The sequence below is a fragment of the Artibeus jamaicensis genome, unplaced genomic scaffold (assembly GCF_021234435.1).
Source record: "Artibeus jamaicensis isolate MK-2021 breed Jamaican fruit bat unplaced genomic scaffold, CSHL_Jam_final contig_233, whole genome shotgun sequence".
In the NCBI taxonomy this organism is placed as follows: domain Eukaryota; kingdom Metazoa; phylum Chordata; class Mammalia; order Chiroptera; family Phyllostomidae; genus Artibeus; species Artibeus jamaicensis.
Genome location: NW_026521486.1, coordinates 36,843,925 through 37,997,357, shown reverse-complemented (window position 1 = coordinate 37,997,357; position 1,153,433 = coordinate 36,843,925). Strand labels below are relative to the sequence as shown.

Sequence of the window (1,153,433 nt, the reverse complement as noted above, 5' to 3'; positions counted from 1 at the left end):
ATTATGAATCAAAATGAAAAGGGATTTATTTATATGCATACATGTAGATTGACACCAGCTCACAGCAAAAAAAGAAATTCTCTACTGACTTACACCAAAACCACAATGAACACAGACAAATATTTTCACTGGGAGCAGAGAGCTGAAAGCTATTACCATAGTGCTGCTGCTGGAACACACCGTCCATTGATCTGTGACTCTGAGAGGAAGTGGAAAATCAGGAAGGCCAGTATGATTTAAAGAAGGCGGGGCACGGGGAGTGCGGTGTCACCATGGTGTCAAGACTCTGACTCACAGTCTGGAAGGCCATGATTATGAGCAGAGCAGCTGTGAGGCCCAGGTCTTCTTCGTGTGTGCACAGGCTCCTTGAGCACTTAGCTCTGTGGCACTGGTAAGGCCCCCTGAAGATTAAACAGAGAACCAGGCTCATCAGTGAAGAGGTCCTGGAGCAAAGCCTAGAGCAACACCATTATAGAGCAAATGAACACATAAAAAAACACTAGATGACGCGGTGATCTGCAAGTGCTATATGAGGTAGCAACTTGGAATGAGGTCATCATGAATCAGGCAAGCTTTAATGATGCACCGAAGACTTGCTTTTCACCCCACGGTTCAGTTAGGAGCCACTGGGAAGCCTCAGCAGCAGCAGCAGCAGCAGCAGCAGCAGCAGCAGGAAATGTTGGTCGTGTGTTTTCTTCTATGAAGGCTGTCTCATGTAGCAGAGGCTGAGAGAGGAAAATAGTGTTAGAGTTGCTAGCACTCATGCCAGATTTAAAATCAATTACTTGTCAGTGACTACACTGAGAAGGAGCTGTTCATCTGGCCATACCTGACATTCAGATACAAACACCAAACCTTTGATGAGCACCAGCCCTACATCCCAACTGGTGCTGGGAATTGTGGAGAATTAGAGTTCTGACAAATAGGGTGCTTGTCATCAATGAATGTAAGCCTACACTAGGCCCACATTAGTATTACCATGTTTAGTAATTGTGTGTTTTATTTCAGTGAACAAACTTTTCCCAAGTTCCTCCTATTTGTCTGGTATTGTGCCAATGGGAAGAATACAACCTGTCTCAAGGAATTTGTGCTCTGGAGGGGATGCAAAAGAGGGTGTTAAATATGATACCAGGAAGCTGTGCATGCCATTTAGAGAAGGAGTGATTGCCACAGGAGGCCAGCAGAGGCAATGGGAGTGATTTAGACCAGGAGATCTGGGAAGGCTTCAGGGAAAAGCTGGCCTGTGAACTGAGACTTAGGGACAGACAAAGAGGAGTTCAAGAAGCAGGAATGAAGACATATTTTCTAGGCCAGAAAGCAGATGAATTCCAGGCAGAGGAAACAAAAGGAGTTAAGGAACAGGGATGTAAAACAATACGGGCATTTACAGAAGGAGAGGGGAGAGGCACTAAGTGACAAGGGCATTGACATTGAGTCAATGAAAGTGTAGGTATAGAGGCAGGGTGATGAGAGGCAAAGCTGTAAGAGGAATTGGGGCTAGAATATGGAAAGCCTTGAATGCTACGCTGAGACAGGTGGATTTCATTATATTACATTGAAATGCTAAATTGTGGGATACTGGGGAAACAAAAAAAATTGGTCAGCTTGTGGTCAAAGAGAAATGTATGCAAATGGGCAACACATATTTCTGCTTCGGACCGCAGGCTGCCCTGCCCTGAGAGGTGGATTGAGCAGGGCAAACTTCACATGCCATCAGCACTTTCAGGAGACACTTGTATGCATCACCAGGCCTGATGGAGACAGGGTCCCTGATGCACTCAGCAGTCTCTGCTGGCACAAAACGTGTCCATGAATATGTATGGCAAGAATGAATAAATAAATTCTTCCCTGCCTACCCAGGTTGGAAAGAATTTCTCTCCCTGATGAGGTTCTTGTTTGTATCACAACAATCTCCTAGTTCATATAGTTATTTTTATGTTCTTTTGCTTTCTTGTGAGACTCCAAACAGCTCATGAGCCGGGATCAGTCTGAACCTGTTCAGATACTCTCCTAGTACCCGGAGAGTGCCTTGCACCCAGTCGGCACTCACTGAATTATTGCCGAGAGTCTAATAATACGGCACTTGAAATACTCTAAGGAAGTCATTTAAATACCAAAAAAAGGTGTTTTTAAAAAAAATTTTTCCTCCATTCCTTTTATCAGTTGTGGCCTGTTTTTTTGTTCCTAATTTAACAAAGGGTTGTTATTTCTCTCATTACTGCATGATTCTCTCATTCCCTTATTCCTGCATGATTAAAAAATTTTAAATACAATTTGTTCTTATGTTTTTTACAAAGCGCATCTCCTTTCCTTTTTTCCCCTTTCTCCTTAGAAATTTGAACTGAGATCTATTTTTAAACATGAGTCTCTTATTTTTCATTCCCCAGTATAATTTGTCTCCAATTTTCTTGACTTCCTACACCCCTCCGATCTTGGAAATGCAAATGGCCTCCAACATCTCTTCCTAAATGAGTATCTGCTCCCAGGCTCCTTTGTCCCTTTTATCTCATCCCTACAAATTCTTTTCATTTAGTGCCAAAGCCTGCTGAAAGTTTTAAAAAGGTTATTTTACTAATAGGATTTTCCTTTGTCCCTAGAATCCAACCCACACCCTATGAACTTGAGGTCACTCTGCCCAAGGTCACCTGCAGTTTCACGAACTCCCTCTCTGTAAGTATTGTATTAAGACAGTTATCTGCCCTCCTCATTTGTTCCTTCTCCTAATAATTGTCTCAAGGTACTCTAAGCATGATTTCCCATTGGGCTAGAAAAGTTGTCCGAAGTATAATGCTGGCATTTGAGCAACAGAACATATTGTTAAGAAAATTCTATAGAGTTTGTAGCAGAAGCATTTTGCCTCATGAAATAATTTTTAAAAATGATACATTCTCTCTCATCTTTTAGATTAATATTTAAATGTGCCTCATAATTTTAAATAGAAAGTGTTTTCAGTTCATTGTATATCTGACATTTTAAAATAAAACCTCAGTATCACTGTGTTAAATGTACCCAGTGGAATCTAAATGCCATAGCAATGTGAAACTCCTTCATCTTTTTTTTACATAAATGTGAAAACAATCTTTCTTAACAACTGGGATATTTTACATTCTTTCTTCTCTCTCAAAAGAAATACTTTTGTTCCATTATTCCCACTTTAGCTTGCTTTAATATAGATTTATGCTGGAAAACCTCTTATTAATTGTTTTATCTCTCATCACAGATACGTATATACATTAAAAAATTTTAATTTCCTGTAGCTGTAAGGCTTTAAATGTTAAAAAGTGTTTAATTTGAATTAAGTTGTGATTACTTTTGTTATTTTGATCAAACTACACCCCTCAAATTTTTATAATGAACTATTAAATATAGAAATGCATTTTGAGGCTGTTGCTCTTATATACGTGGGTAAATATTCCCTATTGCTAAAACCAAACAGTGGACAGTATCAACAGTTTTCCCCCAATTATTTTTACAGATTGTTTATGTATGAGGTCTGTCCACAAGGTATCTGGCCATGTAATATGAAACATTGTACATAGAAAAATGATGCCTCAGTCCCTTTCAAAGTAGGGACCTTGGAACCTCACACAAGTCTGCCAACCACAATCAACTGCCCTGTTATGTTTTCTTAAATCTCATCAATGGTCTGAAGTCTCTTCCCTTTCAAAGGTGATTTTAATTTTGGGGAAAGCCAGAAGTTGCCAAACACCAAGTCTAGACTGTAGTTGGACTGAGTCACCTGGGTGATTTGATGTTTTGCCAAAAAAACTCTACATGAGATGTAATGCATGAGCGAGTGTGTTGTCTGTGATGAAGCTGCCAATCACCAGTTGCCCATAGTTGCAGGCTTCTGAATCAGGTGAGTAGTTTCCATGGAGGAATGTTCAAGCTTAATGCAAAATTTGATGCAGATTCACTGCTCTACTCGCTCATTTTGAATGTGAGGGCCACACAGTATACATGCTCACTCAATAGCATCTACTACTCCCACTGACTAGTACAGTGAAATCATCATTGTTCACATATGTGCATTTCAGTCCACTCTCCTTGGCTGCCAGAGTACATCGATGTTGTGCAAACTGTTCTTGTTATATTAACAATGGCTGGAATTTTTCTGGACAGACCTTCTATATGAGAATAGGAGAAACCGTATTCTTCCAGTGACTCAATTCTTTGAACTCCTTTCAGAATGCCAAAATTCACATGGTGATTTATCATCAAAAATTGTTTTTAGTGTTGTAGGAGTTAACAACATAATTCCTCTGTTGAAAGCAAATAAATGGAACCCACCTGGTGCAAAATGTTTTGAAACTATTATTAGAGTCATTTATTTGCCCAGTTCCTGGGAAACAGGCTTTACATTTATCAAAGGAATTTTTGCTTATATCTAAGCAAAAATATCTAATATCTGTTACTTAGAGACACCTTGATTAATCTAATATCTAATATCTGTTACTTAGAGACACCTTGATTAATCTAACAAATACCTGTTACTTAGAGACACCTTGATTAATCTAATAAACTTAGAATGAGTTGTAAAATGAAAATATTGCTTTTTACTATACCTTTAAAATAATACTTCAAAAGTATATAAAATATTTTAAAATGTATTATAACATATATAATACAAATATTATTCTTTAAATATGGTCATCAAAAAACGAAAATTAACTCATTCAATTTGTGAAAGATATTTACCAGATTAATTGATGAAGCCAGCTTTGACTATGAAAACCAACTGCAAGCCAGATGTGCTTTTAGTCACTAAGTCTCGTTTCATATTTTTGATTCTAATAAACCTATGAGAGCCATTTTCATGATAACCGTTTCCCTTCTGAGTTCAGAACATTTCCAGCACAGGCTCAAAAGCCCTATTCCCAACGCCACGCACTACCCTCTTGAGAACGCGATTGGGAGAAACAGATGATGGGTTCAGTGGTTTTGTTGACCTTAGCACTTCAATTGATCTTTCACTCGTACTTCAGGTTTTTGCAGCTGTTGTAAGTGAGGAATTTGTATGATACTGGATGAGAGAATGCTGATTTAATGTTTATAAAGAAGAAAGCTCCCTGTGAACAGGGAGGAGGGCAAAGAGAGCCACCACGGTACCCCGACTGTGGTCCATCCTCAGGCAGGTCAGTGTTAGAAAGCGTACGGATGGAGGTTAAGTATCTGGGAACTGATTCCCTAAAATGTGTCATGCCCATGTGCCTCTGGGGAAGTCTTTGTCCCACCTGAGAGGTACAGGTGCTTTATCCAGCTGGCTTAGCACAGACTGTCTATGGTTTCTGTGATGGGCACATGGGAGCCTGAGAATTCCAACCCAGTGCGTCATCAACAGAGGGTTAAAGACAGAATCTCTGTAAGTTAAAAATCCATAACTTTATTTTTGTTCCCAAGAATAACTGGAATTCTTATGAAATGACTTGGAATACAATTTCTAGGTCACATAGTCTGCCATGCTAACTTGGTCACGGTCCTCTCAGAGTATTCACAAGTCTGCGTCATAAACACTACGAACAAAAAGGCAGGGTGAGAAAAAGGTAAAACATAAATTTAGACCAAGAATAATGAGTCAGCCTGTTAATAGGCACCTCAGTGGTAATTGCTGTTTAAAATACCTCAGGGTACCAATTTTCTGCGATATAAGACCGTGGGACTTTATTCATGTTTCTCATGGTAATGATGTTTAATAATTTTAAAGAACCTGTTCACCTTGTATGTTCAGTAAAGGCAATTGTGATCACAAGGGTAAGCTGCAAGCAGATATCTGTGGTATATTATTTACAAAGATAAAGAAAATGTTTTAATGGCTTTTTAATTTCTGTTCGCCAGTTATTATTTGACTTTGAGTAGAGAGAAAAAATCAAAAATCAATTTGTGTTTTGTTGAGTTCCTCAGTGTGACTACAGTGAAGAATGAGAAGGAATATGTAGCAAAAGCAAGTTCGTGATTCCTGAAGACACCTTTGTCACAATTATATATCAGCTCAAGAGCCACAGGCAGTGCGGAGTTATATTTACTGACCAGAAATAGGATGGGTTCCTGTCTGTCAAAAATATATTTAGTTGGGGAAAACACCCCACAATAATGAATCTGAATTAGCTATAAAGAGGTTATAAGTACCATTAAATGCCATGAGAAAAGCAGAGAAGATTGGATCACTTATAAAGATAAGCCATTTAACTGATCTGTTGAAAATTATTTGCAGCATCCAGTCACTCTATAAATTCGAGTATGTGTTATTTTCTGAATTTCATAATTGTGGATCTGCTCTGTGGTGAGACTTGACCCAGAGTGGGCCACAGCAGTGACCACGCTTGCTCCATGGCCCGCCCAGAGGAGATAAAGGGCAGTGGACTAACTGTAGGGAGGGGCAACTAAAATCTCCACATCACCTATCAAGAGGGCCCACATGTGGTGAGATGGCTTCAGTCAGGAAGACCTCGGAGAGGACTTGACTGAGGTCCCTGTGCTTTGAGAAGAAAATTTAGGCTTAGTTCCCTCAGGGTGGCCAAACTGACACTCTTTTACACTTCTTCAGGAAAAATTTTTCAGTTAAAGCCATTCAGTTAAAATCAGGTGATGATGTGAGGAAACAGACTCTTAAAGGCTCATGTTTGAATTTAAAAGCTCAGCACTAAGATGAAAGATGGAAAATAAGAACAAACTTCTACAGGGTAGGATCTTTATCATATTTTCATCTATATTCCCAGTGCTTAGCATAGAGCTTGGCTCAAAGTATACACTCAATAAATATTGGCATGAGGGCATGGGTGGAAGAATGAATGAAAGAAATACTGAAGGAGTATGTTTGTTCTGAGTTACTCCCGAAGGGGAAGTTTCCTCTTTAGAATTGCTAAGAGCATTGTCTATTCAGATATGGCAAATGGGCTGCCTTAGGGCCAGGTCTAGTCTGTGAACTTATTTTGATTAGACGTTTTGTGTTAATGTGACAACACTTAAAAATCAAATTTTACATGGAAAAAAATCTTACTTCTGACTTGTCTTGAAATATCACAAGAATTGGTAACATTGGGCCAGCCTGCATAGATTATTTGGCCACTCATTTAATTAGGCAAGTATTTATGATTTGCGATGGTCCCTGTAAATCCTTATGTGTTCCCAGCTGGATGCTGTCATTTATCATTATACCTGCATTATTGTCTTCTTACAGTAAAGAGAAGAGTGAAATACTTTTGGGGTCTATATTACTATTTAACATGCTAAATCAAAAGAAAGGCTAAAATGACTGCCTGTCTCAAGAAGAAAAATGGAAGAAAGAATGTTTGCCTTGATAGAAGAAAAGTATTTTCATATGTCCAATAGGCACAGCACCCCCAAATCAAAAGTACACAACCCAACACTCAGCTCACCGCACTCAATCACCAGCCTGACCTGTTTATACTCCGTATACTGGTAACCAGGTGGCAATTTCAACTCAGTCCAAGAGAGAATTGATCTTTAAAAACTAAAACAGGTGCTTGGGTAACCAAAACGTCCAGGGAAAAGCTGATGACAGCCCACCTGAAACAGCATTCAAGAAGGAAAGTATCTCAAGTTCCACATCACCCTGAACATACCTCCACTGTGGTACCAAAGCACTCTGTAAAAAGTCCTTAACTGTCCCTTAGAATAGATTATGAGTGGCTTTTTAATACTCTGTCCTGTTCATCATGGTATCCTCTATATGCAGTAAGAGTAGGTTCTAAATGGAAGTTTAGTGAATGAACGAGTATTTATTGTATTAAGTTGGGAGTCTGACATGATTGTTTTCTCATGTATATGAGTCTCTGACTCTATTTGGTTTAATCTTCAATTCTCATTTAAAAATAGTCCAGGGAGTTGGACAAAAACAAAAACAGAAAACAAAAAACACATTTTGTTTTCTTTGAAATCATCTCAATGGCAATCTTTTATAGGCTGGGAGCTTTCCAGACTGTGGCAAATAGAAATGCAGACAAGCTTTGCTCCATGTAAAATTCCCACTCTCTCCTAGGAAAACAGCCCAAGATGTGGGGACAGTAACAAAGCCACTGATGTCAGACGGCATCATTCCTGGCAGGGAGGCCATTCCTGGGAAAGGTCTCAGAGGCACACACCTGGAAAGCAAGGAACGTGAGGGAACAGAGTGGGAAGGGAAAGGGGAGGGCAGGCATGGATTGGCTTCTTGAAAGCAAGGTACTTTAGATAAAGTACATCTCTCTCTTTTAATGCTCTGAAAAATAGCCCAGGTTATAAGCAAAAAAGACTGTAACCCTGGAAGAGAGACAGACCTTTACCAGAAATATAAAAACAGCCACTACCGAGGGAATGAGGGAAGAACAAGAAGATAGTTTCTTACAGATTCCTTTGTGTGATGAAGGCTAAGAACGTCCCTAAAAAACTGCACATGTGTTCACAAGAACATCATTTTGCCTGTATTTTCAATAAATCCAAAGACTACCTCCCTCCTAGGCCAAACTCCAAAGCCCAAGTTAAGAAGCACTGCTTGAAATGCTCTGAAAGTCTCTGCACTTCACCTTGTCTGATGCTCCTAAGGGTAACAGTCCCTACATCTTAAATACAGGCTTTGGAGGGTTTATAAAAGCCCCACCTCTCTGCTTTAGGCAAAGTAATGAATTGTCAGTGGTCCAAGAGACCCTCCTCTATCTCTGTCTCCTCACCTCTTCCCCTGTTCTTTGCAAAGCTCCCAGAAACCTTTCTCCTTGTGAGGATGGAGTTTGACATAGCATCAATTTAGCCTTCCCCAGGGAGCCTACCCAGAATAAATAACATGCTTTAGCAACACTGCATTTGATTCACTTCTGTTTATTTAAAATTGTGTGGAGACCATTTCTGAAGGGTCTGTACACTGTAAACACTGCAGGTAGTTACCCTTCTAGAACAGACACTGTGCATATATAAACACATGGCTCCCCAGGGGCTTCTGGTAAATCCACATTAACACATAGGAAGAACATAACATGTCCATGTCTCCCTGGGGAATTTCTAATGATCCTAATCAACAGGGAAGTCTCCTTTCCATTCCTAGGAAGAGGATATAAATAAAACAGAGTTGTGTGGATGATTAGTGAGTCTCTGCCCAGGCTGAGGAAGAGAAAACAGCTCACGAGGGAAATCAAGAAGGTCCAAACCAGATGCAAGGCAAGCATGTTCCTGGGAACTGTGAAAGAAGACGCCAGGAAAAAAGCACTGGGGTGAACATTCCAAGTGAGGCTGATGTGCTGATGCCAATTCTTTTCAAACTCTCCCGAAAAATGGAAGAGGAGAGAACTCTTCCAAACTCATTTAGTAAGGCTAGCACCACTCTGATGCCAAAACTAGATAAAGACAGCACAAGGAAAGAAAGTTACAGACCAGTGTCACTGAAGATTCAAAAATCCTCAACAAAACATTAGCAAACTAATTCAACAACACAGTAAAAGGATCATATATCATTATCAAGTGAGATTTATTTCAGGGACGCAAGGGTGGTTCAACATCTGCAGATCAATCAGTGTGATCTACCACGGTAACAAAATGAAAGATAAAAATCTTATGACAAAATTCAACATCCTTTCAAGATAAAGATGCTCAACAAATTGGGTTTAGAAAGAACATACTTTAACATAATAAAGGCCGTATATGACAAACCATCAACTAACATCAGACTCAAATGATGAAACATTGAAAACTCTTCCTCTAAGACAAGGAACAAGATACTTTTGCCATTTTTATTCAACATAGCACTGGAAGTCTTAGCCAGAGCAATCAGGCAAGGAAAAAAAAAATAAAAAGGATAGAAATTGAAAATGTGGAAGTATAATTGTATGTATTCATAGATGATATTATATATATAAAACCCTAAGGGTGTCCCCCTAAAACTGTTAGAATTAATACATGAATTCAGTAAATTTTCAGGGTACAAAATTAGTTACAAAATCAGTTACATTTCTCTATATCATCAGTAAACTATCAGAAAGAAAAATTTTTAAAATCATATTTGCAATTGTATCAAAAATTAAAATACTTAGAAATAAATTTAACAAAAGGGATGAAATAGCTATACACTGAAAACTTAAGACATTGAGGAGAGAAGTTAAGAAGACAAAACTATTTAAATAGAAAGATATTCTGTACTCATGGATTGGATAAGTTAATATTATTAAAATGTTCATATTACCTCAATCTATAGATTCAGTGAAATCCCTATCAAAATTCTAATAGCAGTTTTTTACAGAAATAGAACAATCCTGAAATTTGTATTGAGCCACAAAAGATTCAAAGTAGCTAAAGAAATCTCAAAAAAAAAGAAGCTGGAGATATCATACTTCCTGATTTCAAATGACATTACAAAGTTACAGTAATAAAAAAACTATAATATCAGTATCAGACAGTAGATCAATGAATGGAACAGAATAAACCCATTCATATATGGTCAATTAATGTGCAATGAGGAGCCATGAACATACAATGGGGAAAGGATAGTCTCTTTAAGAAAGGTATTGGGACCACTGGAACACCACATGTAAAAGAATGAAACTGAATCTCTATATCATACCACACATAAAAATCAACTCAAAATGAAATATAGACTTGAACATAAGATCCGAAACTGTAAGATTTCTAGATGAAAACGCAGGAGGTAAGATCCTTGACATGAGCCTGGGCAAAGATTTTTTAATAAAATTTTGACTCCACAAGCAAAAGCAACAAAATAAAAAACAAATAGGACTACATTGAGTTACAAATATTCTCTGCAACAATGAAATTAACAAAATGAAAGTCACCCTACAGAATGAAATAAAAGACTTACAGATCATATGTCTGAATAGGAGTTAAGACATCAAATAACTCAGTTGCAAAAAAACCAAAAAATCTGATTAAAAATGGGCAGAAGAACAGAATAAATATTTTTCTGAAGAAGATATACAAATGACCACAGGTGCTTGAAATGGTACTCAATACCTCTAACTCTCAGGGGAATACAAATTAACACCACAAAGAGATATTACCTCACACCTGTTAGATAACTACTCTAACTACCTGTCAGAGTAGTTATCATTCACAAAATAGAGATAAGTGTCAGCCAACACATAGAGAAAAGGCACCATGGCTGGAATGTAAATTTTACTATTGATGGGAATGTAAAGTGTTGTAACCATGGTGGGAGAGAGTATGGCTGTTCCTCAAAAAATTAAAAATAGAATTATCATAGGATTCAGCAATCCTACTTCTGAATATTCACCCAAAGGGAATGAAAAGAGGATAGCAAAGAGGTGTCTGCATTCCCATGTACACTGCAGCACTATTCACAATAATCAAGGTATGGAAACAACCTAGATGTTTGTCAACAGATAAATAGCTAAAGAAGTGGTGAATATATATATATATGAATATTGTTTGGCCATGAGAAAAAACAAAATTCTGACATTGAAGACATGGACAGACTTTGAGAGCATTATACTGAATAAAACAAATGTGAAAGAAAACAGACTAGAATGGGGACAACCGGAAGCTGGGAAGTAGGGAAAAGGGAAGATGTTGGTCAGAGGGCGTAATCTTCCCACTGTAAAATGAGTAAGTTCTGGGGGTCTAATGTACAGCATGGAGATTATAGTTAATAATACTGAGCACTCTACTCAGAGTTCCCAAGCGAGTAAATCCTAAACGTTTTCATCATATAAAAGAACTGGTAATTATGTGACATGCTGCATAGCTAATGCTATGGTGGTAATCATGCTGCAATATATAAGTGCATCAAGTGTACACCTTAAACAATGTTATATGTCAAGTATATCTCAAAAAATAAAGAAAGCATTATTTTTACCCACATTAAAATTATAATGGGGCGGTGGATGTCTAGAAAAGTAAATCCAAAAATTTTCCAAATTTGCTTTTTCCTTCCTGCATTCCCATGTTTACTCTCCCAAGTCAAGAAATCTGGAACTGTGTTGTCAGTTTGTTCAGAGTCTTAAGGAAAACCCCCCAGCATAACCTGCCTAATGCACAATAATTTAATTTTTATCTGAAAATCAATTTAAAGGTCACTTGATATATTTTTCTTTTTTTAAATTAAATTTGTTGGGGTGACATTACTTATAAGAATATATAGGTTTTAAGTATACGATTCTATGGTGTATGATCTGTATATTACATTGTCTGCCCACAGCCCAAAGTCAAATCATCTTCTGTGACCATATATTTGACTCCATGCACCCTTTACTATCCTCACTCTCCTTCCCTATGTAACTGCCATACTGTTGTCTGTGTCTATGAGTTTTTGTTTGTTTTCCTTGTTTATTCATTTGCTACTTTCAGTTTTATCTCCCTGAACGAGTGAAATTGTATGGTTCTTAACTCTTTCTGTCTGACTTATTTTGCTAAACATGATATTCTCAATATCATGTATTTCTCTTAATAGCGAGGAAAAGTTTGACTTTCATTTATGACTATCCATGTTTTTCTTTGTTAAGTAAGGGCTATGTAACTTTTGTTCCAGTTTTGCTTTGGCTTCCAGAAAATTCTGAGTTTCTCTTACTGTTCAGTGGTGATAGTTAACCTTAGACTCAATTTCCAACATCATTGTCTTTCCCATATTGTTACATAGCCTTGTTCTGTAATAAACGGATTTATTATGTCTGTCTCTATTATAAACCCATATCAAATAGATAGCAGGATATACATAATGATAAGAGAAATGAATAAAATATTAGGTTGAACATAAGAAAAGTTTTTTATATTTGACCAATTTCGACCTTTGAAAAAAAAGATTTAACTTAGTAATGAACAAATGAAGACATTATCTATTATCGCTTTCATTCATTTTTAAAAGAGGATGTTTGGCAACATCTTCAGTAAAATTTTATCTTAATGGGAAGAACACTTTCAAACTATAGATATACTCCTTCCCCTGCAGTACGCCACTCCCTTAAAAATTACTGTTGGGTAATTGAAACTGGAAAACATCTTTGAACACCATTGCTGTTGTAGCTTTTAGATTTTATCTCCTGGTGGTTCTTTATTATTACCACATATAACCCACATATTCTTAGTAAAATGTCTTCAGAAACTCCTTGGAACCTGAATTTAATAATAATTTATGAATAAAAATACATCTTTTCTTTCCTTCTGAGTGGAAGTACAAATTTCCTCAGGTCTACAGACTATCTGCTGCAAACTTCCCAAGAAGAGTGTGAATGTATACTTCAAAATCAAACTGAAGTTTCCCTTCTTAACAATGTATGAGACAATAATGCCACTTATTTAATATAGACAACTTGGAAAGTCCGGCCAAGATGGAGGCATAAATAGAAATGATTCTTGTCCTTGCACAACCTAAGGAAGGATAACAACCAATTTAAAAACAAAAACATCCAGAACTGCCAGCAAATCCAACTGCATGGAAGTCCGACAACCAAGAAGTTAAAGAAGCATTCATCCAGACTGACAGCATGACAACGCAGTGAAGAGGGTTGCCCCACACCGGCAAATACCTAAACCTCCATCACTCACAACAGAACAGGTGTGCCAAGACAAAGAAATGTGGCCCAAATGAAAGAACAGATCAAAACTCCAGAAAGAAAACTAAACAACAAGGAGATAACAACCTATCAGATGCAGAGTTCAAAACTCAGGGTGCTTACAGAAATGACTGAGTTCAGTTGCAAAATAAAGGAAGAAGTGAAGGTTATACAAAGGGAAATAAAGAAAAACACACAGGGAACCAACAGTGACAGGAAGGAAACCAGGATTCAAATCAACGATTTGGAACAAAAGGATGAAATAAACCTCCAACCAGAACAGAATAAAAAAACAAAAATTCAGAAAAATGAGGAGAGCTTAGGAACCTCCAGGACAACTTTAAACATTCCAACATCTGAATCATAGGGGTGCCAGAAGGAGAAGAGGAAGAGCAAGAAATTGAAAACTTATTTGAACAAATTATGAAGGAGAACTCCCCCAATCTGGCAAAGGAAATAGACTTCCAGGAAGCCCAGAGAGTCCTGAAGAAATTGGATTCAAGAAGAAACATCATAGTTAAGTTACCCAAGATTAAAGATAAGGAGAGGATCTTAAAAGCAGTAAGAGAAAAGGAGACAGTTACCTACAAAAGAGTTCCCATAAGACTATCAGCTGATTTCTCAAAAGAAATTTTGCAGGCAAGAGGGGACTGGAAAGAAGTATTCAAAGTCATGAAGACTAAGGACCTACATCCAATATTACTCTATCCAGCAAAGCTTTCATTTAGATTGGAAGGGCAGATAAAGTGCTTCCCAGATAAGGTCAAGTTAAAGGAGTTCGTCACCTCCAATGTCTTCTTATATGTAATGTTAAAGGAACTTATCTAAGAAAAAGAAGATGATCAAAAACTATGAACAGTATAATGACAACAAACTCATAACTATCAACAACTGAACCTAAAAAACAAAAACAAAAACAAACAAAGCAAACAACTAGAGCAGGAAAAGAATCACAGAAATGGGGATTACAGGGAGGGTTATCAGCAGGGAGGAGGGGGGAAGAATGGGGGAAAAGGTACAGGGAACAAGAAGCATAACTGGTAGGCACAAAATAGACAGGAGGAGGTTAAGAGTAGTATAGGAAATGGAGAAGCTGAAGATCTAATATGTACAATCTATGGACATGAACTAAGGAGGGAGGGATGTGGGAGGGTGGAGGCACGCAGGACTGAGGGGCATAAAGGAGTAAAAAGATTGGGACAACTGTAATAGCATAATCAATAAAATATACTTTAAAAATATATAAACAACTTATTTAGAAAAAACTAGTGTTTAGTCACAATTACAACAGCTGGAGTCAATTCCAGATGCTTTCATGAAATTCTTGTTTCAGATGTTTTTCCCACTGTGGCTGTGTGTTCGAGCTTATTGTGCCTGCTGTGGACAGTGAGTCTTATAAGCAGCGGAACGTTTAGGCACATTATTACAGAATTCGAGTAAAGCAGTGAAGGCGACTGTGCCAAGCCGGAAGAACACGGACGAGGCAGTCGCCGTTCAGTCTCTCCCAATGCATACCATGTTCCTCAATGGGATCCAAAGTATTGAATTACTTGTCAACCCTCCGTTTAATTTTTAAATGTCAAGCCAGGGCATTTGATGACTACTGATGTGCAACTTACATCAGAAAACAGTTTGGGTGAAGTTGGTTGGACTCACTACCTTTGGGAGGGTTGATATTAGGGAAATAATGATAAATTGTAAATATTTGTAAAAATGCTCAGCACATTCTAAAATTAGAAAAGCGTTTGTCTTTCAGCTAAATTTTGTTTTCTGGACAGCTCATGTTATTCAGATGTGTGGAGAAAAAAATAGTGATTAAATAATAAGACTCATTTATGTCAGGGGAAATATCTGATAACCCACCACTGCAGTGAAGATTGTAATAATTCTGGGTGGTGTATTGCCCATTTTCCAGAGAGAAAAGAATGGCTCTCTGAGAAAGGTTCGTTTCCTTCAGAAATCCCGTTGGCGGTGGCTTGGTTCTCCCCTTTGAGCACATGAACACACACACGGGCACACATGCTCACGCACGCTTTTAAAAAAAGTTTTCTTTGCAACAGTGGTCCACAGCATTCTTAGCTGGGGAAAGGTACAGGAAGGAAACGTCCAAGACTTGGTGTTGCTTGGACCCTGTCATTAACATTTTCAAGTTGAGTGGTTTCCACATTTCCCACAGGTCTTCATCCTGTGAAAGCTGATGGATGGGCTGACAGAGCTTTCTAGACTTGTGTTAGTATAATATGAGCCAAGTGCCTGGAAGCCTGGAAACAATAAAACAGCAATTTTCTAAGAGATTTGCCTGCAAGAAAAGCCAGGAACATTAAAGCCTTTTTCGGTTTCCCACCCCAAGCCTCTTCTCTTCTCTCAGTCCCAGGAGGGGCTGGGGGGCTGCTTCCTGTCAGGTTAACTGAGGGTGACAGGCACCGCAACCTCAGCAGCAGTGGCCGCACTGGCTCCAAGGGAAAGACCCCTGGGGCAGGAATCAGAAGAGCTGGGCTCTGGCGGCTGCAGTGGAGGTTTCCTGTCAGGAACAACAGAAGCCAAGGCTGCAGGGGTTAGGAGACGTCAGGTCTTGTCTCGCAAAGGCTTAGACGGAGCATCCAGTCGTGAGGTGACAGGCAGTGTTTCTGGCTGCTCCGCAGTTAAGTCCAGCAGAGCTGGGCCAGACCGTCTGAAACTCCCCTCGGGCACTGTGCACACCCTGCCTTCTCAGGGGGCTGCACCTTGCAGCTGGGTCATTTTACGTTACAGGAAAAGAAGGGGTGTGCCTCCTGGACTCAGTGTCCCTAAGCGAGATAAGGAAGTCTGGGGAAAGTGAGGTGGGGGCTTCCATGGGGTCTTTGTCTCTCAAGTCAGTGTTTTGAAAGATTTTATTTATTTTTAGAGAGAGAAGAAGGGTGGGAGAAAGAGAGGGAGAGAAACATCAGTGTGTGGTTGCCTCTCACACACCCCTACTGGGGACCTGGCCCACAATCCAGGCATGTGCCCTGACTGGGAAACAAACCAGTAACATTTTGGTTCACAGGCCCATGCTCAATCCACTGAGCTACACCAGCCAGAGCACCTCAAGTCAGTTTTGTAACAGTAACCAATTGATCTTTTTTTTTAATTTATTTTTTTATTGATTATGCCGTTACAGTTGTTCTATTCCCCCCCTTCATTCCCCTCCACCCTACCCCCCCGTCCCCACTATTACCCTCCCTTTAGTTTATGACCATGTGTCTCAAGTTCTTTGGATTCTATATTTCCCATACTATTCTTGCCCCCCATCTATTTTCTATCTACTGTCTATGCTACTTATTTTCTGTACCTTCTCCCCCCTTCTCCTCCTCCCACTCCCCTGTTGCTAACCCTCCTTGAGATCTTCATTTCTATGTTTCCACTCCTGATCTAGCTGTCCTTTTAGTTTGCTTTTGTTTTAGGTGTGGTTGTTAATAACTGTGAGTTTGCTGTCCTTTCACTGTTCATGTTTTTTTTAACTTCTTTTTCTTAGGTAAGTCCCTTTAACATTTCATATAATAAGGGCTTGGTGATGATGAACTTCTTGAATTTGATCTTATCTGAGAAGCACTTTATCTGCCCTTCCATTCTGAATGAAAGTTTTGCTGGATACAGCAATCTTGGTTGTAGATCTTTGGATTTCATGACTTGGAATACCTCTTTCCAGCCCCTTCTTGCCTGCAAGGTCTCTTTTGAGAAATCAATTGATCTTAATGTTCTATCTAAAACGCCCCCTCCGAGTCCACAGCTCATTGGATACTTTCTGGTTTAAAATGCATAGAACTATATTAATGCTGCTTACCATTACTCTTCCTTCTTTGGCAAACTAAATTTTGGCATGTAATATTTTATATCCATGTTCACAGAGTTAATCCTTATCTGTTCCAAATGTTAAATAACCGTAAACTTAAAATAAGCTATCTGGGTGACTTAAGAAAATAAGAATAATTTCTTTCAATGGGATTTTGGTTAAACAACGGATCAGATCATATTCTGAAAGAAAAAATATATATATAAACCCATATACATATGGGTTTAAAAATCATAAGCCTTAAACTCAGTGCCAGCATATATGGCCAAGTGGCAAGATAACATAAGAAATTCCTTCTGGCAGAATAACATGATGAAGACATTTACTCAACAGCAAGAGGGGAGAAACTTTTTTTCCTTTCCCCCTCAAGAGGCTGAGCAGGCTGTTGCCCTAGAGACATGATGAAGTTTCCTATCTCTGGGCAGGGTTAGGGGACCTTTTAAAACAGGCTCAGGAGGGTAAATCAGTTATTTATTTTTTTTCTAATCCCAGGTTTTGACTTGTAGAGACTTATCTGCCACACTGCCAGCAAGTGTAGCACTTTGCTGCCTGGGGCGTGAATCCACGGTGCTTCAGCCCTAAGGGTTCAGTAGGAACAATGGCCAAGCCCCAGGTCACAGACGCGGTGGGTGCCCCATATAACAGGACTGTGAACAGCAATGTCACTTACCTTTGAGGCAGGACATGAGCTTGAACATCAGGTGATCCTCTGGGTGGTAATCATGATGGATTCAAGACCAGAAGCACCCATTTAATTTTCCTGCATTGAATATACCCCTCAGACTTCTTGGCAATTAAGGTATTAGACGTCCTTCCAATGCAGGAAGATATGACTTGATTTGGAAAAATTAAGTGCAATGATTTGTGTACCCGTGTATTGGGGAGAGAATTTATACATGTTAATGAGGAGCCAGTGGTTTCATTCCTCACTTTTGTACCCCATGGCTAAAATAACTTTCTTAACCAATGAGTAGTAGTTACTGCAGGAGCTGGACAGGAGTGGCCATGAATAAGGGAGCTAAGGGGAACAAGGTCAGCAGAAAGCTATAAGGCAAGTATAAGTCTGAATGTAAATTTTATTCAGAATAATTAGGCTTTGCCTAGAAGCTGATGGATTAATACCCAATAGCAAAAAGCAGATAGTTCATGATCTATTTTCTAGAAATGATGGAATGAAAAGTGGTTTGAGTCTTGGTTGGTTTCAATTGTACCTTGAAAAAATCTTGTGATGAGCTATAAGTCAGAGATGAAGACACAATCCCCAGGTCTACCCAGGAATATTCTTAACCTTCAATCCTTGGTCTGGACCTATACCTCTAGACACTGGCTCCAAAGCAGCAAAGTGTTAGATTTTGTCAACTTCTCATCGTGCCGAGCAATGAAGGGAAGCTGATGTAGAGCCACCTTCCCAGCCCGAGCGAGATGCCAGCGGACAGGGTGACCCCCGGCAGAAGCAGAGTGGATGTCGGAGGCTCTGGCTTGGGGTCAGGAGCTGTGAGAAGCACGTGAACACTGGCTCCCTGTTGTGTGGTGTTTCCAGAGAGAAGCTCAGACGGTGCTGGCTCGGCCTCCCCTCTCCTGTCTAACCTTCTTCCCAGCTTCACCTCCAGGCCTCTGCTGGTGCCCTGCATTCCAGACTGACTGGTCCCATTACGTAAGTTTCAAATGGTGATTTCTATCTAAATAGATGAGTGAGTATTTTCCTTAGTTGCATCTCATTTTACTAACATCACTAATTTCTCTGCTTTCTTGCATCCAATCAATCATTCCACTTCAACTGCACATTTTATTAATGAGCCATGCACTCGCTCCCTTTTCCAGATTATTAGCGAAGATGTCGAATTCTGACCGGCTCCACTGTCAATTCTCATGACTCAGTGCTGGCGTCCCTGAGAGCTTTTATTGTCCCAAGTTGGTTTTAACACTTTTTGTTAATTCATGTTTAAATACTTTTGGGGACCTAGGTATTAATGTTCACCCCAGCTCCTGTCTGGAGGATGAAGGGACAGAAGGCAACATGATACATAGCACAACATATATACCCATGAAACTATAGCTTCTACCGAGTGCATAGCACAAGCTCATTTATTCATTCGCTTTTGTCTAAAGAACAGAAGGATTGCACCCTTCAAGGGTAACCTTCTCTGCATTTTAGGCTGTTCCAGCACTCACTTGTCTATTGATGTGCCTTTTGTACTGATGGAAGCTCCTGATTTCAGGATACGTTCTTGGCTAGAGCATATCCTGAACTATTAGCAGGTTATTGAATTTTGTGACTATTAGCAGGTTATTGAATGGCTGTGAATTTCACAAAGGCGGCTAACATTCAATCCGAGACAAGCCACAGGTTTCATAGTCAGAACGGGAATTCTTTCCTGGGCTTTGCTTGCCTGTTTTCATTCACTCTCTGCATAAATATGCCTTTAAATTTGTGGCTTAAATTCAAGGACATAAACTATTAGATGAGGTTGATTTTCTTTCTATTTTGAGGTTGTTAGATACTGAAAGTGTTCAGGTTCCATGCATAGCTCATCACCAGCTTTTTCATCTTTGATGTGACCCCTGAAGCACCTTCCTTTCTTCTATTAAAATACTTTGAAAGGCCAGCCGTTCTGTTCTGCAGCTGTTGAGGAGCAGCGGCCATGGCTCTGCACTACCCCATGGCCTTGAGCCTCAATAAGGGCCACAAGGTGGCCAAGGACCAGTGCGAGCTGAGGCACAGCCACCCGCGGCGCCTCAGCCACCCCCAGGGCGCCTCACCGAGTGCATCAAGTTCATCCAGGAGGTTATCTGAGAGGTGGGTGTGGCTATGCCCCCTATGAGTAGACCCCCTACAAGGGACCTGAAATTCATCAGGAAAAGGGTGGGGACACACATCGGTGCCAAGAGGAAGAGAGAGGAGCTGAGCTATGTCCTTGCAGCCGTGAGGAAGGCAGCAGCCAAGAAAGACTGAGCCCCATCCCCACTGTGTAATAAAACCTGTTCAGAAAAAAAAACCTGTAAAAAAAATAATGCTTGGTATAGTGAAAGCTGAATATAAATGATATGTGTGCTATTATTTTAACAGGTAAAAATATTCACTTGAGCACAAGTTGAAAGAGAAAAAGAAAAGAAAAGCTTGATTTTCCAGGTTGTATAACTCAGGGTAAATTATTCTTTATTTTAGAACAATTTTCTTTAACATTAGAGAAGCAGTTATTTATGAATTGTACTCTTATATATTCCAGGTTATGATATATGCTTTCAAAACTATGAAAATTAAGGTTGTTACAATCTTTTCAGGGAAATATTTTCCTCTCAAATCTTTCAGTTTGGATCTCCAAGTGAAAATGGATCTCCCCTTACCTGCGTGCTGTGGCATTTCCTGAACAAAGCCAATAAACCTCTCACCAGGTAACAGAATCTCTGAAGCAGCTTCACTGCTTTATTTCAGGTGCCTCGTGGACTAGCACATGTGATCAGCAAACCATTTTGGAATGTTAGTCATGTCTGCCATGTATGCGTATTCCTGCTACAATTATGCTTATTTCAATTAAATTGTTAAATTACCTTATGCTAATTAGTAAACCATGGCATAATGTATTATACTGTTCATATAGTTTATATGAGTATACACCCCTGTATGATCTGTGTGGATAATATATTGTGGTATATTGTATTGTATTGTATGTTATATTTTAGAGTGGCATATTGTGCTATCATGTAACAGCGTGAGATGATATAGTACAGTATGGCATAGTTTAGCCAACTGTAGAGGCATACAGTATAGTATCCAGTGGTATGGTATAGAGCGGAACATGTCGAGTCGTTGGTGTGTTCTAGAGTAGTCCAGTCCAGTCCAGAGCTGCATGGTAGTTAGAACAATGACTCTGGAGACACAGACTAAGTTTTTAAAATGTGGTTCTATCATATATTAGGTATATGATCTTGAGCATGTTACTTAATGTTTCCAAGACCTAGTTTCATGACCTGAAAAATGAAGATGGAAAATACTTACCATGCAATACTTACGAGGATTAAGCTGTGAGGCTCACGAAGGTGGTGTACAGAGGGGTGTGCATTGACAATTCATAAATTCTCAGCAAACACTCTCATTTCATGTCCCTCAGGGGCAGCGGGGTGAGTGCTACAAGTCCTGGCTTTAAGAAAAGTGCCTTCTTAAGAGCATCTAATAAGGTTTGGCTAGGACATGATTGAAGAGTGGTTGGGTATTTCATATTTACTTCCTAAGACTAACATCTTAAGTAAACTTCCGAATCACTTACAATATTTCAGAGAGATAGGAAATTACCCTGGAAGGATATGGAGTTATTAAATCTTGGCATTACTGATGAGCACAGGAGAGAAGGAATTTTAGAATGATCCATAAATTATAAGTAGCTTCAGTCCTTTGTAGCTAGGGAAATGCAGTGTTAACACCATAAACAAGTGATACATGCCCACGAAATTGGTATTTTATTTTGTGTTTTTCTCTTCCAAAACACGGAGAAGGAAAAGACTCAGATGTGCTTAAATATTTCCTCTCCAGAATAGTGACAGTAAGGCATGGGAAGAACCAGAATCGAAATGAAAACCCAGTGAAAAGTACTGTGGAATCAAATGTTTAAGACATTAAAAGGTATACAGATAAATTTGCCACAAATTTCTTTCCGACTTGACTCCTCACAATGACCCTACCCCTGGCTGGCTCTGATGTGTCTCAGACACATCAGAAGTGTTTGGCAAAGACATGCACACCCACATACACAAGACCCTCTGTGCCCCCACTCAAAGAAAACCGTTGCCAGAGGAATCCGCTGGGCTCAAGACTTCACAGACTAGGGGGGTAAACGAGAAATGTAGGTGTTATGTATGGAGGATCAATTTTACTTTTAAAAATGAGATGTGATGAAAAGCACATCGAAATGAGATTAGGAGACTGAATTCAGTGCCTGCTCTGACATTTCCTAGTGCCGTGCGTGACCTTGGCAGATTTCCGGAGCCACTGGCTCCGCACCTGGATTATAGAGAGAATGTCACTGCCCTTCCCCGTCATCTAGAGGAGCTGTGACCATCAAATGTGACCACGTGTGTGAGACTACTTTAAAGAGTTAAATGCTGTGGGTGGGCCTCCTTGTCTTTATAAAAGAGGAAGAGAGAGGCAGGGGGAGAAAGTGGGAAGAGTAGGGGCTTTGGAAACAGGCTTGTGTTTCATATCATCTTCGATCTCCTCTTAGTAGCTTTGTGGCCATTGGAAAGGCACTTAACTTTTTTTGGCCTTAGTGTCCTTACATGTAAAAATGGATTTAATAAGCACTACCCCATAGTTATTTTAAAGATGAAGAGAGATGATGTATGTAAAATCATGGATATTTTTGTTGGCTATTTTAAATCCATATCTCATGCCCCTGAATGTGTCAGGTCTATTTCTTCATAAAAGCACTTACATTTGGAGAGGCCAAGTGGCCAGCTCAGGTTTACTGGGCCATTCACCAGCAGACACAGAATTCCTGCTAAATTTCTTTCAATCAGAGTATTTAAACATGTTTTGGAAATTTTAAGAACCCGAGGCCTTGAAAAACACCTGTTTTGATTCAAAGTATGACTATAGCTTTCATGAAAACAATGAAATAACATCTTACAATTTAACACTAGGAAAGAATATGAAAGCCTAAGAGTATTTTAGAGGCTTTTCCTCTTATGTTGAATAATTTTCCTGCAGCTACATTTCAACTAAGCTTCAAATGTACTCTTCTTTTGCTTTCAGATCAAGTTTTCTAGTGTTAAGAAAGCAGGTGGGGAGGGAAAGAGGTTAGTGAGATTCAAATAGCTTTAGATTTCCTGAGCAAACCGGATAGATTTAAGAGCACCTGAAGGTCTGTGCTTCTGATCAGGGACTGGAACTAAGTCAGCAAGTAACCTATCTGCTTCCTTCTGAGATTATTATTATTATTATTACTGGGTCCTCCAGTTTGTACCAGGAACCTCTGGAACAGGCTTCGAATGAGGCTCTGGGTGGATAATGTCCCTCTGGACATATCTTAGTTCCAGCAAAGCCAAACTTCTGTAATTCTTTTTTTTAAAAAAATATTTTATTTATTTATTTTTCGAGAGAGGGGAAGGGAAGGAGAAATAGTGGGAGAGAAATATCAATGTATGGTTGCCTTTCATTTGTCCCCTGCTGGGAACTGGCCTGCAACCCAGGCATGTACCCTGACTGGGAACTGAACTGTGATACTCTGGTTCGCAGGCCTGCGCTCAATCCACTGAGCTACGCCAGCCAGGGCCCAAACTTCTGTAATTCTTACCTGTTTTACTCTCTCAGTCATTAATTCCAGTGGAAATTCTATTTACATAAATAGGAAAACATTACATCTGATTTTTATCACATGGAGCTAAAGGGAATTTCTGTCTTGTAATGGTTCTCTCAATAGAATTAGGACTTTCTTACTACTTTTTAAACATCTGCTGCCCCTGCCCTTGAGGGGAAGTGACAAGAAAGGCGGATACCGTTTACAATGCAGCATGTGGTGTGCCACGGTCCCCGTCACTCCTGTTGAGCAGACAGGTGGGACACCTGTAGCGTATGGTCTCGAAGAAGGGCTTGGGGCTCACAAGCTTGGAAACATTTCCCAGCTTTTATGGAGGTATTACTATATTTTCTATGTATGCTGGACCTATTTTTTACATGGTATACAGGAAAGACAGTATGGAGAGTCACCTATGCCTGTAGGATTTGAGCGCCTCTGAGTTTCTGTGATCTACATGCGAGATAGGACATGAGCTCCATCAGGAGAGCAACGTCCACTCACACACCGTGTAACTGGGTGTTCAGACCTCAAAGGCTGGGGGCCTACAGCGCCGTGGCTAAGAGTGTGGCCTCACACTCACGTTGCCCTAGTTGAGCTAATATGTTTTTAACTACTAGTGAGATGCAGGGTGTTTTGCAGTTCAGGAGCAGCAGCAAACTGAAACACATACACGCACACATACACACACTGATACATACACACATGTGAAACTTTCTACAGGGATGAATTTGAACATTTGAAAGCTACAAGTTAGTACTGCCTCTCTGTTTTTAAACACACAAGTGGTAGTATCTTCCTAATGCTTTCAGCACCGTAAAGTGTCTTGGTAGTAGGACTTGGAATTTTTTGTTGTGTAACTGACATATGATAAAATGTTCCTCCATAACAGTTCAGTAAATTTTGACAAACGTGTAATCTCATGTAAACTCCACACCAATAAAGATAGAGAACATTTGTAGAAAATGTTCCTTTGTGCTTGTTTACATTCTGTTCTGCTGTCCTTGTCTCATGTCACCACGAGTCAGCTTTCTGTCACCATAGATTAGTTTTGTCTCATCTGGGAAGTCATGCAAATGGAATTATGTATCATGTACTCTGTATCATTAGGGGCTTTTTCTCTTATCTTTTCTCACTTTTTCTGTATCTTTTCTCACTTTGCATTATGCTTTTGAGATTCATCCACACCATTATGTTTGTTAGTGGTCGGTTCCACTTGGTTGCTGTTAATGACCTGTGCCTTCCCATGCTGAAAATCCTCTTTCCTATCTACACTGATGCAGTTAACTCACAAGGTGGGGCAAATGTAGGCTTACAGTTGTTTGTATGGAAAATAATACAATAATTAAGAAATAATAAAAGAATGAACTCTGTTTTGCATATTCACGACTGTTAACCTATTTTTCCCCACCCTGTATTTGTTTTATCCTGTGAAGTATACCAATTATTTCAGAATTATCTTTAATGCATTAATCTTATTTTGATCATATTTCTTACTATTTTTAACCGAAAGGTGGAAATGTGTAGTAAGGTACGCCTCTTAAGGTGTTCTTACAAGGCAACTGGGGCTGCAAAAGTTGGATCAAATGGATACCATGGCAACTGAGCTTGGCTTTGATGAAGGTCTAGGGATATATGGCCCTAGGTGTTATGAAACTCTTCCTAAGCTGGGGTACTTTGAAGTGACTTTTGTTTGCTTTTAGTGGCTTTTTAGATTTGCTATCATATTAACATTTTGGCACCAAACGTGTAAACTGCTATAATAAAAATAAAATAGGGCCCTGGCTGGTGTGGCTCAGTGGATTGAGCACTGGACTGTGAAGCAGAGGGTTGCTGGTTTGATTCCCAGTCAGGGCACATGGCTGGGTGGCAGGCCAGATTCCCCGGTGTGGGGATCACAAGAGGCAACCACACATTGATGTTTCTCTCCCTCTCTTTCTCCCTCCCTTCCCCTCCACCTAAAAATAAATAAGATCTTTAAAAAATAGCAAGACTTCAAATAAAAGTTAAAAAATAAAACAAAATAGGTTTTAACAAATAAACCCTTGCTATATGTGATTCTGCACATTATACCTTATCTTAATGCCAAAACTAGCCCTGCAGATCAAGTCTTATTGAGCACCTAGTGACTCTCAGCTCTTAGGGAGCTTACAGCCTGAAGGAGGAAGCAAACATTAATGAAGGTATGATCCTTGTGATGCTAAGACTGGGAGCCATGAGAACATATATCAGGGGATCCAAATCTAGTCTTGGGGGCAACCAGGACCTAGTTGAAGAAGTAACCTTTAAGAAGGAACTTGAGGGACAAGTAATATTAGCCCAGCCAGAAAGAGGACTAAGAGTGTTCCACTGTGAACAACATGTTTGCAGACCTGGAAGTGAGAAAGGCCCTGGCAAGTAGGAGGTATTGGTCAGGGTTTTGGTGTATTTGGAATGCAGAGCTGGAGGCAGAGGGGGCCCAGCTGAGCCAAGGTGTGCCTGAGCGAGGACCAGACCACTGGGGAAGGCCGCAGCTGGGGATGGGTTTTGAATATTCCTTGCTCCAGACTGGCAGTGATGTTTCAAACACACCTATGTCTGAAGATTCAGAGAAATGAATCCCACTGGACTTTTGGTAAGAGAATTCAAAGGGGAAAAAACTTCAGTGGTTTCTCACATCGATCATTGGAATAACATAATACCAATTTATTTATGACATTCGCTTTATAAATTACTTTATTATTGCAATCCTAATAATATTCCCACCCCAAGGGAAAATAATTCCTGGTGTTTCTGAGGTAGAGTTCAGAAGATATTTGAAGTGGGAGGCCAGATTTCTATCATGATGCTGTTTTTAGCTAATGAATTTGCAAATGTTGTTAATCTGATACTTTTCACACACAATATTTTATTTTTAAAAGTTAATGGTTACCACATATAATACTTCTGTGTGAAAAATTTAAGAAATTGATTAAACCAGTCAATGATAAATATCTGTGTATTTTAAGGGCAACATGTGCATTGAAAATTGCATCTTGGTTTTACCCTTACAGTAAGTGAATAAGTCTAGTATTACAGATTCTTAAGGTAATTGTTGGGAGACCAAGACAAGTTTGATCATTAATCACATTGAGAAATGAGACACAGCAGAAAAAGAACTGAAATTAAATTCACCGAGCCAAAGTAACACATATTGGAAAGTGTACAGATTACCTGGGTCAGTATGAGATTCAAGTAATGTTTATGTATTTGTTATGACCTAGAATAGAGATCAAAAATGAAGAAAAGATTATAACTTTCTTCTCGGAATGAACAGGTTAGGAACCAAGAGAATATATATGTTTTATATGTTGATATTATTTTAAAACATAAGGTAAAGTTATCATTCACATTGGTATTACTGTACTATTAGGGAGGTTAAAATATAGGTGGAGCCTGAGAATTGCATGTTTGACTTAACCCAACAAATATTTATTCCAAGAATATGTATAATATAAAAATAAAATATTGGGTGTGATCTTATATAGAAATAATAAAATATTAGAAATGGATCAATTTAAGATATTCATCACCAATGCACTACCAGTTTAATAAAAACTTCTTTAAAGTTATTTTTGTTGCTAGAAAGGATTTCTAGTTACAAATTTGGGTTTTAGAAACATTGCAAATATAGAAGAGCTTGAAAATATTGGGGCTGTGTTGTCACGACCACCATCCCACGGCCCCTTGGCTGGTCCCAGCGGCCTCTACACTCACTGGCAGCACTGCTTTCCTCAGATGGCTCTTCTCAGGTCAACGCCTGGGTTGGGAATCTGCAGAGGCTCCCTCTGTTTTACTACAGCAGCCTACATTCTTCCCCATGCCTTTGAGACCATCACGTTTTTCTTTTCATCAACAATCAGTTCTTATTTTTTAAAAAACATTAATGATCTATAAATTTTATAGATTTATTTAGCAAGTATTTATTGAGGAAAGGCAGCATCAGATTAGCGTTTTGGAAAGACCACTCCAGATCAGGGGCAGGGTGTGCTGAGACAGCTGTGGGGTGGTCTCCCTGAGCCCGCACAGGAGTCCTGGGTGGGAGGGGGACGATGGCTTGAAGCGGGGTCTTGGCTGTGGAGATGGAGTGAAAAATATGGTTTTGCAATCTATTTAGGTATATATCCCTCCCACTCACTAGAAACTCATTGTCCCTAAATTTTCTGTCAGTTCTTTTACCTTTAAACCCCACTTGAATGACCACTTCTAGCTATGGGACCCATCACTCTAGTTGTGAGTGTTGAAAAACTTTATGTCTTTGTTTTTTCTCATTTCTAAAAAATGTGGACAAAAAAAGAGGCCACATACTAAACCTGCCAAGCTCAGGGAATGCCCGTGTGGAGGGCCTTACAAAGCTAGAGACCAAAAGGAGCACACACAGGGGGGTACAAACACACAAAGTCCAAACTAAAAGTGGGTTGTGGTGAGTAGTCACACCCTACTGGAGCTTCTTGACAAAGGTCAGTATCTGTCTTCGAAATGGTCTATTGTCTTTGTGCATCTACAATAAATAGCTTTGAAATGTCAGAGTGGTTTTATTTCTTCTAACCCCTTGAAGGCACAACCCCTTGGGCCCCAGAGCAAGAGACAGCAGAACCCCTCAGGTGCTGGGACTGTTAGCTATCTTGCACCCACCTATGTGAAAGAAGTATGTATCTCTACGTTTTGCTTTTTATCCAATCTTTGAGATTTTCCTGATTTGCTTTCTTTCACCTCTTGAGTCTACCACCAATGGATTTCATGTACCCCTCCTTACATTCCCTGCTTTTATTTTAATCTATAAAGTAAGCTGCAAAACTGCCATTCTTCAAAGCATTTCTTTTTCTTGGCAATCATCATAATTTTTGTTTAAACAAACACCTATAAGAATTTTTCTTAGGTTGGACATTCTTCCATTGACAACAAAATATAATAATAGTACCTGCTCTAAGTAGCTGTTTTAAGGCTTAAATGGCTCAAAGCTTGTAAAGATTTTTAGCTCAGTGCCTGGCATGTAGTAAAACTCGACAAAAGTTAGCTGCCAGTATTGCCACTATGACTTTCCTGATTAGTCTAGAGCATTTGGTTTACATACAGAACAGAACCATTTAATCTTTGAACTGAAAGAGATCTTAGAAACTGTCCCATTATTTTCTCCCATTTACACATTGAGAAATGGAGTCACAGGGGTGGGAGAGGTGAGAGTTTTTCAGTGCTAGTTCCAGAAACAGAGCCTGGGTCGCCCATCTCCAAGGTCAATGCCATTTGCCCCAGACCACAGACCTTTTTTGCACACAAGTGTGTTTTTTATTTTAGGTAAAATTTAAGCATCTTTAGGGTGTGGCTCCTCCTCTGTTGATTGGTCCAGTGTTCAGACTGAAGCTTTGCACTGAAATGCTTGCTGTAAGTGGAATGAAATTTGATGCTTTATGTTACAAATTATAGTAAATGGATATATGAGCTAAACCATTTTCAGTTCCTTGTCGCCATATAGTGACAGACATTAGAGCAGTCTCTCTCACTATATGAGTAATACCTTATTTAATAACCATCTTACCAGGTATATTATCTGAATTACTAGATCTAATATTCCCTAAGGATGTAATACCTGAACTGCTCTCTGGGAGGAAGTGAGGCACTTCTTGGGCTGTGACAATTGGTTAGGATTCCTCGGAGTCTACTCAGGTGAGCACTTACAAGTAGGCTCTTCCAGTTTACCAGGCCCTGTGGGAGAACCCAGGGCCAGCGATTAGAAAACACACACCCCACATTTCCACTGCATAGGTGGAGATGCATATCTCTTGCATAGTTTCCTTTACTCAGCCAGTGGTGTAACCAGAGAGAGAGAGAGAGAGAGATAGACAGATAGGGGGAGATTTACGTTTCTGCTTTCCTGAATTAAGAAAAAATCTTGCATAATTTGTTATTTACTTTTTGTATCATATAAAGCTGAGCATTCTTTTTGAGTGGCCTAACTGGTATCAGTAGAATGTTCGAGGTCTTGTGGCATAACAATAGATTCAATTTGCTCAGCTACCTCATATTTACAGAAGTGATGATTTGAAGACTTTCCAGTGGGAAATAAATTTATTCATAGTTACCATCTTAAGAAACTTTAGTCCTCAGCTTACTGTCTAAACAATTTTTCATATTACCCATGTCTCCTCTTTCTTACTCCCCTAATTCCCTGTTATGTTTCTCATTCTCAGTGTCTACATTTTTATTTCCATCTTCTCATTTCTTTCCCTTACCTCAGTTTTTAACAATAAACCTTGTTGTTAAAACTTTCCAAGTTACCCCCCCCGAAACAATGATAACTATGATAGCACATTGTTCCTATAATATTTAACTCTAAGGATACTGCGTTGTGAACATTCAAGGCCAGGCAGGTTCATGCAGACAGAAAAATATTCATGGAGTCGCTGGGATGTCTGGCATGCCTTTATTCATGGGTGGCCGAGTCACACATGCTGCGAGCTGTGTGTCTATCTGCATGTCTCTGCATGGCATGTGTTATGGTCCTTGCTCTCCATTGTGGCACCCATCGTGGCACCTGTCTCCTTGCATGTGTCTCTCTCATCATTGAACCCAGCAGGGAGTCCCTACCTGTTTAAGTACTAGAGGGGAACAAAGCCAGAAAACTGCCAGAACATAACAAACATAATAACATAACATAACATAACATAACATAACATAACATAACATAACATAACATAACATAACCTATATAACATAAAATAATTCTGTGCATGGGAGCCCACTTCATGTTATGGGAATGGTTTATTGAACCCGTCTCAAGGCTATAAGAAGACTGGTTATCAGTCCCCTGCAAGGCTATAGAAACGCTACTTCCCTTAGTTACCCAGACACCTGGGTGAGGAAGCCAGACTGCCTCCATTTACCCTACAGATAGAAACTTTTATAGAATGATAGACTTTTAGAATTAGAAGTGATGTGAAAGACTTTGACAGCTATCTGGATATTCTTGTCAAGAGCCTGCTCACAGAGTTTGCCCCCAGAAGTGGGTTTAATTATGGCCCCCAAAGATATCCCTGGAAACTGTTAATGTTATCTTGTTTGGACAAGGGGGTTTTGTGGATGTGATTAAGTTAAAGATCTAGGGATGAAGAAATAATTCTAGGTTATCTGGGTGAGCTCTAAATGCAATTACATGTGTTCTTGTAAGAGAGAGGCAGAGGAAGGTGTGTGGGAGAAACAGCTTTCATTTTGGCGGTTGTTTTTAATGCTGCAGTTGGCACTTATTGTCTTAACTGCTCCATTATCCATTCCAAATTCATCTCACTTCTCCTTTCACTTTTAAAGGTCTTGGTGTTTTAAACCTGTGTGATATTGTGACTTATAGTAAAAAATATATATATACATAGTTGATCTTTTTCCAGAACAGAGCTTCTAAAATTCTTAGAATTCCCTAAGTGATAAGAGCTATAAAGGGGAAAAGGCTGTCCTTTGTTATTCAAAACAAGCCTCTTTCTTTTAAAAAATTTTATTTTTCAATTAAAGTTTACATTCAATATTATTTTGTATTAGTTTCAGTTGTATAGCATGGTGGTTGGACAATCACGTACTTTACAAAATGATCCCCCTGATATTTATAGCACCCACCTGGCCCCATACCGAGTTGTTACAATATTATTGCTATATTCCCTATGCTGTACTTTACATACCTGTGACTATTTTGTAACTACTAATTTGTATTTCTTAATCCCTTCACATTTTTTACCCAGACCTCCAATGCCCCACCTCCTTGCAACCATCAGTCTTTTTCTATTTTGTTTGTTAGTTTATTTTGTTCTTTAGATTCCATGCATAAGTGACTTTCAGCCACTTTGGTTTAGGTTGATAAGGTGAGTTTTGGAAAGCCCCAAAGAGGCTGGTTGCCTGGGAAACCAGTGGCATGATTAGGGGGCCTGGAGTTTCAGCTCCACTCTCTTGACATCCAGGGAGGGGAGATGGGGTAGAAGGTTGAGTTGATCACTGATGGCTGATAACTTAGTCATGTCTGTGCAATGAAAAAAACTCTGTCAAAAACCCCTAACTGAAGTTCAGAGAGCTTTTGATTGGTGGACTCGTGGAGATGCTGGGAGACAGGTGTGCCTGGAGAAGGCATGGAAACGCCATGCTCCTTCCACCATATCTTGCTCTTCTGAATTGTATCCTTTTATATTAAATCAGTAATCTAGCACATAAACTGTTTTCCTGAGTTCTGTGAGCCAGGCTAGCAAATTGTTGACCCCAAGGAAGGGATTGTGGGAACTTCCCATTTGTAGCCAGTAAGTCAGAAGCACAGGTGACAACCTGGATTTGCATTGGCTTCTGACATGGAGCCTTCTTGTGGGACTGAGCCCTTACGTTGTGGGGTTTGATGCTGTCTCTAGGTAGATAGTGTCAGGATTGAGTTATATTATAGGATATCCGGCTGGTGTTGAAGAATTGCTTGGTGCGGGCAAAACCCACATGCATCTGGTGGTCACAAGTGAAGAGTAGACAGTGGAAAAAGAAAAGTTTTTCATTTCCAAAGGGGATGTGACTCAAACCCTCTTTTTTGAGACATGTAAGCCCTTGATAACTATTTCCTTCTTAGGCCAGCATCTCGATGAATGTCATTTGCAGTCACATTCGGACAAGGAAATACCAAAAGTCACCCGGTGCAACTCCTGACTTATTCACACATTCCACTCAGCCTCATTATGTAAGAGCAGCCTTGCCTCATCTTCCTGACCAGGGTCAGTTATCCCTGCCAAGAAGCTGGCTCATTTCTCACCTGACAATCCCTGGGCACAAGAAGTCCAAGGTGCTCTCAGCAGTCACAGGTCAATGGGCACCTTGCTTCATCCTCTGAAGAAGACAAAAACCTTTAAGCATGTAGAGCCCAGGGTTTGGGGGAACAGGAAGCATGATATTCCCAAGCGGATGGGGAGTCATGGTAAGCAGAGTCATCCCTGCTTCCAATCTCTGTTTTCCGAATGCAGGTATTCTTCCTGTTAGCACAGTCTCTGGAGGACAGCAGTTCATACTTGAAGGGAATTCTCCCCAACCTGGTAGTTCAGTTGTACTTTCCACAGGATAACAGAATACTCTATTGGACTGGCTTCTTCTGGAGAGTGTGGCATGGGATACAACCAGTGCCCCACTGCAAAGAACCCCCTGGGCGGATGCTGTGTTGTGTGGAATCTGGCATCCTGCAGTTCCTGGACAGTGGTACTGGCTGAAGTTTAGTGGGCAGCAAAGGCAAATATACCTGGGGAAGAGTTGTCTATTCCTGTGAAAATAAAGCAACAGCCCTTCCAGGATAGAAGGGGCCTGATGTAGTGGACTTGCCACCCGTAGCTAGATCAGCTTTCATTAGTTGGAGCCCGAGCTGTCGGGCGCATTTGTAGCCATTCCTGAGTGGCACTGTTACGCTTACACGGGTCTACAAAGCACCTTCAGAAGGAACCAAGCTCTGGGTTTCCCCTCTTCTATCAGATCCTGAGATGAATCTCCCACGTGGCCACTGGCAGAGATGGAGGTGCAGTGCTGGTGCACAGTTGGTGGATGACACAGAGGTCTGTGCTTCCTCTAGGGAGTTACCCACTGGCTCTGAGGAAGAGTATGTGTATGTACGTGTCTCAGTGAACTCTGGTAGCTGTAATAGAATACCATAGACTGGTGGTTTATGAACAACTGAGATTTATTTTCACGGTTCCAGAGACTGGGAATCTTGAACTTAGGGTGCCAGCAGATTTGGTGTCTGATTAGGGTCCACTTCCCGGTTCATAGAGGGCCATCTTCTCGCTGTGTCCTCACATGGTAAAAGAGGTGAGAGAGCTCTCTGAGGTGTATTTTGTAAGGACATTAATTTCATTCATGAGGGCCCCATCCTTACCACCAAATCACCTCTTAAAGGTCCCACCTCCAGATACCATCCCCTTGGAGATTAGGTTTCAACATGTGAGTTCTGGGTTAAGCAAATAGTTTATAGAAATATACATAAATTATTTATTATAAATTTTACTGATATAAACAGTGTGTAGCACCCAATTTTCAAAAATAATAAAATAAACAATACTCTTTATATTCTGTACAGCCAAATGATTCTTACAGTATGCTTTTGATTTTTGTCAAATTCTTGCATCTATAGTCAACCTATGCTTGCAATTGACAAATGAATATAGTTCTGACATGAGTGTTGATTGACATTATTTACTTTACTTACTTTAGAATTTGACTCCTTTGTCACTGACTTATTGGTTGAATGGGACAACAATTTCATTTTTTGTTATAAATTTTATTGTTTTATTATTTTTTAAATTGTTCAAGTACAATTGTCTCCATTTCACCCCTCCCTTTGGCCAAAAAAATTTAGTTCTGACAGCTGAGGATCTGCCTGCAGCACTCTGGGACCTGGGGGTAAGTCCTGCAGTTCAGAAGGAGGGTCTGGAAGGCCCCTCTGAGGCCACCACTGTTCACAGGCAACAGTGGTCACCTACGAGGGACCCGAAAGGGTTAACCGATTTTCAAACACAGAGACGTATCTAGTGAGCAGCCCCTTGGGATATCTAATTATTGACATTATAAATTGTGCTTTAAGAAGAAAAACGACCTTTGGAGGAGACAGGGATGATGAGGAGCCAAAGCCGGATGACTTACACAGTTTTTTGGGTATGGTTAGCAGGAATAGTTCAAACACCTGCAAAGCCCAGAAAATAATAATCAGTCCCAAGGGAACCATTTGGAGAAGGAAGAGGAAATTGCTCCACATCTCCCAGATTGACTCAAGAGCCTAAGTGAAAAATAAAATGGGGAGATATGTTTCAGAAGCCAGCTCAGCGTGGAGACCAAAATGAAAAATTGAAGCTGGAGCCTCTGGACAAACAGGGCTGGGTGGGAGGGAGCACATGGCCTTTCTCGCAGTTTTCAGAAAGGGGCTTGGGAAGCTCTGTACCCCCGTGGTCTTCAGTGCTGGGTGGAGGACAGAAAGGCCCAGGAAGGGGATGCAGAGAGGGCAACCGGGTGGGAGTGCGGGTGGGGTGCAGGAGAACGTGTCCCCAGGCAGCTGCTGTTGTCTGAGGTGCGACCACTTCTCTCTCTGAGGGAGGGGTGCAGGGTTTGAGTCACACCAAAGTCAAGCCCGCCACCCCCACCCCCCAGGCCCACCGTACCACCTGAGACCCTTCCCAGTTCCGTTAGGGGAGCAGAAGAAAAACGGGGTAGGGGTGGGGGGGTGACCGTAGCTTGTCAAGGCAGCCCTGCACCGGATGCTCAATACATGTTAGTGAATGAATGATTGCTCTTGTGAGTATTTAGGAACATTTTCAGATAATTAATAAGGTTGTGTCTTCTTTCATCCTCCCTCCCTCCCTCCTTCTCTCCCTTCCCCCCTTCCCTTCCTTTTCTCTTTCATTTCTTTATTGTTTTTTCTTTCTGCAGGTAAAGTTTCCTTGGTCCCATTTCCTAACTAGGATGTCTCTGGACACACACGAGGTCCTGGTTACTGGGGCGTGAAGGAGCAGCTCTGATTTTCAGGAGGGCGCTTGTGGCTTCCAGCTGGAACCTGCTCTGGCCTTGACTCCTGTGGAGGCCCAAGTTCTCCTGGACAGCGTAGTGAAGCTGGACTGTTGGTGGGTCCAGCCCTAAAGTCTGTAAATACCCTAAGGGGGAACTCAGAACTACAGGGAGTTCTCTTCCTACCCACCTAAGTCAGAACTAAATTCCTGCTGTGTTCGTAACCTGCTTTCCCAGGAAGAGTCATTTTCTTCTTTTTCTTTCTCTCAATTAACAGGCAGGAAGCCATGTAATTTTTTTCCATCTTGGATTAAATTGAGCACAAAGACCTGAAAATAGTTTCTCCTCAAAGCAGTTAATGTGAATCCCTGTCAGCATTCTACCAATCACAGACCGTTAAGAAAAAGAAAAACCTTTGGTAAAACCCACCAATCCTGTAATCAAAGAGAATTCTTAATGTTTTCTGATGTAATTTGTATTACTTGCTGATTTCCTTTTCTGAGGGTTTATTTTCTCTCTCTGTCCTTTTTTTCTGGGACTTGCCACCTTCTACATAGACTTAGTGATCTTTCTTGTACTTGGTTTCCACTCCTCTTCTTTGGTACAGTCATTACTGTAAATACTAAGGTGACAGTAGTGGCAGTAACTGCCCCTGAACTTGGTGATGAGCATGGGCTCCTCTCGACCAGATTCCTTTCCCCATGCTCCCCCTATCGCTTTTCTTTAAAGCTATGTATGCTCACTTTCGTGTCCAAGAGTCATATCCATTGGTACTTCAGCTAACGAAGTGATGATGATTTGCCATTTGTTCCTGGTGCAGGTTCCTGGGAGGAAGGCAGAAGGGCAATCAAAATGATTAAGGGCCAGAGAGACTCTCCTCAGAGGCAAAACAAGAAGAACCAGATGTTATGTATTGGTTGAATGATCTAAGGAGACTACGGAAACCACTTACAAGCATCCGAGAGCTGTGATGATGGCAAGAGACGGAGAAGAAGAAAGACAAGCGCCTTAGAGGAAGACAGGAGAGTGTGCTGTGTGTTTAGTATTGGGCTGTGGAAACTTACCGAGAAAGTGTTGTAGAACCATCCTTTCAGACTCTGGAACCAGATGATAAAAAGTATATGTGTGTGTGTATATATATATATATATATATATATATATATATATATATATACACATTTTTTTTCTTGCTGGAATTTTAGCTTAAATGGTAGTGAATGTGTTGAGTTACTGGAGAAAGCTGGGTTTGGCTGCGGGTGTGGCAGTGGATTCTCTCTCTTTACCTTGCTCTTAAGTTTGTAGACCTGTGTTTCTTAACATCTTGGAAGTGCCCACTTGGAATTGAGGTGCTTAGTAAATAGGCAGGTCTCTGGACCCCCCTCCAAATGTCATGAATTAGAATCTGTGGCATTGGGTTTAAGGAATCTGCAGTTGCAAGATGCACTTCAGGGGAGTCTCAGGTACTTAGAAACTTAAGAACCATGGGGTATATGCAGTATGTAGAGTTTGAAGTATTTTACTTGTATTTACTCAATTTAACACTCACAGCTACCCTACAAGTTATATTCTATTATTGTTTAAAGTAAATACCCCAGGAATCTGAGGCAGAGAAAGGTTAAGTGACATGCCCAATGGACACAACTAAGAAGGGTCAGAGTCCGAAATGCCCCTCACCCGATAGAGAGTCCGGCTCCTAATTCCCTGCTCTTATCCAGCGCACCGAGCGGTCTCCTCAAGGACTGTTAACTTTGGGATCCCGTTGGCCTTGTGGGATGAAACAGTAGGGGAGATGGTTGACACTCGCCTTCACTAAAGGTAAATTCATCTTTCTTTTGGTTTATATTTAAACAGAGGCGGATGAATAATTCAAGGCCTTCTGTGCCTGTGCAATGTGAGTGAACATGTAGTGAAATCAACTTTGAATGGAAAACCCTGGGTTTGTCATTTACTTTGACAGTAACAGGTTGAGAGAGGTTTAATTTTGATAAGTGGTATCTGCACTTGAAACAGGGAGGAGCTTCCACGAGGGTTTTTATTGCTTTTCCATGAATTAGGTTGAGGTTGGCTGCTTGCAAAAGTATTAATAGTTCAACTCTAAGGGTGATACGCTGGACCTCAAGGAAGTATTTTATATGTGTCTCTCCAGGTTAGTACCCTTTAAACTGTGAATGTTATGCTATCAACTTTGTACTTTTTTGGCATGATGTTAATCAATTCTATACATCTTTTAACTTTCACACTGTATCATAGTATAGTAATAATGAATGAGTCAAGATTCTGAAATATATTTTAGATGATCAAAGAAAGATGAAATCATATCCTTTATATTTTAATGTTAGAAACTTCACCAGCAATTCAGTAATTTATTAATTCACGTGCTTTTAATGAACACGGATTTTGGTGTTGGACATAAACTATTGAGCAAGACAGATTAAGTTCCTGTGTACAGGAACTTAATAGTTGAACACTATAAAGTTGCTAAAATTTAAGAATTTTTTGAATTTCAGAAATTCCATTTTCATATGACTCAAGAGCAGGAAGAGGCTATCAATCAACAAATGTACAAATAAATAAATAAGAAAAAGAAAAAAGGTAAGTGCTTGTGCCAGTTATCGAGCTATTTTCTTTGGCCTCCGAACCTTTCTCTACTCGTCTTTGTGTTGCAGAGGGTGGGTTTGTGTAAACTACACTGTTGCTTTACCAGCCGGATCCCTATTCAGATCTGTCAACCGAGAGAGGAGAGGCGGAGCCTGCAAAGTTGGGGAGGGGTGAGGAGAAGGGACTGGTTCTTTCCCGCCTGCTTCCTTGCCTTCCTGTCTGCAGCCAGTTTCTGTGATTATCAATCGCCCCAGCAGGCTCTTCTTGCCACAGCAACAGTGCCTCTGCAGCAGCAGCTGAATCATAGCCGCTTCCCCTCCCTGAGCTCTGCCAGGTCCCTGCTCTGAGCTGCTGCTTTTGAACAATTCCAATCCCTTTCATTTGTTTCTCCAGCCCTGGGGTTGGAACCTGCCTCCAGTAGTTGATACCTTAGTGTTTTTTCATTTTCCTTCTTTAATAGACCCAGAGGCATAGATCCATGGAATAGACTGACCCTGGTAAGAGGGGAGGAGGGACGGGGGGACTGAAAGAGGGTGAAGGGATTAGTCAAAGAACATACACGAAGGGCCCATGGATGTGAAAAATAGTGAGGGAACTGACTATGGAAGTGGGGGGCTGTCTGCGCAGAGTGGAGGTGAAGTGGGTAAACTGGGAGAACTGTAACAGCATAAACAATAAAAATATTTTATTTCTTACATTGGTTGTGGGGGTATATATAGGTTTATCCTATTATTCTCTATATAGTTCATTATTACGAAGTATTTGTACATAATTAAAAAATAAAAGGTAAAAAAGAGTGGTTTTTATACTTTTGGGCTATAGTTGGCTCGTCTCTTTGAACTCCTTTTCTTCCAACTCAGTTTTCCTTACTGAAAATTATTTTCAATAGCAGTTTACATTCAATATTATTTTGTATTAAGTTTCAGGCTTATCTTTTTTTCCTTTCCAATTACCTAGTTAACAACTTCATAACTGGTTAATATAATATTAAATTCTCTCTTAAAATACTTAGTGTGGCTTTGGTACTGGGTCTCATCTAGCAGAGGGCCATACAGGGAGTTAGAATGGGGTGACCTGAGAATGACTACTTAAAGTGGATGGTGGGAGAAGGCCTCTGCAGAGTGATGCTTAAACTAAAGGATAAAAAGTGTGAACCTGTGTGGGGGCCATTCAGGGAGAGGGGGAGGTTGTTCAGACAGGGAGCTTTGTCACCCCTGACAGGGAGTTTCCATTTGCTTGTCAGCTGGAGGATTTCAAGCAGAAGAATGGAGTGATCTAATTTATAATTTAAAAGCTCATTCTGTTTTTTGTGAAAAATAGGTTGTAGGGAAAATCAAAATGTCTATTTTGATAGTTGTCTCTTTCGGCTAGGAGGTGTTTACTAGGTCCAGGTGAGACGTGGTGGGGGCTTCAACCAGGGAGCAGTAATAGAGATGCTGAGAAGTAGACAAATTGGGGACATGCTTTGGAGGTGTTAGAAGAACCCGCTGAAGCATTAATGTGTGGGGTAAGAAAGAGGAGAAACGAAGAAAATTTGCAAAAACAGTGTATGCGTGTGTGCATGTGTATATTAGCTGTCCCTTAGGCCCACTCACCATTTGTGCATATGTGCACATATTCTTATATCCCTCATATCTACATACTCACATCCATACACTCATGTGCATGTATATACATACTCCTTTAGGGGCAGGGAAGAAACTTTCTGGGTTCTTCTAGAAGAAGCCCTTCTGGGTTCTTCTAGCTGGTCTAATAATTAAATCTACATGAAATAGCTTAACAAGAGAGAATAACCAAATATAATTATGTATGTATATGGGGGACCCCTATATATGTGAGAGTCAGAGGTCACACATACATGAGAGGTTCAGAGACAGAAAGTTACAATGGGGTATATATGACATTCTGAGCTCAGATGAGGTAAGTAAAGCACCTTGGGGGAGGGAGTTCATTGGCAGGATGATAAGAGCAGATGTTCACTAATCAGAAGTTTGACCTTCTCTATAGCTAGATCCAAAAAGGTTATTTCTGGTAATAACTCTTATGGGCAAGGACCCAGTTTAAATTCTTAAAAGTAGAGGTAAAATTTTCTCTCAAGCCTGCAGGGTCTCAATGACCTTTGGCTCAAAATAATGCACATGCCAAAGGGGCTGAAGTGGGGAGGCCTGTTCTGAATCCCTTCAACCACACACTGGAGGCTTCCATTTAAGATGACATGGGCCATCAGTCACTGCTCTTTGCAAATCCAACCAAGTCTACTTTACTGGGCTTTCATCTAGTTCACCTTTCACCTTCTTATATGCAAACTCTTAAGAAAGCTGACATAATTTGGTCAGTTTGGTAGAGCACTGGCATTAGATTCTATCCAACATTTAATTTTTCTGGTCCTTAGTGGACACATGATTACTTTAGTGTATTCAGTGGGAATGGGAATGAAGCAGACAACCAAGATCTCTTTTATTCTCATCAGGTTGATTGGCTAAACTATAATCTGGGCTGTTAAAAATTGTGTGGGTTACAAGTTATCCACATATTAGGTATTTAGAATAAGATATGCCACATGTAAACTCCAGACTTCCCCATTCTTAAATCATTTGGCACAGAGGAAATGACCGCATAAGAGAAGCATGTCAAGGGTATGAGAATAAAGACATGTAACTATTGCTTTGATAAAATGGTTTGGAGTGTAGACAGTCTAGACAGTTTTGATGAGAGAGTCTGTAATTGGGGCCTTTGATAGCTCAGGTGGTGGTGGATGAGAGTGTCTCTGCTCTCCCCCCCCCCCCCCCGCCCCCTGCCCCCTGCCCTTCATCATCTGCATGTGCATTTCTTAGTTGGGGATTTATAGCCTGTTAAAAAAAATCCAAGACAACCTTCAGGAGTTTCTCTAGAGGTTCAACATTTCTATCTCAGGATTTTTTTTTTAAGAGAGTGAACAATAGGTTTCTGCTCTTCTTCTGTTTTCCCTTAGTATATTTCTAATCTTAAAATTCAGGCACTCAGGTTAGTGGGGATTTATATTAGTAGACTTTCAATGAAAATTCCAAATAGTTATGGTTTTGCTGAATCTTCTAAATCTCAGCAGCAGCTACTGATGAGTCTTTTGATGGCCTGAGGATTCCCTTGTGCGGTGGTAATTCGATAGTGTGTACAGACGCATGTTCCGGAAAGCTGAGTCCTTGTGGACCCTGCATGATGCACTCATGCCTGGTTTGTCCCTGTTATAGTTGTAGAGCAAATGGAGTCAGTCAGGCTCCCTCACCCAGACGCGGGGGCAACTAAGAGAAGCAATATTCCCATAACCTCGAATGAGCCCACACATGCAGAATTACACTTTGTTGTAGAATATCTTGGCCCCCTGACAGCTTTGTGTAAATTTAGTATATAGGGGAGTTGGGACTTGCTGTGGGTGTGACATGTGGCTTTCGGCGTGCGTGGATTGCCCCATTGAATGAAGGCATGTCAGACATCACCATGGCTCATGAATGTTCTACCATCTGCCCAAATCTTGAGTGAACCTCTGCAGCTCTGAAAGGCTGCAAGACATAGGTATATTGTAGAAGGACAAGCTCAGCGATTTCTGCATCATCTCTGGTAGTTGTGACCCTGACCCAGAAGTACGACAGAACTTGTCTTTGAAGATTCAGCAGTTGGAAGGAGCCTGACACTATGAGCTCGGGAGTAGGCAGGCTGGGAGCGCATTATGAGTAGGGGGAACTGGGTCAGCATCTGCCACTTGCTGTTTATCTGAAATCAAAGCTTCTTGAAATAGTATTGTACTACATTTGCAGTTATTTCCTATAATTTGGTTTAGTACAAAAAATTGATATTTATTCAAATGTATAGAATAACAGATGTTGGGAATAAATTTAACCTATTAATTGAATAGCTATGTCTTTATAAATAACAGATTCCCTTTGCTTTCCCTATGGTATTGTTTGGAATTCTTTGAACGCAAGAATCACATATTCTGTGTTTAGCTAACATATTTTTGTACAGCAAACATCACTTTACACTGCCTAGTGACTCTTGTGTTGTTATACACCTGTGACAAAACTGGCTGCAAGAACTGGCTTTTGTTTAATGATATCTCTCTGTTCATACTGAAGTGGTAAGTATAACTGGAATATGGAACAATAGACAAAAAGACAGTAAAAGCTAAATGGATCTTTTTCCCCCCTCTCAAGTCAAATGTTTCACTAGAATTGAAATAATATGTGATGAGCGGGGAACAAACACTCCGCTAGTTTCTTTATTTTTAATAAATCATTAGCTGGATCTACTTGACAGCTTCCCTTTATTAGTGTTCAAAATTGCCTTTATTGTACTCCAAGGAGCAACTGCTTTTCTAATTAACCACCATTATCATTATAAGTAAGAATGAGGGCCACAGTTTTTATTGCAGAAACTTCAAATACTTGGTATTTTAAGCACTAAGCATCCTTTGAATTGTCTATCACGATGAGTTATTATTCCTATTCTTAAATTTATGCATTTCTTCACTCTTCTTTTATGTTTATAGTATTTTTAATGCAGAACTATGAATGCTCTGTAATCACAAGAGAAAATAAGCATGGCATTCTTCAAAAGGAAAGACAGAATTATGTGACTTACTTGCCTAGAAAGCATAGCCATTCTAGCTCAGTGACCTTCTTTTGGTCATGCACCAAGATGGTGTTATGAGATTACTTTATTTTATGTCACAGAACCCACAGCTAATTTACACTAACCCAGCTGGGGTACATGTGTTATTGAGAGAACACAAAGACTTTACAAGGGACACAGGAGATGCCATTGTAAAAGTACGTATTTCCAGTCCTTTGATGTCCATTTTCCTACAATTGCCTGAACATGGGCGTGTGATAGTGACATTGGACTAATTCTTTCTCTGAGCTCTTCCACGGGTGCTTTTCTCCCAGTTTAAAATATAAAACCTGCCTCTACCTAGAGTGGTATTGTGCCAAAAATGTAGAAACTGTGGTGGCTTCAGGCAAGCACAAAATTTGAAAAGTTATTATAAGCACACCTTTCATTAAGCACCAACAGCCCAATAAGACCTTCATGTTTTCTGTGCTAGATTCTTGTTTTTGTAAAGGGTAAAGTACGGCATTAGAAATAGGATCCAGGCATACCTCAGAGACATGGCAGGCTCACTTCCAGACCACCACAGTGAAGTGAGTCATCATGGTTTTGCTGGTGAAGGAGCTTGCCTTTGATTTGTAAAAAACTGCCGCACCTGTGAATCACAATAAAGCGAAGTGCAGTAAAGGAGGTATGCCTATATTTGACCCATGTCAGTGCTGGCACGAATAAATTCAGAAGGGAGTTGGTTGTTACAGGGATTACTGAAAATAGTTTTATGTGAATTTAGAAAATGAAGTCAGCTTTCCTTTCTCATAGGAAGAAGTCTTATTTGGCCAATTGATTTGATAATGAAGAATGACTTTGCCTGTTAAAATGTATGGTGAGTATTTTCCATTAATTGCTTAAACTAATTGACAGCTCCAAGGCTTTGATGAAAATATATTCAAAGCACATGTTCGGGAGACACATATTCCAGCAGAATCGGAGCCGTCTGAGCAAAGGGAATGTTTGAATAGCAAACAGCCTTGGAAGCTAGAGATAGTGCATTCCTCAGGAGAGATTTAGAGACATCCCCCACTACCCTTTCTGAATATGTTGGTTAAATAAGGTGCTTTTATGTAAAAGAGTAACAGATGTAAGCAATAATATTTGTCAAGTAAAGCTTTTTAATGTACTTTCCAGAATTTGAAAAGTGAATGACTCTAAGAACAGGGTACCAACTCATTTTGCAAGTAAGGTGGATTCCAGTCATTTACTTTCAATAAAATGGAATGGGGCTCTATTGAGTTGTTACCTGGTAATCTAACAAATACATTTTTGAGCATAGACCATTATATAATTTTTGGTATATAACATGGGAAGAATTCAAAGAATTAAGTCATTGCTTAGGGTACAAATCCTCCTTCTACTTTCACTGGTCCATGTGAGCAATCTATAGAGATAAAAACTAGAAGGAATGTTCATGCTGCATGCTCTCTCCTTTTAGCAAAAGTAGCAGTGATCTCAGAGACAAGAAGTAACACACAAAAGACCAAACCCAGAACACCCAAAATAGCCAAATCATCTTGTTAAAAGGTACATGTTTTATATTTAATACTTATTTATAAAGATTATAATATATTTATGTTACATTGCTTGTATATTTATAATGTAATGACAACTTCATCCAAAAGAGTAACACTTATAAAGCCTTATGGTCAAAAGGAAAAATTTAAATTCGTGTGCATATTTTGTAGAAGAGAAGTAGGACAATCAACAAAAGAGTTTCAAGCATGATGGTGTGTTACAGTAAGAAGTTACAGTAAGAAAAACTACTGAAAGGGAAATAGAATGGAAATGTAAGTTTTAGGAGAGAAAAAGAAAACAAAATGAGGTGGTTGACATTTGTGTTAGGAGAAAATGGTGGGCTTCGGTTGTCATTGCACTTGGACACCATGAAGTGCGTGTAACTCAGTGATACCACTTTTAGAATGTCAGCACTTAGGGTGCACTGGAAACAACATCCTTTCAACTAGTTAAAATTATGGTGAAAATTTACATATTGAATTTATATAAATTAATGAAATTGAGTACATAGTTTTAGAAAATTATTTTAGGAAATACATGAGAAAAAAAGACCAAACATCCATAGTAAGTAGAATGTCCTATGACAACTCTATAGGCAGTGAATTCCCTTTTTAAGAAGTAGAGCCCACTAGTTAGAAGTATTATACCTTTAGCAAGTGATTTGTTTTTAGCCTTGTTAAAAATCCATGCTAGTATTGGTGTGAGGATAATTACTGGAAAAAAGAACAAGTGAGTAGGGCGGTAACTCTTGGTTCAAAGCTTGCAGAGAGGGAGTACATCAGACTGTATGAGACTTGGACAGTATGATCACAAGCTGATAAACTTGAGGTTGGAGACTAAGAAAGGCAAATATCCTATTAGTAAAATGACCTCTTAAAAAGGTTTCAGCATACTTTGGCATTAATTGAAAAGAATCCATGGAAACAAGATAGAGGAGCAAGCAGTTGGAGAGTCGGACATTTATTCAGGGAAAGGGAGAAGGCCATTTGCATTCATGGAAGATGGGAGGGGTGTAGGAAGGAGGTGAAAAAATTTGTTTGAAGAATCAAGTTACACTAGAAAATGAAAAACAGGAGACTCATTTAAGTAGATTAAAAACTAAGACCATAAATGATATCAGCAATGATGGCAATGATATCAGCAATGATATCATTTTTCAAATTTTATTGAAATATATTGGCATGCAGCATTATATAACAATGATTTGATATATGTATATTGTGAAATGATTGTTACAATTTATTTAATATCTGTCATCTCATGTAGTTACAATTTATTTTCTGATGAGAACTTTTAAGATCTACTTTTCTAGCAACTTTCCAATATACATCACAGTACTGGTACTTATAGTCACCATGCTGTACATTACATATGGAGGAATTATTTCTCTTATAACTAGAAGTTTATACCTTTTGACCACTTTCACAAATGTTGCCCAATTCCCAAACCCATCTCTGGCAACCACAAATGTGTTCTTTGTATTACAAGTTCAGTTTTTTTTTTTTTTAGTGTGATCATTCAGCATTTGTCTTTCTCTGACTTATTTCACTTAGTGTAATGTCCTCAAGGTCCATCTATGTTGTGACAAATGGCAGGGTTTCATTTTTTAATAAATTAACATTATTCCATTTGTATTTATATCACATTTTCTGTATTCATTCATTCATTGATGGACACTTAGGGTGTTTCCATGTCTTTGGTAGGGTAAATAACACTGCAGTGAACATGGGGGTGGAGCTATGTCTTCAACATAGCAATTTCATTTCCTGTGGATACACCCCTAGAAGTGAAGAGCAGATTTAGGTAGTTTTCTTTTTGGTTTAGATTAACATGTTGATGTGATATAATGAGACCATTTTATCTTCCATGTTATTTATTTATTAAATTTTTATTTTTTAAAGATTTTATTTATATGTTTGTATGTGTAAAGGAGGGTATAGCAAATTGGAATGAGGCAATCACAGACTGAATAAGCATGGCTCATGCTTTAATGACACCCTGAAACACATCTTGTCACCTCACAGTCCAGTTAGACACTACTGGGAAGCCACAGCAGTGGCTCTCCAGGGGGAGGGAAGGAGAAAGAGAGAGAGAAACATCAGTGTGTGGTTTCCTCTCAAATGCTCCCTATGAGGGACCTGACCTGCAACCCAGGCATGTTGCCCCAACTGGGAATCGAATTGACAACACTTTGGTTTGCAGTCTGGCACTCAATCAGTCTACTTAGCCACACCAGCCGGGGCCCATGCTATTTAAATAATCAACAAATAATGAGTAACTTCTACTTACAAGGTAATCTACTGGGTGTCAGTGGGTATGTGAATAGCTGCAGCTGGCCCCTACCCATAAATTGCTCACATGTCAGAGAAAAACACAGAAGCATCTAAATGGTTATAGGACCAAGTGGTATGTTGTAATGCAAAAAAAGAAACAATTTTCAAACTGGGTAGACGGGGGAAAATGTATTTACTCCTTGTCTTTGCATGTATTTAGGTCCACACGTCATGTCAGTACCCAGAGGAGCTGGGATGCAGCAGTGACTGTGGAGGACCCAGTCCCCATCCTCCTGGGGGTGCTGGTGCAGAGAGGGGCATGCGAAGTTCTCCTTGGTGGCTGTAGCTTGCAATTTGAAGCATAAATATTTTTTTCCCATTTGCATGCATTTTTCTTTTATCTCGAGTAGGTCTTTTTCTAATTGCCACACCTCACAATTTAGCACTTTTAAAATAATACAATTAATTCCATGTATCTGAGAAAGTGTTCAAAACTTTTCATAGTGGGGCCCCAACTTCTCTTCCAGCTTTGTCTCTTGTAACCCTCCCTCACTCCTTTCATTCACTCTATTCTCTTCTCACTTCATGCTTCCTCTTCCAGAAACACCGTCTATGGTTGCAGGGCCCCGTCCCTTTGTTCCTCTTGCTTACTTTGCCTGGAATGCACCTTTTTCTTTTCGGCCTTGAACGCATGTTTCCTTGACTTGTATTGTTTGAAATCCTCTTCATCTGTCCCTAAGTCACAGTTGGAAACGTTTGATGCAACCTTCCCAGATCTTCAGTCTAAGTCACTCCCTTTCTTCAGTGTCTTCCCACGGCACTTTGTTCTCTTCTGTGTGTGCGGTCTCCAGGTAGCTGCCTTGACTCTCCCTCAGATCTAAACCTCGTTGCACAGTAACAGACAAGTAGGTGGCACTGAAAACAATTTTGTTCACTGAATAAAACACTCAGTTGTTGACTTGGTGGAGTTGGCTTACTGAACCACACTGTGTGCCTCACATAGACATGTAGTGGTTGATTGCTGGCACCTTGTTTTTCAGAAATCTGAAGCTATCCTTTGAGTGGACCCAGAAAAAATGGTACACAAGGTAAATGCCTGATGTTTAGTGCCGGTATCTGAATGGACAGAGGTGCCTGAAGAGGCCAGATCAATAGCTCTTCTCAGTGTGCCACTCACATGATAACTGGTTTTCCATCTGGCATGAACTTTGGCGCCTCTGACACTGTCTTCCTCTCTCAGTTTCTGCTCTAGGGATGCTGCAGTCTTTATAGTGGGGCTCAGTGGGCTGCACATTCTGCTGATGCTGTGGCTTTCCAGTAGTGTCTAACTGAGGCACACAGTGTCTCACAAGATGTGTTTCAGGGTGTCATTAAGCATGAGCCACGCTTATTCAGTTTGTGATTGCCTCATTCCAATTTGCTATGCCCAGGAGAACTTGCAAGTCATGGTATTATCTGTGTTCGTATAACCACATGTGCAGTGATGAGTGTTCATTCAGACCCAGGCACTTGGCTTTGCTCCAGGATCTTATTGCTGGTGAGCCTGGTTCTCTGTTTAACCTTCAGGAGGCCTTGCAGGCGCTGCGGAGCTAAGTGCTCAAGGAGCCTGTGCACACACGGAGCAGACCTGGGCCTCACAGCTGCTCTGTTCATAATCATGGCCTTCCAGACTGTGAGTCAGAGTCTTGACACCATGGCGACACCACACTCCCCTTGCCCGCCTCCTTTACATCATGCCAGCCTTCCTGATTTCCTACTTCCTCTCAGAGTCACAGATCAATGGACGGTGTGTTCCAGCAACAGCACTATGGTAATAGCTTTCAGCTCTCTGCTCCCAATGAAAATATTCAGCTATGTACAGAGTTTTCCTGGTTGTTTCAATGATCTATTGCTGTATGGCAAACTACTTACAATGTAGTGGCTTAAAATTTTTTGTTCTGTGTCTGTGATGCTGTGGGTCAGGAATTCAGAGCACAACAAGGATGGTTTATCTCTGCTTCATATTCTTGGGGCCTTGACTGTGTTGCCTCAAGTATCTGAGGGCCGGAATAACCACAGGCACTGGGGGCATATTGGGCTTTTTAAATGAAGATCCAGGGTTCTAAGAATTAATTTCTAAGATATAGGAAGTGAACTCATATTCTGGGCCTGGAAATCAACACTACTTTCATCATATTTAGTTAGTTACACATGAGTCACAGGGCCAGCCCAGGTTCAGGATTGGATCCTGAGCAGAGCTGGCTCACTGAGATCTCTTTGGAGATAAACTTTCACTACAGTAAAGGCTGGTATAGAATTTCCCTCTATGTGTGACTTGATAGCAATACAATGTGCACCTAAAAAATAAGTTAATTTCATATACAGTTATAATTAATAGACTTATTAATTTAATAAAGGCAACCCAAAACAGCATCCAATTTAACTTTTAATTATTAAGATAGTAATTACAAACTACACAAGAAAATTTATCATTTGCTTTGTGGTTCCACTTTCTTAATCTGAAAGGGAATAGAGAAGAGAAAGACACTGGTATTTATGGAACACTTCCAGTGTAGCCTATGATCTTTATATGTTATCTCATTTAATACAACAATTATATGGACTTTCTCATATGTACGGATAAGGAACACCAAGTAGGTGATTGTAAAAACGACCACAAATTCCTCTCTACCATAGCCAGTGGGATTCTGTTTCTCCAGTCTTTGAATTTGTGCCGGTGTTGTGACCTGCTTTGTCCCAGGGAATGAATGCAGAGGAAGTGACAATGGGCAAGTTCTGAGCTTGGACTACAAAGAGGTGTTACGCGCACCTTGTTCTTGCTCTTTGAACCCTGTTACTGCTGTGCGAACAAGCCCAGGTCACCTACTAGAAGATGAGAGGAGGAGAGACCGTATACAGCAAAGATGAGCTGAGCTGTCTTAGCTGAGCGCCCCCTCAGGCAGGGGAGAGAAGTCAGCCAAAATCAGCAGTGCCAGGACAGCAATGGGCTGCAGAGGCACCAGTGAGCCCACTGAGACAGAAGAACCACCTAGCTGAACTAGATCCAGATTGCTGACCAACACAGCCCTGTGCTAAGTAAAAAAATTAAAGCCACTAAATGTTGGGGTGATTTAATATCCAGTAAAAGCTCACTGATTCATGAATTTAATGCAAAACTGTATGTATAGGCTTTCAGCTAGAAAGCACTGAAAACTTCCAATAATGACAATTACTTATACCAGCGGAGAGCGAGTGCCAGTAAGTCTTGTATCATGTATATTTGAGCTGAACACTTATTTGTAGTTTATACTTGCTTATATAATTTGCTTGTTCCTCAAGCTAATATGGGTAGGGCTTTATTTTTAAAAGATTTAGGCAAAAAATAGCCTCTAAATTAATTACCTATTTCCAAGCTGAGTTCAGCTTCACTCAGACGATGCATAGGAAATTTTACTGCCTGGCAGCACATGAGTTTGTAAGTGTTAATGATCTCCTTTGGTATATGATACATTTGAGTGCCTTTATTGTTTTCTTATCATTTTTGAATTGAAAATATATTGCTAAACATGTGTGGAATGTCCGAAGCACATTTAAAGGCTCTAAAGTTTCTGCACAACACAGTTTAAAAAACTTGTTACCCTAAAATGTTAACATTTCTAACCCCAAAGTTATATATACCTGATTCTGAGTTTTTCAAGACTAGTCAATGAGGTAAATTGCAACATGCTCTCAGTATTTAATGCAATTACTGGTCCTATTTCACTATGTGCCCAGGATTTTAGAGAGGGTCTAGAGGGTCTGGCGATAGAGACTGGATTCTTTACCTTCTGTGGAAAGTTCTCATGTGCACCCTTGCTGTGATTCAAGCTCTGTGCTGGGTCCTGCTAAACTGGCTGCTGTTCCCCACTGCAGGCTGCTACCCTGTAATGTGCACACGAGAGAGGGTGATGACTCGAGTCTGTCATCACAGATGCCCTTGGCCTGCCTGGGTTTCAGGGGTGGCAAAGCATTGATGAGAGAATTGTCTGGGGCCTTTCAATATCAAGTGACCCAGCCAGTGGGTAAATTGTACTTGAGTCTCTATTCTGAGCTTATTTTAAACTGCTTAAATTTAGGGAATGCCTGTGACGTCAGTGTCTGGCATGAAACAAATATAGTTAAATCACATGGGGAGGGGAGGGTGATGCTCTCTTCATAGATGATCAAGCTACTGGATCTTTTGAGAGTAGCTAGCTCATCCACAAAGTTCTCATCTCATCATCTATCCACAGCAACCACAACGGACTCAGGCAGCTGCATGTATCTGCAAACCAGTAGGCTACCTTTTTAGACTACTAGTCTACCGTGGGAGGATGCTTACCTACTCGACACCCATTTTCTGCCCATGAGTTAATTCATAGAGTGGAGCTAAACTGCTCATCACAGGGAGAGAACAAGTGGTAACCACTCCTGCTTCATTGAGTCTGCACTGATGGCAATGAACAGTATGATTGAGGCCACTGGTTCGGGTTAATATTGTCTTTTGTTTATTTAAAAAATCTGTGAAGGGAACTAGTATAAAGGACACATGGACAACAACTAAGGGAGGTGGAAATGGGAGGGAGGTGGGGAGGCCTGGGGGTTGGGCCGGGATGGGAGTAAAAGACAGAAAACTGTACTTAAACAACAATTAAATTAAATAAAGGACAAAAAATCTGTGAAGGTAGATAGAGGATATTTTTTTCTTTCTGTTGCTATAGTAATGCATAGGCTCATAACTGAAAAAAAGAAAATAAAATACTGGTGTTAGGTAGCTTTAAAATTTATTTTTATTTTTAGATAGGTTTTTATTTACTTTTTTTATTCAACAATATTTATTTATTTATTTATTTATTTATTTATTTATTTATTTATATTTATTATTCAAGCACAGTGGTCTCCATTTCCCCCCACCATGTGACCCCTGCCCCAGGGATCATTTCTATAGTTTGTTATTTTTTAGATAGTTTTTTAATTTGTAAAGGAAAAGTAAGATTTGTGTTTATATCTAAAACCCTCTTTCCTTTTTAGTCTAGCAAATCCATAAAACTCTTTATGGTTTTACAGATATATATTATTTTACCTAGATTGGGATAGTTCAGTGAATTGAGTGCAGGCCTGTGAACCAAGAGGTCGCCAGTTTGATTCCCAGTCAGGGCACATGCCTGTGTTTCAGGCCAGGTTCCCAGTGAGGGGGCATGTGAGAGGCAACCATACACTGACGTTCCTTTCCCTCTCTTTCTCTTTTCCCCTCTCTCTAAAAATAAATAAAATCTTTTAAAAATAAAAAAATATATATATATTACTCCATTTGGCTTTTATCTTAGGAGATAGACAGGGCAGGGTTTCCCCACATCTTAGAGTTGAAGACACTGAAGTTAGATGACCACTGTTGGTTGGTTTCTGGGGCACAGACTCAGAGACAGAATTTAGCAGCAGGATGTTTTCTAAGGATGTGTCCTTAGACTTGATACCTGGAAAAGGGTAGGAGGAAGCAGGATCGGGCAGCGGGAATCACTGCCATGTGACGCAGGCCTAGTGACAGCATAGGTGACCTCATGGAGAGCTCTCTGGCTGATCTGTCCTGCGTTTGGTTGCAGTGGCCAGGCCGTCACTCAGTCATTGGATGAGGGCCACTCTGGGAAAGGACAGGACCTTGGGCGAAGCAGTGCTCTGTCTATAAGGCAATTCCCGAATGGCAGCACTCTCAGTACCAGGCGAGGTATTTCCTGGAAGGAGATCTGTGCAGTTTGCTCCTCATGAGTCTTGGGCCCAGTTTTTCCTCTTTCTGGGACTGGCCACTCTGGGACTCCAGTGGACCTCTTCTGGGGGAAACTTGGTGGGGGAAGAAGAGTAGGATGAAACCATAGCTTCACTGCTGGATCTGGGCTCAGGACCACAATGGCTACTCCTGCCCCTTCCTCGGTACCCATTCTAGATTCCTCCTACATTCAGCTAGCGCCTCTGCTTGTCTTAGTGGTTCACCTGGTGGCAGGACCCAGACCTATCACCAGGAATCTGAGCCCTGATCACCATGTTCTCTTCAAGTCCAGTTACTACATTTGACCAATTATAATACAAATTGAGCCAGGGGGTTCCAAAAGGCACCCTGTGGATTGTCTGGGCACCAAATGGATTCCTTCCTATTTCTATTGTGCAACAGCAACCCTGCCTCTTCTTGATAATCAGGGCAATCACTCCTGCTTAGAATGGTGACTCTTTTTCTTGTCTGCTGCTCTCTTCATGCAAGAAGCCTTAAGTGCCCATGTAGCAGTTTCAGCCAGCAGTGGGATTCTTTGTGTATCCTTTGGCAGAAGTAGAGAGGAAGAAAGAGATTGAGGGTAGAAAAGAAACAAAAATAGGTACCCCATTGACTGGAGCAGCACTCTGGGACCAGCCACGTCGGGTGGGTGATGATGCTTGCCACAGGACTACCCAGACTGGCTGGTGCTGGCTCCTGGGAGGTAGATGCTGCCCTGAGATCTGTCTCTGTGACAACTTGGCATGAAGGTTATGTACAGTCAGGACTTTCGAGGATCTATCTGGTAGCCTGCATGATTTGAGCACACAGGGAAAGCTACTGTTTTTGTCACATGTTATAGTCATGTCAATGTAATTCATAGTTTAAGATCACCAGTGAAAAGTCATTATGCATATACATCCTTGCTTCTGGCTATTTACACACATGTGCATATCCTTCTCCTCCAGAGTCTGATTTGTATTATCTTTGGGGCTTTTTTTGAGCCCTTTGGACCTTCCCACTGTGGAGTCCCCGAGCTTCGCAGCTTTAGCTGTGACTCATGCATCTAAATAGTGATGTCCAGCAAAAGGTGCAGCTGACCTTGCAGCCTGTTTGCTTCCTCCAGTGATGCTGCTGGAGAAAGCGGCTCCACACTGGTGGGGCGTTGCTTTTTATGGTTTTGGCAGAGGTTCAGTTTGAACCATAGAGGCACATTGTGACTTCAGTGTCATGCATCATATTCAAACGACAGCAACACTTTATTTAGTAGTCCATTTAACTAAAGAAAGTATAAAACATAGGCATTTGAATGTGTGGAGGATTGATAAGAATGTCATGACTAAGCATATGAGAAGTCAAAGCATATACTGATAACTTCTTTCCCTATTAAATCCCCAAATAGCAGCCATTTGACAAGCAGACTCCAAATCAGTAATTATAAGGCAAAATCACGTTTGATCTCTTTCTTTTCATCACTGATTTATCCTCCTACCTTGTCAGAAGAATTTTGCCTTAAAAATATTCTTTTCTCCCCGCTCCCCAACATTTTCCACTTCTTTATTCTCCATGAAAGGAAAATGACAGCAACTCTATTGAACGTCAACAAGCTGGGATATATCATTAAATTTTAATCACCTTCCTGACTGTGAAGTTGATAATTGGAGATCATTTAATGGAGCCTGCTGCTCTGTTGGCTCTCTGCAAATCCCAACCGTTCGAAAGAGGCAAAGAGCCCAGTTCTCATTAGAACCCAAGCTCAGCTCAGGCGTGGATGTTGTGCCAAATGCCCTAGTACCCAAATGCCATGAGCCCGAGGACCTCCCTTGGGCTCACATGAGATTTTCTTTCTTTTTTTCCCTTTCACCAATGGAACAATTATAATGTAATGTCATGTAATAAGACCAGCCTTACTTAACAGAGACTGAGCCACTGATCTCCTTTGCTTTCCTCTTTCTTCTCCAATGCACTCAAAGGATTTCTCCCAGCTTTGTTCTGCTTTGCTCCAGGCAGCAAACGGATGTGACAACTAACTGTACTCTCGCGTTTGGTCCAGTCCAGAGCTGTTTTAATTTGATCTGTGAAATAGTATCCCCTGTGGTCTTGTGACTCTCCAGCCAACTGTCACCTACACTTCTGACTCTTTTTCATCCCACCTCTATAGAGCCAGGCTTCTTTATTCAAAGGGGGATCATTCTTCCTTCCGTCCTATGAACCCTCCTTGACCGTCACCATAACAAACTATCAAGTCTGTGGAAGGAGTTAGACCACTGATATGTAGCATAGGAGTCTCATAGCTCAGTTTCCAGTTCTGTACTTTAAAAGACATTTTTAGCTCTCACACTCTGCATCTCTGCATTAGTGGAGGCACTCACTAATTCTTCCTTCAGCTCTATTCATTCAACATATATTTATTTTGTGCTTGTCACTCTGTTAGCTTTAACGATACAGCTGAGAACAAAGCAAGCATAATTCTTATCCTTGAAGAGCTTTGGGGAAACTGACATCACATAGTATTTCATAAACACTTGATTACACTTGTGATAATTGCTCTAAAGGAAATATGCAGAATGTAACAGGGAGACCTGGCCAACAATGGTATTTAGTATTTCTGGAGTCCTAGCCATGTACCAGGCACTCTGCTTCACCATTGTAGGTATAAAGTCATTGAATGTCCACAATTAGCCTGTTATTCTCATTGTACACAGGGGGAAACAGAGGCACAGGAAGCCACACAGTCTGAATGGAGCTGTTTACACTCATAGAAATGTTGTGCGAGAATTCCCTTTGTGCTTCCTTCTCACCAATGCTTTGTGATATTAGGTATTTAATTCTTGACAATTTGCTCGGCACAAAATTACATCCCGTTGAGGTCCAGGAAAGAAACTGTAGCTGTAGTAAACTGTGAGTCGGTGACAAACAGGATTTACACGGCCATAATAAAGAAATGTGGAAATTAATTTAACTGAGTACTGTGAGAGAATAGTTTCTGGAGGAGGCAGGGGGAGGGAAGTGTGTGTTTGTATGTGTGTACATGTGTCTGAGCGTGTCTGGGGGTGGTGGTTGGTGAAGATGATATAAGGTGGCCAAACCCTAGTTTCCATAGAAAGAAGTCAATGTGATAATGTGGAAAATTAAAAAATCAGGAACTGGTAGTATACTTGTGTTATTTTAAAACATGGAAGTAAATATTGAAAAAAAAGAAAAGAAAGGAATGAAAAGATGTGAACATGTTTGCTTCTAGGGAGCAGGCTTTGAGAGAGGGAGGGGTGGGCCGGGAGACAGCTGTTTCTTCTCGGAAGCCTTGTCATTCTGTTGACTTTGTTTTCCCTCAATTCCACGAGCAGTCAGGGGCCCCGGGGTCATCCGTCAGCGCAGCCCGCAGCAGCAGCACGGGAGCCGCTGTCCCTCCTCACTGCCAGCGCAGCCTCTCCAGAAAACCAGAAGCATCGGTTTTCTCACAGAGGAGCTTGGACAGGCTGCCTCTCCCCCTTGCCACCAGCACCCAGGACCTGGGAATTTCCCACGTATGCTTGAGCTGTGGGGTCCACCATGAGGGTCTGGGCTGGGCTCCTCATCTGAGTGAGTTTTAATGTTCTGTGTCACCTATGTGGCATGTGATGACTGGAGAAGGGAAGTGCTAGGTCAGTTCTTTGTGACCTCCTGGTGCTTCCCTCCCTCCATCCCTTCCCCCTTGCTCTTCCTTCCTTTTTTTCCCTACCGTAGCTTATAAGAAAGCTGTCAGCGGAAGGGGAGAAAGAGAAGCCAGCAGAAGCTCAGCTGTCTGCTCTCATTTAGAAACAGGGGAGGTGAGGTGTGTGGGCCTGTGAAACCTCAATTAAGAAGAGCAAACATTTGGCTGCTTCCCTGGAGGAAGAGCTCTGGGCATCAGAGAAGAGATGCCCTCAGTTTTCTGGGGGAGGACAGTGCTCTCTCTCCCCCTCCTCTGCCTCTTCCTGGTCTTTGTGTTAGAAAAAAAAATTATTATAGCTCAAGTATAGGAGGAAGCCCAGGGGACTCTGCTTCTGAGAAATGTTTGTAAAGAGGTGAAAAAATGCTTTTAGGCCGCAAGTGTTTCTGAAGGCTTTGTAGTTTTATTGTTGTCTCTTTGAGCCAGCTATGAAGATTGACGTAGATTTACTAGCACAGGTGCCCACTCAATTAGGCCGCTTCTAAGGACAAGTAAGAATTTTAATAAATACAAAAGTTTTATTTATAGTGTTGGTATTTTAACCACTTCAAGTTATGTTTTCCGTACAGTCCCAGAAAATCTCCTCTTTTCAGGGTCTTTGTTCCTTGTTATTCTCTCCTGAGCCTCTTTTCATCCATTCCTTCTTGTATCCTACCAGCCATTCATTCAACAAATATTTTTAAAGCGTCTACCATGTGCCCACGATATTCCAGGTACCAGGGATGTGTGGAGGACTAAAGAAAACAAGGTCTTTGCCCCTGTGTAGGGTTCCTTCTGGTAGAGTCAGATAGGAATGAATAATCAACACCGAGCCAAGATCGGTGAGCATGGTGAGAGCAGGGACCTTGTCTGTTTTTGCTCACATGTATTCCAATCTCCTGGCCCAGTGCCTGGTAAGTGGTGGCAGCTTGAGTATTTGTGAAGTGAACAAATGAATGAGAGGGTGGTAAGGCACTGTTGGAACTGAGTGTATAACATCTCTGGTATGTTTGCCATTGAAGATATGGAAGGGGATGAGGACGGGGGAAAGGACTTTAGCTGGAGAAATGGCAGGCTTTATATTCATTTTAAACTTAATGGATAAGGAATTCTTGAGGATGGTTATAGTCACTGAGGGTGGGGGAACCGCTAGGGAGAACTGGTGAATGGCTGGATCAGGAGGCTAACTGATAGAATGAGGCCCGAGAGGAAGGAGTGGGCAGGATGAGCAGAGTGTGGGGCGGAGAGAGAACAGTAGCAGCGGTGGGATGTGGGGAGGAGGAGGAGAAGCATGTGGTACGGTCCCCTCGGTGCCAGGGTGTGTGCTCAGGTAACCATTACAATAGCCATGTGGTATAGATGTTATAATCCTCAGTGTACATGTCAAGTGACTGAGGGTCCCAGAGATGAAATCACCAGCTGAGGTTCCAAAGTGAGTAAGCGGTAGCATGGGTTTCCTACGTTCACCATTAGGCTCTGCTCTTGCAGGTTGAAGTTGGAGTCCTGGCAAGGAGTCAGAATAGGTGAGGAGTCAGGTGGTGGGCTTTTGTGGTTATTTTCATGTTTAACCCCAAACACCATCAGTTGTAGAGAGTGAGATACCTGGACTGCTGTGCACAGCACTGTGGAAACTGGGACAGAGGTTTATAGGCGGTCATGTCTGTGAGCAAGGAGGGAACTTCCTTCTCTTGAAAAGAAATCTGTCACAGTTTTGTGTATATCTTTTGTCAAAGAATTATGGTAAGTTGTGGAATCTTTATTCTTTAGTATCTAGAGGTAGGTTGATTGAGTTTAATTAAAAAGTCTGAAGGGGCGATATATCTTAAGTACTTAAGCTCTGACCCTCCAGGCAGAAGGCCTGGTTTCAGTCCCAATTCCAGTACTTCTCGGCCATTTATTTAATCTTTCTGAGCCTCAGTTTCTTTGTGTGTAAAATGACAATGACAATAATACCTTCCTCAGGAGAGGCTGAGGACTGTGATTGTGTATATCTCGACTCCTGATACAGAGGTAACTATTCCCTAATGGGACTGCAACATTATCTTTGTTTTATTGTCATGACTATTATTTTCCTGTAAATATATCTTAGTCACCTTGGGCTGCTGTAACAGAATACCATAGACTGGGTGGTTTAAAAACCGAAATGTATTTCTCACAGTTCTGGAGGCTGGGGAGTTCAAGGTCAAGGTGCTGGTTGATTCATTGCTCCAGTGAGGGCTGTAGTCCTGGCTTACAAATGGCTGCCTTCTCACTGTGTCCTCACACAGCAGGAGGAGGGAGGAGAAGAGAGAGGGAAGAGGAGGTGAAGAGTGGGGGGCAGAGGGAGAGATGGAAGCTCCTTGGTGTATCTATAAGGGTATTAATTTCATCATGGGTGCCTGATACCCATGATCTCATCTAAGTCTAATTACCTCCTGAGGGTTCTACCACCAAATACCATCAGAATAGGGGTTAGGGTGTCAATATATGCATTTTGGGGGACACAATACAGTGCACAGAAAGGCAGGAGTGTGCACTGTGATAAACGGTGGATCTGATATTCTAAGATGCACTGTTTGGGAGTGAAGAATGAAGTTGTGTGTGGCTTTATTGGTTGTTGTTGTTGCTGCTGTTGGTCTCAATTTGTGCTATTTCTGAGTAAAACCCTAGGGTGAAATTACATTGAGGTTATTACTCTGAAGCTGACACAAATCTGACTAAGTACTTCATCTGGTGAATAAAATATGGGTTACAGATGTCACCAAGCATGGGGAAAATTCTTTCCTTCTCATTTCATTTACTTAGTTGCCTAGTTTTATTTTCTTTGTGCTGATTGGCTTAAGAGTAGAATTTATTGTATTGGAATCCTGGACTGTGGGTATACACAGCTCTGGATCAAAAGAAGTTCATTTGCTATTATTTTTCCCCTGAATTGCTACTTGTGAAATGAGAAATGCTTTGTATTTAAGTACTCTTTCCACTCCCCGCCTAAATATGTCAAATTAATGCACACAATTCTTTCCTCTAACATTAGAAAGCTCGGGGATTTGCACAGGGAGTCTTATCCTTATTCTCCTTATTCCTGATTGTGTGTGAGTGTGTGTTTCATATTTTGATGACATTCTCCACAATTTACACGGAGACAATTCTTGGCTCAGTGAACGCATGGGTATTTATTTTCTCCTCTGCAGTAGCTCATGCTGCAGGGTCTCGTGTATTCATTAATTAATTTAACAATCTTTACTGAGTGCGTGTTACATGTCATGTCAGGCACATCGAGGTACTGGGGGGGACGTGGCAGTCAATGACCCAAAATCCTTAGCTGGTTGATGACCCTGATGATTTGCTTAGAGCGGGCTTATTTTCTAAGTTTCATGGATGAAAAACTGGTTAGATTTCTACTCAGTGAAACTTAAATCTCTTTATTTTAATTACCTTGTAAAAAAGTATGTAAATCTAACTGAGCTCTGACCCTACAGGCAGAAGTTACTGAGATAGGGTCCAATTCAGTTTCATATTTGGCACCAAAGTAAAATGGTAAGATATGTAAACTTAAGGGATGTAAGGAGACATATAAATATTTCAACTGGTACTGTTGGAATGAGTAACTGTCTTGATCTGTTTAGGCTGCTGTAACCGAATACCTTAAACTGTATCGCTTATAAACAACAGGAATTTATTTCTCACAGTTCTGGAGGCTGGAGGTCCCAGATCAGTGTGTTAGCAGATTTGGTGTGTGGTGCCGGTTCATAGGGGACATCTTCTGGCTGTGTTCTCATGTGGCAGAAGGAGGAAGTGCTGGTCCTTTCAGCTCCTTGTAAGGCACTAAACCAATTCATGAGGGATCCACATTCATGACTTAATTACTTCCCAAAGGCCCCACTGCCAAATGTCATCATATTGGGGATTTAGGCTTCAACCTATGAATTGGGGGGGGGGGGGGCGGTACAGAACCATTCAGTTCATTGCAGTAACCAAACTCTCAAGTGTCATTTAAATATTTTATTTTTATAGACCTGGTGCTTTGTTCTTTCTTCCCCAAGTACACAACACTGTATAAATTATCCTCATATTATTTAATATCTCCTTAGGTGGAATGTTAAAGTTTTATTCCATACGTAAGATGCTGTGAGAGGCCCAGTGCATTTCAGATCACTATTAACAGCATTATACTGTTTGATGGAAACTTGGGGAGGTACGGCAGTGAGATTTGTAAGTAATGGAAAAAATCTGTGACCACATCATGTATTATTAATAAATAATAATATTTTATTCTGCAAGAATATATCTGTTGTTCATCTGTTATCCCTCCTGTCTGCATTTTGAACACTTTTCATCATTGACTGAATTCAAATGAGTAGCTCTTGACTTTAGTCATCTGCTGCCTGTCAAAAATGAAATAATGGAATGAACAAAGTGTGAAGTTAAATAATGAGTTTACACAGAACCTATGGTCACCTGTTAAAGTGATATTTGTGGAATCATGTTTGCTTAGTGGATTAATCTCTTCACTTTAAAGTGTCTTGATGAAAGTTTAAACCTAATAAGTGAATGTTTTTAATTCAGAGCAGGAGTAAGAACATAAGAAGTAATCCATTTTCAGATTTTGAAACATTTTTTTCCTTCCTGAATTTCACCATGTCACTACTAGTTTCTTCCTACTTCCTTTCTGTTATTTCCCATGAAATGTCTTGCTAAAAGATGTCTTAGGACATACATTGCTATGAAAGGTTTTATTTTCTTGGTAGAGAAATAGTGCAGTCTTCAGTCCTAGACCTTATGATGGCCACTTTCAAGACCACTGTCGGTTAACTTGGCAAAGCAGAAAGGGGTGGTGGACCAAAAGGGAGCAGTAGCTTTGCTGCAGCGTTGGTTACTGGTACAAACCAAAACAGCTGATGGCACTATTGTAATAGCATTTATTTTTTCTATATTTGAACTCTGTAATTAATCAGATATGCAGTTAGGATTGTTATGTTAATGAAGAAACCCCTTTATCATATGGAATGCCCCTTTTTATCACAGTAATGTTCTCTGTTCAGCGGTGCTAGTAGTCAGATGTTTACATGGCCGTACTGGCTTTCCATTAATTAGTGTTTGCATGGTATTTTTCCTCCATCCTTTTCACCTATCTGTGTCTTTCTATTTAAAGTCAGTTTTTTAAAAAAATATAATTAGGTCTTGCTTTTCTTCATCCAATTGAACAATCTTTGCCTTAAACTGAAGTGTTTACATGGTTAATGTAATTGTAGATGTGTTTGTATATAAAGCAGCCATTTTTCTATCTAATTCTAGTTCTTTTCTATGTGTCCTCTTTGTTCCTATTCCTTTGTTTCTCTTGTATCATCCTTCTTTTTTTTAGTATTCTTATGATTCTCAGATCCCCTATTATTAGTTATACATCTTTCTAATGATTTGGGCTGTTTTATTATTTTCAATACATATCCTTAATTATGACAGTTCACTTTCAAACAATATGTAGTACTTCTGTATATGTAAGAATCTTTATCATGATCATAATACACTTTGATTTTCCTTCTCTTTTTCTTCATGCTGCTGTTCTCACACAGTTGAAAAAGATTGGAATTAAGAAAAAATGCCATATTTCCCCACACCTTTTCTGATGTACTTAATTTCTTTATTTTTATCTGGTATAATATTTCTTCTGCTTAAAGAACTTGAATACTTCTTGATGCACAGGTCTGCTGATGATAAATTCGCTCAGTTTCTGTTTGTCTGGAAAAAATCTTCATTTTGGCCTCATTTTTGAAAAGTACTTTCACGGCATACAAAATTCAGACTTGACCCATTTTTTTTCTTTCAGTTCTTTAAAAATGTGACTTCATTGTCTTCTGCTTGCTTAATTTCTGACAGAAAATCTGTTTTACTTCTTATCTCTGTGCATCTGTAGAAATGCTTCTTTTTCTCTGGCTACTGTCAAGATTTTCCCTTTTTCTCTTGGTTTCAGCAGTTTGATTACGATGTGTCCGGTGGGGTTTTCTTGGTATTTACACTGTTTGGACTATCTGAACTTCTTGGATCTGTGATTTGTTGTCTTTTGCTAATTTTGAAAATGATCTCTTCAAATACTCTTTCTTTCCAATTCTCCATCTTTAATCTTTCTGGTATTTTAAGTATATATAGATATTAGATCACATATTTGATGTTGTCTCATGTCTCTTGGATGATCTGTCCTTTATTTTTCTCACTCTCATTTTTCCTTTGTGACTAAATTTGGATAATTTCTATTGGCTTATTTTCAAATTCACTGATACTGTCTGGCTCTGTTGTGTCCATTTGGCTGATCATTGTGTCCATTTGGCTGATAACCTGTGCAAAGAATTTTCTGTCATGTGTGTGGGTAGGCATTTATATATTCTAGAATATCTACTTGATTCATTTCTATAGTTTCCTACTCTCTGATGAAACTTCCCAGTTGTGAATGTATATTGTCTACTTTTTTCACTAAATCTTTACAGGGGTGTCCAGCCTTTTAGCATCTCTGGGCCACACTGGAAGGAGAAGAGTTGTCTTGCGTCACACATTAAATACACAAACTCTAACAAAAAACTTATGAGCAAAAAAAAAAGGTTTTAAGTCAAGTTAGGATCTTGTGTTGGGCCACATTCATAGCCATCTTGGGTTGGATGCAGCCTGTGGACTATGGGTCGGACACCCCTGAATCAACTGTATTATTTTAACGCCCCTCTCTGTCTGATAATTCTAACATCTGAGTCACTTCTGGGTCTGGTTCTGTTGACTGCTTTATTAGTTGATCATGTGTCTTTTATTATTTCTCTTTTTTGTGTGCCATAAGTTGTCATTGAATACTGGATTAATTTTTAAAGAGCAAAAAAGATGGAGGTAAATATTGTACTACTTACGCCTGAAACTGGGGCACTGCTTCTTCTGTCAGTACCTGTCAGCGATGAACTGGGTTTGTTGTTGCCATAGTTACCTTCAGTGCACCTGTCTTCAAACCTCTGAATGGAAGGCTGCTGTCACTTTGTGCTTAGCATGAGGCCTGCGTTACAGTAGAGGTTTTTTCAGGGTTCCCATTCTGTTCTCAGCTCTCAGCAGGTCCAGCATACCTGAGATACAAATGAATGTTTTTCCATGTTCTTGTTTCCCAAGGCACAGATTGCTATTGCTGCCTGTTTGGTAAAGGGTCATGGTGAGGGGCTGGTAGGCTTTCTTGGTTCTCTCGGTGTAACCTCAGTTTTCGAGGGGGCCTCTTCACCTACATTTTGGGGGTGGAGCTTTCTTGTTCCAGATCTCTGTTCTCACTACAACTCGCCCTTCCTCTCCCCTCTGTCCTTGCTCTATCTTCTGCCATGATTTGACCTATGTCTGTGAGGCAGGTTTGGAAGGGTGAGTGAGGGCCCATGTCCTGTAAGCCTCTGCTTTGCATGGGTTTATTGATCTGGGCTTAAACAGATATCACATCCCTCCCTCAGCTGCAGATCGCCTTTGCTGCTAACCCTTCTTCCCCTACAGTGTACATTTGTCTGAGAGCAAGGGCAAGAGGATTTCCTACCTCACACTTCTCATGAAATGGGGTTTAGTGCCTGTCCCACTGCAGGGGCTTATGCTAGGCACCGTTCCTACCCCATCTTGTGAGTGTCCGACAGAAGGCCCCAGATAAAAGCTGGTTAGTGAGCACACACTCACCTTAAGTCTGGGGCTCCCAGAGAGCTAAACTGACAGGTTAGTTTCTACTCACCATGTAAGAATTTTGTTAAAATTTCATCTAGGGCTCTGGCCAGTGTGGCTTGGTTGGTTGGAGCACTGTCCCATCTACTGAAAGTGTGTGGGTTCGATTCCTGGTCAGTGCACATACCTAGGTTGTGGGTTTGTTCCCTGGTTGGGGCATGTGTGAGAGGCAACTGATAAGTGTTTAACTGATGTTTCCCTCTCACTCACTCTCTCCCCCTTCTTTTCTCCCTAAAATCAATGAAAAACTGTCCTTGGGTGAAGATAAAAAAATTTCACCTAGTTGTTTTTTTTAAATTTTATTTTAGTGGTTGGTGACCTCTTCTTCCCATGCCATGCGCAGACCGAAACAGTTTGTGTGTGCCATTTCTCTCAGAGAAGCTTGTCGCCCCTCCAATTGCAGTGTATGTGGTTGCTTTAAAATAATTCATAACTGAATCCTTCACAACACATCCTATTATTTGAATTGAATAATTCTGATACCTCTTTGACCACGTCCGATCTTACCCAGTTGTGTAAAAAAGATTTTATATTGTTTACAAAATAGTTTTATTCTTAAAAATAACAGTCCTTAGATTTTGTTAATATGGGGGACCCTGAGGTAGAGACATTCTTAGCTCATGGTAAGGCATTGGAGAGGTAGCTGGGTGGTAATGGTGACCAGGCAAAGGCCCCTAAGTAGGGGAGGAAATACTTAACTGGGAACATGTCCAGATAATCTCGTTGTATCTCAGGAGAAACAGAAATGTTGGGAGATATTGGGAAATTTATAAAGGAAACTTCATTAGACTGATATTGTTAGTTTTCTAAATTACAAGCCATCTTCCTTTGGGGAGTATCATTTAGGAAGAAGGTTTTGTTCTAGAAACCTGCTTCTGTTGTTCTTTGGGTTGGACTTGGCTGGACTCTCAAATGCCTTTATCGTGAAAAGCAGAGAATGCATTATCTATCTATCTATCTATCTATCTATCTATCTATCTATCTATCTATCATATATCATATTACATTATGTTATTTATATTATATATGTCTTCTAATCAAGTCCCCAGAATGTAACCCAAACAAATTACACTATTTTTTTCACTTAAAAGGCTATTGGAAATTTTGTTGGTACTTAAACTGACTCAACACTAAAGTAGTTCATTTCAATAAAATGCTCTTGACTTCATTCAGAAATCGAGCAGTAAAAGCTTCTTCCAAATAAACCATATACTAAGGAGACAAAGTTTCTTCACTTTATCGGTGGCATTTGGTAGAGGTTCTTGTGACTGCCGCCCCTGGTTCATTCTGCTTAATGTTAATTGGCTACTGGTGCCTGGCAGTTTTGATCAGCCATGTGAATTTCAGTCAGTGGAAGATTAAATTTTTTCCTTCCTTGGTTGAAACTAATCAAATTTATGCCTTTGCTTTCTAATAAATGCCCAGGATCATATATTGAAAGAGATGCTCTCAGATTATAGGCATTTCCTGGTTGACAGGCAATTCGATCACTGTCATAACAGCTTCTTGGTAGAGTACCCAGGTCTCAAGCTTTTCCATCAATCACCGTATGGAGTTGTCTATCTTTGGTTTAGAGGCACGATTATGAGATCATCAAACATTTCTCCCATTCTTTTGCAACATACAAACTAGCTCTTTTCTTTCTCTCTTTCTCTTCCCATTTTCCTTCATTCTTTCCTTCTTCCTTTTAACGTAGCTTGCTGAAAGCTTGTGATTATAATTAAAGCAATCTTAGTTTATATTTATGTTGTAAAAATTCAAATTACATATATTTCTTTCACAGGAACATAATTATAGACCAGGCAGCAAATCCTTGTGATCCCAACTTGGTTAAAAACTCTAATTTTTTTTCCTTCTCTGAAAATCGTATCACTTGTTTAAAATTCTTTTAAAATTAAATTTATTGAGGTAATGTTGGTTAATAAGATTATATAGGATTCAAATGTAAGTTTCTATGATACGTGATCTTTATATTGCATTGTGTGCCCACCACCTTTGGCGGTTCCTCAAAAAATTAAGAATGGAGTTACTATATGACCCAGCAATCCCTCTTCTGGGCAGCCACCTGAAAAACTTGAAAACATTTATTTTCAAAAATCTGTGCACTGCTATGTTCATTGCAGCAGTATTCATGGCGGCTAAGACATGGAAACAGCCAGATTACCCTTCCATAGATGAATGGTTAACGAAGATGTGGTATGTGCAGACTACGACAGATGTTTTAAACACTGAGTGATACTATGTTTTGTAGAACGCTTGCAACAGAATGCTAGATGCGTACATTTGAAACATTAAAAAATAGACATGAACAGTTTACAGGGCCATTTTTTTTCAGCGGAAAAAATTGCGATTGTAAATAAAAAAATACCTAAGAATATAAAAATTATTTTATAATTCAGTACTAAGAATCATGATTCACGATCATGATTATCAACTCAGTAGCCATTATGGTGACTGACATAGTTACTCTGAACTGAGTACTTACTAAAGGATGGGAACTATGCTAATTGTTTTAAATTATGTTAATACATTAAAAAAATTTATTATTACAAAAGCATGTAAATTATGCAGTATACTGAGTGGTTAATAGCATAAATTCAAGAGTACTTGGGTGATTATTCAGCTTTACTATTAGTCAGGTATATGATCTCCGGCAAATTTGTTAAACTCTTTGTGCTTCGGGCTCCTGGTGGCAGACAAACTAGTTCCTGTAGGGTTGTTATAAGGAATTATGAGATAATACATGAAAAGGCTTAAAACAATCTGCTATATGGAGGCAGCTAATTAGTAGTGCTAGGTTTTCCCCCTGTGTATTATATGCTAAACCAACACTGAGGAATTGCTGTTGAGAACCATGTTCTTTTTATGACGTTCCCTCATTCTCTGCCAGGGCCCACTAGGGAAAATGCCTGGATTCGACATATTTATGATAGAAGTTATTTTTTCTACTTTAATGAGGTTATAGCACTTGAAAGGAAGCAAAACAGAGTGTAAATAGACAATAAAAAGTACTTCGGGATACTGTTGTAAAGTCATCTGTGTTGAGAGTGCTCAGAGAATGCCTAGGTCAACACTCATTCCTAACGGAAGGGTGTATTTATTTTAACTAATGAACCCTCATTATAAATTGGTTGAGAAGAACTACTTGTGCTTATTATTTATTTTTCTGCGACTAACAGTTAAGAAAAAAATAGCCTTTTGACAGTTTTAGAATCTTTGCTGAATAAAGTAGCATTAGTTAAATAAATCATTAGATTGAAATAAAAAAATACAGACATAGTTTACCAATTTTTAGATAAACTTTATTTTTATATAGGAAGCTATTTTTTGTATGTAGACTTTAAAATTATTAATACTGTTCATAATATGCAAACCATAGCCTTCATTATTAATATATAATCTAGAAAATGCATATTGATTTTCAAATCATTCTATGTAGTCTCTACGAGGAGACTGATGTTATTTCCCCTTGAGGATTTAACCTTTAATGTAATGGTGAAATAGTTAAAGAGAATATAAAAATTAAAAAATATTTTGCTTATTTATTTTTAGAGAGGGGAAGGGAGGGAGAAAGAGAGGGAGAGGAACATGATGTATGAGAAAAACATTGATCAGTTGCCTCTTCCATGCCCCCAGCTGAGGACATAGCCTGCAACCCAGGCATGTGCCCTGTGTGGGAATTGAGCTGGTGACCTTTTGGTTTGCAGGCCAGTGCTCAATCCACTGAGCCACACCAGCTAGGGCAAGAACATAAATCTTGATATCTAGGAGATGGAGGCAATAATTTATCATAATCTGAAAAAGACAGAAAACAAACTTAACCATCTAGATTTGGGTAGGTGAAAGGATAATGCTTGTGTAGAAATTAAGGACTGGCATCCTTCTTTGTCTAGTGAATAATTGATGGATTTTTATTTATTAATCAATAGAAATTTATGTAACTGATGGTTGTCTTCATCATAGATTTTTCTTTTATACTCCTAACTTTAAGTAATTTTTATTTGTGATCAACTGTGAAAGGAATTATGATACACTTCAAATATGAGGAACACATATTAATGGCTAATATGGCTGCTTATTTAATTTGATAACTGTAGTTGCAACTCTTATACAAAGAAAATGAGAACTTGCCTTTTATATCTCCACTCAAATCACCTAATGTACAGCTGAGATGGAGAGCGCCTCTGGTGCTTCCGAAATAGCCTTCTTTAAGGTGCTTTTATGGTGGAGACCAAGAGAGCAGAATGTCTTAAATACCTGAGTTCTTATTTTTAACCCTTATTGCTACTTTTGAGAAGTCCACAGGGTGTAAAACCACTGGTTTTGCTCTTCTAAAACCTCATGTCACAGTAGAAATGTTTCCCTGGTTGGGCTTGAGTCAAAGGTATAAGAAAGCATGTTGGGTAGGAGAGAAAAATGGCTGGTCTGGTAGGAAACCTGGGCTCTACTGTGAGTCTCACTTTCTCCTTGGGCCAGTTTTTTCACTTGTGTGGGTCTTCCTGTTCTCATCTTTAAAATGGAGGCAATTGGAGGAGGTTAAAAATTTTGAATACCTTCTAAGGTCCTTCTTTATCAAAAACCATATAGAACTGTACTGCCATTTTTCTTCTTTATAAAATTGCTATTATTTTCAATGGTGTGTGCAAAATTGGAGATTCTGATGGGTTTTGGGGGCTGAGAGGAAATCCTTGTTCTGACCTAATATAGTAAAAGGCAGTCGCTAGTTCATTTATGTAAGAAATATTCACCACTTACTGCATATAAATGTTTTGAGGATTATTTGTTAATAAGAGAAACACTTTCAAAATTGCTTAAGCAAATTTGTTGGAGGGATGCAATGAGAATCTCAGAGAGCCCAAGGTTGCCTATGTGGTCGTAGTTTCTGGACACAGGAAATGGTAAGTCACACTGATTTGTTGTTTGCCTCTTCAGGGATGTGTGACTTCCCTCTTGCTCTTTGTCCGTGTTGTCTTCCCTCTCCTCCTCTCTTCAAAGCCTGGCTTTCCCTAATTTGGGGAATACAGATGTGCCTCCATCCCAGTTTTGCAGGGTCTCTGTTTGTCTTGAAAAGAGATGAGCTTGATTTACTGTGCTCTGATTTCAAGTTCTCATAAAAGAGACTGGTCCAGCATGAGTTACAGGTCTGCTTACACTCCAGTGGGCAAGTCATATAAATAAAAAGTGCAATGTTAGATCTGTGCATAAAGCGCTATGAAACCATGGGACGGAGTGTGTTACCCAACTTGGGATGTTCAGATGGAGCTGAGCCCTAATGGACAGTGAGCTGAAGGAAGGTGGGAAGGTCTCCAGGCAAGAAGTAAAGTGTAGGCAGCATGAGAGAGGCATACAACTGCAAAATGTGTATGTGTGACAGCAAACAGCCATCACTGAGGAAGCTGAGGGAGGTCCCAGGGGACTCCTGTCCCTGGCAACAAACATGCTGGCATGACCATGTTTGATTTAGGTTTCTATGGGACAAAATGTAGTGAAAAGCTAGAAGGAACATACTATTTAAATGTGAAGGTTAAAAATATTCAAGCTAGTTGATACTGTTATTTTTCAACAATAACTGGCAATGACAGTTAATTGCTGAGAATACAATACAATAGTTCTGACTTTTACCATAATCAAATCTTGCATGTCTATGAAAGCTCAATGTTGATGATTTCTTAAATAAAATTTTCTTTGTCCCTATTGGTAGCTTGAAAGATGGTATTACTTTTTATATTTAAAAAATGGTATTAGGAGCCTTTGGAGTATAATTTCATTCCACAGGAGGGAGACACTATGCCATTATTTGTACCTATTAATTGATTTTCCTTCAAAGAAAATAAAGACAAATGGGAGCTTTCTTATTATTTATTCACTATGCTTAGCTTATGATTTGATTTCTAGAATCTAATTGATTTCATCTGTTTTGAGCACCTTCAGTTGGATATAGTTGGGTAAAAGGACAGCTGTCTCCTGGCCAGTTTTGAGATTTGAGACCTTGATTGGAAGAGGAGAGATATGGCCCCGCCAAATCGATAATTGGGAGTAAAATGAATCCATTGGCAGTAACGTCTTGTTTTCTTGTTATTACAAATACATCAAGCATTCATAGCCTCATTTTTAAAGTTTGTTTTATTCAATTTTGATAATATTATCATAATAATATGGCAGCTAGTTGATGTTGAATAAGGTACATTTGAATGAATTATTTTCAAGAGCCAGGGAAAAGAACAGCAAATGTATTTCATGAGTGGTCTGTCAATAAAAATTAAAGTAAAGGCCATTTATTAAACACACTTCCATCTGGACTATTCTTGTGTACCTGGTTAATATGTAAAACTCAACTAATTATGTGGTTTGGCTAAACATTTAACTCATGCTTATTGCATCCAAGGCAGCTGGTAAACTTTGTGCTAGAGCAGATCATTGCTTATTTATCTGGCAAAGAAAATAAACATATGTAAGATAAGTATGTTTTTCTGGCTTGATCATTAGGAAGCTCAATATCAACACAGCTAATGCTGTGTTTTCTTCAGTGAGGTAGTTAAGCGCAGCTCAGACTTACTACATCAGACTTCAGCTATGAATTGTCAAGAGTTCACTTAAATCAAGATTATCTGATAATGCCTATAGTTTCAAAATGGTTAGAATTAGGGGTTGAATAGTAAGAAGCAGAGTTTAGTTGCCTTTTTAATTTATTGATTTAGAGAGAGAAAGAAATATCAATGCGTTGTCCCACTTATTTATGCATTTGTTGGTTGATTTTTTTTAAATCCTCACCTGAGAATATGTTTATTGATGGTGGGGGAGAGAGAGAGAGGGAGAGAGAAAGAGGGAGAGAGAGAGAGAAGTATGAGAAACATTGATCAGTTGCTTCCTAAACATGCCCCAACCAGGGATCAAACCCACAACAAATGGGTGTATGGTACACCCATTTTAGTGTATGGTACAATGCTCCAACTAATTGAGCCACAGGTTCAGGACCATTAGTTGATTCTTGAATGTTCTCTAACTGGGCATTGAACCCACAACATTGGTGTATTGGAACCACACTCTTAACCAACCGAGCTACCAGGCCAGAGCCTGTTAGTTTTCAGATAAGGAGAATTGCATATTGAGTTGAATGTTTGTACTGATGTACTTTTCTGGAATGTCTTGTCTTGCTTATCTTTAACAATGATGGAGTGGCATGGCCTACTGGTTAGGTACATAGCTAGCCTCTAGAGTCAGAAGTAGTAGATTCAGGGTTCAGGTCTCAGCTTTATCAATTAGTTGTAGCATGAATTTAGGTTATGTCTTAGTCCAAAAATGGGAATAATGGTAATACAACTTCAAGAGGTAGGTGTGAAATTAAAAAAATATACATTTTATTGATTATGCCATTACAGTTGTCCCATTTCCTTCCTTCATCCCCTCCACCCTGCACACCTCCCCCCACCTTCCCACTCTTCAGTTCATGTCCATGTGTCATAAGTTCTTTAGCGTCTACATTTCCCACACTACTCTTGCCCTCTCCCTATTTTCTCCCCACTGCCTATGCTACTTATTCTCTGTACCTTCTCCCCCTTCTCCTCCTCCCACTCCCCTGTTGCTAACCCTCCATGTGATCTCCATTTCTATGGTTCTGCTCCTGTTCTAGTTGTTTGCTTAGTCTGCTTTTGTTTTAGGTGTTGTTGTTAATAACTGTGAGTTTGCTGTCCTTTCACTGTTCATATTTTTTATCTTCTTTTTCTTAGATAAGTCCCTTTAACATTTCCTATAATAAGGGCTTGGTGATAATGAACTCCTTGAACTTGACCTTATCTGAGAAGCACTTTATCTGCCCTTTGATTCTAAATGAAAGTTTTGCTGGATAGAGCAATCTTGGATGTAGGTCCTTGAATTTCATGATTTGGAATATTTCTTTCCAGCCCCTTCTTGCCTGTAAGGTCTCTTTTGATAAATCAGCTGACAGTCTGATGGGAACTCCTTTGTAGGTGACTGTCTCCTTATCTCTTGCTGCTTCTAGAATTCTCCCCTTCATTTTAATTTTGGCTAATATAATTATGATGTGCCTTGGTGTGTTCCTTCTTGGGTCCAACTTCTTTGGGACTCTCTGAGCATCCTGGATTTCCTGGAAGTCTATTGCCTTTGCCAGATTGGGGAAGTTCTTCTTTATTATTTGTTCAAATAAGTTTTTCATTCATGGCTATTCCTCTTCCCCTTCTGGTACCCCTGTAATTTGGATGGTTCCTAAGTCTCTCCTCATTTTTTTGAATTCTCGTTTCTTCATTCTTTTCTGTTTGGTCATTTTTTTCTTCCTTCTGGTCCACTCCCTTGATTTGAGTCCCAGTTTCCTTTCCATCACTATTGGTTTCCTCTGCATTTTCTTTCATTTCAATTAGTTTAGCCTTCATTTGTTTCTTTAATTTATGACTAAAATCAACCAGTTCTGTGAGCGTCCTGATCACCAGTGTTTTGAACTGTTCATCTGATAGGTTGTCTATCTCTTGGTCGCTTAGATATATTGGCTCTGGGGCTTTGATCTGTTCTTCTGTTTGAGCCATAACTTTTTGGTCAGGTCACACCTGTTATGTAGGAGGGGCAGAGCTTTAGGTGTTCACCAGGGCAGAGCAGCCCAGGTCGCTGGTATGTGATACTATATGTGGGGGCGGGGTTAGAGAGGAAATAATGGTGCTTGCTCCACTCTCTGTTGGATTTTGTTTCCCTCTGCTGCTTCCTACAAGCAAATTGTGCCCTTATGGTGCTGGTTCCCATGTGGGTGGGCTTGTGTACATTCTAGGACCCTGTGGGTCTTTCCAACAAACTCTCCTGTGAGGCTGGGAGTCTCTCCTGGCACCTCAACCCCTGCAAGTTTTTTTAATTGGTCCTTTTAGGCTTTATTTTCCATTGCTGGGGCCCTGGGTTGTGTGGTTTGTCTCACTGTCTGTTCTTTGCCTGGCTTATCTGTGCACAAATGTGTGACCATGATCAGCCAACTGCCTTGCGTGCCTCACTGGGTTTGCTCGTTTCCTCCCTGCACCCAGGTCTGCCAGCCACCTCTTTTTTCCTGCCATGACCCTTCTCCACCAGCTGCTGACTTCGCCCTTCTTACTGGTCTGGATGAATGGTTTGTTGTTGTCGGACTTCGGTACAGTTCAATTTTCTGTTTGTTCTGGTTGTGTTTTTGTTTCTAAATCTTTGTTGTCCTTAAATTTGGTTGTGCAAGGAGGTACAGTATTTCCATCTATACCTCCATCTTGGCCAGCAGTCCTAGGTGTGAGATTTAAACGGGAATAAGTACAGAAATTATTTAGCAAGAGACCCAGCACAACTTAGAGCATTCAATAGACATTCATAAGTGTTGTGATATTATTGTATTATAATCCTCATGGAATTGACTAGTTTTTCTGAAATTGGGAATGGGAGGATAAAGTATCATGTCAGTTTCCTGTTAAATGCATCTCTGATGCTCTTTTTCCATTTCTTGAGAGATTTGGATTAATTTTTTATTACCTCTCTACAATTGGGAAGGAAAAGGGAAGTACTATGGAGTGCTTACTATAAGCCAGGATATTAATACATTAGCTGTCACACTGTCCCTGTGAAATGGTTCTTTTTACCACACCAGCACACATGAAAGGCAAAGATCAAGGAGTTTATATTATTTGCACACTGTTGCACAACTAAAAAGTGGAAGGTTCAGGATTTGAGCCCAGGTCTGTCTGATTCCACTCTGTAGGCTGCCCCAGATTCTGGAGATGGAGGCCTCATCGTGTCTTCTTAGACGCCTGGAAACGTCCAAAGTCGTGGAGGGCATGGTGCTAACTCATTTTTCTCCCAGCCTTGTGGGTCCTGAGTGGCTTTAGCCTACATTTTACACACGTTGGGCACTGGTCATTTATTCTACTGCGATCCCTGTCTTCATTACACTGGAGATAAGTGGGGTGGATTTCACTGCCCAGGGCCCTGAGCTCTGACCTATTCACCTTGAAATGAAATATAAAATGAGTCACAATTCCATCTCTAAGCAGCCCTTTAATACATTTTTGAAGGGCTGGACAGTGACAACCAGACTGTTGATAGAATGAAAACCTGGGCTCTGATGGTTATATCTGATTGGGGTTTTTTTGTTGTTGGATTGTTCTGATCCTCAGTGAAATAACTTTATGTGTAACATTTCTGGGGGATGGATGTATATAAAGTTTTTTTGGCAAAGTTATAATCCCTTTCATGGGCTTTTGGCCAACACTTTTCAGACAGATGCATACTTGTGCAGGTGCTCACTGGAGGAATGCTAAAACAATGTTTCACTGTAATTGGTCATGGTCATGCACCAACGAGTCATTAGTTGCTTGAAAAAAAATGTGAGGCAGTTAAATAAGAGGCAAAAACAAATGTGGTCTAGTAGGCTTCCTGTTTGAAGTGAAATGTTCTGTAATTTTAATTTTGTGCATATGCTTTTCTTTTTAATTCCTTATCTAGATTATCTGATTTCTTATTCAAGCACATTTTCTAGTAATTCTTTCATGGGTTGCTTTTTTTTGGCCTTTTTTTCTGAAAAGTTAAAAAATTAGAAAAAATATGTAGAAAAATAAAACAAGTACCTATATTCCTACTGCTCCAGCAAGAAAACCTAGAAGAGTTATTTAAATGTTGTTTTTCCAGACCCTCCACAAAATAAAACATTGTGTAAATGGCTAATATTTCCCTTAACTACATTAACAAAAATTTTACTCCTTTCCTTCTTCTCAGGGGCAACAGCTATGCTAAGCTTGGTGTGCAGACCTCCACTCACTGGCTACTGTTGTAAGACCTTGCCTATCTTTTCTGAGTTTTCCAGGAAACTGTGTCAACCTTTGGTTAATCAGGTCATGGCATCAGTTCCTTCATAGACAGTGGATTGGAAGTGAAACAAAGTACACGTTAGGACTCCCCATGTTTCACCTTTTAAGGTATTATGTGACCAAGGGTTTTTTAATTTTATTTTTCATCTCAAATTGCCCAGGAAGATCTTTGCTGGTAGAGCCCTCAATTCTTAATAATTGGCTTAGAGTAGGAAGTTGTTTCTCAGGTGACACTGAGATTGTGAGTCTTAAGGGTCTTAAACTTGTCCCTAAACTTTTAGCTCCACTCAGAATCGTCATGCAAGGATCCCCTGGAAGAGATTCCAGCTTTTACTTTGTCTGAATTCTTAACATCTGATCACTAGAGACCTTCACTCATTCCTGAGCCACTGGGAACTGCCAGTGAGAAGAGTTGCCCGGTGGCCCCAGGGCCTCTAGTTTAAATAGAAAAATGAGACCCATTCCTTTCATGTATCTCATTTCCGTTTACCTCTATTGCTTCTAGAAGCCCAGGCCACCCTGGTTATGTATTGACACTCATATTCTCATTCTATTTTAGAAATCCCGTAACCTGATTTCTTCATTCCTTCCCAAACACTTGCATTGTGCACCAAGAGCTCCTTTTTATCTGCATTCTCTCCACCTACTTTGACTCAGTGAAACTTAAGTTTCCCTGATAACACTGCAGCCCTCTCAGGTAGAGGCCGAATTTTTCCTTTCCTGTAACACATCTCAGTGAGTAGATATCAACCAGGTGTTGCATCTCACTGGCCCTCCTTTATCTTCCTTCAGAAAGATAAGTACCCTGCAATACTTTTTGTTGCTGTCATGAGGTCCCCGTCCACTCACTAGTATCAGGGGCTTAAGAACACAGGCTCTGGAGGTGAACTGCGGGGTGTTAAGTCAGTGACTTCAGACATGCTGTTTAATTTCTGTGCTTCGGTCTCCTTGTTTGTAAAAGAAGGCTGTTGTGAGGAGAAATGATAATATATGAAAGGTTCTTAATAATGTCTATACTTAGTATGTGCTTAATAAATGTAAGATACTATTTAAAAAATAATTATCATCATTTTCTTATGCTTATCTCCATCAGTGATTGTAGTGGTTTGAAAACAAGATTTCCAAAATCTTGTTTTCAAACCACCTGCTGTCTAACCACTGTCTCATTCCTTTCCGGTTCACTTTCCCTGACGCTTCCTCTCCAGCATCTCTTCCACCTCCTCAGGGTCTCCAAGCCCCAGTCCTAGTGCCTGTCGCTCTCAGTCACACAACATTAATTACCCTCTTTCTCTCTCCTCTTCTCATGCTCACCTGGGAAAACCACAGCTCTACTTAAACCCAGTTCTGCCAGAATCCAAGCAATTAAATATTCATGGAGAAAAAAATCATAACTTGCAGATTTATGAATATAAATTTCAAATGGGAACTCAATGCTGCTTGTCAATCCCAGTGAGGTTCCTAGTCTGTCCAGTTTTTTATTACTCCAAAATGACTCACATCTTTCCTCTCTCCAAACCTGGAACTGTTCCTTTACAGCCTCAGTTTTCCTGGCTGTCTTCCTAATGCATTGGCTTTCCCCCCTTGGTCTCCTCTGCTTATTCCCTTAGTCATACCTTGAATAGTTGTGCTTCACAAATCACCTCCAACTTACTGGCTTAAAACCACTGTGTTTTTGGAGTGAGCAGGCCTAAGTCTCAGTCTCCTGACCTGCAGACCTGGGAACTGCTCACCTGAGGATCAGGGGACAGTGGCAACTGAGCCGAATGGACTCAGGGCCCACCTGAGGGTCAAGGTCCTGCAAGGACCTGGGTACTTGACGTCACTTTCCCACACATCCCGGTTAACCAGGAGCCAGCCCCCTTTTGCTTCCTGAACTTAGACTGTGTGGAGATCCCTCCAAGGAGGCTAACAATTTTTTAACTGCTAACAGTTCATTGATGTTGTTGTTGTCATTGCTGCTATTAGAAAAAATAGAAGACTATGTAGAGAGTGGCTTGTGTACGCATCCTGGCTGGAGAAACTTCCTGGGCTGGGTCAATATTAACTCGGGCTCAGACAGGATGCCAAAGGCCCTTCCCTGAGAAGTGGAGCGGGGCTGCAGTGGAGACGACTCACCTGCACTCTGTGTGCTGCCATGCACGCAGTTCCTACCTGGAAGACTTTGAAGACCTGATGTGAGGCCAAAATAATTGTTGGGAAGTATTTTGCCTAGGGAAGGTCTCAGTGATTTAAAGGATAAATCCGTTTGCATCTCTCATAACTAACTACTCCTGATGACAGCTCTGTGTTTCCTGGAAGGGCAGGCTAGAGCTGTGATACTGACCTTTAAGAAATGCTTTGGTCATCACGTGGAGTCTTCGAGATCCACGGCAACAAAGCCCCGTAGAGCCTCCTCAGCCATGCCGACTGATGACATTTTGTGGTCTCTGTTAGAGGAGGTGACATAAACTGGGAGAACCATTGTTCAGTCCTAAAGGAGTGACAGAAACAGTACATGTTTCCGTCCTTTGGCCATGTGAGGAGGGTGGCGTGCTTGTGAGCTTAAATCCGGAACATCCTGGATGTGCATGCAGCTTCTGACAGGTTATATCACATGGCCACAGTCTGCACATTTGTAGAGAATCCTATGTTTTATGTAAAAACACTCCAAAGGGAAAAAGAATACTGTGGCTTTTAAGATGCTCCTATAAAAATTGTATCAATTAATATAACTTCTTTATGCCCTTTAAACTTTCTTCGGATTATAGTTAGTAAAGGACATTGAAAATGACAAGCTCAGTATATAGGTACCAATTTTAATAACTTTTGTAACTGAGTGCACCCTGGCACTAGCAAAGAACAGAGTAATTAAATGGGAACTTAAATCTAAGTGAGAAGAGGTTTTAAAACCTGAATCTAAAACTTAAGGAAACCACAACAATCTCCTTCCATCCCAGATGACCTGATCTGGATTTGTCTTTAGGTCTGCTGAGCACACCGCTTACTGTCTTTGCACAGTGTTTCACACACTGTAGGTATGTGATAAATACTTAGTACAAGGCTCAAAAGGTGGATCATGTGCTGGATAAGTTGCTCCTTCTCAAGGATTTAAGCAGATAGCTTGGGCGGTACAAATATGATAAAATCACATTGGGGGAAATATTTAGAATCTATTTCATCGTAAAAACAATTTCTAGAAGTTTTAACTCTGTATCTTCTTAGTTTTAGAGCTGGCACCCATTTTTAATTTCGCCGTTAGCTTACTTTCAGCAATCACCCGTAGCGCTGCAGCAAATATTTCATGACTAAATATTTACCTTTTAGAGAACTTATCTCTGATTGTCAAAAGAAGTGATTACTATATAAAAACGCAAGTTGTTTCCTATTTTTAAATTTCAGTTCTGGCATTGTGAGGGGCAAGGTTGAAGGATTTGAAAAGCCAGGAAGGAGAAAACAATCAGTAGTGGAGGACATTTTGCTGGCACCAAATAAAGAATGCCTGCAGCGATAGAGATATGATAAATCACCAGCAAACACCAGTATTTGTCTTCTCGGACACGTCTCCAATACGTGAGGGCTAGCCACAAAAATCAGGCATAAATGAGACATGACTATTCTCCAAGCTACTGAGGTTTAAAAGAAATAAAGAGTCTTGATTTATTCCTTATTAATTATCTTCATAGACTACACATAAACTCTGAGGGAGCAAAGTATGTTTTTGTATGATTTATACAACATATATAACATTAATGGTCAATGCAAATAAAACAGGTTGTCATCTCCTAAACACAAAGTTATTGATACCCACATGGTAGATATCTCCTGTTTATACTTGTGTAAACTCAAAGTTGCACAAATGACTTGTTTTTCTGAAGGTCATGGATAGGATTATATTATTTTTTTCTTCTCTTTCTCCCTCCCTTCTCTTTCCTCAAATATTGATAGTTGTAAAAAAAAATTGAGTTAATCAGAATTGTCACTATATTAACCATGTTGTTTTATATGGGAAAATCAACAGCAGGATGTTGTTATTTAAATTACCATGGTGGTCCGAATCTGCAAATTGGCTTTTCTTTTTCGTGAGCTGAGAGTGGGAAATTCTGTTGTATGTCAAAAGTAGAGACGTATTTTCCCCACTTACACTTTTTTAAAAGGAAAATCCTGCCCACAAGTTAAAATGTCAGCCCCTTGAAGGCAGGAACTCTGGCTTACTTTCTGTTGTTCCCTGGCACTCGTACCTGGCACACTGGAGCTCAGTAAATCTTTGTTGAATGGGAGGGAAAACCTATATTTTTAAATTATTTTCCTCAGTTCCTCTGGGACAGGAATTTGGGAGCGTCTCGCAGTCTCATGAGTTCACCATCAAATGTGAGCTGAGTCTGGAGGCGTCCCTTGGACAGACCCACTCACGTGACGTCTGCCTGGTGCTGCTTGAGTGTCTTTGCAACAGAATGACTGGCTTTCCTCTGAGTGAGCAGACGGAGAGGGCTGGGCAGATGCTGCAGTTCCGTTTATGACCAAACCTGGAACAGCATACGCTGTTACTTCTCCTGTATCCTGTCGGTCACACATGCTAGCCCTGATTCACTGTGGGGTGGGGGTAGGGAGCACTACGCAGTGAAGGGCATGGAGACCAGGCTCCGAGGAGCATTAGGGGCTGGTTACCACAACATGTCGGCCTCACTGCTAAGTGCTGGCATGTCCAGGTCTCTGAAGAGATGCTTCTTTTGTTTGTATCTATATTCTCTCCCTTAGAGCTCTCATCCAGTCTAATGGATTTTGGTATATCCAAATACCAACAGCTTGGGTAAAGCTGTTGACACTCAGCTTTATCTCCACCCCTAAATCCATACATGTGAATGCCCATTAGACATGTTTGATTACATGTCTACTAGGAGTTTTTAACTTTCTTCCAGATATTTTCCAGTCATTGTCATTTCCATAAATGGTGTCAGCCTCTCACCCAAACCAAGAATCTGAGAGTAATCTTGAATCTTCCCACTTCCTGATGAGGTTCTTAACAACGCCTTCACGCCACGCCCAAATGTCTCTGCTTGCTTCACCTCTGTCACCGCTATCCTAATTCAGGCTGTCATTGTTTATCATCTCATCGAAGTCAAAAGCTTCTAATTGGCCTTGCCATTTTTGTAATCTATTATTCATCCCTCAATCACAATGATTTTTAAGATCAGTATTATATCTTAACCATGCTTAAATCCCTCTATCCACTTCCCGTTCTGCTTAGAATGAGATCCCTGTTTCTCACCCTGCCTGAGAGGCCTTCCATAATGCCATGTGCACACTTATCTGCAACCCTATCTGCTACTGCTTCTTCCCTTGCTTGCAACATTCCACCCATACATGCTCCCCTTCTGGCCCCGGACCATGCCGAACGCATCCCAGTGCAGGGCCTTTTGTGCAGCCTTTTGCTCTGAAATGCTCTTCCCTTGGATCTTGGTGTGGTTGGCTCTTTCTCATCATTCAGTTCTCAGCTACGTGTCTGGTCTCCCTGGAGAGGCCAGGTCTGACTCTCCCATCTAAGGCAGCTCCAGGTCACTCTATCTCATTACCCTGTTTCACTTTTGGCACAAGCATTAACACCTCCTGCTAGTTCTTGCTTCTTTATTTATTTGTTGTTCATACCTTGTAGTAGAATGTAAGCTCTGTAAATCCGGAGGCCTCAAGCTTCCTGCTCACTGCTGTAGTCCCAGCTTTTGAAATGGTGCTTGCCTCATATTAAAGGCTCAGAAATGTTTACTGAATGAAAAAAACAGAGTTGTTAAGTGGTCACCCACTAAGGTACCTTTCTTGGTATCATTTATATTGAATTATCCTGGAGTATTTAAATTGCCACAAGGGAAAAGTATTATCTGGGAACCATTTAGTTTGAGGACAATTCTTTGGTGTGTTCTAGTCCAGGGAAAACAATCCAAAGGATCTCTTCTTTTTTTCCCCTGTAAGACAGATACTTACTCCTTCACACCAAACATCTGTCCTTCCTTTTCTGTGTTTTGTTGTAAGAATTCTCTTTACTGCTCTTGGTAGTTAGGCAAATTTGCCTACATTTTAAGAATGTTGCAATTTCCATTGTAGATAATTATGCCTTCGGGCTGCTGCGGGTTTAAGGCATCTCGTGTTAATGTAAATGTGTGTACCTTTATGCTGTTTGCTCAGGCTTTTTTGTTTGCAGAGTTATTCTCTATAACTCAGGCTCTCAATTTTTTATTGCCAAATTTATTGTTAAACCTGGATCTGTATTGTAGAGAAACGATCGAAATGTTTCTTTTTCTGGGAAGACCCCAGAGTCTGTTTGTGTTATTGTTGTTGTGTTTTCAGAATGATCCTCCTTCCTCATCGCAAGTTGCTGTGCTTTTGCTCTGAGATAATCCTGGGATTCAGATCTCTGTGGGACTCCTCTCTTAGTTCTCCTGAGCTCAAACTCTTTTTCCTTCTAGAGCAGGACACATTTCCCTCCATTTTGTCACAAACACACGCATGTTATTTTTCAATCGTTACGTTGATTAGTGATGTTCTATGATTTTATTTTGGGCTTGTTTTTTTCCCCCTATTGTATCACCCAAGACCATCCATGCTGCACAGCTGATGCTCAGTCTGGGTGGGCGCACACCCTTCTCCTGTTCATACGGGCTTGGGGACCCCTGACACCCACCCAAGCCAACCATGACTCTGAGGGACACACCCCACCTTGTGAGATGCACACCCAAGTTACATGTAGGTTAACTTTCCTTTATTCTCATCACATTTTGAGTCAGAACAGTTTATGAAATAAAGTATTTTCTATCAGTTAATTGTACAAACATTTATGCATATTTGTTTAATACCTACTAAAAGGTCATAATTCTGATTCAATAAAAAGTACTTCAGGGATATTAGACACATCCAGAATAATTAATATACTGGCTGTAACAGTCAGGGTTCTACCCAGAAAACAAAACCAGTAGGATGTCTGTATTTGTATCTGTAGCTTTATAATCTAGCTTTATAATCTAGTAGTAGCTTTATAATCTAGTTTATAGATTTATACAGTTGATCCTCATATTTGGATTTCATATTTGTGAATTCACCCACTGGTTAAATGTTTTGTAGCCCCCAAATAATATTTGTGATGTCTCATGGTCATTCACAAACATGTGGGTGAATGGCCAGGGGCAGCGAAAGACTGGCATTGCCTGATGCCCATGTTCCCAGCTGAGCTGAACATGGCAATGCCCTGCCTTCTGGTTCAGCACTCACTATAAATAAGAGTCTTTTTCACAGTCTGTGCAGAACCACATTTTTCATATTTTTGTTCTTATTGTTGGTGATTCACTGTTTAAAGTTCACACATAAAATGAACCCTCACACTAACATTTATTGAGTCTTTATGCAGGCCTTGTTCACAAGGCCTTCATACATTTTAACCCTCACAGTCCAACGTGGTTGGTACGATTATCATCGGAATTTTACAGATGAAAAAAACAGAGGCCTAAGCAAGCACAAGTAACTTGCTCAGGATGTCACAGCAAGGAGGTACTGAAGCTGGAAGTCAAACTTCTGTAGCCTGGCTCCCAGTCCTGCTCAAAACCGATTCACTCACTCAGAGTGTGTAAAAAGAAAGTCAGCGATGGCAGGAAATCTCATAACTTCACAAGTGGAGAGGATTTTCATGTTAAAGGTACTGCTGCCATGGCCAACATCAAGGGCCATTGGGGGAGGGGGTTCCGGCCTTCCGAGTGGGGGCAGCTCCCTCTTGCGTCATGAGCTTTCACCTCTGTCCACCTGACCAGGCTCAGCCTGGCTCTGTGTTTGATCGGACCACAGTTATGATGCAATTGGTTATTTCAACCATTATGCATTTTTAACCAGCCTGGAATAGGCTAATGCTTACAACAGAAGCCAGTACTGTTGGGAAACAAAGTTCACACAAAGATGTCTACTGAATTATGTTCTGACAATGTTTATACAGAATTGAAATAACCCCGGAGGTCCCAGGTAATCGCTGTAATCACAGTATGGCTCAAGGCGGTTGTTAACCAGCAACTGCTGTGAGGCAGGAGGATGTTCGATTGCTGGAAATACACCAGTTTCATCTGTGAGCAGCAAAACATGTCAGGATAGGGACACAAATATGAACTTCTGAAGTTGAAGTAAAAGCAAGTTAAATGAAACCGAGCTCCACAAAAAATTGATGATGGTGGTCCATCATGAAGAGCACAGGGACCGTGGCCCATTCCAAAAGACTGATTCTTCAGCTATTTCCATAATTTGATTCCAAAATAATTTTGTTTTTATGCTGTTTGGTTTATAGGACTCTCAAAATAATTTGTGCTCTTACAGCTTGTGGGTACATACTGAGGCAGCCTTGGGAAAGGACTTGGAACTGTGAGGGGAACTTAAGAAGTAACAGTGTGTCCTAGACAGAGGTTAGGGGTTCATTCATATGAAAAATAGGCTGAATCTCCTCAGCAGCCACGTGCAAAGTCGGATCAGGCTGCCTCTTCCTTAGGTCAGCAAAGGCTGTGGCCTCGTTGGATAGAGGCCAACTCAGCTGGGTGATTGAGAAGAAATACTTCGTCCCTATGTATGTCACACTTCTCTGTCCTAAAGTAGAAGAGGCATGTAGAAGAAGGAGTGAAAAGACAGAATGCCAGCCTCTTCAACAAATGGTGCTGGGAGATCTAGACAGCTACATGCAAAAAAATGAAACTTGATCACCAACTTATACCACACATAAAAATAAATTCAAGGTGGATGAAAGACTTAAATATAAGTCATGACACCATGAAAGTCCTAGAGGAAAACATCAGTAGGAAAATCTCAGACATTCCACGCAGCAACATCTTCACTGATATGTCCCCTAAAGCAAGTGACATAAAGGAAAGAATAAACAAATGGGGCCTCATTAAATTAAAAAGCTCTGCATGGCTAAAGAAAACAGCATTAACATGCCGTTAAAAGAGAACCAACTATATGGGAAAATGTATTTGCCAAAAATACCTCAGACAAGGGTTTGATCTCCAAAATACACAAAGAATTCACACGACTCCACTCCAGGAAGACAAAAATTCCAATTAAAAATGGGCAAAAGACTTGAACAGACATTTCTCCAAGGAGGACATACAAGGGTACAGAGACATATGAAAAGATGCTCAACATCACTAGCCACCAGAGAGATGCAAATTAAAACCACAGTGAGATACCACCTCACACCAGTCAGAATGACCATCATAAACAAATCAACAACAAGTGTTGGAGAGGATGTGGAGAAAAGGGAACCCTAGTGCACTGTTGGTGGGAATGCAGACTGGTGCAGCCACTGTGGAAAACAGTATGGAATTTCCTCAGAAAACTAAAAATGGACCTGCCTTTTGACTCAGCAATTCCACTGCTGGGATTATACTCTAAGAGCCCTGAAACATGAGTTCAAAAGAACCTATGCACCCCAATGTTCCCAGCAGCACAATTTACAATAGCCAAGTGCTGGAAGCAACCTAAGTGCCCATCAGCAAATGAGGGGATCAAGAAACTATGATACATTTACACAGTGGAATTCTGCACAGCAGAGAGAAAGAAGGAGCTCCTACCTTTTGCCAAAGCATGGATGAAAATGGAGAGCATTATGCTAAGTGAAATTAGCCAGGCAGTGAGGGACAAATACCATATGATCTCACCTTCAACTGGAACATAATCAACAAAAGAAAAAAGCAAGCAAAATATAACCAGAGACATTGACATTAAGAACAATCTAACAATAGCCAGAGGGGAGCGGGGAGAGGACAGTGGGGAGAAGGGTTTTCAGGAACTACTATAAAGGACACATATCCAAAACCAAGGGGGGAGGGAGGAAGCAAGGGAGGGAAGTGGGTTTGGCTAAGGTGGGGGGGGGAATTGTGGGGAGAAAATGCAGACAACTGTAATTGGACAACAATAAAATAATTTATGAAAAAAATAGAATGTCAACATATATTAGAAAGGAGTGAATCACAGTTTAAGAAGGTAGCTTTCAGCTGGTTGGGAGGTAACAGATGTTTCCACAAATATTTAAAAATGTGTCATATACTTAAGAGAGTAAAAGAGAGTGGTTGATCATTGTACTATAAAGATGTACAAAGACTTGAGTCCTATTCTTTGTAGTAAGTTATATTTATTTTCTGTAGTAAAGAGCTGGGTATAGGTCTTCAAAAAGTATAAGTGAATAGTTTCTGGTACACTAATGTTCTGTGACATTATGGGCAATGACATTATAAATAGTAGGCCTTGTGTTGTCAAAGCAAAGAAATGGGAAGCTTCTCAAGATACACAAGAGAGGGAGCAGGGCTGTCCTGGAGCAGGAGTAGGAAAGCAGGGGGTGATGAGTACAGAAAAGTTGCCGTTGGCGAAGAAACTAGGAAGAACGCTGATAAGGAGTAAGGGCTTGAACAGAGAAGCAGTTCAAGAGCGGCTGAGGCCCACACTGAGGCAGAAAGCCAACCTGACTGTAAATTTTGTCAGGTCACAGCCAGGAGAGGGAGAAGGCCAGCTGTGTTCAGATGGTAATTTTGACCAAAATGTGTCCCTCCGGAAAGAAAAGAGACGTGACAGGTGAACATCTGAGACCTTAGCTGACTCCTGTGGCTTCTCTATACACTAGTAAGGATGAAGTGCATGATAATAAGCAATAACTTCCTAGAGAGCACAAAGGATTTCCTTTGGACTATGTTTGGCTTTTCCCTTAGCCAAAGGCATTCTCATGGGGGAGTCAGTGAGGTCAGGGAGGCCCTGGGCCTGGGGGACAGGATGTTGGCCCATGTGATTGCTTTCCCAGGGTGAGTGGCAGGAAGGAGACAGTGATGCTGCATCTCTGGGTCAGACTGCCCGGTTCGGATGCAGCTCTGCACCCACGCCATCTGTGACTCGGCAAATTACTTACACTTTCTCAGCCTCAGTTTCCCCATACGTAAAGTGGGGCCATAGGATTGTTAAAATGATTACACTAGAATATGTCCAGTGCCAGGCATGAAGTGGGGCTCTGAAAGTGTTTGCCAGTATTCCACCTTTACGGGGTGTCTGCTGTATGCTGGGTCTTTTGGTCAGATGCTTTTCCTCTATTTATCTCATTTAAGACACACAATAATATATGCAAGTTACTTTTATTATTTACATTTTTCTACCTGTGAGAAAATTGAGTTCAGAGAAAATAACTTGTCAAGACTAACACACGCAGTCACTGTTTGAATCTAGGTCCTTCTTGACCCCAGTCTATGTTAGCAGTACAGTGATTCTTGGCATCTGTAAGAGCAGACGCGGAGCATTACTGGGAACTGACAGCCAAATACAGAGGCAGGAGGTGTGGTTCTGGAGACCCTTGGTTATCATTGAAGGCTTCATTATTATCACTCTATACCGAGACCCTTCTAATGGTGACATAATGAGACCCAGGCCCCTCGGTGTGGCTGATGACGGGAACACATACTTTTTTGACCCTTTAATATGTGCTGCACGCTGTGAGGGGAATGTTCCCTCTTATACTAACAGGGTTTCTCTGGGGTAGCTCCCATTATCATCTCCATGCTGCAGATGAAGAAATAAGGGCTGGCAGGTGGCAGAACCAGAACTGGAGAGGACACCTGCCTGCTCTCAGAACCTGTGACGTCACACCCGTGGTGCTGTCTTTGTCTGCAGCTGTGGCTGATTGGCCTCGGGTCCACGTTGCTGCCTCATCTCCCGCTTTCCTTTTGAAGTACTTTGCCCTCATCAAACCCTTCTCTTCATTGCTGTGAAATTACCTTGTGCTTTCTGATTGCCGTGGTTTTCCAGTATTGTCACCCAGATCCATATCTTCTCCCCCATAATTTATGTAGGCATAAAGCAGTCCATTTGATACTTTTTTCTTGAAAGCCCTGCTCAGTTCAGTTGTAACTTATCTAAAAACCTATAACACTTATATAAATTTATGAATTCAGAAATTATCATTTGCTAATAGACATAAGGTATATAAGAAATAGTTGAAAGGAAATTCTAGGGATAAAAATGAAACATGTGAAATACAAAAAAAAGAAATTACCATTTGCTAGTTTGTATTCTTACACTTTCATTTACCTGTGCCTTTTTTTCTCAGATTACTAAACCCATGTGTTCCCTGTCTTCTTTTTTCTAAACACCCAGAAGTCCTTAATTTGCATACTGTCAGACTTCCTAAATATCAATTAATTCACTAATTCAGGACAATCATACACTCATCAAGAAAGATAATATTAAAATATGAATGAAAACAAATCTGTTATAAAATTATAGCACAAATCATAGCTTATGGATATTAGAACAAAGAGACTTCATCATCTTGATTATTCTAATAAAAAGAAAGTGGATGAATGTAGATAGCCATAGCAAGAAAAAATATAATAAAAAGGCAAAAAGTTAGATGGAACATATATTGTGTCATATTGGATAGATCATGTTGGAATTTATTTACTAGTTTAGAAAACCAATCAACTGCGTATCCAAAACCTTGAATGTGTAACAAAATAGAACAGCTAACAGAGAAAAGTGTATACCAAATATAGCCATTAAAGCAGCGTTTCATTTCTCTTATGTGTTCTTTTTACAGCCTCATATTAAACATGATTTTTACATTTATGATATCATTTATCTGATTTCATTTAGGTAAATGAGAGAAGAATGATTTAGAAGAAAAACTCGTATTTAGAAACTTTAATGTGTCTTCTTCTATTATTTTATTATATAAGGAGCAAGCATGTTTTGTAGTCGTGTAGTTTAAATAATTACCTGGTTTTCAATTGTTTCTCTTAAAAACTTAATTTTATTCTTTGATGTTTTACCATTGTGTTGCTTTATGTCGTATATGTCTGAGTGTGTTTAAAATATATATTTGCTTCACTAGACATTTAGACTGCCTTTCAACCCATTTCTGAGCTTGCTGAATTAAGTCTTTCAGTAGAAACTATATTTCACTGATTGACTATTATAAAAATTATATTTCTGTGTTAGTTTACTTTATTCCTCCTTTTTCCCAACCTTCCTGAGGAATATGTAGAATCTGTTCCTATTCCTTACACTAACAGATGCTATTTGTAAGAGAGTCTGAGGTCTGGTATTCCATGACTCTTCTCCTTTTTGAATATAGTCCCATCTTGCTTTCACATATTTTCAGAGGACAGAATGTAGCTATTTTGTATCATTATTATAATACCTTCCATAAAACAGGGAATTAAAAATATCATTTTTAAGGAAACTTTTTCCCCTTTTTTAATCAATATGAAGTAGACTTTTCCCATTTGGTTCCTGCTTTGTTTGTACCCCAAATAATTCTCATGAAGTTGGCTATTAAGATGCAGGAGCGCACGAGTCATTATTACCCTGTTTACCAGCTCTTGTAAATGTGTGCAATTAATTTTAATGTGCAGCAGCTGGAGAACAATCAGGTAAAACCTCTGCTGGCATTGAGATGTAATTAAATCATCCTGTGCTAATACCCACCACCCTCACTGCAGTTGGCCACGCCGTCCTCCTCCAGTGATCCTGCTCTGAGACGGCTCTGAGTGCGGACTGCCTGCCTGCTTGCAGTGCATCTGACTGTTTTCACAGGCTAAGTGGAAGGTAGGACATGACAGCATCTTCTCGTCTCTAGGTATGGGTATTATTATTTTGCTAAAATTGTAGACAGATGTGGAAGACAGTTTTGCAAGCCACTCAAGCCCAGAATTGGGAAGTGGTATATGTTACTAATAATACGTTTAGTGTAATCTCTCTGCCTCTTATATAAAGAAATATGGCTGTTTTCTACAAAACACATTTGGAAAAGCTACCTTGGGACTTTGAACAGGATAGCTCTTGGGAAGGTGGTGGGCTGAATTGCATGTAATCACTGATGTGAGGCAAGCTCCTGGAACGTCCTTTCTGTATTTATTTTTTAACTCTCACTCGGGTTTAATATTTTAAGTGCCTTTGGATTTATTAGGTAAGAATAAATGGATTTAGATGGAAATAATCACAACCTTTTTTTCAACTTAACAGCACCTTTCATGGCCGCTACCTTCACTTCTCTCTCCAGCCATCGATTCCAGGAATATTACCTTTGTGTGGCTGAGACTCCCTCTTTCCCTGAGTCCTCTTCAGGAAATTCTGCTGCGTATAATCAACAGTCTCTTTTCCGCCTATCTGCTAAGTACTCTTAATACAGAGAAAAGGAAAAGGTTTAATATAATACAAAGTACAAATATATCCATCCATCCAAATGAGTGCCAGGCACTGGGCTAGGTCCAGAACATAAACCCATGAGGTTGAGGTCATAGTCTCAGCAATAGATCCCATGTGGTACAGAAGCAGATATGTAACCAGATAGAAACAGGGTGTCCAGATACACAACAGGAAAGAAGACACACTCAAGGTAGAATAATTGGAGGAGGGTGTGTTCGCAAAGGCAGATATAGGGCCCCACAGGGAAAGGTGTGGTGCCCAGGGACAGTTACTCTTATCACTGTGCCCGAGGGGAAAAGGAAGGAGAACAGTTACTCCAACCCAGAAGAGACACCCTTGTAGAAACGTTTTCTAGAGACTCGCAAGGAGTGACACATCCACCTTGGAGCAACCTGGCAGGGAGGAGGCCACAGGAATATGCACTGACCTTCCTTTCCTCCCTTCCTCCCATCTCCTGTCAGGGCTCCCCAGTGAAATCCAGCTGGAAGACAGAGGATGTGGGAACAAACACAGGGCAGGCTTCTGGATAGAACAGAGTGAAACAGGGTGGAGAAAAGATCTTCGGGTAACAGGAGACAGACAGCAAATGCAGATAAAATGTGCTGCCAGCGAGAGCTCTTGATCTAGGAGAGAGAATGAGGAGTAAAGAGACACAGACAGCCTGGCCTGACGTGCTCTGGAAGTGGTATGCATAGTGAGCAACTGGAGCCCTGGGGGTGGATACTAACTCAGAGACACTAACTCGGAAGGAGAGGGACTGGAGGGATCTTCAGGAGGCATTCCTAGACTCCGACTGATACAGTGCTTTCCCGGCACTCGTGGGCGGACCTAGGTATTCTATTGCGTTTAAAAAATTTAACAGAACCTTAACATCAGAAAATGTTGATGGATCTGCGTTCAGATGGATCAAGTCAAAAACAAAAGCATTCTGAAATCATGTCTGAACATAGGCAAAAGCTTGAACATTGTCCAAGGCACAAAAATGACCAGCTATTCCTCCATCCTGTAGAATATGAGTGCCAGTTCCTTCTTTACAAATTACAGATGTAACTTCGCTTCATTTCTCCCACCTTGTTAATAAGATTTATTGAGAAACTTAATCACAGACGGCAGCCAATCCTGAGCAAAGCTCTTCCTTCCTACTCACATTCATCTAATGCTATACTTAACCCTATAATAGCTTCTTTCTAAACTCTCTTACTGTTACTCCATACTTCTGCAAGGTGTGCAATATCCCTTTTGTCCACTAGTAATAAACTCATCTTGTTCCTGGGGGGTGTTTAGTGAGAGGACACTAACACTGTTTGAAATTGAAAGGGCATTTAGGTTAAAAAGGCATGCAGTGGAGGCAATCTGATATATTGGAAACATTTTAAGTAACTCACAATGATTGGAGCTATTTATGGCCATTAGGGCCTATGTCTGTGATCAAAGATAAATTTTACTCCTTCCTAGCTTGTGTGATTAGGTGAGGAAAAGAAATAACATGCATAAAAGTTGGAGAAAATTTTTTTATGTTGTGAAATAACCCCAAATTTAAACCTGTAGGCAGAAATTAAAAGAGCTTCTTTCTAGATTTTTTTTATTGCAAAATTACAACAGATTTCTACAGCTGTACTTTTCTAAATTTTTTTGTGGGGGAGGCTGGAAATGTGGCTTGCTTTGTGAGTATCCTGAACATGCTTGCTTGTGCTACTGGGTGATACAGTGCTCTGAGCATTGTGGCAAATGGTGAGACTGGTATAGCAGCCCTTTTATATTGAGCCTAGAAATTTCTTTGTTCTTTGAAGACACCAGGGAGTCATGATATTAAGCCTTAAAAGCCTTGCAAAATCCATTGTTTTTAAGCAGAGGCATTTCTATGCAGAAGGCGATAGTTGATAACTTTTCTGATATTTTTCTTATAAAATCATAATAAAAACCATATTGAAATAGTAACTGCTAAAACTCATGTAGAATTTCCTTTATGCTAGGCATCATGCTAAGTACTTTCCATACGTTCACTTGTTTACTCCTCACAAGAACCCCATTAGTTAAGTATTGTGATGACTTTGCAGCAGGGATCCAGAGACAGAGAATTTAAGGAATTTGCTTAGCTTGTAAGTGAAGCAGTCGAGACTGGAACCCAGATCTGCTTTGCAGGGTTGGGAGTTAAACAGTGTGGTGCGGAGCCATGCTTTTCAGACCTTGATGTGTGTGGGAATCTTCTGGGGGACTTGTTTAAAAATAGTTCCTGGTTCAGTTGGCCGGAGATGGGGCCTGAGACTCTGCATTTCTACCAAATGCCATTGCCCTACTTTGTGTAGCAAGGGATTGGGGACCAGGAGTTAGAAAAGTGGAGGCCAAGTGCAGGGACAGGAGTCTGGGAGCTCAGTGAGTCAGTCTCTGCTGTCCCTCTTCCTGATGAGTGAACTGAGCAGGTGCGTGATTTCGGAGGCCTAGTCCAGCTTGTAAAGCCCTGCGTCCCTCTGATTTCTGATGCCAGAGGCTCCTTTGTGCTGTGGCTGGTGCGGTTCTCCTGGTCGGGACCCTGTAGGAGGCTCTGGAGCGGGAGCCGCTGTGGGCAGCTGCCTCCTCCCCAGGGGCTGAGTTCGGGTGACACAGCCCGAGGTTCTGGTGGACAGGAGCTGCTCTGTCACCAGCTGTTCCTTCCAAATCTGAGAGCTGGTCCAGCATCTGGTGCCGCTCCCTTCTGCCTCATGGATTCTCATTCCCAGTCACAGCTGATTAGGGAGCTGGATCTGAAAATGGAGCCTGGTGCTCAAGTTACCACACTGTGTCATTTTTACTGTGCCCTGTAATTTCACCTCCCAGCAGTAGTGTTCCTGTGAAGAAACCTCTGGCATCGTCATAATAGGGCTCCTTTTCCTTTTAAAGGTTTCCCCCTGTTAGACATGCAGGAGATACTTAACTCTCAGTGTGGCCAGCCAGTGCTGTGCTTAAAACTCGATTTCCAAACTGCTTTTGCTTTTGTCATAGTGTGAGGACCTATGAATAGAACGCGATAAATCCTCTTATAACTTTAGCTTCAAAGAAAGTTTCACTGTTATGTTTCCCTAAGTCTCCAAGCATTGTACCTGTGATTTAGGGCCCATTGCACTGTAATCCCAGTCCTACATTCACTATGCAAATCACAGATTTGTGTTTCAGAGGATCGGCCTGGGTCCACAGCAGCGGGCCTTCCTTCCTTTCCTTCCTTTTGCTTTGATCATGCAGTGCTATAGCCCACGCTCCATAAATTATGCAAAGAACTTCTCCAGATGCTGAGCTTCAGTGACATTATGTGTTATGGTTTCCATGCTGCATTTTGGCATTTTGTGAAATTTAATTACATCTGATGATACTCTCAGCCTAGCCAGGCCAGAGCAGTAGTGCTGTCCCCCTGCTGTGCTCAGCCACGAGTGTCTCCTGGAAGCTGTAGAGAGAGGTGTTTGCTGTCCTGTCCCTGTGTCTGCATAATTCATTATCTTTTAACTATATCCGGGGCTAATTACAAGTCCTGAAGATGTTTGGACAGGGTAATCTTGTAAGAGTACTGTGCATTTCCAAGTAGAAACAAGTCTCTCCATCATTAGAATGATTTCTGGATTGGGAGTATGGAAGGACTTGGCTCCCTAACTTTTCCTGATCTGTGGTTAGGGATGTTTTGATTATATGCATTGATAATGGCCATCCCCACGGTGGACCAGGGATAGGGATTTTAGGACTGTGCCGTCCATTGGTATGAAGTTGTGAGGAGTGTGGTACAAGAGGAATGGTGGTTCCAAAAACACTTGAAGAAAAACACAGTTGGCTTGTATCTCTGCCCAGATGTCTGTCTTGGCCCCACTCCTCCTTGAGTGGGAATGGATGGAAGAGCGCCATAAAAATCCAGGAAGCCCTTCTTTAGAACTTTCTTAAGCTTGGAAAGATAGTAGAGTCCTTGTTACTGACAGAGTAAATACTGTATTTAAATATCTCCCATGCCTCTGAAAGCAGCTTTTATGTTCATTGCTTTTGAATTATAGTAAAAAATGTTTAAAACATCTATTGAACAGCAGAAGTTAGGGCAGAAATCTGGGGGTGATTTCCCAAGACAGGCTGCACCTCTCTCCCAGGCCTTACCTCCTCTATTCTGCATTCAATGTTCTATGTTCTATATTCAATATTCTACATTCTATATCTCATATTCTATATTCTTAGCCCAGCAGCCCTGGAGTGTGGGCAGCAGCTCTCCCAGCTTGTTGGGTGGTGTTTTTGGTACTTGACTGTTTTCTGGAGTGGTGTTAGGTGAATCAGAACACAGTCTGTGGTTTTCTATTCTTTTATGGCCCGTACTTGCAAGTTAGTCTGCCCATGAAATCCTGGGTCTGGCTAGTGGCTCTGTGTATGAAGACTTGAGTCCCAGTGGAATTTGTCCCTCTCCGCCAGATAACCTGTTATTTGGATTCACATGCCTCCACTGAAGTCGCACTTGCGTGTTTATACACCTGCGGGAATTTTAAATTTGAATATTTGATTTAAGAAATTGGGACCCGTGTACATTGTCCTCTCCCTTACTCCAGACCAATGTCGTTCCAATGACTTTGGCATGGTATATATGAGCTATGGAGTGTGTGTTCCTGTGATAGGCTCTTGTGAAATAGATAAAATTAACATCCTTTTATAAATGACAGGAAATTAATACTGTAACATTTTGTCTTCAGAGAACACTCAATTAAGATTTGTGGGGAAATAATAACTTTGTTGGCATTTATCTGGATGCAATTTTTTATGTATAAGATTATTTGCTAATAGTCTTTTGATCCTGCTTTTATTACATGGTAATCATGATTTAAATGATAAATGACAATGCTTAGAACTTGGCAGAGATATCATTGTTATGTATAGATTGCATATAGTTATTTATATTTTTAATTTCTAATAAAAAGCCATTTATAGCATTTTAATCTTACATCTTTTATGTACTTTTGTGCTCTAATTTTCTTTAAAATATTTGAAGCATTAAATATCAATGCAAATTTTTTTAAAAAAGATACTCAATAGATTTAGAATTTTGAATGAATGCAGTAAATATTTCTGAACCTGTCCTCTAACTCATTCTTTTTCAATTGCCTCAGAGATACCATTATCAGATTCTAGAATATTTTTCCTGTCTTTTAAAATGGTTTTACTACATATGTTTGTATCCCTAAAAATATAATGTTTAGTTTTTCATGGGTTTGAAATGATATAAATCAAATCATTGTTCTGTAGGAATTATTTTTGAAATTGCTTTTTCACTCATCTTTATGTTCCTGAGATTCCCCTGCATTTTTGTCTTTAGCTGTAATTGATTCCTTTCAATGGCTATAGAATATTTAATTATAGTATTGTACCATTATGTATCCATAATTCTACTGATAGGCATTTGGTTGTCTACTGTTTCACTGCCACAAACAGTCCTGATATGAATAATTTTTGCATCTTATTGATATGAATGTGTAAGACTCTTTCTAGTTAATATTCCTAGGATTGACATCTCCAAAGCTTAGGGCATGGACAACATTAAAATTACTGGATGAACCAAAATTTTTTTCTAAGGTCATTACACAAATCTTCATTCCCATTAGCCAAGTATAATGCAATCAAGTTGATCATATCTTTGCCAATACTTGATGCTATCAGACTTTACCATTATAACCAATCTGGTGGGTGAGAAATGGTATGTCATGGTCATTTTTAAATTGTTTTTCTATGAATGCTAATGAGATTCAGCATATTTTCATACTGTATGATTGGCCATTAGGGTTTTCTTTTCTGGGTAGTGCCCATTTTAGGCCTTTGCCCATTTTTCTATTGGGTCGTTGTTATGGGCTGAACTGTGTCACCCCAAAATTTATGTGCTGAAGTCCTAACCCCTAGTACTTCAGTGTAGGAGTGTTCTTGGAAATAAGACGTCAGAAGAGGTAGTTAAGTCAACACGAGGTGTTAGGGTGGACCCTAATCCAATACAATTGGTGTCCTGATAATAAGAAGAAATCTGGCCGCAGAGAGGTACAGCAGGAAGATGATATGAAGACACAGGTTGATGACGGCCATCTGCGAGCCAAGGAGAGAGGCTTCAGGAGAAATCAACCCTGGTGACACTTGATTTGTACTTTTAGTGTTCAGAACTGTGAGAAAAGAAATTTTTGTTGTTCAAATAACTCAGTCTATGTACTTTCTAATGGCAGCCCACACAGGTTTAATATAGTTACTGATTTTAACAGCTTCCTGTATGGTTTGCACTTACTATGTTTATTTAAAAGATACCTTTTCCATCCCAAGTCCATGAATACATACTCCTATGGTCTATTTACAACAATGTTTAGATTTGCTTTTTTAAATTGATATGTCATTAAAGAAAGAAGTTGTAATCACCTTTTTTAGTATGTATAGAGTAACCTGGGAGTACAGTTCTTCTTTCATTCTATGAAAAAACCAATGATTGGAATATGATTAAAAAAAAAGTCCAGCCTTTTCCCAATGAAGTTTCTATATATCTGGGAGTCTGTTTTAACTTTCTCTGTGGTAATACCATATGGTTTAAAATATAATAGCTTCATAACAATTTTTGATGTTTGGTACAATAGCTATTCTGAACTAGTTTTTAAATTTTTTTCCTATGGATTCTTAGCTATTCTTGGGTGTTTTTTTCAAATTAATAAGGTTTTGATTAACATCATATTGAATTTATAGATCAATTTCAGGAGACCTGATTTCATTAAGATATTGTCTTTCTACAAATGCTGAGACTTGTACTGTTTTAAGTGACAGGAAGTCAATGGCTCTTGAATCAGGCCTGCATGTTGTAAGCAAGTCTCATTTTAGTGATTCAACAAGCTGATTGCCTGGAAATAAATTCTCATTATGTGCTCTGGTTGTTCAGAAGGTATTTCAGTATCTCCTTTGTGCTGCTGCTTTTTAAAGCATTTTGTGTTTTTGAATGCATTGTTCAACATGTACTTAAAAAGTCATTGTGATGTCAGGATAGCTATACAATGGGGAGTTACATATCTTTTTCACAGTGAAACTTCTAATTATGGGAATCAGTTAATTTTCCCATTGAATTGCCATTCATTTTGAACTTCTAAATTTTCTTTTCCTAAAACACCGTGCATCTGTTTTCTTAGTCTTTGTGCCTCTGAAGAATGTAGATAAGTCACCATGGCAACATGGTTGCCTCCCCCTGCCCCTAGAAGCAGCATGTCATAAACATTTTAAAATCCACCAACTTTTACTCTTACCAATTAACTCATTTGTCAAATAAAATCAAATGTATAAAAGTAATAATAGAGCAACATATGGTCTTCTGCATGGTGACAGATTGCATTACTGGTTATTAAGCCATGGGATTCACATCAACACGGTCGTCAGCACTTAGCAGTGGTGGCTGACATCTACTGACTGCTTTTATGTGCCAGGCTGTTCCGTATCTGACCTGTGCTACCTCACTGATCTCACAGCCACCATGCCAGGTAGTTCTGGTCATTACCCTATTTTCCTGATGTAGAAATGGAGGGGAGGAGAGTTAAGTCATGTACTCAAGGTCACTAAATAATAAAAGGCAGAGACTTAATTTGAACTTTGGAGCCAAGGTTCTTGGCCTCTATACCTGCTTCCCTTGCAAGGTCATCATTTAGAGAAAATTGGCAGTACAGAGAATTCAATGATAATTTTTAGCTATGAAGTCACCAAATTTTTCTAGTCAGCCTGCCATATACCCTCAAAATAGAAACTCATGTAAATAGCTAATAGAAACCCAGATTTCCCCCCGGAATCCCACATTCTTCATTCTTTAATTCACACTGTACTTACTGTCTCTACCTTAAAACATTTTTTTCTCACAATACTTATTTTTTTCTTTGGCATTGTTTATTCAGATTACTTGTCTCTTGTTTTCCTTACATTTGATTTACCAGTGTGTATTCAAAGAACATTGGGTAATTTCATTACAAATGTAATAGCTGCATTAGTAAGAAGTGTGTTACATCATATTTAGGTAGAAGATATTTTCCACTGTTTACACTTTTAAATTATTAATTTTTTGGAGTAGATAACACATGCACATGGCATTAGAAGTCAAATTCTAAATTCCAAAAAAGGAGTAAGTGAAAGAGGAGTCCTCCAGCCCCGTCCCTCAACTACTGCCTCCCTCCAGGGAGGGAGCCACTGAGTCCACGGCAGGGACTGCATTGGGATATAAAAAGGAGAGGGTCACTACTTTGTGAGATGCATTTGTCTCTCTTAGATGCTTTTTTTCTTTTTCTTTTTCTGTTTGCCTTTAAACCATCGTCCTCTACTCATTTTGATAATTTTACATATCTCTTGTATAAGTAGTGCAATAATGCAAGTACAATTACTAGTATAATAATGCTTATTTTAAGAGGTTTAATTTATTGTCAGTGTTCTGCAATGTTTTATAGAGTATTTTATTTTTGGTCACTCACTGTCGTGAAAGCAGAGGAGGCAACTTAACAACCGAAGTGCAGTTATTGGTCTGCTGGAATACCACAGAATACATATTTTGGGGAAAGAATTATAAAGAGCTAATATCATACAATTTTGAGAATTCCAGAGTAATTGCTAAGTGACTATTACTAGTCCCTTTCTAATTATAAGTGGGTGTTGCATGATATCTATAAGCATAGTTTTACACCTGATGTGAAGCATCAAAACTAAAGAAGGCAATTACTAGCCTAATTTTCAGTCTTAAAATTGTTACCTGTATTTAGTAATTATTTTGTAGGCAGTGAACCTTCTGGAATGGGATACAGAACAGAGTCATTTTTACTAAAACTGAGTCATGCAAGGCAAGGCCAGCAGGCTCGATTCAATTCAGACCTGGTATATTTCAAAGTACATGTTGGAGGCCCAGGAGTTAGATCTTGAAAATTTCATTTTTTATTAGGACAGGGAATTTAAACTTTTAAACTTTTGGTTTATGTACCAACTAAATCTTTACAAACTACACAGGCCCTCAGATAATTTTAAGTTGGTATCTTAAATTTTAATTATGTTTGAGTTTAAAAGTATGTCATTTCTCATATACTATAAATGTTGATGATTTAAAACAAAACTATTTCATCCTGATTTTAAATATACCCAATAGAATTGAAATACTGAAGTGATTTGTTATCCATCAGTATCATTTTAAAAATACATGACTAACAGCGATTCCAGTTATGGCAAAGTGAAGAATTTGGAGAAACCTCTCCACAGTAACACAGTATAAAGTGACACAGAATTGTGAAAAACAACCACTTTGGGATGGTGCAAACTGAACAAAGACTGACCAAAATATTGAGAAGCCTTTATTACCGAAATGCTCCCAGAGCTTCAGGTAATAACATCAGGGTATCTGCAGCCTTCTTGCCTGGGGCTGTTTTCAGGCAGATTTATAGCTATAGTGTTGCCTGCTTACCAGAGCAGAGATGGATGCAAAACACACAAATAAGCAATATTGTTGTTAGGGGGCAAGCAGTTTATTGTGGGGAGCAAAATCATTTGTTTGACAACTAAAACTGCAAAACTCAGTGGAAACCTGAATATAGCACAATGTCATGTTGCTATTTCAGGTGAGTGCAGGATCAACGAGAAAGTCGTTAGGGAAATTCTGGAAAAGGGTGTCATAGGAGGGTCGAGAGAAGTTCTGCACTCATGCCAGGTTAGACTGGAAAGCTCCACACAAGCGAACAGTCAAGGTCAAGACAGACTTTAGAACTGGCTGTCACTGGGAGTAATTTTGAATGTGCTCCCCAAACCACAGAGAGACTAAATCACTGAAGATGAAAGGTGTATCGCTCAAGGTGGTTAGGTGATGTCTGCCCAAATCATTAGCTAACTTCTAAGATATGCAGACCCCAGAGTAACTCCTAGTAAATCAAGCCAAAAAATAAAGATAAGAATTCAAATTGAACACAGGCAAAAGAGGCTACATCCCACAGAGGAGACATTCCATAGTTTAAGCCCAGGCAAGTCACAACAGTAACAACAACACCTTCATAAAAATGAAATAGAGCCCATAGTTTCTACAGTATAGCATCTGAAATGTCCAATTTTCAGGCAAGATTTAGGAGACATGCAAAAAATAACCCAAACCCCAATAAAGTGTGATTCGTATTCTGGAAGAAAAAGGAAGTAACACTGTGCAGACCCAACCGTTGGATTTGTTGGACAAAATCTTCAAAGCTTAGATATATGTTTTAAAATTAAACCATGTTTCAAGAATTAAAATATCATGCTAATAACTCAACAAATAGGGAACATTATAATAAAAAAAGAAGCTATAGGATGAACCAACAGGAGATTCTAGAGTTTAAAAGAAAATAACTAAAATGATATAGTCCCTAGAGAGTCTCAATAGCATATCTGAGAAGGGAGAACGAGAAACACTCAGTGAACTTGAAGATAAATCAATACAAATTGTTCAACCCAAAGACCATGAGAAGAAAAAGATGGAGGAAATATGTTTCGAGGGAATTCCAGAAGGAGAGGAACCAAAGGGGCAAAACATTTTTTACAGATTAATGATTGAATGCATCTCAAATTTGACAAAATGCATTAATCTACAGATCCAGTGGACCCCAAATTAAAAAAATACAGAAAGATTCACACCCAGATGTATATAGTAAAACTGTCCAAAGCCTATCTGATTTAAAAGCTTACTAACACTGTAGTAATTAACTGTCTTATTGGTATAATGATAGTTACACAGTTATATAGATCAAGGAACAGAATAGGGAGTCCAGAAAAAAACTCAACTACACATTTATGGTGAATTGATTTGTTCAAAAGTGCCAAGTAATTTCAATTGAGAAAGGAGAATTTTTTTCAACAAATGTTGCCAATTAATTCATAACCATATCTCTACCCATCCTTCTAAAAGAATTTAGACACTTCTTTATCTTACCCCGAGTATAAAATTAACTCATAATGGATCATAGTCCAACATATAAGAGCTAAAACTATAAATATTTACAAGGAACATAAGATAAAAATCTTAGTGACTGAGTAGACAAAGATTTCTTAGATATAATATTAAAATAATACAGGAAAGAAAAATTTGATAAATTGGACTTCATTAAAATGAAAAACTTTGCTTTTTAAGTTTAAAAAAATGAAACCATTAACCATGAAGAAAATTAAACACAAGCCAAAGACTGGGAGGAAATATTTGCAATTTATCTGTTAAAGAACATGAGAATATATAAGGAACTCTTAAAACTCTCTAGAAGAGATCAGTGAAGTCCATTAAAATGGGCCAAAGATTATATAAACCAAGAAAAGAATATGATTAGCTATTAAGTACATGAAAAGATGCTTAGCATTATTAATCATTAGGGAAATGCAAATTAAAGCCATAATGAGATACTACTATGTATTCATAGAATAGCTAAAATTAAAGTATGTCAATACCAAATGTTGAAGAGAGAGGATGTGGAGAATCTCTCCTGAGTTACTGGTAGGAATGTAAATTGCTACAGTCATTTTGGCAAATAGACACACATTTTCTTATAAAGCTAAATACACATTTCTCATTGTGTATTTAGCTTTATAAGAAAGATAACATGCTCTCACATGTGTACTTAAGAGAACCATATGTCTACATAAGACTTACATATAAGTGTTCATAGCAGCATTATTTATTGTTCCCAGTCAAAAACTGGAAACAAGCCAAATATCCATCAGCTGTTGAATGGGCACCGCAGGGAGTACTACTCAGCCGTGAAAAGGAATGAACCACTGAACATGCAACAACATGGCGAGACTCAAAAACATTATGCTAAGTGAAAGAAACTAGCCATAAAGGGCACATAATAGGTAATTCAAGTGTTTATGAAATTTCTAAAGAAAGAAAAACTATGGAGATAGCAGGTCAGTGGTTGCCAGGGGCTGGGGGTGGAACTGGAGATGGATTGTAGACTGTGCGCAGGAACTTTTAGAGGTAACGAAGTATCTTAAAACTGGATTGTGAAAATGGTTGCAGAATTGTCTTACATTTGGTAAAAATTCTCATTGTCTATTTAAAATGGTCAAATTTTGTGGTATATTAATTACAACTCAATAAAGCTTAAAACAAATTGGGAAGATGTATGGATGAATAGCTGGGTAGATCTGTGATAAAGCTAGTGTAATAAAATGTGAATGGAGAGTTTCTGTGGTGGGTTTATGGATATTCACTATAAGATTCTTTAAAAAAATACACTCAGACTCTTTTCCCTTAAGAATTCAAATTGTATCTTCTCTTTTTCTCCTTGAACTTGTGCTTTTTTTCAACCAATTTTTTAAATTGTTGTTCAAGTACAGTTTTCTGTCTTTTATTCCCATCCCAGTGAACTTGTGCTTTGATTCCACTTTCATTACAATATTTTATCTAAGATAATACTTTTTAAAATTATATGGCTTTCATTAACTATTATATTTCACTGCAATAAAATTTGTGTGCATTTTCAAATTTTAAATTGACTATGTCTTTAAGTCTGTAAATATTTAAAACATTTCTGTATTTGGTTATGGATATAAGCAACCTGAACATGTTTATTATAAATGTATTGAGACGACTAGGTCACAGTTAAGAACACAGACTCTGGAGTCAGACAGCCTAGATTCAAACCCGAGCTCTGCCCAGCTGTGTAGCTTTGGGAAAGTTTTGTAACCTCTCTGTTCCCGCACTGCCTCAATCGTAAAATGGGGTAAAATAATATCTAGCTCTGAAGGATCTTAAAGGAGTTAAATGAGTACAAAAAAATCTATAGCACTTAAGGTCCATAGTAAACACCATATACGTGTTTGTTATTTTTATATTGATAGTTATACACAGAAGGTAAAAAATTTTGGAAGTGTGTAATGAATATTAGTTATTGCTCACATCAGTGTTATTCCTATTTTCCATTGTACCATTACAGAGAAATCATTTTCATTGTTCAGTAGATGGGAATTAAAGAAGAATTTTCTCCTTTGATGTATAGCGAAATTACTCAATTCAACTTACATGCCAAAAGATCACTCATCCTTTCTTTTATCAAATATTTAAAAACAATCTTTCACTGGATGACTTGGTTCAGCTTTATTGAAAGCAAGGATTTGGAGGTTTCCTGTCTTGCAAAAGTTTTTTTCCTTTGTTTTTAAGTCATTTTCCTCCATAACCACAACACCTCTGTTTGGTGCCTCCTGAGGTTTTTTACTCTTCAGGGCAGTGGGCCTTTGTGGTTTTCTGGCAGAGGGAAAGGTTTGTATTACCTCTATGAGGAAATTATACCTCTGTTACCTCGATGGGGTGGTGGAAAGAGCTACTGGGAAAGAGGACCCGTGTGATCTATCTACACTGTGGTTTTTTCTAGAAAATCGAGGAAATGACGGATAGGGAAAGACTTGATGTGTGGCCTGGGCTTCCGTGTGGGGAGCTGAAACTCGGGGCGCCCTTTTCTGTCAGGTGTGTGAACCAGGAACATAACATGCCCGGCCTCTGCCAACTCGAGTCCTCTGTGCTTGTTCCCATTGTGTCTGGCTCCTCTGAGTGGCCTGTGAGTAAACAGGACAGGAAGTTGGGAAGGAATAAAATTGTTACCATGGATGAGCACATATTGTGGGTTAAATGTTATCTTTAATGGTTAACCAGTTTGGACATTTTTACATAAAAAGTGGTTTCTTACATAAAATGGTACTATTTTTTTTATGTGTGCAAATTCTTTGGACTTTTAAATTTATTGCTAGAAATATAATTATATCACAGGAAAAATTAAAATATAGTAAGAAATGTTAGCCCAATCCCCTTATTGCTTTAAAAGAAAGACTCTGACTTTTCTGTTAAAGTTATAGTCATATAACATATTTATTTTTTATGCTTACTTATTACTTATTACGGATACATTTAGATTTACAGGAAAGTTGCAATGATAGCACAGAATGTGCCTACATACCTTTTACCACCTTTCCTTAATGCACATTCCCCCCAGCTTTATTGAGGTATAATTAACAAATAGAAACTGCATATATTTTGGGGGTATACAACCTGATGCTTTGATATCTGTATCCACCACGAAATGGTTATCTTAGCCAAGCTCATTAACACATCCATCCCCTCACACAATTGCCATTTATCTTTTTGTGGTGAGAACACCTGAGACCTACTTTCTTAGCCAATTTCAAGTGTACAGCATGGTGTTTCTAACTGTAGTCACCACGCTGTACCTTAGACTCTAGAACTTGCTCATCCTACAGGTGGAAGCTGCCCACTCTGGCCAACATCTCCCCGCCCCCCGGCCCCTTCTGCTCTCTGTGTGTTTTCGGTCTGTTGTAAAATGAATGGTCTGAAAATGGCACCCATTTTTAGGATTCACTTCCATGTAGTGTTTTTTGTTTTTTTTTTAAATCCAGGGATGGCTTTAATGCATTTGAGAGTGATGGAGGCTCATCAAGAATATGTGCAATGAGCCACTGGGTACAGAGCCACTTTGTAAAGTGGCTTTGGAAGCATTTTTCCAAGTGCGTGCAAGCTGGGAACACTCGGTGTCCCTTTCGTGACCCGACTCTGCACCCCATACCCCAGCATCTCCCGTGTATGCTCCAAGTACTCCAGTGACCCTCCCCTCGATAGCCATGTTGGGAATAGACCGTCATTTGCCATTTAAAGTTCAGGTTAAAAACAAAAGTCACCAATCCTTGGTCAGTGAATTTAATTTCTTGGTATTAGAACTTAAAGGACAATGCAAAACATTTCCTTAGGTTTGAGGAAATAGAACAGCAACCTTTTGAACTAAAAACCATAAATCTATTTACCTCGAATGCTTCCTGTTCTTTGCCCCTAATACTAGTTTTTATGAAAATAGTTTCCCTTCTTACCTTTTCAAATATTTAATTTTCATATTTGCTACTTTGAAAGTGGTCTTCTACGGATTCGGTAGGTTTTGCAAAGACATTTGACGTCCAGGTTGATGACAAACACTGGACATAGTACCGTTTGGTTTCTCACATGGTCCCCAAATAGGAGCAGGTCCCAGTGGCTGTGGAGGAGCCGCCCGCAGGCTAGTTGGCCTGCAGGGGGAGCAGCACAGCCAGACGCCTTACGAGGTGCCCGCTGTGTCCTAACAGGCCTAATGATTTTCCGTGGGCCCCAGCAAGGTGGTGTGGCTGTGTTTGCAGTGGCTCAGGCTGCAAGCCACTTGGCAGTGTGGCAGCTGCTTGATTAAAGAATGTTGTTCAGTGGAATCAGTGGCAACAGAAGTCAACTAGAAACTCTACTAGCTTCTCTAAGGAGGGACAGAGCGTGTTCTTGTGCAGCAGACCAGAGAGGGGCCTGTCTTGTTTAGTGATGAGTGGTCAGAAAAACATCCTTTTGGTGGATTCTGTCCTAACTTTGCACCTCCTCTTAGCAAATGAACCATTTCATGCTTGTTCAAGATAACTTGCCTCATGCTGTGTGTGCCTATCTTTCTGTGCATAATTTTATTCACATATATGTTCATATGATGGTGAGACATTGAAGTAGTGTTTTATGTGTGTTTTTGTATGACAAAAACCTTATTGGTCAGCATTGATAGACATTGGGTTACACTATTAAAGAGTCTCTCTCTTATTTAATGGAGACAAAGGCATATTTTTACTTTAAAGCAAAGTTCTTAAAGCAGACATATTGCTGGAAGAATGTTATCCAGTCCTGACTGGCTCCATTACCACCTGGGTTTGGATTCTGAAAGAACAGCAAAGAATGGGTAAACAGGTTTGATCTCGGGGGTCGGGGTGGTGATGGGGGGTGGGGGAGTGAGGGGTGAGTGGGAGGGTGCACTGTTCTCTGGTATTTGTTTTGCCTTTTTCTTTTGGACATTTGTGAAATTCCCTCCTTCAAAACTTGTTTCTGACATTATATTTTAAAGATGGTAGTTGTACGTGGAAAAACATTCTATTTTTGCTCATCTCTAAATAGGAGAATATTCTATTTTTATCCCTTTTTCTTCTCCACTTTTATTTCCAGCACTTTTTTAATGTATCAAGCAAGTATTGTTCTAAACACCTGACCTGGATGATTTTATTTAATATTTACACAGCCCTGCGAGGCCAGCACCACCACTGCTGTTACTATTATCTTCCCATTTTACTGCAAAGGAGAACAGGCTCTGAAAATTTAAATGCACAAACCAAGGCTGCTTGGTGCAGAAAGGATTCAGATTCACTTGCACCCAGAAGTCGGGCTCCATAGACTTTGTTTTTAAAACAACTCTATAAAATGGCCTCCCTAAGCCCTGACACTTTTCTCTGAATTTAAAATGTACAGTTTTGTTCTGTGGTGTAAAAGGCAACAGAAACAACGACTTCTTCTCTTCCCCATTTTGTTGTTAATTCCTCAGTGGCTGTTCTGACTAATGTTCCTTTACTGGAGAGAACTCGTCTGGAAGCCCGGGATACTTGACCGATACAGCCTTTTTTAAATTCCCATGTTTATAAGAGAAATAGAAGAGCTCACTTTACTCAAAGAAAATTAAGATAACATTTTGTTTTGCCTTTGTTCATATTTAAGAAATGGGTTTGGTTTGCAAAGATTTCAAATGTCTTGCATCTGTTTTGTAGAATATTTCTGCTTGTCTGCATCTTCCAAAAGAAAGGTTTAAAAGAATATATTCTAGATTTGTGTTTGGACTCTTTTTTGGGTGGATTTTATTTTAGGGAAGCCATCTTTTTTTGGGGGGGTGTATTTAACAAATTAAAGTTTTTCAGAGGACATGCTATCCTGAGTATGCAGTAGCTCTGATTGAAAAGTTATAACATAGCCTGATTGTACATTATGTCATATAGCTAAAACATTGTGAAAAACTGCTAGGGGACTGTTAAAAATTGGCGATTGTGCCCTGGCTAGTGTAGCTCAGTGGATTGAGCGTGAGCCTCTGAACCAAAGGATTGTGGTTCGATTCCCAGTCGGGGCACATGCCTGGGTTGCAGGCCAGTTCCCAGCAAGGAACACACAAGAGGCAACCATATATTGATATTTCTCTCCCTCTCTCCTTCCCTTCCCCTCTAAAGATAAATAAATAATATCTTTAAAAAAATTGGCGATTGGGAAAAGGGTCCTCAAAAAGGAAAAAGGGCAGCCCTGGGAGCAATAGTAAGGTTCTGAATGATCGCCTTGGAGCACAGGGCACCCAGGGTGGAGAGGAGCAGAGAGTGAGACTTGAGTGGGAGCACAGGGGTGAGAGATGCTAGAAGATATGCATCATAGCAGCTCAACAAGCCCTGTCCTAGAAAGAGAGAGAATAGGCCAAGCAATGGCTATGTGTCTTGCGAACAACTTGAGGATGACAATGAGGTGAACTGGGGCAGAGGCCACGCCAAGGAAGGAGCTTCACTATGCTCATCATGACAGGAGGCCTCGGGGGTTGGGTGACCTACACGTGGTCCACCCTTGAGTGCGGCTCTAAACCCAAGCTATCCCAGGATAACCCCCAGCATCCGCTAGTGTCTATTTGGGGTCACTCAGCTTCTGCCCAGGAATTGTTTTCCCCTAACCTCCCCAACGTGTCTGCCTCATAAGACCTAAGAGGCCCCCTGGGTGTGACTGTTGCATCCTCTGAAGGACAGGAGTTCTGACACTTCCATCCCCCACAACCCCCAGTCCCACACTTTCCACAAATAACCAAGTCCACTTTTCTGTGAGCAGTTTATTTTCTCTCTTCTTCGCACCTTCCTCTGATCACACATTATAAATAAAGCCTGATCCACAGGCTTCATTTTTCTTATTCTTTTTTTTTCTTGAAGTCACATTTACAAGCAAAACTACAAGGATAACAGCCAAAAATCTCCATGTACTTAAAAATAGAGGAGGAGGAGTTGGGTAGTTTTGTAAACTGAGAAACCATAGCACAGAAACTGAATGAAGTTTACTAAATATACCCTTAGAGGGTGACATCAACAGTGGCAATGATAAAATCCTGGGAACTAGAAATCTGATTCTAGTCCATTCGTTTCGAACAGAAATAATTATTTTTATGGACAACCATTCCCAAGGGGTTGACGATTCCTGGAGTCAGTGTTCCAGATGAAAGCATCTGTTCAAAACCCTGTTAAAGCACTTCCAGAACCGCTCCCTCACAGCCCTGCATTTCAGCAAAGAAGCCAAATGTAGCTAGAAGTAATTACTTCAGACGGAGCCGCGATGCTAATGGTGCTTACTCATTAGCTTTGTGGCTCAGTGAGGAGCCAGAGTATATTTTTAATGAGTTTACAGTGGTGATAAAGTTAAAGTGGAATGGTTGGGCAGAAGGAATATGTAATTCTATTATACTAATGTTTCAGCATGAAGGGAATAGTGATGGGATTGTGTTACTTTTGCTCTTGTCTTTGCCTTTTATGTTCCGGCTTGAGCTCTTGCCCTTTGGGAAATGTACACGTCTCCCTGCTTCTAACCCTCCCCTTCCTGCAACTATCTGAACTGGTGGTGGTGGTGTTTGGGCCCCAAAACTCAGTTATGTGATTCATGCTACAATTCTATCTCTGTGGCAGCGCTACCTGCAAAGCAGCCTCAGTGGGCTGATTTTATTTCTAGAAAGCATAGGAAGAGAATATGTAGGGAACATAGGCAATATTCAATTTTGTTCAACATTTTTTGAGAACTCATTGTATATAGAGCAGTGTGAGAAATGAAACAATTAATTGGAAGCCCATTGCTTTTGTCCAAAATGTTAGTAAAAAATACAAATACATCAAACGTCCCAGGAACTCATGCGGAAGTTACATAATCATCTTCATAAATATTGTGTGAACTCTTTCTGCTTAGAACACTGTACATGAATGAAGGCCTGAAAGACATAAAATCATTCATTTTTGTATCTATCTATTTATTTATCCATCTACTTCTTTAGAAGCATCAATGTATTAAGTATTGGGGCACAGAAGTAAAAAGTATCATGAATGAAGTTCCTGCCCCATGGAGACCCTGTCTTTGTAAATGTAGGAGACAGAACTCAGGTTAGAACCCAGTCGTGAAAGAGTGTGTATGCCATGATAAGGCATTTGAATTTTATCTGAATTCTATAGGGAAATGTTGAGAATGTTAAGCAAGGAACTAATGGGAATGATTTATGTCCCAGGAAGGTCTTTCTGGCAGCATTATGAGAGATAATAGCAGACTAGAGATATGGCAGGTGAAGTTTGGATACAGATCAGAAAAAGACCATCAGATATACAATGCAATCTCTCTGAACAGGACTCTTTAATAGGGATCTCGATCACCAGTTGTGGAGCTAGAAATATTTCTGGCTGAATATTTGTACCTGTCTAAAAGCTTTTGGTCATACACACCAAAGATTATTTTAAAAACTCGCAAGTTCTTGATTGAAAAGAAATACATTTTGAAAACAAAATTTTGGTCATAGTTACATAGTTTTGTTAAAATTATATGCAATAAGAAGCTATAATTTTTGCATTGGTGGAATTAAACATGGGACTATTAAAAATAAAGTGGCATTCAAAAGGGGTTGGAAATGTTTTGTGGTTTGATAGAACTTTTTTGTTCTCTCACATGGGATTTTATTTTGTTACTAAGACAATAAAATTCAATTTGTTTCCTTTATCTTTACTGTGTCCTCTTCCAAGAGTTGAAGTACTCATTTTCATATAAAAATATGTTAAAAAACAATTTAGAAAATTCAATGAAAGCAATAAAATTTTGTCTGGATGTGTTGAGAGAAGAATTTCATATGAGCAAAAATTCTTTGCTTGACATACCAGAGGAATTCACAGATCTTGCTCTGTACAGCTGCTATCTGCTCCGCTGTGAAATTTGGTTAGAAGATATGATACATCCACCTCTTTCCACCCCTACCTTGGAACAAATAGGACATTCCTAAGCTGAGCATCTTGTGAGGTCCATAGTTAAGGATTCTACTTGTGTATGTAAACTTAGCTGTCCTCTCCAGTTTCACTGGTAGATTTATAACCCCACCTACCAAAAAGTCAAAATTCTGTTGCCTATTAGTTCTAATAAAGTAGCAGGAATTTCCTGGAGATAATTCTGACAAGCTTAATTGTTCACAGCTGTAGGGTTGGTTCCATTCATGACAGTTTTAACCCTCTCCTTCCCCATTTCCCCCTTGACTGCACAGGCAGGAGTCGGCCTGTGAAGATCTGTAACAGAGATATTCATATTTTCATTATAGTGATGATTTGTTTAAACTCTGGAAAGGCTGTGAGATATTGATTTGGATTTGATGATTTAATTAGTTCTATGCACATGTTGGCTGCTTCCCTGAAATATGGCAATGTGAAGATGTGATTCTGGAAGTAATTAACCACAATAAGAGCACGATTCACCCACAGGAAGAGTCAAAATTAAAGACTTACAAAACCAAGTGTGAGGATGTGAGGCAACTGGAACTCATACATTTCTGGTAAAGTGTAAAATAGTACAACTATTTGAAAAATAATTGGTAGTTTTTAATAAAGTTAAACACACTTAGCACGAGACCCAGCAATGCCGCTCCTTGGGTATTCACCCAAGAGAAATGAAAACACATATCCACTCAAAGACTTGTACATAAATATTTATGGAAGATTTATTCATAATACCCAACGTGGAGACAACCCAAATGTCCATCAACAAATGAAAGTATAAATAAACTGTGGCATATGCACACCATAGAAGCCATGAATTACTGATACATACCACAACATGGGTTCATCTTAAAAAACATAATGCTGAGTGAGAGAAGCCAGACCCAAAGGAGCACATGCTGTGTTCATTTCCAGAATAGTTAGAGCTAACCTGTAATGACAAAAAGCAGATCTGTGGTTGCCTCATGCAGAGGGTGGTGGGGAAGGACTGCACAGGGGCACAAGGGAACTTTTAAGGGAGGTGAAAATGTGTACATCTGTCACGATGCATCTAAGCGTGAGTATGAAATGTGTGCATTTTATTCATGTAAATTATACCCAGTAAGGTTGATTCAAAAAGTTAAAACATGATAAAATATATGTGAGTTTTATAATTTTTCATTTTTTTCTGTTATAATAGGATTAATGTTAAAGGTTCCACAGTGTCCAGTATAGGGATATATGATATAATTTAAAAAATAATGGTAGAGTCCTTTTAGTCCAAGATATATGTTATATTTGAGATGAACTCTTAAAATATGAACCTCCCCTGTAACAAAGCTTTTGGATTCACTTAATAAAATCTTTAAAATTCATTAGATTGTCCATACTAGTTTATTCCAAATAGCCTTAGAAGCCATTAAACTTGGTCCTCCCATCTTTCCCCTTTCTCCTTGTTATTTTAATAAAATGAAAGAGTAAAATATGTGCTATATTGGCTGATTTCAATCTGATGAAAGAGTTCGTCTGACAGCCATAAAGTATGGATGAGAAAACTCTAGTTCTTTTATTTTTCAGAGTGAATGAGCTGAAACCAGTTAGTATTTATTTTCCACTGGCAAAATACTTAGTGTTGGTATACTTTTTATAGATGAGGGCTGAGTTATGGATTCCAGAGACGCGTGCAGGGCAAGACAAATGGTTGGTTTCTTATTTGCGTTTTTCGTTGGGCTTTATTATGTTATTCTTTTGTATTGTGTCCACTTGCTAGAGGATGGCAATTTAGATTCATGTATAAACCTCTAGAATCTGCAACTTTATGGTGAAAAAATTTTAGGGGAGTTTGATTGAGGCGTGAGTTTGGATTCATGACAAAAAGTGTATTTTTAAAAATGACAACTTTAAATTTAACCATGATACTAGTCAGATTTTCAACAGATAGCGTATAAATGGAATATTTCTTTCATAAATTCAATCGGGTGAATTAAATGCATGCTGGGCAAAGCCCATGCTGCGTTGGCAGGGAAACACAGAAGGGTAAAAGCCTCGCTCTTCCTATGTACCTACAGGACCTTCGTTATTTGAATGTTAATTTACACATGGCTTGGTGACTGGCTATACGGTAACAGTGTATTATACATCACTGAGAAAACGAAATTGGCTACAAATAAGATGGGGACACTAGATTAAGCACGTCTGGGGGAAGGTTATTAGCAGTGTGAAGCTAATACCTAAGTATTAAGTAATAGTAGAGCCGTGACAAATGACATCTGTGTGTGTGTGGGGGAGGACACCCTTTGTAAATTAGTAGGAAGGCTTTTCTTCCCCAAGACAAACACAGCCTCCAGCCTGAGTACACGTATTGGCTTTCTGTCCCTATGTGTCACCTCAGCAGGGCACCCTTGCCCTATTGCGTGGTAGTGGTCTGACCTCAAAAACCAAGTTGAATGAAGGGGAATATTTAAAGTCAAATTAAACTTTTGCTTTTTTAAGACAATATTGTGGGGCCATCAATATACAGTAACTAGTATTATTTGCTGCCTGAGTGATGCAGTAACCCAAAGCAATGATAAAGAAAAGGAACACACTAAAACCTATTTTTGATAAAAAACAGAAAGAGGTTTGGGGGATAAGTTTGGTTTTTGTTCTGTTTATTTTTGTCTATGTGTTTGTCTTTTACTGCCTCCCTGCTGGCTGTGTGGCCACATAATTACTGTGCACCCACACCCAGAACACCTCAGGACCCGGTGGCGGCCCGGGCTCTGCAGACAAACGCTCTCTTTCTCGGGGTGGGTCACAGCTACAGGTCACTACAAATGGAGTGTTTTTGATTGAGGTTTTTGTTTTTTATTTTTATATTGGAAATATCCTATGCTTTGGTTGATTGATTAAAAATATTACATTAAAAGCAAATAGGCAAACATTTTGCTTAATAGGACAAACCAGAATTTTTTGTTTCTTTAGCAACTTTCCAACTTAAACTTCCTTTCCATGTCTTAAATAATAGATTCCCAGGTCTACAGAGAAAATCTGAGGTTTAGAAAATTATATTACCCCAAAATGTGTGTATTTAATTTTTATATAAATCATAATTATGGTGTGTACATTACTTCTACAAAACTGATAGACATAAAAATCAAATTTTTAAATTCTGACATGAATAATGTCCTTATATATATGCCTCAAATACTCTGTGCTTGGGTCAATGTGGTTCTTATTTGTACTCTGAGACCTTATTTATGGCTTTCCTCTAAGGAGCTAGCTTTCCATGTGAGTGAAAATTCAAAATAAAAAATCAAACCAAATGCACATCAAATATTCTAGAAGCAAAGCCTTTACCCAGAAAAATCTATAGGCTGTTTTTAACTCAGACCTGTGTCTTTGGGGTGAAAATAATCTGAGTTCCAACCGACGACCCACGGACTCTGTGCAGGCAGGTCTCTCTGCTCCATGCCCTGGAGTCTCTGGCCAGTGGGACTTGCTGGGACTCCCAGCTCAAGTCCAGTCTGGGAGACTGTGGCCTGGGGACTTTCTTTAGGCTGGTAAGCAGGGGTAACTACGTCTGCTTCTCAGGGGTCACTGGCCCTTATTGCCTGGTATTTTGTGGGTTTTGTTGTTGTTGTAGGGAGAATAAATTTTAAAGGTGTTTGGCAAGATTTGTGGAGAATGACTTATTCTCCACTTTCTAGCCCCATCTGCAATGATAGTCAACTCTTCATACCTTAAGTGTAAAGTTATATCGAAAGTGGGAAGGGGGGACATGACCTGTTCTTTGGGTGAGTTTTGTCTGGGCTCAGAAAAGATTTCTTTCTCTCATATCAACTTTATTTATAGCTTTAATTGTACTGTGCTTTATGAGAGCCACCTGCTCTGCTCAATGGTGGGGCCACAGGTGGGAAGTGATCTGTTGGAGGAGGAGCTGTGGTCTGTGGGAAGCTGAGGCTGCAAAACGTCTTCTGTGGCCTCCAGGTGAACTTGGCTCAAAAAACTCATGGCCTTTAATTCTCTTAAAACTCTTCATTTTGAAATTATTTTAGACTTGGGGGAAAAATGAAAAAAATCATACTAATTTGAAAATTAGCATTGATATGTGATACTAACTGATTGATAAATCTTTTTCAGAACTTGTCACTGTTCTCACTAATGTCATTTTTTTTCTGGTCCCAGATCCTATCCAGAATCCCACATAAAAATACACTCATCTTAAGTACACATTTCAATGAATATTTTGACAAGTTTACGTACCATGTAACTATGGCCAAAATGAATACACAGGACATTTTTGCCAATTCCAAAAAAATCACCTGGCGTACCCCTTCCTAGTCACGCCCCTCTCACCAGCAACCACTGCCCTGCTCTCTGTCACTATAGAGGAGATCTGTCTTTTCAAGTGTTTTGAATAAGAGGAATTGTATGGCATATACTCCTCTGTGTCTGGCTTTTTGTGTAAAGCATAATTACTTGGGACTTTATCCATGTTGTTTTATTAGTAGCTGTTTTCTTTTATTGCTGAGTTTGGAAATGCCTTACAATTTGTTCGTTTGTTCACCTCCTGATGAATGTTTGGATTGTTTTGGAGTTTGAGGTATTCCAAGGAGGAATCAGAGGCAGATAATTGCCCTTCTGCTTGTTTTTCATCCAGGTAGGATTCTTGGCGATTGAAGGTAAACACAAAGAACAACTGCAGACTGGATATCAGAACGTCTAAATGTCCCTGGGTCAGAGCCCTCTGTTCAAAGCTGCATTGGAGAAGCTGGTTTGGGCTTAAGGCTTAAGTGAAGCTTCTTCTCTCTGCCTCGGATCTGAGATATCTAGTCCAGACTAGATCACCCACCCAATGGAAATGGAAATCGAGGTAATGAGAAGGAGAGCTAGTGTTGAGAGTGTGGGCTCAGGAACCAGCTTACACAGGTTCAAGTCTCAGTTCTGCTCATTACTGAACAGATAACCCTTGGCAAATCAATTCACCTGTGTGTCAGTTTTCTCTTCTATAAAATGCAACAATAACAATTCCTATAACAATAACAACAACAACAATTCCTAAGACTTTTGTGATGATTAAAAAGTTACTACATGTATTTAGAAAAGTGCCTGGCTCTATGGCAAACTCAGTAAATTGTGGCTATTGTTTTAAATATTCAATGTGCGCATTTCCTTCAGGTTTGCCTGGATGTTCCCTGTGGTCAGAGATGCACAGATGCGCTTTCTATTTTGCATAACCTCTAGCTTTATCTCAGGGCTGGGCAGAGAGCAGCTGTCCAGTATTTGCTTTTCAAATAGAATATTGGTGTCTGAATTGTTTATCATTTTCATAGTGATGAAGTTATCAATGCTCTTTTGTTGGCTCCCCAAGTTGAGCAACAATATCCTGTTATCCTAAGTTATCTTTCTTTCTAACATATACCATTGTATTTCTGGGAATAGTTGAAGTTCAAGCACTCTCCTGGGAATGTGAACACAGAGATTTTGCCGATGATAATGTGAGAGCAGAACATCAGAGTTTAAGAACAGAGGTTCTGGTTCAGCATGGCCTCAGTTTAAATCTGACTCTATTTACTTACTAGCTATGGGGTTTGGGGCAAGTTACTGACCCCTCACAGCCTCAGTTTCCTCTCTGTAAATATAGATAATGATACTACGCACATCACTGAGTTATACTGAGGACTGACATATTAATGCAAATAAAGCAGTTGTAAAAGTCCCTTGTACAATGTAAGCATTCAGTAAATGCTATACATTATAACAATTGTTATTGTAAAATAGTCTAGTCCCAATTTTCCAAGACAGTCCCAATGTCAAGTATTCTGTTCCACTAGCTTAATTGTACTAAACTTTATTGGCTCCTGTACCCAAATTAGGGATTCAGAAAATACAATCGGAGCAGCACTGGATGTTTTCATCTTCTTAGTGCTAGGCCGACTTAGGTACCTGCATGAGCGTGTGCGTCAGGTAGCAGTGGTTTAATTTCCATGGATTCCTTGGAATTCATGCTGTGCAGCAAGTGTGGACAGGTGGAGACAGAACAGGAAACACACTAGAGTACACTTATGATCATGGAGCCAGGAGAACAGTGAATTTCAGAAGAATCAAATTCTGGTTTATGGTCTACCCACTCTGGCCACTGTACCTCCGTGAGCCTCATCTGTGATGTGGGGACAGTGCTTGCTGTCCTCCCAACTTGGCATAAGGGTCTTTCAAGGATTAAATAAGAAAATAAATGGAAAAGCCCTATGTAACCTATGAAATACTATATAAGTAAATAATGTGTATGTTTATGTGACTGGTTAATATTCTGACAAATTCATTGTTCAAATAAGAGAGCATTTTCATATATAACAAATTAGTGACCAATTAGCAGAAAACTAAGACACTTTGAGAAAATATGTAGTACCTAAGTCATATTGCTATATACCTATAACAGGCTTTTCTCACTCTTCTTTTCCATGACAAAGGGAGTCTTCACTTTCTCCCTTCACTGGAGCTCATTAATATTTCTAGAAGTTCCTCTGATTGGATCTCAGATGTTCTCCTAAAGTCCTGTTTCCACCTCTTATTCTGCCTCCCATCACTGATGTTGCCCTCTGGTCCTTGGGCCTTGCCTCACTCCCCTTTACCCATCCATGCTGATTCTTTTTGCCATGGACCCCAGAGTGACACTGTACAAATGTTAGGCACTACAGATGCCACTGTGCTGAAAATCTGATTGTGTCCTCTCTCTGAATAAAGTCTTTCCCTGGCTCTCCACTATCCTCAGAAAAACAAGGTCAAATTCCTGAACAGACCTCAAAAGACCAGTTTCTTCTGACCCCTCCCTCCCTCCCTCTCTAGCCTCACTTCTCACCACTATGCCAGTAGCTGATACTCCAGCCATAGTGAATTTCCTTGATTCCTCCCCACATGCCTTGCTTGCATTCATCCCGAAGCTTTTGTATAAGCTAGTCCCTCTAAGTTATCTTTGATTATTTCATGAGCTCTTCATCACCCTTCATGGACACAGATTTGCTACTATAGGGCTTATCAATTGAACTCTCTCAGAAACAACAGTGCAGCCAGCTGGTCTACCGAGTGAGTTCTCAGCTCTGTGTGCACTCTCTCTGTGGTCAGCTGTTTTTCTCTTAGGATTTCTGAATCCGACCATCCTACACAAGGGTCTGTCTCACCTGCAGTATCCAATGTGTACATTTATCTTGTAATATTTTATAGAAGGCCCTTTAGGACTGCACATAGCCTAAGTTCATTCACTTTGACGGACATTTATTTTGTATTGTGTACCAGGGCCTGTTCTAAGTTAAGGAGACAACAAAGTTAGATGAATGAATTTGCTGGTTTTTTTTTTAATGAAAATGAATAATCATTGTATTATAGGTGCTGAGACATACCAGCGAATAAAAGATATGGTGAAACATGCTGAATGAATGGACTTTTATTTTACTTTTATAAGGTCTAGATGAGTTGGTGGCTTTGGACTTGGGCTTGGATGCGACCTCTATCATCTACTGACTGTGGGCTTCTGGATAAGAATGTCTTTCAGCCTCATCTACAAGGTAGGGAAGAGCTCTGGCTCAGACGGCAATTGTGGGGACCAGATAAGATAAGTCATGTGATGTGCTTTACTCAGAGACCAGTACATATTAAATATGGGAGAGATCAGATTTTTTAAATTAAATTGAAGTGTCCGTGGGACTGTTAGATGACACATGTGGCCAATGTACCAAAAATAATTGAACCATTAATGATGAAGGAAATAGAAATTATTACTCTGGAATCTTTGACTGAATTAATGGGATGTTACATTGAGAAAAGCACTGAAATAAGCATAAAGAACTTGAAACCCAGTTGAACTTTGCACTTTGACACAAAATGATTGTATGGCTTCTTGCAAGTCATTTGAAGTCTCCGACTTTATTTTTCGTATCTGTAAAACCACTGGAACTCACATGGTCCCTTCAAAGTATACTAGAACTTTCTGTACTAAAACTTTGTCATCTCTTTAAGATTTGCAGAGCAGTTTAAAGAATTAAAATTACTATATTTTGCCATGCATAATGTGCAAATTTTTGCCCAATTTTTTGAGGGAAAATAAAGGATGTGCATTATACATGGGTATTACCTGAAATACCTTGAATCTGTTCTTGTGTTTTGTAATTGCCTGTTACATAACATTTCTGGTTCCATAATATGTTCAAGAATAAGTGCTAAAATTCCTTTGTAATATAAAAAGCAAGAATCTAAGTATAAATAAATAAATAAATAAATAAATAAATAACTGAATTAAAAATTGAAATGAAATATTTTTTTTTTCCTGAAAGTTCTGGCCAAAAATGTGGGTGGGCATTATACATGGCAAAATATGGTGTATGCCCACATGCCTCTTTTTATTCCTGTTTCTACATTTCCTAGGATAATACTGACATCCTTTCACTGTAAGTAGTATGCTGGGATAAGAGTTTAATGGTTTAGGAGAAAAAATTTATTGTAGTCGCCAAATAGGATATTGAAGGTTAATTGAGCTTTGGTGCAGTGGAAACATTTATGAGTGGCTTCTCTGACATGTTGGACAGCTTCTTTCCTTCAGAATCTGCCACGGAGTATCAAAGGAGTCATGGAAGGTTGTTCTGTACCTCTGTAGAATGCCTTTGGTTATATAGGTTTACATGAAGCACTTCTTTGTTCAAGGCAGAGAAAGCCCATAGACACTTAAATTCTCTCTTCTGTGTTTGTTAAATGGTAATCTTTCCTAGTGTGAGCCATGCCATTGCTGCCTTGGTCAGCTGAGAAATCTTTGTCCTACTTTTCAAAAGGAAATAGAATTTTCCAATTTTTTTTCTAAAAAGTTTGAATTCAAATTCTTTTTTGAAGATGTGAATCTTTGTTCTCTTTTATTGCCTAAAGGAACAAGGAAAACTATATGAGTATGATTAATGTTTTAGAAGAAATTGTATATAAATTCTGCAATTTATGGGTGTAACATAAAATAGTTACAACTTTTTTGCAATGAGATATTGGTCTCCAGAGTCAGTATTTAGGCAAAAATTGTTAAGGGTTTATATATTCTGTGAAGGACTTGAGACTCTAATATTACATTTTCATTTAAAAGACCATAAATTAAAGTAGAGAAACAATACATCCCATGTGGTTCTTCTCCTCCGCCCTGCCGTCCACAACCCTGGCTGTGAGCATCGTTACATTTCACCATGGTCTAGCCTCGGATGGTTAGCAAAGAAAAGGGAAGAGCAAGAGAATGAGAAAGAGTGAGAGATACAGTAAGGGTGGAGAGAGAAGGTTCTAATTGGAGGAGTGATTGAGCTTTTTTTGTGAGTTCATGTCAGCTCAGTGAATATTCGTTGATCATCTTGCTATATGTAAGGTGTATGGTAGTCCTTGGTGGTGCAAATGAATAAGCAATCTTATTTATTATCCATGAGTTCACTGACTTGTGAGAGAGATGGATAAATGCATTTTTTGACTACTACCAGGTTGATACTGATAAGGGCTCTTACGCAGGTAATAGGAATGAGTGTTATCTTTTAGCATTGAGCTAAAAGAATAGGCTCCCAAAGAAGATAGAATCTGCTCTTTACATTTCATTAACTGTGTCCAAGGTATTGCCTCTTCTCAAGACTCGGTTTCTTCATCTGTAAATGGAGATAATAACATCTATGTATGAGGGTCACCATGAAGATATAGGCATGGTGGATTATATGGGTAGATGCTTATGTGTACTGACACAACACTTATGTGTACAGACATAGAGCAAGGGTTCACAAAAAGGTGATTAAGTTATATGGAAGACCAGAAGAGGGAGTTACTGGAGGATTGGGGACACCCTGTTAGAGAAGGTAAGATTCTATTTCAGTTTTAAAGAATGAACAGTTTTCTGACCAGGGTCATGGAAAGGAAAGGCATTCTGGGCAGAAGAAGCTGTATATTCAGAGGTTGCAAAGTGCAGAGAAGAAGGACCCAGAGAGCATTCGGGGGTACTTGGGTGCGTCTGTAGTGGGAGACCATCTATATTTGTGGCTTGTGGTCAGATTTTGGAGGATGAGAGTGGGGGAATACCAGTGAGGGTGTTCTTTGAGGTACTCAAAGGGAGAGATAACAGGGACCAGAACTAAGGAACTTCCAGGGCAAGTAGGATAGGGAGAGCACACTGAAGAGCCTTTGTGAAGGATGGGGGGACTGATGAACTATGAAGAATGAACTTTAAGGAGAAACAATTTGTGGCTCTGAGGTTTTGAACCTGATCACCCAAGAAGGTGGATGTTAATGCTCAGAGAATTTGAGTTCTTTTTATTGTTGGCTTTTTATTTATTGTTTGTGGCAGCAAACCTTGGAAAATTTGACTGAAACTTCGAAGTAATGACTTTTGAATAGTGCCTTATGTTTACATAGCACATTCTGGATATTTATCTCATGATTGAATTAAGTAGCTGAGGATATTTGATATAATGCTTAAGTATTATTTCTAGTTCTTGTCATCTATAAAATGGAGATTTGCCCCTGGATTTATTATCACAGGAGTTAACATGTTTAAATCACTTACAACAGTGTCTAATGAAAACAAATGGTTTCCCATTGTTATTTTTGGTTTTGCTGTTATTAAGTTGTAGATCTGCAGACCATATATAATGGACTGATGAGGAAAATCCCCCAACCCCTCTAATGGTGAGGAGGAGAGAAAAGAGATGTAGAGAACTTGACCCCTAGAGTGTTCTCTGTGTGAATTTATGAGTTTCAGCCTCTGATCTAGAGTGGAGGAAAGGCCAGATCATTTTTGGTGTATTTTCTCTTTTATTATGGGTTGACGGAGAGAAATAGAAACCTTGAAATCGAGGTACTTTCTTTAACTGCTGATCATTCTAGTCCTTCATTGCTATGGGACTCTCACTTCTAATTAAGAGTTAATTATTTGGCCCCCTTTAGATTCACTTCTTGAGGACATGAAATGTTTCATGGAGAAAGCACTGTCAAACAAGGGAGGGCCCCGTAAATAAAACTCCTCAAAATAACAACCTCAGCACGTTTTCAGGGAACCAGAATATGAGCAGTTTACCTCGATACGACATTTTAGGAGGAATTCCCAAACATGAAGTTTGTTGTTGCAGAAAAAGGGAACCACTTATGATTTCACTCATTCTGTTTAAATAAGCCGAAGAAGAGGTTGAGAAAGCAAGCCTTTGGGAGCGCTTTTCCATTCACCACCCACCCTTCTGAGCACCTTTCCCATGTTGTTATTCTTCCCACTGCAGTTTAATCTGATCCTGTAAAGACGTCACAGGAGTGCCCAGGGTTTGGTCTCTGTGGTGTGGAGCTGAAGACAATACCCATTAGGGTGCTGGGGCCAGGAGGAGGAGGACACTTAGAAGGCTTTTGCAATTTGGGATCACAGATCATGTTGAGATTGAAATCAAAGATAAACTTCTACCTTAGAAAAATGTCTCAATGCAAATGCATGCAAAACATTACATAGAAAATTTCAAGGGTTGTGGATTTTCTTAAGCCCATGCTGGGACAGGAACTGCACCTGTTTTACAAAGGCTGACAGTATCTCTCGGCCTTCTCCTTGCCAAGCCCACTGTTTGGAGCTGACAAAGAGAGAGAGATAAAGAATAAATATGGTGTTTGGGAGTGACTTCAGTCCAGGGCTTGGTACAAGTGACTCAGTTCAGTGTCGTCCAGACTGCTACTTTTTCCATTCCCTAAATACTTGGACAGTCAGTGTTCTAGGTATGTACCACTTCTGCCAGGATTGTAGCTATGGTAACGGGGGATCAGAGCGAGTGGGTCATTTCCTCTTTCTGTTCTGTTTGGGTACATTTAACTGTTATAAGGTATATGAGACTATGTATATTTTCAGAGCATCAAAATAGAAATTTTTTTTGGAATTCACTCTGGTAGTCAGGCCTTACAGAAGGGTTTCCCCAGAGAAATCTCAGTCCAGTGCAAAATTCTGAGGGAGTTGGGAAGATATTCCCTGAGAACAATATTGAATTTAAAAAAAAAGAGTAAATTGGCAGGGAAAAGGTAAAAGTGTGTGGACAGTAAAGGTAAGCAAAGTGGTTGCAGGATTTTATGATTAGGGGCAATTCATTTATCTCCTCTCTTCCTTTTAATATGTACTTCATTTGCATGTAGTTTGCACAAAGTAATTACCTCTGGGTATAACCAAAGAATTTATGTAGAATTTGACATTGAATAGAAAGTAAACAATAACATAATTTAAATTTTCTCATCTTATAGCCTCTCTTTACTTGTCTTTATTCAGTTATCCAACCCATGTATTGAACATGGACCGAGGTCCCCTTTTTATGAGCGGGTGCACTGTGGCTGACTCAGGGCTCATAGATGTTTTCTGTCCCCCCTGGAAGGTCCTATTTTGGTAACCAAGTAGTAGTAACTGCCCCTGAATATGGCCAAATAATTTATGCATAATTTGACATTGAAAAGAAAGTAAGAGATCACACAATTTAAAATTGTTGTCTTGAAGACCATAGAGAAACTAACAACACATGATAGAAAGCAAATAGTCACTGAGCTTATTAATCTTGTGACTTTGGGGAGATCATATAACCTCACCAAACCATGATATCCTTGCCTTTTTAGTATAAGAAATATCTCCCTGTTTGGGAGATAGTCAATAACATAAAATAGCTTATTTATTCTTCAGAATAGAACCATGAATTAGGTACCATTATTATCTTCATTTTATAATTTTGAAGAATAGAGAGTTGTGGACAGCTTAAGGAAGTTGTTCAAGATTACCCAGACAGTAAGCAGCAGAGCCGGGGGTTAAAATCAGGTGGTCGGCCCCAGAGGCCCTGCTCTTAGTTTTGGCCCTTGTTTTGGCCCTTGGTCCATATGCAAATAGCAAGGGGAGACCAAAGAAAGAGGCGTACTGCTCCAGTTTGGTAGGTAGTAGGTTTAATAAGCAAGGGAACTTACATATGAGGCTTGTCTTGGACAACTTCAAGACAAGTAAATCTCCACACTTGCCTGAAAGAATCTTAAAAGACTATATAGGGGCTTTAACTGGGTTTGGTCACATACCCAGTGTGGATGATCTTAGCAACACATTACTCTTTCAAGGTGGTGTCCTTGGAACAGCTCCCGCCAAGGGAGTGGCAGGAAGAGCATGTTTCACGGACAAGGGAGGGGCCAAGGAGCCTCTGACACCTGGGGTCCAGCTTGAGGGTCAACCTGCAGTCAATGACCTCCTCCAACAGTCCTTTACATCTATCTGCAATTAATATAGGTTGAAGGAAACATTCTTAAGGACTAGAGCATATTACTTTAGAAAGAAGAACATTATATATGTGGTATATTCTCAGCATGTCGTGGGGGAAATTTTTCCTTCCTCTTTCTGGTATATAGCTAAAAGCAGTAATAGACATTTCTGTTCCCACAGACTATTTAAAAAGTTATTTTTATTTATTTATACATTCACGAGTTGTTTCTTATATGTGTTCTGACAAGGGATTGAGCCTACAACCTTAGCATATTGGGCTGATGCTCTGACCAACTAAAGAACTTGGCCAGGGCCCCATGAGACCATTTTTAACAAAGGACTATTTTGATGGTGTTATATAAGTACATATATGCTTTTAAATGTCTGAAAAAGAATGTTTTATGTTGACTCTGAGTATTTAATAAACTCTGTTTGGAGTCTAACATCATGGTCTAATAATATGTTCTAATGGCAACCAATATTGCCCATGTCCCTGAATTCAGCAGTTCAGGTTGTTGAGTCAGTAAATAGGTGCCATGAACCTAGTTATTCTCTTGTTAAAGGAGCCTCCTAATCAGCCAGCTTAGGAGGTCAGCCTTGTGTGGTGTTGTTCTTATACATTTTCTCTCAACAGTCATGTATAAAATACCTTTCTGTTTGTTCATAATGTCAGCTTCTAATCTAATGTGATCATTTACCCAATACATACTTTTGGGAGAAGAGGATTATCCTAAAAATGAAATAAAATGGAGATAGGTTTTTTATTTTTATTTTTTCTTTTTAATATATTTTATTGATTATGCCATTACATTTATTCTATTTTCCCCCCTCCGTTCCCTTCTACCCTGCACACCCCTCCCCCATCCCCCCTTTAGCTTATGTCCATGTGTCACAAGTTTAGATTCTATATTTCCCATACTATTCTTGCCCTTCCCCTGTCTCTTTTCTACCTATCATCTATGCTACTTATTCTCTGTACCTTCTCCCCCCTTCTCCTCCTCCCACTCCCCTGTTGCTAACCCTCCATGTGATCTCCATTTCTATGGTTCTGCTCCTGATCTAGCTGTCCTCTTAGATTGCTTTTGTTTTAGGTGTGGTTGTTAATAATTGTGAGTTTGCTGTCCTTTCACTGTTCATATTTTTTATCTTCTTTTTCTTAGATAAATCCCTTTAACATTTCATATAATAAGGGCTTGGTGATGATGAATTCCTTGAATTTGACCTTATCTGAGAAGCACTTTATCTGCCCTTCCATTCTAAATGAAAACTTTGCTGGATAGATCAATCTTGGATGTAGATCTTTGGATTTCATGACTTGGAATACCTCTTTCCAGCCCCTTCTTGCCTGTAAGGTCTCTTGAGAAATCCGCTGACAGTCTGATGGGAACTCCTTTGTAGGTGACTGTCCCCTTATGTCTTGCTACTTCTAGGATTCTCTCCTTTATTTTAATCTTGGCTAATGTAATGATAATGTGCCTTGGTGTGTTCCTTCTTGGGTCCAACTTCTTTGGGACTCTGAGCTTCCTGGATTTCCTGGAAGTCTATTTCCTTTGCCAGAATAGGGAAGTTCTCCTTTATTATTTGTTCAAATAAGTTTTCCACTCGTGGCTGTTCCTCTTCCCCTTCTGATACCCCTATAATTCGGATGTTGGAACATTTAAAGATGTCCTGGAGGTTCCTAAGCCTCTCCTCATTTTTCTGAATTCTTGTTTCTTTCTTTCTTTTTTTTTTTTTTTGGTCATTTTTTCCTTTCTTCTGGTCCACTCCATTGATTTGAGTCCCAGTTTCCTTTCCATCACTATTGGTTTCCTGTGCATTTCCATTCATTTCAATTAGTTTAGCCTTCATATGTTCCTCTAATTTGTGGCTAAAACCAACCAGTTCTGTGAGTATCCTGATCACCAGTGTTTTGAACTGTGCATCTGATAGGTTGGCTATGTCTTGGTCACTTAGAAATATTGGCTCTGGGGCTTTAATTTGTTCTTCTGTTTGAGCCATAATGTTTTGGCCTGTTCATGCCTGTTATATATGAGGGGTGGAGCCTTAGATGTTCACCAGGGTGGGGTGACCCAGTCACTGGGTTGTGATATTGTATGTGGGGGTGGAGTCAGAGAAGGGCAATTGCATTTGTTCAGCTCTCTCTTGGATTTTGGTCCCCTCTGCTGTTTCCTGCAAGCAAATTGGGCCCCTCTGCTGCTGGTTCCCAGGTGTGTGGGCTTGTGCACCCTCCAGGACCCCGTGGGTCTCTCCAACAAACTCTCTGTGAGCCAGGGAGTTTCTCCCAGCACCTTGACCCTGAAAGTTTTTCTAATTGGTGCTTTTAGGCTTTAATTCCCGGCGCTGGGGCCCTGGGTTGCACGGTCTGTGTCACTGCTCGCTCCTTGGCCTGGTTTATCTGCAGACAAATGTGTGACCATGGTCAGCCAGCCGCCTTGAGCCCTCACGGGTCTACCCATTGCCACCCCACACCTGGGATCTGCCAACCACTGCCTGTGAGCCTGGGTCGGTCTGGCCACTTTTTCCTGTGTGACCCTGCTCTGCCAGCCACTGACTCCAGCCTTCTTACCAGTCTGGCTGAATGGTTTGTTGTTGTCGGACTTCTGTACAGTTCAATTTTCTGTGTTTTGGTTGTGTTTTTGTTACTAAAACTTTGCTGTCTTTAAACTTGGTTGTGGGAGGAGGCACGGTGTTTCCACCTACACCTCCATCTTGGCCAGAAGTCCGAGATAGTTTTTTTTAAAAAAAAAAAACAGGAACATGTGTCTAGGGAATACATTCCAACATCTTGCATAGAATTAAGATGTTAATTCCTGACTTAAGGGTCTTCATTTGTGTTTTTGTGTGTGTTACTATGATGGAAATTGTCAAATTTCAATCTATATATACTTTGAATAATTTATTTCTGAATTTTATTTTAATTCCTTATTTTTGTTTCCATTATTAGATTTCTTTTCATACTATTTTTGAGGAAATCATATTCCTTGAGGGTAGGTACATTTTCTATTGGTTTAGTATTTAGCATTGCCACTAAAATGTCTTTAAGAATTTAAATTAAGTGTGCAATTTTGCTAATTACTTTGATCCACCCTAATAGAGGACATTTTGTAAGTGTGGAATTAAGAAAATGTTGAGTTATTGCATAATTACTACCACAGAGATGAGATACATTATACTGATGCTATATGCTATTCCAATTTTTAGATTTGGGCCATTTATACAAATAAGTCTATACTATTCACTTTTTAAAATCCAGCCATGACTACTTCAAAACATAATTCCTTATCTCTTATTCAAGTAAAGGATGCTCATTGATTTCAGCAAGGACAATGCAGTTGGTCTTAACTGAAATGAGAAGAATGCCCAGACTATGAACAAAGTTCATCACGGCTCCTGTCACCTTGGCCTCTGCAGTTTTTTTGCCTGGGGTAACTGCAAATTCTCAGTAGTCCATGATATGAGAAAAGGGAAAATCTTTCTTTGGGGTCTATTGAAATAAATCTTTGCTAGTGTTTTGTGTCAGGACATTCAAGAATGGGCATTGTTCCAACTGTTTTCATGCAAGAAACAATATTATGAATTGCATAAAAAGAACTCTCGGAAGACTTGTGTGAGCACAAATGTTAAGAGCTTGGGCTTTGCATTTTTAAAACCTGGCTCTTATAATTTACTAGCCGTATGCCCTGAACAGATTGTACTTAACTTCTCTAAGCCTCCACCTGCCTGTGAAGGGGGAGGGGAAGAGGGGGAACAAGGATATCTCCATCCTAGAGTGTGGAGATAAAGATAAAACAAATGGTAAAGCATTTAGCCCAATGACAGGATGGGCACAGTAACTTGGGTTCTCCCTTGCCTCATCACCTTCATTACTTACTCTTCTTTAACCCAGCGACTCACACTTTTGGTACTCAATTCATTGTTAGGATGAAAGGTTCACCATCAGAAATGTTTGTAAACTGAGATGTCTATCACTCTATCCAGTGGTTATTTGCTCATCTTTCTGGACTGTCCTCTGCAGTGATCATGTAGGTGCTGCTGTGTTTCTGCCTGGGGATAACAGAAGGGTTCACACTACTATCCAGATCGAGAGAATCCAGTTTCATTCTTGCCTTACATTTTTGCAAGGGTAGTAGAAATGACATTCTTGAAACCTCATCTAGGTGTATGTTTGGATAGGTTTTAACAGTTCCACAATGTTTTATTTTGGTTTTGTACTTTGAGGAAAGAATGGTCACATTCTATTTAAGGTGTGGAGAAGTTAGAGTGACAAATAAAAGTGAATAGCTATTTTTTGAAAAGTGATATTTTTCATTCTTGTCAATTTATTTAGGGAAAATTAATGAGACAGCCAAGTGTTACAACAGAATATGTCAGTATTTAGAAATGTCCAGTTCCATTATGTCACCATTTGTCCACAATAGTTCTAGAAGCATTAGGACAAAGGGAGATATTGATCAATGAGCCTGATTCATTGATAGGCTTTCATAGAAATTAATGGCATTGTTGGTTTGGTTAAGGGGCTATTTAAACATTCTATTATATAGTATATAGTGTATATACCACATGGTATTTATATGGGAAGCTTCATATACAATGCTATTGCCAAGAAATTAGTTTATAATAAGATGCCTTTTGTTCCTTTACATTTAATCTCATTTTGAGGCTTACCTTTTAAAAATAGGAACTTGAGAGTTGTATTCGCAAGGAAGGTTTTTGGAGGATATTTATTGATTGTCACCATGTATCAGTGATGATTGTCATAATGATCATGAGAAACATAGAGCATTCAATAAACTCTCTTTTTATGTTTTTCAAAACCTCTAAAATCAATTCCAAACAGCATATGGAGAGCTAGAGGCAGTGATTTGCAAGAGACACTAAAGCAGGGTTCATTTCATTTGAGAAAGTGAAATATTAATAAATATTAACATCTTAATTTCTATGCCCTTGAAACTGTTCATACAGATAGTTTCTAATATAAACAATAAAATGGCATATTTAATAAGATGTTCACACTTCAAATTTGTTCTCTTTTATCTTAGAACCAGCCATTGGTAATAGCTTCCTTTGACTTGTTTTAACTGCTTTAGAATGATTTGAATGTTTTCTACTCTGTCATCAAAATTTATTTACAAATTAGATCTTTAACAAAAGACTCCAGCAGTGTTATGCAGAACTCTTAGTCTGTTTGATGGGTCAATTTCTCCCCCGCCCCGGGGATTGGTGGAAGCTGAAAGTAATGAGCAGGACAGGTGGTGGAGAGTTGGAGGTTAATGAGATAAAAAATGGGAAGTGCTGAGCACTGCAATGGCCTGGAGTCAGTGTTCCATTTGTAGGAGATTTTTATTGTTACTTATTATTAGATTGATGATATTTTTTGTCCTCAAGGCCTTGATGAATCTCGTCCTTATGAAACAGACACGTGCATACATGCACTCGCAGCAAATAAATTTGCCTTATTTGGATCTTGCTTTAATGGGCTATCTTCCCTGTAATTTCTTTATGTTTCTTTTTAATATTTTATTTATTTATCTTTAGAGGGGAAGGGAAGGAGAGAGGGAGAGAAATATCAGTGTATGGTTGCCCCTTGTGAGTCCCCTGCTGGGAACTGGCCTGCAACCCAGGCATGTGCCCTGACTGGGAATTGAATTGTGATCCTTTGGTTTGCAGGCCCTCGCTCAATCCACTGAGCTACACGAGCCAGGGCTTCCCTGTAATTTTTAATAAACTTAAGTAGTTCCATAGAAAAAATAAGATTTAATGAGCATTAGACTCTATTTCTCCTCAGCATTTACTATCCTTTGATAATATTATATTTCATAGTATTAATATTAACATGCTTATAATTTTCTATATAAATAGTTTTTAAAATAAAATTGGTATATAGTCTTTGAATAGTACATTATTATAGTTTGAATTTTATACATGACATAGCTATTAAGGGGGCAGTTTAAAAATCTTCACATAATTAAGCAGTTTTAGAGTCTTTTGTTATTTATCACATTAAGAGGTATAATATAGAATACATAGATTTTCTACATTTATGATATTTCTCAACTATGTTTCTCTTGCCTGAGCAATTCTAAAAAATAATTTATATGAACTTAATATAAATAGTTATTCTGTATTGTCATTAGGTTTCATTATTCCAGAGTTTTTTATGCCATTTATTATTTGGTACAGTTTTTTTCTTTTAATTCTTTTTTAAAATTAAGTATTTATTTATTTATTTTTAAGATCTTTTATTTATTTATCTTTTGAGGGGAAGGAGAAAAAAGAGGGAGAGAAATATCAATGTATGGTTGCCTTTCATTCATCCCCTGCCGGAAACTGGCCTGCAACCCAGGCATGTGCCCTGACTGGGAATCGAACTATGATCCTTAGGTTCATAGGCTCATGCTCAATCCACTGAGCTACACCAGTGGGGGCTGGTACAGTTTTTAAAATTGTATTTTTATTCTTAGTATTCTAATATCTACTAAACTTGACATTGTAAATGGATAAGGCTTTCAGGTACAATTATATTTGCCATTTTAATCTATTTTTCTTCAGAATATATTGTTATTATATTGTTCTAAACATATACCTGCAATATTATTAGTCATTCTCTTATATAATATGACTTTACCTACACATTTATTTGTTTAATATAATAGCAACCTTGTTAATCTGTTCTAATTTTTGCCATAGGAGAAACCTTCAGTTTTTTCTTTTTGTGTTTGTACAGACATGACAGACTTTAAATTATCCCTCAGCTTCTGTGCACTTTTATTTCAATTTTAAGCCTGTCTCTGATGGGCTTCATATTGTTTGATTTTTTTATACCAGTCAGTGACCTATGCTTCATATTGGAGTTTAGTTTACTTGCTTTGAATATACGTTTTATTTATTTATTTTTAATTTTTATTTTATTGATTATGCCATTACAGTTGTTCTATCCCCCCTTCATTCCTCTCTACCCTGCACCTCCCACCCCTATCATTCCCCCCTTTTAGTTTATGACCATGTGTCTCAAGTTCTTTGGATTCTATATTTCCCATACTATTCTTGCCCTCCCCCCTATCTATTTTCTACCTACCGTCTACGGTACTTATTTTCTGTACCTTCTACCCCTTCTCCTCCTCCCACTCCCCTGTTGTAACCCTCCATGAGATCTTCATTTCTGTGGTTCACTCCTGATCTAGCTGTCCTTTTAGTTTGCTTTTGTTTTAGATGTGGTTGTTAATAACTGTGAGTTTGCTGTCCTTTCACTGTTCATGTTTCTTTATCTTCTTTTTCTTAGATAAGTCCCTTTAACGTTTCATATAATAAGGGCTTGGTGATGATGAACTTCTTGAATTTGATCTTATCTGAGAGGTACTTTATCTGCCCTTCCATTCTAAATGAAAACTTTGCTGGATAGAGCAATCTTGGATGTAGGTCTTTGGATTTCATGACTTGGAATACCTCTTTCCAGCCCCTTCTTGCCTGTAAGGTCTCTTTTGAGAAATCCGCTGACAGTCTGATGGGAACTCCTTTGTAGGTGACTGTCCCCTTATCTCTTGCTGCTTCTAGGATTCTGTCCTTCATTTTAATCTTGGCTAATGTATTGATGATGTGCCTTGGTGTGTTCCTCCTTGGGTCCAACTTCTTTGGGACTCTCTGAGCTTCCTGGATTTCCTGGAAGTCTATTTCCTTTGCCAGCTTGGGGAAATTCTTCTTTATTATTTGTTCAGGTAAGTTTTCCATGGGTGGCTGTTCCTTCCCCCCTTCTGGTACCCCTATAATTCAGATGTTGGAGTGTTTAAAGATGTCCTGGAGGTTTCTAAGCCTCTCCTCATTTTTTTTTTGAATTCTTGCTTCTTCACTCTTTTCTGTTTGGACATTATTTGGTTTCTTCTGGTCCACTCCATTGATTTGAGTCTCAGTTTCCTTTCCATTACTATTGGTTTCCTGTGCAATTCCATTCATTTCAATTAGTTTAGCCTTCATTTGTTCCTCTAATTTGTGACTAAAATCAACCAGTTCTGTGAGCATCCTGATCACCAGTGTTTTGAACTGTGCATCTGAAGGTTTTGCTATTTCTTCATCACTTAGATTTATGGGCTCTGGGGCTTTGAGATCTTCTTGAGCCATTTTTGGTCTGTTCGCGGCTGTTAAGTATGAGGAGTGGAGTCTTAGGGGCGGGGTGGGGCCTCCAGGGTGGGGTCGCTGGTTTGTGATGCTGTATGTGGGGGCAGGGTCAGAGTGGGGAAATGGCGTCCCCCTCTCCTGCTTCCCGCCGCTGGGTGAGGATCGGATCCTCAGGTGTTCACCAGGGTAGGGTCGCTCAGGTCGCTGAGTTGTGACCTGTATGTGGGGGCTGGGTCAGAGCTGGAAATGGCCCTCTCTGCTGCCTCCTGTCGCTGGGACCCCCTTGGTCCCGTCTCACTGCCCACTTCGTCACTGGTCTATCTGCGCAGGAATGCGCCAGCACAGTCAACCCTGTGCCCTCACTGGGTCCACCGGTCACTCACTGGATCTGCCCTTTGCAACCCCACTCCTGGGATACCCGTGCCCGAGTCCATCTGACCGAGTTTTCCTGTGCAACCCCGCTCCGCCAGCTTCTGGCTTCACCCCTCTTACCGGTCAGGCTGAAGAATTCTTTGTTATCAGACTTCCGAAAAGTTCAATTTTCTGTGTTCTGGCTGTGTTTTCTGTTGCTAATATTTTGTTGTCTCTAAACTTGGTTGTGTGAGAAAGCACAGCGTCTCCACCTATGCCTCCATCTTGGCGGAAGTCTGAATATACGTTTTAATTGATAACTTTCTACTACTTTCTTTGCCCTGTAAACTTTTCTTCATTGTTGCCTCCTTTTATTCTATTTCATTATAACATTTCTGTAGCTGATTTAAAATTTTTTGTGTCTCATTGAAAAGATAATCTACCAATTTCACAATATATTTAACAACACAATTTATGCAGTTGTTATCATTACTTTAACATCCATTTAATTAAACAAGTTAATCTTGAGTACCCTCTCAGGGGTGGTAGGCTGGCAAAGTCTGCTATATTTTATAAAATGTTATTTCTATTTTATGCTTATCAAAATGTGGTCTAATGAACTGTTTTATGGGTTATTTCTAACCATTCCTTTTATTAATCTTGCACTCTACCAGTCCTGAATAGTTATCTTTCATTGTTTTAAAATCTTTGTTTCTCTTTTTTGGAATATTTCTAGTTCTGCAACTTCACTGGTCATTTTTTTTTCAGGTTTTTGAGACTTTCCTGTCACTCTAAACAGCTATCTTTTTATCTTCAAAAAGAAAAAAGATCTTTGCTAGATTCTGTTCTTTTATAGTGCCTCGTTTGTCCTTAAATTTGGAGAGATGTGTATTCAGAGCGTGTTCTGTCCCTCTAATCTGAACATCAGGGCTTTTTTCCCTGATGTTCATACAAGAGTCAGACAGGGCCTGTTTTTTAAGGCAGCCATTCTCCAGACAACAAGGCACAGAGGCAAAGGAGACACCAACTGTTCTCAACTCATCCAACACTGACGAGCGTTTCTATTGTATATCCCACCATTAGGAAGGAAGAGCCTGCCCTGTGCCCCTTCATTCCCAACTTGGGGCTCTCCAGTCTGTGCCTTCGTAGCTGTCCAAAGAGGGCGTGTTGTGGCTTCTTCCCATAGGGTAGCCTGGAAAAAACCTTCCCTTTCTTTGGTGGATTTGTGGCAAAATTAATATACCAGGCATTGCCTTCTACTCCTAATAATCCAGATATGTAGAAGTTATAAAAGTAACAATATTCCTTAGCAGAGGTCTCTGGTGGAAATTTGACCCACAGCTTCTCTGTATGAGCCTGTCCAAGTGTCTGTGTCCAGGAGGGAGCCTTTGGAGGTGACATAATTGGCCACCGGATAAAGGATCAGCAGGTGGAAAATACCACGTCAGTCTAACATTTGGTATTTCACTTATTGGAGAAAGCTACATGATCCTACATATTATATTTAATATTTCCATTAAAATCTTCAGTTGTTGAGAAACACATAAAAGTTGAGGAAATTTTTAAAAAATTGGAATATAATGAAAAATGTAGTTTTCATTATGACAAAAATGCCAGGTCTAGTAAACACTGTGCAAAGCTTATAATTTACAATTTCATTCTGGCTGTGATGGAACAAAAATTTTCAGCAGCGTAATCATCTATTGGCTGTGCTGTTGGAAGAGATTATGCACACACGGTAATCAGCCCTGATTTAGTTGCATGCAAGTTCAAGTTCACCTGGGCTGCACTGCTGAACAGCCTGGGTCTCAGGCAGGTGCTTCCTGGGTTTCAGGCAGGTGCCAAGCAATGTTTGAAAGCAATATTTGACACAACGCATTCCCTTGTACATTCTCCACGTGAATAAAGAAATGAGACAGAGAGGCCAGGTGATGCGGCAGAGAATTAGATGTGGAGCCAGACAAACTAATGTCACGTGGCACCCTGCTGTGTGCTTGGAAGGGCCTCGAGGGAGTCACAATAACCTTGGTAGGCTGTTTTCTCAACTGTAAGACTGAAGGGGGTTGGTTGGTATCAAATGATTCTTACACAGAAGCTCTTCGTAAACCGGAAACACTGTACTCACTTGTGACATTGTTGATGTGATCACTAACCTATTTGTTTACCTATTTGTTAATTGGTAAACAAGATGCCTGTCTGGAAACCGGGAAACCTGTTGGTGCAAAGCATGCGCACTATACAAATTAGTTAAGGGAAAATGAGAGAAAATACATGGTTCTAAAATAAATATATTCGATGATTTATTTTATAGACAGAACTAGACTATAGGTAAGAGATGAAGCAAGTATATATTTTGAAGAAGGGCTCATTTGCTTTTCTGCAGGTATGTGGTTTAGAATTTGTTGCTGGCAATCTTTGGTGCAGGGACTTACTTTAAAAAAAAACCCTATAAATCTGTCTCTGTTAACTATATTAATACCATATTAGATAATTTAGAGGATCTTTTTAAAAAATATTTTCATTTATTTATTTTTAAAGATGGACAGGGAGGGAGAAAGAGAGGGAGAGAAACATCAATGTGTGGTTACCTGGTCTGCAGCCTAGTATGTGCCTGGTATGTGCCCTGACTGGGAATTGAACTGGCGACCCTTCATAGGCCAGTGCTCAATCCACTGAGCCACACCAGCCAGGACAATTTAGAGTCTTAATGGCATTTCAAGTCCACTTTAGATTTATCCAGGGTAAGATAAGTTGTCACTTACATTCTGTTATTGTTCAATGCAAAATAAGAAAGAATCTAAGTTTATTTATTGACATTTCTGTAGCCTGTAAAGAAGACTGCATTCTCATTCATTTCTTGCTGGTTGGTTTCACTGGGTCCCCAGGAGTATACCAGCGATTTTCAACCTTTTTCATTTCATGGCACACATAAACTAATCACGAAAATTCTGTGACACCCCCCAAAATGTATTACACTTTTTGCTGATTTGACCAAAAAATAGGCATGCTTTTGATTTAGTCACACCAGATGGCCATTGTCATTTTTTTAGTTTGACAGTCTAAGGGGAGAGAGGTCAGTATCCCTGATTAAATAGCCAGTTATTGCATATTTTAAACATTCTGGTGGCATACCAGTGTGCTGTGGCACGCGGGTTGAAAATTGCTGGGTTCTATAACAGAAGCAGGTCATCAGCTGGATGCCTGAACAACTGGAAGAAGAGCAGGTGCTTTCGTGGGGATGTAGCAGTGTATACGGTGGCCTCAGCAAGGGCAAAAAGTACTTGAACTATTGCCTTATTTGTGAGCATTATTTAATGTAGGGTTGATTTATTAAAGCCCATGAAAGGCATGTGAATTTATTTAAAGAGCTGGGAGCCAGGGAAATAACTATACGTAAGAAATTGTCCCTGTCCCCGGGGGATTTCTGTTTTAGTGGAAAGACAGACATTCAAGGACAGTTACAGGGCACAAAGCCCTGGGGCTGTGGGAGCTCACCAGAGGGACACTAGCCTGGCCTGGCGAGGGGCGGTCACAGAGAAGGTTTGTTTGAGGAAGTGCCATTCACACTGGGACTTGAAGGGTCAGGAGGAGTTAAAGTTCAGCCACCTGTGACCTGCTAGAGTTGATTCTAGAAGATGAGGTGAGCCAGTTAGGTGCTGCTCTTGGGTATTTGAAACCTGAGAGGGAGCTGTGAAAACTGTAGTGACAGTGTGTGAAGACACGAAGAAAGGAGAGGCTGGGGGAAGCCCAGATGGCCATGACCCAGTCACAGTTACAAGCAAGCATGAGAAGCCCCCCAAAAGAGAGAGGAGGTGGATCAAGTGCACAGAACAAAGCAGGGTGGTAGTGGCTGAGAGGGAGACAGAGAGAGATGGCAGTCGGATTTCTAAGATGCCTAGACATCTATTATTTCCTATCCTTGGCTTCTGTGAGATTGCTCTATTCTCAAAGCAACCTTATCTTTACGTGAATTAATTTGAATAGGTCTTTGTGCTTTATGAAGCAGATGATCTTGAACTCAATGGGAGGCCCACCAGAAATCCTACTGGTGTCTCTTTTGAAACAGTCCTGCATTCTCTATTTCCAGGTGCTGCAGCAGTGTGCTTCAAGGCTTTGGGGAGTCAGAACCCTGCAGTACCCTCATGGGAGAGCCACACCTCTTGTCTGGACTCTCTCCCTTGCTCCCATGGTTCCAGAGACCCTTCTGGGCCCTCCTGAAGGAATGAGTTACTGAGAAATAACACCCTCTTTCTTATTAACTGAGAATTGCCTGTGGCTTCCTATTGCTAGGCCAGTGACCCAGGGCTTCAGCCTTGTTCCAACTCAGTCCAAACTTTGTTATATAGTTTTACTTAAGTGAGCTTCCTTTCTTGCACACTCTCATCACTTGCTTCTAGTGCTTTTTAAGCACTGTGGGCTGTGTCCTTGGTCTTGATGCCTTCTTAGTAGTTACTGGAATCTGCCATGACTCCACTTAAGCTTGAGTTGTGATTGTCAGCCCTTCTCAAGGTGATGCTGTTGCAGCAATATTACCATTTAACCCTTACAAAGTCACCGGGAAATTAAATCTGAGTACTAAGTTAACTTTTGAATGTCAGTTGTTGAGGTTATTAAAGTAATAATCCCCCCACATAGAAAGCACTACTTTTTTTTCTTCTAAAAATAGAATTGAGCTAAAAGGTGATAATGGTTATTGGCCACTACATGATGTGTCATAATGACAGTGAGTGAGGAATAGATGGGTGGGTAAAGGTGATACCAGCCAGTCTGAAGACAACCTTAGTGAAACTGATGGGAAACTCCCAGTGAGAGGAGATTAAGATAAAATCTCTTTGCTTTCAAGAAGGGGATACCCCTATCCAACTGAAGCTGTGGTTTGACGAAGCACATTAGGCAGATTTTAGAACCTGAAGGTGATGAAGAATTAGTAGTAGAACCCATGTCTTCCAGCTTTTGAAGTGACTCAAACTCCTAGATAATCAAGAAAACAACTTCTCTAATTCTACACATACCATCTACTTGGCTAGAAATCCCAGAGTTAGGCAGGACCCTGGGGCTCATCTCGCCTAGTCCATCATACTGTCCTCACCCTAACATCCCTGAGTAGCTCGCTTCTTTTCCATAATCCCAAACTCAGGTGGCCAATCAATGAATTGATTCCCTTCCTCCACAGCTGAGTTCCCTTGCCATACAGTCTCTTCTGGCATCACTGCCAATGTCCGGCCACCTGAGCCAGAAACCGGAGGTGGCTTTGACCATTTCCTTTCTTTCCCTGTATGTTAGCATCAGAGTCCTGGTCATGTTTTGCTTTGTTTCTCTGAAGCAGCTTTTCTCCTCTCCCTTTTTATGTGTTCCTGCTGGGTACCGCTGTCGAGACTTTCATTATTTTGTGCTCCAATAATAAGTTTCACACCAGATCGATCTTTCTGTCTCAGGGATTTTTGTCAGAGCTCTTCTCCTCAAAATCTTCTCCAGAGAAAACTGCAAAAACAAGTTTTATTGTGCCACCTGGAATTTAAGGCTCTGCACAGCTTGCTACAAATGGCAACCTCTTCAACTTAATCTCATAATTATCGCTATTGTGTAGTACACAGTCTGAACTCTATTTTTACTATTCCCAGAAAAGGTCACGTTTGTTCAAAATATAAAGGCTTTTAATTTATTTTTTAATTAAAAATTTCAATCGCAGTTGACAGTCAATGATATATTAGTTTCAGGTGGACAGCATGGCAGTTAGACATGGAAATAACTTATAAATTGATCCCTAGATAAGTCTTGCACCTGCCCGACACCGTATATAGTTGTTACACCGTAGTTGACCGTACTCCCTGCACTTTACACCCCCAGGACTATTTCATAACTGCCAATCTGTACTTCTTAATCCCTTCAATATGAAGCCTTTTGAATTCAGTGCCTCCTGTGGGGCCCGACCCTGTTCCATCATCCCAGCTATCTCAATTCTGCCTAGAAAATGGATAGATTTTCTCATATTCCCCCGTTCTTCATTTATCTCTCATTTCTTGAACTCTATTAACACTCAGTGTCAGTGACACAAATCATTCACCATGTAGCGTGAGTGTGTGTGGGGGGTGGCGGGGGGTTACTACCATTGGAGCATAAGCCTTGGCAGGTGAAGGGCAGGCTCTGCACGTTACTTAGAGTGAGAGCTCTGAGTCCGTTTCAGAAAAGTGCTGATAGTAACGTTCTTTGGTTGGCTCTAGAGAAGGTCGTTGACAAGGAAATGAGAAGTTAAGAATGTTCAAGAACAGAGAGTAGGTAGGTGGTAGCTAGTGCTAGCTGAGACCAAGAGGCACTTTGAAGCATCTGTGCTAACTTGGCAATGTGGGGGGCAAACATAGGGGGCAGCCTTGGCCGTCAGGTGAGATTGCTAACCCCTGGTCACTAGAGCAGAAGGGGCTGAGCCAGGGGGAGGGGCCACACACCAATCTTAAAGGTGTTTGATATCGAGACTGGTGTGCTGGACAAAGTCAGACAGTGTTCTTCCCCAAGAAGGAGACAATCATACGTAACAGACAAACCTGCTGTGTCTTCATAGGAAAAAAGGGAGTTTAAGTGAAGAAATCAGAGAGATCCTTTGGCTTTCAGCAGTAACATTCTGATGTAAGACAAACAAATGATGTTCATGTGTGTTTTTAAAATTTTTTATTTTTACCTATCATAGGCATGTCCCCATGCTGAGGGGACATTTTGGGCTCTTGTTATTTCTTTCCTGAAAATGGCTCTCAAAGGCAAAAGAACAGAGCTCTGATTATCATTTCAAACTTAATGCATTCTGAAAATTTAAAAATTTTTTCTTGATTAAAATTGCAATTTGAACTTTAAAGGCCATGCAATCTAGTAAAAGGCCAGGGCATGGATGGTGGTTTTCCTGCGTTCTCCATCTTCCCTTTCCTGTACTTATATTCTTCTTATGGATTCCTTTACTTTTTCTCTGATTAACCCACTGAAATGCATGACTAAATTGTTTAAGCTCCATTCCTGTTTTGTTTTGTTTTGGTTTTTTTTTTGCTGTACAGTCTATGTTCTTGGCAAGTGATTTTAGTGGATCTTCTCCCATTAGCAGAATTTATGGTAGAAAATTGCTTAAAAAAATAGACCCAGCAGGGCAGAAAATTTAAGCTAATCACTTAGTTTCTGAAATTGTAGCAGAAATAAACAGGATGATTAGTTTGAAATGTAATCATAATCAATGAGTTAAAAAAAAAAACAACCCTTGAGTTGCTGATGATAGCCAGCTCAAATAGACCACCTAAAATGTAATTCCCTTTTGGAGTGATTCCAAATGGATTCTTTCTGCTTACATTTGCAAAATTTCTCTGTGCTGTGTCAATATGTCAAATGGTATTGAAAACATTTATCAGCACTGACCTGACTTCAAATGCATTGAATGTAGGTGCTATGTTGACTTTTCTGAGTGCTATGTGCATGGACTAAAAGGAGACACCAGTTTAGAGAAATGCATAGCCCTGATTCTTTCCAGTATACCTGCAGCTCTCTTGTCCTTTTTCCCATAATGTTTTTATTTTTAAAATTTAGTTTTATCTATGGATAATTTCAAACATATATGAGGGAAGAGAGAGCAACATAGTAAACCTCAGAGTACCCAATACTCAACTTCAAGAATTATCAACTCACAGTCATCTTGCTTCATCTCTACTCCTACCTACTTTCTCCTTTCCCCTACACTGAATTATTGTGAGGCAAATTCTAGACGTTCAAGTCATTCCACATGTAAATACTTTAGCATGAGCTCTAAATTATGATTTCTTCTAAAAGCACTTTAATATCATTACCGCATCTACAGACACTGAGACCACAGGTTTACCTCATCAAACATCCAACTCAAATTTCCTGGTTTGTGTCATATGGTTTTTATAGTATATTTATTAAAGTCAGGATATAAACAAGGCCCACATGCTGTATCTGGTCAATATGTCACTTAAATCCCTTTTAATTCTTGGAAGGTTCCCCCCTTCTAAGCTCTTTTTTCTTGCAATACGTTTATTGGAGAAAGAGGGCATTTATTCCTGTAAGTGTTCTCACAATGTGGATTTTGCCGATTGTATTCCCATGTTCTTTGTTTACCATCACGCTCTGTGTCTCTTTCTTAGGAAATTCTCATCTGACCAAAGCAGGAACGCACGCATCATGTGCTCTTATAGCAATTAACTTTGTAACATGTATTTTTTATGACCTTATTTATTAATTTATTCAATTAAAAAAATCTTCTTTTTGCACCTAACTTAAGCAACTAGCCTGTAAAAATGTACCCAAAATAATCAGTAATATGTGCAACATAATGAATTTTGTGATTGACTTAAAGACTTCTATACTCTTACCTTACTAAATATTATTTAATAAAAATGGGGTGTTAAGTTGTGTTTTAGTTATTCTTTATCTTATCCCTACCTCCTAGCCTTCCACTTATGGCTACTCATAATGCCCACTGTCCTGCGGCGTCACAGACGGGGAACGAGTACTCCTCGGGGGAGACCACAAAGGACACGGGAAATTTAGTCCCCTTCTCTCTGGTGGTCTCCATGGCCTTGGCAGTCTGCATTGTTTAGCAGCCTCCAGGAAGATTTTTTCAAAATGAAAAGGAGCTCTCTTTGTTTAAAAAATGTGTATACTCATGAACTAGCCTGTGCAGCCTACCATGACACAGTATTACAGACTGGGTGACTTACGCTAGTGAATTTTATTTTCTCACACTTCTGGAGGCTGGAAGTCTAAGACCCACATGCCGGGAAGGTTGGTGTTCGGTAAGACCCTCTCCCTGGCTTGTAGACATCCAGGTTCTTACCGTGTCTTCCAATGGCCTTTCCTGTGTGCACCTGAAGAGAGCTCTCTGGTGTCTCTTCTTATAAAGACACCAGTCCCATGGGATTAGAGCTCCACTCTTATGATCTCATTTAACTTTAATTCACACACAGTCACATGGGAGGTTAGGGCTTCAATGTACCAGGGAAAACAGTTCTGTCCAGGACAACTCAGTAATACATTCACTGGGGATCTGGGCCTAAACTGAACCAATTCTCCTAACTATTAAACTTTTCTTCCTTTTTAATTCTTGCTGATAGGTGACTCATTATAAAGGCCTTATCAGGGATTGAAAGATCATGAACACCTTACCTATATAACATTATCTGTGTCTGCCAGCTCTAGGGCCAGTGGATCAAGAGTCTGGAATTAGCATACATGAGTTATTTTTTTCTGAGATTATCTAATATTTAAATTAAACATTTGATTTAATATAATGGTTAAATGACATGACTTTAAATACTAAAGACAAAGTTAAAACATACAGAGTAAAAGCAGGGATAAAGTTAGAACTAAGATTTGGCCCTGAGTGGTGTGGCTCAGTAGGTGGGCCATCATCCCGCAGATCAGAATGGTCCAAGATTTGATTCTCAGTTAGGACACATGCCTGGTTGTGGGCCAGGTCCCTGGTTGGGGGTGTGCGAGAGGCAACTGTTTGATGTTTCCTTGTACAATGGTACTCCCCTCCCTCTCTTTTTCCCCTCCTTCCCATCTCTCTGAAAATAAATAAATAAAATCTTTTTTAAAAAAGGAAACTAAAATTTGAATACAAAACCTAATGTATATTTCTGAAAAATTTTAAATATACTTACTTAAAAGGAACCCATACATAAACATCTATGTAGATCAATTTATAAATGGGCCTTTTAAAATGATATAAAAATATCCTCTAACCTACTCAGACATGCTAATTAGTTATATGGCCCAAAGCTCAATTCTTGCCTTCTCAGTAACCCAGACTCTGACCACCTTACCTAAAACACATTCCTGCCCCTTCTCCTCAGCTCTTCCTTTCATTGCTTTATTTCCTACACAATACCTGTCATTCCCAGAAATATCATATAATTTGTTTATTTTATTTGTTTGCCTCCTTTAACTTAGAATGTAAGCTCTGTGAGTTCAGGGTTTGTGTCTGATTTGCCCCTTGCTGAACCTCTGGCCTCCAGAGCAGTGCTTCTGACATGTCAATCAGATTTTGGTAGCCAGAGCTTTTTTAATGTAAACTAAATATAACTTATAAAGCAATGCATCGGAATTATCTGGAGGGCTTGTCACAGCACAGATTGTTGAACTCCGCATCCCCCCCACCAATTTTGGATTCTATAGATCTGGAATGTGGCCTGGGAACTTGCATTTCTAGTGAGTTCCCAGATCATGCTGATGCTGGTGGTAGAGAAAAAACACACTTTGGAAAACATTGATTTAAAGGAACCAAAACTCAATAGCATCATGAAATGTTGGAGATGGATATGAATTATTAGCATCTGACCTTAGCTCATGGCTTAGTACATCTGCTATATTGTAATTAACCTGCGGGAGCAAATGTAGTGGGGCACAGGATTTGTAAGGCAGCAAGTAGTTTTCTTGACTCCCTCTCAGCAAATTAAGGAGCATGCTGAGTCCCCACAGGCTGCCGTCATTCAGGTGTGTTAAATACGGACTTTCATGATGGCAGTAGATTCACATAAGGCAAGGGCTGGTTCTCCCAGAGCTCTGCTGTTAATGTAATGAATGAATGGAAATTTCCCCTTTGGAAGGCTGTTAAAGCATCTGTTTTGGTAGAATCTTAAAAAAAATTTCTAATGCAACATGAAAAAAATAGCATTCTAGTTGTTGAGATAGTAATTTAGCCTTTCTAAGGTGGCTTTCATCCTGAAAATGCTTTGCAAACATTAACCAATGCCTTAGGCAATCCTTGGAAGCAATTTACACTCTCTACATTTTGTTCTTTTAGAGGCTGGAATCCCCACAGGTGTGGATTCTATTGCATGTTTCTGTGGTCTGACCTCTCTCCTTTTTGGTCTGATTATGCACTGTAAGGGAGAGGGAAATCAGGTCTGAAAGTCTGGTTCTCCCCCTGTTTAGTAGCCTCCTGAGGCAGGTTATTTCCTGCTTCAATTGATATCTGATAATCTTAGTTTTTGTTTGCAATGATTAGTTATTAAGGCAATGATCTTAAGAACTCTGTTTATCATCCAGTAGGAGGTGAACTTAATAGAGAAACACAGGTCTTGCTTTTATGGACATTCTTCTGTGTTAAAAAGAACAATAAGTGAGATTATATATATATAATTTTCAGCAAAATAAGCACAACTACGTTGCCCTAGAAATATTTTCAGTAACATGCTCACTGTATTCAGTAATATTGGGTTAAATTTACCTTATAACCCCTATGTTATTAAATTTTGAGGTGGTGGAAAATCTATCACCAGAAAGAACATCTTATTGGATGAGAAAGGACACACAGCATCCATAGGATCAGGCAAAATATTTCATCCGTGAGTATAGCAAATCCACCTTGAGCAGTACAGGAGGGTGGCTGCTCTTGCTAGTCTTTCCTCTTTCTTCATTCACTTAGTATTTTTTTGAGTGCCTGGTGCAGGTTGAGCACTTGTCTAGTTTCTGGGTTTAGAGCAATGGACAAAACAAAGGTTCTGTCCTTGTGAACTTAGATAATTGCAGAAGAGAATAATTCATAAATAAAACTGTGTGTGTTTATCAGAATTAAGCGTTGATAAACTCTGTGTAGATATCAAGACAGAGCTCTCAAGTTAAAATGACGTGTGGCAGAATCCAGAAAGAAGTGTGAAAATGAGCCACTTTGATATTTGAGAGAAGCGCATTCCAGGTAGAGGGAGATTAGGAACCGGTGTGGGAGGTAGGAGCATGGCTGGCATACTCAGGAGCAACAGGGAGCGAATGGGCTGCAGTTGGGTGAGTCAGAGCGGAGTGGTACTGAAGGAAGTCAGAGGGACACGCGAGTATGTGGGGAGATACAGGTAAGTCCCTTCATTTTTTAATCTTCCTATAAACTATTTGGAAGATTTGCATAAGTAGATGATCCAAAGAGTAAATATTTAAATTTTATAAGACATTTTCTGGAATTGAGTAAAAGAACTAAGACATCTGCCCTGGCTGGTGTGGCTCAGTTGATGAGTGTCAGCCTGTGAACCAAAGTGTCGCTGGTTCAATTCCCAGTCAGGGCATGTGCCTGAGTTGCAGGCCAGGCCCCCAGTAAGGGGTATGTGAGAGGCAACCACACATTGATATTTCTCTCCCTCACTTCCTCCCACCCCTCCCTTCTGTCTAAAAATAAATAAATAAAATCTTTAAAAAATAATAATTGAAAAAAGAACTAAGATATGCCAGATTTTCTTTAGAACAGTGATTTTCAATTGGTATGCCACAAGAATTTTTAAAACACGCAGTACCTGACTATTTAGTCAGGGGCACTGGCCTCTTTTCCCTTAGACTGTCAAATAAACAATGACAACAGCCAACCCCACAATTGCTGTCCCTTATGAATGAATCAAAATTATACCTATTGTTTGTTAGATTGGCAAAAGTATATGCTTTTTGATGTGCCACAGAAATTTAGAAATTAGCTTATGTGTGCCATGAGATGAAAAAGGTTGAAAATCGCTGCTCTGGAATAATTGCGGATTGAATATAGGGATTGTTTCAGACTTGTGTTATTTTTTTCATAGCACTAGAAATTTAAGAGCTCCAGGGTAGCTTCTTATTCATCACAAAAGAGCTCAGATTGCATGTCTAAGGACTGGGACCCTTAAGAGGAATAATCATGAAAATTTGTGTTTAGGACTTGGAGCATTCCGTGCCTTTTCATGATATCCTTCTCCTACTTCCATTGTACAAGCAGTATGACTGAGATTGAGCATGTAGTACATCAGGCAGACAATGATTAAAGAATTTAGCGTCGGATTGAGCAATACATTTGAAAATAAACTAATTTGTTTTTGGCCATTTTGATTGGAATAATCACCCCCATTGAAATGTATGTATGGTAGATAGAGATAAAGGGAATTAAAACTATGAAGGCTGATTATTCAATTTTCTTCTATGAATAGTTAATGTTGTACCCCAGGAGAACCATAGACTGAAAATGCAATCAGGTTTCCTTTATGACCCTTGCAGATTTAAGCTGAACTAAGCATGCTGGTTTGCAATAAATAGTGACATAAATCAGGAAAATAGCCAGTCTAATTTTGATTGGCAGAATTTAATGTCATTGGGCCTATTTTTTATAGTTCTCTATTTTTTAGGTCTCCTAATGTGGCTTCCCTGTATAACAAGAAGAAACATCATAAAATTTTAATTATGAGTAATTTATTTGGTATTGGTTTTTTCATTACATTCTCACAGGGTGTCTTGAGCTGTGGGGTTATTTTTATTATGTATTTTACAATTGTATTGTCTACTTGTAAGTAGAGAAACTTGGGTGGGCTTGGGGGCATGAGAAGAGATGTGACTTGCCTACTAATATTCAAAACAATGATATATCCTTTTCTTATAGTATGGGACAGCAGAACCCCCTTTGGAAAGGTGATGAGAAGTCTTTTTTCCCTAGTAGAGGTGACCAGCTGTCTGTCCATCCATCCATCCATCCATCCATCCATATTCTCTCCTGTCATTCCCCTTGTAACCAAGATAAATCATAGGTTATAACTCTGGAACCAGGAAACAAGCCAAAATTTTAGGTCCATATTGGGATGAACCTGCAGTCTGGCCAATGGAGGTTATCATCTGTGACAACCTGATGAAAATAGGTGGGAGTGGGACTCATGCTCCTATATATCCTCTAGGGAGGTGGCTGTATTTGTCTAAGAAATCTCTCTTTGTAGCTGTTTTCAACCTTACTTTTGATTAATTTCCATTCTCATCCATATTACATCCCCCCCAACAGTTTCTTCACCAAAAGACCAGACATCTGACAGACACACAGAAACTGTCAGACAAATATCTCTCTCCACACATGTGCATGAATACACGTGTGCTGAGACAGTTTTCTGAAGTGGTTGATCCCTTTTACATTTCTACAGCAAACTATGAGAACTCCAGTTTCCTAAGCAACTCATGTGCTTATCAGTCGTTTTCATTTCAGTCAGTCTAACAGGTATGAAGCAGTATCTGTTTGTGATTTTAATTTTAGTTGCCATTATGATTTATGATGTTGAGCAGGTTGACAGCCATGTTTATTTGCAACTCATCCTTGCCCAGGCCACATGACCAAAAATCTTTTTGTTCAGTCTTTATTTTTATAGTGCTGAAATACTTATCACTTTCTAATAGGATACCTAACTTACTTATGTATTGCTTATTATCTGTTTCTCTTTTGCAAACTAGAATGTTGGCATGGAATTTTCTTCATGTTTTGCTTGTTGATATAGCCCAGAGAATCTAGAATAACCTGGCATTTGTTTGATATTGGATGCATATTGGTTAGAAGAATGAGTAACTATTAGTCCTTTAGTAATAGGGGCAACATTGTTGAGAGTGGGAAAGTTTTCAAGAAGACTCACATGAAAGAACTGAAGGGGGAGGTTTCTGTCTATTATTTCCCTCCATCATCCATCCTTGTGCTTTATCTGTCTCTCATAGGCAGAGGCCAGCTGCCTGGGTAGCAAGACTAGTTGCAATCAGCAGCTACATATATAGTTGTGTGTACTGAACCATATGGGCATCCATACTTGGAAAACTTGATGGAAGTGCAAAATTACTATAAATATGGTAATGTAATCAAGTAAAGCAGAATAGCTTTTATGGAAGATATATATGCAGGGCAATGCTTTTGCAAGAAAAAAGCAGTGAAGTATAAGACAAAGTGCTAGATATTATGCTGAGTGTGGCAAATAAAGACAGAGAGTAAGACCTAATAGCTGCCCTGAGAAGACTGCCTTGCCCTACTTTCATTCCATTTGCTGTACTATGAATATGATTTATGCATGTCCTCCAGTAACTTTATATTCTTTTGCAGAGCATTCAGGGTACTTCACAATCAAGAGCAATTATATTTATTGTCTTTCTAACTTAACAAGGTAATAGGAAAAGAGGATAATTTCAAGTAGAGCCATAAAGAAAGTTAACCTTTATGGAAGATGAATATTTAAGAAATATTTATTCATTGTACTTGTTCCTGTTGTGGCAAAGAAGGTAAACAGATGTACTAATAAAGGCCTATAAATAAACTGTGATTTCTTACCTAAAAAATGATGACCAGCTGGTCTTTTCCACTGAGAACACAGGAGCGGGACATGTTTAAAATGTGGCAATAAGGATTTATCTCAGATACAGAAAGATTTTCTGTTTGCCAGACGCTGAGATGACTTCTTGAGAGAAGTTATAAAATCTACTAATGTGGAAACTTTTCTCTTTAACCTCATTCTGTCTGGAATAGTTTATGTCAACATTTTTTCAAAGTATGCCCAGCATTTTATGGACTGTTAAGGGAAGTTGCCCAAAGCACAGATTCTGTTGTCAGATGCATTTCAGCAACACCAGGTTTAACAACGTTAAACAGACTTCTTCACTGAGAGGGCTTCACGGGTCCTCGTTCTGGGCTCTGTTTCTGGGGAAGGTGGGGGCGGGTTTCGTGCAGCACACTTCTAAGTTACTTGATCATATAACCCATTTTTAGAGTCCTTTGTAAGTACTCTGCATTACTTTGAAGGTGGCTCGTAAATTAAGTGGACTTTTGTGCAATGTTGAAGATTTTTCTTACTGGTGAAACTCATACTTTTAAAAACAACAACAAATATCTCCATAGAGCTATCCTTTTAAAGAAACCACCTAGTGTTTTTTTTAGCATATATTATTGACACGTCCTGCTAGGAGTTAACCAGCCTCTGTGGGGTGTTGGGGAAATTCTTTCTTTCTTTTCTTTTACTTTTTGTGGGGTGGGAGTGGGGAGGCATTGAAGTTGTACAGTTTTGAAGTCGGTGGTGGTACGTAGTTCACTTTAGTTCACTTGGCTTTGGTTATGTATTGGACTTTAACAAGTGAAGAATCCATGAGTGTCATTTAAAGAAAAGTTATAGAACAAACAACTGGCTTTAGATGTTTAACATGGAAAAATACTCCTGTGCCCATCTTTTAATATAAGTGTAAACCCAGGAGTAAAAATATATTCTGCTTTTCTACTTAAAAAATAAAAATAAAAATAACACCTATGTACAGAGTCCTTGGGAATAATTTTACAGTTTTAGAGATTTTCCAGCGAGCTACAGTGGACTGATGCAATAAGTGTTAAGGACCAGAAACAGATTTGTGGAATCTTAGTCCTCATTCTGGTTTCCAAACACATTAGTTTTTAAAATTTATTTATTTATTTATTTATTTATTTATTTATTTATCTTTAGAGGGGAAGAGAAGGAGACAGGGAGAGAAACATCAATGTATGGTTGCCTCTCATGTGTCCCCTGCTGGGAACTGGTCTGAAACCCAGGCATGTGCCCTGACTGGGAATCGAACCGCGATCCTCCGGTTCATAGGCCCACACTCAATCCACTGAGCTATACCAGCCAGGGCTCCAAACACATTAGTTTTGATTGAAACTCTGAAGGCTTCTAATAAAATAAGAGGTAAGTACGAGGCCATTTATGAGATGGTATAATTTGGGGGTGATAATTCCACCTATAGTAGTGTACTTACCAGTACATTACAGGACAGTTTATCCATGGAAAGTGAAAGCATCACCTTATATAACTCTGAACATATTTATTTTTATAGTGGTAAGTTTTCAAGTTCTTGAGTGAATCTTTCAGGAGTTACATAAATATAAATGAAAAAATATATAGGGGTGAGTTACTTCTGCATCTGCTTAACTATTAATTTTAAATAAGGCAAAAAAAATGGAAGAGAAACAAAAAGAAATAGAAGAGACAATGAGGGAAGGGATCTACAGAACGAGGTGATGTATTGTCTAGGTGGTAATTTCCTTTAACATTGTGTTGAATGTGTGTGAGGTTAAGTGACCTTTAATGCATACTCTAGAGGTGGTTGGTTAGTCAGCATAGAAAGTACCCAAATCAGTGGTCTTTGTTCTTGAGAATCTATGTCAGTGAGGATTCTTTCATACACACAGCATGGGGCAAAAGTAAGTCACAGTTGTATGCAAAGCACAGAGTTTATTCTTGTATTACTATTTATTAATTATTGTATTATTTTATATATAGACAACTATAAACCTACTTTTCCCCCACCCTGTCTATATGAGAGAAAAAGGTTTATTTTTAGGAATTGGCTTGTGTGATCATGGTAGCTGGCAAATAGAGCAGACCAGAAACTCAAACAGGCAGGCCTTCTGTCTTGGCATCTTGAGGAAGAATTACTTCTTCCTCAGAAAACCTCAGTCTTTGTTCCTAAGGCCTTTGACTGATTTGATGAGGCCCACCTACATTATGGAGAATAATCTCCTTTACTTAAAGTCTACTGATTGCAAATGTTAACCATATCTAAAAATGCAACTTTATAGCATTATCCAGAATGTTCGATCAAACAACTGTCACTATAGCCTAGCCAAGCCAATACACAAAACTACCCAACACAGATATCTACACAAGCACTGCCAATTTTGTCACTGAAATTCATACGAGAGTTCTGTTCTTCAGTATGAGTTGTTAGAAAATAATATTACTTTGGTGCAATGAGTAGTGGTCAGACTACGTAGTTGGCCAGAAAGAGTGTACAGGCACTGCTGTTCTCAAGAGAAAAAGGTCAGACTCTGGCAAGCCCCACATCCTTGTGGGGTGAGAACTGAACTAGTTTTGGTTATGTGTCCCTGCAGAAAAGACTCTGTTTGCTCTCCTGGCTAGCAGGTGAGCTGGTCCTACCTCAGAGTACTGGTCAACCTCCTCAGAGTGACTCTATCATTCAAAGTTCTCACTAGAGAGTTGCAAGACAGAGGGGGAAATTCCCAAGCTCCCATGGACTGGTGGTGTAGACTCTTTGTATCCACTTGTTCATAAATTTTTGCACTCCAGCAGAATATTGTCTAAGACTTGCTTTCATTTTTACAACCCACCTGGCTCTTATTTGCTAGAGGCATTTACAAAGGCTTTGGTCATTTTTAGATGGCCAAGCTGAGTTCAGAGCAGGAAAACTTTGGAATTCAATATCCAAAAGCAATCCATTGGGGGGAACACTGGGGTTTCCTCTCCATTCCAGTTGACTGCAGTCTTTTTTTGATATGAGTGACTTTGGCCAGTGAGTCTAGTTTTCTGCTTCTTTCAGGTTTAGGTCCTCACTATGAAAATGTCTTAGGAAAATGTCATAGGAATAATCAAATGCCAAGAGTTGTTGGAGAAATAATCTTACTTATTCTTTCTGTTTGAAGCTTAAAATTCTTAAAGGCATTTTTCAGGGAAGAAATATCCTCAAGTAGTATTTAATATATTGGCTTTTTATTTATATTTAACATAATTGTAAGCATCATATGAGTCACGCAAAGCTCCTTCTCTTTTACATACACTTTAGAATGTGGGTTGATGTCATTTGATGGAAAGCAGTCACTGTAGGAATGCATTTTCCATACCATGAAACAGGGAAAAATAGGTCAATGAGTGCCTAAAGTTAGAAGAATATAGATATTTGAACAATTATAAAAAACAGGACCTATACTACATTTTATTAGCCCATTAACATCCCCTTTAAGTTATGGAATGTAGGTATTTGAATGCACACTTAAAAGTGGAAAAAGGGAACTAACTATCTAATCAAATGAATTTTCTCTAAAAATAGCATTTTAACCACTTCTTTAAAAGCTAAACAATTCATCAGGCTTTATTACGTGAACTTGGGAGTAGGAAAGTGGATATTTTCCAAAGAAACACACTATATTTTGATATAGAAGATATTTTGCTTTTGAATGAATACATTGATTGATAAAAGGAGTCAACTACACTATTAATAGTAGCTCCCCTCAAAGCTCTGTTATATAAATAAATCTCACACATTCTTTTTTAGTTGCTAAGACAGATGCTTACTAGATTCATCACACCTTTCAAATAATGTGGCCTTGAAGTGAGCCACAAATTTCTTTACAAGTTTGTTTGATAAAGCATGGTGAGTTCATGTCTACATTTACAAAATACCACTCTAAAATATTTGGATCTTTGCTAAGTGAGTGAAACCATGAAATTTTTGGCCCTTTCTTTCTGCTTACTTTACATTATAGAATGAAGGCACCTTTTCCTCTGTCAACATTTAGTGACAGATGAATGAAAAGTTTTCCTTGAGTAAGGGTGACTGAGAAGATCTCAGAGGACAAATGTGTTCTCCAAACAGTACTGAGCAGCAGTAGAGGCTCCTTGTCCAGGTGTATGTTTCCATAGGAACAAAACTATTAATGCATGCATCTACTTAACACAGATGTGTGTTAGCTACCTTCTCATTTTCTCAACCTCTGTTTTCTCCATTTCATCAAAACAACTTCACTGATGACTCCATTTGCATGTTTAAGTGTTCAGAACCTAGGGTTCTATGGCCCAGACCTTATTTGAGCCGCATTCATCTCCAACCAGAACTGAAGTGTGGTGAACTGATGATGCGCCAGGCTTGGGTCTCTGGACAACTGTTGAATTGTTGCATGTTCTTCCCTTAGTCTCAGATCTTAGTTATTGTGGGTTTCCCTGTATAGTGCTCATCTCCAAGTCCCAGCTTCCCTGAAGCCATGTGGGTCTGATGGGGGTTCTGGTACTTCACCTAATCTCTTGCTTGACCCTTAGTTTACTCAACTGGCTTTTGTTCTGCCATATGAACATAGCTCTCTCACAGCAATATCACTGCTTAGATTTTCCCCCCTCCACCCACCTGAGTGAACACCCAGCATGGAATGTCCTCATAGTGGAATGTCTTTCAGTTTCACTGAAAATCCAGCCATTTTCATACAGGTGTTTGTAACTGAATGGATATCCCTCTCCCCTATAATTGCCTTGTCTTAGCTTACCCTGCCCATCCATAGCCACTTCCTATTGTCATCCTGTCTATGATGGTTAATTTTGTATGTTAGTTTGGAGGGTTTTGGGAGATTAGATTTAAGTTAGTAAATTTTGAGTAAAATAGATTGTTCTCCATAATGTGGGTGGTCCTCATCTAATCAGTTGAAAGCCTGAATAGAACAAAAAGACTGACCTCCCCAGGGAATTTGTTAGTAGACTGTCTTCCAGTTTCACCTGCACCATTAGCTCTCTTGTGTCTCTACCCGGTGCTCTTCAGATGAGGACTGAACCTTTGGCTATTGTGGGTTTTGAGCCTGGCAGCCAACACTACAGATTTGCCAGACACGTTAACTGCATGAGCCAATTCCTTACAATAAGTCTATTTCTGCACATATACACATCCTATTGCTTGTGTTTATTTGGAAGACCCTGACTAATACATGGCCTTCTGCTGCAGTTCCTCAAACTGCAACACTATTATACATGTGTGTGTTTGCATTTGCCTCTGTATATATATATACATGTGTATACTATAGGGAACATGAGGCTTCATGTTGACTTCATATCAGAGCTCTAACAGACAATGTTATGTTCTGTGATCATGGGAAAGAGTGGGCCAAAAAGCTATTAAAAAATAGTCCTCAGGCCTTTTCTATGTGGAATGCTCTTCCATCAGAAGGTTTCATGGTTGTTTCTACATTTTGATTTAGGTATATATTCAAATGCCCTTCTCAAAGAAGCCTTTCCCAACCACCATGTAAAATAACACCCTCCATCTCACTGCGTAACCTTACCTTGAATGATATTTCTTCATAGCACTTCTAACCACCTAACATGTTAGTGTGTGGGCACTAATTTGCTTGTTGTCTACCTTTCTGTGAGCATTTAAAGTTCATGGATGTTGCTTTACTTACTGCTGTATCCCAGGTGCCAAGACAGAGACTTGCACAGATTAGATGTTTGAACAATATTTGTTGAATAAATGAGTCAATGAATGAATGTTCTACATAACAGAATAATTAACACAAGACATGTGCATTTATGTATCATTTAACTTGAGCAAAGGCAGAATCCTGTAGCAAATGTCATATTACTTTAGTGAAAAATATAATTTCCTGTAGCTAATATGTGATAAGGTTGAGAGGTCATGATAAGTTTGCATTACCGGAAAGCCAATAGAAATTTTTATGAAGTAAAGAATTGTGTATTAAAGAGAAACACTATGCTTATGATGACAAGGAAGAGAGAATGTCGGGAGTTAGAGTCTAAGAAGAACTTTGTCCTCTCTGGCTGATTCCCAGCTGTACTGTTTGTTCATTGGCCCTGTGTGGTCCATGGAATGTAGATGGTCCTTGTGGATTCTCCAGCCTCCTCTGGATTTTCTTACTGAGAAGGGTGATTTCTGCAGAGTATTTGAATGCTTAGGTGAAAATAAACAGGGAGAGGTGGGTATTAGTGTATAATTTTTTATTTCTAAGATAAAATATTGTGGCTAGTGCACATCACGTCTCCTCTTTCAAATGCTCGGTGCTAGCATATATAGCTGGTCTATATAAAATAATGGAATGGACTAATTGGCAAGGATCTTCATATTCTGGGGTTGCATCTCTCTATGTTATAAAATAGCCATGTCTGTATTCAGCTGGCCAAGTGAAGCAGGGAGGCCCTATGTGAGAGACCTGCAGCATGGAGATGTTCCTCAAACGCCATGGCACATGGCAGTCTTACCTGGCAGCCTCAGATCGCTGCATCTCATCTGCTGTCAGAGTGCTTTCAGCTGAATAACAGCCAAGCAGTGGACAGGCGAGAATTGCTTCCCATATTTGAGAATGGCTTTGGGGTCCAGTGCCAGATGAGCTGTGGGAAGAGAACAGGCTTTGGAGTCAGCCAAGTGTCAGATTGAAACCCGGCTTGCCTCTCGCTGTTTGGATGAACTGAGCGAAGTTATTAAATCTCTTTGAGCTACAATTTCTTTTCTTTAACATAGGAACAATTGTACTTACCTGGTAGGGTTGCCATGAGGTCTCATTTGGCACATAGTAAAAACACCTGAGAGATGATAATGTTTCTCCTACTCTCCACCATTTGCAGTTTATTAGTGGTTTTGTTTCTATTTACTTATTTATTTTTTACTGTGGCATGTCTACCTCTTATAGCACACACAGAATTTATGATTTGGAAAGGATCTTGTATAGGTCAGCTAGGCCAACCACACACACATATACACATAGTTTTCTACTTCCTTTCCCATTTCTGGTCATAACCATAGATTATAAGGCAAGTTTATGCTATTGGACGCTCCCCAGGTCTCCATAAAACCCTGTAATGGTTTCTTTCCAATTGTAAAAATATTTATTAATGCTGTAATTCTTTAAAACCTACCCCCTTTCTAACAATCCTTTAACTCAAACCATAAATGGATTTCCCATGTTGCACCCTGTCCTCCAACTGCACCCCTTCTACAGAAATAATTGTGAGAAGAACTTTGACTTATTTCCCATTTAACATTTGAAAACATAGAAGCAGAATGTATCTCATATTTCCAGATTAAACTTTGAATCTGTTCATGCACGTTTCTTGTAAAAAAAAAAATCTTAGAGCTGCAGTATCCGATTCCATTTAACCCAGAAAGGCATTTTTTTCACTTTTGTGAAAAAAAGAATTATGTTTTTAGTTGAAATATAATTTACACACAATGAAATGCACTGATCATAATTTTCAGGAAATGAGACGTTTTAAACTCATGACCTAGTTTGTGAGAAGTTTAAGACTACTGATTAAAAACCAAACCAAACCAAAAGGGCGACACGGAAAATCACATTCAGAATTCACAAGCCAGAAATGTAAAATCTCGGTGTATGAACCATGAATTTTCTTTTTTAAAAAATACTTTATTTATTTTTAGAAAGGGAAGGAGAAGGCAGGTAGAATGAGAGGGAGAGAAACATCGATGCGTGGTTGCTTTTAGCATGTCCTCTATTGGGGACCTGGCCCTCAACCCAGGCATGTGCCCTGACTGGGAATCAAACTGGTGACCCTTTGGTTTGAAGGCCTGAGCTCAATCTATTGAACTACATGAGCCGGAGCTGAATTTCCTTCTTTTAAACCTACAGAACCTACAGCTACTTTATTTCATTATTATTGTTTTTCTTCATTTTTATTGTTGATACTATTACAAAGGGGCCCATTCCCTGCCCACCTCTACCCAGGCCCCACCCCCTTCCCTGTGGCCTTCACCACGCTGCTCTCTCTGTGCTGGTGTGGTATGCTGTTTGGCTAATCTCTTCACCTTCTTTTATCCAGCCCTCCCTTCCCCCTCCCCTCTGAGACCTGTCAGTCTTGAACAGTGAATTTTTCTCTGCCTCAGCGCCCTAATCATTATTGCGGGCAGCAGTGCCCTTTGAAGAAGAAATTTAGCCTTTGAAAAGGCCAAATTGTAAAATCCGTAAAATTGTAAAGGCTAATTATAATCCTAATTCACTTCATCACTAGTCATATTAACAAGTATAAGGATTTTCTTGGAATCAAATGTCTGTGATGTTTTAAATAAACCTCTGATTTACTCCATCAGAAACTCCTGGTTTCATATTCTGTAGTCAACAGCAAAGGCATTGGGCTACTGACAATTCTTAAAGCAAATGACAGCTCCTGAATTTTGTCATTGTCAGACCTGTGTAGTCTTCACATCTCCTGGCTTAACCTTTGTATTTCAAATTATTTGTGAGAAACCCAAAGGTCTAAGATACACATACCCATTTGAATGGGGCTAATAATACCTCCACCACATCGCCGTGTGGATGAAGGAGCGTTTGTGTACACCTGGTACAAAGTTAGATTACTGTGCTGCACGATTCATACACAGGAGGCATTTAACTACTGAATACCTTATCTGATGCCCCGTCCTGCCCCCCACATCTCTTGTAACTGGGATCCTGATCGTGCTTCTCAGGAAAGTCAGAGAGGACTTGTACAATCAGATGATGCATGGTGAGTTTTGGTTGATTAAAAACACTTAGCTTTCTTTGCTTAAAATTTCTTTAGTAGTGAAAACAATAAATGTCTCTGAAACATATTGCTTCTCCTAAGCAAGAAAACTGTTATGGCCATGAGAGAGAAAATAGTCCCAAAATCAATGAATGCACATTCGAAAGTTCAGGTGGCAGACCTGGTGTCCCAACAAAAAATGTCTCCTCCCGGTGTCAGTGCTGTCTACCGTTCTGAGACACCCTTGTGTGCTTGATACCTGAGCACTGCCCCCTCACCTTCATGTCGCCTGTACCGTTGGTCAGCGGTTATCAAAGACAGGCGACCTTAGTGGAAGGTCTCATAAAGCCACAGGAGTGCCTGGAAACCTCAGTGATCAAGGTGCAGACCTCTTCACATCTTTTTCCTAACACGTCTTATTTTTACTGAGCACCTGTTTGGTGTGTGCCTGGTCCCAAGATGGCAAATTTGAACATATTGTGTGTATCTCTGGGGAATCTGCAGTGTGACGGAGAAATGCAAACAGATGCAGATGCAAAACACTGAGTGAAGGGCAATCGTAAAAGTTTATACAGGGCATTGGAAGTACCCAGGAGAGGGGCAGCTAACCCAGGTGAGAGGGAAGGAGGTGTGTGCAGCAATGAAGAAACGTTTCTTGGGGAAGAGACACTGAGCCTTAAGGAATGACTAGTAGATCTGAAATGCCCATGATCTGGTTACTCCAAATCACCAACCACCTTGGTGTGGCACAAAGACATAAGCGCACTGGTAGCAATGACTGCATATTCAGATCTGTATCTCCCGTTTCACTCTCTGGACTGTATAATTGAGAGGATGGAGGAAAGGAGCCATATTTCCACACCAGGAAAAGAGGCAGAAAGGAGAGGAAACCCCAAAGGAAAAGGCTGGGGTTCCTAATTGCAGACCGGGTTGTTTACTGGGGTTTGCTCACGCCTGTTGAGTGGCCGCTTTCTGGGTCGGCTGTGTCTAATACTTGCCAGTGGGAAAGATTATGAATTTTCAGAGTATGTGGACTTTGATGTGAATTCAGCAGGAAGTCTAAGTAAACAGAGATGCAGCTGTGTCAGTTGTCAGATTGGCAAGTGTCTTAATCCTGGGCTGCAAGGGGAAGCTGGACTGTCATCAGCTTCCCCGAAGACTGATAAATTGGATGCAGACAGCTAGGGCCTAGGCCTGCCAGACAGATCTTTAGGGCTGAAATATAACTTCTATATGTAGAACTCTGAGAAACACGCATTCACCCCGAATGCGTCATGATCCTGCTTGGAGTTATGAGTGGTATTAGAAATGATAATAATGATGAATATCGTGAGGCCCATTTGCTGCCTCCATGGGGAGGCGGCGCCTGCAGTGGACGAAGTCTGCGTTTAAAGGGTAGGGGAGCCTCCTCCTGTCATGCGTACCCTCCCACACTGCTGGCCACGGTGTGCGTCTGCAGGGAGTGTGTGCATTTATATGAGTCTGTCTCCTGTAAGTGTACATGGGTGTGTGGATCTGTCTGTGTGTCAGCGTGTTTGTATGTGCTTATATTACTGTCCATGTTTGTCTTGTCCCTGTATATGGGGGGTGTATATATCCCTGTGTGTACGTTAGTGTACATGTGTGGGCATGTGCATGTATCCGTGTCTCTGTCTTCATATACACATGTGTGTGGGTGTATCTCTGTGTGTATCTATTTCTGTTTTATCTGTCTACACCTGTGGAGGATTGTGTGAGTATACTTCTGTATATATCTTTGTGTACATGTGTGGGCATATGTATGTGTCCGTGTGTCTGTCTGACTCTGTGTGTGTCTGTATTCCCCTGTTGTGCTTCCAGCTTACACTTAAGCCTGGGCTGGATTTCCTCTGTGGCAATTCCTCTGTGGCAACCGATTGCGCTGAGCCAGGCTGCTGCTGTTTCGCAGCTGCTTAGCCAGCAGTGCTGCTGTGCCATTGTTGCCTAAGCAGCAGTCTGGGCTTCTCCTCAGTCACCTCGGAGACTCTAACAGGAGTGTTGAGAAAAGATGTTTGCCTTCTTGCAGCTCAGAAAGACCTGCCCAAGCCAGAGAGTGAAGTTTAAATTCAGTAATATCTGCTGCAAGAAATCTAGTGGTATCCCACAATGTTTTTTCCCCAAAGGTTTGCCACGAGGTAGTATAGGTCTGCAATTATGACATTTGTTACATCTATGTGACAGATTAACGTGTAGAAAAGTCCAAGGTCACATAGTTCATCGGAGGCAGAAATACTGTGTGTCATCAGTGGCTGTGTCATCGGTGGCTGCGTCATCAGTTATTTCAATTCTCACGTCTCTTCCATTTGTTGTGCAGTTAGGAATGTGTACCTTTCCACTGGCCTATTTTCCCAGAAACGAATGCACTGTTTCTTGGAAAATGCCACAAGTGCCTTCTTTCTGGTTTCTCGCATTGTATTTGAGTTTCATCTGAATTTATTTGGCTTAACTATGCTATAATTTCTTTAGACAGTTTTGTCAAATAAACTATAAAAATGTTTAGCCAATTTTTGGTCCCCAGTTTCAAAACTGGGCTCCTCTCCCAGTCTTTTCTGTCCTTGGAAACCAGACATATCTCAGTGACACATTTTTGTCCAATTTTCCAACTTTCTACTTGGCAGATAGAAACATATGCAATTTAAAGAAATATCATCCTCAATTTGGGGAGGGAAAACAATGTTATGAAGAGTAGAATTTGAAGTTAAAGAAACATCGGTGAATGCTATTGTTGTTGCTGCTGTTGTTTTAACCCTATCGAGTGTGGGTATTTTGTGAAGGTGTTTACTTGAATACTTTAAAAATAAGAGCACAGGCCCACTCCTTGTCTTTTCAGTTCAGCGCCCTGGAAAAAGGAGAGAGGCTGCCTCCCCAGCTCACAGCTCAGGTGGTGGGAGCTCCCTCTTCCTCACTGCATGATGACCTCGTGTCTGGGGGTCACATAATTCAGAGCATGCACTTCTAGAGCTGGACAGTCTTTGCAATCACAACTCCATTGAGCCCCAAGCCTCATCAGACACCCGAAGACAGGAAGAGCCAGGACTTGGTTTCTGGCCCGCTGGCTCCTGAGCCGGGCATTTTCCTCCTGTGCACGTGGGACTCTTCGGTAGCTTCCCACTGGCTACCAGGCGAGGGTCAACTTCACAACAGAACACGTGAGACCCACACTTGCCGCTTCCTGCCCACATGTCTAAACTGATTTCCTGCCATTCCTCCCTTGCCACTTTACAGTCAAGGAACAAGGAATGGCTCGTGCATATGCTGTGGCATTTTACGTTAACCTGTCCCTGTACTTCCCATACCTTCTGCCTAGGATGCTCCTAGCTGCCAGGGTAATTTGAGAGGTGCCAGGAAAACTCTCCAGTTCAACCAATCTCTCCCATGGGCACCAAAAGCACCACCATTAAATCCCTTTATACTCAGCATTGTTTCTCTTTGTGCTTTTTCCTCCCATAATTCATTTTGTTCCTGAGAAGACCACAATTTAATATTTCTGTATATTTTGGTACCTTGGTGTGATTGAGTTTTTCAGTTGCACTTCTGCTGGGAGACTAGATGCCCAGGTGACAGAATTGCCAGAAGGGGCAGAAAGCAAAGCTCAGTAGCTGCTAAAGGCAGTCTCCTCTGATTAGGATTTTGCTTATGCCCAGCCCAGTGACTACACCACGTGAATATCAGATGTTTCTGTCAGAGATACAACATGTGAATGTTTTGATGTGTCGGATTTCCACCTGTGGGCTTTCTCTGTTAAATTCAGCACCCTGATCAAAATGTTTACACTGGTCTGATCTATTCATTCCTTTTTATGAGAATTTGAAAAGGAGAGAGATGGTTAAAAGTCAATAGAACAGAAGTAAAATAAAAATTCATTTGTCCCTTATGATTGTGCCTTCCCCAAACTGGATATTCTGGATGTTTTCCTCTCTTTCTGAGTAGTGGACCACAAAGGTAGTGGCTTCCAATGACAGGAATCCACAATTTGGGCCGGGCTCAGAGGGGCTTGCTCATCCTTGCCCCACTTGGCATCAACCGGGGCAGCTCAAAGGCTGGGATTAAATCATCCAAGGGCTCCTTCCCTTGCAGTCAGGCAGATGGTGGCAGCTGTCATTGAGATCCCAGCTGGAGCTGTCAGCTAATTACCCAGGGGTGACTTCTTCCTGTGGCCAGCATCCTCACAACCTGTGGCTGGGTTCCAAGGTGAGGGTCCTGAGAAAGGGAGTCAAAATGCCCCATCTCCTTTATGATCCAGCCCGAGAAATTACACAGGCTCACTTGTGGCACATTCTATTTACCCCTGCAGCCACACAGCCCTGCTCAAATTCAAGAAGGAGCATGTGGGATCAGAAATATGGCTATGGCCATTTTTAGAAAATTCAATCTGCTATACTGGAGCAGAAAGAAATTTTAATTCCTTGTTATTCCTGGTTTTCCTGTTCATTCCAGCCAGCAAACTCTTCTTCAGGGTGGGTTGTGTGGTGGCCAAGAAAGTCTTTTACATGCCTAAGTAATTATTGTATTTGGTTTCTTTTTAAATGAGGCCTGCTCTTCATCAGCAACATCTATTTGTCCAGAGAGAAAAACTTTTGTGTATACAACAATTAGATCCATGTGGACCAAAGATTTTTATTACAATAGCTTTAAAAACAACCTTACAAACTGGTGTACGAGATTAAATTCAGGCCTGTCCACATAAGTTTTTATGATTTAATGTATATAATTGCAAGATTTACAGAAAATCTGAAATATTGATTTGAATAGCAGCAACAGGTTAGTGCAAAGTTTTGACCAAACATCTACGTTTTCTGGAATGTAATTAAAGTACAATTGATTCTTGAACAGTGTGGGTGCTAACCCATTTATAACCCACGTATTACTATTGACTTTCCCCAAAACTTAACTACTACTAACAGCTCACGGTTGACTGGAAGCCTTACTCATAACATATACAGTTGAGTGACACGTGCTTTGTTGTTACATGTGTTATATACTGTATTCTTACAGTAAAGGAAGCTATAGAAAAGGAAAGTTATTAAGAATATCATGAGGGAGAGAAAATGTATTTACAGTATTGTATGTATTCATTGGTACGATCCACATCTAAGTGGACCCACACAGTTCAAACCCATTTTGTGTGAGGGCCAACTGTACTTGTCTAGAAATGTGTTGATTTACATAAAACCATTAATTAACTATGTTGAAGTAATTAGCTTAGTTTTAATTAACCTATCCCTCTAAAAATTAAATATAAGGGAAATCTTTTAAGAATTTGCCTTGAGAAAAATAATATAAGGTTTAAAAGTTTTAACAGTATTGAGATATTTGTAAATACATATGCCACTTGCTTTTTGGATGTTTCGGTTGTTCTGAAGCTTGTCTTTTGTCTTATTTAGACTGCATCTTTCTGAAGCCATGTTCCTGTTTAGATGCCTAGAAAATCCCCAAATCAGGAGATAGAGTTTCTACCACTAAGTTTGATGACCTTATTTTTAGAATGGAAGCATTTGATTAAACAATCTTTAAAATTATTTATTTTTTTGAATAATGTATTCAGCAATGACATTTACTGAGAGTATGATAAAAGAAAATAATGCAAAGAAATAATGGTTTTTATTCCGATGTCGAATTAGTAATTAGGAATGATCAGAAACATATATTTTATTTAGATGTGCACTTAAAAACCTTTTATTTTTTCCAACCACCAATTATTTAGTCCCTCTTGAGACATTTCAGGGTCTTGTTTGGACTTGATTAAGGAAGCAGTCAATCCTTAGCTTGCTTTATATGACTTTACTACAATTTGAGAAGCAAATGTTGCTTAGTAAATACTGTTTGATAAGGGCAAAAATAGGACAAAGATTTTTGTATCTGGAATAGGTCTTGAAATGCAGTCTTATGACAGCTTGCCAATTTTGAGAGCCGTACCCATATTCAGACAGGCAAAATGAACCAGAACTTCTACTCTAGGCCACTTGCTAATGCCAAGATCGTTATTCTTGGAGAGTTTTGACTATTGTGATAGATTAAATATTCATAACCATTCTGAATACCTTTTAATTCAACTTATAAACCTATCCAATTTATAGACCACTGACTGCAAAGTAGATGCTTCGTATTAGAATCTTAGCAACAAAAGTAAATGTGCCTGTCGTCAAGGACTCTGTGGCTGTCAGAGGTCAGCACGTATCAGGAACACTCAATGAGCTATAAAATCTCTTAAAAGGTTATCATATCACTTCTTTGTTGTATTAATTAAGACATTCTTTTGCCATTAACATAAATAATAGCAAACTTTTATCAAGTCCTTATAACATGTTAGATATAATGCTATGCCCTTTATAGTCATTGCCTCATACCATACTCTTTTTGAGGGGTCTTTTGGGCATGGCGCTTATAGCCAGAGGGCTGGATTTGAATTCCAGATCACCCACTAGCTGTGATGATCTCCAGCATCATTGCATTGACCTTTGATGATTAAATGAGATAATATGTAAAATGCTTAACGCAGTGTCTGGCAAAATAGATGTTCAATACATGTTAACTATTTGTAATTATTATTGTCCCCATCAGCTCTATCAGGTAATAGAAAAAATATGGCCTTGAATAGGAAAGTAGTTTGCCTATCACAAAGCTCTTAAATAGTAGGAATTGGAATGCAATGCTAATTGTTGTTAAATGCCAAATATCTTAACTTCTGCACTATAATCCTGTCTAATAGTTAAAATGATAAAGCTTAGTACAATGTTTCAGTACTTTCAATTCTGTTAAATGACTAAAACTTGGTACTTGAAGAATTCTGTGATCAAAAGTTCAAGTTTCTGGTTTTGTGAGGCAAAGATTTGCAAGTGAACACACTCAGTTTTCTCATTTAGAGTTTCTGGAAATGGGAAGATACTTTGTGAAGGTTAAAAAGAAAGGCAGAAAAAAAGAGAGGAATTATGAGTGCCCTTTCAAACAGGCAGGAGTCTTTGTGGCTTGGAAGATTCTTCCTAAACCTTTTGATCTCTTATTCTTATTCTAGGAGAAACTTCTGTGTATTTTTTGTCCTCTGTATACCCACATTAGAATGGGTCAAACATCTAAAATGTCCTAAGATTAATGAAGCAGGAATAGCTGATGATAGCTCTCAAAACGAAGTCGTAGAATGTGGTCAGAGATCAGCTGTTCACTCACATGCCAGATTAAGGGTGATTTATTCCTTTTAGTGCCAGAGAACCAATCCCTAAACTACTTTAGGAAAACATGAATGAGAGGGGTGTGGAAAACTAGACCGGAATGAGAAAAACTGAATTAATATCTTGGGATAGAAGCGATAAAAAATAACACAGCATATGGAAATAGAAATTGCATAATGTTGTGAGGGAGAGAGAGGAAAATTAAAAATAGTTCTAAGTTTCAGAGAGATGCTGTTTGACTGCTCAGTCTCGGAGCATGTGCCCACATGAAACATGGAAATATTTGAAAAGAGTGCTCTGTGTTATTTTTAGTTTTGAGCAAAATCTTCAAATTATGGCAATTAATTTAAAAGGCCAAATTTGGCCAAATAGGAATCTCTACTAAAGCAAGGCTGCAGTATGTATTTCTTGGAATACATAATCCAAGGATGTTACCATTGAGGTCACCTTCCTTTTCTTACCTGATGTATGAGAACCATTCAGTTGACACAGTGATGAATATAAACCTCTGATTCTTTAGTCACTGTAGGGAAAGGGATGGTTATTGATGTTAAATATAGTTGTTGCCAATATGAGTACTCACAGAAAAGTCAGTTAAAATGATCATAAACTAAATTTAGCAAATGTTGTAAAAAGAACATTGAACTGGAAATCAGCATGCAGCAGTCTGCCATTGGTATTAGTAACTAATTGAGTGAATGAGTCATTTTCTCATCTGTGAAACCAGAGCCTTGTTCCGTCTCAGTGCCTGGGCCACTACTGAACGACAAAATAACTGAACACTGGTGGGAGTAACAGTGTTGGCTTATGGAAGAGTTTAGATGAGGCCAAATAAATGGAAATAAAAGACAATACAAATTTTTATAAAACTAAACTATGTTATTCTAAAACTCTGTGATTGCTCGTCCTATATTATTGCTGTTAAAATGCCCTTTTTCTTATTAAATAATGGTGAAAGCAGATGTCCCTTTTAAGGAAAACCAAATTCTCCCTCCTTGCCTGCCTTATCTTCTATATGGTAAGCCACTTGGAAAATCAGAAAATCTAGGAATTATTCTGCATAAATTCTATAGTCTCTCTAAGTCCAAAGTTCAATTTGTATGTGTTTGTGATCCAAAGTAATGTTGTAGAATATGTGTGTGTGTGTGTGTGTGTGTGTGTGTGTGTGTGTGTGTGTAGGTTTCTCCCTGAAGCTTTTATACAATGCTTCACTCTCCCCTGCCCCCATATATTGGGACTGCGTGTTTGCCCATGTCTGATAAGATGCAGCAGAATGGACACTGAAGGGAAAGGTGTGGATCCACAATCTGATGCATCCTGTGGGGTGAGGCAGGAAAGGAAGTGCTCCCACCACGAGGACAAGCTCTGTGAAGGACCTGGCAGTGGGCTCTGGAAAGTGTTCAGGAAGCATCGGTGTGGGGCCTCCGCTGTGAGGGAATGGGGTGTCTTCATGAGCAGCAGGAACTGGCAGTGCTTGGCAGTTCATGTGGGCAGGCAGCAATAAGCAATGTGTGGCAGGAGGAAATGGGGCCCTGGGCACTGTGGTCGGGTGACAAGGGTCATGCCAGACCCTGCTCTGGAAGGAATGGTAGTTCAGGTGACTTACCAAGAGAGGTTGCAGTCCATGAGGACAGGTCAGATGTTTGCCTGATCATATGAAGTCTTGAGGCGGGACTCAGGAACTGAGGTGAAGCTAAATGTCTAAGCAGAGGCTCAAGGTCAGAGTAAGACTGCCCACAAAATGACTGGTCCCACTCAGAGTGTTAGGAATTAGTGTGAGCCCCTGCATGTAAGGCATACTTCGTGCTGGATTGCAGAAGATTGAACCTGCCACTTTGACTCAAGTAGTTCCAGATTTAAAAGGGGCCAAAGCCACAAGAATAGCACAGAGCCCATGAATTGGGTAGATGTCTCTAGCTTGATGCTTTGTTTGATATCTCACAGTGCTATTTATTAAATAGACAGGAAAAGGAACCTTGGACTAGTCACAAGTTATTCTACTGAGAACACCAGTAAATAAGTGTGCATGCGTTTTTCATGGTCTCTGAGGTCCCCTATCTCACTCTCTGTGGCTGTGTGTGCCTGTGTATATGTGTGTGTCTAAATCATGAGAGTCCTTTCATCATTATTTCCTGGTTCCGAATCCATTTGCTATGCATTCCTTCTAGTTAGTCTTCATGTCTGAAATTATTTTTAAATTTTGTTTATATTTCCACGTATACCAGACTCTTTTGCTTTCCTCTGCATAGATGCTTATAAGCCAGAGGGCTAAAGGCTGCATGTATTTAGAACTAGATCAGACGGTTGTTTTAATTTTTGCTTCAGCTGTCAAACAATGTATAAAACTCAAGAGGAAAAGGAAAATCTATTTATTTACCCATATTTTTGCTTACTGGGTTCTTTTTTCTTCTGCTTGATGTTTCTTTCTTCTATCATTTCCTTTTTGTTTGGGGAACTTCCTTTTGTCATTCTTTAAGTGTAGGTCTGCTAGTGAGAAATGTTCTATTTTTCTTCCTCTGAGAATGTCTTGATTTCCCTTTAATTATGCAAGATATTTTCACTGGCTATAGATTTCTGGGTTGGCAGTTCTTTCTTTCAGCATTTTCCATTGGCAAAGTATTTTGCCACTTCCTTCTGGCCTCTGTGAGTCGTGATGAGAAATCCACTGTCACTCGAATTGTTCTCTGCCTTTAGGCAATGAGTCATTTCTCTCTGGCTGTTTGCAAGGTTTTTTCTTTGTCTTTAGTTTTCCAAAGTTTATTATGTACCTTGGCATGGATGTTTTTGTGAATTATCCTGCTTAGCTCAGATTTTGAATCTCTAGGTTTATGTCTTTTGACAGATTTGAATTGCGCTCAACCCTAATTTCTTCCAATACTTTTTCGGCTATGTTCTCTTCCTCCTGTACTTCTGGCCTCCAGCAACATGACTGTTGGATGTTCTCTAGAATTCACATCAGGGAGGTTCTGTTCGTCTTCTTTTTTTTTTTTTAAGATTTTATTTATTTTATCTTTAGAGGGGAAGGGGGGAAGGAGAGAGGGAGAGAAACATCAATGTATGGTTGCCTTTTGTGCGTCCACTGCAGGGAACCGGCCTGCAACCCAGGCATGTACCCTGACTGGGAATCGAACCGCGATCGTGTGGTTCGCAGGCCCGCACTCAATCCACTGAGCTACACTAGCCAGGGCCTGTTTGTCTTCTTTTATTTTACTTTCTCTCTGTTGTTCACAGTTGATAGCTTCCATTGTTCTAGCTTCTAGTTCATGGACTCTTTCATCTGTTCCCTCTGTTCTGCTTCCGAGCCTCTCCATTGAAGTTTTTTTTGGCAATCAAATTTCTCAGTATCTTTTTGATTTTGTATCTTTTGATTTCCTTGCTGAAACTTTCTGCTTCTTTGCTGATACTTTCTACTTTTTCATCTGTGTCATATGTATTTATAGAGGCTCATTGAAACACTTCAGTGATGACTGCTATAAAATCTGTCAGACATTTCTAACATCTCTGTTATCTCAGTGTTTGCATCAAATGATTGTTGTTTTTCATTCATTTTGAGATCTTCCCAGTTTTTGGTATGATGTGTGATTTTCAACTGAAATCTAGATATTTGGCCTATTATGTTGGGAAACTCTGGATCTCATTTAAACTTTCAGATTTAGCTGTTTTCCTTTGACACCTCTCTGGCAAAGGAAGTGGGTTCCATCTTGTCACTGCCAGGAGGGATTAGAATTTTAGGTTCATCAATTGGCTTCTGTTGACACCAAGGTGCTGATGGTAGGAAGAGGTGTGTCACTACTGCTGGGCAGAGGTGGGACTTCTAGTTCCCCACTGGGCCTCTGCTACTCCTTCCCTGGGGCAGATAGACGGGCCTGCTTACTGCTTTCCTTTGTTCTCCTCTGACACAAAGTGGGTGGGGCATGCCACCCGCCAGCCCATTGGGTGGTGGTAAAAGCCCTGAGCTTCCACTAGGCCTCTGCTGACACCACCTGGAGGGGAGAGGGAGGATGCCTCATTACTGCTGGGTGGGGCTGGAAGTCCAGGCTCCCCAGGTGGTCTCCGTTGACCCTGAGTGTGGGGGAGGTGCAGGGTGTATTACCACCCAGTGGAAATAAAGGTTTCCCTAGTTGGCCTCATCTGACATTGCCTCTTATGGGGAGCAGAGAACTGAGGCACTTGTTACAGCTGGGCAAGGGTGGAAAGTTGCCTGTCTACTTGGCATTTGCTGCCGTGGGTAAAAATGCAGCCACAGTTCTTTGATTTCTGGCTGGAGTAGAGCAATTGTTGTCTCATAGTTTACTGTCTGGGTAGGCTTCCTCATTGCTGGTCCTTTGGTGAGAGAGAACGGTCTTTGTCTTTAAGTCTGCACCGGTTGCTATTTCTGAGTTGCTGGCTTCCCCAGTTCCAAATCTGGGATGCATACGGCCAAGAGAAGAGCCAGAGAACCCGCCACCATGTCATTCCTTGGGTCCCGAAGTCCCTAGCCACTCTGCCTCCTCCTCAGCACCTTTTAGAGGCTTTGTGTGTTCATTTTATTTATAATATCCAGGGTTTGTAGTTGTACTTAGTGGGCAGAATAGGGAGAAGTATGTATATTCATTCCATTTTCCCAGAAGTGGAAGTCAATTGCCTACATTTTACATTAAGTTATTTAAAAGATCCATCATTCTCCCCGCAGTTGTTTATGCATTTACTTACTCCCTCAATCACGGAGAAGCACTGACTGAGTGCCAGGCTCTTAGCACCTCTTGGTGCTAGAAGGCTTGGGACTTCTGAGCTTTCTCGCTGGGACAGGGCAGGCTGTAGCCTGACCTCTTTCTCCCTAAGCACGGCGTCTCCTGGATGTCTCTAGACCTGCGCTGCTGCCGCACTGACTCTCAGCCAGGCTTCCCCGGGCTCAGCTGGAATCAATAGGGTTATAATAAGGCAAGGAAAGTAAATATTTAGTATTTGTTTATAGTTACATGGCTAAGCTTATAAATAATGCATGAGAAATTTTCCAGGGAAAGATGTTCTCAGGGGACTTTTTATTAATTTTTTTTGTAACATGCCATTAAAACTTTTTCATTAGGTAATAATCTCCCAACTTACTAAAAAGTGGCAAAAATCAGAATAGTAAAAAGAAAACTCATTTATTCCTTACTTAGATTTGCCTCTTGCTAACATGTAACACTTCTCCTCATAATTAGTGTGCTTTCTCTGTCTCTCCCCGCCCCCCCCCCCGCACACACTGACACACACACATTAACACAAATTAACGTGCTATTTGTACCCCAACGTTGTCAGCTGACCAATACGTAATGTCCTTTCCAGCATTCGCCCCGCCTCCAGTACAGGCTCCAGGGTAGCATCCAATATTATATGTGTTTGTAGAGTTTCTTTAGTTTCCTTTAATCTGGAACAGTTTGAAATGTATTTTTTTTAGGCAATAAAATAGCAGAACTGTGTCTTATATCATTAACGCTATTTATAGTTACTCTGAGCAGATTGTAAACTTATTAACATGCAAAAGACAGAATTTCAGTACTCTGCAGTAGAAGAGAGGGTATTTTAGCAGCATGTGATTGAATCAAGAAGTGAAGCCACAGCAAAATCATAAAAACCACAACATGTTTGACTCCAAATCAGGAAGTTGTTTATATAAGTTAGAATGAAAGTATTGTGTTTTTTTTATTGTTCTGGGGGGTGATTAATGAAAATGCATTTATATCATTTACATAGGAATTAAATGCCTACCAAGTTCTAAAATGACAGGTTTTGAAGCGTAGCTAGAAAATTTGTTTAACTCAAAACCCAAGTATTGCTAATTGACCTCACTTGATAAATGCCCTTTAGACATGCACCATAAAGGTGCAAATGTTAGAAGCAGAGTATCTTTATTTAAGTGTTGAATTCTAAACAGCCTGTCAATCATGTTCAGAATTGGCAGTACCATTAATTTGCAGTGTGGGTTCCCTTTTATGTGCCCCGGCTCCAGTCCCTGAGGCTGCAGTGGGGTTTCACAAACATGCCTTGGAAGTGGAGCAAAACCAAACATTTGGCACCCAGTAGTTGTGTTTCCATTGTCACGTGTCAGTGGCTAACGGTGGCTCCTCCGAGCTCCACGTGGAGCTCTCTGTCCAAGCCCAGAATTTGCCTGACAACCAGGGCCTGCTGACTCTGATTTCATCTCCCTGGAGGCCAGAAAAGCATAGTTTCTTACTCACTTCAATTTTCACTTTGGAAGGAGGCCTTGCTCTGCTCCTAGAGCTGTAGACAGAGGGTTTCTCTCAATGCCTTGGACTGATGAGGCCTGGATTAGACCAGACACTGAAAAGATCTTTTGTACTAAAGAAGCATCTTAATTTCCGCAATATTTGTGTTAGGAATTTAAGCCATGTAGCACATGTCTAGATTATTTTCCAAACTGAGTAGAGATTATTTTAGATGAAGTATGATTTCTTTAAAGCATATTTCATTTCAGTGGTTTGGGAAATTTCTTCTCAGTATTGTTCTTCTATAGGTATCTTCTGGTTATTGCATTGTGTCGGAGGCAACCTGCGAGGCAGGACTGCCTTGCTGGTATTCCGCCATGAGTGGGCAAGTGAGTGAACCCTCCAAGTCTCAGTTTCCTCATCTGTACAAGAGGAGGGTCATAACAGTGACTTCACTGGATTTTAGGAGCAGTTACAATGTTGGCTTAGACGATGCATTTAAAGCCAGTAAACCTCATACCCAGACATGAGATTCCCATCCTGGGCTGTAGACGTCCAAGGCCTCCACCCTCACTTTCCTATGGCAAAGTTCTTTCCTACAGAGCAAGGACGTGAATCAGAAGAGTGGGGGTGGGGTGAGGAAGTGTTCACTCCCCCACCCCCACCCTGGTCTCCTTTCTAAAACTGCTTCTGGGTATTAGAAATTCTACATCTCTTCTTAAATGTCCTCAAGTTCACTCGGAGGGCCTTTGCTGGCATCTTTTCTGCGTCCAGCTACCTGAAGCTGAAACCCACCCCCTCACCTGTGTGAACCCTAATTTCTATTAACAATAATGTCATCTCCTGGAAACAGTGACTGTACCAGGGCACAGCCAAGAGGGGGGCCCCAGAAGAGGATTTGGGATGGGGTCCAGAGCTCAGGGTGTCCAGGAAATGTTAAGATGTCTGCCCCCCACCCCCCAGGAGGAAGGAATAAATGGAGCCAGGACCATTGAGAACTGTTTTGCATAGCAACAGTTTTGCATCTAACCTCTGGAATGGTCATTTAACATATCTATAACCCTTAACTGGTTTCATAGATATGTTAAATAGCTGTGGCCATGCTTTGAGCCAGGAAGAAAGGAGTGGCTTCTACCCAGGATGTAATTAGGGGCTGCTGCCCTGAGTTACAGCACCTGCGTGAGAGCTTGAACTTAATTGGCTCCATGCCGTGGGCCATTATCTGTCCAGACTAACGATGGCAGCCCAGCAAAGCTGGGAAGGTATGAGAGTCCTGGCAGGTGTAACTGATTGTAGGAGGAGTCGGAAATGGAGCCGCAAAGGAGGATGGGTGTGGAGATTTAAACCCAGACGTGGCAGCCATTGAAAGGGAACCATGTGGTTTTGGTGAGAGGGCATACTCCTGCAGCCAGGAAAAAGAGAACCATGTGGTCTCAGCTGGGTTAAGACTCCCGTCTTGCTGAGGTGAAGAGGAGAGAGAACCATGCAGTTTTGGCCAGAGTGCAGACCCCTGCAGCTAGGTGAAAGAGCTACTCTGTTTCAACAGCGTTAAGAATCCCCTCTTGGTGAGGTGAAAGGGAGAGCCACAGGGTTTCAGCAGAGTAAGGATCCCCTCTTGTTGAGGTGGAGAGGAGAGCCACGCTGTTTTGGAAGAGTGTAGACCCCTGCAACCAGGTGAAGAAGAAAGCCACATGCTTTTGGTGGAGTGCAGACCCCTGCAGCTTTGGTAGAAGAGGCCCACGCGGCTTTGGGGTGCCCCCTTTGGCCACATGGCCTGGAAAGCAGGAGAGACTTTGACTGGAACTGGGTACAAAGAACTCTTGCCAGTGGACCGTGAGAGGGTACCATAGTACTTTGGATTAACTAGATAAAGATCCTGCCTGCATGGTGACACAGCTGACAGTGCCAGTGGTCTGAAACACAGACATGTGCTCTTTTCCTGATTTACGGTACCCGGAGTTGGGACAGTGGGAGAAGGGAGCCCTGTGTGGGTGTAGGGGTATACCCTAAAGGCCTTTGATATTTTAGTGGAGGCATTAAGCCTAAGTAGCACTAAATAAACATTTTGTTTCCTTTTCACAAACCTCTGGCATTGAGAGACGTCTTTCCAATTGGCGGCGGACAGAAGAGCCCAGTAGATACTAGTATTCTGTTCTTGGGAGAGGCCCCTGTTCTGTAGCAGTTTTTGGCATCCCTAGGTGGGCCGAATATTGCCCCCCGACCCCCGTCCCCAGACCTGTTGTTCTGTAACGTGATGCCTGCTATCGCCAGCCCAGAACAGTTATAGTTTATACTACCATACCCCTGTTTGGAGTAAAATAACACCAGAGCAACATAATTCGATGTCCCCATTTCCCCAATTTTCAAAATACTAGATAAACATGAAATAAAACATCCTCAGTTCTTTCCTCTATTTTATCACTTTTTCTCCCTACCTGGCTGCAGTCTTTACCTTATCTCCTTTTCAGTCCCCCCAAATCTAATCAATAGAAGTTTTGAGCTCTTTCCTCCCACGTAACTCTCGAGATCATCTCCTTTTATGTCATTACCTCAGTTCAGGCCAGGGAACAGACTGTAGAACCAAACTCCTTGGGTGAATTCCAGCTCCGCTGTCCACCAGCTGGGTGACCTCAGTCAGGTAACTGAACCTCTCTGTGCTCAGTTTTCAGTCTGTAATTTGGGGAGAATAGGACGTAATCCACAGATTTATGGAGATTAAAGGAGATAACTAATTCATAAAAGGTACTTTGAATAAGGCAGTGCCCTTATAAGGTGCTACTGTCCTTAGCTTACTATAAAAGGTCCAAGATCATAGTCTTGCAGACCAACTGCTTACTCATAGTTGTTTTCATTTTAAACTCATTTTGTCAGGAGACTTATCCAAAGCTTGGATGTGGGAAAAATAGTCACAGGCTCTCTTTTCAACGGAGTGTCCATACCTTCTCCAGTGGACCCTCCAGGATTATCTGATTCTGTAACTCTGGTTACTTTTGATATTTTTTTTGCATTGATTAGACTATTTTACAACTTTGCATGCATAGAATTAGTAGAAAACTGAGAGTAATGCTGATGACTTTTGACATTTGAAAATGCAAAGGAATTTTGTTTTTTGGAGATTCAACTGACTTCCACTCTTCAGAAAAGATAATCTGGAAACATTGTGTTTTTCTGCACTATAAGATATCAACCCCTTTTGCATCCATTAGCAGCTATATTTCATCATTTCTGATTTTATGTGAATGTGTTGTTCATTGAATTCTCCTTTGAAACAATGTTAACATCTTACTGGTATCTTCATTAATTACCAAATTAAATTAAGTCTTTGAAATGTGCAAAGTTCCCAAACAACATAACCGGGCCAAATGAAAGTCCCTGGTTAAAAAACATGAAAAATTTCCCTTTATTCATCTTTTTTCTTTTTCTTCAACCCAAAGAAGGCCCCAAGATTGGCCTACAGTAACATTGAGAATGTATCAACTTTGTTTCTAGTGTTTTCTTCTCCCTTTTCTGTTAGTCTTTCTTCCCCCTGTTGCCATCTCCCCATCCCGGAAGGTGCCCGGCATCCGATGATGATGATGATGGAGAATATCACATTTCCTGCTCTAACCCAGTGCCCCCTCTGCTCCAGCTGATGCCTCTCCTTGATCCTCATCTAATAGTAATCTGTGTCCCAAGTCTTCCCTCATCACCATTGTCACCCTATCCCATAAAACTAGACCTACTGGTTGTGATCCTTAGTTCCTCAGATCCTTCATAACTGATAACATTTCATCGGAAGGCAGCATTTCTTTATTGAACAAAGATTATTTGTTGAGCTCCTATTAAAGTGCCAGCCACTTTGCTGGTGCTAGAGGTAGAAGTGGGAAGAAGTCAGACTTCCCAGTCTATTGAGGGAGACACACCACAGATTTGGGTGCAGTGTATAGGAACTCTGATTCAGGTAAGGCCAGGAGGGTATGGAAGTGAAGGGAACAGTCTCATGGGGGTGACATTGGAGACCCGAAGTCAATAAGAAGGATGCAGGGGAGGGCATCCTGGGAAGTACAGATTTTAAGGCTCAATCTCCAGGAAAAGGCCAACAGGGCTCTCTGATTAAATCAGCTATAAATGATCAACAGACACCCCTCCCCCCACCCAGTTTGCCATCAGAAGATTGCAGTTCCTAGGCAGATGGCCTCAGAGTGGAAATTCAGAGAGAAAATCCTTTAGCCAGCTATTTTTGTTCCCACCTCTTGGTGTCTTTTCCGGTGAAAAATTCTACAGGAAATAAGACAAAACTATAACACTTGGTTCCGCATGACTTGAGAAAAGCCCTAAAGAGGTGGTTCTTTCACTTAAGAACAGCTTCACATAACTGTTCAGCTAGCAGCAACCTCTGGTGACACTTGGGTGGCCCTGTGCCTGATTAGAGAGCACTATACTCTTCCTAGTGGGTAAATGCATGGGCCTCCAAAGTCCATCAGATTGAGAGGTTCAAAACCTCGTCTCTCATTTGCTAGATGGTGACCTTGAGTAAGTCATTAAACCTCTCAAAAAAGTCTCCCCTCCTCTCCTTGTAACTCAAGGGATAATCGTGCCTCTTGTTACACAAGGGCTCAGCACAGGGCCTGGCGAATGGGAAGGGATAATAAAAGGAAGCGATATTCAACCTTCCAAGCAATACTTGTCAACAGTCTACAAACAATATAATCTGTGCCGTGGCTTGCAAAATTTTGTCCAAACAAGCACGTAGAACTATTTTCACATTTGCTAGTTTGGAATTACGAAGGTGCTAAGTACAAAACCATCTATTTTTCTATGGATGACAGACACTAATGCTGTAAGGAATTTAGTGATACTGAAGTATTCATGTATTACACCATTCAGGTGTTTTATATCCCTCTGAAATGTAATCATCTCTGTGTCCTTTTCATATGTCTGCGTCTCAGCTCCTAGTCCACAGAAGAGATGAGCCAATTCACCATTGTGTCTGGCACTCTTCTCCAAGGTCGTTTCAGAACTGACTTGAAGGGACCACAGCGAGGCTGTGGCAGGGCTTGTGCAGTTTCTTTAGGCAGGAGTGTGTGATGCCTCCGCCTTTCCCCATTAACAACTTCACCCCACCCTAAAATGCACTGCACTTTGGAATAAGTACAACACAAAGCACTTATTGCAACACCCAAAATTCCCAGAGCTTGTACGTGCTGTGTTCCCCAGGAATTATGCCTTTGAGGCAAATATATCTGTACAGTCTGCCCTCTCTCAATGTCACTGATTGGTTCTGTGACCTCCAGCAAAATGACATATAATAAAACCAATTTTACCACAGACTAATTGATATAAACAGTAGTTAAGTTCCTATGACATCTCATCAATGTTATGATGAAACAACATTGAATAAAATTCAGGGAGCTGCTGTACAAGTATTTTTGTTTTCAGAAAATTCACCTTTACCAAATAGGGTCAACAACAGTGTTAGGAGCAGAGAGTATAAAATAAAGATGATATCATGTCTCTGTCCTTCTCCCCTCTCTCCATAGAGCATGAGTTGAATAAGACTTACCTACCAATGCATGACTATTTATACAAAGATATATGGGGATTATGAACACTGGGCCAGAGACCGTGATATGCAATCATCTCTGATAGGATAAGTGGGAAAGAGAGGTCACTGAGTATTCACAGAGGAAATAATGTCAGGACTGGGCTTTGAAAGATGAGCAAGATTTCACCAGTGAAGATGGGGACAGACATTACCCTCTACCACAGGGCTGTTGAGACTGCCATCTCCAGCAGTATTTGGAGAAGGAGGAGCAGTAGTTGGGTGATGATTCTGGGGAGGACGGCTAGTAGATAGGGCTTAGAGAGAGAGAAAAGTGTGAAGAAGATCCCCAAGTCAAGGGACTATAAGAATAAATGAGGCCTGCCTTCTTATTGTTTCTTGACACTATCAATAAAATGCTATTGCCAGCATTTAATTAGTTCCTCATCTCAACACAGCTAAAGAGGATTCCTGTATTGTGCTCAGGAGGGCTTCTATGCATGTACTGGATTATAGATCTGTAAGTCCACACATGTCAGTGAAGGAGCTGACTCAGCTCTGTCAGTGTCCTTGTCCACCTTCCTCATGCAGCTGGAGATATCGGAACAATTCCCATGTCTGCTAGGTTTGCAAGACAGAAAATTCTGATGTCAATGCTTTGCCTTCCATATCCATTCACTCCTATCTCCTCTTTTCTTCATGTTCTAATTACCACAATAATGTGGAGTACAGGGAGAACAGCAAGGTTTTGATGAGGGAAAGAGGGTTTTAATGAGTTGTTTTGCTCCTGTTAAGTGCACAGCCCTAGCAGGGTGTCCGGAGGTTAGACTAACAGACAACCACGGGAATTAATCTTGAGCTGGAGAGCTCGGTGCAGCTGAATCCAGCTATAACCCATGATGGAGTAAGGAAGGAAGACAGACAGAGTTGAGTAGTTGAGGAAATTCACAGGTAATATCCCTCATCTCAAGGATAGAATAAGCATGGTCTTCATCTAAGATAATGAAAATAAGATGTAGTAAGGCCCAAGAAGAAAGCAATACACATTTGGAATTCCTGCACTGGAGAACTCAAAAGATAGCTGATGAGTCGCCAGTGAAGGAATATCTGTATCTGAGCAGCACTGATGTCTAAAATGAGGTGGAAAACCACGGGGTTTGGAGTGTTATACTATTCAACTATTCTGCTTTCACCAACAGTGTTTACAACCTAGGGGGAAGCGGGAAGTTGGGCTGATCCAACTGGGGACTGGTCAAAGCTGGTGCTGCAGAATATCAGACAGTTTTCCTGCTCATGCTTCAGGGTCTGATTTCAGTATTTGGTGGTTTCAGATGGTGCTTTGTACCTCTTCCTACCTACCTCAGATAAAGGTGTGTAATGTTATTAGTGTGAATGTATGATTGTAGGTGACAAAGAAGTTTGTTGGCTATATAACAGGTTTCAAGATTAGTAATATACCTTACAGGGTTGTCATAGGGCTTAAATAAATTAATGACTTTAAGGGTATAAAATAGCTCCTAGCCCATAGGTGCTCAATAAAGAATTTGGTACATCAGCATTGTCATCCAGAGTCCATACCTTTGCATGTCTCCATTCTGCCTACCTGTCATTAGCTTCTTTCTTGTTCATATACAGTGGGAAAAGACCTGCCTTCTGATTTTTCTCCCAGAAGGGTGAGGAATCATCTTTCCCAAACATCTCACAGCTCTTTGGTCTGACTTCAGTCTAGAGCACAGGTGGCAAACACAAGGCTCACGGGCCGAATTGAGCCCTCCACCTCATTTTATCTGGCCCTTGCTATGCAGTGGCAGTGCTGAGCTCATGCTTACCTGTTAAGGAGCAGTTATATTTACACAGTGCTAAAATTACATTTGGCCCTTTGGAGGCAACTGCAAAGCTGATATGGCCCCCGTATCAGGGGGTAAAAATAAGTTTGACACCCCTGGTCTAGACCAACACTCTGGCAAAGAGACTATCATTTGTTCATGGACATTGTCTTTCTCAGTAGGACAGTCTCTGTGGTTGGAGAAATGGGTTTTCAATGTGAGTAGAAAAAGTGGAGCTCACCCTAGAGAAGAGCCTGGGGTCAGTTTTCCTGCCCAGATTACATGCCTATTACATTGTGGGGAGCAGTAAGACATTTTATAGACAATCAAAAATTTCACTGTAGTCCTGGAAACATTCAATAAAAAGTACAGTTTGCTCAATTCAGATTGAACAGAAAATCATTTTCTTAGGCCCCCATAGAATTACGTTACTGTCATAAGAAAGATATAGGATTGTCCTGAACAAGCCACTGGTTCTGCTGCATAATTACTGTTGGAAGAACTGGTGTATGAGTTGCCTGTGGCTGCTATAACAAATTAGCCCAAACTTGTATTCTCTCACAGTTCTGTAGACTGGAAGTTTGAAATCAGTATCAATAGGCTGAGTTAAGGTGTTAGCAGGATCACGTTCCCTCCCAAGGCTCAAGGGAAGAATCTGGTTTTTGCTTCTATCAACTTCTGGTGGCTACTGGCATTCCTTGGCTAGTGGCTGTGTCACTCCAATCTTCAAGGTTAGCACCTTCACAATTCTCTCTGCTCTATTTTCACATTACCTTCTCCTCTGTCCATGTCAAATCTCCCTCTTATAAATATCCATGGGATTGCATTTAGATCTCACTCTGATAATCCAGGATAATCACCCTGTCTCAACACCTTTAACTTAATCATAACGACAAAGATTTTTTGCTACCTAAAGTAATAGCCACAGGTCCTAGAAATGGAATCTGATATCTGTGTGGGTCATTGTTCAGCCTATTGTAATTGTCTTTAGATCAGTAGACCTCTGAAAAACCAAATCTTTCCGTGGTTTTGCTTTCCAGGGTTTCAGTTACCTACAGTAAACCATGGTCTGAAAATAATAAATAGTAAATCTCAGAGAGAAATAATTTATGTTTTAAGTAGTGTGCCATTCTGAGTAGGGTAATGAAACCTTTCACCATCCCGCGTGGTCCTGCCCATCCCTTTGTCCAGCATATACACATCATATATGCTACCTGCCCATTAGTCACTCAGTAGTTGTCCGGGTTTTTCAGACTGACTGCCACGGCATCACAGTGCTTGTGTTCAAATAACCCTTATTTTACTTAGTAAAGGCCCCAAAGTCTTCTGTGTAGCTTTTATTATAGTATACTAATTATTTGATTTTATTATTAGTTGTTAATTTCTTTTGTTTATAATTTATAAATTAAACTTTATCATAGGTATGTGTTTATAAGAAAAAAATTAACAATATAGGGTTTGCTAATCTTTGTTTCAGGTATCCTCTGGGGGTCTTGGAATGTATCCCCCACAGGTTAGGGATGATTACTGTATTCTTTTTCTTAAATTAGTTCTTCGGGACGTCTTTTTAAAAGATTTTATTTATTTATCTTTAGAGGGGAAGGGAAAGGGAGAGGAAGAGAAATATCAATGTATGGTTGCCTCTCGTGAGTCCCCTGCTGGGAACTGGCCTGCAACCCAGGCATGTGCCCTGATTGGGAATTGAACTGCGGTTGTTTGGTTTGCAGGCTAGAGCTCAATCCACTGAGCCACACCAGCCAGGGCCAATTACTGTATTCTAAAATAATTATATTTAGTGTTGGTAGACATCCTTTTGTAATCAATAACCCAGTAGAGCAGAGCAACTTGTTAATTCTTACACAGTTACGCTAAAGGATGTTATAGAGTTACCATGTATCCTTAATTGTAAGCCTTCATCGGCTGTAAACAACTTTTGAGAGGGGAAAAAACCCTAATTAAAACAACATTATGTGTCCACATTCATCCTGATTTCAGAAACATAATGTGGGAAAATGTGACTAATAGAATTGAGGAAATCTGATAATTTATCTTGGCGATATCAACAGGAAGTCGAATTGTTTAAAGCTAAGATTTTTCTGAAGAGCTATCCAAGGTGAATGGTAACACTTCCCTGAAAAATTTCCAGAGTAAATTCATCCTGGCCGTGAGTAAGGCATAAAAATCACTCCTCTCTTGGGCTGTCGGAGATCTCAGAACTGTTTCTAAAGGTCCTTTTTGGCCATTTACTCAGGTAGTTCCACTTACGCCACTTCTGCTCTGACCCCTTTTGAAAATATTTTCTTATTTTAATAATTTGGTTTTGTCATCTGCCTAGATACCCTCCCACCCCAATAATGCCAGGCTATCAGTGAGTGAAGGAAAGAAGAGAGGAGCAACAGAACTGGCTGAAAATGCAGGGTTGTTCAGCAAGGAGTCATATGTTCCCAAGTATGGTTACTTCTGCTTTTACAATATCTCCCAAATCCTTCCACTTGTCTCAGTACCCACTGTGGGAGGTAGGATAATGACCACCAAAGATGGTAACACTCTAACTCCTAACCTGGGAATATGTTGTGTTATGTGGTGAGAGGTGATTAAGCCTAAAGGTGAAATTCACATTGCTAATCAGCTGGCTTTTTTTCAAAAAAGATTTTATTTATTTATTCTTAGACAAAGGGGAAGGGTAGCAGAAAGAGAGGGAGGGAGCCATCCATGTGTGATTGCTTCTTGTGTACCCCATACTGGGGGCCTGCCTCGCAACCCAGGCATGTGCTCTGGCTGGGAATTGAACCAGCAACCCTTTGGTTTACAGACCTATCCTCAGTCCACTGAGCTATACCAGCCATGGCTGCTGGCCTTAAAATAAAGAGATTTGCCTGGGTTATCAGGTAGATCGCAAGTGTCCTTAGATGGGGAAGAGGAAGACAGAAGATTCTGAACCAGAGAGATGATACTATGAGAAAACGTTGACCAGCCATGGCTGGCTTTGAGGATGGAGAAGGGGACCATGAGACAGGGAATGTGCCAGCCTCTAGAAGCTAGAAAATGCAAGGAAGCAGAGAGGCACACAGCCCTGGTGACTCCTGATGATAGCCCAGGGAGACCCCAGAGCTGCGAGATAATACATGTGCGTTGGTGTGAGCCACTAAAGTCATGGCGATTCCTTATAGCAGCCCTGCTGTGGTTCCTTCCGGTCATTGTGTTTCCTAGGTTACTAAAACCAGCCATAGTATGACTCCCAGTCTTGTCTCCTTCCAATCCATTTCTACTCTGCGGTTAGTGCTGTCTTTCTAAAATGCTGTACAGTTGGTCTCTCTCATCTATTTAACACCCTCCAGTTACTCTCTGCTGCTCATAAAATAAGGCCCTGAGTCTCTAATGAATGAATGATTTATTACTTTAGCTATTAGAAAATGTCATCTTAAACTGGAAGGACACAGACCAGCAGATGTTGACTTTAACAATTAATTAACAGTAATTTTAGGTTGTGTTCTAGAGTGAAGAAAAAGAGCACTGTGTTTATCTGAAAATTGTAGAATGAAAAGAAATGTTTTAGTAATTTTTTTCTAACAGTCTATTTTTCTGTTAGGCTCAGCCGAAGAAAGAAAATAAGGCAGCCTTTAAAGCAAAGCTCAGAGTAAGGATATAAAATGAGCAAAAATCACTGGTAGTTAATTTTACAGAATTATGAAAGCTGGTTAGGTACTTTTAGCTTCTCTCTGGTAAAATTATAAAAATAAATCATGTTTTATCAACTGTGCTTCTGGAAGAAACATGTCTCTTGAGAAATGAAAAAAAAAAGCTACAAATATACTGCACAGTGATTGTGAAATATTTTATCTTCTCACACCAGAACTGAAAACATGTTCTGCTTTAAAAATATTAGCAAGTGTGTGTGGAGCCCCTGTTGTGAATATTCAAATAAGGTTGGTCATTTTTGAAATAAATTATCACTTTTTAATGTGTATTGGAGAGAATGGGGGAAAAGCAAGGGCAATCCATCATTTTAATGATCATTTACTCAGATGATTGGAAGAGTGTTTGTTTTTACTTTGATTTTGTAGAAGTTCCTGAAGGAACGGTTCCCCCTCTCCCTTTTTGTCCCTTCCCACTCTAAGTGCTGTTTCTAGTGCTTTTCGTATTTGAACACAGTAGGGAGAAAAATAATTGGGAAAATGCATGGAGAAAGTGAAATGAGAAATCAGTTCTAACAATGGTTTGCTGCTCATGCTGCAGTGAACACATCGATCCAGAGACAATAGCTGCATTTGTCACCAAGGTTAGACAGGGTCCAGCACAAATAACACCCCTTTTTTTATTACAGAATCTTAAGCATGTAATTCTGTAACAACAATATCACACTCAAGCACACCATATGACGTTTTAGGTGAAATGTTCAAATTAAAACCATAAATCATTACACCCATATTATTATTACCCTACCAACCACACTCAAGCAGGCATTACTTCTACCGGACCCTGTATTTTTCTATAACAACCAATCTGTTTTGTCTGGCTTATATATTTTAAAGTAGCACAGTAGTAAATTGGCATTCATGGACTACATGACTGTTCTGCTGTTTCAACTTTTAATTTGATTTTTAAAATATTGTGGCAATAGGCCTGGGCTGGGTAGCTCAATTTGTTAGAGCATCATCTCCATACACTAAGTTTGTGTGTGGGATCCCCCATCAGGGCACACACAAGAATCAACAATGGGTACACGAATAAGCAAAACAACAAACTGAAGCTTCTCTCTCTTTCTCTAAAAATCAATAAATAAAAATGTTAAAAATATTGTGGCATCAACACTGTCCTTTTACTTTTTAGCCTCACATATTTTTATTTCTGCAGTATGAACAATGAAAAATGTTGCTTCTAAGGTTGTAAATTGAACTTAAAACCTGAATCATAAAAACAGTCAGAACCTTTTTTTAAAAAGTTCAACAAACGTGAATGATAACTTTCCTTTTCTCATGAGAGTCAGCTTTTTTAGTTTTACAATTGCTGTTACATTAAGGCTTGTGATTGATTATATGTTTTCTCAGACATCAGGTAACCGCTGGAGTATCTGCCATGGGCATCCAAAGCTTTGTGACCATTCAGTTTTGTGACAGGTACCTATTATTGTGTAACAAACTCCCCCTCAAAATTAGTGGCCTAAAATAACAATTATTTGCTTATAATTCTGTGACAGGCTAGGCTCAGCTGGGCAGCTTGTCTCCGCCCCGAGTGGTACCAGCGGGGTGGGCTTCTATGCTTGTCTGCAGGCAGCTGGTGTCGTGACTGGGTCTGGAGCACCCAAGACAGACTTACTCATATATTTTGCATCTCATCTATGATGGCTAAAACAGATGGGTGATGGTTTGGCCTTTCTTTCTTCAAAGTGGTCTTCCATCTTCAGGGTCTCTTTCCATGGCCTATTTTCCATTAGCAGGCTGGCTTGGGATTTCTTGCATGGCACCTCATGGCAGCAAGAGAACAAAAGCAAAAGGTCTGAGGTGTCTTAGGGCCGAAGCCCAGTAATTGTGCAGCCTCATTTTTGCCATACTCTGTCAGTCCAAGAGATTAATATTGGATGTTAGTATCCAATGGTAAGAAATCAGAGAGGAGTGACTCATGGGGACCCATTTCATAATAGTAAACCCCAGTTATCCTAAGGAATGTTTCTATAATTCCATTACGTTAGATGCCAAAGGTAAGTTATTTCAGTGGCCATCCAAAATCAGCTCACTATTTCTACACAAAAACTTCAAAGTAGTTGTCCAATGAAATGACAGAAGAAGCACAGTGAACCTACTTGAATAAAGTGCAGAATACCAAGTGATGGGTACTTAGTTGATAGATTAATTTTAAAAGTTAGTTAAAAATGGATACTCAGCCCTGGCTGGTGTAGCTCAGTGGATTGAGCGTGAGCCTGTGAACCAAAGGATCGTGGTTCGATTCCCAGTCAGGGCACATGCCTGGGTTGCAGGCCAGTTCCCAGCAGGGGATACATGAGAGGCAACCATACACTGATATTTCTTTCCCTCTCTCCTTCCCTTCCCCTCTAAAGATAAATAAATAAAATCTTTTAAAAAACGGGGAATCATAAAACAAATGATATATATATAATCTTACATATTTCATTTTAACAAAAAATGAGCAGATGTAAATTTATTCACTGGCATTTTAATGCAGACCGAGGGCTTTTGTTTATGTAAGAGGTCATCCATCCTCCTTGTATGAACCCAGCAACAGTGATAAATGAGGATTATCAATTGTGATAGTTTTGAACTGGGATGAAAACTCAGTCTGTTTAGAGAATCTGAGATTTTTATGTTCTCTTCCAATTGTCTTACCCACACCTTATCACTAGCATTTGTTTGAGCAACTTCCTCATCATCTTATCTTTTTTATCACATAGTTTTCATAAAGATAACAACTAGTTCTTTCCACACCCATACTTGATCAATTTGTAGATACTTTATGCAATTTTGATTAAAAAGTACAACTGGGGTAAATTTGGGAGTCAACTCAGCTGACTCTTAGCAGTTACGCAGTCCAGTGTACGCAGAAGTGCGTGGACTGGCTGACTCTAGAATGTTTGTTTGGGCGTGAGTGTCCACTGTTATGTTCTCCAGAGGAAATGAGGAATGTCTACTGACCTGGTGACATGATGGAGAGGAGACTGTTTAAAAGAGTTGCTACTATAGGTGAAATGTATCTATTATAAGTAAATTAGTACCAACTCTGAATTTTACTATTATTCAAACTCCCTGCACGACTCAGTGATTGGTTGATTCATGCGGGTTGGTCATTAAAAACCCTATACCTAAGAATGTAAAATGAAATTCTTTACTGCCTGGTGATTTGGAAGGTCTCAGTGCCACCACCAGAAAATTACCCGTGTTCCACTGAGCATTTGTCCACTGAGGTGCTCCTTCTCAAACCCCATTCCCATAAGCCCCTGCTGTACCCAGTGGTCTGAGATTCACAGATGTGACCCAGTGTTGGGCTGCCAGCTTTGTGCTTTATTCCAACCCAACCAAATGCTATGATCCTCAGTTGAACTTGAAGTCCATTTTGGGGGGTAATTTCCACAATTTTTAGAAGATTCTTAAGCACCCTTCTTTGACAACTGTTGACCCAGACCATGTTCTCTGTGAGTGGATCTCAAGAGAGATACTGATATTTGGTTGTTTTTTTTCTTGAAATGCCAAAAATGTATATGGTTAATTTGGGTCTATTAACTTTGTAAAGGGTGGTTTTGACATTTTAAATTCACACCAAGCATTGGAGAAAATGAGTGTGACTGTTAGACTACCAAATAATGCCATTAGTTTTCCAGAGAATTATTTTTTTTTCAACAGAGTCTAACTGCCAATAGATCTAGTCCAATTTGGTATAGTTTTTGCCAATGTCTGCCTGCCAGTGAATCAAGTTCTCCATCATGTAAGAAAAATAAGGAGAGACCGTGTTTTCTCTCTGGGGCCCCATACAGGTTAACAACACTGGGTGGTTGAAAATGTCATAATCACAGAAAATTCAAAGTTGTTACAATGTTCGTGCATGTTTCTAACAGAAGTATACAAATACACAGAGACTTTTTTTTCTGGCTGATCCACTTTGTTTTCCTATGGAAGAGATTTCCAGAGCTCAAGTTTTCAGAGAGGACTGTAAGTGGCTACGCTAGCATATTTGGAGTTTTTCATAAAAGGCCTGATGTGGCCCCTACAAATGAAATCTGTGTCCTTTCCAAATTTCTGGAGAGGATATGTGTCCCTCCCTGGGTCTCCTCAAAGGACAATTGGTTACTTGTACATACTTTTCCTCCCACCACTGTCTCTTCCCCGAGGCCACTCAGCAATCAGAGTGCTATTTGTGGTGTGAAGTGTTCTGAGGACAAGGATTCCACGAACACGTTTATCTGTCACACAGACACCTCACAGAACTTTGAGTTACTACCTTAGATACAGACTTTTACATTGAGCGTGCCTGGGATGCCACGGGATGTTGGTGTTTCAGAGCGTCTTCAAAAAACAACTGCTCAGACGTAAGATGGTCTATTCTGGATAATGAAGGACTGACAAAATTTGGACAGAGCTCTTGACATACATTTTCTCACAGGCTTGAAATAGAGATATTCACGCATCCTTCACACTTAAAAGCACTCTGTGTAAGAGAAAGTTGTCTCGAGTGCCGTTGGCCTAGTGACAGAGAAGTAGTGCGTGATATCTTGACTGGTGGGAACAAGTGAAGAAAATGGTTCAGGGAAGATGAAAAGGGACAGGAGAGAAGCAGAGCCGGGCGCTTCCTCCTGGCACGGGGTCACTCAGCTGCAGCACCAGCAGAGCACGGCTGCCTGGAGGCGCGCTGCACGTTCCAGTGGCAAAGCCAAGGGTCCTTTCCCATGGGGTGAGTTCAGAATGGAGACAACCGCATTGAAATATTTAAATGTGACCACATGTTGTAAGTGTGCAGTAGTGACTGGTTTTACCCAAATTGTTTCATTTGTTCCCATAGCAGCCCAAGGACATGATATGGGCCTTATTTTTCAGGGAAAGAGACTAAAACACTGGCATAAACCCAAAATCACACAGTTAGAAAGTGCCATTGTCAGAAAAGTCACTCAGGGCTTCTGAATCCCAATTCAGCTTGCCTTCCATTCCACCGAGGCAGTTTCCCATTATCCTGTCACAAATACTGAGGCTCCTCTTCTTCACGGCAAGCCACCCAGAAAGGGTTAAATTATGGTCACCATTCTCTTTTTGATCTTTAAAATTTTTTATTAAAATTCTTTTTTCAATTACTGTTTACATTCAATTTTATTTTGCATTAGTTTCACGTGTGCCGTATAGTGGTTAGACAATCGTACACTTTACAATTGTAAAGTGTAATTGTAAAGTGTACATTTTACAACCCCCTGATATTTTCAGTACCAACTGGCACCATGCATAGCTATTACAGTATTATTGACTATATTCCCTGTGCTGCACCCAGTATCCCCATGACTATTTTGTAACTACCAGTCTGTACTTCTCAGTCCCTTCACCTTTTTCACCCAGTTTCTTAACCCCCTTCCACTCTGGCAACCATCTGTCTGTCTGTCCTCTGTATCTAGGAGTATGTTTGTTTTGTTTGTTTACTTACATTGTTCATTAGATTCCACATATAAGTGAAATCATAATGTATTTTTCTTTATCTGGGTTGTTTCACTTAGCATGATGCTCTCTAGGTCCATCCATGCTATCGCAAATGGTAAGATTTCATTCTTTTTATGGCCGAGTGATATTCCATTATATATATGTACCACTGCTTTTTTCCCCACTTGTCTGGAGATAGGCACTTGGGTTGCTTCCCTAGTGTGGCTATTGTGAGTATTGCTGTAGTGAATATAAGAATGTATCTATCCTTCCAAATTCGTGTTTTGGGGGTTTCTACGGAGATGCACCCAGAATTAGGATCACTGGGTTTAAGGCAGTTCCATTTTTAATTTTTTGAGGAAACTGCGTACTGTTTTCCACAATGGCTGCACCAGTCTGCATTCCCACCAACAGTGCAAAGGTTTCCCCTTTCTCCACATTCTGGTCAGCACTTGTTTGTTGAGTTATCGATGATATAGCTATTCTGACAGGTGTGAGGGGATATCTCATTGTGGTTTTAATTTGCATTTCTCTGATGATTAGTGGTCACCATTATCTTTTTAAAAGAGTGGTATTACTGTGCAAGGGCCAAAGAATTTCATTCAATAAAATGCCTTTTCATTGGTACTTTTAACTCCTCAGCTAGTAGCCAATTTAGTTACCAAGACTCATTTCCGGAGGAAATGAACAGCAATGGTCTTACCGTAAATTGTCTTGGGAAATAAACAGGGCAGAGTCCTTTTAGGTCATTCCTAGGAATAAGTCATCTGTCCTCATTGTATGAGGTCAGGTTATTTAGTAGGCCACTCATTTGAAAAATATGTCACGTTTCTAAATCACCTTAAAGTTTTTTCCGGTCTACCCATTAGGGGCCAGAAGCACTACCATTAGAGCAGGAAGTGGCCATCTGAAATGTTTATAACAAGTCCAAATAGTGAAGGAAGCAGACCAGTAGGATTAGCTACCTTTATTAGTGCCAGTTTATTGACATGATAATGTAAACTTGATGAGAAGAATTAAGTTCATGTTAAGATTACAGACCAAATGCTTCCCAGGGGTAAGGAGCGATTTAGGCATTTGATGAATGGCAGAGACTAACATGGATGAGATAGAGTCTCTTTGGGTATTTTTAAGTTCTGAGAAAGTCAGGTTTGTGAAATTCCAGTCATATTTTTCTTTTGATTATTTTAAAATATGAAATAAGCCCTGGCTGGTATAGCTCAGTGAATTGAGGGCGGGCCTGCAAACCAAAGGATCACAGTTTGATTCCCAGTCAGGGCACATGCCTGGGTTGCAGGCCAGTTCCCAGCAGGGGACACACGAGAGGCAACCATACATTGATATTTCTTTCCTGTCCTTACCTTTCCCTCTAAAGATAAATAAATAAAATCTTAAAAAATAATGAAATAAAAATGAATGTCTTAAACATAGTAATCTTCAATAAATCGATATGTGAAAATGGCAGTCAGACAAGTAATACTCTGGACATTCAGAAGGGAAATTGCAGAGAGGTATGTGCACAACAGTAAGAAAGTGACAGAAAGAATAAAAAAATCATTGAGTTTGGATGAGAGTATTAAATAACTAAAGGAAATGATGGGAATTAAATGTAAAATTAAAGTTTAATTACATAAATTCCATCAATATATAATCTTTGTTGACTGTCTAGATTAGAGTCCCGTTTTATTGCTTTCCAGACTTCAGGCTGTGGGACTATTAGCTGAAGGATAGTAGAGTTGAATGCATGTTATATTGTAATTTGTGTTTTTCTGTAAAACTGAGGAAGATAAGTTTTACATACTTTCTGAGTGACATCTATTCTAAATTGGCTTTCCATCATGCCATACCTTCAGGGATGTAATGTTCATTTTGTATGATTGAAAACAAACTTTTTATTTTAAAAAAGAAATTTTAGTAGCCCAGTTTCCTGAAATTTGAGTTTATTTATTAAATTTGAGTTTATTTATTTTATGTTTTTGAGAATTGGTCTTTCAAAGTGGACTAGATGGGCCAGTGAAACAAAATGAAGTAATTATCCCAAAGAAAAATTTAAATACTACCCACATATTTATCATTTTTTTTAGTGGGCTATACTCTCAAAAATTTAACTGAGTTTTCTCTTTGGAAAACTTGTATATTTACAGAACACATTGGCCTCCTTGAATTTTTTAAAAAAGCATCAGTTTTTAGTAATGCAATTGGAGTAATAATTATTTATATATCTTTTAATTGTCCATTGTTTACTTAATTTTTTCCAGCTGTGGCTTCTTCAGTTGCAAAGTAAAGACAATAATTTTATTGTAAACAATTATGAAAATTATATAACCTAATGAATGGGAAAAATTTATAAACTATAAAATAGAATGCAGATATCAAGTATCAGATTTACTAAATTAGGTACTCAGATCTTTTTTGTCATTGTGGTTGGCACCTTCCACTGTTCCCTTGGGCACATTCTCCTTCCCAAACTGTCCCCCTCACAAGTCACAGATGCACTGGTTTAGCTGAAGAGAAGTTCTGATGTTCTTGCCTCCCACTTTTAGTAGCTCTGTTTAAGAAAATGCTGTTAGATAGAGATTAAGAGTCCCTTAAAGGATGAAAGGGTTGTTTGTTTTTTCACTGCCTGCGGTGCTAAAAGGAGACAGACAGCAGGGATTGCTCGTGTGGGCAACAATTATTAAGCATTTAAGTTTTCTAATGTTTTAATCAGTGGATTAGAGATTATTTCCATGACAACTCATTTATTTTCCCTTCAGCACCTTAAGCCATATTTCTGTATTTATTTTGCCTTTTAAAAGAAATACCTTTTCTCACCTCACCATTTAAAAGCTCAAACACAGTACCATGTAATAAATTTTAAATATTCAGTTCACAGAAAAAATGAAAAAAGCAATAGTAAGAGATTCCCCATAAACAATAAAAATGTTGAATGAGACTGAGAAGGAAATTTTAGGGGCTGTTTCTAGCGGTTTTCAAAAGAGGTGAAAATCCTCATTCTGATTCCACTCAGTGAGGTGTTGAGTTATATCAAGGGACTCTCTTTTCCGAGATGGGCAGAGAATAATTACCAACAGGGTTTTTGTTCAACACACCTGTAGAAGACAAAATCAAGATGTGCTTAAATTTATTCAGACAGACATCTCTTGAATTATTCATCTTTTCAAAAGAAGACACCCCTTCTTGACCTAAGGGGGGCCCTCGAACCCCAAATTAGTTCAAATGTATGTTTAAAGGGGACATACACAAATTATGTTTTGTTTCTGGATGAGTCTGTGGTAAATATGAAATATAGGTGTGTGTTTATATATATATAGGTATAACATATAGATATATGTTTTAAGAAAGCACTTGATTTAGAAAAGCAAAATAAAACGTGATCATTTTCCTGACCTGGTTGATGAAGAATCATTTTAATGAAATTGAGCTTTGTTTCAGAGCTGGTGCAATGCTTGCCCGTGATTAGGAATCTCAAGGGAATTTTCACCTCATCAGATACCTGGTGAGAGAGGCTTTTGCTTTTAGACAGTTACCATTACCAGAAGCAACAACAACAAAAGTCTCTGCACATTATATGTATGGAGGGCCATGCTTGGTAACAGAATCAGTAAGTTGCTTTAAACACTTGCAACCCTCTATTCTGACAGTTCGAAGCTTCTGTTACAGCAAAGCAGTGGCGGTCCGGAAGCCCTTGCCCGGCCAACTCAGGGAAGCATGATTCTGCAGCCACGGACATACTTTGTGCACAGGATATATGAAAGGTCTTCTCAGCTCACAGATTTGTACTTGTTTCTGTCTCCCAAGGGAAGGATCGGGCTTTAAAAATTACTTCTTGTGTGCTGAAGGGAGGAAACAGTCCCAGGTAGGCTTTCTGTTACTGCATGTTGTCAAAGAAGCAGCAGCAGGGGAATTACCCCACTGTGTCCACTGGACATTCCTGAAATCTGCCTGTGTCCAAACCTAGCATGGACAGATGATAGATAGATAGATAGATAGATAGATAGATAGAGAAACTTTTGAATCAATTTCCTGGCTGTGATGTGCCTTTATAACCCCTTTGCAGATGCAGTGAAGTAATTCTTAGACACAGCTGCCTGGGAGTTTCTAGGGCAGAGCACAAGGGTATTCCGTACTGCAGCCATAGCTGTGAAATCCGCTAGCTGCCTCTTAGCTCCTGGGACTTGCTATTCTCCAGTTACTGCTGACAATGTAGTTGAAGGGATGAGAAGGCCCTTGAACTGTCTTTGCCAGTGAAAGACAGAAGGGAGAAGCAGTGGGTCATTCTGAGGCTCCGTGTGTTTTCTTTGTCAAGCCCTCTCTCACATGTCTCTCATAATGGCTTCCTAAGCTCTTGTATGGGACTTGTTAGTGCGAGTGTCTCTCCGGCCTTTCAATAAAAATTGCTTCTGTCCCATGTAAATTGATCTTCTTAGACGGGGCAGTACAGGGGAGCAAGCTTGGCATTCAATTGTCCAGAGAATTTGACAAGCACTGATCCTGTTTTTATTACTGTGGTATTATCTTGGCTTTTCTACATTAAAACCAGCCGCATAGGCTTATTTCTAGATTTTGGGTGACAGAGCTGAAGAGAGCATATTATGTAAAATATGCTATAAATGTGGCAAAAATAGGGGTAAGGGTGCTGATTTGGCCTCTTTATAGCTTTGGGTTAGGGAGGTAAGTAAGCTAACTCTCTTGCTCCCTTAGTTGTTGCAAAATTGGCTTACTGATGTACGTACACACAGCTAGCCTTACATCTTTTTCTGAACATTGGGGATGTTGGCCCGGTTTCTGTTTTGTTTTATTTCCCGATAATTGTGCATTGCTTAAATATTTTTAACAGTATTCTGCCAGCATTTCAATTTTAAAGAAATGTATTATGCCAGGTGGACAATAGTGGCAAAAGAGGAAATGAAACAAAACAGACAAAGAAATCAAGAGAAAGAACAATTTGGGCAGGATTTCATACACTTTCATTTTCTGTGATGTAGATTCTTTATCCACTGAATTTCCTCCATCCTGTATAAACAGAGAGCACTGTAGGAGCAGGTCAGCAGCCCTGCTGGGCCAGAAACTGAGCACCTGAGGCAAGGTGGGTTTTTTAATGCAAGAATTTGAAAGTAATTGTAGCTCCAAGTGAGCTAAAATTTATTTAATGCTGGTAGTTTTTGCCTAGTAGCTCTAAATTATGCATTATTAGGTGATTATTTATTTTAGTACTCTGCATCAGTGGTTTTATCATTGAGGGAAAATTTACCAGTGTTTGATTTTGATCGCGGGTTTGGATTTGATAGGGGACAAAGGAACAAGCCAACTGTCTCTAATTTAGAGCTTGTTGCACAATCAAATGGCTTAACATTTTCACTCAGTCTCCACCATGCAGGCGCCCGGAACAGCCATGGGCTCAGCAGAGAAAAAGGTATACTCTCAGAGAGCCCTCCAGTTAGATCCACACACAACTGGACCTTTTCGTTACTGTTGGTTTTACATTGGTCTTTACATGGATTATCTATCTATGTATTTGTTTTTAATTTTTCATCGTATTTTTTCCACTACTGTTTATCCCCCTTATACCCTCTGCCACCTCCACCCACACCCTCCCTCCCCACCAGCCCCACCCTGCTATGACCACACTGTAGTCCATGTCCATGACTGGGCTGTTTTACATCTGGGATGTATCTTTAAGGAGTGGGGAAGGTCAAGGACTTTGTAATTTAAACTCTGTTTTAGTTACCATGCCACAGTCTCTACATAGGGCAGAATAATTATAGCTTTCAAGCTTTCAGAGGATGTAATATGCATCTGAATTAATTCTTCCCCTTGTCAGTCAACAGTAATACTTCTCCAAGTGTCTTCCCAAATATATAAGTTCTGAGGGATGTCCACTGCTGTTTTTAAATAAATGAGGTAGAAGCAGGGAGTTCCCTGGTCAAATAAATTTAGGAAATGCTGAGGTAAGCGGAGGTAGACTTCTTTGTTGCAGGAGCCATTAATATGCTAATGCATCCTGTGAAACTTTAAGAAGGAAATATGAATACAGCATTGTCCAAGTAATGGTGTTCAGGGAAAAGCGTTTTTTAAGACCAACATTCCAAGGAATGTATTTTGGGGTAAAACATGCTGGATTATAACTCATAAAGACCAGTTTATAATGACCATTTTATGCTGTATATAAGTAACCAAGTGAGCTGGGATCAGTAGTGGCCACTTTCACGTTAATGAAAGCTCTTTGGCTTTTGCTTCCTGTCATGTTCTCAGTTGCTAATGCAATTGGGTCACTGAAGACAGGATCAGAGTTGGGTGAGTCTTGTTTGTTTATTAATATAAACCTTAGACATATGAGTGACATTGTTAGTGATGGTAGTGGTGGTGATGGCGTTTTACTTCCAAACAAGAATAAAAACATGTAAAAATATTTTTAAATGCTCAAAATCAAAGAAAAATAATGAAGTATTTGTATATGTCTTTTGAGAGGCTGAGAAGTCACACAAATGATGAACTAGCTTTTGGATTTAAAGTTCTGTGGGGGCCAAGACCAAGTTTGTGCATCCTATAGTACTTGCCTTGGTCCCTTGTATTTGTTAGATAATTGATGATGTTTTTAACTGAATTAAAATAACTCAGCAGAGATTCAGTCACCATAAGTCATGCTATTGGAATGTCCTGTTTTATCTACAAAGAAGGAAAACTAAAACTAACTATAAACTTTAAAATATTTTTGAGTTTAAAGCTTCAGAAATAAAAATATTTTGAAGGGTTTTCTTTTTAAATTTGAAATTTGCTAAACTAATTTTAATGATACAATATGATGAGTTTTTATTTATAAATGTTTTTGTACCATCTAAATGAAAAATTATTGAAAAAAATCTAGTTACTCTAGGCAGAGATAATCTTTCCTTATTTCTTCTTGCAAACTCATGGTCACCCATCTGAATAGACAATGACTGACATGGTTTCCTCCAGCTCTGCCTCTCATCAATGCTCTGTCAGGGGCTCTTTCCAGATGGCTCTTCAAGTTAATGGGTTGCTTGTGTTCTTCTAGCCTCTTTAGAACAGAACTGATGTAATTGCCTTGGTAACTGTAGTATCATGTGCTTGCCTGTTTACCTCATGAATCTTGAGGTCACATTCACTGAGATATTTGTGCTTTTATACTTGTGTGTGTGTGTGTGTGTGTGTGTGTGTGAGAGAGAGAGAGAGAGAGAGAGAGAATTTGCATTTTTCTTTAGTCTCATTAAGTGGAAGAATTGGTGTTGGTCAGTTTGGGAATAACTGCAGTGGAGAGGAGAGTGAAAACATTCATCACGGGCACAAAGTAAGTTGTTCTTTCAAAAAGGGCCTTAGATCTTGTGTTGAAAACAAAATAAAGGGGACGTACAACACAAAAATGCCATTGTACTATTAAAAAAGGTTTAACAGTAAACCTTTACTGTTAAATCAGTAAAAATTTTAACAATTTGTAAACAAGGTACTCTTTGATGGACATGGAGAAGGATGAATGCGAGGGGTGATTGACGATGTGCATACTGGAGCAGAACTGCCATTTTAACACAAAGAAGCTCCTTAAGGAAATAAAAGGAAATCAAAAGGTGAAAGAAAAATCGAGTGTAGTTATTATATTATTTATTTAGAATACAGGACTATATGATGCTTATTATTTTATTCTACTACAATTAAATTTTATGGCCATTTACTTCTTCATGTGTAGTCATAAGAACTCATTTTAAAAAAGTCATTGCTGTTTCTCAATGTGCTCTACTTAAAGCCCAAACAGCAGAAAGGCTAAAGACATTCCTTCTGGACCTTTCTGGGTCCCTGGTGCATGTAATGCAATGAAAAATTGATTTCAATTGTTATGCAGATGTGAATTTCTTTTCTTAGCTAAATCGTTCCAAGAAAGCCAGTTTTTTTGGTCTGGCAACAAAATGACATTTTGCTCATATGAGAAGTACCCTGCAGTTATGCTACAACATTGTGTACCCGTGCCTATGGCAGAGATTCTTTTAAATTTCATTTTTGCCTGGACCTAAGCAAGAGATCAATACTATAATCTTCCCTTTTTGATTCACAGAAATTGCCAGTGCTGTTTTCTAGAATGAGTACATGAGTTCAATTTAGAAAAAAAATTATTCTGAAGGATGGAAATGACCCCATTTCACAATAAAAAGTGTTCAAGAGAAACCAACACATGAATTCTTTTTTGTAATTCCAGTCTAGTAAAGTCAATTCTTGATGAGTAACCCAGTTAATGCTGTGCCTTGTATTTACCTGGTAGTTTGTAGTTTTTGAAGTGTGGTCTTTACTTCAGGAGAACCTCATAATAAGTGTGCAAAGTAGATCAGGATGAAGAGAAACTGAGGCTCTGAGAGATGAAGCAACTTGTAGAAGGTCACATAACTAACTGACAACAGGACCTAGATGGTCACCCTGGTTTACAGTCTGTTTTATCTATTTTTTACAAGCAGAGTGGCTGTATTTTAGGTTAGATCATTCAGTCCAGTAGTTTAGAAAAATTGTAACAGCTAACAACTGTACGATACCTTCTACTTTACAGTTATTTCATGTCCTTTATCTTATTTAATTTTTAGGCTAACTTAGCCACACATAACTTATCATCTTGATCCCAATTTAACACGTGAGGAAACCACGATTCAGGGACCTCACGTGCCCTCGGCCTTGACTGCAGCACAGCCGGGTCTGAATCCCTGCAGCTGGACTACCGTCCTGCTCCCTCTCCATTCCCCTTACCACCACCCTAGCTCTTCAGTCTAAAGACTGTTTATGTTCAAACTTCATGACTTTTGTTTTCCTCTTTGGAGAAAAATGCCCTCTTGACCGTATCTTTCTGAAGGAGATGTTAAGGTTACTCTCCAGCCACCTGAGCCAGTCAGTGTCTCTGAGTGCAGGGAGCAGTGACCCAGGAAAGAGTGCACTGATCCACAGTTAGATAACTCTGAGCTCTAGTTCCACAGTCCTTAAGATATTTATACTTCTTAAGATATTTATTTATTTTGACTCTCTGTCTTACAATGACATGTTATATTTTTCGTCGAATTGTGCCCTTTAAAATTATTGTCCTTTTTAAAAAAAATTTGGAATTTAGTGATCATTTTAAGAACCAGAGTTGTCCCTTTGGATGTGAGCCTCTTAAATTAGATGTGGGTACCTCACCGAGGTGGAGACTGTCCTAATTCCTATTTGACAAGTGAGGAAACGATGCACTGAAGTCCCAGGAGGAAGACCCGGGACTAGGCCCTAGATCTCTTCGCTCTGAGGTCTGTTGCTCGGATTCCTCTTCAGCAAATTTTCCTCATCACTCATTTACACAATGGTTAAAATAAAGAAAGAAAAAGAAAAAATAGGAGCCATTTGAAACTGCCATTTTAGGGAGACAGTGAAGCTTCCTAGATGATTGTTTTTTTTTCAGGAGTTACTTAAATGTAAAAATGAGAAAGGATACTAAAAACAGAAACTTTCAGATAGTTGTGATGCATTTTCTTAGCAATATGAATGACCTATTTACTCTGACAGCACGAATCACCCCTGAGACGGTGTCAACGATGGCAAGTCTTGCTAATGCATTTATTTTGACTGTGTAATACATAATTTAGGAAAGCCAGGAGCCAAATATCGATTTAGGCCTTGTCCTTAAAGGAGTTTATGTTAACCACTTGACAGGTGTATGCAGAATGGAAAAATAATTAGTAAAATGAAATTGCCTCTGAATTGGCCAGGTAAGTGTCATATGTAACAAACTCTGCATATTGTTTTTCTAATATTGACAAAGTGTAAAATCCCTTGATCATGTATTTTGAATAAATGGATAAAATGAAAATGATTAGATCAACTCCAGAAGTAAATAACACTTCAGTACATATTCTGTTCAGTTAGCTAGAGGTCCATTTTAGTGAAATCAGAGCAAAAAATGCTTCAATCACTTTTGAAAAATCATGTGATATCAAGGGCGACACACTAATGACTCTGAACTTCTCTTAAGGATGTGCTGTTGGAACTGGATGGTCCGAGGAATTCTGGTTGCTATGGCCTGAATGTCCTCTCAGAATCCATGTTGAAATCCCAATGCCCAATTTGATGTTATGAGTAGGTGGGGCCTTTGGAAAGTGATTAGGTGAACAAATTAGGCAGAACCCTCATGTATAAGATTAATGCCTTCATAAAAGAGGCCCACGAGTTCCTGCGACCTTCCCATTATGTGGGAAGTCTGCACCCAGATGAGAGCCCTCACCAAACCACACTTGGACGTCCAGCTTTCAGAACTGTGACAAATAAATTTCTACTGTTTACAAGTTCATCCAGACTGTCGCATTTTACTATACCAGCCTGGACAGACTAAGACACTATTAAATGAGAAGAGCAAAGTAAAAATTGCTCTAGGATAAAGTAGTATTTCCTTCCAGAAACCTTTTACTCATCCAGTTTCTGTTACTATTGACTTGCCTATTCTGGACATTTCATATAAAAGGAATCTTGCAATATTGGTGCCTGTGGCTGGCTTCTTTCACTTAGCATCGTGTTTCCAGTGTTCATCCCTATTGCAGTGTGTATACTGATAGGTCATTTCTTTTTAATCCCAAATTATATTCCACTATCTGAGTATACCAGATACGGTTGCTTCCACCTTTGGCTATGGTGAATAATGCTTCTATTAGCATTTTGGCTCAGGTTTATGATTCTGTTAGTGGAATTACTTTAAATTTAGTGCAGTTCTGTGGTTCAGAGATGTATGTCATCCATGAGTATGCTATTGTGATTCTGTCAAAAGTCTGTTCAGGGAAGTTATACTGAAGTCCCCCTTACATTTTCTGTGGGGTATGAACCACTATATTCTTCCTGGTTTTATAAGTTAATTAAGAAAAGGGAAATCTCAGTTTTAACTGGCTACTTAAAAAAAAAATAAAAGAGTAAGAACAAAAAATTTGCCTTATATGTGCCAGGCACTTTGCTAAACATTTTCAGTTGCCTAATTCTCATGAATTATATAGGCACTATTATTGTTCTATTGCAAAGATGAAGACAGGGAAAAATGGGGGCACAAAATAATTTTCCCAAGAAATACAGGTAATAAGAAGTAGAGGCAGGATTTGAACCCAAGATGTCCTGACTTTAGAGACTGTGCTTTTGACTACTACATGGAGATAGGCTCATAACTGACTTAGCAGAACTAAGGCAGCCTTAGCACGACCAGCGTTGTTTGGCAGTAAGTGTTCAATAATTAGAGGTTCTAACTGTCATTTTCTCATTATTCCAAAATAAGCTTGGGATTATTCTGTTTTCTTTAGGAGCATGTCTATGATTTGTGGTGTTGTGCTAATCCAGACATGGGATAAGGATAAAATGTTTCTCGATATCATTTGACAGCAGGAGAACTTGCATAGGGAAATTTATCAAGAACTAGAGGTATACAAAATGATAACTGTGTTTTATGTGTCTAGCGAATATTTATTGGATTGCCACTGTGCAGATCACTGGAGTAGTCTGTAGGGTCAAGGAGGTAGAAGAAATTAATATGATCTGATCTCACCCTTATCAGAGCTTATAAGCTAGTACGGATCCCGGACCAGTGCATGAATACGTAAGAGATTAATTGGAGGAGGGAAGGGTGCCACATGTGACCTGCTTGTGGAACCAGCTAGTTTGATACTGCGATGAGGACTGTGCTGCTGAAGTGTTTGGGGAGTTCGTCCCCTGCCGTGGTTAAGGAATTAGACTCAAGCACGTCCAGGTTCGAATCCCGACATTTTCATTGAGCTGGGTGACTGGGCAAAGGCTGCAAGCTCAGAAACACTTCCTGTTCTATTTTAGAAGGAGTAACACAGGGAGGGGCAAAGGCAGGTCCACAGTTGTGACTATGTGAAATGTAGAGTTTATTCTTGTATTATTATGTATTAATTATTGTATCATTTTCCATATAAACAAGCAGAAACCTACTTTTTCCACACTCTGTGCTGCCTACTTCAAAACATTTAATGACCATTACAACATATTATGCACCATTAAACATGAAACTTAGCAGAGAGAAAATGGTCAATAAATAGGGCACTTTCTGAAATGATAGGAACAATTGGGTGTATACATTTATTAAAACTCTTTGAACTGTACACTTAATTGCACTTAATTATATGTAAATTACCTCAAGAAATGTGATTAAAAAATAAATACCCCTTATAAACTTCTTGGGTTTGACGCCCTCTTAAGAAAAGTTATTTTAGGGGGTGGGGAAGGTAGAAGAGGGTAAAGAGGGATAAATGATGAAGGAGGGAGGCAACTTTGGGTGGCGAATACATAATGCAGTATGCAGATGGTGTGCTGTAGAGTTGCTACAGAGTTGTGCACTTGAAGCCTATATGGTTTTATTAACCAATATTACCCTAATAAATTCAATAAAAATTTTTTTAAAAAGGAAAGGTATTTTAAACATCTTTCAAGGTGACATTAACTTAATTTGTTAGCCTAAGTCTCTGGTATCTAATAATTCTCCAAAAGCTTCCAAGAAAAGTTAGAATGCAGAGCTGAGAGGAAATATTTCCTGTGCCTCAAGGCTTTGCATGGTGTAATACTCCCTATTGTGATAGTTAATTTTATGTGTCAACTTGCAGGGTACTTTTGGACGAGATTAACGTTTTTATTGGTGAACTCTGAGTAAAGCAAATTCAGATTGCCTTTGGTCCTGTGGATGGGTCTCATCTAATTGGTTCAAGGCCTGAATAAAACAAAAAGGCTAGGCTCTCCCTAGCAAGGGGGAATTCTCTCAGCGGACTACTTTCCAACTTGAACTAGAACATTGGCTCTCCTGGGTCTCCAGCTGCTGGTTTTGGACTTGTCAGTCTCATAATCATATGAGCTGACATATACACAATGCTTTTGGTTTGTTTATCTGGAAAACCCTGACTAATGCATGCGCTAAATTATATTTATGTGATCAAATCCTTCTATTCAGAGTGGGTCAATCCCTCATGGGATTTATAGAGGTGCAGCTTCCTGGAGAGGAGCAGAGTTTACAGAGAATGACTATGATGATGTTTTTGGATTTGGCAAATGAATATATAAGGGGAACCTGAAATATTAAAATTCATCATCTGTGTTTAGTGACAGGCACTCTGATAGAATCATTATATAAAAAGTCGGTTTGGGGATAAAATCAAATAAGTTAAACATTATTAAATCTTCACTATAAAATTGCTGTCTTTTTTCTGTTGATTTTGAAAAGCATACAAGTTATATTATTATGGAGATAATAAATCCCAGGAACTTTTAATATATGTTTCCTAAGTCTATTCCACCTTGGGACACATTTCCAAAATATAAAAAAATTGGTAAAAACATTTAAAGTCCTTAAATTTGATGAACTCTGTTAGCCATAAAATTCAAGAAAAATACACCAATGCTTTAAAAACAACAACAAAAATTTACGTTAAAAAATTTGTTTATTTACAAGTTACTTCAGGGAACACTTTAGTTTAAAGCCTGAGTGTGTAAACATAGTGGACTTTTACAGTGCTTTGCACATGCTCTTTAAATATTTGTTCACTAAATGATGAATCAACAGGATAGCAGCATTAAGAGAGCTGCAGAAGCAATTTTATTATAAATATGCAACTTTAAAACCAGGAATTGTCTGAATCACGACAAGCCGGAAGTAGCATGGACAGCCACCTCCCGTGGGAAATCACCAAGACCTACACCTCCTCCCTCCTGCCTGGCAAATACCAGACGGTGGTAAATGTTTGCTAAACTGAATCATTGAATGTAAGGTCTGCTGGGAAATAAATTTTTTTCAAAGTCTGTGATAGGAAACTGCCTTCTAAGTAAAATTGCCTTGTGATAAGCTGTGGTGCTTACAAATCAAAATGTATGGAGTCAAATTAGTTTTCACTCTGCAGTACTTGGTCCCACAGGCAGAAGCCAGAGGGGTTCTGCGGCAGGAGCTGCTCCCAGCGGCCTTTGATCAGTCATGGAGCAGTTTGGCTGAGATCTCCGTGTTCAGACGGTCTCCAGGGAGTGTTGAGACTGCATTTCTAACAAGCTTCCAGGTAATGCCAAGATGGAGTCCATGGGCCACATGTGGGGCGTCAGGATTTAGAGGGAGAGGGGAATTTCTCAGTGGCCACGCAGAATAAGCAGATATGGGGCAATGGAAGGCACCGAACCTGGAGTCTGAAAGCTGGTTATATGACCACAGATGAATTACTTAACTTGTCTGAATCCAAATTGCCTTATGAGGAAAACAGCAGTAATAATGGCAGCAATAGCCATAACCACTTCGTGGGATCCTTGTGAGAATTAATGAAAAACTTGCTATAAAAATGTGGGACTGCGCTGCATGTATAGCCATTGCTCAGTAAATGCTTGCTGCCTGCCAGTGACACATACAGGTCACACGGCCTCTGCAGTTCCGAGGGCTCCACCCCTCTGTGCTAAGGACATTACCCAGCTTCGAACAGAGGCTCAGGTAAAGCTTGCTCAGTTATGTCAGTAGAAGAGCGATCTACGTCCAGAGAGACACTGATACCTGGACGATGGCTCCCGTGCCACCCACAAGAGAGAATCTTTACAGAGAAAGTGGTGACTTTTAGGCCTTGAGCAACTTCCAGCTCCTCTGCACCAGCAGTGGGAGACAGAACCTGCTCCTTGCAATGAAAATACGATGTTAGAAGAGCTGATCTTTCACATCCATTCCACATAAATTGTGTATAAAACCACCTGCCTTTGAAACATGGCCAGGCCTGTCCTAGGCTGGTGGCTCGGCCTGCAGTGGTGTGATTTGTATGTCTAAGTCATCCTCCAGAGCACGTGACCCTGTCTCCTGCCACCAGTATCGCCTGACCGATGATGCTCTGCTGAAGGTCAAGTGAAGGTCTGTAAACAACTTGTAAAGTACTGAACAACTTGTAAGTGCTGAAAACATCTTGGTCCTGTAAACAGCTTATAAAGTACTGAGCAAAACTCCCAAATAGCGTAGCAGGAATACAGATAGAAAACCCAGAGAATTACCTGCAGCCCCACTCAAATGTTAATGGCTCTTTCTAGTGAGGACTGAAAGACACAGAATCTCTTGGCACCTTTGGAAGGTCTGATTTAATCAATTTCAGTACAAATCTACAGTAAATCACTTGATCTTTGCTAAAAGAAATGAGATATTGAAATCTAATCTATGTATTTTGACAAAGTGTTTTTAAAAGGTGTTTTTTCCTCCCTGACATAATCTATATAGATCCCGGAACAAAGGAGCGGTTGTCACATTACCAAGGGCTCCACTACACTTGGCCAAGGGTTGGCAGATGGGAATTCAAGCTTTGCTTCTTTATTGCTGAGCAAGCAATAGCTTCTGCTTAATTTCATGCAATATTTTTTAAATTCATTGTCCAATTTGTAAAGTAAGATTGCACACATTTTCATAGAATGATTTTAACTTGTAAGGTTAGAATTGATGTCTACTCTTCCAGACTATTTTCCTTTGTTAAAAATCACACAGATTAAGTACTTCAGAATAGGTAGGTTTTAGGCCCAAATAATCCATTTTATTGATTTATTCTCCATCACTTTGGGGAAAAATATTTCATGAAAAACATAAGATTATTTGCCACTTGTATTAATTTTTCTTCAGGCTTTGCTTAGAAATTGGTTATTTCACAACTGAAATGGAGTAAATTATGAAATTACTGATAATCTTATAGACTCTGTACATTAATACCTTTTAGAAGATCAAGGACAGATGCAATAATGGGATAAAACACAGATGTAATTCGCTCCTACTGTTTTTTTCTTTTATATAAATAATTTGATACTATTTTTCAATGTCCTGGATACATGCCCCCTGCTATTAAAATTAAAAATATAAATTTTAATTTATAATTGAATTATTTAGTTTTGTTAATACCTAGAAGTATCCAAAACAGAATCATGTCCTCTATTTTTGTATTTTTTTTGCCAGAGAGAATATTTTTAATCAATCAACATTTTTGACAGAGGCCCACTCTTCAGTTGGCTGATATCCAGTGAATGGCTCTATCCTGAAGATCAGTTACCTAGGGCTGCAGTTTGTGGTTGGTTAATTCTGCAAGATTCACTGAAGCAAAACCGAGACAGTCTTTGGGGGATTTTAGGAGATCTGTTTATGGCTATGTATGTAGCTTTAAAGCATGTGGGATTTTGTTTTTAATATTTCAACTAAAATACTCTTGGCCTTGCTCTCTGGTATATGTCATCTCCACTCCCATCCCTCCACCCCCCGCAATTGTTCACGTACGGAAGCAGACACAGAACTTCCTTGTTAAGAAGATGCTAGCTCTGCCCATCAGCGCTCTAGGCCAACCTGACCCTCACAGCTGTGTTTTCGAAAGAGCACCTGTCTCGCCCTCCACCTGACTGATTATGAAACATACAGAATGCTGTTGAACCTGGAACTGAGCACGTTTCTGCTGCAAGTTCTCATCAGAGACTATAACCTGGGGACTTTCTTCTACCAACTTTTCATAAAAGAAATAATGTTTATGAAGAGGTCAACGTTTGGTGTTCTTACGATTTTGTTAAGACTATCATTTTAGGTTTTTGCACTATTCCTTAGGGCCTCCTTTCTTCCACATATTCCTGAAGTTTCCTTCTTTATTGAATCATGTCTCTATCATATCAGAAAAACCTCTCATGTGGACTTGTTTTAGCGTAGCAATGCCTACACCCCTCCTGTTCTCTATCACCTCCACAGTTCAGATTTTCTCATAGCATTCATGATATAGTATTTATCTTATTTGTTCCTTTATTTAATGTTATCTGCATTTCCTCCATAACTGTTATTCACGGCTATCTGCCTAGTGCCTGGCACATAATAAGTGCTCAATAAAATTTGTGAACTGCTCAAATGAATATAAACTAAAGAATATGTAGTTCATCCAGTCCTGTGTGTGTTAGAAATTTTACTCTTGTGTCATGATGTTTAGATGATCAGAGACCTGGGGCAGGCAGGGTACGCCATAGGAAGCCCCTCATAAAACTGCTTTGTGTCCCAGCATACTGCCCTTGTCCTACACTAAGGGAAACCATAAGAACACTCATGTTTATTGTAACTATAGTTTGAAGATGGAGGCTAAACCATTACCTGTACACCATCAGGTGACATTTGGGTGCAAACACAAGGGCTATTCAGTCTTGAATCATTTATTTCTCTGTTGGCTAGTTTTCCTCTTACTCCTGGGTTAATTATTTATCCTCAGTCATTTATTTCATAGAATTTTTGTATATACATTCACATGCTTCCTCAATCATGTTCTGAAAAGAAAGGACATAAGGGTGAAAAACAAGTAAAGCACTGAATTAACAGTCCTAGTTAGTTTGTTCCCTCTGAACTCAGCCAGGTAGATAGTAAACATGTAATTGCTGTTCCTAACTGAAAACCCTCTTGCTTCACACTATTATGGAAGCTGAGGAGTCCCACGTTCTGCTCTTTACAAGCTGGAGACCCGGGAAGTCAGTGGTGTAGTTGGATGTTGGGAACCTTACACCTGGCTTCTAGCTAAAAACATTGCATTGATTACAGGAACCTGTGCGCTCCACAAAGCCAATCGGCTACAGGTACATGAGGTGTGCACGCGCTCCACAAGCCAATCAGCTACAGGCACATGAGGTGTCCACGAGTACCGGTTGCACCCAAGTAATCAATAAGCGGGCCCTTCTTTGTCTCAAGCTAGCCAATAGCAAGCAACCTAATCTCCTTCCTCTCCCTCCCCCCCGATATATATACCCAGTTCGGAAAAATAAAGTTTGCAGCTTGATCAGAATCTTTTGTCTTGCTGCCATTCTTTGCGCCTCTTGTCCCCCCAACTCATTTGTTCTAGGTAGGTGGTCGAGCCCCAGTTGATTGCTCCGCAGGCCGGAGCAGTTGGAAGTCCTGAGAGTCAAAGAGCCAATGACATAAATTCCAGTTCAGGTCTGAAAGCCTGAGAACCAGGACCACTGAGGGAAAGAGGAGATGGATGTCCTGTCTCAAGCAGGCAAGGATAGAAAAAGCAAATCCAACCTTTGTCCACCTTATTGTTCTGCTCAGGCTCTCACATTGGGGAGGGCTATCTGCTTTACTTAGTCCTCTAATCCAAATGCTAAGCCCTTCTAGAAACATCTTTACAGTCACACCCAGGAATAATTTTTAACCAGCTTTTTAGGCATCCCTTGTCCAGTCAAGTGACACATAAAATTAACCATCAATAGATAGAGAGATAAAGAGATGGAAGGGAAGGGAAGGGAAGGGAAGGGAAGGGAAGGGAAGGGAAGGGAAGGGAAGGGAAGGGAAGGGAAGGGAAGGGAAGGGAAGGGAAGGGAAGGGAAGGGAAGGGAAGGGAGAAAATTCTAAAGATGGTCCTACTAAGATTCCTATCCTCCAGTCATTCAATGAAACTCAAATCTGGGTACTGCTACTGTGAAGTGGTTTTGCAGATTTAATTAAAGCCCCAAGTCACTTGATCTTAAAATGCAGAGAGTCTGGATGAGCCTGATCTAATTGCCCGAGCACTTCAAAAGGCAGAAGGGGAGGGTGGGAGGCAAAGTTGGAGATATGAAACAGGACGCACCACTGCTGTTTTGAAGATGGGTCATGTGAGGAGGAATGTGGACAATCTGCAGAGAGTGAGGAAATGGGAACATCAGTGCTATAGATGCAAGGAACTGGATTCTGGCAGCAACCCAAATGAGCTCGTAAGCAAATTCCTCCCCAGGTCCTCTAAGAAAGAACTTACACGGCCAACATGTTGACTTTGATCTCATGAGACCTGAAGCAGAAAACCCAGCTGAGCTTCAGACTTGTGGCCTATAGAACTCAGATCATACATGAGTGCTGTTTTAAATTGCTTAATTTGTGCTAGTTAGTCTTGGGCAATATAAAACTAATATTCTCTCTCTGTGCATACATGCATACTAATTTTTCTATAACTATATGCCCTGTTCTATTCACTTATTATATTACATAAAATATTGCACATGTCCTTTATGTTACTACATGGGCTTTGTAAATACTATCTTTGTGGATGCTTAGTATATAGTTATCAAATTCACACATTAGAGAATCACTTAATAATTCCCCTGTTGCTAATTGTTTAGATTCCCTTACATTTTTGATGGAAGTGAGTATCTTCAGAAATGTGACATCTTAAAAATGGATTTGGGATAATCATCTTAAGACAGATTCCTAGTAGAGTTCCTGGGTCAAAGGATGAACAGTATTTCACAGCTACTCCTGCCATTATCTGAATGGCCAAGTTAATCTAAACTAACTCTTAGCTGGAGGTGTCCAGGAGGACAAACAGTCACCCTGCCCGAAAGTAGAGGAGATGAGGGTGAAAGTGCCCTGAGACAAGTCTGGAGAAGTAAAAAGCTGCAACTGTATGCAAAATAGAAGAAGTGGGGATTTTTGGTTTCTGTTTGTTTGTTTATTTTTTTCCTTTTTTCAAAGTCTCTGGTCAGGGCTCTAGTCCTGAGGCTGCTGGCTCACATAACACTTTTTATTTAGCTTTTATTTCATAGTGTTTGGCATTTGATTTTTAAAGTGCTATTTCTCTCTTGCATATGTTGTCACATTTTGATACTGATCATACCCTGTTAGCTGCTAAGAAAACCCCAGATTGGAGAAGAACTAACATTTGCTGAGTGTGGGGGGTGGGTGGGGAGAATGCCAGATTGAACGATTCACGTCAGTTCTATGTAGAGATGAAGCAGAGTGCAGATTTGGAAAGTGGGTGGCTCACGAAATGGCCATATTGATGACGGAGGAGTGTCAGTGCTATTTTGTAGAGGAAATAAGTGCAGAAATAGAGGATAGAAAAGGGTGCATGTGTGTTGTACCTTTTGAATTAGTTGGTTTTGGTATTATGTGTCTTAAAGAAATAATTAGGATAAATCTTACTTCCCCATGGGTCTTTGTCCTAGTTTACTGTGGCTGCCACAGCAAAGTACTACAAACAGGTGGCTTAGGACAACTGAAGAGTCTGGGGGCCAGAGACTGAAATAAAGCCCGGCCCTTCCCTCTGCAGACTCTGGGGAGAAGCCTTCCTTGTCTCTTCTGTCTCCTGATGGCTCCATTCCTCACGTGTCTCGTCTTCTCTGGCTTGGGATCACACGGCTTCAATCTCTGCCTCCATTGTCACACAAACTTTTCATGTCTTCTTTCTCTTACAAGGATACTTGTCATTGGATTTAAGGCTCATGAAGTAATCCAGTGGAGTTATTTCATCCTAAATTCCTTAACCAATTGCATCTGCAAAGGCCCCTTATTCTATAGGACACATTCGAAGATTCCAAGGATTTGGATGTGGACATATATTTTGGGGCCACAACGAATCCACTGCTGTTCTTAATTTATTAGAGCTACTCTATGTTGGGGAAAAATGTTTATGGAAGATAGGTTATGACTCATCATTAACCAACATGAAAAACACTTCTAGAAAGAGGTTTAGCACTAGAGCAACCTTCCAGTACTGGCACCTCAAGTCCATCTGCCTTTCTCTGTACCTTCTTCATGACTTTGAAATGCCACCCCTGTTCTAGGCAGGCAGCATGCATGTGTTATTAGAGATTATCCATTAAGTAATATTTACATGTTCCTATTTCTGGGTGTAACATTTGCTAATTTCCATAGTGTAATGACTCCAAGCTGCCAGCACGATGTCGCTGAACAAAAAGTTGAAAGAGATGTGCCCAGTGGGATATAGGACCCACTGGGAACCTATAAGGAACCTTTTCTATGTCATATGCATTTTTAATTACAGGTGACTAAAAATTTTATCTTCTTTTCCTCCTAAACTTAGAATGTCTGTAGAGATGAAGAATGGCCAGGCTTAGTTCAGGAACTTCTAAGTTAGTAAATTAAATGGGAGAGGAAGTTTATGAAATTAAGTTTCAATGTGCAGATAACACTATTATTTAGATAAATGCACTGTGTGTACACAGCACAGAACAATAAAAACAATAAATTGATTTTAAATATGTTACATGTCATTTATTTTCCTTCTGTAGTGATTTCTGATCATATTTTTTTAGTGGAATCTTAATTCCTCCTTGAAATTCGGAGCCATGAGTAAAAGGAAAGGTAAATATCAAGGACATTTGCTACTGAACCAGAGCAGTAAGACTGGTCTTCGGGGCTGAGGAAGCTCGAGGTGTCATTGTTTGATCTCGTTATCATCTGAATTCGTTTGACTCCAGTATGAACTTCAAATTTTGCATTTCTACTTGAAATCTAGCTGACTAACCCAGTAGAGGGAAGAGAAGTTTCAGATGAAAACCTGTGCTTTTTGACTCTTTGAGGACAGAAGAAAGGGAATGCACAATTGTTTACCATTACATTCTTTTAGGAAGTCACCTTGTGAGGCTATTGATTTTAATCCCTTCAGAAAAAATACTTCCCCTCAGTGTGTTTGTAAGGGTGTTTTTGTAAAGCTCATATTTATTCTACACGCAGTGCTGCCTCAGGAGAAAGGGGAGATGTGTCTTGGAGCAGCTGTGTCTAACCTTTTAGGCACCAGGGACTGGTTTCGTGGAAGGCAATTTTTCCACAGACTGGGGATTGGGGGCTGGGGGAATGGTTGCTGGATGATTCAAGTGCATTCATTATGCCCAAGCTGGCCTCCTACAGTGCAGCCCTGTTCCTAACAGGCCTGGAACAGTAGGGGTCTGTGGCCTGGAGGTGGGGGACCCATCTTGGAGGACAAATTTGGTGGTGCCTCTGTTTCCTTCTCCTAGTTGGCAGGGGTTCATATGGACAGTGCTGCTGTTTTCACCCAGACAGAAGCATACAGATGCTCTCTTGGGTTTCTCCATATCTTTTCTCTGAAATCCTAGTGAGGTCTCCACCTTGTCCTGGTTATACATCGGCAAATCTTATATCCAGCATCCCCTTCAGTTCCAGGTAAACCAGGACAAGTCACCCTAGAGCTTAGTGGGGCTCCTGGAAGGAAATCCAGCAAGGATGTGGAACACCTTCCTCTATGCCTGTGGATCCCAGAGGCTTCATATTCTCCCAGCTAGCTTGCACTTGACCTTGAACAATGTAATATTTTTGGTTTCATCTTCCCACCAGTTTATACGGCTTTTGGTAGTACCTGCTCCACATAAACAAATGCTCACAGCCTGCTTCTCCCTGCAAGCATTTGTCTCTTAGGTTGGTTGTTTGCCCTTTGACCTCAGTCATCTGATAGGTTCAAGAGGACTCATTAATTTGCAGTTTGGGCAGTGTTTCCCATGGTAAGGATGGAAGTGATGTTCTTTCCGTCTCTCTGTATCTTCCAGCCACTCAAGGCTTTTATTAACTAAATCTGAAATAAATAAATGTGTATATGAATTGGAGGTTTTTTGCATGCTTCATGTTGACATCAATGCCAAATATTTAAAGAGTGCACCATGGTGCCTGGCATGTAGCAGATGCTCAGTAAACATTAGTTCTTTTCCTCCTCCAACTCTCCCTCAGTGGAGATCACAGTGTTAATTTTTAAAAAATGTAATGTGTTTTTGTTGTTATTCTATTTTAAAGAAGTAACTTAAGGCAGAAGAAGAGATGAATTAGGATGGAATGAAGAATTGTCTGGTGAGCTCAGACTTACACAACAACTGGGTTTCTGAGTTGACACGGGCAAGGGAGATTAAGGAAAACCTGTTCTGTTGAGATTAGATAATGCTGATCGGGTCTATCAAACGAATGGCAGTAGCCCAACTAATGCACCACGAATAAAATTCACCGAGCTTGGCAGGAAGTTCAAAATGATGAGAGCCAGATTGCACTTTGGGAGCATGATTTCTCCAGGGCTCCAAGTTCAGCTCAGTAAAATCTGCCCAGTTCTCACAGTCACACCTCTAAGGAAAACTCCCCAGGCTGCAGGAAGCAATATTGATGCTTTATTGAATAGTGGACTTCTTTTCACATCATTTATACAAGCTTTTATGTATGTATCCATGGTGAGGAAATATTCCACTGCAGTGATGCAGAAACTGTCTAACTCTAGACCTAGGCTCAGGGTGGACACTAGATGACAATATATGACATCTGCTTATGTTTCTTTCCTTACTCAAAATGCATTGTATAACCACGTCTACCCTACCTTATAAGTGATAGAATGCCCTTATATAATAGGGACTCCCTAAAATGCTCTTACTGTAGTTTATTTAAAACAACACTATTTGGGAAAGAACCCTGTGTTTTATGATCTGGGCAGAACAACATACTCTTGGCATACAATGAATACTTATAAATAATGAAAAGAAAAATTTTAGGTTTGCAGCAAAAACATAACACCATTCTTATTGCCCAGTAGACTGTGTGCCCTGAAGTAAAGTTCTATTTTAATTATTTTTCCAACTTGAAATGCACATGAAGATTTTTACTTTTTGATACATTTGACGCTCTCTTGTTTTCAAGAATATAAATTTGTGTTTTCAATTTAATATTGACTTGCCTAAGAAGTTGGTTTGATTTGCATTTAAAATTGTATATTTCTATTTGCTGACCAACCAGTTCACAACGTAATGTAAATCAGGAGTTAGACACATTAATAAACTAACAGAACTTACACATTTACAAAAACTAGAATAGAATTCAAGAGAATGACTGGTTCAGTCCCCTTTGACTTTAGTGACAGACACACAAGCAAACCCCAAAGCAGTCTACTTACTGCTCTATTTATATTGCCAATAATATTCTTTCTCTTTCTCTTTCTTTTTGTGTCTGCATCCTTGTGAAGTTCCCTAGCCCTTCCCCGGCCAGCTGCTGCATATCTGTATGTAGTCTTGTTTCTCATCACCTGCCAGTCAAACCTGCATTCTAAAATGGCATACTTGAAAAGATGACCATTGCCCATGAACTTTTTTTCAATTAGGATTTAGATGCAGTATTTTTAAATTGAATTTTGGAGTGACATTGATTAATAAAACCATACAGGTGTCAAGTGTGCAGCTTAGTAAAACATCATCTGCGCACTGACTGTATTGTATGTCCATCCCCCAAAGTAAAGTCTCTGTCCGTCCCCATTCATTTTTCCCTTGCTCGCTTTCATCTTCTCCACCCTCCTTTCCCCCCAGTAATCACCATGCTATTTTCTGTGTCTATGTGTCATATATATAATATATATATATTTGCTTAATCCCTTTACCTTTTTTCACTCAGTCTTCCAACCCTTTCCCCTCTGACAGCTGTCAGTCTGTTCTATATATCTATGCTTCTGTTTCTATTATTTTATTTGTTTAATTATTTTATTCATTAGATTCCATATATAAGTGAGATCGTTTAGTATTATCTTTCTCTGACTGGCTTATTTCACTTAGCATAATCTCCAGGTCCATCCATGCTTTTGCAAAAGATAAGATTTCCCTCTTATTTTTCCTGTTTTTTTCATTTTATGATAAGTATTTTTATTTTATTTTATATTTCTAAATATGTTTTATTGATTATGCTATTACAGTTGTCCCATTTTTTTTCTCCCCTTTATTCCCTTCTACCCTGTACCCACCCCTTAACCATCATTCCCCCACCTTAATTCATGTACATGGGTCATACATACAGGTTCTTTGGTTTCTTCATTTCCCAAGATTTCCCTCTTTTTTTATAACCATGTAGTATTTCATTGTGTAAATGTACCACAGCTTTTAAAAAATGTTTTTTGTTTTTTTTTTTTAAAAGAAACCCATTTTGACAGAGGCATCTTTTTTTTTTTTTAAAGATTTTATTTATTTATCTTTTAGAGGGAAAGGGAAGGAGAGAGGGAGAGAAACATCAATGTATGGTTGCTTTTTGTGCGTCCCCTGCTGGGAATTGGCCTGCAGGGAACTGGCCTGCAACCCAGGAATGTGCCCTGACTGGGAATCGAACCGCAGTTGTCTGGTTTGCAGGCCCGTGCTCAATCCACTGAGCTACACCAGCCAGGGTTTAAAAAATGTTTTTAAATTTAATTGTTGTTCAAGTACAGTTTTCTGTCTTTTACTCCCATCCCAGCCCACCCCCCCCAGTACTCCCCACCTCCTTCCCATTTCCGCCCCCCTTAGTTTTTGTCCATTTGTCTTTTATACTAGTTCCTGTAAATCCTTCCCCTTTTCCCCTGAAAAATCCTCCCCTCTCCCCTCTGGTCACTGTCCACCTATTCTCTATTTCAGTGTCTTTGGTTATATTTTGCTTGCTTGTTTGTTTTGTTGTTTAGGTTCCTGTTAAAAGTGAGATCATATGGTATTTGTCTTTCACTGCCTGGCTTATTCCACTCAGCATAACGCTTTCCAGTTCCATCCATGCTGTTGCAAAGGGTAGGAGCTCCTTCTTTCTGCTGCATAGAATTCTATTGTGTGCCACAGCCTTTTAATCCACTGATCTACTGATGGGCACTTAGGCTGTTTCCAGATCTTAGTTATGATAAATAACACTGCAGTGAACACAGGGGTACATATATTCTTTTGAGTTAGTATTTTGTGTTCCTTTGGCTATGCTCCCAGAAGTGGGATTGCTGGGTTAAAAGCTAGTTTCACTTTTAATTTTTTGTGGAAACTCCACACTGTTTTCCACAGTGCCTTCATGATCTGCATTCCCACCAGCAGTGCGTGAGGGTTACCTTTTCTTCACATTCTTGCCAGCAATTTTTTTGTTGTTGATTTGTTTATGATGGCCATTGTGACAAGTGTGAGGTAATGTCTCATTGTGGTTTTAATTTGCATCTCTGTAATGATTAGTGACATTTAACATCTTTTCATATGTCTGTTGGCCATCTGTATGTGTCTATTCAGGTCCTTTGTCTATTTTTAAATGGGCTTTTTTTCTTCTTGGTGTTAAATTGTAGAAGTTCTTACATATTTTGAAAATTAATCCATTATCAGATGTGTCATTGATGAACATGTTCTCCCATTCCATGGGTTGCCTTTTCATTTTGTTGATGGTTTCTTTGCTTTGTAAGAGCCTTTCAGTTTGATGTAGCCCTATTTATTATTTTTCTTTTGTTTCTCTTGTCTGAGGAGATACATAGGCAAAAATATTGCTAAGAGTGATGTTTAAATTTTACTTCTTATGTTTCCTTCTAGGATTTTTAGTTTCACAACTTCCTTCTCATTAAATATGCAGTCAAGGAATTTTTCTTTCCCCTACAAGTGTGCTCTTCTCTTTAATGCATGTGAAATCATTCAGCACTGTGACTCTGGGTCATGATTTGGCACACTTGGTCAATTTTTTATTAAAAATCATGAGTTACAATAGTCTCCACTTATTTGAAGTATATACTTCCAAGACCCTGGTGGATGCCTGAAATCTTGGACAGTACTGAGTCCTATATATATATTTATGCTTTTTCCTATACATTTGTATCTAAAGCTTAATTTGCAAATTAGACACAGTAAGTCCTGACTGGTGTGGTTCAGAGGGATGGGCCTCATACTGCAAACTGAAAGGTTGCTTGTTTGATTCCCAACCAATGACCAAGGCAAGTCAGGGCACATGCCTGGGTTGTGGGCCAGGTCCCTGGTTGGAGGCTCAAGAGGCAGCAGATCAATGTATCTCTCACACAGTGATGTTTCTCTCCCTCTCTCCCTTCCCTTCTCTCTAAAAATGAATAAATAAAATCTCTTAAAAATAAAAAAGAAATTAGGCACAGTAAGAGTAACAATAATAGCTAGTACTAAACTAGAACAATTATAAATTACAAATAAATAAATAATCTAATATATATATAATCTAAATAGGACTGGCCTCTCTCCCTCTCTGTCTCTCTGTCTCTCTTTCTCTCTCATAAAATTAAGTACTGAGTTACTTTAAAAAATGTTTTTAAAAAGCGAGTACAAATACATTTAGAGGAATGAATTTAAATGTGAACCCTCAACACAGAAAACCATAACAGACTTAAAAACAGAAATTACCTGAATATTTCTTACCTGAAAAATCTTTTTAATGCCCACCTTCTTAAGTTATCTTCTATAACTGACAGCATAGTTTTCTTTGTACATAAATATGTATACATACACACATTTCTAACTGCATTAAAACAATGGTATTAATGATAATTATATAAAGTACAGATATATGAGGAGTAGAATATTAGACTATTAATAATAAAGTGTTGAGCACTTACTGTGTTATCAGGTATTGTTCTGAGACTTTTACATATATTAACTAATTTAATCTTCACGACAATCTTATAAGACAGGTACCACTGTTATCCCCATCTTAGAGATGAATTAACTTAAAACCAGTAACTTGTCCAAGGTCACACAGTAAGTGGCATAATCCCCTGTGCTGTACTCCTACCCCTGTTCCATAATAGTTAATCCAAAAATACACACTCCGTAATCTACTTTAATAGTTAGTTACTTTAAAAAAAATATATATATATATATATATATATTTAGATTTTATTTATTTATCTTTAGAGGGGAAGGGAAGGAGAGAGGGAGAGAAACATCAATGTATGGTTGCCTTTCATGCATCCCCTGCTGGGAGCTGGCCTGCAGGGAACCTGCCTGCAACCCCTGTTATGTGCCCTGACTGGGAATCGAACCGCGATTGTCTGGTTCGCAGGCCCGCGCTCAATCCACTGAGCTACAGCAGCCAGGGCTAAAAATATATATTTTATTGACTATGCTATTACAGTTGTCCCAATTTTTCCCCCTTGGCCCCACTCTGCCCAGTACCTTCTTTCCTCCCAGCATCCCCCCACACCCTTAGTTCATGTCCATGGGTCGTACATATAAGTTCTTTGGCTTCTCCATTTCCTTTACAATTCTTAGCCTCCCCCTGTCTATTTTGTACCTACCAATTATGTTTCTTAATCCCCGCACCTTTTCCTCCGTTCTCCCCCTTCCCCTTCAAGCTGATAACCCTCCAAATGATCTCCATATCTATGATTCTCTTTCTGTTCTGGTTGTGTTTGCTTAGTTTTTTTTTAAATTAGATTTAGTTGTTAATAGTTATGAATTTGTTGCCCTTTTAATATTCATAGTTTTGATCTTTTTTTTTTAAATAAGTCCTTTTAACATTTTATATAATAATAGCTTGGTGATGATGACTTCCTTTAGCTTTACCTTGTCTGGGAAGCACTTTATTTGCCCTACTCTTCTAAATGAAAGCTTTGCTGGATAGAGTAATCTGGGATGTAGGTCTTTGTGTTTCATGACTTGGAATACTTCTTGTCAGTCCCTTCTTGCCTGCAGTTTCTTTCAAGAAATCAGCTGATCGGCTTATAGGAACTCCTTTGTAGATAACTCTTTGCTTTTCTCATTGCTTTTAAGATTCTCTATTTATCTTTAACCTCTGGCATTTTAATTATGATGTGTCTTGGTGTGGTCTTCTTTGCATCCTACTTGTTTGGGACTCTGTGCTTTCTGGATTTGTACGTCTATTACCTTCACCAAATTCGGGAAGTTTTCTTTCATTTTTAAAAAACAAGTTTCTAATTTCTTACTCTTTCCCTTCTCCTTTTGGCATTCCTATGATTTAGTTGTTGGTACGTTTGGAAATGTTCCAAAAAGTCCTTATACTATCCTTGTTTTTTAAATCCTTTTTCTCCTTGCTGTTTTGGTTGAATGCTTATTTCTTCTTTATGTTCTAAATCATTGATTTAAATCCTGGCTTTCTCTCCTCCACTGATGGTTCCCTGTAGATTTTTCTTCATTTCACTTAGTATAAATTTCATTTTTTCTTTATGTTGTTGCAGTACTCAATGAATTTTTTGAGCAACTTGATCACCAGTGTTTTGAACTCTGCATTTGATAGGTTGGTTATCTTTGTTTATTTTAACTCTTTTTCTGGGGTTTTGTTCTGTTCTCTCCTTTGGACCATTTTTCTTTGTCTCTCTGCATTTGTTTCTGAGTACTAGGTAGAACTGCTTTGCCTCCCTGTCTTAGTAGTGTGGTCTATTGTAGAAAAGGCACCTGTAAATTATGTGGGGCAGTGCCTTAGGTAATTTCCAGGGTGAGGAAACCTGCTTCACTGCTTTGTGGCTGTGGGGTGGGAGCAAGGGCTCAGAGAAGGGACAAGGCTGTTGACTGGCTTCTGGGGGTTTGCCTGGCACTTGCCCCATTGTAGTCACTTCACCTACTCCGCATATGCAACTGATGCCCTTCCATGTGTAGCCCTGGTGGTGAATTCCAGAGTGAGTGGGTTTGCATGCATTCTAAGTCCATGTAGGCCCAAGCTGCATATTCTGAAAATCTGACAGTTTTTTCCATCACCCCAACTAATTTTTACAGCCAGAAGTTATGGGATTTATCTTCCCTGCTCTGGAACTTTGGGCTATGCAGTGTGGCCTTGGGCTAGGATTGCTTGCTCCCAAGTTATCCCTCCCTAGTTGTTATCCATGATAAGTGAATGTAGGATTGGCTGTTTTTCCTCTACTGCCTCCACCTCCTCTCTGTGCCACATGGCATCTCTGTGTCTCTCTGCCCATGTCCATGACTCTGCCCCTCCTACCCATCTGAATTAATGTGGCTTCATTAAATTCCTGGTTGTCACACTTCCATATAGTTCAATTTTCTGACAGTTCTGGATATTATTTGTTTTGAGATCTAGTTGTAATTCTTTCTATGTTTGCATGAGGAGGCAAAGCATGTCTTCCTATGCCTTCATCTTGACCAGAAGTTGATCAGTTACTTTTAAGAGTATTTTCTCATTTGCTTGGTTTATGTAAAAGTGGATGGACTTGATTTGTTTACTTACTGCATTCGTTTTTGATAATTAAAATAATAAAGAACATTAAAATATATTACTAATATGTAAATAGAATTCATATTTCAATTGACAGCAACCACTAGCCTTTGTCTATAATCTGAGTTAACACATTTATGGTGATCATGCTATTAAAATTGATAATTACTAGGAAAAATTCTTTCCTGCAAATCAAACAAAATATTTAAAGAAATTCCTCATAGATATTACATTCTATATAATATTTGTTTTTTAGCTAAAAATAAAAATGTAAGAAGAAGTGATAATGCATTTCAGACATTTGAAGACCCTTTGGATGGCATGAGACATTTATTGTGTGTTACTCTAGACTAAGCAGCAAATTTTGGCTGAAAGATGGTCTAGTAATTAAAACTCTCTGCCAGTGAGACAGGCTTCCTGAGGCGCAATGAGCCTCTGGACATGGAGATATTTGTACATAGACTAGACAACAACAGTGATATTGTAAAAGGCATGCCTGCCTTGAATGCTGAGCTGGGTTAGGCAACTGCTCTAAGATTCAATGGTAATAAAAAATTTTTATTACCAGCTTCATTCATAGTGAAAAGAGCTGAAGACCACAGTTTTCACATAGGTCAAAGCCAGTGGGAAGTGATGCACAATAATTGAGATCACCTGGATTCCCTTTAGGCATTGCACACCTCTTTTCATCCACAAGCTTAACTCTGCAGGGAAATTACACATTTCAGTTTCTTCCACTTTGGAATCAGCAATTTAGGCTGTGCCTGGACTTTAGAAAATAATAGGAAAGAAAATTGGGCATTTCGTGAGCTAGTAGTGGCTGGGTCCATGGTGATGAGTGTTGCATTCATTATTCAAATCTGTGTGTGTGAAGAGGGTGCTTTCCACAAACCTGTAAGCATCTAGCTTTGTGACATGATGATGTTTCTGTTTTGTTTCTTTTAGATTTATTTATTCATTTTTAGAGAAGGAGAGACATATCAATGTGTGGTTGCCTCTCACTTGCCCTTTCCTGGGGACCTGGCCCTCAACCCAGAAATGTGCCCTGACTGGGAATGGAACTGGTGACCTTTTGGTTCACAGCCCTCACTCAATCCACTGAGCTACACCAGCCAAGGCGATGTTTCTATTTTTAAAAATGTATTTAGAGCCATGAAAAAGTCATGATTGAGCAGAGACCTGGAAGAACATGGGTGGACTCCAGCACATTGGGGTATAAGAAATATTTTTTTTTATGGAGTGTTTCTATTTTTTTCTTATATCTTTCTTCTCTCAAATAATTGAAAGCAATGAGTTATTTTCTCTTTGAATTATTTTAAAACAAAAAAGAGGGATTTCTAAAAAGTGAAGTTAGTACCATATGTGTTTCCTGTTAACTAGATACAGAATATCCTGACTCCCTTGTCTTGTTTAGTTTTTACTGTGTCTGTAAAGTGGGTGTCATGATTTTAGTGGTCACAGAGAGAATTGTCTGCACTTATGGGAGCTATGATTTAACACCAGTTAAAAATCCGTTTTATTGAACTAAAGTCCTGTTGGAGCAGTGGTTCTCGATGAAGGGGATTTTTGTCCCTCAGGGAACATTTGGCAATGTATGGGGACATTTCTGGTTGTCACAATTTGGGAGTGCTACTAGAGTTTAGCGTGTAGAGGTCACAGATGCTGCTAAACACTCTAACTCGCCCAGGATGACAAAGACTTATCTAGCCCCCCAAAAGCAATATGGCTGAAGCTGAGAAACTGTGTGTTAGACTTAGTGTGGCACCATTTCTTTACAGCTTAACATAAGTGTTTTCTAAAGTGTTACTTCAAATATTTTCATATTTCTTATATATAGAACACTTGTTCTTACTGGTAAGCAAGCTTATTTGTTTAAGAGTAAAACCCACCTTTGATGAATTTCCCTGTCTAGGAAAACTAAAAACAAGAAAACCAAGCCCTGGCTGGTGTAGCTCAGTGAATTGAGCGTGGGCCTGTGAACCAGACAATCACGGTTCAATTCCCAGTCAGGGCACATACCGGGGTTGCAGGCCAGTTCCCTGCAGGCCAGTTTCCAGCAGGGGATGCATGAAAGGCAACCATACATTGATGTTTCTCTCCCTCTCTCCTTCCCTTCCCCTCTAAAGATAAATAAATAAAATCTTAAAAAAAAAAAAGAAAACCATATTGCTTATACCTAATAAAAGCCAAGATTCACCATAATTCACTCATTCATCTATTTATCCACCTAATATTTATGAAAGGTACCCTAAGTGTCAGGTACTTGTCAAGTACTAAGAATGCAGCAATGAACAAAATCCTATCTTCATAGGGGCTTTTATTTACTAGAAGAGGACCCATTGATATATATATATATATATATATATATCAATTGACCCATTGCGCGCGCGCGCGCACACACACACACACACACATATGCAAACAAGCAGTCTGGCAAATACAAAAATGAATGCTGCAGAGAAACATAAAGCAGGTAAGGGGACAGGGAGTGCTAGAGGCAGAGGCTGCGATTATAAATTAGGGAGGTTATGGAAAGCCTCACTGAGAAGTACACCTGAGTAAAGACCCAAAGTCCACGAGGGAGCAAGCCACATGGCAATCTAGGAGAACAGCTTTCCAGACCAAGCAAAGAGCAAGTGCAAAGGCTTTGCATTTCAGGAAAGTGCTATGAGGCTGAGGCAGAGCAAGTGAAGGGCAGATCACAGGGGCCAGATCATGTATGTCCCCGAAGGTGACTATGAGGACTTTGGCCCTTACACTGATGAGCTGGAGACATGAGGAGGGCTTGAAGCGGGTCTACTCTGGTTCAGCCGAGCTACTCAGGCTTCATTCCTCTCAGCCTCTCTGCTCTTCAATTTGTGTCCAGAAAATGTAAACAGATTAAATGGCAGGGCAGTGGTTAGAATGTCAGCCTCCTCCTGCAGCTGTTATCAACACAGGGCTAAGGGAACTCTTTATTGTGCAAAAATGGGACCATTCTAACAAATGCAACACAACAAAATACCCAGACCAGAAAGGTCATCTACAGTGCTGGGAGTGGGTAGGGTGATGTGGGTGTCATCCTATGAGCAGCAGGCCTTCATCTAATAGAGAACATCGGGGCAGAAACTTCATCACCTGATGACCCAATCTGGCCTAGAGTAAACCTATAGGCCAGACACAGTGCATCTGATGTGGCCCTGTTGATGCCATTAGTGGATGGGACTTGTTCCTACATTCACTGCTGGGTACTTGTATGACAAGTACAAGTACTTGTACTTGCTTTATTCCGCAGCCTCATTCCTTCCCTGAGACTGGATGAGGCCTAGGGTGGGCTGCAGGCTGTGGGAAGAGGGTAAGAATGATGGATAGGATGCTTCTTTAAGGGGAGGTGAGGCCAAGAGGTGTGGAGAGGGCGCTGGGAGGATACGTCTCTGGCTCAAAATATTTACTAATAAAAGAAGATGTTTTTACACTTTGGGAAGGGGTTGTTGAATACTGGGTTCAAAAAGCAACACTAACATTCTCTGTGAACAAATGGTAGAGTCAATTTGGCTATATCATAAACTATATTTTCTTTACAAAAATGTCCTATGACAGTAATAATGTTACCTAGAGATTACAAGATTTAATAGTTTAGGCTATAGGGAATAGAGATACTAAATCAAAGATTCTGAATCTGTTGGTAATGATTTCTGTTAGGACATTTTGAGGGAGAAAAAATTAAAAGGAAATTTGGCAAACTAAACATTGCCACAGTCAGCCTGGATTTGAGTAAAAAGTCAGAAGAGAGAGTCCTGACCAGAGAAGGAGATTCCAAGGCCTCCAACTAGAGCCTTTCATTCAGGGAAACTTCTTAGAAACACAATTTGATGACCAGCTGCAGTAGCAACACATATTGAAAACTCCCAGTTAACTATACAGATGTGTAAACCTTAATAAATATCAGAGGTACTTGTAAGACAAATGTTTGGGTTGAAAACAAATAGTGAAATGTAACAGTCCCAAGTTCTCACTTATTCAGGATTTTATTAGTCCTCCTCATCAGAGTTAATATTATTAATAAAACATATGTAAAATTTGCTTGAACACACAACACAGCCTGAGGATTCCACTCAACCACAAGGGGCAGTTCTTTGTTCATTCATTCCCACCCTCCTTTTCACTTCCTGGACAAGTGATGCTGTACGGAACAGACACTTTTACGCAGTGCCTGGGTGGCAATAACAGTACCAATAATGACAGCAGAACACTGAGTGTTCACTGTGTGGCAGCCTCTGCTCTGGCCCTTTACAGGTGGTCCCTCCACTGGGACGCATGAACATCAGAAAATGTTAGTCTTTAATTGCGCAAAGTACTTCCACTCCAACAGGTTCTGTTTTAATCTATGATTGAAAGACAGAGTAAACATTTCTCATCCATATGTGAGCTTTAAACAGAGAACACAGTGGAGAGAACTCCTGTTTGGGGCCATGAGGAAAGCTAAAAGACCTTGGCTCTGAGACTTTGCAGGACAGGGAACTGAAAAGAGGATGAACCAGATAAGGAGGAAAATGGATTTACAACTGGAAAGAGCCTGGAGAAAATTAGTAGTTGGGACTGACTGGCAATGACTGAGGACCAGGCAGACCTGAGGATGCTGGTTAGGCAGTATTGACCAAGACAGACTGGGCCAAAACAGGGCGGAGACAGTGTGTTTAGCAGGTGGGAGATGGACGATGGGGCTAGAGCACTGCACTGTCTCTCCTGCAGTCAGGGTCCAGGAGGTATGCACTGCCTTGATTCTTGGGGACGGGCAGATCTAACACTGGTATCATTGTCTGTTCTTTTCATGTAAAAAAAAAAAAAGACTTTTACTTAAATTATCTTCCGTAAAAAGTATTTATATGTATACACTTTAAGTTGAAGATTATTATAACGCTGCTTAGTAGGTATGGCACACTTAAACTTTTTCATAATAACTCTTGAAGTTTTAAAAACGATCCCCCTCTCTTTTTTACTTTTCTCTATCTCTCTCCCTCTGTCCTTCCAATAGTACAAATCTCTAGCCAGGACTCTAGTTAATGAGAACACTATAAAATGATAGCCCAGCTGTTACTTCCAGAAGTAACAGCTGATGTCTTCAGACCTTTCATAAGCAGAATTGAAAAATCTGCTCTGCTGTCTGACCTTGTGGAAGAACTCGTTTCTTTCACATTCTCCAGCTGGTCAGGTACTTAGCATTAACGGTGAGTTCTTCAAGGCATGAACTGGCAAGGATTGCATCACTCACACAGGCAGTGTTTTCTTAGTTCTCCCCATTCCGTTATGACAGCAGGCTGATGACTCAGACTGGAACCTTCTTTTCCTTTTATTTCACAAGGGCACTGGTGTCTGCAAAGGATCGTCATGAGAAAAATCTCACCACCAGTTTCAAACAGCGAATTACTAGAGGAAAATCTTGCCAAACTGGAATGACTAGGAAAAAAAGCAATTGCAGGAAATTCAAGAAAAGGGTCAGATATAGCAGCACCTGTACCCAGTCCCATGAGACAAAGTTGGTCCGTTTAGGGGAGAACAAAGGGATGGAAAGCTTACATCTGACATTAGTAGGGGCAAGACCAATGGGGATTTTCATGTGAGTTCAGGGTGCTTGTGCCTGTAACCCTGGTGCTGAGAGATTTATTGGGTTGGGTGAAAAGTTCTTTCTTTTTTCCCCCCATAATATGGCTCTAGTAGCACTTAGTTAACTTTAACTTCATTGAAAACAATTTTGTTAGATTGTATTGTGACAGCTATCATATCAGTGTGCATATCTTTAAGAAAATAAAAATTTGTGAATTTTCTTACAGCCATTTTTAATACTGAGGATAGAAAAATAAGTGATATTTCCAGCATATTATGCTTTATTATTTCAAGAAAGGTAAAATTACAACTGAAATGCAAAAAAAAAAAAAAAAAGATTTGTGCAGTGAATGGAGAAGGTGCTGTGAATGGAGAAGGTGCCGTGACTGAATGAACATGTCAAAAAAGGGTTGTGAAATTTTGTGCTGGAGATTTCTCTCTGGACAATGCTCCATGGTCACGTAGACCAGTTGAAGTTGATGGTGATCAAATAGAGACATTGATTGAGAACAATCAGTGTTATACCATGTGGGAGATAGCTGGCATACTCAAAATATGCAAATTGATAAAGTTATTGGTGAATATGTATCTTTTATTTTAGAGAAAAACCACACAAACTTTTTGGCCAACCCAATATATCTCCTTATCAGAACATATAAAATACAAGCAAAGGTAATGGAGGGTGGGGGGAGGAATCTTTTAGCCTGACTGATGCTTGACTTAGCTCCTAGTTTACTGTCACACATTGCTCTGCACTTGCAAGTGGGAGATAGAATTCCATTTCTGAGTCATTTATGTTAAAAAGTTTAAAAGCTCAGAGGGCTATGGAGGCAGAGCCTCTACTCTTTCTGGAATAAGATATTTCCAAAGTGGCAAATCCTTCAGGGGTTAGTCATCTGGGGAATGCTATCTAGAGGAGGTGCATGCAAGTCTACAGAACTAGAAGTAGAGGGTCTACAGTCTTTATAGAAATTTCAGCCTGATGTGAGGAAAAGAGATATTAATTGAGCCAGGCATACATTAATAGAGTCCTGTTAGGAAGTAAACTAAATTCCACTCTAATACAAGCTTTTCCATTAATGCAATATACCAAAAGGAATCTCTCAAGTCATGGGTGAAAGTCTTTGCCCATAGGAAATATCAAGCAGCTTGGTACTTCTAATTCTTTCTGGAAATATTTAAACTTATTTTAGGTGTATGACAAGTATTACTAGAATATTGTTTTTCCTCTTAGGTTTCAAAGTGGTTCATTTTCTTAAATATTATAATTATCTTTAGAGACAGTGGAACAGAAGGAAAAAGAGAGGGAGAGAAATATCAATGTGTGGTTGCCTCTTGTATGTGCCCCCACTGGGGACCTGGCCTGCAACCCAGGCATGTGCCCTGACTGGGAATCAAACTGGGGACCCTTTGGTTTGCAGCCTGTGCTCAACCCACTAAGCTATACCAGCCGGGGCTCAAGGTATTTTTAAAATTATATGTTTTTCTCCTTAAATATTTGGTTATTTTGAATATATGGTTATTATTTGCAACAAAAATATTACACTCTAAACTATACCTATAGTTATATCTTTCATTTCATTCCTAATAATGTTTCTTTGGTATTACTTTGCATTTTAAAATGATTTGTGCAAAAGGCATTAGTCTTTATTAATCTTGATTCAAAAAACTAGCTTTTAGTTGTTTGATTCTATTGTGTAACTTTTTCTATTTTAATAATTTCTGTTCTCATGTTAATTTTTAACTTCTTTGGGATAATTCTATTGTTCTTATAACTTCAGGAGTTGGAATTTTAACTCATTAACTTTATAGCCTTTCTTAATTTCAAATACAATCAAGCTCTAGCATATTGGCATGTATTCTAGGAGCTTTAGTATAAGGCAATAATTGTTTTTCCAATTTTATATAGAAAGATTTTTATTATAAATTGTTTATAGCAGTGACAAGATCTAATAAGAAGAAAATTGTCTGGAATATTTGGTAATTGCATACTACAATATTATATAGTCTAAAATGATCAGAAAGTCCACATAGTAAAGTGGGTAAAATGTTTTTCAATGAAAAGTAAAGAATATTAAACATATTTACCTTTATGAAAAAATATGGCCACATGGACAATAGGTTGAAAGAATCAAAAATTAAATGATTGTTTTATTGTTTGAATAGGAGATTAATTTGGTTTATATCATTTTTTGTTACAATCTTTAGATAAATAAGTTTAAAAAATATGTAGAGAACTTTTGCCTTCAAGAGGAAATAAATGTTAGTTATTTGAACAATTAGTGAACATAATTGTTCATTAGTCCAAAAACAGAAAAGCAAATTATTGTTGTTTATTAATATGGGACTAGACCTGGCTGGTGTAGCCAGTGGATTGAGCACTGGCCTGTGAACCAGGGGATTGCAGTTTGATTCCCAGTCAGGGCGCATGCCTGGGTTGCAGGCCAGTTCCCAGCAGGGGACGCACAAGAGGCAACCATACATACATTGGTATTTCTCTCCCTCTCTTCTTCCCTTCTCCTCTAAAGATAAATAAATAAAATCTTTAAAAAAATATGGGACTAGAATGGATAGAGAGAACAAATGGACATTGTTTATTTTGATCTTCCTTTGGGTTGGCAAGCAAAGCTGTGATTCGTTTAGCTAAGAATATGTAAGACAAATGCTGCACATGAAGTTGGTTGAATGGTGTGTCATACCATCCACCGCTGGGCTAAATTATAGTAATACTGCAGATGCTCACTGGAGATTCAGGAAAAGATGCAGAATGCATGCACCAACAATGGGACACTTGAAAAACACCATTTGTCAGGTGAATAAAAAATAAATATAGATATAAAAGATTTAAAAATCTGCTTAATAGGAACAATTTTCTGGATTTATATCAAACCACTATACCTTGACAATAGAAAGTATGTGTTGTTCACTCTTGGGAAAGGGAGTTATAAATATGGGTACAGGGAACACTAGAATGAACTCCATGGGGGCTGGGAACAGTGACATCCAAAAAGTAATCTATGATGCTTACAAAGGCACTGATCTAAGTTCTTCCAGTTATGTAGGCATAGCTTAAATTCCTTCTCCATAAGCTTTCATGGAGAATACATTCCTAATAAAATGTTCTCTTTGGTACTAATAGCTCTTATTGCCTTTATCATTCATTTGGGAAAAACCACCTGCTTATTTTTTATTCTTATAAAATTTTGCTCTCACTCCAAACCTCTATTAGAACTGTTTTCTTGGAAGCTTTAAAAATTTTTTTTTAATTGTTGTTCAAGTACAGTTTTCTGTCGTTTACTCCCATGCCAGCCCACCCACCCAGTCCTTCCCTCTCCCTCCCATTTCCACCCCACCTAGTTTTTGTCCCTGTCCCTTTTATACTTGTTCCTGTAAACCCTCCCCCATTTCCTCTGAAATTCCCTTACTTCTCCCCTCTGGACACCATCAGCCTGTTCTCTATTTCAGTGTCTCTGGTTATATTTTGCTTGTTTGATTGTTTTGTTGTTTAGGGTCCTGTTAAAGGTGAGATCATGTGGTATTTGTCTTCCACCACCTGGCTTATTTCCCTTAGCATAATGCTTTTCAGTTCCATCCCTGCTGTCTCAAAGAGTAGGAGCTCCTTTTTTCTTTCTGCTGCATAGAATTCCATTGTGTAAATGTATCATTTGAATCCATTCATTTACTGATGGGCACCTAGGTTGCTTCTAGCACTTGGCTATTGTAAATTTTGCTGCTACGAACATTGAGGTGTATAGGTTCTTTTGGATTGGTGTTTCAGGGTTCTTAGGGTATAATCCTAGCAGTGGAATTGCCAGGTCAAAAGGCAAATCCATTTTTAGTTTTCTGAGAAAACTCTATACTGTTTTTCATAATGGTTGTACCAGTCTGCAATCCCACCAGCAGTGCACTAGACTTCCCTTTTCCCCACAACCTCTCCAACACTTCTTTGTTGCTTTGTATATGGCGGCCATTCTGAACAGTGTAAAGTGGTACCTCATTGTGGTTTTAATTTTCATCTCTCTGATAGTTAGTGATATTGAGCATCTTTTCATGTGACTCTGGACCCTCTGTATGTCCTCCTTGGAGAAGTGTCTGTTCAAGTCCTTTGCCCATTTTTTAATTGGGTTGCTTGTCTTAGAGTGGAGTCGTGTAAGTTCCTTATATATTTCGGAGATTAACCCCTTGTCTGAGGTATCATTGGCAAATATGTTTTCCCATATGGTTGGTTCTCTTTTTATTTTAATACTGTTTTCTTTAGCCGTGCAGAAGCTTTTTGTTTTGAGGAGTTCCTATTTGTTTATTCTTTCCTTTATGTTTCTTGCTCTAAGGGACATATCAGTAAAAATGTTGCAGCGTGAAATATCTGAGATTTTCCTGCCTATGTTCTCCTCTAGGACTTTAATGGTGGTATGGCTTATATTTAAGTCTGTTATCCACTTTGAATTTATTTTGGTGTATAGTGTAAGTTAGTGCTCAAGTTTCATTTTTTTGCACATATCTGTCCAGTTCTCCCAACACCATTTGTTGAAGAGGCTATATTTACTCCATTTTATGTTGCTGTTCCCTTGTCAAATATTAATTGGCTGTAGAGATTTGGGTTTTTTTCTGGGCTCTTTGTTCTGTTCTGCTGGTCCATGTGCCTGCTTTTATGCCAACCAGGCTGTTTTGATTACATTGGCCTTGTAGTACAGTTTGGTATCAGGTATTGTGATTCCTCCTACTTTGCTCTTCTTTCTCAAAATTACAGCAGCTATTTGGGGTCATTTATGGTTCCATATAAATTTTTTAAGTGTTTGTTCTATGTCTGTGAAATATGCCATTGGTACTTTAATAGGTATTGCATTGAATCTGTACATTGCTTTGGGTAATATGAACATTTTGATAATGTTACTTCTTCCAATCCATGAACAAGGTATATGTTTCCATTTGTTTGTATCTTCCTTAATTTCTTTCTTCAGTGTTGTGTAGTTTTCTGCATACAGGTCTCTTACCTCCTTGGTTAGGTTTATTTCTAGGTATTTTATTTTTCTTTTTGCTATATCGAATGGGATTTTTTCTTCATTTCTGCTTCTGCTGTTTCATTGTTGGTATAAAAAATGCCTTTGATTTCTGGATATTGACTTTGTATCTCACTGATTTGCCAAATTTATTTATTAGGTCAAGCAGTTTTTGGGTGGAGTCTATAGGATTTTCTATGTACACTATCATGTCATCTGCAAACAGGAACGGTTTTGTTTCCTCCTTTCTGATTTGGATGCCTTTTATTTCCTTTTCTTGTCTGATTGCTGTGGCTAGGACTTCCAATACTATGTTCAATAGAAGTGATGAAAGTGGATAGCCTTGTCTTGTTCCTGATCTTAGTGGAAAAGCTTTTAGTTTTTGCCCATTGAGTATGATGTTGGCTGTAGGTTTCTTATATATGGCCTTTATTATGTAGAGGAATGTTCCCTCTATTCCCACTTTGCTGAGTGTTTTTATCATAAATGAGTGCTGTACCTTACTGAATGCTTTTTTTTTACATCTATTGATATGATCATGTGTTTTTTGTCTTTTCTTTTGTTTATATGGTGTATTACATTTACTGATTTGTGAATGTTGAACCATCCTTGCATCTCTGGGATGAATCCCACTTGGTCATGGTGTATGATCTTTTTAATGCATTGTTGGATGCAGTTTGCCAATATTTTGTTGAGAATTTCAGTGCCTATGTTCCTCAGCGATATTGGCCTGAAGTTTTCTTTCTTCGTTGTGTCTTTATCTGGTTTTGGAATTAGGATGATGTTGGCTTCATAAAAAAAGTTTGAGAGTCTTCCATCATTTTGAATTTTTTGGAATAGTCTGTGAAGAATAGGGGTTAGCTGTTCTTTAAATGCTTTGTAGAATTCTCTTGTGAAACCATCTAGTCCAGGGCTTTCGTGTGTCGCGAGTTTTTTGATTACTGCTTCAATTTCTTCTGCTGTTATTGGTCTGTTCAGGCTTTCTGCTTCTTCTTCATTGAGTTTTAGAAGGTCATATTTTTCTAGAAACTTGTCCATTTCACCTAGGTTTTCAAATTTCTTTGCATGCAGTTCTTCATAATAATTTCTTATAATCCTTTGTATTTCTGTGAGGTCAGTTGTAACGTCTCCTCTTTCATTTCTGATTGTGTTTATTTGGGTCCTCTCTCTCTTTTTCTTGATGGGCCTGCTTAAAGGCTTGTGGAGTTTGTTTATCTTTTCAAAGAACCAGCTCCTGGATTCATCTAGCCTTAGATTGTGCTTTTCATCTCTATGTCATTTAATTCTGCTCTGATCTTGGTTATTTCCTTCCTTCTACTTGCTCTGGGCTGTCTTTGTTGTTGTTCCTAGAGTTCTTGTAGGCGTAGGGTTAGGTGGTTTGTTTGGAATGTTTCTGTGTTCTTTAGGTAGGTCTGTATTGCTATCAACTTCCTTCTCAGGACTGTCTTTGCTATGTCTCATAAATTTTGAGTTGTTGTGAGTTCATTTTCATTTGTTTCCAGAAACTTTTTGATTTTTTCTCTAATTTCATTCTTGACTCATTCATTGTTTAATAGCATGCTATTCATTCTTAATGATTTTGAGTGTTTGGGGTTCTTTCCCTTGGGTTGGTTTCTAGTTTCAATCCCTTGTGGTCAGAGAAAATACTTGGTATGATTTCAATTTTCTTAAATTTGTTGAGGCTTGTTTTGTGTTCTATCATGTGGTCTGTCTTTGAAAATGTTCCATGTGCATTTGAAAAGAATGTGTATTTAGCTTCTTTGGGATGAAGGGTGTGGGGGCAACTTCTTTCACAAGTCCCCCCGGTGCCACAGACGTATGTGAATGAGTAAATATGGACGAGACAAGATAAGATCTGTTTGGGAAAGGAGGAGTGGGCTGTGGCCAGTTTCTCAGGGAAAACAAAGGCCAGCAGCGGCCACTTTCTCCAAGGAGAAAAAGGCCCAGAGCGCCCTCTTCTATAGCCTCTTACTGGGTTGTAATACCGAGGAATACAGGGTGGCAACAATCAAACAGTAGATAACATTTCAAAGAAATCTGAGGGCTTACTATGAGTCAGTGTCTGTCAGGAAGAGAGTTGTAGAAACTTTGGGAGACATACCCATTTTCTCTCGGACCCTTATCATATGATGAAAGCACTCTTAGGAGAGCAGATTTCACAGGTTAATCAGCAAGTCTGTGATGCCAGATTTTTCCCCAGGACATGCTCTGGCCAGGCAAGCAGCTGCACCTCTCTCCAACAGGTATTCAGGCTTAAGGGGATTAGAGCCAGGAAGCACTTCTCCTAGAGAACATGGGGACTTGGGCTTTGACAAAGCTGGCGGGTGAGAGTCCATTGCTCTTTGTTGCAGCCCACTGAGTCCTTCCATGAAGGCCTCCAAAATGATCGAGGCTGGCTTAGGTTGCCCCCCCGCTGTGAGGGGTCTTACCTGTCATTGACTTCCCACCAAGCTCTGGGGGCAGGGAGAGGAACTGAGGCAGCATTTGCTACCAGAGACAAGCTTTGTCTCCTGCGGCTGGCATTCCAAAGGTAGTCTCTTGCCCTTAGCCACAAGGAGTAGAGATATAATTTCTAAAACTAGGCAGAGCAGTCTACTATAGAAGGGCTCTATATATATCAGTTAATTTCATCTAGGGCTTTGTTCAATGCCACAATATCTTTGTTGATATTTTGTTTAGAAGATCTGTCCATTTTTGACAGTGGGGTGTTAAAATCCCCTACTATAATTGTGTTGCTGTCAATATCTTTCTTGAAGTTCTGTAATATTTTCTTTATATATTTGGGTGCTCCTATGTTGGGTGCATATATATTTACAATGTTTATGTCTTCTTGGTGGAGTCTTCCCTTGAGTGTTATGAAGTGACCTTCTGGGTCTCCCTTCATGGCTCTTATTTTGAAGTCTATTTTGTGTGATATGGGCATTGCTACTCTGGCTTTTTTCCCTGTTCATTTGCTTGAAATTTGTTTCCAGCCCTTTCCTTTGAATCTGTGTAGGTCTTTTGTCCTGAGGTGGGTGCCTTGTAGGCAGCAAATGTGTGGGTCATGCTTTCTTATCCATTCAGCTATTCTATGTTTTTTAATTGGAGCATTTAACCCATTTACATTTAAAGTTATTATTGATAGGTACTTATTCATTGTCAGTGTGTTCCTTTCTCTCTCTCTCTTCCTTCCTTTTTAAAAAGCAGTCCCTTTAGCATGTCTTGCAGAGCTGGTTTGCTGGAGGTGTATTCTTTTAGATTTCTTTTGTCTGGAAAGCTCCTTATTTGGCCTTCTATCTTGATTAAAAGCCTTCCTGGGTAATGTGGCCTTGATTGTAGTCCTCTGGTTCTCATTACTTGGAATATTTCTTGCCATTCTCCTCTGGCTTGGAGCATTTCCATTGAGAAGTCAGTTGCTAACCTTATTGGGACTCCCTTGTATGTTATTTCCTATTTCTCCCTTGCTGCCTTTAAGATTCTTTCTTTGTCTTAGAATTTTGCCATTTTTATTATGATGTGTCTTGAAGTAGTGGGTCTCTTTGGGTTCCTCTTGATTGGGACTCTCTGTGATTCCTGGATTTGTGTGACTTTTTCTCTCATCAAATTAGGGAAGTTTTCTATCCCTCGTTCTTCCTCTTCTTCTTGTATCCCTATTATTCGGTTATTATTACATTTCATATTGTCTTGTATTTCTCTTAATCCCTCTTCATTCTTTCTGAGCCTCCTTTCCTTTTCTTGCTCTTTTTCTTGCTCTTGGGTGTTTTTTTCTACTTTGTTCTTTAGCTCACTGATCCGATCTTCTGCATCACTGATCCTGCTTTTAATTCCTTCTACTGTGTTCTTCAGCTTAGATATTGTATTCTTCATTTCCTCTTGGCCCTTGTTGATAGTTTTTATTTCCTTTTTCATGTTGATATAGTTTGCAGTGAGTTCATTGTAGTTTTCCTGTAGTTTCTGGTAATTTTCTGTGAGCTCATGGAGCTTCCTAATAACCATTGTTTTAAACTCAATATCGGATAAATATTCTATTTATCTATCGGATAAATATTTCATTTAATATTCTTTCTGAGGTTTCCTTCTTTCTTTTCATTTGGGGATTGTTTCTTTATCTTCCCATTGTTTGTGAGACTCTTCTTGTTAGCCTCAGCTTCTTAAATTAATCTGTTCTGACTCCCTGAGTTTATGGTGTGAACTTCTGTGGTAGAATAACTGTGAGATTCACTGGTGCAGTCTCCTTTGGGTATCTTGGTGTTCACCACTTCCATCTACTCTTTTTTTTGTGATCATTTGGAGGGGTAAGGCAAAATGGTTTAAAACAGCAAGAGAGTATTCTAAGCTATTTACAATAGCAGCCAGTAGAGAAGAGATAGGAAATTTTTTCACTATGTATAGTGTTAACTGTGATAGTCCACCCAGTTAGCCACTTTTTAGAAAGGATGGAAAGAAGATAAGACTCTTGTTGGGGAGGGAAGGGTTATGAGTTGAATCTAGAAAGCAGTGAGGTTGTGGGAGGTCAGATTTTGAGGTAAGATAAGAATAAAGCTTAGTAAATAGGTATAGTGTGTAAGAGAATAGAGTTAACTACTACAGTAATATAGTTCAGGAAGCCATGAAGTGGGCTGAGATATGGGAGGGGTGTGGTGTAGTATTTACAATTGTATGAAATAGCTATTATTTACAATAATATTAGAGAAACGATCATATGACAGAATCTTTGAGATCTAGGTACCAAGTATAGGGAGTATCAGACCTCAGTAGTGTGCTAATGGAACACAGGTGAAACGAAGGACAGCAAATTAGCAATACACTATGAATGAGAAGATGGGGAATTTTGTCATATAATACAACCAGCCAAGCAAAGAAGACTAAACAGAAAGAAGAGGAATACAAAAATATTATTCTTTACAAAAATAAAAGATGTAAGAATAATGGAAAAATAATAATACAAATATGCAATGTCTTGCAGGTTCTGTGTAATAGCAAAGTGAAATTTTTCTCTCTGTCTCAGCTGTTGGGATGCCCCCTCTTTGGGTCCAACTGTGGTTTTTTCACAGTTCCAGGTTTTTTTGTCTCATTTGTGAGTATTTAAAAAACAACAGACTAAGGAGGGTAGAAAAGATAAAATTAGAAAGAAAGGAAGAAGGAATAAAAAAAGAAGAAAAGAAAAGCAAAAGTAATTGAGAGATAAATAATAAAAATTAAAAAATAAAAAATTACTTAAAAAATTAAACAAAAACACAAAAAAGAAAACCTCTTGCTGGTTTCAAACTGGACAAACCGGTTTTTCTGTTCTTGCCGGCTGCATCAGGCTGAGGGGCAGGTTTACCCATGTGGGCTTGGGGTCTCTGGAGGTGCTCCTGCTCTCTCCTGGTCCCTGGGCGTGGTCCCAGGGCATTCCACAAAGCTCTCTCTCCCCGAGTTGCGGGTGCATGTGCCTGGCCAGGCTGCCTCCAGTCACCCGGCCAGCAGCACGCACTCTTCCCAGGGCTATGTGCGGGTGCTCCCAGCCCCTGTGTGTTTGCCACTTAGTCCTTACTCCCCTCTCTGTGACTTCAAGCAACCAGGTCTTTCCCAGTGCCACTCAAACCCTGCTTCACTGGGGAGGGAGTGCCAACCCAGCTCTCTCCCAAGAGCCCTGTGGCTGGCCCAGCGGGCCCCAAGCCTGGGGCTGCAGCCTCCCTGGTCCCTGCCCTGATCTCTGGGCCGTTATTGTTCTGAAGCACTCTCCTTACTGTCTGGTTTTTCAATGTCCACTATAATTTTTGATCTCCTATTTTCATATATGGCTGTCTGCTCTGTTCCTCTGTAGGTCAGCCAGGTTTCTCTCTCGTGTGTAGGGGGAAGTAGAATCTGCTCCCTCTTACCTTGCTGCCATCTTGCTGGAAGTTGTTTTTTTTTTTTTTTTTTTTTTTAAAGATTTTTATTTATTTATCTTTTAGAAGGGAAGGGAAGGAGAGAAACATCAATGTATGGTGGCCTTTCATGCGTTCCCTGTGGGGAACTGGCCTGCAGGGAACTGGCCTGCAACCCCAGTATGTGCCCTGACTGGGAATCGAACCGCGATTGTCTGGTTTGCAGGCCCGTGCTCAATCCACTGAGCTACACCAGCCAGGTCTCCCTGGAAGTTTTTTTATAATCATCTGTTTCTCAGATCTTAATCTGTAATATCATCCATTCTCAGGTCTCTCTATAAAGGTGGCTAATTCAGACTGGAGAAGAGCTGGTATAAGATAGGCCTGAAACATTTTATTATACCAGAAAATTTCAATAAAGGAATATTCAATAAATTGATGAAAAATATCATGAGTTAAAGAATCCATTTTGAAGGAGTTTTTAGTGGCCAAACATGGAACCATTTGACACCAATGTCAAGGTGTTTTTTTCCCTGTTTTCTTCTAGAAGTTTATAGCTTTGGGTCTTACATTTAAGTCATTCATTTTTCTGAGTGGTATGAGATAGAGGTCCAGTCTCATAATTTTTTATGTCTATATTCAATTTTCCCAATACCCTTAATGAAAGAAAATATCATTTCTCTATTGAATATGCTTAGCTCCCTTTTGAAATAATAGTTTACCATATATGAGTGGATTCATATATGAGCTCTTGATTCTGTTTCATTGGTCTGAGTGTTTGCTTTCAATGTGACCGCTCTGCTGACTTGATTACTAGAGCTGTATAATATAGTTTGAAATCAGGACATGTGATGCCTCCGACTTTGTTCTTCCTCAAGATTGCTTTTGCCACTCAAGGTTTTTGTGGTCTTATATGTATTTTAAGATTATGTTTTCTATTTGTGTGAAAAATGCCATTGGAATTTGGATAGGGATTGCACTGAACCTGCAGATGGCTTTGCGTAGTATGGACATTTTAACACTGTTAACTCTTCCACTCCATGAACATGGGCTGTCTTTTCACTTATTTGTGTTTTCTCCAATTTCTTTCATCAGTGGCTTATCCTTCTCAGCATATAGATATTTCATGTTTTTAGTTAAATTTATTCCTAAGTATTATATCATTTTTTGTACTATTGTACATGGGATTGTTTTCTTTATTTCTTTCTCAAATGGTTCATTGTTAGTGTATATAAATGCAGCTGATTTTGTGTGTTACTTTTGTATCCTGCATCTTCACTGAATTTCCTGATTAATTCTAACAGTTTGGTGGAGTGTTAGGGTTCTATATATAAGATCGTGTTATCTGCAAAGTGAGACAATTTTACCTGTTTATAATTTGAATGCCTTTTGTTTGTTTCTTTCATTTACATCTTCTTATGTGTATCCATTAACACATTATTTTAGCTGTAGCTATGTTTAATACTTCTGTCCTTTAACTTTTATACCAGCGATAAGTGATTGACATACCACCGTGTTACAGTATTGAAGCATTTTGAATTTGACTATATGCTCACCTTTGCCAGTATGTTTTATACTCTAATATGCATATTCCGTATTTGTACTTTCATGCTGTTGTCATCATTCCTTGGAGATTTTCCTCAAATTATTCTTCCAGTTAGTATATAGAATTTAAAATTTTCCCCTGGCTGGTGTAACTCAGTGGATTGAGTGTGGGCCTGCGAACCGAAGGATTGCAGTTCGATTCCCAGTCAGGGCACATGCCTGGGTTGCAGGCCAGTTTCCAGCAGGGGATGCACGAGAGGCAACCATACACTGATGTTTCTCTCCCTCTCTCCTTCCCTTCCCCTCTAAAGATAAATAAATAAAATCTTGTAAAAAAGAAGAGCGACCAGGACAGTTAACGAGACTGCTAGAGATTTTATGCAATGTGTCTAGATAAATATGTATCTAGAGGGACACTGGAAGATAGTACTAAAATTCCACTTTGAGTATCTACCAGGAGTTGCACTTGTTTAATATATCTTTTACAACAGTATTAACTCATACACTGTTTAACAACAGAGATACATTCTGAAAAATGCATTGTTAGGAAATTTTATTATTATCCTAACATCACAGAGTGCACTTGCACAGAACTATATGGTATAGCGTACTGTACACGTAGGTTATACAGTATATTGCCCATTGCTACTGGGATGCAAGTTTGTGCATTATGTTTCTGTGCAAAACAACACAAGATTAAATCAAGCACAAGAGAAAATGGTGCAACCTAGAGACCCAGTCAACACAAGAAGTATGAGGCTGCTGCTGACATCAAGTGGCACACTGTTTTACAGCAAACTTTTTTTATAAGTGGAAAACACAGTCTAAAATAATAACTAAAAAGTATAGTATGGTATTCAATACACAAAGCAGTCACATAGTCATTATCATTATCAAATATTATGTACCCTACATACAGAATTTTGATGTGTATAATGAGCACTTTTTGCCCAAATTTTTGAGGGGAAAATAAGGATGAGCATTATACATGGATATAGTGATTACATATCATGGGTACAATCATGGGGCATAATAATCTCATATGTAATGCACACAAAAACGTGGGTGCACATTATATACAGCAAAATGAGGGTAATTGTTGTGTATATAAGTCTGTGCTATACTTTTATACAGCTGGCAGTGCAGTAGCTTTGTTCGCACCAGCATCATCACAAACGAGTGAGTAACAACATTATGACAGCTACAACATTAGTAGGTAAAAGGACTTTTTCAGCTCCATTATAATCTTAAGGCACCACCAGCTTCTTTGCAGTCCATCACTGACAGAAATGTTGTTATGTGGTGTGTGACTGTACAATAGTATCTCATGCAAAATGTCATGTTGTTTTTCAAGTTTAGTCTATCCTCCAACAAATGCTTATCACGTCTTTGCTCCCTGCTAAGCACTATTTAGACATCGAGGGCATGGTTTTGAACCAAGCACACATTGTGCCTACCCTGAAGCATATTATCTACTCAGAGATTTGACATTTGAATGCTCTGCTACCCAACCACATTTGAGAAGTGCTGTACTCAGGAAAAGTTGTGACGCTTCTCAGGTCCAGCCTGTCTGAACTTGGAATCATGTCTAGGAAGAGAAGTGGTTGTTCTAGTGGGAGAACTCTGAGAGAGGAGATAGCTATAACCAGTTTTCTTTGCATCCAAAGAGACCTCCTTTATAAGGAGGTATTTTTAAGCTTGGCTGATTTTTGCTGTGAAAGCCACTGAGGGAATGTCGTTGACGTTTGCCATTTTGAAACCAAGAAATCTGAATCTCAAGGGAATGTATCAAAAATTTAAGACTCATTAGAAATTACTTTTGACAGCAGCATCAGGGATTAAGCAGCAGAAGAGGGAGAAGGGCTTATGGAGTGCTGGCAGCACCAAGCGCCCCATGGCAATGATGGTCCATGGCAGCAGGGGCAGGGGTGCCTGCCACTCAGGGCATCCTTGGTGCAGTTTCCATGCTGGTGCCTGCTTCCTAGCTCTCTTACTTCCTGACATTCTCCAAGCCTAGTTCCCTACCTGCCTTTCAATTCCTGGTGCAAATCTCAAGCCTTTCTACTAAATTTCTTTTCTACTTAGGTTAGCCAGAATTGGTTTCTTTTGCTTGCAATCCACAATACTAACTGGTACAGGAAACAAACTGCTATTTTGCTTCCAGATGGGTGGACCCAGGTGAATTATTATTTTCTGTTCCTGACGCCAATCTGAGATGAGACAAGGCAGGAGCATTTTCTTCTTTTCACAGTTTGGAGGAGCGATTTTTTATGCACACCAAGCTTAATGATTGATTGCAGAGACTGGTCTATCTGACAACCTAAGGGCACCTGGAATTTATTGAAGACCAACCATAAAACAAGCACTTTGCTAGATATTGTCTCAGAACTATTTAGTCTCTTACGTTCATTTGTAAACTAAACATTATTATTCCCGTTTAACAAAAGCCCAGAGAAGTCATGGTATCTACACAAACCCATGCAGTTAGTGTGTGGCAAAGGAGAATCCACAGTTCATTCTTCTTCACTACATATCAGTGTATTTACTTATAGGAAACCAGGTTCCCAGAGTTCAGAGTGGATCTGTTCTAGTGCATTAGAGCTGGTGCCAAGGTCAGTATTCCAGCTACTGCTGAGCCATGACCTAAGGGAAGGTGAAGTGGGGGCAGAGACTGAGGAGACAGTTCCCACAATCTGCAAATATCACTGTCCCCACGGTGCAGGAATCACCCCAGGGGCTGGTGCTTTAGTCAGTCTGTGAGACTGTGCTTCCTAGAACTGAACTTTAGGAAACCACCTTGTTATCCTGAGCCCTCCATTTCCTGCAATGGAAGTCAGTAGTAAAGAAAAGTCCAAATGCTTTCTGGTATGTTTCTGCCTCTATTGTTGCTGTTTATTTTCTTATAATCATCCACTTTAAGGTCCTATTCAGTGTTAATGAGCTGTGGCATTCTTTAAGACACTCTATGAAATTCTGCAAGTTTCAATACTTTATTCAGTAATTTGCAGACAGGTGAAAATCTGTGAGAAATACAGAGGTGTCAATATCAGAAATGCAATAGGTCAGATTACTTTTTCTTGGAAAGGAGGACATGTGACATAGATCATTAGAAAAAAAAACTGAACAGAAAACAAATAACCAGTTATGCATTCTATGTATGACTAGCCTGGTTTCCATTTTGATAAGTAAGAGAGGAGTGTTATCTTTCATTGTACTTATTTCAGAACTACAGAATAATAGTTGATGTTTCTTGAAGTTGTGGCCTTCTTAATTAGGGACATGTAACCTCTCCAACACTTTGAAACATAAATAAAGACATACAAACCTTGAGCTGTTAATAAAAAAACAGGTATTGCCCACATAGGAGCATGAGAAATATAAACTCAGTCTCAGATTTGAGAAAGAAGTAGATCTTCAAGGTTCTTCCTCCTACTAAGATTTTGGGAGAGGTTGACTATGAAGAGCAAGTGATAGCTAAATTTTCCTATAATTGTGTAACTTGTACATTTTCAAATTATTGTGTTTAAAAATGACCATGACATGAATTCCATTTAGGTTTATATCTCTTAGGCATTTGATCTCAGGTACTATTTTTCTCTTCCACTTTTTTTTATTATGTCATCTCCATTTTCATTGTATAAAACTTTCTATAAGTGAGAAGGCATGATCAAATTTATAGGTTACGTTTGTATGGCCTTAAAGCCCTGGTTGGAACTATGGGTGATTTAAAAATATATATTTAAGAGTTAGCTCAAGTTAATACTTCTTAATGTGCTCATTTATAGTAGTCAATGTGTTTGTTCTTTGCTAACAGGGTCAGTTCTACCACCCCAGGCAATGGATTTGATAACTGCAAATGTTTATAAAGGCAGAGCAAAGATGATGCCTTAATAGGTGAATTTAATGTGCACTCACATTACTGCAAAACTGTTCCTCAGAATTATTCAAGAGTATTGCTAAGTCTGGATTGTGGGAACTATCTCCTCAGTCCCCACCCTTACTTCTTCTCTGAGGTCATGGCTCAGCTGGTAGCTGGAATGCTGACCTTAGCACCAGCTCCAATGCACCAGGACAGATCCACTCTGAACTCTGTGGACCTGGTTTCCTGTAAGTACACTGATACGCCTTTCTGCCCTTGGGTTCTATTTTCAACATCTCATGTTTATGTTCAACTTGAAATCTAATTTTCATAAATGACTGGGTTTAAATATAAAAACAGGATGGTTCATGTAAAATAATAACCAGGCTTTTGACTTCCCAAGTTTTTTTGAGCTGTCACTTTGTGGTAGTTATTTAGTGACACCATTAATTATATTCTGCCATGCAGAGAACCAATAAATTTGAATAATGGATCATGCTTTCAATTAGACTCCATATGACCTTGTATACTTTAATAACTGAACCAATGAGAAAATGCTGTAAAGGGCAATTCTTTATAGTGGCTCTATTTTCTCACTGTAATTTTTCTTAGGATTGTAAATGTGATCCCAAGGGAAAGGATGTAACTTCATAACAGTCTTCCAACAAAATTTAAGTGTTAGATATTTAAATATTTGCTTACTAAACAGCAACAAAAAGTCTAATCACAAGGGAAAATGTTGGAGTAAATGTACTTTTGCTAAACTTTCTCTGTCTTTTGAAGAGTGTAAAAATGATAGAACATCACCAGACATAGAGTTTCATTTATTAAGGAAGAATGCACAGAAGTTATTAAATAAGAATATGAGTGTGAGCTTGGCCGTTTTCTACTCTGTGCCTGTGCACACTGTGGGTAAGTAGCAAAGGGATCATCCTGATGTCAACCTTCAGGGGCTGCCTTCAGATTCTGTTACCAGCTCAGGGCAGAGGAAGGCAGCTTTCTTGTCCCTAGAATCTTAAGAAGTTACTTCTACTAGCGTATATGGGGTGGGGCAAAAGTAGGTTTACAGTTATGAGTATGCAAAAATGGTATATCCTTGTATTATTGATTATTAATTATTGTATTATTTTCCATATGAACAACTGTAAACCTTTTTCCCATCCTGTATTTTTGTTACTCTGTAAAACTTCATATTTAATTCTTGTTATATTCATGCTTATTGATAAAAGGAAGCATATCTCTGAGATACCATGCTATTATAAAAGCTATTAATACTATTTTTGGTAAGATTTAGAGTTTATTATCATCTCTTTCTCCTCTTATTTCTTCTATATATTTGGTACCTCTTTCCTTCAACTTACTCCACTCTTTGCAAGTTTAATTTGTATTAACAACAGACAGCTACTTTCTCAAATTTATTAAGCACTTACTTAGTTCTTCAGAGATGGAAAGTTTTGTAATCTAATACATTCTGAACATTTGCACTTTAGACATAAAATAAGAAAAAGATGAAGGAAGAAAAGTGTGGAAACAAAGATGCCCTGGTGAAAATCAGAAACACACCGTCAGGAGACCAGGAACAATTTCCAAATTCTTTTTAAAATGGTTTCCAAAGTTCTGCATGTTTTAGCTCTAAAATCAGGCATCATATTTAAGTGATTGTATATGCTATGCTAGATAATCACTTATCACATTGGATATGTAGGGACTGGAAAATTGTACTGATGCTGGGAATTCAATAGTAAAGTATTGAAGGGTATGCAAAGATGTATTTGTATATATCTTTAAGACATAGAAAGATAGACTGACAAGACAGATAGATGAATAAAATCTTCTCTTCTCCACTTCACCCTCTAGTTCAGTATTCAGCATTGGCCTGGGTACACCCTATAAGTATTTAGTCAGTACTGGCTGATTTGTGAGTCTTCAATTCTCTATTTATTTTTCTGAGTTGCTACAGAATACAGCCAAGAGAGTGGTAATTTCTATTGCCCTGAAGGATATAAGCATGTAATTGACTTCATCCTCCATTCCTTATTGTACCTCAGTCTTTTTGAAAAGAAACTGAAGGGCAAAACTATGGAAGAGTTTTGTACACAATGAGCATGCAGAAACTGCCACACGGTTTCTTTTTACTAAGAAGGGTTGAGGGTAACATCCCAGGGAGTAACAAGCAAACTGCTTTTATACCTTTGGAAGCTCATTCTCCTTCTAATTCTGCTCAAAGATCTGCTCATGGATAACAGAAATTAATGGAATATATATAGTTTAAATTTCAGGTGGACTCAAAAATTAAATTAAAATCAATGAAACAATTACCAAAAAAATGAATGTTTTTAAAGCTTAATTTAGTAAATATATCAAAATAAAGTTACTATTATGGTTTTGTAATTACACTAGAAAGTGAAAAATTTGCATTTTTAAGTTCAAATTTAAGCTTTTAAATGTACTAGATTAGGTGTCATGTGGTCAATACCATTTGCAGAAGGAGCTGGTTTCAGTAACTGGAAACTTAAAGAACACATTTGACATGATCTTCCCTCTGAGCATGCTGGTTTTATCTGTGCTTTGATTCCTTTACTCCCTAACTTCTTATGCACCAAGTACCTACAGGTTCTCAATAAATGCTGATTGAATGTATCAAGATGCTAAAGGCAGCAAGTGAATGAATAAGGGTGGAAATGATCTCCCTATATTCTTTGTGAAATAGGAACCATTTGAGTAGGTAGTGAGATGGCAATAAAATAAAATTAGAGGACACCACATCGGGTCAGTTGGGTTTGATTCATTCTGATACAAGAAAATTTCCAGTGATTTACATGAACAATAGTCCCCCCTTTCCCCAAATGTGGTAAATCATGGTTTCTGTTTACAAATGTTTTTGATCTGTCATTCAGGGAATACTGTGTTCTCAGATCGAATGTTACCAAGCATACAATTTCAGAGTATAATACATTTGTCTATCGGCTAACTTTATTACAACGTTTCCTAGTCTTGTTAGAAATTTATAAATGGGAAATATCTCTCTCAGATTAGGATCCTATAGAAGTCTAAAGGAAGAGACTTAATTTCCTGACAGCTTTAAAAAGAAAAAATTAACTCAAGGCAGGGAGAATTCATCCATTCAGCATAATCTCACAGAGCCTAGAAATTATGTTCCATTATTCTAACTTAATGGTTCTAAGCAGAAAAAATCAACAGCTATGTACTAGGCATTGCAGTAGGCCCTGGGGCTACAACAGGAAACAAAACAACAAAACAGACAAAAATTTTGCCATTTTCAAGCTTACCATCTCATGCAAAGAGACAGGCAATAAACAATTAAAATGCCATAATTAATTTATTTGAAGATACATATTTTGCACATTTTTAACACCTCAGAGATTTGTTTGTGCCTTGTGTCAGTCAAAATGTGGCTGTTATTGCCTGTTCACGTGCACCAAAACTTGTGAGATCAGTAAGTTGGGACAAAATCCTGGAGAGAGCAGTGTACTCTTCAGAAATGCTGAGTCCCCAAAGCTCCTGATGCCACAGAATGCAGTGAGTGGAGAACACCATGTGGGTGATATCATGTGTTAAACTCTGAATATGATGAAGTTTTAGGAATAGCAGACAACTTATTTTGCTAGTATTTTTCTCTCAGGATTGCACAATAGTGATACATAATAAAAACCAATGTCTATATAACTCTAAAATTGCTTTTTCCTTGACTATAAAATACTTTTGAAGTGATAAGAAGGCAATGAATGGGTCAGTGTTATTGGCAACAACTTTTTACTTAATTAATGTCTTAGTGACATGTAAAATTATATCATTTCTTGTAATTGATGGTTTCCTAGATGCGAAGAAGTGTAATATTTGTATAACAGGTAGAAGAGAAAACTAAAACATATAAGGTGACCAGGAAATGCCACTGAATCTGGCAGTTGCATTTTTGATCAAGGTAGACAGAGAAGCCCATCAGGAAAATGACATTTAGATAAAACTGGAGGGGAAACCAAGTTATTCAGACAGCTGAGAAAAGAGTATTCCTGGCAGAGTGAACAACTGGTGCAAAGATTATTTGAGAAACAGCAGGGAGGCCATGTGACTGGAGTGAAATGAACAAAAGGTAAAGTAATAGATGGGCTTGAAAATGACTGAGGGACCAGCTCTCACGAGACCCTGTAAGAGATTATACAAGTCTACTATGAGTATAAAAATGTTCACATTTACTCGCAGATAGGGAGCCATCCCAGGATTTCGTGCAGAGGAGTACCATGATCTGGCTTACCCATTTCAAGGACCGCTGCAATGGCTGAATGGAGAAAAAGACTGAAGGGAGAGAAAGGCAGAATCAGGGAGACTGGTTGGGCTGTGACCATAAATCAAGGGGCAAGTGAGCGTGGCTTGGACCAGTGTGGTAGGATTGTAGGAACTGTGAGGAGCAATTGTATGTGTGCCTCATTTTGAATGTAAATCGAAAAAGTTTTGCTGATAATTTGAATAAGAAATGTGAGAAAAAAGAATATTCAAGTGAGTCCAAGGTTTCTTATGTCTTAGCAATTAGAAAGATGAAGTTGGCCTTAACTAAGATGGGAAGACAACCAGAGAAACAGATTTGGTGGCGCTAGCCATTAGTTTTTGAACACACTAAGTTTGAGAGATCTATTGGACCTCCAAAGGAAGAGGTCATGTAGGCAATCAGACATATGAAACTGGCATTTTTACAATGGTCCTTTGGCAAAATTGCCCATCATCTAGTCATTGGCTGGAGTGTGTTATCTTGTAGTTCTCTTGAAAAGAGTAACTTTTCCATTGGGTCATATGTTCATATGAACGATATTCCCCTGTTTAAACCTATCTGATAATACTAAGCCCTAAAGAGAATGGGTAACAACAAGAGCTATGAATCACAGGTCACAGTGTAAACTGGTCTAACTACTGCGATAGTTTGGTCACATACTTTAAAGTCAAACATTTACAAACTCTATTATGAGCCAGCAATTCCATGCCAACATGTGTCTCTAAGAGAAAAATCTTGACAAATGTATTACAATACATGCATAAAAGGATTCATAATAGTATTTGCAGTAGCAAAACCTAGAAATGATCCAAAAGCATTTCAACACAAGAATACATAAATTGGTATATTTCCAAAATTCAGTATTATATATCCATCAAAATGGATGATCTATAGCTAAATCCAACAGCAGTGAACCAATCAGCAATATTCCATATGTCATCTTCTATCCTAACAGGCATAATTTTTCTATATAACATTTTAGAAATCTTAGCTTACTTGGCATAATTTTTAATTAATAGTTGTGCCAGTGATTAAGATTTTGTCCCTTAGCTCAAAACTTATTCATCTATAATCTGCTTTGTGATATCGGCAACTCACACTCATTCTCTGCCAGCTCTCTGTATTAATAGGGGCACTAGAGGGGACTTCGGTGCTGGAGGAGGAATAAGGGACTTGCTCCTCCTGTCGGCTTCCTGTTTTTGTTCCTGTGACCCCTCCCCCCACCCCCACTCGGCAACCTTCCTTCACAGCAGCAGTGGCAATTCATTCTTAGAACAGCAGCTGAATCCACTGTACAGTTTCTCCATCACTTGCAGGACCAGTTGGGTAACACTACCTCCCCACAGGCAGCCACCGAGGAGGCCTGCGTCACACCATCATCAACTGAGCAGTATTTCCTCCCCCGAGGTCGAAGTTTCAGCACCATTAGGGCTCCTTTTCTAGGTTTGTTCCTTACTTCTCTTTGTTTTCTAAGGCATAGGAGATGATAGGTTCTTTCCACAGTTCCTAACTCCATGATGCCTGAGAGTTCTCTTTGTACCCTTCCAGTGAAAAACAGCTTTACACCTGGCCACAGTGCTTTATATCAAATTCCTCTGTTCAAAGAACAGGTGTGGTTTCTGTGCGACTAGTACAATGGTATATAAAAAATTGTACTCCTTAATGATCCATGGGGTATTAGATTTGAAGTCTCAAAAGATTGTATACAGCAAAATAACTTTTGCACAAAGTTAAAAACAAATGAAACTACATATACATTAGCAACAGGCATACACACACACAGAGATGACATAGGCTAGTTCTTACTGCTGGTATACAGAGGCAGAGATAGGGTTTGGAGAAGGCATCTATAAGCAGGTGGAAGTAACTATAATGTTAGAGTTCATATAGTTGGTTCATTGGATTTTTATGTTATTACATAAATAACCACTCACGTACATAGGCACATATGTGCACAATACATTGATAACCCATCTATATACCTATATACATGCATGCATTCACATGTACATAAATAAGACAAGGTGTTGAGCTTTGATGAGATAATAAAAAGAGCTCTGATTAATCCAATTCTCTAAAGATAACATCAAGGTAAAATAAAATTATTTCCATTCTACTTTAAGTGACGCTTGGCTGACTATGAAATTCTTGACTCACGTTCTTAGCTTTAGTGTGCTGTAGGTCTTTCTTCAGTCTTCCGTGCAGAATGTTTCTGGATAGAAGCCTGGTGCCATCTGCCTTGACCTTGCTTAGAAGTGAGTTTATCCTATTGCCTGGATTCTGAATAGGCAAGGATTCTTTTTTACATCTTTAAAGGATTTCCAAAAATTTTTTTTCTCTATCTCTAAAGACAGCTACTTCACCAAAGGGTGACTCAATGTTGGATGTTGTGTGCCCTGAATTTTCAGTAATTATTTGTTAAAATATTTGATTGCTGCTTTCTTTTAGCTTTTTCCTTTGAAGTGCCACTTAAGCATACAAGGGCTACGTTTTGCTTCAATTCTTCACTTCTATAGTGGGATTTGTTGTGAATCCTGTGTCTTTATTTCTCTTTTACTTTCTCGTTTTCCACATTTCTATCCTTTATATCCTTTACTCTGGTCTCACTGTTGTCGAGTCTCTCTTGTGCCCTTTCTAATTTGTTTTTTAAATGTTTGTAACTTTTTGTCTTGCATTTTCCCCTGAGTTCTACCATTATTTTCTGTTGTATGTTCCTCGCTTCACTGAGTTTACCTATCTTGGCTTTCATATTTGGGATTCACTTAAGTTTTTTCACATTAATGATAGATGGTTTAGTTATAAGTTTTGTCTTCTCTATAGCCACTTACCTTGAAAGCCTTCTTTGTCTGTAGAAATGTCTTGCTGTTCTTTTCCACATATTTTCTTAAGAGTATTTTTGGATGACTGCTACACATTTCTTTAAACAAAATGTATTTTATTGTTGTATTGTCCTAAACTACCTCTTGCAAGATGTTAGAGGCAGAGGGTAGACGAGGAGGAGTAAGGGCCAAGGTAGCTTTGCTGACTTAAACACTTGAGCACTTCACCTCTGCTGTTACTATGTAAATGCGACACTCTTGTGAAGCCATGTCTTCTGTACCTCCCTGAACTTACCTGGTTCAAGGTGGCCTCTCTAACCAGCCCTATGCTCCTCCAGTTCCTTCACCAGTTACTGCCATCAGGAGACAGAACCAGCTTTCCAAGGTGATCCTCATATTTTTTGAGGGTGTGTTTTATGGACAACTTCTACACCTTGCTTCTCATCCTTTCCCAGAACTTCTGACCTCTTTGATCTAACGCCTACCTGCAGCAGTTCCCTTACAGAGTGGGACATTCCCCTCTGAGGGGCTAGACTTTTGGAGATTGCTGAGATGCAATGCAGTAATCCCTCTGTACTTCCCATCTGCCCATTTTTGCCTGGTGCTCCCTGTACCCCGACCCCCTCTCCCTCCTAGAGTTTTGCTGGCCTCAGCTGTTTTTGGCAGTTTTTAAGTGTAAATACAGTTAGCAAGGTTTCCTTGTCTTCTGGCTTCACTGTAAACAAATATTCTGTTTTTAAAAAATCTCTGTTTTTCTCTGTGTGGTTTCCAAGAGAAGTTGAGACAAGATTTAGAGTTAAGCTGACACTGAAAAAAAAAGAAAGTCTGCCATTGAATTCTCTTGAAAATCTGTTTTCAATCCTTAAAAAAATGATGTGAAAAATGAACGTGGCTTAAAGTTTGAGGTAGATGTTGTGACTGACTTGTGCTCATTTTAGTGAACTGTTTCCTAGGGGCCTTGGGAGCAGACTGGGGCAGCAGGAGCTGTGAGGGCAAGGTGTAGTTGAATACTGAGAATGAACGGGTGAGCACTTTCACAGGACCGGCCTGGGCGCATGATCACCATGATTTCTTGGTGATTTTCTTGGGCGAATCATGGTGAAAGAAGTCAAAGGAGCAGAGAAAGGGAGAACGCACTGGAACTCTGCCATGAAGACTGTGACAAGGAGGACAAGGTGGCAGAGGAGACTGTTCTGAGCTCCAGTGCAGCCAGGAAAAAAAACTCGCTTAGACAAAAAGCATGTACATAAAATTTGGTTCAGAAATATAATTTCAGAGCTGCGCAATCTTAAACTGAAAGGTGAAAAGAATTTTTACTTTAATTTTGGAAGCTGAGAATAAGTCGAATTGCAACTGATAAGATATTTTGATGTTAAGAAGATATTATTCATTTCAATCTTGCTGAATGAAGTAGCTCTTACATTTAGCTAGTGAGGCTTTTCTCGGTGTCATACGTATGTGGGAAAGGTGTACCTACCTGGATTGTTCACATCATCATGCCTCTCCGTTATCCACACTGAAATCATTGAATTGCTGTGTTAAGCCGAATCACCATCCATTTAGTGACCCATAACCAGCAGAACTGCAAGTCTTTTCTGCCTTGAAGAAAAAAACTAACCAATCTCTTTAGTGACAGAAATGTGAGGAAGTCTGAGAAACCCTTAATACCCCCAAAACTAAATCCCCTGTGGCTGAATTTCAGACAGATTTTGACAGAGGGCAGAGGATATTATTTTGGTCAAGAGACTCTTTCCAGAATCCCTCAAACCACAGTTGGGTGGTTGTCCACTCACTTTCTGCTTCTAAGTCTGGCCTCCAACCACTGCGACATCCATGGCAGATGCATTATTAACACGCCCCTTGGACCGCTGGGAGGGGGTGTCCGTGGGACTGCAGGCAAGTGCTGGGGAATGGATCTCGCAGCCCTGGGATCCTGTTCTGCTTCGCACAGAGGTAGTGCCTGACTTTATTACAGGGATTGAGACCTATGATTTCAGTTATGCAACATCAGCAGTCCTGTTAATCCAGTAATGATTCAACAACTGCTCTTAGATCCTTTGATTTAGTGAAATGTAATGGAGTAGTTTCTAGATTCCTGAATTTCAACTACATTAATTGCTATACTTAAGAGTGCAGCTGTGGAGCCTTTAATTCCTCTTTACCGCAATGATATTTAATTGAACTGAATTATATTAAATTACCCTGAATGTATTAATGACTGTTCATTTGTTTGTACTGCATTAATTTAAATTTTTTTGAAAGCAATCAAACTTTGAGGTACAGACCAGATTCCTTCATGTTCTCTTATGTAACCTTAAAATAAAATAAATAAAATAATGCACTGGTAAGGCAAATGGGGGAAGTTTCTAAACATTTTATTTTTCAGGGACATTTGTCATTCTTTAATGACACATATTACATATCTTTGTGCTGCTTTTCAATTGCAACTACACTCATTTGAACTCAAATAATATAAATACTTCTCTTCCTTATTAGATGGAATCTGTATCAACACATTTAAATCACAAAACAGAGAGACAGAGAAATAGAAATAAAAACTAAAAATAGTGCTGCTTAGAAGCAAAAACATAAAAGAGCAGAGGTAGTGAGTTTCTGTTGTGCTTAGGCAGGCACTGAGGTGGCACATTCATTTTTTCACCAGGTATAGCATGGTGGCGGGGCTCCTGGATGCCCACCAGCCCGAGTCAGTCTTTCCTTCTCTGCATCTCCTTGGCGTGGCCCCTGGAGAAATGTCCATTAGCCATCACATGACACAGTCAAAGCTTTCTTCTAAAGAAAACAGTTCCAGGAGTTCTTTAAGCACAAAGTTACTACATTACAGTTGGAGCCCAGATCAGAGAGGGAAACCAACCTCAGTGCCCTGGTCACCACTGATTGACCAGGGACTGTCGCCTAAACCAGAGTCACCTTGAGGAAGGCCAAGAATCTCTGCCAGGCCTTGGTCAAACTCTGCCCCATAGAGTGCTCCAGATGGAATAGTGACAAACTGACTCAGATCTTCTTTCTTAGAAAGAAGGAAGCCCTAGAGTGTGCAGGGGTGCTGAATATTTCCCAAAGCTGGAGGTCTGCTCCCTCTAACCACATGGTAAAGGTGTGTGAAACTGAGACTGACCACAGACCCAAGAAAGAGGCCATCACTGTGACCAGCTGACATGTCCCTACATCACAACCCTGATCACATTAGTAACCTGAGCACCTCCTCCCTTTTTAGCAATCTTAAAACCACCTTATACATCAGAAATTAGATCTATGGATCAGGGTGTCTGTCTGGGGTTCCATTTTCCTTCCAAACTGGAGAGAATATGAGAAAACAGAAAGAGGACAAGTTTTGGTGCTCCCCGCTCCCCGACACGGGGTTTATTTCTGACCCTGCTACTTAGAAGATGACGGCCACCGTCAAGTCTTCTCCGAGCTTCAGGTTCCTTATCTCTAATACGGAGACAATCTACATATGACCAGAGCTACATACCTCTCCCCTCTCCCCCCTGCCCATCCATAGACACTTCTCCAAAGAGGACACACAGATGGCCAACAGACATATGAAGAAAACGATGCTCAACATCACTAATCATCAGAGAAATGTAAATTAAAACCACAATGAGATATCACTTCACATCTGTCAGAATGGCTATCATCAATAAATCAACAAACAAATACTGGCGAGGATGGGGAGAAAGGGAAACCCTTTTGCAGTGTAGGTGGGAATGCAGTTTGGTGCAGCCACTATGGAAAGCAGTATGGAGTTACCTCAAAAAATTAAAAATAAAACTTTGTTATGACCCAGTGATTTCACTTCTGTTAATTTACCTGAGGAAACCCGAAACACTAATTCAAAAGAATATACGTACCACTAAGTTTGTTGCAGTGCCATTTATAATTGCCAAGATTTGGAAGCAGCTCAAGTGTCCATCAGTAGTTGAGCAGATAAAAGAGCTATGGTACATTTACACAGTGGAATGATACTTGACTGTGATAAAGTAAAAAATACCCTTTAAGACAGCATGGATGACCTAGGGAAATTTATGCTAAGTGAAATAAACCAGTCAGAGAAAGAGAAATACTATATGATTTCACTCATATGTGGAATATAATGAACAAACTGAACTAAGAGGCAAAATAGAGACAAACTCAAAGGTAGAGACAGGCTGACAGCTTCTGAGGGTTGGGGGGCTAAAGGGATTGAGCAAAAAGAAAAAAGGTGAGAAGAGACTCATGGACTCGGGCAACAATGCAGTAATTGTAGAGGGGTGGGTGGGTGGAGGTGGAAGAGCGTATAATGGGGATAAATGGTAATGAGAAAAGTACAATAAAATATACTATTAAAATTTAAAAAAAATAAAATAATGAACAATTTTATAAGCTATAAACTAATGTATACATATGATCATATCAATTCTTAGGTAAATTATGTCTCTACTACCATCACTTATTTTATTCCCCGTCCTACATAATAATGTTTGAGATCACCAGGCAAGTTCAATAAATGCCGTTGCAAAAGTCACTGCATCATAACCACAGTCCACATAGGTAATGCAACAGAGACACCACATTCAAAGGAGAAAAGTACAATAATAATTCAAACCTCCATTCATGTTTCTTGTACAAGGTAAAACTCAAAGGTAACCCTTGCCAAAATTTTCTTCCTCACTTATGATTTAGCGTCCGACATTTCCCAGGGCCTGTCACTTGCCTTCTCTCCTTCCTCCTCTAGGACCCTTCCTATGTATCGCCTTCTCTTGCCCTTCCCACCTCTACCCTGAGCCCTTTACCATTATTTAGCCCTTTATCATTATCACGTCACTTCACACTCTCCACGTGTGAACTCCCCAAACTCCAGGGCCTATGGGAGAAAATGTTCACGTTCCCTTTCATTAATGTTTCACAGGAATGGGGCATTTATCCCTCAACCTGTATCCCAGCTCTGTCTCACTACAGACATAGGACTACTCTGTGAATCCTTCTCGAGGGCTGTTGGAGAGGAAGGAAGTGAGCAGCAGCCAAACAGAGCCTATTTTATTTGGCAGAGAGAAAAGCTGGGAGCACTTGCCTGTTGTCATTTTGGTCCTATCCCATGTAGAATGACTGGATGAAGAGCAATCAAGTTAAGAGAATATATTCAGTTCCTACTGAGAATCAGGCTCTAGTCATGATATCACATACTTGAGCTTCCTTGTCTCTGTCCTTCAAAGGTTTGTAGCCTCACTGATGTGCCTAGTGCCTTATCTATGGTACAGAAGGGGCTGTAGGTGCTCCTGGGGGTGATGATAATGAGGTGCTGTCACAAGATCAATCTGGAGAGGGTGTGCAGGGAACAGAAGCTGCTGGGATTGCAGTGATTTCAGGGTGGTTTAGGGAGTTGGCTGATGCTTGTAACAATAAGATGTTCTTTGGGGTATAGAAAATACGCCTTGTGTTTGGCAAGCAGAGAGAAGAGAAACTGATTTAAACTAAAAATCTATAAAAGTTTGGCATCTGTCCCTCTACAATTTGATGGCAGAGAAATGTACTTTTTTTTGGTGTAGAAGCTACTAAACCACCTTTTTGTTGTGCTGTTGTTGTATTTGAAAGAATTTTGCAGCTTCTTAATAGGTGGTACTCTAACAGAAGTATATAGAATTAAAGAAGAAGGTGCCAAAGGAACACAGGCCCCTGGGCTGAGGACCTGGGCTGGGACCACCCTTTAATCTGACCAATCTTGTAAACATGTTCAAGTCAGGTAAATTCACTTAGAATTTATAAGCATTCACTTTATAACCAGTGAGAGATGCTGAAATGGTTTTTAAAAATAAATTAGAGATAATAATACCTCTTATTAGTGTGCTTAATAAGTTGATTGATGGTATTAAAAAGTATGAGTGCAAAATGATGAATACAGTTCCAGGTACAGAGCAGGAGTTCAATAAATATTAGGGGATGAATGAATGACCCATAGAAGTGAATTAGCTTTTTGCTCTCAGAAGTGTATCTGGGACTGAGGAGTCCAAAGTCATAGGTTTTGGACTGAGACCATCTTCTGATGCTGTGCGATATGGTAATTAGTAGGCTCTGGACACGGACTGTTTGTCCTGAACCTGAAACCTACCACTTGTCAGTTCTATGACCTGGGCAATTTCCTCATTTTCCCTTCATTTTCCTATAAATAGGGATAGGGACAACCATGGTGGCTACCTTGAAGGCTTATTGATAAAAGCATTTGGAATGTCTACCATCATGAAAAATCCCCTGCCCATTTGGAACAATTACCATCCCACCCATACAGTTCTAACCAATAGAATATGGCGAAGATGACAGGATGTCACCTCCATGATTAATTAAGACTGCAGCATTGGTTTTGCGGAGGGACTTGATCCCTTGCTCACTTTGAAGAGAGAAGCTGCCCTGTTAGGAAGGCCCATTTGGTAAATAGCTAAGGGGAATTCCAGTAGACTTTTGTCCAACAGCCCACAAGAAACTGACTCCTGCCAACAACCCTGCAAGCTTGGAAACAGGCCCTCCCTTATTCAAGCCTCAGATGAGATCTCAGCCCCAGCCAGCAGCTTGATTGCAGTCTCCTGAGACTCTGGAACAGAGAAAATCCAGCTAAGTCGTGCCTGGACTCCTGACCTACTTCGAGTTCTGTGTGATGTTTTAAGCCACTAGGTTTGTGGTCACTGTTGTGCAGTGATAAATAACTTACACAAGTACTTTCCCAGAGCAGGGACAGGTAGTGCTCACCAAATAATTATGTGCTTCTCCGCATTTCCCAGCCTCACTTGCAGTGAAGTCGGGGATACGTGACAAGTTCTGGTCCATAACCTGTGTGCAGAAGTGATTGTAAATAGTTAGGAACGAGACCGTCTTCTGTATTTCTTTTCCTCTGTTCTGATGGCCTGATGGGCTGCAGGTTTCAGACGTCATGGCCACTAGATATAAGTAAGCTGCCTGGTCTCCACGGGGCCTTATGTGATAGAAAATAGGCTTTTGTTGTGCTAAGCCATTGAGAGTTCAGGGTTTGTATATTAATGTTGGTTAACAAAACTACTCCACACGGGTTATAGGATTATCCAAGATAATGTACAAACATGAATAGCACATGTCATACAAATTAACACTCAACTAAATTAAGTAGTTAAGCTTTATTTTTGTCTTATATTTTATAAACCTGGACTTTTGAGCTATTTTTTAATTTTTACACACATACCATGTCATCTCAAGCCTTCATGCTGTTCTCCCTGCCTTGAATGCCCTCCCCTGGCTCATGCATCCTTTCAAAATCTGGCTAAGGTAGCACTTTCCCTGGGTTAGAAGCGTCCCCTTTTCTTTCCATAGCAGCATGCTCAGTCTGCCCCCAGCACCAGTGTAGTCTAGGTAACACTGCCAGTGTTAACCGCCAGCTGCACTACCAGTCCAGTGTAGTTAACACTGGACTCAACTCACCACCTGCTTGGACAAATGGTGAGTACCTTTAAGAAAGGGTGTCAAAAGCTCTATATACTTTATCAATGTTTAAACCGTTCTCTTTCAGGATTTTCCCATGAAAACCCATAGACACTATTTATAGGATAAGAGCTCTTTATTCCCAGGAAGGGTATTAATTTCCCATTATCTTCTATTGCTGTCTACTTTAGACTGAGTCCCAGTACTCCTTTTAATCTTCCTGTCGTAATTTTAATTCTCAACCCTCTAATTATCTTTCCAAGCTGTCTCCTTATTTGTGAAGTCAAGAATCTCAAGAGTGTTCTAGAAAAGGCCTATCATGACCAGGGGGGAGTGAAAGACTCAGTAGCCTACTGTGTGATTTTTCTGTTCTTGAACTTGATGGTGTTCTCCTAGCTATCTGCTCCTAGAGCTTTAGCATCCACACATCTTAAGTTATTGTACTGTTTTATACAATCTTCTCCCTCCAACTTCCCAGCCTCAAAGTCAACTTGTTGAAAGAGAAGCAAATTTTAGCCCTGCATTTTCTCTCATTGACGTATGTAATTTGAAATTCTAATTCTAAACTTTAGTGTGATCCTTCTATAACTTAATAATCTTTGATGATAATAATAAGCAGAAACTCTCTTCTGGACCATTGGTGAAACAGGTTTAGCTATACTGAGTTCAGCCTCTCTGTGTCTCAGTTTTGCATGTCAAAATGGGCAGATTAGGAATTTTTTTTTCAAGATTTTATTTATTTATTTTTAGAGAGAAAGGGAAGGAGAGAAACATCAATGTATGGTTGCCTCTCATGAGTCCCCTGCTGGGAACTGGACTGCAACCCAGGCATGTGCCCTGACTGGGAATTGAACCGCGATCGCGTGGTTCACAGGCCAGTGCTCAATCCACTGAGCTACACCAGCCAGGGCAGATTAGGAATTTTTAATCCCTGTGTATAACTCAAAATGTTCCAGGGACCTTAAGAAAAAAGACTTGCAAACACACCTTACAGGCTTATTAATGTATTTACAAAACATTCACAGGTAGAAGTGAAGGGAGCTATTCTGATTTTTTGCTGCATTTCATTTTGACCTTGGGTGTGTCGATATTTTCCTCCTTAAGGTACATTCATTTTTTTTTAGGCACTATTCACATCAGCTGTCCATTTGAAATATAGTTCTCTGTGGATACCATGGCCAGTCACCAGGAAAAAGAGAAAGTATGTCTCACTTACAAAATTGCTCTCTAGATGTGACAAATGCTACCCAAGAATCAACGAAAGTCAGATATGTGTAACAACACCATGCCACCGGAGCCTAATCATGATGGGGTATTATCTTTAATAATATTAATGAAAATGGAATTTTAAAGAGCATTTTCCATTTTCCCAAGCATTTTCACATGTGTTATTCTGTTAAATCACTGAAGCAATCTTGTGCTTAGGCATATAGGGTGATTCCTATTTTAAGATGTGGTCTCAGAGAGAGGACTGGCTTATGTTCTTACAGCCAGAGCAAGTAGCAAAGTTGGAAAGATCACCCAGTATTTTCAATCTTAAGCCACTTCTATTTTCACACAGTATAGTATTTCTTCATTATTTTATTTATAAGCACTAATAACATTCAGTTAAATGAGTCTTGAAAACAAAATCCTTTCCAAGTTGTGTTTGATTTTATGACCCTGGGTTTCAGCCACATAAACGTCTAAGCAGTGATCTCCCACTGGAGGTTTTGCTGAGGTTTCCATTGGCCAATTCACTGGTCCTCAGGGTGGCAGGTTTGGGGCCACCCTCAGTTTCTGGAGACTTCTCTCTGGGCTCTGCATGTGGTCCGTACATTCCAGAGCCAGCATATGGAATCTTTCTCATGCTTCCATTTCTCTTCTTTCCCTTTTCTACCCATCTTTTCTGACTTCCTTTTCTTCCAGAACAAGATCCTTCTCTTAAGAGCAGACAATTTCACTGGATGGGCTGTGAGCAGGGAGTATTAGCACGTTCATTTAACTAGCGGGTCCAAGCCATGTTCTCCAATATCGACTTTACAAATGATATGTTACAGCAATATTTTCATCTCTTTATAGCTCCCATCTGCCTGACTCATCTATTTAACTTGCAATTGGTTCTGAACCCCTGTTAGGAAAGAATTGTTATTTATTGGCTTCCCTTAAATCTCAATGCAAATAAAACATGCCCAAGACTGGTAGCTTCTTCATGATTTTTAGGGTGATTTTTTTACTTGTTTGTTTGCTATGTATATTTTCCCATATATTTTCTTTTTTAAAGATTTTATTTATTTGTTTTTAGAGAGAAGGGGAGGGAGGGAGGAAAGAAGGGAGAGAAACATCAATGTGTGGTTGCCTCTTGCACACCCCCAACTGGGGCATCTGGCCTGCAACCCAGGCATGTGCCCTGACTGGGAATAGAACTGGTGACCCTTTGGTTTGCAGGCCAGCACTCAGTCTGCTGAGCCACACCAGCCAGTGAAATATACTTTCTTCTAGGAGTTTTATAGTTTTCATTTTTATATTTCGATTCATGATCCACTTTAAGTTTATTTTTGTGTGCGGGATGAGGTAATGGCATGGTATGGTAAAGGGCAAGAGTCATTTTTATTTTCCAAATGGGTATCTAGATGTTCTAGCATGATTTGTTGAAAAGACCAGTGCTTTCCTATTGAATTACCCTGGAAATGTGCCAAAAATCAATTGACCAAAGTACAAACAGCAGTCTAGTATGCTATTCTTTATGTAAGAACAAAGGTGGATATAAGAAATCTATACATGTAATTGTTCACTTACACAACAGACATTCAGGAAGGATAAACCTAAAACTAATGATCTGATGTAGAGAGAACAAGACAGAGTGTAGGCAAAGACCGGGGGAATGGGAACGAGGTGGGCAACTTTCTGGTTATGACTTTCTATGCAGCTCTGACTCTTAGAACCTGGACGCTGCTTCACATACTCAAAGAATAAACAAGTAATCAAAATTCAAGGATAAAATGAACCCAAAGGGGAATACAAACAGTAAAAAAAAGTCAAACTTAACTATATTACAAATGAATAACAAAACTGTACTTAAGGGGATGGGGAAAAATACTAACTTAAGCAACTTTGGAAAATGGCATTTTGACTGTTTACCATGGAGCTAAAAACAAAAAGAACTGGAAGTATACACAAATATTGTACTTGAACTGGTAAATTGGTTTCTCAAAGAAGCTTGGGCTAGCAATTCAGAAACTGCTTATGCGTGCATGAGAACTGAAAGAATAAGCAAATATATTGTGGATCATAAGAGCCAAGTTTTTCACTGTCAGAGAAAGAAGTTACAAATTAATAAAAAGTAAGACCCTGTGGAGTAGGGTTAGAATTACAGATGTAAGTATGAGCTTATGGTTTTTAATGCACATACGTAGATATCGGACTAAATCTATGTATTGTAGGCATTTGTGTGTGTATGCGGTATGTGTGTGTCCCCCCTGGAAAGGGCCAGGATTGGTCTCCCATTTGTACCTGGGCCTTTCTGACTGCAGACCGGGCACTCCCTTCATTGCCTGGCACCGCCCCCCTGCCTGGGCCTTCCCCTGCTCTGTGTTTTCCTGTGCCTCCTTGGTGATGGTGAATAGGTCTCCCAGGCTTGAATGCAGAAGGAACAAGGGCTGGGGGAGATGCTCCTTTGCAATGTTATGGGAATAAACTTTTTCCTCAGACTGATTAGCTGCAAGTTGAACATTTCTAAATGTAACTGCCTTCGTAAATTGGATAAATCTGGAAAGGGGTGGGAGTCTTCAGCCTGCTGGCAGTGGTGTACAGATTGTTTGACTTTAATACATTTATAGAAGTCGTCTCTGTCACCAGGCCTCTGGGAACACTTGTACCATTTCAAATATAAATCAGAAAAATATGCTGATGTAATTGTCTGCCCTGAGGAATTTTCCCCTAATCAGAGCCTTCATGCCAATGTAAAAAATCCCACTTGGGGCAGATGAAACTTAAAAGTTAGCTTATGCTTAGAAGTTAGCTTGAAATGCTTTGTCCCTGCACAAGTTCATTTCAGACTGGAGTTCCCCATGGATGGCATCTCCAGCCTTTCTTCTCTCTCTGCCTTCCCGTACAAGGAGCTTTGTCCACCTCCCCAAGCACTGCACCCCACCCTCAGCCCTTGCAGATACGCATGGCTTTGCAGAGCTGTCCCTTCTTGGATGTCTTCAGCAGCTCCTTCTGCCCACTCTCAGCCACACAGCCTTGTCAGCATCTGGATCCAGGCAACTCCCCTGGCCTCCTCCCTGTGTCCCCACATTTGCCTCTGCACTGTTTCTCTAAGACCAGTTACTGCCTGCTGGTCCCAGGACGCATGGCTCAGTGCTTTTGCTCAGTATTGCCCAATGGAGCCCCTATCAGAAGTGACCTGTTCTGCTTTGCAAAGCCAGTGGTACTTTACCTGTATGCTCATGGGTCCTTCTATAGAGTCTTTGCTCTTACTGATGCACATCGTTGATGTTCCCTGCTAATCCAAAGCCATAGGAGGGCACAGAGTTAGCACAGAGATAGCAGAGGGGAAGTGCGTGGCACCCCATCTGGCGGGCACACAAAAGGCCGTTGATAAGTAGTTGTTTTCACTTCTTTGTCCTCTGCATTAAAATAGTAGGTGAGACACAAGTATTTTTAATAAAGAATGTATTGTAGCAAAATTTAGAGAGAGACTTGAAATGAAGTATTTTTAAGTTTCTGAACTCAGATTTTCTATTTGGGGAATACAGAGCCTGAATATGAGACAAACACTCTTCTTAACATAGCAGCTATGGGATGTGGTTAACATCACAATTTTAGGCAAATCACAATTGAGTTTTAACTCCAGAAAAAATGTGGCTATGCATCCTTATAGTGTCTATAGGGTCCTATGTAGGCACTCTTCAACCCTCACCCTCTCCAGATTCATTTCCTACTTGTAGCCTTCTTTTTCAACCTGCCCCATTCATTCTGGCCTTTTTGATGTTCCCTCAACATGGTTCTGTCTCAGGGCCTTTGCACATTCTACTCTCTACCCATAATACTTTTCTCTGAGCTATTCATGTATCTTCTCCCTTTCTGTGAGTCAAGTCTCTCAGTGTGACCTTCTCAGTGAGATATTTCCTGACCATCCTATTTAAAATTGTACACACACACACACACACACACACACACACACACACACTCCTTATCCCTCTTTCCTCCCAAGTCTTTTTTACCTTCAAATATACTATATAATACATTCATATTGCACTTTTCTTCACTCTTCTTTTCCTACTATGAAAGGTCTCTGAGGAAAATGATTGCCCCTCCCCATTTTAGAACCATACTTGGCATGTAGCAAGGCATCCATAAATATATAGTTATTGCAAAAATGAATGCAAATGATCAAGTGGAATACCAATGTCCCTTAGTTCTCTAGAGAAATACCCACTCTCATTTTGGGCTTTCCCTTTTTGACTACTGAACTCTCTCAGTCATAATGTATGATGAGCAGTATTTGCATTGCACTAAGATAAATTAAACTAATTAATTACTTGAAATTAATTCTTTAATAAATTAAAATAAATACTTTTCCACTTTTCTTATGTCTAAACATTGTTACCCAACTTCATTGTTATAATCCTAACTGCTGAAATAGAAGTCTGGAAAATACCAATATTATAGAAAATGTTATAATTTCAAGGAAGGTTATAATCACATAAAACAGAATAAAGTTTTTGCTATAAAAGCCACATTTATTATTAATTCAAAAAATATTTTCTGGGGAGGGTGAAAAATAAACATATATATTCACTGAGAGACCATCAGGTTCCAGGCCCAGTTCCAGGAGCCAGAGTCCCGGAGGTGAACATAAGGGGCTGGCCTCCTGGAACCACACCCACAGACAGGGAACCCATAAACGCGTGACTCAGTGCCGGACGAAGGCTGGGAATAAAATTAATGTGGTCTAAGCAGATAGAGGGTGAGGGGGATCTACTGTTACGGACTGGTCAAGAAAAGTGATGTGGAGAGAATATGAGCATATATGTTTACAGAGTGAGACAGAAAGTCATGTGACAATAAGCAGATAAATATTTTGGCTAAAGGAGCAGCAAGTACAAGTTCCTGAGGCAGGAATGAACTTGTTGTGTTTGCCAGCCTGATTTCCTTCACTGCTGCTAGTGGTTTCAGGAGGCAGGTACCCAAGGATCAGTGGATCTGTCCATCTTCACGGTAGAAATGAAGAAAGACAGCGGATATCTGAGCAGGTGTCAGTCCTCAACTTTAAAATAGAAGAAATCAGTGCCTAATAGATTCCTGGGACTTACAGCATCAGGGCCATCTGAGAGCTTGTTAAGTACAAGTTCTTGGGCCACACCCCACACTTACTGAATCACAAGTTATGGGAATAGGGCTTTAATGCCTGCTTTTAAGTGAGCCTTCCATGGGGTTCTGATGCATGAAAGTTTGACAAGTTTTGAAATGGGTGATGTCATATATCTAAACTTCAACGTTTTTATTACAATGGAGCAAAGAGGGAGAACTAGATCGAGGCAGCCTCCACACTAGGGTGGCAAAGAGGCACTGTTAACTTGACCCCCACCCAGCATATCCTCTCAAGAAGCATTCTGTAAAGTGTGACTGACCACGACAACTGGATACCTGGAATGAATACAAGATAATATTGACTATTAAAAAAAATTATACTTCTGACTTTTTAAAAAAGAAAACTGAAAAAAAAGGAAGTATTCTGTGAATTCTTTATATAGCCAGGCACTTCCAGTGCTATCTTTTCAGAAAACCTCTCTTATATGCACAAATTACACAATGATCCATGATTGTGTATGAGCAGCTTGGGAAATGAAAAAACATTGAAAGAGTCACAGAAAGTGGTATCTGTGGAATCCCTGGCCTCTTGAATAGCCTGCAGCATATATCTTAACTTTTCATGTCCTAGAGTGTTTGCTGTGTTTTGTTCATTGGAGTCCATGGCGGTTCAGATACCATGTTAAGCTCCTTGAAATTTTATGCAAAATGGTGTGTGTACGTTCATTTTTCAGAGGAGAGGGTCAGTAGTTTTTATAAAATATTCAAAAGGGTCCATGGCTCAAAAAAAATTATTACCACCGTATAAAATACATGGTTATTGAACTCTGGCCAAATGTTAAATACAGCTAACTTAAAAGCCAGAAAAGATTGACTTTCTTATCCCAGAGCTTCTCAGTCTAAATTCAAACATGGAAAAGAATTAGCTCGGTGGGTGGTATTTTTCTTTGTTTATACAATATATGCTTTTAGGACTTATAACCTCATAAGTAGCAATTTCATGCCTGTCAGTATTGTTTTGGCTTAAGAGGGTGGGATTACAAATTCTACTGGCTTTACTCCAGCCCCATCATTTTACTTCCCCAGCCTCCCTGGATCACAGAGGCTTTAGATTCTATCTTTTTAAGAACCTACATAAAGATACACATGCCTGGAAAGTAGAAGTTACTGTGGTCATAAATGTGCCTTTTCTTCCTCTTCTTCATATACAAAACCCCTATCTTCTTTAATTTTATTGGCTTCCCCTCTATTCTAATCCTATTCACAGCATGGCAGAGTTTTTACCCTAAAAATCAAGTGGCGTAAGTAGGCATGGTGCTTCCATATGTTTATATAGGAATTCTCCTTAGGTCACAGAGACAAGCCACTGGTGAGGGAGTTTCTGGGAAAATAGTAGTAAGCTTTTAATGGAATGAGCTGTACTGTCTGTGGTCTGATGCAAGTGTCTTGCATTTAATGTCTTAACTGGGTAAATTCCATGTCCTACTCTTATGTCAGGTTCTTCCAGATTGCCAGGAAGAGAGACATAGGCTATCAGTTATGGGGGTTTATTGTGGGAATCCATGCAAAAATAGAAGGTTAAAAGCAAAGCTGCTAAATACATAGGAGCAGAACTTATAATCATAGTTATTTACTTATTTGTATGTACGTATGTATGTATGTATGTATGTATGTATGTATTATCTGCAATGGTAGAGCTAAATGTCCAATAGCCACTTTTAAGCAGGGATCGGGGCGGAAAGGAGCTAACCCAAAGTGTAGAATCCACCATATCTCTGATGAATTCTTGGGGCTGGGCCCTCCCTCTCTTTTTATGCTTTTCTTCTCAACTACCCATTTTTGCCCCTCCAATCTTCCCTGCAAGCATGGCTTCTATTTACTGCCTTCACTGCTTGTATCTCTACATCTTCACCACTCTATTAATAGGCCATTGTCCTTGTGTGTCTGCAATTTAAGAATCTCAAAGGACAGGAGCTGATTGGTTTGACTTCTCTTCCTCTTCGATACAATATTTCTTTTGGTAAGAACTCTAAGAGGAGTCCTTTGGACCGGCAACCACTGGGCTAGGAGGCCCCTTCCTGAGTGACTGAACGAGTGTGGCTACATTTATCACATGTAATACCATCTGTGAATACTTTTACAATCCCAACAAAAAGTTGTAAATGTGGTAACAGTTTTCATAATTTGCCTAAATGCATGGCAGGCTGTGTTGGGCAGAATAATGTCCCTCAAGGGTGTACTTATCCTAACTCCCAGAACCTGTGAACATGTTAACCTTACATGACAAAGAGGACCTTGTGAATTTGACTGGGTTAAGATTTTGAGGTGGGGAGATTATGCTGGATTATCTGAGTGAGCCCAATGTAAGAGAGAGAGAGAGAGAGAGAGAGAGAGAGAGAGAGAGAGAGAGAGAGATTTTACAATGCTAACTGCTGGCTTTGAAGATGGAGGAAGGAGCCATGAGCCAAGGGATGTAAACAACTTCTAGAAGCTGGAAAAGGTAAGGTAATGGATTCTCCTCCAGAGCCTCTAGAAGGAACACAGCCTTGCTGACACCTTGATTTTAACCCAGAGAGACTGTGTCAGATTTCTGATCTCCAGAACTATAAGATGATACATTTGTGTGATTTTAAGCCATTAAGTTTTGTTACTTTGTTGGTGAAGCAAAAAACTAATATGCTCTCAAAACATTCTTTCTATAAAAATCTCCTATTAATAAGAAAGAGTGTCAGAGGAATTATAGATTAATTTCTCTTCATTCCATACCAGGCATAACCTACGTGCACTTTCTTGCCCATCCACATAGACTTTTCCATAGTCTACTGTCACTATTGGCTTAGCTCTTGACTAGTTGGGAAACAGGCGTCATTGGAAGTCTGATTGGGACTGACGCTGCCCTTCCCCACCCTTCCTCCTACTCTTGCAGGTAGTGGACATATATCCTTGGCCATAGGGTATGTCCATAACTTGGCCATAGTTGTTGACCCAGGGTTAGACACAGAACACAAACATAAGGTCCTTCGGCATGGCCATGGGAGATGATGTTCTCTTTAAGCTGGTGTCAGATAAGTGTAGGGTTTTATGTGAACTTCATGCCTACCATCGCATGGTAATGAGCCATCTGAAAAATGAAGAGAGTCAGAGCCCCAACTTTATTGTTTAAACTCCAGGACCGAACTATGCCTAATGTCTGCCTTGTTCTTGGTCTTTCTGATTAAATGAGTTCCACATTTAATCTATCAGCACATAGTGTTAGCTTATTTTCAAAATCTTTCTAGAATCTAACCACTTGTCTTGACTGTGCCGCTGCTGCACTCCAGTCCACGAACATCTGCCTGAGTTACTGCAGCAGCCAATGCCCCGGATGTGCTGCTTCCACATTGCTTCTCTCCACTCCATTCTCAGCCCAGCAGCCAGGGCGATATTCTCAAAATATAACTGGGATCACGCCACTCCTCTACTGTCTCCTGGTCTACTCAGGGACAAAGTCACAGTCCTGCACTGGTTCACAGGACCCTGTATCATTGGCTCTCCCTGCCTCTTACCTTTCTGACTTCACATCCTTTGGGTCTTTACTCAAATACCACCCATGATGCCTCATGTTGTAGCTTTCTTCACAGCACTATATTTTATTCTTTTGTCTTAAAAGACCTTTGTTGCCTTGCTACAAATTATAAAACAGTGACCTTTCCTCCAGGCTAACATGTGGCCCACTGAGATTCAGGGCTTGGAATTCTGATTTGAACTCCACTTGCCCTGTCATCTGGGTGCTTTTGGGCATTGACTGAACTGTATGAAATGTGTATATGGCAGCCTGTATCTTTAACGTCTATGTCCTCACTAGAACGTACACTTTATGAGATCATTATATTTGCGTGGGTTGTTAATACTTAAAGGGTGCCTCATGATGTATGGTAGGATTTCAAAAGATGTTTTCTACAATTATGTTTGTGAGTTTTCTTTTTCGCTTGAGCTAGCCTGGACTGGTTTTCTGTCACAACAAGAAAAGTCCTAATATACCCATGGAATGTTCAGATATTTATGTACAGCAGCGCTAGTGATATAAATTGCTGTTCTCTTGAACAATTCATTTTCTGTTTGGATATTTATGCGCCTTTGAAAGTTCTTTCTGACAGTGTAGTGTAATATATCTCCCTGAAAATTCCACACATTTCTTACTTACAGATTAGGCAACACAAAAGAAATTTAATCCTTTTTCTATACAACCCCTGAAATAGTTGAAGGCACCTATTGTTATCTTTGTATCTTCTCTTTTTTTATTAAAAGCCCCCATTTCTTCAACTGTTTCTCTTAAAAACCTCATTCTCCTTGTTAGCTCTTTGAATATCTCGGGGGGGTTTGTTTTTGTTGTTGCTGTTATTGTTGTTTTATGTTCCTTTGAATCAGATTGAATGCAACACTCTTGCCAGGATTCAACCAGTATAGAAAAGAATTACCACCTTATGTTTAAGATATTCATTTAATCTTTATGATACTCTACTTTCATTAATGCAATTTATGGTTGAATCAACAGTTTGGGGAAGTAAAAACATAACCACGATTTATGCTGAGCCTACCATGAACTGAGACTCCAAAGTCTGTAACCCAGGGGCTGTTGCGAAGCCGTACTATGTTACATAAGTGGACAACTGACTCTTGGGAACCAAAATCATTTTAACCCAGGTGCTTGAGCCTTATATCAGTCTCTTTGTGACTTTCTGTCAACTTCATATTTTATAGAATTCTTACATTATCTCCATCCAAATCTCTCCACTTTCCTTCTAATGATCACCTCTCTAACCTGATGGTTCTGAGGCAGAATGCACCTCAGCTGCTCCAGCCCAACCTCACGTTCTGGAGCTGGAGGACCTGGGCTTCCACCTCATGTCCAAGACCCAGTGCCCTCCATGCACCAGAAGATGCTTGCTTTCCTGGATAGGTTCTATTTCCTGTTCCAAGAATCTGCCTAGGGTCCCAGTCTTCTCCTGCCTCCACGCCTTGCTATGATCTTTCTGGGGTATTAGAGCTTTTCTGCTCTTCTCCTTCTGGTGAAAGGAGACCCAGGTGCTAATCTGTAGGATGCCAGCCCTGCTTGCAAAGACCTCTGAACATTAGCCAACCCTTACACCCTCACAGCAACATCTGTCTTCCTATTGAAATACTCGCTGTTTCTACTGAGAACCACATTCAAGTCATAATTAAAAATTATTTTTCTTTTTAATCTAGAACATACTAAGCACATGGATAAGTAGAAAAGACCCAGTCAGAAAGGTAGGAGAAAGATAGAATAGGACCAAGAGAGAAAACAGTTTCAAAGAGAAAATCATCATCAATTACAAATGTTGCAGAGAGATCAAAGGATTTGAGCACCAAGAAAACATGACTGTGCTTGGTAGAGTTTCTCTGATTTCTGCAAAGAGAAATTTTTGATACTTGCCTTCAGCTCATTCCAGCACAATCATTGAACATCTTGTATCTGTCCTTGATACACAGCTACATTGCTGTATCCTAAGCCATCACATACAGGTTTTCTTAGCAAGAGAGTAGAATATAGAACTAAAAATTACTCTTTGTATGGACCACCTATAACTTATAGAATAAGTATATTCCATTGCTTGCAGGAGACAGGAAACATTCAGACTCTTACCTTTATTCCTCAGAACTAGGACAGTTGGGGGGCTATGAGAAATACAGTGTCATGGGGGTCCTCAGGACTTTCAGATCCATGCGCAGAGGAAAAGGTAGAAGAGGAGCACCAGGGTAAGCTCTGGTCTCTGGGAGATGCTTCTGGGAATGACAGCTCCAAGCTGGGTCATTAGAAAGGCAGAAAAAGAAAAGCAGTTGGTGTTCAATCATTGCTGTGTTAGACTCCTGGATTGTCCTGGCTCCTGCCCCTTCATAAGTTCCTTCTCTACCTTTGTAGTTATATGAAGAGCTAACTACATTCCTGCATGATAGTCAGAGTTGGCTCTGTTCACTTGCAACCAAAGAACCCTGATTGACATAAACACCACAGCTGGAAGTGGACTAGCTCCTTTTTTATTCCCCTAACCCATACTTCCTTTAAGAAAGCCTGAGCACACCCTCCCTTTTCCTCTGACATTGGTATTAAAGCAATTGCTTCTCCTCGCACATCAATGCTCTTTAAGCCACTATCCACCTTCTTATCCCACATGTTGTAGCTTAAGCCCCTGCAGAAAAGGGAAAGCATGAAAATCATCTGAATGTAAATTGAACTGAATTTGTAAATGAGACAAAGTTAGACAGACACACATCCTACCTACAAAGGCTGGCAATGCAATAAGAATTGAATACCTGAGATGAAAAAAATGTAATGTGTTCCAGAGAGGAATGTGGTAACAGTTTTTCCAGAAACCTCAGCTATAATGAGCACCTCTTCCTTATCACTTACCTGGCCATCACAGAAACAGCCAAGCTCAGTGAATGCTGAGATATATTACATTACTTTCTTTTTGTATCATAGTCTCAAAGCAGAAGTGGTTTCTGCTTATAATTACATTTTTGGACAAAACCAATCGTTCAACCCCAGATGTGATCAAGTTATAGTCTGTAATTTTGGTAGGTCCTGGGCCCCGCTGCTTTCCATCCAAGTTACTCTAAACTTAAGTAAACATCGGGAGGGCAAACCCAATTCTCAATTAATCTTTGCATGTTTTATCTTCCCCACAAATTGTAAGCTTTGGGAAGACACGAACCATGGTGTAGTGGCAAAAGCATGGACTTGGGGGCCAGACAGACCTCAGTGTGACTCTGTCCTCCAGGCTCTTCCACTTACCACCTGAGTGTGAGTTACTCGGCCACCTGAGCTCTGTTTCTTTATCAGAAAACAGCCACTACATGATCATCAAATATGTTACTGTTATTAACCTCCATCCCATTTCTTCTCTTTCCTTATCACAGTGCCTGGTGTAGCATTCTGCATGCAAGTAAATATCAGGCATCGTCCATTCAATATTCACTGAACACTATGTACTGAGAACTGCAATTGATCCTGGGGATACAATCCTGAAAACAACAGCCTTCATTCTGCCTGCATTCTCCACCACTGGGAAACATGGCTGCTAATGGCTTGTGACACATGGCATTATGTCACACAACATCAGGGTCAGAATAGACAGAAACTCGTTCTCTTTGGTGAGATTCAAAGCTTTGAAGAAGGACTCCAATTGATCAAACTTGAGTGAGGTTTCCACTTGGTTCCAGTTATCTGTGGTCAGAGATTTAAACTTCTTTACTGTGACTGTCCCAACTTGGATGTGTAACACATCCCATTGACAATCAGCAGTGGCTATGAAAAAGGAGACCCCATTAGAAAATAGTGCCTCCATTTGATTTATTTAATAGGTAATGGGGCATTTCCCAGATGCAAAAGGGTGTATCTACTCTAGGCAGATAATATAGCATCTGTCTAAGCTAGTGTTTCTTAAGAGTGGGATATTTGTCTTACTGGTTTTACTCATCTGCATCCATCCAGTGCCCAGCCCAATGGCACATGTATATGGGGACTTGTAAGTGCAGGTGAGATGGAAGAGGATAGAAAATCCAGAGAATATTTAATTGCTCAATTATAACTGCAATGTAAGTTCAGAGAAAGGAAGAGGTGTGTGGAATTGAGAGAGATCATGGAAGGGGTAGGACTTTAATTGGGCCTCCAAGAATGATTTAGGATTTAATTAAGTGAGGAGGGAGGAAGGCATTAGAGAAGTGAGCAGAGCTTATGTGCTTGTGTGAGGCATGGGGGAAAGCAGCTAAGGTCCACATGGACCTTCCCAGAGCAGTGAGGGAATAGTGGATGAAGATGAGGAAATTATTGCAGACAGACTATGGGTAGCCCAAGCAACAGACAGAGGAGTCTGTTCTGAACGTATTAGTGAAGAATAGGTTCTTGATTAAAGGAAGATCACAAAAATGAATTCAGGAAGATTAAGAGTTGCAGTGGTGAGGAAAGTGGTCATGGAAATGCTTATTTGGGAAGTTGGCAATTGAGCTCTAAACTGAGGCCCTGAAACCATACATAGAAATGACTGATTTTTGTGACAGATTTTATACAGAAGCCCTATCTTCAGTGTCTTACAATTTTACATGTACAGTTCTTTTACATCCTTGGTTAGGTTTATTCCTAGATATTTTATTCTTTTTAAAGCAGTTGTGAATGGGATTGTTTTCTGAATTTGCCTTTCTGTTCATTATTAGCATATAAAAATGCACCTGATTTCTTAATATTAATTTTGTATCCTGATACTTTGCTGAATTCACTTATCAGTTCTAGTAGTTTCTTGGTGGTACCTTTGGGGTTCTCTACATAGAGTATCATGTCATCTGCAAATAAAAGCAGTTTTACTTCTTCCTTTCAAATTTGGATGCCTTTTATTTCTTCTTCTTGTCTGATTGCTGTGGCTAGGAATTCCAGGGCTATGTTGAATAAGAGAGATGAAAGCGGTCATCTGTGTCTTGTTACACTTTGTGGCAGGAGAACCTTATACTAAGTGAGATAAGCCAGTCAGAGAAAGACAAATACGATATGATTTCATTAACATGTAGAATCTAATGAACAAACTGAACTGAAAAGCAAAATAGAGACAGACTCATAGATTGAGAGCAGGTGACAGCCAGTGGGAGGGAGAGATGAGGGGGTATAGGAATTGAGCCAAAAGGAAAAAGGACTCATGGACACGGACCACAGCACGGTGATCGCTGGGGGAAGGGGGTATAAGGGGACTACATGGTAATGGGAAAAAATAAATAAAGATTAAATTAAAAAATTAAAAACAAAAACAGCCTAAAAAAAGAAAAATTGAGGAAAGTATAACTACAAAAGAAAGAGAGAAAGAAAGAAAGAAAGACTATTATTTCACTAAAGGAATATTCAAAAATAATTCCAAGGTTTCTACAAAAACAATGAGATCACTGGAATATACTAGATGACAGAGAAGAGATGCCAGCCTAGCTGGGGTTGTTGGAAATAACACACTTTGTTTTTGACATGCTGAATTCTAGATGACAGAGCATCTGAATCAGTAGACAGCTAGAAATACCATCCTGAAATCAAGTAAAATCTGAAGGTTTATTTCAGGAAGCTGAGATTAATTTTATAATTTTATTTAACAAAGATGTGCTGAGTGTTTCCTGAAGCAAGGGTCTGGACTAGTGCTGTGCCAATGCGAGAAGAATACAGTCTCTGCCTTTTAGTCACTCGCCTTTGGTTGGGGGATGTGACGAGAAATGTATCACCACAATACTAACAAACAGAGAACCTTAGACTTAGGTTAGTGTTTCTTCATATTATTAAATGAAAAGTGGGATTCTAGGCTAAAGACAACATTGAAAGTATTCCTAAAAATGATGGTGCGGCAACATTTGTTTTTATTGGTTGTCATGGCAATCGAGCTTGGCATTTCCTGGAAAAAAGTGCACTTCAGATTCTGAGCTGGGCATTCTGAGATGGCCTTTGTCTCCAAAAGCTTCTGAGACTTGCTGTTATCTTCCATACTGTGGCACGGAGGGTGTAAACCACCCTGATAAAGTCAGCTCAGCTCCCGTTTATTGTACTTGAAATTTTTCGAGCTATGCACTCTATGTATGTTATCGCTCTTAATTCTTGGAATAGCACACACAAAGTCTCAAAGTGGTGAGTAACCAGGTTGAGATGATACAACCTTCCATTCATCCATTTACTCAACGGATACTTACAGAGCATGCACTGCCACTTAGGCCGTGGTGGTAGACAGTCGCTGCCCCTCAGTGGGAAGGAAGCCACTACAGAAACTAGTTACAGTACAGTATAATGCTTGGTGTCATACTGGGAGCATGTATGTTCCAGGGTGCTATGGGAATATATATATATTGGGGGGCTCTAGTTTCCTGGACCGAGAAAGCCTTGCTGAAGAAATAGTGAACTTTAAGCTGAGACCCAAAGAGCAAGTGGTACTAGCGCAGCTAAAAGGGAGCAGAAAAAGTACTCCAGGCAAATACATTGAGAAACATGTCTGCCAGCCTGGAAATGAGAGAGAAACTGGCTGATTGAGAGAAATAAAGGATAGTTGTGTGTATTTGATCATAGTGTTGGAGGGAGAAAGTGGTCCCTGCTGATCCAACGAGTTATTGAGCCAGGGTTAGAATTCAGGTCTGTTGGACCACAACACCTGCCCTGGACTCCTCTCCCCGAAGCCCGCAGCAGCTGGATCAAACTGCCGTTTTCACATGTCTCAAAAGCCAGAAAGAAATGGAGTTCTCATTTCCAGGTGATGGGTAGTCCCATTGCACAGGTCTGTAGTTCTGAAGAGCAAGAATGGGTTTTGAATGATGCTAACTCCATCCAGTCAGGGCTTTCCACGAGCAGCTGTGAGTTAAGATTCAGAGGAAATTTCAGGGGGTTGTAAGAGAATTTGAAGGAAAAGTGTCCTGTGTTTCCTTGGGTTGGAAACAATTCTCTGACTGTATTCACTGTACAAATGACTATTTTATGATTGACATTCTAGTTAACATTGTTTTCTTGTAAAAATTATTCTCATTTTTAGCATGGCCTCTCTGAGAACTGAGGCTACATGTCAGAAAAAGGATCACGTTCTGCCACTCCAGTGTTTTTTATCTAGAGAGAGGGCTTAATATGGGGGATTTTAAAAAAGATTTTATTTATTTATTTTTAGAGCGAGGGGAAGAGAAGGAGAAAAAGAAGGAGAGAAACATCAGTGTGTGGTTGCCTCTCACGTGGCCCTCACTGGAGACCTGGCCCGCAACCCAGGCACGTGCCCTGACTGGCAATCAAACTGTCGACCCTTTGGTTCTCAGCCCAAGCTCAATCCACTGAGCTACACCAGCCAGGGCAAGAGAGGGCTTAATTTGTGATGTAAATCTGATATTCCTCACACACAATATTTTAATCTCAACAGTATGGGTAAAAAGCATGTGTGCCAAATAGAAACGTTCTACGTATTATCAATAAAAGGATTAAAACAGTTCATGAGATTCATGAGAGGATCTGTGCATTTTAGCAGCAACCTATGCATTGAAGATTTCATCACTGTGTTGCCCTTACAGTACATTAATAAACCAATACCTTAAATTCCCAAGGCAACAGTGGGGAAGACCAGGAAAGTTCAGTTATTAATCATAGTGTGAAAATAGGCATAGCAGAAAAAGAACCGAAGCAAAACTCACTGGACCAATAATAATCCATATTGGAAAATGTAGATTTGCCTAGTCAGATATGAGATGCAAGTGATATTTGTTTTTCTGAGCTGTCTCCTGCCCTAAGATAGATAGCCACAGTGAGCAAAACACTATGCATTTCCTTTCTTGGGAATTAAAAGCATACGCTCCAGCCCTGGCCGGGTAGCTCAGTTCATTAGGGTGTCGTGCCAATACCCCAAGGTTGCGGGTACCGTCTGCAGTCAGGGCACATACTAGAGCGAACCAGTGAATGCCTGAATAAGTGGAATGACAAGTCTCTCTCTCTTTCTAAAATCAATAAATAAGTTTAAAAAAAAGAATGTGCTCCATATATTAGAAGTACTTCTCCCCAAACTCTTACATAATTTAGCAGTTTAAAGTTACAGTGAAGTGCTAATTCTTATAGGCATAAATATGTTATGAGGATTAAATAAAAGAAAAGATTTATACCCTTCATGTATGCATAACATGAAGGTATAATAATGAATATAGCCTGGGGTTACTGAAATAATTAAATGTAGGTTAGATTCTTTAAAACTTTATATCATTAATGAGCTCTAGAAATTTCCTTTTTAAAATTTCTTTTGTTTGCTAGAAAGGATTTCTAGGTGAAAATTTGGGTTATATTGGAAACATCGTAAGTGTAGAAGAGCTTGATAAAATTAGGGCTTGCCACAAGTAGGTTTCCTTTAAATTCTGATAGTTAAGATGCTCAAGAAATAATACACCAAGACCTATCTGTTCCCCCACTGAGGATGGTCCCTAAGACTCGTGAAATCAGGGTTTGTCTTTCTATTCCCCCTTTCCTTTCATTCAGCTCTTCCCTGAACCCCTGGATTGTTTCTCTGAGAATGCTTTCAGCTTAGAGTCCCTCTGTCAAGCTGCAGAGCTTGACCCTGGTTGTGCTCCTGGGCCGCACTGAGGAAGAAGCACCATCCTGCTGCTCTCCACCAGCGAGCTCTGCACACAGCTCCTGGAACTACTTTTCCCACCAGTAGTGTTTATCATACCATTTCCTGGCTCAGCTTCCCATTCTCTTGCTCTTTCTCCCTCCCCCCTTGCCCTTTCCCTCCCCACCACTGCCACTCTGCTTCACCATCAATCAGTTCTCAGGCACAGATGGACTCCATTGTACTTCTCATGTATTCATTCAGCAAATATTTATCAAAGAATTGACAGCATCAGACTTGCCTTTTGGAAAAATCACTCTGGCTACACTGTGGAATTGCCCTGGGGTGAGTGTGACAGGAGGTCCCAATGCGGTCGTCTGTTGGAAGCTAGAGCGGGAGCCCTGGCAGGAGAAGATGATGGCTGAAAGCACTGTCTCAGCAGTGGAGATGGGGTGAAATAATTGGTTTTGCAACCCATTCAGGGGTTGTGTGTTCCCTATCCACACTGAGCGTGACTTTCCAGACTTTCAGTCATTGTTAGCTACCTAATTATTTTTACCAAATTTTTACCTACCTCTAAGTTCCACTTTAAAAAATCATGACTAGGTATATGACCCATCACTCTGTGTAATCTATGGAGCAGATTTTAATCCCCCCATGCCTCAGTTTCTTTCTCAGTAAGGTGAACCTACTAGCATAATCTGCTTCATAGAATTGTTTTAGGGCTTAGATGAGTGATGCTTTAAAATGTTACGTTCAGTGTTTGGCTCACAGGAAGACCATCATCATTGTTAGTCCCTGTATTCCTGCTACTACTAAGTGTGCAACTGAAAATTTGCTGACTAATCCACGACACTATGAACACATTAATTCATATTCATAAATCAGAACTAATTTGGGAGCTGGAAAAGACTTTGGGAATCATCTTATCTAACCCCCTTCCTTACAGATTTGGAAATATGGGTACCACCTGGGGAAGTGCCTTGTTCAGGCTCACAGAGTTCCTCAGGGCTAAAGTCCAGACCAGAGCCCCGGTCCCCAACTCCTTGTTAGAGGCCTTTCGTTGTATTTGCTTGACTAAAATTTAAGCAACTTGACAATGTGGCCCCTGTTTTGATGACTGGCCCCAGTGCTCAGCCAGAAGCTTTGCACCTATCTACTGCCATATGGTGATGTGGAAATAAATTCTGATGCTTTTTGCTACAAATTAGGTTAAATGGATGTATGGGCTAAACCATTTTTCAGTTCCTGCTCACCATATAATGAGACATATTACAGCACTCTAAATGATTAATACTTTGTCTAATGATCATCTTATCTAGAGTTCAAAGCCTTTTTAAAAGAATCATCAAATAGTCTCAGTATCAAACCATTCCTTGGGCGATTCCAAGGCTGTGATAATATGCTTAGGGTACTGATACAGGGTGCAGACAGGGGGGCCCCCCCGAGAAGATTTGGAAAGGTGTCCAGAGTTCAAAGTGTATAGGAATATTGGAGAGACATATAAGATGTCCTCACCCCCCCCCCCCGCCCCCACAGGGGGAAGAAAGAATGGAGCCAGGCCATTGAGAGCTATTTTGCATAGCAACAGTTTTGGAGCTAACCTCCAGAGGAATGGTTATTTAACATATCTATAACCTTTAACTGGTTTCATAGATATGTTAAATAGCAGTGGCCAAGTTTGGAGCAGAAGGGAGAAGGGAGAAGGAACTAGCGAGGGACTCAGGATGGAACTGGGAGGTCTCAAGATGGAACTAGGAGCTGCCCTCCTGAGTGGCAGGGACTCAAGATAGGAACTAAGGGCTGCTCTCCGGAGAGAGAAGGGCTTGGACTCAGAATGTAACAAGGGGCTGCGCTCCTGAGCGAGATGGCCTGGGTGGGAGCTTGGAAAAGACTGGCTCCAGGACATGAAGGGTCCCTGCTTGGCCAGATGAGAGAGAGAGAGAGAGAGCCACGCGGTTTCAGCAGAGTGAGGACCCCCTGTTGGTGAGGTGAAAGAGGGAGCCACGCGGTATTGGCAGGGTGTGGACCCCCTCTTTCCCAGATGAAAGGGAAGAATCACGCAGCTTTGCCAGAATGGAGATCCCTGCAGCCAGGTGAAGAAGACAGCCACATGTTTTTGGTGGAGTGCGGACTCCTGCAGCTTTGGTAGAAGAGGCCCACGCGGCTTTGGGGTGCCCCCTTTGGCCGCGGGGCCTGAAAAGCAACAGAGACTTTGACTGGAACTGGGTACAAAGGACTCTTGCCAGTGGACCATGAGAGGGTACCACAGTACTTTGGATTAACTGGAGATCCTGCCTGCACAGTGACACAGCTGACGGTGCCAGCGGCCTGCAACACAGACGTGTGCTCTTTTCCTGATTTACGGTACCCGGAGTTGGGACAGAGGGAGAAGGGGAGCGCTGTGTGGGTGTAGGTGTACAACCTAAAGGACTTTGATATTTTAGTGGTGGCATTAGGCCTGAATAGCATTAAATAAACATTTTGTTTCCTTTTCACAAATCTCTGGCATTAAGAGATGTGTTTCCAATTGGCGGCGGACAGAAGGGCCCAGTAGATTTTAGTATTTTGGTTTTTGGGAGGGGCCCCTGTTGTACAGCAGTTTTGGGCATCCCTAGGTGGGCCAAATATTGTATTGCCCCTCCCTTGGACCTCCTCTTGTTCGGTAACAGTACCACTGATTACACTCGGGTGAACACCTCTAAAGAGGCTTTTCCCGTTCACCAGGATCCAAGGCAGAATCAGGCTTCTTAGTTTGCACAGCCCCCTGTGAAACCAGCGTTATCACAGGACACAGACGCGCCCGTCCTGCTGGTGGAGAGGCTGCTCCCTTCCCGCAGGGTCGTATCTGCCCATCACCTCCCAGTGTGGCAGGGGTGTCATTTCGGAAGGAACCTGGTAGAGGGAGTCTTTCTTCTGGAACTTAGTTTAAAAAACCATAACGTGTTCTTCTTTGCCTTTTTTTGTAGTCACACAAATCTAAGCATTCCTCTTAAGGGGCCTAATTGGAATCTTAGAATGTTTACTCCCCCACTGATGCTAGCTGAGGAGCTGAACCCCCGGCTCAGCTACTTAGGAATCAGCAGCAGTGCATTGATGGTTCTGAGATGCAGTGATGAGATAAATATAATTACAGGGTCTGCTTGGGACACAGTCCACTATGTGCCTTTTTAAAACAGTGTCCATCTGTCTGTTTTTACTCCTCTGACCCATCTATCTTTCTTGTACTCAATTTTTAACTTATTTTTCTTTTTCTCACCTTTTTTCAAATGATTTCTCCTGATAAAAGTTTGTTGTTGAAATATTCCCCACAACCTCTAAAATTATAATACCAATGAAAATAAGAAAATAAAATTACTTTTATCTTATTCTTATTATATTCAACTCAGAGAATATCCATTGTGTTAGAATCATAAGATTTTAGTATAGAAGGAGCCTTAAGAAATTTGACAAAGTTAAAATGTAATTGGAGTAACTATAATGTTTTATGAATGGCTCATTTTAATTCAGTAAAGAAATTTTATTTCCTTTGTCAGGAACAGTTATCCAAGCCTTGGAAATGGGCAAGAGAGATTACCAAGGTGTCCATGAAGCGAGAGTGGGAATGTCTAGTAGAATTTCCGGGGTGTGGAAATTTGATCGTCTTTGACAACGCTGTTCATCTAGCTGTAGTGATAGTTTTGCTCATGTAGGAAACTGATGATAATGCAAATGTTTCTTGTCCACAGCAAAATATTCCTATTCATGGTGATGCAAATGGATTTTGTCCAGTAGGGAATATCAATGTCTCTAAGTCGGTTTCTCATTTGACTTGGTTTTACTATCATACTGGTTCTATCACTGATTGATGAAGTAAGTAAAATACTGGACAGGTGTTCATTTTATATTTGTATGAGAATTATATTCTAGCCATTTTGAGAATTTAACACAACTTTGTTCTGGATGAGTTGTTTCAAATCTATTAACTGTTTTTTATCTTCAGTAAATATGGTATACTTGATTACACTTCTAAGGACTTTGCAGAGTTTCGGGGTTTTGATGAGAGACATCAATCTTCAGCTGTGCAGGTGTCTAGGAGAAGCAAGTGCAGAATATGATGAAGCACATGAGGCTGCGAGCCAGAGTGCTCAGTTGAAATCCTGACTCTGCCCTTTAACATCTGCTTTCTGGCCAGTTATTTAGCCCCTTGGTGTTTCAATTTCTTCATTTTTAGCATAAATTTGATGTGAGATTTAAATAAATAAATATATGTAAAGCACTTGGGACAATCGCGCACTATTTTATTGTGATTTGCATTAAGTCATTCTCAAAAACGATGGAGCCTTATCAAGCATCCTGGGTGTCTTTAGCTCCTGAAGGCTCAGTCCTGCTACGGGGCAGAGAGAAAACCATTTAAGCTCTGCAGGCAATGCCTCCGCACCCAGGGCTGGGTGAACGCGCGGTGCTTGAAGCAGGTGTTCAGTGAACAGGCATCAGCTGGGTTCCCACTCTGAGCTGCATTCCAACTTGGCCTCTGGGATGGTTTTGCAGTGTGTCAACTTGGCTAGTCTGAACTACATCCCCAAAAGTTGTTCTTGTAATTTCTGCATAGGGAAGGTCATACGTGAGGTCCTTGCAGGATTGTAGCTGACACGCATTGTTGCTGGTCGGTGGACTTGTCTCCTCTGAGTGAGGCAGCTGCTGGGCCTGTAGAGGCTCCACCTTACCCTGAGTCCTCCTTTAGTTTTTTCTGAAGGTGGAGGTGCTCAGTTTCATGACAAAAGGCCCCAGCTTCTGCAGGATACCCTCGTCAGCAAGGACAGAGGTAGTGAGAATGAATACAGGTTTCAGTTCATCCTTGAGGAACTCCAGACTGCTTGTGAGCTTCTCTTCCTGTGTGCCCTGACCACTGCCATCTCCAGCGACAGACAAAGGCACACAGCCTTCCAGGGACTGCTGAAGGAGCCCATGGAACTGCATAAACCAACCCCCCGTGATGAGTCCCTTTATTTATATATAAGTAGGTAGGTAGATGGACAGACAGACAGATACCAAGATTGGTATAGCTATCTACCAGTGGTAATACTTGGTAATAAGCCCTTTGCTGAGCCTATGTCTCTTGTGGAACTGTGACTCATGCAGAAATTGGTACCAGGAGTGTAGAGGCCAAGAAGAGCACATTCAATTATTTTTCCATCTACTCAAAAATGGACTCATGCTAGAGATATAATTACACGATTTACTTCCGTCACCTAAAACTCTATTATGAACATCTTGTTCTATGTACCTCATCCACTTTTAATGGTTAGATAATAATCCCTTGTAAATATGTACTGTAAGTTATTTCGTACAGTACCTTGTGTGAGCATTCAGGTTGCTTCCAGTGACAATAAACAATAAATAATTCTCTGAATATATATTCATATGCTTTTTCCATTATACTCTTAGAATAAATTCCCAGAAGAGTGATTATTTAGCCAATTATTTAGTAATTATTTTATTAGAATGGTTGTTTCAATTTACTCTCCTACCAACTATGTATGGAAGGAAGTATTTCTTTAGAACTTCCTTGGCATTTTAAATTAGGGCATTCTGATTTAAACCAGTGGATTTCAGTGGTTTGTCTTGTGAACTGAACTGGATTTATTATCACTTTTAGAAATGTCTAATAACTAAAACTTTCTCTTAAGCCAATTGGCTGCTTTTCCGTTCAGGTGAAAACATCCGTAACCAATCTTTGAACTCTTCAGGTCAGTGACTGAAGCCAGAATCATTCTGTCCCAGGCTTCCTGCCAAAGTCCAGGCACCTCAGTCAAGGCCATCTCTGACCCTTCACAGACGGTGCTCATCGTGAGCTATTTAAATAGCTCGGGGGTAGCTCAGAAAGTTAGCTGAAAGCAGCTTGCTTGTGGGTAGTGCTGATGAGCTTTCATTCACCAGTGTTTGCAAAGCACTAAAGCGACTAGAGATCTTTAGCAAAAAATTCTTGCTGACTGAGAGAGGAAGAACTGCTGAAATCCTTTAAACTCCCACCACACTTACTCAGAACCATTCAGATGCTGAATGCATTTAAAGTATCTTTTAGAGGATGCTAAGAGGAGTTTGCAAGTTGTCACCAAAGCCTATCCAGATGGCAGTGCTCACATAACTGTTTATTTTCCATCAGGTTTGAAAGAACTTTCTCCCACTGCAGGTTTAGAGGTGATGAGGGGGGTTTCGATAATACATTTACAACATAATACATTTTAACTATAAAACATAAATACCCATGAAAATTTTATCCTGTGCATAAGTCTTTTTTTTCTCAAATGTAAAAAAAAAAAAAACAACCCCCATCTTTGAAAAAAAAAAAAAGCACCCTGGAAGCTAATCCACTGTAAGTACAGTAGCTGAAATGGCTTTGCCCTGTAATTGCTGGCCCTCTCTCTTCAATCTTTTCTTCCCCGGTTCTTAGACCAGGTGAAGAAACTCCGTATCCTTTCTACAGATATTCATAAAGAAACTTCACATGGACAACTGCAGTGTTTCAATGAGTAAAAGCTTGAGGAAGTACTAGTTAATCCACGTGCACATTTAAGTGAGTCCTCATCAGTATCAGTGTTGATATTAGATGAATAGACGCAAGTGGTTTCACACCTGGTCTGGAGGTCAGGAAGTCTATTAATCTGGTGGACTAGGAGACTGAAAACTAATTAAACTAATGGATCTATAAAAAAGGCGGTAACATTCTCTATTTCCCAAATGTGAAACAGAAGGAGTTTTTGCAAGTGAGATGTATTTGAATGAAAAAGTTGGGCCATGGCCCACTTCTGAGTGGCTTCTTGGACGTAAGACTGCTAATTGGAAGGATAAATGTGTGGATGTATTTGCATTCTGGAAGCCGCTGAGCCGAAGGTACCCATCTTATCAGTAAGAAAAGCTTCACTATCTTTTAGGGTCATCTGAAACATTTTTCGGTTCACCTAAAATTTCTGCTCCCTGTTGTCTAAGTTATCCAGAAATGAAGTGCTTCCCTTTCTAACAGCTGTCCTACTGAGCAGGGCCTTTTCAAGTTGCAGTCTGTCAAAAATAGCAATTATTTTTAAGAGAGGAAAACTCTGTCTGTAGGAACAAAGGGGGCCCTTCATCTTCAGACATGCCGTGCCAGGTGGCTGGTCAGCTGTAGAGACAAAGCAGCTTTTCATTGTCTGTGAGTCCGGGTTGTTAATAGGCAATGATCCTTAGAATATTTCAGGATTTGGATCCAGTATTTTATTTTTTTTAATTTTTATTTATTTTTAGAGAGAGAGAGGAAGGGAAGCAGAAAGAGAGAGAGAGAAACATCAATGTGTGGTTGCCTCTCGTGCACCCCCTACTAGGGACCTGGCCCACAACCCAGGGATGTGCCCTGACTGGGAATCGAACCTTGATTCCTTAGTTCACAGGCCAGTTACTCAATCCACGGAGCCACACCAGCCAGGGCAGGATCCAGTAACGTTTTTAAAAGGAGACTTGGGCAGAAAGAGGAGAATGGGTTGAGTAGAAGAGGATTGAGATTTATTTTTTATTTTGGAGTTTGGCTTTACCTGATCAATTTGAAGGCAACTTAGGATGCCTATGCTGAGTATTTGATGCAGATCTCTAACTCCTTTAGAGATTTTAGAGGTTATGTGAGTTCAAATTCCTCACTTAATGGCTAATGGAATTGAGGACTTTGATACTTTCTTCATCTTGAAGCTTTGCCGGTCCAGTAAGTATGTGTGCAGTGAGTGAGGACATGGGTGGAAAAATTGGATGGATGATGGCACAAAAGAAATACAGAAAATGTGTCAGGCCCGGCTAGAGGAAGTACTCAAGTTAATGATTCTGAGAGAGGGCTACAGGGTTCCAAGAACACACGAAACTGAGCAATGAAAATAACCTGAAGTCTTCTGGTTTGATTGAGAAGGCAGAATATGGGTGCCACCCTTCCGGAGCTTTGTGCTCACCAGTCATCACTCTAGTGGCGGAGCTCTGAAGTGTCATTCATAGGTGTCTCTGCTAGACAGAGTGTGGGGGTCAGTGTTAACTATCGGCATGCTAGATCACTGCCCTCTAGGAGCTTAGCAACTGCGTTGCTGACCTCTATAGATGCATTTATTTATTCAGGATATGTAAGCGCTTGCTTTCAGATCATATGTCAATGATGTGGACTCATTGTTTAAGCAGGAAAGGTGTGTTCCACTAAGGCACCTTCAATATCTGACCTGGTGCTGTGGGTAAGATGGTACTGAATGGTGAGTGGGCAGGGCCCATGACTTTGGAATGGAGTGTCTGTATTTGCAGAACTGAGTAGCCCACACATAGGGGGGAAGGCTATATTCCTGATTTCTAAATCACTGTGCTCTAACTTCATGATCTGCAAACTTTTGGGGGCCATGTATCCTTATCATGCTTTAATAGCATGCACCCCTAATGTGTGTGTAAATACATTCATTTATAAGCTATATGTGTATTGTTTTGCTAGTACATGATATACATTAAAATAAAAATTTGAAAGGATAATGTAAACATAAATAGATATCAATGGCTAATTCCGGCACACATGGGGCAGGGAAAACCTACACTGTAAATAATCTCTAGGCACCTCTGGAGTGTGTTAATTATACTTCACTTTCAATCCCAGTGCCATCTATATATCATTTTCTAAATATTAAATGGTAGCTTTATCCTTCAATAAAACATGTTAAATAATAAGAGAGAAAAAGAGAAGAATAGAATAGTCATCATAGGTATACACACAGCATCAAACAGAGAAGGAACGCGTGAAGCTGCTGCAGTACTCATTTCTGTAACCCATCACAAGGCTGTGGCTGATTTTTATAGTCTCCCTCCTCTGTTACACATGCCACGTTTCCTTTTCCATCAGCCAGGACCCCAACTGGTCAGGGTTCTTCCTAAAAGACTGAATCTTCAGTGGCTCTTTCTTTTATTGGTTGATGTAGCTTTCAGTTCACTTTGATAATACTGTTGGAAATGATGGTAATAAGACATATCACAGAGAATCCTGTCAGTTCCAGGAATAGTCCTCCCTGCTCACATTTTCTGGCATTAATTCAATTTCCTCTTGGTAATTAGGATCAACCACTCAGCAGAACAACTCCTTTCTTTGCCTGTTGACTTAATGGTATGAGGAACTCAAACTGTGGTCTCAAACTCCGGTTTCATGTAACCATCGTTCTAAGGATTTCTTTCTTAGAAACAAAGACCTCCAAATGGCTGCACTTAAAGTTGTAGATACAGATGTCAAAGCTCTGCAAGTAGGTTGCTTGGTACAAGGGGAGTTTTAGCTATTGGAGAGACAGCCTCATATATTGGTACCTGATCAAAAGTGTATACTAAGTCCTGGATGACAGATTCATATCTTGTTAGGGCTTTGTGGGTTTTGATGCTATTATATATGGAAGTTTTAAAATTCAATTTTCATGTTGTTTGCTGTAGCATATAAAATACACTTGATTTTAGTATAGTAATCTTAGTCCTGTGACCCTGACAAATTCATATATTAGTTCTAGCAATTGTTTTATAGTTCTTAGGAATGTCTGTAGAAATAATCGTGTTATCTGCAGAGAGAGAGAGAGGGAGTTTTACTCCTTTTTTCCTGATCATTTCCTTTTTGTCCTCAATGCAATGGCCAAGACCTGCAGTACGATGTTGAAGAGCAACATTGAGAGTAGGCGTGCTTGAGTGGGGTGCACTCTACACTGTTGACTTGGGTGTAGTGTCTCTAAGCTCAGACAAGGGGTCTGGCCCCCAGAACTGGAAGGAGGATGGGTGCTGACTGGCTGGTGGAGGAGTCACAAGAGGGTATTATGAGTCTGGATCTGCAAGTGTTACAGGGATTAGAAGAAGAAACTGCCAGTGCAAAGGTGAAGAAGCATTTGGAGGGTGATATTCACAGGAACAGAAAAGTAGGCAGCAAGAGAAAGGAGTGATTCTTTCTTCCTCCTCAAATTTCCAGTCTCCCACTAGTGCCCTCTATTGGCAAACAGAGCCTACCAGAATCAGCTGGCAGAACAGATGTGGGTTGTAGAGTCTCAAACCTAACATCTCCAGGCTGACTATAGGTGGCTGGGCTTAGAGCCCAGAGACAGCAAGTTACTAACAGGCACCCAGGAAGCACACCTCAGGGTTTAGACTCAAGCACATCTACTCTTCAACCCCAGAGTGAATCCCAAGAGTCATTGAAACTTTCCTTCTGTTTTATTTTGTTTTTCTAATTCTGAGATTTGTTTAAAAGAGACTGTCATGCTCCTGCCTAACAGGATTTGATTTTGCCCCGAGATCTTCCTTCTACGGAGATGCTGGGAGCTTGAGGCTGTGGATTGGAGTTGCCTCTCTGAAGTCTCTTTTCTAGTCTCTTTTCAGCCCATCCCAGCTTTTCTCCTTTATTCTTTCCCCCACTTTCTCTGAGTCATTGTGACTCCTTCCACAAAAGTATTTTGTTCTTGGTCCTGGCAATCTCTGGTGTTATAGCTTCTCCTGTGTTAAATAGTGTGCTTCCATTCAATACAGAATTAGTGCAACAGTTTAACCACATTCTTCATCATACACATTCATACATACAGATTCACACACACACTCATAACTACACACATGGAAACTTCATCATCTAAAGCCTGACATATTTTACTCAAAGAGAAGTTCTAATAGTCGCACAAGTAGAGAGAAGCAGAATTGATATTTGACCTCCAGACTGGCTGATTTTTAAGCTCTTACCCCTTCCATTTCCGCACCCTGTCTCTCTTCTTTACTTTTTAATACTGAAAATAATAACTCCATTTACATCATTTTGTTTTTCAATGTGCTTTCACGTATTTGCCATCTTTGACAAGCACAACTCCTTTGGAAAGTAGGGCAGGTCCTATTATTTTCTCTATGTTGCAAGAGAAGAAGCTTGGCTTAACACATTCCTCAACAGAGAGAGGAAAATGTTTCTAAAACAGAACATCCAACTAGTCATTGATTCTCTCTCCATTTCAGTACACTTTTCATTAGAGCTCAGTTATAATTAATTAATATTGCATTTATAACACCTCTAATCTCTGGTTTCCATTGCCCCTGTACTTTTGGCCACTGTTTGTACTTTTATGAAGGGTTGTACTTCCTGGTGGTGGTGGCGGAGTCATATGTAGGATGGAAATATCTTTGCTAAGCTCTTCTAAGTCGGAAACATAGAAGATCCAGGCAAGGTCAACATCAGTAGTCAAGTCAGAATGAATTTTGTGTTGAATTTACTAGTATAAAACTTTAATGTCTTAAAAATTTGTTCCCTGTGGTATTAATCAGTGCGTTTGCATTTTTACCCTAGTATCTCTATTCTCTACTTGCATTATTTTGGTGGTACATCTTTTAGAACATCTGGTTCTTCCCTTTGTATATGGGTTGGAAGAGAAAAGTAGAAAACTAAGAGTATGCACTTATATTTTACTGTTGTGTTGGCCTTGCGTTACTCCAGAGCTAGAAGAGTGAAGCTATTTATCCCCATAAGTTATCTGAAAGGTCTTCTCTTTTGTTTTACATTAGTGGTGTGAAAGTTTCTAATTCCACATCCTTCCAGTGTCTTCTTCTTTTGTGTGAAATACAGTGACCAATATGCAGGGTCACAAACAACTCTGGTCTCATATAGTGACTTGGCAATCACTACACCTCGCATCAGCTGAGCCTTATCAGAAACTTTCAGTAAAGACCTTCTCTTAAAGCCAACAACTCCTCCTTATCTTAGGTCACTGGGGTGTAAAATAGTAAGTCTTTATTGAATGTTTATTAGTGTCTGTTTTTCCCTCATTGCAATCCTTGCCCCACTGTGCAGGTTCATTTTAATATGTCAACTAGGTTGGGCCACAGTGCCCAGATATTTGTTCCAAACACTCTTCTGGTTGTTTCTACGGTGGTATTTTCTGGATGAAACTGACATGTACCTCTGTAGACTTTGAGTAAAGCAAATTACCCTCCATAATGTAAGTGGGCCTCACCCAATCCACTGGAGGCTTTAACAAAACAAACGTTGACTTCTCTTGGACTGTCTTTGGGTTTAGACCCCATCTCTTCCCTGAGTACCCAGCCTGCAGGCCTGTCCTGTCTGAGTGGGACTCTCTACGCCTCCACAATCATGTGGGCCAATCCCTTAAACAAAATCTCTCTCTCATACATGTACATGTATAGTTTCTATTTCTTTGGAAAATTCTAATATATATACGCACTCAATCCTCATAATTGGTATGTATCATTTATCATATTTCCATGTGGTAAAACTAGGGCTCAAAGAGATTAAAAACTATTCCTAAAATCATACAGCTAATATGTAGCAGGACCAGGATTTGAACTTATGCTGTTTTCAAAGCCAATGCTCGAATATTTGATTATTTATTTGTTCCACAATGCTATGTGATACTATATTACTATAATCAAAGAATGTGATTATGTATAGTAATACACATCCAAAGATCCAGTGACATTTTACTTTCTAGAATAATTTTTGAGTTATTAGTACAACCTACATGCTTTACAATATTTGGCATAAAGTACTCAAGAATAATATCAGAGGTCCTGTGTCCTGGAAAATGTTTATGGTGTTTGCTACTCAGGAAATGCCACATCTCATGGCTAATGAGAGCTCTGTTCTCAGCTTGGACTCCAGGCAGAAAGAAAGTATTTCCCCAAAGGTTTTAAACATTGCTCCTCTTTACAGCTTTGAAAAAAAACACTTAGTACCTGACTGTGTAAGAGTATATTACAGATTATATTATGCTAATCATACTAAACAATACCATAGGTATTAGTTTTTGTTGTTGTTTTTTAGTTCATATACTAGAACCTGATTTTCACTAGAAACAGGTAAAGAAAGGTCAGAAAAATCCAGAAAGCAATACCTCCATTCAAGCCACTGAGAACAGCACCTTCTCTAAATTTAAATTCTAGCTGCTTATGGAAGCTACAAACCACCCAGAAGCATGCTGATTTGCATAAAACACCTTGGGAGTAACCACAAAGATGGACTAAAATCAGAAGCTTCTATCAAATAGAAAAGGCAAATAGATAAAAAAAAAAAGCATAATGCTGGAAAGGCATAAGAAGCATGTAGCAGAAACATGTAGTCCTTCTATTTTTCCAGAAACAAAAATGAACGGACAAATGAGCCTGCACTGTGTGGTTCACAAGGTGCTGGGGTTTCATGGGTGTAGCGTGTGGCCATCTGTCTGGTCCTATGAAAATGAGGAGTTCCTTGGGAAAGCATTAATTTTTATACCATCCTAAGTGTTTCTTGCAAAATAGATTAAAATTGGTTTGGGGTAATGAAGACACATGTACGAGAGTGATGAATGGCTCTCCTGGGAGCGCTCTGGGAAGCCAGCATTGAGTCCTGGGAATTGGTATTAGGTCCAGTCAGAATTTGACATCTTCACTAATGATCTGGAAGAGGCAGTCAATGGCTCATTAATGAAATCCACAGATGAAGTGGAATGATTGATTAGATGCAAGAAGCAAAGAAATTAGTGATGTTAGTAAAACGAGATGCATCTTATGGAAATGCCCACTCATCCTTTAAACAGAAAAGCGCCATCTGACTCATTTAATAGGAGCCATCAGTCTGGAATGCAGGGCTGACAGCAGAGGCCCGGAGGTGAAGCTGGGAAGAAGGTTAGACAGGAGAGGGGAGGCCGAGCCAGCACCGTCTGAGCTTCTCTCTGGAAACACCACACGACAGGGAGCCAGTGTTCACGTGCTTCTCACAGCTCCTGACCCCAAGCCAGAGCCTCCGACATCCACTCTGCTTCTGCCGGGCGGTCAGCCTGTCCTCTGGCATCTCGCTCGGGCTGGGAAGGTGGCTGCGCATGGGCTTCCCTTCGATGCTCTGCACAACGAGAAGTTGATGGTGTCCAACAGTATTTTCCTTTGAGGGTGATGACTGAGCCAAGGCCAGAGGTGTTGGTCCAGCACTGGCATGTAACTTGGATACTGCTGCAGTTTGGATCACTAAATGTTGTCCTCATCTCTGGCCCACACCTCCATGCTAAGGTGGGAGTGTGTTGCAGCCACAAACCTGCTGCCTGTGGCATCTGCTGCTTCGGTCACTCATGCCTTGGGCACAGCACCCGCTGGGGCTTTTAAGGCTACGACACTTGGAGTTCACTTTCCTATTATCCATGTGGACCCTTCACTGTCCCGTGATCCCCTGAAGCATTGTACAGGACTGAAGAGTGTAGGTGTCTGCCATGAAAATCTATGACTTTAAAAGGCCTGGTTTCAATCAGCTGATTCCATCTAACTCAGAAGAACCCCACTCTCTCCTCGGGGACTGGCTGCACTCTTCCCTCTCACCCCTCTGCTTCTGCAGCTTAACACAGCTCTCTAACTTTGCCTTGATATAAAGCGAGCTCAGTCCTTCTGGACTAATAACGCTTTTCCATCTTTAATGATGGTCCTCTCCCCTGCCCAGCAATAAGACACAGCCAGCTTCCTATCACAATACAATGTCATGTAAATTAACCTCACATTAGGATTTTAAACCCTGAAAATATAATCGTTTTCCAGTGAGAGCCATAAAGTCCATTAAAAGAGATATTTCCAACATTATATTTTAGGCCATTGAGAGACCTTATTTTAAGGTTTAGAATTATTTAACATTTGGAAGAGTTTTGGATTGCTGGGTGAACCAGGAAGTAAAGTACAATTCGATTGTTAAATTAGCAAATAAGAAACATCAATGGTCATAATTCGATACATTTTAGATCAGAAACTATCCAATGGACTGTGGATTTGGATGGGGGACCCAGAGTATGAGCTTCTTCAGAGTGAAGGTTAATTAGTTACTGCTACAAAACTGACTTGAGAGACAAAGACCTCATGGAAGCCCCCATCTCACTTTCCCCAGACTTCCTTATCTCACTTAGGGACACTGAGTCCAGGAGGCACACCCCTTCTTTTCCTGTAACGTACAGCGACCCAGCTGCAAGGTGCAGCCCCCTGAGAAGGCAGGGTGTGCACGGTGCCCGAGGTGAGTTTCAGGCGGTCTGGCCCAGCTCTGCTGGACTTAACTGCGGAGCAGCCAGAAGCACTGCCTGTCACCTCACGACTGGATGCTCCGTCTGAGCCTTTGCGAGACAAGACCTGACGTCTCCTAACCCCTGCAGCCTTGGCTTCTGTTGTTCCTGACAGGAAACCTCTACTGCAGCCGCCAGAGCCCAGCTCTTCTGATTCCCGCCCCAGGGGTCTTTCCCTTGGAGCCAGTGCGGCCACTGCTGCTGAGGTTGCGGTGCCTGTCACCCTCAGTTAACCTGACAGGAAGCAGCCCCCCAGCCCCTCCTGGGACTGAGAGAAGAGAAGAGGCTTGGGGTGGGAAACCGAAAAAGGCTTTAATGTTCCTGGCTTTTCTTGCAGGCAAATCTCTTAGAAAATTGCTGTTTTATTGTTTCCAGGCACTGAGCTCACATTATACCCACTGAAGCCTGGAAGGCTCTGGCAGCCCGTCCATCAGCGTTTATGGGGTGAAGACCTCTGAGAATCAGGGAAACCACTCGCCAAGTTGGAAATGTTAATGACATAGTCCAAGTAAACACCAAGTAAACATGCCTGCGTGCTAGCTTTCAATTTATTTCACATTAAAGTAACATAGAAGTCTATTGCAACAGAAACAAAGTGTGTGTGTGCGCACGCCCATGCACGCACATGCACACACAGAGGATAGTGTCAGAGCCAAAGATGGGGGGGGGGTTTCCAAAAAAAATGAAAATGTAGGTCCATCCAGAGATGAAGCCAGTGTTTCATCTCTGGAAATGTATTTCCCACTGCATGCAGTACAGAACCACCACCGTCTTTACTGACCCCATAAAGGACTGGGTGTTTCTCTACACCCAAATAAGTTTTTTATTAATCACTTGCTTTTTAGCCATACAACAACACAGTAACATTTGTTATCAACAACTTAACTGAAAGATAAGAAAGGAACTCTGTTAGCTTGTTTAATGTCTTTTTAATTTAGGTATTTACTAAGCGTACTTAACAAAGCCCCTAACAGGTTATGAACTGTTGATTCACTGGGTTGTATTAGTCATTACAAGGGCAAGAAACAGTGTAAACAGATAAAACAGATAAAATACAGGCTACTCAGTTAATTTAGATTTGTATCTGAAATACAAATTCAAATGGCCATTCTGTATTTGTTTATGGAAACTCTACCAAAAGACGGATTTTACCCAAAATGCTTCTGGAGTATGCTTTCCATCAGTGTGTGTCAAACACTGTGGCCTGCCAGTTAGAAACTAACCTTGATGGCTGTTCCAGCCGCTTGGGTAGCAGCAAGGAGAACACCGAGAAGGAACTAACAAGAGCGAAGGGGGACGATGCGGCCATTGTTTTTCCGGGTTGTCACAACTAATTTGCTGCTCTTCATTTGCTAATCTATTTTTTAATGTACATTGATAGAATTTTTTTGCCCAGAAAGACTTCTTAACCATAGCAAATTTCTAAATTACTCTGAAGGGTAAACATGACCATATAAAAGTCAAAGCAGTATGAGGACAAAAAAAGAATTTATGCTGATACTTGAAATTGTTATATCTGTGTCTGAAAATTTGTTTTTATAAAGATAAGATTTCTAAATCAGGCAAGTGACACTATTTCATAGTGTCAAGGAGGATATCTTGAATTTGATATTTAAATGCTCTTCTTAACTCTTGTCGAGAAGTTTTCTGATGATTGTCTTCATCCTGAGAAATCAGTATTTCTAGTTTTTTACCATGAAGAAAATAAAAGTATATTTCTGAGAAGTATATAGAATGTTTTTAAAATTATCGTTTTTAAAACATCTTCTAATATCTTTTTGTGGCAAGAATTAATGCAGGCAAGATGAGGTTCTGCATGAGGAATGAGGTGTTACGTGAATCCCGGATGTTCCGAGACTTCAATTGCATAACTCATAGGGATGGCATTTCGGTTCTGGAAGCCCCCTTTCCAACCATCCTCTGACTGGTGGTGAGGTTGGCCACTAAAGCAGTCTTGCTGCAGATCTATATGGCTGTCATAATCTCCAGATGATTCTGTCACCTCAAGATGAGGCTTTGGAGGTAGAATAGCATCTGGCTTTGTTGCTTCTTTAATCAGATGACAGTAGCTCTATGGGAGGACTTAGAATCCTGGAGTTCACCCTATGCCATGGCAACACAGGTGAAGAATAAGGGCAGGAGCAGTGTTAGCCTTTACGGGATGCCCTGAGGATGTAATCCTAAAGCAGTGAACCTAATCTAAGAACAATCCTCTCAGTGTTCCTTTGGGTTTCACCTTGGACATCCAGACATCGCGTCCTTTAGTTCAGAGATGGGCTGGTCTACCTGACCAGAGCATCGAGTGTTGTTAGCAAAGGCACAGGCACTACCTGGCTGTGCTCTGAGGGAACTGAAAAAAATTACATTGTCCAATGCTATCTGTTTTGCAGTGGAAGTACTTTTTTATAATTTTGGCCAAGTTAAATAATATATTTATATTTCTGACAAATTTTCCAATTGGATCATCTCCACTTACAAGGTGGTATTCATAAAAAGTTGGTGAATCTCCAGAGTACAGTTCATTCTCCATTTTGTAGGTTATTGGACACACACTGCAATGAAATATGGCCCATAGAAGGTGGAAGGATGTGAAATACATAAAATTCTCCAAAATTACTCAATAGTCATAAATCGGGTTTGTGTGTGGTGAACAAGTAAAGGCTTAGTGTCCACAGAAGAAACAGTCCTGCAGAAGGACACTAGGGGCACAGCATCACGTAGCATGATGGACATATGCCAGTTGCCTTTCCTTAGCAGAGTCGGGCCGTATTCACGGGAAAGTTAAAAAAACTCTGAGAATAGCAACAAGTGCAGAAAAGACAGTGCCAATATTGATTCCCATTTCTGTATAATCCCTAGGTCCAAAGACAGTACTGTAACTATTTTTGCAGTATTTTGCTATTTGGTATAAGAGTCCAGTGTTTATGTGGTTGGAAGGTAGGGTGCAAAAATATGAAGACTGGGGCACCTGAAGTTAGTTAAAGATACCTATCATTAGGGGTCTTTGATAGATGTTGGGAGAAATGAGCGAACATGGTAGTAGGGTTTATAATCAATATTGTAGTACTCATTGCTATGAGAAACTGAATTTGCCCTCAATAGTTAATGGTAATTCATGTCAGTTTAAGGAAAAAAAAAGTCTGGTGCTCCCTTACTTAATTTCCAAAGCCATTACCTCATTTCTCTTTTGTTCTAAGAATAGCACAAAATGTTTGGCTAAATCCAGTGGTGTATTATTAGGAAAGCCATTTCCAATTCTAGCCCTTGCTCATAAATCCAATCCTCTATTTCCAGCGTTAGACCATGCACAGAAATGGGGGTAATGCCAGAAGCAACTGCCTGAGGATTTACCCAGAATGTTGTCAGAAGGAATGGAAAAGATGATTTTCAAAATCTCCCATGGATGTGCCCTTCTTGTGCTCATAAATTAGATGGATATCAGCTTTGTCTCTGCCGGAAATCCAACACGGATGGCCTCAGTAAATAAGCTTTGTCCCCACATGTTACATTTGCCATTGTCCCTGTTATGTTGGAAGGAATCAGGAACAGCTAGATCCTTTTCTCAACCCTCCACGCAACATTTGAGAGCCAGACTTTGGCATCCAAAGAACCCACTGTGTTCATGTTGACTTAATTTAGGGAGACTGGGATTCCTAGTTCCTAGTAGTATTTTAAATTTTCTGGAACATTTTTGTCTTTTCTCTGGGGACTTAGGGAAATCTTTTTGCTTAAAATCTATCTGCTCCTCATCCTATTTTGGGGGACTTATTTGTGGAAGAACTTGTATTTGGTGATGGGAACAGAACAAAAGGCTGCGTCAGGATAGGGGACTTTGGGAGGAAAGGAAGAGTGACGGACAGTGAGAAGCAGGAGGCACTGGCAGCAGTGGTCACAGGGGAGGAGTTAGGGCGGGATGTAGGAAATGACAAGGTTTTATTGAAACGGAAGGGTTTTAAGTTTCCTTCACATTTCTCAGTAGCTTCGGGGAAAAAATCCTATTGCAAACCCATTTAGAAGTCAGAATTTTGGTGAAATGCTTCTTTCCACTATTAAAAGGCAGAGCATCAAATATAAGAAATTATCTTGCCCTTTTGCTGTTATCTCTAAAATGAATAATTTTAATCATATTAAAAGTTCATCAGAGGGGCCACTCACATTCCAAGTTACCTTTAGTGAATTCATATCATTTTGAAAGCTACGCATAAGAATTTGGTTAATAATGAGAACACGTGTCAGATGATATCTGGCCTGGGACATGTTACTATGGTCTGAGACGATCCCAATAGAATCAATACGATGAGTCATGGGCGTGGCTTTTACAGCTCTTTTCTTAGCTCCCAACCAGAGTTCAGCCATGTCTGACTTCAGACTTGACACCTGTTGGCTTCCAGGAGACTGAGGTTTTGGAAATTTCACCTCCCAAATCCTCTCTCAGGAACACAAAGATGACACAGAGGGGAAAAAATAGAATTCATAAGCTTTCCAGAGAGTGACCCCAAACAAAATTTTTTGGGGGACATTGATCTGACAAGACTTTGTCAGTGTTGAGAGCCAGTACTGAAATACAGTGCCTGGTGTCATGTAAGTGAATTTTAGACTGGGACCTCCTCTCCTAACTCCCTAACAGTAAAGAGTCAATGCCTCACACAGAGGCGTTTCCAGAAGCCAGCTCTGGAGCACAGCTGGGCTCTGTCATGGCTGGTCGGCTGGTTGGAGTTGGCCAATGCCCAGACTTCACAAATCGTTAAACAGGGGATTTTAAGTAACATCTCTGGGTGTGACCCTTTGTGATCTTGGCTCTAGGAATATACAATATCAATACTATTTACATATAATGTTATCTTAAATAACTTTATTCACACTTCATACTATAATAAAACTGTATCAAAATGCAGGAAACTATTTTTAAAAAGTAAACAGTTACTGACAGCATTACTCTTTCCTAATGAACTCATATTACATTTTCCTAAACCCCTTTTCTCACCAGTAGGCAAAGCTAGTTTTTCATTGATGATATTATGCTAGTGTTACTTTCTTAATTACTTTTAAAGAATACTAAAGTTTGGTATTTCTCCTCATTTTTTTAACACTAACCATCTGATTCCAAACTCCTCAGTGGAATGAATCTCACTTTTATAACTCATTTCTGGTCCAGACTTTCCTGCTTAGAACAATTGCCCTGTCCCTCCCTGGGCTGTATTGTTCTGATGATCAGAATGGGCTGGGCATCTTTGACATGCCCTAGAACCAGAGTCCCTGCACAGAGCAAGCAGGTCAGTGAAGGCTGGCACCACCATAGCCCAGGGAAGGTGGGGTGAGTCTTGGCGGTGGGCACTGGAGCCCCCTCTGCTCTTGTCTGTCTGCACAAACACCCAGCTCCCCTCAGGCTCCAAAACTCTGTTTCATTCCAGCACTCAGATTTTCTGGTTCTTGTGTCCGAATAACCACTGGCATTTCCTCTGGCTGCTGATCCATTCTCTGTCTCAATTCCTCCATTCCTCTTTCTGCTGCAGACTCTGCCTTGTAACGGCTGCCATCACTGACCCAGCCAGGCCTGAGCTGCACTTTGCCAAGCCCTGTGGGGCAGATCAGGCAATTTCTGAGCTAGTTTCTCTTGAGACGTAATTTAGATACTGTGAAGTTTCCACTGAGTTCAAACTCCTCAAGCTGAAGCTGGGGTGACAGAGTGGTGAATTGAATTTTTAAAAGACCCAGTTGATTATGACATTCAAATAACATTGATCTATGAAAATAGAACCATTTAACAGTTAAGAAAACAATAAAAAGTTTGTATTAAAAATGTTTCCTAGTTACACTGGAAGAGAAAAGAGAAATGATCTTAAATTGTAGGTACTGAGTAATGTTAGAAGAAAAACTTAGGGATGAGAAACTTCAGATAAGAAATTGTGGACTTTTCTTCTCTGGAGGTGATGGAAGATTTGCAGTCATTGTAGACAAAGCTGTCTGGAGGATGAGCACTGACCGTGGGAGATGCCTTCCAAATGGTAAGCAGGTGGGAAATGTTTCTGAATCAGAAATCAGGATTAGCATCACTCAGCAGAAGTAACAATGTAGAAAGCAAATCCCGTATCTAGTAATAACTGTTGCATGCCTCCAGAGTGTGACTTCATTCAATTTCAGAAGTTTATAACATTTTATAAATGTGTTACTTGCTATTTTGAAGCTTGGAACATACGTATAATATACATTATTGTAGGAAAAAGAAAGAGCAAATTTGCCTCCTGCCCCCAGGAAATCCTAATCATCCAGCTTTCCGAAGTCCTGTCTGCTTTCCATTTATGAATGCATTCAAGCATTATTCATCCCATCAATGAACCGATAACGGATCTGTGACTGCGTTGCGGGCAATCTGCTGAGCTCTGTCTGGGGCAGACCGGACAGTGCTAGGCCTGCTCTGGGTAATTTAAAGCCCAGTGAAAGTGGCTTACGATACTACAGCATTTATAAAACAGAAAAAAAAATTTATAAAACCGTGGCCCTTCTTTTTTAAGTCAGTTATATTATTTAAAACTTCATATTTTCATTGTCTGAGGTGATTTGTGTTCATTGTGTGCACTAAGTTTATTCATATTCTTTACTCCATGGCTGCCTTCACTGACCGTGTTCGGAAGAAAACATAAGGGACAAGTTTTATGTTTCCACTCTCTGCTTGCTTGGAAACTGCATCACTGTTTTGTTAGGGGGTCTTGAAAGAAAAAGAACTGCCCGGAAAAGTGCACCGTTTATGAGTATTAACCCTTTTGGCTTGGTTGCCTTTCTTTTTAAAAAAAAAGTGTGTGTGTGTGTGTGTGTGTGTGTGTGTGTGTGTGTGTGTGTGACATGACACACCTACAGAATGTTCATAACACACCATTTTAAAGCCTGATGACTAATCCTAATGTGTGCTCTTCCCAGACAATGTCATGGACCAGAACACTTCCAGCCCGTGTTGCCCTTCCTCTTTTACATGCTGCTATTGACGTCACGCAGTCCCCCTTTTTCAGAAAGGCCTCATTGAGATAATTTACCTACCATAAAAGTCACCCTTTTAAAGTGTGCAATTCAATGGACCTTAGTGTACTCTTAGAATGATGCAACGTCACCACAATCTAATTTTAGAACCTGTAAGTGACTCAGAAGAAATCCTGGACTCATTAGCAGTCACTCCCATTGCTCCTCTCTCCAGCCCTGGCAACCAGGAGTCTACTTTCTGTCTCTCTAAATTTGAAAGCAGGTAGTTTTCAACTAGATTTAATCACATGTTACCGTATTTATTATTTAAATATGCATTCTTCCTCTATATGCTTTCATCTGAAATCATTGCATTCTGTTGGAAGACCATCATCCATAAGCATTTTCTCACACTGGTCTTCTGGAGATAAGCTTTTTTAGTTTCGGTTTCTAAGTTTTTCAGCTTTACTGAGATGGTCAGAATCCCTGGGAACTGGGTTGCAGTCAGATTTAGTGGCTGACTTCCAGCTCCTCTTTGTTTCTCAGATGCCTTCTTAAGGGTCTGCTTGCTCTGCACAGGGTGAGGTCCCAGGGTACCCTGGATTCCAAGTGTGTAATCCTTCCTGTTCCCTGAAGGGTGTCGATGCTCTGCTCAGCCTCTCTCTGACTCTGTGGGCAAAAAGGGCCCTGAATGCCGAGCTAACCCTTTGTCTTGTCCTGCCCTAGTACTTCTCTACTGTTAATCATCTGATGTTGTAAGGCAAATGTTGTTTAATCTGGTTGTCCATGTATCCTCTGAGAGAGAGAGAGAGAGAGAGAGAGAGAGAGAGAGAGAGAGAGAGAGAGATGACTGGAACCATCTGATGCTCCATTACAGGGTGGCAGAGTCCCACTTTTTTTCTATACCCATGACATTCCTATTTTCCCTAGGGTTAGCTAATACTACAAAAATATTAGTTCACTATCTTCTACCTTAGAGTTACAACAAATAGAGCCGAGGAACTTAAGCTCCAGATATACAACTTTAAAGAAAAACCCCCAAGATGTCCTTGAAAATCCTGGGAAAAGAAATCTCTAGAAAAAATGTCTTTTCATTACCTTTCTATATTTGTCCCAGTTCATTTCACCATAAACTCTGCCTCACAAGGAAATGTAAATTTTTTTTTAAAATCAGATCGAGGAAAGAGGTTAAATTAGTGATAAAATAGCCAAACAACTTTGCTAGTAATTTCTTTTGTAACCATGGGGAAATATAAAAATTTTTCCTGTGAAGTGATTGTTAAAAACTTATGTCATGTAATGTTAAAGGTTGAAGTTTTGGAAAGAAAAATTATTAAACATTCCTTGAGAAGCAATCCGATACTAGCAGTCAAATCAGAAACAACAGAGAAGCCGGTGACTCGGGGGCGACGGAGGCGTTCTCTGGCTGCAGGGAAGGAGAAGGGCGATGACTCGACCCCATTACCACAGCGCGGCAACAGAAAGCACAGCAGACTAGCGTTGTCCAGAGGAAATCCTGGGTAGGCTGATACCCACAACTGTCATCATAAATGAGGAAACAAATAAGTAATCAATCAGGAATTGGGAAGCAGGTATCTAATATTTGTTCGATAGTGGATTTTCTATTTTTTCAATAATGGAGAGAAATAGAAGTAGCCAAAAAATTACTGAGAGCAAAGAAAGAAAATTATTCTCTTTTTCTTCTTCTTCTTCTTCTTCTTCTTCTTCTTCTTCTTCTTCTTCTTCTTCTTCTTCTTCTTCTTCTCCTTCTTCTTCTTCTTCTTCTCTTCCTCCTCCTCCTCCTCCTCCTCCTCCTCCTCCTCCTCCTCCTCCTCCTCCTCCTCCTCCTCCTCCTCCTCCTCCTCCTCCTCCTCCTCCTCCTCCTTCTTCTTCTATCATAGCCAACTTTCACTGAGTATACTCACATGTGTCAGGCATTCTTCAAAGCTCTTGACTTTGCTCACTGAACCTTCACAATTGCTTTCTGAGATACTGTCACAGTGGAGGAAACCAGAACCCAGCCTACAGGTGATCTGGCAGAGGAAGGCCTGGTTGTCAATGAACATCTTGACTATAAACCATCTGAAGCAAGATAGAGCCCTTAGTTCGGGAACGAGTGATAAATTGGATTGCAGTGCTGTGTTCTGCTGTTTCTAGGGGGCACAGATTAAATAGTCCCTTCTTTTGTTCATCAACGATGTTGGTAGAGTTTCCATAAACAAATACAGAATGGCCATTTGAATTTGTATTTCAGATACAAATCTAAATTAACTGAGTAGCCTGTATTTTATCTGTTTACACTGTTTCTTGCCCTTGTAATGATTAATACAACCCAGTGAATCAACAGAGTGTTGTAGACCACTCTGCCTGATTTTAGGAATTGTATCTCTACCCCTTGTGGCTAAGGGCGAGAGACGACCTTTGGAATGCCAGCCGCAGGAGACAAAGTCTGTCTCTGGTAGCAAACGCTGCCTCAGTTCCTCTCCCTGCCCCCAAAGCTTGGTCGGAAGTCAATGACAGGTAAGACCCCTCACAGCGGGGGGCAACCTAAGACAGACTCGATCAGGGAGGCCTTCATGGAAGGACTCAGTGGGCTGCAACAAAGAGCAATGGACTCTCGCCCCCCAGCTTTGTCAAAGCCCGAGTCCCCAAGTTCTCTGGGCGAAGTGTTTCCTGGCTCTAATCCCCTTAAGCCTGAATCCCTGTTGGGGAGAGGTGCAGCTCCTTGCCTGGCCAGAGCGTGCCTTGCTGATAAACCTGTGAAATCTGCTCTGCTTTCATTCATATGATAAGGGTCCGAGAGGAAATGAGTATGTGTCCCAAAGTTTCTGCAACTCTCTTCCTGACAGACACTGACTCATAGTAAGCCCTCAGATTTCTTTGTAATGTTATCTACTGTTTGATCCTTGTCACCCAGTATTCCTGTGTATTACAACCCAATAAAAGGCTATGGAAGAGGGCGCTCAGGGCCTTTTTCTCCTCGGAGAAACTGGCCACAGCCCACTCCTCCTCCCCAAACAGATCCAGCATGTCTCGGCCATATTTATTCACTCACGCGTGTCCGTGGCACTGGGGGGACCTCGTGAAAGAAGTCGCCCCCACAAACAAGTAAGTAACTTTCAATTTTGGAGGAGATGGAAAACTCAGGATTAGATTTAGTGCTGATGAATTGTAGCTTACAATGCAGTAGTCATCAGAGTCTTAATCTGTGCCTGAATTACTGACTTTCTTTATAACTAGCACTTACAGCATTTTAAATGGTTTTTAAATATGTTCTAGGCATTTCATTCATCTAAGTACTCTAACGTGGCAAAAATACTCGTGTAGGAATTTTCACTTATCTGATAATGTATATATATATTTGCAGAATAGTGAAAATTCCTATGGAGACCTCCTAAAAATACCCCAAATACAAAGAAAGTAATCTTCTAGATCTGCTTAAAATTTTATCAGAAATACATTTGCTCAAATAGAAGTGATAACATGTAAAATTATATATATTATCATCTAAATATAAACATATATATATATAGAGAGAGAGAGAAAGAGACAGACAGAGAGAGAAACACTTTTGTACTGTTAGCATTTATTCTTATGGAAAACGTTTTAGTACCCATGCCTCACTCACTCAGGGGCAGAAGAGGGATTTCAGCTCACAGGCCAGCCTATCAACAGAGTGGCAGCCTGCAGGGCTGGGTTGAAAAAGATTTTAAGATTGCATCTGGAATTTACGGGCAAGATTATCAGAGCTGATTAGTCAAGTTTTCTATAGGCATGAGAGGAAGAGCGTCTATGTCATGTTTCGTGGGTTTGGTATCATGGTAACTCCTGAAAACACCTCTTCATGATTGTTCTCTGAATTTTGGGCCACAAATGAAGGTAAAAATAGAATAACACTTGGGCGTGTCCATAATTACAAACAGGCCAGCGATGCCAGTGTGACAGGACACTCTTTCTTAGAAAGTAGGCATAATGCTCATTCCCACGAACGGGTCGTCAGGTAGACGAAGTGCTGCTCTAACCTTCGCAGTGAGTACGAGGGGAAGAGAGAAATCACTGGACAAGCGGGAAATGAAAGGGACCGAGTCCGTGCAACAGGTTGTGAAGCAAGAATCTGCTTTTGCCTTCTACCTGGAAAGGCCACAGATGTGCAGAGAAGACTCGGAATGACTCACCAACGCCACCACCACAACAAAAAAGCCCGCTGTCTCATGCACAGAAACATGGCCAAGAATAAAATCTAAAAAACAGTTTTCATTTTGGGAACAAGCTACAGTAGGCTGAAAAGACTCACTCGTATCCTTCACATATGGAAAAATAGGCCAAGAAACAAGAGTTAGTAGCACAGGAAGAAAAGATGAGAGATTCTTATTTCTGAAGGGAAATTATTTATCTCCTGATACAATCTTTACTCGGCAAAGAAAAACTGGCACAGTAGGTTCTCCAGTGTCTTTACATCATAGGCGACCAAGGATGTCACTGGCTCATGGCAGGTGTTTTATTAGGTCTCTTGTGCCCGAGCCCACCAGCTGTGGCTGTCTCTAGACCACGGTTTGCAAACAGTGCCCCGCATAGCTTGGAACAGTCATGTGAACAGGATCGTCTCTCAGAAGCAGGTCTTGTTGCCTGGATGCGCAACCTGAGCAGTTGCTCAAGGCCCCGCTTGTAGCAGGACCCGGTACTTGGAAGAGCTCCCTCCTCGCTTCATTCTGTCATCTCACCATGTTGAAGTTCTTAATAATTTTTGAATGTTTTATAATTTTCCTTTTATATTAGCCCCCCCAAATTGTGTAGCTGGAGCTTCTAAAGAGAGCGGGGTAGATGAGTTCCTTAACAAAATCATTTTTATATCTCATTCCACAAAAATCAATGTGACATTAAATTAAACACATTAAAACAAAATGTTACTGTGTGGCATAGAACATCAAACATTGAAGACTATAATAAAAGTTTTATATAGACTGCTCAGGCTTTTCGGTTTTTCTCATTATTTATTCTCTCTTTTCTAAAACAGTCCTTAGTTTCGAGCCTCATCACCTAGAAACCAACAGTCACACAGGAGTAACTTTCCAGCAGTTCCCAGGCAGTGGCTGTAGGTTTTTACGGTTCTCTCTCTGTCTTGCTCTTCCTCTCCTTGCTTCCTTTTCTTTCTTGTTTTGCTTTACTTTTGTGGTGTTTCCCAAAGATTTTGCATAGGGAAAATCATGAATACGACTATGTTGGGTGTATCTATTGTCTCCTCCATTCTTCGTGGAGGAGGTGGCTATCCATTTCGGGTTTGTTTTGTTTGTTTGTTTGTTTTTGGCTGAAAAATAGTGTTAAGGAGAGTTTGAGCACTATCTCCACAACAGTGTTCTCACTTCTGACACCAGCTGCAAATATGGGGGCACCAAAAACCACCCTCCGTTTAGGCAATTTGCTAGGATTCACAGAGTGTGCTGAAAGCAGTTATTATAGACATGATTGTCACAGGGTAGGATGCAGATGAGAAGCAGCCAAGGGGAGACACACACAGCGCAGAGTGCAGAAGAAGTACCAAATACAGCTCTCACTGTCTCCTCTGCATGAGTCAGGACTTGTCACTTGCTTGGTATTAATGTATGAAAATATGCACCGAGTATTACCAATCAGGGAAGCTCACAGGAGCCTTTGGTGTTCAGAGGCTTTACCAGGGCTCACGGCATACTGCCCGCAGGGCTGACTGTTAGCCATTAGGCCTTCCCAGAGGTCAGGCTAATACCTTCAGTCTCCAGTTCTCTCAGAGGTCAGCACTGATACTGGGCAGCCAAGAGATTTAATCATAAACCACATTGTCAGACTGTCCAGTAGCCAAAGCCCCAGCAAACAAAGACCCTTCTGTCACTCAGGACATTCCAGGGGCTTAGATACCATCTCCCAGTCGCCAAGGGCAATGGCCAGACCCCTCTTATGGTTAATTCTTCACTACACAAGTATAATGATGCCCCTCCCCTGCCTCTGCCCGTACTTATCACTTATATTCAAAATTCTAATACTGGCCCTGGCCAGGTAGCTCTGTTGGTTAGTGCATTGTCCCCATATGCAAAGGTTGCAGGTTCAATCCCTGGTCAGGGCACATACAAGAATCAACCAATGAATGCATAAATAAGTGGACCAACAGACTGATATTTCTCTTTCTCTCTAAAAAATCAATAAATAAAAATTATAATAGCAATAATGGTCAATTTTATTTCATTTGATAGTGTGCTAGAGTAACTTGTAACTAGTTCACTAAAACTGATGGTTAAATTTTTAGGAAGTTTGTAAGCTAATTGTTAAATGCAGTCAGCATAAAAACTAAGTCATATAAACTTACAATTATGTAAATTAGATTAAACAAAGATAATAAATGCTCAAAAGTCATCATTTTCTAATCATTTATGGTATTGTGCTCTTCACATGCTCTGAATCCAACTAACAGCTCCCGTGTCTGTGTGATGAACATCCTGTGGAATGCTGCCACTGCTGTGCCTCTCTCCCCTGCCCTGTGTTAGGTGGCACTACAGCAGTGGCCTGAAATTGGCCGTGGTAAGAATATTTGCACAGTGCGGGTCAGGAAATGCCCCAGATCAGGACTTTTTTTTTTTTTTTTTTGGATACTGTTTAATTCTGAGAAGTATCTTTCTGCTTATCTGATACGGAGCTGTTAAAAGTGGATTGTGACCACACTGGGATACATCTCTGACACATTATTTCAAAGTATAAACCATAGTGCTTCTAGAGCTGATGATAGTGAGGGAATAGGTTTTCTAAACAGTGCAACTTACTACAAATCAGTTTGGTGTGGCGTGAATTTAATTTTAGTGGTGAGTTTACACAATGGCATTTTAGTGTTTCCTCTGACATTTTCTGTAGGCTGTACAAACCCTAGTAGTGGCTTTTTGATTTGCATACAATTAAAATGTAAAATAAAATGTATGTAATTAAAATTTCATATATATAAAATATTGTTTTTCTGTTAGGTACAACAATCTCAGCATTGATTTTCTGTTTCTAAGACTCCGGACACTGCTTTGCAATGTTGCCTCAGGTTTCCAAACCAGAGTTTCTAAACTCTTTGAAGAAATCTAGTTAGACTCGATATGCTTTCTCGTGACATATATGTGTACGCTTTCATCTTGTAGTAATTTGCTGACCAGGTTTATTGCCCACCATCCAGAAATAGCAAGATCACAATCAGTTTTTGACAAGTCTTTTATTTCATTCTGTGCAGACACCAGAGATTGGCTCTGGGGGCAGAAGGGAAGCCAGTTTCCCTCCACTGAGGGGCTCCTCTCCTCTCCTTTCCCGGCTGCCACCAGCCTGGCCCCAGGTCTGGGCCCCGCCCTCCCTCAGACCACACAGCCCTGCCCACTGGTGCTGGACCAGCTTCTTAGAGTGTGGATTGGCTGTCTGTCCTATGGCACATCCTGTGGGGTGGCGGGGTGAGTGTATTTTAATTTTTTGTTCTTCTTTCTACTTTTCTGTATTTTATTTAACAATAATAGTTAAGTAACGAGGCAACAAAAATTATTTTTTAATGTAAATTATGTTATCAGCTCTTTTCCTGAATTTCTGCCTTTGTACCATTGTATTTGTTGCTTGATATAGGGTGTATCTGAACAGGTATATAAAGCTGAAAAGCATAGTGCAATAACTTGACATTTGTTTTATTATAATATTTACTTGCCCTTGATTTATTTTTAGTTGTGTCCTCATTTCTTTCAGGAATCTGGTCCAAATTTGCACAAGTGACTAGATCTGTATGAGCTTCATAGAGGCACTTCTGTAATAATTTATGTTTTAAATTGCTCTGAGTGGACAAAAGGTATCTTAGGAGATAATACTGCTTTAATTATGAATCCTTTAAAATAATCAGAAGCTAAGCGACAAGAATTAAATCTAATTTTATTTTGGGCCCCTTGATTAGTCAAGATGAGTGCTTTATACCTTCAGAGAAAAGCAGAAGGGATTATGGGCTGATGTAGCAATGTAAAGCTGACATTAACACTTTTACAGTATTTTCTTGTACCTCAGAGCAGTATTGAATCAGAAATGATGGAGCCGCAAAGAACGTGTTGAATTTCAGAAAGCATATACTTACTGTAGTTTTCAGACCATAAGACATGCCTAGGTTTTAGAAGAGGATGAAAATAGGAAAAATAATTTTAAAGCAAAAATGTGGTAAAATATTTAATAACATAAATAACATAATATTTCACCAATGTAAATGTAAAGCTACATTCAGACTCTAAGACACACCCCCATTTCCTCCCAAATTTGTTGGTGGGGGGAGTATGTCTTATAGTCTGAAAAATACGTACTGGTTTGTCCTTAAAAGGACTTGAGGTATCTTACTATTTTCAGGTAAATTAATCCAAAATTTATCATCTGAACTACCTAGAATTGAGATGCCACAGAGAAAAGCATAATGAACTCTCTGTGCTCAGAAATCTGGAATCCCACGTCAAGGCTTGCCTGTGTCTTCCCCTTTCCACTTCTTTTTGGAGTCCTTATCCTCTTCTTCCACGGTCACAGAGAACTGTGACACTGTCGTCATCTAAAGAGAACAGCGCAGACACACAGGGGTGGGCGGGACTGCGCTTCCTACCGGGGTTAAAGGTGATTTAAGGGAGAAAGTTCCGCTGTCTATGAAAATCGATGATTAGAGTACCTCATTGGGAGTGAGACATTGTCTCTAGAAAGCTCCTATTTATTATAGGTCAAGATTGATACATTGGCCTGTTATACATGCTACCATTTCAGCAAGGACAATTTCACTATCTTCCTCAGCTGTTAACTTAGAAAGTGAGACTTTTGTATTGACCTCACACACACAGACACACACACATTTTGAGCAGCTTTGGTCATCCAGCCTAGTACTTAGCACATTGTAGCCTAAGGTATACCTTTCATATACTTTTATTAAATTAATGGATAGGCAAAGAAGAAAGAAAGGCTGTGTGTGTTCTGTAGGATGTTCAGGTGCGTGTGGAGTCTGGATATTCAAGCTACTGAGGCTAGCTTTTTTTTGACGCTAAGATGAAAACATTTTTCAGTCACTAACTTTCAAGTCACCAAAAAACAGTGCAGTGGTGAAATGCATCCCGCCTTGGAACACATTTGTCTTAATTCGTTGGGTTTTCAACTATTCAGACATATGTTTAAACTAAAAATAAAATATATAAGTTAGTGGTGTAAAGAAGTCACACAAATGCTCAGTCAGTATGAAAACAATGTCTTGTTTTACTATTTTTTTTTAGATCTATAAAACTTTTAAGGATTTTGGAGGAATGGGAATAAAATGGTGAATTTTATATTCCAAGTTTTTCTGTCTGGGCATGTCAAATTTCAGGTAAGTTCAGTAACACAGCAATGGAGATTTACAAAGGGCCTCAAAGAGTTAAAAGAATTTTCAAACCTGGTGAATTTCTAATAATTTTCACCTAACATTTACATATTATAATTAGTATTTTTTTAAAAAGAAAGCCTTTCAGAAACATGGGAGTATTAGAAGCCAATGCCAGAGGTCTTCACGCAGTTGTTTTTTATTATTATATTATTATTATTATTATTATTATTATTATTATTATTTAATCTATTGATTGAGTAGGAACAGTACAAACACTCCCATAGCCTGGTATAACCAGATCCAAGTGGTAAGCTTAGATGGGAAGAAAAAGTAATTTGCTTGGCATCTCCTGTATTATCTCAAGAGTTTCAGTGAAAAATAAAACGAGGGGAAATGTTTCAGAAACCAATTTACCGTCAGACTCAAACCAAAAATCGAACCTGGGACTTATTCTAAGTGCGAACAGACCAAGGGAAGGTAAAGGAAAACAGCCGGTGGCGCCTCTGGGCCAACGGGGCGAGGCGGGCAGGAAGCCCGGGGCCGCCGAGACCCTCTGTCGCGGTTTGCGGGAAGGGACTCCGGGAGCCCCGCTCCCCGCGGACTCCTCCGCCCGACGCCGCAACCGCGGGGCGCAGCGCCGGCTGCGGGGCCGGAAAGGCCAGGGAAGGTGATGGGGCTCGGGCGACGGGACCGAGCGCGGGCACAGGGCGGGAAAGCGGGTCCCCAGGCGTCGCCGCTGCTGTTGTCCCGGGTGCTGAAAAGCCTGCAACTTCCCGGCGGGCAGCGGCCACTTCTGCCTCTGAGGGCGGGCTGCGGGGCGGCGGGGGCTGTGGGGCGGCGGGGGCTGTGGGGCGGCGGGGGCTGCGGGACCCGGTCCTCGGCCCCGGCAGGGGTGGGAGAGAAAGGATGGGGTGGTCCTGGGGGCCGGGCGGGCGGGAACCCGGCAGCTCCGCGCCACGACCGCCGCTCCACCTGCGCGCCAACTGCCGCCGCCGGGGGACGCAGCGCCGGGGACGGAGCCCTGCGGCGAGCGCGGCGCGGGCGGCGGGCGCGGGGCAGCGGCCCGGGTCCCGGGATGGGGGGGGGGGCGGCGGAGCCCGGAGCGAGCGGGGCATGCGCAGTGGGGCGGAGGAGGCGGCGGCGGCCCGGGGAGGCGGGGGGACTGCTGTTTATTTGCAGCTGGGCCAACTCGGAGGCGCGGGCGGCGCAGCGCGGGGCGCCGGCGGCAGGTTCAGCGGCCGCGTCATGCCCGAGCCCCCCTCCAGGCAGCCGCCGCGCGCCGCCGGGGCCCCGGCCGGGGAGGATGCCAGACGCCCGGCGGAGGCCAGGACAGCGGTGGCGGCGCGATGGTGGTGACAAGCTCTGCCCGAGGCGGCGGCGGCGGAGAGGACCGCGAGCCCTCCCGGCGGCGGGACTGCGGGCTCGCGCCGGCCGGAGCCGCGGCGCTGCTGGCCGGGGCGAGCTGCCTGTGCTACGGCCGCTCCCTGCAGGGCGAGTTCGTGCACGACGACGTGTGGGCGATCGTGAACAACCCCGACCTGCGGCCCGGCACCCCGCTCCGCTGGAGCATCTTCGCCAACGACTTCTGGGGCAAGGGCATGGCCGAGAACACCAGCCACAAGTCCTACCGGCCGCTCTGCGTCCTCACCTTCAAGTGAGTCCTCGCCGCGCGCACGCCGCCGCCGCCGCCGCTCCGCACTTCGCGGGCCGGGCGGCGAGAAGTTGCCGGACGAGCGCGGGGGGCGTTTCTTCTCGCGCAGCCCCTGCCCCTCCCTCCTCTCCGGGCTGTCCGCCCCGCGCGGCTCCGTGGACCTTGGCCCCGATTCTCTGGGCTCCCAGGCGGTCGGGGAGGCGCGGGCTGGGAGTTGCGATGGAGTTTCCCAAGAGTCTGGGCTCTCGGAGGGCGAGGGCTGGAGCCGGGCTGGAGGCGCCGTCTCCGCGTCCCCCGCCCCTGCCCGAACGTGGTCAAGTGCGGACCCGCGGAGCCCCGAACCGGTGGCTGGGGTGGCGATGCTTCCAAGTTGGGAATTTCTCGGAGGTGTTTTGCAGCTTCCAGTTGGCGGGGGTGGGGGGGTTAGTTCCTTAGGGGTCGCGTTCCGAGGAGGCGAGGCGGGAGCCTGGAGCTGCCAGGGCTGCGTGATGAGTTTGGGGGAGAAGCAGCGGAGCGAGCAGAGGCTCTTTCTGGACCTGCGCTCCCAGCACCTCTCCCGTGTGCGGAAAGAGCCCGGTTTAGACTTCGGAAGGTGCAAAGGAAAGGCGTGCAGATGCGTGGGATCCTCTGGGGACCCTGGCGTCCCGGTCGAAATACTTTTGCAACCTCGGAGTCGTGATTCAGCATTTCTGGTGTGAATCAAGTGTAAAGGGACCGAGGAAACGCCAGAGTTTCGTGGGGTGGAGAATTTTCTTCAATTTAAAAGAGGACTAGCTTCAGGTGGAAGGGGAGAAGGGCTGGTTCGAGGGAAGTGCTGTCATACACCATGAGCCTGATTCAGACCCCTTATAATTTGGCTCAGCATTTGAGCTTATAATGTCTCGGATAAAACTATTGAAAAAATGTCCAGTGTCATCAGCGTTTTAAGCCTTTTTTTTTTTTTTTTTAACAGGTGTAATATGAGCCCGTCTTTACGGTAATGATTATTTGAGACAATTTGAAAAGCCTGCTCTGGCCTGGAGGCCAAGGTCTCCTGACAGGTGGCTCTGATGACTTAGGAAAGGAAACCGTAGCAATTGGCAACAATTCACGGGCTTTTGACTTCATTCTTTCCATTGAAAGTGTAATGTTTTAAGGAGGGTGAGGAAATTGCACATTTGACTCGGAAGAGAATATTTTATAAACATTTGTCCTCTTGGAAAGTGGTTCTGGTTTTCAGCTGAAAGTTAAAAGCCCTTGAATCGTTGCCAATTGCTATGGTTTCCTTTTCTAAGTCATCAGAGTCACCTGTCAAAAGACCTCACGGGGGGGGGGGGGGGGGCTCCAGCTACTGAGTAGCTCAGTACTTTCAGTTTTCCAAATGTTTCTTAAACATCTCCTTAGATGGCACAAATATAAATGTTTAACGTTAGATTGACCTGCCTAACCGGTCAAATTTTTCATCTATTACAGTGAGGGTTGTCTGCTAATTTAAGGTGCTGACGCTCACAGCATGAGGTGTGCGAGACTTACAATAGCCACGAAGGTCCCTGTTCTGAGTATTTTCCGTTTAAAAAGGCCAATGTCAAATGCTTCTGCCCAATTGGTGGAGGGTGAGGAAGGGTGTTTTCACTTCTTTGACTCTCTAAAAAGTTTTGTTATATTTTATTTAGTTTTAATTAATGCAGTAGATGTCAGGGGCAGAAGAAAAGAGGGCAGGAGGGGAGTAGACAATGAGCCAAGGCCACTGAAGAGGAAAGTTAGCAGGGAGGTGGCAGAACAGGGGCAAAGGAGAAGGGGAGTCGGGGAGCAGGGACAACTCTTGTAACCACCAGTTATAAAAAGCAGCTTGGTGCCTGAGATGCATTGCTCGTTGAATACTGCATCTTACTGGCTATGCAATTTATACTTATAAAAGATTTATTTTGAGAAGGTTGAGTTGCAAACCTAGGGTGCAACAGAGCACTAATTGGAAAGGATGGGTTCCTCTTCAGAAACAGAAAGCACACTAATCTTTCTGTACACACAGGCGTGGATTTAAATAAGACCTGGAAGTTTCCTTAGTACATGGTCACCTGAGGCTAAATGGCACCACTGATGCAACAGCAAAAATCTGGGCATGCAGAAGGGGTGGCATAAACCACGCTAGACCCGCACAGCTCTACAGACTGTTGCAAGGAGGGACAGAAAATCACACTGACTGCCTCTTCATTGTGATCCGAGCGTTGGCCTAGGTGCTTTACATAGATTATGCCCTTACGATTTTTATTTTAGGCAATTGGTAAAAACACCAAGTGGCCTTTGAAATACATGCAGACTGTTTCAACTGTATCTTAAGTTAGGCCCACTTGAACAAAAACCTTTGAGAATTTGGAACTATTTAAAATTTTTTACTTTTATTTTTATTCCGGTAAGAACACAGTGGGAGACTTACCATCTCCAAGTGGAAGCACAGCATTGTCACAATCAGGCACCGTGCCGTCCGGGGCCTCTCCCACCCACTTCTCTTGAATTATTGAAACTGTGCAGCAGCGGCTGCTCTCTCCCAGCCCCGCTCTGGGCAGCTGCCATTTCCTGATCTGTTTCTACAGGTTACACTATTTTAGATACCTCACGAGTGGACTTCTGCCAGTGGCAGACTTGACTTAGCATAATGATCTCCAGGTTCATCTGTGTGGTCACACATGGCAACATAGGTGAACAGGGTTTCCTTCTGTTTTTTTTAAAGGCTGAATAACCCATCGTATGCATATACCACTTTCCTTTATCCATTCATCTGACATTGGACACTTCAGTGGTTTGTTTCCATGTCTTGCTTATTGTGAATAACACTGGAATGAGCATGGACGTGCATATATCTCTTCAAGATTCTGATTTCAACTTATTTGGATATACACACAGAAGTAGGGTTGCTGGATCATATCATAATTATATTTCCAAGTTTTTGAGGATCCTTTAACCTGTTTTCCAAAGTGATGGCACCATTTTACGTACCTACCAATAGGGTACAAGGGTTCCAGATTGTTGAATTTTTCCACATTTTTGCCAAGCTAACACTTATCTCTTTTATTTTTTATAAAAGCCATCCTAACAGGTGTGTGGTAATACCTCACTGTGGTTCTGATTTGCATGATTGTGTTTTGATAATTAGGATATTATCATTTTTTCGTGTACCTGTTGGCCATTTGTATGTGTTTTTTTGAGAAATGTTTACTTATGTCCTTCACCCATTTTCAAATCAGGTTATTTGTTTTTGTATTGTTATAAAAGTTTCTTATATTTTTAGATTATTAATAACCTTAGATATGTGGCTTTCACATGTTTTCCCCTGTTCCGCAGGTTGCCCTTTTGCTTGGTTGATTGTTTGCTGTGCAGAAGCTGTTTAATTTGGTGTAGTTTCAGTTGTCTAATTTTGCATTTATTGCTTGCGCTTTTGATGGCCTACCTGAAAATCCATTGCCAAGCCTGTAATATGAAGTTTCTCCCTCTATGCCTTTTTTCTAGGAGTGTTTCAGTTTTAGGTCTCATATTAAAAATTTTAATACATTTTGAATTGATTTTTGTATATGGTGTAAGATATGGGTTCAACTTCTTTCTTTTGTGTGTAGACATTTTCTCAATTCCATTTTTATGAAAAGATTATCCTTTCCTAATCGTATGTTTTTAACACCCTTGTTGAAGATCATTTGACTCTATATGCGTATGTTGATTTCTGGGCTCTTCTTGGTTCTTTTCCTTTGGTTTATGTGCCTGTTTTTATGCCAATACCACACTATTTTAATTATGGTAGCTTTGGAATACATTTTGAAATGTGGAAGTGTGATGCCTCTGGGATTGTTCTTTTTTGCATATTCAGGGTTTTTTTGTGGATCACAAAAAAAGCCACACACACTGTAGTCTTAATATTTAGTGTAGGTACACGTCCTTTGGCAGATACGTGCTTGGCAAATATTTTCTCCCACTCTATAGCTTGTCTTTTTATCCTCTTTACAGGATGTTTCCCAGTGTAAAACTCAAATCTATTATTTTATTAAAAGTACTATGTTATCTTTGATTCAGTGAATGAATATTATACATATAGAGAGCTAGACATTCCCTTAAGAATAAACCATTAATGTCCCTGGGTGGTGTGGCTCAGTGGATTGAGAGCCAGCCTGCAAACCAAAGGGTCGCCAGTTCAGTTCCCAGTCAGGACACATGCCTGGGTTGCAGGCCAGGTCGCCAGTAAGGGGCACATGAAAGGCAACCACCTGTTGATGCTTCTCTCCCTCTCTTTCTCCCTTCCTTCCCCTCTCTCTAAAAATGAATTAGTAAAATCTTTTTTAAAAAAATAAACAATGAATAAATGAGTAAAGATGCATAGTGCTTGTTATTGTATGTAAAGATGCTTGCTTGTTTAGAAAGATACTATTCACAATTTTTCTCAAATAAGAAATTGGCTGAATTTGAAGTGAGGAAATGGCTTATCAGGGTGTCTTCTTTTACCAGTTTGCGGGGCAGGGCACAATGGGAAATGAAGGCAGCTTATCAAGATGTGGTGGCTTTGTTTTAGCTAAATCGGAACAGTGTTTCCTGGAAATTCCTTTCCTGTGTTGTATTGAGTTGGAGTTAGACACAAAAGAAATTTCTTAGAGATTTAGAAAGTGAAAGTGAAGTGGCCATGCTCCCACTGAGAAGGTTGGTGTAGGTTTTGGTACTACTGCAGCCTTAGGCACTATGGCTAACCTGCCCGGTGGTGTGCAGTTAGAGCCAGGCCCACAGCTCCTCCAGAGCTCCCCAGATCTCCATTAGCTACTTGGAATCATGGTGCAGGTGGGTGTGCAGCTCTCTGGGGAAGGATGCCAGCCTGTTTGCAAGCCATTCGCGTTACTACAGTTGGAGCCTTAGAGGCTTTAAGAAGTAGAGGTATGTTCTAGTTCATCTTCATGGGTTCCAGGTCATCCTTCCTTTCCTTTCCTCCAAGTGTGTCTGCCAACCCCTCCCCAGTTCCTGCTGACTTCCCACTTCTATTACAGACACAGAAGCAGCTGTCTTCCAGAGTCTATTAACCAGCTCTCACAATTATGAAAGGTCAAATCTCTAGACTAAGTCCCTTCTGTTGTATCATTCCCAATGGTTCTGCTTCTGTAGTCAAACCTTAACTGACACAAATGGTCATCTTTTTGTGCTCCTTGAAGTGAATTTAAAATTCTAATGAATTTCTGGTTTTGGTCTAATTTTTATTCAGCCTTTTCATAAGATCGTTTCCAAGAGCTCACAGGAATATTTTTGGACCACTGTAGAGCAAAATCAAAACATCTGTGAAAAGTTAATCTGCACTGGCCATAAAAAAAGTAACCATTTTTATTTTGCTTCTTTATCCTGCACTGGCCATGACCTGTTTTTAACTCTGGGATCAGGAGAAACACACTCTAGACCCTGGATTGACACAAAACCAAAGCCATGGTGCCTGGAACACCCGCCTTGATAAAAGGCCTTGACTTTCATTTGCTGGGTGCTCAGCTTTTATTTTATTTCCTCCCTCGCCCCTTCCTTTTGAGAAGAAGCTCCTGCTGGACCCTTAGCAGTAGCATTACATACCAGGAAGCAATCAAAGCTTCCTTTAACAAGGGAGAACCAGTGGGTTTTCCATTTTAAAGATGAGAAAATTAAGGCAAATTAAAGGAGCTTACAGTCTTTCTCTCTGTGTTTAGGCTACTTGATGATAGTATTCTACTAGTTTGCTATAAATTTTTATTTTATTGAATGCTTCTGATGGGAATATAAACCATAAGAGGGAAAGTGGGTCGTTTAAAATGTCAGAGTTAAAAATAGCAGAATATCTTAATATGTGCAGCTGTAAGGATTTGCAGTATTTTAATGTTTGGATCTTCAGAGTTTTTTTGTTTTTGTTTTTTTTTTGCAGCAGTTTGCACCTTTTAGTCACACATGATATGTCAACCATGAAAATCAGCTTTAGCCTCTATGCTCAAAACCTAAAAGAAACAGTGGCATGTTCCCTTTGGCTTTGCTCCTTTAGATGTGACCTGTATGGGAATTCATTTGAAGGGGTTACTGCTACAAGACTGATAAGTTTGTTTTCTAAGTCTGTGATAGGAGACGAGGTAAGATTGTTCAGGATGTTTGACTAGGCTGTTTAGGCTGTTCAGGGATGGATAAAGCCAAGGAAAAGTATGATTGGAGGCAAAAAAGATTTTCTAGAGAAAAATTTAGTAAATGTCTTCTGAAAACTCCATGCTGAACTGAGGTTACTGTTTCTATAGGCGGAGAAGGTTGGTCGCTGCCTTTTGGAATGTGCTTTAGATGTGCAAGGAGCTGTAGACCGCAGTCTGGTGGTGTGGGAGGGTTGGAAAATGAGAGGACTATATTTTTGATTCATGAGGGTTTTTGTAGGTGAGTTTCTGAATGAAGGCTTGGAGAACATCTTTTGAAGCAGTCTTTTTTTTTTCTTTTTCCAACCAACAAATGTCTTTTTTTATCTTCCTTTGGAGCTATATTCCTGTTTTTTCTAACGTTGAATGTGTAGTCATTCTACATGAAGAGGGAGGTGAGGAATGTTCGATCATGCCAAAGCGGTGGCCGCGTTCCTTTTCCGAGTGATGAGCAGTAGTTTCTCTTCTACAAGGCCCTGTTCGATCTGACCCCTGGCTGCCTCTCTGACCTCTGACCTATCAACGGCATTCTGTCTACGTCATTGCTCTGTGAGCCGCAGTCCCGTTCCTTACGCAGGCTGGACCTGCTGCTTCCAGGTCTGGCAGGTCTGCGGCCAGGCCTTTGCGCTTGTCTCTTCTTCCTGGAATGCGCTCCCCTGATCTGTGCGTTCTTGCTCTCTCGCCATCTTCAGTTTCTGCTCAAATGTCACTTCATCATAGAGCCCTTCCCTGGCCCGCCCAACCTAAAATAGCAGACATTCCTCCATGTTCCATCCTTCCTCTCTTACCGTCTTTACCTTTCTAGCCCTCACTGCACCCTGGCCTCATACATTTGTTGTTAGATTTTATCTCCTCTCACCGCCACGTGAGCACGAGGTGCTTCTTTAGCACCTTGAACAGTTTCTGGTGTGCAAAGTAGGGGCTCAATAAAGTAGTTATAAAAATGAATTCGTCGAAAGGGAGGGTAATGGTGGGGACGGGGGTGGGGTAAGGTGGAGGGGAAAGAAGGGGGAGAATAGAACAACTGTAACAGCATAATCAATAAAAAATAAAATAAAAAAATAAAAATGAATTTGTCGTTTTGGTGAATGCTTGACTTCTTCAGGTAAATATTTAAATAGGGTTATAATGTAGAGAAAAAAGTCTGCTGGACTTATTTCTTGGCTTATGTACCTTATTTATCTTCCTCTGTCAAAGAGAAAAGTGGAGGCAGGCAAGGGATTTCCAGGACACACACAGATGGTTCCAGTGGGTTTTGGTTACTGGAAGGTGAAGAGGCGGCTTTGATTCTGGAAGGGGCAGGGCGGCCCTCTGTTGTAACCTGCTGAGGCTGGGACTGCGAAGAATGAGGATCTTGAGCACTTTTGGATCAGACTCCTCTTGCTTGGCCTTCTAAAGTGTGATGGTTGTTGGGTGCTTGCTCTCAAGTTTAAGGCTGGACATAGCAACTGTACCTTCTGAGGCAAACGCCAGAATTACATGGGGTTCTTTCCACACCCTGCTCTCAGGGGACTAAAGATCATCCATGCCAGTGTTCTGTGGTCTGCAAAGAGTGGTCATTTTTTCCAGCCAGTGAGGTAGACATGAATTATCATTTCTGGTTGTATCAAATGGAGTCTAAGGACCCAACAATATTTTCTCAAGGGAACTGTGATGACTGTGACTTCCTGTCCCTGAGTTTTGCTCAATACAGAATTTGTCTTTGTTCTGGTCTTTGTCCCAGGTTCCTCTGAGGTAGATCCTAGACCTTGGAATTTCCGGAGTGCTAGGAGTGCCTCTGTGGTTCATGTGGGCCCCGGGGCCACACCCCAGTTCATGCTAAAGAGGAGCAAACTCATGGTAGGCCTCCAGATAGTTTCAGAATGGGGGCTGGCCATGCTTGAAAGACCAATCATATGATTAGGGAGCTGAGACTGACAGTTACATATCATCCCAACCTTGTAGCCTCCTGGAAGGGAAAGGGGTGCTGGAGGCTGAGTCCACTCACGTGGCTAGTGATTGGGTGAGTCAGCCTGCGGAATGCAGCCTCAATGAAAAACTCAGCCCTGAAGCTCTGTCAAGCTTCCCTGCTTGGTAATCTTACTTCAGCATTCAGAGAGGGCGATGTTTTTGAAGACACGGATGGTTTCTTTTTAAGACTTTCCCAGACCTCACTCCATGAGTCTTTTCTTTAGACTGGTTTTGATTTGTATTTTTAATAATAAAACTATAATCGCAAGTATAGTGTTCTCTTTAATTCTCTAAGTTATTCTTGCAAATCATTGAGTCTGAGAGAGCTGTAGGAACCCCTGAAATTGTGGCCAGTTTGTCACACCTGCAGGTGGCTTCGGGCCATTTAAGTCGCCGCTGGTGTCTGAAGTGAGGGGAGTCTTGTACAGGACGTTGGCCTCCGTTGTGAAATCGGCACGAACTCTGGGCAGTCAGCGTCAAAACTGCATCACATCCAGGAACTCCACCAAACGTGTACCTTTTAAAGGAAAAAAATTGTTAAAAATCGACAACTTAGAGTTATAACTAACCAGTTATAACTCAGTGTTGATCTGTTAATTTTCATTATTTGCTGCCTCTCTTTTTGAAGATTTTCTTCTGGGACTTGCTGTCTTCTAGATGTGGTTACTGATCTTCCTGTCCTCAGTTTTCTGTCTCTTTGATGTAGTTGTTAGTCAGAGTACGTACGTGGTAACAGTGACCATAACTGCCCACTGTACGGGGCGTGGTCTCCTCCTGACCAGCTCCCCTTCCTCTTTCCTTCCTGTAATTTCCTGATAGCCAGGTGGAAACGTGATGTCTTGAGCTCAAACAAAATCCACGAATTTTGCTTTTGTCTCAGAATACCGTCTTTCCTCCATCCTGTTGTGTGCAATGGCACCTGCAAGTCACATCCTTTGGTTATGGAGATACATTAAGTGGTGATGATTTGCTGATTTGTTCCTGGTACTGAAGGGAATGCAGAAGGGAAGCAACCAAAATGATTAAGGGCCAAAGAGATCGTCTTAGAGGAAAAATGAGACGAACCAGGTGTTGTTATTTATTGGTTAAATGACGTAAGAGGACTATGGAAACCACTTGCAAGCATTTGAGAGAATGATGAGAGCAAGAGATGTGTAGAAGAAAAATGAATGATGAAGGGAAAAGACAGGAAAATATACTGTGTGCTTGGTATTGAGCTGTGGAAACTCACCAGGGAAGTGTTGGGAGACCCATCGTTTGAGACGGTGGAGACAGATGATAAGGGCCACATTTAATTTTTCTCTTCCCTGGTTTGTAGTTTTTATTGGAAAAGAATGTATGTGTTATTACTGAGAAAACTTGGTTTTTCTGGTAAGCATGGCAACCGTGCGTAACCTTCCCGTAAGGTTTGAGACCGTGTCTCTGTGATGAGTGAGCATCACCTGTCTTGAGTCACTGGCTCGCTCGCAGCTCTCTGGGCCCCATTTTAGATCTACTGACTAAGAATATCTTGAGATGGGATCAGGGAATCAGCAACTGTAGCTTCCATACTAGGTGATTCAGAATCCTGGGAACCACTGGGGCTCAGTGGAAACCTGTATTTAATGAAGTTGAGGTGCCATAATGAGAGAAAGGAATCCCAAAGCTCCTTGAGGGAGTAATCTTAGGATGCTTCACTTATTACATGCTGCCTGCACACACCGGCCACCCATTTCTCTCCTTTATGCCCTGAGAGGACCAGGTGATTTCCCTTCATGGAGACATTGAGAAACGCATTGGTGAGGGAGCACCTACAACTTTGAGAAGCTCTGCGTTAGCTCTTTCCTGAAGGCAAAATGTGATGTGGGAGATGCTGCCAGTGAGGTGGGCTTTCTGGCTTCAGTGGGGGTGCTGGGGTCCTGGAGTGCCAGAGGCCAAGCTGCAGAGAGAGCTCTGCTGCCAAAGACAAGGCGGAGTGCATCGCCATGAGGCTGCAGGGATGCAGTGGTAGTCAGAATGTTTTGACCCACAAAGATCATTGGTAGTGGCTTATGATTTGTGTTGTCCGGGAGATGAAGTAGATGGTCAGCCCTCTTTAATGTTGCTTGATCTGTATACCAGAAAAACGTCAAGTTCAGACCCCCCCCCAAAAAAAAAAAACCCACCACAGTAGAGAGTCAGGACCTCGTGTGCATCTTCCAGACCTCTGACAGTTTCCTGAAGGCAGAGCTGTCTGACTGAGGTGGAGGGGGGGTCCCCTTGAGGAAGGGCCCCAGTGTAGTCCCTAGGAGAACTTGCTGAGACATAGCTTGGTTTTGGTTTTCTGAACCAGAGCTATTTTTCAAAGAAGAAATTTAGACGAGAGGAATGGGCATTTCCTAGAGCTCTGGGCAATGAGAGTGAGGAGACAGCAGGGCAGCCAAAGGCTCTCTCTTCTCCCCTGTCCATCCCTCTTCCGAGACTTCTCGGTGCCAAACTGTGTGACCCTGTGGCCTTTCCTGGGGACTGGCACCTTCTGATTTCTGTGAGCTCAGTGTGGCTCCACCTTTCCAGGACGTTTTACGAGGAGGCAGAGGAGTTCAGAAGGAGGGCGGGCTTTCTGTGTTCATATTTGTCAAAATCTGGAAGGCTTTCAACCAACCAGCCAAATGTGATTACTACGATTATTTCAGAAAAAATATTTTGTTTCCTGTTGATTGGCCTAGCTTTAAAGGAGAAATGAAGGCTTAATCAAATAAAAAAGAGGTTGTAGCATTGGAAGGGAAAGGCAGTCTGTTCCAGCTTCCAAGTTACTGTAAGTTTTATTTGTTCACTCGGTAAGTTTTCATTTAGAATCTGCTATGTGCTAAGTGCGATGGATACAGTGATGAAAAGAAATTAAGTTCTCACAATGCATGAAAAATGCTTGCAATATTTGAAGAATGTGGTAAAAGAGTTTAAGGAAATTGAGTAAATGCTGTAATGAAGGTACATTCAGGGTGATGTGGACCTTGAGAGGCTGTTCTTTATCGATGGTGTTTAAAGGTAGGCTGTTATCACACATCTGCATGGACGTTCATGGTTATGCAATACCATAGTATCCAGATATTCTAGCTTCAGATAGTCTTTCTCTGAGCTGAAGTCTGCCTCTAAGAAGCTGGCAGGCACTGTGGCAAATGGTGACTTCTTGTTCCATCTAAATGGGAACACAAATATTTCCATGCAGCTATGTAAGCCCAGAGTTGCCAGGTCTGATATTTGAAGAGAAGCTGAATATTTTTTATATGAAACCACTTGTTTAAAAATGCTGATATTACAAAAAAAGAAAATGTATAGAGGTGAAACAATTTGCCAGCTAAGCTCTTGGACAGTGTTTGCAACATTATTATTGGATCATAGATTGATTCCCTTCTGGGAGCTACTTAGAATAAGTATATTCCTTCAATATTTCATTCATTCATTCATTCCTACTTCCATCCATTCATTTCTAATACTTCTTGTGTGACAACCAGAAACTATGCATTGTGCTAGTCACTGGGGATATAACCTTAAATATGGCAAAGATCCTTTCCCCTGGAGAACTTGGTGTCATTTCTGTCATCTTTCTCGAGGCTGAGCACCCTTGATTTCCTCAAGTTTACCTTCCTGTGAGACCCTCCCATCCCTCCAGCACCCTAGAGCTCTCCCGTAAGGTGCTTCTGCATTTAAATAGCACTTGAAGGGGCTGCTGTCTCTCATGAAATGCCACCCACCTTCCCACTCCTGCCTGCAGGTAGAATACCTCTACCTGTCTCTGCACCTGGTAGGTTTTCCCATTGCCAGAATTTAAAAACTAACCATTCATTATGAGTTCAAGTGCCACTCTTTCTTTCACTGTGCTGTTAACGCGTTGGTGGCAGGTGCCGTGTCTCCTCTTTGTATCTCTGGGCCGTGCGTCGTACCTGACGTGTAGTAGGCACTCAATAAATATCTGTTGGAGTGAATCGAAGTGAAGAATAGTTTGACTTGTTTGTTTTTTAGCTTCCTGTTAAATGAGATATTGGTATTTTCTTTTAGGGAGGGGGGGGGGGAAGAGGGGGGGCTGGGAAAAATAGACAAAAAACTGTACTTGAAAGAAAGTGACTATGACTTCCCTGCCCCGCTGTTGGTGGTTTGGTCTGTTTCAGTATCCAAGACACAACAACTCTTTGAGTTCAGGGCAAACCAATAGCCCTTGAAGAATACCCCATGTAGAGTTTTAATCAAATTGTAAATATTTTGGTTTTTTTATGCCTAAATGTGGGTCTTTACTGTTACCCATATTCTGTGTTAGAATTAATTAACAACTTCAGGCATTTAAACCCCCGTGAATGTCCATCGGTCAGCCCCCACAGTGCAGTAATTCTCCTTCCAAGTTACAGATCTCCTGCAAGCTTGGTTGGCATGCACTGCAGACTCATGTAAGTCTTTGATGAAAGTATCGGCAGACCAGAGATAATAGCAGAATCCTGTGACGTGCACTGGAGGTCTCCATCCCAAGAGACATTGATTTATTATTCACCGCTCTCTGTGTTAGCTGCACATCTATCTTATTCCATCTTGCATGTGAGGAGGGTCTGAGAGATTTGGTAAATGCCTGTGTAAGATGTGCTGTGTCTCTCTCATCCTCTGGCCTATTAACATACGAGGTCGATCAGTTAAACCTCCTGTTTGTGAACTCCTGTTGGCTCCCAAAGCCAGAGATTTTTTCCCAGTGCTCACAAAAAGGGTAAGTTCTGAAATTTTGTTATCATTTTGTTTTGAGCTCGTGTATAGTTTGCAGGGGTCTCTCCACATTGTGGGGGACTCTCCAAACTCTAGGTTCCAGGAGATTTCCCAGAGCGTAGTTGCCAGGGTTAGGCTCCACGTGAGACACCAGCGTACCTTCACCTTCTTACCACAGTGGGGCCCCGTCGCAGTTTAGTTTTTCCTTCTGGGATCTGATTGAATTCACTAAAAACACCAGGCACTCTGTCCTAACCTGTTTCCAGAAATAATAATCCGTATGGATGGCACCTGTGCATCTCAGCTACATGGACCCCGGGGCGACTCATGCCTACCAATTTCTGTCCTTTTTAGAAGGGGAAAGGAATGATTTTAAGTGCCTCATAAAAGTGTGGTGATATAGTAATAATAGCACTATCCTTAATGATGCTTTTTTTCCTTTTCAAATGGCTGAAAAATGAATATTTTTGAAAAATAACCCATCGTTTGTCCCCTTTTTAAAACCAGCGCAGTTATTTGTGATCCCAAGTTATCTACAGTATCATAGCCAAATGCATCGGGGGTTTGGCCTATTAGATGTCTTGCTGTCTCATTTTCATAACTAACAGTGAGATGCATCCTCGTGCAACGAAAAGAAGACTCCTGTTTCTTCCTCCACTCACACTCACAGCTTCTGACACCAGGTGTGCGGCTTTACTCTCTGATAAACCCACCAATTCTCTGACACCAGCGGGGCGTAGGACATTTCAATTTAATTCTGACACTGTCAACCTGAAATTAGCATCAGATCCCCCAGGTTAATGGCTCAGTTCCACAAGACTGCCTCCGCATCAAATGTCAGTCATACGTCGTGGGTCCTTAGGTTACCTACATTTTGTCCAACTTGACTACAAATTGGAAATTCCTGTGACCGCTCCTCGGGTTCAGTAAGTAATTCACTATATTGGCTCCCAGAACTCAGGGAGACACTTATGTGTACTGTTTGTTATATAATAAGGGGTGTGGTTAAAGGTGAATAGCCAGACGAAAGGATACATTGGGCAAGGTCTGGAGAGTCTGAGGCACAAGAGCTTCTGTCTCCTTCAGGATGGGGTGCTGGACCGTCTTGTCATGCGGATGTGTTCACTAGCCTGGGAGCTCTCTGCACCCTGGTTCAGGGATTTTTATGGAAGCTTCATCATGTAACCATAATCAATTATTATGCTTGATCTCCAACCCCTCTTCCTATTCTGGAGGTTGCGGGGTGGGGCTGAAATTTCCAGTCATGGCTTGGTCTTTCTTCTGGTGGCCAGCCCCCATCTTGAAACTATCCAGGAGTCCACCAAGAGTCACCTTATTAGAACAAAAGACATGTCTATCACCCAGGGCATTTCCAGCAATTTAGGAGCTCTGTGCTAGGACCTGGGGACAGAGACCAAATGTTAGAGTGAAAGATGCTCCTAGCATCTTCATTGCTTAGGAAATTATAGAAGTTTCCATATCTCTGACCAGAAGTCAGAATGAAGAGCAAAGTATACATTTCTTACTGTGTCCCAATATTACATGTATGTGTGTATATAATTATTGAAATACTTTTCTTGTTATTTCCTAATGGAAAATTTCTAGAAGTGGACTTTTTGGTCAAAGGGTATGTATTTTTAAAGCCTTTGGTACATAGTGACAACCAGGGGTGTCCACCCTGTGGCCTGTGGGCCACATGTGGCCCAGGAGGGCTATGAATGCAGCCCAACACAAAATTGTAAATTTACTTAAAACCATTTTTTTTTTGCTCATCAGTTTTCATTAATGTTTGTGTACTTAATGTGTGGCCCCAGACAACTCTTTTTCCAGTGTGGCCCAGAGACGTCCACTAACCCGATGTGAGATTGTCTCATTCCTCTCAAAGTCACAGGTCGTAGTGTTAAATTAATGGCTTAGTTGGCCTGGAACTCTCAGCCTGATGATGTGGAAAACGGTGTATGATCAACCTCAGAGACATGGGCTCTTAGGGAACTGTACCCAAGTTGTCTGGGGATGAGGACTTGGTTTGACCCTCCTCACGGTTCCTCCATCCCTGGCTTTCTGATTGCCAGTGGCTCTCTCACTATGTGTGGGTTCTCTTACATTGTCACAGGACACTGCTGTCCTTTTTTTAGTTGCACCTGCCAGTCTCCTAGTTCACTGCTGGCTCCTCTTTCCCTTTGGGTGAGTTATTTCACACCAATCTCCTTCATGTCTTAAGGATTCTGAGCTGTGGGCAGACTCCTGGGCCCCGTAGTTGGACTCCACAGGGCAATTCATTTTTCTAAGCTTAGTTCAGTGGGAATGAAAATGGAGTCGATCAGTAACTATGACATTTAGATTCATGTGTCCAAATAAAGCTTGAGTTGTTTAAAATTCTGTAGGTTAAAGCTGCACATGAACCAGGTTTGATATTTAGAATATGCCTATGTCATCGCTAACATTGACTTTTACATTCTTGATTGTTTTGGCAAAGAGGAAGTATTTCTATAAGAAGCGGATCAAGGACAGGAAAGTAAAGATTGGGATTGCTGTTTTGGAGAAATTGGCTGGAGTACAGACACCTATGGGCAGTGCCACTTAGGGTGTGTCTGCCCCCAGCCCCGCCCCCTTGCAAAGGAACCACGCCCTGTGTGACTGTACTTTTTCTCTAACCCACAGGCTCAGCTGGGGACATTATGCCCTGTTATTAAATTTAAGGCAACCTTTTGAAGTCTCTCTGTTCTGCACTTCTATCTCAGGAAAGTATTTTTTAAGATGTTCAACAATAAATTTCCCTTCTCTTTGTGGTTCTCTTTCTCTTTTTTGTCATAATCTTGGAATTCAGAATTTGAGATCTATGGGAATTTATATTGGGAAATATTTAATATAAATTCTGAAATGCTATGCTTCCCCCCTTTATTCTATTTTTATTTATTTTCTCATTTCATTTTTAATGTATTTTTTCATTATCATTTATCCTCCTTAGATGCCCCCCCAATCCCCACACTGTGGTCCATGCCCATGAATCCTTTTTCCTTTGTGCTCCATTCCTCCACCCCCTAACCCCCCAGAGCTGTCATTCTGCTCTCCATCTGTGAGTCCGTCTCTGTTTTTCTTGTTAGTTCAGTGTGTTCATTAGATTCCACATATGAGTGAAATCATATGCTACTTCTCTTTCTATGACTGGCTTATTTCACTTCGCATAATCTTCTCCAATTGTGCAAATTAAAACCATAGTGAGATATCATACCTCATACCTGTCAGAGTGGCTATATCATCAAAAAGTCAACAAACAACAAGTGCTGGTGAGGATGTGGAGAAAGGGGAACCCTTTGCCTGGTGGTGGGTGTGCAGGTTGGGGCAGCGACTGTGGAAAGCAGTATGGAGATACTTCAAAAAATTAAAAGTGGATCTGCCTTTTGACCCAGCAATCCCACTACTGGGGATATATTTGAAGAAACCAAAAAAACTAATTTGAAAGACCATGTGCATCCCTATGTTCATTGCAGCATTATTTACGGTCTCCAAGATATAGAAGCACCCCAAGTGTCCATCAGTAGATGAGTGGATAAAATAACTATAGCACATGTACACAGTATAATTCTACTTGACTGTAAAAAAAGAAGAAAAATTTACCCTTTGCAACAGCATGAAATGTTATACTTTTGCTCATCCTTTCACATTCAGGTGTGACTGGTAATAGGATGCTTGCTTGTGGGGTGGGAATTAATGATGATTTCTGGTGCATAATCTGGAAATTTGGTTCCTGTGGCACCATGGGTAAGAGAACGCCTTTATGCCTGGTTTGTCCCACCTGTGGCCACAGTCACAGTCCTGTGATTTCTTTCTCATCTCCACTGGCTATGGCTCTGACTTGTGGCCCTGTGGACTTGCCTTTGAACACTCAGCTGCTAAGAAGAACCAGCAGGGAAGCTAGAGTGTTGTCGAGATGCTTCCATTGGCCACAAAGAGAGGAAAATAGGATCAGCGCGTATCTGCCTGCCTTCTTGTAAGACCACAAAATCTTCTGAAATAACTTGCATTGTGTTTGCAATGATTGCTGTGGGCAGGAAAATTCAGAGACAGGAAAAAAGTGATACTCAAGTATATAGAGTAGCCTGAGGTTGGGAGTCATTTAAAAATCATTATTTGAATAGCTCACTTTTTAAAATGATAGATTCCCTCTGATTTCCTTGTGCTTATGTGGCTTTTCTTTTTGTAGCTAATTGTTTTTGTTTTTGTGTTTTTGTTACAGGCTAAACATATTTTTGACTGGCATGAACCCATTTTACTTTCATGCAGTAAATGTAATTTTGCACTGCCTGGTGACCCTTGTGCTGATGTACACGTGTGACAAAACTGTCTTCAAGAATCGTGGACTTGCTTTTGTTACGGCGTTGCTTTTTGCTGTGCATCCGATTCATACTGAAGCGGTGAGTGTCACTGGAACTCAGTGAGACCCCCCCAAAAAAAAGCTAAACTGATTGACTTTTCCTTTCAAAACCATGTTAATTTAAAGCTCTACTAAAATGTTTATCATTATATATATAATTCTGCTTGACAATGTTTCACTTTGAATGTTCAAATGGTCTTTATTGTATCTCGAGGATTTAATTGTTTTTCAAAATAACCACTGTTATTACTACAGGTAGTAATGCGTGAGTACTGTTCTTCATTTGCAGGAAATTTAAGCCCTAATGCATTTTAAACAACAAGGAGAATTTTGAGATACTTAATGCCGGGTCATTGTTCCTGCTCTGCCTTTTCTCACTTTGCTTTGTGCTCTGATATTTACGATGCATAATTGTAAGTGCTGGGAGGAGGGTTATAAAAAGTTAGACTGGCATTCAAGTTAGGAGACTAACACATAGTTTTTCAAGTTATCTAATATGAAGTGTAGTTATTTTGTGGAAGATGAGAGATGTATTTATAAAGTTAGATAGTTTAGATCTCTGGTCCCCTTTAAAATACTAATTTAATCTTTCCCCAACATGGCATTATCAAAGTTACCTTGTTTCACATCTCATTAAGTAGAGTTGATTTATTTTATGTTTATTGCTAGGGGTAGACAGAGACTTTCCAAGGAAGACATGGACACCACAGTTTTAAAACAATTGTTTCTAGAGCCTCAACTTGCATGTGGACACTTTTGCTAAAGTTGATCTGCCCAAGAACACACCTGGGGTAAAGGTGTTGAGTTGGTTCTCCTCTCCCTCTTCCCCTTTCAATTGCTCTTCTGTAATTTGAAGGAGAAGGGGAAAGGGAGGGAGAAGGAGAGGAAAGGAGAGGAAAGGAGAAGAAAGGAGAAGAAAAAGAAATGTCTCCTGTACATCAGAACTTTACTATGCACCAGGTGCCCAAACTTTGAAGGCACGTACAAAGAAACAGTTTGAACCCTGGCCAGGTAGCTCAGTTGGTTAGAATAGCTCCTCCCGATACACCTAGGTTTGGGGCTTGGTCCCTGCTCAGGACACGTACAAGAGTTAACCAGTGAATGCATAAATAATTGAAACAACACATTGATATTTCTCTTTTTCTCTCAAAGCAACCAACAATTTGATATATTGTTGTCAGCAAGGTCTCCTTCAGTTGAGGCATCATAAACCCCAAGTAGGGCTTCCTATCTTTCTGTCTCATACAATACAAATCCTATGAAGACTAGAGCATGTTACTGGGAATAAGGCACGGTGTCCTGTGTTGAAGTTCTGCAGTCAGAAGTGAATGTCATGGGGATGCATAATAATATGTTCATTTGAATGGACTCAGGAAGTTTGATTTGGCCATTGGTTTGATAATGAGGACTGGTTGTAGGCTGTAAGATGGACATTTTCTACAAACAAAAGTCTAAATCTGTAAGCCCCAAGTTTGACAAAAATGTATTTGGCGTAATTTTAAAAAGTCACTTTATTAAAATATTACAGTATTAAAGGTCATTTTTCCAGCCTTTTCTGAATATCTTAGACTGAACAAGGTACCCCTGAGTGGAAGACTGTGAGACATAAGTAATAGTCCTTTGCAAAGTCTTGGCAAAGCCTTTTTGCCTTACTTCTGAGAAACGATGAGAGTGAATGACTAGTGACAGGAACCTACAGTGATGGGTGTGCTTAAATTATTTGCTTTCAGCCAAATTAAGGAGGACCTGATTGAGTTGTCATTGGCTGGCAGATCATTAAACAGTATGTGAGAGGATAGGTCACTGTGGTTTCGTGGATAACTTTGGTGTTCAGAGAATTATGTTGCTGTGATAACCTGGCTAGTGCTATTCCCATTTCTGTGAACCATCCAAAAAGATGAAAGCTAGCAATTGAACTGATGCTGTATACTTTCCTAGTCTAATGAAAGGTGACATTTGGCCATAGAACACTGAATTTATTGAAGAGAAGGCTGCTGCATCTGTTACTTAGAGATCTATCCTTTATATTTGATAATTATTTATTATTTTTATAATTTATTTATGATGTACTAAACAATTACATATTAATACTAACTAAAAATAATACAAAAATTAAGAATAATAAAGAAACTTACGGTCACAAAAAAATTTAAAACATTTAATTATATCTGTATTTTATCACAGGGAGAGATGATAAAATACATGTATTTTTAAGCATAACTGTACAATAATTAAGAAAAATGCTCAGGGGGGAATAAAATGGAACTGTGAGTTCAGGGGAAGTATAAATGTCCACCACTTAAAGAAGAGCTTATTGATGTTGTTTAAATGGAAAATGATGAGTTTTAACATGCTGTGGTATATTTTAGATTTCTTTTGGTACATTTAAAACAGTAGCATTATAGCCTTATTTTAAAATGTCGATATTTACATTGCATAGAAAATTATATTCTTTCTAGTATCTAAAATTATGCTGAAAAAATTTTTAAAGATTTTATTTATTTATCTTTAGAGGGGAAGGGAAGGAGAGAGGGAAAGAAATATCAATGTATGGTTGCCTCTGGTGCATCCCCTGCTGGGAACTGGCCTGCAACTCAGGCATGTGCTCTGACTGGGAATCAAACCTCTATGCTTTGGATCCAGGCTCACACTCAATCCACTGAACTACACCAGCCAGGGCTACTGAAAAATTTTAATATGAAGTTTTAAAGGTGAGAGAGGTAACATAACTTTTTAATATTCTTTTCGGCTGTGATGTGAGAGAAATACTAATCAAGGGCTACTACCTAGCCATGTAGAATACAGGGTGGGGAAAAAGTAGGTTTACAGTTGTGTATACAGGAAATAATACAAACCCTGTGTTTCATATATTTATCAACTGTAAACCTAGTTTTGCTCCACCCTGTATGTGATGCTGGTCCAAGGCAATTTCTAAATGATAGACAATATTACATTTTTGGAATTCTCACCTGAGGATATGTTATTGATTTTTACAGAGAGAGAGAGAGAGAGAGAGAGAAAGATGTGAGAGAGAAACATCTATCAGTTACCTCCTGGAAGCACCCCCACTGGGGACTGAACCCGCAACCTACCTACCTAGGGTAGGTTGTGCTCTGACTGGGGATTGAACTCACAATCTTTGGTGTATGGGATGATTCTCCAACCAACTGAGTCTCCTGGCCAGAGTGACAATATTACATTTCTGACAAATAATTTTTAAAGTTGAAAGTCTGTGCTTACAACGTCTTGGGGAATTTTTTGCAGGAAAGGGCAAATGGGTACAACAATCACAGTCCTAATTCTCAGCTTGCGGAGTAGGAGAATATCAAATGCGGGTAACCTCTGACAGTGTGATTGTGGGCTGATGAAGTTAGGTTGAATTCCAAATGAAAAAGAAAAACCCTGCTAGCAAACTGACCTTTAAGAAAGGGTTTCAACAAGCTTTTGTACTAATTGAAAAAAAAAAACCCATGGTAACACAATTATAAAAGCAAAAGAGTCTAAGGGTTGGACACTTATTTAGGGAAAGGCGTTAGAAAAACTATTTGCATTCACAAGGAGAGGGAGGAGGTGTAAAAAGGAGGTGAAGAAATTTGACCTACATAACAATCTATACGAGGAAGTAAAATCAAGAGACTGTTATTTGCTTATAGATATTAGTTCAGGTTTCTAAGGAGAAGGGCAGAGGACTAGAAAAAAGAGATGTGCTTTAAAAAAGCCACAGTGATAAATTCTATTAAAAAGAAAAATAGAACATAGCGTGTGGGAGAGGGGGTTAGTGGGAGATATCTCTACTTCGTGAAACAAAAACAGAAGTGGGACTGTGATTTATCTCAGGAAGGACTGAAGATTTAAATGTGTGTGGGGGGGGAGGTTTAATTTAAACATGTTGGTATTATTATATTTAAACATGTTGATATGATTAAGGCTTTGCTTTATTAATTATATAATCAAGAAATAGTTAATGAGTACTTGCTTGGTCCAGGCATTCTGCTGGGTGCCAAGGGGATGTGTGGGTGGATAGCAAGATCCCTATGCACGGTTTGTTCGCGGTCTCATAGGAAAGCCAAAGCACATGCACGAAAGTACAGAGATGACCTGGCAGTGTGCTGGAATAAAACAAGGATCCCAGCAGAGAAAAAAATGATCAGGTTGGTCAAAAACTCCATATGGTTTTTCCCATAAAATAAAAGACACACTTTTCATTTTCGCCACTACCTTTTTTTGATTTGGATTTGTTGAGTACATCGGCTAATCTCCCACATGGTACAGCATTGATTGTTCTCAATGTCTTCATTTGATTACTGTCAACTTCAACTGGTCTACCTGACCATGGAGCATCCTTCTCCAGCCAGCAATCTCCAGCACAAAACTACACAAACCTCTTTTGACACATTCAGTCAGTCACAGCACCTTCTCCATATGCTGAACAAATCTTTTTTTTTGCATTTCAGTTGAGTTTTTACCTTTCTTGAAATAATAAACATAATATGCCAAAAATTCACTTATTTTCTTCCATCTTCATTTTAAAAATGGCTACACAAAAATTCACCAATTTTGTCATATCAGCGTGTATTTTTAATACACGCTGATATGACAGCTGTCAGAATGCAATCTAATAAAATTGTTTTTGAATGAAGTTAAATACAACTAAGCATTACTAGAGCCACCTTACAAAAAAAACACAAATGAACTTTTTGGTCAACCCAATATTTTCAATTTAAGTAGACAGGAACAAATTCATTTATGAAGGAGAACTCCCCCCAAACTGCTGTTATCTTCTGGAGGGTGGGCCCCTTATTCTACAGGTTTCCCCTGGTAGGTGAGTGTTCCAGGAACCCATCTGTATCACTGTACCAGCTGGTGTGGTTGTGAGAGGCTGCATTCAGCTTCAGTGAATTTTTTTTGAAGACTTTCAACACATTTGCCCATTTCATGATGGGTGATTTATGAGCGTACCTGCCTATGCCACACTGGGTGCCAAAACAGCTTTTGACCAAAAAAGGCATGACCTTCATGCCCCACCCTCCCCATTTGCTGATCTTGCTCTGAGCAACTTTGTTCTTTGTTTCCCTGGATGAAAAAATTCCTCAAAGAGAAACGTTTTTAGCTGATATGGAAGAGGCAAAACAAAAAATGGCAGAAGCACTAAATGGCATCAAAATCAATGAATTCAAAACTGTTCTGAGCAGTGGAAAAAAAGTCTTGATGGGTGTATTGCATCAAATGGAGAGTACTTTGAAGGTGACTAATTTAAAGTCACCTTCAAAGAAGGTGTAAGAATGTAAGAATAAACACATGATTTTTTATAAATAAATCCCATTTTTTGAGTCTTTCATTATACTGACTCAGTTTTTCAACAGGTATTTGAGAGACTGGAATGTTGCCCTCAGTGCAGGGGTGGAGCCACGAATGAGATAAACTCAGACCTTTCTTCATTTAAGGCTTTGTAGTTCTTGGAAGGGCTTCCCGACATTATATTTCTTAGGAAATTGTGAGGAAAATCAGTAATTGGGAAAATTATTGTAGTCCCCAATGAGAATTAAGACTTACTCATCACAGAGACATTATTACTGGTTTGAAGAAGTGCACTTTAGTTAAAAGCATCAGCAGGAAATGCTGACACAGTGAGTTGCAAGGTAAGGTCAACGTTTCCAGAACCGGAATAAGAGCACGTAGGAGAGAACTGATCTGATCAGTCCGTCCTGCCGTTAGCTGCTGCCATGTATTGAGTGTGCATTCCTGGCTCTGTCTGATGCTAATGGAACTCATCCTTGCAGATAAAATGATTAATAACTTTATACAAATCCTATGAGTGGTATTCCAAGAAGTAATATGTTTTGGGAGGAAATTAAGTTCTTAACCGGCACTTTCCACATAATTCTGTTAGGCTTACTCGGAGATCTGAATGTTACATTATTCCAATTCTGCCAAATTCACCTGTGTTTTTTTCACTTTTGAATATTTAAAGGATACTGTTCTCAGGTTACAACTACCCCCTAGGAGATAAAAACCTGCAGCATGAAGCAGAACTACATGCTGTCCATCTGCATGTGTTTTTGAGCAAGTTCTTTTGTACTTCCCAGTATCCTAGGTTTCAGCTGACATTGTCGCAGAATCAAGCCCAAGGGGCTTCAACTTTAAATTCTGTCTTTGCTTCCCAGTGCCTGCTCCTGCCTCCTTTCCATTTACTCCATGCTCATTCCTCTATGCCTTCCCTTCCAGAAACACCTTGTTTGCTTTCTGACTTTTCTTTCCTCTGCCTAGAATGCTTCTGCATTTCCTCTCTGGCCCAGGATCTGCATTCCCCTACCATGAGCTTCCTGAAGTCTTCCTTGGCCCGTCCTTTGTTTTAGTGTGTAAGGCCAGCCTTTTCACGAAGCCTTCCCAGACCCAAATGTCAAAATTAATTTCTTTAGTCTTCCCATGGCAGTTATTTCTCCTCTTTATGAGACAGCAGCTTCCCTGTATCATATTAATACACTCCTTTGACTCCTCACCAGATGTTAAACTCCTTGAGGTAGATTATATCCCTCCAGCTTGCATAATACCTGACAGGAGGCATTTGGAAGATGTTTGTTGACTAGAATACACCGTGCAATTGCTGAATATGATCCTATTAACTAATCGAGTGACAATGAATGGCACATAGTAGTTGCTGACAGGACCCTAATTCAACACAAATATAGAGTAGATGTTCAGTGAATGCTTCATGGTTGGTAATTGGCAACAAAGTCTATCAGTGTTAGCACTAACGTTTTAACACCCCCGACCTACTCCAAGGGACTCTGCGTTCTTTATATCGGGACACATCCAGCTGGCATATTCTGCTGCTGCTGTTGTTTCCCAGCAGCACTAACTGGCTGCAATTTGAGAAGTGGGGCTTCAGGTGCCTTTAATGCATTCGTTATGCTTGCCTAGCTTATGATTGCCTCACTGCAGCTTGCTACACCCAGTATCAGCTTGCAGGTCTTGCTGTTGTTTGAGTTGGCCCCTTTAGTTGTGCTGCAGTGGGTGTCCCTCTGGATCCAGATGCCTGGCCTGGTCCCAGTACTTCATTGCTGGCAAGCTGGGCTCTCCGTTCAACTCTCAGAAGGCTCAGGCCTTACAGCGGATGTCGAGCTCCATGCTCACAGACGCAGTGGGATGCACTGAGCAGATTTGGACTTCACCGGTGAACCATGTGCAATTAATTGTCACTTTACAGATGGTGAGTTTGAGCTGGGCCTTGACACCGAGGTGACACCACATTGTTACTGCCTATCTCCCTTGAGTCATGCAGTCTTCCCGATTTGGCACTCAAATTTGTCATAGATTAACAGGTCAACGAACAGTGTGTGGTCCAAGCAGCCCCATTAGGTAATAGCTTTCAACTCTGTACTGCCAGTGAAATTATTTGACCATGTCCAGGTGTCTCTTGATTTAAACTGAAGTAGAATTTTTCTCAATACGTGACTTGCTATCAATCTATATGCAGGCCTGTAATAATTGAATTACTGTTATTTCTGTTTTAACTAATAGATATATTAGATTATCTAATAAAGATAAATTAGAAGATAATATATGTAATCCTTAAGGTAAAAAGATGATTTCTGTAATCCACACAGAGCGTCCTGTCTCAGTGCTAAGAGTGTGACCCTGTTTCTCCGCAGGAAAAAGGGGGAAAGAAGGGCGCCCGTGTTGGGTGGGCAGTTTGTATGTATCATCTCGTTAATTACAGGAGTCATATGAGATAGGGGGTGTTGTATCCATTTTAAAGGTAATAAAACCGAATCTCAGAAATGAAACATAACCAAGTTGAGTCTCGCTCAGACGGCAAGGAAAGTCTGTATTCCAGAGCCGGAGGGTCCCACCCCAGACGTGTGTCACTGCACCTCCGTAATGACTGCAAGGTGTGCTCGTTATGTGAGGGTATTTATAGGAACATTTCCCAGGAAACTGTTTTCTGCTATTAATTGTTGGTTGAGTCTCCAATTCACTGTGACTTCAGGTCCTGTGTAATTTGGTAGATGCTCTTTTCTGTGCCCGAAATGTTAACCCAGTTCATTTCCCTGTGAATCCTCCTGATCTTTAAGATCCAGCTCATATGTGACCTTTTCTTTGAAGCATTCTTTGAAGCATACCTTGTTTTCTTTCTTTATAGTTTTCTCTCTTGGATTGAAAAAAAATTAGGAGACATTCACACACATGTTGAATAGTGCAATAATAGACAAATTTATAGATATCCTTCTGCCCCTACCTCTATTCCATTTTGGCCTATTCTTGAGTAACACATTTAAAAAATATAAAAATTAAAACATATATAATGACCATATACTCTTTATCCAGAGTCACCAATTTTTCAAAAGTTGCCACATTTATCATTCTTCCTCCCTTTCTTTCTCAACATATAAAAATGTTGTTTTTTGAAGCGTTCGAGAGCAGGTTGCATAATTCATGCCCCTTTATCCCTTAATAATTTAGTTGTATATTCTAAAACCAAGGCCATTAATCAACATTTCTCTTCAGTCTCCTTAAGTTTGGAACAGCTACTAGTTTTTATGTCCTTCAGTAATATATAGCTTTAAACATAATTTAAAATTTATGTTAGAATGTATATAACAAAATGTTTTAATATTACACTTTTTATAACTTTGAAGTCCATACTATTATATATGCTATATTACACAATTAAAATATAAATATATAATGCATACTACATATTATATTTTATGATATTACTGTATTATTTAAGTGTATAGTATATTAACATTTTATAATATTAAACACATAAATATATTTATGTAGTACATAATCTAGAAATATGTAAAGATAAAATATAAAATATAAATGTATAATATATGCATATATAGTATATTACCTTAGTAAAACATGTACTTGTAACATATAATATATATTGTATACAACATTATATTATGGTATACTAGATTATAATGAGTTGTGATAGCGTTAGTAAATCAAGATATACAATAATATAAATGAGAAGATATTAAGATATGATAAAATTTAATGTTATAAAATAATGTAGAATTATATACCTTATACTTTATTAATAGAAAATACATATTAATTTGTGTACTTTAGTAGAATGCTCTCACCCTGGGTCATTCGATGATGTCTCACGATTAGCTTCAGGTTGTGCGTTCCTGGCCGGCAGACTATACAAGTGATGTACCCTTCAGGGTACTCCAGACAGTGCCATGCTGTGTCCATTCGCCCTTGATTGGTGAGGTTGTTTTATTCCCTCGTCAAGATATAATGTAGTGCAACACATTTTTTCATTGTATAATTATTTTTAAAAAAATTTTCCAGCTAATAAGTAATCAGTGAGGAAATGGTTTGGAACCCTGCAAATATCCTGTGCCTCATTCAACTTTCACACCTTAGATTTAGCATGCTTTGATATTTTGTGCTGTTTGTTGACTGAGCCCCTCTGTACTCATATGAAGGAGCAAAATGGCTGTTTTCCAACTGCGCTCCTCCCTCTACAGTCGTTAATGGGATTTTAATGGAAGGACGACCTGTCCACTCCCTTCCATTCACTTGCTCACTGTGTGTATATAGGAACTGACACATGTATTCATCCATCCATCCATATATTTATTACCAGTATGCACTCTCAAATGTCTTTTTTTCAATGGTTTATAATTTTTAATGTCCATGTTTATTGTGATGTTCAAATTGTCTTGTATTTGGTCAGTGGCTCCTCACTAACTTCTGTGTCCTTTTGAAACGTACCTGTCATTTTTTGAACACTTTCTTCCTTTCTGACATGCTTCTCTTTACCTCCCAGCTCAGCCCCGCAGTCCGTGTTCTCGGTGGAGGAGGAATGGCTCTCCATTAGTTAGAGGGCTCTTTGCCGCTGGGGTATTTGCTTTTAGGCCCTTTCAGTGGCAGAGCTAAGAAATACACACATGCACATACACTCACATACAGCAGTGATGAGTTTACACTCATTCCCATTCTTGTCAGAGTTATTGATCCCTCAGCTCCTTTTCCCAGGGCTGTGTAAATGCCCTTGGCTCCATTCACCCTCCAGGGCCCAAAGACTAGCACAGTGTCTTGCACTTGGTCATTGCTCAAAAATATTTTTGAATAAACCAATAAATGAGTAAACTTGGATGCTATGAATTAACCTTCTATAGAAGAAAGGTTAAAAATGAGGTTAAACTTGAAAATGTTGGCCCTTCCTTCCTCTTTTGCTCCTCCTGTAAACATATTATTAAATATATATGATAACCAGAGGTGGTTAGTCATATATTAGAATTTGAAGAATGGCGTGTTTCCCACTTTATTATACCCTACATAAGCCAGTAAATTTCTGTAATGGTTTTCTGGAAGTAATTTTCTGAGGTTTTTATTTTGTATTTTTCAAACACCCTAGGTGGCCGGAATCGTCGGCAGAGCGGATGTATTGGCGTGCCTGCTCTTTCTGTTGGCCTTCCTCTCCTACAATAGGTAGGTAGAGCTAAGAATGTCCTTTTCTGTGATTACAGAGTCGTGCTGTCCCTAAAGAGGGGATTTCTGCCATGTGCATGTGTGCGCGTGAATGCGCACATGTGTGCAGACGTGGGGCCTCTGCCTGAGAGAGGAGGGAGGCTTCTTGGCATTGAAATGCTCAGAGAGCTTTTCAGAAACCTGGCTCAGGAAATCCTCTCCTTACCAACTGCTGGGTGTTCGCTCTTCCAGCTGCATTACAAACCCTGTTGTGGCCTTTTGTAGGAACTGCCCTCCTGGTACCAGGCAGATGCGCTCTTGCTCCTTGATTCCTTTTAATTGTAGTTTCTTACTGAAAGTGGGTTTTGGAATCTTAGCTCTGAGCCAAAATATATGGGATGTAGTCTTCTCTCTTATTTGCCCCTATGATTTGTTTGGTTTTTCCTTTTCATTTTGGTCCTAATTTTTTTTTGCTTCCTTATCCTCATTAAAGTAGCTCAGAGCTTAAAACAAGACTGAATTGAAAGCAGTTTTCTCAACTGTGGTTTTCCAATTTACATATTCTTTCATCAATATACAGCAGCTTCTTGCTTGGGGAAATTGAAATGCAATAAAACAATTTTTTAATTATGTTGCCTCTTTCCCCGCAGTGTGATCAGGTTCTCACCTGAGTGGTGACGTAATCAGCTGTAGAAAGGAGCAGGGTGAGAAGAACTTGTACATGGGGGCAAATGGCTCAGGGCATGGCCCTGAGAAAAGGGGCCAGTAAACCATGCTGTTCTCCTTTGTGGAGGGATGCCGGGGTAGGGATTCCCGAACCTTGATCTTTGGGTCAGTTCATTGTTCTACACTCTTACAAAGCCCAGTGACTCTGAGGGACACTGTTCTAAACCAGTGGTTCCCAATATGTGGCAAGTCTGCACCTACTTCCAGCAGGGAACATTTGACAATGTCTGGAGACATTTTCACTTGTCACAGCTTGATAGACCAAGGATCCTACAATGTACAGGACAGCCCTTAAAATGAAGAATCTTCTTCCCCACAATGCCAATAGTGCTGAAACTGTGAAACCCTATTGTAAACCAATTTAGACTTTGGATCAAGACTGAAATGAATCGTCTTATGGAGTTTTAGTAAAGTGAAGAACCTTTTAGTATAGTACCAGTCTTCTATTCCCGGCGTGGTGACCTCCCTCGGCACTGCTGGTCATGTATAAAGGTGTAAAAAGTCTTAACAGTATAAATCCCAATTCACCAGTGGTTTCTTGTTTATTAGAACCAGACTGAACTTCTTCTTTTGAACCCTCTCCGTGTGGTTGATATGTTTGGGAACATGATTAAGCCTGTAGTGTATCCATATCTATGTGATAACAAGCCGTCGTCGTCCACGTTCCTAGTGTGCCTGCCATTCCCACTTTTAGCAACTGAGGCTATAGACTAGCATCGAAGAAGAGTTCAGACCTATGCGACTGCTCCGAGACATAAGAATCAGGGTAACACAGCGCAGCCACAGAAGTATTGGCCTTTACTTCAAAGGAGTCAGGAACAGGCAGGCGTGGCACCCACTGAAGGCGTAGTGACGCTTGTTCTCGTGGGGCCGCTTCCTTTTTGTGAGATGCAAATAGACCTCACGCAGCTGCAAGGCTCTGGAAAAGTCCCCACTGGAAATCAGGCTGAGAAAAACCTTTATCTAATGACGTCCTCATGGAACATGAATTGAAAAAAACAGTAGGCAGAAGAGAAGAAAAAGCTAAAACATCTGTATTTTCATCACAGAGTGAAAAGATGACTATGTTTCAGGGGGTATATGTGTGTATGTTTATATATGCTCATATATCTCCACTGATTGTTTTGTATACAAAGGCATATTAAATACCTTTGCTAAAATAATAATGATGATAAGCATTTAACATGTAATGAATCACTCATTGAATCCTCCCTCCAACACTGTGATCCCATCTCACAGATTCGGCAACTGAGGCAGAGAGGCGAAGTAACCTGCCCCATATCACCCTGTTAATTAAGTGCAGAGCAATAGTTTGAACCCAGGAGACCTGGCTCCAGAGTTCACACATGTGGCTTAGTGTGACCTGTGCTACTCACTTAAAATATATTCACTTAAACATGTTTCCATGTCATTAAATATATCTCCGTGGTAGCATTTAAGTGGCTTTTTAATGCGCGTTTATTATATGCCAGGTTTCATCGTAATTTTCATATACTTTAAGTACCCAAATCAATATTAGACACTTTTTTCTTTGTAATTTTAAATGATTCTTTTCTTGAAGAAATCTTTGCTCACCTTCCTACTTAGAATACAGTGAAATTGATGTTAGATCTTATTGTTAAAAGGTGGTGTCTCTTAGATGAGAAGAATCTCAACCGTGTTTTTCAGGAGTGTGGACCAGTGCTGCGTTGGGGGCTGTTTCCCGTCCACGGCGTCTCCCTTCTTCTTGCTGCTTGGTTTGTTTCTGGGGACCTGCGCAATGCTAGTGAAAGAGACGGGCATCACTGTGTTTGGAGTGTGCTTGGTTTATGACCTCTTTTCCTTGTCCCACAAGCAAGAGAAATCGTAAGTCATTTGAATGTCTCGATAGTAGGCAGTGCATTGCAGAGAAGTACTTAAATAGTTTTCAGACTTTCATTAAAATAAGGTTCAGCATTTTTGTTAAACATAACTTCACCTTAGATCATATTATAATAAACAAATCATATTTCATTAGGATAAATCTATTACATATGTTCAAACTCTTCACTCATGCCTTTATAAAAATCAGTGGGGACTATAAAATTTTTGTGAGCCCCAAATTAGGAATTGAAAAGACCCATGCTATTTGCAAGTTTATATTAGCAATATCTTCTGGTTGCAAACCACTGAGAAATTTTGATTCACACAGAGAAGTGGTTGCGAGTGGAATCTGTTAACGGCTCCCCTTGAATCTGTGTGTGAAAATGAGTGTGATCCATCAAGGGCCCTGCTAAGTTAGAGTCTGCTCTGAGAGTCCATGTTGTTTTCTAAGAGTCTTGGGCATCTCATTTTGAAATGTCACAGTGGGCCAGCGTAAACCATACAGGAATACTTACACACTATATACAAATCAAAGGACAAGTTTATTTAGTAGCCCGGTTTCATTTTCAAAATTTAAGGCACATTCATTTTGCCCCATGGTCTGTAGATGATAAGAATGACTAAGGCAAGTTCAAACACACTGTATAATTTTCTCCCTCTGTCAGATTTATAATTACTGTACGCAATGACACACAGATCCTGTTTTTCAGAAAATTTAATGTTCTTACTTTTGAACTTTTAAAAATGTGTTTGATTCATTTTTCTGCCTTGTCCAATGAAGAATTTTACTTTTTTAAAAATCCTGTCTTTTTATTCTATTCCCTCTCTCTTTATACTTCTTGACATAAAGATAAGAGCAGAGCGATTGAGTGGCAGCAAGCTGAGATTAATCATTAAATTCCGATCACCTTCCTGCCTCCATGTACTTGGATATCATTCAGCTAGAACTGAGTGCTCAGTTGACTCCCTGTGAGTCTCAGAGGGGTGTGAAAGGAAGGAAGCCAGTTACCATTTTGACCTGAGCTCATGCCAAGAAAGTGTGAGCCCGAGAATCTCCCATGGCTTCAATGAGAATGTCTTCTTCCATATCCTCTCAGCTGATGGGAATGATTGCATTGCTCACTGCTTTTTTTCTGAGAATGACCTATTAACCTCTCTTCCCACTTTCTTCACTTTCTCCTCGCATGCCTTTTACCTCCGCCTCCTAGCTGCTTTCTGCTTTGCCCCACTGACGACAGAAAGATGTGACAGCTGACTGCAGACCCTCCCCTTTGGTCCAGTCCAGAGCCGTTTTAACCTCATCATTGAAGCCATGTCTCCCGTGGTCTTGGGACTCTCTGGTCCAGTGTTGCCTATAGTTCATTCTTCTTCATCCAGTTTCTTTCTTTTTTTTAAAAAAGCCTCACCAGAGGACATGCTTATTGATTTCAGGGAGAGGAGAAGGAAAGGAGAGAGACCGGGAAAGAAACGGTGATGTGAGAGAGAAACATTGATTGGTTGCCTCTGGCATGTACCCCAACCAGGGACTGAACCTGCAACCTAAGCATGTGCCCTGGCCAGGAGTCGAACCCACTACCCTGAGGTCTATGGGACAGTGTTCCAACCAACTGACCCATACTGACCAGGGCCAGCTAAGCTGTTTTCAAAGGGGATAATTGTCTCTTTTGTTCCTTTAATGATCTTTTTTGACCTCCATCATAAACTGCTATAAGTTCCATGGGAGGAATAATATCCTGGTACGTAGCTCAGAAGTTGCACAGATTATAATCTGTGACTTCTTTTAAGTAACCTAGCTCTCAAAACCAGCAGCTCTGCATAAGCAGAGACATTCATTTTTTCCTTCATCCTCTCTCCTCCCATTCAACACATACTCATTCTGTACCTGAGAGATAAGATTCCTTCTGTCTAAGAGCATGTATCATAGTGGCAGAGACAGACATTTCATAAGTAATTACGTGAGTAACTGATTATAGCTGTGAATGTGGTGAGACGGACGGAACCCAGAGCATGTAACAGGGAGACCTGGCCTGTGCTGGTTACCAGTTCTTGAGTTCTGGCCATGTGCCAGGCATGGCATGTGCCGGGCTATTTATAGGTATGAAGTCACACAGTGGTCCCAAGTGTTGCCCTCATTTTACAGAGGAGAAAACAGAGGCACAGAAAGTAACCTCTCCAGAGTCATCGAACTGTGAGAGGAGCCAGGATTAGGACCCCTCTCCTTGTGACTCCAGGGTCACAGGGCTGCCCCTGAGCACCTTGGCCCCCGTGAAAGGCGTACCTCCCAGAACACCTGCTGCTCAGGAACTGGCCTCACATCCCTGCCATGAGACCGGCTCAGAGGTTCTGAGTGTATTTATTGGGGGTCCTGACCCCTTTGAGAAGCTCACCAGGTTGTGTCCCCTTTTCTCAGCATAATGTACACACATGGTTTTATGCAAAGTCTTGAGGATCTACCCCCTACTTTATTTGCTCATTGAGAATAAAATCTCTTGGCACTAGGTTGTTCTAGAGGTCTTTAATTATATGATTTGGGCAGCGGGAAAGAGGCAGTGACAGAAACAAATGTTGGAGGCACTTTCCTACATGAAGAGCAGATTACTTCTAAATTTGAAATGGACCACACAAATGGAGTGGGATTTCTTTTATTTGATATCACCTTTAGGAAGTAATAATTTTTAGTGAAAGATGAGCTCCTGAAAATTAATTTTTTTCTCTTTATTTTAAAAATATTAGCATATAGTTTCCAACATGCAGAGATTAGCATTCCCTGATCCTAGTCCCTAACCACTTGCTTTGCTTTTCATTTAACGTTAGGCTTTAAGACACATCATTGTCGATACGATAGCTATAGTTTGTTCGTTTGAACTGTTGTGTGGTATTTGATTATCCCAACTTATTTATCCATTGTTATGCAGTTGGAAAATAGATTCTTTCCACATTTTTTGCTATTGTAAACTACATTTCAATGGGGTTCCTTGTGCAAATACATGTGGGACTCTCCGGGACAGACCATAGTGGAGTTGCTGTGGCCACAGGTAGGTGCGTGGTCAGTGTGTCGTCACATGTCGAGATACAGCTCTTGAAATGATGGTAGCAGTGTCTCAGGGTCCCTGTGCTGCACAGTCTCACCCTCACTTGGTGGTGTCAGACTTTTTATGTTTTGCCCACCCAGTGGTTATGACATATGTATATCATATACACACACACACACACACACATATATATATGAGAGGATTCATGGAAGAAAAATGCAGTCACAGTACTTTGTATGGATCAGCTGTGTGTTATAAGACCATAATTATGCAAATGCTGAATACCACTTCAATCAAATATTATGAGAGAAATATATTTGGAGAATGAGGGGTGAAGAATAGGGTGTATGTGTGTGGGTGACTATATAAGAGGGACGGAGTCCTAGTTTTCTGTATTAGGAAGTCAGTGTACTAAGTCTTAAAATCAAAAATACATTATAATTGTGTTATTTTTAAATACCGTGATTCATACCGGAAGCAAGAGCTGAAATGCTGGAGAATGGTTGCTTCCAGGAGCAGGACTTTGGGGTGGGACAGGGGATGGCCATTTCTTGTTGCCAGCCTTGTCATTCGTGTGACTTTGTTTAGGAGCAATGGGGTCATCCATCAGCGCAGCCCACAGCAGCCGGGGAGCCCCCAGCCCTCCTCACTGCCCGCGCACCCTCTCCGGGAGAATGGAAAGCAGCAGCGGTTCCCTCACAGAGGCGCTTGGAGTGGCTGCCACTCCCCATTGCCACCGGAACCCAAGAGCAGTGGATTCCCCGCGTCTCCTGGAGCTGTGTGGTCCATGATGAGGTACTGGGCTGGGCTTCTCGACTGTGTGCGTTTTCACCATCCAGCATCACCCATGTGAGTTGATAGGAGAACTGAAGGCCTGAGTCGGTTCTTTTGATCTCCCCCTCTCCTTTTTTCTCTGCCTCCCTCTTTCCTTCCCTTCCTCCCTCCCTCCTCCTTCCCTTCCTTCCCTGTATTAGACCAGATAAGAAAGGAGTAGCTAGAAAAAGCACTGTTATCTGCTGTTACTTAAAAGCAGGGGTGAGGAGTGGATCTGTGAAGACTGAATTAAGGATAAACAGTTTCTTTTTCCTGGTGGAAGAACCCTGCGTTGGTTTTCCGGGGGAGGAGAGAGCGCTCGCTATGCCTGCTCTGTGCTGCTCTTTGTGTGTGATAGGAGCTTATGACAGTGTAAGCACAGGAGAAAGCTGGGGGACTTGGCTTCTCTGAAATGTTTAAAGCATGTGGGGACATCTTTATAAAGCATGGGATTTTCTTTCTTTTTAAAAATATTTTGACCTAGCCATGAAAACTAACATTAGATTTATCAGAACAGGTGCTCACTAAATTAGATTGCCTCTAAAATAGCACAAGCCATGGGCAAGACAGAATTTAATAAAGATGGAAATTCAATTCATACTGTTAGCACTTTATTACTTCAGATTGCTGTTCTTATTTTTCGGTGCAGTTCTAGAAAACCCCCTCTTTTTCAGGGTCTTTGTTTCCCACTATTCCCACTTTTTCCTGTATTTCTTTTGTATCTCGCTCCATTCACGCATTAAATATCTATTTTAAATAAAATACCTATTGAGTATGTACCACGTGCCAGGCACTATTCTAGGCACCAGGAATGTGCTGGTGAATCAGGAAGACGAGGTCTTTGCTCTAGCGAAGCTTCCTTTCTAGTAGGAAAACCGAATAACCAGCAACGAATGAGCAATGTGATGGAGAAGGATGAGGGGGCCTGGCCAGGCAAATTGGCACTGGCTGGTCACAGAAGGCCTCCTGCATCCTCCTGAGTCAGAAGAAGAGTTAGCCCTGCAAAAATCTGGTCGGAGGGTTCCCGACTTGGGGTAATGGGCAAGTGGGCATTGGAAAGGCAAGGTCACGGGGTGGGCAGGGCCCAGAAGTGAAGGGTGGTGGTAGCCATGGAAGCAAGTTTTTATTTTAGTGGAATGGAAAGACTTTGGAGTTGTTTTTTTTTTAAATTTTAATATGGTGAGAAATTATTACGTTAAACATTCTGGCTTCATCTTGGCAAATGATGTTGGAGATAAGAATAAAGCAGGGAAAGAGTTAAGAGGTTTTATATAGACTGAGGGAGAAAGAAGGGTGTTGGCTGAGGGTGACTGAGACTGGAGTGAACAGATGTAGTGGATGTAGGATCTCTTTTGGATACAGATCCACCATGACTTGCTGGTGTTTGGGGTGAAGGAAAGAAAGGAAACAAGGATTTGGGGGTTTGGGGCTTAAACAGTTGGGTGGATGGTGGTGTCAGTTACTGAGATGGAAAGTTAAGGGGAGAAATAAGTTTTCTGAGGGCTGAGGGTAAGATAAAAATCACAGTAGTGTATGAAATTCTTTAGAAAGAAGGGGATTAACAGTCAAAACATTGAGGAAATCTTGACTTTTATGGGGAGGGCTGTGGAAGAGAGGAAGATAAACAGTTGGGGAAATTAGAAATTGTTTTTAAGGAAGCAAAGGAAGAGAAAAGAGAGGAGTTAGTAGAGAGTTGTAGACTTTCAAGGTGGGACGAAGTCAGGCTGCTATGGCCGTGATCCCGAGGGCAGGGGCCACGTCCGTTTTCGCTCTCGTCTCTATCTCCAGTTCCTGTCACAGTGTCTGGCTGATAGTTGCACGAATATTTGTTAAATGACTAAATTTAATGAGGTGATGGTGAAAAGTATTGGAATTAAGCATACACAGAACAGATTCAGTAAATTTGGCAGTGAAAGAATGGAGAAAAAGGATGGAAACTGGAGGGGGTTAGGTTTCTGTTTTTATTTTTATTTTAAATTTGATGGACATGGGTCTATACGTGGTCGGCTTGTGCAGAGTAGAGATGAAAGATGCTGTAGCAGAAAGGAATATGATAAGATATGAACACCAGTGGTTTGCTGGTGAATGTTTAATAACTGGCTTCCAAAGCACTGCGGTGCTGACTTATGTTTGCCAGTTCCCATGTGAACCACTCCTTTGTGGTTTATTTCAGCTACAAACACGACGTCATTGAATGTGGACTTGGGGGAGAAGTGCTGGAGCCCATCATTGTGCGGTATTCCTGCTGCCTGATAGACAGTAGACGTAAACAATCTCAAGAGCACAGATAGCAGTAAAATGACGTAAACTAGTAAGCAGTGATGAGGTCTGAGTATTTACCACCTGTGTTTTTAATAATATTAATTTTAAGTTAATATGACCTACTTTTCAGCCCTGGCTGGTGTGGCTCAGTGGATTGAGTGCCAGCTCGTGACCCGAAAAGTCACTAGTTCAATTCCCAGTCGGGGGCACATGCCTGGGCTGTGGTCCAGGTCCCCAATTCGGGGCATGCAAGAGGCAGCCGATCCGTGTTTCTCTCACACTTCAATGTTTCTCTCCCTCTCTTTCTCCCTCCCTTCCCTTGTCTCTAAAAATAAATAAGTAAAACATTAAAAAGTATATGATTTAATTTTCAGTGATGGCTGTAGTTGATAACTGGCTTGGAAAATACCTAAAAACTTAATAGTCATTTCTTACAAGTCAGCCATCACACACCAGTGAGGAAGGTCTTTCCAGAGGAGGAAGAATGTTTTATATCCGTCATTCATCTACCGAGTACCAGGACTGGGCTAGTATTTCCCATACAGCACCCCACGCAACCATCATAATAATGCCTTTAAGGTAGATATTTTACCAGGAGGAAATGGGAGATCTAGAGGTTAAAATACCTTCTCCACATTTACCTAGTAAGTGGGAAAGTTGGAACTCAAGCTGTGTGACCGTGTGTTTTGCCCATTTCCCGGACTTTGAAACCCATGGTCCTGGGCAAGGGCTTTGTTCTGGGAATGAGGAGGACACTGGTATCATTCTCTGGGGAGGCGGCCTCCTGGTCAAACTATCAGAGGTAGACAGATTCATGCGGCCATCCTAGCGTTCACAAATGAGGCACTTCTTGACTTGCTTTAATTTATGGTATTGGTGCTAATACATTTAATTTGATGACATGCTTTAGTAGGTAATGTTTTATTCTTTTTCCACCCTGAGCCCCAGGCTATTTTAGGGAAAAAAATGCCTGGAGAGCAATACGTAGCACAGCTGGAACTGGGTCAGAGTCTTGCTAAGTTAACCTGTTTGTAGGCGGGAGGACCATTATCCCTCCTTGAGAAGGAAAATTGTCAGATATTTTCCCTTTTTGGAAAGAAACTGGGTCATATGTTGGAGTATAAATTTAATTGGTATTGAAATTAATTTAGAAAGCTATGCTTATTTTGTCAGAAGGTGGTCAGGGAAAGCAAATAAAAGTTCAAAGAGGCAATGTTATCTTAATTCTTAAGATCTCCACAGGCAGTGGTTAAATCATGGCTCATTCGCGTACTCGATCCTGGACAAGTTATTTTATCTCTAGGGGCCTCAATTTTTTCACCTCAAGAAGGGGGCAGTAATAGTGGTACCTTGTTCTCAGATTGGCAGTCAGGACTGAAGGCTCTAGCACATGAAATCATTCTGTAGGTAGGTGCCTGGCACAGAGTGGCCATCTAGTGCACGGCAGCCAGCAGCAGCATTATTAGCAGTTTAGTGTTATGACTGTACTATTTCTGCATGGGTTTCTGAACACCAGGCTGCATTGTGAAAGTGGTACAATCCTCAGTGTGTAGGCAGGGAGTGAGTTTGCGTGGGATGGGGTTTTTCAGGGGGGGCGGGGTAGGACTTTGATATTATTTGCTAGTATGTATTTGCACTGCATGCGTGGCATTAGACTGACAAAACATTAGCCAAATACCATCAGGTAAAATGTTTTCAGAAGTTATCCTACATAGGGGAAAATCCCACCCCAGGGAACAATCCTACTGCAAGTCCTTTATTTAGTTGCCCATTTTCTCATGTGACTTAAGTGATTGGCATTTAGGTAGAATGTGCAATGAAAAAACCTAGGATTTAGGGCAGATGCTCTGGAATTTGATGGAATTTCAGTTGATACTATCTTTTACTCAGTTACTCCATGTGAAATGAAAAATGTTTCGTATGTAAACATTCCTTCTCCTGACCTTCATTAAATCAAAATCATTCAAACAAGTGCCACTTCCTCTTTTACAATAGGAAGCTCAGTGAGCTCTGCATGAAATCGTACCTTCAGAACTAACTCGTGTATGGATATGCCTGTGTGTCTAGTCTTTTTGTCTTTTTTCTCATGTATACTTCATTGATTTAATATTTAAATAACAGTGATCATAATAGGCATAGAAGACAGTTCTTGCCTCAAATTCTTGCTCATTTACTTTGTTTTCTGCCACCCCATAGGGTCTGTCATGGACCAGCTATTCAGCTCTATTTACTGAGCAGCTATTATGTCCCAGGCACCGTTTTTGGCAGACAAGTAAACAAAGCCCTGCCCTCATGGAACTTAGCTGGATGATGGTTGTGGTATTTTTACCTAAATTGGGCTGACATTTGTGGGTGAGATGGTGGTTAGATCTTTCACTTTGGTGGATATTTAAAGGTTTTCTTTTTAAATACCTTGGATGTAGGCATGCAAATCCAGAAACTAAGACAGGTTTAGGACTAGAGAACAATTTGACACGAAAGTGAACCTGTGAGTTAAGTAGAGTCAGGAGACTTAGGGAGGCGTTTAAGTGTTTTGACTTTGCTGATGGAGTGGGTAACTGATATTTTACACGCTTTATTTCTCTAGACCTCGCATTACACTCCTTTTCCTCCAAGTAAGCAGTGCTGTGCAGATGGAACTCCTGACGTGGGATTTTGAACTTTTATTTCACACATAGGATCCTATGAGTAGGGCACATGTGTTTCAGATCCTATTAATCACCTCATATCAGTATTGAAATTAGTGAGCCAGTGAAGTGAGATTTGCAGGTGACAGAAAAAAAATCTGTGTTGAAAGCCCGTATTACTGATGAATGACTGGGTTGTCCTGAGCGCAACATCCCACCCCACCCTCCAATTTCACACACCTTTTCTGTTGACTGATCTCACACGTACCATTTTCAGTCTCACTTAGCTCTTGCTTTCAAGAGGCGTAGAGTTAATGTAAGCCTATCCAACAGTTAAAAGTGAAGTTTGTGAGTTCACATTAATAAATCCCCTCCCCTAACTTAAAATTCAATGCAGGTGTAAACCTCAATGATAAATCCATGTTAAGAACAGAAACCACCTTCATTAATTTAAAACGCTTTTTAAAAAAAAATAAACTGTGTCAGTAAGAATGAGCAGGCTTCTTAATTATGAATTGTGTTCATTGGGATAGGTCATTAATGTGACTGTAATGTTCTTTGGTGGGTTGATTTACCCAAGCTGGTTTCCCAACTTCCTTTATGGTAGCTCTTCGCAAATATAGAGCTTACCAGAAAGGTATTCCTTTTTTGTCAGCAGAGAATTTGAGAGTTTTTTTATTTCCTCTTACTGTTCACTCACAATTAGCTGAGAGGGATGTTATTCCTCCTGAACCAATTTTGGCCCTGAAATGAAACTGTGAGGTAATTAAAGTCAGGGGACTTGCAGAAGCATGTGAATATTTTGAGCTTCACTGACTAGCGCGTGTGGTAAAGCAGGCACTACCTTGATGACTTTGTCTGAAAGCTTACCGAAATCTGCTTTGGTTCTCGAACTGAACTCAGCACCGAAATGGACCATTTCAATAAAACATTCCTTGGCTTCTTTCAGAATTTAGCACTAAAAGCTTGCAAATAAATCACATGTAAGTAGGCAACATTTCTTTTAATTTATGGATAGCACTTGGTAGAATTCCTAACTGCTGAAAGCCCTTGGTTCATTCTGCTTAATCTCAATTGGGTAGCAGTTCTTGGCACTTTTGGGTCCCCTGTGAATTTCAGTCGGTGGATGATAAGTTCTTTGCTTTCTCAGTGTGGAGCAATCAGACTCAGGCATCTGCTTTCCAACCAGATGCACATATGTTGAAAGAGAAAACTCTCAGAATGGAGGCATTTCTGGTTGGCATACAGTTTTGTCTTTGCTATAGTAGCTGTTTAGAGGATCCTGGTCGCATGCTCCTTCATCAGCTCAGCAGTCCCCCTATGGAATACTCTACTTCTGTCCTGTGTGGTTAAGAGGCTCGGGGACTTCAGGGCCAGCAAGCATTTCTCCCTCCTTTTGCCGAATCCAGTTAGGGTGCTTAGGGCAGTATAGGGAGTTTGCTGCAGATTTCTTTGCTCTTTTAGTTAATGCTGCTGTCATCCAGATGAATATTTTCATCTCTTTCTCTTTTCTAAGATAGGCTGCTGAGAGGTTGTGGAGTGATTGTAGTAAAAGAAATATTCGTTCCTCTTACCATTGCAAACACTCAGGGCATATATATATAAATAATTTTTCCACAAGAATGTTATTCTATGCCAGGCAATAGATCATGGTGGTTTCAGATATGTTGGTGGTATTTTCAGTTTGTTGCTTTGAAAATTGTCTGGCACACATTTTGATCTGGTACTGTTTTGTAGATTGAATCTTAATAATGTACATGCTTGAAAATAATATTTTTTAATATTCAAGAAGAGTTTGGAGGGACCTTTAGTCCAGCAGAAGGAAAAAGAATCATGGAAATACCAGTGATTTGACAGTTCTCTTATAATTCAGAAGCAAGCGTTGTGGCCCTGAGTCTCACCAACAGTCAGCACTGTGGGTGCTTCTGTAGCTCCTGTGGAGTGGGCACTCCTCAGTGGCCAGGAATTGTGTTGCAGGTTGTACCTACAGCTTACGGTTTCAGTTCTCGCAACAACCTGTGGGGTAGACATTCACACAGTGCATAGATTCATACAGACTACCTAATTCTGCCCTACCGCTTACCAGGTATATATGAGGTATGGCAAATTAGTTCAGTTTTCTGTGTCTCAGTTTGCACATGAGTAGGTGGCAAGTAATACTAGTACCTACTCCATGAGGTATTTTGAGGAATGAATGAGTTACTACACAGAAAGAGCTTCATACAGCTTTTACCGGTAGCTTTTTAGAAATGGCAGTGCTATGATTTAGCTCCTCCCACCCCCATGCTTATTTTATGACAGAGTCACTGTGGAAGAATTATTGTTTAGAAGTCTTTTTATAGCATTCACCTTTTCTTTGCTGTATTTATGAAAGGACATGGTATAGGCTTGATATGATTTGTTGTGATACTTTGTTATTTTCTCTCTTTTCACAAGCTTACAGTATTTTAGAGGGAAATGACTGTAAAAGAAAAACATTCTTGTAGCAACGATGAAAAGTTCAGTGGCGTTGAGAAGATAATGGAATGCCTGTGTTAACACTTATTCTGATGTGGTGAATGCCATCCTTGTTTATAAGTTGTAGCAAAAGAGATGCTTAGTTTCTGAGAAGAACAGTTAACTTTTAATTAAAAATATTTGATATATTTAGAATTACTATTGAAGAAAACATTTTAATAAACAGATCATTAGGTTGAAAATCAAATAAAACCTTAATTTACTAGTTTTATAGGTGAATGACCTTACACCCCTATAGGAAGAGGTGTTTCATGTAGATTTATAAATTTTTGATGCTATTCATATTATCCAAACCATGATCTTTATTGCTTTATGTATAATCTGGAAAGTGCATATTGATTTTGAAATCACCCTGGGCAGCAGTCTCCATGAGAAGTCTGGCATTAAAGACCTGCTCTTAATGATTGAACCTCTAGACGTGTTGGTGAAGTCTTCAAAGGAAACATAAGTGTGGGTTTTTAGGGGATGAGGGCAATTACTATATCATCATTCAGAGAATTATAAACAACCAAGGCCAAACAGCCAGCCAGAGTTGGGTGGAGGGCCCGGTGTTTGTGTCTCTGGTGGAGAGCTGGCCACGCCCTCAGTAACCACACTGGCATTTCAGCTTTCCCAGTGCCAGGGCTTTCAGCTCCTGGTGGTTCAGTCTTGGCCTTAGATTGCTTCTGTGCTCGGTGCCTGGCTCCCTGGAGTAATTTTTCTTTGTGACTGTGAAAGAAATGTGACTTTGTGGAAGGATTTATGATCCATGCTACATTTGCGGTGAAAAAAGTTTTGATTAAAAAAGCCTGTCTATTTAATTATAAAACTGCACCTTTGGTTTTCATGCAGTCAGTGAGAGATTGCATGTATCCTTGGTGAGGTTGGTTTCCCCCTTCTCTATAGCACAGCATTTACCGCTACAGCGGGGAGGACAGGTAAATCTTTCATATTAGGTCGGAACCGGGTGTCAGTCTCTGGATATTTTTAAGCAAAAATAGAGGTGTGATAAGAGTTAATGACCAAGAGAATATGATGTCTTGAAAATGACAACTCTCACCATTGTCCCTCATTGCTGTTTATGAAGAATTTGAGCAATGTAGTATTGCCAATTGTTTTTTTTTAAGCGAAGAGCTGTTTCCTGGGTTGGGCTGCATGTAATAAAACGAGAGGCAGCCTCAGGTAGTGTAGGGAGCCATGGCCTGGGTGGTGGGAAAGCTGAATTCTGTCTACTTCAGTGTGATTTGCTCTGGGACTTGGGCCGGTTATTTTACTTCCCTGGGTTTCTGGTTTCCTTAAGGGAGGCATGATAGGGTGGTCTCCTGTCACTCGATATCCTTTCTGTGGTCTGTTTTGGTGAAATTCTTATGAAATGCTGAGGTCACTTTTCCTCTTGTCTTTTGATTGCTGTATTCCTTTGACATACGTGTTGTTGGGAGTTGTGGGTTGACCCTAAAATGAGATACCAAAGCGGGAGGCTCTTATAGTGACTAAACAGACTGTACAAGAAACTTTGTTAATGTGCATTTTGTTATTTTCTTTTTTCCTTTTCCAACCTGGATTCTTGGCTACCTAAGTCTTTGGTACGTCACTCAAATGTGTTGATGGAAAATGGCGATACTAAAAAAAAAAAAAAGATTAACTTTTGCCTCACACGTTTCACCATCCATCAAGGATGTAATTAACACTGTGCGTTTGCAAGCTGATTCCTGTTGGCTCTTCAGAGATAGTTTGTTGATTCATTTGATTAATAAACATTTATTAAACACTTACTAAGACAAATATTTTAGGGATCAGTTCTTGCAAAGAATGAAAACTTTTTAAACTTGTTTAAACAAATCGGGGTGTGTATTGAAAGGATACACAGCACCCCTAGAGTCTAACAGCACCCCATCCTGAGTGCTGACCCTGGTTTCAGGACAAAGAAACTGGCAAAGTCAGAACATTTATTCTTTTACCTCTTTGGGGCTTCATGGACTCATTTTTTAAAAACAAATCTATATTGTTTTCCTTTTTTCTCTTTTTAAAGAGTGACTTTGCTTAATGTGGTAAGTAAAGGGCTGCCTGCACTTTCATCAGAAATCTCTGTAAGAGATGGACCATGTGCTGACTCCAGATTCTCAGAAAAAGAGGCTCTGGTTCACCCAGCGTGGGTTAGCCTACATCCCGGTGGGGAGTTCTACAATGAGAGGTGTATGAGGACTGAATTATGGGAGGCACAGGACAGGATATTTTATCCAGACCAGAAGTGTGGCTTGAGTGGAGTCTTAATAGATGAGACAACGAGCTGAAGAAAGGTAGGGCCGTCTTCCAGGCAGAAAGCGCAGCCTGAGGGAGGACACAGAGCCATGCACCTGCAGAGTGTGTATGTGTTTGTGTGACTACAAGCGACTCGGGATCTGAATAGTGGGAGACAGTCTGGGAAGGCAGGCAGGAGCCCTGTCGTGGAGGAACTTGGGAGAGATACAGCGGGGCTTTGATTCCTACATGCGGTGTCATGCTCAAACTGGTTTTAGGAGAATCTGATCATAAACCCAGATGGAACATATTATCTAAGTGTGAAGATTTAAAAAAACAATCCATTTGTTATTACTAATTATATTTTGAGACTGAAAAAGCAGTAGTTCCAAGATTGTTACCGTAATTAATCCTGCACATGTGTGACTGACTGATCAGTATTTTCTGTGTGTTATTTTTAAAGATTTTATGTATTTATCTTTAGAGAGGGGAAGGGAAGGAGAGAGGGAGAGAAATATCAATGTATTGTTGCCTCTTGTGCATCTCCTGCTGGGAACTGGCCTGCAACCCAGGCATGTTCCCTGACCGGGAATCGAACAGCAGTTGTTTGGTTTGCAGGCCTGTGCTCAATCCACTGAGCTACGCCAGCCAGGGCATATTTTTTGTTTTTTAAGATCACGTCTTACATAAAGTTTTCTTTACACATTTTTTGTCATTATAGAAGAATTCTAATTTTAAAAATGTTAACAGGAGCCTTTAGAATGCATTTCTCTGTGATAGTAAAAAGCTATGCTACTTATCCATATTCGTTAATGAGTTTAAGACTTCTGAATTTATGATTTTCTTCCAAAAAACCAGAAATTAATGGAAACTTCATGGAAGTGAGAATCCCTTCCTATTAGGCATTCAGTATGCTAATACATAATATGTGTATTCTTATGTGTATTGTGTCCAAGTAGCTGTTATATTTTGTATTGGTGCAGATAATTGCTTTTCTACTTCTACTTGGCAAGGAAAATGAGCAGATGTAAAACAAATACCTTTTTCTGGCATGATCCATTGGAAGCCCTGCAATCTAGTGTTGACTGAGTTCTTGTAGGGGATGCGGCAAGTGCTGTCCAGTGTTAGACAGTGCCAAGGTAAACTCTGACCAAGCCCGGACATCAGACTCGTAGTGTTAGAGCTTCAGCGTAAGAAGGAGTTGAGTGTTCACAGAAGGAACGCGGAGTGCTGACTCGAAGGCTTCCACTGATGCATTTTCCCTACAAGTGATTTTAGAATTTTTTCCATGTTCGACTTTCACAATGATGGAGCAACGGCAAACCCATTGGTTCGTGCACGGATCCTGGAGTCACGCGAAGTGGATTTAAGCCCCACATTTCCCATTTAGTAGCAGTGCAAACTTGGATTAAGCAGTGACCCCATCTATACAATAGGAATAATCAGTAATAATCATTATAAATAGCATAATCATTATAAATAGCACATAGAGTTTAGCTCAGGGCTCAGTACACTCACCTGTACTCATTACCATGCACTAACTAGTGTGAAGAGGTCTAGTCTTTGTACAGATGGCCACGGGGGAGCCACGCTGTCTGTCTCATGCATCTGTGGAGGTACTTGTCAATGTCTTGACAGTTTGGCTTAATTATTTATTACCTCTTTCCCACTGGGAGGTAAAGGTGAGCCAAGTTGAAAGGCCTATTACAAGCCAGGAGATAGACAGGAGCCAGCTCATTTAACTGTCCCCCTGTCCTTAGGAAGTGAGTCTTCCCACCATATTGACGTATGTGAAAGGCAAGATTCAGGGAGGTTTCATAATCTGCACAGCATCACACAACCAGCAAGTGGAAGATCTGGGATTTGAACCCACAGCCACTGGGCTTTACTGTGTAGGCTTCGTCAGGCTGTAGAGGGTCAAGCCCTTTACAATGCTGTGGCAAAAGCAGAAGTACCCCGAGAGCATTAATCTGTCCCTCTTTCCTCTGTATCTCTGGAGCCCGGGTGGCCTCACCCCATTTACAGGGCTGAGGCTCTGCCTGTCCGGGGCCCTTCTCACCATCACACTGGTGGGGATTTCTCTTCGAGCACCCGCTCAGCCCTTTCTCGAAGGGCACTCTTCACCTCACAGTGAAGTGCTGGGTGGGACGTGTCACATTTCGTCTGTGAGCAGTCATTAAATACCATGTTTTGGGTTTTCTGAAGTAACAGTGAGCCAGCTGTTCAGTGGTAGATACATTCCTAGATTATTGTGTATCCGGATTTTGTGTTGGATGGTTGTGTTGCCCTGCAGTGAAACTTGTAGTGTTTCTGAAAGGTGTGTGTGTGTGTGTGTGTGTGTGTGTGTGTGTGTGTAAGTAGTGTTGCTTTGTCAACTTTTTAAAGTTAGTGTAGCCCTGGCTGGTGTAGCTCAGTGGATTGAGCACAGGCCTGTGAAGCAAAGGGTCGGTCGCTGGTTCAATTCCCAGTCAGGACACATGCCTGGGTTGCAGGCCAGGTCCCCAGTAGGGGACACACGAGAGGCAACCACACATTGATGTTTCTCTCCCCCTCTTTCTCCTTCCCTTCCCCTCTCTCTAAAAAATAAATAAATAAAATATTAAAAAAAATAAAGTTAGTGTATACCTGGGAAAGCATGCACTGTGAGCATGTCAAAGCCTTGTTTCATTGTGGTCATGTTGATACGGTTGTAAGTCATTCCTTTTTTTAAACTAAGTTTTTAGAGAAATTTTATGCTCACAGCAATGTTGAGAGGAACGTACAGAGATTTCCATATCCTCGTTACCTCAACACATTATCAGCATCACTCACCAGAATGGTACGCTTGTTAGTGAGATGAGCCTACACTGTTGACATGTCATACCTCCCACAGTGCATAGTTTACATCAGGTCGGTTCTTGGTGGTGTGTATTCTGAGGCTGGGACCAAAGTATAGTGACGTATATCCATCATTGTAATATCACACAGGTATTTCCCCTGCCCTGAAAATCCTCTGTGTGTGGCCTATTTATGGCCCTCCTCCTCAACCCCCAACAATTAATCACTTTTTATTTTTTCACGGCTTTAACTTTTCATATAGTTTTGTGTATTTGCACAGAATCTCATACAGTTGGGATCTTACAGGAGGTAGCCTTTTCAGATCGGCTTCTTTCATGTAGTAATAGGCACTTACATTTACTCTCTGCTTTTTTCATGGCTTGAAAGCTCCTTTCTTCTTAGTGCTGAATAGTATTTCATTGTCTGTCTGTTCTACAGTTTATTATCCATCCACTTACTAAAGGACATTTGATTGCTTCCAAGTTTTGCAGTTCTGACTAAAGCTGCTAGAAATATCTGTGTGCAGGTTTTTGTGTGGATGTAGGTTTTTAGCCCCTGTGGATGAATGCCAAGGAGTGTAGTCACTGTATCATATGCTGTATCGTATGTTTAGTTCTATAAGAAATAGCCATAATGTCTTCTAAAGTGGTTGTGACATTTTGCATTTCCACCAGCAACAAATGAGAGCTCCTATCTTCTCCGCATTGTCCCAGCATTTGGTGTTGCCTGTGTTGGTGTTTTGGCCATTCTAACGGGTGTGTAGTGGTGTCTCCTTGTTGTGTTGCCATTTCCCCGATAACGTGTGATGTGGAGGACCTTCTCAGATGCTTATTTGCCATCTGTGTATTTTCTTTGGTGAGGTTTCTGCTAAGGTCTTTGGGCCGCTTTTATTTACATTGTTTGTTTTCTTATTGTTCAGTTTTAAGAGTTCACATATTTTTTATAAGTTTTTTTGTTAGATGTGTATTTGCAAATATTTTCTCCCAGCCTATGGCCTGTCTTCTCATTATCTTGATATTATTTTTCACAGGGCAGAGTTTTTCATTTTAAGTCCAGTTTATCAATTATTTCTTTGACAGGTCATGCATTTGACATTTTACCTAAAAAGTCATAGCTATAAACAAGATCATCAAAGTTTTTTTTTAAATGTTATCTTCTAGGATTGCTTTAGTTTTATGTTTTATATTTAAGTCTGTGATCCATTTTGAGATCATTTTTGTGAAGGGTGTAAGACCTGTGTGTAGAATAATTGTTTTTTACATGTGGATATCCAGTTAATACAACAGCATTTGCTGAAAAGACTATCTTTGCTTCATTGTATTACTGTTGCTCTTCTATCGGAGAGCAGTAGTAAGTCGTAAAGGTAAATAGTGTTAGCCCTCTAATTTTATTCTTCTTCTTCAATATTTTGTTGTCTATTGACAGACAGCAAATTGAGAGAGGCTCTTTTGCCTCTCTGTATAAACTTTAGAATCAGTTTCTGCCATCAATATCCACACAGCAACTTGTGTGGGTTTCGACTGGGTTTGGGTTAAATCTACAGAGTAAATTGGGAGGAATTTACATCTTGCTGATGTTGTCTTCCTGTCTGTGAATGTGGAAGGTTTCTCCATTTATTTAGTTCAGCTTTGGTTTTGCTCATCAGAGTTTTGTAGTTTTCCTCATATAGATCTTGCACATGTTTTATTAGATTTGTACCAAACTATTTCATTTTGGGAGTCCTAATGCAAATGTTACTGCTTTTCATTTAAAATCCCGCTTGTTTATTGCTGATATAAAAAAGCAATTGACTTTTTTATATTAACCTGGTATCCTGCAACCTTGCTGTAATTGCTTATTTGTGAAGGAGTGTTTGTTGTTGTTGTTGTTGTTGTTGATTACTTTGGATTTTCTATGGAGGCAATCATGTCATCTGTTTTCCATGTCATTACTTTTTATTTTTTTGGAGAGGCAAGTAAGGAAAAGTTTGCTTTTCTTTTTCCCTTTTTTTAAGGCCTCATAAATTTAAAGTATTCAGTATAAAAATAATATAACAAACACTCATATTACATGTGGTGATATTTATTTTGTCTTTATTTTTTCCCTCCCTAGGGAGGGAAACCGCCCGTGTGTAGCAGAGTCTTCTTTAACATTTTGCCACTGTGTCATTTTCTTTACTGTCTCTCAGGGGCAGTGCCTGTCTAGCATTTGTATGCACGGGCTATTTTCTGTTACCATATCTGTGTCACCTAATTAGGCTTCAACTTCTAGTCGGATTCATCATGCAGTCAGTTTCCTTGTATAGTGTCTTTGGGTCTGGGGTAACCCAGGGAGATCTAATCTGGGAGAGCCCTGAGGCTGACTTGGGATTTGTTTTCTTTACCCCACTTTCTTGTCACCTGGAACAACATCTGCTGTACAGTCGATGCCTGGCCCAGCATCAGTGGGCACAGCTCTTAAGCTCCCCTGAGAGGAGCTTGAGACCCTCCTGATCCCTTGGTCTGTCTGAGCCAACAGTGACTCTTAGAAATGCTTGCCTCACTTTTTCAGGCTTTGCACCTGAGTTGCAAGTGCAGTCAACTTTCTCCCATGCCCATCGACCTTTATGCCGGAGTGTTTATGAAATGTCATCACTTCAAGGAGTGAAATCTCACAAATATTTATTAAACACCTGCCACTGGGCAAAATGGAGGCCTACTAACACAGCTTGCCTGCTTGCACAACAACAGCAAAAAATACAACTAAACTGCAAAATAACTATCATCCAGAATCCTCAGAAAACTGAGTTGTGTGGAAGTCCAACAGCCAAGGAATTAAAGTAGCCACATTCATCCAGACGGGTAGGAGGGGTGGAGAACAGAGACACAGGGACATGGGTGGTCCCACACCCATGTGTGGTGGATAAAAATCAGGAAGGAGACCTTGGGAGTGAAGGATCCCAGCCCCAAACCAGACTACCCAGCCCAGGGTTTCAGTGCCAGGAAGATAAATTTCCATAACTTCTGGCTGTAAAAACCATTGGGGCTTAAGGCACTCGAAGAAACTGTGGGATTCTCTGGTGTTTCATTTTAAAGGGCGCATGACTTAGTTAGGACTTACGCAGACTCACTCCCTCTGGGCTCCAGCACTGGGGCAGCAGCGAGAAGGGCACTGGCGGCCTATGGAGAAAAACTGAACTCTCTGGCATCAGGGTGAGAGCCAGGGCACAGCTTCGAACCGGACAGAACTCCAGAGGCCAGGCAACAGTCATTGTCCCTTTTCTGAGCCCTCCCCCACAAAAAGCCACAGAGTGGTGACACCATATCTGAGACTCCATCAACCTGGTTCACACAGGTTGCCCCACCCTGGTGCTTACCTAAGGCTCCACCCCATCCAACTTATGAATGTGGCTACTTTAATTCCTTGCACTTTGCTACAATAGGCCACACTACTAAGACAGGGAGTCAAAGCAGCTCTACCTAATATATATTAGGTAGAAGCAAACACAGGGAGGCTACCAAAATGAGAAGACAAAGAAATATTGCCCAAAGGAAAGAACAGAACAAAACTCTAGAAAAAGAGATAAACAAAATGGAGATAAGTGATCTATCACATGCAGAGTTCAAAACACTGGTTATTAGGATGCTCAAGGAACTCATTGGGTACTTTAACAGCATAAAAAAGACCAAGGCAGAAATGAAGGTTGCACTGAGTGAAATAAAGAAAAATTCACAGGGAATCAAAAGTGGAGTGGATGAAGCTGAGAATCAGATCAGTGATTTGGAACATAAGGAATCAAAAAACAATCAGACCAGCAAGAAGAAAAAGAATCCAAAAAAATGAGGATAGCGTAAGGAGCCTCTGGGAAAATTTCAAATGTACCAAGATTTGAATCAAAAGGGAACTGGAAGCAGAAGAGGAAGAGCAAGAAATTGAAAACTTACTTGAAAAAATAATGGAAGAAAACTTCCTGAATTTGGTGAAGGAAATAGACATACAAATCCAGGAAGCACGGAGTCCCAAACAAGATGGACCCAAAGAGGACCACACCAAGATACATCCTAGTAAAATGCCAAAAGTTAAAGATAAAGAGAGGACCTTAAAAGCAGCAAGAGAAAAGCAGATGTTTACTTACAAGGAGTCCCAATAAAACTGTCAGCTGGTTTTGCAAAAGAAACTTGGTAGGCAGAAGTATTCAAAATGTTGAAAAGCAAGGACCTACAATTTAGATTACTCTATCCAGCAAATTGGAAGGCAGATAAAGTGCTTCCCAGACAAGGCAGAGCTAAAGGAGTTTGTCATCACCAAGCCATTATTATATGAAATGTTAAAGGGACTTATTTAAGAAAAAGGTGATTAAAACTATTCACATTCAAATAGAAATAAATTTGCAACTATCAGCAATTGAATCTAAAAACCAAACTAAGCAAGTAAGCAATAGGAACAGAATCACAGATGATGGAGATTATTTGGAGGTTTATCAGTTGGGAAGGGGAAGGGGAAGGGGAAAAGGTGCAAGGATTAAAAAGTACAAATTGGCAGGTACTGAATAGACAGGGGAATGTGAAGAACAGTATAAGAAAGGGAGTAGCCAAAGAACTTTATATGCATGACCTATGGATGTGAACTAAGGTAGGGAGGTTTGCTGGAGCAAATGGAGGGTACTGGGTAGAAGGGAACAAAAGTGAAAAGTGGGACAACCGTAATAGCATACACAATAAAATCTATTTTTAAAAACCCTGCCAAAGGATGAGGTAACCATTCTCTTTCTGGATATAATACTGAAATCCAATAACTGATCCTCCAGAGTATATTGAGTATAACTAATAATAATAGCTTATATTTATTGAGTAAAACACAGTTTTAAGAGCTTTACATATATTAACTCAGTCATCATAAGAACTCTACTTTAGGTGCCATTACCATCCACATTTTACGGATGCAATAATGGAGACCCAGGGAGAATAAGTAACTTGTTCCATATAAGGCAACTAGTAATTGGAGAACCTGGAAATCACACCCCTGCAGCCTGGCTCCTGAGTTTTTGCTCTGAAAACCAGCTCCTATATATTTCTTCCACAGAGAGAAAGCATGTTTTTGAGAGAAATCTCACAACTTCAAAACGTAATCAGGTTGTCGGTTCCAGGATGGGTCCTCCTTGCAGAATGGTGGGGGCGATCTGCCTTTGTGAGGGGCCGGCCTCGGAGCGGACGCAGGTGTTTCTGCTGTCGGGCCTTTTCCATCAGCTCACCTAATGTCGTCTCGGCTTGGTTCTGGGGTTTAATGAGAATGCGGTGGAGAGGGGACCAGTTGTTTGATTAGTAGGTATTTTTAACGAGTCTGGGATAGGCTAATTCTTATGACAAAAGTGAAATATTGTTGAGAAGCAGAGCTCATAAAAACAGATCTACCAAATTATGGTCTCCCTGTGTTTACACGGAGTTGGGCTAGCCCTGGAGGCCCCAGGTCAGCCCCTCAATCATCATGCAGTTGAAGGTGACAGCTGTCTAGAGGCAGAAAGATTCATCCCTCCTGCAAATAATCTACTGTAATGGTGTAAAAAGCAAAAGAAGAAAATAAAAACCTCCAAATAACTAATTTCTGAAATTAAAGTCAAATTAAGTCACATTTTTTAAAGAAATGAGCTTTGTGAAAAATTGCTAGTGGCAGTTTGATATGACAAGCATGGGAAACAGTGTATATGTTTAAAATCTTTTGCTCAGATATTTTCATAGTGTGATTATCTATTTCCAGTTTGGTTTGTAGAACTGTCAAGATACCTTACAGTCTCCTGACTTATCGGCACAGGCACCTATCTGTTACTGAGGTGGCCAAAAGGAAGGGCATGCCAAGTGCAAAAAAAAAAAAGAAAAAAAAAGCAAGAAATACCAATAGCCTGGGAAGGGGTCAGAGGTCCATCCATATGTAAAAGTCTTGTGTCTCCTAGAACCCACTTGACAAATCAGAGCACGTGAGGTAGTTTTTAAGTTAGAAAATGCATGTGGCTTTCTTATATTCAGGTAAACTCAACAGAGTGCTCAGCAAAAAGAAATCATCCCTGTAGATATCACACTTGAACTTTCCTGAAGTTTAAGAGACATGTGAACATCTTAGAAGACACAGAGTAGTATTGGATTAAGAAAGAATGAATCATAATTGAAGCAGATACCTTTGCTCAGTGAGAAAGCAGATATAGCAACAAATATTTTAGGGCACGTTAATTTTCCAGGTTGAATGAAAGAGAACAGGGGATCATTGCATTATGAAAAGGTACGAAGACTCCAGCAATTAACGTCAGAAACGAGTTATCTTCCCTAGTAAAGGGTGGGATATATGTTTTCCAAGAAAATTATGTAAACAGCTTCATGTACATTAATGTTCTGTAGAAACTACAATGAAAAAATATGGTCTTGGGTTGTCAAAACAGAAATGGGAAGCTTCCCAAGAAAAACAATAGAGTGAGCAAAGCCAATATTGAAACAGGTGAAGAAAAGAACGCGATGTGTTTGTTGAGTAATGAAAAATTATTGAAGGCATGGAGACTGAGGGAACAGGCTGATAAGGAGTGAATAGAGAAGCAGCTCATAAGACATTCAAGCTCACACGAAGGCAGAAAGCCAACCTGATTGCAAATTTTGTCAGGTTGCAGCTAGGAGAGGGAGAAGGAAGAATGTGCTCAGAAGATAGATTTTTTTCATCAAAATGTGTTAATTCTGAAAGAAAAAGAGACATGAGTGTGGTAACAGCTGGGACCTTAGCTTAACTCTTGAGACCTCTTTTATACCATCAAAGGGCTGTTAGTGTTTGGCATTAGGAGTGAAAAAATATGATAATAAGTAAACAAATTCTTAAAGGATATTAAGGATTTTCTTTTGATTAGGACTTTTATTCAGCCAAAGACATTCTCACAAGTGACTCAATGAGGTCGGGTTGGCGCTGGGCCTAGGAAGGCTGACACCAGTCAATGTAGTTACCGTCTCAGGTGGCCATGTCTCGGGGTTTTGAGACGGTGCAGGCGGAGGGAGGTGGCACTGCAGTCAGACTGCCTGATTCTGATGCTTCTCTGCCCTCCATGTCATCTGTGACTTGCAAGCCTCAGTTTCATAGGTAACGTGAATAATAACAAGCATGTACCTCACGGAGTTGTTTTCAGGGTTAATTACATAATAATCAGTGCTTAGCATTCTGTTGTAGATGATGTGCTCCTTGCCTTTTCTTTATGTATTTCACTTAACCTCATAAATACATACCAAGATTAGTTTCATTATTTCCATAGTTTACATGTGAGAAAATTGAGCTCAGATAAAATAGCTTGTCAAGGACGAGACAGGTAATCTGCAGTTGAATCCACAGGTTTCTCTTGACCCACATCCATGTCCACTGGTCTGTGCAGCTTAGCATCGGTAGGAGCAGATGGCGGAGCATTACTGGGGAACCACGGCTGAGTGCATTATACCCATTCCTGGGTATAATGGCACGACATGGCTGGCTAAGAAGTCAGTTCGAATTCATGGCATTGGGTTGACTTTAAGTTGCATTGAGAAAGCTGCATAGAAGGCTGTGAGCAGAGTGGCCTCCCGCTCTGGTCAGGTGTTGGGAGTGGTCTGTTAGGTGAAGGATTCTTCACGTCACTCTACACCAAGACCCCGTTGGTGGTGACAGGACAAAACCCAGACACCTCAGTGTGACTAATACTAGGAACAGACTGAAAGGTTTTTTTTTTTTAATCCCTTGATATGTGCTAGGCAGTATGATACAGTTTATTTTTTATTGGTTAGGGAATCCTTTTGAGATAGGTTGTTATTACCAAGATTTTATGGATGCAGAATCCCAAGGTGGTAGGAAGCAGAACTGAATTTAGAGAACAAGACTTGTCTGGCCTCGCAGGCAGTCTCTGACCCTCCCACAGTGCCTTGCTCTTGGCGTCCATAGCTTCCTTGGTCTCAAGCCCATCTGTTTATCTTCATCTCCCAGTGCTTTCCTACTGTACAGGTTTACTGCAGTGAAATGGCTCTCCTCACTTCCGTTAAAATACACCTTGTACTACTGGTCTCCATCATTTTTCTTTCTTGTCATTTACCTTTATAACCTTCTTGTTCCACTCACTTAAAAATTTCTTTCTGCTTTGATACACTGTTCCTGGGCATGTAGCTCTCTCTCTGCTTGTCTCTTATCCCAAGGCCCATTGCCCCTGGTGTTATTGCTTTACTGATTTTACAACGAGCACTTGCTACCATGTATTTGTAACTTTGCTCTGTGTGCCCTTTTCAAAAAGAGGTTAAAGCCTTTGTGGTGTGAATTTCCTTTTTTAATCCTAACAGTGTTTAGTACCATATCCTATACAATGTCTTCAAATGACTAATTCCAGGAAAAGAATATTCTGAAAAAAGGAATGAGCAAAAGAAAATAGTAGCCAAGAGAAACTGTATAGTAATGGAAGGAATATACTGGAACCACATGAGAATTGATATTCAGTTTAGAAGAATTAGGTAAGTGTGTGTCAAAAATCTTCAAGTGTATATGAAAAAGCAGAAACTAAATTGATAGGAAAAAGATGTACATTTGTAATATATAGCAGTATTCTATTTTTCCCTTTTTTGTATTTTAATGAACTCAAAGCATAAACACTTATTTTTTTTTTAAAGATTTTATTTATTTAACTTTAGAGAAGAAGGGAAGGAGAGAAAGAGAGAAACATCAATGTATGGTTGCCTCTTGTGGGTCCCCTGCTGGGATCTGGCCTGCAACCCAGGCATGTGCCCTGACTGGGAATCAAACCTCGATACTCTGGTTCGCAGGCCCGCACTCAATCCACTGAGCTACACCAGCCAGGGCCGAACACTTTTATATTGATAATATTTGGTTATCTTTTTTCAAGTAAATGAAAGGAGAAAATAAAATTAATATTCGATTCAGAGATTTTTTTCTGTTTTCTTACAGTACTTCCTTTAAAAGGAGCAGATGGTTTCTAAATATTTTTTCTTTTCTTTTTCTTATCGTTTTTGTTCCAAGAACATAAACTACTCTCCACTGTGTTACTATTATCTTGTTTAAAAATTTGCTTTGCTGGACTTTTAGGCTATTATTCAGCCCATTTCTTTGATGAATTGAATTATCTTTTAAGAACTCAAGTTCCTGGTCAGAATATGGATTTTTGTTGATTTGACTCTATTACTCACTAGTTACTTCTTTCTCCAAATTCTCACGGCCTTCTTCGGGGTTGTGCAGAACCCATTATGGTCCTTGTGGGAGCACCTGTCCTCACTGCCCACGTCTCCTTCATAAAGCAGTGTTTAAAACTCTGCTCAGTGCTGACAGATTCTAAATAACAGCACCAACACATTGAGAGCATTTCCCCTTTCTGGAACAACTACTAAGTGGAATTTCTCATTGTGATCCTTCTCTTTTTTATATGCCAAATGAATCAGTACTAAGTTGTCCTTTACGAATTTGGAATCTAAGAACCATTATCACAGATTTCTGTCTTTATTCAAACAGGGGACAGCCGAAGGAAGAGCAGGGTAAAACCTTTGTTAGCAGCAGGAAGTAATTGTATCATTTTAGTGCTCCCGCCTGTCCGCCACCCTCCAGGGCAGGTGGCGATGCTGTCGTCCTCTGACAGTTTGCTGCTTTCAGTATGTCTGACGTTTTGCTGAAGGAGGAGTGGGAGAAAAAATTCCAGAGCATCTCCCGGTCTCCAAGGCATGGGTGTTATTAATTTAAAGAAACTTTCAGGCAGATGTGGAAGACGATTTTGCAAAGAAGCCTCAAGCTCAGAATTTTAAATGACAAGTATTGCTAATAAGACATTCAGCTTCCTAGGAAATGTGGCTATTTTCCATAAAATCCTTTTTGTTTTTTTCTATAAAACCACCAGCCAGGGTATTTGTGTGGGGCCATTCTCTTAGAGATGATGGGGGTTATGAATGCTGTGTGCCATGGTTTGAGCTGATGGAAAAGCTGCAGAACTCACCTTCCTGTGCTCATTTTTTAAAGAATCTCACTTTCCCAGGTAAAATAGTTTCAAAGTCTTTTATTTAGTTAATGGAAACAAGTAGATTTGTATTCAAATCCAGATAGTGCTGGTTTCAGCTATGCCCTTGCACAAACTCCAGTTGTCTTGCGTGGCTCCTTCCTGCCCTCCGTCATCCCACTGGCAGGTCTGCTCTGTGTGGCCCGTGGGTGCTTGGTGCGCACTGTTGACACAGGACTGCAGAAAAGTTTTAGTGAAAAGAGGAAATTCCATTTACCGTGGAGAAGAGTGTCTGCTGCGTGCCAGACACAGTGTCAGGTCCAGAATGTTTGTTCTGCAAGGGAAGCCATGTTGCCCTTGTTCTTTTACTTCTGTATCTTCAGCAAAAGGCTTAGTGTTTGGCACTGTTGACACGCAGGGGTATTTACTGGGTGACTGGAGGGAGACATGGTGTTTTGGTGAACATCACACCAGCAAAGAGATGGCACATGCAATTTAGGATAACAGGATTATTTACGCAAGTAACCGCAGAGGAGCTTTTACCACCTAGAACCTTGGAAGACAGGATTAACTGCAGGAAACTGCAGGAGAAGTTGCCTTGAAGGGAACCTTTGGTGGAGGCACCAGCTGCCTGAGCTGACTCAGCAGAGAGGAAGTCAGGGCAACAAATGCCTTGGTCTTCCTCTCCTCTAGTCCAGGGCTCCCCGTTCTAAACTGGAGGGTAGGAGAGCCCACTGAGACAGACCTCGTGGACCAGCCTTCTGCTGAAGGAGGCCAGAACAGCCTTCTGCAACAGGAGAGATCAGGAATACATGGACGAAACCCCCTGCCACTGAGGTGCCCTCAGTCTATCAGGGAGACGGGAGAGTGGGAAGACATTTTAACATAGTTAGAGTAATAAGAGGATATTTATTGAGTATCCTCAAAGGAACCCTGTGAGGTAAGTGTTGTGATGATTTTTGGAGATGAAGGCAGACAGAGTTTAAGGGATTTACCTAGTGTCACACAGCTAGAAAGTGAAGGAGTCGAGATTGGAACCCAGGAAGTTTGTATGTGGCTCTGCTTTGCTGGGTTGGGAGTTAAACAGTGTGGTGCAGAGCCATGCTTTTCAAACCTTGGTGTGCGTGGGAATCTTCTGGGGATCTTGTTTAAAAATAGTCCCTGGTTCAATTGGCCGGAGATGGGGCCTGAGAATCTGCATTTCTACCAAATGCCATTGCTCTGCTTTGTGTAGCAAGGGATCGGGGACCAGGAGTTAGAAAAGTGGAGGCCAAGTGCAGGGATAGCAGTCTGGGAGCTCAGCGAGTCAGTCTCTGCTGTCCCTCTTCCTGATGAGTGAACTGAGCAGGCTGCCTGATTTTGGAGGCCTAGTCCAGCTTGTAAAGCCCTGTGTCCCTCTGATTTCTGATGCCAGAGGCTCCTTTGTGCTGTGGCTGGTGCGGTTCTCCTGGTCGGGACCCTGTAGGAGGCTCTGGAGCGGGAGCCGCTGTGGGCAGCTGCCTCCTCCCCAGGGGCTGAGTTCCGGTGACATAGCCCGAGGTTCTGGTGGACAGGGGCTGCTCTGTCACCAGCTGTTCCTTCCAAATCTGAGAGCTGGTCCAGCATCTGGTGCCGCTCCCTTCTGCCTCATGGATTCTCATTCCCCATCACAGCTGATTAGGGAGCTGGATCTGAAAATGGAGCCTGGTGCTCAAGGTACCACATTGTGTCATTTTTACTGTGCCCTGTAATTTCACCTCCCAACAGTAGTGTTCCTGTGAAGAAACCTCTGGCATCTTAAAGCTTCTTCTATTAAAAGGTTTCCTACTCTTAGACATGCAGAGGATACTTAATACTGTGTGACTTAAGTTTGAGGCAGAATTAGTGCTCTGCTTAAGCCTTGTAATTTTCAAATTCACTCTCCTTTTGCAGTAACTGGTGAAGGGCATTGCTGCCAGGGGTACCTGCAAATGGAAAGTGATATTTCTTCCTGCCACTAAACACTCAAAACAAACGTAAGCCTTTGGTCCCCCAGGTTCCCAAGCTTTCTACCTTAATTTGGGGGGAGGGGCCCCTGGTTCACTCTAATCTACAACTGTGTATTTAGAATGCAAAAATCTCAAACTTCATGTTTCAGAAAATCTGTCTGGGACTACAGTAGTGAGCCTTTCTTTTTCTTTCAGTTCCTTTTCTTTGATGATGGGGTGCTATAGCACACGCTTTGTAAGTCATGCATCAAATTTGTCCAGATGCACAGCCCCTGCGACATTGTGGGTATGGTTCCCTTGCCATATTTTGACATTTGGGGTGATTTAATTGCACTTGATGAGGCTCTCAGCCCAGTCAGGCCGGGGCAGCAGTGTTAGCCCCCTACTGTGCTCAGCAGTACCTTCTGGAAGGTTGTAGAGAATCAGATGTTTGCTGTCCTGTTACCATGTTTACATGATTCATGATCTCTTAACTACCTCTAGTGCTGCCTGCAAGTCCTGTAGGTTTGGAAGGGATACTCTTTTATGTGTCCATTTTATTTCTCAATATAAACAGATCTTTATAACTTTGGAATCATCTCCATGTTAACAGTATCGCCTTACCTGGCTTTCTGATTTGTTTCTGGTGTGTTCCCCAGAATGTGTTTATCATGTGCTGCTGAATCCCAGTGATTGTTCCTATCGTGGTTTGATAGCACCATGTGCTGGTATGGCCAGCACTTAACCGGGGATGGATTTCTGGCTTGTTAAAGGATAAGAGGTGCAGTAGTGTCAGACATTGTCATAAAGCTTGTGATGAGTGTGGAGAGAAAAGGCAGGCTTCCAAAACAATTGAAGAGAGGCAGGGCTGGCTGCCCTCCTGGGGCAACATAGTCTGTATGTCTGTTTACATGCCTGTTGGCCACATGCCTTATTCCACTTGAACTCCAGAGTCAGATGTGGGTGAAAGAGGGCTTTATTAAAAACCTAGGGAGGGCTTCTCTGGGGTTATATTAAGATAGGGAGATGGCATGGGTTCTCTGTTACTTAGGAAGTAAATACTGTGTTTAAATGTCCCTGGTGTCTATAAAGAATAGTTTTCATGTTAATTGCTTGTATCTTGCAGAAAAGATATAAAATACAGCTAGTGAGCTGGTGTGAGGTGTTGAACAGGCAGAGATGAGGGCGCAAATCAAGGATGTTTAAATGAGACAAGCTGCTCCCTGTCCCAGCTCCTTACCCCTGCATCTAGCGTAGGCTGGAGCTCTCCCCGGCTTCTGGGTTGGGTGGTGTCCTCTGCACAGTGCTGTTCTTCCCCAGAGCAGCGCTAGACGGACTAGAACATGCTGCATGTTTCTATTAATTCTATTCAGGCCAAATACTTGGCAACCAACTCAGTTGGGCTGAGGAATCCTGGCTTTAGGTGGGTCTGTTTATAAATTCTTAGGTCTTAAAAAAGCTCAGAGGCCAGAATGGAATTCTTCCAGCAGGCAGCCTGTTGTTCGGGTTCAGATGTACTTCTTTGAAATATCGTTGGTTGAAGGAACAAGTGAAATTTTCCCTTGAAGATCTTGAATTTGAAGATTGGATTTTTAACAATTCAGGGTCTTAAATGTCTTCCCCCACCCCCCGAAAGTCAGCTCCAGTGAGGACTTTGAAATGCTGTTTATGAAAGATTGAATGCTGTAGCAAATGATAGACTATCACGAAATAGCAGATCCAATAAATATGTCTCCTGAAATGACAAAAACTTTATTACTGGAACATCTTTTCTTCTTAAGGGCATATGATTAATTATGAACCAAGCATAAATAATATATTTTATAGGACTTTTGTCATTTATCTGAGTTCTATGTTTCATAAACACAATTATTCACTGGTAGTCTCTCAATTCTGCCTTTATTACATGATGGTCTAATAATTCAAAATGAGAAATTACTACACTAAGAACTTGGCAGAGATGCAGCCAAGTTTTATATTGAGTTTTAGGCTGTCAATTTGTGATTAAAAAATGTGAACTATGTATGGCAAATTAGTCTCTGTTAGTTCATGTTCATATAATATTTTTGTTTTACTTTAAAAACTAAATGCTGATTTTATAAAGAATTTGTGAAATTTACATAAGTACAGAGAATTAGTAAGACAGTAATTTCTGGGAATTGGGGATCTTTCCCTCAACCCATTCTTTCTTTCTCACCCCCTCAGAGGTAACATTATCCTGAATTTTCTCTTTATTTCCTTTATGGTTTTAATATAAAATATGTTTGCATCCATAAACAATAAACTTGTGTACATTGAATCATAAAATGTGTATTTCTTGGCGACTTGCTTTTTTCACTCAGCATTATGGCCCTGAGATTTCTCTCTCTCGTTGCTGGTAGCTGCATTCCGTTCGTTCCTGCAGCTGTGCGATGCTCCGTGAGCTATGTCATGGCTCTTCCACTGCTTGCTTATCTAGGGAAATTTGGGTTTCCATTTTTCCTATATTAAGCAGTGCTTTTGTGAGTATTCTTTACAGGTCTGATGCATTTCCTGGTCTTTAAGAGATTTGTTATTGATTATCAACTTAATTGTATTATGATCATGCAGTGTGGTCCTCAACATACAAATCCTTTAAGATTTATTTAGACTTATTTTATGGCCCAGCATGTACTTAACATTTAGAAAAGCTTTATGTGTTTTCTTCATTTGTGCAAGTTCCTACATGTTGTATTCTACCCATCATCAAAGTGTCGTTTAGGGACTCTGGGGTGCTCCCAGCACCCTTCCCAGAGGTTCATGGGGTCAGAACTGTCCTTGTCTCCTCAAGCCTTGTTCTCTCAGGAGGGTGCAGTGGAGTCTTCCAGAGGGTGTATGACCTGTGACTTGTAACACAATGAATGTTGAAGTCGATAGGAGGCCACAGCAGTCACCTAGTAAGGGAGATGTTTAAGAGATTTGCCAGAAGGAAAAAACAAAGTTTCTTTATCACTAATTTCTTTTTGATGTTAGAAAACAGACTTCCTTTTCAAACAAGGTATGTTATTTATGATGACATGTAATGGGTTTATTGTGATTTGAAAACAATCAATACATATTTTTAAGATTCTGTTTTAATCTGTTAAATAGTAAATGCCAACAGAAATAACCCATATAACCAAAAACTTTCTAGGGTTCTCAGTGATTTTGCAGAATGTAAAGGGGGCCCTGAGACGCACTGGTTTATAGGATCAAACTTCTTTCTGCGTAATTCAGATCTTTGATGTTATGGTCAATGTTTCTTTTGGTCTTTTAAATTTATCAATTACTAAAAGAAGTGTGTTAGAATTTTCTCCCATTAGTGTGGATTTGTTTATTTCTCCTTGATGTTCTGTCAGTCTTTATATATTTTCCAGCTATGCTATTGAGAATAAACAAATTTAGAAATGTAATATCTTCTTAATGATGTGAATCCTTTACTATGTAGCAGTGGTTTTTGTCTTAAAATATATTATGTCTAAAATTGTTATAGCCGCATTGACTTTTGGGGAGTTAGTGTTTGCTTGATGCTTTCTTTGTCTTTCTAAATTTTTTGTTCTATGTCTGAGATGTGACAGTTGTAAACAAATTTAAAAGTTATTGAATATGTCAAAAATATAGTCACCTTCTCATAAAATGCCTGTTATTATCATGTATTTTACTTCCATCTTTTCTTGTTTTTGTACATGTCTGTCTACACACATACACCTTCAATATTTAGTGTCCGTTCTTCGTTTCTTACTGACCTTGCTCCTCCATCCGTAACCACTTTTTAGCCTGAGGAATATTCCTTAGAATTTTCTGAAGTAAGTCTATGGTGGTGGGATACCCCTTTATGTTTAAATATCTTTATTTACCTTAATTTTTGAAAGATATTTAACCTATATTTATGTATACACCTGTATTTCTGGATTGGCAGTCATTTTTCCTCAGCTTATTGTAAATAACGTTCTGACTTCTAGTTCCTGGTTTCAGGAGGCTACCAGTAAGGTTATCACTCCTTTGTAACGTAATCTGTGTCTTCCTTCTGATGGCCTGTAGGATTTCTCTTTGGTCATCTGCTTTTCATCTTGGTAGGTGAAATGTTGATTTCTTCTTATTTATCCGGCATCCTGGGTATATTGGGAGTCCCAAATCTGTGGACTGCACTGCTCACCAATCCGGAGTATTTGTAACCATGATGTGTTTAAAAATAGCCTCTACTTCCTTTTTTTCCTTTTTTCCTTTTTTCAGTCTGCATCTCTCATTGAAGTGGGGTAAGCTTGTCACTCTATTTCTGTCAACCCTGCTTTCATATTCTTTTTGTCTCTTTATAGTGTATCCTGATCATTTAACCAGGTTTGATTCTACTTCACCAAGTTTTTGTCATTTTGACTTGTGATGTTCATAAACCTTTAGGTGGAGTCCGACATTTTTCTTGTACTTAAAACTTTTATTGAGGTATGATTGCCATGTAAAAATGGTGTATATTTAATGTATACAACTTGATAAATTCGGAGATAAGTATATGCCCATGAAATCATCACCACCATCAAGGCCACAGCCATATCAGCCATCATCTCCCAAGGTTTCCTCTGACCCTTTGTTGCAATTGTGTGTGCGTGTGTGTGTGTGTGTGCATGTGCGAGAGAGAGAGACAGCTTAATATAAGATCTACCCTCTTTGCAGTTTTTAAGTATGTAATACAGTGTTCTGCTATATTTTTTATTTCTTGAAGTTCTTTCTGATTTTTACTCACATCTTAATCTTTAATATTTTTTTCCTTCTTACACATATTTACAGACTCTTTATACATTACAGAGCAAGAAAATGAAGAATACCTAAGAGCACATCCGTTGAGCCATCTGCCTCTGTACTGATCGGGTGAAGCTCCCAGAAACAGGAGTCTGTGTAGGTGTGCTCACCCTGCTTCTTGCCCATTATCCCATGAGACACGCTCAGGGATTGAGGGTAGAGGGTTGTAAGACACCAGAATGAAGAATAGGGATCTAGAGCTGCGGAGTGTATAAGCTGCAGGATCGGAGTAATACCCCTCGCCCCCTAACGTGATAAATGGAGCTCAAACTTTGGGGTATAACATTATGACATAAAACCCCGGCCCCCTTGTCTGTTATCCCACCTCAGCATTTATGGTCAGGGGAGCACCAGCACCTCCCTTAGCTTGGTCTGGATTCTGGCGTCCAAGACTTGTGGTTGCAGCTCAGAAGCAGCCTGTTGGCTTGGTTTGTGGCCTCATTACTCTACTAGGACTGGTTGTGAAGAGCACTCAGCAGCGGAAAGGTTCCGTGGGGCTTCGCAGTAAGCCAGCCTTCAGGGAATCAGTCCTGGATGGAGTCATTCTTTCAACTCAGCCATTTGAATGTACTGTGTATTATTCTTCCCAAGGTAAACATTTTCCCCCTTACTGACATCTTCAAAATTGGGATGCAGCTTACGATTTTGTCAGTATTGTTTTTTCTCTTTATGTTATAAAATAATGGTGCATTTTAAATTGATGGCTTTTTATACTGGGTAAAATATAGATGTTTATATTCTTTTGCAGGTAATTCCTATTTATGAAGCCTTTGTGGGTCTCATTTGGCCTCTTCATTATTTTTTTCTGCAGGCTGTCTCATAGTGCTTTGTTTCCTTGTGTACTTTTTGATGGTTAACTCTGAGCTCGTATATCTTGGACCTTTCTCTGTGTGAATACTTGGCTGCTCAGGCAGCACAATCTGCATTTGCTTCATTTGCTTTGGGGACAGTATAAAACTTGAAGTTTTTTTTGGAGGATACAGTGGTATGAATTTAAGCTATAAAACCTTATGCTGGCCAGTTTGTGATTATAAATTATCAAGGGAGATTTTTTCCAACCTTATCTGATGCCAAAGTTGAGGTCAGTTAAATTTCCTATGGTGTTACAGTGAAACATAACCCTTTAGAATGCCAGCTTTATGCAGGGGGAGAGTCTCTTGCTTACTCCCCATCTCGGTGGTCATTGGACTTTTTCTCTTATTCTCTAGTGTTTGCAAGGCCAAGGACCAGAAAGCTCTCTACTGCAGCGTTGCTTAGCAAATGCTTTCACAGCCCTCTTACCTCTTTGGTATCCTAATTTCACCTGGTTTCTGGAAAGACTTAAAAAATTTTTTTTAAGTCTGGGGGGAAAAGATACAGGTAGTAAGTAGCATAAATGGTAGGTAGAAAATAGGGAGAAGTTAAGAATAGTGTAGGAAATGTTGAAGCCAAAGAACTTATATGTACAACCCATGGACATGAACTAAGCGAGGAGGATGTGGATGGGAAAGGGTGTGCAGGGTGGAGGGGAATAAAAGGGGAAAAATGGGACAACTGTAAGAGCATAATCAATAAAATATATTTAAAATTTTTTAAATTAAATTTTGATTTTTAAAAAGATATTATTTATTTATTTTTAGAGAAGGGAAGGATGGGAGAAAGAGAGGGGGAGAAACATCAATGTGTGATTGTCTCTTGAGCGTCCTCTATTGGGGACCTGGCCTGCAACCCAGGTGTATGCCCTGACTGGGAATTGAACTGGCGGCCCTTTGGTTCACAGTCCAGTGCTCAATCCACTGAAACACATTAACCAGGATTAAAGACTTTAAAAAAAATTCCCCAGCCAAGGATATGCTTATTGATTTCAGAGAAAGGGGGGACCATTAATGTGAGAAAGGGACTCATCCATTGCCTCCTCTCTGACCAGGGATGGGACCTACAACCTAGGTGTTGCCCTGACCTGAGATCGAACCCACGGTCTTTTTTAAAAAATATTTTATTTCTTTTTTTTTGTTTTTAGAGAGAAGGGAAGGGAAGGAGAAAGAAAGGGAAGGAAACATCAATGTATGTTTGCCTCTCACACACCCTCTACTGGGGACCCTTTTCCCCCACAACTGGGGAAAAGTAAAATAAACATGAGTACAAAAAGAAAAATGAAATGCAAAATTTCCAACTATTCAAAAAGAGTTTACTGTGGGTACTTTCCAAACAGGTTTATTGAGATACTGTAATTCATGTATCATACAGTTGCACTTTTAATTTTAAAGTTGCCCTTTAAGCCCTTACGGTGTCTGTGTTTGGGACAAGTCCTGGTGAAGTGTACACACGAGTGTACTTCTGAGTGACGGGTAGCTTCCCTTCCTCAGAGCAGCCGATCGTAGCCATTCTGAGATGTAAAAACGTTTGTAACCTTATTCCAATAGCTCCTACTTATCATGCGTAATCAAATACAAATGAATAATAGAAATCTTTGAGGATAGTCTACACAAGACAGATTGTTTTTCAAGCAATGGGGTTTATATTAACACTGGCAATGCTTAACTGAAACACTGTGTAACATTTATAAACATATAAACATTTATTTAATGTTTATAATGTATAAGGTACTGTTCTGAGAAATTGAATACTCCGCTACCTCATTTGATCTGTACAACAACTACCTTCGTGGGTCCTATTTTGTTGTTTCTATTTTCCAGATGAGGAAACTGAGGCACTCATTCAAGGTTGCACAGCTAATCAGTGATGTAATCACGGTGTGAAGTTTAGACCAGCTTAAGAACCATTATGCCAAGCTGCTTCTTTTAAAGTAGTAGGAAATTAAATTGTGGCTTTTATTTTTATTTTCATTTTTTAATTGAGTTTATTGGGGTGACACTGGTCACCAAAATTATACAGGTTTCAGATGTACACTTATCACTACAGAATTGCACACCTGAATTCTATTGCCACCCCAACTCAAATCTCCTTCCATCACCAAATATCCCTCCACACCCTCCTCCTCCTCCCCCATCACCTCCCCCTCCCTGGCAACCACAGACCATGTCCATGAACGCTTTCTCTTTCTTCTCTTTTGTGGCTTTTAAACGTGATCACTTTTTTCTGAGTTTGTCTGTCATACACCCTATAAATGAAAGTTACTGTAAAGATAAATGAAAATCCAGCTTTTCTTCCAAATTCCAGACCACTTCTCACTGTCATGAAGCTCAGCCTTGGTTTTTACTCATATTATTTTTTCCCCTAATTTTGCTGACTCTGCTCATCTGTGGGGTAGTTCTTTTCGTGACTTCTAGATTTATTAAGGCATCTGTTAATTAGGGAGGAAAGAGCCAGTTCATAAGGAACATAGTTTTTATAACAGATGAAATCACTTCTCTTTCTATGCTGAAAGTCAGACTTGTTTTTTTTAATAATATTTTTTCTGATTTAAGTTATTTCTCTCCTGAGTGCTCATTTTCATTTCTTCTGGATTTATGAGTTTATATTTTAATAACTTTAGACCATATCATTAGAAATGAATGAAGTAGCAAATTAATACAAAACATAAATTTTATAACAAATATAATTTTGTCTCTATTACACTTTAAAAATATTTAGGGTTTTTAAATAACGAAATGGTATGCAGAAGGTACAACGGGCATTCAGGGAAAAGCGATTCTCCATTTCTCCTCTTCTACCCCTTTCTCTTGATAGAAGTGACCACTGTTACCATGTTACTGGGTTGTGGGAGAAAGATTCGTACCTCTTGGAAACAGTTTGTCCTCCTCACTTTCTTAGACTTAGTTGCTTTTAAATGCCTGCCCCTGCTTATTTTGTTTCAGCATTTCATGGTAATAGCCTACTGCCCTTGATGCTGCCCTTCGTGTTCAATAATAGGCCATCAGATATTATATTGTCGGTCCTCTGTACCAAGTGTGGTTTCTTCCAGCTGTGGTTTTCTTTGTCTTTATACTGAACTGGGTTTGTGAAATTACTTTCATCTTAAATGTAAGCCTTTTACAAAATTTTAAAGTATTTTGGTTAGTATTTCTTTAAGGATTTATTTTTTCAGTTTAATTCTCCTCTCTTCCTTTGGGGTTTCAATGATCATTTATTTTAATTGATCTTCAAGTTTGCCAACTCTGTCCAGTGTGCTGTTAAGCCTGTCCAGTAGATTTTCATTGTAGGTATATTTTTTTAGTTGTAAAGTTTTCATGTAGTGCTATTTTAGATCACTTCTATTTCATGCTGAGATTTCTTGTTTGCTTATTTATTATGAGCATGATTTTCTAACATAGTTGTAATAATTGCTTTAAAATTCTGTCTCCTAATGACACCTAGGCATTCATATTGCCTTTTGTCTTAAGTGTGAATCACACATTCAAGTTCATATGTCTAATGCGTTTGGATTATGTCTTGGACACTGTTAATGATATAGACAGTCTGGATCCTTTTATGTTTTTCTGAAGAGTGCTGATTTTTTAAATTTTAGTTAATTTGGCTGAATTCAAACTTCCACAGTGTCTGTTCTGTAATAGGGTGGCAGCTGAAATCCTTGGCCAGATATTAATAACCTTGACAGGGCTGTTTGGAGTTCTGCTTTGCAGATGGATGCCGTTAAGTCAGCCACCGATTTGGGGAGAGTTTAAATGCACAATTTGAGACATTCTTCTGTTTGTCTTATTTTTATTGGATCCTCTCTCACTTTACAGCTACCATAGTCAACCCTGGAGTCTGTCATTCAGATGGTCAGCTGAGTAGGACGAGGAGTTTCTAGGAGTTTTAGCTGCCCTGGAAAGTGGAGCTGACCTTGCCCTCCCCTCAAATGAAGAGACAGATGATGGGAGAAAACATAGAACTTAAAAAACCAGTGCTGTTACCTCCTTCAGAGTATTGATTCCCCTGGTGTCTGCCTGCTTTCAATTTCTCTCTAGTTCCTTCAGTCGTTATTTTTGATATAGTTACATGAGTGTTTTGCTTGTGTGTGTACAAGGGAGGGTTGGTTCTATACAACATATTCCAGCATTATTGGAAACAGAACCTTCCTGTACTCGATCTGACATTTTAACTTATAGCATGCATAATGACTAGGAAAACAGTGTTTATTTTGAGTGGTTTGATTTATTGCAAGGGGTCTGCATTGTATTATAGAGTGTTTCTTTTTGGTAAGTGCCTGTCGTTGCTTTATCATAAATCACTGGCAAGTTCAACATACAAGTTGCCTAACTGAAAGGTAATTATTGGGCCATTAGTTTATAATGAAGTGCATAGCTTTCTGTTTGTGGAAGGAATTATAAATCCCAATATGACAAAATAAGAATCCCATAAAAATTACTGACTGATTATGCTGCTATCAAGTTGGAAGTAACTATTGAAGGATATTACTATTTCATATTTAATGTGAAACATTTAAAGTAAAAGAATATAATTACTAACTCTCCTCAAACTTTTAAAAATGATAAATTTACTTAGTTTTTATTCAGGAACACAGGAGTGTTAAACTTATACATAAATAAAGCTGTCCCTCTTAGTAAGTATGGAGAAAAGACGCATCGTCGATGGAATGCCCATTGGTCACGAGGTGGCGGCTAACTCACCACCCTAGCGGAGTCCCACCCGCCCTACTGGTTTCAGACCTAGTGCATTTCAAGTCATTCTCTGAAAATTCTTTAGGCCAAGGATGTGGTTCTTAAAACTTTCCCGCCTCTAGGACAGTACTCTTAAAACATTTTGGTCAGCATACCATCTAAATTACTCTTAGAAAACCGTGGATCCTTCTACATTTAGGTTGGCAGCTAAAATTTTCATAAGTTTTCGGTAGTTACAAGACCATAATCTCCCATATGCAGAGTGGGTCAAAAGTAGATTTATAGCTGTGAGTACACAAAACACAAGGGTTATTCTTATGTCATTACTTATTAGTTATTGTATTATTTTCCATATGAACAACTGTAAACTTACTTTTGCCCCACCCTGTATTATATATGTTGACAGTTTAAAACAAAATTATTATATCCCTGTTTTACATATGTCCAATGGAATATAAATACTAAAAGTGATTTCTTATGTACCATCATACATTTTAAAAATATGTCTTTAAGCTTCTCTCTTATCACTTGGAGTTGTCATGATTTTTTTCCTACTTTGCATTCCTATTTTCTCCCATTCAGCTTATAGAATCTTATTCAATTTTGATACAGTTTTATGTTTTTATTAATCAGTATCATTTTTTTGCAATAAAACTGCAAATAATGTGATCTTTAAATTTTCCATTTTCTTAGGCTCTAAATATTAAAATTTCTTCTAGAGTAGTTACAAGTATAATTATTATTGTGTGATTTAACAAAATACTGTTATATTTTAATAATGTATTGAAGCAGCACAGACTCTGGGGCCTGAATGCCAAGTTCAATTCCCAGCTCTAATTCATGTTGCTCTGTGGCTTCATTTGCTTTGTAGGTAAAATTGAGGTTAAGAATCATATTAATCTAATATGAATGTTATGAGGGTTTAGTGAGTTAGACAAGGTAAGTGTTTAGAATAGTTTCTAACCTATAATAAATACCATATGCTAAATGCTTTGTTATTCCATTCATAATTATTATAAATGAAAAGTAAAATGTTATTGGCCATGCATCTTGTAATAGTTGGAGGTATCTTTTTAATTTTTTAACAACTAGTTCACATACTAAATGACAAATATTATTTACTGCTGGAATTAATCTGGTTTTGGCACCATGGCCGTCCCAATTTTTCACTTATATGCTATGAAAAAGAAAACTTTTTATATAGATGAACGGAAGGAAATACAAATAGTCTTGTTATAACAAAGTTTCTCAATTCTTTGAACTCGTTTTTGGGTATGTGCCAAAAAAAACACTTACTGACCTTTCATCAAATATTGTGATTTTAAATGACCTTTCATTGAATGACTCCATGAGACCCTGCTTCTGCTGGAAACCCCACCCTTGCAAAATGCTGTTTCTTCAGTCTTTATAATTTTTGTGTGACACTAATACGGACATTTTCAATTTTATTTTTGTTGGGTGCCCTGTGAGGATGTACAGCACACTACTGTAAAAAGAGATGGGAAGAAATGTCATTTCTTTTACAAAGAGAGATTCAGGTCTACTGTGAAGGGAAGGTAGAAACTGAACTAGAAGTGGCATCTGGACATGCTCCTGAAGCGAGTCAATTTTGGGAAGTCTTCGTGTGCCCTGGTGCACCTGTCCCTTTCCCTCCCTTGCCATCCTTTCTCCCTCTTTGGTGTGTGAGCTGGGGAGAAAGCAGGGCAGTTTTGTGGTTCTTAACCTGTGCTCCCCAGGTCCATGGGAGGTGCCAGAACCTTTTAAGGGGTCTCTGAGGTCAAAACCATGCTCATGATAATCTAAAGACACTTTGCCTTTTTTACTATTTGTTATTTGCACCGACTGTGTGTTTGGCGCACGGATCAGATGGTCCATCACCACAAATCACAGCGATGGCACCACATGGGACTAGTAGTCACTGCATATCCTGCTACACACTTGTGATTTTTTAAAAATCCCATTTCCACTGAAGAATGTGCTTCATGAATTAGTAAGACTTACTTTTGTATTAAGCCTCAGCAGCTGAGTACGTGCTGTGTGGTGAAATGGGCAGTACGCACCGAGCACTTGTACTGCACAACGAAGAACGATGTCTTGAGAAGCGTATGACTGAGTGGCAAGTCTTACTAGCCTCTTTTTTTTTTAATGAAACACTGTTTTTGGTAGAAAGATTTACTGGACAAGATTTATTTAGACTTGGGCTTTTACTAGCTGTTTTCTCCAGAGTGAGCAATGAGCTGGGTACTGCAAGGGAACTGACGAACAGTATTTACTACTTGTGCCGAAATTCAAATTTGCCAGCAATAATCAGCATTTTAGAAAACTTATCATTGCCATTGTGAGCCTGACAATCTCCCAATACCAAAAGACTTCTGATGAAATCAGTGATATATTAGCAAATATAATTTTCAAAATATTGCATAATGAAATATGTGGACATTTTTATGATTTGTATAATTCAGCGACTGAAGGTCTTCAGCTGATTGGATGAGGCCCACACACCTATGGAGAGCGATCTGTTTTACTTAACGTGTACAGGTTTAAATGTTAATCATATCTAAAAATCCTTTCACAGAAACAGAGTGGAGTTTGACCAAATAACTGTGAACTTGGTCCAGCCAAGTTCACATAAAAAATTAACCATCAAAATGGGTAAAAGACTTATCCAAAGTTTATGATAGATCTGTGGATTCTACACTGCAACTAAGCTTAAGAAAACCACTTGTTGAGTGATGTATTATCAAAGAAGGATATCCACAGTTCTCTGAAAAACTATTAAAATGCTGCCCCGTCTATACCCATACCACCTGGACGTGCCTGATCTTGTCTGATCAGTCTAAAATCCTCCCCCTCTCTCCAGCTACATCTGAGCAAGGGCAGGTTTGTCTTCCTGTACTTCCACCAAATCAACACATAATGACAGATTAAATGTAGAAGAAAATGTGTGAATATAGTTCCTGTTCTCTTTGATGGAGGCAGATATTTAAAGAAATGTGCAAAATATTTTAATTTTCATTTTTCAATTTTGGAAAATATCAAATTTAAAATAAATTATGTTAATAGGCAACGGGCTTATTTTTATTCCTAGTGAATTAATAAATGCAGTTTCTTTAGTTTAAGACTCAAAACTTTGTTTTCTTCAGTAAATTTTTAATGAAAGGCCCTTACACAAGAAAAATTGTTTGATGGTTGCTAGTTTTAATGAAAAAAGGTGATAGGTTGGGGGAAAATAATTGTTATTAAGGCAGCACACATGTGTCTTTACATAAATGCAGTGTGCACACCCCGCAACAGTGTTGGCGGTGGTCCCACCTGATGTAAGATGGGAGGCTGAGCAGGCTGGGTAATGGGGGAGACTCTCTCCCACGTGGGATTTGTCCCAGGCGAAGTCCCTACTCTGTTGCACACTAGTGGCCTTCCGGACACGAGCCAGCTGCTCTCTAAAGTGACTGAGAGCATCTGGCCGAGCGCACGCAGAGCTCCGTGCAGCAGGGCTTTCAAGATCTGCCTCCAGGCCGCGTGGCCCTGACTGCCCACCGAGCCTGCAGTCCTCCTCTCTGCATTCTCGCAACGTTAGGAACACGTGGCCCTTGCCGTTTACAGCTTGCGTTAAACCATGGACACTAAGACCCTAGTCAGTGTCCTTCACTTTATGTGTTAGAAGGATCATGAGACCGTGTCGGTACATGAGAGGAAGAAAACACAGTGCTTTTTATATTCTGAACTCACGGAAACCTGTCTTACCTTGTCGCATCATCAGAAAAACTAGTTCCTGTGTCAACTACTCTCTCCTCTCATCTTGTTAGAAGTTTAACTTTTATGTTTTCTTCTCTAAAAATGGTCTTTGAGTGATTCAGGTAGGTTTTGCAAAGGGCCCTCCAGGTCCAGGTTGGTGGCCCACACTGAACACCCGCGTCATTTAGTTTCTCAGTCACGTGTCCCTGAGACGTTGCTGAAATAGGTGCGGGTCCCAGTGGCTGCAGAGGAGGAGCCGCCCGCAGGCTAGTTGGCCTGCAGGGGGGGCAGCGCAGCCAGGCGCCTTACGAGGGGCCCGCTGTGTCCTAACAGGCCTAATGATTTTCCGTGGGCCCCCAGCAAGGTGGTGTGGCTGCGTTTGCAGTGGCTCAGGCTGGAAGCCACTTGGCAGTGTGGCAGCTGCTCGATTAAAGAATGTTGTTGAGTAGAAATGAAGGAAACAAATGAGAAGGCAGAAACAGACTCTAACTGCTGTTTGAGCAGAGCTAGAGAAACACATTACACCAGAGAGTGTGACAAGGTGTCACAGTATCGGAACAGCCTGCCTTTGGCTGGTGACATCCCTCTGTGGACTCTTAGCAGCAGTTCAACAAGACCTCCTGCTGTAGATGGTCTCTTCTCTGTAAGGATGGAGACTCATTCTGCAGTCAGCGCTCCAGGCTTTCAGTGAGCGGTCTCCACTCTCTCGTTAGATGCCTGCAGCAGCCTCTGCAAACCCACCTCACAGGATGCTGTCCAGTGAAGAGTAAGACCTAAGTTAGTTCAAAACCTTTTTAAAACATCTGACTATAAAGGCATTGTAAACATTTTAAACGTATTTTGGAAGGCAGATGTGTATCTGGCTAAGTGTTTTCCAGTTAGGACTAGCTCTATTACCATCTGTCATTTCCTTCCGAGGAAAGAGGGGCAGAGAAAGAACTTCCATGTATGACCCATGGACATGAACTGAGGTGGGGAATGATGGTGGGGGGGTGGGTACAGGGCAGAGGGGAATAAAGGGGAGAAAAAATGGAAAAACTGTAATAGAATAATCAATAAAATATATTTAAAAAAGAAAGAATGGCGAGGCTCAGGGAAGTGGGGATTTTATCTGATTTCTTTTCCAGTCTTAACTCTATATTTTGAAATCATGTGACATTTCATTCACAAGTTCTTCTTTTGAAAGCACTTGTATTTAAAAAGAGGAGCATTGACATGTTTTGTTCTGTTCCTCCTTTTCTGTATCTCATGTGGAAATATTTTCTCCTTTCTTCCTTTTTTCCTTTTTACTCTCTTGCCTGTGCTATTTTATTTTCTAACATTCCACATATTACACTAGAGCTCTTTTATATGGATTCTAGATTTATGTCTGGGCTGTGTTTTATGTGCTTTTAGCATGGAAAATACCTCATCTTTAGCATGTTTTGCCCACATACAAGTTTATTGGACCTGGCATGTCTGGGTATACTGGAGGTCTGGAAATGTGCAATGTGTTTCTGCCATGAAATGGGAATTATGGGTAACATACCAGTAAATTATTTCTCAACCTGGGTCCCTGAGCTTTAGAGAGTCCCATTGCAACTGTGTGCAGCACTGGTTTGTGTTCGGATTTTTAGAGGGGCTTGGTGGTTAGGAGTCACTTTGAAGTGACTTCCAATCAAATTGCCTGTTCCTGTGACTTTTCAGTGTCTCTTATGACTGGATTTTCTCTGGGCCTTTCATATTAAGTTATTTAGTAAATAAACTGCTAAAGTTTTTGGCTTTCTTCACTTTAATTTCTTGCTTATTAGCTGTATTTAATAATTTACTCATTTTTATGAACTCCTTAATGTGTATGCACCCTACAGAAGCAGAACCCGTGTCCACTCAGAATAAATCAGGTCGCCTCGTTACACAGTCACGCCATCCCGGGCGTTTCCATTTCAGCTGCTGTCACGTTTTGTGATTATTTATTTGAGGAGCGTCTTCCTCCGGAGGCAGAAAGCTGCAGGAGGTCAGGGCTTGTGTCAGTTCTCCTCTCTGATGTAACCACAGCGCTGGGCACACGGCCTAGCAGGTGAAAGGACCCGGGGCGATATTTGTTGAATGCAGACATCTTTGTGTCTCTGTAGAGTGCCCACATATTAACAGGAGTTCATTTTGTATCTGCTGTGAGTATGTAATCACCAGGAACTTAAGTGTGTGACTCAGTTCTGTGTACTGTGGATGCAGGAACAGAAAATAAGGTTTGATCCCCAACCTCCAATAAGCGTGTAGTGCAGTAGAGGAGGAGAGAGGAACATATCTGAGACCCTTCAGTTTTTAAGTGCTATGGGAGGTGAACAATAGGGAAAGGGAGTAGGCAGCAGACAGGTCTGTCAGTGGAGATGAGACTGGGGAGGACTTTGGGGACAGGAGCACTGCAGAGAGAACACTTCAGGGCCAGCTGAAGAACAGAGCCAGCGTGAAGGTGAGATGGCCACATGGTGCAGAGACGAACCCAGGGATAAAATAAGAGCCTGCAGAGTTTCCCTAGTTGTACTGTTGACTTCCGTCCATCACCTCTCTCTTGAAATCAGGGCTTAAGTGAAGAAGGGCCAGCATCTCTTGGTGACTTGTGTTGGGAAGGGGGTTTTCAAAAAGGAGAAACAGAAATGCTGGGAGTAATAGTGGTCCTCTGAACTTGGTCCTGTAGAACAGGGTGTCCAGGGCTGGAGCAGAGGGGAAAGAGATGCTGAGCGTGTGAGTGTGTGTGTGTGTGTGTGTGTGTGTGTGTGTGTGTGTGTGTGTAGGGTGGGGGATGGTCTGGGGCTGTGGAGATGGGGAGTGAAGATAGCATAAGGCAAAATACTGAAAGAAATTGCACCGAGTAGCTGAGAAAGCCCTTTTCTAGATGGAAATGTAGAATATATGTCAGCCAAGCTATACCCACGACTCAGGCACTTCATGAGGACCAAGATGATGCTGCTGGGTCAGACACATCTCCAAGGGAGAGGCATTGCCATGCATAGGGGTTGGGTGGGCTGCAGGTGTAAGTGGGTCCTGCAGTATGGTTTTCAAACCAAGCTAACCTCCAGCACCCCCCCCCCCCAGCCATCTCTCAGTATTCACAAAGTAAAGAGCAGTGAATCTGTGGGAACTTGATCTTCTGACTGGTAATTATTTATTTGCCACCAGGTCTATTTGTCCCCATAGGACACAAGGCCTCCAGGCTGACCCACTTTTTTCTTTAGGGTTTCAATACTGTTGTCTTCTTCTGGTATCACCCTCACTCCCTTGTGTCATCAAGGGAGTATCATCAACAAAATGCTGCCCAAGAAAGAAGTCTCAGCACAGAAACTGAAGTTTATCGAAAATACCTACATGGGATGTCATCAATAGAATTAACAGTAATCTCCAGGGAACTGAGGCTAGCCATACCTTATGAAAAGAATTATTTTTATGTATGTCTGTTACCAAGTGTTTTAGGATTCTTGGAGTCAGTGTTCCAGGTGAAAGCATCTGCTCCAAACTCTGTTCAAGAAATTCCAGGATCACTTCTTCACAACCCTGCATTTCAAAGAGGAAGCCAACATGTAGATGGAAGTAATTACTCCAGTCTAAATCCTGATGCTAATGGTGCTACCTCATTGTGGCTCATTCAGGAGCCAAGATATACTTTTCATTACTTGAGAGCAGAAATAAACTGAGTGTGCAATGATTGGGCAGAAAAAAATTGTAATTACTTTATGTTGCAATGCACAGAGAATAGTGAAGAAAATTGTATTACTTTGGCTCTTGTCTAATGTTCCTCTCTGCTTGACCTCTTGCTGTTTGGGAAATGCACACCTCCCTCTCCTTGTAAAACTTCCCCTTCCTGCAGGGCCCAGGTCAGATTTCACCATCTCTATGAAGATTCTCTGTGGACCCTACTGCACCTTTCTCTGAATCCAGGTGGCATTGTTGTTTGGGCACCGTATATGTAATGTGATAAACTTCTGTACCTCCCTTTGAGGTACAGCATCCCTAGTATATTGATTTACTTTCTGGGAAGCATGGGGAGAATTGTGGGAAGCATATCCTGGGCCTCAGTGGAACCAGTGAAGGTAAGATAAGAGATAGCTTAAGAGATAACCTGTAAGGAGAACTACAGCTTTCTTTTATATAGCATTTTATAGCTTATATGGTGCTTTTTTTCTGGCCCAAAGCAGACAAATCTTGGTGACTAGAAGCTTCAGTAGTGTAAGAAGTTGAACACATGATTCTTTAAGATCATCCTGAGGTTTTGTTTCAAGCAGGCTAGACATAGCAACCAGTGACTGCAGAAGAATTCCCTGGTCTTGACTGGGGGACCAGTTGTAGACTCAGGATTTGAAGACACCTTCGTATTAGTAGTCTGCTCCTCCCATAGCCCTCTCTCCAGCATAACACTGTCATCTGTGTTTGGCCTCTACATGGACCTCTGAGCGACCGTGTGCTTGCTAGTGCCCGAGGCTGCCCATTGCTCTGGGGTGAGGAGGGCTTGTCCGACCCCTTTCTGCTGATAGTCCTGCAGATATTTGCAGGCCGAATTTTCTCCTCCTAAATCACTTTTCTTCTAGGACAAAGACCTTCACATTCCTTACCTTTTCTTCATGTACCACACTTTTAAGTTTTCTTATTATTCTGGTTGCCCTTTTTTAGATGGTCTATAATTAATCAACATCTCTAAGAGAGTGAGATGCCCAGAGTTGAATTCTACTTACTACAAGAGGAATACAACTTGCACTTTTTTCCTTATATACCAGACTTCTATTTGTTCATGCAGCTGTAGGGGAGGAAAAACAACTTTTCCTCTATAACTATGAATTCTTGGCTGAGACCCTTATAATAAATAAAAGATTAACAAGAGAAAAAGAAAAAGACATTTATTAACATGTGTACCTCATACATTTGTGGGAGGAGATACACAAGGAAAAAGGAATAACTCAAAGCAGTTGCTTAGAACTCTGGCTTATGTACCATCTTTAGCAAAGAACAGTAAATTTTCTAGAGAAATGATAGAAGAAAGGAAAATAGTTTTAGGCTTTCAAGATTGGCAAACTATGAAAAGGTAAATACATGGGAGGAAACTAATAGTAGATAAATACTAATTAGTAAAGTCTGTTATGTAGATCCTTCTGGCACCTTCTCCAGGCTGATGGGGTGGAAAGTTTCCTCCAGTGATTAATTTTTATCCTTCCTGGTAGAGAGGAGAGGAAGGACACCTTTGAAAATTTATTTTCTGTGTTTAGGCAAACAGGGAGATTAGGAAACTTTTCTTGCATTTACTTCTTCTCAGCTGTCTTCAGCTCAAGATAATCCTATGCCTAAGTGGCATATTTTGAGGTGGCATATTCTGCCAACCTCCACAGCCGAGTGTGAGGTCTTGTGGCAGACAGATACCACTCCTAGACCATAGTAAATGCACTGTCAGCATCTGCCGCCTCCCCAAGACCTATTCCTGTTAAGTTTTATCTTTCTGCACTTCTGCTTTCTATCTATGAAGTTGTGGAGTCTTAAATTCAGATACTAAAAAATAACTGTTCAATGAAATTTAAATGTGTTAAATTTGGCCTCTTATTCTTATCTGTTTGAGATATATTTGGGTTTTGATTCTGCCACTCATCATAGTAATTATTGCCGTACTTCTCCCCCAACTCCCAAAGTTGCACCATCTCTAAGAGCTGGGTTTGTAGAAATTACTAGGTAGGCTATTTCCTTGTGAAATGACTTCATCTGCCCCTGACCCTGCGATTCATTCCCTTTCATTCTGACTTTCCAGCATCAGTTAATGTATTCATTTATTTATTGGTCCTTCTAGATGCATGGTTTGAAGTTGAGCCACTTTTGTTCCTGATGCTACAGAGTTGAACTTGGTATAACTTTATGTTATGTTTTAATAAAGCACATCAATATTTTCTCATCAAAATGGCATGGTGTTACGTTATGAAAACCAAGAATGAATTTACGAAATAAAACTGGTTTTAACTGAAATAAGTAAACTCTATAAAATTCTCATACTTAGCTGATATTGATATTACATATCAATTGTATTAATAATTCAACCTAAGTAAGGTCATAAGTCTTGGAAAAAGTAATTGCAGCTTCAAATTTAATGTTTTCCAAGAGGTGTTAGTGGTAGGAAATGTAAAAAGATTTAAAAGTGTTTGTAAACTTTATCAATGGATGAGCTATGAAAGTTTAAAGAGGGGCTCCACTAAAGGAAACCTTTGATTGACAGCCAGGAGCGTAAAACAACGAGGGGGCTGGACTAGATAATTTTTAGTCTTTCTTAGCAGAATAAGTTCCTATAATTTTTGCATCTCTCATTGCCTCATTGTGGTTTTGTTGGGAGAAAGAAAACATCTTGGGATGGACCAAAATCTGATGCGTGTTTGTGACACTTTAAGAAACCAACCAGGTTTTCCATAAAAATACTCTTAAGTCCATAAAGAGAAATGTTTACTATATTTTGCAGGCTAAATTAGATACTGTTAACAATGAAATACTATTTCCAGCCTTCCTGACCAGGCTTTTGCAAAGGCCCTGGCCAATGTCCACACTGGGATCCTCCTCTGCAGTGTAGGGGCTGGAGGCTCCGCCCCTCTACCACTGCTGCCCCAGCTGAGAAGACAGTGGAAGCAAAGAAAGAAGAATCTGGGGAGTCTGATGATGACATGGGCTTTGGTCTTTTTGACTAAACCTTTTTTATAACACATTCAGTAAAAAGCTAAACTCTGAAAGAAATTTTGCTGGATAATGACAAATCTCAAGCTTTTTCTGGGCTTAATTATGAGAAAAATTCTTCTGTAGGACTTTTCTCCGCTGATACCTTAGACTGAAGCACCATTTTTCTGAGTGCCTTACATGACTCTTTCATGCCTTCAAAAGGCAGTTTTCTTTACTTTGTTTTTTTCTCCCACGTTTTTATCCTTGCGTGTTCTAGAGGATTAGGCATTTGTTTAGTGTATTTGTTTGTTTACTTGTTAATCAAAAAAAGGGCCACAATCCGTTGCTGCCTGGTATGGTTTTTGTTGGTGCTGGCGTTGATTTCAATGAGCCGATCTTTAAGCATTGGAGGAAAATGCCTCTTAAATGAGTGTTTACAGTAAGGGGGTGGGAAGCATACCCAAAGACTGCCCCAGTGGTTCTTTCTTCTTATACTCATGCCCCTGTGTAATCCCTGCTCCTCGAGTGTGGGCTGGATTTAGTTAGTCATTCATTTTTGTGGAACAGAGGTGATGGGATGTCACTTCTGAGATTAGGTTACAAAAAAAATGCCGCAGCCTTCATCTTGTGGAGTCCTTCCTACTCTCTTGCTTACTTGCTGTGAGGGATGCCAACTGCCTTACAGAGAGGCCCAGGTAGCAGGGAATGTGGAAGACCTCAAGTGATGTGAAGCTCAAATCTAACAGCGCACAAGGAACTGAATTTGGCCAGTAGCCACTTGAGTGAGCTTGGAAGCAATCCTCTCCCATCAGAGCGCTCAGGTCGACTGTAGCCCACGCCAACACCTGACTGCAACCTCATGAGACAGCTGGAGCAACAGGTACCAGCTGTGCCGTGCCAATTTCTGACCCACAGAGATGTTGAGATAATAAATATTTGTGTACTGCTAGGTGCTGAAGTAATGTCCTACACACAGAGAGAAAGTAAATACAAATTATTCAGTGGAGAGCACACTCCTGTGCTGTCATCAGATGGCCACGTCTTAGAAGCCAAAAAAGTGGTGCATGGGCAATTCTCAAGTTAGAAAAATTATACTTTATTTTAGAAAAATAGGCGCTGTCCCATGGAAGTAGAGATAAGTTTGTTAATTCATCTATGGTTGTATTTTAGTTCTTGGCATGTCTTTCTTCTTTAAAAAAACTCAAATTAACTTGCTTTTCACCCATTCTATTTTCCCAGAGCTGGAGTACTCCTTTTTATGTCAAAGATCATTTAAAAATCAGATTTGAAATTTAGAGAACGTCATGAAATTGTGACTAACCATGAAAAATGGAATTGTGCGTGAGCAAACACTTCCAAGTTGACACCGGATATTCAGAGACCTTTGTTACCCGACCTTCTGTATAATTCCATTAAAAGAAAGAGTTTCCTTAGTGACAGCCTACTTTCTCCATTTCCTCTCACTTCTGTTTTAAACACAATAGGGTATTCCTGACTTGAACATTGTGTGGGGTCCATAATTAAAGATTCAACGTGTGCGCATATAAACCCAGCTGATCCCCTCCCAGTCTTGATAGCAGATTTATAACCGCACCTATCAAAAAGTCAAAATGCTGTTTCCCATTTATTCTAATAAAGCAGCAGGAGTTTCCGCAGGGACTGCTGACAAGACTAATTGTTCACAGCTGGAGCGTGTAAGGTTGGTTCCAGTGATGAGATTTTTAACCTTCTCCTTCCCCAGTTCCCTCTTGATTTTACAGGTAGAAATTGGTCTCTAAGGATCGATATTCGATATGCACATTTTGAGGGGAGCAAAGATCTGTTCATGCTTTGGGAAGACTGTGAAATATTGATTTGGATTTTATGATATGCTGAAGTTCAATACCAGAGGTCTATGTTTCAGGCATAAATGTAGGTGTGGGTATATGAATATTTGGGGGGGGGCAGTTAAATAAGTGAGACTCTGGAGCAGCTGAAGAACAAGTTCTCTTCCTGGTGTTCTGTGAAGTTCTCCTATAACTGAGGAACATGAGGATTCGGAGGACACAAAGAGGAGACGTTTTGGGACACATAAGCTAGATTTTTACAAAGGTGGTTACTTTAGGCACTGTGTCCCTTAAACATCAGAGAGCAACCCCATCTTTGTCATCATCTTCACGTACTTTCTGAGTTGTGAGAACATGCCGTGGTGGACACTGGGAATGCGAAGGAGGATGGAATTATAAGAGTAGATTCTATTCTTGCAACAGAACCGAGGGAAAGAGGACACACATGGTCATATGAAAGGAAAGACATAATCAGGCAGATGCTGTGCCAAGTGCTAAGTGACTGGGGAAGAAGTGGGACTCAGCTAGGACCAGTCGATAGCAGGCAGTGGAACCTATACTTAGACTTAGGGTGACGTGATTGTGTTCTTTGTTCTTTTCATCCATCATTTATTTGACAAATATGTGGTGGTAACCTGCCGCATGCCAAGCACTGCTCAAGGTTTGGGGAACAGATAGTTAAACAAAGCTAGTAAATTCTCCTGCTCTGGTGAAATGTAAAGTTCTAGTTTTCATAGTGAATGAGGATGATTTCTAAGAATAATTAAAGTATACTTCTGTAGACACTTATAGTTGTCAAAACTCCACTATATCCTCTTATTTCATTGTTCTTTAAATAATAATATTTCTTCTATGTCAGTTTATTAATATCAAGTTGTTCAAGTTTATTCTAACAGAAATTAGAAACTAGAGAATGAAGGCATTAAGTATTTAAAAATAAATTATGTTGATTTGCAGAAAATACCTTTTTTGTATATTCTTTTTTCTTTTTATTATCCTACTCTACCCCAGCAAAACTTAAGTATGTAACCAAGCATATTAGTAACCCTGAGAAAATATTAGCATATGTATTTATTCAGCTTTAAAAATGAAAGCTATAGGCTGATAAAATACTGATAAACCTTAAGTGTTTGCCCTTTTTAATAGGAAGAGAAAACAAAAAAAATTACAGACTTTAATACTGATGGTTGTTGATTCTTAGGTGTATTTAAATCTTCCATTTTAATGTATGTTACAGTGTTTGAACCATACAAATGCTTTGAAAATACAAGGCAGCAGCTCTAAAGGAAACTTAATATTAACTGTCTTTTCTTTTAATTTCCTTGGAAAATGTGTATTGTAAGAAAATTCAAGATCATCTGTAAGTAAGGACACAGTATGGAATAACTGGGGGAGTGGGGGGTAGAATTGGTATTGATGAGGCTGCCTCAAACTCTTGCAGACAAGAGATTTCTTATAATTTCCTTTTGAGTTTCTCAGTTTATCTTTAAAAGTTTACATGGAAAATTATAGCAGTGTATTACAATATTGGTAAGGTTTCCTAGTTCAAAGGCGGAGTAGTCGGGGTTGACTGTTTTTGAGATCTAGTCACGTCCAGAAGTGAAACTGAAAAAGCTGTTGGCAGTTGCCATTTATCCTCATTTTTGAAGCATTTAATGATATATTCTTCTTTTGTTCTCTCCATTAAGTAGAACTCTCTCCTCCTAAACTGCAGCGACTCAGATCTGTTGTAGACGTGTGAGACTGGTTACATCCTTTCCACAGACACAAACTGAAGGCTGCGATAAAATGTCTAGATAAGAGTGAAATATCTTTTCCTATTGTTTCATAGTTAATCACAATATTTTATTCCTGTTCAGGATATATTTAAATATATCTCCTTTGGAAAAACACTACTGGAGAGTTATAGGAACCATGCAATATAACTGCTATCAATCAAAAGGAAAATTTGGAAAAATTTAAAAGCTTGGGAGATTAATTGCAGCTGGCTCATGCTTCAGTAGTGACTTATGTTTACTCAGTCAGGAAAGGTTGCTGCCTATTTTCCTGTTAGGTCATAGTCAATCCCATCACAAAATCTACTACCAGAATTTAGGTGAAGACACAGGTAAATAAAAGAAACAGTTTTCTCTGACAAAAGTAAATTAGTAGGGTGGCAAAGCTGCTTAACGTGGGTATTGTCAAACTTTTAAAAATACTTCAAAATTAATCTTTAGATTACATAGTATAGTGAGTTTGAGGGTGCTCCTGCCCCCAAAAGTTATGTTCTTGTCCAAATCCCTGGATGAAATCACCCTGGATTACCCAGGTGGGCCCCAAATCCAGTGATGAATGTTCTTATAAGAGACAAAAAAGGAAAAGGTGATACGAGAGTGGAGTGACAGTTTGGAGTGATGTAGTCACAAACCGAGGAAGATGAGGAATGCTTACAGCTCCAGAAGCCAGAAGATTCAAAGAAGCATTCTCCCCGAGAGCCTCCAGAAAGAGTGTGGCCTTGCCAAAGTCTTGATTTCAGGTTTCTGGCCTGCAGAAATGTGAGAGAGTGAATTTCTGTGGTTTTAAGCGAGCAAATTTGTGGTAATTTGTTATGGCAGCCACACTAAACTAATATGTGTAAGGTTCAACCAAAGTCCCTTGAATATTGTGTATTACATGTAAACCCAGGCTGTATGGTGTAGGCTGCTTCTCCTAGGCTATGAGCCTGTCCAGCCTGTTAGTGTACAAAATGACACTAGATTAATTCAAGCACAAGAGAAAATGATGCAATCAAAAGACTCAGCAAACAGGAGATATGAGGCTGTTGCTGGCATTACCCAGCATGCTGGTTTGCAGCAAACTTAAAAAAAAATAAGTAGAAAGAATATACTCTAAAATAGTAATAAAGGTATAATATAGTAAATACATAGGCCAGTAACATAAACATGTATTATCATTATCAAGTATCATGGACCTTAGGTAACTGTGTGCACTGTACTTTTGTACCACCGTCAGTGCAGTGGGTTTGTTTAGACAAGCATACCATGAACACGCGAGGCATGCCTTTTCCTACAACGTTATGACAGTGAGCCCCATTCTACGTGCAGTCAATGGGGGACTGAAAGTGGTTATGTGGTGCATGATTATAATATAAAAAAAGGTGGAATCGATAACCTAAAGGCTGGAATTTGATGAAGTGTTAAGCTGGAGGATATACATGAAGGCAGTATTTCAGTCTGTTCTATAAATTCTAAGAAAACTAAAGTATAACACGCAGGATGAGGCAAATGTGTGTTTACAGCTGTAAGTAGGCAAAACACAGTCTTATTCTTATATTATTAATTATTGTATTATTTCCCATACAAACAACTATAGACCTACTTTTGCCCCACCCTGTGTAACATGCTATGAATCTGCCTGGGCATTTTAACACCTTTTCAACACAGGCTGTCAGATTTGTCTTTCATGGAAAAGTTATCTCTAGCTTTACAATGGAATCCACTGAGTAGATTTCTGTCATACTAATATTTACCACTACTATATAAAAGTAATACTCTTATAGAGTTTTTAAAGCTTTATTGGCTTATAATTTACATACTATAAAATCTACCTATTTTAAATATATACTACCGTGCTTTTAAATAACTATAGAGTTGTGCAAACATTGTTCCAATCCAATTTTAGAACATTTCCTCCATCCCCAAGAGACCCTTCAGGCTTATTTGCAGTCAATCCTCATCCCCAATCCCAGCAGCCCCAGCCCCAGGCAACCACTCATCTGGTTTTTGTAGATTTACTCTTTCTGGACATTTCTTCTAAGTGTGATAATAAAATAAGTATTCTTTTGTATTGGCCTTCATTAACTTAGCATAATTTTTTTAGGTTTGTCCATATATTAGCATATATCATTTCATTTGTTTTTATTGCCCAATATTATTCAGTTGTATTTTATTTATTTATTTACCAGTTAGTGGACATTTGGACAGTTTCATTTTGATCTGTTATCAATAATCCTGCTATATACATTTGCACATAAGTGTTTGTATGGTCATATGTTTTTATTTTTTTAGAGGAGGGGATAACACCTAGGAGGGAAATGCTGGGTTACATAGTAAGTTAATGTTTTTATTTTTGCAAAACTGATTTCCACACTGACTGTGCCAGTTCACGTTTCCCACCAGTAACGTGTGCACAGGCTCCAATTAGTCCACATCCTCACCAGTATTTATTGCTGTCTGTCTGTCTTTTGGTTGTGGGCACACTATGGGGTGTGAAGTGGTGTCTTGTTTTGGCTAATGACTAGTGATGTTGATTCTGTCTTTTGTGGTGATTCAGGTGAACTTAACCTCTTAACTGCTGTCGTTGGTCTTCAAGACCCAATTGTGTATTTTTTTTCCTGACCAATAATGGCATAGAATGCACAGTGCAAAGAGGAAAAGATGATAAGAGGGATTAGTAAGGAAAATGAAATAAAGAGGATGGTGAGGGAAAGTTATGAGTAAAAAGTAGATGAACGATTATGGAAAAAAGAGAAGAGCTTATTAAAAGGAAAAAAGTGTCTTGTTTGGGAAGCCAAATCCTGTTATAACAAATCAGTGAAGATACAAAAGACACAAGTACATCAAGACCATTGGTAACAATCTGTATATTCTCTGTGAAGAGTAATGACAGTGTAAACTGAAATCATTGAGATCAAAATGTGCTCATGAGCTGAGAGTACTGTTGAGTTGCTATCCATTACACAGCTTCTTTCTTTGATTTATTAAGATTAAAGAAAGTTATGCCCTTCCCTGTAGTGATCTGCCACCTTCAGGACATGGCATCAGGCCTTCTGTGGTCGCTGATGTCCAGCATTTTCAACATCACACGGTCGTTACCATGCAATAAAGATAATAAAGATGTGAAGATCCAAGCAGGGTAATCGCTCTCTCCATGGCCACTGAGCAAGCTGTCGGAGGTTTCTGGAGGAAGGGATCCTCTAGAGAGGACAGAGAAGACAAATTCTAGGAATACAGAAGGGGGCACAATCACTCATCATCTAACAAGCCTACAAGGTAATTACTATTAACTTTAAAACATCCAGACTTGCATTATAAATGTAAGTTCTTAATCCAGCACCTTAGACCGCTCGGCCACACTACCATAACTTAAATTTAAGTTCTTAAAGTTCATCGCATTGGGTCTGAATAGTCCCCAATTTCACGTCTTTGTTTTTCTACGAACACACTTTCATCTGTGCAGCCCACTCACTCTTTTCCTTTCTCCGCCTCAGCATTCTTCATCACAGACCCTAGTACAGCATGTTGGGAAAGTAGGTTTATTTATTTATTTTTTTGCTTTTGGGCTCATGAGTCACACAACTTAACACATAATCACAATGTCTAATGAAACCTCCTGAAATACCCCTCTGAGAATGCTAACACCTGAATGACCGAGACTTGTTTCCTTAGTTTTGTCTCCAGGTGAAAGTCAGCTGAACAGTCATGAGAAAACAGAGTTTTCTCTTTTTAAAAAAAATTGTTAAAGTATATTTTATTGATTATGCTATTACATTTGTCCTATTTTTTTCTCCCTTTTATTCCGCTCCACTCTGCATCCCTCCTCCCTCCAGCATTCCACTCCCTCTTAGTTCATGTCCATGGGTCAGGTATGTAAGGTCTTTGGCTTCTCTATTTCCTATACTATTCTTAACCCTCCCCCAGTCTGTTTTGTGCCTACTATTTATGTTTCTTATTCTCTGTACCTTTTCCCCCATTCTCTCTCTCTGACTCCCCACTGGTAACCCTCCATGTGATCTCCATTTCTGAAATTCTGTTCTTGTTCCAGTTGTTTGCTTAGTTGGTTTTGTTTTTTAGGTTCAGTTGTTGATGGTTGTGAGTTTGTTGTCATTTTACTGTTCATAGTGTTGATCATCTTCTTTTTCCTAGATAAGTCCCTTTAACATTTCATATAATAAAGGTTTGGTGGTGATGAACTCCTTTAACTTGACCTTATCTGGGAAGCACATTATCTGCCTTTCCATTATAAATGATAGCTTTGCTGGATAGAATAATCTTGGATGTAGGTCCCTGCCTTTCATGACTTCGAATATTTCTTTCCAGCCCCTTCTTGTCTGTAAAGGTTTTTTTTGAGAAATCAGCTGACAGTCTAATGGGAACTCCTTTGTAGGTAACACTCTCCTTTTCTCTTGCTGCTTTTAAGATTCTCTCCTTATCTTTAATCTTAGGTAATTTAATTATGATGTGCCTTGGTATGTTTCTTCTTGGATCTGATTTCTTTGGGACTCTGAGCATTCTGGACTTGCATGTCTATTTCTTTCACCAGACTGGGGAAGTTTTCCTTCATTATTTGTTCAAATAAGTTTTCAATTTCTTGCTGTTGTTCCTCTCCTTCTGGTACCCCTATAATTAAGATTTTGAAGTGTTTCAAATTGTCCCACGAGTTCCTAAGCCTTTCCTCATTTTTTTGAGTCCTTGTTTCTTCATTCTGTTCTGGTTGAATGTTTATTTCTTCCTACTGTTCCAAATTGTTGATTTGAGTCCCAGTTTCCTTCCCTTCACTGTTGATTCCTTGTATATTTTCTTTTATTTCACTTTGCATGGCCTTCATTTATGCTTCAATTTTGTGATAAAACTCAACCATTTCTTTGAGCATCCTGATTACCAGTGTTTTGAACTCTGCCTCTGATAGGTTGTTGATCTCCGTATCACTTAGTTCTTTTTCTGAAAATTTTATCTGTTCTTTCATTTGGACCATATTTCTTTTTCCCAAAACAGAGTTTTCATCTTAAACCAGTTATTTAATCCTGGTCTTAAGGGTACCATAAAGATTTTTCAAAACATAGTAAAATTAAATATATATTCACATTTGAAAGAGTTTCTTGAAAAACTTAAAGAATAGGAAAACACACATACTTTTTGATGCTTAATTCTTTTTGTCACCAAATTAAACTATGTGTTTATATGAGCTGTGAAGATCAAGTAATATGATTATAGTTTTAATATATAGATCAGAACATATATAAAGGAATATTTTATGTTTTGAAATGAGTGATCTTGGATATAAACTTATTTTATCCATTTTGCAATTCCTCAGATGTATCAATATTTTGGAATTTCCATCAGTGGAAATTCCACTGATAGTTTATGAACCAAGTAAAAAACTGACCTCATCACTTTATTGTCACATCTCATAGATAAGATGCAAAAGCAACTTCCCTTAGTAATTGAGGTTATAAATAAACTAGGATTCCTAATTCATATATTACATAGTGTTTGGTTTAGCCTGTTTTGAGATGCAAACATGTTTTTCTTTCATCTCATCTCATAAGAAAAGCAATATGTTTAAAATGAAGAAGGCACTAATTACAGCAGATCCTTCCTCTGAGTTCATTATTCTTTTCACTAGAACTGAATACCAAGCCCTTTTACTAACTATTACAAAAAAACAACAACAAAGAAACCTCTCTAAGAGGCTCTGAGATGACCCAGTTTGCACTGTGATGAAAGTCACTTTGGCAAATTGTTTATGGGAAGAATTGGTTTCAAAAGATATCCATTTATAACATTATCTATTGAATTATCAAACAGGGCCAGCAGCGATATGTATAAATATGGATATAGCAGTTGGTGGATGCAGTCTTGTTCAGTTAAAGGACATGGTTAAATATGCAACTATCTTCCACGTGATCAACTTCATTTTCAAGAACACACCGTTGTTACCACACAATAGAGACAGGAGAGCCAGGCGGGGTAATGTCTCTCTCCATGGCATCTGAGCAAGCTGTTGGAGAAGGAGTGGCTTCTGGAGGGAAGGGATCTTGCACAGAGGATGAGAGCGGACAAATTCTAGGAACACAAAAGGGGGCACATTTACGCACTCATTCATCTAACAAGCCCAGAAAGTAATCACTATTATCCTTAATACATCTAGACTTGTATTATGAATGTATGTTCTTGATGTTCAGGGAAGTATTAAAAATCTGTGTGCCTCAGTCTCCTCATCTTTGTACCTTGTAAAAGTTATAAAAGACAGAGAATAAGATTCAGAGTCCAGAACCAGCCACCTTATATATATTTCATTAGAAGAAAAAATTTGGTAGAAGTTCAGCTATTATAGTGAAAATAAACAACAACAAACCAGGGATTAAGCAAGGTGGTAGCTTGCTTTTCTCCATTTAAATGAACTCTAGAGGGAGACAGCTTAAAGTTGGTATTGTGGCTCCACAAACTTGTGCGATTCTCTTTGTTTTGCCAGATTTTTTTCAAGTTTTCTGATCTTCTACCACTAGGTAATGACCCTCACCTTTATAATCTAAAATAGTTACTGGCACTCTGGTCATTACACTCAAGTTCAAGAAGACAGGGTTGAGGTAGGACACAAAATAGGGTTCTTATCAGCTCTTTAAGATCTCTTAGTAGATCCACCTGACATTTTTGCTTATATCTCCTTGGTCCTAAGAGAGGATGGGAAATATTAATCTTTTAGTTGGTCAGCAATGTGCCCAGCTAAAAATTGTGTGTCTGTTACTAAGAAAATGGGAGAATGGATACTGGAGGGAGGGCAGACTCTGTCATAAAATAAAGCTATTGGTTTCCTGTGTTTTTACTTAGCAGTGTAAAGTCTTTGTTTTCTCATCTGTGAAATGAGGACAGTCCTAACTTCAAAGTCCTGTTATGAGTAAATAATAAAAGAGACAGTATATGTGTGATCCCCACAGGCAGCTGTATTCCATAACTGGAGCATTAGGTTTTAGGCAAGAAGCCTCCTGACTGGAATGGACCACAGTGCCTGGCCAAATATATAAATACCTGGCTGAGCTGATAGAGGACCTGCACCTCACCTGCCTGCCCCATCGTGGCAGAGATAGCACCAGATAATGGCGTATTAAGACCCTAGCTTGGAGCAGATGTATGGAAACCCTCTTTTTTGGTTATCTGAGATCCAACTTTCTTGGTAGAATCAAAAAGGCAGAGGAAGTTTTAGAGGTATAATATGGGACTTCATACTAGTTATTGTAATTTAATTTGAGGAATGAGATATGGGTCACTACTTAGTCTTTGAGACGTTATGCAGAGAGGAGGGAAGGAATTTGAGAACATATTCATTGTTGGTCAACCCTGGTTGCTTAGAAAGACTATTAACCACCCTTAAGTTATCCAGTCCCTGCTGCTGTGCTCTCTGGAACATGTCACATGGAATTGTACAGTGATGAGCAGCACTGTCATAAATAAGCACTTGCAGCCTGGGGTGCCCTGTCTGGTAATGTTTGACTAGAGGCTCATATTTGACACTGTTTATCTTCGGTGTTCCCAGCATGTTTTCTTATATTTTTAAATTAACTTTATTAGGGTGACATGGGTTAATAGAATCATGTAGGTTTCAAGTGTACATTTCGATGATACAAGATCGGTATGTTGCCCTGTGTGCCCACCACCCAAAATCAACTGTCTTCCATCGCTATATATCAGCCTCCACCCCACTCCCTTCTCTCTGGTAACCACCACACTGTTGTCTGTGCCCAAGAGTTTCAGTTTTTATGCCCCACACCTGAGTGAAGTCATATGGTTCTTAACTTTTGCTGACTGACATTTCATCTAGCATGATATTCTCAAAGTCCATCCACGTTGTCACAAATGGCAGCATTTTGTCTTTTCTTACGGCTGGGTAGTATTTCATAGTGTATGTGCACCGCATGTTCGTTGTCCAGCCCTTTATGGAAGCACATTTGTGTTGTTTCCATGTCTTGGCCACGGTCAGTAATGCTGCAGTGAACACAGGAGTGTATATATCTTTGACAATACATGTTTTAAAGATTCGGAGGTAGGTACTCAGGAGAGGGGTTGTTGGGACATGTGGCAACTCTATTCTTAATTTTTTTGAGGAACTACCATACTGTTTTCCATAGGGGCTATAGCAGTCTACATTCCGACTAGCAGTGAATGAGGGTTCCCTTTCCTCCACAACCTCTCCAACACTTGTTTATTATTCGTCTTGTTGATAATGTCCATTCTTACAGGTGTGAGGTAGTATCTCATTATAGTTTTGATTTGCATTTCCCTAGGAGCTTGTGAAGTTGAACATCTTTTCATATCTCTGTTGGCCATTTGTATGCCTTCTTGGGAGAGGTATCTGTTCGGGTCCTCTGTTTATTTTTTAGTGGGATTGTGTGTTTGTTTGGTGTTGATTAGTGTGAGTTCTTCATATATTTTGGAAATTAGTCCTTTTTAAGAGCTGTTGTTTTAAATATCACCTCCCATTCAGTCAGTTGCCTTTTTGTTTTATTGTCAGTTTCTTTTGCTGTGCAGAAGCTTTTTAGTTTGATATAGTTCCAGTCATTTATTTTTTTGCCTTTAATCCCCTTACCCTTGTGGTCTAATTATAAAATGTTCTCTGTGACTGAGGTCCATAAGTTCAGTACCTGTGTTTTCTTCTACATAATTTATTGTTTCAGGTCTTATATTTAGGTCTTTGATGCATTTTGAATTAATTTTTGTACACAGAGACACACTGTAATCTAGTGTTCGTTTTTTGCATGTGGCTTTCCAATTTTTCCAGCAACATTTGTTCAAAAAACTTTCTTTTCTCCATTGTGTATTTTTGGCCCCTTTGTCAAATATCCTTTGCTCCTATACATGTGGCTTTATTTCTGGGCTCTCAATTCTGTTCCATTCATCCGTGCATCTGTTTTTCTGCCAATACCATGCTGTTTTGATTATCATAGCTCTGTAGTATAATTTGAAGTCAAGTAATGTGATACTTTCAGCTTTGTTCTTTTTTTTCGAGATTGCTTTGGCTATTTGAAGTATTTTGTGTTTTCATACAAATCTGATGATTTTTTGTTGTATTTTCTTAACAATGACATTAGGATTTTGATGAGGATTACATTAAATTTGTATATTGCTTTGGGTAATATGCCATTTTAACACTGTTATTCAAATAATTTTCTTATACCCTAATCTCTCTTTTTTAAAAGATTTTATTTATTTGTCTTTAGAGGGGAAGGGAAGGAGAGAGGGAAAGGAATATCAATGTATGGTTGCCTCTCATGCGTCCCCTCCTGGGAACTGGCCTGCAACCTAGGCATGTGCCCTGACTGGGACTCGAACCACCATCCTTTGGTTCATAGGCCCACGCTCAATCCACTGAGCTACATCAGCCAAGGCCCTGATCTCTTTTTTAAAAAAATCTTAGGACTATCAAAGTACTAAGATTGTGTATATGCTTTATAACTGAGATTTTTAAATATTTTGATAAACTTCAAATATTCAAGAATATTATACACCTCATCTGCATTCCTCAAACAAATGTTAACATTTTACTACATTTACTTTATCATTTTATATCCATCTATCTATTTTATTTTTTAAGCCATTGGAAAGAATTGAATACATAATGCCATCCCCCCCCCAGATGTTTTACCCTTGCTTTCCTGAAGAAGTATTATGGACTGACTTGTACTCTAAATTCATATGTTGAAGCCCTAGCCCCGATGTGTTAATATTTTGATATAAAGCTTATAATTAGATAATTAAGGCTAAATGAGGTTATAAGCATGGGACCTTAGTCTGATGGGACTGGTATCCTCGTATTAAGAGGAAGAGACACCAGGGCTCACAGCACAGAGGCCACAGTGAGGAGGAAGCCACCTACAAGCTAGGAGTAGTGGCCTCACCGGACACCAGCCCTGTTGGCACTTTGATCTTGGCTTTCTAGCCTCTAGAACTGTGAGAAATAAGTTTCTGTTGTTGAAGGCACCCAGTCTATGGTATTTTGTTATAGCAATCGTAGCTGACTAATACATAAGGCCATTCTTTCCCATAACCACATTATCAAAATCAGTAAATTAATGTTAAGGCAGTATTAGTCTCTGTCTACAGACCTAATTCAAGTGCTATAAATTATTAATAGTGTGTTCCCTTGGCATGCCTTAGTCTCCTTTAATCTACAACATTTCATCATTCTTTCTTTCTCTTATGATATTGAGACTTATTATAAGACCAATTATTCTGTAAAATGTTCCTTAGGTTGGGTTTGTTCTATATATTTTTAAAGATTTTATTTATTTATTTTTAGAGAGGGGAAAGAAACAAGAGACAAAGAAAGGAAGAGAAACATCAATGTGTGGTTACTTCTCATGCACCTTCCACTAGACACCTAACCAGCAACCCAGGCATATGCCCCAATCAGGAATTGAACCTGCAACCCCTTGGTTCACAGGCAGGCACTCAATCCACTGAGCTACACCAGCCAGGGCAGCTTTGTCTAACATTTTGTCAAGAGTAGATTCAGGCTATGTATTCCTGCCAGGAATACAACAGAATTCTTGTGTCCTTCTCAGTGGATACAGCAAGAGACACAAGGTGTTAGTTTGTCACATGACTGATGGTGTTAAGTTTGATCATTTACTTAAGGTGGTATCGACTAGGTATCCCTACTGTGTAGCTATTTTTCCCCTTTTGTAATTAATAAATATATATTTTGTGGATCAGTTTTGAGACTGTGAATATGCTTCCATCCAACAGTTTTGAAATCCACTAATGTTTTCTTTCTTGCTTCATTTACTACACTATGGTTGCTAACTGGTGATTTTCTAATTACATCATTCCTTGTACATTTATGGGTTCACTTTCAATGGTTAGGAAGTGCATTCCCTTCTTTCTCATTTTCTTTCTTTATAACAAATAGACTAATATATACTAAAATATGCTGCAATCCATACTTAAATTCTGGTCATACCACATGAACTTCAAATTTGGTGAAAATACATTGATTTGTTTAATGAGGTATGGCAATAAGACCAAAAAACTTCAATTAACCTTTATAGAGATAAGATGTCTATAGCTGAACTGGATTTTCTAGCTGATGAACAAGTAGGAATCGGATATGGTTGTCTGACATCTAGGTCAGGTATGATACAAAATATAAGAGGAGGGGATTTAGAGATGAAAAGTGTTGAGTTGGAATTGCAGAAAACTTATTTCCAGGAGAGGTGGTTTGATGTGTGAAGCTGAAGCTCAGAGAGGATGTCTGGCAGGAGATGTGGGCGTGGCCCGGGGCAGGCGCCTGCTGGGTCCGAGAGCCCGTTTCTTGTGTACCTGTTCGGAACTTCGTCTCCAGGGCCATCACGTGGGTGACCTGGCATCAGCCACGAAGGGAGTATTTATACCAAAGAGGTCAGCAAAGTATACAAATTAAATTGTTCCCTCCTGAAAGTGATTGAGGTCGTGTAGTGATAATGTTTAACAGGAAAATAAAATATGTTAATGATGAAAGGGCATATTCAGGGTGGGTAGAAGAAGAAAAGCCACAGAAGAGCGTTAAGAAAGGGTGGTGAAATGTTTAAAGTGAGCTAGAGATGAAGGTTTTGAAAGAATCCAAGAGATTAGAGATTTCCAAGAAAGTTTGATAAACAATGTCACATGTGGCCAAGATGTCTAGTAAGATAAAGACTAAAAGTGGGTTAGAGTATTTCATTGTTTTAGTAGAAGTTTTAGTTTGGGGACTTGAGCAGATGCTGGATTGAGTTGAGAAGAATTCAATAGCTGTTGAGTGGTGAGAGGATAATGATGCAGCCTTTAGAGCCGAGAGGGTGAACATGCCAGGCTCACCTTGTTTGTTAAACATTCCTGCTATGTAGTCGTCTATAGTTTTAGACCAGAGTAAATGTGAGGTGGAGGAGTAGTTTGTTCACCTTCTGCAGGTGCCCTAGTCTACTTTATTTATAAAGGAGGGAACCCATTTAGAGTTTACACTTGCTTGATTTAATCTTGTATCATGGGTCTCCCTATCAGTTTTGTCAGAATGTATAGCATAACACTGAAAATAAGTTTCAAAAATAATTCTACTCCTTTACTAAGCTTCACTGTTATATTACTTGCTGTATTGCATACCAGGCCTGTTTGTCTTTTCTGGTTGACAGTTATGTTTTCAGCATAATAATCCTTCTTAAAATAATAACTTGCTCTTTTAAAATCAGTGGTCAGGTTTGTGAGTTTTTTTTTGTAGAACCATAAATAAATAGAATGGGATTTTATTTTTGTACGTTTTTGTTGTTTTTAAACAACTAATTTTAATTTAGGTAGCAAAGGAAAACATAAACCTTTAAGCACAAACGTCTTCATGTATTATATTTAGTAGTAGTTTATTCATAATTATAAGACTTCCAAGGAAGCTTTTTTCTTTTTGAAATAAATTTGGAAATAAGGAATACTATACTACTGCATTTGAACGAAGAAACACATGCCAAAATATATAAAAATAAACAGGGCAGTTTTAAATTCTAAAATGTAGACTATTTTGTGCTATGCCTGGGGATTTGTTTCCTGAATCTCTTGCCAATAATATGGTCCTAATGGATTTATTTTGCTGCTGCTGAATGATATATTTGATACGTAATTAGGAAAACCTCTTCTTGCAGTTGAACTAAGTTGAATTTACGGTCTGTGAATGCATTTTAGTTGAAAAAGTAAAAATATGTATTGGAAAGATATGATCTTATCCTATGCGCAGTTACTCTTTAAAAAGCAGTTTCTTAGATTGGCAATAAAAAACACTGTTTGTAGCAAGTGGGGAAAAAAAGTTCTTGGAGTTTTATTAAAAATAGCATGGCATACAAAACAAGGGACTTGTTTACACATTTTCTGCATAACTATTGAATGAGAAAAATTCTGTATGTTCACTATAACCAGTCGTTGGCACTAACAGTGTTAGAAAACAATAATGGTAGACCACAGTGTGTATGTTGCCTGTTTGGGTGTGTATCTCAGACCTTATACTAAGTACTCTCACTCACTGTATTTTCTTCCTTGACACTCACTGTGGTTGTAGCTCATGGCTAGGAAGTAGGAGAGTCAGTCTCTGGATCCAGGTCTGTCTCTACAACCAGAGACACTGGACCATTCAGACCAATATCTAGTCAATGTATATTTGAGAATGAGGAAGAGGGTCAAAACAGTAAGTAAACAAAACACTTCTCAAAGACACTAATTTTGGTATTTCTTAACATTAGGAAGTGAATTAGATGTAAATCTGTTCAAAGCAATTTAGGATCAAAATGAAAGAGTAAGCCATGTCGTTATTGCTGTTATAATTGTCATCTTTGGATGTGATGTATGTTGTCAAATGAGATAAAGTACATATATTTCTTCTGATATGAGAAGATCTGAAATTATTTATGATTATCTCAAGCTGTTAGGAGTTTACAAACACTTGGGGTAATTTTCTTTTTAGTGTTCTTTTTCTCTAATTAGTAATTATGAATAAAACTTTTCTGGAAATCCCATGTTTTACCCCAAAAGGAGAAAACACAGAGGTGTTTATTTTTTAACCACTGTGTCCTGCCAATACTGTTTTTCCCCTATGAAAATGATAAGAAATAAATTAATTATTCAGCTTACATGTAGCTACCCTGTTAGTGCAAACATCCCAAATCTTTAATGATCATGAGAGACTGTTTGCAAAGTTTTCACCCTTTAGGTATCTTAAATTCTCTTTATTTCCCTTCTTTTGTTGGACTTTTTGTTTTCTCTGAATTTTTGGACTGTCTAAAAGAGAAAACTGTAGTTAATTTACCAGCACTTTACAGAAACAACCTGGCAAGAGAGGTCATAATTTAGTGTTTATTTATGTTACACACAGTTGACTACAGGTTTTATATGCAGAGACATTTTTAGTTGTTGAGGTTTGTGTGGAGTTTGATGAGTATTATTTAGGTTCAGATGATAGAGGGTTTTCTTTATATTACTTTTCTCTGATTTGGTACAACAACATTTATCTTAATTTTAGTATCTCCTACTTTTTGGAAATCTCATACTAAGTTCCTGGATGCTTTTTTTTTTTTTTTTTTGCAAGAGTGATGTAAATATGTTTGACTTCGCTTCTTAAAAGTCAGAGTTTCCACTGATTTCAGTTGTAAACCCTCTGCAGTTTGAAACCCTCTGGGCAACTGAATATTAAAGGAAGGAAGCCAGTTCTGATAATTCAGTTGCTGCCAACAGTAACCAAATTCAGCCTGTACTAAGCTCCTTTGTGAAATAAGCTAATTGCAGATGCTGAGTAATGTGAGTTTTTAACAGCTGCTCTTGCTTTGAGCTTAATGTTCTTTAGTGTTGAGGCATCATGGACTAGGAAGAGAGACATGGGCTTAAGAATGAGATCAGCTTGATTTAAAAAAAAACACACACACAACTTTTTATTTTAAAATGCTTAGTCACAGGAAGACCAAAGGTAATACAGAAAGGTCCCAGTCACCTTCACCCAGTTACCCTTAAAGCTTACATTGTATCTAGAGCTAATAGTACAAGATCCGACTCAGGAAATTGTCATTGGTACCATGTATGTGTATAGTTCTGAGTCGTCTTATCATACCTGGAGGTTCATTTAAGCAGATCAGCATCAGGATACTGGATTATTTTGTCAATACAAACATGTGCCTTATGCTGTCTCTCTTTACTCTGCCACAAATCCTAAGCCCTGACAACCACTGCTTGTATCTCTATAATTTTGCTACTTTAGGAACATTATATTAATGAAATCATACAGTACGTGGCCTTTTGAGATTGGCTTTTTTCTTTTAGCATAATGTCTTTTAGATCCATCCAAGTTAGTGTATGTATCATGTTTATTCCTTTTTATTGTAGTGTGATTTTTAGGGGGAAGGGAGTGGGGACTATTATAAACAAACTGCTATGAACATTTATGCACAGGTTTTGTGTGGACATAAATATTCATTTCTCTGGGATAAATGCCCAGGAGTGGAATTGCAAGGTCACAAGGTAAGTATATGTTACAATTTTTTAAGAAGCTGCCAAACAATTTTCCAGACTGGCTGCACCATTTCATGTTCCATCCACAATGGAGAAGAGATCCAGTTTTTCTGGATGCTCCCCAGAATTTGGTGTTGTCTCTGTTTTTTATTTGAGGTGTTCTAAAAGGCGTGCAGAGATGTCTGTGTTATCTCATTGCCGTCTTATTTTCATTTTCCTAATGGCTAGTGACACCAAATGACTTGTCTTGTGTTTATTGACCATCTATATATATTCCATAGCATGATGTCATTTCATTATCCTTTGCTTATTTTCTAATTGAATTGCTTATTTGATTTAAATGTTTTCCTGTTGAGTTTGGAGGGTTTTTAAATATAATATAGATACTAATCCTTTGTTAAATAGCAACCCTAATTTCTTAAAGGACCATACATATTATGGAAAATTCCAAACATGTAGAAGTTAGATAAAAGAATATAATGAACCCTCATGTACCCATCTTTTACCTTCCACAATTATCAGCCCCCTTTTCACCCTCAAATTATTTGGGAGCAAATCCCAGACATCATATCACTTCATTATACACATGTCAATAAGACATTAAAATAAAAGGACTCCTCTTTTAAAATACAATTATGACAGCACTCTAATAGAAAACATTCTTAATTTTATCAAGTAGCTAATTAGTCATGAGATTTTCCTTTTTTCATATTTTTACTTGTTCTAGACAGAATACATGCAACATCTATACATTTAAATTGGTTGGTGTGCTTTTAACGTCCTGTTACATCACAGTTTCTCCCTTTCTATGCTACCTGTTTTTTCTTTTGTCAAAGATAAACAGAGCCAGACATCAAAGCAGTGAAAACAGATTCTATTCAGCAACTACTGACGGTAGGGGACTCAATTCCTCCATGTGCAGGGGTGACTGGGCCTCGGAAAGGGAGAGTGAGGTAGGGAGGGGGAGAGTGGAGACTCCAGTGGAAAAAGGCAAAGGGTTGGTGGGTGAAAATGAGATGAGACACATGTGTCTGCAAGCTGGCAATTTTGGAAGCCAGACGTCTGCCCTCCCAGGACTGGGAAACAGAGGCCCTATCCTTTCCGATAATTACATTTCAAAAGAATGGCTTTCGGATCCTTGAGGAAGACACCCCCTGGGTTGTAGGAAACACATACGCATGTCCAAAGGACTGAGGAAAGATTTGCGATTACAAAACCTTTTTAGTAAACGCTCTGAGAAAGGGAATCAGGGGCCTATCTTCAGGTGTTAACGGGAACAAAACAGTAAATCCTTTGACATCTCCCTCCGAGCTCTTTTAGAGGTCGCCAGGAGGCTGCGCCGTCCCTGCGCTAGGCTGCAGCTGGAAGACCTTGAAGTGTGGTCAAGTCTCTTGGTTGGAATGCAGTGTTCTTGCTGAGTTTTTGTAGTTCTCACTTTTGCCATAGGTTTTGCTTTTGTTTGGGGTTTTTTGTTTGTTTGTTTGTTTGTTTTATGTCCATCAGTGCTTCCTCAAGTCTGTGTTTTGGTGATTTCATCTCCATGATGTCAATTGATGTGTTCTATCTGCTGTCTTTCCTGCAAATTGATAGCTAGATCTAGAGATTCTATTGCATTCAGGCTTTCGATTTTTGACTAGAATACTTCCTAGATGGTGTTGTGTACTTCCAGGAGAAAGTAAACGATTCTGGTTGTTTCTCTTTCTGTGAAGTGAGTTTGCCATAAGCCTAAATTTATTATTTCATAGGGATTGAAAATTTATGCTATTCTAATTCTATCATTCTTTCTTCATTTATTAGACAGAATATGTACCAAAGGAGACATTGCTTCATGAAATATTTAGTTACCCTAGGGGTTCAGTTCATATAGGCAACACAGGACAAATGCTTGTTTCTTTTGCTTTATTTGCCTATTTGATTCTCACTGATGCTTATGTGTTCATCTTTGGCCAGTAGAAGTATTGCTGGTGGAAACAGGATCCTTTTGTAGAGTCATGGGAAATGCATTTTGGGAACCCACACATAGGAAGACTTAAGGTGTAGTGGCAAGATTGGTTGGAGCGAAAACAAAGTACTGCTCCCTGGAGCCTGATATCTCGCCCACGACCAGGTGGCTCAGCTCTGTCTTGCTGCAGAAGAAGTCGTGGGCCTGGTGAGCACCAGTGCCCACCAGGAGGGGCAGGGTCCAGAGCTGTAATGCCATCACCCTGGGCCTCCGCAGTCCAGCATAGTTTCTGCTTCTGCTGTGCACCAGTCTGAGCGGCTGCATGCTTCTGTCTAGGCTCGCGGCTGCAGTAGAGAAAGAGAGTGAAGAAACCAATGAGCCCCAGGAGTTTGTTAAGCTTTGATTACATGTCTGGATTTGGGAAGGGGTAAGCTGTCTTTCAACATGAACCAGCTTCTTCCTAAATCTTTGTGGGCCTGTGCTGGGCCCTCCCCTGATCTAGTCCCCTTCCTGGATCTTCCAGGATTTTATGCCCTTATCCAATCCAGTGTATTCCCCAGATTTTTCCAGGCTATACTCCTCCCCTTTATGTTGCCATTTTGACTCCTACTGCACATGCCTCAAAGCTCTGCTTCATCATCTGGTTTTACTGCCTGTGCGCTTCCCTCCCCTGCGTTGTCTTGGCTTCTACTGGGCATGCCCCCAGCAAAGGAATTTTCCCTGCTGTTTTATCCACTTCCCCCAACAGGCTGGCTCCTTGGGGAGATTGGAAAGCTGGTTCTTCCTGCCCCCTCAGGGATTAGCATTCATTTGGCAGAGGATGTGGTTGTCCCCTGGGGAGTTGTGAATGCTTCAGCTTCCTACTTAATTAGACTTAATTTCTGATTCCATTCGCCCCTTCCCTTTATTAATAACTAACTAGCTACCTATGCAAACAGAAGCACATACAAAGGACTCAGTACAGTATTAATGGTTATTAAATCCTTGTTTCTCCCTGTCCTCCTTTCCTTTTTATTACTTTAATAAAATGATGCTATAAAGAATACCTTATATTGGCTTATTCAAGTAGAAAAAATTTGGTGGATAGCTGGGAAGTGTGGGTGAGAAAATTCTAGTTCTCAGAATTAACAAGCTCAACCAATGAGTAGATGTTGTCTACCAGACAAATGCTTGTTTTGATTAAGTTTTTATAGATAAGGAATAACAAGTCACAAATCAAGAGGGGTGTGTGTGTGTGTCCAGAAGAGGAAAATGAAGCATTTTTTTCTTCAAATTCTACAGAATTTATATTTTGGTTGATAGCATTTTTTCCTACTGTGCCAGGCTAACCTGTGAGGGGCTGGCCTGCGGGGTGAGCATCTTCCTAGGTAGGGTCTTCCAACACCTTCCTAGTTTGAGCAGTGAAAGGCCCATGTCCCAGCAAGCTCCTCAGCACTGGGTAGCCTGGACTGGCTCTCACCCTCGATGAGGATCCAGTCTTATATGTGAAAATCTCTAGGATCTGGAGACGTAGAGTGGAAAAATTTCCTTTCAGTTGGGCTCGAGTTCAGTTTAGGACAGGAAAGTGCACTTCTTAAAATAACCATTTCGAATTGGGCCCTAATGCCAGTGAGGTTTGTAAAGGCAGTGTTAAGACTCCTATGCTTGGGATTTTTTAGATTTAGTTTGATGAATTAAATGCCTACTGTACAAAACAGTGTGCTGAGTCTGTAAGGAACACTCGGTTGAGTTAAAACAGAAACAAATGCTGTTCTTCGGTTGAACATTAAAGTTACCTTGCACCTGGCTTGCTGACTGGAAATACAGTAACACTGTGTTAGTATGCCAGCGAGAAAATGGAATCGGCTGCACAGAAAATGGAAATGTTAGATTAAACAAGTTGCCAGGATAGTCATTAGGACAATGAAGCTGCCTAGTGGGTATTGAATAGTCACATGCTGCTTAGTGACAGGGATCCACTCCAAGACACACGTTGTGAGGCAATTTCTTCTTCGTACAAACTTCACTGCGTGCACTTACACAAACAAACCTGGACGGTCTAGTCTCCTACACTCCTCGGCCATATGGTGCAGCCTGGTGCTCCGAGGCTACAAGTCTGTACGGCATATTTTCTGTACAAAAACACATGAGATCAAATCCAGCACAGGAGAAAATGAGGCAATCAAGAATCTGGGCAAACACGGGGTGTGTGAGGCCGCTGCCTGTGTAAAATGGCATACTGTCTTACAGAGAACGTTTTTGATGTGAAGAGCGAATGCACTCTAAAATAGTGATAAAAGTATTGTACATACATGAACAAGTAACATAATTGTTTATTTTCATTTTCACGTATTATGTACCGTACATAATTGTATGTGCTGTACCTTTCTATGGCTGGCAGTGAATTAGGTTTGCTTACACCAGCATCCCCAGAAGCAGGTAAATAATACATTGCACCACAACAGCGGTGAGTACAACACACTAAGCTATAGGAGTTGTTTTAGCTCCTGTATAATCTTAGGGGACCACGGTTGTATGTGTGGTTGATGGGGATGTTATGTGGTGCATGACTGGTAATAGTGGGTCGGGGCTGCTGCTGGGCAACCGCAGACACTTGTAAGAAGTAGAAACGAGTGTGGGCATGGTGCGTGGTAGGTGCCTGATGTTTGAGTCGGGGCATCTTTTGTTCTTTTGGATGAGTTGGGGAAAGGTCCCCCTTCCTTGGGGCAGGGGCTCAGGGGTTGTTGAACAGAGCATGGGCTGGATTTCATCCTTACAGGTCACGCCAGTTCCCCCTCCTCAGGCGGCTTCCATGTTGCAGGCACAACCTGCCCAACACATTTGAGTATCAGACTTGAGCGTCTGAGATGAACGAAAGGAATCCAGTGAGCAAGAAAAATGTGGAAGCCAAACTGAAACCAGAAAAGACACGAGGGCTGGTGCTGCCTGTCGCTGCCACATCCAAGAGCAGAGGCAGAGACTGAATCTTTAGGGGCGCTTTATTCAGAAGGCCAGCGATCTGAGAAGATGGCGGGTTAGTACCCTAAAAGAATAGTCTCCCATTTTCCTTCCAGGCCATCGTTTTTTTATAACAGGGAATAAACAAGGTGCGTGGGGGGTTTTAAAATTCAGGGAGAATTAGGTGACAGAGACTGCAGCATTCCTGTCCTGGGCAGTTAGCTGTTCCCAGTACCAGAGGTCTGTGTTTCTCTGTGAAACACAGGCCCAGAGGCCTCCACTTGTCCCCAGGCGGTAATCTTTAGCCGTGCCCCAGGAGGTCGGCTGTTTTTCCAGGAGCCAGGATGGGCCTTATCTGTAGGACTTGAAACAAAAGCTTTAACATATGCATTTCTTACTAGGCTTGTAAGTATTTACCTTAAACTAATATTTTCCAATTCTTGAGTCCCCTATCAAAATCAAAGTTTTGCTTTCTAGGAAAATACCGTGTTTCCTTTCCCTCCTCCTTCCAGGATGGAGGGGGCTGATAGAATCTGAGAGAGATCAAGTCCTTTTTCTGTCCTTATCCTAGTCGAATCCCTTTACTCATTTGTGTGTGTGTGCGCGCTCATGCGCCATAGAGGCTGTAAGCCATGGGGTTTTAGTGTTTTTGGAGGAGCCGTGATCACTATTCTAATAATGGCTGCTTATCATGCCTTTGCGGCGGCACTGTGTTGATCCATTTCCGTACCTTATCTCATTGAAATCTTTTCAACAGTCTTGTAAGATGACCTGTTTAGACCGGAGGCATCTGAGGCCCAGGGAAGTTAAAGGGCTTGACTGGTCTCCCAGTTCGTACCTGAAAGAGCTGTGATCCTATGAGATGCCGTGGCCTGTGGTTGTTTTACCCCACCCGCCCTCCCCCTGAACATCAAGGGTGCCCTCTTTTAAGAGTTTAGCATGAGGAACCCTTTGAGATCTGTCTGTCCACTAAGGCATCATATACAGAGATAATGAAAACTTAGCAAACTGTGACTTTGTAACATTATTTTATGAATGTTACTTTGAAAAATATAAGTAAAATAAATCCATGTAAATATGTAAATATATATGAATCATGACTGGGGCTGGAATTTCAGCTTCCTCTGGCAACTTCCCTATTTAGACTTTTTTAATTTATTTTTTTACTTTTTCTTAGTCCTCACCTGAGGGTATTTTTAAACTGACTTTAGAGAGAGAAGAAAGGGAAAAGATACATAGAGAAAGGAACATCGACGGGTTGCCTCCCATATGTCCCTCAACGAGGGATAGACCTGTAACATAGGCATGTGCCCTGTTACTGAGCAAGAGGTCCGAGGGAGGGGCAATACAATATTTGGCCCACCTAGGGATGCCCAAAACTGCTACACAGCAGGGGCCCCTCCCAAGGACAAAATACTAATATCTACTTGGCTCTTCTGTCCACCGCCAATTGGAAAGACATCTCTCAATGCCAGAGATTTGTGAAAAGGAAACAAAATGTTTATTTAATGCTATTTAGGCCTAAATGCCTCCACTAAAATAGCAAAATCCTTTGGGTTGTACACCTACACCCACACAGCGCTCCCTTCTCCCACTGTCCCAACTCCGGGTACTGTAAATCAGGAAAAGAGCACATGTCTGTGTTGCAGGCCGCTGGCACCGTCAGCTGTGTCACTGTGCAGGATCTCGAGTTAATCCAAAGTACTGTGGTACCCTCTCATGGTCCACTGGCAAGAGTCCTTTGTACCCAGTTCCAGTCAAAGTCTCTGTTGCTTTCCAGGCCACGCGGCCAAAGGGGGCACCCCAAAGCCGCGTGGGCCTCTTCTACCAAAGCTGCAGGGGTCCGCACTCCACCAAAAGCATGTGGCTTTCTTCTTCACCTGGCTGCAGGGATCTCCATTCTGCCCCAAACGGCGTGGCCCTCTCCTCACCTGGGCAGTTATCCCCTCATGTCCCGGAGCCCATCTTTTCCAAGCTCTCACACAGGCCTTCTCACTCAGGAGCGCAGCCCCTCGTTACATCCTGAGTCCAAGTCCTCTCCCTTCTCCCTGGCTCCAAACTTGGCCACAGCTATTTAACATATCTATGAAACCAGTTAAAGGTTATAGGTATGTTAAATAATCATTCCAGAGGTTAGCTGCAAAACTGTTGCTATGCAAAACAGCTCTCAATGGCTCTGCTCCATTGTCCCTTCCCCCTTGCAGGGGTGGGGGGGTGGGGGGGGTGAGAGCATCTTATATGTCTCTCCAATATTCCTATACACTCTGAATTCTGGACACCATTCCAAATCTTTTTTCGGGGGCCCCCCGGCTGCACCCTGTATCACCCCGACCAGGGATTGAACCCACAACCTTTTGGTGTGTGTGACAACACTCTAACCAACTAAACGCCCCAGCCAGGGCCCTACTTAAGATTTTTATATATTTCAAAGTGAGACTCTTAGATCTAGAAGGAAATTAGGAGAACATTTAAAAAATTACATAACCAAAGAAGCATTTGAAAAAAATTATGCAGAGTTATTAGGGATCTCTGACTTCTGCAATACTGGTTGACATTTTGCACAAACATTAAATCCCTGTCCGTTATCTGAATAATGTCTGTATGTTATGCATAGTCTGCACTGCACCCAACTGTGTTTTCTTAGGCCACACACTCTGCTGCGGGCCTTTGGCCTTTGACCATAGCTCAGCCAGTGCTTTAGGAAGATGATCTATTTCAGGAGGAGCCGTGGTCTGCAGGAAGCCAGGCTGCCAAATGTCCTCCTTGGCCTCTGCGTGAACTCAGTGCATGACACTGTGTGTGTTTGAGAGCTTCTGGACTCACATCTATTGTTACGAGTTGCTGCAGAGTGTGGGCTTGAGGACTTGGGAAGAGGGCTTTGCAGGGCCCTGTGTTGGAGAAGGTGGCTTTGTAAAGATTTAAGTGACATTTCCTCCTTTCCATGCCCTACATCTAAGCTGCCTGGATGTGCAGCACAGCCCCCGCCTAAGTCACTCACCCAGCAACAAGCATAAGAATGGAATAGAGAGACTCAGCTGGGCCAGCCTGGCCTGCATTCTTCACGGATGCAAAAAGCGGAGGGAAAAGCGTGCTCACCTGTAGCACAAGGTGACCTCTTCCACTAGCAGTGGTTGCCTGGTCTGCATCCTGGGTACTGACCACAAAGTTTGAAAATCCTAAAGAGCAGGTCAGAGGTGGGACTTTGGGAGACACTGTCCTGCTTTAGGTACTATTGGGGCCTAGGGCAAGTAGCCCTCAAATACCCAACATTGGCATATTGATTATTTTGAATTAAAGTTACTGGAAAAGCAAACAGTGAAAAGTAATGGAAGGAAACCGGACTTGGGATAATGAACACACGATACAGTATACAGATGATTTATTATAGAATTGTACACCTGACACGTATAATTTTATTAGCCAGTATCACCCCAATAAATTCAATAAAAAAGGGGGCAAATAGAAGGGTACATTGTCTCCTTGAAGGCAAGAAGTAAATCCTGTGAAAGGTGCCCCCCTTGCCTTGGGGACCTTGGGGGTGGGGATGCTGAGGCAGACACCCTTGCAACCAAAGTTAAGGAATTCAAGGCTGAAGAGTCTGTATCAACAAACCTTGTCACTTCTTTAATAATTTACCGCCCAAACCAAAACTTCGCTTAGGTGTCTTACTAATGAATACTCAAACCTAATTTTCATTGTCCTGCCATATCCTCATAAATTTATTGTTTCTTTGTCTAAATGGTATAAAAAACTTTCTGCTTTGATCATTTCTCTGAGCATCACTTATGATTTCCTGGGTGTATATATTGAATTGGATTTTTCTCCTGTTAATCTGGTTTTGTGTCAATTTTATTGTTAGTCCAGTCATAAGAACTCCAGAGGGGCTGAGGGGAGGGTGCAATTTCCCTCTCTCCTCCACGGTATCTAAAGGGCCCTACTGACCAGGGGGACACCCGGTGAGGACTCGGGCAGGCTTAGGGGAAAAGGACATGTCTAGGTCACTTTGCCTTTGTGGTTGAGTAAACAGGAGACAGAATTACATCAATCTATGGCTGTTTAAATTTTCAGGGTTTTGCAGCTCTAGTTCAACATTCCTGTATTTAGATTTGAGGCACTTGACTGAAACACGGTGAGGAGTGACCCGGGGAAGGGAACGGGGCTGCCTGCGGTGTTTGCAGGGAGTCTCATCGTCCGAGGTGGGCTGTGCTCACCCCAGTCCCTGCGCACTGGCCTGGGCACCCGTACTCTTGGCCCCTCTTGGCTTCCGCTGCTCTCTCCCTCTCTCGCCTTCTCTGTCCTCCAGGCCCAGGTCAGGCCTTACCTGTTCCCTGCAACTTCTCTTCATTTTCCAGCCCATGATGATTTCTTCTTTTACCTTCATCGTGTGCACTCCTTGGGGCAGTGCAGGAAGTACAGAAAGGCCATGTGGTGTAGTGTTGAGGGTTCTGGCTCTCGAACCAGATGCATAGGTTTATGTTCTAGTTCTGCTAATTACTGGCTCTGTGATCCCAGGGAAGTTTATTCACTGCTTTATGCCTCAGTTTCCCCATCTGTAAAATAAGGATAGAAATGACACCTGCTTCATAGTTGTTCTTTCCTGTTGTGTGTTTTAAAAATTAATACGTATGCTTAGAACAGTCTCAAGCTCACGGTTTTCACTTGTTGAGGAGGAACAAATTTTTCTCTCCTTTTTAGGTTCTTCCAGCTGATCTAATAATTAAATGAGCATGAGACAGGTTAATGAGAGTAAATAAGCAAATTTGGTTATATATGCACGCATGGGCTCATGTATGGGCCCCCTTACATGAGAGAAAGACCCCACATATGTGAGAACTCCAGAGACAGAAAGGGATGATGAGGTTCATATGGCATTCAGAGCTAAAAGGTAAAGTACCTTGAGAGTTCAAGGAGAAGGAAGGACATTCACAGGATGTTGAAAAAAGCAGAGGTTCAATAATTAAAAGTTTGCCTTGCCCTATAGACAGGTTATTGCACATGTACAAGTAATGATATTACTTTAAAGCTACTGTGCATGTGGTCTTCCATGGTTTTCTTTGATTGGCCACTGGAGAAAGGGGTCTCACAAGGTTAATTTACTACAATGCTATTACAATGAAGCAGGGGTCATGGCGTATCTTCTGCACAGGTGCAGTCATGATTCACTGTGATTCAGCGCTTTTCCAGAAAGCGGGAGCAACCAGTCTTAGAACAGGGTCTCTGTCCTGTATCCATGTCCTTTATCTTAGCCTTAGGGCACCTTCAGAGTTTCCTCCTTCCTGACCATCTCCTGCCTCAGACTCACTGAGCTGGTATGAGGATTAAATAATATTAAAAAGGTAATGTGCTTAGCACAATGACTAGCATATATTAAATGTATAAAGTATTCCCTATAATTAATGAATCGAAATTTACCTAGGACTTCTAAGGACAGAAGGGTGATATCACCAAAACTAAATTTTTGCTATTATATATAGAAACAATAAAAATTAGGCCATCTGACTAAATTAATGAAGCTTAAACTCATTGGCCTTTGACACTGAAGGACTGTGACCTTTCGCAAGTCAGTTAACATTCCTATACCGTATTTTCTTCCACCTATAAAACTACCTGAGTTGTTTTGGGTCCTTCCAGTTCTAAATTTGATTTTTAAAAGCCTAAGAGAACTGAAATCGTATTCCCTTGTGTCTTCTCTGACTTTATTTCCACCATTTTTATATGTGATAATTTAAGTAAATATTCCTTTGTAAGCATTATAACATACTGGTCAAGAGTTTAAAATTTATGGATGAGAATTCTATGACAGCCACAGAATGGGGTATTGAGAGTCAGTTCTGGTTTCTGAGTAGATAGAACTGAGAAATGCATCCTTGTCCTTAAAATAGTTTCTTCTCTTCAAAATCTGCATTTAAATATCAAAGAAGACATCAGAGGTCGCTCTGCTTTTCTGTAGAATGCCTTTGGTTATTAAGATTTAGATGAAGCACTTTATAGTTTCAAGGAGAATGCATTAAAGAGAGAACCCAACCCCACTTAAATTTCCTTTATTGCTTTTGTTAAGCTTATAATCTTTTTCTAATGTAAGCTTCATCTTTGTTACTGTGGTCAACTGAAAAATCTTGTCCTTGTGTTTCAAAGAGCAGCAGATTTTTAAAAAGCTTTGAATTCAATTTTTTTCCGGTCATAGTATGTGACTATTGATCTCCTTTATTACTTTGATAGAGCAGGAGAAATTAAATTAGTATGACTAATGTTCTAGAAGGAATTTGGTATATAGCTTTTTATATTTTATTGGTACAGTGCTAAACAGTAACAGCTCTTTGTATTTGAGCCGTGCGCCACTGAAGCTGTATTAAGGCAAAAATGATCAGGTTTTAGGAGGTTCTGGGAAGAGCTGGAAAGTGCAATACAATGTCTTCATTTAAACCACCAGGATTTAAGGTAAGGGACACAGTACCACTGAAGTAGCATTCTTATTTTGGACCCTGATGTAGCATTGGGTCCAAAAAGAAAGGGGGTTGATTTGTTAATGGCAAACCTGTACGAGAATGTTAGACCTCAGTCCTCGAGTCTGGCTAAGAAAAGAATTCAGAGGCAAGGAATTCAAATACAAGCAAAAGTTTCTTTAGAAAGTCACACCAGTAGAAGAAGTGAGCCAGCTGGGCTGTGTGGACTCAGGAAACAAGTTATAGAGACAAAAGAAGGGCCCTTGGAGCTTAGGAGAAAGAAAGGCAAAGAAAATGTGCCTGAGGGAAGGAGAGAGGGAAAGGCAGGGGCACGCTCCAGAGAGAGAGTGAGTGAGCTGGGTCCTTCATCTTAAGGGCTTTTATCTGGAGGTCTCAGGGGAAGATCTCAATAGAACAGTCCTCAGCTTTCCAGGTGTGTCTCAGAGTCATGGTCTTCACTGATTGGTCAGCACCAGGGCAGGGGCTCATCAATCATTGCACCTGGTCCTGATGTCGGCCATGGAATCACCCTGCTTGGACTTGCTGCTTTCCTGGGCCTGGAGCTGAAACACAGCTGAGGCCTAGACGTTATCACTGGGCTTAATGCTTAAGGAAGTGCTCATGTGAAGGCTTGTGTGAGAGTCATACGAGGCTGTTCTCCAGCCCCCTTATTCCTCCTCTGGAGGGGTACAACATGACTATCAACTTGCCAGGGAGGAAAGGTCAGTAGAGGGTCCAAACCACATGACCGGCAACATGAAAAGTCAGGGGTCTAAACCACATGACCAGTGATAGACTAGGGAAGGGAAGTGCACCCGAGGGGTGAGGTCACAGCTACAGTTGTCTGTTACTAGGCAGCTGGGGCTTTTCACCCTGGTGGCCTTTCGTACCTCACCTGGGGTTCCTACTCTACTCATGTCGTTCCTGCTAAAGCAGATTGGAGGCAGTTAGGTATTTTTAAAATTCTATTTGGGTCCTTAAGCATTTACTGATCATCCTACTGTAAGTGTCGATTATCTGTTGACACAATAATTCTGCATTAACAAAGTTAAATGACTTAAAATAATAAGCATTCATGGAACTTTCAGGATTATGGCTGGGTGGTGCTTGGGCGCTCCTTGTCCTGGGCTCGGCTGGGACTTCTCATTTGGCTTTGAGGCCCGAGGAGCTCCGGAGGGTGCCCTTAAGGAAGGAGTCATATTTAACTCTGATTTTTAAAGATGATCAACTGAAAAGGCAGATGTTAATAGTCAGAAAATTTGGGGTCGGAAAACCAGGAAGTTTTGGGTGTAGAGGAGCACTGTTCAGGACATTCACTTTGGGGAATCGTGGTCTTTGGCTTTTGTTTGCCTAAAATCACCAATTGTTAAAAACACAGAATTTGATAATGCCAGTATCCTTGTTTAAAGAAATTTCAGTTGTGTGTACTTAAAGATCAGATTGCCTGTATGCACTGGTTCGTGGAATCAGGTGGTTTCCCACCTGGCAAGTACGTACGAAGGAATTTGTGGGAGCTGCATAAAAATGAAAGACTTTCGTATGCAGAAAGTGTGGGGCTAGGAGGTTCCTACCAAAGAACGGATTGCTTGTGTCGTCTTCCTTTGAGGACAGCGGGGCTCTCTCGGGCAGATTACCCAACTGGTGCTGACCTGATGGACTGGTTTAATATTCCACTCCCGGGGGAGGTTGAGACTCTAATTAAGTTAGGTGGTGTTAATTCTTGGTTTGGTGATGTGGGCTTAACCCAGAATGACTGCAATTTGGGCCTGTTGACTCTTTTTTAATTCCCCAAACTTATGTTAAAATAATATTTTATGGCAACAACTTGGATGGACCTCGAAGTTATTATTCTAAGTAATGTAAGTTAGCTAGAAAAAGACAGATACCATATGATTTCATTCATATGTAGATGTAATATAAAAATGAAAACAAAACAAGCTTACAGAGGCAGACAAAGATTGGTGGTTGGCAGAGGGAAATGGGGTCAAGGGAGTGAAACAGGTAATGGGGCTCGATTGTGTGACGTAGACAGAAACTAGACTTTTGGTGGTGAGCGTAAGGTAGTACATACTGTTGTTGAGTTATACTGTTGCACACCTGAAACTAATATAATGTGATAATCCAATATCTCCTTAATAAAAAAAATTACAAGACAAAGTATTTTTTCATATGCAAATTTGAAGGGTCTACTCAAGTGGTGATCAACTAATATTTACTTCTTCCTAATTCCTTAAGCATTTAAAAAAATTTTAGTAGGTTTCTCTCTTTTTCTTCTTTTGTCATTTATGATGTCATCAGTTGGCGAAACATCCAAATATAATGATAGTTCAGACCTGAAGGGGACTGTGAAACCACTTAGTCCAACTTTTATCAATAAGGGAAAATAAACAAACAAGCAAACAAACAAACAAACAGGAGCTCCTGTGAACTTGCCCCAAGTCACAGAACAGAGGAGTGGGAAGCACGAGAATAGAACACCGGACCCTTGGTTTCCATTCTAGTGGTTTCCTCTGTTGTTAATTTTGTTGTTGGGATTTTCTCTAGCTTCCTGGGAAAATAAGTCAGTGATGGGTATTTGCATAGTCCCTTATAAGACACCTTCAGATACTTTAGTTTGTGGTCGAAATGAAAGCTGACAGAATCTGATACAATCGTTAAGTATTACTTCTAATTTTTTGGTCTTCTCTGTAAAAAAAACAAAACAAAAAGGAATTAGAATGTTCCATTTCAATAGAATTGTTCTGCCAACAATAGAATTGTTGTAAGCGGTAAATAAATTGCTGCAGTGTAATCACTTAGGCACATGTTAATTCTTTTCTATTTTTATTACCGTTAATATTGTTAGTACTTGCTATTGTTTCTGTCTACTTCACAGACCACACATTGGTGCTGGATGAATGGGGTCAATTCCCTTGTCCAAGTTCTGTTGTGCGTGGGAGAAAGAGGAAGGCATGTGCCCTTGGGGTGCTCCTCGTGTGAGCTTAGGGATTTCAGCCTCTGATCTTGTGTTTAGCCAAAAAGGGGGCCACGTTATTTTGGCATGTTTCCTTGTTTAATGTTGGTAAGCAACTAAAAATAGAAGACTTGAAAGAAGGTCATTTCGTCAACCAGTGCTCTCTGTATCGTTCTTGGCTCCCATTGCTTTAGGATGCTGCATTTTAAGAGTAAATTATTTGGTGCCTAAAAGGAAATGGAATTTCTCATGGAGGAAGGATTTCTAAACAAAGGGGTAAAATAAATATAACTCACTGAAATAGCCATCATAGTGAGCTAGCAGTGAAACAAAATATGAATTTACCAAAATTTACCATTGGAAAAATTCCTAAACCCTGTGGTTTGTTGTTTTATGGAAAGGAAACCACTCCTAAGTGTTACACTGTGTTAAAATAAACCAGTAACTGAGGGAATCTGAGAAATGAAGCTTCCAGAAGCAGACCAAGCCAAGAAGCCCCCCTCCCCAGTCAGATGTATTGTGACTCCAACCTTCCCCAGCACGTTCGCCCTCCCACACCGCTGTTCCCCTCTCTGCAGCCATTTAGCTTATGTAAGGGAATAGCAGAAATATCCCAGGTTGGTTTTTGTTGAGTTATTCTGAAAATGATACAGGCAGAGCCGAGAGAGCATGCTTAGCAGGGATTTAATCTTTTTGAAATCACAGACCAAGTTAACAGTGAAGATTAGGGCTAAGGAATTGGACTCAGGGACATACCCATATGCCAACATACACAAAAGCTCGCGGACAGCTTGAGGATGTGGTGGGCTCCCGGAAGCCTGTTTCAGGACTTGAGTGCTTCACCTGTGTTGTGAAAGTCGACAGTGTCCCTAGCTTTCCTGCTTGCCAAGCTCTCTTTTCAGAGCTAAGTGAGAAGAAAGGATTTAAATGTAGTACTTGAGGATGGATTCAGTCCAGAAATTGCTAAAAGCTGACTCAGTATAGTTTTTTGGGCTCACCTTTTCTCCAATCATTCAATACATGAAAGGTCAGATTCTCAGCTATTTTTGAGCCAGGGAAGGAAAAGGGAAGCAAAAAGGAAAAGACCTGCCTCTTGAGTGACACTTGGACGTATTTTTTATGTCCTTACAGTGCCATTTGGACATATTTTTTATCTGCCCAAACAAAACAGAAGAACTACATATATTTTGTAAGCAGTTGTAAAGGTGGGCATTTCTTTCTGATGCCAACCCACTCAGGTTTTACAAAAGGATCTCTGTTCTATAGAACAGTCCCATTGTGTAAGTGTAAGAAGACCTTATTCAAATGTAAATTTTAAGGCATTCTGGGGAGAAATTCTTTGAGGAGAAATTGGATTAAAAAGAGTAATAGAAAAAAATGAAATCGGGTAAGGGAAATAAGGATAAGTTAGAAAATGCTTGCTTGGATGATGCCATTTGATTTGACTTTTTCCCTTCCATTCTGTACTTTAAAATACAGAAATTTGCTTGTAGGTGAAAATGCCTTGCTTTAGTTTTTTCCTAGGGGGTTGTTAATAGCCACATCTTGCTTCCCTTTCATTGTCTTTATTAAAGCCAGCTGGTCACCATAGTTTGCCATGTACAATGAGCACCTTTTTGGCCAAATTTTTGAGGGAAAAATAAGAACGGGCATTATACATGGGTAGTACTAACTCCACCTCTGTTTAAGCATTTTAATTCTTTCATTTGTGCTTATGTGTTAAAAGTGTAACTCTAGAAAGCAGTAATGGTATCTGTATGCAAAATAATGCCCTGGAATACAATCATTGGTTTTGTTCCTAAACATACATAAATACAAAATGGAATTAAAATATTAAAACAGGAGATTTTTTTTTTTATCCTGAAAGTTTGGGCCGCAAGTGTAGGTGCACATTATACACGGCAGAGTGAGGTGCGTGTCCTCTGAGTGGACGTGCGGAGCTCCCCCTGCACACGCGCGCCCTGCGGCAGGTGCAGGGTCTGCGCAGGTTCCCGCTCCACTAGAAGTCGGCCTTCTTATGCCTAATTTGGTTCCAAAGGCCATAGGCTGGTGAGAAATATCCATTGCATGCGGGCGAGCTCTGATCCCACCACCAGGGCTTACTGACTTTGTTACCTTGGATAAATGACTTAATTTCACACAGCCTTGGCACCCTCGGTTTTCAGGGTTAAGACATTTGTGAAAGGTTTTGTGTCTGGAAGACATTGTCCTTCTCAAATTGCATAGGTGAATAAACTCCTGCTTTGTTTAAGGTCAGCCCTGTGACAGGTATACTTGCCAGAGTGCCTGGCTTATTGGGGGTAGATAGGACAGTCATGTTTAGAGCTAACAGTGCTAGTAGATCTTGTTCCATGTATTATTTCGTTTATGGGTCATAATTTTTCTGTGAAGTAGATACTATTATTATACCCTCTTTTATAGGAGAGAAAAATAAATTTTTTTTTTCTTGCCCAAAAACTTGCCCAAGGTCTTCTGCAAAGGGAGCAGCAGAGCTGGGGGTTGAAACCCAGGTGGTCTGAGTCTGGAGCCCACACTCGGTCTTTTCCGGCCTTTCTCAGACCTGCATCATGTTCACATGGAGAGGAGAACGTCGATGTGTGATTGACTGTGGCACTTATTTAAGGTTTTTTTCTTTTCTCTCTCAGGTATCTGACAACAAGCAGTAACAGAAATTTCCTGCTTACCATGAGGCCATTCTTGAAGAGGGCCATTTTGGTCATAAGTTACGTAAGTACATATATGCTTCTGAAATATCTGACAAGGGGTGTTTCACTTTAACTTAGCTCAGAGACATGATCCAGATTACTTAATAGAATCAGCAACAGAGTCTAACACCTTGATGTCAGGGTCAAAGAGTTAACAAGCCAGAAATGTTAGCATTGGAAGGGACATGCGAGCGCCACCACACAGTGCTAACTACGGCATTTTACCAGTTCCTTTCAGAGTGCTGGTGCTGAGTCGCCTTTGCCGAGTTGTCACCCCCGACTATATCAGTGATCCATGGCGGCAAACCAATAACCCCACAGTGGAGTGGCTTAAAACAACCACCTCCATATGCCTGGCCTCAGCGCTATAGTTTGGGCAGCATCCAGCTGGATGGTTCTGCTCATTATGATTTTTACTGGGGTCACTTAAATCGGTGCCGCTGTCACCTGGGCTGGGTGGTCTCTCTGTGATATCTCGTTGTCTAGGCCCCTCGCTGTGGCCGCTCTCACTAGCAGGACCGCCAGGCCTTTGTTGCGGCATGGCAGCTGGGTTCTCAGAGAACAACCCGAAAGGTGCAGGGCCTTCGTGGGGTCAGGCCCAGGACTGACACAGTGTGCCTTCTCCCACTTTCTGCTGGTTGATGCAAGACAGTAGACCAACCCAGATTTAAGCAGGTAGGGCAATGGACTCCACTTCTTGATAGGACAAAGGAGGCTGCTAGGAATTCTTGGTGGCCGCCCTTGGTGACTGTCACATTAATCATCCTTTTATGTTGTTGGATGTTTCTATTCAAGGACATTAGGAGACCAATCTCTTATGCTGTTGCTGTGTCTCATAAATTTCCCGTCAAGATTTAGAATAAGGTTTGACAGGAAACTTATGAAAATGTCTCTGAATTTATTGTTAACAATGTAAGTTTTTTTCCTCAACCCAAAAGTATGTTTATGGAAGAAGAAAAGTATGAAAAGCCTGAACGAGGTAGAGAGCTTTGACTGGAGAATTTCAGAAGAGGGGGCAGAACATGTCTGTAAAGAATTCCCCAGTATCTTTGCAGCAGGATAGCACCAGTTAGTGATAAAATCCCATTGGGTGTCACAAAAAACATTCCCTGGGGTTGCTGAAATAACTCTTCGTGAGTGTTCTGCTTCGTGGAATTCAAGAGTTGTAACATTTCCAAATGTGTCCATTCAAGATGCAGCAGTATTACCCATGATATTTAAATTAACTTTTTTGAGGTTATGTGAGCGGGATCGTTATGAAATTGGCCAGTGCAGACCAATGGCACAGGTTCAATTCCTGGGTCTCACAGTTTCCCAGTAAGTTACCTAGTACATGTCCTAGTAAGTGTGTGATACCGACAGCTGTTGGTGGGAATTCGCTTGCTGCTCCCTCCTGACCTTCATTATTCACTCCCCTCCCTCCCCTGCTATTTCCACTTTTCCAACTCATCATACATGTTAGAATTTTATAGAAATGCTCACTAGAAAAAGTGTTTGCAAAACAAAATATTTGTAAAGCATCTGGAAATATCCCCCAGAAAGGTGGGTCTTGCCCCCGCACGTGATGGGTTTCTTACTGAACCTTCTTTCCCCCCCGAAGGTGATTGTGGTGTTGTACTTCCGTCTCTGGATAATGGGAGGGTCTATGCCCCTCTTTTCAGAGCAAGATAATCCGGCTTCATTTTCGCCTTACATCCTTACAAGGTGAGTGGAAATACACTTGTAACTTTACCTGGTGTTCGTTAAATTGTTCTGTAATCTTAAATGATAAGTTGGATTTTAAAAGGAGGAGGGTTGGTGTTCTGTTCAGGTTGTGGGGGGAAAAATAAGCTTTTTATACATTTGGAATTCTTTTCAAAAAATGGTGCAATTTTGTCATATCATTGCTGTTGTTTTCATAATGGTGTATATAGATGCATGTGTTTATTCAATGAGCATTTTATTGAGTACTTATCATCCATAATAAATATCTAGTCAGTGACCCGTGTGGGAAATGTTATAGAACAATACACAGAGTGGTGTGGAGGTTGATTGGACATCATAACAGTTTGTAAGCTTAACATGTGCAGGGAGGTTTGAAGTGGCAAACAACAATGAACAACAGTTGTTGCTAAGATACAGCTAATTGTATCTCACCATGCATCGGGAAGAGGTTTAGAAGCACTGAATCAAGAAGGGATGTTGATCAGTGAATCTGGCTCATGGAGAAGATTTTTAATACCTTATCTATTCAGTCTTCCATGATATTCTGCTTGAGGCGTTCAGATAGAATTATATTTGACAATATTAATATATTTTCTTCAGGATATATTGTTGCTGTAATATTTAAACATATCATGCCCTGTTGTTAAATTTTTTAAGTTTTATGTACTTAACATCTAATATTATTTTCATAATAATAACGTTCAGTTTTGGGAGCTTTGCAATGATAGATAGTCCTGAATTAAAACTTGGCTCATCTAGCCATTTCTATTTTGGTTTAGTTGTATTTCTTAGGGACAGCACATTGCTGAAATCTGTTTTTATGCCAGGGTAGTGATCTTTGCTTTATTTCATTCATTTACCTTATATGTATTAATTGGTAATTTTTTCATTTTCTTTGCTTTGTATATATTTTTTATTGATCCCAGTGTTTTCTACCTTTCTTTAAAAAGTATTTTCCACTCAAAAAGGATACCTTCACAACTAACTACACCATTTTTATAGTAGGTATTATAGCACAGTTGTTTTCATTACTTACAACATGTACATGCATTTTAAAAATCTTGCATATACCTTAAGAAATCATATGGTAGTCAACCTGAAGGTTGGCTTATTCTTTTGAGGGATGACTATTAATTTACCACAAAACTATCAACTTACCCTTGTAATGCATATGTATTGTTATAGGAAGGAAAGTTGCTTTTAGTCTGTGGTTTACCTTTTGAACCTATTTGGGTTACAGTCTATGTAAATAGTCACAATGAACCTTTAAAAAAATCTAATGACATTGAAATCCTAACTTTTAAAAAATAATGTTCTTTATGTTTGCTTTTTGTCAATAAGGTATTATAAGAGGAGGAAATATAAGAAACTGAGGATAAATTGAAGCACAAGGGCAAACATGGAATGAACATCCCAATAAAGACTTCTGCAGAGCATCTGCAGCTGCTTCACAGTCAGGCTGCAGCTAGATGTAATATAATGAAGTATTCCTGCTTCAGTTCTCTTTTTGCCTTTTCCACCAGTTTAAAAAAATACTGCTTTTTATGGAAAATATCAAATTTGTGCAAAGGTGGAGAAAATGGCGTGAAGACTCTCCACATACCCTTCATCCAGTTTCAACAATCATAACTCGCGGCCGGTTGTTTCCTTCATACCCCTGCCCACGTTTTCTCCTTGCTTTGAAGCAAATACCAGATATCATCTCCATTTATATGTATATATTTTAGTGTATATTTCTAAAAGACAAGGACCCTTTTAAAAAAAGAAGCATAAGACTATTATTATACTTTAAAAATGAACAGTTCTCTAATATCATATATACCATCAGTGTTTCAATTTTTTTGTCTCATGATTAGTTATTTTTAATAGTTGTTTGTCTGAATTACCGTTCAAACAAAATTTGCACTTTGTTTGATACGTCTTTCAAGACTTATAATTTGATCGGTGTCCCTCTTCCTTCTGTCACCTGGCCTACCCGCATCCTACCCCCATCCCGCCCCCATTAGTTGTTGAAGAAACTGCCATCCTTTGTTCCTGGGAATCTGCATCATCCCGGATTTTGCACACTGCAAGCTTGTGGTATCACTTAGCACATTCCAGCATTTTCGGTGTTTGATGTAATTTGGTATAATAAGGGGCATGATCAGATTCAAGTTTATTTATGGATGTTTTTTGACAAGACGACTTCATAGGTGATGGTATGCAAATCCATCAGGAGGACATCTGGCTGTTAGTCTCACTTTCTGTGATGTTAAAATTAATTAGTGAGTTCCAGGCATCTAATTTAGCCTGATCCATTCATTAACTTTTCACCTGATGATTTTTTACAGCCATTTATAATCATTGCTTATAACCATTGTATCAAGAAAAAGAGATACTACTTTTCAAAGTAATTTGTAAGACCTGTAGTATAACTGAGCAACAAAGCTGAGTGATTTTCCTGCTAAATTTGATGGTTCAGCATTCTTCCTTAAGGCTGTCACTGAGAAGCATACTGAGCTAAGAATTAGGTAGGTTGGAAGCTCTGTGAAAAATAGAAGCACAAAGTGACCCAATCATTTTTCTATGGCATTGGCCTTCTTGTAAGACAGTTTTTCAGGTCCATGCCTAAAAGGGATGGATAGAGCAATTTTTTGTTTTCATTTTTGTTAAGTAACAAAGCTTATAGTATATACAACACTATTGGTATACTAAGATTTTATTAAAAATAGCAGAGAGAAGAGTGTTGGGAAACACCATTGCAGTATCCCCGTGCCTTCAACCCATTTCTCTGTTTGGACTTGAGAGTTGGGCCAGTGAATAATCTCCATCCCTGAGCTTCATCTGATGATTGTTAACCATTTTCGACTGCCAACCTGGAAGGAATAAAAGGCAAGGGAAGGCAATCAGTGGGGAAGGTCTGGGAACAATGTGCCAAATTAGTAGCTGCCTGTTGACAGGATTTCAAGGTGATTTGACTCATCACACTTGTAGATAAGTTAGAAATTCTCTCTTCTACTCACTTTGCAATCCAAGAGTCCTTCCAGAAGAATCTGAGAAATAGGGGAGGACTTTTCTTCACAATCTGCAGCTTACGGTGCTCATCTCATTCTGCTTCTTTTCTTCTGTGCATCATATTTTCACTTTTGGATTGTACATCCTTCGAAAACAGGGAAATTATCTCATGATTTTGTTTAATCCCATTTGAATGTCAAAGATAAACACAGCTGGACATTAGTTAAAGCAGTGAAAACAGAGTCTATTCAGTAACTGCTGACAGCGAGGGGAAGAGTTGAGGACCACTCTGATTTGTGCACAGCTGATAGGATGCTTTAAGGAAGAATGAGAGAGGGGCCAAGCTGGGGCTCAGAAGTCAGAGAGATGACAAATGACAAAGATTGGTTGGTGTGACTGTGATTTGGCTGGCTGAGCCTGCTGGAAATATTCGAAGTGAAGATTTGTCCTCCCAAAGAGACTAGCAGACAAGCCCTATCCTTCCTGATGATGGCATTTTAATGCAGTAGCTGTCAGGTCCTTGAGAAAGACACTTCTGAGTTGTAAGACATACACATTCACAACTAGAAGCCCACCATAGTAAACACTCTAAAAAAAGGGAGGGCAGAGGCCTCTCCTCAGGTGTTAGCTAGAACAGACAGTAAGTACTGGCAGTGATGAATTTTCTCAGGCCAGCGTTTTAGTGGGAGGCTGGACCATCCTAGGAGTATAGCCTCAGGCTGCTGGGAGCAGTGCTCAGGTTGGGTCATCTCCCACTGCAGAGGTAAGGATGCAGTCTGTCATGTGCTGAGACTCCTGCCGTTGTCAGAGGTCAAGAACACTACTTAAGGAATTTGTGTTGACTGAATGTTTAAATAAATTTCATTTTCTCTATCCCAAATGGAAGGGGTTCAGTTAGAATGTTTTCCACTTTATTGCAGTGCCTAGACACAGCCAGGAAACACAGTAACACCCCCATTTGTATTTTCCTTCCCCGGGTCTAGCTGGCTGTTCTTGTTCGCAAGGACCTTTGTTCTCGACTCCTCTTGAAGGGCAGTTCTTCCATTTGTGAATAAGAGACTTTATTTCTCTACCACAGCTATTTTGATTTTTTAGAAATAATTCAGTATGGATCAACTTGCTATAAAGTGATAATCAATCTGGATTATAATCATTAAATATTTTCCTGTCTACTACTGGGCGCTATTAAAAACAGTTCACATGTCTCTTACCCAGGGACTCCTACCCAGCGGGGCAGCAATTCTGTTGTATGCTTTCATCAAACTTTTCCTTTGTAGCATTTATCTCAGGTCATAACGTCTTTATTTGCATGATAATTTTGAAGTTTATGTCATGGAAACTAGGTCAATACTTACTCGCCTTTGAAAGGCCAGCATTTACCACAGTGACTAGAAACTACTCAATATTTTCCAAAATGATTGATTTAATGACTAAAGAAACACCTTCTGGCTGTCTTTTCCTGTAAGATAATGTTGACAGTGTGGAAATGCTGTTTAATAGAAACAGGGGGAATGAATGTTTACAGAATGTCGTGGGCCTTGCGTCCTGTCTCAGCGAGTCTTCTTCTCTTTGTAGATTCCTTACGTACTCCTACCTCTTGGCCTTCAACACGTGGCTCCTGCTTGCACCGGTCACCCTGTGCTATGACTGGCAGGTTGGCAGTATTCCTCTGGTAGAGACCATATGGGACATTCGGAATTTAGCCACCATCCTCCTGGCAGTTGTGATGGCCTTACTGAGCCTGCACTGTTTAGCTGCCTTCAAGGTAAGTTTCTTAAATGTAAACGAACTCTGCATTTGAAGAGAGATAATCGATAGCCATTAATGTTTTCTCAGCTGGAGGTCTGGGTCTAAATTGAATCTACTCTTTTGTCTGAAAACTTTATGTATTTAAAATTTTTCCTGGTAGACAATATGTATTTTAAAGACCTTAATGGGTTTAACAGACCATGGTCACCTTAATTATATTTCTTCCGCTGTTTCTACTGACCCTGAAGAAATTAGATCTGATATTTAATGCTTGCAAACAAGATATGTTTTTCCTGCTGTGGTTGGCTACTTTTTGAAGTAATGTAATGTTTGACTTCATGTAATGTTAAATGAGATAATAATAATAATATATTCATAAGTGCTTGAATTACGTTTAAGACTCTACTTCCAGTGATGACTGCCTGCCTCAGTTGGGTGATACTCACTTAATAAAAAATGATATAAAGCTAGAAAAATTATTGACTGCAGCTACTTCAAAAAGCTGAAAGACAGCAAAGAACTTGAAAATGTTTACTTATGAGAAGTTGCTACTGAATTGGGTAAGATACCTGAGGGTCTTCTCATCCTCCCAGTTCCCCGCCATCGACCCGTGTTAAAAACTGGTTGACTGGCTAGGGGGGCTGATTTGCTTTGGGAGAGTATCAGAGCAGCTAGAAATGTATCGAGGAGATTTTTGGAAGCAAAGAGCTGTGCCAAGGCCGAGATAATATGCTCTCTAAGCATTCATGGCCGACTGCCCAACAGCGCGTGTGCATAGTATCCCTGAGGGAGCACAAGCAAACTTGAAAGCCTGGGGAGACTGCTTATTTGCTGCAAGTCTGAATGAATTCCTCAACCCATATATAGTTTGGGTAGCAGAGGGTAGACAGTTCACTGGCTTAAGTTGTTTATGTATGCCCTCCATTGAAATTGTTGGCTGATCACAAACTGTGCAGGCACTAGAGAAATACCCCAGAGATTCGGGGAAAAGAAAAAAAAATCTGAGCAAAAATTTCAGCTCTCTGTAGACAAACAAGTTTTTCAGTTTGACTCCAGGCAAGTTCATCATATAATGAAACAGGAAAACCAGCATATTTCAGAAGAACAAAATAGAACAGAGTCACTACAATGCATGATATACAATATCTAGTTTTTTATATTACTGAATATGTGAAGAAAGAGGAGTGTGACCCAAACTCAGGAAAAATAATAGTAAAAAAAAGGAAAATAAAGAAGAATTGAGATTCTTTATCTGAACTCACATTTACTTGATCAATGGACTCTTGACAAAGTTACTGAGAAAGGATAGTCTTTTCACAAGACACAGAAGCTCTGTCATCACTCTGTGTTGTCAGCCAGGGCTCTGGAGGAGGGGGGTGTAACATAATCTACCCTGTTACAACTGTATTTATTCCTACTTGATTTTTAATTAATATCTTAATAATTGACTTTACAAAGCTACAAATTAACATATGTAATTAACACATGTAATGAATAAAACAGCAGGGTTGTTATTTTCCGATCACTCCCTCAAACCCCACCCTCTGTAAGCTACCTTTGACCTTTGTTCTTATACATTTTTACACTCACTAAAAACAAAAATTCTTTCTTTATACAAGTGAGTTAAGCCAGATACCATTACAGATGGCAGGCTCTTTCAGAACACTGCCACGCTCAGTAGAAGCACCCCCGTTAAGTAAGCAGCTCAGGAGTAGATGTTTGACTTTTGACAAGCTCTCAAAAGTTGGGGATGGAGTGGGAGAACGAGACTATAGAATCTGAGATACTTCTTTCTGAACTGACTGCAGGAATAACTTAGAGATTATTTGTCGCCCTTAGTGGCGTGGCTCAGTTAATTGGGTTTCATCCCGAAAAGTGAAAGGTTGCGGTTGGATTCCCAGTCTGGGCACATGCCCGATTGGCAGGTTTAGTCCCTTGTTTGGGCTACGTGTAAGAGTCAACCGATCGATGTTTCTCTCTCTCTCCACCCCCTCTTTCTAACCCCTCTTTCTTTCCCTCCCTCCCTCCTCCTCTTTTTAAAACTAAAATCTGTACAAAGTAAATACATAAAAAGATTGTTTCTATTTTTTCCTATTTTCATAGCATAAGAAATTTAAGACCTCAAGGAGTAGTTTATTATTTATCATAGAAGAGCTCACTTGGCATCTTTAAGAATTTAAATGTAGAACTTATCTTATTTTGTGCCCCTTCTTCATCCCTTGATTCGCTAGCAATACACTGAATTTATATAATATAGCATAGATAACAATCTAGAAGTTCATTACTGGATTGAATTCATTTTAACAATGAATTTCAGAGTCAACAAATTTGCTCTTATTCTTTGCGATGAAGACAATCACCCTGTTGGAATGTTATATACAGTAGAAAAAAAAGAAAATTTAAATCACGAAGTCTGATTATTCCATTTTCTTCTGCGAATAGTGAATGTTTATATACCAGGACAACCATAGGCTGAAAATGCACTTGGGTTTTTCTTTATGACTGTTACAGACTGTATGTCCGTCAGACGGTTGACCTGCAGTAAATAGCGATGTATACCTGGAGAGCAGTCAGTCCGATGGGGATTGCTGAGTACATTAGTAGTGCCATTGGTCCTGCTCTTTATAGCTGCCCCTTTCCCGTGTCCTGTGATGTGATTGTCCTGTATTACAGAGGAAATACTGTTAAGTTATAGTTAAGAGTAATTTCTTCGTTATTGATTCTTTATTTATTCTCACAAGGTGTCCTATATTTTGAGATATTTTTATAGCTTTTACAATCTTGTGGCATGCTTGTTAAAGTAAAACCCAAGGAGAGAAGAAGGGGGTTGATGATACCCAGCTTTCCTCATAATGACCTCAGCAGTGAGGTGTCTTTTGAGTCCCTTTTCCTAAGTATGGAGCTTTCAGAACTGTTTTGTTATACTTTTAATTTTAGTAGGAGGATGTAAAGTTTTGTCCTAATCTATTCATGGCACTCCACATCATTCCTTGAACCCAACATGAATCCTAGGCTACATCTCTGGGCCCCAGAGAAGCCAGATTTTCATCTCTGCAGTAGGAGCAATCTGCAGCCTGACCAATGGAGGTGACCACTAGTGACAATTTGGTAGAAGTGGAGGGGTAGGAAGGGGTGGGACTAATGTATCTGCTCCCTTGGGGGAGAAGCATTTATTTCAGGATCTCCCTTTGCGCATGTCCCCATCCTCGCTCAGTTAGCCCCCATGCTAATCTAAATCACAGTCCCATCGATATACTGGCTGAAAGAACAATAGCTATTGCATGGGCAAACAGCTACCGTCAGCCTTAGATCTCTCTTCATTCAAACCCCCATATAGCTCAGCAAGAAGACAATGGAATGAGAGCCACTACTAGAAAGTGATTATTTGCTCATTGACATTCTTACCTCATTCCAAAAGGACTCGGAGCAGCTTAAGGAAAAAAATACAATACAATGGGATCAACCAGGAGATGGAAACAGTTATTTCTTTTTTTTGCAAAGAACCAGATAATAAATATTTGAGGCTTGGCTGGTCATACAGTCTGTCCCAGTTGTTCAGTTCTGCCATTGTATTGTAAATCAGCTGACCCCTAGTATAGGACGTTGGGCTGCCACAGACCCACACAATTGAATTGAACAGGCTTTCAGATTTCTAAAAATTATTTTGCATTTTGTTCAGCCAACTAATCGGTTAATTTACTATGGCACATAGATTACTGTGGAATAACTTATAAATTCCAGAATAGCATTATGTAACCTGGTAAAATAAGCATGTTGTTTTGATACACCAAATGGTGAAATAAAATTGAAGAATGAGGTTGTTTTTAATGGCGAATGGCTCTGTGCCAATGTTGATTTTTTTCTTTCAAATTTCTGGACTATGTTCTCTTTCCAGTTCCTGTTCTCTGCACACTCCATGTTCTCCATTCTTTTTCTCTCTTCAATTCATAAAAATCCTCCTCAGACTATGAAGAGTCCAGTCTTTTTTGCCCATTTACAAACCATCCAATTCGTCCTGCTTTGGGACCATTGTAGCCACCGACAGAAGAGGTTGATAATATCTTGGCACAGTTTGTGTGTCTGTGACTACCAGTCAAGGGAGTAGCCATTGTCTGGGATGCCTCTCTGTTTCAGGTCTGACCAGCCCCGTTGATCCAGCTTCTTGCCACTCTGCTCAGCTGGCTTCACCCCCTGCCACCTTTTTACCTGTGGGATAACACCCTGATACTTGGGTCATAGCTTTTCAAGGTCAGTAGCTGTAATCAACTTTAGCCCTTAGGTCATGCTCCAAAGCTGAGATTTCTGTTTATATCACTGTTATGATGAGAGTTTGAAAATGACCTTACTGCCCCCTCACATGCAGTGTTGGCAAATAGGAAAGTTGAGTCCGCACCACATTGTAAAATAGAAGATAATTAAATATGTATGGGGACTGCCTTTTCCTACATACTTTTATGTCATTCCTTTGCTATTTGTGATACAAATTATGGCTTATGTTCTATCACCCTAATTTCACTTGGTGGTCTACTTTAAATTCGTAACTCCAGGCCTCAGATAGGAGCCAGTCCCACCTCTGTCGGAGGCAGCCCATGTGTGCTCGGGGAGGGGCACTGCCCAAAGTTTCAGATTAAGAGTCTGGAGGCTGGAGGAGGGGAGGCTGTGCAGCGAAGTGATCAGCACTGAGCTGAGGTGGAGGCCAGGCTCTGCCACTGACCCTCTGGGAGTCACCTCATTCAGCCTCGTTCTAGGGTCACAGCTGGCTGAACCAGAGTGACCCACGTGACACTCCGCACAGTGACTGGCATGTGCGAAGCATTGGGAACCTGTCAGATGTCTTTGTAGTTTTTGTCATCATTATCACCATCACCATCATCATGGAATTGTCATAGCTTAATGTCAGGAGCACAATAAAGGTTCCTGTTTCTATTTTGTAGGGAAAAAATGCATGAAAAACATAACCCATTTGACTTTCTTGACTGTATATATTGCAATATGCAATCATGCTTTACATGATCAAAAATATGTGTCATGTACTGAAGACTGACTCTGCCCTTCCCCTTTTATTCCTTCCTAAGTAACAGAGGCTAAATTCTTGACCTAAGAGCCAATGGTAGTTACATTCTCAAGTTTTGAGTGCTTTAGCTTAGTTTGGAATTTGGAGGTAGGTATGTTCAAATGTATCGGAAACACAGAATCCTAACATAAAACTACTCTATTAGTTAAAAAGTGAATTTTTATCAAGGGAAAGGAAATAGTGACAAATATCACTGACTTATTTACAAATGAATATTGGAATTGCTACCTAAAGAATGGAAATATTGTAGATGTCTTTAAAGGCATTTGAAATTTTAGCAAAAATAGGCAGGATATAAGAAATAATCGTTTTCTTTTCTTTTTGTTTTTCTTAAAACTAATTGTCATTGCTGCATTTCTCCGCCCCTCTCAGTGATGAGGACCAGAACAAAATAGACACCAGAAACACAACTTTAAATGCAGTGGCCACCTGAAAATAGAGCCCTCAAGCAAAGTCTTCCCAAGGCATTGCTTTTTGTCCATTATTAATATGTCACTTGTGAAGCCATTCTCCTTGTACTCGATCTGAACCCCACACAAACCTTTCTTTCTCAGGCTCTGGGTAACACACACTTCACTTATACCTGAGGTGCTTCGTTTGGCTTTTGATTTAGGCCTGGCTGGAGTTTTTTACATCGTGAAATAGTTTGTTTTAATCTTTGCCTTCACAGGGCAATTACATTGTCACAAGGCACATTCTTTAATAGGAGAATGATTTACCTTCGCCTCTGATGTTTATGCCTTAGTTAGAAGACTTGCTGAATTTATTAATGGAAGAATTAGTTGCATAATGGAAAAAAGGACTTTTTAGACCTCAGTAAGAGTTTATTGTTTTTCTTGATTGTATACTTTATGAGTCTCAGCAAGATTTTATAGTCTATATTACTTGCTTTTACTCAAAATAATTGCTACCTTTTGAGTGATAATCTTAATTTGTAACTTTTTATTTCTTTTAACTTAATAATTCACACTCTCATAAGAGCAATTTATTATCACTTATACTGCTTCTGACTGCTTTTAAACTCTTAAAAGGGTGAAAAGACTTTTTAGTTATTCCTGGAGCCTTTCTGTCCTTAGTGTTTCCATTCAGGACATGAAATTTCTCTTTAAAGGAGCACACTTTCCTATCTTGTTTTAAGAAAACCATGAAGTATGTAATTAGGACTCTGAGATAAAAATAGCTAAAACAAGTCCCTTTGAACAGAAAGCCCATTGGAAATTACTTACTGTATCAGAAAATACAAAGGAGACTGGTGGTTGATTGCCCAGCAACCCTATAAAGGGCTGGAGGTTGTGATCAATACAACTGGAGATAATCAACCCCCACCCCCATAAACCCCTAAAATACCTTATTTTTACATGTGGCTTTGCCTGAAGTGGCAGCATAGAGTATTAGAAAGAAAGCAAGTTTGTAATATGAGCTTTTATGATTCTCTGTCATATACATTGTTATACCAGCATGCTAATGATAAGGTCTTCAAACTTGTTTTTAACCTGAAATATAATAATAAGCGAAATACTATATGAGGTCTGTCCAGAAGAAGTCCAGCCATTGTTAATTTAATAAGAACATTTCACACAACATCGATGTAACCTGGCAGCCAAGGAGAGTGGGCTGGAGTGCGCATGCGTGAATAATGACTTCATTGTACTAGTCAGTGGGGCCAGTAGATGCCGTTAAATGAGCACATATGCTGTGTAGCTGTTACATTCAAAATGAGGGAGTAGAGCAAGCAATCTGCACCAAATTTTGTGATAAGCTGGAACATTCTTCTGTGGAAATTATTTGGATGATTCCGAAGGCCATAGCTATGGGCAGCTGGTGATTGGCAGCTTCCTCACGACAACATGCCTGCTCGTGCATCACGTCTTGTGCATAGTTTTTTGGTGAATTATGAAATCTCCCAGGTGACTCAGTCCCTCTGTAGCCCAGATTTTGTGCCCTGTGACTTCTGGCTTTTTCCAAAACTAAAATCACCTTTGAAAGAGACGAAATTTCAGACCATCAATAAAATTCAGGAAAATATGATGGGACAGCTGATGGCAATTGAGAAAACTGTGTGAGGTCCCAAGGTGCCTACTGTGAAGGGTACTGAGGTGTCACTGTCCTTTGTACATTGTTTCTTTTATCTTCTTCAATGTATGTCTCTGTTTTTCATATTGCATGGCTGCATACCTTCTGGACAGACCTCATATATGGTACCTGGGGTTGTTCAGAAAGGAAAGTATGAATTTTCCCATGGATGTCTCAAACTCAACATTCTGACGTTTAACTCTTGAACTTAACCATTCATTGTTTACTCCACAATGGTTGTTGTTATTTGCTATCTCAGTGTATTCTACTTGTTGCTCAAAACAAAATTATTTGGGTTTCCTTGTTTCCTCTCTGTCCTTCTCTAATAACACATCCAATCCATCAATAAATCCTGTCAACTATACTTTCAAAATATATCTAGAACCTGACAATGTCTCTCCAACTTCATTGCAATCTCCCTGGGCCAAGCCACCACCAAGTCTCACCTGGATTATTTCTGTAACTGCCTACCTGATCTCCCTGCTGTCTCCCTTTGTGCCAGTGGTCCAACCTACTCTCAACACAGTGGCCGGAATGAGTTTTTAAAAATGAAAGTAGAGCCTATCCCTCGTGTACTTAAAATCCTCCCATGGCTCCTTATTTCTCTCACAGTAAAAATCATTCATAGTCTTTATAATGGCCTAAAAGTTTTTATATGATCTGGCCCCAGCCTACCCCAACTCTATTATCTCTCTTACTCCTTTTCAAACTCATGGCCTACTCTGAAATGAGTTCTGTGGCTGGCTGCCTCATCTCCTTTGCTAATCACCACTTTCTCAGTGAGGCCTACCCTGATCACCATGCTTAGAATCGCAATCCGCTTCTTCCTCACCTTACATTGCACATACCCCTCACTAGGCAGTCTTTCTCTCTCTCTCCCCATCCCTCACCCCCATCAAATGGTAGAGATTATTCTGTATCTTTCTTTTTTATTAATGGGTATATTCCAAAGAATGTAGAATACCGCCTGGAAAATACAAAGGAGACTGATGATTGATGACAGATTCCTTAAATGATTATCTAAAAGCACAATCTCTGAATAAAACATAGAGACCACAAAAATATGTATATGAATAAATGAATGATTTGTGACTATGTTTTACCAAGACAACCATTGCTTAGGATGGGAACATTTTCATGAGTACTTGGACCAGGCGAATGAATTGGGAGTGTAGCATAGTAGCCTCAATGCTCCTGTATTTTCTGTGTCTCTCAGAGACCAGAGGGGACTGAGTAGCATGACCAGTCACAGTTAGCAGCCAGCTCTGTAAGTTGTGTGATGGAAATGGAAACTGGTCTTAAAAGCTGGCAGAGTATTTAGAGATAAGCAAAATAACTGTAGGGAATATGCAGGTGCAGAATGGTGTACTTGGAGAGGAAAGCAGTTAGATAAAATGTTAGATGTTTAGTTTATTGACCACTTATTGGTTCAATGAATTAAATATTCAAGCACTATACTGACTATGGAGAATAAAAATAAGCAAAACCTAGTTGCTACCTGGAAGAGCCTGGTTTTCTCTGCCTGCATTCCATTCTTGCCCCCACTGCCCCCAAACTCTGGGAGAATTATCTTTCTGAACACAGATATGATCTAAACATGCCTCTGATCTGCCGTGAAACCTGCTTGCTCTCAGGACTTATCCTCGCTGGAGCCAACACTGTACTGATAAATGGCTTAAGTTCTTTAAATGTATAGTGATATTTTTTTAACCTGGAAAATGGCAACCAGCTCTTTCACATTTCCCAAAAATGAACACCAGAAAATGTGTTTCAACTGTAGCATGAAGGCTATAGCTCAGAGATGCGGGGAACATTTTCTGTCTCCAGACAGTGAGATGATTTGGGGGACAGGCACTAGAATCTCCTACAGTGGAAACTTCTGTCTGCTTGAGCAGTTTATACCATACAGACACCAGCACTTCTCAGATCATGCCCTGGCATCATGCAGGTCATGAGCAAGTTACCCTGAAGAAAGAGTCTGCATTTCAGAAGTGCTAGTTAAACTCCTTTTTTCCTAACTGGGGGATTTCACAAAGCCTTTACTGTGCTCTAAGCAGCCTTGTGAGTTTTCAAATGGGGTGTAGAGTAAATGACATTTCTCAAATTTATTTGAATTTGGAACCCTTTTTATGGGCTTCTTGCAGGTTCAGTGCTTTTGAAACATGATTTGGAAAGTATTAGCGTAGATACATGAGGGTGGGTGAATGAGAGCTTTGAAGTCCATTCTTGGGCAGCAAGTAAACCCTTTTTTTACCGCCTTATTTGTACCTTCAAAAACAATAGCCACCACCACAGCATCAACAAATCCTAGTATTTTTCCTTTAGCAGTACCCCATGTAAAATGATTTCTTTGAAACCATGTATTTTAGAGTTTGAGTTTCCATCCAGTCAATACCAAGTGAAAAATAAGACTTTTTAACAGATGCGTAGAATTCTTATTTTCCATTATCATGAAGCTGTAGTTAGAACCGCTTGTGTGAGTGTTCAGTACAGTGACTGAGGCTGCTAAGACTCATGATTGGATGAGCACGCAATGTGACCATATGTGACATGGTACAATGTGAGCAAGTGAGTGTCACCTAAAATATGTGTATGAAGTGGCAGTTTCCAAAGTGACACTGCCTGCATACAGTGTCACTGTATGCAGTGACATACCTCTCTGCATACAGTATTCCTTCTAACTGGAGAAAGTTTAAAATTGTTTCTTCACCTGCTTAGCTGATGAATTAAAACAGGAGACACTTGAGAAAGTGCTCTGTGTATTACCTGAGTAGAAAGTGAGCTGTTCTTGCCTCAGAATATAGTTCCGATCACAGAAGACTCCCATAGACAAGCTGGGTGACAGAGAAAGGACTTCCTCCAGTTTTGTGATTAGCCAATGGACTGTTTGCCACTAAGTGGTTGCACTTTTGGCAGAATTTCATTAAACCTTGTTTTTATTTTCATATCCCGTCTGGCTGTAATTGCTAGAGGTTACCAGCATTTACAGAGAACCTGGCAACTTTAAATGGCCAAATTGGCTTAGTCACTTGTGACCCAGGACTCTGGCATTTGGTATTAAAAAGTGATTAATTGGGAAGAACATTTATTAATGCCAGCCTTCTTGGCATTGCCGTGAAAATTCTCTCCATTCCAGGGGAGCGTAGTTCTTTTTGGACTGGGTAACTAACCAGTGAACTGTATTTTTCTGCTTGCTGTGACGTGCCTTCACTTGGGAGTCATTCAGTGCCAAGGCTCATTGGAGAAATAGTTTTACCCTTTGTTTTTCTGTGTAAATCATTTTTTTTCTGTGACCTTATATGAATTTTCCAAGGGAAAATGATTCCCAATTAGGCATTATGTGGTCAAATTCTTACTTGTATCTTTATGTCAAACCTCACACAGATCATTTCAGCCTTTCTTATATTCATTTTAGAGATTTATGTTGCTGTTTGGTACAAAGCAGTCCTAATGAGAAAAATAGGTACTTCAATGTCTGAGCTCAGAAAATTATTTGATATAATTTAAAATAAAGGGCCTTTGTTTCCATCCTTTGCTACATTTATTAGTTCATTACACTGGCCCTTGTAAGCTTTGGTAAGTAGGGTGTGTGAATGCCCATTTAAAGGTAAGGGGTGAGCATTATTTAATCAAGTCAGTTATTTGGGAAAAAACCTTTTTAACAACTTCTGATGAAACATAATGATCCACCCAACTTTTAACCACATATGCTTCAGAAGCAAGAAAGAAAGTGGATCTTATTGAAGGAGATGGAACATACCTTGATTATGGAAGATACTTTGATTTTGGATGGATGTATTAACAGATTACAGGAATCAAATCCACTGTTAATAGTTTCTCTAGAAGCTCAAGTGTTCAAGTAAATCTCACTTTTTTTAGCTGTTAAGAGAGTGTACTAAATTTCTTATTACTTTCATGTATCATAAACTTGAAGAAAGTCAAACAATTTTTTGTAATTTATTTGCTAAAGTATGGTGAAATATACTCCTTTTTTAGATTTTAATTATTTATTTTTAAAGAAAAGGGAGGGAGATAGAAAGGGAGAGAAACATCAATTTCTGGTTGCCTCTCACATGCCTCCAACTGGGGACTTGGCCCACAACCCAGGCATGTGCCTTGACTGGGACTCGAACTAGCCATTTTTCGGTTCACAGGCCGGTGCTCAATCCATTGAGCCACACCAGCCAGTGCTGAAGGATAGTCTTTTAAAAATGCTGCTATAAAATATTCAGATCTTTACTGTATAGAACTGGGGTATGTTTGTGCTTCCTTCTGTTTATTCATTTTAGATTATAAGGAGAAGGGCTATCTTCTATGTGACAATTCCATGTGGGTAGATGAGTCATACTTTTTAGTGAGTGTGTCTCATTGTATGAAAAAAGCAAAATATCTTTACTCTTGCAAAAAATAAGTATATAGTGTCCTGCTTTGGAAGGTTTTGGCAGGGGGATATCTCATTAACAAAAATGGTTGAGCAATAATCATAAGTAGAAGACTTCTTCTGCCAGGCATGCATATTTCACTGGAACAAAGCTATTTGCAAAAATGCATTTAGTTTTCCTCTGCCTCCTTTTCTTCCTCCTCAAAGCTAAATTCACCCATGACTTTACTTGCATGGTTAAATCCATCCTGGTTTCTAGTTGAATTTTACAGAGGGGCAAAAATTGGTTAATCATTCCTGCTTCCCTCCTGCACTAGTCACCTTATTAAATTATAGTTCTTGACCTAGAATTCAATGGCATTACTGCATCATCACCATTTCTCCAGCAAGAGTGGATGGGGTGAACATGGTGCAAGACTCAGGTCTCTAAGCAGTAGTCTCTCTCCCTGTCTTCTGTCGTCTGCTCTGGAAAGGATCCAGGGGCAAGATTGAACTTCTGCTGACATTTTCTCTCCTTCATTTTCACAGACTCCCTGTGTAATGCACCATCAACCTTCCCCTGAATCCGTGGGGTCTCATGGGAGTGCTGTTACCAGCCCCCCCTTCTTTTTCCTGAATCTACCCAGCTAGCTTTGGTATCAACACATATGAACACATATCTCTTAGAGCAACATCTCTATTTTGATTTTCTAAATCCATCCTCTTGAGTGAATTCTTCATATATATGTGTATGTATATATGTGATAACATAGTGTCACATTTCTAAGATTTATATATAAACAGTTCACATCAGGGACATAGGGGGAGGAACCGAACTGTCTGGCATTAAGGGAAGAGCTGGAGGGGCAGCTTTCTCCCAGACAGAGGTGTTAGCAGAGGCCATTGTCTCTTTGCTGAACCCTCACCCTACAGAGCCAGCAGGCAGGCACCATATCTGAGCCTCCATCCAGCTAGCTGTCGCTATTTGTCTCATTCTGGTGATTCTGAGACCCTGCCTCACCCAACTTGTGGGCCCATCCAAGTTGTTTCCAGTAGCTTTTCCATATAAATGGTTTGTCTTGGCTTATGCTTCAAACTTTCCTAAAAGCTCTCAAACAAGAAGCATCTAGTTTGGTTCATCCTATACCTCTAGATAAGTGGCCCCAGACCTAGTAATAGTGGCAGCTGGCCTTGGTTCATAGCTTGGCCTCCCCTTGGCAACTCCAAGACCAGCATGAGTGGCAGCAATCTGCAGATCACTTTGTAGCTCACGCCAGCAGGCCCCAGGCAGGGCACAGGCAGCAGCTGACCTTGACCTGCACCTCCCAGAAGGCCCCAGATCCATCGCAATGAGTAGACAGCTTCAGGCCATGTTCAGACACCACCTTTCCACTTCCACAAGCAAGACACTGATGGGGATGGCTCAGTGGGCACCAGAGCCTCACTGAAGTAAGTCTTGGTCTGTGAGGTAGGCCCGTGCATAGCTAATTCTTCACTGTGGTCACAGCCAGTCGTTGCAGCCCATCGGCCTAGTGGGAAATCACTCTGATAAATGTACCAACAGCAATCAAGACTCATTTACAACAGGAGGTTGTACACAGCCCACCCAGAGGCAGAGACAACTGAGTGCTTAGCTCAGGTGAATAGGGAGGCTGTGCCACTGGACCCTACAGGATGCCTACTACGTACATTACACCACTCTACAAGCTCAGGAGACATAGCAGCTCTACCTAATACATAGAAACAAACACATGGAAGTTGCTAAAATGAGAAGACAAAGAAACATGTCCAAATGAAAGACTAGAACAAAACTCTTGTAGAAAAACTTAACAAAATAGGGAGGACTTCTGCCAAGATGGAGGCATAGGTGGAAGCACTGTGCCTCCTCCCACAACCAAGTTTAAAAACAACAAAGTTTTAGCAACAAAAATTCAGCCAAAACCACAGAAAATTGAACTTCACGGAAGTCTGACAACTACGAACCCTTCAGCCAAACCGGTAAGAAGGGCAGAGCCAGCAGCAGAGTGGGGTCAGGCAGGAAAGATCCACCAGACTGACCTGGGCGCAGAACCCAGATGCGCAACCCAGGTGTTGAGAAGTGGCAGACCCACTGAGGGCACAAGGTGGTGGACTCACTGAGGGCTGACCATGGTCACACATTTGCGCGCAGATAAACCGGTGAAGGAGGGAGCGGCGAGACAGACCGTGCAGGCCCCAGTGGCAGGAAGTGGTAGAGGGGACGGCCATTGTCCCTCTCTGACCCCGCCCCCATCTACAGCATCACAAACCAGGGACCTGGGTGGCCCCACCCTGGTGAACAACTAAGGCTCCACTCCTCATATCTAACAGGCACGAACAGATCAAAACATGGCTCAAGAAGAACTTAGAGCCCCAGAGCTGATAAATATAAGAGATGAAGAAATAGCCAGACTTTCAGATACACAGTTCAAAACACTGGTGATCAGGACGCTCACAGAACTGGTTGATTTTAGTCACAAATTAGAGGAACATATGAAGGCTAAACTAATTGAAATGAATGGAAATGCACAGGAAACCAATAGTAATGGAAAGGAAGCTGGGATTCAAATCAAAGGAGTGGACCAGAAGGAAGAAAAAAATGACCAAACAGAAAAGAATGTAGAAGCAAGAATTCAAAAAAATGAGGAGAGGCCTAGGAACCTCTAGGACATCTTTAAACGTTCCAACATTCGAATTAGAGGGGTACCAGAAGGGGAAGAGAACAGCCACGAGTGGAAAACTTATTTGAACAAATAATAAAGGAGAATTTCCCCAATCTGCCAAAGGAAATAGACTTCCAGGAAATCCAGGAAGCTCAGAGAGTCCCAAAGAAGGTGGACCCAAGAAGAAACACACCAAGGCACATCATAATTACATTAGCCAAGATTCAAATGAAGGAGAGAATTCTAGAAGCAGTAAGAGATAAGGGGACAGTCACCTACAAAGGAGTTTCCATCAGACTGTCAGCTGATTTCTCAAGAGACCTTACAGGCAAGAAGGGGCTGGAAAGAAGTATTCCAAGTCATGAAATCCAAAGACCTACATCCAAGATTGCTCTATCCAGCAAAGCTTTCATTTAAAATGGAAGGACAGATAAAGTGCTTCTCAGATAAGATCAAATTCAAGGAGTTCATCATCACCAAGACCTTATTATATGAAATGTTAAAGGGACTTACCTAAGAAAAAGAAGATAAAAAAGATGAACAGTGAAAGGACAGCAAACTCACAGTTATTAAGAACCACACCCAAAACAAAAGCAAACTAAGAGGATAGCTAGATCAGGAGCAGAACCGTAGAAATGAAGATCACATGGAGGGTTAGCAATAAGGGAGTGGGAGAAAAAGAAGGGGGGAGAAGGTACAGAAAATAAGTAGCATAGACGGTAGGCAGAGAATAGATGGGGGGAGGGCAAGAATAGTGGAAGAAATATAGAATCTAAAGAACTTGAGACACATGGTCATAAACTAAAGGGGGGAATGGTGGGGGAGGGGTGTGCAGGGTGGAGGGGAATGAAGGGGGGAATAGAACAACTGTAATGGCATAATCAATAAAATATATTTTTAAAAAAAGAAAGAAAAAAACTTAACAAAATGGAGACAACCTATCTACTACTAGATGCAGAGTTCAAAACACTGGCTATAAGGATGCTCAGTGAACTTAGTGAGAACTTTAACTGCATAAAAAAAGGACATGGAAGCCGTAAGACAAAACCAGTCAGAAATAAAGGAGACATTAACTGAAATGAAGAGTAATTTACAAGGAATTAACAGTAGAGAATATGAAGCTGAGAATCGAATCAGTGATTTTCAATATAAGAAAGCAAAAAAACCCCTCAATAGCAAAAGGAAAAATAATCCAAAAGGATTAAAATAGTGTAAGGAGGCTCTCAGACAACTTTAAGCACAACAACAGTCAAGATTTGCAATATGGAGATGCTGGAAGGAGAAGTGAGAGAGCTAGAAATTGGAAAACTTTTTGAGAAAATAATGACAGGAAACTTCTCTAAACTGTTGAAGGATATAGACAAGTCCAGGAAGCTCAGAGAGTTCCAAACAAGGTGACTCCAAGGAGGTCCACATGAAGATATCATAATTAAAATGTAAAAAGCCAAAGACAAAGGGAGAATCTTAAAAGCAGCAAGAGAAAAGCAATTAATTACCTACAAGGGAACTCCCATAAGACTGTCAGCTAATTTCTCAACAGAAACTATAGGCCAGAAGGGATTGGCAAGAAATATTCAAAGTCATGAAAGGCAGAGACCTATAGCCAAGATTGCTGTACCCACCAAAGCTATCATTTAGAATTTAAGGGCAAATAAAGAGCTTCCCAGACAAGAAAAAAATAAAGGAGTTCATCACCATGAAACCAGTATTACATAAAATATTAAAGGGTCATCTTTAAGAAGAAGAAAAAAGATAAAAATATGAACAATAAAATGGCAATAAATACATATCTATCAACAGTTGAATCTAAAAAACAAAATAAATGAACAAGCAGAACAGAAACAGAGTCATAGATACTAAGAACATTTTGATGGTTGTTAGATGAGAAAGGAGGTTGAGGAGATGGATGAAAAAGGTGAAAGGATTAAGAAGTGCAAATTGATGTTACAGAATTAGTCACAGGGATGTGAAGTGCAGCACAGGGAATATGGTCCACAGTATTCTAATAACTATGTGTGGTGTCAGGTGGGTATGAGGTCTATCGGGGTGATCATGCAGTAAGTTATATGAAGTTTATCACTGGGTTGTACATCTGAATCCAATATAATATTACACATCAACTGTAATTGAAAAATAAAAAATGGTTTTAAAAACAGTTCATAAACAGTTGAATATTAGAAGTGGAAGCTTAAAGCAATACCAAGCTTCAGAGCATATATAAAGTTTAGAAAGCCTGTGCCCCATTCAGTGGACCACTTAGCTCATTTATTGTGCCTCTGTGGTCACTAGAATGTGAATGTTCTCTTATTCTCCTTACTAAGAAGGACAATTTCATCACAGCACTTAATTTATTATATATCAAGGATAAACATTACCCTCCTCTCAAGGCTTCTCAAATATAACTTTAATTAACAATTCAATAACTAAGGTTAGTTAAATAAATTATTACATCTTACCCTGTTCTGACTGGTAGCCATGGATATGTCCATTCTTCCAGAGGCTGATCATCAGAATGAGTAGGTGGACCATCTGAAACCGCTCATGCAAACAGAGTACTTGACAAGGGGTGCATATTCTGTGCTGCATACCCCGCTGATCCCTGTGGACTGTAGAATACTTGTGTCTGCATTTATCTGGCAAAGTGAATCGGTGGCGCCCTCTGTCACATGCCTTAGAGATGAGATTTTCTAGACTACTACAGCAATGCCTTGCTTGGCAGCCTCCAAATTACTGGATCTTATCTGTTTTCAGTGACAGAACTGGGTGACAGTGAAGGGCTGAAATACCCATCTCTACCCACCCCCACACACACACACCCTTGACATTAGTTTTGGATTCCAAAGCCACGTGGACTGTGGGAAAAGAACAGGCTTTGGAATGAACCAGACCTCAGTAAAACCCATGTTTCTCACTAATTGGATCAACTTAGATAAGTATCTTAAGCCTCCTGAGTTTCAATTTTCTCATCTATAAAATTGGAGATAATTACCTACATTGTAATATTATTATGAAATTCCAGTGGGACAGTTTAAGTCAAGTGTATGGCATTTGGAGTGAGCATAGGAAGTATTTGCTTTTCTTTCATCCTGTACCCTTGTCACTTACAGGGTGGCTTTTATTGCCCCCTCTGCATGTCTCCCTCCCACAGTGTGCATGAAATAATTTATAAGTTAAACACACCTTTAGAAGAGATCTGGTCTCGCCCACGCCCTTCATCTCTCTAATCTCCCTCACTCTTTTTTTTCAATATGTAGCTTTTGGTACCTTTTTCATTTTTGTTCGGAACCACAGATAGAGATGAAGAAAGTTCATTTCTCTGATTTCTCTCATGTTTTCACAAATTCTTGTAATAGTTTTACTTCTAATCACAACAGTGTTTCTTAAACAACATTTTTCTAATTTACTTAATTTTCATAACTCCTCACTAGTGCTCAGTTAACTAGGTGAATGGCATTGTTGCTCTAGTTGATATTTCCCAATTAGGTCACTTCCAAAGGGCCTCTGAAAAGATTTTTGCCTTTATTTTTTGAAACATTTAAAACACACCTATGCAGAATGTAACACACGTTTCCAAATAAAGTTAGAAATTACTTTATTCTCAATTAGAATAAAGCAATCTGAGAGCTTCACTCTTCCACCCAATTCAACCCTGAAACATAATTATGTGCTCTTGTGAGATAAGAAGTTTCAATCTCAGGAACTGGTGTTGGCAAGAACTGTTGATTAAAAGCAAATCAAACAAAAAAAACTATGCACACACACAAAAAATGAAGTCCAGAACCAAAGACCAGAAATCAAAACTGCTACTTCAGGAATGCCCTGATTTTAATCTGTCCTCGGCTCTCTATTCATTAGCGCATCTGGCAGGGCCTCTTGGTGAAGAAAGTTTGGCATGGGAAAGACCTGTGTTTACATTGGCTCAGAGAAGACACAGAGTGTACAAATCTACTTTTGTCTCTGAGGGGGTATAATTTCTTCATTCATTTCCCCTTTTAAAATTTTTTCTCCCCCATGCATTTTAAGGCACATGAAAGTGAGGAAATGATATCACCAGCCTAAGCCAAGGAGAGTGTGGGCTGGCAGCTATGCTGTTGAGATCTTGCACCTAAGCCAGTTTCTATCCCAGCTCAGCCTGTCTCATTGCTTTCAGACTAGGGAGGAAAAAAAAATCACAAATGTACCTTTTCATGCTCTCATGTGAGGTGTGAGTTGTGTGCATGCCATGGGAGGACTGTCCTTAAACCTCTTGCATTGTCCAGTGGGACTAACTCAGGGCCCCAGGTGAATATATGGGCACCAAAGAAAATGGACAGCAGTGACTGAGGCTCTGAGAACCAGCTTTCTATTTTTCTTATTCCCTCTCACCTTAAGGCTGCCTCCAGATTCCTCTTGCCTCCTGCATTGCTGTTAGGGAGTTAAGATTCTAGATCTTGTTTGAATCATAAGAAATAGTCTATTGCATTTGATATCACAAAAGCAGTAGAAGTTCAAGAATTTCTCTTCTCCAGTTATTGAGACATTGGTCCCAATCTCACCCGCCAGATAAAAAGCTCTCTCAGATTGTTATTGTTTTTACTGTGTTTATACAACATTTAAAATTTCTATAACCACAATGCCCTTTAAAAGGGTGGTTTGCCTAAGGACTGAAATAGAATGGAAATACAATAATATAAGGAGGGGACCAAGTCAGGAGTGGGCTGGAGTTGGCTCATGTTAGCTCCTAAGAGCCAGAGTTCTGTTCCTTTTGGGGGTTCACTCTGGGCTTCCATCCCCGTACTCTTTTACTTTGAGCTGACCTGTGAGGCAGAATCCTTGCAGGAAACACATGACACAGCCAGTGGGATGACTGAAGAGTTTACGAAGGCACCAAGTGCAGTGATGTGGACAGGATTAGTGAAGCCACCATGCAAAGTGACACCAATCAGATGGTCTGATGAGGCAAAGGAGGGGACTGTCACCAGCACCCGGTGAGAATTATGATCATGGAAAGGAGCCTCAGACAGGAACTATGCCTGTAGATAACTAGTGCCAGACAAAGGTGGAGGAGGGAGAAGCTGTAAAAGTCAAAGCAAAACACTGACAACAGTGAAAATCAGGTGGACAAGAGAGTAGCTCAGAGGAAATAAGTGTAAGGAACATTTGTGCACAGCTCAGATGGAAGCCTGTTGCCCCAAATATCCAGGTTCTTTCTCTGCTTCCTCCTCTAGCTTGGGCACTTCCCATGCTGGTCTTGAAAGCATCCTCCTCGGCTTTGGGACCAAACACTAACTAAGTGCTTGGTACATTCTGCATTAGTATCATCCTTGAGAGCATCTCAGGGATTTTGCAGTTTCAAAGTTCATGCTGTTTCAAATAAACCTGAGCCTCTGATTTATTCAAGTGGAGACTCACTGATGCATTTTCTATGGATACAAAAAATTCTTAAAATGTACAAGGCAGCACAGTGACTGCCCAGATCCCCAAATTTTACAAGAAAACCTCAAGGTCTGTGCAGCCTTGAGGAATATTTCTTATGAAAATAATACAATAACCCTCTGACATTTTTGCTGATTTCAATTACAGCTCTTTGTGAAGGACCCAAAGGTCTAAGACATCTTAGAGTTTACGACAGGGATAGTATCCCCACAGTGTTGTAGTGAAGATTAATTTGGAATTCATTTAAACTTGCACAAATTGTAGGGTTGCAGATTGGGAGTCTCTTAGCCAGAGAATGAGCCTAGCTTGCTGCCCAGCTCAATAAGTGGAATGCAGATCAAAGCCCTCATAATAAATGAGACAGCATTCTGCACTCAAATAAAGCATCGGGAGATTCCAATTGATTCAATAATTTGTCTTTCTCAAGTAAAAAGAACTTTCATAATAATAGTAGTAGTAAATAAATAATGGAATATTTAGTAAATTAAAATACTAAAAAATTAAAATTGAATTTCAATAAAATGAAAGATGTTAGTTTTCCTGAGCACAAAAGCTGAGTGATCGTGGAAGACCTGGAAATACAATAAGGAGTAGCAGTGAATGGAATTAGAGGAGGGCAGAAGGTCCGCATACATCCTGGTTAGAAGCACCTCAGCACTGTTGGCCAGCTGTGCCAGACCCTTATAAGATACTCTGGGACGCTCAAGGACGAAGGGCCTTCCACCCCAAATTAATGTTGCAAATCCTGTGTTTCCGAGGGTTACTAAAAGCAAAAGCTTTCCTTAGTGGCGAGTCCCTGAAATGGCTGTTGGGGTGCTTGAGGACCCCAGTGATTGATACATGTATGACTTTCATCACTGGTCTCTACTACCATGATACATACTTGTCGAATGATGATTGTTATGTGCCAGGTCTCTAGGTAAAAAATTCACACGAGATGGTGAATCCTGGAGGAATCTATAGTCTAAGGGAGGAAGTAGACCCATAAGCAGATGCAAAAGGAGGGCCTCGTGTGTTCAGCCAGTTGTCATCTTGGCAAATGTCTCACCCCCAGGGCTGAATCAACTCCCTGAAAATTGAGAAATAGGATATAGACAGTTAGGGCCTAGAGTTGCCAAATAAATTCTTCGGACTGCAATAGAACTGTGCTGTATGTAGAACTATGACAACATGCTCACACCCTAAATGCACCACGCCACTTTTCTGAAACCTGTTTAGAGGTGAGAGAAAATGTGGTAATAGTGATGACAGCAGTTGCTATAATGGGACCTTCCTCTGGCTCTGTGGAAGGGAACAGCCTGCAGCAGAAGTTGTCTTTGCTGAATGAGACAGGGAGGGGTCCACTTCTCAGGAGCACGCACTCACCTGCCGCTGGCCACAGTGCGTGCGTGTGTCTGTCTGTGTGTCCTCCTCATCTGTGACCAGTGCTTTGGAAGGTGAACTTGGAGAGTAAGATGGGGAAGGGATAAACCACAAGCTCTCAGCCTAGACATGGATTCTGGAGCTGGATTTCCTTGGAAGTAATTGCTGGTTCTGAGAAAACTGAGCCACTTGTTCAGATGTGTGGCTCGGCCAACAGGGGCTGAGTGATTCTCTGGGCACCTTAGGAGGGATGTTAAGATATTTTTAGCTCTTTAAAGCTCAGGAGGCTGCTTCTTTATATTCTTCTAAGCCAGAAAAGAAAATTATGGTAAATCTCTCACACGTTTTTCTTACTAATACAATAGATATCAATACCCTTGCTTTTGTTTCACTGATCATCAAATTAAAGAGAAGTAAATTAATTTGTCTGAACTTGCACAGTTAATCAGCAAGTGACGTGTATTATCAGTGGCTCATAATGATTCAAAGTTAGCTCTTTGAATTCTCATGCCTTTTCACCCCCTAGTGTAATTTGGAATAAGTAAATTTCCATTTGCTTCTTTTCCTAGAAATAAATGCACTTTTGTGTGTTTTGGAAAATGCCACAGATTTTCTCCTTTTCCTCCACCCATATTTTGTTTGTATTTCATCGGACTGTATTAGGCCGAAATGAGCTATAAATTATTTAGGCAATTTTGTTACAGCTGTGACCCACAGGATACTAACTTGGATTCCCTCCCAGTCTTTCTCATTCTAGGAAATTCAGCCACATCCATGACATATTTTTTTCTAACTTTATGCTTGACTGATTGGCTCACAGCTTAAAGAAATATATTTTTGAATATTTTCTATTCCTCTTGACCCAATGGAAAGGAGGAAAGACAAAGAATATAATCATCAATTTAATTTGAGAGTAAATGACTTTTTCACAAATATTATTCTCTTCAAAATAAAATAACAAAACTTCATTAAGTGTGGGCACAATGCCATAGCCTTCAATTGAATATTTTGAAAACAAAGAAAAATACACTGTAAGACCAGCCCATCAGGGAGCACGGAGCGATCGCCTCTGAGCCCACAACTCACAAGTCCAATAATGTGGACCTCCGCTGATAAAGAAATCTCTATGACCATCTAGCCCCACCGAGCCCTGAGCCTCACTTGTCTCATTTTACAGGTGAGGCATGGGAGAGGTAATGAGGTCCCCACTCCAGGCAACTAATGGTGTGTTGATGGCAGGACCACAGTTTGAATCCAGGTGGCATCTCCTAGACACTGACTTGCTCTTCTTTCTTTCTACACATCAGACCCTTTCGTAGCTCCCTACTGGCTCTAAAGGTCAGCTCCACACAGGGCTGACAAGATCCTCATGATTCGCCAACCACCAACATGTATGGTTTTACTCCCTGCTTTGTACATTCTGTATCTGCTTCCTGGAATTAGATTAGCTCTGAACCCTCCTCACAGGCATACCAGATTTGCCTTGTAGGCATTCATTCATTTTTCAAACCAAGGTTGTCACCTCCACCAGGAAATCCTGTCTATCCTCTCCTCTTCTTTTACCCGGTATATTTATTCACATATTAGGTTATTCAACAGATATTTATGAGGACTTCCTAAGTGCCAGGCACTGGGCTAAACACAAATCATGCCAGTGAACACAGCTGACTGGCTCCCTGCCCCATAAAGCTTACCACCTAGTGGAGGTGTTGAAAGTAGTAAACGTTCAGATAAATATGCAGTTATAGCTGGAATGATTGCCATGAAGGAAATAGAGACTGTGCTTGGAGCCTGAAGAGCCCATCTCCATGTCCCCAGAAGCAGTGACCATTTGGGGACCCTGCTCACTGTAGGGGCTCGGTGAATGAGGAGGGAGGCGGCATGAAGTTGGACTTCGCCATACACCTGATGCCCACTTCTTCCCAACATAGTGGCTGTGGAAGCACTCAGTGTTTTGTTGAGTAAAGGACATAACCATCTGCTCATCAGAGTGAGGAGGGTAGCCTTTGGTCAGGCAAGGAGGTGTGATGTTAGGGGTGTGAAGGTGAAGTCTCTTTTCCCCATTTCTATCCCCAGTGACAGCTGTTTTCTAATAGCCTTGATGAGGGCCAGGGAGGCACTTCTTTGGACAGAACACTGGCTAGTGACTTGGATAATAGCCCAGTGGGAGTTCTGTTTATACCCTTATTCCTCTTAATTCTATAGGATTAACAAATAGGAAATATTAAATTATCTTTAGAAATGTATACAGGAAGATGAACACTTTTATAAAAAGTGTTTCAGCTTTTAAGAAGTATTCAGCTATCTTTTTCAAAAGTGCACCTGTAGAAACCAATATCAGCTTCTGGCTGAGATAGAGGCGTAGGTAGATACACTTCACATCCTTGCACAACCGAAATGGGGAAACAACCAACTTAGAAACAAAAAACAACCAGAACTTCCAGGAAATCGAACTGTATGGAACTCTGATAACTGAGTTGAAGAAGTATCCATCCAAACTGGTGCACCAAGACAAAGGAATATTGCCCAAATGATAGAAGAGAACAAAACGCCAGAAAAAGAATGAAGTCATAAGGAGATAGCAGACCTATCAGATACAGAGTTCAAAACACTGGTAATTAGGACACTCAAGAATTGGTTGAATATGGCCACAAAATAAAGGAAGAAGTAAAGGTTATACAAGGTGAAATAAAGGAAAATATACAGGTAACCAACAGTGAGGAGAAGGAAACCAGGACTCAGATCACAATGATTTTGAACAAAAGGAAGAAATAAACATTTAACCAGCACAGAATGAAGAAACAAGAATTAAAAAAAAAAAATTAGAAAAGGCTTAAGAACCTGTGGGAAAACTTTAAACGTTCCAACATCCAAATCACAGGGGTGCCAGAAGGAGAACAACAGCACAAAATTGAAAACTTACTTGAACAAAAAATGAAGGAAACTTCCCCAGTCTGGTGAGGAAACTAGACATGCAAGTCCAGGAAGCTCAGAGAGTCTCGAAGAAGGTGGATCCAAGAAGAAACACACTTAGGGACATCATCATTACATTAGCCAAGATTAAAGATAAATAGGGAATCTTAAAAGCAGCAAGAGAAAAGGACACAGTTACCTACAAAGGAGTTCCCATAAGACTATCAGCTGATTTCTCAAAAAAAAAAAAAAACAACCATTATAGGCAAGAAGAGGCTGGAAAGAAGTCATGAAAGACAAGGACCTACATCCAAGATTACTCTATCCAGCAAAGCTTTCATTTAGAATGGAAGGGCAGATAAAGTACTTTCCAGATAAGATTAAGTTAAAGAAGTTCATCATCACCAAGCCCTTATTACATGAAATGTTAAAGGGACTTATCTAGGAAAAAGAAGATGATCAAAACTATGAACAGTAAAATGACAACAAACACTACTATCAACAACTGAACCTAAAAACGAAAATACAAAAACAAAAACCAACTAAGCAAACACCTAGAACAGGAACAGAATCACAGAAATGGAGATCACGTGGAGGGTTATCAGTGGGGATGAGGAGAGGGGAGAATGGGGGGAAACGTACAGGGAATAAGCATAATTAGTAGCTACAAAATAGACAGGGGGAAGTTAAGAATAATATAGAAAGTGGAGAATCCAAAGAACTTACATGTGTAACCCATGAATGTGAGCTAAGTGTGGGAATGCTGAAGGGAAGAGGGGTGCATGGTAGAGGGTGATTAAGGGGAGAAAAATGGGACAAGTGTGATAATATAATCAATAAAATATACTTTTAAAAAGTGTACCTGTAAAAAGAGCATATTAACCTTGTACTTAGTTACAGGCACAGATTTTAGGAAGAATGCTCAACAAAACATTTACTAGGCTTTGTTTTATTTATTTTTAATATAGAATTATTATTTTTCAATTACAGTTTATATTCAGTGTTATTTTGATTAGTTTCAGGTGTACAGCATAGTGGTTAGACAATCACCTACTTTACAAAGTGTTCCCCTCCATACTTCCAGTACGTAGCCGGCACTGTACGTAGTTATCTCAGCATTACTGACCATGTTCCTTATGCTGTACGTTACATCCCTGTGACTGTTTTGTAACTACCAATTTGTACTTCTTTATCTGGGATTTATTTTTAACTTTAGCAAGACACACTTGCTCTTGATGTCATAGAATTTTTATGATAGTGTTTATTTTTTAAATTATGCAAACTTTAAGTTCTTGAACTGAAATGTACTTTGTAAACTCAAAGTGTAATCTAAATTGCAAAGATAGCAGTTTTAAGTATAATGAACTTGCTACTTTTTCTCACCCAGTTTTTAAAATCAATTTTAGTGAGTCATAGAAAATACAACATTATTGTACCTATTTTAGTGGCAAGCTTGTTAAGGAAGCTTTTTCCCCCCTTCATCTTTTAATTCTAAAGAGTGTGGTTCCTTTAGGTTAAAAAATGAGATCATTATTTATAGGTTGTTAACTATTAAGGGAAATTGTCCAAATCACATTTGTTCATATGGACTTACTGTCAGAAATTTTATTACTCTATATAGTTGTAGTAAAAAAAAAACACAAGTATTTTAATAAAATCCAGATGACAAATATTCCAAGATGTTTAAAACTTTTCAGTTTGTATATTTAAAGTATTAGTAGTTTATATTAGGGAGTCCCTAATATTTACATTTTGAAATTTTTTATTTAGTCTTCTACAATTATTAAAAGTAATAGACTATTTTACATGTGCATAAGAAACATTTAAAACTGTAATATGGAAAGTTCTATTTGGTTTTCTTAAACTTTTATAAATGGAAAAGAAGTAACCCCTGGCACAGTAAGATTTGCATTAAATAGGCCTCTCTTCAAATGTGTCCATGCCATGGACACTCATGAAATATGAGCTATTTTTTACTGTGTCCATTACAACATATTATTAGTAACAAACAGATTTTTTTCTTTGAACTGTGACAGAAAAATCTTTACAAAGTAGTATGTATAATATTACAGAAAGGTGCTTTGTCAGTTAATGAGCTCTTCTTGTAATGAATTTTAATTCCAAAAAAATTCATGGAATAAATACTTGCTTACTGGCTTAATTTCAGAGCTGTTAAAAACTCTTCAACTCAAATGGTCTTCCTCATTGGTACCAAATTTACCATTTGCATTTAATTTCCTTTATGGTAATCGCTGCTTCTCCTGGTGTCTGGTTTTCTTTTTTATATGCATTCTATTTCTGAGAGGACAATAATTCTGCATGATGCCTTCGTGAGCTGGGGTATGTCAGTTGTTTTGTTCCCTGGGAATGAGTTGCCCGAAGGGCCAGAACCAAGAAACAGGTTGCTGTAGAGCCAGCCCAGAACAAGGAGTATTGCCCCCTGAGCATATTATGCAAATGGCAGATGTTTCTGGGTGGCAAATGCGTGTCTGGGTGCATGTGTGAATATTTTGACATGCAGAGGTGTTAGCCTGAGGGCTTTCTCTGATGAATTCAGTGTGTGGATCAAAAGATTTTCATTGGTCTCATTTAGTCATTCCTTCAATGAGAACTGGACAGAGAAAGAGCTGGTTAAATACTGCTGAGTGAAGTGGAATTAACCCAAAATTAATTTGTCCTCCCCTGTTGTGTATTTCAGAGACTGGAGCACAAGGAAGTTCTAGTGGGCTTGTTGTTCCTGGTTTTCCCATTCATTCCAGCCAGCAATCTCTTCTTCAGGGTGGGCTTCGTGGTGGCCGAGAGAGTCCTTTACATGCCCAGGTAATTACTGCTCATGATGTCATCTTTCTGAGGTCTTCCCTCTGTCACCAACACCTATAGTTCCAGAGAGACAGTCCTTCAGGGTATCACAAGTAGATCCTTGTGGAGCTAGGGTGCTTATTACCTCCGCTTTGAAAACAGCCACAGAGAAGGTTGAATGAGCTCACGTTTGCACTCACTCACTCCAGTTCACAGTAATGGCTTACCTCCAGTTGGAGGCTGGACGGTTACAGGTGACATCAGGACTGGAGTATATTCAGGATTTTAGCAGCAGTCATTTACCAATACATTCTTCTCCGAAGGTCTGTGTTTTATAAACATAATTACAGTGATTCTCTAAAAATATTTTTGATGTGTTTAAAATTATTTAAGTAGCATGATCGTAATTAAATTCTATCTTGTTCCTTCTAGCTCTGTCTCTTTTTCATTGGTTTTTACTTTAAACATAGGAACAATCTCAAGAAAATTTGTCCTTGAGAAAAAAATGGTTAAAAATATAAAGGGCATTCAGATGTGTGTGATTAGATAATGCCAGTTCTGAATATTTGAACTGTGCTGAAACTTGTCTGTTTTCCTGTCTTATTCAAATGGCATCATTCCAAGGCTACATTTCTATTCAAATGCCTGGATATGCCCCTGAAATGGTTCTGCCATTTATCTGTTGTTTGATTTTGTAATAAGATGTGAAGCTTTTTGCATCCAGGTTTTCTAATTTTTAAAATAAGGATTTTAGTAAATTTCCAATATTACATAATTGTATGAATGATATATAAGACTGTACTCTCCTAAAAATAAGTATCATAAACTGAAATATTATTAGGACAATATTTTATTTTTTATTATTTATATTGTGTTAACATTTTAAATCAAGTTATATATCAGTTAATAAGTTCTGGCTGGTGTGGCTCAGTGGATTGAGTGCCAGCCTGTGAACCAAAGGGTTACCAGTTCGATTCCCAGTCAGGGCACATGCCTGCATTATGGGCCAGGTCCCCAGTTGGGGGTGAATGAGAGGCACACACACACTTCCCTCTCTTTTTCCCTCCCTTTCTGTAATAATAAATACATAAATAAATTTTAAAAATTAATAAAATTTAATTATATTTATTGATATTGTGTTGGAAAATTTAAAATACATATAATTAAAAATTAATTTCATAACCTTTGATGTTCCCCCAAGCCAAGTCCCTGACAGCTTTTTTTCTTTCTTTTTTTTTTTTTAAGATTTTATTTATTTATCTTTAGAGGGGAAGGGAAGGAGAGAGGGAGAGAAACATCAATGTATGGTTGCCTTTCCTGTGTCCCCTGCTGGGTGGGAACTGGCCTTCGGGGAACCGGCCTGCAACCCCAGTATGTGCCCTGACTGGGAATCAAACCTCGATTGTCTGGTTCGCAGGCCGGTGCTCAATCCACTGAGCTACACCAGCCAGGGCTCCTGACAGCTTTCTTAATTAAGGCTCTGCAGCATCTGATTTTGACTTGGTTAAGATGAGAAAGCCCTGAAGTTTCTTGATGTATCTTCAGCATAATTTGGGAAGGAGAGTATTTCTTGGTAAATACTACCCAATAAGGACAAAAATGCAACACAATTTCTTTGTGTTCTATAGTCCCTTAAAATCACAGGCTAATGAGGCCTTGCCAGTAATAAATACAAAGGGTGAAAGGGGACATCAGTATCTTTTCTAGATAATGTTTTTGCTTAAACCAGCTGCAAGTGGTTTCAGTCAGGTTTTCTCTGTAATACTGATGATTTCAAGTGGAGTCGATATTCATTCTTCATTTAACAGATATTCCCAGGGCACCTTTGCCAGCTGTACTGTTGTGGCATCTGAGGCTCCAAAAATAAGTAAATCTCAGTTCTTTCCTCAAAGAACTTACTACTACTTACTTCTGATTATAATAAAAAAGCTCAGTTCTCTCTAAACATTTAACAAGTCACAATATTCTTTAAACTAATATTCTCATTAATACCATTTTAACATTCATCGCATTGAAACTTTCATTGAAACTTTGCATCAGCCACTGTGCTAAGAGTGCTGTGTTTGTTATATCAGTTAATTCCCACTGTAGGTGGTGGTTGACCGCATGCCCCTCAAGGCAGAGCGCCTGTGTTGGAACTCTGACTTGAACATGAGCATGTTGTCGCTAAGCATCAGTTTCCTTATCTGCATAAAATGAAATAGAACCCAACTCAATGAGCTATTGTGAGCATTAAATGAGATGAGCGTATATAAAACTTAGAACATGCTTGTATTGCACATGTTTAATAAATACCAAGTATTACTGTTGAATCAGTTGAGGTAGCTGATACCATTATTTGTATTTCACAAAAATCAAGCCTGGGGTCGAAGTGAAGTGACTTGCCCCAGGGGACATAGCTAGAAAGTAGCAGAGCCGGAACGCAGATCATTGCCTACCGAGAGATCACTCACCTTCCAGACTATGTTGATTCTCTGACAGTAACATCAACTGGGAAGAAGGAGAAAATGCGGACTAGGAAAGTGCTTTCGGCTCAACGCCATTTGGTAATCAGGACTCGATACTTCAAAGAGTCAGGTGCTCTAAATCCTCAGGAGTCTGGGCTTCTGGGTGACAAAGAATTGCATGTGTTCTAAACCAGATACAAGAGAACAATTTGTGATAAACAAGAAGTTAAAATGTTATTTTCCTGAGGCCCTTAGGTAAACAGTATGGAAGTCCATAGCATTGCCCTCAGCCAGTTGTGGAACATCTGACTTAAAGCAAGGGTTTCCTCCTCTCACCACGTAGGCACGTCCTCCACATACCCGAAAACTCATGTCAGTGCTGGCCCTTCTCAGGCTGCCCTGTTTATAATAGACCTTTCTCTGACTTTCTTTCATTTTTTTCTGAAGAAGACAGAGCAGTCAGTGTCCCTGTCCTTTTTCTTCTAGGAGCACACTGATATGGATTAAAATAAAAGTTCTGAATATGACAAAAACATCAGTTTTACCAAGAGCAAGTGCCTGCCTCTCAGAAGCAATTTGGACTTTTGCTGCATTGTGCAAACTTGGTGCAGAGCCATCCAAAATCAATTTCTGTAAACTGGCCTTCATTAAAAAGATGGTTGTCCTTTTCCCTTCAAGTTCCGGCAGCTGTGCATTGCAGTGTTGGGGCTACATCATCGTCCTCTGAGGATTTCTCTTTACTGCCTGGCATCACCTGTATTAACATGCATATCATCCCTGTGCCCAGCCAGACCGTTCTCCTTCCTCCAAAGTCATAGCCTCTGCAGATGCCTAAGCCTTGTGACGGGGAGGGGAGGTGCTCTCCTGCCCCTTAAAGTTGGTCCTGAGGGCCGAGGAAGAGGTCAGATTGCTGGGCCAGGTCCACAGCTCTGGGCACACACCTGAGAGTTTAATGCAGATTTGGGGAGGCTGGAATTGGAGGAGACCTAAGGTTTTTGAGACTTTATACCTCCAATGAGTGCCAGTATTTCTTCACCGCCATTGTTGAAGCTAACACCACAGGGGAGCGGTTTTCCTTGGGGCAGTGGAGTCCCTCCTGGTTATCTAAAGCTGTGTCCCTGTGCCTCTGAGGAGGTGCAGGCTGTCAGCAGTCCAAGCCTGTGTGGGGAAACTTCTGTGCTGTGGGCTTCGAGAGTTCTAACAACTTCATCAGAGCCACTTTATTACTATTAACAGTTTTCTCTGAAAATCGGGGCTTTTTCTGGAAAAGATTTTACCCAGCAGTGACCAGCCACACCCCATCTCATTAGAGAATGGTAGACAGCTGGACAAAGAGCTGCCAAAATCTTCCTTGGGGTCACAGGGAATTTTGCAGATGCCGCCAGCAGCCCCGAGAAGGTGTCAGAGCATTGGATTATGCCTGTTGTGTTTAAAAAACCTGTGTATTGGCTTTCATGATGGTGCAGAACATGTTCCAAGCCTGTTATATACACAGGAATCTTCTCTGCATGACCCTCTTTCATTATTGACCTTGACAAGAAACAGCCGGTATCCACCACAGCATCACTACCCAGTACTTTAAGGAAAGCATATACATTCATACTTAATGGTGTTCCTGAAAATACAAGTCATTGTATTTATGCAGAAATTCTGTGTTGTCTCCAAAGTTTTACCAAACAATAGGAAGACAAATTAAAGAGCTGTTGATAATCCCTCTGAGGAAGGTGAACTTCCTACTCATTGAATGATAAATCAAGTTATGGAATCAACTCCACGTTTTAGAATCTCATTCATGAACCCCACAGAAGTCACATCCACCCTCCCAGGAGATGGGTGAGTCCCATCAGTCCCAGGGGACTGAGTTGGCCCTTTTATAAGATAAGCCTGAGATGAGTCAGACCAACAATGCTCTTTCATCTTCTGACTTTATGCCTAATAATGAGCAAGGCACTTCAGTCTTCTCACTTCCCTCAATCCTGGGCTGGCAGAGACTGCAAATACCACCTTCCTCTCACTTGCACTTCCTTCTACTTTCGATCTGTGGATAAAAACAACAGGAGTAAGCTATTCAGCACTGCAAGGCTTTCGGGTCAGAACTTTACTACCAAAAAAAATTGGAATAATCTTTTCTTCTGATGATAAGTGCTAGTTTTGTTGATGTCTTTTTTTTTTGAAGAGGCAGGAGAGTTTGGAACTTACATCCTTCTTGCACAGAAATTTTGGTCTCTTCTTCTTATTCAAGAGAAGCACATAATTTTATGGTTACCTTTTTTGTACTTTATACAAACCACTTTAGAATGCTTAAAAGGACTAAAATTTTTAGAAACCAGTGAAGCAGAAATAGTTGTGGAGAGCACTCATAGAATGTGTTCAGATATCCATTCATATGCCAGATTAAGGGTGATTTATTCACTTCAGTGCCAAAGAGCAAATTCCTAAACTGCTTTAAGAAAACATGAATGACTGGAGACAGGAAAAGAATAGGGAGGAATAGGTGAAGGCTGCAACAATATTGTGAATAGAACTGATCAAGAATAATTGAAACCACAGAGGATAACATGTATTCGAGGGAAGAAGGAAAATGAAAAAATGACCCTACTCTTAAAAAGAGATGCCATTCGATTGTATCGTCCCTAAACTTATGGACAGACTAGACATGGAAAATTGGGGAAAAGATGATTCTCATTCATTTTCAATTTTGAGAAATGTCTTCAAATCATACCTATTCAAAATTCCAATTTGAAATGGAATTTTAAGCACAGTTTGCAATGGAAATAATACTGCAGTACTTTTTTCCAGCGTGCGAAATGAGAAATGTTACTTCTGAAGCAACATTCCTTCATCATCTTGTGTTGGAGACTCCTGGTGAGCCATCTGTGTACATATTTCTTCAGAGTTATTGGAGGAGAGTGATGATCATTTAAGAGAGACTCAAAGTTTTACCAAGTACTAAAATCAGCAGAGAAAGTTTTTGACAGCAACAAAAACTTACTTGAGCAAATCCAGTAGGAAGAAGCCTGAACTGGGAATCAGCACAGCCCCCAATCTGTCCCCCACTGTGTGGCAGTTGGGGGGAATCCAGTTTCCTATCTGTAAAACCAGAGGGTTGAGCTTGTTCAGTAGTTCCTAAGAAATACTGAGAGAAGCAGGGTCACATGACCCTTCACAGTTTCTCCTCTACCCTCTCAGCCCTCCCTTTTTTGGAAATTTTTCTCTCTTGGGAAATTTAAAACTCCAGTAAACACTGCTGTATGACTTCTAAAGTCTTTTTCTGTTCCAAAGTTCAACTGTTTTTCTGTGACTTTGAATAACCTTATGGAAAGCATGATTTTTTTCCCCTTAAGATCTTAAACAGAAATTTTGTTATGCATTGGAATGGGACCACCTCTGTCTGCTCAGTTTTAGTAGGGAAAGGGAGATGTGTTTCCCAGGAAAGGGAGGATGGGAAGGAATGCATTTGACATGAGGACAGGCTCCCTGAAAAGCCTGCCAGGGGACAGCAGGCATTGGTGTGAGGCCTCTACTATGACAGAAGAGAGTGTCCTCCTAAGCAGCAGGAACAGCCATTTGTAGAAGTTGATGTAGACAAGCAGCAACAAGCACTGCATGTCAGGAGGTGATAGGGCCCTGGCAACAAGAACAATGCCAGACTTTGCTCCTCTAAGGGCAGTAGTACAGGCAGCCTATTAAGAATATCCATGAGGACAGGTCAGAGGTTTTTCTATCCATATATCAAAGGATGAACCTCCATGGGGAGATACTCAGGAATTGGGATGAAGCCTAATGTCTAAATAGGGACTCAAAATGCAGGGTAAGGCACCACATAAGACTGATTGGTACTCAGTTCAGCACGTTGAGTCTCTCTCAGGCCATTGCTAGTAGAGATAGGACAAGGTTGACCCACCTAAAGTGACACAAGTAATCACATTTTGAGTGAACTAAGTCATGGGAACAGTAAAAAGCCCAGGAACCAAGTGGAGCCACATATTCAGTCACTTTGCCTCTTAGTTTGATTCTTTGTTTGAAATTCCCATCATATAATACATTAGAGGGATGGAAGAAACAACTAGAGCTTTTCACAGAGCCACTCAACTAAAAACCTAGGAGATGGATTGACAGGCAGATTTCCACTTGTAGATTGACTTTGTAACTCAGTCCACTGAGTTACAAGGTCAAGTGCACTGGCCTTCTGAAAATATATGTGTAAAAGCATGTGTGTTTGTGTAGGCTAAATTACTCAGATCTACTCTAGTTTAATTTAGCTTTAGATCTGAATTCACTTCTATGCATTTCTCTCATGGTCATCTTAACAAACAAGGTGCTCCTTTGTCATGATACAAATGACAAAAGGAAAGCAGAAATGCCATGCACTGTTACATTGGGGACAATAAAGTGAGGCTACCCTGTGATCTGAAGGTGAAGATTAATAATACTGTTGGAGAAGAAATTCAAGATTTGGGAAATGAAAAAGTCCTTTTACTTAGAAAATCTGATGTTTTAAATGTGGCGTCTTCCATGTTACTCACTGTATTTTAAGAGGAAGTTGAGTCTGTCAAGCTCTCCCACTCCTCCCCAGGTCTCCGATCCTTTGTAGGACAAGCCTCCAATGCCACACGGGCAGAGGCTTCCTGCTGGTTATTAGCGTACACTGGGGATTCCACAAGTTAATTAGCATTAGTCTTCAGAATGCCATAGGGTAAAAATGGGAATATTTGACTTTAGTGTGTTTGTTGTCTCTTTGCTCTTGGAACAGGGCCAGCATGCACTGTTTCATCTAGCCCTTTGAGACCTGAACACAGATGATAGTGTGAGATCCAGGAACTAGACCTTGTTCATGAAGGGTTACTCTGCAGGGCAGTGCCCAGGTAGGGATGGGACTACGGCAGCACCAGACTGGTGGGCGGTCACCAAGACAGCATGGGGATGAATGCTGTGTGAAGGTCATGAGCAGGAGGACTTTGCTGAGGCATCCAGCTGAATGTGTTCTAAAACTAGACAAATGTAATATAGAACAGAGCAGTGGTGGGAATGAAGTGAGCCGAGAGAAAGTGCTCGTGCATGGAAGAAACTGGCCAATCTGTTGTGCTGAATTAGTTGTGCTGAGCCCAGGGCTCAAGGTGAGGATAAGTTTGAACAGTTATTTACTAGACTACAATCATGGCCTTAATATTACAGAACCTTGCTAATTATAACAGATGAATGCTTTTATGTCTGTTAAGTCCGAAGTGGTGAATAGCAAATTTCTTAGAAACCAGGATTCAAAAGTAAAATATGGGGAGTATAATTTGGATTCAGAGGAGACTAAATGGAATAATATATGTGAAAAATATTATAAGCTATTCCAGGTAATTGCGAGTCATTATTTCAGTCTACCCTGTGCAGATGAGAAGATCAGGTAAGTCAAAGTCAAGGGAAATCAAAGTAGCATAGGTGTAGGCCTCTCCTTCTTCCCCAGGTGCTCAAAAGTGAATGGTCCTGCGAAGCCTGTTAGCGATCTGAAACTTGGTACCAAAGGTCCTGAGATGTGCCTCTGTGCATGGAGGAAACTACAGAGTCACGTCACATGCCCAGTGTCCTGCACAGTTGGCCATGGTTTTGCCTGGAGGGTGTGGGTGGACTTAAGTGTGGCCATTTCAGTTTCTTTCTATCAAGATCCCTTGTCATTTAATCTGTTTCTCTTTCTCTTGGATTCTGCACAGGGAAATATGTCTGAAACCTGTGACTTCCTATGCAGATTTCAGTAACCTGAAAATATCCTTTATACTCTTTTAGAAATCTGGATTGCCTTGCTCTAGTGAGGATCACCAATTTGTGCATCTGTGTTTTGTCATAGTACCAGGTACAATAGATGCTTCATAAAAGAGTCCTGTTGAGGATTCAAGAACAGTGTACAGGTGACCCAGCCTGTGACTGTGTGATCAGGTCTGTGTTAACATGGGGGATAGTGGAGGGGTCAGCAAAACTAGCAGATTGTCCATCTTGCTTTTGCTTCTAAAGTGAAGAAGCTGTGCTCTGGAATATGGTGGTTTATAGAGGAAGCGGCAGAGTCCAGGTCCCAAAGATGAGTATGCTGTCGGGCGATGGAGAAGATGGTCTTTCTGACTTTTTAGAAGTAGCTGTGCAGTCGCTTGGGAAGTGTTTGGCTTGGCCGAAAGGCCTCTCAGGCCAGACGGAACTTGTGGTTGTGACGACTCTCACCAGGCTGTGAGGGAAAGAAGCCCGGTCTGGGGTGAGGGCACCAACCAGGGGGGATTCCCACATCCTGGGTACAGACAGTCCTCTGGTGACAGGTCACTGTGGGTCTTCTCATCTCCATGTGCAACCTGGATTGACAGTGAACTTCACCTTTGTCTCCATGTTAGTTTCTGGTACCTTCAACCTCAATGTTCAGTCACACCACGAAGCAGCCCTTGTCGTATGCCCAGTGTTCAGGATGTGAATATGAGTAAAATGTTACTCCATCCTTAAACAACCAGCCTGAGCTTTCGAACAGTTAATATTTCATTCTTCTCAAAGTTGAGTACAAAAACTTCATTAATTCACCAGGAAGTATATACATTGCATTTTCTTTCCTTTTACAACAGTGGAGTAGAGAAAGATTTGAAATGGGTATAAGGGAAGATTTGCTTTTTGTGTTCAAGATCTATGAATTCATGTTAACAAAAATACATGGCTATATATATTTTACACTCTACAAAGGAATCCTACTTTCAGCAATATTTTGCTTTATACAAGAATCAAACCTTTCTGAAACAAACAATATTGTACAAGGAAGTTTGCAATTTTAAGGGCATTTCTGGTGAGTGCTCTTTAAATACTTACAATTGCCCTATAAATTAGATAGTTTGGGTCTGTCTGTATCTTGATAAAGTAGATTTCTTAAGGTGTATTTACAGATCTAACCACATATTTTAATGATGTATAGAGTACATTTTATGGATGAAATACAGTATAGCGTGCTAAATACTTAAAGACACCAATACCTGTATTCAGTTCACAGAACATATCCACATACATTATTTAATTTACTTTAAGACAGGGCATATTAAGTCCTAGTTATATAAACAAATAAAGATTCACGAGGTTGAGCAAATCTGTGGCCACAGAATTCATGAGTGGCACAGAAGATCCAGCCCCAGACTCTCTTCTGCAGCGAGTTCCTTCTCCTCACCGTGAACCTCCAAACTGAAAGCCTGTCCCAGAACAGGTGCCACTCGGTGCCACTGCAGCAAGTAGCATTCGGGGCCTTGGGACATTGCTATGTTTAGAGGAGCCTGGTGTAGAGACATCTGTTTCTGCATGGAATACAAACTTTACTCGTTTCCTGCCTTACACTCCATGTAGCAGAAAATAATTCCCTAATAGTAATGTTATTATAACATAATAGTAATGGTATCAGTTATTGTTTGGTGTGTATTGACCAGTGTCCACAGGGTAAAATCACTTCTATGGACAAAATAAGAAAACCAAGAATTAGAGAACTTAATTTATCTGAGATCAAATAACTGTAAATGTCAGAACTGAGGGGCAAATGTTTTTTATTGTTATTTTTATTGTAATTTTTTTCTATTGCCATTTAGTCCCCTTGCACTCTCCTTCCCCAGCAGTCACCACACTGTTGTCCATGTCCACGAGTCCTTTATCCTTTTTGCTCAATCCCTCCACCCCCTAACCTCCCCTGCCCCACTTAGCTGTCAACCTGCTCTCTATCTCTGAGTCTGTCTCTGTTTTCCTTGTCAGTTCGGTTTGCTCTTTAGGTTCCACACAGGAGTGAAATCACATGGCATTTGTCTTTCTCTCATGGCTTATTCCACTTAGCATTCTGACTCCAGACTCCTGCCTTCTTTACCACGGGAGGTCTCACCGATTTTAGAGCTGGTAGGTGAACTAGGAGGTTGAGGAAAGCATCTCATCTTCAAAGAGGTAAAGGAGACAGTTCTCAGAAGGTAAAGGCCATGGTGTTTTTCTCCCAGTTGTTCCATAGATGTGCTGAGAAAAGAACAGATCTATTTCATGGAGAAATGCATGCAAAGAAATTTTTATACCTACCCCGAATCTTTAGGATGGGGTGCTAGGTAATGCACAAGAGATGCCTTGGGGGTCATTTTTAGAAAGTTAATACACTCTCACATTATGTTCGGTCTTCTGAGAAATGTCCCCATCCATGAAATATTTAAGGTAGAAGAAGCAGGTGGAGATGGAGACGCTAATGAGTCTCAGCTTACCAAAGCTGGTCTGCTGACTTCCTGGTGCTTCCCAGCTGCAGAATCAGCAACCGTTTTGAGCTCAGCATCCAGGGCCTCACTGTTTAATCTCTTTGGGTCAATATCCATGAGACTGGAACAAAGCTTTACTGTTGAATAATGTGCCACTTGGGGATTCAACAGATCAGAATGAAGTTAACTATGGGTATGTTTCATTTAAACTGTATAATGTTAGGAATTTTAAAACTTTAAAAAATTTATGGATGGATTTTAGAGAGAAAGGGAGGAAGGAAGACAGAGAGAAAGAATCAGTTTGTTGTTTCATCTATTTATGCATTTGTTGGTTGATTCTTGGATGTGTCCTGACATAAGAACACACCCGTATTACGATGCTCCAACCAATGGAGCTACAGAGCCAGGGCTGAAGTTAGGAACTTTTTAAAGTAATAAAATGGGAAGATTGTATCTGTCTTGTATCATTAATATGACAGATACATTGAATGACACTCTCAGTGGGTTGTTTGAGCTTGTTAAGTTCTAAAAGGTAGAATTTCTGTTCCACTTAATAATGGAAAGATTATCTTTGCTGTATCTAATTAAACAAGAAGTGAAGCCGCAGCACATACCATAAAGTATTTGGCCCAGTTCTCGTAGTGTCGATGGCTGCTTTCCTGCTACAAAAATAGAGTTGAGTAGAAAAGACAGGAGCTATGGTCTCATAGGTAGAAAATTGTCATTTTGGGGGGTTTATGCAAATGAGAATGGAAAGTATTGTTCCATTCTCCACATCACTTAAGAGCTTCTAGGCAAGGTTTGAAAAAGTGCATTACAATTTACACAATGCTTACCTGCTCTCTCCAGGTTCTCAAAGAGGTTTAAAACATTTTTAATGTGAAAGGAAAGACGTTGTTTATGTGCATTTCCTGTTCAGTTTGCTTTGGGTACGCATCATGTAAGTATAAAGAAGAGATTCAAGTCCTTTTTGAGCTCACTGCATGCCGAGTAGCTTGTCAATAAACCACATTCGGAATTGGAGTTTGCATTAGCCTGCGTACAAGGGATTAGCTCCATTCTCTGAGACAGCAGTGGTGCTTCCCATCATGCTTTGAAAATATGTCTCGCTGCTGAGCTGAACCAAACATTCAGCAGCCAGAGTTTGGCTCTGGGTTATCCAGGGTATGATTTTTGCCAAGTAACAGTGTTTGCACTGACTGCTTTGTGCTCTGTGTAGGGGTCTCTGGTCGGAGTCCAGATTTTCCTTAATCAGATAAACCAGAGCAAACTGGTGTCTGGTTTCATCTCTCTGGAGGCCAGGAAAACATGTAGTTTCTCATTTGTTCGATACTCCCCTTTGAAAATAAGGACTTGCCCTGCCCCTAGTGATGGAGAGTGATTCTCACCCCTGCTGCCGAGATGCTTAAAGACAAAATGCCATAATAGAGAAGTATTTAAAATTTCTGTCACATTATATGCAAGCTTATTAGCATGCGATACTCCCCAAGAAATTTGCAAGCCTGAGTGGACATTATTTTATTTATATGCATTTGATCTTACATTTCTTTAAACCACATGTCCACACAACAATGTTTGGGAAAAAACGATCCTTTCACTTGACCTCTGTGCCTGTGCTGAGCGGAAATGAATGGCGTTCCCTTTTGTTTCAGTTATAGCAGGAGTAAAAAACCTGTGGCCCCTGTGGGATCTGGCCTACCACCTGTTTTTACAAACAAGACCTATGGGAACATTCGCCATGCCCTTCATTGTCAGGGGTGTCCAAACTTTTGGCGTCTCTGGGCCACACTGGAAGAAGAGTTGTCTTGGGCCACACATTAAATACATTGCGACACGTAATCACAAACAAATCTCATAATGTTTTAAATTAAAATTTAAATGTAAAGTGAAATTTTACATTTAAATTTCTAAATTTAAATTTGAGTAAATTTACGATTTTGTGTTAGGCCGCATTCATAGCCTTTCTGGGCCACATGCAGCCTGTGGGCCGCAGGTTGGATGCCCCTGGTTTACAGAGTGTTGATGGCTGTGTTCCTGCTACAAAAACAGAGTAGAAAAGACAGAGATCGTAAAGCCTAAAATGCTGGGTATATTCACTCCCTGGCCCCTTACAGAAAAAGTGTGTCGACTCCTGGATTACAGCACAGTGTTAGGGCCATGGGTCTTCTGCTCTGACTCTATTACTAGCTTTTGGGGTTGTAGGCAAGTTATTTTCCTCCTACAAGCTTTAGTTTCCCCATTTATGAAATGGAGCATACTGAGGATTAAGTTTTAAATTAGATAATAACAGTTAAAGCCAGTACTGCCCTTGTCCCATTATGCTGTACACAGTCCCCTGTTAAGTACAGCACTTGGTGCCCGGCACATGGGAAGCACTCAGGGAACAACCTATACGCATCAGAGAGCTAATCATCTTGGCTGTCTGTGTTACTCCTTGTCGTCTGTGCCTTTGCAGCCATTGATCTGGAGCTGTCGAAATCTCAGTGTTTTCCTTCCCCACTGCTCTGCCAGATGGCAGCTCTGCTTCCCTCACAGAGACAGAAAACAGCAATTGAGATTTCGTGAGAGGAGCGGTTGGGAAGGAAGCAGGTGAAGCTGTGTGGTAAGGTACGAGGCACGCAGGAGTCAGCCGTCAGGTCAAAAGTCCAGCAACAGGACAGCACGTGGAACACGGCTCTGGAATCTGCACTTCCCGGCTTCCATCGCTGCTCTACTCTGTATGAGCCGTGTGACTGAATTCAGCAAAGCAGGTCCCCTTTCTCTTTTCTCTCTGAAGGCAGCTGCCCTTGCACACCCCTCTCCCCTGCACTTCAGCGCTTTGTTCACAGGCGACCTTTTCTCCAAGGCCTTCTCTGACCATCACCCATGTTAAATCACAGCTTCCTCCCCACCATGGACTCCCTCTGTCTCTTTCCTGCTGATTTCTTTTTTCCATCCAACATATCATACTACTTTATGTGACGTACTCCGTGTTTTATTTATCAGCTGTTTCTCCCCACCCCCTGGGAGTTTCATGAGAATTGGAATTACTCTCTGTTTTATTCGCTGATCTGTTCTTGGTGCCTGGAACACTGTTAGGTGCGTAATCAGTGTTTTTTAAATACCTGGTGAGTGGAAGAATGGCGCCCAGAAGACCTTCATGTGGCCAGAGAAGCACCCTGCTCAGTCGGGGCTTGGGATCTCGCTGGGCTAGTGGAGTACGTGGCAAGCAGCCTTGTGAACTTAGGCTTCCATGATGCTGGAATGACATCAGCATGGTCAGTTGAGGAAAATGGGAGATTTTTAGAATATCTTAATACTTTTAAGACCAAACATGAAGAGTTATGGAAGTGGAAAGAGGGTTTGTTTGTTTTGCACTGGCGACTGTGTTTGGATTTGCAAGGCTCTACAACATACTGTGGCAATCAAATTCAGTGGTGGGGTAGGTCAGGACCATGGGCTTCCTTGGCTCAAACTATTGTCCCCCATGCTGAATGGGGTGGTGATTCCCTTTGGCCAAACAATGAACCCTAGAACTGCAGGGAGCTGGACCATTTAACTGCTGGAACTTGAACTATAGAGTGGGAACTCTAACTTGAATTGATACCCAGGGTCTCCAGGTCAGAAACTTCAAATTCTTGCCCTGGCTGGTGTGGCTCGATGGACTGAGCGCTGGCCTGTGAACTGAAGGGTTGCCAGTTCAATTCCCAGTCAGGTCACATGCCTGGGTTGTGGGCCGGGTCCCCAGTAGGGGGTGTGTAAGAAACATCAATGACACATTGATGTTTCTCCCCTTTCTTTCTTCTTCCCTTCCTCTCTCTCTATAAATAAATATATATATTAATTTATTTATTTAAGAAAGGAACTTCAAATTCTTCTCTCTTGTTCTTCTACTCTTGTTACCAAAGTATAGATATTTAGAAAGGTAAACAGAAGCAAAGTGGAGAGGTGTTTCTTGTAAAGGAGGTGTGTTAGAAATGAGAATATTCAGGCACTTTCTTTAACAAAACTAACCTCCTTAACTAGACTGGAGTTTTTGAGGGCAGCGCCTCTGTTTTGTTCATAATTGTATTTTTAGTGCTTGGCATATTGCCGATCACATGATACAGAGCAGATGAATAAATAATGAAGAAGTAGTAGGCTATATCAATTTTGGACCTTGTGTAGCATTAATAGTCTGACTAATGTAGGATTTATTTACACAAGCTTGTTTTATTTTTAAAATATTCTATAGTAATTTGTAGGTGTCATCTTTGGAATGAAGTGGATTTTAACTAAAATGTACACAGCAATAATGGACACAGCTAAAAGTGTGAGTTTTTCTGAGTCCAGTCATCAGGCAAGAAGCATTCCTGTGGGTGCGTAGATGACGTTAGGAACCACGTCCTGTCCACCAAGCCAAAGGCTTTGAGAGACTTTATTTCAGCATGTCAAAATTCCACTCTGATGACGTGAGGGAGTCTTCAGGTCTGTTAGGAAAGCTGAGCCAGCGTCAGCAAGAGAATCATATCACTACAGCTTGTCTGTGATAAGCTCCAAGATACGAGGCTCAGGAGTTGGCCCTTTGGGTCGGTTTTTCTTCAGCTTCAGGACTTTATTGGCCAGAGTGGCACACACGAAGTGGCACATTCCTGGGGACAGAGACCATTGGCCCTTGGTGACCCGATAGGGAGTTCTTGGGCACTGTCTCCCACAAAGCTGTGACTTGCTATCAAGTCACACGGAGTCTGACTATCACACGGAATCTGCATTTGGCCCCACAGTGCCAGTAGTGTGACTCAAGGCCAGTAATGTGAAAGGTCAAGGGTCGGAGAGCCCATTCAGAACCCAAGAACATGCATGAGGGACTTTTCATGATGCCTGAGCTGCTGAGACCCGAGGCAGTTTGAGTCTACAAGGTGAACTTGTTCTCCACGCTGATGCCGAAGGGTAGCCAATGTGCCGGTTTAGCTGTGAAAGAGCTAACGCGTGGATGCCGTGTGGGAAGGGGAAGTTTGTATCTGCCATTTCTCTGTCACAGGACCAGCTTCATTTGAGAGTCAGCTGTGTGAGACAGTGCTCAGGGCGCCTGTGTGGCACCCCCAGGGTAACGCTGCTGCCACACCCTGTCTTCCAGCATGGGCTACTGCATCCTCGTTGTGCATGGACTGAACAAGCTCTGCTCTTGGCTGAACCGGTGCGGGGCCACCACGCTGACGGTGTCCACTGTGCTGCTGCTGCTGCTGTTTTCTTGGAAAACTGTGAAGCAGAATGAAGTTTGGCTGTCAAGAGAGTCCCTATTCAGGTAGGTTTAGATGGATCGAAGTGAACTCTTCCTGTTTATATCTTTGTTTATGTCTTTGTTTCCAAACAAAGGAGCTTATGTGGGTCTGCCAATATTTATTAAACCAGAAAAAAGTTTAGTAAAGTTTTAAGTGGAAGATACCATTTTATTTTGTCTTAACTTTGATGGTTTTAAAAATGATAATATATAAAGTTTTATAGGAGCTTGTGCCAAGTGAATTTATGAAAATAAGGTTCAGGGGAAGGTTTTGGGGTCTTTGTGAATCGGCAGGGGTATCAAATCAAGTCTAAACGCAAGGAAAAGTGCTGGCCTAAGTTCACTGTTCGGACGGGTGACTGGGGAAGGTGAGCACACAACAAGAAGGATGGAGATGCAATACATTGTCTTTAGGTATTCTGGAGTACTAAGTCGTGATCTGTGATCTAGTTGCTTTATTTTAAATGTTTATGGTGAACAAGGAAATGAAAGACCTTTTCAGCTTCTGGTAGATTTTCATGTGGTGTGGAAGCTGTTTCTGAGTATGACAATGTCCAATTATCACCCTAAACTTGTCATAAAGTATGAACACTGTTTGAGACTGTGGCTCATCACACTGTGTTCCTGGGGCTTAGTCTGCCTCCCTAAAGCCATAGCATTGGTGACCTTCACCTTCTTCCCCTTCACTACCGCACTTGGCATCCAACACTGTTTTCCCTAGGCCTCGCCAGCTTCTGTCCCGACTTAGGGTACACTTGGCCAGTTCAGCCAGCACGGTGTTTACTAGGTTCCCTGCTCAGCCGGTGCCCACCATTTACTCTTCTGAGGCAAACAACTGAAACAGAATTGGGATTGCTTAGGGGACAAAAGAGCAGATACTGGAAGAGTATCCGAAAGTGCCCTGGGTTGAAGGGCAGGTAGAGAACCGGGGATGTCGCAGACAGGACACAGGCATCTGGATTGCACTCTCATGGGAACACACGGGCAAACTTGCACCAGTTGTTTTTTCTATTTTCACATCCCAGTCCTGTGGAAAATAAAGTCCTTTTTCCCCAGTCCAGTGTCAGGGCTTGGGCTTAGCGTCAAGTGCCTGCCCCTCCCCCCCACAAGAGCACTGAGATGAGTGATCTGGCCGACAAGCTGCTCTGACTTCCATGGGCCAAGCTAGAGCAGGCAGAACACCCTCGGGCTCCTCTGAAACTCCACAAAGGAGTGGAGAGAATTCCCCACAGGAGTCCAAGTACCGGGGGAGGGGCACAGACACCCGCTGCCAAAAGTGAGTGCATGGGCGAATAAATAAATGAGTGAATGAACAAACAAATAAGACAAATTTTCACTGCCCTCTTCTGCTATTTAAAAATCATATATCTGATTCTACTACTGGGCAATGTAACTTTTTAATAGAAAAAATTAGTCTGGCATGCATATCTTAAGAGTTTATGTGTTATTACTACATCATTGTCATCCTCATCGTTTCAGTGGGTACTGTCGGGACCTGTTGCTGCCATGTAAGAAGTTTTGTGTGGGTTTGATTTTGTTTTAGATTTATTTTTCACTTTTAGGCTTCAGATCCTTTTTGTTCTCTGCCCTACCCCTCCGCCTCCGGTGCTGTTCTCACACCGCACAGTAGACTAGTTCCTCCTGCTCTCCAGGCCTGAGGTCATTCTGTAAACACAGGGCATTGACGTTCAGGAATACAACTTCCTCCTAGTCTTTGTGGGCTTCTTTTCTTTTTTTTTTACTTCCAGTAGTGATTGCTTTAATGAGAAACTTTAAATGGTTCTGCCTTGTGTTAAATCCTTGCCGTGAATAAAGGTGCTAACAGCAGTTGTATCCTCTAATGATTTTTACTGCTTAATCAGAGCAATTTTGGGAATGGGTTTTGGCAGGCAGCAGTTTCTTTCAAAGATAACAACTTAGTGCTCAAACCCTCTAAGGTTGATGCCGGCCACTGAAAAAGGAGGTTCATTGACCTTACATCCACAAGCTTCCCTTCTTTGACACGGAAGTATGTAGTAAGTGAACAGTTGATTACTAAAACAGCCATTCCACGCGTGTGCTTAGAGAGACTTTGTGCCCTGAGAGTTCTTCAGTTATCAAATGGAATTTTGTATTATATATAAGTCAAAGGTATAGATAGTTTTTAAAAACTTTACTGGTTATAATTTACCTATGTCCTAAGGAAACTTTTAAGAATATGACTTTGAGGATATTCTTTTTTTTTTTCATCAAAACCAGATGCTGGTATGTATTCATCTGTGCTGAATAATATTCAAATAAATTAGACAGACATTTACCATTAACAATCTATGAGGCAAGGTAGGCTTAGTGGCTGAGTGCGAAGCTTGGGTTTCGGCTTCCTGGCTCCACTCCAAGTCCCCCCATTTCATAACTGTGTGATCTTGGGCACGTTGCTTAACCACACCTGCCACTCCCTGATCTTCAAAATACCTGGGAAGACAGAGACAACATATTTTCTTTTGCACCCTCCTCAGGCTGTCTCTGAGCCCCACTCATTAACTGTTTAAGAGCCACAGAATGTATGTATGGCCTAGGTCGTCCTCCCCTTCGGTAGGAAACACATTACTTTTTCCTTCCCTCAGAATTGCTGAGCCAGAGAGGTCAGCAGACTTTCCAGGGCAAGGCACTACAAAGCAGGGATTGGCAGAGTCTTCTGTGAAGGTTCAGATAGTAAATATGTTAGGCTTTGTGGCCCACGCATTGTCTTTTGCAGCTACCCCACTCTGCCATTGCCTCAGGAAAGAGACCGAAAAGATAACAAGTAAACACATGGATGCACCTGTGGACCACAAGGCCGTAGTTGACTCACCAATGATGTCAACACTGTGAAATTGACATTCTAAAGTTACTAGTATCTTGTGGTACCATTTTGGGCATCAAATATCAGTCAGCTCCAGAAACTATTCTGACCACATACTGGCCTTGGTTGAAATCTCTGCTCAACTACTTACTAGGTTTATAACCTTAGGAAAAGGTCGTAATCTCTCTGAGCTTTAACTTCCTCACCTATAATATGAGAGGTACATTAATACTCCTTATCCAATAGGTTATTGAAGGGATGAAGTGAGATAGTCTATGGATATGGGTGCTTAGCCCAGTGCTTGATTCAAAGTGAACATTCCTTCAGTGCTAGCCATCCCAAGTGTGGCATTGCAGGGCCTCAGGTTAAAGAAGGGTCAAAATTGAGAAGAGCCGCAAATTCTTCTTACTTTCTTGTTAACCTTTGGCTGAATACCGTCCATTTTTTAATGTTTGTTATCTAATCAGGAATTTGTTATTTCTTGTGACTTTTCAAATCTTTTGCAAATGAGGGATGTGAAGGAGAAATGCAAAGTGCATAAATGGAGATCCTGAGTTGAAAGGGAAATTTTTTAATAATCATTGTTGTTATTATTAATAGGGTTTGGGATCTAGCCATGTAATTTATGAATGCTGCATATCCTTGTAAAGATGTGCAAAGCCGTGTGTTTCCATTAAAACAGTCATGAGTACTGAATGATAGCACCAAGAAGGCAGATGGAGGAGTCTGGCCCCGGGGAAGAGGCACCTGGCCAGTTACAGCAGCATGGAAAGTTTTGCCTTCGGCCAGTTGTTTGTTTGACTTTTTTAAAAATAAAATGTTCATTGTAAAATGAGAGGGTGGAAAAATACAGCAGAAAAAAATTACAGAGAGAACATAAAGGTCAAAAACAACAATGGGAGAAGCAGCGTGTCCTAGGGTTTCGGTTACTCCACCCACGTCTGCTTGCCTGTTGTGAATATTATTGCTTCCTTTTGCCATCGCCGAACAATGCCCTGACCTCGGAAAGGAACATGTTTCCTCAGGCCTAATTGTCTGTTCCTCAGTGACACATAAATTAGGACAACTATGGTAATTACACAGAGGGAAGGATCAGTTCTGATACCTATGCCAGTTATATTCATGTTCAAATCAAAGTTATCTGTAAAACCCACCTGTGGCCATGAACTAGTTAGTTCTGGATAGAACAATCAGAAATGTTCCTGGAAAGAAAAATCAAAAATTTTTCCTGGAAAGAACTTGAATGTGTTTGCTAAGCCATTGCTATCGCACTGACCCAGATCCTGCCCTGTGACTAAATTCACTTTGGGTAATGTCCATTTTAAATATTACATTAAAATCCTAGCTCTGTGTCAGCTGGCGGGCCTCACCACAGGGGGATCATGGGAAACAGGTGGTTTCACTGGACCACCCCAATGTCAGCCCTTGTAAATCTTTCTTTCCACTGAGAGGAGAGGATCGGGGGTCCAATCCTGGCTGCCAACCTTCAGAGCCTTACATGGGGAAGGAACTGGGGGAACCCCTAGGTTCAGAGTACACATTTTCGCTCAATTTGCCTTTGAGGTACAGCTCTTCCCCTGACTTCAGCTGGACCTGTTGTTCCTGAGTGCAGGTTTTCTCCAAGTCAGCTTTCCTGGAGAGGAGACCTCCTGCCTTCTGCTGGGACAGGGAAAGAGTAGTTGAAAAAGTCACCTGCATAGCTGGGAGGGAAGAGGACTGGGAGTCTAACTGCTCCTGATAAATTTATGCTCAGTCTCTTTTCAGCCTCACCCTACCACAAAAAAATAAAAATAATCTGAGCTACCCACAGCACCTTTGAAGTCACCGAAGCAGCTGTATAAAAGCTTGGACTCTGCTGCTTTTTGATGATGTGTTGCTTGCTCGCTCTGGGGTTAGCCTCTGGCTTCCCGCACTCCCTGTGAACTCTCTCCCAGGAGAGCTCCTTCAGCATCCAGCCAGTGCACTTCAAGGGGGCCATCTTTGCTGGCCCCGGGGGCTACTGCAGCAAAAGTTCAATAAAGGTGCAATGCCCTAACATATTCCCCCAACAGGTGTTAACATGCTGTATGAAATTCCCTTATTACTCTCACCTTTACATTAAAAAAATAAACAAAAATATGTTCTCTGGAAGAGATGGTACATTGAAGCATAACTGCCCAGAAACTAGGCTGTCATTCTTTCGCCTTCCCCTCTGTCGTTAACTGTCTTCCTTCTGCATTCAGTCCCCATAAGTGCAGGAGTCTTTTCTCCATGTAGCCCTCAAACCATCTGCCTTCATCATTCCCCCACCACTGCCTCCTTGCAGGTGACAGAACAGGGACTCCCAAGCTGAACTCCTCTGGTCAAAATCCCACACGTGCCACTTGCCAGCATGTGATCGGTGCAGGTTGATGTTGCTAGGCAGTGCCAGTGACAAACTGGTCCTCTTCTGCTTTCACCCACTCCTGCATCTTCTTCAAAGTTTTGCCGCTACCCCATGGGGGTTCCCTAGCTATTTCGTTATGGCACCCCAAGCAGAAGAATAAGCGACCATATGAGCAAGATTCTTAACCTTTCCCAACAAAACCACACTTCCTTATCTGCAACCTGTAGAATCAATTATATCTGTATTTATTTGTTTTTAATTGCACAGAGTTAGTCCATAGGAAATGTTCGTTTTCAATGAAAATTAGTAGGGAAACCAGTCTATAGTTACTCCTTCTATAATGGTTGACTTTTGTTGACAATCTCAATTTTTTTTAAGGGAAGGAAAGCTATATGTGAATGAAGGAAGCAAGGAGAGATTAAACTGAATTGTTGACCTGAGCACACAGGGCTGTTCTCCTGTGATGCATCTGCACCAGGTCCTGCCACCACTGCTTCATGTGCTGTTGGCATGATTGGCTGTGTGCAGGTGTGCACTGCCTTCACTGTTTCCCACCGAAGCATGTGCAGTGACTCATATGATTCACACGTTTTTGAAGACTTGATTTAAATAGTGCAGTAGACATTTCAAATGCAGTGTCATGAACTTACAGTAAAATATGGAGACTGACAACATTCCTAAGCAGTGATCTTTGTTTTTTTAATTTTTTAATCGTAGGTCTGGAGTTCAAACTCTGCCCCACAACGCCAAGGTTCACTACAACTATGCCAATTTCCTGAAGGACCAAGGTCGGAACAGGGAAGCGATCTACCACTACACAACGGCCCTCAAGTAAGCGCCGTGCACCACGCAGGTGTCGCTGTTGGGCTGTTCGGGCGCTGGTCTGTTTCACTCACCTTTCCTAGTATGGGGGAGGGGCGGGTAGGTTCTTTTTGGTGACAGTGAACATCTCCTTGGATGTGGTGTAGGCCTTGGGTTCTGAGACTTATGGCTCTTTATTCAACTCTGTTACTGGTGTGATAAACTCTACCTTGCTTCTAACTTGATGTTTTCTTGTAAAAGTTTCCACTGCTACACATTACAAAATGAAGTGATGCTCAGGTGAGGGAAAAATATACATAATACATATATATGTGTGTGTATATTTCTCCAATGAACTGCTCCCACGCCAGGCTTCTGACCATCTGAAAAGACTCACATGAAGACATTTGAGTAAACCAAATAAGGCTTTAAATATGACTTTAAGAGAAAACTAAAAATTCAAGTTCTGTGTTCCCACTGGCAGCCTTGATTGCTCTTAGGTACTCTGAAAAACTGCAGCTCTGACTCTCACGGTGGTCTTCTCTAAAAGTCCCAGGTAATAAACATATTTGACCTGTTCCGTCTCCACCGGAACGTGTGGAGACATGATAACAGAGCCTCAGACCCTGTACATGTGGGCAAAGTCAAACATGGTGACTCCTCTCTTTGACTGACTACTACGAGCTCACGGAGGCTGTTTGAAGAGGTTTCCATGCCCCCACAGACTGGCCTACATTGGGTTGAAATTTTCTGGTACTGTTCCACCTTAGGACATACTTAAAATGCTTAAACCAAACAAATCATGTATTTCACTGCAGTGCCAACTAGGATTGGCTCAAAGCTCAGTTTGAAATCATCACTTTTAAAGGAACTGGCCTGATTGTTAAGTCTCCTTTTGAACAGTGTTCTGCTCAAGTGTGTTGTTCATCGGTTAACATCTGTTAGATTTTAGGGCTTGTTACTTAATATTCAGTGTGGCAGAAACTCTCCACTGTCATATCAAGTTCCTTTCCAAAAGTGCTATCAAATACTTTTCTGAAGATTTCAAGAAATGTTAAGTCCTGGAAGAATACTTGTAACAGAGCTTTTTATTGAGGATTATAAGTTTTTGTTAAAAGATCGAAGATAGTTTTTAAGATTTTAAGCAATTATAGTCTTTCACTGGAAGGCAGTTTACCCAAATGTTTACATGCTTATCTCTGGTTGGTGAGATTATGGTTTGACTTTTTTTTCTTGATACTTTCTTTTGTGCTCCAGATGTTCCACAGTGAAAATGTATTTGAGGAAATGTCATTTTTAAAAGGCATATTCGTTCAAGGATACACATAAAGTGTGTTTGGGCTTTAACAATTAATGTTTCATGAGTTTAGTGACATTCTTGAAAGAAAAAAAAGAGTAAGTTGTGTGAAAAATAACTGTTGGAAGAAAATGTGTCAGTATCTTTTTAAATTAGTTTTATTCTAACGGATGATTTTCTCTCATGTTCACACAGGAAAACATGATAGACCCTAAGGCACAGTTTGGGGCAGAGGTGTAAATTAAGTAAAATACTCTGGCAGGTGATTTTACTGAATTGTAATAATTATAGCTGGTTGGGTACTTCAGTGTCTTTCCCATAAAACAATAAAAATAAATATTTGTTTCAGCAACTGTGCTTCTGGAAGAAACATACCCCTTGAGAAATGGGGAAAAACAATGAGAGCTATAAATGTATTGCATAGTAATTAGTGAAATATTTCACTCTCTCAGACCAGGCTCAAAATACTTCTGATTTAAAATAAAATATCATTATTTTTGTGTGGACACCGCTGTGGTGAATTTTCAACAGATGTGGGATTTTTAAAAAATGTAGGTAAATTGTCACCCTGTATTAGAAAGAAAACGAAAATGCCTGGACTGTTTATCATTGATGAACTTATCCTATCTGACTTGAAGTTTGCCCTTATGGCGATATTGCTGTTTCTTTGTGGAAGTTGCTGAGACAGGGATTCCTCCCTCTCCCAACTGCTCCTCCCTATTTCAACTTCAGTGTATCTGATATTCTCCTTATTTGCATACAACAGAAAAGAGAATGATTAAGGAAATGCAGGGTTGAAGGTGATACTATCTGAAATCAGCCCCAACAATTACTCATTCCTGTTGCGATAGCTATAGAGGTCCCACAGGGAATGGCAAAATGAGTCACTAGGGTTAGATCTGTAACAATATCTTTGTGGCCACCTTACAGTTCTAAAAACAGCACTATACTAGATTGATCATTATATAGGACATAGATATTCTGCTTCTTTTAAATGTTATTCTATTCTTTAAACCATGTAGAAGCATCGCTGACTTCTCTTCCCTTTTGATGTACCTCATTTCTTATATCTCTGTAATACAAGGGAAATCTTGCATTTTGGGAATATGCTACAACCAAGACTATAGATTAAGAATAAGACCCACCTCATTAAAGAAAAATGTCAGAACCCTTTCCTTAAGTCCTCAACAAACTTAAGTACTAGCTTCACTTTGCTGTGCAGGGCAGCTCTCATGTCTATATATGGAGCTCTGGGCTCTATGGAGCTTGGGATTCTGTGTGCTGGAAGATCTGCCATGGGCCTCCAAAGCTTTCTGACCACACAGTTGCCCTGGGAAGGGTTCTGCCACTCCACCTCACATTATGTGATGGGAGTAGGGAGTTCAGAGACCACCCACTATCTCAGTCCTTCCTGCAACAGCGCTCCCACGAAATGCCTCATCCCATAAATCCCGAAGGAGACAGAGTGGCCCTGACTTGATAAAGTACAGAAGACACTGGATGTGTGTTTGGCCAATGGTTTGTTGATTGGCATAAGAAGCCAGTTCAAGGTAAAGAGTCATGAAACAAATTATGTGTGCTCTTGAAGGTTTTATCAGACACTAAAATTTCATATGTACGTCCATTCACCAGTCTTCTAATGTCAAACCAAGTCCTTTCCTTTGATTAAGAAAAAAACACATCCATAATTTATTTCTATGATAATCACTTCTGATACTTTAAAGTGAAATAAAAATTTGGGGGCTATTTGAGATTTGTCTGATAATTCTCCTTCAATTCTCTCTTTTACAATGAATGATCTTATTCACATCTAATTCAACAGCAATTTTTTTTAGCAACTTCTGTTTTGAAGTGCTTCTAGACAGTTTGCTTGGAATTCATGGAAATAACTTTTATATATACTTTATCAGTTTTCAAAGTATTTTATTATATTATATAATTGTAATAAAGGCTGCAATTGGAATAATTCTGTTAATAAACACAACAAATTCTTAGCAGCCATGCAACTCAACCCATGGGAGCAAACGGGCCCAGGCTCACAGAGGAAGTTCAAGTTGTGTTTATCCATCAATATGTTTTACAGAAAACAAAGAACAAACATCTGGAAATCTGATGACATAATTAGAAACTGTAGGTAATAGAGTCATGGAATCTATTTTTTCATCTTGTATTTAAATTCCTGACATGACTCAATTACCAGTTGGCTAAAATGGGCTGGTCATCAGGAATCCTGCAAGTGGGAGTGAGAAGAGTTTGCCTGTGTCCTGGTGGCTCAGGAAGATCCTCTCTACTGTCAGCAGCGAAGTGCCCCATGTCCCACTGAACATTCGTTCACCTAGATGCCCTCTTCTTCCCACCCTACCGTAGTAATCCCCTGCCACACCCGATTTGCTGGTGTGGTCCAGGTGCTTGGCTCTCAGCCATATGTAGGATTCCATCTTGATAAAAGGTCTATGATCAGTCACCCAGACAACTATTTTTTTCTCACAAATATGGTTTTGACATGAAATACACAATAAATCATCTAAGCTGTTCCCCTTCCCATAATCCTGTCATGCAGGAGATGCAGTAGCTTGCCCTGGGGGTACTCAAGTGTGCGTAGGAAGCTTTGAGACCCTTACAGCTACCCTTTTCATTCCTAGTATATCTGTTATTGATGTTTTAAACAGAAAGTCTGAAGGAAGAAAGAGAAAACTGAAGGTCCTGACCAGGTTCTTTTTCTTTGGACATTACTGAGAGGGAAGGAATGAGCTTTTAGTGCCCCTGTAGAAAACAAATCCACACTTGCTATTTAATTGGCTGACATGTGGGAAAGAATTGAACAAAACTATTTCTGATGGAGTGTTTTAATGCATAAAATAGAGACTTGTCCTGATAATAGTGCCCATTGATATCATCCTTTGTATTCCCTCCAGTGTGGATAACCAGAACTCTGTAAGGAGGTTCCATTAGACTGCAGTAAGTGTATGTGGAAAAAGGGAAGTAATAAAAGAATGACTATTAAAGAAATGCCATATCATTGGGGTCTGGAGAAATCTAACTATATTTAATTAACCCACTGTTCGTTGATATCCTGACTATCTCAATAATATTCCTCTATTATAATTTCTTCAAAACCTGCTATCTATAAAACTGGTGGAATTTGAACATTTTTTAAAAGTCAGGATTTATGTAAAACGTCCTTCTTTACACAGCCTATTTTGAATGAACATTTGAAATAACTTGCATGACTACAGGTGGCCTTGGATACCAGCTGCCATGTATTTCTGGCAAGAATTAAAATTCCAATACCATTTGTTAGCCGGGTTTAAGAAATCAAGATGGGCTCTTCTGTTGGTGTGGTGGTTTCACTTACAAAAGTCTAAATATGCTTTCCAGTATTCTAGGTAGACACTTGAAGTTGCATTCTCACTACGTGTATGAATGTTGTTAATTCTCACAGTTTTACTCATTAATTTAAGAAATTAAACATTATTTCATTTAGAAAAAAAGATAGAATTTTAGTCACATTATGGACATACTTATGGGCTAAATTTTCAAATGAAAATTCCATAATTTATGTGGCCCTTTCTGTCCTTCTTCCACCTTATGTGACTCTTTCACTATAAAAACTTGCTGTGGTTCCCCAGGAAACACAGGGAAGGCAGAGGCTTGCCTGCAGGAAGTTTATTAAGGAGTGCTCTCTGAATCACCTGGAAAGCAGGGTGTGCGGAGGGGAAGCTGAGGTGCAGGGCAGTTACGAGGAGGTTTCAGGTTGATCCCGCAGGAGCTCTGGCTCCCCACTTAGAATGGTCCTGCATGGACAAGAGATGGAACTTGTATACTCGCTTCTCAACTAATCACCAGGCAGGGAGAATAGCAGTGACTGAGGCAGCTCTCTGAGGCTGAGAGCAATGCCCAGGGGAGGACTCACTGTGAGCTTCAGCAGCTGGGGCAACAAGTACCTCAGACTTGAAAAGGGAGTCTGGGTGGTGCAAGACAGCATCTACTACATCGGCTCAATTTATGACTTTTTATATAAGTCAGTGTGAGTACACAATATCATTGTGGTACACAATATCTAAATATCTAAATGGTATTATTTTATATATATATAAGTCAGTGTGAGTACACAATACCATTTAGACTTTCCATTAAAATGAGCATGATGGTGTTACCTACCTCCGGGTTGGAATATTACAAAAATCTATGCAAAAGGCTTAAAGCAGTGTCTAAATACCTGGCAATACTAAACTTGGTAAATGTTATTGATAATCCCAAATCAGGCCACTCTGTCCACATGCAGCCCCCACGATCTCTCACCAAGATTACTGCAGCATTTCCCTGGTCTCTGCATGTTCACCTCTCCATCACTCCCCTTCAGTCTGTGCTCAACACAGCAGCCATAGGGATGTTCCAGTGATAGCAGCCCCATGCTCAGAACACTTTATAGCTCCCACCTCATTCATGGGAGCTCAAAGCCCATGTAGCAATCTTAACTTCCTGCAGTGCCTGCCCCCTTACTTCTCAGGCCTCACCTCTTGCTACACTTCTTGCTCGCTCAGCTCTAGCTGCGTAGAGCTGCAGACACATGGCAGTCAGGCACATACCAGTCACTTTCCATTCCTAGTTCAGGGACTCTGTGTCTGTCATTTCCTCTGCCCTGAACACTTTCTCTTCTTCCCTAAATGGCTACTTTCCTCTCTTCCTTCAGGACTCCTTACGTCATGTCATCTTGTCCACCAGGCCTTCCTGGTCTCCCTTCTTAAAAGTGCAGCTACCCCCAACATACCATGTTCCCCTCCTGTGCTTCATTTTTTTTTCTGGCATTGATCACCCTTTCATGCAGCCATTAGCAGAGGGACTGGCACACTGTAGGTACTCAGTAAATGTTTGTTGAAAGAAAGGCTGAGTTAATGTGTAAAATCTCCATCACAAGCCCTCTGAGAGTCAGAGGACAGCTCCCTAATGACAAACAGTGTTTCTCCTGGGGAGAGCCGTCAGCAGTTTAGGTGAAACAACTCCTCGTTTATGCGGGACTGTCCTGTGCATTGCAAGATGGGTGTTTTTTGAAGTATATTTTACTGATTATGCTATTGCAGTTTTCCCAACTTCTTTTTCTTCCTTTTATCCCCTCTCCTCCCTGCACCCTTCCACCCTCCAGCATTCCACCCTGCTTAGTTCATGTCCCTGGGTTGTGCATATGACTTTTTTGGCTTCTCTATTTCCCATGCTGTTCTTAACCTTCCCCATCTATTTTATGCCTACCAATTATGCTTCTTATTCCTTGTACACCACCCCCATTCTTTTCCTCCCCCTGAAAACCCTCCATGTGATCTCCATTTCTCTGGTTTTGTTCCTGTTCTAGTTGTTTGCTTAGTTTTTGTTTTTTAGGTTCACTTGTTAATAGTTATAAGTTGTCATTTTACTGTTCATAGTTTTTTTAATCTTCTTTTATTTCTTAGATAAGTCCCTTTAACATTTCATATAATAAGAGCTTGGTAATGATGAACTCCTTTAACTTGACCTTATTGGAGAAGCTCTCTATCTGCCCTTCCATTCTAAATGAAAGCTTTGCTAGATAGAGCAATCTTGGATGTAAGTCCTTGCCTTTCATGTCTTTAGACACTTCTTTCCAGCCCCTTCTTGCTTGTGTCTTTTGAGAAATTAGCTGATAGTCTTATGGGAACTCCTTTGTAGGTAACTGTGTCCTTTTCTCTTGCTGCCTTTAAGGTTCTCTCCTTACCTTTAATCTTGGCTAACGTAATTATGATGTGCCTTGGTGTGTTTCTTCTTGGATCCACCTTCTTTGAGACTCTGAGCATCCTGGATTTCCTGGAAATCTGTTACCTTTACCAGATTGGGAAAAGTTTTCCTTCATTATTAGTTCAAATAAGTTTTCAATTTCTTGCTGCTGCTGTTTTTCTTCTGGCACCCCTATGATTTGGATGTTGGAGTGCTTAAAGTGTCCCACATGTTCCTAAACCTCTCGTTTTTTTGAGTTCATTTCTTCATTTTGCTCCAGTTGGATATTTATTTCTTCCTTTTGTTCCAAATCATTGATTTGAGTCCTGGTTTCCTTCCCTTCACTGTTGGTTTCCTGCATATTTTGCTTTATTTCACTTTGTATAGCTTTCATTTCTTTCTTCATTTTGCAGCTGAGTTCAGTCAGTTCTGTGAGCATCCTGATTACCAGTGTTTTGAACTCTGCATTAGGTAGGTTGTCTGTCTCCTTGTCTCTTAGCTCTTTTTCTGGAGTTTTGATCTGTTCTTTCATTTGGGCCATATTCCTTTGTCTTGGTGCATCTGTTATGTTATAAGGGGTTATTCACCAGGGTGGGGCAACCCTCTGCTGTGGTGTGGCCCTGTTTGGTGGGGGGTGGTCTGAGAGGGAATGATGCCACTCACTTGCTCAGCTCTAGCCCCACTTTCCAACAAACTCTTCTGTGAAACTGGAAATTTCTCCCACCGTGGCAACCCTTGAAGTATTTTAAAGCTAGCTGTGAGTTTTTATTTTTCCATTTAGCCAGCCCTGCCTCGCTTGAGCATCCTCTCCACTTGGCTGCCTGTCTTCATCTCTGCCCCTCCTACGGGTCTGGGTAAATGTTTCTTTAACTCCTTGGTTGTCAGAGTTCCATGCAGTTTCATATTCTGGCACTTTTGGTTGTTTATTGTTTTTAAAATTTGTTGTTATCCTCCTTTTGGTTGTGCTAGGAAGCAAAGGGTTTCTACCTATGCCTCATCTTGGCCGGAACCACACTGCAAGGTGTTTCACACCCCTACCCCATGCCCGTTGTATGTAAGTGGTGACCCCAATTCCTAATGTGACTATCATGGAAATGTACCCCCCCCTTGTCTGCTTCTCATGATCTTCTTGGTTGGTAGTTATTGATTAGGAATATGGACACTCTTTTCCTGTCTACCACTCTCTTTTCTCTAAGTTGATCCAAAAATCAATGTTATTCATGCTACAAATGGTTATTACAATCAGGATTCTACAAGTGCATTGATCTGTCACAGAAAGCTTTGAATGTCCTTATAACCTTGCATGTGGTTTTTTAAATTGCACGTGTCTGGAATTCCACTTGGTATTGAGCATATCAGAAAAGGCTTGGAGGAAATTGCTCTGGTGCCTGTGGGAATCACTCGCTTTAGATGATGAGGGATTGACAGGCTTCTGAGTGAGTACTTGACAAAGACCATTCCTACATTCTTAAAATGGAGCGGGTCACACGCCCTTCACATCTGAGCACACACGGTATGGGAGAAACAGATGGATACAAGATGACTTGAGTGTTCACTGGGTTAGTGATGAAGAAATAATGGGTGTTACTTTGACTGATGGGAGCAAGTCAAAGGCCATGAACAGCAGTGAAGACAGTGATTTTTTGCAGGATAAGTGATCCATATGAGAAAAGGAGAGCTGGTGGCTTCAGCCTGGCGTGGGTTCATTAAGGCTAAGGAGGGAACCGGGTGAAACCACCCAGCAGTCCTGCAGCTAACTCAGAAGCATTAAATGCAGCCAGTGTAATAGGTATGATGATGGCTATTTTCTTACTCACCATCTCATTGTTCACATAAAAGCTGATTTGTTCTCACAGAGGGTCAATATGGTGTTAACCTTGTTGTTGCAGAGAACGCAAACTAAAGCCCAGACTACAGTCAAAATTACACAGCTGGAAAGTCACCCGTGACTTCTGCCTCCCCAGATAGTTATTTTTCCACTCTGCCAAAGGACTTGCCCATCCTTCTGCCACAAAAAACGAAGTTCACCCTGATCACCCCAAGCCTCTGAGAAAGGTTAAATTATGTTCATTCTCTACTTAAAAGAACAAAGAAGTAGTTAATTCAGTCCATCCCCCAAACTGTTGAGGTAAATTCTCAGCAATCAGGAAGGTTTCAGCCATTTATTATTACTCATTTCCTCAGGGTATCAGAGAGCATGGTTTTACCCTAAATTATCTTAGAAAATCAGTTGGGCAGAATCCTGAATCACTGCTGGAAATCGTCCGCTCTGAGAGGTCAGGTAATTTAACTGGCCCTCGTTGGCGAGAGTGTCACAGTTCCCTAAATTGCATTCGAGGGTTTTTTCCAAGGCTGTCTGTAGTGAGCAGCAAGGTGTGCATTGCAAAAAGAAACTGGAAGACACCACAGTTAAAGGAGCATACCAATAAATAATCGTCACCCAGGTGCTGTTAGTGACATGATGATTCAACTGTCATAGCAGGAAGGAACCAGGCACTTAAGAATGCCAGAGACTAATTAGGCTGAAAATAGGCTACCGACTCCTGAAATGAAGCTTACTTTGAGTATTTTTTTTTAGTCCAATGAAATTTGGGTTTTATGATTGAATTTTTTCTCAGTCATGTTTTTCTTTTGTATTCTTTTTTTCTCAAAAGGAAATAGAAAATAAACATCTGACCTTAGCATAGTTAACCTCAAATAAAGTTAATGTGTGAATGAGAATCAGACAAATCAGGGTGCATATATTCTGAAAAGAAATTGCAAACTGGAGCACATGATACAATATTACTTGAAACAGTGAAATGCTTTATAAGGTAGTCAAAAGATGAAAAATTAACAATATCCTTAACTTTTGAACAGACTGTATAAAATTTAAAGCAAATGACAAAGAAAATTTAAAACCACAATTCAGTCATGTACATCTCATATCTGTAGATCTTTAGTTATGCTTAAAACTTAAGAACAGTGGATCAGAGAGCACGTATGTAGGTCTTACACACCAAGTGTTGTTGATTGTAGATTGCTTTGCATAATACCGTGCTTCTCAGAGACACCATGGTTTTGCATGGCAGGAGACAATTTTTTTCAGTGAATGAGAATCTCTCGGCAACCGCATTTCCTACATTTATTTCACTTCTGTCACTGAGCAGTAGTTCTGAAGAGATCACAGTTGAATGGATTTGTCAAAGGCTAAAAAGAAGAGATAGAAAATATATTCAAGATGGAAGCTCTAATTTGTATTTATTTGCTCATGGCAGAATGATTCATGTATTGTTTGGGAAAATAGATTTACAGGAACTGTCTGCCTTCTTACCACTTAAGAACACAAGGACTTCTGAGATACTTCTTTGTTTTTCTAATAACCGATTGCTTAATTCTTCCAGCATCCCTTTTCTCAGCTATAAAATAATGCAGTAATTTTAATTAAAGAACTAGGAAGCTATATGAGATACTGTATGAAAAAGCCCTCTAAAATAAAAAAAGTGTCATGAATACATCCTGGCTCTTTTGACACCCATTTTCTTTTGTTCCTGCCTTCTGTTTTTCACTGAGGCTCCTGTTCCTGTTAACGTAGTGTTGATGTTCATTCTTCCCAGAGAAGGTGACTGGGAATGGAAGGGAATAATAATGTTCTTACCTATCTACTTTATTAATTCTGCCAACAGATAAAAATGAAGAACCCCTTAAATGCTCAAATGGATGTGTGTTTATCACAAATGTACATTATCCAATAATTGAAAAACATCTCTTCAATTGGAACTGTATCTCTCTTCCATCTCTTCATGGAACTGTATCTCTCTGTCCAAATTTCTTTTTGAAGGAGGAAAAATAAAATTCCGAATACCCCAGAATTATTTGACAGCATGACACCTTTTCTGTATAATAAATTTTTAAAATCTAACTCACTGAAATAAAAATAGTAAAATAGCAAGAGCCCCCATAAACAATGCAAGTGGTGAATAAAACTGTGAGAAAGAAAGTCCAGTTGCACTGGTCTTTGAATAGTAGGCCTGCAGTCACCACACTGCTGCGTGCAGTTGCAATGAAGCTTTTGTTGAGGTTTTTCTTTTTTAACTGGGAAAGGGAATAATTGCTAACAGAACTTTTGTAAAACATGCCTGTAGAAGTTAGAGTTAAGATGGCCTTAATTTATTCAAGACGGACTTAGTGTATTCTGACAATTGCTATAGTTACACAGACATCTCCTAAATTATTCATCTTTTAAATAGAAAATTCCCTCCATGCCACCCCCCTCAAGACCTCAGGGTTGACTTAGACCCAAGTAAATAAACTTGTGTTTATTTCAAAAGTAAACATACAAACCTGGCTGGTGTGGCTCAGTGGATTGAGCACCAGCCTGTGAATCAAAGGGTCATTGGTTGGATTCCCAGTCAGGGCACATGGCTGGGTTGTGGGCCAGGTTCCCAGTAGGGGCATACAAGAGGCAACCACACATTGATATTTTTCTCCTCTTTTTATCTTCTCTCTCTAAAAATAATGAAATCTTTAAAAAAAATAAACATACAAAATAAGATTTGTTCTTGCATAGGTCTTCAGTATACAAGAATATCTATTTTAAGAAAATATCTACATCTATATGAAAATCAAAATAAAAAGCCCTATTTTTATTCTGACATGGTTGTTGAAGAATCCTTTAAATGAAATTCATCTTTGTTTCATAGATGATCCAATGCTTGTTTGCGACTAGGTCAACCTAATCAGATAACCAGTGAGACAAGGTATTACGAGAAGACCCTTACTATCACCAGGAATAAATACCTATTCATTTTCCAGGTCGAGGGCTTTTCATGATAAGATTCAGTAATTCACCTAAAATGGCAGCAATCTTCTTGCAGGCATCGGGCCTCTGTTAATGAACGTAGAACCTCTTTTCTGACTGCTGCTGGCCAGGAAGCCCTCTCCTTTGCCTGCTGGTTCTACAGCCTTGAAACACAGGCACACTGAAGATTTTTACTTTCTCATTACCTATTTCTGTTTTTAAGAGTTCTGTGTGGACTTATGTTTGGTTTCTGATTTGATTTTTAAAAATTAGGAGAGAGAAACATTTTTGTAGTCAGTGAACTTTGAAAGTGCATGCTGTTCCTTTAAATGATCGTGGGCTGGAGAGCAGAGGTGTGAGAACTCAGGGTGCAGAGGTGAGCCCGTGTGGCAGCTCTCACTGAATTTACTGTCCTTGTCCCTAGTTTGTGCTTTCACCTCAGACATTCATTTTGAGAGCTTGAAAGCCTCAAAGAAATAAGGAAAAGATCAAATTTATGAAGTTCTCTTCTCTTCTGAGAAGGCAGATGTCTCGGGATGCTTTTTATCACTGTTTGTCGTCAGGGAAATGATGAGAATTATTCTCACTGTGTTCACTAGACATCTCTTAAGTCATTTGGAAGTCACAGAGGTTTACCCAACATAAAAAAAAAACTTCCTTTAGAAAAATTTGAGCCCCGGCCCTGGCTGTAATGTGCACTCCATAACCATTTCCAAAATAATTCTTAGGCACAAGCTTCCCAGGAGACTTCTGGGTACGGAGCGAACGGGCAGGTACAAGAGCATTTTATTTTTGTCTCTCCTCATAGCTCTGGTATCCTGTAGTGGCATCTCAGAAAGAGCAAAAAAACTTGCCATGCCTTTGGAACGGTGAGATTGGGTATTAAGGGGCTAGGACCAGGGACTCTAAAGTTGTCTTTGCTAGTTAAAGGTCACCAAAGAGAAGCAAACAACAGCGCTTGTTGGGCCTGGTGTGTTATCTTTTCCCTGCTTCCTCTCATAATATATCTTTCCCTACAGCCTTCAGAGCCATTGTGAATAATTAGGGCTTTTAAGCTTTGAGAGGATGTAACATTCCTTTGAATTGATTCTATTCTTTGTCTGTCAAGAGAAGCATTACCCAAAATATCTTTTTAAAAACACGTGTTCTGAAGTTCTGAGGGATGTTCATCGCTGTTCAGTGAGGGAGTAGGGAAGGGAGGATGAATGGCACAGGAAAATAAACTTAGGAAGCTCCGGTTAAGCAAAGATTTGAAATAAAAAGTTCCGCAACTTGTCTTCTTGGCCCTTGAATAGCAACCCCTTCTGACCCAGAATTAAATTGATCTGCTTAGAACATACAGAACAGAGTGGGAGGGCATTTGATTGTCAAGAGACTTGACAAGAACAGATCCGATTTTTATTACTTGGCCATTACCTTGGCTTTTCCACATTAAAAGCCAGCTCCACAGGCTTATTCAAAGTAATCCGGGTGACAGAGATGGAGTGAACCTCTTAGCAGCTAAACGTGTCCACTCTCAGTGTGGCAGAAACAGCTAAGCCGCGTTGCTGTGCTGATTTGCCTTCTTCATAGTTTGAGTTAAAAACCAAAAATTGATTCCCTTACTTCCTTAATCAGCATAAATTTGGTTTCCTGATATATACCCAGTCCTTTACAATGGCTTTTGAACACTGGAAGAATTGTTTTCACTTTATTGTGCATTATTTAACTTTCGGTATTTTTTTTGTGTTTGTCAGGATTTTTATTGCAAGAACTATATCCAGCCAGGTGGTACAAAGTGCAGAAGGAGAGGGAGATCAGATAAAGTGGAAAAAGAGAGTCAAGAGGGATGATTATTTGGGGATAAAGTTTTTTTCATGGGGAGACATGTACCACCTTTGCTAAATGGTGATGATCTAACTGATGCTCCAGTCCAAATATGGTTATAAAGATGTCTGGTCCAGGGAACCCCCAGCATCTTCTGGAAATAGTGGGTACTGTAAAAGGCAGCTTGTCCGCAGTCCCGCCAGGACACAAACTCAGCACCCGAGGCAGTGAGAATTTTCTATTAAAGCAAATTGAAAGTTATTTTAATCTCCAAAGGATTAAAATTTATTGAACTTTATAGATTCACACACTATTTATCTTTGCACTGTTTGGGAGTTATTTACTTACGCCAGTAAATGTCAAACATTTGCTCCCCTGCCTTATGTATATGCTTGCAACTGTAAACATAGTTCACCATTAAGATTTGGCATAAGAAAAAAAAACAAAGCAGAGGCATCATGCACCATTTCAAACTATATTAGAAAGCTATAGTAATCAAAACAGCACAGTATTGTTTTATAAAAAAAAAGACACAGTGATCAATTGAAGAAAATAGAGAGCCCAGAAATAAACCCACACATCTATTGTCAATTAATTTACTATAAAGAAACCAAAAATACACAATGTGAAAAAGAGTCTTTTTAATAAATGATGTTGTGAAAATCGGACAGCATATGCAAAAGAATGAAACTGGACCATTGCTTTACACCATACACAAAAATTAACAAAATGAATTAAAAACAAATGTAAGACCAGAAACCATAAAACTCCTAGAAGAAAATACAGGCTGTAAGGTCCCTGACACCAGTCTTAGCAATGATTTTTTTTTTGATTTGACAGTAAAAGCAAAGGTAACAATAGTAAAAATAAATGAGTAGGACTATATAAAACTAAAAAGCTTGTGCACAGCAAGAGAAACCATTGATAAAATAAAATAATGACTTCAGAATGTGAGAAAATATTTGCAGATCATATATCTGATAAAAATTTAATACCTAAAATATGTAAAGCTCCTATACCAGTCAAGAACAAGAAACTCCAGTTAAATTAACTAGCAAAGAATATGAATAGACATTTTTCCAAATAAGACATATAGATGGCCAACAGGGACATGAGAAGATACTCAACATTATTAATTATCGCGGGGAAGCAAAACTACAATGATATGTCACCTCACCATCTGTTAGTGTGGCTAGTATTTTTAAAATCATTTTTCATTTTTTAATTACAGTTGACACAATATTATATTAGTTATGGGGCTACAACCCAGTGATTATACATTATATAACTTACTAAGTGATCATTTCAATAAATCTTGTACCCATCTGACACCGTGCTTAGTTATTAGAATATTATTGACTATATTTTATATGCTCTTTACAGCCCCATGACTATTCTGTAACTACCAATTTGCACTTGTTTTTTTTTGTTTTTTCAGTGTTTACCTGAGGACACATACATTGATTTTAGAGAAAGGGGAAGGGAGGGAGAGAAACATCAGTTGATTGCCTCTTGTACATGTCCTGACTAGGAACTGAATCCTCAACCCGAGTACGTGCTCTGACTGGGAATCCAGCTGTGACCTTTTGGTTTATGGAATGATGCTCCAAACAACTGAAACCATACCCGATAGGATCCAAGTTGCACTCCTTAATCCCTTCACCTTTTTCATTCATGCTTCCGACCTCCCTCCCTCCCATCTGGCAACCATCAAAATGTTCTATGTATCTCTGAGTCTGTTTCTGTTCTATTAGCTCATTTATTTTTTTTAGATTCAATTGTTGATATATATGTATTTATTGCCATTTCATTGTTCATGGTTTTGATTTTCTCCTTCTTAAAAACCTCCTTCAACATTTCATATAATACTGTTTTGGTGGTAATGAACTCTGCTTTTTCTTGTCTGGGAAGCTCTTTATCTGTCCTTTGATTCTAAAGGATAGCTTTGCTGGGTAGAGCAATCTTGGGAGTATGTGCCTGCTTTTCATCACTTTGAATATTTCTTGCCAACCCTTCTGGCCTACAAAGTTTCTTTTGAGAAATCAGCTGACAATCTTATTGGAGCTTTCTTGTAGGTAACTAACTGCTTTTCTCTTACTACTTTTAAGATTCTCCCTTTGTATTTAACCTTATGCATTTTAATTATCAAGTGTTTTTTTATAGGCCTCTTTGAGTTCATTTTGTTTGGGACTCACTATGCTTCCTGGATGTGTATGTCCACTTTCTTCACCAGGTTAGGGAAGTTTTCTGTCATTATTTTTTAAAATTGGTTTTCAATTTCTTGCTCGCTCTCTTCTCCTTCTAGTGCCCCTATGATGCAAATGTTGAATGTTGATGTACTTTAAGTTGTCCCAGAAGCTCCTTACACAACCCTCTTTTTTTGGATTTGTTTTTCTTTTTTACTATTCTGATTGTGTGTTTATTGCCTCCTTACCTTTCAAATCCCTGATTTGATCCTCTGTTTCATCTACTACACTGTTGATTCCCTGTAATGTATTCTTTATTTCAGTTAATGTATCCTTCATTTCTGACTGGTTCTTTTCTGTGATTTCCATGTCCTTTCTCCTACTGTTGAAGTTTTCACTAAGTTCATTGAATATACTTATCACCAGTGTTTTGAACTCTGCATATAGTATATTGCTTATGTCAATTTTATTTAATTCTTTTTCTGGAGTTTTGTTCTGTTCTTTTATTTGGGACATGTTTATTTGTCTCCTCATTTTGGCAGCCAGTTTCTTTGTATTAGGTATAGCTGCTACACTTCCCAGGCTTAGTAGTAGGGTCCTTCTATGTAGCAGGGTCCTGCAGGGTCCTGCAGGGTCCAGTGGCACAGCCTCCATGTTCACTCAAGATGGACAATCCTGATGCACCACCTCCAACCCCGTAGGATGTGTACACCCTCCTATTGTATCTGAACCTTGATTGCTGTTGGCACATCAATGGGAAGGATTTACCCTCAAGCTGATGAGCTACAAGGACTGGGTAACCACTGAGAGGACCAGCTGTGCAGGGGCCTACCCCATGGAGCAGGACTTAACTTTAGTGGGAGCTCTGGTACCTGCTAAGTCCACACCTTGAGTCTCTCACTTGTGGAGTTGGTTAGCTGGTTCTTCAAGGTGGTCTGAAGCTGTCCACTAGGTATCCTGGCTCTGGCTTCTCCCAGGAAGTATAGGCCAGGGTCAGCCACTGCCTGTGTTCTGCCTCTGCCCTCCTTCAGTGCAATCTGAAGATAGATAGCTGCTATTTGTGCCGAGCTTAGAGGTATCAAGGAAAGGCCAACCTATGAACCAGGCTGGCTGTAACTCATGCCAGGCCTAGGACTACTTCATGAGTGGTATGGGGCACACTGAGGCCAGATGCTGCTTGTTTGAGATATTTTATCCAAAGCATGAGCCAAGACAAGCCATTTGTCTGGAACAGCCACTGGAAATAGCTTGGGTACACCCACAAATTGGGTGGGGTGGGTTCTCAGAATCTCCAGGGTGGAGGGAAAAAGTGTTAGCCAGGTTGATGGAGACTCAAATATGGTGCCTGCCTGCTGGTGCTGTGTGGGGAGGGCTCAGCAATGGATCAGTGGCCTCTGCTAGGACTTCTGTATGCCCCTTCAGCTCTCACCCTGATCAGGCTGGACGCTTCAGTTCCTCCCCATGTCTCTGGTGCCTTTCAAGCTGCTGCCCCAGCCCTGGAGCTCAGAGTGAGTCCAAGTACCATATTTTGCCATATAATGTGCACCAATATTTTGTGTGCATTACAGGGATTATTATACCCTGTTATTATACCCACAGTATGTAATCATTATGCCCATGTATAATGTGCATCCTTATTTTTCCCTAAAAAATTTGGGCAAAAAAGTGCATATTTTACATGACAAAATATGTTAAGTCCATGTGTGAGCCTTTCAAGAGGGATGTGTAGGAATCTAGAATCCCTCCATCTTACTCATTCACAATATATGCTGACTTTTACAGCAAAATTTATGGGGACTTATCTTCCTGACACCGGAATCCTGGGCCGAGGGAACTGGTGTTGGGCTGGGACCTGTTGCTCCTTAGCAGGTACCTCTTAAGCCTAAATACCACTCCCAGTTTTTATCTACCACACATGAGTGTGGGACCAGCCTGTTCCATGTCTCCACTTCTCCTACCTGTCTGGATGTGGCTTCTTCTTTACATACTTAGTTGTAAGCCTCCTGTTCAGCTAGATTTCAGATGGTTCTGAATGACGATTTTTCTATAGTTGGGTTGTAATTTTGATGTGGTTATGGGTCGAGGCGAGAACTGCATTTACCTCTGCTGCCATCTTGAGCTGAACCCCAGAATGGCTAGTATTCAAAAAACGATAAAGAAATAACAAGTGTTGGTAAGGGTGTGGAGAAAAGGGAATATAAATTAGTGCAGCCATTCTGAAAAATAATATGGAGATTTCTCAAAAAACTAAAAATAGAACTACTGTGCGACTCAGCAATTTCAACTGTTGGAATATAGCCAAAGGATATGAGAACCCTATGTCAGAGAGCCATCTGCAACCCCATATTTATAGCAGCACTATTTACAAAGCCAAGATATGGAAACAGGACACTTGTTTAAAGAAGTCATGGTGTGTATATTATCTATCCATTAAAATGCAATATTATTCACCTGTTAAAAAAAGAAGGAAATCCTGCAATTTGTGAAAATATGACACTATGCTAAGTGAAATAAGTCCAACAGAGAAAGACAAATACAGTAGGTCCTTGCATAACATCATTTCAGTCAATGAGGTTTAGTTATAATGTTAGTGAGATACCTTAGGAACTTACCTCCTTTACAGCAATTATTCAGTGGTAAAATTGGTTTCATTATAATCAATTCACTTAAAATTGCAGAACCTATTGGCAATGTTAAATGAGGGTTTAGCATACTTTATGATCTCACCTACATGTAAAATGTAAAAAAAAAAAAAAACTATAGAAAAGGATATCAGATTTGTGGTTACCAGAGCTGGGGTATTGGATGAAGGTGGTCAAAAGTTACAAGCTTCTAGTAATAAGATAAATGAGTACTAGAGATGACTATAGCTAATACTGCTGCTTTATGGCACTTGTGAACGTTGTTCAGTGAGTAGATCTAAGAGCTCTCTTCACAAGGAAAAAAATTTCTTATTCTTTTGTGTCTATATGAGATGATGGATGTTAACTAAACATATCATGGCAGTCATGTCACAGTATATGTAAGTCAAATTCTTATACTGTATAGCTGAAACTTATATGCTCATGTCAATTGTATCTCATTAGAATTGAATTTTAAAAGCTTGACATAGACATACCATTAAAATAAAGAATTCAGTGTTTCATTTGCTTGTGGCAAAGCTGGGGGAGAAGGAGGGTAGAACAAGCAAACTGGGTCCGACTTGGAAGTTTTGAACAATCATGCTTTCATATTTCCAAATTTTCCAGGTTGTATCCACGCCATGCAAGTGCCCTGAACAACCTTGGAACGCTGACGAGAAACACGGCAGAGGCACAGATGTACTATCAGAGGGCTCTCCAGCTAAACCCGCAGCACAACCGCGCTCTGTTCAATCTCGGGAATCTCCTTAAGTGAGTGGCATGTGCACCTCTGACCGGGTGGCCTTGTGATTCCCAGAAATCCTTTTCTTCTCAACACTTACTCGATTATGCTGTTGTGTCATTTTCCAAGAGTGGAGTAATTAAGGATCCCAAGCTTTGAGAAAATTCAGTATTCATCTGATTAATTCTGTCCCTTATCAGTCAAGAAGAGTGTTTTCCAGAATGTCTTTTTGGAAGTATTACTCTGGGAGATGTTCATAGTGTCTGAAGAGAGGTGGAATTAGGGAAAGATTACAGGGTCAGATAAACTCAGGAAATGCTGAATTAAAAACTAAAGATAGTTCCTTTACTGCAAGAATTTCTAATATGCTAAAGGCCCCGTGAATCCACAAGCGGGAAATATGGAACACAGCATTTTCCAAGTCAGTCTTTTTTTGGTAGGGCATTTCCCAAGTACTCCATGAATATACTTCGGGAAAAGTGCTGGTGTAGGAAAAGCAGTCTTCTCTGCAGGTGTAACCAAATGTCCTAACCACAACTCTTCCCAGCTTGTACTGTAGGTAAGAAACAAAGGGAGACATACCTGGAATTAGTAATGAGTAGAGTAACTCTCTAAGGAAGGCCTCTTGGGCATAATCACTGATGATGGCTTTTCACTCACTGCCCTGTAAAAGGTTAATAGTGCAATTAGTGTCACAGAAGACTAACACAAAGGGGTGTTTTTGCATCTTGTCCTTTTATGAATAGGAAGTCTAGGCATGGAATGGTGGTGGTGGTGCTGGCAGTGATAATTTCTGAACTTAAAAAATAGGTTGAAAACATTAGAAGTGGGCATTAAAAGGTAAGAGTATGGCTGGAATCAGGTTGTAGTGGTGTATTTATCTGTACTTGTTAGGCTCTGACAGCCTACACACCCGCTGAATTGGCTTTGTGCCTCCAAACCTTTAGCGAGCACGTTCAGACCTTTGAGGCTGATGTTGTGCTGCATTCATTCTCCTGTCCTCTGCCTACCAGGATTGCCCTGACTGCCTCGGTAACTTGTCTGATGCGCCAGCTTCACCTTCCTGTTTACTCCTTAAATATTCCTTATACATATAGATGTTGCCACTAAGATGCTCCCTTAAAAAAAAGGAGAAATCAAGTGTTGGGGAGAAATGAGTTCTAATTGTAGATAACTAGTTATAGGGTGTTTTTACTTGACTCTTTTTATAAACTCTTAATTTACAAACTTCTAAGTTTATAAACTAAGGACTCTTTTTTTAAAGTCTTCATTACAATACATCTGTATGTGTTGTAACTTAGAGCCCAAATAACTTCATGTCTGGGTGAAAGCCTACCCAGTATGTGTGTGTGGGGGGCTATCCATGGATTTCAAAAATCATGTAGATGAGGATTCTCTTCATCCCCATCTACATGAGGATGTAGAAATTTAGCTTCAATGGCCTGTATACAAAGTACCATTTCTTGTTAGGAGTGATGTCCTGCAGTTATGATTATCATAATGGGCTGAATGTCCCTCGATTCAAAAATGATGGCAGAAATTTGTTAAAATTTCATCTGGTCAAGACCTGAACAAGAGAGGTACACTCTAACCTTCCTTTTCAATTCTCTTCTGATTGCCACTGACTATTATCTTGAATTACCATATGTGGGTTAAAAGTACAAGGAAATATTTTTTTGGAGCATGGCAATGACTGCTTTTCACAGCAGGAGGGACTCCTGGATACCCGACAGAGGGCTTCTTCTCTTTCAGTAAAATCAGGTCTTGATTGTCACCCAAACCAACAACAAAGCATTATATTTGTATAGGACTGTAGCATTCTGAGTGCTCTTGGAATGAGACCTTCCCAGTGATGGGACCAAGTCAAGGTCCCAGCTAGTTAAGTGTCTGTGCAAAGCCATTCTTGTTCACCTGCTGCACTTTCCCATTATACCAGAGAGCAAAGTGACTACATCTGTGTAGATTATTCTTAGAATCCAGCAGAATAAAATTATCATAATAGCTAACATTTATGTAATGCTTTCCAGTTTACAGATGTGTTTTTTATATCCATTGTTTAATCTTCAAAACAAACTACTGTGAGAGGTATTATCTTCATCCCCATTTTACCGATGAGAAAACCAAGATTTGGAGATTTCTTCTGACCTTGGTTTAGGCTGAGGTAGACCCAAGATTGAATTCCTGTCCTTGGACTTATATCCTCTTCATGTTCCACTACCCCTGCTGCTCAAATAACTCTTATGCCCCCAAATGATCTAATATTTAGCTATTTAATGGTATACGATTGCCTTTTGAGAGAAAGAGCCTTCCTGTTTTTCTTAAGGAAACCATAAAGGTTGTTTCCACCGTATCCCTCCGTAGCAGAGAGAGGTGACTCACCAAACAGCGGAGCCCGTCGACGTTTGGATAATGCCAGGTTTTACTTTTGCTTTCCTTAGTATTTTTCTGCTAAGTGGTAATGAGTCAAAAGTGAAAAGAAGAAAGAATATTATAAATTTGGTTTGGTTTGATTCATTTTACTATTTATTTAGGATTCATACTACATTTATCTCTCATTAGGCAGCTTTTCTTTTTAAATCCTCACCAAGGACATGCTTATTGATTTTATAGAGAAGGAGAAGAGAGGGGGAGAGAGAGGGAGAGAAACATCCATGTGAGAAAGAAGCATCCATCGGTTGCCTCCGTATGTATGTGCCCCAACAGGAGACCAAACCTGCAGCCTGGGCATGTGACCTGATCAGGAATCAAGCCTTCAGTCTTTTGGTTTGCAAGACAATGCTCCAACCAACTGAGCCACACAAGCTATGGCTAGGCAGCTGTTAAAAATTATGCCGTTTCTTGTAATACAGAAATTAATGCTCACTCTAAGAACTCAAGATATCTCTGTAGATAGGAGCCGTTTAGACTGGGAGTAGCAAGGTGCTTAGGGAAGAAATAGAAGGCCTGGGAATTGAACCTAGATCTGTCTGGCCCAGTCCCCTTACACTGCACTCCACTGCCCCCTTGTGGCTCACCTGAACTTGGATGCACCCTAAAGCCACACTACCCAACGGAAATAGAAGAGTCAGGCTTTGTAATTTAAAATTTTCAGGTGGCTGTATTTCATAACATAAAACAGGTAAAATTAATTTTAATAATATGTTTTGTTTTACCCTAATATATCCAAAATATTGTTATTTTAACATGTTATTGATCTTAAAAATTAATTTTACAATTGAACATGTAAAATATTAACAAGATAGTATACATTGTTTTTTATAATTAATCATTGAAACCCAGTATATATTTCACACTTACAGGACATCTCAGACTATTTATATTTCAAGAAATCAACAGCCACATGTGGTTAGTGGCTACTGTATTGGACAGCACAGACCTTAATTAATGCCCTTGACTTTGAGAGCAATGTGAGCCAGAAGTTCTAAATAAGATGTGTTTCTTTCAGAGGATCTTAGAAATTTTATAGTGCTGAGGGCAAATTTTCCTGAAGTTTTGGAATTTTATGACAGGCAGCTTCAGATCTGCTCACAGGAGTAGACTTCACTGAGTGCTACCCAAATACATTTGGCCTTTTTCAAGACCCTTTACTGGACTCTAATCTGTCACAAATCCATGTAGCACATTTACAGGGGGACAGATTGATAAGGAACAACTTTCCATGCCAGTATTCTTAATTTATATTATTGCTGGCCTTGCTTGGAACCTAACTTGTAAAAGGAAATAGACAAGATTAGCATAAACTTATTATGAATTAAAAGAGCAAAAGCCCCTGATGGCTCAAAAGAATATAATAGAACATTTAAATTCAGGGTATGAGAAAATATTTCTGTGACTGCTTTCTGTATCTGTAAAATAGTGGCTGGTGTTTGAACCAGAATATGACGAGAACCTCTTAAAGAATCGCATTATACGTCCCTGATTCAAAAAGTACTTTCCATTCATATGATTAGCTATAGGTGTTACATGGGACTCAAAATAAATCTTATCATCAAAACTCAGAAGAAAATGAGATAGAATGTCTAATAATTAAACTGCACAGAAGATGAATTTGATAACAGCATACATTTCATTTTCTTTAGTCCTATCCTTTAGAAAATTGCATATCTAGAGAATAGAAGAACCCAGAAAGCATAACCATTGTCTTTGAAATAAACCTAAATGTTAGTGATAAATTTTCGTATAGCTTTGATACTAGCCACACCATGTTTTATTTCGTAAAAACAAATTTTATGTGCTCAAAATAGTTTTCTCCTTCTCTACTTATTACCCGAAGCCCCAGAGAATCCAAAATGCCAACCCATTGTATAGAGAAAAACATGTTTGGGTTCTTCCCACCGCATTAGGATTTCGACTTCGAGGGGATGAGCTCTGCATCCTCTCCTTGGAGCGAAATCCTACTCCCCACCCCCATGGGGACCTGTTAGTCTCCAGGTTTCCTCCAACTTTACTTATGTGTAGTCTTAACCCCATTACAGTTCTTCCCCCTCATCTGTGTTCAGCTCACACCCGTCTCTCTCCAGGTCTCCTTCCCCCAGCTCTTTAGAAGCTCAGTCCAGCATCTCCCTCACACCATCTCCATCCTCATTGCTGCCATCTCACAATCTTCTGGAGACTGTCCCCTCCTCCTCGGGGGCTTGAGCACCAGAGTAGTAACTTTTTCTTGCTACCAGCCCATGCTGCCATTTTTAGCACATACAAAAATTACATTCAGCACCTAGTTCCTCTGCTGCCCGCATTCAGGGCCCTCCAGTCCGCTCTGCCGTGGGCACTCACCAAATGGCCATGCCGTGGGCTTTTTAATTGTGCAGACCTCTGCTTTCTTTAATATCTGAATTCTGAAATGTTCCTTTTTGACCCTAAACTCTTACTCCTGCCCACCTTCCCATCCTGCTCTCTGTCACTCCTACTGACCTATTGTCAGTGATGATTTATGACCTGCCACTTTCTAGCTCAGTTGTCGTCAATTCCTCTGGCCCTGCACTTCACCATCATTAGAATTTCTGTTCTCTGTGGTTGTTATGTTCATAGTTTATAGCCTATCTCTAATTTATGTGATCTATTTTAGTTTTGAATGTGACATCAACTTAGACTCCTTCACACCTTAACTATCATTTACTTGCCTGACTAGTGCCCCAACCTAGGGTCCTCCCATTGCTTGAAGTTTGCTTTCCCTAGAATAGCATTTCTCAACATTTTTTGTTGTTACCTCACCCTTTTGAAGCATTTTTTCTAATCACCTCCAACCCCAATTTAAAGCTCAGGAATAAGATTTGTTAGGTGGGGTTGAGCATTGGGAGACCACACATCATTGTAACATCTAAGATGATTTTTTACTAAGAAGCAGTTTTCACCTCTATCAGGAATATATACCCACTGACTTCTGGCCAAGATGGAGGCATAGGTAGAAACACTGTGCCTCCTCACACAACCAAATTTAAGGACAACAAAGATTTAGAAACAAAAACACAACCAGAACAGACAGAAAATTGAACTGTACTGACAATGAACCATTCATCCAGACCAGTAAGAGGGGCGGAGTTGGCGGCTGGCAGAGGAATCCCAGCAGGAAAAAGTGGTGGCTGGCAGACACCGGCACCAGGAGGAAATGAGCAAACCCAGTGAGGTGCGCAAAGCTGTTAGCTGACCACGGATACACATTTGTGCACAGATAAACCAGACAAAAATGGGCAGTAAGACAGACCATGCAACCCAGGGCCCCAGAGCCAGGAAATAAAAACTGAAAGCATTGATTGAAAAAACTTGCAGGGGTTGAGGTACTGGGAGAGACTCCTACCCTCACATGAGAGTTCGCTGGAGAGACCCACAGGGTTCTAGAACTTACACAAGCCCACCCACCCGAAAACCAGCACCAGAAGGGTCCAATTTGCTTGTGGGAAGCAGCAGAAGGGACTGAAATTTGAGAGAGAGTGGAGCAAACGCCATTGCCCTTCTCTGACCCCGCCCCCACATACAGCCTCACAACCCAAAGACTGGGTTGCCCTGCCCTGGGGAACACCTAAGGCTCCAATGCCCCTCATACTTAACAGGTGGGACCACACCAAAAAATAATGGCTTAAACAGAAGAACAAATCAAAGCCCCAGAGCCAATACTTTTAAGTGACCGAGAGATAGCCAACCTATCAGATGCACAGTTCAAAACACTGCTGATCAGGACGCTCACAGAACTGGTTGATTTGGGGTGACCAAAATCAATTAGATGAAAAAATGAAGGCTACACTAACTGAAATGAAGGAAAATGAACAGGGAACCAATAGTGATGGAAAGAAAACTGGGACTCAAATCAATGGAGTAGACCAGAAAGAAGAAAGAAACAACCAAACAGAAAAGAATGAAGAAACAAGAATTCAAAAAAAATGAGGAGAGGCTTAGGAACCTCCAGGACATCTTTAAATGCTCCAATATCCGAATTATAGGGTTATCAGAAGGGGAAGAGGAGGAGCAACAAGTGGAAAACTTATTTGAACAAATAATAAAGAACAACTTCCCACTCTGGCAAAGAAAATAGACTTCCAGGAAGTCCAGGAAGCTCAGAGAGTCCCAAAGAAGTTGGACCCAAGGAGGAACGCACCAAGGCACATCATAATTGCATTAGTCAAGATTAAAATGAAGGAGAAAACTGTAGAGGCAGCAAGAGAAAAGAGGACAGTCACCTACAAAGGAGTTCCCATCAGACTGTCAGTGGATTTCTCAAAAGAGACCTTACAGGCAAGAAGGGGCTGGAAAGAAATATTCCAAGTCATGAAATGCAAGGACCTACATCCAAGATTGCTCTATCCAGAAAAAACTCTCATTTAGAATGGAAGGGCAGATAAAGTGCTTCTCAGATCAGGTCAAGTTCAAGGAGTTCATCATCACCAAGCCCTTATTATATGAAATGTTAAAGGGACTTATCTAAGAAAAAGAAGATAAAAAAGATGAACAGTGAAAGGACCGCAAACTCAGTTATTAACAACCACACCTAAAACAAATGCAAACTAAGTAGACAGCTAGAACAGAAAAAGGACCACAGAAATGGAGATCATGCGGAGGGTTAGCAAGAGGGGAGTGGGAGGAGGAGAGGGGGAAAAGATACAGAGAATAAGTAGCATAGATGGTGGGGAGAAAATAGACAGAGGGAGAGCAAGAGTAGTGTGGGAAGTGTAGAAGCTAAAGAACTTATGACACATGGACATGAACCAAAGCTGGGGAATTTGGGAGGAGGGGGTGTACAGGGGGGAGGGGAATGAAGGAGGGGAAATGGGACAACTATAATGGCATAATCAATAAAATATATTTTTTTAGAAAAAAGTATGTACACTCTATATTTTCATCTAATCTGTCACACGCTGAAGACAAAAAAAATCTGAGGTAAATGGGACCCTTGCAAAAAACTCTGACGACAGCCATTTGGGGAGAAAATAAACAGGGCAGGGTGGGAGATGGAGCTGTTAGAGATGCATCTTTTCGGGCCTTATTATACGTCTCAAGTATTTCCTATCTCCCTAATGCGTATTTCCTGTATCCTTGTTCCCCACCTCCATGCCCACACACATACCCAGAAGATGGCATCACCCCTTACCTTTACTAACAGTGTTCAAGTCATTTAGGGTGAATATTTTGCAGCTTCCTTTCTGCCTACCTCAAAATTTCCTGCATTCGCAGACTGCCTCTTCAGTTCTTTGGAAGAAAGAATTGCCTTGCCTCTCTCATAAGGCACCTGTTCACACCTGTGCTCGTGGGTTTTTTTTTTAATTAAGGCATAATTAACATGCAAAAAATGTACAAATCTCAAGTAATGAGTTTTGAAATTTTACATACTCTTGTAGTTACCCCCAAAAAACACATAGAATAATTCTATCACTCCAGAAAACACCCTTCATACTTCTCTTGAGTAATTTCCACGCCCCCCCATGAGGCCACTGTTGTTCTGATATTATTTCCCCATAAAGTAGTGTAGCCTGTTTTAGAACTTCATTTACAGGTGATCATTACTCTGGTTTCTCTTCAGATTGCATAAATCTTTCACCTTTTACAGGTGATCACCTGTACTTTTTTGCTCTCTGAATAATTTTCCTTAGCATAACTTTTGAGTTTTATCCATGTTATTACATGTTATCTTTTTTATTGCTGACTAGCATAAATTTAAAAATTTGTATTATTATATATATCCCATTGTATAAATAGGTCATTTGTTATTTTCCATGGGTAGATACTTGGTTTGTTTATATATTTGAGTTTTTATGAATATTCAGGTTTTGAATCTTCACATCCCAGTCTTCGTATGTTTATTTTGGGGTAAATATCTAGGAGTGGAATTGTGGATAATTGTATCTTTACTGTTTTAAGAAACTGCCAAACAGTTCTTCGGAGTAATTGTACCTCGTTTCACTCCAACAATGGTGAGCAGTCCCTTCACTTCACACCCTAACATTCGGTGTCATCAGTCTTTTTTATTTCAGCCCTGATTACTCATTAGTGTAAAACCCACATAAGTTCCTGATGCTGTTTCTTCCCCATCCCCCCACCCATTATCATGGGTTCTCTCTCAGGTCTTCAGATTCTTCCCATTCCACAGACATCTGACCCCTAGGGAGTCTTTCTCAGTTTAGTTACTCCCTCCAATTGTTCCCCTCAGTCCTTCCTTTCTCTGGTCAAATTGACGGGAGGAATGGGTAACACATGGTCCTTCTTCCTCCCACCTGTCCTTTCGACATTCCAGTGCAGCTGCTGTCTTGCGCACCAGCTCTGAAACCCAAAGGCTCTCTCAGCTCTCGCTGCCCTCAATTTCTCTGGAGTGAAGAATATGACACTGTTGACCACCTTCCACTGCTTTTGAAGCTCTTGTTATATTACAACACATTATTTTTCTCTTCTGTTTCCAGTATCTACTCTTCTGCCACCCTCCCTTTGAATTTGGGAGCACCTCAGAAATTCGTTGACCATCCATTACAGACACACATAGAGTCCGTACACCACGGTGTTAAGACTTCCCATAATCCTGCCACTTTCCTACTCCTTTCCTACTATTCCCCACAGTGTGTGAACCCAGATGCTGAGCCAAACTGAGCACTTGTCAGTGTATGAGAAACACTAACTTGCAAACTACATTTGAGAAAAACATGACAAAGGTTTTAACGTGAGAACTCTTCTAGTTCATCTGATCTCTGTTTTACTTGCATTTTTATATTCAATGCGTTGCAAAACTGAATTATCTGGGAAATGATGAGAATGTCTACCCACTTCTTCAAGATTTTAGAGTTCTTTGTATATAAACAGATTGCTAATTGTGAAAATATTTTCGTAACTGTCTCTCCCTCACCGAAACTCTACTCATTTAGGCTGTGATTACTAATGTGTCAGGCATGAGCAAATTGTTTTTAAATCCATAGTGCAGTCAGCAAGGTCTCCCTTCTCAATCCTTTCTTTTGCCCTGACGGCTGCAGTGAACACAGGGAAGGCCAGAAGTCGGCTCTGCACAGGAAGCACCGTGGGAGAGAGCAAGCTCTCAGGAACCGCAGGCTTTGTTTACCTTCCCTTGAAGAAACTGGGATGTCATCATATTCTCTCCTTGCATAAATATTTGAGACAGTGTCATTGAAAAGGCTGGCCTGCTTTGTGAAGGACTGGAGTTTTCAGCAGTCCCCTTTGCCCTGGAAAGAACTTTTTCACTTCCTTAAACCTCATCATCTGTCCTGGATTCATTTGCCATTTAGTTCCCTTCAGCTCCTGTGCTGGGGAATGACTTGGAACAACTTTTAACTTGAAGTGTAACTTAAAGAGGAATCAATTCAATTTAAAAAGAAATGAGGGTAATCATTGGAAATTTCTTCTTGGACATACCGTCTTACTGCAGGGGACCAGGCACCTCGACTTTTTTATCTTAAATCCTGTAGGAGATCAGCTTTGCCCTGACACAGAGATTAATTGGGAATATAAGTGGTTAGAGATCACTAAAAGGTATGCAAATCTAAAAGTGCTCTAAAAGTCCAGAAAGAGAACTTGAAAGGACAGAAAGAGGCAGTGCAGGCTTGCTCTGTTGCCTGTGGCCCGCAGCCCTGTCTGGGAAGCCGCGTGGGGAAGTGAAGCCTCCCTTAAGGCTCCCTTCCTTCTTCGTGACTCCTCACCAGTTCTGTCAGCCTCCCTCCCGTGTTCCGCTCACTCCAGCAGGCCCAGTGTGGGACTGTCCTACTTCGTGTGTCCTGCGGTGCCACCTGTCTGCTGGCAGCCTTGCAGGGCTCACTGCCCTCAGCCTTTCTGCCACCTCTCCTGCAAGTGAAAGGAACAACAGTAACTGACTCTTGAATGACAAACACAGAGCGCTTCCTTGTGGCTCCAGAACCTGCCCGCTTGGGGCTCGGGGCTTGTCCAGAGCCAGTGCTTTCCCTCTGTCCAGCTGGGGGGTCACGCCAGCCTCAGGTCCAAGAGCTGCAGAGCTTAGCGAGTTTGGATCTCAGCTGTATCACAGAGTAGTCTGCAACCCAGGAAAACGATTTTGTTTTGCAGTGCCTCCAACTACTCATCCATAAACTGGAAATCACAGTAGTAACTGCATCCTTCATGAGTACTAAACACAAGAATGTATGGAAGTACTTAACAGGACCTAGCCTCCAGTAAAGATGAAATAAGTTTTAGTGATTATTAATTCTTACTAGCCTAGGGACATAATTTCTCACTTCTAATCTGAAGCCCACGTTCTTAGAATAGAATTAATTATGAATGAGAAGGAGCTAATGCATTTTCTACCCCTGCAGTTGAACAGCTCTTGGGGCAGTATCCAACCACCTTGAGGCTCCATTTGCTCCTGTTCTAAATGAGGGACAGGAACATCTGTGGTTTTAATGAGGACTCCAAGTTGCCCATCTCTTAACTGAAGTGTTAGTAGATGACCAGAAAGGAACTGGAAGTCCCCTTTCTTTTCAGAGGCAACATTTGCATCCGAACAGCATTGTGCCTTTGCTGAGAAATCGGCTAGTGCAACTTCTCGTAGAAATTCCTTTGGGGGAACCTGGGTGGAAGGTGGGGAACGAGCCAGTGGAGCTCATGTTTCCTGCGCTGTTCCACGTGCCAGATGCTGTGCTAAGCACACTGCCCCTGCATATTTGTTTCACCCTCGCAGGAAGCTGGAGAGGGAGAGATTAACGTGCACATTTCACAGATTCTTCCACTGAGGCTCATGGAGATGGAGCGTCCAACCCAAGTCACACAGCAGGCGAAGGCAGAGTTGGGATTCAGACAGCTCTCAGCCGGAGCCTAAACTCAGGGCTCTGCGTTCAGCTGTGGCCCTTCCTCGGGGGGATAAATAAGTCCTGGCTGAATCAGCTTTTCCCAGCTGCCTTCTCCTCCAGGTCCCACCCTGGGAGCATTGTTTCTCTGCTTTCCTTCAAATCACTGAAAGGTTTAGCTTAAATATTTGCCTGCACCTTGAAGTGATAGTGGCTTGGGCCAATCCTCCACCCACTCCCAGCCCACCTTGGCAGGGCAAGGCCATCATGGGACAAGGGTCCTGATGCCAGGCTTCAGGACAGTGACCTCTCTGAGCTGACGGTAAAGACATCAACAGCCATTCAGAGGAGTGACGGCGAAGGGGACCCAGGAGGAACCTTTCCTCACAGCCTACTCCATGCCAGCCCCTACGGGAGGTCTTCGCACGAGCCAGGTCTCCGCGTTTGCTGCTCTGTGACCAGACTGTGTCAGGACCTTCTGTCATTCCCTTTCCTCAGTTTTCAGTGGCAGAGGCAGGTGTTCAAAACGGCCGAAGTTTGACCACTCACAGCACATAGGGTGGGCACCCCAGCTGCCTCCCATTGTCGCCACAGTGACCTGAGTCCAATGCCACAAACCCTCTGTGGCGGGGAGGGCAGACGGTCTACTTAACACTGTATTGAGTGTGGGTTTGGCATTCAAGAAAAATTCATTCTTTCCCACCACATAATACAAATCAGTCCTCCAGACAATTAGTTCTGTGCAGCTTCTGTGAAAAGTCAACCAGAAAAACTAGGGTGAAGGCTGCTAAACCAGATGCAATGCAGCCTTTGCGTTGCCCAGGAATGAGCTCAGTAAACACGATCATTAAAGAGGCCACACAGAGGATAATCCAATCGTTTTAAATTTGCTGTACAGGAAATAGAGTAGAGCCCCAGAAAAACGTGTGCTGAGAGAAGGTCGTCTCAGTCAGATGTTCACAATCTGACTTTCACCATTCAGCTTTTCAGAAAAGCCGGGAAAGTCTGTCCGCCACTCCCTTCTCCCCACCACCATGTTTAAAAAAAAAAAAAAAAGAACATACATACCCTTTTTCCTTTGTGAAAGACATCATTTTTGGGATCCAACAACAACAAATACCCTGACAAAGAGAAAGAAATTAAAAAATCTGCCTAGCACTCCAAGTTCACACTGTGGTTAATGGGAAATTTTATTACTGCCAAGTGCATTGCCAAATCCATTTATTTCTGTTACTGGCATTTCCTAAATTCTCCCAAAATGTCAATACTTTTTCAAGGCAAGCATCTGCTTTCAGTTTAAATGAATGTGTCTTGAGAGTTTAGACAGGAGTCCAAAAAGTTTTCTAAATTGACACTTAACAGGTCTTTAATTACTAAAAAGAAAATGTGGTAAGGTTTTATTTGCTTTTGCTAAATATCTGTCATTGAGCTAGAGCCAGGAAAGTGAGATGATGCAAATGTTTTTACTTAACACACAAGAAAAACTGTCTCACTGCCGTAGAACCAAAGGGGAAATTCCCTGTGAAACTACAAATGTTTAATGGCAAGATTTGCACGTTATGAACAAGATCTCATTTCTACTTGATGTTTCTCTTATGAAATCAATGTTGAAGGTGTTATTGGTTCCAGGAACCCCATCTCAGGAATTTTAGCCTTTTGGAAGTTCCTGGGGGAAACTTAAGAGAGTGGAATTTTGCTTGCAGAATACTAGAAGCTTTTTATTTATATATGATGACCCCATATGAATAACACAGGAGCTAAGATTTGGATGCAAAACAGGACATTTACAACAGAGTTTCTCTGAAGGACAAAACTGCCTCCTCCAATCGCAGTGTTTCCCACTGTACCCCTCCACCCCCAGCCTCCCCACAGCACTGGCCATCCAGAGGTATTGATCACCCGAGCAAATCAGCTGGCCATTGTGACCTTTCTCTTTGGCTCCAGTTGTCCCAGAAAGTCTTCTTTCTGCTTTTTTAAAGCTTCCTTAATCCTGTTACATTTTGCCTTACATCAAGGATCAGTTGATCAGGCAATCCCACATAGTAATCAGGGAAGACTTTCTTTTTTATTTATTTATATTTTTTCAGTATTAAAATATATAATCCTTATTACATTTTTCCCATTGCCATTTCGTCCCCTTATATCCTCCACCTCCCAGTAACCACCATACGGGGAAGACTTTCTTAAAACACAGGCCGAAAACCACCCTCGACACAATCACCTGAGGGGCTTCTTAAGAACATTGATTCCTGGCCCCAGCCCAGCCCTACTGAACCTCAGAGGGATCCTGCACTGTACCAAACACTTACTGATTTTTAAGCACTACGATTTGAGGACTACTGACCTAAGGGGAAAGGGAAGTCAGAATATTTTTGGTGGCCGAGGATTATCAGTCATCAGCTGACTTGTCTGGCAGATGAGGAAGTTCAGGACGCTGAGAGGCAAGAGCTGTTCCTTAACCCTGGAGTGGTTTTACTCTCATCTGCCCAGGCGTCCCTCATAGTTCCATCAACGCCAACTGCAGCCCCTGACAGAAGCCCTGACAGTCCTCAGTGCCCTCAGCGTGACTCGAGTTTCCACAGGGAGTCCGTGTGCCTTCCTGTCATCCTAAACCAGAAATGCGCCCGTGGCGGGTTGCGAGGGTTACGTACTGCGGCCGACCTTTTCATCAGTTTGCCCACCAAGTGTGGGTTCCTTAATTCAGGCTTTTTGTACTGAATTCAGAGAGAGAACCCGTGGACTCGGTTACCTGAATCACATGCTTGGTCAATTCAGAGGCACATGTTACTTTCACATTGCCCCCTTTTCAATGTACAGGTCGATTCACTGTGAAGGGGTAACAAAGTGGCTGTACGTTGATGGGGTTTATGTGGATGATGGACTCCTGGTTTTCCTAAGTAGCTACTGAGCCAAAACGAACGCATTAGGGAGTTTTAATCTGTCTAATGCTAGCCCAGGGCTGGTCTGTACCATCAGATTACATAGGAAATTCCTGTGATTAAGGAATTTCATGGTATCATTTTGCAATTTCCTGCTTTTCTTATTACACATTTTTTTACTTGGAAATAGCTACTTAAAACGTTCTTTTCTAAGAAGCTTTCCTGGTGTGGCTACAAAAGGGGCTCAAAATTGCTTCTGATTTTTTCATGCCTAAACAGAAGTGAGCAATCACCCTCAGAAGTGAAGACCCATGCCTTTGGGTGGCCTCACCATCAGCTGAGTGGGTTCTGAACTATGGGTCTGGCATTTACGCTTTCTCAGCTGTGTGTTTGCCTTGGAATGAGGTTTCCAGGGGTAAAGCCTCTGTTTGTTACTGTGCTATTTCACCTTTAGTACAGCACTATTTATTTGTGTATTTAGTGATGATCATTACACTAAAAATCCATTGTGATATCAGACACAGGAGAAAAGTCACTCTGATGTCTAAGCTAATTTTTTTTTTGCGAATAGTTTAAAAAGTGGAAGTGTATTACTTTTGAGTGAATTTCAAGAACACCACATTCTTTTTTATTTTTAAAAATAATTTAAAAAGAAGAGAGAGATTGATTTTAATGGGTGGTATTTAGTAACATTGAATAAGCTAATAAAAGCCAAAACATACATTATACCTACTGTGAGCCCGAAGCACAAGGAGGTCAGATAATTGCCTAAGGAATCACAGCTAGTAAAGGGTAGGAGCAGAGTCCAAACGCAGCCCTGGTTTTTGCGTCTGTGCTTTTAACCACTATGCAGACTGAAGGCAGAGAAGCTGCTTAGCAGCGCCTGGTAAGTTAGAAGGGCTCATAAAATGGAAACTAAACTTGTAATTTTTTTTTATGATTCCAAGCACTGGGTGCTTCTGCCTGCCTTAGGATCAATTCTATAATATTGAAAGAGGTATAGAAACAGAGGTATAAAATGGATTGTATTATCCTCTGTCAAATTTTTATTAGACTATTGGAAAACTGAAGAGAGATTCGCAAAGATCTAAGGATACAGAAAATAGAAAAAAGATGGTTTTTAAAAAGTAATTTAGCAATTATTGAATTTCTACTCTGTGTAGATCACTGTACTAAACTTACTGAATTTCCCCCTTATACAGATCACTGGGATAAAAGAAGTAAGTAATGTGAATAAGACATGAGTCCTGTCTACGAAGGCACTTAAAACCTAGTACTGGTCATAGACAGGATGCGTAACATTTAAGAGAGTGGAGGCAGAAGTGTGGACCGCGGTCTGTCGATGGGTCTGCTGTATTCAAAGTCCTGAATCACAGAGTCCCGCTGTTAGAGTAGCTGTGTGCTGTGGGCAAATCACTCGATCTCTCCAAATCTCAGCATTTTTTGTTGTTGTTGGGGTCGTGGTTGCTAGTATTTACAATGAAAATAATTCTACGTAATTCATACTGCTTAATGGGAATTAAAATAAATAATGCAAAGGAATCACTCTCTCCTTCTCGGGGAGTAAAATGTTTAGCAAACAACTGTCGAGAAATGAAGTTTGAAAAACTTGCCCGCTGGACACCTTCACTCATGCACAAGCTTGCACCCTCCTGCAGGAGGCCGTGCTGGGAGCCCTTCATATGCTGGGCCCCGGCCTTGGAGGAGAAAAGTGACGTGGGCCCCAGTTACTCCTTAGAATGTAGAGCGGGAGGGCAGAGGGCAGCGGCCCCTTCGGAGGCCAGAACAGGGTTTCTAACAGTGAATCCCTGCCACCTTTTTTGTTATGTTTTGTTTGTTTTGTTCTTTGTTGCGAAAAGAAATTCAAAATATAAAAGAGGTAGCATATATGTAGTTGCTGACTTTGTTACATGTTTAGGAGGCCTGGGGATCATGCTGTGAGCTGGATGAATCAGGGAAGGCTTCCAGGGAGCAGAAGTTGTGCAGGCAGGAGGAGAAAGCCACCTGTGAGGTGCAGGCAAGAGTGCCGGGCTGAGAGGCACCAGACCTGGGTGCAGCCTTCCTTTCTGCTTGGGACCAGGGCAGATCACTGAGGCCCCCGCGTCTCGGTTTCCACTACTATAAACCAAGGATGCTAGACTGTACCCACAATTCTCAGATCCAAATAGCTGTCACATCCCTGCAGAGAGCTTTCTATGAAGATGTCCAACCTCAGAACACCAAGGTCTTTTGAAAAGCACCCCAAGTGGTTTTAAGGGACAGTGAGGGCAGAGAAGGAATAGGAGGTCTCTTAAGTTCTGGAGACTAGGTGTCAAAGGCCACCCAGTCCAGCTGGACTAGTGGATGCCTGGATATGTTTAAACATTGGTCAGAACTGTGACAGAGGATTTTAAACTAAAGTCCATCTGTAGGCAGTAGGGGCATTGGCGAAGATGTTTATGTAAGCAAATGGGTTGAGTGCTCTAGAAAAACGAATGTTGCTTGCAGTTGTCTGTGTGTCATAAAAGGGGAAGAGAGAGGAACTGGAAACCGGCTGCAAACTAAGGGTATCAACGCAGGCGTGTTCGGAAGCAAAACCGAGTAAGGTGCGCGCCATGCTGCAATAATCTAGTAGAACTGTAGGAGTGTTGCCCCTGTTTTAATATGGGCTAATTTCCAGAGAGACGTGGGCCGTAATGTAGATGCGAAGAGGATGCTCTTCAGAAACAGGTTGAAGTGAAGCTACGTTCTCACGTGGTAACCGCGTGACCGCGTGACCAAGGAAGGTTCCATTCGGGTGAATTATCTGCTGTAGGTTTCTGTGTCAGGTCCACACCCATTTCATGAACTCCCACGGAAGGGTGAGCAAAAGAAAGACCACGGAAGAAATAGGTCTTCTATTTCCCTCTGAGTGAATATACCTATTTTTTCCTTTTCAGAAACAAAAACGACAAAATTGCCACATATTAATTTTGAGGGCTTTCGTGAAAAAGTTTTTTTAACAGCCAGTTAAAATGGCCTGTGCCTGACCCCCTCCTGTCTGGTGGCTGACTCTCAAAGGCTCTCAGGCCACTGAGAGCCATGGAGGTGCAAAGCCAGCGGAAACGGCCCGTCTGCCTGCATCCCTGCATCCCTGCATCCCTGCATCCCGCGGTGCTCACACTAAACGAAAACCTGAGATGCAGTGGCTTTCTGAAAGTGTGCCAGTCAGTCCCTTCAGAGATTCATAGAAACAGAGTTTTCATAAAGAATTCAAGTTCCCTCTACATAACTTTGATGCTAAGTTTTCCATTATGTCTCACTAATGGTCATGGACTATTTTAAGAGCTAATTAATCTCTCTGAGTTTATACATAAAAGGTTTAAGTTGCCATTTTAACTGAAAATTTGACAACCAAATTGTTGGTTTTTTTCCTGCTGATTCTGAAGAATATCCAGGCTAAATTACATCCTGAGGCACTGGATTTTCAGCCTTAATTTCCTGAATCCCTGTCTTCCTTTGGATTTGGAGGGAATTTCCAAATTAATGTTCATAAAGATTTACAAAATCCTCTGAGGAATAATCCTGCTAACCATGAAACCAATAGTAAAATTACCAGCATTACAAAAAGAAGTTTTTATTTAAAAAGATGTGTCAATCAAGAAATATTTCAAGAAATATTTTAAAGCAGAAACTCGAGAGTATGTAAACACAGTGGACCTCCACAGGATCTTACAGGCCCTCTTTAAAAATGTCTGTTGACTAAAATGAATGAATCAACATAAAAGCAGCACCAATGAGCTGTAATGCAAATGTTTTATAACCGTGCAACTTAAAAGCCACATCCCAAGGACGATCTACTTAGGGACACAAGGGTTGCGTGGAAGGGTTGCACCTCTCCACGCACAGTCCGGGCAGGACTGTGCGTGGAGAGGAGGCCAGTGGGAGTCGGCTAGACCCCGAAAAGGAGACAGCACAGACAGCCACCTTCTTTGGGAAACAGCTCACTCATAAAAGACAGTGATAAATGTTTGCTGCATTAAATAGTTAAACGCAAGGTATACACCAGAAACATGACTTTTCCCCCCCAAGGTCTTTGATAAAAGGCTATCTTCCAAGTAAAATCACCTTGTACTATGCTGCTTCTAACACTTGGAACTCGGGCATGGGAGTCAATATTAGTTTTCCCTCTGTAGATCTTTCTCCTGCAGAGACTGAAGCCTGAGGGGTTTTTGTAGCAGAAGCTACTTTCAGCCGCTTTTAATAATTCATGGAGCAATTATGCTGCAATCTCAGCATGAGTACAGATCACCTGAGAGTCTTTTTAGCATGCAGGCTGTGATTCCGTGGGTCTGTTTAGGGCCTGAGACTGTGCATCCTTCACAAGCTCCTAGGCCATGTCGATGAGACTGGTGCATAATCGCACTTCCAACAGCAAGGTCACCAGAGGTAAATAGGTAGTTAGAATGAGCAGACACGGTGTGCTACAGGAGCGCTGGCTCTTGACTCAGAAGATGGATTATGTGAGTACGATGAGTCACTTGACTTTTCTGAATCCAAATTTTCTCATCAGAGAAAATGAGTATAGTAAGACAATAATACCTGCTGCATGAGATGGTCGTAAGAATTAAATCAATAACGTTACATGAAAACTTACCAGAGCATATGGTAGACATTCATTGCTGAATAAATGATTGTTGATTCTAAATAGTAAGAATGTAAGCACACAATTCAGCACTGGTGGCTGGTAAAGATGGGGCTCCCTTGTCTGTGTGCCCGATAGTTCCAGGAGTTTTGTTCCTCATTCCACTTCTTTTGCCAGTTACAATATCTAGCACTTAGCAGATGATGAGTTTGTGGGATTGTACTAGTAGCAAAGTCGATCATTGCCATTGGCTATTTTTGGCCTCAGAGGCAGCGATATTAGGAGAATGACCCAGGGTTTCCTCATGGCACTAAGAGGAAAGGGAACTGTCACCCAATACAACGGTAATTACTCTGGGGCCTTGGATACTCTTCCAACCGGAGGCATGATCACTGGGAGAAGATTGAAATGAAAAACACAGACCCAGCCTCAAGTCTTAGTAAAAACATGATGATAAAGGAGCTGCTTGTTGTTTGCCAGGCGGTGGTCACAGTATTTTCTAATGTTATAAATTATGTGTAAAATGTGTGTCTCTCAGTCATAAAAACAAAGACTAATGTGCGCAGTCTGGCTGACTTATTGATTATGGGCGGCTCAGCCACCGCAGTAAGGGGCCCAGCTCACAGAGGGGCAGCGATTCGCCCAGGGGCTCAGGTCGTCTTCCACAGCCTAGCACCTGGCTCCCACGCCACCCAGTTGCTCACACAACTTGCCACAAAGTTGCTGCTCTGAAAGTCTAACTTTCTGGCTACCAAACTTGAAAGATAGTCAGTAAAACTCCCCAAAAGTGCATAACAGGAAGTGAAGGCAGAAAAATCAGTGAATGACCTGCAGCATCATTTATGCTTTAACATCTCTTTCCACTGAGAATTCAGAGGCCGAAACTGTTAACGCCTTGAGACAGTGTAGTTCAATTCATTTGCAGCTCATTTGCAGAGTGGATCAGTTACTCTTGGCTAACACAAATAGATCTTGAAGCCTAATCAGAGCATCAAAACAAAGTTTTATTAAAAGATGTTTTTCCCCCCTCTTGTAACCTATAGGTCCCAGGAGAAAAAAGAAGAGGCTATCACTTTACTGAAGGATTCCATTAAATATGGCCCAGAGTTTGCAGATGCTTATTCAAGCTTAGCTTCATTACTGGCTGAGCAGGTGATGGTTTCCATTTAATTTCACATAATATTTTTTTTATTTTACTGTCGAATGAATAAATTAATATGACACAGGTTTTGATACTCATGGTTTAGCTTATTAGCTCACACTGGACAACTAACCCCTATGTCAGTTTTCTTCTTAACAGAAATTACAAGCATAGTATTCTCAGTCTCGTGTTTTCTGTGTAGTGTAGGTGATCTTTAGACAAAAATGGTTCATTTCAGACCTTTGGTATATTCTCTATCACGCTGGGAAAAAATCTGTGAAGAACAACACACGGTACTTGCTGGCTTTATTACTATTTACTTATCACATTTTTCTGGGGGGGATTGTTAAAGTACTGAGATCTCTAAACTTAATACAGAACCAGTTATCAATTATCTTATAGATCCAGGGTCTTAATACCTGTTAGAAGATCACAGAGGCTTATAGGACAGGCTCCTGAGACAGTGCTTCTCTCAGCATAAAATAAAGGAGTATTTTCATTCCTCTCCTTCTTTCTACTTGTGTCTAACTGATTTGGTACTGCTTGTCAGTGTGCTGGATGCCTGCCCCCTGCTATGGGGACACAAAAGTAAGTTGTCTTCTCCAAATGGATGGTAGTTTTGTTGACATGTGTAAGTGCCCTCCATATAGTAGATTCTGCTATCATACAATTGCCAGGTTGTCTTTATTTTTTATTCTCTAGGCTCCTTTTATTTCTTTTTAAAATAATATATTGTATCGATTATGCCATTATAGTTATCCCATTTCCCCCCTTCATTTCCCTCCACACCCCCTCCCACCCATATTCCTCCTCTTTAGTTCATGTCCATGTGTCATAAATTCTTTAGCTTCTACATTTCCCACACTACTCTTGCCCTCCCATTGTCTATTTTCTGCCTGCCATCTATGCTACTTATTCTGTGTACCATTCCCCCCTCTCCTCCTCCCACTCCCCTGTTGCTGGTTAGATCCATGTGATCTCCATTTCTGTGTTTCTGCTCCTGATCTAGCTGTCTGCTTAGTTTGCTTTTGTTTTAGGTGTGGTTGTTAGTAACTGTGAGTTTGCTGTTCTTTCACTGTTCATATTTTTTATCTTATTTTTCTTAGATAAGTCTCTTTAACTTTTGATATAATAAGGGCTTGGTGATGATGAACTCCTTGAACTTTACCTTATCTGAGAAGCGCCTTATCTGCCCTTCCATTCTAAATGAAAGCCTTGCTGGATAGAGCAATCTTAGGTGTAGGTCTTTGGATTTCATGACTTGGAATACTTCTTTCCAGCCCCTTCTTGCCTGTAAGGTCTCTTGAGAAATCAGCTGACAGTCTGATGGGAACTCCTTTGTAGGTGACTGTCCCCTTATCTCTTGCTGCCTCTACAGTTTTCTTCTTCATTTTAATCTTGACTAATGCAATTATGATGTGCCTTGGTGTGTTCCTCCTTGGGTCCAACTTCTTTGGGACTCTCTGAGCTTCCTGGACTTCCTGGAAGTCTATTTCCTTTGCCAGAGTGGGGAAGTTGTCCTTTATTATTTGTTCAAATAAGTTTTCCACTTGTTGCTGTTCCTCTTCCCCTTCTGGTACCCCTATATTTGGATGTTGGAGCGTTTAAAGATGTCCTGAAGGTTCCTAAGCCTCTCCTCATTTTGTTGAATTCTTATTTCTTCATTCTTTTCTGGTTGGTTGTTTCTTCCTTCTGGTCTACTCCATTGATTTTAGTCCCAGTTTTCTTTCCATCACTATTGGTTCCCTGTTCATTTTCCTTCATTTCACTTAGTGTAGCCTTCACTTTTTCATCTAATTTGTTACCAAAATCAACCAGTTCTGTGAGCATCCTGATCAGCAGTGTTTTGAACTGTGCATCTGATAGGTTGGCTGTCTCTCGGTCGCTTAGAAGTATTGGCTCTGGGGCTGTGATCTGTTCTTTTGTTTGGGCCTTTTTTGTGTGTGTGTTGACACACCTGTTATGTATAAGGGGCGGAGCCTTAGGTGTTCACCAGGGTGGAGCAACCCAGTTGCTGGGTTGTGATGCTGTATGTGGGGGCGGGGTCCGAGACAGAACAATGGTGCTGGCTCCACTTGTATTTCAGTCCCCTCTGCTGCTTCCCACAAGCAAACTGGGCCCTTCTGGTGCTGGTTCCTGGATGGGTGGGCTTGTGTACATCCTGGGACCCTGTGGATCTCTCCTACGAACCCTCTTGTGAGCCTGGGAGTCTCTCCCGAGCACCTTGACCCCTGCAGGTTTTTTCAGTTGGTGGTTTTAGTCTTTATTTCCTGGCTCTGAGGCCCTGGGTTGCATGGTCTCTCTCACTGCCTGTTTTTGCCTGGTTTATCTGCGCATGAATATGTGACCACGGTCAGCCAATTGCCTTGCACACCTCACTGGTTTGCTCCTATTCTCCCCGTACCCAGATCCCCCAGCCACTGCTTTTTCCTGCTGTGACCCCTCTCTGCAGGCTGCTTACTCTGCCCCTCTTACCGGTCTGGATGAATGGTTGTCAGACTTCAATACAGTGCAATTTTCTGTCTGTTCTGGTTGTGTTTTTGTTTCTAAATCTTTGTTGTCATTAAATTTGGTTGTGTGAGGAGGCACAGAGTTTCCACCTATGCCTCCATCTTGGCTGGTGCCAGGTTGTCTTTAAAATCAAGCAGCACCCTTGAAAGAACAACTTTCAAGAACACCCTTGAAAGTTGCCCTGCACCACTCAGCTGGCTTAAATGTAATGGACGATTTGGTAGTGCATGTCACGTACCTAGGGGTGCATTTGAAAAACTTTGGAGGTTTCACCAGGAAACAAAATTAAGACATTCTACAGATATTTACATGTCAGAAATGGTAAGTGTAGTTGTCTCTCTCTGATAGTCTACATGTAATGTAAGTGGCTTTAGACAAAAGCCCATGTCTCTAGTGGGTGACTTTAATGCCGGTTTTAGCACAATGTTGGTGATAAAATGACGATGGTCGTGTTCTATGGTACACACTGGCAGATCTCAGCTGTCTTTGGCTTGTGCTGCAGCAAACACAGCAGGGGTTTTCTGAAGATCATTGGCTCCATCATTATTCCCTTCTCTCACCTCATTCAGCATCAGAAGACCCTCACCCTGCCAATGCTTGACTGCCTGTCTTCCAGCTACTCAGACGTGCGAAACATGCTCCTCACTCAGGGCCTTCACACAAAGTGTTCCCCTTGCATGCAACACTTTTGTCCCAGACACCTTAGTGTTTCCTTTCTCGTGTCATGCTGGGTTTAGCCCGATATCACCATATCAGAGAGGTTGTGTGTGACTTCCCTTTCTAAATATGAATCTCACACTCCCCACCATGTTCTCTGTCACTTTTCCCTGCCTTGATTTTCCCTATATCATCTCCCACCATCTCTCATACATTTATTTGCCTGTGATCCTTCTCCCACCACTAGAATACTTAACTCCATGAGAACAGCTGCCTGTTTTTATTCATGTCTATATCTCCACGCCTGTCACATTGCATGCAATCAATAAATATTGAGTAAATACATGAATCAATATGAACTGAAGGACATGGAGCACATCTCTCCAATCTGGCACACACTCTAAATTTACTCTTATGTTACAAGGAGGGCTGGGCCTGCGGGCCGCCCTGTTTTGTAACTGAGTCCTGCCTCTGCATGATGCTCTCGTCTTGCACTGAGGAATAGCCGTGTGAAATTAGTCATTCCCCCCATTGGGTCAGGGCGGGGGTGAGGCCAGCACTTCCTACATCAATCAGTGGCTTCTTTACGATGTCTCCAGGGAGAAATTTCCCTCACATTTCAGTATTAGGAAAGGCTGGGCTTTTGAATTACAAGGTTTGCATTTCATTTTTAATCTACTGCATGAAAAATCTTGCAAATCCTGGAAAGATTAAATTTATTTCCATCCCACATGAACCCCACGTCTGACTAACAGCCAGCCAATCTAGACTATACAATCTGCTTTTCTGTGAGTGCTACTTTTAATCCTGGGTTTATGATCATTTTCCTTAATAATTTATTTTTATTCCATTTCTGTTCTATATTTCTGAAAGCTGCCTCAGTGTCTTTGTGAAATAATGAGATATAAGTAACTGAATAAATAAATAAGGCATTGCATTAATAGTTCCTACTCGTATCTTTTTTTTTTTCACAGCTCACCAGGACAAATAGTAAATGTTAAATTGCTCTTCTTGGTGAAAATGACCCTTCAGATAAATGACAATATCACTTACCTAATAGTACTAGTAACACCATGGTGTGCTGTTCTGGGGAGCTCCTTACAGATACTCACACGGTTCCATCTTTCTGTAATGCCATCTTTTCTTTCTCTCCCTCCAACACCTCCCTCTTTTTCAAGATCCGAGTCAATTTCCACTTCCCTCCTCAACGTTCTTCCACCTTCCCATCTCATGCTGAGTTCAATTGTCTTGAAGCTCCTATAACTTTTTAGGAAATGCGTATCAACTAATCATATACTGTTATTTCTTAAATTAATCTCTTAACTTATAACAGTTTCATAACAGAACTATAACTTAAACAGTTTCCCAGGTTTATTTTTCTTGCTAGACTATAAGTTTTGTTAGTTTTTTTTTTAATAAATAAAAGCAATTTCTTCTTTGTATACATATTCCTTCACGAGGGCTTAGGAGAGTTTCCTGTGTGAGGCAGGCATTCAGACAGCATGTCTTAACTTCAGTCGCTTTGGGGTTCAGTTACTCCGTGCTGTGCTACTACAAGCATTTGACAGTGAATGGGGACACCTGGTCCTAGACCTCACTTCCTGGTAACCAACTGCTCAGACTTGGGTGAGTAGTACTTTACCCCTCTGGGACTCAGTTTCCAAACCTGGATATTCATAAATACTCTAAGTTATCCTCACTGTCTCTTAGGCCTCTAACACTTTAGGGTGTCTAAAATGATCTTGTTTAACATCAACTACATGCTAATGAATATTTAATGAATAGCTTAAGGCTCCAATGTAATTAGTGCTATTGTTTCTATACAAATAAAAGTTTTAATATGCTATATGTGAAAAGTGATTTGCCACAATAAATGTCTGAAAGTTTCCGTTGTATTCTTTTTCCAAATTGATGAACTCTAAGTTCATTAAAAAATTACTATTTTTAAAATGATGGAGATGTTTAGTGACCTTGAAATTTATTTTAGTCCATTCTGCAGTATCTTTCTGTTAACAAATTTTATAGATGGTAATGACTGAAAAGGATGGCTTACACTTTTTCATCATTTATGTTTAAGAAGTGTCAAATGCTTATTTAAATCAATTATGTCATAAATTAATTTTTTTGAGAATCACAATGGCAAGATGATGTAACATTGCATATCTCATAGTTGAAGTTGTGAACAGTTTTTACAAAAACCAATTATGATTATGGCCAAGATCTCTTCTTACATACAAAGGCCACATCTGTCACCAGTCTCTCCTATTCTGGGTTCAGACGTAGAATGCTGTGAGATCTAAGAGTGTAATTGGAAGATGGAAAGGCTCTCTGTGCTGCTCCTCTGGGCAGTGGACTTGAACATCAAAGAGACAGAGCTGCTGAGCAGTATAACCCAGGATTGCCTTCCCTCTCTTTTAACATCTTGTCTTCGTGTTTTAAATTCTTTAGCGACAAAAAGAATGCCTCAGATATATACAAGCAAGGCACAGAAAAACTATTATAGGAAAATCCACCTAGCTTCACATTCTTCGGAAGCAAAATGAATTCTTTGTGCGTGGTGGGAAGGGGGAGTGACACAACCTTATATGACGGCATTCTGCAATTTCAACACCCAGGTATATGAAAGCAACGTGTGCAGACCTTGGTCAATCTGAGACACCCTTCTGAAACCCTCCCCTCACAGGTCACCTACCAGGGCCACCTTTGCACATGGAGGGCCTGTGCTTACTGCGGGGCCAATCTAATATTAAAAACCTCTTTCCTACATTGGACTGAAACCACCTGTTCCGTCATTCACTCCCATTGGGCCCAGTGCAACAGAGAGCTTGTCGAGCACAGTTATCTTGTCATGTCTTTAATTATCTCTTCTCTCAGATAACCCCACTTCTTTACACTTGTTTCTCATTTACCCTGGTTTCCAAATACTTTCCCTCCAGTCATGTTGTTTTGCCTAATGTCCAGAGTACCTATTTTCTCTATGACAATGTGGCTCCCAAGTTGAACTGGTTTCTCCAACTACTTCATAAGCTCGTGGTGGAATAGAAATACTTACTTCCCTGTCTTGAGATTATGTGTACCTACTGTTTCACACCCTGAAATGAATAATGCTCGTTGTTTAGTGTCCACATGATAACCCGGGTCAGATTGGAGATCCACTCAACTGAAAACCCTAAAAACGTGGAGGATTGTTGGTCCAGGTCTCGCCCATTTTGCAGGCAAGTTTTTACAGCCTGGATGAAAGAATTCATCTTCATCTGTATTTTATCTCAGCTTCCTTATATCAGCCTAAAATTCCAGGGCTTTTTATTTCTTTTTTGTGCCATTCATTGTATTAACTACCCTTTCCAGCTGTTTCACTTGGCAAGTTGAGTAAGAATCGCTTCTAGTTATTTATTTACAGTGTGAGTAAGTGATGTTGCTTGGGTCACAGCAGAGCCCCAAGTTGTGGCCGTAGAATTTTCTCACCAGGTTGACCTCTATTTTACCCAAGACTCTTTAGGTACAGTTACTCAACTTTTGGTTAATTTTTTTGAATTATACAACAGAGGCCCTAAAAAACCCAGAATTTATTTATAAAAAATGTGTAGTTATTCTTACATGTTTAAACTTCAATCACCTTCAAAGTACTCTCCATTTGATGCAATACACCTACCAAGACTTTTTTCCACTGCTGAAAACAGTTTTTGAACTCATCAATTTTGGTGGCTTTTAGTGCTGCTACCATTTTTTGTTTAACTCTTTCACATCAGCAAAACATTTCCCTTTGAGGACGTTTTTCATCCAGGGAAACAAACAAAAAAATTGACTCAAGGCAAGATCAGGTGAATAGGGAGGGTGGGGCATGGAGCTCATGCTGTTTTGGGTCAAAAACTGCTGAATACTCAGTGTGGTGCGGGCACGTGTGTTCATAAATAACCCAATGTGAAATTGACAAACACGTTGAAAGAGTTCAAAAAAAATTCACTGAAGCCAAAAGCAGTCTCTCACAACAACACCAGCTGGTATACAGGTGGGTTCCTAGAACACTCACCTCATGGGGGAGCCTGTACTACAAGAGGCCTGCCCTCCAGAAGATAATTCTGTTTTTTGGGGGGGGTCCCCCCAATACTCTTGGCCACAAGGGTGTTGTGAGAGATTTTGTCAGACTCCTTCTGAAATCTTTCCTCCAATCTAAGGTTGTGAGTTCTATAGGTAGACAGGTAGGTAGGGAGGAAGGACCATTTGGCAGTGCCCTGCTCTTACTGTGAGCGTGCTGCTGCCCATTGACACCATTTCCTACCCTCACTGCTAATAGAACCACGAGTGTACGTAATAATAGGTTCTAGGGGTTTTCTGTGACTAGTACTGTGTTTCTTACTCTTTTGGAACCTGAATGTAGTAAGTAAATCAGGGCAGAGTAGAACATCTGAAAAGGGGACATGTGAAAAATAGGATAATAAGCTTGAAAAGTCATTATATGATGGGACATCCCGAAGCCCAAGTTTGAAATTGATGTGTAATAGAGAACAAAGGTTAAGTGTCTGAGGGGTTGGTTTTCTTTTTTCATTTTTATTATTATTTTTTAAATATATATTTTATTTTATTGATTATGCCATTACATTTGTTCTATTTCCCCCCTTCATTCCCCTCCACCCTGCACACCCCTCCCCCACCATTCCCCCCCTTTAGTTCATGAACATGTGTCTCAAGTTCTTTAGATTCTGTATTTCCCCTACTATTCTTACCCTCCCTCCTATCTATTTTCTACCTACCATCTATGCTACTTATTTTCTGTACCTTCTCCTCCCTTCTCCATCTCCCACTCCCCTGTTGCTAACCCTCCATGTGATCTTCATTTCAATGGTTCACTCCTGATCTAGCTGTCCTCTTAATTTGCTTTTGTTTTAGGTGTGGTTGTTGATAACTGTGAGTTTGCTGTCCTTTCACTGTTCATCTTTTTTATCTTCTTTTTCTTAGGTAAGTCCCTTTAACATTTCCTATAAATAAGGGCTTGGTGATGATGAACTCCTTCAATTTGATCTTAACTGAGAAGCACTTTATCTGTCCTTCCATTTTAAATGAAAACTTTGCTGGATAGAGCAATCTTGGATGTAGGTCTTTGCATTTCATGACTTGGAATACCTCTTTCCAGCCCCTTCTTGCCTGTAAGATCTCTTTTGAGAAATCAGCTGACAGTCTGATGGGAACTCGTTTGTAGGTGACTGTCCCCTTATTTCTTGCTGCTTTTAGGATTTCAAAAGATGTGAAAGGAGAAATCCTGTGGAAATATGTGAGGTGTTTTGGAGGAGGCTTTAAATGCATTCTGGTGTGAGCAACTGAGAGCCTTGTCTCAGGAGTAAAGTGTAGGAATGGATAAACTGTGCTGTGGACATAGGTTTCTTTTGCACTGACAGACTGTCTGCACGCGAAGGATAAAAAGAGAAGGAAAATGGAAAGTTAAGAACTCGAGCGCAGAGTGCCAGAAGGGCCGAGAAGACCTACAGAGCCACTGAGAGCTGTGGGGAGCCGGGGAGAAGCAGGATGTTGGGGGGCAAGGGAGCAGCTTCAACACTGGTGTCAGTCACAGGAGTAATAGGAATATGTAACGGAAAGTGTGCAAAAATCAGAGAAAATAAAGTATGCCTTTCACCTGTAACATATCTGGAAACAACAAATACTTCATTTCTTAATATCCTGCAGGTCTTTGAAATGTCTTTTTTTGTTTTCATACTTACATTCCCATATGGTTTGTATCCTGCTTTTTGCACTTACCATTAAATTATATGTAATGTGATATGTATTTTCATGGTGCTAACTGGCCTCCATAAATACCAGTTTAATGGATACATACTAGTTTATCAAGTGATGCATTATAATTTACATAATATCCTAGCTGCTGGTCATTTGGGGGGGGTGGGAGAGAGAGAGAGAGAGAGATTTATCTTTCTATGGTTTTTTGAAAACAATATTCTGAATAATTTCTTAATGACCTATTCCTAGAAGTAGAATTCTCATATCAAAGAGGATTAGCATGTGTCACTGAGGCACCAAATCACTCTTGGGATTCATTACTCAATTGCTTTCCAAGAGAGTGGTACCAATATGCTCTGCCCCCAGCAGAGTAAAACCTTTGTGTCTTGGGTGTTAGTGAAACATTGAAATGAAAGTAGCATGTGGACAGATGGCAGTGTGAGAGATCGGGGATGGAAAGGTAGATTTAGGACTTCAAAAAAATGAAACAATATTACGAGTAGGTAATTTGTCTGAGGGGAAAGTGAAGAATCGTATGGAGAGAACCTTAAATGATCAATTAATTTCTCATTTTCCAGATAAAGATTCAGGTGCACAGAATTAAGTGCTGGTCAAGGTCATACAGCTAATCTGTGGCAGGTCCTAGACTAGAGCCTGGTCTCTCAACCCCTCCCCCACTGCTCTTTCACTGTGTGATGTTGGGGTCCTGGGACTGGACTGTGGGAATGGGCCATAGTTAATGAGGTTGGGTGCACAAGGGGCCAGAAGGGAGACAAGAAGTTGCAGAGGAAACCCAGGCGGGTGAGTTGTCATAGAAATCAGATACATAAAAGGATCCAGAAGAAAGCCCCTACTCCTATGCGTTTGTTGCAGCAAAGAAGAAAACTAAGGACAACAAATAAACTCTTCGATTTAAAGTCAGGGTGGTCTCTGGCTTGCTGCCCTCTTCTGGTTCTCCATTAGCCTTCGGAACTGGCTGTCCTCCAGCTTCGGAGATAGGATTATAAACATTTACAGACCCGCCATCATTTTTAACCAGCTTATGCTTGCCACAGATTATATAGCTTACAATACACTAGCAGTAAAAGAAATAGAATTAACATTGTTTATGGCTCTGCACCACAGCAAATTATGGCAAGCCCCAGTTTTATAGCCTGTTGAAAAACTCATTTAATTAATTTGATAATATTTAAAATATTTTCCTTTTACGTGTTTTGGGATATGACTGCACCTGATACAGGAATGAAAATTGAAACAATAAAATATAAATTAGAAGTATAGGTTAAGACTAAGAGGTTCTAAGTCAATTTCTGACTTCTATAAAAATGCCCCCTTTTGGGTAGATTCATCAGTGTATAGCATAGCATGTGTGGCCAAGTGAACTTGAACTGAATCCTACTTTAAGGATTCGTTGATGTAATTATTCAGCACACATTTATTGAGCATCTAGCTACCACCAAGCATTGGAGATTGTTTAAGTAGCAAGGTATGGGCCTTATCCTCATGGAACTCAGAGTAAGTCTGCCCCTGCCTAAACAAAGAATTATGTTACTGGCCTCCACCCAAATATCCAACACAGTTGTGACCAACGGGCAAAGGGAAAGTCTCAGTGAAAATGTTAAGGGGACCTAACCTAATGTGGGAAGGGGTGCATGGGGAGTGGGGCCAGTGACCAAATAGTGATATTTAATCGGATACCTGGAGAACTCGTAGATTATAACTAGATAAAAATGAATAGGACAAGCTTTCTGGCCACAGGGAATAGACCATGTGAAGGCTCTGAGGTGGAGAACAGTCGAAGTGTCTTCCTCTAATAGAAAGACAGTCATGTGCCTAGAAATGCAGAGAATGAAGATCGGATGGCATGAGAAGAAAGCTGCTCGTGAAACGGGAGTATTCTCTGTTTTCCCATCTCCCGACGGTGTTATACCCTGTGGTCGCTTATGCTTATCATACTCTCTTTTTTTAGCTTTTTTAAAAAAATGATTCTTGGCATTTCTTCTTTAAACTGTTTCTCTCACTGAAATTGTCATGGGAGGTGTTGATCACAATCTGCTAGATGATGAGAAAATTCAGATTTGGAAATACCTAACATTTCTGTGATGTGGAGAATTGCCAAGGTAGTTGATTCATTTCAGTTTAATGTGAAAGAGAATCAGGCATCAAATATTGACGGCCTGTCTCTCATAGATGTCCACGTTGATGACTGATGAGTGGAAAAAATGTTCTGTAAAAAACAAAAAAGCAAAGGAGAAGGTGCAAAAGCAGAACATCTCTGCTTTTTGTTTTGAACTGCTGTGTCTTAAGTTTCTCAGAGAAGTCGTTGATATGAGTTTAAACACCTCCATTGGTCCTAACCTTCCCAGGTTGGTAATAGTAAATAAAGTCATGTATTAGTCATAATAAAGTTATGAATTTTCTGAAAGAGGAAGAATCTTTCATGTAATCTTGTCCACGTTTAATTTTGAATGTGTATGTCTACCCTCTTTTGAAGAATCCAGATCTCTGTCCAAGATTTCAGCAATGTCTGATAAGGATTTATAGCAAAATTGCAGCAAGTACTTCTTCCCATTGCTTTTCCTCCATGTATCATTGAGTAACCGATGCTATGTGGTTTGCTAGTAACTACACTGGGACTTGATCTTAGGAGATCTGGATTTTAGGCACCTTTGAGTGACCAAAGTAAAAATGAACAAAATAAAGTCATTCAGTCGATGGAGAGATACCTTATGACTCCATGTGCTCACGTCATTGACAGAGTGACGGAACCTCTTGAAAGTCATTCAGATGTGTGGCCATGATGTCAGGGCATGAAGACAACTTTCTGTCCCCATCCCTGTAGGTCCTTCGCCACTTTGGAATGACATGTCCTGTAACTTCTACACAGTAAACACACACAGTTACAGGCCACTCACTAAGCCAGCTGTTCACAAAGGATTTACAAGGGACCCCTGGGGCCCAAAAAGGTCTGTGTGGATTTTGCAATAGTACTAACAAGTGATTTGCCTTTTTCATTCTCATTCTCTCAGAGGATACAGTAGCTTTTTAGAGGATACATGATGTATCTACAATTATGAAAAGGCTATTAAGATATTCTCCCAGTTTCCAAGTAAGTATCTGTGTGAGGCCAGGTTTTCCTCGTATTTTCAACAACAACAACAAAAAAACAAATTGAGCATGAAAGTAGATATGAGAATCCAATTGTCTTCTATTAAGCTAAGCATTAAAAAGATTTCCAAAAAATATAAAATAATTTCACTATTCTGACTCATTTTTCTCTGCTTTACAGAATATAACTGTTTTTCACATAAATGTGTTATATTTGAGTTTATATTTGTGTTTATAATAAATTTAAATAATAAAATTTTTAAAAATCTTCAGCTTCATTTTAATTGTGGTAAATACTTAGAGCTCAGATAAGCAAAGCTCTTTTGGGGTCCTCAGTAATTTTTAGAGTGCAAAAGGATCCCAAAACCAAGAAGTTTTAGGATTGCTGCATTAAACCCATGTCTGTGTGTCCTCCTGGTTGCTGCAACTTGAACTATAAAAGTGTTTCTAAACATATCAGTTGGTCCAAGAGAATAACCATGGTCAGGGGTCCTTTCTCAGAAGCTCTACCTTTCCCCTTTCCCTCCCTTCAGGTAAAAAGCATACCATGCTGGGGAATTACAGCAGGTAAAAAGTGGGGATGCTGAGCCCGTTTTATCTCTCCCCAAAGGCCCATTTTATTCCCGCCCCACTGGAAAGCCCCTGCGCCTGGGAGAGGAGGCCACAGCGGCCTGCTGCCCGTTTGGAACCACTGCCCTCGCCGGCCAATCCCACGCTGAGGCAGTGGTTGGAGGGGTTTTCTGATGCACAGCAGGCAGTATGTTTTGTCAGGTCCCCAACATTTTTAATTAAAGTTGTTCTACAAATAGTTTATGTTCATTTCCCCTGGATCTCACAAATCAGTAGAGACCAGGAATCATTGGGCTTAGGTCAGGATAACTGACCAGAAGAGGTCAATGCAACTGAGGGCCTGAAATTGAGCTTCGGGGATTTACTAGTACTACTTTTTAAGATAAATGCATTGGCTTTCTAGAGGAGGTAGAATTTATTTTAAATAAACAGCTAGGAGGTATTTTTTTCTTCTGCAGTATTTTTCTTCTTTCACTTTGTAATAAAAGGAGTTAGTCATTCCTCGAAAATGTGCAGTCACGTGAAAGGAAAAGAAAGACCGATATTGAAGGCGTTTTTCATAGAGCCCAGTCCTGAGCCCGCCCTTGGGGTTTGCCAGGGGCACTGAGAGCTGATTGTTTGCCTCTGACACACCTGGTCTTTTAAATCCCCTTTCTTCTTTGGAGTTTGAATTTCTGAGGGAAATCCAGCACCTAACGCCAAACAGAGAAGTTTTACGTGAAAAAGATGTTCTTGCCTCTTTTGGAGGAGCAAGAAAATGGGGGAAGAAAAGTAAATTCACATCAGGTAAAACAGTAGTCGCACTCGAAAACTGTTGTCAGCTATTGTATTTGACTTCAGCAAGTTAGCGTGTGAGGAGATTCATTTCATCTCTCAGGAAAACTGTCTTTCCACGCTCCCACTGTGTAGTTAGAAGGCTGTTTTTAAGATCTCACGTAGCTACAGGCTTTTTTTTTTCTGAGCACATCATGTGATACTGATGCTGGAGTTGGTGGTGGCCAGCATCCCTGGCCATTTGGATCAGGTCTGCAGTGCCCATCTGTCCCCAAGTCTGGGTGTCGCTCCTTGTTGCTTCCCGAGCACCTTGAGCTTGTCCTCCACAGCACAGTGTCTTCCTGTCACTGTGCACTGGCAATGCGCTCTTGTCTGAACCCCACTGAGGGGTCTGTCTCAGGGTGGTGTCTGTCTCCTTTACTCTCAGGTCTCAGCTCTCACACACAAATGGTGTTCGTGAAATACTTGTCCAGGGGATGGACGGTTGGAGAGCCAATGGTGTCATTTCTTTTGGTGCTAGACACGCCCTTGTTTACTTCCAGAAACTGTCTTTATTCCAGGATTACCAATTTCCCGACTGTCCACTGAAAACCTGCATTCTTCTCTGTTCCCTTGTAGCTCTGAGAACTTGGGCAAATCTGTTAGGCACTTTGCAGCCAAGTTTTTCTCTAGTGGTTAAAAATGGTAGTTAATTAGTATCCATTAATGTTCTCTCCAGCTCTAATATTCTTTTATTTCCTGTGCTAAAGACCTCACCTATTGTAGTTTTAATAACTTTTTATTGATTTCAATAATCTATGACTATGTCAGTGCATTTAAAGGTGCCTTGTAACATGGAGAATTCAGTCTCATGGAAAGAAAGACTTGGCATCCGCATCAAACCCTAGTGCTGTTCAGGTGGTAACTGGAAACACAGGATTTTCAGGAGCTGACCCTCCAGGCTGGGATTAGCCAGGGTGATCTTTCTCTGGTTGCCTCTAAGATATTGTTTATTCACCTCTGTGTTGGAAAGTGATGAAGAAAAACTAACAGAAAAACATTCAAGTTAGTTGATTATTTCTCATGTAGAGTTTCTTAAAGAGGTTTTGATGGGAGAGGAAGTCTAAACTGTTGGCTGAGAGGCGCTTGGGCAGGGTCATGGTTTTGTGGCGGCAAGAACAGCTCTGGGCCGGCTGAGCTCACAGCATCTGCACTTACCTCTTGAAGACTCTGCTTGCATCGGGTTCTGTTTGTGTGTTCATTCATCTTTGAGCTTAAGTGGAGGTATTCTGTTTCATTCATCTCCATCTCATTGAGTTTAACAATTTACAGAGTTTGGCAAATAGAAAAAGACATATTTTTAGAAACATAGTTCTCCATTTTTGTTGGATTATGGATCTATAATTGAAATAAGTGACATTTGCCAGATTCAAACCACATTTCCCCAAATGGTACTTCAATATGTGGATTCAAAGAGATGGCCTTGGTCATTCTGCGGAGGGTAAAGTGTGTTTGCCTGTTTGGCTCCAGCCAGTATTAGGCTTCTTGGCTATTGTTGAGCACACTCAACATGTGTTTAGTCACTAGCTTAAGGTATCACATCTGAGGAAATTGATGCTGTACCTTTCCTTGTCACTTATCTGGTTGAATGTTTAGTACTAGTAACTTGTGATAAAATTATGGAGAATGTTCATGCTCCAAGCATATGAAGGGCAAAGTTGGGATGTGCTTGATGCCAAATCACTGCTTCTCACTTGACCTTCACAGAGGTGCTAGGAAACTATGAAATTGTTCACTCATGAGTAATTGTTAGAACCTGGATAACTTCGATTCATTAATTAGCTGTTACCTTCTATAGCATAAAGTATGTGACGTGACACTCTAAGATGACTGTAAAAAATGTACATGTAAGTAACGTGTGTTATAATGAATCTCTAGAGAGTAGACAAGGGCAATTAGAAAACAATCCATTGGAGATGTGGAGACTGATTTGGACCTCGCCACAGAGGGGGGAGTTGGAGGTGTGCTTTGAGGGGACATAGATTCCTATCGGATGGAACAGCTCAGAGATGGAAAGCACAGGTTGGACAAAGGAAGTGGTGAATAGTTTGGTGGGCTATAGAAACATTCCAGTAAAGAAAAGATTCTCCCTGGCTAGTGTAGCTCAATGGATTGAGCCATGTTCAGTGGATTGAGTTTACAAACCAAAAGGTTGTTGGTTCAATTCCTAGTCAGGGCACATGCCTGGGTTGTGGGCCAGGTCCCCACTTGGGGGCAGGTGAGGGACAACTACATGCTGATATTTCTCTCTGTCTTCCTCCCTCCCTTAACCCTCCCTCTAAAAATAAATAAATAAAACCTTTTAAAAAACAAAAGATTTGACAAAGCCTCCCATAATCTGCACCAGCCTCTCCTCTCTCTCCCCCCGGAACTTCCCCAGATAAACTCTACAGTGTGGGTGAAAGAGTGGTAGCTATGCAAGCACACCTGGGAGATGGATACCCGGGCCTCCCTGCCTCCCAGTCCGATCCCCACCAGGAAGAGGAATTTCTATATTGATGAATCACCCATTTCCATCCAGGGAGCTACTGGGCAGAAGCATCCCATTTCAATAATCACTTTGACACTACTACTGACTGTAAAGCGAATCCTTCCCGATACTACTTCTTAGTGAACACCAGCTGTCTGCCCTGAAGGAACTAAGCACAGACACGGGTGGTAGGTACGTGTGCAGCCAGTGTTGGCTTTAACTCAGACCGAGCGCTGCGTGTGTGATCTCAGTGTCGACTGCAGCGTTCATGCTCCGCAAGTCGTTTTCCGCTTTTCTCACGTCTGCGGCTCAGTTTATTGCTAATTCTTCGAACTCTCTGATTTATTTTTCTTGATTCTGTTTTAAAGGAGAGATTTAAGGAAGCCGAGGAAACATACCAGGCTGGGATAAAGAACTGTCCTGATAGCTCGGACTTACATAACAACTACGGAGTTTTCTTGGTAGACACTGGTAAGTGAAATCAGAGAGAACCTGTTCTGCGGAGAAGAGGTGATGCTCTCGAGCAAAACCACCACTGCCCAAATGACGCCTCTGAAGGAAAATTCACTGGGCCTGGCGAGGCACTCCCACCGGGGACAGTCACCAGGTGCCACGGGCTGTCATTTCTCTAAGTCCTCAGGCTCGGTTTCATAAAATCGGCCCATTCTTATAATCATATCGCTAGGGAAAATTGCCCAAGTGTAGGAAGTAGCCTCGATGATTTACAGAGTTTTCTTTGGACACATTCATACCAGTTTATAAATCTATAATGGAATGTTCTCTACCGTGATGCACAGCCTGCTCTGAATGCAGTTGCTGGCAGGTGGTAACTACTGTTCTGTAACTAACAAAAAAAGTCTCAGTTGTTTTTACTGTTCCATGTGTGATATACCTCTGAGAACTGTATTATCTAATTGATAAAGTACTTGTGTGTGACAATGTTTTGTAAAATGCCCTTCCTCCATTTTATTTGATTAAAAGCTTTGTGGAGCAGGGGTTCTGTCTTCTTTTTATGGTTATTATTGTTTTTCTATCACCACTGTCCCAACTTTTCCCCCCTTTGCTCTCCTCCTTTATGACTTGTGCCCCATGTACTGTTGGTATGCCGTGAGCCCTTATAGAGAATAAAACGGGATTTAAATTTAATGCAAACACCACTTCGTTCTCATTGACTATTACAGTATCTGCCCTACAATAAAATTTCATTGTAATTAATTTGTTTTTTGAAGATAGTGGACGTATCACAATTTACATTGTGATAACAATCTTTATTTTTGCATGTAAAATTGTTTTGTAGTGCCCCCTGCTGGTTCATTAGCAAAACAGTAATAAATCCCTGTAACAAAGATGTAAACCCCACAAGAGACCTCCTGTTGCCCTGCTCCAGACCTCTCCCTTCTGCTCCAACGACAAAAAACGCCCACCCCAATCGTCAACCCCAGTGAACAACACTGTATACCCACCCCCCCACTCCTTTTGTGTTTGTGCTTTTATACTGGGGAAATTCTCCTTATTACCAGTAGTCTGGCACCTCCTACGTAAACTTGCATTCAAAAAAGGTGTCCTTGAGAAGATGTCTGTGCAGGTAATAAACATCCCATCCCATTTAAAATGTTAAACTCCTCTGCAGCCCCATCGCTCAGTCATGATTTCACTGGGAAGCTTCTTTGGAGAACCTTACAGACTCGAGAGACTTGATTCTAGCTCTGGCCTTGAGCCTCCTTTGCTCTGATCTTTGTCAAGTCTCATGATGTCTTTGCATTTAGATGTCTGTGTCTATAAGTAGTAATTTTGTTTATTCTAAAATATCTCTTAAATCTCAAAAGGCAGCTAAGTGGTATCAAAAGGCAGCTAAATAGTATCAAAAACACCTGCAAAGACCATCTGAAATCACTTAAAGTGTTGTAAAATATACAATGTATTAGATGAATGCAAGGTGACATTATTTTTTTTAAATAAATACCTTTTAAACAAAAATGTAATTAAATAAAGCTTATTTAAAGTAGTGTCTCAAGTTACAATGTTGTGGTATAGTAATTGAGACAGAACCTTAAAAATTGCTTCAGGACAGTTTTCTTTGTATAATAGCCACTTCCATTATTTTATGAGTAGCAACATATCTTTATAAGTAACAACCACTAATAATCTCAAAACATCATATTAGCTCATGCAATGCTCAGAATAAACTTTTTTTTTCATTTTTAAGAATATATTTTATTGATTATGCCATTACAGTTGTCCCATTTCCCCCTCTTTATTCCCCCCTCTACCCAGCACACCCCTCCTCCCCATCCCCCCCTTTACTTCATGTCCATGTGTCACAAGTTCTTTAGCGTCCACATTTCCCATATTATTCTTGCCCTCCCCCCCATAAGAATAAACTTTTACTAAAATTATGTATAATAAAAGATATAGGTTTTAATTCCTATTGCTTTGTTATCATTAATTTTGTTGGAAATGGGAAAGAAGAGTGAAATGGTTCAAAGTTCAGCAGTGGCAAGAAGAAGCAGCCAAAATGCAAGGTAATTTACAAACTGAGTAATTGATGGTATGACTGTAAGAAGAATGATGTACATCAGAAAATTTAAAGGGCTCATGCATTTTATAATGAAGGCGTGCTCTGCTCTTACCGATGCCCCTCTGGCTGTAGGCTCCCCGGAGAAGGCAGTGCTCCATTACCAGCGGGCCATCCGACTTAGCCCGAGTCACCACGTGGCCATGGTGAACCTGGGCAGACTCTATCGGTCCCTGGGCGACAGCGGCATGGCCGAAGAGTGGTACAAACGGTAAAGTCCCTTTCCCTCGCTTTGTGAGTTGCCCAAAGACCTCTGTAGTTGCCCATCTATTTTTATTTAAAATTTACCTGATTTTAAGTAGAGTTGACATATGATGTTAGTTCCAAGTGTGCGACGTAGTGACTCGACATTTATATACCTTATGATGGGATCGCCATGATCAGGCTGGTTACCATCTACCACTGCACTAAGTCATTACGATGTTATTCACTATGTCATCAACTTTTAGGGTGGAACAGACATACTCTCAGGATACTGGCGAGTTTTGCCAGCCCAGGCAATACAGATCCTCATCGCCAAAGCGAACAGTGCAACACTGCTAATGGTAGTGTCGAGTTTCCCAGATAATGACTTTCCGGCCTGCTGGTTAAAACATGCTGCTAAACCGAGGTTGGAATTTAACTCCCACTGTTTTCTGAAGCTACAGACAGCAATTCAAAGCATAAACAGCAGTTTCGAAAGTGGGTGTAAATGACCTACTGTGCATACAACAAAACAGGTCAATCACCATGAACGGAAAAGGTCGCTGGGGCTTCGTTTCCATTGTAGGTCATTAGAGATACTCTTAAGAGTCAAAGTATGGCACCATGATCTTTTTTTTTTTAAAGATTTTATTTATTTATTTCTAGAGGGGGGATAGTGGGGAAAGAAAGAGAGAGAAACATCAGTGTGTGGTTGCCTTGTGCACGCCCCCTACTGGAGAGCTGGCCTGCAACCCAGGCTTGTACCCTAGACTGGGAATTGAACCTGCAACCCTTTGGCTCACAAGGTGGCACTCAATCCACTGAACCACACCAGCCAGGACCAAACATTCTTTTTGATACAAAAAACAGAGGCCATACTGGAGCAAAGTCTCAAACCTAAACAGTCATCCCTAAATCTCAGTTTTGACCTTTGGAAATGTACCTATTAGAAGAAAAGTGTTAATGCACCTTTCTTAAACCTCAGCGCCCTGAAGGTGGCACGCAACGCTGAGATACTGTCTCCTTTGGGAGCTCTGTACTACAACACTGGCCGCTACGAAGAGGCGCTGCAGATTTACCGGGAAGCCGCGGCACTTCAGCCCTCTCACAAGGAGCTCCGCCTGGCCCTGGTGAGTGGGCGGGCCAAAGAGAATGAAGCTGGGAACATGTGCTGAGCAGGCAGCTGAAGGAGCTCTGGTCAGCAGGCCTCAGAACTGGAACTGGAAATGCTGTAACATATCCATCTTATGAATATTCATGTAACCAATGTTAGGGCCATTTACACAAGACATGGCCACCAAAAATACTTGTAAGATTTTGTTTTGAGATAATTTCAAACTTACAAACATTTGAAAGAATATTAAATAGCTCCCATATATTCTTTCATGCAGGTTGATCAGTTTTCAGCATTTGGATATATTCATTTAGCACCCTCTCATGTGAATGTGTGTATGGATATATATGCATATTAGGCATGTGTATGCATGTACACAGTGGTGCATATACATATTATTAATGTTATTTCTTCCTGAGCCCGGTGAGAATGATAGGTCTCATTCCTTTTATTTCTAAGTACTTCAACATATATAGTTCTTAAGAATAAGGGCATTCTGTAACATAACCACAATATAGATTTCAAATTCAGGAAAATTAATAACAACAATATTTTTACTTCAGTTTTGGATCAATACTTTTCCTTTTCCTTAGATTTGCCGTACATCAAATTTATCCTGTTACAAACACAGGAATTCATGTCTCTTCTGCCATAGTCAATACTGAGTCAATTTTTTAAAAAAGGCACAAGTCATTTCATTGGACATTTTTAACGTCCCTGCCATTCATGCAGAAAGGCATACACCTACCTAAATAAACAACAGAAACTGCAGCCACGTGCTGCGGTGCTTTCTCTCTCTCTGTGAGTCACAAAGAGGTGCTGAGCAGTTTTGTCTGGGTGTTTCCTAAGTGCCTCTTTTCAAGGATGCTTGATTTGATAAGGCGATGACTAAGTGTCTTCCAAACCAAGGTCAGTGTGGTTTTGCAGGCTCAAGTGTTGGCCATGATGGGTCAGACCAAGGAAGCTGAGAAGATGACCAATCACATCGTGTCAGAGGAGACCGGATGCCTTGAGTGCTATCGCCTGTTGTCAGCGATCTACAGCAAGCAGGAGGACCATGACAAGGTGGGGGACCCTGGAGTTGTTTGGATTCGTGGGTAGAAAGAGGGCGGCCCCTAAAATGACTCCAGGCTGCACAGGAACAAGGCTGAGCGATCTTGGATGTCACTGTCAGTTGGCATGTCCTGCTTATGGATGCTTTTCACGACAGCCCTTTAATTTCTAAGATACCCCTTGAAATAATAGGTGCTTGGCTCATGCTTGGTCTGAAGATTTTATGTGGTATTACCTCAGTTTGTTTTCAACTCACTCTGGAGAGATAAAGACTAACATCTATGTGCTCTATCCTTTTCCATGTTCTTTAAGCATGTTTTTATGGAATCCTTACAGCAACCCTGTGCGTCAGGTCATTGACCGCCATTTTAATAGTTACATATCCAGTAGATTCATGAACTAATCCAACAAAATATTTATTGAATGCCTACTCTATGACAAACCCTATAGCAGCCACCAGGAATAAAGTGGTGTGACAAAAAAATCATGGCCCTTGTCCTCAGGGAGTTTATAGTAGACAGGAGTTTACAGAGAGAGTGTGAACAAGTAATGACAAAGTCCGTGTAGAATTCCACAGTGCTCAGCGATGTCATGAAAAGTGACATAGTCCCTAACGAGGATGTAATCAGGGGACCTGAGTGGTCTGGGAGGTCAGGTTCCCTGCAGAGTGATGTGAAGCTGAGGGCAAAGTGATAAATAAGGATTATTAGGCAAAAGGGGGACAGTGAAGAGCATTCTCGGTAAGAAAAGCACATGCAAAGGCCCTGCGGTGACAAGAAGCCTGTCCCAGCGAGCGGCATGAGGGAGCAGGGTGCAGTGTGACATGCGGCTGCAGACATTTGGAGGACTAGACAGCAAGGCTTGGAACCAGGACAAAAGTTCTGTTCCCTGTTTGGGGAGAACCTTGGGGTTTTAAAGAGAAGAGCAACACCGTGAGGTGTGTTGCACCTGCAGGGCACAGGGGCTGGAGCTGTGGGTGCAGGGGGCAGAGTGAACATCGGCACCTGTGCAGGGGCTGCGGGAGTGCTGCAGAGGACATGCAGTCGGGCAGAGCAGCCAGTGCCGGATTTTGTTTTCTTTGAACCGGATCACATGACCCCCCTGTAAAGTGGCTGAGGGACATTTCCTTGTCATTAATACAAATGGGAAACCTGGAGTACAGGAAAATTACTTTGTCAGAGCTACATTTTCTTAATGAGAACATCAGAGACAATGAAGAATTGATTGTCACTACACTAGCTAGTTCATAAGAACAAAAAGTATACATTTTATCATTTGAATTAGTTTTTCTTTATCTAATCTGCATTTATTTCATCTTCATTTCCAACTTATGCAGGCACTTGATGCTATAGACAAGGCTCTCCAGCTGAAACCAAAGGACCCAAAAGTCGTTTCTGAACTTTTTTTCACAAAAGGAAATCAACTAAGAGAGCAGAACCTTCTGGACAAAGCCTTTGAGGTACAAACACTTAATAAAATTATATGAAATTCATGAATTAAAATTAATTCTCCCTCAATTTTTAATGAAGCATCTACAGTAGATTCTAAGATCATTGGCATGTTTGTGAGTTTTCTGATGAATCAACACAAGTTTGTTTTTTATAATTGAGCTTCTGGTTTTTGACTGCTCAGCATCCTGCCATACCTCTTCATTATTTTCTGAATTGCCACCTTTAAGTTACATTTGAGGCATTTTATATTTTGCCTCCAAACTGGCTTCTCTCTCTCCCCCAACCTCTCTTGCTCTTCTTTTCTATTTGTCTTCCGTAACTATCTCTTCCAGCTGGACCAGTGCTTGAACAGCTTTGGGCGTTTCCATGTCTCACACCCTCTCCTGCCCTCAAGGACGCCCACTCACCCACCAAGGCACAGCCTGTGTCCTCCTCCCTCTGGAAGCCCTCTGGACCGTCCTTTCTCCCCGTGACCTCAGTTCCTCAGAACTCTTAAAACATGGACTGTCTTTACCAGCCACTCGAAAGTGTCCTGTAATACACTGTACTGTCAAGAGCTCTCTTGCTCCTGCCCCTGCTCCTGTGTGTACAATACACATGCATTTTAGCTCCCTGATTAGACTGGACTTTTCCTTGTGCAGAGGGCCTGCTTTCTTCTGTCGTTAAAGTATAATATGTCCTATCTTATCAGTGTCCGATATGTTCAGCTTTGGAAGCTAGTTGATGCACAATTTGAAATCAGAAAGACATTTACAAGTATAATTGGAAATGTTATAGATGTCATACATTTTCCTTGTACTTGGTAAAGCCACAAGTTGGGATTAATGCAGTAAAAATATATATACTAGCCCTGGCTGGTGTGGCTCAGTGGATTGAGCACGGGTCTGCAAACCAAATGATCCAGTTCGATTCCCCGTCAGGGCACGTGCCTGGGTTGCAGGCCAGTTCCCAGCAGGGGACCCAGGAGAGGCAAATATACATTGATATTTCTCTCCTTCTGTCCTTCTCTCCTTCCCTTCCCCTCTAAAGATAAATAAATAAAATATTTTTTAAAAAAAGAAAAAATATATATACTAAATATATCATGGGAAAGGAAACTTTCAAATCCTGCAACTGTTTTTAAAAATAGACAGTGAGCGGCTTTTAAAATGTTATTGTAAAACATATTTGAAGATAACTGGAAAAACTAATTTGAATGTGAACCCTTCAAACAGAAACGGTAGCATATTTGAGGCAGAAACTGTGCATTTTTCTCTGCTTTGTGTACATTTTTTTTAATATTTTATTTATTTATCTTTAGAGGGGAAGGGAAGGAGAGAGGGAGAGAAACATCAATGTATGGTTGCTTTTCGTGCGTCCCCTGCTGGGAACTGGCCTGCAGGGAACTGGTGTGCAACCCAGGCATGTGCCCTGACTGGGAATCGAACCGCGATTGTCTGGTTCTCAGGCCCGTGCTCAATCCACTGAGCTACACCAGCCTGGGCCTTTGTGTACATTTTTTGATTCTCAAGTTATTTACAACTAAAATAAGTTTAATGACTAATTAGTGATAATTATGAATATTTATATGGAGTCTCCATCTGTATTTATATAATGTACAGAAAACAAAAGTATTTTCTAGTTGCTGGGCCAGTGGATCAAATAATCATCGTAGAAGAGATGCATTCCTGAAGAGGAGGAGGAAAGCCGTTACCTAGGAATAATAGCTAAATGTGTCCGCACTTTTATGGGTGACTCACACGTATTACATACTTTAGTCTTCACCACAGTCATATAGAAAGTCATGGTCACTGTCACCGTTTACAGTTGAAAACATTGAGAATCAGAGGTCATGTAACTTGCTCAAGGTCACACCGAGGAAATGAACTAGAGCCAGGAGCTGAATCTACAGCCTATCTCAGCTGATAGAGGTTAAGACATACTGTTTAAGTTTATTTTAACAGCTTTTTAAGAGCAGATAGTTTCTTAATATTTGCTCTTCTAAAACTAAAGCAGGGGAGGGATGGACAAATTCTCATTACTTAAGGATCTGATCAATCGGCTTCTTGCTAATGAAAATAGCAAGGAGCATTAAACTATAGACATACATACTCAGCTTTGTAGTTGAACACTTTTTTAAAGATTTTATTTGTGTATTTTTAGAGAGAGGAGGAAGGAGAGAGAAAGAGAGAGAGGGAAGCATTAATTGGCTGCCTCTGGCACACCCCCAACTGGAGACCTGTTGTGTGACCCAGGCGTGGGCCCTGACTGGGAATCAAACCGGCACCCTCCCAGTCTGCAGGCCAGCCGGCTGGCGCTCAGTCCACTGAGCCACACCAGCCAGGACGTAACTGAACACTTTGTAAAGGCAGCACTCACAGCCTGTAGTTTTATTTAAGGTGACCACTCTTAAAATCAAGACTCTGTGCTAAGCATGCCTTAGGTGCAAAACAACATGCAAAATATTAAAAATATTTCACAAATATTACAGCTAATTGGAAAAATGTTATTCAGACAAAAAAAGGTATTTGAGGGTTAAGTAATTGTCTTCAAACATTGAAGACATTTCATATGGAAGAAAGAGAAAAGAAAGGCTTTCTAATGATTAAAACTATGTCCTAGTGAAACAGATGTTCTTAGAGAAGCAATGAGCACCCTGTGCCTCCACAAGAATTTCAGCACAGGCCAAAGAACCAGGCCGGTGACATTGTGAAAGGGGTTATTACAGTAAGGTTAATCTGTTTAAGAAACGACTCTAAGGTCCTATAATTATAAAAACATTTTTCTTACAAACTCCATTTATAGTGAAAAAGGCCCAAAAGCACCATTTTCTTGCAGGTCAAGGCCAGCGGGAAATGATTCACTGTACTAGAAATCCCCTGGATTTCCTGCATGCGTCTTCAGTCTCAAGTCTGAACATGAGTTCTGCAGGGAAATTACTCATTTCAGTTTCCTCTACTTGAGAATCATCAATGTTAAAAAATGATAAAGGGGGCCCCTGTCAGCTAGAAGTGGCTGTTCATTTTCTTAACCATTTAAATGTTCACCTATGAAGCAAGTGGTCTCTATACGTTCTCTGGAGTGTTGAAGGTGGGTTCTCATTTCTCAACCTGAAGATATTTTTTCTATGTTTAGAGCTACAGAGCTGCCGTGGGACTAAATCCGGACCAAGCCCAGGCCTGGATGAACATGGGGGGCATCCAGCACATCAAGGTGGGGCAATAACTCACTCTCCTGGGAACGGGGTTTGCCGTTCATCTTTTCTCTGTCTTCTCTCTTGAAATGCTGAGAAACTATCACTAATTTACTCTTTGAATTATTTGAATACCCAAAACATAATTGTTTAAAGGTAAAATTAGCACAGTTTGTGTTCACTTTGTATTATCTAGATATCCAATATCATGAAGCCATTTAAAAAATAAATCTATATAAATTAGATCCTGTGATTTTATCACAAAGAAAATCATATGAACCCTTATTTTCAATTGAGTGATACTTCTCTTTGAATCAGTATCTGGAAGTTAAAGAATCTATCGAACATTATTTTAAAATGTAGCAAAACACCCTGATAAAAATTAATATATCCTTTTGCATCTTTGATAACATCATGTCTCAGGTTAAACAATGTAAAATTGCCATGTTTGTAGTTTAAAAACAGTCTGATATCCGTTAATCGTGGGATGCAATCCATTGCAAATATAGGTACCAGGCACATGACTTGGATGTGGTTGTTTTTACATTTTTTTAAATGTGAGTAGAGTTTGCATTCAACATTACCTTAGTTTCAGCTATACAGTATAGAGATGTGACATTTATATACCTTACCGTGTGATCACCGCACAAAGTCTAGTAACCGTCTGTCACTAGGGAAAGTTATCACAAATATTACTGATGAAACTTCCCTTGGACGTGGTCATTTTGATGCCACCACTGAAATGCAGGCTTATCATCACGAGGCCTTCGAGAACAGCCATTAGCTTCCTGTGTCCTGCATTTCCAGGTGGCGTGTGCGTGCCTCAGGCAGCGCCACCCGGTGCCTGAGCCTCGCTCCCTTCCCGAGCCTGGGTGACTTGTGGGAAGGCCTGAGGGCTGTGGTAAGGGTGGGAGTGGAATGAGGCTTTGCGAGCAGATGACACCAAGAGACGGGGAGGGGAGCTGTCTCTTGCTCATACTACTTGGCAATAAAATATGATATTTTTATGAAGTCTTATGGATGAATGGATAGACAAAAAAGCTACAATACGTTCTTTTTTTCAATCAGTTTATTTTTTATTATATTTTTGTGTTACCATTTCTCCCCTTTGTACTTTCCTCCACCTCCACCCACACTCCCCCACCCCACCTCACGATCACCACACCGTTGTTCGTGTCCATGAGTTTTTTCTCTTTTTCGCTCAATCCCTCCGACCCCCACCACAGCCCCACCCGGAGCTGTCAGCCTGCTCTGTCTAGGTCAGTTCAGTTCGTTCATTAGATTCCACATGAGTGAAATCATATGGTATTTGTTTTTCTCTGACTGGCTTATTTTACATAACATAGTGTTATCTGGGTCCACCCATGCTGTCACAAAGGGTAAAAATTTTTCCCTTTTTACACATTCCATTGTGTAAGTGTAGCACAGCTGTTTTACCCGCTCATCGACTGATGGACATTTGGGAATTTGGGAATAAACAGGTTAGATGATACAATACGTTCTTTATAACCATAGTCGCATCCACTGGGCCATATCATAAAGTACTATTTTCAGTACTGCCTTATGAGATTAATGCCTTTTCTAGAACAACACTATACAATAGAACTTTCTGCAATGATGGAAATGTTCTATATCCAAGGCAGCAGCCAGCCACTAGACGTGGCTGTCAAGTATTTGAAATGTCGTTGGTGCAAATGAGCAACTGAATTCTTATTTAGTAATAAATGAAATTGCCACATGTGACTAGTGGCTATCATAGTAAATAACACATTTCTAAAAACTGGATGATTTTCCTAAGCTGGTGTAGTTCAGTAGATTGAGCACGGGCCTGTGCAGCAAAAGGTCACCGGTTCGATTTCCAGTCAGGGCACATGCCTGGGTTGTGGACCAGGTCCCCAGTGGGGGGGACACATGAGAGGCAACCACACACTGATGTTTCTCTCTCCCTTTCTTTCTCCCTCCCTTCCTGTATCTCTAAAAATAAATAAATAAAATCTTTAAAAAATAAAAATTGGATAATTCACATTCCCTACCTGGCATCTAGGAATTGGGTACATTGAATTAAGGGATATAACTTGTTTCTTAAAATAAGGCTTCCATTTTGATCAGGAAAAGAGTAATTTGAGGGAGAGAAAGTAACTCTGTGTCTAGGTTGTGTCTGAAAAGACAGAGAAAGCTGATGATCAGCGAAGGAGATGCCAAGGCATCAGGCTGAGGCCCTAATTCAGAGGAACCTCTTGGAAGACAAGTTCAAAGTCAACTGTAGTAGAAACATATTTTGAGGCCATTTTAAAGCCACATATATTCTGTTGTTTGCATGTGTGTGCTAAGCTTAATAAACATCAGAAGATACTTAGAAGATAAATGCTTGAATTAAAAAAAAATTTAATGTCGCAAAGCCAAGTTCTCATTTGTCCAGAATTCTGTTTAGCCTCTTATCAGACCCAGTGTTAATAATCAGAAATATCTTCATTTGTGCACATGCCAGATCGTGAATTCCCACAATCCTGTTTGGTCATTTATCCTCTCCTTTTCACCAATGTAGCGAGCGAATGCTAAAAGAAATATAGTGTTTACATAGAGCCTGGATAGTTATTTAGTAATAACAATAATGATAGTATCCGACTGGGTGCTCTCTAGGTGTTGGGCAGTGTCTAATTTCTTGACACATATTAAATCATTTGGAAGACAGCTAAGCATTCAACAAATATTAGTTGCATTGCTACATAGTACTTTTGCTCGGAGAGAATACTGTTTTAAATTGTGATGGGAATTCAGCGAGTAACTGGTTTTTACCTACGTGGAACTATAACTGAATCAAGTAGAGCAAATTTATAGTTTTTGGAGTGGAGAGATTTCTAACAGTCTTAGACTGAGACTTGGCAGTACCCATTTAGGACCGGGAAAGGGGCTGGAGAAAGTTAATAATTGAGACTAATTTGCCAGGGACCACCTGGAATCAGGTGCACGTGGCTGCTGTCAGGGAGGCATTGAGCAAACCAGGTCGGGCCAACGGAGGGTAGAGACTGGTGTTTTTGCAGGTCGAGACTAACATTCCTGCTCTCCTGATTTAAAAGGATCCAGCAGGTACATATGGTCACACACCTGGAGTATTGGCTAAATGTGATTCCATAGTCTTATCAGTTCTTTTCATTTCATAAAAATTTATATTTGCTTTAAAGGCTGTACTAGGCAAAAGTTGCAGTTTTGGTTTTAATTTGAAGATTAAAATAACTCTTACCACTAGGGAGTTATTGTGGACTCCTAAGCTATTTATTTTTGTATTATTATTATTGTTGAAGTTTCAAAAGCATTGCCCCACACATACTTCTTTCTCTCTTTCTCTTTCTCTCGCTCTCTCTCCACCCCCTCCCTTCAATTTATCGTGACATGCACGGCTCCATTTCATCACAAACAATAGTGCTAACCCTACGAAATGATAGGCTCCTACCTTGCGTTAAGTAGAATTAAAAATCTGTTTTCCGCCATTTAACCTTATGTCATAACTTCTATCCTTCACATTCTCCAGCTGGACTGGTACTTAAAACAAACGGGTTCTCTAAAAGCACCAGCACATAAGGGTAAAATTACCATGCAGGCAGACAGGTTGGTTTCCTTACTGGGGACATGAAGGTTAAACAGGGCGAAATGCTGTTTCCTACTCTCTCCGTTCTCTGACAGAGCATTCAGGTGGGTCAGATTATTCTCTTTTTCTCGACAGGGAAACTATGTGTCCGCAAGAAGTTATTATGAGAGAGCCTTACAGCTGGTTCCGGACAGCAAACTGCTGCAGGAGAATCTCGCCAAACTGGATCGCCTAGAAAAACGATTGCAAGAAGTTCGAGAAAAAGATCAAACGTAGCGGCTGTTGACCGACTCTCCAGGGACAGTTGCTCGCACCTCTGGAGGAGGAAGCGGTGATAGAGGCCTTGCTGCTGCATCAGCAAGGGGACACCCAAGGAGGCTTTCCTCTGGCTCCCAGGCCAGGAGCCACGTTTGGAGATGCTTGCTGATAGCCCTGTGCTGCACTCCCATGAAAAAAAGACAAAAAGAGCAATCAAGGGCAAGGAGGTCTGCAAGGAAAGGAATACAACAACTACACATTTTACAGATTTATTTTTGCTTTAACTCCAGATTTCCCTCCAGATAGTTCTCTGTGGTTACAACCTAGTCATCTGGTTCTTTTTCCAGTTTAAACTTTTATGAAGTTTAAACCAGAAATACAGAAATTGGAAATGCTATGAAGGCAGAGCATTGCTTCTTCATGGAATAATTCAAAGAGGACAAATCCTCTAAGATAAGCCATTTGGGAAATTCCATCAAGAGGTAGCTCATTCAGTTCTCCAGAACCAGAAAGGAGTATTGAATACTTTCTGTAGAACCTTCTGGAATTTGTGGGAAAAGGGGCTGTTGTTAAGGGAGCTGGATCCGATATTCCCCTAAGCATATCCCTAGAGCCCTACTGAGTAGTAAACAAAATTCCACTCTGATGCAAACTTTCCCATTGCCTAACACATCAGACAGGAAGCTTCTGGAATTATGTATGGCTATTCTTCCCCAGGGGAATGTCAAGGATCTTGGTACCCCTAATTCTTTATGGAAAACCTAAAATTATTTTAATTTTTATTACAAGTATCACTAGAGTAGTGATTCTGCTCTATAATTTCAGAAGTGCTTTTAAAATCATAAATATTTCCACCTCTACATATATTGTTATTTTGGTGGAGAAAAACATAGTATATTCTACATGAAAATTATTAAAGATATTAACTGGGAGAAATGTTCTACTTTATTATCTTAACCTTTAGACATCACGAGATTTATTATTTTTGACAAGTATATTGAACCATTTTGGAATCTTTACAGTATAACACAGAAATCTTCATAGACTTTAAATGGAAAGAGAGCTTTATTGATTTGTCTTCCTAGGCCTAATGAGAATTCTGTGCTTAGAACATGAGTAATGTGAACCCAAAATTCATTATTAATTAATTATTCTTCATCAAATTAATTATTATTAATTGGTAATTTTGGAGAATTCATGGAAAATGCTCAAAAAATCTAGAAAAATCTAAATTCACAACTTAAAAATATATATTTATATTTAAAAATAAGGAAGGCAAAGTTGAACTTACGAATTGACAGTTGTTTTTTAGTGTTATTTATTTTATAACTTATAAAATATTTAATATATACACACAGTTTTTTCTTTGTACATAGTGGTTTTAATAGTGGCTTTTTAAAACTTAGCATACAAAAATTATAAATGTAAATTGCAAAGTAGTTAAGTTTTCACAGCACTTCAGAAAAGTTGTATTAACTGTTCAAATTGCTAAAGTCAAAGAAATTAGGGCTCAGCCTACAGTGCTTGGGTAGCGGTATATTTTGGTGTGTATTTTGAAATTGGAACGCTTGGTTTTGTTTTGAAAAATTAAAAAGTCAAAAAACTCTGGGCGGTGCTCTTCATGGCACCAAGCCTCGTTCCACAGAGATACAGGAGTCGGAAGGCACACGCACTTCCCATGTTTAGGCTAAGATATGGTTAAAAAACAACGACAACCTTCTTAGCTTCTTTTTGAACCAGTTCAGGAAGCAGTGACCCTGTACTTTGGGGATGGGGAGAAGGGCTAAGGTAAATCCAGATAAAAGGAAGGTAAACTTCTTTAGAAAGAGATAATGTAGAAAGAGATGATATAAGGAATATTTTAAATGCGAAGAGTTACAGAAATGACATTAGCATATATCTACGTGTGCATCAGTAATCCAATAGCACTTATATTACCACTATGATCTTCCATTTCTAATACTCTTCTAAAGTTGTGTATCATAAACTTAACCAAAATTTTATTTGAGATATTTTTCTTCCCCCCTCAAATGTATTGCTATAGTCCTATGGCCAAGAAAGGTACTACAGTATATTTGAATAATATGCCGTTATTATGCCCACCCCCAAAATGAAAAATGTGAAGCTCTAGCTAAAACCAGTATCTAAGACTTTAATCACAACTGTTTAGAATGATCAGTAACCAAAACTCACACTTACAAGGCTGGTGGAATGACTGAGCCCCAAATTTTGAAAAGCAGTTATGCCTTACTCTAAGTGCTGCGAAAGCTTTGGGAGTGCATTTGTCGGATTCGCTGAAACAGCAGTGGCTTCTCAAACATCTCTGGGAGAAAGGGTCACGTGGCCTTCTGGAGCCGTTGCCCACCTTCTTTCGGGTGCTTTTCTCCCGGCCCCCAACCCCATGTCTGTTTCTCTCTCGCCCCTCCCTTCCTCCACACCCACTTTCTATCCCCCTCTCCTTTTCTCATTCTGTCTGCACACATTGGCATCTCTTCGAACATTAAAATTTAGCCCTATTGGCATCAGATATTTTTGTCCTCAGTTACTACTGTCACCGAGATGTGGCCAAGAAAATAATTTTTATAGTTGAAATGGTGCCTATAAGAAAATAAATCACATATTATTTTTTCAAAGATATTAAGTATATTTTGTAACTATTTTTATTTAGTCCTTGTCACATGAAATAGTATGTGGAACCCACGTTTATCAAAATTCAAGCTGAGCGCCCGGCGAGTGGTGGAGCTACACCCAGGTTACCCTCCAGCCCGCGCCACTGGCTGGGGTGCCACAGCGCCTCTCTGTGGTGCAACTGCCGAGGCAGCTTGACAGCCCTGCCGTCCACACTTTCCCCCATAGTCGTGTGCTCAGCAGCACTTTATGCTTGGTTGCATGCCCTCCTTGAAATTCCGAACATTTTAAACAGTCCTGCAGTTTCATTTTGTGATGGGTCCTTAAATACATAGCAGGTGCTGGGCAGGAGGTAAGGTGGCGGAGGACAAGAGGAGAGCTGCTTTAATCCGGCGGAGCACTGGATCCAATGATCGGAGTTTCAGTTGTGATTCTGTTACTCAGAATCGTTTGCTCTTTTTTCTCATCTGCATTAGAGTTCCTTGTGTACACATCTCCACCCTCCTACTGCCGATCTATCTGACCTGTCCTTTGGTCCTGCCTAGAATCAGTTCTCTTTACCTTCAAAATCCCATTAAGTGGCAGTCCCCTAACATGTCCTTTGACATGGGGACCTAGAGTGGCTTTACAATCTCCTTTCAACCTTAAGAATTATTCAAGAGTTTAAAACGTGATTCAGATGTTCTCAACTTATTAATGGCATTTATAAGATGTGGTTCAGTGATATAACACGGGTGAACTAAACCAAAGATTTAAATAACTTGGAGGAAGAAAAAATTTATTTTAGAAAACCCTGATTCTGACACAGCTGGGCTGGAGGACCAGTGGCTGACAACTTCCGTGGGAGTTTTTAACTTTTGCAAAATAGATGTTTATAATCTCTCACAGATGAGATGATTTCACAACTTTTACTTTTAAATTAAACTAAAATAAGCCAAAGAATTCTAAAGAAGGATTGATTGTTTGGCACAGTTGGTTGGTTAAGGCCATCATTCCGAGACTGACAGAACAGATGCGCTGGGAGGAGTGGTTTTGCATTTGTGGCAATTGGGCTATAATTTGACCTGTATGTACAGAATTCTCAATTTTCAGATGGACGGGATCTTCCTTGTCATTTACATGTACCCAGACAAGGTACCCAGTATGTAAAACTCATATTTTTTATGACTCAAGGTGTCCATAGCATAGTTTATGCCTAGACCTATATCTCTCTGTCTTTAGGTTAGTTATGCACATGTCAGCTTTTGGGAATCATTTTCTACTTATTAGTTTAAAAAATTGTGCTCTGATTTGTGATGAATTTGCATCTTAGATTAGTAAATCTACAGGATATTAGTAACAACATTCAAAAGTAATGTAGTTATAGGTGATTTATTTTTTTCTGATTTCCATGATCACATTTACTTTGATTAAGCTAGATATTTCCCAATAATAGGAAAATTTATTGAAATAGCATCTTTTCTCATTTAAAGAAAGCAAATACCTTTCAAGTCTTGCATTTAGGCAGCAACTGAATAAGATAAAAGCTTACAATGCCCAGAAATACATAGGTATATATTATAACTTTTTTTATTATCCTTGAAGATTTTTATGTAAAAGAACAATATGTTAAACAATTCTTCCAAAAAATAGCACTTTTTAAAATTATTTCTTATGTAACCATGTGGATTAAGGAAAAGAAATAAAATAACTGCAAAGGTACAGTTTAATATCAGCCAATAAAATGGCATAACAGAAGTGATGCTATTCATATCTACCCATTGACTGGCATAAAAACGTCCCATTATTATCACCAAGGATCCTTGCAATGAAAACCTTTAGGGTACGTAACTCATAAAATTAGCACCTATCACAATGTACAATCATTGTTCATTTATAAGTTTCCATCACCGTTTACCCTAAACTGGAAAGAGATGTCTATATCCAGAAGTCCAGAAGTGTATTCCCATTCTTGGTGGTGCACCTGTGAATCTGTGCATCACGTTTGGAAGTTTCCAGTGTGCGTGATGCCCCTGGGGTTGTCTGGCCGGTCCATCAGGAGACGCACCAGTTCAGGAATCGGGAGGCCTGGGTTCTTAGTCCTTCCTCTGTCCCCAAGGAGCCATCTCACCCTGGGCACATTACCAAACATCTCAGTCCTGTTGATCATGCACCAAAGCACGGGTTAGTCCTGTGGAACTAGCAAGCTTTATGTATCTCCTGATCCAGATTCAAAGCCCTCTACATCTGAAGACAAAACTGGTAAGCGTTGCCCTTTGTTTTAGGAACTCTTAAGAAAATCACCACAACAGAACAAATACACAAATAGCCTTCAGGGTCAGTGACTGAACTGCCCACGTGCTTTAACATAGCGGAGGGAACCAGTCTTATTTTTGCAGCCTGTACACATAAAAAATTAGTGATTTTTGTTATGTTTCTAGGGAAAAAAGATATTTAAAATTTTCCTCCTAAGGATTAAAATATCTGTAGAAGCCATGGCTTTTATAATGTGGATATCATCTGACTTGCTGTAACTCATACCAATCCTTTTTTTTTTAGGGGGAAATGACTTGCATCATGTTCTTTGTTCATAATGCTTTTATTTCTTACTTTGATCAGTTGTATATAAATGTACATTTTTGTTACTTTTGCTGTGCCAGTTAGAAATATATCTTCCACAAAGTATTTCTCCCATATAAGTCTGATGTACACTTTGCCTACATCTCCTCAAAATAAAATTTATGTAAATGTCTATTTTATATAAAATATAATGAAAATAACTGTCTTGTTTCGGCCTCTAAAGTGCTCTATGATTAGTGCCCATTGAAATCCATGTCACCAGTTGGTGTCTACTTTGAAGAGGAAAAAAGACCATCTACCTTCTTCCCGCATTCATTCATTCATTCATTCATTCATTGCCTTGCATTGTTCTGTGTGTTTTGAGTGTTTTCTCTACCCCACAGTGACTGTTCAGTACTTACCCACTCCAGGGCTCCTCCCCTCATCTTGCTGAGTATGTGTCTTCGCAGAGTGAACACAAGGTAGAAAAAACTACTCCCTTAATATTCTGCCCTGGATCTGAAAACTTACCGGCACCCGATTCTTCCTTCTCTCTTATTGCTACAATTGAAGAAGAGGATCCTATTTTGCCTCTTGTAGAACTTCATTCTATTCTAGACCTATTTTTCATCTTTAACTTATTCCTTTTGCTGGTTCTTGTTCATGCTCTTCTATTCTAAAACCCATATACAGGTAACCACCATCAAAATCATTTTTTAAAAAACTTCCTTTTTTTTAATCTCCAGCTGCTACCTCATCTCTGTCATTCACAGCCAAACTATTGGAATGAATTTTTTTCATCCATCCTTCAAATTCCCTTGGCATCATGTGATATCTGTTCCTGCAACAAATATTCAAATAAAAGTGCTATTTTTAATGTCACCAATAATCCCTTTAGTGCTGAATTTCAGGCCTTATGGGACTTTGGAGAGTTTAGACCAGTGGCTTAGCTTGGGTGTAAAAACATTTTTTTAAACATAAAACATCATTTGGCCCTAATTTGATCATTGCTTGTGAGTTAGTCACCTAATACTCCTACTTTTACAACTCTCCTCTGAGTTGGGGCTTCATCAAGAGTCTTGGGGGGCCTCCAAGAGCATATCATTCTCCTCCTGCCTTAAAGAAGATACGTCCTAATTAAAGGTAAATTTCCCGTATGTCACAAGTCCGAGCTAGGATAGTCCAGTCCAGTCTGCTCTTCCTTGATGTCCTTCCTTTTCAAATGTTTATTTTTTAAATAAGAGAATACTTCTATTTGAACACTTCAACATCTCCGTAAAGTTATAAACTCAAACTATTATCTTACAAATTTAAATCTAATGACCTGACTCTTGCATATTTTGCAATGTATAAACTAAATGGCTCTTTTCCTGCTTAATGGAAAGGCATTATTTTGTTAGGCCTGTAGGAGAGCAATCCTTTATATAGAAGAATAATGTCTCACTTGAGGTTGTGAGTTCTGAACTCTGGGAACAGGGCTGTGCTGTAGCCGAAAATGAGCTATTGTCCAACCGCATGGAGATGTCTGGGTGTGAAACAAACCACTGATGACCTTGCAAAGCTTTGTACACCACATGCAGTAGAGTGCACAGGCACGGGTCTGTGAGCCTTATGAGAAGTTTGGCCATGAACTTCAACACTGTGAGTTGCACTGTCCTGCCTAAGCATATGTTTATTTTTTCTTCTTCCATTTTATTTTGTAAAACCTGTGTAGTAGTTTTAATTTGACTCCCTTTTGCTGAGAAAGAGTAGAGCTGGGTCCATTTGAAGAGTCTGAGTTTTTTACTGGAGAGCAGCGTGTCCCCCAGGGCTAGGGAGGGCTATGGCAATCTTTGTGAGAAAACTTCAGGGAAAGTAAAACTCAGGGATGAGGATGGTGCGGCCACTGGTCAGGCTGCCGCCACATCTGAAGATTTCCTGGCCAGTGATCAAGCCTGGAGCTACAGTGGTTAATTTTCACAGAAGAGCTGCTTACCTCATCCAGCCCCATCCAAGGGTCACCTAGACACCAAATTTGGGTGCGAATCACATTCTCCAAGCTTCTTACCCTAAGGCACCCATTCACCTTCTACTCTTTTCTGCAGTTACAGTGGTCATTGACCCAGCTAACTGTCACCTGCCTAGTCCTGTACCTGCATTCCCTCCACCTTGATTGTCTTCTGTTTTTCTATTCATCTGTCCACCACCTGCCTACCTGCCTGGGTTTGTTTACCATCCTACCTCAAGGAGTTTTCATTGCCATCTCACACAAACTGAGACCACTGGGACTGGGGATTGGTGTCTAAGTTAGTTGATGTGTATACAATGTCCACTTAGCCTTGCCCTATTTTTTTTGATAAAATATAAATCCAATACACATTCTGGCTTTATTCTTCTCCCAACATCAAGCTAATTTAGTACAAAATAATATTTATTTAAAAAGTGCTGACATGATCATTTTAGCAATGAATTTATTTTAATAGTCTCAAATGATGCATCATACAGCTTCGCAGCTCTGCGCTAACGCTAATAACACTGTCGTCCAGAAAAGCAGTGGCAGCGTGAATCTGACTTTCCTGTCCACTCTATTTGGAAACTCCTTTGGGTGTCACAGCCTTCAACAAGCTACTTAGGTGCAGGAGCGGTGCCATTAAGTACTCATTAAACTTTCCTGAGTCTCCTTCCTCTCAGAAGCTGGCACTGGCCTGTGTCTTATATGGATGCCAAGCTCCCTTGACCCTCCACTTGGGGCATGCTGTCCGGTGTGGGAAAGAATTCACCTGTGCAGAACCTTCTAGGTTACTGATCTCCTTCACCCTGCATCTGTCTGTAGGGACCTCTGTACATGTTCGAGCATTACACCAGCCATGGGGACACCTTACAACTTTCTCCTTTGGCCAATGGCTGAGACTTAGAAAACCTGGGGTGACTGGAGACCAGCCCAGGACAATCCCAAGGAGATGCTGTGAGGGCTGACTGTGGGGCAGGTGCAGTCCATCCACCCCGCTGAGGGCAGCAGTGGAGAGCCCTGCAGGCGGGCTGGTGTGCTCGTTCAGGACAGCCAGGGCCTGCGGTGCTGGAACCACTTTCCTCACTTAGGTTTCTCAGCCCAAGAGGGAGGAAGATGGATGAAGTCATTATGGGAGACTCAATACAAGCACTGGCCTTGCTTGGGCTGCTGCTGTTTCTCACCATGGGCCTCCCCTCAAGCCCAGGTGAGCCCGGCCCTGGGCACCCAGGATGCAGAAGCAGGGGCATGAGACTGCACATTCCTCAGGCTGGAAGAAGCAAGGATGAAGGGGACAGTGTGGGCCCAGGTGTTCCCAAAGACACGCCTGGGCTGGAGTTTCTTACCGAAATTCTTGGATTCTGGAGTCCAACTTTGTAGGCATGTGTGCTAAGTAGCCTGCTCCAGAGAAAAATAACCTAGTCGAAGTAGCTTATAGTCAAATATCTGTCTTCTGGGGTAGCATATGTTGTTCTCCACTATCTTTACTAGAACCTAAATTATGTCCTGCTCACCCTCCAGTCAGGAGGGTAAGGCCCCCAGTCAGTCTCTGCAGAAAGAGCCTGCGCATCCTGCCCCCAGGCGTTTTCTTGTTGGGGCAGCCGGGGGTGAGGCAAGTTCTAGTCAACACAACGTGACTGAGGGGTAGTCTCAGGGACATTTTGAGAAAAGGAAGGGGACAGCCTGCAGCCGAGTGATGCCAGGAAACCCTGAACGTACAATCTGGATAAGGTGAACCCTTAAACAAGGTGCTCTGTGTGTGTGCACACGTATGCTCCCCCACACAGGACGGGAGTGTGGAATCAGAGCAGTTGACTCGAAAAGTACAGAGACTGTCTTGGAATCTGATCTCTTCTCTAGAATTATTAGTTGGAGAAATCCAGCAGCTGGTGGACATCCACGACAGGTCAGTATAACAAAAATATTGATTTCTTAATCAGAAAGTGGTAAAATAATTCCTTTTGTTTCAAATATCATAACTGTAAGTTAACATGTCATTTTTGTCTTGACACATTTGACCTCTCTGTCAAAACATTTACTTGTTAGGTAGTATCTTAGTAACCAACTTAAAACTGTATCTAAGAATATTACAACCTATTAAAAAAGTTGACTTCCAATATTTCTGAAGGAGTCAGCATCCATGGGGATATGTAATGTTAGTTGTATTCTAACTTTTATCTCAGGCAGGTCTCCCTAAAATCAGGTGAGCACCATTTCTGGGGAGGAAGCTTGATTCAGGGTGACGTGGTGGCTACAGCGGCACACTGCCTGGCTAGCCTGGATGAGTAAGTTGTGGCTTTTCATCACTTGTCAAACTTAGATTCATTGTGATAGAACTTGGAGATTTGATGATCTAAATACCTTCCAAGGTTAAACCTCAATCCCTTTCTTTTTTTTTAATTTTTTTTTAAATTTATTATTTTTATTGATTATGCCATTACAGTTGTTCTATTCCCCCCTTCATTCCCCTCCACCCTACCCCCCGTCCCCACCATTACCCCCCCTTTAGTTTATGACCATGTGTCTCAAGTTCTTTAGATTCTATATTTCCCATACTATTCTTGCCCCCCCATCTATTTTCTATCTACTGTCTATGCTACTTATTTTCTGTACCTTCTCCCCCCTTCTCCTCCTCCCACTCCCCTGTCGCTAACCCTCCTTGAGATCTTCATTTCTATGTTTCCACTCCTGATCTAGCTGTCCTTTTAGTTTGCTTTTGTTTTAGGTGTGGTTGTTAATAACTGTGAGTTTGCTGTCCTTTCACTGTTCATCTTTTTTTTAACTTCTTTTTCTTAGGTAAGTCCCTTTAACATTTCATATAATAAGAGCTTGGTGATGATGAACTCCTTGAACTTGATCTTATCTGAGAAGCACTTTATCTGCCCTTCCATTCTAAATGAAAGTTTTGCTGGATAGAGCAATCTTGGTTGTAGGTCTTTGGATTTCATGACTTGGAATACCTCTTTCCAGCTCCTTCTTGCCTGTAAGGTCTCTTTTGAGAAATCAGCTGACAGTCTGATGGGAACTCCTTTGTAGGTGACTGTCCCCTTATCTCTTGCTGCTTCTAGGATTCTCTCCTTCATTTTAATCTTGGCTAATGTAATTATGATGGGCCTTGGTGTGTTTGTTCTTGGGTCCAACTTCTTTGGGACTCTCTGAGCTTCCTGGATTTCCTGGAAGTCTATTTCCTTTGCCATATTGGGGAAATTCTCCTTTATTATTTGTTCAAATAAGTTTTCCACTGTGGCTGTTCCTTTCCTCCTTCTGGTACCCCTATAATTCGGATGTTGGAGCATTTAAAGATGTCCTGGAGGTTCCTAAGGCTCTCCTCATTTCTTTGAATTCTTGCTTCTTGACTCTTTTCTGTTTGGCCATTATTTGCTTTCTTCTGGTCCACTCCATTGATTTGAGTCCCAGTTTCCTTTTCATCCCTATTGGTTTCCTGTGCAATTTCATTCATTTCAATTAGTTTTGCCTTCATATGTTTGTCTAATTTGTGGCTATAATCAACCAGTTCTGTGAGGATCCTGATCACCAGTGCCTGAGAGTTTTGCTATTTCTTCATTGCTTAGATTTATAGGCTCTGGGGCTTTGAGTTCCTCCCGAGCCATTTTTGGTCTGTTCGTGCCGTCAAGCGTGTGGAGCGGAGCCCCGGACTCCCAGGTCGCTGGGTTGTGACGCTTATGTGGGGGCGTGGTCAGAGTGGGGAAATGGCGACCCCCTCTGCTGTTTGTGGCAGCTGGGTGAGGAGCAGCGCCTTAGGTGGTTCACCTGGGCCGGGCCACTCAGAGTCGCTGGGTTATGACGCTGTATGTGGAGGTGGGGTCAGAGCAGGGAAATGGCGGAGCCTTCCGCTGCCACTTGCCTGGGGACCCGCTGGGTCCCGGTCCAATCACTTGTCTATCTGTGCACAAATGCGCGACCACAGTCAACCCGCAGCCCTGCTCCTTCGCTGTTTCCCCGCGGTTGCTTGCTTGGTCGCTGGGTCTCTCCCTAGGTCCAACCCTGTGCCTGGATTCCGCGTGCCTGGATTCCGTGGGCCTGAGTCCGTCTGACCAAGTTTTCCTGTGGAAACCCGCTCCGCCAGCTGCTGGTTTCACCCCTTACCGGTCAGGCTGAAAAATTTGTTGTTAACAAACTTCCGAAAGTTCAATTTTCTGTGTTCTGGCTGTGATTTCTGTTGCTAATATTTAGTTGTCTCTAAACTTGGTTGTGTGAGAAGGCACGGCGTCTCCACCTATGCCTCCATCTTGGCAGAAGTCCCCCTCAATCCCTTTCTTAATTTCACTACCTGGTTTACCCACCCATTGGCCTTCCCCATGCTTCCTACTTTTACTAACCAGAAACCCCAGAAATCCAAGACTTCATCTATAATTTGTGGAGTTAGTGGGAAGAAAAATAATTGCCTACTCTCATAAAATATTAACATCAATGTTAAGTGGATGCGCCACAGTTTTAATAACCCAAGTTTTAATCACTGGGAAGGAAAAATACTATGGAAACAACAGGTGCTTGACTAGATTGAAAGAGGGTGCTAGTACAGAAAAGAAAGATAGTTTTACGAACAGCTTTTATGTCTTGTTTCAAAAAATGGAAGCATGTATATGGACTGGTTTAAGTACAAAAGACAAAGAAGATTCCACACTTAAATATTTTACACAGAAAGACAATTTAATGGTAAGGGAAAGGATTCACAGAATGTAAACACTATGACTACAAACCTTGCCTTTTTATAGATTCTTATAATTTATAGAAAATCATAACAATTAGTAATTACTAATAAAAGCAAATCTTCTTTGAAGACAGTAATACTTACAGGTTCTTTATTATTTTTTTCATTTAATTACATAAAACCAAGTGTCTTTTCTGGAGAAACAACTGTTGTGCTATTGAAACATTTTTCTTTGTTTTCAGGGAGCAAATTAAGAGTCCAGCCGTGATTGCTGGGAAGTACAACCTCTTTCAGAAGGATAGCAAGAACAGAGTATTCCTGCCTCAGAAATTATTACCCATCCTGAGTACAATACACTTTCTCTGACATCTTCCTCTTCATAGCCCAACATCTAACCACTTTTTTGTTTTGTACCAAACATTCTTTTGTTTAACTTACTCCAGGCATCCTGGCCTCCCCATCGCCCCTCAAACACTATGACATGACCCCTCTACAGGGTTTTTCCATCCTGTTTCTTCTTCTTCAAATGCTTTCCACCAAGATAACTGCATGGGTCCTTCCTCCAACTTCTTGGAGGCTTTGTTCAAATGTCAGAAGTTCAATGAGCCTTGTCATAACTACCCTATTTAAGATTACATCTCCCATGCCATCTTCTTTAATCCCCAGATTTGTCTTCTTTACCCTGCTATGATTTCTCCAGAGCACATGTTACCTTATAGCTAAATTATTGTATTTACTGTTTGTATTTCCTCTCCCCCTGCAACACACACACACACACACACACACACACACACACATACACACACAAGTTCTGTCCATACAGGGATTTATTTTCTGCCTATTCACTGAGGCCTGGAAGAAGGCTTACCATATAGTAGTACTCAATTTGCTATTGAAAAAAAATATATTTCTTAAGAACAAGGCTACACCTTAAAACATTAGTAGTTTGGGGGGATTATTGTGGTATATAGAACAAAAGGTTATCATTTTCCTTGTTTTACATTTTCTGCATTTTTCCAAATTTCTATATGAAATAATTTTAATGAAAAAGAAAAAATTTGAAAATATATGTCAATATAACACTTAGGAATAAACTGTAGAAGACATTAAATCAATCAATGTCACTTTCCAAATACATTCAGCATCACTTGTCTGTGAACCTCATGATTTTTTTTTCAAGAACCGCTGGTCAGCTAATCTGTCTTCCCAATGGAGATGATAAGTTTGAAGAAGGGATTCTTGGCATGACCAGTGGATGGGGCAAGAATTCAGAGAGTGTGGGGCATCAAAAATATATATTTCTTCCCTTTGCATGCCCAATAGAAACAAGGATTTTGTTGGCCATGAGTAATACATTTATTCTCTGTTTTTCTTTGCCCTGAGCTCTGACTCAGTGAAGATTTCTGGTTGTCTTCACCACAGAAAAGTCTATACCTATGCTCTATGTAAAATTGGCTGCCATTTGGGTCAGTGTGTCCAATAAAACTGGAGGCAGCTGTAATAGGGTGAAGGAGACTACAGGAAAGGAGTTATTTGGAAATAGTAACCACAGTTATGTTTTTGTATCTTTAATATTGTGATTTTTAAAGGAACTTCATAAAATATTGCTTTATTGAATAATGTTTTTCTTTGGGGAAAACATTCAAGCATAGCTTCAGAGAAACTACAATTGCCTATGCTACCTTAAAAATCTGCTGGATTTTAAAAAATGTTCTTTATCACATATATGATTTTAGGAAAGAATATATTTCACCCTTAAAAAAATAAGAATGGTTCCATTTTGGTTAAACATCTACTTGAAACAGTTTTAAACTCGTAGGCTTCTTAGGATTTGTTTCAGTGAAGATAGTTGTTGACTATCTTGTCAGTCCCTTCTCTGCAGCATAAGAATATTCCAGTATCCTACAAAAATTGGAGCTTCCCATCATGGATGACACAACGTGTAACTCTGCTCAGGCTATGAACCTTCCTCTCCTGGAAAGGACCATGCTGTGTACTGGTTTCTCTGATGGGGAAAAGGAAGCCTACCAGGTGAAAAGCATAAACCAGCCCAGTTATTCAATAACACACAGGTGATAGTGGATTCTGCCTTTCCCTGTGAGCTGCTTTTGGAAGACACTGCTTCAAAATTCCCCTTTCCTTCATCTTTTCAACTGGCTTCTACTGAAAAAAATTGACTTATCCTGGGTTGAGAGAATTCTTTCCTGTCCTGTGCCCAGTCTTACCCCCACAACTTTTTTGGGGGTTGGGAATGGGAGAGGTAGGGGATGTGGTTTGAATATTTCCAACCTAATAGAATCAAGCAAGATGACCACTTTGGCAAAAAACTAGGTTCAGCTGGTAACTTTTTTTATTCCATCTTTTGTTAAAAATTTTAAGTACTTAGTGCCAAATGCAATCTTTCCACAAACTTTGACTGAAGATAGCATAGTTATTGTAACTGTTGGATAAAAAGATGTTGTGATTGACAGTAACCTCCTGAGGGCAACAAGTTTACAAAGGAGAACAATCTTTACCAGATACAGAGAGGAAAGGGAAACCAATGTGCTAAAGACGTGAATATTAAGTTTAAATGGAAAAGATTATTTACTTGGAAAGCTTTTTTTTTTTAAGTGGAGAGTCAAGGATTCTTTGTTTTTTACCATCAAGCAGTGTGAAACTGCTGTGAGAAGCTCCCTGAAATTATCTTTGGGAAAAATGTGTTTTCCTTCCAGGAGGCAACAGAGACCAGGAAGAGTTTGGGAGGGAGGAGAGAAAAAATTGTAATTGTGCCACTTTCTAAATTGGAACACGGGCAGATGAAGGCTGCGTTGTCCTGTCTGCAGGCTCTACAGGTAATCTGGTTTTGGATGAAGCCCTCAAACAATCCCATGCCTTTCAAGGAGGGCTTACTCTAACACAGAGTGGCACATGTTCTCAAAGAAGCATATTATTCTGAAAGGTTATTGAAGATAGAATCCTGAAATCATGGTTTCTTATCCTCTACGGAACCAACAGTTTTTGACACAGAGTCTCTGGGACAAAACTAGGCTTCCAGGCATTCTGTTTTCAAAGCCTTGAGCCATAAACTTGCATAACCTTGGGGGCTCTGTTCATTGATGCTATAGCCTTGGAATATAACCCAGTCTTTTCCAACAATTGCAGGTGACAAGCTGTTGTAGAGGCATGTATCTACATAAACTTGCTCTCTTCCTTCCATCGATTTTGGAATGTGTATGGTTGTGCCCAGAAAAGAAGAAAGAAGGAGGGAGAGAGATGTTAAGTGTTAGGTTTACAAGATTGCAGGCAATGGGTGGAAGTAGGTTACATCTGGGCAAAACCATAGTACCTTGAAATTAATGGTAAAGAAACAAAAAAAATGAAGAACAAAATATTGATGGACAATGACCATTGGGCTGATAGGCCTCTACTTCTCTGAGATTGGTGCAGATATTTGTAGACCTGAAAAATATTCTTAACTTGTGAATATTTTCAAATTCTCTCTTTCTCTACTATAAAAGGGTGACTCTGGAAGCCCACTTGTTTGTAGAAGGGACCATGGACTCTGGATTCTTGCTGGGATAACTTCCTGGGGAGCTGGTTGTGCTGGAAGTTGGGCTTCTTCAAGAAATAACTATATAAGGACCTCAGGTGGCATTTTCTCCAAGGTGTAAGAATGGATGGATTTTATCACTCAGAACATAATCATAGGTAGGTGTAATTTCTGTGAATTTTTCTTTTTTCATTTTATTGCAACTGAGAAATTGATCATACTTAATTATTTCAAGGATATTTTGATACATTTCAGATAAAATTAGGAGTAAACTTTAAAGCAAAGCAAAAATATGGCTGGTTTTCAATTCATAACCCAATGTGTATAAACTTCTATCTCTGTATTCATGAACACTGATATCTGTCAATTTAACTTGATTGTCAACTGGATCTTCAAGTTTATGTTCATGTAGGTTTTCATGGATTTTTTTTGTATTTCTGATATTTAAAAATACAAGAAAGGATTAAGAGTATTCTTTATCCAGTTGACTGGTTTTCTCGAAATTACTTAAGAGCACAAAATAAATCACTCCTCTCCCACTTTTCCCATTCCGCCTTGTTCATTTAGCTTGGCAACAGCAGAAAAATAAAGGAAGCTTTGCAGTTATTTTTGTTCTGTGGCACTACACCCTAGATTAGAGAAATAGACATGGGTGTGGAGAGGCTAAAGCTATCTTCAAGGAACTTTCCAACTACTTGGGGAGAAAATAAATGGGCAACTGCGATAAAAGGTGAAGTACAGGTAAGCCCAGAGAGTCATCAGGTCACTAAGGAGGAGTCTGGGGGCCTCAGTACTGAGGGACCAGAAGGTTTTTCTTGCAAAGGGGCAGCATCTTCACAAGAAAGTGGCACATGGGCAGCCCCTGTAGAATAAAGACGCATGAGAAGATACAGTTTCCAGAACAAGTAGTTTAACATAAGAAGCAACTTTCTTAGAGGCCAGGACCCAGAGCAGCAGAACATAATGTCCCCTCCATCCCGGTTTCATTAGAGCCCAAGATCAGCCACCTGGCTGCTGTTGGGCCTGCTGCACGCCAGCTCCGCCTCAGACTGCAGCAGGCTCTCGATGCGCTTCCATTTGGCCTTGGGAATCAAAGCATTCCGTTCATTGTGATGACTGCAGGGGGAATTCTCTCCTGGTGGTAATTCTCTTCAATTTTTATCACCTGGAAGTGAAGGTTAAAGAGGTTAAGAGCCCTGAACAAACGTTAATGACAACAACATTTTTAAATGGCAATGAAATGAGGCAATAACCATTAATTAATTCCACAGTCAAATGAATATCAGAATGTGACAAGTACTTTATTTAAATGACACTTCTTTAAGGTATCTTTCTAAGCCTCCAATCCCCTAGTTGCCTGTTTCTTCTGGCTCCCAACAACTGAAGTGCGACACTGCCACGTGAAATCGCAGAGTGAATGACAGAGGCTTGCCTCGTCTCTGCCAACATTTAGATGGTTTCACTTTGGTATCTTTAAACAAAGGTATTTATTATAACCCAGGACCACCTGGTCAGAGATGGGAGGACACTGTGTTAGTTCCATACACAATAAATTTGACGGCTTCACTGTGAAATGTGATTTGAGAACACTGGATAAAGCTTAAATTTGAAAAACTCAGACAAAGAAAAGAACATTCTGAATACTATTCAGCCACAAAAAAGAGTGAAATCTTGACATTTGTGACAACATGGGGGGGCTTGAAGGCATGCTGAATGAAATAAGTCAGACAGAGGCAAGTACTGTGTGACCTCACCTATATGTGCAATTTAAGTTTTACAAAACTAAGCTCATAGATACAGAGAACAGATTGGTGGTTGCCAGAGGTGAGGGTATGGGATTGAGCAAAATGGGTGGAGGGGATCAAAAGGTACAAATTTCCATTTCTAAAGAAGGCATGGAGATGTAAGGTAAAGCATTGTGACTATAGGTAATAATACTCTATTGCACATTTAAAAGTTGCTAAGAGGGTAGATCTTGTAAGAACTCATTACAAGGAAAAAAACTTGTAACTGTATGTGGTGATGGATATTTACTAAACTTATTACAAAACTTACATGTTTTCAGGAACAACTATAAAGGACACATGGACAAAACCAAGGGGCTGTGGAAGTAGGGGAGAGAGGTGGAATGGCTGGGGTGGAGGGTGTGATGGGGGGGAAATGCAGACAACTTTAATAAAAAATAATACAATTTTTTAAAAATGAAAAAAAGAGAAATATTGTCCATAGCAGAAGTCATTATTCAGTTTATTCCCTATATTTTGAAAGATTGTCGCCCTTGGGGAACGGTGCTATCTGGGGAAGATGGGAAGGTCTGTTATCCCCATTTGAAAGAGAGCAGCTGTTCTCATAAATGGTATGTATCCCAGTGGGAATGCTTCCTAGGTTTTCCCCATAAACAATATCATTTAAGAATCTATATTTTGGCAGTTTAATCTAGAATCTCAATACCTTTACCTGATTAACATAAAAGCCTATATATTTCATCTGAAACTTTCTGGTTGGCAAACATTTGCCTATCAGTATTTCTTATATTCATAGTATAAATTATCAACACAAGTGGTATTAAGACTGGAGCTTTCATGAATTGATATATTCAAATGACTAACATTAACAGCACCTGGTAGTGAGATTGTCATGGGAATTTAGTGGTTAATCTGTTTCACTTACTTCTGTAATAATGATAATAGTTTGTTAAATATTGCCTAGAAGATGGAAACTAGTTCATGTTCTGGAAGCTTCAATGTCTTTAAAAATTTCTCTACATAACCTGCCTTCTCTATGACTAAAGATATCTTTAAAGTTTATAAATTTATTTTGCAAGAATATCATTTTCTTAGTGTTTTACATTCATTTTTTAAAATTATATTTGGTATTGAAAGGTATTCAAAGATAGATGATAGTTCTATGAGTTTATCACCTGGTAGGAGGAGAAAGCTGGACAAAAAAAACAACTGTACTATAAAACAAGATAAAATAAGCTTTGTAGTCTGCAGTACCCAGGTGTGTCAAACTGTGGAAAAGGGAGAGACTAATTCTCATTGCAGGGGTTTCTGAGGTGAGTACAGTGTGGTTGGGAGGGGTGGGGATAGGAATGATTTAATGAAGGGGTAGTGTTGTAGACCGCTCTGCCTGATTTTATCTCTACCCCTTGTAGCTAAGGGTGAGAGACGACCTCTGGAATGCCAGCTGCAGGAGACAAAGCAAGTCTCTGGTAGCAAACGCTGCCTCAGTTCCTCTCCCTGCCCCCAGAGCTTGGTGGGAAGTCAATGAAGGGTAAGACCCCTCACAGTGGGGGGCAACCTAAGACAGACTCAATCACCTGGGAGGCTTTCATGGAAGGACTCAGGGGGCTGCAACAAAGAGCAATGGACTCTCTCCCCCCAACTTTGTCAAAGCCCAAGTCCCCATGTTCTCTGGGAGAAGCGCTTCCTGGCTCTAATCCCCTTAAGCCTGAATACCTGTTGGAGAGAGGTACAGCTCCTTGCCTGGCCAGAGCATGCCCTGTGAAAAATCTGGCATCACAAAGGCTTGCTGATTAACCTGTGAAATCTGCTCTGCTAAGAGTGCTTTCGTTCATATGATAAGGGTCCGAAAAGAAATGAGTATGTCTCCCAAAGTTTCTGCAACTCTCTTCCTGACAGACACTGACTCTGAAGTCCTCAGATTTCTTTGTAATATTATTTACTGTTTGATCCTTGCCGCCCTGTATTCCTGTGTATTACAACCCAATAAAAGGCTATGGAAGAGGGTGCTCGGGGCCTTTTTCTCCTCGGAGAAACTGGCCGCTGCTGGCCTCTTTCTCCCCAGAGAAACTGGCCACAGCCCACTCCTTCATCCCCAAGCAGATTCAGCATGTCTCGGCCAAATTTACTCATTCACATGTGTCCGTGGCACCTGGGGGACCTCGCGAGAGTAGTCACCCCCACAGGGTAGTACTGAAACTAGGCATTAAAAGATAGTTATGACTTTATAGTTCATGAAGTCTTTCATAGCGCCAGTATCTAAGGTTTCTACAGTGAACTCCAGGCAGAGGGAATTATGTGTGAGCAATGTCAGGGAGCTGAGGACTGGGGAGCTGTTTGAACAGTGTGCATCCTGATGCTGCTGGAAAGCAATGTTAATGTGGATGGGAACTGGAACAGCAGCGGGCCGTGGAGATGAAAAGAATGAGAAGGCTTCAGTCACAGAGGACCTTGAATTTCACGTGAACAGATTTAGAGTTTATTCCATATGCAATGGAAAGCTAAAATGATGGTGAGATTGTAGTTTATAAAATGAATGTAAAATGAGTGTAAATATTTTTACGAGTAAAGGATGGGAATGAAGTGGCTTGTTGCAGCCCATATTTAGAAAGCTTATTAAGCTTTCTAAGTACAGCTTTCTGTGAGCAAACCTATTAATAACATACTACCAGTAAAGAGTTTGACATCTTTGCTTATTCTTCTTTTAGAAGAACAGAATTCAGAACAAAATGAGAGTACTGTTTTATTAGAGTTCTGGGCAAGGGAAGTAGGGAGGGGCCTGCAGGCGCCATCTTAGAGAGGGACATTGATAAGTCAGAAAGTAGCTGAAGGACAATGAGTTAGATGAAAAAAGAAACTTAAAACAGAGTCTTGAGAGATATGGCAGAAGGGGCTAGGAACATTTTTGGTCTACAGATGACTTGAGTGAAGGAAGGAACTGTCTTAATTTGTTTGAAAGGTTATGAGAGAAGCAGAATGGAACTTGTTCTGATGAACTACAGAGCCTAGAAGAAGGAACCGAGGGTGGATGTTAGGAAGGGGCCGATTTCACTTCAACACAAAGTAGTTTATAATTTGAAATATTTCTGAGACTTAATGGACTCCTGAGGCAGTCCATTAAGTCCAATGAATTTCCTTTATAAGCGGTTATTTGAGCAGAGCATGGATGCCTATGGGTGAGATTTGAAAAAAGCATTTATATATTAGGTAAGAGACATGTAGATTACTGCTAATTTGCCCTCAAACACAGAGAGCCTATGATTCAACTTAATGAAGAATTGAAGCTATCTCTACAATAAGATCTGAAGATATTCCTTTGTCTTGGATGTCTTTCTTGTAGAGAAAGACATTCAAGACAAAGAGGTTTGGTAGTAATGTCAGGTATTGTAAAAGTGGAAATGAGTTCAGATTAAATGCCATTGGACATGATAGTTCAAAATTTGGGAAGAGATTCAGTAGAAACTGTTGAATCAGAAGCTATATTCATAACGGGTTAAATGATTATTGAAGACTTGGTATCTTTTCTTTACCAAATAGTAAAAAAAAATTATTGAGAGCTTAAGATGTGTCAGGCACCAATTTAGGTGTTAGTAATATAGCAGTGAATGAAGCAGAGAGAAACGTCTTCCCTCCTGGGGCGAGGTGGAAGGTGGAGAGTGGAGGTAATACAAATAACATTACATATCACAGTAGAAGGCAGTAAGTACTGTGTCCAACAGTAAAGCAAAAAGGAGAGGGTAGAGGGTGACGGGCTGTGCACTGTCAGAGAGGACGGTCAGGGAAGACTGCATTTAAGGTGGTATTTTACCAAAGACTTGGATGAGGGAGGAAATGGCTTGATCATCTTGGGAAGGGACACTCCTGGTCAGAGGAATGGCATTTGTGAGGCAGGAAGTCCCTTGGTATCTTCAGGGCACGAGAAGATCAGGGAGCCTGAGTGAGCTAAGTGAGAGAGGGAGAAGTGACCGTGATTAGTGGTGACCACACTTACAGGACATAGGAGGATCTGGGATTTTATGGTAAGATATGGAGCCATTGGTGGACTATGAGCAGAAGAACATTATCTGATACATTTTAAAAGGATCATTTTGGCTGTTGTATTGAAAATACAATGTAGCCCTGTCTGGTGTGGCTCAGTGCATTGAGTGCTGTACTATGAAGCAAAGGGTCACTGGTTCGATTCCCACTCAGGGTACATGCCTGGGTTGTGGGCCAGGTCCCCAGTAGGGGACAGGTGAGAGGCAACCACACATTGATGTTTCTCTCCCTTTCTTTCTCCCTCCCTTCCCCTCTATCTAATAATAAATGAATAAAATCTTAAAACAAAAAAGAAAATCGAATGTAGACAGGCCCAGCCAAAAGCTGAGAAACTAGTTCCTGCAACAATCCAGGTAAAGAGGATGTTGGCCTTGACCAAGCTCGTTACAGTAGAGGTGGGGAGAAGTGGCAGGGCCACAGGATTTGCTAGCAAGTCGAAAATTTGGGTTTTAAGGGAGAGAATTTTATGATTAACTTGAGGGGCTTTTTTTTTTTTTTTTTTTTTTAGTTACTTTTCAAGTACATTTTTTTTTTTTTAATCTATTTCTCCCATCCCACCCCACCCCCCCGCCCGGTCTCCCCCCTCCCTCCCATCCCCCCCCAGTCCTCATCTCTGTGTCTTTCATACTTGTTCCTCAAAATCCCTCCCCCTTTTTCCCCTTAAGTTCCCTTCCCTCTCCCCTCTGGTCGCTGCCCACTTGTTCTCTATTTCAGCCTCTTTGTTTTTCTTCTGTTTGCTTGTTTGTTTTATTCTTTAGCTTCCTGTCAAAGGTGAGATCATATGGTATTTGTCCTTCAATGCCTGGCCTATTTCACTCAGCATAATGCTTTCCAGTTCCATCCATGTTGTTGCAAAAGGTAGTAGCTCCTTCTTTCTCTCTGCTGCATAGAATTCCATGGTGTATATGTACCACAATTTTTTGATCCATTCATTTACTGATGGGCACCTAGGTTGCTTCCAAATCTTGGCTATTGTAAATTATGCTGCTATGAACATTGTGGTGCATAGGTTCTTTGAAATTGATGTTTTAGGATTCTTGGGGTATAATCCTAGCAGTGGAATTGCTGGGTCAAAAGGCAGGTCGATTTTTATTTTTCTGAGAAAATTCCATACTGTTTTCCATAATGGTTGTACCAGTCTGCAATCCCACCAACAGTGAACTAAGGTCCCCTTTTCCCCACACTTGAGGGGCTTTTTTATTTTTATTTTTTTAACCTATGGAAGGATAGAGCTGCCCTTGTTTGAGATGAAGAAGACAGCAGTGAAGAGAAAGAGGAAATTGGAACAGTGGCTTTTGGGTAATAGAGCCATAGGGTAAAGAGAAACTGAGGTTTTGTTTGTTTGGTTGGTTTTGGGAAGTAGAGGCTTACCTGTCCTTATGGGCAGAAGAGAAGGTAAGAGTGATAAGTCCAGAGACATACACATTTATGTGAAGAAAGTTTAATAAGAACACAAAGAAAAAAAGGTCTTAGCTTTGGAAAAAAAATTCCTTTTCTGGGAAAACATCAAAAATTTTTTAGGTAATTTATAGGACAATTGAAGGAATTTACATTAAATGCTGTCTTTGTAATTATAAGGTTTCAATTGTTTCAAGTTTAAGAAATGAAGTTGAGAATAAGAGGTAAAAAGATATTACATAGCTTTTAGGGACTAAAGCAGGAAGTCAACTAAAGAGAGTAAGACTTTCAAAAGTATCACAACTCGTAATAGAATGAATTTGTTACATTTCAACAAGTTTAGAACAAACTGGTTGTGAAATTTATCATTATTTCATGTACCACCAAAAAAAGAAACAGACCACTGGAGACTGACAGATCCCCATATAAAGCTGGGACACGGAATGCCTTCAGTGTTTGGCTAATTGAGGCATAAACTCATCCACATGGAAAGTTACACGCCTCCCTCCACCTTGGCATAGAGAATTTGAATCACAAGCTAATACTCATGTTGGTCTAGAGATTAAATTCTCTACACCAGTGTAGTCCAAACTACCGCAAGCAGAAAAATGAAGTAGTATTCAGTTGAGAATACTCCGCAGGTGACTGGCCATAGCTAATACAAGTCCTTTCTGGACAAACTCTTTCAATCCATGTCTAACAGAATTGTAAGATCCTTTCAATTTTAGAATGTCCAAGTGCAAAAAGACATGTTTTGGAAGTGTAATAAGATATGAAGCTGATTTGCATACTCGGTGACTTTTCCAGCATGCAAAGCAGCACCGAATAGTGGAAGGGTTTTGTAAATTCCAAATGCAGTCAATCGACTCATGGTAAGGGGAAAACAGGTAATGAGAAGAGGAGTGGGGAGTTATACCGTCTCCCCAGGCCTGGTACTTTTATTCTGGTAGGTGATAGCTAGATTCAGAAATGACAGATACGTGGCACTCAGGTGGCCTCCTTTTTTCCACGCCTGTGGTGACATTGCATGTCTTAGAAGCTAGAAGAGTGACTCAAGTATAACAAGCACTCAGTAGATGTTTAAATGAGTAAGTCAATTATTAATTTTTGTGCCCATCTCTCACTGCACTTGGTTAGACCTCAAAATCCTTTGTAATATAGAAATCACTAACAATAAATCAAGACTGGCAAATGATTTGAAATCTGTCTTCCATCTCTGAATTAGAGATTTTGAGGCAGAAAATAATTTGATGAAAACAGAAGAAAGTGCTGGCCTTTGAAATCATAAAGCCTAAACTGTATTTCCTATTATATGAGGCACGATGAGTCCCTCACTATCGGTGCCAGTTTTCCCACTTGGAGAAGGGGAGTAATTTCTCTCCTGTCTGCTTCAGAGGCCTATAATGAATATCAGGGAAAATGACAGATGTGCAGTCCTTCTTCAACGAAAGTGCTTAAAAGAGTGAGCTTTATTATATATTCGGGTAGCTTATTGCTTTTGAAATTGGAGTGCTTAAAAAGTGATCTTAATAATATTGTAGGCAGCTTCTTTTTACATCTATGTTCACAATGATGGACCTAAATAGAAAAAAAGTAAAGCAGAGTTTCTGGTTAAGGAAGAGATATTTGGTAAGAAGAATTATTGTGTTTGTTTTTTGGAAATGGGGCATAAAAGAGTCAATGATTCCTCCAGTCCTGAATATTTATTGCTTAGAAGGCAGTGGAGTGTTAACCGGTCTAAATATATTGATAAAGACTACTACTGAGCTTAGAAAGGAGTTCGTTCTGACACGTTGGATTGTGGATAAGGTTGCTTTACATTCAGGCAAGCGTGAGACATGGAAGGCACTGAGGATTTATGGCCCACCAAGGTTTCTTTCCTTAAATGATAATATGAATCAATGTAGGAAAATGAGGATGTAATGAGTTATGTGTTAAATTATGTAAGACTACTTTCAAAATATTTAGACATGTTTCTAAAGATACTGGGGGAAGGTCGCAGCTGACCTTCCTGGGAGTCTGAGAGCTGACATCTCGACAGCAGGGACTGGGACTCAGGCAGACATACGCTCCAAGAGCAGTCCACGGCTCCTGACTCATAATTCAGCTCCTGGGCGAATACTATGAATTTTCAATTAGACTTAGGACAGAAAGATGGATCTTAGGTTTCTTCAATTTATAGTTCATAATTCTAGCATTTTATAACTAAGTGAAATTTTAAAGCTGGTTTCTGGCCATTCTATAATTAACACTCCTCTGTTTGTTGGATAAATATCAGAAATTCAAGCATAAACAAATTATCCTCAACATAAAGAATTTCCATTGCTTTTTATCTTTTAATATCCTGTAAAATGTTGTTATTGGTGAGTTATGAGCTAAAGCCAAAGCAATAGATCTTATCTGTCACACTTGACTCTGCCATTTGTTATCTGTTCTTCATCTTACTCTATCTAGTCTATGTATTTGGAAAATAATGGTACCAGAAGATAAAACTATCATACTGAAATTTACAAGCTTCGACATAGAAAATCAGGTTGGATGTGACCACGACTGTGTATTTCTACAATCAAGCAACCGAGTGCTTATTAGTAAGCATGTAACATTTATTTTATTTGTCAATTTATAGTTCCTGCAAGACTGAAGAGGTGCTAAAAGGATCTGAAATTAGGTTTTTGCACACAGGGCAATTATTTTATCCTACATACAGCGCCCTTTTTGAAGGGGTGGGGCTCTGTGCAGTAAAAGTAGAACCAATGGCCAGCAGATGAATCACTCTCACTCAGGGACATGCTTATTGATTTTAGAGAGAGGGAAAGAGAGGGAGAAAGACATAAATGTGAGAGAGAAACATTGATCAGTCACCCCCTACATGCTCCAGGGATTGAACCCACAGCCTAGGTATGTGCCCTGACCAGGTATTGATTCCTGACCAGGAATTAAACCTGCAGCATGTCAGTTTATGGGACAATGCTCCAGCCAAGTGAGCCCTACCAGCCAGGGCCAGTGGCCAGCACATTACGGAGCATGCTCTATTCTTTATTCAAGTTTAATAGCAGTATTGAATAAAATTGTCATGATTGTCAGAAAACTTTTCTGACTATCTTTATTTATCTAAAATAAACTAATCTTTGTTTTTTTTCATTTTGCCACAAAAGGGTGTGTGTGTTTGCCAAGTCTGGTAAAGACAGATGAGCAAATGGAAGAAAATGTAAATTAATCGCAACCCTACCACCTAGAAAGAAATGCTGTTAACATTTTGATATATATTTATACACATAAATGTATACACTGAGCTTTACTGCACATGTATTGTAATGTTATTTTTCTCAGGATACAAGAGATCATTTCATGTCATTAAATTCCTTTTATTGAATACAGCATAAGCTATACAAGCCTAACTGATGTATTTATTGAATTGAAATATATGAGTCAGGCGTGATAGAGAGTCTGCAGAGCTGGTACAAACCTCAGTCTCTAGGTCTCTGTAAGGCCAGTGGTTAGGATGACTCTCTCTTCACAAATGTTTGAGTGCTATAGACAAGGTGTTGTGCTTAGGGTTATAACATTTATTACCTGAACGATTTCATACCTCAGGCCTGCTATTTACCCAGTAATCATTCCTTCAATGAATCACCTATTAAAAAACAACTATGCCACACCAGGTCTGAACATATAGAGAGTAAAAGCAATCTCTACGGTAATGAGCTTGCATTCAGGTGAGGTAACTAAAGGTGCACAACAAAGTTGGAAATAACTTTACGTTATTATAGGGAATGTGCTGCGGTGATTTGGGAAAGGCAGCGGTCACTTCCATCTGTGTCTGTGAAGGTTTTTGGGAGAACTGGACTTTAAGTTAAGACCCTGACGTTTGAGTAAAATTTAGACATGGGAGATTGGGCAGGAGGAAATGAATGGAATATAAAATCACTGAAGCAGAGTGTGGAATGATTAAAGGGGCCACTAAATAGGTTAGTGTGCTTACAACAGAGAGCTCATGAAAGCTAATATTAGGAAAACAAGCATGTTTACATGTTGACAGGGGACTGAACCTACAACCCAGGCATGTGGCCGGACTGGGAATTGAACCAGCGTCCTTTGTCCTTGAGGGACAATGCCCAAGCAACTGAGCCACACCAGTCAGTACTGTTTTTGCCATTTTTTTTCGTACTCTTATTTCAATTGCTTTTTCTTTTAAGGTAAGGTGTGGAGATACATTGACCGCACAATTGCTGGCAGAGTCCACTGAGGCTACAGTCACGTTTGCTATAGCCTCAGTAGGGGCTACAGTGGCAGTGGCTTTGGGCTTCCCTTCACTGCTGTACAGAAGAGCTCAGAAGCAGGCAAGTATGTTAGATATTTAATTCCCTGCTATTTTTCTTTAATGGGGGTGGTGAGGAAGAAAGAATGCCTTTGGCTATCCACTCAGGATTTTCTCCACACTTTCATAGGTTCAGGGTGCAGGAGTGTGGCTCTATTGGTGAAAGAAGGGACGATTCCCTCTGCCAGTTACCCAGACTTACATCCCAAGAATTTAAGGTGCCATTGGCTCATTCACGCTCCAGAGAAACACATCATAAAGGTAAGCAGTGAACAAAGCATTTTACTTCACTGAGAACTTAGTGATGTTAGTTAGGCGGAACTTGCTTCCTCTGGACTGTGAAATTGCTGTCATGACTAGAAGCTTCTTCGCCTTTTACTTTTTAGAGTGCTCAAAGAAGATTTATGTATGTGGTTTAAAAGTTTCAACAACTTAAAAAATAGCACAATGAAAAGTATGCCTCCTCCTTGTTCAACTGCCATCCCACCTCCTGGTGGCCAACACTGATAAGCTTTTAGGTCAGCCCTAGAGAGATATTCTGAGCATTTACAAATATGTGTGTATTTCTATGACTTGGTGATGTTTTTTTCTACTTAAAAATCTCTCAAAGATCTTTACAGATCAGTCCATGGAGCTCTTTTCAACAACCGCATAAAATTATATTGGGCGATATCCCATAATTTCTTAAACCGGTTCCCTATTAACAGACACTTAGTGAATTTCCAGTCTTTGCCTGAACCAGCAAGGCTGGCTCCTCCTGTGTCACTGTGTCTGGACCATGTAGATGAACTCACTTCCCAGAAGTGGAGCTGCTGGGTCAAAGCACTTGTGCATTTAAACGGTGTAGCCATCGCCGAACACCCTCCAAAGAAGCTGCAATTATTTACACTCTGTGAATGGAATAGAAGGGGGTTGCTGGGAGCCATTTAACATACAGAGGGAAGCTGTTCAAGTTGATCTCCACTCTCCCTTGACCACTTCTCTGGTTACATTTATAATTGTACAGTTGGCATTTGAGGACTTTACTACTGAGTTTAACCGAAACTATACTTGTGATGCTGTTGTGATTTATGGTGATGCTGAAGCGGAGCAGGACTTAGGTGGGTGACATTCTGTCGTTTAAACTTACCCGTATTTTTTGGACAATAAGATGCACCTAGGTTTTAGAGAAGGAAAATAGGAAAAACAATTCGAAGCAAAAAAATGTGGTAAAATAGCCCTGGCTGGTGTAGCTCAGTGGATTGAGCGCGGGCCTGCGAACCAAAGGATCACAGTTCCATTCCCAGTCAGGGCACATGCCTGGCTTGCAGGCCAGTTCCCAGCAGGGAATGCACGAGAGGCAACCATACATTGATATTTCTCTCCCTCTCTTTTTCCCTTCCCCCTCTAGACATAAATAAATAAAATCTTTTAAAAATGCTTTAAAATATTTAATAACATAAATAACATAATATCTCACCAATGTAAATGTAAACAGAACTCAACAGCGGCATTAACAGCCATTATTCCTCCCAAATTTGGGTGGTGGTGGGGAGTGTTTCTTATAGTCCAAAAAATACAGTCCTCTGAAAAGCACGTTGGTTAGTCTCCAATCAGAGTGGCTGTGGCATATGCCAGCCTCACTGGGCACCCAGAGGTCACCTGGGAGTATGAATTTCTCACGCTGGAAACTCACGATGCCGGAAAACACAGCTTTGGAGCTGGGGACCTGCGGTGGGTTCACCAGGAAAGTGTTGAATAGAAGCAACATTTGAATAATGTTTTAGAGTCTTCCCTCCTTTTCTGTATTCATCTTTCCTACTGCTGATATTTTTCCCACAAAATATAGCCACAAAAAACAAATGAAGAAAGGTCACCAAAAACTGTCATTTCTACTTGAGTCCTAAAAGTTAATTTTTGAACCAAAATATCAAGTATGCTTTTAGTTTTGACCTGCCAATTTACCAAGTATAAAAAAAATTATCCCTTCCAGCCCTGGCTGGTGTAGCTCAGTGGATTGAGCGCGAGCCTGTGAACCAGAGGATCAAGGTTCGATTCCCTGTCAGGGCACATGCCTGGGTTGCAGACCAGGGAACACACAAGAGGCAACCATACATCGATATCTCTCTCCCTCTCTTCTTCCCTTCCCCTCTAAAGATAAATAAGTAAAATATTTTTTAAAATTTATCCCTTCCAGCCATGTAGCCACTTCCTTCACACCTTAGCTTGGTCTTAGTGCCGGTCAGACACCAGGAATGTTGGAAGGGTCAGACGGTTTATTTGATGTTTAGACAGGTGAGCGGAAGCACAGTTCCCGGATCGAGCAGAACAGGATCTGAGGAGCACAGAGGAGGGTGTGAGCTAAGCAGGTCGCAGGCATTGCCCACGCGCACACAATGTAGCCATGCTCTGTCTGGAGGGAGGAATACCAACTCTGGGATTTTCGTTTGAATTTGCCTCTTTTCCTAGTCTGCAAAGGAACAATCAACTGAGGTTTTTATGCATACTCAAAATCAGATGTCTTTAGCCTATCAATGGAGATTTTTCCCTGTGTGATAAAATTATAATACGTTGTTACTTAGAAGCTAGTGTTTAATTCCCACAGGAAATAAAAATAATGTGACTACAAACCAAAGTTGAAGAAAACCACAGTTGCTTAAAAATAATTAACCAGATAATACTTTTCCTCCATTTTTAAATTTCTAACTATAAGTCAAACTTCCCTAAAATGTTTGCAGCTAAACTTTGTGAAACCTTCAGCCCTACTCCAATATTCAGTCCTGGTAGCCTGATGGTGATTCATGTTAGAAGTGATGGTCAAAATAACTTCTGAGGCTTCAAGGCTAGATTTACCTTTTTGACCTTATACAAGGTCAGTACAAACCCTTGTGCAGTGTTCTGCTTTATGAAAATGCCTATAGGGAAGATAATTTGTCCATGTTTACCTAAATTTAAAGTGCTGAAGTCACCTCAGTGGCAAAATAAAAATGCAAATGGCTGGGTCCGTCCGCCCCACCCGCCGCCCCCCAAAGATTTATATGCTCTAGTTGTGGAATTGTGCCCTGGAGTCTGTGCATTACCAAGCCGAGAAACTGCATCTGGCAGATGGCCAAAAAGTAGATCATTCAGATTAGAGAATATAATTCAGAAAGGAGATGGGCTAGCTCTGTTTCTGGATATTTGAAGGTTTTAAAAGATAAATGGGTTTCTAAGCATTCTAGGGATAAAGGCGCCTTTGCCCAGAAAAAGGAATATCATGTGCAAAGACTCTAATATAAAAGAGAATGGATTGCAAACAGAAAAACTACAAATAATTTAACACTGTTTGACTTTTGGAAGGGATAATAGAAAAGGCGAAAGACTATGATGGGCATAGAACATTAAATTTTAAATACCAGAGTGACAGGATAGCATTTCTTGATTACCTGTTCTGTACCAGGTATAGACTAAGCATTTCACATGCCTTATCCCATTTATTCCTCCTTAAAACCCTAAGAGATTTGTACACTGCTCCCCTTCTCACAGGTGAGGGCCACAGAGGCTTAGAGAGGTAACTTTCCCAAAGATGCAGAGCTAGTAGAGAATTCTAGGGCCAGAATTCAAACCTTGGTAGCAATGTGGAAGATGGATATAGAAATTAGGGGTGAACTTACTTATATACAAGGGGAATAGTGAGGAAGTCATTGTAGGAATTTATTCTAGATATGTCACTTGATTAGCTATGTTGTGGGGAAGGGGGTGTATGAAGGAGAAAAAGTCTAGCATGATTTTGGGGATTTTAGTTTGAATGGCTAGATGGATGGTGAAGCCACTAAATGATACAGAAAAATATAAGCCCATCTTGACTGTAAAATTAATTGATTCCATTTGAGACATGTGGATGTTTTATGAGCTTGTAGGAGATCCAGATGGTAGTATCTAACAGTCCTAGATTCTAGAATTCAGGAACGAGATTTAGATTGAGGAGACAAACTTGAAAGTCAAATTTGTATATGTAAACCTTTAAAAATAAGGTTATGAACCATGCCTTGTGGAATATCAGGCTGAAGAATAGAATCCTAAGACTGATATTGAAAAAAGACCTTAGATACATCAAGAAAATCAAGAGACTAATTTTATGGACCCAAGAAAAGAAGAAATGCCTTAAAGAGTCAGATACAATGGAGATATCGAAAAATATAGATTAGTTCATATCTATAGCATCTGGCATTTAGTATTTGAAAGGTAATGTCAGTGAGCTCAACATTAGAGTGGGTTTATCTTTGACCAGGCTGAGCAAATAGAGTCAGCTAGTATAGGCTACTCTATTTTTTATTAGATTTTTCTTCTACAGATTCTTTAAGCAAAATTGGATCAATATCACTTCCCAAAACCCACCCTGTATTTTCTGTAAAAGCTATTCTGTGTAGTGAGTTTAGGGCCATATGGTTACTCTTTGTTGAATCTCTTATTTTTTAACAAGGTGTCTATTTGGGCAAGTTTCCTCTTTTTTTTTTTTTTTTGATGTTGAAAACAACAGATTTATTATTTTTTTTATTGATTATGCTGTTACAGTTGTTCTATTCCCCCTTTATTCCCCTCCACCCTACCCCCATCCCCACCATCACCCCCCCTTTAGTTTATGACCATGTGTCTCAAGTCCTTTAGATTCTATATTTCCCATGCTATTCTTGCCCCCCCCCATCTATTTTCTATCTACTGTCTATGCTACTTATTTTCTGTACCTTCTCCCCCCTTCTCCTCCTCCCACTCCCCTGTTGCTAACCCTCCTTGAGATCTTCATTTCTATGTTTCCACTCCTGATCTAGCTGTCCTTTTAGTTTGCTTTCGTTTTAGGTGTAGTTGTTAATAACTGTGAGTTTGTTGTCCTTTCACTGTTCATGTTTCTTTAACTTCTTTTTCTTAGATAAGTCCCTTTAACATTTCATATAATAAGGGCTTGGTGATGATGAACTCCTTGAATTTGATCTTATCTGAGAAGCACCTTATCTGTCCTTCCATTTTAAATGAAAGTTTTGCTGGATAGAGCAATCTTGGTTGTAGGTCTTTAGATTTCATGACTTGGAATACCTCTTTCCAGCCCCTTCTTGCCTGTAAGGTCTCTTTTGAGAAATCAGCTGACAGTCTGATGGGAACTCCTTTGTAGGTGACTGTCCCCTTAGCTCTTGCTGCTTCTAGGATTCTCTCCTTCATTTTTATCTTGGCTAATGTAATTACGATGTGCCTTGGTGTGTTCCTTCTTGGGTCCAACTTCTTTGGTACTCTCTGAGCTTCCTGGATTTCCTGGAAGTCTATTTCCTTTGCCATATTGGGAAAATTCTCCTTTATTATTTGTTCAAATAAGTTTTCCACTGGTGGCTGTGCCTTTCCCCCTTCTGGTACCCCTATAATTCGGATGTTGGAGCGTTTAAAGATGTCCTGGAGGTTCCTAAGACTCTCCTCATTTCTTTGAATTCTTGCTTCTTGACTCTTTTCTGTTTGGCCATTATTTGCTTTCTTCTGGTCCACTCCATTGATTTGAGTCCCAGTTTCCTTTTCATTGCTATTGGTTTCCTGTGCAATTCCATTCATTTCAATTAGTTTCGCCTTCATATATTTGTCTAATTTGTCCGTATAATCAACCAGTTCTGTGAGGATCTTGATAACCAATGTTTTAAACTGTGCGTCTGTGAGATTTGCTATTTCTTCATCGCTTAGATTTATTTCTGGGGCTCTGAGATCCTCCTGCGCCATTCTTGGTCTGTTCGGGCCCTTTAAGAAGTGGTGCCTTGGATTCCCAGGTCGCTGGGTTGTGACGCTGTATGTGGGGGCGTGGCCCGAGCGGGGAAATGGCGACCCCCCTCCGCCGCTTCTCACAGCTGGGTGCGGAGGAGCAGTGCCTTAGGTGGTTCACCTGGGCCGGGCCGCTCAGAGTCGCTGGGTTATGACGCTGTATGTGGAGGTGGGGTCAGAGCAGGGAAATGGCGGCGCCCTCCACTGCCGCTTGCCGTGGGGACCTGCCGGCCCGGTCCAATCGCCCACTCCCTCGCCTGTCCACCCTCGCACAAATGCGCGACCTCAGTCAACACGCAGCCCCAGCCCGGCTGTCTCCCCCGCGGTCGCTCGCCTGGTTGCTCGCGCGGTTGCTCACTGGGTCCAACCCTGCGCCTGGATTCCGCACCTGAGCCCATCTGACCGAGTTTTCCTGTGCAACCCTGCTCCGCCAGCCGCTGGTTTCGCCCCTTACCGGTCAGGCTGAAGAATTTGTTGTAACGGACTTCCGAAAAGTTCAATTTTCTGTGTTCTGGCTGTGTTTTCTGTTGCTAATATTTAGTTTTCTCTAATCTTGGTTGTGTGAGAAGGCACGGCACATCCACCTATGCCTCCATCTTGGCGGAAGTCATAAGTTTCCTCTTATATTGATATAACTCCCCAGTGAAGGAGAGTGAGTTTTATATGAGATTATTTAGGACCATGAAACTTCCAGAAACCTGTTTGGGTTTGCATAAAAACTCATAAATGGAAAGAAGAAACCAACTTTAGGGTGGGAGAAAGGGGTCAAAAAGGCAAACCTTTGTCCTTTGCGAATTTAATATTCAAATTATCTTCCTGGATTCTGTACTTAATACGATTATTCATTTTGGGGCAAAGGGGGAAAACAAACTTTTTTGTTCTTTAACACTCACTGACAAATTTTAACTTCTTCATAACCTAAAGTGTCTGGTTAAATATTATGATCTATCATTTTTCTGTAGGCGTCCTAGTTGGACACGTCCTAGTTGGTGGGCTAGAATAGAAAGCTGGGCAGGTTGCTAGAAGAGGCGAAAATAGCTGCCCCTTAGTGGGGAGGCAGAGAAGGCTTCATGCAGAAGATGGCACTTGAGCTGAATCCTAGCAGGATTCCAGATACAAGAACAGCATTTGCATGTCTGAGTGGATTCGGCATGTTTGAAGATTGTAAATAGTTCCATACAGTGAGAAGGAGATAAAGCCATGGTTCTTCATATAATGTGCTCTGCTAACAAAGAAAATTTTCTTACAAGAATATAAGTTCCAAATACTATAAATTCCAATGTGAATATATATAATTTCTTAATAGAGCTACCTGGACAAGCTTTTAACATCAGACTTTCCAGAGGTAGGTTTGGGGAATCTGTACCTTTACAAAGCTTATCTGGTGTTTGGGAATTATAGTTGTTGTTTATGGCAAGCCATCGGAGAAGGGTGCTCTTAATTATCTCACTTGTATGGGTCATTAGTTTTATTCTCTGCCGTAGGGGTCTGTGACATCCCTCCCTTCGGATCCCCACGGCTTCCCAGAAGAACTGCGGGAGGGGAAGAAGCCTGCCCCCACTTCAGGCCATGGCAGGTGGGGTGGAGGTTTCTGGGCAATCCCTAGTGTGGCGGCACCATCTCAACCCGAATGGGATTCGGACTGCAGCCCACTGTGTGTGATCGTGAGTGAAACAGACACTACTTCACCAATGTGCTGTTTATAGTCCACGCCTGGGACGTAGGGAAGATCTTTATACTTACTTTTCAAGGTCCTAGTGCACTTCCTAAGTGAAGTAAGCACTATGCAAATTTTTTAATCATAATTCTTTTGCTATTTCAAAAAAAATTGGTTTAACATCTATAGATCTAAAATGAATATATTGTTTGGGTGTTTTTTGTTTTGGTGTGAATAAATGTAGTTCATATGCTTCTGACTTTCTTTTATCCTCATAATGTGTTATATGGACTAAGTGGTGTGGATGTGTAAATGTAATCAGTTCATTTTCAGTCCAGACTTGTTAAGACAATCACTTGTGAGTAGGATCTGCACACCGTATACTTAAATACTCCTCAGATGCTTCCAAAGTGTAGTCCAGGTCGAGAACCACTCCCAGTCTCCCTGACCTGTCTTGACCACTCCCCTGCTTGCTCCCAGTGGGCCAACCCCATTGCTCAAACGGACTGAGCTTGTTCCTGCCTCCAGGTCTTGGTCGTAGTTGTCCCCATCAGCTTTCCAGACACCAAATTACATTTACTTGTCTTGCCTCCTCAGGCTCCTCTTGGCTGTAAGTGTCACAGACTTTCTTTGTTTTTGATGACTTGGACAGTTTTGAGGAGCACTCATCTGGTATTTTGTAGAACATCCCTCAATTAAATTTTGTCTGATATTTTACTCATGTTTTACTGGGACTATGAGTTATGGAAAGGAAGATCACAAAGGAACATGCCATTGTTGTCACATGCTATCAAGGGTAGATGCTATTAACATAACTCATCACTGATGCCGTTAATCTGGATCATTGATCAAGGCGTGTTTGCCAAGTGTCTCCACTGAAAAGTTGCATTTTCCCCTTTTCCATACTTACTCTTTAGAAGCAAGTTACTAAGGATGGACCACACTCAAGGGACTGGGTGTTAAGCTCTACCTTTTTGAACAGGGAGTATCTATACAAATTATTTAAAATTTTATATGAGAGATTTGTCTCTTCACCATTTATTTATTTATTAAATAATTTCTTTCTATTAGTATACACTCGGGAATATTTATTTTATAATACTACATGTATTTATTTTGTTGCTCAAATTGTTCTAGCTTTGACCATTGTGAACTTTTTTTGTAGGATGGCTTCTCATGTTTTTGAAATGCCTGCATCATTTGTGACTCTACAGAATGCTCCAGGCTCATCTTTCTTTTAAAAATTTGTATTTATTTATATAGAGAGGAGAAAGGAAAGAGAGATGGAGAGAAATATCAATGTGTGGTTACCCCTTGTGTGCCCCCACCCACAACCCAGGCATGTGCCCTGGACCTGGAATTGAACACGGGACCCTCTTGTTCGCACGCAGGCCAACATTCAATCCACTGAGCTACACCAGGCAGGGCCAAGTTCATCTTGTATATTCTCTGCTCAGTCTTAGAATCAGCCAGTTTTCCAGTGAGCTCTGATTCACTTCATTAGAGACTGGTATGAAAAACTAAGAGCTGGGTGCTGGGGATACTAGTTACTACTAGGGTTTTATTCTGGTAAACTTCTAGGCCTTCCCAGCTGACAAAGCTAGAAAATGTAGGAATCACAGTAACGTAAATATAAATACAAGTTCATGCAGATGTTCCCAATTCATTGTAGTGCCACATGGTTCATTCTAGGCCTCCCCCATCCTTTTGAAGATGTCTGTTGTATAAGAATTCTATCAAAGTGCATTTCTATGTACTATGAAAAAGAAGCCCTAACAGTAAGTGATTAATTAGTGAAAATTTCATGTACTGGAAAAGGCAAATATTAGTACTAATGCCTGAGGGACAGAAGAAGCTATGGCAGACTCACCTGTCAAGTAATATAGTCTTTTCTTGAACTCATGTGATGGACGATGATGCCTGTGGCAAGATGTGGGGACCACAGCAAAACCATCCTTCAGAAGGTGGAGATTCAGCTTGCTGAGTCAATTGAGATTAATAAACAGAATCAGCTGTAAATGTTTGTCAGCCACTTAACTGCAAAAAAAAATTGTCTGCAATTTTATCAGTGGCTCTTCTTGATTTATTTTTTAATTTATTATAATAGTGATGCTTGTAGGAAAAAACAGTTAAAGAAAGCTATCAAGTCAATCTAAAACACCCTTTCCATTTCACTAATCCATCCCTCCTCTCTGTTAAGTAATCAGTATTAAGAATGTTTTAATTATTTTATTTTCTATGAATATTTATGTACACAATATATATATTTAATACTATTTGTATATATCATATATGTTGTATTATCACTTTTTGCATGTAACATTATGTTCTATATTGATACTGATATGAAAAATGCCTGTGTGGGTCATTTTTAAAAACTTTTATTAACAGTTGCCTAACTTATTGGACTGGAGGAATATCTTTCTGAAGCTATTCCTGAAATGCACAGACCTTTGTACCAGAGGTTTTTGATATGATGGTGTAACAAAGTGGTATGTTCCACTCCTCCCAGCTTCTGTGGGAACTCTTCCGTTGATTCTGTTTCTTCTTGTCTCATCTTCATCAACCATATAGACATCCAGGCTCCACCCTCCACTGAAGGGGGCTTTTGAAGGGAACTTCTGAGTGCCCACGTTCTTTCAAAAGAGAAGTTTACCACGTGGGATGAGCCAGTCAGAGAGCTATGCCAAATCTGGGAGCTGTGATAGATACCGTTTTTGCTGGAGGTTACCAAGGACCAGGCTGGCTGACATAGCCGGGTAACACTCTCCGGAGACAGTAAGGATGGCTGACAGCAACACTGGGCCACCTCCCATGGATCGCAGCTCCCCTGGCGCTGGTTACCCTTTGGACTAGGTCTCAGTCTTTAGTGTACACCAGGATCGCCTGGAGGGTTTCTGATTCTCTAAGAATTTACATTCTTAAAGAGAATTTGTATTTCTAATAAATTCCCTTGTAATGTTATTCCACAATTAGGGAAAACCCAGTGCTCTCTTGCTAACTCCATATCGGTCTTTGTGCTTATGGGGAATTTCTAACGTACTTTAGGGAATTAAACTCACTTTGCAATTATATATCAGAATCTTTCTGTCTCAAACTAAATCAGCAGTTGTTACCATTTCAGTCACTTTCTTTCTATAATTCAGTAGTGACTATTTCTCTTTCCATAGCAGTCAGGGACACAAAAGCTATTGTTGGATTAAAGATAAGACCCTAAAAATATAAGAAGCAGGATTTGATTATGAGTAAATGGGGATAGAGGATGGAGAAATTCATCAATTGATATTGAGCTGCTATCCCACTAAAATCTCAGACTGTTGCTTTATAAATGCATGTTGCTCTGTCACATGCTTTTTACATGGTGTTCTCTACCAAATTAAAAGATATCTGATGACTATGCACATAAAATCTCACTAGGAATTGTGGTCTACATTATCAACTCTACAATGATTTTTGTTATTTCATTGTAGTGTGCACACTGTCTTCTATATAAGGAGTGAGTTTAAGAAGTTTCTTTACTACCAAGTAATAGTTTAGAGGATGACTATGAAAATAAGTTTAATCCTTTCATTAGAATGCATGGCAGATAGTAACAATGATAATAGCTACCATATGGAGTCATTGCCATCTGCAAGGTAGTTGCCAAGCACTTTACTTGAGGTAGCTCCTTTAATAATGTCATATGGAAACACACGAATAAGTCAGACTCATCATGCAAAGAATCAAAATGAGCATAGTTATGGCTTGAAAGAAGAGGCCTATGTGTGTTAAGAAACCTCCTTTGAATAAAGTGTATTGAAAAATAACTTCAGTAACTTCAGTAACTTTTGCTGAAGAAACACTTTTGAGAAATGAAAGATTTTCTAAGCTGCAGTGACAGAATATTTGTGACAATTGAAGGATTCTTTCTTCAGAGTATTTTCTTTAGCTGGAGTAGTTGATGGGGCAAATTAATGGATGTTTATTCAAGTTTTTAAACATCTTTTGGAAGCATATCAAACATGAGCAAATCTTAAACTTGCAGTTAGAGGGATTTTCACAAAGTGATCACCTGTGAAGCCAGCAGCCAGATGAAGAAGCAAGTGTCACAGCCCCCAGCAGCCCCCCTTGTGCTTCCTCCCAACATCCATCACCTAAAATGATTGGTGATTTCTCACCTTGATTTCCAACATCATAGGTGACGCGCACCTATTTATGAACTGATCACCTCATTGTAACTTCAGTTTTATCAATTTGCATGATTCTATAAAAGATGGCAATTTGAGACATATTTCTGTAGATAACGTTTGGATACTTTTAACAGTAGAACGCAAATCTGAGGCTACCTCATTTTGAGTGATTTTTTTCCATGTATTCTTTATATCACCGTGAGATCAAAATAAGCTCTAATTTTTCTTTTTTCCTTCTCAACTTAAAAATGGCCTTTGATGTTATTTGGTAAGGGCTTCAAAGGCATTTTATGGCCAAAAGTAGGGGAACTACACTAGTCAGAACTTCTTAGGCCGGTCAGGAGGCATGGTGCACCTTCCGGTGGGAGTTCACACAAAGTGCCCCAGGGGACTGTCTGGCTGGCACCTGGCTGAACTGAGTGTGCATTTTGGGAAAGCCAGATAGAATTAGCCAAGTGGTGAAAAATGTCATTTCTCATCAAACTTCTGTTTTTTCTTTAGGGAAAAAAAATCCACTCTTCTGGACCATTGCTGCTGGAGACCTTGACAAAACCCTGAAAAAGTCGACTGAGCAGATGAGAAATGTTTTAAAAGTCACTTTGCCTGCACTCAAAGTGTTGTCACATGCCGGGGACTTCAGCAGAACCATGCAATGAGGTGTTCATCTCCTAGGGCCCCTTTACATTTACAGCTTATACCAACAGGTGAAGAAACAATCAGAGGCCAGCTATTTAGTCAGAGGATTGGGTGAAGGCGATCAGGAAGCACAAATCCAGGGCCACGTGCCTAGGCCCACATAGGACTCTGTGTCTCTCTGGACTGCCAGTCCTCAGGAAGTGCTTCAGGGCAACCTGCAATTACCGACAGAGATTGCCCTTTTCAATGTAGTACAAAGTCATCTCCATTGCTGATATTTGGAAATGTAGAAATTTAAGATTTATTTTGGACCACTTAGGAAGGAAGTAGTTTGACTTGACTTAATCTTGTAATTCTCCGGGTTGCCACTGATACAGGTCAGAAGAAAGGCAAAGCACCAGGAGGTGCATGAAGACTCAGACTGACTACACGCTGACTCGGACATCGCCCTAATGCGGCTGAGCTCGCCTCTGGAGTTGGCCTCTGTGGTGAGGCCGGTGTGGCTTCCTCACTGCACAGAGCCTCCGAGCCTCCGGTTCTCTCCGGGATCTGCGCTGTGACTGGGCAGGGAAGTATTAGCGGACATAAACATTTTACATTTGCATAAACTTTAGTGCAGGTTGGTAATTTGGAAAATTTGTCATGGAAATGATATAAGGCAGTATCTGCTTTAACCTTTCTTCCTTCCCAAAGCTAGAAACCATGGTTTATTTGGTGTGATAGGTGATCGAGTTAGAGAATGAGCTATTTTCTATTTTCCCTTTAGGGTGACTCATTATGAGCAGGCTAGGCCTACAATCCCAAAAGCCAGATAAGGTTTTTAGGATTGCACTACTCTGTCGCACTACTAAACTCTGACTCAGCAGCACAGCCCAGCCACAGGCAGTGTGACAAGTGGGCGTGGCTCTGCTCCAACAGACTGCTCACTCACGAACTTTAAATTTTATATAATATTTATGTGTCATGAAATATTACTCTTATTTGAGTTTTTCCCAACCATTTAAAATGCACATACCATTATTAGTTCCCAGATTGTAGTAAAGAGACCCTGGGATGGGGTGGAAGGTGCTGGAACGCATTGGCCCGCTGTCTGGTTTGCAGACTGCTGGGCTAGTTACAGAGTGCTTACAGCTGCAATAATTCAGATCATACCAAATGATCTGAATAGGTCAATGTTTGCATATTGCCTCTTTGCACAGTAAAAATCATTTTCTACCATATTTTCCTTCTGCTTCTGTGTCATTTATTTGGAATCTGTGAGCTTGAAGGAGAGGATTTATCTTCATGCACAGTGTTGATGTTCAAAGCTCCTGTACTACCTGCAGCCAAACTGCTTTTCCCCAAAGTCTTTGCAACCACCATGTAGGAGACTTTTATCCTCTCTGTTTTGCAAATGAGGAGCTTATGGCCCAGAGTTATACAATGTACTAATATCCCAAGACTACTAAGTAACAAAGGTAGGATTTAAAATCAGCCATGGCCCAGCTGATAATTCTCAACTTCCCAGCCTGACTTGGGCTCTGTGTAATTTGGCCTCCACTTAACTGTTCAACTTCATTTCCTCCTTTTGTCCCTTCAGACACCGTGGTCTTCCTTTCTCTTAAACACCAAACTTATTCTGCTTTCTGAAGCTCTGCACTTCGTTTTCTTCCACTTAGAACATGGTGATGGGACTCGCCAGCGGCCTCCTCCTCATTTCACTCTCCATCTCCAATGTCACTCCCCTTCTCGGCCCCCTGTGCTGCAGCAGGCCTGTTCTGCACCTACTTTCTACACTACCCACTGTGTCGTCTCATTGTACATGCGCATTCTTGGCATGTTTTTATGTGATCATTTTCTGCAGCCCATCCCTTAGAGGGGGAACCTCCGGGGGCAGATCTCTGTCTAATTCAGCACCCTCTCCCCAGAGCTAGAAGTTTACCCAGATTAGAGTGAAAAGGAAATATTTACTGACAGACTGGTTGCAAAGCCCCTGAATAAGTATACCCATTCTCTGAAACCTTCAGCCTTTGCCAACTTCATGACCACCAGGTGACTGAGAGGTGCTTACAGTCTTATGGAAGAGGAATCTATTCCTTCTGACTCAAAGAAAATGAGTTCTTGATTTTGAGACATGGTAAGCAACACCGATGGGAGGCATGGTCCCTGAAAAGAGGAGTTTAAATACATTAAAATACTTGTGTGTTAGATTAGTGTATCAAGAACAGCATAAGATTTGGTCCAAACTAGGCTGCAGTACTGGTTCTGTCCCACAGGTGCTGTGAGATCGAATTTCCAGAGCTGTGCCCTTTCTGTGTGTGAGACCAGTGCGAGCCCACCCCATAATGCTGTGGTACTGTTGGGTGCTTGCTATATAAATGTAAGGTAATTTTTATTTTGTTCCAAAAGGTTTAAGACTATAAAATAGTAAACCTAATTGTTGTAATGTCATGAATCTAATGTGATAGAATTTCATGCAAAATATGTGTTAAGACAGGCATGATGGAGGGTCAATTATGAGAAGAAATTCTTTAGTGTCATTTTAAATTGGAGTTGAGTTTAGGCGACTGTGTCAATTGAGGAAAAAAGAAATATGATTTTAATTTATATTAGGAAATCATAGGAACATATTGCTATCGCATATTTATAATATATATTTACATAATGTATATATTTGTAATCATATCAATCACCTATAACACCAGTTCATATCTTGGTTTTTTTTCTGAGTTTTTATGTAGCATTGTTTAAAACACTAATATTTAAATTAGAAATAAGCTAGAAAAATGTTTCTGGTCTTGTTCTCTTGCCAATGTCCTTCCTTCACAAAGATGTCACATCTGGAAATGAAAATACTCTGCATTTTGTGTATATATGTATATACATATATATATACTTATTTATTTATTTATCTATTTATTTATTTTAACTGTTGTTCAAGTACAGTTTTCTGCCTTTTACTTCCATCCCAGCCCACCTCCCCAGTGCTCCCCAACTCCCTCCCATTTCCCACCCCCTTACTTTTTATCCATGTGACCTTTATACTTGTTCCTGTAAACCCTTCCCCTTTTCCCCTGAAATTCCCTCCCCTCTGCCCTCTGGTCACTGTCAGCCTGTTCTCAATTTCAGTGTCTTTGGTTATATTTGCTTGTTTGTTTGTTTTGTTGACTAGGTTCCTGTTAAAGGTGAGATCATGTGGTATTTGTCCTTCACTGCCTGGCTTATTTCACTCAGCATAATGCTTTCCAGTTCCATCCATGCTGTTGCAAAGGGTAGGAGCTCCTTCTTTCTTTCTGCTGCATAGAATTCCATTGTGTAAATGTACCATAGTTTTTTGATCCATTCATTTACTGCTGGGCACCTAGGTTGCTTCCACCTCTTGGCTATTGTAAATTGTGCTGCTATGAACATTGGGGTGCATAGGTTCTTTTGGATTGATGTTTCAGGGTTCTGAGGATATAATCCTAGCAGTGGAATTGCTGGGTCAAAAGGCATATTCATTTTTAGTTTTCTTAAAAATTCCATACTGTTATCCATAGTGTCTTTACCAGTCTGCAATCCCACCAACAGTAAACTAGGGTCCACTTTTCTCCACATCCTCTCCAACACTTGTTGTTTGTTGCTTTGTTTATGATGGCCATTCTGACCACTGTAAAGTGGTATCTCATTGTGGTTTTAATTTGTATCTCTCTGATAACTAGTGATACTGAGCATCTTCTCATGTGTCTCTGGATCCTCTGTATGCCCTCCTTATATTTTTTGATTTAGCATTTTACACCAGCTCAGGCACAATGGAATGATTGCAATTATGTTAGTGCAGAGCAAGTCTGAGCTTCAATATTTTTAACCTGACTTCTTGCATCCATCATGAAGCTCTCTTTCTGAATCAGTTTCTTAATTAGATGGTAGCCTGGTGAGTCGCCTATAGCAGATTCAGGTGCCTGTGTTAGAGAGAGAGAGATCTACACACGCACTTACTATTCTCCTCACCCAGGAAGGATGAAAGAGAGGCTGATCTGTGCTGGCCTTGTAGCTGGAGGGGGAGAGGGCTGTCAGGTGAGATTTTGCAGAGGAAGACAGGAAATCGTCATCTGCTAGAGAGTCTCCTTGCACAAGAGGAGATGACTCTCAAAGCCACAGACAGCTCTTAGTCTGTACTTCATAGCATCATGCAAGGTCCCCTCGCCCAAAGGCCAAAAGGAGGACAGGCAGAGTGAGTTACTGTATTCAAGCTTGCTGAGATGGTAGAGGTGGGTGGTAAGAATCTACAGCCACGAGAGCAGGGGGATGCAGCAAGGGGCCATGAGAAAGTAGATGATGCAGCACCACTAAACTGGCCTGCAGGTGGGAAGATGTTTTCAGATATATTTCAGGCTTTGGGAAGAGAGAAACAAGCAAATAAGGATTCTAAATTAGTGTATCCTGTTTATCACTGAAGAGTTTCCTTGTTTTAAATTCTTGTTAATCTTCAGTAAACTCACACTTGTTTTTCTACCCCCATGGAGTAAAATAGAATAAGCATGAAGAAAATAAGAATCTTTGAAAAAATGGTTTTTGTATACAGTGAAAACCAAATCGCAGAGCACTAGTTTAATTTCAGTGATATTGTAGATGTACTCACAGGGGCAATGACACTGTTGGCAAGTTCAGAATCATGTAATAAAAAGACAGAATATGAGCAACTACCTCACAAACACCAGCTTTACTATTTATGAAGCCAACTAAGGAGTGAGATTTTAGATGTACAACCGAAAAGAGTTTCTAACACTCTGTAGCCCACCTTCAATATCTAGTGTGGATTTGAGCAGCCCACCTAAAGGAAAGTGGTGATCTCCACAAGTTTCACACTGGGATAGAGTAGAGAGGAAAGAAATAACAAATCTCTAGTTTTTACAGCTTTTTGGTGGCCCCTCCACCAATCAAGAAACATGGACCAATGAATGTCACCTCTATGGGGAAAAAAACTGGGTATTAATCTCAATAGAAGTCCTTCCACCTGAAAGCATAAAGAGGGAAGGGAAGTGATCCCTTCTTCCCTCCGTCAATGAGATTTATGAAAATCTGACAGGACAGCTGATGGCACCTGGGATAACCGTGTGAGGTCCCCAGGTGCCTACTTTGAAGGGGACTAAAGTATCATTGTCCTATGTACAATGTTTCTTGTATCTTGTATCTTCTTCGATAAATGTCTTCATTTTTCATATTACATGGCTGGATACCTTCTGGATAGACCACATATATTAAAATGAAGAAGTCTGATGTCTTTAAATTTGTTCTTTCTCAGGATTATTTTGGCTCTTTGGTCTTTTGTGGTTTCATATGAATTTTAGAATATTTTTATTTCCGTAAAAGGTGTCACTAAAATTTTGACATAAACTGCATTGAATTTGTAGATAGCTTTCATTCGTATGGACATTTTAATAATATTAATTCTTCCAATCCATGAACGTGAGATAGCTTTTCAATTATTTGTGTTTTCTTCAATTTCTTTTGTCAGAATCTTATAATTTTCAGTAGAGAGCTTTCACATTCTCAGCTGAATTTATTAGTAAGTATTTTATTCTTTTTGATGATATTGTACATAAGATTTTTTGAATTTCTTTTTTATATATTTTGTTAGTGTATAGAGACACACTGATTTCTATATGTTCATTTAGTATCCTAAAACTTTACTGCATTTGTTGATTAGTTCCAACAGTTTTTTGGTAGAGTCTTTAGAATTTTCTATATATAAGATTATATCATCTGCAAACAGTTTTACTTCTTCCTTTTTTGATTTGTATGCCCTTCTAAAATTTTGTCTAATTGCTTTGGCAAAGGCCTCCAGTACCATATTGAATAGTGATAGTGAGAGTTGGTACCCTAGTCTTGTTCCCGATCTTAGATGAAAATGTTTCAACCTTTCACTGCTGAATATGATGTTAGCTGTGTGTAGCTATGTATAGATTTTATCATGTTGAGGTATGTTCTGTCTATATCCAATTTGTTGAGAGATTTTTTAATATCATGAACATATAATAGATGTTAGATGCTTTTTCTATACTAACAACATGATAATATAATTTTAACTTCCCTTGTATTAATGTGGTAAATCACACTTACTGATTTGTGTATGTTGAACCATCCCAGGGTCACTGGGATAAATCCCACTTGATCATGGTGTATTTTCCTTTTGGATTCATTTAGTTTTGCATTTAGTTTGCTAGTATACATGTTCCTTGACTTATGATAAAGTTACATCCTAAGAACCCCATCATAAGTTGAAAATATATTTAAGTGGAAATGCGTTTAATACGCCTAGTTGACCAAACATCATAGCTTGGCCTCAGTTACCTTAAATGTGCTCAGAACATTTACATTAGCCTACAGTTGGGCAAAATCATCTCACTGCCATTGACCAGCATCACTAGAGAGCAATATGATAATACTGTATATTGCTAGCCCAGGAAAAGATTATAATTCAAAGTATAGTTTTTACTAACTGCATATTGCTTTTTTACCATCATAAAGTCAAAAACTGTAAGTCAAACCATTGTGAGTCAGGGTCTGTCTGTATTTTGTTGAGAACTTTTGTATTATAATTATCAGGGATACTGGGCCGTGATTTTCTTGTCTTGTAGCATCCTTATCTGTCCTGGGTCTCAGGCTAATGCTGGCCTCATAAAATGAGCCTGGGAGTGTTCCCGCCTTTTCAATTTTTTTGAAGAGTTTGCAAAGAATTGGAGTTAATTCTTTAAATGTTTAGTAGATTCATCAGTGATGCCATCTGGTCCTGGACTTTTCTCTGTTGGAATGTTTTTGACTACTAAATCAATCTCCTTACGTGCATTGGTCTGTCTGATTTTTTATTGCCTTATGATTAAGACTTGGCGAGTTGTATAATTCTAGGTCACATGCCCTGCTTGATGACAAGGATACATTCTGAGAAATATGTCATTAGGAGATTTCCTCTTTGTGCAAACATCATAGATTGTACTTATGCAAACCCAGATTGCATAGCCTACTACTGTAATAGCATGTGCTCTATTTTTACATGACTGGCAGCACAGTGGGATTGTTTACACCCACATCACCACAAACATATAAATAATGCATTGCACTACCATGTTAGGATAGCTACAATGTCACTAGGTAATAGAAATTTTTCAGTTTCAGGAAAATATTATGGGACCACCATCATATATGTGGTTTGTCACTGACTAAAATATCATTATGTATGGCCTGGCTGCATTTCTTCCAGGTGGTCTGATTTGGGGTATATCATTTATTTATTATAGTCTCTTTATATTTCTGTGGTATCCGCCATAATGTCTCCTCTTTCATTTGCAATTTTATTTATTTGAGTCTAAGGTATACAAATTGACATAGAATGACTTTTAAGAATTTAAAGAAATGCAGTATGAATAAATTATTCATTATTCCTATTCCAAAATTAAAAAACAGGAGCTCTGATTAAAGCAAATTTCTAGAACATGTTTCCTTGGTGTTTCAGGGAGACGCTGGTGGACCATTAGTGTGTAGACATGAAAACGATCTCTTTTGCCTCTGTGGCTTCATCAGCTGGGGAGCTGGCTATGCCCGACCAGGGAAGCCAGGTGTATTTGCCAGGGTGAGTGTCTTCCTGGACTGGATTCAGTCCCCAAAATGGTAAGTATCTTTCCAATAATTATAAAAACCATGTCTCTTTCTTTAGATTTCCATCAGCATTAAGGAAGAGAAGACTATAAAGTAATATTTTATTTATTTTAGTTTTAAAACCCATTAAAATGCACATTAAAGTTCTGTAAGAATATGTTCCCCCTTATACAGAGTTAGGGTAAAGCTGACTTTTCCTCAGGCTGTTCGAATACTTGACATGCATTTCCCTTTAACAAAAGCGGCTTTGGTACAGACTATGTGTGGTCTCCAGGCACTCATTTTTATTTATTTTTACCCTGTTCTCTCCAGATACAAATTTTGCTTCACTTCAGATAAATAATAAAAGCAAAACCTTAACAAGGAAACAATGGCCACCACTCATAACTTCAACAGACAGTGCATCTGGGCTGGGTAACGGATATTCATGTTATCCCATTAAAACAGCTAGTAAGAATTTAGCAAAAAGCATTCCATGTCTGGGCCCCCTTATTTTCCTTGGAACACTCTAAGCTCTGTGTTTTCATTCTGTTAGGGAGTTCAAACTGAAAGAGATGATATTTGTGATTGTGATGGTCTGGGGATCTTTTCTACTTCATAGATACAGTGGTCACAGGTTAAAAAAAATCTTTTGATTGTGAACAACTGCCTGAATTTGAAGTGCAGAGCATTATTTTGACCTCTGAGCTATTTATTCCTATATAAACAAAGGTTCTTATACTTTCAGGTGTCTTGTTCATGTAAGACTCCAGCTATGAGAACCCCAAGACTAGCATGAGGGTTACTGTCTCTCTCGATTCTCCCATAATTACTGTCTGTTTTCTAATAGGATTTTTATTGTTAGTGAAGAACAAACAGTAGCCTGAGGTTTTGAAGTCTGTAGTAGACTTGTGGGGAGATGAAAATTCTATAATATCATCATTCTTGGTTTTCTAATGGTCAGGATCTTTCCCCTTTCATTTAGCTCTTTCCCACCCACTCCCACATATATTTGACCTAGTATACAGTAAAAGGAGTTGGAGAAAAATTGAAGAAGATGCAAGCAAAGGGGGTTGGGGAATTGTTAGATCGATGACTCCAGCAGAAGAAAGGGATGAAATCTAGTGCTTGGCCAGAGGGATTGGTCTTAGGAGCAAAGCGCAGTACCTCCATAATTGCCAAATGGAAGGCAGAATATTCAGTCACTGACACAGGTGTATGGGTACATGTAGAGATGGGAGCTTCTGGCATTTTTTTCTAATTGCTCCTGTTTTCTCAGCAAATGCAATAGGGCATTATGAAGGAAGGTTCAAGAGTTTTAAAAGGGAAAAAAAGGGAAAGTATGAAAAAGTTCTCTAAAAAAAGTGGCTAAGTGCTTAGACTAAGAAAATGTAGTAGAATTATTGGGCAGCATAAAAACCTCTGAGATTAATGATGATAAATTCAGAAGGAGACCAACCAGTTGACTTAATTGTACATTCTCCTCTGTAGACACTGAGCACTACCACATAGATGCAGAGCAGGCAGAGAATTCATTCAGTTGGTATGGATTTTCCCAGGGATGCAAGGGTATGAGGGAAGTGAGAGTATGTGTGAAGAAGGGACTAAAACAATGGGTCATTGGAATTGAAGTAGGAAAGGAGTAAACAAGGATGTGAGATGAGTCAGGGACCAAGGAAGAGGGGACAGGGTAGGTAGTTAGCAATTTTCCAGCTTTTTCATGCCATGGCACACAAACACAGTGTACTAAAATTCTTTGGCACACCAAAAAACATATGTTTTGCTGATCTAACCAAAAAGTTAGGTATAATTTTGATTCATTCACACCGGAAAGTTATTGATGAGTTGGTTCTTGACATTTTTTTAATTTGACAGTCTAAGGAAAAAGAGGTCAGTGCTCCTCACTAAATAGTCAGGTATTGCCTGTTTTAAAATTGTTGTGGCACACTATTATGCCATGGCATACCGGTGGAAAATCCCTGGGATAGTTGAATTGCAAGTCTCAAAAGTTGTAAGGAGTTGGAGGAACTTAAAAGACAGAAGTTTATGGTTGGAGACCGTGGTGCTTAAAATTGAGATTATGAAAAGCTTGGGGTTTCTTCTAATGAACAGGCCTCTAGGGACTGACCTTTGGGATGAGGCTGAGCTCGGGTCGGGGGAAGTTGAGAAATCGACAAGCTTCAGTTCTGGAATCATCATCTCCATTATAGGGATACTGAAATCAGCAAGCGTTGGAGGAATAGTGTGGGAGGGAATGTCTGCTAAAATCTAGGAGTGAAAAGGAATAACTCAGAGACCAGCTGTGGGCGATATGGTCTGACAACACAAGAGTCAAAGAGTCAGAACAAGAGTCAGAGTCATATTTAGATTAAAATGAAATCTGGAGCCCTGGCTGGTATGGCTCAGTGAATTGAGTGCCGGCCTGTGAACCAAAGGCCACAGGTTGGATTCCCAGTGAGTCAGTTGCCTCAGTTGCAGGCCAGGTCCCCGGTTGGGGGCATGCAAGAGGCAAACGACTCTCTCACACATCAGTGTTTTTCTCCTTCTGTTTCTCCCTTCCTTCCTCCCTCTCTAACAATAAATAAATATAATCCTTAAAGAAATGAAGTCTGGAATTGGGGTTGAGATAGAGAGCAAACTTAGGTCCAGGATTCTAAAACCTAATGATTTCAATGGGTTGGTTGGCTTAAATAATTTGAATGTGTACCTAAGTAATTTAATGCAGGTACAGCACTGAGAATATGGGTGACATGAGCAGGGAGAAGGGTCAATAAGTGGTAGTGATGTGTTCTTTGACCTATCCCATTCAGGCTATTGGAAAATAAATGTTAATATGTAGAGAAAATATTTCTCACTTGTATATGTTCAGGAATTCTTATGCATGCTGAAGAACTTGGAAAGTTTTACACATGAATCTGCATTGTTTTATTTTAGTTCTAGGACTATTGTATGAGAGAAAAATGTTAGGACTATGCCACATTTAACACCCACCTGCTCTCACCACTCGTTTTTTATGTAAGGGAATTAATGCATCTTAGCTATTTTTTAATTGTTCCCCATTTATAAAAAGCAGTGACTGGTTGGGAATTCATGAATTTTTATGATTTGTCTCCTTTTTCAGGCATATTTGTCACAGAGGATTCATGTGGAGAAGAAAAAAAATTGAAAAGATCGGAAAGACGTATTAGGGGCAGACTATGAAAGACATTGTGCGGTGTACTACTTTAGCTGCTCTAAACAAAGAAAGAACTCCGTTCTTCTGTTTCATACACTGTTCCCAGATTGGAGGGCATGGTAGGGGAAGATTAGAGACTGGTAAATCAGTTAGGTTACTATTAAGTCAAAGTAGACTTAATAAGCCTATAAATTACATTGCTGTAGCCATATAAATGAAAAGGAGAATTCGCAGAGAAGCAACAGAAGACTGGGCAGTGGACTAGCATCCTGAATTCTTGCAGCATTTTATTTCCCTTCTACCACCCTTCATTGCTACCTGGTTAGATTAATAATTTTTCTACATAATACACATATAATCATGTATATATTAACAAATACATAATAAAATGTGTTAATTTAAGTATAAGTATTTCAATATGTAATTGCTCGGAAGACTTTTATCGAGGGACTAAATAGGCATAAGGGAAGAAGGAACAGTCAAGGATGTAACCTGAAGAAGGAGAAGCTGGTTACAAAATCAGTGGGCCAGAGAGCTACCGGCAGCTGCAGCTCTGCAGGTATCCCTGCAGGTCTAATGGCAGCCTTGAACTTAGAAATAAGTCAGAGAAATGAGAGATATTCAAGAGCTTTCAGCAAATTCTTCTTTTCTTGACCTCAATCACAAATTGCATGCATGTAATCATTAGTCCCAGTAGGATAAATGCTCAGTGAAATTAGTAAAGATTTAGGAACAGATCTTTAGTTGCATCTCAAAGAAGGAAAGAAATGAAGACATGCCGGAGTAGAGAGTGTAAGCCATTGTGCATTTTCTAAGAAATTTTAAAAATTCAGTTAAAAGTCATTTTACATCATTATAATTTAAATTCTACTCTTGCAATCTCATGTCAAGAAAATAGGACACATTAAATGGGATGATCTTTTTTACCGAAGGACTTGTGACGAAGTATAGTAAAGTTTTACTTTCCTCCTTGTAAACCTAATTTTTCCAACTTTGTGATAGAACCTCATTTTTCTCGGCTTTGCTTATGTTTGTCCCTGGCATCTGTGGGTTCTGAACTGCAGGCTGTTTCTCTGAAGTGAAGCTAGAAGAGCCCAGAGGCTTTTAATCAACTCCAAGGTATCCACTGGGTTATCAGGGAAAGCTGGAATGTTCTTGGATGCTCAGAGCCTCACCAAGCAGTACAGCCAAATTTACAGTCAAATACCTGTCACTCCCTGGGTCTCATATGTGTCAAGACTCAGCCCTGATTATTTATGAAGAAGGCCACAGGGAGAGAAGGACATCAGGTAACCCTTACTGGCGTTTAAACTTCAGGCTGGAACTCTGTTCTGCAGAGGCGGTCCTTGGATTTGGTAATAATACCGCCAAAATGGAGATCCATGTAATAGGCATGCCTTTTTTCCTAGGCCCACCTAATATGTTCAAAACATACAAAACAGGTATACTAAAGGTTGAGTGTGTGTGTTTGTATTTTATTGCTTGTATAGTCAAGGGAAAAAAAGGCAAAAGGGGCAGACTTCTTTAAACATACCAAAAACATGCCAGAATGCCTGAACTGTGCATATGCAAGAGTCAAGATGGTTAAAAATGCGGGGTGGGAAGGCAGTATTAAATTTTTAAATGAAGCAAAATATATTAAAGGCTTTTAAATTGGCAGAATTAAAAACATTGTTAGTAACATGCCAGCTGTCATTTTATCTCATGTGCCAGCAAACCCATTTTTGTTCAACAAAATGAAGATGCCACATCTTGTCTGTGTCGGTGTCATACAGGCCTTTTGTCTCTCAGTGAAGAGGAAAGTGTTGGAAGTAATATGGTTAATGGGGAAACCTGGAATGAAATGTTTGTGTGTATGGTGCACATACCTATGCATGTGCTCGATTCAGGAGTACATGGAGGCCTGCGAAATTGCTTTGAAAGTGAGATTATTTTCTTAGGTTTACATTAGGGTGAGAGGTTAAATCATTAACTTAAAAGGCAAACACAAATTTTTCACATTTTTTAAATTGTTGTTCAAGCATAGTTGTCTCCATTCTCCCCCCATCACTCCCCCCACCCCGGCCAGCCCCACCTCCCACTCTTGATCCAAACTCCCCTTTGGTTTTGTCCATGTGTCCTTTATACACATTCCTGAGAGCCCTTTCCCCCCATTGTCCCCTCCCACCTCCCCTCTGGTTACTGTCAGTTTGGTGTTAATTTCAATGTCTCTAGTTATATTTTACTTGCTTGTTTTGTTGATTAGGTTCTCACCTATAGGTGAAATTATATGGTATTTGTCTTTCACTGCCTGGCTTACTTCACTTCGTGTAATGTTCTCCAGTTCCATCCATGCTGTCACAAAGGGTAGAGACTCCTTTCTTTCTGCAGGGTAGTATTGCATCATGTAAATGTACCATAGATTTTGGCTCCACTCATCTATGGGTTTGGCAAAATGGCAGAGGAGTGAGTGGAAGCATTGCCCCCAAGAGAAAAGGCACACACATTTGTTAAATGGATCTTTCTTTCAAAATACTATCTCATTTAGACTTCAGAAAAACTATTAACTGGCCTGTCCAGTAGGGACATCTTTCCCCTACAACCAGACCTCTTAAAACTGCTCAAGGTCTTCTCCTCATAGCTGGATGGAATAAAATCCAAATCCTCACCTACCTTTCTCCTGCCAGCCCCCTAACTCCACATGCTCTGGGCACTTTCATTCTCACCTGAGGGCCCTTGTGCACCTACTTTACCCAGCTGTCCAAAGAGCTTCTTCTCATCCCTGTCCCTCACCCTCAAGTATTGATTAGAATGTCACCTTCCTAATGAGTCCTACCTTGATGGACATAAATTGCATCACCTCCTACCTGTGTACTTCTTAGTGCCCTTTCCTTAGCAGTTATTGACTTCTCATATATTTCGGGTTTTTCTCATACCTGTATCTTCCCCTTTGAATGTGAGCTTCCTGAGGGCTGAAACTTTTGTCTCTTCACTTTAAGAATCCCCAGTGCCTAGAACAGTACCTGACACATGGAGGACACACATGGAATGAAAGCAAGAAAGAAAGAGAGAGAGAGAGAGAGAGAGAGAGAGAGAGAGAGAGAGAGAGAGAGAAAGAAAGAAGAGAGAAAGAGAAAGAAAGATCACCTCCTCAAAGACACCTTATCAGTCTAAAGTGGCATCATTTATTCCCTCCTGACAATCAGTTTCTATCATATTCTGCTAGTTATTTCATTTTTAGCCTCGGTCTTTATGTGAAATTGTCTTCATTTACTTGACTAAAATGAAAGCTTCACAAGAGCAGGGATCTTGCTATTTATTCTGTTCCCTTCTATATCTCCCCAAATTAGGATAACACCTAAAGACTCAGAACATTTTTCACATGAGTGTGTTCTGCTAAATCACTCCTCAGAAAGGCTAAATCAGTTTTTGCTGCCATTAGAAATACATGGGAACCTCTTCCACCATGCCTGTTGCCTAATATATAAATTTGACAGGCACTTTTACTTCTCAAAAATATTGGGTGTATATATTTTTCATATATTGCTTAGCTATTTGTATTTTTTATTTTTTGTCATTGTCATATACTTTTAAGTGTTATTATTTTTATTGGTTTATAAAAGCTTTTATAAATAAAGACATTTTTTTCTTTATCACAAGTTGCAAGTGCTTATTCCTAAGGTTGTGATTTGCCTTTAAATTTTATTATATGTTGGTGTAAACATTCTAAATTTTATTTGCTTAAATATCTTCATACATATCTCTGATCTGTGATTCATCTCATTGCTTTTACGTTTAAAAAATAATTCATCCTGAGTTCTGGAAAAAATTAATTAAAAATGTACTTCTTTAGTTCCGTAAAAATGTATTATATAGTAAAGTAATGCTATACCTGTTTCTTTAAAAATAACTTATTTTTCTTCCAGTTTATATCACTATCTTTATTATATATTAGGTTCTCATATAGAAAGACACATTTTTTCAGGACAAACTTTCTTCTGTCATTATAACCAATTGAAAAACCTGCTTGACTTTTATGTAGACAAACTGAGGAACCACTGTAATTTTTCAACCTGGCATTTGTTCGCTTTGAAATTGTCGTCTTGATCTTTTTAGAATTGTTTTGTCTCCTCAGATAGCTAGCAGAACTGTGGGACTGTAATTGGAACATTACCCTCATTCAAGTTGGATAGTATTCTTCTACACAGCAAAGTGCTACCGTCTCCCTGTGGGAGCCAGCAATTCATTCCAGAGCTGCATTTTTCTCTACTTGCTACAAATAAATATTTGCTCAGTCTGCAAATAGTACTTGAGCATGATTTACCCAAATATGTTACGCCAACTAATCTTTTCTCCTTCGTGGATGCAATCTCCCTCTCTTCCTCTCTGCTAGCCTTTGTGGAGCACCACCTGTGGGCCAGAGAGCGGCTCTTCCTGGTCTTGGGAATCCAGTAGTGAATGGATGGACAAAAAGTGCCTTTCCGTATCCAGCTTATGTTCCAGTGGGGAGAGGACACATAACAGGATAAAATAAAATGTATAATGTGTTGTGTGGGTGAGCTGGTTGTGTGGGTGAGCTGGGAGGGACGTGAAGTGAGGAGGGAGGGAAGTAGTACCTGGGATGTGTGTAGCATGTAGTTGTGCATAGTCTAAGCAGCAAATGTCTTTCTGAATAGGAGGCATCTAAATGAATGTTACAGAATGACACAGTGTCATTCCAATAGTAGATGACTGTGATGCTAAAAAACTCACAGGTTCTTTCGTATTTTCTTTTTTTTTTTAAACAATTTTATTTATTTATCTTTAGAGGGGAAGTGAAGGAGAGAAGGAGAGAAATATCAATGTAGGGTTGCCTCTTGTGCATCCCCTGCTGGGAACTGGCCTGCAACCCAGGCATGTGCCCTGATTGGGAATCCAACCACGATCCTCTGGTTCGCAGGCCCATGCTCAATCCACCGAGCTACACCAGCCAGGACTTCTTTCATATTTTCTTAATCAGCCCTCTGAACTGTTTTAGAATCATGATTATAACTTTTTTCCCATCTTTGTCTTCAGGCTCTCAAAGTAAAGCACTTGAAGAAAGACTGATATGTAGGGGGAAAATTAACTTTCAGATAGAAAAAGTTTTCCATTATGGATCTTCATGGTAAAATATTTTAAATAATTATATTAATTTTGTAGGAGAAAAATGGCATTTCGCCATCACTTAAAGATAAAATAGTTTCCTGCCTACTGCCCTTCAAGGAGTCACGTGACACGGCAGAGTAGGCCATGATGGTATCAGACTCATGGCCCCGGTCCGACCCTCCCCACTCAGCATACAAGTCTGTGACTTTGGGCGAGTCACTTATGTTCTGGAACCCTGTTTCCTCATGTTGTGAACTGGAGTAAATTTATACCTGATGGGTACACACTTGCAACTAATAGACAAATAAGACCCAGGGATCTAATGATGCACAGTTTAGTGAGTGTAGGCAGTAATATTGTATTCTAATCAACAAACTTGCTAAGGTACTAGATATCGATTATTTCTACCACAAAAAAAAAGAAAGAATTATGTGATGTGGTCAAGGAACTAACTATTGCTACAACTGCCATAATTTTGCAACATATAAATGTATCAAATCAACATGTTGTATCCCTTAAATTTACACCAAGTTACATGCCAGATGTATTTCAATAAAAACAAATAATGCTTGAGAATAAATAGTTCATGTACCTAAAATAGAAAACCTATAAAAAAACTTGAGTCCTTGTTTTTTTACTAGATTTTTTTTTTAACATAGGTGAATTATGTGGAAGAAGCCTTTACCCAATGATTTTCATGAGTTTCGGACCACTGGTGAGGGTGGCATTTCATTCCCTGTACAAGGTGCTTTGGGCAGAAGTTATATTGTTTTTAGAATCCAAGGTATGTTTGGTCATTGTAAAAATGTATAAAGTTTAAAGTCAATGCTTTCCTTTTTAGAAATATTCAAAGCTTGTACATTGTGTAAGAAGTCATGTTTCTGTGGGCAATGAGTTAGCAAGTTTGAGGGGATCGAGGTTGGTCAGGCCCAATAGAGAAACTGCTCCATGGACAACTGGATTGACTTGTAAACCATCCAGCACTGTGATTTCTGGACACGGCTAAAACCATGTCCAGAAATGGACATGGTTTTAGTGGGGTGCAAAGCTATGTTTTCTATTGTGATTGCAATTTTACACCATGGAGAGCCTTTTCTGTGGCTGTAATTCTCGTGGGTCAGAAGATCTGATTTGAAATCTCAGCTGGCTCTGGACCGGTTGTTCCCTCTCTATCAGAGTTTTCTTTAGAGGAGTATTATGATAATAAAAAGTTAGAATGAGCTTTAAAACGAACTACACAAACATTAGATGCTAGCATTATAAATGTAAACTATGGAATTCAGAGTTATCTATCAGATTGCATTTTAGGACATATGATTAGTGAGGATTTTGTACTTTTGATGAGCATAGGTAACTGAAAGCTTGTTTCTCTCCTCCGCCCCCAAAATCACTGCAAAGATATATCTGGGGAAAAGTTCAGTGAATAATAAAGAAAAGCATGCATATCACATGAAAAGCGGTTTTTCCCCAAAGCACTATGTTAAGAATGTTGCCAGAACTGTGCGTGGAACCAGCCTTGCCTGCATTTACCACACATTACCTTCCATGGACTGTGCCAAACACAGTGTCAGGGGCCGGTTTCCTGTAGTCTTTGCCCGTTTCAGTTAGAGATGTGTCAGGGACACTCAGCACCTACCGTTAACTTTTTTAGAGAAGAAAATGTGCAGCTTTGATCTGAAAAGGCATATAGCAAACCTTTTAAAAATTAGTTTTATTCTCATGTCCTTTTCTTTCTTTATTTCTAGGTCCAAAATTCAGTAAAATAACCAGAATTCCTCAGAGTTCAAACCAAGAGCACGTGGCCACTTGTAACCATGTTATTCTGACCAAACCAGCAGGAATCATACAGATCCTGACATAGTTTTACAGAAGTACTAGGAGGTGAGGACTGTTAATTATGATGAAAGAAGTATGGGAAGGGTTACTCGACAGGTAATACCCCTTAGTATGTGCCTGAAGCATTATTTTTCACCTGATCTGAGGCCTTTAACATACAAAAGCTAATTGTAAGATTATTCCCATTAATAAATTGTGCTTTTTGAACTAAAGAGATCATTTATTAGGCAAAGTGGAAAGTCAAATCTCAGAGTTTTAGAGATTAAAAAATATATATATATAGAATCTTCTGTCACTTAGTAGGTACTCAGTAAGTGATTCTTAAATTGACATGATGGAAATAGAACTTTCCTGGAATGAAACAATAAGATAAATTTAAACAGATAAGTGAAAAATGAAGTTTTATGTAATATCAATCTGAAGTAAATTTATGCGATTTGGGGGAGTTTGAGGCAATTCAGACAAGAGTAGATCCTTCACTCTAAAAGGATGCCAGTCAGAATTCAGAGTACTTTACATGATTAACCAGCCATTCACCATGATGCACGAATTTACTTAAACCTTTTGACAAAGTAAGAATTAGAGAATCTTTTTTAATTGTTGTAAATTAAAGTAGAAATCTTTCTTTTACCCAAGCACAAAGAAGCAGATATAAAAACTAAGGCATACTAAGTCAATTACAGTGATGCATTAAATTCTGAACAAAGTAAATAACAGTATATGCTTTTTAGAAATCATTTCTGACATTCTTCCATCTGTGCCATAGATGCCACTAGAGGTTATTAGCCTCCAAATCACATCATTTGCCTAGACATTATCAACTTCCACATGAAACCGACGCCCTTGGCCTGCCAGGGTCACCTGTGGGTTAATGAAGGACTTGGATCAGGCTAGAAATTAAGACGTAACTAGTCTCCCATGAAAAACTATGTTTTTTATTTTATTTTATTAAATATTCTTAGACTGTTTTATATTCAGAGTGTGTCTTACAGGTGATATAAACTGATCTCTTATACGATATTGAAATAAGTTACTGTTTTGATTTTTTTAAATTTGTAATTGACACTAACCAAATGCTCCTTCAATTAAGTTAAAAACAAAACCCAACTAACTCTTATGCTGCTTACCTGGGTCATACCTAGATTAAACTTGCCCAGAGATACCAAAAATAAAGGATGAATAATTAGTTTTAAGTGAATGTAGCATAAGAAAATTGGGGCTATAACATCAGTGAGGCAAAATAATATGTATAGGAAAAGGCATTAAATGGGTTTGTCAATTAGATAGTAACCAGAAACCTAATTAAGGTGACAAATTTATTATTCTAAAAAGAGACAGAGAGAGAGAGGAATCTAAAGGTATGTGGATACACAAGTTCAACAGTTCAACCCTGTCGAGACTGAAGTTACTGCAGCTTTCTTGGCCTTTTCCTAATAGTTGCATAATGACTATTGCAGTCCTTGCCAACACCCTGGAGAAAAAAGGAAGACAGGGCGTGGGGAAGGCTCGTCACCATGGACAAAGCAAACACATTTCCCAGAATCCTGTAGCAGGTTCGAGTTTCTTTGCCCAGTTTTGCCACGTGGCCACAGGGGACTTGGGAGAAGGGAAATGGAAACAAGGTTTAGGCTGGCGGACCAATGGTACCTGATGTGATGGGATCTGACGGTCCTGGGTTCGAATCTCAGTTCCACCATCTGGTAGCTCAATGTCTTTGGGACTGTTCCCAAAGCTTTCTAAGACTCAGTTTCCTCATTTGTGACATGCAGAAATAATGTCTACTGGTCGCTTCTCATGTGATTTATGAGGACACCCCACCATCACCGCCACACGCTCATACACGTGGACTATAAATTCCCAGTATACTTAAGGTGATACCTATTGACATAAGGTGACTGCCCAGAGGGAGGGGATGTGTGGCATTTTGCTGGACTTTGACTCCCTAAAAGTGTGAAACAACCCAGATGCCAGAGTTGATAAATTGGTCCATTGTGGAACCACTGTCCTTTTTTCTTCTGGACTTGCATTACCGTCCCAGAAGGGAATGTTAATAAACTCAGAGCTTCCCTGGTTCCTGAGACAATTTTGAATCAAAACCATCATAGCTTTTTACGAGGAGATGTAGGATCTGGGCCCAGCATCTTTGTAAATTATCTGTGCTTCTTCCTTTCTTGCCTTACAAAATACCAGCTCTTTGAACTGCCTCATGAGGTGATTTTGAGAATTTAATAAGAATGTATGTTAATTAGTATAAAAGAAACCAAGCTTCTGCTGTGTTTGAGTTAGAAATATACATTCTTGCCCTGGCTGGTGTGGCTCAGTGGATTGAGCACGGACCTGCAAACCAAAGGATCATGGTTTGATTCCCAGTTGGAGCCCATGCCTGGGTTGCAGGCCATTTCCCAGCGGGGGACGCATAAGAGGCAACCATACATTGATATTTCTCTCTCTCTCTCCTTCCTTTCCCCTCTAAAGATAAATAAATATAATTAAAAAAAGAGAAATATACATTCTTATTTCTATCCTTTAAATTGTGCTGTGCAGAAAAAAGATTAGACTCTTGTTTCTCTATTGCCTTTCCATGCATGAGTTGTCTGAGCACCCAGTTTGGAAGAACAAAGAAATGTAGAAAAGCAGAGAGATAGTATATTAGCTGTATCAGTTATAATTCATAATGTTAATGAACTGCGTACCTATTCTTCTTTACTTAGAATTAGTTCCTAAAACATATGCACTACTTCCCATCTCCACCCCCAAAAGTTTTAATGACCCTATTTCAATTTTTGCAAGTAAATGTTACAGGCTCCAGGGGCTAACTCAGTGCTTGAAGTCAATAGGTTGTTCAATGAATATTTAACAGAAACAAGTACTATGATTTATCCCTATAATGCAAGGATCACTTTTTTAATATTGAAAAATATATGTCATATAACTAGGTCAAATTAAGAAAACTAGGTATAAATTAATTTCACAGCAATTATATCTTTAAAGTCATACCAGTAAAAATTAGTTAACAGATATAATGGAAAAATGACTTTAATTAGTTAACAACAAAAACCATAAAGATAGGAACAACCTTAAAACAACATATGAGATATAGCATCAAATGTAAAACTTGGCACACATATACACATCTACCATACTCCCAACCCCTCCACACAGAGATCAGAATAGAGAAAAGTAGCATGTTCTAATACTGGAAGACAGAATTAACATTAATTTATCCCAAATTAATTTACAGATATATTTCCCAACAAAATTCCAATGGGAATTTTTCTTGAGACTGAGGAAGAAATTAATAATAACTCTAAAGTATATCCTTAAGATAACAGCACTAGCTGAAAATGTTCTTCTGGGGTGGGGAGGGAGACAAGATGAAGCAAATTATCAGGCATTAAAACATACTTTGAAGTAGTGATAACCAAAACAGTATAGTGCTAGAGCAAGAAGAGACACACATGAGTGGACCAGAATAGAAATCAGAAATGCAGACATTAATATGATAAATTTGGCATTATAAATCAGAGAGGAAACTAAATTATATTTTCATCATATTATAGAAGAGCAGATTGAAAAGTTAAACAAATTTTACTCAGCCTTTAAACATATAAAATATAAGTAATTATTTTAACTATGGATGGAAAGGGATCTTATTATATAAAAGCAATGAGCGAGAACAAAAAATTATCAATAAATTCCTATATAATTGAAACCTTTTCTGCTCTAACCAAAACCAAATTTAAAAAGCAAATAATTGGCATTTTCAACAACTCTGAGAAAGGGTTAAGATAGTTAACATAGAGAATTTTAAAATCAGCATTAGAAAAGCTCAAATTTGTAAAACTGAGTGTGTAGGTCTCAATATCTTTGACTCAGCTTTGATTAAGTTCCAACTTAAAACCAGAGTCTCCAAAGCATTTGACTTTTGTTCATTTTCCAAGAGAATTACAAACCATTGACCCAAGTTATTTGGGGAACATTAAGCGCTGGAATAATCATTAACCTTTTTTAACAGATAAGAGAGGTTAGAGAATATTTACAATCGGTTACTATACAATCTAAATTAAATCTTTTTATTTTGTGTCTTGTCACAATGAAGTTAATCCTCAAGCCATCTGTTTCCTAAAAAGGCAGAGTTTTTCTGCCATAGCAGAAAGCAATAGTTCCTAGGATTATTGACTTGCAACCTTGAAACTCTGAATGGTAGGTGCAGCATACTACCTTTGTAAGAATGTTTGATTCAGAAAATACTGTGTATGATCAAAGGTGAGATGGCTTGTCATAGGAAGCAGATTTAAATCATCAGCCTTCTGAGAACCCTGGACTCTAACCTTTCTAATCAACTGCTATTTGACTTAACAAGTATAAAGCTCAAATTTATTTTTTAAATTAAAGTAAAAATGTAAAAAAAATTTTAAATAAGTACAATAAATAAGGGTTTAACCAATGAATTCTGAAATACAATTCAGAATCACTGTTTGGGTAATAGACGCTAATAGGAAAATGGGCAAGATCTCAGTGAGCAATTTAGAGGCAAATAAATAAATATGAGAAAAATATTTAGCCTGGAGAAAAATTTTATCTAGTAAATTGACAATAAAGATTTTGGAGAAGGATTACATTTATTAAATAAAATGCAATGTAGCTGACGTTTTTATGTTGTCATTGAGGTATAGTATGGAGTATGCTTTCTGGGGAGAGGTTTAGAAATTTTTCAAAAGCTGAATTTTGATTCAATGTTTCAACTTTTAGCCATACCTATTAAAAATATACTTTTCACATGTGTAAAGACATTTATGTACAAGGTATTCATTTAGCTAGTGTTATTTATAATGGCCAAAAAATTTTAATGGAATATTGCTTAAGAAAAATATTATAAATCCACAGGTAAAAATGTTATGCAGGCACTAATTATTTTCACATAACTTTTTAATACAATTGAAAAAATTTACATGTAATATTGAGTGAGAAGATCAGAATGGAAAGCCACATCGTATAATTAAATATTTCTAAAGTGCTACATGTGACTAAAATAAAGGTCTAAAGTTTAAGTGGATATTTCTGGAGTACGAGATTATGAGTAATTAGTTTTGAAATTCTCTAAATGTTCTTCAGTAAATGAACATTGTGATCTTAAAATAAAACTATAAAAAGCAAAAGAAGGAGGGAAACTGCCCTGTGCTAGAAGTTGAATTAGCGTCACAGGGGAGAACTTCATGACAACATTCTGGCTATTGGCAGTGGGCCTCCTGAGACGGAGAACCGTCTCAGAAGGAGCTCATACTCCATCGCCTTCTAAAGGATGCCTTGGAGATCCCGGGGTAATGGGAGGCTGAACCATTCCTAATTAGAGCCAGGATTTGGTATCTCAGGAGACATCTAAAAACTATTGCCTAAACAATTTCATTTCGACTAGCTAATGGTTTTAACTTTCGTGCCAATTACTGCAACCTGCTTCTTACTCAGTTGACTGTGCTGTGAATACATGAAGGTTGTGTATTGCAAAGGCTTGAATACACCGCCTGTGTATGAGCATTTTTCTTAGGTCTGGTAACAAGAATAATTTTTTTGTTCCTTGAGGAACCAGCTAGACCCTGTCACCTTCTCTTGTAATATATAGCTTTACTATATCTGTCAAGGTTATTCCAGATATTATACCGTGTCCTAGTTGGTTTAAACCCCTTTCTAAGAACTGCTTAGGTTCAGGAATCTAGGGCTTAGATCTCTCTATTCTAATTGGGTTTTATTCTGCTTGATTTTCCCTTCTCTATATTGTTGGGAATAGATATGTTATAAATTTGTAATTTCAAAAACAGGATTTTTCTCTCTTATTTTACTCAATAACCTTTGCCTTGATGCATAGTAAAAAAAAATTTCCTAAAAAAGTTACGTGAAGGACATTCACCTTCATTGAAATCTCGTGGTCCTCTTATGATGCTGATTCTCATGTACGTCAGTTTGGCCGTGGAAGAATTTTCTCTGAGACATTCTTTTCATATTTCTGGGAAATCTGTTGCTTTTTTTCATTTTTGTTTACCTGCTGGTTTTATTGTGCTGTGTTCAGAAGACTACTGTTACCAAATAAATAGATTGGAATTCTCTATTTCATGTGTCAGCTTTGGGGGAGAAGACAAAAATAATATCTAAGGTTGTCACTTCTATAATCTGTGGAGGCCTCAGTCTAAACCTCCATAACATATAAGATTGATTGGATTTATTATGTTTTTTGGGTAACACCTAAGAATGTTGTCTATTTGTCTTGGTACTTGGAATATTATAAAAATATTGTAGGAATATTTTATCCCTATTAAAAAATTTAAGTAGCTTTTCCCTTCTGAAATTCCTTAATGTGTGACTATCAAGAGTAAATTAGTTCTCTTTTACTTGTTTGGTGTCTTGCTCTTATACATCAGTTGCAGGAGGGTTATTGAAAAACAGGCTTTGCCTGACATTGCTGTGGTTTGGGCAAAGGCACTGATGCTATTATGAAAATTGAAAATTATTGCGAATTATAGAAATCAGGTATCATGGAGAAAACACTTGCAATTTTTATTATTAGAATTGCTCCAGTTCTTAAGATTAATTCTTAAGATTTAATTCATCCCCATTAAAAATGTTAACTGAAATACAATTGAAGAGACATTTCTACAAAACACAGGTTAGTTAATTTAGTCTCACGATGTGAGATGTGCTGGCGGAAGATAACTGGACAGGCTTGCGTCAGGCTGTGTGTCGAAGACAGCAGGGGGTCCAAGCCTCTGGCGTCTCACGGCCACACTGGGAGAAGAAGAGTTGTCTTGGGCCAAACATTAAATACACGAGCGCTAATAAAAACAAAAAAAAAATCTTGTAATGGCTTAAATAAATTTACGATCTTGTTTTGGGCCGCATTCAGAGCCCTCCTGGGTCACATGTGGCCTGTGGGACACCCTTACTAGGGACTCACAAAAGCCAACAAGAATAAAATCTCACATTTAAGCTCGTCATTATTCTACCAGCAAATGTTTTTAAATGTATGCCAGGAAGATTCAGCAGTGAACAAGACAGTCCCTGCGCCAGTAGAGTTTACAGTCTCATGGGGAGCTAGTAAGTAATCAAATAATCATATAGAAAAACATAGAGTAAAAAAGTAAATCTATTAAGTTTGGAAGGAAAAATACAGAATGCAATGAAAATATATAACAGAGAAGTTCTGTGTAGTTTGGTAAAGGATGGGGATGGACTTCTAGGAGAACTTTAATTTCTCTGTTTTCTTACAGGAAAGCACCATGAAATTCATTTCTATTTATCATCTCCCCTTTTGCCCTGGACTCCATCATCATAGGACTTTTTTTCTCACCATTTTGCCGACATTGTTCTTGCAGAAACTACCAGTGACTTCCCAAAGTCCAGACCCAGTGGTTACTTCTCGGTCTTACCAGCAGCGTTTGACACAGATGAAGTCTCCTTCCTTCTGGAGCCTCACTCGGCCCCCAGCTCCGGGCTTTCCCTGGGCTGTCTTCTCACCTCCCGGTCATTCCTCACTTTCTCTACCGCTAAAGGCTGAGGTGTTCCAGGACTCAGGAGCTGACTCTCTTTTCTTCATACTCACTCTTAATTGAGTGAGTGTGCAACCCCTGGCTTTAAATGCTGTCTACGCACAGATGACTCCCAAATGCTTGTCTCCAGGCCCAGCTCTTTCGCTGCGCTCCAGCACTGTGTATGCAAGTGCCTCCCTCCCCACGTGGATGCGTGGTAAACATCTCCAGCTTAATACGGCCAAAATTCTACTCTTGATGTCATACCCCTGCCTCCAAATTCTTCCTCTACAAAGCTTTCCCCTCTCAGTAGATGACAACTCCATTTTACTAATTTATTGCTCAAGCCATTAATTTTTGTTGTCTTGGCTTGTTTTCTCACATTTCATATTGGATATACTGTAGTTCACATGTGGGCATTTCAGTAAAATAGATCTAGACTCTTAACTATTTCTCTACAATTCCAATATAACATTCTGATATGAGTGTCTTTTCAGTCTGTTATACTCATATGAACTAACATGATCATTTTAAAGCAAATAATTCAGATATGTTATTCTTCTGCTTATAATCTTCCAATGTTTTCTGAAGTCATTCATACTGAAAGTCCTTACTTTGACCTACAAGGTGCTATATGATCTTGACCTTGGCTATCTTCTTGATTTGTCCTACCATTTTTCCCAGTACTTACCACACACCAGCCGGGTCAAACTTGTAGCTGTCCCTCAGTCACATCAAGCATGCCCCATTGCTGTTGTCTCTGAAAATGACAACCATGCCTCATGAATAGTTGGCGCCCAATAGTTGTTTGTTTGAATAAAGGAAATTACATTACAGACAAAGCAGGTTAGGAAATAAAGAGTAAGAAGGTTGCTCCTTGTCCAGTGAATTGGTATGAAATGTATCTGTTCTGTTTATGGCAATCACCTGGCTGAGAGCTGAAGTATAAGTTAAAATTAACTTGGGAGGCTGTTATTACACATATTTCATTCTGGTTTTCCAGTAAACACAGAAGATCTTTAGTGCAGACATTTTTCTAATAACAGAAAAAATTATTAGATTTACATACTGTGTATGAGGTTTATTAAAGATCTGACTCATCATTCATGTTCTTGAAATTACAAATTAAAGTATGTCAATAGAAATTATGTTTCATCTATGTGAATTGAAAACATAAAGCCATAAAATATCATACAATTTTTAAAAATTTACATGTAGCATAGAAAAAGGCCTGATGGGATTTATATTAAAATATCAGCATTAGCTACATATAGGATGGAACTACAGGAGACTTTTTATTCTCTTTTTTGAACTCTCTAGTTTTGAAATTTTCTACAATGTGCTGGTATCACATCTATAATCAGAAGAGTAAAAATTAAAAAGTATTTGCTTGGATGTATTGACCCTGAAGATTCTCTTATTCTAGATGCCATGAGAGGAAAAGTTAAAGATAAAGGTAAGATTATAAAGGAGGGAAGGAATCCAATTGGCTTAGATTCAGTTACATAATATTATGGAAATAGAATAAAAAATATCCGCGTTGCTAAGCGCTGTTCAGTAAAAAATGTACTGTGACTTCTGTCAAAAACTTCCAGGTCTCTGTGTCCTGATTGTAGTTGCTTTATAGTGAAGTATGGACTCGTATTAATTTTCTCATTGTTAAACTTTGGAGGTAATGGAGACCCAGGGTAGATTAGAGAGTGGAGGGTAAGGGGGTGGCATCTTATCCAATTAATGGGTAAGAAAATCATCTGTTTTGTTAATGGGAATCCTCCTAGCAATTTTAAGTCTATTTATTGCCAGTCTTTCTATATACTCATATTTTATGTCTTTTGCATTATGGATATATTTCTCTGTTCTCTCTTGCATGCACACATTCAGTTTTTTTCTTTTTCTCCTTCTCCTTCTCCTCCTCCCCCTCCCCTTCCCCTTTCTTCTTCTGGCTGCGCCAAAGTATAGTAAAACTAAACACCTAAACTTATTGATGAAATAAGCCAAGTTTTGGATGGCATTAATTTTAGGTTGGATGATAATACCTAGAATATTTGGAGGAGTCCAAAAATATGACTGAATTCCTCAATTCTCTTTTCTGGTGTAGTAGCCCCTTGGCCCTTATGAAACTTAGTATCCTGGTTTCAACTTTTTGAGAGTGATTTAAATTTTCCTACCAATAAATATGTGTAATTTGAATTTATATGCTGTGAAGCTGAATTTTAGGTGCACATAATTTTGCTCATGTATTTAGTTTAGCCAAGTACTCAGATCGACTTTTTGAATTGCCTTGTTCTTTACTCTTATTTTGTAATGTTGAAATTATTTCTTACTGCATTTGTAGGGAAATAAAATATTATTGTATTATTTACAAACTTAAGGAAGTCCTAAAAGTCTTAGGACACATCTGAAAAAATGTCAAGTGTGAGTTCACTCATCTCTAGACTGAAGATAATATAATTTTTCATGATTGTGACCATTAAGATTATATACCACATATAAGCAATAAAACTAAATTTAAATGTGGAAGTTGATGATTTAATAGTTCACAGTTTGTGAGTTTAAGTCATAGAACTTCAGTCTGCCTTTTTTGAGGGGTAAGTTTTTCAAAACAAAAACCATTTAAACCCTGTGTTGATACATAAGGAACTATGGATGCAAAGGAACAGTGACAGCAATTAATAAAAGTATACTATACTTGAAGTTTTTTCAAGATTTTACTCATTTATTTAGAAAGGGGAGAAGGTAGGAAGAAAATGAAGTAGAGAAACATCTACATGAGAAACATTGGTTGGTTGCCTCTTCCATGCCCTCAACTGGGGACCTGGTCAACAGTCCAGCCAGGAATCGAACTGGTGACCCTTTGCTTCCTGGTGGTCCATCCAACCAAACGAACTGCACTGACTAGCACTAGAGTTGAAGTTTTAATGACCCACTTGTAGACATTCAAGCTAGATTCAAGAAGTAACTCAGCTTTTTTATTATTGTGTTAAATATATTTCTTTCTTTTTGTGTTAAGGATGTCCAGTATTGGATTTGATTCCCATTAGTTTTGTTGAAATCACACCTCCCAATTATCCCAATATTTATCCAAACATGCTGAACTGCACTTGGAATTTTTATTCCATGTCAGGAAATACAATTAAGGCAGTGATTAAAACCTTAAATAAAAGAAGAATCTTGGAATTGTGAATGGGATTATGTCAATATTTATAATGGACCAGGTAAGCAATGAAGATTACTTGGTAAATTCATCTTTCTTAAATGGCCTGTGTTAAGTGCTGCTACATATTTATATAATTATATATGTGGAAAGTATGACCTAACAATTACTTTGAGAAGAATATCACTTGTTGTCAGTGATTTTTCCATCAGATCCTTAATCAGAATCCCCAGACACAATGGGCTGAGCATGAGACCACACACACTGGGTTTGACCTTTAACCTCAGCTCTTCTTGATTTCAGTCCAGTGACTCCTATCTCCCTTTATCATTTGAGAGCACTCTAATTTGTTCTTTTCAAGATGTAATATGTTATAAGAGGTTGTATTTTCTAAACTGAATAGTTAGGTAACTTCTTGGAAAATTTCTTTCCTTAGGTTTCATTCTCAGAGTAAAGGTGGCCATTTTTAAACTCAGAGCAAATTAAAGAGGAAAAGGCTAATTAGGTTGAAAATCTTTAAAAGTTTATTGACCACACAGTGTCTCTCATACTTGGACATCAGGCAATATCCTGTTCTGAGAGTGACTCATAGGGGGAAAGTGTTCCAAAGAGTTTGTAATCTAATGTTGCATCACCTTCTCCAGTCTCCTCTCATTGCTGCCACTTAGGACACCATTACAAGCCACCTGTCACAAAGGACAAGAGGAGAGTTTATGACAGTGTCTTTTTCTAGGGACCTTGACCTCTTCTGTGATATTCCAGGATTTTATAACACCTGTCTGTTCAGCAATTTGCTTCAAAATTCCAAGGTTGCCTAACTTTTTCTTATCTGTGATTTTGGTGCCTATCTAGATTTCTAAAACAATTAGAGTATAGGGGAGGGGAAGATACAAAATTTCAAGCTATTCGCTCTCCTTAAGATTAGTTGGAGGAATCTACAGCATCAGACCTTGCATATCTAATGCTCATCAAAGCCCTTGAGCCAAAGACCCTGGAACACATCTGTAATTGAACAGTTCGGATTTAATACTCACTGCAAAGAGGGAGATTATGTACTGTGGGAAACCATGAGGTCTCAGTTAGAGGGTGTTAGAAAGGATCTACTATAGGATTTGGGCTTTGGTTGAGTGATTTCAGAGAGGGTTTAAGGCACTAGTGGACTTGGCTCTACATGGATGCTGTCAGGAAGTGGAGCAATTTTATGACTGGATCTCAATCACAGGGAGGCCTCGTTTGAATAAGGATAAAACTGCAAATGAGTAGTCATCCCTCATTTTAGCTGGGGGCAGGTGGGTGGGAGGAGAGAGAGAGACGGGGAATGTGTTTGGTGTTTTGGTGGTTACACACGACCTTGTTTTTGACTCACCTCATTACAGACTCAGAGAGCCGTAGCTGATGTTGATGTTCTGTGACATTGTTTATGTCCAACAAGAGAACAACACGTTCTAGCTGTGAGCATCACATCACCAGTTCAGGGGCTGCTTTTTGCTTTTTCACTCTTTTATACTCCTCAAACTGGCAACACTATCCTTTTTTAAAAGTTCTGATTAATCAAAAATTTAGAGGCATCAGATGATTACAAATGATACAAGTTATATTTCTATAATTAGCATATATGATTCTGTGTAAAATGAGGAAGTTACCATTTGTTTACTAGCTTATACATTTTACTTCATACAATTTTATTTGCTCATATCATTTTTCAATGAAACATGTAATTTCTATAAGGCTTTTTTATAGCTATTGAACATAGAGCCTCATCGCTATTCTCCTAGCTAGTTACAAGGGCTATCTCTTATACAGAAACACACTGGCTACAATGTCTTAGTTATCTTTTCTAACCAAATCTCTTCATTCACTTAAGTATAAGTCACCAGTTTTTAACTTAGTTTTTAATCATTGATGTGACTATAAATGCACTGGTAGATAGCCACCAAATAGTTTCCTTTTTAATGCTTTTACAATATTTCAGTGAAAAGAAATTTAGCAAAATTAAGGTCATCTGGTCACCTTTCTTCATTTACTCCATGAAAGTATTTAGTAAACACCATATTAAATGTACAGGTTAAATTCATTTATTACTGAGTATTTCCTAATGTATTAGGCACATTAGAGACACAGTGGTGAACAAGTCAGATGACCACTGCCACCTTCTCTTAAGAAGACAATAAAGAAGAAAGAGATAATACCATTTAATAATACATATCTGAGGCCTTCTCTATCCCATAATCTAGACAACCCCCCTCCACTTTTTCTTCTTGGCCTTTATCATGACCTAGCAGATATGTATTTATTTACTTGTTTAAAATCTTTCTCCTTCCACCAGAATGAAAATTTCCTGAAAACAGGACTTGGTCCGGTTTGTTCATTGCTGTATCTGCATTGGTTAGAGCCCTAGCACGTAGCAAGGGGGTGATTTGAGGGCTGCTCCGGCGGCCGTGTGGAGGAGTGGCTTTTTGGGCAACAGGGTGAATTATATCAACAGTTAGGAAGCTATTGGGGTAGTCTTAGACCTGCATTGTCCAGTACGTGTTGCTATTAAAATTTTAATTAGTTAAAATAAAAGAAAATGTGTTATTAACCGTCTTTCAAGTGCTCAGTTGCTACATGTAGTGATTGACTACCATACTGGACAGGGCTGATACAGAACACTCCACCACTGCAGCAAGTTCAATTAGTAGTTTTAGATAATAGATTATCTTACCTTACAGAAGGACCACCTTACCAACAACAGGGTATAAGTGAAGTGGGAAGATCTGGCATAGAATTAGTAGAATTTTTGATGGGTTCAGTATGGAATTAAACATGCAAATCGAGGATGACTCTTGGGTATATGGTTTGAGATGTTGGAGGTGGTATTTTTAGAGATGGAAAACTAAATTGGTTGGGAAAGATCAGTTTGGGCCATATTACATTTTCAATGCTATGCTTAGAGGTAGAACTCTTGAGCTAGAAGAAAACTTTATAAAAATTTATAAAAATTTATAGAAATATAAATTTAAGAGTTATTAGCTTCTCACAAAATCCCTTTAGTTATCCTTTCTCCCACATTGTTCTCAAAGTTCCAAACATGCTCTAATATCACCCATCATTTAAAACAATGTCAAACAAGAAATTTAGCTGTTGTCTCATTTTTCTGCTTCCTGTCACAATAAAGTCTCTTACTTACAAGCTGATAGATTTAGAAAGTTAATGGGATCAATTTGAGATGGTCATGGTGAGATCAAACAGTTACAGAAAGGAAAATACTAATAGAGTTGAATAGATATGAGGTGGTGATTTAGAAAGTAGGTGTTTCAAATAAATATTTCAGAAGTGTCAAATGGTTTTGATTTTTCAGAGCAGTGTTAGTAAAGAATTAAAAGATAAAGAGACTCATAGTTCCACAGTAGGTCAAACTTAGTGTTGGCACTTAGCTGGCATGCATTAGCTTAGTCTCACAAATCTTAACAGCCAAAGTCCAATCTGATTGGCTGCTGCCCTGCCTCATGGATTATGTTATCCTTAGTCATGCAACAATTTTAAGGAACATTAACAAACTGGAACACAACCATACAGCATAAATGACCAGAATGCTAAAAGTTGTGGATATCTGGGCATGTTTACCTAGGAGAAAAGACAGAAGGATCATAGCCTTCTTTTCAAGTATTTGTGGAATTCTTAATAGAGGCCATGTATGAAACTTGTTCTGTGTAATATCTAGTAGTTATTGAGTATTTACTATTATTCAGGCATAGTCCTGAGAGCTCTCTTAATCTTCTTGAAAAGCATAGAGATGTAGTTACATTAGTCTCATCATAAATCTTAGGAAATCAAGTCAAAAGAAGATTGAATAACTTACCTTCAGTGACATAATAAATACAGAAAGTAGGATTTAACCCGAGCAATCTGATTCCAACACTTACATTCTTGGCCACTATACTGATGGCAGTCATTACTGTGATGCCTTTTGATTCAACGTGAGAAAGAGCAGTTTAGCGATTGGAACTGTTCAAAAAGAGAAAATGCTAATGAAGTCCATGTCATATTTTCAAGGCTAATAATCATATGTCCAGGGTTATTTTAGAAGGAACTCGGTATTAGATAAAATGCTAAATTAAGTGATCCCTCAGTCCTGTGGTTAATCTAGTCCCTTACTCCTCATCTAGCCACCACCCATCCTAAACCTACAGATTTTGTGTTGCATGTATTTCTGTCTAAGCCATTAGTAGAAATCCTGTACTTGAAAGAACCAAGGAGAGAACCATTTCCATACCATTAAGACTTTCCCTCCAGGTTAACAGTGCCTGGTTATTTGATCAACAGTGAAACTTCCTAGCCGAATAATTATCCACTTGCATTCTCTATCTGCTCATAGGGACATCATAAGGTACTTTGTTAAGTGCTTCACTGAACTCAAGATTCATTAAGTTTATCTCCTTTCCCCTAGTCACCATCTAATTATCTCTTCCAAAGATTAAATTAGGTTTATTTAGTGTGGCATGATAAGGATCCCACGCTGGCTTCATGTGACCACCGAGTCCTTCTCCAAGTGCTCAAAAACCATGTCTAATAATTAGCTGTAAAATTTTGCTGAGGCTTATTTTTATTTAACAAACCTAATACTTTATGCCAATTCATTTATTTCCATGTAAGTATTATCACTTTTATGTCTACTACGCAGGTGAGAAATTTGAGACACAGAGAGAGGTTAAGTCATTTGCCCAGGGCCACATAGTTAATAAATTGCAGAGGTGGTTCAGACCAGCATTTGGTAGATAGAATCTGCCTGTAAACACTAAACTGCATCACTTCACTGATAAATGACCTTGAAATCTCGCCCCCACCCCACCCACACACAACTCTTTGTTTTTTCTGTCTCCTACCCATTCTCCCAACCCAATCTCCTTTTTAAACAGATTAGCATTTTCCCATTTCCATTATTTTAAAACTTCTAGGGGGTCGTTGTTTCTCTGCAGAATCCCGTTATTTGACATGATATGTCCCAAAGTTCCCCATCACTTTCAACTCACTGCACAGTTTATTTGAGGAAAACAAAGACACAGAGAATAAATATTCCCCTATTCTCCATATTTCTTTCTCGGATTTCTGAGATAACATTATCTTTAAGACAAATCAATGTGTGTCATTGTTTTAATTTAGGAGAATTTAAATTACAGCAGGGACAGATAAATTACAGCAAATGTCCTATTGCTATCAGAATCACTTTTTGTGTTTCTAAAGTAAGAAAGGATCCTCATTAATCTATATTTGGGCAACCTGCATGACTTAGTTCAGGTTCTATAAAAAATATTCCAGTGTCTGGGTGGTTTGAACAACAACCATTTATTTCTCAGTTCTGGGGGCTGTGAAGTCTAAGATTTGGCATCTGGTGAGAGCTGGCCTCCCACTTCACAGACAATAGTCTTTTTGCTATACCCTCACATGGCGAAAAAGGGGCAAGGTAGCTTTTTTGGGTCTCTTTTATAAGGGGGTTAATTCCATTCATGAGGGCCCGACCCCAAAAGCCTCCACGACCCGCTTACCTCCTAAAAGCCTCACTTTCTAATAGCATCACATTGGCTTAGGATTTCCATACACACATTTCAGGGGCAAAGGGGTGGGGCATAAATATTTGGCTCATATACTATTTTTTCTCTGTCCACTTACTTTCACCAAAATGCTTCTTTTCTCATTTTTTTATAATCATAAATTGGTACACAATTGTATATCATTTTCATATCAATCACTAACCCAGCCTTTCCCCTTTGACCTTTTAAAAATCTATTTCTTTTCACTGTTGCAATGAAATCATGAATTCCATCCTACAGATCTTCACCTTGTACTGTTCATAATTACTCTTTTGTCAATATTAACAGTTTAGGATTTAATATTGCCTCTTTTTACCATCTTTTGCCTATGTTATTGACTAGAGTGTTTTAATTATTCAGTATTTCTCACACTGCAGCTCATTCATGTGGCTCCAAGAAAGAGTTTGTCTTGATTTCCAGGGGTGCTTACCCAACTGTGCATTTGAAGACTGATGAGTCTGTGGGAGAAAAAGGTTTTAAACTTATTGTGGAAGATAGGATTTAGAAAAGCAGTATTAAGTTGCCTATTAGTAGTAAGTAATTATTTTAAAATGTTTATTAAAGCAGATGCCACAAAAGTCTTGAAGTAGAACTGGCCAACACTGGTTTAAAGGTCAGTTACAGGATAACTTCATTTCGAATCATTCCTGACAGCATGAACCTTGGGGAGTTCGGATACATCATCTGAGGTAATTAAGTTAATTGGGGTGTGTGTGCATGTATGTGTGTGTCTCTCGGTCCATGTGTGTGTTATTTTTCATTTAAGAAATAATGATCAACATAAAAGTCAGCTACTATGAAAAAGATCCAGTGGGGATATTCAAGTTGAAACAAAGCTAGAGTTCAGTGTTTCCATGTGTGTTACAATGTCTCTTTTATTAAGTAACCACCCTCCCAGTCCTACAAAGGCCTCAAAGGAGAATATTGTAGCTGAAAGTGTAAAAGCTTCTCTACATAAAATAGAAACAATTTAAATAGTTTTCTACTGATTGAATCTTCCTTTTTTTAAAATAAAGATTTTATTTATTTTTTAGAGAGGGGAAGGGAGGAAGAAAGAGAGGGAGAAACATCAACGTGTGGCTGCCTCTCACACGCCCCCTACTGGGGACCTAGCCCTCAACCCAGACTGGGGTTGTGCCCTAAACTGGGAATTGAACCGGCAACCCTTTGGTTCACAGGCCGGCACTCGATCCACTGAGCAGAGCCGCATCAGCCAGGGCCCAATCTACTTTTTAGGCAGAATTTCATTAGTCGTGCTTAAGATTTAAAAGCCTAATAAATGTGTTATTAGGAGATTGTTTTATTAGAATATAATTTCAGGAAGCATTTAATCAATTTGCATTTGGAAGTCCTTTTTGATGTCACTTTGTCTTTATTATAGGGAAGTGAATGGGCTCTCAGGAGAGTCCTCGATTTGGGCTATAGAGGGGTGAATCTCACCATTCCATAGGTGTGATTTTTAATAGTTTTAGGATGCTCACCTAGTTGACCATTGCTTTTATTTTCCCATCTCTACATCTCTACACCGAAACTTCATTGTCACAGTAAAGACATTTAGGCTGCCTATTTTTTTTAAGTATTCCTTTTGCATTTAGTTCCAGCCAAGATAGAAGTATAGGTAGATTTACTTCACTTTGTCCCACAACCAAAACAACAATGACAAACAACTTTGTTATAAACAAACAAACAAACAACAAAAAAAACCCCTCACAACTGCCAGAAAATCAAACTGTGTGGAAGTCCAACAACCAAGGAGTTAAAGAATAAACATTCATCAGATTGGTAGGAGGGGCAGAGATGGGAAGCCAGGGAGGAGAGGGCGTGAGACAAGGCAGTGGCTGGCAGACCAGGTGGGCAAGGCGGCAGGCCAGTGGACCAGGATATTCCACATCGTGTGTGGATAAGTTGAGAGGAACAAATGGGGAGCAAGGCAGACTGCTCAAACCAGGTTTCCAGCGTGGGAAACTAAAGCCTCAAAACCTCAGACTATAAAATTCTATGGGAGTTGTGGTGGCAGAAGAATCCTGCAGTCCCCCATGGGGGACTAGAAAGACCCATGGGGTTTCTAGAATGTACAGAAGCCCATCCACCTGGGAATCAGCACCTGAAAGGGCACAGTCCATTTGTGGGAAGTAATGGAAAGCAGGCAAGAGCAGAGTAAGTGGCATGGTTCCCTCTCTGACCCCTCCCCCACATACAGTGTCATAATCTAGCTGAAGTAGGTGGCCCACTGTGGCAAATACCTAAGGTTCCACTCCTTACAATATAACAGGTGTGCTGAGACAAAGAAATATGGCCTATATGAAAAGATAGATCAAAACTCCAGAAAAAGAACTAAGTGATGAGAAAATAGACAACCTATTAGATGCAGTGTTCAAAACAATGGTAATCAGGATGCTCACAGAACTGACTGAGCTCGGTTGCAAAATGAAGAAAGAAATGAAGGCTATACAAAGTGAAATAAAAATATACAGGGAACCAACAGCAAATGGAAGGAAACCGGGACTCAAATTAACAATCTGGAACAAAAGGAAGCAATAAACATCCAACTGGAACAGAATGAAGAAACAAGAATTCAAAAAAAGACAAGGAGAGGCTGAGGGAATTTTGGGACAACTATAAACATGCAAACATTCGAATAATAGGGTTACAGAAGGAGAAGAGGAAGAAAAGGAAATTAAAAACTTATTTGAACAAATAAAGAAAACTTTCCCAGTCTCATGTAGGAACTAGACATGCAAGTCCAGGACGTTGAGAGTCCCAAGGAAGTTGGATGCAAGAAGAAATAAATCAAGGCACGTCATAATTACATTACCTAAGATTAAAGAGAAGGAGAGAATCTTAAAAGCAGCAAGAGAAAAGAAGAGAGTTACCTACAAAAGTTCCTATAAGACTGTCAGCCAGTTTCTCAAAAGAGAGCTTACAGGCAAGAAGGGGCTGGAAAGAAGTATTCCAGGTCATGAAAGGCAAGGACCTACATCCAAGATTACTCTATCCAGCAAAGCTTTCATTTGGAATGGAAGGGCAGATCAAGTGCTTCCCAGATAAGGTCAAGTTAAAGGACTTCATCATCACCAAGCCCTTATTATACTAAATGTTAAAAAGATTTATCTAAGAAAAAGAAAACCATCAAAACTATGAACAGTAAAAAAACAACAAACTCACAACTATCAACAACTGAACCTAAAAAACCCCCCAAAACTAAGCAAACAAGTAGAACAGGAACAGAACCACAGAGATGGAGATCGCATGAAGGGTTATCAGTGGAGAGAGGCTGTAAAGAGAATGGGGGAAAATGGTACCGGGAATAAGCAGCATAATTGATAGCCACAAAATAGATAGGGGAGGTTAAGAATAGTAAAGGAAATAGAGACGCCAAAGAGGTTACATGTACGACTCATGGATATGAACTAAGGTGGGAGGAGGGAACACTGGAGGGAAAGGGGTGCAGGTTGGAGTGGGATAAAGGAAAGAAAAAAATGGGACAACTGTAATAGTATAACCAATAAAATATATTTAAAAAAATAAGTTATTTCTTTTTTTGCAAGTTGAATACTAAAAAAAAACATTGCTATGGTACGCGTTTACAAACAGTCCAAAGTTATAAGACTTGCTACATATTACCACATGTAATGTAGATTGTAAATGCCATAAACACATGCACTAAGGCAGCAAACCTTAATGCACTAAAAACATGTTTAAATAAATACCTTTTGTGGGCTTTTCTGAGACTAAGATAGCTGAATTTTGAAGAGTTTGCATAGTTTTTGGAATACGTATCTAAAGGAGGCGGGAATCCTTGTTTTATACATATCTAAAGAGAAAGTTGCAATGAGTTTTGATATAAATATTGAATAAACAAGCAAATCCACTGAATTAGAATAGCTTTCTGGTATAAAAACAAAATTTCAAGTACATAATTTAGCAACTAAGCTTATTTTATAATTCTTAAATTATATGGCTACAGAAAAGCTTAATTTTCTTAATATTTAAGAAAACACTTAAATAAGTCTTTCATTTTTAATATCATGGTGGACTTCTTTTTAATTCTGAGAATGGAATAAACACACAGTTAGAAATTTTCCTTATCCTTTTCTTTTATGTACAAATTGTATCTTGAATACATGTATTGTAAAGTATTTTGATGTCTACAAATGTTATACTAAGGTAATAATGCCACAGAAGGAACAATGTCCAGTAATTTCATAATTAAGTGCAATTTTGTTTCTTTTTTAAAACTTGATGTATGTTCCTATTTACCTAAAGATGTATATATTAATGCTTTAGTTAACTTTAGAGATTTTTGCTCACTTTAAGAATTCTAGTTTTGAACCGACAAAAGAAACAAACACCTCTACTCTGAAATTTTAGTTGATTTCGGTAAGTATTTTTATCTAATGTTTTGTGGTTACTTTTTTAAGGAATGACACTAAAGAACAATAGCAAACGATGGCCAACCTGGAATTCCAGCTGTTGATCCATTTGTCACAGACGAGTCTGAGAGACACCGAGAGGTGTTAACCGGCTGAGCTCGGGGAGCCCAGGGTGCCTGGTGGCCCTGTCTGCTGAGTCTGCAGCACCGAGGACGTGACTGCGGAGGTGCTCAGTATGAAGCGGTGGGTCCTGACAGCAGCCCCCTGTAACTTCTGGTGTGCGCTTGTGGTGCGTGGGGTGCGGAGTGCGGGGAGGGAGGGCCCACTGTGGGTGTACTCTCGCTCTCCTCGTGACGCAGGAAACTCCCAGCGTCAACTCCCACTTGCGAATGAATGGATGTATTCTATTAGGTTGACGAAACTTTCTGGGCTTCACTAATACACGTTGTACTAATTGCTTTCGATTTTAAAAACTACCTCTTCCTTCTAGGTATAATTTAGTTAATAAGCAACTAACAGCACTTCCTTCTCTATAAAATGGAGATAATGTTGTTTTAACATCTTCTAATTAGTTTCTTAATATCGTATTCATACCTAGAGTCCAGGGGTTGTTCAAATGTGGATTCACTTTCTTCTTCTTCTCCTGTTCTAACTCGTCTGATCATTAGACCGACTCCCAAAATAAATATGTAAAGTTCCAAATATTTTTGTAAATGCCCTTTTAAAAAAAAGCTTGTAAACTAAACTAAAATAAAACAAAATAGTTCACCCATTTTTGTCCATCCCAGCCTCTGCCTCTGGCACCCACCAGTCTGTTCTCTATACCTATCAAGCTTTAAAAAAAATATGTGTGTGTGTGTGTGTGTGTGTGTGTGTGTTAGATTCCACATACAAGAGAGAGTACATGGTATTTGTCTTACTCTGTCTGACTTATTTCACTTAGCATGATGATCTTCAGATCCATCCACAAATGGCAAGATTTCTTTTCATGGCTGAATATAATGACATAATATGTATATAAAAGCAAAATGTGTTAAAAGTTTTTACTTTATAAGAATTTAGTTCATGCTTCTGTGAAGTTTTATTGTTTAAAAAACTGACTTTAACCTATCACTTCAAACTACTTTTCATTTTGATATTAAACAGTGTAACTGAGTTACACCTCAAAACATGTAACATGTTTTGGGAAGAAAATTGCGTCCTGTGTCTACTTTTTATAATTTCCATGATTGTCAATTTTGTGTTGGCATACATACCAGAGACCATTTTTTGTACATTTACTGGGAACTTAATAAGTTATTTGCCTGATAGAAAAATACAACTAAATAAATGAATGGAAATGCCAGATTTAATACATGCAGTCCCTAGACATTTCTTTAAGAAACATTATATTAGGGAGCAGAGTAATATTACTTTAAGGTAGCATGATTCTTAATTGTGAAAGAAATATTACATTGTTTTATTTAATGTTATGAAGGCAAGAAAGTAGGTACGTTAAAGGACGCACAGACAAAGCCAAAGGGGTAGGTTTCGAGGGTGGAGGTGGGAATGGGTACACGAGGGGGCTGAGGTGTGGTGAAAATGGAGACAACTGTATGTGAGCAACATTTACAATAATAATAATAATAAAAGAAGCTTTTGTTTTCTAAGAATTCAACATAACAAAGGTTTTAATATAGATTAGAAATGTTAAAATACATTTTTACTAATTTTGAAAAATTACAGCCTTATTAAAAGTGGTATCTGTTCTCTCACTCCCTTTTTCTATACAAGTACTGTCACAGACAACCTGGTAATGGAAGAAGTTGCCTCTGGCACATGGAAAATAGTGATTTGATAGCAGTGGAAGCTCTGTGTGCTCACCCTGGCTTCACGTGGCTTCCTCCCAAGGACGATCTATCCTTGTTGCATCTGGAAAAACCTGTTGCACGAGGTCAGTATGAGTAACTCTTTTCCATATTTTGAACTTTGCCGTATTGTTTGTACTTTATTTTGCTTAGACATGCTGTTTATACTTTAAAAAAAATCTTCATGGAAGGACATGCTCATTGATTTTAGAGAGAGGGAAGGGAGGGGAGAGAGGGAGAGAAACATCAATGTCAGCGACAAATAGTGACTAGCTGCACCCCCACCAGGAACTGAACCCACAAGCTAGGCATGTGCCCTCACTGGGAATTGAGCCTCTACTCTTCACTTTACAGGATGACACTTCAGCCAACTGAGACAATGGCCAGGACAGAAATGCTGTATATATATCTGAAGTTAAATAATTAGTTCAGAACTTTCTTATACTCTATTTGCTCTAAAAACCTGCATAAACAATTTTTATGTGCTTTTAGTTAATGGAGGTATGGAGAAGATGCCAAAGAAATACTTTTTTTTTCAGCGTTTATAGTCCATATATTTTTTATTGTTGTTTAATTACAGTTGTCCCCAATTCCCTCCCATTACTCTCCCCTTGCTGTAAGAAATATATTTTTTTAACTTTGTTCTGTTTATTCTTCTGAGACTGTTGCATCCTATGAGGTTAACCCAGAAGCTTAGAACAGAAACTGAACCAACAGATGTTATATTTCCTCTACCTTCATGACCTAGTAAAATGTGTCTTTCCTTAATGTTTCCTTCAGCCAAAACTACCTTGAAAAGTGTTAATCTGCCTCCGTCACCTAGTAGCCATGCAGTCTTGGGGCAGCGGATGATATAAGTGATGTAAGTGTTCTGAGCCTTAGTTTTATCATTTGCAGAAAGTAAGTAACAGTAGCACACCAACCTGCTTAACTCAGGTGAACGTTTAGTGGGAAAGCAATGTATTGTGGGAAATGTAACTAAAGCCCGTGGGTTGTCCCCACGTTCATAGCCATGGCCCTACCCCAACTGTCTCTTGTGTTTCTGCATTCTCCTGTTCCTCTGCTGGTAGCCTCACCTCCCCTTTTATGTCTTTTCAACGCATCCATCTTGCAACCCTCCACTCATGGTTCAGTTCACCGTTTGCTTTTTGTGCTTGTACAACTGAGTCAGTGAAAGTGTCTAAGAACAGTGCTTCTTAACTTTGGCTGTACATTATAATCCTTTAGGTTGCTTTAAAATAAGACAAAAGTATAGGCCAGGATGCATTTTGGACCAATTAATCGCAATCTCAGGAGTGGAGACCTGACATCAGTATTTTTCCTAATTTTAAAATTTATTTTAATGAGACTTTCTATGTTGAGATTATTGTAGATTCACATGCAGTTGTAAGAAATAATAGAGACACCAATATACTCTCTTATATATATAAATATTATTTTTTATCCTTATTTATTCTATTATAGTTGTCCCAATTTTTCTCCCTTTGCTCTCCTCCATCCTGCCCACACCCCTGCCCCTCAGTCAATCCCCACACTGTTGTCTGTGGGTCATTCGTGCATGTCCTTTGACTAATTCCTTCCCCTTCTTTCCACCATTATCCCCCCTCCCTTCTGGCAGCTGTCAGTCTGTTCCATGTTTGCATGTCTCTGGTTCTGCTTTTTTTTCATTAGTTTACTTTGTTCATTAGACCTCTCTTATAAGTGAGACCATATGGTATTTGTCTTTCACCAACTGGCTTACTTCATTTAGCGTAATGCTCTCCAGTTCCATCCATGCTGTTGCAAATGTAGGAATTCCTTCTTTATTTCTTCTGCACAGTATCCCTTGTGTAAATGTAAAACAGTTTTTTTAATTCATTAATCTCCTGATGGGTACTCAAGCTCTGTTCTGACACTTGGCTATTAAAAATAATGCTGCTTTGAACATTGGGGTGCATAAGTTCTTTTGAATTGGTGTTTTGGGATTATTAGGGTATATTCATAAGTGGAATCGTTGAGTCCAATGGACTCTTTACCTATTTGTCACCAATGGTAACATCTTGCAGGATATTGACATTGATTCAGTAAAGATACAGAACATTTCTATCACCACAAGAATCCATGATGTTTCCCTTTTATGTTAATAAATAATGGTACAGTGGTCTGTATATTGTGTGCCATGAAAAATGATGTGGTAGATCTAAATGTAATGATATGAGTGATATAACCATAATTTAGTAAGTAAAAAAAATCAGAACAAGAAAAATGACTCATTAACAACATGTAGGTAAAGGGAAAATGTTTTATTGTAGCCCCAGGACATTTGGCAGGACATGATACGACAGACCAATGACAATATGTGGAGGCAGAGAACATAAGATTTGTAGGCAGTTGGCACATATATGGAGATAAATAGCACAAGAATAGACAATATTTTATTAAGAGATAGCAGTAAAAATTAAGGACAAATCATTTTAAAGATGGTCTTGGACAGCAGGTATGCTGAAGCATTTAAGTATGTAAACTCTGGATAAGAATGAAGTGAAGCATTGTGGGAAAACAAACGGGAGCACTGCACTCAGTGCATCATGTGCGTAGTGTCTACACACACAGACACACATGTACACCCACAATATTTGCGTATATACAAATTTTGATGATAAAAAGTGAATATTTAAATGTATAATGTATTAAAATAGTTTAGATATTTTGCCTTTATTAGATGTACAATACGTATTAGCTATAAAAATAGGTCAAAGGTTTTAAGTTGCTCCAAAAGTGGTTTTCCCCACTCCTCATGTAGTACAGTTGAAAAAAGAAGGTAATTATATTCTCCTCCACTGTCATCTCAAATTCAACAAGGTGATGTCCTGTAGGCACATGGGCAAACAGGCAGACACATTGGAAAAAATGTCTGTAGAGGAGAAAGCAGGAGGCCCACATCCCCGTGTAGAGTGTGTGCTTCCGTGGTCCTAGGAGGATGCAGAACTGTGTGGAGCAAAGTGGCACCATGTAGATTGGGATGATCCTTTCTGAATAATTAACAGATGTTATCTTCTCAAAGACTTATTTATTAAATTACAGTGTTAAAAAGGGTAGTGCAGGTCAAAGTAGACATTTCTAGAGTTATCACTAAAAAAGCAAACAATGTTAATATATCGATCCTATGGACTAAAGGATATTTGCCTTTTTCTTTCTCATCTTTTTGACTAGGAAAGTTTATATCCCCAATTTGTTTGCCAGGAAAAGACAGTAAAGTAAATTTACTTTCCAAATGTATGACTTCTGGCTGGGGACTAACTGACCCACATCATGAGTATATTCACTACTTCTTCCAAAATTAGAATCCAAATACGTGAAGTGTAGTGTATTATTTATTTTCAAATTTTTTCTGTATTTTTATAGGAATGATAATAGAAAAAGTGTTTTTCACAATGAATCTACAAGTGACTGCTTGTGTTTTAGGCCATCACATTTATTGATGTTAATTCACTGGGAGTAGTTCACTGATACTTGTAAAAATATGTGTTGGAGTATATCTAGTGATTATATGACTTAATAAATGTTTGTGTGTTTCATTTATATGTAAATATTCCCTAATTGCTCCCTGACCACACACACTGTCACACACAATTGTGTTCACAAGAATATGCCACTACTGTGGAAACCCACACATACAGATATGAGCCTGGCCCTTGCTGGTGTGGCTCAGTCAGTTGGGCATTGTACTGCAAAGTGAAAGGTCACCAATTTGATTCCTGGTCCGGGGTCCAGGCACATGTCTGGGTTATGAGTTTGGTCCCTGGTCTGAGCCAAAGGTAACCAATCAATGTTTCTTACAACAATGTTTCTCTCCCTCTCTTTCTCCTTCCCTTTCCCTCTCTCTCAAAAATTTTTTTAAAAAATGGCATGAGCCTATTCCCAAAGATATGAGACATTTTCCTGAAATGATAGGCTGGTAATAATGATATAAATGGGTGTAAAGATTATGTGCAAAAAACTAGTTCATATAAAAATCAACTCATGACCCTGGTCTCACTTCCACTACATCCTACTACTGGATTAACAATTTACAAACATCCGATAAATGGAAGACTAAATCACAAAGCAATTTCAGTTGCCAGCTCCAGAGTCAGCACTTAGACAAAAGGACTGTTAAGCAAAATTCAAGTCAGAAGAAAAGAACATCCTGAAAACAATGGAATAAAGTACAGATTTAACATGCAAAATATTAATTGTGTTGTTTCCTTTATCAACAACTAATTTGGATGTAAGCTTTATTGTTTTTCTTCTAAAAATGATACTATTTTTCTATCATCTTAGGACTGTACTGAAGGAAAAAGACCCCACATAACATTTTTTTTGGTTATTTCTGTTATGTAAGCCATTGTGTAGTAATAATAGCAGCTTTTTTTGTTCTGTTTTATCTGTTAATAAATCAGCTAACAGCATCATTACATTGCTGAAAGGAAAGAATAGAGGGATTTAACCTTTGAAGTCCATCTGCAACGTAGGGATTTTTTGTTGTTGTTTTATTTTTTAAAAGCCTTTGCCTGGGTAATATGTGTTTTTATTCCTTCTCTATCAGAAAATGAACTTTCTAAAACTGTGCAGCAGACAGAGGTACTACTGATCAGTAGTACATCTTATCAAAGTTACTGGGGACTGGCTATTCAAAATACCAACACATGTGGAGGGGCCACAGGACCATCTTCATGCACAGTAATTCAAGGATTGCATTGATGGGTGTAGGAGCTTTCTTCTCAGTGTGTCTCACGAATGGGTGTTTGCTGACGATAGGAGTTATAAATGTATGGTAGTTTTTAAATGCAAAGCGAGAAGAATAAGTACATTGCTAAGTTGATGTGCTGGGACTGTTAATTTGATACTTGAGGTGGACTCAAGTCTCAGAAGGAATTACTCAATCATTTGTTTACATAAACTATGTGAAATTAATGATATCCGACTCTTTTTGACCTACAAAAAAGATAATTTGTTATGGTTTGATTTCATAGCTGAATTAGGTAGCTCAAAGTACCTACTTCTAGTAGTACTAAAAATATTAATGAAGATGTTTTCCTGTAATTCAAAACTTATCATTTACTCGTTGTATTTAGTAGATCCTTGAAACTTTCTTCATGGCACACTTTATTGTCGGCATTGAATGAGTTTATGCTCGATGTATATTTTAGCCTCTCCTTGAAAATACAGGTTTTGATCTGATTCAGATTATATATAACATCATCTAAGGACCTGACAGCTCTGGTTTCCTATGTAGAAATCAGAGTTGAGAGAGTTGAGACACTGTTTGCTTGTCCTCTGCTGTTGGGGTTAGCCTCAACCATGGATCATGCAGCCAGGAGAACTTCTCTCTTTGTGTCTGTTGCAGGGAGATTCTGCAGGATCCCTGCAGTGTGCCCAGGACGAGCAGTACAGACTCCTCTGTATTGTGAGTTGGGGAAGCAATAACTGCCATCCCATAGCATCAATGGTCTTCACCCAGATTTCTGTGGGCAGGGATTGGATCACATCTGTCACTGAAGAGAAGCATGATCACTGAGACAGAAGCTGGATGGAATTGTGTTATAAATGGGAAAGAAAATGAGTCTCTTACCAGTGCAAAAACACTCAATATCACTTCCCTCATCCTTTGTATTCAGGAACTTGGATTTGGTATATCTCATACATTCAGTATTAAACATAAGTCACAGAAACATTAATGTTACTTCATGCCTCCTGGGAATTTATAATCTGAAATGTCATTAAGTTCATACTTAGTGTAAGATGTATATGTCATAGTTGAATACCATAATATACACTTTCACTATTTTCCTAGTTTGGTAAACACTGGAAGACATGAAGTTGAATGTTATTCAGTCCATAAAATTATTAATTTTATTCAAGGAGAACAATACCCTGCACTCAGGAGAGGTCCCCATTTCACAATTTCAATGAGCAATGGATATTTAAGAAATTATTTATCAGGCTTATATTATCATTTGATTTTTTAAATAAAATAGGGTATTTCAATTGTTTACAAAACAATTTATCTGTGTCTATGAGATTAACCATTTCACTATGCTACAAAAATGTGAGGGAGGTAGAAACAAATGAACTTAAAGTTGATTGAAAGTTTTTTGACTAGTCTTTTGGCAGGAAAGACTGGAAATGAAATTGCATCAGTGGAAATTATTTGTCCTTAAATGCTAGAATAGTTTCAATTTAGTAAAATTTAATATTTCATTAAAGGTTAATTCACTAAATAAAAAGGCAGTTTAGTATTGTGGTCAATATATTTCCCTGCCTCTCCCAGCTCTCTGACTTTGGGTAGATCACTTAACTGTCACTTGACTGAATTTTCTTATGAAACAGGTAAATAATGGTACTACCTACAGTTTTAAATGAAATCAGGCAAGTAAAGCATTTAAAATAGTACTTACTGGAAAAAAAACAGTGCTTACTGTGTATTACTTGTCATTATGCCTTTGTAAGACTTTTTTTGGTCAATCGGAAAATTAAAATCTAAATGTTTGATTGGAAAATCTGATAACGGGTATGCTTACTCTCAAATAGTTCCCTTTCTTCCCAAACTCTCCTCTATTACCTCATATATTGTGAAGTGTTAAGAAAGGGTGAATGAAGTTGAAATTTTTTAAAAGAAATATTTTAGTGCATAGTATGTATTGACAATATAAGGGTGAGAAAGACAAATGCTCTTTCTTAAGGAGCATACTATGTGGAAGACAAAAGCATCGAACAAATAATTAGAAGCGTTGTCTATGTCCTGAAGAGTAAGTTTAAATACCCTCAGCAGGGGCAGGGGGTGGTGTAAAGGCAAAGACCGAGAAGGTGGTGCAGAGTTAAGAGGACCGTTACACAACCTACGCCTAAGTCTTTCATCCGTAATGAAGTACAGTAAAAGGAGTAGAGAGTCCCTAGCTCTGTGGCCTTAGTCAGAAGGTAATTTACCCCTTCCTGGAGAAGCTGATTGTTTACTGGCCACGTGGTTACATCTAAAATAAGTTTCAAACGCCCGACCTCCTCAGCGACGCCCCATTCATCTTGACCACGCCTCTTGATTCACGATACACTTCCTCCGCCAAGGGGCTATCGCGAGAACTCAACAACGTCTCCCTTCCGACAGTCGTAGTGGTAGTACTTGCTTTTGTTCTCGCGATATTTCCTGGTGAACGGGAGCCCGGGCGACCCGGGCTTCTGTGAAACATGGCGGTCGGCTGGGACCGAAACACAAGGTAAAACACTAAAACCCTGCCGGGTTCTCTTCTCTCGGTTGTTCCAGGGCTGTTCCGGGCGCGAGTATAGTGAAGGGGGCTAGAACTGTCGTAGAATTGGCTCTATGTCTTCATCGCTTTCCTCGGGAGAGCGGGCCGGACTGGGTAGCTGCTCCACTTCCCCCGGGGGCGTTACTGGCAGGACCCTGGGCAGCGCTACGCCTGGGAACTCCCGTCTCCCCAGCTCGGTTTCTCTGAACTATACTGCAGCTTGAAGGAGTTTAGGTGTTTCCTCGGTAGCTACTGATCCTGACCCATTGCTTCTCACAGTGCCCAGTACCCCGGAGGCTCCTCCCGTCCGCAGGCGAGGAGAGTCCCGTGTTGTAAAGACCATACGGTTGTATACCGATCGTCCCGGGTGTCTGGCTCCCCACTATCATTCAAACAAATATCAAATTCTTGGGAATAGGTTTCTCCCTCTCATTAAAAAAAGATCGAGGTCTTGGCCTTGCCTGGAAGGAGAGTTTCGCACCTTGCTTGGAAAAATGGGAAAGGGGCAGGGCAGGGTGAGATGTTGCAGAAGAGACAGGTACGAGAGTCACTATTTAAACCTTCGAGGATTAAGAAACCCTTGGAAAGCAACGTGTCAACTCGTGGTAGAGAATAGAGAATAGCCTTTGGTAAAGGCTGTAGAGTTGAAAGAAAAGTTGTTATTTGAGAAAACACGTTCAAGTAACTTGTATTTGGGATTTAATGTCCTCGAGACAATGCAGAGTTACATAATGTCTGTTAAAATGTTGCAAGACTAGCTTTCAGAAGCTATTAAAATACGTGAAAAAAAACATGTATTCATTTGTTTGAAGTGATAAGTCATTCTAGTATACAGGCATTATAAAGGAAGAAGGAGTCAGGCTTGTACACAGAAGCATTCGGGACACACTGGCTTACTTAATTTGTTTGATATATTTAAATTGATGCAATTGTTCCAGTTCCCAGAGGAAAAACATGAGAAAAAGAAATCCATGCGTTTGAGGGTGAGGTGGCATGGGGTAGGGGATGAGTTTCTTTCTTTTTGAGAATAAAGTTTACGACACACCTGAGTGTTGCAATGGCTTGAGGGTACGTATCATAAAAATATATCAAGCTTGAAAGCTCTTTCAAAAGAAATTAGGCCTACTCTGGAACACCACCAAGAAAAAAGAATTAGAAAAAATTTATTTTCTTTGGTAGTTAGTGATTTTAATTGGAAGAAAAAGTGATTTTATTTTTAATAGAAGTTACTTTCAGGTAGTCTCTTCCTGCTACTAATCCTAGTTCACAGTTTTCAGGATTCTGATTCTGCCCCTTAAATGTCATGATGGGCAAATTAACCTTAGTTTCCTTATCTGTAAAATGGGAATAATAATGCCTAACTTATGTGGTGATTGGTGAGGATTAAGTGAGTTAAAACATGCAAAGCACTTAGAACAATGCCTGGCATAAAGTTAACATACATTATGTGTTAGCTCTTGTTATTTTTAAATTTTTGTTTTCTAACTTCTAAGGTTACTCACAAAATGTTGGCTTGGTACTTAGTAAAAATACAGACTGAAGAAGACTTTTTAAAAAAATTTTTTTCTGACCCCCAAATTAATGAAATAGTCATTTTATATGGTTAGTTAGTATGTCTTTAAACTCCAATTCCATTTGCTTGCTTTCTTCAGCTGTTATCTTCTCTAAGGTAAAAATTTGTCCTTCCTACTGCTTCATATGGTTTTATTCCAGTGTAAGTCAGCACTGTTGCTGTCTAAGTGCATTGTTAACCCATTCTCCTTGCTTTTGGGGACATTCATTTTATTGTAAATAATATTTCATGTTTCTCTGACTTTTTTCCTTACCATTCCTTTTTTACTTCAGTTTCATACACTTTCATTGAGTAGTTACTATAGTCAAGCCATTTTTTTGTCCTTGGTTCACATTGCTGCTCGGCACTTACTGATACTTGTGGGGTCACTACTCTGCAGTCCCTTCCCTTTTATTCTATCGATTTATATCATCCTCAGTTTATTCATGTTATTAACTAATCTCATATAGCTCCCATTTTCCTTAAAGACTTAACATAACTCAAATATCCTACAAATCTTTGCATTTCTTTTGAAAATTAGAAACAGACATTTATTAAATGACTTTTTTTAATCTTGAATAAATACTGTGAGGTAGCCATTATATCCCTTTCTCTCCTTTTAATATAAAATGATAATGGAGGATTCTGAGAAGTTGAGGGTTTTCCCAAATTTGCCACACAGCTAACAAGTGCCTAAATATTACCCCAGTTTTTCTGATCACAAAACTTATCTTTATAACTATCTTATTTGGCTTCCAAGTAAACCTTTTAATCACTTAGAAGGTTGTTAGATTTATTTGAATTATATGATGATAAATAATTTGGGAAACATAACATTTAAGTTTTAAAGTAGAAAGAATCAGTACTTCTTTTGGATATCTAGGATTATAGACTGAAACTAAGCTATCTTTAATAGAAATATTTTATTGTAATGTATCATAATATTAATGTGAAATTATGGATGTTATAGTTTTGCTTTTCATTTCTAAAGTTCAGTAGAAGACTTCTTATGTCTTCTTTCTCATTCTTTTTTAAAGGCTTGTATTAGTTTAAAGGGCTACCTTAACAAATTACTGTAAACTGGGTGCCTTAAAAAAATAGAAATTTATTCTCTCACAGTTCTGGAGGCTTGCAGACTGATGTCAGGTGTCAGCAGGGCCACCCTCCCCCCTACAGCTCTAAAAAAGGATTATTCTTTGCCTTCTCTAGCGTGTGGGCAATCTGTGGCACTCCTTGTCTTGTGCATGCATCTAATCTCTGCCTCTGTCTTCACGTGACATTCTTCCTTGGGTCTGTGTGTTTTCACATGTTTTTTTTTTCTTTTTGCTTCTTTATTGGCTACTGTGTAGATTCACATGGATTTCTTAATGACACCAGTCATTTGATTTTGGGCCACTATAGTCCAGTATAATTTCATTTTACCTAATAATATCTTCAAAGACCCAAATATTTCTGAATAATGCCCATCCACAGGGTTAGGACTCCAATACATCTTTTTTTTTTTTTAAATTCTCACCTGAGTCCATGCTTATTGATTTTAGAGAGAGGGGAATAGAAGAGAGAGAGGGAGACAAACATCAATGAGAGAGTGAAACGTTGGTTGCCTCTTACATGCACCCCAACTGAGAACCCACAATCTAGGCATGTGCCCTGACCAGGAATCAAACCTGTGACTTTCTGTTTACGGGTGACACTCCCAAGCAACCAAGCCACGCTGGCCAGAGCTCAATATATCTTTTTAAAATTATTTATTTATTTATTTTTAGTGAGAGGGAAAGGGAGGGAGAGAAACAGCGATGTGAGAGAGAAACATCAATCTGTTGTATATATTCCACCCAGGGACAAAGTTCTCAACCCAGGCACGTGTCCCGACTAGAATCAAACTAGTGACCTTTTGGTTTGTGGGACGATGCCCAACCAACTGAATGACACTGGTCAGGGCTCAGTATATCTTTTTGAGGAACACAGTTCAACTTATTACATGTCCACATCTATTAACCAATTAAATATTTCTCATTGCCAAATAAATTTTAAAAATAGAAGTTAGTTCATAAAACATAGGTAGCTGGAAATAAACTGTGTTTCCATTTTTGTTTGGAGAGGTAAGAAAACTTAATTGAGACAGACTAAAAAGTCATGAATTCTATATTTTAATTTTGGCAAAGCATCTGATACTGATAGTCTCATTGTTTTCAGATCAATTCAAGGATAAAACACAGGCTGTGTGACATTGCATCTGTTGAGGTTGATGGTGTGTGTCTCTGTTCCAGCATGAAAGGTTTCTTATTTCCTATGCAGTTTCTCAAAGCATTGTCCTAGTGGCAGTGGTCTTTCCCTGGAGTTTTTTTGTTTGTTTTATGTTTTTATCATACATGCAATTTAGAAGAGAAATTGGAGAAAGCAGATATGGCACTGGAGATTGTCAAAATATGAAGAGCGGCACCAACCAGCGGGCAAAGGAATCTAGTGCAACAGCTAAATTTTTAGATTTTGTGGAGCAGTGCTAGATATATATAGAAGAAAAACGGAGGAGAGTGTGGATTTGAAGATTGACATACAACTGCGGTTTTTAACTTTACTCAAGGAGGACATCAAAAAACCCAAACAAATTCTGTTACGTACTTTTATCATTTCATTAAAAAGAAAGACATTTTGATTTCTGCATTTTTTTAAATGGCTGACTAAACTGGATGGAAAGACAAGTAGAGTGGGCAGGGGAGCAATAGAACTGGATAACTCAGAGGAGCCCAGGAGACTGAGACCACAGGGAACATGAAGAGCAGATTCTGTCCTAGTGAGCCAGTTACAGAGCTTGAAGGATAATTGGTTCTGCTTAGAGAGGAAAGTTAGTGTCTTGGATTTTAGACTGGAACAGTTTTAAAAATAAAGAGGTGATAAAACTTGCCTTTCTTGTGTGAGTGTGAGGCTTTGCATAGAAGAGGTAGGTCACTGGAGTACATCCGTTCCATTTACATGGTGGAGGAATACCATAGGATGAATGTCATCAGGTCGTGAGTTTCAAAAAGATGGTGGTGGAATGGGGGAGAATCAAATTAAGCGATCCAGATGCTGAAGTCATTAAGGGATTTTAAAATTTTTACTTTCTTATTGAATTTTCAGGGTGATATTGGCTAATAAAATTATATTGGTTTCAGGTGTACAATTCTATAATATATCATCTGCGAATTGTATTGTGTGTTCACCACCCCTAGTCAAGTCTCCTTTTATCACCATTTATCTCTCCTGGAAATTGTAAATATATCCAGGTGGAGAAAATGATAAGTGCTAAAGCGAGAGTGTACACTATGGTTTGGAACATGGACTCTGGAGCCAGGCTGCTTGAGATCAAATCCAGGTTCTATCACCTGTTAAGTGGCCTTGCAAAAAATGACTGCACTTTTCTGTTCCTCAGTATCCTTATCTATAAATGAGACAAAGATAGTATATAATTGATAGAGTCATTTAGAGGATTAAATGACTTAATATAAAGTGTTTCAAATAATACTTAGCACTAATATAAAGGTTAGCCTATAATTCTATGTAGTATATGTGTTTGTTAGAAGATAGACTTGAGAAGAGAACAAGTGCTTGAGAAATCGTGATAAAACATACTACTTTGTTTGCCCTTTAAGTCTCAGAAATAAAGTAAGATTTAAAAGGAATAACCACCAGTTGTACATCATGTTTTCATCTTGACAGTGGGTAGAAGGATTGTTTTTAGACAAACTTGTTAATAGATAACTTGTTCATATCAGAACAGTGGCTCTGTAGAATAGAGTGGCAAGTATTGAAAACGCAATGGGTTTCTTGGATGTAGGTTAGTGCTGAATTAACAGGAATGGGACAGGAGTAGCAATAGAGTGACAGTACTCCATTCTTCTTAGAATAGTAATCATGGGAAGTAGAAATGGAAGAGCGAGAGATTGAGAAGCAGCCAAGTGGGATAGATCAGCTAGCTAGATTTTTTGTTTTTACTGATTCCAGAGAGAGGGAAGAAGAGGGAGAATGGGAGCAGAGAGAGAGAGAGAGAAAGAGAAGCATGCACCCATTGCCCCACCCATCTGGTGTCCAGTGGTCGCTTCTTGTGTGTGCCCTGACCAGAGATGGAACCCACAACCTTGGTGTATTATTGGGATGACACTCTAACCCACTGACCTACCCAGCCAGGGCATTAGTTAGGCTTCTAAGGGAGGAGTGCTGAATAGGCTATATGAATTGTTAGAGGCTTTGTAAAACTAACTTATATATCTTAATACTTATATATAATTTAAAGTAAGCATTTATAAAGCTTATAAAATATAGAAAATTCAGGAAGTAAAAATTTAGTTTTACTCATTTGCCCAACAATGCTATCTGCTATGTGCCATCCTCTCTTCTAGGTGCTCAGGATATATTGTAGTGAACAAAACAGAACACTTACCTTTGTGGGCCTCACATTTTTATATATTTATTTATCTAAGAATGATGGTTTGTTTTGATTGGAAAGTTGTGCAACCATGAGTGTTACTGAGGAAATTTCCCACCTTCCTTTTTTTTTCTACAAATGTCTATCACATGCCTGCTATACTAGGCACTGGAGATACAAAGATCAAGTTAGACGTGGTTCCTTAGAAAATAGACAATTAAACAAGCAATTAGATACAATATTCTAGGAGCACATACTATAGTATTTTTGAGGGCATAGAAAAGGAATCTCCCCACCCCACCCTGCCAAGAGAGACATGTCTAGCCTGAGACTTACTGAGTAAGTAGGAGTTAGTCAAATGTAGTGGTGGGGGGATCAGGAGGAAAGATCATTCTGGCAGAGAAAACAACATGTTGAGGGACTAGAAAGTTATTTAGTTTGGATAGCATTTAGACTTTGAGGGGTTAGGTTTAAAGAGAGGTAAGCAGGACCTGGTTTTTGAGGGCTTTGTAAACTTTGTTAGGATAGAATCCAAACTCTTCAAATGTAATGGGAATGAACCTATTCAAAGATTTTTAAAGAAAATTTATGTGATTACTTTAATGTATTAAAAAGATTATTGGTTGTAGTATGGAGAGTGAATTGAAAAGCAAAGGTTGTTGCAGCAATGAAGTGATAGATTGGCAGTTGGGACCAGAATCCTAGGTAAGGAACTTCTCAGTGAGCTTGGAAAAGAAAAGACAGGTTTGAGAGAAATTTAGGAAGAACTTTAAGAATGTAATCATGTTTCTGGCTTGTGTTTTGGGGTTTGTGTTTTGGGGTACATGCTGTCATCATTGACTAAGAGGGGCACAGGAGAAACAGGTTTGGTAGGGTGAAGTATTTGTTTTTGGACTTTAGTGTGAATTGTCTTTGGAATGCTCCCATGAAAATGTAGTAGAGGCAGAAAGATGATACATGTCTGCGGAGAGCTTTGGGCCGGGAATAAAGATTTGGGAGGAATCAACATGTAGATGGAAATTGATGGGAGGGGAGAACATTTGGGGAAACTGTGGAGGTTGGGAAGAAGGCCTGTTGAAGAATTGGGAGGAAAAAGAATCCACAAAGTAAGCCAAAGAAGATCTTCGAGGTAGAATGAAAATCAGGAGGCTATTATCGCTTATGCCAAGGTAAGAGACTGTTTTGAGAAGAAAAACAAGTGATGGACAGTGTATTTTCTGACAGGCAAAACTAAACATGTGCATTGGATTTATTACTAAAGTTGTTAATGACCCTCTTAGAGAAATTTAGTTAAGAGGTGAGCCCGTGCTGAGGAAGTAATCACAGTGGATGAAGGGGACAGCTCATTGTTTTAAGTTTGTATATACTGATAGTTATGCAGTCAGAGATCAGTACTTGGAGTTGGACTTGAACTGCAGTGGAAAGTTTTTTGTAAAGATAAGATTGAATATATTTAATATTTAACTCCAGTAGGAAAGCATGAATAGGAATGGGAAGATTGAAGGAAGATCAATCTTGGTGCAGTTACTACTAAGCAGATACAGAAAATAAATATAGTTATTCTGTCAGTTAAACAATTTTAAGAAGCAGGATCGTGTTTAATGCGTAACACACACTGAGAAGCTAACTTTACAAATGAGAAAACCAGTTTTATAACTTTCCTGGAGCTTAGAAAATGTCATTTGTTTTGTCTACATGTTCTTTTTTCTTAGGAAAATCGTATGCATGAGAAGTAAAATTATAATCTGAAGTCCACTTTATGAGCATGGAATCATCAAGGGAAGTTAGTTGAATGTTTTTAATGGCAAATGAAATCAATCTATAACTGCATCCAGTTTCATTGTAGGGCAGTAGCTTCTTTGTGGACGGCGTAGTAGTGTCCCTGCTTCGGGCCTGCTCTGTTTTGAACAGTATTTGTGATTGCTGCAGTTTTTACTTCTCTCACTCTCCTTTTTCTCTATGAATGCTCTCTTATGGTCTATTCTTCTGTATTAACCCTACCCACGGGATTTTACACAAATCTTTCTGCTTCTTCTTTTAGTGGCATCTGTAGTCATATGATTTATTCTGCAGTTAGTTTGAGTATATTAATATTTTTAATAAACTTTCATATCTGGTAATGCTTTATAGTATCACTTATAGTATTTCTATAAATGTCATAAAATTATATAAATATTTGAGAATTCAGTTATTTTTATGATCTTGTAATGTACTTTAAATGTAGTTGGCATACTGATCAAAAAGTAGCAATTTTAAAATATTTTTATTGTAAAAATAGATAATTTGATAAGTCCAACATTTTGCAAAGAGGAAAATTAAAATCCTCCCATGATTTAATTTAAAAATTTTTATGTATAGACCTTCAGTTTGTTTCTCGAATATCTTTTCTCCTGTCTTCCATAAAACTGAACCCATACAGCCTACTGTTCTTTTCTTAAAATATTATTATGAGTATTTTCTTATTAAATTTTGTCTTTTTAAGATTTTTAGTGTTTGCATAGAATCAGAGCTTTTAATTAATCATAATTTTTGTATTGGATACCATGGATTTATTTCTATCTTCAGTATAGTTAAATGTAACTATATGAGGAATATCTGTAAGATTCACTTTCTGTGCGTAACCCAGATTATTGCCTTAAGATACATTCCTAAAAAAAGGAATTTAGTGAAAAAAGGAATGGTGAATAGTTATATTTTCATTATCAATATATGAGCATGTCTATTTATTAGTGGGGATGTATTATTTATATATAAATTATTTATTTTTTAAAGATTTTATTTATTTATTTATTTTTAGAGAAGGGGGAAGGGAGGGAGGGAGACATCAGTGTGTGGTTGCCTCCCAGATCCCTCCACTGGGGACTTGACCCACAACCCAGGCATGTGCCCTGACTGGGAATCGGACTGGCAACCGTTTGGTTTGCAGACCAACACTCAATCCACTAAACCACATCATCCAAGGCCCTATATATATAAGTAATAGGAGAAAAATATTTATTTTGATTTGCATATTTAAATATTATGAGTGTGGCTTTCCTCTATTTAATGTGTTTGTGTCTGTAAGTTGCCTTCCATTAGTATTTTTTGTCATGGTGAGAGGGAGAAAGGAGAGGTGTGAATGAGTGTTGAGCTTTCTTTCTCAAGGAGGAATGAGAATATTAAGTTCTTCCAAGGACATTCGTCAGTTATCTAAAAATAATATAAACCTTTATATCTTTTTAGAGGATACATTTGTTCATTGTTTATTTCTTAGCATGACTATATGAAAGAAGAAGGTTTTTCTGAAGATGAGGCGACTGAATCGGAAAAAAACCTTAAGTTTGGTGAAAGAGTTGGATGCCTTTCCAAAGGTTCCTGAGAGCTATGTAGAGACTTCAGCCAGTGGGGGTACAGGTGAGAATATCAATTCAAATTAAAACACCTTCGCTAAATGCCTCTGAGTGATCCAATCAGTAACGTACAGAAATATAGCCATGAGGAAAAACTCATCAATGTATTAACTTTTTTAACTGCCCTGTCCTCACGTAATGCTGTTTTGCTCTAATTTGAGTGTGTGTGTATGCATGTGTATTCTTTTCGGCATCTAACTCAGTATAGTCTGCATTTAGCAGTGTTTATTGAAACATTAATCCTGTTTTACTGTTTTGGCTCTGGTGAGTTATATATGATTATGTGAACAAGATTGTTATATATAAATATAATTTAACTCAGAATAAGTTATTTAATGATGTTAAACTGCCTCAGTGTTATTTTGGTTAAGAATAAATCAATTTAGACATCATTATATAATAAGAGTTCTTACATTTCACCTTACTGGAGAGAGGCAACATGGGGTAATAGTTAAGAGTGTGGAACCAGACTCTCAATTTAAATCCTCTTCTCCTCCCTAACTACATGACCTTGAAGAAGTAACCTGTCTCTGCTTTAGTTTCTTCTATGAAATGGGGCCAATGTCAGTATTTATATAGTAGAGTTGCTGTGATGTTAAATAAGTTAATATTTATAAAATGCTTAGAACAGAGCCTGGTACAGATAGAAATATGTGTTAAGTAAAACAAATAATGGAATAGATAAGCAAAATATGGAACTATAACACTATTTCCTGTTATTTCTTTCTCTGAGAAGAACTGATAAAATAGTGTTTCACATAAGATTGACATTTCATTTGGTAAATGTGTACTAAGGTTCTTACTATTTCTAATCTTGTGATTAATTTTTGTTATAATCTCTTGTGATTAATTTTTTAAACAAAATTAGCTCGTTTTTTTTCACAATCCATTTTAAGTGTGTTTTGTCACTTAAACCAAGTATATGGTAGTTTTTTCCTTTTTGTCATGTCTTTGAGCTGCTTCTATAAATGAAATGATATGTTTAGGAGATTCCAAAGTAGATGAGAGTTTTATTAGAGATTTGGAGGTATATGTTGTCTGAATTTCTGGCACACAGATTATTGTGGCTTCTCAAGATTTAAAAAATTAGGCTAATTTTAAAAATTGGGCTGTAGGCATAGATGCATTTTTAATTTGAGGGGACCATTTTCAGATTTGTGATGTGAAATATATGCCTCCTTTGATTATTTACTATGTCTGTGACACTGCTATATGTAAGAAAGCATAAGTTTTGTGTCTTTAAATACTGAAGAAATAAAATGCTTTCTCCATAGTACAAATGTTTGTGTTTATTTGTGTGTTCATTGATCATTAAATCTTATTTTCTGAGCTGTTTTAGGGGGGAAATCTATCATAGACATTTTAAGAAAAATTTTTTATAATAGTGTCATGGCAGCCATGAAGTCATTCTTTGATATATTTAATCTCACTAAAAGTAGTTTCCTAGTATTTACTTATAAAAGAAGTTTTAATTGTTTTTCATTTTTGTTTGATTTCTCAGTTTCTCTAATAGCATTTACCACTATGGCGTTATTAACCATAATGGAGTTCTCAGTATATCAAGATACATGGATGAAATATGAATATGAAGTAGACAAAGATTTTTCTAGGTAACTTTTCTTTTTGAAATACCTTTAGATTTAAATTGTTTTAAAGATAATATGCCATTTTAAAAAATAAATTGTTTTAAAGCTGATATGCCTTTTAAACAAATATCTATTTATCTAAAAATAAATATTTTGCTTACTTGGTTTACTTTATTTCTGAAGAAGTAATTCTTATAAATTGTCATTTTTGCATGCATTAGGTAAAACATTTTAGAATCATTTGAATACTGGTTAAATTCTGAAAGGGAGGTTCTCTGATATAAATGCACTGTATAAAATGGTTAGGAGAACATGTTTTTTTGAAGATACTGAACTGGTAGGAATTATTTAATGTGCTAAAACTTTACTTTTTAGATTTTGAAATAGCTTACTGATCTGCATAAACTGGAAAATAAACTGAAGATACATTGTATATGCTTATAACGATTTTTATAAATTACATCCAAACTAAATTTTAATGTAAATAACATCACTTAAAAGTTTGAAAATACAGTGCCTGAATAAGGAGACAAGTATACTTTATTTTATTTGTATTATTGGGATATTTTAATTGATCGAAGATAATAGGTTTATAAGATTGTACTAGATGGGAGGGACATTTACTTCTCAATTCTAATCATAGCTCTGCCATTTACTAGCTATGTGAGTTTTTAGGGAAGTTACCAAATCTGTATCTGCATGTGTTTCAGTTTCTTTTTCTATTAAATGGGGGTAATAATTATAGTACCTTCCTCATGACACAAGTGAGAAGTCAGTCAACATTTATTAATTGCTGTTACCTTGGGTAAGTCATGCAGCTGACTTATTTTGGGCCTCAGTTTCCTCATTTATAAAATGAAGAGTATTATTCTTGATAACATGGGTTTTCAAACACTGTGTTATTTTTGTTATTTTATTTGTTTTTAGCACCAATGAAACACTTTTTTCTTTCCCAAATGTAGTCTTACATATAAGACTAGTCTTATAAGTAAGCCCAGTGGGGAAACCCAGAAGCCTGTCTACTTGTTCTTCTCTCCTGGTTCCTACAGCATCTCCTGAGCCTAAACCCCAAGGTTATTTGGAGCCCAGTTTGAACTCTACACAACTTTGAGACTCTGAAGTCCTAAAAAATCTGTTGAAAATTATTTTGAAGCTCTAAGTATTTTGAAACCTGATGCAAATTCTTAGAGTGAAAGAAGTTTTGATAGGCAGCACAGGATGAGACTGATATTGATTATACTCATTCTGTTATTTATGGTGCTTAATTAATTCTAATATTTGAAAAGCAATTTAATTTGAATTCATCATTTATTTAATAAAGCATTTTTAAAAGGCCATGCAAAACTTTAAGCATCAGAGTTTTTTCCCGGCAGTTTGGCTGCATTTATTGAGTCACCCAGACCTAGTTTCCAGTTATGCCAGTTCAGTGATTATGTGATCTTAAGCCAGGCGTTTGTACTGCCCTGAACACCACTGTTTTATCTACAGAACTGTGAAGCCACCACTTTATAGGTCCATGATAAAAAATATAGAAGATAATTAGAATGCTTGATGTATAGTATTTATTTGACAGAGGAGAAACGTTTGCAGTTCCTAACTCTTGATTTTGAAAGTTTTAAAAGACTATTTTAAATAAGATTTATGTAAACAAAGGCTAAAACTTATTTTTCTGAGTTTCTTGGAGTTGTTTAATTTAATAAAATTAAATTGCATGATACAGTATTAAAAACCTGTAAAATCAGAAAGCCTTTTGGAATGATTGGAGAATAGAATTTTAGTTTCAAAGTGCTTTTGTTTTTGCCATAAGAAATGCTTTCTAAGTTCTAATTGATATATTCTTGAAATCCAAGTTTTTCAGAGAGTTGACTTATATTTCTCATGTTTTTTATTACTTGGTGGGTATTAAAGTTTCCTTTTTGTCTTTTAGCAAATTGAGAATCAACATAGATATTACTGTTGCCATGAAGTGTCAGTGTAAGTATACCTTTAACTTGATGAATCCATATATAGCTATAGTTCAAACAGTTGCTAGGAAAAAGTAAAACCACTGGTTGTTTTAACTGTTTTTCCTTTACTGTATCTTAAAATGCTGTTGCAGTGTTATTTAATAATGTAAGTTTCCTCCCCCAATTTATATTCTTTAAATTTTTTCTTTAGAAAGAGAAGAGATTCAGCTTTCACATTAGTATAATTAAAAAAAAAACTGAAGGAAATTTTTGTGAATAAAAGTTTTAGTGTAGGTATATGTCCTTCTTTCTTGTTTGGATTACCAGTTTTTATACCCATGTTTCTCAAGAATATCCTGTTTCACTCTTCCAGTTTATTACCCTTTACTCTTTCATATTAAAATATATACCCAAGTGTTTGAAGTTAATAGTGATCTTTTTTCTGTTTTGCTTGTACTGGTAGAAGTGAAAAGATGTTAATATATTATATTCTGGGTAATGTTTGAATCAGTAGTACTCTAAAAAATGATGATATTTTTACATAAAAGTTATCTTTAAATTACCACTTGAAAAATAGAGACAAATAATTTAGTAGTTCAGACAAAGTTTTTTAAAGTGTGAAATAGTGTTATCCAATTAAGGAAGTTAATTTCTGGGAAATTTTATCACAGGAACCTTAAATCTTTTTACCTTTTCCATTTATTTTTTTCCTTATGTTAGTGATTTTAAGAGAAATACTTTGTATTGAAATTATGAGCTGGTGTTAATACTGAACACATCATATTTTACCTTATTTTAGTTGTTTGAATACCATTAGAATTCTAGCCTTTTCAAATAAACATTTTCTATTGATATTTTAAAAATCAGTAGCTTTGCCTTAAGATTTCGTTTAATCTAAAATAATTCTTAAAATTAATGTTTTGTGTAGCAGCCATTTAGTACTCATGATTAGATTCTTACATTTTTTTTGCAAAGCTCTTCAGTAAACTTTATACTGTTTATGGTGACATTCTGAATTGTCTTTTTACTGAGCAAGAAGTAAAAAAAATATTAATTTTTGGAATAATTCAACCAAATCTATATAATGCTACTATTTTAACTTAAATAAACATATAGGAAAGTAAGTTTTCTGGTAATTTGTTAGTTTATATCAGATATAGTTGGGCTCTTAACATAGAATATAAAACTTCTAATTTTTTTATGCAGATGTTGGAGCAGATGTATTGGATTTAGCAGAAACAATGGTTGCATCTGCAAATGGTCTAGTTTATGAACCAGTAAGTTTGATTCATGTATTTTTAAGAGTAATATGCTTTAAGAAATTGTTCCCTTGAAAACAGTTTTTATATTTTCTTTGGTTTTGTCTCAGCGAGTTTTTAAAATATATTTTCTCAATTTTAAAGAAGTGCATATTCTTTGTAAAAATGTAGAAGGGGGAGTTGTATGTAATACCAAAACTTGAGATAATCATTGTTAGCATGGTTAGCATTTTGAATAAGCCTTTCATGTCTGTTTTATAACCTTATTCTTATTTTACATTTTTGTTAATGTTTTCTAATAGTTTTCCTTTCTAATAGTTTTCTAAATGTTTTCCTTTTCTCTTTTTTTTAGAGTTGCTATAGTGATGAACTATTCTTTTCCTCTAATGATTTGGAAATTCTGTGTCCTTTTTGTATTTCTCTTAACATAATCAAGAACGGAGCAGTTTCTAAGAAGAGAAATTTCATGTGCATTATTCCTTTCTTTTTCACATCTCCATTTCCCAAAACTAGTGAGATACTGACATTCTCATATTTTTTTTATGGAACAAATTGTGTATAAGGTAATCGACTTCAGAAATCACCACTAGCCTTGACTGCTCAGTTGATTGGCTGACCTCCCACTGAGCAAAGGTTCACTGGTTGGATTCTGGTGGGGCATGTGCCTAGGTTGCGGGTTAGTGGGGCATGTGTGAGAGGCAACCTATCGATGTTTCTCTCTTTTTCTTTCTGTCTCCTTTCCCCTCTCTCTAAAAATAGGTAAATAAAATCTTTAAGAAAGAGGAAGAAATCACCATCACATCACTGGGGCAGGTATCATATTACAAAGGCTGATAACAAGTCATGACCAGTGACAGCCAAGAGGACAGCTAGATCAGGAGTGAACAATAGAAATGAAGATCAGGTGGAGGGTTAGCAACAGGGGAGTGGGAGAGGGAGAAGGGGGGAGAAGGTACAGAAAATAAGTAGCATAGATGGTAGGTAGAAAATAGATAGGGGGGAGGGTAAGAATAGTAGGGGAAAGATAGAATCTAAAGAACTTGAGACATGTGTTCATGAACTAAAGGGGGGGAATGGTGGGGGAGGGGTGTGTAGGGTGAAGGGGAATGGAGGGGGGAAATAGAGCAAATGTAATGGCATAATCAATAAAATAAAAATATATATTTAATTAAAAAAAAGAAGCAGTTTTGCCTTGAGTTGCTGACTGCTTTGTTGGCATTTTGGTAGTTACGTTTACCATGCATTCCTGAGTTCTTCATTTACCATTGATCCCCTGAATGCCTTTTTAAGCAAAATTGCAAAGTGAAGACTAACAGTGATAGAGGAGAATTAGAAGTAACTGAATCTGAGGAGCAAAAAAAGGAGCCCTTAGGTTTGTTTTATTATAAAATTATTTTTAGCTTAAAACAACAAATATATTTATTTCTTTTGGTATGCTCTTTTTAAATAGAAATTTCTAAAGAAAAAATTTAGTACCTTTCTTATTGTCATTCTTCTTTATTCCCCTTCAAAAATTGATATCACAGTAATTTTATATGAGGTTAAGTATCTTAAAAATTTAGGCACCATGTTGCTGTATATTACACTTGTCTGAAACTTTAGATCTGGAAGATAATTATTAGATACTTCAAGATTTGCATTACATTTTATATTATTATAATAATGATTATTCAGTTTTACCTCTATATGCTGTTATTCTTTCTAACATTCTTAGTTTCTTGATTTTTGTTTATTACTGTGTTGGAGGAACTTTTTGGGACTATTTATCAGCAGAAATGTGATAAATGGTCCCAAGGACTCTAGGATGACTGCCTGTGCCATTCTGCTGTTCATACATGTAAGCTTGCTTGAGGAGAAAATTCATTCTTGCTTTTTCATGTTTTGCACTCAGAATTTTATAGACATTCCTTGTCTTCTGGCACAATTATTTTTTTCCCTTCATATGTAATATATTTACTTTATCTACTTGAATGCTTTTTTACTTTTACTGTTGAAATCCAAATATTTATCCTGTATAAATAATGTGGATTCCCTTTAGGGATTTTCATCCTTGGCGATCTTAATTTTTAAGTGTTTTTTTTGCTCGTTTATTTGTTTTAATGATATTGAAAGAGTGTTTTTACCTCTGCTTTTTAAAATTGTCATATGATATCGAATTTTATAGAGTTGTTCTGAATATCTTTATTACTCCTTACATTAGATACATATTTTGAACTTTGCCTCTGAGTTCTGAAGATTATTTTGATCCGGAAGGACCAATCTTCTTTTCAGTCTTCCCTCCCTCCCTCCCTCCCTCCCTCTTTCCTTCCTTTATTTTTAGAGAGAGGGGATGGAAAGGAGAAAGAGAAAGAGAGAAACATCATGTGCAAGAGAAACATAAATAAGTTGCCTCTCACATGCCTCTAACTGGGGGTCTGGCCTGCACCGGAGGCATGTGTCCTGACTGGGAACTGAATCAGAGACCTTGCTTTTTTTTAAAAAAAAAAGTTTGTTTTTATTTTTGTACAAGCATATTTCCATTTTGCCTCCACTGCTCTCCCCTGCCCCACCCACCCCCACAGCTCGCCCTCAATACTACCCCACTTTGGTATTGTCCATGGGTTCTTTATACATGTTCCTTGATGACCCTTCCCATTCTTCCCCCTGTTGTCCTCTTGCCCTTGCCCCTCTTGTTACTATCTTCGTTCTTTATTTCAGTGTTTCTGGTTATATTTTGTTTGCTTGTTTGTTTTGTTGATTAGGTTCCACTTATAGGTGAGGTCATATGGTATTTGTTTTTCACAGCCTGGCTTATTTCACTTAGCATAAATGTTCTTCAGTTCCATCCATGCTTTCGAAAAAAGTAGGAACTCCTTTCTTTCTGCTGCATAGTATTCCGTTGTACCATAGTTTTTTTTATCAACTCATTTACTGATGGGTACTTAAATTGCTTCCAGTACTTGGCTTTTGTAAATTGTGCTGCTGTGAACCTTGGGGTGCATAGGTTCTTTTGAATTGGATCCTTAGGATATACTCCCAGCAGTGGAATTGCTGGGTCAAAAGGCAATTCCATTTTTAGTCTTCTGAGGAAATTCCGTATTGTTTTCCACAGTGGCTGTACCAGTCTGCATACCCACAAACAGTATAGTAGAGTTCCCTTTTCTCCTCAACCTCTCCAGTTCTTGTTGTTTGTTGATTTGTTTATGTTGGCCATTCTGACCCTGTGAAGTGGAATCTCATTGTGGTTTTAATTTGCAGCTCTGACGGCTAGTGATGCTGAGCATCCTTTCATATATTTTGGGGCCCTCTGTATGTCTTCCTTGGAGACGTGTTTGTTTAGGTCCTTTGCCCAGTTTTTAATTTGATTATTTGTGTTCTTGGAGCAGAAGTGTGTGAGTTCTTCATATATTTTAGAGATCAAACTCCTGTCAGAGGTATCAATAGCGAACATATTTTCCCGTGCAGTTGGTTCCCTTTTTATTTTTCTGGTGTTTTCTTTAGCCACGCAGAAGCTTTTTATTTAGATGAAGTTCCATTTATTTATTCTTTCCTTTATGTCCCTTGCTCTAGGGGACCTATTGGTGAAAATATTGCTGCATGGAGTATCTGAGATATTTCTGCCTATGTTCTCCTCTAGACTTTTATGGTGTTGTGACTTACATTTAAGTCTTTTATCCATCTCGATTTTATTTTTGTGTATGGTGTTAGTAGTTAAGTTTCATTTTTTTTGCATGTAGCTGTCCACATGTCTCAACGCCATTTGTTGAAGAGGCTATTTTTACTCTGTTTTGTGCTTCTGCCCCCTTGGTTTAATGTTAATTCACCAAAGATTGATGGGTTTATTTCTGGGCTCTCTGTTCTGTTCCATTGGTCTATGTGTCTATTTTTATGCCATTACCAGGCTGTTTTGATTACAGTGGCCTTGTAATACAGTTTGGTATTGGGTATTGTGATCTATTCTACTTTGTTGTTCTTTCTCAGAATTACTGTGGCTAATTGGGGTCATTTATGGTTCCATATAAATGTTTGAAATGTTTGTTCTGTATCTGTGAAATATGTCATTGGTATTTTAATAGGGATTGCATTGAATCTGTAAAATGCTTTGGGTAGTGTGGACTTTGATGTTAATTTTTCTAATCCTTGAACACAGTATTTACTTCTATTTATTTGTGTCTTCCTAATTTTTTTCTTCAGTGTTGTGTAGTTTTCTTGAGTACAGGTCTTTTACCTCCCTGGTTAGGTTTATTCCTAGGTACTTTATATTTCTTGTTGTTATATCAAATGGGATTTTTTCCCTGAGTTCTGTTTTTGATATTTTGTTGTTGTAGTGCAAAAATGCCTTCAATTTCTGATTGTTGAGTTTGTGTCCTGCTGTTTTGCCAGATTCACTTATTAGGTAGAGTAGATTTGTGGTGGAGTCTGTAGGGTTCTCTTTGTATACTATGATGTTATCTGGAAACAATGACAGTCTTACTTCCTGCTTTCCAATTTAAATGCCTTGTATTTCTTTCTTCTCTGATTGCTTTGGCTAGGTCTTCTAATACTATGTTGAATAGAAGTGGTAAAAGAAGACATCTTTGTCTTGTTCACGATCTTAGTGGGAAAGCTTTTAGTTTTGCCCATTGAGCATCATGTTGGCTCTAGGGTTTTCAAATACGGTCTTTCTTATGTTGAAGTATGCTCCCTTTACTCCCACTTTGCTGAGTTGAGTATTTTTATCTAAACGGGTGCTGTACATTATTAAATGCTTTTTCCGTGTCTATTGCTATGATCATGTGATTTTTGTCTTTCCTTTTGTTTATGTGATGTATTACACTTATTGATTTGTAGAGATTGTACCACCCTTGCACCCCAGGGATGAATCCCACTTGATCATGGTGTATGATCTTTTTGATATATTGCTGGATGTGGTTTGCCAATATTCTGTTGAGGATTTTAGCGTCTGTGTTCATCAGCAATATTGGCCTGTAGTTTTCTTTCTGTGTTGTGTCTTTTTCTGGTTTTGGGATTAGGATGATGCTGGTCTCATAAAGAGAGTTTAGGAGTCCTCCCTCTTCTTGAATTTTTTGCAATAGTCTGAGGAGTATAGGGGTTAGCTCCTTCTTAAATGTTTTGTAAAATTCTTCTGTGAAACTGTCCAGTCCAGGGCTTTTATGTGCCAGGAGCTTTTAATTACTGCCTAAATTTCACTAGCTGTTATCAGTGTGTTCAGGCTTTCTGCTTCCTCTTGATTCAGTTTTGGAAGATTATATTTTTCTAGAAATTTGTCCATTTCACCCAGGTTTTCAAATTTCTTGGCATATAGTTGCAGGCTAACGCTCAGTCCACTGAGCCACACTGGACAGAGCTATGTTTTAAAATTCAGTGATTATATTTTCCACCTCTACTATATTGTGGATCACTCCATTTTTTCTCTGTCTTCATGATGCCAGTATGTTTGAGAAACAATTAGAAAAACTAACATTTTTCTTCTTATGTTTAGAAGTGGTATCAGAGAGGAAAATTAGCTCTAGTACTTCATATTGACCACTTCTTTAAAATTAATAACTCTTAATATGTCCCTTGAGTAATTGATTTACTTGTTCATCTTTAAAATAGGGAAGTAAGTGGCCTGATAAGTAATTGAGAGTTGATGTAGAGTGTTATTGGTTCTTACACTTGCTCCTTTTTTTTCATACCTAGATGAAGGAGGTTATATATACTGTGTTTCTGTGTTAGATTAGATCCTCAGATGGTTTGAAAGGAAAAGAGGAAGCTGCAGATGTGTCTGGGATGGCAGAGTGGTTCAGGGCATCCCACATTTCTTTTTCTGTTTGCATTAACAGGCTAAATTTGGTAAGAGTGACTTCTTTCAACTGGTGTAACTGTCCTCATTAGCAACCAGCAATGACAGTGTTTTTGCTTAGTTTAAAATACTGTCCAGGCCACATGTAAGCTAGGAAATAGCACCACTGTGGAATGCCTTCCCCGTGTGGCCTTGGACACTGGATTGAACTAAAAGTGTTGCATGGATGAAGACTGCCTATTTCTGAAGTCTCTTTTTATCTTTTGTAACTGTTTTTTCCTTTGTTCCTCTGACTTGGAGATTTTACTTGCTGCCTAGATGTACTTTTCTCTTCCATAAAATAAATTTTGCATTGGGCTCTCAATTTAGTTTCCCTTGTATTCTGTCTTGTATATGTTCTTGAAAATTTCTAGCATATGGATGCTAATTTAGAATGATTTAAAATGATGACATAGATTGTGTCCTAATTTTTATATTTCTTTGAGCATTGTGAAAATTTATTTATGATGAGACTTAATCATCTTGAAATTATCCTCTAAAATTTTTTATGCTGTTTCTCTAGCATTTTCTATATATTCAGAGTGTCTGTCATTCCCAGTCTCTTTTCTTCCCATTTATTAAGTCCTTGATTTTGTTTATATATTTTCTTCTGAATTGCTTGTCTATCTAGATTTTAGCTCCTGAGAAGTATTAACTATTTTTACTTTATAGTTCACAAAATGTATAGCATAATGCCTTGTAGGTAGTCAGCACTAATGAATTGTTAGAATCATGTAGTGATAGCTTCATTGATTCCATTGTAAACAGTTTCTGCCATCTCTTCCATTTATTGTGGCGTAGGAAAGTTTTATTTAAATTTAACTGTCATATGATTATAGGTCATGCCTTAGCCAGAAAGTTAGGAACTTAAAATATTTAATTGTATATTCTTTATCAGTAATTTTTAAAATGTTTAACAATGTTTCTGGTAAGTATTCATTTCCTTGTCCTTATATATATGAAAATATTTAAAATAAATACTATATTTAGTATAAAATATTAAGTATCTTTAATATAATAAATATCATTAATACAGAATTGTTTAAGAGATCATTTTACTTCCAAATTTTCATTCATTGTTTTAATATACACTCTGGATTTTAAATATGTAATCCTAATAACTTCACTAGCCCCAAACCATGATCACACAATATACCATGATAGTTATTATTTTGCTATTATGTTATATTGCTTTTTTTAATTTAAATAAAAAAATTATTTTAAAAAATGTGTGAAGGTGAGGAATCTGGCAGAGCTGGATTTACAGACTGACCTGTACTATCTGATTTTGAAGAAAAAATTTCAGCCTTTGAGTGCCTTCCTTATACGCAAAAGGAAAAGAATAACAACAAACTCATAGGGTGGTTATGAAGGTTAAGTGAGATAAAGAATTAGGTAGTATAGTGCCTTGCACAAAGTCGGCCACGCAATAGTTTCTTTAACCCCTTGTGCTAAGCATTATACTAAGCATTTCGGGGAAGTCAAAGGAAGAATCACATAGTCCCTACTGCCACTTATTTTATTCACAAGATGACTGGGGAGCAATTGCATGGGGTGTGTTTTATAGATATAAGCGTTATTATCCTCATGTGCTGTGGTGTGAAAAGGGTTGGGAAACATGCTGCAGACAAGTTCAGCAGGAGGAGTAATCAGAGTAATTTCACTGAAATCAGAAAGATTGGACAATTTAACCTGGAGCACATGGTTTGTAGATGTTAGATAGACATAAGGGTCAAAATTACAGGAGAAATTTCCTGTAGGTTGGTATAAATAAATTACCAAAGGTACAGAAATAGAACTGTTTCTAATAGAGTGAGAGATTGTCCTACTTTAATTTAAAACCAAGAATTTATAAAGAGAGACTAGTAGGTTAATGCCTAATTATGGAAGGATAATTAAATAAGTTAAAAAGTAGGATTAATATGCTTTGTTATAAATTGCTTTTATGAAAATCAAAAGAATACTTTTTGTTGCAAAATTAAGTTGTGAATATCACCACAAACCATGAGAAACTTTATTTTCACCAAATTATATAAGTAGCCAAGTCTGATTTTGAACTGATGAAGATAGTGCCCAGATAAAATTTCTGGAATTATTCTTTATTGTTAATACAATTAAGAATTATGGTGTTATCATTTAGCCCATTATAAAAATTTGCTGATTTCATCATGGTATTATCCGAGCAAGAATATGTGCTTTGAAAGCTTAAATATTATACTTAAGCTGTATGTCTTTTTTTTTCTTTTTAAATATCTAAAGTTTCATGCTGGCATCATTTAAATGATTTTAAGTCCTAAAATACCATTTTGTACATATGATAGATTACCAACTTATATCCATTTTCATAAATGTAGATAGCTAGTAGGAAAATATTTGTGATAAAATTTCTTTTACTCTTTTTCAATACAGATAAAATACATTTAAGTTTTTATAGTTTGACTTATAGAGGATGAAATAAATATGAATACTTGTTTTTAAGAACACTATAAGCTTGTTTCTCAAAGAAAAAATTCAAAATTATTATTATAAAAGCCAAGAGAATTTGACAATGTTGGTGATTATGTTTTCCTTTATTTCAGGTAATATTTGATCTTTCACCACAGCAAAAAGAGTGGCAGAGGTAATAAGTAAACAAAGTATTGTGATCCACAGAAATTGGGTCCCATTTTGTCTACTGTAAATTATTCATACATTAGTATATTTCTCTCATCATTTCTCTGGGTGAAATATCAGCAGAATATAGTATATAATACAATCTTTAGACTTTCAGAAAATTTATCATGTTTTAAAGTCATGTTTATCCTATTTCTAGTGCACTTTGGATAATGAATACACTTTAGTTCTTATTAAAAATTTTATTAACTATTTAAAAATCTAAAAAAGCAGTATATAATCATTGTCTAACATTCAGTTTGAATAGAAAGGCTATAAAGTAAAAGTAAAAGCCTCCTAATCATTTCATAAACCTAGTACTGACTAGTGATAATAACTAGAGTTAAATGTCTTGTGTAGCCTTCTAGAAATTTCTGTTTACATATAATTTTCTTTTTCTTTTTTTTTTGCGTATTTATGTTATTTTTTTCTAATACAAATGGGATCATTTCATATGTTCTATAATTTGCTCTCTTTTTGTCTAATGTGATCCTTTGTATAGCTTCCTGTTTATGTACATATAGTAGTCCATTTTATGGATAAACTATAGTTTATCCAATTGGGTGATTACTACGGGTAGATTGCTTGCCAAGAGTCTAATATTGAAAACAGTTCTCAGTGGCCCTGGCTGGTTTGACTCGGTTGAAGTGTGGTCCTGTAAACCAAAAGATTGCAAGTTCAGTTCCTGGTCAGGGCACATGCCTAGGTTGGGGGTTTGCTCCCAGTTAGGGTGTATACAAGGGACAGGCAATTAGTGTTTCTCACATCGATGTTTCCCTTTCTCTCTCTTTTCCTGCTCCTCCAAAAATCAGTGAATGTCTTTAAGTGAGAATTAAAAAGAAAACAATGCTTATTGAAAGTTCTTGAACCTAATTAATTCCTTAGGTACTTGGGTGCACATGTGTGTAGTTTCTAGATTATCACAAGGAAAAAAATTTAAGTATGTTTGGTGATTGCTGTTAACTGACTGTGGTAATCATTTGCGATAAATATATATCAAATCATATGTTGTACACTTTAAACTTATGCAAATGTTATATATCAATTATATCTCAAAACTGGAGTAAAATTTTGATAATGCCAAATATCTTACCAAAGTAGTTTTGTTTATACTCCAAAATTATATGAGATTACTTGATTCTGTACAACCTCACCAACAGTGGGTATACCAAGACTTTTGTACTTTTGCCAATTTGATGGGTGAAAAATGGCAATGTGCTTGTTTTAAATAGTCATTTCTTTTTGAATCAATTGAAGACCTTTTTCTATTTGTACTTCCTTTGTGAAATTGCTTGTTCATGCCATGTACCCATTTTGCTTGGTGTTTTTCTTTTAAACAACTCTAAAGAATTTTTTGTATACTAAAAAATGAGTCCTTTATTATAAGTGGTTGCTCTACTACTTCTACCAGAGATTGTGGGTTTTTGTTTTGTTTTGTTTTGTTTTGGTTTCCAGGCTATGTCTTATAATTAGAAAGTCTTTTACCTAAATTAAGATTATTACAAAAAAATTTTTTTTACCCATCTTTAAAATTTTTTTTTATCATCACTAAGTATATTTCAAAGGCCTTTCTCTCTTAATTTTCAGGTAGACGACTTGGGGAGATTTTAAAATTGAAGTGCAAATTGAATGTAGTTGAACTGAGTAGTAGGTGTTTCTGGGATTCTAGTGGTCTTAGTGTAAAGCCATCTAGAGATGAAATATGTTACTTAAATCTAGAAATAATAAAGTGTGAATCACTTTTCATTTGGAATTTTATTCATTGTTAAGATTAGTAGTAAATGGAAGCAGGGATTGAGTTTTTACTGATAAAATGTTAGCCATTTTCTATCATAGTAGAGTTTCCTATGTACCTTCATACGTGGAATATGAGCTTGGATATTTGTTGGTATGTTTGAAGTAGAAGTCACATACACACATCTACACATCGTTTGGTGTCATCGTCTCTTCTCCCTGCCCAACACTAAAAGTTGAACTTCGGAAATACAAGACACAAAATTATGAAGCTTTCAATTGCTGCCAGCATTATATTCAAAGATTTTAGTCTTTAAATGTATAAATCTGAAGATAGGATCTGGTGTTTTGAAGCTTCCTACAAAATGATGTCTGCTTCTCAACAAATATTCTTGAATGGACTAGAGCTATCCAAGGCCTAGCATTCTGAATAATGTACTTACCAATGTTCTTTACTTTTAGAATTTGCTGAAAGAGATCTAAGCTTACCCTCAATTGATCTGCTTTCTTAAAATACTTAGCATCCTAATTACTCTCCCTCTTGTAGAAGTAAATTTCAGTCCCTGGACATAACCTGATTTCTGCTTTTTATTTGTAGATTTAAGATTTATTTTGAACTATATTTACATTCTGAAAGTGACTTGTTATTTTAACTAGTCCTGCTTTACCAATGTTTTTAATTGATGGTGCATAAGTATTTTATGCTCTCATTTGTACTTCTGGAAAATGTTTATCATTATGATGGGATATGAAGTATTATCAGATTTATGTTTGCTTCCTTTTTTAAGTGCCTATATTTGTTTATAACTCTTCTAAAGTTTTACTTAAAAACCTTATTTTTTAGAGTAGTTTTTGGTTCACAGCAAAATTGAGTGAAAACTACACACGTTTGCACAGCCTTCACCATTATGCACATCTGACACTGGAATGGTACATTTCATGCAGTCTTTGAACCTACATTCACACATGGTTATTGCTTGAAGTCCATACATAGTTTACATTAGGCTGTGAGTTTTCACAAATGTATAATGACATGTATCCAGTATTATAGTACCTGTTGAATAGTTCCACTGCCCTAAAAGTGCTCTGTGTTTCGTCTGTTCATTCCTCTTCCTTTATGTATAATTTTTATAATTGCTGAGCTTGAACTTTAATACACATAACTTTGGATGTTAGTTTTCCAAAGACATAGAACTAAAGAAGGTAAAATAGCATCATGTCTGATGATACAAAATTATTGCTGAAAATGTTAGGAGATAATATGGTCCAAAGGTAGAAGTATTAGAGGAAAGGCTTTTATTTTTGGTGGTGGTGTTTAGAGTAAGTAATTTAAGAAGTTATTGTGGACATAAGAATTTTGTTTAAAAAACCCTCAAGCAACTAATTTTTGTGGCTAGGTATATTTAAAAAGAAAGTAGATGTTTTGTTTCCTACAGTCCTCTGCTTTATATGCTGATACTCTTTTCAAAAAATATCAATAGAGTGTATTTTGTTTAGAATAGTCTTATCATTGAATAAAGTTCAGGTGTCTTCAGAAAAGGAGTCACTAGGTAGTATTGAATGGCACTGTGTCTTGGTTTGTAATGAGAATCGAATGCTGGTGCTGTGGCTTCACAGGCCAGAAATCTTCCACTTTAAGTCTTTCAGACCTATATCGTGTGGTCCCTTATTTATTTATTTATTTTTTTTAAATATCTATAATGCTTTTTCAATGCTGTACAAAAAGTAGGAATTTTATAATTACTTCATGCATACACGAAAGATGAATTTAGATACTCAGATGAGCACGTCTACCATTGATGCAGTCAGACGGGTTTATTATGTAGCCGAGCTATTAGACATGTAGCCACCCTGCCTCACCTCTTTCTTCTTCCAAGAAAAATGACCAAAGGAAATTTAGTATTTTATTTTAAAATAAAGTCCTAAAATAATAAATGCATGGCTTAACTAAATCATCTAATTATTTTTTAAGGGTTGGCTTTCTTTGTGTACCTTACCATATTTGTAAGCTGTTGCTTGTTTGTGTTATGTTTAGGATGCTGCAGCTGATTCAAAGTAGACTGCAAGAAGAACATTCACTTCAAGATGTGTTATTTAAAAGTGCTTTTAAAAGTTCAACAGCACTTCCACCAAGGTGAGATGTATGTTTTAAGTGTGCAACTATTTATTATGAACTTGCTTTGACAAAATTTTAATACTGATTTAGTTATCCAGATCTCATATTTCTCAGGAAAATGTAATCATTCTGTTTGATGAAGTTTTTTTTACTCTTAAATGCATAGCCTATGTTATTGATCAGGATTATTATAAATATATTACAGTTGATCCTTGAATGACATGAGTTTGAACTGCTCAGGTCCACTTATGTGCAGATTGATTTCAATAACTGCCTGTACTGTTTTCTATCTGGGGTTGGTACTCCACAGGTAGAGGGCCCACTGTATGTACTGACCTGTGTCACTTTATGTAGGGGACATGAGCGTTTGTGAATTTTGGTATCCCTGAGTCTTAACACCCAATCCCCTACAGATACCACAGGAAACTGTGTAAAGTTTTGGTGGAGTCAAAAGTTATATGTGGATTTCAGCACCCCTACTACTCGTGTTGTTCAGAGTTCACTGTATTTCATTTTCGGTTAATTTTTCTCTTTTTATATGTTTTTGTTACACCTCCATATGAAATTATTTTATGCTTTAAGAACAAATTAATTGCATTTCACATTATGATGTATAAACTTTGATTAGGAATTTTGTGGTTTTTTTCTTTTATAGATAAGAATAGCTGACATTTGGAAATGCTAAAATAATGAAAATGATCTTTTAAAACTATACAGCAGGTTCACATTTGCTTAGGAAGAAAGTGTCATTGTCTGTGAATTTAGACGGCCTGCCTTTTCCTTACCTCATTTCTATTCCTATCCTCCCCAGTTCCCTACAGTGCCAAAAAAAGATGGTGAAAGTTTGTCTTTGTTGGACTTACTCTTTACCTGTAGCCTTGTCTTCTGTCATGGGACTTTATCCTTTGGTTAGATTTGAAGAACCATGGAATTTTAGATTTGTGTAAATGTAATATATGTCTGATTATTATGTGATTTTTTTCCATTTTTAAATATATGCTTTTTTAAACAAATGTATAGACTTCAAAAAACTTCTTCTGATATTTAGACATTACCTGAAAAATTCATCTTTACAGATCAATATTGATGACAATATTAAACATGCTGTAAGTAACCCTAACATATCCTGTTGCAATAGGGAAGATGATTCATCACAGCCTCCAGATGCTTGCCGAATTCATGGTCATCTGTATGTCAATAAAGTAGCAGGGAATTTTCACATTACTGTGGGCAAGTATGTTCTTTTCACCTACTGAAAATACTTTAGACAAGTTGGCAGCTTGTTAAAAGTAAATTCTTAACTAAAATAATATTACAAGACTACTAAAGAACTGCTTAAAATGTTTTGTATCGATATTTTTGAAGTCTCAAGACTGCTGTTCTGGGCTTTAAACGCAGAATAGAGAAGACTACTGACTTTAAGCACTACTTCAAAACAAAAGTGAAATACTCATTTCATATTTTATATGTTAAAGTAAATGAGCTGTAGTTAAATGTGAATTAAAATCTGCTAACCAAGTTTTAGTAGCCTGAAAGCTCTTACCTAGACATTTCGTTAATTTGTTCATTTTGTTCGGTGGTATTAGGTTTTTGTTTGGTTCTTCTGTTTGCTGATCATCACGAAAATATAACCCTAACTAGTTTAAGACAAGTATTTCAGTGTAGTTAGCAATTAGTAGTGTCTGGGAAAAAGTTAAAGTAGGTAAAAGTTAAGGAAAAAATATTAGACCATCTACCTTCATAGGCAGCACCCAGCACAGAAACTGTTATACAATGAATATTTGGTAAATTTCTGAATGAATAAATAATTCTCTGATCCTGCCTCCCTTCCTTCATCTCTTCCATGTTGAGTTGCAGGACTGAATAGTTCTTCATTGTAAGAGACATTTTTTGACTACTACTTTGTACAAAGTACCATGCTAGATACCAAGGATGAAAAGAGAAAAAAAGCAAAGGTTTTTGTGCTTATGGTACTGACAGTCTGAGAGAGCCTGACCTTTAAACAGTGAATTGCACTGGTAGCTATTTAATTATAGTTGTATTGAGGCTAGAAGGAAGTATGGCTGGTAAGGAACTACATAACAAGGTACCTGACCTACTCTCCACATCAGCAGAGGTTTTATTGAGAAAGACCTTAATAGTGTCCAAACTAGTGGATGGTTAGCAATTTTATATATTAAGGAGACCAGGGCATCCATGCTGAGGGGAAGGTTATAAGGCAGAACATGAGAGAGAGAGAGAGAGAGAGAGAGAGAGAGGAGAGAGAGCATTAGACTTTTATGCAAACTATTTCAGTGTTTAGATTGATCATATCACACATTGCTTTGTTGTCCCACTCTTTTTAACATTCATTTTTGTGTCGTTTTGTTACTGTTGCCAGAACTCATTGCCTCCATTTTCAGTCGGTATCTGGGAATCTTAGAATGTTTGGGTATCATACAGGCAAATCGTACTTGGCACAGAGAAATTTAGATTTTATTACATCTTTGGATACAAGCAATAACCTACACCAAATCTAACCAAAAGGGGGCAACTATAACAAATATCATTATGAACCTCTACACTGTGGCTTTTGTTCTCAGTTTCACTTCTCCCTTCATGTTATAACTCACACCAGCAATAAGAGAGCCAAATGGAAAAACATTTGGTTTGCATCTTATACTTACCACCTCTGAAGTAAACCACTCCAAATAATCTGGTATCAGATTTGCCAAATTCAACGTTGATTTTTTAAAAATATATATCTCACATTACCTCTCAGGCACAGAATTATTCTCAACTGTATTATAAAGGAGAACTATTTCAGTGTGCAAATCCTTGATCATGGCTACGTTCGATAAAATAATGAAGTAGGCAGATGCTTGCCACTTAAATGAAGACTCATTACAACAGCTGCAAATGCAGACTGAAACAGATATGTTGGCCACTCAAGTGTCATGAATGGTATTTCTGTTGATGAGGTGGTATTCTGAAATAAGGAACAGCTCTTTGTAATACTGTGAACAAAACAAAATACGACATTGCCTCTGTTTCCTGGGGAATTTAGTGTCTATGGAAACTACAACAAATTATTTTGTATAGATAAATGGAGTTAAGTTCTAGACTCAGATTATTATACATAGGTTTTTTACTTATGTAGTGCCACTTAGAATGTTTGGAAGTCAAGCAAGATGTGGGACAATATTATTTTGTGTGAGACTGTCGTTGCCTTGGCAGGACCCCTTGCTTCTCTGGCTGCTAGCCACTAAATGCCAGTAGAACTCCTCCCCAGTAATTGTGACAATTGAAAATGTGTCCCCTCAGTGCTGTCCAGTTTCAGCACCCTCCGCTTCACTGAAATGTACGTGGAATAATGTATCATAGCATGTGAAAAGTATATGAAATTCAAATTTCAGGAGCCAAAATAAAGTGTTATTGGACCATAGTTGTGCTCATTTGAAGTTTGTGAAAACTTATTTATGTACCTAACTACAAACTGACTTAAATTTTTCATCTTGGCCCACAAAACCTAAAATATTTACTCTCTGGCTCTTTATAGAAAGTTTGCCAACACTCAGTTGACAGTATTGCTGAGATGAGTAGACTTACTTCCTTAAATCATAGGCCAACTATGTTCTTATTTTATATTAAGAAAATTATATGACTTAGGAAAGATCCCTTTTCAGATTTTAATTGGTTATATATTTGAATGTTATTACTTTAATCTTTTTTCCTCCTTTCAGGGCAATTCCACATCCCCGAGGTCATGCACATTTGGCAGCACTTGTCAACCATGACTGTAAGCAGTATCTGAGGTTTTTTTCCATGAAGATAAACTTGAAAAAGTTGTGGGCTTTTTTTTCTTTTTTTTAGCACAGGTGCAAGGTAGGGCTTTGAAAGTGGGCTGTTTGAAAACAGGTATCTATTGGAGAAAGTAAATAATAAATGTGTTAGCTCTAATCCATTTTCTCTTGTCTTTAAGCTACCTGTATTTCTGTTTAGTCATGGCTCAGAGGTTGCCACAGTTAGGGAGGAGAGCCTTTGTGTGCCTTGTATCACTTTGTACACATTTCTGCTAATTTTTATGGATGGTGAAGGAAATATGTAAATCTAAGTATGGCTACATACACATGTATGTATTCAAGCTAGTTTCTTGTAATGATTGTCATAAAACTTAGTTTTTAAAGTCTGCTTTTGAGAATAAAAAAGTAATAATTCCATAAAAAATCAGCAGTGTATTTGGTCAAAAAAATCTTGGTCCCATCCCCTTTAGCAGTGTATTAAAAGTATACCTGATCCAAATATATTTGGGTTCATTGGTATCATCCCTGTTTTGATAACATAATCCTATTATTATGTGAGGATTTGAACCAAGAAAGACTTAACTTTTTAGGTTATTAGGATTGGGTGTCATATTATTTCTTAGACCTTAATTTGTCTGTAATCATGAAATTTGAGATATAGCATTTTATCAGAATTTACATACATTTCCACATTTATTTGCATTTTCCTCAAAATTAATGCAGTTATAAATACCGTACGTATTACTGTACTTGCAGATTTTAGATGTTTTCATCTGAAAGTAGATAAGAATGTGAACTCATATATAATATGTGTTTTTGAATAGTAACTTATCTACCTGTTGCTTTTATTTTTTGCCTCAGCATACAACTTTTCTCACAGAATAGATCATTTGTCTTTTGGCGAGCTCGTTCCAGGAATTATTAATCCTCTAGACGGAACTGAAAAAATTGCTGTAGATCGTAAGTACTTAATATTTACTGTTGAAATTTGTATATAGGCAATGTTTTTATATCTTTAATATTAACATATTTTTAGTCCTGTTCTTAACCCCCTTATAACAAATAAACAGATCTTTAAGTAGTTTAAGTGGTTGATAACCTTTAATTGGAGATGTGTGTGGAGAGACTTTGTCCTAGTAGTGGATAAAATTTAAATGTTAAAAACAAATCCATAGAACAGAGTAAGAAATTAGAGTTAAATGTAAGCTAGAGAAGGAGTAGCACTTAAAAACTCTCTCAGTATATGAAAGGTTAATGTGTCAGTAGGGCGGAACTTCTTTCCTATATTCACCAAAGGAAGAATTAGAATAAAAGAAAGTTTCAGCATTCCAAGAAGAATTTCCTTGTTTATAAAGGTTCAAAGTTCTAAAATGTATATTTACCATTTTAGAAACCTCTTTGGAGAGCTTTGCTAACATCAGAAACCTAGAGTTATTCCAGAGTGGTTTGGTTATTCACAGAGATAGAAGTTGTACATTACAGCAGAGATAGTTTACTTTTTTTAACCTTCTATTCCACTTAAAGTATCAGTTTTTCCAGATATTGGGTGGGTATTATTATTACTTTTTTAGCAAATAATCTATTCTTGACTTTCACGATGGCTTTTGGTTGCTTTCCTCTTCTTAAGCAGTAATATTGCGTGGAATGTCCCACCTGGCAGACCTTTTAAGGATGTCTAAAGCTTCCTGTGCCAGTAGAAAGTCTAGCCTTTACAGAACTGGAATTAAGGGTTTCATTTTTATTAATCTGAACAGATTTATTAATATTCTTTTCAGTATTTTACTCTTTTAGCATAGTCTCATAATCAGATGTTATACTTAAAATACTGACTTCCATTCATGAATATGTTATGTTTGTATGAGAATTTTTCACTTAAGGAAACGTTAGTGTAATGAATTTATTAATGTGAGTAGAAATTATAAACTGTATTCATTATAATCTCATCTTTAATTTAAGTATACATTTATTCTACACCAAAATGCACTAAATATTACTTAAGAGATGCTCATTTGAAAACATGTTGATTAATACTTTGTTTCAAGATGCTAAAATGAACTATAAATTTTTGTACAGAAGTGGCACTAAATATAAACATTAATTTTCAAAAGGCTCACTTTATGTCCACGTTCCTAAATTCAAAGACTAGTAGGTATTTAGGGTCGTTATAAAATGCCACCAGACGAGTGTCAGTAAGTTACTCAAAGCTTTAAAGCAGGTATACTCTTCTTCCTAACATGTTCTGTTGGGCTTCTTTTTCCAAAAGAGAAAAAACACGTCAGCATTACAAATCTGTTGTGTTTAGGTAACTACCTTCTCCTTGATGTTCTCCAGAAGTTTTGAGGGGATTACTTAACAGTTACATGTTTAAAACCATGCAGATTTGGACAGGTCTGAAACCTTTGGAACATTTTGTGGCTTGCAACAAAATGTCATTCAACTGTATTTTCCACACCTTCCCACCCCCGCCTCTGCCCAGCCTGGCACTTAAGTTATTTAACAAAGTTATAGCCCTCTCTTGAATTAACATCAAAAGAATAGGTCTTCAGTAGTTGTCTGGCCACTGGCTGAAGGTTTCCAGTTTTTCCTGTCCTGTTTCTTTGACCCGTTTGTTATTTATTGTAGTGACACTTTACTCCTCACTTACGATGAGAAATTTCCTCTGTGCTTCATTTTTACTGCCAGGTCTGATTATCCCACCCACACGGCATTAGTTACTGCCTCACCCCCTCCATGTCATCTTTTTTCGTAAATACTTAATACCTAAACACCTTTTTTCCTAGCATTTTTAGCTTGCTTTCTTTGTCTGTGACATGATAGAGATTATTTGTAAAACACCTAAAACTAAGCACAGATTGAGCAACTCACCTTACATCAAAGAACAACTGAAAGGATGAAACTGAAGACCACCTACAATTGATATGCCTTCTATTGGTGGTAGACAAAGTTGGCACCTTTCACCCTAACATTGTCTGTGATAATATTTAGGGCATACATTTGTGTACCATATACATATAGATGAAATTAGCAATGAGAGAACTCGTCAAAAAAATAACCTTTAATTAGAAGATACTATTTCTCCATTAGTAATGGGAGAACCGTTTGGTTTTGGAAATTACAGTGGTACAAGTTGTAAGAGAAATAAGTGGTGAAGTTGAAACAGGCTTTGGTTTCTTATGGTAGAAACTTGTTTAACGCTAGTGTGTGGAGAAACCATTACGCGTACCTCTCGCCCTCCTACCTGCTTTTACCCATCCCTCCCCCGTTCAGAATTACACTGAGATAAGAGGAGAGAAAATGGATTTTTAGAAATAAAAATTTATTCATGCTGAGGAAAAAAAATAGACATACAGTGTATGCATCCATTTATATGAATTCTAGAATAGGCAGCACTAATCCCTGACAATAGGAGGTTGCGTAGTGGTTGCCCAGGGCCAGAGATAGAGAGGATGGACCACAGAGAAGTGCAAAGGAAGTTTTTGATGTGACCAAAATGTTTTATATTTTCATTGTGGTGATGATCATATGGATGAGCGCATTTGTTAAAATGTATCAAACTGTATGTTTAAAATCAATACATTTTATTCATGCACCTAGTTTTCATAGATGGTTATTACCATGTGGTGTGAAGTACACTTGTTTGCAGGTCAAACATAATGAGGCACTATTACGTATCTGTTGGAAACTATAACATACCTAATTCTAAATTTTTTATAATACAGACCTAGAGAGTTAATGTTTCGTATTGTGTGAACTGTTAATTATTTAAAATTAATAATTGGTAATAAATTGGTATTTATGACTTGTATTAAACCTAAAGTGCTTAATGAGTATGTATATATAATCCCTTTGATTACACAGTAACCCCCAGGCCATCACTGAGAAGTTTTATATATCTTTCTGATATGGTATCAATTCCTTATATATTTATCTAAAAGCCAGCTAATTCAACTTTGGTTTATTTACCTATCTTAAGATATCAGTATAAACTAAACATTTATTGTGCAGTGATTATAGTATTGTAACTTTATTATTATAAGTCTCTGTACTATAAGGGAATGCTACTTTTATTTTCCATATTCAATATAAGGATAATAATGACTGTAAAGGTATCTAAGTGACTAGTTCATCTTTTTAAGTATAAAAGGTGTGTGTGTGTGTATGTGACTATTTTATGATTACTGAGAACTTGTTTTATCAAGCATGAGTATTTTGATTTCATTCGTTGTTTTAAAACTACTTTTTTAGACATTAAGTTGTAAGTAGCATTAAATTTCAGGTTGAGTGTATTTAATAGAAGGAGGATATATTGGCAGTAGTTTTGTTGCTACTAGATTGATGGGGGGAAAACACATTTTGTTTTTATTCTAGACAACCGGATGTTCCAGTATTTCATTACAGTTGTGCCAACAAAACTACATACGTATAAAATTTCAGCAGATACCCATCAGTTTTCTGTGACAGAAAGGGTAAGTTAAATCCAACTGACGATTTTTTTTTAGCATTTTATATTCTGTTACAAAATAAGGTTTTAGTTTCAGTTGGTGTCCTCCTCCTTGTAAAATTTGTGGGAATTTTGAAATGCATTAACATTTTATTTTAAGGTAATAAAATATCAGAAGTAGGTGTATGTTCTAGAGCAAACAAAGAAGTAAGTTTTTTAAATCTGGAAGGTCTTATATTCAATTAAGTCTAAATTATTAAACTGGTGATATTATTTTATTCTTAATATCTTAATTTTGTAATGTTTTCTCATATATTGGTATTAGTAGTTTTTTTAAAAGATTTTATTTATTTATATTTAGAGCGAGGGGAAAGCAGAAAGACAGGGAGAGAAGCATCAGTGTGTAGTTGCCTTTTGCACACCCCCTTACTGGGGACCTGGCTGGCAACCCAGGCATGTGCCTTGACTGGGAATCAAACTGGTGACCCTTTGGTTCGCAGGCTGGCACTCAATCCACTGAGCCATACCAGTCAAGGCTGCAGTTTTCTCATTTGCCAGAAGATTTTCTGATTTATGTGCTTGTTATTTATTTTTTAATTAATGTATATAACCTAGGGCATGCATGGTTATTGTGGCTCAAGTAACAGATTTTGAGGGTTTGGCTTTCTAATTTGTGCCTTGTATTTGTCTGTTTGAGAGGACAAATGTTCTATAATCTCAGGGTAGAGTTGCCTTATAAATAAATATGGCAGTGAGGATCATACTTTTGGAATTGCATGGTTTAACATTTCTCATCTGTTCTGGGCTCATGTTTTCTTACTGTGTTTAAGATGGTGAATATTCAAATACTATTATTCTAAATAATTCTAAGGCATTTAAGTGCTTTAAAAAATTGCTTTCCTCAATATAGAATTTTCTTTTAATGGTTTTACAATTTGTGATGGTTGCGTCCTCAATAATTGTAGAATTTCCCTATTGTAAGGAGATTAAATATTGAAGATTTTAGGAGTGAAATGTTACATGTTTATAACTCTTTACATGGTTTGAAGGAAAAAATAAAGTGTGTAACTGTGTGTGTTTACACACACAGAGCGAGACTAGGTCAAGTGTGTACAAGTGTACTTCGTGCTTTTCTACATTGCTGTAGAGGAGGGAAGGTGACATTTCTCACTAAGATTGGCACCACCTGAACATCAGTCTACACAGTGGCAAGGCTTTCGGAAAAACAGGCAATGGGACATTATTGCTATGGGAATGCAAAATGGCATAGTCTCTGTGGTACGGAGTTTGGCAGTATGTATAGAATGACATATGCATTTATGCTTTGACTCAGCAATCATTCTTCTAGAAGTTAAATGCAAAGATGAAGTCAAAAAAATACAAAAATGATGTATGTATGAGATTCTTTATTGTGTAGTACATCCACACAATGGAGGAACATGCAGTTTCTTAAAAAGAGAGAAAACAATATCTGTATTCTGATATGAAATTGTTGCATTATCTCCATAATGTATTTTAAGTAACAAAATTAAATTAAAAAAATAGAATCCCAGAGCATTTGACCATTGTGGGGTTTGTGCTGGTAAGGTGACTAAAATAATTGAGTTGTACTTAAAAAAAAATGGAGTAACTGGAGTTGGTAAAGTGGAGGATGAGGAGGACAGAAATAGGTAGAACTGACCTTCACTCTTCATGCACCCCATAGGGACTCATTATTAGTCTTTTGTTACATGGATGCTCTGATCCCTGAAACAGCTTTTATTCATATAGTTGGTGACAGTATATTTATAATTTTGGCATGGTTGGAGATATCAGAGCTTTAAGATGAAGTCACTTTATTGGAAACTTGAATAATGGCTTCATAAGACTCTGTTGTGTTAACAGGGAAAGGGGTTTTGTAATGTCCACATAAAATTGTTTTATTCTAAAGCTTGCAGTTTAGCTATAGCTTAGCCAAAATAGGTAGGGCCTCAAATAAAAGTCATAGCAAACCACTTTGGTAGCATGGTTGTTTTGAGAAATTTATGGAAATGGAAATTTATTAGAAAGTTTGCAAACTTGATTTTTGAAAGTATAAACCTAATGAAATGAAGTAGAATTAGTTTCTCAGTGTGCACACTGCAGTAGGTTTATAATTTTAGTTACATTTCTTTAAAGAAAAAAATTTCTTTAAACACTGAACCAGTAGCTCAAATATTGATATCTTTCAAATTAATGCATTGTTTTCTTCCTGTGCTATATCAAAATGAACAACACAGACTGAAAATATTTGTTTTAATTCTGATTATTTAAATGACAGGTAGTATTATTTTGTAAATTCTTAGCAAATAGATATAAAAATATTTGTTTAAAGTCAAAATATAAGCTTTTTTAAAAAATTGATTTGGTCAGTGAAGAATGTGCCATTCAGTTGTAAGCTCTTGAGATCAATAGAAAACTTGTATGTAAAGTGATCTTTTATAGAAAATAGGAAAGTATGATTCTGTTCTTCTGATTGCTTCAAACTCTAACCACACAAAGAAAATACAAAAATGTGATTGTTTTAAGATTTTAATCTCATAGGACAATGTGTACAAAGATTTAGATGTTCCTCTCATGCGGTACAGGTTCAGGGCTTCGTGTTGATTATAAAAGTAAGTGCCCACGTGACATGAGTCTGGTTTTTCTCCTCCTCCCATCTCTCCCTGTCCTTTTGCCTCCCTTTCAGGAACGTGTTGTTAACCATGCTGCAGGCAGCCATGGAGTCTCTGGGATATTTATGAAATATGATCTCAGTTCTCTTATGGTGACAGTTACTGAAGAGCATATGCCATTCTGGCAGTTTTTTGTAAGACTCTGTGGTATTGTTGGAGGAATCTTTTCAACAACAGGTAAAGATTCATTCTTTCTTTTGTCTAATTTCTAAAAGTGTTGCTGACACTGAAATTAAGATGCTTTTACTTAAAAGGAACAAGAAATATGCACACTTTCATGTTTTGATAAAATGAAGAATTTACACTTTAAGACTTCAGTCCAAACCTCCAAAATTAATTGCTTAAGGTTAAACATAACTAGATTTACTGCATTCAGTTGTTTAAGGGAGATGACTTAGTGAGCTAGAACGACTCAAGGCGTGAGCCCAAGACCTGCCATATATGTGTAATGGTCGCCTCCTATAGATCACTTACCCTTCTAAAGTTTTTTTTTCATTTATAAAAAAGGGAATGATGGTTTCTGTGCAAGTGTGTTGTAGGATTAGACAAGAAAATACTTAGAAATAAATGACACTTAGAAATAGTAGACACTTGAATATAAATTTTCTTATTCACTTAAAGTATTTTTAACTGTATAATATGTAAAATCATATATTGTGGTAGTTCAGTTAGTGTTTTTATGATTTGGGCCATTTTGCCCTAAGATTATGGAGTTCTCTCAACAATGATAACTTGCAGAATTGTAATCATGAAAATTTGAGAGTTAAGTACAGTAGATAAAAAAAGGAAATAATTTCTTCTTTTCCCCAACCTCTATTCAATATTACATGGAGCCGAGTAGTTTATATACTTTTAATTATATATTTGAGATGAATAACTACCTTTCCTTGTAAAAGTCTTTTTGTCACTGCTTCATTTAAATGCATTTAAGTTTGTGATGCTTATATTATTTATTTTTCAAAATTACGTGGGTGTGAGATTACTAAGTACCCTTGAAGAGATTGCTTTGTCAAGATCATGAGTTACTTGGTTTTGTAATTTTGAAAAGAAATTAATTTAACTGTCTTGTTATTTTTAACTGTGGGAGTAAAGCAGACTGCTTTATTTCTTTCCTTAATTTATTCCATTAATAACTAGTTTAGTTTTATATAGCAATTTAAGAAATAATTTCATTAAAAGCATAATTTAATGAAAACATTTTTATTACAGGCATGTTACATGGAATTGGAAAATTTATAGTTGAAATAATTTACTGTCGTTTCAGACTTGGATCCCACAAACCCGTCAGCTCTGTAAGTGGTGTAGAATAAATGGTACTGATCTCGAACTCACAGTACCATTGTTAAATCTAAGTAGTATTTTTGGTGCCCCCCCTCCAAAAAAATTGCCCCAAATAAAGCATTGTGTTTGGAGGAAATAGCACAAGGAATAAAACTGATGCTCCGGTCTCTTTCTCCGTAGGTTCCCTTTGAGGATGGCCACACAAACAACCACTTACCTCTTTTAGAAAATAATACACATTAGCACCTCCCAGATGAAGGAGAAAAACTTTTTGCCTGAGATATAAAACCTTTTTTAACAAGAAAATATTGTGCAATATATTCAAAAGAAAAAATATGAAAAAGAAGCAGGATTCATACCTAGAGAAAAAAAGGAAACCAAAACTGAAATCCTATATATGTTGTGTCTGTTACAAATGTCCTAGAAGAAATTATGCAGCTAATCAGTGAGGAAGCCCAACTGGAATATTGCTTTGAAGATGACCCTTCCTGATATTTTCATAGCAAATGGGCTGTTTCAAAATCAGACCTTGAATACCTGAAGGAAAGAAGTCAAACCGCATCTAAAGAAAAAATCATTAATAGTGCTAATGTCTGCGTCCTTTTGTTTTTAAAATACTGTCTCAGAATAAAATATGTAAAACATACGGAAAACTAGTCTAGACTTTAAAAAGTTGTGATCAGGTCACATTGTTACTAGAGGCAAACCGATGGGCTCACATGCTGTAGCCATATTAATGTTAAGCCATAATGACGAGATCGTTTATCCAGTAATTTGGTTTTATGAAGGTAACTGCTTTTCTTTAAACTCTGGCTATTGACTTTGTTAACTTTTCAAGGCAGGGTCATGGAAGATGAAGGTGAGTTCTTAGAGGGGCAAGTATATAGGTGCTATAATGTGTAACAGAAGTATCATTCACAAATTGTATAGTGGGCACTTATATGGGGAGAAGAAAGCACATTTTTTAAAATCCTGCTAAATTTCCTAATATGATCATTATATTGCTGGTATATTTTGGAGTTGGGGGGTGAGTAATAAAAAGATCCACTACTGATGATGGAAATTATCAGTTTGTAAAATATTAAGAGGAAAAGTAGAATATTTTATACATTTTGTGGTGAGTAGGCAACAGGGTAACTTTAAATAAAATAGAAGTGTGAGGCACCTCTCCAAGGGAAACAAGCTGTCATGTCTGGGAGACGATCACGTTCAACGGTGTCCATTAAACTGTAAAACTGGATGGGAGAAGTGTCTGCATTCAGGATGTCCTGAATGCAGGGGACTGTGTATCAGACTGTGTTGTTCTGGCTTTCTTAGTATTTAAGGCTTGATTTAAAGTTTTCAGACTATAAAAGATTAAAAATAATAAGGGAGATATTATTCAGGTGCCATTAAATACTTATTTGGAGTGTGTGTGCCGACATCAGTTTTCCTTTTGTAATACTTAATAATAGAAGAGTTACTAACCAATCCCCATGTTTAAAATCACTTAGGGAAGTGAGGAGACAAAAACTCCAGGTAAGGAGCAAGGCCAAGACTGAAAACTAGATTTCAAATCATGGTTTTTAGAGAACAGGATGTCACAGTTACAGTTTTTCAAATGGATTTTTTTTGAAGGTTAAAAAAGTTTTTTGAAAACAGTTGGGACAGTAATGTAGCAAGAGGAGAAATACTGATAAAACTACGTTGCAATGAAGCTTACATTGAATGATGTTTTGCTGAACAGAAGCATCAATGTTTAAAATACACATTTTATCATTAGGAACCACAAAGTTAACTGATAAATACAGGTGACATGACATGCTTTGAAATATAATTGAATCCAGAAAATTCCAAAACAATCCATGTATTTTTTATTTCTTCAGATATTTTTATGAAGTTAGACTAGGAACTAAATTGAACGTGTCTCAGGGAATTTCAGCTGGAGAGAATTAGAATTTTAGCTATTTTTAGACTGAGTTTTGGTTTTGTAAATTTGCTTGTCAGAAAGTTCAATCAAATTTCAGGGGTTTTTTTATGGAAGGAAAAACAAGAATTATGTAGAATTATTTTCTTACTGTTACGATTATGACAGGAATCTTTAAGAATTTTAAAAATTATTTTGGTACATATATATATATTTGTTTTCATGTTTTCCAAATACCATATTGAAATTTTAATGAAATTAATTTGTCCCATTAAAACTACAAAAGAAATTTCTTTTAAAAAATTCAGCTTTGCTATTGATTTTTATTTAAAAGTTAAGAAAGGTTTCCAGCTGAAATTCCTTGAATAGCAAGATCAGATTTTTGGCAATCAAGACATAAGATTCTGACCAGCCCTTTGGATGATGAATGAGGAAGTATATTAAGATTTGTTAAGTGTTTTGATCTCACCAAGTGTTTCTTTTCAATTGCAGAGAACACTGTACTGACCTGCCTTCCCATTAGGCACTTCGGTTGGTGCCTGGGGTGCCTTCAGTAAGATAGCTAACTTTACTAACTCAGTCCTGCTTTTTATTTTATTAGGCTGTTCATAGTATCTACATGTATATACGTCAGCCTAAATATTTTAAAAGTTGACACCTCAAGTTACATGAAAATTTTTTAAACTGTACTTGCATTCATTGGCCAGTAAGAAGAGGTGGAATATTTAGGTGAATAATTTTCTGCTGCAGTATTTGTATGCTTCAGACTACCTTTTGCTAAAAATTTAACTCAATACTAGAGTCACAAAATTCTAACTTTCATCTTAGGTGATTAATATCACACTTTTCTCATACACATTTTATGATACAAAATACTGAGTTTTTATAATAAATTTACAAATGCAAGCAAAATTTATAATCAATACACTTTGGAATTCACAAAGAAAAAAGATCTCTTTTTAATGGTGTTATGGGAGGCAATATTATACAGTCTGTCTTTATATCTCAGGGTAGTCATTTAGTCCCCAAAATTTATGTGCAATGTCCTTGCCTTAAAATTCAAAGCTTAGGATCTTGAATCTGGATTCAAGATGTGTATTTTTTATTGTTTAAAATGTACTTATGCCTGAGCCTTAGGACCATACAGATTTCACCATGTCCTCTAACCCATACTGCCTCTCATATTCAGAGTTCTAGCAACTCTCAGTAAGCCAAAGGGGATCCGCCCTTGGTCAGCACTGTCTAGAGAGGTCGCCATTTCTTCACACCTTGCTGCCTGGATTAATATCCGACTAGGTCCATATACTTTTTTTCCCCTTCTGAAATCTTTCTTTAGTGATGAAAAGAGTTTGCATTATTTTAAGAGTAGGAAACAAACCACCTTAGGTTTTTGTGTTTTGTTTTAAAAGAACAAAATCCACTCATTTAGTGTCGGTCTTGGGTGTCAGACTCTAAATGAAATGACACATCATAAAGCAATGTCTTTGTCCTTCCACAGTCATGTATCCACAATGAAGTTTCAGTCCCTCGTGTTTGAGCTTCCCCAGCCCAGGAAAACTGTAGCAGTCTTTAAATATCACTTAGTTAATATTTGCTTTTGTCCAGACAAAACAATCTCATAATTTAAATTATGAGATTGGACTTATTTTTCTTGTTAAATATAAATGCATGATTTAAACTGAACAGTTGATGCAAGTTATAAATCAGTAGAGTTGATTATAATCAGCAAAACATTTAAATAGTTTTTTTAGCAGCTCCAAATTGTATTAAATGCTTATTAACCCTCAGGTAATATAACTGGCGAAAACAAAGCTCTTTCCTTATGATCAGGACCAAGACAAGGATGCCCACCCTCACCAGTTTCATTCAGCATGGCATTGGAAGTTCTCACCAAAGCAAGTAGACAAAAAAAAGAAATAAAGGGCATTCAGATTAAAAAGGGAAAGTAAAACTCATTTTCAGATGAATGTTTATCTAAAGGAATTAGATGAACGGTTCCTCAAAATATAACTCATTTATACCATATTGTCTAATTTTAGGTAAAACTTAAAATGAGAAGGTGTGGGGAAAAGGATCTATTAATGACAGCTACATATTGTACTAAAGCAGACCTTCAGCAACAACTTAGATAAACTGTATAATAAATATTTTACAAATTGCTCTCTGTTTTCAAGCAGTTATACTAATTGATTGTGTAAATCAGTTGATTATGTATATACTAAAGTATGGACGTACTAAAAATAGAAATAGAAACGACTCTTCTAGCTATTTAAACTCAATTTCAGTTAATCCTTTGCCTTGTGTAGCTACACTTCACAGGGTACTACCTTCTGATAAGCAAATTACATCTTAAATCAAGCAACTGCCAGTTTCATTAACCTTTTTTTTTTACTTTTTTATTGATTATGCCATTACATTTGTTCTATTCCCCCCTCCACCCTGCATGCCCCTCCCCCACCATTTCCCCCTTTAGTTCATGAACACGTGTCTCAAATTCTTTAGATTCAGTATTTCCCTTACTATTCTTACCCTCCCCCCTATTTTCTATCTACTGTCTATGCTACTTATTTTCTGTACCTTCTCCCCCTTCTCCTCCTCTCACTCCCCTGTGGCTAATCCTCCACGTGATCTTCATTTCTATGATTCACTCCTGATCCAGCTGTCCTCTTAATTTGCTTTCGTTTTGGGTGTGGTTGTCGATAACTGTGAGTTTTCTGTCCTTTCACTGTTCAACTTTTTTATCTTTTTATTAGGTAAATCCCTTTAACATTTCATATAATAAGGGCTTGGTGTTGATGAACTCCTTGAATTTGGTCTTATCTGAGAAGCACTTTATCTGTCCTTCCATTCTAAATGAAAGCTTTGCTGGATAGAGCAATCTTGGTTGTAGGTCTTTGGTTTTCATGACTTGGAATACCTCTTTCCAGCCCCTTCTTGCCTGTAAGGTTTCTTTTGAGAAATCAGCTGACAGTCTGATGGGAACTCCTTTGTAGGTGACTGTCCCCTTATGTCTTGCTGCTTCTAGGATTCTCTCCTTCATTTTAATCTTGGCTAATGTAATGATGATGTGCCTCGGTGTGTTCCTTCTTGGGTCCAACTTCTTTGGGACTCTCTGAGCTTCCTGGATTTCTTGGAAGTCTATTTCCTTTGCCAGAATGGGGAAGTTCTCTTATTATTTGTTCAGATAAGGTTTCCACTCGTGACTCTTCCCCTTCTGGTACCCCTATAATTCGGATGTTGGAACGTTTAAAGATGTCCTGGAGGTTCCTAAGCCTCTCCTCATTTTTTTGAATTCTTATTTCTTCATTCTTTTCTGTTTGATCATTTTTTTCTTCCTTCTGGTCCACTCCATTGATTTGAGTCCCAATCTTGTTTCCATTACTATTAGTTTCCTTTGCATTACTATTCATTTCAATTAGTTTAGCTTCCATATGTTTCTCTAATTTGTGACTAAAATCAACCAGCTCTGTGAGCATCCTGATAACCAGTGTTTTGAACTGTGCATCTGAAAGTTTGGCTATTTCCTCATCGCTTAGATTTATTGGCTCTGGGGCTCTTGAGTTTTTCTTGAGCCATTTTTGGTCTGTTTGCGCCGGTAAGTAAGTAAGAGGGGCGAAGCGGTAGTTGTTTACCAGGGCGGGGCCACCCAGGTCGCTGGTTTGTGACGCTGTATGTGGGGGCGGGGTCAGGGAGGGAGCAATGGCGGTCCTTTCCGCTAGCCCAGTTTTTCCCGTCCCACCACTGGCCCCGGCCTGTTTATCCAAGCAGAATTGTCTGAGCCTGCTGCCCCGTGCCGTGCCGTCTCAATGCTCGCCTCTTCACTGGTTTATCTGCACGTAAATTCGCGACCTACCGCAGACAGACAGCCGCGCCTCTAGCCAGCCTGGGATCGGATACGCGCCTTCGGCTGCTTGCGCGCCACCAGGTCAGGGATCTTCTTGGTCAACCGGCTTCGCTGCTGGCTTCGCCCCCCTTACCCGTTTAGCCGAGCGTTTCGTCCTTTTTTTTTGGACTCCGTATTGTCGATTTTCTGTGTGGTCTGGTTGTGTTTATCGTTGTTAAAAATAGTTGTTCTTAGATTTGATTGTGCGCGGAAGCAGTGTGGGTCCACCTACGCCTCCATCTTGGCGGAAGTCCTCCTTCATTAACCTTTAAAAAAATACATGTGTGTGTGTATTTAAAAACTAATCTAGGCAGTGAACACATTTCCATACATTGTGTGGGCATATGAAACAACCATACTTTTTACTGTAGGTAGTTGCTTGTGTTTTCAGAATGTCAGACTCGTAGTTCTAGAAAAACAGCCATGTGGAAATTTGCATGTGATTTTTGCAAACTTTGGAAAATATTGGTGTTTTCGGAAACTTAAGGCTGACCTGTTAAGGTCATTGTGAGATAACACACTATTTGGGTAGTAGTCCCTCAGACTGTTTACCTTGAGATACTATTGTTTACTGGGAATGATGATGTTACATTAGTATAAAATTGTGAGAAATATTTTTCTGAGATGTTGGCCCATCTACCTCAACTTTCTCTAGTATCAGTTGCCTCAGGTGGTGGCTGTCTTCAACTCGGTAGTATTTATTACTGCATCAGGTATCTAGTGAGTACAGAATGTAGGGATTACTGAGACTTTTTTTAAACATAGATACCTTTCCTTTGTTACTTGCCATCCCTTTCCCCCCAGAGTAGGTTCTTTCTCATTGCACTTAGGCACTCAAATCCTTGTTAATTGGTCTTGATTTAAAATAATTTCTTTCATACAGACACCTATCTACTCTCACTGATTAATCACAAGAGAACTTTATTCATATCATTTATTTAATGCCACAGAGAGAACATGCTTCAGCACGTAAGTGTAACCCTATTAATGATGTGAGAAACAGTGAAGCATTATGAACCTATGTGTTAATTTATATTAGTCTTGTAGGTTCTTCGGAAGATTATAGCCTTTTTTCTCAGTGGGATGGAGATCTGCAACAGTCAGCAGTTAAAGATAAAACACAGAGAGAAACATTTTAAATTCAAATTTTCATTTAATCAAAAGCCAAAATGAATACTTCATTAGTGAAATTTATTCAATTAGTGAAACAATAATCAAAAGGTAATAAATTCTTAGAACTATTATGTTTTACCCAATCTCATTGAAGTATATATCTTGATTTCATTTTTTACCATATCTAGTTTGTGTCTTTATCAATGTAACTCAAAAATAGACATCGCAAGCTGATGATCACCAGGTGTTTTGCTTCAGCGCTGTGTCATCTGCCCTGGAAAGTAGTTCCCAGAGGTTAGATGAGATTGGGAAAGACACTGCCCAGAAGAGTTCCCCCAAAATGTCCTTTATGGGCTCAGAAAAATTGCAAATAATGCTAGAAGCTGCCCTCAAGGCCTTGTATATGTCAGCTACTTGAATGTGTCAGAGTATTACCAAGTATTCCAGAGAGTGAGCATAAACATAACTTGTTAACACCCTATGCTCATTGAATTTTCTAGTAGTTGTGATTATTTTTAATTGTGTAGGCCTCAGGTATTATATTTGAGTAATAGTTCATGTTTTTAACATCAAATACTACACCACACACTGACTTCTCAAATAGGAAAGTTGGGATTATTAATACAGAAATTTGAGAATAAATATAGTACTAATTCATTTTCATTACACAAAATATTTTTAACAAAACACCTATTCTTTAAACTTGGAGTCACTTAATGACATCTCTCCTGCTGTACATTGTACAGTTGGATGATCAAAGTACTAGCAAATACTGAGGATCGCAGAAGAGTAATCTTCCCCTCTTTATAGAAAAAGACTAAAACTAGCATTTAAATTTTTGAAATTTTCCTTTCCTCGGCGGCAAAGACCAGGGAACTGGCTTTTTCTATGATTTTAGCCTAGAACTTTCCATTTGTTACTGAGGCCTGAGTAAAGTAAGTTTGAATATAAGGGATTTGGTGACTCCGATGCAGAAGGAAATGCTTGAGAGAAGGTTCTCAAGAAACTTGGTAATTCAAAAGATTTAGAAATAATAGTTGTCAAATTCAAATATGAGGATTTTTATTAAAAACATAAAAAACCGAGTCAATGCAGATATGATTGCGCCCTCATTCTGTACATAATTATTTACACCTCAGTTCTCTTTAGGTTTCAGAAGTGGATATAGTTAAGACAAATATTAAATGTAAGTCCACTTTTTTAATTCCCCCAGCCCTCAACCAGGACTCCATGGTGTAACACAAAAAGGAAGCAAACTTTACAGTGGAGAATTAAAGTATTTCTGTCGCAGTATTGAGAGGATGTTGAGACCATTCTCCCTCCACTTACACTGATTTTAAATCGTTATACTGGGTACCCCAGAATAGTCCCAAGGTTAGAATTGCCTCTTTTTTTTTCCAGCATAATTCAGCTTCTACCATGTGTTCTTCCACGTTTTTTTTTTAGTTGAAACTAGTCCTCGAGAAAAGTGCTAAGTGTAGAAACAGGGTTGTACTTTGGTGTTTTTATTCAAGGACATAGACTAGAGTGTTAGAAAACAGTCTGGAAATAATTTGTTCCTAAAATATATATGATTATAGGGCAGGACATGACTTTCCTTCTCTGACTGTAATAAAAAACATACAATTAAGAAACAGGGGTGAATGTGTGACAGACAGCACATTGGACAGGTAATGAGGTTACATATTGTTACTTCCTCATCTTGAGAACCACAGTCCGCTGTTGCAGAGGTATCCGAAAGGTTCCAGATAAGTAAAGACTGACAGATGTCCTTAGGCCTTGAGCGTGCTGGATGCTCTAAAGTAGGAGATGCATTTGTAACAGAAGCTCACAATGAAGAGCCAGACATTCCGAGCCATCTGAGATCTTGCAATGAGAAGGCGCCAGGCAATGAGGAAGAGGGCGGTATTAAAGAGGTAGTGAATATTGCGGAGCCTGGGGAACAGAAATTTATAACCAAAGTTAAAACAGTGCCAAGTACCCAACTAATTAATGTTTTCTGAAGCATACACTTTAGATAGTGTCTATTCCAGGCTGTGACAAGCAAATAGTTTAAGGGGCAGAAATGACCTGATAGCCTTTTGATTTTATATCTTTTATTTCTACATTTTTTCTCAGTACCAGATTTCTATAGTATTACCCTGAACAGCTTCTCTTTCTCATACCTTTTTCTAACAAATCTTCAATGGTTCTTGTTCACTAGAGGGTAGGTTTGAATTTCTTAGCCTACTAATCGAAGTTCTGTTCTGTTTGCAATTTACTTTTACATTCTTACCCTCTCTGTATTAAAAACCCTTTGCTTCTACCAGAATTATACCAGACTGCTGTAATTCTTTGTGTTTTAAGGGACAAATTTAAGGCAGCTGAGGACTTGAAGAGTGGTTATGTGATTTGCCATGTTAAATAGTGCGACCAGGTCTCCTGTTGTTATCCTTTCTCTATATCACATTATGATGACTATCAGGGATCATTTCCATAGTTTGTCATATTATGATAGGGCGTGGTAGAAGAATCAGTGAAGTTTGGGTTTGAATTTGGCTCTTGTACTTACCATATGTTACTATGAACAAGTTACCTTTTTCGAGCCTAACTAGTTCTTTGATAAAAATTGGATAACAGAAATAATACCTTCCTCATAGGGTGTTCTGAATTCTAAGTGAAACAGTATATCACAGGGCATAGTACACAGGGAAGGACCTGTTAATGTAGTAAATGCTTCAACAATGTTAATTCCTCCCCTCGCCCACTCAAATTTCATGTCCGGTATAAAAGTCAGATACACAAAGTGCTCAATAAATATTAAGTGACTGACTATGCTTACCTTCTTAAGTGTTGCTTTGCTTCTGGGACCCCAGCCATATCCTCTTTCAATAAATACTTCTTAACTCCTAAAACATAATTTTCAATGTATTCCAACCAGTTCAACTGGCGCACATCAAAGTTGAATACCTGAGACGCAAAAAGGCAATGGATTGCTAAAATTGCAGAGTGGACAATCACTTTGCTCACTTAACAAAGTGTCTTTTATGTACATGAGTGACAATCAGTTTAGAAGACTTAGGTTTGACCCCTCAAAATAGATTATTTGAGCTGTTATTTCAAAGGCAGTGATAGTATGGATTACCATTTGCTTAGCCATATTTAAACATAAATCAAGCATGAATAATTGACCTTTAAGAAGTCTTGTGAGGGAAATTTAAGGAACTGGTATTAGTCTGGTGAAACCTAATTTCATTTCAAGTAAATGCAGATTAATTATTTTTTAAAGTGACGGGAATACTATGTTAGGGACCGGAACAAATTATGTGTCATTTTCTTTCTGTTTCTCTTAAGTTTGGGGGTGTCCCCTTGGCCTACCAGCCTTTCTTGCAATATTACTACTTAATTATGTAGATTAAGGCAAGCTTTGGGAAGCAAAGCCTTGAGGAATAACTTAGCAGGATTTATATTTTGTATTTGCTTTAGCGATATTATCCATTATAATATCCATTAAATGGAGCCCATCAAAACATTTCTTTTAGAGTTAAGTGGTAAGAAAGCTTTGCTTTTCTTGGAACACTAGGGTATTTTCTCCTTTTGGACAAAGAATACCATGAAAGTATATTTTCCCTTTTTACTTTTCTACCAAAAACTCGAGAACAAACTCACTGTTTAACTGCACTGGCTTAGGTATGATCTGGTAGACCACACATGGACATTCTTTTTTTTTTTTTTTTTCATTCTTATCCTTGACTTCATATTTTAATTCTATTTTATTTTTATTTTAGTTATTATACATGTTTAAGATATTTCAAATATTTGAGATAATGCTCCACATCAACAAAGAGAGCAGATGAGATTAACAAGTTACAGAGAGCTTCACAGACTTGCCCAAAAGATGAATTGCATTCCAAAAGTAATTCTGTAATCATTTTGTTTTAATATTATTTTTCATCAGTATCACTAAGTACCTCAGTATTATTTATTCTCTACATGAACAGAGACCTTTAGTTCTTAGACCATTTCACTTTTCTAAGTTAGATTTCAATGCAGCCCTGGTATAGAAACCTGGTTCCATACAGCAAATCAAACTGGGGGCTGAGCCACACCAGAGTTTGGCCATTAATCCCAGTATTTAGGACTATTGCCTTTGCTGAGATCATTTGAAAGCAAATGTTAAGTCTACTGCACATTTAATTTTTCATGGAATCTTAAGTTATTTTAGGTTAAAATAGTAAAATGTCAAAAATGAAACTCTAATATTACCTTTTGAATTATTTAGATGGGTAAATGCCATGGAGAAAATGCTATAAAGATAAGCCTATCTAACATTGGAAGCTAATTTTTAAAACAATGTACAATAACTTGAAGGGTTTTTTAAAATAAACTGGTTTGATCAATCATCCATGCATTTCTAACAGGTACTTAGAGTTATTCTGTCTAGTGAAGGTATGTAAGTATTTATGAAAATAGCTCTATTTCATGTTAATTGCATGGGTACTCAGTCATGATTTTGGTTAAAATATCCCTCTAAATCTAACTTATGAATATAACATCTATAGTGTTTGACTTTGCAAGTAACCTTTAGGTGCCATGACCTGAATTCTAGGACCTGGATTTGAATCATGCTCTCTGAGGCCAGACTGTATAAGTAAAATCCTTAGCTGGCATGTGAGACTAGCTCCCTGTCTAACATTTACTTCTCAAGATGACTTGGTTTCTTCTACATGCTTTTAAGAACAAGTTACCCCAAGAAATGCTTTTTTAAAAAAATTTATTTGAAAAATGTCAATCAGGAGAGAGAAAAATTTAAAGTTGAACTGAAAAGTAATGGCATGTTCAAGAAACTCAAGACTCCCTGGGCAGAAAGGCTAAGAACATGTACAAAGTACAAAAGATTTCTGTATTTGTGAATTTCAGAAATACGCAAAGATTTATCATTTGTGATGGCCAAGAAGCTAGTGTAAAGAAGTAAACAGCACTGATGCCAAGCAATGGAAGTGAAGGCCAGTTTTGAGAAATATGAGTCTGAACCACTGAGGTGGTTACAGGGAATGAGATCGGCAAAGCTGGCCAGAGCCCGGTGCTGATGGAGAAAGGCCTCAGACGGGATGGAATGGAGAGCAGACAGAGGCCAGCTTTAAAGCATAGGAAGGGACTGTATAGCTTGAGGGGCACCGATGGCTTAGATATGACAAGGACAGTGGATGAGAGAGCGTTTGTGAGCAATACAATGATTACTTTTCATCAGTCATACGCTATGGCTGTGAGGAAAAAGACATAGGTACAGAATGTTTGCTGAAAAGATAACAGCTACGAGGGTGAACGAAAGATTGAAACTGAGTAAGATTATGAAGCATGACTGCAGCACATTAGTGAGAAGTCCAAGAACCTAGATCTACACACATGAAACTGGTTTCCTGCAACTGTGTTGGTAGCATTGACTGATTTTCTTAGTGGAAAAAAAAACCTGTATATAACTGAAACTTTATTCATCAGCTTTCCAGATGAAATACTTTCAAATTCCAAATGAGTGAGATTTCCCGGTTGGTTAAGGCAGTGCTGTACTTACTCTCTGGTCCTCGGGACTCAGCTCGGACATCAGCATTTCTGTGTTGTTCGTGCTCCATTCCCAGCTCCGGTTGACGAAATACTCCAGGACGGAAACGGTTCTCAGAAGCCGATTCATGAGCTTTGTCATCCTGGCAAAGGTCAGAAAGCAGCAGATGTCAGCACAACACAGATGGCTGCTTCTCTGCCGCTCTAGGGATGCATGAGAAATTAGTTTTGAGAAAAATATATTAAAAATTCCTTCCATCTTTCCCTTCAAACTTCATGAAAACTTACTCATATTTTCCTTCCACAACAACTCTCTATTGAATGAAGGGAAGGGGATGAAGCGGAAGAAGCATTTCAATAGCACCAAACTCCTCCTCTCCCTTTTTTCTATCATCTTCACAAGAGCAGCAAACATTTTAAAAACCAAGCCAGACAGCCACCATTAATGGCACACAATTCATTGTTTGAATTCTGAGCTAGACAATTAGAAAAATTATTTCTCTTCTGTATTATATGTTACTGGGTTTTTAAAAAAATAGATGGACCCAAGGTCTTAGCATATAATTTCTGGGCAGAAGTGTTGACTATTAGCATCCACACCCCTCATGACTCATGAGGCACTTCTCTCATTCTATTGCCAGATGCTAATTGGGATACCGATTGTATTTCAGAGTGAAAGGGAAAATAACATTTGTTGATAACCTACTCTTGTTTGGCATAGTGCTGATACTTTTTAAAACTATCTCCACTAATTCTCATAGCTTCTGTTACGTAGGAATAAATATGCATTTTAAAAGTATTTTATTTATTCTTAGAGGGGAAAGGAAGGAAAGAAATAATCAAGTCCGAGAACATACAAACATACAAACCAGGCATGTGTCTCGGCTGGGAGTTGAACCAGTGACCTTTTTGCTTTTCAAGATGACATCTGACCAACTGAGCCACACTGATCCGGGCTAAATCTGCATTTTTATGACTGGGGAAAGTGACCTTCAGATGAAGTGGCCACAGTAATAGGTGTCAAAGCCAAAATTCCAACCCAGCTTTGACTGACCTCAAAAAGCCTCTGCTTCTGTAACCTTATCACCCCATGTCCCATTACTTCAGGTAGAACACATCCTCCAGTCCTGTGGTCAGAACTTGGACCAGCTCCGCAGTGTGAATTTCCCAACCTAACAGTTTATAAAAAACTTCCACCTACGATCCCATTGCTCCTCCCAGTATGAGCCTGTGAGGTTAGTACCTATACTACGTGCCCTGACTGGGTGGCTCAGCTGGTAGGATTGTCATCCCGTACACCAGAATGTTCCAGTTCAATTCCCAGTCAGAGCACATACCTAGGTTGTGGGTTTGATCCTCGGTCAGGTCCCCTTCAGGAAGCAACGAATCCACGTTTCTTTCTTACGCCAAAGTTTCTCTCTCCCTCTCTCTCTAAAATCAATAAAAATATTTTAAAAAATTAAAAAAAGATCTACATTATTTATTTTCATCTTACAGAAGAATGAATAGGTTTATGGTCACATAGCTAATGCTCAAACCTTGGACTTCTGGCAACAAAAGCACCTTTGGCCTACAGAACATTTGATTTTCACCTTATCAGGCATATCTTGGGAGTAGTGATTATTGTACTTGACCCTGGAATGACTGACTTATGCTGTTCTGGGCATTGGGTCTTATTTCTGGTCAATCCTAATGCCCACTTATCTAATGACTCGTGAGGTACTTCTCTCATTGTATCATGAGAAATTCTTAGGTAGGAGGTAAAATCATTGTTCATGGATACAAATGTCACAACAGGGTTCCATTTAGCTATTATTTTGTAACATCTTTGCTACAGACTAAATATTTGTGCCCCCCTGAAATTCATATGGCAAAACTTACTCCCCTAATGTGATGGTATTTTGAGGAAGAGCTCATATCGGACACCCCAGAAAGCTCCCTTGGCCCTCGCCGCATGTGAGGGCACAGACATGTCTGGGGACATGGCAGTGGGCCCTCGGCACACACCCCATCTGCCCACATGTCCGGATCTTAGATTTCCCAGTCTCCAGAACTGTGGGAAAGAAACTACACTGTTTATAAGCCACCCAGTCCCTGGTGTTCTCTTCTAACAGACCAAATGGAGTAAGACTTTCTTTATCCACTTTATAACTCGGATGCAATGGATGTGATTTCAACGGACTTATTTTCATTCTTTTGTTATTTTGTTATTTTTTAGTTTTAGAGAGTGGGGGAAGGGAGGAATAAAGACAGGGAGAGAAACATCTATCAGCTGCCTCTCATGCGCCCACTGACGGAGGACCAAATGTGCAACCCAGGCATGTGCTCTGACCGGGAATCGAACCACCAATTTGGTTTGCAGCATGATGCCCAACTACCTGAGCTCTACCGGCCAGGGCAGATCTATTTTCATTCTTAAAATAATCACTGTACAATATAATTGTATGTATGGGACTATATCAGCATAATATATTTTTAGAAAGAAAACTTATTCTCAGGTAGAGAAGGTCTCCTTAATACATAAAATGCAAAAGTCATCAGAGTGATTCATTTTATCACATAAAAATTTAGAACTTTAGTAATAATAGTGATTACTAAAGTAAGAGTATATTCTATACTCTTACGCAAAACCCTGTAAGATACATATGATTGCTACCTTTTATTTTTATTTTTTACAGGTGATGAATTTAGGTTTTAGAGAGCTTAAGTAATTTAGGGCTCACATGGCTAAATCAGTAAAGTCAGAAATCTGACTCCAAACTCTTAGGAACTACATTATATGTAGCTTCCTTTGTATTATTCAATATAAAAATTTCATATTCAAAGATATAAGAAACATCCTTGGAGAAAATATATCAAATATAGATCTACACAGGCACATACGCAGATACACATGAGTTTCCATAATTAATAACACCAACCCCAACCCAGTAGGAAAATGGGTGAGAAACAGAGGCAAGCAGCGCACAGAAGGGAAAACTGGAACGTGGAGTGAACGAATGTCGCATGAACCACGGACAGAGAAGAAAACTTGAATGTGTTGCCTAGTGATCAAAAGTGAGGTCTAAGGACTTGGGGCTTGAATGAAAGTAACAAAGAGATGCCATTTCTTGTTTTTTAGTTTGACAATTCAAAAGATTGACTTTTGCAAAGTATTGCTGAGAGTCCATCAGAAAAAGAACAGGTATGTGCCCATCTGCTGGTGTAGTTGGCCAAATGGACAGAACCTTGGCTTAGGGCAACCACATACCCTCCAACCCAGCAACGACACCCTCAGCATCTTCCCCAAACCCAGTGGCACGTTCGGGAAAAGTGCATGGACACTCGGATTTGTTTGCCTCAAAGCAAAAATATATCTATTTCCACATGTGGTGGTAAATGCACAGATCACACACAAACTCACTTGGGGAGGGGGAGGGTCTGGAAAAATTCTAGCATTCTCTGCCATAAAGATTCTTAAAATTTCTATCACAAAACAAACATCCACTTCCCACAAATACTACAATTTAATTTCTCACAAAATTCATAAAGATTTTTATTGGGCCCCTTCCTCCTGTGTTTTTCTTTTCTGCCTCTTGAACTTTGGTCTTTATCCAGGTCTTCTTCCACCTCTGGTGTATTTTAAAATCTTTAGCATTTCTGCTTACAATGTTTAGTTTTTCTTCTTTTTCCCACCTTTATGCAATTAGCCCTGTTCAAATATCTTCCCCATAGCCACAGTGTCCCCTTTTCTCTTTTCTCAAGGAGAAGCTGGCCATAACCGACTTATGAGCTCTTAAGAAGGTCTCTGCAAAATTTGGAGAAATTCTACATAGCCTAAGTTTTAGTCATTTGCTCTGCTAATACGAATGGGAATTAATTATGCTGAGAGAGGCTTCCTCCTTTATCAAGCAGCTGGCATGGAAGGCAAGACTGTTCATATTTCTGATGCTTGACTGCAGCAATTGCCTTTGGTGATTATAATAATAATGACTCCTCAGACACATCTAACGTTCAAGTGAGACAGAGAAATGAGTATGTCCTGTCACAGCCGCATGGTGACAGAGCTGCCTCGGCATTTGCACACTTTTCACTCCACCTGTTCCCTAATTTCTTCACTCACCTGTAGGTGGCAGTATACCTAGTTCGGATTTCTCCAAATCTTTCTTCTAACTCTTTGAGGCTATTTGAAATTCTTCCCTTAGCTTCTGTTTCCTCATTTGTATAATTGGGACGATGAGAATATCCTCCTTAGGGTGGTTGTGAGAAGGAACACAAAGTCATCATGCATCTTCCCCTGTGTGTGTGAAATTGTTACCACCACTGCACATTTGAAGATTACCTGACAATTTTCATTTTTTTCTTTCTTTTAGATTACCTAACAATTTAGAAAGCCCCAGACACGAGAGTCTGGGATGCTTTTCTTTTGGGGTGGATGATTACTTGTTGAAATCATCAAGCAAGTTCCTTAATATTTACCTTCCTTTCTTATGATGAAGGATTTTTAGAGGTGGGGCCCTCTGGGACTTCTTACTACTATTCAGTTGTCCCAAATCTCTGTGTGTGTGTGTGTGTGTGTACTGTTTTAGGTTCAGTCATCGCCTTTGATCCCCAGCTGCAGTGAGGGCGAAGGACTTTAGGACCCTAATCTTCCATGCAGTGATGCTCTTAAAGCTGCTGTCGCAGCCTCTCACCTGGGCTTCCTTCCTGTGAGCCGGAGATAGAAGTCGTAGATGATGGCAGGGGCCCAGTGGCTGACCGCATTCTGGTACTGGGTTGTGATGGTGTTGGTTGTGAAGTCAGCATACGGCCTCCTAAAAGCTCTCTCAAATGGGATTTTTTCACAGCTTGCCAAGATTTGGAATCCTGGGGGGAAAAGTAGAGTAAGTGGTAGGTCTAGAGCATTTGAGCCCATTGTGGTGGATGGCATTTGCAAATGGGCCAAAACAATAGAGAATAAGGGCTGGCTATGTGGAATCAGGAATCAGTTTCTGAGACAGTATTAAGATTTTTATCCTGGCAATGCCCTGGCTGGTGTGGCTCAGTAGGTTGAGTGCCAGCCTGTGAACCAAGGGGTCCCTGGTTAGATTCCTCAGTCAGGGCACATGCCTGGATTGTGGGCCAGGTCCCCAGTAGGGGGAGCTCAAGAGGCAAACACATACTGATGTTTCTCTCCTCTTTCTCCCTCCCTTCCCCTCTCACTAAAAATGAATAAATACAATCTTTAAAAAAAAAACACCAAGATTTTTATCCTGGCAAGTAGTCATGGCGTTGTGAATAGGTTAAGACTTGAGTCCTCTTCTTGAAATCTTTACTCTCAAACAATTTCTGGGGGACAGAGTTTTAATCAGCATAGTGATGCATTGTTCAGAAAAATTTAAATCCATCATTCAATTCTAAGGTTATCTAGTCTATTCCAAAAGTCCCAAGATAGAGCCTACGGACTTTATTTCCTTGTTTGGATCATTACTTGTAGAACCATCAGGAAAGTTTCTTAACATTTTACTTAAAGCTTGATAAAGGGTTACTTAAACCTTACTCCTGAGGGTTTAAGGAACAGAGAGACTGTAACAGCAGGATTCCTCCATGCTGGTTCAGTTTGAGTGCCACTGGCTTTTATTTCATCGGGATTTCTCCTTCTCCGGGAACACGGCAGACTCAACAGTTCCCTCTTATCTCCAGGTGAATATTCTTCTCATAATACTTGTTTCTTTTTTTATTACTTAGGTAAAAACTCATTAAAAAGTTTAAATGTAAATTTGTAAATTCAATAATTCTTTCCCAAAGCTATTCATTTGTATTTCATTTTTATTTTATCTGTGTAGAACTTTCGAAGGATATGCCTAAATTCATTATTCAGTTATGATGAAGACATCCATTATTTTGGTAATATGATTACTGTTCTATTTAAAAGAAGCATCTGACCCAGGAATCTGGACTCTTTTCCTTGAGAGGGAATTCATATTCACTTTTAAGAATCACTAGCTGAGTGATTAGAGCAAATTCAAGGGAAGCAAGAAAACTGTCCTCTATTTCAGGGACCAGCTCCCCCATCTGAATTTGAAATAGATCATTTACTCTCACTGGGTCTCATATGTAAAACAAAGCAAACCGCCTAGATTATTTTTAAGATCACTTTCTACTTTGAGATTCTATAATTCTATAAAACAGATACTAAGAATTTTTAGCATGACAGAAGACTAGTTTGAATCTCAGAATAAAATTTACATGTCCCATTTTTAAGAGCTTAAATTACCTTATTTGCATCTATTAATGCCTCTTTTTGTGAGCGATACCTTAATTCTGTTGCTGAGGTAGAGGAGATTTATTTTTTACTTCCAAGTGTTTTCAGAATTATTTAGATATATAATTTAAATAACCAGATATATGTTCTAAAGAACTTGGTGGCTAGGGAATTACATTTTAATTTTCACTGAAGTAAAAACTTTGCAAATGGAATAGCACAGCTGAGTGTTCTGAATAAGAAATCAAATTCTAATAAATTAGGTCCATTTCATTGTTTGTGTGCATCTAGTACCTTAAAAAAACAGCTAGACCATCTACAGTTTCAGATATTGACAAGAAAATCAAATCCTAAATTGACAAAGGAGCACGTCATTGGTTCAGTTTCTATTCTCTGCAGGATTGATTTTGGCGACAAGATACTTTCAAGGTTACTTTCACGGCGAACTGCACAACCAATAAGAGTATTACTACCCAATAATAAAAGTTTACGTTATGGGACGTTTCTAAGTCTGCTCGGTCCTGCCCCATAGTCAGGGATGCAGCGATGGGCAGGCGGGTGTGCCCGGGAGCAGCGGCGCTCAGGAGCCGTGTTTCATCTTGGCCTCCTTCACACTCGCCGACTTCTACTTGGTTTCACTTATTTTAAAAAATCTCTAGCCATTGGACCCCTTACTGCTTACAACCATGCAGATGTTCCCACTGACCCTTCTTTGGTACATTCTAGTTAACTCTTACACATCCATGAATTGTAAATATTTTCTCTCTTTACTTAGTTGTTTGTGCCTTTTCCCCCATTAAACTCTAAGCTCCATGACGTACTTTGCCTAATGTTCTTCCCGAGGTAGACACAGTGGTTAACGTTGCTGCAGGCACTTACCCATTTTGCCCCAGTGACAGGGATTAAAGTTGCTAGACGTACAGTGGTAGATTAACGTTGATTTAGGTCTGGAAATGAAAATAAAGTTTAGATAAAGGCAACAAAATGAAGAACAAATGAAAGGAAGAAAAGGGAAAATAATATTTAGACAAGGTTGTTTCAATAATTGTCATAAGTAAGGCAACCTAGCAACCTTCCTTCTTTTGTTCCTTCCTTGGGTTAGTAAGCACAATGGAAGAGGTTACGAAAAGTGTGTGTGTGTGTGTGTGTGTGTGTGTGTGTGTGTGTGTAAGAGATCTCAGATCGGCTGATGTGGAACAAAGGGAGGTCTCACGATGAGAAAGCCCTTTGTATTTCCAACTTAGGAACATGTTTATTGGGCAAAACTATAGGCTTAGTGTCTTTCCAAATCCAGCTAAGTCCTGCTGGTTTGGAAAACATCTAAGTGTCTCACATCAAATAAGAAAAAAATATTTAATTTATCATTTACTAACAAAGCCAAAAGTACAAATGACCTCTTTTCTTTTTGTCTGCAGTACAGTAGGAAATACCTCACCCATGGTGAGCTGAACTTTTGTCATTTATCAGGAACTCAACAGGTCCATGAAATATAAAAGATGTTCTCATTTCACCCACCTCTATCTCCTTTGCCTTAAAAAAGAAGCTCTATATTAGATTACTAAATAGAAAGAAAGGCATTTTAGTTATAAACAATTTTATGGCTAATGTAAAGCGTTTGTTACTTCAGGACAAATGTAGCAGCACTGAGCAGTACTAATGAAACAGCTCTGCATGGATGGGGACATACTTGGAACTATGTAAATTACTGAAGCAGATACCCTCTCACACCTGGAGTCTCCTATAATAAAATGCATATATTTCAAAAATAAGCCTAACAAATGTATCCTCCTTATCCCCAATCTCTGAAAGCCAGCCCAGCGTCCACACCTGTGAATTGCTGTGTACCATCCTACAGCCAAGGTGAGGTTGACGACCGTATCCACTGGAATCAGGTCTGCCACAGCCATTGGGGTGCCTCTCAGGGCCCGGAGAAAGCCTTTCCCGGTCTGCACAGGAAGAAGAACACAGCGTATTGAGCCAGATCTTACGTAACAGTGGGGGCTAATAATGATGGCACTGGAAGTGACAGCCAGCATCAATTCACCCCTGACTAGGTTATGGTACAAAGGCCGACGTTTCTCAGACCGCTCGGCTTTCCAGCCACGTACATCTCAAATGCCAACATTTCTGCAAACCTCTAGTGAGTGGTCCTTAGATGCTTTAGGGACTGAAATCCCAAATTTGTGAGAGGTAATAGACTTAATTAATTAACAAACACCAAGAATAGTTTTTCACATCTTAAAAATTAATTCATAAGACATTTTAAGAATTAAGGTCTCCCTGATTTACCATTAGTACTGTCTTAGTTTTTACTCCTCAAATTTTGCTATTTTCTGCTAGCACTTACTCACTTACAAGCAACGGCAGACACTAAACGTTTAAGGAATATTTATGTTCTTAAATGAAGACATTTCTGCCCTGACCGGTGTGGCTCGATTGCGTGGGCATCAGCCTGTACAGTGGGAAGTCGGAGGCTCGGCTCCCTGCCGGGGTGTGTGCCCGGGGTGCGGGTTTGGCCCCAGATCAGGCATGTCCCACAGGCAAGCAGTGGGTGTTTCTCTCTCACATCAGGGTTTCTCGCCCTCTCTGTCTCCCTCCTTTGCCCCGCTCTCTGAAAAAATAAATAAGTAAAATCTTAAAAAGAAATTCTGCCCTGGCTGGTGTAGCTCAGTGGATTGAGTGTGGGCCTGCGAACCAAACAACCGTGGTTCGATTCCCAGTCAAGGCACATGCCTGGGCTGCAGGCCAGTTCCCAGCAGGGGATGCACAAGAGGCAACCATACACTGATGTTTCTCTCCCTCTCTCTCCTTCCCTCCCTCTCTAAGTGAATAAAATCTTTAAAAAAAAATTCTACCATTTAACGACTTTGTTATTTCGTCAGGAAAGGCCACCATCATTTACTTCTCACTTGGTACCTTAGTTCACCTCACAAATCACAAATGTTGTACTGATGAGAATTGGGAGTTATCTGTGTTAATGAATAAGTCATGCCAATAAATAAGTCAGTAAATAAGGAAAAAGTTTTGTTTATTTTATGAATTGATTATTTATACCTTGGATATTTCCAACGTCAATTTTAGTGGTTGTTAGCACTTTCTTATGTTTTGAATTTCTCTTTTCTTGTAACTGATTTCTTCGGACAGAAGATACCAGTTTGAAAATTTTAACTTTTTAAATTTTTAAAAATATATTTTATTGATTATATTACAGTTGTCCCAATTTTGACCCTTTGCCCCCCAATACATCCTATTCTCTCCAGTGCTCCTCCCCCACCTAGTTCATGTCCATGGGTCATGCATATAAGTTCCTTGGCTTCTCCATTTACTATACTGTTCTTAACCTCCCCCTGCCTATTCTGTACCTACCTATTTGTACCTCTTAACCCCTATACTTTATCCCCCCTCTCTCCCTCTTCCCCTCCCAACTAGTAACCATCTAAATGATTTCATTATCTATGATTCGATTTCTGTCCTGCTTGTTTGCTTAGTTTGTTTTTAGATTCAATTTTTGATAGTTGTGAATTTATTGCCATTTTAATGTTTGTAGTTTTCATCTTTTTCTTTAATAAGTCCCTTTAACATTTCATATAATGATCATGTGGTAAGGATGAACTCCTTTAGCTTTACTTTGTCTGGGAAGCACTTTATGGGCCCTTCCATTCTCAATGACAGCTTTGCTGGATAGAGTAATCTTGGGTGTAGGTCCTTGCTTTTCAGCACTTTGAATATTTGTAGCCTACAAAGTTTCTTTTGAGAAATCAGCTGACAGTCTTATGGGAGCTCCTTTGTTTTTCTCTGCTTTTTTCTTGCTGCTTTTAAGATTCTCTATTTTTAACATTTGCATTTTATTTATGATGTGTCTTGGTGTGGTCCTCTTTAGGACCTTGGGTCTTGTTTGGGATTGTCTGTGCTTCCATGTCTACCTCTTCCCCCAAATTCCTTGCTCTTTCTCTTCTCCTTCCAGGACCCCAGTGATTCAAATGTTGGTATGTCTGAAGTTGTCCCAGAGCCTCCTGACAGAGAGTCCATAAAAATAGATATAAAGTATCCTCTTTTTAAATTTTTTTCTTCTGTTCTGATTGAATTTTTTCTTCCATGTGTTCCTCATCATTGATTCGATTCTTGGCAACATCTACTCCACTGTTGATTTCCTGTGAATTTTTCTTTACTTCACTCAGTGTAACCTTCATTTCTGCCTGGGTCTTTTTTTATGCTGTGAAGTACCCAATGAGTGCCTTGAGCATTCTGATAACCAGTGTTTTGAACTTTGAATCTGATAGATTGCTTGTCTCCATTTTGTTTACTTCTTTTCCTGGAGTTTTGTTCTGTTCTTTTATTGGGACCTTATTTCTTTGTCTCCTCAATTTGGCAGCCTCCCTGTGTTTGTTTCTATGTATTAGGTAGAGCTGCTTTGACTGCCTGTCTTAGTAGCGTGGCCTATTGTGGAAAAGCACAGCCATAAGTTGAATGGGGTGGAGCCTTAGGTAAGCACCAGGGCAGGGCAACCTGTGTGAACCAGGTCGATGGAGTCTCAGATATGGTGTCACCACTCTGTAGTTCTGTGTGGGGAGGGCTCAGAAAAAGGACAGTGCTGCTGCCTGGCCTCTGGAGCTCTGTCCAGGAAGAAGCTGTGCCCCAGCACTTGTCCTGATGCCAGACACTTCAGTTTCTCCCCTTATGCCACTAGTGCTCTTCAAGTTGCTGCCTGGTGCTGGTCCAGAGGGAGTGTGTCTGTGTAAGTCCTAAGTTCATTGCAGATCCTTTAAGAGGAGATGCCTGACAATCCTGCAGTTTCTTCTGCTGCCCCAACACCCAAGGGTTTGGGCAGCCAGAAGTTATGGGGACTTAGCTTCCTGGTACTGGATCCCTGGGTTGGGGGGCGCTGGTGTGGGGCAGGGGTCCCTCACTCCTGAGATATCCCTCCCATTTTTTATCCACCACAGGTGAGTGTGGGACCACCTGTGCCGTGTCTCTGAACCTTCCTCTCTGTGCCCCTCCTACCCATCTGAATGAATATGACTTCTTTAATTCCTTGGTTATTGAACTTCCATACAGCTTCATCTTCTGGCAAATCTGGGTGATGGCTGTTTTGTAGTTTACTTGTGATTTTGTTGTGGTTGTTGGAGGAGGCAAGTCATGTTTACCTATGCCTCCATCTTGACTGGAAGTCTGAAGTCCAAGTGAAAAACTTTGGTCTTCTCTGTCCTCACCTTTGGAACTGAGTTGTGGGTTGTGTCTCTAGTCAGAACATAGGAGAGGCAACTAATTGATTTTTCTCTCCTTCTCTTTCTCAGAGTGTAAATAAAGCTTGGGCTCTTGTAATCTCCCAGTGAGACATGCAGGAGCACAGAAAACAATGGTGAACATACTTAGTCAGAATTATGGAGAGGGGACTGGAAAATTTTAGATAACTTGAATAAATGTGCAACTTTATAAACAATGTCATGGAACATACCCCCTGGATCATGTTAAAATAGTGATGTTCTGAGTTACCAAATGTTTACCCTAACAAAGCTTTAAAGAAGAAGGCAGGTGTGGAAGCTGCTAGAAAATAAATCAGAAAGTCCATTATCACTGTCTTTGACGAGCAGTCATAATTCACTGTCTTGTGTTTGTATCTTAGTGCATGTCGACCTAGCTCTGAGAACAGAGGCAGAGTCCGAAGTTGAGTTTGTAAGATTTAAACTCAGAGAAGTGCGTGGGGGTCCCGGTCCCAGAATGCTTCAGCCCGGCTCAGACCAGCTCAGTCCTCACTGCGGGCAGACATGCACAAAGGGCTGCTGACCTAAAGGAGCCATTCACGTTTCTCCTTGTCTGTGAGAAAATTATTGTTGAAAAGTTTCCTACAGTCATCAATTTTTAATTTGAAATCTTTGCTCCATTGGTAGTTCTCATTCTTATATTTATTAAGAACTGGTTATTGATGTATTTTATGCATTTATATAACCTGTATCCACACACATTAATTCTTGCATGTGTTTTATATCAAGGATGTAATCATCTTTATGAATATGATTTTTATTGTATCCCCAGTTCACTGCGTCAAGCTATTAATGAACGATGAAAAGGAGGAAACACCCCCATCTAGTGGGATAAAAGGGAACTACAGACATGGTCCTCAATGTTCAAAGGCTTTCCAAAAACAAATTCCTAAATAATAACTGATATCACAGCATGTCCGTTTTTCTGATAACAAAATCCAAAAGCCAAAGTAATTTCATTCTGACTCTATTTTCCAATCAGCAAAACTGAGATAATATGCTTCGATTGCAGTTAGTAAAATAACATTTATGGTTTTGGATCAATGAAGCTAAGCCAACACTAAGCATGTTGTTAGTTACTATCCCTCCACCGCATTTCAAGGAGTCATTTCCACTTCATTATACATACCGCAATAATGAGCCCACTGGGTCCATTTACATTATCAACCCAACCCTAGAAAAAAAAGAAGATCTCTATTGGTTATACATGTCAGAGAATTTTAATACCTTTGGAACATTTGCCGTCTAATCCTAATCCATTTCAAACAGGAGCACTGAGATCCCAGCCAATCTGACTGTCTGATCCTGTAGTTCTCACACCACAAAAAAAGGTCAGTGGCAAAACACTGCAGTTTCTGCCTTTTATTTGTGCAGGAATTGACATTCTGCCAGCAGGAGTTATGGAGAATTTTAAAGGCATCTTAGGGGTTAAATTGGACCTTGTATTAATATCATGCTCTGCTAACCAATTCATCAACCACCATCTTCCTCCATCTGGAACCTGACTTCGTGTCCCCAGGGGAACGTTTCAAACATGATTTGTAGGAATTACCCATTTCTTGAGCATTTCAAGAGCCACACCATTCTATCTATCTATCATCTATCTATCATCTATCTATCTATCTATCTATCTATCTATCTATCTATCTATCTCATAGCTTGCTTAGAGATGTTAGAGGGAAGATTATGTTTAGGAGCAGTTGGAGGAAAATGTTTTGAATTTGTCTCTTCAGCCCTGAGCAAGTCAGTTGACCTTATTGTGTCTGTTTCTTTATCTGTAAAGGCTGAAATGCATCTGCGAAGTAGGAAAGGAGACAGAAGAAGGGGCTCTTTCTTGAGTCTTTCACTCAGGACCAGGCACTGGTCCGCACTCCCCATGTTTGCCGCATCCGGCCACCTCTCCAAAGTGGGTAGTTACAGCCCCACTTTACACACGAGACAACTTCAAAATCCGCATCGTCATTAAGCAGTGCAGCTAAATGTTCATGGCCCTAAAACGTCACAGAATTGCTTCAAAGAATATAATTTAATCCAAGGTGCTTTCAAAAGCAATAGAGTGGTGTACAGAGGTTAAAAGTTATTATTCTTCAACTGAATACCTTCTGTGAGCTCCGTGATACTTATCTATCCTGGCAGATGTAATCCCACCCATTTCGCCATCAAGAACATTCTGGTATATTTAAACGACAGTGGGAAAGGCAAGAAGTGAAACTATCGCCTAGGGAAACTCTTAAGACTGGCATTAATGAGACGCTGACTTGCGATCTCCACCCAACTCCAGAGCAGCCGGTGTAAGTCCCAGGGGGGCCTGGTTCTGAATAATTCCTGAACCAAATGTGGAATTTTGTCCAGTTAAAATGGATTCGAGTTTGATTTCCTACACTCAGCTATACATTCTGGAGAGAGAGGGGGCGGGGGAGGGGTGAGAAAGAGCGAGAAAGAAACTGAGCTAGAAGGATGCAGACTTGGACGCCGAGCCAGGGATCCGCGCATGCGGCCTTACTGGGAAGGGCTCCTGCCAGGTTGCTCCCACGATGGACGGCCGCACGATGGCGATGTTGAGGTTCCCGCTCTCCTGGTGCACCACCATCTCTCCCAAGGCCTTCGTGTAGGTGTACGTATTGGGCCAATCCCGGATCAGTTTGGGTGTGATCTCCTCAACAATAGCATCGTCTAACCACCTGAAGGTAGAGTGAAAAAGAATTCTAGCAACATACATTAGATGATAGACCAAAAACCACCACTGTGAGACAGACACTCAAACAAAACTCCCACTTTCTAGCTTGAGTTCCGGAGGTCGGAAGAGTCACTGGATACCAAGGCTGAGTGTGCACACTTTCAAGTCACGTGCGAGCTGTCCGCTGCCGAGCCCAGTCTTTCCAGCTGACTCCGACATCCTCTCGCCTAGAGACAAGTTTGACCTCTGTGCACTCAACCACTTGACTGCGTATCGTCTGTGTCTTCAGTTGTTACCTCTCCGACAGGTTCAGAAGTACGTATCCATCGAACACAGTCGTGAGTGCCGCCCCGGAGCCCGGGAGCCTGCTGGGTGCATTCTCGGAGTGCGGAGCTGCTCTCGGCCCCGGGGGCTTCTGTGGCCGCCCCACCCACCCCAGGTTTCCAGTGGGCACCTAATGCGCCAATTTGCAAACTTCAGCTTTTAACTTTTAAAATTCCAATGAATGCCTCAACGAAAAAAAGCAGCTACATCTGGCAGGCTTATAATCTCTTTTAGCAAATCTATAAAATGTCTTTTGAAGGTCTGTTTAGGGTCTGTGCTAGTAACTTGGTAATAACTTCTAGAGATTTCCTGTGAATTCTGAAGTGCTCGAATCACTGTTAATAGTCTGTCAAGTAGAGTAGTTGTAGTTCTCTGAAGCAGTTGTAATAGTGACTACTGTGTACCTCTACTTACAAGAAAACATGTGTAATGAACAACCGAGTTACCATGACGACCTCATTTTTTTTTTCTTTAAAGGTGTCTGAACCATTTTGATAATCTCCAAGTCTATCTGCAATTCTTGAAGAGCAATACTATGATTGGGAATTAGATACTTAATGTTTCTCTTAGCTGGCAGATCTATTTGGTCAAACTTTTGATAGAATGTAATTTTTAAAAATTAGACTACCTAAACAGGTTAGTGTGATTTGACACATTTATTTCTATCTTATAGAACTGAGCTCATACTATTTTGATTGTAGAAAAATCTTAGCTCTTCCTGCTTTGCTCCCATTTCAGATTGTTGAGCATTTAAGATGTGTTTATGCCAAGACTTGTTCAGAAATACGACGCTCCATTTTAATAACTCTTGTTTGCAATACACCAGTACTGTTTTTTCACTTTGCTGCTACTCAAATGTCTTTCGATGTAAATTGAATAGGGAATGTCTGAGAAGTTCCAAGAATTAAAAGCAACTCCAGATACTCAGAAAAATAGGTATTCTAATCATATAGCCCCTGAGGGTCGGGAGAGAGTGTGGGACGATGCAGGCAGCTCTCCATCTTTATAATGAGGTGACCTTTTGCTCATCTAGTTAGGGGGTCAACAGTGGATTAATTAACCCAGGAACATTTTATTTCCTGCAAAGACATACGGGTTACAAAAACTGGGTCAGAAGGAATATAGCCTAATTTCTCTTTTTTTATACAGCTTTACTGAGACATAATTCACCAAACATACAATTCACCTATTTGATGGAAACGCAGCCTCATTTTTTAATAAGGCTGCAAAAAAAAAAATAAACTCTAAGCAAATGGCAGACCCCAGAGACGCCCTAGGGCTGCGTCCCTGGCCGGTCCCAGCTGCTGTGCCAACGCTGGCCTGCACCCGAGGGGCACCATTTAGAGCCCTTACCAAGTTGGGTGAGTTTGCTTCTCAGAAATGGAGGTTTTGTGGGTTCTCAAGAACACAAATTCAGAAGCTGTAGTGTTTTGTCATCGGCCTGCCTCTAATAGCTTCACCTGTATTTTGCTGTATCATCGTCTCATTCCCCCCGTGTTTAGTAGTGAAGATGAAAATAATTACATCTCTCTAAAGTTTTAGGTTATCGTGAGGGCAAACAGAAATATCCACAACTGCACTTGAAGCTTTTTGATAAAACAAAATGAGCCAGTCGACCTAAGGCATTCTTATCTTTGGTAAAACAGCCGAGGGGCATCTATCTAAGAGGCGGTAGTGGCTTTCAAATGTCTTTTCCAGTGCAGGCGGGCAGACCAGGGCCTGTCTCATCCAGCCACTTACCGCGTTCACAGACCTGAGTGTAACGGACGCATGTCCACTGGTCAGGTGGTGCCCTTTTTAGGATGAATAATCGGTTTGTGCTCTTCTTTATCAAAGTTTGATGTGCTGCTGTGGCTTGTTCTGGTTTGTTTTTAAAATAGTAAATAAGTTAGCATGGCAAAGAAGACACCACATAAAGCACAGCACGTTTCCAAAGTGAACCAAATGCCCTCTGGTGCACTCAAGAAGATGTTTTAAACCCATGGGCCCCTAATTCTAAGCTACTTAAATTGTTTCAAAAGATGCAAAAAGTTATTAAAGATTTCAGAAAGTAATGTGTGTGTGTATACGCACCCACAATTTCCTCTAACTATTACTTTTTGGTTTGAAACTTATGGAATCAATCTCTTAATATGATTTACAACTTCGTCATTTATGTACTTCCTGAATGAGACAGCATGAGGAATATGTATTTTTTTTCTCTCAATTTTCTTATTCAGGAAGCGGGGCAAGCGGACTGGTGTGTCAGGAAAACTTCCCGGAGAGTGAGCACCAGACGCACTGCCTCCATCACTGCGATTATCATGCCATAGGTACTTACTTGCTCATGTGTCTGTTGCCCCACTTTTTGATGAGTCCAGAGAGAGTGGACTGTGTTTTTTAAATCTGTGTCCAATCACCTTTCTGCCGCCAGGAACCAGCTCATTTAATCCAGTAAATGGGTGTTCTCCCATATGATGGTCTTCATTGGCCAATTTATATTCTGTGAAAGGTTTGGGGAAGCTGAGCTGGCCAATGATAGGAGCAAATGGGTGGGCTCAGAAGGAGGTAAGGTTGCAGGGAGATGGTGGAAAGGAAGAAAAAGAATGGCTGTATATTTATTCATTTATAGAGAGAGAGGAAGGGAGAGAGGAAGAGAAACATCAGTGTGTGGTTGCCTCTCACGTGGCCCCCCCACTGGGGGACCTGGCCTGCAACCCAGGCATGTGCCCTGACTGGGAATCGAACCAGCAACCCTTTGGTTTGCAGCCCATGCTTAATCCACTGAGCTATACCAGCCAGGGTGGATGGATGTCTTTGTAGAGAATAAAGCAGAACTGAAAGCGAAAGTACCCACTGGCAGTGGGGGAAAGCGTTCAGAAGCTAAAAGCCTGTAGTTGTTAACCAACTTCCATTTGTCAGGGTTGGCTTCAGAGTAAACCGAAACTTTCACTGGGGAGAAGGAGGGTATATACATCTGAGCCTAATGCTTGTGTTGAATGGGCTTCAGTATTTTCCTCCAAACTTTTATTGAGCACTTATTCTGGCCTCCAATAGCCTGATAACATGAACAATTTTCAACCTCTATAAGAAACAATCTGACCCCGCTCTGATTTATAGTTAAAGCCTAATAATATTAAAAGCACACTGAATTTTCAGTTTTGTGGCACCTACTTAGATGCCATCTTGGGATAAGACAGTCTCGAAAACCAAAGCACAGATGCTGAAACTGGCCTCTCGGCCCCTAGCACAGACCATTTTCTTCCTGTTCACAGTGGGAGCCTCAGCACCAAGGCAAAGCTACTTTCCCACACTTGACTTCATTCCATCGCTCCCAAAGGGCCACGCTGGGGCCGGGGCTGCAGGTGGCTTTCCTCTTCCTGCCTCCCACCCTCCGCCCTCAGCCCACCCGCCAGAGCTGGAGGAGCTGTGTTTGGTCAAGAAACACCTTTTCTTTGTCACATGGCAGATTAGCTGTGCCTGGTAGCTTCAAAAGGGTGTTTTTAGCAGGTACAAATCTATCAGGAACTTTTTTATTGAATTAAAGCACCTAGAAATTAAAAGGCAACAGAAGGTGAGGAGAGTCGGAGAAGGAGGCTGCAATGATTATCGGAATATGAAGGCACCCCACTGCAAATGAAAACCGCTAACCGAGAAAGCTCTTTAAAACATTATTTCCCACGCTTGCCGGCTCTAAGACTAGCAGGGAGCCTCTGACAGACATCCAGATTCCTGGAAGCTTCTAAGGTTCTATCTTCGAACCACTAATTCAACCTGTGGGAGTGATATCCCAATCATCTGGTGATTCTTGTGGCCAGGCAAACTGGGGGGTCACTTATTTAACAGAACACCACCTTATAAATATAAGTCGTTCAATTTGCCTAAACTGGGATTAGCTCTCAAAAAGGCATTGCTTCTTTGAGTGAAAACTTCAAGAGAATGAAGCTTTAAAAGATTTAAAATCCTGGTACTATTTAAAAATGCAAACTGTGACAATAAGCATCTTCTAATCTGATAGCTAAAATTAAATATATGTAAGACCCAGAGGCAAAGCATCAGCCCTGTCCTATTGTGTTTTTTCTCCCCAAACACAGGGGTTTTTCACGTCTGTTTCCACCCCCCCTTCCAGTCCTCTCCGCCACTCCCTCCGCTCTGCCTGCCTCAGGCCACTTCCCAGGTCCATCTACATCCCTTGCCCAGTGTGACCAAATTAATGTTCCTGCTCATTTTCATCCAAGTCTCTGCTTAATTAAAACTAATGAATGCCACACATACACACATAGCCCTCCTTCAGCGGGTCCCCACTGCCTAGTTAAATGCAGTCCTCTTCAGGGTATTCAAAATCTCCACGGTGTGGCCCCACGCTCTCTCTCCAGCTTGATTCCGCACCTCGTATATGTGCTGCCCAAATGGACTCACATGGGCATCTCGAACACACCCTGGTTTCCCTGCTGCTGCTGCTGCTGCTGCTGCTGCTGCCCTGCCTCGCATGTGCCCTGCCTCATCTGCTCTTCCAAATCCATCTCCCATGACTGTCTTTATAGTCTTTCTACTCCGTCCAGTCCCATCAAACTTAATACCTACCAGCTGCTCCACCACACCCCACACGTAATCTGCCCTGCTCTGTTCACGCTTGGTGGCCGGCTCCTTGGAAACACAGTCTGTATGTTAAGAAAGCGCCTTTTAATCTCTGGCCCTGCCCAGCCTGTGGGTATACTGGAAAGACCATGTCCACATAGAATTATGTGGCTATGGAGGAAAATTGTGTTTATGCAACTTACTAGCCGAGAGGCTTCTGACGGGTTACTTAGCCTCTCTATGCGATTGTCCCTTTCTCAGTATAGCGGTGATGATAGTAATATCAACCAACATGTTAAGGAATTAAATATCAGAAAGTGTCTTTGCTCACAGTAACTACTTAACAATAGCCCTCATTTCCCTCTTAACGCACAGTCACTAGACTGATTGAAGTATGTTAAATAAAGCAGTAAATATGTACAGACCCAGTTTTCTAGTTTCTAACTCTAGTTATTTCAGGCTTTCTTTGTGTTTAAAAATTTTATTTATTTAATTATTTTTAGGCAGATGAGAAGGGAGGGGCAAAGAGAGGGAGAAAAGCATCGCTGTACAGTTGCCTCGACTGGGAATTGAACCAGCTGGCCCTCTGGTTCGCAGGCCGGTGCTCAATCCACTGAGCCAGACCAGCCAGGTGCAAAAGCCCTTTTCAGCTACACTGGCTCCCCTAAGAGAAGTGACCTTGGCCTTAACAACATGGAAAGCACCAGCCCCAAAGCCCTATCTTTCCTGTCCGTTACATGCATTTAAAAAAAGTAAACACACTGTGGATTGAGCATGGGCCTGTGCAGCAAAGGGTCACCGGTTTGACTGCCAGTCAGGGCACATGCCTGGGTTGTGGTCAGGTCCCCAGTAGGGGACACATGAGAGGCAACCACACATTGATGTTTCTCTCCCACTCTTTCTCCTTTCTGTCCCCTCTCTCTAAAAATAAATAAATATTAAAAACAAACATCACCCACCCCCAGCCAGAACCGCCTGAACTATGATCAGCTAATGCAATAAAACAGGTTTCATTCATTCAGCGAATATTTGAGTTCCTACGGTCTGCTGGCAGTGGAGAGCAAGAAGGAGCCAGGCACCCTCCCTTCCCTTGAGAAACTTCCTGTCTAATGGAGAACACAAATAAGCATCCAGATATTTTTAACAAACATGGGGCCCTAAGCCTGAGGGATTCTAGGGCAGAACTCTGATGTCTGAAGCAGAGGTGAAGTCGTCTTTAGGAACAGAACCGGATACACCAAGGCAGGTAGAATGAGACAGAGGAGCAATTACTTCGGCGTGACTGGAGCGCAAATGGAGGGGAGGACCGAGAGGGCGCAGTTGAGCGGGTGTCCTGAACAGAACATTCTGAGTTAATAAATGGTGGGTACGCCTCCTCCCCCATTTTACAAAAATACCTAAGCTCCTAACTGCATTCAAAATGCATTCTGCTGAGATAAAATACAATTTCCTTCCTAGTTCTGTTTGGCTGCATATTTATTTAAGTGATCATTCTCCTTGGAGAGCAGTAAATGACAGAAACATAAATTTTGGACAAGTGTCAATGACAGCTGGATCATAAATCATGTAGCAATTAGCTGCCTTTACGGGCTGACACACATACAGTGGCTGAGTGTGGGGAATGCGCAATACATGAGAATAAATCCAGACCTGCTCTGGAAGGTGAGTTTACTCCTCTTTGAAATCCAGGGATGTCGAGTGTCCCGACACAGTCTGGGGGGGAGGAGGCTGTATGACGGACCCGGAGAGCCCTCCCACTGCAGGTGAACAGAGCGTTTATTTCTCACCCCTTTTTTTCTGGTGCACCCTCAGAAACGTCTGTGCTGGCTCAAACGGTGCTACAGTCTATTAGGTGCCGAGGGGTCCGCTGACGTCAGCACCTTATTTACCAAGACACAGCTGTCCAAGGAGGCAAGCAGCCCACGGACAAACAAACCAGTTCCACCCTAGATGTGCCCCGGGGCACAGGACATCGACTTGTGTCTTTTCTCTGCTGCTCCTGACAGACTGGACTGGGAGAGGTGTCTTCTCACCAATTAAGCAAATCACGATTTATTAGCAACTTTAAGGAACCTCCAGGTCTTTAAAATGACTTCCAGTCCTCTTTGTCCTGGATATTTTTAATGACAGGTAAAAATATCTATTCTCAGAGTATGTGAGATAAAAATGTTTGCCCTGAGGGGACTGAACTCTTGATTTAGTTAAATCTTCTTTCTAAAGAGTATATCTTAAATGGAAATACAGTGTTGTATGAAATTACAGTCTGACGAATTCACTGTGAAATAGTCTATTTTTCTCTGCTGTAATACTTTTTTATACAGAGTTAAAATACAACAAATAAAGAGGTAAACTTAGTAAATGGAGGGAAGAACAAAGAAGCAGAAAACAGATACTTATTCTGAGACTGAGGTCATGTGCTAAGAACGAGGTGGTTGGCAAGGCCACAGAAAAGCTAGATAATATTTCTCCTGCACAACGGGAAAGCGAGGGAAGTATTTCTTGGCTGAAGAGGTCGAGAGACTGACTCCTCCTGCCAGATCTGGGAGGAATTCCTGCTCTCTATTAGTTTTTCTTTACTAACCCTTTAATTATCTGCTGTTAAACACCCCTAACACTGAAATAATTGCTTGTGTTTGTCAATTTATCATCATAACTATAAGATGGGCATTATTACTGACCTCATTTTACAAATGAAGGAACTGAAGCTCAGAGAGGCCAAGGAACTTGCTCAGCATCACACAGCTAGAGAGTTGCAGAGCCTAAAGGTGAACGCTTGTCAGTCCGACTTTAAAACCTGTCTTATGAACTTTTAAACCACGTGGTAAATTTTCTTCAGTGACAATGCGGAGTTCACTAAGAAGTGAGATATCAGTTCTATGTAAAGTATCCCTGAGTACTGAGTTCAACCCTAAACTATTTAACAAGATCTGGGGATGGGGGGAATAGCAGGGCCTGGGGCGCTAAAGCGAACACCACTTCAAAGCACTTTGTTTCAGGGGTGCTTCCCATTGTTACCTCACTAATGAATGACCACCACCAGTCAAAGGGAACAGCAATCTGCCCCCCCCCCCCGCCCCTAGTTTGCCCCAACTTACTCCATGGAATCAATGATTTTTTTTGGCTCCACAGGGCATGGATAGATGACTTCGTCGATGTGTGTCAGGTTACAGTTTGAAAAGGCAGTGGAGATATGTATGAAGGCTTCCAGCTTCGGCATCTGACTGGCCATGAGCAAGAGCTTCTGGGTGGCAGTGACATTGAGCTGCACAGCATGTCTGGAGAAAATTAAGCAGAAGGAAATACAGCTAGTCCATACCATGCTTCGTGGTTTCAAAGTCAGGGTCAAGCATGCCTAGAATCACGACTATAACTTAAAACACTGCTCTGAAGTTCCAGCCTTGTAATTAGGAAAATAAAATTGAAAAGTACAAATGTGCTAAAGGTGGTCACAAACCCAATGTCAGATTATATCATTGTATATTTAGAAAGCAAACAGAAGCAGGTAAAATGAAATCTGGGATAGACAATAAGGCAATTCAGTAAGGTGTCCATTCCTAAAAGTTATGCAAAAAAAAAAAAAATCACTAGTTTTCTTGTACAGAAACAACCACGAAAAAATAGAAGAGAGGCACACATTTAAAATCCAACATTTAAAAATATATTAAATTAATAATAAATGAATAGACTCTATATTTTAAAAATGATAAAACTTGGTGACTTCCGCCAAGATGGAGGCATAGGTGGATGTACCGTGCCTTCTCATTCAACCAAGTTTAGAGATAACTAAATATTAGCAACAGAAAACACAGCCAGAACACGGAAAATTGAACTTTTTGGAAGTCCGTTAACAAATTCTTCAGCCTGACCGGTAAGGGGCGAAACCAGCGGCTGGTGAAGCGGCGTTGCACAGGAGGACTCGGTCAGACGCACTCAGGCCCGTGGGAATCCAGGCGCAGGGTTGGACCTAGTGAGCGACCGAGGGAGTGACCAGGCGAGCGACGCGGAGGAGACAGCGGGGCAGCGGGGCTGCGTGTTGACTGTGGTCGCGCATTTGTGCGCGGGTGGACAGGCGAGGGAGTGGGAGGTTGGACCGGGGCCGGAGGGTCTGCAGCAAGTGGCAATGGAGGGCGCCGCCATTTCCCTGCTCTGACCCCACCTCCACATACAGCGTCATAACCCAGCGACTCTGAGCGGCCCGGCCCAGGTGAACCACCTAAGGCGCTGCTCCTCACCCAGCTGTGAGAAACAGCAGAGGGGGCCGCCATTTCCCCGCTCTGATATTGCCCCCACATGCAGCGTCACAACCCAGCGACCTGGGAGTCCAAGGCGCCGTTTCTCACACTTAAAGGGCCAGAACAGACCAAAAATGTCGCAAGTTCTCAAAGTCCCTGAGCCCATAGACCTAAGCGATGAAGAAAGAGCAAAACTCTCAGACGCACAGTTTAAAACATTGGTCATCAGGATCCTCACAGAACTGGTTGATTATAGCCACAAATTAGAGAAACATATGAAGGGGAAACTAATTGAAATGAATGGAATTGCACAGGGCACCAATAGCAATGAAAAGGAAACTGGGACTCAAATCAATGGAGTGGACCAGAAGAAAGCAAATAATGGCCAAACAGAAAAGAGTCAAGAAGCAAGAATTCAAAGAAATGAGGAGAGTCTTAGGAACCTCCAGGACATCTTTAAACGTTCCAACATCTGAATTATAGGGGTACCAGAAGGGGGAAAGGCACAGCCACCAGTGGAAAACTTATTTGAACAAATAATAAAGGAGAATTTCCCCAATCTGGCAAAGGGAAATAGACTTCCAGGAAATCCAGGAAGCTCAGAGAGTACCAAAGAAGTTGGACCCAAGAAGGAACACACCAAGGCACATCATCATTACATTAGCCAAGATTAAAATGAAGGAGAGAATCCTAGAAGCAGCAAGAGATAAGGGGACAGTCACCTACAAAGGAGTCCCCATCAGACTGTCAGCTGATTTCTCAAAAGAGACCTTACAGGCAAGAAGGGGCTGGAAAGAAGTATTCCAAGTCATGAAATCCAAAGACCTATATCCAAGATTACTCTATCCAGCAAAACTTTCATTTAGAATGGAAGGACAGATAAAGTGCTTCTCAGATAAGATCAAATTCAAGGACTTCATCATCACCAAGCCCTTATTATATGAAATGTTAAAGGGACTTATCGAAGAAAAAGAAGATAAAAAATATGAACAGTGAAAGGACAGCAAACTCACAGTTATTAACAACCACACCTAAAACAAAAGCAAACTAAAAGGACAGCTAGATCAAGAGCGGAACCATAGAAGTGAAGATCTCATGGAGGGTTAGCAACAGGGGAGTGGAAGGAGGAGAAGGGGGGAGAAGGTACAGAAAATAAGTAGCATAGACGGTACGTATAAAATAGATAGGGGGAGGGCAAGAATAGTATGGGAAATATAGAATCTAAAGAACTTGAGACACATGGTCATAAACTAAAGGGGGGGTAATGGTGGGGATGGGGGGGTAGGGTGGAGGGGAATGAAGGGGGGAATAGAACAACTGTAACAGCATAATCAATAAAAAAATTTAAAAAAAAGATAAAACTTCATTAAGGTCATGACAAAAAAAATGAGTAATTGGAAAGACATAATGTTCTTAGATAGGAAGAATGAATTCTTTCAGTATGTTAAAGATTTTCTAAGTGGATCTACATGTTCAATGTAATCCCAATCAAATTTCCAGCCCTTTTAAAAACTTGGTAAAATTACTGTAAGTTTAATCAGGAAGTATAAGCAAGTGAGAATAGTCAAGAAAATCCTATTTGCAAAGAATGATGTGTGCATACTAGCCTAATAAAATAAAATTACAGTAATTAAGGTATTATGATGTTGACAGAGAAAGTTTAATTAATGAAACTAAATAGTTAAAAATGGGGATTTAATGTTTCCTTTGAAATAAAGAGCAAAAATAAATCATTTAATGTTTCAGAAATAACCATCTGTTAGGAATCAATAAAAAAGCTTACTCTATTTTCATGTCTATATCAGTCTTCTTTTTATAGAACATTCCCCACTATTCATTCCTGTTTATAGCTAAATAAACTTTAAATGGGTCAAAGGTTGACATATGAAAATAAAACAAACACTAGAAGAGTTTTCAAGTAATTTCACAACTAGTAAAAACAAGGTTGATAACATGATGAACTGTTAAAATACTTGAAACCTTATGAAAATAAAAAAACAAAGAATTGCCGAATCTTTCAAGAAATCTTAAAATTTATAAGAAAAAAAATGCCACAAAATAAATATAGGCAAAAACCATGAATAGATACTTCACAAAAGTGTAAAGTGCCAACCAGCATTTAAACATCTTTAACCTCTCTGATTGTCAAAGAAATAAAAAATCAAAACATACACTGTCATTTCCATGGTCATACTGAAAACATTAAAGAGAATTGAAGAATCGTAACACGGTGTTGTTGTGGGTGCCAGAAAGGAGCATTCATACGCATCGGGACAGGGTAAACTGAGATACCACCTCTTTGGAGAGCAAGTGAGCCTTATGTGACAACATACAAACTGTTCATAATGGAGTGTATTTGATTCACATCTAACAATTCTATTTCCGGGAATTTATCCAAAGGGAAGCACACAAAGGTATTAAAAAAACCAACAACGTGTGCACAGAGATGTTCACTGCAGTTATTTAGAATAGTGGAAACTTAGAAAAATCTAAAAACTATCCCCCAGCACGGAACTGGTTGAGCATATTACATTGTGTACAGTGGAGTATCATGCAGTCACAACCAAATGGAATAGAACACTCACTGCCAGTGAGAGGTAAAAATGCAACTGAGCAGTTGGCAAAGCGTTCTCAGCATGATGCCTCTGTTTGTAAATTTAAACATAGTTCTGTTTTATTATGGATGCGTAAAGAAAAATTAGAATGGATAGTCTCCACAATATTAAATGCTTATCCCTGGAATGTGGTTTCTTAGAGAAGTTTTACTCCTTTGTATTTTTTTTCTCATTGAGAATATCTTTAAAAAAAAACAGAAGCCATAAAGAGACTTACACACGTGTCCTTACACACACACACACACACACACACACACAAGCCATGAAAGGGAAGCGGGAACGGACCTGAGAGTGTCGTTGAAGCGCACGGTGGCGGCGCAGTGGAAGACAACGTTGGTGCAGGACAGCAGCTCCTGCGTGTCCTCCTTGCTGATGGCCAAGTCGCTGTGGTTGAGGTCTGCGTAAATAGCTCTGATCTTCTCGTTCACGTTCGGACACACTTCTCTGACTTTTTCAAACAGCTAAAATATAAATATAAATCAATACACAGAGATCACCATCACCACCATGTTGTTCTTGTTCTCACTGATTTGTTTCATTTCCGTTCTCAATAACTGGTTTTAGTTGTCACACAGAGCATTTTGCTTAAGTCCTTGCAATTCAAAGCCAGTTCAGTATAATTTCTGTTCCTCTTAATTTGATAAACATTTTTAAATCAATGAATTGCTATCTATTTACCTTTTGAGAGAGGAAGAGAAGGAGAGAAACATCCATGTGCAAGAAAAACAGCAGTTACTTGCCTCTCGCACGCCCCCAGCTGGGGACCTGGCCGCAACTCAGGCATGTGCTTTGATCAGGAATCAAGCTGATGATATTTTGGTTCACGGGCTGGTGTCTGATTCAGAGCCACACCAGCCACAGCTTGGTAAGCATTTGAAAAAGTTCCAATAGCCAGTAAAAAGTGTATTTTGAACTTTCCTAGAGAGTGGAGTGATGGTCAGTTAAATATATCCCGCCCCATCCCCTTTCTCCCTATAAGGCAACTTTGTGGTTATACATGGCGATTGTTACCATTTTGTGCTGGAAAATATTGTTTTCACTGCAAAACTACCAGCCTTTCACACTGCCTTTATAGATGAGTAGTCTTTACAAAGTCTCATGAGGACAAATTCAAAACAATTTGTTTAACTGGACGGATTAACAAGATGTTCTAGTAACACAAACATAATGAGAAACAAATTAAGCAAATTTATAATGGGTAAAACAAATACAACTTTTATCTCATCTCTTTCTAATATAAATGGCAGTTACCGCCTGGTAAGAGAATTACATGAGTTCATGTACTTTTTATGAAATTGTAATTGATTTAAAAAAAATCTAATTTATAAAGAAAAAAGGCAAGAACACTAGCAGCTTTAGCTTTTATTACAATTATTCGTGTGGATTGAAGTATCTATTTTCACCTCCACACAGAAGTTCTTAGATTAAATCAATATCTTGTTTTGTCAGGAAACACAATTTTAATAAAATGATCTCTGTTCCAACCTCTTTTGATAAAATAGGATTTTACTGAACTACTGGTATGATACGTTAACAGTGAGAAAAGTAAGTCTAAATGTTTAGAAAGGTTAAGAACAGAGGACAATAAATCTGTGGTTTTAATCATAATACAGCAGCAGAGACAAGTTCTCTTCTGCACTCTAACCCCAAAAACACGTTTCATCTGCTCCTTGATCCTTAGTAGCAGCCACCTTGTCTTCATTAGAAATCTACCCCACGCCTTTTTATTGGGGAACAAGTAGTGGATCTCAGGTAGTCAGAGAAATCATGTCTCATGTGCATTGGGCAAGACTATATTCCCTGATTTCAAACTATATCATTAAACTATAGTAATTAAAACAGTATGGTATTGGCATAAAAACAGAGACATAGATCAATGAAACACAATAGAGAGTCCAGAAGTAAATTCATTCATAAATGGTAAAAAAAAAGTTACAACTAAGTTACCAAGAATATACAAAGGGGGAAAAGATAGTTTCTTTAAAAAATTATATTAGAGTTCCAGTTAAGATGGCGGCATAGGTAGAGATGCTTCACTTCCGTGCACAACCAAAAGAAAGATAACAAGCAATCTAAAAAACAGTAAACAAGCAGAACTGCCAGAAAACCAAACTACATGAACTCCAACAACCAAGGAGTTAAAGAAACATTCACCCAGACCAGTAGGAGGACAGAGATGGGCAGCTGGGCAGGCAGAGAGGACAAGCTGCGGCAGATGGTGCAGGTGAAGTGGGGCTGGTTGAGAGGACTTGCGTCAAGGTCAGGGACCACGTGGGCAAGGCAGGGATGGCTGAACAGGAAACTAAAGACTCAAAGCTAGCCGTAAGCTACTGCAGGGGGTGCCACGGTGGGAGAAACTCCCAGTCTCACAAGAGAGTCTCACAAGAGAGTTCGTTGGAAAGTGAGGCAAGAGCAGAGCAAGCAAGGGGCTTTGTCCCCCTCTGACCCCTCCCCCACAAATGGTGCCACAACACAGCAAAGAGGGTTGCCCTGCCCTGGAGAATACCTAAGGTCCTGCCCCCTTACAACATAACAGGTGCGTCGAGACAAAGTAATATGGCCCAAATGAAAGAACAGATCAAAACTCCAGAAAAAAAGCTAAGCAATGAGAAGATAGCCAACCTATCAAAGGCAGAGTTCAAAACACTGGTAATCAAGATGCTCACAAAATTAATTGAGCTTGGCTGCAAAATGAAGGAAGAAATGAAGGCTACCAAAAGTGAAATAATGCAAAATATTCAGGGAACCAACAACGAAGGGAAGAAAGCCAGGACTCAAATCAACAATTTGGAACTAAAGGAAGAAATAAACACCCAACCAGAACAGAATGAAGAAACAATTCAAAAAAAAATGAGGAAAAGCTTAGGAACTTCTGGGACCATTATAAGCACTATAACATCCAAATTATAGGGGTGTCAGGAGGAGAAGAACAAGAGCAAGAAGTTGAACACTTACTTTAACAAATAATAAGGAAAAACTTCCCCTATCTGATGAAGAAAATAGACTGCCAGGAAGTCCAGGAAGCCCAGAGAGTCCCAAAGAAATTGGACCCAAAGTGGAACACACCAAGGCACATCATCAATAAGTTACCCAAGATTAAAGATAAGGAGAAAAATTTAAAAGCAGCAAAAGGAAAGGAGAGAGTTACCTACAAAGGAGTACCCATAAGACTGTAAGCTGATTCCTCAAAAGACATAGGCAAGAAGTGACTGGAAAGAAGTATTTGAAGTCATGAGAGGCAAGGACCTACATCCAAGATTGCTCTGTCCAGCAAAGCTATCATTTAGAATGGAAGGGCAGGTAAAGTGCTTCCCAGATAAGGTCAAATTCAAGGAGTTTATCATTACCAAACCCTTGTTATATGAAATGTCAAAGGGATTTATCTAAGAAAAAGAAGATAAAAAACTATAAACAGTAAAATGACAACTCACAACTATCAACTACTGAACCTAAAAAACAAAAACAAAAACTAAGCAAACAAGTAGAACAAGAACAGAACCAAAGAAATGGAGTACATTCAGAGAGTTTTCAGTGGGGAGAGGGAGGAGAAGAATAAGGGGGCAGGTACAGGGAATAAGAAGCATAACTGGTAGGCATAAAATAGACAGGGAGAGGTTAAAAGTAGTATAGGAAATGGAGAAGCCAAAGAAGGTATATGTACGAACCACGGACATGAACTAAGGGGGGCAGAATGCAGGAGGGCAGGGGGGTACAGGGAAGAAAGGGAATAAAAAGAAGAAAAAATGGGAAAACTGAAATAGCATAATCAATAACATACACTAAAAAATAAAATGTAAAGAACACAGATTGAGTTGGGGAAATTGGACAGCTACATGCAAAAGAATGAAACTGTAACATTCTCGGGCGCCATGCTCCAACGTTAGCTCATAATGGATTAAAGAGTTGAACGTGATACTTGAAATCATAACACTCCTAGAGGAAAACATAGGTGGTTGTCTCCTTGACATAGGTCTTGGCAACGATTTTTTTAAGCCAAAAGCAAGAGCAACAAAGAAAAAAAGGTAAGTGGGACTACATCATAGTGAAAAGCCTCTGCACAACAAAGGAAACCAGCAACAAAAATTAAAAAGCAACCGACTGAACGGGAGAGAATATTCACAATCGTGTATCTGAAAAGGGGTTAATATCCAAAATAGATAAAGTTTTATATATAATTCAATAGGAAAACATCTGACATTGTTTCAAAGATAACATACACATGGCCAACAGACACATGAAAACTGCAATGAGATGTCACTTTGCACCTGCTTCATGGCTGTCATCAAACAGATCAGAAATGACAAGTGTGCGGAGGGTGTGGGGAAAGGGGACCCTTGTGCACCTGCACCGCTGCGGGAACGTAAACTGGGGCAGCCACTGGAGGAAACAGCATGGAGTCTCCTCAAGAAATTCAAAACAGACCTATCATGTGACCCAGCAATTCCACTTCTGGGTATTTATCTGAAGGAAACAAAAACACTAACTCAAAAAGATATATGCACCCTTATGTTCATTGCAGCATTATTTTTAGTAGCCGTGATATGGAAACAACCTAGATGTCCACTGATAGGTGAATGAATTAAAAAATTGTGTGTATATGTGTGTGTATATTATCTATAATTCTGCCATGAAAAAGAATAAAATTTTGTCATTTGCGACAACACAGATGGACTTCGAGGACATTGTTAGTAAAATAAGTCAGACAGAGAATGACAACTATTGTGTAATCTCTCTTACATGTGTGATCTCTAAAAAAAAAGCAAGCTGATGATACAAAGACCAGATTGGTGATTACTGACAGAGGTGGGGGCTGGGGGTTGGGAGGGAAATGGGAGAGAGTGGAGATTCATTAAAAGATCAGTCAAACTACCAATCCTGTGAAGTGGGTATTATCATTTTCATTTTAAAGTTTAGAGAGCCAAGCCATACAGAATTTAGGTTCTGGCACAAGCTCTCATGACCGATAAGGGGCATAAACTCAATTTATCCTAAAGTGTCTGCATCCCCAAGCCTGCGTTTTAGCCTAAGTACACACACAGTGTATTCCTAGGCCTACTAACTATGAAATTAGGGGTGCTTAATCAGGAGTTCATCTTTCACATTAGTCTCTAGCTGATTTTAACTGATCCCAAGACAAGAACTTCTCTCGTTGGAATGTTAACACGAATAACTAATGATGAACAAATGTCATTTCCCTTTATGACAGCCGAGGGCAGTTACAGAGTATCGATGGTTTTCAAACTGTAAGCATGAAAATTATCTGGACACTGGTTAAAAATTATTTCCTTCCTCCATCCCCAGAGATCTTGACTCGGTAGGTTCCGTATGGAACCCAGGACATTACATTCCTCAACAAGCTCCCCAGGTAGGTCTGCGGGTCCTGGTACCAAGCTTGGAGAAACATTGGCTCTGAAAATTCCGGTCCATCTTTAACGCCAGGGCTTAAATTCCCCCACCCCCCGCCCTGCCCACTGTTTTGTAAACCACTTGTTTCTTGTTCATCTCTGTGTGACAGCACCCCATTCATTGAAAGGACTCGCATTTTATTTATTACATTAAAATTAATTACTGTCAGAATACAAACAGAATCATGAATGGGAGCTTGATTCCTGAAGTTGTTTGGTTACCAGCTCTCTTGCATTGGTAGGAGGAAAGAATGCAGGGATCTACCACTCAGAGAAGACACAGAGTGTCCCCAGGGGCCTTCTGTACCAGCGGCCAACGGCAGCTAGAAAATCTCCGAGCAGAGTGGACCCGCTTCCCTTGTAATGATGACCAGATGGCAGGACAGAGGAAATGACACAAGTGGATCTTCGGTGACACACTGGCTCTCCTGAAAGTTTCTTTTGCTAATGTGGCATATTAGTTAAAGGTAAGAAAAGCTGGATGGAGTAAAAAATGAATGAAGAAAAATGTAACTTCAAAAATTTCACTGAAGGACCACCAATGAAGAACTTCCTATTATTATTTTAGATTCTAAGGGTTTATTTGATTGCTTCTCATATATTCTTCATTTAATGGCCCCAAGCTGAGACGGGAAAGAGTTGACTGACTACTTGCCATTTAGGAAAACTCAAGCTGAGGGACTGTTGTTTCTCCATTTATGAGACCGTGTTCTTGGCGGAAGCAGAGTGCTTCTGTCGTCACTGGGAGGTAACAGCTGGGAGGGGAGCCAAGCATTCTGAAGTCGTAACAAAGCTATACATGTGTACATTTTTAGTGGGAAGTTTAAGAGTGTTCCCTTGATTTGACATTATACAGGCAAGTATTTCTCGTAATTTGGTTTTAAACATGAATGACTACCTAATTTATGGCAATACTTACTTATAGCCCAGGGGCAGAGAGAAACTTTGCAAATCCTAAGTAAGAAAATTCAGCAGAATGAGAAAACCGAGAGAGAAATTATTTTGGAATCAATAAACTACTTGGGTACGACTTTTCAACTTCTGTAGCCAGACCCAAAGACTGCATTTCTACTGGAAGCAGGAATTGGGCAAGGGGTGGGGGCATGACATTTACATTGTGCTTTTGAAACAATGCACAGGTCCTGAACTTGGACTTCTACAATCCACATGACCTCACTTTAGAGGTATCCACAAAGAGTTTCAGTCACTGCTTCCTGGGAACCACTGGAGGTAATCAAATCTTTGAAAATGATGAGAATATTTAATCCTTATTCAGTTTACTGAGTCCCTCTCTTTAGTTACAACCATATTATTTAGTCCCAATAACCCACTAAAACTTGCTTTATATTTTTAAGTTGGCAAAGAGAAAGGTAACGTCTCTTAAACAAAAAGGGTAATCTTTGTGCAATATCTCGTGTCCTAATGCAAAAGAGAGCCTGCAGCACTTAGCAGAGAAATTTTAGAGTGTGGACTGAAAGCAAACCAATGGATTGTGCAAGCTACCTCTCAAACAAGAAAGGTTTGGACACAATTAAGAAAGGGTATAATCTAAATTGTGAACGATTAAATACAAATAAGTGCTTGCAAATTAGGGGAAACATACTATGATACCCAATGTAAAGATTCAAAAAAATTACAAAATATTAGGATTTGGCTAGTTCATTAATAGGTCCCACGAGACATAAAAGATTAACCCAGAAGTTTTCACTGCATTCGTACAGGACCAGTGCTGCAGGAGCACAAGGCAGTATGGTGTGCTGGTGTGCTTACCGAACTTCAACACATAGCAGGGTTGCCTGGAAAGTTGTTCAGAGAAACAAAAAACCAAACCCAGATGTCCTGACTGGGGAAATTCTGACTCCACAGTTCTGAGCTGAAGCTTGGGCATCTATCCGTGCCTTTTGCAAGCTCTCTAGTGGGTCTGAGTCACACGGAAGGGGAGGACCACAGACGTGTTGGAAAAGAGCTGTCGGGCCAATCGGAGTCAGGAATGTCAGGGTTTGGATCCGGGTTCCACCATTTGTTCGCTGTGTGACTGGGGCAAATTACTCATCTCGTGGGGCCTCAGGGCCTCGTTTGCATATTTGTCTAAAATGCTAATCACTGGACTATCTCATTATATGATCTTAGAGAACTAATGATTCAGCAGATACTCTGCTATTGTTAAAAACAATTTTGCATTTAACAAAACTTTACGTAAGCAAGCACTGATAATAAATGCTAGAGGCAGATGCAATGTTCAGTGCGTTGTCTTGTTAAAGCTTTGTTCCCACACCAAAGGACCCGTTCACGGGGAGATCTCTCGGAGAGTTGAGCACCTGGTCAGGAGCAGCGACACCCAGGAAGGTCACTCACCCAGGGGAGGCAATGCGGTGCAGTGGGGAGAGCAGGGGCTTTTCAGAGATGAAAGAAATGAACTGAAATTCTACTTTGTCGTCTCCTTGGACGGGTGCCGACTTTTTTGGATTCGTTTCTGGTCTGTTGAGGGAGCAACCGGGCATGCCACAGAGTTGTGAGGATTAAGCAGGGTGATGAAAGTCAGATGTCTCACACAGTGCCTGCCACTTAGTAAGTTCCTAATAATAGAAAGACTCCCTCTCTGCTTTCACAACGACACTCCCTTTTCCAGAGCTGCTAATCTGACAGCTGTGCGTGCGGGGTTCCATAGTGGAGTGGTCAGCGCTCTGGACTCTGACAGCTAGGCCTGCGTGTGTGTGTGTGTGTGTGTGTGTGCGTGTGTGTGTGCTGGGTCATCTCAGGGTTTGTGTTTGTACCATGGGATCCAGACACCTCTGAAAACTGGATGTATTCCAGTGTCACGTTGAATGTGTGGCTTGGTGACTTTTGGACTGAAATCAGTACAGGCGATTTAAAGCTTTAAAAAACAAAAGAACTGATACGATTGGAAACAGTTTAAAAAGAAGGAATGAAGTTGGATCTATGAAATCATGCCAATGAATTAACTAGTGAATGGTATTTTAAAGGAAAGTAAGAAATTGAGAAAATAAATCACTTCTGTTTCTGTGATCTTTAGTATATCCCCAGGACTAAATCAATTTCTTTAATTTGTTTTATTTCTTGAAACAAAGGAAATAGCCCATAGGGGAGAGGCTTAACGTGCTTCAACTAATCTGTGCTGAGTAACTGTCAAAACTGAAAACAGGACTTCCGCCAAGATGGAGGCATAGGTGGATGTGCCGTGCCTTCTCACACAACCAAGATTATAGAAAACTAAATATTAGCAACAGAAAACACAGCCAGAACACAGAAAATTGAACTTTTCGGAAGTCCATTAACAACAAATTCTTCAGCCTGACCGGTAAGGGGCGAAACCAGCGGCTGGCGGAGCGGGGTTGCACAGGAGGACTCGGCCAGACACACTCAGGCCGGCGGAATCCAGGCGCAGGGTCAGACCTAGTGAGCGACCCAGCGAGCAACCAGGCGAGCGACCGCGGGGGAGACAGCCGGGCCCGGGGCTGCGTGTTGACTGAGGTCGCGCATTTGTGCGAGGGTGGACAGGCAAGGGAGTGGGCGGTTGGACCGGCCGGCAGGTCCCCAGGCAAGCGGCAGTGGAGGGCACCGACATTTCCCTGCTCTGACCCCACCTCCACATACAGCGTCATAACCCAGCGACTCTGAGTGGCCCGGCCCAGGTGAACCACCTAAGGCACTGCTCCTCCGCACCCAGCTGTGAGAAACAGCAGAGGGGGTCGCCATTTCCCCCGCTCTGACCACGCCCCCACATACAGCGTCACAACCCAGCGACCTGGGAATCCAAGGCGCCGCTTCTTAAAGGGCCCGAACTGACCAAGAACGGTGCAAGAGGATCTCAGAGCCCCAGAAATAAATCTAAGCGATGAAGAAATAGCAAATCTGACAGACGCACAGTTTAAAACATTGGTGATCAGGATCCTCACAGAACTGGTTGATTATACCGACAAATTAGACAAATATATGAAGGCGAAACTAATTGAAATGAATGGAATTGCACAGGGCACCAATAGCAATGAAAAGGAAACTGGGACTCAAATCAATGGAGTGGACCAGAAGAAAGCAAATAATGGCCAAACAGAAAAGAGTCAAGAAGCACGAATTCAAAGAAATGAGGAGAGTCTTAGGAACCTCCAGGACATCTTTAAATGCTCCAACATCCGAATTATAGGGGTACCAGAAGGGGGAAAGGCACAGCCACCAGTGGAGAACTTATTTGAACAAATAATAAAGGAGAATTTCCCCAATCTGGCAAAGGAAATAGACTTCCAGGAAATCCAGGAAGCTCAGAGAGTACCAAAGAAGTTGGACCCAAGAAGGAACACACCAAGGCACATCATCATTACATTAGCCAAGATTAAAATGAAGGAGAGAATCCTAGAAGCAGCAAGAGACAAGGTGGCAGTCACCTACAAAGGAGTCCCCATCAGACTGTCAGCAGATTTCTCAAAAGAGACCTTACAGGCAAGAAGGGGCTGGAAAGAGGTATTCCAAATCATGAAATCCAAAGACCTACAACCAAGATTGCTCTATCCAGCAAAACTTTCATTTAAAATGGAAGGACAGATAAGGTGCTTCTCAGATAAGATCAAATTCAAGGAGTTCATCATCACCAAGCCCTTATTATATGAAATGTTAAAGGGACTTATCGAAGAAAAAGAAGTTAAAGAAACATGAACAGTGAAAGGACAACAAACTCACAGTTATTAACAACCACACCTAAAATGAAAGCAAACTAAAAGGACAGCTAGATCAGGAGTGGAAATATAGAAATGAAGATCTCAAGGAGGGTTAGCAACAGGGGAGTAGGAGGAGGAGAAGGGGGGAGAAGGTACAGAAAATGAGCAGCATAGACAGTAGATAGAAAATAGATGGGGGGGCAAGAATAGCATGGGAAATATAGAATCTAAAGGACTTGAGACACATGGTCATAAACTAAAGGGGGGGTGATGGTGGGGATGGGGGGTAGGGTGGAGGGGAATAAAGGGGGAATAGAACAACTGTAACAGCATAATCAATAAAAAAATTTAAAAAAAAAACTGAAAACAGGTTACATTCTTTTAAAAGTGTGTATTTGTTACTCAGGGGAAATTTAAATTGCTGGCAAGGTTGTAAACCCTTTAGTTGTCCCAAGTTTAGAAGCCTCTTGTTTTTTTGTGGGATAATTAGTTTCTGAGGAAAAAATTAAAAATAGTAATGGAACAAAACTGGCTTTGGAGATTTATAATATTAACTTCTGTTTCCAGGTTGCCTTTGCCTTTATACAGAGATTTAACAGAATTATTAATGACAGGCAGCTTTTACACAGGGTAGCCTGGACCAAACCTTAAAGTGGTTTCCCACCCCCTTATCAAAGAGGCTTTACAAATTAACAACCAACTCTATGTAAAATGATATAACATTTCAGTTGGGCGTTTCTTAATACTCAAAAAGGTCAGATTACTGGCCTCTTCTTTGCAGATGTTACTTGGTTCAGAGTTAATTTTTTGAATTCAAAGGTATTTATTTTTAGTTCAAAGTTGATTTGTTTAAATGCATTATTTTTCCTCTCAGGGATTAATTTATCTAATGCTTTCTAGAGACTACTGAACAGTGATAGTCTTGTAAAAGAATTCAATTCAATACTTCATTAAGTTTTATTATCTTCTATTGTCTTAAACATAATCAGTTCTGTGGTTTGGGGCCCAGTGTGTGGCCCTGCATGATTCATCCTGGAAAGCTCTCCAGAGTATTTCAAAGTTGGTTTAACTCAGGGCCAACTGAAGGCTTTTACTGAATAATTCACATTTTTCCAGAGACGTTGACTTGAAATATCCAGTGCAACCTGCCAAACTCTGCCTTTGCTTATAAATCCACTTTCTGGCTATACCATGCAGAACAAGCCCTCCCTGGAAATCTTGAATCTGGCCTTCTCTGACCATGCGTCCTAAACCCAGCACAATCTCCCGGGAACCCCTCCGTGCTCTGATGACTACAGCTTACTAGGAAAAGCCCATCATTTCTGCTGGTCTCTGAATGAGACATTTTTTTTTAAGATTCTGGCATCACAATCACTCTTAATTAACTACCTCACTCTTAATGTGATTCCAGCTATTTGAGGTTTGTTTTTCAGGTATGGATTGTGTTTTCTTAAAGAGTTATTCAGAGTAGATTACATCCAATTTAAGGTCCTAAACAGACGTACGTGCAATGTGATTGTGTATTTTTCGTGTGGAAAAAAAAACAGACAAAACACCACCACATTTTTAAGCACTAAGGAACCTCAAAATACTCTCAAGACGTCTTTGAACTTCACAACTGCAGGATTTATTGGCCACTACTTATCTGTGATATCGGGGAAAACATCCCTGGTGTGCATAGCCAAGCCACATTTAAGGTAGCACAACAGATAAAATATCGATTTCTCTATGTGAGACTGTTTCGGTTAAGATGGAAATCTGGTTTGTTCACATTGCACGGGCACATTTTTCATAAGTAAGAGGCGAAGCGGCGGGCTGGGGCCCCCGGGGCACGCTTCCCCACCCCGCTCCTCCCCACCCCTCCTGTGGAAAAGCAGGAGGCTGTGGTGAGTGCGAGCGCCCCGTGGCACACGAGACCTGGCCTATTGGCTTCAGAAGCTTCTCAGATTTGGTGAAAGAAGCAAAAACATTTTTAAAACACAATGTTGAACACTTGTAATTATATTTCTAATAAAAATGAGTCAAACTATTTAATTTTGATAAACAGCCTCAAAACTAAAAATGAACTGAATTTATGTCTAATGACATCACTTGGGAAGCTTTTCATTGTGCTCCCTGTCTTATTTATTTACTATTTTAAAAAGTGTCCCCCCTCCCCAGCGGTATAAAAGTGAAACACGTTCATTGTAATTACATTTGGAAAACTTTGGGAAAAGATTATTATTTTTTATTTCTTTCACTTTGAAAAGGGCTCTTTTTTTTTTATCATAAAGTAAACATGTTCATTATAATGGTAATGTAAACGTTTGGAAGCCCTGACTGGTGTGGCTCAGTGGGTTGGGCCTTTTGTGCAAACCGCAAAGGTTGCCGGTTGAAATCCTGGTCAGGGCAGGTGTCTAGGTTGAGGGTTTGTCCAGTCTGGGGCGTGTAAGGAAGACAACCAGTTGACGTTTCTCTCTAACACTGTTTTTCTCCCTCTCTTTGTCTTTCCCTTCCCTGCTCTCTCAAGTAATTAAATAAAAAAATTGGAAGTGCCAAAAATAAAACCAACCTAAGATCCCACTGGCATTTAAGGGCATTAGTTGAGATTATACTGCACGTGGTTTTGTCTGGTTTTTTTTTTTGCATTGAATATAAGCATTTTCTCTTATCACTTAATATTTTATAAAGTATAAGTTTCAATGCCTGTGTAATACTTTATCACAAGTTTGTATTATTTTTTATTTAATTATTCCTCTACAGTGGGCCCATTCAGATCGGTCCTAGCTCTTTCTGCTACTATAAATAACACTACTACAAATATATTTGTGTAGTATTTGTGTGTGTCTCTGGTTGTTTTCTTACAGTAACACCTTAATTATCTTTAAGAGGAAGTCCTCAAAAATCTGTCAGTAATTCAGGTACTTTTCACTCCATTGATATAGTCCTTTGAGTTCTCTGAAAATACTTAAGAAACGTGTCATCTGTGATGAAATGGATCCTCTCTTCTGATTCTTGAGCCCCCATTTTATGTGACCAGCAGATTAAAAACACCCTTCTTTCCCAGGCTTCTCCCTCTTAGTTGTCTCTCTCCGAGAGCTTGATACGTGGGAGGTGGTAGCTATTTCCTACCAAGAAGGAAAGGAATGAGGCAGACATCTAAGTTTTGATAAAACAGATGTTCTCTTGGCCATATTTCCTGATGACATAGTGGGAGTCAAAGGCAAACCAGTAACATTTTTATTTATTATGTTTTAAAGAAAAATATCCAAGCCTTGCATTTCTGGTATTCTTGATCCACTGTCAAGAACACTGGATTCCTTAAATGGGTTAGAAATCCACAGACTGGCTACCAAACTGCAGAGCCTTGTCTACCAGGTGATGGAAGCCCATTAGGGTTAGATAACGGAGACATCTGAGACTTCCTTCTAGATTCCTATTTGATGCCACATCAGGCTTTGGGTCTTATTCCTATGAACCGTTAGTTACAATGCGGGCAGTATTGGGGTGGGAATAAGCGTGCTGGCCCTGGACCCAGACTGTGGGGGTCTACAGTCTGACTGCTCCATTGACAAGCTGGGTGACCTCTGCTAAGGCAACACTTCAGATCTCAGCTTTGCTGTCTATAAAATGAGGATATTAATTGTTCTTCCTTTACAAGGTCATTTCAAAAATCAATGAGGTAAAGGCATGAAAAACCCTTTAAATTAGTGTCTGCTGTGCACTATGGAACTAAGCTGTGATTGTCCTTGGCTGAGCCAGCACATGAGACGCAGGAGAAGCTTTCCTGATGCTCCTGATGTTTGTACCTACATCTCATCCTGGTGTCTGCAAATGAATGTGAACTTGAGGTCTACTGGGCATCTATGATGTGTGGCTCTCTCAGATACACATTAGATGTTAGTATTCCTACACTCTGGAAAGAAGACTCTATCAAAAAATATCCTACTTAAATTTTCCTTTTCGCCAACTCTAAGTGACCCTGAATATCCCAAAAGGCACTATGAACCAGATATTTCCATTTTTTAAATTTAATTTTAAGGCAATCCTGGATGGCTGTCATCATTATTTCTATCTTAAATATTGCAAACTGGAGCTTAAGAGGTAGAATGATAACAAACTGATCAGCCAGAATTTGTGCCAACATGTGTTTGAGACTGAAGCCTATACCTACTGCCTTCAAAGGTGTAAATTAGACCATGAGAGGACATACGTAATATTTTTTTGAGGAAAGAGAGGGTTTGATATACAAATGCTTATTCACATGTATAATATTAATTTTTTATGTTTTTTTCTTTAGAACAACTTATGAGATAATAGAAATATAAGGGGATAATAGAAATATTAAGTTACCATAGATAAAGTAAATAACAAGTAATAAGTATAAGGTATATAACCTTGTAGAGTTTAAATAACTGTAAGTATTACTTCATGGCTCCTTAGTAAACATAGTTGTTTGATATAATATAATTATAATATAATATAATGTAATGTAAAAATATTTTAAAAATGTAGGGTAAAATTACCTTAAATTTAGAAGCCAATAAGGGAAAAGTTCAGATGACCTTGTGGGAGTGAGGCAGGACAGTGAGAAGCTAGGAAAATTCCTGGGCAAGTGGGATGGGGAAACTGAGACAACAGGGCCGAACAGTTTGAACAACTTACAGCCAGCTGGTGAATCACAAGAACTTATCTCTCCTAACCAAGGGCTGGAGAGCAAATGGTTTATACCTTTCCTTCCTAACCAAAGACTACATAGCTTAAATCACCCCGTCTGGGAAATAGGTAACAGAGACCCAATTAATGTCATTTGTGCCAGCTAAATCCAAGAAGAGAGAAAGTCAGGGGAACAAAACACAAAAACCTCATTAAAAGCCAGACAAACCCAAGGTAAAAGTAAAACAGTAGAGCAGACCAAAGAGTAATCCCAAACTTTTCCCTAAGATTCTCACCTGCAGAAGAAAGATAAAAAGCCCTCAGAACAAAGACACAGCACAAGCTTGCTCTAGAGCACGCCCATGCCCCTTCCTGGGCACGAACTTTTGACTTCCTCCTAAACTCTGAGGGTCCCCATGAGACTTGCAGCCAGGGGAGCATCAGGCCGAGGCAGTTCGACCGGGGCTTACCCCCGATCTTGTCTCCAAGGCCCCCTTTTTCTCAGACTTCCCAGTGAGCCACCTGTGCTCACTTCTTTCCTTTAATGTTCCCAGGGAGCCAAAGCAGAGCACTGCCTAGGCTCTCTCCGGTCACTTCCTCTACCCTAAGCCCTTCCTTCGTTTCCTTGTTCCCAGCCTTAATACGCACACCCTCAAAATGACCTGGACTCGTGTTGTGAAGTCTTTCCTACACACAGTCAAGAACCCACACACCTGCCCTGGCTGGTGTGGCTCAGTGGATTGAGCACAGGCCTGCGAACCAAAGGATCACTGGTTCAATTCCCACTCAGGGCACATGCCTGGACTGCAGGCCAGGTCCCTGTTGAGGGGTGCAAAAAAGGCAACCATACATTGATGTTTCACTCCCTCTCCCTCCCTCCTTTCCCTTCTGTCTAAAAATAAAACAGTAAGAAAAAAAAAAAAACCCACACACCTTAGGTCAGCCTGAGGCATTTTGATTCTTACTCGGTAACTTCCAGAACACAGATTATCTGCTCGCTTGCCCTGAGGCAGAGCCTAAGCAACTCTTCTCTCCCTTGTGGGAACACACAGCAGGGTCCCAGGGGCAGTTGGTCGCTATCTTGTCTCTTCTCCTGTCCTCCATCTGCCCAGACACCCCGCCCTCACTTGCAGTGTGAGGCTGTAAGGGAGCACAGTTGAGAGTCGCCCCACCCTGCATCTCTTCCGTAAGCCATACCTTACTATTTAAGATCTGGACAACCCTCTGCTGCAGTGTCTGGCCAGCCTTGGGCCTCATAAGGATGTAAATGACTTTCAGGTCAGGGCTGGTGCGAAAGAGCTTCTCCATCAACACTTTGCCCAGGAAGCCTGTGGCCCCAGTAATGAGAATGGACTTGCCACTATAGAAGGCTGCAATCATGGACATGATTCTTCCCTTCGTCTTTCACGGCTCCAGAAAGAGGTTCCTGAAAAGGAAGAGAAGTAATGAAAGATTACATTCTTAGAAGTTTTAAGATGCAGTCATTTAAAATATTTTCAGTGCCTGCAGAATTTTGAGTGTGGAAGGCTACAGAGAATGATAGCATCATGGTTTACTGGCAACACTGTAGGTGGAATCAATATTCATTTAGCTCACTGCACTTGCTTGACTTTATGCCGGGAACTGTGGACAAGAAATGAGTAAAACATGGCTCCCGCCCTCAAGGAATTTCCCGTCGTCTAATGCAGGAACCTGACACTTCAAGAGATTGTTACACATCACATCGCAAGTGGTAAAACAAAAGGGACACAGGGCGGGTGCAGAGCAGGGTCTGGAAATTTCAAGAAGGTGGCAACAGAGGTGAACCTGGAACACAAAGAAGGGCTGTGGTGAGGGTGTTCTGAGCCAAGTAAGAGAGAGGGAGAACAGAGGTCCAAGGTGTGGTGTAGCGTGCTGCATGGTGGAAATAAAGAGAATTCAGGATTATAAGAATGTAAATGATAAGGCTAGGAGTGGCCTTATAACTTGTTACACCAAAGCTTAGGACAGCTGTCAATTTTTTATGATGTAATTAGTGTTTCAGTTTTACATAAGAAACATTATTGGAGCAAATAACTTTTGGGTTCAGTTGGGCTCACTGGCCCTGGCCTACCCACTCGTTTCTGGATTAATGTGGTGTTCTTTTCCTTGAGCTGAACATGGGTGGAGCACCATCCTTTCCCTCGCATGCTGCCCGCAGGCCTGAAACAGTACAATCGAGGAAGGCCAGAGAAGGTTGAACACGCGAGGCCTCAGAGTGGCGTTTGCTGAGCCCCAAAACAGCACTGGGTGCGGTCCAGCGCTGAGTCCACGGGAGGCCTTGCTTCCAGGAGCAGGAGGCACGCGGTGGTGGGAGGCCAGCAGCTGCACTTAGGTGCTGTGACTCCTGACGAAAAGTCGCCTGTGCTGCAGGAATGTTTCATCTTTAAGCCCCGGGTTACAGACTGGTGACTGGAAGCAGCCTTCCGTTCTGTCCTCTGACTTTTCCCACTACACCAAGGCCTTGGCCATCTGCTTGGTTGGGGTTTGTGTGGATCTTGCCTAACACAACTTCGGGGACTGACCCTGACATCAGAGTTTGTAAAGAAGAAATAAACAACAAGGCCCAGAGTCAACACGCTGCCTCTTCAACTCCAGTCAAGGTCACTCTGCCAGTAACGCTTAAGAACAATGATTTTCATAGGTATAATTTGCAGTCATGATGCACACACTTTGAGGAACTTGTTCTTGGGAATGGTAGTAAGCAGGCGCGTGCAGCCTAGATTTTTCCTTTCTGTGCCAGAGCATATTTTTTTCTCCTTAAGATCACCAATTTCCCCATGGTCATCAATAAAACTAGTTTTTACTCTCCTTTGGATAGTAAAATGAGGCTGTCCTCATTTCTAGAAAACGATGTTAAAATACCAAATCATAATAGTTGTGCCAAGTTATACATTTTTCTTGCAAGTCACAGCATATGGGAACTTGAATTATTCTTTGGGTGGTTGTTCTGGAAAATGAAAAATTGAGATTTAAACATTTAAGGGAGACAAGTTAATCCAAGTTTCTTCGGAACTCTTTGCCTTTAGAAGATTTGCTCACGTGTGAAGTCATGCCACACCTGCTTCGGGGAGCCTGTCACGCTGTCACTGTGGCAGAGGGGTCAGAGGTCACAAAGGTCAGCGCATCGGCAAACACGATGAGGCAGACTGTTACAGATGCAGGTAAAACAGGGATCAAGGGCAGCAATCACGCCCAGTCCTCAGCACTGTTCGCTGTTCGCTTCAGGAAATCGGATTTCAGACCACAGTTGCAGATTCGTGGGGCTACTTCTTAAACCCCTTTTACTGAGGGTTCATGTGAGAAATATCACTGAGAAGAACACCGTTGGACCTCGTACAAAAAGATCAATTCATGACATTTTTTCATGTTACATAATGTCACTCATGTGATAAGCTCTCCAACCCCTTTCCCAAGAATTTATCACTTGGGAAAAAAAACAAATATTCTTGCCTTGTTTGCCTCGAAGTTTGGAACACTGGCATCATGAGTTTAGAAGGCAACACAACGTCCCAGGTGAGGGCACAGGTTCTACGAGAGGCTGCCCGAAATCCAATCCCAGTCTACCACTTATTAGCTGGGAGATGTCAGACAAATTATTCATCTCTCCACTGCAGTAAAATGGGGATAACAAACGTATTCCCTTAATAGTGTTGTGGTAAGAACTGTATGAGTGAATACATGGAAAACTCTTAAAAATGTAAGTTACCTATAGTAATATACTCAGTAAGTGCTAGCTGTTAACACAGTCACTAGTTTCCACATTTTCCTCTGAATGGTCTGGCTTTCCCTTCTGACCGTTATTTTAAATGTTCTGTCTGAATACCCCCTTTATATAAATGTCCGCATTTTATATACCCCCCCCCTTTAGAAACAGGGGACAATTTGTAACTCCGTCCGTCGATCATCAAGACAAGTAAAGTGTTTTCACCGAATACAACTCTGCTTCCTGACAAATCCTGCCAATTCCTTTCTACACGACAATGCTTAGGCACGTGATCCTTCACTATAATATTAAGCATAAGTGAGCATGGATGGGGCCAAAAAGACGGAAGGAAAACTGGGTTTGGAGAGGGTGACTTCCTAATCTCAGTCCTTCAGGAAACGTTAAATGCTTGCTTTTTAACATCGTACGCTTTAGTGGAGTCATAATGTCTAGAAATGCACATATACTATTAAGATATTTTGGTTCCAGACAGAGTTTTGCAACACGTGATAAAGAATTTTAGAAAGCAGGTAGTGTCTCCAACAAGCTGATTTCTTGAGAGACAAAGAAAGGCTTGATATGACTGCAAAGGACGGAATTTGCCTGCTCTGTCCACAGTCCAAACACTTCTCAGACACAACAAAAACCATGGCAGGGTGTTGGGAACCACCCTGCCTGGTTTCAGGAGTTGTAATTGTCCCCCACGGCTAAGACTGAATGAGTGACCTCCAGAATTCGAGCCACAAGGAGACAAAGCTTGTCTCTGCTTCCTCCCCTGCCCCCAATGCTTGGTCGGTTAGTCAGAGACAGGTACGACTCCTCAGAGGAGGGGCAACCTAAGCCAGACACAATCACTTGGGAGGCCATCATGGAAGGACATTGGGGGGCTGTGACAAAGAGGGAGCAATGGACCCTCCCCCCTCCGGCTTTTCTGACATAGCCCGAGTCCTCACTTAGGTCTTGGAGAAGCACTTCCTGGCTCTAATCCACTTAAGTCTGAAAACCTATGATGGGGAAGGCAGTGCAGCCCTTTACTGGCTAGAGAGCGATCTGGGGTGATCAGGCCTAAGAATATGTAAAATCCTGTGAAACCTGATTTGTTTAGAATGCTCTCATTTAAATGATAAGGGTCCAAGCAAGAAGTTTGTTCCTCAAAGTTTTATGGCTCTTTAGCTATCTGACCCTGACTGAGAATAAGCCCTCATAGTTCTTTGAATAATATCTACTGTTTGATCTTTACCTGTATTCTTGTGCAAATGAACCGAATAAAAGCCCACTGAGGAAGGGGCTCTTGGCCCTTCTCCTTTGAGGGATTGGCCACCTCTCCTCCCCAAGCAGATCGAGTCTTGGTAGTTTCACTTTCATTGGTGGCAGACCGGGGACTTCACGGGCAACACTGCCCCAACAGCAGAGCACACTGCGTGCTCCGAGAGGAAGCCACAACATAAACCAGTGACTCTTGGACTCGTCAGCTGACTGTCAGGCCCAGGTGGCCACAGCTGGACTCAAGGCAAGTGATTCTGAAAAATATCAAAGAGACTTCCCCATGCTCAGGTCAAAGCTGCATCAGGGATGTTTCCTCTACTTCTCATTTCTCCTCTCAAGACATGGCTTGGCTGCTGGCCCTAGAGACTCTTATACGAAACCTGGCTCCTGAGACCCAGTCCAGAAGTTACAGCTGTGCATGGTCCAGGAAGTGTTAACTTCTAATATAATTCATTAAAATAATTATTTTAAAATTAAAATGATTTTAGAGTCATAACATAATATAACATTAACATAAACGTATTCTTCTAGAAGGAGGAATATGTTTAGAACTGCTGACCAGGTCATGGCTTGATTTTTGTATCTTCTCAGATGACCAATACAAAGAGCAGAGGGACAGTCTCCTATTCTTCAAGCTTGTGGTAGGGTTCCTGAGAGTCTAAGTCTTTTGCCAAACATCAGAATCACCCAGGACATCTGATGCTTGAACGAGAAAATAAGGAACCTGTGAGAGTCATCCAGTGCATTTTTATTGAATGTCAACTATGTGCCAAGCTTTCTGTAGAACAGGGGTGTTAAACTCACTTTTACCAGGGGCCACATCAACCTCGCTATTGCCTTCAAAGGGGTGAATGTAACTTTAGGACTGTGTAACTACTCCTTAACTAGGGGGAAGGAGCTCAGCGCTGCCACCAGGTAGAAACCAGGTGCTGGGTGGATAAAAGAAGGTGCAGGCCTGGATTTGGCCCACGGGCCCTGTGTTTGCCACCTGTGGTCTAGACTCTGGGACTGGTAGTGAACAGGCAGCTTAGATTCTTCCTTTCAGTTCTGAACATATTTTTCTCCTTAAGATCACCAGTTTCCACATGGTCATTAACAAAAATAATAGCTTTTTACTCTCCTTTGGATAGTAAAATGAAGTGGTTCTCATTTAGAGAACAGATGTTAAAATACTGAATCGTAGTAGTTATGCCAAGTTACACATTTTTTGCATATGGGAACTGGAATTATTCTTTAGGTGGTTCTTCTGGAAAATGAAAAATTAACGTTCAAACATTTAAGGGAGACAAGTTTATTCAAATTTCTTGGTAGTCCTTTAGAGAGAAATATTTTTCAAGAAGAAATGAGGTGCTCTGCCTCTGAGAAATCTAACTCTTGACCAAGATTTCTTGGTCTTGGCTCTCTAACCTTTTGGGACAGATACATTTCTGCCGTGGGGCTACTCAGTGCCATGTAGGGCGTCCAGCAGCCCCCGGCCTCCACTCACGGGATGGTCATGACATCCCTCCTTTGTCTGGGCAGGTGGAACAATCCAAAATGTCTCTAGACTTTGCTAAATGTGCTGTGGGGGGAAACTGTCCACCTGCCCTTCCCTCGCCCTGAGAACCATTATTCTAGAACCTTCTTTTATGAATCTAAACCTATTATAGGCAAATTTAAGAAAGGATGGCAATCTGGCCAGCATGAGATCAGCTGAGAAAAAAATCATTTAGTAATGGTCGCTGTATATTAATCATTCTATGGATAATCAAGTTAATATCCTCTATAAGTAATTCTGTTGCCTTTTTTTGAAGATATCAAGTATGCTGTGTGTTAATGGTATCCCGTATAGAATAAAATTTTGGCTGGCAATGTGCCCAGTAATATGGGCTAGCTTATTGAAAAAAATCAATGCTGCTTTTAAAAAATTCAGTAAATGGGAGTTGTTTGCCTTCATCACAATTAAACATTGTAATTCTTTCAATCAGTATGCTGAATTAGGAAATACACTTACAAAATAACACTTAATTTAAAAAAGAAAAATGCAAACTTGTAAAACATCATCATGCCCATTACGGACCCCTGTGGAAAGGACTGGAGGGCAGGGAGATAAATGAGGGCGGCCACACAACCGTGAGAGGGGATTAAAGGTAAATTCTGTTTTTGTGGCTGTGATTTCTCTCCATGATTTTAAAAGGCAATTTAATAAATACATACCTAAAATAGAAGTTCTTAGAACATAATAGCAGCTAGTGCTGTGGGCACTAGAAATATAAAGACGTTTGCTAAGCTTCCTTAGTTTAAGGTGTATTTAAATTATTTGAAGATGTGCAGCTCAGCTGACGTCACACGCTGTTTTGGACTAAACTGTGTCCCCTACAAATCCATAGTCGAAGCCCTAGCCCCTCAGGTGAAGGCGTTCAGAGACAAGGCCTTTGGGAACTGACTCAGGTTAAATGAGGTCATAAGGGTGAGGCCCTAAGGTGACAGGACTAGTGTCTAAAAACAATAAGAAGCAGACACACCAGGGAACAGTCTCTCCGTAGGCCAGCACCAAGGGAAGGCTGTATGAGGAGAGAGCTGTCACCAGAAACTGAATTCTTGGGGACCTTGATCATGGACTTCCAGCCTCCAGAACTATGAGAAATAAGTGGCAGAGATGTAAGCCACAGTCTGTGGTGTTTTGCTGTGACAACTTGAGCAGACTAATACAGGCACACACACACTAGAACAGAGACATGCACGTTTTGGGAAAGTGAGTAAAATAGATCTTGACAATAATCTATATTAACATCTCCGATTGTGGTGTAAACCTTTATAACGAAGCAAATGTACCTGTTTCATTTTCCCATCTTTGTGGCACAGAGGTACAATACTGGTCTTTGGTGTTCACAGGCTTGTGAAACTATGGACAGGTCTTTCATAGTAAACTACAGGACCGTCATTAATACAAACCTGAAATCCCTGTATTTATGTCACATATCTGTGTGTGAAGGACTCAATGAAATGAAAGTTTTTCTGAGAGAACTTTGAAGTTCTTGATGGGGGAATATTAACACCCAGGAGTACTGTGGGCAGCCTTGGGCACAGGCCTCACTGATTGGGTTAGCAATGCTCCACCATCAAGGAAAACCAATTGGGAAAGAGTCCCAGCCGGGGAGAGGTAGTTCAGGCTGGCTTTAAGAACACAAACAATTTCCTCAACACATTCTTCTAACTTTGCTTCTGCTTAGCTTATTTATTAAGGCTTAAAAAGGAACTGTCCTAATTTAACAGAAATGAAAAAGGAAAAAGATATGACCTAAATTTATCACTTTATAATAATTAATTAAATAGGTATAGGTATATTGTGTGCCTACTGTGTGCTAATACCATCTTAGGTGTGGATAATTAATATGTAAACATTCTTGCTAACTGGTGAAGCATTTGCAAATGCATGTATTATTATTACTGTTTCTAGGTAAGTCGAACATCAGTCAGCATGGAAAGAGTCTAAAATATCAAGAGGGTCAAAATCAAGGGCAAATCATGATGCTCCCTATTTTCTCTTGGGGAATTATAGATTGGTCTGGTTCATATAAATGCATGGTTGGCCAACACAATGGCAAAAGCAACCCTACTGCTTAAAGACTTTTTATTTTGGAGATGATGTGACATAGCTCTCTGAGGTGGGGGATGGGGAGAGAGTGAGAGAATTGGCTTATGAGTTTCTGGAGGCTTGGCAAACCCCAAATCTCCAGAACGTGTCTCTTCCTGTAAGAACACAGCACTAACCCTTCTCTGATGGAAGTGGTCCATTGTCATCAGTCTGCCACTAAGTAGCTGGCTGGTCGCCCTGAGGAACAGTGCCAGGTCAGGGACTCAGTGTCGATCTCTGCTGCTGGCAGACTGGGCACTCAGCAGTGGTCGCAGCCAACTTGGCCTTGGTGAGCAGAAGTTCGTGCTCCTGAGCCTGGGCATAATGTCCATCGTGCCATGATGGGGCGGGGCGGGGGACAGAGGCTGGCTGCTGTTTGCAGAATAGGTCACCCTTCTACTTGATTACTAAAATCCTGCTTTGTTGAGGTCACTCTTTGCTGAGCATTTATATGAGATACAAGTATCTTCATGTTTTTGTCCCTTTGGCACACATCTTTCCTAGCTTTCCTATCAATTTTCCAATAATGTTATTTTCCTCCAAGTCCCTGACCACTCAAACCACTGGCCATAGGCCATGAATCAATACATAACACACATCTGAGCAGGTGCACTGCTTGAAATTATGTTCACTGGGATGATTTTCCTTTACCACTGTCCTTTAATAATGTTCCAGAAAGGGGTTATAATGCTGCCAGTATCCACTGTGGGCAGGGCTTTGCTTTGAAATGCTAAGTGCTATGATCCACCAATAGAGGCTCACTGAAGGCCCCAGACAGCACCCTTATCTGCCACCAACATTTCAAGTACTATTACATCTGCCAGATCATATGGTCCAAGTGACAGAGTAGCTTGCATAGCATTGGACCTACTGCAGAGTCTTCTCCTGTCCTGGGTCGCGCTCACAACAAGCAGCTGTTTGGGTGACTCACTGAGTAGGCCAGCGCAACACACCCAAGTGAAGAATATGTTGGCTCCAAATCCAAAGAGGTTCATTGGGCCTTGTGCTTTTTTTCTTGTTGTAGGAAAGGCCAACTGCAAATGTAGTGACTTAGCCTTTACCTTAGAGAAGACACCTTGACATGCCCCACATGCTTGGACCCATAAAATTTCACTGAGATTAAAGGCCCCTGAATTTTTGCTGGATTTGTTTATCACTCTCTGATACACAAATGTCTTACCAATAAGTCTAGAGTGGTTGCTACTCTTGATCAGCTTAACACAATCATCACTGTAATGGAGCCCTGGGAAGGAGGTATTCTTTAGGTTTACTGCTCTGCTAGGTGGAGGCAGTGTGCGTGGTTTCCACTTGGCTGTTCCCACCATGACGACCGTCACCACCAAGGTCAGGGAACCGGTGCAAAGACTCCACCAGCTGCTGAGAGTATCTACTCCAATCATGCTTTCCAGAATTGGGAAAACAACCACACGGTGGATTTGAAGACTCACTGGGCCCACCTTAAGAAGGCCCTGAGATAAGGTCAGCAGACCTCCACGAGCCCCTATTCTGAATGGTGGACCACAGTGACATTTTGGGCTTCCTGGAATCTGGGTTGATTTAGAGCCAGGGTTCAGTCATTCACCAAAGCCTCATTAGTTCCTCCCCCTATTGCCCAGTTAGCCTAGTAAAAGGCTATTGGTCCCCCTGGGGATGGCTGGGAGGAAGATTCACAGTATAAGTTTTTAGGGAAATACTGGGGGTGGTTCTCAAGGGGACCTAGCCTCTCCTGCATTCAAGAGGTACTGGGTCTGCAAACTGGCTCAACTGAGGATTGGCTAAGAGATCATGAATGTTTGTGTGATTCAAACACAGACTTCTGTTCAGTTGATCTGGAGCTCTTCTGCTTATACAGATCAAGAAATAATTTATTAGGCGTCCCATCTATTCACTTACAGGAACACCAGGATCTAGCAGTCAAGGCCACAGTTCTCTACAACTCAGAATATTCTGATGGCTGCTTTGACTCTTATGTCTCTTACGGTAACCACGATCACCTTGACTTAGGCAATCGAAGGTCACCAGCTAGCCCTCACCGCCCCAGGTTAGCCGTTACATGACATTTGCCAATTCGACCACAGCAGTTTCCACTCTAAGTTCTGGGCTGCAGAGAAGAGAGATCACAGAGCTCTTCAAGGAAACTGGGAGCTTCCCCTCTTAAGTTTATTTCTGTGGTCCAGCGAAGCTGACACATAAAACTAACGATCACAGTGATTATATTTTCGCCTAACACAATCACCACATGCAGGCTTCTCTCAGAATTTCCTTTTCTTTTCTTTTCTTTTCCTTTCCTTTCCTTTCCTTTCCTTTCCTTTCCTTTCCTTTCCTTTCCTTTCCTTTCCTTTCCTTCCCTTCCCTTCCTTCCTTCCTTCCTTCCTCTTCCTTCCCTTCCCTTCCTTCCTCCTTCCTTCCCTTCCTTCCTTCCCTTCCTCCTTCCTTCCTTCCCTTCCTTCCCTTCCCTTCCCTTCCTTCCTTCCCTTCCTTCCTTCCCTTCCCTTCCTTCCTTCCCTTCCCTTCCCTTCCCTTCCCTTCCCTTCCCTTCCCTTCCCTTCCCTTTCTTCCTTCCTTTCTTTCTTCCTTTCTTTCTTTCTTTCTTTCTTTCTTTCTTTTTTTGAGGAGCAGAATCCTTGCTTGATTGCTTGGTAGCTGAACATGAAATACTTATTGACAGGAAGGAAGTTTCACTTATTTATCTGATTTGGAGTATATCTTATGTTTGTTTTTCAACCAAAGTATTAAGTAGTGAAATATTTCACCTTATCTAAACCTATCTCTAGATTCCTTAAGTAAGAAAAAAATTGTATGCGATACAATGTAGGCACAGCAAGAACACTGGTCTGAGAATTATTAAATCTAGATGTGAAATTTGCTCCGCAGCTCACATAACTCTGCATCTCAAATCCTAGTGCTCGGACTCAGTTTTCTCTTTCTGTTAAGCAATATCTTACCTACTTCACAGAATGGTTCGAATAGACAAGAGAGATTATTACTTCAAGTATCACCTGACAAGGACCACATGACGTCTCTCTGGTTCTGGATGTCACATATCATACTATCAACATTGCTTTGAGCCCGAATCCAAGTATTTTGTGCTTACTTCTTAGTGAATATTAAAGACACATCTTGTCAGCCTAACTGGGTAATAAAACACTTGACATAGAGGGTGCATTTTATTCTGTATTATTCCTCACATGCTAACTACCACAGTACGATATAATCACAATAATAATCACAATGCAATACAAAGTGGCTCAACAAGTATTGTTGAATCAATGAATGAATGCTTTGGGACTGAAGGTCTGATCATTTACTCAATAAATAAAGAAAACAGGGGCTGGTTCACAAACCCTACTGGGCGTATGAGTCATTTGGAAAGTTTGTTAAAATGGCTCTTTACTGTACCCTATTCTCTGAAGTTCTTTTTTTAATTTTAGGATTTTATTTTATTTTTTTTAATATATAATTTATTGATTATACTATTACAGTTGCCCCATTTCCCCCCTTCATTTCCCTCCACCATGCATACTCTCTCCCACCCACATTCCCCCACTTCAGTTCACGTCCATGTGTCATACTTGTAAGTTCTGTAGCTTCTACACTTCCCGTACTATTCTTACCCTCCCCCTGTCTATATTCTACCTACCATCTATCTACTTATTCTTTGCACCTTCCCCCCCCTTTCCTCCCACTCCCCTGTTGCTAACCCTCCATGTGATCTCCATTTCTCTGGTTCTGTTCCTGTTCTAGTTGTTTGCTTAGTTTACTTTTGTTTTTGTTTTATGTCTGGTTGTTAATAATTGTGAGTTTGCTGTCATTTTACTGTACATGTTTTTTTATCTTCTTTTTCTTAGATAAGTGAAGTTCTGATTTAGAAAGTCTGCTCGGGCCTGGGCAGAGGCATTCTAACGAGAACCCCAGCTGCTTCACATTTAAGTGGTGAGAGAAATGCCGGCGTGGGGAAGTTTATTGAGCATGTTCTGATTCCAGACCATATTTCGTACCTTTGCTTATATCTTTGATATAAGCCCGTGCTATCCCTAACAGTTGTAAAACAATAAAACAAACTTTTTCACTTGGTAATTCTCATTTATAGTAATAGTAGAATGTGGATAACACAGTCGTGAAGTAGCAGAGAGTGGCTTCGATCCACCCGGAGCCCGAGTCTATGCTTCAGTGACCTCCAGCTTGTACTGAGGTCATTTTGACCAGGAGACTTTCTGCGTATTCAGTACAAGCATCAAAGTTCACAGGTGTCGCCCACAAGAATACACATATTGGGGAAAGTCCAATGGAGACACATATTTTCAAATAAATAACTAAAGCTTTTAACAGTTATTTTATTTTTCTGTGTTCCTGCTTCCCAAAACTAAAAGTTAAAATGAATGGCTATTTAAAGAATTTTTAAAAATGCAATGCAAATTTGTGCACAGATAGTAGAATAACTTACCAATGATTAATAAATATATTGTATTACTCTGACATGATAGGGTTATGTATCAAAGTGCCCTAATTAAAAGACTTACTCAGACTCATTCAAGTGGAGCTTAGAAATAAAGTTGAAGATTTCTGTTTCCTAGCCCATACAACTATATCTCAACTTTTCATTCAACCCAAGAAATTACGTGGAAAAATTCATTGGAATGTGTAAGGATCTTTTCCAGAAAGGCCTGGCTTCTGGAAGGAGGTTGACTTGACATCTTCAACTCAGTCCGCCAAAAAGACAGTTGATTCATAGAAAAACACTGAAAAATTGCTACAAAATCATAGCGCAAAGTATTGCTTGCATTTTAATGTTTATATCTAAAAACAGATCATTGTTTTGCAGATATGTGGGTTACCAGAATTTGTTACTGTCAATAATTAGACACAATATTTATAAGCTATATGCTAACACAGCAAATAGAAGGCAAGGTGACATACTTTCTTCGTACGAGTTACTTAATCTGGGTTGAAAAACTCATTCATTCCTTCCTTCATTCATTCAACTGCTGATTAAGTGTATACTGTGTTCCTGGCATTGTGCTAGAAGCAGGGAATCATGTGAGTTCTTATTACAGAAACTTCAACGACTTTGGTGGCTTTAAACTCTGGTGTCCTCTGAATACATCCTAAACTCAGCATGAATTTAGAGACCTATTAGGACCCTGGAGTTTTATTTGGACTAATCGCACGGTTCCTAGAAGTGCAATTAACGGGATGGGAAATTTTAGGCTCTCCTAAGGAATCACAGGTGTTTTCTTACAACTGACACACCGCTCATTCCAACTCTGACATAATTCCACAGAAAAGGACCTAGTTAATATCAACATAATCTGGCCTTCCCACGTCCCCCAGTTGTGATCCAAACCTTAGCCATGACATCAAGAAAAATTTACCAGATAGCAGTGGTTTCAAACACTTGCAAAGACTGTACTTTTACTTATTGAGCACCTGCTACAGGATAGCACTGTGACGAATGCTTTTCACGGGTGCAACTAAGAGACTGAATATACGAATGGAAAATGGCCAGACCTTATAGAAAAATCGAGCTTTGACTCACAACCTGCTTAGGAACCCCATCTCTTGACTACAGTAAACAATCCAGGAAGCCAGCCAGCTAAAAGTCAGGTTTGCAGGAAGTCAAATTGCTGCCTCTGGTGATAATACAGGAAACTAAGCAATAACGGCTCTAACAGTTGGCCCCACACAGCCAGGGCACAATTAACAGCTGATAGCTCCCCTCATATTTGTCCCTGTTTTCACTCTAGCATGAGAGAATGCCACATACATACCACTAACCAGCCACACAGGATGCCCCACTTCTAGTTACTATGACTACAGCTTCCCCATGCCAATGACATCCAATCAGGGCAGACCCGAAGCCTTCCCCTTTCCCACTAGGAAGCTTTCCAGCTCCTTTGCCTGCCTGTGGGGCCCGTGCCAAGACGGCGCAAGTGAGGGTGGCTGCCTCCCTTGGCACAGCAAGCTCAGAATAAATAGCCTTTATTTGTTCTCATGTGATTGGTCTTCATTTACTTCCACACAACTATTATACTCATTTTACAGAGGAAGGAATTTATAGAGATTAACTTTTGAGTGGGGCCACACAACTGGCAGAGCAAGGTTTTCCACTTGATCTCACTAATTCCAAAGTTATTTCATGAACCATTATCTACACGTGGAAAGGTAAAAGAGGCTTTTCCTCTGCTGCCCTCTGCTAAAGGTGATTTTTACTGTTGGACACTTTTCCCTTTCCTTAAAAAGAAATGACTCTGAGGATAATGCTATTAGTCTGTGTGCCTGTTGGAGCAACAGGAAAGCTTAACACGTTTGCATTATTAAGAATTTAAGGAGATTCCCAGGAGATTAGCAGTATATGGTAACCCTGACCCATGCTTCTTCACTGTGAATTGAATATATGAACAGGTCTGGAACCCAGCAGGTGTGAGACATCGGTTGCTCACGGGGAAATAGTTCTCTGGCGGTATTGTCTCAGATTCATGGGATCACAGTGCTGCCCACTTCTGTGGTGTCTCAATGACTGAATTAGGGCCTGTGACTTACTGAAGGTGGGCCTTGGTATAGCTTTGAAGGGTTTAAAAATAACATGCTAACTCCAGCATATGTATATGTATAGTGGCTAATTTAGTATAGTCACTAATAGAGTCACCAGCATAATGGTATTCAGAGGTCACAAAGGAGAGCCGATTGAAAGAAAAGCAGCATTTTTTAAAGTTACTATATTTTATTTGTCATTTTGAGTTACCCAGTTCTGAAAGGAGTGAAAATGCCAAGAGGAAAGGCCTCATATATGCATTCTTCTCCGGTTGACAGAAACCCTGAATTTTTTTGTCAAACCTTATGTGAATCCTTTTCTGTAACGTAAAATGTTGTGCATTGAAATGGATGCCCCAAAATATCTTGAGGCAAGATCCATGCTTGGCATTCAGACTCACTTCTCTAGAACCTGCACATGTGTCATCTTTCGCAGTCACTGGGTGTACTGACTTAGTGATTTCTCCCCAGACTCTAGAGAAGCACGGGTGTTCCTCGCTACTCGGCCACACACCCTAGGGTTCTGACCTACACCGATCAACAACTGTCCAAGGAATCAACCACCCCCTGGAGCCACTGAGGTGCCTCTTCAAGAATAAAAGGCAGGACAGACAGCAAGCAATGGGAGTCGCTGTTGGAACAGGCAACGAGAAAAAGGAAACTGTTTGCTTTCATTTTAAATGTTGACACAGGAAAGAAAGGAAGGATTTTGCATTTCATGCCTTTTTTTTACACAGTAGCTCAAAATAAAACATCAAAGAAAACTCTGGGAGTATATCGTCAGGTTGCAGTGAAGTCTGCAAAAACACTGCAGTAGCGAAAATAAAAAAAAAGAAGTAAAGAAATTGAGCTAGAGAGACAAGAGGAAGGAAGGAGAGAATATTTCTTCCTTGATGAGAAGGAGAGGAAACTGAGTAGTATATACATGCAAAAATAGAAACCACAATATACAGAATATCTAGGCAAAATAAATCTAAAATTTACAGAAATTCCACCTGCATTTTCTTGAGAGACTATTCTTAGATTTCTTTCAAATTCGAAGTAACAGTAATACATAGTTAGAGGAAGAAAAAAAGAAAAGGAAGTGCGTTTTAACATGTTTACATTCATAGATAAATATCCATACATTATATCAGAATCCACACATATACACTCACTTTACATAATATAGACATAGCTTAATTTTTCTTTACTAGAAATTCATAATGAAATTTTCAAAACTAGCCTTTAAATATAGAATACAATTCCTAGCACTTTAAAAAATATGTACCTTTTAAGTGAATAATTACATAGCCTAGTTACCCTTTTTCAATTATTTTATTTTCCTCCCTCCTCCTATCAGAAAGGCTGTATATGAAACCACCTGGAACAAACAACTGAGCCATAGCCAGAGAGAAGCCCTACAACTTTGGACAGACAGAAGAATCAGCTTCGGCACAGCCTGTCTGTTAAGGAGGGCTGGCTGGGCTCCCACAGGCAGCAGCACTGGAGGGATAATTGAGCAGCATACTGGATCCCCCTAAGAAGAATGGGGTCCAAACCCTAAGCTAGGATGCCCAGCCTAGAACACCAGAGCCAAAAAAGTACACAGATAACAACCAGCGGCAAAAAGCAGAAGGGCTGTTCTCTTCCAGAGACAGATGGCTGGAGATGCAAGAGTCATTTAAAGGGCCAACACACAAATTTTCATTTGCAGCCACTTACCCTGGGCTCTTGCAAAGGCAGTGGTAGAGTGGGCTGGTGATGCCTGAGGAGAGACTAAGGACTTAGGTTTTGGGGGAGAGAACTGAGAGGGTAGCCACCAGGATCTTGGTGCTGAGCCAACCCCCACATGCAGCAACCATCCTGGTCCCACTCAGGCAGACCACTCCCCTCCGAGCTACAGTAGCCTGAGGGAAAACAATAGACCCAACCCCAGGAGTGATTCTGCCCCGCCCTACGGTGCTTCAACCTGACTGCTGAGTGCAGAGTGACCAGATTAACAACTGAAAGAGATGGCCAGGGACAGCTGGTCACTGGAAGTATCACACAGGCTGCCTAAGGTCAGACGTGGTCAACATCTGACATCACCAGAGGCAGATACAGGAAGAAAAAACAGTGGTAAATACAGGAAGCTACTGAGACTAAAGCCACTGTGGTCTTTTCCATGATTTGCGATGTTTTCTCTCCTGCATAGCTTTTTAACATTCATCTCTTGTCCAGCATGTTTGTAAAACGAAGTCACTAGGTTTTATACTATAATGTATTTCGATTCACATATTTTTGGCCCACCCTCCTCTTAGTCCATTTTACCTTCCTCTTTCATTGCATTATTTTCATTTAAAACTTTGTTTTTCCTCTTGCTACAACCTGTTTCCATTCCACACTCTTACTATTTCTCCTCTGTCCAGACACTCAAGACCAATGTTCTTGTCAAGGGTCATCTCACATCCTTTCCCCCTGCTGTTAAAATACCCGTGTTCTCTCTCCACCTTTAACAATCTTTGCTAGTAGGTTGTAGGTTGGGTAGTTGTTGCATTGTTTTTTCAATTTTATTTCTAGCCCCTATACTTCTCGGACTATTCCAAAAAATTCAAGAAAAGAGAAGACTCCCAAATTCTCTCTATGAGGCCAGTATTGTCCTAATCCCCAAACCAGATAAAGACACAATGAAGGAAAGAAACTTCAGGCCTATATCGCTGATGAACATAGATGCTAAAATCCTTAACAAAATATTGGAAAACCACATCCAGCAATACATAAAAAAGATCATACACCATGATCAAGTGGGATTCATTCCAGGGATACAAATATTGTACAAGGATGGTACAATATTTGCAAATCATAAATGTAATGCATAAAGATAAACAAAAGGAAAGACAAAAATCACATATCATGTCAATAGATATGGAAAAAACATGTACAGCACCCATTTATGATAAAAATACTCAGCAAAGTGGGAATAGAGGGAGCATACCTCAACATAAGAAGGGCCATAAATGAAAAACCTATAGCCAACATCATACTCAACAGACAAAAACTAAAACCTTCCCCACTAAGATCAGGAACAAGACAAGGATGTCCACTTTTAGCATTTCTATTCAACATAGTATTAGAAGTCATAGCTGCAGCAATCAGACAAGAAGAAGAACTAAAAGGCATCCAAATTGGAAAGGAAGAAGTAAAACTGTCATTGTCTGCAAATGACATCATAGATCATAGTGTACATAGAAAACGATATAGACTCCACCAAAAATCTGTTCTACTTAGTAAGTTCATTTGACAAAACTGCGGAATACAAAGTCAATATTCAGAAATTTAAAGCATTTTTGTACACCAACAACAAAATATTAGAAACAGAAACCAGGAAAAGAAATCCCATTTGCTACAGCAACAAGAAAAATAAAGCACCTAGGAATAAACCTAACCAAGGATGTAAAAGACCTGTATGCAGAAAACTACACAACGTTAAAGAATGAAATTAAAGAAGACACAAATAAATGGAAGCATATACCATGTTCATGGATTGGAAGAATTAACATCATCAAAATGTCCATGCTACCCAAAGCAATTTTTAGATTCAATACAATCCCTATTAAAATACTAATGACATATTTCAGATACAGCACAAACATTTAAAAAACTTATATGGAACCATAAATGACACTGAATTGCTGCAGCAATTTTGAGAAAGAACAACAAAGTAGGAGGAATCACCATATCTGATATCAAACTATATTACAAGGCCATGGTAATCAAAAGGGCCTGGTAGAGGCATAAGAACAGACACATAGATCAGTGGAACAGAACAGAGAGCCCAGAAATAAACCCAAGTGTCTATGGTCAATTAATATTCGACAAAGGGGACAGAAGCATAAAATGGAGTAAAAATAGCCTCTTCAACAAATGGTGTTGGGAAAACTGGATGGCTACATGCAAAACAATAAAATTTGACCACCAACTTATACCACACATAAAAATAGACTCGAGATGGATAAAAGACTTAAATATAAGTCATGATACCTTACGTCCTAGAGGAAAACATAGGCAGGAAAATCTCAGATATTGTACTCACCAATATTTTCACCGATATGTCCCTTTCTCCTAGAGCAAGGGACATAAAGGAAAGAACCAATGAGGCTTCATCTACATAAAAAGCTTCTGCACAGCTAAAGAAAATATTAGCAAAATGAAAAGGGAACCAACTGTATGGGAAAATATATTTGCCAATGATATTTTTGGACAAAGGTTTGATTTCCCAAATATATAAATAACTCACATGACTTCACACCAGGAAGACAAACAACCCAATTAAAAAACTGGCAAAGGACCTGAACAGATACTTCTCCAAGGAGGACACACAGAGGGCCCAGAGACATATGAAAGGATGCTCAGCATCACCAGCCATCAGAGAAATGCAAATGAAAACCACAACAAGATACCACTTCACACCAATCAGAATGGCCATCATAAAGAAATCAACAAACAACAAATGTTGGAGAGGTTGTGGAGAAAAGGGAACCCTAGTGCAGTGTTGGTGGGAATGCAGACTGGTACAGCTACTGTGGAAAACAGTATGGAATTTCCTTAAAAAACTAAAAATGTAACTGCCTTTTGACCTGACAGTTCCCTGCTGGGATTATACCCTAAGAATCCTGAAACACTAATTCCAAAGAACCTATGCACCACAATGTTCACAGCAGCATTATTTACAATAGCCAAGTGCTGGAAGCAACTTAAGTGCCCATCAGTAAGTGAATGGATCAGGAAACTGTGGTACATTTACACAGTAGAATGCTATGCAGCAGAAAGAAAGAACTCCTACCCTTCCTGACAGCATGGATGGAACTGAAGAACATTAGGCCAAATGAAATAAGCCAGGTGGTGAAAGAAAAATACCATATGATCTCACCTATAAGTGGAATCTAATGAACAAAACAAAGAAGCAAGCAAATATAAGCAGAAATATTGAAATTAAGAACAAACTGACAGTAACCGGGGTGGGGGGAAGGAGGATAATGGGGGAAAGAAGGGAAAGGGGCATCAAAGAACACGTATAAAGGACCCGTGGACAAAGCCAAAAGGGAGTGTGGTTGAGGGTGGGGCACGTGAAAGTGGTGGTGGGAAAATGGACACAATTGTATTTGAGTATTAATAACAAAATGATAAAAAATATATACGTTGAGGTCTGTCCAAAAAATTGTATTTGGAATTGGCATTGGCTTAGATGTTCTTGGAAATATTTTAACATATATAGTCCCTTCTCAATCAAAGTTTACAAAATGGAAAAGATAACACTAATAAAATGTAAAATAATGACATTTCACATAGAGAATTGACGTCATTTCTTTTTTGTTCAGGAAAGAAATATGGGTACATTTAGTCCTGAGAGCCAGTACCTCTCACCTCTTCTACCTGATGGCGTGGCGGGGGAGGGAGGGAAAGGGGAAGGGGAGGGATGAGGAGAAGGGATTCCAGACAAGGGAGGGAACCTGAGAGAAATGGTGGAAAAAATCTGGGGAAGAAAGAATGCAAACCGAAAAGCGTGTTGCGGATAATGAGGCAGGACAGCAAAGTAAAATTTTCAATGAGAATTTCTGTTTTGAGCTGTCACCTCTCTCTGGGACCCCACACCTCTAGGCAGTGCCTGCTGCACATTTACAGTAGTGGGACTCTCGGTGAAGGCAGGGAGTGGTCCCTGCCACAGGGAAGTGGCACGGAACAGCAGCCATGATGGCGTGGGCGAAGGAGCACAGGTGCGGAAATGTACAGGAGCAAGAATTGAGAATGAGAGGTGATTGGGAGAATATAAGCCCATGGTTCAGGGAATAATTCAGTACTTCAAGAGGTCAAGGGCAATTCCTTCTGAACATTAAAGCTGTAGTAAAAAAAAGCACATCAGCTCTACCAGCCATGTCTCTCAAGAGGCTCGCTGAGTCCATAAAGGAAGATTTCCTATTTTTTAAACTAGAATTCACTGAAAATATTGGAAAAGCATCATGGCATTAGTAAGCAGCACTTTATTTCCTAAAGAAATATATTAATGCTTGTCTTATTTGCTTCTATCAGCCACCACACTTCCCCCCCAGAGTTGGGCATAGTATGATGTTGGTGTAGCACGATGCTTCGTATCTACAAAGCCTGGCAACACCGGTGGGACTGACTGGTACACAGGCCAAGTAGCACTTGAAAAAGGCAATGTGTAATGAAAGGTTCTGGCATGGCTTCCAGGTGGATTTCAAGAGAGAAAAAAAAGCCCTAACAACTAGCAAATGCATATTAACCACAGATTTATTTTCTTACCATAGCTGGACTCCTCAATGTATGTTTTGTTTGACCATACACTTCAAGAATTGCCTTAGTAATAGTCAATTTTCAAGTGAATGACTTGTGGAAAAATACTGAGAAATGCATAACGGTACATTTCCACAACACAAAGCTGCTAAAATTGCATTCCCAGCATGTACTACAGTGAAAATATGATGAGACTTTCTAATTTGCACTTAAAATTTTCCAACCACTGCTTATTCTGTCATCTTGAGTCAAGATCTTTATTTTCGCTCTAGTCTATTCATCTTACCCAGCTTCCCTGCAAACATCTTTCTTACTGCCTAAATACTATAGAACATTGATAGAGAGAAGTCCCCAAAAGAGAAGAGATAAATGCAAATGCAATCCAGATACAAGGGAATGAATGAACTTTTGACAGGAGGAGTTATATGCTAATTTGCTGTGAATACAGATAATTCCCTGTAGGTATGTGGTTGGTAAGAGGGAAAAGCAGGAAGTAGACATATTGTGCAATTTATCCATGACAGGATAAATTGACACAGTTTCTATCTTCTTTAAAAATAAGAAGAAAGATCAGGTGCTGAAAATGGCATGACAAATTGTGGTTTGGAGAACTTTGATGAGGAGGATGGTGAAGTACTGAAAATTGCTAGAAGCAGATGACCAGGAAAGACATGGGAATTACTGAGCAAGATTGAGGGGCTAGTCAAAATGCAAACCATTAGTGGCATCAGGCTGCACATGTCTGCAATTTTCCACAGCTGCGCCTGGTGGTGCATGAGTGGGCGCAGAGAGGCCGGACATTAGAGTTTTGCCCCAGTTTCGATTCTGAAAGTAAAGCATAGAAGGCAGCTGAAGAAATGAATATATGATTTAAAAATAATGGGTTAGGAGAATAACTAAAAATTATATAGTCTAGGCTGTTACGGGTGGAAGTGAAGCTGAGATGGGGGAGGACTGAGGCCATGGAGGGCCGTGTCAAAGGACCGGAGCACTCACCGAGGTCAAAGAACAGGCGTGGTGATGACAACACTGAGGACCCCGACTTTCCAGTGACAAATTGTTCTCAGACAGTGAGATGCTGAAGTTCAGGATTCCAGAGTTGAAGCAGCTCTGGGTGACATGGTCCATGATGTGGCCACGGGAGTGACTGCCAGTGAAGAGCTTGTGTGAAGACTATTGGAACCAAACAGACCAAGGAGAACTTGTACGAATGGGTGCATTTGTTGGGTCCTCTACGTTGATGTAGTAGAATTTGGAGTAAAGAGCAAGATTGTGACTCAGAAAAGCTATGACAGAGTATGGAGGAATAGCTATGATGTTGACGAATAGTAGTGATACCAGGCAGAATAAGAATCAGATAGCATGGGCTACAGAAAAGATTCCTGGAGGTATAAGGGTTAGGCCATAAGAGAATTCTGAACACCCTCTTGACCACGAGAACAGACTATTTGTGATAGTTCCTGTTGGGATACTGAAATTCCCGTCAAAGTAAGGAGGTAAAAGATGTAGGCTTCCACAAACCTGATGTAAGATTAGGAAGGAGGGATGCAGTAGGAAGAAAAAACCATGAGAAGAGAACAAAGGACAAAGCAATGTGGAGGTGACAATAGAGGGGAGACAGAGGACTAGAGAGGTTTGCAATGTGTGTAGTAGCCAAGGGTGGAGAGGGCGAGACCAGCTGGAAACCGGTTCAGGGTCAGCACAGATCCCTGACCTGCTGGAAGCTTGACGACATGCTCGTGCTGAGGACTTTGCTCCAGTTTTCAAGAAAAAGTTGTTGAGTTGATGTCTTTGAAGAGATCTTAGCCCAGAATTGCAAGCAAATAGTTTAGTCCTTGGATTTTGTAGTGGAAACAGCATTTGTCTCTTTCCAGGGATAAATTACAAAATCCTAATGCTTGTATACAGATCCCCAGACCCCTCAGGATATGCTCTTTTTCAGCATCATAATATTGTAATATGGTCATGACATCGTACCCACCTCTCCTGTCTGAACATTTGAAAACCTACACCTCAAAGTTTCAGACGTGAATCTAACCAGGCCCAGCGTCCCCATGTCCCTCGTGAACTCTCCTGTTGCTACACCTGTACAATCTTTCCTATTTGACTAAGGAATCCTTGACAGGAAGGGTTGTTTCTTTTTCATCTCTGTATCTGCAGCAGTTTGAGCCCCTGGCACACAATGTGTGCTTACTGAATAAATGAAGCATACAGATAAGTCTACTTGCAACCGTATCCATCCTTTTCAGGAGAAAACAAACAGCTGCTTCTCTTTGTATGTATTTAGGGCTCACTCCTCTGTTTGCATTGGGAATCCATCTCCTCCCATCTTCTTCGAGAGTGATATGATCGATTATTCCTTCCCTCTCTTGCATTATCAACCTGCCTCACTCAAAACTTTCCTTCCTTTTTAACTTTGGACTATGTCTTTAAAATTATTTTCTCTGCCTAGACTTGATCCCTTGAGCTTCAGACCATGGTACATAATTGCTTACTTGACTTTCCACTTGGATACCACAGAGACATCTTAATTACTGGTTCTTATTCCAGTTTTTTTCCCTGTATTGAATGAAGTCACTGTGCATCATCTTGTGCATGCCCCAAAATCAAGAGTCAGCTTTTTCACTTCCCCCTCTCTCACTCCCATAGTTACCCATTACCAAGTACTGACAGTTGCCTCCTGAATTTGTCTAATTACCTGACTTTGCATGTCTACACCACCACATGCCCTGAGCTACTTCAATATCTCATCTGGGTTGTGTTAACTAATATGTGTTCCTGCATCTGCTCTTACATCAATCTGTACCTGCAATCCCTGCCACAGGCAGCCAGCTCCCCTTGGGAAATGTGAATCTGATACCCTTAAATATCCCTAAACACCTCATGTCTTCCCATTGCTTTTAGGATAAAGGCTGAAATCTCTGAGGTGACCTCAAGGATCTGATGTGGCTTGACCTCAGTCTACCTCTCCAGCACATTGGACAGCACGGTCCCCTGTGCTTGCTTTGCTCAGACACACTTTCAGGTCATCAGACATGTCAAGCTCCACCCACCACAGGACTTGGAACATGTCTAAGAGCCTTCCTTAACACACCTCAAAACAAGCTCCTGAACCACCCCTCCCAACCTACTCCTCTTATAATCTTTCCCATCTCAGTAAATACAAATTCTGTTCCTTGTGTTCATCAGTGCAAAGACCATGAGGCCACCTTGACTCTCTTTTTCTCACTCTGCCCTATCTTCAGCAGATACCATCAGCTCTACCTACCACGTGTATTCAGGATCTGACCACTTCTACCACCTTTGCTTGTACCAAACTGGTCCGAACTGTAACAGCCTCTAAGTGGTGCTTGCTGCCATCACCCTCTATCAGTCCTTTCTCTCTGTATTATTAGCTCAACTGATTCTTCTCAAAGGCAAGTCAGGTCTATCAATTCTGTGCTAAAACTCTCCAGGGGTTGCCTTTCTCACATAAAAGGTGCTGAATGACTTGGCCCCATTACCTCTGATGGCATCTACTATCCCTGCCCCACTACCCCCTACACACTGGGACCCAGTTCCTTCTGTTCAAGGGAAGCTCTACTGCAGGCCCCAGCTCTCATTCTCCCCGGGGAAACCTCCCTGCCCACAGCCCCAAGACCTGCTGCTTCCCCTTCAGTCTCAGCTCAAAGGGAGCTTGCTCAGGAGACCTTCCCCCAATTGTCCCACCTAACACATCCATCTCCCCTCATCACCCTGCACTCCCTATTCCGTTCGCCTTTTATTTTCCCTGGCACTTCTAACCACCTGGCATCATTTATGTTTATTTGGTCATTTGTTTTAGTCTGTGTCCTCCCCTACAGAGGCGGGGAGATTGTTTGGTTCACTGTTGTCTGCCCAGCAGCGGCCTGACGAGGGACCGACTGCATGCACGATGTTCCCTTCATTGATGTGTTCTCCAGTCCACCTTTGTCTCATCATCTCCCATGCATCCTCCAGATATCAGTTCAATTGTCACTGCCACTGAGAAGCCTTCCCTGACCTTTCATATTCAGTCTGGTCTGTAACTGAAATTCATTCCATGCACCTTTCTCTGTTATCACGTATCGTGATTGCAGTTTGACATTTGTCTACTTGACATACAGATTAAAACTGCTCCCCAGTTACTTTAAACTCCATGAGGCCAGCGCAGAGCCCAGCAGATGGTTGGCACTCAGTAATGATCTTTTGAATAATGGATGAATAAATCGAGGAAAGAATGGATACACTCTTTTTAAAGAGTTTCTAACATCTTTCCTTTGCCAATCAAGTTCTTTTTGTTGTTCAGGACTACTTTGTTTTTCATTGCATTTTCTTTAAATTGAGAGAGGAGACTGTCAGCAGGTACCTCATGAATTTAAAGTGGGAGCCTTGGAATAGTGGCACCTATCTGGACTACCTGTGGAGCTTGTTTAAAAATCAGATTTCCAAGCCTCACACCTGAGGTTTTCATATGGATCTATTAAAAGGTATCCTGAGATACCTCACAGGAACTTCACACCTTATCTTGCTTTGTTTCTTCATTGTTAGAAGCATTTAAAAAAGACAACAACTTCAAAATATATTAATTCTGACACAGACCTCCACAGGAAGCCGTACTCAGCAGGGAATATAGGTTTCAGAATGTCCTCTGTCATGGCTGGAAGTGCTTTTAAAAACAACCATTGTTGACCTACTGCAAAGAATGTCAAAGCCGAGTAACTGCAGAAAGAACATTGCTAAGTTTCCGCAAATGAAGGAAAAAAAACCCTTAATAGTCTCTGTGTTGTCCTTCTGCTTGCGCTCCAGAGAAAGGCATTCTTTTATGAACCTCGCCCTAAGCCACTGCAAATGCTGGTCAGGGATACCCACACTTCAGGAGTTTAAGATTTTTGGCCAGAGTATTATGGGAAAAATGAAATGGATCACTATATAAAAATAATTTTATAGCAAGTTTCTCAAGTGAAAAATTTCATAGTACAACAGTTAAAAATAATAACTTGTTAAAATTTCAACCTTCAAAGTAAATGTAATCTTAAGAAAGGGGGTACCATTTTTTCAGAAGGAAATATTGAGACATCACCCAGTATTTTAAAATTAAAAATCCCAATTATATTTTTGCTTCATTTGGAAACAAAACAACCAATATGCTAGGTTGAAACATAGGACTATTAGAATATTTTGCTGAGGAGAAGGTAAATTAGATTAGCAAATGTAATGTGGTTTGAAAAACCTATTCTTTACAATAGAATAAAAATAAAAGCCAAGTTTATTATTCTTGGCAAAGTATACCAATGAAATATACATATTTGTGGCTATTACTCTGTCATAGTATTAAGCTTGGAACAGGGCAGATGTTAATTACCCTGGAAAATTAAACACAATATAAAAATTCTTCAGAAAAGGAATTTTTCGTACAGTCAAGAGAATGTTTCTTTTTCAGATGTTTCCTTGGTTGACACAAAATTTCTTCTTTTAGATAGTGTTTTTGGAAAAAAAAAAAAAGAGTGCTTAATAAAGCAATTTGCCTGAATAAAACTCTCTGGAAATAATCAGTTGTAACATCCTTGTGTAAAAGGCAAAATAACAATGTAATTGTGCTGAAAGGCTTGGACAAGTACTATAAATGCATACAGTTATCTGCTCAATAAAGAAGGAAAGGGACCGACTTCTTACCCATAACTTAAAATTACCTACCCATTGTTCATTAACCCCAAGGAAGATGGAAGGGATAATATATATTGATTGCCAGGAATTAAATGAATAATAAGAAATCATGGTGTCAGGGATAGAGGGTTAGCCAATTATACATTGTCTATATACATGAACAACCTTTTGTCTCAGTTCAGTATAATATTTCTATTTTCTTTCATTTATAGTCCCTGCCCAAAGATTTTAAGTAAATTCTTTTTTTTATTTTTAATATATTTTTTATTTAGTTATTTTTCAAGTACAGTTTTTTTTGGTCTATTTCTCCCATCCCAGCCCCCCCCTGCCCCGTCTCCCCACCTCCCTCCCATCCCCCCCCAGTCCTCATCCCTGTGTCTTTCATACTCGTTCCTCAAAATCCCTCCCCTTTTTTCCCCTTAAATTCCCTTCCCTCTCCCATCTGGTCGCTGCCCACTTGAGTAAATTCTTTAATATTGCCAGCCAAATACCTTGAACAAAATATTTTTCTAGCTCTTAGCAACTAAGGAGACAAATCTGCAGACAAACGCCAGAACTCAGAACTGTAACCATCACAGCACATAGGGTGCCCTGCAGAAAACAAGGAACCTCCATATCCAACAGTTCCCTCATTTCTCAACAAGATTTAAAAAACCCTTCTTATAAAGAGGGAAAGTGCCCTTTGCTTTAATTTTTATTTTCTATTCTTATTTTTAAAAATCTAAGTAAAATACAGGGTCCAGCAGAAGTAATACCTGCTTGAGTATGGTTGGGAGGATAATTACATGGGTGTAATAATTTATAGTTTTAATTTGAACATTTCACCTAAAATGTCACATGCTGTGCTTGAGTGTGATATTGCTATGTTGCAGAATTACATGCTTATGATTTTGTAATGAAAAGGGGGGTTATTTGTGCATTAAGAATATTAAGAATGTTCGATGTGCTTTCAAATATGCCACCTCGTTATACTTCTGGAGAGTTGTGCACCTCCATATTGTCTCTACGATCTTCCCAAGTGGCACCATTTGGCTCTAAAATAAATTAGCGTTCTATACCATTGTTCAAAATACCTGTTTACAGGAATTCAGAGGCTTCCCGCACTGTTTCTCAACCAGGATGGGACTAGGACTAGAATGATACCAAAGTGGAATGAAAGAAGTGTGAAATTTAGATATACATCCAAACTCTCTGATGAGACTGATGGAAAAGATGCGTGCACTCTGCTACACTAAATCAAAATGATTTTGGACAGATCGGAATCTCATTTTGGAAGAAACTCACCATCACAAATAGGTTTGCCTTTCCAAAATAATTCAAAAAGGAAACTAACAGTTTAAACCTTTTCCAGAGTAAAATTTGTGTAAGAACGTTTGCAAATTTTAACTAATTAGTTAACTTAAAAATTAACTAATTAACACCTCAGTTACTTTAGTTACTTTAGTAACAAAGACCTTGTCCCAGTCTTTGTGCGTCGTCACTGTTAGAAGTGGAAGGAGCAGCAGTTGAAGTCTGAGGACAAGTCTCAGGTTCTATGCTATCACATTAATACGTGAAGCAAGTACAGAGGTTTGACAGTGGATTTGAGAACAAGACTTCTAGTCTCCCTTTCTCCCAATTCCTTTACTCTTAGTGAACTTAACTCATGGAGGAAATTATATAATAAATCCAGAATGATATCTAACTTCTGTTAAAATAATTAAACAAGGAGGCCATTAGATCGAGGTGGCTTTAATACTAATGTCTTAGGACCCTATGTAAGGCAACCCAAACCTAAGCCTGCTATAGTTCAGAGTTAAAACACTGAAACCCATGGACAACCAATCACAACCAACCAATTAAGCTTTCCCAAAATGAAATGACTTAAGCTATAGCCAATCAAACAATTTCCTTGCTTTGCTTCCTCCTCTTCTCTATCAAAATCTTTCCCCTAGCTCCTGTCTGTGAATGGCTTCCAAGCACTTCTGGGGTGGCACTGCCCAATTCTAATGAATTTTTGCTCAAATGAACTCATAAAAATTTCAAGTATGTATCAGCTTATCTTTTAATACCTCTCAGTGCAAATATCATCCAACAAAAGGAATGAGAAGGATTGCTAACATTTGTTGAGCACTTACACTAGGTTGCAGACAAATGTCCCATGTCCCATATAATTATTTTCTCATATAATCCTTCCAGTAATATCATGAGGTAACAAATGAGGACTCTCATCCCAGGGAGTGCAAATAACTTGTACAAGTCCAATAATAGAAGAAAAGCAGGAATTTGAATCCAGGAACTCTGTCACCAGAGGCTATTTTCTTCTGGAGGAAACTAGGAAGATGCCTTTATCTAAATAACGGGGGTTCACCAAAAAGTTCATTTGGTTTTTTCCATAAGATGGTGCTAGTGGTGCTTAGTTGTCTTCAACTTCACTGGAAACAATTTAGTTTGGTTGTATTATACTGCCATAATAGCCTGCATTAAAAAAAATCAGTTTGTAAACTTTTGTGTAGCCATTTAAATATTGAAGATGGAAGAAAATATGCATTTTGAGCTTACTATGCTTTATTATTTCAAGAGAGGTAAAAACACAATTGAAATGCAAAACAAGATTTGTGCAGTGTATGGAGAAGGTGGCCTGCATGCCTTGTGACTGACGGGACGTGTCGAAAGTGGTTTGTGAACTTCCATGCTGGAGATTTCTCGCTGGATGATGCTCCACGGTCAGGGAGGCCAGTTGAAGGTGCTAGCGATGAAACTGAGGCATTCATTGAGAACAATCAATGTTCTACCGCGTGGGAGACAGCCGACATACTCAAAATATCCAAACCATTACATTATTGGTGAAAATGAAAAATGTGTCTTTTATTTTATGGAACTAAATGGACTTTTCGGTCAACCTAATATTTCTCTAGGGTGAAGAGCATGCACCTTCACCTCCATACATAATTCAGTTTGGAAATAACAGGCGAGCTGAAATCTTTTTAAAAACGAAAGCAAGGTGAGGCTTTAATGTGTCTGAACTTTCACTCACTAATATATAACCATTGAACAGAGTCCTGGCAACTCCACGCTAGGGGGAATGTGGTTGCCTTCATTCACTTTTGCTGTTTACCTCATAATTTCCACATCACCATCTGTCCCACTTTCTTATAAGATAGCTGTCCTGTAACTGTGAACTTTTATCAACAAAAATGACAACAATAGCTACAAATTTTTGCCCCAGGCCTTCTGCCAAGGGAACACATTTAATCCTTACAGCAATCCTGTGAGGCTGCCATGGTCATGATGGACGAGAAGAGGGAGGCTTAAAGAGGGTAAGTGACTTGCCCAAAAGTTTTTTTATGTACAAAGTTAACCAGTTACTAGTTCATTAATGTTATTTTCATATCCCCGAGCTTCAGAAAAGGACATGAGGCAAATAGTACTCACTTGGAGAGCCTTCAGGTAGTCCACACAATCGTACATCTTTCATATCATTCTACTAATTCTACTTTGTAATTTAAAGCTACATTTGACATATTTTAAAAATACTGTTTAAATCTACTGAATCCCTACTTTGGTATGTGTACACAGGGTCTGAACATGTCCCGTGGAGAAGCCAGCTGAAGCAAAAGAGGTGAAATGGCCAGGGAATGAGGCCCTGGTCCAATTCCAACAGAACTGGGCATACCCAACAGAACCGAACAATCAGCCTTTTGAGCACTGAGGAGTTCATTATTAATTGAAAACACACATCTATTGTCAGACATGAGCTCGAATAACTAACCTCTGATCTGAGGATGAAACTTCAATTTTCTTTTTTAATTGACTTTTCCAGGCAAATTCAATAAAATGATCAAAGGCAATTGAAATATCATATTCTTTTCTGGACCTCTCATGTTCCCCTACATTGTAATCTATACTTGAATTCCATGTGAAAGCCCTCGGACTATAAATCTGTACCATACATGCCCAAATGACTCATAATTGACACAAAATGACAGACAATTCAATTTCAGAGACTAGCAACCACTATCTCCCCTTCTTTTCCCACTGCCCAATACTCCTCCTCCACAAAAACATTTCATACAATGCAGTTATTTGAAAAGCAATTTCTCTTCATTCAAACACTGAAATAACATCAATAATTATCTGCTTTGAACTTCACAGTGCAAGTTAAACCAAGCACTCATTTTTAACCAGTGTAGAACGTTGTACATTTATTGACTTTACTTCACAGGAAATTAGCCATTGATTACTTAGGATAGATGAGTTCTTATGAGCTATGGTAAAGACCAACAAAAAGTGAAGATGAGTTAGAAAGGCCAGTTTCTCACCCCAAGATTAGTGTAGCTTGTCACTCCAACTAACAGGTTTATCAACATCTGGGACTTCATTGATTGCTTGTGTTTCTCTTACCTTTTCGTCTTAACTCTCTCGCTCAGGTTTCTCTGGGACCAGAAAGTATGAATAAGAAGAGCTGAGCAGGAGATGTGGCAGAAGAATCTAACTTGGGCCTAAAGAGCTACAGGAGGGGCTCTCAGGGAATCCCGCAACCAGCAGCCTTTCATTAGGGGAGCTTTCTCATCCCGGGGAGAAACGTTCGTCTCACTGTTATATCTACATGCGTGAAGCCCAGGCTCACCTCAGGCTAACGTTGGAAGGCTCTGTAAGCTGGGCTCCCAGGGGCAACTGCAATCACCTGTGCATTGTGAAATGGTGACAACATCTTCTGGGTCTAAAATGTTGCCATTGCAACCAGGCACACACAGAGTGTGAGAAACATAACTTGATTACTTCGTTGGGGATCAGGAACTAGATATTGCCTTGTAATTCATGCAATCATTCATTTATTGAAGAATAAAAAGTACTGGTGACCTGCTATGTATTAAGCATGGTGCTAGGTAGTAAAGACAATGAGTTCTGAGGATAAAAAATACACCAAATTGTAGGGGCTTCCACACATACCTTTCTACTTCCCCCTTTGCCCAGTTCTACGTGTTTGCTTGGGGAAGGAGTAGAGCGATTTTGTAGATGGAGAGCTGCACCGTGGTCCAGAGCACCATCTGAAAGGTCGTGTTGTTCTGGCTCCGATCGTAAACCTGACATATTCTAATTAAGTTAACTTTGGACAACTTTGTAACTGCTATGTGCTTCGTTTTCTCTGTCTGTAACCCAGGGATGAGGGTCATAATAGTACCGCCTTCACAAGATTACAGCGAGGATTAAAGGGATGAACTGTCAGAAATTAGGACAATGCCTGACAAATTGCACCCTATCAACAGTACAAATATTTTCATCATCCTCTGATATTTCTCAAATTTTCTAGATTTAATTTGTAACACACTGTCAGTATGGGGGCAGTTCTGCTAAAGGGTTTTGTTTGGATAAGACAGTTGGTTTTGCTCCTTCGTGGGTGAGCCTTACGAATCACAGTAGAGCTTCTTCACAAGAGCCATAAAATAACTAGCACAGTGACACTGACATTCCACAGCAGGCCCAAAACTCAAGTTTTAGAAGGTTACGGTGACACCACTCGTTAAGGAACCAAGTTCCTCTCCTCATCCCATTTGTTTTAGGCATTTTTCTAAGAGAGATTGTAGCAATTTATAATGCCAACTTCCCTGTGGTTTTTATTTTACGTAACAAACACTTCTTTAGAATTATGGACCAGCTACTCTTCTATGGACCAGATTTATAACAATAACCCATTTAATTCTCAGATGAACCATATGAGGTAGGTAACAGCTGTACCTGCCTTGGATATAGAATTCTAACTCGGCAGGATTTTATTGTCAGCATTTAAAGAATATCATTCCATTATCTTCTGATTTTCATTGTTTCTGAGAAGTTAATCATCATTTTTACTGTGGTTTTCCAGAATGTAACCTTTCCCCCCCATCCAGCTGCTTTAAGATAATTTCTCTTTGTCTTTACTTTACAGCAATATCCCAGGTGTCATTTTCTTTGTGCTCATCCTTCCTGTGGATGTGGCAACACATGATGGGTGAACACAAATTTGCATGTGGAATAAAATACAAATAAATAACTTTGCCAAGTGATGGTGAAGGCAGATCTAAGAGCCAGCAGTTAAAAATAGCATCTTGAGTAACCCTACATATTAAAAAAATTAAAAAATGTTCAGAGAAAGAGTAGCTAGAGAAGAAAAATAGAATCCAAAAGGAGAGGTCACAGTCACGAAGTAGAACTGCCCGGGACAGTGGGAAATGGACTGGGCAGGTCAGCAAGAATAGAGGCTAGAAGTGGGCCACTGGACTTAGCTGTATGGTTTTCTAGAGAAAATGCATTTGTTTTGTTTTTAGGGCAGAGAGGTAGAAGTAAAATCCAAACTTTTAAGGATTTGCCTTATATTGTTCAGGTTCAGATCCATATATATTTTATTGGTTATATCTTGATGAGTGTGTATTATTTCTCAAAAAATAGAATAAAATATTTCTAAGCATACATTGGGAATTTCTAACTACTATTTTTTAAAAGTAGCTAACCAAAATAACACTAATAGAAACAGAGAATATGCCAACCACAGACTTGTGGTTAAAACATATCTTCTACTCAGGTCAAATGAAGTCCTGTTGATAGAGCCTCCAGGTTTATGCGAGGCCCAGCCAGGGGCATCTTCCCAACAAACAGAGGATGCTCTGGGAAGGGGTGCAGACAAGTGGTGTCTCTGACAGTCTCCTTCCCTTCCTGGGGTGCACTGTGTTTCACCGTAATACCTCTAGGGCTTCCCCCAGTATAATCTAGGCTTTCTACTTTTTCTTCTTTGCCCCAGACTGTGAAGGCTGGTCCCATTCTCTATATTTTTCTATTATCCCTAACAAAATTTTGTCCTTGTTATCACTGCATTTCTTATAATAGGGGGAAAATCTGAAAATAAATATCTGACAATAAGATAGAAATTAGTTTAGTCATTGCATGAAATACTGTGAGGTTACTTAAAAATGTCTGGGTGTAATTAATAATATGGAAAAGTGTCAATATATTAAGGTAAAATATGTCTTACCTATAGTCTGGTTCATAGAATAAGAGCATTCTTACAGAAATAACAAAATATTTGAAATTGGATTTGCCCCAAAATAACATGACCATGAGTACTATGTTAAATAAATAATTTGGGGCAAAGAACCCCAGAGTGTGCCACAATATATAACCATTCAAGCATGCGCTGAAATTATTGGCTACCATATGGCTATACACGAGTCACTTTTTATATCTATGTCATTTAAATGATTTACAGAGAATGTCATACACCGAAACAAAGTTTGAATTTTTCATCAGGATATTAAAACATCATTCTAGCATCCTTCTTTCACCAGTCAAGTTTAGTAGCTCTTCTAACAAAGACAAAATGGAAGCCCATGAAATAGCGCTCATTCTCATTCTATAAACTGTACTTTTAGTTGGTGTGGTTTCATTACCCGTCACTAAATAAAACCTTCTGGACCATCTGTTTTTATGTTTTGTTTTAGAATTTTTTACTGGCATTTAAACAGAAAACTAAAGATTGTTTCATTTAAAAAGAGAAAACCAACACAAAACACTTTTTCATTAAAATGACTACAATTAAATTAATTTGACAAGGCAACTAAGAGAGCAAAGGCATGCCAAATGGAGAATGTAAGCTATTCCAAATATTTCTTGTGGAAAACTATTTATTTAAAAAAGGATCTAAAACATTAGTTTTTCTTGCTATACCAAGTATTTGGGTCTCCCTCAAGATGCTATCCAAGTGAATTTCCCTCTAATTCATATGCCTTAAAAATATATCCTATCAGTCCTTTAACATGTCTGTGTCAAGAAGAAAAAATTTCTTCATTTGAATACAGAAATCTAGCACAAGAGACTGACTCGATTATTTTAGGCGACTGAATAATCCATTGTGAAAGTGGAAATAGATTGCAGCTCATTTTCTTTTCTTCTTTACCTAAAGTTACAGTTTTCAGTTGTTATTTACCTATAGGCACAAAACTGATCTTGTTATAACTATAATTACTAAAAAAGAACTAAATATTGCCTTTTTATTGGTATCTAAATCCTGATGATATAGTCATCTATAAATCTGTATATATACATACGTAATCTACTAAACTCACACATGCACACACACATTACATATTACATTAGCACCATTTTACTGATGGAGAAAGCAGAGGGTTTAAGTACTTGTATGGACTATAGAACAAGTCTTAGTTGAAGAAAAGATATAAATCTAGTCTGAAAACTGCTGTTTATCAGTGTTGCTGGAGTGTGGAGAAGAAACAATTTGCAAACATAAGGGAGATTTTTACTGTCTGGAAGATGTGTGATGAATGGTAGGAAGGTATATATTCTACGGCTGAATTTAACAAAATGAAGTAAAATAACCAATGTTCTCTCCTTGGAATTAAAAAAAATACCTGCAAGTTCAAGGGGGAATACACGATTTACTATTAGTACATATTCATTCATTCATTCATTTATTGGTTAATGACTTGTCAGCTCCCGTTATATGACAGGCTACTTATGGTACTTGGGATCAAAGCAGAATTTATCATGCAGCTTATCTAGTTGGAAAATGAAGGAATTTTAGTTCATTTTAGTGCAATATTGTGGATCATTGTGATAACCCCCCCCCCCAAGGTATTGTAATGTCAGGCTGCATTTATTGAAGGATAGTATCTAGAATAATAGTACATTTAATTCTATTCTAATCTACATGATTGTGACCACAACCAAGATTTTTATGTTCTACTCTAAAAGAGATACAATAAACTGAAACAAACATTATGCAGCTGATCATGGAGGCTAAAAAACTAAAAATTATGTTATATGAGTCATAGTTGAAAGAGCTCAAGGGCTAGTTTAGAGAACGAGTGACTTGGGCAGTCATGACAGCTCTCAAACATTGAAAGGACTAACATGTGAAACGGGAATTAAATTTGTTCTTTCTCGCTTTTAAGAAACCGAACTACAATGAATGGGTGATAGATACATCGTGCACTGCTGAAGACGCTCAAATATCCAATGGATAACTGAGCTAGATGACCTTTTTATTCCTTTCAAACATGAAAGTCAATTAATATATAATGCAAGTTAGAGAGATACAGGAAAACACTGAATTTGTTTATCTTTTCAAAGTGTTTGTTTCTATCAAATGATTTACTTTTTGAATGATCTTAATCAACACTGATGTTCAGAGAAAGATCTTAGGTTTACTTTGTGTTATAATATAGTTCATATCATCTTGTTGCACCTATTGTCCTATTACTCACTGTGTTAGTTTTCTGGGCTTCAGTAACAAAGTACTGCAAACTTAGAACAATGGAAATTGGTCCTCTCACAGTTCTGGAGGCCAGAAGCCCAAAATTAAGGTGTTGGCAAAGCCAGGCTCTCCCTTATGATGCTAGGGAAGGACCTGTTCAGGCCTCTCCTCTGATTTCTAGTAGCTCTTTGACTTGCGACAGCACAGCCCCGATTTTTGCATGATTTTCTCCCTGTGTGTCTGTATTCAAATTTCCCCCTTTTACAAGGATACCAGTTATATCGTATTAGGGGCCCACCTCCTTCGATATGACTTCATCTTAACAAATGACCGTATAACCAAATACAGCCACATTCTGGTGTGTTGGGATTTCAACATACGAATTTTAGGGGCACAGAGACTGGTGACAAGGAGGCAGGCCTACTCCATTCATTTCTACCCAGCCTGCCTGCACAAGTGAACTTCCAGTTTTCTCCCAGCAGGGCTGGAAGTTCAGCGGCAGCCATGACCCCTTCCCGGAGTCAGAGGAAGTGAAAACACTGCTCCCATCACCGATTCCACATGGCTCCATCAACCATTCAGAGGTATCTGTCCTAAAGGAGCGCATCGCTTTCTGAACTGTGTGAATTCCAGATGACTTGGGGCCCAAGTTAACCCGAGTTCAAAATAAATACATTGATGATGGACCCAATCCACTTCATCTCTCAGAAAACGAGAAAAACATGGTGAGAGAAGACTTTAGGACTATACTTACAAAGTCAAAAGCATTTCAAAAGACAAATGATAGCACAGGAAATATCTGGTATTCATTAAACTATGTGACATCTAATGTTTCTTTTTTATTAGAAACATTATATGATATTTGGACTCTTCCAGTGAAATTTCCCTTGGATCCTTTTTTTCTTGTGCAATGGTTCATTCTTAGTTCAGGTCTAAATTACCTCCTGACTAAATTTCTCCAACAGCCTCCTTGCCTGTGTTTTGGATGTAGCCTCTCTGGTTACCTAATCATCTATGGATGAACCCAACGAAAGCAGCTTGCTATTAGTTTCTGTTTTGTCACACCAAGGTTGCATTTTGACATTGGAACATTCTCCCCTGATTTTGTTCATTTTTTGCCCCACTACCTGGAAATGAAATCCCACTCATTAGTCCAATCTCATGTTTCGGATAAACACTCCAGTGCACATAATCATTTCATTTTCAGAACTGGTGCTGCAGCTGTTATAAGTATCTCTTACTTTAGTATTCGTTGATTCTCTAATTAGCTTATATTTTATAATTTTGTCTCCAGAGGCTCTTTTCCTTTCTTCTTTCTAGCACATAGCTTGAGAGCTGAGTTCTCAATAAATATTCCCAATACATGAATAACAGACAATCACATTTCTCCTTAGGAAACTGACCATAATAAACCTTCTAGTTTAGTCTGATAGAAATATAAGTGAAGAGAAGCAGTTGTGCATTGGCATAGCTACACACCAAGAAAGGCTCTGCACACACACAAATCAGAGGAAACGTTCTTTGACTTCTGGCTTCTAATAAGCCTTTCTCCTAGTTCATGGGACTGGGTAGCAGGGCTCAAGTTTCCTGCCCCTGAAGTTTGGGCAAAAGACTGCCCTGTCTATCCTGCAGCTGTTCACAGATGAGTAGATGAATGAGAATAGATAGCAGCAACCAGAAGTGCCCACAGTCTTCACATTTCAATTCAGAGGAACAGGCACGGGAAGATTTCAGTTGCTTTCAGAATGTGTGTGTGTGTTTCTCACCTCGGGGCTGTGGGCCTGCTTCAAGCTCTCGTCCCGTCTGGAGGAAATGCCCAGCTTCTGGTTAGTGGTGAGGCAGTACATTTAGTGCTGAAACACAAACTTACTCGAAATAGTCTTTCATGTTATATGACTAAGCAGAGACTATGTCCCGTGCTGTGTCCAAGTTCCTGAATTTGTGTAGTAGTGTGGTTTTTATCTTCTTTCAATGTCTAACAGAATTTTATCTGCAAAACTGCATAGGAAAAGCTGGCAATAAACTAAACCGTTTCCATCTAGTTAGGTGGCCTTCTTCAGTAAAATCAGTTATCCATCCATCCATCCGTCCATCCATCCATCCAACCTAGCCTGTGTCAACCTAATATCAGCCATAGTATGACTGAAACTTTACCCAGGCCTGCCCTTCAAAAAGGAAAATGAGAAAGAAGCAGAGACACCCAAACAAACCAACGTGCAAGAGGATCAAAGTCATGGTGAATGTGTCTGTGTAATTCAGGAGAAGCCAAGAGCAGGGCACCCTCACTGTAGGTAATACTGATGAGACCCCAACGAGACCGGATTATTCTGTGGGAGACACCAGCTTTGCTTCCTCAGCAGTGCCCGCTTCCGGCCAGTACTCCCTGGATTCTACACAACAGCCGTACTTCTGTAGGAGTCACCACATCCACACAGCAACAGCCTGGATCTGTATCTAAGAGGATGAGGAACGACTGAAGTATTAGCATGTGTCTACACGTAATTTCTAACTTAAGCTTCCAACCAGCAGGTGGAAATGGAAGTGAAGAGTTATGTGATACAGAGGAATTCTATTATCTTTCTCCAACTGTAAAAGTCAGATGGTATTGCTAAATATACCCCAGTCTTCTGAATCAAATAGGATTCCAAAATGCCTCAGCCTGGCACACATGGCTATTTACAAATGAGTTGAAACCTGACTTTCCTGCTTTGTGTTTTTCTCCTCTTGCACTAAGGTTTTATCTGACCAAACAAGTTTTCCTTCTTAAACCTTTTTTTCCTCCTCATGAAACCCCAACTTTCCTTTTATGCTCGTCCAGGACACTGTGAAACCTCCCAAGATAGCCTCGTGTCCGGGAAGGTTGAGAACCACTGGCCTAGCCAAGGCCCAGATCAAATCCTCCCCCATCCATGGTTCCTGCCTGGGCTGCTCTGGGACTCAAGCATGTCCTCTCCCTCCACTGGTCCCACAGCGGTTATGTCATTTCATGCTGTGGTCTTCTTTTATTTTTATTTAGCACTCTTGCTGTTCTTTCCCGTCCTTAAATGTCTGCATGTCTTAATCCTCCTATTGGAGGTGGAAACCATGAGAGATGTTCACACTGTGCCTTCCATTTAGGTAGCGCTCAACGAAAATGTTAAATTGCCTGAAAAGGGTCAAAGGCATCAAACTGTTACTTTACCCACGGCAGACAAAAAATACAACATAGTTGAAGATATTCAACACAGTTTCTCAATCAACCTTTGACTTGATAAGGCGAGAATTTGTGTTAAGTAAACTTGGGTGATCCTTTGGAATGTAGTGTCTTCATTGTTGGGCATTGAACCTGGTAGAAACATTGCACCAGTCAGATAAAATTCAGGTAAGCTATATACATCACTGGGATTCACAGCACCAAGCGGGTAAGAAATAGGCACTTGGTCCAACTCTACACAAAGGCGATGCTTGCTGGATCCTTTGGTGATTCTCGCTCAGTTTTTTGGGGAAAAAAATCAGGTAAGGAGGTAAGGAGGGGATTCAGGGCCATTCTCAGTGGGTGATGATGTATTCTCATGGAATAAGCTTCTCAGTGATGACAAATATTGGAGAGTAAATTTAAGAAAAGCACCATTTAAGAAACTGCATCTTTATTATGATTTTACCTCTGAGATACTATCATTAAGACATAATCTCTAGGCTCGAATCAAAGTAAGGAGAATTGATATTAATTTTTTTAAAAGAAAGGATTTCATAATGAGCATCTGGTAGCCACAAGCCAGAAAAATAAAATATAGGTTTTTTCTTTTTGACAAGTGGACATAAGAATCAGTAAGCTCTGGACCCCTAACTGTCGGCTTGCAGCCTCCTTTAATATCCTGCTGTGCTACATAGCTGTTTCTCAGAGACTGAGCCATCGGAGAATTTCGTGGGGCTCTGAGACCCCCTCAAGCTTCGAGGATGCCTTGTATTCTCCCTCTGTGTAAGACCCTTTGAGGTTGGCTGGTACTATTATTTCACTTTGATCTAAAGGGTCATATGGGGTTTCTTCGTTTCACTGGGCTCCGTGTCTTCGGAGCCGGGCCTGCACCTTTTGGTGCCATTTGGCTGCTCTTTTACTACGCACTTACCAAAACAGCAAGTGCTGAAAACACGGCACAGGCTTTTGTGTCCACATTTTACGTATGTATTTTCTCAGTTAGTCATTCGACAAACACTGTGAAGTGGAAATGTTGTGCCTTCCGATCAGCAGAGCGGCTCAAGGAAGAGGGCAAAAGTTTGTGTAACGTGTCGGTGCACTGAAAATTACCGGGCCTGTTCTTTGCTGAGACCAGAGAAAATAATATTTTGTTCCTATTTGACAGATCTCTCTGTGCACCCCCTGAAAATCTCTGTAATAATTCAGGTGTGGCAGGGGGCCAAAAAGCAACACTTCCTGAACATAGTAACACGCATAAACTTTTACTGCCATACCTAATCCCTGGTATCTGGGTGATTGCCATAGACTGAAAGGAATGATATACTTCCGAGTGCTCGTTTTCCCTGTAGAACAATAATGTGATGGGGAGACTCAAATTTCTCCATGAAAGCAACAATACAATAAATACATATTTGTAATTATTGTAATATTCTAAAGGAATCCTCAGCATGATTCTGTCAAGAAAAGAAAAGGCATGGAAAAGCTCGTGGCAGCTGTGCAGGGACAGCATCTCACCCGTGAGACGCTGCACAGGCTGCTTTCTCTGTGGAGGGCTCATGCGCTCCGCGGACCTCCTTTGCTGCTACGCCAAGACACAAGTTGCTGTGAGTTGACTACTGTTCAAGGTTTTGATTACAACACCCGTGCTAGGTCTTCCCACTTTGGATCATACTGACTGAAAGATGATGTTTTACCTTTGAGATATTTTTCTATCCAGCTCAAAGTATTCTGCAATTTGTAAGGTGCTGTGGTGATCCAATGTCCACCTACTTACGACCTTTCCTCTTGCACGAACACACGCAGTTTTCATGCAGGCAAAACGATATTGTGGGAAATAGAATGGCTTCGTAACCATGACTTAGAGATCTTCCTGGGGTCCAGGTGTAAGTATGTCAACCCCTCCCACTAACTAAGGCTTACACTAGGGGCTTCACTCCCGGGTGATTCTCCCACGGGGGCCTAAGAACCAAGGAAACCTCATACCTAAGTAGTAATTCTTTGCCAAAATTTTTTAAAAAGGGGGTAGATATGTAGCATGAGTTGTTTTCCTGCAAAAACCACAAAGGCAAAACAATTACACAGTGGTGGGAGAGCTGACATATTTTCATTGACTTTCCTACCGTTGGAGGAGATTTCTGGCTTATTAGAATGCCACATAAGCCAAAGACCACAGTTTTAGAGACAAAACTTTAGCAAAATCAAACTTTGTAAAGCGCTTCTCCTTTTTGTAGTATACTAAGTATCAAGTATCAGTTCTTTCTTCAAAAGTCATCTTTAGCCCTGGCTGGTGTGGTTCAGTGGATTGAGTGCTGGCCTGTGAACCAAAATGTCGCTGGTTTGATTCCTGCTCAGCACACATGCCTGGGTTGCAGGCCAATGATGTATATCTCTCACACATCCGTGTTTCTCTCTCTCTTTTTTTCCTTCCTCTCCCCTTTCTTTATAAATAAATAAGCAAAATCTGTTTTAAAAAGTCATCTTTAAGCCCTGGCTGGTGTAGCTCAGTGGACTGAGTGTGGGCTGGGAAACAAAGGGTCACCAGTTCGATTCCCAGTCAGGGTACATGCGTGGGCTGTGGGCCAGGTTCCCAGTAGGGGGCATGTGAGAGGCAACCACGCATTGATGTTTCTCTCCCTCTCTTCCTTCCTCCCTTCCCCTCTCTCTAAAAATAAATAAATAGAATCTGTTTTAAAAAGTCATCTTTAAAATGAATTGTAAAATTATTTGTGCTATGTTGTCTCCATGAATTCCTAAACTCTGTATAATTTAATGAAGCAGTATTCATCTTCTGAAAAAATATTACAAAGATTTATTTCTTCTAGAATTCTCAGATTTTTCATTAAAGTATATTTAGAACAGATTTGGGATCATTGTTTCACTGGAGGCAGCTCCTTTCAGAGCTTGCTTTTGAGGGTAAGAAAATAAATGAATTTCTCAGTGAGTTCTTAAAGGAGTGAGTACATAACTACCAACACGTTCTTTCGTTAAAGAAAACACTGTTCATTTGAGAGTACAAACAGTTCCTGAAAGAGTCGGACGGTTCTGCCTTTATATTCTGTGTACCTTCCAGTGTCCCTCCTTCTTTTACTCAGAGAAAAGGAAAGGTTACCATACGGGGAAGGCATTTTTTGTAAGGTATCGTCAAATAGTGGACTTTGGCCCACATAGAGTTTGGGTTTTCATTCTGCCACTTGCCTTCTCTTCACCTCACTTGTGAATGGTAACACAGAATTAGTGGAGATTAATTTAGATCATGAGCATAAAAATACTTGGAACACAATCAGATGCTGATTGGAAGCAAGTTTCTCTTTTTCTTAAATTATATCAAAACCCCCCAAATCCTCTATGTAGCAGAATTGATACTGTGCATTCTTTTCTTTTTTTTTTTTTAGATTTTATTTATTTATCTTTTAGAGAGAAAGGGAAGGAGAGAGGGAGAGAAATATCAATCAATGTATGGTTGCCTCTCGTGAGTCCCCTGCCAGGAACTGGCCTGCAACCCAGGCATGTGCCCTGACTGGGAATCGAACTGCAATCGTGTGGTTCGCAGGCCCGCGCTCAATCCACTGAGTTATGCCAGCCAGGGAGATACTGTGCATTCTTGCTGAGAGACTCAGTTATTTTCACAAAACCCTCCACAGTGGAGGACTGACAAGAACGCCCGACACGGCTCGCGGGTCGTGGTGCCCCCCAGGACTTCTGTGGTGGGCAAACACTCCACACACCTGTGCTGTCCGTGGTGGTCACCAGCCACCTGCGGCTCTTGTGTATCTGTGACGTGGCTAGTGACTGGGGAACGCGGCTTTGTTTTTACTTAACTTTTGTTAATTAAAATTGAGTTTTGCACAGCCAGATGTGGCTAATGGCTCCCACACTGGGCAGTGCAGTTCTAGTGAAATGAGCTCAAATTGGAACCAGATACATCAGAGGCAGCATTCACAATTAAGAAGATAAATGATACCAACAGGCATGTAACTTATGACTAACCAGTTCATCTTATTACCAATCTCTCTGTAATACACATTAAAAAGTGAAGGTCTTGCACTGGCTGGTGGATTGAGCACCAGCCTGCGAACCAAAGGGTCGCTGGTCCTGGTCAGGGCACATGCTTGGGTTGTGGGCCAGGTCCCCAGTGGGGGCGTGTGAGAGGCAACCACACATTGATGTTTCTCTCCCTCTCTTTCTCCTTCCCTTCCTCTCTCTCTAAAAATAAATAAAAAAAATATTTTTTAAAAAGTGAAGGCCTTCTCTTAATGAGACTACTCCTTAACCTTCACTTATGCTCCTAACTCCAGCCTTCGTATAGAGGAAGAAGGCAGAAATCCCATTTGAGCTACAGACTTTCTAAAATCAGGCTGATAAGGTAGGGAAGCGACCCCCAAACCCATGGATAAATGAGTGGGTAAAAAAGCTGTGGTGCATACATATAATGAAATATTACTTAGCCATAAAAAGGTGAAATCCTACCATTTGTGGGAGCATGGATAGATCTAGAGGATATTATGCAGAGTGAAATAAGCCAGGAAAAGAAAGACAAATACCGTATGATTTTACTTATATGTGGAACCTAAAGTACAAACGAAATGAACAAACAAAAAAGAAACAGAGTCCTAGCTACCTGCCGGAGAGCTGACCGGTGACCCACGGACAGAGGGGAGGGGGGTCGGGGACTGGACGAAGGAGATGAAGGGATTAAGAAATACGGATGGATGGTTACAAAGTAGTCATAAAGCCATAAAGTACAACATAGGAAATAGAGTCAGTAATATGATAAATGCAAATGGTGCCAGGTTTATACTGGAAATATCAGGGGGAATGCTTCGTAAAGTATATGATTCCCTAACCACTATACTTTACACCTCAAACTAATATAAAAATAAAGTATAACTGGAAAAATAAATAAATAAAATCAGGATGATAAAAATTTCCCTCATCTGAAAAGCTGATGGCAAATATGAGGGAGACCTGGCCTTCCCTTTTATCCCTTGTTCCTAAGGCACCTAAATTCAATGATAAATACAGCCCATGTTCACAAGTGTATCAAAAGGGCAACAGAACCCTATGAGAACTGTGTTGAAACTGATAGGATTTTGAAGCCCTAGGGAGAACCTGGGTGTGCTGAGCTGGGTGCAGATAATGGAGACTGTGAAAGGTAAAAAGCAATGAGAAAACAATTAAAATGTATCCTGGGGCATCAATGACGGCTGTGTAATACCTGCTGGTCTCGAACTTCCACAGGGAGCTATCAACGGTGATACAACAGCCACACTCAGCTTTCAGTGTATCTAAGACCCAGTCGTACTGGAAGGACCCCCTCCCCATCTCAGCAGCCACCTTCATGCATTTTTCAATGGTTCTCTTGTCAGTCCACCACATCTGTAGCTCAAACGGCCAGTAGTGGTAGACCTGCCAGAATCTGTGTGTCCACTGATGACAATGTTGGTACGAAACTTTCCCTTTCCCATTTTGGCTTTGAGTTAGTGGTGGTTTCCACAATAACTTTCTTCTGGCAGCAAACCCATTGCAAAAATAGCAAAATAAATTCTTTTCCTTCGGAATGATTCTTGTCTACAATGCAGGATGAAGTTAGTGTTGAAGAGCATATCACACAGGCAAATGCAAATGTTGCTTCACGGGGCTTTTCTCTCCAAGGGTTTTCATCAATTCTCTTCTCTCCAAATAGATCAAGAACCACTGCATCACAGAACCAACTTTGTTCTTCATAGCAACACATTTTAAAATGCTGTTTTAAAAAGGCCCTAGAGGAGACAGTTTTTTGCAAATGTTTCTCGTGTTAGCAGATGTTTTACAAGTGTCTGCTGAATTTCTTCCATTTCTCCTTGAGTATATTCTTTTCTTCCTTCCTCAATGAAGGCACAGAAGAGTTAGTCACAGTCATTCAGAATCAATGAATGACTTTGCTACTTTACTCTTCATGGGATAAATAGTTGTTTATAAAAATTTTCTGTTACTAACATTTCACGATATAGATATTATTTTCCTTTTCGATGATGATATGTGAGAATAGGGTCAGTGAGTTCTGGAATAATATGTGAGATGAAAATTCATAAGTAATAGAAGGAAGACTCACTATCATTCAATTTAGAAACAGAATTTAAAAGTAGTTTTACATGATGAAGACAAATACCATATCATCTCACCGTAAGAGGAATCTAATGAACAAAATGAACTAACTAACAAAATAGAACCACAGGCATGGAGACATGGAATGGACTGAAAATGACCAGAGAGGCGCGGGGAGGGGCATAAGGTGGAAAGAGGAGAAGGGACTAGACAAAGAACATGTGTGAATGGCCCACAGACACGGACAACGGTGTGGGGACCGACTGTGGGAGCCGGGGGTGGGCTGGGCAGAGGAGGTAAAGAAGAAAAAATTGGGACAACTGTAATCGAATCACAATAAAGAATGATTAAAAGGTACAATTTCTTCAGAACATTATGAATTAAACTAATTTAATTATACCCACTATAGGTAAGGTTCGCTAATTTGAAGAAATTATTGGAAAAGTTATTTTGATTTCCAGGCTAAAAAGTACGGAAAACTAGACCAGAAAACATACTGAATTCTCTAATATCAAAGGACGTTTGGAAGAAAAGTCTCCCGAGCAAAGTAAATAGCGATAATCTGCAGGTTCCGTTTCCCCTCCCCCCATCGATCAACGGTAAATACGTAAACACCAGGTTCTCTGGAAGCAAGAACAGCTTACGCTCTTGTGGGACAGGGGTTCCACGGAGACTCCACCCCACACCGTGCGAACCATTTCACTGCATTTGGCTTTAATTTCATGCTCACTAAGCAATCTTTTTCCTTACAAACCTGAAGACCCAGTACAATAAAGAGGCTGACTCCATTTTTTTTAATGACTATAGACATCTTTTAAGACTTACCCTTCCCACTTCCCACTCTGCCTCACCTGTGCAAGCTGATAAGAAAGCCCAGGTGCTCTGTCACCAAGCAGTAACTTCAAATTACGTGCTACAACCCTCAGGCCAGCCCCCCCCCAACATAAAAACCCAAATCCCACCCATCTGCTTTCTTCTTACATAGCTCTTACAAGACATTGTTAATTCATCATGAGAGAGCTCTCCTGCTGTCCTCAGAAAGCTTCATTATGGGAACAAAAAACCTTTCCATCTCCTGTGTGTGTGTGTGTGTGTGATTTTGGGTGGGGATCCATCCAATGCTACGGACTGGCCCCAACAGCCACGATGCTAGGAGGAGGGTCCCTTGCAATGAAGATGCAATAATTTTAGTACCTAGAAAGATGCATCCAAGAGAAACTTAATAAACTGGGATTCCAGTTTACACACCAATTTCTTGTGAGTTTATATACTAGTAATCCAATGCAAAAATGAAGTCAAGTCTGAATTTCAGAACCTGGGAAATTGAAGACCAAGTCTTTGGAAATAGGTAACTGCACCAACAGAGTGCTATCAGAACCTTCTATTTTTGCTTCCATTAGCATGTGGAAAAGCAACTTGGTTCCTGTAGGAAATACTACCCACTGCCTTTGAAGGAACAGTTCTACTTTATGAGGCAAACTACTTTAAGAGAGGCCTGCAGGGAGCAGTAATTACCTTAAACGGAGCAGCCCAGAGTAAAAAGATGTGCTCAGTTTCCGTATCACAATGCAGAATAACCGGACTCCACTGCATTGTCTATTAAAACACTGACTGTTTACAAGGCATGTGCTTTAAAAGGCAATGTACGGGCAGCTTTTTTCCTCAGCTGTAATTGCTAAGGTTGCTAGTTGCATGACTAGAAATATCAGAATTTTTACCCCTGTTATCAAATTTTTAAAAATCTCGATATCTGCGATGTAGACACTAACTCACAGGCATGTGTGTGAATGGGAGAAGAGTGCCGCCGAAGGAACCGAGGCCTTTTCCCCACTCTCTCTTGCTTTACATTTCCACTTTTATTTCTATTTCATGTTGACCAGATCCTTATGCTCCATTGATTTTTATGAAAGCTGATGCTGCCTTATTGGACCTCATTCCTTAAGTAAATTTTGATGTATTACTTGCCTTTGGTATTTCATGTACAAATGCAGTATTTTATGAAATCTTTGAGCAATTCGATAAACATATAGCAAATATTGTTTGCTTAACTAAAACTCTGCAAATACATCGATGATTTTAAAAGAACTCTGGGGGTTTGGAGTTATCCAGAACTAGGTACAAATACTGGCTCCACCCCTTATCAACTGTGGGGACAGTTGCTTAACCTTATCTGTTCCACAGAGGGCCTTGTGCTGATTCAGTGAGATTGCATCCAAACGACAGCCATCATAATGCTCTGCACACAGAAAGCGCTTAATGAACATTAACTCCTTTCCTTTCAAGTTAGTCTCCTAGGGTCCCTTGGGTTTTGGTACTCTGACGCCTCCTTATCAGTGCTTCATGAACCTGATAGTTCATGTTGACTCAGAATACTTCAATTGCATAATCATAGAGTTTAATGGATTAAATCTGTGGAGGTGCAATGATAAAATAATGGCAGGAATTACTGTGTTGTGTTGATTCAGCCATTCTTGAATTTGATGCAATGGAGAAAATGAGAACTATAATGATAGTTATTTTCACCCATGTCTCCTCACTGGGCCATGACCATTCTTCTCTAGCTTTTTGACAAGCCAAGGAAATCTACCTGCTTGGGACCACAGGCAGAGTCCTAATCAACCAACACAAATAGCTAGGCAACTGGCTAGACTTCTGATAGACCGGGCTTCTGATAAATAGTCTGGAGTCCACTATTTACTTCAAAGCGGTAGTCTCTGTATGGGAATGCATTAGCTAACCTCAGAAAGCGTTGCTGCAAACTGCAGAAAAGTAAATTAGGATGCCAGTAGTGAGGAGATTCTGAAAGACTGTCAATCAAGATTTCCACTTTATCCTTCCTAAACAATCTTTTCAAGTTACTCTTCCTTGAAAGCCTAAAACAAATCCAGTTACAAACATCCAGGAAATGCAAAAGCCTATTAATACAATGTTAGGGCTGAATATGTAACTATACCAAAGGTCAAGTTTCATTACAGCTCCCATAGCAACTGTAACGTGGTTAACTGTAACAACCCAGGGTGTCCACAACCATAGGAAGCATTTCTGTCGCAGCCCTGGGCCTGTCTCTGAAGAGTTTCAGCTGTTATGTTGCTTTGGTGTTGGTGTTCACTCACATCAGTATTTCCAAAGCAGTGCGGTCAGGTGTTACTACTGAAAGCTCTTCAAATCGGCCTCACCAATTCAGTGATGATGACTGCAGTCATATTTTTAGCCAATAGCATTATAAATGCATCCTTACACTTCTATGGAGAAACATTTATATAAATCCTCCTTGGTGAACTGCAAGGCTCTTTTTACACTATGTTGTAAATCAGAAAATTTAGCAGTATTCATCACTCAGCAAATAAACTCAAAGTGGGAGATACATAAAAACGAAGGCTCAAAAACCAGGAAGGGACATGCCCAAAGCTGAGGGTGAGGTTTCATAGAAACTACTGAAAACAAAACAACGACAAGGTAGGCGTTGGATACATTTTGTTTTAAAAGGAGAGGTATAAATTACTTTTATAGTACACACAGTAGGAAAACTATAAGACAATATCCTTTCACAGTCAGATAGGAATTCATGATCTCTGCACCTGTCTTCTTTGTAGTCTAAGTTCAGTGTAACAACTCGACACCATGCCAGCATCACAACAGATCCAATGGCCGGTCTCTACAGTCAGAGTGAAGTGCATGATCCTGGAATATCCAGAGCAAGGGTCAACAAACTACAGCCCATGGACCAAATATATGGACCGAACAGCCCGAGGTCTGTTTCTGTAAATAAAGTTTTATTGCAACATAACCAGGCTGATACCTTTACATATAGTCTCTGACTGTTTTCATGATACCGTGGCAGGCAGATTGAGTCATTGTAACAGAGATTAGGTTGGCAAGTTTACAGTCTGGACCATAACAGAAAATTCGGCCAAAAAGCTTAAATAAAAGCAGATGTATAGATCCATTGTCTGGAATATATAACTCTTTATTTTGATTGAGCAAGAAAGAATAAACACACAAACCCCACATGGACTAGAAATGATCATTTATTTCATTATTTTGGGGGGCCATAAAGTTACCAAATCTCAACTAAAATTTGCATAAATCATTCCCTTTAAAATATTCAGAAAAGCTGATATTATTGCATCTTTTTTGTAGTCTAAACTACTGAATTCAAGCTAGATACCTTTTAAAACCTTACTATCTTGTACTTGCTACCCAAATATTAAAGAGTATATTTGTTTTTCTTTACTTTAGGAGCATTTTTGCTGAAAGTCAAGTGGAAATACAATATTTGTGAAAAATAATGAAACAATGCCCCAAGTGTTTATCATTTAATAACCAACCTCTAGAGAAATGGGGAAGAATGGAAAAATTTGTTACATTCAATACACATGAAAGAATGCCAGAAGGAACTTAGCAACGTGCAAAACTGATCTTGTAAAAAATGAGTGAGAAATAAATAGTTTTATTACCTGGAGGAAATGTGGAAATATTTATGGAAGATTAAGCAAGGGAAACTTAGGCAAAATATTATTTTTTAAAAGAGAGAGTCATAAGAAGAACTAAGTTGCATAAATTCTGACAAGAAGGCTAAAAATCTGTGTTCAGGCGATGTGCTGAATAAAGAAAATGATTATGACAAATGCAAGAAAAATGCATGTTTTTCAGAATAGAAGCCAAGCCCAGAACTATAAAATGGTTAATTTAGCTTCATACTTAAAAAAAATGATGGTAATAATCAACATGTCGTCGGCTTTCTGAAAAACGTTAAGCTGCCCAATCTCACTTCTTTCTATGATACCATGACAGGAAGCAGAGATGAAGTAAACTGAGATCTTTCATTCAGTTGCTCATGACACACATCTTGTAAGGAAGATGAAGAACCATTTAGAAAACACGATCAGAATCTCCTAGGGCTGCACCGAAGGAGCCAGGAGCTACAGGAGACTGCTAAACACTTGAAATGTGACCGGTCTGAGCTGGGGTGTGCTGTTAAGTGGAAATAAATAGCAGATCTCGAAGACTTAGTATAAAAAAACCCATATCTCATTAATAATTGTATATTGATTGCATATTGAAATGATATTTTAAACATACTAAGTTAAATAAAATGTTATTAGAATAATTTTACCAGTTTTAAAATATTTTAATGTGTCTATTAGCAAATTTAAAATGACAAGGTAGCTTGCATTCGTGGCTCCTACTATTTCCACTGGATAGCACTCTCTGTAATATAGACCAGTGTTTTTCAACCCTTTTCATCTCATGTACAAGTAAACTAATTACTAAAATTCTGCAACACACCAAAAAATACGTTTTTTGCCGGTCTAGCAAAAAAAATTGTATACAATTTTGAATCAATTGTATTGGCTATTTTCATTTTTTTATTTGGCAAGCTAAGGGAAAAGGGGTCAGTGCCCATGACTAAACAGTCAGGTGTTGCATGTTTTAAAAATTCCTACAGCACACTAGTTGAAAATTGCTGATATGGACTGATGCTAAACCCAGTGGATAGCAGGAGAATCTCTTGCCTTTCACGAGCATCAGTTTTCCTGCATCATGGGGGCGGAAGGTTGGGAGGTCAGTAGGCCTCCTGGGATGGACACAGCACAGTTCTTTGTTGGACTGTGTGGAGGGTGTGTCTCCTGCATTGCATTGTGGTTAGCACTTCTAGGTCCCACCCACCAATGTTTGCCCATCTCTAGTCATGGCAGCCAAAAAACATTCTTCTCATAGCTCCCGTGTCCCTAGGGTGACGTGGGCTGACATCCTCTCGTGTTGAAAACTGATGGCCTAGGAAATGCTCATGAGGTCCTTTTCAGGGCTGAATTTTTATAATTCTACAGTGTGCTTCTATAAAATTCCCCTTTTAGCCTTGGTTTTACGAAAATTACTTTTTTGTTAATTTACTCCCCCAGGGCCTGATGACAGCCTGTTTGGGGGGCTGAACTATAAAACTGTTCTCACTGTTCACCTTGCATAATGTTCTGAGTTTGCCTGAAGGTTATTTACCCAGCCTTCCAGCACTTCGCGCCTGCTGCTTTTTATTTCATTCCCTTATATACAAGCCTTGTGTTCCAAGCAGGATCGTGAGCTCTGGCAGCAGGAAAAGTTCCTGATACAGATTTCCTCTCCCATAACAAATGAATAATAGATACCAGTGAAGTACAGGGATCCAGTGCTCAGGCTAGTTTCCTGGACTGAGTTAGAATCTGGTGTTATTTATTATTTTCAGCAGTAACTGTGGTGTTGGAATATATCATTCATTTGAAACTTAATCAACTTCTGCCTTATGTATTATAAATATTCCATAGATTTAAATTTGATTATCCCAATTAAATAGAATCCTTTGAGGGCAGAGGATTATATCTTAGTGTGGTAACAATATTTTTAAATAACTTTATGATATTACACACAGTTCCTAATTTAGGATTAAAAGAACCCTACAAAGCCATTTCATCTCAGAGGAAACAGATTTCGGGAGATTGACGACCTGACATCATTGGTATCAGAATTTGAACCTCGAATTTGAAGTTAGGTCATCCAATACTAGGTTGATGGTCTTCGTGGGACTGTGCAGCATTGTGAACCTCTTCCTTTGTATGTGTCTAGTCGTGCTCCCACTGATTTGACCTGGAGAAAAGGATTTGAGTGGAAGTTTGGGGAGGTGCAAGAAACAACTGCAGGGGCATGGGGCTGTCACACACGGAAAGAAAGGCGTCCAGTCAGGAGGGATACTAAGCCAGCTATCACTCTGGGCAAAGGGACTTCACTTCTCAGGGAAACAACTAAATGGTGTAAAACCCATGTGTTGTGGGCTGAATTGTGCCCCTCAAATTTAAGGCCCCTCAAGTCACGGGGCCTTTAAAGAGATGAGTAAGTTGAAATGAGGGAGTTAAGGTGGGACCTCAACCAACCTGACTCTTGTTCAAACAAGAAGAAATGTGGACACACGAAGAGACAGCAGGGACGTGCACCCCCAGAGGAAAGGCCGCGTGAGAACAGAAGAAGGTGGTCATTTGTAAGACAAGAAGAAAAGCCTCAAAGAAATGATACTGCCAGCACCTTGATCTTGGACTTTTTAGCCTCCAGAACAGTGGAAAAAAATCACTGTCTACTGTTTAAGATACCCAGTCTGAGGTAGTTTGGTATGGCATCCCTAGGAAGTTAATCCACCATGCCTTGGAATTTTCCCTCCCAAGTAGTGAGGGAGTTGGAGCAGTTACACTTGAGTTTTCACCTTCTGTACTCACATTCTCATATGCTCTCCTTGTCAGGCTTGCCGGGCCTCTGACCTGAAGACCACTTGCAGTGTCCTCGCCTGCTTCCTGTTTTGGCTCCTGACCCTTGTTCTGCTGTGTTCCAGTATTGCTCACAGACAGTAGCACATCCATTTTCACTTGAGTGGGACCTTAGGGGGCAGTCCTGCCCAGCTAGGACTCAGGTAGCAGAATTTAAAACAGATGGAATTCAGGGTACGGAATGGATTCTAATAGCAAACTCATAGAATTGAAAACACTTCAGAGAGACAAGAGCCACAAGTTATTGCCAAAGATTTAAGATTCAAACTGAGTCCCACCGCAGAGTTCAGCACAGTAACACAACATTAGTGTCCTTGTAAGTAAAGCGCACAGGACGAACATAGAACAAATGAGGTAAGGGTGTGAATGCACATTTTAATTCCTTGCACCAACAGTGCTTGATGGTGTTATTACGAGTCTAGAAAAAAATAATAGCATGCTGAAAGAAGAAATCATTTTTTTCATTATACATCTGAGTAACAATCATATCTAGTTTGGGGCCCTATGAAATAATGCATGAAGTGAAAATATTGAAAAGAGGTGAAAAGTAAATAATATAGATGTTTAAAATCTGTTTAAGAACTTTGAAGAAAAGCTTATAAAATTTGAGAACTAGAGAAATAAAGATCAGCAACAATACTAACGGTTTTGAAGTGCCATCGCTGGCTTCAGACCACCTGTTACCTACTGCAACTGAGAATTTAAAAGAGAGGAAGTAGATTTTAAAAGCTGAAGGAGACATTTAACTGGGCCTCATAAACTTTGAGGGTAAGAGTGAAATATTAGATAATGCCACCAGAGGTTGAAATAATTATCTTTCTAGGTATGCTTAAGAGCAAAGTTATATATTAACCATTATAGTGGGTCTTGGGAACAGGCCATATAATTTATCATGGTGAGGACAAATAGTTTGGAAGTACAGTTCTTGGACTCTGAGTGGCATGTAAGAATTCAGTAGTAACTGAACTTGCCTACAAATTCTTTACTGAAAGCCTGACCTAATCTCTCCCAGAACTGCAGATTCAAATTGATTTCTGTGGTCTGGATAGGAAACTATCCTGGTAGAGTTATGTAAGGTTCTTTTATAGAGGAGGGATATGAGTGTCTCAGAGGTTCTCTATCTTTGTGTTGATTTTTTTGTTGTGGTGGTGAAAGTCATATAACATAAAACAAACCAGTTTGATATGTACAACTCAGTGGCATTTGATACATTCATCACGACACAGAAACATCACCTTCATCAAGTTCCAAATTTGTGTTAAGTGCAGCTAGGTCAGCTTTTAGTATATTTCTTTTTTGAGGTTTCCTTAAAAATAATAATAATGCAGTATAGACTCTGGAAATCTGAAGGGTTCCAATAAACTTTCATTTGGAATGATACATGTTTGTGCTTGATAAACAAATGACAATATATAAAGTTTAAGTGCTAGTGACCACCAAGATAAAATGTTAACTGGAAAAGATCCTGGAGAAAAATCTTACTTCTTCATTTTAGCTTCTGGAGAGACATGAAAATGTACAACACTCCAAATGCACATTGCAAATAAAATTTGGTTTTGTAAACTGTAAAACATTTAATCTTTAGTGGGGAATTTTGTGCATAAACTTCAGGAAAATGAATATAAAAGTTTATTCCTCTATGTTTGCACATCATTATATGATATAGTTGAAAATGGTAAAGATAATAAAAAGATAAACACTGATCATTCAGTCAAGTAAAAACATAAAATATATTTTATAGATAAGTACATGGGAGTAATGAACTTCTAAGGATAATAAAGCTAGTTACAATAAACTCTGATTATGTCAAAATACATATGCTTGAAAAACATATCCCACACCACAAAGATATATCATGAACTGATGTTCCTTCCGCAGAAACAAGGGTTGATAAATGAGAAAATCAAATGCCCTGTCAGGAAATCCAGATTTCCAGCCCTTTTGAGTGGTTTTTACAGGTAGATAATAGATGGATGGATAAATGGATAGATGGATGGATAGATTGATAGATGATAGATAGATATTCACTGAGTAATACAAGTGATCTTGTGAAAATACATGTGCTTTGAAGACAGAAAAAATTCCCCATACCAAGCATGTCTCTATTAGAAGTCTTCCTTGGGGTCTCAAAACACTATCAGAAGCCAATGAAGTCTGTTTCACTCTATATGTGATCTTGAAGGGGTCACATGTCAGAGGGCTATACCTTCTCAGCAACTCATTTAAGAGACTAATTTAGTAGGGTGAGTGAATAAATTTAGATGTGGAGGAATTCCCTGAAGGCCAAGGATGTTGAGTGGAGGACTTCATTGGGAAAGGGCACTTTGGGGGCCTGACTCTGAGCAGCATGAGGGCATGGGAAACCCACCTTGACAGAAGAAAAGAAGAATTCAGAGATGTTCTCAATAGGTTTGAATATCTTTAAGTTGTATTCTATAGTTGGTGGTACTATGCTCTCACAGACAAGTCTTCTTAATATAATTATTAGTCATTATTGCTCTGAAAAACATTTAGGGTATTATACAAAAAAATTCCTATATAGGAAAGTATAGGATATCTTTTTCTTGATTTAAAAAAAAATTTAAAAAGCAACACAGAGGCATTCCCTTACTGTCTCCCAGCAGTGACTTTGCCTTCCTGTCCCCTGTGCCTCTGCGGGTCCCGCTGAGCCTCGGAGGAGAGTCGCTGTCGTGTGGATCCTCTGAAGCCGGCTGATTTCCGCTCTCCTCGACTGATCTTGGAAACTGCTTAAGGGTCCCAACACTCCTCCTGAAGAGCATTTTTCATTTCACATATGAGCTAAACGCCAACGCCTTTAATATTAACACTCCTTAACCCACCTATCTTGAAGAGCATGATTTTTCTGCATCGGCCACTTTTCTCTTCTTGGTAGTAGATATAGTGGGAGTTTTAAATTTTACGTCAAACAGCCCATTTCATTCCCATCAACAATGTGCCTGGCTGCCAACCCTCCACATCTAACTGATGCAACCAAATTTGCAACAGATTAATTGACTCAGATGCCAGATCCCTGAAGTAGAAGAGGCACATGGGGGCAGGCGGGGGTTGGTTCTCTCTGGGCCTCAGTTTTTTTCATTCAAAACAGGACAATGTTCCTGAAACCAGATCATACGAGTTTGAATGGCCATGGATTGCCTATCAAGGACCTATCTGAGTAAACAGGCGTCAGCCTGGTGTCATGAAGAGTGAGCTGGGATTCTCATTGTGTTAGGCCTCTGGGTGAATCCCGGCTTCGAAAAACACTATCACTTCAATTCTGTCTTAAGTGGACATCATGTCTGGCTTGAAGCCTGGTTGTGAGGGTTAATGAGAACTCTGTAAAGTCCTGGCATAGCATAACTATGGCAGGTGGCTATGAGAGCACATAAACTCTTTGAACTACCTAGCTTAGCACGCCACACAGGAGAAGCAAATAAATGCTTCCTCTTTCCTTTTCTCATTTATCTGAGCAACTTTCTGAATTTGGTATCAGGATTCAGATGCAATGCAGTTAAGACATCATTGTTGGTTGAATTGTGCTTCCTCCCTTCCCAAATTCCTATGTCCAAACCCAGTACCTCAGAATGTAAATGTATGTGGAGATAAATCTTTAAAGAGAAGACTGGAATAAAGGATGTCTTTAGGGTGGGCGCTAGTCCAATCTGACTGGTGTCCTCATATGAAAAGGGAATTTAGGCACCAGGGAAAAGACCATGTGCGCACACATTGGGAAGGTGGCCGTGGAGAGAGGCCTCAGAGTAAACCAGTCCTGCTGACCCCTCGATCATGAACTTCTAGCCTCCGGAACTGTGAGAGAATACATGTGTGTTGTTTAAGCCACCGATCCTGTGGTGGTACCTGGTGATGACAGTGTTTGCATATCCAACCAGGTAAATACGTCTGTAAATCCAATAAGCATGACAAACAACCATACATTGTCAGCAAAACTAGGCAACTTTTCAATAAGTTGTCTAGGATAGTGTTTATCTAATCTTTATAGCTTATATTCCAAGAAGCAGGATCAAAGAACTTGGGCTTCACATGCTAGAGAAACAAAACTGTCCACCTTTTCTATTCTAAATAAGACGTTAATTTTGTGAGCATACTTTAAAAAATGAGTACTTAAGTTTTAAGATCATAAAAGAGTGATAGAATAGCAAGTTGATTTTATTGAGAAATCTTTTTATAGTTTTTTTGTCATTGTCATTGTTATAATAGACCTGTGTCTATTTAGATCACTATTTCTGAGGGCCATTAATTTTATGCTGGCCACCAGATGAAAATGATTAGTTTAGCCACCATACAGCAGACCACGCACGATGTGTTTCCCAGGAGCCACCACTGGCCGCGCTTGAAATTTTAGATTATCCCCTGTTTTATATTGCTACATAGCTCCCTCATATCAGCAATGTAGATAAATTCAATTTTTCTTACTTCTTTTTGTATGGTTGTTGTTCCTAAAGGCAATTTGTCTTCTGGCCAGAAATATAGCTGCTAACTTTTTAAGGCTTATGTCACAATTGCTATTTAATGGTACAGTTGATGATTACAAGCAATCCTGGGGAAATCTTGGGGCATATCTATAAAATAAGCACAGTAATACTTTTCAGATCCCAGAGCCAATACTCACTTGAGATTTGCCCAAATCTAAGGTCTATGAGTGCGTGCACTAAGTACAGTTCCGCTAAATACCTTGTTACTTCTCCAACTGTAGAAGAAAGCCCTAGAACAGACCTTCTTACACCAGCCACAGAAGAACAGATCTTCTTACATCAGCCACAGAAGAACTGGTACATTCCTTTTTTTTTTTTTCCTGGAGAAGTGACACTGAGATGATGAACAGGTTCACTGACATAGTCCTCAGTGGCGTTGTACTTCTATCCATGTTTTTCCAACAGAAGCATTTCAATACTCTGTTAATCAAAGCATAATAACAGAGCCTCTCTTAAAAACCGCTCATCGAGACCACAGCCATGGCCACAGCTAGCTTTCTGTGGTTTGCTCCGCAGACCATCTGGAATTTATGTGGCAGGGCTTCACCTGTGTTGCTCCTGTAGCTCCAATTTGGCCAGAGCAGACAGGAATGGCACTGATGACATCTGTATCAAGTGCCTCACTGTCTGGATGTCTTCTGAGCATATTCGAACAGCATCTGTGAATGATTCGGCTCTATTCATTGTTGTATCATTCATAAACTTCCTCGGGCTCTTACCAGGGTTATTTTAAATTCACTGCACTTCAGAAAGCTCTTTGGCTCTAAATAACATTGGCCGCTGCTTCATTTCGTGAGGTAAGTAAGCACTGGGTGTCGGCTGCCTGGTTTAACCAAATTGATGAAGGACTGGAGGTCAGCGTGGCTCCACAAAATTCACTGGTAGTTTGTTAAAGAATGCTCATTTAACTTACAGTTTCTGGCTCCTCCACAACCAAACACATCCCTTTTTCTCTGGAAAAGTATTCGGCTGATGTAGGTAAAATTTCTTTTTTGCCATTTCCTCTGATATTGGTGCGGGTGGAAGCCCAGGTGTGCACAGAGTGGCTACGGCAGAACTGAAACAGCCTGAGGGCAACGCACCGGAATAAAGACCTGGGCAAGGGTAACGCATCTGTATTTTATCAAAATTATGCTCATAGCATCATTTCCTTGGCCTTTGCCATAAGCGGTTATCAAGTATCACGATTGTTGATGTAAGGGGGGCAGTTGTAGCCATGGTTCTCATTTTCCTCTAGATAGTCTTTCAACTGCTTCGTCTAAAACTTCATTTTCTTTAAATAAAAATGAGTTGGCTTTTGTTTTCCTGAAACAGCTTGTTCTTGTCTAGGTTGAAGGAAATAATGCACACTAAATAAGAATGTTCAAAATATTGTCTCTGCCACTGGCCAATTTACCTGCCTGCGTTTGCTGTTCTTATCTAAACTCAGCTGGAATCCCAGTTACTGTTCTTTCAGAGCTTAGTGTTCTTTCAGAGAGCTTTCAGGGCAGGCAACCCTGATGACACCGTGCATATCCCAGTCGATAAACTGACCAAGAAAAACAAATCTACACTGTGTTTTCATAGCAATGATTACCCTTTGCGATCATTGAAAAAAACAGCTTTTATCAGAAATTAAATATTCTCTCCAAAAAAATTTGCTCTGTATTTCCCCAAACTTTTCATAGGAAGCAAGAGCAATCTAAGGAAGCTTAAAAATAAAATTGATCGTGAAAATCATAAAGATGGGTCTCTTATGCTTAGTGCTTTGGAACGCTTAAGTAACAGGTGCATAGTTTTGTAAAACGAAAGGACTTCAATATGTAAATTATTCATCCTTGAAAAGCTCATAAACTGAGATCATTTAGTTCTCACCCTTGATATTAAATTTTGATATTTTGTTCCACTTTTCAGTTTGTCCTCTAGCATTTTATAAGATGAATACCAAATTATTACTTATCATTTGCATTACTTTCTGTTCATTTCTTTCTGACCCTGTCAGTATGCTCAGGGGCCTCACCCAGCAGCAGGCACACCACACTCTCCACCCCCAGAAACTAGTTCACTGGGACTCGGCTCCGGGTTACTTGACATCTGCTAACGGTCAAAGGTTCCTCATGCCACTTCATAGGATCATAAACCTCAGTTAGTTCCGTCATCGTAGGTGAGGGTTCACCCTCCCTTTTTATGGAGCCAAGGTTCTTATTGGTCTCCGTTCAAGTCACAAGAAACTGTAAAGAAAAGGCTTCTGCTGACATCTGTTTACTCCGGACTGATGCATTATCAAGAACTCACCCTCTAGTACCTTCTGGAATCTCAAGTTCAGAAGCCATTTTAATTCCATTTATGAGGCTAAGCACGATTCTTTTGACTGCACTTTCTTTTTGATGCAACATTTCTCCAAGAGTTTCATATAGTAACTGATAATGAGACCTGCATTTATTTTTTTCTCACAGTTCCCATCACTGTCCCTCAAGTTCTTGTTTCTGACTTGAGGTTTTGTGGTTAGTGTCCTGATACTGTCTCCTGTCACTCATTGGTCAAAACAGCAAAGCACATTCACACGCTCATCCGAAGCAAATATCCTTATTGAGAAAGATAAATGTCAACATAGAAGAAAGTGACTAAATAAAGCACCAAAATAAGCACCCCCCAAATTCACAAACTGTTTTTTGATTGTAGTATTTTACATGACAGCTCTGGACAGATCACTAGAACAGCCAGTGCAAATTGCCTTTGGGAGCTCATCCACAGAGGGAAACGCGAGGTAGAGCCACATGGCAGCAATGGGAGGGCAGAAGGGCACACACCTGAGGGCCTGTGTGTCATTTGTTGGTGACATGGGGCATTTGGACATAGACAGCATCTGAGAATTATACAAAAAAGGACAGGGTAAAAATGAGTGCAACTGAGGTTCTAGAGAAGTTCACAGGGAATGCATTTAGCAGAGAGGATAGAGTGGTCAACCCTAAACCCAGGAAGGTCATTTCAACCTCTGAAAAGGAGCACAAGAGGTAAGGGTGGGTGCATGGGAGGTAGATAAAGTTGTAGGTGGGAGCAGAACCTCCAATAGATCTTTGGTTATTTCTCTCTAAAGAGTATGAGGCCACATGTATTTTGTCAGTTAAAGAGCTGCAAGTAAAGGAAGGTGCTTGGGGAAAAGGGCAAAATATCTGTAACTACTGCTCTAGAAAGAAAAGAGACCAGAAACTAGCAAAGAAGCTGAAAGCGGCCACGTGCCCTGCTAAGGTTACAGAAGAATTCGAACAATCTCTGCTTCACACAAATGCTTACCTGGTCTTCTCCAGCAATCCCTGACTGCCTGTGGTTGGAGCAGGGCGTATGGACTGTGGCCAGATCCAAATCTGGGCATATGAACAGTGGACTTACAAAGAAAGAGATGATAAAGGGTAGGGAACAGAGGAAGCTGACAAAGGGTAATTACAGCAATGGACCAAGGCTGCAAAGGGAAGGAAAATGGCCAGGAGGACCCTCATGGACTATGGAAAGTGTATGCATTTGTGTGAGTGTTTGTGTGTGTATCTGTGAGAGTGTATGTGTGGGAGAGTGTGTGTGTATGTGTACTCATGTGTGTGTTGGGTGGAGAGGAGTCAAATGACTGGAGGAGGTCTTGCTGAATGGGAACAGTAGCTTTGGCATGGAAAAGAAAATGAGAGCTGGGAGCACAGAACGTCACTGTCCACATGGGAACTGTCCATTTACAGAGTTGGACACATGGAACCATGCTGAAGCCACGGCCTGGCCTCGATCAGGGTGCTACTGTGCCTGAACTGCAAGCTGATGAAGAAGCGAGGTCAAGGCTCTAGCGAGGGTGCTGTGCGCTCTTCCACGGGGAAGTGGAACTTACAGACACGGTCCAAAGTTGGAAAGGAGTGGATATGCATATGGGAGTTACATATTTGACAAATATCAGAGAAGGAGCTGGAGGTGAGAGGTTACAGCGACAAGGACTGATGGAGTCTCAAACGAAGGGAAGCTTTCTTTTGTGTGAAGAACAGGGATCTGCATCGGCGACACAGAAAGGCAGGACAGCACCTTGCAGGCTGGTAGGAAATGATGGATATAAAAGTCCTCCAAGGAGTGTAAATTATACTTTAAATTAAAATCATTGTTATTTTTGTGTACAAAAGTACACACAGACATTGATTTTAGAGCCTATACATGCAAAATTATTAGTCTTATATGCTATTAACACTATTGACATTAGCAACGTCTTGCACTTTATGTTAACAGTTCTCGAAGCATTTCATGTGCGCATTTCAGTGCTTTTTCGCAGCAGCCCTGGGAGGTGAACGGAGAATACACTGTTGCCCACAGCCGTGCAAACTGACGAACAGAGACACCAAGTGACTTGACTGAGGCCTACACCAGGGACACAGCCAGCAGTTAAATTTTGATCAAAGAAATTGAAGTCTTCACATTTTTACAGGTAATAAAGAAAAAAAGCTTTTCACCAGGTATTCATTTGCTTCTTGCTTTTCCTATATGATAACACCTTGGACACCTGTACTGTACACCTGATAGCTCTCCATTCTGTATTTTTTCCTTAACCACTGCATATTAGAATATTAGAACTCTAGGACCTCAAACGTACTGAATTTGCAAGGAGACTCCTCTATAGCCTCAAACATGTACCCACTGGTACAATTATTTTTCGCATCATCTCTTGGTAGTAAAGACGAACCCATGATTCTGTTCCTGAGCCACTGCTCATTGAAAATGAATATAGAATCATTTTTGGTTGCTTTTCAAGAAAATATGATGCTATTCTTAATATTACCATTTCTAATCTGTCCAAATGGGAGTGTTTCAATGTCAAAGATATTCTCAAAATAGATTTTTTTCCCGATGGAAGCCTCTCTTCACTGAAGTTATGCTTCAGTGAGAACTATATTTTTATGCTGATGTTTGTGCCTAGTGACCCTGTTTTAAAATTCATGAGCCTTGGTTTTCTCATCTGTAAAATGTGTAACCCCCAGGGTGTATGTGGCAGAGTTTTTAAAGTGCCTGTGGGAGGCCTGAGACTTGTGAAACAATCAGTAAACAGAAAAGGGGGTTGCACTCAGCCATGATTTAGTGCCCTGCATATCACCAGTAAGAGTATTTCCTTCCTTTGTGGAACTGTGTCACTGCACTGACACCAACGAGAGGAAACCGACAGCTGCAACCTTGAGGCGAACACTGCAGTCGCACTAAGGAGGCATTCACAGCCTAATTTCTTAAAAGGTGGTGCTTTCGCTCTGTGAGACAGGAGAGGCTCTCTTTCAACAAGACCTACAAATCTCAATACGAAAACACTTGGCAAATTCACCGACATTAACAGTAAGAAGCTCTGCTTTTCAAAACGTACAAAAAAGAAAGTCAAAAGGCAAGTCACAGATGAAGACCTGTATTATAGGAACCCAGCAATGTGAGTCATGGTTAATATATAGGATGCTGGGCAATGCCCAGTAAACAGTTTTGCAGAAAACTGCTGCTAGTCCTGGTTTTACTCAGGAGAGGCAGGCTGTTAGGTTTCTCTTATTTTTTGCAAAAGATGTTTCTGCAACATCTTTCTTCACTTGGCTCATGCACAGTTAGATCCTCATCATACAAACACACCAATACTTGTCCGGAGTCGCGCAGCCAGAGTATGGCTCTTCAAGAGCCCCTGCCTCTGCCCCACCTCCTAACTCATGGCTTAGGGCTGGCTGGAGTGCCTTCCACCCTGCTCTCAATTCTCCCCTCTGCTGGGTCTCTACCCAGGACCACTCTCAGATGTCCCTTCCTCTCACGCTCCCTGCAGGGCCAGCTTGGTGTCTGGAAGGCCTGCCGAGGGGTCTCAGATTGTAGATGGCCAGTAGCAACATGATACTCTAAAGCAGACTGAAATCAGGCCTCCTGATGCAAAGAGCTGGGCGGGGGAGGGTAAGTGGTCAGGGAGAGAAAACGAAACTCAGTTCAGAAACCTTGATGTTAAATTTCCATTTGGAGTAAAAACTCATGCCATGTGGAAGAAAGCACTGGAAATATGCAAAATGGCAGTGGGAGCCACTACTGAAAACACAACCCATTGGATCCTTCCAGACTAATCACGTAGTCAAGTCCTCATGCCTGCCTAACTGTTAAGACAGGAAAGGCCTAAGCAGCTGCTCTATGCAATGCCTAATTGTTTCACCAAAATAAACTGGATGCCATAGGTTTTGAACAATCCAGATAGCTTAACAATAAGGGAAAACTTTTGGGGCATCTTATTATGTGTCAAGTACTGTTCTTAGCATGTGACACTTATGAAATCACTTTTTTCTCAGTACAGCCCTTTAGAAAGTGTCCGTTGTTATGTTGAGACTTGTAAAATTGGCAACATCCAACTGCTGGAAACCACCTTGCCTAGTTTCAGAAGCTGTAACCCCCCCCCAGGGCTAAGGCTGAATAAAAAGACCTTGGGACCATAAGCCACTAAGAAGACAAAGCTTATCTTCCCAGTAGGGATGCAGCCTCTTCCCCCTTTACTACATCGTGGTTGGCTCCCAGCTGATGACTGGTTAGTCAATGATGGGTAAGATTTCTGAAGGGAGAGACAACCTAAGACAGGCACGGTCATGAAGGGGCCTACCAGGGAAGGACTTAGGGGACAATAGAAAAGGGGTGATGGACCTGACCCCTCAGCTTTGTCATAGCCTGAGTCCTCATTCTATCTGTAAGAAGTCCCCTAATCTCTTAGCTGCCTTACTTCCCCTACCTGACTCAATGTCGGAGGTAGGTGTGACCCTGTGCTGGAAAGGGTGGGCTTTCCAAGTGATCAGGCCTAAGAAAGAACGCGTAAAATCTTGTGAGACTGGCTTTGTTAAGAATACCCTCAATTTAAACGATAAAGATCCAAGCATAAAATGAGTTTGTTTACCAAAGTTTTGTGGCCCTTTGGCTATCTGACTCTAACTCAGAATAAGCTCTTACACTTCTTTGAATGTTATCTATTGTTTGATCATTACTGCCTGACAATGACTGATGAGCTTTACTCATCTGCCCTGTATTTCTAAGCAAATTAAACCCAATCAAAGCCCTTTGAGGAACAGGCTCAAGGCCCTTCTCCTCTTACACATTGGCCACCTTTCCTCCCCAACCAGATCACATCTTGGTTGACTTATTCTCATCCACCACAGCCCACAGAGCGCCCCCGCCCCCCATGCAACCATTTTGACCTGCAAATGGCAACTGTGCGTAGTTCAGCCTGTATTTTGCCTGAATTTTACAGGAGCAACATAGCAAGACATAGAGCACTTCCCAGAGCCGAGGCCCAGTTTCTATGGTTGCTGTTAACTACTGAAATACACCACCTCTCTACCACACTGAATCAAAATGACAGAAATGGTTTCTTCCAATTTAAAAATTCTGTCCATGAATTCCTGCCCTATCATTCCCAGTCTGCACACACACCAATCTCTTGTTTGAACTGCCTATTTATTTTGTAATAATACCACTGTTCACCCAATCACTCAGCTGGAAACCTCAGAATCAAATTTGATTTCTCTTTTTATTTTCCAATGACCAGAATCCACATTCTATTTATTAGGTCCATCTTAGCAGGAGCTGCAGAAGCATAAGGCTAGAGAGCTGGAAGGGACTTGAGAGGTAACCTCGTCATTTTTCTAATTCGGATGGAGTCACTGAGCAAGCAGGGCAAGAGTCTGTACTCTGGGTTCTCGTTCTCACACTGGACTAAAGCTATTGATAATCCCTCCTTGCTTCTCCCGAACTTCAGGACCAAACCTTTCCATGTGACGATAGCTCAAACTCTATGGAAGTTACTATTATAAACTCCATTTTACAAACAGGGAGCTGAAGCACGGAGAATTAAAAATGATTTACCTCAGGTCACACACCTTGAAGACTAGTTCCCACAACCATGTTCCAGACCACTTGGTCACATATCCTTTGTCCCATCCTACCTTTTAGTGGGCAAAGCTCAGACTTACCACCTTTGGGAAACAGTTCCCAATTCTCCCCCCACTCTGGGATGAATTGAAAGGCTGCTCTGCCAACCCCCCAGAGCCCCCAGTAAATATCACATTGTATGGAATACACTACTTTTTCATCTGTTCTCTCCACAGGATTGAACACACCTGAGGGGAAGTGACCATGTTTTACTATTCTTAACATCCACAGGACTTGACATAATGCCTAACAGAAATCACTAATGAATATTGTTGAATGGTCATCTAACTACTCTTCTTGCCTTCAATTTCTCCTTATTTCAGCCATCTTTCATCTTGAAGTAAGCTGGGGAAGCTAGTGAGACCTTTAGTTGTAAGTGCAATGGAAAAAGATAAGGCCTTCACTTATCTTCCTTAATAACCAAAGATAAGCCTTTTGATTATTGTTCCCTAAATGTCTGGCCATGAACTTATAACGCTATTCACACAGTAATATTTTTCATCCATAGTCACTATCTCAGACCCAAATTATTTAAAATTCTGTACTTGGACTTGGAGTGTGAAATAAACTAATTTATTTTATTTAACCTAACCCATTAGACGAGAAATTAGATCCCCACAAGCAGGTCAAAGAAGTACATTTGATCTTAACACTGAGGGTCCCAGAGTATTCACAGTCAGAGTGGGCTTCAGAAGGCACTACTGTGAGGTTAATTTTAAGTGACTTTATGCTTAAATTTGTTAATTCCAACTGAGGTGTTTAGACTGCTACTGTTTCCCATGGTTTGAAACCATATGCAGAATTACAATAAACAGTGCTGAGTCAATGGGATCTCCAAGTGAAAAAATGTATTTTTATTTCTCACATCATATTGAAAAGATTAATTCCAAATGGGAAAGACAAAATAATTAACTCTTTGAAAATTATTTTGACCTGTGTAGTGAGTAAAAATCACTAACTACAGAAAAATAATACTCATAAATTTGGCTCTATTAAAATTAAGAACTGGTGTTCATCAAAAGAAAAAAAAAAAACTAACAGACTGAAAAGGAAAGCCACAGCTTGGAAGAAGCCATTCCTAATACACATATCCAATAAAGGAATTGTGTCTAGAATATATAAAGCATACGTATAAATCATTATGAAAAAGACAATAGACAAGTGGATAAAGGCTTGGGCATTTCTCAAGAGATCTAAATGGCCCCCTCAAAAAAGTCAATATGAAAAGGTGTTCAATCTTGTCAGTCATCAAAGATATAAATAAATAAGACCACTATGCCATACAACTACTCTCCTGGCAAAATGGCTAAAATGAGGACAGAAAACAAGAAATGTTGATTAGGATCTGAAACCAGGAGATCTCTTAAGTGTGCTTCTGGGAGTATAAATTTGTACAACCACTTTGGAAAACTCTTTGGCAGATTTCATTAAAACGCTCTATAGAAAGCAATTCCATGTTGAAGTATATCCAACAAAATGTGTACTTATGTTTAACAAAGGACATTCGTAACAATGCGCCTAGCAGCACTGTTTCTAAGAATCCCATAGTGGAAACTACACAATTGTTTATCAACAACAGAACAGAGGGATTAAATATGGTGTATTCACAGCCTGGAGTACTGTACAGCAGAGAATGAATAATCCACAAATTTACACAGTTTGGGTGAATCTCACCAACATGATGTTGGTGAGAAGCCATCATAAAGAAGCCAAACACCAGAGAAACCGTGTTATATGGTTCCCTTTATATGACCTCTCAAAACTTGCCAAGCTAATCTGTGACTTAGAAGTCAGAATGGTGGTTCTTTTGGGAGAAAATAGGTAGTGACTGGTTGGAAGCACAGTGGGGCTCATGGAGTGCCCAGAGCACTTTGTTTTGTTTTTTTGTCTGGAGGCTGGAATCTGGGAGATGCTTGAACATGTTCAACTTACTGTGTTTACAATATACTCACTTTTCCTCATGTGAGTTATACCTCATAAAAATAATAAAAGTCACATGGAGAAGAAAATTCTGGTGAAGGCAACAGTCATTACTCACATTCATTATGAATTCATACCTCCAATGTACCTAAGGTTGTTTTTTTTTTTTAGTATTTATTTATTTATTTTTATAACACAAAATACTTAGTAGATATAGTTTCATCACCTCATTCCATTGTGGTAGGGAGAAGTCAAGTTTTAGGTCAGGTTTGAGGTTCCTGGGGGTGAGGGGTTGAATTGTCCCAAACTCACGTATGGGAAGCCTACACCACAGTATCTCAGAGTTTGACCTTATTTGAAAATAAGTTGTTACAGATGTAGCTAGGTAAAATGAGGTCACATCAGATTGGGGTGGGCCCCTAGTCCAAAATGACTCTTATTCTTATCAAAGAGGAAATTTAGACACAGACATGCTTAGGGGGAAGATGATGTAAAGACACAGGGAGAAGACAACCTATAAAGTAAGGAGAGAGGCCCGGAACAGATTCTTCTCTCAGAACTCTCAGGAGCCACCAACCCTGCCAACACCTTAATTTTGGATTTCTAGTCTCCAGATCTGTGAGACAATAGATTTTTGTTATTTAAACCACTTGGTTTGAGCTAGTTTGTTACAGCAGTCCAAACAAACTAATAAATACATTGGGAAAACCAAAAGGTCAAGTGTCTTGCCTATGGACACCAGCCAGACAGCAGGAAGGGAAAGTTATATTAAAGGCTCCTATGTACAAGGGACTGCTCTTCTCTGCCCAACACATACACACTTCAATTAGCACCTTACATGCTTGGCAAAAATGGGGAGCAGTGTTATGCAGGGGAATGGCACAATCCCCTTCCAGTTTTGGAACAATGTAGTGCCCTGAGTCATGTGACACACTGAAGATGGAGCATGAAAACCTAAGCCTCCCAAACAGTTCTCTGGGCCCTGGGAGGAACCTTTAAAAGGGATATCCCTGACCTGGCAGTAGCCTAGGTCTGGAGTATTTCAAAGACAAAAAGGAGACAACTTGATTGTTCCCAAAGGTTCCCATCTTGCTTCAGTCATGATCTCCTTGAGAATCTGCTGAAAGCTATAAATCCTCTCATCAGACAAATGTCATACTCACCCATGTTTAAGAGTATAGGTAAGGGTTTTTTTAAAGGCAGGGATTAGTTTCTTGCTCTCTTTTCTAGAAATAAAGATAAATGGCTAAAGAAAACAGGGCTTCCTGCTCATCATTTCAGAAAAAGACTGCAACTAACTACTGGTCCCATGCCAAGACTCGAAGGTATTCTGGAAACTTGTAGCTTTCCCACATTGGTTGTTTCTGCTCTTCCCCTGTATCTTTTCCCACTGTAATTAGTAGTTAATTACTACGGAAGAGATTGTGGTTAGGAACAGAAAAAAGGGGGAAGCCTGAGGATGGGACCCACTCCATAGCCAAGTTTGGGGAGTGAAAAATGGAGAGGAGAGGAGCTCAGGCTGGTTAGTCTTCAGGACTTGTGAGCAGCAGAATATTGTCTCCTTGGAAAGAACTTTCATTCTCTTCCCTATGGATTTTTTAATATTTTATTTTAACTCCGTTTCCTTCCATGCCCTTTTTGCTCAGAGCTATGGGAAGCCAAATCATCGAGCAGAGGTAGTCAAAGGGAAAAGTAAAGGGCACAAAAGCATAAGCATTTTATATTTTTACACTGAGGATCTTAACTAAAACATTTCACAAACTTCTAAGTTGTAACTGGTTAAATATTCCTCAAACGGTAAGGAGAATTAAAACTTAAGGTCAGGTACTTTAACTTGTTCACCATTGTATTTGCAGAGCAAAATACCCTATCTGTCACATGGAAGACACTTAGTAAATTGTAGGAATGAATGAATGAATGAATAAATGAAGAATGAATGAATGGAATGGTCATGGGATTTTCAGTAACAAGATTTGGATACCAGTCTACTCATCCATTACACAGATGTGTGACAAGTTACTGTATCTTTGGGACTGGTGTTTCCTTTCTATAAAATGTGGGAACTGGACCAAATAGAGATAAGATACTCAAGACATTCTACAGTACAGAATATGAATATACTTAGAGCGAAGCTATTTGTAGTCACCACTATGTACAGGTGATAAGATGGTATGGTATGTGCCAACACATAGATGACTAGATGACTAGGTGATAAGATGGTATGATATGTGCCAACACATAGAAGTCTGATTACAGCAAGTTCAACTCTGTCCTAAAAGACACTGAGACCTAATTTACCTAATGTGCAATCCTATGATTGGCATGCACTCCGAGGCAATTTGCATAACCACTGCTTCAGTCAGGACTGGACCAATAGCAGAAGGAAGAGGCAATGTCTCAGTTCCACCAGGAGAATGTTTTGACAAGTACACACTGTTGAAAGAAGGAAGGAAACTCCTCATCCAGATGAGAGAAATTAACTCTTTCAAACCACCAAAAATTCCTACAGCTTTGAGAATAGTTTTGTAACTGGTTTTTAATACCCTCCAAGACTTTTGGTAAGAGAACAACAGTCCAACTTTTAGATTATATACTTGTCTTGAGGGTAGATATGTCCTGAAGGTCTTATATAAACAATGCGTGATAAAAATGAGATTCATTACACTCAGAATGAGCGTAATAGAAACTGACATAAAGTTGATTTCATTAATATTTATCAGGCTCTCTTATTTATGTGTATGATTCAAGTGAAATTAAGTGGACAATTTCTCTTGTTTTAGCTATATGGCTCTATTTTTATTAAATGAATACTGTTCATCTTTAAGATGCTTTCATTACTAGATAAAACTATGCTGCTACCATCTAGGCATCTTATAGTATTAAATGTTCTTTCTGCAATGTAATAAGCAAAAAGACTTCAATACATGCACACACCGAGTTGTTACACACAACTGGGTAGATTCCTCCAGTTTCTTCACAATATTGTGCATTGGCAGATCTAACTCCGCTAGCAATACTCAAGTAGTTTCAAAAATGTTGGGACCAGACATAAAATTTAATAGTCTTCCTAATTTCCTCCTATCCCGTCTTCAAGAATACCTGGGGTTTGTGCTGACTTTTGTGGAATGTGTCCTCTCACTGACCTGTGATAAATAAAGCCCCATTTTTCTAAAATGTGGAACATTTTCACAATGACTTTTTCTCATTTCTTGGCTCAGGAAATATTGTGCTTGCCTCCTGTGATCATCCTGTTATTCACCAGCTAATATTACTGCCCCAACAACTCAACTCCTCAGCTGAGGTGAAGGGATGAAAAAACAAATAGGACAGGCCCTGTTGCTGCCTTTTCTACACTCGTGCACAGGAGAGAGCCTTTGCCTTCCCTTCCTCCCCTCAATTCTGTGCTCCCATGTTTTGGGGCCACCTCTGGAAGAGCCTGGGGAGTTAAAATGCCTTCCCTAGAAGGTAACAGTATGTCCAAAAGCCATAGGACATAACATGTTGTCAACTGCAGCTTGAAAATACTTCTGCAGCACTGCAAGGGTTAAAGATAGAAACTTATCCAAGACTTTTAAAATAAACCACAACTTAAACAATAAACAAATGCTATTCTTAGTGTCTGGTAATTATAGTAATTTTAGGTTATCTACTTAATCACACTGTTGACTACACAATATTCTTTCCTTCGATACAGGTGTTGAATAAAATGAAAACATACCTATTGAATGATCTCACCTGACACCATTCTTGTTTTAAAGGTAGGTCTCTGAGTTAGTCATGGAAAATGCTCAGAGGAATGAGGCTGGCAAGGAGCCCCATATTTCATACCATTGGATTCCCTCAGAATACCCTGATCTGGAAAGATTTTGGGGCGGCAGTGACAGACCTGAGAATTACTCCTCAGGTGTACTATCATCCAGTTCTAAGTTTCACGAAGTACCTGGACCACTCGTTCCCACCTTTTGTACCTGAGCTTTGCTGGTTGTTTCTAAACACCTGGCGATTTTCTTGCTAAAAGTCCTGATTCAGTAAGTGTGAAGTAGGGACAGTGAAATCTGTATTTCTGTCACCCACAAATTAAGACTGTTATCCTTAAACCATCTTCATAAAAGGGTATATTAATAAAAAGTAGATTTGTCTCATCATTGAAATAAAAATTGGAGGTGATCACACACAGGAAATCCATGCTCACAGGTAGCAGATTTCAACAAGTAAGTAATATTAGGGTTAATTAGCCCCTCTGCCTCCTGGGGCTCTTGTTATGTTGATCTGCGTGCCTATACTTTACATATGAGTTTAAATATTTTAATGCCTCTCAAAAGCTATCACTTTAACACTATTACTTCAAGACTGTCCTCTGCTCCTCACATTGGCATGTAACATTAGCTACACTAGTTATCAAGAATAGGTAAATAAATAGCACTTTGATGACTCCAACGCCAATAACTATTGAGGCATTTCTAAAAAGTCAATATACATATTTGTATGTCTACCTTTGCTATAGACTGAATGTTTGAGTACCCTTCAAATTCATGTGTTGATATCTAGTTGTCACTTTGATGGAGCTTGGAGGTGATTGGGCATGAGGGTGGACCCCTCCACAGTGGGATTACATGACCTTACAGAGGAGACTCCAGAGAACTCCCTCGCCCCTGCCAACATGTGAGGTGGTGATGAAATGTCATCTGTGAACCATGAAGTGGGCTCTCCCAGCCTCTAAAACTGTTAGAAACAAATTTCTGTTGTTTATAAGCCACCCAGTCTAAGGTACTTTGTTATAGTGGCCTGAATTAATTAAGGCTACCCCCAAACCATGAACAAATGAACAACAAATCTATTAAAATTATCGGTAGCTAATGAGTTTAACATCCTAGAGCAGCGATCCACAAAACATTTCCTATAAAAGGACAGATGCTAGATATATGAAGGTCTGTCCAGAAAGTACCTAGCCATGTATTATGAAAAATTGAGGCATTTATTGAAAAAGATACAAGATACAAGAAATATTGTTCATAGGAGAATGACGCCTCAATTCCCTTCGAAGTGAGGTCCCTGGGACCTCACACAGTTCTCCCAGCATCTCTTCCACTGTTCAAAAGACCCTGCAAAATCCTTGGTTGGAATCTCCATCACCTGCCTTGTCATATTTTCCTGGATGGTCTGAAATCTCTTCCCTTTTCAAAGGTGATTTTAGTTTGGGGAAAAGCCAGAAGTCACAGGGCACCTAATCTGGGCTGCAGGGGGCTGAGTCGCCTGGGTTGACGATCTTTGTTGATTGCAGCCCCTACACATACAACATTCTCAGGTGTTCTGTTTGTTGCAGGCCTTCACAAACAAAGATCACTTTCAACAGATTCTTGATCATCTTTGAAGGATTTGTGCCACATTTTTATTTGTGTTGCACTCATTGCATCATCCCCCAAAGCCTTCTGAATCATCTGACTAGTTTCTGAGGGGGAATGTTCAAACTTAATGCAAAACTTGATGCAGATTTGCTCATTTTGAATTTGATATCCACACAGGACACATGCTCACTCAGTAGCATCTACAGCCCCCACTGCCTAGTACAGTGAAGTCATCATTGTTCACACATGCACATTTCAGTCCACTCTCCTTGGCTGCCAGGTTACATCAATGTCACACGAACCATTCTCATTACATTAACAATGGGTGGCCTTTTTCTGGACATACCTCGTATTAGTCTTTGCAGGTCACAATCATTCACTGAGTGGGGCACTAAAGCAGCCATTGCCATGATGATGAATCAATGCAGGATACTGGCTGGTCTCTGATTAAACTTTATTTACGGGCACAGAAATTTGCATTCCACATATCATATGCTACAGAATATTCTTGTTTTTTATTTTTTCCGACCTCTTAAAGATATAAAATCCATTCTCAGTTCAAGGGTTCTACAAGAATAGGCTGGGGCCAAATTCAGCACTCAGGCCATAGCTTACCGATCCTGGGTTCCAGCACCAAGTGGATGAAGCCACCACCAAGTTCGTAGCTGTGTAAACCCTTCTTTTCTGTCTCACTCTGTTGCATTGCTCTTTGGCCACAGATTGCATTCCTGCCTCCACCCCACTGCCGTGCAAATGCAGTGGGGACCAAGAAAGAATGTATGCATGAGATTCATCACAAAATCACACGCCCTGTATATTCACAGTGTGTGGCTCTGCAGCAGATACATTACAAACATCAAACAGGGCCCAGACCTACTAGTCTCCCCTGCTGTTTGTGTGTCGGGTTCCTCTAGACTTGACAGAATGGACCTCAGAGAGGTCCTTTAAGCCGTATCAGAGAGTAGAATTTTTTTAAAAATAAATGTTTTAAATCAGATTGCAGATCTTGTTTGTGAATATCTCTTTATGTCTTATCTATATAGCAGAATTATTTTGATCATCAACTTAAAACCCATTAACGGGGTCAATTCTGGCCTCCTACTTTCTTCCAACTAAGTAGCATGAAAGACACGAGAGAAGCTGATGGTTAATAGAGAGCCATGGATGTTAAAAGGCTTAATCTATTAATATAGGGCAGCATTTCCCAAAGCGTGTTATGCTGAATGCTGACTCTGTTAGATGTTCTGCCAAAAAAGCATTTCAAGGTCAAGTCAGTCCAGGAGATGTGGCATAAAATACCTCTTCTTTTTTGACGATTCTTAATAAGCATGAGTATATTAAAGGTTCTGAGGATTCTTGCAATAAAACTGCTCAGGCTAAATCAAGGATTTCTCAAGCTTACACAATTAGGAAAGCTTTTTTTTCCCTTTCATACAACTGTTATTAATATTCCAAGAAACTAATACTCCAGAGAAAACATTTTGGGAAACCTTGATATAGACAAGGGGGAAGAATTTAAAGGTTTTATGCAAGGGAGTGAGTTATAATTTAGAACAACCACTTCAGTGAGGACCAGTCCTTTTTCTCCTAGTTTTTGTCATTTTAAGAAATTACCACATATTCTATCCACGAACTCAAGCCAGAAAAACAGGAGCCTTATTTGTTGCGGTGGCAACCTTTAAGTGATTGTGAAATGCATGATTTTAAAATAATCCCAACAGTACAAATGACAGCATGAAAAGCAAAAGTCGGATCCCGCCTCTCGCCCATCTCTACCCACAGCCTGGCCTACATTCTAGAGGTACAAAGTGGGGTTAGCAGTTCACATTTCACCTTTCAGTTCTTATGCAACTCTCAGGCACACGCAGGTGAGCCTATTGTTTTAGATTATAAACATTCAGAAGTACCTATGGAAGGACTTCACTCTCACAATCTTTCCTGCCTCACCACCTTCCACATCTGCTGCTGCGCTGACTTCTGTCAACTCTACTTTTGAAATGCATCTCTCTTCTCTCCATCTGCCTGGAAGGTGCTCTCATCAGCGCTCTGTCCTAGTTGGTTTCCCACTTCTCATCCTTTACCCCTCTAGTCCATTCTCTTACGGTAGCCATAAAGATCTCCTTAAAATACAAATTAGACAGTCTCGGGCTTCCAAGTTTTCCAAGGCTTCCCACTAAAATAAAATTCAAAATCTTTACCAAGATCTGTGAAATTTAGCATGACTAGGCTCCTTCTCAACTCCTCACACCCATATCCAGACCCGGCATAACCCTCACCAAACTCGAAGCACTCGTGCCTCTGGACACTTCCAGCCGGCCTTCTTGTCTCCTTAAAGCCTTTCCATTGCCTATTTCCTCTGCCCAGAATATCCTCCCCCAATTTTCTTTTTTGCCAAGTCATCCCATATGCTTCTTTTAAATATTAATTTAAATCTCTTTTTGTCAAAAAGACCTTCCCAGAGCACATCTGAGCCAGCCCCTCTGTTTTTTTACATAATACTTTGTTTTCCATACTACTTCCAACAATTTGTTATTATATGTTTATTTTTTCAATGTCTGTAAGTTCCAAAAGAATAAGTAGCATATCTGCTTTATTTAACACAAAATGCTGTAAAACTGGCAATGTCTCTGGTCACAGAATGGGCTTAATAATGATTTGTTATATGAGTGAAGCTAAGCAATGGAAACTTCTCTTATGGTTTTATTTCTTGTCTTTTCTTTACACGAAATTTAGTTCCATCCAGATTGTCATTTTTTTGCAAACTTGTCATGCAGATGACTCATACGCTCATTCTTCTCTGTTACAAGTGGAACTTTAAGGGACACCTCATGCAACTCCCCACTTAAGCTTCACTAACCACCTCAGTTTCTTTTACTCTTTTTGGGGGCACTCATTGCACTTATTTTCTCTACCATTCCTTCCATGCCAAATCTTATAATATCTTGTAACAACTTATCTGCTCTTATTAATTAACACCTTATATTTACATACTCTGTCTTGCCAATGATGTCGTAAGTCTATCAAGTGCAGGACTTGGTATTCATAGCCTAAAGTATACAGCAGGCCCCTGCGCAGAGCAGTTGCAGGGAAGAAGTCTCCATCTACCCCCTTTAGTGAAGGCATTGACATGGGGGTTTGACCCATTTCCTTTCACTTTCTCTTCTTCCTCAGCCCTTCTGAGCGTGTTGTGATTATGCTGGGAGTGAAAGCTGGAATAAAGATAAGGTCTGAGGTCAGAGAGAAGTAATTAGGGAAGGACTGTGAAGACAGAGGACTCGCCCAGTCTCTCACTTCCTCCAGCAGTACTGCAGGAGGTGAGGACAACTTGATAAGGGAATAGGTGTGTTTTATATTGCTAGGCATCTCCTAGAATGTATAAAAGAGTGACTTGTTCAAGATTTTGAAAATAGGGATTTTTAAAATTTAAGCGAAACTATGAGGAGTACACCCTCAAAAAATGTCAATCACTGACTCAGTTTCTCTTCATTTAATATTTGGATGAATTAGACTCAATCAACTTAATTCGGAAAGTTTCTTTGGGATCCGTGAAGTCATTCTGTGCTTGGTGTTGCCACTTCTCATCTTGTCCAAACAATGATATTTGAGGAATATTTAAAAAACTGAATACCTCATCTACTTTCCCCCCCACCAAAATGTAAGGCTTATAAAGGATCTGCGATCTTTTCTTATACTAAGCCAACCTTCCTCAACTTCCTTCTGAAAAAATGGTGTAGAAAAGTTAAGCACATAACAACACCGTCTTTGTTAGTGTAGAATTGTTCAAGGTAAGTAGACATTTTCACAATCCCGACTCTTTACCTAGTGTAGCTTCACAACAAGCTTTTAAGATGAATGGAGTAGAAGATACTGTCTGTTGTCTTTATTTTGTCAATGAGGAAGCTGGGCATAGAGGGCTTATTGATATAGTCTGCAGCAGCTCACTTGTGCTGGAGAATTCCCCTGAACTGTAGAATTGTTAGGAGACAATGCTGCTGTTCAGTGAGTTCTAGGACAGGGTTGTTACCCTGGGGTCAGAACTGGCTGCAGAATTTGCAGAATCTCCTGTAGAGTGAGCATTTGGAGCTCCTTGTTTGAAATTTATTAAGGCAGCCAAAGGGGACAGAACATTAAACCAAGCATGGGGGCCCCTCCCAGTCCAGGGCCCTGTGTGACAGCACAGCCGTGTGTCCCTGAAGCGGGGCCTGCCTAGGGTCTGTGGATGGCTGACATCTGGGCACTAAGGAGACCCTGAACCTTCAAGCAGAATTCGGTGTGAATGTGCAAATGATTGTTTCTTGTATTTCACAGCTTTTGCCAGATTTTTACAGTGGTCTGTTAATACAACAAAGTGTTAAGAATAAATCTTCAAGAGCAGTGAACGTTCTCACAGAGCCTACAATGTCAGGACAGATTGGCAGGGACCAGCATGGGGGTGGTTACTGTGCATGACTCTTCATGAGAATATTTATGAATGAGTGAGTTCTCATGAAAGCAGGGAAATGAATACAAGAACCAAAAATGTTGCCAGAAAGAAATATGCTCAAGAACGCACCTTCAAAATACAGGAAATCAAATAGTGAGGTATTCAAGATGACCATATGCTTTATCAACCCCAAAGTAGTAGCTGATAATGAATTATTTTCTTTATTTTCACCCCCTTAAAGGAAGGTTCCCCTTCTTCTGTAATTAGGCGTCATATTCTTTCCTTTAAATAAAGGAGAAATGTATCACTGGAAGATCTGCCAACTCGCTGCAATTTATTTTATATATAATTATAACCCAATGTTAGGAATTGGAGTAAGGTAGGATTTTGTTACAATAATAAAGCCCGGGGGAGAAGATACCCTCAGAAAAAGGAAAAGAGAAATCAAAAGACATGCATCCTGCCAGCGGTGGCCATCTCTTAGAGGTGTCACACACAAATATCCCAAAATGTGGATTTTGCTGAAAAGCCTGCTTTTGCTGTTTGAGTGGCTGCCTTAAAACTGTCTTCAGTCCCTTTGCACTTTTTAGACTAAAAATGGGGATATGGAGAGATGGGTCATTGAATCCACAGAGTAATTCCATATTTCCATATTTCCATTTGCACAGTGTCACACTTCTCTCGATGCAGTCTCGCGCAAGGAGAAAGAGCACGCGTGAATTGTTTCCTGGTCACTCTGCCCTGCCCTCTCTGTTCTTGCTACCATAGCACCGTGGGCATTCTACATGATTTCTCTGGCTGCCAAGGCTCTTGGGTTTCAGAGAGAACTGTGGTTGCTCCCACCAGGTAGCTCATCCACTGAAGAATGTTTTCATAAATCTACCCAGACCTGACGATGAAAGAGTAGGAGACTGGCAAGTGCGCCGCCTTCCAGTGGTTTCTAGGACTCAGTTGCTCATTTGTTTTCTCAATGGAATGGAATTGCCCCGCGGGTAATCTTAACTTGCCTTCCCAGAGGCCATCTACTGCAACTGGAGTCTTCTGGTACTTGTACCCCTGCTATCTATCTGCACGATGCCCGGGCCACAGGAAGAGGTCGAAACTTTCAACTGGGACAGGCCCCGCCCCGGTGCCCCAGGCTGGAACGGGGGAGGGGGTTCTGGGAGAGGGCTTAGATGCGCACGCACTGCCCCCGGTTGGGGACGCGCAAAGCCGCGATCTCGGTTTTGGGCAGAGGGAAGCGGGAAACGCAGGCGGGGCGGCGGGAGGACGCCGCGCCCCTCGCAGTCCCAGGGTCGGCGTGTTCTCTCTAGGAACCGACCCCGGGGCCCAGGAGGCCTGGGAGAGCCCCGGCCAGGCAGCTCTCCCCCTCGACCCCGGCAGCTCCGGCGCGGCTCTCCACGTTAACCCTCGCGGGCCCGGGCCCCTCGCCGCTGTTCCCGCCCCTGCGCACCGTACCTCCGCGGGCTTTGCGGGCGCCCGGGCGCCCGAAACCGCCCGCCGCCCGCAGGGTCAGCGGGGGCGCTGCCGCGGCAGCCTGGGCGCCCCGGCCAAGCCGGACGCCCACCGGACCCTGCCTCCGGCCCTGCGGGGACCCGCCCTTCCCGCCCACCCAGCCCGCGCTCCGCCCGGCCAGACGCGGGCTCTGCCGGCGCCTGGGCTGCCGCCCCTGGAATACCTGCGCCCACGGCTCGGGCTGGGGTTCAACGAGCGCTGCTCCAAATCCCGGTCCTTCCCCGAGGCCACGGGAAATAACTCCAGCCACTAGCAAACCGCTCTAGTCTTTCGGCTCCCGAACGTTACACTATATATCCGGCTCGCAGGCTGGGTGTGGGGCGGGAGGAAACCGCCCTCCCCCCCGACCTTCCCCGCGGCCTCCGCCTCGGGCGCCGAGCCCGCGGCGGCCCCGGCTGGGGCGGAAGGAGGGCGAGCGGTTGGCGGGGGTCCTGCGGGCCGCAGGGCCACAGCGCGGAGGGCGGGGCGGCCGCGCGTTCGGGCCAGCCCCGAGCCTCCATTCATTCAGCACTCGGCAGATCCACGCTATTCCTCCAGGGACCGCCCCCCCCCCTCATTTTTAATAGGTGGGCGAGGGGAAAGGGAATGGGAGACGCGCCCCTCTCTAGTCTGGAAAAGGAGAGCCCCCACACTTCAGAAAGGAGAGGAGGGAGGGAGGGAGGATAGAGAAAGACAGACAGACAGACAAAGGGTCAAAAGTTCTGGTCCAAACACTAGGAGGACACATCTTTCCCCACCCACCCTAGCCGAGAAGGCGGGCAAAAATCGAAGTTTACTCGGCTCAGCCGCTCTGCACACCCCGTGGGAGGGATGCTCTTGTATCGACCTGCCCCAAACTCTGCGGGAGGCGCCCCTGAACGACCCACCAGCGCAGTGTCCTTTCAAAAACTCAGGCGGGGCTGAAGACGCGGTTTACTCAGAACCAGAAGTGGAGGGCGGAGATCATCGTAAGGTGCGGGGGCAGTGGGCAGGTGGGTAGAGATCAGATGCGGGGTGAAGGAGCAGTGGCAGGTTGGCTTTGCTCAGCAGCCGTTCTCCAGATTTTTTTTTTTAAAGACGTTTGGTTTCTTAGCGTGATTGCTTTTTAGGAGGCTTAGATTTGGTTATTGTCAGGGCAAACTTACAGAGGGAAAGACAGGCAGGTCAGTGGGACAGTCACAGTTCTCATTGGGCAAGTACGAAAAAACCGGCCAACGCCCAGTCTAATTCCTTGGACACCGTGAAAGACAACTTCCCGCATAGATATGCTACCTTAAGAAAATCCTGAAAAGAATATTGCTTTATAAACTGTCTTCATTCTCTTCATTACAACAATCGCCATCAAAGACATAAAATTCACGAAGGTTAGAATTAATGAAATAAGCTATTTCTTGCATTAAAATTTTTTCACCCATTTGGATTCTCTTCTGGATTCTCTTTGACTAAAAGTGTTAAGGAAAGTATAGTCCAAAGACCTTGTGGTTAATTTCCTCTGGAGACCACCTGAAAGCAACAGAGAGAGGAAAAGTTAGGACCAAGTAAATAAACTCTTTGTGTTCCCAAAACGTGTGTGACAGTACTTGAAAAGATACTGTCAAATGTTGGTGAGAAAGTGTTGAAATCATTCATCACAAAGCAGGTGGAAGGAACTCTTACAGTTCTTTGGAAAGCAGTTTAGCAAAACTTTTCCAAGGCATAAAATATTCAGTCACTTTTTTTTTTTAAACCATTCTAAACAGTAAAAGATTGGTAAGGGATTTCCATTTCCTAGAATGTGTTCAAAGGACATTCATTACTCACAAAAAGATAAATGCCATATAGACAAAGCTGCAGGTTTATTACAGCATTATTAATGAAGTAGAAAACATTTTCAATGGGCTGTTGAGAGATAAAATGCCACATTGTTATACTATACAAAACCATAATTTGATTATTACCATTAATATTATATTTCTGTATGGATAATGCATCACTTTGCTAGGGCTGCCATCTCTAAGTATACAGGCCGGATGGCTTAAACAACAGAAATTTAATATCTCACAGTTCTGGAGGATAAAACTTCAACATGGAATTGTCAGCAAGGTTTGCTTCTTCGGAAGCCTTTGAGGAAGAGTCTATTTCATGCCTCCCTTTGTTGTTGGTTTGCTTGTAATCTCTGGCTTTTGTTGGCTTGTAGAAGCCTAATCCTGATCTTTGTCTTCTTCTTCTCAGGGTGTTCTCCCTGTGTGCATGTTTGTGTTCAAGTTGCCCCTTGTTATAAGGACACCGGTCATACCAGATTAGGACCTACCCTAGTGACTTCATCTGAATTTATTATGTCTGTCACATTCTGTTTCCTTATAAGGCGGCATTCTGAGGAATTTAGGGTTAGGACTTCAACATGTAAATTTGTTGGTGGTGGGAGAAGGGGGAGCAAAGTACCAGGGGGAATGGCAGTCCCCCGGTTTTATCTCAAAGCGACGGTTGCTCAAGGTCAATGTTGAGAAATGGATTATTACGACAGCTGACCTCGCTTTCTAAATCTTCTCTACCTCACTATTGTTCACTCACTTACCATTTTATTTAACTCTATGAAAACGTTTCTTTCTAAATCTGCCTGGAAGATTTTTATTTAATTGCAAAGTACTCACAAAACATTCCAGATCTAAAGCATGTCAGATCATTCTAATGACAAGTTAAAATGGAAGGTTGTGAATGAATGCAGTGTTCCAAAAGAGTGCTATCCTTCCCCAACACTGTTCCTTTAAACAAATACTGTTTCTGTTGACTGACAGTATCCTGGAAAGAGAGGTTTGATTTTGATCTACAGTAGAATAGTAAAAATATAGTGTTCTGCAACCAGAAAGCTAGTTCTCTAGGCCTACTATCTTACATTGTAGTGGTGAAGACTGGACTTGGGTATTTTCTAAGGTCACTGTATTAGTTTTCTGTTACTGTAGAGTCAATTACCAGAAACTCCATGTTTCAAAACAACACCCACTTATTATCTTAAATTTCTATCAGTCAGTCATCCAGATATGGTGTAACCGAGTGAGTGTTTCGCCCAGGGCCTCACAAGGCTGCAGTCGCAATGTCAGCCCTGGTTCTGATCTTGTCTGTGCCTGGGGCCTTCTTTTGAGCCCCTCATTGGTTGCTTACCGATGAGGGGCTCAGAAGGATTTAGCTCCTTGAAGCTATAGGACTGAGGACTTTGTTTTCACACTGACCCTTGGGGAGGGTTTGCTTCCAGCTCTAAGAGGCCGTCCTGTGTCTGGCCCTGCCCCTCTGCTCTCTCGCGGCATGGTTGTCTGCTTCTTCCAAACCAGCAGAAGAAAATATCTTTCCCTCTTCAAATCTGACCTTTTGTAAGGGCTTCAATTCAGTGATGGGATAATCTTGCTATTTATTAACTCAAAATCAATGGATTTGGGGCCTTTGTTCTTATCACATAACACTATGACAGGCGTGAAAACCATCATAGGCACTCGCTATCACAGGCATAGTCCCGCCCCTCCCAGGGGAAGGCATTACACAGAACATGCGCACTAGAGTGCGTGGCCTCGGCCGCCTCAGAAGGGAGCCTGTCTTATCGCATAGGTGGCAGCACCAGCAGTAGCAGGGTGTTGCTTCCTACTCTACTGAGGAGTTTCTTTGGCGTAAGAAAAAATTGTTTTTATTATCTGGCCTTTTTAACAGAGCAGATAACTATAGAGTTTTATAGCTTGCTTTTTTTCTTGGCTCCTTTTCACTACAGAGCTTATACAGGTCTTTAAAAGTTCCACACCTTCTTTATTCACAATGGTAAAAGTGTAACAGGTGAAGACTAAACTCGTAGTTCCTAATTCTAAGTGTAGTGTATTCTGAGCCGATGGTTCCTTAAACCTTGCATGGTAATCATCAAGAGTCTTTTGAGAATGCTATTGAGAATTCTTTTGAGAATCCTGTTTTGAGATGCAATAGGGTAACAGCTGAATTAACTACAGGCACAGCCTCTCTATTGACTATTGTGCAGACATTAAAAGGAATGAATTAAAGCTATTCCAGTTGAATTGCAGTAATTTTCCAAGAGGTTAGGTTTATGAAGAAAGTTACATGCTGAGAAACATGTAAAATATGATCTTGTTTCTATTAAATCAATGTCAAATAACTTGGAATTAATATTTGTATGCACTGATATAGAGAGAAAAACATGGAGGAGACATACTCGGTTATTAATACATTCATTACCTTGACTGGTGAAAGAGAGTCCATGACACCTAGAGGAAAGTTAGAGAGAAGAGTGCCGGGCAAAGAAGGACGATCAGAGAAAGAATAAAATATAAATTAAGGTATTGTATGATCACATTTATGAATTTATTTAAATTATATCAAAATATTTAATTAAAAATAATGCTATGAGTCACCACTCCCTCCTAACAAGTAAAAATCCGAACAAATTAAAAAATATACTATTCTTCTTAATTCTTCAGAGAAGTGAATTCACAGGGCAAACTGCTGCCACCAAAACTGGAGAAAGAGACAAGCCAATACAGAAAAATCACAAATGACAGACATAGAGCCCATGACAGAAACCTCCAAATTACTGGTATCTGGGTAGAAAAGTTAAATTGTACTTGATGAATTCCTGGGGACTCTGAGAATAAGGCTGAAAATTAAAAAGGCTCCCAATGGAACCCAGTAATGGGGCTGGAGGGGAGCACATTTTTGTGAGTTTTACTTCCAGGACATCTACCAGGTCCTCATAGTGAATAATAAAGAAAAATCCCCTGGTGCTTATAGCAGGAGGAAGAAAAGAGGGACAATTTGATACAGGCTAGAGCATTCTGTTCTTGTTAATAAGGCTTGCATTCAGGAGAGGGCTATATTACCAGAGGGCTAACCTGCTGGAGTTTTTCTGAGCCTAAGGTAACCATCCACCTCCAGCCCCGCTCCAGCCATCCAATTCCACCGAGTGGGGAACGACCCAGCAGCACTTGTGCAGCCCACAGCCCCAGGGCACAGGCTCACCAAAGGACTAAGAGGCAACCATAGGACTATAAAATGCTTCTCTTCTCCATACATCTTATTACATTACTAGATGCCTATTTACTGCAGCTCCTTTTACCCAGGACTCATGCCCACCTTACAAAAAAATTATAAAGCTTGTAAAGGCTAAAAACACATTTTGCAGACACTAAACGAGTATCAGAACAAGAGTCAAATATGGCAGGAGTGTTGGAATTATCAGACCAAAAAAATTTTTAAACTATAATTAAAATAATAAGGGCTTTAATGAATGAAGTAGGCAACATGCAAGAACACATAAATAATGTAAACAGAGAGATGAAAATTCTAAGAAAAAATTAAAAAATAAATATCAGAGATAAAAAAAACAGTAGCAGAAATAAAGAATGCCTTTGATGGGCCCAGTAACAGATGGGTTACAACTGAGGAAAACTGTCTGAGCTGGAGGATATAACTGCAGAAACTTCCAAAGCTGCAAAGCAAAGAGAAAACAGACAGAGAGAACCAGAGCCCAATATCGCAGGGCTGTGAGGCAGCTATAAAATGTGTAACAATAACACCCTGATGGACGCCATCAAAGAAGAGCTAAATAAGTGGAAAGATATTCCATGTTTATGATTAAGACAACTCGATATTGTCAGGATGTCAGTTCTTTTCTACCTTGACCCAACTCAATCAAAATTCCAGCAAGATATTTTGTCGATATCTGTGAACTGATTCCAAAGAATATACAGAGAGGCAAAAGACTTAGAATAGGGGAACTCAATATTGGATAGTAACAGAGTGGGAGAACTGACAGTAGCCAACTCCAAGAATTACTATGAGGCTATAGTAATGAAGATAGTGTAGTACGGGTGAAAGAACAGACACATCCATCAATGGAGCAGAATAGAGAGCCCAGAAATAGACCCCCATAAACGTAGTCCACTGGTCATCTCATCAAAGGAGCCAAGACAATACAATGGAGCAAATGTAGCCTCTTCAACAAACAGTGCTGGAACAACCAGACATGAAAAGAAAACAAGATCCCTGGCTGGTGTAGCTCAGTGGATTGAGTGCAGGCTTGCGAACCAGATGATCATGGTTCGATTCCCAGTCAGGGCACATGCCTGGGTTGCAGGCCAGTTTCCAGCAGGGGACACAAGAGAGGCAACCACATATTGATGTTTCTCTCCCTCTATCCTTCCCTTCCCCTCTAAAGGTAAATAAATAAATTCTTTAAAAAATTAAAAAAGAAAAAGAAAACAAGAATCTAGACACAGAATTTATATCCTTCACACAAATGAACTCAAATGGATTATAGAATCAACGTAAAACTCGTAACTCTAAAATTTCTAGAAGATAAACAGGAGAAAACCTAGATGACCTTAGATTTGGAAATTACTTTTTAGATACAACAGCATAGGTACAATCCATGAAAGAAATAATTGATAAGCTGGGCTTCATTAAAACTAAAACTTCTGCTTTGCAAGAGACGTCAAGAGAATGAGAAGACAAGCCCCAGACTGGGAGAAATACTTGTAAAAGATGTATCTGATAAAGGACTCTAATTCAAATTATACAATGGACACTTAAAACTCAACAATAAAGGCCCTGGCTGGTATAGCTCAGTGGATTGAGCACGGGTGTGCAAAACAGAGTATCGCGGTTCGATTCCCAGTCAGGGCACATGCTTGGGTTGCTGGCCAGTTCCCAGCAGGGGATGCACAAGAAGCAACCATACATTGATGTTTCTCTCCCTCTCTCCTTCCCTTCCCCTCTAAAGATAAATAAATAAAATCTTAAAAAAAACTCAGCAATAAGAAACAACCCCAGACCAAGATATGAGGTATAGTATTAATGTAAGTTTTGCTCTTCCTTTTCCTGTGGTCATAGGCAGCGTAGTGTTCCTCTACGATCCGTGACTGTTTAACGTAGGTTTTGGTGAAAAAAGACCACTGGGCTTATTCTTGCAGATGTTTGATGGTTTGGGCCATGGTGGTTCATTCCACAGCACTAACTCTGCTTTACAAGGGACCCGCTAAGCATTCTCATCATTGGGCATGGGATACAGATGGAGTTCGGGTACCCCACTCCTAATAACCTCCAATAATCTGTGGGAGTTTGGAAACAGGCATGGCAAGGAAAGGTGAACGAGGCACTTCCCCCTCCAACATGTGCTGTTCGGGGTTGCAACAGGTTACAATGAATATATTCTGATCTGGGCATGAGTACGCCAGGCCTAGAATTCCAATAGCTGAGTAGATACCAATATAAATCATTACCTTCGTCTTCTATAATGAGGTTAGGACCAGAACTGTTGTTATATTTATACTCACATAACTTTTACAGTCTTAATAGCTTTCTAAAAAGAAAAAAGCCTGAAGTTTTCAGCTGTTTGCTTAATAATTAAAGTACTATGTGTCTCTGAATTTCAAGTTCTCAGAAGCATGGCCTATTTAGGGAACTTCCTTCATCTCCATACTTCTTTCATGTTGCTAAGGGCATTAACTATAGTGTTTGGCACATGTAGGGCAAATCAAATTCCATCTATATTCCCCCAAATAAATATCAAATTTGGCTTTTCTTTCAGAGAAAAATATCTATGCAAAGTAAAAAAAAGTTACTTGGATTCAGTAAAATATTGAATATGCATAAGTTTGGGGTAAAAATTCTGCCAATTTTGTTTTCCAAATTTCAATCAGTCATTTGTCACCATGACCAGGTGCTTGATACTGCATACGGTGATGATCAGTTTCCCTGATTGAGAAATACCCCTGAAATATATGGGTGATCATCCATCAATCATCATTTATTCATTCATTCACTCACAAATACCATTTGTTATGCATCAGGCACTCTTCCAGTTTTGAAGCTGAGACAAAAGTATCAAAATCTCTTCCCTCTTATAGATTATAGTTAGAGAGAGTAGAAGACAGAGATTAAACAACTCCAAGGCAAACATCTGGCTACAAATTGTGGTAAGCGCTGTAAAAGTATAGAATGGACCTCTGTGAGAGAGATTAACAGTGGAAACCTGTTTTACATGTGGGTGAAGGGTTTAAACAACTGTCAGATGACATTTTGGTTGATATGTGAAGGATGAGAAAGAGTGATGGGGAAATTTCTAGGCAAGAGAACAAGTATAAAGGTCTCAAGGGGAAGTGTATTAGGGTAACAGGGTACGTGGTTTGAGTAAATGTGGAGAATAGATAGGCACCAGATGATATTTGGACTTGAGGGGAAGTACCATAGTGCCATGGAAGGGCTTTAAAGGAGGTTTTAAGAGCCTGCCTTTGTGACTGAAATTGATTCATCCAAGGATGGTCACCTGACCTTAGCTACACTAATCAGGATTTCCCTTCCAGGAATTTGAATTTTTTGACCCAAAAGACACAGACTCGAAGTTTCTGGAGCCTCGATAACTCTACACAGCATTCTAGAAAATTCATGAATGTTTGCTACTAAGTTCCTTCCTTCCCAAGGCCTTTTTACTTCCTTGGATTCTGATATATATGCCATCATTCTAATAGAAGTTATTTATTATTATTTTATGGTTGGTGTTGTTCAAGTTAAGCAAATTTCATTTACTTTTACTTCAAAAAAAGCCTTAGCTAACATAATTTATGAGATGCTAATTTTCTGCAGTGGCTACTGTTATATTTTGTTAGTGCTTTAAAATGGCTAACCCAAAGAACAGATATAGAAGAAAGGTGAGTTGAGAAGATAATCATTTTGATGATATTTCTGGTCACCAATTTTTATTTTATCAAATGAATCTTTGAAACTTTTTTACTGCACATCCTGGGTAAAGAAGAAACTTTTCTCCATTGATACACTTAGATCCTTAAAAAAACAAGGGTACTGCTTTGCTAAATCTGGACAGTTAAAGAAAAGTGTAACAATTAGGTGGCTCTTTCTTTCCCCTTTTCTGATGTTTTAGTAAAATTTCTGGCTGTAACAGAACAGTGGCATTATCAAAAACCTGCTTGTGTTTAAACAAGAAGGCTCATACCCTGCGAGGACTCTCAGTTAAACCTTAAACCTGCAGCCTCCCAGCTGATTGGAACCGAGTTGTGTTCCAAGGCAGCACTTACATCTTTGCGCTTGAGCAAGTCTGTGCCCTCTTTTTTGGAAGATTATGAGAGTCTAGTGGGGAGGAAAGATGTCACGAATAGAGCATTTGTTGATCAGGAGTAGGCAGAGTGAATACTACCTGGGAGGTTCTTAGAAGACAAGGGCTTAAAATTAAAAGCTAAAATAACAAATCAAAGCAAAACACTGCATTATCTCAATTATTTCATCACTAACGTGAAATCCATTATTTATGAAAATGTGTACAAAAAAGTTTTAAAAATTCAATATGATCTTTCTGGATGTGACATCACAGAGAAGTCCACAATTCTAGTTGTTTTTTTCCTCCTTCTCACTTGCTTGCTTTTATTTTTACCCTCACTATTATTCTCTCTTTTCCACTATAGCTCCTCTGTGGAAATTTGTTGTTTTTTTCTAACTTTCTGGTCAATTAAAAATTGTATAGAATAAACTGTGAAGACATTGACTGGAAAACTTAATTTAAAAACAGAAATAACCTAGCTTATAAAAAAATCAAAACAGATGCTTATTATTAAAGACAAAATGAGCCTATTGAAATAAAAGACATAGAAAACTCACAGCAATGGATCTTGTTAATAGCTGTTTCTTCACTTTGAAACATACTACTTTACTGTTGATTGGTGTGTGTCCTTACCGGGCACTCAGAGGATCTCAAGTAACCGCAGGAACCGAAGACTCAGTGTTGTCACCACTTGTCATTTACCCAGGGTCACCAAACACAGAGTGCCAGCCAGTACTGGCAGTCCTGAGGACAATTATTAAATAGACCAAACTGAAAAAGCTTAACTAGTTCAGTTGAGCAATTGGTTCACCTTGGCGTACACTTGACAGTCGGCTAACTTGCCCTGGGTGTGTGTCAGACGCTGGGGCAAGTGCCTGGGACTCTGTTGCAGAGAGAAATGGGCTGGTACAAGTCGATTTGTTTTAACAAAGCAAATAGTTTTTAAAAATTTAAACAACTATTTACATAATGTTTACTATGTTCATGGCTCTGAGGACATTACACATTTAATTCATTTTTTTCTCATTACAACCCTGTGGAGAAAATAGCGTGATTATCTCCATTTTACAGAATGAAATTTAGGAAAATGAGACCCAGAGAGATGCATCTTGTCAAAGTCGCTGTTGAATAAATTTTGTCCGTGCTCCTCATTTTACTTACTGGTCCCTTAGGACCACAATCCTTGCTGATTTTGGGGGTGCAACTTACTTCCAGTAGATTGGACTAGGGGCATTTGGTCATCTTCCCGTATAACAAACAGGCTGTAAGAGTAGCAAGTGGGTCAAAGCGCCTCTCTGGTAGTTGACCTAGTATTCACAGCTTTGGGTGTGGGCGCCAATTCTGGTCCCGTCAGTTATAACTGAAGTGGCTGTGTCACATTATCTATGGCTTTGCAACTTCATAAACAAAAGACTGACCTGTGGCAACCTTTCTCTGGAGAGAGCTGTGAGCACGGACGGTGTTCAGAGGCTTGCAGCCTCCTCCTGTGCAGGGCAGATCCCCAGAGCTTCCTACTCCTCTTACTGCCTTGCCCACCTCCCCCAAGACCAAGGTGTAAGCTGGGTGCCTGGCCATCTGATCTCCGGCGCTCTAACAGATTTTTGGAATCTTTCCTGGTCATTGTAACAGTCCTGGCAATACCCCTATTTATACCTTTTGCCTGAACTCCAAATTCCCCACGCCCACACTGAGTTCATGCCTGTATTCCACCGGCCATCCATAGGTTTTGACCATCCTCCATCCCACTGATTTCCGTTTCCTACCTCTTTTTTCTCCTTTCCGTTAATTTTCTATTTCTCTCCCATGGTATCTGTCACCCCTATACATTTCTTCCCAGATAATTATTTTCAGCTTCTCTCGCTCTCTTCACTGGGTGCTCTATCTGCTCTTTGTCCAGTCCCCATCCTCCAACGCCCCTGTAGGCCTTTCATTAGCCTGAGTCGGGTCGCTCATGCTTTAGGATGCGGTCTTCACAGTACACATACTCATGTTCAGATCAACACAGATAGGCTTTACCAGTCTCAAAAATACTTAGGACTTCCTGAATGCACATTTAAAATTCAGCCTCTGGAACTCTAACCTCCTTGCATAATCTCCTTTTCACGGAGATAAGTTTTTACACTACTCGTCCTCCTATTGGTTACCATAAAGGCTGGTTAGGTTTCCCTCAGCCCATGCTCTTGTGACGTCTGACCTGTGGACACAAATAGAGGAAATGTCTCACTTCTAAAATATACCTTTTTGATGCATAATAATAACGAATCTTTAAATAACCTAAATGACCTAATCACCTCTAAGTGCCACACTGTTGTATTTTTCATATACTTGCTCATTTAATTCTCATAAAAAGCCTAGATATAGGGACTATTATTATCCCTGTGTTAAAACTGAAATGACTGAAAAAAGTAGGGTAAATTATATATAGGAAAAGCATTCAAAGTTTATGGCAGTGATGAATGGTAGTGGTATCTTAACCTGAATGTGTGTGTGTGTGTGTGTGTGTGTGTTAGTTTGTGTGAATGTAAGCAAAGCTGTATTTCTAAATCCATGGTTTTGACATACTTGCTCTCTTGGAAAATGATGTAATGATTTTTCTATTCCACAAACAAGAGACAAGAGAGATGGGTACTCTCACAGGGTGATTACTTTAATACTCTATTTAAAAAATCAGACTTGTAGATGGCTTCTTCCACTAATGTTTAAATATAGCTCCATTTTACACGTGGGATTTCATTGTGAAAAAAAGCAATGCAAATGCTTAGTAGCAGCCTGGCCCCCTCTTGCTGATCTTTTTCACGAGATCAGGACACCCCTGAGTTCCAGACTTGAGTGTGCAGAGGACAGCTGAGTTAGTGTGATCTTATTTCCATTTTTAGCTCTATTATTCTATGTTCTGTGATTTTTCTTTTCCTCTTTAGAAGCTTGAAATTCCCCCCTGACTGACACAAAAGGAAGATGACTAAACACTTCATTTCTGATCATTCTCTTTATTCAACATGAGTCAGGGGTTATTCATGTCAACACATTTAGGAGATATTTAACGAATTCCTTGACAACAAGTCTTTTAATCTATTTTAAACTAATCTTACAAACACAGATGTCTCAGTGCCTGCTTATTGAATGAAGCAATTGAAATTCAGGTTTGTGGGGTTATGTCAATAGCGCGATTTGGCCTCAGCATCTATGAAAAACTTAAAATAGTAGGGTTTTACCTTTAAAAATTGCTTTCACAGCCTTTATTTTCAAGTTATCAAGGTAGTTCTATTACAGGCACCTTCTCTTTGAGAAAACCAACACACTGAAGCAGGTGACTTGCCAAGACCAAGAAATAACTGAGCAGTGTTAGGTGTGCAAAAAGGGAGAAAGTGACATTAGATCACACTTCATTCTAAAAAGAATCGGAGAGAGAAAAATAACAGCCTTCCTGTTTCAATTAAAAACATGGCTGTGCGGTGCTTTCTTTTTCCTTTTCCTTTCTTTCTTTTCCTCTCTTTCCTTCCCTTCCCTTTTCTTTTCTTTTCAACCAAACTGCTTTGAATTAAAGCAGGCATCCTATTGTATTAAGATTTATGGTTTGGCCATTATGTGCAAAGCTATGATATGAAATGAATCACAAGTGTTTTCAATGAACCCTTTTCTGAAGAAGCCAGTGGTGCAGTTGAGGCGTTTCCTTAATGCCGACTCACGCCTGGATCCAAGTGTTTCCTAGTGCCGGGTCCTGTTTTGAGACGAGCACACTGAGCTTTAGCGCACTTCATGCCGCTCTTTCTAAGATCTGTCAAATTTACAGGAAACGACTCAGGAGCTGAAAACACAAGAGGCTTGGTGAGCCCCTGGGAGTTGGGCCTCTGATTAGGCTCCCAGGAGATGTGGAGGAGCTACCGGTTTTCTTTCTACTCCTGAGTTTTCTTAGTAGTAGTGACCTGAATGCAAAGCACTCAGGCTGATAGATGGTCATGGAGAGTTATTCCAGGGCCAGGCTAGACACTGGATTGCTCCTTCACCTCCCAGAATTGTTCTCATTCCTTTATTATGCAATATTTATAGAAGATTTAAGTGAACGAAACCTATTCTTCCTTCAAAGAACCTGTGGTCTAGAGGGAGAGGCTGACCCCTGTATTACAACTATACTATAGTGGCATAAATAAAATTTTAGGGGGCAGTCTGCTGGTGCAGAGAAGGGCATATCACCTTGTGAAGAGTGTGGGGTTCAGAGCAGTGTTTGGTATGGTAAGGATTTTTGGTGGAGAATAGGAGGTGTTGCCTTGATGGAAGAGGCATGGGGGGTAAGAAATACCCCTTGCATAAGAAAAAGTGACTTGCGTCTTTCAGAAACTAAATAAGAAACCATGCAGTGTGTGTGAGGGACCACGACCCATTCCTTGCTGTTGGGGACATGGTTTTATATATATATACATATATAAAGGATTCCCATCATTGAGTTAATTAACACATCCATCACGTCACATATATTTTTTAATTTGGTGAGAACACAAGTTTTACTCTGTAGCAAATTTCAGTGATATAATACACTATTAAAAACTATAGTCACCAAAGTATACATCCAACTCTCAGACGTTATTTACCTTATAACTAAGAACCGAAGGTTTGTGTCCTCTACCAGCTGCCCCCTGTTGCCCACACCTTAGTAACCACCATTCTCTCTATTTCTATGAGCTCGCCTTCATTTTTCACGTTCCACGTAAATGCGATACCACCCAGCACTTGCCTTTCTGTGTCTTGCTTATTTCATTTAGCAAAATGCCCTCCAGTTTCATCCATGCTATCTCAAATGTCAGAATTTCATTCTTTTTAAAAGCCAAATGATATTTTATTATATACATAGGAGGTCTGTCCAGAAGGTATACAGCCATGTAATATGAAAAATAAAGACATTTATTGAAGAAGATACAAGGAACATTGTTCACAGGACAATGATGTTTGACATTTTGATCATAACCATTCTAACAGGTATGAAGTGATATCTCGTTGTGGTTTTGATTAGCATTTCCTTTATGTTTAGTGACATCAAGCATCTTTTCATGTACCTGTTGGCTGTCTATCCAGATCTTTGGAAAAATATCTATCCAGATCATCTGTTCAATTTTTAATTGGATTGCTTGTTCTCTTTGATATTGAGTTGTTTGTGTTCTTATGTATTTTGAATATTTACTCATTATCAGATACGCGATTTGCAAATATTTTCTCCCATCAGTAAGTTACCTTTAATTTTGTTGATTTCCATCAACAAAACATTCCGCTTTGCTGCATGGAAGCTTTTTATTTTTTAATACAGTTCCACTTACTTATCTTTACGTTTCTTAACTTGGCCTTTTCGGAATCAGATCCAGAAATTCACTGCTAACAGGAATGTCAAGGAGCTTACTGCTTAGGTTTTCACTTAGAACTTTTATGTTTCCAGGTCTTACATATAAGTTTTTACATTCAGGTCTTGATGAGTTGACCTCTTTATCACTATATATCAACCCATAGGGACCTATCTTTTGGGCAGGAGCTACAAAAGTTGGGGCATTTGGTGTGAGGTCCAAATCTTTCCTTCCTCAGTAAGAAGCTAGGAATTGGGAATCCCTTCTTATGATATGGTGCCATGGGCTGGCTAATATACTTGGACATTACAGCTCAGTAGTACTGTTTGAGTATATATATTTTATTGTGTCAGAACAAGGGGAACAATTTTAATTTGAGGAAGAGCATATCACAAGATAGTGTTCATAATTTAGTATTACCTTGTCCCTAGTCTTATATCGCTTTGAACTCAATTACGTCAGGAGCAATTTGAATTCTGTCACTCAGTATGCCCAATTTTAAATTTTTCATTTTTAAACTGTGAAGCCTATCAGGAGAATTAAGGGTTATCCAGTGATGGAAGGTACTTCATGGAGAATTTTAGGTCTTTGAACAAAGAGATGGAAATAAAGAGAAAGTCCCGCTACTTGTCAACTCTTAAGTCAAATAAACCGTATTTCTTGTGCACAAGGATTCTTCACATAAATGTTTAACTTGGTTATGACTTAACTTCATATGACATTATTCAAATCTAAAGGATAAGAAAGCAAAGATTTTATTTGCTTTGCCTTTTTTAGTGTGATAAATTACACACGACAAAAATGTTCCCATTTTAACAAATTTGAGCGTGTAACTCACTGGTATTAAGTGCTCTCACACTGTGGTGTTATCAACACCACTATCCACGTTCAAGAGTTACAGGCCCTCTCACAGTGAAAATCTGGATGCGTTAAATAACTAGTCATCATCACCCCCACCGCCGGACCCTTGCCTAAGTGGTGTAATACATTCATTACTTGTCTTTTTTTTCGTCTGGTTTATTTCACTGAGCATAATTTTTGAGGTTCATTTACGTGTGGCATGCATCAGAATTTGTTTCTTTTCCATAGACTTTATTGCTAAGGTAGTTTTTAGTTGATGGAAAAACTGAGTGGAAAGTACTGAGTTCTCAGATTCTCCCTGCTTGCCCTAGCCCCTGACAGCCTCTCCCACTATCAACATCCTGCACAAGATACATTTGTTACAACTGATGACCCAACTTTGATGATCGTTACCACCATCATCATTACAAGTTCACTCCTGATGGTGTACAGTCCATGGGTTTCATCAAATGAAGAATGACACGTATCCATTACCATAGTATCATACAGAATAGTTTCACTGCTCTGAACACACTCTCTCCTCTGCTTATTTATCTCTCCTTCCCTTAATCTGTGGCATCCACTGACCTTTTTACTGTCTCTATAATTTTGCCTTTTCCAGAATGCCATACAGCTGGAATAATACAATATGTTGCCTTTTCAAATTGCCTTCTTTCACTTAGTAATATACATGTCATTAAGTTTCCTCCATGTCTTTTTGTGGCTTGATGGCTCATTTCTTTTTAGCATTGAATAATATTCCATTGTCTGGATGGACAAGAATTTGTTTATCCATTCACCTCTTGAAGGATATCTTGACTGCTTCCAAGTCTGACAACTATAAATGAAGCTGCAATAAATATCCATGTGCGGGTTTTTGTTTAGATTTAGCTTTTCAACTCAGTCTGGTAAATACCAAGGAGTGTGATTACTGGATTGTATGGTAAACACATATTTAATTTTATAAAAAACTGCCAAACTTTTTTCCGAAGTGTCTGTACCATTTTGCATTCCCACTAGTAATTTATGAGAATTCCTGTTGTTTCACATGCTTGCCAATACTGGCATTCCTAGTGTTTTTTATTCTGGCCATTGTAATAGGTATGTAGTACAAACTCATTTTAATTTGCAATTCCTTAATGGCACATAATGTTGAGCACCTTTTCAATACTTATTTGCCATGTGTACTTTTCTTTAGTGAGGCTTCTATTCAGATATTTTGCCAATTTTTAAGTTGGATTGTTTTCTTTTTGTTGTGTTTTAAGAGTTCTTTGCATATTTTGCATACTGGTTGCTTATCAGATGTTTTATGCAAAAGTTTTCTCCCAGCCTGCAGCTGGTCTAGTCATTCTCTTGTATCAGAATTCTACTTCTTTTAAAGGCTGAATAGTATTCCAGAACATGTATACACCACATTTTGCTTAGCCATGTATCTGTTGGTGGACATTTAGATTATTTTCACCCTTTTGTGAGAATAATGCTATTATAAATATCAGGGTACCAATATCTGATCAAGCCCCTGCTTCATTTAAGGGGTCATATATCCTCTGGTGGAATTGCTGGACAACACTTTGCTTTTAAAAACTCTGCAATCATGCAGCTAAGCCATTGTTTTCAATGATTGCTCCTATTAACAAAATAGTCATGTAACATTCACACTATTAAAACAATCTTTGCCTTTTGTATATTTCCTGTTTCTTGTTACTAAGCAAAGAATGAGTCAGCAGTCTGCCAGCTTTGGGAAAGTAAGATCCTTTGACTGCAGGTGGCTTTCTTTGCTTGGAGGGAAAGTGACATGAACAAAAGCAAATGGAAATTTGTGAAATACTTAAAAAATAAAAGCCATGTGCCATAGTTCCCAGCTGAAACAAATAAATCCTGATTTTAAATAGAAACCCGATAAAAGTGAATTAGAATAATAAGACCTGAGAAAGGATGGGAGAGAATCCACATGAAACCTTGCCCCTTGCTTCATTGGAACCTGCCCATATCCAAAGCAATGACAGTGCAATGTAATTGTGTTTTTATGTGTCAAATAATCCGGCTTTCTGTTTTATACTCAAAGTACCAAAAAGTAGGTAGAAGACTCTTTTGGGGATTTACGACCTTAACACATGAAAAGAAAAAATTCTTTTTAGGTACCTAGCCTTTACCCATGGTAACCTGCCACCAGGTAGGCATAGAGATTGGGTTGTGTTTATGACCTGAATGTAAAGCACGTGTTTTATACCTAGGATCTAAAAAGAGTTGTGATATTTCCACTTAATAGTTTCTAAAAATAAAAACATGAGAATGTGTAAACAATATAATAAAATCTTACATTAAAAGTCTCATTCAGGTGTTTGACTATTTATTACCTTAGTCTAACTATGGTCAAAGGCTTACCCTTAATAAATGCCTTAAAGTGTATGGCTATATTCCCCAGTTCTTTCCAACTCTTAAAGAGTATGTATTTCTTATAATGTATAAACTGCTTTATAATGTAGAAAAGAATAAAATATGAACCGATTTAACTGAGTATAAATCTAGTACCAAAAACTAAAAAGATGGTCCTTAATAGAATATTCTACTTATCAGTGTAGATTAGGTCATCTAGAGTTAAATGCTCAACAAATGAAGGTAAAGTGATATAATAGTTCTCATTAATCAAGTGGACTTGAACCCAGGATTGATTTAATCTAAAAAAAACTGTTCCTATGACAGGTCGCAGTAGTCGGTCAACTCACAGAAATGATTCTTTCAGTAACTACTGAATAGAAACATACAATAAAATTTGATATCCATTTCTTGTTTAAAAGCTTTTTTTAGCAAGTTACATTTTGAAATTAATTTCCTTAACCTAAAAAAAATATTTGCTACAGACCAATGGCAAAAATAATAGGTAAGAGTGAAATACTAGACATGGTATAATTAAAACCAAGGAAAAATTAAGTATGAAAATGGCATAAGTTAGAACTTTATTCAACTTAAGCAGAAATGGGAATTTACTAAAAATTCTCAAGGGCTTACAGATTTGTTGACAGTCTGGAAGTCCAGGCTTGGAAACAAGATTTGAGAACCTCCTGAGGGTCAGGGTGGGGGATACCTGGCAGGGATGGTGTCTGTCCGATCGGAAACAGGCCCGGTGGATCCCATGCAACAGAGCTGCCTTCTTACAGTGATTATGGCTCCAGCAGTGTGCACAGGGTCAGGTCACTGGCTCGACATGCCAAGTCCTAGCAGAAGGCCACTTGGCTGACTCTAAGTCAAGGTCTTCTCCCACCAACACTGCAATACTATATGTGTGTAACTGGAATGTGCTCCAAATGGAGGTGAAGTGCAAATAGAAGGAGGCAGTTGGACTGTTGGACATCCCTAAATGGCACATGTTTACTCCCTATGATCATTGTTATTGTTTACCAAACCGTTTGCAGATTAAATTATTTTTAGTGAGTCAACTGAAGCTAATAGCAAAATGTAGGAACTTTGTGAAGAATTTGGATACAAAGTATACAGAAAACTTTAATTTTCTTATAATATCAATAGCCAATTAGAGAATACAATGAGAGGAAGTATTACTTTTATAGTAGAAAAACATAAAATTTCTAAAAATTATTGTAAATTCATAATTATTGTAAAATGTTTCGTTCCATTTCAGAGGATTCATAGGTAATACTTTGAAGTTTCCTAAGGGAAATTCTAGTAAAACTTTCTTCTTTTTAACATAATTTTTAAAAAGATTTTATTTATTTATCTTTAGAGGGGAAGGGAAGAAGAGAGGGAGAGAAATATTAATGTATGGTTGCCTCTCGTGAGTCCCCTACTGGGAACTGGCCTGCAACCCAGGCATGTGCCCTGACTGTGAATCGAACTGCAATACTCTGATTCGCAGGCCCGCACTCAATCCACTGAGCTACACCAGTCAGGGCTTAGTAAAACTTTCTTAATCTTTTATCTATGAGGAATCCTTGTATTAATGTCCAGATCTCAGGAACTTTTGGATAAAAAATTATATTTACAGTTTATTGTACATTAATGTGACGAATTGTAGATAAAATGAGTCAATTATTATTGTGACCACTGAGAAAAGAATGATATTTTTCTCATGATTTTTTTGGCCAATTTATTAGCTTACTCTTTTTGTGTAACTTCTTTTATCCTACAAAGGAGGTTTTCCCTCTGCAAACAAAATTGATGCAAACATTGAAAACTTTGATTTTTTTCTTACTTGATTTTTCAAACCTGTTCAAGTAGGTCTAAAAGTCTTACAATAAATGTTTACTATGTAAGATGCTAATGAGTTATAACATGAAGTATATATAATAGATAGTATATGTACAAGTATTTTTGTATTTAGAACTAAAAAACAACATTTTAACCAAACACTTTTGAAAAAGAACTAGACAACTAAGTTTTGCTTACTTCTCTCACAATTAATCTTTGTCTTTTATAAATGTAAAAAATCCTTAAGGCAAATATCATAAATTTCTGGTAAATGACAGCCTCAAGCCAGAATAAAATCTCAATTTCCTAAAGATGGTTTTGGTAGGTTTAATTTAAATAATCATTATTAATTGATTTTAATTAATGCTAGTTACAACATAAAAATTTGTTAATGATGCTGAACAGTAAAACTACTAAAGTCATAAACGGAAGCTATATGAATGAAAATACACCCAAGGCATAACTTCACTTGACATGATCAGGCTCACAGACTAGCCATTTCAAAATTATTATACAAACATTTTTGACCTTTTATTTTTTTTTTTACCTTTTAAATAGAAGTATTGATACATAATGATGCTGTCCTGACACTAAATGTGAAGAATAAAATTCACCTCTTTATTTCAAATTCTCTTCATAATTTTTGCTACACACTCTGTTCTGGATGAAACTTGAAATAAGCACACACACATTTTATTTTTAACTGAAATGAGATTTCTGTCCTTGTCCTTAATGCATGTTTAAAGAAGAAAAGTTTTGGTCATACATGTTAAGAAATTGAAGTGTTCAGTAGAGTGTTCATTGCTTCCCTACGACTTGCATCATATTCTTCTTACACAGAATCCAGGACTTACTTCTCTGGGGTAGATTGGTAAATCTCATCTCAAATGTACATCACAAAGTTCTTTTTTCTGTTAAAGTCACATTCTCAAGCTGAGTGGTAAATTCAGAGAGAAGAGATTGAAAATAGGCCAGGAGGTGAAAGACAAATACCACTTCCGGCCAAGATGGAGACATAGGTAGACATACTGAGCCTTCTCACACAACCAAAATAAGTACACAACAATTTAGAAACAAAAAAGCAACTAGTACTGACAGAAAATTGAACTGTATGGAAGTCCGACAACCAAGGAGTTAAAGTAGACAAATTCATCCAGACCCATAGGAGGGGCAGAGTCAGGTGGTTGGGCAAAAAGGAGTCACAGCAAAGCAGCAGCAGGTGGACCCCAGGTGTGTGAGGAGGCAGTGGGCGGACCCAGCAAGGTGGCGTATTGTGGAGGGGTGTCGTGTGCAAGGTGGCTGGCGACCGAAAGGTCCCACATTTATGCGCAGATAAACCAGGCAAAACTGGGCAGTGAGACAGATCACACATCTCAGGGCCCCAGTGTCAGGAAATAAAGCCTCAAAACACTGATTGAAAATACCTGTAGGGGTTGAGGTTCCAGGAGAGACTCCCAGCCTCACAGGAGAATTTGTTGGAGAGACCCACAGGGTCCTAGAACTTACACCCACCTGGGACCCAGCACCAGAAGGGCCCAGTTTGCATGGGGGAAGTAACTGAAATCTGGCAGAGAGCGGAGCAAACAGCATTGTTCCCTCTTGGACCCTGCCCCCACATACAGTGTCACAACCCAGCGACTGGGCTGCCCTGCTCTGGTGGATGCTTAAGGCTCTGCTTTTCACTACATAACAGGCATGTCGAGATAAAAAAAAAAAAATGGCCCAAATGAAAGAACAGATCAAAGCTCCAGAAAAAATACAACTAAGCAACGAAGAGATAGCCAACCTATTAGATGCACAGTTCAAAACACTGGTGATCAGGATGTTCGCAGAATTGGTTGAATTTGGTTTCAAATTAGATGAAAAAACGAAGGCTACACCAAGTGAAATAAAGGAAAATGTGCAGGGAACCAATAGTGATGGGAAAAAAACTGGGACTCAAATCAATGGAGTGGACCAAAAGGAAAAAAGAAACATCCAATTAGAAAAGAATGAAGAAACAAGAATTCAAAAAAATGAGGAGAGGCTTAGGAACCTCCAGGACATCTTTAAACATTCCAACAGCCGAATTATAGAGATATCGAAAGGAGAAGAGGAAGACCAACAAGTGGAAAAGTTATTTGAACAAATAATCAAGGAAAACTTCCCAAAACTGGCAAAAGAAATAGACTTCCAGGAAGTCCAGGAGGCTCAGAGAGTCTCAAAGAAGTTGGACCCAACAGGAAACACACCAAGGCACATCATAATTACATTACCCAAGATTAAAATGAAAAAGAGAATTCTAGAAGAGCAAGAGATAAGGAGGCAGTTACCTACAAAGGAGTTCCCATCATACTGTCAGCTGATGTCTCAAAAGAGACCTTACAGGCAAGAAGGGGCTGGAAAGAAATATTCCAAGTCATGAAATGAAAGGACCTACATCCAAGATTGATCTATCCAGCAAAGCTTTCATTTAGAATGGAAGGGCAGATAAAATGCTTCCCAGATAAAGTCAAGTTCAAGGAGTTCATCATCACCAAGCCCTTATTATATAAAATGTTAAAGGAACTTATCTAAGAAAAAGAAAATTAAAAAAAAAACATGTACAGTAAAATGACAACAAACTCACAATTATTAACAACCACACCTAAAACAAAAACAAATTAAGCAAAGAATTAGAACAGGAACAGAACCACAGAAATGGAGATCATATGGAGGGTTACCAACAGGAGAGTGGGAGGGGGAGAGAGGGGGAAAAGGTGCAGAGAATAAGTAGCATAGAAGGTTGGTAGAAGATAGAAAGGGGGAGGGTAAGAACAGTATGGGAAATGTAGAAGCTAAAGGACTCATAAGTATGACACATGGACATGAACTAAAGGGGAGAGTGTGGGTGGGAGAGGGTGTGCAGGGTGCAGGAGAGCGAAGGGGGAAAATGGGATAACTGTAGTGGCCTAATCAATAAAGTATGTTAAAAAAAAAGAAAAATACCATATGATCTCATGTGTAGTGAAACCTAATCAACAAAACAAACAAGTGAGAAAAACAGATCCAGAGACATGGAAATAAAGAACAAACTGACAGTGCCCAGTCGGGAGGAGGATAATAGAGGAAAGAAGGGGAAGGGGCAAGTCGAGGAACATGAACAGAGGACTCATGGGCGCAGGCAGTGGGGTGGGGATTGACTGTGGTGGAGGGAGGGGCAGAGAGGCAGGGCAGGGGAGAGCAAAGGGAAAATTTGGACAACTGTAACTGAACAACAATAAAAAAGAAAAAATATTGTTCAGTTCTAACCGGCAGTCCTTCTAGCTAGTTTCCAACAATATCTGAAACTTGTTAATATCCTTTCTCACCCTCAGGTCCAAACAGCAGTTTAAAAATGTCATTTTGCAACATGATTTTCCCCAAGACTGAGGTCCTTCGGTGTTTTCTTGATTTTACATCCAAAAATCATGTCGTGTGAGCGCAAAGTATTGTCTCCAGGCTTTGCAGAAACTTGTTCAACCGGTTTATGTGACGAAAACTGCAGAGAAGGCTGGTTTCTGCAGCCTTCTCTGCAGAAGGAACACACCAAGGCACATCATAATTACATTACCCAAGATTAAAATGAAGAAGAGAGTTCTAGAAGCAGCAAGAGATAAGGGGGCAGTTACCTACAAAGGAGTAATGGCCAGCTTCATCATTAAGGCGTGCAGGAAAAGCTGGACTGCTAACTTCTTGAAAATGCTCCTGAAGTTTATCTTCCAACTCAAACAGCTTGTTAAGAACTCTTCACCAGTGGGGTTACCAGATTTCTGTGTGTAGCAGATTTGTTTGTTCTTAGTCTAGATTTTCACACTAGTCTTTTCTGGAACAAACTGGTCAGGAAAATTAACATTTAGCATCATGCTAATAATTTTTTAGAGTATTTTCAAGAATATTGGGCACCAGAATCCCTGTGTGAAAAAAGGAGTGCATTGTGACAAAGTCAACTTTTTCAAAAGAGAGGTGAAAGCTTCCACGAACATAATTAATAGAAAGGGAGCCATCTGTACAAACACCAGCACAGACCTGTGTCCAGACATGGTGACGAATCACCGCCTGCATCTTGGGCTTTGCTTGTTTTGGCCAGCTCTCAAAGCAGACAATTTCTTGAATTTCACTAGCATATAGGGTTTCATAAATGCTAAATACCACGGCTTTTATTAGTTAACTCAGTTGACCTATCAAATTGGATGGGAAGGTGGTGTTTTTAAGGTTATTACACAAAACTTCTTAAGATTCATGTGGCCAGTGATCAATATGTTGACTTATTGTACTGTTCAAGGGGGAACCTCTCAGCTTCTCATCCCACATCCTACCTGATCATTTCCTCATTCTGGTTTTACGTGCTGACATTATTGTTAACTGTGTGAGTGTTCTTTCTTGTAGCAACAGGTTCTGCTATCAAAGTAGCTCGATCCTTGAGCCTTTTATTGATTTGGCCCTCCCACCCCCAGCTTTATTGATGTACAATTGACAAATAAAAATAACATATATTTAAGGTGTACAGCATGATATTTTTATATATATGTATGTATATATGTATACACTGTGAAATAATAACCACAGTCAAGCCAATTAACGTATTTATCACTTCACATAATTACCTTTTTTTTTGTGGTGAGAACTCTTGAGATCTATCCTCTTAGCAAATTTAAACATACAGCTTATTAATATTAACTAATAGTCACTATGGTGCACATTCTGTCTCAGAACTTATTCATCTTTTACTGAAAGTTTGAACACTTTGGTTAATATCTATTATTCTTCCTCACCACCCAGCCTCTGGGAACCACTATTCTACTGTGTTACTATAACTGGGACTTTTTTAAAGACTCCACATCTAAGTGAGACCATGAAGTATTTGTCTTTCTGTGTCTGGCTTATTTCAGTTAGTGTAAGGTCCCCCCAGTCTCATCCATGTTGTTGCTAGTGGCAGTATTTCTACCTTATTTAAAGATAAAGAATATTCCATTGTGTGTGTGTGTGTGTGTATGTATCACATTTTCTTTATCCACTTATTTCTTGATGGACACTAAGGTTGCTTCTATATCTTGGCTGTTGTAAATAATGCTGCAATGAACATAGTGATGCAAATATTTCTTCAAGACAGTGATTTTTATCTCCTTTGGATTTATATCCAGAGGCAGGATTGCAGGGTCATATGATAGCCCTACTTTTAATTCCTAGGGTAATCTTTATACTTTTTACCATAACAGCTGCACCAATTTACATTTCCACCAACAGTGCACAAGGGCGCTCCTCTTCATATCTGCACCAACACCAGTTATCTTTTGACTTTTTATAACAACCATTCTGGCAGATATAAGGGGATAGTTTACCATGGCTTTGACTTGTATTTCTCTGATGATTAGTGATGCTGAGCATCTTTTCCCATATCAGTTGGCTGTTTGTATAAATCATTTAAAACACAAGATTTCCTTGGTTTGGAGATTGCAAAAGTCACTCAGAATAATCAGCATCTTTGTATGTCTAACGGTTATAATTTGTAGATAAGAGGTTTTTCCATTTTTAAAAATCAACTTATTAGATATGATTTACATACAACAAAATGCTGTAGTTTCTAATGTAAAATTCTATGAGTTTTCATGAATGTATACAGCTGTGCAATGACAACTGCAACTAGTCACGATATACTGAACATTTCCATTTCTCTAAAAACGTTTCTCATTCCCCTTCAAAGTAAATCCTGTTTCCTCATTCCAGGTCCCTGGCAATCACTGATCTGTGTTCTGTCACTCAAGATTTACCTTTTCAAAATTTAAATAAATGAAATTTTACAGTATGTAGTTTTTATGTCTGACTTCTTTCTCTCAGCACAGTATTCTTGAAATTCACCCAGGTTGTGTGTATAGTAGTACATTTCTTTTCATCACGGAGTAATGTTTCATTTTATAAACACACCACACTTCGCTTATCTCTTTACTAGCTGATTAACATTTGGGTTGCTTTGAGTTTTGCCCTGCACATTTCCATATAAATTTTGTGGACATGTGCATTCTTTTCCTAGTAAATACTTAGGTACAAATTTATGTGTTTTATTGAACTTGCATACAAACACTTTACATTTCTAAACTGTTTTCCAAAGTGTCTTTATTATTTTGCATATGATAACAATATATGCAATGTGTGAGTGGCTTTATTTGCTCTAAATCCTTACCAACACTTGATGTTGTCAATCTATTTAATTTCTGACATCTTAGGGGTATACATATAGTGATATCTCTTTGTGGTTTTAATTTGAACCTCTCTATAAATTATGCTAATTATTCTGTGCTTTTATTTTGCTATTCCTATATGTCTTCGGTGAAGTGTCTATTCAAAACTTTTGTTTATTAAAAAAAATAGGTTGTTTTTCTTTTATTATTGAGCAGTAAGGCTTTAGTTTCTGGATACTAATCCATTTTTAGATAAACACATTGCAATATTTCTCCCAAATTGGGCTGCCTCTTAATTTCTGTAACATTATTTTTTGAATGGTACAAGCTTTAAGTTAAAGGAAGTATGTATTGTCATTTTTTATGATTTATTTGGTATGTATATGTAGTTTACCTAAGAAATTTATTCTCATCTTGGTGTGCTCTTGCCTATTCAAAGTTCACAAAGATATTTTCCCCGGGTTTTCTTCTAGATGTTTCATGGTTCTCATTCTTCCATATAGTTGTGTGGTCTAATTCATACAATATTTTTTAATGTGGTAGGAAGATAGGGTTGAAAGTCATTTGAATGTACGTATTTATGCAATTATCTTTAATGGTTTTCTGGAAAGATTATTCTTTCCTTTATTGAATTTCTTGGTACTTCTGTTGAGAATTACAGTATATGTGAGGTTTTATTTCTGGACTCTGTTTTATTGATTGATTTATAACAATACGTCAGGATTTCACTGTGTTGTAGTTTTATGCCAAATATTGATGTCTTTTACATTATTGAACAATTTCTACAAAAAAAGTCTTTGGGAATTTCGACTGGAATTCTGTTAAACTTGAAGATTAATTTAGCAAGAACTGATTTCTTTACATTATTGAATAGTTCTAATTCATGAACATAGCATATCTATCTCTACATTTACTTAGGTCTTCTTTAACTTCTCCAAGCGATGCTTTGTACTCTTCAGTGTCAAGTCTCACAAATATTTTGTTTGCTTCATCTTTATTTTGTATCGTTTGATGCTGTTACAGATGATGGTGCCTTTCAAGTTTCAAAGTGTTGGTTGTGAGTAGACAGAAACATCACTGAATAGCATATATCAGCCTCGTATCCACGGACTTCAGAGAACTCACTTAGTAATTTCAGTAGCTTCACAGTTTTGTAGCATTTTGTTCACAGGTGATCATGCCATCTGTGAATAAAGACAAGAGACAGAAAAAACAGAAACAGAGAAAAAATAAACAGAGAACATTAAAGACCAACCAAAATTTTAATACATCCGTAAACATCACGGGAATACTTGGAAGAACCTTGAAGAAACCTCACAAAATTTCCTGGAAAAGAACAAGGACACAAACATTTTTGTAGAAAGGATGACAAGTATGGAAGATCCCAAGGCATTTCAGCTTCCACAGAACAGTGTTCAAGAATAAACAGACCAAATCTGTGGAACCCAGAGAGACTTACATAGTTTACCATGCTCTACTTGAGGTGTAGCTACCGAATTTAATTTCTTACGTCTTCCCAATGATGATATGCAGAAGTAAATCTGGCTGCTGCTTTTCGCATAGTTTTGACATTAGGTTCACTTGGTACGAATTCTTGCTCAATTTGTTGCCAGCTCTGTGACTTTGGAAACATTTATCTCATCTGGGTCCCTCAGTTATCTCATTTGCAAAGTGGAGATGATAATAGCACTTATTGTATAAGCTTGCTTTGATGTTTAAGTAAGATACTTTATATAAAATACATAGTATTGTTCCTGGCACAGCAAAGCATTTAATTAATGTTACTTATTACTATAAATATTTGTTTCTTCATTTTTCATGCTTCAATTAGGACTGTTTCTGAAGTAGGCAATAAATCACTGTTACCCAAATGGCTTGAATAATAAGAAAAAAATTGACTGGATCTTGAAGAGATGAGGGAATGAGTTTACCCAGGGTTGAAACTCATTCAGGGTTGAAACCTGTTCAGTACTTAGTGTCTGTCAGTCTGTCTACCTCTCTCAGTCTCCAATCAGCTTCTTTGGCGTTGGCTCCATTCATAGGCAAGAGTTATCCTATGATAGAAAGATGGCTATCAGCGGCCTCCGGAACTTTATCTTTTATTCACATGAAACTGAAAGAGTACCCCCTCACCTCCCCCCGCCCCCGCCACTGCCAAAAGTTGCACAGGAATAACAGCTTCATTGTGAGTTGACCAGTTGAGGCAGTTGAGGTCTCAGGCCCTTTCTTGAACTGATCACTATGGCTGAAACATTACCCCTAGAGATGAGGGTGGGTCGTTCTGTAAACATTTTGTTAATGAGGCAGAATGGTACTGTTCATCAGAGAGGGAAGAATGATTCAACTTTATTATTGTTGTTAGATCAATCTTGCCTTTCTCTGCTTCCTTTGAGTGGGCTGCTCTTTATCTGACTTTTGCAGGTGTGTGTTAGAGTTATTATGTATTAGCCCATGCTGGGTTCTTCATAATTATGACTCATCTTCAAATGGAAGCCAGCCACTTGGCAAAGATAGATAGATAGATAGATAGATAGATAGATAGATAGATAGATAATAGATAAAACAATAAATCCTGTGGCTAGGAGTGGTTGAGGATAACATAACAGCAGCATCTTTTAAGTCACATGCTTTGTTGGAGTCTTTCTTTTCCTTTAAAAATATATTTTATTGATTATGCCATTACAGTTGTCCTATTTCCCCCCTTCGTTCCCCTCCATCCTGCACACCCCTCCCCCACCACTTCCCTCTTTAGTTTATGACCACGTGTCTCAAGTTCTTTAGATTCTATATTTCTCTTACTATTCTTGCCCTCCCCCTATCTATTTTCTATATACCATCTACACTACTTATTCTCTGTACCTTCTCCCCCCTTCTCCTTCTCCCACTCCCCTATTGCTAACCCTCCATGTGATCTTAACTTCTATAGTTTCACTCCTGATCTAGCTGTTCTCTTAGTTTGCTTTTGTTTTAGTTGTGGTTGTTAATAACTGTCCCTTTAATATTTAGATAAGTCCCTTTAATATTTCATATAATAAGGGTTTTGACCCTACCCCCACATACAGCGGCACAACCCAGCAACTGAGTTGCCTGCCCTTGTGAACACCTAGGGTTCTGCCCCTCATACGTAACAGGCGTGAACAGACCAAAACATTATGGCTCAAGAAGAACTCTGTTGGAGTCTTGCCATCATTGCTTCTCCTCCCTCTCACCCGCTTTACCTCGAGACGTCTCCCTTGGCCAGGACAGTCTATCGTGAATCTTTCCCCTTTCCCTTCCCTCTCACTCACAGACATTAAGTCGGCATGATTGGTCTTTCTTCTGCACTGCCCCTGCATTCTGGGATGTCACCTTGGGATTCTACCAGGAGGCCCCTCGTTTCTCATGGACTCCTTGTACTCACAGAGCTCAACGCATATCAAAGCATTTGGGGGCTGTTGGTGACAGGAGTTTTGGAGGAAACTCGTTTTCCTGGTTCAGATACGAGGAGACGAGGTTGGCTCTTCTTGCTCCTCTCTCGTCTTCGTCTAGACTGCACAGTCCTTGGCATATCTTCCTCCCAATTTGTGGCTTGTGGTTCTGTCCCTTTCCATGTTTCACTGAAGATAGATGATTTTCCCTCTATTTTTTGTTTGTTTTTGGTGGAGTTTGAGGGCATGCAGAAGAGTAAAAATTCTGTTACTCCCTCTTCTTTAACCAAAAATCTTCTTCAGAATGGTTTCAGTCCATTTGATATTTTCACTTGGATGTGCCCCAGATACCTCACAATTAATATGTTAAAAAGTGAAAACATATTCCTTCTTTCTTCTACCACACTTCTTTTCCTTCTTGGGGTTTTCCTGCCTTAGAAAGAGGCGGCATCATGTCCGGTAACTTGGTTCTGAAATTCTGGAGGTTTTCTAGACATCTTTGTCTCTCTCTCTTGAAACACAGTATGGCTGCTGAATCTTACATGTTTCATCTTTTGGGTAACTTTTAAACCCATCTCCCTCTTCTCAGTTCCTGCTGCTATTTTTAGATACCATTGATTTGTGCCTATTCTACCTCAACAGCCTCTAACCTGGTCTCTTTTTCTTCATTCTTATTCTTTTCTTATCCAGATGAGAATATGGAAGCCAGTGGGGAACAGGGTGGTTTAACCGATAGCCATTGAAGATAATCTTCAACCAGTTCCAATGCCTCCTTCCAAGCACATGTATAAAGGCAGGGTATGTGACGTCAGCCACTCCCTTCCAAGATACCCCACTTTTAATTACATCTTTCCTCAGGGCTCCCATTGATGAAGTTTGAGACATTTTCCTGCTGTATTCCTGCTGGGTAAGAGGTGGGAAATGAGGGAGGTAGATGGTATAAATTGTCTCTTCCAAATCTATTCTTAAACAGCTCTCAGAGAAATCATCAACCAGTCTGTGGTTGTGGGTTTATCTTTATAGTGTGATAAAGGCTACACTTTTGTTTCTGAGAAGAATGATCTATTAAACAATGTTTTTAAAAATAAAAACCAAACCGCTCCCATTTTCCAATAAAATTGGGTGTTTTAGCAATGATGGCAGAAGGGTGGAGTCCTGGTTCAACTTTTGACGAGTTCAGCCGGCACAGGGAAACAGACGCACAAACAGGGAAAACAGTTTTAGTCTGTCATTCAGCAAGAAGCTTGGTGAAAATTGTGAGTAGAGGACACCTAGTGGCGCTTTGTAGAAATGCTCTTAAGTTAACACTGGACGCCTATTAACAGCACCCGCTGTACTAGGGTCTTGTGGCTGAATACAAATAACGCAGGCACGATAGGACACAAAGCACAAACCAAACATGACATTGTCTAGCTGTGTGGCCAGGACAGGTTAACCGTCACAGACAACCTCCAAATTCTTAGTGGCTTCATTTAACAGTTAATTTTGTGCCCTCGAAACGGTGCCCGTGCTCAGTGGGTGACCTTCCATATAATGACACAAAAAAGTGCCCTGATCACATAGGGAAAAAATGTACTTTATGCTGGCATCAAAAAGTCAACAATGTGAAAATATCATTTCTCAAAAACAAACAAATAATTTAAAATACAAGACTGTATGTTAAAATGAGCATGGCTGTTTAAAATTTTCAAGACTCGTCAGACATTGCATTTAAGATCTATGCATTTCATTGCAAATAAATTATGCACCAATTAAAAAATAACTAAAAAACACCTGGCATAATGCTGGAAAAGAAGGGCAATAATAGGGGGAATAGGAACCCCGGTATTAAAACTCATTAAATCTGAATATTTAAAAGAGATACTATAATTTTAAAAATGAACAATTTTTAAAAAGAACATATGACTATATAGACTATTGAAATAGAATAGAAAATCTGAAAATATACCCAAGTGCATACAGAAATTCAATAAAAGGTAAAGTAGCCAGCAGAAATCCAATCAACTACTCAGTATATGTTTGGGGGATATATCTGTACATATCTGTTTTCTTGTTTGGAGGAAAGAAGGAAGGAAGAAAGGGGAAAGAGGGTATGTAGGAAGGAGAAAGTTAATTCATGTTTGAGAAAAATGCTCTTGGGCATTGCATTAGTCAGGGTTCTCTGAGAAACAGAATCAATGGAATGTGTAGCTGTCTACGAGTGTTTGTTACTTATGTATGTGTATATATAATAATTTATTCATTCACTTATTATAAGAAACAGCTTACATGATATGGAGGCAGACAGGTCTCGAGATCTGTAGGGTGAGCTGGCAAGGTGGAGACCCAGGAGCGCTGATGCCGTGGATCCGGACTGAAGACTGGCAGACTCAAGACCCAGGTAAGGTGATGGTGATTCAGTTCAAGTCTGAAGGCGGGAGAAAGTTGATGTTCCAGTTCAAAGGCAATCAATCAGGCAACAGGGATTCTCTTTGATTCAGGGGAGAATCAGCCTTTTTGTTCTATTCAGGCCTTCAACTGATTGGATGAGGTCCACCCACACTAAGGAGGGCAGTCTGCTTCACTCAACCTATAAACTTAAATGTTAATCCAAACGCTCTCACAGACACACCCAGAAGAATGTGAGATCACATAGCTGAGTACCCCATGACTCAGTGAAGTTGACTAACAAAATTATCCATCACAGCCCTCACAGATGATTTACATTCTTTGGCTGATAATTCTCTTTCCTGGAATCTTGAAGTCACAAAAATCATGATATCTTATTTGAAATGGACCACAGAAACTTACTGAAGAATCCTTCAGCTGTGTTTCCTATATGTGCACAAAAATTCTCCTTTTTGGCAGTCCTCTACTGCTTATGGAATGTGGGTGTGCTCAAGTCTACAGCAAAATATATGTGTCGTACATACACGTGGAGACACTCTTGCTCTGCTAATATGGTGCAATAGCACCGGGTCATGGCACCTCTGGTCACCCTCTCCACTAAAGTGCTCATCTGCCATTGAGTTTTATTTATAGATATGGGCGCACCACGCCTCCCACCATTAGGATGCCCCTGGCCAATAGGAGCACACACTCCTCTTCATTCTCTCCTTTTGTCCTCTCCTGGATTTGAATAGATCTGCGCCTCAGGTGATCACTGGTGGTTACATTGCTCTGACGGTTAACTTGCATGCACTGCTGTGCAATCTCACAAAGGCATGTGAAAGAGGGGAGCGGTAAAAATTTTGTCGAGTGCAGCATAGCACTTTAGTTTGGATCTTGCGTGGCCTGGAATTATCTGTCATCTCATGATTCGAAAGGATCTTAATGAGGCAGAACTAGCAGAGAAGCCTTTCTGAGTGTCCCAACCATGTCACTTTTAACTGTGTGGGTGCCTTTCTGTGGATCATTTCCGTCCTGACCCATGCAGACTCGGCCCTTGCGGGGTTGCGCCAACCAGCATCATTAGTCCACAGGATTTTCTGACTTTGCATCTGTTGTTCTTTTGGAGCCATTCAAAACTGTATCCTTTGGTGTCTCCATTGAATCAAGCTAAGAGAAAGTCTTTCTGGCTTTGGAGGGAAAAATCAATAACCAAATTTAAATGCTGAATTAAGGGGCATTCCATTCTCTGGTTGACATAACAGGAATATGTTTTCTGAAAATTACTAAGAATAAATCTTTCAAGTGACAAATCGCCGTCTCATGTTAAGTCTCAATTACCGTGACTGAGATATGTGCCTCGTATACCGGGAAAGTTCTTTGTTCTTTTGTTTCTCCTTCAGCGCCAATCATGTGTGTCTGCATCTGTCACTGGAAGAAGGCACCACTGCCTTAATTCACTTGCAGCTGTTTTCTCTGTCCCGCCCCCATGGAAGATTAAAAAAAAATAATCTGAGCCCTTAGTCCCCTCTTCTTGGGGGAACTAAGGTCCCTCTCAGGCTACCGCGGAAGCAGCCTTGGGAAGATAGTGTGGTTCCTCTGTTTCTCTGATGGGCCCTCCGGTGAAAGAGAACAGAACTGAACCCTACTCTGTATGGACCTTGATGTTTCCAGGGAAGATCACTAAGTAGTTCTTAGGCAATAAAGGAAAACACTTTTTTTCTCACTGTCAGTTTACACTGTGCTGTCACTGGAAATTGATATCTCTGCTAGGCAGGAGTGTTTTTCCTTGATTCAGTAGGTTCAGCAGGTAAAGAAGTGGGAGTGCCGGCATTCCGCATACCTCTGCAGTGTTTACTGTCAGAACCCAAGACTCTGGAATACAACAGTGTCCAGTGCATGCTAGGTGTTGCAACATTTTTTTTGCTAGGTCAACAAAAGAACAACCAGAAATACAACAGTGTCCAGTGCATGCTAGGTGTTGCAACATTTTTTTTGCTATGTCAACAAAAGAACAACCAGCATAAGAAAAAGTGTTACAAACATTTATTTGAGCCAAACTGATGGCAATTTCTGGCAGACAAAATAGCAACAGATTGAGAAAGTGCTGTGGATAATGGTGGTTTTACAGCCTATTTTGTGCATTAGAGCCAAAGGAAGAGATGTCAGGAGGGTTACAAGAAATTCATTGTTGGTAAATTACTGAGGCAGGAGAGAGCAAAGGGGCGGGAGGGGGTGGGTGGGTGGGTGGGGGGGCGGGGAATCTCTGTGGTTGAATAAAAAGCCAAGTGTAGAGACATGTTCTTCTTTTATGTCGGCTGGTGCAGGGTAGCCAGCAGATCCAGCACAGAAACAGTGTGTGGGCGGCAAGGCAGCAGTGAGGGGCTCTCTGGTCTCCCGCTCTGGTGCTGGGGTTGTGTCTGCGAGGGGTCTGGAAAGGAAAACTACTCTGACATCTCACAGGTGTCAATCTTACATGCACAAAGACAATGGACCACTTCCAATGTAAAATTGGGCCTTTATCAAAGAAGCTACAGGCCGAGGACTTGAAGCTTCTCGTGGCCCATGTTTGGTTAGGACTTTTTATGTTCAGGTTTGGACCACCCAGAGTGGTTACTTGTGGTCTCTGCGTTTGCAAGGCCTGTGGGCATCCACTGAGCTGGTCAGGTTTAGTATGTATCCCCCCTTTTTGTCTATAGGTGTGTGAATGAACACTTGAATTTGTAGATGGATTCATACCTGATAAAAAATTACAATGGCCATATGCACGTACTTCATGCTTAAATACACTCATATACGTGGCTCCGTAAATGAAACAAAAAGTTCAGTTCACACTGTGAATTTAGTTCTCCTCACCTTTCCTGTTTTTCCTGGAACTTTGGTTTTCCTCAGGCTAAGTGAGTTACAGCCCCCTTCCAGCGACCTTCTCCCCAGCTACACACCCCTCCTCCTGCCAGAAGGCGCAGGAATTCATGGGTGGGACAGGCGCTGTGATCAAAGAGAGCTTCCCATCTGCACGCGTGGGGGCTGACCGAAGGATGCCGCTTGCAGAGCATGTTTACGGATTCTCTAAAAGCCTCTGTCCTGGTAGCAGCCAAAGACACGGGCTGTGGGAGGGGTCTTGTTAGGTGGACATAGTATTATATCACTGACCTAGTTTACAATTACCAGCAGGCGGCGGAAATAAAAAGTGGGCCAACATTTAATCCGTTTTATGACTGTTTTAAAATGATCTACAGAATATGCCCCTTTTTATTGGCCGGCGCTCTGACTGGACCAGCAAGGCAGGCTCTTCGAGTTCCTGTCACTAAGCTCCGTGAGTGTGCCTCTGGTTCAGCACGCTGTCGCCTCCCAGAGGAGCCCCCATCCGCCCGGACCTCACTCTTCTCCCAAGATGAGGTTCCGGTAAGGATCCTCCAAGGAACACAAAACGGGGCCCCTGACATCGCCGCAGAGGTTAGAGAGGCCCGAATAAAGGTTAAAACGGAAGAGGACCCACGCCATGCTTTCGACCGTCTTTCTCTGAAGGCTCTGATTTCAGAGCATTCCTTTATGCTCTCTTTAGAGAAAAAAAAAAATGCTTTGGCTCTCTGTGTTTATTGCCTGTCTACTGGTAAGCCAAACAGACCTTGGGTTCTGCCTGTATCTAACTCTGTTCTACAGTAACAAAGGCCAGGGCAGTGAGCCAGCTTAGTTTTAGGTGCCAAACTGGCTGGGCCCCAGTGCCTAGGTATTTGATCAAACATTATTCTGATGTTTTCGTGAAGACTGGTTTTGGATGAAATTAACATTTATACATATTTTTTGTAGAATGATAAAGTTTTAATGGATTTTAAGCAAGAATTTTTCTATTCCAAGCAACTTTCAAAAGCAGAAGAAATGTTTTAAACAACCATTTCAGGACAATTTTTAGAAGGTCCCAGTTACAATTCAAAGATGTGATACAATGTGTCCTTTCGTTTCCACTCCCAGGTGTGCAACACGACCACCGACAGGAAGCACGCAGACACCTTCCTGGAGAAGTGTGTGACTGAGTCCATAATGAGCATAGTGAGCGGCTTCTTTAACTCCCCATTTTCAGACACCAGCACCAGCCTCCAGGTAACCCCAACACACGTGTGCAAAGATGTTCCTCCACACAGCACCGATTTGCCTCATTTGAGTGGGGAAAACTTCAGTCTGGTTGGGAAGTCATTTCCTGCACTTCTGAGGTTCACTGTTCTGTCGGATTAATTTGCTATTATCGTGTCCGAGTTCACCAAACTTCATTTCAGATGAAGAGGCCCCATCCTCAAGTTAATTTATTCTTGCTCTCTCTCTATGCATCATGGGAACTTTCATATTATATTTTGACTCTTTGCCAAGTGTTGAAAGAAATGATACAATTCTTTAAATAGATTTAAAAAATTTTTTCTCAATAATTCCACTTTAGTAATTTATCCTGAAATAATTAGCAGGGATTTATAGGCTAAGATTTTTAAAAAACGTTTGTTTAATTAACAAACGTTTGTTTGTTAATTAACATTTAAGTCGGTGAATTTTGAACCAAGCAGATTTTCCTTTTTAATGGGGTTTGACTTCTCCAATCAGTGAATGGTCTGAATAGAACCAAAGATTCACTGCCCCTGAGCCAGAAGGAATTCTGCCAGCGAATGGCCTTCACTCAGCCTTTGGTTTGGGGCTGGAACCACCCACTGGCATTTCCTGAGTTTCCAGCCTGATGGTCTCTTGCCCTGCAGATTCTTGACCTGCCAGCCTCCAGAATCCCATGAGACATGTCTTAAACCAAATCTCTCTCTTGGTAGAGAAACACCCTCTTGGTTCTGCTTCTTTGGAGAACTCTGGCTGGTATACCAGAGTATGAAATTACATAAATATCTGGGAGAAGGCACCGGTTGGTAATAGGAGGTATGCCCCTTTTGGGGGGGTGTTCTATACACACATGCTTCAGGGCTGTAGCCAGGGTGCTGGAGACCATGGGATGTAGATGATCAAGAATTCAGAATCCTCCCTGGCTGGTGTAGCTCAGTGGATTGAGCATGGGCCTGCGAACCAAAGGGTTGCTGGTTCCATTCCCAGTCAAGGCACATGCCTGGGTTGCAGGCCAGGTCCCCAGTAGGGGACACATGAGAGGCAACCACACATTGATGCTTCTCTCCCTCTTCTTCTCCTCCCTTCCCTCCTCTCTAAAAATAAATAAATAAATCTTAAAAAAAAAGAAAATCCTTTAAAAAAAAGAATTCAGAATCCCAGCTCTGAATCTCTCTCTTCATAGACGTCTTTACTAATCATTGCATGTGCTTATAGCTATCTTTGGAGAAATAATACACATACAAATAATGATGTCTTGGGTTTAAATAACACAGTCTCAAACTCCTAGTCTAAAAATATGCTCCCTAAAGATTTTAATTAGTAGATTCTTTTCTTCCTAAATCAATAATAATAGCCAATGGGAATAATTTATGTAAATTGTAGTTACCTAGAATGAATGGGGAACCACCGAAAGCTAGAGAAACAGCTAGTGTCCTCTACAATGTGTTGTGCTGTTTTGAGATGGTTTTGCAGGGATCTGTATGAGTAAAACTTTAAAAATCTGATAAACGATATAAGAGAAAAACTAAATAAATACAGAGATATTACATGTTCATGATTAGGATGACAATGTTGTCAATGTGTCAGTTCTTTCCAATTTGATATATACACTCAATGCAATCACAGTCAGAATTCCAGCAAGGTATTTTGTGGATATCAACAAACTGATTCGAAAATGTGGAGAGACAAAAAAAAAAAACCCAAAACCCAAAACTAGTCAAGTCCACAACAGGGAAGAAAAGAGTTGGAAGACTGATTCTCTCCAACTTTAAGACTTACTGGGAAGCTACAGTAATCAAGATGGTGTGGTGTTGGTGAAAAAATAGACAAATAGATCAATAAAAGAGAATAGAGAACCTACAAGTAGAACCACATAAATACAGCCATCAGGTCCTTGACAAAGGAGCAAAGGCAATAATACAGTGGAGCAAGGATAGTCTTTTTTTAACCAATGGTGCTGGAACAACTGGACATTAATATGTGAAAAAAATAAATCTATTCTAGACAAACAAAAGCTGTGGGAGTTCATTGCCACTAGACCTGCCTACGAGAAATGCTAAAGGAAGATCTTCAAGTTGAAATAAAAAGATGCAAGGAACCATGTGAAATCATGAAAGTTTAAAATTCACCAATCCAGGTTAATATACAGTGAAATTCATAATGCTCTTAATACATTATATGGTGGCTCATAAATCACTTTTATCTCTGGTATAAAAGTTAGAAGGCGAAAAAAATTTAAATGACTATAATTTGTTAATAGGAACAATATAAAAAGAAGTAAAGTGTGATATTAATAACATCAAATGTGAGGGCAGTTGAGAGGTGAAAGTGTAGATTTTTAAAAATAAGATGAAGGTAAGGTGGTATCGGCTTAAAGCAGACATAACTTTATCAGGTGCTTTCATGTGAACTTGATGATAACTGGAAAAAGAAACCTCTAGTAGATGCACAAAAGGTGAAGAAAGGGAATCAAAACACCATAAAAGCAACAAATAATGTTTTATGTTAACTTAAAACATATAAATGGATCTTCATGTACAGTTATTTTTCCTCTTGTAGATCTAAAAATCTTTTGAGTATGGGTGCACTATTTGAAGTTCAATGTTGTTTTTCTTATGTTATGATAATAATCACACCAACTGTGTATCTTGAAATGTCCAGGTCTTGTTTCTTTGCCTTGAAAGAAGAACTTTAAAAAGGAAAAAAAATATTATAAGGAATACTAGGTTTTTATTACTTTTCTCTTCATTTGTTTACATTTGTCTGCCTCCATCAAATTGACTATGATTTTTATTGTCATTTATATGTATTGCGTCTTTTCAAAAATTCTACTTAACTTTCATAGAAACAGCAACCTTATTTTCTCACTCATCAGTTCATAGGCCTTTATAATATTCAACGAACTGTGAATTAGTACTAATACATTGGACAGGAATAAACAGGTTTGGGGACAAACACAATGGCGTCTTGGTACACGAGCAGCATGTGACGGCGGGAGTGGGCGGACCAGCGGAGTCCGCGTCGGTGGGACCCGGTCAGCAGCCCCCACGTGTCGCACTGGGAATGGAGAACTCTGATTCGCCTGGGAGTCTGGGAAGTCTGAGAGTGAGCTTCTCCTGCATTATACTAGAAAAAAATACTTTTATGTGAAGAATATAGATGTTTTTTGAAGAGGAATTCCATGTCTCTGATTATGAATTTGATGGATGTTTTATAGGTTTAAACTGTTATATTAATGATGATGAGGAAGAAATGAAGCTCACAGTATTTGGTGGGGCGATGCATAGCCCTATACAGAAGCAAATGACACTGTGCCATTCCGAAGTCTTCTGAAAATATTGCTTTGAATTGTATTACAAGAAAGATTTCTTTCACCAGCGTTATTTTCATAGTTTTTTTCTCCTTCCAGAAAGTGAAAATAAATAAAATTTCTTTTCTTGAGGGAACTTCTGGATAAGTAGACCTAGAACACACATGCATTGTAGTAATTCTGAGAATAGATTGTTGGAGCAAGTTACTCTGTCAGATACATGAGCATCGGTCATTGTCAACGTCAGAACGCAGTCCTCCCAGAATGCCTGCCTGTGTGGGGTGTCCGCAACTACTGCGTAGACTTTATGTCACTCACTCCTCCCAACACCCACATGTGGTAGGCACTTGGATCTCTGTTTGGCATTTAAATAATTGGGGCTCAGAAAAATTAGGTCAATTACCAAAGATCAAATAGCTAGAGAGTTGTCTAATGCCAAGGCCAACCATTTTCCTCCCCATACAACGTCCTCCCTTCCTGGCCTGAAGTGTCCAGTTGTGCGGGTCAGGAAAATATAAATGTGCTGAAACTGACTAGGCATTGCCCTGTAAATTTTGAGTGAGAGTTCTCCCTTTACAGAGGTCCTACATTGTATGATTCATGCAAATCTTCAGATCTAGGAATAATAATAATAACCATACTCCCAAAAAAGATTTCTCATATTCTTGAGTTAGTTTAGAGGACAAAGCTTCTAAATTCTTGTCCTGCAAATAGAAATCCCTATCAAAATAACTATAATAGTGAGCTAAATTAACTTCCTAGTTATTATGTTAAGACCAGATTATTCTGTTGTTATTCATTTATAAAACTATTCATTTTCACTAGTATTGATTGTTTTGTTTATGAAATGAAATAAGTGCACTAAAGCCTGGAAACAGAGTGTTGACCAGATAATCTCTGGAAATTATTTTAAAAGTACAGTTAAGAATAATGTTTTTCTCTTATTAAAGAAATAAAACAAAGAGGCTGATTACTTCAGGGGGAATGTATGAAATTTAATTTAATTTCAGCAAGGAGAAGGGAAACAAAACAAAACTAGGACTTCAAAAAATTGTTTTGAATCAAGTGTGCTTGCTATTTTTAAAATACAACTCACACTTGGCATATATAAATTAGAAGACCATGGCTCCCAAGAGATTCTGACTCTCATGTGAAAAGAAATAGCATAAGGAATAGTATAGAGACTTTCAGCTTGTAATAGAGTTCCCAATCAAATAGAAAATAATGAATGGAGGTTTCCTTGACTGTTCCATAGAAGCCTAGTGTAAGATGACATGCTCTTAGATGATTGTTCACAAAGTAATTAGCAGTGCCCACTCTCCAAGCCTGCCTTTCCATACACCTTTGCTTTTGACATTTCCCCCACCAGACTGCCTTTCTTATTCTTAGCTTCATAGATGACTTGTCAAAGTCCTCCCTGAAGCCTTCCATGAACCCCTCATTTAGAAGAAGTTCCCTCTCTATTCTCTGAACTTCTAGAGAGTATCTGATCTTTTAAAATCACATGATCTATATTAAGCACTGATTGTATGTTTGGTTAGTTATGTACATATCTTAACTTCTCTATTTGTAAACTCTTAGAGGGCAGGAAATCTCACTTATATTTCATCTTATTTCTGATAATAATATGTAAAAATATTCAAAAAGGAGGTGCTAATACCTACCTTATGAATAAATGACTATGTATCGAATACCATTTGCTACCAATATTTTCCCAACTTGTCACTGACACATGAAATTTACTTATTAGTGATACATTTCACTGATTTAATCACTGTAGATTTTTCCATAAAGGCAAATAGTCCAACCTTATTAGTCAGTTGCCACTTATTACTTATGTGAATATATATGGTCTGGGGCAGTGTGTACGTATATATAAACGTTGGAACATCATGTGAAAATGAGATTTGGAAACATAGGAAGAGAACAGTTGCTCAAAGGGAAGATGGGGTAGTAAAAAGGAGGCAGAGCCTTCTAGAAGAGCCAGGGGCAGGTCTATGTCTTTGCTTTCTCTAAGCCCTGCCAGGTATGGATGTCCTCATTAAAGAAGTCCTCTAAGAAAACATTTTAATAGTTTTTTTGTTCTGAAACCTAATTCCACATGGAATTGTTCCAATCTAAGGCCTTCCTGGAACTTGGTAAGTATTGGCAAGTTTGATTGCTTCAAACCTGGTCAATCATTCATTCGGAAGCAACTAGACCTAGGATTTGTCTTCACCACATTAAAACATTTGTCATCCTTCCATAAATCTGTGGCAGGACACAGTTGTTATGGCTGCCTTGCCAATTAAGCCCATTTAGGGCTTTCTAATTGAAGTTTCAAATAGTGGCATCTGTTCTTCATCATCTTAATCTCTGGTCATTTTCCTGAAAGGCCAAAGGTGGCCAATTTATCCTCAGACTGGAAATCAATATGCCTCTAACCTCATGTGGCCCAGATTTTATGAATAACATCCGTGGTTTAATTCAGTAATATTCCACCTTGCTTTGATTCTTGGATAAATAGAGATCATTCTACACTCTGTTTCCCAGATGGTTCTGTTTTTAGCTGGCATTCAGCAATGAGCCAGCAGCCAGTTTATTAGAATAGACCTGGATGAAATGCTCTCATTAGCACACTGTCAGGGATCATATCTTTGCCATCAGATGCCCCTTCAAATGGCTCTGTGCTCAAGAGGAGGTTCTGCCAGGTGAGCAATGGCAGGCATTTTCTTCTTGGGTTGCATAGCCTGAAAGATTTTTCACTAAACAGAAGTTTTAGTAATAAGTTAATAGAATCTTTCTGACGCTGGTTTATATTCAGGTTAGACACATGGGATGCAGCTGCTCACCACTTAGACTCTACAATCAGCATCATATCATCCTTACTGCACATTCTTCCCTTTATTCATTCTATTCTTCGTCCATCAATTCCTCTGAATTTTTGATGCATTTCAAATATATAACAAATACAAGTATATTCCTTCCTAAATGCTTCAGCATGTTTTTCTTGAACTAAATTTCAAACTTTGTTTACAGTATTTTTCGTTAATGACATAATTGATAAACAGCAAAATTTGAAAATTTTAAGTAAATGTTTGTTGTTTTGACAAATTAATATAGCTATATAACCCCAACAATCTATGACGAAAATCCCAGAAACTTTTCTCATGTCACACTGTTATCATTATGTATAATTTAATTGTACAGTTGTTGTAGTTGCCCTTCATTAAATTGAGGAGTTTCATTTTATTACTTCTTTGTTGAGACTTTTTTACTGTGAGTAGTTGCTGAATTAATTAAATAATTTTTCTTCAACAACTGAAATGATACTATGTTTTTTACTCCTTTATTTTATTAAGATTGATCTCACTGATTAAATTTTAAAGACTCCACCTCCTAATTTTAAAATATATTACAAAACTATAGAAATCTAAACAGTATGTTATTGGAACAGAAACAGACACACTGCCAATGAAACGGAATTGAGAGGCCAGAAGTAACACTGCATATGTACAACTATTTATCATGAAGAAGCCAAGAATATACAATGGAGAAAAGACAATGTGTTCAATAAATGATAGTAGGAAAACTACATAGCCACATGCAAATGAATAAAACTAGATCACTCTCTTATATCATACTGAAATATTAAATCAAATTAATTTAAAACTTTATTGTAAGATCGGAAACCACAAAACCCCAAAAGAAGACAGGTGGAAAGTTCCTTGAATTATGTCTTAGTAATGTTCTTGTGGATCTGACTCCAAAGATAGAAACAAAAGCAAAAACAACTACATGGGACTATATCAGACAAAACGCTTCTGCACAGCAAAGGAATCCATCATCAAAATGAAAAGGCAACCAGACTAATGGGAGAAGATATTTGCAAATCATACATCTGACAAGGGATTAATAATAAAAAAATATAAACAACTCTTACAACTCATCGACAACAAAACAAACAGCCCAATTCAAAGAGGAATTAAATAGACATTTTTCCAAAGAAAACATACAGATAACCAACAGGCACATAAAATGGTGTTCAACATCACTAATCATTAGGAAAATGCAAATCAATACCATAATGAGATATTACTCCATATCTGTTAGAATGGCTATTATCAAAAATATGAGAGTAAGTGTTGGAGAGGATGTGGAGAAAAGGGGACACTTGTACACCTCTGGTGGGGTTGTAAACTGGTTCAGCCACTATAGAAAATAGCACGGAGACTCCTCAAATAACTAAGAATATTATTTAACCCAGCTGTTCCATTTCTAGGTATTTATCTCAACACTATGAAAACACTAATTGAAAAGATATACAAATTCTTGTGTTTATTGCAGCATTATTTACAGTAGCCAAGATAGAGGAAAAAAACTAAGTGTCCATCAATGGGTGAGTGGATAAAAGTGTGTGCATGTGTACACAATGGTATACTACTTGGCCGTAAAAAAGAATGAAATCTTGCCATTTACAACCATATAGATAGATTTTGAGAGTATGATGCTAATACGGACAGAGAAACACAAATATGTATGATTTCACTACTGTGTGGACTCTAATGATAATTAAAAAAACCCACAAATAGGACTTCCGCCAAGATGGAGGCATAGGTGGAGATGCCGTGCTTCCTCACACAACCAAGTTTAGAGACGACTAAATAATAGCAACAGAAAACACAGCCAGAACACAGAAAATTGAACTTTTCGGAAGTCTGATAACAACAAATTCTTCAGCCTGACCGGTAAGAGGGGTGAAACCAGCAGCTGGCAGAGCGAGGTAGCACAGGAAAACTCGGTCAGATGGACTTGGGCTCAGGCGCTCGGAATCCAGGCGCAGGGTTGGACCTGGTGGGCAACTCAGCGACCGTGGGGGAAACAGCGAGGGAGCAGGGCTGCGGGTTGACTGTGGTCGCGCATTCGTGTGTGGATAGACAAGCGAGGGAGTGGGCGATTGGACAGGTCCAAGCAGCCCTAGAAGCAAGGGGCAGCGGAGGGCGCCGCCATTTCCCCGCTCTGACCCCGCCTGCACATACAGCGTCATAATCCAGCGACCTGAGTGGCCCTTCCCCGGTGAACAACCTAAGCCTCTGCTCGTCACCCAGCTGTGAGAAACAGCAGAGGGGGTCCCCATTTCCCCGCTCCGACCCTGCCTCCACATACAGAGTCACGACCCAGCGACCTGGGAGTCCAAGGCTCTGCTCCTCAGACTTAACGGGCGCAAACAGACCAAAAATGGCTCAAGAAGATCTCAAAGCCCCAGAGCCTATAAATCTAAGCGATGAAGAAATAGCAAAACTCTCAGATGCACAGTTTAAAACACTGGTGATCTTGTTGATTACAGCCACAAATTAGACAAACATATGAAGGTGAAACTAATTGAAATGAATGGAATTGCACAGGGAACCAATAGTGATGAAAAGGAAACTGGGACTCAAATCAATGGGGTGGACCAGAAGAAAGTAAATAATGGCCAAACAGAAAAGAGTGAAGAAGCAAGAATTCAAAAAAAATGAGAGTCTTAGGAACCTCCAGGACATCTTTAAACGCTCCAACATCTGAATTATAGGGGTACCAGAAGGGGAAGAGAAACAGCCACAAGTGGAAACCTTATTTGAGCAAATAATAAAAGAGAACTTCCCCATTCTGGCAGAGGAAATAGACTTCCAGGAAATCCAGGAAGCTCAGAGAGTCCCAAAGAAGTTGGACCCAAGAAGGAACACGCCAAGGCACATCATAATTACATTAGCCAAGATTAAAATGAAGGAGAAAATCCTAGAAGCAGCAAGAGATAAGGTGGCAGTCACCTACAAAGGAGTTCCCATCAGACTGTCAGCAGATTTCTCAAAAGAAACCTTACAGGCAAGAAGGAGCTGGAAAGAGGTATTTCAAGTCATGAAAACCAAAGACCTACAACCAAGATTGCTCTATCCAGCAAAGTTTTCATTTAGAATGGAAGGACAGATAAAGTGCTTCTCAGATAAGGCCAAATTCAAGGAGTTCATCATTACCAAGCCCTTATTATATAAAGTGTTAAAGGGACTTATCTAAGAAAAAGAAGATTAAAAAAGATGAACAGTGAAAGGACAGCAAACTCACAGTTATTAAGAACCACACCTAAAACAAAAGCAAACTAAAAGGACAGCTAGATCAGGAGTGGAAACACAGAAATGAAGATCTCAAGGAGGGTTAGCAACAGGGGAGTGGGAGGAGGAGAAGGGGGGAGAAGGTACAGAAAATAAGTAGCATAGACAGTAGATAGAAAATAGATGGGGGGGCAAGAATAGTATGGGAAATATAGAATCTAAAGAACTTGAGACACATGGTCATAAACTAAAGGGGGGGTAATGGTGCGGATGGGGGGTAGGGTGGAGGGGAATGAAGGGGGGAATAGAACAACTGTAACAGCATAATCAATAAAAAATAAATTTTAAAAAATAAATAAATAATAAAATGCCCAAAATAAATTAAAAACCCCACAAATAAATAGCACAAAGCAGAAAACAAACTTATAGATGCAGAGAACAGATTGGTGGTGACCAGAGGGGAAGGGGGTTGAGGGGTCGGCAAAATGGGGAAGAGGGTCAATGGCACGGTGATGGGTAGTAACTAGACTTTCAGGTTTGATCTCTTTACAGTGTGTACAGATGTCAAATTAGTATTATATGCCTAAAAACTTACATAATAAAAAAAAATGAAAGTAAACCCAAAGTGAGTGAAAAGGAAGGAAATAAATGTACAATGCACTGTAGCGACAGAAAGCAAATCAGTCGTTGCCTGGATTGGGAGTTGAGGAATATTGATTGTGAAGGGGCAGCAGAGAACATTTTAGGATTTGAGAATTTTCCTCTATTTTTAGTGTAGTGGTAAATACATGAATGTATATTTATCAAAACTCATTGAATTTTACACTTGAAATGAATGTATTTTACTGTGTATAATTCTGCCCCATTAAATTTAATTTAAATTTTAAAAATCAAACTTTTTGAGAATAGTAAGGAATAAATGTAAAATTAGTAGCAAAATAGCTGTACCTAGGCACTATTCAATTTTGCTTTGTGAATGATGCTTATACATGTGCTTCGTTGTGAATGGATATTTCTGAGCTGGTTGGACAATTCAGAATGTGAAGCTTTCTATGATTACTAAATAGTTTTTGGTAAAAATTCTGAGACTCCTTTCTTCATCTAGAATTAATCCAGAAATAGGGCGAGAAGGTAAGGGAGGGTCATGATTTTGGGTAATGTGCCTCACTTCCACGCCCTTCTGATCCCAACCCAGAGGCAAAGACATTACTTAAAGAAAAATTCTCAGTTGATTCTGATGTTGGCCTTTTATTGTTAAAAGTACTTTCATGGCAAGTAACAGAAAATTCAGCCAACAAATGGCTTATGGAAAAAGAGTTTATTTTACCCCTCAACAAGAAAATGTAGCAGCTAATGATGGTGTAGCAGCTCAAAGGTATCACGCCTGGCATTTCTGAAGTTCTCTTGACCTTATCTTCATTTTTACACTGGCACTGCTACTGCTGCAGACATCAGATCCATGTTCAAGTCATGACATGGCATTGCCAACTATCACTGCCCCTGTTCTTCAGAAGACTCCAGCAGTCTTCTGCTTTAGTCTCTGGCCAAGGATGGGACATGACCATCTCTAGCTGGAAGGTTGGCTGGATAAATCAGCTTCTATGGAAAGGAGAAAGTTAGTTCAAAATGGATGTGGGTTAACCTCCCATGATCCCTCACTGCGTGCTTGAGAACTTCTTCCTTAATGGGTTTTTTTCATTTTCTGCACAGTTAGAAATTTATTCCCAGGAGGATTTACATAGCTGTGGGGAAAAAAGATATTCTACCTGAAAAAAAAAAGATCCCAGGTAATAGTGAGAGCAAAACTTAACTCTACATGTAGTAACTTATTTTAGGGATCTGGGAAGGCTAATTAATTTCCTCTCTAAGTCTTCATCCACTGTTTATGCCTGAATTTTTTGTTTCATCCTTAATAATTCATTTATTTTAATTAACACAGAGGGAATATCTTTGGTGTAACAGTTGAAGATGTTAAACAAAAGCTTTCAATTACCTGTGAAGTGAGGAGCTGCAAGTGGATTTTAAAGAGGATTAAGGGAAGCATTAAGGTACTGAGGGGTACACAGTGGGAACCAAAAGCAAGTTTCATCCTCTTGGCAGTTTTGTTCAAACAAATCCTTGCATGTCTATAATCCATCATAATGGTTTATACATTATCCATTCCTCTAGTAGCCAGTAGTTGAACTGCATTCTTTGCTTTCTTCTTCAAGAGAGTAGGTACCAACAAATACATACCCCTAGCTTATTGCCTGTTATACTCCCATAGAAACCATGGTGCTTCTCCTTGCTAGTCTCAAAATATGCTGTGCACTTTCTTGCTTACATATTATTGCTCAAGTAGTCTCACCCAACATGCCCTCTTTCTATTTACCCACTGAAACCTTGCTCATTAGTCATTGCTATTTTCATATATTCCTTTTTTTGTTGTTCATCCCTGAAGTTTCTTTTGGACACACTAATTACATGCTACCTGGTATGGTGGAGACTGTGTTACAGCCCCACTAAACCTTGAAGTCCTTTATCTCAGAGAGTGGCAATTGGCCATGTCCATGGTACCTTCCATGACACCTTTCCTATTACAAGCACTTCATGTTAAATCTATCTGTTTCACTTCCATTCTATTTTAGACTATTTGTAGAATTAACTGGGAGAATACATGAAATAATACTGTGCCTTGGAAAATTATTGGCCTGAACAAATTGAAAACCTTCTAAATCCCCTCCAGCATTATCATCAAATGGTACATGTACATTTTTAAAGGAGCAGCTCACTTTGACATTTGTGTTTGAGTCGTTGCTGTTGTTATGTTTTAGATATATCATTACAATCATAAATAAAGGTCAGTATTCTCTAGAATAGGCAGAAAGAAAGAATTCTGAACATTTAACATTAAAATATATAACAGGCAGTAATTTATTTAGATAACTTTCTCAGAGAGCTAAATTGTTAATCTTGGTTACTTGCTATGACTGGTGTTTTTGATGTTATTGTAGCAATTCCTGCACTTGGTGATAGCCAGTAGCTGAACTGGATTCTTCTTTCTTTGCCAAGGGAGTAGGTGACTAAATAAGACTGTGGTGTTTCTATATAATAGTAATAACATGTAATTTTTTGGGTAGGTCATTTGCTCCAGGAAAGAAGTTTCAAAGTTTAGGTCACCTGTTTTTTACTGAGAATTAACTCAAAACAGATCCGCACTAAATGGAAGAGCTATTTTGTCAATAGTTCTCTGACCATTGGCCAAAGAACTGTTGGCGGGTCATGGGTTCTGAGGGTAGCACCAGGGCTTGTCACTCCCGAGTCCTGCTGATGTCTCAAGGTGCTGCCAATACACCAAATGGAGACCAGCCTGATCGAACCCTGACGAACGAAAGATCACTGGGAGGATATTATGTATTTAAGATTTTAATGCAAATAAATGGTCATTTCCAATTTTTTTTTCATTTAGGAGCATGTCTATCTTGACACAAACAATTTCAAGGGACACAGGCTTTTTAAAATAGATTCCTTTCTATTTTGTTTCTGATGCAGTGATTTGTCACCCACACAGTTCAGGAATTCTATAATTTTCAGGACATGAATTCGTCTTAGGCTAGAAATAAAAAATTGCTAATAATTTTAACAAAGTCTAAAATTATCCTTGAATCAAGAGGATGCTAAACCAAACTAAAGGATAAATTTCATCCAATAATTTCAGAGGCGTAGGGCTGCTAACTCACCGCTCTGTCACTATCCTGAGATGAGACAGCACATGAGCCCCATGGAGACCCCTAGAAAAAGTCAAATGAAAGGGAGAGACATTCTGGGTCACGCCAAGAATTCAGAATGAAACTGAATGCCACTCACCTCCACCCCAGAAATAAGGATCTTCTAATTACAAAATTTCCATCTAATTTCTTTTCAAAATCCTAGCCTACAAACACTGCCTTTCCTTTCTTCTCCTCATTCAGGGTTGGCTTCCCCTCACATCTGTCATGCTGTCTTTATTTCAAGAAATCAGGATTCCTTACCTCCTGAAGACTGATTTACTATTTGAGAATGGTCTTTCTTTTGCCAGGGTGTCAACAGATTGTCCAAGACTGTGTTTCTGAAATAGCTGAAATCATTTTCAGGCCAAACTCCATAAACATTATTTTTTATTATCCTAGAAAGAACCACAAGACATTAGTCACTGCTAGTTGCATTCCTACACTATGAAAGACCTTTATTACTTCTGTTTCTATATTTACGAGTGTGCCCCAGTTTTCTCAACATTATTTAGAACAACTCATCATGCTTCTAGACTGTCTTCCATTCTGTAGCAGAAATCTTCTGATAAGCTCAGTGGACACTTTACGAGTGCCCGGTTCTGAGTCAGCTGGACTTTTGTGCATCCTTGCCTCTGGTCTGTGGTCCACGGAGGAGACAAAATGTTTCAGTCCTTTAGTCTCCAATGCATGTAAGTCTGGGAATCCACCAACAAGGACCCTTGGCTCCACCTTCTACAAGTGACCATTCCTGTGAACAGTCTCCTTCCACTTCATTGTGGTGTCCCTGGAAGGCCCCCAATAAAGCCAACTCCATAGTGACAAGAAAATGTATCACCTAACTCGTCTAAAATAAAGACTCGATAATCATGTAGGATGTTTTAGATCCTACCTGTTCACACTTCCATTTATATTGTGATTATATTTAATGTTCTTAGATATTTTGAAAATGTGAGATGACAGTAATATTTTTAAGTATAACTGTATAATTTATGTAACAGTTTTCTTAAATTTTCACATTTAGAGTTATTGTTAGAGCTTTTTTCTCTTTATTATTTTTTATCCTCACCCAAGGACATGGTTATTGGTTTTGAGAGAGGGAGAAGGGAAGGGGAGAGAGAGGAGAGAAACATCACGTGAGAGAGAAAACACTGATCAGTTGCCTCGCACACGCCCCCCTCCCCCCGACAGGGGACCGAACCCACAACTCAGGTGTGTGTCCTGACAAGGAATTAAATTAGCGACCTTTTGTTTTGTGGGATGATACTCTACCAAGTGAGCCACAGTGGCCGGGGCGTTTTTTTCTGTTTTAAACATAGTATTACATTAAGCATCTTATTCTTAATGTGCTTTTTTTTGGTTTATTTTTGGCCTTACTTTGGGTTTGAATATCAAAGTACTAACAGAGGTTTATTAACTTTCTCTCTACCTCCTCTCATTATCCTGAGGCTCTTTGGGAGTAGAATTGAAAATAAAATAGAGGCAAGGAGTTCCTGGCTTTGTAAGCAGCTGTCTATTGGTTCTGCAGAGCCAAACACGAGAAAGGCTGCGGGATGCAGAATTCCAGACCTGGCTCATCTGGCAAAGGAGAGGGTCCGTCTGGGGGGCAGGGCACGTGAGTGTCCGTGGCTGTGTGAGGCTGTGGAGCGAACAGTAGGCACTGCTCATTTTGAACTCAGAAGTGGGAACGTCTTTGAATCTACTTTGCCTTAAAGCGGCTTAACACCCTGGATCATAAGCTGGATGCAGTTTGGCATAAGAAGTGAAAGCAGTTTAGACAATCGGTCTTAGGTTTGGTCCCCTGCTTTTCCACCCTGTTGGTCTGTGAGGCCATCTCACACCTCCTCTTGGACCTTGTAGTCATTTAGATGGTTATTACTGAGTGCTACAAATACATTTTCCTTTCTGTGTCATCTCACCTTTTAACAATACCTCTGACACCGGCTCGCTTCCCTAGCCCACCTCTGATTTCAGCCACACTTGTGATGCGAATCCAACATGATCTTGGAGCCGCCTTGCTTGCACAGCATCCTGCTCCCACAATGCACCAGGTGTCTTCCCTCCTTCTGCTTCATGTCTTTTTCCACCTCTTCATGACCCTGGAAGATGTTGCTTGGCCCAAGCGTGAGCTCAGTTCAGAAATTTAGGGCAGTTCATTTTTGTCAACAAATATGGAATGAGAGCCGGTGTTTAAGGATCACAGCCTCCCATTCTTTGTCTTATGAAGTGACAATTCTAGTACATGTTTTACATACTTCTCTTGGTCCATTCCTTACCAATAGTAGAGACTTTCCTCAATGTTTCCTCAAAAGTTCTCCTCTTCCTTCCTTGTCCGGCTCTGCACATTACTTCACCCCTGTACCCTGGGATTATACCCCAAGTGAAAAGCCCAGGTTCTTGTCCCAGCCTCTGCTTTCAGGGAACCCGAATAAATTCAGTTGGCAGAGAAATGGTCCTTAAGAGACGGTTCTTAGAACTGGACCATGGAACTGGGTCACTCAGACTTTGGGAGCAGTCAGATGGCATTAGTGGTGATAGTGGAGAGGTGATAATCTCCAAGATGGTCGTAACTCCTGGCAAGGTGCAGCATCAGCATCACCAAAATGTGTTTGATTCAGAAGAGCTATGGATATATGACATGACGGTGTATAGCAGGGGGCATCTCGCTGTGAAGCTGTTGACTAAGTCTGATGCATTGTCTAAATTGGTACATTAAGGTTTTTCTGAAACAAATCCATGCACTTTTATTTATGCATGGTTTGTGGGTGCTTTTATCTTAGGACAGCAAAGTTTAGTAGTTGCAACAGAGACCATATTGTTAGCTTAAAATATTTGCTGTGTGGCCCCTTAGAGAAAAAGTTTGCCAGCCTCTAGTGTATAGCATGGGACTGGATGGCATAGGTACTGGTTTATCTAGAGTTGCCTGAGGCGTGGTACTGATCCCTGAGCAAAGCTACAGCAGGAACTAACTGAGATAAATTATATCCCACAATCACGAATCTCTGAGTTGTTTGGGGACAGCTGAATGGGCAGAATAGAAAATATGTTCGGGTTAACACAAGATCTACAATTAGCAGCCATTTAAACAGAGATAAAAACCTCACAGGAGGAATAAACTTGGCCACTTCATGGCAAATGACCTCCTTATGGTGAATAAGAGTCCCTTGTCTTTTCCTTTCAAATACCTTCCCATGTACATAAGGATGGGTGAGGGAGAAGTCAGTATCAAGACTACGCTTCCTCCCAGCATCATGGCTCAGCTAGTATACTGTAAATCAGGAGGCAGAGCCACCTGATTTAAACAGTGCGGCAATTAGTAAGTACTACAACATCCATGGCAGATTAAAATGTGGGGTCTCTGGAAAGCTCCAGTAAGAGACTCACAGCTTCTACCTGTAGGGATCTGAAAGAAGGCCATGCACTTCTGGCACAGAATTTTGTATCATACGAGAAGCTGGTCCTGTGTCATACCTGACCCTGGAAAAGACTAAGTGTCTGGTCTTGGGGCATCAAGTAAGTTACTGTAAACCCAAGCTGCCCAGCATGAGCTAGATAGTATCAGACCCTTGCCGTAACAAGAGTGGATGGGCACAGAAGCAATGTGCTCTGCATATATTGGTTCTGGCAAGTCCAGAAAGCACAAGAAAATTCTTTGAATTGGTATCCCAGGCTCCTGTGGCACCTACATTTCTTAAAAAAACGCTTCTTCCTCAACTCACAGCATGCCATGTGGAAGATTTCCTAAGGCCATTGGAAAGAAGAGGAAGAAACTTGGGGCTAATTCACAGATAAGTTTATGAAAATGTTCTAGTTGTAAAATAAGTGCAACAGAACTACAGTCCCACTCAGGAATGTCCTGAAAGACAGTGGTAGGCGCACCCCCCAAGTTGGAAAATCTTTTAAGTGGTGCACTTGGCAGCCCTTTTGTGGTTAGAAAAATAGCTCATGGTAAGAGTACACAGAATTCTGGCCAGTGGCAAGTAGCTAGGAAGGAGCAAGATCCAGGAAAAGGAGATCTGGGTAAGTGGCATGAAAGTAGATTTTGGGGGAGAAGTGGGCACAAAATATGAGGGCTTCGTATTAACATTATGCCCACGGGGAATATCCACTACAGAGAAGTCAATCAATAGGCAGACTAAATACAGTAGATGTTAGTCTCTACCTTCAGGCCCACCACTGTTTGGACAGCGGACCCATGAAGGTAGGTGTGCTGGCAGTGATGGAAGTTCTGCATGGCTCTAAAGCACAGGATGCCTCTAATCAAGACTAATTTAGCTATTGCCATGCCTGAGTGTCCAATCTGCAGGCAAAGAGGCCAACACTGAGCTCTTATTATGGTACAGGCAACTTTCTACTTGAAAGCAAGTTAGTTACATCGGATCCCTTTTATCCTAAAAAGGGCAGTGATTTATCCTTAACAAAATTATCTAAGCTAGATTTGAGCTTGCTTTCTCTACATATAGTGTCTCGGCCAGCATCACCATTTGAGAGCTTATAGAATAAGTCATCTATCAGCTATATACACCAAACATGTTGTTTCAGACCACGTGACCTGTTTCATGATAAACGAGGCACAACACTACATGCACGGCTGTGGACTCGTCTTACCACATATCTCACCATCCTGAAGCAAGTGACGTATTAGAACTATGGAGTGTTAGTTCAAAGCTCAACTAAGGTAGTAGCTTGAGGCTAACACTGGCTAAGTTTGGGGGTGCTAGTTTGAGGTGCTGTCCTCCAGCATAAAAGATGTGTATTAATCAACAATAAGTATGTGAGTCTATCTCAACAGGTCAACTTGGTGGGTCAGACAAGCTAGGGTAGGAGGAGGACTGTCCTCTTTCATCATCGCTTTTGGGTACCACTTGTGGAATTTGTGCTATCTCCACAACCTGAACTTCTACTTTATCAGAGGTCCTAGTTCCCTAGGAGAAAGACTTTTGCCAGAGGACAGAGTAAAAATTCTATTGGTTCCAAATACCATCAGACCGGCAAGCAAAGAATGAAGTGACTGAAAAGATGAGAGTGATTTGCCTGATTTGCATAGAGAGCTAGGGTTATTTCTGTACAATGCAGGTAGAGAGGAAGAAGTCTGGAACTCAGGGAACCCACCAGGTGCATCTTTTGCTTTTTCCATATCCCATATGGATAACGAACGGGCAATCAACAGCATTCACTTTCTGACAAAAGAAAAACAACTAAGGGCTTCAGCATCTCAGGGATGGTACTCTACCTCACTTCTCCAGGAGATCTAGATAAATTGGTGAGTGACAAAAAGTAGAGAAGGGAGGAGAGAGATAATGAATATCAATTGATGCCTTGGGGCTGGCTGTGACAACAAGGACGTTAGTTTTTTTCCCCTAATCCCCCAGTATTAAGTCTTTGCAGATACTGTAGCTAGCCACCCCCTTGAAGCAGGCCCCGTGACATATTAGATTTAATGGAGAGCTGGAGCAGATGGGCAGGATGGTGGTGGACTGTACCAGACAACTCCTGTGCATCATATTCTAAGCTTCACATTTTATACTAACTGTGGTAGTGGTAACCAAATTTGCTTCACTTTTGACAAGCTTTATGTGGGCTTCATATACACTTCTTGATTTCTGCTCCCTGCTTTCTCTGATGCCAGAATATGAGATGTCTGTGGATATTAACTCGACACTCACAGTATATAATTAGAAAGTGCAGGAGAGTTAAGGTTTTTGGGGACACAATTGATTGATAAAATATAGGAGCTCAAGGATGAGTGCATCCTTCTATTTTCTCCTGGGGATATAGCTCTGAAACATATTTCCCAGTAGTTCTTGGACAGTCCATAAAATCAAGCAACAGTTACCTGAAGCGGTGACCAACTTCATGACTCATGCTTTAATTGTTTTTTTCTTTCCTTTTTCATCCCCCTGTCCCTCACACCTGCTTCTCAGTTCATATTCTCAAGTAGACCACCTGCATGCAAGGCTCTATCTCAAAATCAGCTTTAAGAAGAAAAATAAGTTAGAATTATTTACTTATATGCTTTTATCCCTATTGTACTGTAAATTTCTTAAGGGCAGAGACCACAGTGCTTGATGAGTGTTTATTGAATGAATTTAAATAAGAAAAAGTCAGCACACATAAATATTTTCCAAGTATAGCATTAGTATAATCTATTCTTGTAACAGAGTAAAGCATAAATATCCAAGGAAATCAAATTTATTTTCAAAGGGTCAATTACTGGTCAAAACAAAGTTGACCATTTTTATCATTGTCAACTGTCTTAAGTCTGGAAGGCAGGAGACAGTTGACAGGTCAATAGAAGATGGAATATCTGAGGACTGGCTGCCATGGTATGGCCTCACTTGGAAAATAATTAAACATAATAAAAATAATTAACATGAAAAAGAAATTGCCAATTATTGGAGTTAGGTAAGTTGCCACACCTAAGGGGAAAATACTATTCTAATTAATATAAGTGTGACATTATAATAATAGCTGATATTTATTGAGAACCAAGCATGTGATAGGCATTTTTCTATGTGTTTTACTTGTGTTCTGTCAGTTAATCTTTATAGTTTCCTATGTAGAGACCCACAATTTTCATACATATGGAAACTGAGGTAGGGAAATACGAAGTAACTTGCCCAAGTTCACACAGTGGGAAGATGAGTCAGGACATGGATTTAGACTTGACTTCAGAGAATGTGCTCTGTGCCACTGTAGTAGAGCTGGAAGATACACATGGGTGATCTATGATTTCTGCACAAGGGCTCAAGTTCATGTCTAAAAAGCTGAGTCACTTTTAAATCTCTGACCTCAAATTCCTGACTCCACATTAAGCAAAACCAAAATTTCATATAAATTTAAAGGTAACAAGAGTGAATCTAGATACCCTAGACAGAGAAGCCCCAGTGTATGCATTATTTTTATCATGACATTTGTTATTAAATGTGCAAATAAGTAATGTACAAAAAGGTGTGTGTATCTAGAGGTGTGTGAGTCCGAGCTTGTGCTTTCATTGACTCTACCACACGAATGTCATTTAATAGGAAAGAAATAATCTGCAAATTCAGAGAGCTGGTCTTTCATGCCAGGATAGCCATCAATACTTTAAACACATTATTTAGACTTCTGTATTTTAATTTTCTTCAGTTGTCTCATGGTTACCTGCTCCCCACTAACCACAGGGTTCTTACAAGGTTAAAAAGGTTGTGGTTTGAGAAAGCTGAAAAACCTATTTTAAGTGTTTAGCACTATTAATTATTACTTTCCATCATTCAGTTTATCGATATTAAGCATCTGCAATATAACCCCCACACCGTTCATTGTATAAGATCATCTTTTCTATAGTGAAAACAATCCTCAAGCCAAAAAATGTTATTATGATTCAGGGTTATTGCAATATTTTCAGAGACAAAACAGTGAAAAAAAGCTTAAACCTCTGAGAATGCATAAATGTTTTCTTTTCCTTTCTTTCAACATTAAAGAAGCCACTGAGCGCTCTGGACAGATGCTCCTTTGGGCGAGGTTCATTGCCTCACAGGTTCAGTGTCTCTTCTCTCGGAAACTTTGTGACGGTTCGTGTAACCAGAGCCCTCAGAACACTTGCTCACGATGCAGGGACAACGAGCGTCAAGTGTGGCTGTTGGTCAAATTCCTACTTGTCTTCCAACCCAATTTAGCTGCCACAAGAGTGGCCAGACTCCTTTCAGACGGAAATGGGTAATTTCCATACAGATGCTACAGAAGGGTAGTCTGTGTGCCCGCACCCCGGGAGGGGTGGGCAAAGGGTTCAGCCACCCCAGCGGGAGGGAAATAAAGGATATAGGAAATCAAACTGGAGCTAAAACAGAAGGGGAGGAACTCTGAAGGGCAGGGGCTGAATCTTCGTTTCTCAATTGCCAGGAACTAGAAGAGCACTTTATACACATTTTAGTAAATGATTTTTAAGGAAAGAATAAACAGACATTTAGCTAAAGGAAATCCATTCTACTCAGACAATAAAGGAATAATTGTGAGGTTGAAGTTAGAAAATCAGGATTCAAATCTGGTTTCTTATGGTCAGGGTATTTGTTGAACTAAATGCTGGAAACTTCCTGTCTGTGAAATGGAGATGGAACTAACCTCCATGTGACTGACAGAGAAATTTGTATAAAATGCAAATTTTCTTTTGCTTTAAAACCTTGTAGTCTTTGGGATCAGGTCTGGGTTCCCCAGTGAAGATCACACACACATACACCCTCCCTAGTGTGACCTTTGGCTTTCTTTTGGACCCCCCCCCAAAAAAAAAACCATCTTAAAACTGCACAGTAAAAGAATTGGAGGATTTACAAGAGAGAATTAGCTGAAAGAACAGTTATGGGTGTGTAAGACAGAATAGTTCTTACACTATCAGGTCAGCAATGGGGCACCCCACATCAGGAATGCATCCACTACAAATAATAGAACACCCCACTACAGTGATTGAAATAGATTGGAAGGAATATTGAGTACAAAACCTCTGAGGAGGGAAGCAGGTCAGCATGTTCCAGCAGGAAAAGCAACCAGTGAGAGTTACAAAACCACACTGGAGAAGAAGGCAGAGGTTTGATCAAATCATGCACGGCTCTGACTGATGCTCATAACAATCGGTTTGAATTTTACACTACATGCTATGCGATAAGGCTGAAATGATTTCAAGCAGGTCAGAATAAATATGAGGTGAGAGATGGGAAGGAATCTAGGGTTTGGCTTCACAACCAATGGAATGGTGGGGACATTTATTCACGGGGAAGGTGGAGAGAAATGGACTTGTTGATGGTGGGGGCAAAGGAAAGGAAATGAAGAGTTTTATTTTGATATGTTAGAGATGGCTATTAGATATTGCTGTAGAGAGGTTTAGTGTGGATTCCAGGAGTGAGCAGTAGTTTCCAAATAGCCCTCCTTTCCCTACAGAGTTTTGGGCTTCATTCCAGTGTCCACCATGGAGGGTTTTAAACTCTTCTTCCACAGTTGTAGGCTCCCCAGGAAATACCATGGGGGCAAGTCCACAAAGTGAGAGGCGGCTCAGGGGATGGAGCTCCTTTAACAAAGCTGCTTTTGCTTATTTTCTGGTTCTATAATTTTGTTTTCTACATATGGATTCCATATAAGATATCATTTCAACAAATGTTTTATTTTTAACAAATTTTAACAGTTTCATTTTAACATATTTTTTAGAATATTTATTTATTTATTTATTTTTAGAGGGGAAGGAGAGAGGGAGAGAAACATCAATACATGGTTGCCTCCATACATTGGAGTATGTCCGCTGCTGTGAACTGGCCTGCAGGGAACTGGCTTGCAACCCAGGCATGTGCCCTGACTGGGAATTGAACCGTGATCCTCTGGTTCACAGACTTGCGCTCAATCCACTGAGCTATACCAGCCAGGGCTTCATTTTAACATATTCTAACATGTTGTATTTTAACAAATGTTTGGAAGTTACATCATAACAATAGCTGGCATATACGTAGTGCTTACTATACGCCAGACTGTACATACATACCACATATATATGTATGATATATGTATATGAGATATATATACTAATTTAAACATTACAACAGCAACATGGTAATGCAGATGCTATTATTAGCCTTATCTCATGATAGGGAAAACTGAGGCAGAGAGCTTAAGTTACTTACCTGGTCTCAAAGCTAGGAAGAGGTGGAGTCAAAGTTTGGCTGGACTCCCCACTGCTACACACTGCTATAGAATAATATTGAAATTTTCTAACAAAGTGCATAAAACTTTACACTAGTTTGCTGCCTTGTGGCTTTTAAAAATACCCCAAGCAGCCCATGCCCTGACTAGCCCAGATTGTGACTATTCCTTCAAGTCATCCATATTCTCGCCTTTGTTTATTCTATCCTTCAAAACCCAGCTTGTCTGACTCCTCATCTTCTGAGGGCAAAGCAAATCACAACTTCCTTTGAACTGTTAGAAAGTTCTGTTCACAGTCCAATTGCATCAATCATGATTATTTGTGTACTGATGTATCTTCTACCGTCACCGCACCCACGCAGGTTGTGAAAGCCTTAAGGGCAACAATACACCTACCCCCTTTATGTAACTGAGCTTCGTAAGGTCTCTTTGCTTTTCAAACTAATGGTTCACTTCTCAAAATAAATATAGGCACAGAAAGGACTATAACTACCCTCACCAAAATAATTGCAATAAAGAACTGGCACTTCCCCGATTCTCAAATCTGACTACTTAGGTCCTACCACTTGCTTCCTAAACTTAGAGAAGTTATTTGACTTCCCTTTGCCTCAGTTGGTATATTTGTAACATGCATATAAAGTTACCCAGCTCATAATGCTGTTATAAAGATTAAACAGGGCATGGAATTCACTTTGAACAGTGACTGGCACATAGTATTTGATAAAAACTTGATATTATTACATTGTCTTTATCATAGAAGTATATTACAATGTGTCCCGGAAGATTATATTTTGTATTTCTAGCACTTATAATTATGAATGGCATTACATGTTTTTCAGTGACACACTCAATTAATGGATATACTACACCCACTGCATCATTCATTAATACAACAAATATTTATTAGTACCCACAATGTTCTATTGTTATGCTAGTTTTGGGGATTGTGTGTGTGAACCACATAAATAAAGTTTCTGTCTTCTCAGGGATTATAGTCCCACTGGGTAGGACGTGGGTGGCACTACTTAATGAATAGCAGATTCTATCACAAGGTCATGATAAAGAGTATAAGGGAAGAGTGTGATATGGGAGTGGAGGAAAGATCCCCTCTCATATTTAGGTCTAAATGTTATCTAAATTAATACCAGCAACTGGACAGATTAGTGGATTAGGAGCGACGAGAATATAAGACTAGTTGTTTAAGCAGAGCTCATTCAAAAAGTTTCCGAAGCCAGGGAGACCCAGGCTTGTTAGAGGAACTGCAGTGTGATTAGATGGGAGGCAGCAGAAGGGGGCAGACTCAGAGCATGGGCAAGCTCAGGCCGTGTTGTCAGTCTGGACTCAGTTCCAAGAGCAATGGCTAGTTATTAAAGGTCTTATTTGGAAGAGTAACTTGCTCAGAATTGTTTTTTAACAATATCATTCTAACTTTAGTGTATAAAATAAATTAGACAAGGGCAAGACTGAAGGTGGGGAGGCCATTTCGGAGGCTCTTATAGAAATCTAGAGGATGAAGAGAGACTGGACTAAGAGAGTGGAAGTGAGAATGAAGAATCAAGGACTAAAGCTAAATCATCAAGGCTGATGATAGATTGGACATGAGAGCTGGTGAGAAGGTAGACAAGTCTACTGTGATATTTTAATTTCTGCAAGACAGCTGAATAGATAGTAGTGCCCAGTACAAAGATAACACAAAGGAGGTTGGAGCTGATGGGAGTATGATGGGTTCAGGTTTAGTTATAGTTTGAGTTGCTTATGACATTTGAAAAGAAAAGGAAGCTAGCCAAATTAATGCAGTCAGTGATCAAACAAAAAAGGAGCAAGATGACTAGGAGTACTGTAAGGATTTATTAGACAGGATGGCTTATGAAATCTATAACAACTAGATAGAGATGAAAGAGTAAAGAGAAAGTCTGGATAAATATAGATAAAGCAGATAAGCAAAAAGCACTCAGGTACTGTCAGAGTGCAGGTGCATTGATGATAAGTAGGAAGAATAAAAGAAAAGATGTTGTGGTCTAAATTATTGGAGTTGACAATGTCAGGGATGGGCCCTTCCAGGTTGATGACAGGGACAAAATTTTAGTCATGAGCATGGGAAACAGAAATGGAGTAGAGGCAAAAGTCCACAAGAATGAATACATCAAGAAACCAAAGGGTCAGGGAATTGGATGTGTGATACAAGTGCATTTCACATCATTCAAGATGGCAGAGAACTCGGGATGGAGAGGATGACGTTAAAATGGGAACAAAGTCTTTGGTCCATATGATAGAGCAACTGGGATGTTAATAGATGACACCAGCAAGAGGCTATTGAAAGAAGGAATGAAGACAGCTGTCTGGGCTTTAGACTTCAGAGAGTCTCCGGGGGAGCCTAGCTACACTCTAAATTTAAAATAATGTTTTAGAAAAAAATATGAGCAGGGCAGATACCGAAGCTGTACAACTCAACTCACCAGTGGGTTATATTGTCAGAAACTGAGCAAAAGCAGATTTCTCATTATCATTTCCAGCATGGCAAGTCCACCTGGGAGACGCAAACATCACATGCAGCTCATTTCTACCTTGGCTTTGAAAAATTGGCACCTAAGTTAGAAAACAGTGAATGAACGAAAACAGGAAACTCATAATAAGAATTTATTCTTTCAGAAAGGCTATTTTTAAGACTAGAATTTTTTATTTTTTGAGAAAAAATATAGTTCAGAGATTCCCGTCACCCCTTCAGAATCTAGGTGGAAGGAAATGCAAAAACAAATCAGTAAAAAGAACTGGAGATGCCCCACTCCCTTGATGTGTTCCAGAACAAACACCCCGGGAGGTGTTGAAACCTCCACAAGGCAACGTTTCATAGGACCCTGGGATGTTTGAGCTGGAAGGCGCCTGGGTCGAACGGACCAGGGCTTCGTTCTCAGTGAGGATGCCCCGGGAGGTGCCAGCAGGACGGAAGGCCGGCGGTCAGGCTGGGACACCGCTGATCAGAAAAGCCATTGCCTGATTCTCACAAAATTGCCTTTTTCAATTTCACAGGATGCCCCCCCCTCAATGATTCCAATGATTTTTTTAGAAAAGACTCTTAGATAAGTAAGGCTCATTATGGAAATGTACTCTAATTAGAATTTTAACACAAATTATATTGCTCATAAGATCTTGTTCATATAAATCTTTTGTATTCTTGACTCTAAAACTGTGAAATAGCCCTGTCACTCTGGGATGACAAATGCCCTGAATGCAAGGCCATTTCCTGGCAGTGTAACTAGCAAACCAGAACTGGTGCTACCTGGGAAGTTCAAAATGATTTATTCCATCAATGGTGTAATTCACTAACTCATAGCAATTGCACAATACTGTTTTTTTCTGTCTTGAACACTATCTTTACATATATGTAAAGTGTACCTAATACAATAAATTAGACAAAAGAAGTGACACTTATTTGTCACTGACGTAGAAGTCAGGCAAATCTAAGTCTCTTCTTCATCATCTGATAATATGGCATAATTTGCTTAGTTATATTTCCAAGCATATCTCATTTTGGCTTTGCTCTGGAATTCTAAGACATTTTTATTTTTATTAGCAGGACTCTTTATTCAAATAAAATCATACCAACTATGTGAAATACCTAAAGGCCAAATTTCTAATTGAAATAATGACACACAGCCCGCATCTCAGCCCACATACATCTCTGCTCCCTACATCTCCCTCCATCTAGTGCAGGGGTGTCCAAGGGAGACACCTTTGGGTGTCTCTGGGCCACAGTGGAAGAAGAAGAGTGGTCTTGGGCCACATGAACATACAGAAACACTAACAAAAACTAATGAGCAAAGAAAGGTCCATGTATAATTTTCATGCTTCCCATCATCACAGATAAGCAAAAAGTTCCCCACACAATCACCCTAACTATGCAGAGGCCCTTTTGATAATCTTTTAAAATCACTGATCAGGTCCTACGTCTGTGGTCACTAATATAGAAAATGTACATATCTAAGCAATAAAACTTAGTAATGAAACTAAGTAATGTTTTAAGTAAATTTACGATTTTGTGTTGGTCTGCATTCATAGCCATCCGGGGCCACTGCGTGTTGGACACCCCGATATAAAGGGTCTTGTGGAGCAGTTCACATGTATTCACACACAAATATGTCTGGGAAAAAAATCCAGTCATTGTTAATATAATGAGAATGGTTTGCGTGACATCCTGGTAGCCAAGGAGAGTAAACTGGAATGCACATGTGTGAACAATGACTTTAAAATCACCTTTAAAGGCAAGACTTCACTGTACTAGTCAGGGGGGCAACAGACGCCATTGGGTGAGCATGTGCACTATGTGGCCATGGTATTCAAAATGAGTGAGTAGAGTAATGAATCTGCATCAAATTTTGTGTTAAGCTTGAACATTTCTCTGTGGAAACCATTCAGATGATTCAGAAGGCTTTCAGGGACGATGCAATGAATGCAGCACAGATAAAAGGTGGCACAAATGCTTCAAAGATGGTTGAGAATCTGTTGAAAATGATCCATGTTTTGGAAGCTATGCAACAAGCAGTGACACCTGAGAATTTTGAATGTGTACAGGCTGCAATTAACAAAGATCAATGACTTGACAGTCTGAGAACTGGAAGCTGATCTGGGGATTCAAAAAGCTACGGTGTCCGAGATTGTGACACAGGATTTTGGCATGAAATGTGTAGCGGCAGAATTCGTTCTGCAGCTTCTGCTGCAGAGCCGAAGGAACATCATGCTGCAGTTGCTAATGACTTAATTCAAACCACTACCAACGAACCAGATTTCCTTAACAAGGTCATAAACGGAGATGAATGGTGGGTCTATGGCTGTGATCTGGAAAGAAAGGCCCATGGTACTAATGGAAGTCTCCTGGTTCTCCACACCTGAAAAAGATGCAGCAAAGTTGCTGCAAGATCAAGACCACGTTAACTGTGTTTTTTGATTGAGAAGGTGTGGTCCATCATGAGTACGCCTCTCCAGGCCAAACAATTAATAAGGAGTACTATCTCAATGTTCTTTATTGGTTGAGAGATGCAATACGATAAAAACAGCCGCTGCTCTGGGCAGCTGGTGATTGGCAGCTTTATCACCACGACGTGCCTGCTCATGCATCCATGTCTCATGCAGAGTTTTCTGGTGAAGCATCAAATCACTCAAGTGACTCAGCATCCCTTCAGCCCAGATTTGGCACCCTGTGACTATTTTGGCTTTTCCCAAATTTAAAATCACCTTTCAAGGGAAATTTTAGACCGTTGATGAGACTCAGGAAAATATGACCAGATGGCTGATAGTGATTCCAACAAAGGATTTTGCAGAGTGTTTTGAGCAGTGGAAGACATTGAGAAAACTGTGTGAGGTCCAAGGTGCCTACTTTGAAGGAGACTGAGGCGTCATTGTCCTATGTACAATGTTTCTTGTATCTTGTATCTTCTTCACTAAATGTCTCTATTTTTCATATTGCATTGCTGGATACTTTCTTGACAGGAGGTGTGTATGAAAAGTGCACATAAAATGAGACCTGGCTATGTATTTAGAAAAAAGCACCAAAGAAGCCAAATAAAAATATTATTCTGATGTATTTGGAAACGTTAATGGAGAATGGATTTCAATAGTTTACAAGGGTTTATGGTACAATGCATGGTCTGGTTTATACCAATTGACACCGGCTTCTACTATCCAAGAGCTGGATTTTATTTATATTCTGGTCGGAACCTTTGACTCATATGATCAGACACCCACAGAGCCCACTTAGTTAAAAAAAAAAAAAACCAGAGTGAAGAAGGTAGAGTGTTGCAGTCTTCTTTGTGGATTGTGGTTAGTGTAACAGGATCATGAACAAAAGGGTCATGAAACCACATGGTTTGGATGGGGAACACTTCAAAGCAGCAGCTGCCTTTAAACCGAAAGGGTTTATAAAGGCAAATTGAGCATATGGTTAGTTAGTGTCCTAAGATGACTCGGGGGAAGACTGGATGCACAGGAAAGGTAAACGGCATAAAATAAAAAAATCTTTGGCTGAACACCTACTGTGTATCAAAGGCTTTCTATGTATAATCCCCTTTTACCCCTAGTACAAAGTAGGCCATCTCTTGTTTGTAAAAGAGGACACTACAGTTAGGAGAGGTCGATTCACTGGCCAGGGTTATACAACCTGTTTGTTTTATCATTTCACACTATCTCCTTGTTCTTCCACAAATGAGCTAAGCTTGTTTCTATCTCAAGTCCTTCGCTATTTGCTGTTCTTCTGCCTACCATTCCCTTCCAACAGAGATTCTCACATCTCACTTTCTTGTTGTAAATAGGTCTCTGCTCAACTGTACCTTCTTAGTGGGGCCTTCACTGATCACCATTCATAAGGTATCACTCCTTGTCATCGTCTACTTACTCTGCCTATTTTTTCATAGCATTTATTGCCACTTGACATTACATTATATAAGCTCTCACTCATTGGTTTATCATTTGTCTTTCACCCTAGAATATAAACTCCATTAGCACAGGGACCTTTCTTGTTCAGTTTACAGCCCCACCCTCAATACCTGGTGTATCATGTGTCTAGCACACAGTAGTCCACGGGTGTCAAACTCATTTCACCGGGGGCCACATCAGCCTGCCAGTTGCCTTCAAGGGGCCAAATGTAATTTTAGGACTGTATAAATGTAACTACTCCTTAATAGTTAAGCGAGAGCTTGGCACTGCGACCAGGTAGAAACAAGGTGCCGGGCTGGATAAAACAAGGTGGAGGGCTGGATTAGGCCCAGGGGCCTTGTGTTTGCCACCTATACAGCAGATGGTTAATAACTATTTGCTGGTGGATGAATAATTAATAAATATATAGCAAGAAATTAAATAATAATCAATTTAAATAATTAAATAGCTGGAAGAAAATTTGGAGATTCTATTCCAATTTTAGCCCTTTCACTATGTTAATTTGTATTTATTTATTTTTTAGAGAGGGGAGAAGGGAGGGAGAAAGAGAGAGAGAGTGCGATACACTGATGTGAGAGAGAAACATTCATTGGTTGCCTCTCATATACACTGCTACCAGGGACCAGGCGCACGGCTGAAGCGTGTGTCCTGACGAGAAGTCGAATCTGTGACCTTTCATTTCACGGGATGCTGCCCAACTGAGCCACACCAGTCAGGGCAATTTTTTGTTAATGCTCTGTGTGTGTCCCATGGCCTTCTGGGTCTAAAGATCTTTGTAAGATCCCATCTCACAGATTGGGTGGTATAGTGGACAGCTTTGGGAGATATTTGTGAAAATACCTCTATTTTCATGGTAATGGCACCAGATATTCTTTGGGGTCCCTGCCTCTTTCACATTTTCACCAAACTGATTTGAGTAGCTTCTTCCTACCCTCAGCAATATGGATGGGTCTTGCCTGGCTTAAGTCAGTTGGTGAAAACCATGCTTCTGGCCAATGCCTCAGAGGTAGTCACATGACCTGACACAGGCCGGTGACCTCAAAGAGACTTTTTTTTGGTGACTTCTTGGGGAAAAAAAGCAACTTTATACTCCTGAGAGTATTATTAACAGAGATGATATTTTCCTTTGTGACATGAACAACTTATTCGGACGTTGTTCCAATAAGAAACAACTCAGGAAAAGCCTGAGCTGTGGCTAAGGTTTATTCACTCAGCATGGCCTCTAGTAAGTGTCATGTACCCTTTTAGACACTGAGTGTATAGTGGTGAATGAGAGAGAGAAGGTCCTTGTTTCTCAGAGACTGAACTTTCGTGGCATAGACAAAATAAGTAATCAAGTAAGCTGCTAATATCAGGTTGTGATACATGGTATGAGGAAAATTAAACTGTATTATATAGTGAAAAACAAAATTAAACTTTGTTATATTGTTAAGAACAAACAAAACTTCAGATAAAAGCCCTCTCAGAAAAGGGTTCCTAGGTTTCCATATGGAAGCTTCTTTGGTCCAGCGTAAATAAATATTACATTTTTGAAATAAATCAGTTGCATTAGTTTGAGTGATTTGTGGGCATAATCAACAAAATGTAACATAAAACTGCAAAATGAAAATCATCACAAGTATCGTGGTCAATAACATTATGATACTACCATCCTGTATCTTTTTAAACTTAACTTTTATCAAGTATTTCAGAAAATGTCCTCTCTCATCTCATTGACATCTACTGCGTGGATGTGACCATTTCTAAGCCAATCACCTTGTGCAGGATCACGGACAAATTGGCTTAAGTCCACCCACAGGGTAGACTCAATTCTACCGAGCCGTCAACCTAATTATGATTGCAGATGTGATTAAATGGTGTTGTAGAGGAATTATCATGAGAATAGCCGGAAGAATAGGGGATTGAAATGAAATAGATCATGAGATCCACAACCTCTTCTCATCTTATGTTCCCAACACATTGAACATGTGGTTAAATCTAACTCTAGGAGACTTCCGCCAAGATGGAGGCATAGGTGGAAACACCTTGCTTCCGTGCACAACCAAATCTAAGAACAACTATTTTTAACAATAATAAACACAACCAAACCACACAGAAAATCGACAATACGGAGTCCAAAACAAAAAACAAAAACGAAATGCTCAGCTAAACTGGTAAGAGGGGCGAAGCCAGCAGCGGAGCGGGTTGACCAAAAAGATCTCTGACCTGGTGGTGCACAAGCAGCCGAAGGCTTGGATCGCGGGCTGGCTACAGGAGCACACGGGGAAGAGGCGTGGCTGTCTGTCTGCAGTAGGTCGCGCATCTGCGTGCAGATAAACCAGTGAAGAGGTGAGCATTGAGACCGCACGGCGCTGGGCAGCAGGCTTGTACAATTCTGCTTGGATAAACAGGCCGGGGTGAGTAGTGGGACTGGACGGACTGAGCTAGCGGAAAGGACCGCCATTGCTCCCTCTCTGACCCCGCCCCCACACGCAGCGTCACAAACCAGGACCTGAGTGGCCCCGCCCTGGTAAACAACTAAGGCTTCGCTCCTTTTACTTAATGGCGCGAACAGACCAAAAATGGCTCAAGAACAACTCAGAGCCCCAGAGCCGATAAATCTAAGCGATGAAGAAATAGCAAAACTTTCAGATGCACAGTTCAAAACACTGGTTATCAGAATCCTCACAGAACTGATTGATTTTAGTCACAAATTAGAGAAACATATGAAAGCTAAACTAATTGAAATGAATGGTAATGCAAAGGAAACCAATAGTAATGGAAAGAAGATTGGGACTCAAATCAATGGACTGGACCAGAAGGAAGAAAAAAATGATCAAACAGAAAAGAATGAAGAAATAAGAATTCAAAAAAATGAGGAGAGGCTTAGGAACCTCCAGGACATCTTTAAACGTTCCAACATTCGAATTACAGGGGTACCAGAAAAGGAAGAGTCACGAGTGGAAACCTTATTTGAGCAAATAATAAAAGAGAACTTCCCCATTCTGGCAGAGGAAATAGACTTCCAGGAAATCCAGGAAGCTCAGAGAGTCCCAAAGAAGTTGGACCCAAGAAGAAACACACCAAGGCACATCATCATTATATTAGCCAAGATTAAAATGAAGGAGAGAATCCTAGAAGCAGCAAGAGATAAGGTGGCAGTCACCTACAAAGGAGTTCCCATCAGACTGTCAGCGGATTTCTCAAAAGAAACCTTACAGGCAAGAAGGAGCTGGAAAGAGGTATTTCAAGTCATGAAAACCAAAGACCTACAACCAAGATTGCTCTATCCAGCAAAGTTTTCATTTAGAATGGAAGGACAGATAAAGTGCTTCTCAGATAAGGCCAAATTCAAGGAGTTCATCATTACCAAGCCCTTATTATATGAAGTGTTAAAGGGACTTATCTAAGAAAAAGAAGATAAAAAAGATGAACAGTGAAAGGACAGCAAACTCACAGTTATTAACAACCACACCTAAAACAAAAGCAAACTAAGTGGACAGCTAGATCAGGAGCAGAACCATAGAAATGAAGATCACATGGAGGGTTAGCAACAGGGGAGTGGGAGAAGGAGAAGGGGGGAGAAGGTACAGAAAATAAGTAGCATAGACAGTAGATAGAAAATAGATAGGGGGAGGGTAAGAATAGTAGGGGAAATACAGAATCTAAAGAATTTGAGACACGTGGTCATGAACTAAAGGGGGAAATGGTGGGGGAGGGGTATGCATGGTGGAGGGGAACGGAGGGGGGATAGAACAAATGTAATGGCATAATCAATAAAAAAGTTAAAAAAAAAACCTAACTCTAAGTAAAAATGTGATATCCTCAGGTGTCGGAACTCTGAGGAAACTCAAGACACAGAATCGGTAGCCAATTACACAGCAGTATAGATGAGCACCAGCCCCTGGCATGCAATGAGGAACAGAAGACATGGACTTGAATCTGTGCAGAGGAACGCTGAACCTAAGGTCCTACCTAAAGCTGGAAGCCTCTGAGTCCCACCCATGGAAAGAAGGACTAGAACAACTCCACCTACAGATCTAGAAACAGGAAATGGCCACAAAATACTCGTCATCCACCTGGAGACGTGTATAGAAAAAAGTCACTCCTAGTTATCAACAATACAAATGAGAAAATTAGTCAGAATAAGTTAAAACCTTGGGGGTCTTTTGAAGCATAAAAGTCAAAACCATTCTAAAGGGAGCACTTTCACAACCTACAGGACATAGAACTTTCCCTCCCAGGAGGAGAAAAAACTGAAGATGAGTTAACAATCTAAGTTTAAACAATAAACAAGGACATATACCAGTGTGAGGGAATATCACCCAAGTCAGCAATCATTTAAAAATGACAGTAGTAAAAACAAGCCTGGATTTTCTAGGGTATGGAGCCCAGATATTTATGGCCAGAACTGAAGTGGGGAATACTTGGAAGCCAAACCAGGGTGGAATGAGTGAGAGCTTCTCAGCCAGACTGGCAGAGGCTCTGTCTGGGCCAGCAGGCAGTGAGAATTTCCCTCAACCCAGCCAGATTCTTATAGCATCTGAGTTGAGGGGATATCGATTTCATAAAAACAAAGGGGGGAAAGCTGCGTCTGAGACACCTGCTCTGAGCCAAAATAATTGAGGAATCTGAGCTTGTCCCTGTACAGGGAGATCAATCATATGGCCGAGAACAATTTGAAGAGCTGCTCAGAACTCCCTCAGGATATGGACTCTGAAAGGCAAAAATAAGCATGATTTCAGAAGTGAGATTGCTGAAAAACGAGAGACGCGCAATCGTAGCAAATGCTTGTTAACAGAAACAGTACGCAAAATACAGAAATTCTGAAAGACTGACAGTATTGGAATGGGCAGATACAGGATGCAGAAAAACTCAGTATAAAAATATTTTACATATTACAATACAGTATGCAGTTTACAGTGAGGAGTATAATATCAAGAATGAGCAGACAGATGTCTCAGAGACCAACAGGAGTTCTGGGAGTAAAAACTGCTGTGTATATGTTTGAAGTGACAACATAAAAAGTAGAGAAAAATGACAGAATGCACTCTGTGGTTAAATCCACAGCAGAAGCCTGCTGTTCTCAGGAGAGGAGACAGCGGCGAGGCAGCTCGGGGGATGCCTGGGGTTCCTTGGGGCTCTGTCTCCAGTACATCGCTTCGGGAAGGAGTAGAAACACTTTCCTTTTTCTGCTGCTTTTACTGTTCTGCAAACTGATTTTACCTTTATCTGACCCATAGCAATTTTTTAGATTTATTCTTATTGTTTTGATATGCTTTGAATTTATTTTCTTTTTTTTTTTAAGATTTTATTTATTTATCTTTAGAGGGGAAGGAGAGAGGGAGAGAAACATCAATGTATGGTTGCCTCTAGTGCATCCCCAGCAGGGAACTGGCCTGCAGGGAACCGGCCTGCAACCCAGGCATGTGCCCTGACTGGGAATCGAACCGCGATCCTCTGGTTCACAGGCCCGTGCTCAATCCATGAATTTATTTTCTAATGTTTTGTTTAATTATAACCTACAGTGAAATAAAGAACAAATTGACTGTAACCAGAGGTGGGGGAAGGGGGATAACAGAGGAAAGAAGGGGAAGGTTCGTCAAGGAACATGTATAAAGGACCCATGGACAAAGACAAAGCCAGGAAGAATGGAGGGTGGGAGGTGGGGCTGGGAGGTGGGGGGAAAATGGAGACAACTGTACTTGAACAATAACAATAAAATAAAAAATTATAACCTACAAGAACGTGTAAGAATAAGGCAATGAAAATACACATACTTTTTCTCTAGATTCAGCAATTGTTAAAATTTTTTTCACACTTTCTCTCTACAAATATGTGTGTATTAATGCAATTATTACTGCTCAGAACCATTCGAGAGTAAATTGATGATATTATAAACCATAACTTCTAAATACTTCAGTACATACACACTAGGAACAAAGACATTCTCCTATGTACATGTATCTAAGAAGAAAGATATTGAATTCAAGACAGTTCATATTTAAATTTTCCCACTTGCTCCAGGAATGTTCTTTATAACAATTGTTAATCCTGATCTGTGTTCCAGTCCAGGATTCACACTGCATTTTGTCTTTAATCTCCTTTTATCTGAAAGAGCTACTCAGCCTTCCCCCGGCTCCTGACACTGACATTACTGAAGAATACAATTTCTTTTTTTTCTTGGATATCTTCTTCACCTGGGGTATCTGATTGTCTTCCCAGGACTGCATTTAGGTTTTGTATCTTTGTCAAAAATACAATATAGGTGATCGGTTTTTCCCAGTTTATTACATCAAGAGGCACATGGTGTTAGTTGGTCTCAGTCAAGATGACCTTAACTTTGATCACTTGGTCAGTGTCATTTTTGCTGCCATAGAGGAACCATTTTCCCTTCTGTAATTAATATGTAGTCTATATTTAAACAGTTTGATTCTGTTGAGCAACAAATGGTGACTCATTGGTGGTAGCTTCCACTACTGATTCTTGACTTAACCAATCATTGCTTTGTTGGTGGCCAAAGGTTTTGTGTCTTTTTATTTTCACTGGATCAGAATCTGGAAGGACAAGGAATCTGATGCATGGCACATTAGCCTGGAAACCTCAAGAAATCAACATAAAAGTTAGAATAGTGAGAAAGCGTGACTTGGAGTGGCTTGGGTAGTAACTTTAAACACAGGCCTTGCTGGTCTTTGAATCTGTGGACCGTAGCAGTTTATATTGTGGCTGGTGTTTGCAGGCATGTGATAGGTTATAAACAGCACTGCCAAGTTCGGAGGATTCGCCCAATTTTTGTCTGGTGTCTTTGAGCATGGAAGCCTATCCGAGTTTAGTAAATAAAGGGATTCAGTTTAGGAATTTAAGGTAATTGGAGCATTCAATTGAGTGAGTAATTTCTGGACTCAGGAAGAAATGGTGATTTCTTCCCAGTAGTCAGAAAAGACTGTCTTGACTCTGGAGAACAAGCTTATCTATCTCTGGAGGATTTCAAGCTCCCTCAGCAGTGGGGGGGACACCCACACTGAGCTAGAACCCGCTCGCCTCTGGGAGGAAGTGCTTCTTTTCCAGCATCTCTGGTGGGACGGAGCACAGGTACAGACCTCTCTCTCCCATTCCTCCCCTTTGGACAGCTGACCACGAGGACATGAGAATGTATTTGATTCTTCCTTTTAATCCCCCCTCCCTATGTACCTTGTCTCTCAATTTGTGCTAAGGGATAAGCCTTTATAGAAGTTCTGGTTCTGCTGCTAAAGGTACTAGGCAGTGTTTCAGACTGCCACAGGTAGGTGACATTTATTCAGTGTCTTAGGATTAACAATTGCACAAGCAGAGTGTGGGGAAATGTCCATGGCCTGGGTCTCCGCTCCTCACTGGCACTTTTAGGGACACCCTAGAAGCAGAAATGGGGAAGTGAACTTGAGCTCTATAAATTGGCTGTCAAGCCTGGGAACAGAACAAGTTATCTTTACTATTATATTGTATGTCTGTCTTCCTTCTCCAGTGCATTATACAGTTACAAATTACTTACTATAATCTTTTTCTGCTTTCCCAGAGTTACTGAGGGTACATATCACAGTGAAAATAGTCCAAAGATGAATTCTAGAAAAATCATCACAGGAAGCCCTATTCTGTCTAGTCTGTACACATACCCCCCAAAAAAAAGCTGGGGACAGTGAAAATGATATTACCTTCTTAAGGAGAGGGGAGGTCTGGAAGTAGTAACTGTTCTGTGGGGTAGCGTGCCACCTTGCTCCTGAAGTTTGCAGATGTCTGTAGAAAACAAGGACTGGCATCATGTTTCCTAGAAGGATGACTGCTGAGCACAAGGAGATGGTGACCTGTGCAAGAGCCACAGCCAAAGGGAAGGTCCTTAAGGCAGGAGAATGGAGAGCCCCTTTCGTCCTAAGTCCCTGCAGGACAATGGCTCCAGCCTCTGTCCACAGGTCCCAGTTTAGGGATATAGAGGACAGGTGGAGTCTGCAAGTTTGCCAGAAATTTTCAGAGCATGGGGTAAAAGGCCCATGGAATAGGGAAATAGTTACGTGATGCCTCTGGTGACCTCTAACTGCGTCTTTCAAGAGCATCAATCACTCGTGACAAGAAACCTTTGAGGGACTGCGTCCTTCAGCCACCTTTTTATACAGAATCCACAGACCGAGCTCGATGAGCAGGCCTTCATTCAGTCAACAAAGTATTTACTGAGTACCCACTAGTTTCCAAGAACTGTTATTGGCAAAGGGACAGAACAGTAAGCCAGACAGATACAGGGTCTCCAGTCTATTCACTGAGAGAGGTAATAGACAAATGTACAAGTAATACATAATATAAAACAAAAACATAAAAATGATTAATTAAAATGAGCAAATTTACTCAACAGGCAATTATATTAAACACTGGCCACTCCTAGATGGTACATGTGTCACAAGAGGCAGGAGAAAGGCAAAGAGGATGAGAAAGTGACACTCCAAAACAAAAGTCCCACGGTTCCACAGAGCCTGGAATGAAGTGGGGCAGACTAGTGTGTAGGTATGGGGTAGAAGGGGGTGGATGTTGAACCAAAATAAGACCAAGATATTTAAAACAAGATTGTTAGAAAAGTCACTGGATTATAATTTTATTTACTCATTATATTTCAGTAAAGCTGGGGGAAGAGTCATTGGATCAAACTGATCTGAAAGGAAAGAAAGGATTGTGAAGTTTAAGCAGCCTCATTACTCATTAGGGTAAGACCTCGGCGATGCAAAGATGGTGGTGAGTATGGAAAACACGCGGACCCACTTTAGGTTTGTAGACTGATGAGCTGAGACTGCTTGGTCAGACCCGCATCCTCAAGGGCCCATCCAGTGTCTGTGGCAGTCCAAGCATCCCTCATGTGGTCAAACGTTATGCTAGGCGCGGTTCGGGAATTCTTGTACTATAATAAGCATTTATTATGCTTTTTAGATTTTCTTGGTATAGGGCTGGTGCTTTCATAATTTCATATCCCTGATGAACTTGTTAGACTTATTTAAGAGTTGGGGATTTGATTAATTCAACTCTAGAGGTGCTGAACAAATGGCCTGTTTTGGTGAAATATCCTAGGCCGTTGCCGTGTAAAGAAGCCTAGTTTTACCCAGATATTTAAAGTGAAATCAGGCTGGCTGAGACTGAGCAGAATAAGAAATGGGAAAATAAAGAAAGAACATTGTCGTTTTTTAAATTTTTTTTTTTGCATTTTATGCACAGACCAAGGAAGGTTATTTAATTTTTGTCTTTTTTTGAGGAATTTGTTACTAGAAGGGTGCTCATCTTCAAATTTGAGAAAATTTTAATATTGCTGGGACTACACTATTAGGAGTTACTTATGTAGTTATTTGGGCTCATTACATAACTTCTAATGAACCGTAATGAAGAATGTGGCTGGACATCAGTTATAACGAGAGAGATCAAGTATTTCTGGCTTCCTAGTACAGAGCGGCTTTGTGGATACTTTAATGTATGCCCTGGTCTGATTCACTTCAGAGCAAAATTAATACTGTATCTTTAGGGCCTTGGGATGGTCAGTAGAGGAGCAGCCTTTGGAATCGGAAGAAGGGCCACAGGGGAAGAAAGAAAGCAGTGCTGTTTGACAACTGTAGGAGGTTGGTAACAACCTCACGCCCAGGGGTCCAGCCATAAAAGGTGGGCTGGAGTGCTTCGGCATATTAGGTTCAGGAACAAATATTATGTGGATTCTTTGTATATTATAGACATTAACCCTTTATCTAATAATTTCTTTGCAAATATTTTCTCCCATTTCATAGGTTGCCTTTTTTGGGGATGGCTTGTTTTGCTGTGCAAAGGTTTTTTACTTGGATGTAGATGCACTTGTTGATTTTCGCTTTTGTTCGTTGCGCTTTGGGCATCATATTTAAAAAATCGTTGCCAACACCAATGTCAAGAAAATTCTATGTTTTTCTTTTAAGAATTTTATGGTATAATGTCTTGTATTCAAGTCTTTTTTTGTTTGTTTGTTTAAATATTGTATTTATTTTTAGACAGAGGGGGAGGAAGGGAGAAAGACAGGGAGAGAAACATCAGTGTGTGGTTGCCTCTCACATGCCCCCTACTGGGGACCTGCAACCCAGGCATGTGCTCTGGCTGGGACTCAAACTGGAGATGCTTTGGTTTGCAGGTCAGCACTCAATCCACTGAGCTACACCTGTCAGAGCTGACACTGTATTTTTTTAATGATTTTGTTGAATTGTCTTTCTGAGTTTTCTTGTAGCTTATTGAGTTTCATCATGCAGAAGATAACTTACAGCATTAACTGCTTATATTAGAAAAGAAAAAAACCCCTTAACTCAATAATTTACCTCTGCCTTAAAAAACTTGGGATGTTGGATAGTATTCAGCTGAGGAAATGAGGTGGAGCCTCTGCTGATTTCTGGAGCTTCCTCCTAGGTAGCCTTCCCCTTTCTGGCACCCTGTCCTGCAAACTCTAGCCCTCCTGGCCTTCTAAACTTTTACATCCATCGGTTCTGCTCCAGGAGACCATGAAGCTCCACCTGCGTCATCCCTTTCCTGTACGCTGGCATGGAGACTCTTGCTGGGGCAGTTGCAAGGGTCACCTTGTTTGTTTGCCCTCTTTTAGAGATTATTGCACTGCTAATACCCTATCTATATAAACTACTTTTTATTATACTTTATCCATTTTTTAAAAGGAGTTTATGTTGGAGGGTCAATATGGTCCTGGTCTCTTCATCTTTGCTAAGATGAAAATCTCATTAATTTTTTTAATAAAGAAAAGGTTCTTCCAATTTGATAAGTTAAGAATTATTTTAAAATGCTGATTCCTATAAAAATCTATTTAATATGACTGTATAGAAAAATATGGGTATTTGCATTTTTATGCACTGTCCTGAATATTCTGCTGTAGGCTGTCAAGGTTTAAAATTTAAAAACCACCTGGGTAAGGAATTTGAAAAGAAGTTGGACAGAAAGGTCATAATCTTCTTGTGGAAACTGTTATATAAGCAACGAGAAGCCATTTTAGACTTTCATAGTATCCCAGAGAAATTTTATAAGGCTATTCTGTCAGTTTTCCAAACTAAGGCCAATATGTACCCAAATATATAACAAGCTTAACTGTGGACAGCGAGAAACCCATAAAGAAATGAAGGTTCAGATGACACTAGTCATTTAAATTAAGAACTTCATTAATGACATTTGTTTTTGTTACATGTGTTACCCAGTTGAGACAGAATGCCATTTTCGTGGGACTTCATTTAAAAAAAAATGCCAGGACAATACAGGTGACTGTGATGAAATTCTTCTTTTGATGGGCTTTTAAGTGTTTAATTGTATTCATCTATTACCATTGCTTACAAGAAGGGAAGAAATGAAAACTTTCTTTCTGACAAAGAAATCAAAGACAATATATTTGTAGTGTTAGTTAATAACCAATTAAAATAATTATTAACATAAGCCAAACAGTGATGAAGTAATTGAAGTACACAGATCATACCTTGCTTCAGAGCTCGTGTCCCTGAACGGGAGATTCAGTCCAAGTAAACACGCAGCTACGCAGGGACGGGTAGAGGCTCACGGAAGCTCCGGTACCATCAAAGGAGACGTCTCCGGATGGCTTGGCCTTTTCCGTTTCTCTGTCGGTGCATTTGTCTCACAGTAACTCTTAGAAGAGTGGGCGGATTCTGACGAAAGTTGAAACATTTCAAAACTTACCCATATTCTGAAGTTTGCTTTCTGGTTCATTCTGCCACCTTGAAACAGAAATGGTTTCTTATTTATTGAGTTTTTCAAAGGGAGATGGCCATCACCCTTTTGGAAGAGATTTCAGTACGGTTCTGCAGTTACGTCGCAGTCAGAGAGGCACTGATACTGTGCAACGTCAAGTCTGTAACTGGTGGCAACGGGAGTCTTTCAAATAGCACCGCAATTTGTCTTCCGCCAAAAGAGGAACGGGGCCTCTCATCCTGCTTATCAAGTTTTATCTACTACTAATCAGTTAGTCCCTTGCCCACTTGAAACGTTCCAGAGTTATCCAATTTTATGAGTGAATCTATGACTCATTCTGTTTTTCTTGATTTAAAATTGCAAATAATATAATTTGCCAAATGCTGTCATTTATAGTTTGGAAGATATTCCTATTTTCATGTAGGAGTAGAGTGACTAGACTATAAAATAGAATATTATAAAAAAAATAAGCTCATTCCACAAATCTTACCTATTTGCCATAGGTAAATATCATTAGTAACGAACATCAGAAAACAATTTATTATTTCTCAGAAGACTTCTGTGATCAGATTAACTTTGACAACATAGAAGTGTAAAATTCAAAAGAACCTCAGAGAAGTTCCTGCGAAATCACACATCCGATCTTTGGATTCCTTGTCCTACGTCCCTGACAAACCCAACTTGGATCTGAAGTTTTTCTGTGGCTTTTAAGTCCCTGCTTTTGGAGCCATCTATTCTACCTTCAGATAGTTTTGAACTAACGTTGATTCCAAATCAATTTCTTTGTAGCTTTCAGATGTCGATTTCACTTCTCCACTGGGATCCCAGAGAACTAGGCTCATGCCTTTTCCACGTGAAAGTCCTCCTCGTATTTTTAGAAAGTAGTAGTTCCCCCAGGAATTATCCTTGCAAGAGAAAACATTGCCAGTCCTTTCAACTGTTCCCACTTAGCATGGTTTTTCCATCCTGGCTGCCCTCTTTAGAAGGAGCAGAAATCTTTTGAAAAGAGAAACTTTTATTACATAAGACTCACAGATAATGGTCGAACATCTGTTGAGTGAGTAAATGAATAAATGAAACCTATTGCCACAGAAAGCTGACATACAAAATAAGGCAAATAACTTGGTCTCTATATTGAATTTTACTGCTAATTTTAGAAAAAGCAATTACTGTCTTCCAATTGTTTTTACTTGATGTCTGGGCATATTTGGGGACGATATGGGCAAATATTCATTTTATTTAACATATATGTCATAAGGTTATAATTTCTAAATACCCTCCAAATTCAAAACTGACTTTTTTGACTTAACACCTATTTGGACATTCACAAACCAAAAACTGATGGATACTTTCAAAATGGATTAAAGTTTATAGCCACATTTGAAACTTAATCCCTCTTCCAATGTATACAAATAAGGCCTTTTACCTTGGCATAAACAAATGCCAACAAACAAATAGTGCTTTGTAATTCAAGAATTATTAGATACTTTGCATTTCAAATTACTTCCATGCTGCTGTCTGAATGGCAAAGAAGGGAAATAGCTACTTCCTCAGAGCAGTGCTGTTCAATGTAATGTTTTGCGATGACGGAGATGCTGCCCGTCTAATCTGGTGGCCACACGCAGCAGCTGTTCAGCACCTGAAGTGTAGTTATTGCAACAGAGTAATGGAATTGTTTATTTTATTTAACTTTAATTAATTTAAGTTTAGATAGCCACAAGTGGTTATTGTCTACCAAGTCACCTGGAGCAGTTCTCATTGATGATTCCTCAGATATCTTTGCCTCTTAGGTACTGTTTCAACATGTATCAACTGTGCTGGGATTTTTCCCTCCCCAGTTAAATGCATTCTCCCCCCAAGCTGTTGTCATTGTGCAAATGAACATTTTTGTTGCAACATAGGTATTACAAGCCATGGTATCTAAGTAATTTTTTTAAACTAATGGTTTTTGCTTATTTCCCATGCATTTAATTTTTTCTATTGTGTTTTGTGATATTTCTTTCAATATCTAATCAGTGTCTGAGAGCCTGGATATGACTGTGAGTTCATAAGCAGTAAAGTGGGTATTTTTGAGGGGTGGAGGATTAGAAAAGGAAGGGAAGGAATAACTTATTTTTCAAAGTTAAAAGGTCACACAAGTAATAAAGATTGTCTTGAGTTTTAAAACCACTGTCTTAACAACAACCAATTGGGAGAGCTCAAATATCAAGGCCTGGGATATAAGCAATATTTGCCATTGATTAAAGGTCAAATTATACTGCTTTATAAATAAACAGTTAGCATGTAAAATGCTGGACAGAAAAGAGGAATGGGAATTTGTTAGCTGTTTTTTGAGTGTCCCAGACAATTCCAAAGACTTCCTCAAAGAGTTTATGTTACAATTATTTTTAAAACCCCGGGAAACTCAGCCTTGGAGACGTTGCCAGGAGCATGTCCATGGACAGATCTGGGCATCTGCAAAGGCTCGTTGCTCTTCCTGGTGGAATTGTTCAGCTGGTGTCTTGATGGGCAGCTTGACTTGAGAGAGCAGTACGCAATGATCAGAGACAGAGTGGTAAGGCCGAGAGCTGACGTTCGGTTGCTTCAAGACCTCACCGTCACAAAACCACTTCCCATCTCAAGCGCTGCACCTTTGTGCACTATGATATTTCGTCTTATTGTTCAAAGTCACTTCGAATGTTACCCACTATATCAAGTCTTTTCTAATTGAGAGAATTAAAGCCAACTCTTTCTTTTCATTTCTATAGTACTTTAGTTATGCTATTTCCCACCGACCCTCCCCATCGACAGTCTTTACCAGCCAGGCATCTTCTCTAGTAGTTTGGTAGGCGATTGAAGCAGGGCTCACATTAGCCCTTGTTAATGATGTGACATCCCCGCCTTAGGTTTGAAATAAGCCTGCTAAACCGCCAACTACAAATACTATTTTGAATACTGTTGCTGCATAACAAATCACCCTAAAATTTAACAGTTTAAAACAATGACTTTATTACGCTCATGATTTGTGGGTTAAGAATTCAGACAGGATTTATCTGCATAACTCTCACTTAGGGTCCCTCATGCAGATACAATCAGATGTTGGTTGGAGCTCCTATCATTCGACAGCTCCACTGGGCCTGATGTCTAGTTTGGCTCAGGACACCAACATGTAGCCTCTCTAGTGTAGCAATCAATGTAAGTCATCGGTTTTCTTATGTGAAAGCTCAGGGCTCCAAGTGCAAGGTTCAAGCAAAGTGGAAGCTGCATTGCCTGGTATGACTTGGCCCTAAAAGTTCACTGTGTCACTTCTGATATACTCTATTCTTGGCAGTGGTCAGAAGCCCACCCAGATTCAAAGAGGTATGAATTCGATTTTACCTTTTAGGAAAATACCACCTGCCACATATTAAAAAAAAAAAACATGTTAAGATACCCTTTGAACCCCAAAGAATGATGGTCGTATTTATGGATATTTTACCTTCTCTTTTATTGTACAGCCTTTTTAACTCAACCTATGCATTTCTATGTCAGGCTTTATACTTATCCATTAAGTTATGCTCAGAGTCTGTACCCTCAAATGCTACTATGGAAGGATTAGGCAGTACTCCTAGGAATTTCTTTAAGTTTGTCTTTTTTCTACTCGACTCTTTTTTCTTTCCTCTGATCTTTTCAGTACTCTTGCCCATTTTGTTAACCTTTTATCAAGGTGGCTGCATGTGTTTGCTGTATTTTTCCCCTTTGGTACTCTCACAGCATCCCGGCAGAAAAGACTTTGGAACCTGCAACATATAAAGGCAAATTTCCAGTTTCAGAAACTCCTGACAGTTACTCATATTATCTAGGGATAACAAAGCAAGGGATTTTAGCGGCCAGAAGCATTGTAGCCTGTATCGTAGAAGTTAGTTTCAACCCTTCTATGTCTACGCTGGTCCTTATAGAAGGTGTGGAATCATCATCTTAGCTTAAACCTCCCTAGGTCGGATTTTGTTTTTGTGTTTCATTGAAAGAATGAGAAAGTAGAGAGCACAAGAGCAAGAGAGCAAGGAGGTGCCTCTTTTAACTGGGATGGAAGTGAATCCTAGTTAAGGTGACCCAGGAGAGTGCCTGATAGAGTAGACTCTGAGAAATAGTTATTATATAAGTAGTAAATGTAAGCACCACTGACCTGGTGCTGATTGGGTACCTGATAGACAGTTGGTGGTGGTGGCAAAGAAGCCTGAAGAGCCAGTCTTCAGGTTGGGAAGATAACACTCAGTCACAGAAGTAGACAGGAACCAAACAACTCTGCTTTTTTTTTGTACAGGCCAAAGTTAGGAGTACAACCATAGATTACAGCCTCAGGCAAAGCAGGCAGGGCTATCATTCTCGGGACACCTTTTGTGTGCCAGTTGGTCACTCCTCTGTGCTACTGAGTCCTCAGAACAGTGCTGCAGTGAAGAGACAGACGGAGGAACTGAAAGAGCAGAGAGGCACATGAAGCCCCTACATCTTCGCAAAGGGAACCAGAACAGTCTCAGGTGGCCACCATCAATGTCAGCTTTCTTTCCCTGGCTGTGACCTGTATCTTCCAGGGAGAGCAAGATTCCCTTACCTCTTCTTGGATAGCCTTTTCATTTTACTCTAAGATGTTATAACATGACTGAGGGGAGTTCATGTGTGATTCTGTGATGCTGATCATGCCATTTCTAAGAGAGGCAACAATCTGAACAGAGTTCAATTTTCCCCACAGCCACTGGAGGGCCCCCCACTGCAAGCTTTATAGACAGTCACGAGGCAGTAGTACTCCTTTTCGGTTCTCTCTTAAATTTGATTAATTCCAGGACTTTGGGAATTGGTGAGTGACTATGTCACTCTTAAAAATGAGGGATGAATAATATTTGGACTGAACCAGATTGAGTCAACTTCAGGCAGAGGTCAGACAAGGATCTTGCCACCCAGTTCTTCACGTACTGCTGAGGCCAGGCTGCCCACACTTTGCTCCTCCAGTCCCCAGCCCACACATAATTCAATCACTGCACCTACAGGTCTGGCCCACAGCAGTGCGCCTACATTATGCCTCCTTCATTCACCACCAGCCTCTTGCCGTGCTCTACCTCGGACTCTGCCCTAGGGCCTGAGGCCTCAGCCAGGGCAAGGAACTAATTTGTTCACTGCCAGCGCCTTGGAACATTTTTCAAAGTGGCCCTCCAGGCTCTGCCCTTGTGCTGCCTCAGAGCAAGACAAGGCCCCCTAGGAAGGTTCAAGGAGGTTCCAGTTTGCTCTTAGACAAAGTATACTCTGCTCTCTACAACTTTTCCCTGCGGATCAATGTTGCCCAGACTGGTGCACTTACCATTCAAAATACAGACAGCAAAGGAAATGTTGAGCACAGTGTAGTATATTGTGGTGGCAGAATTTATATTGCAGCGAGTGAGATTTGGGGGCAGAGACTCAGAGCTCACCAAAGTGTACCAAAAAGAATAGCGAACTGTGGTGGTCAGCTGCTCCAGGAGAGTTGAACATTTCAAAATGATTTCGGAAGATGCATCTTGCTAGAAAGTTATTTGGAAACTAAAGTGGAACTTTAAATCAGGTCTTCTCAATGAAAGACTCTGCCAAAGTGTAAACAAGAACTATTTCGTGGGAAAGTAAATTACTTCACCTCTGGAATGATTTTCAACAGGGTGCTTTCCCCCATCAGAAGACATCAGAGGAGGGTCACGTCCCTTGTGACAAAGTGAGGCAGACACGAGAACTAGTTATGTGCTTCCCTATTGGGTCAAACCATCAACAGCAGACAAAACTTGAGAACAACGGAATGCTGAATATCAAGTTCATTACTGAGTTTTCAAGACCAGAGCTCCGATGCAAAGCAAATCTCCAAGGTGACCAACCAAAAGCAAACCATCTATTCGTTTAGAGGTAATTGATCTACCTTACCATTTGGTACCTTTATGAGTTGAAACAATTGTTTTCATTTTGGAGATGGAAGGACAGAGGCAGAGGTCAGACAAGCAGTCGACTCAGGTCTGCCAGGTCCTGGGATATGGTGATGAAAGCGGTTTACGTCTTGGTTTTTGCACAGGTGTACTTAATGTGAAGTAACTAGGTCCCAGCGCTATTGTACTTTTTATTCTCACCCCCACCAGCCAAGACCTGAGGCCTTTTGGCAAGAGACCGATACAATCACACGGATCTTCCACGGAGCCCCTCCCCCACGTGGTTTAATGTTCTAAATCACAGAAGTCAGAAACAAGACCAGGAATCAAAACCTGAGAGTAGGGCAGACACCGGTACTGGCTCAGATTTGACTCATCCAGTCAGAAGTCAAGCAAATCCCACCAACCCGTCTGCCTGACAGGAATTTTCCACCCCAGTCGGGGAGAAGTCAGTAGCAGTGTCTGTCTGTGGGGTTTGGTTCTAATGGCATCAAATTGCCAACACCAATCTCTGCAGCTTTTATCTCCCCAAATTCCACCCTCTGAAGTCGTTGGTCTGTGTGTAGTTCCACCCATGACCTGGATTCCGGGCTGCTGCTTGGGTGGTATGCGGAGTAAGTCCTCCCCTGGCTGGATCCCATCCGCTGCCTGGGCCACCGTCATGGCTCAGTATCTGTAGGTGGAAAGGCCTTGGAGACAGGGACTGCTGAGTCCTGAGGCAACCACCTCCGCACCACTCAGTATTAATTATTTAATTGACTAACAGAGGAAATAGATACGTAATACCCAAGGAGTTTTAGCATTATCCTAGGTTCAATTCAAGCTAATCGTCAGCCTTTCTGGAAAATGCCTGTGTGGGTTTTTCTCATTAAGGGCAGCCAGCAAGTCTGAAGCAAACCTTCCTGTGCTGTCTGACACAACCATGGTTGGACTCATCTCCTGCAACACTGCATGACCAGGAGGACTCTGGTGGCGCTCTGGGCCAAGTGAGATCGGCTCAGTGGCAGACGCATGTCTTTCTGAGAGAAAATTGAAGCTTCTTGGATGGAAATGAATGCGAGGGGACTGGGTACTCCATCCTGAACTTGAAAGAAATTGAGCATGGAAAATTTATGCTTCTCAATCCACAGGGGCACAGAGTAGGGGAAACACTTTTCAACAGAAATATAAGTGAAAGTAATAAGGGGAACTATCACTATACGATGCCTAGACACATTTAGACAAGTCAGAGAATAATTTTCCTTGGTTCTCAGCACTGGTCTATCACAGCATGGCTGGATCATTCGCTGCATATGGAGGCTGGAATGACGTAGAAGGCTGGAGTAACCCCAAAGAGGCTCTCGGAACACAGTTTACAAGGGGCTTAGTTGTAGAGGCCATGATCATTTGAAGCAGTCATTCTTTTGGAATCATATGCGAAATAAATATTACATAAGAGCCCAAGATCTTAAATGTGGGGCAGTTCCATTGCTGGTTAGATTAAAATATAAAGAACCAGGTAGGACAAGTAAGTTTGTGAATGAGATGTGTCCTTTGCATTTCCATTAGAGGGCATTCTTGCTTCAGGAATTCTTGGATTTTCTTGTCATCAGAGAGCCTTTTCTTCCAAGGCCAGTCTGCGTGATAGGTGGTCCCAACCGGCAAATGGTATGCCAAGCAAGGTAAGAGAAGTGGAGAGGAAACAATATGGCATTTCTTTTTTCCTGCTTTCAAATCAGCAGCGCGTACCCAAGGTTAACAGAAAAGAGACCCGGGCCAAAACTGTTTTCCTGGGAATTTTTTCATCTCACAGACCTTGTACACAGTACATCCATGGACTGCCAGATCCTTCCCTGGGGGAGGCTGAAAGGGGAGACAGTTGATTTTTCAGAAAGATTGTGCAAATGCAGCCAAGCAAACAGGAAGGTGCCTTGAGTCCTAGACTGGGGCCTTTCCTGTCCATGTGCAGTCGCTGGGGCCCGGTGTGTGGGCAGTGAGGTCCAGCCTGAGCACACTGAGCACCTCCTTTAGCACCCGCATCACCGGTACCGCCTCCGCGGCCAGCTGCTTCCCGCATCCTGATCTGGGCAGGGCGTGTGCGTCGTTTCCGAGCACCCATGCATGGTGTGTGTGTGTGTGTGTGTGTGTGTGTGTGTGTGTGTGTGTGTGATATGCACACATCCCCGAATGAGTTCTCAGAGCATACACGTGGCGGGACCAGAGTAGTTAGTTCTACAAGTGTTCGAGTTTTGGAGAAGGAGACCCAGGGAACGGCGCTGACGAAGAGGTTGATACTCGCCCCGACCGTGCTCTGAATGGGGGAGCCATATGGGAAGTTACGGTTTCTGGATGGCAAAGCACCCTGTGAACATCTATTCCTGAGTGCGCATATGGGGTGGGGTTGAGACAAAACAAAGATGTTGCTCCCTGTCCTACAAGAGACTGCCGGGTTTTTATCCTAAAGCTAAAGGCTGTTACCTCGCTGCCCGGGGAATATCCGCCTCAAAAGCCGTGTGTTAGATCCGGCTGCTCTAACAAAGCCCTGGGTGGCTTCTGAACAGCAGGGGTTTCTTTCTTACAGTTCCCAAGCCTCGAAGTTCAAGATCAGAGAGCTTTCCTGGTGGCAGACTGCTGACTTTCGGTGTCCTCACATGGCAGGAAGACAGTGAGGCAGCTCGCTGGGGTCCCTTTAAGGGCACGAATTCCATTCCTGGGGGCTCCACCTTCGTAACCTAGTTATCTCTTAAAGGCTCCACCCCCTCTCATCACGTTGGGATTAGGGTTTCTACATTAGGGGGACACACTCATTCTGTTCTTTGCACGGTGGGAGTGCTCAGTGGTGTGAATGAATGCACGGGGACTCTGGAGCGCTCCCTGGCGGCGCCTAGTGGCTCATTTGAGGTCTCTGTGCACTTTCCACGGGCTCCGCCCACTCAGGAGGGAGAAGCTGGCCAGCGGCGCTGCATGGGGTTGGTGAGCCAGTCTGTGAGAAGAGGGGTGCCAACGTCAGCTGCAACGGCTCTTCCCTCACTTTAGGCCTAAGAGGACAGTAGCTTAGAATCACCCCAGACTTGAACAGGAAAACATAGTTGTGTTTTACCATGATGAAAAGTGTTTAATTTGAAGTGGTTGTAGAAAACCATGTCAAGCAGTAATAGTAAGGTAGCTTTTATGAGAATCTTGAAGGACAATGCTGGCAGAGGACTAATGAATCTTGGGGTGACTCAGATGACTAGGCCCATCTCTAAAGTGCTGAAGTTAGAGACCCTGAGCAAGAAAATAAAACCTTCAGTGGGAGGACGAGAGAGCAGGGCCTGAGAGCAGTGCCCTTGGTGAGACCAATGCCGAGTAATACTAATTATGGTGCTGGGAGGGGAAAGGCTTGTTCTCCCCTGCAGCCCTGAACCTCTGGTTTTACAACTGAAGCTCCTGGCCCTGGTTCGCATTTGGGGCTCTGCTGCAACACAGCACCTTTGGCCCAAATCTCTCACTTTCTATTTTTAAAAAGCAAGGATTTAAAAGTAAAGGGGAGGCTATAATTTACCCAGCACTTGAAACAATTGAATCCACCCTGAGGCACGGATGGAGCTCAGATCCTCCTGCACAGGTTTTGATGGCCCTACCAAGGTACTTAAGGTTTTCTTTTATGTGCAGTGGTAATCACCTTAGTTCCCTTGCTGAGTGCATTTTATGTCTCACAAAATGTAGCATAGAAGTGGGTGTGCTCATGGACAGAATATGGAACCTAGCGCTGGATTCTGTTTATAGGCCTTGGGCTTGCAAAACATGGGATGCTTTGCCAACTTTAGAACCCCCTGGAAACCTGTGGATTTGGAACTCCAAATAGAATTCCATTTTTTTTTTGTTGTTGAGGTTCGAGTTCGTTTAACTTTTGGCACAAATGTGACTTCCTGTTTCTAAGAAAAAAAAAAGCTTTAAAAAGCTCCACTAAAAGAACTCCTAAAGAGCCCTGGACATCCAGTGGTTTTTCACAAAACAATATTTTGATGAGTTAAGTGTAAATGTATCAGAAACATATGGATTAAATTTCCCTTGAAACACGCAGGGGTTTGAAAAAGGAGGGAAAAAGCAGGCCAAATACACTCTAGGGTTTGCTGAACCCAAAACATTCAAAAAGTACTTTGAGGTGTTCAAGTAAGCCCAACCTTACAGGGCTGGCCCACCCGGGATGGCAACGGCAAACTCGCAGCCAGGCAGACACCCATTTCCCAAACTGCGGTGGTGTTTGTATAGGCAAAGAGACATGAAGTTCATGGTGCAGCGCAACTTGGAACCAAAGCAGGGGTTGTCCAAACCCCATACAGGGCACATGCCTACCCTCCTTGCCCAAGTATTTCATCTCTGAGTAATGCATAAGAAAAGCACTTGGCTATGCTTTTGGGGGGCCTGATAACATACATTTCTTATATATGATATTGCAATAAAATGGATTCAACTGAATCCATAAATGAGAATCAACTTAAGCCTCTACACTATACTTTAATTGGACCAATTACTAAGCATGGAGATGTTCCCCCAATCATATGTTCCTCTCTCTCCCCCTTTAATCCAGCATCTGCTTTTGTCTCTTCTCATCTTGGCTGAGACCAAAAGCAAGAAGCCCCCAAATCACCCTCCAGGAAACGCGGTCACAAGTTTTCCGGCTCTATTCATTGAAGGCAAAGATTTGAGTACAGTCCACAGGAGCACCAGCACCATGATTTGGAGGGGTTAGGGGTCGAGAGCCTTTCTTGGGATTCCCCCACTTGCTGAGGTTGACTCAGGGGCACGCGGATCATGCTGCATAGAGCAATTGCCTTGGAAAGGGAATGAGGGACCCGAAGCAGCCCGGCCGCTGAGCAATTCAGTTTTTCCAGTAAACTAAGAATCCCCAAAGAGAGTAAAGACATTTCCCCTCTTTTTCCCATCCTGTTTGTTTTTTTAAAAGATGATGTAGGTCTTTTCCCTTTGCTTCTCAAAGATCCCTGTTTTCAGCTGTATACTATACTCCCAGTTATCTAAGACCTGGCCACTTTTTGTAGATAAGTGAGGATATAAAAGTATGAGAATGTTCTCCATTTCTGTAGTGCAAAGCATCCTAGTTCGGGCACTTTTACATACTTCTTTTTAAGCCTTTTAGGGGATTTTCAGCAACAGGACTATTTATTGGTTGGTAAGCTCCAATGAGAGAAAAGTTGGAAACCAGAGGTTCTCAGTCCTGTCAAGGTCAAAACAGATTAGAACTAGATTTAAAGAAACACACTTTAGTTGAAAGAGCATTTAGCTAGGCATCAAAAGAAATGGGAGGAGGTTGGCCTTTTTCCCCCCATAATTAAGTCAATTGTACTATTCCTTTCTCAGTTTTCCCATATTCCAAAAAGAATGTGTGTGCATGTATCCAAATCTGAATAATTTCTGGGAGAATAATGTGAAATGCTTCAAACTTCTTGAGGGCAAAGAAGTTGGTTGGATTAAAGAAATAATAACCAAGTGCATTATACAAAGCCTCAAATTATAGTGAAATGAAGTGCAGCACTGAATGTGTAAGGAAAATTGTTTCATCTGTACTTCCTGTCATTAATAATAGTAATTATTGCTATATGCCAGGTATTTTAGGTGTTTTGTGCATATCAACTCATTCTATCTTCACAGCAACATTAATAAGTAGGTACTTTTATCATTGTTATGGGAAAACCAAGGCACAGATAAGCAATTTGCCACCGCATGGTAGGCAGAGCCAAACTTGGAACCACAGCAGTCAGCGGTCTCAGAGTCCCTGTTCTTAATGTCCACAGGGTTAAGCCCTTTCATCGTCGGGCCAGATGATCCCAATCCTCCTTCTGAGTTCTCTGATCCCAAATATCCTCATGAATTTTTCCCCCACTCGTGTACTTCACAAACAAATAATTATGTTAAAATAAAGCAACACACACACACACACACACACACACACACACACACACACACACCCCACTTCCCTGTAATTTGCCATCTCCATACTCACGGCCAGTGAAGCCGCCTTCAGACAAACATGCTCTGTCTTCATGGGGCAAAACTACTCTGTAGGGTGATACAAAAAACGATTTAAAAACTGTTCATAAGGGGAACACGGTCTGTTTCTTTTAATGAAATCTCTAAAGTCTCTGGAAAAGCAAGGAAGGTATACTTAGTGAAGCTGGTGTAGAAATCAGTCCTGAGGGCAGTTGCAACGTGAGCGCCGACTCTTGGAGGAACAAGGAAGGAGGTGGGATGTCCGGCTTCCTCAGGAGGAACGTGCGCCTGCTGCATAGGTGAATGCGAAGAGGGGGCTTTCTTTCATGATGGGGCTGAGATCTGGAAGCCTCTTCTCCCACTAGCATAGCCGCAGGGAGCACTTCCGATACCTGGAGCACAGAGAGGGCAGACTGAAGGGTTTGTGTGCGGGTACTGCTTGCAAAAAGAGGACAGCGGTCTGCCAGACAGCACTTAAGCTTCAAAGTGCTTCTGAAGCCCTGCAGCTCTGAAAGGCTATTTTGGCTTTAAGGAAAGGCTTGCTGTGAGTTTTGTTTCTATGGAAATAAAGCAATTAGGTTAAACAGCAATTGAAAACTATTTAGTGAAAAGGATACCCAATGGTATTTCTTTTCCTTTTACACTAAATTGTGTAGTATTGTTGCAGTTAGTGCCTTAAGTACTATGTGTATTTATGCTTATTTTTAACTAAAGATTTATTTTATTTTTTTTAGAAGAGCAGCATTGATTGGACTGGGTACCATAATGGGTACCCAGTTATATTCCCCGAGGAAAGCCTGTAATTGTGTGTGAAACACCCTGGTTCTGCTGGAGGCACCATTTGCATTTCAGATTGCTCTCTAGGATGACAATGCCTTAAGACTTGCCTTAAGACTTGACAATGTAGACTTGCCTTAAAAACAACAAAGTGTTAATTATCACCCTACATTAGGGTTCTTTAAAGGATGACTGGCTTGCTTAGCCTAGGCTGAAAACAAAGTTAGGAAAATGCTGCCCAGAATTCATTCACCACTCTCTTTCTACTTCCTGCTCCTCCTTCCTCTTTCTAGGACAGCTTCTTTTTGTTGGGTTGCTTCGCAAACAGCTCACCTGGACTTTCTGTGAATATGCGAATTCTGAGCCCGTAGATCTAATGTGGAGCCCAGGATTCTATGTTTCTAAGAAGTTGCCAGGTGAGGTCCATGCTTCTGGTTCAGGAATCGCCCTTTGAACAGCAAGTAGATGGTGACCAACCTCTGTGTGTGTGCACCTGTGGGTAAATGGTTAGTGACTGTAACACTTGCTTGAGTTTTCCCCCTCTTTGCAAATATGCAAATCTAAACGTTGAAATTAAGCCCTGGCTGGTGTGGCTCAGCGGATTGAGTGCTGGCCTGCAAACCAAGGAGTTGCCAGTTCAGTTCCTAGTCAAGGCACATGCCTCAGTTTTGGGCTAGGTCCCCAGTAGGGGGCCCTCAAGAGGTAACCACACATTGATGTTTCTTCTTTATAAATAAATAAATAAATAGATAGATAGATAGATTGATAGATAAATAAATAGTTGAAATGAAATAGAATCTCATTTTCTTGGTTCTAATTCACACTTGCTTAACAAATGGAGCTGCCAGGGTGACAGAGCCATCAAAGTTACTGAGGGTATTTGCAGCACAGAACCACTTCTGATATTTCTCCTCCTACCCCATCGTCGTGGTGTTAGCCCCTACCTCCTCACTCCTACCCCATCGCCATGGCGTTAGCCCCTACCTCCTCACTCCTACCCCATCGCCATGGTGTTAGCCCCTACCTCCTCACTCCTACCCCATCGCCATGGTGTTAGCTCCTACCTCCTCACTCCTACCCCATCACCATGGTGTTAGCCCCTACCTCCTCACTCCTACCCCATCGCCATGGTGTTAGCCCCTACCTCCTCACTCCTACCCCATCACCATGGTGTTAGCCCCTACCTCCTCACTCCTACCCCATTGCTATAGTGTTAGCCCCTACCTCCTCACTCCTACCCCATCGCCATAGTGTTAGCCCCTACCTCCTCACTCCTACCCCATCGCCATGGTGTTAGCCCCTACCTCCTCACTCCTACCCCATTGCCATGGTGTTAGCCCCTACCTCCTCACTCCTACCCCATTGCCATAGTGTTAGCCCCTACCTCCTCACTCCTACCCCATCGCCATGGTGTTAGCCCCTACCTCCTCACTCCTACCCCATCACCATGGTGTTAGCCCCTACCTCCTCACTCCTACCCCATCACCATGGTGTTAGCTCCTACCTCCTCACTCCTACCCCATCGCCATGGTGTTAGCCCCTACCTCCTCACTCCTACCCCATCGCCATAGCGTTAGCCCCTACCTCCTCACTCCTACCCCATCACCATGGCGTTAGCCCCTACCTCCTCACTCCTACCCCATTGCCATGGTGTTAGCTCCTACCTCCTCACTCCTACCCCATCGCCATGGTGTTAGCCCCTACCTCCTCACATCTCCAAACACATCTCTTAGTAAGTTAGGTGCTTGGGATAGGTGACTCTGCTTATACCCAAAGTTATCATGCCCCAGCTGTGCCCTCACATAAAGACTTATTTTGCCTTCCTTCTGCGTGATGAACATTTAGCAGTTCACTCTGATACAATTATGTCAATTATTTGCATCCTTGGGAAAATCTAGGAGTTAAAGTAAAGACCAACTCATACTTTGATTCAGGTTCTCCTAACTGGTTCAGAGATGACCTGGGAAAACTTACTCAGTTTTTCCATTCTCCTCTTTTTAAATTCTCAATATGTTATCCTATTTTTAATAAAATTATTAGTAAAATATTTGCAATCATAAATGACAATGTATACAAGTGAACATATTATTTTACCTATTGTTGACCAGTGAAGACATAAGCAGACTGTATTTTGTAGGTGAAGACTGGGGGCTGCAGGGGGCAGGGCCAAGTTGTCCCTGGAATTCTTAAGACCTGTGGTGGACTGAGTGTTAATTTAACATCTTGCCTGTTGACAAATGGTCAAGGGACAATGAGGCCATAGGAGTAGGGTAGAGGGGGAGGGAACAGGGAGAGATACGTGGGCTGGAGGCTGGTCCCGGGAGGGGTAGGCAATTCATGGGGAGGAAAACAAAGATGGTTCATATGACACACACGGTAACCTGGAAACCAACTAAGGAAGGGAACAGGGACAAAGAGTAAGAAGAAGAAAGTTTTACAACTTGGCCCTCAAATGAAGCTGAGTTTAAACATCAACTTGGGCCAAAGATTGATTATTTGAAGGGATAAACCTTTATCGCCTCTGAGGGCACAACTGAGCAATGAATTTTCTAATGAGAAGGGGCCCAGACTAGCAGTTCTTTAAGAACATCCATGCACTCGTGGCATAGAAGTGTTTCTCAAATGTGGTACAAGTGGACTTGCCGTGGCTGGGGAGGGAGGGAAACTGAGGAGGGCGGGGGGAGGTGCTGCCTTCGGAGCTTGCTCCTGCCCAGACCTTCTGTAGGAACTAAACTCGTGCCGGGCACCATGTTTTCTGAACTTACTGTTTGCTTTTCTGAAATCTCACTCCACAGAAGACACTAATGTAACTAAACCCTGAAACCAAAGCATAAAAAGGGGAGCCCCTTCTCTGAACAGTTCAAGTTCTCCTAAGTCAGGTGGAGAAGATCTTGGCAAACCAGGGAAAAAAAGGGGGGGAGTCATTTTCCCACAGCCTTTGCCTAAAATAAACCGCTATTTTGGGCTCTTTTGTAAGTTTTAGAAATAGAAAACAGAGGCTGTATGACTTTAGGCTCTTATTTTTATAGGAGAGGAGAGGGAAGCAGCTTTCCTCTGGTCACATAGCGGGTGAGTGATTAGATTAGAACTTGGTTATTATTTCATTTTTGAAAACTCTCAGTGCAGTGTTCTTTTCCTTAGACTCTAAAATGCTGTATCTGCTTTCTCTCAGTAATGCTTTGCCCAAGTACGGGATGAAGTCTTTTCTCAAATAAGGGCAGAGTTAAAGAAAGTAGGACTATGTAAAGGATGTTCCCCTATGCTAATGCTGTTCTTCAAATAGCAGTTTTTTCAGGGGGCGCTCCTAGACCTCTAGCAATTTTCTGCACTCCCGCTGCTGATTTGCCTCAGAGACTAATTAGGAAACAATAGAGAAAGAAGCAAGGCGTTGGTTTGGGCACGTTTCCTAGTCACTCAGCCTCTGTGTGTGGGATGACATTTCCATCGGTCACTTCTAACTTCAGAGAGGATTTGAGTGCGTGTGCTTTTTATTAATTTGGACTTTTCATTCTTAGCTAATTACCTGTGAATGCTTCTGTGGGAATGACTCCTGATCAGGATCATTTCCATCAGGGGAGAACTGGTCAATTACTGACACAGGGTCCTTTGCACAGAGCAAACAAGCCCTTGGGATGCCAGCCAGTGCTCCAACTTGGAGATCACTTTCCTGTTTTTCTTCCAGCCCATTTCAATGGCAGATACAATCTAGAACCTCAAGAGGCTGGGCTGGAAACTAAACAACAACTTGGCTGTCAGTATTCTGGGCTTCAACCTGCTTGGGCCCGGGGGCAGAGGGATGACCTCATAGGTCCTTTCCATCTTCAATTTCTGTGAAGCATTGTTCTTGGGAATAGATGATTCAATAAGCTAATACATATTTGTATTTGCCCACTCTGCTGTTCCTTGTATTTGTTATATTTCACTTGGTTACTCTGGGAAGGAAAAATACATTATGTAAGTCCAGAGACACTCAGAGGTCAAAATCTGAAAAGGGCAGAGTTTGAAGGGATGTGGTCAAGAAAGAGCGAGATGGTGAATAGGAAACCTGAGCTCACAAGTGCTTTCTAGATGTTCCCTGAACAATATCTGAGGAAACTACCAGGAGGTGATGTCTTCTGGTGCAATGGAAAAAATATAAATATGGGACGGAAGACCTAGTTTGAACTCTTACTGGCTTCTAATGATTTCAGTTTCCCCACAGATTATGGATTCAGTAATAGTTACCATGATCATTTCAGGAAAGGTGGTTTGAATATCATATGAGAGAACATGTGTCTGTGTATTATAAGTATAAAGTGGTATATAAATTAGGGATATTATTATTATTTAATGAAGTGATTCTTATGCTCAGAGCTAAATAGAAAAGTTCTGTGTAGAAAGAGCTATGCCAAAAACAGCTATGTTTTCTGAAAGTAATTTTGGGAGAGAGGACAAAAACTGACAATAGGAAATTAAGTTTCATCAGTGCACAGGAAAAAAAAAGAAAAATAAAACCTTAAGTGTTCTCATCTTCTGGTTTGTTCAGCCTGTAAGCCAAGGCACATTTCAGTCTGAGAAATACTAAAAATCATCAAATCATCATTGAGTTTTTATGATGAATGACTTCTCAAAAATTTTAAAGTAATATGCTAAATGTCATAATATTCAAAGAATCAGATTGAAATAATCTAATTTCATATAAAATTTTCTGAGTAGCTTCTATGTGCAACACCATGACCCACACTTAGAGGGGGTAAAAAAGCCTCTACCTTCAAGAGCTGCGATTTAAAGGGGAAAAGACGAGTTCATAAATGCAACCAGTGTTTTGTAAGAGTTAAAATAAGATCAAAATGATTCTCACACAAAAAAATTTTTCTTTGTCTCTATTACTACTTAAGATCTTGATGGGTATCCAAGGGCTGTTTTTGAGTGACCCATTTGCTAAGCCATTGGTCACCATGTTGCAAACACCATGTTTGTTCTCTCCTGTTCCAGTTCCTTGTGGTAATGCCTCTTGACTTTATTGAGATCCACAGAAGCCCCCACTAACTGCTGGCCCTCAGAGGTGCCTCCCCTGCTGGTTCCTGTTTGAGGTGCCACTGCTGGTCATGAGGACCTCTAGACTAGTAAAGCACAAGTGACATTAAATAAGTCAGACAGGTGTTTAAATGAGGTGGAGTAGGAATGCCTAGCAGGAAGCTATTGATTCTGCTCAGCTATGGGTCATAGAATACTCTCTCTGAACAAACACATTTATTCTTTAACATGAAGCATGAATAGATGTCAACAGACGGAGAGGGAGGGGCATCCCAGGATGATGGAAGTGTGTGGACAAACCCACAGAGATGCCAAAGTTCATAATAACATCTAGTCTTCTCTTAAAGGCAGCATAATAGAGTATTAATAACAAAAGGAAGTTAAAACAAGGGCCAATAGTCTATAAAAGAGGGGATGTGTATTTCTGCTTTTCCACCATCTCACTTTCCTACAGTGGAATAAGAGGTAGAGTTAATAGTATTACCCTTCTCATTGGGCAAAAAACCAGGATTTGAATGAAAATCCCCCTCAGTAAAGTTCTGAGATAGAGAACAGGTATGGTGGGTTCAGGGGGGTAATGGAACACATCATCGAAATCCCTGGACATCTGTTCAGTAAGGGCTCAGAATAACTATAATCAGCAAGTCACCTGGTAAAAGCAAACATGATCTAAGCTCAGGGTCTGAGACTTTACACTGAAGCCTCTTCATGATGGCATATGAATGTTTAATAGGAACTAGAACATTTGTTAATCCTGTAGCAATTTTTGAGATAGACTTCTCTGTTCATGTGATCCTAGAGAATCTCTCATTGCCCTCTCTACCAGACTTACACATTCTTGCAACTCTTCCCACACAAGGCAAAAGGTTTTGACTACACAAATAAAAATACTGTTCAAGACACACTATGTCTACACTAAACAGTTTCCATAGATATGACATCTGTTCATTCCAGTAACTCAGTGATCCTTTTAGTTAAAACACAGGAACTGAAGCTCTGGGCAGGTTAAGTAATGTCCGAAGGGGACCTGGTGAGAAGGTAGCAGGGCTGAGACTCAAGTCCAGGTCTGCTTTCTCTAAAATGCATGCTCTCCAGTGGGACATTCTCAGTCTCCTCTGTTCAAACAGAAGCAAGGTTGATTTGCAACTCAGGAGTCCCAGACCAGAGGGTTATCCACTGTGGATCTTGGGGTTGCCGTTATTACACCTTCTTTCCAGTGCCATGGATGATAGATATAGAAATTAGCTCAAAGAATTCTGGATAATGTTATGTTAAGACATTGATTATATCCTGGCCTATTATTTTTTAAAAAGAGAAATACATAATATTAATAATGGAATGATGGTTAGTAGAAAAATGCAAAGATTTAATACAAGCAATAGAATACAAAATACAGGATGACTGATTGACACAAATTCATCTGAAAATGATCTGGGAAACAAAATGTACATTGTATTACCTTTTTGAAAAAGACAGAGAAACAGCCCTGGCTGGTATAGCTCAGTGGATTGAGTTCAGGCCTGTGAACCAGAGGATCTCAGTTCAATTCCCAGCCAGGGCACATGTTGCAGGCCAGTTCCCAGCAGGGGATACAGGAGAGGCAACCATACATTTATATTTCCTCTCTCCTTTCCCTCTAAAGATAAATAAATAAAAAGTATTTTAAAAAAAGACAGGGAAACAAAAAGAAAAAAATTAACACAGTTTATGTCATAAAATTGAATAGAAAGAGACCAGGGAAATGAGCTTTTATTATATAGTGAGAAACGGTAAAGCCTTTTCTTGTCAACAATTACAGGCAAACCTCATTTACACTTAAAGGTAGCAAAATTAAAGATGCTTCAGTAAAAAAACTACTAATACATGGGGGATAATGAAATGCATTTAACTCAGAATTATGGGTAAATGTTAATGGTATTTGAGTTGTTCGGTTTAGAGAAAAGAGAAATAATAGTAGCACTTACCATATACCTAATTATAAAAAGTGCCTTTTTGTTGCCTTTTACTTTTATAAAGAGCAGAAGGATCAGAGTTTGTTTCAGATTTGCCTCTGTTAGGCAAAGAAGTTTCCTTTTCTGACAAAAAAGTACATAAATCAAGAGGTTTTACCAAAATCAAACTATGAGCTAAAAAGCAGGAGGAACTCCATTAATAGATTTAATTTGGAAAGAAATTAAAACCCTGAATTATTCTTTTCTATGGCACTGTGAACAAACCACAGGTTCCCTCCACTGTCAACCCCCTCCCTCCAAAAATCCTCTGTGAGTCAGTTCAAGCGATGACTATTATAAATTTTTCTAAAGCAATTAAAAGGGAACAAAATCAGAACATCAAAATATTCTCCAACCCAACCTGACCTGACATGATATTTCACTTGGTTGGAGTCCCTGATGTAAAAAAAAATTTTTTTTGAGTCATACTTTGAATGCACCAGAGAGCTCTTACATTTCAAAAAGAAATCCTATGGTGGATGCTTTAGAAAAACAAAGACTTTTGTGAAATGAATAAGCACTCACTGATCCGTTTGTTTGGAAACCGTTGGTTTTTAGAGTTTGGTTTGCTTAAGCTACCTGCTTACCAACAGGTCTAGATGTGGCCAGACTAGTGATAGATGCAACTAGTTCAGCTCTCGTGCCTACAACTGCATCAAGACAACGTTGATGGTCATTTTACATGAAAACTTATGCAGTTTGAGTGATATGTGGCATGATTTAACTCAAAAAGAGGAGTTTAGAACATTGGCATCTTGCTTAGACACTTTAGGAGCTTCAAGAAGTACTAGTTGGTGCATGAGGTTTTGCAGCTCTGATCTCGCCCTTTGTGCCTACGCTCGGAAGACGCCGCTGCTTCCCCTCCGACCACAGGAAGCCCGGGCAGCCCTTCCGGGTAGCAGCCTCAGCCAAAAAGTGATGCCCTGACTACTTTCCTTTTACTTCACCACCGGGGCGGTTTTGAACACTTTAAGGAATGTGTTTCTTCAAGGTTGTGGCCCTTACTTCTCAGGGAAGTGAAATAGTGCTTTTATTTTTCCTAATAAAAATGAAGGGCCCTCCCCTCCATTCCACAGTGTCTTGTTCTTGGTTTCTGTTTCCCTGAATTCAACTCCTTGATGGGGTTCTGGGGATATTAGAACCTCATTATTCCAGGTTTTATACCTAGAGGCTAATTTAATCAACCCCCAAACAACTGCAAAGGAGTGTGTACTTAGTAAGGTGTGCCAGCAAATCTGGGATGGGTAAATGTCCTGCTCCCCCTAAGGTGTGAAGCCAGTGGCCTTCATCCCCTAGAGGGGGACATGTAACAAGCAAATAATAGGATGTCCCCTTTCATCCATTTCCCCCTTTCTATCTATTTGTGTAAACATAGGTCTGGATCCACAAGAAATTGGTTGAGGGTTAGGAGTTGGCTACTCAGATACAGATTAGGCAGGAAATGTGTGACCAGGTGAAGAAATGGAGTCTGAGAATATTTCTGATCCTGAAAAATGGGGAGCTTTTCTATAAAAGAGCAAGCAGATACACATGGAAAAGACATCAAATTTTACTGCCTGATAAATTATATTCAAATTATTTATGAAAAAGAGACTTTTACTCTAAAACAAGCTGTCTGACCTTAGGCAAGTTATTTAAGTTCTTCTATAATATATTCCCTTCATACGATCAGGACTTTTCTTTACACAATAGTATTATTTGGGGGATTAAATTAAAATATAGAAATTGGCTGATGTAGTACTTAATGCATAAGAAACTAAGAGAATATTAGTTCTCTTCCTTTCTTTGAACCTAACTTTTAAAAAACATGAGTGTAGAAGAATGACTATATTACTCACTTACTGAGGGTCATTGAATGACTATTAAATTCTAACCGCTTTATATATTTTGCCTGCATTTCATAGTTTAACTCTTCCAATGATCCTGTCAGGTAAATGTTATCACCCTCTTTTCATAGACAAATTAATTAGGACACAGAAAAAGTAAGTTGCTTACCTAAAATCTAACAACTGGTAAATGGTGGAATCAAGATTTGAATCTACAGACTATGACTCAAAAATATTGTACTCTATTTTTCCCCCTTGAGCCTGCTAACCAAGTGTGCACAGTTACGTTTAGGGAAAAGATCTGTAGCTCTAATTCAGATTTTATCAAGAAGAAAGAGTATATTTTACTCAAGGGTCAAGAAGATTAATTTTATTTTCTGAGTTACCTTAAGAAACCTTGAGATTTCTGGGTAATCTAAAAAACATCTGGTCATTTCCTCTGTGACTGTCCTGACACTTAACAGTAATACTCTCTTGTATCTGATGTTTTCCATTCAACAGTATATTTATGAAGTTCATTTAAGCTGTGTGTGCAACTGTAGTTCATTTGTTTCAATGATGAATAGACTCCCTGGGAGGAGTAGACCATAGCTGAACATTTGGACCGTCTTCAGTTTGGAGCTGTGATGTATAATGCTGCTATGAATGTTCTTCTGCCTTTCTTTGGGTGCACACGTGCTTGCATTTCTGCTGGGGCAGAATTATTGCCGTATGGGATGTGTATGTTTAGCTTTAGAAGATACTACCAGTTTTGCAAAGTGGTATATGCTATACAGTTCCACCAGCAATGACCTCCAGTTGTTCCATATCCTCCTCAACCATTGTTATTGTTGAGTGTTTTTCATTTTAGCCTTTCTGGCAAGTGTGTAGTGCTATTGTGTTGTAATTTATGACTCGTATTTCCCTGAGACAATGAAGGTGAGCATATTTGAATATGCTTATTGGCCATTTATACAAGCTGTTTTGTGAAATACTGTTTTGTTCATTTTTCTATCAAGGACCATCTTATTGATTTGTAGGGCTTCTCTATGTGTTCTGGGTATAAACCCTTGTTAGTTTTAAGGATTATAAATATCTTCCTTTCTGTGGCTTGCATTTCTCACTCTTCATGATGTCTTTTGAAGAATATAAGTTTTTAAAGTCAATATAGCCCAATTTATTATTTTTTTCCTTTAATAATAATGCTCTTTGTGTTTGGGCTAAGAAATCTTTTCCTTCCCTGGATATTGCATATGATTTCCATATTATATTTTAGAACTTTATTATTTCTTGCCTTTCACGTTTAGGTCTACAGTCTATCTGAAATAGATATTTACATGTAATTTGAGGTAGAAGTGGTTCATTTTGTCCATATGTATATCCAGTTGCCCCAATACTACTTATTTTTAAATTATTTTTCAAGTACAGTTTTCTGCCTTTCCCCCCAACCCTCCCCACCACAGTCCCAATACTACTTATTAAAAAATTGTTGCTTTTTCCACAGTTGTATATTGCTACCTTTGTCTTTGATCTAGAGTCACCATAAGGGTAGGCCAATATACACTCTATGCTATTTCCATAGATCCATAGATATTAAATCCATAGATATTGCCTTGAGGCAATATCATAGTGTCTTAATTACTGCCATTTTATACTATCTTTGTACAAATTTAATCTTTATTGTATTTTTTTCCATTACCATTTAGTCCCCTATACCACTATCTCCCCAGCAATCATCACCAACTGCTGTCCATGTCCATGAGTCCTTTTCCCCTTTTGCTCAATCTCTCTACCCTAGCCCACCCCCCACTAGCTGTCATCCCACTCTCTATTTATAGTCTGTCCCCATTTTCCTTATTAGTTCAGCTTGTTCATTAGATTCTGCATATGAGTGAAATCATATGCTACTTGTCTTTCTCTGACTGGCTTATTTCACTTAGTGTAATGTTCTCCATGTCTGTCCATGCTGTCACAAAGGGTGAAACTTTCCACTTTTTTATTCCACTGAAATACTACAGCCAAGTAGTATTTCACTGTGTGAATGTCCCATAGTTATTTTATTTACTCATCTACTGATGGACACTTGGGCTGCTTCTGCATCTTGACAATTGTAAATAACACTGCGATGGACATAGGGGTGCTTATGTTTTTTCAAATTAGTGTTGTTTTGGGTTCTTTCAGATATGTTCCCAGAAGTGAGATCATTGGGTCAAAAGCAGATCCATTTTTAATTTTTTGAGGTGTCTCTATACTGCTTTCCACAGTGGCTCCACCAGTCTGCATTCCCACCAACGGTGCAAAAGGGTTCCCCTTTCTCCACATTCTCGCCAGCACTTGCTGTTTGTTGATTTATAGATGATAGCTATTCTGACACGCGTAAGATGGTATCTCATTGTGGTTTGAATTTGCAGTTCTCTAATGATTAGTGACATGGAGCATGTTTTCATATGTCTATTGGCCATCTGTGTGTCCTCTTTGGAGCATCTTTTTACATGTCTATTGGGCATCTGGAGAAATGTCTCTTCAGGTCCTTTGCCAATTTCTCAACTGAGTTGGGATGTTTTTTGGTGTTGAGTTTTGTAAGTTTTAAATAAATTTTGAATATTAACCCCTTATCAGATGTATAGGTGAATATGTTCCCTCATTCTGTGGGTTATGTTTTTTATTTTGCTGATGATTTCCTTTGCTGTGCAAACCCTTTTTAGTTTGCTGTAGTCTCATTTGTTTATTTTTCCTTTTGTTTTCCTTGCCTGGGGGGATATAACTGATAAAATAGTGCTACGAACAATGTCCAAGATTTTTTGGCCTATGCTTTCTTCTAAGATTTTTATAGTTTCAGATCTAACATTTAAAAATTTGGTCCATTTTGAATTTAATCTTGTATGTTGTATAAGACTGTGGTTTAGTTTCATTTTTCTGCAAGTATCTGTCCAATTTTCCCAATACCACTTATTGAATTGATTATCTTTAGTCCATTGTATGTGCTTGTGTCCTGTCAAATATTAATTGACTATAAAGGTGTGGGTTTATTTCTGGGCTTTTTATTTTGTTATATTGATTTATGTGTCTGTTTTTATGACAGTTCTATACTGTTTGATTACTATGGCCTAACAGTATAGTTTGATATGAAGTAGCGTGATTCCTCCAACTGTGTCATAATTGTGTCAACTATTTTGTCATAGTTCTGTAAAATACATCATTGGAATCTTGATAGGAATTACACTGAATCTATAGATTGCTTTGGGTAATTTGGGACATTTTGATGATATTAATTCTTCCTATCCATGAACATGGTAGTGCTTCCACCTATCTTTATCTTCTTCTATTTCTTCATTGTCTTATAATTTTCAAGTACAAGTCTTTCATATCCTTGGTTAGGTTTATTCCTAGGTATTTAGTCTTTGTATAGCAATTATGGATGGGATTGTTTTCCTAATTTCCCTGTTAGTTCATTATTGGCATATAAAAATGCAACTGATTTCTGGATATTAATTTTGTATCCTGGTACTTTGCTGAATTCCTTTATCAGTGCTAGTAGTTTTTTAATGGAATCTTTGGGGTTCTCTATGTACACTATCATGTCATGTACAAAATGACATTTTTATTTCTTCCTTCCCAATTTCGATGTTTTATTTCTTCATCTTGTCTGATTGCTGTGGCTAGGACTTCCAGCACTATATTGAATAACGGAGTAAGAGTGGACATCTGTGTCTTTCCTGATCTTAATGGGAATGCTTGTAGATTTTGCCCATTGAGTATGATGTTGGCAGTGGGTTTCTCATACATTGCCTTTATTGTATTTAGATATGTTCCCTCCATTCCCACTTTGCTGAGAGTTTTTATCATAAATGGGTGCTGGATTTTATCAAATGCTTTTTGGCATCTACTGATATGATCGTGTGGTTTTTATCCCTCATTTTGTTTATGCAGTGAGTCACATTTATTGATTTGCAAATGTTGTACCAACCTTGCATTCCCAGAATAAATCCTTCTTTGTCATGGTGAGTGATCTTTTTGATGCATTAGTGTATTCGATTTGCTAATATTTTGTTGAGGATTTATGCTGTCTTGATATCTGATGTCTGGGAGTGCAAATCCTCTCACCTGGTTTTCCTTCAAATAGCCCTCAGGAAGCCTTGGCTTCCATAATCTTTTGATATAAACTTTAGAATTAGTTTTATAGGGTCCACCAAAGTTATCCAAAACCCACTCCTAAACTTCAGGATTTGAGTGGGGAAGTTGTGTTAAATTTTAAAAATCATACTGGGGAGAATCGACAACTTAACAATATTAATTCTTCTATCCCATAAGCATGATATATCCATCTATTTATTTACTTAGGTTTTCTTTCTTATGCAATATATTTAATAAATTTCTGTGTGGCAGTTGTACAAGGCTTTCTTTATAATTATTCCTAGAAATTTTGTAATTTGATACTACTGAAAAAGACATCTTTAAAAATTCAACTTCCCTTTTTGTTAGTTACAATGAAACACAATGCAATTGGTATTTTGCATTTTTATTTTTATTTAGCAATTTTATAAAGTTACTTGTTATTTTGATTTTTCTATATCAGATATCTGTAAATGTTAAGAATTTGGTTTCTTCCTTTTTAATACCTCTTACTTATTTTTCCTACAGAACTTATATTTCTAGCACTTGCATTATGGTTTTGAGTAAAAGTGACATTAATGGCATCTTATTCTTCCTTCTGGCCTCAAAGGGAAAGCTTTCAAAATTTATTACCTTAAAGTCAGATATCTGCTGAAGTTTTGTTTCATGGATATAGGCCCTTCATTATATTAAGAAAGCTTCTTTACATTCACAGTTCACTAGACTTTTTATAATTATAAATAGAAATAAAATCATTTCAAATGTTTTTTTCTGCAAATATTGAGGTAACCATATCATTTTTCTCCATGATTTTCTTAATGTGGTGAAGTCAGTTATTATACTAACTGACTTGCTAATGTTACACCAACTTTGCTCTTCTGGTCTAAACCCAAATTGGGCATGTGATGTATTGAATATTAACTTCGGCATGCCTTGCTACTACAGTGTTTAAGAGTATCACTTCTATGTTCATGAGTTAGATGCATCTGTAATTCCACCCCTTCCATGATTTCTTTCAACTCCTATTATCAAGGTTATACTGGCCTTATAAAATAAGAATGGGAAGCTATCCCACTATATTTTTTAAGTGTTTGTGTAAAAATGGCATTATTCCTTTCTGACTCTTTGCTAAAATTCACTGCTAACTTCTCTCTACTTGGAGTTTTTTGGGGGGTGAAGATATTTCTTTACATAGTTTTCTTGTTTAATAATTATAGTATTGTTTACATTTTTATTCCTTCTATCATCTTTGGTAGTTATATACTTTTAAGTAAGTTTTTCTTAAAACTTACTTAAGAAAACTTACATGAACTTACTTAAGTTCATGTAATTGCAAGCTTATTTCTTTTACTTTGTTCATGACTATAATGACCATACAATTTATAATCGTACTGGGACACTCTTGAGAGTGAGAGAGGTACTACAAATAAATGAAGCTGTGTAATTTCAGAAGTGTTTATTTATAGGCCTAAGATTGATTTTGTTACTTCAGTACACTTATAAAATGGTTTTATTGAAAGTTTATTATTGAGAAAAGCTTTTCTATAAGATATAATAGCATAGCATGTCTATTTTTATTAACACAGAAGTATAGAATAACCATACTTCTAAAATGACCTAAAATATATGTCATTAGTAAATCTTCATGTTACTCAATATGTTTTTGGCTGTATTTGTCACTAATTTTACTGGATCACTGATACTTCCTGAAGAATATATTTTCCAATATTATCATATTTAAAAATTTTTATATACAGTAATACTTTGCTTAATGATGGGGACATGTTGTGAGAAATGTATTGTTAGGTGATTTTGTTGTGTGAACATCACAGAGTGCACTCACACACACCTAGATGGTCTAGCCCACTACATGCCTAGGCTACAGGGTATAGCCCAGTGCTCCCAGGCTGCCAGCCTGCAGTTATTACAATACTGAATACTGTAGGAAATTTTAACATAATGATAAATGTTTGTTTATCCCAACATAGAAAAGTTATAATAAAATTACAACATAAGAGATACAAAATGATACTCTTGTATAGGGCATTTATCACCAGTGGAGCTTGCAGAACTCTGTCTGGGTGCATTAGTGGGTGAGCAGTGACTGAGTGTGAAGGCCAAGGGCATTGCTGTGCCTTACTGTGTAGTATATAAACACAGTCCTACATGCCATCCCCCTGCTTCCTTCCCAAAGGGTCCAAAATAGAACATAGAAGTTGTCAGTGCTACTCCATAAACAGGAATGTGGGTTGGACTGACTGGCAATATCGAGGAGAAACCAGCCACAGAAGGTGTAGATCACCGTAATAGTGACTGTTGGCAGGGATTGAAGAGTGGCCTGAGGATCAATAGAATAAGAAATCAAGATGGAGAGATAAAGGAACATAGGGGATTGTCATGACAATGTGGTTTTGGCTATTGCATGCTGTAGCACTAGGAACTCTGTTCATTCGTTTGTTTTAAGAAAGAAGGTGTTTTACATGGAGGATTCAATATTTTGACTTTGGAATTTTTTTTTCCCATTGACCCTGTCTGGCACAAAGGGCTTTCTACATCACTAAACTGATGAAAGAAATAAAACGTATCTGTGCTTTACACCATTAGAACCAGAAAATATTTCCAAAGGACAGGGATAGGCTTCACTCTACCACAAAGAGCTTTTATTAAAGTGACAGTGGCACAATACTTACTAAGGAATCTCCGGAGGACCTTTGCCATATAAGGATCATGGGTCCTGAACAAAACATGCACAACGATGTCCTCTGAAGACCACCAGGCTAGATCTGGGAGGGCTGCAGCACCTTCTGAACATATTCCACTGGAGAGACAGGCTCCTCTGTGTTGAAATAAATCAATGGCTGACTTACTGAGATGTAATCTGTGCACTCAAAATTGAGGTGCTGTAACTGAGAGGGAATCTATTCCTGAGCCGCACAGATACCGCTCCTATCGGAAACAAAATTCCTCTTGAACCACATATTGTTCCATTTCTTACAGGAAATTCAGCTCCATTATAATCTTAAGGGACCACCACTGTACATGTGGTTCATCATTGAACAAATCATTGTTATGTGGGTCATGATTATAATTGGCTGCAGTGTTTTCAAAGTGGGGTTTTATCTTTCTAAATTTGAAATGGTTGACAATCTCAACTGACTTTTCTCTGTAGATCAAAATATTTTTCATTGAGAGCATGCCACAGGTGTTGAGGTACCTCAAAGCTCATAGTAGTTTCCTGGAATAAATTTTATTATTTATTTCATAATGAAATTTATAAATATTTTAGTCCAAATATTTTCACAGGTTGTGTCTTTTTGCTTCAATTCAGAGTACATTTCTTTGAAAAATATTTTTGCAAGGCAAAATTCATCAAACAAGTTGTCTATGGTTATGATCCTTTTGAGAATTCACTAAATTTATATGCTGTAAGATTGTGGGGCTTTTCAATTTTATTGCACTCCAGTTCAGAATATAAATTTATCCAATTAGAAAGGGGAGCTCCATCAAAAGATTTTTTATGACAAGCTCAAATATTACAAATCTCAATTATAGTGTTTTAATGTTAAATCTTGGACACCATTTGAATTTTCATATCTTATTTCTCTAGTTCTTCCTTATTTTTAAAGTGGCATATTTATATTTCTGAAGGCTTTGTTACTTAATTGCAATTGGTAACTACAAGAGTTGAAGTTTTATGTTCCATTAGTTGAATATTTTCATTAAAGATTTCCAACTGATTTTGGGAAAAATGAAACTGGATCTTAGTGGTCTTGTTTATAAAGAACTTCAAAAGTATTGTAGGACATTGAGGTTGAATTATTAAGGAGTTTTTGAAAGCTTTGAATATGTCTAAAGGCTGATGGTGGATGGCAAAGACAGAACATGCTTTCTGCTACATTACTTTAATAATAAGTTTGTCAGAATTTTTTGTAGTTCATTCTCAAAATTTAATCTGTAAGTACTGAAAGCAAGCACTTTTAGTTAGAATATAGTATCTTATTTAGATATAATTATGAATTATGTGTGTACCACAGCCAGTGATTAAGTAAGACTCAAGTTTGAAGTTTAACAAGATAATTGCCTTATATTGGTGTCATGCTTTACCAAAACTTGTATTTATTATTAAAACCCTAAATAATTTTGTCTTCCTTGTTGAATTTCTGAACACAGTTTACAAAAGTATTCACAAAAATGAGCTATTTTGACTTTTCAACAGAACAAACTCCTACACATTTGATCTGTGAAAGCAAGAAAGCATGACTGGATTAACTGATTTTCTGTTTGTAGCATCTGATGACACTGGATGAAACCAGTGTTCACATGCTTAAGGAGTTAGTGAACTAATGGAACCAATATGTTCATAGCTGTCACTTCACTTTTCAGACGTCCACAAGAAGCCTTATATTAACAAATGAGTGAAATTAGCCCTGATTGGTGCAGCTCAGTGGATTGAGCTCGAGCCTGTGAACCAAAGGGTTGCTGGTTCTATTCCCAGTCAGGGCACGTGCCTGGGTTGCAGGCCAGTTCCCCGCAGGGGACGCATGAGAGGCAACCATACATTGATATTTCTCTCCCTCTCTCCTTACCTTCCCCTCTAAAGATAAATAAATAAAATCTAAAATAAAACCAATCAGAAAGAATAATCTTTAAAAAAACAAATGAATGAAATTTAGAGTCATTTGATCCAGATGAAAAGCCATCTTCACAGAATGATAGGTAAATACACCTTCTGCAGCTGCTTTTGTTGGTTGTCAGCTTCAAGAATAGTCTTCTCAAAATGACTATTAATTTCAAAATAGAATGCTAATACCTTAGCTAGCAGACTTGTATCTTCTGTCTTTTCTGTGTGTGCAGTCAGAAATGGCACTGTAACCGCCCTGATGACTGGTGAATGTAAGCTCTACATTTTGTGTAAGTAATGTTTATGAGTAACATGTTTGAGAAACTAAAATTCAGTACCAAATTCAGTATATTTTTACCAAATATGTATTTTGAATGTAAAAGCATTTAACATAAAATAAAAAAAGCATTACCTAAGAGTAAAAAAGAAATATTTAGTTTTAGATTTTACTCCACTTAATAAATGACAAGAGCATTTTAGCAAGAGAGTTAAGAATTCTCAAGTCTATACACTTTATAGCTGGACCACACAGCTGTTTTCCCACACAAATTTCTCATTTGAACTGTAATTTTTCATTTTTCGTGCAGACTCAGCTCCTGGCAGCCTGGATGGTTGGTGCATCTCATAGGCTGCAGCATGAGTCATGGTCGAACTTACTAGAACACTGAGTAGTGCTGAATAGTCTCCCACCAGAACCCAGAGTCCAGCTGGTTCTGCCCCTCCTGCCAAGTGCATCTCATTTAATCAGTCAGGGACTTGCCAGTTGCTGTGAAGGGAGGTGTTATTCTGTATCTGTTTAGGGTTAGCCAGAGTGGGAGGGCATTCTCTACTGTCTTCAGTTCAATAGTGAGAACTTTGCTTGCCAAACATACATCTCAAATACTACTAGTTAAGCCATGATGAAGGTGAAAGCACAAAAAGGGCACCTAACCCAACCCATCCTGGGTGGTTTTACTGCAACTATAAAAACACTACTTTGTTACAAAAGGAAAACTCAGGTGAAATGGGAAGAAGCAGTTGGGATTGCAGGGCATAAGGTGTAAACTGGGAAATACAATAATACTCTTTGATAAATTCTGTCTCCCTTTGTTTCTTCCTTCATTCCTTTCCTCTCCTGCTGTTCCTCCTTCTCCTGTTTCTGAAAAAAAAAATCCAAGCATTCACCAAGCTAGAGAGACTGGTGGGATGAACTCTAATGTACTTCTCTTACAGCTTCAAAAACTCTGAACACCTGGCCAATTTATTTCATCTACAGTCTTCCCACTACCCCGTTCCCTTGGGTTATTTTAAAGTAAATCTCAAACACCATTTCATTTCAGCTGGTGAGTCAGATGTTTGCAGGAGCTTCAGTAGTGCTACCTCCTCCTTCGCATTTTTGGTATTGGTTATATTGGTTATTCGTGTTTACACTCTTCTTTTCCTGATAGTGGTGCCCATCATTTATTTATTTTATTAGACTTTTCAATGAACTAACTTGCTTCTTTATTGATCTTCTCTATTATATGTTTGCTATTTCACCACATTCTCTTATTTTTATTTTCTTCCACTTTTTTTGTTCAACTGGATGTTCTTTTTCTGACTTCTGAAGCTGTGTGTTAGCTCATTGATTCTCAAGCTTTCTTTCTCTTTTTTAAAAAACAAATATCAACATTATACATGTCTAACTATGGCTTTGGAGTTTCACAAATTTTGATGTACAGTTTAAGTCAGATCAAAATATTTCCAAATTTTTATTTTATTTTTTTAGTCAAGTTCTGAAATGCTTTATTTTTACATCCAGTTAGATTAAAATATTTTCTAGTATTCACTCGTATTTCTTCTGCACATGGATTATTTAGAACTAAATCTCTTAATTTTCAATAATAGGAGGATTTTCCAGTCATCTTTTTTACAATTGGTTCATAGCTTAATTGCAATGTAGTGAGGAATTATATCCTGTATACTTTAAATTTTTGAAATTGGTTGTTATTTGTTTTGTCTCCCTTCTAACAAACAATTTTTATTAATATCCCATGCATGACCTAAGCTTTTTATCATAAAGAAATATCCTTATCTTTTATAATACTCTTTTTCTTAAAGTGTCCTTTGTCAGATATTAAATAAATGTGTCTGATATACCATCTTTCTTCTGCATGTTATCTTTGCTCAGGGGCCATGCTAATCTCTGTATTGTTCCAATTTTAGTGTATGGGCACCGAAGTGAGCACCCATCTTTCTTTTGGTTAGGAGCCAGTAAGTAGCAGTTATATTCCACACCTGTGATTTTTTTGGGCTGTGCAGGCTTAAAAATTACAAACCCATGAAGAATCTGGACCTGATAAGAAAAGTTGGAGATGTCACATTATAGCTTTTGTCACAATTCTTAAGTGCATCTACAACACCTAGAAAACAGGAGAAACATGGATTTCTTGGCTTTGTTTAGACCAGGCTTGTAAGTGAGCTCAAGCAGCTTTTCCCAGGAGTTATAGGAATAATGGAGTAGAGCCCAGTGGATTTTGCTATTGCAATGCCAATGCACTTTGTATATTATGATGACTAGTGTTGCCTTACCATTAGCCAACTAGGGACCACCATAGGGAGTGGACTTTGTTCAGAAAAGAGGTGGGCATCCAGAGTGAATTACCAGACCCCCCAAATCTAGGGACTATGATCAAATTAACTGAGCTAAGACTCAAATTAAGATCCAGTTTCCATGGAAAATAATTAACTGTATTGAATTTACCTTGTAGGAATTGTGCCTTTCTCTTATCCTACTATTGTTTATGTAATGTGACTATTGATTTGTTCTTTAGTATCAGGAAAAATATTTTTCCATTAGGCACATACTATGTGATAGGCATTGCATTAATACTGCACATGGCAATTTCTCAATAATCTTCACTGTAGTACTACGTAGCAGACATTATAAAAAATTGAGGGAGAGAGATTAACTCAACCATGATTCCAGAGCTACTGACTGGTAGAGGTAATATTTAAGTGAGGTTCATCTATTTCAAAAGCTGCAGTTGTTCCAATCTACAAACACTGCCTCCCATAATCATGAGAATTTATGAACATGTTGAGAAGGAAATGTTGTGATACAGGATTGCTTTGCAGACTAAACTGGGTTCAATCACCTCTAATTTTTTCCTTGCCAGTGTTATCATTCAGGGCTGGATCATGTCTGTTACAAATAGTACTGTACCTAGCTTTGGGATGGATAGGGTTTCAACATAAAAGCACTGGGAAGATTTGAAAGGAATTCTAACTAGTTTTCTAAACGCTATGCACATCTCTTCAAAACTGTAGGATACCAAAATAAGCATAGGTCTTGTCTGTAACAATGAATTCATTTTAAGACGACAAAGAAAGCTGTGAGTCTCAAGGAGATAATGTTACATGAAGACAAGAAAAGCACAGTTATTTAAGGCAAAAAAAAATGATGGCCTAGAGCCAAAGGATATGAATTATGGGTAAAGAAAGAGAAGAAAGGAGGAAAAGAGGGACAAAAAATAGAGAGAAAAAAAATAAATAGAGCAAGGGGCTCTAGTCCAGCCTACTTCTGTGGGAAAAGTCAGGGAAGCTAAATATTAACTATGTATGAAGTTAGGAGCGTTTAAAAATTAGGTTTTTCCACTTATAAGGTAAAGGGAAAAGCTTATTTTCTCTTTTTGCTCTGAAGATATATCCTTATATAATTGCTTTTGTATAAGTATTAACTTTTATTTTATATATCTTTCTAAACACAATAATAATTTCGATTCTGGCAGGTTTGTAAGTATAACTAGGGTTTGACTTCACACATTGTAGAATAACTGGAGTTTTTTTTCCTTACATCAAAAGTTAAAAAAGAAGAAAAGAAGATAAAAAAGGTAAGAAAAGACTAGATTTAAGCATTAACCAGGGTCACCAATGAACTTGTTTTAAAAACGAGTAGGTATTTCTTCGCTTTATCTAGCCTTATTATGCACTTATTAAAATGACAAAAGTCTCCATGTTCCTGGAACCCTCCTTTTATGCTCAGGTATGTCTTGATGATGCAATAGTGATACAATAAATCAACTATGGAATTCAATCTGGTGTTGCTAAAAATCACAGTGGCAGGTGCTTTAAGCTAAGCAGTGGCCTATTTCCAGAAATCATACAATAAAGGAAATGAAGAAACTGGGCAAAAACCAGGAAGGCCATAATTCTCAGGGTGATTAGAGGCTACAGGTCAAGGTGACACTCTCATGATCTAGCCTTGTTTCATCTTTGCTCAAGTGTTCAAAAACACCTCTTGCTGTTTATTTCTTCATTTACTCTGAGGTCCTCACATCACTGGAACTGGAGTAAGTTAAATCTATTGGGTTTCTCTTGGAGACCTTAGAAAACTGTGCTCACAGCTTTTCATCAGTGTCTCAAATGGGACTGCCAAGGGTGAAGATCTCTCAGGGAAAAACATGTCATCAAATATTGCAAGTTCTCATTCACACCTTTTAATGGGAAAAAAAAAGTCCCTTCTCTTACCCTACCCTACGTTCTGCTCTTAATAGTGAACTCTTTAAATAAAATAAACAAATTCTCAAACCTCTCTACCATCCTTCTTACCCTTGTCAGGACCATGGTACCCACTTTTGGCTATGAGATCTGTTTTTCCCCTGGTCTCTGGTGGTCTTGGCAAAACCTCAGGCAGGTTACCATGCCACACACCCAGGGAGAAGATTGTGGGGTTTGGTGGTTACAGGGAACCAGCCAGAGACGCTTACACTTTAGTCTCTGCCGAGCAACTCAACTCTCTGACCTTGTAGATGAGTCAGTTGAAGATCATTGACTGAAAGGGAGAATTTGGGGGCAAATATAGGAACCCTCTCTGAAATCCAGATGCTGTTTGTGAGCTGTGTTTTCCCAGGTCAAATAAACAAGCACTGAAAGCAGTCATCCAGGCCCCGTGGAAAAAATATTATGTACCCCAGATGCTTTCATGGCTAGTGGGTGACTAAATTAGGTTCTTGTTTTGTCTAAAGGCATTTGAGTATATAAAAAAAATTACAGAGCAAATATCTGGTGTCCTCTCTCAAATTATGAAAACTACTATGTAGTCTTATAATATGGTAGTGGCAAAGAATAAACATAAATTAAAATCCAATCTACCAATTAAAACATGTTGCTTGCATATTGTAGAAAATCAAAAGGCATCAGATCAAAACATTTCAGTGTCTGAGACTATTACTCACAGTTATGCTGTTCTAGAGTCACACTGTAGTCATTGACTGTTGACAGGAAAACTTGAAGACCCTCAGATTTCTTGGAAGAGGAACTACACATGATTTGAGAGTTCTCGTACAACATCCAATCTTGCTGAGAAAAAGTCTCACCAGGTTCCAATTTTCTGTCAAAAGGGTAACTGACATTTAAGCTCTTTATCTAGGGATGCTTTCTTTTAGAGCATTTGTTGGGTTTGGGCGTTTACTTCCCTCCAACCGTGAAGTTCCAGAATAGATTCTCTGGAAATCCCCAAAGAAAGTCAGGTTCAGTCATCCCAAGCATTGCTGGTTCCTCTTTCTTCCCTTTCCATCCTCTCGACCACACCCCCAGGGAATGCACCAGTCATCTCTACCTGGCATGCCCTACCACTGTGTGTATTGGAAATGCCTCTGAGCTAGGCATATTCTTCCCTCTTTCTTATTCTTCCCTTCTTCCTCTTTCTTTTCTGGGGGTGCTCCTTGGTTGATAATCTTTGCTGTCCCTTGCCTACCTGGTAGGATATCCCTTACTTTTTCTTCAGCTCTCCACACTCTTTTCTGAAGGCCTTTGATGTAGAAGGAAAATAAATAGAAGTCATTGGGAGGTAGATCCATGAAATGATAATCTTGGATCCACAAGTATGCTCTGAGAGGCAATCTTCACCTCTCCTGGACCAATTTTCCTTATTGTGATAATGATGGGGTTGGATAAGCTACTCACAGACTTTTCTGGGCTGTATGAGCCAGGCTTTCTCCAGAGAAACAGAGCCAATATGATATAGATTAGATAGATATAGCTATAGATGGAGATTTGTTATGAAGAATGAGTTCATGAGATTATGGAAGCTGAGAAGCCCCACAGTCTGCCATTTGTAAACTGGATACCCAAAAATGCATGTGGTGTAACTCAGTCCAGGTTGAAAAGCCTGGGAACCAGGAACACTGATGGAGTAATCCTAATCTGAAGGTTGGAGAAGATAAAACAGGATGTCCCAACTCAAGCTGGGAAGCAGGGATAAAAAGAGCTAGTTCCTCCCACCTCCACCTTTTGTTTTATTCAGGCCTTCTCTGGATTCCATGATGCTCAAGCACAGTGTGTGTGTTGAGGTGGGCAATGGGCTTTACCGAGCCCACCAAGTCAAGTACTAATCTCATTCACAAACACCCTCGAAGACACTCAGCAATAATATTCAATTAGGGCACCTGTTCACCAGTTAAGTTGACACATAAAACTAACCATCACACCACCTGTTAATGTTTAATGATTTTTTTCCACTTTCAGGCAAGTGATGTGATTTTAGAATGGCACTCTGGAAACTTTTTTTCAGAGTCTGCCTCCTTGAGGATGAAGTTCTCCATGGTGAGAAAGGCAGACCAGGTAAGAGTTACTTGTAAGCCATGGTAGGGTTTTCTGGGATGGTAAGGTCACTTGAACCTCAGTGAACCATGTAGTAAAATAATAGGTTAACATTTAGTAAGCATATATGCAAGGAATTATCTTGTAATTTTAAAGCCTGTTAATTTATTTTATCCTTACAATAACACTACAAGGTAAATATGATTATCACCATTTTACAGATCAGAAAATCAAGGAATAGAGAGGTCACATAAATTTCCCCAAGGTCACAGCTGATAAATAGCAGGGCTGAGATGTGAGCCCAGGCAGTCTTGGCAGAAAACCATACATTTATGTATGTATGTATGTATGTATGCATGCATTTATTTATTTAATTGTTTTTTGATTACAGTTGTCCTAATTTTCCCCTGTTGCTCACCCCTGCCTGGCCCGCCCCCCGCTCCCACAGTCAATCCCCACCCTGTTGTTCATGTCCATAGGTCGTTTATATTTGGTCTTTGACTAGGCCCTTCCCCTTCTTTCCCTCCTTACCCTCTTCTCCTCTCCCCTCTGGTGGCTCTAAGCAAAACAGAACCAGAGGCATGGACACAAGAAAGCCATACTCTTTTTAAAATATGTTGAAGAGGTCCTCCTAGAGCACTCATACTTTTTGCTGGGCCCTTCTACAAATTTAAAACCAGCTCTTCACCAATAGACTCTAGATACTGTCATTGGTCCTAAAATTCTGGTGCAAGCTATGGTCCCCTTCCTTGCATTAATGCAAACAAGCAGACTCTCCATCCAGTTTTCTCCCAGCCTCTGCACATGACTTATAACATAGCCATGAAAACCCACAACCACCACCTTTATCAAGTTGCCAAACATTTTCATCACCACAAAAGGAAACCTTCTATCCACTGATCATTTACTCCCCTCCTTTCTCTTAGTCCCTGGAAACCATTCACCTGCTTTGCATCTCCATGACTTTGTCTATTCCGGCCATTTTGTATAAATGGAATCATATGATGTGTGATCTTTTGTGACTGGCTTCTTTAATTCAATATAACATTCTGAAGTTCATTTATTTTGTAGCACATATCGATGCTTCCTTTTTATTGCAGAAAGTATTCCAACCCAGCACATGGATATGTCACATTTTATCCATTCATACATTGTTACACATTTGGGTTGTTTTTATCCTTTAGATATTGTGAATAAGGCTGTTAAAGCAGTTGCGTTCTTGCATTTTTGTTCGGACATGTGTTTTCTTTTAAGTATACAATAAGTTGTTAACTACAGTGGACAGCAAGTCACCATGCTGTCCATTAGGTCTCCAGCACTTATTCATCTTGTCTCAAAATTTGTGCCCTTTTATTTATATCTCTTCTTTTCTCCTGACCTCTCAGCCTCTGGTAACCACCATTCAACTCTGTTACCATGAGTTCAACATTATCTTTTCTTTTTAGATAGTAAGTGTAGATGAGATCGTGAAATATTTGTCTTTTTGTGTGTGGAAGCCTATTTTATTTTATATCTTCTGTGTCTATAGCTAAAGGCTGCTTCTGGCACTTTCTCTCCGTACCCTGTCATCAGGCCAATTCAAGTTCATGCTTCAAGCCTTGACTTAGATGTACTTTCTTCAAGAAACCTTTTCTAACTCATAGTCTGCTTTAGGTACTTCCTTTCTGTGTCTCTAGGACAGCCCTTAACAGTCTCCGTTTATTTCTCTTTCACTCCCAATGGGCTGTGAGTTCCTCTGGCTGTTGGTGTCACCAGGGATGAACGTGATTCCCATCCTTAGCACCACAGCTGGCTCGGGGCAAGTGCTCATATTCAACTATAAATGAATGAATGAAATACTTTCCAAACACTCCCTCTTAAAGGTAGATAGACTTATTTTACTAAATGCAGTCTCTTTCAGGCAAACCAAATATAATACTTCAGCAACAAATCCAATTCTTTTGGGAGTGGCCCCTGTGTCTTTGTATGCCCATTATCTAGTATAAAATCCTTTAAATGGTAGATTCTCAGGTAACAAGGCCACAACACAAACATTGACCGTAGAGAATAGAAGGATCAGCTAAATAAGGACCTGGAAAAGGAGACCCCAAGGGACACCAAAGAGGGTTATTTGTCCAGCAAAAATATGTTTAATTTAGGAGGAAGGGAGTTGAGGCATCCGAAGAGGGCCATTGACACGATGCTGTCAAGGGCAAAGCCATGAATATGTTACCTTGCACGTGGAAGTAATATTTAAACATTATCTTTACAATTACCCAAAGGATAAGCAAAGACATTTGAGCCTTTTTGATTTCAAGCATTCAGGTTATTTTCTTTTTTAAGATGAAAGCCTGAGAGCTGGGTTGGATGTTTTTCTTCTTTACCTTGTCAGACTCCTTGCCCGTGTTTGCCAATGGAAGGTGAGCTGCTGAGAGCACCCAGCCCCATGCCTGGTGCATGGCAGGGGCAGCGGGTGAGTGCCTGAACAGGTGAATGATGTGGGTGAATGTGGTTAAAGGGCTCCTTCACATTTACAGAAGGGACCTGCTTCTCTTCCCAGCCAGTTGTTCAGTTAAAGATCCTGAATGCCTGGGGGGGAAGGAAATAGATAACCCGCCAGCCAGGCCTGTTCATTTATTTTTCATCCCTCAAATGTCTATTGATCAGTCATTCTTTGCACAAGACTAAAGCACTAAGAATATACAGAAAAATATCCTGCCCGTAAGGAGTTTATTGTAGACAGAGATCAAATATCACTTCATATCAGCAAATAGTGATGGATCATCTTACTTTCTTGAATCTCTAAACTCAGGATAATTGTCTTGTGCACCAGAGAACGGTCTGAACACCAGGGCACAGGACCACCGACAGAAGGAACGACCTGGGATTATGTGCTTATTTAGCTGAGATGAAGTCTAATGAAACAGCAAGTATAGAAGTCTGCTCTGTATGTTGTTATTTAGCTGGCTGAAATTGAATTAAAAAGCAAGTATAGAAGGTTTTCTTTCTGTTTTAATTTTAATGAAGATAAGTTTCAGTCCTTCTAAATACTTGGAAGGCTTCTCTTCCACTTATGGTAGCTCTTACTGTTTATGATGGAACGAGATGGAAAATCCACAGAAGTGGAAATATCAGTCATGCCCTAGGACGAAAAACGAGTGTGTTCACCTGACAGCCTTACACTCTGTCTGTTTCACGGTTAAAGGGGACTGCATTTATTCCCTGCCCACTGATTTTGTTTCACTCTCAAAGCACTGCAGGAAGAGAGAAAATAAATAAAAATCTTAGGTTTGAGTGTTGGCTCCACAGTTCACAGACTGTGTGTCCTCGGGTACATCACAGAGAGTTTCCTCATTTGTTCCAGGAGGCGAGCAGGGTGGCTCCGCCCTGGTGGGCACAGACAACCCTGAAGGTTTGCGCTGGTATATCTTCAGCTCTGATTCTGAGGGAGACACAGGCAGGGTGGTGCTGTTAAGATCCCACCTTCCGAGACACAGAATTCCAGTGCTTTGTAAGTCAGATGGCCCAGTGGCAAGAACTTGAGCTTTAAAGTCAGACAGACCTGAGTTTAAATCCATGGGCTAGAACTTACTAGAACTTATCCGGATGGTTGTCCTTAAGGGAGTGATATACCTAGACTCTACAAGTGAACTTATAAAATAAAAATACTATTTGTACCGCATGAAGTTGTCAGGAGAATTAAAAGGAAAAAAAAACCCCAAGTTAACAAATGTCCTAGTTTTCGATAAGTGGTTGCACTGCCTCGCCCTCTCTCAAACTACACCTGTTGGCCAGCACAGCACACAGGCAGTGAAGATGGGCGTGCGGCAGGGCCACAGGCAGCTTCGTGCAGAACGCACAGGCCTCCTGTGCCCTAGATCACGAGAAAGGCATGTGCCACCAGGAAAATCGATTCTCATGGACTTCAGCGAATCAAAGGCAGGCTTCCCTCAAGTAAGACGAGATGAAAAAAAATTCTCAGACAAGAGGACCTTGGTTGCAAATAGCCATTCCTAGGTATCCGTGATGCCAGCCACAGCTGGCAAGACTGACTTTTCCAAGAGGGAAATTCCCTCCACGCTGGCTCAGGGAAAAAGTCCAGACTTCACCCTGTCTCTTTCCAGAAAACAAGAATCTCTCAGTTTGTGTTTACGAGAAGATTGTAGGTTTCACTCCAGCAGAAGGTGAAAAGAATGCCCCCCTCCTCTCAGCCGAGCAGAGCCCACAGGATTTGCTGAAGGGGTGGAGGAGTTCTTTCTCCCTGGCGTGCCTGTGTGCTTGTGTGTGGGGGGCGCCAGGCAGGAGGCATCTTGGACTAGGGGCCTCAGAGCTGGGAGTCGCCTGGCGCACTTGTACACTGCATATGTTGTGCCTCGGGGGTTGGAAGTTGAGCCAGAAATAATTCCCTCTTGAGACAGAGCAGGGCAGTTCCTACTGGCTTGGACAGGGGGTGGCTCCCCTCCATCGGTCCTGGAGGAGCTGCTGTTGACAGGTTGCTGGGGTTCTTTCAGTTTGGATCTCTGTGTGGAGCATGTGTAAGGCACACTGGGGAGTGAGGGGGAGGAGGCCCGCTTGAATGTGAAGAGGGGTGTACACCTTGGTGGGCGGGACACCTGCTGCTGCTTGGAGCCCAGGACCATCATGGGGTATGAGGGGTCCACAGGTGTACTCTCAGGCTCTGACCAGGTCAGACCATGATAGCAGATGCCAAGTGTGTTTGTACTGGCCAATGCCTTGTGCTTTACACCAATGGCAATGTGCTTGAGCAGCACAATTATCCACAGTGGTGCTGAGGAGACATAATCAAGCCTGTTGTTATATAACTGTCGGTAACTTCCATTCCTAACTCTTGGGAAAATGGACCGAGGAAGATGTCCTGGGAAGAGCAATCCAAAATGGAGAATTATGAGCTCTCCTGGAAAAACTATTTTGATGCCCTGGACTTGGTTCTAATGGGGGACTCTGGGGTAGATAATGTGGAGCCGTGTTCTACATTCGGTTCCCTTTACCGTCCTCCCGAAGCTGTGTGGCTGAGGGCCGACCGCAACCCCACTCTTTGACCGCCCAACCCATTGGAGCTCTGCTTGAGACTGAAGCTGAAAAGCAAATGAATTTCCTTGTTGTCATCTTTAGTAATCATCTATTTTACCCACCTTGAAAGTAGTGAGGGTAAAATTTGGGGGAAAGGGGTGATGAAAATTAATTGTACAAATAACAATAGTAATAATAATCACGATAACACCCCTCGGACCAGCCAGGCTCTCACTCAGTGCCATGCTACCGTGGCTCTGGTCTGGCCTCTGTGGCTTGGCAAGCTCCTTCCACTGCATCTCCCCCTTCTCCCGCTGGCTGAGCTCCATCCTCCTCTTGGCTCCTGCAGCCCGATTCCTGGCTGGCTATGCTAATCCCACATAATATTTTACGCAAATTTATATGAACCCTATTACAAAGCCTAGCAAAGAGGCACTATTTCTTTTCCTTGATAAAATTAATCATTTGTAACTTGGCTTTAAGAAACCAGCCCCACTTGTGGGTGCTCAGTTGTTTTCTCATAAGAAACATTCCCAGCCCCACTCTGAAAGAGAAAGATTTGCCATTCCTCTGCCCGACTCCGGCCCCCCAAAGTGCCATCTACTTTGGAAATTCCCACCAGTCTCATTTAGAACCGCACTCGTGAGTTGCCTGGGAATTTCTCCCAGAAAGCTCCTATCTACCCCATTTGTTGGGCTTGATTTCCCGCAGACCCCTGGGCGGTTTAGATTGTTGTCTGTATCAACAACATGATAGACTTACCATGTTTATCGAGCTTCTCCAAAGAGTTGTGGGAATCATTATGAATTACTTCTTTGATTTTCCTTAAATGAAATTCTGTTTTTACTCATGTTAAATGACGGTTCCCAGAGAACAGTTTCTTTAGTGGCATTGTTACATGGAGGAGGCAGGCGTAATCCCTGGTTCTAACAGAAATCAGCAAAGGCACCAGATTCTAAATTTGCAATTAGGACAAAGAAGGTTCAGCCAAAAAGTGCCTCAGTCAGCCCCTGATGCCTCATTAATAAAGAAAGTAACTAATTTTTTACCACCGGAGGGAAAAATCTGAGGACTACACTATATGTGTCGGCACATACCTACAGCCTCTATACATAGACTGTTCTAGGAAAACAGAATAGAATTTCTCGGCTCTTGTTTTCTTTAAGCAAAGACAAATAGCAGATTGTAGCATCTAGCACCTCAAACTTTTCAACAAGTCAGGGGGAATGGAAAGAGCATCTATTGATCCAGTCACTTTTCTCCAGCAGTGTGGGTGGCGGGAGGCTTGTGTGTGTGTTTTTGTACCTGGTGCTAGTGAAGGGTTAGTCTGCTGTGCTTATAGTTCCAGTCTTGGGAATATGATTCCTGCTTTCCATTTAAACACTTAACCTTCCTTTTTTTTTCTTTTTGTAGCAAAGAGTCATGCCACACTTACACTCAGGGAAGCTTTCTTAGGTGGCAGTAAAGTAAATTGGGATGGGTGCCAATGAGCACCCCCTCCCAGGTGAACAACCAGAGGTCCCAATGGCTCATTTAAAAATAAAACATCTGAAGCTCAGAGATGTGGCTGGGTTTGTTCAAATCATGCAAGGACTTAGGAACAGAGGTAAGACTGTGGTCTAATTCTTCCAATTCCTCATCTGTTGTTTTGTTCTTAACTTCGTTTACTATCATTCTTTGTCCCAAATATTTCAGGCAGCATTCTGGATGCTCAAGGTATATGCTATAATTTTTTCCAGAAGAAGTTCATATTGAATTGCTCACAATATATTCATATTATCCAGTAAATGGGAAGGAGTAAATATATATCTAAATCAGCATCTGCCACACAGTCTTGTTTAGTAAATATAAATGAAAGCAACTACAACCAACAAGGCAACCACACGGATGTGCACACACACAAATCCAGGAATCAAAACTCAGGACTCGGTATCTTAGAAAAGAACAGGGACCATCTGGCCAAGTTCTACCAATAAGAGACAGAACAAAGAAGCATTCTCCTTAAAATTAACTTGGGAAGATCATATTTTTGATACCTTTAAATGAACTTTCTATTTTAAACTAGGTTTAGATTTACAGAAAGTTAGCAAATATACTACAGAGTTCTGGTCCACCTGGCATCTAGTGTGCCCTATTGTTAAGGCCTCACATAGACATGGTAACTAATAAATGTGAGTCAATAGTGATACAGTATTAACTAAGTTACTTTTTAACTAAAGTCCATACTTTATTCAGATTGCTTTTGTTTTAGCTATTTTTATTTTCTGCCTTTTTCTCCCATCCAAGATACCACATCACATTTATTGGTCATATCTCCTTAAGATCCTCTACACTGTGACAGTTTCTCAGACTTTTATTTTTGATGACTTTGAGACGGACTGGTCAGGTGTTTGGTAAAGTGTCGTTCACTTTGGGGTGTCTGATATTTTCCTCGTGGCTAGACTGTGGTTCTGGGTATTGGGGAGGAAGATGCCAGAGCTGAAGTGCCATTCTCATCACATCTGTCAAGGGTGCGTATTGTCAACACAACAATGCTATTGATGTTAACCTTGACCATCTGGCTGAGGTAGTGTCTGATTTCTCTCCCTGTAAAAAAAACTCTTTTCACCTCCTTTTTCTAGCATAGCTTTTGGAAAGATGTCACCACACACCATCCGCAGGATATGACGCTCTACCTGCTGAAGGGAGCAGTATGTCTATAAATTATTTGAATTTGTCTTTGCTTTTCAAATCTATATATGTAACCACAAGAAACAGTTACCATAACATTAAAAGAACATAAAAAAAGGTAAGATATGAGAAGGTCTAAGAAAATCCTTCATTCTGTCTTCCTGATTTAGTGAGGACTGTATCAGCTACTTCGCATAGTGCACACTCGCACTGAGTGGCTGTGTTAAATTGTCAATATTTATTAATCAATCACTTGATATATGCTTTTTGGTGCATATGCTTTGTTAAACTGTGGGTCCGATCACTCGAATTCAAGACCACACTGTGTAGCAGGTAAGAAAAGTGCCACCACTGTCTCAGTTTTCAGATGAGAAACCCATGGCTGAAAGTTTCCTTGGTTATTATTGATCTAGTTGTAAAGAATACACAGCTTTCTGGACAACAAGCGCAATGCTTGGCTATACTCAGCAGTGTGGTCTTTCTAACACCACTAAGCAGAACAGAACAGGCTGTTTTTATTAAATATTTCCAAGGGGAATCCTTATTTGCTGAGCCATACCTGTCGCTGAGAAATCAAGGATTCAGCTTAAAGTTTTATTTGGCTCATCCTGGGATTCCATCTCCTCTAGCCACAACCTCCTCCCTATCCTCGCCCCCACCTCTGTAAACTATTACGCTGGCTATGTCTATATTTCTGCTACTGAAAATAAGTAGTATGTGGACTACTTGGTTTTGAGTGTCTACTGTTTAAATATGTTATCAATGTGTTTACCTGAAATCTGTTGCTGTAGAACTTTGGTGGTCTTTTTATTATTGTATTTTTTCCATTGCCCCCCTTATATACTTCTTCCTTTAGCCATCACCACACTGTTGTCCATGTCCATGAGTCCTTTTTCCTTTTTGTTCAATGCCTCCACCCCCTAACCCCTGCCCCCAGACTTGTCAGCTTGCTCTCTGTTTATGAGTGTGTCTCTATTCTGCTTGTTAGTTCACGTTGTTCATTGGATTCCACATATGAGTGAAATCATGTGGTATGTGTCTTTCTCTGACTGGATTATTTCACTCAGCATAATGTTTTCCAGGGCCATCAGTGCTGTCACAAAAGGTAAAATTTTCTTATTTTTGATGGCCCAGTAGTATTGCATTGTGTAAATGTCCTATAGTTGTTTTATCCACTCACTTACTGATGGACACTTGAGCTATTTCCCTATCTTGGTGATTGTAAATAATGCTGCAATGAGCATAGGGGTGTGTATGTTCTTTTGAATTAATGTTTCAGGTTTCTTTGGATAAATTCCCAGAAGTGGAATCACTGGGCAGAATCACTGGTCATGAGGCAGATCCAGTTTTAATTTTTTGAGGTATCTCTGAACTGCTTCCACAGTGACTGCACCAGTCTACATTCCCTCCATCAGTGCATGCAGGTTCCAATTGCTCCACTTCCTCGCGATACTTGTTGTTTGTTGATTTATTAACGATGGCCATTCTGACAGGCATGAGGTGATATTTCATTATAGTTTTAATTTGAATTTCTCTGATGATTGAGCATTTTTTCATATGTCTATTGGCCATCTGTATGTCTTCTTTGGAGAACATGTCTATTCAGGTCCTTTGCCCATTTTCAACTAGATTATTTTTGGGGGGAGTGTTGAGTTTTATAAGTTCTTTATAAATTTTTGTGTTCTTATAAAAGCTAAATTTATCCTAGCACTTTGCAAATCAGTCCAGTAGTAGAAAATAGTGACTAGCTACTATGCATATAACATTGTACTGGACATCATAGAAAATGCACTAAAAATACAGGAAAGAGATCACCATAGGATAATTGGAAGGTTTATGATATAAAACTTGTCACAGAGTAGGAAAATTCCATGACTTGGGAATGTAGTTCTCATAATAAAGAGAAAAATAGAGCTGCGAGAGGGATGAGGATTGAAGAAAACAGTGAAGTGAACTTTAGAGGGTGAGGTGGAGTGTGATTAATAAAAGCCAGGGTTAAACTGAGAGAGAGGGGGGATCCTTGAAGATTATATCTAACACCTCTAAGGAAGAAACATGATATTCATTGTCACACTCAGATTTCCCCACTTTTCTTCTTTAGGCTTTCTCGTGAGTTATCCTTTATAATAAGCCACTCTAAAGTATTTGGCACCAGGAAGAACAAGTGATGTTCCCATGATCCTCTGGGGAATGGTTTAAGTATAAGGCAAACTCAAAATATATATTCCTCTTTCTTCAGAGTGTGAGGAGGAGAAACTATCCAAATTCAGGTTCATCATACATTTATGTCTAATACGACATGTTCAGATTTTATAGTGCAGGCTTAAGCATCTTATTCTTTTCTTTAGCTCTCCCAGTCTTCATAGTATTGTGGATGCTTTGGCCAGAGAAGATCTCCTGAGCTAGTTGACATAGTATGTAATTACCCACAGTGAAAACATTTCCATTATTCTAAAACCATTCTCTTTTTCCTCTGGGTATTGTATTTATTGGTATCAAAGGAGACGAAATTCAGAAGATTTAAGGCAGAGAGAAAAATTTCTATCAAGTTTGGGGTCTCTGTCCCACATGCTTTATAGCAGGCAAAGGGGAGCAATATGACCAAGGTTCAGAGTGGAATACACTGGACTGAACCTACCCGCTGCTGCATACTGTGGGGGCAGCTTGATTCGGATCCATTAAAGGTTTTGGCAGTCAAGAGAAAGTCTAAATGCCACCATGACTCAGGTCTAGAAATAGAGGAAAGAGGTTCAGTGGAACAAATGAGTTTTGTTCCATTGTCCTTTTGCAAAGGAAAAGGACAATGGAACAAACAGTGTCATCTCTCTTTTCATCCACAAATCAGTTTTTCCCTATTGTTACCATACTTGTTACTAACTTGTAGCCAATGCATGTTAATATTAGACTCATACTCTGGCAAAGTGACTAAATGGACTTTTGTTTTGTTTTCAGAGTTAAAATGTGTGAGGAAAGCTAAGGAATTGCTGTGGGGCAGGGAGTATAAGGAGGCTAAATGGTAATGGAAAAAATAATAAAACAACAACAACAACAAAAAGAAATACCAATCTTTTCTTAGGACTACTGACAAAGAGAAAAGAAAGTTATAGGCACAGCCTTCTGGTCTACCTGCCAAAAATTTTAGGGAAATGGAGCATGATTCTCAAGTAAGTTCCAATCTCAACCCCTCTATCAATATTAAGAGAAATTTTGTCCAAGTCAACTCTTTTTGTCATCTGTACTCTGTAGTGATTCTAAGTAATTGTCTCTAAAAAGAGAACTGTGCAAACTAAATGGATGAAAATCTAAATTTCAAATGTAGAAAATATGCCCACAACAAACACATAACTACGATTTGTTCCAAATGAAGATCATCATGATGTAAGTTACTATATATTGTAATATTTTATCACAAGATAGATTTATGTAATTTCCCCATCTCCTCTCCTCTTCTGTGCATAGGGGGGATAAGGACAGGAGTCAGAACCAGTAAACTCTAAATATTAAAAGATTGAGTTTTTAAAATATTACTTCAAAAGATATCATTATTTATTGTAATATTTAGAAAGGTTGATTGAAATGTAATACTCTTGCTAGGTCTACACCTGGGAAATGCATTGGAAGTTCAAAGAGGAGGAAAAGAAAGTAGAAGTCATAAATACAAAGTGCTTTTGTATAATTATCAAGGAACAAAAAGTTATATCTATCATCTATCTATCCTTTAGACTACTGTTCTGTGCAAGGACATATAATAGTTTACTCTTGGCAATAACATGAAATCTCCTTAATATATTTCCTATTCTTCTTAGTCTGGCTTCACTCTACCAAACCCATCTCAGTTTGTCTTCTCACTGGCACATATGTTCATTCTCTTAGATCCACTGTTTGCGTGAATTGCCCCATTCCTTTACCCAAAATAGGCTTCACTGATGTTATTCACACCCTACCTGGTACACCTTTTCTTCAACCTTCTGCCTACCTTGATCTTATAGATATTTAAACTTTCAGCCTAAATTCCCTCTTGAAAATGCCTTTCTTTCTTAGACTACTTGGATTACTTCTTTTAAAAATTGATCTTTGAAAAATTCAGACTCCACAATTTATCTTGCAACCATTTTCTAATGGTTTCAAGTGTGTTTACTAGTTTGATTTCTAGGCTGTACCTTACAATTCTCTAAAGAAGAAAACATATCTTAAATCCTATTGTCCTTAACATGAATTTAAGCAGTTCTGGGCTATAATGTTGCATAAATACTAGAAGATGATTGATTTTTGCCTAGTTTACAAAAATTCATGCAAAAATCTCTCAATTATTTCAAACATTTGCATAAAAGGTTTTTGTTTCATCCCAGCAGAAGGGATCCAGTCACATGGCTGGAATGGGGTGGGGATGAGTGAATGTGCGGAGCATGGGGCAGAGAGTGCACAGTGTGGCACATTTTCTTTAGTCTTCCCTCTGAACCCAATGTTATGACCACAAACTTAAAGGTGAAAAAACCAATGCTCAGAGATGTTACATCATTTGCTTATGTTCATAAGGCAAATATGTGGAATTAAATGCATGCATAATGTTGTACAACCAATAGCAGCATGCATCTCCATTATCTTTTCATCTCATAAAACTGAAATTCAATACCCAGGAAACAATAACTTGCCATTGCTGTTCCCCCAAGCTCCTGGGACCCACCCTTCTACCTTCTGTCTCCATTTGAAATAAGTGCCTTATGTAAGTGGAATAATACAGTATCTGTCTTTTGTGACTGGCTAATTTCATTTAACATAATGTTCTCCAGGTTAGTCCATGTTGTAGCATGCGTCAGATGAAATTGGAGATTCAGGAATTACTCAGTTTTATAACTTGTCTGAGTTTTTACATTTCCTCATCTCTCAGGTGAAAATAGTACTTTTTGGCTTCTGTACGGAACTGAATTTTTGTGATGATTACATGTGAAGATAATTAAGTGAAACTATTGTCAACATTACAATTGTTTTTTGCCAATATGGAAAAATACCCTTTCTTTTTGTGTGATGTAGAAAACTACTCTAAAGGGCAGTGGTGTGAATGAGAGGAAAGTTTCCCTGACCCGCCCCTGCACACGCCACACAGCCACACTCACGGAATGATGAAAACCCCCTTCAGAGTCTCAGTTTAATGGCACGGCCGGGTTTCATGCTGCTTTACAAAATACAGCGAAGGTTTGAGAATCTTTGGCCATCAGAAGGTACATGACTGCCACCTTTTTAATTGAGGGTTAAAAAGTGGGCATGAGATCCAAGGAACCTCACGTCACTGTGTGCAGGACAGTCAAGCTCTGGTGAGCAGAGCATCCAGGCTGCAGATATTTGCACAATTTTACTAGGACAAACACCCAAGCTGCCCGTGCTTTCATGGAAATTCTGGCTGTGTAACTGTATTAACATTGGCCAAGGCTGGAAGCTATTTTCAGAATCCTTCACAAACTTGCAGGAAGTAACTTCCCCTTTTATTTACATTCGGTATTGTTATTTTTAAGTATTGCACTTGCAGGAAGATTTTTTTCCCCTTGCCACGACTAATATTCATGTTTTTTAAATCACATGTATATGAGGAATGGTGAAAGTACATACCAATTTGGTTGAGTTAATCTTAAAGCAACAACAACACTCCAACCCTCCTCTGATTGAAATGCGAGACCTAATGGCTCTTTCCAGCAAAGCCTGAGTGCGTGCAGACTTGGTGGAATAGACTGGCCCTCCCAGACTCCAGCATGAGCTGCGGCAAAATCAATAAACAAATAAATAAAGTAGAGACCAGAGGCTCCGTGGAGAGTTGGGGCTCCCTGTCTCTTTTATGAGTAATGAATGTGGTAACCACAGAGACTTGGAAAGGACTGGGATTCTCAAATCTGCAAACTGGCTTTCAAGTAGGTCTGGGCACTATGGCAGGGGCTTGCTGGGGGTCAGAGGATCAAGGAATAAATAAGAAGGAATTCAGGCAGAAAAGCAATGGGCTTTCTGATATGGTGATGGGATAGGGATTGCTGTAAACCGACCCTCCCTCCCAACATTTGTGTTCAAGTTTGAATCTCTAGGAACTCTTGTGCAATGTTACTGAATTTCCCAGCCAGTCTCTTGAGAAGTAAGACGACTTGTACCCAAAAAGACCCACCTGACGAAGCTGTCTGTTTCAAGACTGTTTCACTGTCCTGGGTGGTCCCAGGCTTTTGAAAGGGAACATCTTTCTCTTAAGAAACACACATGAAATAAATAGAACAGAAGCTGGCTCTTACACTTCGGCTGCCCCGCTCCACTCCAAATCCTTCATGTTTTCTTAAATGTGGGGGGTGCTTTCATGTGTCCATTCCTTATGTGCCTATTCTCGAATACCAGCAAAGAAAGAGGGCAAGAGGGAAAAGGAGAGACTGCAGGAGCCCAGAGAGCACACGCAGGTCCAGACGGAGTAACAGTCATCTTAGCAACTGTGACTCCTCCCCTCACCACCCAGTCGTCCATCAGCAAGGTCGTGGGAGGTCAGAAAGGAACCAATGTGGTGCCTTGTTCCACACAAAAGAGTCGCTATTCTACAATACCATTTTTTTTCTGTGGTTCACAATGAAAAACATCTTTGGAACACTAATATGGGCATTTTCACTAATGTATTTACAGCAATCAAGAAGAACAAAAAGAAGAGTTATTTATTTTTCCCAGATTGGTTAAAAGAGGTCCTTACTCACTTCTGTGAAGAATGTATGATTGCTTACTTCATGGGTCAGTCACCCCACTCTTTGTATCTTTGAGGAGTTTTATGACTCAAAGAAGCTGTCAATAATTTTCCAAGGAGAGAGCAATGTAGCTAAGAATCTGCTTCTTTAAGAGAAAGTCAGAAGCAGGAAATTGGTATAAGAGAGAACCAAGTTGCCTGGCCAGTGTGATTTTAGGTCAGGGCACATGCCTGGGTTGCAGGTTCGATCCCTGGTAAGGGCATATGAGCGGTAGCAAATCTCACCTCGGTATTTCTCTCCCTATACCTCTCCCTCCCTTCTCCTTTCTCTAAAATTAATAAACATGTCCTTGGAAGAGGATAAAATAAAAATAAGAGGGAACCAAGTTGAAGCTATAATATAGTTCTCTTTGCCTCTTCTGGCGTATCCAGGGCTGACTAAGCCTTTGCTCCCCTCTGGGTGCATGTGTAAGAGGCTCTGAAAAGCTTCCAAGCTATAAGGGGAGAGAGGAGAGATAAATGTTGGAAATTAAAGAGGAAGAAATAAAATGAAAATCAATCACAATACAGTGGCTCATCAGGGGTTGGTTTTCATTTTTTTTTCCTTTAAAAAATCAGATACAAGGGAATTTCAATCTTTATCTCATTAAAAATGTAATTATTTGTTTTGGCTATTAGCTCCATTCCTAAGACACTGATTTTTTTCTTTATATGTAAAAAACAAAATCCACTCAAAAGTGAAGATATTTTTATACTATATTCAGAATAGTGTTCTCCACTCTTCAAGCAGCAGCTAAGAAGAGATCCCATTCCAAAGAACCTCCCAACTTCACGGCCCATGGAAGTGAAACTATCCTATGGCAAACACATATTTAATTTTGAAATATTGAAAGCTTAGCCTTGAGCCTGGGAATGAAGAATGGATGCTCCCTAGCATCGCTCCTAGCTAACATCACTCTAAATGTAGCTGTAGACAGTTCAGTAAGCAAGGGCAAAATTTTTAAATGTGTAAGAGTAGGAAAGGAAAAACATAGAATTATTCAGAGATGCCATAATTGCGTAGTTGCAAAATATAAAATCATCTCTAGAGAAACTACAGAAGAGTCAGTTTGGCAAAGTTGCTGGATGCAAGGTCACTTTGCAAAAATCTCTTGGAACTTTGATATGTCAGTAATGAATAAACTACTGACAGAAAAAATATTAAGAGAAATTAGAGAAGGCCCAGATAGAGGGATATATAAAGTTATGAACATTCGATGTTTTAAGAGATAATATTTCTCATATTGATTTATAGTTTATCATAATTTGAAACTACACAACAGCATATTTTGTTATGAAAATTGATTAAATGGCTTTAAAATGAGTATAGAAATGCAAAGATCCAAGAAAAGCTATGATAATCTTAAATAAGGAAAAAAAACCAAATGTTAAGGGATTATACTACCAGACAGCTAGACCTGTTATAGAGCTAGAACTCCTGAAACAGCACGGACTTAACTCAGACACACACACTGACAAATGGAATGGTGTCCAGAGCCAGAACCATCCATCAACTTAATGGCAAAGGTGACAGTGCAGTGAATGGGGAAAATGACTTTTTTTTTTCAATAAATGATACTAGGCAAATGGATACACACATATATTTGTATATGCATTATTTTAAAGTCTATCTAACATGAAAACATACATCAATTCTACATGGATACCAAATCCAAAGATAAAAAGTACAGCCAAAAAGATTTTAAAGAAAAATATAGAAAGGACTCCAAAAGTGTTAACTGTAAAGAAAAAAATGGTAAGTATATTATTATATTAAAATTAAAACCTTTTATTCACCAAAATACAACCTTAAGATAGTAAAAAAGACAACCTATAGAGTAGGCAAAGATAATTACCTCTATCTGACAAAGGACTCGTATGTACATACACGTGTTTTCTGAATGTATATGAACATGTTAAAACTCTTATAAATCAATAATACAGAAAACTCAACAAAAAGTGGGCAAAATACTTGAAAGGACACTTCACAAAAAAGAATATTTGACTGGCCAAATCTATTAGTCATGATAGAAGCTTAAATTAGCATCATCATGGCTAAAATGAGATGAAAAATATCAAGTGTTGACAAGGATGTGGAACAATTCAAATTCTGTACAAAGTTGATAGAAATGTCGATGGGCATACCATTGGAAAACTTTTTACTGTAGCTGCTAAAGCAGAACATGTGCATAATCTATGACTCAGTAGTTTTACTCACGGGCAGGTACTGAAGAGAAATGTATATACACCAAAAGCTAAAGTGTACTAGAATGCTTATAGCTGCTTTATTAGTAATAGTCCAAACATGAAATCTACCTAAATGTCCATCAATTAAAAAAATGAATAATGAAATTGTGGCATATTTACACAATGGAACACTACACACAGAAACAAAAATCCACAACTTTCACAAATTTGAATTTATCTCACAAAAACAGTGGTGAGCAAAAAATTTCCAGACCAAAGAAAAGAGTGCTATATTATTTCATCTATATTTACTCCATTTATGTAAAGTTCAGAAACAGGCAAAAATTAATCAGTTTGCTTAGAAGTCAGGAAAGTGGTTAGCCTTGGGGATGGAACAGAGAGTACTGGGGAAGAAGCAAGGCAGAGCCTTCTGGGTTGCTCTAATATTTACTTTCTAGATTTGGACAGGTTCATTTGTGAATGTTCACTGACCTGTACACTCACGATTTTGCATATTTTTGTATGTGTATTATACATCATTAAATTTTTTAGTGATTTATAGTTCATTCTGAACTCCAGCAATTTTCTTTCTTTAGTGTTTTTGGCTAAGTTAATTAAAATAAAAGTTGATGGATTTATGCATTAATTTACAAAACCTTTTTGCCACACCTTTAACTATGAAATCTATTTTTTTCCTACCAAAGCAGAATTTTCCATTACTGCCTGTGCTATTGCATTAAAGAGTTGCCATTTTAAACACCACTGGAAGGTTCCATTTCTTCTTACAGCCTATTTAAATTGCACTTTTAGAAGCTTTTAATTACAAAAACACCCTGTGCTCTTTATAGGCATTTGTCACTTCTCACCATCTTTAAATAGAAGAAAAGATAAATCTTAAAGTTTACTTCGTTGTAAAGTGGATGTAAGATGTTGCGGTATGAAGCTTTTGCATTCTTTCACATGTCTGATGTTCCTTAGAAGAATTATTTTACAAAATCTCACATTGTAAATGAAATCTGGAGAGCTGAGAGAACAGGCAGGAAGAAAAGGAGATCAGTTCTCTGAGCCACTTCTTCATGTGTAACCAAAGCTATGTAATAAAAAATGTGTACTTTCTAGAGGTTGAATTTTATGAAACAAGTGGAGTGTTCGGAATTGCCCTGCCTGGTTTCAGAAGCTGTAACTGCCCCCATGGCTAAGGCTGAGTGAGAGACTTTGAGACCCTAAACCACTAAGGAGACAAAGCTTATCTTCCTGGCAGGAACACTGCTTATGCTTCTTTTACTTCATCCATAACTGGCCCCCAATGCTTGGTCGGTTAGCCAATGATGGGTAAGATTTCCCAAGGGAAGACTGACCTAAGACAGGCACGATCACAGGGAGGCCCCAGGGAAGGACTTGGGGAGCTACTTGATGGACCCTCACCCCTTTGCTTTGACATAGCCTGAGTCCTCATTCTGTCTGTAAGAACTCTCCTAATCTCTTGGCTGCCTTACTTCTCCTGCCTGACTTAAGCCTGAAACAATGACATAGGGCAGTGCAGCCCTGTGCTGGAAAGAGCAGGCTCCCCAGGTGATTAGGCCTGAGAAAGAATAGTAAAATCCTGTGAAAACTGCTTTGCTAAACATGTTCTCAATTTTCTGATAAGGGCCCGAGCAGGAAATGAGTTTGTTTCCCAAAGTTTTATAGCCCTTTAGCTAATAGACCCTGACTCAGAATAAGCCCTCATAGTTCTCTGTATGCTATGTATTGTTTGATCCTTACTGCTTGACAATGATTAATAAACTTTACCTATAATCCTGTGCTAATTGAACCTAATAAAAGCCTGTCCAGGCAAGGGTCGTCATGCTCTCTCCTTGAAAGAGTGGCTAGGCCGCTCCGAGGAGCTCCCCCTTGGAGGAGTAGCCGTGCTCTCTCTTTTCCTCCACAGGACTCGGTAGTCCGAGTGAATTTATCTCATGTCTCATCCATGACGCTGCGGACACTGTAGGCTAGTGTCTGCATCAGTGGAGTTTATGAAACACACTGGGAATCTCTTTCTTCTGACCTTCCAAAAGCCACTACACCAAGGTAATTCCCATATAAGAACAATCTTCGCAGAAAAAGGTCAATGCAGCTGAAAGGCACTACCTCAATGAAGCATTTCCTGATTTTTCTACTCATCCTTCATTTCTTCCTCTGCTATAATTCTGTATGTACTTTATTCATATTCACTTTTATTTTCTATTCTAATACAATTGGCCTCTCTTAACCAAAATGCTTCATTTTCTCCTTTCATAAAAACTGGGGTGCTTCAAGGATTGTAATACATCATGGAATTATACTTTGTCTAATGTTGCACAAACTTTCCTTAGCCTGCATGTGATTTTACCTTCCTCCTTACAGCACTGATAAAGAATTTTTATGCTGGAACAGATAACTGTCATTCATGTTCCTAGCAGTAGAATTCACAATTATCTAAAAGGGTGAAGTAACCAATTGTCTACTGAAAGATGAATAGATAAACAGAATGTGGTATGTACAAATAATAGAATATCATTCAGTCTTAAAAAGAAAATTCTGGTATATGCTGCAGTGTAAATGAACCTTGAAGGCATGATGCTAGGTGAAATATGCCAGTCACAAGAGAATAACTATTCAATGACCCCACTTACATAAGATTTCTAGAGTAACCAAGTTCACAGACACAGAAAGCCAAGTGGTGGTTGCTGGAGGTGAGGCAGGGGAGGAAAGAAAGGGGAGGTTACTGTTTAAAGGGTGTAGAGTTGCAACTGAAGAGAAGAGAAAATTCTTGAGATGGATGGTGGTGTCCATGACACAACAATGTGAATTTATGTAACACTATGGAGCTGTGTACTTGAAAATCATTAAAATGGTAAATTGTATGTTATGTATATCTCACCACCATAGAAACAATTTTAGAAATAAAAAAAAATCCTCAGCTTTTATCCATCAGTAACTCCTGGTGTGTGTGTGTGTGTGTATGTGTGTGTGTGTGTGTGTGTGTGTGTGATTTTTATTCCTAATATTCCATTCTGCCTGTCCACAATTTTTCTGTCTTAGGTAATAACACGCAACTTGTATTTAACTTTGGACATTATGGTATATTCCCAAAGGCAAAGTGCTAAACACATTACCAAAAGAATCTAGAAAGGCATTCAGCCACAATGCCTTTTATTCAGCTGAATGTCTTTTATTCAGTGACAATGCCTCGGAACAGAGATGTTTTGTTATGTTTTAGCCCCATAAGGAAGCTGTTTTGCCCTGATGAGTTTTCAGCAATGGAACAAGATACACGGAAACAAAGAAATAGTGACACTGACATCAGCGATGGGGTCACAGGAGGTCACTGAGCTCCCTGCTTAGAGCAGGGCAAACGTGTTTTTAGAAATTAAGGAAGTCTCCTCTTCTGAATATATATGAACAGGTAGAAATGATACCGCCTCATGGAAAATCTCCTTAGATTAAGAAATTAAATTCAGGTTTAAAGGAATAAATAATCTCTACTCTGTTTTCTGATTTCTCTTCTATTTTCTATTAAAAAGTAAGCACCATGCAACTGCTTATTGAATTTCTCCTTCCTCTTCTTCTGTCACTTTCCTCTTTTCACAATTGTACAGTTCCTTAGGACTCACAGAAGAAATCAAACTTTTTGTCATGGAATATAAGGTTCACCACAACCTTCCCGTATTTCCTGTTGCTGGCCAGCACACCCTAGATTCACTCAGTTCATGTCACAGCAGCTGCCTTGAGAACGGGCCACGATACACACATCATCTTGTCCTTTCTTTGCAAATGTTGCATGTTCAGATCAGAATACCTTCCCAGCTTTCTCCACGGGACGACTTCCTAGTCATCTCTGAAATGATTCACTTTTTACCCTCTCTGTGAAGCATTCTGTGTTTTTCCCTCCCCTGCCAGTCAGTACTTATCCCTCTTCAACGATCCCTCGTGATTCAGGGGCTTTCTGCCTAGTTCTCCTACCCTGCTCACAGCACATTCTCCACACGCAGATGCCAGCTTTTAAACTATGGGAGTGTCCAGAGTGGTGCCTCAGTTGTCTCTCAGCACCAGGCACAGCACCTTAGAGGAAACTCCCAGGTGCCTGTTTGGTTACGTGAATGAATAACGAATAGAGAAATGAGTAAAAGTCCAGACACACACCTTTACTGTTAGGGATTTCACAGACAGAACTCAAAGGCTTACGTGTTTGCGGGACAGGAAAGAAGGTAAAGTTTACTTAATACAGAGTGAACAGAGTTTTGTAGTTACTGGTTGGATGTCAACCCCTCTCACAAGTCCAAATTACTTACTCCACTTTGTCTCTGCCGAACATCATATACAGGCATGCTGAAAAAAATCAAGTCATGCCAGCTAACGAACGGCTTCAAAGTTGAAAGGTAATAAATGGTCATCATTATATAAAATAAAAATAATGTTGTCTTCTAACAACCTTTTTAAGTAGAAAAGGATCCCTTTCTACGCACAACATGTGTGGTAAGAAAGTGAGTAGAATTGTTTCCACTTACAATGCTTTCAAGTTCTATCCCTGGAACCACTTGGCCTGAGATACAAAGGTGGAAAGAAACCTAGTTTCATGCACATGCATACTCACACACAAGGTGCTCTCTTATGTAAACCGGGCAGTGACAAGTTCCTTGGATGGCTAAGTCAAAACTGGTCCACCAAACAAAATTCTGCACTGTGCTGGAGAGCACTCGGGCTGCTGGGGTTGAAGGTTTGCCTTGGCTGGAATTCCCTGTAACACCACCCACCTCTCTCCAGTTGCAATGTTCTAACCAGGTCACCTCGACGCTGTGAAACAGATGTTCATTGAAGGGAAAAGGAAATAGGTGGTGTCCATTGAAAAGTGATAGCTATGGCAGAGGGAAAAGCATATTTTTACCTACAACACACGCTGAATATTAGGGCAACTTAATGGTAAGGCAGAAATTCCTAGCTCTCCAGGAATGTGCAGCACTTAGTGAGCACTTTGGTGTCCTGAGAGGCAGGGAGCAGGGTGCTGAGGGGCTCAGGCTCTGGGGTCAGACTGTTTGGCTTTAACTCTTAGCTCTGTACTCCCGAGTCATATGTCTTTGGGCAAATTATTTAATCTGTATCTTCAGTGTCTTGTCTATAAAACTGGGATGATAATAATACTGATTTCATATGGTTCTTGTGACAATTATGTCTTGATCCACGTAAAAGATTTCAAATAATGCATAATGCTGCTAACTATTATAATGATTGTCTCTCTGCAGAGGGACACTATTGCCCGTTTGGGTTGGTGACCAATTTAATCTAAAGTTCAAACAAGGGATAAACAGTGATCGGGGCTTCATCAAGGGGCTGGAAAACCCAGGCAGTGCTCAGTGTTAAGAAGATTTTTCACTTACAAAAGCCAGGAAGGGAGATGGCAAAACAACCAACTATAGAGCTTAACACCAACCCTGGACCTTTCAAAACCTTACTTTACAGAAGTGCCACAAGCTGTGGCCTGGCTGCAGCCTCTGCTGGGAGCTGACTAGGCACCTTCTTAGCAGTTTGGTGGAGCTCTTACTTGGCGATGCTTGGCCTCCAGCTTGGCGCCCCAGATTCCTTCCTTGAATCTTTCTCCCCTGCACCTTCATGACCTTTCCGAACATTACTCATCATCTCTTTCTTAGGTAAGAACAAAAATTCTTCTGAAAGAATTTTTGTTCTTACCTAATCAAGTTTGTTCATGTATTTTGTGATTCAAGGTTTTTGTATGTTACACATATACTTTTTTTGTGGTTTTGTTAGTTTTTATTTTCTTAACTTTATTTTTATTGTTGACATGGTTACAGCTGTCTTTCTTTTTCCTCCCTTTGCCCACCTTTACTCAGCCCCCAAGGCCCTCTTTCCCTTTGGCCATCACCATGCTATTGTCTGTGTCCATGGGTCATACATATATGTTCTTTGGCTAATCCCTTCACCTTCTTTTATCCAGTTCTCCCTGCCCCCTCCTCTGACAACTGTCAGTCTATTCCATGTATTCATGCCTCTGTTTCCATTTTGTCGGCTAGTTTATTTGGTTCATTATATTCTGTATATAAGTGAGATCGTATGGTATTTGTCTTTCTCTGACTGGCTTATCTCACGTAGCATAAAATCTCCAGGTCTATCCATGCTGTCACGAAAAGGAAGATTTCCTTCTTTTTTATAGCTGCATAGTATTTGAAAGAATATATGCACCTCTATGTTCAAAGCAGCATTATTCACAATAGTCAAGATCTGGGAACAGCCTAAGTGCCCATCGGAAGATGAACAGATAAAAAAGCTGTGGTACACTACACATGTACCTTCTGACAGTATATTGTAATATCTACTAAGTCATTGATTGGCAGAAGTTGGAATTAACAATCTGGATCCATAGCTTCTCTATGTATAAACTTATTTTTTATTAATGCTAACAAAGCTACATGCTAGAGCATATAGTATATACATATATAGTATATGCATATAGTATATACATATGATAGAGTATTAACCTTAAAAAATAAAAAGGAAATCTTAACATTTGTAGCAACATAGATGAACCTGGAAGTCTTCATGCTAAATGAAATAAGCTAGTCTCAGGAGGACAGATACAATATAATTCAACTTACATAAGATATTTAAAATAGTCAAACTCATAGAAGTAGAGAAGACTTTCAAATAGTGAAATTGGAAAACATAATTCAGCTCTTAACATCCTTCTCAGCTGAAGAGATTTACCCAGAAATGAGGCTACAGGTAGAGAGATGTGCTTATGTAATATATTCACATTGCATAGATACAGCCAAATTCGAAACTAACAATTCTGTCCAAATGGCCTTGCCATCAGTACTCTATGATAGTGGGTGATTTTTGAAGCAACCCTCACTTGAAATTTATCATCGTTTTAAACTCCGTTTGACCTGGTGTAAGTTCCTGACAGCAACAACAACAGAGAAGTAGAGAATAGAATGGTAGTTGCCAGGGTCTGGGTGACGGGGAACTAAGACAGTGTTCAATGGGTAGAAAGTTGCAGTTATGCAATAAAAATAAGTTCTAGAAGTATACTGTACAACATTAGGATTGTAGTTAACAATAGAGTGTTGTGCACTTAAAATTTTATTGAGAGGGTAGATCTTCTGTTAAGTTCTTTTATCATACACACTCACACACACACACACACACACACACACACACACACACACAAAACAGAAACTTTTGGAGGTGATTGATGTGTTTACTGCCTTGATTGTGGTGATAGTACCTTGGATGTCCACATAAAGTCCAAACTCATCAAATCATACACATTAGAAATGTGCAGGGTTTTTTTAAAATATCAACTACAGCTAAGTAATACTGTTACAAAGGAAGTGTGGGGGATAAGGATCAATGAGAACACTCACACACTGCTATTGGCAGTATACATTTTCTACCACCATACTGAAAATAATGTGACATTATTTTATGCATTTGAAGGTGTACATACCCCTTTATTCAACAATTGTTCTCCACACAGTATATAACCTAAAGTATACAACCTTGTCCTAAAATTTATAAAGAGCAAAAACAACAAGAAAGAAGATAAGGAAAAGTTGCCTTATTAGATGTCAAGACCTGCAATAAAGTAATGACATAAATTAACTAAAATATTGTGATATTTGTGCAAAAATAAATCAAATTATACAATAGAGCAGTTAGAAACAGATTTGTGTATATGTGGGCACTGGAATATGACAGGGGAGTAGTTAGTAGTCAGCAGAGAAATAATAATTGTTGTATACAATGAACATGTATCTGTGTGTGTGAAATACTTATATCAATCTTGTGTGCCAGGCATAGTTTTAAGCATTTTTATATATTAAGACAATAATCCTCATAACAAGCCTCAGAAAACAGAGTACTCAAAATAGAGTGACATCAGGGATTTTTTGACAGATTCAAAATAATTTACTAGATTATTTAGGCAAAATGTTAAATATTTGTGGCTTACCTGAAAATCTGAGCAAAAATTATATTTATAATTCCCTCAAAAAGGAAAAGAGGACTTAAGAAGTTTTAAAATAGCTTTTTTTCCCAATAAAAAAGGACTGTATCTCACACACACACACACTCTATTATTTAGTATTTAGTAGACTTTTGTTAAGAATTTTAATGTAATGTATATGATTGTGTTGAAAATAGGTGAGCAAATGGGAGGGGAAGTGGGATGTTCTTACAAGTAGACAAAATCCTAAAAATATAATAGCCTTTTATCAAAATCATTTTCTGTATGCTGTGTGTTCATGTAGAGTATCTCAGTTTCTGTGTTACTTGAGTGTTTGGTAGGTAAGCTCTTTGTCATTAGGAATTCATAACCTAATGATGAATAGAATATAGACAAAACATAGACATAATGAAAATAAATTAACCTGCATTTTTCATCATTAAACATATAAACAGAAGAGATGCTTGGATTCCAAGGATGAAATAGTTTAAGTGGGTCCAAAATAATTAAGGAGCATGCACTAAAGGAGATAAGTTATGATGAATTCTTAAGTGCTTTTAGATCATCAGACTGTTATAAGCATATATTTATGTTTTAGTTAAGGGACTGGCTATGAATAATTGTCTTCCTGGCTACGTTGGATATGCAGGCAATATTGCCTAGGAGGTAACTATAGTTAACCTGTGTAGAATTCCTTAAGAATAAGGAACCAAAATCGAGATTTCATATGTCAGCCACTGGACCTGGAAAAGAGCCATTCTGAATTCCTGATTGTTGTCTGGCCTCTTCTTCCCTCTGAGTTCTCTCATGGTCTTCCTAAGCCTTCTTGACCCTTTCCATTCGTTCTTTGATCTCTCGATCTTCTCATTTTCACTCATACTTTCTCTGACATTCTGAAATTTTCTGGGCCCTTAGTTGAGCTACTTTCAACATTGCACTAACATCTTCATCATAATCCAATTCACATGCAAAGGCAAGTGAATTATATCATGAGCTACTTCTTCCCAATGTCCCAGATATCTGTGTGTTTTCCCTCACCATTTATAAGGCCGAGATGAATCAGGATCTATTTCAATAGCTGTGTCACAGTCTCGGATGGCAGCATTTATCTTTTGTAATTTGATGAAGACACTGGCTCTCTTGGCACACAGAGTGGCCCAGTGTGAATTCAGCTTGGTAGCATCTGTGAACAAGTCAATGGCTTTCTGTAGTTCACCATCATGCATGGAGGACCAATCTTTTGGTGTCTCTGGGCCACACTGGAAGAAGAAGAGTTGTTTTGGTTGAATAGTTGTACATTAAATACACAACACTAATGAAAACTGATGAGCAAAAAAAAGGTTTTAAGTAAATTTATGATTTTGTGTCAGGCCACATTTATAGCCATCCTGGACTGCATGTGACCCATGGGCCATGGGTAGGACACCCCTGGTAGGACATCAATGGCAGACACTTTTCTATCATTTGCCTGATCCATCATCTCCTCGGTTATCTCAACATTTTTATCTCCCATTTCATGGGGGGCATCAGTGTCAGTGTGTGGTTTAGTCACACCTTCATTATCAATTTCCAGATCACTTTCCTCGCTTGATGGTTCCTGTCTTTATGTCTTCCTCTACCTTCTTACTGTTTTTTCTTCCTTGTTTTCTTCTGATCTGGTTTTATGAGTAGCAGGTGGTTTTATATTTCCCGTGCTCTCCACCTACTCACTCAGGAAGCATATTTCCTCAATATGAAGAATGCTCAGATCCCGTTTACACATTTTCTTGAAGGCCACCAGCTCGGCCGCTTTGCTGGGACACACAGCCGGAAGTGATGGTAAGTGGTAGATGGAGCTAAAACTGCTAACTTGGCGTGACTGTGTGGAGGTGGAGAATCTATTTTAAATAATTACAGCAATGCTAGTCACATAGCAAGCCCTCCATAAATGTTAGTTTTTAATATTAATATTTGGGTTCTCCAGCCAGACCTACTGGGGTGATCATTTCTCAAGGGATATAAATGTCTAATCACTATGCTGTATACCCCAAACTAACGTAATATTGTATGTCAACTTTAATTTAAAAATAAATTTTAGAAAACCGAAAAAACAAAAATGTTGATAAGGGAAAAGTCACAGGGATTGGTTTCGGCTATGACTATAATCTAATCATAATTCAGGTGAATACCGACTCCGATGTGCATGCACGCACATGCTCGTACACACCTGCAAGCCAGGAGGAAGTGACCATTGTAACAGTGGAGCTGTGAGACTCCAAAGAAGGTCCTTCCTGCTCATTGAAACTGAGCAGTGGGCACTAGTTTGAGAGGTATTATTGGCCAAGGAAAGTGTTGGGACTTGTCCATGAACCAGAATTACTCTGAATTATAAGAATTTGGAAGAGAATTTTATGAGTATGGCTTAAATGTGTAACAATTCCTGAGTTAACAGCTCCGGTGAGTCATGCTACACTGCCTGCACCGGGGAGTGGAGGGTGCGACGCCCATTCACATTCCTGCACATACCCAGCCTCCTCACTCACAGGGGATGGGGCGTTTTTAGACATAGCCTCATTCAGGCCTGGGCTCCGGCCTGCACAGTTACAAACATTACGCAAATGGCCTTCAGCTTGCTTCACACTATGTGTATTTCACACACTTTTCTAACCTATGTGCGGCTTCAAACTCTTACTTCATTGTTATCTCATATTGATCTTGTAGCCAATGAAGATGCTAAGTAGTTTTCATACGGTCACATCTTCTTCCTCCTGGATTTATAAATTAGAGGCTTCAAAAAGGACTTTATATTCCTTTGATTATATTTGAGTTTGCTAATTTTTGTCCATCAGCCCTGTCTGTTGAGATCAGACTCTGTCATCTAACAAATTTACTATCCATTCTGGTTTTGGCTCAGCGTTTCTGGTAAACCTTCATTCTATGACTTCATCTAAGACACTGATACAGATATTGAAAAGAATCAGATCAAGTCACCATAGAGATCCCTCCAATGTAATGTTAATTTAACTATTAGTTGATTTATGTATATACTCCAATTAGCTGCAGATAGCAGGCTATACTATTCATCAATGCAAGGGGACTGTATGACTGGGGGACTGTGTAGTCAGGGAGTTCAGGGGAAATCTCAAACTGAAATCTGATGATGTGGCTCTGATACTTCACATGCACTATAACTGTTAAAATTCAACAAGGCTATAGATCTAGGGCTCTACTTCTTCTGAACCATAAACCCATATTTTTAAAGAGCACACAGGAGTGCCTATCAATTATTTATGTGGGTTTCTCATAGCTCTAGTCCTGGGAGATTTTGTATTACAATTACAACAAGCACGTCATAGTCAAATATATTCTGGAAATGCTACCTATTGTGAAATTCTTAACATTTTGCGTTGCATGTTAGCATCGTAAAGACTTAGAAAATTCCTCCATGAAGAGGTACTTACTTGTCTGTGAAATACTTGTTCATGAGACACCACCTAATATTTCAGGGAATTGCAGCTGTAAAACATTGCAGTTGTGGAGTTCTAAGATCCTGTGAAACAATGTCTAACACCCAACATCATGTGAGATAGAACACCATCATGTATGGGAGCCTAAGTCAGGTGGGAGGAGCGAGAGAGGTCTGGGAGTGGGTTCCATTTTACCTGCTTTAAGTCTGCAGCAGCTCAGTGTTCTACCTCCCTGGCTGCCTTAGTCCCTGAAGAACAGTTTGGAAGACAAGGGACAGTAACCATGATTCCGAAGGAGAGTAGAGGAACTACAGTCAGTCCTGGCCTGGACTGGAATCTTCCTGAGTGGATGTGTCTAGATAATTCTCCATGATGAAGGACAACAATAAGCCATGCAATCTAATATGTATCTCCAAAGTGTGTGACTCACGTAACATGATTCTCATTCTCATGGCTAACCGTCCACTATGCTGTAAGATGTAGCCGTGGTGGCATAGTCTATCCTCTGGAAAGAAATGGAAGAAGATATTACTTCTATCTGTGCATTTCTTCCACTCTTTGGAAGTTCTTGTTTACCAGAGTGTCAGAGGTAAGAAGAAAGAGAAGACTAGGCTGCAGCTTGTTTGTTAGCTTAGTGGGAGAAGAAACCTCCGGGGAGAAGCACGGGAGGCAGCGAGAGGCCGCTGCTCTACCGGGGCCCAGACTGACGACTGCATCTTCATTCCCCTCTCCTTGCGTGCGTTGGGGCTGTGCAATTATAAAAGTGTCAAGACATGTTTTCTGTTGTCTAATTATCCAGGGGTTATCTCAGCCAGCCAAACAACACGCTTCTGCCGCCACCTCCCTTGCCCGATAGTTGACCCTGCCTTGGTGAGACCACCTTCCGACCAGCATCAAATCAAATTCTCCTGTTTGCTCATCCATGACTTCTCCCACACACTGGGGAGGCCAAATGCACTGACTACCAGAGATTAGTTTGTAATCCAGTGGGCTACCACCCTACAGAGACTCCTGCTGAGATCACAGCATTCATTTCCCTGTCAGAAATCTGTTGTGATTTTAATCCATGTGTCTCAGAAGTAAAGACTTCAAGGCTTTCCCTGTAGCTCACATATCAGACTGTATGTCACCCATGGGATGCTCTGGCAGCAGCAGGAATCATGCTTCCCGGCCCCTAAACACTCACTTTTTAAAAGCCTTCCAATCTCTAAACACACGCATACTCCCACCCATTCTACCTTCTTTGCCTCCTGTTTTTCTTGGCAGGTGTTAGTGTTGGATAAATACTCCTTTCATGGAGGTGCTTGTCTGTCAGGTCCCAGGGAGAGGAAAGAAAATGGTAAGTTAATGAATTCAGGGCTGTGTCTGGCAGAAGGCTTGTTCCAGTCCTGTGTGGCACATCTGGCAGCAGGTTATAACAAAACGACATAGAACAATGAAGTAAAAATGCAGCACCCAGAAACTCGAGGTTAAAACAGAGGTAAATAAATGTTCTATGTGCGAATGTCCTTAAAACCAAGAGCATGCAATGAAAGCAGGAGAAAAGGACCAGAAAGGCACAACTTCAAAGCAGTCGTAACAGCACAATTCAAAAATTACTTAGAAAACGGCAATAAAAACTTTCAAAATGAAACTGGTCCAAAAATGCACAGCATTTTTAGCGTCTGGCCCCACAGCGCTATCTGAGGAAGGCAGCGGTGACGGACCGCCATAGCAGAACGCCGGCCCCTCCCAGCCGGAGCAGCCCCAGCCAGTCCTTCAGGGTCTCGTTTGCTGTAAGGCCAGTGCCTGAGCTTTAAAGAAAATGTAAAATCATTGGTGGCTATTATTTCAAGTAGACTTGCAGAATTCATTTTTCCAAGAACTCCATGTGTTTGAAAATTATTTCTGCTTTGTTGCTCACCATATCTATTCATTTCACAAGATGGGGTGGAGGGATAGGGGCACACATCTTGTTTGTGCAGAGGCAGAATTTACTATGCACCACAGAGAGCACAACCTTATGAAGGAGAAAGTGAAGACTCTTTGGATGTGATATTTTATATTTTAAACAAGAGAAGTTAAAGAGTGAAATTTTGAAATGATGTAAAAACTAAAGGAAGAGCTGAAAAGCCTATTAATAATGGGACGTAATCCTCCAAGGCTTTTATAAAATGGTAAATACTATCAAGGTGACACCAGCAGAAGATGATAAAACTTAAAACTCTAAGAATAGAACTCTAAAGCTTAAAACTCTAAGATGATAAAACTTAAAACTCTAAGTGTTTAAAACTTAAAACACTAAATCAGGGACCTACATAGAACACTTTTCAAAAGAAAACTTTTCCTTGGAAAAAAGCAAGCGTTCCTTCTGAACACGTGAGTGTGTTAAGAGTGAGGCCCCGTGAGCTCATGGAAAGCAAACGCATCACTTCCATGGGAAAGCTTTGGGCCAGCAGGTCAGATGATCGTGTCTAAAGATATTGCTGGTTGAAAAATGGAAACTTTATTCTCTGTATTTCTACAATGTGGTAGGTTTTGTTTGCCTAAGCCACTAACAAGTTTTTCTTTGCCAAAGATGAAACAATGACAATAACAAAAACTGCAGTTGAACAAACACAAATCTTCAGTGGGGCAATTAACCTCCAGAAATCCATGTGTTCATCAGACACCTTATCATCCCTGAGTTCTGGAGAAGCTGACACTTGTACCTCATTCCTCACCAAATGTCAGCTACACAGTCACCGTCATAAATATTTGCTTAGCAAACAAATAGTAACAGGATGGAAAACAGATATTAAATAAAAACACTCATCTCCTTTGAAGATATGAAGGTAAGGCAAGTAAAAGCAAAAATTTCCAGGGGAAGAAAATTTGGCATTTTGGTCTTGACAGTTAAGTATTTGAGAGTTACCTGGTGTTACCTGTTGGAAGGGCAGAGAGGATCCCTCTGTACAGGGGACAGAGAGTCCCCAGAGGCCTCAGTGGACGTGTCATGAGTTACTGATCTAGAGACCGAGACACCCTTAACACCACATTATACAGGGTTTATGCTGAATGGGATTGTGGAGGGATGATGGAGTATGCACACAGCCCTGTGTATTGGGGAGACAAGGAGGATAAACATGTGAGAGCTCTTTGTGCAAGGATGTCAGAAATAGGAGAGACTTGACCACCAGGACAAGAGCAATTTCACTGGGAAACCTGAGTCCGGGGACAGTAAACTCCTGGTGAGGTTAAAAGGAGAATTTTGATACCAGCAGAATATCCGTCACTCTATTTTTCCACAGCTTGGTAAACTCTAACGTAAGGACTGAGCCCAGATACCTGGGTAGGACGGCTTGGAGGAGATTGCTATCAAACATTGAGCTCAAGGCGATGCTCTCTCTATATGTACTAGTGTAAAAAGATGAGTATAAAGGACTTTTGCTCCTCCTTCAGTAAAGGGCGATAGGAGCACAGTGGAAGAAATAAGAGAAGGGTGGATGATTGCCACGAGATGTGACAAGGACTTAAAGCCACAGTCACCTACATCAAGATCACATTATTCCTTTCTTCAAAAATCCTCTAGTGGATTCCCACTATACTCCAAATAAAGCGGAAACTCCTTGCCAAGGTGAACAAAATTCTGTGCCTTGACCCCCTCTTTCCTCACTAACTGTATCTTCTCCACTTTCTCTCCCTCTTTCTGCATCAGTCAGCATGACTTTCTTGCTCTTTCTCAAGCAAGCCAGACCCATGACAGCCTCCGTCTGGCCTGCTCTCTCCTTAGATATTCACTTTACTTCCTCTCAGAATTCATGCTAATACCTGCTTAAATGTCACCTTCTGGGAAAGGCCTTTCCTGAGTTCCAAACCAGTTGGGAAGAATTAAAATTGGATCGGGGTTCCCTTATTCCGAATCAGAATCATGCTCATTGGTGAAAAATATCCCGCTTAGGTGCTTAGACTAGTGTGGCCCGGGAAACTCGGTCCTTGCAGACGTGCTGCCTCGGAGTCAGATGGTAACACCATTTTTATACGGCCCTATTCAACAGCATGATTCGAAGTTTCCCTGAACTACTATGCTCCTGTGTAGAACTGAATGCTGGAAGGTTCTCTACCAAAACTCTTAGCATTTAGAAGTAGTACATCAAACATGGTAACCAGATCATCCTGAAAAATTAAATTTCTAAGAAATGAGGACCTCTACCAAGTCATGTAAGAACATCTAATAGTCTCGTGGGAAGAACCACCTTTACAAAAGCACTCTGAGACCTCAGAGTGGGGATGGACTTCCTTGATTCTGGTTATCAAGTAGCCACCAACACAGAAGGCTGCTCGGGGTGCTGAAGAGTGAGTCTAAAAATACATCAAGTGACATCCAAAATTTGACAATCAGGCAACTACACTCAAATCTCCTTTCTCTATGATACAAAGTAATAATAAAAATAACATAAAAGAGAGCTTTATTTTTAACGTTTTTATTCTCAAATACCATGAATGAGTATTTACTGTGAAAGGCTGAATACGGATGAAAGAGCATCTTATTATCAAATTTAGTTTTAAAAACATGCTTTTAACTTTGGAATGCTTTATAAGCAGGGTTGTTTATCTAAAATCACACCCCAGTGAGTTTCCTAAAGTTAGTGCAATGCTAACTCATTTAGTACCAGGCATGACTAACACATATCAGCTTAATAAGCCTTGGCAGTAAACAAGTAGAAGAGATGGAAAGAGATATTATCACAGTTTATACACAAAAAAGGGGAACAACTAATGTTACATTAATCTGTTCACACTTGAGGGTGCCAAGATTTTTTTAAAGCTACAGTGCTGATTTTCCTGATAATTAAAGAATAGACACTAGCTTCCCTGGTTTTCTTTCATCAGGACAAATGAGGTGGGGTGTTTGCACCTACAAGTATGAATAGCAGGAATGTACACATGCCCAAGATATCAGATTCTGCACTATTTATGCAGGTGAGGCGTGTAAGAGGGGAAATATTCTGGATGCTCCCCTCAAAAGCTGTAGAACACACACCCAGGAAAAGGCCTCCATCACCAGATCATAACCATTCCAAACATAGGCCATGTTGTGGGCTGGGACCCAGGATTCAGTTTGAAGTAAGCTTTAGTGGTTCAACCAGGACTGTGGTTTAGAATTTAGGAGGAACACACGTTGCCTGGGTTTGTCTCGGATCTTTCTGCTGGACAGCCACCTAGGCAGTGCTGATTAATTAAAGTGCTATTGTCCTGAAATATTCTTCTTTAACATATGTATGACTTGGAGAAATGGTTGATTATAGAATGGGACAGAGAAAATCCAAGGTAAGTCTGGAGCAAGTTATAATGCAAATAAACAAGACAACGCTCAAATAAATAAATAAATAAAGGGGAAGTTTTTATTGGGCAATCTATATTTTTAATAAGTACTCCAGGTGATGCTAAGGTAATAGATTCTAAAAGCACTGCTCTGAAATCACTACTTCAGCATTTTGTCTGTTAGTAAATCAATGAGAAGTATAATATGGTGTTGTTTTCCAAATTAAAGGTAAATTCACTACACCATCAGCAGCTTCTAAGGTAAATGTACCATTAAGTTGAACTGAGATATATTATTTATGGATCATTTACATATAAATGATGATCCTTGTCACTTATTAGAGTACTAGTACTCTAGGGACAGAATGTGTTACCAAAATAAACAATGGAGACCACTGTTTGGCTATGTTTATGTCCCAGGGACTTCTACTGGAACGTGGCCCCGTCACCCCAATCACTATCACCTCACTCTATAAAGCAAAAGTAGTGAGTGAGTTCACCCAGGCTCTTCTCTCCATTGTTAAATTTCCCCTTTTGCTGGTTCTGCTGCTTTCCTTTAGCATGATTTATTTCCTCACTTTAATAAAACATGTCCACTAGAAGTATCTTAAAAAACAAGAAATGGAAGGTAAGTAATGTTCAAACTAGCCCCTCTAAAAACAATTATTTTGTATCCATATATTTAATTAATAGTTGAAGTATTAATTATTTTACATTAAAAGCAATGATAAGGTTAGAACATATAATTTTTAATGCTTTGCCTCTCTGTCTTCCATCTATCAGTTTTGCTAGACTAAATGTTATGCCTATTCTCTCTCTTTTCTTCAAAATATAATTATTTGTGTGGAAGCCTGTAGATTCTTTTCTTCATCTCATGTATTCTGCAATTCATGTTACTATTGTGCCTGGGTAATGGTCTTTTTCAATTATTTAGGTGAGCTCTCATGTCCTTATGTTCTGGTAAATTTTCTTCTATTATGTCTTTAATAATTTACTCTCTTCTATTTTTCTGTTCTCTTTTGGGATTCATTGTCATTAGATGTAGAGTCGCTAGAATTGATCTTGTAATTTTCTCACATTTTAACTTTACTTTTCCATCTTTTTGCCCTACTTTCTTGATGATTTCTTCATTTTTCCAAGTCATTTATGAACTTTCTATGTCTGCTATCACATTCCTGATTTTAAAATCTCCTTTCATAACACCCATTATTTTATATGCACGCAATATTGCCTTTTGTTTATATAAATATATTTATCAATGTTGTATTTTTAGTTATGTTCCCTGCCTTGCTCTATTTCTTACACTTTTTATTCTTTTATTTGTATTGGTCTTTACATTTCAATGTTTACTTTTTATAATTAGCCCAAATGATGAACTAATGGAATATTAGTTTCTGTAAGTCTTTTCTTTGCAGCACTTCCATTTCTCTAAATAAAAAAAGTCACTAATTTTCTGCAAAAGAGGTGGTCAAGGATGATATAATTCTGGCTGCTAGAATCCTCAAAAGGCAAAGATGTGACACCATTTACTTTCACTTAGCCCTTTTTCAGTTTGTACTTAAGTTTTTTTTCACTGTTTTTACCCATTTTCTTGGTTTATACATTAAAAAAAAAATCTCTACATTCGTGATTTGACCTTGTGGTTCATCCACCATGTTTAACCAGTCTAGCTTCCCCTTGTCCCATTTGCCTAGAAAACAACAGATTCTCAGTAAATGTTAGCTGAATGGGTCACAAGCATTTAAACATGAAGCAATGGGAGAGAACATTCCACTCTGAAAATTTTCTTTGCTGAGAAACATTGATTTTTTCCCCTCAAATATCATAGAATTCTTCTATTATAAGAATGAATTTTGCTCCTGCCACTTTCTCCAGACAGACCCTCGAATGTCGAATTGCACGTCCCCTGACCCCAGTCATGGTTCGACTGAGAGCTCCTCAGGGACAGGCTCGTGTCCGACTTTATCTCCACCCCCTACATGGCTCCTAAAAGTGTTGGATGAAATTCCCCTTTGGATAAAAGTGAACCTGGTCTAAACTGATCTCAGTCAAGGTCTAGTTCAGTAGCTTGGCAACAAAATAGGTGGATCATCACCAGAGTAAAACTGATAAATGCCCCAGGCCAAGCAATGGTTTACTGTTCTGGGCAGGCCTTTTCAAAATGACATTTTCAAGTTTCAGTTCACTTCTGTTTGACAGAGGGGCAAGAATGCACACCAAAGAGTGGGATAAGAGGGGCAGGGGTGGTAGTGCCTCTTCTGAGCCTAAACTTGCATCTTTCTCTTCATAAAAAGGGAAGCTCTGCATAACCAAGCTTTTCAGTTAAGGAGAACATTTTGCAAATTATTTCAGACACCCTCTGTTGCATGATTACAGTTCTTGTAAGTGAGGTAATGCCATTGGTAGTGGTGCGGTGGTGATTCTTATAGTTTACTCCGTGGCTCACATGGTTCTCTGCCTAAAAGGAGTTGACATGTGTTTAATTTTCTCTCTATTTCCAGTGTATCCTAGAAATTCATGTCTTGGATAATTGCTCAACAAATATTACCCTTCGTTTAACTCTAGTCAATGAATATGTACGATTGTTTTTCTTCTTAAGCTGGAAAACTGATGCTAGAGAGAATGATAGAGCGCTTGCCTTCGTAACCTTGGTGATGATTATTTCCATAGCAATTCTATTAGTCTTTACCATAATAAAGTTATTTTAATAATGTATTTCTCATATTTATGCATAAATTTCTAATAATAATTTGAAATGTATTGTGATACAGCAATTTACTGAAAATGTTGCAAACTAATAAAAAACCAGCAAACATGTCTATAATTTGCATTTTAGAACATATGTTCCTCTGAGAAAAGCATTTATGTAAAACAGTTTAAATTACCATGCTAAACTAAGATGAACTGCTTTATTTATAATTTGGTTGACACAAAAACACACTGTAAAATAAAGATTCCTTCTAATAGTTTTTAGAAAGTGAAATGACTAAGACTGATTATTAAACAATGAATACTCTTGTTTTTCATTGCAGATGTTAAAATTAGGCAATTCTATTATTATAACCTGTCTAAATACAGTCTCGCTCTCAAGTCAATGTCTGGTAACTGGACAGAGACTAACTCAGTGTTATGGTCTTGCTCAGAATGATCCTACTGGTGTTAACCCAAGATTTTATGTCTTTAATTTAATAACTCTTTGCTTACCAAATGAGGTTTCTTTGCACTAGAATGGTGGTCAGAAATATACCAGTGAAGTTACCTAAGCAGCAGATTTAAATGTGTTGCATCCAAAGCAGATACCCAGATTTGCTCTCTGGATCTTGGACAATTTTGAAAGCAGGGGTTTGAAATGTGGAATTTGCAGTATGTGTAAGTGGAAGTGTTATCTTCCCAGTATATTGCTAAACATGGTTTTATCTCACTTTGTTGCCATTTTCACTTTTGATGAAGACTTCACATTCCTCATACATTATGTTCAATCTAGACCAGGGTTTGCCTTCAAGCACTCACAATCTCAGTGTCTTCTTAGGCAACTTTTGGATGCTTGACCACTTTAGATGGGCTTGGCTATATCTGTTTACACAGAGGAAGGTGTTATTACCAATGACCTATTATTCGTTCTTTTTTAAACCTACCATTCTTGATTACTACTATGGCTAAAACCACCTCTAGATGTCTTATTTATTTGTTCTGTCTTCTTCGAAGACTGACTGGTTTGGGTCTTCCCGGGCCAAAGTTGCAATAGACTCTCTAGAATGCAGAAGTTGTATGTTTACTAGTGCTACAATGCCAACCAGGGATATATGCTATATCACTTATTTTTAAATTTGATTTTATTATTTTTATTATTTTATTATTCTTTTTAAAATATGGTTTAGTGGAATAAGCATAGGATAACATAAAGCTAGCATGGAGAATCAGACAGACAGACTTAGAGTCAACTCACAAATATGCCACTTGATGTGGCTTTGTGACCTTGATTAAGCTCATTGATCTTTCTAAACTTAAATCTAAAATATGACCAAATATAGTGATTGCATAAAACTGTTATCAGGCTTATATAGTAAGGGGAAGCTTGTCTAATAAATTGTAATTAGGTTTTGAGCAATATGTTTTATCAATAAAGTTAAATAAGTGTTTCTCAGGCTTCATTGTACACCAAAATCATCTGGGGCACTTAAAAATTTTTCAAATATTTGAGCCTCAGAGATTCTGATCCAACCAGTCTGGGGCAGGGTAGAAACAGTCATATTTTTCAAACTCCCAAGGTGATTTTAAAGTGCGACAAGTGTTGAGAACTATTGGATGAAAACTCAATGAATGTTAGTGATCATCATTCTAGGGTGATGATGAACAACTTCTTCTTAGGAAACATAAAATGTTAATAATTCTGCAGCCACCATAGAGAAGCAAAAGCCTATGGGCTCAACGATATTCAGTTCGCCCTCACCTGACCAGTGCTGGGGGAAAGAGAAAGTCACATGCAGCCTCCTTCTGTCCTCTGCACCGAGATGAGCTCTTGGATGTGGTGTTACAGGTTCTGTGGAGAGAGTAGAGACCAGTGTTCACAGTAGCAGGGAGATGAAAAGAAAAATAACAGCATGTCATTTAGTAATTATTACTCAGAGATATTCTACTATGGTGCTATACAAAATCTCATGCAAAACTGAGAGGAAAAATCCCTTCACATGAGTCAAGTTATTACTGAATATAAATTTATAGACACATCATCCAACAATTTTAAAACTTCTGACATTTCTTTCTTGAAAAAACTTCAAACAGGAAATAAGTTAGAGAAGCTTTAACATGTGTACTAAAGAAAATTTTAAACTCTTTTAAGAGAACTATAAATCAAGATAAATAAAGTTTTCTATCATCCTATGTAGAAGAATCTGCACAATGATGCTTTTTGCTTTTAGCCTAAAAAAAAGCAAGCCATAAATCTCATAGCAGTTTGTTACTAGTATTGGGGGATCCATAATTAAGTTATTCCATACTTAAAAGGTAACTCTAGAAAGTAAGTCAGAACAAACATTTTCACATGCTAACAAAACCAGCATAGAGGTAAGGCCACCAGGGATGAATAAAGGTCTGATTCCTTTTGTAGCTTATCCAGATGTCTGACTACAAGGAGAATTAATATATAGTACCAAGTCAAAATAAATACATTATTATTTTTATTATTTCTACTAATAGTAAATTTATTCATTGCACTAAAGAGACTATATGAACAACCCAAAATAACCACTTTAAAGGAAATACTTCAATGTTTGGAAATGTAAAGTAGAGAATTTGCAATGAGATATTTGTTCCAGAACACATATAAGAATTCGCATCAAAGGCATATAGTACACCTTTGTGGGCTTTCCCATAAAATGCACCTAATATACAGCACTGAAATGTTTAATCCTGTTATCAAGCACCTCACAGTTGCCAGACATGGTGCCTTGTACATCATCTCATTCAATCCTCACAACAGTCTAACCATTGTTGTCCCCATTTTATAGATGAACCCCCTCAATTACATCTGGGAATCCTCACAGGTGTCTTATCCTCACAGGTTCGGTCCTGCCAGCTGATACTGGGTGCGCTCTATTTTTTAATTTTTTCTCCCTCAATTTTCCTATAACACAACCTGTTCACTATGTCCACAGATATTGTTCTTTGGCCAAGTCACAAGTGTGACTTTCCTTGAAAATGTCTCTGTTCACCACACAGTGTCCAACGCAGTGTCCCCGGAAGTGCATTGAGCTAAGGGCATGCTGTCCCTTGAGCAGCCTGCTAGAAGAGAAACACTGTTCCTTGGGGTCCTCCTCTCCACAGTTTTAGGGGGTTCATGAAAAGTCCAAGCCACGCGGACATGTGACAGCCTCGTCACCCCTCAGCTAAGACTTTTCTACCAGGTCAGCTTCCTCTGCCTGGTTCTTTCTTCCTGTGCAACACTTTTTGTCTACATCACTGTGTGTGGCAGTTTTGTACAGCATGTACTACATAATAAATGCTCAATACATATTCCTTGTTTTGAATGTGTGATTCTTTCCGTAGTTCCTCAGGCAAATTCTGGTAGGTCTGGCCACCGAGTCACCAAGCATGTTCGGAGTCGCCTCACTGGAGACAGCTTAAGCTTTCAATGGGACTCTTCTTCTGTTAATGAGGAAGATGAATTCTACAAAAATATATGCTATTAAAAAATTAGAGATCAGATACTGCTGTCTTTCTTTCTTTCTCTGCGTACCTACATGAGACATGGGATTCCCTCCTTCTCTCCCCTGAAATTCCTGGGAGGCTGCCTCCTTTCCTGGGACACTCCATTTATTGATTCTAAAGCTACATGAAATTGAAGCCCATTCTTGGCTTCCCCATCTCTCTGGTGATATGGTCAAATGGGGCTTATGTTCAAGTCTTCCTTAGCCACCTCCTTGCTATGGATGCCTCTAACCCAGCACCAAGGAGATGGGATTTCTCCCAATGACATATTTGCTAAGAAATGGCCACATTTGCCAAGAAATGTCTAATATTAGAGAATATGTAAATCAAGACACAAGGGAATTGTATGTTGGATTCACTTCTTTTTATTAGGGACAGGAGTATACAGGGTCTGTCTGAAGAAAGTCCAGTCATTGTTGATATAAACAAGAGTGGTTTGCATGACATCAGTGGAACCTGGCAGCCAAGGAGAGTAGACTGGAATGCACATGTGTGAACAATGCTGACTTCACTGTACTAGTCAGTGGGAGGTGGTAGATGCCCTTGAGTGAGCATGTGTACTGTGTGGCTATCACATTCAAAATGACTGAGCAATTACAGCAATGTATTTGCATCAAATTTTCATTAAAAAAAACAATTTTTGTATTAAGCTTGAACATTCTTTGTGGAAACTATTCAGATGATTCAGAAGGTTGCAGCTATGGGCTCCTGGTGATTGGCAGCTTCATCACAACAATGTACCCATTCATGAATCTCATCTCATGCAGAGTTTTTTGGCAAAACATCAAATCACCCAAGTGACTCAGCTCCCCTACAGCCCAGACTTGGCGCCCTGCAACTTTTGGCTTTCCATGAAACTAAAATCACCTTTGAAAGGGATGAGATTTTAGACTGCCCTTGACGAGATTCAGGAAAATATGACGGCAGCTAATGGCGACTGGGAGAACTGTGTGAGGTCTCAAGGTGACTACTTTGAAGAGGACAAAGGTATTATTGTCCTTTGTACATTGTTTCTTGTATCTTTTATCCTCTTTAATAAATGTCTCTAGTTTTCATATTACATTGTTAAATATCTTTTGGACAGATGTCTTACAACCAAAGACTAAACTAAGTGCTATAGAATTAATTGTTTCATTTAACTTGATCTTTACAGTCCTTTTATGAGATAAAACATTTTTATATGAGGAAACTGAGGCTGAGCTAGGCACGTTAATAAGTAAGTTAGCAAAGAAGTAACACAACTAATAAGTGATATAGGCTGGATTAAAATCTGCATCTGACTGCCTCCACATCTGGTCATTCTTCTGACAAGTGTGAACATTGGTCCAAGGAAGTAATGGGCTCTGTCTCCTGAAGGGGCACCTTTGTGATCTGAATTCGAGATAGAATAGAATCAGTGACTCTGAGCTTAAATGAGAGAAATGCTATGAGTTGTGTTATTTGGGTTTGCACTTCATTACACTTATAGAGGCTGTTAAGTTCATTTACTGACTGGTGTCCAGTAACTCCTACCAAAATGCTTGGTGGGTCCCCGCTGTGGGCAGCAATCTGAGGGAGTGCTTAATGGTCTTTACCTACCTGTCAACAAGAAATTCAGAAAAATAGTGTGGGCTTGTGAATGGTGCTGACAGAAGAATGTGCTGCCACCGCCAACGGGAGGCCATGCCAGTAAGAGCCATGGTCATTGTGACTGGGTGATGAGACATGCCCCAGAATCTACGGCCAACAACAGCTGCCTCAGCTGAGCACCAGATCCTCTCTGGAAGCCGTGTGGAAGCCACACGCTGACACTGCCCTTGGGAGACAGTCCAAGGCCACCTTCGGGAGCCCAGATAGCATGTAGCCTGGGGTGGCCTGGCTCCCCTCACTCTTCCCAGCATGAGTCACATTTGTGAGGATAGAGTTTGTTGATCTTTCAGGAAACTTCTCATTGAGAATGAATAACAAATGCCCAAAGGAGAAACTGGCAGGATTAGAGGCACCGACTCTTGAGGTTTGGGGAGCCTTTTGCAGAGAGTTTCAGTTCTGACTGCATTCCTTGCTTGGCTGGGGAGCGCCTGGAAAAGGAGGGCTCTGTGTTATCATCTGCCATCCGCTTTGGAACATTTGGCCGGCCTGTGTTTACAGAAAGTCATCTCAAACTTTGGGGGCATCAACAACACTACCCAATGATTTATTTCCTTTCGAGCCGATTCTATTCTTCTGGCACTCCTGTCCTCTGACATCTATATTTGGGGTGTAACCTAATTGCCTCCTAAAATTTCTGGATGTTTCTCTGAGGCTCTCACCTGACCCTTTATTTTCAAACACTTTTCTGGACATTCTATTAACACAACGTTGCGAGGGTCCACGGACTGCTCTCAATCAACTGCGTGGGCCTGCCCGCGCGGGCCATTCTTCCCTATCATTTCTGTTTGGGTCCTGTCTCGCAGCTCTCTCATGTCCCCACCACCCAAACATGTCACTCTTCACTCTCACACAGAAACGCCCTCAGCAATGTTTATATGTAATAAGCTACCTTTTTCCAAGGCTTGAGAAATTCTCTAGGAAAAACTTTAGTCATTCGGGGAGGCTTCTTTAAACTCTATAGTTCTGCTGAGTTTCCAGGTAATTATTGCTTGCTGCAGTGCTTGTGGCCTAAAGCAGCAGCCATGGATGACCTTGTCCAAACAGGCCAAGAACATTCCCGTGGCACCAGGCAGAGTTTCCGAGGGTGGGAGGTGATGCCAATCCTTCCCTCAGTGCAACGTTCTGCAAAGTACTGGTGGTACCACAGACTCAGTGTGGAGAATGAATGACATAACAGATCAGTGTGTTAATGTGTGTTAATAAGTACTGCACCATGTCTGGCCTCTCTTCTGTCTGCATGATGTGTCTTTGATGCTACATACATCTTAATTCCTTTCAAGTCATCATTTGCATCCTCACATACCTCGAATTTCCTGTGAGCAGGTGAATTTCATAGCAATTTGCAAAGACTTTGTCTTGTGTATGTGCATTATTTTCTTAAAATATTGCATTTTTAAAATTTACTGGTATCCTGAATGAAAACTTTCTGAGGTTTTTTTTAATCCTAATTTGTTTTTCCTTTTCTAACACAAAGAGATTGCTGGAAATATTCTCGTATGCACTGAATCTTATTAAGGGGAACACCCAGTTGCCTTATATTCTCAGATAAATATGCTCTAAGAAATTTAGTTACATTTTTTCAATAAAATAATTACAGTGATTTCTTAAAACTAAAACTTTTCTCATTACCTTATTGAAATGTTATAAGCACCATTTCTTCAGACTCACATTTTTGGTTAAGAGTAAAAAGATTCTAAGCTCATGCTTAATGCTGAAATATTTTTTTGCCTATATACCACACCAAACACATTTAATGGTGAAACGCTGAACTTTTTCCTCTAAGATTGGGAATAAGGCAAGGATACCTACTCTCACTACTTTTTTTTAAAAAACACTGTACTGGAGGTTCTGTCCAAGGGAAGTGAGGCAAAGAAAAGAAATTATAGGTTGGCTGGATGGGAGTAAAAGACAGAAAACTGTACTTGAACAACAATTAAAATAAAAAATTATAGGTATATATATCAGAAGAAAAAAGTGAAACTGTTTTTACTTATAGACTATATGGTTATATAGAAAACCTTGTGGAATCTATAACAAATTCATCTAATAAGTGAGTTAGCAAGGTCTCAGAGTATAAAATTAATGATTAATATACAACAGTCCATTGTACTTTTATACATTAACAATAAACAGTCCAACAATAAAATGAACAAAATGATTACATTTGCAAACAGTATTTTTGTTTAAAAAAAGAAGGAGGAAGGAAGACGAGAAGGAGAGCGGGGGGAGAGAAACTTTCTCTAGGAACTGAAGGAAAGCTGAGAGAGTGGTTTGAAATAAAATTATACAGAGGGCCAAGAAAAGGTGGGTCATAAAGTCACTCACAGGCTCTATTAAGAAGTTTGGACTTTAGCCTGAGAACTAGTAGAAAATATCTGAGGGTTTTTGAAAGAAGGAAAGATCTTCGCATTTCTGTTTTGGGAAGATTGTTCTGGTTGCATTGCAGATGGGAGATGGACAAAACAGAATTAGGGAGACATTTAGAATGCTGTCGCAGTACTCAAAGAGAGGATAAAGTTAGTGAGACTGGGAAGAAATGGCCAGATTTGAGGGCTACTTTGAAGGATAAGTAACCTAAAAATGGTTAGGTATATAAAGCAAAAGTTTGACTCAGTATCAAGTAGTGTCAGTGCTTATGAATAGAGTTTCCTAAGAAAGCTCCCTAGATGCGCTATAAAAATTGGTTCCTCATGGAAGTTCCTTCAACTTATTTTACCCAGTTGCTTTATGAGTACTGTGCTCAACTGTGGCAGTTGTGTTAGATGAACCTAGGGGCTGCTTAGATTTTTAAGATCCTAATGACAATAAAACCAGCTACTGGACAAAATGCTCAGAGGATAGATGATGTCAAGAAAAGGAATATCTGAAAATGGGCAATGAGTATAAAACTCTTCTATTGAGTGGCAAGCACTTCAAGACTGAGATGAAATTATGAAACTGGGCCATGTTTTTAAAAATTGCTCTAGATTTACTCATTCATTCAACAAATACTTACTGTGTATTTAGTATGTGTCAGGAATTAATTTAGGGATCTAGGGAACAAGGATAAACAGAAAAATAAGGTCCTCTGACCTTAATAAAACAGATTCTAGTGGAGAGAGAAGCACAATGAACAGATAAATGAGTAAGACCACGTCAGAGCTTCTGAAGTACGTTGAAAGATACAAACTTGGAGATGCAGTAGACAGAGTGACTGGGAGGGAGCTCCAAAAATAGGGTGTTGTAAATGGCATGTAAACTGAGACAAAAGAGCCCCCAAGGTATCGTTACATATTATAGTTGTAACAAATAAATGATTGAAAACAGTGAAGATGTGCTCATGTTCTACTTAGGTCTAAAATTATACCATGCTTAGAACCAGTGAGTTGTTTGATAAGATGAAATTAACTAGCTGAGATTTTTTGTTATCTTGAATTCCCTAAAAGCTTAAAACTGAGAATAATAGGAACAAGTATGGCCAAATTTTAAAGAGAGATGCTGAACACACCAATTTATGATCAGTCTCTGTCACTGACCTCTAACTTTTATAAGAAAAGGTCAGATATTTGAAAGGACGACTTGAGAATGCCATTAGCATAATGAATTATAGGTCAAGGGGAGAGTACTCCCTTCTTCCCTATGGGGTCAGTCAGTTCATAGCTCTCGTCAGCAAAGAGTAATGTAGAGGTTCTTGCAGGTTATTCTTCAGAAGCAACGTTCCAATCTTTTGTGTTTCTATATTCTGGAACCAACAAGGTTGGGGTACATGAGGAATTATTTCCTGGTAAATGCTCAGAACTGAACAGTGGGAAGACAAAAGAAGAGACATGTGCATCTGTTTGATGCTCCACAATCCTGGAGTTCATCTGTGCACAGGGATTGTCCGGGCAGGAAGACTCTTTTGCTCACAGCCAACTCATCTCCCACCTGCTTGGATTTCATGTTATTCCCCTGGATTCTGTTGGCCGCAGTTTTCTACCTCTCTGGCAACTTGTCTCCAGCTTCTCTTTGATTCCCCTCATTAGCCTGAGACCTAGGATGACTGTTTTCCAAAATAGATCAACTATTCACATGCCCACCAGCAGTGTACAAGGGTTCTGATTTCTTGACATTCACACCAACGCTTGTTACTATTTGCCTTTTTAATTATAGCCAGGCGGGGGGTGTGAAGTGGTGTGCCATTGTGGTCTTGATTTACATTTCCTTAATGACTAATGATACTATATATCTTTTTGTGTACTTTTTTCCACTTGTATTTTTTCTTTTGAGAAATGTCTACCCTGATTTTTCACTCATTTTTTAAAAATTTTAATTATTTGTTTTAATAATTATTTAATTATTTGTTTAAATTTAATTATCACCTGGTTGGTGAGGTTCAGTGGACTGAGTGCTGGCCTGCAGACCAAAGGGTCACCAGTTCGATTCCCGGTCAGGACACATGCCTGGATTGCAGGCCAGGTCTCCAGTTGGGGGTGTGTGAGAAACAACCGATCAAGTATTTGTTTTATTTATTTTTCGGCTGTAATTGTTTCATGTGTATTAGCAAAAAATGTATGAGGTTTTTCCAGAAGGTATCCAGCCATATAATATGAAAAATAGAGACATTTACTGAAGAAAGCACAAGATACAAGAAACATTGTACATAGGACAATGACACCTCAGTCCCCTTCAATGTAGGCACTATGGGACCTCACACAGTTCTCCCAACCACAGTGTGATATTCCTTCGGCTCCAGTAGCAGAGGAATGAATGTTGCCATGACACGTTTCATGCCAAGACCCTGAGCCATATCTTGGACATAGTAGTTTTGGAATCCTCAGATTAGCGTCTAGTTCTCACACTGTCAGGCACCAGTTTTTGTTGATTGCAGCTCATACACGTTCAACATTCTCAGGTGTTCTGCTTGTTGCGGGCCTTCCAGAATGTGGATCACTTTCAACAGATTCCTGACCATCTTTGAAGTGTTTGTGCCCCATTTTTATTTGTGCTGCACTCACTGCATCATCCCTGAAAGCCTTCTGAATCATCTGAATAGTTTTCTTAGAGGAACATTCAAGCTTAATGCAAAATTTGATGCCAATTCATTGCTCTACTTGCTTAGTCATTTTGAAGGTGACAGCCACACAGTTCACATGTTCACTCAAGAGCATCCACCACCCCCACTGACTAGTACAGTGAAGTTGTCATTGTTCACCCATGAGCATTCCAGTGCACGCTCCTTGGCAGCCAGGTTACATCAACGTTGTGCAAACTATTCTTGTTATATTAACAATGACTGGACTTTTTCCAGATGGACCTCATATATACTACTATCATTTGGTGGGTGTTCTCTTGATAAATTTTAGGTCTAGATTTTTAATAGTGATATTCATGTTTTCTATTTCCTTTTTGATTATTTTTATTCTATCCATTATTTAAGTGTGACAAAAAGGTCTTAAACTATTATTATTAAATTGTCTATTCAGTTTGGTAAATTCTTAATTATGCAACTTGAGGATCTCTTGTTTACAATCATTATATCTTCTTATAATTGTTATATTTTGAAGCGTTGGCCTTTTAGTCATGATAAAATGCCCTTCTTTATCTCTAGTAACAATTTGTCTTAAACTCTATTTTTTGTTATTTTAGAGTAACCTGCTTCACAGTATATTTTTTCTATTATTTTCTCTCAACCTATTTTTTTTTTTAATATAAAATTTGTCTCTTGTGGACAACATTTAGTTAAAGCATGGGATTAAGACAGAGACAATCAGCATAGGGCCAGTTAAAAAACTACAAATATCACTATTCTTGATGAGATTCGGACTTTTTAAAAATTCTCCCTTAATTTCTGTAAGTCTTTGGTTCCTTTCAAGAGTTCTGAAAAGACTGACAATTTTTATCTTGATATCATGGAAGTTTTTGGAAATTTTATGCCACCATTGTCACTGATGTAACTGTGTAATTTGAGATCTTAAAATGGCATGTCCACCAAAGACACTGAAATATTCATAAATAACTCTGAAGTACGAAAGAGAAACATTAACATAACATCGAAAAGGCATACATAATCATTAAAAATTCTGCATGCATGCCTTGTGATGGCTGCATTATATAATAGTTTTTGGTTAGCCATTCAAAACAAAATTATTTATAGAACAAGGGCAACAAATGTCTGCTGGATTTATGGAAATATGTGGAGTTGTTTTTCTACCTTTATTCTTCAGTCCAGACATAAGCTCCTTTGTGTTCCTCTGAATGGACAATTTCACCCTCTCGTGTCTAAGCCTTTGAGAATACAATTCCCTTTGCTTAAAATAGTATCATATTTTAATATGCTCAACTATCTCTTTATTTTTCTGAATCAAGTTAGACATTTATTTCTCTGGGATATTGTACCTTACAACCAAGTTCAATCAGGGCAAGCAGTCCTATATGCTTACATGGCACCCGGAATTTATGTAGTTACATCATCTATCACACTAAGTTGTAATTGTCTCTTTACTGTCTATATTCTCCAATAATATTTGAATTTTAGTGAAAGTAGAGATAATGTTTGCTATATTTCTAGCACCTACAGCACAACTTAATATATACCTTAAAATAAAATGATGAAAGTTGAATCATATTAGAGCAAACAAGATCCACATTTTTGAAAATTTCTACTTTCCTACCATATTTTACATATTTTTTTTTTAGTTGTTTAGCTAGGTTAATAGTTCCTGAGGGCTTCCTTGAACTGTATAAACAAGAAGTGATTTTTTTTGTTAAAAAAATGATGTTGTATTACTTTATTCTGATATCTAGCTAATTCATATCACTAGAAGAATTTGAAAAGCAAAGACGAGTGCCTTTGTGGGTTATTGTAGAAATGGTCCCCACAGGAAATTATTGAGAAATTACTGCTGAAGAGATTTGTATTATAATACACTTAAAGTGTATTACAGAAAAGGCCACATTGTATTCTTGCACTTAAGTTCTCTAAAAATCACTTTAATAAGAAAATTTTATTTGTTGAAGATTATTGGAAAATTATACATCAAAGTAGAGCTATTTTTACTGTATAGAAAGTGCATTTCTAACATCATAATCCCTATGAAGAATGAGGAAGTTAAATGTTACCCCAAACTTCCTCATGGGCAAACTCTAACCATAGACTCTAATCTTTTCAATTATGTTTATTCATTCAATAAGTTTATTTATTGATTCAGCAGACTTTTATTAAATAACAGTTTAAATACTCTGCTAGACATTTGGAATTATAAAGGTGAATGAAATTGGTTTCTTTGAGAAGTTTACATTCTAGGGGAAAGGCAGATATGAAAATATGTATAAGGTGATAATTGTTCTGATGAATTCATATAAAAGAGACTGTGGAAGTGAAATAAAAAGAACATATAACTTTGATGGGCCAAATGGTGAAAGGACTCATAGGAAATATAAGTAAACCACGTTGAAATAAAAGTATTAGTTATTCAGATGAATAAAAGAAACAAATACCTGGCAAGTGAAGGTGAATAGAAATTAAGATGATAAATAGGATATTTTTTATTCTGGAGTTTTGGATGATGCTTCCAAGCTGAGATAATAGGTGTCAAAACCCTGTACATTGTAAGATAAGTATGAGACTGCCCATTCGTGCTCACAAAGGGCCACCGGTGTGGCCACTATCAGTATTTGTGGCAGAGATTATTAGTAGTCTTTTCCTTCCTAGACAATGAAAAGACACGCATCTCATATCCTGCATTTAGGTGGGATAGTATGAGTAGTTTCTGTCAAGGAGCTATGATTAATAGTAACATATCTCATGTCTTAGTCCATTTAAGCTGCTAAAACAGTGGGCCATAGTCTGGGTGGCTTGTAAACAAGATAAATTTATTTTTCACATTTCTGGAGGTAGGGAAGTCCAAGATCAAGTACCAGCATGACTGAGTTCTAGTAATTCATGGAAGAATTTCTTCTTACTATGTCCTTACACAGAAGAAGACTGAAGGATGTCGTTGGGGCCTCTTCTGTTACAGCACTAATCTCATACATGGTGGCTCAACTCTTATGACCTATTTACTTCCAAAAGGTGCAATCTCTAAACACCATCACGTTGGGCATTAGGACTCAACATATGAATTTTGGGAGGACACAAATATTTAGTTCATAGAATACCACTTTCTCATTAAGGCAGGAGAGAGCTCTATTTTTTTTTTTTTTTTTCTGCTGAAGAGAATCTGGAGACACACCTTAAAGAACAGATCTTGAATTTAACCAACTGGCTGAATTTTTATCTGCTGCTGGATGCAGCGACTTGTTAGATATGGGTTTTCAAGCTAGAAATGGAGGATGGAAAAGTTATAGTTTGGATTAAAGATTAAAATCTCCACAGAACTGAATTACAATTTTTAGGATCTGAAATAAGAATATTTGTTCATGTAGGAATGGCTTGGATAAACTAAGGCGTCAGCTCAATATTTTATCTAAGAGCATTTAAGAACAACTCAATGGACTAATTTTACAAAGGAAATAGTGACAAAGAATAACTCTACTCGCTGTTTGTATCTTTCTGATTCAATCAGCTAATTTCAGCAATGCAGGAGAGCTTGGTTTGTATAGGAGCTGGAAATAACTTGTAAGATTGAAAGAAGCTATAGGATAGATCATTAAAAGCCCCATATGTGTTGCTAAGGAGTATATAAGTAGCGATGGCGTAGCTCATGAGAGTTGGAAGGCGGGACACACATCCCTGGAAATGGGGGAGGGGTTCAAACTGCGCCTGCGTGATTGGAGACTTTGCACCCCCTCCCCCCCAAACAGAGGCCGGAAGAGGGGCAAAGGCAAACATGGCTGATGCTGGCTCCCATTGGTTGGAAAGCTGGACACTCCCACTGGCTTTTGGCACACCTGGGATTCTCTGGGAAGACTTTCCAAACGGAGCTTGCTGGGAAGGGAAAAGTCAATTGGTTCTTTCTGCACCCCCAGTGGAGGGCATGTCAACAGTGGCCAATGTGGGCCTGTGAGCAGAGGCCTGGGAGCACAGACGGTAAAAGATGCCCGGAGTTAGTGACTGGAGACCAGCTAAGCCCCTATGTTTATGATACTTTTGAGTGGGAAAAGAGATTCCTGGCTTAATCTTGAACTGAGCTGGCAGTTCAAGGGTGAGTTTTTCTTTGGGTGTCTTAGAAGGAACAGGCATTGAGGAAGAAACTTGCCATTATTTCCAAAGACCTTGCCAATAATAGTTCTGTGAACAGATTTTCATTTTTGTGTTATTTCAGTTCTTGAACCTATGTAGTGCTTGTAATGACAAATATTTTTTAGCTATTTTTGATGTCACGTTCTTTTTTCTTTCTCCTTACTTTTGTTACCCAGATATTTTTGGCAGAAACTTGCCATTAAATAAAGACCCCTTTATTTCTCACCGAACTCCATCTGTAGCAATGTTCCTGGTAGAAGGTAGTGAGCAATAGAGCACACTCCCCCCCCCCCCAAGTGTTCAGTGAGAGTAGCCAATCAGATCTGCCTTTTAGAAGATCATTTTTTGAGCAGTATGGAATTGAATTGAAATGAGGTAAATATTGAAACACCACTCAGAAGGCTATTGCAATCTTTAAGTTAAGAGCTATGAATGCGAAAACTAAGGCAAGAAAAAAGTGAAAAAGAGAAAGAGCAAGAGTTGTTTGGAAGGCAGACTGAAACTTGATTATCAATTAGATATAATGTACAGAAAGAAGCTTTAAGCACCATACTGAGAACTCTGCTTTAGAATGTCTACTAGAATGGAGACTGTCTATGGAAGAGCAATGTAAGTAGAAGGAGAATTCAGTTTTGGATTGAATATGTGATGCATTAGTTGCCTCTGGGACATCTGGGTGGAGCTAGATGTATAGATCTGGAGTCCAAGATAGAATGTAAAAGAGAAGTCAGAGTTGAAATATAATTTCATTTGCTTTTATATATTACGAAGTTAAGGATGTTATGTGACACAATTTGAATGAGATGCAGTTGATAATTTGCTGGCTGAGTCTTTCCAAGAAAGTGTTTAGATCTTTGATGGCAAAAGATATGGACTTGGGCCCTGGCTGGTGTAGCTCAGTGGATTGAGCACGGGCCTGTGAACCAGACAATCGCGGTTCGATTCCCAGTCAGGGCACATGCCAGGGTTGCAGGCAGGGTTCCCTGCAGGCCAGTTCCCAGCAGGGGACGCACGAAAGGCAACCATACATTGATGTTTCTCTCCCTCTCTCCTTCCCTTCCCCTCTAAAGATAAATAAATAAAATCTTAAAAAAAAAAAAAGATATGGACTTGGCTGTCATGCCCCTTGTCCTTCTGCCCTTTGTCACGGCCCTTTCCTCTTCCAACCTGGAATGAGATCACGAGACTTGGAGTACAGCAACCAATTTCTGTTCATTGGCACAGCAGAAGGACATTGCCTGCAAGCAGGAGACAAGGGGACCAGAAAGCTGGAAGGAGCCAAGATGCCTGTTGGTATCACTAAATTATCTTGGACTGATTACCCCTGTATTTCTTCTTATATGATATAAATAAACCCATAAATATTTAATCCAGTATTAATGGGATTTTATATTTTTAAGAGCTAAATACTTCCAAAACCAACATATGAGATCTTAGATAGTAGTTGAAAAAGGTCATGATAATTGCCCAAGGTACTCACCTAAGTGTTTGAGCAATATTAGCTTACTTGTGACAAAGTGCCTGTGCTGAGTTGCCATGCAAGCCCAAAACATGAAGAGTTAGGTCACAAAGAAGCAAATGAACTTTAGAGGTCAAGTTAAGATTGCTGTAGGACTTCAGTCATTTGCTAAATCTGTTCTACAGGCATGTGTCAGGCACTCACAGCTCAGTGAGCAGCTCTTCTGGGGCAGCTGCAAAGGTTACCTGCCTTTGTGTGATTTTACTATATGGGTTTGTTAAGTCATTGCCATTGCCTTCTTGGTGATCTTGCTGAAATCTACTCTTACTATTTTTGTTTTTGTTTTAGTCTCTTAACATCCTTACTTTGGGGATCCCTTGTCTTGGACTGAATCTCCATTGCCATATGTACTTCAAAATCATACGAAGCTCATGAACTCTTTCTGTGTGTATAATACAGTGAGACTGTTGTGCATTGAATTGTGCCCCCCCCCAAAGTTTGTATGTTGAAATCTCAGGGTCATTGCAAATATACAATAATTAGTTACTTAAGATGAGATCATACTAGAGTAGTGTGGACCCCCTAATCCAATGCCACTGCTGTCCTTATAAAAAGAGGACATTTGGACACAGATCTGCACAGAAGGAAAATGCCATGTGAACATAAAGGCAGAGATCAGGATGATGTTCTGTATGCCAAGGAATGCCAGAGATTGGCAGAAAACTCCCAGAAGCGAGGGAGAGGCATGGAACAGGTTCTCCCTCACAGCCATCAGAAGGAACCAACCTGCTGACATTTTGGTCTCAGAATCAAAATTCTAGCCTCCAAGACTGTGAGACAAAAACTTTCTGTTAGTTAAGCCACTCAGCGAGTGGTATTTTTTCATGCAGCCCTCTGAAATGTATGCAGAGACTTTTGTTTCTTCTTTGATATTCCAGTGGAAAGAATTCTCTTTTTTATTTAACTTTTCCTTTTCTCTTCAGACAATCCCTTTTGGGATCTCTTGGGACCTCTTTTTCTAATCAATCCTTGAAGGGATATTCTCTATGATACATTCTTGAGATGGTTCTTGTTTTATTTATACTTTAAAACCAGAATGTTATTAATGGCCTTCCTCTGGGTGATTGCATTGGAAAGGTTGAATGGATCACAATTCAAAGTGTGATTCAACATTCATTTATCTCCTTATTTATTCTACTGGATTGGCAAAGAGTGTGTGAAAATGAACTGCGATGGAGACTTTATGGTTTTGGTGAAACATTTATACTCAGAAGTAAAATATAACATTTAGTTTCAATGCCATCCCCTTCCTATTTAAAGCAGGTAACGGGGTTTAGTTACCTTCCACTCAAACTGAACAAAGAGTATGTTGTCAAAGAACATAGAGAAATGTGAAGAAAGAAGTTTGTGATGAGTACTGTTTTAGATCAGAAGGTGCTAGATACAATTTGGAAGGAATGAGAAATAGAAGTTAAAAAGTGGAATATTACTGTACTTTAGTCCAAGAAAGGCTATCTGTCCTTTTTAGAGAGCAGCGTGATTGGAAGAGGGGTTCAGCCAGTGGCCATGCTCATTAGAGCAGAACCAGAAACAACCTGGACTTCCGTAGCAGTGCAGTGCCCTGCCAGGCCACAGACCATTTTGGTCTGTTTTCATATGGATGCTTCAACCATGCATAGAGAGTTGCATTAGAGGAGATTAAGTGATAATGCACCCATCTTTGTTATAATTCAACCTAATTCAAGCCACATTTATCAAACATTGCTATGTGGCATGTTCTGTGCTCATTGTGCAAGGATGAATAAGGTTTGGACCCTGCCTTATTCATAGTCGGCTGAGGGAGGTCAAAAAGCCTTCATGTAATATATCAGACTTATAATATAGCAAAAACAAAGATCAAGTCATATCCTGTTTTGTATACCCACAGCGCCTCACATACGGTAGCTAGCAAGGTGGCTATAGAGACCCCCAAAATAAAGGCCCCTAAAATAAAGACCCCCAAAATAATGATCCATGGGGCGGCAGATCAAAGAAGCTATTATTAGACTGGGATTTAAAAGCTATCTAAAACTTCACTTGGTTAAATGAAAAAGTAGGGAAAAAAGCACTCCTGGTTCAGAGACTAAAATCAGGCAGGCAAGCATGACTTGATTAAAAGAAAAGTAATAATAGTACTGACTAAAGTCGTAATTCATTCTGAGCGAATGAATACACAATTCATTTTATTCTGACAACAATACTGCGGGGAGAGTGTTATTGTGCTTAGTACATATATGAAGACCTGATGGTCACATAGCTGCCAGGCATCAGGGCCAGAATTTGAACCATTACTCTTCACTGGACCATGTTCCTTGGGGGGAAAAGGTGGGGTAGGGAAGATCCTGATGGTTTTTAATCAGAGGAATAGCATGTTTCGGTTTGTTTTCAGCCGAGAGGAACAAAGATTTGAAGGTGGCAGCTTTCTGCCAAGATTACCTAAACCCAAGTCAACAATCAAGTTAGAAAACATACATCTTTGAGGGTCTGAGTCAATTGAACTGATTTGAAGGTAGGTACTGCATTTGTAAGTTCTGAACTTATAAGCTTTCAGTACCGCCGAATGTAGAGATAATCTGTAATAAATTTATATGGTGAATATCTGTATTTTAAATTAGTGTAGGCCCGAGGCACATATATTTGGAAGTAGGATTTTTAATATGCCTTTCCTGTTTTATGCCTTTTTCTTTCAGGCAGCCAAATACATAAGGATTCTGCATTAGAGCTCACTTTGGTATAATAAATGACTTCATGCTATCTTAAGAAATAGTGTTTTGCATGCAGACAATTGAACAACAATAAACTAATTTAAAAAATAAAGTGTTACACCTTTGATATTACTTAGAAAAATTACTTTGGCTATTAGCATACAACTTGTTTTCATGCTCTCTTCAGAATCTTTAGGGCACAAGTGGCAAACACAAGGCCACGGGCCAAATCCGGCACTCCACCTTGTTTCTACCCGGCTGCAGTCCTAAGCTCTCGCTTAACTGTTAAGGAGCAGTTACGTTTATACAGTCCTAAAATTACATTCAGCCCTTTGAAGGCAACCCTGAGGCTGATGTGGCCCCCAGTGAAAATGAGTTTGACACCTCTGCTCTAGGGACCAACACCTCATTCACATTTAGAGGGTTGAAGATAAGGCAACTGTTCTGTGCTTTATTTAGCTAACTCCACCAAAAGTTGGTTGTATCTGCGAACATCATTTATAAATATTTAAAAGATTGCTATTGTCTTTTGCTAGCAATGAACCCTGAAGGAGGACAAGAAATAATTAAAACAGGAGGTTTAGGAAAAATTATCTAAAAAGATGGACTGGTTTAGTAAAGGTCCATGTGTACTCTGCCAGTATGGGAGGTTTTTAGTTTAATGTACTTTTGTTGAGCTCTCACAAGGGACCTTGCACTATTGTTTTAGATGGGAGGTTTCTGGTGGGTGATGTGCTGACATAGAAAATATAGGACAAATGGCAACTGCTCAAAATCCATGAGCAAAAAGCCTGACATTCTTCGAGAAGTCCACCAGTAAATTGCAAGCCTAGCCACAACAAGGACAGAAACTGATATAGCAAAACAAATGGGAAGGCTCTTGTTATTTGATGACCATTTTTTCTTAGAACTTCATTAAAAACACTTTCTACTCTTTCAGTTTGCAAGAAGATGGTATGAATATTATCAAAATTATTATGATTTCAGAAGTTGATCCATTCCCAAGTAGTAACTGAATTTCCCAATAAAATAATCCCAGAGTAAACATCTCTTGTTGCCCAATGCATTCCACAAAGCATCTTTAGAGATTTTTAACATTGTATTCCAAGGTCCTTGGTGAAATAGCCTTGGATAGTGTTGAAATCAGTTCATTTGGGTGATGGCCTGAAAAATAATCACAGTGTAGAATGCAGAACTCCTGGGCATGAGTGTTTCCACGATAATAGTCATCTTCATTCTTCCAGGGTAATTTACGGCTTTTGTCTATTTGCTATAAAACTGCTCTATCTATGGCTCTCTACCCAACTCCCAAACTCCCAGAAGTACTCACTCAAAGAAATTCAAAATTATTCATTTTTTAAATTCACATGATAGCAGAGGGTCTACAGGTATTCTGCTTATGTTATCCTGATTATGTTTGAAGGAAGCAATCTCTACAAAATGATAAACCATACAAGAAGAGATCCTTCTCATGAATCATCCTGAGAAGTTTTCTTATCCTGCCTTTATATTCTGGTCAATAGTATCCTGTAAAAAGTGTTATCTGATTCATGCAAGTTCAGATACTATTGATTAAAAAGTAGTGTGGGTAGGCTTTCAAAAATTTTAAAAGTCTAAAATAATATTGTGAAATATTCAACTTTGAACCTAAACTTACATATGTAACATATATGATAGCTATAGGTAACATATAAAGGCATCGCTGGCATGTGAGTCTATCAATCACTGTCAATCCCACCTCAGAAGAGAAGATAAAATACTTAGCTAAGAAGTAGACAAGGTCTTTCCAGGTTTGGGTCAGAGTCTTCTCCATCATCTCCCATGATGTTATGCAAAAACATTATGCTATATAAATGTCATTGCTTTCTGCAAATATTCAATACCCAGTCTAATCCCTCTAAAAACTAATTTAATAAAGACACGTCCTTGAGAGACTGTGGTCCCCGAATAACATCAAACCAAACTGAAAATTTGTCTCTAGGCTTGGAATTACAATTTCCCTTATTGAACCTGCTCTGCACCTTATATTCGTGTCTTCTAGGGATGTCTCATTAATGTTACCTATGAGGCATATTTTACATTAAATGGGGCAACAGAAACAACAACAACCAGGCCCTAAAATGCTGCCCGTATATTTGTTTTAAAACAATGACTCTAAAACCCCAGAGGTGCCATATTTGCATAATAGTGGTCTTGGGACAAGGCTTATCCATCCTGGAGTTTTCATAACTACTGAAAGCAAGACATTTCCATTAATCATGCAAACCAGTACTAAGCTTGTGCATGCATGCTCACAATTTAAAGTTTTATATAAATTTATGTGCAAATTAAGTGCAGCCCTCAGGCTTCTGGCAAGTTGCCATTGTACCCCTTGGAAGTGTAGAACTTGAGTGGCTCAAAATTATAGCATTTTCCACTGAGGTCTGCTTCATTGACTTTTGCTTTTTTGTGGTCTGCCGGGGACTTGATGCCTGACTCTAAAATGTACATTTATGTTCTTATCTCTTCACTTGGGAGACCCAATGAATGAATTATTTAACTTTGGAGGAAATATTTTGTGCTCATTTTTTCATTTTCAAGACTTTCTGTTAAGCTCATTGAAAACCTTCATTTGCAAATGATTATGTGAACAGAGTAATAAAGAGGTAGACAAGTACTCTTGCTTTTTAGCTGCTTCCTGTTTAAACTTACCTTTTAAAATGGTTGACCTTGTGAACATAAAATTGGTCTTCATTTATTCAAAGATCACTTACCCAGAAAACTCTGCTAGCTGATTTCCAAATACCTGGAAGAATGCCTACGAAAACAGTCCAAATTGATTTTGCAGTCTCCGTACCAGAGATCATGCACTACACCCATAAAAGAAAGTTTCTGACAATCAATAAAAGCCCATTGTATGCATACTTTATCTTTAATTCCAATATATTTAATGAGTTTGTTTCCTGGTTCACATCAGTTTGGATACGACAACTCAGAATCAACCCTTTTGTATCTAGGCTGGGTCCCCTGACTCTAAGAATCAGTAACGCTTGACAATCTGATAATACATGGGAGAGGAAAAACCAAAACCAAAAGCAAAAGCAAAACAAAACCAAAAAAACCTGGTTTAATAACGTCAGTCTGAGGACATTTTCTATGTTGCCAAAAGCTCCATTCACTTCTACAGCCCATGAGATTATCATGGCTTTACTGCACAACAGGAATATGGCTTAATTTATTCAACACACAGGTATTAAGAACTTAATACATGCCTGGAGTTGGGGAAGCAAAGACAAGTAAAAAGTAGTTCACATCCTTGGAAATATTGCAGTTCAGCTGGGAAAGCAGGAACATGGGCAATTATGATAGAGACAGAAAATGCTGCATGTAGAGAAAGAAAATGAGAGCACAGAGAAAGAAAAAACTGGTTTCTCTTGAAGGTTTAATGGATAAGTACCAGTTGAAATTGTACTGAAAAGCTAATCAGAAGCTTCCCAAATTGATAATAGAGAAATGGATATAATAGCAAGCGAGAACAGTATATGCAAAGTCACAGAGTAATAAAAGAGTGTGTTGGGTATAGCAGACAGAATTCTGATGGCCCCAAAATTCCTACCCTTGCTGAGCATGCCTGGTGTAACCCCTTTCCTTGAGTGTGAACAGAACATACCTGTAAATATGGTGCGGTATCACTCACATGTATATGTTGTATTATGTGCCAAAAGAGACTTTATAGATGGGATTAAGGTCCCTAGTGAGTTGACTTATAGTTCATCAAAATGGACATTATGTTGGTGAGTCTAACCTAATCAGGTGAGCCCTTAAAAGAGATGAGATTCAAAGAGAGGGAGAGATCCTCCTGCTGGCCTTGAAGTAGCAAACTGCAACCTTGTGGATAGGTCCTCTGTTGGGGATGTGACAGCCACTTCTAGGAGCTGAGAGTGGCCTCTAGTTATAGTAGTTCCTATAACAGCTTGTGAAAAAACAGCTACCTCAGTCATAAGGCTGCAAGAACATAGATTCCACAAACAATCTGAAGGAATAAGAACCCAAATTCCTCCCTAGTTAACCTTTCGTATAAAGGTGCAGGTGCCTGATACCTTGATTTTACTTTAATGAGACCCTGGCTGGAGGACCCAACTAAAATGTGCCAGGGTCCTGATTCACAGAAACTGTGAGATGATAAAAAAGAACAAATTGTCATTTTAAACAGCTAAATTTCCCATAGTTGGTTATACACCATTAAAAATGAATGCAGAATGCTTGGGGACCAGAAGTTTACAATTTATGGATCTTGAGGTAGATGGACAGACAGTAGGAGAAACATAAACAAGGGGAAAACTAACTAAGGATCTGATACATAATGAAAAGAAGCCTGGCTTTATCCTGTGGGTCACAAGAAATCATTAAAAAATAGTTATTGTAAAGGATGTAAAGGGTGCCTATAAGAAGTTCATGTTTTAGAGAGTTAATGTTGGCCCAAGGGACAAAGCGGGAATGAGCAGGAGACATGATGGATGAAGGGATTCAGACTCTTCCAGAAATTGTCCTGCTAAGTGGTTATAAAAATTTGTTGAAAGGCAATGACAGTAGTGAGGTGGTAAACGGAGAAGATCAGCAAAATATTTTGAGGGCAAGATCAGTGTGATGACCAATGGGAGAACAACATGAAAGAAAAAGATCAGCAGAGAATGATTTAAACTTCTTTGCCTCAGTGATGTGAGAAGCATTTATCTCCGTAAGATAAATGCTTACGGAGAAGAGTTTCCTTGGATTTTGGAAATGGCATGCTCTAACTACCTGCAGGATTGCTAAGTGATTAAGAGGGAGCTACCCAGAGTGGGCGACAAATACAGTGCTGAACTCAGAACAAAGTGGAGGCTGGAGATTTATTTGGGGAATGATCAGTAGACCTGAAGGCATGGGAATAAATGAGCTTATTTAAGAAGAATGTGTACTCTGAAGAGATGAAGGCAGATGACACTTTAGGGAATTTCAATATTTAAGTATAATTAGAAGAAGAGCAGAGAATGGAAATAAGGAATTATTATGATTATAGGAGCAAAATCCGGAGAAATGCTATCATGGACTAGAAGGAGGAGAAATTCTCAGAAGAATAAAGATTAAGAACTGTCAAATGGCAAGTGCAGGGAGTATTCAGGAAAAGCCTTTCAATTTAGTAATAAATTCACCCTACCTAATAAGAGCAGTTTGGCCTTAGTAAGAGGGTTTCAAGGGAATGGTGAGTGTTGAAACCACATTGTGGTAGATTTTAGGAATGAATGGAAGTGAGGCATAATGTACCACAAGGAACTTCTTTCCAGTAACTAGGCAACGAGGAAAGACAATTAAGAAAAAAGAACATTATTAGAAAAGTGCAAAGACAACCCTTAGAGTGGGAGAACATATTTGCAAATCATATACCCATTAAGAGACTAGATAGATAGATGGATATGCATAAGAACCCTTACAACCTAATAATGATATGTAATATAAAGTACCATTACAACTTAATAGTAAAAATAACCCAACTAAAAGTGGGCAAAGGATCTGCATAGAACTTCTCAAGAGAAGATAGACAAATGGCCAATAAACACATGAGAAGATTCTCAACATCATTAGCCAGCATAGAAATGCAAATAAAAAACACAATAAGATACCCTCTCACACCAGGAGAATGGCTAGTATCAAAGAGTCAGAAAGCAAGTGTTAGCAAGGATATAAAGAAACTGAGACCCTCGTGTACTGCTGGAAGGGATGCAAAATGACATGCAGCCACTTTTGAAAACAGTCTGGTGGTTACTTGAACAATGAAATATAGAATTACCACAAAACTTAGCCTTTTACTCCTTCATGTATACTCAAGAGACATGAAAACATATGTCCACATAGACATTTGGACACATCTGTTTGTAGCAGCGTTATTCAAAAGAGTCAAAGGTAGAAACAACCCAAATGGACTTAGGGATTTAAAAAATCTGGTATATCTACACAGTGGAGTATTTTTTATTGTGAAAAAATAAATTATTTTTTTAAATTAATTAATTTATTTATTTATCTTTAGAGGGGAAGGGAAGGAGAGAGGGAGAGAAACATCAATGTATGGTTGCCTTTCGTGGGTCCCCTGCTGGGAACTGGCCTGCAGGGAACCTGCCTGCAACCCAGGCATGTGCCCTGACTGGGAATCGAACCGCCAATGTCTGGTTTGCAGGCCCGTGCTCAATCCACTGAGCTACATCAGCCAGGGCAAAAAATAAATTATTGATATAAGCAACAACATGGATGAACCTTGAAAACACTCTGCTAAGTGAAAGAACCCAGTTACCAAAAGCCTTGTACTCTATGATTCCACTGATCGGGAAATCCAGAATAGAGGCGTCTAGAGACAGAAACAGATCAGTGCTGCTTTGGGCTGCAGGGTGTGGGGCTGACGGGTGGGGAGGATGATAGCTGGAGGGTTCTGAAATCAACTGTGGTGGTAGTTGTGCACACCTGTGGACATAATAAAATCATTACATTGTATAAACAGGTGAATTGTATGGAATATGAATGTATCTCAATAAAGCTGTTTTTAAAAAGCAAGTAAAGGGAATATTTCAAGGTAGATAGGGTCAAAAGGAACATTTCTTTTAGCTTGTGAGAGGTTCCAGCACATTTGCACTTTTGAAAAAAGGAGTTGAGGGCTATTCATAGTGATTGATGCTCCGGATGATAACTCTGAATCATCGGAAAAGGTCAAATCCTGTTCAATATGTAATATCTTTTAGAAAAATTTCCAGCAAAAATATTTAAATGAAATATACTCCTTTGAACTTGAAACACATTTTCTTTTATTGGAAAATTAATCTGTGAAGAATAACATTCCCTCTTTGATGAATGACAAATGAGGTGTTGCTCTAAGTAGAGGAACAATGGTTACCAAAAAAGTGTCTTTTAAAAAATTATTTATTGTTTCTAAAGTTTTGAGGCAATTTTGGGGCTATGGAAAAAGAAAAGGAAAAATCTACAAATCTCATGATTCCCATAGAATTGCTTCAGCTGTCTGGCTGCTCTGTAGTACAGGTTGTATCATCCATCGGGCCAACACCTGTCACTCGGAGCTGGAGTAAGAACAAAAGGGCCCTCGTGCTCAGCTATGGAGCTGCCGATGTCTATCCGGCAAGACTTCTGATAGTCTTTGTATTTCAGCCAAAATGTTTGCTGTCACCATTTTGTTTCTCTTTGGAACGTGTGCTTAGTGTTATTGTTGCTTTCGTTTATTTGTTCATTTGCTTTTACAAAGTACTTCATTACTCTTCAGTGCCTGCCTTCATAGCATATCACCTGGCTGTTAAAAACAGATTGAGTCTCGCTGGCAAAACCCCAGGGGATCTATATGGATTTATTTGTTTTAAGATTTATTAAAATACTATGGGTACAGATTAATTTTGCTTGCTCAGTATATTTTGTTGTTGTTGCTGTTTCACCTGCTACTAAGTAGACACTGAAATGGGGAAGGTTTTTGTTTTGTTTTGTTTACTACTAAGTTCCATCAGAATTGTTTGAAAGTGCCTAAATGTTTTTCATTGGAATGACCCGCCACAAACAACCCACCACCCTCGGGCAGGCGGCGGTCACTCACACAAGGTAGCCAGATGTGCTGGGTGAAGAGCAAATATTCAGCATCCTTAAGGAAGGGCGAGACTACTTCGGAACTTGGCGAGAGCTCAGCCCATTAAGAAAAGAGACCGACTTCCCATCTCTCTGCTGATGACCAGGGAAAACGGTCTGCTGGATTCCGAATGTGAGAAAAGGCAGCTGAGCCTCCTGTTGATGGAAGAAGCCAGGCAAAACAACTCGTCTAGTGCTGTGAGGACGAGCCAGATCAGAGCGTCCTGTGAAAGGAAGTCCGACAGGGGCAGGGATTCATTTCTGGGAAGAACAGAATGAGAGCAAACTGCATAATAAATAAGAGCTGTTTTTTTTTCTTGATTTGGACTTGACCTTCAATGTGGATAGCAAGTGGTTTTTTTTAAACAGAAATTAAGTGTCTCTGGTTTAGTATAAGTGATGTTCCCATTTTGTACCTATTTAATGAAAAAAGCTTCAGAGAGAAAAAATACCTTAAGTCTGTTCAGCAATTTCCAAAAGTGTGAAAATCAGACTATTTTGCTTTTCCTCCAAAACTTACCACATATTTTCTCCTACCTTTCTATCCCGAGACCAAAATCTCCAAATAAGTGCCTTCTACTGCCTTCAGAGGACAGAACAGTGGGTAAGAACTAACAGAGGCCTGAATTTTTTTTTCAAAAGTTGCTGCCCAAAGGCACAGATGCATGGTCTGTATCTACAAGCCCTCAATATATTCATGAGAATGGAAAAATGGAGACTTTCGTCTCCAAAAGCTTTGGTTTGAACCCCTTTTTTTCACTTAGTAGCTAACTGTTAGCCTCTTTAAGTCTCTCTCACCTTATCTTTGCCTCTGTTTCCTCATCTGTAAATTGGAGATACTAATACTATCTCATATTGTTTGACAATCAACTAAAATGCATGTGAAAACTCTTGGTAGAGTGTAGAACATGATACTTAGGTTGATTAGAAAATATCTTTGAACATTTTTCATCTAACTTTACAAAGCCAGGATTTAACACATGGCTATATGACTCCAAAGTTTGGTTTTTTTTTTTCCTAAAACTGCCTTGTCAACCAATTGCAAATAAATAAATATTTATAAAAATATTTAATAATAATGTATATAAAGTATTTCCAATTTGCAAGTCATTTTTCTTTGACAGATATCAAATATAGATACTGTGTTCAAGGAGCCTATAGTTTATTATGGAAGGCAAGGTATGATACAATAGTTTCCCTCATGAGTTCCAAAATGATGACTTTTACAAAACGTTCATTCAGCTATTTGTTTGATAGTTGCCTATGGAGCATCTACAACGTGACAGGTACTAACTAGATCCTGCAGACAGAACAATAAGAAAAAATAGTCTTGGTTTTTGCCCTTTTGAATCTTATTGTCTGGAAGGAGAAGAAAGCTATTAATAAAGTAAATGAAACAGCACAATATTTACGAGGGCTACAAAGTAGAGATATTTATGAAGTGCAAGATTATTCAGAGAGAAAGACTACTTCTAATGGAAGGCATAGAGGGTTGCTTTAAAGATAACTGTTCGGGGCTGCTCGACTTTTCATCATTTTTTAAAATTTTTATTTATTTATCTTTTTAGAAGGGAAGGGAAGGAGAGAAATATCAATGTATGGTTGCTTCTGGTGCATCCCCTGCTGGAAACTGGCCTGCAACCCAGGCATGTGCCCTGATGGAGAATCAAACCATGATATTTTGGTTTGCAGGCCTGTGCTCAACCCACTGAGCTACACCAGCTAGGGCAGGGCTGCTCCACTTTTATAGACAGATAAGATTTGGACCTGCTGGACTGGACAGGCCGTTGTCTCAAAGAACACAGTCAGCACGCACTCCAAGGAACAGGGTTAGTGAGATGAGTATTCAAAAGTGTTTGGAGGAATTGAAAGTAAACCCACTGGCCTAATATAAAGGAAGAGGGTTAGCAAAATAGTAGTTGACAGGTATGTTGAAACCATATTGTGAGTTCTGAATGTCAGGTTAAAGAGTTTGGATATTATTCTGTGACCCATAAAGAATTTCTGGAGGTTTGTGAATAGCAGGGACATGTCTGAGTCTATGCTCAGTATAGTAATCTGCCAAGACTGTGGCAGACGTGTTGGGTAGTGAGTCGATTAGAAGAAGAGACACCATCTAAGAAACTACTTCAGCAATGAGCTTCTCGAAGACTGAGATAAAGAGGGTCCAACTCAGGCCATTAGAAATGAGAACACCATGGACAAAAAGTTGCAAAGGGCACAGCTGTCAAAATAATGGCCAATTTTGGTTGTAGATGACAAGGACAGTAAAGATTCATTAAATAAATATGTGAAAATTTTAAAAATCTTGTAAATTGGCATTACTCTTTTTATTACAGATGTAATCCTTCTACTGGGCATTGCAAATATGGTAACATATAACTTTTGGACTTCAATTCATTTGTTTATTAAATGAGATGAGTGTAATCGCATAAATAAGATGACGAATGTATTCAATAAAGCAAATAGGTACATTGGGTTCCTTTGTGGGAAAGGGCTGTCCTAAATTCACCTACTCAACAGAGTGTCAAGGCTAGATAGAAGCTGAGTGACCTAAGTGAGCAGTGGGTTTTGCAAGTGAGGAAGCTGAAGTCCAGAGAGATTAAATGACTCAAGTGAGGCCAAGCAAGAAAGAAGAGCAGAGTCCAGATGTCCTCTTTCCCAGGCCAGGACTCTTTTGCCACTTCATGGAGTCTCTTACTTTGAGAACTGATGTTTATTTGGGAAAATGATATCCTCACTGCAGCTGTTTTGCCCAACCCATAATGACCTTGCACTCTTCCACAGCATCCTTCTCTGCAAGAAAACAGCTGGATGTAGGCTATTACAGCTAGGGCTCTAGACAGATTCTCTGTTTTGCCCATCCGAGGTTCTGTCCTATGTCTGAGAAAATTAAATGACGGATGGGAAAAGCCACTGTGAACTGAGAAGCCACTCAGGAAAGAACTCATTCCAAGGGGAAAAAAAGAAGCCAAAATGTATTCACTTGGATTAAGTTGTATAAACCAGGTCTGGGAAAGAACATAATATTGCCCATGGTGGCCTTATCACTATTGTTTCCCATTTGAGTCACTGGGTGAGGAGACTGTACCAAAGAGCAAATGAAACATAAAAACTACTGTTTCTAGACCTTCTTTGTGAATGTGAAAGTGCAAGGTGAAAATGACAGAGATGCCAGCAGAACTGGCATTGGTGGCCTACTGGGCAGAGGGCTGCCTACAGGGGCAGCGTTAGTGTGTGCTGTGCTGGTCACATGCCAGCCCCTGGTCGCAAACACCTGCTTTCGTGATTTTGGGCACTGACTTTATCAATACAGGAGTCAGCAGCATCAGGATCAGCAAATATGCCTCCACTTGGTCTTTGGTAGCTTAGCTGTCACTTTTACTTTGGCAGCCTCGTGGGGAACAAGTGTGGATACAAATAAAGAAATACCAAGTGTACTTGTGGGAACCATCTAGGGGATTCCCAGAATTCCTAGTGTGGAAATTCTGTGAAAGAGTCTCCTACAGAATGAGGTGGGGTGAGCAGATAAATTCTCTTATTACTTAACACTTCTTCTACAGTAAAATACAAAAAATAACAATTGTTTTATAGTCATGTTTGTTCTTTAAAATAGTCTCAGCCTCAGTCCCCAAAAAACACTGTTGGGGGCTTGGTCAGCTGTTGGATTTCCATTTCTGAATGATCACAGTTTCTGTAGAAACAGACCACTGATAAATTGGCTCTTTTGTCATGAGTATTTTGAGCTTCTTAGAATCTGGGTGACTCATTGTCATCCATCAATGTTTTCTCAACTTTTAATGGAGATAAAATACATACCTGCCGGAGGTATTGAGTGGATATCCTAATAATCTCCAAGAAAAACACAGGCAATGGCAGTGAGTCTCTGGGAGTGTCCATTTGTACAACATGGCACTAGCTTCTCAGACATAGTTGACCAGTTCAGAATATGGGCCCATGACTTAAGCTGAGCCAATAGAATAGTCTCTCTAAAAATTTTCAATTGGAATGGTACGATTCTGGGCTCAGTGTTGGCTTACCTCTTAATTGCTATTGCTTAGGCATAGTGAGCTGACCTGTTCACCACCTATTAGACTAGAATACAGAGAAAAACTGTCTGTGGAGCATGATAAGGGTGAAGCTGACAGGTACCAGAAGAAGACCCAAGAGGCAGAAAGAGATTCCAGCTTTCCAGCCCCTGGTTCTTTCTCCTTCTGGGAGTCAGTGAATGTTTTATATTAGGTGTTGCAAAACATCTTTATATTCTATCATTTTACCTCTCAAAAAAACTTGCATGTGTTCTATTTTTCCAAAGAAATGGGTGAGTAGCATTGTTCAATACAAAATGGTACAAAGGGGACACTATTGTTCCGAATACTGGCAGTATGGTTGGTGAAACAGAGGGTCAAATCCAGACAAAGTATAACAGAGTGGGAAGTGTATAGCCGGGGGTGACAGCCACACCTGAATTTGAATCCTGGGTCTTCCAAGTGCAAGAGACTATCAAGATTGGATAATATTGATAGTCTAATATTGATAGGCCTCTCTGGGCCTCAACTTCCTCATCTGTAAAATGGGTATAATAAAATTACCTACTGCAAATAGTTTGGATGAGGATTTAAAAAGATGATGCATAAAATGTTTTTAAAAGTACATAGCACACAATAAGAATTCAATAAATATTATAAGATTATTATTTATGCACTCCTGGAAATAACACTAATCAGCTTGTCCTCAACAAAATCATCAAAGATCATGTATTTTGTGATGGAGTTGTTTTTGTTTGTTTGTTTTCATGTGTTCTGTGTTTTGTGACACCAAAGAGGTGTGAGCAAGCTGCCTACACGGGCTCTGCAAGGGACTGTGGGCAGCCCAAAGAGAACTAAAAGATACAGATGGCTGGGCATATGAGAAAAGAGGCCATACAGGTAGGAAGGAAATGCACACATACAGAAAAGAAATCATCAAGGCCAGTCCTGAGAAAGACATCCTGCTGTGCAGAATGCCCCTGAAAATCACTATTGCCTCTTCTCAGAGCACTTTCTACACATTTATAGAAAGAAATCAAATCATCCCTCTCACTTCATTCTCCACCAGGAGGGAGCTCTGTCTTCAGGATTATTTGCACAACCATCCCATTCTTCTTCCCAAGGACAAGATGCCTATCCACTTCGCTAGAGTAAAGTTGGCCCATTAGAAACACACTGCCCTTGTGCAGACAAGGGTCCTTGGAGTTCAGGAGGAGGTCAGAGGAAGCCATAAGTTCTCTTCCTAATGCTTGCTGTCCTGGGGGAGAACCCATTCCCCAACTGTCCCCATGTTACAGAACAGAGGTCCAGGGGGGCAGTATTTGGCCCACCCAGGGATGCCAAAAACTGTTAGAGAACAACAGCCCCCCCCAAAAAAAAAAACGGTATTACTAATACCGTCTGGACCACCTACTGGGCTCATCTGACCACCGCCAATTGGAAAGACATCTAGAGATTTGTGAAAAGGAAAGGAAATGTTTATTTAATGCTATTCAGACTTAAAGTAGTGAACCCATGTCCCCCATTAAAATATCAAAGTCCTTTAGGATAACCACAGATGCCCACAGTCCTTCCTTCTTCCCCTGCCCTAATTCAAGTTACCGTATCTCAGGAAAAGAGCACATGTCCGTGTTTCAGGCCGCTGGCACCGTCTGGTAGGTCGCCGTCCAGGCAGGATCTCTAATTACTCTGAAGCCCATGTGGCACCTTCTCATGGTCTAATGGCAAAGAGTTCTTTCACCCTTCTTCCAGGCAAAGTCTCTTTTTTCCTTCACCAGAGCTGCGGACAGGGTAGGGTCCCCACTCTGGCAAAGCCACGTGGTACTCCCTCAATGGCTGCCTGTCTGGGTTTTTAAATCCCCGCACCAGTCCTCCTTTGCAGCCCCATTTCTGACTCCTCCCACAATTGGCTACACCTGCCAGCACTCCCGTATATTTTAAGTTTACTAGGCTGCCATAGTGAGTCTGGGCAGGTGTGGCCCCATGGCATGGAGCCAATCATCTGCAAGCTCTCATGCAGGCATTGTAACTCAGGGGACCTGCCCCCAGTTACATCTTGGGTGGAAGTCACTTCCATACCCCCTGGCTCAGAGCATGGCCACATCTATTTAACCTATCTATGCAACCAGTTAAAGGTTATAGATATGTTAAATGACCATGTCAGAGGTTAGCTGCAAAGCTGTTGCTATGCAAAACAGCTCTCAATGGCCCTGCTGCATTTGTCCCTTCCCCCAACTTACATATGTGGGGGGTAAGGGGTGAGGACATCTTACATGTTTTTCTAATATTTCCTGGACACCTTGAGTTCTGGACCCCATTCCAAATCTCTCTTTTTTGGGGCGCCCCTCTTGCCTCACCCTGTTACACCCGTGCCTTGCTTCACAAGGTGTTTGGGAAGCAAAGAAAACATTGCTACACCAGTAATTGTCCAGAGGACATTTTTCCCACTTTTTTTCTAACAGGTAAAGGGACTGTGGTCAACATATGTTTTTCTTTTTTGTTGGCCATTTTCAATGAGTTCGTCTTTCCATCCATGTTCATTCTGCCCCTTTGCTGTCTGTAGGATTAGATCCTCTGTTTGCAAAGATAACAGGAGTTTATTTTTATGTCTGCAGGGGAGGAGAAGGGACTTAAGTGAACTTGTTTGGGGGTAGTGCTTAAAAACTAAAGAAAATTCTCTGGATTACAACAGGAGAGGGAGGAAAGGAAAGTTAGTTGGGAGTTCAAAACTGGATATAGCACAGAGGGGCTTGCTGGGCTCAGGGTGCGAGGGCAATGAGAACTCTGGCCTGACTGAGGGGCCCTCTGCACTCACTGATGGCAGCCATACACCCTGCAGCTGGGTACATTCTTTCATTGAATTCTGCTGTTTCTCTGGGTTGGCGCAAAAATCTCCTGGCTCCCGTGGCATAACTGTTATTTTGTATGGGACACAGAGAGACTTCTTTTAGAGATGCCACAGGTTGCATGCCTTGTGATATTATTTCCTATCTAAATAAAATGTTTCCCACATCTCGGTTCAAAGCAGAAATGACTTTCTGATCATTTTATTTTGATGCAATCTCTCACCCTTTGTGGCTCCTCCTTAAATCTACACATCAGTCTAGCATGTTTCCTTGCTCTAACTCACACCTTAACGTAACTAGGTCTGTTGGGATCTTTTTTTAATTCTTGAGATTCTCTAAAGATGCTAATGAAGGCTGGTCAATAATTCAGCCCTGAGTCTTTTAAATGATTTTTCCAATTGAAATTTAGAGCCAAAGAGAATTCATCAGCACCTGTTAGCTATGTAGCTGCCTTATCAGTGACACGGGATTTAGTTCATAAGGTTTCAGAGAAAAACAATAAAACAATGGAGTGAAGGAAATTCTCTCTTCAACTTATTTTTGTATTGAATGGTAACCCCACGCTTTCCAATAGTTGAGAAAAAACCCTGCCATATGTAAAAGGCAGTTTTGAAATAGTAATATAATGATTGATTAATGAGTGATCTGATTAAGCTCATAAACCTGGAAATGAGGTCAGAAAAGCAAGGAAAAGAAAATGTGTTTTAAAGAAACTGGGTTTGCGAACAGGAAGGAAGGTGGGTAGCCAAGCTGGGAGCCTGCGGGGAAGGCTCACCGTGGGAAGATCCCACACAGAGGCTGAGGAAGCCGGAGTTCACCTTCTTGTGGAACTTTCTCAAGCAACAGTCTCTTATCACTTCTGTAATATCATTCCCCTCCCTACTCTACTGGAAATGTAGAGTACATAGCTCTTATCCGCTATCTAAATACAGCCAAATAAATAGACTAAATAAAAGTACCACAAGGCAGTCATTTTCATAATTAAGGGAAGAAAAAGCCACTGGAGAAGACAATTCCAGCAGCAGAAGAATGACAATCTATGAACTGGAACAAAAGACAAGTCTTGGGTTGCTTTTTTTTATAAGCCTAACCAAAGATTATAGTGTTGCACTTTTACAGAATGGTTTCATTCATTCATTCCATAGAGTCACTAACTCCCAAAATGCAGGCATTATGGTGCATGCTGAAAGTACAAAATAAGTCAGATACGTTCCCTCACTTCAAGGATTTAATGATCTTAGGTGGGAGATTTCCCTGTAAGCAATTTAGCACGATAATCATATGGCAAGGATTGGTAATATAGTACAGAAAATTACAATGTTATTTCAAAGGGAGTCACTATCAGTTCAGCTCAGAAGTATCTGTATCATTTCACAGAGGTGCCAACAGTTGAGTTCTAATTTGAGAGAAAAGCAGGAGCTTCCCAGGTGGAAGAGGGAGGGTATCTTTTCTGGTGATGAGAAGAGGCAAACACATGAATGAGTGTAATGTGATATGGCAAAGGTATGGCTGAGGTGTGGCGTGTATGGCAATATAAATGGAGGATGGTAAATGGAATTGAAGCATAGGTTAGCACTGGATCCTAAAAAGATTTTTCTGCTGTCTTCCATATATTAAGAATTTTGGACTTTATATTTTATGCATTAGGTTTCACCATCTGGTTTTATTTGTACACTTCTCTGTAGCAAAGAAACTTGAAAAATGTGCCTTAAAATGTTAACTCTTATATAACCTATAGACTGAATTAGATAGAAGATAGGAGATAATAGAAAAAGACCAGTTCACTGTAGTAATCTTAGAGGAGAAATAACTAGAGCTTGAACTAAGGTTGTGGCAGAATAGGTAAAGAAAAGAAGAATGGAACTGGAGAGTAATAAGTGAAAAAAGCCAGGCGGTGAAAGACATACCATATGATCTCACCTATAAGTGGAACCTAATCAACAAAACAATCAAGCAAAATAGAACCAGAGACATGGAAATAAAGAACAAACGGACAGTGACAGAAGGGGATGGGGAAGATGGTAATGGGGGAAAAAGGGGGAAGACTAAAGTCAGGAACATGTATAAAGGACCCATGGACAATGACAAGGGGTGGAGGAGGATTGAATGTGGAAGATGGAGGGTGGGTAGGGCAGGGGAGAGTAACGAGGGGAAAAAATAAGGACAACTGTAACTGAATGACTATAAAAAAGAAATAAAAAATATGGATGGATTTAAAAAAGAGAATACAATAAAATTGGTCTATAAATTTTTAAAAAGGAAAAAAAGGATTCATGATAGACTGATGAGGTACAGTGAATAAGAATTGGTGAGTGCTTGGATCTGAATGTCGGGGTGTGAAAAAATTCATAAGTAACCCAAAGATTTCTCCCCAACTGGGTGATGCATTCATTCCTCTGGCATATAGGAAGGGAGCAAGTTGTGAGAGAATGCAGTAAGAGCAGTTTTGAACACCTTGAATTAGAGGTTTGTGGAGGGTGGTCAAGATGACTTGTCTTCTAGGCAACTAGAAATATAGGACTAGAGCCTAGGAAAGCTAGAGGACCAGAAATAGCTTGGTGGTCATGGGAATACAGGGGCGAAGTGAAGTCAGAGGTGTGTATAAGACCACCTGGCAAGAGCATAGGGAGAGGGGGAAATGTCCTCTGCAGGTGTGAGCGGAAAGCTGGGAAGGAGGTGGAAGAAAGGAGTCACAGTGACAGAAGAACCCCAAAAGAGCTGAGGCAAAAGCAGTTTCTAGGAGGAGGGAGCTATCAATGGCTTTGAGTTACTCAAAGACATCCTATAAAATATCAAGTGTGTTTTTTGAACTTGGCGATCTCAGTAAATTCAGTTTCATCATAGTGATGAGGCAAAAAACCAGATTGCAGAGGGTTGAAGAGTGAATGGAGGGGGGGGGGGAGGCAAGAGTTAGTGATTTGCAGCTCACTGAAGAGAGAGCAGGATCCAGGAAGCAGTGCATTTGAAAGGAGCGAGAGGCGAGAGGCGTGTTTATAGACTCAGGGCAAAGCCCAGAGGAGGGAGGATCATTGAAGATTCAGGAGAGAGTAGAGATATTGAGTCCCCTCTGTATACACCCATGCTTATAAATTAAATCTTTCAGCCTAAACTGCAGCTTTGCAAGGAACTGAACGGTAGCCAAATAAAAGTGATATTAACCTATAGCAAGATCTACCTGGGTGGGGATAGTGTGCTTTGTTTTTAAAACCAAAACAAAAATAACTGCGAACTCATGAACCATTTAAAGTTCTTTTTTATTCCTCCACAAACTATTCCAGTTAACAGGGGAAAAATAAAAGTTTCTAAATAAAGTCTTCCCCTAGGATTGCATTTTTGACTTGCCAAGCCAAACGAACCAAATCTTTTGTTTCTCTAGCAATCTTGCTTCCCAAGAAAAATACACCTGCAAGTATCAGGGGCCAGGTTTTCGTACCCCTAGCCAATTTTTTTGCCCCTAGAACAACGTTAGAGGGCACTTCTCCATTGTGTTATGCTATCCATCTGCCAAGAAGGTTAAAAAATGTTAAGTTAAGGCGACCAAATCACCGTCTCTATTTTGGAGGTGAAGTAATTGCCCCTCATTTGCTCCTGAGGATGCTCAGGCTATGAAGTGATCCCTTCAGTGTATTCCAAGGATATATGGTTTGAGGAGTCTTGACAGTTCTGGCGCAGTAGCATACAAGTTACCATGTGTTAGTGCTTGTGATAATAGCCATTGTCTGTACCATCTAATTATCTCGTCTGGCATTCTACAATCAGTCATTCTTTCGTGGCTTGATGAGAAGGAAACTCTTCATATTTTATGTGCATCGTGGAGACAATAATTCCCTAAGTGCAAAACCCAGACACTTTATGTGCAGTTCTGGCATGCAGGCGGGCTTTGTAAAATTCCAAGCCATGGAAACTTTACCCAGTGTATTTTATTTTGGAACTTTGGGTTGTTTTTTTTTTTTTAAATTGAACTAAAAGATGGTAGTTCTTGAGATTATTCTGGTATCTAGAAGTTCTGATATACCTAAGTGTGGGTAGTTGGTGATTAGTTTCTGTACTTAATAAAAAATAAAAGGGAGTTAATTTTTGAATGTTTACTATATGCTAGGTACCATGAAAATTACATCATTTGCCTTATTTCTCACAATAATCCTGAGATATGTATCTATAGATACATAAATAGATAGATAAAGAGCTTGACAGAGATAGATAGATAGATAGATAGATAGATAGATAGATAGATAGATAGACAGATAAAAATTCTCCCCATTATGTGCATCTAGAAATGAAGGCTTAGGTTAAATAGTTGTTTTCAGGTATCACAACCAGTGAAGGAAAGAGCTCACAGGCAACCCCCTGGCTGCCTGCAAAACTCTGGTACTCTCTTTCAGCGTCATTTTAAGGTATTTGATTCCCCAAGGAACCAAAATATTGATTCTGTAAGGAGCAGTAAATATTAAGAAAGAACCACCAATAGATCCTATTACTCATTTTGTGAAGTACAAATGCTTCAAGAAGCTCCCTAGATCCTCTTTGATACAATTTTCCATTCCTTTTTAGGCTGCTTGAGCCTCCACATGCTCGGTCAGCTCACTGACTCTGACATAAGCCATGTGCAAAGATACGTTTGGAATGCCTTCTCTTCCTCTGCCCGCATCCTCCCTTCGAAACTCAGTCCGTCTCCCTCTTTTTCCTGGATGCCAGCTATGAGTGAACAAGCCTTCAATAAACTTTTCTTTCTCTGCTCTCTTGTCTTACTTATAGAGAGCTGCAATTCAATTTATATGAATTGACACTGCTATATAGATATTTTACCCATCTTCTTATCTGCCTTGTCTTCTTACTAAACTTTTCTTTAACATCGTCCTGTACTTGGCATGAGTCGTGGCCAATAGCGAAAGAAAGTGCTCAATAAGACTTTTGAATAAGAAGTCGATATGATTTTGTTGAAGTGTTTGAGATGGAGAAAAAAATAGAGAAGGAATTTAATTTTTGAATTGCGAAGCCAAAGGAAACCCTCATGAGTACACCATTTAACGTGGCCACAAACATCTGCCTCAACAAGCTGAGACCCTTCCTCTTGACTGCAGGAAACAATAGAACCTCATGGGCACTGCCAGCTGGTGTGGAAGCCCAGCCCAGGCCAAGGCATAACAACAGTGGACCGTGCAGTAGTAGGAAACCACCCGAGAGGAAACTTCACTGGGGATCATCCACTGGTGGATTCAGCACCCACTGACATCCTATTTGATACTGTCTCTCATATCGCAGGGACCAGAAGCCTTAGCAATGCATTTCCAGAGACTCCTGCACACACAGACTTCCGTTACTATTACGTAGCAACAAACCTTTGAACAAGATGGGTGGGGGCAGTTTTGACAGCGGTAGTGGTTTCCCGAAGTCTCCTGACTTGTGGGTGTAGCAACACGCTTTGCACCAGAGAGGTGGCAGACTCCGTGAACACTCGCCCAATCTTTGCCCTTTCATCTCTTCGACAGTTTTAGCACAGTCCCCTTAATTACATCCCTTTTCAGTTTGAAATTTCTGAAATGGTTTACATTTTCTTTCCTTTTTAAAAGCTTTTTTACTATTTATTTTTAGAACTGTTTATGTTGGTACATAAATACATAGAGGAAGAAAAGAATCTTTATTTTTTCATTTCAAAAAATCAATTGGTTGGAATGACGGTGACGAATAAAATTACAGTGCTTCCAGTGTACAATTCTGTAATACATTGTCTGTATATTCTGTGTGTTCACCACCCAAAGTCGATCCTTCGACCCAAATGTGTCGCCACACATTTGACCCTCTTTACCCTTTGCTCCCTCCCCCCACCGTCCTCCTTCTCCGTTAACCACCACACTGGTGTCTGGGTCTAGAGGTTTTTTTGTGGTCTTGTTTGTTTATTTACTGTTTTTAGTTTTATATTCCACATATGAGTTTTCATGATTTGTACAGAAAAGAACTTGAGCTAGGACCAGAACCCCAGCTCCACTCCCAGTGAGGAAGATTAAGGACAAGAAACCATTACAGTGGAATCTGGCTTATTTTATGAGCCAGGGTCTTCTCTCCTTTCCATCGCTGGCGCTGAGTCTTTTTCTCTGTAACACATTTCTATGGAGTGAATTGTGTCCCTCCCATTCCCCCCCCAACAATCAATATGTTGCAGCCCCAGCCCCCAGTGTGATGATATTTGGAGATGGGGCCTTTGGGAGGTATAATTAGGGTTAGATGAAGTCATGAATATGGGCCCTCATAAGACTGGTTAGTGGCTTTATAAGAATAGGAAGAGAAAAATTTCTCTCTTCACCATGTGAGAATATAGCAAGAAGACCTCTGTCTACAGGCCAGGAGGAGAGCCCTCACTAAGAACCAAATTGGCCAGCACCTTGATCTTGGACTTTTAGCCTCCAGAAGTGTAAGAAAATAAATGTGTGTTGTTTCAGCCACCCAGTCTATGGTATTTTGCAATAGCAGCCTGAGCAGATTAACAAAACAAGGATCACAACTTGGAATGCACTAAGCCTATTTCCCTGCTTTCACTCTCTCCTTCATTACGATGGAGCTGCTGACACTGGCACTTGATTACCCACCAGCTAGACCAGAACAGCTATGAGGGGTGGCCTGTGTTTCCATAACACATGGATTTCAGTTACATTATGTCATTCTTGAGTGACCCCTGAGTCTAACCCGGGCTGGCTCACTACATCACTCAGAAACAGTTAGGAAGATTGCTGGTAGCTTCTCTCCCCATCCTCTATTTCTTCTAGAACTTGGGCAGAGGGTAGACATGATTCCTGAAAATATTCTGGGAAGCAATGACTCCTGTAAATGTCCCCTTTTCTCTTGCAGGAGAGGTACATCACCAAAGCCAGAGAGGTGTCTCTTGTGCCCTAGAAATGGAGTGACCTGGGACTCCCAACTCTCCTCAAGAATGAGTTGGGACTTACCAGAAGGGTCTGAGTCCTGGAAGAATCCCTTCTCCTGCTCCTTTGGAAATCCCACATGCGACCCAGGGATAATGCTGCATGGATTTTCTTCTTGAAGACACCCTTAAACTCAAGAGTTGGGAGGAGTTACTTCACCCCCATGATCCAAAATTCCTGTGCAGGATGAAAGTAGACTTTTTTCTTTGAAAATACTGGGAAAGCTAACTGATAGAAAGTTGGAACAAAAATAAAGAGTGTTATACTCATCTGCAGCTCTGAAAATAGAAATTCTTCCTCCTGATGGCCATGGTTTGCAGTCATGATGGGCACATAACTGGTATTAAAAGCGGAATAAATCAAACGGTGACATGGAGAAAACCTGAAGAGGAAAGGAGGCCACAGCACCCTGCACTACGATCTTTCTGGAAATAAAAACTATAGAAAATAGTTGGATTAAGACTACATACATGCTCTTATGGGACTCTCCATTCTACATTTGCTTGAAATAATTGTTAAAAGTGATGAAATATAGAATTACTTGGGAAAAATCCAAAATTATTGAGCACCCTCAACCACTTCCATGGCGACCCCCCCCAAAAAAAAAAATCTCTATTTTATACATACTCTATATTGCTGCACATAGGTTTGCCCATAAATCGTTTTGCTGGTGAACTGCACTAGTTACAGATGCAGCATTAGGCCTCACTTTCTGTTTGAATGCAGTAGCTTGCAGTGAGGGCTGGGAGCTGGTGGGTAATACCCAGGCCATACTTTCACATAGGCAGTTCCAGGTAACAGATAGGGAGAGACCCTATTCAGAACTCTGGATACAACTTTGCCTTGCCAGTAGGGGTAGCTGCTGAGCTGCCAGAAGATGCGGTGCTAATGTCGAGGTTTCTTCAAGCTGAGTAGGAGCTTTAAGACTTGGTCCAACATTTTCAGTTTATTTTTGGCCACTCCCTCTAAAATATTGTATCTTCCAATCATGCATAACTACTCATCATTGCTTTACCACACATCGAACTCTGCTTTTGTTCATGTTGTCCTCTCTCTGCCAGGAATGTTATCTCCTTCCCATTCTTCAAAGTCAGATCAGATGTGACAGTCTCTGACCATCCATCCTAGAATCCCTAAGTGGAACAAATCCTCCCTTACACAATGTGTCCTACAGATCTCCCCTCTCTGTCTCTCTCTCCCTCTCTCTCTCCCCCCATCTATCTACCCATCTCTCACACTGTTGCAATGGTTTCTTTATCTATTTATTCTCTACATGAAATGTGAGGTTTCTGAGTGCAAATTGAAGTGGTGTTTACCTTTTATCCTAGAACCCGATCTAGTTCCTGCTACAAAGATACTTGTGTGGGCAGGAAGAGGATACCGTTGAGAAATCAAATCAAGATTGCTCACAGAGTTCATATTCCAAAAGGTAGCCTGAGTTGGGGGTTGAGAAGATTCTCATGTTTATCTATCCCTCCAGGGAGTAGGAAACACACTTCCCGCTGGACTCCACAGCGTGCTCATGTGGGTACGAGGGAGGTGGGTGGTTTCTTTGAGAGCCAGTGCCTGCACTTTGATGCAATGCTCACAGGGGAGGACTAGCGGGGGAAAGCGTACGGTTAACATTATTAGAAACACGCACTAGAGAGGTACTGGAGGTGCCCAGGCCGTTCCCTGGACAGATGGCACACACATGTCTAGAGCCAGTGAAAATCTCCATCTCAGACAGAGGATGCCGAGGCCTGCTTTGAGTCCAACAAGAGAGCTGATTTCACTTGCAGGACAACCTTAGTGCTGCTTCAGGAATTATTCCCCACTGACTTCTTTCACCACCAGGTAGTTTTAAGAGATTGGGGGAGGAAGGAGTAGATTCTAAGAATCAGAATTCTTATAAGGAGGAAGGATTTTCACATCAAAACCTAGATCTGTTTGTGCCAAGGGTGAAAAGGCATGAAATAGCTAGGCATGACTGTTCCCCAGAGACTTGTCTTTTACTAGAAAGAACTTCATAAATGGTAATAGGTATTAGACTAGCTGGAAGCAGATTTGCTCTGGGCCTGGAGACATAAAATAATCATCACTTTGTCTGATTCTAAATGGGCTTAGTATTGATTTGCACTATAAGAATTCCAAATTCCCACTATCCTGGGAAAGTAATCCAAACCCACTACTTTTCATTCCTGGTTGCTTGCTGCACATAAACTTCTTTGAAATTCTGCACCAAAAATGGAGAAGAATACATGTGAGAAAAAAAGGCTGACAAAATATTGCGTCTGCTCCATCTGGATGGTTCCACCCTAAACAGTTGGGGTCGGATTCCATTTCAGCTGGTTCTCAAGGGTGTAGCCGGAGTTCAATCCACAAACAAAGGGAAAACTTCAGATTAATATCATAGTCACACGCCACATAACAATGGACCACATATACAATGGTGGTCCCATAAAATGATAATGAAGCTGAAAAACTCTTATCACCTAGTGCTGTTGTAGTTGTAATTGTTGCATTGTCATAGCACAACCCTTTACAATTACCTACAGTATTCAGTACAGTCACATGCTGTCCAGGTGTGCAGCCAGGAGCACTAGGATATACTGTATAACCCAGGTGTTAGTAGCCTAGGCCACCTAGGTTTGCGTGAGTGCACTCTAGGTCCGCACAATGACAAAACCACCTAACGATGCATTCATCAAAGTGTATTCCTATTGTTAAGCATTGGCTGAGTGTAGTCCTAAGAAAGCTTGCGAGAGCAGGTATGGTGTGTTCCAGAGGCCTCATCCCCACAGCATGAGACTGAGGAACACATTAACATGACACTGCATGTCATGAAAATGCTGACCTTAGAACTGTAGAGTGAAAAGGACTTCTGAAGTGATTTTCCTCCTCCTCTCCAGTTAAGAATCCAAACAGGGAGTTAACAGTGTCGAGACAATAAATCCCATCTCCTGACATCCACAGCCACACGTCTGCCTCGCTGTGGCAAACTCTCTCCCATGCAGACCATTCTACCTTAATGCATACTGCAGGCCTGTTCATCCACTCGTGAAGTCAACAAATAGTCATTCTCTGTTATGGGCCAGGATGGTTCTAGCTGCTGCTTGAGATATTTCAGGGAGCAAAACAGACTAAAGTTTCTCTGCTTGCAGGGATTTTATATTCTAGTGGGATACCTAAGGAGTGTGTACTAATGCCCACCCGACAGACCAGGAAATGGAGCCTCAAAAAAGTGGTTTATGAAACAAACTAATTAATGCCAGATTTGGCACTAGGATTTAGGGTTCTCGCCCCAAATTCATGGTTCCATCTCAAATTGTAGTCAGAACTGTAAGAGGTAGAAAATTATGTTCACATAGTCCTTTTTATTCAAGTCAGGCCAAAAGTTGCCTAAGGATGAAGGCTGTGTGAGGAGGAAGAGACAGAAAGGTTTTATTTAAAAAATGCAAGTTAATTAGGTTTATTTTTAAGTTTGTGTCATTTTTATATCTTGGTGATTGTTATGGGTGGAATTGTCTCCTCCAAAAAAAGATTCGTTGAAGTCCCAGGTAACTCATCTGGTCTTACTTGGAAATAGGTGCTTTATAGACATAATCAGGTTAAAATGAAATCATAGAGTGGACCCAAATCCAATAAGAATGGTGTCTTTATAAAGGAGGAAATTTGGAAGGAGGGACAGACACTCACAGAAGAGGAGGATGAGAAGCCACGGGGAAAATGCCATCTATCAGCTAAGGAATGCCTGCTGCTAACAAGGCTACGTGATAGGCCCAGGAGAGATTCTCCCTCACAGTCCTCAGAGAGAAGCAACCCAGCCAGCACCTTGATCTTGCACTTGATTTTGGACTTCTCACCTCTAGAACTAAGAGGCAATAATCTTCTGTTGTTTGAGCCACCCCATTTGTGGTGCTTTCTTACAGCAGCCCTCGGAAACTAATGCAGAAATCATAAAATGTCCATTTATTTCATGTTCTTATAGCATCAGTCTTTTATGAGAAGAACAATTTTCACACTCTTGTGAATTGCACCACATTTCTCATGCCAGGGACGCAGACTCGTTAAGGTTAAAGGTGGAGGATAAACTGGTCTCAAAAAAGTATTACACTGATAAAGACTGAGCAAATGTCTGGGCCGCCCAGCTGCCCAGGCCAGTCACTCACTCAGCACTTGGTAGCTCTGGGCAACTGTCTGTAAATGACGGGAGACCCAAGCCCAGAGATAAAGGAGGTCTGTTCTCTCACTGTTTATTGTTAAGTCAGATATTTTCAAAAGTTTTAACTATGTGACTCACGCAGTTAACAAACCCACACAATGTGAGAAGATGTAAGGGAAGGAAATATTCTGATTTCATTTGTACCAAAAGAAAATCTCCAAATTGATGACGAGTCACAGAAGAAATATACATGAACTTTCCTTTATAGTGCAATTACCTTTGAAGTTCACAGAGAAGGGGCTCTTGGATACCACCAGTCAAAACAAAACACTTTATGTACTTATAACTCAGTGTCAAGTTTAAGGGTGACTTAGTTTGGGTGGCTACAAGGATAAAAAATATATCAACCTGTTGAACCAAGTAAGCTTCTTCAGGAAATTCCTGGTACATAGAAAGTGCTCATCATAATGTTTGTTGACTGGAGTAAGCTGAAAGCTAATGAAAAACTAAAAGAGGGACTTCTTTATTATTAATCAGAAAGGTGTGGAGAAATGAGAGGATGAACAGCAAAAATGAGTGCTATGCTGAGTGAACCTACATTGTAATAATTAAAGTCTACCTTATAGAGCATTTCACTGCACAGCGTTGTTAACTGTCATCTTAATCCATGTGATTGTTGACAGTGACCTTGCCCTCAGGAGAGCACTGGAAAATGTCCAGTTACATCACAGTACCTGGTAGAGGTTCAGTGTTAAACCCTTCTGGTGACTACATTTAACCACCACATTCCATTGTGCATTTCAGAATTGCCACAGAACTGGCATTGATACCTGCAATCTTAGTCTCTTCTATCAGTCTACTCTCTTCAACACTTAAAGTTAACTTAAGGGTGTGAAGCACCTGTTCAGTGCATAGCAATTCTGTAGGTGCCACATAACACAACAAAAACTAGAGCAAGGGAATCGGTCATTTTAACTCCACCCCAAGTTGTCCCTGGTGGACTATCTTAGGAAGAGTGGACCTAGCGGTCTTATTCGAGAGCTTTTCCTGTCTTGGTGCTGTCACTGTGGCATTATCTTTTTCCTTCGTTTTCATCTTTTTCTCGGAAGATGATGAATAAGAGCACAGACTTTGGAGTGAGAATGCTCAAGTTCAAATTCAAGCTCTGCCACTCACTAGCTTTGTGACCTGGATTTAACCTCTCTATACTGGGTTTCCTTGTGGGTTAAAGAGGACTAATAACAATACATGCACCCTGAGGTTGTTTTAAGCATTAAATGTGTCAAAACACATAAAGCGATTTAGAACAGTTTCTGCTAAGTAGTAACCACCACACACCCATTTGGAGTAGTTACTACTCTGTATTTCACTAGATAATGATAAAAGATGAAAGATCAGCAATCCAGAACAATATTAATAAAGAGACTTAGAAGTCTTCCCATTAACAACTGAAAGGAAAAGAACATCGATAGCTGTTGGCACACCTAGCTTCACATTGGAGATTTCAGAAAGGAAGGTGTTCTGTGGATAAATGCACTGTTCTTTACCAAGGGAAAAGGGGCAAAGTATTTGTCTTATTTTGAATAGCAGGCTCTTGCTGAACACGGCTCTCCAGCTCAGCACTTGAGGCAGATGGTAAAAGCCACACGCTTGTGGATTTTCCCACTCTTTCCACACTCACAGACTCACAGCCACTTTCGGTGCCCGTGGTTTAACCTCTGTTTCTCTAACTCCTGTTTATGAGTCGAGCGGTTTCATGTCATCAGATTGATGGGCAAAGTGTGAACAGGGGATAAGGATGTGGAAGCAGTTTCCACACTGGGCAGGGCCGCAGTGTGCCAATGCTAAAGAGGAAAAAAGAACTCAAAGCCTTTGGGCTTTGAGGGTTTGTGTTTAGTTAACTTTGAAAGCTTGCATGCAATCAAAGTAGCTATCTGAGGAGTTAAAAGGCATTATTTATTGGATCATAAATAAAGGTCTCAGTGTCGGAGGAGGCTGAGATGATGGTGGCAGCCAAGCAGGGTGAGAGTGGGGTCAGAGATAGGCAACCAGATGCTTGTGAATCTCTCTGCCTTGCAGCTTGGAAAGGGTGTAGGTCAAAGTTCACCAATAAGGGCAGCATCCTGTCTGGTTATGACAAAGCTCAGTAATGAGGGCAGTGAGGACACTGTGAACCCTGCAAAGCTGTCTGTTTCAACTGGCATGCTTATGCAACAATTTGCTGATGAAAGCGTCTGAAGAAAAAAATTCTTATTTCTTATTTTTTGCTCTTGCTTGACCCCAGCCATGTCAAGTCTCAAAATTCCATGAAATCATAGCTGGTCAGAGCTCCCAAAGCCCTCAGAGACTTTCTCCCCACCCCCACCTAATTCTAGAGGCAAAGGAACAAAGCTTAATGAGGTTAGCGAGAAAGCCAGGACTGGAATCCAGTTTTTCTGGCTCCTGGAAAGGAAACCTTTCACCCCGTCCTCTGTCCCACCCGCTTCTGGTGAATTCTGGTGGGCTTCTGCTGCAGAATTCTTGGGAGAATAGAGATGTATTTTTAGTCTTTAAATTACCCAAAAAGATAGCTGGCAGCAATTCCAGGGTGAAAAACACAGTTCCTCCTTAGGGATGTTGGTATGGCCTTTCTCGTTGATCCTATTGTGCTATTACTAAAGAAAGCTGACCCAACTTTCTTTGTGTGCAGGATGGAAGAGAAAAGCCTGATGGCCCGCATACCCAACAGGGGGCATGGAGACCAAGTCTTAGCTCCTGAAGGAAAACCAACACCTACTATAATTTCTCTGTGCTCGGGAGAGGATCAGATCCATGTTGCTGATGGAAACTGATGCTTGGAGAGGTGCTCCCTACACGTCAACATAGGTTTTAAAACCATCGATTCTCTATAACATGATTAAAATGCCAAAATTCACAGTTTTATATACAGGAAAAAATGTGGGTTCTTTATTCTTTCTGGAACTTCAAAGATACAATGGCATCAGGCCTCCTCAAGCTTTCTTTTTCTAAAGTATTTCTGACACCGGGAAATATCTTTATTCTTGCAACTGTGTCTTCTCTGACTCCCACGGCACTACTTCCTGGTTCCTAGTTCCTGGCTTGCGTTGTTTTACTGGCTGCTTTTCAGCATCTACCTCCTTAAATAAGCATTTCTCAGGATACTAGATTCAGGAACCTTCCTTCCTTTAACCAAGTTCCTTCCTCTTGAAGCTGTAGAATTCAGTGTCAATGACTATCAAGATTCTTTGCTTTAAATACAATTGAAAAATGAATCAAGTTATTGGTAGATGGTTGTTTAAAAGCATTTCTAAACAAAAGAAAGCATTTGAATTTAGAATCTCATGTCAAAATATTTTTGAAAAATAAAGTTATGTGTTTTTTGTTTATAGAAATGTGATAGGATGAGCAATAAAATAATTTCAAGTCTAAAAATATTACATTAGAAAATAAATATTGTGAAGAAAGCAGAATTTCAAGGAGTTCAATGAATTTCAAAGTTCTAGGAGAAAAAAATTTCCACTACCTAAAAGCAGCTTATTTTTTAACAAAAAAGAAAACCCTAATGGATGATGGTGCTTCTAAACCTAATGTGTTATTTAAGTGCCATTTGGTTTATTTACTAGATATCTAAAACATTAGTATTATAAATCATCATAAATCACATCTTTTACAACTATTTAAATTTACACTTAGATTTCAACTTTCAAATGCATCAGAGGGTACTAGTTTTTCCACATATTTTTTAGGAAGTATAAGGAACACAATTTGAGGACCACTGCCTCCTACACAGGTGGTGTTGCCAGACTTTGCATGCATCTTTGGTGGATTGACATCTATGTAACAATGCTGGTTAAATTACATTTTAACATTAGAAATTGTGCTTTTCAATATAGACCTAAACTGTTATCCTTAAGCAGAGAGAAATATGAAAATCACACATTTTCTTCAATTCATTCTAGCCTTCCACATTTCATTCCCCTTTTATGTGAATATTCAGATGGAACATTTCCAGACTGCAAATTCACATAAAATAGGTATCTCCGTGAGAACATACACACCCTTTTAAGCTCTTCCTGCATGATGATTCATAACGAGCATATGCTTTTCCATCAACTATGATATCCCAGCTTCGGTCTTGGCAGCCTCAACCAGTTCTTCAAGGATTGGTGCAAGTGTTGCCCCTTGAAGCCTTTTCTGCACTCTCAGACAGAGCGCATCACTTCTCTTCGGCGCTTCCATCCTACTGATACATGAAACTATCATCCGTCATGATGAGGTCTAAAGCAGTGAATATACAGTTGATCAAAGTCACTGTCTGTGTGAGTTCAAAGTCAATTTGAAACTTAAACTGGGAGGCAAAGACCATTGTCCTGGACGTGACGCAACACGACAAAGAGTGGCCGTTGAAGGAGGAGCAGTTCCACGGGCCCTGGAATCATCATATCAGACTATTTTCTCATGGTGATGATATCTGGAGAGGAACTCAAGCTGAGAGAAAAGAAATAAAGTAAAAGGCAATAGAAACGATCAAAGTAAAGAGTCAATCGTTTTCCTTCGAAAGGGTCCACAGAGGCTGGAGCAGCCATTAGTACTTCATCCTGTGAGCTCTGCTTGTTTACTCAGAACTGGTAGCTCTGAACCCTTGCTGAAGCCTGGTTTAGAAACGCAAGCCCTTAAAGAAACTTTCCATCTAGTTTCACATCCCGTCACGAGACTGACATTTTCTGTTTTGTTTGTTATGGGCTGGAGGGTGGCTTTAATTTGGTTTTGCCTCCAGTCCCCAAGTCCCAACCTTTGCCAATTTAGAAGCAGGCAGGGAGCAGGGGAAGAATGGGGAAAATACATATGCATTTGCATTCATCAAGTGATCTCAGAAGTAACTTAATACTGCTCTAGTTCGTCCATGTCTTACAAGTCAGTTTCATTCTGTGGATTGTTTACACACCACTTCTAGTGTGTCTCTAATAAATTAAAATCTGCTGAAATGGTAAAATATACTTAAGATATAGTGAATAGTCTACAGGCTACACAGAAGGGCCATTATTCTAAGAGGAAGTAGGAAAAGTAATCATAAAATTTTGAAAAATTATGCAGTAACTTTGTACTTATTGCCCATCTGTATTCATTACAATAATCTGCTTCATAGACATATAAACAGAATGTGAGAGTAACAGACCTTAGCTTGCTCTAGACATGGCTCTCAACTTTAGTCAATGAAATTCGATTAGAGTGTTTAATAAAGGAAACTCTGAAGATGCCGAGCATTTGTCTGCATATTTCTTGATGTTCTCCTGAAGTCACTCATTTTGCATTCTTCCTGTTTTTTCCCTTTTCTCAGAGAGTCCCTTTTGTAGTGAGATGAGAAGGCACATTTTTCTCCCGTTTGCTGGGGACTCTGTCGCATCTATGGCCTCATTCTCAATTAGCATCGAGCTGTCCATACACATCTTCTACAAGCAGCTAGCTGAGATCTAGCAGGACATCATGCTGAATGTTCGGTATAGAAAAGGACCACACAGATAAGACCATAAAATTGCCAGAGATTCAAACAAGTTTACGACAGACACGCTGATCAAAAGGGCTTAACCAAGAGGGTTTTTAATCATGTTTGGGCATTGGAGAGTTCTCAGGTTCAAAGAAATGGTTCTGTGTTTTGTTTAGTTTTGGCAAACCTCTCTTTTCTTCAATAACCTCAGAAAAACAAAGCCAACAGAGTGAGGCCATGCTTGATTTTGTGTCCGTGTTCAAGCAAAATATACCACCTGGAAGAAGTCTTTTTCTTACAAGCAGTTCTGTATGTTTTTAAGGCTCTTTTGGATTGGACATGCTCATTTGAACATTTACCCTTTTGAAACGAAACCACCTTTCACTTGTGTTGGGGATCGCACAAATTTACCATTGTGGAAAACGATGTTCTAGTTGTGCCATTTGTTGTTTTGCAAAGCTCTATGTCAAAATATTTAGCGTCCCCTTTTTGTAAAATTCAAAACACAAAAATACTAGGCATTATGTGAAGTGATAATGTGTCCTAGAGCCGGATAGGCAATTGACTACCTTTGCAACCCAGAGGCGAAAATATGAAGGAAGATAGACTAACTCAGACCCATTCAATACACAACTGCTTCCTTGTTTTCTCCTTTTATCTTCTCTTTCTCTTGGCTCTTCTTCCTCTCATTCCCCATTTCCTCCTCCCCTTCCTCCCTCTCCTTTCCCCCTCTTTTAGTAGGTCACCAAACATGCACACTTTGAAAACCCTGACTAGTTCCCTGGTGAATAGGTGCGAGGAGGACTTTGCTATGGAAAGAGAATTTTTCTTTCTTTACTTACAAATGTACTGTCTCTCGGAACAGTACCCCTCTGAGCACTTCTAAGATTTCGTCAAATCTTTAAAAGCAAGAGGAGTGGAAAAACAAATCTCTATCTACTTTTCAAATACCTCTGTTATAATTTTTGCAGAAAAATGAAAATACATAAATGTTAGGTAATTGGAGTTACAAGAACATTATGTAGTACATCACTTAATCACATAAACCGCAAGGCAGAGGAAAAACCCTAACTCAAATATGCTATTTAATAATCACTGAGGGTCAGAAAGAACCCACAGGCATCCCAGAATCTGTGTCCTGAGCTTACCTCAGATTTGGAAGTGGGCGGGGAGACAATGGAACGGAAGCAAAGTATGTACACCTAATTGCTCTCCAGAGGTCTCCAGTTTAGCCATGAAGCCAATTAGGAAAGGAGTTCGAGCCTCAAGAGCCTCAACATCTTTTTTTTTGTCCAAGACGTGTAGTAGGTCCATGAATGGCTGGCTCTGTTGTTGTTGTTGGGTTGTTTGTTTAGCTTTGTTTGACTTGAGACCCTATTTCACCCAAGACTCTGAGAGTTCATCTGGGAAAGAGGTAAGTTTTGAGGGAAATTTTGAATGAGCAGGAAAAAAGGGACATTTCAAAATAGGCATTTGTTGAATGTGATCTTGGAGATCATGTGGTAGATAGAGGACGGGGCAGGCGTGAGGCGTGAGGGGCACATGAGGTGAAGAAGCTGTCAACAGCTGATCATCCATGACACAAAGTTCAGCCAGCTCCAAATAAACCTCTCAAAAAGAATCAGGGAGAAGCATCCCAAAACAAGAAGGCTCAGAGGACATTTGAAAATCAGAGGTGGGGAGAAGGGGCAAACTTGATGGATAGAAACCAAGAAGAGAAGTTGGCAGAGGGTAGATGATGGCCTTAGGTATGAATTTTGGGATGGCAGTGAGACACCCATGTGGTGAGGTTGATAGCCTTCTGGCGATTCAGAAGTCTCTGGATTTATATGTAAAAGCCTATTTGAGGAACACGTGATGACATTCTCGATATTCATTCACTAACCAAAATGTTTCACTCTGTTGAGGTCATTTTAACTAGTGTGGGTCTGTGGTGTGGGTCTTTCTACTCCTTTAAGGATCCAGCAGAGTGACTCGGATGATCTCATTCAAAGTAATAAGCACCGCTTTCTTCCTCTCTTAAATCCACATCCCTTTGACTCTTAAACATCATGGAAAGGGAATGTGACATTTTAGAAGGTGTTGTGCTGACAGCCCCGCAAACCAAGGCTCCATCTAACTGGAAAGGAGAGCTTGTGCTATAGCTATTAAATGTTCTCTCTCCAGTATCCTTAACAACACACTCAACCCAGCTAGGTTGGGATCATGGGATAATTCAAATCAGTCAAATACAGGTCACCCTATAAGTGTTATTACTTCTTTATGTGTCTGCCTGTGAAATTCTTCAGGGTCAAGGCATTGTCTTCCTCGTCTTTGAGAAGAAAATCATACTGACTGATTAAAGAATGGTATCCAGCATAGTTCCTTAGAACATAAAGGGTTCTAAGTAGTTGCTTTGTGGATGTATTGAAATTATTTGGCTCTTGAAACGGAGGGACAGGAAACCAACTCATCTCTGTAGAAAACTTCAGAGTAGAAATGTTTGATGAGGCTTGAGTAATTCTTTTCTTTCTCTGAAAGAGTGTAATGGGGGACCTCAATCTCTGCCTCTGAGTCTCTGAAGTTCTCTGGTACAAAGGTACCACTATTGGGGTACTCAGCGCCCTCATAAAACAAACAAAGATTCATGGTTTTCCTTTGCATACATGTATGATCAAACAGATTCTCTGGCTTTTATTCTGGAGGCCTTTGGAATAAGCCAAACCAAAGTAAGTGTGTAATACTTTAGCAAAGTTTTCTCTTTTTTAAAAAATTTTATTTAGTTATTTTTCAAGTACAGTTTTTTGTCTATTTCTCCCATCCCAGCCCCCCCCTGCCCCATGCTCCCCACCTCCCTCCCATTTCTACCTCCCTTAGTTCTCGTCCCTGCGTCCTTCCTATTTGTCAAATCCCTCCCCTTTTTCCCCTTAAATTCCCTTCTCTCTCTCCTCTGGTCACTGCCCACTTGTTCTCTATTTCAGTGTCTTTGTTTTTATTCTGTTTAGCAAAGTTTTCTAAATCATGTTAAATCTTTACCTACCTTTTTATGTTGAAAGTACTTTGCTATTGCTAATTTTTTGTGGTAAACATATTTTCAATGCCATGTAGTGAGCTTTATTGTTCTACTTTTTATGCTTTATATCTTTGGTGTTCTGTTTAGAAAGGCTTCAATGTCATAATGTATATACATATTAATCTATGATTATTTTGTTGTTTTTATTATTTCACATTTTACATTCAACTTGTTTGTAACTGAATTTCATGAGTAGTGGGAAAATATAACTTTATATATGTTTTTTCCTAATGTTTAGCCAGTTGTTACAAAACTACATATTAAAGAACTCAATCTTTATTTACTAAACTTTTATCCATGTTTGAATCTATTTCTGTACTTTGTATGGCATATAATTAATTTCTATAAGAGTGAAAACATGGTTTTGTATATTTTTCAATTTAAGTTTCTTAATTTTTCAATTACAGTTGTCATACAATGTTATATTAGTTTCCGGTGTTCAACATAGTGATAAGACATTTATATGACTTCTGAAGTGATTACCCTAATATGTCTAATACCCATCTGACACCATACATAGTCTTGCACTTTTTTGTACTGCTAGAAAAATGTGACAATGTTTAGTAGTCAATAATCATTAAATCAATGGATAAATTCTCATTTCATTAAATTGAGCCTTCAGACTTAATAGTTCTACTCTACAATATATCTGAAAGTATTCCTATTCCTTTTTTTAGCCACCTACCTTTGTTCAGGCCCTAATGATTATTGCCTTTTCCCAGTGCGTTAGATATAAAACTGGAATAAGGTTCTAAAATGCAAACCTGATTAAGTAACTTCCCCAGTGAGAATCTGTAAGTGACCTCCTATTTCATTTCATGTTCCATGTCTTCCAGGGCCACCAAGGCCCTGAACTCAGCCAGATGGAACTGTAGGTAGCTCCCAAACACGCCTTGTTGGTTTTGTTTTGCTTTGTTTTTTAATTTTAAAAAGTCCTTTTCTTTATGAAAGCTATACTAAGCTAGTTTAGTAAGTGCTATGATAGAGGTATGAACAAAGTAGATGAGTAAGTTTAGTGGGGATTCTTGGGCACAGAAAGGTGAGTGTTCGCCAGGATGAACAACACCAAGGTGCAGAATGGCACTCACGCTGGCTCCGACCACAGATTGTTGAGAACGGCTAGGGTATGAGTGCAGATAACAACATAAAGGGGGTCCAAATCACAAATGCTCTCACATGTCACACTATGGACTTTGAGCTTTTCCTACAGGAACATGGGGGGTCAGATTGAAATGTGGAACTCACTTGGTTACAATGTTCTATTTTGAATAAGCTAAATTGAATAGTAGCCTGCAGGGTGGATTGATGGAGATTGAGTCTAAAAGCCAGAAGTCAATTAATAACAGATTCTTTAATAATATAAGTGACATAATAAGGGCTTGCCCCTAGGCAGTAGTACTGAGAGTCAGAGGAAGGGATACATGAAATGCTAATAAAGAAAACCCTGTAAAATTTTGTGACTGACCAGGCATGAAGATGAAAAAAGGAAGAACTAACAATTGGTCTCCACGCCACCTGCAAATCTTCTACCCACCATCATTCCTTCTGTGACTAATCAGGTAAATAATGATGCTGTTTACTAAGATAGGAAATGCAGAAAGAATCTCTGTTTAGGAGATTGTTGGATGATGGGGAAGAAAGAAGAGAATATACTTAGTCTTGGACATGAGGAGAGTTCTCAGAAGGAAGTTGTCCAGGGTGTCAGATGCTTCGCAGAGGGCAAGTCAGATGCAGACCGAAAAGTGTCCATTTGGAGTTGATGGTTAGAAGGTTTCTATGTTCCTCCCAGAAGCTGGGAAGTAAGTAGGGATTGCCAGTGCCAACTTGTCTGGAAATGAGCTTAGGTGTGAAGGGAAGATCAGTGGCTACAGGAGGCACCTGTCCTCCACCTTTTATTTTGCCCTGGAATTCATGAGAGTTAACACTGTTTCCCAAGCTGAAGTGTAACCTCTTTGGGGCCAGATACTGCACCGTGGTTTCCTGGATGACCGGTTGGTTCTCAAAGCCCTAAAATTTTACAAGTTTTTAATCCTCCACAGTGACTATAATTATCCTGGTACTCAAGCAGTAGCATTCAATTAAATAGTTGTTGAACTGAACACTGTGGATCGCTGACTCACAGTCATGAACTGGATTATTCAAAATGTCAGTGCCTCAATTTCCTCCTCATCAACAGTGATTATTATTGGAGTTCTTTTAATAGTAAATTGAACATGGAAATATTGTCCTTGCTGTCCAGAAATGTTCACATTCATCGACTTAATGAAAAGGCCAGTCTTCCTTCCTTCCTCGAAACATGAGGAGCAGCTCGCATAGGAGGGTGAGCACACACATGAGGCACTAGGACGCGGCCAATACGTACAACCTCCCTTCATATATTATGCGCTCTGGGTAGGTATAACCACGAGTCAGCTAACCACACGGGATGCTTTTAGGTCTGGCAAGTGGGATGGAAAGCTCGCTGCATCAGTCTCCTCTGTGAGTGCCTGCACGCTTTCTGGTTTCAGGCTGGAAATGTCCTGTGGTGTGTTTGGCCTGGCCAAACCCAGGAAGTACTGAACTTATTAAAATTTAAAAACAAACCGAGGTTGTTTGGAACCTCCCAAAACACTCACATTGTGTCTGAGGGCGAAGGCTGGGATTTATTTCTGATTTGACACGAGCACGTGTATTGGGAAAACACAAACAGTGCACGGTGATTTTAGGAAGGGGCGACACCCTTGCAAAGACGGTCTTATGGCAGTTTTGCAAAGCAGCCCCCGTCCAGGGCCTCGAGAAACTCTGTGAAGTTCTCTCTTCTCTCCGTTCCTTTTTGTTAGGTTGTCATAGGAATATGTGTTTTTGAAAAACTTTTAGGCGGTTGGACACAAACATTCTAAAGCATGGCTCAGGCTACCTTGCCTTGAGCTCCACCAATCGTGTGGAGGCTTGCTTGGTTCTGGCTCTGTATTTGGACCCATCTGCCTATGGTGGGCCTGAGGGCAGGCCCCAGTCTAGCCTATTGCTTATGAAGAGCCAGACCACCCATGGGTAATCCACAGCATCTGTGATTGGGTAATCAGGATTGGCTAAATCAAGCTGGTGACCAAAAATGAACCTAATGGTCAGGAATGAAGTTTCTGAAACAAGACACAAGGGTGTGTTTGCCTGCAAATTATCTCTAGATCATTGAAAAGAAATACAGAATTATCTAGCACTGGAAGTAAGGACAGTGACCATGTAGCTCCACCCCTTCATTTTTTTTACACGGAGGAAGTGAAGCACACACATGTTACATGAGTCATCCAAAGTCCACAGCAGTCAATGATACAGCCAGAACTGAGAATCTTGTGCTGACCCCCCTCTCCTTTTCAGAGCTCACACACACACACACACACACACTCGCTGTCTGTCTGAACATAGACACACACTCCACACAAGTCAATTTTAAAGTAATTTGTAGTTCAGTAGAGATTTACAGAAAGCAGCTCTATGGGTATATAAAAGGTATGGATGGCCTCTTTAACTTAATCCCAACATATCTGCTTTTGTGTAGAGTTTGGAAGTCATAAGAGGTACTTAAATTAATTTACATAAGAAAATAGGGCATTCTAAGGAGGAAATGGACTGAGATTCCTGTCTTTGAAATTCAAAGAAAGTGGAACATAGTTTTAATCTGAGATGCCCCTGTTTAAGGGTCAAGCAGAAGGGAAAATGAAGTTACTGAGAACCTTCACCTGAGACAGAATCTCCTGTAAAGGTGCACAGTGGATACCTGGCACCTAAGGACTGGGAAGAAAACAGCTGCCCAAACCAACACCCGTGACTCAGCCATTCTGGAAACAACTTGTGCTGGGGCAGTCAGTGGCTGTGCTAATGACTCCAGGGAACCCAGGACAACTGAAGCAAGTGGGTGCCAGGGACATTCTGAGCCTGTAGTTCAAGACCAAGGACTGCTAGGACCTTAGGAAGAGGCAACAAGAAGATCTGGCTTTATCAATGGTGCCAGCAACAGGTGGGAGGGGACTATCTCTTTACACTCTCAGTTTCAGTGGCGCCCCCTGGTTAGTAATTCAGGCCGGGCAGGACAGACGGATCTGTAGTCTGGGAAGTGAAATGGATTTCTCCAGCTTCGGAGGAGCCCATCTTCCTTTCATTTCATGTGATTGGGGTCAGCAATCAGAGCTGGGTCTTCGGACGTGATTAAACGCCCATGGGATTCTTATATGTGTCAGGAGAAAATGGGTGGTAGAGAAGACTGGTCTTTTTAGGACATCAGTACCCAGTGATACTGTGTGTCCTTCAGACAAGGCAGGTTGTGCCAGTGTAAACATTTTACTGAAGGTCACAGCATTTAAATTCGCCAGATTCTTATTTCTTCCAATAAGAACGATATGTCTGAGCTTTTTCTGAAGTATGGTGACTTGGTGCCTCCTCAAGAAGTTTCTTCCTTCCTTGTAAATCGTTTCCCTATATTTCATCATGCAACCAGATTCCGGTCCCAAAAAGGCTTTCTTCTTTGTGTATTTGACACTGTCTCTATTAGCCAAGAAAATTCTCCTCCAAACAAAAGTTAAACATTCCCCACAGCTCCTACCTAGCTCCTAGGATTCACAAATCAAGCATTGTGAGAAAGGGGTGCTCTCTAAACAAGGCCAGGGGGAGGTGCTAAACAATTCACTTTGCCATGAAAGACTATTTACTTGCAGCCATTTTTCCCTTATGGAGGGGATAAAAGTAGTCTTTCTTTATTGGAACTAGTTTTCATACAAGTTTATCAAGCCCTAATGAAGAAAAATTGTGTTTTGCTGCCCATGAAATTTTTCTTAGTCTCAATTGTCCACTTTAAATATCACCTCCTCTGTAAAGCCTTCTACAAACACCTTATTTTCCAGCCAAAATTGTCTATTTCCCTCACATGTGTCCCATTTCTTTTTACCATTAGATGAAATAAGAGTGTAAATGCCTCAGTTTCCTCTCCTGTAATCAGTTTCTTGAAGGCAAGGACCATATCTCGTTCCTCTTTCTAATTCTAGTATCTCTCATATAGTAGTTGTCTTTAAAAAATCTTGTTGGATTTCATTGACCCTATATATTTAAAAAATATGAAATTAGTTTTAAATTTCAAGGGTCATAAAATTGAATGTGAGTCTCTCTCTTGGAGAACCAATAAATTATTTAGGATGTGAAGATTTTGGGAATGTGGAACCAAACATATTTGATCAATGGTTTATTACACAAGGACTTGGGGACCCCATCATTGTCACATTGTGTCCATTTCCACCTAAATAGTGTCCTAAAGTGAGGATAGTATTTGCACCACCTGTCACATAGGGTATCTGTGTGGATTAAAAACATCTTCTAACACATATGAAGGCATGTTCTAAGTACTGACATTCCATTTACAATTATTAAAATTATTTTAATTTTTCTCATGTATTTTTATAATCCTATATATGACCAGTTCATTATTTCAGTCTAAAATACAAAAGGCTAAAGACCGAAAATGAAATGTAGTTTATATTATATATTTTTACCCATATGATGCTTATATTTTATGCCTTATGTAAAAAGTATTTAATTCTAAAATTATAATCTAAAAAATTATTAATAAGAGTGGTGGCAATCTACTCACAGCTTTCTTCATAACTCAGCTGTTGTCTGCAAGTTGCCACGTGGGATTTCTTCTTGTCCACTGACAGTGTTAGAGAATCATAACATAGGAGACTTTAGGATGTCCTCCCAGTCCAGCGTCTCCTCCGCGTGGGGCTGCGTGATTGCGTCATGGTGGTGTGTTCTGTAGAAGATCTCCAACCTACTGCTGCCTGTAAATGCCACAGTTCAGTGTAATTTTTTTTTGCTTTAGTCAATTATATTTCAAAGAAATTTTAAAGTGATAAAAATGTGGTTTTTTACATTTACCCACTTACTGACTACTTTCACTGCTTTTTTGGTTTAGATATAAATTTCCGACTAGTACCATTTTTCTTCTACCTGAAGCATTTTATGTAATATTTTCTATAGTACAGGTAGGTCTACTGAGGTTGATGTTCCCACATTTTGTGAATCTGCAAAATTATTTTTTTACCTTTATTATTAAAATGTACTATTGCTGAATGTAGCACTCCAAGTTAACTTTATTGTTTTCATCTTTTTAAAGATGTCATTCTACTGTCTTCTGTTTTGCGTAGCTTCAGACAAGAAATGTACTCTAATCTCAATCCTTATTCTTCTGTACAGAACATATCTTTCTCTTATTCTGTCTGGTAGCTTTTATATTTTTCTTTTTTAGCAGTTTTTAAAAATTCTGTATGTATCCCACTTGAGTTTGCTGAGAATCTTAGATCTGTAGGTTTATAGTTTTCATTACATTTGGAAAATTTTAACTGTTGTTTCTTGCAATATTTCTTCCCTCTTTCTTTTGGGTTTCCAATGACATGTATAGTCTCTCACAGGTCACACAGACTCTGTTAAAAGTTGGATTCCTTTTCTTCTTTTTTAACTTTATTTTAGATAGTTTCACCTGCTCTACTTTCAAATTTGCTGGTCATTCCTTTCCTTACAGTGAAATTTTTAAATTTGAAATATTGTATTTTTCACTTCTTGCTATTGCATCTGAAACTTTCTAGTGGATACCTTCTATCAGCACCCATAAAACTGTGGCAGACTAAATTGTTAGTTTGAAAGTAGAGTAAAATCTCAGAATCTTCACAATTTTTAATCCTCACCTGAGGATGTGCCCACTGATCTCAGACAGAAGGGAAGGAAGAGAGAGAGGGAGAGGAAAACAATGTGAGAGAGAGACATTCACTGGTTGCCTCTTGCGTGCATCCTGACCAGAGACCAAACCCGAACCTGGGCACGTGCCCTGACCTGGAATCAAACCCATTTCAGTCACTGGATGACACTCCACCCAATGAAGCCAGTCTGACCAGGGCTACTCTTCACAATCTTTTATACACATTTGCTGAATATACCATTTACACTTACATTAGAGAAGATAAAAATAAAATATATGACAATTGATAATAACTAACATTTATTCAGGGAATACTTAACAAAAGATGCTTTTTAATAAAATAACTCCAAAAACCCAGCAAAGTAAGTTTTTATTCCTATTTTCTCACAGGAAACAGCTTCAGAGAGGATCTGATTTGGGCAAAATCAAATGCTTAATAAATAGGAAGTTGGCATTCAAGGTTAAGCTTTTCTTTTCTTTTTTCTTTCCAGTCTCAGGAAAACTGCTAGCACTACGCAATTATAACAACATTAGCATAAAAAGCATATAATTGAGGTTTAAATTATGTGGTAAACTAAAATAACTATAAAAATTCAGAAGAAAAGGAGTCCGGTGCCAGCTAAATTCCTCAGAAGAGACTGACTGGAGGAAGAAAAACTAAGTAAGCTAAGCTAGTATTTCAAGTCCGACACTAGCTTCTATATATCCTGCAGCCTAGAATGGAGCCATGCTATTTCTTGCCTGAACAATAAGGATATAAATGAGAGCACATCCATGAAACATGCCGAGTGGTAATTCCTTCACCTGTGCAGCTCTCGCTCACCCACCGTGCCATCCATGATTGAACTGCAGACCGAGAGAGTGGGTTTCAGTGGTTGTAGGCACAAGGGGATGTGCTTCCGTCTCCAAAGGTGCCATCAGGGTGTGGGGGTGTTTCTTGGCAAAGGACCTGACAGAATATTTTCTAAATTTTAATCCTTACCCCCAAAAGTTAAGTATATGGAAACACTCATTACCAATTAAGTACTTACTTTTAATAACCCATTTATAAAATTTTAAAAGGCATATAAAAGAGCCTGCAAATACCAGAACATTGAAAATAATATCTTCCTTCTAAAATTCCCAGTTCTGCAAAATCCTAAATCTAAAATGATAAAACACAGGATCCAACAGGGTTCTACAAGCCCCCGAGGTCAGGGGGCAGATAAAGGGAAAAACTGAGCAGTATTAACCATTTTTAACATGTTTACAATTTAATCTTAAATACTATTCTATATCTGACTTTTTCCTCTAGAGCTGTGATTTAACTGGTATGCTGCAAGCATTTTTAAATCATGTAATACCTGACTATTTAGTCAGGGGCACTGAACTCTTTGCCCTTATTTCTCAAACAAACAAACAAACAAAAAAATGAAACAGCTAATAGCAATAGCCACCCAGTGTGAATGAATCAAAATTATAACTATTTTTGTCATATTAGCCAAAAATATGTTATTTTGGTAAGCTGTAGAATTTTAGTAATTAGTTTATGTCTGCCATGAGATTAAAAAAAAGGTTGCAAGTTGCTGTTCTAGAGGGTTAATTGAAAAAGAGCAGAAAAATATAACCAATATTGCCAGTTCTAGTGAGAATATAAAATACTCATATAAATACCTAAATTTGACAAGTAGAGAAAAAGAGGCTCCTGATTCTGGTCTTCAATGCCTTGAGAATTTGTTAGGGAGAAACAAATTGGATTCCTCTACAAGTTGAAGAACTAATACTTTAAATATTTTTTCAGCAACCTGAAGAAATACTTCTTATATTCTTTTTAATACAACAAATACTGCTTGAGAGGTATTTTGTACTGACAGCTATGGGAGACATGGAGGCAATAGACAGAATGTGTCTCCAAAATGCTTAAGGGAGCAGTGAATTTTGCGGTGGTAATAAATGCATTTGAATAAGTGTATGGAGTCAAGGCCTAATAAGAAGGTAGGCGAGTTAGACACAAGGGAATGGGAAGATGAGCTAATGAACCCTGACCAGCATGGCTCACTGGTTGGGTGTCGTCCAGCGAAGTGAAAGGTCACTGGTTAGGTCCCCGACCAGTGTACACACCTGGGTGGCGGGTTCAGTCCCTGGTCAGAGCATGTAAAAGAAGTAACAGATTGATGTTTCTTTCCCTCCCTTTCTCCATCCCTTCCCCTCTCTCTAAAAATAAATAAATAAAATCTTAAAAAATTAAAAAGAAAGAAAGATGAGCTAATGATTAGTAACAGATGAGGTAGAAAGAGCTATTCCTGGGGACATGAGAGGTGTAGGAGTCAGGCTGGGGTTACAATGAAGCACTCAAGGTGAAGACCTGGAAGACCTCCTGCCATCCTCGTGGCAATGACCCTGCAGAGGAAGCTAACACAAGCATGCTCATACTTAAAAGAAAAGCAATAATATTAAGACAGCACAATAGCAGTTTGAGATTTCAATATGCTCAATTGGATTCTACTGCAAAAATTTAAGTGAGATGATTATAAAAATTTTCTAAAATTGGAGCTAAGGTTTATAGACCAAAAAGTAACTATTTAACCACAAAATAAGATAAATTTCCCTGATGAGAATTAGCTGATGGGTCCAAATGTATTAATAATTACCAGAGTTTATTTTAGAAACAGAACTGTCACTTTTAGGGCAAATGCTGTGATAAAATATTTAGAGTAGGAAAGTATAGTCCTGAGAAAATGGATTAGATTCCCCTGAGACTAAGAAAACTAGACTACTCTGTCCAAGAAAGTACCTATAAGTTAAGTTGAAGAAAACAGAAGAGAAATGAAATCAAGGACAGACAAGGACTGGGTGACTGGAATCTAAGCTGGAAAAAATGGCCAAGAGAATATTTGGAGAACTGGGAAGTCTAGTGTACAGTTTGCAGTTAAGTGCTGGATTGTTCCAAATCCTTCTACCCATTGCCATTGGACCGCTGTTTAACACGCGAAGCTGTCACATGTGAGTGCACTTGGGAGGGTGGAAATGGAGGCGAAGGGGGTGTGAAGAGAAAACTACCCCTCGGCAAGATGCTGATAGGAGAACTTTGACAGATGCCAGAACCCAGAGCCAGATGTAACTAAAAGAAACCAACTCCTCACAAATTTAAGAACTTTTGGGAAGACATCAGACTTCTTAAGGGCAAGGTGACCCAAGCTGACATCTGGATCACATGGATAAGAAAAGATCCTTTTAGACATTTTCTAATTTGTGTCTTAGAATGGCAAGGCAGTGATTTCCCTGCTGAATAAGTTTACAATATTCAGTTTGGCAAACTGGAAAGCAACGTGCGCCATTTAGCTGGTTATGTGGTCTTTAAGAGTTTTCTGGAATGAGTATTAGAAGGAGTATTAAATACCAGTATGTATTTTCAACCAACGATTAATTTTATTATTGTTTTTATGTATGTTAAGCAATTATATATAGTACTTAAAATTAACTCCACTAGTATTTTAAACAATAATACCACCCAAAGCTTAATCTGTACCAGTCCCTTTTCTAGCGATAGATTTTGTTATGTGATCAGTTGGGCTAGTAGAGCAAGGACCTCAAGAAATACAGCTGGAAGAAGATTGAAATTTATCTCTCTTTTCACACATAAATTCCAACTGGTGAAGAAACTGCTCTGCAATGTTATCAGGATCCAAGCTTTCCCCAGTTGCAGCCCCACCACAGTCCTGGGGTATTCAGCTTTGTGCACGGTCCAAATGGCTCACCACAACATTTTCATGGTGCCAACAGGAAGGGGGGGGAATGAAACAGAAGGGGGGCGTCATTCTCAGACACATCCCAGATGTTGCACACGCCTAATTCCTTTATATTTTGTCAGCCAGAACTCAGGCATGGGGCCATACCAGATGCTAAAGAACAGATCAATGAAGTGTTGTTACAGGTGATGGCGTGGTTGGCTACGAGAGGGGTCTCTGTGACTGTGGATGGGAAGCAGTATGTGGATGAGGGCACTCTCTGACTCCTTCAGTGGAGTGTGGATTTCACAGCAGGAAAGGGAGAATTTCTAAAACCTCCACACCTTAATAAAACTACAGTTGTTTGGAAGTGGGGAAATTAAGGCCATTTGTGGGAGGGCTTTAATAACAAACACAAAAGTCACCATAAAATCTTCCCATTCAATCCAATCAAATGTTTCCTCTCCCAACTCTTTTTGCTTATGTCATTGGAAAGCTGAGCATATACATATATCCTGTGAAAAGCCAATTCATCTCAGAACTGTCTAAAATGATCTCCCTAGGGCCACAGTACCATAAATCTGTCCACATGGCACGATCTTCCTCCTGCTTTGTAAGTGATCAACCTGTATCTGGCAATAACCACATTCTCAAAAACCTGGTGTATTGAAATTAAAATGCCAACCTATTAATTACAATAAGAAATAAGAACAGCAAGGTGAACTCTGGGTACTGCCCCGGCATCTCTCCTACTACTGCATGCTCATTTGTGACTGAGTCTCAGCTCCCTGCAGCCCCAAAGCGAATAGTACATGACCTGCATCCTTCGCTTTCTTCTCCAAGGCACAGCACACCTGGTGCAGTCATCTTGACAAACTCTACTAATGCTACAGGATGACATGAAGAAACTACAATAGGGAGAAGGAAGCCAGAGAGGGATGAGGGCTCATTACTTCTACCAACATTACTGCCCCCTACCAATTTCTCTGGCTGTCCTGCATTCAGCTCCTTTCTGGCTGCTGCCATGCAGAAGGTCCATATATCTTCTCTCTCAAGAATCCTTTTTGTATGCCCCTTCTCCCTGAGTCTAGATCCCTAATCTTTTAACTGGCTTCTCTTGCTGAGCAATAAAAATATCAGTTGATACTTTAATAATCTTAGTAGTGAGGCACTCAGCTCACAATGAAAGCAGTTTTTCCTATTATTCAACAAATGGCTTACTATTCTTAAGCACAAGTATTTGTGCTAGTTTTCTCATTCAGAACTTCCCTAAGAAGAATGCATAGGTACTTGTTTATAGCTGCAGGATTATAAATAAAGGTTTCTGAAGATTATAAAGCTTTAAAAACTCAGGATCTCCCCCCATGAACTGATTTTTCTTCCATTCTAGTTTCCATTCAGAAACTCCAATAGTTTTTCTTATTAATAAAAGAGTCTTTCTTGCAAACACTCATCTTTGTAGAGACTCACCACTATTAGCCCTGTGTACTGCACATACTAATGAATACTGAGCCACCAATACACTGTGTGTATGGTCATTAATAATGAGTATGTCTTAGCTCTCCATTCAGATGGTAAGCCTGTGGTCTCTAAAGGCAAGGTTATTCATTTTTGTAACCCCACAGAATACAACACAGTGCTTTTGCATGAAGGAGATCAGTGAGTATTTTCTGGGGTAAAGTTAAGCAAAGGAAGTATACATAGTCAAATGTGGAGAATGCAGCCTAAACATGGTGGTCCAGTGGAACCTTCTGTGACAATGGTAACATTCATCATCTGCCCTTATTTGACGGTCACTAAGGTACAGATGGCTACTGAGCACTTGTCTTGTGGCAAGTGACTGAGCATTGTATGTCTACCTTTATTTAGTTTTAATTATTTAAACATAAGTAGCTGCACGTGGCTAGGGACTACCGCATTAGACAGGGCAAATAAATCATGCAGGAAGGATCTCTCTCTCCTTTATAATTTGAGTCATACTTTTATTTTCTTCTTCTTCTTTATTATTGTTTATTCTATCACGGTTGTCCCAATTTTTCCTTTTTGGCCTCCTCTGCCCAGCTCCCACAGTCAATCTGCACACTGTCGTCTATGCCCATGGGTCATTCGTGCATGTCCTTTGACTAATCCCTTCCCCTTCTTTCCACCATTATCCCCCCTCCCCTCTGAAAGCTGTCAGTCTGTTCCATGTTTGCATGTCTCTGGTTCTATTTTGCTCATTACTTTATTTTGTTCATTAGATATCTCTTATAGGTGAGATCATGTGGTATTTGTCTTTCACTGACTGGTTTATTTCCCTTCGCTTAATAATCCCCAGTTCCAACCATACTGCTGCTAAAGGTAGGAGCTCCTTCTTTCTTTCTGCTGAGTAACATTCCATTGTGTAAATGTACTACAGTTTTTTACTCCTCTCATTTACTCATGGGCACTTTGGCTGTTTCCAACATTTGGCTATTGTAAATAGCGCTGCTATATACATAAGGGTATATAAATTCTTTTAAATGGGTGTTTTGGGATGCTTAGGGTACATCCCAGCACTGGACTTGCTGGGTTAAAAGGCAGACATATTTTTAATTTTTTAAGGTATTTTTATGCTGTTTTCCACAGTGGCTGCCCCAGTCTGCATTCCCACCAACAATGCACTAGGGTTCTCTTTTCTCCACATCCTTGTCAGCACTTGTTTGTCGATTTATTAATGATGGCCATTCTGACAGGTGTGAGATGATATCTCATTGTGGTTTTAATTTGCATCTCTCTGATAACTGGTGATGTTGAAAATTTTTTCATATGTCTATGGGCCATTTGTATGTCCTCTTTGGAAAAGTGTCTATTCAGGCTCTTTGCTTGTTTTTTAATTGGATTGTTAGTCTTCCTGGAGTGGAGTCATATGAGTTCTTTATGTATTTTGGAGATTAAACCCTTGTCCAATGTGCCGTTGGCAAATACATTCTCCCATACAGCCGGTTCCCTTTTCATTTTGATGATGGTTTCTTTAGCATGCAGAATTTTCTTTGTATGCCAAAATAAACAGGATTCTCGAGAATGACTGTTCTGAAAGCTGTCTTGGTGCCAGGCTCTGTGCTGAGTGGTCTACATTTATCAGTTATTCATACCTGATGGCAACCCTATGAGGCACATGTATCATGACTTTCCTTTGACCAAAGCATGGAGATGTTAAAAATCTGTTGTCCATAGCACTAGTTCAGCTGTAGCTTCTTTTCTTTTGAAAAATGAATGAATGAGTTAGCAAGCAAATGAATAGGTTCAGACATGCAACCAGGTCTAAGTGAGCATACTTTTTTTCTAAGTGCCTTTTGTTCTGGGTAAGACCAAGAACTCTAGATCTCCCACGTGGCCCAAAACCGAATGTGAGTTACTGCTTTGCCCCTGACTTTTTCCGAGCTGCACATCCTTGTGCCCTTGCTTCTCTCATGCTGCATTTGCAAACACTTGGGGAAAAGAAAGCTGGTGCAAGGATTTTTCCTTAAGAAATCAGGCCCTGAAGGAGAACAATTGGAAAACAGCCTTCTTTCCAGGGAAGTAAAATGACTGATACAAAAATGTTTGCTCAGGGAAACTGCTTCCACAGACAATGAAAATTTACCATGCTATTTTTGTGGGAAAGGGAGACCAGGTAGGGGTAGGGGACTCAGAGGGGCTTTCTTTTAGCACATAGAATGCTTCTATAGTCTTTCTTTCAGCTTTATACATGTGTTTATTTATGTTTTGTTTCTAAAAGACAGACCCCAGCATCTGAGGCCTCATGGACTTTAATTTCAGTAAATGCTAGAAAGGGGCATTCCTTCCTCCTGCACACAATAAGGGTGGCTAAGGTTAGCACTTAAAGAAGATGTGAAATCATACTGGGTGGGAGGATGGGATGAGAAATCCATGGCACAAATGGCTCATTATGTGGGATATGCAATGGGGCAAAAACAGCCACCCCCAACTCAATCATGCATGATCTTTGGAGGTTAACAAAAAGAATGCCATGGTAGAAATGATGGAAATCTGCAAGAATGAAGTTCTCAGAGCCAATCCTGTCATTCTCTCTGCTTTCATCTCCCTTAAAATTGGCTCATTACACCACTAGAAAAATACACCACAGCATGAAGTTATGTTCCAAAAAGGAAGAAGAAAAGTATTGCCTTGAGCATTCTCTATACAGAAATAATATTTTCCTTTATGATATTGACCATGTATGCAGTTTAGTTGGCCTAACAATTGGCTGGCTTGATGCAAATGTTTGCCCTGTCCTTGTTAAAAGATGAATCTGTGATTTAGTTTAAACGTGTTTATATAAAAATATGTTTTCACCTTGAACTGTTTATATCTATTTGGATACACTGCTGTAAGCCTCCACTACAGTTCGTGACTTCCATTATGATTGTATTTATTATTACATATTGCACAACAAGCAGGTGGTGATGATAATAATACGCTTGAAAGAACACCTATATTCTCAGGGCAACAATTTGCAATAGCGCTGTAGGGATAAACAAGGGAGCCAAGATGGGATTTGTTAACATTTGGGTTGCACACCTGTATTAATGAATGACACCCACCTAATGGAAGAAAAAATAAGTAAGAGACACTCCTGTAGGCTCCTGGCAATTTTTAAACATGAATACAACAGCTGCTCATTGAGATCCTACCATGTGCCTTCATGTGTTCAGGACAATGAATGCATCGGGCTTTAGCTGAGACATAAAGATAAGGTTCGGTGTGTACTACAGTGAACAACTGCTGTTTTTGCCCAGCATCCCATCTCTCTTGTCCTGGGTACAACATTATTGTTTCACTTGTGGGAGATTCCCCCACTGTCAGCACATGGATTGGGTACTAGATCCCTCAGCTCCAGGTTTGCTTTCTTGGCCCAAGGCTGGCCAACTGAGTCATAGTGATTGGCTCAGAGTGAATACATGACCGAACCCTGGGTCAACAAAGACCTGTACTTAAGATTTTGTAGAGCCACTGAAGAAGAGATACTTAATTTCAGAAGAGGTTGTAATACAATTTACACCTGGACATTTTGCTATAGCAGGGAAAGCACCTGCCCGAGGATAAAACCAATAGAATAAAAAACAGATGAGGGGGAGAGAGAGAGAGAGAAAAAGAGAGAAAGCTTCGTACTTTTTGAACATCTATATCTATCCACACTTGAATTTCAGACCCTAAACTTCCCAATTATGTGAGTCTATACAGAAATGTTTTTTCTGTACTTGAGCAACTTATGTGAGGGTGGTGTTTCTGTGACTTGTAATCAGAAGGGACCTAACACATCTCTCTCTAGGAGAATGCATATTTAAAAGAAGAAAAACTAATACTTATTGACAACAACCATCTGGTTGGCAATTTAAGGATATGTTGTCATGTAAGCTTACAACTGTAGGGCCTTGTATTTCAACTTCACCTATAAGGAGTGTTCTATCAAGTGGTTGCATTATAATTTGGTTTTCATTCATGCAGTTTCATACATTTAGATTGTTTCTAAGTTTTGGCTATTATAAAACTTTGTGTAAAACTAGTGTATAATTTGGTCATTAATGCATTTAAAACCTCAAAGCCTTTAAATATAATAGTTTGCTGCTCACTGTGGTCAAACGTTCTGTCCCTTCAGCAATTTCTCTGACCTGCCTAGCCCCAGTGGGCTCTTAATTTTCAACCTCTGTAGAATGTCATAGTGAGCATTCTAGTACATACAACTTTGTCTTCTTCAATTCTTTCCGAGCCCAGATTTCTAGAATTTGGACTTTTGGGATAAAAAGTTTTCATCTTACAGGACTTCCATCATCTATTTCCAACCTGTCTTCTAGATAGTTGTATTAATTTACTCTCTGACTAGCAGTTTAAATTTGTGTTTTTTCCAGTATAACAGGTATAATTATTATCTCCTTGGCATTTCTCTGCTATTAACTGAGTATACATATACATAGGGTATTCATTATTCTTTTTTCTTTTTCAGTTTCTATGTTGATTTTTTTAGAATTGTCCATTTATATACACATTTCCCAGATAGATTTTTTGACAAACCCACACAATCTGAAGTCAGCAGGCGGGTAGGGATAGAGGGTAGAAAGAAAAATAAAGGCCATACAGAGGATAAGTGCCATCCTGTCCTATAAGCATTAACCCCCCAGTAAGAATTCGATAGGAGAAGACACTTGGTGGGTCCCTAGTAAGTGAAGTAGACAGGACCTCAGGCACCCAGGGAAGCAGGGAGGTGAGTTGCTTATTAACTGAATGACAGGAATTATTTGAACGTAGTTGATGGCACTGATTCTTTTACTTTATTTGAATATCCTCTTTAGAATTAGTAAACATCTTTTAGTCTTTTTAAAATCTAGTTTATAGTAAATTGGACCAGACTTTGTAGGTGCTTCTGCTTTCTTGGACTGACACCTGAAACCATCCCCTCTGTGATGTTTTCCTTGTTTTGCTATGCAATGTTGACTTTGTGAATGCCTTTAAAAAATTTGAGTGATGTTATTTGTTAGAATTATCTTAAGACTTTAATAAGGCAGATCTAACTCATCTGCATTAATATCTATCTTTTCTTTTTCATTTTGCCTCAAGGAATATCTCTCCTTGATTATTCTAAAAATCAAGGGTCTTCATAATAGGTATGTTCCCCTCTCATTCAAAAGGTCCAACAGAAGATTTTATGTCCAGTTGTAGGAAGATTTCCTCATGACCACATCGAGTACCAGTTCACTCTGCAAACCATGCCAATAGTTACGGAGCATCTTGTGTCTATGTGTCCTGTGTGTACTATGAGTATCCTCAATTCATGCATCACAGTGCTTGAATGTATTCCATTGTTTTGTGTATACAAGAATATTCTTTATTTCTTCTACAGTGTAAGTTGTTACAACATAAATATTTATAATCTGGTGTAATAAGGAATGAGAACTAACTACATTATGTGGACATTCTATGAGTCACAATATAATAGTGATCTAGGACTTGCAGCTGACACCCAGGAAAAGAAAGACAAAAAATGAAAACATACAATCAAACACTAACATCGACAAAAATAAACAGTCATGCAATTTGGCTGCTTTGTTTGTGACTTTGGGCTCAATTTACCATAACAAAGAAGATGAATAAATGATAAAGTGGTCAGCATGAGTGAGAAGCACTGATTAGTGTGGTGTTATTAGAAAAAGGCTTTGCTCTTGCAGGAAGAGAGAATATAATCGGAACCTGATTTTGACCAATAATCACAGCTTTTATAACTATATACTCGTGGTTTTCTAAAAAAATGTATTAAAATTCCTGCATAAAGTAAATTTATATTGTGAATCACAAATACTTTAGTTTCTATCCTCTTTGTATTCCACTGAGACAATAAGTTTGTAGGGCTTTTTAGTAAAAGAAAATTTGTTGGGGTGTCAAATATTGGGTTCAAACAGAGCAGATTGTATTTAAAACCAAAGAAAAAATTAAAGCAAGTTCTTATTGCCAGTATTATGATCATTTTCAATGATTTATAATCTGTGGGGATGAGAAAAGTCATTTGATAACTATTGAGACTCTAAATTGTCTCTTATTAATCCAAAAGAATTAGAAAGTTGTCTTGAGACATTTGAAAAAAATTAAGAAAAACTACTCTTGAGTTTATTAAGCTCTTCAAACAAGTCTAAAGGGACCAATACCCCATCAACATCAACAGTGGATGAGGGAGGAAATAAAACGCGCACCAATGAGAGAGGACATGTGCTTTGGCAGAGCTCCCACTTGGCAGTCAACCGCCTGGGGACAGTTCCCAGCCCTGTTGTCACCACCAGGCCATCCTTACCTTCCCAAGCCTCAGTTTCCTCATTCTTCTTAAATGACAGGACCATTATGAGAATGAACATAAAGATTTCAATAGTGGGGATCACTGGGACTCTTCTGGTGAAGCCATTGAAACTATTTTCATAATAATACTAACACATCATCTGCCTTGTTCCCTCTCATTCTCTCTTGAGGGTCTGGTGGAAGTTTTCAAGGCTACATCATCTGAGATGTCACAACAGATTGAATGCAGAGTGGAGATGAGAGCCCAGCTGCCTCCTATTAAGACAAACATTAAAGGGATTTACAAAAATGCGAAAGTGCTTCTCCTCTCACTAAACTGTATTTTGAAAATATAGTTATTGTTCATAAAACTATGCTCTTGGTGTTAGCATGTAATGAGTGTGTTAATGTTATTAAATAAATTAATTAATATAAAATATATTTTGATTTTTTGTTTTAATTTCTGAACCAGTAATAGAGCAAATCTCCTTACATATAATCTGCATAAATAAAAGCTCTTTGGATCTTTGAACTGTGGCCAAAAAACTTGAGAACTAGTGATTTTAATCAATTGCTCACCAGAAAATGTTTTCCACATAACTAAATTCACAAGTCAGAAAACTATTCTGTTAAATAGTAGCCCAATATTAGCCCAATAGTAGCCCATATTCTGTTAATATGTAGCCCAAATTTGCTCACAGAATATGTAGTGACTTTAGCTATATTATTTCTCTAGTTTTTAATAAATAGTCAAGAGTTTCCCATTTGGTTGTTTCTTCCCATTTTCTGACTTCACAACTTCCCATTTTGTGAAATGAAGACATTAGTACTCTAATACTTGCTTCTACATCTCCTCTCCCTAAAATAAAAATATTTCCATTTCATTTTACAATTACAGTTCTCTTATGTACTTTGTTTATAAGTTGATTCTAGAAACTAAAAATCAATTTACATCCTTTACATCATGTCCATATAAATTTTTTAACTCTCAGAGCATAATGTGCTACGTATACATTTCTTCATTACATATCTTATATGTATCATTATCCAATATCATAATACATATGCCACTCAAATAAAAATTATCCAGCAATCAAATTGTAATGAGTTGTTTTTGTTTTTATAATCTGTCTTTCACCTGTAACAGAAACTCAAGTTGTTTCCACCTATAGCTAAATTGTTCACGTCCTCTGTTCCAATCTGAATTTGCTAGGACTGCTTCAAATTGTTGAATCTGGGATAAAATGCCAGGTTCTTCTTTTCTTCTTCCTTCTTTTCATCTTTCTTCTTTTAATTCAGTGGTCCCTGGAAGCCATTCTCCTTTTCTTTATTTACTTTCTTGTTTTATAGGGGTGATAATGTGATTCATAATAAGAAATATGTATCATATATACACGCATAATATATTAGACAATACATCATATAACAAATATACTATATTTGGCCTTCATTCATTGTATATCTCATTTTTGGCACACAGCTCCCAAACTATTGGAATTTCCTCAGTGATAAGAGCAATGGGGCAATATTTGTTTCTTGTCCTCAGTTTCTGAAATTGCTTCAGAGCCATAAAAGTAAAATGGGTGTCCTATTATTCATGAATTATTCATAACAAGCCCCTTCCCCCCACAATTGGGTTTATGTGAATGAGGTGACTTGTAGAAAGCACCTGAGGATGGAAGCTGGTTGCCAGGGGGACCAATCACGTAAAGAGGGGTTGAACTTTCAGTCCTGCCCTTGATTTCCAAAAAGGGGAGAGAGGCTGGGGGTTGAATCAGTCACCAAAGGCTAATCATCAATGTTCTTCACAACACCCCAAAAGGAGGGTGCTTGGAGAACAGTTGGGTTTCCTGAAAACTTGCATGTGATACCACACTAGGACTGGAACTCTATGAAGGCAGAAGCTCCTTTGTTGAAGACCTTGCCCTGTGGATCTCTTCATCTGGTTGTTGTTTCTTATCCTTTAATATGCTTTATAATAAATTGGTAATCTATAATAAATCAGTAATCTAGTGAGTAAATGGGTTTTCTGAGTTCTGTGAGCTGCTCTAGCAAATTAATCAAACCCAAGGAAGGGACTGCGGAAACCACCACTTTATAGCCGGTTGGTCAGAAGTGCAGGTGACAGCCTGGGCTTGCAACAGGCATCTGCAGTGTTTGTGTGCATGGGGGAGTGTGGGTGGGTAGAGAGGGGCAGTCCTGTGGACCTGGACTTCTAACCTGTGGAATCTGATGCTGCCTTCGCATAGACAGTATCAAAACTGAGTTGAATTGTAGGACACCCAGCTGTTGTCTGAGAGCTGCTTGGAGGTGTGGGAAATGACACACCCCCACACACCTTGGGAACTGGGTGCAGAACCTTTTTGACAGACATACATGTTCAATTTACATTCTAAGAAAGGATCTGTGAAAGATAAACAGAGAACTTGCCTTGCTTTCTGATTCATTACAGCTTTCCATTTGATATTTGGCTACAAGTGAAGTTCTGAGTTGAAAATAAGTTTCATCTAGAAGTCTGAAGATCTTTAGCCACTGTCGCTGGTGAGATGCCTGGTGCTGAACGAAATCTTATTTAGTTCTTTTTCGTCCCTGTTTCTGAAGGAATAAATGCTACCAAGGATGTGGAGGGGAAAGTAGATAATAAGAAAGGTCCAAAGCAAGAGGTAGTGTCCAAAAAAGCTGATTGGAGATATTGTAGTGGTGTAGAAGTTGGTGTATTATCTTTGGCAGCTAGAGTAGGAGGGAAGTTCCTAAAAGGAAAGAAGGCTGAGTCGGAACTGTAAGTAAACTCGTCTGCTTGACAACTGCTTAGCAACTGCGGATATCTTCTCTGCTACAGTGAACTCCGTAAAGGTAATGACTCTTCTAGAAATAATTTTCTTAGAGAAACTGCTAATTTAAAAATATCAATACGGTAAAAGTCTTCTTATCCTCCAAAACACACATGCATATGACATGTGATAGCACGAAGATTTTTGCCTCTTCTGCAAAAAAAGAGGTAAAATCAGAACATAATATGAATACCTTGCATCTTTAATAGCACACAGTGAAACCTTAATTATCAATGCGGTATATTGTAATTGGAACATTTTCTTTTCCTGAAAACTTATACTCATATAACAATTATAACTCACACCATTTGTTATTCAAAATTTATTTTGCTTTATGAACCATGTAGAATGAAAAGCAATCATGCCTCAAGATGGTACTCTGTGACATGATAATGCCTTCTACTGTTACAATTCCAACAAACTTGGATTGGGATACAAACGAGTAGCATGAGTCCAAAGGAAATGCTTACATAAGGGCATCCAGTGTTCTTAATTAACACAGGAGAGATGAATGGTTCTTTCTCTTTCCTTTTGGCGGTCTCTCTTGAGAAGAAAAAAATATGAGTTGCCATTTGATTTTTCCACTCAGTTGCATTCACCAACTGGAAGAGGGACCAACGAGGAAAGTTCCTGCCTCCAGGGGTGGGATTCCCCATGGGTGTGGCATGGGCATGTTACCACGACTGATTCTCTGTGATCTGAAGATTCCACAGACAGCCACTGTCACCAAAGGGAGAGGCTAAGACCGAAATAGTAAGAAATACATGGTAATAAACGATTATTAGGGCTTTCTACCTTCTCTTCTATTTGTCTTAACCCTCTGCTTAGGGACCTCTTAATCCTTTGAGAATACCCTAAGGCCATGTGCGACTGGCCACCTCCCAGCAGGGAAAGAACTACCTATCAAAATGGACTTGATGCTGTCCAGTAAACTGACAAATCAGGTGGAGAGTAAGTAAAATGGAAATATTAGGAATATCATCCTGCAAAAAAAAAAGGTGATGACTGATGTAGGTTGGAAGAGTTATGATCTGTCAAAATCTGTTGCAAGGAGCAGCCTCACCATACACCAATGTCCCATGGCACTGCTGTACTCAATCTGAACACGGACTGGAATTCTCTGAGGATGTTATTCATAAAGGCACAGTTAATCAAACTCAGACCTCTCTTCTAAATCTCACTGTACGAGCCAAGCTTATTGCCAGCAGCAGGAAGGTGCCAGACCAGAGAAGGTAACCTAAAATCTGTGTGCCTGGTTTTAAAACTATGAGGTCTCAACCTATTTTAAAAAGTAGAAAAAGTTTTGTTTGTATGTGGTTTTTACATTATCAAATAACTAGCTTTCTCTCCATACAATCAGAGCTCTGTGCTTATCCAAGGGTTTTCAACTTCCATTATCAGATATTATTCATTTTAATGTAATTTACCAACAAAAGAAAAAAATCTCCCTTCTTCTCTCTCCTTCACTCTTTAGAGGAATTCAGAAGAAGCGAAAATGAGCCAAAATCCTTTCTGGCTAGAGTCCTCGGTTGCTAAGCAGAGAGAGAAACCTGGAGGCAGGTTTCTGGGTGAACGGCCCTGCCTCCAACGCCAGGTGCCCGGTAAGAGTGCTGCAGATGCTCAGAAGCTTTCTGCGCCTCCCCTGCCCTCACAAATGCAAACGGCAGCTCTTCCAACAGAGATGCTGGCGCCTTCTCCACTGATGACACTCTTGGGCTCCGAGAAGAACGGCTTTCTTTATTCTTGGCATAGAGAAATCTCTATACCACGGGGGAGTCACTTGATTTGTTTAGAAGTTACTCTGAGGGATGAGTCTCTAAAACATTGTCATGTTTTCACCATAGAAAGGGAAAAATAAACACAAGGAGATGTGTGTTCTCTCAGTCTGCACAAGTCCCCTGTGGATCCACATGCTGACACGTTTTGTTGATTAGTTGGTTGGTTCATTTCTTTTCCTCCCAACTCAGGGACAAATTTGTCCAGGCCCCTGAAGGTGAACATGACGCAGCAGCACTTACAGGTGCTCTCCTTCCACAGGCAGAAAAGACAAATGGGGATGGTGAGCTCAGTCTTTAGTCACAGGTCTGATTTTGCCGCTAGTGCTGCTCTTCATCTGTGTCACGCAGGTTAAAATTCTTACCTCGGAATGTTGCTGAACTTTTTATTTTCATTAATGGACTTTATTTTACAGAGGTTTAGGTTTTACAGAGAAGTTGAGCAGAAAGGGCAGAGAGTTCCTTTATACCCTTGCCCTTGGTTTCCCCTGTTATTATCTTGTAGCTGTGTGGTGGATTGCTGAATTTTAAATTACATACCACATAAAAAGCACAGTATTTTAGTATTAGAAGGTGCTTACATATGGATGTGAAGTATTATGATTGTAATTCAAGACCTTCTCATTTGCTAATACACAAAGCTTTTATTTCTTTGATGACGTTTTATGGGTCACTCATCAAAAATCATCCATAAATCCCAACTAGACCACCAGAGTTTGTGAAACACCATCTGTGAAGGTTTTTTTCTTTATATGTAAGATCAGTGTCTCTAGCAATATTTCTTCAAAGTGCAAATACTCCTGAGAGAATAAAATAATATCTTTTCTAAATATTCTAATACCTAGAAAATATTCTAATATTCTACATATTGTAAAGTTATCTAATTTATCATTGATAACTTTGTCATTGATTAACAAAGACATGATCCTCATTCAAATTCCAGAAAGATAGTGATGATTAGTTGTTTTGATAAGAATAAGAAAGACTCAGAGGTTCTTAAGCACGATGTTGATCGAGAGGAAGACTGGAGTGGTTTTATATGGCCTGATCGCCTCAGAAGAGGATATTATCGCACCAAAAAGGAGAAGAAAGGGAACCAGTTCTAAAAGAAGTGAGTTCTGAGTCAGCCTTTCTTCAAGGCAGACAGGGTTAACCTCTGTCTGAGCAAGGTGGTAAGGATGAATCTCCAAGTGTGGTCCAATAGGACTCCATTTCTAACAGATTCTGATGGGTGGGAGGGACAGGATAATAAATACCTTTAAGCTACTCCCATGGAATTAATCATCCTTCATATTTGATATACTCTTCAGTTTCTAAAGCCCGGTATATTGCTCAGGTGACCTAGACACTCTCAGACACTGCTGGACAGACACAATAATTTATATCTGTTCATAATAATTTCCTTTCTAGAAATCTACCACAAGAAAATAATCAGAAATAAGGTGCAAATTTTGCATTCACAGATGTTCACTGAAGCTTTATGCATGTTAGTAAAAACACTAAAAATAACATTAAGTCCAATAATAGGGAAATGGCATATCTATATTACAAAATATTACACAGCATTTAAATTGTTTTCCAATTACTATATAATATAAAGTAAGTGCATGATACAATGTTAAGCAAAAAAAGCCCTTGAAGACAAATCTGTATATATAGTATGATCTCCAAAATCCTGAGCATCATCACTTATATGTACACTGCATGTAATGGCAGAACAACACTGCAAACAATGGCAGAATGTCAACCATGGTGTGTTGTGTTAGTCAGGGTTCTACAAAAAAAAACAGAAGCAATAGGCTATACAAAGAAATACTTCATAATGAATTGGCTCACTCAGTTTGGAGTTTGTCAACTCCAGAATCTTCAATCTGTGTCTCAGTTCAAGTCTGAAGGCCTGTAGGCAGGAGGAATGCCCTTTTATTCGGGGGATGGTCAACCTTTTGTTCCACTTGGGTCTTCAGCTGATTGGATGAGGCCCACTCACATTATGGAGTATAATCTGTTCTACTCAGTCTATCAATTTAAATGTCGACCTCATCAAAAACACCCTCGCAGAAACACTCAGAATATTTTTTGACTAATTATCTGCATATCTCATAGCCCTAAAAAGTTAACCATCACATGTGTTTGCTGGGTCTTCAAATTTAATGACAGCAGGGATCATATATTTTAGCATGAATTAATATGTTAATAATTCATTATTTATTAGTCAAACTGAAATTACTCTCAATATTCAAGAGAAGTAAATTATATCTTCATTGATGTATTATCCAGAGCAGTGATATTCTTTCACTGAATTTGGTTACTTTTACTAACCCATGAAGAATAGCTAAATTAGAGAAAACTCAAAGTTCATCTTTCATTATCTGGGGATAGTGATGCGGCCCACAGTGGATAAAACCTCTACTCTCTTATCCTCCATTCTCTCTTTGTCCTGACATTATTCTATCAACACAGTTCTCAACAGTGTTCACTTAGCCCCTGCACCCAGTGATTTTGACTTCTAGCCTCAGCCATCCTGACCCAGTGAATCCCTCCTTGTGTGTGAGGACGAGTCTCTCTGAAGCTGCCCTGCCAGTTGTCTCCTCTAGTGGCCAAATGACACGTCCTCATGTCAGCCTGGCTGTGCAACCTCACACAAGCTACTTAAATTCTCTGTGACTCAGCTTCCACTTCTGTAAAATGGGGATAGTTTTGTGAGGATTATATGAACCAATATGTGTAATGTCCTTGGAGGAATCCTGGCACATTAGGGAAGTTTGCTCATTAGAAGTAGTTTTTATTGATATTCTATCATTGTGTATTATTGTTATTGATTATCATTATAATTCTTCAAGTAATGGTGTACTCAGCTGTTTGCCTCACATTTTTCCCTCCATTTCAAAAATCTAGACTAAGGCTCAATGTTCATTCTTTTATCCTTTCCGTACCCTCTCTCCCTCAGAAATTGTATCTTCCCCTGCAGTTTTAGTGATTGTTTATATTGGATAAACACCTGATCCATAGTCTATCCCAAACTTTCTTTGTAATTCTGATTTTCTACTTCAAAGTGTTTGCTGGGTTGTATTGCTTGCTGTTCTTGCTCCAGTCTCAAATAGAACATGTCTAAGACCAAACTTTTATCTGAAGCTCAAAATTGGTTTGCCGTAATTTTCCTACTCTGTGTGTCAAACAGACCTCAACATGACCCTAAATGATTTCTCACCTCCTGGTGTCAACGTCTTGGTGTGATTCCCCTCTTTGATGTGAGCTGGACCTGTGACTTTCTTCTAACCAACAGAATATGAGAAAGGTGATTGGATGTTACTCCTGTGATGATATTATGTTATTTGACCCCAGCTTAGCAGACTGGAGTAACGGGCCTTCCTGGGTGACTTGATGAAGCAAGCAGCCATGTTGAAAAAAATCCACTGGGCAAACAAACGTGGGTGGCCTCTAGGATGTAAGGGCCACTTCCATGTGACAGCCAGCAAAACACAAGAGTCCTCTGTTACATAGCCTGAAAGGAATAAATTCTGCCAACAACCTGAATGAACTTAGAAGAGATATTTTTCCCCAGTCAAACCTCCAGAGAAAACACAGCCCAACTGATACCTTGGTAACAGCCTTGTGCGACCGTAAGCAGAGAGCCCAAAGATGATATCCTGGACTCCTGACCCATAAATGCTTATCTGGTGTTTTAAGTTGCTAAATTTGTCATGTAGCGTAGGAAACTAATATACTTGGCATTAGCTAATATCCATGGTAACACCATAGTCTCAGTCTTCCTGAACTTAAAGTTATCTTTGATTCTTAGATACTCCCTGTCATTCGATCTCTAAATCTGATAAGATTGAACTTAATTATAGCCAATATTTATGGAGTGATTTTGTATGTCATGTGTTGTACTTACTGCATTAATAGAATAATGGCAGGCAATCCTTTTATAGATATTGAAATTGAAATTTGGAGGAGAAGCATAATTTGCCAAAGGTTTCACAGTGAATCAATTTCATACCTGGGAGTCAAATCTGACACATCTGATCCCAGTTCCTATATTCTTTCTACTACATGGACTGGCCACCCAAATGCCTCTATTATCTCAGAAGTCCTAAGTTCCACTTCCAATTAAAACTCCTTATGACAACATTTAAAATCATTTAAAATCTGGTCCTGGTCTTCTTCGAGACTTTTTTCCCTGCTATTCACTTGCCCTTTTTTTTTGAAATTGTTCAATGTTTTTCTATCTCCTAACAACAATTCACAGACTTCCCTAGTCCTCTCATATTCTCAATCAAATAAGTTATTTTATTGAGAAGTTATTACCTTTGATAAGTTATTACTGGAGAAAGAATTTCGAAGTGTAAAAGGGTGGACTTACCAGGGGGTTCTGATTCTGTCACTGCAAATTTCACCTTCAATTCACACTTAAATTACAAAGATCACTCCTACCAATGTCATGGTGGTCTTTATGGATTACCACTTCCCACCATTGACATGTAAGCAATGTACTAGGGGTGTCTATCATCACCTGCCCTGCCCTTAGCCACTCTGTAAAAAGTTGCCCTAATCACTGTCCTCTCCAAAAGCTGAATGAATTGTTTAATGAATTGGTTAATATCAGCACCATACCCAGTCATACTGGAGCCTAAGGCCTAAAGAAAAATGTTTGCCCTCACACGCATTAATCAAAGTATTATATAGTTTGAACCATGCTGGAAAGTTAATAAAAGTTTTACAATCAAAATACAACTGCATATCAAGCTCTGTATTACACAATCAGTTCACATGCCAGTGTTAATCTTCCCAAACCTACCTGAGCGGAAGGAAAAATCACAGGACACAACACCCGAGGTCTAACTGAAAACAACTCCCCCTCATTGCACAATCACACAGGGTCATAAAACAAACAAGCAACACCATCCTGTCTTTATTTAAAATACTAATGTTTGCTTTATTTTTGGTTCTTAGATATTATATTAAATATGTAAATATTATCTTGACTATTGACTTTTTGGCATCCCATTAAATGGAGCACTCAAGGGGAGTGCTTTGCTCTTTTCACCCTAATTCTGGCCTTGTACAAGATGAACTCCTCTTTGGACATCTAACCCAAGGAAAACCCATAGGTGATAGTCATACTCTTGACACTATTCTGCCATTAAGGAACCTGTTATGGGAAAATACAGTCCAGAAAGTACTACAGCAATTGTATGAACTTTCACACACACAGTGACATCATCCTTTCCAATCTCTATTCCATTCTTTCTGTGTGACGAGGCATCTCCTGTGGAAGGAACAGGAGGAGTGGGGGAGGAAGCAGGAAGGGGAGCTCTCAGGCTGGAACTGGAATGGAACAAGACTTTTGAACTCTATAGGGAAGGTGACTATAGAAAAATAGCAAGGAAGCCCGGACCTTGTAATGTGGGTTTTTATGCAACTTGTTCTTTCTTGCTCAATTTTGTTGTTTCCCTTAATTTTGTACTAAGTTCCCTTCATTTTAAAGCACAATACCACCTCCCAGGGCTCTTCGGTAAGTTTTGCCTAACAACAGCAACATAGGATAATCTCCTCTTTTTTAAAAAATATTTTATTTATTTTTAGAGAGAGGAGAAGGGAGGGAGAGAGAGGGAAAGAGAAACATCAATGTGTGGTTGCCTCTCACATGGTCCCCACCAGGGACCCGGCCTGCAACCCAGGCATATACCCTGACTAGGAATCAAACTGGCAACCCTTATGGTTCTCAGCCCCCACTCAATCTACTGAGCTACACCAGCCAGGGTGGATAATCTCCTCTTTTTATGCCTACTATCCATCCTACCAATAAGTTGTCTCTCCTCCATTAGGGTCCCTCCGTATTTCCATTGCCTGGGGGAGCTCCTGAGCTACCTCTCCCAGCCTAGTAGGATCTGTTCCTAGGATCCAGCCTCAGGAGTCAGAAATTTGAAACTAATTCAGTGACCTTCTCCACCAAAGAATATGACTACACTGGCCATACACAAATTACCAACAAGAAAAATAATTTTTAATAAACTACAAATGTTAATAAATGAACATTTTAATAGATGATTGACATGATCAGTTGAAGACCATCCACCTTGGTGATTTGGATAGTCCTGCTGACATTAATAAGAGAATATCTTCTCCATTTTGGTGCCAGGAAGAACAGCCACATTCTCTCCCTTCCTTATCTCCCTTTCTATGGGAGAATCATGAAATTCAGCTTATCTCCTGGGAACCAGAACTTCTCCTGGGCTGGACTGAATCTCCCATAGCCATGAACACATGAAGAGTTTTAAAGCTGCAGGAAGGAAATATTTGCCCCTAGCAAGCTGGTGGAAATTTCATGTAGGTCAGTTTTTGGAACCTTCCCACAATAGCTATGGAATCCAGAAACCTATCTCTACTATTGAAATAGACTTCTCAATTACATGATGTGCCTCCAAAAATAAATTGTAAGTTTCTTCCTAGAAGGACCATATTTTAAATGACTTCTACTTCCCAGAGTTCTCAATACAAATCACTATATAAATAAGTCTGTAAAGTCTCTATCATTTTCTGGAAGAAAATGTTAGAGGTCTGCTTTGGAAATGGTTAACTGAGTGAATGAAGTAGGTAGAAAAAGGAAAATGAAGCAAGAGTTGAAAACTAAGGGTCAGAAACGTGAGGAGATGATGATAACCAGCAAACTGGTTTGGGGATTGTCTCACAAGGTTCGGCCCATCTTTGGTGGCATCCTTGTTAGGGGCTGTTCTAGACTTTGTCACAGGATGTTAATGAGACTCCTTGAAGTTACATAAGTAGAAAATTCTTGGATTGGGTTTTGGACACTATCTAAGTGGTAGGATGGATGCTGGAGCCTGTCCTCTTAATCACTATGTATAGTGACCCCAAATAGGAAATTATCATCATTTGCTGCACCAAATAACTATACAATAGTTAATTATTTTATGTTTTTCCAATAGTTTAGTGTCCTGGCAGTGCTCATGTTATTTTTGTCACTATTTTAATTTCTCTTGCCTTACAAAGACTTTTACTCTAGTAAATCACAACCTTGGGGAATTAGTTTCTCTTCTAAAAATGGAAAAATCAAAAACATTTCAAGTTGTTAGAGGGGCAAATCATTGCAACAATGGTGCAGTTCCAGAAGCCCACATAATTTTAAAATCTTCTTTACCGAGAAATACCAACTTATCTACTGACAGTTGGTATTTGCAATATGCAATCAATATTGATAACAACACACTCTCACTGGAATTTGTGGCTCCATAGCATTGATTTCATCAGTAAAGTGATATAAAAATTTGGTTTTCCTGACTTCACACTTGGTAAGTTCAAATGAGCAACTCTTTAAATGCTTCATATTTATTTTTCTATTTTTTTGTTCAATTACAGTTGTCCCCATTTCCCCCTCGTTACTCTCCCCTGCCCTTCCATCCTTCCCTCCCACATTCAACCCTCCTCCCTCCCTGTTGGCCTTGTCCATGGATCCTTTATACAGGTTTTCACTGATTAAATGTGTCAGAAAGTAAAAGAAAGTGATGAATTTTCCTTTAAGAATCTGAAGGCATGTTTCCTATAAACTATATTGCCTAATTTCTCTTCTTTAGAAATCTGAATGAAAATGTGTGTAGTTGTTTGGTTGTCTGTTTGAGAAAGAAATATCGATATGACTATGAAAAGCCTGAAAACTCAAATTGCTACACACAAGCTGATGGTATTAAGGTTATGATCCAAAGTTGGAAACCAGGATGCTACAGACTGAATGTTTGTATGATTTCAAATTAATGTGTTATAATCCTAATCCACAATGGGATGATATTAGGAAATAGGATCTTTGGGAGGTGATTAGGTCACAAGGGTAGGGCCCTCATGAATGGGACTAGTGCCCTTATAAAGGAGACCTCGGAGAGTTCTCTTGCTTCTGTTTTGTGAAGACACCGTGAGTTGATGACCATCTGTGAACTAGAAGGAGGTCTCTCACCAGACATGGAATTTGCCTGCATCTTCATCTTGATTTCCTAGGCTCCAGAAGTATGAAAAATAAATTTCTGCTGCTTATAAGCCACCCAGTCTATAGTATTTGTTATAGCAGCTTTGAACTAAGACACAGGACTTTCTCGAGGAGGAGTTTTATAGCCTCTGAAAATGTTCCTAGCCATGGCCTAAGTCAGAGATCAGAAAGCACAAAACTTCCTTTCCAGACGCCAGACCAGAACTATCCAATAGAACCCTCCGTGACAGTGGGAAAATTGACATTCTGTCCCCTTTAGTACAGTTGGCACTGGGCACATCCTTGTGGTTATCAAGCATTTGAAATGTGTCTAGTACACTTGTGTAACCGAGAGACTGATTTTTAAATTTTCTTTTATTTAAATATAAATAGCCACTTATGGTTAGTGGCTACCACATTGGATAGCAGAGCAGGAGAATATAGCAAAAATGTTCTTATACCCTTAACTTCCTATGCTTAAGAAGAGGGCAAAACCAAATTCTTTGAAGAATGGGAGAGACCACATTCAGTCTTAATTTCACGTTGTATCCAGTGTATGCCTCTCGGTTTCAGTTTGCAGACCAATAAAATCCAATACAAATTGCGCTATGGTTTTACTGTGAGAGGCGGCCCAGGTGGTGAACAGAGCACTTGACGTGAGGTGGCTGGTCTGGAATTTAATCTGAGTGTTCTGTTACCTGAACACGCTCTTGTCCCTCCAAGCTTTTTGGATTCAACAAACACTAACACATCACCTGGCCATAAAGATTTACATTCCCATCCAGTTGACAAGACATTATTGAAACATTTTAAAAAATCAATATAACTGCTTGCAAAGAAGAAATACAAATTAGAAATTTTTCTGTAGCAAAGATTTCGTGACAGATTAGAATAGAATAGTGATGCAAATGCCTTTTTTTCTAGGAGAATAAAAGTGGGCAATAAACATTATTCGTATGCATATAGCTGCATTGCTTATTCCCACAAGTTCCATTTGCTTCATGCATAGAACAGCCATAGCAGATTTGCAAAATTATCCCAGCATTGGACTCTGTGCAGTAGAGGCAATGTTTACACAAAGTGGTTGGCTATAGTCTTGTGAGAGGCCTCTAAATCAAATTTGCACATGTAAGGAAGGGTTTTCAGGGGCTAATCAGATAATTATACCCCAGGCAACCAATTTGCATGGCAAGTGGGGCAGAGTTTTATTTTATTTGCTTTACATTTAGGCCTTGGTGAAATGAGCTACCACGTAAAATTTCAACTTGTGTGGTGTTTTGTTTGTAATTACTCATGTTTGCTAAAATAGGTTACAAGTTTACAAGGATCGTGTTGTGCTCTGTGACTTGCAGTGTAAAATGACCTCACACTGCAGCCACCAGCAAGATCCTGTGCAATTTGTTTTTCCCTGTACCCATCCCCCAACATAAAAATTTTGTTTCTTTGAAAAATAGACAAGGAAACTTCATTCCTGGCCTCTGAGGCTTATTATTCTTCCTTCAGATGTGTGGTTTGTAACATGAAAGAGTATGAAAGCCACTCTACACCTAATATTTTAATAGAGAGATGACCAGTTGAAACTTTAAATGTCTAACACTCTTCTCCCTGCCTTTTAGCAAACTCTCTATATAGTTCTAATGGGATCTTAAAATATGAGGTAACCATCAGAAATAGCTGCTTTATTTAAAAAGCTCACTGTTAAGGTGCTTTTGCTAATCTGACATCAGGGAAAATTCAAGTTCAAATTTCATGCTTTGGAAAGCAATAAAAATCACCACCTGGAAATCCAAAGGCACAAGCAAATTGATATTCAAAGCAGGTGTGTCAGCCTCATAGAAACATGGCAGAAAGCACTCAGTGGTTCTGGAAGGAAGGTTAGGGTCCCCACAGGGCAGCGACTTCCTGGAGGGCCATTCCGATGGAGTTCTCACTGGCAGCTCAGAGTCATTCTCTACCTTGCAGAGAAAAACCTATTAGTTGTGCTTAGGACGGGGATAGGTGAGTTAAACTGACTGGTTCAAACTATGACCTTCAAATAAAAGAACTGAAAGTGACAAACCCCACATGCTTATGAGTTCAAATACTAGTGGGCATTTCTGTAAGTCTTTTCTACTTTTGACTCTTTTTTTCCTTGTCCCAGGTCTGGATCATGAAAAGACATGCTATATCCTGCCAGAAAGAATATTTGCAGAGCACACGGTCCTACCTTGGTAAGTAACTTCTGGTTCAGATCACATTGGAATAATTTTTGGACTTCCATTTATTTAATATTTACCAACTACTAATATTATTCTGAGAAAAAAAACCCAGAGTATTTAACAGAGTTGTTAGTTAGAAACTATAAAGACAGGATAGGAACATGAATTTATTAATTCTCTAAGCTATTATTGAATACCTATTATGGTAGATTGCATTAATATTTCCAGGTTTTTAATCTTCTGTATCCACACCTTTTGCCATGTGACTCTGAAGTTTCTTCCGCTAAACTTGGGGTATAGTTCCCCACTCTGCCAATAGTGAGCTGATCATGAGACTTGGTTTGGCCAATAAAATAGTAATGGACATACACTATCAAAAGTTTGAAACGCGTGTCTGCAGTTGGCGCCCCTGTCTCTGCCATGGGAACATTTTCTTCTCTTTTCCTGTTGCCTCTTCAGGCTGAGTCCCAGAGACAGACCAGAGCACAGCCTACAAGCCAGGAGCCCAGCCAACGGGACCCACGGCTTGGAAGGAACCTCCCACTTGAGGTTAGCCTAGATCTTCGGATCCATGGTTAACCTCAGAACCATGCGCTGGAGTCTAAGCGCTAGGTTCTGTGTGATATGAGTGTTAGTGTGGTTGATTACAGAGCACTTTGCAGTAATTGTTGTCAGAGGTAGTTTTTGTGCTGGACACTGGGATGCACCCTCCAGATCTCAAGAAGAATCAGAGATAGCTCATGCCCCTGAGAAACTTTGGGTTTGATAGAGGAGATACGTACATATAGTTAGTGCTTGAGAGGTCTGGACAAGATACTCTGGGAAGAAAAAAAAGAAACGAATGTAAGAAAAAATGAATGTCTACCAAAAAGAGTTCCTCTTCATGGAGTTTACATCAGTCCTTTTTTGGCCTTAAAGACAGTTTCTGAGAAAAATCAAACTTTTATATAATTAATCAAATCCTAGATCCTGCTGGTTAATAATTTTGCTTGTTTTCAAGTGTGTATAAAGTATTCTCACTTTGTCCTCTATACAAACATTAACATTTACTCTGAAATGACAGTTGACCCAAGATTAAAGTTAGGCTAATTCTCCAACACAAATTAAGTTTGATATTATTTATTGACAGTATGAGAACTGTCTTTTTCTACCCATTGAGGAAAATATCCAAACCATCTGGGGATGGATAAAAGATATGTTTTTTTTTTTCACACATCAGTTCAGGTCCTGTGGAAGTGCAAGCTTACAAGACATTTTCACACCGGCAAAATCTCCATACCATTTGGGATATTCATCCTGAACACCACTCTTCCTTTGCATTAAAAGAAAAGATCCCATCGTTTTCCTGCAGAGGAATTACTTTGGATCACCTCCAAATGCTTACGAAATTCTGGAGACAGCAGACAAGGAAGTGAGGGGTGGGAAGATAGACGTTGGAGTTATTGCTCTCAGTTGGGGAGAGGCTTACGCTCTATGTCTCTGACTTTTCAAAAAGAGGCACAGTTGTATCTGCCGCCAGTCTGTCTTAGCCTGCTAGGAGGCCTGAGTAAAGGTGTCTATGCATTGTATTAAAAAATGTAAATATTCCTCTGGGCTTTCCCATGCAGGAATGCTGGAGGATGCATCCTATAACCAGGATCAGCAGACACTCAGAGTGAGTGTCTGTACTCCATACTTCTATGTCCTTGGCAAATACCAATATTAATCATGGAATTGTTTCCTACTGAGGCTTTTAAATTCTTCTAAAGACGATGTTGCAAAAAGCCACTATAGTTTGAAGCTAAAGCACATGAACTTTGGAGTCAAAACAACCTAGGCTCAAATGTTGCATCTACTACTTCCTAGAGGTGTTATTGGGGAAATCAAACTTTCTCCATACCTTGATTTCCACATCTGTACATTATGTACAGTAGTGCCACCTATTGCACAGGGTTACAGTGAGGAGGAAATGAGAAATGTGTGTAAGTTGCTTTGAAAGGCTTCTGCACATAGAAAGAGCTAAATGATTGGTAGGCACTGTTATTATTCTCCATCTTCCATCTACTAATGTTCTAGTTGTTTCATTTGACCATCCTTGCTTTAGAGTATCATCACCAGAAATGTCTGAATTGAGAAGAAACTTAAACACAGTTGACTCTGTCACCCAGCTACTCCAGACCTGACCAATTGCATCTTATAGACTAGGAAACAGGCTCAGAGAAGTAAAGTAATTTGCTCAAGGTCATTGGTAGAGTGATGACTAGACCTGTGCTATCCTGGCTTCTGACATCGTGCAATTTCTATTAAACTAAGCTGAGGTAAGCCCCTTCATCTCGGGCAGGTGAAGGGTGTGATCAAGGTTGGAGAGAGGCCTTTGCGCAGCCCATCACAAGGAATCCCCGAGGAAGATTGGGCCACCCAGCACCATTGTCGTGGTTTGCCATCGGAGAGATCTTTTCCTTTGGCACACTAATTGAAGGAAGGACTTTGGGAAGAAAAGTAGAGGTACTGCAGATGAATCTTTCTTACAACTTTTTCTTTTACAGAGGAATCTGTGGAGTGAAACCCTGATCAATTGCTTGTTCACGGTGATGTTCCCAATTCATTTAGTGCATCTGCCTGTTCAGATAATAGTTACTATTCTGGCAAGGCTAAAATCAAGCATAGACATTAATTTAGCTCTGGAGTGGGCATGGGACCCCTTTCCAACTGCACTAAATCCATGCTACTTTGCACAGTGCAAAAGCTCCACCCATTTCCAACACACATGCACACACCCACTTGTACACATCCACACATTTCCCCAATGTGGACATGCATCACCCTTCCTTATGACAAACCTGTTACGTTGATAAAATTTATCCTCCCTTTTGCCAATGAGAAAACTGGAATTTGGAGAAGTTGTAAGGGTGGCTAAAGGTTAGAACAGCAGAATGAAAACTCCCACCCAATCTTCTACCTCCAAATTCTTTGTTTTTGAGTATTGCTAGATGAGTTAGCCATTCCAGTAGGGGAGGCCCCATCTCAGTGTTCATAGTGCTCCTCAATGTCGAGGCAATACTGTTGATGCCAAGGGCCTTTCTATATTTTTTCCTCCTAAAGGAGGGAGCTCAAAAAAACCTCACTTTTGTTTTTATTTTTTTTAAAGATTTTATTTATTTATTTTTAGAGAGGAGAAGGGATGGAGAAAGAGAAGGAGAGAAATATCAATGTGTGGTTGCCTCTTGCACACCCCCTACTGGGGACCTGGCCCACAACCCAGGCATGTGCCCTGACTGGGAATCGAACTGGTGACCCTTTGGTTCACAGGCTGGTGCTCAGTTCACTGAACCACACCAGCCGGGGCAAGTAAAAATACTCACTTTTGACAAGTGATGTAAAACAGATAACATATACTTTCCTGTCTAAACTCCAGGCTGGCATGGTGTTCCCCTTAGCCTCCACGCTTAGATCTAAGTGCTCTCTGGAGAAGCAAACCCTCGGCATTCAGTTCTGTATTTCTAAATATTAACACACGTGGCGGGGAGCCTTCCCAATTACTCACTCAGGCTGAGGTCTCAGGCCACCCCTTTGAGTCGTTCTCTCCCTGACGCCCCATCAAGCTGCCGTGAGCCAGCATGACAGTGTTGTCAAGTGTTGGCAGGAATCTGTCCCCCTGGAACCCCCACAACAGAATAAAAACTCCCACCCAATCTTCTGAAAAATGTAAAGAGGAGCAAGTAAAACCAAAACAAAAGTGATTTTTAGGAATGTGTTTAACTGCACAGGGAAAATCCTGAATACCTAATACTCATCCCTCCAACCTAAGTGGACTGATCTAGAGCAAGGGCATCAGGGGGCGCGTTCATCCACTCCTCCCCCTCCCCCATCTCTGCCTTCCCTCAAAGCCCACACAGAGGAGGGAAAACTCCCACAATTTCCTTGTGACCCGAAGGAATGAATCCTGTCGAGTTAGTTCCATTTTCCTAATATGAGTTGTTATAATAAGTTTAAGAGGCCACCAGAGTCCTCTGAGTTAGGAACAAATCGCAAATCATCATAATGCTACACCTATTTCTGTTTTATGACAGCAATAAATCAAAAGCAGCCTCACTGTGTGAAAACGAGCTACAGCAGTCGCAAGTGCCAGGCTCAGGGAGATGCCAGGGCCCAGACGTCTTTAGCTTTGCAGTGTATGTTTTGGCTCCTGGAGGCTCAATTTTTCAATTAAGGATTTAAAAAAAAAAAAAGTGTGTGTGTGTGTGTGTGTGTGTGTGTGTGTGTGTGTAAGAGAGGGAGAACAGCTTCAGGTAAATGTGGCAGGCCAGACAATGAGGCTCTTGTTCTTTATGAGCTTTATTTATTTATCTTAGCTTTACTTTTGTGTTCATATGACTTTAGAAAAGAGTATTGGATATGGAGTCCAGCCAAAGAGTATTTACACAAAATTTAACACAACCTTGATTGTAAATGAAATGCAAGTCTCTCAAAGATGGTACGTGGTCTGGTACTATCACGGGCCCTGAAATCCTGCTCAGATTTCACCTGCAGGTCTTGTTTCCTAGCTCCTGGTTAGAAATTTGAGTGGACTTGCAAAATATTTCTTGCATGATTCTACGCAGTTAAAATAATTTATGAAGAGACTCTGTGCATATCACTATCACTTCAAATAGGTCCTTTCTGGTAGCCAATTGAATTTTTCAAAATCCCATTATCATTTTCTACTAATTTAAGCATTATGTTGCAGAGAATATTTAGTTCTGTGATTGCCTCCTGAAGTTTTATTAGTTCTTACTAATTCATAAAAAGGCAATAAGAGCTAAGGTTTTGAAAATGATACTGTTCTCATAGTTCACAGGTATGTTTGGGCACTAATCTTTTATATGAATTGATGCTATTAAATTGTGTTTTAAACAATTTCCTGACTTCTTTTCTTTTGCAAAAAAGAAAATAATATTATAATCATTTTACGCCTTTAATTCAGGGACCACTGAAACTTTTATTAAATACTTCATTAAGTACAGATTCTCTCAGATTAGCCTCACTTTGGTGTCCATAATCAAAATCAAAGTCTCATTTTAGGTTGTTACTTCCTCTTCATACCGGTGTCTACAGGTGTGGTCAGTTTCTTCCTTCCTAATGTCTTGACAACCCCTCCATCTCTTTGTTTCCTAGTCCAGAAACTCACCAGCTCAGGTATCATTTTTTCAGACACCTAAACTTTTAATCCTCTGTGCAAGGCAATGCCAGGTTAATTTCTCTAAAGCTCTGTTCTCACCATCTTACTTCCCTGACTATGTAGGAAATTCCAGTGACTACCTCCTGTCTGCCCCATGGAAGTATACCGTCACCTCAGCTGTGGAGCTGTGTGAGTCAAAAATCACCATTCCGGAGGCGCTCACAGACAGAGCAACACATGTACAGACAGGCCCCAGAGAGGGTTACATCCTCCTGGGCCGGCTGGGATCAAGGGTTGGTTCTTGACCTGTTTTGAAGTACATTATATTTATTAGACTTCCACTAGGCCCTGGAAAATTGATTCATTCTAATAACAAAGACAGTTATAAACTAGGGCCCAGTTTATTATTAATTTTCAGCAGGTCAACCACCACCGGACCTGGGAACAGGACTGGTCAGATGTGAACCAGTCACTCCCTTCCTGGTGAGTGGTTCCCCTTGGGAGACTACACTGTTTATCAGTGGGTGTGTGGGAAGCACAGAATTGGAAAAAGGAAATTGATTGTTGCCTGAAGGAAATATGCGTCACACTCTTACAACCTAACTTTGACCTTCTCCACCCAAGGGACAGCTCAGACAAGGAAGAAAATAGAACCATCCTTATCATCTAAATCAAAGCACCAGTCTCCCTGGAGAGTGATGGACAAACAAGGATGATTCTTTCTTTATTGTTATTACTTGTTCTTTTTTTTTTTTTTTTAGCTTCCTATACATAAAGCAACACTGACTGGTTTCCAGTGTGAGATGAAATTGTACACATCCCAGCCATTGCCTGATGTTAGTTCATTGTGCCTGCTTCATTGAGACTACTTCTCAACCTTGTCTCATTCATATATCTTTATCCTTTCACCGTAAGGCCCTGCAATTCACTTTCCTATCTTCAACACTTCACCCTGCTTAGAGAACACTACCAATATTCTGTCTACCTCCTCCACACTTGTCGGTTCAACAATTTTTCAGTTAGAGCTTGCACTTTGCCAGGCACAGAGGTCTGGCTCCCCTGGAGTGAAGGAGTCAGACTGTTACACAAATAATCACAGCACAGTGTGCTAAAAGCTGTAATAAGAAGTGGCCACTATGTGTGGAAGAAATTCCTAGAAGGACCTGATTGAACCTATTCTGGGCAGTTGACTGTGCTTCACAGGAGACGTGGCACCTATCTGTGACCTTCAAGTGTGTGGAGGTAGAATAATGCCTCCCAAAGATACCTACATCCTAATCCCCAGAACCTGTGAAGAGGTGATAGATAGTACCTGGAAAAGGAGAGTTAAAGAAGTAGATGAAATTAAGATTGATGGTCAGCTGACCTGGAGATGGAGAAATCATCCTGGATTATGACTGGGCCCAACGTAATCACGAGGATTCTCAAAAGCGGAAACAGGAAAGACTCAGTGTGATGTTACATAAGAGAGACTCATACTGCTGAATATAAAGATGGAAGGGACACAGGAAACAAGGAATGCGGGAAGCCTCCAGAAGCTAGAAATGGCAAGGAAACAGACTGTCCCCACCAGAAAGGAATGCAGGCCTGATTTTAGCTGATTGATTTTTAACCTTGACATTAGCCCAGTGAGACCCTTTTTGGACTTCTGATCTCCAGAACTCAAAGAGAATAAATTTGTGTTGTGTTAAGCAACTAAGTGTGTGGTATTTGGTTACCAAAGCAGCAGAAAGCTGATACAAAGAGTAAGTAGGATTTCCCCTGGGAAAGTAGCTAACGAGGGTCATGCACTCAGGGGACCTAATATTTCATTGAGTATCTGCGACTAGGCACTGTGTCAAGTGCTTTTTGTACGACAATAGAAGAGGTCCTTTCTTGTATAGTGGATGACTATTAGAAGAACTATCAATAAAGGCCATTAATGACATAGACCAGAAAATATGCTTTGGAATTAGTCCATGAGCAATAGCAATAATAATAATGCTATAATACAAATTTAGGTGCCATGTGTCAAACTCTGGGAGATCAAGCACCGGGATTCAGTGACTGATTGGGGTGAAGTCACCCCCATAGCCCACAATTCCAACTGCCATCTCAATATTCACACCAAGAGGTTCCCTTTGCACCTCATGTTCAATAGCTTTTAGATTAAACTCATTATCTTCCTTCTGCAAAGTCTGCTCGTTCTGTTCATGGCACCATGGCACAGCTAATAACTCGAGCTTGAAAGTTCCAAATCACCCACCTCCCAACTTGCCTACATTCAATCGATTGTCACATCATGTAGCATCTATCACCCTGATTTTCAGATATATTTCCCCACATTTGCTTTCCTGATGTCACCCCTCGATGTGCCATTTTAACATCAAACAATTATTTACGCTCTCTCCCCAGTGAGTCATGAATTTCCTTTTTCTTCCTCACACCTTCTCTGTGACTTTTCTCTGCTCTTGCTCTGAACTCCTGAAACACTGATTGTTCTTCAAAACACTGAAAAACTTCCTGAATGGTTTTACTCATGTTTCCCCATGCCCTCTCTTACTCACCCCTTAGCTCACCACTGCTGACCTCACTTCAGCTGGCCATTCTATTGAAACGGCTTTCCCTGAAGTTATAAATGACCTTCTATTTCCCAAATTTTAGGATCTGTTTGAGCCTCCCTCAACTTGACCTTTCAGTGACATTGACATCATGTACTGTTCTTTTCTTTCTGAAAGGTTTTTCTTTGAATTCTAAACTATCCTATTACCAGTCTCCCATTTTTTTTTGTTTTTACTAATTATTTTAAGTCTCCTCTAATGATTATCCAGCCACTTCTGCCCTGCTTATACTGCTGCTTCCTGCACTTCTAATCTAAGTCCTCTTAACTTTACACCATACAAATATGTCTCTTCTCTGGGCGTTGGATATAAGTATAGCTTGAAAAATGGAAAAGAACACTGATTGCTTAACTCTCTGATTATTGAAATTCTACATTTTTAAATAGTTTTGGAGAATCTGCTTTCTGCTCAGTAGCATGCTAAAAGAGAAGAGAATTTAAAAGTGATAAAGCTTCTATGTTCTGAAAGCTGGTGACCAGTTCTCAGAACTGGTGGACAGGTGCCATGTATACATATAACATTTCTGAGAAGTGATCCAAGGCAGAATTGACTCATTTACTCATCAGCTATGACCACTGTCCGCCAGTTGAGCATATTACTGAATAAATACAACAGTAAGGGAATGTCTCTTCTTTTATGGGTAAAGAGGACAAACACTAAGCCACCAGATAAATAACGGTGCCCTCCCTCTTCTTGAATTGAGGCACAAAGAGGAAATTTCACAAAAAAATATGTCATATTCTAAGGTGTTTTCAAGCTTGAATACTGCTGCCTTTTTCACAGTTTTCAAAACTGCAACAGAACTTAAATTTATTTTTTTATGTTTGTTGAAGTATTTTAAAACATATCATCCTTATATTTTAAAAGAGAGAGAGAGAGAGAGAGAGGAAGAGAAAGAAAACCTGAGAAATGGGTAGCAAGGAAAATGTCTCCCAGGTGAGTCAGGCTGGGACCTTCGAGACTACCCCGGCTCTTTTCACCGAAGCATTTGTTGCTTCATTGACAACTGTACATCAGGTACCTGCATTTCCAGCCATTTCTTTCTCTAGTAAAACAGCCTCAAGTATCTGATTAGATAACAAATCTTAGCAATTGGTATTTACCCTATTGTGCTATCTCTGGTGTATATTCACTCCTGGCAGAAAACATACTGTAACAAATGCTTTTGGTTTCTGGCTTGAATAGGAATCATTATCTCAGGCCTATCGTGATGAAAATTTCTTTTTCTGGCCCACTAGACTGCAGTTTCAAATGATCTAAAAAACTTAGACTGTCAATCTCTATCTTTGATTCCCCATCTGGAACGTTAGAGGCATATTTCTTACTAATCTACAAATAATAAATCTTCTGTTCTCATACAAAACAATTATTCTATTATATAACTCTCCTTGGGCAGGAGGAAAGGAAGCGAATCTCTTATACACTGGTGCCTACCTACTTCCTGGTACAGCAACTATCAAAAGCCATGATAGACATGGGCATAAATGTCATAGCAGAAACTTTATGGACTAAACTGAAAAAAAATTGAGCTATGAATACTTCAGAAACTGTTTGCCAAATACACTGAACCAGGAAATATAGGTTTCCTCATGACATGTTTATTCGAATCCCTAGTCAGTTAAGAAGTAGTATGAAATAAACTTTTACTGCTTCAAATCCAGTTTCTCCACTAATGGTCACTTCAGGTGAAATCTGAAGGCTCATGCAACCTGATCTTTACCACATCTCTCTGGGTACAGAAACAGGACTTGGTAATCCCCCAGGAGTAGCCAAAACTAGGCGATAGTTTCAAAATGATATCAGAGAAAGTATGAAAATAAGACTGGCATACACATGGCCATCTGATTTATGACAAAGGTGAAACTGTAATGCAGTAAGAAAAAGTGCTTAATTATTGGGCTGACAAAAAAGTCTGTATGGCTCTTTCTGTAAACTAAAAGGCACATTTTTTCTCTTTTACCAATAAATTTATTGATCTGGACATTTTGAGTATGTTGGCTATTTCCCACGAGGTAGAAAGCTGATTGTTCTCAGTTAATGTCTCAATTTTATCTCTATCAACTTCAACTGGTCTTCCCAATTGTGGAACATCGTCCAGTGAGAAATCTCCAGCATGAAACTTTGCAAACCACTTCTGACACATTTGACCAGTCACAGCACCTTCTCCACACACTGCACAATTTTTTTCTGCTTTTTGGTTGTGTTTTCACCTTTCTTGAAATAATAAGACATATAATGTCAAGAATGTTGCATATTTTCTTTCATCTTCAACACTAAAGTGGCTACACAAAAATTCACCAATTCTGGTAAGTTTTGAAAAAATGCTCACTGATGTGACAGCTGTCACAATACAATCTAACAAATATTTTTCAAGTGAAGTTAAAACCACTAAGCACTACTAGAGCCATGTTAAATAAAGAACCAAACAAACTTTTTGGCCAACCCTATAAATAACCATAAGGAAACAATGCATTTTGACTTTGCTCTCACCATAATCACAAATATAAATTCCAGATGAATTATAATCTATGTGTAAGAGATAAAAATAATAAAGATTAGAAAAAGAGATAAGTAAACATTTCTATGACTTTGGAGTAGGCAAAACTTTTTAATAGATACAAAAATTATTGAACCAAAAGAAAAAAATGATGAATTGACTATTTTAAAATTAAGAAGTTCTGTTATTCAAAAGACATCTTTGAGGGATAAATAGGCAGTTCACAGAGGGGAAGAAGCTATTCACAATGCCTATATCCTGAAAAGACCTATATCTAGAAGTCGATCTATAAATCAATAATAAGAGTACTGACAACTCAAAGGAAAATGTAGAAAAACTTGAGCAGCCCTGCCACCAAAAAGAATAACTAAATGGTCAGTAAACATATGAAAGTCACTTAACTTCATAAGTACAATAGATCACAAAAATGGCTCACTCCTCCCATCCCCGCCTGTCTTCGTGCCCTTTGCCATGTAACTTGCGGTACTCATTGATTTTGAATCTGAGCTAGGCTGTGTGACTCATTTGGAGCAATGGGATGTTAGCAAATGTCATGCAAACAAAGGTTGAAAAAGCACTTGCACCACTGCGCTTGTTTGCTCTTGCACCTGTGCCATTTCCATGAGAATGCTGAGGCTAGCCGCTGGAGACTGAGTAGAGATGAGTAACTCCAAACACTCCAGCTGCAGCCAGCCTAGATCATCTTACACCCCCGGGCATATGAACAACATCAGCTAAAAGCAGTGCAGCTGCCAAACCAGCCCCCAGCTAACTGCAAACTTGGGAGAGGCACATGCTTGCTAGAGAACATCACTGATAGTTTGTGGTTCCTTGTTAGGCGGCATTATTGTGGTGGTAGATAACTGATACAACAATGCATGGAAAAGGTGCAAGGAAAACCTCAGTGTGATACTACTACATACACAAGAAAACTGCTGAAATGAAAAAGGAGGAAAATCTCAGGTGTTAACAAGGATTTAAATCAGATTTGCCTGTGAGCTGTAGTTTGCTGATAGCTGTTCTAGATGTTCCAGAAAACCGGTGAATCCCATGAGGACAGAAACTACATTTGACTTATTCTCCATGGTGTCTCCAGGCCCTGGTACACAGTCATTGATCAAAAAATATTGATAACAAATATACGTTTATATATTTAAAAGTACCTTCTTCAGGATATTACAGTTTTCACATTAAAGTTTATTTGAAGAAAGAAAGGGAGCTAAGCTGAATTTCACCAAGAGATGCTACAAAGTTCAAGGTGAATGGAGAGGAAAAAAGGAGAGGTAATGTGTGTGTGGAAGGGATGCTAAAAGAATCATCCGAAGCAAAAATTTCCAAGACTGGAAGGGTCATGAGAACATGATAGTTTATAAGCAAACAAACAAAATTTCTTCACTCCACTTTTTAAAAAAATTATTTTCATTTAAGAGGAATGGCCCTGGAGGTCTAGGAAATGTGTCAGTTCTCCCAGTTAGAGGATCTAAATGTGCTCTAAGCCTGGGAAGCATGATTTCTTCTGGTTGAGTAATTCTTTTCTTTCGGGGTCAACTCCTTCACCCCATTCATCCTTCTCTCTCTGAAAATGATCCAGGGAAACTCTGGGCTCCTTCCCTTGGCATTCCACAAATAGAACAGAGCAAGACATTAATGAAGAGAGAAAACAGTTTCCCATTTATTTGACTTTCAGAAATATACTTGGAATGACCTGTGCCAGAGTTATACTATATCAAAAAAAAAAAACCCCATAATCCAAAAGACTAACTCTTTTCAAATGATAACCTACTGCATTTTGTATTTTCATAGAATTACTTTATTTCCGTAAAAAACAAAATTTCCATTTTTCCAATCAAGGAGCTGAGTTTCTAAAGCTTCCTGTGGTCTATTTACATTTCCTACAGTAACCTTCTTAAGCAAGAGACCAAGGAAAATATGAAACCAATTTTTTATTTCATTTCCTTTTTTTTTTAAGGGAGCCTGTATACTTTCCTGACCTCATTAAGGGCTCAGAGACAACATCAGTTTCTAAATACAAATTAGCAAATGTTTCTTTATTACAAAAATAATTGTCAATTTTTGTTCATACCTTTACCTCTGGCTATGCGCTATGCACTAGATACTGGCATGATGATGGTGTTTATCTTTTCTCAAGAGCAATTAGTTAGAAGAATTCATTAGAAGGGGAATAGATTAGTAAGACTAACCCAAATGTCTGAGGCAAAAAGCAGGCTCCTTTAAGAGACGACAGACACCATGAAGGAGAGAATCATTAGTATTTAAACAACATGGCGAGGGTAAGGAATCGAGACCTAAGAAGGTTGTACTTATTCATTTGTTTAAACAATATTTTTTAGGGCTTTTATTTGACCAGCCCTGTGTTAGGTGCTGGCTAGAGGGAAAGAGACAGGGTTGCTATTCATGGTGCTTTGAACACATAAGAGTCACCATGAAGGCTCTTGGGTAATTGCAGAAGAAATGATTCTAAAGATAAGAAACCTGGAATATCATCAAACAAGTTATTTTAAGAACGTTTTTGACTTTTCTACATCCTCTGCAGAGCAACAAAACAAGACCCCTGTTTCAAACATGAGCATTTTAAATAGTTCTGTGGATGTCATTCAACCTAAAAGTCCTGCTGCCTTCCTCCAACTATTATTGTGTCTTTAGTCACCTTATTTATCTCACTATAAAATGGCCTTTCAAGCTCCTGGCTTCACTGGACATGGTTTATGTGGAGAGCTCCTGTCCCCTTTGGAGGAAACCCGAACTGGCACAGCACTCCCAGACTCTCTTGGCTCCCTCCCAGCCCCACCCAGGTTGGTGGAATTACTTACCTGGATGGTAAGTGTGGACAGAAAGGGTAAGCAGAGCTTTTTTCTCTTTCTTTCTCTTGAATGCAATCTGCCTGCAGAAAGCAGGGGGCCTAGTTGATAAGAATGCTTAACTTTGGGACTCCATATTAGGAAACTCAACTTACCTGCAGTTATAAACCACAGCCTCCAATCAAGACTTTCAGAAGAAAATAAAAAGATGTTGAGCTCTACATGTCAACTTTCTCATTTAATTTCTCAGCTGGTTCAGAACTTGGGGGAAGGAAAAGATGTCACTACTGCTGCCTCACACTATGACCCTAATAGCTGGTACAACAGACCGTGAGTTCCAAGAAAAAGAAGAGAGGGAAAGGAATTTCCAGGAAAAATAAAACAAAACAAAATAAAAAAACAGCAACAACAAAAATGTGGAGAGGCATTTGATGGAACAAGAATGCTTGCTTTGAGGCTTGGGCTTTAGGGAGGGACATACACATCTTTGCCCTTGACTCTATTGTGTTCAATTCTTTTGAAAGTTCATGTCAGGACAGCTTCTGCGCCCCAGTTGTCTAGGCATTTGTACAGGGGTGGGCAAACCTTGGCCCACAGGCCAAATATGGGCTGACTTTTGGTTTCCTTGAAAAAAAGTTTTATTGGAACACAGCTAAACCTATTCATTTACATATTGTCTATGACTGCTTTCATACAGCAATGGCAGAGTTGAGTGGTTGCAATAGAGACCATATGGCCCACAAGCCTAAAATATTTGCCATCCAGCCCTTTACAGGAAAGTTTACCAGCCCACACATTAATGGGTGGAATAGTCTGATAGCCCCGGCTGTGTTTCTCAGCCAGTTCTATAAATCATTAGGAATTTTGGCCTTGGAATATTAAGTATTGACCTTCATCTTGGGCCAAGGTAGGACTCATCCAAAACTTGGGTAGCTTGTCTGCCTTTGATCCACCATGTGCTAATTACTCTTGCAGATTTTAGAGATCTGTGCTGCAGCACTACCCACAGAAAAGAAGAGGACTTTGTTATGGAATAAATAACAGAGATGAGGGTCTCTACCATGCTGTGAATGTAACCTGCACTAGGACCAGGGTAGGGGGAAAGCTGCTGAAATTCTCAGTAAAACAAAGATGAAAATAGCTACTAAAGAAAGTTGATACAAGTGATGCCTTAACCTTGAAAATTAGCCGACACAGAAATAGTATATACACCTAAGCTGTCAGATGGAGACATTGCAGAAAGCTTTAGATTAACAGACTTTGGTATTTTGAGAAACAATTTCCCCCCTAAAAACAGGAAAATCCAGAGCTAAGTCATGGTTCCATTTAAATATATTTTTTAAGTGGCTGGAAAAGGAGAGCAGGTTTTAGTGGTTACTAAGACAGAAAAGTGACTGAGACTCAAAGAACCCTGAGAGAGGAAAAGTGAAATTGAATGTTAAGAATAAACTTACTGAAAGAGAAGAACAAGAAAACTGAGAAGGACTCCTGACTTGAGCATCAGAAGGTAAAGCACCTGTCCTTGAGTGGGGCCGAGAGGCTGTGTAGAGTCACAAATTGGACATGCTAAGAAGACAAGAGGCAGAGCCCTTCTACACATGGGAAGATCAGAAGGATATCTCCATCCAACCAAGCCAGCCATTCTCTGAAATCTGGATCAGCCAGAATGTATCAGCATCAAGTAAGATAACCTGGCCAGCAGCCTTACTGTCTCCAGTGAAGGAGAGGCTATTGGCAGGTATCCAGGTTAACAAGAGCTCAAGTAAGTGATGCTCACCTGAGCCAGTGATGTAGCTCAGCAGCACTTGGTAGCCCATTCCATTTGTATAATCCCAGCTCAAAGACCCAGGGCACTCGTAAACCCCACTACAGAGAGGGTAAAGTGGTCACCATACCTGACCAATGTGAGAGCAGATGAAATGATTCAAGGACGTTCACACACCTGGGACATTGGCTTTCCTGACTATGAAACTTGAGGTCAAAAGACTTTGGTTTAACTATTTGCAACATATGCATTTATGAAACAGTTTCTACACTTTCTAAGACAGTTTTCTCATTCAAATGGAAAAATACTCATGGAGTTCTTTTGTCAGAATTAAATGCAAAATTGTATGTGAAAATGCCTTTGCCATATCTTGATGCAGACTCTGGCCAGCAGAGTCCGTGTGTTGTGGCTGCGATGAACAAATTCACATGGACTACTGAAGAACTGTGGAGAAAAAGGGACGGCACGGCCACTCTCTGAGTGAGAGAGGGGGCCCTGACCCCTGCCTGGACAGGCTTTTATTGCTTCTCTGGGCACATTACATTGAGGATGGTCCTCATTTACTATGCACAGGTTTGCTTTAGGTGGCTACTGTTTACAGATAACAAAGGAAAGAATGTTGCTAATTGCTTCAAAGAAAACTTGATGTTGCAGATGCAAGGGGGAAAGTGGTTGAACTGGTTACACTCAATACTTGGGAGGTTTAGCACAGATTTTAGGAAGTTACTTTAAATGTTGCAGTAAACATTTACTGCTTCAATTCAGGGTGATTGAGTTTTAGCAAAAAGTAAGACTCAAAGCAGCCTAGAAGCAGTGCAGGCCTAATTCCCCATGGGAAACCGGATCCCTGGGCTTGGTTCCTGTGTGCTGACTCACTGCCTGCCAGTTTTCTGAATCAGGGGCTGGGCTACATTTGCCACTGCCACGTGGAGCAGTTCCCTATAATATCTGGCATATAGGAGGGACTCAATATTCAGGGATCCCGTTTCCTTCCCATCTTTCTTAAAATAAGAGGAGATTTTAAAAAATGATAGACAAGAACCTGGAATCAGTACAAAATGAGTCTAAAAGGTCACTGTCCTCACCCAATTCCACAGCCTTTCATTGAAACCAAAAGAGGACTAAGATTTACAAGGTAAGGTTATAGCAGACACTATGTCTAATAGAGCTTTTCCAAATTTCCCATTAAATTAAAATATCTATGAATTTAAACAAAAAGACAAAGTGATGACAGTACTGTAAATACAAAATAAGGAACCACCAGAGCCCGGACTGCAGGCAGAATTTCCCCTGAATGAATCACATATGAGAGTGGAATGGAATACATGTTCTTGAATTACATAACGTATACTCCACCCTCTGAATCAGAACTAAGCAGAAGTCCCCCAAAAAAGTAACAAAAACTTCGTCCCAACCCAAAGGCTGAGCATGGGCACTGCTCTGGAAGACTGGAGCCCATTCAACAAATGCTTAGAAACTGTGCCTCGGGCAAAGTCGTTGCCTTCTCTGGTCCCTTATTGCATTAGCCCCTTCTTCAAAATTATCAACCTTTCCTTGTTCCGCCATGTAAAGACTAACATTCCTTGGACATCACTGCAAGCAGTTGGGTAGCGTGCACAGGTGCAGATAATTTTGTTACCTAAGGAAAAGTATTGTCAGAAGGGATGCAAAGAGAAAGCATACTGGGCGTAACCGGTGCTGGGGGCAAAGTCTTAATTTTCCCTTTTGTTGACAGGAGCATTGTAAGTGGCATCTGAATTTCTAGCTTTGTCACAAGACCAGACAATCTGAGCAAAAGAAGTTCCCCACTGAAGACCTGAGAGTCATAATACACGATTGCCTCCTGGGCGTCACACTCAGCAGGTAGTAAAAAACACCTTTAGAGTCAGGAGATGGGCTGGGATAGGTATAGACAGGGTTTTTAACATTGAGAGGAACGCAGAAGTAGCTAGTTTATAACATTTATACACTTTGAGAGCAAATTTTTGGACTCTCCCCAATAAAAAATTAGCAAACAAAATTATTAGGTGGAGCCTATAAAAAGACAACAATATAAAGTAGAATAGAATCTTTAAAATAAATAAGTTTAAAATGATTTATGACAAATATTTCAAAGTATATAAAAATAAAAAGCATTGTGTAATATTTATTGCTGTGTAGCAATATTACTGCAAACTTTGTGGCTTAAACCAACACAATTCTATTCTATTATCTCACAGTTTCTCTGGGTCAGGGGTCCAGGCACGCCTCAGGTATGCCCCCTGCTCACTGTCTGACAAGACAGCAATCAAGCCAGAGCTGTGCTCTTAGCTGAGGCTAAGCTGGGGAAGGATCCATTACTAAGCTCACTCAGGTTGGCAAAATCCAATTTCTTGTAGTTGTACAACTGAGAGCTTTAGCTTCTTTCTGTCTCTTGGCCAGAGGCTACTCTTAATTTTTCACAGCTACTGGCTGTTCCAGCCATCTCAGCTTCTCTAACATGCAAAGAGAATATGCTTCCACAAAACAAGCAGGGGAGAGGGAGGCCCCAGAAAATATAAATTAAGAACTGGATTGGGATCCATAAAAGGCAAATAGATTGAAATAAAAACACATATAGGAGCACTAGCCTAAAGGTTTTTAATTTTTTAATAGAATGTAAAGAAACCCCAGAATCATTAACAAAATTAAACTCTGCAATAAATCAGTAATTTGAAACATAAATTTGAGAACCACCCAGAATTCTAGAATTAATGATCAAAGAGACTAATTTATTTATACAAACTATTTATTGAGCATCTACTATATGCCAGACACTGTAATAGACACTGGAAATACAAAATAAGTCATATTGGGTTCTAACATCATAGTTCTTGCATTCTAATAAAAAAGTGGACAATTACAAATAAATAAATAAATAATTAAATACACAAAAATTCTAGATTTTTTAAAATGCCATAAGAGAAATACATTTGATTTTGTAATAGAAGTATTTGGGCAGAGGAGAAGCTACAGTACATAGGACGGCCAAGAAAGTTTTCTCTAAGAATAGCGTTTATGACAAGAATAAAATGAAAGACCCATGTAAAGAATAAAAAAGAGCACTTAAAGCATAGATAATAGCAACTGCAAGGGCTTTAGGCACATGTCTCCTTCCCCATAAATTCTCTTCTAGGAGCAATTGTAAGGCCAGGTAACTGGAGCATGTGAGAGAAAGAGAGGGGTTGACATGAAATGAAGTTGAAAATGTGGACAGAGAGGAGTGAAATCCTGCAGGCCCTATACATACCATCATAAAATATAAAAGATTCTATTATAAGTGCAATAGAAAGCTTCTGAAGGATTAAAGTGTATCAGTATACATCTAATAAACATCCCAGAAAGATAGATAAGAAACAAAGGGGCAGAAAAAATATTTCAAGAAATAATGACTGAAAACTTCCCAAACTCAATGCAAAACATTAATCTAAGCATTAAAAAAGCACAGTGAATTCAAAGAAGGAGAAATGCAAAGAGAACAACTCCTAGGCACATCAGAGTCCAACTGTTAAAAGTCAAAGACTAAGAGAAAGCCATGAAAAAAGCAAGAGAAAAAAATACTCTTGAGATAGAGGTGGTTAGAAAGTCTGGATCTAGAGTTAACCTCCGCAGTCATGAAATTAAAGGTGAGTGACGACAGGGTCAGTATACTACAAAGCCATCAGGGGAACGGAGCAGTGGAGCTGGAAGGCCTGTTTCAAAGACAACGTTTTGTTTAGCCTGGTTTTTGCTTCAGTGTAAAGGGAGATGGACTGTTGGAAAGGAACAGCAAGCAGGGAGAGCCTTCACCTTCTGGTGGTAATGGGTGTGGGATGTAAGAGAAAAGAGAACCTTTACTTCTGAAGATTCACAGGAGAACTTGGAAACAGTCTGGTTTTAGTGGAGGCAACAAAAAGATGAAACATTCAGAGAAATCATTGAATGTACAGGGAATATTGCAGTTGTCAGATAAAAAATGATAAAAGAGATATTTTATATGAGAGACAAGCAAGGGAGATCCTATTTAAGACTCCATAGGTATTCGAAAAGAGACAGAAGCAGTACAATGAGGGAAAAAAGTAAAATATAAAAAGTAAGAAAAAATGCCCTTTGAAACTCAAATCTGAGTTGATGGATTAAAAGTATTTCTGAGTTTTGGATAAAATAATGGGTAGTGTTGGGATGGGGGAGAAGAAGGTGGATCCCACAGATAGGTAAATTTTAGAAATGGTTTTTAAAACATAGTTAAAAGAAAAAATGTCTTCCAAGCTTCCAGGAAAATATGCCATACAACATTTATGTGATCTTAAGGCAGTATAAAGATATTTGCACATTTAAAGACTTAAAGTATATACCTTTTCTTGAGGAAATTATTTGATTACTCATTTCAGTTGACTAAGAAATAAATCAAAATCAAGAACAAAAATGTTACAGTATAGTCAATATATGGTGATAACTATGTTATTGACCTAGAGTTGTTGAAAAACATCATGAAAACAATATTTTAAATAGATAAATTAGTATGCACTATTTTTTTCACAGAAATATTACTAATAAAGATAACTTAGGAACATTAGAGTTTATAACTGTGAAACAAATGTTATTGAGGCATTTCAACAATTGATTACAAATAGTTGTTCAAGAATATTAAACTTTCCCTGTCACCCATAGTTGTAAGATAGCACATGCGTGACGCAAATCCATGTCACTGTTATCATCCACTGACTTGATAAATTACACCATTAAAAATAAGCAGATGTAATGCAGAGCGAGAGAATTTTGTTTTGTTTTGTTTTGTTTTGTTTCCATGAGCACTTGGTGCTAGGTCTCTACTGGACCAGATTTATCACCAAAGAAAAAGTGTTTTGTTACTCAAAAACATGTTCTCCACTCAATATTATTTTCTCAAAAACACTCCATGCAGACAGAAATTTTTATATAAAAATAATGGAGGTAATCATGAAAAATAAAACACTGAGTTAAGAATAAATAATGGCTGTTTCTGTGATGGATAAGAATGATAATAACTGTACTTCTTGAATACGTATTATGCACTGGACAGTATTCTAGCACCGTTCTACATTTTTTACCTGTATTACCTCATTTCATCTATATAAATGCATTACGAGGTTTATGTCCCCATTTTATAGATCGTAAACTGATGAAGTCACACAGCTAGTAAGTAGTAGACAATAAATTCAAACACAAGGAGTCTGATTAAAGAGAACACTTCCCCTAATTATCAGACATGATCTCTATAAATAAAACTGGATACTGTGATAATTAGAAAAATGTAGGATTAAATATATATAACTGTTAAACTCAAATACAATCACAAACATAATTAAAAATAATATTTCTACTTTGCATGTCATGCCAAAAAATACAGCAACTAAATCATTATTAATGTAACAAAAAATAAAGGAGATTGTTGGTACAAATGAGCTAACCACCCTCATTAAAAGACAAAAGGATAATTATAAAGGAGTATTCTGGTATTTCTGCTCTTTTCTTCAAAGTCCGAGCCACCTTTCTAGTGAGATGGCAGCACCAAGAGCTGGTAAGTTAGTCGGAGCCTGAACGGTATGTGCTGAGCCATAATTTCTATGGAGGTGCAAGGCTCCGTTCCATTCTGGACCAGATGGGAGCCAGAGATCCGATGGTAAGAATAAGGATCAGAGCCCTCTTTACTCAAGAGCAATCTAGCAAGACCTGCTAGAACTACCAGACCTTTGCAGAGCTATTCTTGTCCTTGAGACTGGAAGTTTAACTCTTCAGGAATGGGAATACCAAATGCAAACAATAATTGAAGAATTAAAAATATATAAATAAATAGATAATAAATGGCTCTCTCTTAACCTCAATTTTATCTTTCTTTGTCATTTATCTGGAGAGAGAGAGAGAGACTACAAATAGCACCTCAGGTGAGACATTCTCAAGAAGCAAATCATCAGTTCCAAAGTTATCAACAAATGGGCCACAACCAAATCAGTAGTGACGAGCTCAGGCAAGACAGAGTAAACAAATGGGAGGCTTCAGCCTATAGATTTCATGAAGACCTGGCACAAAAATGACGGATGTCCTTTATCATAAGTCTGTGGCTTGAACCATTTTTGATACCCCTCAAGAGGCTCTTTCTTACCAGCAACGATTTCCTCCGGTTCACTTGGGGATATCTTTAATAATTCTCTGGAGTTTCAAACAATAGGGAGTGAATCTTTATAAGAATTTCTCTAAACATTTCTCTTTCCTCCAGGCTGTCATCTGCAGGAGTTGGTATTACTAGGGTCCAATGAACCACTCTACGAGTCTCTGTAACTCTGGATAATTACTGGGCCCAGCAGAGAATGCTGTGAAATATGCAGTAGAAATAGGGGGCAATTTCAAAATTTTCAACTGTTCATACTATTCATTAAGTTCTTGACAAAGAAATAACACAGCAAACAGAAATACAGTCTTAAAAAGGAGACAAAAATTGTCATTATTTGCATTTGACATGAGGGTATACTCTAAAATCCCAGGACTAGTAACTGGAAATGTATTTTTTAATGATAAAGTTGCTATGATGATATTGACTCTAGGAGTAGGTGAATGAAGATTGAAAACACAAGGCAAATAGAAGAGACACGGACTAGGAGAACCAACACAGCGCCGTTCCGAGGAAGACAAAGTTTAGGAAGCTTTGAAGGGAAGTTATAAGGAATGTCAGAAGCTGCACGAAATCATGAGAACATGGACTATTGGTGATGCCACCTACCTGGCTCCAGGTCACCTAAACTACTGTATATGACAGACCCTATATCCTCTGAGACCTTGGAACCTCATTCCACTGATCATTTAAATGTTGAAAAGTGACAAACGGACATCCTCTTCTTCTAACATCAGAAACCAAGTATTATGATTTTATATAACATCACTGAAAAATTCTCTCATATTGTAGGTCACATATGCCAACAGTGGATAAGACATCTGCCAAAGTCCACAGACAGCTGGCACTGAAGTGCCGATTCTTCTAGCTGAGGGGAAATAATTTGACACCTCTGAAGCTGCGTATTTGACAACTACTTGTTCCACCCTCTAAGCCATTCAATCACATTTCAAAACATCTCCGTCAGCAATATCCACATTATATTTTCCCCTCACAAGAGCAGTCTTTTGCCCTACCTGGTGTGGTCTTGCAGATACACTGTGGTATCTCTGTTAGGTTTTCATTTCTTCTTCTTTTTTTTTTTGCATCCACCTATACAAAAAAAATTACTTTCATGAGCTGCCTATTCAAATGATCTGAGCATACTTTTAAAAGCTTCCCAAACTGTAGTGTAATGCCTTCCTGACGCAGTCACAAATAGTTCTGACAATCCAGAGGAGAAAAGCAACACTCGTTTCGCCTTCAATGTTCGCTTTGTTGGAGGATGTTTTCTCCTTTAGGTTTTGTAAAAGAACATCTTGCTAATTTGGATTATAAGAAACACCTCCATTTACAAATATTTTTGTTTTGAGACCCCCTAAAATATTATCTTGGATATGAGGTTTTAGAGTATTTGACCCTGTTAATTTATGTCTACATATCCTCAATGATGTGATATTTTTATGGGTCTTTTATTTTATTTTTTAATTATTGTTCAAGTACTGTTTTCTGTCTTTTACTCCCATCCAAGCCCACCCACCCAGTCCTCCACCCTCTCTCCCATTTCCACCCTCCCTTGTTTTTGTCCATGTGTCTTTTATACTTGTTCCTGCAAACGCTTCCCCTTTTCCCCTGAAATTCCCTCCCCTCTACCCTCTGGTCACTGTCAGCCTGTTCTCTATTTCTGTGTCTTTGGTTATATTTTGCTTGTTTGATTGTTTTGTTGTTTAGATTCCTGTTAAAGGTGAGATCATATGGTATTTGTCTCTCACCACCTGGCTTGTTTCACTCAGCATAATGCTTTATAATATGCTTTAAAAATAACTGCTTCTCAAAGGGTAGGAGCTCCTTCTTTCTGTCTGCTGTATAGAATTCCATTGTGTGAATGTACCATAGTTTTTTGATCTATTCATTTACCGATGGGCACCTAGGTTGCTTCCAACACTTGGCTATTGTAAATTGTGCTGCTATGAACATCGGGGTGCTTAGGTTTTTTTGGATTGGTGTTTCAGGGTTCTTAGGGTAGGTTCTCTTTCAAAGCAGAGCCTCAGGAGTGGTTTAATGTCAAATCAGTTTTAAACAACTCAAAATATAAGGAATCATTGTCTGTCAAACTATCAATTTAGGATATTCCGAGCAACAATAAAGCTGGTTATATAATGGTTACAATCACACACACAAAATGCAACCTAAAGCTTTTTTATTAGATAAGTCTAAGCTCTTCCTACAGGGAGATATGGAGATAGGACATTTGCCTGTGGGGGTGTGTATGCGGGGAGGGGGTGTTGAGTCCACACTGAAAGATACGTTAATTGTAAAATGATGTGTTCTGACCACAGTTTGAAAGAATGAACATGGAGGAAAGTTATATGAAGTAGTGGAAAATTATTTCTCATAGTGTATTGCTTAATTTTACTTTTAAGTATGCATATGGCATATTTATATGTGTAAAACACTTATACAATTCAAAAGTCAAAATTTTATGTTATGGAAACATATATTCTGAGAACTTATCCCTTTCCCTTCTCTCACCTATTTCCCTTCCCTCACCTAGTTTCTACTCTAGAATGAAAAATTATTTTTAATTTTTTAGCTGTGTATTTTTTGTAAAAATAAGCACATGAATATATGAATATATATGTGTTTATATTTCCCTTTGTGACATAAACTGTAGTGTAGTATATCTATTATTTTGGTCTTTGATTTATTTTTTTACTTAATAAGTTATGAAAATTAGTCCATATCAGTTCATAGAGATTTCCGTCTTTTTTTAGTTTAATGGCTACATGGTACTATTATGTGAATGTACCGTAGTGTAGCCAACCAATCTTCTACACATGGTCATTTAGGTTTTTCCTCATGCTTTGCTGTTTGAAAAGTGCCTTCTACATATGTCATTTTGTATTTGAGAAGGTGCTTCTTTTTTTTTTTTTTTAAGTCCAGAGCATTTTATTTGAGAACAATAACACCATTGAAAGAATTATCCTCTTGATGGAGGTCATAGAAAATTAAAATTAATTCCTAATCAAAAATGACTCAGGAAAACAGATAGTTTATGTTAATGTTTTGATTGAAGGACACCAAGACCTTCAGTGTAAGGTTGCTGCTGACTGACAAATAAGGGCATCTCTCTATACTGATAGTGGGGGAAGATTGGAGCTATGCATGAGAAGGTGCTTCTTAAGGGAAAATTTCTAAAAGGCAGGTGATGAAGTAAATGCGTATTTAGTTTTGCAAGCTATTGTAAAATCCAGTTCATGCTAAGAAGTGTTCTTGTAAAACAGATGGGCAAATGAACAAAAAGGAAATTAAATTTCATCAAGCCTCTAAGTATAACTAGCAGTTTACAGGAAATATGCAGAACAGAGGAACATTTTAATGATTCCACACTGATGCAAACAGGAAAATCCAAAATGCAGACAACTTACTGAGAAAATAACCTGGCTTCTCTAACCAACAATTTGCAAGGAAAGCAAGGTGGGCACTGAGAGGAAGTGTAAAGAATACAAGACTTATGAGACATACCAACTAAAATTCAAAGTGTAGATCTTATTTGTATCCTGAGTCCAAAAAACTGACTAAATCACACACACGCTCATTTATGTCTAAATATAAATACATCTAATTAATGTATAGTATGCATAGTATAGAATAAATAATGTATAGTACATATATTATACATGAATATAATAGTACCTAATAATATATAGTATATATTATAATAGTGATAACGTAGTATACATATTATATATGAATATATTATATATTCATATATAATATATAACTTGCTATTATATATTCATATATTGTATACATAAAATACAATTGGGGAAATGTAAACTCTGCATAAATATTTGATGGTATTGAGAAATTCTTATTGGTTTCTTCAAATGCGATAGTTAGTTTTAAGGACTTGTTAGTTTTAGTTCTATATATTTCAGTATTTATGAATGGCATGATATGATATTTGAGGTCATCTTCAAAATAATTACACGATGTTGTGACTTGCAGTCTTAGTACATAATTATCAGAAGACTGAGCAGATATAAATACCTCTTATTTCTTACAGTGTTTATATCCTCATTTCTGCAACTTTCTGCTTATGCATTTCTTTCCTTATCCACTTTGCAAACTCTGACTTTTCCTTGAAGATCTGTCTCAAATAATGTTTCTTCCTTACAGTCTTTGTAATCCTGCCTGTCAGGGAATAATACACACCTTTGGTGCTCATCTGAGACCTTCTTTGGATCTCTTTTCCCATTTCTATACACCACTTGCCTGGCTTCTAACAGTCCTGTTTCTGCACCTGAGACTCTATTTGGGTGTCTGTCCTTGGGCTGACAAGTCATTTTGCCTTGTACCTAGAGACAGACAGAAGTACTGGAGAGTTTAAGCCTGCTTCCCTTGGGCAACTCATGGGCAATAACTGCCTGATGCAGAGTATGGCAGCCATCAAGATGAGAACACATAGTTTCTATAGACTTTCCTGTTGGTCTGTGCAAAGAACATTTGTTAAAATACTTATGTACCAAAGTTTGATGAATTTACATATTAACTCTAAGTCCAATAAATCCACTTCCCTTCAACTCTACCATGACTGGTCTAACTGCATTTCATTTCATGTCTGCATGATTCCAACAACCTCCTAATTGCTTTTATCCATCCTGAAGTGCTCTGCACACAGAAGCCAGAAGAGCTTCTTATTTCCCAGCTTAAAGTCTTCACAGATGTCATTGTTAAAGACTAAGCTCCTATATAAAAGAGAACTCAAAATATAGGGGCTTAAAGAACATAAAATTTCATATTTATTTTACATAATAGCTACAGAGAGAAAAAGCTACATTTTGGGCTGCTTAGTTTCACATAATCTTTCAGAACTAAGGTTCCTCCCATTTTATTTCTTTTCCATCCCTTAGGGCAGGTGCAACAAACTTTTGAGTCACATCTCTGATATCTGCTGTGACTAGTCAGCTCTGCCACTTGAACACAAAATCAGTTATATAGGATATGTAAATAAGCAGGGCATGCCTGTGTCTCAATGTAACTTTATTTACAAAACCAGGCCATTGTTTGCTGACTCCCACTCTAGAGTTCTTTTTTCAACTGCACATTGTAGAATATTGGACATGGGCTCTACCCTTTTAAACTCATGAGAAGAGGAAAAATGGAGGAGTCTGCACTGAATATAATGCTCCAAGTAGGAAGTGGCACATATCACTTGGCATTGTCAAGTGATGTCATGGCCTTGGCATTAACTTAGCAATATCCAGCTGCAGGTGGTACTGAAAATGCAGCCTCTTCCTGGATGGTACCTGGCCTAGCTGCAATTGTATTACTAAGGAAGAAGGAGAAAGGAGATCTTATTGGTCAGCTACTAACATTGTTTGCCATAAATGACTTATTTTCCAGGAAAAAGTCCAAAATCCTTGATGGCCTAGGAGATACTGCGGAGTCTTATCCTTCACTTCTTCTTCAGGCCTATCTGGCACAACTCTCTTTCATGTTTTTTACATTCCAGTCACATTCTTTCATTTCTTCCAGTGTATTATGTCAATAGACTGAAAAATTCTTAATAGAATCTTATTTGTTTTGACAGATGTTGCAGCCCTAGTGCCTAGGGCAGTATCTGACTTTATAAGCCCGAAGTAACTACTTGGTAAGGGAATAATGGAGTCAAGTCCTGTGCTTAATATCTAATAAATCAAATACTGTCTCTGTTCTAAATCTTTGAAATGGTTCCTAATGTCCTCTTTGTTGCACTCTTATTCAATCAGTTCCTAGGCCAATCAATTTTATCTCCTAAAATATTATTATGCATTTACTTCTCTCCTTCTCTACTCTCATCAAGATAACTAAATCATATTTCTGGATGCCCACTTCCGCACACATACACAGTACATTGTCACCTCTGCTAGCAAAATAACCTACCTGTAAGTCAAACCTGATCACGTTGTTTCTCTGTTTAAAATATTTTGGTGGATCCCCATTGTCCTCAGCTAAATTTTTAACCTGACTTGATGGATCCATTTTAGTCCATTGACTGTCATTCTTTCCTGATATACTAAATGTTTTATATTAACCTGAGTAGTCCATGATCTCTCACTTCTGGGCTTTTGAATATGCTGTCACTTTGCTCATTGCTATCCCCAACCAACAATTCTTTTCTGTTAACTCTTTCTTATGTTTCAGGTCTCAGCCAACAGGAGCATCTCCCTAAGCAATCTTACTTGAGCCTCAAGTATGTAAAAGGTCACTTTCAAGAAATTGATAAGAGAACTTACAGTATGGAAAAATAATTTGAAAATACTTTGAAATCTTAACTCCCAAGCTGATGACATTAGAAGTTGAGGCCTTTAGGAAATACTTAAGTCATGAGGGCTTAGTGCTCTTATATAAGAGACATCCTTATATAAGGATGGCATCCTTACCCCTTCCACCATGTCAGGTTACTCTCTCCAGACACTGAATCTGCTGGAACTATGATCTTAAACTTCCTGGCCTCTAGGATTGTGAGAAATAAATATTTGTTGTTTATAAACCACCCAGTTTATGGTATTTTTGTTACAGCAGCTTGAATGGGCTAAAACAGTACTCAAACAAACATTTATCCAAAGAAGATACACAAATGGCCAACAATCACATAAAAATTGCTCAACATTATTAGTCATTGGGGGAATTGCTAATGAAAACTATAATAAAATACCACTTCACATCCACTAGGATGGCTATAATGAAAAATAATAAGTGTTGGCAAAGGTATGGAGAAATTGGAATGCTTCTACATTGCTGGCAGAAATGTAAAATGGCTCAGCCACTGTGGAAAACAATTTGGCGATTCCTCAAAAAGTTAAAGATAGAATTACCTTATGAGCCAGAAATTCTACTCTTGGGTGTATACCCCTAAAAGCTGAAAACAGATATTCAAACAAATACATACACATACATGTTCATAGCATAACTATTCACAGTAGGCAAAAGGGGAAAACAGCCCAAATGTCCATCAATGAATGAATAAATAAACAAATTGTGGGGTATAATACATACAATGGGGTGTTATCTGGCTATAAAAAGGAATGAAGAACTGATACACAATGAAACATGGATGAACCTCAAAAACATGGTAAGTGAAAAAAGCCAGACACAAGCAAATCACCTGTTATATGATCCTATTTATGATGTGAAATATCCAGAATAGGTAAATCCACAGCCACAGAAAACAGAAGGTGGCTGCCAGAAGCTAGGGGGGAGGAGGGAGAAGAGGAACTGCCTAATGAATCCAAGGTTTCCGTTTGGAGTGATGAAATGTTTTGGAACTAGCAAAAGGTGGTGATTATACAACATTGCGAACATACTGAATGCCACTAAATTGTTCACTTTAAAATCATTAATTTTATGTATGTGAATTGTACCTAAAAAATGAGTAAAGAGGTATCATCTTCTAGGACTCTTCAGTCTGTTGTGTGCAAGAGCTGTTGCTATGTGTTTTGACATGCTTTCATGTTTTGCCTTGATTAGTCCCTGAAGGTATTTTTTGTGCTATAATTTTAAATGTGGTTTGAATGCAAGAAAATAATAATCAGCCAAAAGTTGAAGAATTTGGCAAAAAAGTATTGTGTAGAGAGATTCAACTTTGGAAGTTTTAACTATTCAATAAAATAAGAGTATGTGATACAGGGTCATCTGACGCTCTGGCATCTCCCCCAGGCTGCCTCCTTGTGCTCCTTCCTACCAGTCCCCATGGGCCTGCAAGGGTTTTCTTTTCACTTTGACAAGGACAATCAATCTTTACAACATTACGTTTTTTTATACAAACTTCACTTGTTCATGTTCAAAGTTATATAAACTTGTTTATATAAAATGTTTACTTCTATAAACATGTTTAATTTGCAAATAATGTTTTTCTATCTGTGAAAATAGTGCATCTTGGGTTAAAAGAGAACAAATAATGTTCTGTTAAAATAGCTGGAAATCGTTTCTTCGTTTAGCAACTTTGGACTTATTGGTAGCTTTTTCGGGAATGAATTAGTCATGAAGTTAGGGCTAGATGTACTAGTTTATCTCTCCCACTAGACTTCATGCCTGACTCAGAATTGGCACCCAATAAGATTTTTTAAATAAAAATTTAAAAGACTGGTTAAACTTTTTAAGACCTAAGTAACTTATAAGTGAAAATTGTAAGACCAAAGGCAAAAGAAACTGTACATAAGCACTGTACTTTAGCTGGTAAAGTTGTTTCCCATGGGAGTATGAGCTAATAGATATTCTGAAACCACCGTACATATATATGAAAGTTCAATAACTACAAAATAGAGGATGGATAGATAGTAGGAGACAGGTTTCAAGAACAGTGCAGCCAATATTGGCTCACTTTTTATATCTGCAGGACAAGATACCATTTAGGTGGTATATCATCCAAGCCTGACGGGAAATAAATGTCCCACTCAGGGTTTTTGAGTAGAGTTTCATGTAGAGATTTTCTATGGGGAGTCTAAAGGAAAGACTACGAGGAGAAACACCAAAAGGCTACCAACCTCAAGAGGCCTGTAGCTCTGAAAGGCTGAGGGAATTCCAGATAGAGCTGTAGCAATAGCCAAGATTGGAGGAGAGGGCTACCGATAGAAATAGTGCCTTCGTTAGGGGAAGGCTGCCAACCGCTGAGCAAGGAGAGAGTTGGTTGAAGGGAAAATATTCCAGACACCTCCCACCCTCTGGCCTCTTGCCAATGGCTATCGCTGGCCAAAAGCAAGGGAAAGTCAAAGAGTAAGGGAGAATTCCAGCTGACGAGTTCCAGCTATGTCAATCTCCTGGGCCCAGAGCAAGTGGGAAAGAGTAGACTGCAGCTCTTACGGAGCAAGTGGAAAACACCAAGTACACTGAGTGGCTAAATATAGAAGATGTAACTGGACATACCTAAGACCAATCTCTTTTTATGATTTTCCCCAACTACTTAGCCCTATTTATCTCTGTGTCTGGAAGAATAAAGGTTTTGGGCAGAGGTATTTCTGTGTTGAGTTGTCATAACTTAGAAGACACAGTGTCTAAATAGTTGACTGATGATTATGTGATATGGGATACTAAAGGAACCTTCTATCTGCTCCAACTTTCCACTGACAGATTCTGAGTACCAATAAAAAGACAAATACTTCTCATGACCTTGACAAACAACACTCAGTCTGAGCCTTTATAAAAAGACTTGAAAGCTATTTGAACTTTTTGTTTGCCATAAAGGATGGGCTAACCCTCCATTTTTAACCACCACCACCACCACCACTGCCCCTCTCTGTCCTAACATGAGGTGGGATGGAGGGTGTTAAACTTTAAATTGACCAGGTTTCTAGTATATCCAAATTATCTCACATGTCTAAGTGTGGTCTCAAAAGAGTTGAAGTGGAATTTTGCTCAGCATTTAAAACTGAATCACCACTTGTTTTTAACCAAAGTTGGTTTGCTTTCAGTCCATTGCCCTGTAAGCTCTAAACTCCAACAAGAGGTTGAACTTCAAAACTAACAATTGTTCTGTCTGTAGTATGCAAAACTTCTGGTTCTCCTCTTCCAGTTTGCCTAGCCTTTCATTTCTCTCTTTGCCCTTCTGAAAAAAGAAAGACTGAAAATATGCCTCTTAATTATATAGAGGAACCCCCATTTCTTGTCACTTAAAGTATGTAATTGCCTAATAAACATCCACCTGTTTTGCCTTGACTGGTGTGGCTCAGTGGATTGAGTGCCAGCCTGGAACCCAAGTGTTATTGGTCTGATTCTTGGTCAGGGCACCTGCCTCAGTTGCAGGCCAGGTCCCTAGTAGGGGGCATACGAGAGGCAACCACATTGATGTTTCCCTCTCTCCCTCTCTTTCTTTCTCCTTTTCCATCTGTCTAAAAATAAATAAATAAAATAAAACAAAAAACCTATACTTTGACATTTGAATTTAACTGCTTGTTTCATATTTTTAATCAGCCAAATAGATAAGGGCAACAGTCATTGTACATTCAAGCAGATGGGTATATCATAATACTCCTAAGAAATGCTTTTCCTAAAGACAGACTTTTGCTGTTGCCTTTTCTCACAATGCAAAGAGATTAAAGGCACTTGGCTTTCAAATGTTCACTGACTTTCCATCTTTATTGAATTTGACTGTTCACTAAAAAAATAGGTATCAAATTAACCTATTTGTATGAAGCACATTAGAGTAACTATCAACCTGCATCAAACTGCTCAGAGATTTAAGGGGGGAAAAGAAGGAATCAAGAGCAAATTTACTCAAACTTTTGTGAAAAGTGTAAATTACTTGAGAATCTTTGTAAGGCAAGGTGGCACAGCGTGAAGAACACTGAACTTCACACTTGACATCAACTCCATTTCTCTGTTATGCTACCCAATGAGCAGTGGAACTAGAGACACCCTACTGAACTTCTAAGATCTTTCATTTTCTCATATGTACATAGGATTATGCATCTGAAAATACATTATATAGTGTATATATATGAACAAGCTCTATGAAAGGGCAACATTGCATTGAGTATTTGCCTACCTACTTGTCTCACCTCGAATCTTTAGAAAAAGCACACTGATATTTTTCTAAATGAATAAATCCACAACTTCTGTAGAACACAAAAGTTCAATAACAGCTCAGAAATTTGGAGGAAACCTCTGAAAGATTTTTAAAAAGTACATAGGATGAAATTAATTAAATCAACCACAGCTTAGAGTTTAAATATGAAAAAAAAACTTTAAAAGATAGGTGATGTTCTGATAATTCTACATACACATTTAGAACTACAGTCAGTGTAGGAACCATTCCCTCAGTATCCCTGGGCAGGTACATCCGCTGTTCTGACTGCTGTTTAGCAGTAGGCAATAGAAATGTTTCCAAAATAGGACAATGTAGGTACTGGCAGCAGGAAGACCATGAATAGTCCATCATATCCATATTGAGTAAGGGGCCTCCATTCCAGAAGATGGACACTTCACCAGAAAAGTCCAGAATATTTCTTGAGTAATTTTGAACATTTATTTAGGAAATGTTCTTTGTTTTTCCCATAATCACAGAAATAAAGTTACACTAAACAGAAACAGCAGACAAGCAGGGATATCAAGTAGAAAAAAAACCACAGTGAAATAAAAAAAGGCAAACCCATGAAAAAGGCATAAGAAATACTCAGAAGAGGGCTCCTCAATCTTACGTACATAAAAATAACCTGAAGAATTCACTTTTCAATGTTGATTCCAAGACTGTGCCACAAACAAATCTGGGGTGAACCTAAAGCATTGCTGTTTTTTACAGATTCCCAGTTGATCCCATTGTGCAACTAAGATTGATTATCATTAGAATAAATGCTGAGGAATACATAGTTAATCAAGTCAATATACCATGATTCTGAAACAAGAATAACAGTCCAGAATGGCATTATAAAGCATAAGGAGCTCTGTGGATCCTCTCCCCAGCAAAACAACCATTACTTGTGGAAATTATAAATATAATGATTTAACATCTCTGAAAGTGCCCTATGGGTATATAGCAAATGGAAAAATAGTTATACAAGAAATTTCATTAACTCTTGATGAGAACAATAAGAGTCTGTGGCTCTGAGCCACAACCCACTCCTCCCCCCACCCTCAGCTCAGCATCACAGTAGGTCTACTCCAGTGGGATTCGGTCAAAAGCATGGGGCTCCCTCTTTCCCACAGCTTTCTGTCTAGAGCTATGGCTTCTCTTCAAGAGAAGCAAACTGCCAGTATTTCCTATGACTCCTAGCTCCACGTTGCAGAAACTCTGTATCAGGCAGGCGCAATAGAGAGGTGAGAAGGTTTACCATTTCCGATATGTAAATGACCTCCAATATGTGACCTCAGGTAAATACTTAGCTTTTTTGAGCCTCAGTTTCACCTGTAGATGGCATTAGTAACAACACATTTTAAAGGCTTTTGTTTGATAATTAGGTAAGGTAATGTATGTAAAACAGGTGTTGGCACTTAACGGATTATAAGTGTGAAGCAAAAGATTGCATTTGTTTGTTATGGCTGGCACAACAAAGTACCACAGACTGGGTGGATCAAAGAACAGACACTTAATGGCTCAACATTCTGAAGGCTAGAAGTCCAAGGTCAAGCTGTTAGCAGAATTGGTTCCTTCTGGGGGCTCTGAGGAAGAATGTCCCACACCCATCTCCTTGGCTTGCAGATGAGTATTCTCTCTGTCTGCACACTATCTTCCCCCTGTGTACTTATTTCTGTGTCCAAATTTCCTCTTTCATAAGGATACCAGCCCCATTGGATTAGGGCCTATCCTAATGACCTCACTTCAACTTAATTACCTCTATAAAGAGCCTTCCTCCAAATAAGGTTACATTTTGAGGTACTGGGGCTTAAAGACTTCACTCTATGAATTTTGAAGGCACACAGTTCAACCCATAACAGTTACTTTTCACTATTGTTCTCTATAAATGTTTCCATGAAATGGAGGAAATCATTGTTTTAAGTCAGGTCAAAATAGCCCAGTGTGGTAGGAGAGAAGAATATGGAGATCCAAGACTTCATAGAGCAATTTCCTCTCCTAACTCTTTCATCATCTCCCCTCTGTCCACAAAACACTCTGCTTGGGACACCACAAAACCAAGGATGGCTACTGCAGATGTGAGTTTCTGCCTAGTACAGGTCTCAGGGCATTTATCTTGAGTCATCTTGGTGAAGGCTGGCCCTGATTCTATTTGCATATGGCTCAACCTCAAACACCAGCTATAGATGAGTACTTTAATTCAGACCAGTGAGTGGCATCTGTGGCCACCCTCCCCTGCAGAAACCTGAAACTCCAGTTTCTGGCAAACACACAGCTACCAGTGCGTCTTTACTTAGAAGGTTTCTTTAGCAAGAGAGAATGAGTTCTTTCAGAAGAGAAAGTTCCTTATATAAAATGTAGGCGATGTTATTATATAAAGAAGACTAAAGGTATATGTCATACCACTTGTTTAAGAGTATGTCTCTCTATTGTAGCGATTTTTTAGCCACAAAATCATAGAGAATTGAAACATTTTCCCTCAGACCATGTATTCATCCACTGTGAGAAGAAAATGGCAAACGCTGGTGATACTGATGATAAACTCTCTCCTTCTCCATAAATGATCTGAGAAATACAGGGCAAAAGTGCAATGAGTTCAGCCAGACTTAAGTTTCAGATCTGCCTTGGTGGCCAACATATGAGCTGCCTGTTTTGAAGGTGAGCTCCTTTTTTTCTTCTTGTTTTTGGCAAGAATATTGACAGTGGGATTGTTTGCCTTGCATATTTTTAATACCTGAGCAAGCTTATATAGAATATCTTTAAACAGATAGGCATTTATCCTCAAAGAGCACTCACTGGACTGAGAAAGCAGGGAATTGCTTAGCTCACAACCCTTGTGGCTGTTAGCAGAGATTATTAAGATTTTCTTTATCCTGTTTTCATTTCTTTGGCAGAATAAAGAAATGTATGGAAGCCTCTCCCACAGTGGGACCTCTCAGCATTAGTGTTCCTGGAGTCTGGTTTGCTGCGCCGATACCAAAGTACAAAATCACTTTCCCAATAAGTGTACCAAATAGGGAGAGAGTGACTGGAAAGAACCAAGACTTGGTCAACCGGCTCAGGTCCGAAGCTAACACCGTCATTTCACAGTGTCACCCTTGGGCAAAGTATTTAACCTGTCTCAGCCTGTTTCCTCATTTCTAAAGTGGTGTTTGGGGAAATGGAAACAACTGTGAATCCCTGAGAGAGAGCACAAGCTAGAGTGGAAAGAAATTCTATTCCTAAGGAGAGACAGCTAGAGAGTAGATGAGCTGGTCGCTCTGCTTTCAAAGGGAAATCTGGTGCAAAAGCCAAAGGGTGGGCCTTGGAACAAGAGAGAAGGAAACGGCCATTTACTGGCATCACTGTTTCCTGGAGAGCATGACAGCCCACTCACATAACAGATCCCATTTGATTCGTACATTAACCCCAGGACAAGATATCATCATCCCCACTGCACAGAGGCTAAGTGAAGTTAAGTAAATTATCCAAAGCCACAGAACTTATAAGATGTTGAGCCAGGATTTAAAATTGTGTCTGTCTGACTCCAAAACCTGTGGTTTTCTGTAACCCTAAACTGCATTAAATAATAATATCAACAATCATAGTAACAACCCTGTTCCTGCAGAATCCAAAGGGAAGCTGGACCTCTGTCCCTAGGTCAATCTCCCTTAGCTCAGGAACTGCCTCCCTTCCCAACATCTGCCCTGATGTGTGTCTTGTTACTGCTGTTGCCAAATGATCCTAACACTGGGCTTCTCCACCTTCCCGGCTGCACCCTTGATCTTCCCAATCTCCTATTTGGAATTTCGAGCCTCTGTTTTGCCTTCACAATCCCATTATTCCTATTTGACCTTCCATGCTGCCAACTGAGTCCTGATGCAGACAAGTTATCCCTGGAACAGTAAGAGAGTAAAGAAAAGACTTTGATCCAGAGAAAGCATTCTTTGTCCTTTCACTTCATCCTCCTTGAGACCTCAGTTCCTTCAGCAGATCTTACATGAGCATCCTGGTCAAGTTAAAGACCTTCTTGCAAGTTCTCCATGTCCTACCTGCCTGTATCTATCATAGCCCTTAACTCTGTTATATCCTGCTAGTTAACTTGTCTGTCTCCCCCACCATCTGATGAGTCTTTTGGGGAAAGTATATGCCTTACTCATCGTCAGATTCCTGGCACTTTATACAGCACCTCATACTCACTGAGTAAAAGTAGGTATCATACAGCATTGAATGAACCAATGGACAGTTACACAATTAAACTTGAGAAACATTATAATTATACATTATGACTTATTCCCACAGGTCCTTGATGTGGTAACAAGTGAAGTTATTTTAAAACAGCTTCTGGTGATTACATTTTAAATAGTTTAAAGATAATAATCTAAATGTGAAGAGTGTATTATAAATGGCAATGTAATTTAGAAAGCTGAGTACAAACTTTTTATCCAAAATTTATGATATTATGGTATTTTTTGTCATGAAGCAAATAAAGTCTGGTTTGATTATGTCCTTAGTTTAGTTTGAAGAAAAGTTCAATTTGTTGTCATCTTATTTTCTTGCCACCTTTTATCTTAGAGCTTTTTATCACTGACTATCTTAGAAGTTCTTCAAGTACCAGATGCGACATTATCCAAAGTTTATTCAAACTTATCTCAACTTTTTGGGGCTAGAAATTAGGTGGGAACTGTTTTCTTCATGAGATTTCTAGTGCTTTTTGGCTTTGAAAGGCTGGAAATACAACAAGAATAGCTTTTCTTGCGGTATTTTGGTTTCTATTCCTAACCAAAATCAGGAAGTGCAGAGATGCACAAAAATTAAAATAAAGGGGAAAAAGTTAACTCAACTTTTTGAACCTCAAACAAGATTCAGGTTCAATTTCAGTTTAAGGCAAAGGTTCAACTAAGATCTTGTTTTATCCAAACCACTTGGACCTTCCATTGAAAGAACTGGTAGGCTCATATATAGATTTTTTTCTTATTGTATGGATAAAGGGAATTGTTGTTTTGTAGAATCACTATGTCAACAAAATGTTCTATGGCATTATCATTGTGACAGAAAGCAGACACCCTCACAACTGCAAATTTTACTTCTCAGAAATATATATATATATGTATATGTATATATATGTATATGTATATATATGTGCGTGTGTGTATAGTAATGTGTGTGTGTGTGTGTGTGTGTGTGTGTGTGTGTGTGTGTGTGTGTGTGACTATGACTTCAACAAGAAGAGCTTTGCCCAGCTTGAGTTTGCCACTTCTTTCTTTGGGAACATCAAGATATAAGAAAGATTACTCACTTCGAACACCTGTTTAGAATGAAAAGTGGGCTTCTGTGTTGATCTAATTGGTTAATGAATCAATCAGAAAGACTCTCAGAAATCCTGCCTAGAGAGCTAAGGAAGGGTAAGTGAGATTTTAAAAGCCACTGATCAAACCAATAGGATAGTGAATGTTTAATTCCTTGAAATGCATTTTATTTTTTGAGACTTTGAAGTTTTAGTGAGCATGAAATCCTATCCATCTATAGCCAAGAACAGTGTAAATTTATAAATGGTAAAAACAAAACAAAACAAAACAACACAAAAAACTCCTAAACTGACTGTAAAATGAGTGGATAAAAAACTAGATTTAAACACTTAAGAGATTATTGGTATAATCTCTGGGAAGAGTGTTCAGGTTAGACTTCTTAGCTGTTCTCTTACTGGAGAACCTAACTACAGGAACACATTTGCCTAAGTGTCAAAGGAAAGAAGTAGAACTCTTTTTCTCTTAGAGCTGTGTCTGCACAAAGGAAGAAGTTGACTAAACAACAAGAAGCCAATCAGTCAACTCACTTAAGGAAGGTCCATCAGAGTAGTTGCTTGACATTAAAATGCTCATTTTTCAAGTAGTTACACTGATGCTATTTAGACACTACCACAAACCAATGTCCGACACAGAATGAAGTTTTAATGAATTTGAGATTTGTATCTTCGTTGAAATTTAGTGCTCCTACAGAAGGATGCTAATAAGAATGATTGCCTCCCTTATCCAAAAAACATTCATAACCTCTCAGTATATATGCCTACTGATCTGATTTTGCTTTTACATTTCTGATATTTTGACTTTGGTCATAGTTCCAAAGCATTACATAACAGACATTTAATGTGTGTTTTGGTATTAATACCTTATCTTATGTGGCTTTGAATAGGGGATTTCAGTATATGTTATTTTGTACAACATGCTAATAAATAAGCTGTTGGACATATTTTTCAGGCCAAGATAAAAAAAATGCCTGGTTGGCTAGCTATAGAGGTTGCTTTACCACATATCACCACAATTTTGTAAAAAACAATAGTAATGTTTAGGGAAATTTTTATGGTTCAATATGTTTAGAATACTTCAATAATCTTTTAATTGTTATAAAAATGGAAGGCAGATTATTAGCATCTATTTTCTCCTGCTTGAATATATTATAATAATCTACAAAATCAAGATGGAGAAAAACCCACAGTAGTACCAGATTACAAAATAAGACATGGTATAATTTTCTAGAGGAAAAAATGTTGGTGTTAGTAGACAAGAGGAATCAGCCATTTTTCAAGTTACATATCAAGATAAAGGTCTATAAGTTTGTGCTGGGTGTGTCTCAAAAATATGTGGTATCTTTTACCAGAGCTAATGCAGAGAGAATAGCAGGTAAGCAGAAGAAGTTCATAAGGATGTCTGAGCAGTGGACAAGATGAGTGCATACTCTTCATTTCTTGGTGACCCAGGTCCATTCTATACAGTTGGCTTTGAACTCACTTTACACTTCTCTGACAGTGTGTGGAAGTGGAAGTAGACCTCTTGAAGAACTTCGTTATGTGCCAGGTTGAGAGATGCCAGATTTTCAAGGAAAGTGGATTTCCCTTGTGTGTTCTGGCTTATAAAGCCTGTCTCTTTCATTTTATGAATAAAATTGTTGTACCTTCTAAATAGCGGAATAAGCCAAACTCAACAATTGAAAGTTTTGTTTTTCTGTGAATGATCTTGACTAGTCTCTCAAGAAAGGGAGTTGTTGGGTGGGGAACATAAATGCATAAAGAAGGAGCAAAAAAATTGGCTGAGCTTATTGAAGTAAGCATTTCATCTGTCTTCTATCTGCCTGTATTGTTTTTTAAAAAGTTGATTCAAGATACAAAGTGCTGGCAGGAGTTGCGGAATCTTAGATGCCTCTTTATTCAGAATGAAAAGTAGGTAGGAAACAACCAAGAACAGTGTAACCCATGTCTATCTCCAAACTAAGCAAAGACAACCCCTTAGCAGCGAAGAGCATTTGAGTCTCTCAAAGAATCAACTTCTTTAAAGGGACCTGGAAATAACATCACGAAGTTATATTGGTGACTTTGTAATATTTATATCTTCCTACTTAGGATAAGGCAAATCTAAAGTCCCTGTACACAAAAGTCACTCACACAGTGTCAATGCCTTATGCTTCACATTGTAACTATACCGAGTCGTCTTGTCATTCAAGCACATACACAGATGTTAGTACAGGTATTTGTTATCAGACTCGATCCATAGTAGTCTCTAAATAATTACCTGCTTTTACCAGGGAGATGGAAAAATGTAAAATGTTAATAAAGACAGAAATCTTAGAATTATATAAAACATCACAATTTGAAATGGAGTCCTTTATCTTCTGCCATGTGAAATCAATATGTTCTAATTTTTAGAACACTGAAATGGAAAGAATCAAACAATGACCCTTTTTTGCTGTTGATGTTAATAACCACGTCCCATCGCCCCACAGCTATTCAGTGGTAGGAGAATACAGAGAAGGAAATGTTTCCTAAGAGGACTGTGTTGAAAGGTTGTAATGGAGTATAACATAGTTTTGGAAGCTCAATCCCACTTATGCTGTCTCGTGCTTCTATGTGCATAAGATCAGGTTACTGAGAAAGACAAAAATCCACTGTTCTTTTCATTGCTGAGACAAAGAATGAATTGCAACTAAAACATCAGGTGGGGATAGAGGGATGGAATGAGTACAATTGGTGGTGTCAAAAGAGACAGGACGTTCTGGGATAAGGATGTAACAAGTGGTTGGCAGCAGTAGCCCCTCTCTCCTTCTGGAAGAATCATTTCCAGAGAGTTCAGTCAATCCAGATCCCATTGATTCATCCTCTGAGGCCACATATATCTTGCACAGTTCTGTCCTTCAAAACTTAGCACACCTGTATCACCTATACTGGGGCCATCTGTCTAAACAGTACACTTGTGAGCATCTCAAAAACTGTACCTACTGAATATTTGTGTTCACCTCATTGTTTTTCACTGCATGATTTCATTAAACCAAGCAACGTTTTTTAAAGTTTATGATGTTTTTAAGGTCATGTGGCTTTAAACAATTTACAGTACAGCTCAACAATGTCACTCAAGTTGCAAGCTGCTTGAAGACAAAGACTGTGTCTTACATTTCTCATTGTCTGTCTTTACAGAATACATACCAAAAACATATTTGGTTAAAAGAACCTAATCCCACTTTAATATTTATTTGTTGTTGAACAGCTCTTCTCAAAGTGTAGTCTGGCCCCTCAAGGCTCCCAAGACCTTCTCAGGAGTCTGCCAAGGTTAAAAACCATTTTTATGGTAAGACTAAGGCATGATTTGCATTCTCATTGGGCCGACATTTACAAACAAAATGACATGTTCCAAAGGCAATGATTGATAAAGCTGTTAGTGCTTTAGCACAAATTAAGGCAATGACACCAAACTGTACTAGTAGTTGTGGTGCTTGCATTTACACATTCTACACTTTCACTGGAGAATGTCATTGATAAAAAACAATAAACATTTTTAATTTTATTAAATTTCAATTTCTTAAACTTTGTGACATTTGATGAAGTGGGATGTACAAGTGAGCCTGTCACAAAAAGGACAACAACATACTTTTGTTGCCAATGAACTCTTTTCCACCAGTGGTAGCTTTCCTGCAGTTGAAGAATTTCCTGGTGAAGCAGGTAAAGAATTTTCTGATGAAATAGATGAAGTTACTAATAGATGTTAATTTTTTTGTTGTGTAATTAAGTATGTCAGTCTCTGAAGATCTGCATAACTGAATAAACCAATCTCTTACAAAGGATTACTAAATGATGATACAAAATAATGCATGTGTAACAAATCACTCACTGCTCAATTGATTTTAATATAATAGAATATGAAAAGTTCACTGATATGGTTCCGGATTTCACATTGCACTAACATTTTAAAAACTACCACTTTTTGAGTTTTAGTACAGTATCAAAGAATATCCATAGTGATTTAAAAAACTTGTAAAATACTCCTCATAACATTTTCAACTTCACAAACTTCAACCAAACAACACATCACAATAGATTTAATGCAGAAGAAAACATGAATCCATCTGTCTTATATTAAGCCAGAAATTAAAGAGATTTGCCACACTATAAAACAATGACAATCTTCTTACTAACTTTTTGGTGTTAAAAATTATAGTTTTGCTAAAATGATGTTATTTATGCAGATATATAATGCATTTCTTATTGTGATTTTAAATAAAATGATAAACAAATATTTTAAATTTTTTAGTTTACTTTTTATTGTTAAACATGCCCCATACAAAAGAAAAGCAAAAGCACTGTGTAGTCCTCACAATTTTTAAATGAGGGGACTGTTTTGACTTCTAAGGAAACCAGCAAATTAAGAATCACTTGCCTAAAACTTATCGGTTATAAATAATGGACACCCTGAAAGTTGGGAAGTTATAATAATAATGTAATTACATGTCAAATTCCAATTAGCACATAGTTTTAAATTTGAGATCTTATATGAATGTTTTAAAACATCTAATATACATGATACAAGTACCTTTAAATAAAAACAATGAGGCATTCCATAAAAGATCAAGATTTTTTTAATTCTGTACTTTCAAAAAATGGGTTTAGTGATTACTTCCCCCCTTTTGTCATTTCATACATTTTACAAATAAGCACTTAGCTTTCAACCCTCATTTGCAAATTAGAAAAGCTTAAACTATTAACATTAAGAATACCAGTCTATCTATTTTAAATACTGGTGTTTCCTTGTACTTTCTCATTTTTTCCCTTCCTTTGTTTATACCTTAACTATTTATTGAGTGACTAGTCTCAACTGAGCAACATAAAAAAAAGTAAGTAAAGGCGGAAACCACAGGATTGCAAGTGCCGTATAATGGTTAGCAAAGAATGCACACAAAGATGAATAAGAAATGGTCTTTGTGCTTGAAAATGTTCTTGGCAGAATATGAATAGAAGTTAATTTTACTATTGTATTCAAGTTTCCCAAAATGATCACCTCATGCTTGAAAATTTCAACATTCTGTGAAGAAAAGCCTCAGAAGACACAAACTCATCAGGGAATGCAGGGTTTATACGTCACCGACAGGTGGGCACCCCCCAGCCCCCGTCTGCTGTACCTGTACTCAGTCCCCTTCGCTGGTTCTTCATGCGTGTAGGAGGTAATGAAGAGTCTACTATGATTGTGAAGAGGAAATATATGGATCCTATTTTCATACCTAAAATCTGTACTTATTTTAAGTCGATATGTAGTTTTAGTGATTTTAGTTAAAATGACTCCCAGACTTAGCTGTTGGCAATGCTCAGACACACCTGGGGAAGGCTGTCTGAAAGCCAAGTGCTGCACAAGTCACAGTGCATTTCGGTCACACTGTTTCATATGGCATGGATAACAAACACCGTTGGAAAGCATTTCGAAGACCCCAGATTCTCTTAAGAACTCAGGCCTAGCTACTGAGCAATCTGGACGGTCTAGAAATATTTATAAATATTTGCTTAAGACACTGTAATTCCAGCTAATTATAGTAAAATTACTCAAAGTGTTTTGTTTTTGTACCTGGAAAATGAATGTGCTAATGACGGTATACAAGTTGGGGCAAAAATAGGCTTATAGATGTGCATATGCAGAACATGGAGTTTATTCTTGTTGTATTATTTATCATTGTATTATTTTCCATACAAATATATATTGGTGAGCAATGGGATGTGTTGTGTGGAGCAGTAAAGAAGTATTCCCTTTGCATTTTTTTTCAGAACACAACTCATGCCCAAGGAATCCTCTCTTTACATAGCAGAACCCTGTGCATAATCTACCTGATGCTCCTTACCCATCCCCTACCCATCCTGAGGGCTCAATCCCATCAAACCCACAAAGAAGCTTTCTGCCCAACTTCAGCACCACTGTCTGCTACTATTACCACCAAGAACTGTTGTTATTCACCATAACCCTGCAGCAGCACATAGGGAGAGGCAAGAGTCAACCACCTATGAGTCCCCAGAGGGGAGGCTACATGGGAGGATACTATGACTCCCCAGAAATCATCTGTAATGTGAGTCAATCATCAGTAGACAGAGAAAGTCAGTGGGATTCTTTTCTGGGTTCTTGGATGAAATATGATTGTCAGTCTTATAGTCCTCTCTCTGAAGACAACTTGGTTAATGGCACCTTAGGGAAAGTAAATTGGGATGGAAATAGAAACTTGGTCCTGCCTTTGGGCACCGGCCAGACATTTCTCTTCTTCAGAAAACATTGCACTGTGGTGGAAGACACTTTGGACAGGGATTTCGATCAAGACGGGGCCAATTCAGGCTGCATGAGCTAGAGACACGTAGTATTTAAACGCTTTGAATTTTAATGTTCTCCTCTATTGATCAAGAATCAAAATCTTTCCTTCAGAGTTGCTGTGAGGTTTAAATGAGTGAGTGGTAAGTTATCCCTTTTGATGAAGTGAGTTCCTTTTGCTTCCTTTTCAGGCATTCTCTGCCAGCTGTCAGAATACTCCACAGCCACATCACATCACCCGACACCTGCCACCCCCGACGGATTGTTTTGTCATTGTCCCAATATAATAAAATTTCAGTAATGATTTGAATCATTCATGTCACAGGTGTTTCTGTGTTTTAGTATAAGAAATCATCCCACTTGATTTCAATTTAATTTGACCAACACTTGTTGAAGAAATATCAGGTATAAGGTACAGAGCTTGAGCTCAATGAGAAAAACACTCAGTGGGAAAACCACTCAATGGGAAGAACAGTGCTTGTGCTGTAGGGACATACAAGAGGGGAGTGATGCTCCGCACACACACAAACCAGTTAGACATGTTGGGACAAGGAAGTGCCTCGGGAGACACGAGGTGTTAGAGGAGTGCATGGCAAAGGAGATGCCCCAAATTTTATCATCTTGCAACTCTTCAAAAGTGAGTACCTTGGAAGTTTCCGTCTGCTATGAAAACACATATAGAATGAGGACTCTTGGTGACTTTATAAAGACTTTATAAAACACTTGATTCAAAGTGTGGCTCCGCAATTGGTAAATATGACAGAATCCTACCTCATTGTTAGCACTCAGCATGTGTGTGGTGAGCCTGAGTCAGAATGTTAATATACATTAACACAATGCTGTACACCCTTATCCTCTCCTGGAGTCAAAATACTTGTCTTCCCTTGAATTTTGGGTGTGTGTGGGGGGGAGTTGGTAAATCTATATTGCTCCATAAACAGTACAGCACAAAGTCTGTTGTAATTCTGTGCAATTTTCTGTAATCATGTATACTTAAGTGAAATTTACATTATCATTACGAGCTGCACTATGGAAATGACTCCTTTAGCCTACAGCTATTAGAACCGCCCCAGTGCCAGGACCAAGTTGTCAGCACCAGGGGAAGCAATTTCATTGGGTTTCTTTTTACACGGACACACGGCTCCTATTAACGCTTATGCCTCCTATTTTGTTTTTTCCCCCCAATTCATGCAGTTTGCCTCTTTGGGTGGAAATGAAAACAATTTCAAGAATGAAGTTTCAACTTGTAGCTAAAAATATCCCCAATCATCAGCAGGGGAGGCAATTCCTCAGCCACTTGCAACAAAGATGACCTCTTTGCCAGGCTTGGCCTACCGCAGGAGGTGTCTACTCATGAGCTCCTTTTACATGGACTCAAAATAAACAGCCAGTTCCTCTGGCTGGCCTCCCTCCTTGAATGGAGGCAGGGAACATTCTGTACAAGGAAATCTTTTCCCATCAAGCTAGGGGCCAATTGAAGCATCAGCTGTATGTTGGACATTAACAACACTTAATTACAGGTGCCCAAATGGACCAATTTTGTGTTTTTCAACCCTGAGGACTCAGCACATTTAGGGTATTCATATTACAAAGGTGAAGGAGTGCATCATGTTCTTTTCTAAAAAATAAAATAAAAAACTATTTTTTTCCACATAAGCCTCTACCTTGAATATACATCTCTCCCAAGGTTACAGGAATACATTAACTTATTAAAGGCAACAAGTGAGCAAAAACTTGGAAAACAAATGCCAAGTCCAGGGAAACTCACTTAAAATTCCCTCCTATCTTTAAAGCAGATGACGAAAATTACACATTGAACCAGCACTCTGAAAAATTGAGACCATATGGTGTCCTTACCCCAGGTACCATTTTGTTTGAGAAGGAGACATGCCAAATTTGCTTTTACAAAGAGAGAAATTGAGGCAAAACACTATCAGGAACTGATAGAAATTTTAGGATTATGACCCATGGATCGCTCTTAATATCTTGAAGCTGATAACTTAACTTCCCAGAGTAGAAGTACAAGGTGCATACAATTTTAAGAAATGCCTCTAGATGTACAAAACTTTGATTTTATTCTTCATAAAGCAATTGGATATCTACTTTGAATACCCATTGTGCCTGCTATTAGGAGTTGTAATCTTGATGAATTCCAGCTAGTTCCAGTAATATAAGATCTATCATTGGTAAATTCAAAATTTCCCTGATGTCTCCTCCCTAAGATGGTACCCATGTCCTGTAGGATTCCAGGATTGTGCTGCTGGAGTTCAAGATTGTGCTGATGGAGTTCAGGTGGGGCCAGGAGAGGTATGCATCATCTTTTAATACGTACATTATTGAACCTAGTTCCTCATTCCTCAATTGCTCTTTCTCCATTTGTGCATTAAGCAATCAAAATATAACCAAAGACACTGAAACAGAGAACAGGCTGACAGGGACCAGAGGGGAGAGGGGAGGGAATTTCAGGGGAAAAGGGGAAGGATTTATAGGAACAAGTATAAAGGACACATGGACAAAAACAAACAGAGGTGGGAATGGGAGGGAGGTGGGGAGCACTGGGGAGGGGGGTGGGCTGGGAGTAAAAGACAGAAAACTGTACTTGAAGAATAATTCAATTTAAAAAAATAAATAAAGAAAAGAAAAAAAAAAGATGTCTGAATTTCTATCTGCTGAGAGTGCTGTCCTGACCATGAGACCCTCCAAGTCTTCCAGTTCTCAGTATCATTATCTGCTAATTTACCGCGGTAAATACTGGGCTGCGGCGCATTTTTTGGGTGGTGGATACCTAAGCCCTATCCCCTTAGGTACACCATGCACCTCTTGTGGCACTTCTCTCCCATGCCACGATGGAGCAGGGAGCTTGGGGGTCTGCCCACCCCCTACCCAGAGGTCACTTTGGGCAGAGGGGAGGGCATCAGAGAATGAAAGTCTAGTTCACAGATGTGCATAAGGAGCTTATTATCTTTCTTCCTGTTCAGATCTCCCCTTATCAATATTTAAGAATCTTGATCTAAGCTGAGGACCTGAGAGGACACACTCTCAGATATATTATTTAATACTTCATAACACTGCCCTACCTCAGTTAAAATAGGCTTAACATCATTAAATTAAAAACAAATACTGTTCTCCTTTTATCAAAAAAGGATTTTTTTTCTCAAAAAAAAAAAACCCTCCACTAATATTATAAAACTCTACAGAAAAGTCAGGAGATAAAATAAGAACACTGGGCTAAAAATTATTAATTTAAAAATTTAAAAACTATTATTTTTATTTAAAACACATCCTCTATAGTTTTCTATTTTTTCTTTCTTTAATTTCTTCCTTCGTTTCTTTTTCTTTCTTTTCTGAACAGATGATATTAAAAATAGACATTCCATTTGCATAATGGCTGGTCTAGATGTTTCACAGTCTCACAACTCTGGACTTATCTGGGCTTTCTCATGATTTCACATGACAAACTGTGCCCTCTCTCCCCTCTATTTTGGTTATTATTCTCATTTGCTTGTCTGTATCTCACTTTTCCTTTATTCTATTCCAGCACTTCACAATATGTTCACTTCATAAAACATAATATTATTTGACGCGAAGGGAAAAATGAATGTGTTTTGGTCTTATTAGGTACTCTGAATGTGGGAGCAGGCTTAGTGTCCTAGACATACCTCTGAGCATTTGGTGGAACAGCCCTGAACTCAGCACTAATTAGGAATATTTGATCAAAATCTTGCTCCTCTCTTACATCATCCATGAGGACACTTATCAACAATTCTGGTCTGTTTTCTCTTAAGAAACACTTCAAGGATATCACTCAGCAAGAAGAAGCAATGAACCACCAACAGATGTAACAATGTGGACAAATCCCAAATGCATTGCGCTAAGTCAAAAAAGCCAGACAGAAAAGGCCACCAAGCCTATGATTTCACTTATAGGACATTAGGGAAAAGGCAAAACCTAAGCAACATGAGTTAGTTTGGTGTTGCCAATGACTGGATGTAGAGGGAGAGATTTACTACAAAAGCACATGGGGAAATTTGGGGGAGATGAGGCTATGGAGCAGTCATGTATCTTGATTTTGGTGGATTCATGATGGCATTTGTCAAAACTAGCAGAACCATACACTAAAAACTTCATTTTACTGTATAGCAAAAATAGTAGCAATGTATTATGAGTCTGTAATGTCAACTGACAGTTTTGGCACCTACTCAACACCAACAGAAACCCCCAATTTGAGGTGTGGTGAAGAAGAAAACTTTATTCGGTGCAAAACAGCTCAATTGTGATATAGCACAGCTGTGAAAATAGCGCAGCTGCGGGCTGCTCTGGGGCCAGGTGGTTCTAGAGCCAGAAAGCCCTGGGGACGGGCCCCTCTCCAGACAGACCGCTCTGTCCTTTTCCTCGCTGCTCTGCTCTGGTCAGCACCATTCTGTGGGAGTCTGCTGTGACCTGGGAAACAAGCTCTCACAGCCATCGGGAAGCTGGCTTATATAGAAAGAAGTGCCCATCCCTGGTCCCTGACTGGTCTGTCCTCATGCAAATGAGGACTCCAAATCCTCACAGATCGGTCCAGAGGCACTGTTCTGATTGCTCATAATAGAGCTGTTCTATTGGTTGGTTGAAAAGTTGATGAGGATATAGCTATGTAACTTTGATTGGATGGGGAAAGTTGCAGTACCATTGATTGAAACTGGATTCCAGGAACTTCATTATAAGCACTGGCTCAAATGGCAGAAACAATTTAGTGCAGAAGTGGGTAGTTCAGTGCAGGCTTCTCCCTGAAGAGCAGTTTGTAGGACAGACCCTGTATAGGAATGGCTGGTAGACACTGCTTTTTAAAATTTGAGACCAGTTAGCCACTAGGAGCCCTTTGCAAATAGTATTTTTTAACCAAGATTCACAGTAGCAAAAATAAAAATAAAAAATGTGATAACTATACCACAACACATGAAAAGGGAGAACTATATATGAAGCAACATAATATTTGAATTTGGTTTTTAAAGATATATAGTAAACATTTGGGAAATTACTGAAAAATTAAAGATATGAATAAGTCTTCTATGAAGATAAAATGAAATAAAGTCAAATAATCAACTGATGCAAGAGCAGGCACAAATGATGTGTGGAGGTCTTCGGGGTCTTTCATCCTTGATATTTGTAATTTATGTCTTCTCTCATTTTTTGTTTGGTCAGCCTGCCTGTAGATTTGTCAAAATTATTATTATTATTATTATTATTATTATTATTATTATTATTATTAAATTAGTGATTGGTTTTACTGACTTTTTCTAGTTTTTCCTATTTTCAATTTAATTTCTGCTCTTCTCATTATTATTTTATCCTTTAGGTTGAATTTAATTTGCTCTACATTTTCTTCTCCATGAGGCAAAGAGTCACACCATTTATTGGAGACCTCTTTTATTACTCCTATAAGCATTTAATGTATATATTGCCCTCTAAGTGCAGCTTAGCTGTAAACCATAAAATTTGATTGAGTATTTTACATATTATTCTATTATTGATTTATAGCTTACTTGCATTGTGGTCTGTATTATTTCAATCATCCTAAATTTATTAAGATTGCTTTATGGTCTAAGATGTGGACTATGCATATTGGTACACAGTGTTTTTATTCTGCAGCTTTTGTTTTGATTATCACTTAGTATTATTCCTTTAGGCTTCAAGAACACTAACTCTGTCTTCTTGTCCTGTCACTTATTGAGAGAAAAGTGTAGAAATATTCAAATAGCATTGTGGATTTGTCTGTTTCTCCTTTCAGTTCTATCAGTTGTTGCCTCACATTTTTTTCATGTGCAGAAGAATTATTTAAACCCCCTGGGAAAGAAAAATCACAAATATATAATTTCTGTGCTTTAGAGGTGTGAAATCTGGTTAAAGAGGTAAAGATAACGTGTAATAAGTAGTGATTACTATAACTATACAACCATAAAATTAGTTGCTAGATTATAGGAGAAAAAAATCAGTGAAGGTTATGGCAATGACTTAAGGTTTTGTAAAGGGGATCATACTGATCCAACTTTTCATCCATTAATACATTAAAGCACAGAAATTAATACCTACAATAGTAATTTGATTATTTTCTCTTGGGGGGTTCTATATATATATATATATATATATATATATATATATATATATATACAGATCATGTGTCATAGAAATGTACACTTGAAACCTATATGATCTTATTAACCAATTTCACCTCAATAAAATACATACACACACGAAATTGGTTAATAAGATCATATAGGTTTCAAGTGTACATTTCTATGATACATGATCTGTACATTGCACTGTGTACCCCCAACCCTCCGTCAAATTGTCAGCATTATGCTAAGTGAAATAAGCCAGGTAGTGAAAGACAAATACATATGATCTTGCCCATAAGTGGAACCTAATCAATAAAACAAACAAGCAAGCAAAATATAACCAGAGACTATGAAATGAAGAACAAACTGACAGTAACCGGAGAGGAGATGGGAGGGGGTAATGGGGGAAGAGGGGGAAGGGTTTTCAGGAACAACTATAAAGGACATATGGACAAAACCAAAGGGGTGTAGGATTAAGGTTAGGAAGTGGGGGTGACTGGAGTGGGGAGTGGGTGGGGAGGAAATGGAGACAACTGTACTTGAACAACAATAAAAAAGTTTTAAAAAAAGACATGAGTCACTCTCTATGTTATCCATACTCTAATGAATCAGCTTCCAACACCCATAGCAGTGTTATGTTTTCTTCTTTTACTGAAATTGTTTTTCCCTTTTCTCACATTACTGCTATTAGTAAAACCATTTGCTCAAATAGAAGATTGATAAAATTACAATTCATAGGATATTTTTATAACTAGATAATTTCATTGTGAGTAATATGATTTGATTATTTCCATTTAATTGTACTGGGTTTTGTGTATTTACAGCATTTTGTACACTTACAAGTGCCTTAAAACAATCTAGATACATAGCAAAAATAAAAAATTGTCTTCTGTCACCACATATTTGGCCCCCTTCACCCTTAACTACCTCCCCCTTCCCTCTGGTAACCATCACAAGGCTGTCCATCTGAGTTTCAGTTTATAGCCCACAGCAAGTGTGATCATATGGTGCTCAGCTTTTTCTGACCAACCTATTTTGCTTAGCGTAATATCCTCAAAGTCCATCCATGTTGTTGCAAGTGACAGTATTCCATCTTTTCTTATGGCTGGGTAGTATTCCATAGTATATGTGCACCGCATCTTTATGCCCCCCTCTACCGAAGGATACTTTGTTGCCTCCATGTCTTGGCCACTGTGAATAATGCTGCAGTAAACATGTAGGTGCCTATGTCTTTGCAAACAAATGTTCTCAAGTTTTTCAGGCAAATACCCAGAAAAGGGATTGCTGGGTCCTATGGTAACCCTATTCTTAATTGTTTCTTTAAACCTCACCAGGGGACAAACTTACAGAGACAGGAAGGGAGGGAGAGAGACAGGGAGAGAAGCATCAATGTGAGAGAGAAACATCAATTGTTTGCCTCCCACGTGTGCCTCAACTGGGACTGAACCCAAAACCCAGGCATGTGCCCTGACCAGAAGTCAAAGCCATAATCTTTCAGTGTATGGGACAATGCTCTAACCAACTGAGCCATACCTGTCATGGCCATTCTTAACTTTTTGAGGAACTGCCATACTGTTTTCCATAGTGGCTGACTTAGTCTACATTCCCACCAGTAGTGAATGAGGGCTGTTTTTCTTCACAACCTCTCCAACACATGTTATTACCTGTCTTGTTGGTAATTCCATTCTAACAGGTGTGAGGTGGTATCTCATTATAGTTTTGATTTGCATTTCCCTGATAGCTGGTGAGGTTGAGCACCTTTCAGTGTATCTCTTGGCCCTTTGTATGCCTTCTTGGGAGAGGTGTCTGTTCAGGTCCTCTGTTCTTTTTTTAGTTGGATTGTGTGTTTGTTTGGTGTTGAGTTGTGTGAGTTCTTCATATATTTTGGATATTAGCCCTTTGTAACAGCTGTTGTTTGAAATGTCATCTCCCATTTGGTTGGTTGCCTTTGTGTTTTGTTGTTGGTTCCTTTTGCTGTGCAGAAGCTTTTAGTTTGATATTGTCCCATTCACTTATTTTTGCCTTTACTTCCCTTCCCTTTGGAGTTAAATTCATAAATGTTCTCTAGAACTGAGATCCATAAATTTAGTACCTATATTTCCTTCTATGTAATTTATTTCAAATCTTATATTTAGGTCTGATTCATTTTGAATTAATTTTTGTGCATGGGGGGAAACTTTAAACTACTTTCATTTTTTAGCATGTGGCTATCCAATTTTCTCAGCACCATTTATTGAAGAGGCTTTCTTTTATCAATTGCTTGTTTTTGGCTTTTTTTTGGTCTATTAGTACTGGTATATGCATTTATTATTTGTATTATGATTAACTCTATCTCCTCTCATTGTGAAATATCCCTGTTCATTTCTCATTATATTCCTTCTTTTGAAATATACTTTACATTCATTAATATAGCCATTTGAGCTTTCTCTGGATTAGTTTTTGGATGAGATTTCTTTTTCTTCATGTTTAACCTGTCTGTGACTTTCTATAGAGTATGTTTTCTGTAGATAGCACTTAGTCAAATCTTTCTTTATTACCTAATCTTTTAAATTCTGCTTTTGTGTTATAATTGACATGTAATGTTATATTGGTTTCAGGTATACAGCATAATAATTTGCTACTTGTATACATTTACTTGAAGTGTTCAAAACATTTATATTTTATCCAAGTAATAATGTTGGGTTTAAATCCACTATATTCTAGCTATTTGTTTTCTCTTTGTTTCCCTTTATGTAATAGCTTTCTAATATCTTGCTTTTTTCAGATTTAAATAAGTTTTTAAAATATTTTATTTTATCTTCTCTATTACTTTATTAATTATATACTTTTAACTTATTTGGTTGGTTTTGGTGGTGCAATTAGATTTAAACTATGGATCTTTAATGCCTCAGAGCCTAACTTTAAATAATTATGCTCTCTTTACAGAGAGCACAATAAGAGCGTATGAGTCCCACAATCCTGTGTCTTCATTCCCCCTCCTGGTCTTTGTACTCCTGTTGTCCTTCGTTTTACTTCCACATGTGCCACTAATTCCATAGTACATTACTACTTCTGCTTTAAACACACGAATATACCTTAATGAAATTTAAAGTGAAAAAATGTTACTTTTACCTATATATTTACCATTTCTGGCACTATTCATTCTTATGCTTAGACTCAAGTGTCTGTTTGATATCATTTTACTTCCTAAGGCACTTCCTTTAACATTCCTGCAGCAATAAATTCTCACAACACTTATTTGTTAAATCTTGCATTCAAGTCTTTTAGATAAACTTAACTTAGAGGTATCTGTTGATTCACTGTGCAGTTTTAAGAAACAAGAGACCCCATGAAGCTAGTCTCCACCAATAGTAACAATTTGTATAATTGCAGTACAATATCACAACTGGGAAATTGACATGGGCACAATCCACCAGACATTCACATTTCAACAGTCATACAGGCACTGATTTGTGTGTGTTTGTTTTCAGTTCTATGCTATTGTATGACACACATAAATTTGTGTAAGCACTATTACAATCAAGACATGAAACAGTTTGATCACAATGATACTTTTGCCACCATTTTACAGCCACACTGATTTTCCCTCCGTCACCCCATTTTAATGTCCGATTATCACAAATCTTTTCTCCATCTCTATAATTTTGTCATTTCAAAAAATTATCCATAAAAATGGAATAATAAAGTATGTAACCTTTTGAAATTGGCTTTTTAAAAAAATCAGCATAATCCCTGGAGACCCATTCAAAAATACCAAGAGTTTATTTGTTCTCATTGAATAAACTATTTCATAAGAGATATCACCTCACACCTGTCAGAACAGCTGTCATCAAGAAATCCGCAAACAGCAACTGCTGGCAAGGATGTGAAGAAAACGGAACCCCTGTGCACTATTAGTGGGAATACAGACTGGGGCAGGCACTATGCCAAGCAATATAGAGATGCCTCAAAAAATTAAAAATGGATCTGCCTTTTGACCGAGTGATTCCACTTCTGGGAATTTATGTGAAGAAACCTGAAACACTAATTCGAAAGACTACATACGCCTCTATGTTCACTGCAGCATTATTTACAAGAGTGAAGATATGGAAGCAGTCTAAGTGCCCATCAGTAGATGAATGAATAAAAAAGCTGTGGTACATTTACACAATGGAATACTACTCAGCCATAAAAAGAAGGAAATCTTATTATTTGCAACTACCTGGATAGACCGAAAGAGCATTATGCTAAGTGAAATAAGCCAGTCAGAGAAAGGCAAATAACCATATGATTTTACTCATATGTGGAATCTAACAAACTGAACTTGCAAGCAAATAGAGAGAGACTCATAGAGGGAGAGCAGGCCTACAGCTGTTGGGGAGGGGTATTGGGATGGTGAGTTGGGAGGGTGGAGGGATTGAGCAAAAAAAAAGAGAAAAATTATGGGCACAACAACAGTGTGGTGATTGTGGGGTGGTAGGAGGGGGAGGCCATAGCAGGGATAAATAGTGATGGAAGGAGATGTAACTTGAGGTGGTAAACACAGAATACACTGTACGGATGATGTGTTGTGGAATTGTGCACCCAAAACCTGTATAATTTTTTAACTAGTGTCACCCCAATAAATGCAAAAAGGAAAAAAATGCAAAACATCTTTTACCTTCCCAAGTTTAGAAAAAATTAACAGAAAGAAGCAGAAATGTGTGTGAAAGTAAATGAGGTAATTTATTTAAAGTGCCTAACATATAAAGAGCAATTCTATGTTATAGTGCCTAACATAGAATTACTCAATAACCATTGACCAATAGTAATAAAGCACTGGGGTTTACCAAGCAAGACAACAGAGATTTTTTAAAATATATTTCATTGATTATTCTATTATAGTTGTCCTATTTCCCACCTCTCTTTATTCTCCTCTGCCCCGTACCCCCCTCCTACCTGCATCCTGACCTCGCTTAGTTCATGTCCATGGCTTGTACATATAAATTCTTTGGCTTCTCTATTTCCTATATTACTCTTAACCTCTCCTTGTCTATTTCATACCTACCATTTATGCTTCTTATTCCCTGTACCTTTTTCCCCCATACTCCCCCATTCTCTCACCCCCTTCATGCTGATAACTCTCGATTTCTGTGATTCTGTTCCTGTTCTAGTTGTTTGCTTAGTTTGTATTTGTTTTTGTTTGTTTAGGTTTGGTTGTTGATAGTTGTAAGTTTTTTATCATTTTACTGTTCATATTTTTTACCTTCTTTTTCTTAGCTAAGTTCCTTTAACATTTCATATAATAAGGGCTTGGTGTTGATGAACTCCTTTAACTTGACCTTATCTGATAAGCACTTTATCTGCCCTTGCATTCTAAATGATAGCTTTGCTGGATAGAGTAATCTTGGATGTAGGTCCTTGCCTTTCATGACTTTGAATACTTCTTTCCAGCCATTTCTTGCCTGCAAGGTTTTCTATGGGAACCCCTTTGTAGGTAACTCTCTCCTTTTCTCTTGCTGTTTTTAAGATTCTCTCCTTCTCTTTAATCTTGGGTAATGTAATTATGATGTGCCTTGATGTGTACTTCCTTGGATCCAATTGCTTGGGGACTCTCTGAGCTTCCAGGACTTCCTGGAAGTCTATTTCCTTTGCCAGATTAAGGAAGTTCTCCTTCATTATGTTTTCAAATAAGTTTTCAATTTATTGCTCTGCCTCTTCTCCTTCTGGCACCCCTATGATTCAGATGTTGGAATGTTTAAAGTTGTCCCAGTGGTTCCTAAGCCTCTCCTCATTTTTTTGAATTCTTGTTTCTTAATTCTGTTCTGGTTGAATGTTTATTTCTTCCTTCTGGTACAAATCATTTATTTGAGTCCCAGTTTCCTTCCCATCACTCTTGGTTCCCTGTACATTTTTCTTTATTTCACTTTGCATAGCCTTCACTTCTTCCTCTATTTTGCAACCATATTCAACCATTTCTGTGAGTATCCTGATTACCAGTGTTTTGAATTGTGCATCTGATAGGTTGGCTCTTCTTCACTTAATTGTATTTTTTCTGGAACTTTGAGCTGTTCATTCATTTGGGCCATTTTCTTTTGTCTTGACATGCCTGTTATGTAGTAAGGGGTGGAGCCTTAGGTGTTCACCAGAGCTGTGTTGTGGTGCTCTGTGTGGGGGAGGGCTCGGAGAAGGAACAATGCTGCTTGCTCGACTCTCTACTTTCAGTTGCTTCCTCTGCTACCCACAAGAAAATTGGGCCCTTCTGGTGCCAATTCCCAGGTAGGTGGGTTTGTATACATTCTAGAACCCTGTGGTTCTCTCCAAGGAACTCTCCTGTGAGGCTGGGAGTTTCTCCCACTGCCTCAACCTTCACAGGTTTTTTTTTCAGCCAGGGGTTTTGAGGCTTTATTTCCCTGTGCTGGAACCCTGGGTTGCAAGGTCTGTCTCACTTCCCATTTGTTCCTCCCAGTTTATCTGCATGCAAATGTGGGACTACCAAGTCCTCCAGTCACCCGCCTTTCTGTGAGTCCTTTCTGTCCCAGCTACCCATCTCTGCCCCCCCTACTGGTCTGAATGAAATTTTCTTCTTTAACTTCTTGGTTGTCAGACTTCCATACAGTTCGATTTTCTGACACTGCTGGTTGTTTTTTGTTTTTAAATTTGTTGTTGTCCTTCTTTTGGTTGTGTGAGAAGGCATAGTGTATCTATCTATGCCTTAATATTGGCTGAAAGTAAAAATTTTCAAGACAACAGAGATTTTTAAATTTCTGATAAAAAAAGTAGAATAATTATAACTCCATGGTCTTTCTCACAATGTGTTAAGTAGATCAAATAAAATGTTCATAAAGAGCTATATAGATACAAGATAACCAAAATAAATTATATTCTTTTAAGCTCACACTACTCTTCATTTATTGATGACCCTAATAAAGACGTAGAAAGCTGAAGCTATTTGGGGTGAGATAAGTGTTTCATAGGCCATTCCAACATGAGGTTTTTCTGAGCCCATCTGTAAAGCTGCTGACAGTTTTTTTATTGGTGAAGGCTGTGCCTCTTAATGAGGCTGTCATCATTTCTTTTCCCAAACTGGGTGTGGGTGGGGCAGTCACCGCTGAGAGGCAGCCTCTTGGGGTGGTCTGCTGCTGTTCAGGCTGATCCTGCTGTCGTTTCTTAAGTAATCATCACTACAGCTATTTTATGAACTTGACCTCTCTTCCATTCATTGACCTCTCTTGCAGATCATAGAGTTATTGTACTACATTAGCTGAAAATATTGACAATTTTGAAAGCACTAATTCTATTTAAAAGCATAACTTCCCTGATTGAACACATGTACATATTAAGAGCAAAACATTGTTATTATAATGTGTGAAAAGAAAAAGAGCAGTATTTCAGTACAGTGAATTGCTTGATAACATTTGCACTGCCATAATAAAACAACTCTGTGACCTAACGTTATAATGTAGAAGACACTGAAAATTGCAACATGCTCTAGTGATGAGTGCTTTGAGAATAATTCCTCTAAACACAGACCATTCCAACTGAACTTCATTATTCTCGTACTAATTAACCCATCTCTTCTTATGGAGATACTCCTGCCACAGCTACACAATATCTTTTGTTGTAAATAACAGACCCAAGAGAAGGGAAAATGCATAAGACAGGTTTCAGATACAACAGACATTCATCAGCTGCTTGTGGCATCAAGTGTCTGCTCTAATCAAGGATTTCCTAGGTGGCAGTTTCCAAAACTCATACCACATTAATTTAAGAAGGAAATACACACATATTTGAGTGACTATTAGTTCCAATTAGTCTGGAACTGCGGTGTGTCCCAGAATGCAGAGGTTTTTGTGCTAAAATTGGGGCAACTCCAGGAAAATTGATATGGTTACCTCTCTAGCACAGGTGTTGCTGGGTGGGATAATATTGGAAAGATATTTGGGTATCTGCAAAATTCAAGGGCAGGAAATACAGACTGGCATCTTAAGAATTAAGAACAATAAACTAGATATCCAGCAGGAGTTACACAGCTAGTATTTTATTTTTCTCTATCTTATCTAAGTACTTCAGTTCTGTCTCTGATTACATGTTGTATTCTCTCTCTCACTCCCGCCATCCCTTCCATACCAGATTAGCTCATACTTTCCCTTACTAAAAAAGAAGACAGATGTAACCTTGTGAAAAGTTATTTAAGGGTCCATATCCTTATAAATATAATCTTTAAGGATATCAAGAAAAACTACATTGTAATATGTTTCTAGGAATGTTGTTTAACCCAATGAGCAGAGTTTTAAAATGCTCATATTGTCTCAGAATTCAGAGTGCATACTCTGAAATTGATCCTCAATTATCATGTTATTTATTAATTATATGGTTGAGAAAAGGCTACATAAGATTATGGTAGTACCTTCTTTCCACTCAGTGAATTTTTAAGTGCGCTTAAATGGAAACACTTGTGCCTTTTCAGAGCATATTCTAATCCTTTATTACAGTTCTCTTGAATATTTTAAATATTACACTCAACTAAGCCTAGAACAAAGATTTTATTAGTTGAAGAATTTATCTTAAAAACATTGGTCTTAAATATTTTACCATTTGTGCTAAACCTGTGGTTATTTCAATAACAGATGCCTCAACAATTTGTTTGCATATTTGAAACTCTTGCTATGAGAAGGATTCTCTAAATGGTTAGTGTAGTTAATTAAAACATATGTTCAGTGTTTGTTAAGTCATCCTCAAAACTGCAAACAAAGGACCAATTCATTAGCTCATTGCATGCTAGCTTCTCCTGTAAGACATTTAAGTAATTCATCTTTCAAGTTTCTGTAATGAGCTACTAATGAAACTAAAAATATATTTAAAAAATTAAATTATAATTGAGCATGGTCTCCTATTGTTTTACAAAGTAAAAAAGCTTCAACCAGTTAACTTGATGAATTCTAAACAAATTTTATTCATTTGTTGGATGAAACTGATGAGTTTCTCCTAAAAGTTTAATTATAGATAGATAGATAGGTAGACAGACAGATAGAAAAATATAGTGATTTTTCTTCGAAGAATCTGTATGTGGGGGCAGGGTCAGAGAGGGAGCAATGGCACTTGTTCTACTCTCTCTCAGATTTCAGTTCCCTCTGCCACTTCCCACAAGCAAATTGGGCCCTTCTGGTGCTGGTTCTCAGGTGTGTGGGCTTGTGTACATTCTAGGACCCCGTGGGTCTCTCTAATGAACTCTCCTGTGAAGATGGGAGCCTATCCCGGTACCTCAACCCCCAAAAGTTTTTTCAATTGGTGCTTTTAGGCTTTATTTTCCATTGCTGGGGCCCTGGGATGTGCAGTCTGTCTCACTGTCCTTTCTTTGGCCTGGTTAATCTGTGTGCGAATGTGTGTCCACAGTCAGCCAGCTGCCTCGCGCTTCTCACTGAGTCTGCTCATTTCCTCCCCACGCCTGGGTCTGCCAGCCACTGCCTTTTCCGGCTGGGACCCCTCTCTGCCCGCTGCCCACTCTGCCCCTCTTACCGGTCTGGACGAATGGTTCATTGTTGTGGGTCTTCGGTACAGTTCAATTTTCTGTCTGTTCTGGTGGTGTTTTTGTTTCTAAATCTTTGTTGTCCTTAAATTTGGTTGTTCAAGGAGGTACAACATTTCCACCTACGCCTCCATCTTGGCCGGAAATCTCCACATACAGCGTCACATCTCAGAGACCGGGTTGACCCGCACTGGTGAACACTTAAGGTTCCGCCCCTCATACGTAACAGGTGCTACCAGACCAAAACATTATGGCTCAAACAGAACAGATCAAAACCCCAGAGCCAATACTTCTAAGTGACCAAGAGATTGCCAGCCTATTAGATGCACAGTTCAAAACACTGGTGATCAGGATGCTCACGGAACTGGTTGATTTTGGTCGCAAACTAGATGAAAAAATGAAGGCTACACTAAGTGAAATGAAGGAAAATGAACAGGGAACCAATAGTGATGGGAAGAAAACTGGGACTCAAATCAATGGAGTGGACCAGAAGGAAGAAAGAAACAACTAAACAGAAAAGAATAAGGAAACAAGAGTTCAAAAAAATGAGGAGAGGATTAGGAACCTCCAGGACACCTTTAAACATTCCAATGTCTGAATTATAGGGGTACCAGAAGGGGAAGAGGAAGAGCAACAAGTGAAAAACTTATTTGCAAATGTAATAAAGGAGAACTTCCCCAATCTGGCAAAGGAAATAGACTTCCAGGAAGTCCAGGAAGCTCAGAGAGTCCCAAAGAAGTTGGACCCAAGAAGGAACACACCAAGGCACATCATAATTACATTAGCCAAGATTCAAATGAAGGAGAGAATCCTAGAAGCAGCAAGAGATAAGGGGACAGTCACATACAAAGGAGTTCCCATCCGACTGTCAGCCGATTTCTCAAAAGAGACCTTACAGGCAAGAAGGGGCTGGAAAGAACTATTTCAAATCATGAAATGCAAAGACCTACATCCAAGTTTGCTCTATCCAGCAAAGCCTTTATTTAGAGTGGAAGGACAGATAAAGCACTTCTCAGATAAGGTCAAATTCAATGAGTTTATCATCACCAAACCCTTATTATATGAAATGTTAGAAGGACTTATCTAAGAGAAAGAAGTTAAAAAATACGAACAGTGAAAGGACAGCAAACTCACAGTTATTAACAACCATACCTTAAAAAAAAGCAAACTAAGCGGACAGCTAGATCAGGAGCAGAACCATAGAAATGGAGATCACATGGAGGGTTAGCAACAGGGGAGTGGGAGGAGAAGGGGGGAGAAGGTACAGAGAATAAGTAGAATAGATGGTGGGGAGAAAATAGACAGGGGGAGGGCAAGAGTAGTGTGGGAAATATAGATGCTAAAGAACTTATGACACATGGACATGAACTAAAGGGGGGAATGTGAAGGGGAGGGTTGGTGTACAGGGTGGAAGAGGATGAAGAAGGGAAATGAGACAACTGTAATGACATAATCAATCAAATATATTTTTTAAAATGCCCCAAAAAAGAATCTGGAGTGATTTATTACATATAACACTTTTATTAAGCCTTATTTTTTTAATGATATTTCTTCACCAATTTGGGTACTAATCCTTTCCCACTGATTATATTTTAAGTTTCCCAGAGTTTTTTTGTTGCAACTGTAACTCAGCTCATGTATAGAGTATTATGACTTTATCTTCTTAATATATTTTATAAATGTTTCATTTTTATTACACTATTAACTATACATAGTTTAAAAACTCCAATGGTTCTGTTTTCCTTATGAAAACAAGCTAGAAAAGTAGTTTCCTTTCCCATGCCTCCTCATCCCCCAAAACAACTTCAATTCTTTTCATTGTTTCCTTGTACTTTTATGTTTGAGGATATATAACATCATTAATAGTATAATTTCTTAATTTTTTAAAAAAATAAACTTTAGTTTTATTTGTTATACTCTCAATTCCTATTGTGGAATATAAGAATTTAGACCTTTTAAATCTTGCTTTCTTTTTTCTTTAAGATTTTATTTATTTATTTTTAAAGAGGGAAAGGGGGAAGAAGCAGAGGGGAGAAACATCAATGTGAGAGAGGAATATCAATTGACGGCCTCCTGTGTGCGCCCTGACCAGGGTCCAAACCCTCAACTCGGGCATATGGCCTGGCCAGGAATCGAACAAGAGACCCTTTGATCTGTGGGAAAATGCTGACCCCACTGAGCCACACCAGTCAGGGCTTAAATCTTGCTTTCTACTGCATTCTCCACCCAAATACTCTCCTCCCTCCCATTTATTCAATGGAGCTATAATTGTGGTTAAATCAATTGTCAGATAGTTTTATAAAGGTTATGTAAATATTATTTTGAGATGAGTTGTGGAATGCTGTGCATATATCTGTTTCTTAAAAAAATTTTTCTTTTCCTGGAGTCAATAGTTGTCTAGGACTGTGCTTTATTTGCTTTTTTTAGCCTCTTCTACATACCTATATTGGATTTCTCTGTTAACTTGGTGAATCTAGGAATTGTTTTCCATAATTCATTTTCTGTGTGGTTCCAGGTTGCAGTCAGATAAAAGAGAAACTTATGCAGGATCTTAAATGTGGAGATGAAAGATTGAGGAATATTTTTCAAAGGTCCCTTTTATGGACAGGTTTATGACTGACAAACACAGGGGTGCGTGGTCAGTGCAGGTTGGTTTCACTTTCCTCTGTCCAGTTCTTCTTTTGAGATTGCTGCATCTTCTGACCGGTAGTAACTTCAGGTCTACCATCAGAAGGGTATTTACACAGAAGAACTTCCCATAGTCCTCTCCACAACCTGCCCTCTTAAGGACCTATATCAGTGGCTGGATGTACTTGGTTTCTCAGATTTCCTACAATCTCCAACTTGCCAATTTGTAGCATGGTTTTAGGACAGCAGGCTAATGATTTAATTATTTGATTCTCCTATTGACCCTTCTAGACTTCACATTCCCAGCTTGCCCTACCAGGTGTATGGCTTTATTCTAATGCAACAATGCACAGCATACTGGTATCTTGGTCAACAACAAACCACACGTGCCACAGTGGTCTCATGAGATTATAAAGGAGCTGAAAAATCTCATTGCTTAGTGATGTTGTAGCTCTTGTAAGGTAGGCAAGAGCTCCCTGCCTACCTCGTGAGGCGGGCAACTCACGGTAGATGACCTACCATAAAACTTGAACAGAAATACATTGTTCAGTTCACATCACTAAGCAGGAAAGATGTGTTTCTTTTCCTTTAAAGGTTGAGTCACGACAAGAAAAAAGTAGATAGGTGGCTCAATAAATAATAAATGGTGAAAGATAAGGTTGAAGCTTGAGTTCCTGCCTATAAATTTCAGTATTTCCACCACCAATAATAAATAATAATAATAATAATTCTTCCAATATAGTTTGGTAACCTATAGGCCATGTGGGCAACTAAAATGCAGAAACAGCTCCAACAGAAATGCTAAGTTGGTAGTCAGTATTTCTAAGACTTTCATTCGACTGTTATTTTCTAAAACTGCAATGAAAGAAAGAGAGAGATGAAAGAAAGAAAGAAAGAAAGAAAGAAAGAAAGAAAGAAAGAAAGAAAGAAAGAAAGAAAGAAAAACCCAATTTCTAGAAACCTTCAGGCAGAATCAGTTGTTGAGTCCCCTTCAACAAAAGAAAATTGTCTCTTTGGAAAGAGAAGGCTCAGAGACACACAAGTTGGGGCTCATTATCAAGAAAATGATCTCCAAATCATGTCTGTCATTATGAAGACGTTCCATGAAGACAACATCTCAGAAATATAGCCAGCAGCATTTCAACATTTTTTTACCAGTTGAAATTTTATTATAACAAACAAAAGAGCCCCATTCAATCAATACTGTGAACTGTTCCAGTACTGTATTTAAATTTAAAATAAAAATGAGAGATTTTACAAAATTAGAAAGGTAGAGCGAAAATATTCACTACTTGGAGACAATTTAAATAAAACAGGCAGAAAATATTCTATCATATTAACTGTTATATTTCTTGTTGGTTATTGCTCATATATAAGATTTTTTGTAAGCTAATTTCTCACTAGTTTTAATAGTTTCTCAGTTGATTCTTTTGGATTTTCTAAACTCAATCTCACATATAGTCAGAAAAATACAAATTCAAACAATAGGGCAAAATATTTTACCCATGAAATTTGTACCCATGAAGTTCGATAATATCAAATGTTGGCCAGAATGTGTATCAAATGTTGAAAGAAACTAAAATTCCAAGAAATAGAAATATGAAATTTGTCTTGGGATTGCTAAACATTATGTGTGAGAGAGTAAATCAGTATAGCCACTCAGGAAGGCAATTTAACAATTCAGTAGTCTCTATTAAAGGTCAAGTGGAGCATTCCCTATGATTCAGAAATTGAACTTGTTGGTTTCTATGCTGGATAAAAACTCTCTGTGGGTGCCTAAGGAGCCCTGCACAAAGATGTTCACTTAAGCATTGTTTATGCTAGTACAAGATAAAAAAATGTAAGTGTCCATTTTATGGGAGTAGTTAAATAAACCTTGATCCTTTGCTCTGCATTGATAATAAAAAGTACCATAGGCCTAACTGTATTAGTGTGGATATAAGCCTGAGCACATTATTGAACATCAGAAAGTAGAAGCGTAATGAAGGCCACACTGCTGTTCCTTCTTCCTGCAAGCATAGAAATGGAAGTGTTGGCTTTCTCTGCTCATGCCCAGTCACCAGCCTAAATGTGTCTTAGAGGAAGGTCATGGGCCATCCAATTTGCTGGGTAGGATCATAGTTGCAGCAGTGAAGCCCTAAAGCCAGCAGCTGTGGCATTAGTTTCCAGATACTCCAGTTAATTAAATACGGCAGAGGTACCAGTCTTCCTGGCAGGCAAATAGTGCAATATTCTGGGAGTCCTTCCTAGAAGCCAATCTAAAATTGTTTTTCTAGATTATCTAATTATTTTGGAATCATCCAATTTCCTGTATTACATCTTTTTTTTTTCACTGAAACTAAGCCGAGAGATTTTTATTATCTGCAAGTGAATCGGCAGAAACGGTATTTGGTACCAGAAACGGCTGTGGGCAGAAGATTTTTTTAAGATTGAGAATTTAAAATTATTTATATCTCACCTGGTTAGTTTCGAGCAGTGGCAGTCTGGTTCATATTAGAGGCTAGGATACTGACAATCTAAGGAAATTTAGGTTATTACCTTTGTTTACCTGGAATAAAATACCAAGTAAGGGGGCACTGTTGGCAGATTAAGAGGCGACTGCGTTTGAGTAATATGTATGGCATATAAAACACAAGGACTCTGGGAGGGGGTGGGCACTTCCAAAAATCCCAGCAAGCATTTTTTTTTTCTAATTGCAGAATTAAGGTTCTTAATTCTTAGTCCCAAGAATGATCGGAGAAGTAGGAGGTTCAATATGACCTGATAACTCCATCTCTAAAGGCCACAGTGTTGCCGTAGCAAAAAAATCAGAGGCAGAGACAAACTTTGAAATACCTAAGCTACAGTGAAGTGTTAATTCTCCACCTCAATCAAGCTGTCATTTGAAGGTTATGAAACTTGAGACATGGACTAGGGATAAGTGAAACTCGAGAAGGGAAATTACAACATTTTATCAGATATGGAAAACAGAGATTATCTCCAGTCCCTAAATTCCACTGTGCCTCTCTAGCTCTGTCAGATGAAATGGACCCTTTCTGGCTGGATGGCAACTACCGAGCTCACTGCTGATAGGTACTGGTAAGGAAATCAATGCGGCTTTTCTCAGAGCCTGTGTTCCTGCCTATCATAGCCTCTACACCTAAACTGAGAGACTAAGAGTCAGATGCTAGCATTCCTTGCAGGGGTGTCCAAACTTTTGGCATCTTGGGCCAAACTAGAAGAAGAAAATTGTCTTGGGCCACACATTAAATACATTGAGACACATAATCACCAAAAAAAATCTCATAATGTTTTAAGTAAATTTACAATATTGTTTTGGGCTCCATTCATAGCTCTCAAGCTGTAAGTTGGACACCCCTGAAAGGAAAGTCAATTACAAAGTTAAATGGGAAGAGGTGTCATCCCTAAAAGAACTATAAAGATTTACTCACTTAAATCAAAAGAAAAACTGAAGAATATGTGCAGAAGTTAATTCTAAGCTTCTTAGAACAAGGGAGGAAATATACAATTTTGCTTCCAGCTGAATGTATCAACATGTACACATGAGATTCTCAAATCAGTGTGCTAACCGAAGAAGGCGGGAGTGCCTCTGTTTGTGCAGGGGATCAATTAAAACCTAGCCTTAGCCACAAATATATGCTTGACATCTATTACCTCACTTATTCTCATTGATCATGTAAGGCGATTACCACTATTAAGCAGCAGAGAGGACGTAACCTGTATGCAAAAAGAACACACCAACTCCACTGAGGGTTTCTATCCACAGGACACCGTTCTGCACAAACACTCTAGAAAGGCAAATATTTCACCTTCCAACCAAGTAAATGCAACTCATCTAAATGAAAGTAAACAAGCAACAAAAAGGAAAACAATAAGGAGAAAGGCTTCAAGTGGAAGCAAAAACAATATAAAGGGGGGGGAAATGTGAAAAATAGGGGCCAAAATCATAGGAAGATATAAATAAGATAATAAAGGTAACACATGAATAAAAACATTTTTAAATGCACTTTTCCTTAAAATAATAATGTGATGATGATAATAAAATCTGTATTAGAAACTCAGTTATCAGGCAGAAAAATAATAGTAAATACACCCCTCACCCTTTCTTTTTGAAAGTAAATTGGGGTTTACTACCAGATAGAACTAAAAAATCATAGACTTATTAGAATAGGAAGGATCTCAGAGGTCTTCTAACCAAACCCACTTTTGATATGATAGTGTACACCCCAAAGTGTCATATGGAAAGCTTTATAACTCTTCTTTATTAAACGTGCTTTCATGTACTATCAAATAATGGGTGGGAATTCTCAGAGATTGTAAGAAAATCACTACCATATACTACTGACTATTGTGTGTCAAAATAATTGATGATACTTTTCAGTTTAGGAATCTTGATGAAATGGATGTTGTAATTTTAAGACAGATTACCTTGTCTTGATGTTACAAGGAATGGTGGCCCAGAAATCTGCTTTTTAATAATGTGGAGAATGGTATAAAATGTCTAAGAAAAATAGACATTTCATCGTTATGAAGACATTTGAACCATAGGCATTTGGGCATTGGAGAAAGGAAGTAGCATTTCTTTTGGTCAAGGAGCAAATTGGCCAATTGTTCACATCAATGTCTGATAATTTAGTCATATTAGTTTATAGTGGTTTCTCATCAAAACAGTTTCCAGAGTCAATTTTGACATGTTTATGTCTGGTAATGGAATATTAATCAAGAAGATGTCACTTTTTTCTTAAGATCACTCACTTTGTTTACATACCCTGCATGGCCTTATCACGCCCGTCTTTCACTCTCCAGATCTGGTCTCATTTTTGTGTCATTTACAATTCAATTAATTATAGCTATCAGATTGCCTGAAAACTGTTGCATGAAAATATGATTATAAGGTGTCATAAAACATTCTCTAAAGTTGTCAAGAATGTATTATTTAGTAAAGAAATCATGTGTTTAGATATAAAGACATGATTACTGTAAAAACCATGATTAATGTAAATCATCAAATTGGACTCAGTCTTTTTTGCAATGATGTCAATCAAAAGACAAAGTGATTATATAATAGTTTTAACCTGGATTGCAGAATAATGAGAAAATGGGTGGTTGCACTGAGTAATAGATACGTGTCCTCCTTTTCTAAAATATAGAATAAAGAAAACAGATTTCAAAAATCATAATAGAGATTATGAAAAAATTATGTCAAAATTTAGATGAAAGAATAGTTTTCTAAAACTGACTCAAGATGAAAGATAAATCCTAATAAGAGAAAAGCAATTAAAGAAACCAAAAGTCACCTCATTCCAAAGCAATCAGACCCAAATAACTTAGCAATGTCTTTGACAAAACTTTCAAGAAATGGCAATTCCCATGTCATAGGTTTATTTCAAAGTATAGAAATATTGGAGAAGATATTATTATTTTATAAAATTAAAATAAACTTTATGCCAAAGCTAGACAAATTCAATCCAAGAAAAGGAATTTATGGCCAATTCTTTTATGAACATAGATGTGAAGATATTAAATAGAATACTAAAAAACTGATTTTGACAGTGCATAAAAATAATACATTTTAACCAAGTAAAGGATTTATTGTAGTAATTCTTAGATAATTCAACATCATAATGTCTAATATTATTAACTGTATTAGCAGAATCAAAGATATGAGACATATGTTCTCCAAACATGTGCGTTCATAAATAGATGGAAGAAAATAATAATTTAAGCCAATATTCATAATAAAAATATTTTATACACCAGACATTGAATGTAACTTTTTTCAGCTTCCTTTTTCATATATTTAAAGTGATGAGACTTTAGAATTATTTACACTTGTATCAGGAAAAAGAGAAGGTGTTCTGGCTTCTCTTAACCCTTACACTATTTTTACAAAGACGTAATAATTTGAATGGAAAAGACAAAATTATTCCTCTTTGATGATAGTATTTACATAAAAAATCCAATAGAATGCTCATGAAAAGCAGTAAACTCATCTGATGATTTAGCATAACTTCTGGATAAATTATTAACATGTAAAAATAAATAGCATAACTATATACCAGAAATTAAAATAGAAAATAGGGTAGAAAAAAATTTGTAATAACAACAGAAGTACAATATTCTTAGAAATAAATCTAATAAAATATGCAAAACTTTTAGAAGAAATGTTTAAAAAATTATTAAAGAACATATTGACATGAATAAATGCTATGGTCCTGTATAATAAAATGTAAAAATATCAGTTTTCTCCCAAATAATCTATAAAATTAATGCAATTCTAATAAATTAATTGTTTTGTGTAAAACCTAATAAGTTGGCCCAAATATTCAGGCAGCAAGACCTAGGCAAGAATAGTTAAAGACAGATATTGTAAAACAAATATGAAAAGATTTGCTCTATTAGATATTTGAAACTCTCAAAGGTATCTAGTAAATAAGACAGTGACAAAAGGGAAAAGGATGGACAAATAGGCCAAAACAACAGAAAATAGAGTCCCAGACAGATTTGGGCGTAAATGAAAACTCAGTTTTTGCAAAAGCACAGTCATTATAAATGGTGAAAAAAAATAGATTATTCAAAAATATTAAAAGCGGTAAACCATGTAAGAAAAACTCTGACGTAACTCATACCATATGCAAATAAACTCGAGTCAAATTTTAGACAATATTAAAAGCACACTTTAAAGTTTTAGAAAAGTTGTGAGGATTAAGAAAGAATTTCTTAAATGTGATACAGAAAACACAAATCATGAAGGAAAATCTAAATAAAGGACTAGATTAAAAATTGAAATATTTTTTAGTAAAAGAGATCATGAGAAAAATTAAACCAAGAGTTGGGTAAAGCTACCCTATAGGACATGTATTTGTTAAAGGAGCATTGTTCCATCTAAAGCCAAATGGTGTCTTATAAATTTTTATTTATATTCTTTAAAGAAGGCAAACCTCCCAGCAGATATTGAACAGAGGATGTACACAAGCAGGTTACAGAAGAGAAAATCTAAATAACCAATAAACCTATGCATGAAACACTGGCCAGCTCACTTCTTGGATCATAAATAGAAAAAAATCTCAGACCCTTCATAGGTCTTAACAATATCTGAATAGCTGATGAAACAAGCACACAAAAATTACAGTAAAGATATGAAAGATTTGAAGAAAACAAATTAACATATCTAGAACATTACATTCAACAACTGAAGCCATAAATACAAAAGTATACGTTATTTTATTTTTAAATGTTTATTTATTTATTTTTAGAAAGAGGGGAAGGCAAGGAGAAAGCAAGGTAGAGAAACATGGATCCATTGACTCTTGCATGCACCCTGACTGAGAAGAAAACCAAACTTGCAACCCAGGCATGTGCTCTAACCAGGAACTGAACCAGTGACCTTTTGCTTTGTGACATGACACCCAACCAATGAGCCATGCAGGCCAGAGCAAAAAGTAGATGTTATTTTAAAGCTTATTTTGGGCCACAAAGCAAGTTTCAACGAATTTCAATCTCAATAAATTTCAAAGGGTTGAAATAGTAAAGTATGTGTTTCCTGACCAACATGCAATTAAATTATAAATTGGAATTAAAGATAATTTAAGAAATGTTTGGAAATGAGGCAACATGCTTTGAAATAACCCATATATTTAAGAAAAAAAATCACAAGATAAATTAAAAGTGATATAGAACTGAATGACAAGAAAAATACAACATTAAAATTTGTACAATGCAGCAAAAAAAAACCCCTTTAGAATGACATATTGCTTTTATAATGTTATGGGTAAAAGGGAAAGATTTAAAATCTTAGAGTAATGGGGGAAATGGAGACAATGGTATCTGAACAACAATAAAAAATTAAAATAAATAAAAGATAAATAAGTGATCTATACTTCTAACTCAAGAATCCAGGAAAGGGGAAGCAAATCAAATTCAAAGAAAGCAGATGGGTAAAAGTAATAAAAATAAATGGTGAAATCAATAAAGTAGAAAAATCAACCATTCTCTGGCCTTGGTTCTGTGTACGCACTGGTTCCGGGTAGCATCAGTTAACACAGCAGAAGAGACAGGACACAAATGACCAACATGAGGGATGAAAGGCATTCATTCCCACAGAACTCACACACATCAAAAGGATAATAAGAGGATGTTATAAACAACTTTGTGCCAGTAAACTTGACAACGAAAATACAGTGCACAAATTCTTGAAAAACACAATTTACCAAAAAGTGACCCAGAAGAAATAGAGCATTTGTACAATAAATCAAATCCATTATTCTTAAAAATCTCATAAAAACTTCAAGTGTATATAATTTCACTGGTGCCTTCTTCTTACTAATCAAAAAAGTAGTAATACCAATCTTACATAAATCCTTCTTAAGAACAGAAAAATAGGCAACTTACCAACTCCCAACTCATTTTATGAGCCAGCAGAACCCTGATATCAAAACCTGAGAAGGACTTACAAGAAAGAAAAATATGAACCAATACATATTTCTTATGAACACAGATATGTATATATTGAATAAAACCTTAGCTAACAGAATCTACTTTTATATAAAAACAATAAGACATAAAACCAAGTGAGATTAATTTGAAAGTTAACCAGTATAATTCACCCTGTAAGTGAACAAGGAAGATAAATCATAAAATCACTTTAATAAAAACCAAAAACATATTTGATAAAATTCAACATTCATTTATAATTTAAAAGAAAAATGCTCAATACTAGCAATAGCCAGGAATTTCCTAAATCTGCTAAGGTATATCTGCAAAATAAAATCTTAAGGGCCAACAAAACATGAAAAAATATTGACCACCCCATCCCCTGAGAACGGCAAGAAGACAGGATGGCCACAACTACCAATTCTATGCAAAGTTCAACACTAAGGGTTCTAACTAATTCAAAAAAATAAAAATTTTAAAGAAAAATGTTCAAATATAACTTGTAAAACATTATTCAGAGATGATATAATTATATACCTAGAAATTTCAAAATAATTTACAAAGTATTACAAATAGCAAGTGAATAAAGGAAGATTACTTGATACAAGCTCAATAAAGCCCATTTCGTGTTCGGCCCAGAAACAGGGTGTGAGCCCTCTGAATTCATAAGTACAATAGTGAGGCAGATGACATTCCAGAGTCTTAAAGAATCTGAAAGTTTAATATGCACAAGAGAGATTCCTAGGGAGAACATGGAGGGTGCAAGCAGGTTTAGGGAGGCTTGAAGGAGGCGGAGAGAGTGGGTGGGGTCTCTGGAGCGGCAGGGGAGTGGGGCTGGAGACATGTTCCAGAGAGACAGCTGGGCATTTGCCAGGTTTGAGTTCCCCACATGAGTGCAGGAAGGGGCCGGCCTGGGCTTTCTTACCAATTCTGTCCAGATGTGGAGCAGAAGGAGGTAGAAGAAAAAGACCGACTTGTAAGAAGTCAGAAGCCAAACATCAAGACATGGAGTCAGCACTATTCTGCTACCCAAATAAATTGTATTGCTGTGTGCCAGTAAAAACAAAACAAAACAACAACAACACTTGAAAAAGAAATTTAAAAGGAAGGCTATTTATAACAGCATAAAAATGCATCAAACACCTGGAATAAATCTAATGAAAAAAGTTTAACTTTACACTATGAAAACTAGTAGATGATTACCAAGGAAAAACTAAAGAAAAACTTAGTAAATAAGGAAATACACTATCTTAGTTTACTGAAAGAGTCAACGCTGTTAAGATGTGATTCTGCCCAAACTGATCTATATGTGTAATGACATCCCAACAAAACTCCCAGCAGCCTTTTGTGCAGATGGTCAAAACTGCTGATGCGCAGGCGGACTACGCCTGAGGACTGAGCTGGGTGGCCATAATGGTGAGTACCGTTGAGCTGAAATCACCTGATGAATTCATCCTATGATGGGAAACAGTTTTTGGAAGGAGCCAATATTCTTGTTTGTAGATCTAGAGTTTTATCTATAGACACTGCTGAAGATGTTGTCCCATGATTGCCTCTTGGGTCTTTCCTCTGCTTTCATGGCGGCTGATCTCCCATGTGACTGACATATCAATCCCTTTTAAAATCAGTATGTTACTGTCCTTAAGCTCAGCCTGCAAATGAAGTCATTTTGAATTCTAACTAATAGCTCAAGTTCCTCCCTCATCCCCCAAATCAGTGGAAAAGGAGTCTTTCCTCCAAGACTTTTTCCTCTTCCCATTCATTTCCAAATTGTCTAAGAACTTTGGGGCTCACTTTATGTAAACGATTCTGCTTCCAAAAGCAATGTAAAGCAAAGAGAACTAGAGATCACAGCTGCTGTTGCTTGTGGCTGCCACACGGTACCTTCATCCAAAAGCTGTCCTGGAGTCAATACGCCCATCACTGCTGGGGACCCCTGGGAAAAGTCTCACCCTGGCTACAGAAGAGCCCATGAGGGGTACAGTCTATTTCAACTTATAATCAAGTGCTCAACTACAATTCCCCAAGCACAGTCACTGTCAGGACAATTCATTTGAAGAATCTTCTAGTCTGAGACATAGAATGTGCTAAAATCTTCAAATCTTTATACTGCGGGGCAGGCCTGAGTCACCCACCCAGATAAATACACATAACCCCCCACTGTTGGCCTAACACCACCCTACCTCACCCCCTCCTTCCATTTCTTGAACAAAAGCGATGTTTAAGGAAGTGTTGCAGAGTATGGTCCAGGAATCCGCAGCATCAGTTGGTGTCATGTGGGAGCCTGCTGGACCTACAGACTGCTGATTGCCTGAATGAGAAACGAAAGGATAGAACCTAAGAATCTGTTTAACAATCTTACCAGATAGTTCTTGTGCACTATAAAGTGTGGCTACAACTCTTTTAGGGTGTTTTTATACCTCTGCCTCCACTGAGACATACTACTGGGTTAGTATGTTTGAACAGGTTACAGTTCTCACTGGTCAGAGGAGCCATTCCTCTCCTGTGAGTGCCTATTTCTACTCTCTATAAGTCCCTAGTCATGTTCTTAGCAGTGGGAAAATTTGGAAAGGGCAGCCATTTTCTGAAAGAAAAACGTGTACACACGTGGAAATCCAAAGGATTGTACAAAAGAAAAGTCACTTCCCTCGAGTTACCTATCCACCTAAACTATGTCATTTGGGTCTAAGCAGTGAAGCCACTGCTCTCGATTGGACTGACACCCAGTCTCTCTGCTCCAGTCCTTTTGGTCTTTTTAAAAAATCCTCATTCTTTCTGCCATACCCTACCTTCTCATTGTCATTCTATGTACATTCAAAACAATAAATATATTGCATAACACAACCTTCCCCAAGGAATTCAGGAGTGTGTGATAAGCCATAAAGCTGGCATTGCTAATTCTCTCCATATTCTGCTCTTGGCTGTTAGGACTTAGCATTTTGGACAGCAATGAGCATTTCAAAAGATTCAGGGAAGGGATATAAACACAGATCTAAAGATGTTCAGTCTTTGAGAGTATAATATAAGCAAACCACCTGAAAAACTGCAGGCTGTTAGGGATACTGAGGAGAAGGGCACCATGAGCCCCCTTAGCTTGAAGCGTAAAAGCTAATGAAAAACCTAATGAAAGGGATGTTCTTGCAAGATTCTTGGAAACAATCGCCCTCCCCAGGCATTGTGAAGCACCAACATTTCTTGAACAATGCATTCTTCTTCCTCGCCCCCTTTTTTTCTAATGCAGTTTAGAACACGGAAAAGTCACAAGACCCATGGACAAATAATGTCATTATGCATCCATCCACACCAAGTTAAAAACGGATTACACTTTCCTGGTCAGGTTACACTAACCCTTTAGTTTAAAAAGCTAGAGGAAATTTTTCACGGACTTAAAGGTTTGCCAAAATTTCCTCATTTTCCTATTAATCCCAGGTACAGAAGCCATATAAGTGGCCTTTGCATTTCAGACATGTCCTTAAGGAAAGCCCCCCACCTCCTCCCAATCTCCAGCCCTCCCTCTTCCTCCGCCCTCCACCAGAAAGCTGTTTGGCAAATTACAAAGAATAATGTGGTCTTTTCTGACAGTTTGGCTTAGGAGCCCCAAATGTAAACTCACATCACTGCTACTGATGAATGATTTTATTCATTTTGAGGTACTTACTTTCTTTTATTCAAATATATTTTTTAAGACATGCAGTACACCATGAGGAAGTGGAATAGGTTTATTTCAGAAGGGAGACTTACATGACAACCTCTACCTTAAAAAAATATAAAAAATTACTGTCTGAATCTCCCATTTAAAACAGTAGTCATTTTTGCATATTCAACCCCTAAAACATCAAGGTGTGTGGGGGTGTGGGTGTGTTTACAGTTGTGTGGGCCTGGTTTGTTTAGGGAGAGGTTCCACTTCACCATTGCCACCCACTCTGTCTCAAAACCCAAGGTATTCTGAGGTGCCCCTGGGTTACCTGGAAGGGAATTCACCATACTTCAGTACCAGCACGTCTCTCTTCAAAATGTGGCTCGGGAGTCACTAAAGGAAACCACACAGTGTTAAGACTAAACATTCTTGAGTAAGCCTCAGTTATGGCAAGTTCAACAGCCAGGCTGTTGAGAGAGCAGTTACCGAAATTTTCCAAATAAATAAAGCAAACAAGTTACTTCAGGAAGAAGTTCACATCTATATGATTTATAATACTGGGAGTTGGCCCATTGAGGCAGGAGGAACCCAGTGAACCAGCAGTAAACCAGAGGCCACCCAGGCACTCAGGGCAGCCTCCAAGGTTTTAGTTCATGTTCAATGACCTACTGAATCCTCACTAGGTGTTGCTCTGTTTGGGGAGGGGATGGCATCTTACAACATCCTGCAAGGCTAACTGGCTTAAACTTAATCATTCAGCCTCTAAATGGGTTAATATTAATGGGGAAAAAATAGGGATCCTATTTAGAACACCCTGGCAGCAAGCAAAGAGAGAAAAAAATACTCCTCCAAAATCAATGTTTGCTTTGCTGAGGGCCTCCTTAGGTGTACATTGGAAACAATTCTGTCTGTCTCCCACAGTTAAGTCACCCTGCAGCCTCAGGTGCCAGCCAGCAGGACTCAGCAGTCCAGAATCAACAGGTTGCTGATGTTGAGCAGTACCAGAACACAGAGGCAAAAAAGAATGGAAAAAGTTATATGTGACACAGCAGCCTTGATGGATGATGATGATAAAAGATGAGAAGTACCCTGGAGAATCCTGCCTCTGTTGACTCCCATCCACCAACCTCAAACTGGGCACTGTCTTCAAGCAACATTTTAAGCCATTAGGATGAGAACTACTGCTCTGTGTCTGGTCTCCATAGGTCATTTTCAGGCACTTCCACATTGCACACACACTCACATATACACTCTACACACTATGCACACCATGCAGAAGGACATAATGCTCTAATGGAGATGGTAAAATGTACTTAACATTCTTGCAATCATACCTATATATCTCTCTGCTTGGTATATATTACACATGTACAGAATTGGACAGTAAAACACATAAAGTGCATAAATAGTATTCCATTAAATTACCCCCCTATAGGTTCTTAGACAGAAGCTTAAACTCCTACAAATGGACTAGGAGTGAACTAACAATACCATCCAATCGCTTGGCCTCAGTATCCCATTCAGATTATGAAATGTCTATTAAATTAAATATTTAATAATTTATAGGTGTATCTCAAAACAACCCAGTTAACTACATTAGTCTAATGCCATAATATCACTTAAAAAAACATTTTATTTATTTATTTTCAGAGAGAGAGAAAGAGAGACAGAGAAACATGGACTGTTTGCCTCTAGCATGCACCCAACAAGGGACCTGGGCCACGACTCTGTCATGTTCCCTGACCAGGATCAACCCATCAACCGTTCAGTTCATGGGACAATGCCCGACCCCCTGAGCCACACCAGTCAGGGCATGATGTAACTTTTTAGTCAGCAAATCACAGCAGCAATTCACCTTCTTTTTGTTATAACAGAACAATGACAAGACACAGTTTCTAAGCTCCCAGGCAGCAAAGTTCTGTCTTTTCACCATTATATAAGTAATACATAGATGCATATAATACATGTAATTTACACAAATTATATATAACTGAACTAAAAGTTCTACCTTTAAATGGGCTAAGAATTACAGGAAAAAAAATAAGGATTCTATCTAGAGGACCCTGGTGGAGAAACAGCCAGTACAACATTCTTTGAGCATGGCAGATACATGTATGTATCTTTGAGAATGCCATATATGTGTGTGTGTACACACATACACTGGTTATCTGTAATTCTTTTTATGACACTATGATTACATGTCATTCGAGAAACAACATAGGCCATAAAGGTGGAAGAAACTGTTTTTCAAACCAAGACAGAATTAATGATCATGAAGAAAAAACTAAGATCAAACAATAAGACCAGGACATGAAAGCCATTCATGAGAAGGAGGTCTCGTATCAAAAAGATTTTAGAGTAGCCAAATGCTCTTGAATGACACAATATACAGGACCCAAGAAAAACTTGTTCAAATTAGTGTAAGAACATGGAAAATCTAAAACATACCTTCTCATAAGGATATAAACAATGAGAAAATATTTATAGATAATAATATCGAGAGACAAAAATTGTAACAATGTCAGAGTATTTCACGAACCTAACAAACCAGGGACGGTGGGCCTCACGCTAAAACTCTGGTTCCGCAGCTGTAAAAAAAGGCAGTGGTGAGGGTCACAGAACAAGAGACAGAAGAGCAGCTCAAACACAATCCAACCAGGTGTGTGCATGATGGGTAACGTCTACGCAGGAAGGCACAAAACAAAAAGGGAAAATAAAGAGAGGGTGCAAGAGCAAAGGTGTAGTTGAAAGCAGATGACAATTTCCTAGTACACAGGCCATTTTCATTCTCTTTGAGAGTGGAGGACATCCTCTTGCTCACTGTTGTCTGGAAGGCAAAGGCCTCCAATTCCAGCATCCATCCCACAGATGCTAGTGATGGGGAGTGTTGAGGGGGATGAGGGAGACAACCACCTAATGGTGATCGGGGGGAGAGTGTATCCAAGAGATTCCAGAAGCAACAGCAAAAGCAGATTTTTTTGGTAACCAAAAGTAAAGAAGCTCAGCAAGTGGTTAAAGATACATTCCTGGTTTCTTGTTTAATAGGTGAATGAAAGAGCTCTGGGGTTCCCTCAGATCTTTTGTGGTTAGTTTTGATTGGAAAGTTAAAATGAAGTGTATGCTGTTTGTTTATTCCCTACTCATGTCCACAAATAATTTAAGTGCCCAGGAAAATGATACCCACCCACTACACTGGTACCTAAGTAAATGAAGGACTTTTATATTTTCTTTCTATATGCTTCAGTAATATTTGAAATTTGTACAAAGGGCATGGATTTTGCATGGGTTTTACAGAGCTCTGTGCTAAAATATTTTAATCCCCAAGATAGTAACATCTAACTGGATCTACTGGGGAAGTGAACAATTGGGGACTGAAAAAATATAATCAGAGAATAAGGCAGCCAAGTAAGTCTTCACAAACAAAAACTTACACGATATGAGAGAGAGATTACAGTTGGGTTCATCCGCGTGTACAGGCGAAGTACAGAGGGTCACAGCTGAAGCATAGCCCAACAGTCCTTGTTTAGAAGCATCTCTGACCACTCATCAGGCTTGTTAGTCACAGGTATCCGGGAGCAGAGGCTGGAGGAGGGCAGGTCTAATGTGAAGCCCACTTCTCTCCATTCTAGCCATGAGTCTTGAGTGTTTCAAGCATTCTGAATACATTTCTTCTCCTAAAAAATAGAGATTTTAATACATATCTTGTAGGACTGTTGGGAGAAGTAAATGTGCTGATAAACAGAAAACATGGAGAAGCTAACCAACAAATGGTAGCAATCCATACCAAGAGCCTCTTTAAAAAAGAAGAATGTAGATTAAAAATCATGCAAGGATATAAGAAAGCGTATGACTGGAAACCCCTATATTTACATCTGCTTGGGTTCTCTAAAAATATATCACACAGCTTGAAGCAAGAAATAAATTGTGTGGCAAAAGAGGAAAAAATGGGATTATCTAATGGGAAAAATGTAGCTAACCACTCTCAAAATATATATATAAGTGAGGTGGGAAGGAGGGATGAACGCCATTCTTTTAATCCGTATGAAGAGATCCAGCATAGGAAGAGGAAATGAGTCTCTGAGCCTGAGAAGCTCTGAGTCATGCTAGCGAGTGATGTCATGGAGTCCTTTTCTCAGGAATCTTGGACGTAGATCGACAGCTCTGGTCCTGGTGGCATGAATTTTGCTGCACTCTGTGCTGAAACACCTTGAGTCCCAAGCTAGTAATGCAATTGAAAAAGGGTGACTTTGAACGGCTTGGGAGGAAGTGAAAAGAGAGACTCAAGGAATTTAGATGAGGGGTCCGCTTAGGGAGTTCAGGTGGAAGGAAAGACGTCACCTGGCGAGACAATGAAAATGATTCTGAGCAACTCCTCTGTGTGTGAAATTCACCTGAACATTTCAGGTAGCGACTGAAATGGAAAGAGCTTTGAAACGGGGTCTCAGGCACAGAGCGTTGAGGCATCGATGCCCCCGAAGAGCGTTCCCAGCAGGGTCTCAGAGAGAAGTGAAGGTTAAGGTCAGGTGCCAGCTTAAATTCCACCTTGAAAAGATTTGTTACCTCCTTGCCGCACCCCCAAGACAGAAAGTTCCATTTCCCACCTTTGAGCTACTTCTAATTGACCTCCGTGGGCGCACTTAGAGAGCCCAGGGGCGTCAGGGCCGGGACTCAATTTGAGAACCATGTGAAGCGAGGTGGCAGTTTTCTCAACCCTGGAAAATCTAAAAATTTGTCTCAAACATAGAACTTCGAGTGCCTGACTCCACGAAGAAATTGACGTTTTTTACCTAAAATAACTGTTCAAACTGTACATTTGCTGCGTTTTTATAAACACCAGAAGGGCACCACTGACACCCAAGTGAGAAATCTCCACCTTTGCCAAAATGGTTTCACATGAAAACAACTTACCTACCAAGTAAAACTTTCTGCACTCCTGGCGCCCAGGGGAATCTGGGGCAGGAGAGCGTGTGCTGCTCCGCAGAGAAGTGAAGATTTTTAACCCCCGGTGGGAAAGGTGCTTTTAGGTTGCAGTGCGCCCGGCTGTGGCACCGCTCTTTCTCTTGGGAGCCCGGTAGGTACCTCCTGAATTCATCCTCAGAGCAGCCCCACACCATGATTTGTCTGTTGTCCACCTTTTAACTTGCTCTGTGTAAACATTTTCCCATCTGCCCGCAGACGGCCGCCCACCTCCTCCTGCCTCCCTGCTCGCTGGCTTCCCCAGCCCAGGTTTCAGCTGGAGGAGCGCCTCGCAAACAACCCATGCTTTGGGGCTCAATGTTCTTCAAGCCTGCCAGTTCTTTCAGGAGGTCGTTTACACGCTTGGCTCCTACTTCAATGAGTTACTCCGGAGCAGCCCGTGAAAAGTGCTTTTGCTCCTGAAAAATATTGGAGTGCTTTGTTGCAAACGGTGGGTGAATCCATGACCGGCAGTCCTTCAAGGTAGTAGCCAACCCCATGGAGCCAGTGGCTACTTAGGGGGTGGTTGTAGTTCCCTCATGATAGGGGAATTTCAGCTCCCGGATTATGTTTTGTAAATAATTTGCTACTTTCTCCTAATCCATCAAACGTCTCTTGGCCCTGTCTATCTGGTCAACCTCTTGTTTGTAAATTGCCATGGTGCATAATTCTTAATGGGCCAAAAAAAAAAAGACACAAAGGTAACATTTGCTCATCGCATCTATATAAGCATAAGAGCCTATGAAGAAAAACACCCCCCCCCTTGCACATACTTTTTAGAAAAGACATACCAGGGAAGCTCCATGGTTTTTTTTATTTTACTCCGTTGTAATGGCAAAATTAGTTTGTGTTGCTTCCAGCTTAGTATTTTCATTTGGTTCTTTTTCCTCTTAAGTGTTCTATAAAAAGATGATTAATTTTAAACACGGGTTACTTTTGATTAAGGAAGTTCATTATGAGTGGCTGACTGGACGTGGGTGGGAAGCCTCACTCAGTTATTTTATTTTCTTCTCCGCAGGGGAGCTAGGAAAATGGGCCGTAGGAAACATCACAAAGAAGGAAACTCACCTTCCACTGCCACCATCAATAAGCAGTGCTGAAAACGTTCCGTTGTCTACATTTTATTGCACATGTAATGGGCCTCTGGGGCTATACAAACATTAAATAGTTTTCCAAAAATCCCATGATGGATTGTATTATTATCACCATAATATATAACCATTTCATGAAGGGGAAGCTGAGTCAAACCTGATTTTTAAGAAAAAGAACTTTCATTATTATTGAGTTTCACTCCTGGAGTTCCACACAAAAAAAAAAGTATTTCAGAAAAGACACTATAGAAAGCGTGCACTTTGGAACCAGAATATTTATGGTTGGTCCCTGGTTCTGCCTTCTTGCTGGGTGAGTGAACATGCGGGAATATTTAAATTCTTTAAGCCTCAGTATTTTCATCTGTAAAATGGAGATAATAATGGTACCCTGTATCAAGAATTTGTTTTAAAGATTGAGCCACCTTTTGAAAACTGGTTAAATTTTATATTTCTACTAGATTTTCCACTCAATATTACTTTGTAATAGTTTCAGGTGTACAACAAGTGGTTAAACATTTATATAACTAACAGAATGATCCCCTGATATTTCCAGTGCCCACCTAACACCGTACACACTTATTATAATATTATCAACTGTATTCCCTATGGTATATTTTATATCCCTGTGACTCTTGTTACCAATTTGTGAAAACTATTTAGAACAATGTCTTATGTAGTAGGTGTTGTAGACTAGCAGCTGTGGCTATTGTTGTTATTGTCATTATTATAGAGACATCATAAGGTGCAAACAGTAAATGAAAGGAACCATGGTGAGTGGAAAAAGCACAGGTGAGGTTGATATTTAGCCTCCTTGGCTCCCATGCGTTTTTGTGCCTGACGGGCCTGCCAGCCTGCAGGGGCACTTTCCTGTGCAAAGACTGTGCCCCACATGGAAGTCGTCTTTACTTTTATCCTGAGACCCTCGCCTCGAAACCAACATTCCTCGGCTATGCTGGAGAAAAGCTAGGGCCACAACTACTCTCTTCTCACACTAGAGCTCTCCCTTTCCAAGGCCAGTGCAAAGAAAGTGTTTTCCCAGCTAGAATATCTCTGACTATCACAACTGTGCCACCTTCATTGGGATTGAGGAGAAAGCCTGACGTTCCATGTGTTCCATGTGTTCATTGCCTCGTGGACTGAACCTAAAAATGGAACACAGTTCTGTTTCTATAAGTTTGTTCTTAGCTCCCAAACCAGGTCTTGTGCCCTTCACACTCAGTGGCCCCTCCTCATGGCCTGGAGAACAAGGGTGTAAATGAACTTGGCACACATCAAGTGGACACATTTTTGTAGCAAAAGTTACCCGTACGTGTCCAGGCAGCTCCTCCTGGGCCTTACCAGTCCCCCATCTGGCTGCAGTCTTTGAAGCATGGTCTGAAAGTCAAGTAAAGCCAAATGTTCTCTAAAGCTTCCTTATTCACTTGCACACATGGGCATGTCACTTTAAGATTTGTCTACTTTTGTCACCAGTGTAATAGTGGACAATTAATCTTTTTAGCCTCAGCTCTCCCATTTGTTAAAAAAAAAAAAGCACTGATAAATGGCATCCACCTCAGTTGTTGTGGGCATAAAATAAAGAATCTTTCACAATTAGGACGATATTTTTAAATGCTTAGTAAATACCTAATAAACAGTAGCTATTGTGTGCATGTGATAGAGTACGTTTGTTTTAATGCATGTATATTTTGCATTCTGAAATCAGATTACACAGTTGGTAAAGGCAGGAGGACCCTTCTAGCTTCTTTATTTTCAACCAAAATAGTTTATACTGTGATCTTGTGAGGAAATAATGTCCATTTGTTATGCCTCTCTGTCTAAGTACGTGTAGGTTTCTCTTTTCTCTACCTGGAATTAATTTTTTAGATGTTTTGTGTTTGTCTCTAAACACTGCTCATTCTTCCAGTTAATTGTCACCTTCTACAGGGGTCTATCTGGCCCACAATAGGGTTATTTTAGTTACACTCCTTTGCTTTTAAAGAATAGAATCACATAAATTAACTCAAATAAAGTATGGGAAGTTATAAAGTTTCAGGTGAGGCAGAAAAGAAAAATCTCATGAAATCCAAGAACAGAAACCATACGCAAATCTGATACTACTATCAAGTCTGGCTGTTTTCCAAGATCTAGTTCAGGGCTGAATCCTGGTGCAAACAACCATCTTCACTGGGCAGGGTCGTATGGATGTAGCACAGCTGCAGGCGCCCCCTGAACTTGCTTCACAAAGCAGGAAGCAAACCCCCAAGTCTTGCTTACTCAGGGCCTACACCCTTTCAGAGTGAGACTCTACATTTCCATTTCCTGTCTAAGTCATACCATCCGCTGTTCGTGACAGGGTGAACAGGACATTCCTCGAAACCCAGATTCACCAGTTTAGGTTTCATAGTTCCAACTATGCTCCCAGATACTCTTGAAAGACTCATCCTTTATATAGTGACCAGAGATTTCCCAGAATCATGATTATAGTTTTAATATAGTAAAATGCCTTTAGTATACAATAGGAACAAATGAGTGTATATACTTCCACCTAGAGAAAAAAGTATCACTACTTGAAAGTCTATGGATGTTTCACTTTTAAGTAATTTTTTATCTATATCACTTTTAGTTTTCTTTAAACAAATTTTTTTACTGCACTCAAGGAAACAGTTTTGCAAGGGATGAGAGCATTTAGTTGATTCTGGCTGGTTTAAATAGGGAAAAATTTATTGATGTGACATTGGGTAGTTTACAGAATTACCTGGAAAATTGGGAAACCCACCTCAAAAAATCTGCAGGGAGAAAGAACCATGAAGAAAATTACAATACAGAATCTGTCCGGTGAGGATACTGCACAGAACACTGGATATTAATGATACTGTTGATATCAGATACTGGTATCAAAGATGGAAAAACATAGCCCCTGTGTCAAAAAAATTGATCTGATCTGGTGTTCACAGCGAAACCCTAATGTCCTGCTATTGGCTGGGATCTCACAGAGCATCCATCACAGCCCAGGTTCCTGTACAACACAAAATGCCCAATATCTCCCCTTTTGCTAAATAAGTACCTGCTACTTCTTTACAAATTACAGCTTTTCCCTTGCTCCAGGTGCCCTCCTTTGGATAAAATTTATTGAGATAATCTTAGAATTGTCCCTTGTTCTGACTGTATTCTATCAAGAGTGAACCACCCCCACTTATTTGATGCCATGGAATGATCAACCGCAACTCAATTCTATCTGTCCAGTGAGGACACTGCATGAAACACCAGATATTACTGATACTGTTGAGATCAGATATTGGTCTCAACAATGGAAAAACATCCACTGGCTTGCTTTATGATTTGCATACTCCCTCACTGCAATGAGCATAAACTCAACTTGTTCAACTATAGGTGTGGTCCTTGCTGTCGTTGGCAACTGTCATTGACAGTTGTCATAGCTGCCTCTCTGCCACCACTGCTACTGAAGGATGCTACCTTCCCTGACACTGTTTCCAGGAAGATTCTTCCATCCCTACTTCCTTGTGCCATTAGTTCCAGGTTCAAAACCCCAGGTACACATATCTGATTGGCTAATGCCCATTGGAGCAGGTGTTTGGGGATTTCTTTGCAGTCCATTAGGACTCATAGGCAGACAAGTTTCCCAAACATAGTAAAGAAGTTCAGAAGGAGAGAAAGAGAAAGGGAGAGAGGAAAGAAGGACAGAAAAATGGAAGGAAGAAAGGAAGGAAGGAAGGAAGGAAGGAAGGAAGGAAGGAAGGAAGGAAGGAAGGAAGGAAGGAAGGAAAACCTATTTATGTTTGGTTGAAATGACTTCTAGAAAAAGTGACACATGAGCTAAAGAAAGAGGAAAAATTGCACTGTGCTCCCCAAATCATAGCCCAGAAGCTCTCTCTCCCCACAGCCTCCAGACCCTTGGAGCAGTACAGGTGGGAAGGCAGGATGGAACAGTCACTTTGCAGCCGTCTGTCCCCAAGTGACAGACTAGCTGTCTTTGGACTTCCCTTCTATGTCAGTTAGGAGTATGTATGACGCCACAGAGAAGGGAAACCCAAATAACAATGCTTTAGACAAGAGAGAAGTTTCTTTTCTGTATTAGTGGCAGTTTTATTAGTGCCAGCTCTTTTCTACATGCTTTGCCTCCATCCTTAGCACATCAGAGTCCCAGGGGCACACCTTGTGGCCATCACCCTCCATCCTTACATCCACATTTCAAGGGGGCAGGAAGAGGGACATGGCCAAAACATCCTCAGGCTCTCTTTCTCCCTTCAGGAAGGCTCCATGGACTCCCCGCACGACAGGATCTTATATAGCTCATTGGTCAGACCTAAGTCACAGGTACACACCTAACTGACCAGGGGAAGGGTGAGCGGAAATCAAGACTCTTGTCTGGGTGAAACATCAAGGATGGCTGCATGGATGTTAAGGTAGCACCTCCCAGTCATTCTTAATTTTCATTGCATTTTAATGAGCAAATGTCTGTGAGATGCTGTAACACACCTACTGGAGAAAAATTCAGCACCTTTGGAAACATGAAATGCACTACTATTGGATTCCCCAATCGGCTATAAACTGGATTTTTAAGGCTACGTTTAGCCTCATTCTTCTTTTTCTAGATTTTGTTTTCCCAGAACTGGAGGAGATAACAATGTTAAGGTTGACTTGTTGCAACCCAATCGAAAAGGATAAAAAAGAGTTTGTTTTTTAAAAAAAGATAAAAGCTAAATTAACAAATATGAAACATGTTTATTTCATCTCATTCTGTGCCAGAATGTACATTTGCTGTGGTAGAGACAAATGGTTCTCAAATTGTGACCTCAGGGCCATTGGTGGTCCCATATGCCCTAGGTGGTCCTGTGGCCAATTACAAATATGTTCTAAAAATCAGCCTCAATGTGTGTTTTAAGTTTATTTTAATTTACTTGTTGAATTTGAATCAAAATATAAGAATCAATATTTTTACATTGTAACCTCAGCAATGATTATTAATCTGAGAAAGGATTTCTCCAGATTTGTGTGTATGTGTGTGTGGTTGTAGGGTAGGTGGTCCAGGGGACCGTTGCCCAGTCTTCATGGTCTACAATGGGAGAAACTGAAAGGAAAGAGTCTAAGAGTCTATTCTCTGTGGCAGAGGGTGACCCATGAGGCTGTGAAACTAAAATCATCAGTTATGGAGGACTCAGCAGCAGGCTTTATGTCAAAATTTGGGGCGGATACAAGGACCCATGCAGGCTCTATGGGATGAGGCTTCTGTAGAGAGGGAGCCACGAAAGCCCATCTTGTAGTATAATTTTGATGCACCTAATGATGGTGTAGAGACCAACAAAGACACTCTTAAGAATGTAACCAAGGTTAAGGAAGGTCAATTTAAGCTTGAAAATGATGATACAACTACCAAGCTAGGGAGAAAAAGTACATCAGAAGAAAAGAACATTTGAGAGTATGAAAAACCCAGTTTTATGTAGTTTTGTTTTGTTTTTACCACCCCCCAGGGAAGAGAGTCACTTGTTCATGTTGGGTCGGTCTATCACTTAGTCAGTTTTTGCTTCATGACATTATTTCTTATATTATCCGCCTTCATTCTAATTCTGATGGAGGTGATTTTACAAGTGGATACTAGTCCCTGGTTAACACATGTGTATTGATGTAAGCTGGGCACTTGGGCTTTCAAATTGGCTACTTTTAATTCATTCTTTTATTTATTCAAGGGGTTTTACTGAACATCTACTTTGTGCTAGATGCTGTGTTAGGTACTAGAGATGCACTAGTGGTATCGCGAGGGATAAATTCCCACAGATCACATTTACAGTACTTGAATAAATAAAAGTACATTTCTGAACCATGGATGACCAATCTAGGTAGCGTCATTCTGAAAAGCCGTTCCTAAAACAACTTTTCTTGCCTTCCTATTTGCTTTAGACTCAGTTCCCTTCAAATCATAACCTAAAATAGAGGTTTATGATCAGGTATTAAATTTCAGAAGTGATTTGAGAAAGTAGCAATAAAAAGCAGGATTAAAGTCGGGCAGGGAAGGGAAAAAGGTCAATAGGACGATGCATTATCGAACTGGCCACCTGTCTAGGAAAATGGTGCTCTATTCTGTGGAATTCTCTGGGGGATCTTAGTGAAATCCGTATCTTAATGGCTTGCCCAGAGGACAAAATTGGAAAGCATTTATCCTCCAGTTCACAGCCTGCTATGGCCAAGGAGAGCTTCACGGGCATTAATGTCCCTGCATTTCTGGAGCCTGCGTGCACGAGTGCCACGTGGGTGTCCGTGAGCATCACATGCATGCGCATATCAGAGAGGCCCCAGGTCAGGAAGTGAGAGGTATGCAGCAAGAATCCAATACAAAGCACCCCAGTTACACCTGGTAAAGTACTTAATTTAAACTTCTCTAATTGGTAGTAAACTAACAGGGGTCTATCTTCATATGTTCGTTGGTTGTTTGAAAGTCTTCTTAGTGAATTACTTGTTTATTGGAAAGCGCTTACTTTGATCTTACTTTTTCCTCTTGGATTTATCATCTTCATGATTTGTATGAGCTCTTAATAGTCTGCATATTAATCTGTATGTGATGTGATGCAGATATGTTTTCCAATTCTGTCTTGTATTGCTGTTTGTTGAGTACAGAACTCTAAAAAATATTATATAATTAAACCATTCATTTTACTCCTTAGCTTCTGAATTTTATGTTTGGGAGGAAAACCCCCACATGATTTTAAAGATTCTCTTGCACTTACTGTTAATATTTCTATAATTTTATTTTTGACATTTCACACTTGTAATCCATCTGGGTTTTTTAAGTGAATAATGTGAGCTAGATAATGAATCTTAATATAGCACTTTCCAAATAGACTACCATTTTTTTCATAGCCTTATTTCTCCCACTGATTCAAAATACCACCTTTGTCATAGTCAATTAGTATGTATAAAAAGATTAATTACTGAATCTTGTCCTGTTTCAATAACACCCTATTTCTACACCAGTACACTATATTTTAATTAAGACCTCGTAATTGAACTAAAAAAATAGTTCATTTTTTTATTAACTATTCTTGCAAGTATTCTCTTTCAGATAAATTTGAGAAACAATTCGCCAAGTTCCATAAAATATCAAATTAGAATTTTGTGATTATTTACAATTTATAGATTACATTGGAGTAGCTTGACATCTTTACAACATTTGCATCCAAGAACACAGCATGTCCCTCCATTCATTTGTCTTCTTTAATGTCCTTGGAAAAGATCTACAGTTTCCTGCATGCAGTCTTGTGCATTGCTTGCTCAGTTTTTAATGGATTACTTTTGACATCTTGCTTCCCCAGCTGACAAGACAGAAATGAAGTCATTAGACCAAAGCAATTGCTTCAGTTCCAACGCTCTGGTTTCACTCTAATGTTTAAGGTTTAGAAAATGCCTACTTATTTCTTCCTCTGTACTCAAGCAGAGCACTGTCCTTCATTCGGGTCAGTCTGGAGCAACCCGTGGCACTTGACCTGCATGCTTCCTTTCATCTCTGGCCCATGTATTTGTCCTGCTGCATGACTGATGACAAGGTAGTTGGTCCCAAATGGCTCAGTTCTCATCAGCCAAATGGCTCTTTCATTCCTGTGCTGTTTTAAATAATGGCTCCCTCTGAGTATGTTAGTTATTCAATCACGGTGAAATTCTTTGTGCACAGCATGATGCTACGTTTATATTAAACCCTTGGGGGCAAACAGTGTAGTGCATTTGTATACAGGGGCCTACAGGCATGATTTAGGGCCTAGGCCCATGTAGGAAATGGAAGAGCTGGCTCCTCTTAGGAGAAGAGACATTGGGATGGCTTTTAGGATCTAACAGGTGAATTATTATGGTGAAACAGTCATAACGGAGCTCATTCTCATTCATCGCTGTGATACTTTTATTGCTAGGCTTCCTCAGGAAACAGAACTTCTATAACTTGCGTTGAGTTTCATACTATGGCACAGCGTGCCTTTGAAATGTTTACAATGATTTTTATTGAGAACATTTTTCCTCTTCCACTCTTAAAGTGAGTATTTGTTCCTGTCTATTTGAAGTTTTGTCAGTCAAACTAGAGTATTAAGAGTTGGTCTGTGAGAGCAAAAAAGTGAGTTCTTATCTTTCTAAAATTTCTATCCATTTTATTCATTTCTCTTGATAATTGTTTCTTTTCATTCGTTTCATCTTTCAAGAATAAAGAGTAGGAGACATGCTCATTCTGCTGTAGCTCCCTGGAGACTAGAAGAGCTTCAGATGCACAGGAAGGCTGCGGAGATAGAAAGATGAGCTTTCTGAACTGTCAGCTCTGAGACAACTCCCCAAGGTTCCTGTGTTCATCGTTCACCTTGTGTTGTAGATTGAATTGTATCCCCCTAAAAGATACATTGACGTCCCAAACTCCAGGACCTCAGAATGTGACCTTATTTGGAAATAGGGTCGTTATGAGTGTAATTAGCTAAGATGAGGTCATTCTAGAGTAGAGGGGGCCCTCATCCTAAATGACCGTATCTTTGTTAGAAGACCCCTGTGATGAGCCACAGAGGTGTGAGGAGAGCACCCTGTGAAGATGGAGGCGGGGACTGGAGTGAGGCGTCTACAAGGCAAGGGACACCGACCTTTCCTGCTGCCGCGGAGGCTGGGAGAGAGGCACGGGGCAGACTCTCCCTCAGTGTTCTCAGACGCAGACGCAGACAGCTCTGCCCTCTTGGCTTCAAACTGCTTGCATCCAGAACTATGAAAGACTGAGTTTCTACTGTTTTAAGCCACCCACTCTGTGGTGATTTGTGACTAATAAACCCTGCTTAGGAATGTCCATATTGGTTCTTCTCTCTAGTGTGCAAATTTGGGGCCGAGTTCAGTTCTCTTCTGCATCCTGTCTCCTCATGCACACAAGTCAGCATATTCTAAAACCAGATTTTCTGAGTATACATTGTAGTTTGCTACAGTAGGAGCATTTAGGGATAAAAGTATAAACTAACAGATGAGCTGCAGGTACTCATTTTTCTATATATCTTACTTGACACATAATATTAGTACATATAGGTGGAATCTCCTTTATCTCCCAAGCCAACACCTACCTCTGGGAAAGAACTTAGTCCTTTCATCTTCCCAAGCCACAGCATCAGCTCCAGGCTGAGCTGCTCTGTCCACACCTATGTAACCTTGCAACTGGATTATCTGGACCTGGGCCCAGAATCCTGTGACCAGTCTCTCTCTGCTTAGGGACCATAGCATGAACAGAAATCTATGTCAGAACTCACACCTCGAATCACTTTGTGCAAAACTTTACCTCTGTTTCACTTAGTCTTGATCACTGTCATCTTTCATACCTGCTGGCTTTTTAACTGCCTGCCATCCTCTATTTTTATTATCTCTGTTTTATGTGTAGTTATACATGTGCATACATATACACACACAGTAAACTTATTTAAACTCAACCATGTACCCCACAGCCCACATTCCTTCTTAGAGTCTTTCTACTGGCCTCACAGTCTTGTGTATATGCTCAAAAAGTATAACTCTTCAGGCTCACTATAAAATCAGTACCTTCAAATCCCCTGTATTATGCAACATGCTTAAGATTTGACTGGTGGGGGGGTTGGAGGGGAGTTCTGTTATTTCTGCCAGCACACATAGGATTGAGCAGGATCTTCATAATTGGAAAGTATAAATATTTCATGTGCAGGCTTCACTGGGGAAAATTTATTTGTAATACATACAAACCCATGGGGCACTGTCTGATCTAAGACACATATGCAGGATTTTTAGCAGAGTCAGTGGAAATCTACATGGGTCCCCAGATGGAAAGAATGAAATTTAGATAGGATAAGATAATTCCATAAACTGCCACATACTTCCCATGTAAAATTGATCATCATAAAATAAGATTAGTGCCAGGGAAAAATACTTGTGTTATCTGACATCCTTCACTAGGAGCCGTTCGAGGATAAGCAACAGTCTTCCTCAGCAGTAGGACCTTTGACAGAAAGGAGAACAGCTAGAGTATTTTGGGGATTATTTAAAAGTTGTTTTATAGAAGTGTTTATCTATGAGAACTCAGATTACCAGCCTTTTGGTTTTCTTCATTTCAAATGCTTCAGACTACTTCATGGATAAACCAGGAACATCACCAACAAGAAACAACTCTCCTGGGATGGATTTCCAGAATTTACCTCCAGGTGTAGTGTAAGAAGTGTGTCACTGTGCGGTAGAGTAACCAAGTGAGTGGCTCCTGGGCCTGCGATGTGAAACCAGTGCGTGGGGTAGCTTGTGGGAGAGAAAACTGGGCTGCACCTACTGCCCGAAGCTTCTAAAAGGGACACGAAGCTGACCAAGGGTTTCCTCAGGGCTGTGCATTGAAATGACTGTGCTTCCCTTGTCTGCCTCTCATTTTCCCCAAACCTTCTGACCATGTGACCAACTCCACTGCTCAAATGTGGGAAAGCATTCCCCCCCAGAGCCCCTCCCTGCCACACCCTCCTGAACTCCAAGGTCATCTGTCCAGGTTGGTGCAGACTTCGCTTTCAGTTTGATTTCTTAAGCCTGTTGGGTGAAGTAGTCAAAAGAAATACCAGGTCAATGTCAACCATGTGCGCTCTGGTTCCTTACCTTCCCTAAACTAAATGTAAAAAGGGTTCAGCTCTCAGCTTTTAGATAATAGGCAGTCACTTCAAAGCCACTTCAAATATGAAGGGGTTATTCTTGGGAATGAGGGAGTATAACTGCAATTTTACTTTATAAATACATAATAAAGTTATTTTATGAATTTAAGTAAGCACTGCCCTCAGGAACAGATCCAAACATGAGAGCTAGGCCAGGACAAGGCCCTCCCTGCCTGCGATCTCAGACAGGGCTCCCATGGCCCCTCTCCCACCGCCCTTGCCCACACTAACCTCGGGCAGCTGACCGAGAGCTGCTCCAGCCTTTTCCCCAATGATTCCCATTTCAAGGCCCACCCCACCTCCTTCCCACCCCACGTAATTCTTACTCCTCTTTGAAGGTAAGGATTTCAGCTTTACATTCTAGAGTGTCTTCCTGGAGTCCCCCAAACCTGAAGGGAGGTTCACTTCTCTTTGTTAACTCCAAGCCTAGCATTTGCTACTTTGTAATATTCCGTTAGTTTGCTGGCATCTTTCACTAATCTGAAACCTTTGATGTTCCCAGTCGCCATGGTATCCCCAGCAAAAGTAGAGACCAATTGTTATGCTTCAGATGAAGAAGTCCTCCCCCTACCCCTCAGCGCATTTACGCAAACTACATCAGCAGGCAAATGTTCTCAGTGTGTAATACCTTCCCCATTGGAGAAGGTTGCAGCTGGCAGGTGTCTGAGTCACAGTATTTACACCGAAAGGCCTAGACGGGAAGCAACATAGGAGAGGAGGTCAGATTAAAACAAAAAGCAACACAAAAGAAAAGAATTTGAACTGTAATTTCATTGTCTGTTAAGTGGAAATACTGTATATAATAATACTTCTTTTCCTCCCAGAGTCATGGCAATGTTAAATGAGACAACCCACAGTTAGTCTTCTGTTTGAATACCTGGTACCAAGTAAACAATGAGGAATGATAGCACAATAGCAACCACGAAAAGTGGCCACAGGCTCAGCGGGCTGCCACCACCAATGCCGATCTTGTGAGACAGATGCTAGTGAGAAGTGGGCTTATTCAGGTGCCAGCAACCTGAGAAGATGGCAGGCTCATGCCTCAGAAACCATCTTAACAGCTGAGGGCAGACAGAGGTGTTTATAAGGAGGGAGGGGAACCCGCAACAAAGAGATCAAGGGCAGGAACTTGAACGGTTCTCTAATGCAGAACCGTTCAGTGCATTCCAATAAGAAGCTCGAAACTGGCCAAGCAGTGGTCTGGGGTGCATCATCCTGGTTTTTAGTATCTTGGTTTTACAGTTGAAGGTCAGCAACTCTCCCGGAGCTGGGGTGGCTGAAGGTCAGAGTCTACCTTTTGAAGTTAGTCGCTAGGATTCTTGTACAAACATGCTACTTATCTACAAGCTACGTAGCAGTCAGAGTCAGCATTTACAGAAACAATGTCAAAAGAATGGTGAGGTGGGTTACAATTTCCCACTGTTACAGTATCATGCTAAGTGAAATAAGCCAGAGAGAGAGTGAGAATTATTTTTGCCACAAGCATGTATTAAGCTTACAGTTTAAATTTATTTAACTAAAAAAATACTTTGTTACTATTAAAGTGTAAAAATCAAATGTCATGTGCAAGAAAGCATCCCCCAAAGGAGTCGCTCACACACATTTGCGTCTCTCCACAATGCCAGGTGTATCGGGGGACAGCTCCCCAACGAGTCACATGCAGGCTGTACACAGAGCTGGGGAGCTGATGCAATAGGAGAGAGCAGGGCGGGCCTCCGGAGCAAGTGCCTTCCCTATCACTGGGAGTATCCACAGATGGAGAGGCAGGCACTGGTCTCAAGCCAGGCAGCCACCGTGGTGGCATGCATCCGGTGGAGTGGAAGTCCAGCAGGGATCCAAGTCTGACCTGTGGCACAGCCAAGCTCCATCATCAAATGGTCAGAGCTTCACCATTTGAGGTGGTCAGATGGAGTTCTAGCCCACACAGTGGGCAGGAAGGTCCCACTCATATCAGTGTCCAGATGGAGTTCTTACCCTAGTGTCCAGACTTGTGATTTTGGGTGTTCTCTGGGCCCCTTCCAAGGGCATTCCCACTATAACCATTACTTTAGTCTTGACACAGTACTTGACATAACTGTCATGGCTGACAGTGACTCCATATTGGATTGTCAAAAATATTTAAAAAGTCAGCTCTGCTCTGCTCTGTACAACAGGTAAGAGATTTGATCAAAGAGTGCATATTCCTTAATGGCATGTAATCTGATTAAATAAATTAACATTTCTAAAAGACTATCTCTACCTTAGATAGCGGAGGAGAAATGTCAGCCAAAGATGTTACAAGAAAGTGTCAAAGAGACAATTGATTGCAGTGAAGATCCTGGTACCTTCAAAAGGAAATGGAGCCCAGAGAGTGGCTTTAAACATTCCACCCTGTTAGCAAACCCATCCCCATCATCAGAGTGACGGTCACAGCTGACACGTCTGGTGGGTTTCAATTATTTGGTTCCATTACTAAGACTTTCTCTAAGTCTGATGTAATTACATTTGACTATTTTTGGTCACTATCATAAAATTCAAGAATTAGAGAGCTACGATGGACTAAGATTGGAGGGTGAAGGTACTAAGAAGTGAAGTACATGTGTTCACATTGCAGTTGGATTAGTGAAGAACTGAAATGTGAAACACCCAGAATGGTGGCTATTAGAACTGTCGTGTTCCCTTTCGCTTTGAATTAACATTAGTTTCATCTCTCCAGCCATACTGCATTTTTCTTAAGAGAACAAAGAGGTTGCCTGTGTTGAGTGTCTTCCTATCACCTATACAACTCCTATAGGATCCATGCCCTGAAGACCTCACTCTAATTGTGTTCCAGAGCTATGTTCTGTCACGGTTTGTGGAGGGTCTACCATTTTATTCCTCTGGCAAGCTAACCACTTAGCAGTTCACGGCTTCATGGGTGCTAGCATAAGACATGAAATCATGGGTCAAAGACAAAGGATTTACTACTAACCGCACAGCCTGCAACATAGGTTGCCTATTACAGTAGTTTGCATTAATTTCCTAGGCTCATCAGTGGATGATACAGTGGTGTTGGGTGGGCTTCTGCACAGGTATTGGGTTGCCCTTCAGGACAGGAACAATGAAATATTTACTGCTTTGATAGGGTGGTAAGTAGGCTTGCTCTTTGCCTGGAGGGAGATATTCTCTCACCGCTCCCAAGGTTATCACTGCAGATGCAACCCTGAGACTGCACACACCGACAACACAGCTACAACTCTAGCCGGTGAGACTGAACTCAAGAGCATTCTGAGACGGAAAGCTCCGTGGCTTCCTGTCCGTGAACCCCCTTCTGTTTTCTCTTCCCTGGTGCCCTTTCTTGGGGCCTACATTCTCCTGGAGGAGCTCTAATCCTGTTCGGAACAAGTAATGCATCGAAGGGTAGACCTTCGTCTTTCTCTCTACTGTGTACACATTGAATTTGCCCTGAACACTCTTCCAGTAAAATATCTCTAACACTGATTTTTTATTAATACATGATTCTCATCCCCCAGAATCATAACAATCCTCCCAAAGTACTGAAAAGTAAAATCTTCGATCTATTTTAAGTGCATGGGCTTTACATTCTCAAATGACTGAATAGCATTAATAATAGCAGCCCCAATGATAACTAGTGCTTAACGATGCTCACTATGCCCTAGGGGCCTTTCTATGAGCTTTAATCTTCCAAGGAGCCAAACAGAAACACTAGGGTCAGCGTCCGTGAATTTATTATTCAGCAATATTTGCATTATATTATTTCCTTCCTAACTTTTTTATCACCATTTTCTTTTCTTACTAAAAAGCGATAACAAATAAGATTAGTGGGGATTTTGCCTTTTCCATGTGAATGAGGTTTGAAACAACATTTTGAAGACCATACACTAGATGATGAGATGTTTGTAAGCAACATGTAGGTCTTAAATCTCCACCTCCCCCATGTGTTAGTGGGGTTCTGGCAAATAATAGAAAGAAAATGCGAGAAGAAAGGGAAAATAATTCCAATAATCGCAGGTATTACTGACAAATAGTTGTTGATTGGTCTATTATCAGCAACAAAATGAGAAGATAAGCAATCTCTGCTCCAGAAAAGGAAGTACTTGGTGATTCAGTGCTATTTGGCCATGGACCCAGGGCCCTTTAATTTTATTTGGATGCTTCAAACTACCTTTCTTTTTATTTTTTTAAGCTTTTTTTTCTCATTCAATGCACATAATTGAAAGAAATTCCTTGGGGTCAAATCATTTTGAACAAGATCAAAAGTACCTGAATAATACACAGCAAAACTAGTGCCAGAGCCTTTCTTAGCACTGTGCTTTATCCCACGTAGCCCAAGTATCATTACATAAAAGAGGAGCGTAAGCCAATCTGATTCTAGATACACGTTTTAAAAAGCAAACACATCATTCTTTAAGCACACACATGCAATGCCAGCAACCTAGCATTCATGAATAAATAGCTCTATAACAGGGGTGTCAAACTCATTTTCACTGGGGGTCACATCAGCCTCGCAGTTGCCTTCAAAGGGCCGAATGTAATGTTAGAACTGTATGAATGTAACTACCATCTAACAGTTAAACTGGAGCTCGGCAGTGCCCTGGGGCAGAAATAAGGTGGGGGCCGGATTCAGCTCATGGGCCTTATGTTTGCCACCTGTGCTCTAGAATATCAAACAAGTGTGGGCAGATTAAAAAAATTTTTTTTGCAAGGAAACGAATTCATCCCCAGAGTTTCCAAGGACTGAGTATAAAAAGTGGTGGCCACATACTTTGTTAAAACAAAAAATTGCCACTATTTATAATTACTTTCAAAAGGAAGTTGCATGGCCTAACAAACTACTTGGATTTGCAGTCAGGAACTACAATTTCTGCTTTCCTAAACACTGTCCAGCTGTGTAGCCTTGGGTAAATTACCAACCCTCTCTGTGTTTCCTCATTTAAAAAAAATGGGAATTATACTGACAGGACAGAAGAGACATTGTGTTCAGCAGTGAATCAGTAACTAGAATGAACCATTCAAATATGAATAAAGAAGCGCTATGTCCAACCTGAAACACACGTTTTGAAGTGGTTGGGGACTGTTCCCTCATTAGGTAAATAAAGCAGTTCAACTAGTTCATTTTTGAAATAAATTCCAACTTTAAAAATTCAATTACTCTAAAAGCCATATTTCTAAAAACAACCCCAGAAAAATCATAATGTACTTTTGATATTGAAACTGTCTCCCCTTCTGCAGTTTCCAAATGAGGACACCTATTTTTAAAAATGTTTTCATGAAACAGGATGAGAAACAAAGAAATGACTTCAGTATCTGTGTCCTCATCTACTCCTAGTAAACCTTATTAACCTTTGGAAGTCTGGCTCTCATTTATTAATTATCTTACAGTCAATAGTGAAATATGACAGAACCTAAGAAATCTTTCATAAAACCCCATGAGCGCCCAAGTAGGATAAGCCCATAGCATTTTGTCCAGACTTTCTGGTATTATCTGCCTAGATGTCTGTTGCTCCATTCGGTTGTGTAATGATCCTGGGCTGTGACCCCCCCATCTCTGCATACACAGCACCCAGAGTAATGCTTGCCACATGGACGCTCTCAATAAATATCTGTTTAGCAAAACTGAAACCAGAGCCGTTAAGTTGGTTTCTTTGGGAGAAATGGATTAGAAACAAAGTTCTTCAATTGACAATTTTCTAACTAACAGAACCAAGAATTACAGAGAACAGCTTCAGAAGCTACTGCTATCAAATAGCGGGATAAGAAAGTGTAATGAGGCATAGATGATTTAATAATTTCAGTCAACTCCAATAAGTTTCCACAACGCACAGACTGTCAAACTGAGCGTGACACATGGGGCCCATGCGGCTCTATCACTGTCCTCTGGGATAAAAAAACGTCTCTCTCCATCTTCACCTCAACAATGGCAACTCTGTTCGATGCACACTTCCCTCTGGCCATATTAAACTCTCAGCTAATTTGCAAACCTATCAGGCTTTTGTACATATTACCAACTTTCATGAGAAATTTCAAAGGGAAATGCCTCTGAGTGGAAGAATAAGGTCAGCATTTCTGTAGAAGTTGGAGCGGGGGTATATAATAATACAGGAAGCTAGGCTGGGCCTGAAAGTAATTATTTCGTAATTAAAAAGTGTGCTGTCACTTGCGTTGAAAACACTCTTCTTAGTGTTGTCGTGGTAGGCTGTGCTCCAGAACCTAAATAGTTACCCTGAATATCCCTGATAGTGAGGCCTCTTGATTGTTAATATACCCTATCCTAGAGTGTTAGGTTTCATTTTTTAAAAAGAAAAATAACTAGGAATGAGACGCAAAATTGCCAAAGAGCGTAAGACAAGCTCATGATTTATGCTTTTGAGGAGAAAACTCTTGCCTTTCCCATTCCATAGTGGTTTTAGCAAAGAGCAGTTATGAATGGCTGCAAGATATCTTTACTGAAAAATAAATCAGCTTCATATCAACATAGCCTATTGCCTATAACTATGTTTCCCACCATTCTAGAGCTCACCTGTGTTTCTGTATAGAGTTGTAGGGTAAGTAGAAGGCAGTCTGACCTCCTCACCCAGGTAGTCTGGGTAGCTAAGGGAAGCAGTTTTCCCATGATCTTGGAAGCACCTGATAACTAGTGTTCTCATAGCCTTGAGATTGGGTCTGATAAACTGTTCCCATAATATGAAGTAAGCTTGCATGTGCAGAATTATGTTATGTAATGTAATGTCCTGGCAGTTTTTCAGCTTTGTTCACCTCTAGTACTTAAACAGGTAGGAACTCCCTGCTGGGGGTGATGACAATGAGAGACACACAAGGGGGACAGGTGGCAAGATGGGTGTCACCCTGGGGAGCAAGGGCCACGACGTGAGACATGCAGATAGACCCGCAGTTTGCAGGGTGCGTGACTCACCCACCTGTGAACAAAGGCATGCCAGACATCCCAGCGGCTCCGTGAATATTTTTCTGTGTGCAGGAATACCATGGACCTGTCTGGCCTTGAAGGGCGGCAACTCAAGGATCATGTTCATTCATCAGGCAGTGGTTTTTCTTGCTCTTTGTGTGACTTATTTCTTAGTGAGCTTGTCCTGCAACAATGGCTGCTGTCATGCAGGTGAACTTAATTGGGTGTTAGAGTCTTCTTAATATTTACATTCATTAAACAATTACTATAGGCCAGACACTGGATTTTGTGCTTTACGTGTAGAATCTTAATGTTCACAATTCTACGAAGTGCCAACTGTTAAAAGATAAACTGGGATGTAATAAAAATTTTAAGAGTTTGTTATAGCAAAAATTGATTCACATCGAGCAGCAATCAAGTCAGGATGGTTAGCAGCTGTCCACCCACAGGGACGAGGAGCAAGGCTTTTACAGAGAAAACACTGGGGCAAAGCAAGGACACTGATTGGTTGTAGCTTAAGCACTTGCTCTATTTGAGAAAGACTGGTTGGTTGTTCACGATCAGCCATCATAGATTTTGATTTCTTAACCTCAGGCATTCCAGGCTGAGGCTTTGGTTTGCTTATTAGGGAGGCTGCTAGGGCACTAGAAACACCTGGTCTAAACTAATTACCTTTATTTTGCAGATAAACACACTGAGCCTCAAAGTCACACAGCTAAGAGGCTTCAGAGCCATAATTCACACCCAGGTTTATCTGATATCACAACAGCTCTTATCCACACCACATTGCTCCTGGTCATCTCTGCTCATTGTTGGTAATCTTGTCTTTCTGGAGTAAAATTAGGAATATCTTATGTGATGCCATTGAAAACATTTAGAAGCCAGGTGCTTCATCTATGCCACGTTCAATTCTGATATACACCAAAGAAAATGCCAACAAATCCACGTTGATAATTCCTCTAATTTTCATCTGCTTGAAAATGATAGATCAAGGCTGTTTGCAATAGAACTGAGCTCACAGATCATCCGATTTGGCACTTCTCGAATTTTAGTTGCACCAGAATCTCATTGAGGGCTTGTTCCAACACGGCTGACGGGCCCCAGTTCCGGAGTTTCTAATTCAGGCACTCAGGGGTAAAGCCCTAAAATTTGCATTTCTATCAAGCTCCAGATGTGCTGCTGATCTGGGAAACACACTTTGAGGACCAGTGATCGAACCCTTCCTGGCTTAATTTTCAGGTGAGGAAACTGAGGTCATAGGCGATGAAGGAGCTCTTCTAGACACTTGGCAACTAGGAAGCAGCAGCAGAATGAAATCTAGATTCTTTCCCTCTCATCATTCAGCCTCTGAAAATAACTGATAGCAACAATAGCATTCCCTGGAGGAAGATCATGGACTGCCAGTGGAAGTAAAAACTGGCACAAGGCTTAGTGAAAGTAATTAGACACAATATAGTATTAGGCAATTTTTAGTGTCCCCACTATCTGACCCCATCATCCAGTTTTAGTGGACGAGTCTTGGGAATAATCAGAGATGGGTACAGATACGTGTGTGTGTATATATTTTTTGTGCAAAAATGTATCTATTATTTTGTGTAAAAATTTATATATGTATAAATTTTACACATAAATATTTATTTATTTATTTATTATTTATTGGGGGAGAGTCAGGAGAATTGGAGCTAATCCAGCCTTCCTGCCTTCAGAGGTTCACAGGAATAAATTTAATGTTGATATCTGGGACAATAGGGGTCTTCACTCTCCCGCTTCGGTCCACACTTACTTTGTGCAGGGCCGGAGGTTAGCCCTTCATGCTATCACCACCCTGCTGAGTATCCAAGCAACGCTCTCTCTTCCAGGATCTACAACTGTCCCTTGGCTATTGGACAAGACGTAAGAAGGACAGATGGGCATTAATTTGACCTTTGATGGCCTTGGCAATGGAGCACGCATCTCAGTGTCTCATCTCATTCTCATGTACGCAGATTCTTGCCCCTCATTTTCTTCACTAGCCCTTGGGCATTTTTCAACCCACTCCCTAAATATTTAAAACAAATAAACAAACGGAACTTGTTCTATGGATTCTACCCTAATTGTCTTACACTTAGAATTGGGTCTACTGACATTAATAAAAGAGTATTTGCAGCTTTGTTTTCTGTTTCTCAAGTGGGTAACTTTAAGTTTAGGGTAGGATGGCGGACGGGAGATGTCCGGGAAGGAGGCTGTGGAAGGGGACGCCGGGGGAAGTGGCGGACTTTGGGAGATGTGTGTGTGTGTATTCATTCAAGAGTTTAAGCAGTATTGATGAGTCATACTGAAGCAAAACTTTCTCACAGTGCCCTTTCTCTTAATCTTTCCCCAGAGGCTAATTGTTTAGCCTCTTTCATCTCCAGTTTGTCACCTCCAGGGCCAGATGTGGGTTTTGTGGAGCCTGAAAGGTATTCACTCTATTCTATTATTTTCAAAGAAAATAACTCAGGTCCTGGCCAGGTAGGCTCAGTTGGTTAAAACATCCTCCAGATAATCTAAGGTTACAGGTTTGATTCCCAGTCAGGGCACATACAAGAATCAACCAATGAATGCATAAATAAAAGGAACAAGTCACTCTCTTTCTCTTTCTCTTAAAAGTCAATTTAAAAATTTAAAAAAAGAAAATAATTCATCTGAGAATCTGTATACATTTTTAGGCCTTGGAAGGGGCCTGGATGAGTAAGGAGCCCTGTGGCTTAAGTTTTATTAGTTTCATGCTAGCTCTCCCCTAGGCAATCTCTGACTCCCAAAACCTATCATTTGGAAAGGTTCCAGCTGAGCTCACCCAAGGGAACCTCTGTCTCACTTTCTTCTCTGTCTACTGACACACGCTACTTATATTTTTAATTCTTTGGGGTTATTTTTATCTTTAGGTATTGTACCAAAGCCTTATCGCTTCTTCTTCAAGAAGTTAGACAGGGATTAAGAAATGAATGTGCTTACTTTTCTCTCTCCGTCTTACCCCTGCTATCCCTGAATTCCTGTCAGCTGTGCTAATACTCCAAAATATCACTTGACAAAAGATATATTTCAATCAGCACCTATAGATAAGTCCTCTGTATCTGTCAATGAAATAATTTTAAAGACTGAAATCAATAAACCACACTGACACTGTGATGATGCAAGTATGAATGGCTGCAGAAATACAGAGTGTGGTTGGACCCTGAGGAGAAATGTGATCCTGCAACACCTCATCTGGCCTTTAAACACACCTGTCTCAAACATCCAGCGCAAATAAGTTCTCTGTTCTTACATTCCATTATTTGCTCAAAATGTTGTCATTTTTAGTTTAATTTTTATTTACACCATGACTTTCTTATACCAACGTTCCTTGATGTTTCTAATTATCCTTCTCTTTTTTTACAGTTCCCAGGGTACTAATTATTTAATGACCATGAAGCACGTAGCTTTTTTAACCCGCTATTACAGTAAATTTGATTTCTTCTTGAAGACTTCATGCCTAGAACTCTCTGGCTTTCAGCTCTAAGTGATTTCTTTGTGATTTCTTTCTAGGTCTAAGGCCTAGGAACTATTCTAAGAATTCTTTCGATGATATTTCTCTGTTAGAGCAACTGGGTCTGACATAGGACTCTCTCTCTCTCAGATCTCTCTTTGGTTCTACAGTAAGCAGCACATCCTCAAAGAACATCTGTAGAAAGGAACAGTTTCTTAATCTATCCATGTTGAAATATGTCATACTCTGCCTTCAAATTTGATTGATAATTTAACTGAGTATAAAATTCTAAGTTTAACATAACTTTCTCTCAGAGCTTTGAAGGCATTGTATCACTAGTTCTAGCATCCAGCATGTCTGAACAAAAAGTTTAATATGCTTCAGATTCTTACCCCTTGCCATATATTGCCTGATTCACTTTCCCACACTCTGTAGATTCTCTAAATAATTTTTATCATTGGTGTTTAAAGACTTCAGTAGTCTGTATACAAGTGTGGCTATTTTTTCTTTCACTTCTTGGGTATTCCATGCTACTTTTCAATAAAAAGATTCCTGTTTTTCTCAGCTCAGGAGAATTTCCTTTATAATTAAAAAATGACTTCTTCCTTTCTACTTTTCTCTGCTCTTTGGTTCTAAAATTTCTCTTAGTTATTTAATCTCCGGAATTAATCTTCTATGTCTCTGAATGTTTATATTACATTTTCTTTTCCTTGTCTTTTTGTTCTGAATTCTGGATGATTTTCATGAGCTTCATTCCAGGCTTCTATTGAAAAAACTAGCAATTATAGTTTTAAATTCAAATAAATCTTTCTTGTCCTGGGATTTCACAATTTATTAGAAACTTCTTTGCAGTTTCCTGAATTATCCCCATTGTTCCCAGGGTTGACTGTTGTGTGTGTTTCTTCTCATCCTTCTCCATGTGCCGTTGGCTTTTCTTCAGCTGTCTCAGTGGGCTTTCATGTCTGGAGTTAAAGAATTAGATTGAATGATATTAGTAGTTTGTGCTGATTTCCTCTGATGAGACATAATGTGTTTTCTCAACAGACCTCCCTGCTGAGTGCAGGGCTGTTCTGGGCTGTGACTCTGGTCAGGGTGCATCTCCTGTCCCCAGGAGGGAACTGGTGGAGTGGTCGGCATCTTTCTCTGAGGAAAGATGTGCTATGGAACAGGCACATCTCACACCCAAAGCCTGCTTGTTCCCAGGCAGCTTCTCTAACTTCCTCAGAGAAATTCTGCAGCCGTGACCTGTGGATAACTGCCCTTGTCCATTGCTCTGTCCATGCAGCGATGGGGAAGAAAATAGAGGATGAGTAGGCAGGTGGATCAGGTGTTCCATAGCAGAGCTGCATTTACTACCGAGATGCACGCCCCACTTTATGCCCTGGCCTTTTTTCACTCTCCAATACCAATCTTGGAATTGGCTGAGATTCAGCTAGGGAACTGGATTCGCCTTCCTCAATTCCTTCCTCTTTCCTGGCTGAGGCTTCCTCACGGTCCACCTGCTTTCCCTATTATAGAAACGTATGGACATAGCCTGCCTGCTAGTGGTTCTTATCCATTCCCTCCTAAGCAATGATAGATTTACTTTAGTATGTGTTTCTTTGGTGTCATTTTGTACTATTTTGTACTTTTTATATGTCATTTTAGTGATGGTTAGAAAAATCGTGATGTAAAATTTGTCTTTAAAGGTCCATTTTGTCTACTGAAGGTTAACCTTAAACAGTACACACTGCCCACATACAAAAAACTGGAATAAAATTATTCTCTGAGGTAGGAGGAAGTATTGATTAGGAAGCTAATCAATACTTAGCTAATTGATTCAAATATCTCTTCCAACAGAATGCAACGTTTTTTTTTAATATTATATGAGAGGTGCAATGTGGGAAATTGTTACAGTACGGACACCAGTTATCTAAGGTGTCCAGTTTACTGAGAACTCTGGGTAACGTTTTTCCTTACACAGAGCTGGTGAATGATTTCAAAATTAGCAGAATGTCCCAGATGATGCATTAGAGCATAGCGATGTTCTTCTGATGTTAAAATGAAACAGCTATAACCACTTTCTCAGTTTCACCTGTACACATGGTCATGAAACATTTTGTAAGGTTTATTGCAAATATTTCTTGTAAGTGAAGTTACATGAGCAATAAAACATAGTGGTCCTTGCTTTACTAGGCCACTCTGGACTTTACCAACACCCTCTTTCTCTCGTTCAGCAGCCATTAAGTGGGGAATGGTAACTCTGTGTAATGTAATTAAATGGTAATGGACTTTTAACAATTTTTATGGGCTTATGAAATATTATTCCCCTGGATCTTTGGAATCGGAAAACAGCAGCTCATTGGCAATTTGCCATATTGAAGATTCTTTCAGTTAAGCACATGGCTTTGAATGAAGAAACACTTTAAGAACAATTTTAAACAACCAAACATATTTTCATTATTTTATTAAATACTGAAAACACTGGTTTCTTTGGACAAGCAATGGAGAGAAGGTTGGAAGTTTTCACTTCTGTGACCTGTTATGAATCTTCCAAGGTCTCCTTGACATTCTGGGTTTAGGTTTCTTATCTTTGGGTTTTGTGTAGTCATAAAATATCATTGTTGGAAAGATTATCTATTCCTGCTATTTCCACCCTCCTCCCCCTTTATCTTTTCTCTCTCACTCTTCTTTTCTTTTTGGAAATTTAAAAATAGAGACAAGCACAATAAATTAAATGGCATACACTGTAACTCTCATCATTGACAATTAAACTCTCACCACCAACTATTAATCATTTTGCCTTATTTGCTCCTAATTTTTCCCCTATAAATACATGAAACTAGAAGTCTTCTGTAACCTGTATCTTCTTTTCAAAATACTCTCTATTTCTGAGATAATTACTATTATAAATTGGTGTATAACCTTAGAGTCCTTGAAAAGGTTGTATTTATATACTTATGTGCATATCTATAGAATAATTATGGTATTGCTTTGTATGTGTTTTTAAAATTATACACAAATCATATCATATTTTTACTTATGTAACTTTTATTTACTAAACAAATTATGTTGTTGAGATCTACCCTTATTGGTACACATAGCCATTATTCATTTGCTTAAATAGCCACATTACAGCCAACATTAAATTCCATTTTGATGGATGATGATATTGCCAAAATTGTGTTTTTGGTTAGTATAGATGCCATGAATGTCCTTTGATTTCCCTTGTAATGTCATTTTGTCTCGCATGGGTTTCTTATCGATACCTTAGAGTTAGAGAGTTCAAATTAAACATTTTTCTTCTCTAAGTAGACAAACCTATCAATTGCATTTATTGTGGTTCATAGTAAATTTAATTTTTTCCACTTTATTTTTTTGTTTGTTTTTAATTCACTATGCTTCCTCTTTCTTTTCTTTTCTCATTTCCAGTGGAATGTTCATGGTTTCTTGCACCCATTTTTCCATTTGCTGGTTTTGAACTCATAATTCTACTTTCTCTTTTTCAGTGTTTACTCAAATATTTAACATGCACTGTAAATTATGTTTTCTCAGCAAACTCATTCACGACTCTTGCTATCTTCTTATGAAAGAACTGCTTTACCTTCCTTTCACATTCCCTCTCTCCATCTGCCTTGTTTTCAGAACTGTTCACTTATTTTACTATCAAAAACATCAAAAAATGTTGGGATTGTTACTGCCATTACCTTTCATGGTCACTATTGATCTATGCCTGCTGTCCATGGCCTGTGAGTTCTTTGAGGGGTGACAGCATCGCCACCTTGTTGCTGGCCCAGCCAGTGACCAGGCAGTCCTACTAACACTGTGCTGTAGAGCCAAATATGTCCACTTCAGAGACTTGGAATAGAAGGACACATTAGCCATCATATATAATCTCTGTTCTACAGTCTGTATTTCACCAGAAAATGCTGTGGTGGGGATTATGCAGTACTAACCTGGGTTAATAAAATCAGCATTTTTGTGTGTGTTTGTTTAATCAATGATGGGTGAATAAGGGGGCAGACAGGTCACTAAAATTTGACCTGTCTGATTATACAGATTTTTATGATAATTAAAGTTAGAAAGAAATCAGTACATGACCAGAGGCACTGGGGCGGGTGATAAATACTTTTTTCTTTCTTTCTTTCTTTTTTTTTTTTTTGGAGAGGTCACAGAGGGCTTCTCAGTGAGATAGTTTTGTTTTGGTTCTCGAGGAATCTGGAACATGAGTCATTGTGTTCAGAGGGGATAGCAAGTGCAATGTCATGGACATATGGAAGAGCAGGGCCAATTCATAAAATGGCAAAAAGCCCCACAAAGGCATGAGAGAGGACAGTGTTCACGAGAACACTGGCAGGAAGGAGGTGGGAAAAACAAGAGATCATCTGGAGACAGGTGCTGGCCATCCTGGCACGCTCTCTGAAAGAGTTGGACATTTCTCAGAACGGGGCCCAGTGATTTCTCACACATAGGCTCACCCCTCGCTCTGCGTCCCCCACAACACTGAATTAGTCATCCCAGTTACTCCCACTGAGCTCAGGCTCGGCCTTAGACAACTTTTCAACAAGACACGCTAATAGTTTTCTGTTAAAAAGAATTGGTACCTCTATTTGTCATCTCTGATGTTAGCAATGAGGAGCCTCTAAAATAGCTGATTCACACTTGAGAAAAACAGCTTTGGAAAAGGGACGGACACAAAAGATGAGCAAGAAATGACTGGAATGACCAGTTACCTATACAGTAACTGATACACACTAGAAGAAATAAATTTGAGAACAAATTTAGTAGGTGGACTCAATCCACATTTGGCAACTAAGAGGAAGAGGAGAGAAGTGGGTGGAACCCAAGGGAAAACGTGAGGACAGCTCTAGGCTTTATGACTTGGACAACTGGGCAGGTGGGTGGCTTCTGATTCCCACATCCCCCGGGCGCCTGTGATTTCAGCTGCAGCTGTGCAGAACAATGGCCATGCGAGCTGTCAACATCCTACTTCAAGGACCTGCTGAATGCCTCTGCTTCTCTGTGTCGTGGCTTTGGAAATTCCTAGCACAGAAATGTGGGAGAATTTATGACCTCAGGAGTGGGGATTCAAGTTGGAGGATAAATGTCTCAGCCTGCCGTCCTTTGGAGGGACCAGTCTGGGGTTCTTATCTCCAATGGGACAGACGTCAGCTGCCAATAGTCATAATCAGATCAGTAGCATACCCTTCATTGGTCTCACCTCCTTTCCTGGATTTTCTTAACTCTATCTACACTTCTGGGGCAACCCCTCAAATAAACCACCTGTGCCTAAGTCTTTGTCTCACACTGTGCTTTTGGATCATCTAAAGAAAGACTGAGATGAAAACGTCTGTATTGGAAAGAGAGGGGGACTTCGAGAAAAAGCAGGAAGTGGGGATCTTAGAGTGGAAGTTGGTTTGGGAACCGTTACACGTGAAGGTCTTGTAGTCATTCCAAGTCTGAAGGAACCCGGAAGGGCAGGCCGCAGCTCTCAGTAATTATGTGATGAGCAGATAGTACTTGAAGTCTGGGTGTAGATGAAATCTTGTGTCAAAAGCTAATTCATTCTGAAAAGAGACTAAATGCATGAACTAATGATCCAAGAGAGTTTTATGGAGTCTGGTGCTCTGTTCACTCTTTGTACACTAATTGGCAAATTTATAGGGTTGCCAAGATGGCAAGTTTATGGAATAAAATAAATCATATTATACTAGTAAATGTCATCTGTGTTTGAGTTGCTTTTTTCCCTTTGAAGAAAGTTAAGCTTAAAAAGAAAAGTTAAAAATGACAAGAAATAACTTGCAGATTGATGGTATTTGTGGATACTTTGACCAAGAGAATGGAGGTGGGACCTGATCTCCTTCTTCCAGGTCAGTGACCTTTCGGTGATGGTCAGTGGCTCACTGGGGAGAGCAGCTTCTGTGTTCTGTTGAGCTGATGTGACGTACAATTTATGAGGAAGCACCTTTGTTTATAAAGCTGTGTTGTGAAATATATTAGCTACCAGACACATGAAGACTTGAAATGTGTTTAGAGCAACTGAGAGATGCTTTATTTGATTTTATGTTATTTTATTTAAATAAAGAAGCTGAAGCATCATAAATATTTTTCCATGAAATGCTACTTTGTTTTGATAGGGCCAGATTACACTTAATTGAAAATTCAGCATCTGAATGGGTATTTCTAAGGCTTAATATGATAATAAAAGCATGTAAAATGTCTCATTAGTCATTTTAACAGCTCTGTTTAGGTATAACTGATACCCTCCCAAAAAAACTGTGCGTATTTAAAGTATCCAATCTGATGAGCATGGACGTGTGTATACCTGGGAAACTGTGCCCACAATCAGGGTAACTGACGTGTATATCACCTCCAGAAGTTTCCTTGTGTCTCCTCTTCTGGGGTGTGACAAGAATGCAACATAAGACCTACCCCTTCGACCAATTTTTAAGCGCACGATACAGTATTGCTGACTGCAGGCCCCACACTGCAGCAGAGCTCTAGAACTAACCTATCTTGCTAATTTTTATGAAGTATTTTGCACTGAGAATGCTTTGGATGTGTTGGATTAAATAAAATATATTATTTAAAAATAATTGCATTTTTTACTTTTAATGCAGCTATGAGAAAATAAAACTACTGAGTGGCCAACTAACATTCTACTTCTACTGACAATGCTGGTGTACAGTGCAGAGAACACAAGCCTCCAGCCTCTGGTTAAGGAAGGTCTCTTCCGGGTGTCGGGACTGTCCCCAGGGAGCCCCCCACAGGCTCTCCTTGGCGTGACACCTCTCACGTGTCTACTACTATTGATACCCCTTGTCACTTTGGGGACTGAGAGAAAAAAAAAAAAAGGCACAAGTCCCGTAACAAAAGAAAACTTTCCTAGGGTTTAGTTTTTTTAATGTTTTGATTTTTAACCCAGACTTTGACTCTTTAATATACTTGTCGGTTTGTTTGTTTTATTGAGGCTTAGAGCACTGGATTTTCTTTCAAAAATGGCAGGAAGAGGGTGAGGGTGTGACCTGAGAAGGAAACAAAACAAAACGAAAACGCGGGCCGGCTGAGAGGGGAGCGAGGGTGTGGCTGGAACTGAACTGGCACCTCACCCTGGAGCCCAGAGACCAGGGATCAGGTGGAGGACAGCCCGGGCCGCAGGCCGAGATAGTCGGCGAGAGAGGGAGGCTAAGCCAGTGGAGCAAATGTTGTTCTCGCGACAGGGTCCAAGAGAGATGAGGCCAAAAGCAGCCGGTGCCAGGGAATCAGAATAGGGGCAGGGTCCTATTGCAATGCTGAAAGGCTCATTAAGGAGCTGCTGGAGAAAACACGGGGTGAGGGCCCGGCCAGACGCAGGGCGGGAAGACCGAGGCAGGGGTGTGGTCCTAGGTGTCCTCCCACAGTCCTCGTCATTCTTGCCGGTGGAGAGACGGCTTCATTGCACACCCCTGCCCAGGACGCTCCACGGCCCAGTGCTGACAAACGTGTTATTTCCTTGGCCCTAGTATCCAAAGCAAAATCAGATGGACTCTCTTCCAATTCATGGGTATTACTGAGTTTTTTTGGCTCCTCTACCTATATCATACAAAATCTAACTTCCTTGCTTGTTCTCTGCTCTACTAGCCTGCAATCACCTTACTCTTTTCTCTATCATCGGTGCCCTGCAGTTACTAGCTACAAGCAAGTAGCAGAAGGGGTGAGCCATGGAGGTGGAATTAAATTAGAAAACAGCCCTGCGTGGTGTGGCTCAGTGGTTGAGTGCCCACCTGCGAATCAAAGGGTCATCTGTTCCATTCCAGGTCTAGGGCACATGCCTGGGTTGCAGGCCAGGTCCCCAGTAGGGGGCGCGCGAGAGGCAACCCTGCATTGATCTTTCCCTCCCTCTCTTTCTCTCTGTCTTCCCCTCTCTAAAAAACAAATAAATAAAATCTTTAAAAAAATAAATGAGAAAACAATGTCACTCCAGGATGTGTAAATTCCAGCACTTTTAAAAAAGTCCTTACAATTTCCTCTTTGGAACCACATACACATATTTCAATGTTCACATGTATACTCATACTGAATCCCGATGTGGGAAATAACACCGCCATCTGGGTGTCAGTGCAGGTGAGGGGCCACCGCTTTTAGGGTGGGCTGGGGAGGCTGTTTTCAAGAGCTGTGCTTTGCAGTTGGATTGTTCGCCAGCTCCACGAAGCTAAAGCTCTCCCAGAGAAGTGAACTGTCCTCACGGAAGTAGCTGGAAGAAACATGCCAGAGTTTCTTGGCGTGATGCAGCAAGGAAGGCTGCAATCGATTAGCTCTGCCCTTAACAACGAGTTTCACTGGGCCGATGAGAGATGTTATGGAAACATATCAAGGGAAAGAGGACTCCGGTTCAGCCGGCCAGCAGGCCATAGGGTAATCACGGCAATGAAAATACTGAACCAGCACCAAGACTCACAGAGCAGCTTATTGTAAGAATTTAATATACAGTATTATGGAGAATCTAAATAGCTGTCGTAATAAGATACGGAGCTTTGCTCTTCTCGCTCCTTTGTTCAAATTTGAATTCAGTCCATTTCGACTAAAATAGTTATCATTTGAGATAATTTAAAGGCCTTGGCAAAACAAGTTGGTCATCCATCCCAGCTACCAGCAGACTGACGACCTCACACGCAGGGGCTACATCTCAAAAGTAAAAAAAAAAAAGAAAACCCAACTGCTGCACTTTGTGATGCGATAGCTTTCCTTTCAGAGCAGAGATAGCAGTCCCACTAGTGTTATTCTAAGAAAGTGCTTATCACAAACTCCAGCGCTATGACCAGAAGGGCCCTGATTCAGCTCTGGAGAGTCAAGATTGCAAAGGTTTAAAAAAAAAAAGAGCTCTCCTAAGGTAAGTTTATCTCTTCAATCAGATGTCTTTTAAGAAGGCACCATGATGGCATGATATATGTAAGCTCCTGTAGATGCCAGGGGGTTATTTCTCAGGGACCGAGTCTGCCCTGTGTCCCAGTGCAGCTGGATATTCCAGGATAGGCATCGCCCAAGACTACGCACCTTCCCTAATACCCACTCTCCCCGCATCCTGCCTGCCTTTGCTCATGCAACTGTATCCTATCACATGGCGGAGTCTGGTGGCAACAACAATTAAATTAATTCAGCAAAGGCTTGCTGTCTATCTCCATCTGTGAAGAAGGTAGTTATCTGCCAGCTACATCTCACATCCTAGTTTTGAAGAAGGTTAGGAAATAAGAGGTTATAGGAAAAGTGCCTGTGAGCATCATGTTGCCTGAGGAGGCTGAACTCCTGGGGCGGGGTGTGGTTTGAGGGACACCAAGGCCCCCATAGTCAGGTCCACAATCCAGTACCTGCTCCCATTATTGATTCAGACTCCCTCCTGCATTGCCTTCATTGGAAGAATGGAGTTGCAGGTAGAGCTGAAGAAAGGCTGATGTTCCTACAGCTTGTGGGCTTCCCCCACCCTCCCTCTCGGGTCTTCCTGCGCTCATTGCCCCCCTCTGGCACCTTGGGACTCTAGCCCCATAGCATATCTTTTATGCACTAGTTACAAATCTAGATTGATACATGCTCTTCAGGACTGTGCAGCCTGAACTTTGCATAGAGGTGAGCAATCACACTCTCTACACCCCTCCAAGAGTCTGGGTTACTCATCCATCTGTCATCTTCTCATAGCAGAGTCATGGCAACAGGAAAAGCAGATTGGGAAGCACCCTTACTCTACCTAAACAAGTAACTGCTTCCAGGGCGGAGGCACAGCAATCATCAACTGAGGGACACTGTGAAGGGCATACTTAGACACCAGAGGGGAGGGGCGGGGAAGTTCTCTGCCTGGTCTTTGAGATCTTGTGCATCTTCCTTCACAAACCAACCAGAAATGAAATTAATAAATAAAATAACCTGTAGTTATTCATGAATCCAAGTCTCTACTGTCCTAACATAATGGACTAACAAAAAGAATGTAATTTGCATTGTAGAATGTATTGCAATGCACCCCTCTGCTGCATCTTCATGACTGAGCTGGCTCTCCCTGCGCCTTGATGGAACCATGTTTTCTCGGCAGCCAGGGGCCTGCCTTTATGAAACTGCGCACAGAGCATGTCCGTTCTGAATAAGACAAAATGCAGTCTTCTATGTTAGGTGCATTCCTTGAACATTCAGTATATGTTCAAGCTGGGCAAAAGATCCTTCATGGAGACATATAAAACAGAGTTAGAGTCTGGGCTCAGGTGATTCTACAAGTTCACTATTAAAGGAAATAAAGGGAGAAATAGTTTTTCAGCTTGGTGAATGTCCAGCAAGGACTCAAAAGTTCCTGATGGACGCTGGGCAACGTCCTGTACTGAGCCGTGTGGGGACACAGTGCAAAACATCCAGGCACCTTGCTTTCTGACCCCTAACAGCCAGTAGCTTCCTCCCAGCATGGTAACAACCCAAAATGTCCCCACCACTTTCCAAACTCCCCTTGCCAAGAACCACGAAGCTAAAATGTCAATCTAAGGATTTGGTTCCTGGTGAAGCTGCGGTGTGTTCCCCCCTAATTTACTGTAAATTCTTATTCAATGTCTGCCACACCCACTAAATTACAAGCTCTGAGAGAGCCAGGGCTATGTCTGTCCTGATCGTCACTGAACCTCCTGACAGGGAGTCAGCACTCCGTAAATGCACCAACGTGAAAATGAATGAATGGGTGCACCCTACAGAGTCATCAGACCTGTGTTAGTTTATATACACCAGCTAAGTCTACATTTAACACTCAAGAAATAGGCCTCTAAAGATTTTATAATTGACGCTGGAACTACGCAGGTCTGAACTATACAGGTTCACTTATACGTAGATGTTTTCCCCATGAATACAGTTGGTCCTCAATATCCACAGGTTTGCCATCACTGGATTTTTTTTTTTTTTTTTGCCTTCCCAACTGTGCTTTCCCAGTAACAGATTCTCACATCAGGACTAAAAAATGCTATTTTTGATCCACAGTGGGCTGAATTCATGGATGTTTAGGGCCAACTGTAGTTAAGTTTTCGAGTTAAAAGTTACACACAGATTTTGTATTGTTGACACTATAATAGATGTCCCCCACTTCAACCATATTACCCCCCACCCACCCGCACAACATTGTTGTTGTCGGTGCCCATGGGCTGTGCATGTATGCATACATGTTCTTTGGCTAACATACAGACTTTTCACTGCTGGGGGTCATGCTATTCAAGGGTCAGCTGTACTTCAGGATATTTATCGACATTAGGTTTAAATGCAATAACTCCCTGCCCACTCATATGGACATAAGAACACTCCTAGCTCAATATCAATGGAGTCAGGGCCATTTCCTCCTTCAGAACAACTGGGCTCTGTCCCAGAGAACTCATGTTTAGAGGAAGCAAAGAAGGATGGTCTGGGAGAGCTAATGTTTTCCTCTTCTCCTGCCCATTCCTTTCTTTGAGGCTGTATCGCACACTCCCTGCCCTGAGTCCTGCAGTGGCATCTTGGAGAAGATTTCGTGTCCTGGCTAACACCTGGATCCTAACTTCATTGCACTGGGAGTCAGGAAGTCTGCACTTTCATCCCAGTTTTGTCGTTGACTAGTTGTGTGAACCTTAGGAAAGTTACTTCACTCGTCTAAGTCTCTGTCTCCATGTTTCTAGAATGAAAGGATGGCACTAAAAGTTTCTGACAGTTCTTTCCAGCCCTAATACTTAACATTTCCATGATATAACTGGAATCAACAAAAACAGGTAGGCCCAAAGCTACGCAAACACTAGAACAGGGTTTAAACCAGCAAACAACACACAGGCAGCGGAGGAGCTCTGCCCAGCAAAGTGGCAGAGCATCTTTGGCACTTGGAAGGAAAAGAAGAAATGCGCCTGTAGAGATTACATGGTTCTATAAGGTGAACTTAACTTGTGTCCCTCTCTGTCTAAAAAAGTGTCATATTTTCTTTCGCTTCAATTAGCTGGCAGGTCTGCTGCATGGTGTGTTCCTCTCCTTCACTTCCCGTGTTCACAGGAGGCCTTAGCAGCAAGCCCCAGGAGGTTCAAAATAAGCACCACGTCCTGAAGGTGGCTGCTGCCTCTCAGTGAGAAAGGAGGGTCCAGTTATCACAAGGCTCATCATAGAAAATAAGTCATTCTCTCCCTGGCAGTATCCTTGAAACTCTAAGTTTCAATGTAAAGACCAAATCATGTAAACAAACTCTTATTTAGGCCTAAGAACATATAAGATTAATACCGAGATTTTAAAGAGCTATAATTTGAGGCTCTAAGATCATCTTATGGTTAGCCCATGAAATCAGGAAATTGCTTTTTCTGGAGAGAGAGGAATTGAAATGCATTTATGTGGCTACAGGATTTTATTTTAATAGTAGTCAGCCCCCTGCTAGTGTTGCCTTTCGAAGGGTTATCACCTGCATGGAGGCACAGTGGAGGGTGGTTTACAGTTGCCATTCCATCTCGTGTCATTGGGATACGGAGGCATCTCAATGCTTCTCCTCAGGCACCAGGCTATGCCCACTTCTTGAAGTAACTCCAGGGGTCTGCTGACCAGCTTTTGTCCAAGGTGCTGCTAAAGAATACTCAGGCTGTGTGAGAACTGTGAGTGCATGGCAGAGAGAGAAGTCTGGTGTGCATCCACCTAGCATGAACCACATTAGGTTCAGCTTCACTTCTTGTACTAAAAAATCAAGGAAAGAACAGAGAGTGGTGATTTTTCAGCGCTCTGTATCCACCTGCCATAGGATCTGGAGCTAAGCAAACGGCAGAGAATTCTACTCGGAAGCTTTATCATTCTTCAGTGACTTGAAATTTGGCATGAGGGGAAGAGATCTGATAGCACTCATGTGTGTGAGTGTGTGTGAGTGTGTGTGCAGGCAAGGCCTACCCCTTGGTTGGCTGCTACTCTTCCCCGAATGCCAAGGGCATGACACCAAATTAACGAGTACTTTAATATGAAGCAAAATAGGCAATTCCTGGGTGTAATTAAAAGACTAAGGCTAGATTCTTCTTCACCTTCAGTGTACTGCCACTCTTGTTATATGCCACTGATTATCAGAAACTGGGGCCACTTCCACTCCAAGGTTATAGGTGTTAGAGGAGGAGGACGTAGCAGGAATCCTATGGAATGGGCATTGAGTAGGCCCACCTTCCAAATCCTCAACAAAATAGAATGCACTGATGGCCAAGGCTGCTGAAGGGCCAAGGCAGTAGCCTCGTCCCCCCCCCCTTCGAGTCTTTAAAAGCCTGGCATAGTTTTCGTTTTCAGCATTAGGTCCAGTCTCAAAGTCTTTTCCCTCCCCTCCCTACCCACTCTTCCCTTCCCCCTTCCTGTATTGGCTGCTCCAGGAGCGTCTTCCCTGCTGTTATTAGTGGATAATTGCTGAACATTTTCTAGAGGTAATTAACCTTGCCTTTAAAATGAAAGAAATCCCTAAATTGAGCAATATGATGAAAGCCATTCTTTCATGTAATTTAGTCTCATCAGCCAATTCCAGCCATTAAGTACATCAATTTCTAGCTGAAAGGAAGTGCTGAAGGATAAGCAGTGGCAATACTGTAAAGAAAAAACTCAAGGTCTTAACACTGTCAATCTCAATTTTTTTCAGAACAGTGTTCCCCAAGGGGCAGCCTGATTGCAAGAAGGCGGTGGCTTTGTTCAAACTCCACAGCGACCTTGACTGAGGGCACCTGTTAGAAGGAGTTTGCATCCAGCCGACAGCAGCGATGTAGGCTTTGCCCGTGTATCTGAGACTGTAAGTTCACCAGGGGCTTACAATTCTGTGTTAAATTTTAATTTCTCGTAACATTTTTAGAAAAACAAATCTGTCCTATTGCAAAGGGCTTTGATACTCTGAATACAGTCTGTCCATCCCCGCCAGCATTTTTTGTGCATGCCTATTTTGTAATTAAGAATTCTCTTTTAAGAATCTTACTCAGGTTGTGGGTTTGCGAGGTCCCGCGGACAACAGGTTTGCTCCCTTGCCTCCACATAAGGCTGTGCCCGTCTGACTTCAGACTGATGGATATCAGAATTTTCCTCTTGCTAAAAGAAAGATTCCCAAGATGGAGACTAAACAACAATCCCCGGTATCTTGTTCCAAAGGTTGTGAAAGTCCTGTGCCAGCAAACCACTTTGTGGTTGCATTAGACGCTCTCTGTCGCCCTGCGGTTAACTGGAAGTCAATTTACCGCAGGGTTTTTATCACCCAGCAGCTGCATTTAGCTTTCTGGGTGACCATGGCCCACACCCTAAACCAGCGGAAGGCCCTGAGGGGCTTTTTAAGGACCATTCAGAAACCCTCAGAGATGCCAGGGGTCAACGCCAGACGTAAAGAAACATAGATTGAAAAAGAAAGAAAAAGGCGTGATGATCACTTTGGCGCCCTCTAGGGGCAGTTTATTGCCATCTTGTAGATTGTGAAATAGTACGTTTGGGGAATTTTCATGTCAGTATAGAGACAAACATCTTGTTAGTGATTTCCTTAGATGGCTTACCAGTACCCTTTCCTACATTCTTTTTGTTGATTATTTTACATGACCACAGGATCCTTTTTCTCATGGAAACTTCATCATAAAATCCTGTACCCGAGGGGAGAAAAAACCAACAACAACAAAATTAAAGCCAGATATTTTGATTGTGTCTATCAGTTCTGTTTATTTTGATGCAAGCATTGAAGGCAACTGTTCAGCTATCCTTTTTAAATGTTTCCCATTCACAAACATGTGATTTGAGCTGGTTTTAGCTCCCTTCAACAAATAGGGGAACTCGGATGAGGCATAACATTGAAGGGCATGGCGTTTAGAGCCCAAATGACTGTAATTCCCAAACCACTACTTACTGCCTTTGGGTAAGTTACTTAACCTTTCTGAGCCTCTGTCTCTTCAAGTGCAAAGTGGGTCAAAAAAGAGTACATTCCTGGCAAGATTTCTATGAGGACTGAGTTTTTTAAATGGCCCTAAGGCACATCGTCCCCTTCACATGCATCCGGACTTTCTGGGTCCTTAGGGCAAGAGAGCAGAGGAGATTCAGGAGTCACATAAGAAAAGCACCCACCTTGCAGGCTTGTTGAAGACATTAAGTTAGTTAATGAGTCCAAACACTAGAATAATGCTTAACCTAGTAAACACTTGACATGGTTTGCTGCTATTGCTGTTCTTGTCGTTATCTCTGTTCCACAGTTGAGCACACGAAACCATACAGAGGTTAAGTAATTTGCTTGGGAAACAACAATTAGTAGGCAGTGAGGTCAGAAATCCCTCTGACTCCATGGCCCATGCTCTCTACCTTTAAGCTCTCTATGCATAGTAACCATTACTATATTAATTTAACAGGCAAGATAAATTTCCTGTAGGTTTGCTGTCTTAGCCTTACTAAAGAGAAGTCTCTAATTCATCAGCCTACAAAGTATGCACTCTGCAGCATGCACCTTCTTACACCAAGAGACAAAAATTTCAACCACTCAGCATCTGGTTTCCTGGTGGCAGCGGCCACAGAGCCACAGCTGTTTTATAGTAAGGAGCTGCCCTCCTCATGCTCAGATCCAGGCTGGTGTGGGACGGGGGAGACAGTGGACAGGAACGGGAAGAATTGGAAAGTGTTCTTCAGGAGTCTTGCTGCCGAGGTAAACTGAGTTGAGTACCTGGTAAACTCTGACCTTTCTCTAGAAAAGGCTTCCGGCCGCTCCACTTTCTTCCTGGAGAGCAGGAATGTGTAGCATTGGGGATGTGTCCTTCTTGTCTGAGTAGCATCCTGAGACTTATTATTTCTACTGAACTCGGACAGACACGGTTATAAGAGGTGTTTGTAATGTTGTTATAATAAATGTGCTCGCTCCTTGACCTGTGGTCTTCTGCTCTCTTTGTGTGCGTATTACCACTCTGCTATCTATGTGACAAAACCTCAGAGTCTTCCCCAATCAAGGATTTCCCATTGATTTTAGCTTCCAAAAACAGGCTTTTAGTGGGGCACTTCCCATTAGATTTTTACCGCCAGTGAAAAGTCTCCTGCTAGTCAGCATGCTGTCTGCAACTGCTGAGGCTGTGGAAACTCAAATCTCTGAGGTAGTCTAATTTTCCCGGAGGGCAGAAAGCTGCCCGAAGATAGTTTGTTGTTTTAGGGAAGACAATCACTCAGACATTTTCTAACTATCTGGCAGGGGAAAATGCACTGGAAAATACTGCGGGTTTTTTTTTTTTATGTTGAGGTGTAAAAAAAAAGGTATTTAAAATTAGAGGTGCTTTCCTGAGAGGTATAGCCAAGATGTATGCCTACCTTTGAATTCAATTTGGCCATGAGACTTTCTGGCATATTTTTCCATCTTTTATTTAGACGAGGTCTTAAAATACTTCATAAGTTAGTTTACTCTTTTATTCAAAGCACGCGTAAGAAAGAGAGAGAGGTCCCCTGATACTCAAGTGAAATTGCCTGAAAAAGTGTTTCCGTGGAATTTCTAGGTAGGCAAGAGGAAAAAGATTTTAGGGTGAATATTGGCCTTGAAGATTCTTGAAGACTTCATACTGCCTGCAGGTTGTTCCTCCTAGATAACAACTGTTAACAAGCGAAGCCATGAGACAACAATGATAATGCCACTTGGCACTTACAGTGGTCACTACTGTGAGACGCCCCAGAGCTGCATGTCAGGTTTTAGGTGGTCTCTCAGGTGTGCTAGCGTTCCTGTTAGCAGACGGAAAAGCTGAGTTTGCAAAGGTGTCTGTCCCACTCAATGGAGACAGAAGAAAACACAAACTTCTCTCAGTCTTCACTTCTATACCTTCTATTACGCATAATTGCAGGTATAATGTAGACAACTGTGGTTGCATACAGTGTAATTAGCCCTTAAGGGGCTTGATATTGGTATTGTCATTCAATGATTCGAGGTCCACTGAGTACTCGTTACATTTCAGGGACTGCTCCAGGCAGCGGGGAGTAGAGTCCCTGATCTCAGACAGTTTACATTCTTTTGGGGGAAAGACAAAAAATAAATTAAAATCAAATATCAGGTGGAGATAAGGGCTACAGGAAAAATAGAGCAAAGAAAAGGGACTAAGGTGGGTTAAGCATGTATGTGGTTCTTATTTTCTACGGCCTCCACAGAAGGTGGCATTTGAGCAGGTATCTGAAGGATGCTCGGTTCACTGAGAGTCGTTGAAGTATAAGTTTCAAAAATTCAGAAAGGGAGTGGCATATAAGTAAAAATTGAATATACATAAAAGATATGTTTTGCTCAGTAATTAATAAGGGTATCAATAAGGTGTTATGACCATTTCAAAGAGCGCTTGAGGACCCAGCGTTTATGAGAAGTTCAATGGCAGAGTGTTGGACTAAGGAAGAGTGCTAATTCAGAGACACAACTGGCTAATCCCCTACACAGCAATAAACAAAATTCTTTGGGGTTATGCTTTTCTATGGGTGAAAATTGTTTGGATCTTTCCTGGGGTGGAGTGGAAATCTATAAATTAAAAGTAACTTCACTGCATCTTGGACTTGTGGTCAATAATAAACAGAGAGTAAAATGAAGTGCTTTCCCCTAAATAATTCCCTGTGAGTCTATCAAACAAGGTGCCCAGAGGACTTTGACAGGACACACCCTTCATTCACCTTTTTTTTTTTTCCTTCCAAGTTTTGCAGTTTTTTAACCAAGCCCTGTGGATATCTTGAGGAAGAGCATTTCGGGCAGAGAGACAGTGGGTGAATCCGCCCATTTCCCTCCACTCATCACACCACCAGCCAAGGAATGCCCTCCCTGTCTGCTCACACATCCACCCTGCCCTTATGACACAGTCGGGTGCAGGGAAATAGCTGGGGGTAACCTAGAGAAGTTAGCAGACTCCTGTTGGAAGGAGAGTGGGAACTGAGGTTGGGAGCTGAGAGTGATGGAGAGTTTTAAAAAGACACTAGAGAATGGTGACTATAAAAATGTACTTCCTCTACCCCAGCCTCACCATTGACTATTTCCAGAGAGACCGAGCAAAGATAGGAATTAGTTCAAATTGCATTTCGGTTGCTTGTTGGACTGTGTTCTATATGAGATGAGATCATGACATGTCAGAGCCTCATGTCTGTCTGGCACGACCTTCTCCTGTCTCTGAAATAATCCATGCATCGGGGTGTTTCAGCATGAAAACACTCATTGCACATCAAGGAGAAAAGGAAAAGAGCATTTCTCAGTTCTGGAGGGTCTGAGGAGTGTCTCGCTTTGGGGGAAAGCATGCATCACCCCTCCTCTTATGTGTTAGAACTGGTGCCCCTTTTGCCCCCTCTACCTTCCCTTCACCCACTCTCTAGCCCCCACTTTAGCTGAGGCTTTTCAGAGCCTCGCACTTTGGCTGAACTCACAAAGCCTGTACGTCAGTGCTAATGTCCTGCCTTCCTTTGCATGCTCCAGGAATCGACCTCTCTCTTCCAAATTACCTCCTCCTCCCACTCTCTGTTTTCCATAAAAACTCCCAGGTTCCCATGATGTCTTAACTACCTCCTCGGAAATCAAGGATCTCTAGACTTTTTACTTGGCCAACTGGGTGATTGCGTCATAACTGACAGAGGTCCTCCGGGAGGAGGAACAGGTACGAGTGTAGGGAGGGAATGTTTCCGATGTTTGGTTCATAGGCCCTTTAGGACATCCACACAGAACTGTTCAGTAGGCAATTGACCCTTTTTCCCGTCACACCCTTTCACTGAAGGATGAAGTCAAGACAGAACAGACGTGAGACAAGAATCCGCTGCAAGAGGAAGACGGCAGCACCAGTGGGCAACCTCCACCCCAGCCAAGAAGGATAAAGTGTGGAGGGAGGTGGGGCGGTTGGGAGAAAAAAGGGAGCTTGTGACACCAACCTCTCTGCGTTATAAAAGGGGCCCTTGTGCCGACACGTTCTTTGCACTGCCTGAAAGGCTACCAATAAGAGATTTATTTGGGTTCATATGCAAATGTCCCATCATTCTTCCATCCCTTCCTGTAAATTGCTTTAATAAACATTTGTTTCCTTCCTTGCTCTATCAAGGTTTTCAACAGGGGGAAGAGAATCTCACATTTGGGACCCTAGACAGTGAGGACAAGCCAGAGGTTGGTGGGGATAAACTGATTGAAAAGGAAAGGATGTTGGCCATGTTTGCTCTGATCTCAACCCAGAGTCATGGTGCCAAGGAAGGCCAGGCCAGGGCAGTGAACAGTGCATCTGAGCCCTGCCCGCAGGCCTTACCTCCCGGGTCTCCACAGTTCCAGACCAGCGTTCCCTTAGTCTGGAGTCCCTGGCTGTTAGCTCTGAATTTGTCCTAGATGTTGGTGAAAACGATAAAGCCCATGTATGTCACCCTATTTATCCCAGGGGACAATTTCAAATTCCATCCAGCTTATAGTGGCACCAAGAAGCATTCCAGTCTCTCTCCCATCTTCAAGGTCAATAATTGGAGTCCCAGGGACTGAGAAAGGCCAGGCTTCTCCGGGAGGGACTGTCTCTGTCAGCAGGGTCGGTGCTGGGTCATTGCATCCGTTAGCAGCGCCACGAGAAGACAATAAGGACTCTTTGACGGACACCAGCACTGACAAATGGCATGAATTTTTGAACTCATTTCAAAGTACAGACTCCTATTTCATTTCATTTTCTAAAGCTCTGAATAACTTATAGACAATTTAATTGCCTGCATTTGGGATAGGGAATTCTTAAAATGCTGAGTATAATATTTGGATTTAAAGAAAAAGACACCATAATAGAGGCCATTGTTCAAGTAAGTAGAGACAGGTTCACGTATTTCAAACTTTGGATAAAATATAAAGAGGATCATTGAGCTCTAATTTGAAAGAATTTCAGTGAAAGACTCAGAAAACAGTTCACTGGGAGAATATGAGACAGAATTATATTTACTGGACAATTGTTTGCTAAGAAGCATTTATTTTATATCACATTTTAACGAGACCAAACTGTCAAACTGTTTAAAATTCCACTGGAAAAATTTGGATTAATACTAAAGTGTTTACTCTTTTATTCTCCCTGTAGATTGGATTACTCATTAAAGACAATGGAAAGAATCTGAGAAATGCCAGTTTTAGCATCAACTCAGACTGCATTTCAGAAATATTAGAGACAATGTAAACGAAGGTGGCTTTTGGACACGTATTCACATACCCACAGCACTGCTGGTGGGAGGTAAGACCTGGGCAATGAGAAACCCCAGCACTGTTAACAGGGATGATCCTTCGGAAGATGATGGTGCCAGTTAAACATTCTCCCCATCTAGCGACCATGGTTACATAAGAAAAAGAAAATCATGTTCATCTGCTTGTGCTAAATACCATGGTTAACCCCAGTAGCTATGATCCATAACCCGTGCAATAACATACAACCTTTAAAATCACTCTGGAACTGTGAAATTATTACCTATGAAGATACTGCAATTATATATGTCCTAGATCATTCATTGAATGTACATCCAGGTATCCATGTGCAAACCTGTTTAGAACAAGGCTGAATTTGGTATTCTAATCACTTTTGATTATTCACTCTAACACCCAAGGGGCATTTCTACCTTTTCCTCTATAATGGCCAAGTTCCAGGGACACAGATTACCTGTAAAGATGCACTTGTTCTTTCCTGCATGAAGATCACTTGCAGGCTTGTAACCACCTATTGTTGAGCCCTGGCCCCAAAGCGTCTGACCCTGTACCACTGGGGCGGGGCATAGGATGCATTGCTAAAGGGTTCCAGGTGAGGCCAATGCAGCTTTCCTGGGGATTGCACTTTGAGAAACACTACAATAATGGATTCTAAGTAGCAGGAGCTAAAAGCAGCTTTAGAAAAAGCTCTTCATACATGGGCCAGGCTGATCTTGTGCAAAATGAAAGGAAGTCTAAGCTCCCTCTGAAGGCTCAGCCTGCCCCTCTGCCTCCTGCTTTTCCATCTCTTTCCTACCTCCAGTTCTCGAAAGTGCTCACAGATCTTGCTATGTTAATCTACCCTAAAAAGAGAAAAAAAAAGTTTTCCCATTTTCCAGGGAAACTCTTGTGTGACCAGAGAGCACAACATACCGCCTTGACCCCAGTGCTGCTGTGGTAGTCTCTCCCTCCACGCTAGCTTCGCGAGGCGCCGCTCCTCTTCTTGAATTGCCATTCAGCCCTGGCTCCCCCTGTGCTGTGAGGTCTCCCTGACATCCCAGGGCACACGCAGGCACAGGGTCCACTCCTGCACTTTAGTGATTTGTTCGCTGAGTCTTAATCTCGTTCCCATGAATATCTCATTCACTAGGCCCTAAGCTATTCCAGGGCACTGACAATGCTTTCATCTTTTTAGCTGCAGAATCTAGCACAGTGCCTGGTCTGAGGGAAGGACTCAAAAATGCTTGTTAACGGAAAGGAGGCGTGGTAGTGCATTCTAACATTTTCTACTAATTCAAAAACAATTTCTTGTAAGAAAAACATGTTGAAAGGCAGGAGGTAACCTAAACGTGATTCAATCTTCTGAAGTTACTAGGTGAGGTTGTAAATGTACCTCTAGTTTCCACCAAGGCAGGTCACTCCGGGGCAGAAACGGAACTTCTTCATCTGGCAAATCTAATCAAAGTGGGCTTGACCCCCGCCCACCACTGCCCCCTTCCAGACACCTGTCAAGTGCTGCTCAGTGGAGGAATCAAACACAAGGGAGAGTTTCAGAGATCCTCCAGAAGGTCTTTCCTAGCCTGGTTTCCTATGGGAACTTTTATTCTTAATTCAAATACCAGAAACTGTCCAAGGTCTACAGTCATTTTTCCAGGGCTGGTGGTCTAGTCTGTGGTTGATTTTGGTCCTTTGCATCTCTCCTCCTTCGTGACTTCTGACTATTCTGACTGCTGCTCCACCGTGGGTGGGTGGGGAAATACCTTATGAGCTGAAATTCAACCCAATGAAGTTTGCTTTTTATAAATGTACAGCTTATCTATGAATTTCATGCACCCCCAGCTAGCTTCACTCTGGCTGAGGCTCAGAATTTGAGCCCTGGCAGGGTCATATTTACTTAGGTATTTTTCTCCAACTTACATGTTCTGCTCTGGTCACATTGTGAGAGAGAATCCAAGAAGCTTTTGTTTTTTTCCAGTACAATCTTCGTGTGGACATCATCCTTGCAAATAGTCAAGTGAGAAAGCAGCCTCTGGCTGTTTTTTCTGACCAGGCCGTGGAGACAGGAGAGCCTGTTTCCCTGGCATTTTTCCCTAAATTGCTGCTTCTTTGTCTTACCCTGTTTACCTTTGTTTCCTTCTCTGTTGAGACTGGTGGGCTCTCACTGCCTCAAGGTGCCTTCCGCTCATGTGGGCATCACTGATGATCTGGGACACAGCGTGCCCAGGGCCAGGTCTAAATCTTAAGAGGCAAGAAAATCCTGAACTGGTTGGATCCATCCTCAGAGAGGCACGGTTCCCGGCCTGTTCTAAAAGCCAAAGCTGGGCCACCCCACCAAGCCACTAGCTGTGGTGTGGAGGGGAGCAGGAGAGAAAGTCCCGGCTGGCCAGAAACCTGTCTCAGAGGCAAGGCAACTGCCGCCATCTCTCGGCTAATGAGTCAGTTTTACTTTTAACCTATTCATGTGGACTTTTTATTCATTCCTTCACTCTGAACTTGTACCAACTGTGCCTTCCCAAATCCAAGTCCATTTGTGTAGGTACTTAGGTTATGTAGGAGCCTTACAATGTGCTGTTCTAGGCTTAGAATCTGGACTCTTGGTGTTGGGAGGGAGTTCAGCAGGATATATATATATATATATATATACAGTCTGTCTGCGTGCTACACCTCAACTAGCTCCACCACTGCATGCTTGGGGTGTATATTTTTGCCTAAACATCACCAGGGATGGGAAATTTACTGCTGTCCAAGGTCATTCACTTAGTTCTTGAGTGACTCCATTAGAAATAGCTTTTTTTCATCAACCAGATGTCAGCTAAAGTCAACTTGCCCTTTCAGATTTAAATGAAATTGTTTTTGAATTCTCATGCTTTATGAGGTAAGCCATTTAGCAGCTCTTTCAATCTCCTTGTTAATTTTTGACCTGCAGGCAGGAGGTTGTTTGAAATTGTCCTGGCCACCCCGGGCTAAGGCCAAACAGCTCCATTTACGGCCGTCTTTTCCACGCCTGCTCTCCCTTTGGCCGTCCCCAGTGCCCGCACACCACTCAGTCCTCTCCTTCCTGTTGGGCA

The 1,153,433-nt window shown here is 39.8% G+C and overlaps 4 protein-coding genes, 1 long non-coding RNA gene, 1 other non-coding gene and 1 pseudogene across 13 annotated transcripts; 3 read left to right on the top strand and 4 right to left on the bottom strand.

Annotated features, from left to right (window-relative positions):
- Window positions 1–300,218: 300,218 nt before the first annotated feature.
- Window positions 300,219–543,949, top strand: TMTC1 (transmembrane O-mannosyltransferase targeting cadherins 1). Of its 3 annotated transcripts, none has more exons than XM_037144874.2 (20): window positions 300,220–300,704; window positions 317,721–317,898; window positions 328,243–328,316; window positions 330,690–330,866; window positions 334,484–334,690; window positions 415,231–415,312; window positions 416,891–416,994; window positions 421,564–421,753; window positions 448,314–448,435; window positions 464,173–464,340; window positions 470,220–470,333; window positions 489,345–489,488; window positions 509,207–509,315; window positions 525,532–525,634; window positions 527,814–527,949; window positions 528,907–529,051; window positions 529,963–530,100; window positions 531,425–531,547; window positions 534,654–534,731; window positions 538,433–543,949. In XM_037144874.2, the coding sequence occupies exons 1-20, from the start codon at window positions 300,397–300,399 to the stop codon at window positions 538,571–538,573; spliced, it is 2,841 nt and encodes a 946-aa protein (XP_037000769.2). In that variant the 5' UTR covers window positions 300,220–300,396; the 3' UTR covers window positions 538,574–543,949. The 3 variants fall into 3 exon arrangements, with proteins under 3 accessions (XP_053517824.1, XP_037000769.2, XP_037000768.2); XM_037144873.2 differs by having other exon boundaries at window positions 334,484–334,744; XM_053661849.1 differs by lacking the exon at window positions 464,173–464,340 and having other exon boundaries at window positions 300,219–300,704; window positions 334,484–334,744.
- On the bottom strand, window positions 419,726–438,518 carry LOC128626852 (uncharacterized). 2 transcript variants are annotated; one of them, XR_008390950.1, is made up of 5 exons: window positions 438,382–438,518; window positions 424,297–424,399; window positions 423,000–423,100; window positions 419,997–420,133; window positions 419,726–419,849 (listed from the first exon to the last, which is right to left on the bottom strand). It is a non-coding gene; the product is annotated as an uncharacterized LOC128626852 (long non-coding RNA). The 2 variants fall into 2 exon arrangements; XR_008390951.1 differs by lacking the exons at window positions 423,000–423,100; window positions 424,297–424,399.
- A 2,875-nt stretch (window positions 543,950–546,824) lies between the features above and the next one.
- Window positions 546,825–623,360, top strand: OVCH1 (ovochymase 1). The gene is given in 33 exon segments (XM_053661425.1): window positions 546,825–546,915; window positions 547,496–547,614; window positions 547,896–547,993; window positions 550,623–550,678; window positions 550,681–550,756; window positions 551,561–551,655; window positions 552,263–552,411; window positions 553,881–554,070; window positions 556,181–556,268; window positions 563,548–563,689; window positions 565,290–565,376; window positions 565,379–565,433; window positions 565,542–565,672; window positions 566,418–566,511; window positions 568,129–568,266; window positions 572,647–572,781; window positions 572,784–572,816; window positions 577,490–577,572; window positions 578,014–578,142; window positions 578,145–578,205; window positions 581,503–581,573; window positions 581,576–581,659; window positions 585,096–585,247; window positions 585,555–585,652; window positions 589,457–589,747; window positions 594,158–594,232; window positions 594,235–594,282; window positions 595,244–595,379; window positions 604,172–604,307; window positions 612,140–612,264; window positions 615,997–616,191; window positions 617,722–617,881; window positions 623,164–623,360. Coding segments are annotated over 28 exon segments (2,985 nt in total). The 3' UTR covers window positions 595,360–595,379; window positions 604,172–604,307; window positions 612,140–612,264; window positions 615,997–616,191; window positions 617,722–617,881; window positions 623,164–623,360.
- Window positions 623,361–624,899: 1,539 nt separating this feature from the next.
- ERGIC2 (ERGIC and golgi 2) lies at window positions 624,900–670,461 on the top strand. Of its 2 annotated transcripts, none has more exons than XM_053661543.1 (14): window positions 624,900–625,027; window positions 634,268–634,407; window positions 635,905–636,013; window positions 637,917–637,963; window positions 639,142–639,212; window positions 647,577–647,617; window positions 651,419–651,517; window positions 652,638–652,733; window positions 655,222–655,277; window positions 656,143–656,241; window positions 659,650–659,747; window positions 662,430–662,592; window positions 663,680–663,707; window positions 663,877–670,461. In XM_053661543.1, the coding sequence occupies exons 2-14, from the start codon at window positions 634,302–634,304 to the stop codon at window positions 663,920–663,922; spliced, it is 1,059 nt and encodes a 352-aa protein (XP_053517518.1). In that variant the 5' UTR covers window positions 624,900–625,027; window positions 634,268–634,301; the 3' UTR covers window positions 663,923–670,461. The 2 variants fall into 2 exon arrangements, with proteins under 2 accessions (XP_053517518.1, XP_037000766.2); XM_037144871.2 differs by having other exon boundaries at window positions 624,904–625,027; window positions 663,625–663,707; window positions 663,877–665,810.
- A 264-nt stretch (window positions 670,462–670,725) lies between these two features.
- FAR2 (fatty acyl-CoA reductase 2) lies at window positions 670,726–795,579 on the bottom strand. 4 transcript variants are annotated; one of them, XM_053661542.1, is made up of 13 exons: window positions 795,354–795,579; window positions 793,805–793,957; window positions 717,933–718,161; window positions 702,311–702,486; window positions 698,274–698,453; window positions 690,124–690,301; window positions 688,750–688,794; window positions 684,187–684,305; window positions 683,239–683,306; window positions 680,810–680,981; window positions 676,150–676,279; window positions 673,420–673,547; window positions 670,726–672,533 (listed from the first exon to the last, which is right to left on the bottom strand). In XM_053661542.1, the coding sequence occupies exons 3-13, from the start codon at window positions 718,119–718,121 to the stop codon at window positions 672,371–672,373; spliced, it is 1,548 nt and encodes a 515-aa protein (XP_053517517.1). In that variant the 5' UTR covers window positions 718,122–718,161; window positions 793,805–793,957; window positions 795,354–795,579; the 3' UTR covers window positions 670,726–672,370. The 4 variants fall into 4 exon arrangements, with proteins under 4 accessions (XP_053517517.1, XP_037000762.1, XP_037000764.1 ...); XM_037144867.2 differs by lacking the exon at window positions 793,805–793,957; XM_037144870.2 differs by lacking the exon at window positions 793,805–793,957 and having other exon boundaries at window positions 672,447–672,533; window positions 673,420–673,486.
- A 108,272-nt stretch (window positions 795,580–903,851) lies between these two features.
- On the bottom strand, window positions 903,852–903,959 carry LOC119049068 (U6 spliceosomal RNA). Its single transcript, XR_005082441.2, has one exon. It is a non-coding gene; the product is annotated as a U6 spliceosomal RNA (small nuclear RNA).
- Window positions 903,960–933,622: 29,663 nt separating this feature from the next.
- On the bottom strand, window positions 933,623–935,445 carry LOC119048965 (hsc70-interacting protein-like; annotated as a pseudogene).
- Between the last annotated feature and the right edge of the window lie 217,988 nt (window positions 935,446–1,153,433).

Bases quoted from the DNA above. Each gene is read 5' to 3' on its own strand.
- TMTC1 (XM_037144873.2), top strand. From the start codon at position 300,397: ATGGTGGTGACAAGCTCTGCCCGAGGCGGCGGCGGCGGAGAGGACCGC. The intron at 334,745-415,230 runs GTGAGTTGATAG...TTTCTCTCTCAG, and splicing joins CACCATCCAGCATCACCCAT to GTATCTGACAACAAGCAGTA. The intron at 534,732-538,432 runs GTGGGGCAATAA...TTTTCTCGACAG, and splicing joins GGGGCATCCAGCACATCAAG to GGAAACTATGTGTCCGCAAG.
- ERGIC2 (XM_037144871.2), top strand. From the start codon at position 634,302: ATGAGGCGACTGAATCGGAAAAAAACCTTAAGTTTGGTGAAAGAGTTG. The intron at 636,014-637,916 runs GTAACTTTTCTT...TTTGTCTTTTAG, and splicing joins GTAGACAAAGATTTTTCTAG to CAAATTGAGAATCAACATAG. The intron at 651,518-652,637 runs GTGAGATGTATG...CTGTTGCAATAG, and splicing joins TCAACAGCACTTCCACCAAG to GGAAGATGATTCATCACAGC.
- FAR2 (XM_053661542.1), bottom strand. From the start codon at position 718,121: ATGTCCATGATTGCAGCCTTCTATAGTGGCAAGTCCATTCTCATTACT. The intron at 690,302-698,273 runs GTAAGTTGGGGC...CTCTACCTTCAG, and splicing joins AAAATCATTGATTCCATGGA to GTGGTTAGACGATGCTATTG. The intron at 673,548-676,149 runs GTAAGTACAGCA...TTTGCGTCTCAG, and splicing joins TGAGTCCCGAGGACCAGAGA to GTATTCAACTTTGATGTGCG.